This window comes from Schistocerca serialis, chromosome 10, assembly GCF_023864345.2.
Source record: "Schistocerca serialis cubense isolate TAMUIC-IGC-003099 chromosome 10, iqSchSeri2.2, whole genome shotgun sequence".
In the NCBI taxonomy this organism is placed as follows: Eukaryota; Metazoa; Arthropoda; class Insecta; order Orthoptera; family Acrididae; genus Schistocerca; species Schistocerca serialis.
Window position 1 is genome coordinate 202,441,398 of NC_064647.1, and position 1,153,433 is coordinate 203,594,830.

General features: G+C 43.9%; 4 protein-coding genes, 3 non-coding genes and 4 pseudogenes across 9 annotated transcripts; 7 read left to right on the forward strand and 4 right to left on the reverse strand.

The window, feature by feature from the left end:
- Window positions 1-20,712: 20,712 nt before the first annotated feature.
- LOC126425340 (5S ribosomal RNA) lies at window positions 20,713-20,830 on the reverse strand (annotated as a pseudogene).
- Window positions 20,831-45,182: 24,352 nt separating this feature from the next.
- Window positions 45,183-45,300, reverse strand: LOC126425375 (5S ribosomal RNA; annotated as a pseudogene).
- Window positions 45,301-116,478: 71,178 nt separating this feature from the next.
- Window positions 116,479-719,285, forward strand: LOC126425318 (interference hedgehog). Of its 3 annotated transcripts, none has more exons than XM_050088299.1 (15): window positions 116,479-116,768; window positions 576,068-576,159; window positions 596,796-597,064; window positions 627,927-628,161; window positions 632,079-632,276; window positions 639,778-639,996; window positions 659,955-660,110; window positions 668,351-668,503; window positions 669,533-669,634; window positions 672,571-672,817; window positions 676,187-676,343; window positions 683,196-683,409; window positions 691,244-691,462; window positions 701,735-701,898; window positions 715,572-719,285. In XM_050088299.1, exons 2-15 carry the CDS (start codon window positions 576,081-576,083, stop codon window positions 715,755-715,757), a joined length of 2,598 nt encoding a protein of 865 aa, XP_049944256.1. In that variant the 5' UTR covers window positions 116,479-116,768; window positions 576,068-576,080; the 3' UTR covers window positions 715,758-719,285. The 3 variants fall into 3 exon arrangements, with proteins under 3 accessions (XP_049944256.1, XP_049944257.1, XP_049944258.1); XM_050088300.1 differs by having other exon boundaries at window positions 683,199-683,409; XM_050088301.1 differs by lacking the exon at window positions 701,735-701,898 and having other exon boundaries at window positions 715,572-715,708.
- Window positions 201,919-201,993, reverse strand: Trnat-ugu (transfer RNA threonine (anticodon UGU)). Its single transcript has one exon. It is a non-coding gene; the product is annotated as a tRNA-Thr (tRNA).
- Window positions 231,674-231,747, forward strand: Trnat-ugu (transfer RNA threonine (anticodon UGU)). Its single transcript has one exon. It is a non-coding gene; the product is annotated as a tRNA-Thr (tRNA).
- Trnad-auc (transfer RNA aspartic acid (anticodon AUC)) lies at window positions 675,821-675,892 on the forward strand. Its single transcript has one exon. It is a non-coding gene; the product is annotated as a tRNA-Asp (tRNA).
- A 53,915-nt stretch (window positions 719,286-773,200) lies between the features above and the next one.
- On the forward strand, window positions 773,201-860,558 carry LOC126424688 (cytochrome P450 4C1-like). Its single transcript, XM_050087415.1, has 7 exons — window positions 773,201-773,411; window positions 789,289-789,523; window positions 793,668-793,869; window positions 808,082-808,309; window positions 828,710-828,940; window positions 846,610-846,810; window positions 858,920-860,558. Exons 1-7 carry the CDS (start codon window positions 773,201-773,203, stop codon window positions 859,352-859,354), a joined length of 1,743 nt encoding a protein of 580 aa, XP_049943372.1. The 3' UTR covers window positions 859,355-860,558.
- Window positions 860,559-961,422: 100,864 nt separating this feature from the next.
- LOC126425436 (5S ribosomal RNA) lies at window positions 961,423-961,540 on the forward strand (annotated as a pseudogene).
- Window positions 961,541-964,915: 3,375 nt separating this feature from the next.
- On the forward strand, window positions 964,916-1,029,419 carry LOC126424690 (chymase-like). The gene is made up of 4 exons (XM_050087416.1): window positions 964,916-965,222; window positions 988,330-988,537; window positions 1,016,550-1,016,691; window positions 1,029,078-1,029,419. The coding sequence occupies exons 1-4, from the start codon at window positions 964,916-964,918 to the stop codon at window positions 1,029,417-1,029,419; spliced, it is 999 nt and encodes a 332-aa protein (XP_049943373.1).
- Window positions 984,073-984,190, forward strand: LOC126425391 (5S ribosomal RNA; annotated as a pseudogene).
- A 21,204-nt stretch (window positions 1,029,420-1,050,623) lies between the features above and the next one.
- Window positions 1,050,624-1,140,884, reverse strand: LOC126424691 (collagenase-like). The gene is made up of 4 exons (XM_050087417.1): window positions 1,140,548-1,140,884; window positions 1,099,432-1,099,639; window positions 1,093,383-1,093,530; window positions 1,050,624-1,050,968 (listed from the first exon to the last, which is right to left on the reverse strand). The coding sequence occupies exons 1-4, from the start codon at window positions 1,140,882-1,140,884 to the stop codon at window positions 1,050,624-1,050,626; spliced, it is 1,038 nt and encodes a 345-aa protein (XP_049943374.1).
- Between the last annotated feature and the right edge of the window lie 12,549 nt (window positions 1,140,885-1,153,433).

A 1,153,433-nucleotide genomic window follows, 5' to 3' on the forward strand; every position in this document is an offset into this window, starting at 1 on the left:
GAAGGATAGCAATAAGTTAATTTGTGCAGGCAATATAGTAGGAAGAATACACCATTAAATTTGTAAATGATCTGAGAGTATATACAGGGAGTGAAATTACATTTAGCCAGCTGCTGACTGGCAGCAACAGTGGTCCTAACCCATCTGGGCATTGTGTGGAACAGAGCTCGATGAGAGACAAAGAGATGTCATTTCCAGCAAGGGTTCATCAAATATTGTGGCTCGGAAGCAGTGGCATGCCAGTCTCTCGGTAACCTGTGACCAGATGTTTTCAATGAGGGAGAGGTCTGGAGAACAGGCTGGCCAGGGCAACAGTAGAACTCCTCCTTTATCATTGCATGGGCATCGTTCGGTATTGTGTTATCTTGTCAAAAGGTAAGATTGTGGAGTCCTCAAAGATGTAGCATAGTCACTGGCCTTAATACATTACAGATATAATGGCTGCTGTCAAAGTTACTGGCTGTATGAATCAGAGATGATTATGGTGTGTACCCAATGGTGCCCCTACCATTGCATCAGGTGCTGTAAATGGATCATGGCCAATCTACTTCTTATCTGAGCCTTCACAGTTCATCGTGGTACTGCTATGTAACCGGGACCCTTGCAAGAAGACACTATGCACCTGTGTCCTGAATCGTTTAGTTCACCACTTCACTGCCACATCAAGGGAAGCTCCAACAAAGGTCATTGTCATCTGTGGTGCTCTCGACATCATCACACTGCCCCTGTGGATACTTCTAATTGTAAACGAGCCTACTTTCTGACTCAGGATATGCGAATGTGGCTCTGTGTGTGGAATTGAAAAATATTCTGTTCTTTATGTGTGTCGCCGAGATGTAGTGTGGCATTGAGTACGGCTATCCTCACCGACCAGTTTTATACTTGCACAACAGTTGTGGGATCACAGTAGATGCGAGCAGTAAAACAGCAAGTGCTAAATTGCATTCCTGATTGGGAACAATCCTGCCATTATTGGATATCGACATGTGCTGATAGGCGTTGCTGTTCCTAAATGAGGCACGACACAACCCACTCACAAACATTAAAATGTGACTTTTGAAGTAAAAATCCAGCGTGTAATCTTTCCTTTTATATAGAATATACATGGTGTGTCCAGCTTACTTTAGGACTGGCTACAAAAAAAAATGGTAAGGGATCATTTTTACAAAATCACTAATTTACTCAAAATGGCCTCTGCCTGAATGAATACACAGCTGAAATCATTTTAAAAGTGTTTTAAAAGAGTCCCTGTAGTCATTTCTTGGAATTGCCTTTAGTACTGCTGTACAGTTTTCTTGATTGCGTCGTAATGGTGTCCTTTTATTGCCAGGAGTTGGCCGAGGTCAAATCCGGCGAATATCGCAGATGATCCAGGACTGTGATCCATTTGCAGGCCAAATACTTGAGCAAGATATTTGCTTTGTGGGTTGGGCCGTTGTTACGGAGCAGCGACCAGAAATGGGCCCTTCGGTATTCGGGTCGACTTTGACAAATTCTCGCTTACAAACGCACAACTTTGTTCACGTGTTTTTAATTTTATGTATTAACTGCAATTTAATTTCATTTGTTTTATGAATCTGTTTTTTTCGTCCACATTATAGCGATCATTGTATCTATTTCTCATTTTCCTTGAATTTCGTTTTACTTACAAACCCGTCTTTTATATAAATTATCATCTGCGTTGTTTTGTCCTTATTGCAGTAGTAACTTAGGTTATGTTTTAAATGTTTGAGGACGATTACCGTGCAAAAAAATTTCGCGTGTGGTAACAAAAATATGTTTTTCACACCATTGCACAGATATAGATTATTTCGTCTTTGTTTCCTGACATCGGAATTTTCAAATAATTGAATATTATAATAGGTAAATTTAATTAAATACATATTCAAACAAATCTGATTGCAAAAAGAATGGTAAAAGAAAAAATGAAACAAATGAAAAAGTTCATACGGTAATCAAAATGATTTGACACAGGAATAGAAATAAAAAAATTCATTGAAACCAATTAATTGGATAAAAATAACGATTACGTAATTTCGATAAAGATTTAAAAATAAGAAAAGTAGTGAACATGGAGAGATTCGAACCCACAACCTCCTGCACGTGTGCCATCTTATTCATTATACCACGCAAGTAGATAACGTAATACAACTATTTTAATGCTAGTAAGTACCACACAAAATTTCGAATTATTTTCGTCAATTGCAAACGAGGGCCCACCAAGGTGAATGGCTGCAATATGTGATACCTGGGATCTGAACCTAAATCACAATATAGGTAGTTTCAAAAAAATCGATCGCACACTGGGAACCCCTCCAAGTCAATTCAACAGGCGCCGGCCGCAAATGCGAAAACGGTTAATCGTTCGCGCACGGTTTGTTTGCGGAGCTGCAGAGGATATGTGGAACTTTCTCGGCCACCGACTAGCCATGATTAATAGGACGAACGTACAGTATCTGAGCGCTAGTGAACTGATGCGGGATGACGGCGTGCGATACCCAATTACTAAACAAAATGCACCACTATGAATGATCGGACATGCAGCCACGTACGTTATTGAGAATCGAGATGCAATGTTCTCCAAATACTTGTTCTACACTGAATGGGAATATTTCCGGATGGCGCAGGATGACAACATGCTGCATATCATAATCAGGGAAGCCCCACAAGTGCGCTCCATTACCCCAATTAATAGATGATAGATTGTAAACGCAGAAGCTATAGAAGAACCTCTTACATTTCTATAGCTATCTCATGTAAGTGATGCAGAAGTATGAGTAGTAACGGAAGTCGGCAACAAAAGAGAAAGTAGTAAACAGAATCATTTGGAAGATGAACACTCAGCAAAGGAAGATTGCTTTTTACAAGAAAAATTTCTTTTTACTGCAGATATAGTTACTTTCCTCCATACTGTCAAGAACAAAGGATCCTTTTCTTGTCAAGTCGGAAGAAGTACATTTTAATCAACCATGAGTAATACGTGTCTAAATTCAGATCACCATTTATCATTACTAAAGGAAATTCATAACTTTAAGCTGTCGGAAGAACGACACAATCCTATTTATTCCTTCATATCAATATTATAATCTTATCATCTGGATATGCACGTACACAATAAAGGCACTGAAGCCTGGCCAATGAAGGCACATTTGATGAGAGAAACAGACTGACAAGGGGAGGCCGCCAATTGTGAAATTCAGATTTGATTCATACTGCGCATAATAAAAGTTCATGGCCAGAGGTGTAATGTGGCAAAGCACCAAGATGCACTTTTCAACCGTTGTCGAGAAAATCGACAGTTAAAAGAAACCATTGCGGTGAAATACTCTCTATGAGCAACGGTTTTCTACAACGTCGTGGTACAGTGGTAAGCGCTCGGGTTCGTAAGCCAAAGGTCGCCGGATCGAATCTCGCGCCATGCTACCTTTTTTTTTTTTAGTATTTGTTTTTTGTAATTTAAATGTACACACACACACACACACACACACACACACACACACACACACATATATATATATATATATATATATATATATATATATATATATATATAATTCCCGGCAATCAGTTGCAACAATTATGCATATTATAAGTTGTTGAAAGTCGCTTGTCGTGGAAAAACTGACGACTTCGAACATCATTATGTTTTCCGCAAACAAAGTTGTATTTCACAAATGTTATTAATTGTCTTCATAATGTTAACCACGTACAGTTAATGGAAGACGTAGAAACGATATTCCGAAACGAATACATATAGCGTAAGTCAAACGTTCGAATTAGAATAGAGACCCCACGAACACAAATTTGCTGTGGCAGGTATGAAATATAAACTCCGTTACTCGCTCGTTACACTTGAAGGACGGATGTTGAATGGGCCGAAACGAGCCGCCGCGTAACAGCGTAGTTGCCTGCTAACTTCGAAAGAAGGTAGATGCGATACGTAGCGCAACTTATAACATCGTCGAAAATCAGTGCGGACGTGAAAACTTTGGTACACCCTGTTAAACAAACGGAAAAATGGAGGCGGTACAATTGGAGAGCGATCCGCCTTCACCAACATGCATACGCAATTCATTAATAGTATATATATATTTGAATTACAAAAAACTAATAATAAAAAAAATTGCATGGTGCGAGATTCGGTCCTGCAACCTTCTCATTACGAACCCAAACGCTTACCGCTGCGCCACGCCGCTGTTGAAAATTATGAATCGTAGAGAGTATTTCACCGCAACGGTTTCTTTTAACTGTCGATTTTCTCGACAACGGCTGAGAAGTGCTACTTGGTGCTTTGCCACATTACATCTCTGGCCATGAGCTTTTATTATGCGCAGTATGAATCGAATCTGAATTTCACAATTGGCGGCCTCCCCTTGTGAGTAGACTTCTGGACCTTGAACCCACATCCACCATGGGGGCTATGGTTCGAATCGTCGTCAGGTGTGTCTTTTATTTTCTTAACGTCCGTTCCACACTTTTCGTGATTTATAACCAGGATATCATTTTGTGACATCACTATAGGCTGTCACGTGAAAATGGGATCCATTAAACTGCATGCATGTGTCTACTAACCGTGCACTGCACAACAATAACTGGTCTGGTCCAGTTCATGTAGGTCGGCTTCCCGATGAGCTACACAGATGGTGAATACAACGATTTGCTCTTCGTGTTGGGAACATCCGATAACCAAGCTGCTGCAGCAGCTTGTGCGTATACTGCAAGGTAGCCTCAAAGGAACATCCCGATAAGAATATTTATCGTCGTCTGAAGAAACGCCTTCGGGAAACCGGTAATCTGGGTGCGCAAGCAGCGGACAGAGGTCGTCCAAGGACTAGACGTACTCCACAGAGGACGCTATTCTTGAAACCGTGATATTGCAAAGTTGTTGTTGTTGTGGTCTTCAGTCCTGAGACTGGTTTGATGCAGCTCTCCATGCTGCTCTATCCTGTGCAAGCTTTTTCATCTCCCAGTACCTACTGCAACCTACATCCTTCTGAATCTGCTTAGTGTAGTCATCTCTTGGTCTCCCCCTACGATTTTTACCCTCCACGCTGCCTTCCAATACTAAATTGGTGATCCCTTGATGCCTCAGAACATGTCCTACCAACCGATCCCTTCTTCTGGTCAAGTTGTGCCACAAACTTCTCTTCTCCCCAATCCTATTCAATACTTCCTCATTAGTTATGTGATCTACCCATCTAATCTTCAGCATTCTTCTGTAGCACCACATTTCGAAAGCTTCTATTCTCTTCTTGTCCAAACTATTTATCGTCCATGTTTCACTTCCATACATGGCTACACTCCATACAAATACTTTCAGAAACGACTTCCTGACACTTAAATCTATACTCGATATTAACAAATTTCTCTTCTTCAGAAACGATTTCCTTGCCATTGCCAGTCTACATTTTATATCTTCTCTACTTCGACGATCATCAGTTATTTTGCTCCCCAAATAGCAAAACTCCTTTACTACTTTAAGTGCCTCATTTCCTAATCTAATTCCCTCAGCATCTCCCGACTTAATTAGACTACATTCCATTATCCTTGTTTTGCTTTTGTTGATGTTCATCTTATATCCTCCTTTCAAGACACTGTCCATTCCATTCAACTGCTCTTCCAAGTCCTTTGCTGTCTCTGACAGAATTACAATGTCATCGGCGAACCTCAAAGTTTTTATTTCTTCTCCATGAATTTTAATACCTACTCCGAATTTTTCTTTTGTTTCCTTTACTGCTTGCTCAATATACAGATTGAACAACGTCGGGGAGAGGCTACAACCCTGTCTTACTCCCTTCCCAACCACTGCAAAGTAGTTATTTCAAAGAGTGGTTGTTGAAGTGTTGCACGACGAAGAATTGCTTCCATATCATTTACATTAAACGTTAGCTCATCAACAAAAAAAAAAAAAAAAAAAAAAATGGTTCAAATGGCTCTGAGCACTATGGGACTCAACTGCTGTGGTCATAAGTCCCCTAGAACTTAGAACTACTTAAACCTAACTAACCTAAGGACATCACACACATCCATGCCCGAGGCAGGATTCGAACCTGCGACCGCAGCGGTCGTGCGGTTCCAGACTGTAGCGCCTTTAACCGCTCGGCCACTCCGGCCGGCAGCTCATCAATAGCAGCCAGAATCACATTCGACTAGTACAGTTTTGTGAATGGTTTTTGCACCAAGTGGATGATAACGAATATTTTATAAATAACGGGGTATGGATTGACGAATCTAGCTGCACTCGGGAAGGTATTTTCAACCTCCATTATTGGTCGAAACACAGCCCACGTATCAACCGTGAAAATAGGTTTCAGGCAAATCGTGGTATAAACCTGTGGGCTGGAATCGTGGAAAGATTGGTTTTGGGCCCTTATCGATTGCCGGACAAGCTAAATGCGTCCCTGTAACGGACGTTTCTTTGCAGAACTTTGCATGAACCATTTGTTGTTCGGCGATAGCTGTGGTTACAGCATGATTGTCCACCTTCACAATTTGGAATGAATGTGCGAAACTATTTAAATGAAGCGCTTCCAGGGAAATGGATCGGTCGTGAAGGTCCATTGTTCTGGCTACACGTTCCCCAGACATTAATCCATTAGATTTTTATTAGTGGGGACACTTAAAAGTCAAGTATATAGTAGTTCACCGATGGATATACACGACCTAATAGCTCGCGTGCATGCGTCTTCGGCAATGGTGGACGCAACTGTGTTACGCAGGTTCCAGTAAAGTATGACCCTGCGAGTCGCGAAGTATATGCAAATGTAACGTAGTAGCTTTGAACATCTTTTCTAAAGTGAACGCTGCTCGTACGTATACCTACCGGCTCTGTGTAGATAAGCGTGGACATTTACATTGACAAACAATTATCTTCAAAATATGTATAACGAAGTAACAAAAGTTTTCAGTTTGATTTCTACATTCCCTGTCACTATAGCTTCTTCGGAAAGAGGAATGAACACCCTTAAACGAATTAAACATTGCCTTCGCAATTCAAAGACAATTGGTAGGTTAAGTTCTCTCTGAAGAACTGCAATAGAAAAAAACCTGGTTGAACAACTTACAACTGATCAGAAATTTAAAGATAACGTGATTGATAACTTTGCTACCAAGAAGAATCTACCCATCTCCTGTATGAGTAGACTTAAGGTTAGGCTACCCACCATTAATCCATTAGTTTCGCCACTGACCAGCATAGTATTTTTTTTTTTTTTCCCCCCGTGGAAGAGGAAAATCTGCCACATGAATTCAGCGCTCAGCAGCCGTCGACAAAACTTATCATTACACCTAAAAGTGTCTGTACAGACAACGAGATATTCATCAATATTATTGAGGAAAGCTATGTGAAAACTGAACTATTTCATTATCAGTACCACGTGCAATCATTAAGTAGACAAAAAGCCAGTACTTTGCAACACGTGTGCGGTAGATGGTTTCAGATAAAGGATACACTATAAATATACTTAAATATTCAATAAATTACTTAAGACAGTAGACCATACAATAAATCGCGCTCCTAATAAGTGGCAGAATTAGCTTCCATAAGTGAACGTCGAACACAGTGAAATTAAATGATATAGCAACTTAAAATCGAGCAAAAATAGACATGAACCACTTGGCTTTCAAGACACACGTGGAACAAATGTTGAGAATTCCAGTAATGACACAGGTTCATTATTTGTATGCAATATACAACGACCTAAACTGGAGGAGGGAGTGGCAACTGTGAATCCATAATGCTTCGGACTGAATAACCAGAGCGCCATCTTGTAACACCTTGTGCCTAAATAACAGCTCGCCTTCGCAGTTCGTTACAAGTTTAGCAAGAGAAATTAATGAAAAATGAACAGTGAGATGCCAATGTTACACGAGTGAACTGATTGCAACACTTTGCTAATTATAACCACTTCGAGTAACTCTCGAGGAACGCTCTCAGCCGGCCGGAGTGGCCGAGCGGTTCTAGGCGCTACAGTCTGGAGCCGAGCAACCGCTACGGTCCCAGGTTCGAATCCTGCCTCGGGCATGGATGTGTGTGATGTCCTTAGTTAGGTTTAATTAGTTCTAAGTTCTAGGCGACTGATGACCTCAGAAGTTGAGTCGCACAGTGCTCAGAGCCATTTGAACGGTCTCACCAAATCCGCAGAAGTGCTGCAGCCGCCTCTGACCTGCTGTAAGTACCCTCTACCTCCCCGTGCGACAATTATGTGATTTACTACACATGTCAGACCGCCCGGTTTGCCGTGCGCTCTAACGCACTGCTTTCCGGGCACGAATCCGCCCGGCGGCCGAACCGCACAATAACCCTGGGTTCGGTGTGGGGCGGCGGTGGGGTGCGTGGACCACTGAGGGCTACGCCGGGAAATAAGCCTCTCCGTCTTTTCTAGGTCCCCAGTTCCATACCATACCACAAATGTCAGTTTCAAACCCACTACTATATTGCTCTTGGCAGAAGTGATGATTTCCAGTTTTATAATTACACATATTCCAAAATTACGAGTTAGCATATGCTTACTAACGCTTTAGTATCAGCGTATAATATACGTCAATAATTATCTGTTGGCGGTCAGAGAATTGATATCACGTATGTTCTCACCCTTTTCAGTCTATAAATACACCCATGTTTACAAAAAGAACACCTTGAACGACAAGAGATAGGACGGTCATAATCACAGGAAATGTACATTAGTGTGGTCCGCGAAACTGATTAGAATTTCAACCATGTCGGCCTGAGCGTTCAAGGTCGGCATCGATATCGCGGCGCAACACAACCTACCGGTAAAATGTGGCAGCGGCTCTCGTTGAAGCTATAAACCGAAGGTAATGGATCAGTGCGATTTGAACAGACGTGCAGGATGCCTCGCAAACGTATGCGCGAAGCGAACCGTCAAATCAGTCATTTTGAAAGGGGACGCATTATTCGCAAGCGAGAAGTGTGATACATTCATGCGGGAAATTGCTGCTTGTGTAGGACGAAGAGTTTCGGCAGTGCGATGGGTGTGTGCCAAATGGTTCACGGAAGGCCGTAGAACACGACGAGGTGGGTCAGGTCGCACGACGCTGACCTCCCCCCCCCCCCTCCCCCCTAGAAGATCGACACATCACATCCGAATGGCATTGCAGGACAGATCTGCGTCGTCCTCTGCTCTGGCGCAATAGTGAAACTGTGTAACAAATCGTACACTATTAGGGGTGACAGTCCATCGCCGTTTATTACAGTACGGGGTGGAAATTGTATTGTATGTTAACCATGGACCTAGAAACGACGGAGAGGCTCCGTTCCCGCCGCAGCCACAGTGGTCCACAACCCCACAACGACTACCACAGTCCACTTCACCCCTCCGCCGCCCCAAACCGAATCCAGGGTTATTGTGCGATTCGGCCCCCGGTGGACCCCCCAGGGAACGTCGCAGACTAGACGAGTGTAGCCCCTATGTTTGCGTGGTAGAGTAATGGTGGTGTACGTGTACGTGAAGAACTTGTTTGCGCAGCAATCGCCAACATAGTGTAACTGAGGCGGAATAAGGGGAACCAGCCCGCATTCGCCGAGGCAGATGGAAAACCGCCTAAAAACCATCCACAGACTGGTCAGTTCACCAGACCTCGACACAATTCCGCCGGGCGGATTCGTGCCGAGGACCAGGCGCTCCTTCCCGCCCGGAAAGCCGTGCGTTAGACCGCTCGGCCAACCGGACGGGCACGGTACGGGTTACTTGCGTGTCGTCCACTTATCCGCCTACCTTTGACGAATGTGCAGAAACATGCTAGACGGTAATGGTTTATGGAATGACGTCACCTGGGACAGGAATGGCATCAGATAGTGTTTTCGGACGAATCCAGGTTCCCTTTGTTTTAAAACGATGACCGCATTTTGGTTCGTCGCAGCAGGGCGAACAGCACCACAGTGACTGCATTTGAACAAGACGTACAGTGCCATCTTAAGGCCTTGCGGTGTGAGGTGCTACCGGGTACAACCACAAATCACAGCTGTTGCTTGTCCAGAGCACTGTGACCAGTAGGGGATACGTGAATGACGTCCTGTGACCTGTATGCATACCCTTTCTGTACAACACCCCAGACGCCATTTTTCAGCAAGACAATGCAAGACCCTTCTCGGTGTCACAGCCTTTTGCCATGGGCCGCCAGATCACCAGACTTGTCGCCAATCGAAAATGTGTGGAACGACAGGTGCAGCGTTGTGACCTAGTGCCAGTCACCACAAGGTGAATGCAGCATGGATGACAATTCCACAGGACACCATTCGTGCCTTAAACACGTAATGCTGTTACGCGCGGAACAAGTTACCAGGGCTACCCCGTTCGTACCAGACAACAGGTCACGTACTGAAACGAGCTGACTGAACTTCAGAACGTACTACTGTGCATATCCTGTAAATATGAACGTCCTATCTGTAGTTATTAAACGTGTTCCGTTTTTTTTTTTCTTTTTATTCTTCTCCCGCAAGTTATGATTAACCTTCCCTTTTGAAATGTTAGTTTGAAACCTTTCGTGAAAACTGTCGTTAGATGATGCTGGTAGAAACACTCGTTGTTAAATTTCGTGAAGCACTATTTCTTTTCTTACACGTAGCAGTAACACAAAAATCAAATCACCGCAATAGTCAGAGATGCTACAGCTTAGCTTTCGATTACTTAATTCGTGTCAGTGTCACTTTATTAGTCATACGTAAATATTTCTCTCTATATTTTGATGTCATATATCCTTTTAGTTTATTGCTCTATAAATTATTCTTGCGGCATAAAATTCCGTTGTTCACGTATCTGACTGCGGTTGTCATCGTGATGTGCAGATGGAACGAAAAATTCCGCACTTGGCCGTCGGTATGCGATTCCTCATGGCATTTGAGAGCATGTGTATCTAGCAAAACCTAGTCTCGCCAATAGGTTTAACAGAAAATCTTTATTTATACAATAAGACGTTACATTAACTACTTTCAGACGTAAACGGCGACTTTTTCCCATTCACGACACAAATAAAGCCAATAAAAAACAATAGTGAATGCAATACCATCGTCTATATCCGACGAGGTACAAAAAACACAATAAGTAGACTACACTAGATTGCACGTTATGCTATGCACAATATTTTGCAGTGAACACATAGTGTCTTGTGGGGCGATCATTCTGTTGTAGAAATAATTCAAAAGCCAAGATCGCTTAAATACTGTTTATTGGATGGCCGGTTTCAACACACTAAAGGTGCCATCATCGGATCTGAATGTAGCTTAACATTTATAAACCATTTGGATATAACGATACACGAGGCAGACCAGCTGATATAAAACCATTGTCATGACCATGAGACCAGTTGTTTTTTTATTTTTTATTTCTGTGACAATGTCCGCGCGGAGTGGCCGCGCGGTTAGAGACGCCATGTCACTATTTGTGCGGCCTTTCCCGCCGGAGGTTCCCGAGTCCTCCCTCGGGCATAGGTGTGAGTGTTATCCTTAGCGTTAAGTTAGTTTAAGTAGTGTGTAAGTCTAGGGACGAATGACGTAAGCACTGTGGTCCCTTAGGAATTCACACACATTTGAACATTTTTTCTGCGACAATGATTTTATATCAGCTGGTCTGTCACATGTATCGTTATATCCAAATGGTTTATAAATGTTAAGCTCCATTAAGATCTGATGATGGCACCTTAAGTGTGTTGAAACTGGTCATCCAGTAAACAGTATTTAAGCGACCTTGGCTTCTGAATTATTTCTACCACGCACAATAATTCCATTCTTTACTTTTGACGTCCAGGCTGATGTTCATAGAGCCGGTACATACACGTACACGTACGAGAAACGTTCACTATAGAGATGATGATCAAAGCTGTTACGTTACACTTGCAGACACTTCGCCGGCCGCTCGCTGTATCATACTTTACTGGACCCTGCGCAACATAGCTGCATCCACCATTGCCCAAGCGGCATGCACGCGAACTGTTAGGTCGTGTACATCCATGGGTGAAGTACTGTAAAACTTGGTCCGCCCGTCTAGCCGCGCTGTCCAACGCGCTTCTTCCAGAGCGGGAAGGCGTGCCGGTCCTCGGCACGAATCCGCCCGGCGGATTGGTGTCGAGGTCCCGTGTGCCGGCCAGCCTGTGGATGACTTTTAGGCGGTTTTCCATCTGCCTCGGCGAATGCTGCCTGGTTCCCCTTATTGCACCTCAGTTACACTATGTCGGCAATTGCTGCTCCACGTACGCGTACACTGTAACTCCTCTACCACGCAAACATTGAGGTTAACACTCGTCTGCTGCGTGACGTTCCCGGGTAGGGGGTGTCCACTGGGGCTCAAACCGCACAATAAACCTGGGTTCGCTGTGGGGCGGCGGTGGGTGGGTGGACTACTGTGGCGGCCTGTTGTGGGGTTGTGAACCACTGAGGGCTACAGCGGGACAAAGCCTCTCCGTCTTTTCTAGGCCCCCTGTTTAATACACACACACACACACACACACACACACTATAAATTTGTTCCTGTAAGTGTCCCTACAAATAAAAATCTAATGGATTAATGTCTGGGGAACGTGGAGCCAGAACATTGGACCTTCACGACCGATCCATTTACCTGGAAGTGCTTCGTTTAAATAGTTTCGCACATCCATTCCAAAGTGTGACTGTGCATCATAATGCTGAAACCATAGCTAACGCCGAACATCAAATGAAACGTTTTCAAATGGGTCAGGCAAAGTATTGCAAAGAAATGTCCGTTACAGGCACGCATTCAGTTTGTATGGCAATAGGTAAGGGCCCAAAAACACTCTTCCCACGATTCCAGCCCACAGGTTTATATCACGGCGTGCCTAAACCCCACGTTCACGGTTGATACGTAGGCTGTGTTACGCCCCATAATGACTGTTGTGGAGGTTGAAACTACCTTCCCGAGTGCAGCTAGATTCGTCAATCCATATCCTGTTATTTATATAATGTACATTATCATCCACCTGGTGTCGGCCCCAATAGCTGAGTGGTCAGCGTCACGGATTGCCGTCCTACAAGCCCGGGTTCGATTCCCTACTGGGTCGGTGATTTTCTCCGCTCAGGGACTGGGTGTGGTGTCGTCTTCATCATCATTTCATCCCCATCCGGTCGCCCAATGTGGCGTCGAATGTAATAAGATCTGCACCAAGGCGGCCGGACCTGCCCCGTAAGGGGCCTCCCGGCCAATGACGCCAAACTCTCATTTCCATTTTCCATCCACTTGGTGCAAAAGCCATTCACAAAACTGTACTCGTCGAATGTGGTCTTCTGGGTGCTGTTGTTGTGTTAACGTGTAATGTAAATGATATGGATGCAGTTCTTTACCGTGCAACTCTTCAACAATTAGTCTTTGAGATAAGTGCCTTGCAATATCACGGGCACTTCGCCGAGGTGAGGTGAGTGGTGAACGGTTTCAAGAATAGCGTCCCCTGTTTGTGGAGTACGCCTGGTCCTTGGCCGACCTCTGTCCATTACTCACGGACGCAGATTACCGGTTTCCCGAAGGCGTTTCTCCAGGCGACGATAAACATTGTTATCGGGATGGCGCCTTTGAGAATACCGTGAAGCATACGCCCGAGCTGCAGCAGCAGCTTGATTATCGGATGTTCCCAGCACGAAGAGCACATCGACGTATTCACCGCATGCGTTCTCCACCGGGAAGTCGCCCTACATGAATTCGACAGAACCAGTTATGGTTGTGCGCTGCGCTGTTAGTAGATACACTCCTGGAAATTGAAATAAGAACACCGTGAATTCATTGTCCCAGGAAGGGGAAACTTTATTGACACATTCCTGGGGTCAGATACATCACATGATCACACTGACAGAACCACAGGCACATAGACACAGGCAACAGAGCATGCACAATATCGGCACTAGTACAGTGTATATCCACCTTTCGCAGCAATGCAGGCTGCTATTCTCCCATGGAGACGATCGTAGAGATGCTGGATGTAGTCCTGTGGAACGGCTTGCCATGCCATTTCCACCTGGCGCCTCAGTTGGACCAGCGTTCGTGCTGGACGTGCAGACCGCGTGAGACGACGCTTCATCCAGTCCCAAACATGCTCAATGGGGGACAGATCCGGAGATCTTGCTGGCCAGGGTAGTTGACTTACACCTTCTAGAGCACGTTGGGTAGCACGGGATACATGCGGACGTGCATTGTCCTGTTGGAACAGCAAGTTCCCTTGCCGGTCTAGGAATGGTAGAACGATGGGTTCGATGACGGTTTGGATGTACCGTGCACTATTCAGTGTCCCCTCGACCATCACCAGTAGTGTACGGCCAGTGTAGGAGATCGCTCCCCACACCATGATGCGGGGTGTTGGCCCTGTGTGCCTCGGTCGTATGCAGTCCTGATTATGGCGCTCACCTGCACGGCGCCAAACACGCATACGACCATCATTGGCACCAAGGCAGAAGCGACTCTCATCGCTGAAGACGACACGTCTCCATTCGTCCCTCCATTCACGCCTGTCGCGACACCACTGGAGGCGGGCTGCACGATGTTGGGGCGTGAGCGGAAGACGGCCTAACGGTGTGCGGGACCGTAGCCCAGCTTCATGGAGACGGTTGCGAATGGTCCTCGCCGATACCCCAGGAGCATCTGTGTCCCTAATTTGCTGGGAAGTGGCGGTGCGGTCCCCTACGGCACTGCGTAGGATCCTACGGTCTTGGCGTGCATCCGTGCGTCGCTGCGGTCCGGTCCCAGGTCGACGGGCACGTGCACCTTCCGCCGACCACTGGCGACAACATCGATGTACTGTGGAGACCTCACGCCCCACGTGTTGAGCAATTCGAATTCGGCGGTACGTCCACCCGGCCTCCCGCATGCCCACTATACGCCCTCGCTCAAAGTCCGTCAACTGCACATACGGTTCACGTCCACGCTGTCGCGGCATGCTACCAGTGTTAAAGACTGCGATGGAGCTCCGTATGCCACGGCAAACTGGCTGACACTGACGGCGGCGGTGCACAAATGCTGCGCAGCTAGCGCCATTCGACGGCCAACACCGCGGTTCCTGGTGTGTCCGCTGTCCCGTGCGTGTGATCATTGCTTGTACAGCCCTCTCGCAGTGTCCGGAGCAAGTATGGTGGGTCTGACACACCGGTGTCAATGTGTTCTTTTTTCCATTTCCAGGAGTGTACATGCATGCAAATTAATGGATCCCATTCTCATGTGACAGGCTATTTTCATGTGACAAAATGAAGCCCTCTTGTAAACAGCGAGAAGGTCTGAAAAGTGAAAAAACGAGCCATACGAGGATTCGATCATAGCCCCAATGTCTATCCAGTCTTTTTATTTATTTGTTTTTATTTATTTATTTATTTATTTATTGAGTGGACCTCGCATTTCCCCTTATACCCCTTCCTTTCTCTCCGCAAAAGTGCCTTCACTGGCCAGGTATCAGTGCCTTTGTTGTGTACGTGCACAATATTGAAATAAAGAAATAAATAGGATTGTATGTTCTTCCGACAGCATGAAGTAATAATTTCCTTTAGTAATGGTTAATGGTGAATTGTATTTAGTCAAGTTTACTCTTGGCTGACTAAAATGTATTTCTCCATGAAATTTTTCTTGTAATTAAATAAAAGCAATCTTCTATTGCTGCGTGTTCATTTTCCCAATGATTCCGTTTACTTGTTTTTCCTTTGTTGCCGACTTCTATTACTGCTCATACACCTGCATCACTTACATGGGATAGCTACAGCAATGCAAGAGATTCTTCTATAGTTTCTGCGTTTACGCTCCGTCGATAATCTGTTAAGTCGCGTAATGGAGCTCAGTTGTGGGGCTCCCCTGATTATGATACGCAGCATATTGCCAAATGTTTTCCGATGATTGTCCTCCTGCGCCATCCGAAAATATTCCCATTCAGTGAAGTTGAAGTATCTGGAGAACATAGCATCTTGGTTCTCAATAACATAGCTGACTGCATGTCTGATCATTCATAGTGCTGCATTTTGTTTAGTAAATTGGTATCGCAGGCCGTCAGCACGCGTCACTTCACTAGCGTTCAGATAGCGTGCGTTCGTCTTATCAGTGATGGCCAGTTGGTTGCCTGGGAAAGTTCCACATTTCCTCCGCTGCTCCGCAAACAAATCTGTGTGCGAGCGATTAACCGTCTCCGTATTTGTGGCAGGCGCCCGTTGCACTCACTTGGAGACCTTCCCAGTGGTGCGGTCGGTTTTTTTGAAACTAACATTTCCAGGGGCAGATGTGGACTCTGACCACAATCTATTGGTTATGAACTGTAGATTAAAACTGAAGAAACTGAAAGAACCAGAGGTTGTACAGAGGTTCAGGGAGAGATTAAGGGAACAATTGACAGGAATGTGGGAAAGAAATACAGTAGAAGTCGAATGGGTAGCTCTGAGGGATGAACTAGTGGAGGCAGCAGAGAATCAAGTAGGTAAAAAGACGAGGGCTAGTAGAAATCCTTGGGTAACAGAAGAAATATTGAAAGGAGAAAATATAAAAACGCAGTAAATGAAGCAGGCAAAAAGGAATACAAACGTCTCAAAAATGAGATCGACAGGAAGTGCAAAATGGCTAAACAGGGATGGCTAGAGGACAAATGTAAGGATGTAGAGGCTTATCTCACTAGGGGTAAGATAGATACTGCCTACAGGAAAATTAAAGAGATCTTTGGAGAAAAGACAGCCACTTATATGAATATCAAGAGCTCAGATGGAAACCCAGTTCTAAGCAAAGAAGAGAAAGCAGAAAGGCGGAAGGAGTATATAGAGGGTCTATACAAGAGCGATGTACTTGAGGACAATATTATGCAAATGGAAGAGGATGTAGATGAAGATGAAATGGGAGATACGATACTGCGTGAAGAGTTTGATAGAGCACTGAAAGACCTGAGTCGAAACAAGGCCCCGGGAGTAGACAACATTCCATTGGAACTTGGGAGAGCCAGTCCTGACAAAACTCTACCATCTGGTGAGCAAGATGTATGAGACATGCGAAATACCCTCAGACTTCAAGAAGAATATAATAATTCCAATCCCAAAGAAAGCAGGTGTTGACAGATGTGAAAATTACCGAACTATCAGTTTAATAAGTCACGCGAATTCTTTACAAACGAATGGAAAAACTGGTAGAAGCTGATCTCGGCGAAGATCAGTTTGGATTCCGCAGAAATGTTGGAACTCGTGAGGTAATACTGACCCTACGACTTATCACAGAAAATAGATTAAGGAAAGGCAAACCTACATTTCTAGCATTTGTAGACTTAGAGAAAGCTTTTCAAATACTAAAGGTGGCAGGGGTAAAATACAGGGAGCGAAAGGCTATTTACAATTTGTACAGAAACAAGATGGCAGTTATAAGAGCCGAGGGGCATGAAAGGGAAGCAGCGGTTGGGAAGGGGGTGAGACAGGGCTGTAGCCTATCCCCGATGTTATTCAATCTGTATATTGAGCAAGTAGTAAAGGAAACCAAAGAAAAATTCTTAGTGGGTATTAAAGTCCATGGAGAAGAAATAAAAACTTTGAGGTTTGCCGATGACATTGTAATTCTGTCAGAGACAGCAAAGGACTTGGAAGAGGAGTTGAACGGAAAGGACAGTGTCTTGAAAGGAGGATATAAGATGAACGTCAACAAAAGCAAAACGAGGATAATGGAATGTAGTCGAATTACGTCGGGTGATGCTGAGGCAATTAGATTAGGAAATGAGACACTTAAGGTAGTAAAGGAGTTTTGCTATTTGGGGAGCAAAAGAACTGATGATGGTCGAAGTAGAGAAGATGTAAAATGTAGACTGGCAATGGCAAGGAAAGTGTTTCTGAAGAAGAGAAATTTGTTAACATCGAATATAGATTTAAGTGTCAGGAAGTCGTTTCTGAAAGTATTTGTATGGAGTGTAGCCATGTATGGAAGTGAAACATGGACAATAAATAGTTTGGACAAGAAGAGAATAGAAGCTTTCGAAATGTGGTGCTACAGAAGAATGCTGAAGATTAGATGGGTAGATCACATTACTAATGAGGAGGTATTGAATAGAATTGGGGAGAAGAGGAGTTTGTGGCACAACTTGACAAGAAGAAGGGACCGGTTGGTAGGACATGTTCTGAGGTATCAAGGGATCACAAATTTAGCATTGGAGGGCACCGTGGTGGGTAAAAATCGTAGAGGGAGACCAAGAGATGAATACAATAAGCAGATTCAGAAGGATGTAGGTTGCAGTAAGTACTGGGAGATGAAGAAGCTTGCACAGGATAGAGTAGCATGGAGAGCTGCATCAAACCAGTCTCAGGACTGAAGACAACAACAACCTATACTGTGATTTAGGTTAAGATCCCAGGTATCACATATTGCAGCCATTCCCCATGGTGGGCTCTCGTTTGCGAGTAATTGACGAAAAAAAAAATTCGAAATTTTGTGTGACACTCACTAGCGTTAAAATATCGTGTTACGTAATCTACTTTCATGGTATAATGGATAAGATGACACACGCGCAGGTGGTCGTGGGTTCGAATCTCGTCATGTACACAACTTTTTTTTTTTGTAAATCTTTATCGAAAGTACTTCAATCGTTATTTTTATTCAATTAATTGGTTTCAATAAAATTTTTATTTCTATTCCTTTGTCACATGACTTTAATCACCGTATGAACTTTTTCATTTGTTGCATTTTTTCTTCATATCACTCGTTTTACAATCGGAATAGTGCTCTGAGCACTATGGTACTTAACATCTGAGGTCATCAGTCCCCTAGAACTTAGAACTACTTAAACCTGACCAACCTAAGGACATTACACACATCCATGCCCGAGGCAGGATTCGAACCTGCGACAGTAGCAGTAGCGCGGTTCCGGACTGAAGCGCCTAGAACCGTTCGGTCAACGTGGCCGGCGGAATTTTTTTTTAGTATGAATTTAATTATATGTATCTATTATAATATTCAATTATTTGAAAATTCCGATCAGTCAGTTAGAAAACCAAGACGAAATAAAAACGGATTTTTATTACGAGATGCGCAATTTGTTTTGCACGGTAATTGTCCTCAAACATTTGAGACGTAACCTAAATACCTACTTCAGTATGGGAAAAATTACGCATATGAAAATTTAAATGAAAGACAGGTTTATAAGTAAAACGAAATTCAAGCAAAATGAGAAACAAATGTAATGATCGCAGTAATGTTGACGAAAAAGCAGGGTCATAAAACAAATGAAATTAAATTGAAATTAATACATAAAATTAATTAAATACGCATGAACAAAGGTTTCAAGTGGAGAAAGAATGATGGGGAGAAAATTGAGAGGAAACGAAGAAGTTGATATTATGATTAAAATTATGACAAAGGAATAGAAATAAAACATTGCATTCTAACCAATTAATTGAATAAAAATAGTGATCGAAGTAATTTCCATTAAGATTTAAAAATAAAAAAAAATCAGTGCAGTTGCCTAGGTTCGAACCCGCAGCCTTTCCTATCCATTATACCACACACACTATGTGACACAATTTTTTTAGCGCTATTGGGTGTCACACATAATTTCGATTTCTTTAATTTTCGTCGCAAACGGGGACCCACCAGGGTGAATGGCTGCAGTGTGTGATACCTGGGATGTTATCCTACATCACTGTATAGATAGTTTCAAAAAATCAATCGCACCGCTGGGAACTTCTTGTGAGTTGGATTGGAAGCAGTTTGTTGGTCGTGGGGATTTTGTCACTGACAGTCAGATACGACTGCTCAGTACTATTACATGCGACACAGCTTCCGAAAGACGAAAACCCAATTTCGGAAACCGTTTTTCGCTGTCGTGTTTACATGTTAAGGTCTGAAGCGGATTTGTTAGCCCAGTAAAACATGGCTCCTGGAAAACAGCTGATCCAGTTTCTAATTTAGTGAACTCAATCGTTATTTCTCTTCGCTTAAATATTACAGGTAGACAGTCTAATATTTCTGCTTCTCCTACACTGCATAATAATTCCATATTAGCCGAATATGCAGAAAACAAGACGTAACTTCACAATCCAAGCACGTTTCAAAACCGGTTGCGTTTACATGGGAGCGAAAATCGATTCCGGAATTGGAAAACCGGCAGGTAGAAGCGGATTTCCAGAACCGATTTTGGAGTGTTTACATGACCACCGAGAAGCGGTATTGGGAAATCGGTTTACGAAACCTGGCTTTGGAAGCGCCACGTAAAAGGGGTATCATTGAGCTACGATGGCTGCGGGGTGATACACGTTCTTATGCGCTACACGATGTGACTGTTGCCAGTTCTTCGTTTGCATTCATCTGTTTTCAAAAAGCATCCGATCTGATTTTGCTAGATAAAATTTTGACTTGATTCTGGACGAGGAACAGCATGCCGACCTCCAGTTGCGGTATTTTTTCTACACTCTGTTTACTACTCTACCTCTTACAATTAAAAGCAAACTGTGAACAAATCGAATTTATTCTCAAAAGTTATATGTATTTCTATATATCAATATTCTCTTTTTATCCTTGCTACGTATGGGGAAAAGCAACTGCTTAAAAAAACCAAACTTCGCCCTCAACAGGCCATGAAGACCCAACGGTACCGACCGGCCGCCGTATCATCCTCAGACCATAGGCGTCACCGGATGCGGATATGGAGGGGCATGTGGTCAGCACACCGCTCTCCCGGCCGTGTGTAAGTTTCCGAGACCGGAGCCGCTACTTCTCAATCAAGTAGCTCCTCAGTTTGTCTCACAAGGGCTGAGTGCACCCCGCTTGCCATCAGCGCTCGGCAGATCGGATGGTCACCCATCCAAGTGCTAGCCCAGCCCGACAGCGCTTAACTTCGGTGATCTGACGAGAACCGGTGTTATCACTGCGGCAAGGCCGTTGGCGAAAAGCAACTACACTTCTACTGAATCTAGCTACGGAGAGAATAAGAAAAAAATTAAATTCTTCTTTGACATTAATGAACAACACGAGATTTATTAGTCAGTTAACCGACGCATTTATTGTAACCGAATTCCGATGAGTAGCCCACAATACCACAAAACAAATTAATCTTTTGCCACCGCCAGTTTTGCCCTGTCCATTATTAAAATTAGCAGACTTCAGGTGTTGGCGACCATCTACCATACTTATCCCTAAGTTTGGATGTACACTCCTGGAAATGGAAAATAGAACACATTGACACCGGTGTGTCAGACCCACCATACTTGCTCCGGACATTGCGAGAGGGCTGTACAAGCAATGATCACACGCACGGCACGGCGGACACACCAGGAACCGCGGTGTTGGCCGTCGAATGGCGCTAGCTGCGCAGCATTTGTGCACCGCCGCCGTCAGTGTCAGCCAGTTTGCCGTGGCATACGGAGCTCCATCGCAGTCTTTAACACTGGTAGCATGCCGCGACAGCGTGGACGTGAACCGTATGTGCAGTTGACGGACTTTGAGCGAAGGCGTATAGTGGGCATGCGGGAGGCCGGGTGGACGTACCGCCGAATTGCTCAACACGTGGGGCGTGAGGTCTCCACAGTACATCGATGTTGTCGCCAGTGGTCGGCGGAAGGTGCACGTGCCCGTCGACCTGGGACCGGACCGCAGCGACGCACGGATGCACGCCAAGACCGTAGGATCCTACGCAGTGCCGTAGGGGACCGCACCGCCACTTCCCAGCAAATTAGGGACACTGTTGCTCCTGGGGTATCGGCGAGGACCATTCGCAACCGTCTCCATGAAGCTGTGCTACGGTCCCGCACACCGTTAGGCCGTCTTCCGCTCACGCCCCAATATCGTGCAGCCCGCCTCCAGTGGTGTCGCGACAGGCGTGAATGGAGGGACGAATGGAGACGTGTCGTCTTCAGCGATGAGAGTCGCTTCTGCCTTGGTGCCAATGATGGTCGTATGCGTGTTTGGCGCCGTGCAGGTGAGCGCCACAATCAGGACTGCATACGACCGAGGTACACAGGGCCAACACCCGGCATCATGGTGTGGGGGGCGATCTCCTACACTGGCTGTACACCACTGGTGATCGTCGAGGGGACACTGAATAGTGCACGGTACATCCAAACCGTCATCGAACCCATCGTTCTACCATTCCTAGAGCGGCAAGGGAACTTGCTGTTCCAACAGGACAATGCACGTCCGCATGTATCCCGTGCCACCCAACGTGCTCTAGAAGGTGTAAGTCAACTACCCTGGACAGCAAGATCTCCGGATCTGTCCCCCATTGAGCATGTTTGGGACTCACGCGGTCTGCACGTCCAGCACGAACGCTGGTCCAACTGAGGCGCCAGGTGGAAATGGCATGGCAAGCCGTTCCACAGGACTACATCCAGCATCTCTACGATCGTCTCCATGGGAGAATAGCAGCCTGCATTGCTGCGAAAGGTGGATATACACTGTACTAGTGCCGACATTGTGCATGCTCTGTTGCCTGTGTCTATGTGCCTGTGGTTCTGTCAGTGTGATCATGTGATGTATCTGACCCCAGGAATGTGTCAATAAAGTTTCCCCTTCCTGGGACAATGAATTCACGGTGTTCTTATTTCAATTTCCAGGAGTGTAGAAGACTGTCTAAAGTCGATCCAGCTCAAGTGACCCCAAGTGACTAAAAAAGCAATTCTCTGATCTTCAGCTGTTCCATACGTTCAAAGAAAGAGGTTTAATTCGACTAAACGATCGGTCCTGACCTTCTCATCAGTACTCTTCTGTGTATATTTAGTGTGTTTGCTTCTAAAACTTCTGTATCATATATTGATATTCATGACATGCTTTATGAGCCGTGGCTGGCTCGTGCTATGCGTTGGATTAAACCTTGGTTGCTATTCTGTGTTTAGTCTCCCACGGTCACGGCAATTATACTGTTATTCTCTCTTTCCGCGAGTGGCAGCAGCGGTGTGTGTCGACATTCGTACATTGGGCTATCTTTGGCCTGGCGATTATACAGGGTGTTTCAAAAATGACCGGTATATTTGAAACGGCAATAAAAACTAAACGAGCAGCGATAGAAATACACCGTTTGTTGCAATATGCTTGGGACAACAGTACATTTTCAGGCGGACAAACTTCCGAAATTACAGTAGTTACAATTTTCAACAACAGATGGCGCTGCAAGTGATGTGAAAGATATAGACGACAACGCAGTCTGTGGGTGCGCCATTCTGTACGTCGTCTTTCTGCTGTAAGCGTGTGCTGTTCACAACGTGCAAGTGTGCTGTAGACAACATGGTTTATTCCTTAGAACAGAGGATTTTTCTGGTGTTGGAATTCCACCGCCTAGAACATAGTGTTGTTGCAACAAGACGAAGTTTTCAACGGAGGTTTAATGTAACCAAAGGACCGAAAAGCAATACAATAAAGGATCTGTTTGAAAAATTTCAACGGACTGGGAACGTGACGGATGAACGTGCTGGAAAGGTAGGGCGACTGCATACGGCAACCACAGAGGGCAACGCGCAGCTAGTGCAGCAGGTGATCCAACAGCGGCCTCGGGTTTCCGTTCGCCGTGTTGCAGCTGCGGTCCAAATGACGCCAACGTCCACGTATCGTCTCATGCGCCAGAGTTTACACCTCTATCCATACAAAATTCAAACGCGGCAACCCCTCAGCGCCGCTACCATTGCTGCACGAGAGGCATTCGCTAACGATATAGTGCACAGGATTGATGATGGCGATATGCATGTGGGCAGCATTTGGTTTACTGACGAAGCTTATTTTTACCTGGACGGCTTCGTCAATAAACAGAACTGGCGCATATGGGGAACCGAAAAGCCCCATGTTGCAGTCCCATCGTCCCTGCATCCTCAAAAAGTACTGGTCTGGGCCGCCATTTCTTCCAAAGGAATCATTGGCCCATTTTTCAGATCCGAAACGATTACTGCATCACGCTATATGGACATTCTTCGTGAATTTGTGGCGGTACAAACTGCCTTAGACGACACTGCGAACACCTCGTGGTTTATGCAAGATGGTGCCCGGCCACATCGCACGGCCGACGTCTTTAATTTCCTGAATGAATATTTCGATGATCGTGTGATTGCTTTGGGCTATCCGAAACATACAGGAGGCGGCGTGGATTGGCCTCCCTATTCGCCAGACATGAACCCCTGTGACTTCTTTCTGTGGGGACACGTGAAAGACCAGGTGTACCGCCAGAATCCAGAAACAATTGAACAGCTGAAGCAGTACATCTCATCTGCATGTGAAGCCATTCCGCGAGACACGTTGTCAAAGGTTTCGGGTAATTTCATTCAGAGACTACGCCATATTATTGCTACGCATGGTGGATATGTGGGAAATATCGTACTATAGAGTTTCCCAGACCGCAGCGCCATCTGTTGTTGAAAATTGTAACTACTGTAATTTCGAAAGTTTGTCTGCCTGAAAATGTACTGTTGTCCCAAGCATATTGCAACAAACGGTGTATTTCTATCGCTGCTCGTTTAGTTTTTATTGTCGTTTCAAATATACCGGTCATTTTTGAAACACCCTGTAGTTTCGGGCTGGTCTGTGTGTGGGCAGGTGGTCGGTTGGCGTGGAGCAGCGAGTAAATCTCCATGGCGCTTAGTTTGGCCGGGCCCGCTGGCGGCCTCTATGCTGTGTCGGAGTGTGTGGGGGCTGTACCCATTGGTACAAGGTTCGTGGTTCACCGATCCTGGACATGAAGGTTGAATTTTGACCTAATCCACCAGCAAGTCACGACTGTTCACATTGTGTCGTTTGGAGTTCGTTGTCGGCTGTTGGGATATTCCCGCTAGCAACAATATGTGTTTTCAAGTTGGCAAATTTTAGCCACACTCCGGTGGAGTTTAATTGTAGTTGGTTATTTGAATTGAAGTGCACCAGCGGAATCTTCTACCTTATGGCCGTTAACCTTTCGGTTACCTGCGCTGGCCGTTGACGTAAATTCAGGCAGTGTATTTTCCTCATCGTGTTGTCGCTGTCCAGCATGGTGTGTAGTTTGACAGCTCAATGTATAGTTGGTTGTGGGCGCCAATACCTTCTACGTTGTTCCATTGAACTCCCTGTTGTGTGCTGGTCGGGTGAAGCGGAGGTTATCTTGTCGGTGGGTCTGTTGACTATCTGTCGGTTGGCTTGCCGTCGGATCGATAATGGTTGGGCCGACTGCCTGTCTCGCCTAAGCGAGCCTTAGTGTTTCAATTCCAGGCCGACCCTCGGAAACTTCTGAGCGCCCTTGGGTGTACTGCCTTTTCTTGTTTGTTCTTGTTGTTTGTACTCGTATGGCTTCTAGCAGATTTTTAGATTAAGGTTGTTTTGCCCTTAAGGCGACAGATGGTTTGGGCCTTCAGCCTAATTTAAGAAATGTTTTACGTATAGCCTTTGGCATTTTTAAAATTAATGTTATTGAGTCTTAAGTGTTGGGCCTTCAGCCGGTTTTGAATTAAAGTTGTTCTGCTCTTAAGGTGTTACATGGTTTGGGCCTTCAGCCTAATTAAGAAACTATTTTAAGATAAGGCCTTGTCTTTTAAATTTCTGATTTTGGTTGAGCTTTAAGTTATTGGCTTTCAGCCGTTTTTAAATTAAAGTGGTCTTGCACTTAAGGCATGAGATTGTACGGCGCATTCAGCCGCTGATTAAGTTCCAAAACTAAATCTGTGTTGTTTTTTTTTAATTTTTTCTTGGCTCTTGTAATGTTTGATCAAATAAAAGGTTGTATGTTCGAGTGTAACTGACAGCCGCTTATTTTGGCCCCTTTCCACAAAAACTACCTGTCCTGTCCTGTGGGTTTAGCAGGGCGTCTCACTCTACATATTATGTAAGTAATGACAAATGTAGTGTGGTGGCTTAAACCATTTTAATCCTTATCTGAGAAGACAGTCCATGACTGAAATCGGTTGATATTTGGGTTTAAAACAAAAGCAGCTGACGGCCAAACAAGCATTTTATACATCTCTTGATTATTTCCTATGGGGATATGTAAAGTTACTTGTGTGTAAGACCCCAGTGGACATGGAGATGAAATTAGTTGCCAGAATTGTAGCTGCCTGTGATGTGTTTCAAAACACTCCCGCGACATTTGTCAGGGTGAATCAGTATGCTGTTCGGCAATCTCATGTTTGCATTGAGGTTGATGACCGTCAGTTTCAGTACACGTTCATTGTGTCAATGATGGTATCTGCAGTTAACTGTAACTAACTAATGTACACTCCTGGAAATGGAAAAAAGAACACATTGACACCGGTGTGTCAGACCCACCATACTTGCTCCGGACACTGCGAGAGGGCTGTACAAGCAATGATCACACGCACGGCACAGCGGACACACCAGGAACCGCGGTGTTGGCCGTCGAATGGCGCTAGCTGCGCAGCATTTGTGCACCGCCGCCGTCAGTGTCAGCCAGTTTGCCGTGGCATACGGAGCTCCATCGCAGTCTTTAACACTGGTAGCATGCCGCGACAGCGTGGACGTGAACCGTATGTGCAGTTGACGGACTTTGAGCGAGGGCGTATAGTGGGCATGCGGGAGGCCGGGTGGACGTACCGCCGAATTGCTCAACACGTGGGGCGTGAGGTCTCCACAGTACATCGATGTTGTCGCCAGTGGTCGGCGGAAGGTGCACGTGCCCGTCGACCTGGGACCGGACCGCAGCGACGCACGGATGCACGCCAAGACCGTAGGATCCTACGCAGTGCCGTAGGGGACCGCACCGCCACTTCCCAGCAAATTAGGGACACTGTTGCTCCTGGGGTATCGGCGAGGACCATTCGCAACCGTCTCCATGAAGCTGGGCTACGGTCCCGCACACCGTTAGGCCGTCTTCCGCTCACGCCCCAACATCGTGCAGCCCGCCTCCAGTGGTGTCGCGACAGGCGTGAATGGAGGGACGAATGGAGACGTGTCGTCTTCAGCGATGAGAGTCGCTTCTGCCTTGGTGCCAATGATGGTCGTATGCGTGTTTGGCGCCGTGCAGGTGAGCGCCACAATTTGGACTGCATACGACCGAGGCACACAGGGCCAACACCCGGCATCATGGTGTGGGGAGCGATTTCCTACACTGGCCGTACACCACTGGTGATCGTCGAGGGGACACTGAATAGTGCACGGTACATCCAAACCGTCATCGAACCCATCGTTCTACCATTCCTAAAAATGGCTCTGAGCACTATGGGTCTCAACTGCTGAGGTCATTAGTCCCCTAGAACTTAGAACTAGTTAAACCTAACTAACCTAAGGACATCACAAACATCCATGCCCGAGGCAGGATTCGAACCTGCGACCGTAGCGGTCTTGCGGTTCCAGACTGCAGCGCCTTTAACCGCACGGCCACTTCGGCCGGCCTACCATTCCTAGACCGGCAAGGGAACTTGCTGTTCCAACAGGACAATGCACGTCCGTATGTATCCCGTGCCACCAAACGTGCTCTAGAAGGTGTAAGTCAACTACCCTGGCCAGCAAGATCTCCGGATCTGTCCCCCATTGAGCATGTTTGGGACTGGATGAAGCGTCGTCTCACGCGGTCTGCACGTCCAGCACGAACGCTGGTCCAACTGAGGCGCCAGGTGGAAATGGCATGGCAAGCCGTTCCACAGGACTACATCCAGCATCTCTACGATCGTCTCCATGGGAGAATAGCAGCCTGCATTGCTGCGAAAGGTGGATATACACTGTACTAGTGCCGACATTGTGCATGCTCTGTTGCCTGTGTCTATGTGCCTGTGGTTCTGTCAGTGTGATCATGTGATGTATCTGACCCCAGGAATGTGTCAATAAAGTTTCCCCTTCCTGGGACAGTGAATTCACGGTGTTCTTATTTCAATTTCCAGGAGTGTATGTCCAAGAAGAATTCGGCGAACGTTACGGTTGCCAACTGACTCGGCTGAATCAGACGAAGAAGACAGTGCACAGTGGTCAGACTTTGATTTACCGAGGGCCAATAACAAATTTGAAGGATCCTTGGGTCCGAACATATTTCCCAGAGCGTCGAGGATATCGTAGAATTATATGTTGGGAAAGATCTGTATGAATATATTAGCAACGAAACCAACAAGTGCTACAGTCAAAATTGCAATAGAAGGAAATTGGATTTAAAAAATGTCAAATTTGTCGACGTTACGGGACCCGAACTTAGAAAATTGTTTGGGCTTGCTATCCTTATGGGAATTATAAAAAAAGCAAGGATCTATGATTATTGGTCAACGAATCTGTTGATAGACACACAGATATTTCGCAAAACGATGTCCGGCAACCGATTCAGACAAACATTATCGTTTTTACATTTTTCCGACAGGACAATAAACCGGATAATGCCGACCGGCTTGTCAGAGTGCAATTCGTAACTGATTATTTTTCCAAAAAGTTTAAAGAAACGTTTAATATGATTCAGAACATCTCAGCTGATGAAGGAATGATACCGTGTCGTGGACGGTTAAATTTTAAAGTTTACAATCTGTCGAAAGTTACGAAATACGGCATACTCATTCTGATGCTGTGTGATTCGAGTACGGGATACATTTCCTCATTCAAGATATATTCCGGCGCTGGACAGCCTTTAGCAAAAACAGTGATGGAACTATTGACACCTTCTGATGGAAAGTGACATCACCTCTGCATGGATAATTATTATAGCAGTGTAGAACTTGCAGAGAAGTTACTTGAAAAGAAAATTCGAGTTTGTGGAACTATACGACAAAATAGAGGATTTCCGGAAAATTTAAGCACTCAAAAGTCAATGTGTTTGAAGCTTGTCATCAACGGAAAGGTGACAAGCGACCGGTGACAAGCCAAGTAATCCGAATTACCGCTGCCAGCGCCAAGCGAATAAATTTGTAGGTGACGTGCGGACGGCATAATGTTAACAGATGTAGCTTAGTGGCGTGTTTTAACCAGTTTCGATCGATTTCAGATTTTATTCGAAAAGTGTTCCATAAGTAGAATGAGCTACTTGTCGTCAATAACAAGTACTTTATTCATTTGAGTGTTCTTATAAAAGCTACAATCTGCTTTAAACATGTATGTACCTTGATCTTCTCCAATAATACGATTCAAAAATGCATGTGTTATATTCAACTAGTATGCAAATATGTGCTCAATTGCAGAACTTGGTTAGATCACTTCGTACAGCTTACAACGTCATTTCGTTTCAGAAAATCGTTGTAGTACGTTACACAAACTTCCAGGTGCCACCATCTTATCTCACCAAACGCCAGGCTTCAGTAAAAGATGCGTCTTTGCCAGTTAATAATGTATATCTGTGGATATCGACTCCATACATTAGCATCTTTGCACTGCATAGCTGTTACTGTTTGCATGTTTACATCTTTGACGCTCGTGTCATCCATTTTCCACGCCTGCTAAATGAAATTTAAACTCAAGTATTTGTATCATTATTTCAAGGGCTTTATAACGAGTATGGTATATGGAACAACAGATAAACTCACAATATCACATGCAACTGCTCTTACCCAGCATGTCGCCGCTTTATATTATTGAGTGGGTTACAACATCCCATGTAAGTAGCTTCGAAATTCCCATTTTAACGTTTGTCAGTTTCATATATTTGACGACTGATCGTATCGAAAATGGCCACGTATCGAAATTGCAATCGCAATAAATGATGTTTTAACAGCCTAAAGCGAAATGATTTCGTTTAAAAGTTTCACAAAGGTTGTGGACCTAGTCATTATCAAATAGAGTCGTGTTATGACTGTTATCCTCTTGTGACATTCAAATCCAGTTTACATGTCCTAATAATGTTGGTGCTGTGTGGTTATAAGTTACGGGAACACTCCACATCCGTAGTCCCTTGTGCATTAGTGGGTTGGGTTGTTTTGGCGAAGGAGACCAGACAGCGAGGTCATCGGTCTCATCGGATTAGGGAAGGATGGGGAAGGAAATCGGCCGTGCCCTTTGGAAGGAACCATCCCGGCATTTGCCTGGAGCGATTTAGGGAAATCACGGAAAATCTAAATCAGGATGGACGGACGCGGGATTGAACCATCGTCCTCCCGAATGCGAGTCCAGTGTGTAACCACTGCGCCACCTCGCTCGGTGCTGCGTTATTGAGTCGAGTCGTGCTGCCAGAGCTTGGTTTATGACGGTACGTACCGATACCGCGTATCGTCACTTCTGATGAACGAAAAAAAAAAAAAGGCGCGCAATGGCGTGTGCTGGGAGGTGGCTATGGCCAATTCAACCCGTGTAGTTGACACAAGCACTTGGCCCAACGACATTTAATACAGTAGTTTTGGGGAAAAAGATGTTGAGTCACTTGCAGATCACTTGGACAAAGCAGATGTGTTTAAGCATTTCATATGTTTTGACTCTTACGAGGACTTTTGTGGAAGTTGTGAAATAAAAACAAAGTATCCCACAGGTCTGAGTCCGTTGACAACTACTGTCAAGACAATTCTATTGTCATTAGATGAACGTGAAAGAGGGTTTTGCCAAATGAATATGATCATTAATGACGTTAAGATCTCTCTGTTAACAAAAACTTTCTTTATTACTTTTTCTGAAGTTGAATGGTCCAGCACTGACTTGTTGTGGCTCTTCAAGGTACGTGGAAGCCTGGCTATTTCGTGACGGCCCACCGCTGTGGTCACCAATAACAAGGACAGAGAGACGTATAACGAAACCTTTCAAAGTTTTGGAGAGTTTTATAAACTATAAGTTAAGATTCCGGAATAGCCTTTCGGATCTCCGTGAAGGGACTGCCAAGGGGGATGTGACCACGAGAAAAAGATGAAACAACCAATGGAAGAATAACGTTCTACGAGTCGGGGCGTGGTATGTCAGAAGATTGAACGTACGTCGTAAGACTGAACGTGGTAGGGAAGCTAGAAAATCTCAGAAAGGAATGCAGAAGCTTAGTCTAGACATAGTGGGGGCTAGTGAAGTGAAATGAAAAGAAGACAAGGATTTCCAGTCATATGAGTATAGATTAATGTCAATATCAGTAGAAAGTGGTACAACGGGAATAGGATTCGTTATGAATAGCATGGTAGGGCAAAGAGTACGTTACTGTGAACAGTTCAGTGACAGGGTTGTTCATATCAGAATCAACAGAAAACCAACACCTACGACGATAGTCCAGGTGTACATGCCGACGTTCCAAGCTGAGGATACTAAAAGAGCAATACAGTACGTAAAGGGAGATGTAAATATAATAGTAATCAGGGGACTGGAATGCAATTGTAGGGGAAGGAGTAGAAGAAAATGTTACAGGAGAATATGGGCTTGGGACAAGCAATGGGAAAGGAAAAGTCTAATTGAGTTCTGTGATAAATTTCACCTAGTAATAGCGAATACTCTGTTCAAGAATCACAAAAGGAAGGGGTATACTTGGAAAAGGTCAAGGAATATGGGAAGATTTCAGTTAGATTACACCATGTTCAGAGATTCCGAAGTCAGATACTGGACTGTAAGGCGTACCCAGGAGCAGATATAGACTCAGATCACAATATAGTAGTGATGAAGAGTAGGCTGAAGTTTAAGAGATTAGACAGGAAGAACCAATACGCAAAGAAGTAGGATACAGAAGTACTAAGAAATGACGAGATGCACTTGAAGTTCTCTAAGGCTATAGCTACAGAAATAAGGATTAGCTCAGTAGGCAGTACAGTTGAAGAGGGATGAACATCTATAAAAAGGGCAATCACAGAAGTTGAAAAGAAAAAAAACATCGGTGAAAAGAAGGTAACCACATAGAAACCATCGTAACAGAAGAAATACTTCAATTGATCGATGAAAGAAGGAAGTACAAAAATTTTCAGCGAAATTCAGGAATGCAGAAGTATAGGTCACTGAGGAATAAGTAAATAGAAAGTGCAGGGAAGCTAAAACGAAATGGATGCAGGAAAAATGTGAAGAAATCGAAAAAGAAATGATTGTTGGAAGGAGTGATTCAGCGTATAGAAAAGTTAAAACAACCTTCAATGAAATTAAAAGCAGGGCTGGTAACATTAAGAGTGCAATGGGACATCCACTGTTAAATTCAGAGCAGAGAGTGGATAGACGGAAAGAATTCACTGAAGGCTTCTATGAGGGGGAAGGTTTATCTGATGACGTGATAGAAGAAGAGACAGAAGTCGATTCAGAAGAGGTAGGGGACCGAGTACTAGAATAAGTATTTATAAGAGCTTTGGAACATTTAGAATCAAACAAGGCAGAAGGGATTGATAGCATTCCATTGGAATTTCTAAAATCATCCGGGAAAGAGTATTGACGTTGATGTGTAGAATATACGAGTCTGGCGACATACCACCTGACTTTCGGAAAAACAGCATCAGCACAATTCCGAAGACTGCAAGAGCTGATAAGTGCGAGAATTATCGCACATCAGCTTAACAGCTCAAGCATGAAAGTTGCTGACAAGAATAATATACATAAGGGTGGAAAAGAAAATTGTGGATGTGTTACATGACTATCAGTTTGGATGTAGAAAAGGTAAATGCACCAGAGAGGCAGTTCCGATGTTGCGGTTGATAATGGAAGTAAGAGTAAAGAAAAATCTACACATTCATAGGAGTTGTTGACACGGAAAAAGCGTTCGATAGTGTCGAATGGTGCAAGATATTCGAAATTCTCAGGAAAATAGTGGTAAGCTAGAGAGAGAAACTGGTAATAAACAATGAGAGCCTAGAGGGAATAGGAAGAGTGGAAGACCAGAACGAAGTACTCGAATTAAAAATGGTGTAAGAGGGGATGTAGTCTTTCGTCCCAACAGTTTAGTCTATACATCGAAGAAGCAATTATGGAAATAAATAAAAGAAAGGTTCAAGAGAGGAATTAAAATTCAAGGTGAAGGGGTATCAATGATAAGATTCTCTGATGACTTTGCTATGCTCAGTGAAAGTGAAGAAGCATTATAGGATCTGTTGAATGGAATGAAAAGTCTGTTGGGTACAGAACGGATTGAGAGTAAATCGCAGAAAGACGAAAGTAATTAGACGTAGCAGCAATGAAAACAGTGAGAAACTTAACATCAGAATTGGTGACTGCGAAGTAGATGAAGTTAATAATTCTGCTACTTAAGCAGCAAAATAATCCATGGCAGACAGAGAGAGGAGGACATCAAAAGCAGACTAGAATTGTCAAAATTGGCATTGCCGCTCAAGAGAATTCTATTAGTAGCGAACATAGGCCTTAATTTAGGGAAGAAATTTCTGAGAGTGTACTTCCGTAACACAGCATTGTATGGTAGTGAAACATGGACTGTGAGAAAACGAGAATAGAAGAGAATCGAAGGATTTGAGATGTGGTGCTCCAGACGAATGCTGAAAATTGGGCGGTCTGGAAAGGTACGGAACGAGAAGGTTCTCCGCTGAATCGGCAAGGAAAAGTGCCAGGATGATAGGACATCTGTTAAGACATCAGGGAATAACTTCCATGGCACTAGATAGAGCTGTAGAGTGCAAGAACTGTAGAGGAAGGCAGAGATCGGAGTACATTCACCAAATAATTGAGAACGTAGGTTGCAAGTGCTACTCTGAGATGAACAGGTTTTTACAAGAGAGGAATTCGTGGCGGGCCGCATCAAACCAGTCAGAAGACTGATGACTAAAAAGAAAAAGTTAAAAAATATAGGTTTTTTTCCCTTTTTCAGTATCTTACAGTTCGAATTTCAGTGTGTTCACTTTACTGTAATTTCCTTCTTGTAGAACATCGTAAATTGAGAAATAATAGAAGGCCGCGGTGGCCGAACGGTTCTAGGCGCTTCAGTCCGGAACCGCGCTGCTGCTACGGTCGCAGGTTTGAATCCTGCCTCGGGCATGGATGTGTTTGATGTCCTTAGGTTAGTTAGATTTAACTAGTTCTAAGTCTAGGGGGCTGATGACCTCAGATGGTAAGTCCCATAGAGCCATTTGAACCATTTTGTTGAGAAATAATACACTGACGGACAAAAATACAATACTAAGAAGGAGTTGTGCGACATAAACGAAAGTTGGTAGGCGTGTTTGTGCATCTGAAAGATGGTGTCTGATCAGATTTCGCACCTCTATGAGGTTGTAAATCAGGTTTGCTTTAATACGTGCTGTAACGGTCGTGGGCGTTAGTCGCCTTTCAGATTAGAGGTGGCGAGATGATGTTAGTTCAGAATGCTTGTTAGGCCAGGTTGTCATTGAAAATGGTTGAAAATTCGATTTTTATTGCATTTTTGAAAGGTGTATTTGTATGGAATGTTGGGACACGTGTTTTTTTAATCCGTGTGTTACAAAGGTTTCTACCGCCCTTTGTTCGAAGCAGTGTCGCGGGCGCCGTGTGACGCCCTCAGCCGCGGATGCCCGCTCCAGATTGAAAACTTGCCGTGAAGCACGTTCACAAAACGATTTCTATTGCAGGATGCATGCAAACATATTCGCCGAAAAAGCTGATGAACATCGTGTGCAGGCTGCCGAACGTAGCATATCTATCTAAGCCGGATCGGCTTTTTACGCCAAGAAGAAGAGGGTTCAAAAGTGGTTCAAATGGTTCTGAGCACTATGGGACTTTACTTCTGAGGTCATCAATCCCCTAAAACTTAAAACTACTTAAACCTAACTAACCTAAGGACATCACACACATCCATGCTCGAGGCAGGATTCGAACCTGCGACTGTAGCGGTCGTACGGTTCCAGACTGTAGCGCCTAGAACCACTCGGCCACCCCGGCCGGTGAAGAAGAGGGAATTGCTCTCCAGGAACAATTGGAGTTAGAGGAAGTCTTGATATACGGTCCTGGAATTGCAGACAAAACGTAAGTAACGAAAACAATTTTTTGGTTAAATTTTGGTCAAAACTGGTCTAAATAAGTTCAGATTTGTGTTCAGCGGCATCAAAAGTATTTAATAACTTGTTGTTTTTATACAGATTGAACTAATAATACATTTAAAAGTTTTTCCTGAACTTCAGACATGTTTTTCTCGAGAAATTGTTTTTCAAAACTGCTTACAGCATAAAATAAAAACGTTTCAACCCATTAACTTCTGCCTTTGACCCCCGAAAAGTAAACACTTTAGTTGGGAGCTTATACCTATAATATACACTACTTGCCATTAAAATTGCTACACCAAGAAGAAATGCAGATGATAAACGGGTATTCATTGGACAAATATATTATACTAGAACTGACATGTGATTACATTTTCACGCAAGTTGGGTGCACAGATCCTGAGAAATCATTACCCATAACAACCACCTCTGGCCGTAATAACAGCCTTGATACGTCTGGGCATTGAATCAAACAGAGCTTGGATGGCGTGTACAGGTACAACCACCGATGCAGCTTCAACACGATACCACAGTTCATCAAGAGTAGTGACTGGCGTATTGTGACGAGCCAGTTGCTCGGCCCCATTGACCAGACGTTTTCAATTGGTTAGAGATCTTTAGAATGTGCTGTCCAGGGCGCCAGTCAAACATTTTCTGTATCCAGAAAGGCCCGTACAGGACCTGCAACATGCGGTCGTGCATTATCCTGCTGAAATGTAGAGTTTCGCAGGGTTCGAATGAAGGGTCGTTACACATCTGAAATGTAACTCCACAGTTCAAAGTGCCGTCAATGCGAACAAGAGGTGACCGAGACGTGTAACCAGTGGCACCGCATACCACCACGCCGGGTGATACGCCAGTATGGCGATGACGAATACACGCTTCCAACGTGCGTTCACCCCGATGTCGCCGAACATGGATGCGACCATCACGATGCTGTAAACAGAACCTGGATTCGTCCGAAAAAATGACGTTTTGTCATTCGTGCACCCAGGTTCGTCGTCGAGTACACCATCGCAGGCGCTCCTGTCTGTGATGCAGCGTCAAGGGTAATCGCAGCCACGGTCTCCGAGCTGATAGTCCATGCTGCTGCAAATGTCGTCGAACTGTTCGTGCAGATGGTTGTTGTCTGGCAAACGTCCCCATCTGTTGACTCAGGGATCGAGACTTGGCTGCACGATCCGTTACAGCCATGCGGATAAGATGCCTGTCCTCTCAGCTGCTAGTGATGCGAGGCCGTTGGGATCCAGTATGGCGTTCCGTATTAGCCACCTGAACCCACCGATTCCATATTCTGCTAACAGTCATTGGATCCCGACCAACGCGAGCAGCAATGTCGCGATACGATAAACCGCAATCGCGATAGGCTACAATCCGACCTTCATCAAAGTCGGAAACGTGATGGTACGCATTTCTCCTCCTTACACGAGGCATCACAACAACGTTTCACTAGGCAACGCCGGTCAACTGCTGTTTGTGTATGAGAAATCGGTTGGAAACTTTCCTCATGTCAGCATGTTGAACCTTGTGTGAACGCTCTGAAAATCTAATCCTTTGCGTATCACAGCATCTTCTTCCTGTCGGTTAAATTTCGCGTCTGTAGCACGTCATCTTCGTGGTGTAGCAACTTTAATGGCCAGTAGTGTATGAAATTTGTTAATATTAACTATTTTTTTGAGACACTTAGAGTAGCAAAGGAGTTTTGCTATTTGGGGAGCAAAATAACTGATGATGGTTGAAGTAGAGAGGATATAAAATGTAGACTGGCAATGGCAAGGAAAGGGTTTCTGAAGAAGAGAAACTTGTTAACATCGAGTATAGATTTAAGTGTCAGGGAGTCATTTCTGAAAGTATTTGTATGGAGTGTAGCCATGTATGGATGTGAAACGTGGACGATAAATAGTTTGGACAAGAAGAGAATAGAAAGTTTCGAAATGTGGTGCCACAGAAGAATGCTGAAGATTGGATGGGTAGATCACATTACTAATGAGGAGGTATTGAATAGGATTGGGGAGAAGAGGAGTTTGTGGCACAACGTGACTAAAAGAAGGGATCGATTGGTAGGACATATTGTGAGGCATCAAGGGACCACCAGTTTAGTATTGGAGGGCAGCGTGGAGGGAAAAATCGTAGAGCGAGACCAAGAGATGAATACACTAAGCAGATTCAGAAGGATGTAGGTTGCAGTAGGTACTGGGAGATGAAGAAGGTTGCACAGGATAGAGTAGCGTGGAGAGCTGCATCAAACCAGTCTCAGGACTGAAGACCACAGCAACAACAACTATTTTTTGCAAAGTCATGAAAATGGGAATACCCCAAAAAATCGAAATCGAAGTTCGAGTGGCACAATATTGTTAAATTTTGGGTTATTTCATTATGGTTAGGTATAACGTCCGATGAACTTAATGTAGTATCGACTGATGTTATCCATTTTTGATTTCACGTAACTCCTGGGTGACTTCAAACTCGCAAGCCCTTCCTTGATCAAACCATAATTGAGGGTGGCACTTTTTTTTTATTGTAAATCTACAATAGAGTTCAAAGTATGATCAGTCATAATCCCCCAAACAGATCCTATGTATGTCTTTTCGTTGTCTAGAAAAAGAAATTCAGAACTTTGCCTATTTTTTGCTCACTTGAATGAGAACCTGGCCTTGATGCGACAAATCTCCATTATCAGCACCTCACTGAGTCTGAACGAGGTCGTGTAGTAGGGCTACGAGAAGCTGGTTGTTCCTTCTGCGATACTGCAGAAAGACTTGGCAGGAATGTGGCCACTGTACGTGCCTACGGGCTGCGGGGAGCCGTGCTCACGAGAGTGTACGGCCACAGGAAGATCGGGATCCAGGCGGCCTCGTGGCACTACCAAGAGGGAAGACCGGCATGTTCGGCGTGTCGCCCTGGCGCACCGTACTGCATCTGCAGAAGCAATTTGAGGAGCAGTTTACTCCACAGGGAGACAAAGAAGTGTTAAAAATCGGTTACTTTAAGGACTGCAGCTTTTATTCAATTGACCTCAAGCCACTGCCACTTGGGACTTCAGTAGTGTCATGATAGAGCTCGTTGGAGGGCAGGGTGGAGAGCTCTTGTGTTTCTGATGAAAGCTGGTTCTGTCTTGGTGGCAGTGATGCCCGTTGCTTGGGCCTTCAACACATCTACACTACTGGCCATTAAATTGCTACACCACGAAGATAACGTGCTACAGACGCGAAATTTAACCGACGGGAAGAAGATCTTGTGATATGCAAATTATTAGCTTTTCAGAGCGTTCACACAAGGTTCAACGTGCTGACATGAGAAAACTTTCCAACCGATTTCTCATACACAAACAGCAGTTGACAGGCGTTGCCTGGTGAAACGTTGTTGTGATGCTTCGTGTAAGGAGGAGAAATACGTACCACCACGTTTCCGGATTGTAGCCTATCGCGATTGCGGTTTATCGTATCGCGACATTGCTGCTCGCGTTGGTCTAGATCCAATGACTGTTAGCACAATATGGAATCGGGGGGTTCAGGAGGGTAATACAGAACGCCGTTCTGGATCACAACGGGCTCGTATCACTACCAGTCGAGATGACAGGCATCTTATCCGCATGGCTGTAACGGATCGTGCAGCCACGTCTCGATCCGAGTCAACAGATGGCGACGTTTGCAAGACAACAACCATCTGCACGAACAGTTCGACGACGTTTGCAGCAGCATGGACTATCAGCTCGGAGACCGTGGCTGCGATTACCCTTGACGCTGCATCACAGACAGGAGCGCCTGCGATGGTGTACTCGACGACGAACCTGGGTGCACGAATGACAAAACGTCATTTTTTCGGACGAATCCAGGTTCTGTTTACAGCATCGTGATGGTCGCATCCATGTTCGGCGACATCGGGGTGAACGCACGTTGGAAGCGTGTATTCGTCATCGCCATACTGGCGTATCACCCGGCGTGATGGTATGCGGTGCCACTGGTTACACGTCTCGGTCACCTCTTGTTCGCATTGACGGCACTTTGAACTGTGGAGTTACATTTCAGATGTGTAACGACCCTTCATTCGAACCCTGCGAAACTCTACATTTCAGCAGGATAATGCACGACCGCATGTTGCAGGTCCTGTACGGGCCTTTCTGGATACAGAAAATGTTTGACTGGCGCCCTGGACAGCACATTCTAAAGATCTCTAACCAATTGAAAACGTCTGGTCAATGGGGCCGAGCAACTGGCTCGTCACAATACGCCAGTCACTACTCTTGGTGAACTGTGGTATCGTGTTGAAGCTGCATGGGCAGCTGTACCTGTACACGCCATCCAAGCTCTGTTTGACTCAATGCCCAGGCGTATCAAGGCCGTTATTACGGCCAGAGGTGGTCGTTCTGGGTACTGATTTCTCATGATCTATGCACCCAACTTGCGTGAAAATGTAATCACATGTCAGTTCTAGTATAATATATTTGTCCAATGAATACCCGTTTATCATCTGCATTTCTTCTTGGTGCAGCATTTTTAATGGTCAGTAGTGTAAGTTCGTTGATAAAAAATGGAGTAAAAGATTATTAATGCGCACGGGAGTTTTGTTTTTTACTGCTGCAGATCTTGTATTCAAGATTTTAAAAGACTCAGAAAAGCATTAAAATAACATGTTAAGTAGTCTACATTTCACTTCCCCTCCCTGTCAGAAGGTCACAGTGCCGGAAAAATCAAGCTCTGCATGCTACCACTGTACAGTGTTTGAGAAAGGGTACTCTCTAGCAATGTTATCAACTGCCAAGACTTCCCATCCGCTTTCGGAGCGAGGAAGAAACGACTGTCTGTCTGCTTCGTCGAGTTCCCTCTTATCTTCTTGCCGTGGTGTTTACGCGACATGCACGATTCAAGTAGCAGGTATATTGCATAACCGTCTTGAGCACCTGCCGTCTAAAATAACTTCACAGATTCAAGTAGCAGACGTATTGCATAACCATCTCGAGCACCGGTTATCTAAATTTGCTCAACAGCGTTTCGCAATAGATAGCGTCGGTTTTCTTCCAAAGATTTCCGTTAGAGTTCAGTTTCGTGTGAATCCGTCACAAGTCTACCAGTGTAATTGATGACGACTCCAAGCGATGGAGCTACGCTATTGAAATGGTCGTACTACAAGTCGTGTAAAAATTACTCGGTAGTTGACACTTCACGCGTTGTAGTTGGTTTCCACCAATCAGAGCGCTTACAGAACTGTTCGTCGTTACCAAACGGCCACTATAATTGCTCAGTTCACTTCCTATTCCTTCTCTGGCTTTCTCTCTTGAAGTGTTTGCAACCCGAATCATGGGTTTGGCCCTTTTATTTCGTATTTCATCACACATGATAACCGCACCAAAAACAATACATATGCATAACGGTGCTAATGAAATACACACGTTTCATACACAGCACAAACGATACACTAATGGATACTTCCGCACAAGAAGCGATTGAGCGTTACATATCCAGTGATCATAATCACATTAGATAAACCTCGCACGACATTGTGTGAAATCGAATTTCTGTAGGCTGCAATTCATCGTTGCGACTGGGACACTATAGTTTTAAATATAACCTTTTAATCGAGTTCTGCAAAGTAACGCAATGGTTAGGGTCTAGAGGGCCATAGGTTCAAATTTCATCAAATATAGCGAACTCATTTTATTTCTAAATCTAATCAAAAGAGTTTAAGTATTATTTTTAATCAGTTGATTGATTTATAAGACAGGGTGAGCACAAAGTCTTGCCCTGATTATAACAATTTATTACACAATAACTGTTTGACATAATAATTTACATTTGATGCCGTTACATAGGTTGGTATTATTAGTTTTTTTCAAGATCACTTACGTTAGTAAGCCTCAACGTGTGCTCCCTTGGTAGCTCGGAGAATGTCGAAGCTGTATTCCAGTTCCCGCCAGGTGTTTCGTAACGTGTGTTCTGTCACAGAACCCACAGCAGCTTGTATCCTAGCCTTCAGTTCGTCGACGTCAGCAGCTGGTGTGACGAAGACTCTGTCCTAGATATAGCCCCAGAAAAAAAGGTCAAGGGGCGTAATGTCTGGAGAGCGGGGTGGCCAGGATGTTGGACCATTTCTTCCAATCCACCGATCCGTAAATGTTTCATCCAGGAAATCAAGCACTATCAAAGCCCAGGGGGGGTGGCGGAGGGAGGGTGTGCTCCATCTTGCTGAAAAATTATCCATGGTTGATATTCTTCTAACTGTGGAGCTTTGATAGTGCGTTATTTCCTGGATGAAACATTTCCTGATCGGTGGATTGGAAGGAACGGTCCAACACCCTGGCTGGCCACCCCGCTCTCCAGGCATTACGCCCCTTCACTTTTTTTCTGGGGCTATATCGAGGACAGAGTCTTCGTCACACCAGCTGCTGACGTCGACGAACTGAAGGTTAGGATACAAGCTGTTGTGGGTACTATGACAGTATACACGTTACGAAACACCTGGCGGGAACTGGAATACCGCCTCGACATTCTCCGAGCTACCAAGGGAGCACACGTTGAGGCTTACTAACGTAAGTGATCTTGAAAAAAAAACTAATAATACCAACCTATGTAACGGCATCAAATGTAAATTATTATGTCAAACGGTTATTCTGCAATAAATTGCTATAATCAGGTCAAGACTTTGTGCTCACCCTGTATTTCTATTTATTTCTGATACTTTGCCATTTCTAATACTTTGCAGCGTCATTTTCATCATCATACTGAAATTTTTTCTTTTTCATATGGAATCTGCTTGAGTTGCCTATAATCTGCAAGAAACTGCCAATGAGGACTGCTAATCGGTTGCTAAACCGGCAGCTCGTTTAGCGAGTGTGAGGATGGTTTCAGGTAACCAAGGATAGCAAGTAATTACAGATTGCTTTTAGCGCTGAAACTGATTTTTTTTTTTTCTGGCTTGAGTTGGCTCGCATAGGTTAGCCTTAATGGTCGTGAACAAAGCGGTAGTTCCGCCTCACATTATTGACCGCCGTTTTCTCGGATACATTGCACACAACGATGTTGTGGTTAGTTTAGAACACTGAGGACTACAAAACGCGTCGTCCGTCGCAGTTTAGTCATTGCTCACTAAAAATCAACGGTCGAGAGAACATCTCGCATTTCCGTCATACCTCGGAGGCGGCCACTTCCAACATTGCTCGGCGTTACACTTCAACAGTATTTGTGAAGTGACCCACCGTGTTTGTGTGTCGCCTGTATCCGGGTCGGCAGCCAATGTGGCAACACTGTAGCTGCAAGTGACGGGTGTCAGCTATCAAGTAATTTTAATCGGACTGTGGTGCCTTATGTACCTTGTCCTTAATAAATGTTCCGCACTATTCCACAACCCTTGCAAAAAACGCCTTACATCTGTTTCTCTTACTACCGACTTTGCACTTCATCGCGTTTAAAATCTTGGTATTATACCTATGTCTTCAGACGATGTGACTCACGCCAAATGTTAACCACTAAATTTAGGGTTTTAAAATGCGCCTTCTGTAAAACGCAATGTATTTTTTCTGTTTATCGGAACAAGTTTCGAGACGTATGTGTCATCCTCTGTGGCCTCGATTTATTTGTGAAGTTGCATAAATTCTAAAATTGGTTATGTACATGTCGGCATGCATTTGTGTCTTTTTATGATTTTTACAGCTAGTCATGTTTTCCATCTTGTTGTGCATCTTTGGAATATATTGTTGTTTTGCTGTAAACACAGAAACTTTTTGACATCTTTTACACATCAAGCACATTTGTTATTACGCCCTCTCGTAGACAGAACCAGCCTGTGAGGAAGTTTATGTCGCCCTGTTCAATTGAAACACAGGAAAAGAAAGGTCAACAGGAGCTTCCAAACAGTGCACTTAATCATATCAACACGTCGCCGATGGCTCGCCACAACTCTTGTAATCGGATACTATCAGCGCCTTTCACTTTATCATAGGCTTTATATAAGATGTTTTTATTCTAAAGCGGCTATTAGAGACCCAGTTAGGTGCTAATTAAGACATTATGGGAAGCATTCTTCGTGGCCCAAATTGTTTGCATTCTTTCTGTGTCAGGCTGTCTTCTTGGCTCTGCCCGCCCTACGTTCAGTTCTTATTCCTGATGTAGAGCCATACCGAGGTGATGCTACGCCCCAGGCAGAACTGCCGAAGTTACGTCCCCCCCACCCTCCCCCCCCCCGCCCACTTTCCAGGAAAAACTACATTTTTGCAATTTTTTGTACACGTATGTAGGAAATTTCGTAATTTGTGAGGTAGGTTTAATAAAGATGAAGCATTGCTGAAAAATATTTCTTAAATTAGCTGTACGGACGAGAAATGTTGCATATGACAAAACGAATGTATAAGTGTAGTAAATTAATTACAAATTGTACCAGTTTCCTAAAAGAATTCAAAGCAAAGTCTGTCTTATTGTTTGTGGCAGCTATGTTACACTGATTTTATCATGAGATATAAAAAATAACGGATATTTTTGTTCTCATTAAATTATTAACAGTGTAGGAATCATTAATAGGAAATGAAAGAAAAAGGGCTATAGGCCACTGTTCAGAACACACTCCTTTCCAAGAACTGTGTTCTCATTATAATTTGACTTTACATTCCCTTGCTTTGAACGCAGAAAACTCATTTCCAAGTCACTGAAGTCAAATTTAGCAGCTATGTCCTATTCTGTCGACAAGGTAGCTGAATTTGACAGTCTGCTTCACCTATACTTGACCTTCAGTACCTTTTTTTATCATCTTTAATTTGCTGAAACTGCGCTGAAATCGTCATAAATATCCTCAAAGCTATTTCGATGTCTGGCTAAGCATCTCGTAAGCCATACTTCGAAAAAAAAAATATGCAAATGATAATATGTGGCAGTGCTCTTCATCAGCTCTTTCTGCTGGAATTGAAAAGCAGTCATTTCGTTAACGAGCTTTGTTGTATCGATATTTCTGTTGTATTTGGCAGCAAAATCTGCTGCCTACACACAGCCCTCGTTTTATGCTTGTCTGACAGGTAACTAAAGCGATATGAAATTATATTATAGGTGATAATTGTTACCCATTTCACTTATTGTGCTACAAAACGCCACTGTTTCCTGCTCATGTACCCCGACATCAGTATGGAATATGATCACCGTACACACGTACAGAGGCCACTCAACGGGTTGGCAATACTCTGGATCAGGTGGTCGAACAACTGCTGGAGTATAGCCTCCCATTCCTGCACCAGTGCCTGTCGGAGTTCCTGAAGTGTCGTAGGGGTTTGAAGACGTGCAGCGATACGTCGACCGAGACCATCCAAGGCGTGCTCGATGGGGTTTAGGTCTGGAGAACAGGCAGGCCGCTCCATTCGCCTGATATCTTCTGTTTCTAGGTCCTTCTCCACGATGGCAGGTCGCTGGGGCCGTGCGCTATCATCCATCAGGTGGGACCCACTGCACCCATGAAAAGGCGGACATACTGGTGCAAGATGACGTCCCGATACACCTGACCTGTTACAGTTCCTCTGTCAAAGACATGCAGGGGTGTGCATGCACCAATCATAATCCCATCCCACACCATCAAACCACGACCTCCATACAGGTCGCTTTCAAGGACATTAAGGGGTTGGTATCTGGTTCCTGGTTCACGCCACATGAAAACCCGGCGAGAATCACTGATCAGACTGTACCTGGACTTGTCCGTGAACATAATCTGGGACCACTGTTCCAATGACGATGTACTGTGTTCTTGAGACCAGGCTTTACAGGCTCTCCTGTGACCGGGGGTCAGTGGAATGCACCTTGCAGGTCTCTGGACGAATAAACCGTCTGTTCAGTCGTCTGTAGACTGTGTGTCTGGAGACAACTGTTCCAGTGGCTGCGGTAAAGTCCCGAGCAAGGCTACCTGCGGTACTCCGTTGCCGTTTGCAGGCACTGATGGTGAGATATCGGTCTCCTTGTGGTGTTGTACACTGTGGACGTCCCGTACTGTAGCGCCTGGACACGGTTCCTGTCTGCTGGAATCGTTGTCGTAACCTTGAGATCACACTTTGTGGCACACGGAGGGTCCATGCTACGACCTGCTGTATTTGACCAGCCTCCAGTCGCCCTAGTATTCTATCCCTCATAACGTCATCAATATGTGTTCTTTGAACCGTTTTCAACACACAGTCACCATTAGCGCGTCTGAAAACGTCTGTACACTTACTCGCTGCACCGTACTCTGACATGCACCAACACACCTCTGCATATGTGGACCGCTGCCAGCGCCACCGTACGACGACCGCAGGTCAAATGCACCGCATGGTCGTACCGCGAGGTGATTAAAACCCCCAAACCGCCCACCAGAGCGTTGTTTCACCATCTATCAGCCCTCCGTCTTCGACCACTAGTGGCCTACCGGGACCATCCGACCGCCGTATCATCCTCAGGGGAGGATGCGGATAGGAGGGGCGTGTGTGATCAGCACACTGCTTTCCCGGTCGTTATGATGGTATTCTTGATCGAAGCCGCTACTGTTCGGTCGAGTAGCTCCTCAACTGGCATCACGAGGCTGAGTGCACCCCGAAAAATGGCAACAGCGCATGGCGGCCTGAATGGTCACCCATCCAAGCACCGACCACGCCCAACAGTGCTTAACTTCGGTGATCTCACGAGAACCGGTGTATCCACTGTGGTAAGGCTGTTGCACCATGTATCAGCATTATTCTTAATTTATGAGCATGAGTGTAGTTTCAGAGACTTTTTCAAGTCTATTTTTCAAGACTGAAGTGACGAATGAAGCTTTGTACCGATATATACATATACAGGGTGTTACAAAAAGGTACGGCCAAACTTTCAGGAAACATTCCTCACACACAAAGAAAGAAAATATGTTATGTGGACATGTGTCCGGAAACACTTACTTTCCATGTTAGAGCTCATTTTATTACTTCTCTTCAAATCACATTAATCATGGAATGGAAACACACAGCAACAGAACGTACCAGCGTGACTTCAAACACTTCGTTACAGGAAATGTTCAAAATGTCCTCCGTTAGCGAGGATACATGCATCCACCCTCCGTCGCATGGAATCCCTGATGCGTTTATGCAGCCCTGGAGAATGGCGTATTGTATCACAGCCGTCCACAATACGAGCACGAAGAGTCTCTACATTTGGTACCGGGGTTGTGTAGACAAGAGCTTTCAAATGCCCCCATAAATGAAAGTCAAGAGGTCAGGAGAGCGTGGAGGCCATGGAATTGGTCCGCCTCTACCAATCCACCGGTCACCGAATCTGTTGTTAAGAAGCGTACGAACACTTCGACTGAAATGTGCAGGAGCTCCATCGTGCATGAACCACATGTTGTGTCGTACTTGTAAAGGCACATGTTCTAGCAACACAGGTAATCCCGTATGAAATCATGATAACGTGCGCCATTGAGCGCAGGTGGAAGAACATGGGGCCCAATCAAGACATCACCAACAATGCCTGCCCAAACGTTCACAGAAAATCTGCGTTGATGACGTGATTGCACAATTGCGTGCAGATTCTCGTCAGCCCACAGATGTTGATTGTGAAAATTTACAATTTGATCACGTTGGAATGAATCCTCATCCGTAAAGAGAACGTTTGCACTGAAATGAGGATTGACACATTGTTGGATGAACCATTCGCAGAAGTGTACCCGTGGAGGCCAATCAGCTGCTGATAGTGCCTGCACACGCTTTACATGGTACGGAAACAACTGATTCTCCAGTAGCACTCTCCATACAGTGACGTAGTCAACGTTACCCTGTACAGCAGCAACTTCTCTGTCGCTGACATTAGGGTTATCGTCAGCTGCACGAAGAATTGCCTCGTCCATTGCAGGTGTCCTCGTCGTTCTAGGTCTTCCCCAGTCGCGAGTCATTGGCTGGAATGTTCCGTGCTCCCTAAGACGCCGATCAATTGCTTCGAACGTCTTCCTGTCGGGACACCTTCGTTCTGGAAATCTGTCTCGATACAAACGTACCGCGCGACGGCTATTGCCCCGTGTTAATCCATACATCAAATGGGCATCTGCCAACTCCGCATTTGTAAACATTGCACTGACTGCAAAACCACTTTCGTGATGAACACTAACCTGTTGATGCTACGTACTGATGTGCTTGATGCTAGTACTGTAGAGCAATGAGTCGCATGTCAACACAAGCACCGAAGTCAACATTACCTTCCTTCAATTGGGCCAACTGGCGGTGAATCGAGGAAGTACAGTACATACTGACGAAACTAAAATGAGCTCTAACATGGAAATTAAGCGTTTCCGGACACATGTCCACATAACATCTTTTCTTTATTTGTGTGTGAGGAATGTTTCCTGAAAGTTTGGCCGTACCTTTTTGTAACACCCTGTATGCATCATAGATGTTTCAGACTTGAAAAGGTCTCTGGAACCACAGAGTTTCATTGGATTAAAGCAACCATTCCTGGGTTTCTTTTGATGCTGAGGTACTATTCCAATACAGTTGGAGAGCCTCTGCAGTTCTGTTCTAGTTTATGGAGAGTACGTAGTGAACTGGGGCGTGAATGGGAATGTTTGGAGTTGTGCAAAGGCATTGTGGCAGGGTGGCGTAGTGGTTAGCACATGTGCCTAGCGAGCGGGAGACCTGGGTTCGAATCCCAGCCATGGTGAAATTTTTCGTTCATCATTTCCGTCTGCATATATACATTAAACATCTGTTTTGTCAGCCCCTTTCCATCCATACAAAACAGATCCCGCTAAAGTCATTGTCTTCTCCTAATCACTCTCTCTGTTTCCTGGTATATGTATAGTCCAGGGACACAATTCTGACTGGGGAGAAATGAGGTATGGGGTTCCCCAAAATCCAATCTTAGGTCCAGTACTGTTCCTCATGTATGCAACCTGTCTTCCGTCTCGGATACAGCAATGAGAATTAGTTCTTTTTGCAGATGACACTAGTATTGTAATCAATCCAAGCATACATACATAAACAGAAGAAATGGCAAACAAAGTTCTTAAAAATGTGATTCACTGGTTTTCTGCGAATGGTGTCGCCCTCATTTTTAAAAAGACCCAACGTATTCAGTTCTGCACATCTAAAGGTACTACACCAGTGATAAGTGTAACACAGGGCGAGGAAATAATAAATAGGAAGTAAAGTTCAAAAGTCTTAGGGGTCCGTAGAGACGAAAATTTACATAAAAAAAAACACGTTTTGGAATTCCTAAAAGCCACATTTGCGCTTAGGATCATTGCAAATCTTGGGGGGAGACAAATAATGAAGTTGACATATTTTGCATATTTTCATTCAATAATGTCATACGGAATAATACTGTGGGGTAACTCACCTTTAACAAAGAAAGTCCTCATTGCACAAAAACCTTATGTGATAATAATTACGGTGCTCGCCCACGATTGTCTTCTAGACATCCGTTTAAGGAGTTGAGCATTCTGACTGCTGCTTCACAGTATATTTGTTCCCTCATGAAGTTTACTGTAAATAATCCACTACAGTTGATGAGCAACAATGATGTGTAATTACAATACCAGAAGGAAAAGTGACATTCGTTACTCCACATTAAGATTACTAAATAACTAACTATCTAATTCTGGTCGAAACTATCAGCACACCTATTAGTGGACATTAATATGAACTCATCTGGGGACACTTTCTATAAGGTGTCTGAATGTCTGTGGAGCAATGGTAGTCCATTGTGCCTCAGGAGCCGGAACTAGAGACGGTAGTCATGTAGGACGCCGGGGTCTGGAGCGAAATCGACGTTCTAACTCATCCCAAAGCTGTTCTATTGGGTTCAAGTGCTGACCTTGGGGACGCCAGTCTATTTCAGAAATCGCATTGCCTCATAAATACTGCTTTATGATAAGGTGCATTGTCATACTGACACAGTCATCATCTCCGAACTGTTTCTCTACTGACAAACTGCCTGTTAGCTTCTCTTGGCTTCTTTCTCGAGTTCTTCGGCCGACGTTTGTTTGATGATTTTTCCGGCGTTTCACCAGCACGAGTGGGCTGACATTTCCAAAGCTTCAGCCTTTATTGCTGGTGATGGGCTGAAGTCGAGCTCGCGGCCACAGATTATATGTACCTGGCGGGTCAATGTCCAAGGGCTTTTCAGTGGTTGTTTCCGGTACGGTTCTCCTCTTGTTACCTGCAACAGTCGTTCGCTGCAGCACTAGAATCCAGGATCCTTTCACCTTGAGACTTTCTTCCGTGGTGAGGAACAGCTCGGTGACTTCCAAAGACACCAGAATGGTCTCCGTGCCAACATGAAATTTACCATGGCGGTAGAAAAGAAAAAGAGCAAACCCTTTCTAGATGTGCTGCACCCAAGGGGTGGTGTAAACCTGGGACACGGCGTGTATTGAAAACCGATACCGACGGACCTATACATGCACAAACAGTCAAATCACCACCCGAGTCAGAACAGTGGCATGATTAATAAGCTCGGAACGCGAGTGAGACGAATATTCCGCAGCACCTCAGACGAGAGATGCAATGTCTGGAAAGCGTTCTGAGCAGCAGTGGGTACTCCACCAGTTACACAGGGTGAGTCACTACCTATTGCCACCAAGAATAACTCCGAAAGTATGATACTAGCTGAAAAGCTTGTGGGGCAAATGTTGCATGGGATAACAGGGCCATAATATGACGTTGGCTTTTTGTTACTAGGTGGTGTCGCGTCAGAGATATGAAGGTCAGCTTTGTTTTGTTAAATGGGATGCTATAGTTTAGTAATTATTTTGTGATAGCGGCTATCGAGACGAATCCAATGACGTGTAACAGTAAGGTAGTTGAAAGTCAACGAAGATCACAAAGGTGGTATGGACGTCCATTTACAGAAGGTGTTCGAAGTGATGATCATTGGTATAAATGCAGTGCTGCAATCTTCTTATCATGGATTGAGTGGTATTTGAGTGGTAGTCCTTATTACTTCGGCACTTATCGAAGCACATGCTCTGACAATTCTCTCTCGCATATCTTCAGGTGTAGCTGGAACGTCTTTATAAACAATGTCTTTTACGAATCCTCACAAGAAAAAATACAGAGGCGTCAAGTCTGGTGAACGAGCCGGCCCCGACACATATCCTCCGTGGTCAATCCAACGATTTGGGAATTGTCTCTGCAACTCATTTCTAGCCATCAGCGAAAAATGTTCCGGACACCCATCGTGTTGATACCACATTCTGTTGCTTGTTACTAAAGATCTTTCTTCCAATATTTCTTGCAGGAATGTGGTGTACTTCCTACCATTAAGATTTCCTTCGATGAAATAGGAGCCTATAATTCTGTCTTCCAGAGTCCCACACCATACATTCACTTACCACGGTTTTTGGTGTGCAACTTGCCGCAGCCAACATGGATTTTCAGTTGCCCAATAACGCATATTATGCAAATTAACATTTCCTTGGTTCGTGAATGTAGCCTCGTCAGTAAATAAAATCAAATTAATAAACGTGTCATCCCTCTGAATCTGAAGTTGAGCCCATCGGAAGAACTCAATGCGACGCATACAATCTGTGCCAGTTAATTCTTGGTGGAGACTGATATGGTAAGGATGATATTTATGGCGACGCAGAACACGAACAACACTGGTCTGGCTCATGCCAGATTCTCTTGCGATTTGATGCGAACTAACACAAGGATCTCGAACCACAGTCGCAAGAGTACCAATTTCCGTTTTCTTGTTAGTAACTTTCCCTCGCCGGTTATGTTTCCGATGCGTTAAACATCCAGTTGTTCTCAGTTTATCACACACATATTTAAAAGTACGACGTGTAGGGTGAGTACGTTGAGGATATCTTTCAGCGTATAAGTCTCTAGCTGTCAATGAATTTCGTTGGCATTCTCCGTAAATGAGAAGCATATCGACTTTTTCTTCGAACCTATTAGTGTTGTATTGCGACACCGTCGAATGGTGTTTACATGTCAATGTTAAGTTAGATGGATACGTCGTATTCGGCAAATATTTACTATTTGCACGATATACCAGAGAGAAATGTCAGAGCATGCGCTTCGATAAGTGCCGAAATGAAAAGGAATACCATTGAATCCATGATAAGAAGATTGCAGCACTGCATTGATACCAATGGTCATCACTTCGAACACCTTCTGTAAATGGACGTTGATGCCACCTTTTTGACCTTCGTTAACCTTCAATGACCTTACTGTTACACACCATTGGATTCGCCTCGATAGCCGCTATCAGAAAATAAGTGCCACACTATAGTATTGTAACCTCCCCCTCACTTATCGACCTTAATGACAGTGAAAAATTAAACCGCGTGTACCTAATGGAAATTTGGGAAAAGCAATCGTCACCGAAGTTAATTTGTTGGTAAAGAGGGGGGAAAGGGTTACATCTAAACGAAAGGAAAAATGCAAATGAAACTGGTGGAAATTAATTTTGAAAAGGGGTAAAGTTAATAAAGAAAGTAAATGTGCGGCCGTTACGTTAACAATTAACTAGCGGTAATTAGATATTTGAGATTTGGTGAAAATTACGGTCGCCAGTCCTATGGGCAATTACTATAGTAACTGAAAAAGAAAGGTTATTACACAGATAATTAGCACTAGGAGCGTGGCAACTGAAGGTTGACACGTGTAGTGTGAAAACTGAAAGTTTGTCAGAAGTAATAAATTTCGCTACACTCTGACTTAATTTAGCAAAAGAATTAATAAAACCGGAAAATCGAAAGTTAATTTAGTGACTGAAGTTAATAGTGACCTTTCTTTCTGAAGCGCATCGAAATTCAGTAAAATACGGTTAGTCTTGGACTACCTCAACAATCATTTCAAAAGCTACTTGAATCTACGCAATTTAGAAATAAGAGATTTAACTTTGAACTTGAATTAAATGATTCTGAACAATTAACAATAGTAAAATTTAGTACGTACCAAGCTGAGCTGCAGTCACAGGTAAGCTAAAATACCGTAACAAAACTCGCACTCTTAATTTGTGCTTGTGTAATCTAAATATTGTAGCCAGCTATGAATACCTCAACCGAACTTTGAAATTAAAGCAGTGAAATCGAATGATGCTGGCGTTTGAATTTCAACGACACTCGGGTTCATTCCGGAAAAGGAAGGGACCCTGCTTGGTAGTGCAATTGGGACAATGAGCAACAAAGGTTCATGCTAAGTTGCTGTAATTTTGTGATGCAACAATTTTAAAAGTTTGAAAAACTGAGTTCTGCCATACAGTTCTAAAACTTTACGTGCTTCCAGTCTTCCTTGTTGGTTGATTGAAGGTTTGAAGCCGTCGTTCGAGGAGGTGGCGACAGTCACTCACTGTCGGCCGTCGCTGTTGCAGGAGCTGGATGTTGGCGCGCCTTCTTCTCGACACGGTCACCAGGCGAAACGGGCTCTTGATGTGCGCCAGCTAATGCTTCCTGTCCGCGACACCGTGTCAGAAACTATCATAGCAAGTCGAGCGCAATTACATGCTGCCCAACCCCGAAAGCGCGGCAACTCGCGGGAGCGTCACACAACACACCTTCTCCACTGCACCACCCCAGCCAAACTCCCTCTCTGCCCGCGTTCCACGCGACAGAGTTAACACTACCAAAGATCCTAAACACTTTGGTTCTCCACACGACCTATCGATGTATTCGTTCGATAGCATAGTTTTCCCTAGGCCAGACCCAGCGTATAAATACAAATAATATTCACAAAACAAACCAATTATAAATCGACATAAATGCATATATATACAAATAGTAAAACAATTGCAATATGCAAAGACACAGAAATGTTATATCTTCAGGTAACAAAATAAGGAAAAAAATTTGCAGTGCAATAGATGGAAATAGGAGGATATGCATTTCCTGCGTTACAGTATCCCATTAAAAAAAAATGTTGACCTTCATATCTCTGATGTGACCACATCTAGCAACAAGAAACCAATGTCATATCGTGGCCCCCGTTGTCCCGTGCAACATTTGTCCCACAAACTTTCCGGCTCTTACCATACTTTCTGAGTTATTTTTGGTGGCACTAGTTAGTGACTCGCCCTCTATAAGAAGTGTAACAAACATTCAGCGAAGTGACACACAGAAAAATAAATGTCGGGCACGGCTTTTCTGCGGCATATTCCCAGAGTGACGGACAGAATCGGTCGTATTTTGCGCAAACCGACAAAGAAGATCAAAGAGTGTCTCAGATCGGCAAAGGAGGAAAGGGACCCTCTTGCAATGTCGGGGTATAACGGATACTATGCACATTCTGAGAAGTTTATGATGGAATGCTTGGACGATCAAGCAACACCACGTTTACCGAACATAAGCGGCATTGCAGGTTGGGGCAGGTGGAGAAATCTACCGTGGCAGCGTACGCGCTGTGTGAGACCGACCACGTAGTAAAATTCGCCTATGCGGAAGTTCTGGCTGTGGAGAACTATCACATCCGCTTGTTCAGAGAAGCTATAGAAATACACAAACATGAGAATAGCTTCAACAAGAAAGAGGGAAGCCTCAAAGTGAACACATCCTGGATTCCCGTGCTGCAGCGAACGACCGTTGCAAGTAGCCGCGCCGTAAATGACCACGGAAAAGCTGTTGGGCGTTGGCGTGTCAGGTACATACAACCCGCGGCTGTGAGCTCGGCTCCAGTACACCACCAGCAATGGAGGGTGAAGCTTTCACAATGCCAGCCACTCGCGCTGGCGAAACGTCAGAAAGTTCGTCAGACAAACGTATGACGAAGAAGACAGAAGCCAACAGGCAGCTTGTCAACAAATGGCCACATTGTAAAATGTTTTCACATCCTTTCGCATTTAGCATTTTTTACAGTAATGGAGCCACGCCCCAACAACGAAAAACAAACTCAAACCGCAACACTTCCACCTCCATACTTCACTGTTGGCATTTCAGAAAACGGCAGGTAACTTTCAGTAGTAGTTCGCCAAACCGAAACTCTTTCATCGGATCGTCATAAGGTATAGCGTGACTCATGACTCCAAATCATTCGTTTCCAGTCACTCGATATCTGGTGGCGACGGTTTTTACACCGCCTGAAGCATCGTTTAACGTTATCTACAGAACTGTGTTGCTAATGACGATCTGGTCGACCATTTCGTACCATTCTTTTCGGCGCGTCGCAAAAGCCGTGAGGCGCGGACGCCACACTGCAACACACAGCTGTCGAGCTGGTTGCCAGCTCAACCCCTGTGGCTACACGACGTTCTAGCTCCGCCATTTGGAGCGCGACCTGCAGAGGGCGTGTAAATCAGCAAGAAAGGTCGCTCCTGCCATGAACCTTATGCTGCATCCGTCAGTGTCTCGTGCAGCCAATCAGGAGGAAGTGTACCTCTGCTGTGCAGGTATTTAGGACCGCACTCTCGCCGATCACGTCAACGCCGATGACACGGCACTTTATACAACCGGCCGCAAACCTGATCAAGGCAAGTGGACGCAACAGTCACCTGGTGTTGCTCCAATAAAATGGCCCTCAATGCCGCCAAAACCATGGCCGTGTATTTCACTAAACGGCGCCCTATACTCCACAACAACATCTCACTCGGGGGCGTCCGGGTCCCGTGGTCCCAAGCTACCAAGTACACTCCTGGAAATGGAAAAAAGAACACATTGACACCGGTGTGTCAAACCCACCATACTTGCTCCGGACACTGCGAGAGGGCTGTACAAGCAATGATCACAAGCACGGCACAGCGGACACACCAGGAACCGCGGTGTTGGCCGTCGAATGGCGCTAGCTGCGCAGCATTTGTGCACCGCCGCCGTCAGTGTCAGCCAGTTTGCCGTGGCATACGGACCTCCATCGCAGTCTTTAACACTGGTAGCATGCCGCGACAGCGTGGACGTGAACCGTGTGTGCAGTTGACGGACTTTGAGCGAGGGCGTATAGTGGGCATGCGGGAGGCCGGGTGGACGTACCGCCGAATTGCTCAACACGTGGAGCGTGAGGTCTCCACAGTACATCGATGTTGTCGCCAGTGGTCGGCGGAAGGTGCACGTGCCCGTCGACCTGGGACCGGACCGCAGCGACGCACGGATGCACGCCAAGACCGTAGGATCCTACGCAGTGCCGTAGGGGACCGCACCGTCACTTCCCAGCAAATTAGGGACACTGTTGCTCCTGGGGTATCGGCGAGGACCATTCGCAACCGTCTCCATGAAGCTGGGCTACGGTCCCGCACACCGTTAGGCCGTCTTCCGCTCACGCCCCAACATCGTGCAGCCCGCCTCCAGTGGTGTCGCGACAGGCGTGAATGGAGGGACGAATGGAGACGTGTCGTCTTCAGCGATGAGAGTCGCTTCTGCCTTGGTGCCAATGATGGTCGTATGCGTGTTTGGCGCCGTGCAGGTGAGCGCCACAATCAGGACTGCATACGACCGAGGCACACAGGGCCAACACCCGGCATCATGGTGTGGGGAGCGATCTCCTACACTGGCCGTACATCACTGGTGATCGTCGAGGGGACACTGAATAGTGCACGGTACATCCAAACCGTCATCGAACCCATCGTTCTACCATTCCTAGACCGGCAAGGGAACTTGCTGTTCCAACAGGACAATGCACGTCCGCATGTATCCCGTGCCACCCAACGTGCTCTAGAAGGTGTAAGTCAACTACCCTGGCCAGCAAGATCTCCGGATCTGTCCCCCATTGAGCATGTTTGGGACTGGATGAAGCGTCGTCTCACGCGGTCTGCACGTCCAGCACGAACGCTGGTCCAACTGAGGCGCCAGGTGGAAATGGCATGGCAAGCCGTTCCACAGGACTACATCCAGCATCTCTACGATCGTCTCCATGGGAGAATAGCAGCCTGCATTGCTGCGAAAGGTGGATATACACTGTACTAGTGCCGATATTGTGCATGCTCTGTCGCCTGTGTCTATGTGCCTGTGGTTCTGTCAGTGTGATCATGTGATGTATCTGACCCCAGGAATGTGTCAATAAAGTTTCCCCTTCCTGGGACAATGAATTCACTGTGTTCTTATTTCAATTTCCAGGAGTGTATGTCGGCGTCTGGTTAGATAAGAAACTTTTCTTCAACCTCCACTCAGAATACGTCACCCATAAAGGGTTAAAGTTGACAAAGGCCTTGTACTCGCTCTTCTCCAGCCGAGAGCTGAATTTAGACACCAAGCTCCGGCTGTATCACTCCGTTGTCCTACCCTCACTAACGTATAGTTCCTCTACGTGGGTCACGATTATTAAGTCCCGGTTGCTGACGCTCCAGCGACTACAGAATAAAGTTCTCAGGTAGAGTCTTCACGCCCCTCCGCTCACCAGGATTGTCACTCTGCATGAGGAAACAAATACGGCACCTCTCAAGACGACCATTCGCCGTAAGGCTCGCCAACTATACAGTAAAGTGGACGCCCTCCGTGACAAGGTCCATGGACTACAAACTATCAGGACCAGAGTTCCACAGCTCTAGCACCCCGTTCCGCTCACCATCCTGGAGGACTCGGATTCTGGCTGTGACTGACGATAGGCCCAATACGACCACGTTTTTCTGCCCGTTTTCGTACAGTCACTAGCAGTGGCCTGTTCTCGTCCAGCCACTTTATTCTTTGACCATAGAGTTGGCGCATTACTGCACCCCTCCTCTGTAATTCCATCGTCGGAGGGTGGCACGGAAAGTTTCGCCGCGACACCTTCAAAGTTTCTATGCTCGGCTGTTATTCAGCCGTTGCTTTGAGTCTTCTATCGCTTGTCCATCGAGACAGTTGGACTGGATCTGAACTGGTGACGCTGCGTATTAGTTAGCCTGCCACAAAAAAAAAAGACCACACAGCACCTTTGCCACTAGGGACCACAGCAATGTGCTCGCGGGTCTGTTGGTATTGTCAGACTCACTTGGAAAGGCACTAGAAACTTTGAACTCACACAGATCGTAACGGTCTGTTCCAATATGCTCCGCTCAAGGAAAGTGATGAGTTAAACATTTGGTAGTCAAACTAGTAGAGAACGAACTCTGGTTGTAAGAGCTTTCATTGTGTTTCTTCCTCAATCGAGACTTGTATTCCAAGTACTTGCGTTTAGTTGTGAACTTACTTTCCTGTTAGGAAGTAGTTACAAAATTTGTTACTTGTTTGTGACGGTCAAGGTTTTTTTTTACAACCAGCCCCTGCAATGCATGACAACCTCAACCTCCGTCCGCCGGTACAAGATGTCTGCCTGGTCCTTGTTTTGTTTTGCTGTGATTCTTCCTTCCCGTTTCTATTTCACGATCGTGTCACCTCGCCGCGACTTGGGCAGCTTTAGAAGGGCTGATTGAAATGTTCCCAATGGGTTTGTTGCTCAAATAACATCTAATGACAAGTCCACTTTTGAAGTCACTGAACTCTCCTGATGATCTCTTTCCGCTGTTAGTTCTTCTCTGGTGACAATACAATGCTCCCTTTGTCCGCCTCGATAGCTGAGTGGTCAGCGTGACGGATTGCCGTCCTACGGGCCTGGGTTCGACTCCCTGCTGGGTCGGGGATTTTCTCCGCTCAGGGACTGGGTATTGCCTTCCTCATCATTTCATCCCCATCCGGCGCGCAGGTCGCCCAATGAGGCGTCGGATGTAATAAGAGCTGCATCAAGGCGGCCGGACCTGCCCCGCAATGGGCCTCCCGGCCAATGACGCCAAACGCTCGTTTCCATTTCCAATGCTCCCTTTTATACTGGTGGAGTCGTGTCACATGATATCTAGTGGTCATTCCCTCATCCCCCATGATTGGATACTTCTGATCAGATTGTGTATGCTGTCCATCCACGACCTTGGAACGAGTATTTGACAGTTGTGGTATGGTAGACGAAAGGTAGATTTCAGTTTATTGGGAGAAGTTTAGGGAAGAGTGGTTCACCTGTAAAGGTGACCGCATATAGGACACTGATGGGACCTGTTCTTGAACACTGCTCGAGTGTCTGGGATCCGCACCAGGTCAGATTGAAGGAAGGCATAGAAGCAATTCAGAGGCAGGTTGCTAGATTTGTTACCAATAGGTTCGAACAACGTGTGTTATGGAGATGGTTCGGGAACTCAAGTGGGAGTTCCTGGAGCAACGGTGTCGTTCTTTTCCAGGACCACTCTTGAGAAAATTTGGAGAACCGGCATTGGAAGCTGACTGTCAAACGATTATCCTGCCACCAACATACATTGCGCCTAAGGACCACGAAGATACGAGAAATTAGGGCTCATGCAGAGGCACACAGACAGTCGTTTTTCCCTATATTTGCAAGTGGAACAGAAAGGAAATCACTAATAGTGGTAACGCACCCTACAGTAGCTTGTGGAGTATCTACATAAATGTAGATTATCTTGCGGAGGATGGTTCTTTTTTATGGGGCTCTCCCAGTCCTGATATTTGCCATTCGGAGGCATTCACTAGCAGACAGACACAGTTTTAATTGCAGCCCTGTAGCGTTGCACTACCTAAACTGACTCGTAGACTTTTTGAGTAGTGGGACCCAAGTACGTTGTCGTGAACGGCGGGTATTCTTCGGATATATGGGTATTCCTCGGACTAAGACTGTCTGCTGATGACGCTGTATGTAACAGTGACGTCATGGAGTGGCTAGATGGATATCGTGGATAGAATTTCTGTTCGATGTGATGAATGGCAAAAAATGGTTCAAATGGCTCGGAGCACTATGGGACTTAACATCTATGGTCATCAGTCCCCTAGAACTTAGAACTACTTAAACCTAACTAACCTAAGGACATCACACAACACCCAGTCATCACGAGGCAGAGAAAATCCCTGACCCCGCCGGGAATCGAACCCGGGAACCCGGGCGTGGGAAGCGAGAACGCTACCGCACGACCACGAGCTGCGGACGATGAATGGCACCTTCTGTAAAAGTGGTAAAATGTAAATTCATGTAGATGAGTAGGAAAAACAATGTTTGAATACATATTAACGATATCCTGCTACACTTAAATCTAGATCTACATCACACTCCGCACGTCACTTAATGGTGTGTGGCGGAGGGCACTTCTGGTACCACCTACTCATCCCCTTTACCCTGTTTAACTCGCGAATAGGGCGTGGGAAGAATGACTGTCCGTAAGCCTCTGCATTGGCTCTAATTTCTCAAATTTTCTCTTCGTTGTCATTTTGCGATACGTATGTGAGAGGAAGTAATATGTTGACCGACTCTTCCTGGAAAAAGCTGTTAATTCGATGGTAAATCTATCCCTGATGGACAACGCCTCTCTTGTAACGTCTGCCAATGGAGTTTGTTTAGCATCTCCGTAACTCTCCCTCGCCAACTAAATGATACCGTGGCGAAACGCACCGCTCTTCGTACGATCTTCTCCAGCTCTTCTATCTGTTGGTTGGTTGGTTGTTTTGGGGAAGGAGACCAGACAGCGTGGTCATCGGTCTCATCGGATTAGGGAAGGATGGGGAAGGAAGTCGGCCGTGCCCTTTCAGAGGAACCATCCCGGCATTTGCCTGGAGTGATTTAGGGAAATTACGGAAAACCTAAATCAGAATGGCCGGACGCGGGATTGAACCGTCGTCCTCCCGAATGCGAGTCCAGTGTCTAACCACTGTGCAACCTCGCTCGGTCTTCTATCAGTCCTATCTAGCAGGGATCCCAGGTAGATGAAAAATACTCAAGAATCAGTCAGACAAACGCCTTATAATCCACTGCCTTCGACGGTGAGTTCCATTGCCTCCAGATTCTTCATATGAATCTCAGTCTGGTGTGTGCTTTTTATCCTCAATCCACTCCCAGATATTTTACGATAGATATTCTTTCCAGCAGTTTCTCGTCACTAGTGTAGTTGTACAGTGTGTTGAATTGCTTTTCCTATGTACACTATGTGATCAAAAGTATCCGGACACCCCCAAAACATACGTTTTTCATATTAGGTGCATTGTGCCGCCAACTGCTGCCAGGTACTTCATATCAGCGACCTCAGTAGTCATTAGACATCGTGAGAGAGCAGAATGGGTCGCTCCGCGGAACTTATAGACTCCGAACGTGGCCGGGTGATTGGGTGTCACTTGTGTTATACGTCTGTACGAGAGATTTCCACACTCCTAAACATCCCTAGGTCCACTGTTTCCGATGTGATAGTGAAGTGGAAACGTGAAGGGACACGTACAGCACAAAAGCGTACAGGCTTACCTCGTCTGTTGACTGACAGAGACCGCCGACACTTGAAGAGGAATTCCAGACTGCATCAGGATCCACTGCAAGTACCATGACAGTTAGGCGGGAGGTGAGGAAACTTGGATTTTATGGTCGAGCGGCTCCTCATAAGCCACACATATCACGCAGGTAAATGCCAAACGACGCCTCATTTGGTGTACGGAGTGTAAACATTGGACGATTGAATAGTGGGAAAACGTTGTGTGAAGGGACGAATCACGGTACACAATGTCCGATGGCAGGATGTGGGTACGGCGAATGACCGGTGAACATAATCTGCCAGCATGTGTAGTGCCAACAGTAAAATTTGGAGGCGTTGTTGTTATGGTGTGGTCGTATTTTTCATGGAGAGGGCTTGCACCCCTTGTTGTTTTGCGTGGCACTATCACAGCACAGGTCTACATTGATGTTTCAAGCACCTTCTTGCTTCCCACAGTTAAAGAGCAATTCGGGAATGGCGATTGCATCTTCCAACTCGATCGAGCACATGTTCATAATGCACGGCCTGAGGCGAAGTGTTTACACGATAGTAACATCCCTGTAATGGACTGGCCTGCACAGAGTCCTGACCTGAATCCTATAGAACACCTTTGGGATGTTTTGGAACGCCGACTTTGTGCCAGGTCACACCGACCGACATCGATACCTCTCCTCAGTGCAGCACTCCGTGAAGAATGGGCTGCCATTCCCCAAGAAACCTTTCAGCACCTAACTGAACGTATGCCTGCGAGACTGGAAGCTATCATCAAGGGTAAGGGTGGGCCAACACCGTACTAAATTCCAGCATTATCGATGGAGGGCGCCACAAACATCTAAGTCATTTTCAACCAGGTGTCCTGATACTTTTGATCATATAGTGTATGTGCAGTACATTTATTTACATTCAGTTCCAGCTGCCAGAGCCTGTACCATTTATCTGTCCTCTGTAGGTCATCTTGCAAATCTGTACTGTCTGCTGGCGTTGCTACTTTGTTATAAACAACTGCATCATTTGCGAACAGCCTTAAAGAGAATCCGACGCTTTCTACTAGATTATTTATGTACATTGTAAACGATAACGGTCCTATCACACTCCGTTGCGATACTCCGAAAATTATCTTTACATCTGTCCATCCTGCTCCATTGAGAGCGACGTATTGAGTTCTGTAAGGGCGTAACGTTGCAAAGTGACATGAAATGAAGCGAGCGCGGAAAGTGGGTTTTCGAGAAGACGAAAGGCAGACCTCGGTTTATTGGGAGAATTCTAGGAAAATGTAGCTCGTGTATAAGGGAGACAGAGTCCAGAACACTCGTAATCGTAGAGTGAAACTTCCTGGCAGATTATAACTGTGTGACGGACCGAGACTGGAACTCGGTTCTTTTGCCTTTCGTGGGCAAGTGCTCTACCATCTGAACTACCCAAGGGGTGTGAGTCGTGCTTGGGTAGCTCAGATGGTAGAGCACTTGCCTGCGAAAGGCAAACCTCCCGAGTTCGAGTCTCGGTCCGGCACACAGTTTTAATCTGCCAGAAAGTTTCATATCAGCGCACACTCCACTGCAGAGTGAAAATCGTATTCTGGTAATCGTAGAGCGTTTGGAATCCCCACCAGAATCCAAACGGGAATCCGTACGGGCCACTAAAATTGCTACACCAAGAAGAAATGCAGATGATACACGGGTATTCGTTGGACAAATATATTATACTAAAACTGACATGTGATTACTTTTTCACGCAATTTGGTGCATAGGTCATGAGAAATCAGTACCCAGAACAACCACCTGTGGCCGTAACAACGGCCTTGATACGCCTGGGCATTGAGTCAAACAAAGCTTGGATGGCGTGTACAGGTACAGCTGCCTATGCAGCTTCAACACCATACCACTGTTCATCAAGAGTAGTGACTGGCGTATTGTGACGAGCCAGTTGCTCGACCACCATTCACCAGACGTTTTCAATTGGTGAGAGATCTGGAGAATGTGCTGGTCAGGGCAGCAGTCGAACATTTTCTGTATCCAGAAAAGCACGTACAGGACCTGCAACATGCGGTCGTGCATTATCCTGCTGCAATGTAGGGTTTCGCAGGGATCGAATGAAGGGTAGGGCCGAGGAACGTAACACATCTGAGACGTAACGTCCACTGTTCAAAGTACCGTCAATGCGAACAAGAGGTAACCGAGACGTGTAACCAATGGCACCCCATATCATCACGCCGGGTGATACACCAGTATGGCGATGACGAATACACGCTTCCAATGTGCGTTCACTGTGATGTCGCGATACATGGATGTGACCATCATGATGCTGTAAACAGAACCTGGATTCATCCGAAAAAAATTACGCTTTGTCATTCGTGCACCCAGGTTCGTCGTTGAGTACAGGCACTCCTGTCTGTGATGCAGCGTCAAGGGTAACCGCAGCCAGGGTCTCCAAGCTGATAGTCCATGCTGCCGCAAACGTCGTCGAACTGTTCGTGCAGATGGTTATTGCCTTGCAAATGTCCACATCTGTTGACTCAGGGATCGAGACGTGGCTACACGACCCGTTACAGCCACGCGGATATGATGCCTGTCATCTCGACTGCTAGTGATACGAGGCCGTTGGGATCCAGCACGGCGTTCCGTATTCTGCTAACAGTCATTGGATCTCGACCAACGCGAGCAGCAATGTCGCGATAGGATAAACCACAATCGCGATAGGCTACACTCCGACCTTTATCAAAGTCGGAAACGTGATGGTACGGATTTCTCTCCTTACACGAGGCATCACAACAACGTTTCACCAGGCAACGCCGGTCAACTGCTGTTTGTGTATGAGAAATCGGTTGGAAACTTTCCTCGTGTCAGCACGTTCTATGTGTTGCCAACCTTTTGTAAATGCTCTGAAAAGTTAATCATTTGCATATCACAGGATCTTCTTCCTGTCGGTTAAATTTCGGGTCTGTAGCACGTCATCTTCGTAGTGTAGCAATTTTAACGGCCAGTAGTGTACTTTTCGCGAAACACTGCTGAGGAAGTTTAGAAAATCCGCATTTATGATAGACAGCAGAATGATCCTACGGCTACCAACGCGCATCTCCTGCAAGAACCACCAGGATAAGAGAAATCAGAGCTTTTGTGGAAGCAAATAGGCAGTCCTTTTTCCGCCGTTCCATTTACGAGGAGATCAGGAAAGGAAAAACTTGCAGTGGTACGGGATTTCATCTGCAATGCACCGTATGGTGGCTTGCGGGGTATGTCTGTAGACACATGTCTTAGTTCAGCTTCCTTTAGGGTTACTTTTCTCTTCTATGAAGCGTGTGCCCTAGAAAAACATGGGCCATAATTTCTCGCGTGTAGTTGTCAGCCTCTTTGTGACTAGCTTTACGTTGTAGAGTCTCCTGTTTCCTTGAGATACTTAGAGCTGCCAACGCTTTCGTCTTACCATACCCCCTTCTTCGGATGGTGAGGGGTTGCTTTGAATCTACATATAAATGTAGATGTAGACCACAAAGGAATTATCCGAATGGGACGAAAATCGGTACATGAGACGTACATGCACAGACAAATAAATTATTACAGTTTCATCTAAATCTAAATCTGCATCCATACTCCGCAAGCCACCTGACGGTGTGTGGCGGAGGGTACTTTGAGTACCTCTATCGGTACTCCCTTCTATTCCAGTCGCGTATTCTTCGTGGAAAGAAAGATTGTCGGTATGCCCCTGTGTGGACTCTAATCTCTCTGATTTTATCCTCATGGTCTCTTCGCGAGATATACGTAGGAGGGAGCAATATACTGCTTGACTCCGCGGTGAAGGTATGTTCTCGAAACTTAAACAAAAGCCCGTACCGAGCTACTGACCGTCTATCTTGCTGAGTCTTCCACTGGAGTTTATCTATCATCTCCGTAACGCTTTCGCGATTACTAAATGATCCTGTAACGAAGCGCGCTGCTCTGCGTTGGATCTTCTCTATCCCTTCTATCAACCCTATCTGGTACGGATCCCACACTGGTGAGCAAATTGAAGCCTTGGGCGAGCAAGTGTACTGTAACCTACTTCCTTTGTTTTCGGATTGCATATCCTTAGGATTCTTCCAATGAATCTCAGTCTGGTATCTGCTTTACCAACGATCAACTTTATATGATCATTCGATTTTAAATCATTCCTAATGCCTATTCCCAGATAATTTATCGAATTAACTGCTTCATTTGGCTGACCTGCTATATTGTAACTAAACGATGAAGGATCTTTCTTTTTATGTATTTGCAGCACATCACACTTGTCTACATTGAGGTTCAATTGCCATTCCCTGCATCATGCGTCAATTCGTTGCAGGTCCTCCTGCATTTCAGTAGAATTTTCTATTGTTATAACCTCTCAATATACTACAGCATCATCCGCAAAAAGCCTCAGTGAACTTCCGATGTTATCCATAAGGTCATATATATATATATATATATATATATATATATATATATATATATATATATATATATATACAGGGTGAGTCACCTAACTTTACCGCTGGATATATTTCGTAAACCACATCAAATACTGATGAATCGATTCCACAGACCGAACGTGAGGAGAGGGGCTAGTGTAATTGGTTAATACAAACCATAAAAAAATGCACGGAAGTATGTTTTTTAACACAAACCTACGTTTTTTTAAATGGAACCCCGTTAGTTTTGTTAGCACATCTGAACATATAAACAAATACGTAATCAGTGCCGTTTGTTGCATTGTAAAATGTTAATTACATCCGGAGATATTGTTACCTAAAGTTGACGCTTGACTACCACTCCTCCGCTGTTCGATCGTGTGTATCGGAGAGCACCGAATTACGTAGGGATCCAAAGGGAAAACGGAAACCACGCGTGTAAGTGTACCTCACCCCTCGTGGTAATGTACATGTGCGTCAGTGAAAAAGACCAATAAAAAGGTGTTAGCATGTGGACGTAATGTGCTGTTCCAGTCTCTTCTGTACCTAAGGTCCATCACCGTTCCCTTTGGATCCCTACGTAATTCGGTGCTCTCCGATACACACGATCGAACAGCGGAGGAGTGGTAGTCAAGCGTCAACTTTAGGTTACAATATCTCCGGATGTGATTGACATTTTACGATGTAACAAACGGCACTGATTACGTGTTTGTTTATATGTTCAGATGTGCTAGCAAAACTAACGGGTTTTCATTTAAAATAAACGTATGTTTGTGTTATATATATATTGTGAACAGCAACGGACCCATGACACTCCTCTGTGGCACACCTGAAATCACTCTTAGTTCGGAAGACTTTCTCTCCATTGAGAATGACATGCTGCGTTCTGTTATCTAGTAACTCTTCAATCCAATCGCACAACTGGTCTGATAGTCCATATGCTCTTACTTTGTTCATTAAACGACTTTGGGTAACTGTATCGAACGCCTTGCGGAAGTCAAGAAACACGGCATCTACCTGGGAACCCGTGTCTATGGCCCTCTGAGTCTCGTGGACGAATAGCGCGAGCTGGGTTTCACACCATCGTCTTTTTCGAAACCCATGCTGATTCCTACAGAGTAGATTTCTAGTCTCCAGAAAAGTCATTATACTCAAACATAATACGTGTTCCAAAATTCTACAACTGATCGACGTTAGAGATATAGGTCTATAGTTCTGCACATCTGTTCGACGTCCCTTCTTGAAAACGGGGATGACCTGTGCCCTTTTCCAATCTTTCGGAACGCTACGCTCTTCTTAGGATCTACGGTACACCGCTGCAAGAAGGGGGGGGGGGGGGGGGGGCACGCTCCTTCGCCTACTCTGTGTAAAATTGAACTGGTATCCCATCAGGTCCAGCGGCCTTTCCTCTTTTGAGCGATTTTAATTGTTTTTCTATGCCTCTGTCATCTGTTTCGATATCTACCATTTTGTCATCTGTGCGACAGTCTAGAGAAGGAACTACAGTGCAGTCTTCCTCTGTGAAACAGCTTTGGAAAAAGGCATTTAGTATTTCGGCCTTTAGTCTGTCGTCCTCTGTTTCAGTACCATTTTGGCCACAGAGTGTCTGGACAGTTGCAGGGAAATTAGAGGATTTAATCAAGAGAAAGAGCTCCACAACTGAGCAAGTCAGTAGCGCGTTGGTCCACCTCTGGCCCTTATGGAAGCTGTTACTCGGCTCGGCACTGATTGATCGAGTTGTTCGATGCCCTCGTGAGCGTCATCGTTCCGAATTCTGTCCGAATGGCCCGTTAGATCGTCAGATTCCCGAGTTTGTTGGAGGGCTCTGCCCGTAACGCTCCAAACGATCCTAGTTGGGGTGAGATCCGCCGAAATTGCTGGCCAAGTTATGGTTTGGCAAGCACGAAAGCAGTAGAGGCTCTCGCATTATGCGGGCGGGCATTATCTTGCTGAAATGTAAGCTCAGTGAGCCGTGGCGGAACTGGCGCCAGTAGTATCTCTGACATGAGGACGATCGATTTTCTAGTGCAGGGGTTTCTCTTTGGGCTTGGGCCGGCTCGAGATATAAGGATGTGCCGACCGCGAGTAGGTGAGGACACAACGCTTTGAGAACGTTACGCGGTGGTGCGCGAGTCGGCGATTGGGTGGTGGACAGAGGCGAAGACGGCGTGCCTGAACAACACCACCTAGACTACAGGCCTGCGCGCACACTTGTGACGTCACGTACTGATGGCCGGGTCTGTATCGGGACGCTCCTGTTAAGCACTCTGCAGCTATACGAACTTTACGAGTTTTAGAGCTGAGACCGCATAGGGATTCCCGTGCTTTCCTCTTCTACATGTCCTTGTAATGAAAGTGTGGAAATTTATATCATTGCGTAAAGTAACTCAACAAAACTGCCCTATGTTATTTCAAGATGTAAAATTATTTTGACGATTTGACTTAATTACGTGATTCTAGGCTTGAATACAAACTGTAATTTTAAATTCTGTCTTTTACCTCAGGAGCTACGCTTTCTTGCAGTAAAAAAATCGGCAATATGAAACAACAAACAGATGTTTTCGGTTTTAAATAAAGCAGCTCCTACGAAATTTCAGAATTTGTTTCCCTGGTTATCTTCGTAAATTTTCCTCACCACTTCGAAATGTGCTGACCTCACAGGAAACTCAAATCATTCGACGAAATGGAGCACCTCCTGACATAATTTTTAATAAATCGAAAAACCCGAGAAATATTTTATTTCCTGTTTCTCCAGAACTTTAGAACCTTAAACATGAAAAGATTGTTTCTCCTAAATCCTTGATTGAAATTCGTGTCACAGAGTGCTGTTAATTTAATCATAATGCACTTACCTCGAAATTCTGCTTTCTATACTGCTTAATTTGTCGGACACAGAATTCATTAAAGCAATTTTCTAAGATAGTTTACTCAAATTGAAATTATTTCCGAATAGCTGTATATGTAAAACTGAACAAAATCAGTCTGTAGCTCTTCCATATAAAAGTACTGGAAACTCAATAATCTGGTAGGAATGATGAGGAATACTAAACATTTTCGAGCCACACTAATTAGTATAACTATTCTGTGCGACAATAGTTGCAAATATGAGAGACATTTCACAGCCAGCTCAGTATTAACCTCGCAGCAATGGTCCAGAATTAAAAAACAAATGATACTGGTACATGATACGTAACTGCTTTTAAAAACAATTGCCAAATGTGGTGCAATAGAAACAAATAACACGCTACAAATTTTTTTGTCATATACTTACCCTTGAATGATGCGTAGACACAAATTCCTGTCTGGGGATCGCTCCAATCCAGCGATTTCTCAACTTCACACATTTGGGAAATCTAAACATGTGCACTTTCATGCCTTTTTGGCATTTATAATTTCTCTAGCAAAAGGGAACGCAGCACTTGTATCCCATACTTCGAAGAACTATAGGCGAATACTGTATGAAGTCTATATCACTTTCACGTGTCACACACTTTCAACACAATATAGACGCCAACAGGACTGCCGACCGAAGATGAGATGGGCAACAGTTTGTGACGTCACGTGCCAATATGGCCGCTGTGCGAAGGCCTTGTATCTAGAAGGCTTTAGCCTGAGGCCGGGCGGCGGTTGTCATGTGGTTGTACTGGAGTCGGCGGGAGTTGGCTGTCACTGTGCATTCTCCGGCAACCCCCTGAGCTGTGGATGTACCCGCTTCCTTGGAGGGACACGCTGTTATAGTATTGCGAAGCGATTGTTTGACATCTTCGAAAAATCTCCCCAGCATCAAGACGCCAAGTTAAGTACGCTATTAATTGAAAGCGTTTAGTCAACTGTCATTGTGATCGCTCTTGGTACAGTAAGACGTTACAAGACGTGTGATGTTATGTTTGTTCGATTTCATTTGAGGCCTCTTACTAAGTGTGTGCTCTGCTTCCGCGTAATATTGCTGTATTTGCAGATGTGTGTCATTACGTTCTAGTGTGTGTCGGTTCTCGGGAGCCAGTTCATTTCCCACTCTAGGTGTTTGTTTATCAAGTACAGTTTTCAAACTTCCTGGCAGATTAAAACTGTGTGCCCGACCGAGACTCGAACTCGGGACTTTTGCCTTTCGCGGGCAAGTGCTCTACCAACTGAGCTACCGAAGCACGACTCACGCCCGGTACTCACAGCTGTACTTCTGCCAGTACCTCGTCTCCTACCTTCCAAACTTCGGTAGCTCAGTTGGTAGAGCACTTGCCCGCGAAAGGCAAAGGTCCCGAGTTCGAGTCTCGGTCGGGCACACAGTTTTAATCTGCCAGGAAGTTTCATATCAGCGCACACTCCGCTGCAGAGTGAAATTCTCATTCTGAAAACATCCCCCAGGCTGTGGCTAAGCCATGTCTCCGCAATATCCTTTCTTTCAGGAGTGCTAGTTCTGCAAGGTTCGCAGGAGAGCTTCTGTAAAGTTTGGAAGGTAGGAGACGAGGTACTGGCAGAAGTAAAGCTGTGAGTACCGGGCGTGAGTCGTGCTTCGGTAGCTCAGTTGGTAGAGCACTTGCCCGCGAAAGGCTAAGGTCCCGAGTTCGAGTCTCGGTCGGGCACACAATTTTAATCTGCCAGGAAGTTTCATATCAGTGCACACTCCGCTGCAGAGTGAAATTCTCATTCTGGAAGTACAGTTTTACTTAAAAGAAACACTTGCGAGTGAAATTAGTTGTTGTTTTCCCTTGATTGTATAGAGTTAATTTACTGGTTGTAATGGTACTTGAATTACGTAACCATTACGGTACCTCAACTCAACCTCTCGATACCAGCAATATTATACTGTTTTTCTGTAAAGTAGTTAACATATTTCTGAGACAACATTCAGATTTGATTTCATTAATGTAGAGGTACTTTGATACATCGATATCTTTATGTTGCAATCATATTATTCTTATGTGTATTCTTTCTTTTGTCACTATGATCTTTGACGTACTTGTAACTCTTGATTTTTGGGCGCGTAAGCGATTATTAGAGTTAGAGAGTCGGACCTTGAGAAAGTCACGTCTTGGACATCATGTTGGAAAGACGCATAACGTAGTCAGCTTATAAAATGTGAACTTTAACAGTGAGGAAGATGTTTTAAAGTATGTTTTGTATTGTGAACTGATGTTTTGTGTGTTACGTGATACTGCAGCAATACTAATAAAAAAGAAATATAACTTAAATTCGGAGTGCTGATTACTTTTTTACATCACCATTGTCCTGCAAAAGTGTAATCTTCAAGAATGGTTTGTGAAGCGCATCTACAAAACTTTTGAATATCGCAGAATAAAATCTAGGCCTCGTTGCATCCGAGCTTGGAATCATCACCACCTAGATGTTAGACGATTGAGCCATGATTTTACAACGAGACCAGCGTGGGAAACACGAAAAGATGAGTGCCTAGTTTATTCATTATTACATGAAATGACTTTATTAACTGTGCTCTAATGACACCTGCCACCCAATAACTTTGTTGTTGCCCGAAAATGCAGTATTTAGCAGCGTGAGCAACATCACAATCATTATTAAATTTTGACCTTTGTTGTGGTAGGGTTGTTAGATGGTCAATCTTAAATGTTAAAGTTAAGGAAAGTTTTTCTCCTGTTGTCGGGTGTGGTCTGTGTTTCAGTGATCTGAGGCAGTGGGCAACCGAAGCACTGGGTTTCCCTTTAGATCACAAGTTTGGCTTACGGGTGGTGGACTTCGCTCCTCTTCGGTAGCGTTTGCTTGGTTCACATTTTGGCGGCCTACTCGACTTCGGGTTGCAAACGGAGCCACGTCTTGGTTCGAAGTTAAGTATTACTTCTCTCAGTCGGTTCCACCGTCCGTGGTTAAACTTCGGCCTTACAAGCTTGGGCCTTGCTTCGGTTGGTACACATTTTCTGCTGTGTCTTAACTAGAGTTGCTTTGTTAAAGTTATTGTCATATTTTAGCTGAGTGGTGGTTTTTAATGTTTGGATAATGTTTTACTAATATGATTTTATGTGATGAAAATTTCGTAAATATTTTGCCTGAGTGGCGGTTCTCAATGTTTACCTAATGATTTATTAACTTGCTTATGATTTTATGTAATGTAAAGGAGTTTTGCTATTTGGGGAGCAAAATAACTGACGATGGTCGAAGTATAGAGGATATAAAATGTAGACTGGCAATGGCAAGGAAATCGTTTCTGAAGAAGAAAAATTTGTTAACATCGAGTATAGATTTAAGTGTCAGGAAGTCGTTTCTGAAAATATTTGTATACAGTGTAGCCATGTATGGAAATGAAACGTGGACGATAAATAGTTTAGACAAGAAGAGAATTGAAGCTTTCGAAATGTGGTGCTACAGAAGAATGCTGAAGATTAGATGGGTAGATCACATAACTAATGAGGAGGTATTGAATAGAATCGGGGAGAAGAGGAGCTGTGGCACAACTTGACTAAAAGAAGGGATCGGTTGGTAGGACATGTTCTGAGACATCGAGGGATCACCAATTTAGTGTTGGAGGGCAGCGTGGAGGGTAAAAATCGTAGAGGGAGACCAAGAGATAAATACACTAAGCAGATTCAGAAGGATGTAGGCTGCAGTAGGTACTGGGAGATGAAGAAGCTTGCACAGGATAGAGTATCATGGAGAGCTGCATCAAAGCAGTCTCAGGACTGAAGACCACAACAACAACAACAAGTATCTTAAATAATCTTGCCCGTATGGCGCCTGTCAAATTTTATGTGATTGTTCTGGGTAGCTAACAAACCCATTGGAACTGAAATGTTCACTTTATTGGGTCAGCCCTTCTATCCCCTTTAGATTTAATGTTAAGCAAACTGGTGTTAAGTAAAAACCGTATCACTCAGGACGGCTTGCCATCAAGGGCAACAAAACGTGGTGTAGAGTATCGTCGATGTACCGCTGTGCGGGCGGTACGGGCACCCCGGATGACAACCAGGGGAGATTTGCTATGAAAAGAAATGGCTGTCCAGACCACAGCTTGTTGCTGTCGAATCATTTGGCGGCCAGCTGTCAAGCTGGTACCCCACCACTGTCCAGGGCGTCTCCAGACACCTCTTCGGCCTGGAATCTCATTGACTGGAGTAGAGCTGTCTTCAGTGACGAGTCCCACTTCGAAATGAGCCCGGTTGAGCAGCGAAGACATGTCTGGAGGCGCCCCGGATAGCAACCTACCTGTCGCCCCCCATACGGCCTGACAATCGGAAGTGATGGTCTAGGGTACTATTTTTCTCCGTAGCAGCAACCCTTTGGTTGTGATCTGCGGCGCCCTTGCAGTACAGCGGTACGTCGGCGATATTCTGTACCCCATTTTGCTGCCCTTCATCGCAAGCCATCCTGGGCTTACATTTCAGCGAGTTAAGGCCCATCCGCACACGACGAGAGATTCTATTGCTTGTCTTGCTCCTTGCCAAAGCCTGTTTCCGCCAGCATGGGCGCCCGCCTGAGAACGTTTGTAGCTTTATGGGTAGGCCCGTCCTACCAGTTCAGAATTTTGACGATCTGACGCGCCGATTGGACAATTCGGCACTATACGCCTCAGGAGAACATCCAAAACTCTATCAGTCCATCTCAAGCCGAATGACTGTTTGCACAATGGCCAGAGGTGGACCAACGTGTTTTTTGAGTTGCTCAGTTTGTTATGTTCTTTCTCTTGAATAAATCATCCGTTTGTCTCAACATGTTCATCACATCTGCCGACTTTCGTCCCATTCGGATACCCCTGTGTGGTGCGTCGTTTTTTGTCTTACAAGGGGAGGCCGCCAATTGTGAAATTCAGATTCGATTCATACTGCGCATAATAAAAGCTCATGGCCAGAGGTGTAATGTGGCAAAGCACCAAGATGCACTTCTCAGCCGTTGTCGAGAAAATCGACAGTTAAAAGAAACCGTTGCGGTGAAATATTCTCTACGATTAATAAATTTCTACAGCGTCGTGGTGCAGCGGTAAGCGCTCGGGTTCGTAATCCAAAGGTCGCCGGATCGAATCTCGCGCCATGCAACCTTTTTTTTTTAGTATTTGTTTTTTGTAATTCAATATATATATATATATATATATATATATATATATATATATATATATATATATATAATTCCCTGCAATCAGTTGCAACAATTATGCATATATTAAGTTGTTGAAAGTCGTTTGTCCTGGAAAAACTGGCGACTTCGAACATCATTATGTTTTCCGCAAACAAAGTTGTATTTCACAAATATTATTAATTGTCTTCATAATGTTAACCACGTATAGTTAACGGAAGACGTAGAAACTATATTTCGAAACGAATACGTATAGCGTAAGTCAAACGTTCGAATTAGAATAGAGACCCCGCGAACACAAATTTGCTGTGGCAGGTATGAAATATAAACTCCCTTACTCGCTCGTTACACTTGAAGGAAAGATGTTGAATGGGCCGAAACGAGCCGCCGCATAACAGCGTAGTTGCCTGATAACTTCGAAAGAAGGTAGATGCGGTCCCTAGCGCAACTTATAACATCGTCGAAAATCAGTGCGGACGGGAGAGCTTTGGTACACCCTGTTAAAAAAAAACGGAAAAGTGGAGGCGGTACAATTGGAATGCGATCCGCCTTCACCAACAAGCATAAGCAATTCATTAATAGTATGTATATATATATATATATATATATATATATATATACTTATATATATTAATTACAAAATACTAATAATAAAAAAAAATTGCACGGATTACGAACCCGAGCGCTTACCGCTGCGCCACGACGGTGTAGAAAAAAATTAATCGTAGAGGCTATTTCACCGCAACGGTTTCTTTAAACTATCGATTTTCTCGACAACGGCTGAAAAGTGCATGTTGGTGCTTTGCCACATTACACCTCTGGCCATGAGCTTTTATTACGCGCAGTATGAATCGAATCTGAATTTCACAATTGGCGGCCTCCCCTTGTTAAAGTGTATTTTCTTATTATATTTCCAAATTACAGCGTACACTTCATGTACACTGCACTTTATCTCTGTAATTGCCGGGCGATGTGACCGAGCGATTCTAGGAGCATGTCTGGAACCGCGCGACCACTACGGTCGCAGGTTCGAATCCTGCCTCGGGCATGGATGTGTATTATGTCCTGAGGTTAGTTAGGCTTAAGCAGTTCTAAGTCTAGGGGACTGATGACCTCAGATGTTAAGTCCCATAGTGTTCAGAGCCATTTGAACCATTTTTTTTTCTCTGAGATTATAAAATGTACTCCAGAAAAGTAAGATTTCTCCAAATAGGAAAGACTGTTTCAAGGCACAACATGGTCATGTACCTAGGGACAAATACTCTACTCAAATTTAAAATTGTTTCAATCGAGAGAGTCTCGTCAATACTGTATTTAATACTCAGTGTTTCACTTAAGTGCTTTACTACATACCAATAACCAGTACATGAAATCAAATTAAGAAGTATTATAAAACAGGAGTTACAAGTGTAAAAAGTTTTGAAATAGAAACTATTGGCAATGACACAGTTTTCCGTTTTCGAGACAGGGAAAATTGTGACACTAAAGAAACTCAACTCGTTTCCAAATATCACGTGTTCCACAGTGAAAAGACCATCCGTTTCAAGGTCCAGAATGTTGCACGACGGACGATGCATGGTCTAACCGTCCACAAGTTATGTAATTATTTTAAATTATTTTAAAAATATACAACATTTTACTCATCATAAATATTTAACAATATCCACAAAATAGCTTTAATATACATAGTTCAAAAGAATTACGGGAACCTGTGTAACAATGTCCTGTATGTTATGTTTAACTTTTCTCGATGCATGGTTTGAGATCTTCTCTTTCAATGTAGACAATGTAAAATATTCTCTCAAACTAATTCGGTAATTCTAGCTATATGTGCAATGGTATCTCATGTACTTTGTAGTGTACACATGCACATATGTGTTGGGTTAGTATGTGTAGTGTACGTTAGCGCGGCTATTACGTTCATTTGTTTGACAAGCGATTCCGACCACGATAGGCGATTCTCCCAGGTTTCTGCCCAAGTTCTTTCATATTCAGCGCTTGATTTTGTTCATACATTCGATCGGGAGATTTTTGTAACAGAACGTATAAAGAATACCTCTAAGTTTTTTCTCTTTATTTATACACATCAAAAAAAGTTTTACATCAACGCGGTTCTCAGAACTCCTGAAGATAGACGCTGACTGTGGATCTTGTATCACAGACACAGTTCCTTTGACTGTTCAGAGATGTCACTAAACCCGTCCAAAGATGTAAACAACCGTGCGTGAACAGCGCCTATTAGACGGAGGGGGGTCCGACAGCCGATCAGTTCCAGTCATTCCACCAGGAAGGAGGTACACGGCTCGTGTTGTCTGTAGTTCAACCATGCCTAGACGGTCAATATCGCGGTTCGATCGAGTCCGCATTGTTACTTTGTGCCGGGAAGGGCTCTCAACAAGGGAAGTGTCCAGGTGTCTCGGAGTGAACCAAAGCGATGTTGTTCGGACATGGAGGAGATACAGAGAGACAGGAACTGTCGATGACATGCTTCTCTCAGGCCACTCAAGGGCTACTACTGCAGTGGATGACCGCTAGTTACGGATTATGGCTCGGAGGAACCCTGACAGCAACGCCACCATGTTGAATGATGCTTTTCGTTCAGCCACAGGACGTCGTGTTACGACTCAAACTGTGCGCAATAGGCTGCATGTTGCGCAACTTCACTCCCGACGTCCACGGCGAGGTCCATCTTTGCAACCACGACAACATGCAGCGCGGTACATACAAATGGGCCCAACAACATGCCGAATGGACCGTTCAGGATTGGCATCACATTCTCTTCACCGATGAGTTTCGCATATGTCTTCAAGCAAATAATCGTCGGAGACGTGTTTAGAGACAACCCGGTGTGGCTGAATGCCTTAGACACACTGTCCAGCGGGTGCAGCAAGGTGGAGGAGATTCCCTGCTGTGTGGCTGACGTACAGTGCCGGTGGTCATGGAAGGCGCCGTAACGGCTGTACGATACGTGAAAGCCATCCTATCGGCAGCATACTGGAGGGACAATTGTTTTTGTGGACGACAATTCGCACCCCCATCGTGCACATGTCGTGAATGACTTCCGTGTAACGACATCGCTCGACTAGAGTGGCCAGCATATTCTCCAGACATGAACCCTATCGAACATGCCTGGGAGAGATTGAAAAGGGCTGTTTATGGACGACGTGACCCACCAACCACTCTGAGGGATGCACGCCGAATCGCCGTTGAGGAGTGGGACAATCTGGACCAACAGTGGATTGATGAACCTGTGGATAGTATGCCACGACGAATACAGGCATGCATCAATGCAAGAGGTCGTGCTACTGGGTATTAGAGGTACGGGTGTATACAGCAATCTGGATCACCACCTCTGAAGGTCTCGCCATATGGTGGTACAACATGCAATGTGTGGTTTTCATGAGCAATAAAATGGGCGGAAATGATGTTTATGTTGACCTCTATTCCAATTTTCTGTACAGATTCCGGACCTCTCGTTTGCGAGGTGATGCAAAACTTCTTTTGATGTGTGTATTAAAAAAATACTGAGTATTGATTGAAAATACTATTAAATGTGAATAAATAATGTTTTAACAATTCGCTTGAGTCCTACAGATTACATAACTAGTTCTAAGATCATTTATAATCGAAACAAAGATGCACTTTTCAATCAGATAAATAGAACAGTATATTATTTTAAGACATGTTATGTTTGCAGCTGGCTATCATGTACTGTACCAATCACGACTGTTGTTGTTGTGCTCTTCAGTCCTGAGACTGGTTTGATGCAGCTTTCAATGCTACTCTATCCTGTGCAAGCTTCATCATCTCCCAGTACCTACTACAAGCTACATCTTTCTGAGTCTGTTTGGTGTATTCATCTCTTGGTCTCCCTCTATGATTTTTACCATCCACGCTGTCCTCCAATACTATATTGGTGATCCCTTGATGCCTCAGAACATGTCCTACCAACCGATCCCTTCTTCTAGTCAATTTGTGTTCCAAACTCCTCTTCTCCCCCATTCTATTCAATACCTCCTCATTAGTTATGTGATCTACCCATCTAATCTTCAACATTCTTCTGTAGCACCACATTTCGAAAGCTTCTGTTCTCTTCTTGTCTGAACTATTTATCATCCATGGCTACACTCCATACAAATACTTTCAGAAACGACTTCCTGACACTTAAATCTATACTCGATGTTAACAAATTTCTCTTCTTCAAAAATGCTTTCCTTGCCATTGCCAATCTACATTTTATATCCTCTCTTCTTCGACCATCAGCAATTATTTTGCTCCCCAAATAGCAAAACTCCTTTACTACTTTAAGTGTCTCATTTCCTAATCTAATTTCATCAGCATCACCCGACTTAATTCGACTACATTCCATTATCCTCGTTTTGCTTTTGTTGATGTTCATCTTATATCCTGCTTTCAAGACACTAACCATTCCGTTCAACTGCTCTTCGAAGTCCTTTGCTGTCTCTGACAGAATTACAATGTCATCGGCGAACCTCAAAGTTTTTATTTCTTCTCCATGGATTTTAATACCTGCTCCGAATTTTTCTTTTGATTCCTTTACTGCTTGCCCAATATACAGATTGAATAACATCGGGGATAGGCAACAACCCTGTCTCACTCCCTTCCCAACCACTGCTTCCCTTTCATACCCCTCCACTCTTATAACTGCCATCTGGTTTTTGTACAAATTGTAAATACCCTTTCGCTCCCTGTATGTTATCTCTGCCACCATCATAATTTGAAAGGGAGTATTCCAGTTAGCATTGTCAAAAGCTTTCTCTAAGTCTACAAATGTAAGAAACGTAGGTTTGCCTTTCTTTAACCCGTCTTCTAAGTCGTAGGGTCAGTATTGCTTCGCACAATCACGACTATACATGAGAATAGGTGCGACAAGCCCTGACGCACATTAAAAACTCCTAAAGAAAATGATAGACGAAATAAAATACTGTTTAGTAAAAATTTTTCAATGTAGTTACTGTGTCATAAATTTAAGTGATTAGATTAGCCCATAATTTAAATGCAAGCTGTTACCATGGTTTAACATTTAGATCTGCTTTAGTTTAAAATAATCATTTAATGAAGCCACAAAAAATTAGAATGTAGCTAATATCTTTATCAAGTAAAACGTCCCTTGGCAGAAAAAGCTCCTCTTCAATCGTTGCTGGAGGCTAACAGGCATGTCTCAGGACTGTGAAAGTAGACTTATGAACCCGCTAGTTGTTCAGTTATTATAAAATGTACTTGTTACAATCGCTGGGAAACTTTAATTTTTGAGTTTGGCCAGGATTTGGGTACAAATATTCCACTGTGCGACGTCTTGCTGCTCGTAATGGCTGCGGTGAGGTATTTTTCAGTAAGGGCAGCTGTTGGAACGGCGATGGTGTAGATTCTGGTGGTCGCTCCCCGTCGAAACTGCTTGCTGTGGTCCAGCTAACAGAACTGCCGGAGAGTGGCCGTCGCCATCTTAAGTAGCTCCTCAATACTCGGATGGCAGGTGATTTGTGCAAGCAAAGTTGTACTCCCGCTTGTGACACTAAGATGTGCGCGCACTGGTCTCGAGGCTGGCGCCTCTCGTGGTGAAACTAATGCCGGCTGATGCCCACTTCAAAACAGGCGTGTCTGGGCACAAAGTAACTTCTTGTGGATGGTACGGAGTGGCAGCCGTAATGTTGACGTCTGAGTGGACCGAGGGAGTGTCCCCTACGGAGCCGGAGCAGTAGCAACTTGCACAACACGTCTGTGTAGCGGGTAGCAGTAGTTGCAGGCGAAATCCTGGGATACAGCGAGATGCAGAGTTCAGCGAGCGGTTGAATAGTAGTTGGCATACCTCCTCGTTGATTGGGTTGGGCAAAATCCTGTAATTAGCTCAGGCATAGCATTAATAATTTTGTTTAACAGTACTCTAGGTAGTTGTCACTGTTAACTACGTAGTAGGTTAGAAAAGTAGCTGTTGTTTGTAAGTACACTACTGGCCATTAAAATTGCTACATCACGAAGATGATGTGCTACATACGCGAAATTTAACCGACACGAAGAAGATGCTGTGATATGCAAGTGATTAGCTTTTAGGAGCATTCACACAAGGTTGGCGCCGGTGGCGAGACCTACAACGTGCTGACATGAGGAAACTTTCCAACCGATTTCTCATACACAAACAGCAGTTGACCGGTGTTGCCTGATGAAACGTTGTTGTGATGCCTCGTGTAAGAAGGAGAAATGTGCACCATCACGTTTTTGACTTTGATATAGGTCGGATTGTAGCCTATCGCGATTGCGGTTTATCGTATCGCGACATTGCTGCTCGCGTTGGTCGAGATCCAATGACTGTTTAAGCAGAATATGGAATCGGTGGGTTCAGGAGGGTAATACGGAACGCCGTGCTGGATCCTAACGGCCTCGTATCACTATCAGTCGAGATGACAGGCATTTTATCCGCATGGCTGTAACGGATCGTGCAGCCACGTCTCGATCCCTGAGTCAACAGATGGGGACGTTTGCAAGACAACAACCATCTGCACGAACAGTTCGACGACGTTTGCAGCAGCATAGACTATCAGCGCGGAGACCAAGGCTGTGGTTACCCTTGACGCTGCATCACAGACAGGAGCGCCTGCGATGGTGTACTCGACGTCGAACCTGTGTGCACGAATGGCAAAACGTCATTTTTTTCGGATGAATCCAGGTTCTGTTTACAGCATCATGATGGTCTCATCCGTATTTGGCGACATAGCGGTGAACGCACATTGGAAGCGTGTATTCGTCATCGCCATACTGGTGTATCACCCGTGATGGTGTGGGGTGGCATTGATTACACGTCTCGGTCACCTTTTGTTCGCATTGACGGCACTTTGAACAGTGGACGTTACATTTCAGATGTGTTACGACCCGTGGCTCTATCCTTCATTCGATCCCTGCGAAACCCTACATTTCAGCAGGATAATGCACGACAGCATGTTGCCGGAACTGTACGGGCCTTTCTGGATACAAGAAATGTTCGACCGCTGTCCTGTCCAGCACATTCTGCAGATCTCTCACCAACTGAAAACGTCTGGTCAATGGTGGCCGAGCAACTGGCTCGTCACAATACGTCAGTCACTACTCTCTATGAACTGTGGTATCGTGTTGAAGCTGCATGGGCAGCTGTACCTATACACGCCATCCAAGCTCTGTTTGACTCAATGCCTAAGCGTATCAAGGCCGTTATTACGGTCAGAGTTGGTTGTTCTGGGTACTGATTTCTCAGGATCTATGCACCCAAATTGCGTGAAAATGTAATCACATGTCAGTTCTAGTATAATATATTTGTCCAATGAATACCCGTCTGCATTTCTTCCCGGTGTAGCAATTTTAATGGCCAGTAGTGTACATCGGCATACATACTCCGCAAACTACCTAATGGTGCGTGACGAAGAATACCCTGCATCACTACTCGCCATTTCCTTTCCTGTTCCACTCGCAAATAGAGCTAGGGGAAAACGACTGTCTGTATGCCTCTACATGAGTCCAAATTTCTCGTACCTTGTGTTCGTGGTCCTTAAATGTCGGTGGCAGTGGGATCGGTCTGTAGTCAGCCTCAAATGCCGGTTATCTAAATGTTCTCAAAAGTCTTTCTCGAAAAGAATGTCGTCTTCCCTCAATGAATTTCCATTTGAGCTCCTGCAGCGCCTCCATAACACTTGCGTGTTGTTCGAACCTAGCTGTAGTAACTATGGCAGTCGGCCTCGGTATTGGCTCAATGTCTTCCTTTAATCCGACCAGGTCCGGATCCCAAACACTTGAGCAGTTCTCGAGAACAGTCGCACTAGCGTCCTATATGCGGTCTCCTTTACAGATGAACCACACTTTTCTAAAATTCCCCCAATAATCCGAAATCGACCATTCACCTTCCCTACCACAATCCTCGCATGTTCGTTCCGTTTCATGATGTTTAAAATACGTGACTGTGTCAAGCAGGACGCTAATGCTCTGTCTGAACATTACGGGTTTGCTTTTCCTACTCATCCGCATTAACTTACATTTTTCTACATTTATAGCCAGCTGCCATTCATCACATCGACTACAAATTTTGTACAAGTCATCTTGTATCATCCTGCACTCACTCCACTTCGACACCTTCCCCTGCACCACGGCATCATCAGCAAACAGCCGCAGACTGTTGCCCATCCCGTCCGCCACATTATTTATGTGCATAGAAAATAAGAGAGGTCCTATCATACTTATCTCGGGCACTCTTGACGATTCCCTTGTCTCTGACGAACACTCCCGTCGGGGAGTTGCACCGTGGTACTACTCACTTCTTTAGAAAATCAAAAATTAAAATCTCACAATCTCACCACAGTTATTTAAAGGAAATAGGAAGCCCGGGATCACTGGGGAGGGACAAGCTTGTGATTGTTTTACAATTTTAATTTGACTCAAAACAGATTTTATAATAAACTTCAATTCAGATATTTGCCCTCTTACTGATGCAATATACGAGGGCAGTTCAATAAGTAATGCAACACATTTTTTTTCTCGGCCAATTTTGGTTGAAAAAACCGGAAATTTCTTGCGGAATATTTTCAAACATTCCCGCTTCGACTCGTATAGTTTCATTGACTTCTGACAGGTGGCAGCGCTGTACGGAGCTGTTAAAATGGCGTCTGTAACGGATGTGCGTTGCAAACAACGGGCAGTGATCGAGTTTCTTTTGGCGGAAAACCAGGGCATCTCAGATATTCATAGGCGCTTGCAGAATGTCTACGGTGATCTGGCAGTGGACAAAAGCACGGTGAGTCGTTGGGCAAAGCGTGTGTCATCATCGCCGCAAGGTCAAGCAAGACTGTCTGATCTCCCGCGTGCGGGCCGGCCGTGCACAGCTGTGACTCCTGCAATGGCGGAGCGTGCGAACACACTCGTTCGAGATGATCCACGGATCACCGTCAAACAACTCAGTGCTCAACTTGACATCTCTGTTGGTAGTGCTGTCACAATTGTTCACCAGTTGGGATATTCAAAGGTTTGTTCCCGCTGGGTCCCTCGTTGTCTAACCGAACACCATAAAGAGCAAAGGAGAACCATCTGTGCGGAATTGCTTGCTCGTCATGTGGCTGAGGGTGACAATTTCTTGTCAAAGATTGTTACAGGCGATGAAACATGGGTTCATCACTTCGAACCTGAAACAAAACGGCAATCAATGGAGTGGCGCCACACCCACTCTCCTACCAAGAAAAAGTTTAAAGCCATACCCTCAGCCGGTAAAGTCATGGTTACAGTCTTCTGGGACGCTGAAGGGGTTATTCTGTTCGATGTCCTTCCCCATGGTCAAACGATCAACTCTGAAGTGTATTGTGCTACTCTTCTGAAATTGAAGAAACGACTTCAGCGTGTTCGTAGGCACAAAAATCTGAACGAACTTCTCCTTCTTCATGACAACGCAAGACCTCACACAAGTCTTCGCACCCGAGAGGAGCTCACAAAACTTCAGTGGACTGTTCTTCCTCATGCACCCTACACCCCCGATCTCGCACCGTCGGATTTCCATATGTTTGGCCCAATGAAGGACGCAATCCGTGGGAGGCACTACGCGGATGATGAAGAAGTTATTGATGCAGCACGACGTTGGCTCTGACATCGACCAGTGGAATGGTACCGTGCAGGCATACAGGCCCTCATTTCAAGGTGGCGTAAGGCCGTAGCATTGAGTGGAGATTACGTTGAAAAATAGTGTTGTGTAACTAAAAGATTGGGGAATAACCTGGTGTATTTCAATGCTGAATAAAACAACCCCTGTTTCAGAAAAAAAATGTGTTGCATTACTTATTGAACTGCCCTCGTACAAATCTTCACTTTAATTGAATTACATTAACACGAATAAGAATCATATTTTGCGTCCGCAACCAAAATCATAGATAGTACGCACGGTGAATAATCAGTCATAAACAATCGTTCTTGTTTAACCTTATCTGAAAAGACTAGTAGCACTATAAACTTCCAACCCAAAGTTACACAGCCACATAATACAATTTCATTAAAAAACAAAGATCTTAAAGCTTAATAAAAATGAACTGCCCGCATAAAGGTCCACAGTGAAACATGCCTATGCTAAAAATGCAAAGTGGGCCAACAAAGGTTGCAAAACTGGCACACAGGAAAAATAACAAGTTGCACATTCATTAAAGATACACAAATGATTAACATAAGTGTTAAATAAGAATGGGTAGTAATAACTCAACCAGTGAAATGACTTAAAGAAACACTAATATTAACAAAGTGGCATATCACTTAACTAACGGACATAATGACTCAGAATGATTCCCAAACTGCACGTAACTTTAGAGAACACCATTAAGGCCCAGAGCAATATTTGGAAGCAATGGCGCTATGGCCGGCAGGCGATACGAGCGTTCACTCCCCACGGCTTGTGCACAGGCTCACCAGCGGGCGGTATATATTTATTTATAGTCCGACCAGCGTCACCATGAGCGGTTCTCACAAGAATCCATAACCGCACCGACACCAGGAAACGAGCAGACTTAACAAATGACCGGCAAACAAATAGATTGCAATGAAAACAAGATCAAATCGCAGCCACACTGGAATATATAACAAACGTGCCCCCAAATTCTTATGGAGCAATACTCTAACATTACCCGTCTCCCAGTAACTTAGCAGCAAACTTAGAGATCACTTCCAGTTGCCTTTCAACATTAAATAAACATACCAAAACCTGCTGTGACAAATGATTAAACCATTAACTCTACGTCCGCAGCTCGTGGTCGTGCGGTAGCGTTCTCGCTTCCCGCGCCCGGGTTCCCGGGTTCGATTCCCGGCGGGGTCAAGGATTTTCTCTGCCTCGCGATGACTGGGTGTTGTGTGATGTCCTTAGGTTAGTTAGGTTTAAGTAGTTCTAAGTTCTAGGGGACTGATGACCATAGATATTAAGTCCCATAGTGCTCAGAGCCATTAACACTACGGCTGCCGGGCGCGTACACAACGGCAACCAGTCCCCAAGCGGTCAATATGTCATAAAACAAACACTCCACAGATGATGAGAAATGAAATGAGGAACATCAGCCTCCTTAAAATAGTCACTGTGGAGCCAAGTTCAGAACCATCTCCGGCAGCTACCCATGGCACAATAAGTTTCAACAATCTTCTTAGTTAAACACAGAATAAAAGTCATACGTAACTTGGAGCTTGCAAATTACGAGCTGGGAAGCTGTTCAGCGTGAGACGACGAACCCACCACAATTTTGCACGTCAAGGTGCCCAATGATCGGCGCCGTACATCCGGCGCGACAAAAGACAAGGGCGGCAAGCACGGCGAGGCCCATGCCCCACGGTTAGGTACGCGGGCTTGTTTTCAACACAAGCTGGCTCGTTGAACGCCGACCGGAGACTCTCCCGTCACACGTTCACCCGGCAAACCGCCGGAGGGAGCAGTCAAAGATAGCAGGACAGCCGAATATCGATATCAGCGGTGCAAGTAGAACACCCTAGCGCCAGCCGTCACGGCTCAGAAGTCTTCCAGCCACTCACATGCCTCGGAAGCTATTCCATATGTTCGTACCTCCCTTAACAGTCTGTAGTTGGGCGACGTGTCAAATGCTTTTCGGAAGTCTAGAAATACACAATCCGCCTGTTGCCCTTAATCCGTATTTCGCAGTGAGAAAATAGCTAGCTGGCTTTCGCAATGCTTTCTAAGACACTGTTGATTCGTGGACCTAAGATTTTCAGTCTCTAGTAAATTATTTTAGTTTCGTCACCTACGCTTCCACCTACGCTCAATGGAGCACGTTATCATGATTTCATACGGGATACTCTACCTGTGCTGCTAGAACAAGTACGACACAGCATGTGGTTCATGCACGATGGAGCTCCTGCACATCTCAGTCGAAGTGTTCGTACGCTTCTCAACAACAGATTCGGTGACCGATGGATTGGTAGAGGCGGACCAATTCGCTAACGGAGGACATTTTGAACATTTCCTGTAACAAAGTGTTCGAACTCACGCTGGTACGTTCTGCTGCTGTGTGTTTCCATTCCATGATTAATGTGATTTGAAGAGAAGTAATGAAATGAGCTCGAACATGGAAAGTAAGCGTTTCCGGACACATGTCCACATAACATATTTTCTTTCTTTGTGTGTGAGGAATGTTTCCTGAAAGTTTGGCCGTACCTTTTTGTAACACCCTGTATATTCGAACTCAAAACATGTTCTATAATTCCGTAGCACACTGATGTTATCTACTGATGTGTTGGTAAATGTGCCAACACCTTGTAGATAAAGGAGGCCGAAAGGCACGCTATCTAACGCAGACGGGCGTGAATTCTGGAACAGGATAAGTAGTGAATTCTAATAAGAAAAGTATGCAGCTCCTCGAATACTTATCTTTTATTCTTTGATGTGAATACAGCATTCTTGATGAGACATTTCATACGATAGCTATCAAACTATGTAAGGCTAATGGCGCCTTGCTAGGTTGTAGCCATGGACTTAGCTGAAGGCTATTCTAACAGTCTCTCGGCAAATGAGAGAAAGGCTTCGTCAGTGTAGTCGCTAGCAAAGTCGTCGTACAACTGGGGCGAGTGCTCGTCCGTATCTCGAGACCTGCCTTGTGGTGGCGCTCGGTCTGCGATCACACAGCGGCGACACGCGGGTCCGACATGTACTAAATGGACCGCGGCCGATTTAAGCTACCACCTAGCAAGTGTGGTGTCTGGCGGTGACACCACATCTACTTTCGTTGGTCAGTTCTTTTACCTTTCTTATCTACAGGAGTCACCAGCCCTTTTTTTCAGTTGTTTCCAATTGTTAGATATTGGGCTTTAATCAATATATAACATAAAAGTGTACAATGCGCGGGGCGCTAAAACTCAGAAACGAGTCCCAGTTTGATCAAGGGAGTTGTATGCTGTAGTAGCCCTCTATCCCCCCAGCCATGAAGAAGGTTCCCGTTTTTACCTAAGGACGTGCTTTCGAAGTTGTAAGGGCTGTGAAGTTTCGCCCTCTAGAAGTTTCTACATCATTCCACAACATTATAGAGTATTCGCGGACAGTCCAGAAAACATTGCAGAATGTTTCGGAATGTTCGCCAATGATCCGGGATGTTCTGGAATCTTCAGGGATAGTCTGAAACATTCGGGAAGATCCCAGAATGTTCGGGAACACCCGGGACATTACAGATCATTGTGGAACGTTACACTCTCGAATGTTGTGGAGAATAGTGGACCATTCGAAGCCTTTTCGGTACGTTCTGGATTTCAACACTGGTGGGTTTATCCATTGGTAGCGGGGTATATAAAGCAAGACACGCCGAGAGTTGAACGCCACTTTCTTATCAGTGGCGGAGGGAGAAATCGAAAAAGTAGTGCAGTGAGTGAATAACACCAAACGGTGAAGTGTGAATAGCCACAGTGATACAGCGAATGAATATACGAGAGTTGTCCAAAAAGTAAGTTCCGATCGGTCGCGAAATGGAAACCACAGTGAAAACCAGAAACTTTTTATTTGCAACAGTCAGGTACACCTTCCACCTACTTCTCTACAAAGTCTCCGCTCCAACTTCAAGTGTTGTCGTAGTCTTGTATCAACTTACCAATATCCTCGTCATAGAAAGCAGTCACCTGTGCTTTCGGCCAGCTATCTACACTGGTCTGCAGCTCGTTCTCTGTGGAAAAACTTTGTCTTCATAGCCAGATGTTCATGTGAGCAGAAATGAGACTCAGGGTGAGCCAATTAGGGACTGTATTGTGGGTGACCAAAGACTTCTCATCGGAAACGCTGTAGGAGCGTCTTCATTGCCGCTGCAGTGTGCGGCCGAGAATTGGCATGAAGAAGGAACTGCTCGACAGTTGTGGGCTGCATGACACATGCGAAATCTCTAGCCAGGCCCTCATACTTGGCGGGAGACGCTGTTCCCTACGCATCTTTACGTGCTCACTGTTCACTCAAAACTGGAAAGAGCGACGCGACACGATCGACGGGCATACTAAAGACACTGCCCAACACATCTGTGCAAAACCTTACCAGATTTTCCCAGTGGTTTCCATTTCGCGACCGATCGGAACTTACTTTCTCGTAAATCGAGAATGAAATGTGAAAAGTACGTAAAATACGAGGGCAGTTCAATAAGTAATGCAACACATTTTTTTCCTGAAACAGGGGTTGTTTTATTCAGCATTGAAATACACCAGGTTATTCCCCAATCTTTTAGCTACACAACACTATTTTTCAACGTAATCTCTATTCAATGCTACGCCCTCACGCCACCTTGAAATGAGGGCCTGTATGCCTGCACGGTACCATTCCACTGGTCGATGTCGGAGCCAACGTCGTACTGCATCAATAACTTCTTCATCATCCGCGTAGTGCCTCCCACGGATTGCGTCCTTCATTGGGCCAAACATATGGAAATCCGACGGTGCGAGATCGGGGCTGTAGGGTGCATGAGGAAGAACAGTCCACTGAAGTTTTATGAGCTCCTCTCGGGTGCGAAGACTTGTGTGAGGTCTTGCGTTGTCATGAAGAAGGAGAAGTTCGTTCAGATTTTTGTGCCTACGAACACGCTGAAGTCGTTTCTTCAATTTCTGAAGAGTAGCACAATACACTTCAGAGTTGATCGTTTGAGCATGGGGAAGGACATCGAACAGAATAACCCCTTCAGCGTCTCAGAAGACTGTAACCATGACTTTACCGACTGAGGGTATGGCTTTAAACCTTTTCTTGGTAGGGGAGTGGGTGTGGCGCCACTCCATTGATTGCCGTTTTGTTTCAGGTTCGAAGTGATGAACCCATGTTTCATCGCCTGTAACAATCTTTGACAAGAAATTGTCACCCTCAGCCACATGACGAGCAAGCAATTCCGCACAGATGGTTCTCCTTTGCTCTTTATGGTGTTCGTTTAGACAACGAGGGACCCAGCGGGAACAAACCTTTGAATATCCCAACTGGTGAACAATTGTGACAGCACTACCAACAGAGATGTCAAGTTGAGCACTGAGTTGTTTGATGGTGATCCTTCGATCATCTCGAACGAGTGTGTTAGCACGCTCCGCCATTGCAGGAGTCACAGCTGTGCACGGCCGGCCCGCACGCGGGAGATCAGACAGTCTTGCTTGACCTTGCGGCGATGATGACACACGCTTTGCCCAACGACTCACCGTGCTTTTGTCCACTGCCAGATCACCGTAGACATTCTGCAAGCGCCTATGAATATCTGAGATGCCCTGGTTTTCCGCCAAAAGAAACTCGATCACTGCCTGTTGTTTGCAACGCACATCCGTTACAGACGCCATTTTAACAGCTCCGTACAGCGCTGCCACCTGTCGGAAGTCAATGAAACTATACGAGTCGAAGCGGGAATGTTTGAAAATATTCCACAAGAAATTTCCGGTTTTTTCAACCAAAATTGGCCGAGAAAAAAAATGTGTTGTATTACTTATTGAACTGCCCTCGTATATTTAGTATGTTTGGTAATAAAGTTGATTTGAGTTGTATTTTGGACAATGGACAAACGTAAAAGACGAGGATATCTTACCAGTTCTGAAGTAAACCGGCGAAAAAAAAACCACAGCGAAAAAGATGTACAGATCAACAGCGCGACGTACGTTTAAGTTCCGAACGAACGAAAATGAGCACCGCGAGAAGCAGAGCAACCGAAGAACAACGAAATGAACGGACTGAAGAATCGAGAATTGCGACACAGCAAAAGGCTGCAAACTCAAGCCAGCCATGCTGCGAGAAGCGCCGACAAGGAGAAGTAAACAGTACAACGCAACAAATGGAGCATTCCACCACGACCTCACGAAAGAATATAACAAAGACAAACACGTCGTAATCGAATAAATGGATAACATCTGCCAATTTTGCAACGCGAAAAATTTCAGTAGAGACACACTTCGCGCTGTTCGTCTGTACAGCTTTTTCGCTACGGTCTTTTTTTTTTTTTTGCCGTTTTTCTTTAGAACTGGTGAGATCTCCTCGTTTTGTACGTTTGGCCATTGTTCAAAATATAAATCAAGTCAACTTCTTGTTACCAAACACACTAAGTACTTTTCACACTTCATTTTCGATTTATATTCATTCGCTGTATCACTGTGGCTATTCACACTTCACCATTTGGTTTTATTCACTCACTGCACTATTTTTTCGGTTCCTCCTCCGCCACTGATAAGAAACTGGCGTTAGAACCCTCAACGGGTCTTGCTTTATACACCCCTACCAATGGGTAAACCCACCAGTGGTGAATTCCAGAACATACCAACGCACACGCTATGCCCCAACTCGTACGGGACTTGGTAGATTAATCTGCCACGAGTAATGAGTGTGATGGGCAAACACCTATTACGCGCACTACGAATGTAGTGGTGTGGACATTTTGGGAATGTGGAAGGGATAAGTCCCTGCAGGCGCACTATCCTCTGTGCCCTCGGTGGCTCAGATGGATGCCGGCACGGTAGCTCAGCGTGTTCGGTCAGAGGGTTAGCTACCCCTTGTAATAAAAAAACTGAGTTAATGGATCAACGACGAACTGAAACGGATGTCTTACGATGTCCGCCCGGGGCAGATGCAACGGACAAAAGCAAACAAAATGAGATTTATTAAAATAAAAAATAGATGGACAGAGCGTCTGCCATGTAAGCAGAAGATTCCAGGTTCGAGTGTCCGTTGGGGCACACATTTTCAACATGTCCCCAATGATGTATATCTACGCCCGTTTGGAGCTAGGCTATCGATTTAATTAAGATTTCACACCAGGATTCTGTTGAACGGATGGAAAAATTGGATTACCATCACTGGTCGCACCTCCGCTGGAATTTTTGCATTACGTGACCAGGGAAACTCAGCGAGCCATGGCAGCTCATTTCAGTATCGATAACTTTTAGCTGTCGTCTCACCAGGGGTTGCGTGTTACTCCCTTGTGTGGTTATGGCTGCCTCACCTAGTCTTAAAAAAACGGCCGCTGGAGTCGGGAGAGACGCCTCGAAAGAGCGTCGTGGTGCACGCAGTTCAAATTCAAATGGCTCTGAGCACTATGGGACCTAACATCTGAGGTCATCAGTCCCCTAGACTTAGAACTACTTAAACCTAACTAACCTAAGGACATCACACACAGCCATGCCCGAGGCAGGATTCGAACCTGCGACCGTAGCAGCAGCGCGGTTCCGGACTGAAGCGCCTAGAACCGCTCGGCCTGCAGGCAGTTGACGGGTATTTTTCGCACAGTGTCGGGCCGGGGTAGCAGCAACAATGCTTGGAGCAACGGACACTCGGTGCGGATCGGCACGGCGTCTGTTCCAGGTCGTCGTTCGCTCTTCTTCGCCAGGACTGGGCAGAAGGCAAAGATCTGGCCCGCTAATTCTGTACGCAACTGGTTGTTCAGCTCTGTACACAGATTTCCTGCTCCGAAAGCTGTTTGAGCAGATGTTCGTCTTTATGTTCATTGAGTCGTCATGCACGCGTTGTCTGTTTGGGCTCTATGATTTTAGGAATTGTGTATTGCCCTGTCTGATCTGTGTGATTTTGACGTAACTTGTCTTAATCTGCTGGCCAGAGTTCTCTCTCAAAAAATTTTTCGTGGTTAATGTTGCTATTCCAACGGCCCTGCCGCAGTAGTAACACCGGTTCCTATCAGATCACCGGAGTTAAGCGCAGTCGGGCTGGGCTAGCACTTGGATGGGTGACCATCCGGTCTACCGAGCGCTGTTGGCAAGCGGGCTGCACTCAGCCTTTGTGAGGCAAACCGAGGAGAATAACGTTTTAAAAACATTGTTCTTATTATAGGAAACAGCGATCTATAATTATTATAAATAAATAACGTTTTCACCAGTCTGCGACGGCTCACTTGAAGATGACTGGCAGGTGCCCAGTTGAAATATCGTGTGAAGTATTGAACGACGACCGACTGCAAGCCCTAAATTTGTTTGAACAAACTTGAAGCAGTCTTGATCGCATTAATTTTTTAATGTGCTGACCGGTTTCGATCTTATTATAAGATCATCTTCAGACCTACAATGAACAAGAATCCTTATAAAGGACGAAATCGTACATTGATAAAATAGTAAATAACGCTGATATACCATAGATATCTGCAGGATGCGGTGGCGCATGGCAACCGTCTTGCTTGTGGCTGGTGGTTTACTGCAACGTGAAGGAAGCCAGCTGCTAATTAAATAGTTGAAGCCCCGTCCACCGTCTCCGGCATAACGTCATGGATAGCCAATCACGTAAGTTGCACTGAGAGGCACCCACATGCCTTGCTCATACTGTGGCATCAAGCAGTCAGGCCTGCAAGATGAGTGGTCTGCCAAGCGAGTGGATTCATTCTTATTTATCGAGTAACATGAACTCTAGTACTCACACCTAAGTTACCAGTTATCCTCCTATATGATTAATACGCAACGGAAACACGCATCTGACTACCAGTAATTTACAGAACTCTGACTGTACACTACGCGCTGGCAATACCACATTTTCTTTTTGTCTTTTATTTAACGGCTTTTGTCAACACGTGGCCACCGCACTGGATATGAATGGCGCACACATTATAAATTCGGGACATTATGACAACATACAATTCGAAGGAAAAGTCCACCTATCTTTTTCTTTTCACTATCTTATTTATTCCGATAAATTCTCTAACCTAAACACACAAATTCTACAACCTACAACAATAACACATGCCGGCCGAAGTGGCCGTGCGGTTAAAAGCGCTGCAGTCTGGAACCGCAAGCCCGCTACGGTCGCAGGTTCGAATCCTGCCTCGGGCATGGATGTTTGTGATGTCCTTAGGTTAGTTAGGTTTAACTAGTTCTAAGTTCTAGGGGACTAATGACCTCAGCAGTTGAGTCCCATAGTGCTCAGAGCCATTTGAACCAATAACACATGAGAAATTCCGCCCAGTGGGCATGGCTTTACAATGGTGAATCTGTATATTATGGTCTCGTAATTATTTTAACGCTACAGTGCACTTTCTGGATAGGATGGTGGATCTTTTATTATACCTCACGCTTCGACTCTCACAATCATCATCACTAAACTTTCCTCCAGACCGAGCGGTACCGAAGGAACAAGCATAACCCACTAATCTTTTGAAACTACCTCGCTACTCTCCCATGAAAACCACACATACCCAAATTACATGACATACACCACACTACAACATGAAATACTACACAGGGAATAGTCACAACATTATCACTTTTAGCTTTCCCACTTCAATCAATATTTATCCCAGTTTCACACGACACTGCCCCCACTTTGTAATTCTACTTTCCTACTATGAACTCTGGAGATATATGCACGTCTTCCTGTGCAATGCAAGCCAAGTGGCGTTGCTGGATAGACGGCCGACTCACCTTGCTTCTCTCTCAGAGTCTGAATCAAGCGTCACACGGAATCATATCACGCAAAGTAATATTAGGAACGTATTCATCACACACGCGAGTCCTCAACTGATACCATGGACGAGTACTTCTCTTTATCTTTTGTCTCATACACGGTTTGAGACTCACACAGTACTCACCACGTGGAAGTACTCGTCTCTAATTTCAAGTCCTGCACACGCCATTCCTTAAATATTTCAACTTATGGTACACACGCTATTTCTTAAATATTTCAACTTATTGTACACATGCTAGTAGTTCAGCTTAACTTAAGCACACGGAAGTATTTCAACTTATTGCTACACGTGGTTTCATTGTGACCGTTGGTCACTTCCGAAGATTACTACAATTCCATTAATATTACCTGCCTGACATTTAATTCTCCCCACAAAAGTTCCTGAAATAGAGAAATTATTATTTCAAACTACTGTTAAATATTCCACATGCATACCATGTCTCCACTCTTTCGTCATTACGGAGCACAACTAAAACAGGTCTTAACAGCACAAGATCCAGCGGCAGAGTGCTGAAACATGGCCGTTCTCTAGGTCCTCTCCCATCTCTGTCGAGGTGGGGGAAGCACCTTGCTATCGTATTGGTCAGCCACATTTCAGGCGCTCAAAGCTCTGGTAAATTTCATCTCTTTGGTCCCACTAAAGGTGGCCAAAGGATCGACTCAAAGATGATCATATATTCACATTCACCATCTGCAGTTAGCAGACGACCATACATTCATTCATTTCACAGATCTCACCAAACTGGATGTAGGGATTTATTTTGTGGGAGTGCACATGTGATCAATTAAATAAATAAATTGTCATTCTTTCCCACACTGGTATCCGGCTTCGCTGTATTAATTGAAATTAAGTTAATTTTACAAAAAAAATGTGTTGTTCTGACAAAAATAATGAAGTATGTTGTACCTATTTTCAATGTTGGGCGGTACTGTACCCTTTCAGCATTTCTGCCGCTTAAGAAAGTAACGTGGTAGTTACTATTAAATCGTTATTACCAACTATAGAACTTATAAAACAAGTTAAAATCTTGTAGATTTTCAAATATAGTGTAGAATGGTAATTACTGCGACCTAAATAGTGTGGCCCTCTGTCATGTACTGTTATCGACAAAAGGAAAGACGATAACAAGGGCGCCACTCTAGTAACCATGGCTACCTACTCGTCTTACTAGGGCCAGAGAGGTTAGCTGTAGGAAAAGCGTCCTGGTCGATGTAAGGTTGCCAGGGAGACCCAACGAAGGTCGATCAGTACATGATATGCGTAAGAGGTATGCCCACGAGTTACTGTTACCATTAAAATTTTAATTAAAAGACATCTCGTCAAAATAAGTGTTACATCTAGAATGCGATATCAGTAGTGGAACGTTACAGAAATTTATAAGGTAAGAGCTATATTACCGTTACGGTCGTTGGTCTGCATAGAATGCAACGTGATGGCTATCATGAGCGTAAAATTAATGACATTATGCTAGCGGTTATTGGTATTTTTATTAACACTATATTTCAATATAACATTATGGTTACTGCAGACATTTCGTCCGCCCATGACGTGACCGTGCAGACAGTGGTTTTATCTGTTCTTTATTGGCGTAATGACGAGATGTCTTTTAATTGTAATTTTAATGGTAACAGTAACTCATGCGCATACCTCTTACGCATATCATGTACTGATCGACCTTCGTTGGGTCTCCCTGGCAACCTTACATCGACCAAGACGCTTTCCCCACAGATAGCCTCTCTGGCCCTAGTCAGACGAGTAGGTAGTCATCGTTACTAGAGTGGTGTCCTTGTTATCATCTTTGCTTTGGTCGACAATAGTACATGACAGAGGGCCACACTATTTAGGTCGCAGTAATTATCTTTTTACACTATATTTTTAAAGCTGCAAGATTTTAACTTGTTTTTTAAGTTCTATAGATGGTAATAATGATGTAATAGTGACTACCACGTTACTTTCTTAAGCGACAGAAATGCAACTCACGTGATTGGCTATCCATGACGTTGTGCCGGAGACGGTGGGCGGGCCGTCAAGTATTTAATTAGCAGCTGGCGTCCTTCACATTGCAGTATACCTCCAGCCACAAGCAAGAGGGATGCCATGCGGGACCACCTCTGGCATACGTCTATGGTATATCAGCGTTATTCACTGTTTTATCAGTATACGATTTCGTCCTTTATAATGATTCTTGCTCATTGTAGGTCTGAAGATGATCTTATAATAAGATCGAAACCGGTCACCGCATTAAAAAATTTATGCGATCAAGACTGCTTCCAGTTTATTTAAACTGAGGACCTTCTTCATTGAGAAGTAGCGGCTCCGGTCTCGTAAACTGACATACGGCCAGAGGAGCGGTGTGGTGACCACATGCTCCTCCACATCCGCATCCAGTGACGCCTGTGGGCTGAGGATGAAACGGCGACCGGTCGGTACCGTTGAGCCTTCCAAGGCCTGTTCGGACGGAGTTCAGTTTAATGTTGCTATGCTTATGTAGCTAACATTCCACCAGAATTTTTAAAATCATTGAGGGAAGTGGCAACAAAACGACTATTCACGCTGGTGTGCAGAATGAATGAGTCTGGCGACATACCATCTGACTTTCGGAAAAGCATCATCCACACAATTCCGAAGACGGCGAGACGTGACAACTGCGAGAAGTATCGCACAATCAGCTTAACAGCTCATTCATCCAAGTTGCTTACAAGAATAGTATAGAGAAGAATGAAAAAGAAGATTGAGGAAGCGCTAGATGACAATCAGTTTGACTTTAGGAAAGGTAAAGCACGAGAGAGGCAATTCTGACGTTACAGTTAATAATGGCAGCAAGACTACAGAAAAATCAAGACACGTTCATAGGATTTGTCGACCTGGAAAAAAGCGTTCGAAAACGTAAAATGGTGCAAGATGTTCGAAATTCTGAGAAAAATAGGGATAAGCTATAGGGAGAGACGGGTCATATACAATATGTACAACAGCCAAGAGGGAATAATAAGAGTGGACGACCAAGAACGCTCGTATTAAGAAGGGTGTAAGACAAGGCTGTAGCCTTTCGCTCCTACTGTTCAGTCTGTACATCGAGGAAGCAATGATGGAAATAAAAGAAAGGTTCTGGAGTGGAATTAAAATTAAAGGTGAAAGGATATTCAGTGATAACGATTCGCTTATGACATTGCTATCATGAGTGAAAGTGAAGAAGAATTACATGATCTCCTGAATGGAATGAACAGTCTAATGAGTACAGAATATGGATTCAGAGAGAATCGAAAGAAGACGAAAGTAATGAGAAGTAGCAGAAATAAGAAAAGCGAGAAACTTAACATCAGGATTGATGGTCATGAAGTACATGAAGTTAGTGAATTCTGCTACCTAGGCAGTAAAATAACCAATGACGGACGGAGCAAGGAGGACATCAAAAGCAGACTAGCACTGGAGAAGAGGGCATTCCTGGCCAATACAAGTCTACTAGTATCAAATATCGTCCTTAATTTGAGGAAGAAATTTCTGAGAGTGTACGTCTGGAGTACAGCATCGTATTGTAGTGAAACGTGGACTGTGGGAAAACCGGAACAGAAGAGAATCAAAGCATCCGAGGTTTGGTGCTACAGACGAATGTTGAAAATTAGGTGGACTCATAAGGTAAGGAATGTGGAGGTTCTGTGCAGAACTGGAGAGGAAAGGAACGTGTGGAAAACACTGACAAGGAGAAGGGACAGGATGATAGGACACACGTTAAGACATCGAGGAATGACTTCTACGGTAGTAGAGGAAGCTGTAGAGTGCAAAAACTGTAGAGAAAGACAGAGATTTGAATACATCCAACAAATAATTGAGGACGTAGGTTGCAAGTGCTACTCTGAGATGAAGAGTTTGGTACACGAGAGGAATTTGTGGCGGGCCGCATCAAACCAGTCAGAAGACTGATGACAAAAGGAAAAAAAATGGTTATGTAATCTGCTCAGTTGTCACTCATCGTTATATAGGGCGCCCATGCCTAACCTAGTACGTTTTTTTTTATTGTGTTGATTTATAAAATTCTTATGCAAGGAAACCAGCTGTTTCAAGGTTTAATATTTGTTTTCACTATGTTTTAGAAGCTGTTGTGCTCTGGTATCACTATTTTCCAGCCCTTTAAGCATGTTGTGAGCTAATGGTAAGACCCGAGCGAGTTGTTTATTATATCCCTTCCTGGAAGAAATTACGGCATCCCTTCTCTAGGTCCCTGTTAGCGAAGCTTATTTCCTACGACGAATGTACTTATTGAAAACGTTCTATATGTGCTATTATTATTAAACCGTGACTTAACTTGTAGTATAATTCCCTCACTTATCTTTCTTGTTGTTAACAGTGCTTATTAAGTGACTGGGAGAAAGTTTAGTTTCGGCGGCTTCTCGCTGCGTGGTCCTGGCCTACTTTCAGCCGTGTGGACGGCTCTCGAGCACTTCCTAGCGTGGTTTGCTGTTTGTTCGCAGTCGTGCGTCCTGGCTGTCTGTGCTCAAGTTGGGTACCTTACGTTATCTGACTTGCACTATAAATGAAGTTTTGGTGTCGGCCAAGAGGCCTTTGATGAACTGGCTTCGTACACAAAGTTTTCCCTTTAATATTTAATACATATTGTGACCTTGTTGTAAGTTTATTGTAAATCTTTTGATGTTAACCTTTTTCGAGTCTGCCTAATGTTTTAAGAGATTTATCTCGGACTATTTTAACTAGCTGATTTATTTAAAACTGTTTAATTTAAGATTTTTAAAAAGGTCAATATTGGTAAGATCTCATTTCTTGATGTGGTTTGAGGTTATTATTATTACTGTAATTCAACGGCTGTCTAATTGACCAATTTGAACGCCCTCATCTTCATAATGTCAAATCGACTTTAATTTTCTTGACTGTTCTCCAAAGGGAGCCTGTAATTGCCCAAAAAATATGTAAAATATATGTTCTAGTTGAAGGGTAAATGATGTTAGTTAAAGGGCCCTAGCCCTTCCATGTCGTTTCCCTGATACTGGTAATTCTCGATTTCACTCAGAACCGAAATCCTGGAACCTGATTTTTTATGATTGCATGGGGTGAAGACGTTTTCATGCGGGTTTCGTTGGCACCCAGTGATTCAAATATGCCCTTCCATTTAAAGAGATTGCAATTTACCATACAGCTTACATTCACGTTTAGTATCAACAACGGACAGGGCCAATCACTTTGTGTGACGGATATTAAACAGTACCGGCAACGCCAGGCACTGCATATAGTGTATTAATACATATGAAAAAACTCCACTACTTGTTCTCGGACGGAAGGCGGTGGTGTGGAGCAGTTACGATATGCTTCGCGAGCAATATGGTGCTCCTATCTTGTGGTACCGAACGACGTGGCGCAGTGGTTAGCACACTTGTAAGTAGGCTGTTTAGGTTTTTTTATTGGTAACGCCACGTAGCGCTCTGTATGAAAATCACTGGCTGTGCTGTGTGCAGTCTGTGGCTAGTTTGCATTGTTGTCTGCCATTGTAGTGTTAGGCAGCTGGATGTTAACAGCGCGTAGCGTGGCGCAGTTCGAGGTGAGCCGCCAGCAGTGGTGGATGTGGGGAGAGAGATGGCGGAATTTTGAGAGCGGACGATCTGGACGTGTGTTTATCAGAAAGAGTAAATTTGTAATATTGGATATTATGGACTGATATATATATATATATATATATATATATATATATATATATATATATATATATATATAATGACTTTTGAACACTATTAAGGTAAATACATTGCTTGTTCTCTATCAAAATCTCTCATTTGCTAACTATGCCTATCAGTAGTTAGTGCCTTCAGTAGTTTGAATCTTTTATTTAGCTGGCAGTAGTGGCGCTCGCTGTATTGCAGTAGTTCGAGTAACGAAGATTTTTGTGAGGTAAGTGATTTGTGAAAGGTATAGGTTAATGTTAGTCAGGGCCATTCTTTTGTAGGGATTATTGAAAGTCATATTGCGTTGCGCTAAAAATAATGTGTGTCACTTTAGTTAATGAATGTTTGAGTACGTTCAGTTCTGCTCAGCTGTTTGGCAATCAAATAATGTAAGAGGTTTATCAGCACAGTAATTCATTAATTTTTCTAAGGGGACGTTTCATATATCAACCCTTAGCCGAGGACATCTCACTGGAATCTTCTGATTTTTTCTTGTAGTTTGTGTAATTATTGCTAGCGCATAATTATAGAGAGAATTTCCTTTGTAGTTGTAGTTATTCACTGTTGTACAGTAAAACAGTTGTGGCATGCATGTAGATTTGCACCAAGTATTTCGCAGCTGCGCTTGCAATTAACTAGATATTATTTTCAGTGCTATGTTAATGTGTTATCTTATTTTGCTCTTAAAATTGTGCTTTTCTGTGTTGTCGTGTGAAATATTGTGACGATAATGGCGTGTGAAAAACGTAATACTAGGCTCCAAAGTAAACTGAGAAATGACAGTGAAGACGAAAGCAGTGTGTTATCGCCACCGTGTAATGAATTAACTAATGTTCAAAGTAGTAATTTGGTAATTGTGCGTAGGGAAATGGAGCGGGCGGCAAATAATGGCGTAGACAGTGAAACAATTAGTGAACAGGGAAGCATTATCGATCTATCGGTCGGCAATAGCTCGCCTCAGGAATCCGAAATGACAGGACACAATCTCGCAAATACTATAGATTCAGGTTTTGGGTCCTCACCGTTTTCTCAAATAAGTCAAGACACATTTTCTGCTTGTCAAAATGTGAATGCTGCCGGTGCAAATTCACTGCCGAAAAGCACTGAGGAACATGTTTCAGACACCATTGCATTGTTATTACAGTTAATACAACAAATGGGACAAACACAGCAAAAGCTTCAAAAGTTAGACAACAATGCAAACTAGCCACAGACTGCACACAGCTCATCCCGTGATTTTCATACAGAGCGCTGCGTGGCGTTACCAATAAAAAAACCTAAACAGCCTACTTACACACTGGACTCGCATTCGGGAGGACGACTGTTCAAATCCGCGGCCGCCCATCCTGATTTAAGTTTTCCGTGATTCCCCCAAATCGCTTCAGGCAAATGCCAGAATGGTTCCTTTGAGAGGGCAGGCCGTCTTCCTCCCTCATCCTTCCCTAGTCACATAGGACCTATGATCTCGCTGACTGGTCCCCTCCACCAGATCAACCAACCAAACTCCTTTGTGGTGGTCATACATAGTCGACGGAAATTTGGCGACGAATATTCCTGCTCTCACGTTCATATACAGCCCAAAATCGGGCCAGTGTCAAATCCGAATGCCAAATAAGTCTGGATATTGGATGAGTGGACCAGCCGCCCAAATGGAGACCCACATTGAGATCCATTTCAAATTCTGCCTGTTGCTGATAACGCTGTCTTACTCGAGTACGTGACGTCTCCGTGTTCGGCCGCGGTGGTCTCGCGGTTCTAGGCGCGCAGTCCGAAACCGCGCGACTGCTACGGTCGCAGGTTCGAATCCTGCCTCGGGCATGGATGTGTGTGATGTCCTTAGGTTAGTTAGGTTTAAGTAGTTCTAAGTTCTAGGGGACTGATGACCACAGCTGTTAAGTCCCATAGTGCTCAGAGCCATTTTTGTCTCTGTGTTCTTCAGGAATCACTCAAAATTTGACAAGAACTAAACAGTTTTATGCTATCAGGGGAAACGGTTGCTTCTTATAAATGGTTTCCCAACTTAGAATCAGAAAAGTTGCTCTAGGCGTAGTGAGAACAGTTTTGGTGATCTGTAATCTCCCTGCCTGAATTCACTTTAGTTACTCAACTTCTCATCATACTGATTAATTCCACCTGTGACACTGACATCTACACTGGAGAGCCAACGAAACTGGTACACCTGCCTAACATCGTGTAGGGCCCCCACGAGCACGCAGAAGTTCCGCAACACGACGTGGCACGGTCTCGACTAATGTCTGAAGTAGTACTGGAGGGAACTGACTCCATGAATCCTGCAGGATCGTCCATAAATCCGTAAGAGTACGAGTGGCTGGAGTTTTCTTCTAAACAGCACGTTTCAAGGCATCCCAGATACGCTCAATAGTGTTCATGTCTGGCCAGCGGAAGTGTTCAAACTCAGAAGAGCGTTCCTGGAGCCACTCTGTAGCAATTCTGGAAGTGTGGGGTGTCCCATTCTCTTGCTGGAATTGTCCAATGGACGTGAATGGATGCAGGTGATCAGACACGATCAATTATTTAAAATGACAGTCACAATCGCATTATTTATTTTGTCGCCAACCGGTCTCAACCCGCGATGGGGTCATCTTCAGGGCAATTTACACTGTAAAGTTATAATATTAGTAAGTAATGACCCCATCGCGGGTTGAAACCGGTTGGCGACAAAATACGAGGGTTGTTTTTTAAGTAAGGGCCGTTAGCGCGTATAGTCCCGTAGTTCGCGCGGACGCCGCAACAAGCCACCGCGCCACTTGCCGGCATCCTTCCCGTTCACACTGACGCAAGTTGCAGCTCTGTAGCTGACGTGTACGCATCGCTGTGCTACTTTATAATGGTTACGATTATTGAATCGCCCGCCGCGTGTGAGATACGGTCAGTGATACGTTTTTTGACCGCGAGAAGCCTATCAGCTGCAGAAATTCATCGTCAGTTAACAGAAGTTTATGGCTTGAATGCAGTGAGTGAAGGTAAAGTGCGTCAATGGGTTAGAGAGTTTAAAAATGGCCGTCAAAACGTCCGTGACGAAGAACGCTCGGGCCGGCCCTCTGTGATCACTGATGATTTGGTGGCTGCAGTCGAAACAAAGATTCGTGAGGACAGAAGATTCACAATTTCCACTCTTTCTTTGGAATTTCAGCAAGTTTCAAGATTGGTTTTGTACAAAATTGTGTCTGAAAACCTAAACTTTAAGAAACTGTGTTCTCGATGGGTACCCAGACTCCTCACAGAGGACCACAAAGGGAAGAGATTTGCCACTTCATTGGACTTTTTGATTCGTTACGAGGAAGAAGGGGGACGACATGTTGAGTCAAATTGTCACTGGAGATGAAACATGGGTATCCCATATCACTCCCGAAAGCAAGCGACAATCGATGGAATGGCGACACACAGCCTCATCCGTCAAGGTCAAAGCCAAACAGACGCTGTCAAAGCGCAAGATTATGGCAACTGTGTTCTGGGACCAGCGCGGTGTTTTGCTAGTGGACTTTATGCCACGAGGAACGACAATCAACTCAGATGCCTATTGTGCAACTCTAAAGAAGCTCCGCAGAGCAATTCAAAACAAAAGGCGCAGCATGCTGACAAAAGGAGTTTTGCTCCTGCACGATAACGCTAGGCCTCGCACCTCTCAAAAGACTCGGTATTTGATTGATTCTTTTGGCTGGGAAGTTTTGGACCATGCACCATATAGCCCCGACCTTGCTCCTTGCGATTTTCACCTTTTCCAGTACCTGAAACACCATCTTGGTGGGCAGCGCTTCAATGACGACGATGAAATGAAAGCGGCCATGAACTCTTGGCTGTCGGAGCAGGCGGCCGAATTCTTTGAAGAGGGAATTAGAAACTTAGTTGTACGGTATGACAAGTGCTTAAATAAACAAGGCAACTATGTAGAAAAATAGGTAAAAGTGTGTAGAATCAGAAAATAAAAGTTTTTTTACAAAAGTATTTGTATCTTTTTTAAAAAATAAAAACGGCCCTTACTTAAAAAACAACCCTCGTAAATAATGTGATTGTGATTGTCATTTTAAATAATTGATTATAAGTAAACCAATCGCTGTTATCTCCACTCAACTATATTGTCTAAAAAAAAAAATCACACACGATGCTTACCTACGTGCCAACTGTCTTATTACGCCAACAGCATATGCCCCGCACCATTGCAAAGCCTACACCAGCTTGAGCAGCCCTTGGTGACATGCAAAGTCCAAGGATTCATGACGTTGTCCGCGTACACATCCATCCGCCACATACAATTTGAAACGAGACTCGTCCGACCAGGCAACATGTTTCCAGACATCAACAGGCCAATTTCGGTGTTGACGGGCCCAGGCGAGGCGTACAGCTTTGTGCCGTGCCTTCGGCTCTGAAAGTCAATATCGATGTTGTTTCGCTGAATGGTTTGCACGCTGACACTTGTTGATAGCCTAGCATTGAAATCTGCAGCAGTTTGCGGAAGGGTTGCACTTCTGTCACTTTGAACGATTCTCTTCAGTCCTCGTTGGTCCTGTTCATAGAGGATTTTTTTCTGGTCGTTCCTGGAGAATGCCCTTTTTGTCAGTGCTTGTTTGCTTTTGATGCCCTTTCTCCATCGGCCATTGGTTATTTTGCTGGCTGGGTAGCAGAATTCCTTAACTTCATCTACTTCGTTACCATCAATCCTGATCTCGCTGTTCTCATTTCTGCTACTTTCCTTTCCTAGTATTACAAAACTTTAACTGTGATGCTTCTTCACAGATCGATAGCACTTCCGGCATAGGTTCCGCTGTGCATCATATTTCAATATTCTCTGGTTCACTAATAATTTCAGAGCAGTATTAATTGCTTAGCTCTAAAGGTAAAAACAGGAGACATACCCTCTCATAAATGCATCAATCATTCACTTTTAAACGTTATCTCGAAGTAGCTCGTTGGTAAAATTACTACGCTGCTCAGTACACATAATTAACACACTTTTTATTTACAGTACGTTGACATGACACACAATGATCAAACAAGCTCGAGACCATCTTGCGAACTGAGACTGTTTCGTAAGTTCATTTTAAACATCAACTTTATAACAATACACAGAGAAGATGCTGACACTGGTGACCTGATGTTCTCCCCGCACTGCCGAATTGCTGCTTCGGTGGAACACCTATGAATCGCTTGCCAGGATTTTCTCCGTGTAACATGAAAGAGACAGAAAAAACAGCATTTTAGTACGCACACCATACAAAATAGGTTACGTAATTAAATAATACACTTTTATGGCCTACATGATGTCGCTCAGGCGGAAAGTAAAGACGGTGATGCGCACTAAAATCCGCCGGCCGTAGTGGCCGAGCGGTTCTAGGCGCGACAGTCTGGAACCGCGCGACCGCTACGGTCGCAGGTTCGAATCCTGCCTTGGGCATGGATGTGTGTGATGTCCTTAGGTTAGTTAGGTTTAAGTAGTTCTAAGTTCTAGGGGACTGATGACCTCAGAAGTTAAGTCCCATAGTGCTCAGAGCCATTTGAGCCACTAAAATCCGGAAGACAACAACTTCACTGTCACATCACCAACAATCGACTTGGGCAACCTTATAAAGGTTGACATCCAACGACTAGTACACATTATAAGTTCCTGAGTTCTAGTGGCTGGTGCTTTCCGCTCTTACTCCATCTCTATTGACCATACCATACTCCCTACAGTCTTTTGTACTGGTCTCCTGACATCTAGTTGTCCATTCCGCATTAAATAGGGCTGTCCGGATACTTTTGATTAGATAGTGTGTACCTAAATATAGAGCTGATGAGCACCCTATGACGTTCACTTACATTGGACAATCCTGGTCGCTTATAGACTACCTTTACGTGAGGCCCCAAGAGCAGCTTTCGGAAACAAATATCATTTCTGGTCAGTCGTGTAAACAATCCAAATGCGGTTCCAGCTGCCTCATTTCCTGCTCCACAATCGATTTTTTGCTCTAGTTTAAACGCGCAGCTGGCCGGGGTGGCCGAGCGTTTCTAGGCGCTACAGTCTGGAACCGCACGACCGCTACGGATGCAGGTTCGAATCCTGCCTCGGGCATGGGTGTGTGTGATGTCCTTGGGTTAGTTAGGTTTAAGTAGTTCTAAGTTCTAGGGGACTGATGACCTCAGAACTATAGTGCTCAGAGCGATTTGAACCATTTTAAATGCGTAACCGATTTGGAAACGTGCTTGTATTGTCGGGTTACATCTTGCTTTGAAATATTCTTGGCGTATGTAGACGGAATAACAATTTGTGCAGTGAAAGAGAAGTAGAAACATCAGGCAGCGCACGTCTACCTCTAATATTTAACATGACGCTGTCGTTTACCGACTAATACATTCACCAGAAGATCAAAACAAACTGCAAAACGATCAAGAAAAAATATCTGAATGGTGTGAAAAGTGGCAGTTGACCCTGAATAACGAAAAGTGTGCGGTCAACCATATGAGTTCTAAAAGAAACTCGTTAAACTTGGGTTACACGATAAATCAGTCTAATCTAAAAGCCGAAATTCAACTAAATGTCTAGGTATTACAATAAAGAAAAACTTAAATTGGAAGGAACACGTAGAAAATGTTGTGGGGAAGGCTAACCAAAGAGTGCGTTTTATTGGCAGGACACTTAGAAAATGTAACAGACCTTCTAAGGAGACTGCCTACACTACGCTTGGTCCGTCCTCTTTTAGATTACTGCTGCGCGGCGTGGGATACTTACCAGATAGGACTGACGGAGTACATCGAAAAAGTTCAAAGAAAGGCAGCACGTTTTGTATTATCGCGAAATATGGGAGAGAGTGTCAGAGAAATGATACAGGATTTCGGCTGGAAATCGTTAAAAGAAAGGCGTTTCTCGTTGCGACGGAATCTTCTCACGAAATTCCAATCACCAACTTTCTCCTCTGAATGCGAAAATATTTTGTTGACACCGACCTGCATAGGGAAGAAAATGGTTCAAATGGCTCTGAGCACTATGGGACTTAACATCTGTGGTGATCAGTCCCCTAGAACTTAGAACTACTTAAACCTTGCTAACCTAAGGACATCACACACATCCATGCCCGAGGCAGGATTCGAACCTGCGACCGTAGCGGTCACGCGGTTCCAGACTGAAGCGCCTAGAACCGCACGGCCACCCCGGCCGGCACATAGGGAAGAACGAACCCCACGATAAAATAAGGGAAATCAGAGCTCATACGGAAAGATATAGGTGTTCATTCTTTCCGCGAGCTATACGTGACTGGAATAATACAGACTTGTGAAGGTGGTTCGATGAACCCTCTGCCAGACACTTAAATGTGATTTGCAGAGTATCCATGTAGAAGTAGATGTAGAATAGAAGAGGAACAGCCATTCGGCTGACTGAAGCAGAAACCCCGAGCAGCTGATTTCCCGACGTCATTTGCGCAAAACAACTGACGATCAGAAAACCGATTTGTGTCGATCTAGAAACACCGTTTCAGTCGTTGACGTGTAAAGACGACAGCGAAAAAAAAAGCGGTTTCTGGAAATTAGTTTTCGTCTTCCGGAAGTTGTGTCTCATGTAAGCGTAGCAATAGTGTTCCAGGAGTCACTTGTTGTCGCGACCAATGGATGAGCAGCCTTTAGGTCCCTTTAAACTATAAAACGTAATTTTCAAATTCGCTGTTTGCTATACACGTATTTGTTAAACAGTCACCATTATCAATTTTAACCTCACTTTTGAGGCAACTGTTACGCTGTGCGCCGGCCGCAGTGGCCGAGCGGTTCTAGGCGCTTCAGTCTAGCACCGCGCGACCGCTACGGTTGCAGGTTCGAATCCTGCCTCGGGCATGGATGTGTGTGTTGTCCTTAGGTTAGTTAGGTTTAAGTAGTTCTAAGTTCTAGGGGACTGATGACCTCAGCAGTTAAGTCCCATAGTGGTCAGAGCCATTTGAATAATTCTTTTGTTACGCTGTGCGTATTGTGTAACGAAACACTTTTGACACCAGTTGGCAGCGTACATCTGCATATACAGGGTCTTCGGAAATTCCCGTTACAAACTTCTAGGACTTGTAGGGTTCAGTGGGTAGATGATACTGTATTTTTAATTGGAAGCTATCCTCGGAAGTGTAATGTTTCCCCGCTACATCATTCGAAAACACCTTGGTGATGCACCCGTAGTTGATTAGGCGAGTCCCAGTATATCGCTTTGACAGGTTCTCTTCAACGACACACAATACGGCCTCTTCAATTTTTTTGTGTGCGGCGTCACCTTGGAGCACCATAGTCACGCCTGCTGATGGTACCCTTGTGTATTGTATATTGTGTATTGAACCGGCAACCTAGAAACGACGGAGAGGCTACGTGGTACACAACCGTACTACAGGCCACAGCGGTCCACCCACCTCACCGCCGCCCCACGCCGAACCCAGGGTTATTGTGCGGTTCGGCCCCCAGTGGACACCCCTCTCCTCCCCCCCCCCCCCCTCCCCCCTCACCACGGGAACGTCTCATACCAGACGAGTGTAACCCCTTGTTTGCGTGGTAGAATAATTATGGTGTACGCGTACGTGGAGACAGTGTTTGCGCAGCAATCGCCGACACAGTGTAACTGAGGCGGAATAAGGGGGAACCAGCCCGCTTTTGCCAAGGTGGATGGAAAACCGCCTAAAAACCATCCACAGGCTGGCCGACCCACCGGACCTCGACACGAATCTGCCGGGTGGATTCGTGCCGGGGACCGGCACGCCTTCCCGCTCGGGAAGCAGCGGGTTACACCGGGAGGCATCCGACGCTTTCTACTAGATCATTTATATACGCTGTAAACAATAACGATCCTATCACAATTCCTTGGCGTACTCTGGAAAGTACCTTTACATCTGTGATTTTGTTCCGATAAGAGCGACTTGCTGACTTCCACCTGCAAGGGAGTTTTGAATCCAGTCGCAAATCTCACCGATACTCGGTAAGTTTTTTTTACTAAAAGGCATTGCGAGAAGGTGTCAAATGCGTTCCTGAAGTCTGTGCTCCGCTATATACAGCGCTGTGGATCTCATGGAGGAACAGAGTGAACTGACAAGGGAACCTCCCCATCGCACCCCCCTCAGATTTACTTATAAGTTGGCACAGTGGATAGCCCTTGAAAAACTGAACACAGGTCAATCGAAAAAACAGGAAGAAGTTGTGTAGAAATATGAAAAAAAGAAGCAAAATATACAAACTGAGTAGTCCATGTGCAACATATATAACATTAAGGATAGTTTGAGCACAGGAGTGCTATAGTCCCGTGGTTAGCGTCAGCAGCTGCGGGACGGAAGGTCCTAAGTTCAACTCGTCACTCGAGTGAAAAATTTACGTTTTTATTTTCGCAAGGTTATGATCTGTCCGTTGGTTCATTGACGTCTCTGTTCACTGTAATAAGTTTAGTGTCTGAGTTTTGCGACCGCACCGCAAAACCGTGCGATTAGTAGACGAAAGGACGTGCCTCTCCAATGGGAACCGAAAACATTTGATCGCAAGGTCATAGTTCAACCGATTCCTCCACAGGAAAACACGTCTGATATATTCTATACGACACTGGTGACGGCATGTGCGTCACATGACAGGAATGTGTTGTCGACCCACCTAACTTGTACACTTGGCGAATGGGTAAAAAGATTCTTCTACCTTGCCCAGTTTAGGTTCTCTTGTGGATGTGATAATCACTCCCAAAAAAGTGATGAAAACATGATGTTTTTGTCACATAAACTGCAACAAATTAATGCAACAGTTTCACAGTCGCACAGTTTTCCCTGAGCTCTGTCAAAACATATGTTTTTAACGTTTTCAAATTTTTCCGTGTGTAGACTGTCAAATCCTGCATATGTCCAAGCAAATCTGAACATGTCCTGGAATTTTGGAGAGCGAAGCTGATTATATGTGAGTGCCTGGACTTTGATAATTGTCTTAAAACAAAAAAATTGAATTTTTCACTCCAGGGAAGACTTGAACCAAGGACCTCTCGTTCCGCAGCTGCTCACGCTAACCACGAGACCACGGCGCTCCTGAGCTCACATGATGTTGATGTTGCCTATCTTGCACATGGACTACTCAGTTTGTATAGTTTTTTGTTTTTTTCATAGATCCACACAACTTCTTCCTGTTTTCTCGATTGATCTGTGTTCAGCTTTTCAAGGCTTATCCACTGTGCCAACTTATAAGTAAATCTGAGGGGGGTGCGATGGGGAGGTTCCCTTGTGAGTTTCGCAAGATCTCTGTTTGAGGAATCATGTTAATTTATATATAGCAGATTTTCGTTCTCCAAAAATGCCATCATAAATTACCACAAAAGATGTGTAACGTATTACCATGTTTACGACGTTTCTCATCGAGCCATATACGTTATCTCGCATTTCTAGCTGCTTCTCTCACACAAATAATGTTAAAAATTCAGAAATTCAGGGTCGCCACCAGCTCAAGCCCTTCCTAATGGTTCAAATGGCTCTGAGCACTATGGGACTCAACTTCTGAGGTCATCAGTCCCCTAGAACTTAGAACTACTTAAACCTAACTAACCTAATGACATCACACACATCCATGCCCGAGTCAGGATTCGAACCTGCGACCGTAGCAGCAGCGCGATTCCGGACTGAAGCGCCTAGAACCGCTCAGCCACAGCGGCCGGCCCCTTCCTAATCATTTAGAAAAAAAACGGAGCTGAAAAAATTATTAGTTTAATTACTTTAATAATTTAATTACACGTATGCAAATTTCTTTAAGCAGCCAGATAAATAGCTCTTCATGTAGTGCATGAAGCAACTTGATTAATTCAGGAATGGAAATCAGAGTAAGGGGGTAAGATCAACACCACAGAATTTATCTGTCACGTAGATTATTTATTTTATCTAAGTATTTGGTTGCACACCCTGACTACACATAACTGGTGCCAGACTCGAAATATTTAAGTAAGAAATACGTGAGAATGTAACAGAGCACAATTTAACTACAGCAAGAAGAAACACAGAAAACGGGGGTGTGAGACAATTGTACTATCATTTCCTTTGCATTAATACCATAGAAATACCTCAGTGAGATTTGCATTACGATTCTACGCATGCACTATTCTGGACAGAGGTAACCAATACACGAGGCTGTGCGATAATTTTTTAACATACTAACTGCGTCTGCTGCTTGCAAACGGCCGAACTAGAGCACGTGGTGCATTCTGACTCAAACTGTTGTGCTGCTTTGTAGAAAGCGCACGAAAGAACAGATATTCTTGCAGAAATTGTGGCTCATTAAGCAAGCAAACTGTTAAAATAAAGCCTATTGCGGTGCCGTGGTGAACCAGAAGGGTCAATGATTACCAAACACGTGGCACAAAATCGACACACAAAGAGAAAAGCAATTTCCACAAAATATAAGATTAAAAACCATTAAAAAAAAATAACTCGCTTCACACGCTTCAGTTAAGCTCAAATTCTTAAGTATTTCACCAGTTAAACATAACGAAGTCCTAACTCAACCTGATTCCTATCACCTGAAACCCCCCCTTAAGAGCTACGATCCCTACTCACCAAGCATTCACCGAAGAGTGCCCCTTTCTCTTTCGAGATTACCCAGCTCCCCGTGCAGCCGAAGCTACCAGAGGGGCAGCCCTCCGTCACCAACCTCACACACAAAAACAGAATTCGACACAGCCTTCGACTAAGATGGGTAAACCTCTCTGTTCAGGTATTGGAAACGTAAGTTGGTCATCCTGTGCTCTCCTTTGAACGAGAAGCAACATCGTCTGCTCCCAGCACCAATTCAGCGATCACCAATTCAGCGATTCCCATAAAACAAAACCGAAACCCACATTAAAACACACATGTAATAATCGATAGGCCTTATTTGAGTGCTCAGTCTTTCTGGAAGAGTTCATGAATTGAGCTAAAATCAGGTAGTAAAATGAATAACTTGTACTGAATTGTGGCCGAGCGGTTCTAGGCCCTACAGTCTGGAACCGCGCAACCACTACGGTCGCTGGTTCGAATCCTGCCTCGGGCATGGTTGTGTGTGATGTCCTCAGGTTAGTTAGGTTTAAGTAGTTCTAAGTTCTAGGGGACTAATGGCTTCAGATGTTGAGTCCCATAGTGCTCAGAGCCATTTGAACCATTTTTTGCTAAGTCCCATAGTGCTCAGAGCCATTTGAACCATTTGTACAGAATTCGACAAGCGTCTTATGAAACGACTTCACAGAGACGTTTCAGATGTTCCATAATTCTACAACAGTTTTACGTCAGCGATATAAGCCTATGAGTGTGTGTGTGTGTATCTGTCCTATGACCTTGTTCGATTGAAAACTTGAATGGTCTGCGCTTGCAAGTGCAGTGCGGGATATAAACTTTAAAAATCTGCGATACCTGCTCCAGTTCCTAGATGTACACTGGTTAGCCAGTACTTTATGACCACCGACCTACTACCGATATAAAACCGTCCAGGCTGTAGCAGCGTCACCTGGCGAGGAACGACTCCTACTCAGACACACGCACGGTACATGTAGTATTGGCGAGCGTGCTGTCCTTGAGTAGAATGTGGAAGACGCGCCATCAATCTGAGTTTGACCGGAGGCAGTCATCAGCGCATCTTATTGATAGCCTTTCACCTTGAGCTTTTATTCCACTCCTGAACCTTTCTTTTATTTCCATCATTACTTTCTCGATGTGTAGACTGAACAGCTCATCCTTACACCCTTTTTAATACGATCACTTTATTCTTGACCTTCCAGATTTACTATTCCCTCTTGGCTCTTGTACATATTGTACCTTATCGGTCTCTTCCTGTAGCTTTCCCCTTTTTTCCTGACCATTTCGGTCATTTTGGATTATTTGACATTGTCGAAGTGCGTGCCTACGGAGTATCGCCTCAGTTGTGCGACTGAATTCGTGATTTCCTGTCAGAAAGGTCACAGTTCGTAGTAATAGACCGAAAGTCATCGAGTAAAACAGAAGTAATATCCGGCGTTCCCCAAAGGAGTGTTATAGGCCCTCTATTGTTCCTGAATTATATTAACGACATAGGAGACAATCTGAGTAGCAGTCTTAGATTGTTTGCAGACGATGCTGTCATCAGATGATCAAAACGACTCGCAAAATGATTTAAATAAGATATCTGTATGGTGCGAAAAGTGGCAATTGACCTTGAATAAAGAAAAGTGCGAAGTTATTCACATGAGTACTAACAGAAATCAGCTACGATTCGATTACGCGGTAAGTCACACACATCTGAAGGCTGTTTTTTTATGTCATCAGCCTACTGACTGGTTTGATGCGGCCCGCCACGAATTCCTTTCCTGTGCTAACCTTTTCATCTCAGAGTAGCACTTGCAACCTACGTCCTCAATTATTTGCTTGACGTATTCCAATCTCTGTCTTCCTCTACAGTTTTTGCCCTCTACAGCTCCCTCTAGTACCATGGAAGTCATTCCCTCATGTCTTAGCAGATGTCCTATCATCCTGTCCCTTCTCCTTATCAGTGTTTTCCACATATTCCTTTCCTCTCCGATTCTGCGTAGAACCTCCTCATTCCTTACCTTATCAGTCCACCTAATTTTCAACATTCGTCTATAGCACCACATCTCAAATGCTTCGATTCTCTTGTGTTCCGGTTTTCCCACAGTCCATGTTTCACTACCATACAATCCTGTACTCCAGACGTACATCCTCAGAAATTTCTTCCTCAAATTAAGGCCGGTATTTGATATTAGTAGACTTCTCTTGGCCAGAAATGCCTTTTTTGCCATAGCGAGTCTGCTTTTGATGTCCTCCTTGCTCCGTCCGTCATTGGTTATTTTACTGCCTAGGTAGCAGAATTCCTTAACTTCTTTTACTTCTTGACCATCAATCCTGATGCTAAGTTTCTCGCTGTTCTCATTTCTACTACTTCTCATTACCTTCGTCTTTCTCCGATTTACTCTCAAACCATACTCTGTACTCATTAGACTGTTCATTCCCTTCAGCAGATCATTTAATTCTTCTTCACTTTCACTCAGGAGAGCAATGTCATCAGCGAATCGTATCATTGATATCCTTTCACCTTCTATTTTAATTCCACTCCTGAACATTTCTTTTATTTCCATCGTTGCTTCCTCGATGTACAGATTGAAGAGTAGGGGCGAAAGGCTACAGCCTTGTCTTACACCCTTCTTAATACGAGCACTTCGTTCTTGATCGTCTACTCTTATTATTCCCTCTTGGTTGATGTACATATTGTATATGACCCGTCTCTCCCTATAGCTTACCCCTACTTTTTTCAGAATCTCGAAAAGCTTGCACCATTTTATATTGTCAAACGCTTTTTCCAGGTCGACAAATCCTATGAAAGTGTCTTGATTTTTCTTTAGCCTTGCTTCCATTATTAGCCGTAACGTCAAAATTGCCTCTCTCGTCCCTTTACTTTTCCTTAAGCCAAACTGATCGTCGCCTAGCGCATTCTCAATTTTCTTTTCTATTCTTCTGTATATTATTCTTGTAAGCAGCTTCGATGCATGAGCTGTTAAGCTTATTGTGCGATAACTCTTGCACTCGTCAGCTCTTGCCGTCTTCGGAATTGTGTGGATGATGCTCTTCCGAAAGTCAGATGGTATATCGCCAGACTCATATATTCTACACACCAACGTGAATAGTCGTTTTGTTGCCACTTCCCCCAATGATTTTAGAAATTCTGATGGAATGTTATCTATAAGTTCTGCCTTATTTGACCGTAAGTCCTCCAAATCTCTTTTAAATTCCGATTCTAATACTGGATCCCCTATCTCTTCTAAATCGACTCCTGTTTCTTCTTCTATCACATCAGACAAATCTTCACCCTCATAGAGTCTTTCAATGTATTCTTTCCACCTATCTGCTCTCTCCTCTGCATTTAACAGTGGAATTCCCGTTGCACTCTTAATGTTACCACCGTTGCTTTTAATGTCACCAAAGGTTGTTTTGACTTTCCTGTATGCTGAGTCTGTCCTTCCGACAATCATATCTTTTTCGATGTCTTCACATTTTTCCTGCAGCCATTTCGTCTTAGCTTCCCTGCACTTCCTATTTATTTCATTCCTCAGCGACTTGTATTTCTCTATTCCTGATTTTCCAGGAACATGTTTGTACTTCCTCCTTTCATCAATCAACTGAAGTATTTCTTCTTTTACCCATGGTTTCTTCGCAGCTACCTTCTTTGTACCTATGTTTTCCTTCCCAACTTTTGTGATGGCCCTTTTTAGAGATGTCCATTCCTCTTCAACTGTACTGCCTACTGCGCTATTCCTTATTGCTGTATCTATAGCGTTAGAGAACTTCAAACGTATCTCGTCATTCCTTAGTACTTCCATATCCCACTTCATTGCGTATTGATTCTTCCTGATTAATGTCTTGAACTTCAGCCTACTCTTCATCACTACTATATTGTGATCTGAGTCTATATCTGCTCCTGGGTACGCCTTACAATCCAGTATCTGATTTCGGAATCTCTGTCTGACCATGATGTAATCTAATTGAAATCTTCCCGTATCTCCCGGCCTTTTCCAAGTATACCTCCTCCTCTTGTGATTCTTGAACAGGGTATTCGCTATTACTAGCTGAAACTTGTTACAGAACTCAATTAGTCTTTCTCCTCTTTCATTCCTTGTCCCAAGCCCATATTCTCCTGTAACCTTTTCTTCTACTCCTTCCCCTACAACTGCATTCCAGTCGCCCATGACTATTAGATTTTCGTCCCCCTTTACATACTGCATTACCCTTTCAATATCCTCATACACTTTCTCTATCTGTTCATCTTGAGCTTGCGACGTCGGCATGTATACCTGAACTATCGTTGTGGGTGTTGGTCTGCTGTCGATTATGATTAGAACAACCCGGTCACTGAACTGTTCACAGTAACACACCCTCTGCCCTACCTTCCTATTCATAACGAATCCTACACCTGTTATACCATTTTCTGCTGCTGTTGATATTACCCGATACTCATCTGACCAGAAATCCTTGTCTTCCTTCCACTTCACTTCACTGACCCCTACTATATCTAGATTGAGCCTTTGCATTTCCCTTTTCAGATTTTCTAGTTTCCCTACCACGTTCAAGCTTCTGACATTCCACGCCCCGACTCGTAGAACGTTATCCTTTCGTTGATTATTCAATCTTTTTCTCATGGTAACCTCCCCCTTGGCAGCCCCCTCCCGGAGATCCGAATGGGGGACTATTCCGGAATCTTTTGCCAATGGAGAGATCATCATGATACTTCTTCAATTACAGGCTGTAAATTCAACTAAATACTTGGGGATTACAATTACAAATAACCTAAATTGGAACGATCACATAGATAATATTGTGGGTAGAGCAAACCAAAGACTAAGATTTATTGGCAGAATACTTAGAAGGTGCAACAGGTCTACCAAAGAAACTGCTTACACTACGCTTGTCCGCGCTATTCTGGAGTACTGCTGTGCGGTGTGGGATCCGCATCACGTGGGCCTGACGGATGACATCGAAAAAGTACAAAGAAGGGCAGCTCGTTTTGTATTACTGCGAAATAGGGGAGATAGTGTCACAGACATGATACGTGAATTGGAGTGGCAATCATTGAAACACAGCCGTTTTTCGTTGCGACGGGATATTCTCATGAAGTTTCAATCTCCAGTTTTCTCCTCCGATTGCGAAAACATTCTGTTGGCACCCACCTACATAGGGAGGACTGATCATCACGATAAAAGAAATCAGGGATCGCACGGAAAAAATTTAAGTGCTCGTTTTCCCCGCGTGCCGTTCGAGAGTGGAACGGTAGAGAGACAAAATGAAGGTGGTTCATTGAACCCTCTGCCAGGCACTTTATTGTGAATACCAGAGTAATCACGTAGATGTAGATGTCCCAGGTCGACAAATCCTACGATCGTGTTTTGATTTTTCTTCAGTCTTGCTTCCAGTATCAACCGCGTCATAACTGCCACTCTGGTGCCGTTACCTCATCTTCATCTAATAGACCCTCAGTTTTCCATTATTCTATATATTATTCTTGTCAGAAACTTATATGAATGAGAAGGTGACTGTGCGATAATACTCTCGCTTGTCGGCTCTTGCTGTCTTCGGAGTTGTGTATACTACGTTTTTCCGAATGTCTCATGGTATATATTCTGTCTCATACATGCTACACATCAACGTGAATAGTCGGTTTGTTGGCACTTCTTCTACATCTACATCCATACTCCGCAAGCCACCTGACGGTGTATGGCGGAGGGTACTTTGAGTAATTCTATCGGTTCGCCCTTCTATTCCAGTCTCGTATTGTTCGTGGAAAGAAAGATTGTCCGTATGCCTCTGTGGGGGCTCTAATCTCTCTGATTTTATCCTCACGGCCTCTTCGCGAGATATACGTAGGACGGGGCAATATACTGCTTGACTCCTCGCTGAAGGTATGTTCTCGAAACTTCAACAAAAGCCCGTACCGAGCTACTGAACGTCTCTCCTGCAGAGTCTTCCACTGGAGTTTATCTATCATCTCCGTAACGCTTTCGCGATTACTAAATGATCCTGTAACGAAGCGCGCTGCTCTCCGTTGGATCTCCTCTATCTCTTCTATCAACCCTATCTGGTACGGATCCCACTCTGCTGAGCAGCATTCTAGCAGTGGGCGAACAAGTGTACTGTAACCTACTTCTTTTGTTTTCGGATTGCATTTCCTTAGGATTCTTCCAATGAATCTGTCTGGCATCTGCTTTACCAACGATCAATTTTATATGATAATTCCATTTTAAATCACTCCTAATGCGTACTCCCACATAATTTATGGAATTAACTGCTTCCAGTTGCTGACCTGCTATATTGTAGCTAAATGACAAAGAATCTTTCTTTCTATGTATTCGCAGCACATTACACTTGTCTACATTGATATTCAATTGCCATTCCCTGCACCATGCGTCAATTCGCTGCAGATCCTCCTGCATTTCAGTACAATTTTTCATTGTTACAACCTCTCGGTATACCACAGCATCATCTGCAAAAAGCCTCAGTGAACTTCCGATGTTATCCCACAGGGTAATATATATGTGAATAGCAACGGTCCTACGACACTCCCCTGCGGCACACCTGAAATCACTCCTAGTTCGGAAGACTTCTCTCCCTTGAGAATGACATGCTGCGTTCTGTTATCTAGGAACTCTTCAATCCAATCACACAATTGGTCTGATAGTCCATATAATCTTACTTTGTTCATTAAACGAGTGTGGGGAACTGTATCGAACGCCTTGCGGAAGTCAAGAAACACGGCATCTACATGGGAACCCGTGTCTATGGCCCTCCGAGTCTCGTGGACGAAGAGCGCGAGCTGGGTTTGACACGATCGTCTTCTTCGAAACCCATACTAATTCCTACACAGTAGATTTCTAGTCTCCAGAGAAGTCATTATACTCGAACATAATACGTGTTCAAAAGTTCTACAACTGATCGACGTTAGAGATATAGGTTTATAGTTCTGCACATCTGTTCGACGTCCTTGCGCTCTTTTCTAATCCTTTCGAACGCTACGCTCTTCTAGAGACCTACGGTACACCGCTGCAGGAAGGGGGGCGAGTTCCTTCGCGTACTCTGTGTAAAATCGAACTAGTATCCCATAAGCTCCAGCGGCCTTTCCTCTTTTGACCGATTTTAATTGTTTTTCTATTCCTCTGTCATCTATTTCGGTATCTACCATTTTGTCATCTGTGCGACAATATAGAGAAGGAACTACAGTGCGGTCTTCCTCTGTGAAACAGCTTTCGAAAAAGACATTTAGTATTTCGACCTTTAGTCTGTCATCCCCTGCTTCAGTACCATTTTAGTCACAGAGTGTCTGGACATTTTGTTTTGATCCACCTAGTGCTTTGACATAAGACCAAAATTTCTTATGATTTTCTGCCAATGATTTTAGAAATTCTCTCCCTTCTGCCTTATTGGTCTTAAGTCGTCCAAAGCACTTTTAAATTCCGATTCTAATACTGAGTACTGTTAACAGTTTAGTGCATCGGAGAGGTTATCTTAGAGTCGTAACAGTTGCAGAGAGTGGATGGACGTAAATGGAGAAGCATGCCAGCGATGTTCCAGCTCCTCAGAGGCTGAACGACAAAGGCCTCACCGCCCGGCGCCAGCAGTTCGCGCGTCGGCCGGCAGATGGCGGGCCTGTAGCAGCCCGGCCATAAAAGCAACGTGCTCTCCCCCCACCATGCCGACCGTGGCTGCCCAATCAGGCGCGACGACCCCCCACCACCGCGCCATTCACACGCGGAGCCGCGGCCCGGTGCCCGCGAGTTGAGAGTGAACGCGCGTGATTCCGCAGTGCGTTCTGGCGTGCCGTCGCGACTTCTTGTTTCGTCTGACAGTTGCTGCGGCTGGAAGCGGATCGCTTCAGCTCGATCGCGTGTCGTATTCACCGCGTGTGCGTGGGTAGCAAAATTTTGACGGCTGTTTCTGAGTGTGTGCGGTTTGTCTCTGCTGTAGCGGCGGCAGGGGCTATGAGTCTGGCTGCGTGAAGGGAGAAGCAGAGAGGAAAAAGGAAGGACGAAGCCGGGGAGAGGCAAGAGGCTTCCAAGACGGCGCGACGCGCAAGGTAAGAGCATCTATCTGCGGAGCTCGTGCTGGTCTCTTTGCGGCGGCGGCAAGGAAGAAGAGGCGGCCGGCGCCCCCGGCTAGGAATTCTTTTTCTTCCCCCCCCCCCCCCCCCCGTCCGCCCCCTCTTCCCCCTCATCCTACAGCCGTGCCGGTAGACCTTGGAATAACTTCCAGCCGGCCGGACACAGGCCGGAGCGGTGCCGCCACAAAAACACTCGGGCAGGGCGCTCGCTTCCGTCTTCAAAACAGACCTGGAGCCGCCGCCTGGCGAGTGAAACAACAGGTGTCCGCTCCCCCCGCCATGGCTGTCACACGGCACTTGCCCTAGTCTGTCTTTAGCACTCATTCAACCACGCTACTTTCTTTGCGAAAATACTTCGGCTTTTAAAAATCCACCTGCTGCATAATGCAACGTACCTCCCTTTCTGATTCGTTGAAGTACCGGGTGATCAAAGAGTCAGTATAAAAACTGAATAAATCACGGCATATGTAGATAGGGAGGTACAAATTGTCACACATGCTTAGAATGACATGGGGTTTTATTAGAAGCAAAACAAAAACAAAAGTTCAAAAAATGTCCGACAGATGGCGCTTCATCCGATCAGAATAGCAATAATAAGAAGTAAGACAAAGCAAAGATGATGTTCTTTACAGGAAATGCTCAATATTTCCACCATCATTCCTCAACAACAGCTGTAGCCGAGGAATAATGTGAACAGCAGTGTAAAGCATGTCCAGAGTTATGGTGAGGCATTGGCGTCGGATGTTGTCTTTCAGCATCCCTAGAGATGTCGGTCGATCACGATGCACTTGCGACTTCAGGTAACCCCAAAGCCAATAATTGCACGGACTGAGGTCTGGGGACCTGGGAGGCCAAGCATGACGAAAGTGGCGGCTGAGCACACGATCATCACCAAACGACGCGCGTAAGAGATCTTTCACGCGCCATCTGTCGGACATTTTGTGAACTTTGTTTTTCTTTTGGTTCTAATAAAACCCCATGTCATTCCAAGCATGTGTGTCAATTTTTACCTCTCCATCTACATTATTCCGTGGTTTATTAAGTTTCCAAATTTATACCGACTTTTTGATCACCCTGTACATCAGCTCGATGCCTCTTTCTTCTTGCTTCCTAGCTTGCGAGCTAGTGGAGACAGCTAAAACTAGCAGACAGAACGTACTGTACGAGAAATACAAAGTGGCGACGATATTCTGTTAGCTAGCCGGCCAGAGTGGCCGAGCGGTTCTAGGTGCTACGGTCGCAGGTTCGAATCCTGCCTCGGGCATGGATGTGTGTGATGTCCTTAGGTTAGTTAGGTTTACGTAATTCTAAGTTCTAGGGGACTGATGACCACAGTAGTTAAGTCCCATAGTGCTCAGAGCCATTTGAATCATCTGTTAGCTAATTTCAGGAGGAGGTCACGGCAAAATTTTGATTTTCCGCTAGGGAAAACTGAAAACTAGTATCTCTACGCAAGGTACTTGCACGAGCATTGCAATTACTGCAGCTATAGGGCTCACAATAACATTTCGCTGACTGGAAAGCGATAATAGGAGTTAAGAGAAAATATGGAAGCACACCGGCAAATGCATGAGTGACATAAATACAGATGCTAGGCACGCCTGCAGGTTACGGGCTGCTTAAAATTAAACTTTAGTTACTTCAGACAGTCCACACGAAAACAAATGCTCGTAGGACTGTGGAACTCTGTGGAAACATTTATAAGGACATGCGGTGGAGAAATAGCGAATAAGCCATTGAAATAAACCACTCCGTCTACATCGGGATCATCCGACCGCCGTGTCATCCTCAGGGGAGGATGCGGATTGGAGGGGCGATTGTGGTCAGCATACCGCCCTCCCGGTCGTTATGATGGTATTCTTGACCGAAGCCGCTACTATTCGGTCGAGTAGCTTATCAGCTTGCATCACGAGGCTGAGTGCACCCCGAAAAATGGCAACAACGCGTGGCGGCCTGAATGGTCACCCATCCAAGTGCCGACCACGCCCAACAGCGCTTAACTTCGATGATCTCACGGGAACCGGTGTATCCACTGCGCCAAGGCCGTTGCCCATTGAAATAAACACATTTTTAAATTTTCTCATTAGAAGATAACATTTGTTAACTGCGCACCATATCTGCGTTCCAGGTTACAAGCTTTGCTGAGTGTTACGACCATCTGCATCGACGACAGCCTGTAACGGCACTGGAGATACCATTTCACAATTGCTCGCAGCACTTTTCGAACAGTGTACCACGGGATGTCCAGCTGTCGTGATACAGCGAGTGTTCTGCTTGAAAATTGCACATTGCATGAAGCAGTCTCAGCCATGGCAACGGTAGCGTCTCCAACAATTTATACTGCAGTCAGCCCTCGGCCTCCCCCAGCAGCAATTAACATATCGCATGCTTGAACATTACTGCAGCTGCTATCCAAGCCTGCAGCTGTATTCAAATACGGGGGCCACCTGTACAGTGTTCGTAATACAGAGGAGTCCAAAAAAATGTATCCACTGTTTAAAAGCCCATAACTGGCAATCTAATAGACGGAGTTGTCTCATCATTGGTAGTGTATTAGTTTGTAGTTCCGGCCATCGCCACACAAGCGTTGTATTGCGTTGTTTTGTTTTGTCAGATGACAGTCGCCAGATAGTCAGTGTTTTGTTCTTAGTTGCACCTAGTTACTCGAGTAAACATGGCTGGCGCAAGGCTTACATTCGATGAAAGGAAGTCAGTTTTGAAGTGGTATTTTAAGTACGAAAACATTAGTGAGGTTCAACGGCAATGGCGAAATGAGTATCAAACAGAGCCACCGACACGTTTAACGATTCGTCGCATTCGAGACAAATTTGAAGCCGAAGGCTGTGTAAAAGACGTACACAAACGACGATCTAAACGGCCTGTAACAACATTAAGTCCAGCTAACTCCCGTCGTGTGTTCCAACAATTCACTCGCTCATCACAGAAGTCTGTGAGACAGTGTGCCCGTGAAACTGGAGTGAGTCGCTCAAGTGTTCGGCGAATTTTGAAGACAACAAAGTGGAAGTCATACATCCAACAAGTGCTACACGCAATGAACGAGGACGACCCAGGTCGTAGAATGGAGTTCTGCGAGTGGTTTACTAACATGGTGCGCAACGATGAAGAGTTTGCCGAGATGATTGTGTGGTCTGATGAGGCACAGTTCAAACTCAATAGTACAGTAAATCGCCACAATTGCCTCTACTGGGCCGCCGAAATTCCGAACGTCCATGTAGACAAAGCCGTGAATTTGCCAGGAGTAAATGTGTGGTGTGGGTTGTCTTACCGAGGCTTGATTGGGCCATTCTTTGACGGCACAGTTACCGGTGAGGTGTACCTTCAGAAGCTTCAGACATCCATTTTACCTGCCATCCGAGACTTGTACGGAGACGAAAGAGTTTACTTTCAACAAGATGGTGCCCCAGTCCAGTACCAAAATCGACTTAGGGCGTATCTCGACGAAAATCTACCAGGAAGATGGATATGCTGTAGAGGTGCTGTGGAGTATCCACCACGTTCCCCGACCAAACTCCTCTGGACTTTTACGTGTGAGGAACACTAAAGGACGTCGTTTATCGACAAAAGCCACGCACATTGGATGAACTTCGAGAATCCATCGTACATTCATGTGCAAATATCCAACTGAACACGCTGCAGTCTGTAGTTCGTGCTGCAGTTCGGCGGCATCGTTTGTGTGTGGATGTTAATGGTGACCATTTCGAACACCTACAGTGATATCTTTAAGTTGGACTTTAAGCTACACTTTCAACAAAAATGAGACAACTCTGTCAATTAGTTTGCAAGTTATGGACTTTTAAACAGTGGATACATTTTTTGGACCCCTCTGTATGTTACAAATTGTAAGAACAGTGTTTTGTGTCGTCAGTGCATTATGCCGGAGCTGAGTACATTCGAACGGTGGTAGGTTGTACGTGTTCGTATGGTGGCTGCTTCCGCAGCCAAGGCAGCCAAAATGTTTGGTGTTTCAAGAGGCATAGTATCGAAGATTTATAGGCTACCGCGTACAGGGAAAGTGGAAAAAAAATCATCATCCGCTGAGTCACAACGCGGACGAAAGTGTGTATTGAGTGATAGTGACGAACGGTCATTGGAGAGGACTGCGACGAAAACCAACTGACGACAGCTACAGAACTGAAAGTACGCGGCGCCAAAACAACGCGAAGGGAGATCAAGAGGCAGAAAACTGCAGGGCCAGCTGGAGTTCCAAAACCGCGGAACGGTGATGTAAATGCCAGGAAAAGGAAACCGCTGTGCCGAATCCATAAAACCTGGACTTTGGACCAATGGAGGAAAGCCTTTTGATCGGACGAGCCTTGTCTCGCACTGTTTCCATCTAACCGAGTTTAGCCTCGACATCTACATCTACGTTTATACTTCGCAAGCCACCCAAAGGTGTGTGGCGGAGGGCACTTTACGTGCCACTGTCATTTCCTCCCATTCCTGTTCCAGTCGCGCACGGTTCGCGGGAAGAACGACTGCCGGAAAGCCTCCGTGCGCGCTCGAATCTTTCTAATTTTACATTCGTGATCTCCTCTGGAGGTATAAGTAGGGGGAAGCAATATATTCGATACCTCATCCAGAAACGCACCCTCTCGAAACCTGGACAGCACGCTACACCGCGATGCAGAGCGCCTCTCTTGCAGAGTCTGCCACTTGAGTTTGCTAAACATCTCCGTAACGCTATCACGCTTACCAAATAACCCTGTGACGAAACGCGCCGCTCTTCTTTGGATCTTCTCTGTCTCCTCCGTCAACCCGATCTGGTACGGATCCCACACTGATGAGCAATACTCAAGTATAGGTCGAACGAGTGTTTTGTAAGCCACCTCCTTTGTTGATGGACTACATTTTCTAAGGACTCTCCCAATGAATCTCAACCTGGCACCCGCCTTACCAAAATTCATGTCGGTATCCCTGGGAACGAAGCTGCAGATGCTGCAAAAGCTCCAGCCTCAGACAGCTTCTTGTTGTGTGCCTTCATCTGATTTTAGCAGGGTCGTTCGTCAGCGCATTTTATCGCTGCGGCATGCCGATTGGTCTACACTTACTGAAAAGAAGCTTCGGGCCTCGAAACCTCTCCCCACGGCTTGGACGACCTCTTCACGCTCTTCTCGGCGGGAGGAGGTCGTTTTGGCCCGGTTACGGATTGGACACTGCCGGTTCAGCCATCGCCACCTGCTGACGGCTGCACCGGCGCCGTTCTGCCCATGTGGGCAATTGCTGACGGTACGCCACATTTTAACGTCCTGTCCGAATTTTAATACACTGCGAGTTGATCTTGGCCTGCCATGTACTCTGGATGCCATTTTAGCGGATGACCCAGGAGCAGCTGCTCGCGTTCTTCGTTTTATCCACTTGACAAACCTGTCTAACGACATTTGATTATGCTGTTTTCTCTTAATCCCTTGCCTTTTAATATGCCTTTTATAGTGTTGTCCCTTTTAGTTGCTGTTTTATCTTGTGCCTCGCAATGCATTGATAACTTAGTCTGGGCGCTAATGACCATTGTAGTTGTGCGCCCTAAAACCACAAAAAAAAATAAAAAATTATATGGTCATTCGCCTTCAAATCGTTCCGCACGCATATACCCAGATATTTTACAGAAGTAACTGCTACCAGTGTTTGTTCCGATATCATATAATCATACAATAAAGGATCCTTCTTTCTATGTATTCGCAATACGTTACATTTGTCTATGTTAAGGGTCAGTTGCCACTCCCTGCACCAAGTGCCTATCCGCTGCAGATCTTCCTGCATTTCGCTGCAATTTTCTAATGCTGCAACTTTTCTGTATACTACAGCATCATCCGCGAGAAGCCGCATGGAACTTCCGACACTATCTACTAAGTCACTTATATATACACTCCTGGAAATTGAAATAAGAACACCGTGAATTCATTGTCCCAGGAAGGGGAAACTTTATTGACACATTCCAGGGGTCAGATACATCACATGATCACACTGACAGAACCACAGGCACATAGACACAGGCAACAGAGCATGCACAATGTCGGCACTAGTACAGTGTATATCCACCTTTCGCAGCAATGCAGGCTGCTATTCTACCATGGAGACGATCGTAGAGATGCTGGATGTAGTCGTGTGGAACGGCTTGCCATGCCATTTCCACCTGGCGCCTCAGTTGGACCAGCGTTCGTGCTGGACGTGCAGACCGCGTGAGACGACGCTTCATCCAGTCCCAAACATGCTCAATGGGGGACAGATCCGGAGATCTTGCTGGCCAGGGTAGTTGACTTACACCTTCTAGAGCACGTTGGGTGGCACGGGATACATGCGGACGTGCATTGTCCTGTTGGAACAGCAAGTTCCCTTGCCGGTCTAGGAATGGTAGAACGATGGGTTCGATGACGGTTTGGATGTACCGTGCACTATTCAGTGTCCCCTCGACGATCACCAGTGGTGTACGGCCAGTGTAGGAGATCGCTCCCCACACCATGATGCCGGGTGTTGGCCCTGTGTGCCTCGGTCGTATGCAGTCCTGATTGTGGCGCTCACCTGCACGGCGCCAAACACGCATACCACCATCATTGGCACCAAGGCAGAAGCGACTCTCATCGCTGAAGACGACACGTCTCCATTCGTCCCTCCATTCACGCCTGTCGCGACACCACTGGAGGCGGGCTGCACGATGCTGGGGCGTGAGCGGAAGACGGCCTAACGGTGTGCGGGACCGTAGCCCAGCTTCATGGAGACGGTTGCGAATGGTCCTCGCCGATACCCCAGGTGCAACAGTGTCCCTAATTTGCTGGGAAGTGGCGGTGCGGTCCCCTACGGCACTGCGTAGGATCCTACGGTCTTGGCGTGCATCCGTGCGTCGCTGCGGTCCGGTCCCAGGTCGACGGGCACGTGCACCTTCCGCCGACCACTGGTGACAGCATCGATGTACTGTGGAGACCTCACGCCCCACGTGTTGAGCAATTCGGCGGTACGTCCACCCGGCCTCCCGCATGCCCAGTATACGCCCTCGCTCAAAGTCCGTCAACTGCACATACGGTTCACGTCCACGCTGTCGCGGCATGCTACCAGTGTTAAAGACTGCGATGGAGCTCCGTATGCCACGGCAAACCGGCTGACACTGACGGCGGCGGTGCACAAATGCTGCGCAGCTAGCGCCATTCGACGGCCAACACCGCGGTTCCTGGTGTGTCCGCTGTGCCGTGCGTGTGATCATTGCTTGTACAGCCCTCTCGCAGTGTCCGGAGCAAGTATGGTGGGTCTGACACACCGGTGTCAATGTGTTCTTTTTTCAATTTCCAGGAGTGTATATTGTGACCATGGCTAGGTTCGGTGGGCTGGGCAGCGATGTCGTGGTTTCCCACGGGCCGCTCGGTTACTCCTCAAGACTGCATTTCTGCCGAGGATGATGTGACCATTCTGGCCGACCAGGCCCGTCCCACGATACAGTGTCAGTTCCCTAGTGGTGCCGCTATTTTCCAAAACGACAGGATCCGTGTTCACCCAGCTCGCGACGTCCAGGGCTCGTTTTGAGAGCACGAGAACAAATTGTCGCATCTGCGCTGGCCAATGCAGCCGCCAGATCACAACTGGGAAAGCACGACTAGCGTTGTAGTGGACTTGGGTTCCACGACATTCCGAAATTTCTCGAGTCCAAGGATTTTCATCCATACATACGGTAGTCCATTGATCGTGACCGGGCCAAATATCTCACGAAATAAGCATCAAACGACAAAACTACAAAGAACGAAACTCGTCTAGCGTGAAGGGGGAAACCAGATGGCGCTATGGTTGGCTCGCTAGATGGCGCTGCCATAGGTCAAACGGATATCAACTGCGTTTTTTTTTAAATAGCAACCCCCATTTTTTATTTCATACTCGTGTAGTACGTAAAGAAATATGAATGTTTTACTTGGACTACTCTTTTCACTTTGTGATAGATGCCGCTGTAATAGTCACAAACATATGGCTCACAATTATAGACGTACAATTGGTAATAGGTAGGTCTCTTAAATTGAAATACAGAACGTAGGTACGTTTGAACATTTTATTTCGGTTGTTCCAATTTGATGCATGTACCTTTGTGAACATATCATTTCTGAGAACGCATGCTGTTACAGCGTGACTACCTGTAAATACCACATTAATGCAATAAATGCTCAAAATGATATCCGTCGACCTCAATGCATTTGGCAATACGCGTAACGACATTTCTCTCAACAGCGAGTAGCTCGCCTTCCGTAATGTTCGCACATGCATCGACAATGATCTGACGCATGTTGTCAGGCGTTGTCGGTGGATCACGATAGCAAATATCCTTCAACTTTCCCCAAAGAAAGAAATCCTGGGACGTCAGATCCGCTGAACGTGCGGGCCATGGTACGGTGCTTCGACGACCAATCCACCTGTCATGAAATATGCTATTCAATACCGCTTCAACCGCACGCGAGCTATGTGCCGGACATCCATCATGTTGGAGGTACATCGCCATTCTGTCATGCAGTGAAACATCTTGTAGTAACATCGGTAGAACATTACGTAGGAAATCAGCATACATTGCACCATTTAGATTGTCATCGATAAAATGGGGGCCAATTATCCTTCCTCCCATATTGCCGCACTATACATACATTAACCCGCCAAGGTCGCTGATGTTCCACTTGTCGCAGCCATTGTGGATTTTCCGTTGCTCAATAGTGCACATGATGCCGGTTTACGCTACCGCTGTTGGTGAATGACGCTTCGTCGCTAAATAGAACGCGTGAAAATATTCTGTCATCGTCCCGTAATTTCTCTTGTGCCCAGTGGCAGAACTGTACACGACGTTCAAAGTCGTCGCCATGAAATTTCTCGTGCATAGCAATATGGTACGGGTGCAATCGATGTTGATGTAGCATTCTCAACAGCGACGTGTTTGAGATTCCTGATTCTCACGCAATTTGTCTGCTACTGATGTGAGGATTAGCCGCGACAGCAGCTAAAACACCTACTTGGGCGTCATCATTTATTGCAGGTTGTGGTTGACGTTTCTCATGTGGGTGAACACTTCCTGTTTCCTTAAATAACGTAACGATCCGGCGAACGCTCTTGGATGATGTCGTTCAGGATACCGAACAGCATACATAGCACACGCCCGTTGGGCATCGTTGGGCATTTTAATCACAATAGCCGTACATCAACACGATATCGACCTTTTTCGCAATTGGTAAACGGTCTATTTTAACACGGGTAATGTATCACGAAGCAAATAGCGTCCGCACTGGCGGAATATTACGTGATACCACGTACTTATAGGTTTGTGACTATTACTGCACCATCAGTCACAAAGTGAAAAAAGTGGTCCAGCTAAAACATTCATATTTCTTTACGTACTACACGAATATGTAAAAAAATGGGAGTTCCTATTTAAAAAAACGCAGTTGATATCCGTTTGACCTATGGCAGCGCTATCTTGCGGGTCAACCATAGCGCCATCTGGTTTCCCCCTTCAAGCTAGACGAGTTTGTTTCTTTGTAGTTTTTTCGTTTGATGCTTATTTCATGAGATATTTGGTCCGACAACTATCAATGGACCACCCTGATAATGTTTTCTTTCAATGACGTAGTGTAACAAGTTTAATTGCGGAATAAAATACAGTGACGTATTGAAACGTCATCATTGTGTTGCACAATGATTTCATTAGGTTTTATTTATATAAAGAGACTCATGAAAATTATGAGCTAATAAAATAAAAGTGAAGCAGAAAACACAGAAGTATTTAAGCTGTCATTCACTGATCTAATGCCCTGTGATGGTTTGCCGTTTCTTGACCGAATGTCCTTCTTTTAACAACTTACATTGTAGTGTCTACTTGCCGTCTTGAGTTAGCGGCCGTTTTAGTTCAGGGCCTCCGTCGTCTCCACGGCGTATTTTGTGGACCTTTCTCCAAGAAGAAGACTTTGTTTTTAGCTACCTTTCCTTTCGTCGATTGGGTTTAACGTGTAGTTGCTTTTAACTTCTTTTTCTGATTAGTGTTAAAAACAAAGACAAGCCCGCTGACCTAATAATCTGTGGACCCACCTTAAAAGAAGCTTTTGAAATTACTACGAAGAACAACTACGGCGAACATTTTGCAGTACTTACGTCTTAAAATTAAACTGGTACGACTTACAGAAAACGTAAGATATAACACATAAAAACGTAAATATCAACAAAAATAGAAGTCATCTAACTTATATTTCGTAATTTTATACGAAAAAACCTGTACGTTGTCATTTGCACGATGACTTGGAAATGGCAACCTGCCGAAACGAGACTCGTCGGTTATGTAAATAATGGGCTAATAAAATCATTGTGCAGCAGAAGATGGGAAAATATTGTGGTTCGTAACATCCCTGAAATGGACTCGCTTGCCCGTAGTCGCTTCCTGAAGCCAGTGAAACAGCTCTGCGATAAATTAGAACGTTGTAGCGAACTTAGTCGTAATCTGGAGTGTGTTGTGTTAGCGTGCGAGGGTCAACCCGAGTGTCAATTTTCGCGCGTGCGCCTAAGTAGTTCCGCAATTTCCGCTAGGGGCGGTGTGGTTTGTTCTCGGGAGGCGCAGAGCTTTTATTCCTTGTTTTGTTACTTTTCGTGTGTCGGTTATTCTGTGTGTTATTGCCTTCAGTCTTATATGGGTTCCTACGTACAATGTATCTAGTAACGCATGCAGACAACGAGCTCGCTAAGCCCAACTGATTTCGCGTTCCTAGTCTCGCGAGTCCGGTATTTAGTGTTCCTTACAGCAGACTCTATTGTCACAAGGCCTGACAGTCACACACAGTGGCCAAAAAGTAGACTTCGGTCCAACATCACATTCACTGGCTTCGGCTCTTGAGAAAAAACTGGGGTGCCCCTTCTGCACAGTGTGTTCCAGTGGTGCGACCTTATGTTTTTGGGACGGTAGCTTATTTGATGATTTGGCGCTACGTGTCTTAATCAACGCTGATTTCAGATTCAATTTCGCTACTTGGCTCCGAAAATGGCACATAATTGACGTCCGAATGATGAAACAAATAGGCTGTATCAGAAAGAATCATCTGATTTGGCACATCTATATTTTTGAAACTAATGAACGTGATGAACGGGAAACTCTAAAACTTTTTTTTTACTACCTTTTCATAGATGTTCAATACGACCCCTTGAGATGCACGGCATGTGTCAATCCAGTATTCAGATTGTTCCCACGCTGAAGCGAGCATGTCTTGAGTTACAGCTTCCACAGCTGCTGTTATGCGATGTCTCAGTTCATTCATTGTTGTTGGTAGCGGAGACACACAAACAGAGTCTTTTATAAACCTCACAAGAAATCATCACATACAGTCAGGTCCGGTGACCTTGAACGCCAGTAATGTAAAGCTGAATTATTTGGTCCAATGCTACCAGTCCATCGTTCAGTAATCCTTTGATTTAAAAATTCCCGCACTCCGAGATTTCAGTGTGTTGGAGTCCCATCCCGTTAGTAAATGAGGTCGTTCAAATCAGTCTCTTAAGTCTGGGAAAAGCAAGTTCTCAAGCATATCGAGATATGTACTTCCTGTAACAGCGTTCTCAGCTAAGAAAAATGGACCGTACAACTTTTCCCGTGAAACTGCAAAAAACACATTAAATTTTGGAGAATTCCTGTCATGTTGTACAACTTGATGTCGTTGATCCGTACCCCATATTCTCACATTATGACGGTTCACCTTTCCATTTAATTGGAATGGCGCTTCATCACTAAACATCAAGCGTGGAAGAAAACTGCCATCCTCCATCTTGCCAACAACGAAATTATAGAAAACCACACGTTCTTGTTTGTCAGCTTCACGAAGAGCTTGAAGTAGCTGAATTTTGTATGGTTTCATGTGTGAACGTCGACGGAATACATGCCAGACGAAAATCGGGGGCATGTTGAGCCGTCGAGCTGCACGGCAAATGGATTTCTGCGGACTCCTTGTGAAACTATGGCGGATGCGTTAGACGTCTGTGTCAGACACTCAGGGACGGCCTGACGATTTGCCTTTAAACAAACAACCTGTTTCTCGGACTTGTTCATGCCATCTTCTAATGCTCTGTGCTGTAGGAAGATCCACACCGTACCTAGTACGAAAGTCACCTGCAATGTGCAAAACGCAGAACACAAAAAAAAACTCTTCTGTTGTCCCGACACCATTTTTACTAGAACTGAAGTGGAACGGGCCGTTGTGGCCGTGCGGTTCTAGGCGCTTCACTCTGGAACCGCGTGACCGCTACGGTCGCAGGTTCGAATCCTGCCTCGGGCATGTATGTGTGTGATGTCCTTAGGTTAGTTAGGTTTAAGTAGTTCTAAGCTCTAGGGGACTGATGACCTCAGCAGTTAAGTCCCATGGTGCTCAGAGCCATTTCGAGCATCTCTGTAACGCTCTCGCGCCAACTAAACGACCCCGAGACGAAACGCGCCGCTCTTCTTTGGATATTCGCTATCTCTTCCATCAATCCTACCAGGAAGGTGTCCCAAATTGATGAACAATACTCAAGAATCGATCGAAGAAGTGCTTTGTAAGCCACTTCTTTTCTGCATGAATTATATATTTCCTTACAATTCTTGGACTGGATTTCAGCCTGGCATACACGTTTCCTATTGTTTCTTTTATGTGGTCATTACACTTGAGGTAGCGCTGCGACGATATTCCTAGTTATTTTACGGTGGCAACTATTTTCAGAAATTTGTCGTCAATAGTATAGTTCTGCAGTAGTTGATTTTTTCCTTCCGTATATGCCAGTGCGTTACATTTATTTACTCCCAGTGTCAACTGCCAGAGCCTGCACTAGTTATCGACCCACTGCAGGTCATCCTGCAAATCGATACCGTCTTCTGGCGTTGCTACATTCTTATAGATAACTGCGTAATCTGCGAACAGTCTTAAAGGGCTTGCGATGCTTTCAACTACATCAATTATATGAAGGGCTTATTTCAATAGTGGTACAAGTCCATTTTTGCTCATTCTGAGATACAGAGTTCTAAAGTTAGATGCAGTTGAGATACCAGAAATATTCCAGTATATATACTTGAATATTTCTGGAATCTCAACTGCAGATATTGCATCGCTCTTTTAACTTTAGGACTCTGTATCTCAGAATGAGCAAAAATGGACTTGTATCACTATTGAAATAAGCCCTTCATATACGAGTGAGGGAGCTAAATATATCCAGATTAAATAAAGTCGAGCGGAGGCTTTCGCCAAATTATAGTGGACGATACGGCGAATTTCCTGTCGTTCGCAAGTAGTTTTAATAGTTTGTAGTCGCCATACTACGACACCGACTTTGTTTTTTCTTCTGACTGAACTATATATACTTTTTACTGTGACATTTGAAGGAAGCTTCTAAGAGAACGTCAACGACATAACGTATATGGGACTTTATCAAATAGTATCAAGGTAACAGCGCAGCAAGACACTTTGAGGTCGACGGGAGAAGAAGTTCCACAAACTTCTTCCCTATTATACAAAGTGTAAGCAAACACGTAACTCTGGTACGTTTCGTGTGTTTATTAACACGGCTGTCACGCTATAAAGAGACTCTGAAGAAAAAAATACTGCGCGTTGGATTTCATCTGATATTAACGGCAGCACAAGCTCGTGTTATACGGCACTTCTTCCCTCGAGAATCGTCGATGTTTCCTAATAGACCATTTGTTTTAATTTTCGCCTGATTTGAAACAGTGTAGAGGTGTTAAGTTTTGCTATCGTGCAGACTCTTTTGCGTTTCCTAAACAACCGTTCGATTGCTTTCTAAATTTCCCTTCAGAGGGTCTGTCACTGCATGTGTGGAATGAGAGGGCATCCATCGTGTTTGTACCACACTGCAGGGACAAGGGTATTTACAAGAGTGCTCCGCAGAAGTGTTATGGCACCGCTATTATGTTCTATATACATAAATGATTTGGCGAACAGATTGTGCAGCAATCTGCGATTGTTTACTGGTGACGCTGCGGTGTATGGTAAAGCTCAAAATGATTCAAATGGCTCTGAGCCCATAGGACTTAAAATCGGAAATCAACAGTCCCCTAGAACTTAGAACTACGTAAACCTAACCTAAGGACATCACACACAGCCATGCCCGAGGCAGGATTCGAACCTGCGATCGTAGCAGTCGCGTGGTTCCAGACTGAAGCGCCCAGAACCGCTCGGTCACAGCGGCCGACTCTATGGTAAAGCGTCGAAGATGAGCCAGTGTAGAAGGATACAAGATGACTTGGACAACATTTCTAGTTGGTGTGGTGAATGGCAGTTAACCCTAAATGTGGAAAAATGTAAGTTAATGCGAATGAGTAGGGAGATCAAACCTATAATGCTCGAATATAGCATTATTAGTGCCCTGCTTGACACATTCAAGTCGTTTAAATATCTGGGCATAACGTTGCAAAGCTATATGAAATAAACGAGCCTTTGGAGATTGCGGTAGGAAAGGCGAATATTCGACTACGGTTTAGTGGGAGAATTTCAGGAAAGTGGGGGTTCATCTGTAAAGGGAAGGGCATATGGGACGCTCGTGCGACCTATTCTTGGGTATTGCTTGAGTGTTTGGGATCCGAAGCAATTCAGAGGTGGGCTGCTAGATTTGTTACCGGTAGGTTGGAACAACACACAAGTGTTACGGAGACGCATCTGGAACTCAAACGCAAATCCCTGGAGAGAAGATGACGTTCATTTCGAGGAACACTATTGAGAAAATTTACAGAACCGGCATTTAACATCGATTGCAAAACGATCCCACTGCCACCAACATACGTTTCGTGTAGGGACTACGAAGATAAGATACGAGAAATTAGGGTTCCTCTCGCTCTATCCGCTTGCGGAGTATGTATGTAGATGTACGTATATTGCTTCATGACCAGTGGGATGTCATCCAATAACTGCGGGCAGCAGCATATCTTAGGAACTCGAGATACTTTAGAGCATTTAGATTCACATCAATAAAATGGGAACAATGGAGCAGGTCTTGAAATACACGCACCAAACGTTGATGGGCCAAGAGCGTTGTTTTTATCCACTTTTTGAGGCAGCGTGGGTTTTCAACTGGCGATTAGTGCATATTGCGAAGGGCGAAGTCGTAAACAACACTTCTTCCTTAAACAAAACTTTACATAGGTGACTTAGCGCTTTCCGGAGATAGCATTCGGAGAAGCATAAGCAATTTTGGAAGTCTTTCTCACGAAACTGTAAACGCAGCGAAATGTGAAGAGGATTAAGTGCCATGGAATGCAGTATTCGCAGATCACACGCTTGATTGATCTTCTCCTACCTCCGACATGCCTCCTATTGACATTTGTTTCGTGTATTATTGCTGTTAAAATGTTAGTGTCATTTCCTTCATCAGTTACTATTCTTTTTCCTTGGTGTATTTTATTGTCCACTCTTGCGTTTTCTAGAACTTTTCTTTTATAATGTTTTGCAAAGACAGATCGCGAATGCGTGGCATGATCTGGATACTCTTCAGCACTCAACCGCATCGCAGCACTAATAGTTTGGCGACATTTGCCCTAAACGACACTCGCTTTCTCGATTGTAAAATGTAATCATATTAGAAAAAAAAGAAAAACAAAAAGCAGGTGTCGTAATTTGGTGATTATAAACGAGAAAAATTACTTGCGAACTTCAGGAAATTCGCCAAATCGTTCGCTATAACTTGTCGGAAACTACACCTCGATATATTTATTTATTCTGGGTATATTTGTGGTGGTCTGTCTTAGCTGCCTCACCCCGTATATTGTAAACAGCAGCGGTGCTGTTACACTTCGTTGGAGTACTCCTGAAATTATCTGTACATCTGTCCCTTTTTTTCAGTTAAGAGCGACCTGTTGATCTCTGTCTGCAAGGGAATTCTGAGTCCAGTCCACAAATCTGATCCGACACTAGATAATATCGCGTTCTTTTTCACTAAATGGCGGTGCAGAACTGTGTCAAATGTATTCCTTAGGCCAAGGAATACTCCTTCAACCAACGGGGATTTCACCGGCGAAGAGAACGAGCTGGGTTTCGTAGGATCTGTTCGCGGGAATGGTTTTAGTTTTCATTGAGGATATTTTCAGAAACGTCATAATTGCAGATCCAAAGCGTGAAATATGTCCAGCCTCGGCTAAATGGAAGCGAGAGAGTTTAGATAACGCTCCGCAAGTGTGAGGAGTTGCTCTGAAATAATACGAGAGATGACACTGTGACACAGAAGTGCTTTTCGCTGATTTAATTGGTAATGCGTGATTGAAACAGAAAATCGCGAGTGATTTATTTTAAACTCTATCGTGCGCGTCAACTGAGTTTTATTTTCGAATTACCGCATAAAACTGACACGTCGCTTCACGTCAGAACACAGGGGTCTGCTACCTGCATTGAATGCAATCGCAACGTTCTCGGCAACCCTGTCATTTGACTTATGTGAAGGATTTCACGTTTTTCCCCTCGTTGCCCCTTCACCAACTCAAATACAAATCAATTTACGCCTCCAGGGAGCGTGAATTAGTCAAATCATCTGATTTGATCGATTTAGCTTCCGCATTTGTAACCCATTCTGAAGTCCTGCAGAAGCTAGCGCGTACGAAGAAGGGCAGCGCAAATTGTAACAGATTTGTATGACCAACGGCATAGTGTCACAGAAATGTTGGAAATCTTGAACTAAAGTGTTTTTAAAATATATGCCAATTATGAGGGCTGGCCCAGAAGTAACCGATCTAACAAAGAAAACACAATTTTGGCAAAAAGTCTTTATTTCTCTAAGTAACCTCCTTTCAATTCTTGCCAACGATTTTCAATTGTTCAGATGTATCCGTGCGTGCTGTTTCACCTTTTCTCACGATTCCTACGAGAGAGATACGTTGCGGAATGCACAGGATGGGCGTAAAGTCTGTGTGCGGTTATCATAATATTATTTCTCAAGTCAATATCCCTTTTTTTCAACACATACTAATCGTACAGGGATTAATGAGGTATCGTCAGAAAGATTTTTTTAACCGTCTTCTGACATCGCATACCGATTCTGCACTAAAACTTAGTATTTGTGGAAAATTTTAGGCTAAAAGACACTTTTAACAATCATAGGCAAAATGACATCACGGATGTCCAGCTTGATACCTACATTTTACGAAGTTAACTTATTAATCACGAATAAGGGACTCCCTTTTCATATTGTCTTATTACAAATACCGTTTTATTTGTTTTGAAGTACTTATTAACTTGATAATTTGTGTTCAGCATAGCCATACATAACACTCGAGACCACTGAGGTAGTCTATTATCTCTGCCGCTCATACAAGTTGATTTTCTAAACGAAAACTACCCGAAAAGAGAGACATATTTAGCAATGTAGCCTTGAACTGTGATTTACCTATTGCACTTACAGCTTAACATGCTTACATAATGTACGAAGTGCAATTAAAATCTCAAAATAAAGTTAGAGGTTATTGTAGCTTTACAGTGATGTGGGAGATAACAAGCGAACACTATCTTCTAAGCTATACAATTCATATTTATTTACTTCTTTCTATTTTATGTGTGTATTCCTCGTTAAACTTTTGTTCAACAACAGGTAAAATATTGTGATCGGAAGGTAGAAATTACAAGCAATTGATGACAGTCGAATATTGACACCGGGAGAACTGTTGTAATACTACGGATAAACTTAACACCATCTGATCCAAGTAGGCCTTATCAGTTGACAAGAAGACAGCTGCCTATTAAAACTGCATTTGCAATCGCTATAAGTAAGTCTCTGGGACATGTGCTTCAAGGAGCAGGATTGTATTTACTTAATCCCGTCGTTTCTCATGGACAACACTGTATGTAGCCTTTTCAAAGGTAACTATATCAACTAATATTGTTGTATCCCTTAACGAAACGGAAAAACAAAAAGTACACGAGGATTACATTCTTACGTTAAATATCGTTTATACCGAGGAATTGTAATGCTCTGCAAAGGATTTTATTCAAAATTATATGCATGGAATTGTGTGTACAAGGATGTACCATACATTTATTACTATTGTTTCACGTCGTTCGGTTCATTTTTATAGAAGTTTTCTCTCCATTCCTACAAGTAGCGTTATCCCAATGATTGCACATATTCCAAATACTGTCGTTATTTACAATTACAAAACTGCGAAAGCTTCGCAAGAGTCCGCTGGTTATCAGTATTTATTTTCCAACAGCGATGGAACCTACAAATATGTGGTTTGCGACAAAGGAATGAATAAATCGCCAAGTTTTTGTTACGATGTCAATAAACTTCAACAAGTGCGTCGTTTGTTTCTCGAAGAATGTCTATTTGATATTCGATTTCACGCTATACGCTAGACAACATTCATTGTGTAACACTAGAAACAGTGTCTTTTATCCTTCTTCTTAATATATCCAGATCGGGAACTTGGGTAGCGTAAACCTTGTCCTACACGTAGCACCAAAAAAGAACTCTAAACGCGTTACGTCTGCTGATCTTGCAGTCCGAGCACTGGTACCATAACGCCCAATCCACCTGCCGGGAAATGTTTCATTAAGAAAATTCCTGAAATGCAAACTTCTATGCGGTGGTACACCGTCTTGTTGAAAATTACATCAGGCTGCAAGTGTCTCGGTTGCGGTTCCGCAAACTGTTCTTCCATAATGAGATTTTCACTCTGCAGCGGAGTGTGCGCTGATATGAAACTTCCTGGCAGATTAAAACTGTGTGCCGGACCGAGACTCGAACTCGGGACCTTTGCCTTTCGCAGGCAAGTGCTCTACCAACTATTTTTTTTAATCGTTGGGTTTGGTCGTTGCGGACGTCATATGACCTTTGTTAAAGTTCGTTTGTTAATACTTCCACAATTTTTTTTTTTTTTAATTACATAGGACGACCAGCTCTTTGACCGAACACGCTGAGCTACCGTCCGGCCCCAACTAATGTACCCAAGCACGACTAACACCCCGTCCTCACAGCTTTACTTCTGCCATAGCCAGACATATTAGCCATTAGCGAGTTTTCGACAAAAAAGGAAGGACCTGTCACTGTGTTCTGTATTAAACCGCACCACATATTCATTTCAGCGGAATCTCCTACCCGATCTAAGGCATCGTGTGGACTTTCCGAGCCCATATCCCCACATTGTGCTTGTTCACTTTACCTGATATGTGGAATGTAGCCTCGTCTGAAAAACAAATTCTTTGAAGAAACTCATTGCTGTGCCAATATCTCAGTTGCAAATTCTGCTCGACAAGTTCCTTAACCCGGTTGTATTGCGTGTCTTAACCCAACATTATATGCATGCAGGTGCAATCTGTTTCTTAGATTTTTCACACTGTCTTAGGAATCCTTAGTTCACGAGATTCGCGTCGAGTAGATTCGGAAGGACTTTGTAAGAACGCCTGTTGCACAGCTCCAATACATTCTTCACTGACCGAGGGCGGCCCTGTTCGCAGAGGATCTAACACACTGGCGGTCTGCTTAACCTTCATGTACCACGCAACAATATTCCTGCTATCAGGTGCTTCTCTTCCGTATTGTCTTCGAAAATTACGTTGCCCAGTAATTTGAGATACGCATATCCTCCTCCTCAATCAAGAAGCTCCTCAGTTAGCCTCACGAGGGCTGAGTGCACACCGCTTGCCAACAACAATCTCGTTTTCTTTAAGAAAAAAAAATCTTAATAAAAAGCAGAAGACCTGATCTTTTGTAGACAGACGTCGTATATGACTTAACAACGCGAACTTTTCTTCACTCTTCCTGGAGTCAAATCAGCGAATGTAGAACGTGGAAACTTGTATGGAATGCAGTAGCTACGTAATCACACGCACTACGTTTAAGTGCGACACATCTTCTGAAAGATGAAAACCGAATTTCGGAGAACGATTTTCGCTGTTGTGTATACATGCTAAGGGGGGATGTAACGGAAAATGTAAACATGTATTTAAAGAATATTTATTAATGCACAAATCTAAGATTTTGCATGTGTAAAGCAAAAGAGCTGTATTTTAACGGAAAAATATAATGAAATACTCAGGAGAAATATTTTTGTCCGAAATTTGAATATTTAATTTGTTATTGTCTTTTTTATAAAAAGCCATAACTCGAATTCTAATCATGCAATTAATCTGAAAATTTTATTGTAGTGTCCTGAGGATGTTACAAGACCACTGCAGTTATTAATTTATGGTACAAACTGTATCTTTAACAGAGTTTTTAATTTTGCACATCCAAAATTAACTTTTTTTCTACATGCAATCAAATAAAAATCAGAATGTAGCAGCAGAATCTCATATTTTTTAGTTCCAAGGAGACAGCAACACGTTGCGAACAGTTCCCTTAAAATTTCATAGCATCAGCGCTTATATTTTTTGAGAAAAGGCTTGTAATAGCGTAAAAAATGTAAAACAGAGAAAATGAGGTTCAATGATTTTCTTCTCATATGTATTAAGCCCACGTTAATTTTAAAATCCTCCATTCTGATACTCCTCATCCTCCAGGTTTCTCTCCTCTTCGAATCTGCCTGGCCTGTATTTGCAGGTAAGACACTGATCTGTTAGCTTTCTTGACCCTGCTCTCGTCGATGGTGTAACATGCTTTTGTTGTAAACACACCAGGATCTATATTAACTGCCGGCCGAGGTGGCCGAGCGGTTCTAGGCGCTTCAGTCTGGAACCGCGTGACCGCTACGGTCGCAGGTTCGAATCCTGCCTCGGGCATGGATGTGTGTGATGTCCTTAGGTTAGTTATGTTTAAGTAGTTCTAAGTTCTATGGGACTCATGACCTCAGATATTAAGTCCAATAGTGCTCAGAGACATTTAAACCATTTGAAGATCTATATTAACTCACTTCAGCACTTCAATTCTGCCATTATTTCCGTTAGTGTAACACAAAACTGCATCATAGACACCTATTTTGAGTACTTCAAGTTCACAGACTGCCCTTTTTGAGCATCTAATCTATTAAATTATTGAGTCTTTCATTTGCATTTTGTGCCTTTCCGTGAAGACACTTCCTCAATAAATCAGGGTTTGCAAGAAACCTGAATGTGGGCTTAATTTCCTTAATAACAGGTTCTGGTAAACAGTGTTTATGTGAATACATCTCATTTCTGTTGTTCAACTTACACCAATCGTCTTTCGGATACAGATTGTGTATTGGTCTTTGGTCGGTAGATAGTCTGTGGAAAAAATTGCACAAACTGCACGCTTCATTATGTTTGTTTTTCCTGATAGCTCTCCCATAAAATAACTGAAGAGAATGAATTTCTTTCAAAGAAGCCTGCCCCATGAACCATGGACCTTGCCGTTGGTGGGGAGGCTTGCATGCCTCAGCGATACAGATGGCCGTACCGTAGGTGCAACCACAACGGAGGGGTATCTGTTGAGAGGCCAGACAAACGTGTGGTTCCTGAAGAGGGGCAGCAGCCTTTTCAGTAGTTGCAGGGGCAACAGTCTGGATGATTGACTGATCTGGCCCTGTAACACTATCCAAAACGGCCTTGCTGTGCTGGTACTGCGAACGGCTGAAAGCAAGGGGAAACTACAGCGGTAATTTTTCCCGAGGGCATGCAGCTTTACTGTATGGTTAAATGATGATGGTGTCCTCTTGGGGGAGCCCGCATCTCGTGGTCGTGCGGTAGCGTTCTCGCTTCCCACGCCCGGGTTCCCGGGTTCGATTCCCGGCGGGGTCAGGGATTTTCTCTGCCTCGTGATGGCTGGGTGTTGTGTGCTGTCCTTAGGTTAGTTAGGTTTAAGTAGTTCTAAGTTCTAGGGGACTTATGACCACAGCAGTTGAGTCCCATAGTGCTCAGAGCCATTTTGTCCTCTTGGGTAAAATATTCCGGAGGTAAAATAGTCCCCCATTCGGATCTCCGGGCGGGGACTACTCAGGAGGATGTCGTTATCAGGAGAAAGAAAACTGGCGTTCTACGGATCGGAGCGTGGAATGTCAGATCCTTTAATCGCGCAGGTAGGTTAGAAAATTTAAAAAGGGAAATGGATAGGTTAAAGTTAGATATAGTGGGAATTGGTGAAGTTCGGTGGCAGGAGGAACAAGACTTTTGGTCATGTGAATACAGGGTTATAAATACAAAATCAAATAGGGGTAATGCAGGAGTAGGTTTAATAATGAATAGGAAAATAGGAATGCGGGTAAGCTACTGCAAACAGCATAGTGAACGCATTATTGTGACCAAGATAGATACGAAGCCCACCACAGTAGTACAAGTTTATATGCCAACTAGCTCTGCAGATGATGAAGAAATTGATGAAATGTATGATGAGATAAAAGAAATTATTCAGGTAGTGAAGGGAGACGAAAACTTAATAGTCATGGGTGACTGGAATTCGAGAGTAGGAAAAGGGAGAGAAGGAAACATAGTAGGTGAATATGGATTGGGGCTAAGAAATGAAAGAGGAAGCCGCCTGGTAGAGTTTTGCACAGAGCATAACTTAATCATAGCTAACACTTGGTTCAAGAATCATGAAAGAAGGTTGTACACATGGAAGAATCCTGGAAATACTAGGAGGTATTAGATAGGTTATATTATGGTAAGACAGAGATTTAGGAACCAGGTATTAAGTTGTAAGACATTTCCAGGGGCAGATGTGTACTCTGACCACAATCTATTGGTTATGACCTGTAGATTAAAACTGAAGAAACTGCAGAAAGTGGGAATTTAAGGAGATGAGACCTGGACAAACTGATTAAACCAGAGGTTGTACAGAGTTTCAGGAAGAGCATAAGGGAACAATTGTCACAAATGGGGGAAAGAAATACAGTAGAAGAAGAATGGGTAGCTCTGAGGGATGAAGTAATGAAGGCAGCAGAGGATCAAATAGGTAAAAAGACGAAGGCTAGTAGAAATCCTTGGATAACAGAAGAAATATTGAATTTAATTGGTGAAAGAAGAAAATATAAAAATGCAGCAAATCATGCAGGCAAAAAGGAATACAAACGTCTCAAAAATGAGATCGACAGGAAGTGCAAAATGGCTAAGCAGGGATGGCTAGAGGACAAATGTAAGGATGTAGAGGCTTATCTCACTAGGGGTGAGATAGATACTGCCTACAGGAAAATTAAAGATACCTTTGGAGATAAGAGAACCACTTGTATGAACATCAAGAGCTCAGATGGAAACCCAGTTCTAAGCAAAGAATGGAAAGCAGAAAGGTGGAAGGAGTATATAGAGGGTCTATACAAGAGCGACGTACTTGAGGACAATATTATGGAAATGGAAGAGGATGTAGATGAAGATGAAATGGGAGATACGATACTGCGTGAAGAGTTTGACAGAGCACTGAAAGACCTGAGCCGAAACAAGGCCCCGGGAGTAAACAACATTCCATTAGAACTACTGACGGCCTTGGGAGAGCCAGTCCTGACAAAACTCTACCATCTGGTGAGCAAGATGTATGAGACAGGCGAAATACCCTCAGACTTCAAAAAGAATGTAATAATTCCAATCCCAAAGAAAGCAGGTGTTGACAGATGTGAAAATTACCAGTTTAATAAGCCACAGCTGCAAAATACTAACGCGAATTCTTTACAGACGAATGGAAACCCTAGTAGAAACCGACCTTGAGGGAGATCAATTTGGATTCCGTAGAAATATTGGAACACGTGAGGCAATACTGACCTTACGACTTATCTTAGAAGAAAGATTAAGGAAAGGCAAACCTACGTTTCTAGCATTTGTAGACTTAAAGAAAGCTTTTGACAATGTTGACTGGAATACTCTCTTTCAAATTCTAAAGGTGGCAGGGGTACAATACCGGGAGCGAAAGGCTATTTACAATTTGTACAGAAACCAGATGGCAGTTATAAGAGTCGAGGGACATGAAAGGTAAGCAGTGGTTGGGAAGGGAGTGAGACAAGGTTGTAGCCTCTCCCCGATGTTATTCAATCTGCATATTGAGCAAGCAGTAAAGGAAACAAATGGAAAAATTCGGAGTAGGTTTAAAATCCATGGAGAAGAAATAAAAACTTTGAGGTTCGCCGATGACATTGTAATTCTGTCAGAGACAGCAAAGGACTTGGAAGAACAGTTGAACGGAATGGTCAGTGTCTTGAAAGGAGGATATAAGATGAACTTCAATAAAAGCAAAACGAGGATAATGGAATGTAGTCGAATTAAGTCGGGTGATGCTGAGGGAATTAGATTAGGAAATGAGACACTTAAAGTAGTAAAGGAGTTTTGTTATTTGGGGAGCAAAATAACTGATGATGGTCGAAGTAGAGAGGATATAAAATGTAGACTGGCAATGGCAAGGAAAGCGTTTCTGAAGAAGAGGATCGAGTATAGATTTAAGTGTCAGGAAATCGTTTCTGAAAGTATTTGTATGGAGTGTAGCCATGTATGGAAGTGAAACATGGACGATAAATAGTTTGGACAAGAAGAGAATAGAAGCTTTCGAAATGTGGTGCTACAGAAGAATGCTCCAGATTAGATGGGTAGATCACATAACTAATGAGGAGGTATTGAATAGAATTGGGGAGAAGATGAGTTTATGGCACAAGTTGACATGAAGAAGGGACCGGTTAGTAGGACATGTTCTGAGGCATCAAGGGGTCACAAATTTAGCATTGGAGGGCAGCGTGGAGGGTAAAAATCGTAGAGGTAGACCAAGAGATGAATACACTAAGCAGATTCAAAGGATGTAGGCTGCAGTAAGTACTGGGTGGGTGATGAAGAAGCTTGCACAGGATAGAGTAGCATGGAGAGCTGCATCAAACCAGTCTCAAACCAGTCTCAGGACTGAAGATCACAACAACAACAGCAACAACTGCCTTTTCCTCCTAGTGGTTTTTCATCCTCCAGTACTTCACCTTTCTTCTCTTTCAGTAAGCGACGAAGCCTACCACCAAGCCTCTTTTGGATGTGACCGACCCATTCCAGCTTTTGTATTGTTGTATTGTACGGATTATTATCTGTTACAGCTTTGAACAAAGAAGGGTCCCCATCACCAAGGTATTTAATATACCTAACACCATATAATCCTCAGATCTGAAGGACATCCTCACAACTGCAGCGGCCTCCATGCCCACACTTGAGCCACTATGATTTTTAGAGCATGCTACTGCGTGCTTTTCTTGCCACAGTTTCTCGCTGGCTTCATTGTTGAACATTTTCCTTGTTGCACACTTGGTGGCAGTATTTAGACATAACATTTACATCCAAGACCTCACATGAGTCAATACCAGTAAGTTTCAACTCCATACAGAGATGTATGACACCTTTTCATCCAGGTCCCATGTACAGACACACACACATACACACACGCACACACACACACACACACACGCACACACACACACACACACACACACACACACACACACACACAGGTCAGTAACATTTGTAGGACATTCACTGTCATGAGTATCTACCCCAGGTTCTATTTCTTTTTGGTTTATTTCGACCAATTCCTCCACTGCTTTCTTCATAGAAACATTGACAGTATCGCATACAACATCAGAGATTTCTTTATATATTTTTTGAAACCTTGCACAAGGTTGAGGCATGCTCAGAAAACCACACAATCAATTACCATTCAGAAGCATTGTCCAAGGGACCTCAGAGTATATGCTAACCTAAAATTGCTTTCATAGGTACCAGTGTCAGTTGTTTTGAAGGAGGAAATTGAAAATTCATAGCCATACTAATTACAAATTAATTTAAAATGACAAACTATTCCCACTCTTCTTTCTTCAACAACAATGATGCATTCCGTATGCTAAAACATGAACATGAAAACTTTATAGCCTGGCAGAGAAGCTCTACATCAATTTCTGAATCCAGTGGAATCCATATTAACATCATTCACGCACCTGTAAAATTCTGAGTCCCAAGTTTCGATGCTGAAGCTGAGACCTTATGTTCTTCATTCCAGCTGCTTCCTCTTTATTGTTGGTTAACTGATTTCCATAAAACCTCCGTTTCCTAAACACAGTTTTTCCACCACCCATTATGCATAAATTTGGACTTCCACGTAAAGGTTTGCGAATTCATCCTTGTACCTAATGACATGTATTAGTATTGTCAAAACGTAGATAAATAACATGCAGGATAGTTTCCTGCCAAAGATATAGACGTCAGCCAGAGATATAAATGTCAACCAAAGATATCGGAAGAAAATAACCTTCACGCTGACAAAAATTCCGCTGAAGCAAGCAGTTTCCCAAATATCGGAAAAGGTGGGAGTGGCTGCCAGTGCAGAGTTAATCATTTTAACAATTTAAAGGCATTTCTAAAGCTGCTATCACGATAAAATTCACACACAACATAGATTAAACTATGCAGATCTAGAAAATAATATTTTTGAAAAATCAATTTTTTAGACAAAAATCCATTTCATCCCCCCTTAGGTCTGAAGCGGAATTGCGAGCCCAGTTGAATATGGCATCTGAAATACAGCTGTTCGAGTTTCTGGATTAGTCAGCACAGTCGCTAATTCTCTCCACTTGAATATTAGAGGTACACAGTTTCATGATCAGTCTAATATTTCTTCTTTTCATTGGCTGCACAATAAGTCAACCCGTTCGTGTTAGTCGAATATTTTGGAAACAAGGCGTAACCTGAATCGGAACGAAAATCGATTGTGGAAGTGAAAAACCGGCAGTTACAAACAGATTTCCAGAATCGATTTTGGAGCGTTTACTTGACCAGCCACAACAGTATTGTGAAATCGATTTACGAAATCCGATTTTGGAAGTCCCATGTAAAAATAGTGACAGATTTGATAATAAAACATCAAAATTAATGAATCTTTTTTGCCAAACACAGAATAAAACAATTCCACAATTGCTGCTAGATCTGAGGCAAAAATGACAAGACTCTTCAACACGTTCGCCTTTGGAACAAAAATAATTACTTTTACAAATATATTACTGTATTAGAAAATTTAGCGAAGTGTAAGAATGTGCATATCATTAAACTCTATGTGAAATTGCTTCATGTCAAGTAATGCACATCTTTACAAAAAGAACAGACAACAGAAATATGTTTCTCAGGCATGAAATACGTGTTTATATTCTGTTGCTTTCAGCGGAGTACGCTGCAATTATACAAATATTCGAAAGCATTTCATTATGAATAAGTTGTAGCTTATGTTACTGAATCAGTGGGATCCGGCTGTTTTCACATTTATTTCGCAATCATTCACTTCTCTTGACAATTTACTAATCCATTGAACGTAAGATATGATAACTATTTGGTTAATTAAATTGACAAGTAATTGTCTTTCTCGCCGCTAGGAGTGATAGTGTCGTTCCAACGAACAGTCAAGGATTTTATGTAATAAATGGTGTCCGTTCTTTCGAACATGTTCGAAAATAGACACCACGCATTCGTATAACTGATTCGCCTCGACGGACCTTCAGTGTCGACGCACATTTACGTTTGACTTCAAGCGGGGATCTAAAACTAGCGAGCCTGGAGGATGAACGAGGACTGCAGGTAGGTGGCGGTAGGTGGGAATGGTGGTCGGCCAGGGAACGTGCCGAAATAGTTCGCGGATTTGCGATTAACAGCGTGCACGCGTGGCGGAGTGGTTAACCCGGGAGATCCTGGATTCGAGTACCAGTCCAGCACACATTTTCATGATCGCCGCTGATCCCGCACAAAGTGCTGATGCAGCTGGTATCATCAGTTGCTTCTCTTCCCTTTCCTTTTCTTTCTCGCCCTCCCCATTCAATTTACTTAATAGGTAAGGATTTTCACAGCACTGAGATTATTACACTACTGGCCATTAAAACTGCTACACCACGAAGACGACGTGCTACAGACGCGAAATTTAACCGACAGGAATAAGATGCTGTGATATCGCGACATTGCTGCTCGCTTTGGTCGAGATGCAATGACTGTTAGCAGAATATGGAATCGGTGGGTTCAGGAGGGTAATACGGAACGCCGTGCTGGATCCCAACGGCCTCGTATCACTAGCAGTCGCGATGACAGGCATCTTATCCGCATGGCTGTAACGGATCGTGCAGTCACCTCTCGATCCCTGAGTCAACAGATGGGGACGTTTGCAAGACAACAACCAACTGCACGAACAGTTCGACGACATTTGCAGCAGCATGGACTATCAGCTCGGAGACCATGGCTGCGGCTACCGTTGACGCTGCATCACAGTCAGGAGCGCCTGCGGTGGTGTACTCAACGACGAACCTGGTTGTACGAATGGAAAAACGTCATTTTTTCGGACAAATCCAGCTTCTGTTTACAGCATCATGATGGTCGCATCCGTGTTTGGCGACATCGCGGTGAACGCACATTGGAAGCGTGTATTCGTCATCGTCAAACTGGCGTATCACCCGGCGTGATGGTATGGGGTGCCATTGGTTACACGTGTCTGTCACCTCTTGTTCACATTGACTGCACTTTGAACAGTGGACGTTACATTTCATATGTGTTACGACCCGTGGCTCTACCCTTCATTCGATCCCTGCGAAACGCTGCATTTCAGCAGGATAACGCACGACCGCAAGTTGCAGGTACTGTACGGGCCTTTCTGGGTACAGAAAATGTTCGACTGTTGCCCTGGCCAGCACATTCTCCAGATCTCTCGCCAATTGAAAACGTCTGGTCAATGGTGGCCGAGCAACTGGCTTGTCACAATACGCCAGTCACTACTCTTGATGAACTGTGGTATCGTGTTGAAGCTGCATGGGCAGCTGTACCCGTACACGCCATCCAAGCTCTGTTTGACTCAATGCCCAGGCGTATCAAGTCCGTTATTATGGCCAGAGGTGATTATTGTGGGTACGGATTTTTCAGGATCTATGCACCCAAAGTGCGTGAAAATGCAATCACATGTCATTTCTTGTATAATATATTTGTCCAATGAATACCCGTTTATCATCTGCATTTCTTCTTGGTGTAGCAATTTTAATGGCCAGTAGTGTAGTCCAGAGGAGTGATGACATCAGATGTTATGTCCCATAGTGCTTAGAGGCATTTGAACCATTTTGAACGCCGAAGCGACGAATAAAAGTTCGTACGAAGGCCGGGATTTGAATGCTGGTTTCCTGGTCACTACGCCACGCTGGCACAGTGGCTTTGCACAACTGCACGGACTATCCTAGAATCACGGCTCCCTCCTCAGTCCAAATTATGATTCACACTTTTGCCGTCAGGAGTCGGTCTGAGAAAACGTCTTAGATGGAGATGATGCTGTTATTTACCGTCTTGTGAAGCCATCAGATCATCAAAAACCAACTGAAAAACTATTTGGACAAGCTATCTGTATGGTGCAGAATGTGGCAATTAACTCAAAATAATGAAGTGTGAAGTCATCTACATAAGTACTGAAGGGTATACGTTTAATTTCCGTCACACACACACACACACACAGACTTCTAGAGGGGAGTGAGTGCATCGTATTATGAATAGGAACCCCCGTCCGGAAACGTCATCCAGCGAGACTACAGAGCGGCAAAGTTATAGGCGCGGGGCTTCTGTAAATGTACGTATACAAGGGGTGATTCCGCGAAGATGTTACAGATTTTCTAGGATGATGGAGAACGATAAATGTATTAATTTGAAGTAAGGATACCTGTACCGGAAACGAACGAGTCAAAAGTCATAAACGAAAACCTTTCTGATACCTCTGACAGCTGAATAAATGTACCGGTTCTTGTGTTACGAAGAGTGTAGGGTTGGTAATTTTCAGAGGTGGCAGTATGGACAAAAACGAGAAAAAATATCCAATAAACGTGGGCTCTAAAATGCATACCCGAGGAGCTATGACCATTAGTCCGTCTTGACTAACGTGAAACGCATCTCCTCTATTGAGCTAGTGTTCATAGGTCCTCAAGTATGCATTTTAGAGCTCACGTTTATTGGACATTTTTTCTCGTTTTTGTCCACATTACCACCTCTGAAAGTTACCAACCCTACACTCTTCGCAACACAAGAACCGGTACATTTATTCACCTGTCAGAGGTATCAGAAAGGTTTTCGTTTATGACTTTTGACTCGTTAGTTTCCGGTACAGGGATCCTTACTTCAAATTAATACATTTATCGTTCTCCATCATCCTAGAAAATCTGTAACATCTTCGCGGAATCACCCCGTGTATACGTACATTTGCCGGCCGCGGTGGTCTCGCGGTTCTAGGCGCTCAGTCCGGAACCGCGCGACTGCTACGGTCGCAGGTTCGAAACTTTCCTTAGGTTAGTTAGGTTTAAGTAGTTCTAAGTTCTAGGGGACTGATGACCACAGAAGTTAAGTCCCATAGTGCTCAGAGCCATTTGAACCATTTATACGTACATTTACAGACGCCCGCGCCTGTAACTTTGACGCTCTGTAGTCTCGCTGGATGACGTTTCCGGACATGGGTTCCTATTCAAAATACGATGTACTCACTCCCCTCTAGAAGCCTGTAACGGGAATCTCCGACCACCCTGTATAAAGCTGTCAATGTAACTAAATACTTAGGGATTATAATCACGAATAACTTAAATTGGAACGATGACATAAAAAAGCAAACCGAAGACTGCCATTTATTGTCAGAACACTTAGAAGATGCAGCAGCTCTACTAAAGAAACTGCCTGCGCTACGCTTGTCCGTCCTCTTCTAGAGTATTGTGGGGCGGTGTGGGATTCTTACCATATAGAATTGACGGAGCCCGTCGAAAAAGTCCCAACAAGGACGGTCACTTTAATATTGTCGGGAAAGAGAGAAGGGAGTGCCACGGATATGAACGTGAGTTGGGGTGGCAATCATTAAAACAAAGGCGAAATTCGTCGCGACAGGAACTACTCCTGAAATTTCTGTCACCAACCTTCTCTCCGAATGCGAAAATGTTTCGGTGCCCACGTACTTAGGGACAAATGATCATCATAATACGACAAATCAGAGCTCAGACGGAAAGATTTAGGTGTTCGTCTTTTCCCGCCCTCTTCGAGAGTGGAAGGGTGGAGAAATAGCTTGAAGGCGGTTCGATGAACCCTCTGCCAGTCACTTAATTGTGAATCTCTTGAGTTATAACATAGATGCAGATGCCTACTAATTAGGGAACTCCAATGGCAGACGCTGAAAGAGAGGCAAATTTAAGCATGCACTGCTTTGCGCTAAAATTCTGAGAGCTTATTCCCGTAGAAGAGCCAACCTAAGACCTTTCGAAATCTGTCTGTATGACGCTTAATGTAAATAATCGCATCAGAAGTAACATTTTCATTGTTATGTTGGATCACGGAAGGAAGCGGGTTTATCTCGCAAAATTAGTGATCACTGTCAAGCTACCGCTGGGAGATGACCATTTCAGTAGACGTAATAGTAAAAAGAGGCGAAGTAACTGAAGTTAAGTCGTAATATGTCAGCAGTATGGTGTAGTAAGTTCGTTAAGTAGTATGGTTATATGAGTCTTTCCGTGAGATATTACACAGGGTACTTCAAGAAGAAAGTGCAGGTTTTAAAATTTTACTCTCTAGAAAGCGTACATGCTAAACGCATGAATGACGTATACGGCTACAGAGCATGGTAGATATGTACGAGTTGTGGCCTTACGGCATTCCACCTGAGGGATACGTGTAATATTGAAAACACAGAACTTGTATTCCATTTCATGCCGTACCTGTGTTAATTAGTTTGTTATGACAGCAGCACCAAAAAGTCTAGTGCAGTCAACGCAGATCAAAAAAAGATCGAAAAACTACCGTCCGAACAGTGTTGTCATTAGCCGATAGGCGTCACTGGATGTGGATATGGAGGGGCATGTGGTCAGCACACTGCTCTCCCACACGTGGTCAGTTCTTATGACAGAGAAAAGGTCCGATAAGGGCGAAAAGGCCATGTAGTCGCAAGTTTTTGTACAGTAGGAGGAGGGAGTGCTATTAACAACGTACCAGGAATTCTGACCGGTGGGGTGTGACCATGGGGGCGGTGCTGGGGGGGGGGGGGGGGAGGGGGGAGCGGTGGGATCATTAAAGGCCACTCTTTTATGTTTTGAATGACTCGAATACCAAGGGATCTAGCGAAAATGTTTCCCAGTCTAAAATTTAACTAAAAGTTCCTACAGAAACGATCCTATCCATTTTTTTTCTCCATCCTGCATTTGATTTTTTTGCGTTGTGGTAGGTGGACATTAGCTGTCTGCAAATTATTGTTACTACTTACTAGCGTTTTTAGGCAACAACGATGGTGATTTCATAATTTGAGGTTGTTTGCAAATGTGATGTATGTCTTCCCATTTTTGAGTGTTTAAGACGTCAGAATACGTTATTCTAAAATTCATGTTTGTCTTTCAGATGTACGCCGGATGACAGTCATTCAAGGTTACCTGACATATGTCTGTTTGCTGAATTTATTTGAAGTTGTGCGGGGTGTTTGTAATCTTACTTTTCAATGTCACCGCGAATCATCTCTCGTACGTAATAGGACGTTTCGCTTCTCATCTGATACGTTTGTAAAATTCGTCTGTTTATTCCAGTGACGGCGGAAAGTGTGGTACAGCACTCGCCACATTCTTTTGGAGGCAGATACAGCTTATTCACATGCATTCGGTATCTGCTTAATAGCAAAAGCCGCAATGCAGGAATCGTCTCCAAACACCAAGGTGTCCCGCAAAAGGACGTTAAAATACGAGGAGCGTCATGTTTTTCCTAACATTTTTGATAACAAGACGCAAGTTTTTCCGAATCACAGTAGATTGGTCGGGTCTTATGCTCGTAAACAGCTGTCCAATGATGATGTAACTTCATCATCGGTGCTGAAGTGATTACCTCCAAGATGGTCTCTGAGTTTTGAGAACGTATGAAAATCACGGGGGAATAGCTGGTGAGTACGGAGCACGGCGGGAACACTTCCCAGTTCAGTCTTCCGAGTTCCGGCTGTGTCACTGGACCTGCATAAGGGCGAGGTTGTCATGAAGGAAGAGATCCTTGAGAGACAAACGTCCAGAGCGTTTTCTTCTGATGGCAGCTCGCAGGTTTCTCAGGACATTACAGTTATTCTCTGCTTTCATTGAAGATGGTTGCCATAAATTTCCCTGCCGAATGTGTGACTTTTGCCTTTTCGGGGAAATTTCGCCACATGTCTTCCACACCATGCCCTGACTTTTGTCTAAGGATTCGACGATGCACCCAACTCTCATCGCCTGTGTACAAGCCATTTGAAAAGCAAATCTTCCTCTCTCTGAGGCATTTAGAGAAACATTCTGGCTTGTGGATATCACTCAGCAAACGTGGTACCCATCTTGCACAGACTTTGCTGTACTGAAGATGGTCTGTCAGGATCTTTGCGATGGATGAACGTCCAATTGCAAACCCAGCAAGTAGCCGTATTAGGATGTTTTCAGTGTCAATAAACTTTATCAACAGGCGTACACTTTAAGAAATTTTCTTTTATTCAGAAAGAAACAAGTTTCGGCAATTCATTTTGCTATCCTCCGGCTCCATACGCTTTTTTCAAATCAACGAACTTATCGTATAGCGCCATAAAACTGGATATCGTGAATTCGAATTTATGGCGCTATACGGTAAGTTCGTTGGTTTGAAAAAAGCGTATGGGCCCTGAAGATGACATAATGAATTGCCGAAACTGGTTGCTTTCAGAATAAAGTAAAGCCGCGCGGGCTTAGCCGAGCGGTCTAGGGCGCTGCAGTCATGGACTGTGCGGCTGGTCCCGGCGGATGTTCGAGTCCTCCCTCGGGCATGGGTGTGTGTGTTTTTCCTTAGGATAATTTAGGTTACGTAGTGTGTAAGCTTAGGAACTGAAGACCTTAGCAGTTAAGTCACATAAGATTTCACACACATTTGAACACAATAAAGTAAAATATCTTAAAGTGTACGGATATTGGTAACGTTTATTGACATTGAAAAGTACGTACCAGTCGATGTCCCGTGGCCATAATGGATCAAGAGAGGTATTACGATGTTGGCACTACGATCTTCCTCCGCAATATTGTGGATTTGCAATAACGCCATCATCATGGATTGCAATAATGGCCATTACATGCGCTGTTCGTCATGCACATATTCGCGCCCTTACACTAACTGTACACTCCAGCTTCGAAACATTTGATTACTCATACAGCCTTCCCCACAGACAGAAGTTAACTCACGATGGAGAGTTGCTTGGCTATCAAGAACGAATCACAGAGTGCAGCTCACAAGCGTATTGGCAACTCCATCTAGCTGACAGCGTACTGGCGAGATACACTGATAAGCCAAAACATTACGACCACTGCCCACCGACACGTTGGATGCCGGCTGGTGGCGTTAACGGCACGTGACAGGGTAACAAAAGAATGTAAGCGGAGCAGACACGGACGGGGGATCACCCTAGCGAAGACATGGGCTGTTCACAGAGGGAAGATTATTACACTACTGGCCATTAAAATTGCTACACCACGAAGATGACGTGCTACAGACGCGAGATTCAACGGACAGGAATATGATGCTGTGATATGCAAATGATTAGCTTTTCAGAGCATTCACACAAGGTTGGCGCCGGTGGCGACACCTACAACGTGCTGACATGAGGAAAGTTTCGTACCGATTTCTCATACATAAACAGCAGTTGACCGGCGTTGCCTGGTGAAACGTTGTTGTAATGCCTCGTGTAAGGAGGAGAAATGCGTACCATCACGTTTCCGACTTTGATAAAGGTCGGATTGTAGCCTATCGCGATTGCGGTTTATCGTATCGCGACATTGCTGCTCGCGTTGGTCGAGATCCAATGACTGTTAGCAGAATATGGAATTGGTGGGTTCAGGAGGGTAATACGGAACGCCGTGCTGGATCCCAACGGCCTCGTATCACTAGCAGTCGAGATGACAGGCATCTTATCCGCATGGCTGTAACGGGTCGTGTAGCCACGTCTCGACCCCTGAGTCAACAGATGGGAACTTTTGCAAGACAACAACCATCTGCACGACAGTTCGATGTCGTTTGCAGCAGCATGGACTATCAGCTCGGAGACCATGGCTGCGGTTACCCTTGACGCTGCATCACAGACAAGAGCGCCTGCGATGGTGTACTCAACGACGAACCTGGGTGCACGAATAGCAAAACGTCATTTTTTTGGATGAATCAAGGTGCTGTTTACAGCATCATGATGGTTGCATCCGTGTTTGGCGACATCGCGGTGAACGCACATTGGTAGCGTGTATTCGTCATCGCCATACTGGCGTATCACCCGGCGTGATGGTATGGGGTGCCACTGGTTACACGTCCCGGTCACCTCTTGTTCGCATTGACGGCAGTTTGAACAGTGGACGTTACATTTCGGATGTGTTACGACCCGTGGCTCTACCCTTCATTCGATCGCTGCGAAACCCTACATTTCGGCAGGATAATGCACGACCGCATGTTGCAGGTCCTGTACGGTCTTTCTGGATACAGAAAATGTTCGACTGCTGTCCTGGCCAGCACATTCTCCAGATCTCTCACCAATTGAAAACGTCTGGTCAATGGTGGCCGAGCAACTGGCTCGTCACAATACGCCAGTCACTACTCTTGATGAACTGTGGTATCGTGTTGAAGCTGCATGGGCAGTTGTACCTGTACACGCAATCCAAGGTCTGTTTGACTCAATGCCCAGGCGTATCAAGGACGTTATTACGGCCATAGGTGGTTGTTCTGGGTACTGATTTCTTAGGATCTATGCACCCAAAGTGCGTGAAAATGTGATCACATGTCAGTTCTAGTATAATATATTTGTTCAATGAATACCCGTTTATCATCTGCAATTCTTCTTGGTGTAGCAATTTTAATGTCCAGTACTGTATTACAAAGCCCGTAGACGAGTAGCACTAGTAGTATCTCGGACACGTCGAAGATGATTGAATGTTCATGTGCTGCTGTCGTGAGCGTCTACGGTACGGAAGCAGGCAGGACAGTGAAACTACCACTAGGCACTAAATGGTTGGACGTCCACGACTCTTCACAGAAGCTGGGATTCGGAGGCTTGTCTGCTCTGTCAAAGTAGGATATATGGTGATCTGTGTCATCTCTGCTGCAATTGTGTAAGCAGAAACCAAATTCCAAAGATATGGCGGAAGAGTCTAGTGATTGCTTTGCTGTAACCTGGCATAGAAGGAAATGATCCAAAGAATTTTAGACCAGTTGCACTACTTTGTCATCTTTACAAACTGCGGGAAAGACTGTTTTAGAATCGCGTTTCACCAGCAATTGACCTCTCACTTATACCTCAGCAATCTGGGTTTCGTCCAGGTAAAAGTTGTACTAGACAACTGCCAAATCTCACACAGTTTATAGAAGATGGTTTTGAAGCTCGGAAGGTGACAGGAGTGGCATTTGTCGACTAATCAGCGGCGTATGATACGGTCAGTCACCAGCTACTACTAATCAACGTCTACAATCTGACCAAAGATTTAGGTCTAACCAGACTCATCGCCTCCCTTCTGCAGAATTGCAGGTTCTTCGTCGACTTTCAAGGAAAGCTTAGTCGCTGGAGGCCACGGAAGAATGGCTTTCCCGCAAGGAAGTGTTTTGGCTCCAATTCTGTTTAATATGTACACGAACAACCAACCTATAGCCCCAAACACCAGGAGCTTCTTATATGCTGACGACCTCGCTCTAGCCACCCAGAGCACAGATTTTGAATCAATGGAGAACAACGTCACGAATGCCCTTGAAGATCTATCCAGATACTCCAACACAAACCAGCTTAAACCAAACCCTTCAAAGACCCCAGTGTGTGCTTTTCATTTGAGAAACAAGGAAGGCACTCGCAAGTTCAAAATAGTATGGTCTGGGGTTGAACTGGAACCCTACGTGACTCCAAAATATCTAGGAGTGACACTTGATAGATCTCTCACTTTCAAAAAGCATTGCATGAAATGCAAGTCGAAAGTCTGCACCAGGAACAATCTCCTACGGAAACTGGCCGGATCACAGTAGGGTAATCAACCTGAAACAATCCGAACATCTGCAGTGGCTCTATGCTATTCTGCGGCAGAGTATTCCTGTCCTGTTTGGTATAATTCAGCTCATGGCAAACAGCTGGATGTAGCTCTCAACGAAACCTGCAGAACTATAACAGATTGCTTGAACCTACTCCAGTAGAATGACTTTACCACCTCGCAGGAATAGCACCACCACCTGTTGGAAGAGAGATAGTTGCGAACAAGGAAAGAAAGGCAGTGGAACAGGAAATTACTCATCCTATGTATGGGATTGAACCCCACCCGCAACGACTGAAATTCCTTAGGACATCAAAGGAACTTAGAAGCACTGCTGAAAAAGTTAGGTTACAGCTATGAGTGTTACGACCTACCTTCCCTCTGGTTGGAAAAGAGTTGGTGAAGCGTTATCTCCAGGCCATGAGAGGGAATGGAAACTTGGAAGCCCCTGAATAGACTGAGATCCGGAGTTAGAAGATCAAAAGCTAACCTGGTAAAATGGGGATACACTGATCCAAATGATATTCGACGTGACTGTGGAGAAGAACAGACAGTCCGGCACATGCTTCGGTGTCGATTGTTTGCAGTCCCCTATAGAGAAGATGACCTTCAACAAGGAACAGAAAATGCACTGGAAGTGGCCAAGTTTTTATCAAAAGTAATTTAAACATAACTGTGTAAAATGTATGTAAATGTACCTGTATGTTTCTGACACCAGAATAATAATCTGCTGCAAGAGCACAATGCTGGTGCATGCACAAGTGTTTCGATGGACACCGTTCATTGTGTATTTTTGAACATGGAGCTCCGCAGCCGACCACCTTACGTGTTCATGTGTTGACGCAACGACGTCGTCAATTTAGATTGCAGTGGGCACGGGACCATCGGGATTCGACCGTCCACAGTTGGGAATGTTGCGGGTTGGCAGGAGAGCCAACACCGGGTTACGAGAGGAAGCCGAAAGGCACGCGTTTTAGCTCACGCAGGCTGGCGTGAAGTCTGGAACAGGTCAAGGAAATTAGAATTTAGAAAAACGGACGTAGCTGGTGGAATACTTAACTTCAATCCATTAATGGTGAACGTCGCTCTTGACGGTACATTATTCATAATATCAATAGTAACTGGTAATGGCGCCTTGCTAGGTCGTAGCAAATGACGTAGCTGAAGGCTATGCTAACTATCGTCTCGGCAAATGAGAGCGTATTTTGTCAGTGAACCATTGCTAGCAAAGTCGGTTGTACAACTGGGGCGAGTGCTAGGAAGTCTCTCTAGACCTGCCGTGTGGCGGCGCTCGGTCTGCAATCACAGATAGTGGCGACACGCGGGTCCGACGTATACTAACGGACCGCGGCCGATTAAAAGGCTACCACCTAGCAAGTGCGGTGTCTGGCGGTGACACCACAGGGAACGTGTCGACTCTTCGGCTGTATCACAGTTTTGCTTCACTAGGTCGCTGGTCGTCTCCATAAACGCCGTCATTGAGGTGAATGGCGGATCGAAACGTTCAGCGCGCCACGGACGCAGGCTGATACAGGGTGTTTCAAAAATGACCGGTATATTTGAAACGGCAATAAAAACTAAACGAGCAGCGATAGAATTACACCGTTTGTTGCAATACGCTTGGGACAACAGTACATTTTCAGGCGGACAAACTTTCGAAATTACAGTAGTTACAATTTTCAACAACAGATGGCGCTGCAAGTGATGTGAAAGATATAGAAGACAACGCAGTCTGTGGGTGCGCCATTCTGTACGTCGTCTTTCTGCTGTAAGCGTGTGCTGTTCACAACGTGCAAGTGTGCTGTAGACAACATGGTTTATTCCTTAGAACAGAGGATTTTTCTGGTGTTGGAATTCCACCACCTAGAACACAGTGTTGTTGCAACAAGACGAAGTTTTCAACGGAGGTTTAATGTAACCAAAGGACCGAAAAGCGATACAATAAAGGATCTGTTTGAAAAATTTCAACGGACTGGGAACGTGACGGATGAACGTGCTGGAAAGGTAGGGCGACCTTGTACGGCAACCACAGAGGGCAACGCGCAGCTAGTGCAGCAGGTGATCCAACAGCGGCCTCGGGTTTCCGTTCGCCGTGTTGCAGCTGCGGTCCAAATGACGCCAACGTCCACGTATCGTCTCATGCGCCAGCGTTTACACCTCTATCCATACAAAATTCAAACGCGGCAACCCCTCAACGCCGCTACCATTGCTGCACGGGAGACATTCGCTAACGATATAGTGCACAGGACTGATAACGGCGATATGCATGGGGGCAGCATTTGGTTTACTGACGAAGCTTATTTTTACCTGGACGGCTTCGTCAATAAACAGAACTGGCGCATATGGGGAACTGAAAAGCCCCATGTTGCAGTCCCATCGTCCCTGCATCCTCAAAAAGTACTTGTCTGGGCCGCCATTTCTTCCAAAGGAATCATTGGCCCATTTTTCAGATCCAAAACGATTACTGCATCACGCTATCTGTACATTCTTCGTGAATTTGTGGCGGTACAAACTGCCTTAGACGACACTGCGAACACCTCGTGGTTTATGCAAGATGGTGCCCGGCCACATCGCACGGCCGACGTCTGTAATTTCCTGAATGAATATTTCGATGATCGTGTGATTGCTTTGGGCTATCCGAAACATACAGGAGGCGGCGTGGATTGGCCTCCCTATTCGCCAGACATGAACCCCTGTGACTTCTTTCTGTGGGGACACGTGAAAGACCAGGTTTACCGCCAGAATCCAGAAACAATTGAACAGCTGAAGCAGTACATCTCATCTGCATGTGAAGCCATTCCGCCAGACACGTTGTCAAAGGTTTCGGGTAATTTCATTCAGAGACTACGCCATATTATTGCTACGCATGGTGGATATGTGGAAAATATCGTAGTATAGAGTTTCCCAGACCGCAGCGCCATCTGTTGTTGAAAATTGTAACTACTGTAATTTCGAAAGTGTCTGCCTGAAAATGTACTGTTGTCCCAAGCATATTGCAACAAACGGTGTATTTCTATCGCTGCTCGTTTAGTTTTTATTGCCGTTTCAAATATACCGGTCATTTCTGAAATACCCTGTAGGAGGAGTATTATGCTACGGGAGACATTCTCGCCGGCCGAAGTGACCGAGCGGTTCTAGGTGCTACAGTCTGGAACCGCGCGACCCCTACTCCTGCGCTTGCATGACACCTGTGGTAGTAATCGCACACGCGCTGACAGCTGTGAACCACCTGCATCCAATCATGCTTGATGATTCCCCCGACGGCGATGTCATCTTTCAGCAATATAATGGTTGTAACCTGCCCACAATCAAATGTACTGACAATGGCAACAAAAATGTGAAATTCGCAATCTGACTCAAATATAAATCGTTCAAAAAATTAAAGTCCATACAGTGACAAGAAAATTCAATTAAACCGAAATATCGGTCTTTGGCCCTGTGTAAAACAATCAGAATTAAAGTCTTACCTCAGAATAAATGGATGTCACATATCTGCTCTTGTTGTTGCGCACCGCTTGGAGGAACTGCATTGCAAATAATAATATTCTCTTTTTTTTTTTTTTGTGATTCTAGTGAAATTTTTTTTTTAAAAGAAGTGGAATGAAATGGGAAGTGCAACGAGATCTTCAGTTCAATAAAAAATTAAATTTTTTGAAAAAATGCTTTTGAAATAAAAATTATTATTATTAGGGAACTTGTTGGAGAATAATTACAATAAATAAATTTTTACATTATCTAATGATTATATTAATTAATGGTATACCTTATTCACCATCTTGACCAGTGTTGCCGACCGCCTACATCACACAACCGCACTGGGCTGCTACTACTGACCGACCGCTCTGCATGACGACTATTAGCGTACCGCACGCGACGACTACTGACAGAGTACTGCTCTGCATAGCGACAACTAGACAGAGCTACAGACTCGCAACGACTACTGCTGACAGACTCGCAACGACTACTGCTGACAGACTCGCAACGACTACTGCTGACAGACTCGCAACGACTACTGACAGAGTGAGAACCGCTCGCAACACTCGCGCGGTCAAGCGCAAACTCTCTGGTCACAGATGCTACAATGCCTCGCCATCGCTGCTATGTTACATACGTGTTTCATAACCCTCCACTGGGGGGGGCAAAAATTTGGCAGCGATGGTGAGTCATTTGGACTTGCCAAGCGCGGCAAAATTTTTCTTTAACTAACAAAATTCTACAACTTACAGAATATTTAAATGTTGTGCACACGCACTAAGTACAAAATATATCAGACAAAGACAAATTGTGAGTACAAAACATAGTAGCAAATCAGAAAAATGTATATACAAATTTTTTGACAGATAACAAAGTGCACAGGCACTGAAAAAATTCTTTAGCATATGCAGAACAAATAAACAGACTGGCAAAAAATATTATGTTGACAAGTGACATAAGTGTACTCGCATTGGAGTTCAGCGAATCGAAAAATGTATAACCTATGAACATAAATGATGTTACCAAAAATTTTTTTTTTTTTTTTTATGTGACAAGAATCAGGATAGGAAAGGGAAGGATTGCATCATGGTTGTAGCACTTTAGATTGCACACAGCTGTTCTGAAAGTCCATATCTTTCCACAGAAGTACAACACCAAGTGACACAACTTAAAGTTCTTTTCCCATCAGAATTTATCAGTGTAGCCAAGACACTGAACTGTCGTAGTAATGTTCCATGTTTTCATTTTGGCAGTACATTAGGTACACCAAACAGTGGGACCATAATAATGTCTTCATCGCTCATGGTGGTGGACAGCATGTCGTGTCAACACCACACTCTTACAAGGCACACCAACGTAGAATTAGTGCAAAACCAAATATAGTGCTCCATGATCACTGGGATAAACAGGACAAATGGACATTGCAGTAATTCAGGGTAGTCAGCTTATGAGGTGAAGGACATCAAGTCACATAATATTGACAATTACAGACTTAATTAGTAGTTTGTGGCATTCATAGCCCAGTTATTGAACATTTCTGTACCAAGTATGTAGTATTACAGAAAAATGTTCATTAATTGTTGTGCATAGAATCAGTAGCCTTCTTTTCCTGGTTACAAAGCATTATGAAATAATCGCATTCTTTTCAGTTACAGAGTATAATTAAGAATCATTAACCTTCTCCTAATTACAGTTAATTAATCATTTGTCATTCCAATAATCATTAGCCTTTTCCTAATTACAGTTAATTAATCATTTGTCGTTAATTAATCATTTGTCTAATTACAGTTAATTAATCATTTGTCTAATTCCAGTTAATTAATCATTTGTCGTTAATTAATCATTTGTCTAATTACAGTTAATTAATCATTTGTCTAATTACAGTTAATTAATTAATCATTTGTCATTTCAATATAGTAAGAATTATTAGCCTTAATTAATTACAAAGCATTATTAAACAGTACCATAGTTAATTAATTATGTGTCATTCCAATCTATTAAGAATCACTAGCTGGCATCATGGGTGATCGTATTACAATAAATAGTGGCGGTCCTTGGCCAGTTACAAAGTATATTTAGTACGACAGAATAATGTTCATCAGATGTCTTAGTTGAAAAGGAGAGTCAATTATTGGCCTAGCATTAACATAATACATTGAGTGATACAAATTATTGGCACTCATTGGCCATTAACCAAAACATGAAAACTCAACATGGAAAAAAAAAGGGCTAATTAATGGCATAATTAATAACAATTCTTCAAGTGACATTAATTATTGTCACTCAGTGCCCATCACATTCATTTCAAATTACAAAGTATGAACATAGAAAACAAGAACTAATTAATGGCATAATTAATAACAATTCATCGACTGACATTAATTATTGGCACTCAGTGGCCAGCAAGTATTGAATAGAATCATCATTCAGTATTATTCAGATTATTACGAAGTCATTATTAAAAATCAGTTAATTACAGTCAAATCATTAATAATCACAGGCATTATAAGTAGTATCATTACAATAAACAGTGTCAGTTATTAGCTAGTGACAAAGCATCATTTTGAATATAGTCTCATTAAGAGGTCATTACTCAAGTGACATGCTATTCAGAGTTGATCAGTATTATTCAGAATTATCATAAACTAGTGACATTATGTGGGACTGGTAATACATTTTTATTTTTTTTTGTTAGCAATGCATTGCGTTGGGATCGATAATTAATTGCTGAAACATAACACTATTTGCTTTTGACCTATTGCAGCATATGAGGATAGGTAACGTCATTCGTCATGAGTCAGCTGTAGCAAGATTATGTAACAAGGCAGTACATGTGATCACATTTATAAACGATAAACACAAATGGGTAAAATACAAAAAAAAATGCAAGTTCTAGAACAGGTATAATAAGTAACAGGTTTAGTAAGTGTCATGAAAAACTTCTCCTGGAAAAAATACAAAAACGGATTATTGACCTGAAAGAAGAAACGCACACTATGCTGAAAAGTAGTGAACTTCGAATTAACAGGCAGTGAAGTGTGTATAAAAATGTGTTCCATAGCTGTCCTTTCCAAAACTTTCAGTCATCCTACTATGCAATGTAACACCTGCTGTCAAAGCAAACTGCAACAAATACTTAAATAACTACGTAGCATAAATACATAACTTCAACATTATCCTCATCTGTCACCTGTAAAGAAAAACTTCATTATTCATAACATCATATCCTTCATCATTATTCATCAGTATTCATTATCATCTGCAAAAAATCACTTCATTACTCATTATACAACTATTCCTTATCTCTAGCATATTTCATCACTAAAACTGAGATGTGTAGTTCTGTCTGACAGCCTGCATCAATCACCTTGTATTCTGAAAGAAAAAATTAGTTAAGACTGCTATTCTACGATGAGTATAGTATATTCTTGTTAATGTTTGTTAATCCTGATCCATTTACTTTTCCTCATAAAGTTATTGCATCTCCTTTCGTTTATTCCGTAGGTGAAATTCCCATTTATGTTAAATTTATTTCTTAGAATCATCATTCCTTTCTGAAATTGATGAACAAAGATTAATGTCCTGCATTTAAATCATATACCCATTAAATAATGACTGGTTTATGGTGACACAATTAACCATACAGCATAACATGACAGAAAACGTAATATGTCAAAAACATTGACAGTGTTCAAAAACAAAAATATACACAGAATAATACTATGCAGCAGCAAAAAAAAAATGTGAAACAGTCACGATGTTGAGATGTCATAAGGCAAAAAAAATGTCAAAGTCGACTGGTGTGTGTTATATCTTAACTATCTCATAGTGCATACAAACAAAACTGGAGTACAATCATACACACAAAAAAAGTGGAAAATGTGCACGGTCTGATGTGTAACGACAAGAAAAGCGACCTGCTAACCTTACCTTGCCGGACACTTGCCAAGAAAAAATACGATAATCATCAATAAGTAGTCACATAAATATAATTGCAGAAATAGTCATAAATGTGTAAATTCATCTGGAAAAATATGCACGGTCTGATGTGTAACGACAAGAAGAGCGACCTGCTAACCTTACCTTGCCGGGCACTTGCCAAGAAAAAATACGGTAATCATCAGTAATTAGTCAGGTGAATTAATTGCATTAGTAAATGGCATCATAGTGTGTTGAATCATACAGTGGTTTCACTCAATAAACGGTTTAATGTTTGAGATATGGTGATTGCCTTTCGATTTTCTGGTTCTCAAAGTTTCGACGTGTACAACATTGGGGTGAGGGATGCTGCGAATCCGATATGGACCTGCGTATAGAAGTTCAAATTTACTGCACTTACCTTTTAATTTACTGGATAAATAGTGTGTACGTACTAGTATCTTCTGTCCAACGTGAAAGTCGCGGCGTGTACAAACCTGTTTTTGCTGTCTTCTCCGGCGCTCTGCGGCACTTTTGATGTTCTTCAGCGCAATGTCAATTATTTCGTGGTGTCGTAGGCGACGACTTTTGGGAAATTCTATTAATTCTTTAATTTTGTTCGGTGGTTCAACGTTTTTCAGTATAACAGTCGGAGATAGCATAGTGGATTCATTTGGAATGGAATTAATTACATCTTGGAATGAGAGTATGTGTGTATCCCAATCAATATGTCTTTTGTGGCAGTATATTCGGCACAGCTTACCAATTTCCTTCATTAATCTTTCACAAGGGTTCGAAGAAGCGTGGTACTTGGATATATAGATCGGAGAAATGTTTCTGGCTCGTAACATGCGTGTCCATACGCTACTACGAAATTGAGATCCATTGTCAGAAATTACTTTCATTACATGCCCTACATGAGACAGAAAATGTTTTACAAATGCTTTTGAAACAGTTTTAGCAATAGCTTTGCGTAACGGAGTGAAAGTAACAAATTTTGAAGTGAGCTCAACAGCGACAAAAATGTAGCAAAAACCTCTGTTAGTTCTCGGAATCGGACCAAAAATGTCTACTGCGGCCATGTGTCTTAATTTAACAGGTATAATGGGATATAATGGAGGAATATGTGAAGTGGTGTCTGATTTAGCTTTCTGGCAAATTTTACAAGACGCTAAAACTCGTCGTATACGTTTCTCCATGTTGGCAAAATAACAGTTCTGTCTCAGTATAAGAAAACATTTTCGTGCTCCGTAATGTGCGTAGCTTAAATGAGTGTACCAAATTAATTTGTTAACCAGTTCGTCAGGTATGCATAATAACCAGCTGTTGCTGTCAGGATGAGAGCGGCGAAACAGAATGTCATTGCGTACAGTGTAGTGGTTTCTAATCGTAACATTATTCCTATCTTGCCAAAGGTGTTTAATTTCTTTCCACACATTGTCTTTATTTTGCTCCTTTGCTATGTCCTGTAATGACGATGAAATAAAATTTTCAAATGCAACTTGCTGAATGTACATGACACTGAAATTTGTTTTGCAGAAGTTGGCTGCTACGTCTTGCTGATTGTTGCCGAGAGAACGCGATAGTGCGTCTGCTATAACATTTTGTGTACCGGGAATGTGAACTATTGTAAAATTAAATTCCTGTAAATATAGTTTCCATCTGCTTAATCTGTCGTGAGTAAATTTAGCTGAAAGCAAAAATTGTATAGCTCTATGGTCTGTGTAAACGGTAGTATGTCTGCCATAAAGAAAGTGCCTAAATCTCGTGAAAGCCCATACAACACATAATGTTTCAAGTTCTGTGACGGAATAATTTCGTTCAGCAGGTGACAGAATGCGACTTGCAAATGCGATGTTTTTAATTACTGTAGAGCCATCTTGTTCTATTTCCTGGAAAATATGTACGCCTAAAGCGGTGTTAGAACTGTCGGTGGCAATGGAAAAATTTCTGGTAAGATCTGGGTGCGATAATAGTGGTGCATTCAACAAAGCATGTTTCAGGTTCATGAATTCAGAGTGTGCTTGCTTATCCCAAGACCAAATAGTGTTTTTACCTGTTAATTGACATAATCTAGGCGTGTCTAAAGCGGAGTGATGAATAAATTTGCGAAAAAAGTTAATTAAGCCCAAAAAACTGCGTAATTGCTTCTTCGTCGTAGGAACACTAATGTCACGTAGAGCTTGAAGTTTTTCCGGATCAGGTGCAATGCCTTCTGCTGAAATTACGTGTCCAAGAAATTTTATAGAAGTTTTGCCAAAGTGCGATTTACTAAGATTAACTGTAAGTCCTTGTGCATGAAAAGTTTGCAACAGTTGTTCAAGAATCAGATTGTGTTCAGACCAGTTAGCTTCTGCGATAAGAATGTCGTCTACATACGTCGTAATTTTGTCCTTAATGCAAACGTGTGTCGGATGGCGTCAAAATTAATAACATTTTCGTGAAGAAGATTCTGCGTGTCAAAATTATTGCTTACGTTACTGGAATATAAAACCTGTACTGTGTCTGGTGAAATTCTGTCGTACGTGCTATTATTTACGGGAGGATGCTGTGGCATTTCGACTATTTGAACTGCTCTGTTATTTCTTACTGACGTATTACGCTATCGATGACACCTATTGTCTGTTTCATTCATGATTATTTGTTGTTGCTGATGTTGTTGCTGCTCATAAGATCGACTGTTATTAAATGTATGCTGAAAATTGTGCTCGTTATTTTTACGTCTGTCCTGATAGTAATTTCTATACGGCGCATTGCGATACGAGTTGAAATAGTGTGTTATCTGTACGTAGTTATTTCTTTGCTGCCATGCGTTACTATTTGTTGGAGCTGGGACTACACGTGCACGCGGCGAAACATTAAAGTTAGGTTGACCTTGTAGACTGCATTGTTGGTTAGGTATGCTAAGCGGCTGACTTTCATGCTATTGTGGTGAAAAACATGTATTGTTACAAAAATGTGGTTGCGACTGCCGAAAATTTTGTACATACTGATGATTACGATTTTATCTGTTATTAAAGTTACGGCGGTAGTTGTCATTACGGGAGTGCTTAATAAAATTGTCACATTCAGTAAAAAATTTGTCTTATCGGGTTTTCATTGTCATTTTTCTTAATTCTAGGTAGAGCAATAGTTAAAGAGCAGTTTTGATAGATATAAAGGATAGTAGAAGAGAAGGCAGCAGTGCAGAAAACTAAAGATGAAACAGCACTACTACAGCTCGGGGCCCTATGCTCGCTACGGCACATATTCATTAAAGCGTAATGAATCCCCTGAGGTCAATTACGCACTGCAAATAAATTTCAGCTTTTGCGTTGCACGCAATAGCGGTAAAAATCCAAAGGCAAATTGTTGTATCCGTGCTAATTCTAGTTTCTTCATTATAGGCAATGCTGTTGTAAATACAAAAATAAATTGTCGCATCTGGTTCAAAGCTAGCTTCTGCATTACAGGCAATAGCGGTGAATGTACAAAGATAAATTGTCGTATACAGTGCAAAGCGTGTACCTGTACGCTGTCATTATTAAATTCTTTACATTTTCTGGCGGATAAAAATTGCTCGTAATCTACGTTCTCGTCATTGAATTTGAAAACACGTTCGGGTTTGTGTGTGAATCTGTTCGTCTGTGTCATTCCGGATTTCCAGTTGCATAGCTTTTCAGATTTTAAGTCGCGTGGCTTTTCGGATTTTAAGTCGCGTAGTTGCTGTAAATTGCTCACATTATACACGCTGCGTGACTCTGATAAATGCTCGCAACGTGGCGGATTCTGTGACGTGTTGGTGACTGAAATAGTCTTTAATTCTGTTACTTTAATGCTTTCGACATTTTGGTTGTTCTGTCCTGCAAATTTCTCGTCAACTTCCGTATTCGGAGTGTGAGAAACTTCCACTGATTCTAAATTAACCTCGTCGCGAATCTGTACTTCGTTTCTAGGGCATTCTTCAGTGACTGCATTAATTTCGTGTATCTGTGTTGCGTTTGCTGAACATTGTTCAGTGACTGCATTAACTTCGTCTTTATGTAATTCTGTTGTACCTACACGTGTGCTACTTGATTCTTGTGCAACAGTGCCAACTTTTTCATTACTGTTATTAGCACAAGCCTTAGTATCCTCACGTAATTGTTCTTTATTGTCCTGACATTGAACGGTAACAGCTGTAATCTCTTCCCTAACTTGTTTGTTCTGTTCGTTAACGTTGTCGTGTTTTTCGTTCTGCTGTTTAAGACTTTCAGAAAATTCTTTGTTCCATTCTACAAATTCTTTGTGCTGTTCATCAAGTTTTTTAATCATTTGTAGCAATAATGCTATAATTTGAGCCTCAGTAGCATTACTTGCTCTATTCTCTGTACTGTTTGACGGTGTATTTGCCATTGTCGCGTTTTGTGTGACCATTTGGTCATTCTGTAATTTACAAAAAGGTTTCTCACTCGAGTCCGTCGTATTTTCGGTACACTGACCACTTTCATTAGACAAATTTGTCTGTTCGTCACGAGAATTTTTCAAACCGGGTGTGTTAGGCTGGGCAGCGCTCATTACAATGGAGCGTTCTGCGTCATCAATTGTCGTCAAATTAACAGAGGAGACAATTGAGTTCGTTTGTTCATCACTAAGATAAAAGTCATCATTAATGGTTGGAATGCACTGATTGTTAGTGAACGCAGGATTGTCATCATTACACTGCGTGTCATATGTCCTATCGGTAAAGTTGTTTGCGTCGGTAATTTCATTCATAATACGTCGCGACACACTATTCACAGTCTTTCGCGGCATTTTAACAATAGTCAAAATTATTCACAAAATAAATAAGCACAATGCAAAAGCAACACACAAATACAACAAAGCAACAAATTGCCGTTGACCTGTAGAAAGAAAGTCACAAGTTAATAAAAGCGTTGCGCCAAATCCTAATTATATTTAAGCAAATAAGAGCAGATATCTGACTGTTGCTCAAAAGACTCTCAATGAAATACGATCCTGGACTGGGTGTCGCCAAGTGTAACCTGCCCACAATCAAATGTACTGACAATGGCAACAAAAATGTGAAATTCGCAATCTGACTCAAATATAAATCGTTCAAAAAATTAAAGTCCATACAGTGACAAGAAAATTCAATTAAACCGAAATATCGGTCTTTGGCCCTGTGTAAAACAATCAGAATTAAAGTCTTACCTCAGAATAAATGGATGTCACATATCTGCTCTTGTTGTTGCGCACCGCTTGGAGGAACTGCATTGCAAATAATAATATTCTCTTTTTTTTTTTGTGATTCTAGTGAAATTTTTTTTTTAAAAGAAGTGGAATGAAATGGGAAGTGCAACGAGATCTTCAGTTCAATAAAAAATTAAATTTTTTGAAAAAATGCTTTTGAAATAAAAATTATTATTATTAGGGAACTTGTTGGAGAATAATTACAATAAATAAATTTTTACATTATCTAATGATTATATTAATTAATGGTATACCTTATTCACCATCTTGACCAGTGTTGCCGACCGCCTACATCACACAACCGCACTGGGCTGCTACTACTGACCGACCGCTCTGCATGACGACTATTAGCGTACCGCACGCGACGACTACTGACAGAGTACTGCTCTGCATAGCGACAACTAGACAGAGCTACAGACTCGCAACGACTACTGCTGACAGACTCGCAACGACTACTGACAGAGTGAGAACCGCTCGCAACACTCGCGCGGTCAAGCGCAAACTCTCTGGTCACAGATGCTACAATGCCTCGCCATCGCTGCTATGTTACATACGTGTTTCATGGTCCGTGTCTCGGAGACAGAGCCTTGCTACGTTGGTCCAAGGAGCAATATAGTGAACTCACGTTGATAGCTCGGCGACCAATTCTCCTGATGTAAATCCTATGGAAAGCATCGGGCACCATTACCAAATATGCAAATCAGCGGGCCGTTTTAGGCCACAACGTACGACCAGCTTAGAGACAGAAGTGAAGACACTTTCTGCAGGACCTGACCATCATTTTGCAGGACAATATTCAAACACGTACAGTGCAAGCTGTTGCGGATTTGTTCGACTGATGGGGCTGCTAAGTGCTATACCCTCTACAGCACTCCCCTGACTTAAGCCCCTGTGAGTTCAAAAAATGGTTCAAATGGCTCTGAGCACTATGGGACTTAACTACTGAGGTCATCAGTCCCCTAGAACTTAGAACTACTTAAACCTAACTAACCTAAGGACATCACACACATCCATGCCCGAGGACGGATTCGAACCTGCGACCGTAGCGGTCGCGCGGTTCCAGACTGTAGCGCCTAGAACAGCTCGGCCACTCCGGCCGGCTCTCGTGAGTTCAACTCGATTTTTAGACTGAAGGAAACACTTCGCGGCATTCTCTTGAGAACTGCTACAAATTCGTCAGGCAATAGACCGCGCCGCTCGAACTGTCAACACATCTGGCAGTGCTAAGGGTATCCTACGACTTCCACATCGCTGGCAACGGGTTATACACAATGCTGGTGACTACTTTGAGGGTCAGTAAAACTTTGAAACACGTATCTATTTTGTACGAGCTGTAAATAAATTGTTGCCACCATTGAAGTTCTAACCCTCGTATATCAAAGATTTGGTTCTTAAAAACAAAATTTAAAAAACGCCTTTTCGAGAGCGTGTGGTGAGTGCAGCTATTGAAATTCGTCGTAGTTTATAACAAGCATCTGATGAATCAAAGTATTTCTTATATGGTGGTATAGTCTAAAAATATTATGGTGGGGATATTACATCTCTGTCTACTGTTGTTAAGAATTCGATCGCACATAAATACTTTTGAGAAGCTTGAGTATAAAGACAATTGCTGCTAGTTTCATTCGCAGTAATTTGTGATCTTAGATTCCTATCTGACCACACACTCGTAAATCGCTACGTGTTCAGAAAAATATGGTGAATTATTTGTGACAAGAAAAGATATAAATGCCACTTTCAGTTGTTTCTCACACAGCAATTTAATCTTCCATTCTTTAAACACACGAATGTCACGAAATCGAAGACACTCATTACTGAGAAACCGCACTCTTACATGTAAATAACAACGAATATTCCAGAAAAATACTTAACTTTCACGAATAACGGGCGTAAACCGTAAATGCCTGAAATTTTGGAAGGTTTCCTCTATCAGGCGTCACAAAATCCATTTCCATAGCTAAAACCGTTTGCGGGAAAAAGTACGCGAAGTCACTAGTAATTTCAGTTAACACTCATGCGATACACATAAGCAGAGACGAACTTTTGAAATTTAATGAGTTTTTAAACTCTTCATTACGTAAAAATAAAAGGTATTTTGTGAGAATATTGACCGAAACTGTTTTTTTGATGTTATAAACATTCACAGTACCAATAATACAAATCATATTTCTAACAAAAGAAATCCGCTCCGATACGATCAGGTGACTCTTCACTGTAACATAATCACTAAATCCGAAACTAAAACCACTCAAAAATTCTAAAATGACAAATTCTAACTGTAAACAAATAACACCGAACTGAACGAGTGCCCATACCGATACCTAATCACCTCTCGGTACAGTTGCTGAAAATCGGCAACAGGGTCGATCGGCATCAGGTCTGAGAAGTTTACAGAAGAGCAGCTTCGGATAAAAAACCGCCAGCACCGTGAACGCAGCCTAAAGCCGTCGGCACACGGACCGTGCATCCGAGCGTTCTGGAGTCTTTCCGAACGTGCAGAGCAATATCTGGCGTGTCAGACATTCTGAGCGTGCGTCTGAGCGTTGACCAATGAGATGGCACAGCGCCACCTACGTCACAAGCACGCCGTCTCCCTTCAGTACAGAGTTGTGAGGCGCCATATTGTCATTATTTCAAGATTATATATATATACGCCGTTTCTGAGCACCAGCAAGTTCAGAATCACTGGAAAACCCATTGTTAACTGTGTGATTCGTTCCAATAAAATAACAAGAAACATCTTCATGGCAAAAGAATTATTGCAACTTGTGTATTATGAGAGTAGGCTATTTGAAGGCAGAGACACACGGAAGATCCACCCAAAATGCATTGTTCCTGATTCAATTTGCTATAATTAAATTTCAATTAATAACATATCTACAATAAGGTTTTCTGCAACGGGTAACATACTTTAATTACTTGCACTGTGCGTGTTGTTGGTTTAGTCTCGGTCTGAGAGTTAGCTGCCCTCTGTAATAAAAAAAAAAAAAAACCTGAGTTAACCGATCAACAACGAACTTAAACGGGTGTCTTACGACGTCCGCCCCGAGCAGATGCAACGAACGAAAGCGAACAAAATGAGATCTAAAAAAAAATTAGATGTAAAAAAAAAGAAAAAAAAAAAGCGTAATGAGTAGCGTTACTGTCTTGTATTGATTTGATAACTGGGACGGAGGTTCGCGTCTTGACACGCCTAAATTTTATTTCCTAACATTCGCGTTTTTATTAGGTTTGATAATTTATTATTAGTTTAATAAAGTATATACTATAACATTTGATGTTATGTAAATATAAGTTCACCTTTTTTTGAGGGGTGACTTTGTTCGATTGGCTTAATCTACAGGACAGCTTGCGCTACTTGTATAAAGATATTTTGCTCCTTTTTCTTTTACGCTTTGTAATTCTCATGTTGCAAAGAATCTGCTACTGGGTGGGAACAGTGAATAAGTAAGACTGACCTTGGGGTTTTACTAAAATGTGGGAATGATGAAATAATGTTTATCTTATGCGGAGAAGTATTACAAATTTGTACCGCACTGAAACTTCCTGGCAGATTAAAACTGTGTGCCCGACCGAGACTCGAACTCGGGACCTTTGCCTTTCGCGGGCAAGTGCTCTACCAACCGAGCTACCGAAGCACGACTCACGTCCGGTACTCACAGCTTTACTTCTGCCAGTAGCTCGTCTCCTACCTGCCAGGTACTGGCAGAAGTAAAGCTGTGAGTACCGGACGTGAGTCGTGCTTCGGTAGCTCGGTTGGTAGAGCACTTGCCCGCGAAAGGCAAAGGTCCCGAGTTCGAGTCTCGGTCGGGCACACAGTTTTAATCTGCCAGGAAGTTTCATATCAGCGCACACTCCGCTGCAGAGTGAAAATCTCATTCTTGTACCGCACTGTTTATAGTGGCACTTTTATAAGAATGTGTCCTTGTTGACTGGACATGGTACTTCCCTTTTCGTGGACGATGGAGGAAATGTGCGTTTTAATAGAGTTTTCGTGGGAATTTTACGCTCGCCCGTTTAGTAAACAGTGTGATTTACGAACCAGAAAATTCCCGCAACTGCCGCCGGAGTGCGTTGCGATAGCGTATACCACGTTGGGGCACACGTACCGTACGCACAAGTTGTATCGTTCGTGAGCGTTCAGCATCACGTTGAACTGGGCACGCAAACGTTAACGTTCGACTGCGCGGTCCGTGTGCCGACGGCTTGCTGCTGCTCTCATCTGTTACTTTCCCCTCTTTGGGGAAGTGTGAGGGGGAGTTTGTAGCCTTTCGGCTTTTACTCCCCTGTTTACGCGTGTGTGTGATTATATCTGTAGTTTTTTTTGTGGCTGTGAAATGTGATGACTGTTCTGTTTGTGTCTGGTACTTGCCTGAGGTTGGCGAGATGTTATATGGGAAGGAGCAGGATTAGGGATTTCCTCCTCGACTTAATCGTCGAAGATCGTCATGGGGCGCTTGTGCTTGTCGCGGGACATGTCATACCGACCTGGGGAGTGGATGAGGGCGTTTCCTGATCTGGAAGAACCCTCATAGAAGGCCCTTGCCAGATCTTGGAAACGCTCTCTCAGGAGAGGTATTTCAGCTGCGGCGTGCAGATCATCTATGGGGAATCCAAGAGGTAAATGCAATGCCGATCTGAGGGCGCGGTTCTGCAGCCTCTGTAGTTTGTCCAGGTGCCCAGACAGGGCACGCATATTCCATTACTGGCCGGATCAAGGCCTGGTACACATTTACTCCTACTGGACAGGGAAGGGAGCTGGTTGAGTTCAGGATTGGGTATAGGGCGGACATTCTGGCGCAGACCTTCCTGTCGACCTCGTCTATGTGGGGTTTCCACGTAAGACGAGAGTCCAAAGTACTTGGCGGTTCTACGCCAGGGAGTTGGGTTCCGTTTGAGGTGGAGGGGGGGGGGGGGGGGGACGTTGAGGAGGTTCGCGCCTTCCGATCCTGCGGGTAATCAGCATAGCCTGCGTCTTTTCAGAGTTGATGGTGATGCGCCAGCGGCGGGCCCAAGTTTCTGTGTCGTCTAAAACCCTTTGTGGCTTACGAATGACCAGGTCCTTGTTCGCATTGCTCGTGTAGAAGGCTGTGTCGTCCGCGTGCTGTGCAGTGCGCACCAGGGGGGCCGTTGGTGTGTCCGCAGTGTACAGACTGTACAAGACGGGCCCCAGGACCGATCCCTGTGGCACCCCAGCACGAATACGCCTTTTGGTGGAGGTGGCAGTTTCTACTTTGGCGGAGAAGCCGACGGCTTAAGGCGCAGTTCGTGTGGAGGGTCGGTCAGCGCGGAGAAGAGCCCGCACGAATGCCGGACGTTTGCCACACTTGACCCTTTGCCACACTTGACCCTTCGCCAGGTAGCGATCCCTCAGGTAAGGTACGCCCTTCCTCGTATTTCTTCCGTCCGCTTTCAAACCGCCGTCTCCACATCTTACTCGATACAACCAGTACGTAAGAGACCTTCTCCTTCGACATCTTGGCCAAATACAGAGCATCTTTTCCGAAATCGAAATATCTGCAACTTTTGGGAAACGAAAGCAATACCGACGATTATTTCAGTATGTAGTTAGTTCTGTCAAGTTTAAACATAGAGCCCTCTGTCTGTACGATAGCTTACTTTCACGGTTACTGATTGCGATAAAAACAGTTCATCGCCATGGGAGCAACAGGGAAGGAACGATGTAAAGAGAATGCGAATGTACACTAATCATTTCTTTTTGATCACTGCATTTGTGCCTACTTTAATTACTACAACTGCTGCCCAAAAGACGATAAGGAAAGAAGAAATGGATATGTGAATGTGTGAGAAGAAGAACAACATACTCCATATTAATTTACTCTCTAAAATGCGATATCTCTTGCGGCGAAACATTAGTTAATAAGCTGTTGCGGCACAATGTTCAAAACATGACTGAAAATACTTTCACCAAATAGAGATAAGAACATCTATGATTTACATGTCATCTAAAGTCGACTTACAATTTTAAAATGTTAGAAATAAGGAAATGAAGTAATACAGAATGCTATGCTTGTAACGTACGTTGTTGTTCTACATTGTTTAGCTCTGGTATTTACAGGGTCACAGAGAAAGCATCCTAGGTTTTGGAGGGAAAAGCCGTAATTGGTTCAAATGGCTCTGAGCACTATGGGACTTAACTACTGAGGTCATCAGTCCCCTAGAACTTAGAACTACTTAAACCTAACTAACCTAAGGACATCACACACATCCATGCCCGAGGCAGGATTCGAACCTGCGACCGTAGCGGTCACGCGGTTCCAAATTGACGCGCTTAGAACCGCACGGCCACACCGGCCGGCCAAAGCCGTAATTGTCATGATATGCACTACAATAGAAACAAGAAACACAGCTTAAGGAAAAATAATGTAATGTCTGTTCCAGCTCATCAAGCGACATTGAAGCAGATAGTTCCTGTGACTTAGTACGGGCAGAGGTTATATTCGACAACCGGAATAAATTAATAACTGGCTTCTTTTACCGACCCTCATTCTCAGATGAAACAGTTGGTGAACAGTTCAAAGAAAACTTGAGTCTCATGACAAATAGGTACCCTACTCATACAATTATAGTTGGCAGTGGCTTCAATCTACCTTCCGTAAGTTGACAAAAATACATTTTCAGACCCTATTATAGATAGAAAACAACTTCTGTAATTGTTCTAAATGCTTTTAAAAAAATTATTTTGAACAATTAGCTCACGATGCCATTCAAATTGTAAATGGTTACGAAAACACACTTGACCTCTTAGCCACAAATAATCCTGAGCAAATGGCTCTGAGCACTGTGGGACTTAACATCTATGGTCATCAGTCCCCTAGAACTTAGACCTACTTAAACCTAACCAACCTAAGGACAGCACACAACACCCAGCGATCACGAGGCAGAGAAAATCCCTGACCCCGCCGGGAATCGAACCCGGGAACCCGGGCGTGGGAAGCGAGAACGCTACCGCACGACCACGAGATGCGGACAAATCCTGAGCGTCACGACGGATACAGGGATTAGTGAACACACAGTCGTAGCGAGGCACAATTCCGTAACAAAGAAATTCACCAAAACTAAACACGAAATATATCTATTTATAAAAACAACTAAAAATTCGGGTGACGTCTTTCTAAGAGACAGTCTCCAATCCTTTCAAACTATGTAAGTGAAGACCATATGTGGCTTACGTTCAAAGAAATAGTATCAACAGCACTCGAGAGATTCATACCAAGTACATTAATATCAGACGGAACTGATCCCCCACGGTACACAAAACACGACAGACAGCTGCTGCACGAGCACCGGAAAAGACACGTATAATTTAGACGATCGCAAAATCCCCACGATTGGCGAAGTTCTAGTGAGGCCTAAATTTGGTGCGGATTTCAATGCGAGATGCATTTGATAGTTTCGACAACGAAAGTCTCTCTAGAAATGTGGCAGAAAATCCAAAGAGATTCTGGTCCTATGTTAAGTAAACCAGCGGAAAGACTCATTAAGTACCTTTACCGCGCGACAGCGATGAGGAGGAGGAGGAGGGGGAGACAAGGGACCCAAACACTTCAGAGCAGGTAAAATCGGGAGGATGCTAAGTTCACCCAACCTGGATATGATGTGACGTCATTATGACGTAACACGCTTTAGTCGATTAACACACCTATCGATTTTTACGAACGTTCGAGATTCTAAACTGTCGTCAGCTAGAGGTTTGTTTTGACACGTGCGATTCTGAAAACAGCTCAGTGTGGCAGCGTGTATGTATTTCGCCAAAATAAAAGTAAAAGAGCTGGATATTAATAGAAATATTCCTGACCGTGGCCTTGAAAACACCCCGGACAACACGTTTCGTAAAAAAGTGAAGTCTTCTTGTGTCCTGACCAGATTAGATTGTGTGGTTGTTGTATTGAACGCTTACGCCGAAAATAATATTTATTTATTATCAATATTTTACTATGGTTTCATACAATTGGTCTTGTCAGTACATATTAGATTGTAGCAGCATACTCTTGCTGACTTTTTTTTCTTAATTTGTATAGCTGAAAGAGAACTCGTGCAAGTTTGTTAGCTAAGTAATTTATACGTCCATCCCAAGATAGTCTTGTATCAACCATAATTCCAAGTAATTTTACACTCGGACCGCAGAGACAGGTACCTTAGTGTCCAGTAATGACTGATGTGTAGAATGATTGAATTTCGAACTTAAAAAGAAAAATATGAGGCATTGTTGAAGAAAAATCGTCGACCGGAAATGAAATACGAGGGGAAGTGGATTTCTCAATGTAATCTTAAGGAAAGGTTAGTGTCTTGACGCATCTAAAGATTTTGGCTGCTGAGTGCTTCTTCTCTCCGAGTACAAATAACCGACGCACTTCAGCTGGGTCAGAAGTACATCAATTTCTGCTTGAGATTCACAATAACCACGCAATTGCCTGTCGTCATCGATGCTGAACTCTTTCAGATTTTCTCTCGTTAGTCTCTCGAATGCTGAACACATAATTAGAGACGAGCAAACGAAAAACAACGCACAGGACATAAACACAGTACAATACACGATTTAAACGCAAGGAACGCAAAACACATTTCAACGAATGGTGCAGAGCACAGCACTACCCTGTCACAACCTCTCGAAAGTTCACAAAAGTCGAATAGTCGATATACGGTTTCTATCGTTTTCGGTGTTGCGTGTATACGTCATAATGACGTCACATCGTATCCAAGTCCGGTGAACTTAGCATCCTCCGTAAAATCGTGGCAAATGTCCGCACACCCACCGTTCGGATAGACGGTCCGTGTGCCGACGGCTTAAGGCGCAGTTGGTGTGGAGGGTCGGTCAGCGCGGAGGAGCGGCCGCACCAACACCGACTCAAAGGAAGGCCTCGGCGCTTGTTGGTGACGTCACGTCAGCTAGGCACGGCCAACGCCAGGTCTGTTGCAGGCAGAAACGCCTGGGCGTGCTTATCACCATAAATCTCTTATTTTTGGACAAAATGTTTGGTATTTTTTTGGATTCTGCAGTTTTATTTAGATGAAAGGTTTTCTTACTATCGTAAAGCTACAAAGGAGATCATAGTTCTGTATTACTGAATCCTGTCGAAACAAACGTAGATCAGTATGAGAAGATGCTTTTCCCCATTGCAAGCTTCGGAAATTTTACATTCAAGTAACTATATTTACTTAATCCATTTTGCTATCGAAACTTACCCCAACCCCCTTACAATGAACTCGTTTCTTTTATTTATTTATTCATTTTCGTTTGACATCGTCACTGGAAATGTGAACTAATTTACTTGTGTAAATGTCCAACTGTTGCCAGTCATTAGATTACAGTCGTTTTCAACGAAAGGAATTCTGAACAGGAAACAAAATAGCTTCATACATCGAAAATACTGCTGAGCTTAAACTTTTTTAAACATGCACATTAGAAAATATAAATATTCCCCTCTTGCAACTGAAAGGTGAAACTTTATAAGATATAAAAATTTTATTTGATAAAACAAGTATCTCTCTTTTGCCTCTTCTTCTGTCCCCCACCCCCTTCCCCACCGTGTACAATCGTAAGATATTTCATTAACATCCAGTGCTCCTCTCCCCATAGTCAAGCAAGATACCTAAAGAAAAGCACCAATATGTTCACAGTTTCTTGTAAAAGCAACCCAGTAGAAACGTAACTTCCTCAGATTTACAAATAAGGTAAAGAAGCACGAATTCTGTTGCTGCTGGACCATGCAGTTGTTTTTGTATGTCAATCCTTAAAACAGTTGGAAATTTAAGTTCAGGAGTACACTATTTGTTAAGAATTGTAATGAATTGCACAATTAACTGATTGCAGAAATCTCTCAGAACAATGTGTGTTGGTCAACTACCGCCAATAGTTTCACATTTTCCTGTGTCAGAGAGGGAGACACCACCATTATGAGTACGCCTGCAACAGACCTGGCGTTCGCCGTGCCTAGCTGACGTGACGTCACGAGCAAGCGCCGAGGCCTTCCTTTGAGTCGGTGTTGGCCGCACAGACCGGCTCTGTTTACGCACCACGCCGCAGTGACGTGGCGCGGCGGAAGGGATGAGCCGTCGAGCGCGCTCCTTATCCGGCGGCGCGGCCTTCCGCGTGCAAACCACGTGCGGCTCGACGCCTGCATAGCAAGCGGCTGTGACGCAACTGGGCGGCCGCCACGCCAGGGCAGACGTGCCGCAAGTAAACAAACGCCTCTCTGTTCCGGGCCGGCCACTACCTGCAGAGTGCGCCCGCTCCTCTGCGCGTGCGCATCGCCACTGTAGTATCGACACCCCCGGGATGACAAGGCCGGCCAGCAGTGTTAGTGACGTCACACTAAGCGGCCCATAGCCGACGCAGCAGTCCGCGGACACCTCCGTACAGACGCGCCTGGTGCTAACGATCTTCTGTCCGTCACACAGAAAGGAGCGAACTATAATTCGAACCAGAGACCAAATTATACGAGGGCTGTTCAGAAAGTAACCTCCGGTTGATTTAAAAAAATACACCAAGTTAAATAAAAATATTTTAATATATACATCTTACAACTACATCTTTGCACTATTTCTCTACATAGTCTCCATAGCGATTGAGGCACTTATCGTATCTCTTCACAAGCTTTGAAATTCCTTCTGCATAAAAATCACCCGCTTGTGCCTGGAGCCAGCCTGTGACCGCATCTTTGAGCTCTTCGTCGTCATCAAACCGCTGTGACCCGAGCCATTTCTTCAAATGCATGAAGAGGTGATAATCACTTGGCGCCAGGTCTGGGCTGTAAGGTGGATGGTTGATAACGTCCCACTTGAAGGACTCAAGAAGGGCCGTTGTTCTGCGAGCAGAGTGAGGACGGGCGTTATCGTGCAAAAAAACGATACCGGAAGTCAGCATGCCACGGCGTTTGTTCTGTATAGCCCGTCGTAACTTTTTTATTGTTTCACAGTACACGTCTTGATTAATGGTCGTACCACGTTCCATGAATTCAACCAACAACACCCCTTTGGCATCCCAAAACACCGTTGCCATCAGTTTTCTGGCAGAAAAATCTTGCGAGGCTTTTCTTGGTTTGGTAGGCGAATTTGAATGTGCCCACATCTTTGATTGTTCTTTTGTCTCAGAGTTCACGTACTTAATCCAGGTTTCGTCACCGGTCACGATTCTGTTTAACAATGGTTCTCCTTCGTCCTCATAACGTGGCAGAAAGTCTAATGCAGAGGCCATTCTTTGAGTTTTGTGGTGGTCGGTAAGAATTTTGGGCACCCATCGTGCACAGAACTTACGGTAACCCAATCTTGCTGTCACTATCTCGTGCAAGAGAGTCTTAGAAATCTGTGGAAAACCAGTAGACAACTCCGACATTTTCACGAACTTTTGCATCAACTGTCTGAACGAGTTCGTCAGTCACCAATGATGGTCTACCACTCCTCTCTTCATCATGAACGTTTTCTCGTCCACTTTTAAATAAACGTACCCATTCACGGACAACTCCTTCACTTATAACTCTTGGTCCGTACACGGCACAAAGCTCACGATGAATAGCTGCTGCAGAATATCCTTTGGCTGTAAAAAACCTTATGACAGCACGCACTTCACATTTGGCGGGGTTTTCTATTGCAGCACACATTTCAAACTGCCACAAAAACTAAACTAGCGCAGGTACGACGTTCACTCGCCCACGGCTTGATGCCGACTGACCTGTTGGGTGCGTGAACGCACAGATGGCGTCGCTACTCCCCCCACAACCCGCACTGTGACCAATCGGAGGTTACTTTCTGAACCGCCCTCGTATATATTCTTGTAAACAGCATAAAGGTTCATAACGAAATACCGATTACATATACGGGCAGGAATAGGTTCTAGAACTCCTCTGAAAAGTGTTTATCTTCAGTACCAGAATGAACATCAAATTGTCAGGTTTTCTAAATAGAAAAGCACTTTGTTAGTAACAGACAGCAATAATGACTTGCAGTTGGTGATTTCCATGTGGAAAAGGAAATAAGCTGTAGAGAGATTGAAAATGGTAAGTAAAGAGAGCCTCAGCCTTTTGCTCACATTCTTACATGTAATGCACTTGGTTGTTTTTCCATTTCCTTACCTTTCATAACGTTTTTAATATTGTTTCAAGAAGTGTATCTTCAATAGCAGAGTGAACTTCAAATTGTCAGGCTTTTCTTAAAGGAAAGAGCAGTCCCTTAGTATCACAGTGCAAGACAGAATCTCGTGTTCAGTGATGTCTATGTTAAAAGGAGAATATTTGATATCTATCTTTTGTTTCAATTCCTTATTACTGGGGATACAATTGTAAAAATTCTTGAAAAGAGCTGTCACCATGAACATATGAGTAAATTCACAATAGTCATGTGTTTTATGACATAAAGCGAACTCTTGTTACCTTATTGTAAACGAAAGTTGTGAGGGTTTTGCTATGTCTGACAGTGTTTAAGATAATTTACTTTCAGTGTAATAGCTTGAAAATGTTAAGTCCTGCTGTCAGTTGGCATTTGTCACCACCTGTATGCGAGTTTTAAAGCTAAATAGTGTTCTGACAATTATCAAATAGTGGCAAAGTTCCTCAATCGATTAAACTTATTCCTGCCCGTATATGTAATCGGTATTTCGTTATGAACCTTTATGCTGTTTACAAGAATATATATAATTTGGTCTTTGGTTCGAATTATAGTTCGCTCCTTTCTGTACGACGGACAGAAGATCGTTAGCATCAGGCGCGTCTCTACGGAGGTGTCCGTGGACTGCTGCGTCGGCCATGGACCGCTTACTGTGACGTCACTAACACTGCTGGGCGGCCTTGTGTCGGTAGTATCCCCTCCTCCTCGTCGTCACCAATGTAGAGTCTTGTATTGTAGGAAGCAAGGGAGAGGATGTTGTTATGGGTGGCTGGTATCCTCTTTGTACAACACAAATGAACACGTGCACTAATATGATTCTGAGGTGGGCGTACTGTAAGACCTTCAGTACACACACCATCAGATTATTTGACTTGTCGCTCTAACGAAGTAGGCGAGTGTCAGCAATATGTCTCGTGGTCTTATCGTGGCGTGTTTATCTTCTGCCATTAGGTCAGAGGATAGAAATGCCACTTGCACGCTTAGAGTAGCAGATTGACGGTGACCAACTTTAAACAGAACTTCATTAATTGTTACACACATTTATTAAAATAATAAAAATCATATATATTACGTAACTTGGTTCTGGATGCTATTTACAATTGGCAATCTGAAGTTCCTTTGGTATTAGTACGTTAATCTTATTCTCACATATATCTCTGATACTTGACAAAAGTGTCTATACATTTATCTTCATGGCTATGTACAGGAATATGGTAATATTAGACGCAGACTGAAACTTGACCATAGACTGGTACAGACTAATATAGAACTCGTACAGACTGGTACAGACTAATGCAGACTGGTACAGACTGGTGCAGACAAATGCAGACTGACTAATCGGAGGTCTGTACACTCATTATAATACCTCGTGCGTTCAGGTATCACTGCGCGAGTGTGATCCGCGAGAAGAAAAGGTTCTACATAAGCAGCAATCTCATTGGCTGCTTTACATATTAATACGCGGATCGGCGGAAGCAGAATTTGGACCGTCTCTATGGCAGCGCCATCTCGTAGTGCGGAGACGGACGAGCGCTGCGCCTGCGCTGTTGTGCTTAGCGGGGCGCGCTCTAGTGGGAAAATTGTGTATGCGCCGACTACGTGGAACTATGTACACAACAGATTCTTTATTTACTTATCCTGCCAACAACGACTTAACTGGAATGGAGCCCATGTGATACAATCTCATCAATAATAGTCCTCTTGTAGGCAATATCGGTAATCCTGCTACGGTCACTAACCTGGTCGCTATGTACTGTCGTAGCATGTGACGTGAAATGAGCCAACCAGTTGCAACAAATGGTGGTTTCCAATTAATCTTTACCATGGTTTCATTGGATTTAAGACCGTCTTCCTCAGAAGGACAAACTTCACATTATCAATTTGTCAGTAAGGCTATCTCCACATGAAATGTGTCGGCAATGGTCCGTACGTCCATATGTAGAACTTAAGGCCCCTAGAATCAAGGACTTGTCACATCAGTGAAACCAATCTCATAAAATACGAGACCATGTTAACAGGTACATGAGTCGTTGTGTAGCTTTTAGCATGGTCTGGTATTTTATGAAATTGCTTTTACTGATGTGACACGCCTTTGATCCTAGGGGCCTAGGGTATCCCAGGAGGAATGGCAAATATTCAGGCATATGACAGGATAAATCACTCGGAACAAACACGTCAAGTAAACGTGGGCGCTATAATGCAAAAGTTAAGAGCGGTGAGGAGTTCACCTTCGACACCGTGGAACAAATCTATTGCAAACTCTTTGCTTTCCGTATTTTGTGAGGTGGTAGTATCGAAAAAAAAAACAAAAAAAAAACCGGTCCAGTAAACGTGGGCTCTAAACTGCATACCGCAAGAGCTATAAACACTTTTTCATCAATGTTAATGCGAAACGCATCTCTTCTACTGAGCAAGTGCTAATAGCTCTTAAGGTGTGCATTTTACAGCCCATGTTTACTAGAATTTTTTGGTTCAAATGGTTCAAATGGCTCTGAGCACTATGGGACTTAACGTCTATGGTCATCAGTCCCCTAGAACTTAGAACTACTTAAACCTAACTAACCTAAGGACATCACACACCCAGTCATCACGAGGCAGAGAAAATCCCTGACCCCGCCGGGAATCGAACCCGGGAACCCGGGCGCGGGTGTTTTTTTTTTTTTTTTTTTTTTTTTTTTTTTTTTTTTTTTTTTTTTTTTTTTTTTGTTTCGAATGATCGTTCCTGTCATATTGCTGACCATTCGTCCTGAAACACCATAATATTTCTCAAGTCAATATCCCTTTTTTTAAAAAAATATTTACTGTCAAAAACAGTCTTGATCACAAATTATTTATTCCGGTGACCAGTTTCGGCCACAACTGTGGTCATCTTCAGACCAATGAGCAAGAACCTCCCTCTGGTGGTAAATCACTACATATACTAATCGTGCAGGAATGACTGAAATATCGTTAGAAATGTTTTTGAATCAGTTTCTGACAATGCGTAGCAATTTTCCGCTAAGATTTACTGTTTGTGGAAAGCTTTAACATAAAAGAGACTTCTAGCTATCAGTAGATAATAGGGCAGAGTGGGTGCCAAGTTTCATACCTATAATTTACGAAGCTGGCTTATTAATGTCGAATAAAAGACTCCTTTTTGTTTTATCTCATTACAAATACAATTTTATTTGTCTTAAAGTATTAACTGGATGATTTGTATGTAGCGTTGTCATAGTAACCGAGATCACTGCGGTAGCCGAGTCTCTCTCCCCATAACCGTTACAGAAAATGAAAAACGAAAAGTACGCCAGGATTACATTCTTACATCAAATATCGTTTACATAGAGATATTGTAATTACCTGTAAAGAATTTTGTTCGAAATCATGTGCATGGAAGTGTAGATACAAGGATGTATCATAAATTTGTGAATATTATTATCGCGTAACCTTTTTTCAAAAATTATTGTGATAATTGGAAATGAAAATGTTTCGTTAAAAATTCTCTTTTATGTTGGTTAAAAGCCATGGCTAATTGTTTCTCAGGGCGCTATCGCCAGAAATATCATACGTATTCCAACGTGAAGACATTACGATGGATTTAAAAAAATGTTCTTTTATGTTCCGCGATAAACCAGCTAAATAAACTGCTTGATTATTTCTTTTTCTGTGAGGCTTGATGCTCCATTATAGCTGGTTATGTGCAATGCCAGCGTATACATTAATAAAAATTATTACTCATAAAACTGTACCTCAGGCCTAAAAAATGAAATGGAAAATATTACAAGACGCCGTTCTGTATTTATTATGATTATTATCTTTAATACTTCTTGCAAGAAATGACTATTAAAAGCGTTTTTATCATTTTATCATTAATGGCGTCGCTACAGCAATTAACTTACACAAAATGGCCAGGACAGCATTTAATTATTACGTAAATGAATCATGGATCAGAGAAGGTACTTTTAACTACCAACAAAAAACTTATTCTACAGTAAATAATTGCATACATATTTGACAAAACTGATAATAACGTTACCGACAACTATATAAATTATTTATAGACCGTGATTTCTGTGCGACCGCCATATAGGACATTAGAACCAACAAGACCAGGAAGACAAAGAAGAAGACAAAGGAACAAAATGTCCTTTTCTTATATTCTACGATACAGAGATAGTAATTATTGCACATCTAAGGGCGCAGAGGGGGCTTCCATTGTTGATGAATAGTGATAAGTTAATTTACGTTACTTTTTTCCGGAAGCTATGCTATATTATTTCACGTCATTCAGTTCATTTTTAAAGATGTTTTCCCTTAATTCCCACACTAACCTTATGCCAACGACTACCCTTATTTCAGCTACTGTCAGTATTTAAAACTACAAAAGTGCGAAAGTTTCGCTCGGCGCTCATGTTTATCTTAAATGAGGTACTCCCTATGAACCTATTGTAAGAACAGCCTTGTGGGTAACGTAATCTCCTTGGGTGACCCCAGAGTTTAGCTTACTGCGTCATTTTACTGCAACTCAAGGTTTTATGTCAACTGTCTGTAGTCATGCCAATTGCTGCACTACGACCAATGCTGCCCAACTCTAAAATAAATAGTAAATAAACTTTGGAAGACGGAACAGTCAGGTGCCTAGCTCCATTGTGTAGGAAGACGACGACATTAATAAAAAGGGTCTAAACCATATTTCTGCTGTCCTAATTTTCCGTTTATGTGTTCAATTGCTTCAAATGGCTCTGAGCACTATGGGACTTAACATCTGAGGTCATCAGTTCCATAGAACTTAGAACTACTTAAACCTAACTAACCTAAGGACATCACACACATCATGCCCGAGGCAGGATTCGAACCTGCGACCGTAGCGGTAGCGCGGTTCCAGACTGTAGCGCCTAGAACCGTTCGCTGAATTGCTTCCTCACGCATAATACGCTGATATAGTATTTCTTGTTAAGGTGGGTAGGTCGTGGGTGATATTTGAGTCCAGCAAGATGGGGGCTTGATCAAAACACTAGATACGTTTCAAATCATTTGTACTCACCCAGACAATATCTTCTGCGTCCGTTGCGGCTCGTCACCATAAATCCGCAGTTCTCTTTGGGACATTTTAACTCTATTTTTCGTATACCTTGAACCATGTAAGCTTTCGGTACTACTACGACTACTTTTTTCAGAGTCGTCAGTCTTCTGGGCCCTGACTGGTTTCATGCGGCCCACCACAAATTCCTCTCCTGTGCCAACCTCTTAATTTCAGAGTACCACTTGTACCGAAGATGTTTGATTATTTGTTGTGCATCTTCCAATCTCTGCTTCCCCCACAGTCTTTACCCTTTACAGCTCCCCTACGTACCATGGAATTTATCTCTGATAATGATCGAAGCAGACGAAATGAATTAAAATTTGTGTTGCGGCCGGGACTCGAACCCGGGTCTTCTTGCTTGCTAGGCAGAAATGCTAACCGTTAACCCGGACCGCAGCACAAATTTTAATTCATTTCGTCTGCTTCAATCATCTAGATAATAAAAAGAGACTTAAATGTCTCAGGGAAACATATAATTATAAGAATTTATCTCTGATATCCTAACACATGTCGTATCATCCTGTCCATTCTTCTTGTCAGTGTTTTCCACACGCTTCTCTCCTCGACGATTCTGTCGAGAACCTCCTCATTGAAACTTCCTGGCAGATTAAAACTGTGTGCCGGACAGACTCGAACTCGGGACCTTTGCCTTTCGCGGGCAAGTGCTCTAACGACTGAGCTACCCAAGCACGACTCACGCCCCGTCCTCACAGCTTTAATTCCGCCAGTACCTCGTCTCCTACCTTCCAAACTTGCCCGCGAAAGTCAAAGGTCCCGAGTTCTAGTCTCGGTCCGGCACACAGTTTTAATCTGCTAAGAAGTTTCATATCAGCGCACACTCCGCTGTAGAGTGAAAATTTCATTCAACCTCCTCATTCCTTATCATTCCACCTAATCATCAACACCTTTCTGTAGCACAATCATCTCCAACGACTCAGTTCTCTATTTTTCCGGTTTTCCCACAGTCCACGATTCACTGCCATACAATGCTGTGCTAGCGAACGGACACTCTCAGAAACTTCTTTCCTCAAATTAAGGACGTGTTTGATACCAGTAGGCTTCTTTTGACCATGACGCCCTCTTTGTCTTTGATAATGTGCTTTTTTACTTCTCCTTGCTCCATACGTCATGGGTTTTTTGCTTCCAATGTAGGAGAATTACTTCACTTCCACCACTTCGTGATCGTCAGTTTCGGTTTCAATTTTATCTGTTATGTCAATTCTACACTCCTGGAAATTGAAATAAGAACACCGTGAATTCATTGTCCCAGGAAGGGGAAACTTTATTGACACATTCCTGGGGTCAGATACATCACATGATCACACTGACAGAACCATAGGCACATAGACACAGGCAACAGAGCATGCACAATGTCGGCACTAGTACAGTGTATATCCACCTTTCGCAGCAATGCAGGCTGCTATTCTCCCATGGAGACGATCGTAGAGATGCTGGATGTAGTCCTGTGGAACGTCTTGCCATGCCATTTCCACCTGGCGCCTCAGTTAGACCAACGTTCGTGCTGGACGTGCAGACCGCGTGAGACGACGCTTCATCCAGACCCAAACATGCTCAATGGGGGACAGATCCGGAGATCTTGCTGGCCAGGGTAGTTGACATAAACCTTCTAGAGCACGTTGGGTGGCACGGGATACATGCGGACGTGCATTGTCCTGTTGGAACAGCAAGTTCCCTTGCCGGTCTAGGAATGGTAGAACGATGGGTTCGATGACGGTTTGGATGTACCGTGCACTATTCAGTTTCCTCTCGACGATCACCAGTGGTGTACGGCCAGTGTAGGAGATCGCTCCCCACACCATGATGCCGGGTGTTGGCCCTGTGTGCCTCGGTCGTATGCAGTCCTGATTGTGGCGCTCACCTGCACGGCGCCAAACACGCATACGACCATCATTGGCACCAAGGCAGAAGCGGCTCTCATCGCTGAAGACGACACGTCTCCATTCGTCCCTCCATTCACGCCTGTCGCGACACCACTGGAGGCGGGCTGCACGATGTTGGGGCGTGAGCGGAAGACGGCCTAACGGTGTGCGGGACCGTAGCCCAGCTTCATGGAGACGGTTGCGAATGGTCCTCGCCGATACCCCAGGAGCAACAGTGTCCCTAATTTGCTGGGAAGTGGCGGTGCGGTCCCCTACGGCACTGCGTAGGATCCTACGGTCTTGGCGTGCATCCGTGCGTCGCTGCGGTCCGGTCCCAGGTCGACGGGCACGTGCACCTTCCGCCGACAACTGGCGACAACATCGATGTACTGTGGAGACCTCACGCCCCACGTGTTGAGCAATTCGGCGGTACGTCCACCCGGCCTCCCGCATGCCCACTATACGCCCTCGCTCAAAGTCCGTCAACTGCACATACGGTTCACGTCCACGCTGTCGCGGCATGCTACCAGTGTTAAAGACTGCGATGGAGCTCCGTATGCCACGGCAAACTGGCTGACACTGACGGCGGCGGTGCACAAATGCTGCGCAGCTAGCGCCATTCGACGGCCAACACCGCGGTTCCTGGTGTGTCCGCTGTGCCGTGCGTGTGATCATTGCTTGTACAGCCCTCTCGCAGTGTCCGGAGCAAGTATGGTGGGTCTGACACACCGGTGTCAATGTGTTCTTGTTTCCATTTCCAGGAGTGTACTAGTCCCCATTACTTTCGCCTTTCTTCGGGTTACATCTCAGGTCATTCACGATGAGCGTTCAGTAAGTAATACAAGACTTTTTTTTGAAAGCAGGTTGGTTTTATTCAGGATTCCAATACATCATGTTATTCCCCACTGTTTTGGTTACAAAACCCTATTTTAGACATAATTTCCGTCCAATGCGGCGGATTTACGCCTCCTTACTGGAAGAGCCTGTATACCGGCATGGTAGAGTTCTACTGGTCGACGTTGGAGCGAACGTTTTGCTACATAAATAACCGCCGCATCATCCACGTACTGCTTTCCTCGGACTGCATGCTCGGCTGGGCCAAACAGATGGAAGAGGGAGATGTGGGCTGCAGGGTGGATGGGGAAGGAGCGTGTCCGCACGTTCCAACATTTCAGGAAACACAACCGGCACACGAGACACTGGACAGGTTTGCGCGACCTTTTCGCGATGATGGCGGACGCCTCTCCCAACGACTCACCGTGCTTTTGGACAGTGCTAGATCTCCGAAGCGAATGTAAATACGTGCAATGCTCCGGTTTTCCGCCAAAAGAAACTCAATGGCAGCGCTCTGTTCGGAATGGCCCCCCGTTATAGACGCCATTTTGGAGACGACGTATAGCGCCGCCTCCTACAGGAATTTCATGAAACTACAGAGGCTGATGCGGGAATGTTCCACGATGTCCAGCAACAAATTGCGCAATCTTCCAACCGAGATTGGCATTACTTATTGAACGCACCTCGTATAACGGTTTCGTTATTACCGATTGAGGTACGGAACTACGTTCAAGCTCATAAATTAAGGATAGTGCTGATATATGGTGAAACAACGCTGTGGAGGGCGGTTTGCGGCTTTAAATCACCTCGTGGGATGACCATGCAGTGCATTTGACCTGCGGTCGTCGCACGGTGGCGCTGGCAGCAGTCCACATACACAGAGGTGTGTTGGTGCATGTCGGAGTACGGTGCAGCGAGTAAGTGTGCAAACGTTTTCAGACGTGCTAATGGTGACTGTGTGTTGAAAATGGCTCAAAGAACACAAACTGATATGACGTTATGAGGGGTAGAATACTAGGGCGACCGGAGGATGGTCAAACACAGCAGGTCGTAGCACGGGCCTTCCGTGTGCCACAAACTGTGATCTCAAGATTATAGCAACGATTCCAGCAGACAGGAAACGTGTCCAGGCGCTACAGTACGGGACGTCCACGGTGTACAACACCACAAGAAGACCGATATCTCACCATCAGTGCCCGCAGACGGCCACGGAGTACTGTAGGTAGCCTTGCTCGGGACCTTACCGCAGCCACTGGAACAGTTGTCTCCAGACACACAGACGACAGAACAGACATGATTTATTCACCCAGAGACCTAAAAGATGCATTCCACTGACCCCTGGTCACAAGAGAGCCCGTAAAGGCTGGTGTCAAGAACACAGTACATGGTCATTGGAACAGTGGTCCCAGGTTATATTCACCGACGAGACCAGGTATAATCTGAACTGTGATTCTCGCCGGGTTTTCATCTGGCGTGAACGAGGAACCAGATACCAACCCCTTAATATCTTTGAAAGGACCTGTATGGAGGTGGTGGTTTGTTGGTGTGGGGTGGGATTATGACTGGTGCACGTACACCCCTGCATGTCTTTGACAGAGGAACTAACAGGTCAGGTGTATCGGGGTGTCATTTTACACCAGTATGTCCCCCTTTTCAAGAGTGCAGTGGGTCCCACTTTCCTCCTGATGGATGATAACGCACGGCCCCACCGAGCTCCCATCGTGGAGGAGTACCTTGAAACAGAAGATACCAGGCGAATGGAGCGGCCTGCCTGTTCTCCAGACCTAAACCCCATCGAGTACGTTTGGGATAATCTAGGTCGACGTATCGTTGCACGTCTTCAAACCCCTACGACACTTCAGGAGCTCCGACAGGCACTGGTGCAATAATGGGAGGCTATACCCCAGCAGCTGCTCGACCACCTGATCCAGAGTATGCCAACCCGTTGTGCGGCCTGTGTACGTGTGCATGGTGATCATATCCCGTACTGATGTCGCAGGACACAGTGGCGTTTTGTTGCACATGTGTTTCGGGAAAGTTTTCTCAGCTCATCACCAATACCGTGGACTTACAGATCTGTGTTGTGAGTGTTCCCTATGTGCCTTGCTATTAGCGGCAGTTCTGTCCAGTGCCACGTTGTGTGGCACCACATTCTGCAATTATCCTTAATTTACGAGCATGGGTGTACAAAAAGGTGCCATATACAGGGTGTTTCAAAAATGACCGGTATATTTGAAACGGCAATAAAAACTAAACGAGCAGCGATAGAAATACACCGTTTGTTGCAATATGCTTGGGATAATAGTACATTTTCAGGCGGACAAACTTTCGAAATTACAGTAGTTACAATTTTCAACAACAGATGGCGCTGCAAGTGATGTGAAAGATATAGAAGACAACGCAGTCTGTGGGTGCGTCATTCTGTACGTTGTCTTTCTGCTGTAAGCGTGTGCTGTTCACAACGTGCAAGTGTGCTGTAGACAACATGGTTTATTCCTTAGAACAGAGGATTTTTCTGGTGTTGGAATTCCACCGCCTAGAGCACAGTGTTGTTGCAACAAGACGAAGTTTTCAACGTAGGTTCAATGTAACCAAAGGACCGAAAAGCGATACAATAAAGGATCTGTTTGAAAAATTTCAACGGACTGGGAACGGGACGGATGAACGTGCTGGAAAGGTAGGGCGACCGCGTACGGCAACCACAGAGGGCAACGCGCAGCTAGTGCAGCAGGTGATCCAACAGCGGCCTCAGGTTTCCGTTCGCCGTGTTGCAGCTGCGGTCCAAATGACGCCAACGTCCACGTATCGTCTCATGCGCCAGAGTTTACACCTCTACCCATACAAAATTCAAACGCGGCAACCCCTCAGCGCCGCTACCATTGCTGCACGAGAGACATTCGCTAACGATATAGTGCACAGGATTGATGACGGCGATATGCATGTGGGCAGCATTTGGTTTACTGACGAAGCTTATTTTTACCTGGACGGCTTCGTCAATAAACAGAACTGGCGCATATGGGGAACCGAAAAGCCCCATGTTGCAGTCCCATCGTCCCTGCATCCTCAAAAAGTACTGGTCTGGGCCGCCATTTCTTCCAAAGGAATCATTGGCCCATTTTTCAGATCCGAAACGATTACTGCATCACGCTAACTGGGCATTCTTCGTGAATTTGTGGCGGTACAAACTGCCTTAGACGACACTGCGAACACCTCGTGGTTTATGCAAGATGGTGCCCAGCCACATCGCACGGCCGACGTCTTTAATTTCCTGAATGAATATTTAGATGATCGTGTGATTGCTTTGGGCTATCCGAAACATACAGGAGGCGGCGTGGATTGGCCTCCCTAATCGCCAGACATGAACCCCTGTGACTTCTTTCTGTGGGGACACTTGAAAGACCAGGTGTACCGCCAGAATCCAGAAACAATTGAACAGCTGAAGCAGTACATCTCATCTGCATGTGAAGCCATTCCGCCAGACACGTTGTCAAAGGTTTCGGGTAATTTCATTCAGAGACTACGCCATATTATTGCTACGCATGGTGGATATGTGGAAAATATCATACTATAGAGTTTTCACAGACCGCAGCGCCATCTGTTGTTGAAAATTGTAACTACTGTAATTTCGAAAGTTTGTCCGGCTGAAAATGTACTGTTGTCCCAAGCATATTGCAACAAACGGCGTATTTATATCGCTGCTCGTTTAGTTTTTATTGCCGTTTCAAATATACCGGTCATTTTTGAAACACCCTGTAAGAGCCACCATAATGATACGCCGTATACTGCCTTCTAAACCTGATGCAGGAACAGAACGAGCTAAGTTGCACGTGGGAGCCCCTTGCATGACGCGTTTGTGTCCAATCGCGCAAAGAACGTGCACTGCCGGTGACGCCCGTACGGGTGGCAAACGGCGAGGGGTTGAAGCGGCGACAAAGCAGGAGCGTGCTGCCGCGTCGAAATAGCCGACGAGCATTTGCGCCAAGCTGTCGCCATCATTGCGGTGTTCCTGGAAGCCATTCTCTGCGTCGCCTCGTTCCGCACAACACTTCCCACGAAACACCGCTCCATGTTAACGGCGTTCTGCGTACACGCTCTTGGAGCGGGGCTTTGAACAGGAAAGGGGGGGGGGGGAGTGAAAGGGGGGGGAGTGAGGACAGGGAACGGGACGGAATCATTGCTCGGGAGCTGTAATACAGGGTGCATCAAAAGGAATCATACTATTTAAAAGAAATAATAACTATTATGTTATTTGATACGTTTGCGTGGCCCGCATCTCGTGGTCGTGCGGTAGCGTTCTCGCTTCCCACGCCCGGGTTCCCGGGTTCGATTCCCGGCGGGGTCAGGGATTTTCTCTGCCTCGTGATGGCTGGGTGTTGTGTGCTGTCCTTAGGTTAGTTAGGTTTAAGTAGTTCTAAGTTCTAGGGGACTTATGACCACAGCAGTTGAGTCCCATAGTGCTCAGAGCCATTTGAACCATTTTGAACATTTGCGTGAACAGTTGGAAAGAGCAAACTCTCGAGGTTTATATACTTCCCGCTAGATAACAGCAGTGTGCGCCCACTTCAGCTCTACGCTACTGGCCATTAAAATTGCTACACCACGAAGATGACGGGCTACAGACGCGAAATTTAATCGACAGGAAGATGATGCTGTGATATGCAAATGATTAGCTATTCAGAGCATTCACACAATGTTGGCGCCGGTGGCGACACGTACAACGTGCTGACATGACGAAAGTTTCCAACCGATTTCTCACACACAAACAGCAGTTGACCGGCGTTGCCTGGTGAAACGTTGTTGTGATGCCTCGTGTAAGGAGGAGAAATGCGTACCATCACGCTTCCGACGTTAATAAACGTCGGATTGTAGCCTATCGCGATTTCGGTTTATCGTATCGCGACATTGCTGCTCGCGTTGGTCGAGATCCATTGACTGTTAGCAGAATATGGAATCGGTGGTTTCAGGAGAGTAATACGGAACGGCGTGCTGGATTCCAACGGCCTCGTATCACTAGCAGTCGAGATGACAGGCATCTTATCCGCATGGCTGTATCGGATCGTGCAGCCACGTCTCGATCCCTGAGTAAACAGATGGAGGCGTTTGCAAGACAACAACCATCTGCACGAACAGTTCGATGACGTTTGCAGCAGCACGGACTATCAGCTCGGAGACCATGGCTGCGGTTACCCTTGACGCTGCGTCACAGACAGGAGCGCCTGCGATGGTGTACTCAACGACGTACCTGGGTGCACGAATGGCAAAACGTCATTTTTTCGGATGAATCGAGGTTCTGTTTACAGCATCATGATGGTCGCATCCGTGTTTGGCGACATCGCGGTGAACGCACATTGGAAGCGTGTATTCGTCGTCGCCATACTGGTGTTCAAATGGTTCAAATAGCTCTGAGCACTATGGGACTTAACAGCTATGGTCATCAGTCCCCTAGAACTTAGAAATACTTGAACCTAACTAACCTAAGGACATCACACAACACCCAGTCATCACGAGGCAGAGACATACTGGTGTATCACCCGACGTGATGGTATGGGGTGCCATTGGTTACACGTCTCGGTTGTCTCTTGTTCGCATTAACGGCACATTGAATAGTGGTCGCTACATTTTAGATGAGTTACGACCCGTGGCTCTACCCTTCATTCGATCCCTGCGAAACCCTACATTTCAGCAGGATAATGTAGGACCGCATGTTGCAGGTCCTGTACGGGCCTTTCTGGATACAGAAAATGTTCGACTGCTGCCCTGACCAGCACATTCTCCAGATCTCTTACCAACTGAAAATCTCTAGTCAATGGTGGCCGAGCAACTGGCTCGTCACAATACGCCAGTCACTACTCTTGTCGAACTGTGGTACCGTATTGAAGCTGCATGGGCAGCTGTACCTGTACACGCCATCCAAACTCTGTTTGACTCAATGCACAGGCGTATCAAGGCTGTTATTACGGTCAGAGGTGGTTGTTCTGGGTACTCATTTCTCAGGATCTATGCACCCAAAGTGCGTGAAAATGTAATCACATGTCAGTTGTAGAGTAATATATTTGTCCAATGAATTCCCGTTTATCGTCTGTATTTCTTCTTGGTGTAGCAATTTTAATGGCCAGTAGTGTAAAATCGACTTGGGCTTCCATCGCGACCAGGTGATTAATTTGTTTTCAAATCTTTAGGCTGCTTCTCTACGCCATTCTCATTGCAGTTGTTTTGGCACCTACTAATCTGCAAAAAATGCAAGAATTAAGCCTCCGAACCATCATCAATAATTATATGTAATATTTAAAACCAAATGTTTCTTGGCCGGAAGCCTTAGACAGGCATCCTGCAATAGGGGCTTGGTTGCCGTAACCGTTAGTAATACAGACTATGGAACATAAGCAAGAATAGTGGTCCAGTGATGGAACCTTGTGGGAGACACGCCACGTGACGGGTTGTCAGTAGAAAGAACGTAGCGAGTTCTTGGAAGTGGACGGGCGAGATTGGCTGCGGTTTTGGACGCTTCACTGAGCCGTATCTGTCCTCTCGCTGTGAGTGTGTGTGTGTGTGTGTGTGTGTGTGTGTGTGTGTGTGTGTGTGTTGGTGTGTGTGTGTGTGGGTGTGTGTGCCCGTACTCAGTTCCCACCCCCTCCCAACACACACACACACAATCACACACACATACAGAAAGGGAGGGAGGGAGAGAGAGAGGGAAAGCGAGCACGCGCTAGGTGGTCAGAGAGAGAGAGAGAGAGAGAGAGAGAGAGAGAGAGAGAGAGCACGCGCTAGGTGGTCAGAGAGAGAGAGAGAGAGAGAGAGAGAGAGAGAGAGAGAGCACGCGCTAGGTGGTGCTGGCTCGCCAGTTGGCAGTTCGCCCACTCGGACGGCGACTACGCACGCCCACTGTATGGCGATGCGACTCGGCCAGACACACATTCTCCTGCGCGTGCCAACACACACACGTGTTATACATATGCTGTCTTTTCCAAGCGTACGGAAACGTCACCTACGGCAACTAACTGCCCAGTATCTATGACACGCATCTGCATCTTTAAGCTCTCCTCACATCAGGGTGCGAAAGTTACGCAGACTGTTGTAAGGTTGCAGTAACACTGCTTAAATCATTTACTGATTATTACGACAGCTGTTTCGGAAGATTTCCAAGTACGTCTACGTTGTCCTGACGTATACGGCCCCCGCGAACACGCGGAAGTGCCGCAACATGACCTGGCATGGACTCGACCAATGTCTGAAGTAGTGCTGCAGGGGATTAAAACCATGAGTCCTGTAGGGCTGTCCATAAATTTGTAACAGTTCGAGGGGGAGGAGATCTTTTCTGAACAGCACCTTGCAAGGCATCCCAGATATCTCAATAATGTTTATGTCTGGTGAATCTTGTGGACAGCGAAAGTGTTTAAACACTTAAGAGTGTTCGTGGAGCCACTCTGTAGCAATTCCGGACGTGTAGGGTGTCGCCTTGTCCTCCTGGAATTGCCCAAGTCCGTCGGAATGCACATTGGACATGAATGGGTACAGGTACGTATGTGTCATCTGTCTGAGAAGTACCTAGACTTATCAGGGGTCCCATATCACTCCAACTGCACACGCCCCACACCATTACAGAGCCTCCACCTGCTTGAACTGTCCTCTGCTAACATGCAGCGACCACGGATTCATGAGGTTGTCTCCATACCGTACACGTCCATCCACTCGACACAATTTGAAATTAGGCTCGTCCGACCAGACAACATGTTTCCAGTCATTAAAAATCCAATGTCGGTGTTGACGGGCCCAGGTGAAGCGTAAACCTTTGTCTAGTGGAGTCATCAAGGGTACACGAGTGGGCCTTTGGCTCTGAAAGCCCATATCGATGATGTTTGGCGGAAAGGTTCGCACGCTGACACTTGTTGATGGCCCATGCCCGCCCCCGGTAACTGCGTGGTCAGTTCGACAGAACGTCAATCCTAAGCGCCCGGGTTCGATTTCCGGCTGGGTTGGAGATTTTCTCCGCTCAGGAACTGGGTGTTTGTGTTGTCCTAATCATCATCTTTTCATCCCCATCGACGCTCAAGTCGCCGGAGTGGCGTCAGATCGAAAGACTTGCACCTGGCGAACGGTCTACCCGACGGGAGGCCCTAGTCACACGACATTTACATTTAGCCCTGAAATCTGCAGCAATTGGCGGAAGGGTTACACTTCTGTCACGTTGAACGATTCTCTTCAGTCGCCGTTGGTCCGGCTCTTGCAGGATCTTTTTCCGACCGCAGCGATGTCGGAGATTTGATGTTTTACAGGATTCCTGACGTTCACGGTATACTCGCGAATTGGTCGTACGGGAAAATCCCCACTTCATCGCTACCTCGGAGATGCTGTGTCCCATCGCTCGTGCGCCGACTATAACACCACGTTCAGACTCTTGATAACCTGTCATTGTAGGAGCAGGAACCTCTCGTTCTCTCGACACGCTTTGTATACCCTCCACTCCCTGAGCTGGCACCTGGCGACTGTGAGTGGTTATTGCACGTTGACGACGTACACAGGCGGTGGTCACATTAATGTTGATGCAGTCACTAGTTTTAGCACGACCTTTTTTCAGTGTGTTTTATTAAGTCGCTTTCTTGTCTGTCAGTGCAGTACAAATTTTGCGGATGATTTTAAACTAACTTGCCAATAAGCTAAGGGACTGAAATTAATATTGGACAAGAATTCAATATTAACTTGTTTTATTGTTGGTTTGTTTGGAAAACGTGGCAGTAGATGTGACAAATTATGATACCACCTGACAGCTCCATTGCCCTGCAGGACTGATGTGTGAGTAGTATTGGAATGCTTTCCAGGTGCCATGGAGCGAACAGACACACTGAACAGGGGAGGGGGAGGGGTAAGTGAAGATGAGCAGAGAGAGAGAAACAGGGAGGGAGGGGGGGGGGGAAGAGGAGGAGATTTGTGAATTATATGTGACATAACCAAACACAGGCAAAGTCATCAGTAAAAAGGTAATATACTTGTTGTTGTTGTGGTCTTCAGCCCTGAGACTGGTTTCATGCAGCTCTCCATGCTACTCTATCCTGTGCAAGCTTCTTCATCTCCCAGTACCTACTGCAGCCCACATCCTTTTGAATCTGCTTGGTGTATTCATCTCTTGGTCCCCCTCTACGATTTTTACCCTCCACGCTGCCCTCCAATACTAAATTGGTATTCCCTTGATGCCTGAGATCATGCCGTAAAACCCGATCCCTTCTTCTAATGAAGTTGTGCCACAAACTCCTCTTCTCCCCAATCCTATTCAATACCTCCTCATTAGTTATGTCATCTACCCATCTATTCTTCAACATTCTTCTGTAGCACCACATTTTGAAAGCTTCTATTATCTTCTTATCCAAACTATTTATCATCCATGTTTCACCTTCATACGTTGCTACACCCCATACAAATAGTTTTAGAAACGACTTCTTGACACTTAAATCTATACTCGATGTTAACAAATTTCTCTTCTTCAGAAACGCTTTCCCTGCCATAGCCAGTCTACATTTTATATCCTCTTTACTTCGAACATCATCACTTATTTTGCTCCCCAAATAGCAAAACTCCTTTACTACTTGAGGTGTTTCATTTCCTAATCTAATTCCCTCAGCTTCACCCGATTTAATTCGACTACATTCCATTATCCTCGTTTTGCTTTTGTAGATGTTCGTCTTACATTCTCCTTTCGAGGCACTGTCATTCCATTCAACTGCTCTTCCAAGTCCTTTGCTGTCTCTGACAGAATTACAATGTCATCATCGAACCTCAAAGTTTTTATTTCTTCTCCATGGATTTTAATACCTACTGTGAATTTTTCTTTTGTTTCCTTTACTGCTTGTTCAATATACGGATTGAATATCATCGGGGAAAGGCTACAACCCTGTCTCACTCCCTTCCCAACCACTGCTTCCCTTTCGTGTCCCTCAACTCTTATAACTGCCATCTGGCTTCTGTACAAATTGTAAATACCCTTTCGCTCGCTGTGTTTTACCCCTGCCACCTTTACAATGTGAAAGAGAGTATTCCAGTCAACATTGTCAAAAGTTTTCTCTAAGTCTACAAATGCCAGAAACGTAGGTTTGCCTTTCCTTACTGTATCTTCTAAGATGAGTCATAGGGTCAGAATTGCCTCACGTGTTTATTGGAACACGTGAGGTGATATACACTCCTGGAAATTGAAATAAGAACACCGTGAATTCATTGTCCCAGGAAGGGGAAACTTTATTGACACATTCCTGGGGTCAGATACATCACATGATCACACTGACAGAACCACAGGCACATAGACACAGGCAACAGAGCATGCACAATGTCGGCACTAGTACAGTGTATATCCACCTTTCGCAGCAATGCAGGCTGCTATTCTCCCATGGAGACGATCGTAGAGATGCTGGATGTAGTCCTGTGGAACGGCTTGCCATGCCATTTCCACCTGGCGCCTCAGTTGGACCAGCGTTCGTGCTGGACGTGCAGACCGCGTGAGACGACGCTTCATCCAGTCCCAAACATGCTCAATGGGAGACAGATCCGGAGATCTTGCTGGCCAGGGTAGTTGACTTACACCTTCTAGAGCACGTTGGGTGGCACGGGATACATGCGGACGTGCGTTGTCCTGTTGGAACAGCAAGTTCCCTTGCCGGTCTAGGAATGGTAGAACGATGGGTTCGATGACGGTTTGGATGTACCGTGCACTATTCAGTGTCCCCTCGACGATCACCAGTGGTGTACGGCCAGTGTAGGAGATCGCTCCCCACACCATGATGCCGGGTGTTGGCCCTGTGTGCCTCGGTCGTATGCAGTCCTGATTGTGGCGCTCACCTGCACGGCGCCAAACACGCATACGACCATCATTGGCACCAAGGCAGAAGCGACTCACATCGCTGAAGACGACACGTCTCCATTCGTCCCTCCATTCACGCCTGTCGCGACACCACCGGAGGCGGGCTGCACGATGTTGGGGCGTGAGCGGAAGACGGCCTAACGGTGTGCGGGACCGTAGCCCAGCTTCATGGAGACGGTTGCGAATGGTCCTCGCCGATACCCCAGGATCAACAGTGTCCCTAATTTGCTGGGAAGTGGCGGTGCGGTCCCCTACGGCACTGCGTAGGATCCTACGGTCTTGGCATGCATCCGTGCGTCGCTGCGGTCCGGTCCCAGGTCGACGGGCACGTGCACCTTCCGCCGACCACTGGCGACAACATCGATGTACTGTGGAGACCTCACGCCCGACGTGTTGAGCAATTCGTCGGTACGTCCACCCGGCCTCCCGCATGCCCACTATACGCCCTCGCTCAAAGTCCGTCAACTGCACATACGGTTCACGTCCACGCTGTCGCGGCATGCTACCAGTGTTAAAGACTGCGATGGAGCTCCTGCGATGGAGCTCCGTATGCCACGGCAAACTGGCGGACACTGACGGCGGCGGTGCACAAATGCTGCGCAGCTAGCGCCATTCGACGGCCAACACCGCGGTTCCTGGTGTGTCCGCTGTGCCGTGCGTGTGATCATTGCTTGTACAGCCCTCTCGCAGTGTCCGGAGCAAGTATGGTGGGTCTGACACACCGGTGTCAATGTGTTCTTTTTTCCATTTCCAGGAGTGTATATAAATCATTATTTAAATGGAACATGTGCTCTCACCAATCTTTTTTTTTTAATCCGTTGGAAAGTTCCACACGCACGAGCCTAAAAAGTAGAAAATAATTAAATAAAACTAAATTTTAAGTCGAACCAAAAATTATTAATTTCTTGGTGCCCCATGCAGGTTCCGAGCCCCTCACAGACACTCCTGCAAATCTTGCTTGTCAATTTTTATTAGCTGTGACAATACTTGTATGATTTATAACCAAAAAAGTTCGTCGCAAGCACCACACACAATGATTGCGACCAATGTGAAGTATTGATGCATCAGTTAAATATTGCATGCGCCGTACGTTTTTCGTTATAAATCTTACGAGTGTTGTAATAGCTACACTACTGGCCATTAAAATTGCTACACGAAGAAGAAATGCACATGATAAACGGGTATTCATTGGAAAAATATATAATACTAAAACTGACATGTGATTACATTTTCACACAATTTGGGTGCATAGATCCTGAGAAATGAGTACCCAGAACAGTCACCTCTGACCGTAATAACGGCCTTGATACGCCTGGGCATTGAGTCAAACAGAGCTTGGATGGCGTGTACAGGTACAGCTGCCCATGCAGCTTCAACACGATACCATAGTTCATCAAGAGTAGTGACTGGCGTATTGTGACGAGCCAGTTGCTCGGCCACCATTGACCAGACGTTTTCAATTGGTGTGAGATCTGGAGAATGTGCTGGCCAGGGCAGCAGTCGAACATTTTCTGTATCCAGAAAGGCCCGTACAGGACCTGCAACATGCGGTCCTACATTATCCTGCTGAAATGTAGGGTTTCGCAGGGATCGAATGAAGGGTAGAGCCACGGGTCGTAAAACATCTGAAATGTAACGTCTACTGTTCAAAGTGCCGTCAATGCGAACAAGAGGTCACCGAGACGTGTAAGCAATGGCACCACATACCATCACGCCGGGTGATACGCCAGTATGGCGATGACGAATACACGCTTCCAATGTGCGTTCACCGCGATGTCGCCAAACACGGATGCGACCATCATGATGCTGCAGACAGAACCTGGATTCATCCGAGAAAATGACGTTTTGCCATTCGTGCACCCAGGTTCGTCGTCGAGTACACCATCGCAGGCGCTCCTGTCTGTGACGCAGCGTCAAGGGTAACCGTAGCCACGGTCTCCGAGCTGCTGCAAACGTCGTCGAACTGTTCGTGCAGATGGTTGTTGTGCTGCAAACGTCATCTGCTGACTCAGGGATCTAGACGTGGCTGCACGATCCGTTACAGTCATGCGGATAAGATGCCTGTCATCTCGACTGCTAGTGATACGACGCCGCTGGGATCCAGCACGGCGTTCCGTATTACTCTCCTGAACCCACTGATTCCATATTCTGCTAACAGTCATTGGATCTCGACCAACGCGAGCAGCAATGTCGCGATACGATAAACCGCAATCGCGATAGACTACAATCCGACTTTTATCAAAGTCGGAAACGTGATGGTACGCATTTCTCCTCCTTACACGAGGCATCACAATAACGTTTCACCAGCAACGCCGTTCAACTGCTGTTTGTGTGTGAGAAATCGGTTGGAAACTTTCCTCATGTCATCACGTTGTAGGTGTCGCCACCGGCGCCAACCTTGTGTGAATGCACTGAAAAGCTAATCATTTGCATAGCACAGCAGCATCTTCTTGCTGTCGGTTAAATTTCGTGTCTGTAGCATGTCATCTACGTGGTGTAGCAATTTTAATGGCCAGTAGTGTATTAAAAAATTTACAACCAGAAATTTTCAAGAACATCTGTATCGGATTGGGAATCTGTAATGGTGGTAGGAGAAATGAGTTTGATTTAAAATTGAGTTGCATTGAACATTTTTATTTATACTATTATTTATGACATTCTTGCCGCCTCGTTTTACCACGTGCTAGTTAGCTAGTGAAATATAGGACGTTGGTATTTAAAGTGGATACGGTTTGCTTTTCGAGTTCTGTCCGACTGTGGGTTGGCGAGAGACGGCACACACACGGACCCCCCTGTGTTTACACTGGTCGCCGGTTTGTTGGCAGTGCGCTCTATGAGTATCGCCTGTCGAGAGACGGCTAGCAGGTGCCACGGCTGTGTTCCCAATATCCGGGGCGGCCATCGTCACGGCGTTGCTGGCGCAGATCTCTGTCCACTTCCTTACTCTGAAAACCACTGTAATAGCGGTTGTTGCCGTTTCTTTGCGTTGCATTCGCGTGTGGAGAGCGGCAAATACTGGTCTATATCGAGCGAGTTTCTGAATCCCTTTTTAAAAGCAGCGGCTGGTCCCGGCGGAGGTTCGAGTCCTCCCTCGGGCATGGGTGTGTGTGTTTGTCCTTAGGATAATTTAGGTTAAGTAGTGTGTAAGCTTACGGACTGATGACCTTAGCAGTTAAGTCCCATAAGATTTCACACACATTTGAAGGTTTGAACATTCAAAAGCAATCGCGGCGCGTGTTTTTTAAATGCCCAGCTGTCACGTTACCGTCAAATAGAAAGCCTTGTCTAAAATTTCTCGTTATTTGATTCTGCCGTGGTGGAACTGAAGCCGATATATAGAGATTTTTCAGATTCTGAACTCTGCAAAAATGTGTGCTTGCAAATCGCAGAATCTAGAAATGGTTCAAATGGCTCTAAGCACTATGGGACTTCTTATCTGAGGTCATCAGTCCCCTAGACTCAGAACTACTTGAACCTAGCGAACCTAAGGACAGCACACACATTCACGCCCGAGGCAGGATTCGAACCTGCGACGGCAGCAGCAGCACGGTTCCGGACCGAAGCGCCTAGAACGGCTCGGTTACTGCGGCCGGCGCAGAATCTAGACCGAAGTTTCAGTAGTTGCATTTGGGAGCACTTTCCAAAAACTGTTTTTATTTGCATATCGCCTTTTAAAGTTAATGCGATCGATCCCACAATTTGATTCAACTGTGGAGTAACAAGCAGATTTAACAATCGTGCGCAGACTAGGCATCAAATCTGGGAATAACATAAAAAGTGGGGTACTGCGGATGGACGGGCAACGTGTTGCTGAAGCTGAAAAAGCTTCTGATAGCATGACAAAGGAGACCAGAATAACGAAGAAAAGAAAGAAAACTAAAGAAGACGAAAAGGACACTCAGATTCAACAAAATTATGAAGCTGGAAGGTTTTGACATGTTACTATTAGAGAAGAAAACCACGTGTAAATTTTTGTTTCAATTTCACGTAAACAACATTTTTGCATACTTAGCTATCATTATCTCATCCAGTATTAAAGCTAGCAAAACAAAATTTTTGATGAAGAAAATCACGTGCAAATTTTTGTTTCAATTTCACGTAAACAACGTGTTTCCATACTTAGTTATCATTATCTCATCCAGTATTAAAGCTAGCAAAACAACATTTTTTGATGAAGAATTATACAGTCCTTGCCTACGAAGCGAAGCAGATCATTCAACAATATATTAAATATTTTAAAATAGAGCAGGCCATATGTTCTTAAATTATTAGGAAAAAAAACTGACTTCTAAAAACCATTATTTTTAAATATACAAAACTAGCCGCTCGGTCTGTGGCCGCTTTGTCATGGTTCGCGCGGCTTCCCCCCGTCGGAGGCTCGAGTCCTCCCTCGGGCATGGGTGTATGTGTTGTCCTCAGCGTAAGTTAGGCTACGTTAGATTAAGTAGTGTGTGAGCTTAGGAGCCGATGACCTTAGCAGTTTGGGCCCATAAAAAAACACACACACAAAACAATTATTTGATAAATATTCCCCGTTTGGCGGCCGGTGTGCCCGAACGGTTCTAGGCGCTTCAGTCTGGAACCGTGAGACCGCTACGGTCGCAGGTTCGAATCCCGTCTCGGGCATGGATGTGTGTGATGTCCTTAGGTTGGTTAGGTTTAAGTAGTTCTAAGTCCTAGGGAACTGATGACCTCAGATGTTAAGTCCTACAGTGCTCAGAGCCATTTGAACCATTTTTTTATTCCTCGTTTAGTCATTTCAGAAGTTAATAAATAATAATAAAATTTGTATATATGACGGTAGTATCTGTTCCAGAAAGAACAGTTACCGTGGATGACCATGCAGCTTTGCTAGAAATGAAATGATAATTAAGTGGACACCCTAGCTGCAGACAGGCGTTGATGTACTTCATTGGGGACATGTTGAAAATGTGTGCTCCGACCGGGACTCGAACCCGGGACCTCCTGCTTACATGGCAGACGCTCTATCCATCTGAGCCACCGCGGGCACAGAGGATAGTGCGACTGCAGGGACTTATCCCTTGCACGCTCCCTGTGAGATCCACATCTGTTTTGACCTTTTATTCCGAATAATGTGAAGGCACAGTGTACCAAAAATAAAAATTACACGTAATTCAGTATGTCAGACAAAAATCAGTTTTCACTTTATTACCAACTCCACAGTATTTAATTTTGACTGTAGAGTTCACAATATACTGATTATTTGGTTCCAGTTTCATTTCATTATCTGTTATATTTCAAAATACCATGACGTGGAGTTACCTTTAAGACTGATTTGCAGTGCCAACTTTCCTGGCCTTTATTCCAAAACTTTGCACATGTTATTATGTCGGTTGATGGTTTTCGCTCGCATCGCATCACTGTTGAGAAGGAAATGTAAAAGCAGAACCTTAACTACCGACGAACGACATAATCTAAGGCTAACATTTACACTGTCGTTATTAGCAGCTGGAGGCATTTACATAAGTAATTGCTTCGCGTATCAGCAGCTGGTACTTATCAAATAGTTTCTGATGTCTGCAGTGATACATGTGAATTGCTTCAAGGAATTTCTTGAAGTAAGTATAAGCAAGATAATGTCAATAAAAAGAAATGTAAAATATATGTATGACTTACACGTACGTAGAATGTACAGATGCTACCTGGTAAAATTTACTATATAGTTTGTTGCAGGACAAATAGCGTTATAACACCAGGTAAATCATTTTAGCTATTTTCAAAAATCTTTAATGTAACAGTACACACTCTAAGACAAAAAAAGGAAAAAAACACTAGCAGAGTACCTTGAACGAGTTATGCCAGCTGGTCACGAATTTATATTGATATTAGTATTGATGGAAAATGCAAAATTGTAAAACCTCGGCAGCCGATGGATCAATGTGCGACGCTGCAGCTAGCAAGGGTAGTAACAGCGGCATGCTAGGGCATAAAGTCTTGGCGAATTTCATTCCGTGTAGGCAGACGGACAAGTAACTATGCCATGCAGAGAGACGCGTGAAGAATTTACGCAGTTGTCAGCAACTGGGAGAGGACGTGTAATTGGGTTCAAAGAAGACGGCTGCAGTAATCGGCGAAACACTCATTTGAACACGCGCGATGCCACTACTAAGCAGACACAATAGCGGCGTTCTTAGCAATCATATACAACCGCTCACTTGACGAAAGGTCTGTTCCTAAAGGCTGGAAAGTAGGACAGGTCACACCAATATTCAAGAAAGGAAATAGGAGTAACCCACTGAATTACAGACCCAAATCACTGACATCGATTTGCAGTAGGATTTTGGAGCATATACTGTACTCGAACATTATGAATCACCTTGAAGAAAATGACTTATTGATACATAACCAACACGGATTCAGAAAATATCGTTCTTGTGCAACACAGCTAGCTCTTTATTCCCATGAAGTAATTAGTGCTGTCGACAAGGGATTTCAGATCGATTCCATATTCCTAGATTTCCAGAAGGCTTTGATACCAACCCTATCAAGCTACTATTGAGGGGGTAGGACGTCAAACGGGCCGACTTGGAGCAGAAGGGGCATCACAGGGCATTTTAATTTCCAGTGTCTATACTTTTACAAATAAATTCATCAAACTTTGTCAGAATCACCAGGAAGGATTCAGCATTCACACCCATTGCAGTGGAAGTTCGAAAACATAACAAAGTAAATTTTTTTACGTGCGAAATTTCATCATTTTTTCACTTACTAAAGGCTACATTTGTTGCTATAGGTGCACTTTGCTTCATAAGTTAGAGAGATTCTTCGATGAATTTTGCACAGCATACATACCATACTCACAGGTGTATGAAACTCTAGAATTTATTTAATTTATGAAAAAACGAATGAACTGTTATACTTTAAACTTCATGTTTAGAAAAAACACAAATTTTATAGTTAATTAACTCAATTTTTACCACAGTTTTTAATAGATTTTGAAAATTCTAGAGTTTCATACACGTTTAAGTATGGTTTGTATGCTGTGCAAAATTCATCGAAGAATCTCTCTTACTTATGAAGAAAAGTGTACCTACAGCAACAAATGCTGCCATTAGTAAGTGAAAAAAACGAAGAAATTTCACATGTAAGAAAAAATTACTTTGTATGTTTTCGAACTTCCACCACTAAGAGTGTGAATTCTGAATTCTTCCTGGTCATGCTGACAAAGTTTTATGAATTTATTTGTAAAAGTATAGACAGTGGAAATTAAAATGTCAGTGGTGCCTCTCCTGCTCCAAGTCGGCCCATTTGACGTCCTACCCCCCTTAATCAAATTACGTGCATGTGGAGTATCGTCTCAGTTGTGTGACTGGATTCGTGATTTCCTATAAGGGAGGTCACAGTTAGTAGTGATAGGTGTTCCTGATTTACATAAATGATCTGAGCAGTCTCCTTAGATTGTTTGCAGGCGACGCTGTAATTTACCGTCTAGTAAAATTATCAGACGATCAATTCCAATTACAAACTGATCTAGAGAGAATTTCTGTGTGGTGCGAAAAGTGGCAATCGGCACTAAACAAAGAAAAGTGCGATGTCATCTACATGGTTACTAAAAGAAATCCGATAAATTTTGGGTATACGATAAATCGCACAAATCAAAGGGCTGTCAATTCGACTAAATACCTAGGAATTACAATTACTAGTAACTTAAATTGGAAAGACCACATAGATAATATTGTGGGGTAGGCTAAACAAAGACTGCGCTTTGTTGGCAGAACACTTAGAAGATGCGACAAACCCACTAAAGAGACAGGCTACACACGCTTGTCCGTTCTCTGTTGGAATATTGCTGCGCGGTGTGGGATCCTTACCAGGTAGGATTGACGGAGGACATCGAAAAAGTGCAAAGAAGGGCAGCTCGTTTCGTGTTATAGCGCAATAGGGGTGAGAGTGTCACTGATATGATAAGCGACTTGGGTGGCAGTCACTGAAACAAAGGCGGTTTTCTTTGCGAAACTTCAGTCACCAAATTTCTCTTCCGAATGCGTAAATATTTTGTTGACACCCACCTACGTAGGGAGAAATAATCAGCATAATAAAATAAGAGAAATCAGAGCTCGAATGGAAAGATTTATGTGTTCCTTTTTCCCACGCGCCATTCGAGAGTGGAATGGCAGAGAAGTAGTATGAAAATGGTTCGATGAACCCTCTGCCAGGCACTTAAGTGTGAATTGCAGAGTAACCAAGTAGATGTAGATGTACTCGACGATTTTGGGTGGAATCACGGCCGAACACATAGACAAAAGGAACGCGGTCGACTTACAGAGAGGATAACAAGCCATCCTGGACTTACAAGTCTCCGTGCTTGCCAAACCCTACTCTCTGCCAGCAAGGTCACGGGATCTTTCCCCAAATGAGAAAGTTTGAAGTATTATGTGCAGGGACCTCCAATCAACTCGGGATTTAGAGGATCTAACACGCCGATTGAATAGAGTTGGGTTGTTTTGGGGGAGAAGACCAGACAGCGGCCATCGGTCTCATCGGATTAGGGAAGGACGAGGAAGGAAGTCGGCCGTGCCCTTTCAAAGGAACCACCCCGGCATTTGCCTGGAGCGGTTTAGGGAAACGGAAAACCTAAATCAGGATGACCGGAGATTAAATAGAAACTGGCACGATATACCTCGGGGGGGGGGGGGGGGGGAGAGATCCAAGAACTCTATCAGTGAATGCTAAGACGGATAACTGGTCCAGAGGTGGATCAACGCGTTGGTGACATTTTAATTTCGCTCAATATTTGTATGAAATATTGAAAATCGAATTTTGATAGCACCTGGGAGGCAGGCAACCTGCAACTGTAAACAGATGGCGGATTAAACCATTTTGTAACGTAGACGATCTGTACGCACAGTAAGGGAAATTTGGTTGTTTGCTGCCCTCCGTAGTGTTGTGGCGTCAGTGGTCAGCACTCGAGGCCCACGAGAAAGACAGGCCGCGGCGCTTGCGTCACGAAGGTAGGCCTGGACTCGCTCGCTCGCTCAGCTCAGCAGACAAAATGCGTATTTAAACCTGTTAAATCGCAGCTGGGCGAGTAAGTACTAACGAGACTCATATCTTCCACTGGAATCTGCTATTATGCAGTCTAACAGTACTACAGCAAAATTTAATTCAAGATCAATACTCGATATAAATGGTATAACGGCGTCTGTATAGCATTTAGTCTCTTCTGATTAACAGTGCTCATTACGTGCTGGAAGTGGTGCCTTATGCAACTGATAATCGTTTTAGCATGATTTAGTTTTATTGTACGCCAGTACAGCCGTAACAAATTATAAGTAGACCCATGGACTTCCCATCATTATAGGACTAGTAACACTGAGATTTTCGTTCGTACGGAAACGCCTAGTTACGAGTTAACATGTGTTGAAACGAAGTTTGTCTGCTGATTTGAGTGAGCGAGCGCAGGACTAACTTCGTGACGTACGCGCCGCGGGCTGTCTTTCTCGTAGACCTCGCCAGCACTGAAACTACGGAGGATGCTAAGTTCACCGGACTTGGATACGATGTGACGTCATTATGACGTACACACGCTACATCGAAAACGATAGAAACCGTATATCGACTATTCGACTTTTGTGAACTTTCGAGAGGTTGTGACAGGGTAGCGCTGTGCTCTGCACCATTCGTTTGTGAACAGTAGACTCCAAAGCTGAACTGAGTATGTGATGACCAAACACATTGGTTCTCCGAGTTAGAGACCTTTACTGGTTCCGTCTTCTGCAAGCTGCATCCAGCAAAAGTAACGAGACTTCTGCATAGTTTAAGGTATCCGCTCATGTTGTGATGCAATTCGTATTTTGCATAATCTTGTCTTAGCAAATTATACTGCTGACATAAACCACATTGACATGGCCAGGTACATGCTAAAACTATTGTGGTTGTATACATGACATAATATACAGTACGTCTGGTTTATCATACCACCATGGAATACTTTGACACTGCATTCAATCATTTAATACATCAGTACTAGAGACTAACCTTTGGTTAAAATTACATTGAGAAATCCACTTCCCCTCGTATTTCATTTCCGGTCGACGATTTTTCTTCAACAATGCCTCATATTTTTCTTTTCAAGTTCGAAATTGAATCATTCTACGCACCAGTCATTACTGGACACTAAGGTACCTGTCTCTGCGGTCCGAGTGTAAAATTACTTGGAATTATGGTTGATAAAAGACTATCTTGGGATGGACATATAAATTACTTAGCTAACAAACTTGCACGAGTTCTCTTTCAGCTATATAAATTAAGAAAAAAAAGTCAGCAAGAGTATGCTGCTACAGTCTAATATGTACTGACAAGACCAATTGTATGAAACCATACTAAAATGTTGATAATAAATAAATATTATTTTCGGCGTAAGCATTCAATACAACAATCACACAATCTAATCTCGTCGGGACATAAGAAGACTTCACTTTTTTACGAAACGTGTTGTCCGTGGTGTTTTCAAGGCCACGGTCAGGAATATTTCTATTAATATCCAGCTCTTTTACTTTTATTTTGGCGAAATACATACACGCTGCCGCACTGAGCTGTTTTCAGAATCGCACGTGTCAAAACAAACCTCTAGCTGACGACAGTTTAGAATCTCGAACGTTCGTAAAAGTCGATAGGTGTGTTAATCGACTAAAGCGTATATACGTCAGAATGACGTCACATCATATCCAGGTTGGGTGAACTTAGCATCCTCCTGAAACTACGGGCATCAGCTAGGCCGGCTGTCGTGCCGCTGAGATGGGTGACGGTTTCGATGACGTGGGTGCACGCGGTGTGTTTACCTGGGAAGGAAAGGGCAGGGGGGAAGCTGCGAGTTGAGGGCGTCGGCACTCGCATCTTGCAGCGGCCGGACACGGCTAAAGAGAGAGAGAGAGGGGGGGGGGAGGTGGAGAGAGAGGGCGTGAGAGGAGAGAGGAGAGGTTCATTTATAGACGGCACGCATGCCGGCCCCAGCTGGCTTCAGCCTGCCGAGACGAGACAAGCGCTGCGGCGCTGGACTGCCTGCCGACTTCCTGCTGCACCGCCAGTACCGTGTGTGAATGTTGCATAGCTGCAGGGGTTGGAGTAAAACAACACCGCGAGAAATGCGGGCTCGAGCTGTCCAAGCCTGTAAATTGCGCTGTTTGAATTTGACCACGAACGGCGTCTGTGGAACGTCTTCAGCACGTTGCAAGTGTCATTCGTGGTCATAACAGTGTTCTGTGTACTTGTGAGTACACGTGTCGGAGCTAAATAAATTAGAACGTGGGTAAATTGTTGGCGCCCGTATTTTGGTTGCTCCCGTAAGCATAGGAGACGATGTGTTTGGTGTTCTGAGCGCCAGCGTATCGGAGACTTACATCGCAAACAAGAAAAGCAGAAAAACACCTTGTAACTCACAACACGGATGTGTGCTTACCGGTACCGACGGACAGTCATTGTAGAGCGCTATGACGAAAAATAGAAGACTACAATTGCAGAAGTCAGAAGATCTGAATGTCTCACTCGCTCACCCTGTCAAAACAACACGAAGGGAGATCCATAAGCAGCGAATTTCAGAACGAGCTGGTGTTCTAAAACCATTCATATCTCCTTCCTTTATTTTCTATTTTTGTGTCGTCAGACTGTTTTGATGCGGCTCGCCACGAATTCTTCTCCTGGGTCAACCTTTTCACCTCAGAGTAACAGCACTATCAGAGGTCATCAGTCCCCTAGAACTTGTTGTTGTTGTGTGGTCTTCAGTCCTGAGACTGGTTTGATGCAGCTCTCCATGCTACTCTATCCTGTGCAAGCTTCTTCATCTCCCAGTACCTACTGCAACCTACATCCTTCTGAATCTGCTTAGTGTATTGATCTCTTGGTCTCCCTCTACGATTTTTACCCTCCACGCTGCCCTCCAATGCTAAATTTGTGATCCCTTGATGCCTCAAAACATGTCTTACCAACCGATCCCTTCTTCTAGTCAAGTTGTGCCACAAACTTCTCTTCTCCCCAATCCTATTCAATACCTCCTCATTAGATACGTGATCTACCCATCTTATCTTCAGCATTCTTCTGTAGCACCACATTTCGAAAGCTTCTATTCTCTTCTTGTCCAAATAGGTTATCGTCCATGTTTCACTTCCATACATGGCTGCACTCCATACAAATACTTTCAGAAACGACTTCCTGACACTTAAATCTATACTCGATGTTAACAAATTTCTCTTCTTCAGAAACGATTTCCTTGCCATTGCCAGTCTACATTTTATATCCTCTCTACTTCGACCATCATCAGTTATTTTACTCCCTAAATAGCAAAACTCCTTTACTAATGTAATTGTCTCATTTCCTAATCTAATCCCCTCAGCATCACCCGATTTAATTTGACTACATTCCATTATCCTCGTTTTGCTTTTGTTGATGTTCATCTTATATCCTCCTTTCAAGACACTGTTCATTCCGTTCAACTGCTCTTCCAAGTCCTTTGCTGTCTCTGACAGAATTACAATGTCATCGGCGAACCTCAAAGTTTTTACTTCTTCTCCATGAATTTTAATACCTACTCCGAATTTTTCTTTTGTTTCCTTTACTGCTTGCTCAATATACAGATTGAATAACATCGGAGATAGGCTACAACCCTGTCTCACTCCTTTCCCAACCACTGCTTCCCTTTCATGCCCCTCGACTCTTATAACTGCCATCTGGTTTCTGTACAAATTGTAAATAGCCTTTCGCTCCCTGTATTTGACCCCTGCCACCTTCAGAATTTGAAAGAGAGTATTCCAGTTGACGTTGTTAAAAGCTTTCTCTAAGTCTACAAATGCTAGAAACGTAGATTTGCCTTTCCTTAATCTTTCTTCTAAGATAAGTCGTAAGGTTAGTATTGCCACACGTGTTCCAACATTTCTACGGAATCCAAACTGATCTTCCCCAAGGTCCGCTTCTACCAGTTTTTCCATTCGTCTGTAAAGAATTCGCGTTAGTATTTTGCAGCTGTGACTTATTAAACTGATAGTTCGGTAATTTTCACATCTGTCAACACCTGCTTTCTTTGGGATTGGAATTATTATATTCTTCTTGAAGTCTGAGGGTATTTCGCCTGACTCATACATCTTGCTCACCAGATGGTAGAGTTTTGTCATGACTGGCTCTCCCAAGGCCATCAGTAGTTCTAATGGAATGTTGTCTACTCCCGGGGCCTTGTTTCGACACAGGTCTTTCAGTGCTCTGTCAAACTCTTCACGCAGTATCTTATCTCCCATTTCATCTTCATCTACATCCTCTTCCATTTCCATAATATTGTCCTCAAGTACATCGCCCTTGTATAAACCTTCTATATAATCCTTCCACCTTTCTGCCTTCCCTTCTTTGCTTAGAACTGGGTTGCCATCTGAGCTCTTGATATTCATACAAGTGGTTCTCTTCTCTCCAAAGGTCTCTTTAATTTTCCTGTAGGCAGTATCTATCTTACCCCTAGTGAGACAAGCCTCTACATCCTTACATTTGTCCTCTAGCCATCCCTGCTTAGCCATTTTGCACTTCCTGTCGTTCTCATTTTTGAGACGTTTGTATTCCTTTTTGCCTGCTTCATTTACTGCATTTTTATATTTTCTCCTTTCATCAATTAAATTCAATATTTCTTCTGTTACCCAAGGATTTCTATTAGCCCTCGTCTTTTTACCTACTTGATCCTCTGCTGCCTTCACTACTTCATCCCTCAGAGCTACCCATTCTTCTTCTACTGTATTTCTTTCCCCCATTCCTGTCAATTGTTCCCTTATGCTCTCCCTGAAACTCTGTACAACCTCTGGTTCTTTCAGTTTATCCAGGTCCCATCTCCTTAAATTCCCGCCTTTTTGCAGTTTCTTCAGTTTCAATCTGCAGTTCATAACCAATAGATTGTGGTCAGAATCCACATCTGCCCCTGGAAATGTCTTACAATTTAAAACCTGGTTCCTAAATGTCTGTCTTACCATTATGTAATCTATCTGATACCTTTTAGTATCTCCAGGATTCTTCCAGGTATACAACCTTCTTTTATGATTCTTGAACTAAGTGTTAGCTATGATTAAGTTATGCTCTGTGCAAAATTCTACAAGGCGGCTTCCTCTTTCATTTCTTCCCCCCAATCCATATTCACCTACTATGTTTCCTTCTCTCCCTTTTCCTACTGACGAATTCCAGTCACCCATGACTATTAAATTTTCGTCTCCCTTCACTACCTGAATAATTTCTTTTATGTCGTCATACATTTCTTCAATTTCTTCATCATCTGCAGAGCTAGTTGGCATATAAACTTGTACTACTGTAATAGGCATGGGCTTTGTGTCTATCTTGGCCACAATAATGCGTTCACTATGCTGTTTGTAGTAGCTAACCCGCACTCCTATTTTTTTTATTCATTATTAAACCTACTCCTGCATTACCCCTATTTGATTTTGTATTTATAACCCTGTAGTCACCTGACCAAAAGTCTTGTTCCTCCTGCCACCGAACTTCACTAATTCCCACTATATCTAACTTTAACCTATCCATTTCCCTTTTTAAGTTTTCTAACCTACCTGCCCGATTAAGGGATCTGACATTCCACGCTCCGATCCGTAGAATGCCAGTTTTCTTTCTCCTGATAACGGCGTCCTCTTGAGTAGTCCCCGCCCGGAGATCCGAATGGGGGACTATTTTACCTCCGGAATATTTTACCCAAGAGGACGCCATCATCATTTAATCATACAGTAAAGCTGCATGTCCTCGGGAGAAATTACGTCTGTAGTTTCCCCTTGCTTTCAGACGTTCGCAGTACCAGCACAGCAAGGCCGTTTTGATTAAAGTTACAAAGCCAGATCAGTCAATCATCTAGACTGTTGCCCCTGCAACTACTGAAAAGGCTGCTGTCCCTCTTCAGGAACCACATGTTTGTCTGGCCTCTCAACAGATACCCCTCCGTTGTGGTTGCACCTACGGTACGGTCATCTGTATCGCTGAGGCACGCAAGCCTCCCCACCAACGGCAAGGTCCATGGTTCATGGGAGGGCCCTAGAACTTAGAACTACTTAAACCTAACTAAGGACATCACACACATCCATGCCCGAGGCAGGATTCGAACTCGCGACCGTAGCGTGTCGCGCGGTTCCAGACTGAAGCGCCTAGAACCGCTCGGCCACACCGGCCGGCCTCAGAGTAACACAAGCAACTTATATCCTCAATTATTTGCTGGATGTATTCCAATGTCTGTTTTCCATCTACAGCTCCCTCTAGCACAGTGGAAGTCATTCCCTGATGTCTTAACAGGTGTCCTATCATCCTGTCCCTTCTTTTCTTTTCGGTGGTTTCCACATATTCCTTTCCTCTCCGATTCTGCACAAAACCTCCTCATTCCTTACCTCATCAGTCCACCTAATTTTCAACATTCGTCACCTGCACCGCACCCCAAATGCTTCAATTCTCTTCTGTTCCGGTTTTCCCATAGTCCATGTTTTACTGCCGTACAATGTTGTACTCCAGACGTACATACTCCGAAATTTTTTCCTCAGATTAACGCCTATGTTTGATACTAGTATACTTCTCTTGCCATGAATGCCTTTTTTGCCCGTGCTAGTCTGCTTTTGGTGTCCTCCTTGCTCCGGTCATCATGGGGTATTTTGCTTCTTAGTTTCGTCTGCTTCGTGACCATCGATCTTGATGTTAATTTCTCGCTGTTACAATTTCTGCTGCTTCTCATTACTTCCGTCTTACCTCTATTTACTCTCAGTTCATATTCTGTACTCATTAGACTGTTCATTCCATTCAGCAGGTCCTGTAACTCTCCTTCACTTTCACTCAGGAGAGCAAGGTCATCAGCGTATCATATCATTCATATCCTTTCACCTTGAATTTTAATCCAATTCCTTTACCTTTCTTTTGACGGCCGCTGTGGCCGAGCGGCTCTAGGCGCTTCAGTCCGGAACCGCGCTGCTGCTACAGTCGCAGGTTCGAATCCTGCCTCGGGCATGGATGTGTGTGATGTCCTTAGATTAGTTAGGTTTAAGTAGTTCTAAATCTAGGGGATTGATGACCTCAGATGTTAAGTCCCATAGTGCTTAGAGCCATTTGAACCATTTGTACCTTTCTTTTGTCTCTATCATTGCTTTCTTCGATGTACAGATTCAACAGTTGGGGTGAAAGATTTACACCCTTTTTAATCTGGGCACTTCATTCTTCGTCTTCTACTCTTATTATTCCTTCTTGGCTCTTGTACGTACTGTATATTACCCATCTTTCCCTATAGCATAGCAGAATTTCCAACATCTTGCACATTGTCGGGCGCTTTTACCAGGTCGACAAATCCTATCAACGTGTCTTGATTTTTCCTTAGTCTTACTTCCACCATCAATCGCAACATCAGAATTACCTCTCTGGTGCCTTTATGTTTCCTAAACCCAAGCTGATTTTCATCTAACACACGCTCAGTTTTCTTTCCTATTCTTCTGTATATTACTCATCTCAGTAACTTGGATGCACGAGCTCTTAAGCTGATGGAGTGATAATTCTCCTCAGTGACGCAAATGCACGTGACAGGAAAACGACGTGCCGAATCCATAAAACCTGGATTGTGAATCAATGAAACAAAAAAAACATCTGGTTGGATGAGTGTTGTACCACACTGTTTTTTTTTAAAAAAAAAAAGGTCTCTGAGCACTATGGGACATAACGTCTGAGGTCATCAGTCCCCTAGAACTTAGAACTACTTTAACCTAACTAACCTAAGGACATCACACACATCCATGCCCGAGTCAGGATTCGAACCTGCGTCCGTAGCAGCAGCATGGATCCGGATTGTAGCGCCTAGAACTGTTCGTATGCGTCTGGTCGTTTACTTTTCGATGGTTAGCGGTCACGCGGCTCCAGACTGTAGCGCCTAGAACCGCTCGGCCACCCCGGCCGGCACTCTGTTTCCAACTTCTGGCGAAATTCACTTCCAAAGAGTGAAGCATGGCGAGGGTTCGGTGATAATTTGGACAGCCGTATCGTGGTATTCCATGTGCTGCATGCTTACTCTGCAAAGTCTCATTACTGCCAAGGAGTATGTGACCATTTTGGCTCATCAGGCCCATCGTATGGTACAATGTTTGTTTCCCATTGGTGGTGCTGTGTTCCAAGACGACACGACACCCTTTCACATAACGCACGTCGCCCAGGTCCAATTCTGTGAACACCGGGACTGTCGCATCTCCACTGACCACGACACTCGCCAGTTCTCAATACTGTTGAGCCTTTGCGGTCTACTTTGGAGAGAAGGGCGCGTGATCGATATCCATCTCAATCATCATTATCTAAATTTGCCACATTTTGTAGAAGGAACGGTATGCGGTTACCTTGAGATACGAGGGTCACTCCAAGAGAAATGCACACTACTTTTTTTAAAATCCATTTTTTATTCTACATGTCTCAAAGTTTTACAGTGTGTAGATACATCTTTTAGGAACAATATTTTCATTTCTCCACATAATTTCCATCCCTCTCAACTGCATTACGCTATCTTGGAACCAGCGCCTGTATACCCACACGGTAAAATTCTGGACCAACCTGTTGGAGCCACTGTTTGGCAGCGAGCACAAGGGAGACATCATCTTCAAACCTTGTTCCACGAAGAGAGTCTTTCAGTTTCCCAAAGAGATGATAGTCACATGGAGCCAGGTCAGGACTGTAATGCGGGTGTTTCAGTGTTGTCCATCCGAGTTTTGTGAACACTTCCATGGTTTTTTGAGAGGGCATGTGGCCGTGCATTGTCGTACAACAGCGAAACATCTTGCTTTTGCCGATGTTGTCGAACACGACTCAGCCGAGCTTGAAGTTTCTTCAGTGTCGTCACATATGCATCAGAATTTATAGTGGTTCCACTTGGCATGACGTCCACAAGTGAGAGTCCTTCGGAATCGAAAAACACCGTAACGAGAACAATAAATGATTCAAATGGCTCTGAGCACTAAGGGACTTAACATCTGATGTCATGAGTCCCCTAGAACTTAAAACTAATTAAACCTAATGACATCACACACATCCATGCCCGAGGCAGGATTCGAACCTGTGGCCGTAGCAGTCGCGCGGTTCCAAACTGAAGCGCCTAGAACCGCTCGGTCACCGCGGCCAGCTGTGTGTGAAATCTTATGGGACTTAACTGCTATGTTTATCAGTCCCTAAGCTTACACACTACTTAACCTAAATTATCCTAAGGACAAACACACATACCCATGCCCGAGGGAGGACTCGTACCTCCGCCGGGACCAGCCGCACAGTCCATGACTGCAGCGCCCAAGACCGCTCGGCTAATCCCGCGCAGCCGTACTTGCATAAAAGCGTCAGTAGTGGAAATAATAAATCGTAGGTAGCTAAACACAACGCGGAAGAAGATCAACTACAGTAAGTGTAAGCATAAGATACGCCACCCCTCTCACTTTAACAAAGTAAGTTTTGGAGGATATAATTTACGACTACAATCCGTGATAAAGGTTTTCCCTACTTGTGGCTTCCAATGAAGCTGCGATTTCAGGCCATAGAATCCCAGCTATATTGCGGTGCTGGTATTTTTTTACCCTCAGGATACCATAGAATTCTTCTTTCTCGCCGCCCGGGGCAGTCGCGCGGTCTGAGGCGTCTTGTATCGGTCCACGCGGCTTCCACCGTCGGAGGTTCGAGTCCTCCCTCGGGCATGGGTGTGTGTGTGTCGTCCTTAGCGTAAGTTAGTTTAAGTTAGATTAAGTAGTGTGTAAGCTTAGGAACGGATGACCTCTGCAGTTTCGTCCCATACGACCTTGCCACAAATTTTTTTTTTCTCAGATTAAGCATAGTTTCTCACAGTCCATACTTCGTATGTGAGAACGACGGTAGATTCGACCGAAGAAAAGAAACTAATTAGAATTTCATCGATTGTCGTCCGAAGTGAGTACATTCAGGCGATGAGATCGGCTGAATAGTGACCGCGCGCAAGTTGTCGCGCACTCATCTGAAAAGGTCGGGCTATGTCGGTCATCGGCGGACTCCACCGATGTCGGTACCACACTACAAGAATTCCTGAAGGAGGGAAACATAACCATCACAGGACAGTTGTGTTTTCGGGCCTGGCATGGCACAATACCCAGGCCACCTGTGCGGATGAGCAGATATGCAATTCTAGGACAGACGGTCACAACAAGGGGGCGTTCGTTTTAGACACTAAAAAGGCATTTGATCGGGTCTGACATGGCGGACTTATGTACGAACTCCACTAATATGACTGTCCTTATCGCTGCAGAACTGAATGTCGCAGTTGCGAATCCTGTCAGCACCAAAATAACACAAGCGGAGCCCCATAAGCAGGTAACTGTAGGTAGGGCTGGAATTCTGAATCCACTCATCAGTGGCGTATATGTCTGTAGCAGGAAAAAGTGGTGCCGAAGCCATGAAACCTGGACTATGGAGAAGTGGATGGAAGTCATGTGGTCGGATGGTTCTTGTTTCATACTATTTCCATCTGGCCGAGCTAACATCCCAAGAATGATGTATGGTGATGGTTTGGGCAGCCATATCATCATATTCCGTGGCCCCCAAGACTATTCTGCAACGTTGGATTATTGACAAGCTCTCTGTGAGCATTTTGGATGATCAGGTTCAGACAGTGGTACAATGTTTGTTCCCGAGTGGTGATGCCGTGTTGCAGAGTGACAGGGTCCGTGATCAAACCGTCCATGATTGGTTTTCTGAGCATGGGCTACCGTAGTCACCAGAGCTCAGTATTGTTGAGTCTTTGGGGTCTGATTTGGAGATAAGGGTGCTTGATCGCTGTCCACCACCATGATCGTTACCCTAACTTGCCACTACTTTGCAGCATGAATGGTACAAGATTCCAGGACCAGTATTTATCCATACCGAGACGAGTGGAAACTGTTTTGAATGCTGGAGAGTGTCCTACACCGGGCATGTACGACGTTTCTGGTGTTTCCAGACTTTTGTCCAGCTACTGTATTTAACTCATTTTGTAACGTCCCATTAGAATAATTATAAATGACTGTGCTTAAACAGCCGGCCGGGGTGGCCGAGCGGTTCTAGGCGCTACAGTCTGGAACCGCGAGACCGCTACGGTCTCAGGTTCGAATCCTGCCTCGGGCATGGATGTGTGTGATGTCCTTAGGTTAGTTAGGTTTAAGTAGTTCTAAGTTCTAGGGGACTGATGACCTCAGAAGTTAAGTCCCATAGGGCTTAGAGCCATTTGAACCAAGAATGTAAGTTTCCTTACTTTTTTAAAACAATATTTTTAGCGCAACGCAATCTTTCAAAAATCCCTACAAAAGAATGGCCCTGACTAACAATAACTTGTACCTTTCATGAATCACTTACCTCACAAAAATCTTCGCTACTCAAACTATTGCAATACAGCGAGCGCCAATACTGCCAGCTAAATAAAAGATTCTAACTACTGAAGTCACTAACTACTGATAGGCATAGTTAGCAAATGAAAGATTTTGATAGAGAACAAACAATGTATTTACCTTAATAGTGTTCAAAAGTCATAATATATATCAGATCATGACATCCAATCTTACAAATTTACTGTCTCTGATGGACACACGTCCAGATCATCCGCTCTCAAAACTCCGCCATTTCTCTCCCCACATCCACCACTGCTGGCGGCTCACCTCCAACTGCGCAACGCTACGCGCTGTTAACAGCCAAACTGCCCAACACTACAATAGGAAATATTCCAACAATGCAAACCGGCCACAGACTGCACACAGCACAGCCAGTGATTTTCATACAGAGTGCTACGTGGCGTTACCAATATGAAAACCTAATGAGTCTACTTACATAGCCCCCATGCTCCCCACAAAAAATTTTACAAATTTTTTGGGCACTGGTCAATACATATTTGAAATTTTTTTTTCATAATTACAATAACAAAGATATCAAATGCACACACTTATTGATACGCTGTTGGTCAAAAGCGAAGATTTCCTCAGAGTCCATAAAGAGAGTCCTGATCATTCATCACAGTTGTAATTACAGTTTTTTTTCTGAAAGTCTGAGCAGTAAAAGAAAATGCACACGGAAGTAGTGGATTTCCATGCAGTCTTGAAGAAATAGTGTTGTCCTTCCAACGGAAAGACAGTGCTGTCTCTTGACATGCAGACAGGTAATGGGCCACAACAGAGCATATCCACAATAGAGTCAGTCGAAGTTTTGAAGAATATTTGTAGGTAGGTCATCACAGATCAGACCCACTGTAGTCCTTGTAAAGTTGTCTCAGGGGACGTTACAATTTGTAAAGCAATCATTCGTCTGAAGCCGTTTTGTACATGGGAGTTGGATCCATTACTGAATCGGCGGTGTGCGGGTGTTACTGGTGTATTATTAATTTTCCAGCTTATCCGAGCCTGAAGACGCATTCTGCTGGAACGCGGATCCGGTACGAACAGTTCCGCTACAGACAGCAGCTACCAGGATACTGGGGTCCATGCCGACGGGTCACGACAAGGAGCGGACGCAGGGTTCGGTCAGCCTTGAACCCAACCTCGGCGCATCCTCTCCCTCGCAGGCCGTCTGGTCTCTCTCTCTCTCTCTCTCTCTCTGCCGCTTCCTCTTTCTGACATTCTATCCTCATGGCTGGCAACATTACACTAGTACATTATATCACAAACACATCTTCTTCAAGGCAATGTCCTGACTCACTGACTCATCACCGCCCAGCCCAAACTGTTACAGACAGAAACTTCACATTTGGAGAAGGTGTGGATCTTATACTGTAGGCGCCGTTTAAGATGTGATTTATCGAAATTCCAATCCTAAGGGAGTAAAATATGAGATGAAGGTTTTTTTTTTTTTTTTTTTTTTTTTAAACTGTCACTATTAAGGCAATTATGAAGCTAGGCCAACGAAAATTGGTATCTGCTTTCTCTGTCACAAATAAAGAAACATGTGTTTCAGTCTTTGGGGAAATTAACTCCTATCCTAGAGGGTGAAAACTTTTTAACAAAATATATCATTATTAAAGAACTACTACAGTATTTTTAAAGCCACCTCTATGATAACTGGTATTACGCTTTTCGGTTACAAATAAAAGAATACGTGTTTCGCGGTTTTTCTAAATTCGATCTCTATGTGGGTAAAATAAGCAGTGAAAGTTTTCATTGTAATAGTTCATTATGCAAGTACCGGGTGATCAAAAAGTCAGTATAAATTTGAAAACAAGAAAATGTCCGATAGATGGCGCTGGACAGCAAAACGCCAGTGACTGCGCATGACAATCGAGTATAAAAGGAGCTGTAATGAGAGAGAGAGAAGCTGTATTATCAGAATGGGGAATGTGCTAGTTCAGCGTTACGATGTTTATGCAGGATGGCGCTCCACCCCATATTGCTAGACGCGTCAAAGATCTCTTGCGCGCGTCGTTTGGTGATGATCGTGTGCTCAGCCACCACTTTCGTCATGCTTGGCCTCCCAGGTCCCCAGACCTCAGTCCATGTGATTATTGGCTTTGGGGTTACCTGAAGTCGCAAGAGTATCGTGATCGACCGACATCTCTAGGGATGCTTAAAGACATCCGACGCCACTGCCTCACCATAACTCCGGACATGCTTTACAGTGCTGTTCACATCCTCGACTACAGCTGTTGTTTGAGGAATGATGGTGGACGCATTGAGCATTTCCTGTAAAGAACATCATCTTTGCTTTGTCTTACTTTATTATGCTAATTATTGCTATTCTGATCAGATGAAGCGCCATCTGTCCGACATTTTTTGAACTTTTGTATTTTTGTTTTGGTTCTAATAAAACCCCATGTCATTCCAAGCACGTGTGTCAATTTGTACCTCTCTATCTACATTATTGCGTGATTTATTCAGTTTTCAAATTTATACTGACTTTTTGATCACCTGGCATGTTTGCAGCTAAATCTATGAAAATATTTTTTTTGCTTCTCTGTCAGAAATAAAACATACGCAGTCACTGTTTTTGGTAATTTGACCCCTAAGGAGGTGAAATAAAGGATTAAATGTTTTATGAAAGTATTCTATTGCGAAAGAATTTTTAAAGCTAAATCTTTGAAAATAGATGTTTGGCTTCTCGGTTAGAGATGAAAAATACGTGTTTCATTTACTGGAAATTCAACCCCATAGGAGGTGAAACAGGATCAGACTACTTCACTGAGTCATCGTCGGCCAAACCTGAAGTTTGGAGAGGGTCTGGGTCTTATACCGTAAGCATCTTTTAAGAAGGGATTCTCCGAAATTCCACTCCTAAGGCGGTGAAAAAGGGGATGAAAGGCTTTTTGAAAGTATGCCGCTATTAAGGGAATTTTGAAGCTAGAACTACGAAACCTGGTGCTGTGTCTAATTCACGATAAATCATACAAATTGTCAACAGGTGTCCGAACGATCGTGTTGTGCATTGGAGATGGCATTAGGTCAACGGGAAACCACACCAACGATGACGTCAGAGCACCTACCAACAGAGTGGTGTTTGCAGGATAGCTCCACATCCACAATAGCCGTGTGCACAGTCACAGACGGTGCAGTATGGCACAGAGAAGACCCCTACCAGATTCTCTGCGGTGGAGGGCCATAAGAAGAATGGAAGCAGGACAGTTGTAAACCGATGCGGCCCGATGGCTCAATGTGATTCGTTCTGTTGTTTCGCAGCTGTGGCGACAGTTTACAGTGGCCGAAACTGTATCCCAGGGACCAGAACAGGGCCGACCATTTGTGACATGAAAAAGAGAGAACCGTTATTTGGCTGTAATGGGACGACGGTAACGCCTTAGTACTGCACAGCAACTGGCATGTGAGCTCGCGGTATCTGCTGGACGTGTTGTATCGAGGCAAACGGTTCAGAGAAGGCTTCGACAGAGAGGCCTTTGAAACATCCTCTTAGAAAAATTAATAAATTACTGTGCTGATAAACCTCTTACGTTATTTGATTTTCAAACAGCTGAGCAAAACTGAACGTGCTCAAACATTTCTCCCTTTAATTATTCTGATCAGCACTAAACTGACACACAATATTTTTAGCGCAACGCAATCTGACTTTCAATAATCCCTACAAAAGAATGGCCCTGACTAACAATAACCTGTACCTTTCATGGATCACTTACCTCACAAAAATTTTCATTACTCGAACTACAGAAATACAGTGAGCGCCAGTACTGCCTGCTAAATAAAAGATTCCAACTACTGAGGGCACTAACTACTGATAGGCATAGTTAGCAAATGAAAGATTTAGTTTGAGAACAAACATTGTATTTACCTTAATAATGTTCAAAAGTCATCATATATATATATATATATATATATATATATATATATATATATATATATATATATATATATATGGTGTTACAAAAAGATACGGCCAAACTTTCAGGAAACATTCCTCACACACAAAGAAAGAAAATATATTATGTGGACATGTGTCCGGCAACGCTTACTTTTCATGTTAGAGCTCATTTTATTATTTCTCTTCCAATCATATTAATGATGGAATGGAACCACACAGCAACAGAACGTACCAGCGTGACTTCAAACACTTTGTTACAGGAAATGTTCAAAATGTCCTCCGTTACCGAGGATACATGCATCCACCCTCCGTCGCATGGAATCCCTGATGCGCTGATGCAGCCCTGGAGAATGGCGTATTGTATCACAGCCGTCCATAATACGAGCGCGAAGAGTGTCTACATTTGGTACCGGGGTTGCGTAGACAAGAGCTTTCAAATGCCCCCATAAATGAAAGTCAAGAGGGTTGAGGTCAGGAGAGCGTGGAGGCCATGGAATTGGTCCGCCTCTACCAGTCCATCGGTCACCGAATCTGCTGTTGAGAAGCGTACGAACACTTCGACTGAAATGTGCAGGAGCTCCATCGTGCATGAACCACATGTTGTTTCGTACTTGTAAAGGCACATGTTCTAGCAGCACAGGTAGATTATCCCGTATGAAATCATGGCGGTGAATCGAGGAAGTACAGTGCATACTGCAATGTCCTCCCCCGACGATGTTTTCAACCGATTTTCCGCCGCAGACACGGGATCCACAACGTGATACAGGGTGTTTCAAAAATGACCGGTATATTTGAAACGGCAATAAAAACTAAACGAGCAGCGATAGAAATACACCGTTTGTTGCAATATGCTTGGGACAACAGTACATTTTCAGGCGGACAAACTTTCGAAATTACAGTAGTTACAATTTTCAACAACAGATGGCGCTCCAAGTGATGTGAAAGATATAGAAGACAACGCAGTCTGTGCGTGCGCCATTCTGTACGTCGTCTTTCTGCTGTAAGCGTGTGCTGTTCACAACGTGCAAGTGTGCTTTAGACAACATGGTTTATTTCTTAGAACAGAGGATTTGTCTGGTGTTGGAATTCCACCGCCTAGAACACAGTGTTGTTGCAACAAGACGAAGTTTTCAACGGAGGTTTAATGTAACCAAAGGACCGAAAAGCGATACAATGAAGGATCTTTTTGAAAAATTTCAACGGACTGGGAACGTGACGGATGAACGTGCTGGAAAGGTAGGGCGACCGCGTACGGCAACCACAGAGGGCAACGCGCAGCTAGTGCAGCAGGTGATCCAACAGCGGCCTCGAGTTTCCGTTCGCCGTGTTGCAGCTGTGGTCCAAATGACGCCAACGTCCACGTATCGTCTCATGCGCCAGAGTTTACACCTCTGTCCATACAAAATTCAAACGTGGCAACCCCTCAGCGCCGCTACCATTGCTGCACGAGAGACATTCGCTAACGATATAGTGCACAGGATTGATGACGGCGATATGCATGTGGGCAGCATTTGGTTTACTGACGAAGCTTATTTTTACCTGCACGGCTTCGTCAATAAACAGAACTGGCGCATATGGGGAACCGAAAAGCCCCATGTTGCAGTCCCATCGTCCCTGCATCCTCAAAAAGTACTGGTCTGGGCCGCCATTTCTTCCAAAGGAATCATTGGCCCATTTTTCAGATCCGAAACGATTACTGCATCACGCTATCTGGACATTCTTCGTGAATTTGTGGCGGTACAAACTGCCTTAGACGACACTGCGAACACCTCGTGGTTTATGCAAGATGGTGCCCGGCCACATCGCACGGCCGACGTCTTTAATTTCCTGAATGAATATTTCGATGATCGTGTGATTGCTTTGGGTTATCCGAAACATACAGGAAGCGGCGTGGATTGGCCTCCCTATTCGCCAGACATGAACCCCTGTGACTTCTTTCTGTGGGGACACGTGAAAGACCAGGTGTACCGCCAGAATCCAGAAACAATTGAACAGCTGAAGCAGTACATCTCATCTGCATGTGAAGCCATTCCGCCAGACACGTTGTCAAAGGTTTCGGGTAATTTCATTCAGAGACTACGCCATATTATTGCTACGCATGGTGGATATGTGGAAAATATTGTACTATAGAGTTTCCCAGACCGCAGCGCCATCTGTTGTTGAAAATTGTAACTACTGTAATTTCGAAAGTTTGTCTGCCTGAAAATGTACTGTTGTCCCAAGCATATTGCAACAAACGGTGTATTTCTATCGCTGCTCGTTTAGTTTTTATTGCCGTTTCAGATATACCGGTCATTTTTGAAACACCCTGTATGATAACGTTGCAACCGAACTAAGACAACTACTTCACACATCACTTTCTAAGACAAGAGGAAACTGTTGACGTATTGCACACCTTGACCAATGAAGTTTCACAAAATACATGAGGGAATTCTTACGGGAAGACGGCCAATAGTAGAACATGGTCGATGTAGGTAGATCTCACCTGTTCGTCGAGGAGGAAGGTGCGACGATTCCCTCGAATTTGACAACAGCATTTAATTTAATTGTAGTGTAGAATAGGATTTAGAGTAGGAAGTAGTTATTTTTTTCAGGAGACTGCAGTGGGTGACAAAGCTTACAGACCAGCCCAGTGTCAGGGATATGCCCCTGAGAATAACTCGGCGGGCATCGGCGGATAAAGTGCCACGGGCTTGTATATTTACTGCCACAACCTGTAACTCTGCACGCAGTAGATTCAATTCTTAGAATACAATGTTATTACGTGTATCAGGATTTCTGTTGGAACTGTACTGTCTCTGCAATTTCATGTATATTAATAGGACCCACTAATTAGTTCAGGAAGTGAGTTTATTGTAGATATGAGCAAATAACGGAATACAGGAGAATTTCTGTGAAAGAGAAAGAGCTATTGGCAGAAGCACAGTTGTGAGTAAGGGTCCGTGATTCGTGCTAGGGTAGCTCAGCCGGTAAGAGCACTTTCCTGCATTACTTCGATTTTACAAGTAGTACTCCACAGTATTGGCCCCTTACCTAGCTTACATTTATTGTGAATCTCTCGCCGAGTACAAAGACGCAAGCGACAGGAAAAAAGCGCAGGTGACTCCAGTATATAGGGAAGGTAAAATAACGGAATCACAAAATTACAGACCAATATCGGCAACTTCTGTTTGCTGCACATTCTTGAACATATTCTCAGTTCGAATATAATAAACTTTCTTGAGGCTAAGAAACTTATGTCCACGAATCAGCATGGTTGCAGAAAGAATCGCTCGTGCGAAACTCAGCTTGCACTTTTCTCACATGATGTGAACTATGGATCAAGAGTAACAGACAGATTCCATATTTCTAGATTTCCGGAAATCATTTGACTCAGTAGCCCATTCTAGACTGTTAACGAAGGTACTAGCGTATGGAATAAGTTCGCAGATATGTGAGTGACTCGAAGACTTCTTAAATAATAGGACATAGTATGTTGTCCTCGACGGCGGGTGTTCATTAGAGACAGGGTATTGTCAGTAGTGCCCCAGGGAAGTGCGACAGAACTACTGTTGTTCTCTGTATACAAAAATGATTTGCCGGACAGGGTGAGCAGCAATCTACGTTTGATTTCTCACGATGCCCTGGTGTACGGCAAGGTGTCGAAGTTGAGTGACTGTAGGAAGATACAGAACGACTTAGACAAACTTTCCAGTTGCTATAATGAACGGCAGCTAGCTCTAATTGTGGGGAAATGTAAGTTAATAAGGATAAGTACGAGGGTTGTTTTTTAAGTAAGGGCCGTTCGCGCGTGCAGTCCCGTAGTTCGTGCGGACGCCGCAACAAGCCACCGCGCCACTTGCCGGCATCCTTCACGTTCACACTAATGCAAGTTGCAGCTCTGTAGCTGACGTGTACGCATCGCTGTGCTACTTTATAACGTTTACGATTATTGCATCGCCCGCCGCGTGAAAGATACGGTCAGTGATACGTTTTTTGACCGCGAGAAGCCTATCAGCTGCAGAAATTCATCGTCAGTTAACAGAAGTTTATGGCTTGAATGCAATGAGTGAAGGTAAAGTGCGTCAATGGGTTAGAGAGTTTAAAAATGGCCGTCAAAACGTCCATGACGAAGAACGCTCAGGCCGGCCCTCTGTGATCACTGATGATTTGGTGGCTGCAGTCGAAACAAAGATTCGTGAGGACAGAAGATTCACAATTTCCACTCTTTCTTTGGAATTTCCACAAGTTTGTACAAAATTGTGTCTGAAAACCTAAACTTTAAGAAACTGTGTTCTCGGTGGGTACCCAGACTCCTCACAGAGGACCACAAAGGGAAGAGATTTGCCACTTCATTGGACTTTTTGATTCGTTACGAGGAAGAAGGGGATGACATGTTGAGTCAAATTGTCACTGGAGATAAAAATGGGTATCCCATATCACTCCCGAAAGCAAGCGACAATCGATGGAATGGCGACACACAACCTTACCCGTCAAGGTCAAAGCCAAACAGACGCTGTCAAAGCGCAAGATTATGGCAACTGTGTTCTGGGACCGGCGCAGTGTTTTGCTAGTGGACTTTATGCCACGAGGAACGACAATCAACTCAGATGCCTACTGTGCAACTCTAAAGAAGCTCCGCAGAGCAATTCAAAACAAAAGGAGCGGCATGCTGACAAAAGGAGTTTTGCTCCTGCACGATAACGCTAGGCCTCATACCTCTCGAAAGACTCGGGATTTGATTGATTCTTTTGGCTGGGAAGTTTTGGACCATGCACCATACAGCCCCGAACTTGCTCCTAGCGATTTTCACCTTTTCCGGTACCTGAAACACCATCTTGGCGGGCAGCGCTTCAATGACGACGATGAAGTGAAAGCGGCCGTGAACTCTTGGCTGTCGGAGCAGGCGGCCGAATTCTTTGAAGAGGGAATTAAAAACTTAGTTGTACGGTATGACAAGTGCTTAAATAAACAAGGCAACTACACTCCTGGAAATGGAAAAAAGAACACATTGACACCGGTGTGTCAGACCCACCATACTTGCTCCGGACACTGCGAGAGGGCTGTACAAGCAATGATCACACGCACGGCACAGCGGACACACCAGGAACCGCGGTGTTGGCCGTCGAATGGCGCTAGCTGCGCAGCATTTGTGCACCGCCGCCGTCAGTGTCAGCCAGTTTGCCGTGGCATACGGAGCTCCATCGCAGTCTTTAACACTGGTAGCATGCCGCGACAGCGTGGACGTGAACCGTATGTGCACTTGACGGACTTTGAGCGACGGCGTATAGTGGGCATGCGGGAGGCCGGGTGGACGTACCGCCGAATTGCTCAACACGTGGGGCGTGAGGTCTCCACAGTACATCGATGTTGTCGCCAGTGGTCGGCGGAAGGTGCACGTGCCCGTCGACCTGGGACCGGACCGCAGCGACGCACGGATGCACGCCAAGACCGTAGTATCCTACGCAGTGCCGTAGGGGACCGCACCGCCACTTCCCAGCAAATTAGGGACACTGTTGCTCCTGGGGTATCGGCGAGGACCATTCGCAACCGTCTCCATGAAGCTGGGCTACGGTCCCGCACACCGTTAGGCCGTCTTCCGCTCACGCCCCAACATCGTGCAGCCCGCCTCCGGTGGTGTCGCGACAGGCGTGAATGGAGGGACGAATGGAGACGTGTCGTCTTCAGCGATGAGAGTCGCTTCTGCCTTGGTGCCAATGATGGTGGTATGCGTGTTTGGCGCCGTGCTGGTGAGCGCCACAATCAGGACTGCATACGACCGAGGCACACAGGGCCAACACCCGGCATCATGGTGTGGGGAGCGATCTCCTACACTGGCCGTACACCACTGGTGATCGTCGAGGGGACACTGAATAGTGCACGGTACATCCAAACCGTCATCGACCCCATCGTTCTACCATTCCTAGACCGGCAAGGGAACTTGCTGTTCCAACAGGACAATGCACGTCCGCATGTATCCCGTGCCACCCAATGTGCTCTAGAAGGTGTAAGTCAACTACCCTGGCCAGCAAGATCTCCGGATCTGTCCCCCATTGAGCATGTTTGGGACTGGATGAAGCGTCGTCTCACGCGGTCTGCACGTCCAGCACGAACGCTGGTCCAACTGAGGCGCCAGGTGGAAATGGCATGGCAAGCCGTTCCACAGGACTACATCCAGCATCTCTACGATCGTCTCCATGGGAGAATAGCAGCCTGCATTGCTGCGAAAGGTGGATATACACTGTACTAGTGCCGACATTGTGCATGCTCTGTTGCCTGTGTCTATGTGCCTGTGGTTCTGTCAGTGTGATCATGTGATGTATCTGACCCCAGGAATGTGTCAATAAAGTTTCCCCTTCCTGGGACAATGAATTCACGGTGTTCTTATTTCAATTTCCAGGAGTGTATGTAGAAAAATAGGTAAAAGTGTGTAGAATCAGAAAATAAAAGTTCTTTTACAAAAGTATTTGTATCTTTTTTAAAAAATAAAAACGGCCCTTACTTAAAAAACAACCCTCGTAGAAAGAACAAATCTGTAAAGTTCGGATACATTGTTAATAGATACAGTCAAGCAGTTTAAATATCTGGGTGTAGCGTTGCAAAGAGATCTGAGGTGAAACGAGCATGTGAAAACTGTGATAGGGAAGGCAAATGGTCGACCTGGGGGGATTTTAGGATGGAGTGGATCACCTGGAAAGAGGCCGCATGTAGGACGCTGGTGCAACCTATTCTAGAATACTACTCGAGTGTTTGGGATCCGTAACTAGTCGGATTGAAAGAAGACTCGGAAGCAATTCAGAGGCGGCTTGCTAGATTTGTTACTGGTGGATTCTAAGAATACGCAAGTGTTACAGAGATGCTTCGAAAACTCAGATGGGAATCCCTGGAGGGTTGGCGACGTCCTTTTCGAGAAACGCTATTGAAAAAATGTACAGAACCGGCATTTGAAGCTGACTTCCGAACGATTCTACTGCCGCCAACATATACTGCGCGTAACGACCCCGAAGATAATATACGAGAAATCAGGGCTGATAGGGAGGCATATAGACAGTAGTTATACCCACGCTCTATTTCCGATTGGAGCACGAAAGGAAATGACAAGTAGTGGTACAGGGTACCCCCCGCCACGCATCGTACGCTGGTTTGCGTATTGTCTATACAGGTTGGTCCATTGATAGTGACAAGGGCCAAATATCTCACGAAATAAGCATCAATCGAAAAAACTACAAAGTAAGAAACTCGTCTAGCTTGAAGGGGGAAACCAGATGGCGCTATGGTTGGCCCGCTAGATGGCGCTGCAATAGGTCAAACGGATATCAACTGCGTTTTTTTAAAAATAGGAACCCCCATTTTTATTACATAGTCGTGTAGTGCGTAAAGAAATATGCATGTTTTAGTTGGACCACTTTTTTCGCTTTGTTATAGATGGCGCTGTAATAGTCACGAACGTACATGTACGTGGTATCACTTAACATTCCGCCAGTGCGGACGGTATTTGCATCGTGATACATTACCCGTGTTAAAATGGACCGTTTACCAATTGCGGAAAAGCTCGGTATCGTGTTGATGTATGGCTATTGTGATCAAAATGCCCAACGGGCATGTGCTATGTATGCTGCTTGGTATCCTGGACGACATCATCCAAGTGTCCGGATCGTTCGCAGGATAATTACGTTATTTAGCGAAACAGGAAGTGTACATCCAGATGTGAAACGTCAACCACGACCTGCAAGAAATGATGATGCCCAAGTATGTGTTTTAGCTGCTGTCGCGGCTAATCCGCAGATCAGTAGCAGACAAATTGGGCGAGAATCGGGAATCTCAGAAACGTCGGTGTTGAGAATGCTACATCAAGATCGATTGCACCCATACCATATTTCTATGCACCAGGAATTGCATGGCGACGACTTTGAACGTCGTGTACAGTTCTGCCACTGGGCGCAAGAGAAATAACGGGACGATGACAGATTTTTTTGCACGCGTTCCATTTAGCGACGAAGTGTCATTCACCAACAGCGGTAACGTAAACCGGCATAATATGCACTATTGCGCGACGGAAAGTCCACAATGGCTACGACAAGTGGAACATCAGCGATCTCGGCGGGTTAATGTATGGAGCGGAATTACGGGAGGAAAGATAATTGGTCCCCATTTTATCGATGGCAGTCTAAATGGTGCAGTGTATGCTGATTTCCTACGTAATGTTCTACCGATGTTACTACAAGATGTTTCACTGCATGACAGAATGGCAATGTACTTCCAACATGATGGATGTCCGGCACATAGCTCGCGTGCGGTTGAAGCGGTATTGAATAGCATATTTCATGACAGGTGGATTGGTCATGGCCCGCAAGTTCACCGGATCCGATTTCCCCGGATTTCTTTCTGTGGGCAAAGCTGAAGGATATTTGCTATCGTGATCCACCGACAACGCCCGACAACATGCGTCACCGCATTGTCAATGCATGTGCGAACATTACGGAAGGCGAACTACTCGCTATTGAGAAGAATGTCGTTACACGTATTGCCAAATGTATTGGGGTTGACGGACATCATTTTGAGCATTTATTGCATTAATGTGGTATTTACACGTAATCACGCTGTAACAACATGCGTTCTCAGAAATGATAAGTTCACAAAGATACATATATAACATTGGAACAACCGAAATGTAATGTTCAAAGGTACCTAAGTTCTGTACTTTAATTTAAAATACCTACCTGTTACCAACTGTTCGTCTAAAATTGTGAGCGATATGTTTGTGACTACTGCAGCACCATCTATCACAAAGCGAAAACAGTGGTCCAACTAAAACATTCATATTTCTTTACGTACTAAAGGAATATGTAATAAAAAAATGGGGTTTCCTATTTTTTTTAAAAAAAACGCAGTTGATATCCGTTTGACCTATGGCAGCGCCATCTAGCGGGCCAATGACATCGCCATCTGGTTTGTCCCTTCAAGCTAGACGAGTGTCGTTCTTTATAGTTTTTTCGTTTGATGCTTATTTCGTGAGATATTTGGCCCTTGTCACTGTTGTGGTGTCACCGCCAGACACCACATTTGCTAGGTGGTAGCTTTAAATCGGCCGCGGTCCATTAGTACATGTCGGACCCACGTGTCGCCACTGTCAGTGATCGCAGACCGAGCGCCACCACACGGCAGGTCTCGAGAGACTTACTAGCACTCGCCCCAGTTGTACGGACGACTTAGCTAGCGATGCAACACTGACGAAGCCTCGTTTATTTGCAGAGAAGATAGTTAGAATAGCCTTCAGCTAAGTCAATGGCTACGACCTAGCAAGGTGCCATAGCAATTGATAGTTATCGTATGAAGCATGTCTCATCAAGAACGATGTATACAAATGATGGATTAAAGTTAAGTACTCCAGAAGCTACGTACTTTTCTTTATAGCATTCATTACGTATCCTGTTTCAGACCTCATGCCATCCTGCGTGAGCTTATAGCGTGCATTTCGGCTTCCTCTCATTGTGTCTAGGCTGTCTTGTCTAGACACAACAACTATCAATGGACCACCCTGCAGACACTCGTTTTATCCACGCTCTATTTCCTACTCGAACAGGAAAGGAAATGACAAGGGTACCCTCCGCTACGCACCGTAAGGCGGCTTGCGCATTATCTATATTTAGTTAGGGAAAGGTTCCGGATTCGAATCCTGACACTTTTAATCTAGCAGAAAGTTTCAGGTCAGATTTTCTCGTGAGCGGCCTGCGAAAGTAGATCGTGCAGTCGCTGACCCCCCAGCTATCGCACTGGGAAAATCGTTTCAGCCGTGCGGCCGCCGACCTCCTCAGGATCGGGTTGGTGGCGCCAGCGTCGGCCCCGCCGTGGCCCGCTACCCGCTACCCAACCGGTAACTGCCGGCACCCTGCACCGAGCACCCAGCCTCGCCGCCTTCTAAAGTACTCACTGGGCCGCGGGCGACTTCCCCCTCAGCTCTAGCGGCCGAGTTCAACGGCCCTGCACCAGCCAGTGAGGTCATTAGAGAGGGGACGCGTCGTTCTGCAGAATGGCTCAACGGTCTCCATAGCGTCATATTTCGGGCTGCGGATCGCCGCTTGCCATCTAGGAGAGCCTCAGCGAGCCCAAGCGGATGCATCAGTTGAAGCCCCTTCCACACGAGTGACTTTCGTGTCTCACATGGAGACCACACGGCAGTTGGATTTTTGTAATTTATACTAATTATATATGACGGTAGTATCTGTTCCCGAAAGAACAGTTACCGTGGATGACCATGCAGCTTTTGCTAGAAATGTAATGATAATTAAATGGACACCCTAGCTGCAAACAGGCGTTGATGTACGTGAAGTATGATGGGCAAACATCTATTAGGTGCACTACGAATGTAGTGGTGTGAACATGTTGGGAATGTGGGTCTCACGGGGAGCGTGCAAGGGATAAGTCCCTGCAGGCTCACAATCCACTGTACCCTTGGTGGCTCAGATGGATAGAGCACCTGCCATGTAAGCAGGAGATCCCGGGTTCGAGTCCCGGTCGGGGCACACACTTTCAACATGTCCCCAATGAAGTACATCAACGCCTGTTTGCAGCTAGGGTGTCCATTTAATTATCATTTCATTTCTAGCAAAAGCTGCATGGTCATCCACGGTAACTGTTCTTTCGGGAACAGATACTACCGTCATATATAGTTAAAATATGGCTTCCCGGCCATTGACCTTCTTGTGCGAATGCACACGCTATGCCCGAACTCGTACAGGACTTGGTAGATTAATCAGCCACGAGTAATGAGTATGATGGGCAAACATCTATTAGGCGCACTACGTATGTAGTGGTGTGGACATGTTGGGAATGTGAATCTCACCGGGAGCGTGCAAGGGATAAGTCCCTGCAGACGCGCTATCCTCTGTGTCCGCGGTGGCTCAGATGGATAGAGCGTCTGCCATGTAAGCAGGAGATCCCGGGTTCGACTCCCAGTCGGGGCACACATTTTCAACATGTCCCCAATGAAGTACATCAACGCCTGTTTGCAGCTAGGGTGTCCATTTAATTATCATTTCATTTATACTAATGTATAAAGACAAGTTGGTAATTAATATTGTTACGAAAAATCTCGAAAAATTATTCGCCAAATGATTTCAGATTTTTACGCGATAGTCTAATAAACGTCCGGACAGATATAGGTTACATCTTTTTAAAATATAGATGTGGTGTATAAAAATGTGGCAACGGCCTTGCTGCAGTGGATACACTGGTTCCCGCCAGATCACCGAAGTTCAGCGCCGTCGGTCATGACCGGCACTTGGATGGGTGACCATCCGGGTCGCCATGCGCTGTTGCCATTTTTCGGGGTGCACTCAGCCTCGTGATGCCAATTGAGGAGCTACTCGACCGAATAGTAGCGGCTCCGGTCAAAGAAAACCATCGTAACGACCGGGAGAGCGGCGTGCTGACCACACGCCCCTCCTATTCGCATCCTCCACTGAGGATGACACGGCGGTCGGATGGCCCCGATAGACCACTTGTGGCCTGTCGACGGAGTGCTTTTGTATAAAAATGTATGTACTATCTAAAGGGGAAAAGTCATTCGCAAAAATCTCGACAAGTTCTTCATAAATTTACTTCAAATTTTTATACGAGACTCGAATAAACAATCGGCCGGACATATGTATTATTAGTATGCATCAAACATCTACATCTACATTCATACTCCGCAAACCACCTGACGGTGTGTGACAGAGGGTACCTTGAGTACCTCTATCGGATCTCCCTTCTATTCCAGTCTCGTATTGTTCGTGGAAAGAAAGATTCTCGGTATGCCTCTTTGTGGGCTCTAATCTCTCTGATTTTATGGTCTCTTCGCAAAATATACGTAGGAGGGAGCAATATAGGCTTACTGCTTGACTCCTCGGTGAAGGTATCTTCTCGAAACTTCAACAAAAGCTCTTATCGAGCTACTGAGCGTCGCTCTTGCAGAGTCTTCCACTGTAGTTCATCTATCATCTCCGTAACGCTTTCGCGATTACAAAATGATCCTGCAACGAATCGCGCTGCTCTCCGTTGGATCTTCTCTATCTCTTCTATCAACTCTATCTGGTACGGATCCCACACTGCTGAGCAGTATTCAAGCAGTGGCCGAACAAGTGTACTGTAACCTGCTTCCTATGTTTTCGGACTGCATTTCCTTAGGATTCTTCCAATGAATCTCAGTCTGGCATCTGATTTACCGACGATTAGTTTTATATGATCATTCTATTTTAAATCACTCCCAATGCCTACTCCCAGATAATTTATGGAATTACGCTCTTCTAGAGACCTACGGTACACCGCTGCAAGAAGGGGGGACGTTCCTTCGCGAACTCTTTGTAAAATCGAACTGGTATCCCATCAGGTCCAGCGGCCTTTCCTCTTTTGAGCGATTTTAATCGTTTTTCTATCCCTCTGTCATCTATTTCGATATCTACCATTTTGTCATCTGTGCGACAATATAGAGAAGGAACTACAGTGCAGTCTTCCTCTGTGAAACAGCTTTGGAAAAAGACTTTTAGTATTTCGGCATTTATATGCATGGCGTATAAACATATATAAATAAAATATATGTAAAAGGGGAACATAGTCAACAATTATCTTGAAAAGTACTTGACCAATTTACTTAAATTTTTACACGATACTCTAATAAACACTTGAACGTACATACATAAGTTTCTCATATCCTCACTATTGATGACCCTAACAGATTTACCCATTCAGAATTGCCATCAAGGTCGCGTTGGAAAAAGTTGTTACCAAAAGTCTCGAAAAGTTCTTGACCGATTTAATTCAAATTTTTTAGGTGATACTCTAACAAACATTCAGATAGATATGTTGTTGTTGTTGTTGTTGTTGTGGTCTTCAGTCCAGAGACTGGTTTGATGCAGTTCTCCCCTTCTTCATCTCCCAGTACCTACTGCAACCTACATCCTTCTGAAACTGTTTATTGTATTCATGTCTTGGTCTCCCTCTACGATTTTTACCCTCCACGCTGCGCTCCAGTACTAAATTGGTGATCCCTTGATCCCTCAGAATATGCCCTACCAACCGATCCCTTCTTTAGTCAAGTTGTGCCACAATTTCTTCTCCCCAGTTCCATTCAGTACCCCCTCATTACTTACGTGATCTACCCATCTAATCTTCAGCATTCTTCTGTAGCACCAAATTTCAAAAGCTTCTATTCTCTTCTTGTCTAAACTATTCATCGTCAACGTTTCACTTCCGTACATAGCTACACTCCATACTTTCAGAAACTACTCCCTGACACTTAAATCTATACTCGATGTTAACAAATTTCTCTTCTTCAGAAATGCTTTCCTCTCCATTGCCAGTCTACATTTTATATCCTCTCTACTTCGATCATCATGAGTTATTTTGCTCCCCAAATAGCAAAACTCCTTTACTACTTCAAGTGTCTCATTTCCTAAACTAATTCCTTCAGCATCACCCGCCTTAATTCGACTACATGCCATTATCCTTGTTTTACTTTTGTTGATGTTCACCTTATATCCTCCTTTCAAGACACTGACTATTCCGTTCAGCTGCTCTTCCAGATCCTTTGCTGTCTCTGACAGAATTAGAATGTCATCGGCGAACCTCAAAGTTTTTATTTCTTCTCCATGGATTTAAATACCTATTCTGAATTTTTCTTTTGTTTCCTTTGATGCTTGCTCAACATATAGGTTGAATAACATCGGGGAGAGGCTACAACCCTGTCTCACTCCCTTCGTAACCACTGCTTCCTTTTCATGCCCCTCGACTCTTATAACTGCCATCTGGTTTCTGTACAAATTGTAAATAGCCTTTCGCTCCCTGTATTTTACCCCTGCCACCTTCAGACTTTGAAAGAGGGTATTCTAGTGAACGTTGTCAAAAGCTTTCTCTAAGTCTACAAATGCTAGAAACGTAGGTTTGCCTTTCCTTAATCTATTTTCTAAGATAAGTCGTAGGGTCAGTATTGCCTCACGTGTTCCAACATTTCTGCGGAATCCAAACTGATCTTCCCCGAGGTCGGCTTCTACCAGTTTTTCCATTCGTCTGTAATGAATTCGTGTTAGTATGTTGCAGCTGTGACTTATTAAACTAATAGTTCGGTAATTTTCACATTTGTCAACACCTGCTTTCTTTGGGATTGGAATTATTATATTCTTCTTGAAGTCTGAGGGTATTTCGCCTGTCTCATACATCTTGCTCACTAGATGGTAGAGTTTTGTCAGGACTGCCTTTCCCAAGGCTGTCAGTAGTTCTAATGGAATGTTGTCTACTCCTGGGGCCTTGTTACGACTTTCAGTGCTCCGTCAAATTCTTCACGCAGTATCATATCTTCCATTTCGTCTTCATCTACAACCTCTTCCATTTCCATAATATTGTCCCCAAGTACATCGCCTTTGTTTGGACCCTCTATACAGGGTGTTACAAAAAGGTACGGCCAAAATTTCAGGAAGCACTCCTCACACACAAAGAAAGAAAATATGTTACGTGGACATGTGCCCGAAACGCTTACTTTCCATGTTAAAGCTCATTTTATTACTTCTCTTCAAATCACATTAATTATGGAATGGAAACACACAGCAACAGAACGTATCAGCGTGACTTCAAACACTTTGTTACAGGAAATGTTCAAAATGTCCTCCGTTAGCGAGGATACATGCATCCACCCTCCGTCGCATGGAATCCCTGATGAGCTGATGCAGCACTGGAGAAGGGCGTATTGTATCACAGCCGTCCGCAATACGAGCACGAAGAGTCTCTACATTTGTTGCCGGGGTTGCGTAGACAAGAGCTTTCAAATGCCCCCTTAAATGAAAGTCAATATGGTTGATGTCAGGAGAGCGTGGAGGCCATGGATTTGGTCCGCCTCTACCAAACCATCGGTCACTGAATCTGTTGTTGAGAAGCGTACGAACACTTCGACTGAAATGTGCAGAAGCTCCATCGTGCATGAACCACATGTTGTGTCGTACTTGTACGAGGTGCATTTAAGTTCTAAGGCCTCCGACTTTTTTTTTTTTTAACTACTCACCCGAAATCGATGAAACTGGCGTTAGTTCTCGACGTAATCGCCCTGCAGACGTACACATTTTTCACAACGCTGACGCCATGATTCCACGGCAGCGGCGAAGGCTTCTTTAGGAGTCTGTTTTGACCACTGGAAAATCGCTGAGGCAATAGCAGCACGGCTGGTGAATGTGCGGCCACGGAGAGTGTCTTTCATTGTTGGAAAAAGTCACTAGGAGCCAGGTCAGGTGAGTAGGGAGCATGAGGAATCACTTCAAAGTTGTTATCACAAAGAAACTGTTGCGTAACGTTAGCTCGATGTGCGGGTGCGTTGTCTTGGTGAAACAGCACACGCGCAGCCCTTCCCGGACGTTTTTGTTGGAGTGCAGGAAGGAATTTGTTCTTCAAAACATTTTCGTAGGATGCACCTGTTACCGTAGTGCCCTTTGGAACGCAATGGGTAAGGATTAAGCCCTGGCTGTCCCAGAACATGGACACCATCATTTTTTCAGCACTGGCGGTTACCCGAAATTTTTTTGGTGGCGGTGAATCTGTGTGCTTCCATTGAGCTGACGGGCGCTTTGTTTCTGGATTGAAAAATGGCATCCACGTCTCATTCATTGTCACAACCGACGAAAAGGGAGTCCCATTCCTGCTGTCGTTGCGCTTCAACATTGCTTGGCAACATGCCACACGGGCAGCCGTGTGGTCGTCCGTCAGCATTTGTGGCACCCACCTGGATGACACTTTTCGCATTTTCAGGTCGTCATGCAGGATTGTGTGCTCAGAACCCACAGAAATGCCAACTCTGGAGGTGATCTGCTCAACAGTCATTCGGCGATCCCCCAAAACAATTCTCTCCAGTTTCTCGATCGTGTCGTCAGACCGGCTTGTGCGAGCCCGAGGTTGTTTCGGTTTGTTGTCACACGATGTTCTGCGTTCATTAAACTGTCGCACCCACGAACGCACTTTCGACACATCCATGACTCCATCACCACATGTCTCCTTCAACTGTCGATGAATTTCAATTGGTTTCACACCACGCAAATCCAGAAAACGAATGATTGCACGCTGTTCAAGTAAGGAAAACATCGCCATTTTAAGTATTTAAAACAGTTCTCATTCTCGCCGCTGGCGGTAAAATTCATCTGCCGTACGGTGCTACCATCTCTGGGACGTATTGATAATGAACGCAGCATCATTTTAAAACAATGCGCATGTTTCTATCTCTTTCCAGTCCGAAGAAAAAAAATCGGAGGCCTTAGAACTTGAATGCACCTCGTAGTGGCACATGTTATAGCAGCACAGGTAGAGTATCCTGTATGAAATCATGATAACGTGATCCATTGAGCGTATGTGGAAGAAACTAAAATGAGCTCTAACATGGAAATTAACTGTTTCCAGACACATGTCCACATAACATCTTTTCTTTATTTGTGTGTGAGGAATGTTTCCTGAAAGTTTGGCTGTACCTTTTTGTAACACCCTGTATACTCGTTGGGCCATACGGAGCACGATAGTCAGGTTGGTATCCCGCCACTGTAGAGGACCTCTACAAACAGGGCGCCACTGGTCATCAGTTTGAAGTAGGCCTTGTCACCGGAGACTGCTCTGCTCCAATCAATGAGATTCCAGGCCGAAGATGTGTCTGGAGACGCCCCGAACAGTGGTAGGACACTAACCCGACTGAGGCCCACTACATGGCCCGCCAATGGGGAGTGACGGTGTGAGGTGCCATTTCATGTCTTAGCAGGAAGGACCACTTTGGTTGTCATTCGCGACACCCTTACAGGTCAGCGGTACGTCGACGATATTTACACCCCCTTTTGTTCCCATTCCTGGGAAACTATATTGTTTTGACATTTCAGCAAGATAACACCTGTCCACGCATGGCGAGATTTCCTACTGCTTGTCTTCGTGCTTGTCAAAACCTGTCCTGGCCTCCGAAATCGCGGGATCTGTCCCCGATTGAAAATTTTTGTTGCATTATGGTCGTGGCCCTCGAACGCAACAGTTGGACAGAATTTGGCACGCTGTCCTTCAGGAGGGTACCCCACAACTCTGTCGATCTGTGACAAGAAAAATAACTGCTTGCATAAGGGCTGGAGGTGGCCCAATGATTTATGGACGTGCTCTATGTGAAGCTCTTTACTTGAATAACTTATCCAATTTTTTCGATACTTTAATCGTTAGTTTGTCTGTACATGTGCATCACATCTACCGGCTTCTGTTCTGTTTGAATTTTTTTTTTCCTACGTAGTATGCGAAACGAAAAATAAAGTGCAGTTGGGGTGTGTCCCTCGCAGCTGTTGAAACACGGAGAGGTCGCGTCAGGGCAGACGCTGGGCAGTCACTGTGGATTACCCAGGCGTCGGACTGCATGTAGCGGTTCGTAGCGCGGGCCGGTATTTCCGGAGAGCGGAGCTGGGTAGGCAGCAGACAGAAGTGAGTATAAATGCGCCGGATACGCATTCCTGAGCTCTCGCACGGCATTGGAGCCGGTGAGGGGCAGGAATCTGACGCCACGGCGAAAGACACACGCCGGGAATAGACTCCGGCGGCCGAGCGCCGCGGCGAACTGCCGCGGCAGTCCGTGACGTCAGCTGCGGCCGGCAGGTGGTTGGACAGCGGGGGAGGAGCGGCGCCGCTGTGAGACGAAAGTATTCAGCGCTCTGTGCAGTCGGGAGTACGCGCAAACCGCGCGACAAGCCCCCTGTCTTAGCACAAGTTTTGAATTTCACGTTTTGTTCGGTTGCTTTCTTGACTGTTCGGCACCCGCACTATTTGGTGAACACTTTGCGTACATCCCCAAAAACATACGTTTTTCATATTAGGTTCAAATAGTTCAAACGGCTCTGAGCACTATGGGACTAAACTTCTGAGGTCATCAGTCCCCTAGAACTTAGAACTACTTAAACCTAACTAACCTAATTACATCACACACATCCGTGCCCGAGGCAGCATTCGAACCTGCGACCGTAGCGGTCGCGCGGTTCGAGACTGAAGCGCCTAGAACCGTTCGGCCACATCGGCCGGATCATATTAGGTGCGTTGTGCTGCCACCTACTGCCAGGTACTCCATAAGCAACCTCAGTAGTCATTAGACATCGTGAGAGAGCACAATGGAGCGCTCCGCGGAACTCACGGACTTCGAACGTGGTCAGATGTTTGGGTGTCACTTGTGTCACACTTCTGTAGCGAGACTCCCACACTCCTAAACATCCCTATGTCCACTGTTTCCGGTGTGATCGTGAAGTGGAAGCGTGAAGGGACACTAACAGCACAAAAGCGTACGGGCCGACCTCGTCTGTTGACTGACAGGGACCGCTGACAGCTGAAGACGGTCGTAGTGTGTAATAGGCAGACATCTATCCAGACCATCACACAGGAATTCCAAATGCATCAGTATCCACTGCAAGTGCAGTGACAGTTAGGCGGGAGGTGAGAAAACGTGGATTTCGTGGTCGAGTGGTACATGCCAAACGACGCCTCGCTTGATCTTATTTTTTTTTTTTTTTTTTTTTTTTTTGGGTCATCAGTCTACTGACTGGTTTGATGCGGCCCGCCACGAATTCCTTTCCTGTGCAAATCTCTTCATCTCAGAGTAGCACTTGCAACCTACGTCCTCAATTATTTGCTTGACATATCCCAATCTCTGTCTTCCTCTACTGTTTTTGCCCTCTACAGCTCCCTCTAGTACCATGGAAGACATTCCCTCATGTCTTAGCAGATGTCCTATCATCCTGTCCCTTCTCCTTATCAGTGTTTTCCACATGTTCCTTTCCTCTCCGATTCTGCGTAGAACCTCCTCATTCCTTACCTTATCAGTCCACCTAATTTTCAACATTCGTCTATAGCACCACATCTCAAATGCTTCGATTCTCTTCTCTTCCGGTTTTCCCACAGTCCATGTTTCACTACCATACAATGCTGTACTCCAGACGTACATCCTCAGAAATTTGTTCCTCAAATTAAAGCCGGTATTTGATATTAGTAGACTTCTCTTGGCCAGAAATGCCTTTTTTGCCATAGCGAGTCTGCTTTTGATGTCCTCCTTGCTCCGTCCGTCATTGGTTATTTTACTGCCTAGGTAGCAGAATTCCTTAACTTCTTTGACTTCGTGACCATCAATCCTGATGTTAAGTTTCTCGCTGTTCTCATTTCTACTACTTCTCATTACCTTCGTCTTTCTCCGATTTACTCTCAAACCATACTGTGTACTCATTAGACTGTTCAACAGATCATTTAATTCTTCTTCACTTTCACTCAGGATAGCAATGTCATCAGCGAATCGTATTATTGATATCCTTTCACCTTGTATTTTAATTCCACTCTTGAACCTTTCTTTTATTTCCATCATTGCTTCCTCGATGTTCAGATTGAAGAGTAGGGGCGAAAGGCTACAGCCTTGTCTTACACCCTTCTTAATACGAGCACTTCGTTCTTGATCGTCCACTCTTATTATTCCCTCTTGGTTGTTGTACATATTGTATATGACCCGTCTCTCCCTATAGCTTACCCCTACTTTTTTCAGAATCTCGAACAGCTTGCACCATTTTATATTGTCGAGCGCTTTTTCCAGGTCGACAAATCCTATGAAAGTGTCTTGATTTTTCTTTAGCCTTGCTTGCATTATTAGCCGTAACGTCAGAAATTCCTCTCTCGACCCTTTACTTTTCCTAAAGCCAAACTGATCGTCACCTAGCGCATTCTCAATTTTCTTTTCCATTCTTCTGTATATTATTCTTGTAAGCAGCTTCGATGCATGAGCTGTTAAGCTGATTGTGCGATAACTCTCGCAATTGTCAGTTCTTGCCGTCTTCGGAATTGTGTGGATGATGCTTTTCCGAAAGTCAGATGGTATATCGCCAGACTCATATATTCTACACACCAACGTGAATAGTCGTTTTGTTGCTACTTCCCCCAATGATTTTAGAAATTCTGATGGAATGTTATCTATAAGTTCTGCCTTATTTGACCGTAAGTCCTCCAAATCTCTTTTAAATTCCGATTCTAATACTGGATCCCCTATCTCTTCTAAATCGACTCCTGTTTCTTCTTCTATCACATCAGACAAATCTTCACCCTCATAGAGGCTTTCAATGTATTCTTTCCACCTATCTGCTCTCTCCTCTGCATTTAACAGTGGAATTCCCGTTGCACTCTTAATGTTACCACCGTTGCTATTAATGCCACCAAAGGTTGTTTTGACTTTCCTGTATGCTGAGTCTGTCCTTCCGACAATCATGTCTTTTTCGATGTCTTCACATTTTTCCTACCGCAATTTCGTCTTTGCTTCCCTGCACTTCCTATTTATCTCATTCCTCAGCGACTTGTATTTCTGTATTCCTGATTTTCCCAGAAAATGTTTGTACTTCCTCCTTTCATCAATCAACTGAAGTATTTCTTCTTTTACCCATGGTTTCTTCGCAGCTACCTTCTTTGTACCTATGTTTTCCTTCCCGACTTCTGTGATGGCCCTTTTTAGAGATGTCCATTCCTCTTCAACTGTACTGCCTACTGCGCTATTCCTTATTGCTGTATCTATAGCGTTAGAGAACTTCAAACGTATCTCGTCATTTCTTAGTACTTCCGTATCCCACTTCTTTGCGTATTGATTCTTCCTGACTAATGTCTTGAACTTCAGCCTACTCTTCATCACTACTATATTGTAATCTGAGTCTATATCTGCTCCTGGGTACGCCTTACAATCCAGTAACTGGTTTCAGAATCTCTGTGTGACCATGATGTATCTAATTGAAGTCTTCCCGTATCTCCCGGCCTTTTCCAAGTATACCTCCTCCTCTTGTGATTCTTGAACAGGGTATTCGCTATTACTAGCTGAAACTTGTTACAGAACTCAATTAGTCTTTGTCCTCTTTCATTCCTTGTCCCAAGCCCATATTCTCCTGTAACCTTTTCTTCTTCTCCTTCCCCTACAACTGCATTCCAGTCGCCCATGACTATTAGATTTTCGTCCCCCTTTACATACTGCATTACCCTTTCAATATCCTCATACACTTTCTCTATCTGTTCATCTTGAGCTTGCGACGTCGGCATGTATACCTGAACTATCGTTGTCGGTGTTGGTCTGCTGTCGATTCTGATTAGAACAACCCGGTCACTGAACTGTTCACAGTATCACACCCTCTGCCCTACCTTCCTATTCATAACTAATCCTACATCTGTTATACCATTTTCTGCTGCTGTTGATATTACCCGATACTCATCTGACCAGAAATCCTTGTCTTCCTTCCACTTCACTTCACTGACCCCTACTATATCTAGATTGAGCCTTTGCATTTCCCTTTTCAGATTTTCTAGTTTCCCTACAACGTTCAAGCTTCTGACATTCCACGCCCCGACTCGTAGAACGTTATCCTTTCGTAGATTATTCAATCTTTTTCTCATGGTAACCTCCCCCTTGGCAGTCCCCTGCCGGAGATGCGAATGGGGGACTATTCCGGAATCTTTTGCCAATGGAGAGATCACCATGACACTTCTTCAATTACAGGCCACATGTCCTGTGGATACACGTTACGTGTCTTTAATGCAGTGGTTTCCATTGCCTTCTGCATCCTCATGTCGTTGATCATTGCTGATTCTTCCGCCTTTAGGGGCAATTTCCCACCCCTAGGAAAAGAGAGTGCCCTGAACCTCTATCCGCTCCTCCGCCCTCTTTGACAAGGTCGTTGGCAGAATGAGGCTGACTTCTTTATGCCGGAAGTCTTCGGCCGCCAATGCTGGTCTAAGGAGCGTAAATCTGGAAATTTGTGGTAAGTTCCTATGGGACTTCTAAGGTCATCTAATTAGTGCATTATACAAATAAGTTAAAAAATAGATATTCAGATAAAAAGATATATAGGGTCCAATTTTTAATAATATTTTTTTCCACTTTTAAGGAATCCTAAAGAAAAGATCGTTGAATGTACTGCATAAATTACAAAAGCATATTTCAATAACTAATGAAACTGTAACTTTTAAACTTTAAAATTGCTCTCCTGAAAAATCTATAAAGTGGACTTAACCCCTTCTTTCCGGTGGTCTTCAACTGTAATCCCTCGGTATTCATTGAATTAGCAGGCTGTAGATTTATGTGATTTATCGGGTAACGTAAATATTAAATTCCTTTTAGTACTAATGTGTCGTTATTTAGGATCAGTTCGTGCACTAGATCGTGTACCGGCAACACATCCGTAGTTATGGACGGATTTAGATGCAGTACCGCTTAATATAGCTGAAGGGGTCTTCCGACGACTTGTTGAGTCCACACCACGTCGAGTTGGTGCGCTGCGCTGGGAAGAAGGAGGCCCAACACGATGTCAGGAGGCACTTTTGTCACAGTATATACCGAGGTTTCCACACATAGTATTCAGCGTGGACCCGGATTCCACTCACAGACACTTCTTTTCATGTCATCGGCCTTCTGAATCGTTTGAAGCAGCTTGCGACGCGTTCCTCTTCTCTGCCAACTTTTTCATTTCAGAGTAGCACACTGCATCCTCAATAATCTGTTGTCATACTTCAATCTAGAGAACAAATGTAAGGATGTAGAGGCTTATCTCACTTGGGGTAAGATAGATACTGCCTACAGGAAAATTATAGAGACCTTTGGAGAAAACAGAACCACTTGTATGAATATGAAGAGCTCAGATGGAAACCCAGTTCTTAGCAAAGAAGGGAAAGCAGAAAGGTGCAAGGAGTATATAGAGGGTCTATACAAGGGCGATGTACTTGAGGGCAATGTTATAGAAATGGAAGAGAATGTACGTGAAGATGAAATGGGAGATACGATACTGCGTGAAGAGTTTGACAGAGCACTGAAAGACCTAAGTCGAAACAAGACCCCGGGAGTAGACAACATTCCATTCGAACTACTGACAGCCTTGGGAGAGCCAGTCCTGACAAAACTCTACCATCTGGTGAGCAAGATGTATGAGACGGGCGAAATACCCTCAGAATTCAAAAAGAATATAATAATTCCAATCCCACAGAAAGCAGGCGTTGACAGATGTGAAAATTACCGAACTATCAGTTTAATAAGTCACGGCTGCAAAATACTAACGCGAATTCTTTACAGACCAATGGAAAAACTGGTAGAAGCTGACCTCGGGGAAGATCAGTTTGGATTCCGTAGAAATATGGGAACACGTGAGGCAATACTGACCCTACGACTTATTTTAGAAGCTAGATTAAGAAAAGGCAAACCTACATTTCTAGCATTTGTAGACTTAGAGAAAGCTTTTGACAACGTTGACTAGAATACTCTCTTTCAAATTCTGAAGGTGGCAGGGGTAAAATACAGGGAGCGAAAGGCTATTTACAATTTGTACAGAAACCAGATGGCAGTTATAACAATCAAGGGGCATGAAAGGGAAGCAGTGATTGGAAAGGGAGTGAGACAGGGTTGTAGCCTCTCCCCCATATTATTCAATCTGTATATTGAGCAAACAGTAAAGGAAACAAAAGAAAAATTCGGAGTAGGAATTAAAATCCATGGAGAAGATATAAAAACTTTGAGGTTCGCCGATGACATTGTTATTCTGTCAGAGACAGCAAAGGCCTTAGAAGAGCAGTTGAACGGAATGGAGGGTGTGTTGAAAGGAGGATATAAGATTAACATCAACAAAAGCAAAACGAGGATAGTGGAATGTAGTCGAATTAAGTCGGGTGATGCTGAGGGAATTATATTGGGAAATGAGACACTTAAAGTAGTAAAGCAGTTTTGCTATTTGGGGAGCAAAATAACTGATGATGGTCGAAGTAGAGAGGATATAAAATGTCGACTGGCAATGGCAAGGAAAGCGTTTCTGAAGAAGAGAAATTTGTTAACATCGAGTGTAGATTTTAGTGTCAGGAAGTAGTTTCTGAAAGTATTTGTATGGAGTGTAGCGATGTATGGAAGTGAAACATGGACGATAAATAGTTTGGACAAGAAGAAAATAGAAGTTTACGAAATGTGGTGCTACAAAAGAATGCTGAAGATTAGATGGGTAGATCACATAACTAATGAGGAGGTACTGAATAGAATTGGGGAGAAGAGAAATTTGGGGCACAACTTGACTAGAAGAAGGGATCGGTTGGTAAGGCATATTCTGAGGGATCAAGGGATCACCAATTTAGTACTGGAGGGCAGTGTGGAGGGTAAAAATCGTAGAGGGAGACGAAGAGATGAATACACTAAGCAGATTCAGAAGGATTTAGGCTACAGTAGGTACTGGGAGATGAAGCAGCTTGCACAGGATAGAGTAGCATGAAGAGCTGCATCAAACCAGTCTCAGGACTGAAGACCACAACAACAACAACAACAACAACAACATATAGCACTTTGCCGGCCGATGTGGCCGAGCGGTTCTAGGCGCTTCATTCTGGAACCGCGCGACCGCTTCGGTCGTAGGTTCGAATCCTGCCTCGGGCACATGTATGTGTGTGATGTTCTTAGGTTAGTTAGGTTTAAGTAGTTCTAAGTTCTAGGGGACTGATGACCTCAGAAGTCCCATAGTGCTCAGAGCCATTTGAACCATATAGCACTTTAATACTCATCCCTACTTCCCGGACATTTATGTTTCGGAAGTGAGTGAGTGTCAGTTGTGTGGTACTGTCTTGACGTGGGGGTGTCGTTACAAGCTCCCCACACCACGAATCCAAGAATTACAGACCGCGGGGTTCACTGTTTGTTGTCATCTTCCACGAGCTCGTCTCTGGACAAGTTGCTGTCGCTCTGACTGCCACAGAAAGAATTAAAAAAAAATGGTTCAATTGGCTCTGGGCACTATAGGACTTAACTGCTGTGGTCATCAGTCCCCTAGAACTTAGAACTACTTAAACCTAACTGACGTAAGGACATCACACACATCCATGCCCGAGGCAGGATTCGAACCTGCACCAGTAGCAGTCGCGCGGTTCCAGACTGTAGCGCCTAGAACCGCTCGGCCACTCCGGTCGGCTCAGAGAGAATCGAGACTCGTCACTGAGCACCACAGAACGCCACTCAACGTCCCTGTTGACCTGCTGTGTACCATACAAGCCTGTGTTGTCTGTGGCATGATGACCTTGATAAACGGTGCATGGCAAATACGTAGATAACTCACCTTCCAGTAATCTGTTTCCGATGGCTCATAGTGACCCCCTGATTGGATTTCAGCTGACGTCAGTCATCCGTTCGTCAGAGCTGCTTGACAATACTGCGACCTCACACATTCAAAATGTTAGCTGAATCACAACGTAGAATGCTTTTGCCGATAATGTGAAACGCATCTGGCGCACAACTTTCTCAATCTGCTGTACACTTAGTGCGGGAAAACAGAGTAACTCTGATACCCTATTATTTATGGCAGTCGCCGTTGCGATGTACTCTAGGTGGTTACGAATTTTTGGCCGATATGGGTCATCATCAAATGTATGTATGTAGGTACACTCCTGGAAATGGAAAAAAGAACACATTGACACCGGTGTGTCAGACCCACCATACTTGCTCCGGACACTGCGAGAGGGCTGTACAAGCAATGATCACACGCACGGCACAGCGGACACACCAGGAACCGCGGTGTTGGCCGTCGAATGGCGCTAGCTGCGCAGCATTTGTGCACCGCCGCCGTCAGTGTCAGCCAGTTTGCCGTGGCATACGGAGCTCCATCGCAGTCTTTAACACTGGTAGCATGCCGCGACAGCGTGGACGTGAACCGTATGTGCAGTTGACGGACTTTGAGCGAGGGCGTATAGTGGGCATGCGGGAGGCCGGGTGGACGTACCGCCGAATTGCTCAACACGTGGGGCGTGAGGTCTCCACAGTACATCGATGTTGTCGCCAGTGGTCGGCGGAAGGTGCACGTGCCCGTCGACCTGGGACCGGACCGTAGCGACGCACGGATGCACGCCAAGACCGTAGGATCCTACGCAGTGCCGTAGGGGACCGCACCACCACTTCCCAGCAAATTAGGGACACTGTTGCTCCTGGGGTATCGGCGAGGACCATTCGCAACCGTCTCCATGAAGCTGGGCTACGGTCCCGCACACCGTTAGGCCGTCTTCCGCTCACGCCCCAACATCGTGCAGCCCGCCTCCAGTGGTGTCGCGACAGGCGTGAATGGAGGGACGAATGGAGACGTGTCGTCTTCAGCGATGAGAGTCGCTTCTGCCTTGGTGCCAATGATGGTCGTATGCGTGTTTGGCGCCGTGCAGGTGAGCGCCACAATCAGGACTGCATACGACCGAGGCACACAGGGCCAACACCCGGCATCATGGTGTGGGGAGCGATCTCCTACACTGGCCGTACACCACTGGTGATCGTCGAGGGGACACTGAATAGTGCACAGTACATCCAAACCGTCATCGAACCCATCGTTCTACCATTCCTAGACCGGCAAGGGAACTTGCTGTTCCAACAGGACAATGCACGTCCGCATGTATCCCGTGCCACCCAACGTGCTCTAGAAGGTGTAAGTCATCTACCCTGGCCAGCAAGATCTCCGGATCTGTCCCCCATTGAGCATGTTTGGGACTGGATGAAGCGTCGTCTCACGCGGTCTGCACGTCCAGCACGAACGCTGGTCCAACTGAGGTGCCAGGTGGAAATGGCATGGCAAGCCGTTCCACAGGACTACATCCAGCATCTCTACGATCGTCTCCATGGGAGAATAGCAGCCTGCATTGCTGCGAAAGGTGGATATACACTGTACTAGTGCCGACATTGTGCATGCTCTGTTGCCTGTGTCTATGTGCCTGTGGTTCTGTCAGTGTGATCATGTGATGTATCTGACCCCAGGAATGTGTCAATATAGTTTCCCCTTCCTGGGACAATGAATTCACGGTGTTCTTATTTCAATTTCCAGGAGTGTACGTCGTGTGACTTGGGTCTCCCTTCGCGTAGACCGTTCGCCGGATGCAAGTCTTCCGATTTGACGCCACTTCGGCAACTTGCGCGTCGATGGGGATGAAATGATGATGTTTAGGACAACACAATACGCAGTCCCTGAGTGGAGAAACATCTCCGACCAGCCGGGAATCGAACCCGCGCCCTCAGGATTGACATTCTGTCGCGCTGACCACTCAGCTACAGGGGGCGGGCATCTTCAGATTATTTAAACTTGGATACAGTGTAACACCGCCTCGTTATAACGTCTAGTGTTGAATCACCTATACATGACTACCAAGCAGATTGTTACACTGTAACCATATGATATGTTACGCTGTAAAAAACAAAGTTGACATTTTGATGTAGAAAACAGCCAAAATTGCGAAATTCATTTAACTGACTACCGGTGTTGGGTATCAGAACCCATAATCAAATAGAAAAATGGCGTATTCCGAGATAGCAGGCAAACCATGTGAACATTGTACGAGGGCAGTTCAATAAGTAATGCAACACATTTTTTTTCTCGGCCAATTTTGGTTGAAAAAACCGGAATTTTCTTGTGGAATATTTTCAAACATTCCCGCTTCGACTCGTACAGTTTCATTGACTTCCGACAGGTGGCAGCGCTGTACGGAGCTGTTAAAATGGCGTCTGTAACGGATGTGCATTGCAAACAACGGACAGTGATCGAGTTTCTTTTGGCGGAAAACCAGGGCATCTCAGATATTCATAGGCGCTTGCAGAATGTCTACGGTGATCTGGCAGTGGACAAAAGCACGGTGAGTCGTTGGGCAAAGCGTGTGTCATCATCGCCGCAAGGTCAAGCAAGACTGTCTGATCTCCCGCGTGCGGGCCGGCCGTGCACAGCTGTGACTCCTGCAATGGCGGAGCGTGCGAACACACTCGTTCGAGATGATCGACGGATCACCATCAAACAACTCAGTGCTCAGCTTGACATCTCTGTTGGTAGTGCTGTCACAATTGTTAACCAGTTGGGATATGCAAAGGTTTGTTCCCGCTGGGTCCCTCGTTGTCTAACCGAACACCATAAAGAGCAAAGGAGAACCATCTGTGCGGAATTGCTTGCTCGTCATGTGGCTGAGGGTGACAATTTCTTGTCAAAGATTGTTACAGGCGATGAAACATGGGTTCATCACTTCGAACCTGAAACAAAACGGCAATCAATGGAGTGGCGCCACACCCACTCCCCTACCAAGAAAAAGTTTAAAGCCATACAGTCTTCTGGGACGCTGAAGGGGTTATTCTGTTCGATGTCCTTCCCCATGGTCAAACGATCAACTCTGAAGTGTATTGTGCTACTCTTCAGAAATTGAAGAAACGACTTCAGCGTGTTCGTAGGCACAAAAATCTGAACGAACTTCTCCTTCTTCATGACAACGCAAGACCTCACACAAGTCTTCGCACCCGAGAGGAGCTCACAAAACTTCAGTGTCCTCATGCACCCTACAGCCCCGATCTCGCACCGTCGGATTTCCATATGTTTGGTCCAATGAAGGACGCAATCCGTGGGAGGCACTACGCGGATGATGAAGAAGTTATTGATGCAGCACGACGTTGGCTCCGACATCGACCAGTGGAATGGTACCGTGCAGGCATACAGGCCCTCATTTCAAGGTGGCGTAAGGCCGTAGCATTGAATGGAGATTACGTTGAAAAATAGTGTTGTGTAGGTAAAAGATTGGGGAATAACCTGGTGTATTTCAATGCTGAATAAAACAACCCCTGTTTCAGAAAAAAATGTGTTGCATTACTTATTGAACTGCCCCCGTACATACTTTTGTCTAAGTGAAGTTTTTCAGTGACCACTGGCGTGACTAACATACAACCCAGCATGCTGGAAATCCAACTTGACATGTTACATTGTAAAGAAACCGAGTTGGCCTGTTATATTGTAAAGAAACCAAGTTGGATTGTTACACTGTAAGGAACCAAGCTTGCATTTTACACTGTAACAAACCAAGTTATGTGTTACCATGCAACAAGCCAAGTTGCTCGTATTACACTGTAAACAAGATGACGTTTAACACCGTAAACCAAGTTGATGTTTTACGCTGTAATGAAATTGACGCGTTAATTTGTAACCAAACTGACGTTTTACGCTTAACCAAGGTGACATTTTAGGTTATAAGCAAGTCGACATTTTACGTTGTAAGCAAGTCGGCATTTTACGCTATAAACCAAGTCGACGTTTCATACTGTAAGTTGATGTTTCATGGTGGAAACAAAGTTGACACACTACACTGGAAACCAAGTTGACATGTTACACTGTAGCCAAGGTGAAAAGATGTGAAGATTGTCCACACCAGGCGAAGCTGGATATCACCTGAATTACCTCGCAAATGAGACATAACTGCCCATTACAGCTTACGAGCAGTTTGCGTGTCTCTCTGTAGTCATAATGCCTGCTATTAAATAAATACACTCGTTGTAACGACTGTTGTGGAAGGTGGCCTCCAACACAAACATACTAATAATTTGTATATTGCACTGTTACTTACCTGTGGTGTAAAGTACATTTTTGTTACGTGTCCTCTTGAGTGCTTCAGTAATCATAAATGTTACTGAATCGCGAACTCGTACTGATATTTTCGTTTATTTTATGTTTCAGGTAAGAAAGAGCCGTCCAGTTCTCTACATTTGCTGTAGCGGTCGATGCCCAGTTATGGAAACGGTATCAGGCTAAAGGTAAGAGAGCTATGGTTGCAACTGTGTTTTTTTCGCAAACTTTGCCAACGTAAATTCATACAGACTTGATGCATACCTATAGGGAGTCCGCTCCCTTCTTTCGAACACTTAACATGTTGACAGTTGAATACAAACATGTCTGAGCGTTAAAGTTAGTTAGTTAGTTAGTTACGTGTTCCATTGATCAATAGTACGGAAAAACCATTATGATGTGGAACGTGTCAAATGCACGAGAAATGCGCACAGGAAACATTTTTTTTTCTTTTTCTTTTTTTTACATTATAGTGTTATACCTAAATATTTCTATTATCCAACCCATTCCCTTAAATGGCATATATTATATCTCCGGATTTATTTACTCATAATCAAGAATTCATCTGTGGTATAGAAGGAGTTGTCAAGGAGGCATGATTTTAATTTGTTTTTGAAACTATTACTGCTGTCTGTCAGACATTTTATTTCATCTGGTAATTTATCAAAAAGTTTTATAGCAGCATATTTTACCCCTTTCTGTGCCAAAGATAGGTTAAGTAAAGGATAGTGCAGGTGTTTCTTTTTTCTGGTGTTGTAATCATGAATGTCGCTGTTGATTTTAAACTGGTCCATTATGTTGAGAAAAAATTTCATTACTGAGTAAATGTACTGTAAAGCAGTTGTAAGAATTCCTAACCTTTTAAACAGATGCCTACAAGATGTGCGACTATGAACCCCACACATTATTCTAACTACTTTCTTTTGAGCAGTGAATACCTTTTGCCTAAGTGTTGAGTTGCCCCAGAATATTATTCCATATGACATCAGAGAGTGGAAGTATGCAAAGTATGTTAGCTTACTAATTTCTACATCATCAAAATTGGCAATTATTCTGATTGCAAAAGTTGCTGAACCTAGTCGCTTTAGGAGATCCAAAACATGAATTTTCCAATTAAGATTCTCATCTATATGTACACCCCAAAACTTAGTATACTTTACCCTGGCTACTGACTTCTTTTGATGTGTTATGTTTATTGAAGGAATTATACTTTTTGCAGGAGAAAATTGGATGTAATGTGTTTTTCAAAGTTCAGAGCAAGCCCATTCGCAGAAAACCAATTAATAACTTTTCCAATGACCTTATTTGTATCATTTTCTATCGAACTTTCTTTTACTGGATTAATAATTATGCTTGTATCATCAGCAAACAGTGTCAGTTCAGCATCTTGTTTCACATAAGATGGGAGGTCATTCACAAAATTCAAGAACAGGAGGGAACCCATGATCGAACCTTGTGGAACACCTAATGTAATTTCACCCCAGTTACATGAAGTGGCAAATTCCTTTGAATCACTTGAAGCATATAAGAGACTTTTTGCTTCCTGTTCTGTAGATATGACTTAAACCACTCATATGCTGTTCCCTTTATACCATAGAATTGTAATTTCTCTAATATAATGTCATGGTTCACACAGTCAAATGCTTTCGATAAGTCACAGAATACTGGTGACATTTTACTATTTAAAGACTCTGTTATGTGGACAGTGAAATTGTATATTGATGTTTCAGTAGAACAGATTTTCTGATATCTGAACTCTGATTTACTAAGTATCCCATTACTCTTGATTACATTTAGCAGTAATTGTATAACTGTACGTGAGTGTGGCATTTGTGATCAATTTAATTAATATAGCTATCAGGTGTACTAACGGCAGGAACTTACATAGACTACAATAGTTGTATCTGCATAAAAGATTCTGACTGGACCGTGGTCAGATGTGGCGAGTCATCCTTTAGCGAACACAATTACTTAATAATTAACAGCTCCCTATTTAAATACGCAAACATCAATATTGTACCTCTTACGCTAATGAGAATCTCTCAGGGTTGCTTACCATAATTTATTTGTCCGGGACATTGGAATATGGGATGTGATGAGAATACGTGTTTTCCACTGGTTTGATGCGGTTCGAAACCATACATTCGCAGTTACCGCGAAAGTTGCTCGTTTTGAGTTACACTTTCACTGACACTTGTTCGCTTCTATTATTGCATATTTCCCCGATGTCACTTTCCGCTATTAATAACAATACACATTAGGAGTATGTAAGGTTTTATACACTCCTGGAAATTGAAATAAGAACACCGTGAATTCATTGTCCCAGGAAGGGGAAACTTTATTGACACATTCCTGGGGTCAGATACATCACATGATCACACTGACAGAACCACAGGCACATAGACACAGGCAACAGAGCATGCACAATGTCGGCACTAGTACAGTGTATATCCACCTTTCGCAGCAATGCAGGCTGCTATTCTCCCATGGAGACGATCGTAGAGATGCTGGATGTAGTCCTGTGGAACGGCTTGCCATGCCATTTCCACCTGGCTCCTCAGTTGGACCAGCGTTCGTGCTGGACGTGCAGACCGCGTGAGACGACGCTTCATCCAGTCCCAAACATGCTCAATGGGGGACAGATCCGGAGATCTTGCTGGCCAGGGTAGTTGACTTACACCTTCTAGAGCACGTTGGGTGGCACGGGATACATGCGGACGTGCATTGTCCTGTTGGAACAGCAAGTTCCCTTGCCGGTCTATGAATGGTAGAACGATGGGTTCGATGACGGTTTGGATGTACCGTGCACTATTCAGTGTCCCCTCGACGATCACCAGTGGTGTACGGCCAGTGTAGGAGATCGCTCCCCACACCATGATGCCGGGTGTTGGCCCTGTGTGCCTCGGTCGTATGCAGTCCTGATTGTGGCGCTCACCTGCACGGCGCCAAACACGCATACGACCATCATTGGCACCAAGGCAGAAGCGACTCTCATCGCTGAAGACGACACGTCTCCATTCGTCCCTCCATTCCCCCCTGTCGCGACACCACTGGAGGCGGGCTGCACGATGTTGGGGCGTGAGCGGAAGACGGCCTAACGGTGTGCGGGACCGTAGCCCAGCTTCATGGAGACGGTTGCGAATGGTCCTCGCCGATACCCCAGGAGCAACAGTGTCCCTAATTTGCTGGGAAGTGGCGGTGCGGTCCCCTACGGCACTGCGTAGGATCCTACGATCTTGGCGTGCATCCGTGCGTCGCTGCGGTCCGGTCCCAGGTCGACGGGCACGTGCACCTTCCGCCGACCACTGGCGACAACATCGATGTACTGTGGAGACCTCACGCCCCACGTGTTGAGCAATTCGGCGGTACGTCCACCCGGCCTCCCGCATGCCCACTATACGCCCTCGCTCAAAGTCCGTCAGCTGCACATACGGTTCACGTCCACGCTGTCGCGGCATGCTACCAGTGTTAAAGACTGCGATGGAGCTCCGTATGCCACGGCAAACTGGCTGACACTGACGGCGGCGGTGCACAAGTGCTGCGCAGCTAGCGCCATTCGACGGCCAACACCGCGGTTCCTGGTGAGTCCGCTGTGCCGTGCGTGTGATCATTGCTTGTACAGCCCTCTCGCAGTGTCCGGAGCAAGTATGGTGGGTCTGACACACCGGTGTCAATGTGTTCTTTTTTCCATTTCCAGGAGTGTATATCAACTAATGAGATGGTACTTAAATAACGAGCTGTGAAATCAGATTTAATACATATCAGCTCCTATGATTGTTTTACGTATTAGTCGGTACAGGGTGTCCCTCATAAAACCTGTATGCCTCAGGTAGCAATGAATTAACTAATAAATAATAGTAACGTTAAAAAACATATAGTTACCTGTTTATAAGAGATGCTGGAAATGGTTATCACCAACATGCTGTATTTCTGCAGGCGTTATGTTGTTAATTTCTCTAGTAATGTTCCGTTCAAGGTCGTTTATTGTGCGACGGTTGTCAGAATACATGTTGCTTTTTGGTGTGCTGCATAAATAAATATCACACGATGTTAACTCTAGAGACGTTGGGGGGCCAGAGGCCTCTACTGGGAAGAATGTCTTCAAGGAACACGTTGGTGATTAAGCCATACTTTGGTTGGATGTTGAGCGTTTCCTCCAGTTTGTCGGGATATTGCATACAGCTTCTCTGTTTCTGTTGACTGCGCGTTGAAAGACTAAGATCTCCAGATATCTGGCACTGTTTTAAGTGTCATTGAAAAATATTCGGCCAATAATACGCACGCCGTACAATGCACACCAAACACTTAGAGGGTGGCAATTACTGAACTGTATGAAAAAAAAAACGTAAATTTGTTACAAACTACGGCGTTCCCAGAACTCCAGGAGACAGACGTTGACTGTAGATATTGGATCACAGACACAGTCCCTTTGACTGATCAGAGATGTCACTACACCCTCCCAAAGATGTAAACAACCATGCATGAGCAGCGTCTATTAGACGGGGGCGCCCGACAGCCGATCACTTCCAGTCATCCCACCAGAAAGAAGGTACACGGCTCATGTTGCCTGTAGTTCAACCACGCTTAGATGGTCAATACCGCGGTTCGATCGCGTCCGCATTGTTACTTTGTGCCAGGAAGGGCTCTCAACAAGGGAAGTGTCCAGGCGTCTCGGAGTGAACCAAAGCGATGTTGTTAGGACATGGAGGAGATACAGAGAGACAGGAACTGTCGATGACATGCCTCGCTCAGGCCGCCAAAGGGCTACTGCTGCAGTGGATGACCGCTACCTACGGATTATGGCTCGGAGGAACCCTGACAGGAAAGTTGAATGATGCTTTCCGTGCAGCCACAGGACCTCGTGGTACGACTCAAACTGTGCGCAATAGGCTGTACGATGCGCAACTTCACTTGGGACGTCCATGGCGAGGTCCAATTTTCAATTAGCTCTGAGCACTACGGGACTTAACTGCTGTGGTCATCAGTTTCCTAGAACTTAGAACTACTTAAACATAACTAACCTAAGGACATCACACACATCCATGCTCGAGGCAGGATTCGAACCTGCGATCGTAGCGGTCACGCGGTTCCAAACTGAAGCGCCTAGAACCGCATGGCCACACCGGCCGGCCTAGGCGCTTCGGTCTGGAACCACGCGACCGCTACGTTCGCAGGTTCGAAACCTGCCTCGGACACTGATGTGTGTGATGTCCTTAGGTTAGTTAGGTTTAAGTAGTTCTAAGTTCTAGGGCACTGATGACCACAGCAGTTAAGTCCCATAGTGCTGAGAGCCATCTGAACCATTTTGAACCACCCCGGCCGGCTGGCGAGGTCCATCTTTGCAACCACGACACCATGCAGCGCGGTACAGATGGGCCCAATAACATGCCGAATGGACTGCTCAGGATTTGCATCACGTTCTCTTCACCGTCGTGTGTTAGGCATCCCAGTCAGGCTGAACGCTTTAGACAAACTGTCCAGCGAGTGCAGCAGGGTGGAGGTTCCCTGCTGTTTTGGGGTGGCATTATGTGGGGCCATTATCAAATTTCCGATTCCCTGGTGCCACAGGATTTGTCCTATCGACTGATCCTTTCATTTACTCAGACCCTGCCATAAGTTTCTTTGCTCCCCAAGAGTTCCCAGCTCTCGCCGTATGAGGATACGTCGAGCGTTGTCGAACACTGGGAAGAGACGGCGTCTAGTCCAGTGGCGGCACCTGGTGAGCGGCGCACAGCAGCAGTAGCGTGATCCGCCACTGTATCCTCTGGTCAGACGTGGAACAGTTGGGTGGCGTCGGGAGGGGGTAGGACAGGACTGGGAACAGAAGGGAACAGGGGGGAGCGAAGGCGGGAGAGCGGGCGAGGAGAGGCCCGGAGAACCTGCTCCCGTCCTTGGAGAGGCAACGGGGCGCCGCCGCTCCTGCCTTCTTCCTCGGAATGCCGTCGCAGACGCAGCCGACATGCTCCGACACTCGTCTACAGCTCCACTGGGTAGCGGTAGGCCAGCTGCATCTACCCTTCAGCAACCGTGTGGTGGCCCTTTTCCTAATAATAATAATAATAATAAGGCCCGGGAAAAGAATAGGCCTCCTGTATGTTCTGTCAGTCCTAAAAGGCGACGAAAAGAACAAACCACTAATAGGGCTAACCCCCCTTTTAGTGTCATTAGTTGGTTCAGGAGAGAACTAATGAAGCCTCGGACAAGCGCTGTCATGGTCGGGGACGATGCTTGAACCCTATGCCCGTCCACAATGGTAACGACACCGCTAGTCACACGGAAAGTGATTTAAATCCAAATAGAGGTGTTTTGCAGGATATGCTTCCTGCAACCACCCTAGAAGGAAAACAAAGACAGAGGATGCGATGGTCAGATGAAGTTAACCGACACCTCATGTTCTGTTATTACCAAGCAACAAACCTAGGAACCAACACAACTGGATACAGATCACAAGTATACACAACATTTATTACCAGATACCCGGAATTAAAATTTTTAACAGAACAACGACTAGCTGATCAGATCCGTGTAATAATAAAAAATAACAGGATACCCCAGTCAGAATTAGAAAACATCAAACAACAAGTACAACAAATACTGGAAGAAAATAATATGCAATCAGAAGAAGAAGAAAATACAGTAATGGACTTAAACATCCCAGAGCAAACAAACAAAGAACAACACGCATCAATTAAACAATCAGAGGAAAACGAAATCTTAAGACAGCCACCAGAACGAGCACAAATAGAACACGAAGTGACACACATGTTAGATATAGAAGAAAAATTTCAGCTGACATATATAGAATACAAAGACACCAATACAGACATTAGACCATTCTTGCATAGACCACCAAATAACCCACAAGTCGAAACAACAATAACAACTATCAACACAATCATACACAACAAAATAAATGAAAACACAACAATGGAAGAGTTACAACTACTGGTTTATATAGGAGCACTCACTATACTAAATATACACACTAGGCAGAGATCAGAACCAACCAACACACAGAAGAAACCCACAAAACCAGCATGGCAACACAGGCTACAGATCAGAAGAGAAAAACTGAGAAAAGACATTGGACAGCTAACACAATTTATAAGAAATGAAACATCAGACAAAAAACGAAAAAGGTTAGGTAAAATCTCACAACAAGAAGCGATAGAGCAATTAGATGAAAAGAAGCAGAAATTACAAGCATTGGCCAAACGACTTAGAAGATACAAAAAAAAATGAAAATAGAAGGAAACAAAACCAAACATTCAACACGAACCAAAAGAAATTTTACCAGACAATAGATAACACACACATTAAAATAGACAGTCCACCAAACATAACAGACATGGAACACTTCTGGAGCAACATATGGTCAAACCCGGTACATCATAACAGGCATTCACGGTGGATACAAGCAGAAACAGAAACATACAAGATGATACCACAAATGCCTGAAGTGATAATTTTGCAACGTGAAGTCACCCAAGCAATTAATTCTACTCACAATTGGAAAGCCCCTGGAAAAGATAAAATAGCAAACTTCTGGCTAAAGAAGTTCTCCTCAACACATTCACATCTAACTAAATTATTTAACAGTTACATTGCAGACCCATACACATTTCCTGATACACTTACACATGGAATAACTTATCTGAAACCTAAAGATCAAGCAGACACAGTAAGCCCAGCTAAATATCGCCCCATAACATGCCTACCAACAATATACAAAATATTAACTTCAGTCATTAAACAGAAATTAATGACACATACAACACAGAACAAAATTATAAATGAAGAACAAAAAGTCTGTTGCAAAGGAGTACGAGGATATAAAGAGCAACTGATAATAGATGCAGAGGTGACATATCAAGCTAAAACTAAACAAACGTCGCTACACTATGCATACATTGATTACCAAAAAGCTTTTGATAGTGTACCCCACTCATGCTTCCTACAAATATTGGAAATATACAAAGTAGATCCTAAATTGATACAGTTCCTAAACATAGTAATGAAAAATTGGAAAACCACACTTAATTTCCAAACAAACTCAAATAATATCACATCACAGCCAATACAGATTAAGCGTGGAATATACCAAGGAGACTCATTAAGTCCTTTCTGGTTCTGCCTTGCTCTGAACCCACTATCCAACATGCTAAATAATACAAATTATGGATACAATATTACTGGAACATACCAACACAAAATCACACATTTGCTATACATGGATGATCTAAAACTACTGGCAGCAACAAATCAGCAAGCCAGTCAATTACTAAAGATAACAGAAGTATTCAGCAATGATATAAATATGGCTTTTGGAACAGACAAATGTAAGAAAAATAGCATAGTCAAGGGAAAACACACTAAACAAGAAGATTACATATTGGATAACCACAGCGACTGCATAGAAGCGATGGAAAAAACAGATGCCTATAAATATCTAGGATACAGACAAAAAATAGGAATAGATAATACAAATATTAAAGAAGAACTAAAAGAAAAATATAGACAAAGACTAACACAAATACTGAAAACAGAATTGACAGCAAGAAACAAGACAAAAGCTATAAATACATGTGCTCTACCAATATTGACGTACTCATATCGAGTAGTGAAATGGAGTAACACAGACCTAGAAGCACTCAATACACTTACACGATCACAATGCCACAAATATAGAATGCATCACATACATTCAGCAACAGAAAGATTCACATTAAGCAGAAAGGAGGGAGGAAGGAGATTTATCGACACAAAAAACCTAGCCGGCCGAAGTGGCCGTGCGGTTAAAGGCGCTACAGTCTGGAACCGCAAGACCGCTACGGTCGCAGGTTCGAATCCTGCCTCGGGCATGGATGTTTGTGATGTCCTTAGGTTAGTTAGGTTTAACTAGTTCTAAGTTCTAGGGGACTAATGACCTCAGCAGTTGAGTCCCATAGTGCTCAGAGCCATTTGAACCATTTGAACAAAAAATCTACATTATGGACAGGTAGACAATTTAAGAAAATTCTTTATAGAACGAGCAGAAACTAGCAAAATACACAAAGCAATCACTCATATACGAGTAAATACATCGGCTACACCACTGCAATTTCATAACCGCTTCTACAACCCTTTAGATCCCATGACATCAACAGATACGAAGAAAGTGAATTGGAAAAGGAAAACACTACATGGCAAGCACCCTTATCAACTAACACAGCCACATATCGATCAAGACGCATCCAACAGATGGCTAAGAAAAGGCAATATATACAATGAGACGGAAGGATTCATGATTGCAATACAGGATCAAACAATAAACACCAGATATTACAGCAAGCATATTATTAAAGATCCCAATACCACAACAGATAAATGCTGACTTTTCAAACAACAAATAGAAACAGTAGATCACATCACAAGCGGAGGTACAATACTAGCAAATACAGAATACCCCAGAAGACATGACAATGTAGCAAAAATAATACATCAAGAACTTGCCATACAACATAAACTAATAAAACAACACGTTCCCACATACAAGTGTGCAGCACAAAATGTACTGGAGAATTATGAATACAAATTACACTGGAACAGAACCATTATAACAGATAAAACAACACCACATAACAAACCTGACATCATACTCACCAATAAAAAGAAGAAATTAACACAACTAATCGAAATATCCATACCCAATACAACAAATATACAGAAGAAAACAGGAGAAAAATTTGAAAAATACATGCAACTGGCTGAGGAAGTCAAGGACATGTGGCATCAGGATAAAGTTGACATTGTACCAATTATACTATCAACTACAGGAGTCATACCACACAATATCCACCAGTACATCAACGCAATACAGCTACATCCAAACTTATATATACAACTGCAGAAATCTCTAATTATTGATGCATGTTTAATAACCCGAAAGTTCCTAAATGCAGTGTAACATATACCGTACAGTTAAAAGGAAGTCACGCTTGATCAAGGTCCGCGTCACTTTCCATTTTTAACCAGGCATAACGTCTGAGAAAGGAAAGAAATAACAATAATAATAATAATAATCTGAATGAGGATTGTAACCAGGGCTGAAGGATGTAGCCCCTGCACGCCCACATCGACCTGGTGATCATGGAAAAAGTTCTACTGTCAGTTCCGTATTTGTTAGTTACTAATCGAGGATGTGGGGCCGTGATGTTATAAGTGCGTCTCGGTAAGATTACCCACTAACATGGTCGCATCGAGGAGATAGTGGACGAAAAGCGAGCAAAAGTTAGCGGTTTCAAGGTAGAGGAAAAAAAGTGCGAAGGCAAGCTCCGAGGGGGAAAAAACCTCTACGCTAGCGGTTTTCTTGCTGTCTCCGACAGATCATATGAGGGTAGGATGGTTGTTAGTTTTGGGTATCGTGCAAAACTCGGGACCGTTCTCATAGGTCGTCGTAAAGAGGGTCAGTCCTTTCGAGGAGGGGTACTGCTGGGCATATAACCCTCCTACCTCTCCTGCTAATTACGCTTTTCTGTATGACCGTGTAGCTAAAGTCCCTAATATGGCTACAGTCTGGAGCCGCGCGACCGCTACGGTCGAAGGTTCGAATCCTGCCTCGGGCATGGATATATGTGATGTCCTTAGGTTTGTCAGATTTAAGTAGTTCTAAGTTATAGGGGACTGATGACCTCAGAAGTTAAGTCCCATAGTGCTCAGAGCCATTTTTTTCCCCTAATATGTAGGGAAAAGGCATCTACTCCGAAGAATGCCGGCCGTGGTGGCCGAGCGGTTCTAGGTGCTACAGTCCGGAACCGCGCGACTGCTACGGTCGCAGGTTCGAATCCTGTCTCGGGCCTGGATGTGTGTGATGTCCTAAGGTTAGTTGGGTTTAAGTAGTTCTAAGTTCTAGAGGACTGATGACGGCAGATGCTAAGTCCCATTGTGCTCACAAGGGAACCTCCCCATCGCACCCCCGTCGGATTTAATTATAAGTTGGCACAGTGGATAGGCCTTGAAAAACTGAACGCAGATCAATCGAGAAAGCAGGAAGAAGTTATGTGGAACTATGAAAAAAATAAGCAAAATATACAATCTGAGTAGTCCATGTGAATGATAGGCAACATCAAGGATAATCTGAGCTCAAGAGCGCCGTGGTCCCGAGGTTAGCGTGAGCAGCTGCGGTACGAGAGGCCCTTGGTTCAAGCCTTCCTTCGAGTGAAAATTTTACTTTCTTTATTTTCGCAAAGTTATGATCTGTCCGTTCGTTCATTGACGTCTCTGTTCACTGTAACAAGTTTAATGTCTGTGTTTTGCGACCGCACCGTAAAACCGTGCGATTAGTAGACGAAAGGACGTACCTCTCCGATGGGATCCGAAAACATTTGATTGCAAGGTCATAGGTCAACCGATTCCTCCACAGGAAAACACTTCTGATATATTCCATAAGACACTGGTGACGGCATGTCCGTCACATGACACAAATATATGTTGTCGACCCACCTAACTTGTACACTTGGCGAATGGGCAAAAAGATTCTTCTACCTTGCCCGATTTAGGTTTTCTTGTGAATGTGATAATCACTCCCAAAAAAGTGATGAAAACGTAAGAGTTTGTCACATAAACTGCAACAAATGAATGCAACAATTTCACAGTCGCACAGTTTTCCCTGTGATCTGTCAAAACATATGTTTTTAACGTTTTCAAGTTTTTCCGTTTGTAGACCGTCAGATCCTCCATATGTCCAAGCAAATCCGAACATGTCCTGGAATTTTGGAGAGCGGAGTTGACTATGTGTGAGTGCCTGAACTTTGATAATTGACACACGATCACGTAAACAATACTGCTCTGTGTACCTGTGCAGCTTCGCAAAATAATTGTCTGATAATAAAAAATTAAACTTTTCACTCGAGGAAGAGTTGAACCAAGTACCTCTCGTTCCGCAGCTGCTCACGCTAACCACGGGACCACGGCACTGCTGAGCTCACTGGTTCCTTGATGTTGCGTATCTTGCGCATGGACTACTGAGTTTGTATATTTTGCGTATTTTTTCATAGCTCCACACAACTTCTTCCTGTTTTCTCGAGTGATCCGTGTTCAGTTTTTCAAGGCCTATCCACTGTGCCAACTTATAACTAAATCTGAGGGGGGTGCGATGGGGAGGTTCCCTTGTCAGAGTCATTTGAACCATCTTCCGTCAGTATACGTAAGTGCGAATAACAGAGTAACCATGTAGCTGTATAGGTAGGTGTAACTATACAATTTCACCTTGGGCGGGTTCTCATAGCACATACCCTCGTGCTACCAACAAGTGAATAGTTAACAGCTTCAGTGAATGCTGTTTATCTGAGACTTGGCGGTGAGTTTTTGGGCTTTAGAACCACTGCGCGCCGTACCGTTGACCGCTACGTCGGAATTTGCCTGACTGAGGCAGGAATCCTTATTTGCGAAGGCAAAAGTCCACCCGTGACGTCATCCGAGGTGTGGAGCAATTCCCACCGGTGCGTAACTAGACGGGCATCCGCCGGTTTCCGGTTGTGTAGCGCGGCTGACCTCTGCTCGGGAGAAAGGCTGTCCAACTCACCTGTCGAGTGACTCAGTCTTCCTAACTTGTTAAAACCGTAGGTCGAACATGATCTTTGAGTCAGTCCGTTTGGGCGCTTAATGGCACTCTCTCAACGAATTCAGCGCTGTAGACAAATGCAACCAGGTCCTTGACTTTAGGAAGGCATTCTAAAAAGTGACGTATTTTCTCTTACAAGGGGAGCCACCATATTGTAAGTCAAGGATTTTGATGCGCTTCAAATACGAGGGCTATCCACAAAGTACATTACGTTTTGGAATTAAAAATAAATAAAGTATTGGACATTTTTTTTATTATATACAGATGAAAGTCACACTTAAATACTACTTTTCTACACAGTTGCCATTTAAATTAAGGCACTTATCGTAGCGATGGACGAGCTTGGAAATTCCTTCGTCGTAAAATTCGGCCGCCTGCGCCTTCAACCACGTGGTTACCTCTTCTTGAAGCTGTGCGTCGTCATCAAAACGCTGCATAGCCAACCACTTCTTCATTGCTGGGAATAAGTGGAAGTCGCTCGGTGCCATGTCGGGACTGTACGGCGGATGAGGAAACAACTCCCACTTAAAAGATTCGAGAACTTCACGAGTGGCATTTGCCGTGTGGGCCCGGGCGTTGTCGTGAATCAGCAAGATCTTTGAACCCAACTTTCCCCCGCGCTTGTTTTGTATTGCTCTTCTGAGGTTGTGCAGAGTTTGGCAATACCTTTGAGAGTTTATTGTAGTGCCTCTTTCCAGGAAATCCACAAAAATCACACCTTTTCTGTCCCAAAAGACAGTCGCCATCACCTTCCTTGCCGACGTTGTCTGCATGCATTTCTTGGGTTTTTGGGGGGAATTTGTGTGCCGCCACTGCATTGACTGCAATTTTGTTTCGCAGTTCACATGCTTAACCCATGTTTCGTCACCAGTAACGATGCGATCGAGTAATGAGTCGCCATCTTTCTCGTAAGCGTCCAAAAACGTTAACGCTGCAGCCATTCGCTGATTTTTGTGAATCTCTGTCAAGATTTTTGGTATCCATCTTGCACAAAACTTGTGGTAACCAAGCTTTTCGGTAATGATTTCGTGGAACAAACTTTGTGAAATTTGTGGAAAACTCATAGAGAGTTTCGTTATTGTGAAATTACGGTTTTCACGGACCGCGGCATCGACTTTTTCGACAAGTTCGGCAGTCACTATGCTGGGTCTTCCACTTCGCTCTTCGTCGTGAACGTTAGTTCGGCCATTTTTAAATTTTATGCCCCATTGACGCACTCCACCTTCAGTGATTATGTTGTCCCCATACACTTCACAAAGCTGCTGATAGATTTCTATCGGTGTACAGTTTTTTGGAGTCAGAAACCTTATTACAGCACGCACTTCACACTTCGCGGCATTTTCTATTAACGCTGAAATTTCAAACTGTCACAGTAACTCAACGGAGTACACCACGAACCTCTCACTAACACGGCAGGATGCCGACTGAGCGGCGGAATACCATGACACCAAGATGGCCGCCCGCATCTCGTGGTCGTGCGGTAGCGTTCTCGCTTCCCACGCCCGGGTTCCCGGGTTCGATTCCCGGCGGGGTCAGGGATTTTCTCTACCTCGTGATGGCTGGGTGTTGTGTGCTGTCCTTAGGTTAGTTAGGTTTAAGTAGTTCTAAGTTCTAGGGGACTTATGACCACAGCAGTTGCGTCCCATAGTGCTCAGAGCCATTTGAACCATTGAACCAAGATGGCCGCGCTAGCCCCGCCCTTAAGGCCGGTATTACACTATCAAATTTCTTTGTCCAATATCTTTGTCAAAGATATTTGATAGTGTAATAGGGATCTTTGACAAATGTCGTCCAATATTTGATCAAATCTAGGCCGAGGCCGTATATTTGATCAAAGAAATCGCTTGTCTTCTGTTCACTGCAATGCGATATGTTACCACGCGGAGCGCATTATCGCTGCAGCGTTCTGTCGTCTTTAGTGTTTGTATAACCATTGCCGGTAAATACATTTGGTGTGTGCTGACAACTTCAGAATTAATAGAGATGTCTGAAGCTTATGAGGCGCTTTACACACATGAGGCACCCTGAATAAAAAATAGATTAAGAAGATTGGAGACCTAACCTGACCTAACCTGACCTAACCTAACCTAACCTAACCCTCTCCTGTAGCAAGGAATCGGAGTGTTACAGTGAGCCTGTCTTCTGCAGATACAGCAGTTCTTAAGTGAAAATTGTGCTCTGTGATATGAGGATACACTTCATTGAGCACATACAGAAATGTATGCTCATCCATTCTTAAGTAATTGATGTACGACTTGACGTCTTCCACTGTAAGCTCACGTAACAAGTTTTGTTGAATGCTTTTATCGTGTCGTCGTAAAACCCACGGCTTCACCCAGATTAGATTAGTTTATCGTTCCATAGATCCATGCTGAGGAGATCCTCGTGGATGTGGAACATGTCGATTTTTTTTAAGCTGAAATAAAAATACTAATAGTATGAATAAATACATCATTTGTTTCTATTAAAAATTTCGCCAATGGAGTAGAAGGAGTTGGCCAGTAGTAAGTCTTTCAGGCTCCTTTTAAACTGATCTTTATTTCTAACTAAATTTTTTATGTTTCCTGGCAAATTATTGAAGACGAGTGTTCCTGAGTAGTGGACCCCTTTTTGAACTAAAGTAAGTGTTTTTAAGTCCTTGTGCAGATTATTTTTGTTCCTGGTATTGTATGTATGAACTGAGTTGTTTGTTGGAAAAAGAGATATATTATTTACGACAAATTTTATTAAGAAGTAAATATACTGAGAGGCAGTAGTTAACATGCGAGCCGGAAGTATAGTGAGACTGTCATTTTGGCCTACGAGAGTCATAGTTTTTTTTTTGTTTCTTTCTCATGCCTAGATAACTGTACAAACATATCGTTGCATGTATTGTAATAATCATTACATATAATGATCCACATGCAACAATATCTCTACGGAAGTATCTAGGCATGAAATACAAAACAAAAAAAGCTAACCTGCAAATCTCGTACGTCCAAACGATAGTCTCACTGTACTTCTGGCCCGCCAACAGTTTCATTTGCTTTCTTATTTTCCCCCAGTGCCAATGCAAGAATCTGAAGTACCCAGTTCTTTGAAAAGGTTTCTGCAGGAGGTCCGTGAATTTACTCCACAAATAATACGTATTACACGCTTTTGGACCTTGAAAACTTTTGTTTGACTTCAAGATTTATCCCAAAATATTATCCCATATGAGATTATGGAATGAAAGTATGCAAGCTTTTTCATTTTTTTGTTGCCTATGTCTGCTAACACTCGAATTGCAAATACAGATTTGTTAAGGCGTTTCTACAGTTCTGTGGTGTGCTCCTCCCAACTGAATTTATTATCAAGTTGTAATCCCAGGACTTTTAAGACTGTCAACCTCGCATGTATGGTTCCATTTTCTCTCCCCCCCCCCCCCCCCCCCCCACACTTCTTTTCCGCATGTGCACACAATGCAATTGGAGTACGTAGAACTGCTGCGGTTAATAACAAGTTGTTGTCAGCCATCTTGAACTTTGACGAAAAATTTGATGACAGTGTAATACCCCTTGTAGCGCTACGTCAAAGATCTTTGTCAAATATATTGGACGGAATATTGGATCACATCTTTGATCACATCTTTGACAAAGAAATTTGATAGTGTAATACCGGCCTAACGGACACAAACGAAAGCGTAATGTACTTTGTGGATAGCCCTCGTATGTTGTAGAAGCACTTGCCCTGAGTACCTGGATATCCGGTTTTTTTAGCGACAGGCCTTGATTTTTGAGAAAATCGATTTTGAAGTTCATTGCGTTCTTTGTCTACCCGTAACGTTACATATATTCCGAGCGAGTCAGCGTAGCGCTGGTGGTACCGTGTTCGAATCCTGCTCCCATATGTTTTTTTATGCATGCAAGAACCGTCCGAAAAATTTGCTCCTAACGTTCAACAGTAGACCAATTAACTGGGAAATACAGAAATGTGGTCGTGTCCTGCACGAAATCCGGGAAGTTCACGAAACTGATGTACGACGAATTTTTGCGTTCTGTAATTCTTCCGTATGTGGGACAGAAAAATACTTTATACGATCATGTATTCACTGATGAAAGGAAAGCGAGCACCTGTACCCTAAAAGTGGTTCCACCAAAGTGCACTCCTTATTGCCAGCCCTACGATGTTTATTTTTACCGACAGGTGAAAATCTTCACGACAATTATTCAGAATGCTCCCGACTTGATGAAACACAATAGAGAGATCGCTTCTAGGGAAGATTCGATAAAAGTACATTCGCTAACCCTACATCAATTCAGCGCACCTAATTTTGAAAACATGATTAGATACGAATGGTTCGCATCGGAATTAGCGGATGAAAGAGAAATCTTTTTTGAATGCAAAACAATTGTGTTTCCCAGTATCTACATCTACATCTACATTTATACTCCGCAAGCCACCCAACGGTGTGTGGCGGAGGGCACTTTACGTGCCACTGTCATTACCTCCCTTTCCTGTTCCAGTCGCGTATGGTTCGGGGGAAGAACGATTGTCTGAAAGCCTCCGTGCGCGCTCTAATCTTTCTAATTTTACATTCGTGATCTCCTCGGGAGGTATAAGTAGGGGGAAGCAATATATTCGATACCTCATCCAGAAACGCACCCTCTTGAAACCTGGACAGCAAGCTACACCGCGATGCAGAGCGCCTCTCTTGCAGAGTCTGCCACTTGAGTTTATTAAACATCTCCGTAACGCTATCACGGTTACCAAATAACCCTGTGACGAAACGCGCCGCTCTTCTTTGGATCTTCTCTATCTCCTCCGTCAGACCGATCTGGTACGGATCCCACACTGATGAGCAATACTCAAGTATAGGTCGAACGAGTGTTTTGTAAGCCACCTCCTTTGTTGATGGACTACATTTTCTAAGCACTCTCCCAATGAATCTCAACCTTGTACCCGCCTTAGCAACAATTAATTTTATATGATCATTCCAGTATCGCTCATGAAGAAACCGTGCGCCTGCAAGACGGTTGCTTTCATAAAATGCGCGTGGTGCTGATCACAATAGCCATAAATCAACACGATATCGACCTTTTCCGCAATTGGTAAACGGTCCATTTTAACGCGGGTAATGTATAACGAAACAAATACCGTCCGCACTGGCGGAATGTTACGTGATACCACGTACTTATACGTTTGTGACTATTACAGCGCCATCTATCACAAAGCGAAAAATGTGGTCCAACTAAACCATTCATATTTCTTTACGTACTACACGAATATGTAATAAAATGGGGGTTCCTATTTAAAAAAACGCAATTGATATCCGTTTGACCTGTGGCAGCGCCATCTAGCGTGCCAACCATAGCGCCATCTGGTTTCCCCCTTCACACTAGACGCGTTCTTTGTAGTTTTTCGTTTGATGCTTATTTCGTGGGATATTTGGCCCGGTCACTATCAATGGACCACCCAGTAATTGGAAATTCCCTTTACAAACTTCTAGGACTTGTAGAGGGAGTGAGTATATAATATTCTGAATCGGAACCCAAGTCTAACCTGCAAATCTCGTACGTCCAAACGATAGTCTCACTGTACTTCTGGCCCGCCAACAGTTTCATTTGCTTTCTTATTTTCCCCCAGTGCCAATGCAAGAATCTGAAGTACCCAGTTCTTTGAAAAGGTTTCTGCAGGAGGTCCGTGAATTTACTCCACAAATAATACGTATTACACGCTTTTGGACCTTGAAAACTTTTGTTTGACTTCAAGATTTATCCCAAAATATTATCCCATATGAGATTATGGAATGAAAGTATGCAAGCTTTTTCATTTTTTTGTTGCCTATGTCTGCTAACACTCGAATTGCAAATACAGATTTGTTAAGGCGTTTCTACAGTTCTGTGGTGTGCTCCTCCCAACTGAATTTATTATCAAGTTGTAATCCCAGGACTTTTAAGACTGTCAACCTCGCATGTATGGTTCCATTTTCTCTCCCCCCCCCCCCCCCCACACTTCTTTTCCGCATGTGCACACAATGCAATTGGAGTACGTAGAACTGCTGCGGTTAATAACAAGTTGTTGTCAGCCATCTTGAACTTTGACGAAAAATTTGATGACAGTGTAATACCCCTTGTAGCGCTACGTCAAAGATCTTTGTCAAATATATTGGACGGAATATTGGATCACATCTTTGATCACATCTTTGACAAAGAAATTTGATAGTGTAATACCGGCCTAACGGACACAAACGAAAGCGTAATGTACTTTGTGGATAGCCCTCGTATGTTGTAGAAGCACTTGCCCTGAGTACCTGGATATCCGGTTTTTTTAGCGACAGGCCTTGTGAGTATATAATATTCTGAATCGGAACCCAAGTCTAGAAACGTACCGTTTCCGTTGTATGACGTTTTCAGTTCAGATCTGTGACGCTTTCACGTCTGCTGAGATGGTCCAACTCGTGGTCGCTGCGGTCTCCGGATTTAGCTCGTGTGTACTACTTCTTGTGGGTCGAATGCAAAGTTTAATTTACGAGGCTCTTGTAGAGGCAGAGGAAGATCTGCTGGCACGAGTTCTGGTCGTTGGACTATGGAAGAGACACTGGGTGGAATGGAGAGTGTGTACCAGAACGTGTTTCGTAAGTAGAATGCCTGTAACAACGTACGTGGTCTCCACATCGAACCGCTGTTGTAATGCGTCACTGCTGTTCTGAATGTAAAGTGTACTGGGTTGTTTTTTCTTTTGTAAGTATGTAAATACGTAACGATTAAGCGTAAATTCAGACAAGTGTGCTTAAGTGATAAATGGATGTTTTGTTAAGTTTCCTTTCGGATTGTTACCTATAATTGTACTGTGTTACCCCTAATACATTTCCTCAAGCAGATGACTTAAACATCTGAATTGAAACGGTCGTAGTTCGTATTCAAAATATTATATACTCACTCCCCTTTGCAAGTGCTAGAAGTTTGTAACCGGAATTTCCGAACAGACAGTATAAATCGTCTAGTGCGATAACCTCGGAAGCTCGTCGAGACTGCAGTGAAAAGATCGTATGGCATTTTTGCCCGGATCCCCCCCCTCTGGGGTTGTTCAGTCGCCCAGTGCAAGTCTTAATAGTTCACGCCACTTCCACGACTTGGGCGCATTTCTGATTAATCTGGCCATTAAAATTGCTACTCCAAGAAGAAATGCAGATGATAAACGGGTATTCATTGGACAAATATATTATACTAGAACTGACATGTGATTACATTTTCACGCAATTTGGGTGCATATATCCTGAGAAATCAGTACCCAGAACAACCACCTCTGGCCGTAATAACGGCCTTGATACCCCTGGGCATTGAGTCAAACAGAGCTTGGATGGCGTGTACAGGTACAGCTGCCCATGCAGCTTCAACACGATACCACGGTTCATCACGAGTAGTGACTGGAGTGTTGTGACGAGCCAGTTGCTCGGCCACCATTGACCAGACGTTTTTTATTGGTGAGAGATCTGGAGAATGTGCTGGCCAGGGCAGCAGTTGAACATTTTCTGTATCCAGAAAGGCCTGTACAGGACCTGCAACATGCGGCCGTGCATTATCCTGCTAAATATAGGGTTTCGCAGGTATCGCATGAAGGATAGAGCCACGTGTCGTAACACATCAGAAATGTAACGTCCACTGTTCAAAGCGCCGTCAATGCAAACAAGAGGTGATCGAGACGTGTAACCAATGGCACCCCATACCATCACGCCGGGTGATATGCCAGTATGGCGATGACGAATGCACCCTTCCAATGTGCGTTCACCGCGATGTCGCCAAACACGGATGCGACCATCATGATGTTGTAAACAGAACCTGGATTCATCCGAAAAAATGACGTTTCGTCATTCGTGCACGCAGGTTCGTCGTTGAGTACACCATCGCAGGCGATGCTGTCTGTGATGCAGCGTGAAGGGTAACCGCAGCCATGGTCTCCGAGCTGATAGTCCATGATAGTGCCACAGACATGATACGTGGAGTGGCAAACATTAAAACAAAGGCGTTTTTCGTATCCACGGGATCTTCTCATGAAATTACAATCACCAGTTTTCTCCTCCGATTGCGAAAGCATCCTGTTTCCACCCACCTACATATGGAGAAATGATCATCACGATAAAATAAGAGAAATCAGGGCTCGCACAGAAAAATTTAAGCTCTCGTTTTTCCGGTGTGCCGTTCGAGAGTGGAACGGTAGGGAGACAGCTTGAAGGTGGTTCATTGATCCCTCTGCCAGGCACTTTATTGTGAATAGCAGAGTAATCTCGTAGATGTAGATGTAGATGGCGTTTTAATACCGTCGTAACGCTGTAGATCTTGCAACCAGTTTGTCCGTGCACTTTATTTTTTAGATGATATGCTCTGACGACCGCGCCGTGCACAATTACGCGTGACACGCGATTTTTAAAGGATGTGGACGGTGGATCCTCATCTGTTACAGGTGGTCACTACGTCTCCGTAAGCACTACATCCACTACAGTTGCGTGGCTGTGATGTTGTAGAACTCTCTTCGTCATGGCGGGTTTTTATGTTTTGATACGCACTTGCCCGTAACTAGCGCTGCTAAAAGAACTATAATTTTTAAAATACAGCCCAGTGGAATGATGTCTTTCCCCCTTTCTTTCCATAATTCGCCAAGCTTTACATTTCTTTGACATGTTGTGCAACCGTAACCTAACTGAATGTTTTTGTGCTCACTTTTTCACTCTCAATTACCACTTTTGGCTCCAAAAGCCACGACAGTGGATGAAACAAGAGCTTCGTTTTGGCCTTGGGACTACGGTTCATTTCAGTGTCATTTTGTAATTCAGCGTCATCTGCAAATGATCTAAGAAGGCGCTACAGATTGTCTCCTTAACCGTTTATACAAAGAATTGCAGAAGGACTGTGACATTTCCTGGGAACTACACGTATCATTTCGGTTTCACTAGATTACTTGCCACGAACGCTGTGGCCTTCGTGACAGGGAACCACTTATCCAGTAGCACAACTGCCAAGCGAACATTCCCAGGTAAAAATAAACGATGTTGAAGAAACTTGGCGTGTATGCAGAGTGGTCAAAATAATGCAGTACGTAGTTTTTCGTTAAGCAATATATATATATATATATATATATATATATATATATATATATATATATATATATATATATATATGTGTGTGTGTGTGTGTGTGTGTGTATGTATGTGTGTGTGTGTGTGTGTGTGTGTGTGTGTGTGTGTGTGTGTGCGTGTGTGTGTTGAAATGTTTTAATAACGAAATTTTGCAAAGTACCCCACTATCTTTAATTAAGTTTGCAGACTGATAACTTTTTTTACAATCAGAATTAAAGAAGCTTCTACGCCACATTCGTCAATATATAATCAAAGTGGTTTCTGAAATGCCGTTTTTGGAAAATAAGTTGTACACAACATGCTGTCGGAATATTTTTAACACACGCAATTAAAATATCTGTTATTTATTGTCCTAAATATTTGTTTTACTTATTTTTTATGATTTATATTGTAATTTTACGTTTGAAATAAATGTTTCTTTAGTTTACCGTTTCCCATGTGTGTATTTTATAAATGAAAACGATAATGCTTGAAACATAACCGTTTTTTAGACCATGCACATAAAGTGAACGGAAGTTCTTCACATAATATAGGTGATGGACAACACAATATAAAACAAAATTCAGCAGGATTTCAAATTATCGCGAGTGATCCTGTAAATATCCTGATTTTTACCATTCTAAAACCTCGGCGAAGAGAACTGATTATGTTCTGGAGAATGCAGCTTAGTTATGTTGTTTCTCAAGCGGAGATAGACGTCACAGACATACTGCAGAACTAGATCTGAAAATCTTCTTACAAAGCCAGCGGCTGTTCCTGGCCCTTCGTGACTTTGGGGATCACTAGATGAAAAACTTCCTTGGCCTCAGGTACGACCCTCAGAACGGTTGCTCTCACTGACCACGGCCAGAATATAACAGCAACACAAATTTTTCTCCCGCGTAGTGAAAGAAAATTTCTCTGAAATGTCTTTTGAGATACTCAGACGTTAGTTTTACAATTTCCCACGTGACGATCAATATAATCGCCCTTCAGTCAGTACTACATAATCAGTTCGCTGAGGTTTCCAGGGCACTGAAATATGCCTCATACAAATCAGATTATTTAGAGGATCTCCCGACACAATTTGAGAATCTTTTTTTTTTTTTCATTTATTGAATTTCAATTCCCCCCGAAGGGGGCGGGCTGGCAGCAGCTTAGTATGCCGCTCTGCAGCCGACAGATTTTGTGACAAAGATCAAGAGAACAATTAATAAAAAACAGGCGATAAAATCGGAGACTTAGAGAGTAACAAGGCGAAAAGAAATCGTGGAACTTAAAACAACAACACAGGGATGATGACACTAATAGAAATACATTCGAAGCAGACAGGGAAAACAATAGACAATTAAAAAAACACGGCGACAGTCTGGATTCTGTTCGCAAAGGACATAAAATTCACACCTAGCGACAGCATGGTTTCTGTTCGCAACACGAGAAAGACAAACAACACTGAATAGTCACTGGAACACTGCACTAAAAAGTTGGCAAATGTGACACCACAGTCGAGAGCAGGTGGGGGGAAACTGGGCAGAAGATGGGAAAACAAGAAAGAGGGGAAAGGAGAGTAAAGGCGAAGGGGGGAGCCGGGAAAGGAGCTGAAGGAGGATGAGGACCCATAAGAGTGGGGGGGGCAGACGCGACAGGGAGTGGGGTAGGCAGAGGAGGGGAATACAAAAGGACTGAGGGGGAGAAGGGAGGTAGGGAGAGGTGTAGTGGGGAGAAAACAGGACAGAAGGGGGGGGGGGGGAAGAGGGAGCCCAGGGAAAGGACAGAGGAAAGGAGGGGGATTGAGGATCAGAGTTGATAGGAAGGATAAATGGAGGGAGAGAGGGCATCATCCGGGAGGGGGAGTTGACGGAAGCCACCTTGGGAAAGGAGATGGAGGGTGTAGAGATGGAGGGTAGGGGGGACACAACGGTGAAGACGTGGCAGGGGGCAGGGATGGGAGAGGAGAGGAGCAACCAGGGGGTGAGGGGGTTCAAGACGGCGGGAGGTGTAGAGGATGCGGATATGTTCGAGGAATAGGAGCAGATGGGGGAAAGGAATGAGATCATAGAGGATCCGCGTGGGGGACGGGAGGCGGATACGGAAGGCGAGGCGGAGTGCATGACGCTCAAGGATCTGGAGGGACTGATAGAATTTGGGGGGGGCAGATATCCAGGCAGGACTGGCATAACAGAGGATGGGACGGATGAAGGATTTGTAGGTGTGGAGGATGGTAGAGGGGTGCAATCCCCATGTCCGGCCAGAGACGAGTTTGAGGAGTCGGAGGCGGTTGTGGGCTTTGGATTGGATGGAGCGGAGATGAGGTATCCAGGTGAGGTGACGGTCAATGGTGAGGCCAAGGTAGGTGAGGGTGGGGGTGAGGCGGACAGGACGCGCGCAGACAGTAAGGGAGAAATCCAGGAGCCGGAAGGAGCGAGTGGTACGACCTACGATGATTGCCTGGGTCTTGGAAGGATTGAGTTTCAGGAGCCATTGGTTACACCATGCAGCAAAAAGGTCAAGGTGATTCTGGAGAAGGCGTTGGGACCGTTGGAGGGTAGGAGCGAGGGCGAGGAATGCGGTGTCATCAGCATATTGCAAGAGGTGTACTGGAGGGGGGGGGGGGGGTTGGGGCATATCTGCCGTGTACAGGAGGTAGAGGAGAGGGGAGAGGAGAGAGCCCTGGGGCACACCTGCAGAGGGGTAGAAGGTGTGGGAATTGGCATGATGGACGGTAACATAGGAGGGGCGGTGGGAGAGGAAGGAGGCCACCAGACGGATGTAGTTGATAGGAAGGGCGTAGGTTTGGAGTTTAAACAGGAGACCGGGATGCCAGACACGGTCGTAGGCCTTTTCGAGGTCAAGTGAGACAAAAATGGCGGAGCGACGGGAGTTAAGCTGGAGGGAGAGGAGATGAGTGAGGCGGAGGAGTTGGTCATCAGCAGAGAAGGAAGGTCGAAAGCCACATTGGGTGTTTGGGAGGAGGTGGTTTTGGTGGAGGTGGAGATGGATGCGCCGGGAAAGGATGGATTCCAAGAGTTTGCTGAACACCGATGTGAGACAGATAGGACGATAGGAAGAGGCATCAGATGGAGGCTTATTGGGTTTGGAGAACATCAGGATACGGGAGGTTTTCCACAGGTCAGGATAGAAGCCAGTGGCAAGGATGACATTGTAGAGGGTGGCAAGGAGGGAAAGGAAGGAGGGAGGGCAGTGTTTGAGGTGGCGGTAGGTAACGCAGTCGTGGCTGGGAGCAGTGTTGCGTTTAGTGCGGAGTGTTAGGCTGATGTCCTGTGTAGTGATGGGAGTGTTAAGTGCAGAAGGTGGGGTGTGGCCCAAGTACTGGAAGCTAGGAGCAAGGGGAGGAACAGAGGTATTCGTACGGTCCAAGACATCAGGGAAGAGGGAATAATCAAAGTGGGGATCATCTGGGATGGAAAAAACATCAGAGAGGTGGGAGGCAAAGTGGTTGGCCTTACTGAGGCTGTCAGGAAAGGGACGGTCATTAAGGAGGAGAGGGTACCGGGGGGTGGGGCGGTTCCCAGTAAGGCGGTGGAAAGCAGACCAATACTTGGAAGAGTTGATGGGGAGCGTGGTGTTGAGTCGTGTACATGTCTGGCGCCAGGCTCGGCGTTTCTTCGCAGTAAGCAGGTTGCGGATGTGTCGCTGTAATTGCCGGTGGCGGGTAAGTGTATCCCGGTCACGAGTGCGGAGAAAAGAGCGGTAGAGGCGGCGGGACTCTCGAAGGAGAAGGACGGCCTGTGGAGGCAGGGCGGGGCGGTGAGGGTGGATGGCTTTGGTGGGGATATGGGTGGCGACGGCGTCAGACAAGGTCTGGTGCAGGAAGGCAGCAGTGCGAGAGATGTCATCAGGAGACTGGAGGGTAAGGTCGTGGCCGTCAACCTGGGTGTGAATGGAATCCCGGTAGGCATCCCAGTTGGCGCGGGAGTAATCATGGACAAGTTTAGGAGGCACGTCAGGGCGAGGAGCGTGGCGGGGAGGGCGACCGTTAGAGATAGTGAGGAGGACAGGAGCATGGTCACTGCCACTGAGGTCAAGTTTGAGAATCGTGCTGAACTTCGTTTTATATTGTGTTCTTCATAGTGTGTATTGTGAGAAGAAATTGCGTTCATATTCCTGGTGTAAGAAAATTATGTTTTAAGCACTCTTATTTTCAATTAACAAAATACACCTTTGTGAAACGGAAAACTAAAAAAAAAATAATTGCTAAAATAAAATACTTTTTAATATAAAAGCTGTGGCGTCGCCGCCAGACACCACACTTGCTAGGTGGTAGCCTTTAAATCGGCCGCGGTCCGTTAGTATACGTCGGACCCGCGTGTCGCCACTATCAGTGATTGCAGACCGAGCGCCGCCACACTGCGGGTCTAGTCTAGAGAGACTCCCTAGCACTCGCCCCAGTTGTACAGAAGACTTTGCTACTGATGGTTGACTGTCTACATACGCTCTCATTTGCCGAGACGACAGTTTAGCATAGCCTTCAGCTACGTCATTTGCTACGACCTAGCAAGGCGCCATATTCAGTTACTATAATTACGATCTTCAAGAATGTATTCTGAACAAATAATATTGTGAATCATGTACCGTCAAGAGCGACGTTCATCATTAATGGATTAAAGTTAAGTATCAAATTAATTACGTCCGCTTTCTGAATTCTCATTCCTTGTCATGTTCCAGACCTCACGTCAGTATAGTTCTTCCCTCCTCACGCCAGCCTGCGTGAGCTTAAACGCGTGCATTTCTTCCTCCTCTCGTAACACGGTGTTGGCTCTTCTGCTAACACAAAAAAAGCTTTTAAAATGAACAAAAATTATGAAATATTTTCTCCTAGCCCCATAAGGATACCTAGTCCTTAAAATTGGTGCTTGTCAATTTTTGATAGCTTTGAAAATACCTCTAGGATTTAAAACGAAAAACGTGAGACGCATGAAGTAGATAATAGCACGAAAGTGAACCATTCATGTATCAATTGTGTATCGCATGCCACATGTTTTCTCATAGTTATTAAAAATTCCCAATCGCAGATTTTCTTCACTATCTGTATGGGGTTTGGAATTTGTAACTTCCGGGACTAACAGAAATTATTTTTTTAGGCCTTTTTAAAAACGTGTTATAAAGTTTCTTATTTGAATAATAACTTTCTGCTCTTTAATCTTGTGTGTGTCAAATTTTTCAGTCGATTTCAAACATTTTGATGAGATCACACTAGAGGTATGTGGTACATTTCAGAATTATTTCAGTTTGTCTTCAACTGAGTCAATCGATAAGTCGCTTTCTCCTACGATTGTTTCACAAAAATACATCGAAGGTAAAAATAAGAGTGAATCCAGCTCACACGGGGACTCACCAGCAATCGTTCTTACCACGAAACATTCGCAAATGGAACGGGAAAAGGGAGAAATAGCAGTGGTACACAAAGTACCCTCCGCCAAACGCCACACACGGAAGAAGGTTAATATTGCATTGTCATCAAGTTAGTTCATCGGGAAGTTAGTTTAAAATCAGCTACAAAATTTGTACCGAGCAAATAGACAAGAAAGCGATCTAACTTAATGATGTTACGACGTGAATTAAAAACGTAGAATAACAATACAACACCTAAAACAAAAATAAGTAAAACAGATAATCAGAATCATAATTAATGTTTAGACATTTTAATGAGTTATGTCGAAAACGGTCTGACAGGACGTCGTGTCCAGCTTATTTCCCAAAAATGGCGTTTCAGAAACCAGCTTTACTACATATGGATGGATGAAGAGGGAAAGTTTCTGTAATTATGGTTGTAGCAAACGTTTTTGCTTTGCAAAATTAACCGACGGCGATGGCGCAATTAGCGAAATTTCAGATTATTAAAAATGTTAATTATACAGTTTTCAAGAACGTTGATAACATTTCAACTTTTATATGAAAAATATTTTTTATACATTTTTCATGATTTCGAAGATATTTCCTCTAAACGTAATATCCCAAATTACCTTTCTGTGTGTGTTATACCTCTTAAAAGTGAAATTGCGCAAAAAAGAAAAAGAGTGGCCAGGTTCGTGTATGACTCGAGCATTGTGGGTTCCGCACGGACTTAATTATGTACACATAGGCAGTTCGCCCACTCCGCAAATGAGAATCTCGACAACTTTTACCTGTTACCGACATTAATACTGGCAAGATGTTTGTCCTAGAGAATGCAAGACTTTCTAGAATGTTTTAATTGTGAGTCTGTAGTCGGACAGCAAATGACAAAAGGAATATTTTTTCATGTAATATAAATTCAAGTTAACATTTTCTCCCTTTACTTGTACTGTGAAATCTTGCTTCTTACCAAATTTAATGATTCTAGACCTACCCGTAAGGCAGAAAAAGGGGTCGTAACGGACGGAAAACAGACAGCTGGATAACAAATGGCATAAAAGATTTTTCGTGTGATATAATTACGAATGAACAGTTTCGGATTTTTCCCTTTAATTGTCTGTGGGACATTTGTTCTTGCCAAATGTCACGATTTAGGTCAACCGTAAGAACCCTATAGGATTTGATGAGTGAGTTTGCGAGTACAAATATATGTGACATAGATGGCTGTATCTTTTGTCTGCACTGACATAGAAACTTCAGTGTTTTACACTGCCAAGGGATCGTAAACCTTAATGTGTGACTTTAATTTCAACTTGATACGTCTCCCTGCTCCTGAGAAGGAGGGCTTTTAACCGTTGGGCAGACAGACGAACATCTAAGTGGTTCTATTAGGGTTCAGTTTTTACCGATTTATGTACGAAATTCTGAAGATGGCAGGGGTAAAATACAGGGAGCAAAAGGCTATTTACAATTTGTACAGAAACCAGATGGCAGTTGTAAGAGTCGAGGGGTATGAAAGGGAAGCAGCGGTTGGGAAGGGAGTGAGACAGGGTTGTAGCCTATCCCCGATGTTATTCAATCTGTATATTGAGCAAGCAGTAAAGGAAACAAAAGAAAAATTCGGAGTAGGAATTAAAATCCATGGAGAAGAAATAAAAACTTTGAGGTTCGCCGATGACATTGTAATTCTGTCCGAGACAGCAAAGGACCTGGAAGAGCAACTGAACCGAATGGACAGTGTCTTGAAAGGAGGATATAAGATGAACATCAACAAAAGCAAAACGAGGATAATGGAATGAAGTGGAATTAAATCGGGTGATGCTGCGGAAATTAGATTAGAAAATGAGACGCTTAAAGTAGTAAATGAGTTTTGCTATTTGGGGAGCAAAATAACTGATGATGGTCGAAGTAGAGAGGATATAAAATGTAGACTGGCAATGGCAAGGAAAGCGTTTCTGATGAGGAGAAATTTGTTAACATCGAGTATAGATTTAAGTGTCAGGAAGTCGTTTCTGAAAGTATTTGTATGGAATGTAGCCATGTATGGAAGTGAAACGTGGACTATAAATAGTTTAGACAAGAAAACAATACAAGCTTTCGAAAAGTGGTGCTACAGAAGAATGCTGAAGATTGGATGGGTAGATCATATAACTAATGAGGAGGTATTGAAAAAAATAGGGGAGAAGAGAAATTTGTGGCACAACTTGACGAGAAGAAGGGATCGAATGGTAGGACATATTCTGAGGCATCAAGGGACCACCAATTTAGTATTGGAGGGCAGCTTGGAGGGAAGAATCGTCGATGGAGGCCAAGAGATGAGTACACTAAACAGATTGAGAAGGATGTAGGTTGCAGTAGGTACTGGGAGATGAAGAAGCTTGCACAGGGTAGAGTAGCATGGAGAGCTGTATCAAACCAGTCTCTGGACTGAAGACCACAATAACAACAACAACATGTACGAAATGCTAAAAAATACATATCGCATTATTTTGGCCCCTTTGCATACCCAGCACGATTCATCAAGATCGTTTATTTACACCAGTGTGACGGGCACGGCTGTGAGAACCCGTGTCAAAAGTATTCTGGAAATCCTGAAATGTGGAAACTACCTCGTCGACAGCGTTAGCCTACTTCGTGGGAACAAAGGATTGTATTGGAGTATAGTTACAAACATTTCCACTCACTTCTCAGCTACTGGACCCCTTTACGTCCTTCGCCTCTTACAACTGCGACAAACAACAATAAATGGTGGAATCGTGTTGGAGAGAGCGTGGGCCTACCTGTCCCTTTGTTCCTGCCGCGCGCAGACCATGTCAGGCGGTGGGCCCCTCTCTCTTTCTTTCTTTCTTTCTCTCTCGCGTCGTGTAAACGTTCCCTCACACGTTCAATAATATTGTCAAACCGTCAATATATTGACCACGTGAGGGTTCTTATTGACATACTGTCAAGACTAAAAATATTGACGAGCAGTATTGATGGCCCTCAAAATATTCACAATATTGCCAATATACAGAGGGGTCCAACCCATGTATCCACTGTTTAAAAATCCATAAATTGCAAACTAATTGACAGAGTTGTGTCATTTTTGGTGAAAGTGTAGCTTCAAGTCCAACTTAAAGATATCACTGTAGGTGTTCGAAATGGTCACCATTAACATCCACACACAAGCGATGCCGCCGAACTGCAGCACGAACTACTGACTGCAACGTGTTCAGTTGGATATTTGCACATGAATGTCCGATGGATTCTCGAAGTTCATCCAATGTGCGTGGCTTTTGTCAATAAATGACGTCCTTTAGTGTTCCCCACAGGTAAAAGTCCAGAGGAGTTAGGTCTGGGGAACGTGGTGGATACTCCACCGCACCTCTACGGCCTATCCATCTTCCTGGTAGATTTTCGTCGAGATTCGCCTTAACACGATTTTGGTAGTGGACTGGGGCACCGTCTTGTTGAAAGTAAACTCTTTCGTCTCCATACAAGTCTTGGACGGCAGGTAAAATGGATGTCCGAAGCTTCTGAAGGTACACCTCACCGGTAACTGCGCCGTCAAAGAAGAATGGCCCAATCAAGCCCCAGTAAGACAACCCACACCACACATTTACTCCTGGCAAATTCACGGCTTTGTCTACATGGACGTTCGGAATTTCGGCGGCCCAGTAGAGGCAATTGTGGCGATTTACTGTACCATTGAGTTTGAACTGTGCCTCATCAGACCACACAATTATCTCTGCAAACTCTTCATCGTTGCGCACGATGTTAGTAAACCACTCGCAGAACTCCATTCTACGATCTGGGTCGTCCTCGTTCATTGCGTGTAGCAATCGTGGGATGTAGCACTTCCACTTTGCCGTCTTCGAAATTCGCCGAACACTTGAGCGACTCACTCCAGTTTCAAATGGCTCTGAGCACTATGGAACTTAACTGCTGTGGTCATCAGTCCCCTACAACTTAGAACTACTTAAACCTGACTAACGTAAGGACATCACACACATCCATGCCCGAGGCAGGATTCGAACCTGCGACCGTAGCAGCCGCGCGGTTCCGGACTGCGCGCCTAGAACCGACTCCAGTTTCACGGGCACACTGTCTCACAGACTTCTGTGGTGAGCGAGTGAATTGTTGGAACACACGACGGGAGTTAGTTGGACTTTTTACTCTTACAAGTCGTCCAGATCGTTGTTTGTGTACATCTTTAACACAGCCTTCGGCTTCAAATTTGTCTCTAATGCGACGAATCGTTAAACGTGTCGGTGGATCTGTTTGATACTCATCTCGCCATTGCCGTTGAACCTCATTAATGTTTTCGTAAAAATACCGCTTCAAAACTGACTTCCTTTCATCGAATGTAAGCCTTGCGCCAGCCATGTTTACCCGAGTAACTAGGTACAACTAAGAACAAAACACTGAATATCTGGCGACTGTCATCTGACAAAACAAAATAACGCAATACAACGCTTGTGTGGCGATTGCCGGAACTACAAACTATTACACTATCAAAGATGAGACAACGTCAATTAGTTTGCCAGTTATGTACTTTTAAACAATGGATACATTTTTTTGCACCCCTCTGTATACTGCACGTGTGAGGTCAAGTATTGACGGTTTGACAGTATCCTCCATTCATGTGTCGGCAGAGCTTCATGAACCAGCCACACGGCGTTAGCACAGTCTAGACTGTGGCATTAGTGTGTACTGTTTGTTTTCCCTTCGTACCTCAGATTCAATTTTTCAACGTAGTCTTTCAACACAAAACAATTTTAATAGGTCTATGCAAGGACAAAAATTATATCTAGGAACGTATAATAAACCAATATATCCTCAACATAGGATTCTCTGTGACACTGCTTATTTTATGAACTAAAAAAAAGAAACAGTATCGGTACGTGATTTAGATAAGTTTCCAAAAACACCTCCACATCCAAAAATATACGTCATAAACCTGCAGTGAGTCTGCGAAATGCATGTCAGTTTCACCAGATTATCACAAGTCGTAAAAGATGTTTTGCGTTACTTGCCTGAACATATCCTTGCCAGACAATTACAATTCCTTCAAAGGTTTACATAGAATTTTATTGACTGTATTTGCTGATATTACAGCATTCGGATGACCCGCCTGCCGGCAGAAATTTCAGTTACTCCTAATCTCTCGTTGACCGCGATTGCCTCTCTCATGTACGTATTTTACTTCTTTATTTTATCTCGTATTGACATTAGTAACTTGTCGAATGCTGCAGGACGCATCGGAAAATAGTTTATGAAAACATTTGGGTCCATGGTTCTGATTTCAGCCAGTAAAGTGTGGCCAGTCGGTCATTTTTTTTTAACCACTCTTGGAAGCATTTCCTCTTTTTCATCGTTTTCTGTTGCTTGCAAACCATAGCTAATATAATTGCAGCACAGCCTTTCTTTTGGGTGTTCGACATCTTAACCTTGTAAAGCTGCAATACTGACTGATAATTTTTTGACAATATTGTTGATGGTGTGAGGTCGCTTCAATATACTGAAGGTTTGACAAACTGCTGTTGTCAGTAAATATTGATCCTTAAAGGGGACCTCACTTGTCCAAAAATATTGTTGAACTGTCAATATATTGACAGTCTGAGGGCGCGTATTGACGTATTGTCAATACTAGAAATATTGACCACAAAATATTATAGGTATTGTCAATACGTACTGAACGTTTGAGGTCAAATATTGACGATCTGACAATATCCTCCGTTCAGGTGTTCAGAGAGCTTCAGGCAAGCGGCGTTAGTGTGCAGTGTTTATTTTTTTCAATTTGCCGTTGTGTATATCGTACCTCAGATTCAGTTTTTTAAGGAGTCTTTTTAACAGAAAAGAATCCTAATAAGGCTATGCAAGGATAAGCATAGTATGAGCCACTTTGAGAGGGTTAAAGGAGGATTCTCTATCACACTGCTTACTTTATTAATTTGAAAATATAGTACAGACTGTTACTGCATAGTAGTTCTGAGAAACGATACCATTTCGAAAAATACGTCGTATATCTACAGTGAATACTAAGAGGTCTGTGAAATGGATGTCAGTTTCACCAAATTATCACAAAGCGTAAAAAAAGTTTTATCTTAATTGCCTGAACAAATCCTAGACAGCAAATACAACTGCTTCACGGGTTTCCATAGAATTTTCCTGACTGCTGACTTGCTGATATTACAGAACTAAACTTCGAGCATTAGAATGACCGGTCTGTCGACAGACATCTCTGAGGTTACTCCAAATCTCTTGTCGAACACGACTGCCTCTCTCATTAACGTTTTTGCTTCTCTATTTTATGGCATATCTACACTAATAATTTATCGTACGCTGCAAAACTCACCGGAAAATAATTTACGAAATGTTTAGGGTCCGTGATTATGATTTCGGTCAGTAAATTCATGGGACCAATCGCTCCTTTTTTCAGCCAGTCTCGGATCCATTTCCTCTTTTTCGGTTTCTTTTCTGTTGCTTGCAAGGTCGACATCTTGTCCTCATAAAATCGCGTTGACAACTGACAATTTTTGTCAGTATTATTGATGGTATCAGGTCGCTTCAATATATACAGGGTGGTCGATTAATAGTGACCGGGGCAAATTTCTCACGAAATAAGTGCCCAACAGGTGTGTGCTGTGTATGCTGCTCGGTATCCTGGACGACATCATCCAAGTGTCCGGACCGTTCGCCGTATAGTTACGTTATTTAAGGAAACTGGAAGTGTTCAGTCACATGTGAACGTCAACCACGACCTGCAACAAATGATGATGCCCAAGTAGGTATTTTAGCTGCTGTCGCGGCTAATCCGCACATCAGTAGCAGACAAATTGGAATCGGGAATCTCAAAAACGTCGGTGTTGAGAATTCTACATCAACATCGATTGCGCCCGTACCATATTTCTATGCACCAGGAATTGCATGGCGACGACTTTGAACGTCGTGTACAGTTCTGCCATTCGGCACAAGAGAAATTACGGGACGATGACAGATTTTTTGCACGCGCTCTATTTAACGACGAGGCGTCATTCACCAACAGCGGTAACGTAAACCGGCATAATATGCACTATTGGGCAACGGAAAATCCACGATGGCTGCGACAAGTGGAACACCAGCGACCTTGGTGGGTTAATGTATGGTGCGGCATTATGGGAGGAAGGATAATTGGCCCCCATTTTATCGATGGCAACCTAAATGGTGCAATGTATGCTGATTTCTTACGTAATGTTCTACCGATGTTATAACAAGATGGTTCACTGCATGACAGAATGACGATGTACTTCCAACATGATGGATGTCCGGCACATAGCTCGCGTGCGGTTGAAGCGGTATTGAATAGCATATTTCGTGACAGGTGGATTGGTCGTCGAAGCACCATACCGTGGCCCGCACGTTCACCGGATCTGACGTCCCCGGATGACTCACATTGAAACAACCGAAATTAAATGATCAAACGTACCTACGTTCTGTATTTTAATTTAAAAAACGTACGTGTTACCAACTGTTCGTCTAAAATTGTGAGCCATATGTTTGTGAGTATTACAGCGCCATCTATCACAAAGCGAAAAAAGTGGTCCAACTAAAACATTCATATTTCTTTACGTACTACACGAGTATGTTATAAAAAATGGGGATTCCTGAATGAGATCCTCACTCTGCAGCGGATTGTGCGCTGATGTGAAACTTCTTGTCAGATTAAAACTGTGTGCCGGACCGAGACTCAAACTCGGGACCTTTGCCTTTCGCGGGCAAGTGCTCTACTTGCCATGTCTCCACAATATCATTTCTTTCAGGAGTGCTAGTTGTGCAAGGTTCGCAGGAGAGCTTCTGTAAAGTTTGGAAGGTAGGAGACGAGGTACTGGCAGAAGTGAAGCTGGGAGGACGGGGCGCGAGTCGTGTTTGGGGAGCTCAGATGGTAGAGATCTTGCCCGCGAAAGGCAAAGGTCCCGAGTTCGAGTCTCGGTCCGGCACACAGGTTTAATCTGCCAGGAAGTTTCAATGGGGGTTCCTATTAAAAAAAAAAAAAACGCAGTTGATATCTGTTTGACCTATGGCAGCGCCATCTAGCGGGCTAACCATAGCGCCATCTGGTTTCCCCCTTCGAGCTAGACAAGTTTCGTTCTTTGTAGTTTTTTCGTTTGACGCTTATTTCGTGAAATACTTGGACCGGTCATGAACTACCCTGTATATTGAAGGTTTGACAGACTAGAAATGTCAATAAATATTGAACGCGTGCAGGCCCCTTTAGGATTCGCCGAGAATGCGGCGACCCGCCTATATCATTAGCAGCGCATTAACTGTCTGGACATACGGGGACCGCACGGGACACAAAAGACACGTAGGTAGGCGCTCAGCTTTGTTCTCTCGCCGGCCTCTTGTCCAGCCAGACGCACCGCTGCGCCCTGCTGGAGTCTCGCCCCTCTCTATTCCTGGAGAGCTGCGACGCCGGCCACATGTTTCGGCCCCCGTGGCATTTTAACGGCCGACCGCCTTTCACCGGTCGGTTCCCCGGTTCGATCTGGGACGGGGCACTTGTCGCTATTTTTACCACCCCGGCTTGTCGTCAGACGGCGCCGGAATGGATATCCGATTCGGAAAACATCGTAAAACCTCGAATAGATCCGACGACCCACATTTCGCTGTCTGTTCAGCGATGTTTATGTTCGTGCGGTTCGGCGAGAGGCGCGTAAATTTAAATGTAGACAACAAGACATAACAATCTTTTTTTCTTTTATGCTCACTTTATTATTTTTACTTCGTAGTGGCTGACAGGTCCCTCTCAACGGCAGATTTCTAATAGTGTATATAAAAATGGATATTTGTATGTTTGTCCGTTCGTCTTTTGTGCCTTTCACCCGATTACGATGGAAGTTTGGTGAGTTGTTATTTTGTAAGGCCACAAACGTTTCTGTGCGCTTAAGACCCACCTACCACCCTTAGCGGCGGGGGAGGGGCTGGGGTGGGGGGGTGAAAAGAAGATGATGTCTGCAGCAATCCCAATCAAATTATAAGTTTTGCATCACCTAGGTTCCCAGAATTCCTGCAGATAGACGTTGACTCTCGCTCAGGCCGCCCAAGGGCTACTACTGCAGTGGATGACCGCTTCCTACGGATTATGGCTCGGAGGAACCATGACAGCAACGTCACCATGTTGAGTAATGCTTTTCGTGCAGCCATAGGATGCCGTGTTACGACTCAAAAGTGCGCAATAGGCTACATGATGCGCAACTTCACTCTCTACGTCCAATGCAAAGTCCATCTTCGAAAATGTTTTTTGCTCGCGTATCATGTCAATTCTGGAAACCCAGAATCTATTCTGTAGGAATCAACATGGATTCCGAAAACAGCGATCATGTGAGACCCAACTCGCTTTATTTGTTCATGAGACCCAGAAAATATTATATACATTCTCCCAGGTACATGCCATTTTCCTTGACTTGCGGAAGGCGTTTGATACACTTCCGCACTGTCGCCTGATAAACAAAGTAAGAGCCTAAGGAATATCAGATCAGCTGTGTGGCTGGATTGAAGAATTTTTAGCAAACAGAACACAGCATGTTGTTCTCAATGGAGAGACGTGTACAGACGTTAAAGTAACCTCTGGCGTGCCACAGGGGAGTGTTATGGGACCATTGCTTTTCCAATATATACAAATGACCTAGTAGATAGTGTCGGAAGTTCCATGCGGCTTTTCGCGGATGATGCTGTGGTATACAGAGAAGTTACAGCATTAGAAAATTGCAGCAAAATACAGGAAGATCTGCAGCGGATAGGCACTTGGTGCAGGGAGTGGCAACTCACCCTTAACATAGACAAATGTAATGTATTGCGAACACGGCGCTGTTATCAATGGGCGCCCAGCAGTCCACATTCGCTGCGTGCGCCAGGACTGATGCTATATAAGGAGCACACTGTCCTGTCTAGCGCATTCACTCTTGTGTGAGTGAATAGCCACTGAGGCACTGCTTCTTAGAATGGTTCGTAGACGTTGTTATCGTCGTCGCCGACGATTGCTCGTATACAAATCACTTGTAAATGTGGACGGCACTCTTGGTGCTGCTGCATCTACAGGTAAAGGGAAGAATGTTGTTAGGGGAGTAGGTAAAACTGCTCAATTTGTTCTTTTAAATGGGCCTACCTTGTTTTGTGGCGCGAGATTTAATTTTTCTCTAATGATAGCGGAACAAACACTGGTAGCAGTTACTTCTGTAAAATATCTGGGAGTTTGCGTACGGAACGATTTGAAGTGGAATGATCATATCAAATTAATTGTTGGTAAGGCGGGTGCCAGGTTGAGATTCACTAGGAGAGTCCTTAGAAAATGTAGCCCAACAAAGGAGGTGGCTCACAAAAAACTCGTTCAACCTATACTTGAGTATTGCTCATCAGTGTGGGATCCGTAACAGGTCGGGTTGACAGAGGAGACAGAGAAGATCCAAAGAAGAGCGGCGCGTTTCGTCACAGAGTTATTTGGTAAGCGTGCTAGCGTTACGGAGATGTTCAGCAAACTCAAGTAGCAGACTCTGCAAGAGAGGCGCTCTGCATCGCGGTGTAGCTTGCTGTCCAGGTTTCGAGAGGGCGTGTTGCTGGATGAGGTATCGAATATATTGCTTCCACTTACTTGTACCTCCCGAGGAGATCACGAATGTAAAATTAGAGAGATTCGAACGCGCACAGAGGCTTTCCGGGAGTCGTTCTTCCCGCGAACCATACGCGACTGGAACAGGAAAGGGAGATAATGACAGTGTCACGTACAGTGCCCTCCGCCACACACCGTTGGGTGGATCGCGGAGTATAAATGTAGATGTAGATGAACCACGACACCATGCAGCGCTGTACAGATGAGCCCAACAACATGCCGAATGGACCGCTCAGGATTGGCGTCACGTTCTCTTCACCGATTGTCGCATACGCCTTCAACCAGACAATCGTCGGAGATGTGTTTGGAGGCAACACAGGCAGGCTGAACGCCTTAGATGCACTGTCCAACGAGTGCAGCAAGGTGGAGGTTCCCTGATGTTTTGGGGTGGCATCATGTGGGGCCGACGTACGCCGCTGGTGGTCATGGAAGGCGCCGTAACGGCTGTACGATACGTGAATACCATCCTCCGACCGATAGTGCAACCATATAGGCAGCATATTGGCGAGGCATTCGTCTTCATGAACGACAATTCGCCACCCGATCGTGCACATCTTGTGAATGACTTCCTTCAGGAATTGGACAGCATGTTTCCCAGACATGAACCGTATCGAACATGCCTGGGATTGATTGAAAAGGGCTTTTTATGGAGGACGTGACCCACCAACCACTCTGAGTCATCTAGCCGAATCGCCGTTGAGGAGTGGGACAATCTGGACCAACAATGCCTTGATGAACTTGTGGATAGTATGCCACGACGAATACAGGCATGCATCAATGCAAAAGGACGTGATATTGGGTATTAGAGGTACTGGTGCGTACAGCAATCTGGACCACCACCTCTAAAGGTCTCTCTGTATGGTGGTACAACATGAAAAGTGTGGTTTTCATGAGCAATAAAAAGGCGGAAGTGATGTTTATGTTGATGTCTATTCAAATTTTCTGTAGAGGTTCAGGAACTCTCCGAACCGAGGAGATGCAAAACTTTTTTATGTGTGGATATGATTCTTTATTTTGTATAATTATTTGTATACAAGTATTGTGGGGGGTATATACCTCAGTCACCCTTCGGGATGGTGGTGGCAGTGAGAAGACGTGAGACGTAAAAATATTCGACAACCAATTTTTGTTTCTTTTTGTTTTCAGTCGTCAGGCTTCTGACTGGTTTGATGCGACCCGCCACGAATTCCTCTCCCATGCCAACTACTTCTTCTTAGATTAGCATTTGCAACATACATCCACAGTTATTTGCTTGATATATTCCGTTATCTGCCTTCGTCTACAGCTTTTACCCTCTACAGCTCCCTCTAGTACCATGGAAGTCATTCCCTGATATCTTAACAGAGATTCCATCATCCTGTCCCTTCTCCTTGTCAGTAATTTCCTCTCCGATTCTGTGCAGAACCTCCCCATTACTCACCTCACCAGTGTCCGCCCTGATAGCTGAGTGGTCAGCGTGACGGACCTTCGTTCTAAGGGGTCCGGGTTCGATTTCCGGCTGAGGCGGGGATTTTCTCCGCCCAGAGACTCGGTATTGTCTTCATCATCATTTTATCCCAATCCAGCGCGCTGGTCGCCCAATGTGACGTCGAATGTAATAAGACCTGCACCAAGGTGGCCGGACCTGCCCCGTATAGGTCCTCGCAGCCAATGATGCCAAACGCTCATTTCCATTTACGTCACCAGTCACCATACTTTTCAACATTGTTCTGTAGCACCACATCTCAAATGCTGTTCCGCTTTTCCCATTGTCCATGTTTCACTACGATACAATGCTTTTCCCCAAACGGTCGTGCATTATCCTGCTGAAATGTAGGGTTTCGCAGGGATCGAATGAAGGGTAGAGCTACGGGTCGTAACACATCTGAAATGTAACGTCCACTGTTCAAAGAGCCGTCAATGCGAACAAGAGGTGACCGAGACGTGTAACCAATGGCACCCCATACCATCAACCCTGGTGATACGCCAGTATGGCGATGACGAATATACGCTTCCAATGTGCATTCACCGCGATGTCGCCAAACACGGATGCGACCATCATGATGCTGTAAACAGAACCTGAATTCATTCGAAAAAGTGACGTTTTGCCATTCGTGCACCCAGGATCGTCGTTGAGTACACCATCGCAGGCGCTCCTGTGTGTGATGCAGCGTCAAGGGTAACTGCAGCCACGGTCTCCGAGCTGATAGTCCATGCTGCTGCACACGTCGTCGAATTGTTCGTGCAGATGGTTGTTGTCTTGCAAACGTCTCCATCCGTTGACTCAGGGATCGAGACGTGGCTGCACGATCCGTTACAGCCATGCGGATAAGATGCCCGTCATCTCGACTGCTAGTGATACGAGGCCGTTGGGATCCAGCACGGCGTTCCGTATTACCCTCCTGAACACACCGATTCCATATTCTGCTAACAGTCATTGGATCTCGACCAACGAGAGCAGCAATGTCGGGATACGATAAACAGGAATCGCGAAAGGCTACAACCCGACCTTTATCAGTGTCGGAAACGCGATGGCACGCATTTCTCCCCCTTACACGAGGCATCACAACAACGTTTCACCAGGCAACGCCGGTCAACTGCTGTCTGTGTATGAGAAATCGCTTGGAAACTTTCTTCATGTTAGCACGTTGTAGGTGTCGACACCGGCGCCAACCTTGTGTGAATGCTCTGAAAAGCTAATAATTTGCATATCACAGCATCTTCTTCCTGTCGGTTAAATTTCGCGTATGTAGCACGTCATCTTCGTCGTGTAGAAGTTTTAATGGCCAGTAGTGTAGGTACACAACAGTGGTCCTGTAAGGGCTGCGGCTGAGTTTCGGAAAAAAAAAAAAATCATCGATTATGTGGGATTTTCATCATGACGGACCCACAAATTCTATTAGCGGTTAGAGCAGGACGCGCTCACGAAAACTCAACCGCCGAGGAAAGGTCGTCTTTCTTTCGCGATACTGGATCTAGACAGCTGCGGTTCGCACTTCGGTGTGGGTAACGTGAGACAGTCGGCCGTGTCCGGACATGGATACGCTGCGGCAGCGAGTGTGGATACACTGCCGTCCACCGCCGACCTCACCGCATTCCGTCATAACTGGAGTCAGCGCCGCAAACTCTAGTCACGTGGCGGATTACCTGCGGAATCCGGCCTGCCAGCGAGCTGGGCCGAGGCACGCGGTTTATTTGCGGCCGATATAACTACGGAAGGAAGGAAATAAAAGAAAAGAGACGTTGCAAGAAGGTGAGGGGGAGGGGGGGGGGGGGGAAACCGGTCACTTGCAGCGGTGCGTTGCAGGACTCCTAGCCGGCCCCGCGTAATAACGGGCGGAGCTTCCGCTAGCGACCGCTCCGCACGGCGGCGGCGCCACCGCCGCACCTCGGCCGTGACGTCACCGCTGGCCGGCCCTGTGGAATGCAGATCTGAGCTGCCCATCTACCTGCCGCCATAAAACTCCCACACCGCTCTCGCTCTCTGCCTCTTTCTTTCTGTTTTCTTCTCGTCCTTTCTGTCTTATTTATTTATTTTTTGCCCGCGTCTCCACGCTCCGGAGCCTGCTTTGTACCGCTCGCGCCCGCATAGCAACTGGACTGGACCCGGCCGCGCCGTCCTTGCCCCGTTTGATGGGTCGTGACTTAGTGGGGCTGTGGTGGGGGCGGGAGAGACGGGAAACGCGGGGGAGGGAGTGGCCGCGGCAGGCGCCTGGACGGGCGTCCAGCGGCGCCTGCTAGCGGCCCGCATGCATAAATAACTCCCACTCCAGCCGGCCTGTATCCCTCAGGACGGGCGGGCAATCCTCTCAGCGAGCTGGGCTACGTCAGCAACTGGAGAAATGCCGCCTGGCAGCCCAGTCGTTAGCGCCGAGTCCGAACAACGCTACGCACTTACTGGCGGCAGAGTCATATGCGCAAGGCGTCAAGGAACAGAACATGTGCAACAAAGATGTAGAAGTAGCTTGTGGGAACTGCTGAAACTATAGTGTTCCAGAGACATTTTCAAGCGTTCTCGACCGAGCGAGGTGGCACACTGGACTCGCATCCGGGAGGACGACGGTTCAATCCCGTCTCCAGCCATCCTGATTTAGGTTTTCCGTGATTTCCCTAAATCGTTTGAGGCAATTCCCGGGATGGTTCCTTTGAAAGGGCACGGTCGATTTCCTTCCCAATCCTTCCCTAACCCGAGCTTGCGCTCCGTCTCTAATGACCTCGTTGTCGACGGGACGTTAAACACTAACCACCACCACCAAGCGTTCTCGCTTCCCGCGCACGGGGTCCAGGGTTCGATTCTCAGCGGGGTCAGGCATTTTTCCTGCCTCGAGATGATTGGTCGTTATTGTGTCGTCTGCATCATCATCATTCATCCCCGCCGGCTGTGTGGCAGAGCGGTTCTAGGCGCTTCAGCCTGGAACCGTGCGACCGCTACGGCCTCAGGTTCGAATCCTGCCTCGGGCATGGATGTGTGTGATGTCCTTAGGCTAGTCAGGTTTAATTAGTTCTAAGTTCTAGGGGACTGATGACCTCAGCTGTTAAGTCCCAGAGTGCTCAGAACCATTTGAACCATTCATTCGTCCCCATTACGGTCGGAGGAAGGCAAAGGCAAACCACCTCCGCTAGGACCCTGCCTAGTATGGCGGCGCGGGTCTCCCGCATCGTCCCCTACGCTCGTCGGGACCTCATCATCATCATCATCATCATCCATGATCTACACTCATGACAGAACATTATGACCCTCTACTTAATAGCTTGTTTGTTCTTTTTGAGAAGGAAATACGTCACTGATTCTCAGTATCAGGGACGCGACAGTTTGTTTGCACGTTTGTGGAGGTATTGGCATTAGATGTCTACGCACAGGTCATGTTTTGGAAATTTGTGGTAAGTTCTTATGGGACCAAACTGCTGAGGTCCTCAGTCTATAAGCTTACGCACTACTTAATCCAACTTAAACTAACTTACGCTAAGGACAACACACACACCAATGCCCAAGGCAGGATTCGAACGTCCGACGGAGGTAGGCGCGCGCACAGGTCATGTTATTTGCGTAAATAAGTGCCGCTGATTTACGTTGCAGTGATGGCGCCCAATAGCGACGATCCACATGGGTTAAAAAAAAAAAAGTTCAAATGGCTCTGAGCACTATGGGACGTAACATCTGAGGTCATCAATCCCCTGGAACTTAGAACTACTTAAACCTAGATAACCTAAGGACATCACACACATCCATGTCCGAGGCAGGATTCGAACCTGTGACCGTAGCAGTCGCGCGGTTCCGCACTGAAGCACCTAGAACCGCACATGGGTTCAATTCGCTTTGGTCGCCGAGACATAAACATCATTTCACTGTAATGCTCCTCATACCACTGCGGTAGGGTTCTGGCTCCGAGACACAGACAATTGTAATGCTGGAAGATGATATCGCCATCAGGGAAGACATAAAGCATGAAGGGATGCAGTTCGTTCGCAGTTGTCAGGATATCTTCGGCTACTACCACAGATTCAGTGCAAGCGCAGGAGAATGTCTCCCACAGCCTAATACTGCTTCCAGCAACCTGCGTCCGTGACGCGCTGCACGTTTTGAGCCGCCGTTCACCTCGATGACAGCGTTTGTGCAGACGGCCATCGACCTGGTGTAGGAAAAATGTGATTCACCCGAAGAGCCGACATGTTTCCATTGATTGACGGTCGAATCCCCATAGTCCCGTGCAGTCATAATTGACGATGTCGTTGGTTCAACATGTGAATACGTAGAGGTGCTCTGCTGCTAACCTCCATGTTCAAGAATATACACTGAACAGTGGGCTCCGGCCGGCCGCTTTGGCCGAGCGGTTCTAGACGCTTCAGTCCGGAACCGCGCTGCTGCTGCGGTCGCAGGTTCTAGTCCTGCCTCGGGCATGGATGTGTGTGATGTCCTCAGGTTAGTTAGGTTTAAGTAGTTTTAAGTTCTAGGGGACTGATGACTATAGCTGTTAAGTCCCATAGTGCTCAGAGCCATTTGAACCATTTGAACCGCATGAGACCCAGGCATAGCAGAGCACAAACTGGACTGAAGTGCGAATGGAAATTTGGGCTGAGGGGGAAGGCGTGCTAGGGTAGTCCATGCTGTTATGCTGAACCATTATGCCAGGGCGGCGTACTGGTTGGCATATCTGTCTAATGAGCAGGAGACCTGAGTTCGAACCTCAGCCTTGGTACAAACTTTTATTTGTCGCTTCACTGTACATACGAGGTTTGGAACTTTTATAATAGCAACAATTTATTTACAACTCGTACAAAATACGAGGGTGAGTCAAATGAACACCTTAAATATTTTTTTAAAATATTATTTATTGTGCAGAAGTGGTACAAAGCTGTATAACTTTTCAACATAATCTCCCCCACGCTCAATGCAAGTCCTCCAGCGCTTACAAAGTTCAGCATTTATTGACGTTTCGAGATCATACCTTCACCGAGGAGTCAAGCAGTATATTGCTCCCTCCTACGTATATCTCGCGAAGAGACCATGAGGATAAAATCAGAGAGATTAGAGCCCACACAGAGGCGTACCGACAATCCTTCTTTCCACGAACAATACGAGACTGGAATAGAAGGGAGGACCGATAGAGGTACTCAAGGTGCCCTCCGCCACACACCGTCAGGAGGCTTGCGGAGTATGGATGTAGATGTAGATAAAGATAGTGAATAAATTCCTTTAGAAAAAAAATTGTTTTGGTAGTTTGTGCAACCACTCATGCACCGCGTGGCGTACCTCTTCATCAGAACGGAACTTCTTACCTCCCATTGCGTCTTTGAGTGGTCCGAACATATGGAAATCACTTAGGACAAGATCTGGTGAATATGGTAGACGAGAAAGACACTCAAAATGCAGGTCTGTGACTGTTGAAACTGTTGTACGGGCAGTGTGGGGCCTTGCATTGTCATGTTGCAAAAGGACACCAGCGGACAGTAATTCACGTCACTTTGATTTGATTGCAGTCCACAAATGATTTCTATGGCTTCAACTGCTGCGATGTTCCGTGGAGTCACAACTCGTTGTGCCTGACCTGGACGAGAAGCATCTTCCAATGAAGTCACACCATTTCCGAACTTCCTACTCCATTCGTAGACTTGCTGTTGTTACAAACACGCATCATCGTACTGAACCTTCATTCGTCGATGAATTTCAGTAGGTTTCACACCTTCACTACGCAAAAGCCGAATAACAGAACGCTGTTCTTCCCTGGCGCAAGTCTCAAGTGGGGCTGCCATCTTTATACTGATCCTTCGACGGTATGTGTGCATCTGCACTATGCTGCCACCTACAGGCCATTCTGCACGCAGTTTGTAGCACGCTTACCAACGTACAGGATAACGGTGCGAAATTTCGATTTGTTATTACAAATTTAAGGTTTCCATTTGACTCCCCCTCGTAGATACGTGTTTTAAAATTTTACTGACTTCAGAGTAGACAACAGCATTGTGTATTACCCGTTGCCAGCGATGTGGAAGTCGTAGGCTACTCTTAGCAGTGCCAGTTGTGTTGGCAGTTCGAGCGGCGCGGTCTATTGCCCGACCGGGTTGGGGATTTTCTCGGCCTGTGGTCTCGTCTCCAAACGCAAATTTTTCTTAGGCGTGCTCCGGCCCAACCACACACTTTACCGTCATGTCTCATCGGAGCTAAATAACTTACTGTCTCTACTTTCCGGACGTACTCCAAATCATTTCTTACATCTAATCAGACATTATCACTGACTCTATGCAAAAAAATATCTCCGTCATTGCCAGAGTGTCTACTATGCAAAAGCTGCAAAAATTGCTTTTAGTCGTTTGTAACCATTTTATTTGTCATGGTTTATTTAACAAAATTTACAGAGCATTGAAACGGACAATATGTAATGCAGAAATGAAGAAAAATTACATTAGCGAAAAGGAATTGTCAATAATTCAAAAGTAATGTTCTTTCATGGTGTGACATATTGAATTGTATTGTCACTAGCGGCAGATTTGAAAGTGATACGATCTTCAGACTCTTTTTATATCGAAACGGACTTTACCCACTACTTCCCCTCTGCAACCTCTAGAAGCCTGTAAAAGGAATTGTGAAATACTCTGAATATCGATAAAAATCGAAAGTGCTGACATTTCTAATGAACTCTTTGACAAGTTTTGATTAATTGTAGTGAGAAATCAACGCCTAACGCAGAGATGTATGACGAGAATTGCAAAGGGTGACAGGACAATAAACAATTGCATCAGGTTCGAACAGTCGGAATTTAACGAATGTTACTTGGATGATGACGACGTATAACATGCCAGAGCTGTATAACTGAAAGTCTACACGTAACATAGCCCGCTATCATTTTACCAAGCTTTGAGTGTCCTCCACAGTTTCAGGATTGCGATACCACAGCAGTGATCCCACGTTTTCAAGTTTTAAATGTGTTGTCCTCATAATTTCATCATCACCATCATCATTTGATTTAACGAAGGCTTTTGACTGTGTTGACCACAAAATATTACTGCAGAAATTGGACCATTATGGAGTAAGGCGAGTAGCTTACAATTGGTTCGCCTATTACTTTAAGAACAGAAAGCAGAAGGTAATTCTCCGCAATATTGAGAGTGGTAGTTATGTTCAGTCCCAATGGGGCACTGTTAAGTGGGGCGCTCCCCAAGGGTCGGTGCTGGGGCCACTGCTGTTTCTTATTTATATAAATGATATGCCATCTAGTATTACAGGTGATTCAAAAATATTTCTGTTTGCTGATGACACCACCTTGGTAGTGAAGGATCTTGTGTGCAATATTGAAACATTATCAAATAATGTAGTTCATGAAATAAGTTCGTGGCTTGTGGAAAATAATTTGATGCTAAATCACAGTAAGACTCAGTTTTTACAGTTTCTAACCCACAATTCAACAAGAACTGACATTTTAATCAGACAGAATGGGCATGTTATAAGCGAGACGGAACAGTTCAAGTTCCTAGGCGTACGGATAGATAGTAAGCTGTTGTGGAAAGCCCATGTTCAGGATCTTGTTCAGAAACTAAATGCCGCTTTATTTACCATTAGAACAGTATCTGAAATAAGTGACATTTCAACACGAAAAGTAGTATACTTCGCATATTTTCATACGCTTATGTCATACGGTATTATTTTTTGGGGTAATTCTTCTGATTCAAAAAGGGTATTTTTGGCTCAAAAACGGGCTGTTCGAGCTATGTATGGTGTAAGTTCGAAAACCTCTTATCGACCCCTATTCAATAGTCTGGGAATTTTGACATTGCCCTCACAGTATGTATTTTCTTTAATGTCGTTTGTTGTTAGCAATATTAACTTATTCCCAAGAGTTAGCAGCTTTCACTCAGTTAATACTAGGCAGAAATCAAATCTGCATGTGGAATGCACTTCCTTGACTCTTGTGCAGAAAGGAGTGCAGTATTCTGCTGCATCCATTTTCAATAAGCTACCACCAGAACTCAAAAATCTTAGCAGTAGCCCAAACTCTGTTAAGTCTAAACAGAAGAGTTTCCTCATGGCTCACTCGTTCTATTCTGTCGAGGAGCTCCTGGAAGAGCTAAAAAATTAAGCAAATTCCAGTGTGACGTTGTTGATTTTCTTTATTTAAAATTACGACTTGTCGCCTGAATATACACTCCTGCAAATTGAAATAAGAACACCGTGAATTCATTGTCCCAGGAAGGGGAAACTTTATTGACACATTCCTGGGGTCAGATACATCACATGATCACACTGACAGAACCACAGGCACGTAGACACAGGCAACAGAGCATGCACAACGTCGGCACTAGTACAGTGTATATCCACCTTTCGCAGCAATGCAGGCTGCTATTCTCCCATGGAGACGATCGTAGAGATGCTGGATGTAGTCCCGTGGAACGACTTGCCATGCCATTTCCACCTGGCGCCTCAGTTGGACCAGCGTTCGTGCTGGACGTGCAGACCGCGTGAGACGACGCTTCATCCAGTCCCAAACATGCTCAATGGGGGACAGATCCGGAGATCTTGCTGGCCAGGGTAGTTGACTTACACCTTCTAGAGCACGTTGGGTGGCACGGGGTACATGCGGACGTGCATTGTCCTGTTGGAACAGCAAGTTCCCTTGCCGGTCTAGGAATGGTAGAACGATGGGTTCGATGACGGTTTGGATGTACCGTGCACTATTCAGTGTCCCCTCGATGACCACCAGTGGTGTACGGCCAGTGTAGGAGATCGCTCCCCACACCATGATGCCGGGTGTTGGCCCTGTGTGCCTCGGTCATATGCAGTCCTGATTGTGGCGCTCACCTGCACGGCGCCAAACACGCATACGACCATCATTGGCACCAAGGCAGAAGCGACTCTCATCGCTGAAGACGACACGTCTCCATTCGTCCCTCGATTCACGCCTGTCGCGACACCACTGGAGGCGGGCTGCACGATATTGGGACGTGAGCGGAAGACGGCCTAACGGTGTGCGGGACCGTAGCCCAGCTTCATGGAGACGGTTGCGAATGGTCCTCGCCGATACCCCAGGAGCAACAGTGTCCCTAATTTGCTGGGAAGTGGCGGTGCGGTCCCCTATGGCACTGCGTAGGATCCTACGGTCTTGGCGTGCATCCGTGCGTCGCTGCGGTCCGGTCCCAGGTCGACGGGCACGTGCACCTTCCACCGATCACTGGCGACAACATCGATGTACTGTGGAGACCTCACGCCCCACGTGTTGAGCAATTCGGCGGTACGTCCACCCGGCCTCCCGCATGCCCACTATACGCCCTCGCTCAAAGTCCGTCAACTGCACATACGGTTCACGTCCACGCTGTCGCGGCATGCTACCAGTGTTAAAGACTGCGATGGAGCTCCGTATGCCACGGCAAACTGGCTGACACTGACGGCGGCGGTGCACAAATGCTGCGCAGCTAGCGCCATTCGACGGCCAACACCGCGGTTCCTGGTGTGTCCGCTGTGCCGTGCGTGTGATCATTGCTTGTACAGCCCTCTCGCAGTGTCCGGAGCAAGTATGGTGGGTCTGACACACCGGTGTCAATGTGTTCTTTTTTCCATTTCCAGGAGTGTATTTTTTATGTTTCATTTTATCTGTTTCTTCTATCCTCTTATAATTTCATGTATTGACTCGTTCCATGACCATGGAGACTTCTCCTTAATTTGGTCCCACGGAACAATAAATAAATAAATAAATTAGTGACAGTGTCTCATTTGAACTGTGTAAAAATTGGGACTTTGTACGCGCGGTGATGACGGCGTAGTTGAGCGCCCCACAGACTAGACATCATCATCATCATCATCATCGTGTGTGGAGAGTCCGCTGCCGGACCGAATGCGAAGCGCGCGTGCCGGAGCAGCTTGACGTGGGCCGCGGGAAGCGAGACCCGGGCTTTCAGCGAGGCTGCCCGGCGTCGTCCGAGCCAGCAGCCGAGCAACCGCCGCCACTACAGGAACGCGACGAGTGTGGGGGAGGGACAGGGGGGGGGGGGAGAACGTTCGTCCTCGCGGTGCTCCTCACGCCGACCTGCCTGCGCTCATCCTCCGGACTGGTCGGAGGCGATCGGAAGCGATTGTATCCGGCGCGGAATGCCGAGCCGGTTCCATCGCGCCTCTTATCTGGTGGCAAGGACAGGCAGGTGCCCAACGAGAACAGGGCGAAGATCCGAGCACCTACCTGCCTCTCCAGGCAGCCAGCGAGCGAGCGATGATACTGCACGCTGGTAAACTCACTCGTGCCGTCATTTTGACGTGTGCCGTGGTGTGGGGCGGCGAATCACTTGTAAAAAATCTAATTAATTGCTGTATAAATGCTTGCATGTTGAATCAGTTTCTGGCTTTTAGAATGTTGTTAATGCTGTCTTTCGCCGTTCTCAACACTGGCTCTCTATTTACTTTTTAGCACCCAGAAAGTGATTTAACAAAACGTGGAGCCAGTAATTAGAGATCCTAGTGCCCACTTTATCTGAGAATGTTATTATAGCTGCAGCTTATAGCTCTGAGGAATTAGGAGATTGTCCGGGATTTCTAATCAAAAACGGCTTTCCAAAATAGAGTATATTCTGAAATTCACTGATAAAAAACACAAGTATCCCTACAACCTAACTAACAGAGCAGTTCAGAGTCTACTGCGCTGATGCAACTATAAATGTCCGCATTAAATGTTAAAAAGAATGCTCGCCATAATGTGATGAAAATATTTCATCAAACGCCACGCTAAATATTTGGTAGAATGTCTGTTCCTCGACGGCACGTGAAAATACGACAATACGCAAACTGAAGCTAGATAATGAAAATCATCCCAGAATTACCACTTCACTTGAAATGTTTTCATGGTTCCGCGTATCTCTAGTAACTTAATACGGCACCCGAGGCTGTTTGTAGCAGTGATACCGATGCGACGCGACTCCCGACACAGATGGCGTGTTATTCAGCGTCTGGAGAGAACTGGGGCCTTCCTTCCTCGCGCAGCGTTCTTATATATATAACCGCGGTGCGGACGGCTAAGGGAACGCCTGATCAAATCGGCTCTCCCGACTAGCCGCTGGGCTAGTAACGCACCACTTCAAGTTACATAATAATTTATAGCTTCTTTTGCTGATGGCCGATGAAGCTCTTAATTTAAACGTGCATTCAGCACGCAGGTAAGTATTGATAATAAAATTTTGATGTGGCTAAGTTAAATATTTTGGGCGAGAGAATTAAATTACACTGCACGCAGTAGATGAGCTCTGAACTGGCCCTTTTGAGATCCGCTATCGCTATAATTTTATAGGTATTCAAAAGAAACTTTTCACATCTTCATAGTCATAGCGGACCTCCAACCTATTTAATTCTAAACATCCTAGCCTTATTTATTAGCCTACTTAATCTATCTTGCTTCCTTCAGTTTTGAGATGAAAACCAGAAAATCATGAATTTCCACTAAAATCTTAATTTGTGAAATCCAAAGTACTGTTTTTATTAAATCATTATGAAAGATGAATCTAAATATAAATTTTGAAGTCTCTAGCTCTTTTCTGTTGCGCCAATGATTTTTTTTGAAAAACGTCCAAATTTCGAAAATGACTCAAGTTATCGAACTGATATTCAACACACATTAATTTAGTATTATTCCTGACATGCTAGAAAAGTTTTAGGTCATTTGCTTGATTTTTAAGGTATTGCGCAACATTTATGACATCAGAGCTAGTTACAGCAGACTGGCTGGCACACAATGGAAAGTGATGTGAATTTACTACAGCGTGAGTAGGCTGCTTCCCTACAGTGGCCAACGATAAACACAGGCCTAAGCGATCGTGTGTGTGTGACGTCAGCGATGTAGTGCCGACATAAACCAAGCTTTCTCAAAGATTTCGTCGAACTGAATTTTATTCATAGTGGATGCTGTCGACCTCCGTGACTGTTCCTTTATGTTGTTGTTGTTGGTGGTGGTGCTGTTGTGGTCTTCAAAATGATTCAAATGGCTCTGAGCACTATGGACTTAACATCTGAGGTCATCAGTCCCCTACAACTTAGAACTACTTAAACCTAACTAACCTAAGGACATCACACAGATCCATGCCCGAGGCAGGATTCGAACGTGCGACCATAGCAGTCGCGCGGTTCCAGACTGAAGCTCCTAGAACCGCTCGTTCACAGCAGCCGGCTTTTGCGGTCTTCAGTCCTGAGACAGATTTGATGCAGCTCTCCATGCTACTCTATCCTGTGCAAGCTTCTACATCTCCCAGTACTTACTGCAACCTACATCCTTCTGAATCTGCTTAGTGTATTCATCTCTTGGTCTCCCTCTACGATTCTTACCCTCCACGCTGCCCTCCAATACTAAATTGGTGATCCCTTGATGCCTCAGAACGTGTCCTACCAACCGATCTCTTCTTCTAGTCAAGCTGTGTCACAAACTCCTCTTCTCCCCAATTCTATTCAATACCTCCTCATTAGTTATGTGATCTACCCATCTAATCTTCAGCATTCTTCTGTAGCACCACATTTCGAAAGCGTCTATTCTTTTCTTGTACAAACTAGTTATCGTCCATGTTTCACTTCCATACATGGCTACACTCCATACAAATACTTTCATTAACGACTTCCTGGCACTTAAATCTATACTTGATGTTAACAAATATCTCTTCTTCAGAAACGCTTTCCTTGCCATTGCGAGTTTACATTTTATGTCCTCTACACTTCGACCATCATCAGTTATTTTGCTCCCAAAATAGCAAAACTCAACTACTACTGTGCGTGTCTCATTCACTTATCTAATTCCCTCAGCATCACCCGACTTAGTTGGACTACATGCCATTATCCTCCTTTTGTTGATGTTCATCTCATACCCTCCTTTCAAGACACTGTCCATTCCATTCAACTGCTCTTCCAGGTTTTTTGCTGTCTGCGAACGAATTATAATGTCATTGGCAAACCTCACAGTTTTTATTTCTTCTCCATGGATTTTACTACCTACTCGGAATTTTTCTTTTCTTTCCTTTACTGTTTGCTCAGTATACAGATTGAATAACATCGGGGATAGGCTACGAACCTGTTTCCTCTCCCGACCACTGCTTCCCTTTCATGCCCCTCGACTCTTATAACTGCCATCTGGTTTCTGTACAAATTGTTCCTTTGTAGGGTGTAGAAAAATAACCGCTACCAGTCACAATAAAAGGTTATTTATTTGTCACACGACCGGTTTCGGGCTTGCGCCCATCCTCAGGTGTTTATACATTCATGTACATGTTTATACTGTTGGAGATCACTGTATGAATTCAAAAAAAAATATTTGCTGGTGACTACACAGGTACAAGTGGGACAATTGTAAGTGGTAAGGCAGCATTTGACGAAAATATACCTGTACTTACACAAAGATGAAGCACCATTATTACAGTTATGCTGTGGTGATAGTTTTGCCACTTAGTTACACACTTATTGTCATTTTCACGTCCATATTTCAGTTTTACCAAGTACAGCTTCATATTTCACTATTATGATGTGCACTTGTAAAATACACTATGTTTACTTACAAACATGTGGGCTGTGGTGAAAGAACTTAGATGTAAAGATGTTGCTCATACAGAAACTTGTAGGTTATCGTCAAAGAACTTAGCCACAGGAAGTGCAAGGGTGTTGCACATATAGAATTTTAAAAAGCTACTGTATTATAGACTGTGGCGTGTCTTGATACACATTATGAAATTTTTTGATTCACATTTTTGTCGGAGAACTTAGATCTAGGAAATACAATGATGTTATATATATGAAATTACTCAAAGCTATTTCAAATTAAAAAATGACAGCTAGAACTGTTTTGAGCCACACTGTTCTCAGAGAACTTAGATCTAGGAGGTACAAAATGTTACACACATGAAATTTTGAAAGCTGTTACACATTGTACAATGACAGTTACACCTTGTGTTTACAATATGACTATTATAAATTACGGTAATGACACTTGGACTGTTGTATGACTGCTATATCGAATTTCCGTAGAATATTACTTTGACCGCGCGGGATTATCCGAGCGGTCTAGGGCGCTGCAGTCATGGACTGTGCGACTGGTCCCGGCGGAGGTTCGAGTCCTCCATCAGGCATGTGTGTGTGTGTGTGTGTATGTGTGTGTGTGTGTGTGTGTGTGTGTGTGTTTGCCCTTAGGATAATTTAGGTTAAGTAGTGTGTAAGCTTAGCGACTGATGACCTTAGCAGTTAAATCCCATAAGATATATTACTTTGTTATTATATCAGAGGATATTTAGTTTCTGTTTTTGAATATTTCATGAAATATGTGAAGATAGGACTTGTCTGCAAGCTCCACTTGTTCGTTGAGAACAAGGTCTGGTGAGTTAGAGCTGTGGATATAAATTTCTAGCTCTTCAAGCAGATTCATTTTCTTTCCTTTGTTCACTGTGTGTAGTATTTGTAGGTTTTCTGTAATGGCTGTGGCTGAGTGACCATGGTCTTTTAGGTGCATTGCAAATGTGGATTTATCAAAATTATTTAGCCGGAAGGCATCCATATGCTCACGGTATCTTATAGTGAAACTCCTTCCTGTTTGGCCTATGTAGAACTGTGGGCAATTGTCCCACTTGTATCTGTGTAGTCACCAGCAAATATTTTTTTTTTGAATTCATACAGTGATCTCCAACAGTATAAACATGTAATTGAATGTATAAACACCTGACGATGGGCGCAAGCCCGAAACCGGTCGTGTGACAAATAAATAACCTTTCATTGTGACTGGTAGCGGATATTTTTCGTCGAACTTCTTCGACCCAACCAGCTTCACACCAGCTGATGCAGGAATCCTACGGTGATGAGTGTTTAAGTCGTACTCGGTGTCACGAATGGTTTACACGGTTCAAAAACCGCCGGACGGAAGTCGAAGATGACCCTCGTTGATGGCTGGTGTGGCCGAGCGGTTCTAGGCGCTTCAGTCTGGAACTGCGCGAGTGCTACGGTCGCAGGTTCGAACCCTGCCTCGGGCATAGATGTGTGAGATGTCCTTAGGTTAGTTAGGTTTAAGTAGATCTAAGTTCTAGGGGACTGATGACCACAGATGTTAAGTCCCATAGAGCTCAGAGCCATTTGATCCATTTTTCGACCCTCGTTCAGGACACCCTTTGACCTTCGTCGACATCGATTATGTCAGGAACATCGACGAAATTGTGAGTGCCAATCGAACATCGCTCGAAGGATTGCAGAAGAATGTAATGTTTCAGCTGTATCATGTCACGAAATCTTGACACAGCACCAAATGCATCGTGTAGCCACCAAGTTTGTCCTGCGTCTCACGAGTCATGTGTGACTATTGCGCAAAAAACCCAATCACTGTGCTGCCTCATTTCCGCACTCACCAGACCTAGCAAATAGGGACATTTTTTATTTCCAAAGTTGAAAAACCCGTTGAAAGGACGAAAATTTGCAACTATAGACGAGATGAAAAAAATTCGCAGACGGCGCTCCACACGATCCAGCAAGAGGCGTACCAAGACTGCTTCCGGAAATGCAAACGGCGTTGGGAGCGGTGTATCACTCGTGGAGGAGAGGATGTAGAAGATAAGCGTAGAAAAATTTTGTGGATGAAGTGCCGGAATTTTTTGAACAGACATCGTGTACCACAGTTTTGCGGTAGTAAAGAAAGATATTATTAACCCATTGACTTTTTAATATTTTTCCCCATAGTCGACCCTATATTTATTATTTAAATTCACGAATTTTTTCTCACACACTCTACTCAAAATTATATCATTTTTGAGACGAATTCGTTATAAACCCATCCTTACTATTTATTTAAGTGTTGAGGTGGGAATATAATACTACACTACTGGAAATGGAAAAAAGAACACATTGACACCGGTGTGTCAGACCCACCATACTTGCTCCGGACACTGCGAGAGGGCTGTACAAGCAATGATCACACGCACGGCACAGCGGACACACCAGAAACCGCGGTGTTGGCCGTCGAATGGCGCTAGCTGCGCAGCATTTGTGCACCGCCGCCGTCGGTGTCAGCCAGTTTGCCGTGGCATACGGAGCTCCATCGCAGTCTTTAACACTGGTAGCATGCCGCGACAGCGTGGACGTGAACCGTATGTGCAGTTGACGGACTTTGAGCGAGGGCGTATAGTGGGCATGCGGGAGGCCGGGTGGACGTACCGCCGAATTGCTCAACACGTGGGGCGTGAGGTCTCCACAGTACATCGATGTTGTCGCCAGTGGTCGGCGGAAGGTGCACGTGCCCGTCGACCTGGGACCGGACCGCAGCGACGCACGGATGCACGCCAAGACCGTAGGATCCTACGCAGTGCCGTAGGGGACCGCACCGCCACTTCCCAGCAAATTAGGGACACTGTTGCTCCTGGGGTATCGGCGAGGACCATTCGCAACCGTCTCCATGAGGCTGGGCTACGGTCCCGCACACCGTTAGGCCGTCTTCCGCTCACGCCCCAACATCGTGCAGCCCGCCTCCAGTGGTGTCGCGACAGGCGTGAATGGAGGGACGAATGGAGACGTGTCGTCTTCAGCGATGAGAGTCGCTTCTGCCTTGGTGCCAATGATGGTCGTATGCGTGTTTGGCGCCGTGCAGGTGAGCGCCACAGTCAGGACTGCATACGACCAAGGCACACAGGGCCAACACCCGGCAACATGGTGTGGGGAGCGATCTCCTACACTGGCCGTACACCACTGGTGATCGTCGAGGGGACACTGAATAGTGCACGGTACATCCAAACCGTCATCGAACCCATCGTTCTACCATTCCTAGACCGGCAAGGGAACTTGCTGTTCCAACAGGACAATGCACGTCCGTATGTATCCCGTGCCACCCAACGTGCTCTAGAAGTTGTAAATCAACTACCCTGGCCAGCAAGATCTCCGGATCTGTCCCCCATTGAGCATGTTTGGGACTGGATGAAGCGTCGTCTCACGCGGTCTGCACGTCCAGCACGAACGCTGGTCCAACTGAGGCGCCAGGTGGAAATGGCATGGCAAGCCGTTCCACAGGACTACATTCAGCATCTCTACGATCGTCTCCATGGGAGAATAGCAGCCTGCATTGCTGCGAAAGGTGGATATACACTGTACTAGTGCCGACATTGTGCATGCTCTGTTGCCTGTGTCTATGTGCCTGTGGTTCTGTCAGTGTGATCATGTGATGTATCTGACCCCAGGAATGTGTCAATAAAGTTTCCCCTTCCTGGGACAATGAATTCACGGTGTTCTTATTTCAATTTCCAGGAGTGTATTTTAGAAGTTTTTGTCGGCGTGGTATACTCGCAAAAATACGGGCATGTGGAACACCAACAGACATTTGTCACACTCATACCGTGTACCACTTTACTTCTTCCGGGCTTTGCACACTGCAAAGTTTCTGGATGGTGTTTTCCTGCTGGGAATTGGGGGGCGGGGGGGGGGGCGGGGGGGGTGCGGAGGCGGGATAACCTTAACAAAGCTGGAAAACGATTGAAAACGAAACTTCCTGGCAGATTAAAACTGTGTGCCAGACCGAGACTCGAACTCGGGACCTCTGCCTTTCGCGGGCAAGTGCTCTACCATCTGAGTTACCCAAGCACGACTCACGCCCCGTCCTCACAGCTTTACTTCTGCTAGTACCTCGCCTCCTACCTTCCAAACTTTACAAACGCTCTCCTGCGAACCTTGCAGAACTAGCTCTCCTGAAAGAAAGAATATTGCGGAGACATGGCTTAGCCACAGCCTGGGGGATGTTTCCAGAATGAGATTTTCACTCTGCAGCAGAGTGTGCGCTGATATGAAACTTCCTGGCACACTTCCTGTCTGGCACACAGTTTTAATCTGCCAAGAAGTTTCATATCACGCCACACTCCGCTGCAGAATGAAATCTCATTCTGGAAAACGATTGCTTATAATTCGCGAAATATCGAAAGAAATCTAGTGTGTTGTACACCACTAAATAGATCGATTTCTCAGCTTTCCATTGATAAATTAGAGGGGCAGCAAGAATGTAAGTGCCGGCCCGTGCGGCCGAGCGGTTCTAGGCGCTTCAGTCCGGAACCGCGCGACTGCTACGGTCGCAGGTTCCAATCCTGCCTCAGGCATGGACGTGTGTGATGTCCTTAGGTTAGTTAGGTTTAAGTAGTTCTATGTCTAGGGGACTGATGACCTCAGATGATAAGTCCCATAGTGCTCAGAGCCATTTGAACCAGGAATGTAAGTTTCCCTACTTTTTTAAAACAAAGACAACGTAGTGACATGAAAAACTGTATTGGCAACAGGTACAGCAATGTTTGACCCATTTTTCGACAAGGTCACCAAAAGAATTGAGACACTTATGTCATCGTGGTATCAACTTTTGTATTCTTGTGTCGTAAAAGCCTACCGCCTGTAAATGGAACCAGCTCAACCAGATGATTATTGGTGGGGCACCCACCTGGCACACATTTTCTTGAACAGCAGGTGCTTTGTGACTGTTTCACGCAACAAGGATCGCGATATCTGCGGAAAATGGCTGGTGACTGCCGTAACAGTGAAGCGTCGTGCCACCTGTTACCAGAGAAGAAGAAACACTAAGAAGAAGCGACAGCTGCTCGGCCAGCCTCACAGCCGCAAGTGTAATAACGGACCTGAAACCTGCGACCGGTTGTGAACCGGCTGTATAGGCCAGAGGGTTAAGGACAGTTTGAAATAAGAGTACAGCTTCAATTTTTATCTCATTTTTCTTCACCGGCGCACAGTACTGTTTAGAAAGGGCGTTCAAAAAGATATGCACAGTCGTCTCTAACTTTTTTATTTTTTGCAGGAGGAGAATGATATTCTTTGTAAATATACTTGGAACATTCAGCTATACATTGAGCCTACTCGATGTAGCCTCCATCAGCTGTGACGCATCTGGCCCATCGCTCTTTCCGTGATGTAAATGCACTGTGGTAAAATTCTGCGGACTGAGTTTTACACCATCGCTTGACACAGAAAATAAGGTCTTTGTCACTTTTTTTTGGTCATCAGTCTAATGACTGGTTTGATGCGGCCCGCCACGAATTCCTTTCCTGTGCTAACCTCTTCATCTCAGAGTAGCACTTGCAACCTACGTCCTCAATTATTTGCTTGGCGTACTCCATTCTCTGTCTTCCTCTACTGTTTTTGCCCTCTACAGCTCCCTCTAGTACCATGGAAGTCATTCCCTCATGTCTTAGCAGATGTCCTATCATCCTGTCCCTTCTCCTCATCAGTGTTTTCCACATATTTCTTTCCTCTCCGATTCTGCGTAGAACCTCCTCATTCCTTACTTTATCAGTCCACCTAATTTTCAACATTCGTCTATAGCACCACATCTCAAATGCTTCAATTCTCTTCTCTTCCGGTTTTCCCACAGTCCATGTTTCACTACCATACAATGCTGTACTCCAGACGTACATCCTCAGAAATTTCTTCCTCAAATTAAGGCCGGTATTTAATATTAGTAGACTTCTCTTGGCCAGAAATGCCTTTTTTGCCATAGCGAGTCCGTCATTGGTTATTTTACTGCCTAGGTAGCAGAATTCCTTAACTTCATTGACTTCGTGACCATCAATCCTGATGTTAAGTTTCTCGCTGTTCTCATTTCTACTACTTCTCATTACCTTCGTTTTTCTACGATTTACTCTCAAACCATACTGTGTACTCATTAGACTGCTCATTCCGTTCAGCAGATCATTTAATTCTTCTTCACTTTCACTCAGGATAGCAATGTCATCAGCGAATCGTATCATTGATATCCTTTCACCTTGTATTTTAATTCCACTCCTGAACCTTTCTTTTATTTCCATCATTGCTTCCTCGATGTACAGATTACCCCTACTTTTTTCAGAATCTCGAACAGCTTGCACCATTTTATATTGTCGAACGCTTTTTCCAGGTCGACAAATCCTATGAAAGTGTCTTGATTTTTCTTTAGCCTTGCTTCCATTATTAGCCGTAACGTCAGAATTGCCTCTCTCGTCCCTTTACTTTTCCTAAAGCCAAACTGATCGTCACCTAGCGCATTCTCAATTTTCTTTTCCATTCTTATGTATATTATTCTTGTAAGCAGCTCCGATGCATGAGCTGCCAAGCTGATTGTGCGATAATTCTCGCACTTGTCAGCTTTTGCCGTCTTCGGAATTGTGTGGATGATGCTTTTCCGAAAGTCAGATGGTATGTCGCCAGACTCATATATTCTACACACCAACGTGAATAGTCGTTTTGTTGCCACTTCCCCCAATGATTTTAGAAATTCTGATGGAATGTTATCTATCCCTTCTGCCTTATTTGACCGTAAGTCCTCCAAAGCTCTTTTAAATTCCGATTCTAATACTGGATCCCCTATCTCTTCTAAATCGGCTCCTGTTTCTTCTTCTATCACATCAGACAAATCTTCACCCTCATAGAGGCTTTCAATGTATTCTTTCCACCTATCTGCTCTCTCCTCTGCATTTAACAGTGGAATTCCCGTTGCACTCTTAATGTTACCACCGTTGCTTTTAATGTCACCAAAGGTTGTTTTGACTTTCCTGTACGCTGAGTCTGTCCTTCCGACAATCATATCTTTTTCGATGTCTTCACATTTTTCCTGCAGCCATTTCTTCTTAGCTTCCCTGCACTTCCTATTTATTTCGTTCCACAGCGACTTGTACTTCTGTATTCCTGATGTTCTCGGAACATGTTTGTACTTCCTCCTTTCATCAATCAACTGAGGTATTTCTTCTGTTACCCATGGTTTCTTCGCAGCTACCTTCTTTGTACCTATGTTTTCCTTCCCAACTTCTGTGATGGCCCTTTTTAGAGATGTCCATTCCTCTTCAACTGTACTGCCTGCTGCACTATTACTTATTGCTGTATCTATAGCGTTAGAGAACTTCAAACGTATCTCGTCATTCCTTAGTACTTCCGTATCCCACTTCTTTGCGTATTGAGTCTTCCTGACTAATGTCTTGAACTTCAGCCTACTCTTCATCACTACTATATTGTGATCTGAGTCTATATCTGCTCCTGGGTACGCCTTACAATCCAGTATCTGATTTCGGAATCTCTGTGTGACCATGATGTAATCTAATTGAAATCTTCCCGTATCTCCCGGCCTTTTCCAAGTATACCTCCTCTTCTTGTGATTCTTGAACAGGGTATTCGCTATTACTAGCTGAAACTTGTTACAGAACTCAATTAGTCTTTCTCCTCTTTCATTCCTTGTCCCAAGCCCATATTCTCCTATAACCTTTTCTTCTACTCCTTCCCCTACAACTGCATTCCAGTCGCCCATGACTATTAGATTTTCGTCCCCCTTTACATACTGCATTACCCTTTCAATATCCTCATACACTTTCTCTATCTGTTCATCTTGAGCTTGCGACGTCGGCATGTATACCTGAACTATCGTTGTCGGTGTTGGTCTGCTGTCGATTCTGATTAGAACAACCCGGTCACTGAACTGTTCACAGTAACACACCTTCTGCCCTACCTTCCTATTCATAACGAATCCTACACCTGTTATACCATTTTCTGCTGCTGTTGATATTACCCGATACTCATCTGACCAGAAATCCTTGTCTTCCTTCCACTTCACTTCACTGACCCCTACTATATCTAGATTGAGCCTTTGCATTTCCCTTTTCAGATTTTCTAGTTTCCCTACCACGTTCAAGCTTCCGACATTCCACTCCCCGACTCGTAGAACGTTATCCTTTCGTTGATTATTCAATCTTTTTCTCATGGTAACCTCCCCCTTGGCAGTCCCCTCCCGGAGAACCGAATGGGGGACTATTCCGGAATCTTTTGCCTATGGAGAGATCATCATGACACTTTTTCAATTACAGGCCACATGTCCTGTGGATACACGTTACGTGTCTTTAATGCAGTGGTTTCCATTGCCTTCTGCATCCTCATGTCGTTGATCATTGCTGATTCTTCCGCCTTTAGGGGCAATTTCCCACCCCTACGACAAGAGAGTGCGCTGAACCTCTATCCGCTCCTCCGCCCTCTTTGACAAGGCCGTTGGCAGAATGAGGCTGACTTCTTATGCCGGAAGTCTTCGGCCGCCAATGCTGATTATTTATCAAAATTTAGGCAGTGGCGGGGATCGAACCCGGGACCGAAGACGTTTTGATTATGAATCAAAGACCACGGGTACCCAGTATCAAATGTTTTACAGCGCAGGTGGGTCTTCGGACGACCAAAGAGGTAAAAATCAGACAGAGCCGAGTCCGGTCTGTATGGAGGATGAGGAACAATTTTCCAACCCATTTTCCTGATTTTCTCCTGCGTTATAAGGGCTGTATGGGGTTTGGCGTTGTCATGGTGTAATCTGACGGCCTGACGCTGAAGCTGTGGTCTGTGGGTCTTCATGACACGTCGCAGCTTGTCCAACGACAAACAGTAACGGTCCCTGTTAATTGTGGAGCCAGGATCCAAAAAGTCAATGAAGATGACCCCACACTGATCCCAGAAGAAGGAGGCCATCCCCTTTCGGCCTGCTGTTCGTGAAAGTCTTTGTTTCTTCTTCCGAGGGGAACCCGGATGTCGTCACTCCATGGATTGGGTTTTGCTCTCAGGTTCGGACAGAAACAACCATGTTTCATCCTGGGTAATCACGCCGTCAAAACACTGTTCCCACTCTTCAGTAATGGTCTTCATGAGACCCTTCACGCATTCTTTCTCATCGTTTTCATTTCTCTTGTCAGTAATCTAGGCACCCAACGTGCACAGATTTTTCTGTAAGTTAGTGACTGTACCAGTGATACCACACTACCCAATGACAAACGAGTCATTTCAGCAAGCTTTCGTGTCGTCACAAATCTGCCATTTTGGATGATTTGATCAGTGGTCTCCTTATTCACATCACTCACTGCCGTCGATAGTCTATCTCATCGTGGATTGTCCAGTAGAGGGAAATCACCTTCTTTAAACCTCTGCAACCACCGCTGGATACTGCTGCGATCCACTGTGTCCTCCCCATAAACAGGGAGCTACTTCCTGTGAATCGTTGTGGCAGATTCATAGCCGGTCTTGAAGAGGATGCCCATCATTGACCGTTATCGTAACCTAACATCTACTATACGGTCCATTATGGCTCACATGTAAATAAAAGAAAATACTTTTATATACCAACTTATAGCTAAATGTTCCAAGTATGTTCACAACAAGTTTCATTGTCCTCCTGCAGAAAATAAAAAAAAAATTAAAGACGACAGTGCAAAACTCTCTGACGCCCTTTGTACACTATCAGTTTCTGGTTCAGGCACCTATCGAGATCGTACGAAACTCATGGCGTCTGGTGCAGATCATTTGGCTGAAGAAGCAACTGTGCTTCCATCAGTGCTGTGCAGCATTTTTGCCTCGCATTTCGCGTAGGTTCGAAGATTCGGGAATTTTTTTGCATCCTTCGTAAAGGCTGATTCCGAGCTTATCGTGGTCAACATTCCAACTACTCATTTTCACGTTGTCATCTTTATAGACATTGCTTTCGACATCCAGTAGGCCTGGTCGCAGATGAATCGCGTTTATAAAAATTAAAGTTTTGTACCGTGAACAGTTTCCCACTGGTCTACACAACAAACTCACGGCAACAAACTGCGAAACACAAACTGTACGTACATGCAAACTTTCAAACAAAAGCGAAACGACATTGTTTTCGTATAGATCTTATAATTAAATTTTCCTCGAGACTTTTAATTCTCATCTTTATCTGCGATAATGACGGAAGCCGAATAAATGAATTAAAATTTGTGCCATAGCCGAGACTTGAACCCATGTCTCTTTGCTTACGAGGCAGGAATGCTGACAATTACATCACCGCAGTACAAAGGAAAACATTGCTGCATGGACTCCCCAAGTCGATTTCCCTCCCCAACACAAACTTAAATCGTCAGTATAGCCAGGGTTCTCCGGTACTGGAATTGCACCACAGCGTTGGATGTAATGGGGAGATGCTGCACCTCAGTATAAGACCTATACGATCACCTGAGGCACATCATTTCCTCATTACCTCTATCATTGTGGTACTATTCCAGTGTCCAAGAACTCTGGCAATAATGACCATTTAGGGAGAAAATAAGTTGAAGATATGAACTGAAGTTTGTGTTGGGGAGGGCATTGAACTTGGGTACTCAATGCATCAATGTTAGCCATAGTGCTGCAGTCGTGTGACGGTCAGCATTCCTGCCTTGTAAGCAAGAAAACACGGGTTCAAGCCCTGGCACAAATTTTAATTCATTTATCCAGCTTCCATCATTAACCTAGACATTATTTTCGCTCAGACTGTGGTGCTGTCGCTGAGAGAAATAGGAAAGAAAGGTGAGAGACGGAGGGAAGCATTTAGAGATAAGAAGAAAAATGGTTGAAATGACTTAAGCGCTATGGGACATGTGAGGTCATATGTCCCTTAGACTTAGAACTATTTAAACCTAACTAACCTAAGGACATCACACACATCCTTGCCCAAGGCAGGATTCGAACCTGCGATCGTAGCAGCAGCGCGGTTCCGGACTGCAGCGCCTAGAGTACATAGTACATGTGTGGACGAGCGTTGTCATGGAGAATGTGTACGCCCTTGCTCAACATTCCTTTTCTCCGATTCTGAATTGCCCGTTTGGGTTTTTTCAGAGTCTCATAGTACCTGTCAGCGTTAATTGAGGTCCTAGTGGGCTTAAAGTCAAGCAACAATACCCCTTTCCGATCCCAAAAAACCGTTGTCATGACTTTACCGGCAGACTGTGTTTGTTGGAATTTCCGCGGCTTTGGCGTGATTGTTGCTTGGTCTCAGGTGTAAAGTGGTATGCCCAGGTTTCGTCACCCGTGACAACTGAGTCCAGAAAGTTGTCCTGTTCGGCTGCAAGGCGGTGAAGAAATGCGCGGGAAGCATCAACTCGTTGCAGCATTTGGTCCTCAGTCAGCATGCGTGGCACCCACCTTGCGCACACCTTCCGGTAGTTCAATGTTTCTGTTAAAATTCTGTGAGCGGTGCTTCGGGAAACCTCCGGAACCAACGTGCAGAGATCATCCAGGGCGATCCGCCGATCTTCACGCATGCTTTGCTTATCCTTCAACACTGTCTCCTCAGAAACTGACGGTCTCCCGCTCCTTTGTTCGTCGTGAATTTCGGTCCGACCAGCTGCAAACTCTCTACACCACTTACGAACAGGTTTGACATACATGCACTTCCGTCAATTGGCGATTGATTTCAATCGCCACAGTGCCCTTTGCGTTCAAAAACCGAATAACTGCGTGCAATTCGCACTTGGCGGTAACATCCAACGGGAGCTCCATTCTCAACGACTGCCAAGCCAAGACTGAGCGCCTCAGCGCGGCGTGCGCATGTTTACACACAGCGCGTGAAGCACTCTTCAGAACAGTGTGACCAACTGCCACACCAACAGAGTTCTGCACTTATAAACAAAATACGAGACCTTACTTTTGGGATTACCCTCGCACTTACGCGAAAGTAAGACAATGTGAGAAATTCGGAAAAGTGTGCAATGAAAATTAGCGGTCGCTATCATTTTGCGTTTTGTGCATATTACATAATATTTTGCTGCGGATGAAATGTAAGTAAATTATTGAATTTTTCTTTAGAATTCGGTAATCTACGTGCCACCAATCTAGAGAAAACCGATTCAACGAGTGAGGTGGCGCAGCGGTTAGCACACTGGACTCGCATTCGGAAGGACGACGGTTCAATCCCGTGTCCGGCCATCCTGATTTAGGTTTTCCGTGATCTCCCTACATCGCTCCAGGCAAATTCCGGGATGGTTCCTCTGAAAGTGCACGGCTGACTTGCTTCCCTATCCTTCCCTAATCCTATGAGACCGATAAACTCGCTGTTTGGTCTCTTCCCCAAAGAACCAACCAACCAAAAATGATCTGATGTAGCACACTCATTTGCGATCGCGCCGCGCCAGCGATAAATCCAGAGTGAAATATCCACAACACTCCACATGTTTCATAAACCTTTTCGGATATCAAAATGAGATTTTGGCAAATGATAGTACGCAATGAGGAGAGTATTTTACCATATCGTTGTTTTATAAACTTCATTATCTACTGTGTTATTGCAATAACTACAGACTGTTATGGTGAAATATCGAAATTTTTAATGGCCATCGTTAGGCGGCGAAACGAGAAATTCTGTTGGTTTTGGAACAACATGTGTGATGACAAAAAATGTTCAAATGTGTGTGAAAACTTATGGGACTTAACTGCTAAAGTCATCAGTCCGTAAGCTTTCTTGTTAACATCGAGTACAGATTTAAGTGTCAGGAAGTCGTTTCTGAAAGTATTTGTATGGAGTGTAGCCATGTATGCAAGTGAAACATGGACGATAAATAGTTTGGACAAAAAGAGAATGTGGTGCTACAGAAGAATGCTGAAGATTAGATGGGTAGATCACATAACTAATGAGGTATTGAATAGAATTGGGCAGAAGATGAGTTTGTGGCACAACTTGACTAGAAGAAGGGATCGGTTGGTATATCGCTGCGTTTTCGGCGGAATTCTTTTTAGATACTAACGAAAGCAGCATTCCGTCTTCAGGCCGCAAGTGGCCATCCGACCGCCGTATCATCCTCATATGCGGATGCAGATAGGAGGGGCGTGTGGTCAGCACACCGCTCTCCCAGTCGTTATGATGGTCTTCTTTGACCGGATCCGCTGCTGTTCGGTCGAGTAGCTCCTCAATTGGCACCACGAGTCTGAGTGCACCCCGAAAATTGGCAACAGCGCATGGCGGCCTGGATGGTCACCCATCCAAGTGCCGGCCACGCCCGACAGAGCTTAACTTCGGTGATCTGACGGGAACAGGTCTATCCCCTGCGGCAAGGCCCTGGCCAACGAAAGCAGAGGTGATTGTAAATCCTTTTGAATGGTCAGAAAAATGGTTCAAATGGCCCTAAGCACTATGGGACTTAACATCTGAGGTCATCAGTCCCCTAGAGTTAGAACTACTTAAACCTAACTATCCTAAGGACACCACACACATCAATGCTCGAGGCAGGATTCGAACCTGCGACCGTAGCAGCAGCGCGGTTCCAGACTGAAGCGCCTAGAACCGCTCGGCCACAGCGGCCGGCGAATGGTCACCATGCAAGCGTGGGCGTGGAGGCGTCCCATTAGCACATTGCTCCCATAAATTTCACTGTGGACAATGCCTCTATAAATGTTTCACGAAGCAGATTTGCTAATTCTGACTTGCGAGGCTCTACGCTTTGTCAAACGCTTCCCTGGTGGAGAATATTCGCTCATGTTGTCCTCTTACTTTGTTTCAGGTAAGGAAGACGGAGGCAGTGCTGTTCTCACTTGAGACCCCGACGCCTTCCATAGTAGCAAGGTAACCGCCTCTTTACGACAGATCTCTATGCGCCGTCAATCACTTGTATAATCCTTTCCTTAAGGGCGTAGACCAGGGCAGAAATGTTTTCTGAGCCGACTTTTTTTACTGGCTTAACACGTTCCTTAAAGAGTCTAATTCCAAGTTACATTCATATGCAGCGTGCCAGAAATGTTAAAAAATGTGGAAACCGCGATTAACTGCGTGGGCGTTTGGCGCATCCGAGTGTTCGAAGGCAAACGATGTAAGACTGTAACAGTTACAGATGGAATAGAGTTGCTGTTAGTTTCGGATGGTACCGTAGAGGACTTTAGTATTCTCAACAAGATTTCTCTTCGTAACATGATTTGTTTATGGTAAACAGTTTGAAAGCATATATTGTCTCGCGTCTGCTTGGTTTGTATTTCGCTTGTTGTTGTTAGTTTTCTTTTTTTAGCGTGTGTTTTAAAATGACGGACAAAGGCATTTATACGGATAGAGAAGGTTCAAAAAGTAATCCCAAACGCGCAAAAAATATTTGGCTTGGTAAGCGGAAGCCAGTTAAAGGATACGATTTCGTCAAAATGGGTGTGTTTCGGCGACGGCAGAAAAAAAAAAGCCAACCTATTAAAGGTCGGTTCAATTTTAATGATAAAAAACACAAGTTGACACCTTCAACGCTTGTTTTTTTTTACAAAACATCAATTTTTCAAGTTGGCCGGAGTTATAACTTATTCAGTATACATGCAATTGCCCCCCCCGGTTGGCCGTGCGGTCTAATGCACTGCTTTCCGGGCGGGAAGGAGCGTCTTGTCCCCGGGACGAATCCGCCCGGCGGATTAGTGTCGAGGTCCGGTGTGCCGGGCAGCCTGTGAACGGTTTTTAAGGGTCTCCGGAACGCCCTATACTTGCAATGTTAAAAGAACGCTTATAAATTACATCTTTCCTCACAAAGTATTTGAGGAAGGAAGTTGAACTTTTTACAGATTATTTATTGGAATATGGGCTACAACTTAACACATGGATTTTACAAAATTTTTGTTCAGTTATTAAAGATGATTTTTTTTCAATTGTAACGAAAATTCACAACATTTTTTTGCAATTTTTTATTTATATATTCAAAAATATACAGTTTTTTGGAAAAAGGCTGTGTTAAATTATGCAGAAGGTACTGTGTAACATTTACTGAAAGTTTGAAACAAATATGTTTGGAAGATCCTTAGAAAACATGTAATTAGTATGAGAAAATAAAAGTTTTGGGAATCGAGCGACAAAGATTGGATTAACTTTTTAGTGCATTCCAGGTCCATAGGATGGATTATCTTCATCCTCTGCAAACTCCTCCTCCAGCTTCCTCTTGTTCCTCCTCCTGTTTACTCTTGCTTGTATTTCTAGACTCTTTACAGCCCTGTCTGCATCCCGAAGGCGTTCCTTGTCTAAAGCAAGCATCGCTCGTTGTTGTGTTCGTAGATTTTGCTACCATTTTCTTCAGTTGCAGTTACTGCAACACTGTTCCAAAAGGTGGTCATGTATGAACACTTATCACATTTCAGTTGTATTTCACTAGCAAGTCCTACGTGCTTTATTATGGAGAGTTCCAGACCAACTTCACTACAATGAATACATCTTACACAGTTTGAAAAAATTCCTTTGAGAACCGACATATCAAATACTTCATTCACATCCGATTCGTCCATAAAACATTCATAGTTTTCACTCATTGAACCAAGCTTCTTCTGTGAAGTATTTTCTTTCCCACTTTGACTACTATGGGCAGGTGTACTTGAGAGGTTAGGTTCACTCACTTGGTTATCGTCTTTATTGTTTACAGTAATAGCACATACCTTTGGCTTTCCAACATTTCTCCTTTTCTTAAAAGCCTTCAGAGGATTTCTAATAACTTTACTTTTACTCATTATTATACTTCAACAAAACAGAGACTCAAGAAACAGAATTAATTACGAATATTTTCGAGATAACGACAGAGTAAATAAACATGAAACAATCGACAATCACACCAGCGATATATATTGAACCATCACAGGTTAGCCACAACACATACTTTATCTCACATCACTAAAATGTACCTGATGAACACGGACGTTAATAATAACACCATTTGACAGCAGTTTAACAGCGCCACAGTGGGTCACGCCCATGTAGAACACATTTCAAAAAAAATTTAAAAATAGTTGTAGTCTTCGAAATTGAATAAATTATATATCTATCAAAAGGTAATAGTCTGCAGATTCAAAAAACGCAAAAGAGTAAAAATTGAACTTTTCATGATTTTGAGCCTTTCCGGAGCCCCTTAAGGCGGTTTTCCATCTGCCTCGGCGAACGCGGGCTGGTTCCCCTTATTCCGCCTCAGTCACACTATGTCGGCGATTGCTGCGCAAACACTTTCCCCACGTACGCGTACACCATAATTACTCTACGACCCAAACATTCGGGTTACACTCGTCTGGTGTGGGACGTTCCCTGGGGGGTCCACAGGGGGGTCGAACCGCACAATTACCGTGGGTTCGCTGTGGGGCGGCGGTGGGGTGGGTGGACTGCTGTAGCCTGTTGTGGGGTTGTGAACCACTGAGGGCTACAGTGGGGACGAAGCCTCTCCCTCGTTTCTAGGTCCCCAGTTCCATACCATACCATACATGCAATTACATTATACCTTTTTGTAACTTGTGCATCGTTGTTTTTTCTACTGTAGAACGTAGAATTTTGGCCGTATAGTTGTATTTTAATTTCGATTTTTGGTGCACGTTCTTATAACGACATTTTTTCGAAAAAATTGACTTTTACTTCAGAGTGCCGCCATTTTGTAAAAAACATTTCTTTTAAATATCCTCACGTACCACGTTAGACAGTTTCATAAGTTTCAAATTAGGTTTTGAAATTTTATTTTAAGACTGAAAATTGTGGCGTTTAGAGCTTCCACCGACCTCGTTGGCACCACGCAAATGTCCTTCGCCGGTGTCGCGTAGTGTCCTCTGGGTGCAAATGTTTTAGGTAAAAAATGCATAATTCAGTGTTAAGGATGTGCATTAAGAGCCTAAAGAAAGTTTTGTATTTTGTTTGCTATTTTACTGATAAAAATCACGAATATCGGTTCCAAAACCGAATGTCAGCCTGGTCTATCCCCTTGTAAGTAGGCTGTTTAGGTTTTTATAGTGGTAACGCCACGTAGCGCTCTGTATGAAAATCACTGACTGTGCTGTGTGCAGTTTGTGGCTGGTTCGCATTGTTGGAATATTTGCGGTTGTAGTGTTGGGCAGTTGGATGTGAACAGCGCGTAGCGTTGCGCAGTTGGAGGTGATGGTGGTGGTGGTGGTTAGTGTTTAACGTCCCGTCGACAACGAGGTCATGAGAGACGGAGCACAAACTCGGGTTAGGGAAGGATTGGGAAGGATATCGGCCGTGCCCTTTCAAAGGAACCATCCCGGCATTTGCCTGAAACGATTTAGGGAAATCACGGAAAACCTAAATCAGGATGGCCGGAGACGGGATTGAACCGTCGTCCTCCCGAATGCGAGTCCAGTGTGCTAACCACTGCGCCACCTCGCTTGGTGTTAGTTGGAGGTGAGCCGCCAGCAGTGGTGGATGTGGGGAGAGAGATGGCGGAGTTTTGAAAGCGGACACGTCCGAAAGCGCTTAACTTCGGTGATATGACGGGAACCGGCGTATCCCCATATCTTGAAAAGTATAATGTAAAAGTATAAGGCAATCTTGGAATTTTTCATTCTTTGTTCAGTGTCTACGTTCGTCACTATAAAGAAGAGCGCGTAAAAAACCGAAAATAGTTATTTCAAAAGACCGTTATCTTGAGCAGTTTTAGCATTCTGTTTAAATGTAGAAGGAAACAAAACGGCACAACCGAAAAACGGTTGTTTCAGTGATAACATCCGCGCGGGATTAGCCGAACGGTCTCAGGCGCTGCAGTCATGGACTGTACGGTTGGTCCCGGCGGAGGTTCGAGTCCTCCCTCGGGCATGGGGGTTTGTGTTTGTCCTTAGGATAATTTAGGTTAAGTAGTGTGTAACCTCAGGGACTGATGACCTTAGCAGTTAAGTCCCATAAGATTTCACACATATTTGAACATTTTCAGTGATAACCGCCTTCTTGGGGGTAGGGGTTTCCGAGTTTGTTTGTCTGACGGAACACTTTGAGAATCACGGTACTTTGATGGAACACCTTGTCTATTTTGGAGATGAATAAAATTTTAAAATAATGAGAAGAACTTGTTCTAATCCGTGATTACTTCAGTTTTAAATGATAAGCAGTGAAATAGCGTAATACAATTTTAAGAAAATAATTAGAATCGTCAGAATATCGGAAAAAGTCGTCCTATTACGAATAGTTTTTTGCGGAGCGCTTATTCGTATCCCGTGGAACACCATCGCTCTGCGGAAAGCAGTTTGGGAAACTCTGATCTAGGTTAAAGTGAGTGTTTGGGAATCACGAGATCCCGGGATCGATTCCCGGGCGAACCACGGACGTTTTTCAGGCTGCATTTAACGCAGCCTTCAGGTCTCCGAAGATTCGATGGTTCGTATTCCACGTTCAACTGTAGGTCCCTTTCTCCCGGTTAGATTGCTGCGGCAGGTTTGGGACGCAAAAGTCGCCTAAGCGGCGTCCTATTGAAAAAAACTTGCACCAGGCCTTCGGAGCCATACGGTGTTATTGTTACAGTGCCTGCGTACTTTGGTATAGTATGAACTTGGTGTTTACCTCGCTGGTGGCGCCCTTGCCTCAACAATGGAATTTGCAGTGGCGTGACAGTGGCACGGGAACAGAGGGGTCATCGCCCTCTCTGTTGGGGAGCTTCCTGCGTTCCACGCCAGAGATAATGTTCCATTTGCCGCGGTATGTTTACCCTGGCAGCATGCTACCCTCGCTTATCTGCCCCTCTCTGCCCTCGCGTGTAAATTACACCGCGTCTGCTACGCGATAAGGTTCGCGACAAAAGAGCCACCGAAGCGGGAGTTTTCATGTCAAAGCCGACCGGATTCCGAGATCGAGTTAGATGCATTGTGAGTCCCACAAGGTCCCTCTTCTTCTTCTTACAATTGCTAGCAAGCTTGTTTTATTTTATTTTATTTTATTTTTTTTGGTTTTTGAGTCTCCAGTCTTCCGACTGGGTTGACGCGACCCACCAACAGCTTTATTTATTTATTTATTTATTTAGCCTGACCAGATTAGGGCTTTAAGGCCTTCTATTACATCTGACCAGGAGCCATACATACAGATATATTACCAAAACATTCATGAAAATGATAACAATCTTAGAGATGATAATCAGCTAATACTAATAGAACGGATCTGGAATCTGAAAATGATTCTCCAGATGAGAAACACCCGAAACACAGTGGTCACTTTTTTAGATTTTAAAAAAGCCTACGACTCAATAGACATAGTAGCGCTCTGCAACACGCTGGAAGAATTCAGTATTGACAGAAAGACTCGAGCAATCATTCGGCAAACATTAACTGACAGTCTCCAAGGTTAAATTTATGGGGGATATCTCTGAACCATTTGAAATCCAAACTGGAGTGCGACAGGGTGACAGACTTTCACCATTACTCTTTAATATCATTCTTGAAAAAAATTATCAGGACATGGGGAAAAAAAATCAAAGGAATCCAAATTGGGATTATAAAAGATAATAGGTTCAGTGTGAAGTGTTTAGCTTTTGCAGATGACCTTGCAATCCTCACAAATAACAGAAACGAAGCCACTAACGCCATACAGAAGTTACACGAAATTGCACAAAGAACTGGCCTGCAAATTTCGTATGAGAAAACACAGTACATAGAAAGAGTGCCACAAGACAAATTGCCCATTGTGACAACCCATTGGAAAATCGTACAAGTACCACATTTTAAGTGCCTGGGAGATATCATCCAGCCATCAGGGATCGACCTGAAGGCCAATGAGGGAAGAATAAAAAAACTACAGAAAGCACTCACGTGGAACTGTTATAACAAAAAGTCCACATACATAAACGCAAAATTGAGGCACTAGAACACTGTCGTACTTCCGGAGGCACTGTATGCATCTGAAACAACACAAATAGGTGGGCAAACTAAAATCAAAGAAGTAGAGAAAAAAGAAAGGAAAAATCTCAGGAAAATTTTTGGTCCGGTACAAGAGCAAGGAATCTGGAAGAAGAGACCAACATCAGAATTATATAAATACACAGACATGATTACGGATACAATAAGGAAAAGAAGAATGCAGTTCTACGGACATATCCACAGGATGAATGAAAACAGAATTTCAAAGCGAATTCTGAAAGTCATCAACTCAGGCAGGGGAAAAACAAAATGGATAAAAGAAGTTGAAGAGGACCTCAGACAAGCACACATAACAGTAAACGATGCAGAAAATAGAACTGAATTCAGGAACATCATCAAGAAACATAAATTTGACACCACAACACAGAAGAGACCAGGATGCAAATGGACAGTGGAGCGAAAGAAACAACACAGTGAACACATGAAGAAAATTTGGGCTCAGAAAAAACATAAGCAATCATCATAAAGGAATTCAAGTTCAAACGCTCTCTCTAAATGGGAATAATCGAAAATAATAATAATAGTTCACAATAATGAAAGTAAGGATAAATGGCAATAATAACAGTAATAATAAAACAAAGTGCATTAAAAATAATAGAGACTAGTTTAGAACAACTTAAATCATGTTTAGTACTGTCAGAAAAAGAAAGGATGAAGAACAAGAAAACTGGAATGACAGTAATAGTGGCTGTTAAGGAGAAGACTTGATTTAAGTAAATAACTCTGTAAGCGAGGAGAAGGGAAAAGTTGTAGGGGGAGAGGGAATTGAAGAGTGTGGGCTGCAGCCCAGTATGTGGGAGAGATAGCTATTGCGAGAGAAGGTGAGCCCTTAGCTGCTTTTTGAAGCCTGGAAGTGATTTAATTTCTCTGATATTTTAAGGAAGATTGTTCCAAAGTCGGGTTCCGGATACAGAAAAGGACTTAGAAAACATGACAGTGTTGTGTGGTGGTACTGATAGGATCTTTCTTTGTTGAGATCGAGTATTTTTGCTGTGCTGTTCAGATAGTAATGTAATGGCTGAGGATAAGTAAGAGGGAGTCTGATAATTGAGAAGGCGATGGAGTAAACATAGTGTGGTAGTCCCTATGTTTATCATCACGTAGCCACGATACTAGTTCATAGGCTGGAGTGATATATCGGACGCAAGCATTCATCGCCAGTTCAAGCATGCGAGTTTTCGTACGAAAGTCCTTGAAGAATAGCATGGCCATAGTCAACAATAGGGAGTGTTAGAAATTCTACGAGCTTCTTCTTAAGCTGGAATAGAAACTTTTTTATATTTCTGTAGACAATGAAGGTATGCAGAAACTTCCTTGCAGACTACTGTAGTGTGTTAAGTCCAGTCTATGTGGTGGTACACGATTATCCCCAAGTTCTTTGCAGAAGGAGAAAAGGTTATTTCGCTGCCATTTAAAATTAAACATGGAAGAGATTATTCTCGTGTACTAACCTCTTCATCTCAGAGTAGCACTTGCAACTTTTGTCCTCAATTATTTGCTGGTCTGTCCCAGTCTCTGTCTTCCTCTACAGTTTCTGCCCTCTACAACTGCCTCTAGTACCAATGAAGTCATTCCCTCATGTCTCAACAGATTTCCTATCATCCTGTCCCTTCTCCTCGTCAGTGTTTCCCAAATACTCATTTCCTCTCCGATTCTGCGCAGAACCTCCTTATTCCTAACCTTGTCAATCCCTCTAATTTTGAGCATTCGTCTGTAGCACCACATCTCAAGTGCTTCGATTGTCTTCTGTTTGGTATCAGGATGTAGTCCAACTGATATCTTTCCCTGGTCAAATTTGATATCCAAGTGTAACGCCTCCTTTTGTGGTGTTCAAATAATGTTTTACCCACTGCTAATGAATTCTGTTTACAGAAACTAATTTGTCGTTCATCTCTCTCATTTCTCATTACTAATCCAAATTTTCCTACTGTATCTTCATCTCTTCCTTCACCCACCACTGCATTCCAGTCCCCCTTGATGATAATGTAGGCATTTCTGTTTTCTTTCTCGATGAGTTCTTGCATTTTCTCATAATATTCTTCCACTTCCTCATCTTTATGCTGGCTGGTTGGCATTTATACCTGCATTGACACCAAATCATTTGAACTACCGACCGAATATAAAAATTTAAAATACTGTCATAATCAATTAATTAAGACTTACACTGATCAGCTAGAACATTATGACTACCGATCTACTATCGATAAAACCTTCCAGGCCCTAACAGTGTCACCTAGGGAGGAATGACTCCTAGTCAGATGCACGAACTGTGCATGTACGAGGGTCACTCCAAAAGAAATGCACACTATTTTTGTAGAAATACGGTTTTCATTCTGCATGTGTGAAAGTTTTAGAGTGTGTAGATACATCCTTCCCGCTTGTCTTCAAACTTAGTTCAACCTGTTCCCGTGAGTGGCGCCGACACAGCATGTCTTCATGACGGCTGCCACACTTGACGTTCGTCAGAAGCAACGTGCTGTCATAGAATTCCTGTGCTGTGAAAACGAGACAGTGGGAAACATCCACAAGAGGTTGAAAAAGGTGTATGGAGATGCTGCTGTCGATCGCAGTACAGATAGTGCGCAAGCAGGTTACATGATGAAAGCGGGCACGGCAATATTGAGGATTGTCCTCGCAGCGGCAGGCCTCGTACTGCACACACTCCAGACACTGTGCAGAGAGTTGACGAATTGGTGACTGCTGACAGACGCATCACAGTGAACCAATTGTCACGCTACGTTGGGATAGGGGAAGGAAGTGTTTGCAGAATAATGAAAGTGTTGGCGTTAAAAAAAGGTTTGTGCCAGGTGAGTTCCCAGGATGTTAACAGTGGCTCACAAAGAAACAAGAAAAACGGTATGCAGCGAACTTTTGGAACAGTACGAGAACGGTGGAGATGAATTTTTTGGAAGATTTGCGACAGATGATTAAACATGGCTCCATCATTTTTCACCAGAGACGAAGAGGCAATCAGTGGAGTGCCATCATGCAAATTTACCCAAGAAAAGAAAATTCAAAAGCACACCTTCTGCTGGAAAAGTTATGGTTACGGTGTTTTTCGATTCCGGAGGACTTTTGCTTGTGGACATTATGTCAAGTGGAACCACCATAAATTCTGATGCATATGTGACGACACTAAAGAAACTTCAAGCTCGACTGAGTTGTGTTCGACCACATTGGCAAAAGTAGGATGTTTTGCTGTTGCACCACAATGCACGGCCACATGTCAGACAAAAAACCATGGAAGCGATCAAGAAAACTTTATTGGGCAACAATGAAACACCCGCCTTACAGTCATGACCTGGCTCCACGAGACTATCATATCTTTGGGAAACTGAAAGACTCTCTTCGTGGAACAAGGTTTGAAGATGATGACTCCCTTGTGCACGCTGCCAAACAGTGGTTCCAACAGGTTGGTCCAGAATTTTACCGTGCGGGTATGCAGGCGCTGGTTCCAAGATGGCGTAATGCAGTTGAGAGGGATGGAAATTATGTGGAGAAATGAAAATATTGTTCCTAAAGGATGTATCTACACACTGTAAAACTTTCAAACATGGAGAATAAAAGATGGATTTAAAAAAAATAGTGTGCATCTCTTTTGGAGTGACCCTCGTAGTATCAGTGAGCGTGCTATCCCTGTGTAGACTGGGGAAGGCGCTCGATATATCTGAGTCCGACCGAGGGCAGACTGTGATGGTCCGGAGGCTTGGCGTGAGCATTTGGGAAACAGCACGACTTGTTGGGTGTTCCAGGAGAGCCGAAACCGAGGTGAAACCACGTCCGGAGTCGTGGCGTTGGGCGGCCATCCTTCACTACACATGCCGCTCGTCATAGGCCGGGTAGACTGGTAAAACGGGACAGGCGGCGAACTGTGGCGGAACTAACATCAGACTTTAATGCTGGGCAGAGTACAGGTGTGTCTGAACATACAGTGCACCGAACACTCCTAAAGATGGGCCTCCACGACCGACGACCCGTACAAGTCGTTTAATGAACAAAGTAAGAGCATATGGACTATCAGACCAATTGTGTGATTGGATTGGAGAGTTCCTAGATAACAGAACGCAGCATGTCATTCTCAATGGAGAGAAGTCTTCCGAAGTAAGAGTGATTTCAGGTGTGCCGCACTGGAGTGTCGTAGGACCATTGCTATTCACAATATATATAAATTACCCTGTGGATAACATCGGAAGTTCACTGAGGCTTTTTGCGGATGATGCTGTGGTATATCGAGAGGTTGCAGCAATGGAAAATTGTACTGAAATGCGGGAGGACCTGCAACGAATTGACGCATAGTGCAGGGAATGGCAATTGAATCTCAATGTAGACAAAGGTAATGGGCTGCGAATACATAGAAAGAAAGATCCCTTATGATTTAGCTACAATATAGCAGGTCAGCAACTGGAAGCAGTTAATTTCATAAACTATCTGGGAGTAGGCATTAGGAGTTATCTAAAATGGAATGACCATATAAAATTAATCGTCGGTAAAGCAGATGCCAGACTGAGATTTATTGGAAGAATCCTAAGGAAATGCAATCCGAAAACAAAGGAAGTAGATTACAGTACACTTGTTCGCCCACTGCTTGAATATTGGTCACCAGTGTGGGATCCGTACCACATAGGATTGATGGAAGAGATAGAGAAGATCCAAAGGAGAGCAGCGCGCTTCGTTACAGGATCATATGGTAACCGCTAAAGCGTTACTGAGGTGGTAGATAAACTCCAGTGGAAGACTCTGCAGGAGAGACGCTCAGTAGCTCGGTACGGGATTTAGTTGAAGTGTCGAGAACATACCTTCACCTAGGAGTCAAAAATTTTTCAAATGTGTGTGAAATCTTATTGGACTTATCTGCTAAGGTCATCAGTCCCTAAGCTTACACACTACTTAACCTAAATTATCCTAAGCACAAACACACACACCCATGCCCGAGGGAGGACTCGAACCTCCGCCGGGACCAGCCGCACAGTCCATGACCGCAGCGCCTCAGACCGCTCGGCTAATCCAAGGAGTCAAGCAGTATATTGCTCCCTCCTACATATATCTCGCGAAGAGACCATGAGGATAAAATCAGAGAGATTAGAGCCCACACTGAGGCATACCGACAATCCTTCTTTCCACGAACAATGCGAGACTGGAATAGAAGGGAGAAGCAATAGAGGTACTCAAAGTACCCTCCGGCACACGCCTTTCGGGTGGCTTGTGGAGTATGGATGTAGATGTGCCAATCTTAACAGCACGACATCAGCAACTTCGACTGAAATGGGCAGGTGACCAACGGCATTGGACGTTGGCGCAGTGGCAGAGCGTTGCGTTGTCTGATGAATCCCGATACCTTCTTCATCATGCCGATGGGAGGGCGTGAATCCGTTGTCTTCCAAGGAAACGGCTCCTTGACACCTGTACTGCGGGAGGGAGAAAAGCTGGCGGTGGCTGCATTATGCTCTGGTGAATATTCACGTTGGTATCGAGAGGTCCAGTGGAGCTCGTGCAAGACAGCCGGCCGCGGTGGTCTAGCGGTTCTGGCGCTGCAGTCCGGAACCGCGGGACTGCTACGGTCGCAGGTTCGAATCCTGCCTCGGGCATGGGTGTGTGTGATGTCCTTAGGTTAGTTAGGTTTAAGTAGTTCTAAGTTCTAGAGGACTTATGACCTAAGATGTTGAGTCCCATAGTGCTCAGAGCCATTTGAACCATTTCGTGCAAGACATCGTGACGGCCAAGGAGTAACGTACACGCTGGTTGCAGACCACGTAAACCCATTCGTGACGATCATGTTTCTGACGGCAGTGACATTTTCCAACAAGATAATGCGCCACGTCGTAAGGCCAGGAGTGTGATGGAGTGGTTCCACGAACACAGTGGTGAGTTCCGTTTAATGTGCAGATCCCCCGACTGGCCAGATCTGAACCCTATCAAACACGTCAGGGATGTGATTGGATGTGGCGTCAGAGCTCATCGCCATCCCCCCCCCCCCCCCCCCCCTCTTTTCCGGAATCTACTGGAGTTAGGTGACTGGACTGTGCGGCTGGTCCCGGCGGAGGTTTGAGTCCTCCCTCGGGCATGGGTGTGTGTGTTTGTCCGTAGGGTAATTTAGGCTAAGTAGTGTGTGAACTTAGGGACTGATGACCTTAGCAGTTAAGTCCCATAAGGTTCCACACACTTTTTTTTTTTTTAGGTAGGGGACTTGTGTGTGCAGCTGTGGTGACAACTCCCTCCAGCGAACTACCAAGGCCTCACTGCTTCGATGCCACGACGCGTCACCGATGTTATGCATGCCGAAGGTGGACACACCGGCTGTTAACTGGGTGGTAGTAATGTTGTGGCGGATTAGTGTATAATCTTACATTAAAAGCAAAACAGTAAAACAAGTGTTACAGTTGGTAACTGTGTCTGTCTTGGAACAGCGCGACTGACGGCGCGGAAATACCCGGATTTTAATCATCCAATGAAACTTCCTGGCAGATTAAAACTGTGTGCAGGACCGAGACTCGAACTCGGGACCTTTGCCTTTCGCGGGCAAGTACTCTACCAACTGAGCTACCTAAGCACGACTCACGCCCCCGTCCTCACAGCTTTAATTCCGCCAGTACCTCGTCTTCTGCCTTCCAAAATTCACAGAAGCTCTCCTGTGAACCTTGCAGAACTAGCACTCCTGGAAGAAAGGATATTACGGAGACATGGCTTGGCCACAGCCTGGGGGATGTTTCCAGAATGAGATTTTCACTCTGCAGCGGAGTGTGCGCTGATATGAAACTTCCTGGCAGATTAAAACTGTGTGCCGGACCGAGACTCGAACTCGGGACCTTTGCCTTTCGCGGGCAAGTGCTCTACCAACTGAGCTACCCAAGCACGACTCACGCCCCGTCCTCACAGCTTTAATTCCGCCAGTACCTCGTCTTCTGCCTTCCAAAATTCACAGAAGCTCTCCTGCGAAACTTGCAGAACTAGCACTCCTGGAAGAAAGGATATTACGGAGACATGGCTTGGCCACAGCCTGGGGGATGTTTCCAGAATGAGATTTTCACTCTGCAGCGGAGTGTGCGCTGATATGAAACTTCCTGGCAGATTAAAACTGTGTGCAGGACCGAGACTCGAACTCGGGACCTTTGCCTTTCGCAGGCAAGTACTCTACCAACTGAGCTACCTAAGCACGACTCACACCCCGTCCTCACAGCTTTAATTCCGCCAGAATCCTCGTCTTCTGCCTTCCAAATTTCACAGAAGCTCTCCTGCGAAACTTGCAGAACTAGCACTCCTGGAAGAAAGGATATTACGGAGACATGGCTTGGCCACAGCCTAGGGGATGTTTCCAGAATGAGATTTTCACTCTGCAGCGGAGTGTGCGCTGATATGAAACTTCCTGGCAGATTAAAACTGTGTGCCGGACCGAGACTCGAACTCGGGACCTTTGCCTTTCGCGGGCAAGTACTCTACCAACTGAGCTACCTAAGCACGACTCACGCCCGCTACTCACAGCTTTAATTCCGCCTGTACCTCGTCTTCTGCCTTCCAAAATTCACAGAAGCTCTCCTGCGAAACTTGCAGAACTAGCACTCCTGGAAGAAAGGATATTACGGAGACATGGCTTAGCCACAGCCTGGGGGATCTGTCCAGAATGAGATTTTCACTCTGCAGCAGAGTGTGCGCTGATATGAAACTTCCTGGCAGATTAATCATCCAATATCTGAGAATGGTTACACTTACTGACTTCCAATAAAACTACACATATTTCTCGATCTTCACGAAACTTTTTCTCGTTGTTATCCGCCCCAGAAAATGATGAAAGTGAAAAGAAAGAGTACCGCTTACTACATTTTCACTGTTCATGCTGTAAAATTTCATCCTCAGGCATGAAGTTTTAATTTATTATATTTTTACTAACAAATCTATTTGCAATACAGTCTGCAAACAATATCCTCATGTACCACTAAACGTAGCTACAGAATTGTATCATTGTACGCCAAGAGACACGACATCATAAACATTGAGATTCGTGAAAAAACAACTTTTGCTTAAAATGTAGCGCAAATTACAATAACTAATGTTCATCCAGTGTTTGATAAGGAGAGCAATTACCGATTTCCAACAAAGTTTTGCTTAATTTCAAACCTTTTGGGAACTTTTTCTCGGTTACATGGTTATCGGCAAATATTTAACAATGTAACTCATTATTTCCTAAGTAAACGTTTCAAGCTCTTTTACACAACGCAGATTCTTTAAAAAATCGGGGATTAACTGGTATTGCCTAAACCTTGAAGTGAAGAAAAAGGAAGTGCAAAAGAAGAAGATAAATGGTAAAGTTAAACATTCTATAAGTAAAGAACACAATAATTTTCTGTATCTGACGTTTGCGTGTATGTATTTTTGTTGTGTATGATTAAAGTTAAATGATTAGTCGCCTCTAGTCAGAAAAGTGATGGCTAATGGGAAAAAAGTTTTCAGTAATGGGGGCGCCTGGTAACGTGCGCAGATTACGCATTCCTTGCTAAAAACGACTGAACGGCCAAGATCGCATGAAATATTTCTTTATTTAAGATAAAGGGTTTCAACAGACTAAGCTGTCATCCTCAGTGTCTTAAAATCTTTTGTTGTAAAACATTTTCATTTTACGCTGACCTCACACGCAAGTGGATAAAAACAGCACATAACAAAAGCAAAATTTTGTACATGGCTGCACGTTTACAGACCGTGAATAGTTACAATGAAAAGAAAACAGCCCTCGGTCACTAATTTTTAACGAATTAACCGGGTTTCAACACAGCTAGGAGTGTCTTCCTCAGAATTTAAACTAAAGAATGGTCTATAACATGGTCACAGAATTATGACTAAAAACGTATTGATACAAATTATAAGTACGCAATTATCGTGAAAGACTGGCAGTATAGACCATTCTTTAGTTTAAATTCTGAGGAAGACACTCCTAGCAGTGTTGAAACCCGGTTAGTTCGTTAAAAATTAGCGACCGAGGGCTGTTATCTTTTAATTGTCACATAATAAAAGGTTTGTCATCGATAAAATACTTAAAACATAAAGCACCTTGTGGAAGAGGCTATGGCCATATACGTATTCCTCACAATTGCTTGTTGCATCATACAAACACGGTACACAATAAATGGCGTAAAGGTACTACTGGTCGTTTGAAGTGGATTCGCACTGTTTAGAATATGCTCAGCAAATGTAAACAGCTGTGCTGTTGTGTATGGTGTTTGTATGATGCAACTGTGTGCAATATACACGTGGATATAGCTTCTTACACAAGATGCTTAATGTTTTAAATATTTTAGCGATGGCGAACCTTTCATAATATGCTATTTTAATCCACTTGACATCTTGTGCGTGAGGCCAGCGTAGATGTTTTACAACAAAAGATTTTAATACATTGAAGATGACAGCTTAGTCTGTTGAAACCGGTTATCTTAAATAAAGAAATATTTCATGCGATCTTGGCTGTGAATGGTTTTTAACAATCACTACTCGCAAAAAGAGAAAACTCTGTTACGCCTTCCTGCGGGAATTAGTTGCTGACTGGTCTGGGCATTTGCACGGATACACCGAATGCGATATGTGAGCCTACCAGAAGTGCTGAGCTTACGGTAGAGCAGACCTGTAGCACGCAGTTGAGCGAACAAAACGCAAACGCTGCTGACTTGGTGCGAAGCACGTGCGTAGCCCACGCACTGCCGCACGTGTGCCCTTGCAGAGCCCACACCTCAGGTCCGAAAACTCGCTCACAGCCGCGACGCATTTTCGCGAACGCTACCACTGATACGCACCAATCAGTGCAGATATATAAGAAAAAAAAAAAGGGAGACGCACCACGAAAGAATCAACTGAATGGGACGGAAATCGACAGATATGATGTAAATATACAGACAAACGAATGATTATACACTGAAGCGCCAAAGAAACTCATAAAACATGCGTATTCAAATACAGAGAAATGTAAAGAGGCACAATAAGGCACTGCGATCGGCGACGCCTTTATAAGACTACAAGTGTCTGGCGCGGTTGTTAGATCGGTTACTGCTGCTACAATGGCAGGTTATCAAAATGTAAGTGTGTCTGAACATCTACACTCTACATTTATACTCCGCAAGCCACCCAACGGTGTGTGGCGGACGGCACTTTACGTGCCACTGTCATTACCTCCCTTTCCTGTTCCAGTCGCGTACGGTTCGCGGGAAGAACGACTGCCAGAAAGCCTCCGTGCGCGCTCGAATCTCTCTAATTTTACATTCGTGATCTCCTCGGGAGGTATAAGTAGGGGGAAGCAATGTATTCGATACCTGATCCAGAAACGCACCCTCTCGGAACCTGGACTGCAAGCTACTCCGCGACGCAGAGCGCCTCTCTTGCAGAGTCTGCAACTTGATTTTGGTAAACATGTCTGTAACGCTATCACGCTTACCAAATAACCCTGTGACGAAACGCGCCGCTCTTCTTTGGATCTACTCTATCTCCTCTGTCAACCCGACCTGGTACGGATCCCACACTGGTGAGCAGTACTCAAGTATAGGTCGAACGAGTGTTTTGTAAGCCACCTCCTTTGCTGAGGGACTACATTTTCTAAGGACTCTCCCAATGAATCTCAACCTGGCACCCGCCTTACCAACAATTAATTTTATATGATCATTCCACTTCAAATCGTTCCACACGCATACTCCCAGATATTTTACAGGAGTAACTGCTACCAGTGTTTGTTCCGCTATCATATAGTCATACAATAAAGGATCCTTCTTTCTATGTATTCGCAATACATTACATTTGCCTATGTTAAGGGTCAGTTGCCACTCCCTGCACCATGTGCCTATCCGCTGCAGACCCTCCTGCATTTCGCTGCAATTTTCTAATGCTGCAACTTCTCTGTATACTACAGCATCATCCGCGAAAAGCCGCATGGAACTCCCGACACTATCTACTAGGTGTTAGGCCCGTTTCACACTGGGACACTGGTGACAGTCACCAGCGACGGTCACCGGAAACTGTGATGAACACTCCTGGATCACCGGTGTCTGACAACGCAGGTATTGCCAACTGATTAGTGATATGGACTCGAGCGGGGAGGAACTTTTGTTAGTACTTCTAAGCAGGAGGAGGAGGAGGAGGAGGAGGGGAAGGATAAGGGTAAAACGTTCCTTACACTTACATCCACTGCTATGAGATCGGCTGGAGAAAATATTGTTTATACTCTTTATGTTGATCTGAGACAAGATGAGAAGTTTTTTCAGTATTTTCGAATGTCGAACACTTCATGTGATGAACTGCTAAGAGAAGTAAAAGAAGAAATCACAGGAATGGACAATCATATTTTAACTGTATTTTTCGGACCATAAGGCGCAGCACCTTAATAAGACGATAAGACACACAATTTTGTTACGAAAAATATTGAAAGATAAGTATCTTTATAGATTTCTTCCTCATTCGCCCTGTACGGGTGAGTTCATGGTTTCCACGCTCATCCATTTTGTCCCTTCTTATCGCATTAAGCCTGCATAAAGGTACACTTGATACTGGTAAATGCAAAAGAAAAGGGGTGAGGGATGCAAATGCGCTTGAAGGTTACTACACTCCTAGCCTTTACAGGCGTAGCACCTAAATTTCGCTACTCTTTTATGGCCCGAAAAATAAGGTATTAAATTTAAAAAAAAAGAACATACAACTTACCAATTTTGTTTTTTCACCCATGCTCTTGTCATTGAAATCAGGCACAAACTTCGTTATAATTTCTTGCCAAGCGTTCGTTTTCGCCACTTTATTGCTGTAGTCATCGTTTTTCACATCTCAAGTAGCGGGACGACTTTCTACTTCACTCATAAAATCTCCCGTGTTACGTCAAATCTAAACTCATGGCTACAGTGTGTACAGTACAAGGTACAATGAATGTTTCACGTCACTGTCTCGGAAATGACTGCCTGTCAGTTGGCAGATCTGCAGCGCTGTGTCTGTGACCTGTGTCCCGGTGCAAACACTCCAATTCAAACTAGCGCATGTCCGGCGATGACTGCCGTGAACACAGTGATCTTGTCCGTCACATGTGGTGAGGGGAGTCACTGCTGCGTCACAGTGGCTCTGTGAGGCAGTGTAGTGTCCCGGTGTGAAAGCTCCAGTTCAACCGGATGTATCTCTGTCTGCGACCGTCGCTGGTGACAGTCACCAGTGTGAAACGGGCCTTATAGTCGGCGCACGAACGATGGGGCACAGCATCGCCGAGGTAGCGATGGAGTGGGGATTTTCCCGTGCGATAATTTCACGAGTGTACCGTACATTGGGCTGTTGATGACTGGAGACATGTTGCCTGGTCGGACAAGTCTCGTTTCAAATTTTATCGAGCGGATGGACATGTATGGAGACAACCTACTGAATCCATGCACCCTGCATGTCAGCAGGGGACTGTTCAAACTGGTGGAGACTCTGTAATGGTATGGGTTTTGTGCTGTTGGAGTGAAATGGGTACCCGGATACGTCTAAATGGTTGAAATGGCTCTGAGCACTATGGAACTTAACATCTGAGGTCATCAGTCCCCTAGACTTAGAACTACTTAAACCTAACTAACCTAAGGACATCACACACATCCCTGCCCGAGACAGGATTCGAACCTGCGACCGTAGCAGTCGCGCGGTTCCGGACTGAAGCGCCTAGAGCCTCTTGGCCACCGCGGCCGGCCGATACGTCTAGATACGACTCTGACAGGTGACACGTACGTAAGCATCCTGTCTGGTCACCTGCATCCATTCATGTCCACTGTGCGTTCCGACGGACTTGGGCAATTCCAGCAGGGCAATGCGACACCCCACACGTCCAGAATCGCTACAGAATGGCTCCAGGAGCGCCCTTCTGAGTTTAAACACTTCCGCTGGCCACCAAACTCCCCAGACATGAACACTATTCAGCACATCTGGGATGGCTTGCGACATGTTGTTCAGGAAAGATCTTCACCCCGTCGTACTCTTACGGATTTATGGACAACCCTGTAGGATTCATGGTGTCAGTTCCCTCCAACACTACTTCAGTCATTAGTAGAGTCCATGCCACGTCGTGTTGCGGCATTTCTGCGTGCTCGCGGCGGCCCTATACGATATTAGGCAGATGTACCAGTGTCCTTGGCTCTTCAGAGTATTTTCGCTTTCGCTATATGCGAAGTTTTCCACACGTCGCCTCTTGACACACCAATCACTTCGACTACCTTGGTTACGGAGAACGCATTATGGTACCCGGACATTGAAGTTCGTCCTGATACTTACAGACTCAGAAAGTGTGCTGTAGAAATTGCAACATCCCGCGTTTGATAAACAGGTCAACAGCTATTTTCTTCCAATTTAGACGCGCAGACGTTGGGCATTGCCATTCAGTTATTCTAGATTAAAGGACATCATGGCATTCTTCATAATGAAAGTGTTGACATGAACATTATTGTTGAAAAGAGATCTCCATGGACAGCCCTGCACGATTCATAGTGTCATTTCCGTCCATCACTACTTCAGAAATTCCATGCCACGTCGTGTTTCGGCACTTCTGCGTGCTCCCGGGGACGCTACACGATACTAGGTAGATGTACAAGCTCCTTTAGCTCTTCAGTGTAATTTCAGTAAAATTGGTTGATTTATTCAACAAAAAGACCTTCACAAATTGGGCTCGTCAATAATGCGTCGGCCCACCTCTGGTCCGTATGCAACCACTTGTTCAGAGTTCCATTGACTGACAGAGTTGTTGGATTTCCTCCTGAGAGATATCGTGACAAATTCTCTCCAATTGCGCAAACTCTTAGATAGTCAAAATCCCGAGATAATTCAGGGACCCTGCACATAATGCTGCAAACGTTCTCAATTGGGGAGAGATCCAGCGACCTTGCTGACCAAGGTAGGTTTTGGCAAGGACGGAGACAAGCAGTAAAAACTCTCGTCGTCACGGGCGGGCGTTATCTTGCTGAAATGTGAGCCCAGAATTGCTCGTCATGAAGTGTAACAAAACGGGTCATAGAAATGACACACCAGGCCATTGCTCCTAGCTGTCCAGCGACTTCAGGTTGGTATTCCACCGCCGAACTGAGCGTCTCCAGAGACGTCGTCGCTGGCCATCGTGACTCAATTCGAAATGGGACTCGTCAGTTAGATCTACTCCAGTCAACAATATTCCAGGCCTAAGACCTGTCTGAAGACGTCCCGGACGGCGGTGGGGTACCAACCTGCCGCCCACCATACGCCTCGACCGCGAGAAGTGATGGTTTGGAGTGCCATATCTCTTCATAGTAGGACCTCCATGGTTGTCACCCGTGGCAGCTTTAGAGCACAGAGGTACGTCGACGATATCCTACTCCCAATTTTGTTGCCCCACATGGGAAGCCATCCCGTGTTTACATTTCAGCAGGATAATGCCTTCCCACACCGTTTGTTTTCGTGCTGGTCAAATCTTACCTTGATAGGCGAGGGCGCCAGATGCCTCCCCAATTGAAAACATCTCTAGCATTATGTGCAGGGCAGCAGTTTCCGTGCTGTAGCAGTCATTAAGTTTGCCGGCTGCTGTGGCCGAACGGTTCTAGGCGCTTCAGTCCAGAACCGCGCTGCTGCTCCGGTCGCAGGTTCGAATCCTGCCTCGGGCATGGATGTGTGTGATGTCCCTAGATTAGTTAGGTTTAAGCAGTTCTAAGTCTAGGGGGACTGATGAATGGTTCAAATGGCTCTGAGCCCTATGGGATTTAACATCTGAGGTCATCAGTCGCCTAGAACTTAGAACTACTTAAACCTAACTAACCTAAGGACATCACACACATCCACGCCCGAGGCAGGATTCGAACCTGCAAACGTAGCGGTCGCACGGTTCGAAACTGTAGTGCCTAGAACCGCTCGGCTACCTCGGTCGGCGGTACTGATGACCTCAGATGTTAAGTCCCATAGTGCTTGGAGCCATTTGAATTTGAAGACATTAAGTTTCCTTAAATGTGCAGGGCTGGACAACCAGCTCGGTGTTTTGACATTCTAACACTTGGCACAATTGGAGAGAATTCGGCACGATATCCCTGAGGAGCACATCCAGCAGTTCTATCAACCAGTGTCAATCCGAATAACTGCTTGCTTGAGGCCATAGGCGGACCAACGCGTTATTGACTTGCTCTTGAATAAATCATCCAATTTTTCTGAAAATCTAATAATTTGTTAGTCTGTACATGTACATCACACCTACTGATTTCTGTCGCATTCAGATAGTTGCCTGGGGGGTGCGTCGGTTGCGATTTTTTTTTCCCCTGTCTTGGAGTGTATTTGGCTTTAGGAGGGGTCCACCGGAGAGGCAATTCCGACGTTGCGATTGACAACGGAAGCAACATTTGAGGCTAGCGCGCACGATTGTTTCGTGTCACCGTGAATATTTCATCACTGTTGTTCAGTCTGTGAATATGTGGGTGCGTTACAACGTGACTTCCGACTAGCGAACAAGCTCTGACAAAACTGTCAAGTGTGCCGTTAGGTTTTGATAGCCGCGCGCGCTCGGGTGACAAGATTGTCATTCTCCGTGCTTTCTCCGTTCCCCATCTGCTTTCCGACTGTGGACACAGTGATACGCAAACATGACATGAATATCTTCGCACAGCGCGACTATACACGATGACGATATCGGTAAAGCTAGCTATTCGTACTGAAGAAGTAGGGGGAAAAAAGGCAAGCACCTTTCGACAATAATTAGGATTCTCATACTGGAAGCACCCCCTCAGGCTGTGGCTAAGCCATGTCTCCGCAGTATCCTTTCTTTCCGGAGTGCTTGTTCTGCAAGGCTCGCAGGAGAGCTTCTGTAAAGTTTGCAACGTAGGAGATGAGGTAGTAGCTGAATTGAAGATGTGCGGACGGGTCGTGAGTCGTCCTTGGGTAGCTCAGTTGGTAGAGCACTTGCCAGCGAAAGGCAAGGTCCTGAGTTCGAGTCTCGGTCCGGCACACAGTTTTAATCTGTCAGGAAGTTTCAATAATTAGAATTATTGGCACATAAATATGAAAATTAACGGACCGGACGAAATCAGTGAATATTTTCAAGTGTTTGGGGCAGCTTATTTTCAGGTCGAACAGACAGTCTCAGGTTCGTCTTTGTGTGTGTTTACACCAGCAAAATGTGAAATAATTTATCAAAAAATTCATTCTAAAATAATGAAAAAAATTTCACGATGTTGTCCGCGTTTATGAAGCATTATGTGAAACTATCCACTTATTAGCCTGTCACTCCAAAGGGGTTGTACCCAGTATCATTTTTTATGATATTTTCTTTTGCATCTCAGGAGTTCGCAAACAATCACCGTCTCCTCAAGACCATATCTACAGACAAACGCCTGGAGTTCAAAGCTCCACTTTGATGACGTGATGTGACAGTGACTGAAACTTCTCTGTCACGTTGACAAGTCACCTGTGCACGCCACCGTTTAATAAAACTCAAGAACAGATTTAGAAAATGACAAATAGTGCAAGTTCTCAGAAAAATATATGTAAGCTGCAGGGAAAAAGGGACAATATACAATATGTATCAGAATTAAGAAGGAACAATAAGAATGGAAGATCAAGACCGAAGGGTTCGGATTAGAAGGTGTATAAGAAGCAATGACGAAAATGGAAAAAAGGTTCAAGGCTGGGATTAAAATTCAGAGTGGATTTAGATTTGCTGATGACGTTGCTGTCTTCAGTGAAATTGAAGAAGAAATGCAAGAGTTGTTGTCCAGACTGAACAGTCTAATGAGCACAAAATGATGATTGAAAGTAAACCGAAGAAAGGTGAAAGTACCGACGAGCAGCAGAAATGAGACTAGCGATAATTTAACATCATAATTGGTGAGAATGCAGTGAAGGAAGTCTGCTAAATTCGAAGAAAAATACCACATGGCGCACGAAACAAGCAGCACATAAATAAAGACTAGTGCAGAAAAGTAATATCACACATCGACTTTAATTTGAGGAAGAAATTTTAAGAATGTACGTTTGCAGCACAGCATTGTATGGTAATAAGTCATGGGCAGTAGAAATACTGAATACAATAGAATCGAAGTGGTGCTGCAGAAGTATGTTGAAAATTTGGTGGGCTGATAAGGTAAGGAATGAGGAGGTCCTCAGCACAATTGGCGAGGGTAGGAATATGTGGAAATCTGGAGCCGAGCGACCGCTACGGTCGCAGGTTCGAATCCTGCCTCGGGTATGGATGTGTGTGATGTCCTTAGGTTAGTTAGGTTTAAGTAGTTTTAAGTTCTAGGCGACTGATGACCTCAGAAGTTAAGTCGCATAGTGCTCAGAGCCATTTGAAGCATTTTGAATATGTGGAAAACACTGAGAAGAAGACCGGACAGGATGATATATCTGTTTGGACATCAGGCAATGATGCTGAAGGGAGCTGTAGAGGGTAAATACGTGCTGCACACTTAAACAAATCACAGTCTCAGTTGAAAATTTCAAGTATGTAAACTGAAGCGTAAGTCCACAACTTGTACGTCAAACTATATGAGTCAGAAAGTAATCTCTAGGAGTCCTTTCAAAAATTGATGAAATGTAAAGGAAGAGCGAAAAGTTGGAAGAGAAAGTTATGGTTCCAAATGGCATATGGGCTAAAATAAAAAATGCGGACTTATGCAGAACAGCAGACAAGTTCACTAATGCAATACGTAGAGACGCTTGAAGTTCTATGGTCACGTCTACACAACGGCCAACACTAGATTAAGAAAAAACTACTTAATAGAATAAACTCAAAGAAGGTAAAAATGACTTGTTTAGAAGAAATTACGCGGATTTGCTACAAATGAATCGCACAAAGACGGAATCAGAGAACGCAATCTTTGTAATCCTAGTTGCAAATCACACATTCGCTAAGAAAGGTATCAAAAAACCACTGGAAAACAGGGGACGGAGGAACGCAAGAAGCAACACGGCGAATTCATGAAGAGATGTTGAGACGAGAAGATAAAAGAGCCTGTCTGACCAAGTTAACAAGTTCAAACACGCTCTTCAGCTGGGCAGAACGAAGTAGAAATCAACCTGTGGCAACTGGCGTACCAACACGCGAAATGAAATGTGTCTCAGTAACCAACTGTATCTCTGTAACCCCTACAAACTGGACACGTGTTGTATGATATATTTTACTCTATTCTGGCTGCTCTTACAATACTTACCAAACATCCTGAAACACTCTTTATTTCGAATTACCTGTTGTTGCCAGCTGGCCGTCTATGTTTTCGTCCTTTCTCCTCTTTTTTAAGCGACGCCACGCCGTTCGGATCACGGATTTACTTAAAAATTCATACGCTCTTTGCAGTCTCTTACGACAACAGAACGTGCAAGTAGTAACGCGTACAACGCAGGCAATTTCGGGAAAATTGCGAGAGCCGTTTTACGTGTGGAAGACGTACCGTTGCCTTGCGGCTCTTAACACGAGACGGCAGCGTCCGAGCTGCGTAATCGGTGGATCGCTGGATCGAGTCCTTGCTCCTCCCATTTTTTAATGTCTATTTTTCTCTATCGTGGTCATAATATTTCATATATATGAAGTTTGAAAAGTAATATGATGAAATAACATGTATATTTGCACGAACTGTTATTGAATTTACAACCGTATTTGAATGTTTACTAATTTTAATTACTTCAACAAATATTATATTTATAACCATCGAAAAGTAAACGACCAGACACATACGAGCGGTTCTAGGCGCTTCGGTCCGGAACCACGCTGCTGCTACGGACGCAGGTTCGAATCCTGCCTCGGGCATGGATGTGGTGTGATCTCCTTAGGTTAGTTAGGTTTCATTAGTTCTAAGTTCTACGGGACTGATGACCTCAGATGTTAAGTCCCATAGTGCTTAGAGCCATTTGAACCAAACGTATAACGTTTTCCTGAAAATGGTTGCCTGTCGTGATTTGCGAAATCACTTGTACCTGCAAGGGGGGGGGGGGGGGGTAAGGTACCCGAAAATGCTTTGGAGCATGGACTGCAGACATAGAGACTGGTCCCATTGGGCAGTTAATTCGCTTAGCGGTGAGACCTTATTAATGCAGCAATTGGAAATTTGTGTTAAGGCCTTATGGGACCAAACTGCTGAGGTCATCGGTCCCTAACCTTACACACAACTTAATCTAACTTAAACTGACTTAAGCTAAGGACGACACACACACACACACCCATGCCCGAGGCAGGATTCGAACCTGCGACCGTAGCGGTCGTGCGGTTCCAGACTGTAGCGCCTTTAACCGCTCGGCCACTCCGGCCGGCACAACCATATCGGCAGCCTATTGGCGAGGCATTCGTCTTCATGGACGACAATTCGCGCCCCCATCGTGCACTTCTTGTGAATGACTTCCTTTAGGAAGTGGCCAGCACCTTCTCCAGCCATGAACCCTATGGAACATGCCTGGGGTAGATTGAAAGGGCTGTTTATTGACGACGTGAACCACCAACCACTCCGAAGGCTCTACGCCGAATCGTTGTTGAGGAGTGGGAGAATCTGGAGCAACTGTGCCGTGATGAACTTGTGGATAGTATGCCACGACGAACACAGGCATGCGTCAGTGCAAGAGAACGTGCTACTGGGTATTAGAAGTACTGGTCTGTTCAGCAATCTGGACCACCACCTCTAAAGGTCTCTCTGTATGGTGGTACAAAATGCAATGTGTGGTTTTCATGAGAAATAAAAAGGGTGGAAATGATGTTCATCTTGATCTCGATTCCAGTTTTATGTAGAGGTTCCGGAACTCTAGGAACCGAGGTGATGCAAAACTTTTGTTTGTTGTGTGTATATTTTCCTGAAAAAGTTGATGCTGTATTTGTGGTTGTCACAGACGTTTACTGCTGCTTAGCACCCCTCCTCGGTGTGACAAGAGCTAGCTAGTGGGTTAAGCCGTCGGCACACGGACCGCGCATCCGAACGTTGAGCGTGCCGAGTTTCTGACGTCATAGCGTGGAATAGCACATTCGGGAGTCTTTCCGAATGTGCAGAGCAATATCTGGCATGTCAGATATTCTGAGCGTGCGTCTGAGCGTTGACCAATGAGATGGCGCAACGCCGCCTACGTCATAGGCACGCCATCTCCCTTCAGCACAAAGTTGTGAGGCGCCATATCGGCATTCATTTCAAGCCTATACGCATATAAGCCGTTTCTGAGCACCAGAAAATTGAGAACCACTGCAAAACCCTTTTGTTAACTATATGATCCGTTGCAATAAAATAATGGGAAACACCATATTCGTGGCAAAAGAAGTAACTTGCGTATTATGAGAGTATGGTATTTGAAGGCAGCAATACACTGAGGATGCACCCAAAACGCATTGGTCTTGGTACAGTTTGTTATAATTAAATTTCAGTTAGTGACACAGCTACGATTATAGTTTTCAGTAAGTGCTAAGATCCTAGAAATGGCTATCAACATTATGATGTTGGTTTAGCGTGGTGAGTAACATTACTGGGTAGAGAAATTTTTATGTTTGGGCGGTGGTTCGTGACTCGTCAGTACATAAATTTCTTTTCCTAACATTTGCGGTTTTGTTAGGTTCTGTTACTTTATTATTAGTTTAATATAAGTATATACTAAAATTTTTCATGTTATGTAAATATAACCTTTCTTTGGGTGTTCGATTGGCTTGATCTACAGGACATCTTGCGCTACTTGTGTAGCTACTTTTCTTTTTCTTTTTGTAAGTTTTTTCCTTTGTGTAGCTACTTTTCTTTTACGCTTCGTAATTCACGTGTTGCAAAAATTCTGCTACTGGATAGGAACAGTGATGAAGTAAGACTGACCTTGAGGTTTTACTAAAATGAGGGAATGATGAAATAATGCTTATCTTATGCGGGGAGGTATTTCAAATTTGTACCTCACTGTTTGTAATGGAACTTTTATAAGACTGTGTCCTTATTGATTGGCCATGGTACTTTCCTTTTCGTGGACGATGGAGGAAATGTGCGTTTTAATAGAGCTAACGTGGGAATTTTACGCACGCCCGCTTAGTAAAACAGTGTGATTTACGAACTAGAAACTTCCCGCAACTGCCGCCGGAGTGCGTTGCGATCGCGTGTACCACTTTAGGGCCCACGTACCACGTACAGTATGCACAAGTAGCACCGTTTCTGAGCGTTCAGCAGCACGTTGAACTTAAAGCACGCTCAACGTTGACGTTCAATAGCACGGTCCGTGTCCCGACGGCTTGGTGGGAAGGGGGGGTGGGGGGGGGGGGGGGGGAGGGTGCAGCGAACGTGCAATCCGCAACGGCCGGAGATGCGGTCAGCGGTGAGCGCTTGACAGGTAGAAGCTATGGAGGGGTCCCTCCTGAGAGCTGCCGACCACGTAAACATCGTTCGCCCCAGGTCCCCACTATTAGGAGAGACCCCAGCAAACGCCATTGTCAGCATCTCTGGGGCTTCCCGGGCGGAAAATCGATTTCCGACAGCTGTCGTGTCCGGGAGTCCCTCCTCCTCAGCTTTGTTCTCCAGCTTCAGCTGGGTCCACCGAAAGGGCAACAACAACAACAACACACAGGCAGGACGTATCTGGTAGGCTGGCCTCCGTGCTACAGCCATCTTGCGTTCTCAGCAGCATATCTCCACTGCGTACAACGTTTTTTTGAGCCATCAGTCCTCTGACTGGTTTTACGCAGCCCGCCACGAATTCACCTCCTGTGCTAACATTTTCATCTAAGAGTAGTACCTGCAGCCTACGTCCTCAATTATTTGTTGGATGTATTCCAATCTCTGTCTTCTTCTACTGATTTTGCTCTCTACAGCTCACTCTAGTGCCATGGAAGTTATCCCCTGATTTCGTTAACAGATGTCCTATCACCCTGTCCCTTATCCTTGTCAGCGTTTTCCACATATTCCTTTCCTCATTTCTCACATTATCAGTGCACTTAATTTTCACCACACCTCTGTAGCACCACTTATCTAAGGCGTCTGTGCAGGTTTTCCCACAAGTCAGTTATACTACCATGCCAACGGCCTTGCCGCATTTGTTAAACAGGTTCCCGTTAGATCTCCGAAGTTAAGCGCTGTCGGGCTGGGCTAGCACTCGGATGGGTGACCACCCGGTCTGCCCAGCGCTGTTGGCAAGCGGGGTGCACTCAGCCCTTGTGAGGCAAACCGAGGAGCTACTTGATTGAGAAATAGCGGCTCCGGTCTCGTAACCTGACATACGGCCGGGAGAGCGGTGTGCTGACCACATGCCCCTGCATATGTGCATCCAGTGACGCCTGTGGGCTGAGGATGACATGGCGGCCGGCCGGTACCGTTGGGCCTTCATGGCCTGTTCGGGAGGAGTTTAGTTTAGTTTAGTTTTAGTTTACTACCATAAAATACTGTGCGCCAAACGTACATTTTCAGAAATTTCTTCCTCAAATTAAGGCCTGTGTTTAATACTAGTAGGCTTGTCTTGAGCAAGAATGCCTTTTTTGAGCCGGCCGGAGTGGCCGAGCGGTTAAAGGCGCTACAGTCTGGAACCGCATAACCGCTACGGTCGCAGGTTCGAATCCTGCCTCGGGCATGGATGTGAGTGATGTCCTTAGGTTAGTTAGGTTTAAGTAGTTCTAAGTTCTAGGGGACTTATGACCACAGCAGTTGAGTCCCATAGTGCTCAGAGCCATTTGAACCATTTTTTTTTTTTTTGCCAGAGCTAGTCGGCTTTTGATGTCCTCCTTACTCCGCCCTTCATGAGTTATCTTACTGTCTAGGTAGCAGAACTCCTTAACTTCTACAGGAATTACAATTACGAACAATTTAAATAGGAAAGAACACATAGGAAATGTTGTGAAGAAGGCGTTTTTTGGCACAATACTTAGAAGATACAACAGATGTACTAGGAAGACTACCTACACTACGCTTTTCCGTCCTCTTTTCGAATATTGCTCCGCGAGTGGAATCCTTACCAGATAGGATACACGGAGTACATCGAGAAAGTTCAGAGGTGAGCAGCACGTTTTGTATTGTCGAGAAATGAGAGACATGATACAGGATTTAGGGTCGACATCATTGAAACAAAGGCGTTTCTCGTTGCGAGGGATTCTTCTCACGAAATTTGAATCACCAACTTTCTTCTCCGGATGAGAAAATGTTTTGTTGACGCCGATCTTCATAGCGAGAAACGATCATCGTAATAAAGTAAGGGAAATAAGAGCTCACACGGAAAGATGTAGGTGTTGGTGTTTTCTGCGGGCTGTTCGAGATTGGAATAATAGAGAATTATTGTGAAGGTGGTTCGATTAACCCTCTGCCAGGCACTTTAAACTGTGATTTGCAGAGTATCGACGTACATGTAGACGTAGGTGTACTTTGCAACTATCAACCCTGATGTTAAGTTTCTCTCTATTCTCGTTTCTGCTACCTGTCATTACCTCCACTAATTACTTTCGTCTTTCTTCGATTTACTCTCAAAAATGGTTCAAATGACTCTGAGCACTATGGGACTTAACATCTGAGGTCATCAGTCCCCTACAACTTAGAACTACTTAAACCTAACTAACCTAAGGACATCACACACATCCATGCCCAAGGCAGGATTCGAACGTGCGACCGTAGCGGTCGCGCGATTCCAGACTGTAGCGCCTAGAACCGCTCGGCCACACATGCCGTCGATTTACTCTCAATCCATATTCTGTACTCATTAGACTGTTCATTCCATTCAAAATATTCTGCAATTCTTCGTCACTCTTAATGAGAATAGCAAAGTCATCAGCGAATCTTTAGCCTTTTTTGTGTGATATATTATGAATTTTCGAATATTCGCGAGTGCAGCGATAAACTCGTACTACTATCGCCAATTGCAGGCTTAAACTTAATTCCGATCTTTTAAAATTTTGGAGAACAGTGTGCCTATCTTCGTTCAAAACTATCGTTCTCTAATTTCGTTGAAAACTGCGTGAGGAGTAGATTATTTTGAGAACTTTCTGACGCTTACAAAACTATATTTTCTTAAGTTAAGGGCACACGTTATTTGGATATGTAATTTATTTCGTAACAGATCAGCGTTTGTAGTTCACAGTTCTTCAAAGAATACATCACCACTAAATTTCATTGTGTATCAATGCAAATAAATGTGCGTTTTTGAGAATTTTCGGAAGCTATCATTGTCCTTTGCATAATCTACATGCAATTTGTCGCAGATAGGAGTTTGTGATTTAGTTAGCCGGCCGCGGTGGCAGAGCGGTTGTAGGTGATTCAGTCCGGAGGCGCCCGACTGTTACGGTCGCAGGTTCGAATCCTGCCTCGAGTATGGATGTGTGTGATGTTCTTAGGTTAGATAGGTTTAAGTAGTTCTAAGTTCTAGGGGACTGACGACCTGAGATGTTAAGTCCCATAGTGCTCAGAGCCATTTGAACCATTTGATTTAGCTACTGTACCAGTTTTTGTAAGTAACGTATTATGTTAAATGTCGTTTTCCCTTAGAAGTAGCCCTATATATGAAGGGCTTATTTCAACAGTGGTACAAGTCCATTTTTGTTCATTCTGAGATACAGGGCCCTAAAATTAAATGATGGCTGAACAATCTGCAGTTGAGATACCAGAAATATACAAGTATATATACCTGAGTATATCTTTTGATATATCGACGTCCGTTAAAGACAATTTTTATATATCGATACATCACGTTCGCGATATTTTTGAACAGTCCTACTTTTAACTATACCCAGATGCTGCAGGCGGAATCGAGTAGGCGCCGATATGCCGTTTCTGGTCATCTGAGCTGCTAGAGGAGGAGTCCGGAATTCCATAGAGCAAGTTTTTTTTTCAGGGATTAGACTTTTGCCTCATATTGCAGAAGGTTCAAAGCATCTTTCAAGCCAAGAAAAAAATACTTTTTTAAAATTCTGCAGCGGCGTTACCCTTTAACAAATCAATTCTGTAGAATACAAATAGTATTGTGCTGTCTATTTACAACTGGCATCTCCAGGCATGCGGCCCGCTGGTCAAGGCAGACTGGACCGCTGTGCCGGATGTCGGAATGACGCAACGCCAGAGCGGCTGGCCTCGCGCCCGATAGACCGCCGGTTCGACTCTAGGCGCCGGTGTTCCGGCTCGTGATGTACGACGCTGTCTGCATTCACTGCCCTCGGCCCTTCTCTCGCAAGACACGCTTTTCCTTATACCTTTTCACTCCCTGAATTTTTTTCTTGTGTAAGATGGAGGGTGCGGGGTCGGGAGTCCACTGATCGACTCCTCACGGGCCGCTTTGAAAGTTGGACGTTAATACAGGGTGTGCCAAAAGAATCATCCGATACGGCACATCGATATTTTTGAAACTAATAAACATATACAATGAACTCTGGTTCTTGATGAACGGGAAACTCAAAAAAAATTTTTCGTACCTTTTCATAGGTGTTCAATACGCCCCGCTTGTGATGCACGACATATGTCAATGCAGTATTCAGACTGTTCCGCACTGCAGTGAGCATGTCTGAAGTTATAGCTTCAACAGCTGCTGTTGTGCAGTGTCTATGTTCTTTCATTCGTACTGGTAGCGAAAGCACGTAAATAGAGTCTTTGTAATGTCTCTTTCTGCTATTAGTTGTATGACAATTCTATTAAGTTCGTGAAGTTAAATTTCGTAAAGCTATCTTTCATAAAATCTCGAAAGAAGCAGTTACAAATAAGCAATATTATATTTGCAGGTTGCCAAATTAAACTTTAAATTCTGACTGAAAACGAGCGCCAGGCTCCCTACGAATAACATCAGATGCGTTAGCGTAATAAAATTTATGCAAAGAGGCACCTGACCTATTATAAATCGTATAACTGAAAATAGTCACTTTATGATAAATCTTGTGATTTGATGCTAATTAATTTTGATAATATTTTTAAATAAGTTCGTCTGCTCCGGCTTCATCGTATTTCCTGTGGAAATAAAAAGTTTAAATGCGCCGCGTAATGGCGGCCAACTTTCTCAGATAAAGATGATCGCAGCTAGCTCCGCAGCAGCTGCAAAAAATGCTACACAAACTCTTGCGTAATAGCAAATGTGGCGTGGGTTCCTTAAATGATTACTCTGCACTTCAGATTAGCTTATCACATTTTCGTAACTCTTTTACATATCAATTATGATCTCGTAATTAAACGAGAGCCAGACATAAGCTATCTCAATACAATCGTACCTTCTGCACTCAAACAATAGCTAAGACACAAGAAAACATCAGAAGACGACTAAGTTCATTGTTTTCGAGTCCTTGTGTAATGTAACAAACATTATAGTGTTCAGTTCTTTAGTTTACACATATGATCTTATATCACGGAGAATAAAGTCTTTTTTCTATTATCAGAATCGATAAATTGTGTTTAAAGTTATTTCGTCACTTTGTCCATATCACAAGTAGGCATTAAAGCTCACACAACATTACGCATGTATAGTTCTTTTGTCATTATTTATATTGTTCACGTCAAATAAATCGAAAGGAACATTATTTTACAAACCCTCACAAGAAATAATCACATACAGTCAGTAATGTAAGACTGGATCATTTGGTCCAGGGCGACCAATCCATTGTTCAGTAATCCTTTTATTTAAAAATTCCCGCACTTCCGGATGCCAGTGTGGTGGTGCCCCATCCTCTTGGTAAATGGAGGCGTTCGAATCAGTCTCCAACTGTGGGAAAAGAAAGTTCTTAAAGCATGTCGAGATATGTGCTTCCTGTAACAGTGTTCTCGGCAAAGAAAAATGGACCGTACAACTTTTCCCGAGAAACTGTTCAACACATTAAATTTCCGAGAGGTCCTCTCATGTTGTATAACTTCATGTGGTTGTTCCGTACCCCTTATTCTCGTATTACGACGGTTCACCTTTCCATTTAAATGGAATGTTCCCTTGTCACTAAAGACTGACAAGGCGAGGCCGCCAATTGTGAAATTCAGATTCGATTCATACTGCGCATAATAAAAGCTCACGGCCAGATGTGTAACGTGGCAAAGCACCAAGATGCACTTCTCAGCCGTTGTCGAGAAGATCGACAGTTAAAAGAAACCGTTGCTGTGAAATACTCTCTACGATTAATAATTCTATACAGCGTCGTGGCGCAGCGGTAAGCGCTCGGGTTCGTAATCCGAATGTCGCCGGATCGAATCTCGCCCTATGCAACCCTTTTTTTTAGTATTTGTTTTTCATAATTCATATATATATATATATATAATTCCCGGCAATCAGTTGCAACAATTATGCATATAATAAGTTGTTGAAAGTCGTTTGTCGTGGAAAAACTGGCGACTTCGAACATCATTATGTTTTCCGCAAACAAAGTTGGATTTCACGAATGTTATTAATTGTCTTCATAATATTAACCACGTACAGTTAACGGAAGACGTAGAAACGATATTCCGAAACGAATACGTATAGCGTAAGTCAAACGTTCGAATTAGAATAGAGACCCCGCGAACACAAATTTGCTGTGGCAGGTATGAAATATAAACTCCCTTACTCGCTCGTTACACTTGAAGGACAGATGTTGAATGGGCCGAAACGAGCCGCCGCATAACAGCGTAGTTGCCTGCTAACTTCGAAAGAAGGTAGATGCGGTCCCTAGCGCAACTTATAACATTGTCGAAAATCAGTGCGGACGGGAGAGCTTTGGTACACCCTGTTAAAAAAAAAAAACGAAAAAATGGAGGCGGTACAATTGGAGACCGATCCGCCTTCACCAACAAGCATAAGCAATTCATTAATACTTTATATATATATATATATATATATATATATATATATATATATATATTTGAATTACAAAAAACTAATAATAAAAAATTTGCATGGCGCGAGATTCGATCCGGCGACCTTCAGATTACGAACCCGAGAGCTTACCGCTGCACCACGACGCTGTAGAAAATTACTAATCGTCGAGAGTATTTCACCGTAACGGTTTCTTTTAACTGTCGATTTTCTCGACAACGGCTGAGAAGTGCATGTTGGTGCTTTGCCACATTACACCTCTGGCCATGAGCTTTTATTATGCGCAGTATGAATCGAATCTGAATTTCACAATTGGCGGCCTCCCCTTGTAAGTATGAAAGAAATCCTCCTCCATCTTGCCAAGAGCGAAATTACAGAACTCCACACGTTGTTGTTTGTCAGCTTAATGAAGTGCTTGCCGTTGCTGAATTTTGTATGGTTTCATGTGTAAAATGGCTCTGAGCACTATGGGACTCAACTGCTGAGGTCATTAGTCCCCTAGAACTTAGAACTAGTTAAACCTAACTAACCTAAGGACATCACACACATCCATGCCCGAGGCAGGATTCGAACCTGCGACCGTAGCGGTCACGCGGTTCCAGACTGCAGCGCCTTTAACCGCACGGCCACTTCGGCCGGCCTTTTCATGTGTAAACTTCGACGCACACACGCCAGACGGACATCGGGAGCATGCTGAGCTGTCGGGCTGCACGGGGAACGGATTCCTGCGCACTCCTTGTGGAATTACGGCGGTTGCGTTCGACGTCTGTGTCAGACACTCGGGGACGGTCCGACGATTTGCCTTCACACAAACAACCTGTTTCTCGGAATTGCCCAAGGCATCGTCTGATGCTCTGTGCTGTACGAGGACGCACACCATACCTAGTGCGAAAGCCACGCTGAACAGTTATTACTGACCCGAACTGCACGAAACGTACAACACAAATCGCTTTCCGTTGTCTCGCCACCATTTTCGCTGAAACTGAAGTGGGCGCACACTGCTGCTACCTAGCAGGAACCATTTTAAACAGTACTTTGTTCATAATAGTTACGATTTTTTGTTAAATCGGATGATTCTTTTTGATGCACCCCGTATTTCCTGGGAAAGTTGGCCGCTGATTCTGATGTGGTGTGCATACTCAAACTCTTGAGTCTGAGCAACACCGACTCAAAGGAAGGCCTCGGCGCTTTTTGGTGACGTCACGTCAGCTAGGCACGGCCAACGCCTGGTGTGCTGCAGGCAGAAACGCCTGGGCGTGCTTACCACTATAAATCTCTTATTTTTGGACAAAATGTTTAGTATTGTTTTGGATTCTGCAGTTTTATTGCATGAAAGATTTTCTTACTATCGTAAAGCTACAAATGAAGATCATAGTTCTGTATTACTGAATCCTGTCGAAACAAACGTAGATGAATATGAGAAGATGCTTTGCCCCATTGCAAGCTTCGGAAATTTTACATTCAAGTAACTATATTTACTTGATCCACTTTGTTATCGAAACTTACCCCACCCCCTTACAATGAACTCGTTTCTTTTCTGTATTTATTTATTTTCGTTTGACATCGTCACTGGAAATGTGAACTATTTTACATGTGTAAATGTCCAACTGATGCCAGTCATTAGATTACAGTCGTTTTCATCGAAATTAATTCTAAGCAGGAAACAAAATAGCTTCATACATAGAAAATACTGCTGAGCTTAAACTTTTTTAAACATGCACATTAGAAAAGATAAATATTCCCCTCTTGCAACTGAAAGGTGAAACTTTATAAGATAAAAAAATGTTATTTGATAAAACAAGTATCTCTCTTTTGCCTCTTCTTCTGTCCCCCACCCCCTCCCCCAACGTGTACAATCGCAAGATATTTCATTAACATCCAGTGTTCCTCTCCCCATAGTCAAGCAAGATACCTAAAGAAGAGCACCAATATGTTCACAGTTTCTTGTAAAAGCAACCCAGTACAAACGTAACTTCCCCAGATTTACAAATAACGTAAAGAAGCACGAATTCTGTTGCTGCAGGACCATGAAATCGTTTTTGTATGTCAATCCTTAAAACAGGTGGAAATTTAAGTTCAGGAATACACTATTTGTTAAGAAGTGTAATGAATTGCACAATTAATTGACTGCAGAAATCTCTCAGAACAATGTGTGTTGGTCAACTACCGCCAATAGTTTCACATTTTCCTGTGTCAGAGAAGGAGACACCACCATTATGAGTACGCCTGCAACAGACCTGGCGTTCGCCGTGCCTAGCTGACGTGACGTCACCAACAAGCGCCGAGGCCTTCCTTTGAGTCGGTGTTGGTCTGAGACATTATTGTCGCGAGAAGTAGCGGGCGAACGGTTGTTGAGAGTAGTCGCACGCAGCCTGCAAGTGGAGGGAAGCCGCGCAATGTGAGAGGCAGCGGACTGGCCTGACCGTGCCAGTAGCGCCGGAGCAGTCTTTGGTATTAACTGAGAATTTTGGTAATTTGCCTTCTTGCTGCACGTAGCTGTTGCTTGCTTTCACACTGGAAGAATTTTGCCAGATTTGTTATGCATATAGTGAGAGAAATATTCATATCGTTGTTGTAGCCAGATGCGTGATTATTTATTACAGGCCGCGCGTAACGAGGCGACGCAGAGAATGGCATCCAGGAACACCGCAATGAAGCCGACAACGTGGCGCAAATGCTCGCCGGCTATTTCGTCGCGCCAGGACGCACCTGCTTAGTCGCGGCTTCAACCTCCCCACTTCATCGCTATATCGGAGATGCTTTGTCCTATAACTCGTGCGCCGACTATAGCACCACGTTGAAAGTCACTTAAATCTTGACAGCCTGCCATTGTAGCAATAGTATCCGATCTAACAACTGCACCGGACATTTGTTGTCTTATACAGGGTGGTCCATTGATCATGACCGGGCCAAATATCTCACGAAATAAGCGTCAAACGAAAAAACTATAAACAACGAAACTTGTCTAGCTTGAAGGAGGAAACCAGATGGCGCTATGGTTGGCCCGCTAGATGGCGCTGCCGTAGGTCAAACGGATATCACCTGCGTTTTTAAAAATAGGAACCCCCATTTTTTATTACATATTAGTGTAGTACGTAAAGAAATATGAATGTTTTAGTTGGACCACTTTTTTCGCTTTGTGATAGATGGCGCTGTAATAGTCACAAACATACGGCTCACAATTTTAGACGAACAGTTGGTAACAGGTAGGTTTTTTAAATTAAAATACAGAACGTAGGTACGTTTGAACATTTTTTTTTTCGGTTGTTCCAAGGTGGTACATGTACCTTTGTGAACTTATCATTTTTGAGAACGCATGCTGTTACAGCGTGATTACCTGTAAATACCACATTAATGCAATAAATGCTCAAAATGATGTCCGTCAACCTCAATGCATTTGGCAATACGTGTAACGACATTTCTCTCAACAGCGAGTAGTTCGCCTTCCGCAATGTTCGCATATGCATCGACCATGCGCTGACGCATGTTGTCAGGCGTTGTCGGTAGATCACGACAGCAAATATCCTTCAACTTTCCCCACAGAATGAAATCCGGGGACGTCAGATACGGTGAACTTGTGCTTCGACGACCAATCCACCTGTCATGAAATATGCTATTCAATACCGCTTCAACCGCACGCGAGCTATGTGCCGGACATCCATCATGTTGGAAGTACATCGCCATTCTGTCATGCAGTGAAACATCTTGTTGTAACATCGGTAGAACATTACGTAGGAAATCAGCATACATTGCACCATTTAGATTGCCATCGATAAAATGGGGGCCAATTATCCTTCCTTCCACAATGTCGCACCATACATTAACCTGCCAACGCCGCTGATGTTCCACTTGTCGCAGCCATCGTACATTTTCCGTTGCCCGATAGTGCATATGATGCCGGTTTACGTTACCGCTGTTGGTGAATGACGCTTCGTCGCTAAATAGAACACGTGCAAATATTCTGTCATCGTCCCGTAATTTGTCTTGTGCCAGTGGCAGAACGTTCAAAGTCGTCGCCATGCAATTCCTGGTGCATAGAAATATGGTACGGGTGCAAGCGATGTTGATGTAGCATTTTCAACACCAAGGTTTTTGAGATTCCCGATTCCTGCTACTGATGAGCGGATTAGCCGCGACAGCAGCTAAAACACCTACTTGGGCATCATCATTTGTTGCAGGTTGTGGTTGACGTTTCACATGTGGCTGAACACTTCCTGTTTCCTTAAATAACGTAACTATCCGGCGAACGGTCCAGACTCTTAGATGATGTCGTCCAGGATACCGAGCAGCATACATAGCACACGCCCGTTTGGCATTTTAATTACAATAGCCATACATCAACACGATATCGACCTTTTCCGCAATTTGTAAACGGTCCATTTTAACACGGGTAATGTATCACGAAGCAAATACCGTCGGTCCTGGCGGAATGTTACGTGATACCACTTACTTATACGCTTGTGACTATTACAGCGCCATCTATCCCAAAACGAAAAAAGTGGTCCAACTAAAACATTCATATTTCTTTACGTACTACACGAATATGTAATAAAAAATGGGGGTTCCTATTTAAAAAAAACGCAGTTGATGTCCGTTTGACCTATTGCAGCGCCATCTAGAGGGCCAACCATAGCTCCATCTGGTTTCCCCCTTCAAGCTGGACGAGTTTCGTTCTTTGTAGTTTTTTCGTTTGACGCTTATTTCGTGAGATATTTGGCCCGGTCACGATAAATATACCACCCTGTATAGGCGTGCCGTTCGCAGGGCCGTATTCTGCCTCTTTACATATCTCTGTAATGGAATAGACACGTGTATACCAATTTCTTTGGCGCTGCAGTCTATGTTACAAGGTACAGAGACTCAAAATATCAAATAAAATAGGTAAATAAAAGAAAACTTAGTTTATTCTCCGTTCGCACTTTTTCTTGAAAAGTAATGAGGGGTGAATGGTACATTAAATTCAGGAGCGTTCTCCTGCTGACTCTAATTTTTAAATCTATTTCAGCATTACAAACAGTCAGTGCAAAAGTGTGAAAACTGAGATTGGAGAACTATTTTTCGTGTTACGTTGTCGTTTTCCGAGAGCTACCACCAGATAAAGACATATTGTGTAGGCGCAGCGGTAGATCAGCTATTTTCTGTTTTTATTGTAAACTATGACTGAAGTGTAAAATTTTTCTCATTTCATAGAAATGCCAGGCTTGTAGCGTACTTTTTTAAAAATTGTTTCGAATGAAAAACTCGTATTTTAGTGATACATGCGAGTTTGAATACAGTTTATGATTACTGACAGTATCAAAAATGCTCTTTCATCAATTCAAATGAACAATTTAGTTAGTAGGTAAAATATAGCATTTGCCATGAACAAAGACAACCTGACGATAGTTACAGTTTCAATAATGAATTAATCCACTGGTCAATATTTATTGTCCAATCTGCTCAGAAATACTCGTTCTATGATGTGTTGATCTGTAAGCTGATTCTTTTCATCAGCATCATTCAAAGATGCTACAATCTTACGGAAGCCACAGGACTTCCTAGGAAACTCGTTTTTTAATAGAAGCTTTGTTTAAAAACCAAAAAATTTAGCACCACTGCTACGACAAAGTGTTGTGTCGGTTTTATTCTCAGTTATCAGCGAAAAATAAAAATACCTATTATAATCGAGACATAGCGATACTAAAAAATACCGGTTATTCAGAACTAAAACACCGGTACCGGTTTTAACCGGTCGGTTTTCTCATCCTAGTGCTGACCCAGTACTCCTCCACAGCACTACCAAATGACGCCATTGGCACAGAGATCAAGCGCACTGTCCGATTCCACGCGTATGCTTTGACCCCATGACGTGCTGTGTGACGTCGTGAGTTTACGTTGCGAAGGATGTAGGAGGCCTCCTAATCTGTGATTGTCTTAATTCTTGGCGTAATGCCGGTCGGGGTGGCCGAGCGGTTCTAGGCGTTACAGTCGGGAACTGCGCGACCTTTACGCTAGCAGGTTCGAATCCTGCCTCGGGCATGGATGTGTGTAATATCCTTAGGTTAGTTAGGTTTAAGTAGTTCTAGGGGACTGATGACCTCAGCAGTTAAGTCCCATAGTGCTCAGAGCCATTTGAACTGGCGTAATCTATGATGTTTGTAATCCATTCTGTTTATTCCAAATATGTTGTGATGTACTTTGTGTGGAACCTGAAAGCACAGCTTAAATTGTTGATAGGGAAGTTAGTATCGATTATATTCTTATTTTTTTCTCACAAACATTTTGCTATTTCTTTCTCTATTTGGCACTATTTCCGAGGGTAGAGTCAGGCAGGAACTTGAGAGCAGAAGTTAAGACTGTTGAAAGTGAAACGATTAGTGCTAATTTTGTTTCTTACAATGACTTTCTTGTTTTTGTAATGTGTCAAGTTTGTTGACGGTGAAGTTAGCCGGGTGATTTGGGTTTTTACAAATATTTGGCTGCTTTTTCCGAATGTGACGTGGAGACGCTGCGTATGTGAAATCGATTGTTCCTGTAGGACTTGCATTGTTACCCGTGGCTCACGCTTGTGGTGGGTTGGTTTGTGGTAATGATTCAGTCAAATGGGATGGAGTATTTGGTATTTATTGGTTATTTATTTGTTTTCGGTTTTGGCCCTATTTTCGTTTAAAGTGCGATTCCAATTTTTGTTCTATATTTTATTTTGGATTATTCTGGTAGAATTTGTGTGTTATTTTACGAATAAGTCGTTGTTTTGTGGAGGTGTGTCTCGTATCCCAGTTGTCTTTTAAGCAATATAGGTAAACGAATCTCCCAGTTCCAATTGCGTGTTTTTTATATTTCTTTTTCGTTCGGTTTATTATAGAGGAATTCGTGTGTGTTATTTTTGGAATGTAGTCCAGTTATCTCGGGTGATGCTGAGGGAATTAGATTAGGAAATGAGACACTTAAAGTAGTAAAGGAGTTTTGCTATTTGGGGAGCAAAATAACAGATGATGGTCGAAGTAGAGAGGATATAAAATGTAGACTGGCAATGGCAAGGAAAGCGTTTCTGAAGAAGAGAAATTTGTTAACATCGAGTATAGATTTAAGTGTGAGGAAGTCGTTTCTGAAAGTATTTGTATGGAGTGTTGCCATGTATGGAAGTGAAACATGGACGATAAATAGCTTAGACAATAAGAGAATAGAACCTTTCGAAATGTGGCCCTACAGAAGAATGCTGAAGATTAGGTGGGTAGATCACATAACTAATGAGGAGGTATTGAATGGAATTGGGAAGAAGAGGAGCTTGTGGCGCAACTTGATTAGAAGAAAGGATCGGTTGGTAGGACATGTTCTGAGGCATCAAGGGATCATCAACGTAGTATTGGAGGGCAGCGTGGAGGGTAAAAATCGTAGAGGGAGACCAAGAGATGAATACACTAAGCAGATTCAGAAGGATGTAGGTTGCAGTAGGTACTGGGAGATGAAGAAGCTTGCTCAGGATAGAGTAGCATGGAAAGCTGCATCAAACCAGTCTCAGGACTGGAGACCACAGCAACAAGAACATTTTTGCATTATGTAGTTCTGCTTTTAGGGATGTGTCTCGTATTGCTGTCCTTGATTCAGCTATATAGGTCAACTGAATTATTATATTCCAATTTTATGCTTCTCTACATTTTGGTTCGGTTTATTCTGTTGGAATTCGTATGCGTCATTTTTCGATTTCTTTGGCTGCTTCGGTACGTTCTTAATTTATTAGCCTTTTTTTGGTTTACCACCATTCGAAGCTCCTTTATTCCCGTAGCTGTCTCGTTCATTTAATTTTATTAACTGATTGAAACATTTCGCTTGTTTTTTATGTTTGTTTTCGAGTGCAATGGTCTCTCTTGTGCCCGTGTCTTGGAGAATGTAGTCGGTCTGTTCGTAAATGTAATCTGTGGTTGATTAAGTACCTCGTGTACTATCCTCTCTAATAGAAATACGTCGTTACGGGTTAAAGCATACGTGGGGAATCAAACCTTTGTCTATTCCTGGCGGTCGGTTGGTCACGAGTGGCCCACCTGCTTTTGCGTTAGAGGAGCTGTACCACACTTACGGACCACCCTTTAATTTATTTTGCATTTTGATCAAGCTTGTCATTAGTCCTAGCCGTCTGCTACAGTTGGAAGCACATTAGTTGCATCCTGGTGAACAAGGTGTTGGCTATGTAGCAGGTGCCCCCAGGACCCAGACGAAATTGTTAATGCCACGCAGATGACAGAACAGGGGACTGGGGCAGGAGGTCTGGTGGCAGGAAATCTGTACCACCACCTCCCCGTTCATTAATCCCCGCTTGTCAGCTCGTTTGGCTCCCTTTGTCCGTCGTTTTTTGTTTTAGAGCCCCTGCGTCCGGTGTTAAGTGGCCGCCGAGATCCGCGCGCGCTCTGACCGCCGGGAAGCCCCTTCCAGGCTGACACGGAACACCATGCGGGCGCCCACCGGCAGGGCTGCCAACACAATGAACCGCGCAGCGCGCCTGCGCAAAGCGACACGGGCCGCGCGCGTCCGCTGCCGCCCGCCTCGCGCTGCGAGACGAAAGACGAGCGCGGTGTCGCGTTTCCATGGCGACGCGTGCTCCGCGAGGGTGACATGCACGCGGGCTGGTTTTCAGACGCCCATCATTCTCCAATGACGAGCGAAACTAGAAATACGCGGCTGCGACGTCCTCTGCGAGTAGAGCCGTGGATGCCGACCATGGCCATCGAGCCGTCACGTAGTACCGTATTGCCGAGTGACGTCGTTCGTTACCGATGTACTACAGCGCCCATCAAGTGAGAGAAGTGACTTCTGGGAAATATCAGAATAAGACCACCGCCGAAGAGCAAGAAAAGAAACTTGCTTTGCTGCCATTCGGTGGCTCTGTGTCGGGCAAGATAAGCCGTCTGTTCAAAAGACACAGGATCAAATCAATCTTCAGACCTCCAATGAAACTCCGTCAATTACTGAGACCAGTTAAAGACGCAGTAGGTCTCAGAACTCATCGAGTCTACGAAATACCTTGTGAGTGTGGCCAGAAGTACATTGGACAAACAGTGCGCACTGTGGAACAACGCAGGAAAGAACATGAGATGTATTATCGCCTACGCTATCCAGAAAAATCTGCGTTAGCTGAGCATGCGTTAGAAAACAGTCACCACATAAAATTTGACGATACCTCTGTCGTGGCTCGCACTAAAGGCTTCTGGGACAGCACTGCATGGGATCCACAGATCGTGCGGTTGAATGGGCACATGGAACGCCGACTCAAAACATGCCCATATATGCCAATGTCACGGGCACCAGTGACGTCACATCCGGCAGCTAGCGTATATAAGGTCGCACCAACAGCCCACTGGCAGTCATGACAATGGCCAAGGAGTGCTTGGCCGAAAGCTCGTGTAGTTTTAAGCAATTGACGTGGTTGGAAACCCGAGAACATTTTATTCAATGTTATCGCTGCGAGACTCTGCACTCATACTTTAAAGTTATTGTTCGCCATTATTTGTAAAAGATAAACCCTGTGTCATTTCCGCTTCCTTTTAAAATCGGTATTCTGAGTAATATTCAGCTCAGTTGCCGCCGCCGCTGCAGCAACAGACGCCATTACGTGGCATTTTTAATTCACGAATTTAGCGGAAGCAAAGAGATCGCCCGCTCCAAACATAACAAATATTTTTTCCACAGCCACCTGACGCAGCGGAAGAAAACATAGTTTTTAAGATTTTTATTATCAGTTACTCGCCGATATCCACAGCCATGACTCGGACTTCCATTATTTGTTAAACGGCGATAAGAACAATTCTCTCGTGTGTGTGGGCAGTTGCAAATCATAGCAAAGAACTCATGCTTGTTAAAAATATTGGCCGAGGCAAATACAAAAATATTATTTCAGTTTTCAATTTAAATGCAATGTATTTCTAGAGAGGCTCATATTAAAGTAACCTTAACGCGAACAAAAAGTTTGCTCATCTTAATCTTTATTAATCAGCCAGTTATTAAAAGCGTGCAATCAAAAGTATAAATAAAATCTCAAAAATAATTTGAATTCAATTCAAAATCAAATCCAAATCATAATCATTAAAAAGTCTCGCGCGCCCACACAATTTGTTTTACCGCGATGGCTATGAAAACAACAACTCCAGTATTGAACTAGAGAGAGAGTTGAAGACATACTACAGAAATGATCCTGTGAAGTATGAAAACAACTGACAGTAATTGTATCCGGCGGGCGGCTTGAATTCGCTCCCACAGATTGGCTAATTTCTCTTTTTAATTATCTCGGGAACGGCGCAACGTACCGATTCTTTTTCCTGAACAATTATTTCTCAGCGCGACCTACCCTGCAACATTCTTACAAGCTTTTCAGGCTGCTTCTGACCACCCTGTATACCCGCACCGGAATCAAACTATGTTTCCTGCTCTGCGGCAACACCCTCGATCGGAAACTGTACGATCGCCCGATATATTTTGTGGACTGTGTCAGCGAGAAAGGTTTCGAAAAAGTTTGAAATTGTATGTAAAGTTTTTTGGAAACTGCTAACTCCTATTATTCTCAAATTCTGAAGGAATATAGACTGGGTGGCGTGATACACAGTTACTAGCTTTAATGGCTTGCTTATTGCGTTATACCTTTAACGTAAGATTATACCTCTTGACGAGTAGATTTCGACGGCACTTTAATTTTTTATTTTCGGTCAAAAATTGTATCAAATATAGAAGCCAAATTTTTTATTGCACCTAGAAGCAATTTGATGGGAGACATGCAAGTGAGATTCGCGATCGGTTCAGCCTTATAGTAATATTGTTTGGTGGAAAGAGTGTTTCATAGCTTTTTCGTGGACGAACTGCGTTTCCTTAGCCTTATTCAAACTAACCTCTGCTTCAGAAAAAAACAAATTTAAATAAAAGTTAAATATTTACAGGGCTATTTGTGTTTACTTCATCAAGTTACCCCAGAGTAAGTACAAACGGATTTTTGCATGTGGTACAGATGCTGAGATATCAAAGATTCTGAAAGTGTGAGCTATTTAGTATCAGTTTTCAGAACCAGTGCTCGCCAGTCTCCCTCGCTGCCCCCTTTCCCCCCACCCCTACTCCCCTTTTCCTCCCTTTCCCCTTTTCCTCCCTTTCCCCGCCTTTCCTCCCCTTACCCCCATTCCCCCCCCCTTCCGCCCCCCCCCCACACACACACACACAAAACACCTCTCGCTCCAGCTGATGCACTCTTCGCTTTCGCACTTCACTTTCTGACTGAATTTAAAAAAAAAAACTTAACTCCACTCGAACAGGCCATGAAGGCCCAAAGGTACCGACTGGCCGTCGTATCATTGTCAGCCCACAGGCGTCACTGGATGCACATGTGGAGGGTCGCATGGTCAGCATACCGCTCTCCCAACTGTATGTCAGTTTACGAGACCGGAGCCGCTACTTCACAGTCAAGAAACTCCTCAGTTTGCCTCATAAGGGCTGAGTGCACCCTGCTTAGCAACAGCGCTCGGCAGACCGGATGGTCACCCATCCAACTGCTAGCCCAGACTGACAGCGCTTAACTTTGGTGATCTAATGGTTCCAATGGCTCTGAGCACTATGGGACTTAAAATCTGAGGTCATCAGTCCCCTAGAACTTAGAACTACTTAAAACTAACTAACCTAACGACATCACACACATCCATGCCCGAGACAGGATTCGAACCTGCGACCGTAGCCGTCGCGCGGTTCCAGACTGAGGCACCTAGAACCGCTCGGCCACATGGGCTGGCTCGGTGATCTGATGGGAGCCGGTGTTACCACGGCTTAGTGCTGACTTACTAAAATTCAGTGAAATGTCTAGTAGCCCGCATCTCGTGGTCGTGCGGTAGCGTTCTCGCTTCCCACGCCCGGGTTCCCGGGTCCGATTCCCGGCGATGTCAGGGATTTCCTCTGTCTCGTGATGGCTGGGTGTTGTGTGCTGTCCTTAGGTTAGTTAGGTTTAAGTAGTTCTAAGTTCTAGGGGACTTATGACCACAGCAGTTGAGTCCCATAGTGCTCAGAGCCATTTGAACCATTTTTGAAATGTCTAGTAGCATTTCCTCTTGGAAATATAAGTATTCAACATTAACATCAATCAAGTGTATCGTTGTAATTTGGTAACTGCGTCCACTAGATTTAAAAAAAAAAAAGTTTATCTCGGCTCCGGAAGGTCGTAGAAAATATTTTTTTTTAATTCTTGAAGAAATATTACAAATTTCGTTATTTTATTGTTATTTTCACAAAATAGAAATTGAGATAGTTAAAAAAGACTCCAAACAGAAGTGCAAGTTTTCGTACTCAATTTCTTGATCGTTAAAATTAGTAAGATCCTAAAAGTATTTAATATCGTGGCAGCAGAACTATTTGTGAAGAATATAAGCTTGTTACTGGAGGGCCATATGGTGAGGAGATTAGCAAATTATTGAGAGCGCCTTTTTTTAAAAAAAATCGATACATCTCGAAAAATAATTAATAGTTTTAAATTTTCCACACAAGTAGTGTTTGGCTTATCGCGGGCTTTACGTACATGACATATCAAGTAATGGAAGGTGAATGTTACCGAGTTATTGAGAATCTGAATTTTAGCTGTTTATTGGTATATCTCGAAACGTAATAAAGCAATCAAGACTTGTAAAGAAGTGATCAACGGATCTTTTTAATCCTTGCTTCTTTCTCCTTTAACATAGTTCGATCGGAGCTACAGTTTCTTTACTCATTTAAGAAAAACCGTTTTTTTCCAATCTTGCGGAAGTTTTTTGGCCCTGTTCGTCATCTTGAATCGAGTTTCGTGAAAAAAGAAACTATGTTTAAGATTTAATGTCCTATACGCTCATATTTTTTTTGTTTTCACTTAATACGTTTTGCCGTCACAGAATGTTTGGACCAACACTGGCTCGTACGACGTGGTGAGAATGCACGCTATCGCATCGTCGCCAGGACAGGCGAGGGTACATAGATAGCTAGAGTGTAGGCTGAACTGCTATCTGAGGCACATTCACCGTAAATCAGGCGATAGGCGCTGCCTACGACACGATAATAGGGGGGACCCGGCCGACACGAGCGGCTCCGTGCTGCCCTGCCGCACTTCCTAGCCGAACCGTCCTAGCAGAACGTCCCTTACATCGCGACCAACATGTGACAGTTACTGCTGTTACCGTATGAAGGACACCGTCATGCCTGTGGAAAAGCGTAAAACTCAGGGTTCAGTTAGTTACACTACTGGCCATTAAAATTGCTACACCACCAAGATGACGTGCTACAGACGCGAATTTTAACCGACAGGAAGAAGATGCTGTGATATGCAAATGATTAGCTTTTCAGAGCATTCACACAAGGTTGACGCCGGTAGCGACACCTACAACGAGCTGACATGAGGAAAGTTTCCAACCGATTTCTCATACACAAACAGCAGTTGACCGACGTTGGCTAAAAATGGCTCTGAGCACTATGGGACTCAACTGCTGAGGTCATTAGTCCCCTAGAACTTAGAACTAGTTAAACCTAACTAACCTAAGGACATCACAAACATCCATGCCCGAGGCAGGATTCGAACCTGCGACCGTAGCGGTCTTGCGGTTCCAGACTGCAGCGCCTTTAACCGCACGGCCACTTCGGCCGGCTTGACCGACGTTGCCTGGTGAAACGTTGTTGTGATGCCTCGTGTAAGGAGGAGAAATGCGTACCATCACGTTTCCGACTTTGATAAAGGTCGGATTGTAGCCTATCGCCATTGCGGTTTATCGTATCGCGACATTGCTGCTCGCGTTGGTCGAGATCCAATGACTGTTAGCACAATATGGAATCGGTGGGTTCAGGAGGGTAATAGGGAACGCCGTGCTGGATCCCAACGGCCTTGTATCACTAGCAGTCGAGATTACAGGCATCTTATCCGCATGGCTGTAACGGACCGTGCAGCTACGTCTCGATGCCTGAGTCAACAGATGGGGACGTTTCCAAGACAACCATCTGCACGAACAGTTCGACGACGTTCGCAGCAGAATGGACTATCAGCTCGGAGACCATGGCTGCGGTTATCCTTGACGCTGCATCACAGACAGGAGCGCCTGCGATGGTGTACTCGACGACGAACTTGCGTGCACGAATGGCAAAACGTCAGTTTTTCCGATGAATCCAGGTTCTGTTTACAGTATCATTATGGTCGCATCAGTGTTTGGCGACTTCGCGGGCAACGCACATTGGAAGCGTGTATTCGTCATCGCCATACTGGCGTATCACCCGGCGTGATGGTATGGGGTACCATTGGTTACACGTCTCGGTCACCTCTTGTTCGCATTGACGGCACTTTGAACAGTGGATGTTACATTTCAGATGTGTTACGACCCGTGGCTACCCTTCATTCGATTGCCTGCGAAACCCTACATTTCAGCAGGATAATGCACGACCGCATGTTGCAGGTCCTGCACGGGCCTTTGTGAATACTGAAAATGTTCGACTGCTGCCCTGGCCGGCACATTCTCCAGATCTCCCACCAATTGGTTCGTCACAACACGCCAGTCACTACTCTTGATGAACTGTGATATCGTGTTGAAGCTGCATGGTCAGCTGTACCTGTACTCGCGGTCCAAGCTCTGTTTGACTCAATGCCTAGGCGTACGAAGGCCGTTATTACGGCCAGAGGTGGTTGTTCTGGGTACTGATTTCTCAGAATCTACGCACCCAAATTGCGTGAAAATTTAATCACATGTCAGTTCTAGTATATTTGTCCAATGAATACCCGTTTATCAACTGCATTTCTTCTTGCTGGTAGAAATTTTAATGGCCAGTAGTGTAGTTAGTTTCATGTCCCAGAGAACAGTTTGAACGATTCTTTTATCGAAATGGTGTGGAAAGAGTCACTTTGCGAGATATGTATGCAGGATTAGTGTTAACTTTAAGGCAGACTTTATATTGTATTCCTACTCATGCAGCTACATTTAAAAACAAGTTTTTTTTTACAGGTTACCAGTTTTCAAACAGAAATTCGTGTTCGAAACGGCAGGTGTTATCCAAGCGAAATGATTTTAGGTTGGCTTCAAAAGTTGCTTTGCTGTCTGTCACACAGTTTGTTATTGAGTAAAGGACGAAAAAAATTTTTTTCCTGCATATTGAACTACTCTCTGAGCCTCTGACAGCTTTAATAACGGGTAATAAAGGTCACTTCATCTACGGTAACGACATAACCTGAAGTAATGAATTAAAATTTGTGCCACGGCCAGGACTTGAACCCAGGTCTAAATAGCAAACATACGTTCATATTCCAGGCCACTGAAGATGCCTTGCAGAAAATAAAGGCGAAACGCGTATGGCATGAAATGGTGGTTTCATTCAGTTGCCGTCAGACGGTCCATAAAGTAAAAATTATCAATATACCGTAAAATGTATTTGATCTACCCATCTAATCTTCAGCATTCTTCTGTAGCACCACATTTCAAAAGCCTCCATTCTCTTTTTGCCTGAACTGTTTATTGGCCAAGTTTGACTTTCATACATGGCTTCACTCCTGACAAATATCTTCAGAAAAGACTTCCTAACACTTAAATCTGTATTCGATGATAGCAAATTTATCTTCTTCAAAAACACTTTACTTGCCATTTCTAGCCTGCATTTTATATCCTCTCTACTTATCTTCTGCCCAAATAGTAACACTTGTCTGCCATTTTTAATGTCATTTCCTATAACAATTCCATCTGAGCTACCCAAGCACGACTCACGACCCATCTTCACAGCTTCAATTCTGCCAGTAACTCGTCTCCTACCTTCCAAACTTCACAGAAGCTCTTGGTAGAGCACTTGCCCGCGAAAGGCAAAGGTCCCGAGTTCGAGTCTCGGTCCGACACACAGTTTTAATCTGCCAGCGCACACTCTCCTGCAGAGTGAAAATCTAATTTTGGAAACATCCCCCAGGCTGTCGTTAAGGCATGTCTCCTAATATCCGTTCTTCCAGGAGTGCTAGTTCTGCAAGGTTCACAGAAGAGCCTCCGTGGAGTTTGGAAGTTAGGAACGAGGTACCGGCAGAATTGAAGCTGTGAAGACGGGTCTGCCGGCACGGTAGCTCAGCGTGTTCGGTCAGAGGGTTAGCTGCCCTCTGTAATAAAAAAAACTGAGTTAACCCTTTCAGACCCTCTGGCTACAATTGTGTACATTAGCTGCAACAAAAGTGTTTCTTCCCTAAGCGAAACTGAGCTACGCACTTGTAAATGTTCAACCTTTTCATCACGCGCAAATGCTGCCAACCATGGGGCATCACTATAAAAATATCAGCAAGTCAATGTAGCAGTGCGCAGCAACTCGTGACAACCAGAATACATGGTTCGCTATATTCCAGTGTATAATGGAATATTGTTCCTGTTATTTTACATGGAAATTATTGAATGATCATTTTACTATTTATTACAATAGAGAATACTTCATAATTAGTTATTTTAGTCCTTAAAGTGAAGCCAAGTGAACAAAGTACGTTTTGGAAACGGGTACATATTTTTGTATAAATCTTGCTCCTAAAATCATTAAAAAATCACCTAAGACCATTACCAGATAAAGAAAAATTTTTCTTCCTCGAGAAAAATTTCGGGTCTGAAAGGGTTAATGTATCAACGATGAACTTCAACAAGTGTCATAGGACGTCCGCCCTGAACAAATACAACGATCAATTACGATCAAAATGAAATCAACAAAAAAAAAAAAAAATATGGTAGAGCACTTGCTCGCGAAAGGCAAAGGTCCCGAGTTTGAGTCTCGGTCCGGCACACAGTTTTAACCTGCCAGGAAGTTTCACATCAGGACACACTCCGTTTCAGAGTGAAAATCTCATTCTGTAATCCCATCAGTGCCTCCTGATTTATTTCGACAACGTTCCGTTATCCTTATTTTCTTTTCACTGATGTTCGTCTTATAACCTCTTTTCAACACACTACCCATTCCATTCAACTACTCTTCCAAGTCCTTCCTCGTCGCTGGCAGAATTACAGTCACATCGGCAAACCACAAAATTTTTATTTCTTCTCCCTCTTTCTCCAAATCTTTCCTTTGTTTCCCTTACTGCTTACTGAATGTACAGAGTGAAGCTACAACTTCTAAACTACTCCACACCTTTCATGACTGTCGACTGACAGCTGTTGCCTGATTTCCTTGCAACTGTTGAATAACCTTCTACTCCCTTTTGTTGTCAGAGCTACCTTCAAAATACTAGGATGGTGCTTAAGTTCGTAGTTTTTTCCCATAAGTTCGATAAACACCGCAGAGACACACAACAGAGACTTTAGTCATTGGTAGCATATTGTCCTTCTCTGTTTACAACAGTCTGCCAACGTTGGGGTTTTAAGGCGAAGATCTCGTCGGGCCGTATTCTGAGTGCATTTTCATCCGGGAGGGCAGTTCCTTAAAAGTTGTTCGACAGAGAGCAGGGGAAAATCTGAGGGCACAAGATCAGGTGAATAGAGTGGGTGCGAAATGACTTCCCAACCCAACTCCTGTATAGCGTTTTTTGTCAGTCTAGGAGAATCCAGGCGGGCGTTGTTGTGGAGTAGTATCGCTTCACTCTTACTTCCTGGTCGCTATTCTCGGATTGTGTCTGCAACACTTCTCAGTTGTTGACGATAAATGTCAGCTGTGACGGTTACACCTCGGGGAAGCTATTCGTAGTACACCTCACCGTCGCTGCTCCACCAGATGCGTAACATTTCTTTTGCGGGCGCGCGTAGGTCTTTGTACGGGGTGTTACTGCTTTGTTTGGGCTCAGTTATTCTTTTCCTTACAGTCAGCTCCACAAGAAAGTGTACGCTCTAATGTTAAATGTAACACATCTCTGGCAGTGGTCTCGAATCTGTAATGAATGCCCTTTTGCACAGTGTGTAGACAAACAGTGTGAGTGTTGAATGTTTTGTTTTGTCGGTTGCAGTTTTAGCTATTTGCACATATTTACGGCCTCTTTAAACGCTGAAAAAATGTACAGTAATTATCAAAAATGCCTTCTGAGGTTCGTTAAGAGGCTGTTTGGTTCGAACGGGCCAAACTAGGTGCTTCAAGAGGATAGTGATCCGAAAGATCGCAGCCATCTCTGTACAGCGTGGAAACAAGGTGGAGTGTACAAGATGGATTGGCGTGCAAAGCCTCCGGATCCAAATACGATCGAAAATGTTAAGATGAAGCTTAAAAGAAAGCCAATGTACCGGGTAATCAAAAAGTCAGTATAAATTTGAAAACTTAATAAACCACGGAATAATAGAGATGTAAAAATTGACACACATGCTTGGAATGACATGGAGTTTTATTAGAACCAAAAAAAAAAAAAAAAACACCCCATATTGCTAGATGCGTGAAAGATCTCTTGCGCGCGTCGTTTGGTGATGATTGTGTGCTCAGCCGCCACTTTCGTTGTGCTTGGCCTCCCAGGTCCCCAGACCTCAGTACGTGCGATTATTGGTTTTGGGGTTACCTGAAGTCGCTAGTGTGTCGTGATCGACCGACAACTCTAGGGATGCTGAAAGACAACATCCGACGCCAGTGCCTCACCATAACTCCGGACATGCCTTACAGTGCTGTTCACAACATTATTCCTCGACTACAGCTATTGTTGAGGAACGACGGTGGACATATTGAGCACTTCCTGTAAAGAACATCATTTTTGCTTTGTCTTACTTTGTAATGCTAATTATTGCTGCCGGCCGGTGTGGGCGTGCGGTTCTAGGTGCTTCAGTCTGGAACCGCATGACCGCTACGGTCGCAGGTTCGAATCCTGCCTCGGGCATGGATGTGTGTGATGTCCTTAGGTTAGTTAGGTTTAAGTAGTTCTAAGTTCTAGGGGACTGATGACCTCTGAAGTTGAGTCCCATAGTGCTCAGAGCCATTTGAACCAATTATTGCTATTCTGATCAGATGAAGCGCCATCTATCGGACATTCTTTGAACGTTTGTATTTGTTTGGTTCTAATAAAACTCCATGTCATTCCAAGCATGTGTGTCAATTTGTACGTCTCTATCTACATTATTCCGTGATTTATTCAGTTTTCACATTTATACTCACTTTTTGATCACCCAGTATGCTTTGAAGCAGCTGTCGTATAAAATGCGTCTCATGCAGCGGTTTCCATTGCCTTCTGCATCCTCATGCCGTTCATTATTGCTGATTCTTCCGCCTTTAGGCGCAGTTTCCCACCCCAAAGACAAGAGGGTGTCTTAGATCTCTGTCCGCTCTTCCGCCCTCTTTGACAAGGCCGTTGGCAGATTAAGGTTGGCCGGCCGTTGTGGCCGAGCGGCTCTAGGCGCTTCAGTCCGGAACCACGTGGCTGCTACGGTCGCAGGTTCGAATCTTGCCTCTGGCATGGATGTGTATGATGTCCTTAGGTAAGTTAGGTTTAAGTAGTTCTAGGCTTAGAGCCATTTGAACCATTTTTTAGATTGAGGTTTTCGTATACCGGAAGTTTTAGGCCGCCAGTGCTGATTATTAATCAAAATTTAAACGGTGGCTGGTTTCGAACCCGGGACCGTGGACATTTTGATTATGAATCAAAGATGCTACCACTAGACCACTTCAAACAAATAATAATAATAATCGAAAAATAAAGCAATTATTCAAAATGACAATCACAACCGCATTATTTATTTTGCCACCAACCGGTTTCAACCCGCGATGGGGTCATCTTCGGGGCAATTCACACCATTGCCCTGAAATTGCCAACCGTGCAGAGGCAGGGTGACGACTCCAGCGAGCGACCGAATGGTGTAAATAGCCCTGAAGATGACCCCATCGCAGGTTGAAACCGGTTGGCGGCAAAATAAATAATGAGATTGTGACTGTCATTTTGAATAATTGATTGTAAGTAAATTAATCGCTGTTATCTCCACACAACTATGCTGTCTAAAAATTTATAAAAAATAAACCAATAGCAGCCAGGATAAAAACATGACCAACAAAAACGCTACGAACTTTTGCATCTACCTATTACGTTCAGATATCTACAGTTCGTCTAACATGGTACGGACCGGACACAGTTTGAGAAAAATTGTGCGGCTGTGCTGTCCGACTGTGTAGAAGACGTCGCTGGAACTGGAGAGGTTGCATACCTGTCGTTCCGGCGTTCCATCGGGCAGAACCCCCCGTCCTTGGCTGCGGAGATATGGACTGCTTGCCTGGCGTGTGCAAAAACACAGGGACCGAAGCGAAGGCTGCAGGATGGAGGAGACCCGGCTACAGCTGGCGCAAGCAGCGCCGAGCCCAGAAGCCTCGGCTGGCGAGGCTGGGCTGAGCTGCGCCCGCCGTCTACATCTGCACTCCACTGGGCCATCTCGTGGTCTGTGGCGGAGGGCCGCATAGGACCGCTGTCGTTCCTTGTTGTTGTTGTCTTCATTCCTGAGACTGGTCTGATGCAGTTCTCCAAGCTACTCTATCCTGTGCAAGCTCCTTCATCTCCCAGTTCTTACTGCAACCTACATCCTTCTGTATCTGTTTTGTGTATTCGCCTCTTGGTCTCCCTCTACGATTTTTATCCTCCAGTACTAAATTGGTGATCCCTTGATGCCTCAGGACATGTCCTACCAACCGATCCCTTCTTCTAGTCGTGCCACAAACTCCTCTTCTCCCCAATCCTATTCAATACCTCCTCATTAGTTATATGATTACCAATCTAATCTTCAGCATTCTGCGGTGGCACCAGATTTCGAAAGCTTCTGTTCTCTTTTTGTCCAAACTATTTATCGTCCATGTTTCACTTCCATACATGGCTACACTCCATACAAATACTTTCAGAAACGACTTCCTGACACTTAAATCTAACAAATTTCTCTTCTTCAGAAACGCTTTCCTTGCCATTGCCAGTCTACATTTTACATCCTCTCTACTTCGACCATCATCAATTAATTTGCTCCCCAAATAGAAAAACTCCTTTACTATTTAAGTGTCTCATTTCCTAATCTAATTCCATCAGCATCACCCGACTTAATTCGACTACATTCCATTATCCTCGTTTCTACATTTGTCGGACAGGATGGGCTACAATCTGCCGTTGTTTGCTGATGATGCCGTTGTGTACGCTAAGGCGTCGAAATTTTGTGACTGTAGGAAGATACAAGATGACTTAGACAAATTCTCCGGTTGGTGCGATGAACGGCAGCTAGCCCCAGATGTGGAAAACGTTATCTAACGCTGATGAGTAGGAAGATCAAACCTCTAATGATCGGATACGGTATTACTAGTGTCCTGCTTGACACAGTCAAGTCGTTGAAGTATCTGGGCGTAACTTCGCAAAGCGATATGAAAGGAACGAAGATGTGAGAACTATGGTAGGGAAGGCGAATGGTCGACTTCAGTTTATTGGGAGAATTTGAGGAAAGAGTGGTTCACTTGTGAAGGAGACCACACATAGGAAGCTGAAGCGACCTATTCTTGAGTGCTGCTCCAGTGTTTGGGATCCGTACCACGTCGGATTGAAGGAAGACGTCGAAGCAGTCCAGAGGCAGGCTGCTAGATTTGTTACCGATAGGTTCGAAAAACATGTAAGCGTTACAGATATGCTTCGGGAACTCCCTGGAGGGAAGGCGACGCTCTTTTCGAGAGAGGCTACTAAGAAAATTTAGAGAATCGACATTTAAAGCTGACTGCCATACGATACTAGTGCCGCCAACTTACACTACTGGCCATTAAAATTGCTGCACCAAAAAGAAATGCAGATGATAAACAGGTATTCATTGGACAAATATATTATACTAGAACTGAGATGTAATTACATTTTCACGCAATTTGGGTTCATAGATCGTGAGAAATCAGTACCCAGAACAACCACCTCTGGCCGTAATAACGGCCTAGATACGCCTGGGCATTGAGTCAAACAGAGCTTGGATGGCGTGTACAGGTACAACTGCCCATGCAGCTTCAACACGATACCACAGTTCATCAAGAGTAGCGACTGGCGTATTGTGACGAGCCATTTGCTCGGCCACCATTGACCGGACGTTTTCAATTCGTGAGAGACCTGGAGAATGTACTTCCCAGGGCAGCAGTCGGACATTTTCTGTATCCAGAAAGGCCCGTACAGCACCTGCAACATGAGGTCGTCCATTTTCCTGCTGAAATGTAGGGTTTCGCAGGGATCGAATGAAGGGTAGAGCTACGGGTTGTAACACGTCTGAAATGTAACGTCCACTGTTCAAAGTGTCATCAATGCGAACAAGGGGTGACCGAGACGTGTAACCAGTGGCACCCCATACCATCACGCCCGGTGATATGCCAGTATGGCGAAGACGCATACACGGTTCCATTGTTCGTTCAGCGCAGTGTTGCCAAACACGGATGCGACCATCATGTTGCTGTAAACAGAACCTGGATTCATCCGAAAAAATGACGTTTTGCCATTCGTGCACCCAAGTTCGTCGTTGAGTACACCATCGCAGGCGTTCCTGTCTGTGATGCAGCGACAAGGGTAACCGCATCCACGGTCTCCGAGCTGATAGTCCATGCTGCTGCAAACGTCGTCGAACTGTTCGTGCAGATGGTTGTTGTCTTGCAAACGTCCCCATCTGTTGACTCAGGGAGCGGGACGTGGCTGCACGATCCGTTACAGCGATGCGGATAAGATGCCTGTAATCTCGACTGCTAGTGATACGAGGCCGTTGGGATCCAACCAGCGTTCCGTATTACCCTCCTGAACCCACCTATTCCATATTCTACTAACAGTCATTGGTTCTGGACCAACGCGAGCAGCAATGTCGCGATACGATAAACCGCAATCGCGATAGACTACAATCCGACCTTTATCAAAGTCGGAAACGTGATGGTACGCATTTCTCCTCCTTACACGAGGCATCACAACAACGTTTCACCAGCCAACGCCGGTCAACTGCTGTTTGTGTATGAGAAATCGGCTGGAAACTTTCCTCATATCAGGACGTTGTAGGTGTGCCACCGGCGCCAAGCTTTTGTGAAAGCTCTGAAAAGCTAATCATTTGCATATCACAGCATGTTCTTCCTGTCGGTTAAATTTCGCGTCTGTAGCACGTCATCTTCGTGGTGTAGCAATTGTAATGGCCAATAGTGTACATTCTGCGTAAGAACCACGAAGATAAGGTACGAGAAATTAGGGCGCATACGGAGGCATACGGACGGTCTTTTCTCCCTGGCCCTATTTACGAGTGGAACAGGAAAGGAGGTGACCGGTACAGGTAGGTGCCCTCCGCCGCACACCGTGCAGTGACTTGCACAGTATCTGTGTAGATGTAGATGTACTTCTGGTACTACTATCCGATCACCGCTTTCCCTGTCCCACTTTCGAACGGCGTCTTGGAACAATAAATGCCGGTCAAGCTTTGTATTACGTCTCGCATTTTCTCGCTGCGGTCATGTGGTCATTTTTTGTTTGTGGGAGGAAGTAACACATTGCCCGACTCCTCGCAGAATGTATTCGCCCAGAATTTCTGCAGTAAACCTCTCCGTGATGCACAGCGGCTCTCTTGTAGTGTCTGCCACGGTTGTGCGTCTGTGTAAGCCACTCGCGTCGACTAAACAATCCCGCGATGAAAAGCGCCGCTCTCCGTTCGATGAAGTCTAAAGCTTCTATCAGTCCTAGCCGGTAAGGGTTCCACATTGGCGAACAGTACTCAATAATCGGTCGAAAAAGAACGTTGAAAGGTACTTGTTTAGTGGATGAGCTACATTTACTTCACATTCTTCCTATGAATCCCATAATGGCATCAGCTTTTCTTACTATTTCTTTTATAACACTTACGATCGCTCTGCATATTCTACGGTAGATCCTGTTTCTGGATGTATTTCATCATTAGTGTAGTTGTACAGTAGTGGATTTCTTTTCATATGCATTCGGAATATGTTACATTTATGTGCGTTCAGGATCAACTGCCATAGCCTGCACCATTCGGCAATCCCGTGCAGGTCGTTCTGCAAATACACTCCTGGAAATTAAAATAAGAACACCGAGAATTCATTGTCCCAGGAAGGGGAAACTTTATTGACACATTCCTGGCGTCAGATACATCACATGATCACACTGACAGAACCACAGGCACCTAGACACAGGCAACAGAGCATGCACAATGTCGGCACTAGTACAGTGTATATCCACCTTTCACAGCAATGCAGGCTGCTATTCTCCCATGGAGACGATCGTAGAGTTGCTGGATGTAGTCCTGTGGAACGGCTTGCCATGCCATTTCCACCTGGCGCCTCAGTTGGACCAGCGTTCGTGCTGGACGTGCAGACCGCGTGAGACGACGCTTCATCCAGTCCCAAACATGCTCAATGGGGGACAGATCCGGAGATCTTGCTGGCCAGGGTAGTTGACTTACACCTTCTAGAGCACGTTGGGTGGCACGGGATACATGCGGACGTGCATTGTCCTGTTGGAACAGCAAGTTCCCTTGCCGGTCTAGGAATGGTAGAACGATGGGTTCGATGACGGTTTGGATGTACCGTGCACTATTCAGTGTCCCCTCGACGATCACCAGTGGTGTACGGCCAGTGTAGGAGATCGCTCCCCACACCATGATGCCGGGTGTTGGCCCTGTGTGCCTCGGTCGTATGCAATCCTAATTGTGGCGCTCACCTGCACGGCGCCAAACACGCATACGACTATCATTGGCACCAAGGCAGAAGCGACTCTCATCGCTGAAGACGACACGTCTCCATTCGTCCCTCCATTCACGCCTGTCGCGACACCACTGGAGGCGGGCTGCACGATGTTGGGGCGTGAGCGGAAGACGGCCTAACGGTGTGCGGGACCGTAGCCCAGCTTCATGGAGACGGTTGTGAATGGTCCTCGCCGATACCCCAGGAGCAACAGTGTCCCTAATTTGCTGGGAAGTGGCGGTGCGGTCCCCTACGGCACTGCGTAGGATCCTACGGTCTTGGCGTGCATCCGTGCGTCGCTGCGGTCCGGTCCCAGGTCGACGGGCACGTGCACCTTCCGCCGACCACTGGCGACAACATCGATGTACTGTGGAGACCTCACGCCGCACGTGTTGAGCAATTCGGCGGTACGTCCACCCGGCCTCCCGCATGCCCACTATACGCCCTCGCTCAAAGTCCGTCAACTGCACATACGGTTCACGTCCACGCTGTCGCGGCATGCTACCAGTGTTAAAGACTGCGATGGAGCTCCGTATGCCACGGCAAACTGGCTGACACTGACGGCGGCGGTGCACAAATGCTGCGCAGCTAGCGCCATTCGACGGCCAACACCGCGGTTCCTGGTGTGTCCGCTGTGCCGTGCGTGTGATCATTGCTTGTACAGCCCTCTCGCAGTGTCCGGAGCAAGTATGGTGGGTCTGACACACCGGTGTCAATGTGTTCTTTTTTCCATTTCCAGGAGTGTAGATACTGTCTGCTGGGGTTGCTACTTCCTTGTAGACAACCGTATCATCTGTCAACAGTCTTATGGAGCTTCCGACGCTTTCCGCTATATCATTTATGTACACTGTAAACAGTAAGGGTCCTATCACTTCCATTGTATACTCTGGAAATTATCTTTACATCTGTCGGTTTTGTTCCGTTAAGAGCGATATGTTGAGTTCTATCTGCAAGGAAGTCATGAATCGAGTCGCAAAACCGCGGAACAGTATGAAATGCCTTCGTATAGTAAAGGAACACAGCATCAACCTGAGCGCCTATGCACTCAGCGCTGTGGATCTCATTCAGAGGCAGAGTGAGCTGAGATTTGCAAGATCTCTGTTCGTAGATTTCAGATTGATTCTTGTAGAGGACATTTTCGTTCTCCAAAAACGTGTTTTTTTGCCATCGATCTTCTGACTGGTTTGATGCGATCCGCCAAGAATTCCTCTCCTGTACTAACCTTTTCATATTAGAGTAGCACTTGCAACCTACGTCCTCAATTATTTGCCGGATGTATTTCAACCTCTGTCTTCCTCTGCAGTTTTCATCCTTTAGAGCTCCCTCTAGTACCATACAAGTTATTCCCTGATGTCGTATCATGCTGTTCCTTCTTCTTGTCAGTGTTTACCATATATTCCTTTCCTCGTTAATTTTGGGGACAACCTGCTCATTCTGTGCCTTGTCAGCATTGTTATATAGCACCCCATCTCAAATACTTCGATTACCATTTGTTTTTTCCACCGTCCATGTTTCACTACCATACAATACTGTGCTCCAGACGTACCATGTCAGAAATGTCTTCCCCAAATTAAGGCCTATGTTTGATACTAATAGACTTCTCCTGGCCAAGAATGCTCTTTTTCAGAATTCTAGTCTCCTTCTTGTGTCCTTTTTGCTATATCCGTCATGGGTTATGTTGTTGCCTAGGTAGCAGAATTCCTTAACTTCGTTTACTTGTGTGTTAAGTTTCACGCTGTTCTCATTTCTGCTACTTCTCATTACTTACGTCTTTCTTCGATTTACTCTCAATGCATATTCTTTACTCGTTTGACTGTTCATTCAATTCGGCAGATCATGTAATTCTTCTTCACTTTCACTCAGGACAGCAATATCAATAGCGAATCGTACCATTGATATCCTTTCACCTTAAATTTTAGTCGCACTCCTGAACCTTTCATTTATTTCCATCATTGCTTCTTCGATGTACAGACTGGACAGTAGGGGCGAAAGTCGACATCCCTGGCTTACACCCTTTTTAATCCGAGCACTTCGTTCTTACTCCTCCATTCTTATTATTCCCTCTTGGTTCTTGTACATATTGTACGAGCCCGTCTCTCCATATAGCTTACCCCTATAGTTGTCGGAATTTTGAACATTTTGCACCATTTTACATCGTCGAACACTTTTTCTGGTGCTTCACATCCTATGAATATGTCTTGATTTTTCTTTAGTCTTGCTTCCATTATCAACTGCAACGTCAGAATTGCCTCCCTGGTGCTTTTCCTTTCCTAAAGCTAAAGTGACCGCCATCTAACAGATCCTCAACTTTGTATTTCATTATTCTATCTGTCAGCAACTTAGATGCATTAGCTGTTAAGCTGATTGTGCGATAGTTCTCGCTCTTGTCTAGGTCTTTCAATTTCGGAATTGTTGGATAATGTTTTTCCGAAAGTGTGATGTTCTATCGCCGGTCTCAAACATTCTATATACCAACGTGAATTGTCGTTTTGTTGACACTTCCCTTAATGATATCAGAAATTCCAGCAGGATGCTGTCTGTTCCTTCTGCCTTATTTGATCTTAAGTCGTCCAACGCTCTTTTAAATTTATAAATTATAGTGTACAGCAATCAGTCGTCCTTTTTAGATTTTATTATGCAAATCCAGATTTCGGCTACTAGCTAGCCATTCTCAATGCGCTATTTTTTATTCTCAATGTATGTAAGTCTCTGTTGTTCAGGCGTCAGTCACAGTATTTATAAGTCATACACAGTCGCTGAGTGCATCCACTTTTCGAATGGACGGTAACTTGATGAGGCTCTTTTAAATTCTAATTTTAATACTGGTTCCCCAATCTGTCCCAATTTTTGCTTCTATCACGGCAAGTCCTCTGGTTCATTGAGACCCTCAGTGTACTCTTTCAATCCACCCCGACGGAGCGAGATAGCGCAGCGGTTCGCACACTACACTCGTTTTCGGGTGGACGACTGTTCAAACACCCGTCCGGCCACACAGATTTAGGTTTTCCGTAATTTCCTTAAATCGCTGCAGGCAAATGCCTGGATGTTTCCCTTGAAAGGGCAAGGCCGATTTCCTTCCCCATCCTTGACACAATCGGAGCTTGTGCTCCGTCGCTAATGACGTCAATGTAGACGTGACGTTAAGCCCAATCTTCCTTCCTTCTCACACCTAACTGCTGTGCGTTTAAAAGCGGAATTCACATTGCACTGTTAATGTTCCTACCTTTGCTGTTAATTTCACCGGAGGCTGTTTTTCATACGCTCAGTCTGTCCTTCCGACAATCATTCTTTTTCGAGTTCTTCACATTTTCGTCGTAGCCATTGGGCCTTAGCTACCCTGCAGTTTTTATTTATTCGCTATAATACGAGACATGAGATCGACAGGAAATGCAAAATGACTAAGCAGAGATGGCTAGAGGACAAATGTAAGAATGTGGAGGCTTATTTCACAAGGAGTAAGATATATACTGCCTACAGGAAAATTAAAGAGACTTTTGGAGAAAAGAGAACCATTTGTATGAATATCAAGAGCTCAGATGGAAACCCAGTTCTAAGCAAAGAAGGGAAAGCAGAAAGGTGGAAGGAGTATATAGAGGGTCCATACAAGGGCGATATACTTGAGGACAATATTATGGAAATGGAAGAGGATGTAGATGAAGATGAAATGGGAGATATGATACTGCGTGAAGAGTGATCTCCAGGAATATAAACATGTACATGAATGTATAAACACCTGAGGATGGGCGCAAGCCCGAAACCGGTTGTGTGCCAAATAACCTTTTATTGTGACTGATAGCGGAAATTTTTCTGCACCCATTATATGATGCCATTCCTGTCCCGAGTGACGTCGTTCCGTACATCATTGGCGTCTAGTATGTTTCTGCACATTCGTCAAAGGTAGGCGGAGAAGTGAATGATGCGCACGTAACCCGTGCTATAATAAACGGCGACGGACTGTCCCCCCTGATAGTGTACGATGTGTTACACTGTTGCGCCAGAGGCGAGAAGGACGTAGATCTGTCCTGCATTACCACTCAGATGAGGTGCCGATCTTCTCGGGAGGTGGTCTGGATGGTGCGACCTGACCCATCTCGTCGTGTTCTGCGGCCTTCCGTGAACCATTCTGCACGCAACCTTCGCACTGCCGATACATTTCGTCCCACACGAGCAGCAGTTTCCCGGATTGATGCATCACATTCTCTCATGCCGGTAATGCGCCCTCTTTCACACTGATTTGACTGTACCATTCGCGCATATGCGTGCGAGGCACCCTGCACGCCTGCTCCAGTCACACTGGTCCATTACCTCCTTTTTATAGCCACAACAAGAGCCACAGACCCATTTTACCGTTAGGTGGTGTTGCGCCGCGATATCGATGTTGATCTTGAACGCGCGTGCAGACATGTTTCAAATGCTAATTATTTCTGCAGAACATACTAATGTACATGTCCTGTGAATATGAATGTAATAAAATCATAAACAGCCGACCAGTTGCAATGGATAAAAAAAATTCTTTACCTAGGTTACGACAAATATAAATTTGTCTTCTTCAGAAGGTAACAATTTACATTAGTAAGGACTAATGTACCATCGCCCTTCTTTACAATTGTCGGCATAGATCCATGTGTCAAAAATAAAATATAGCCCTAGAATTAGGGTTTGTCACGTTAATATAAAATAGCTCATGGATCTTGCAGAGCTCAATTTTTGACACATGGATCTATGTCGACAATAGTAAGAACGGTGATGGTACATTAGTCCGTACTAATGTAAATTGTTACCTTCTGAAGATGACTATATTTGTCGAAACCTCGGTAAAAAATTTCTTTATCCGTTGCAACTGGTCGGCTGTTTATAATTTTATTACGTGAAACCGTTGCTGTTGTGCAGCTATCTATAAAATATTGAATATGAGCGTCGTATCTCTATAAGGTGTTCTGTTTTTCTAAACATGAGTGTATATTACAAAAAAATGTCGCAAAATATTACAGAATGCCGACATTAGAGCATGGGGAGACTGTAGCAGTTTTCCCGAGGCATGATGAATTTGAGACTATAACTGGTGTCAATTTGAATATGGAAAAAAGAAGAGAAGAGTAATCCACTTGAGTGGATCCCAGGAGATTTTAGAAATATCGATTTTATGTAAATGACGAGTATTTAAATAAAGTCGTTCAGCTTTCACCAAATGGACAGTTATTTCTTAATGACTCTGTTTAAATTAACTATTCCAAAATGTCCTACGTGTTTCACTTTCAAATGTTATTTCAAAGTCGTGGTTAATTTCCAAATAAAAAGATTGAAAATTCTACATTAATCTGCTATCCCGGGGCTTGGGTGTCGTAGTGATGGCGTTGCGGTCGAAATATCCACTAGTATGTTTATCATAGAGCGATGATACACCGGTCATGACAATTCCACAGGCACACAAAACTTTATAGTTCTGTTTAGCCCTACTCCAAGCAGTCGCATTGCTAGGATGACTCAATGGTTGATTTCATTTGCGTTCCCTGTAAACTCACTACAACAATTCTGGGCATTTTGGACAAGCAATAATTATTGTGAGGTCTAAGTCTCGAGGAAATCGTTCTTGCAACGTAATGTCTGCATTGCACGTTTTAAATTTTGCGTATTGTGAAATAACAGAGGAAAAGAGAAGAAAACTTATAATCCTGTAGCTCAATGCGCAGTGCACATCAAAATTCTGGTCACCGTCTTTCAGTTTCTTAGCATAGGCCCTGACTCCTACCGAACTGCTCTCAGTCTCGTATCTATCATTCGGACGCTTTGATGACACACTGCTTCGGCGCCGCGTTGGGTACGATGTTTTCGTACCTTTTCTGCGCGAGTGCACTTTCGTACTATTCATTCTTACTTGAAAGACAAAGTGTGTACCGTACGATCACAAATACACTACCAAGAATCAATACTGCACACAAAAATCGTGATTCGAAGCGAAAGATTTGTCTTTTTCGTACACGAACTGACGCTTGCTGACGCCAAGCTAACGTATTATTCATCTTTTGATAAGCAGCTCCTTGTATTGCCGTGTTTTCAGTTCAAAAAATTTTTTTTTCATTCACAACCTATCAAACCACCCATTGACACATAAGCATGCAAACTTCATATTCATGCTCCAAAGATTGAACACAACACCCATGAACAAACAGAACTACACACAAGAACTAAACACAATAAAACAAATATCAGTAGAAAATGGTTATACTATCCATATGGTAGACAAGTTAAATCAAAAAATATGCAAACAGTACAAAAACGAACACACACACACACACACACACACACACAAATCCTCACCCATATCAGAACAACACAAAACACAATGACAACACACAAGACACAACAGAGCAACAACACACACTCAAAACGAAACGGCACGTACTCACCTACGATTATAAGATTGTTCACAGAATAGGCAACATATTAAAGAAACTGGGACTCCAAATAGGATACAGGAAGGAGAACACAACACAGAAAAAGATCAGAACACAAGAAACACCCCCAGATAAATTTAACACATCAGGAGTATATGAACTCACATGAAACACTTGCCAGGCAACATATTAAAGAAACTGGGACTCCAAATAGGATACAGGAAGGAGAACACAACACAGAAAAAGATCAGAACACAAGAAACACCCCCAGATAAATTTAACACATCAGGAGTATATGAACTCACATGAAACACTTGCCAGTCAGTATACACAGGACAAATACGCAGAAACTTCAAAACAAGATATTCGGAACATCTCAGAAGTTTAAAAAGCGACAGCTCCCACACCATATTTGCCGACCATGTTATAGACAACAATCACCACCCAACCACAATAGAAACAGACTTAAGAATACTAAAACCCAGCCACAGCCTATACAGCAAACTGACCATTGAGGAAAACTTCCATATACAGAAGGCAATAGCAGAAGGAAAACAGGTCTTAAACGAATACACTACACTCTGCAAGAGCACACTATTTAACACATTAAAGGAATTTTACAAATAAAAACAGCACAAACAGATAAACTCTGCACACACACACACACACACACACACACACACACACACACACACAAACACACACACACACGAAAAACAGATACACTAAAATCTGCAAAGACGCACCATTTACACACAAAGCCGGCCGAAGTGGCCGTGCGGTTAAAGGCGCTGCAGTCTGGAACCGCAAGACCGCTACGGTCGCAGGTTCGAATCCTGCCTCGGGCATGGATGTTTGTGATGTCCTTAGGTTAGTTAGGTTTAACTAGTTCTAAGTTCTAGGGGACTAATGACCTCAGCAGTTGAGTCCCATAGTGCTCAGAGCCATTTGAACCATTTTTTACACACAAAAGGAATACCATATTAAAGACAACACACACAGTTAGGGAAGCACACAGGAAACACACACACATACACACACACACACACACACACACACACACACACACACACAAAGATAAAATGCAAACAAAATTCAAATTTGGCGCCGAACTCTCTGGTGAACAAATGAACACTGACTGAGCTGGGTCACATAACAAACCACAATGACACTGTGTTCTGGTGTAGTGAAAAAGTATTTTACTACGTTATTTGTGAAAAATACTTGTTATAGTTAAGTATGCATCACAACATCTCAGCCAGATGTGGAGAATGGAAGCGCTTGCCACACGAAAACGTAAGTAAATACGAAAATAGGCGCGAAAACATCGCGAAAAACTAAATTACATTCTAGAAGATAGGCTAGCTACCAGCAAACAACTTTTTCATCAACATTGTTTGGTTGCAGATGACAAGCTAATTGTAGCATTTAACACAAAAGTGATCCAGAAAGTTCATGCACCCTAAATGTAAAGGTATTTGCAAAAAGAAACGATCTGTTGTTTGAAGTAAAAACGCACATAATTTTATGATCATGCGACAAAATGTTCAAATTGCAGAATAAATAAAAAAAGGAAAACCCACTGATGATGGCACAGTGGTGCCGAAACATGTTTGGGTACTGAGAAAAACGGTGTTTTGCATAGCTGTCGGACTTCACATCCAAAAATTTTTAACGTATTATTGTTGTGAAATGCTTCTGCCTACACCAAGGCACTATAAGGACTATCGAGTTGCTGCGGGTAGCCCGTTCCGAATCTTCCGAGGCACTAGAGGAGGAGGTCGGAATTCCATAAAATTTTTTTCTTCAGAGGTTAGACGTTTTGGATTATATTTTAAAAGGTTCAAAATATCTTTTTGAGCCAATAAAAAATGATTTTTTGAAAGCTGTACAGTGGTGTTGCCCCTTAACTGGCCCCTGAGTACTAGGCAATCCGGCGCTCTTCCGTGTATGGCTGTGTTCCGTGTTATACGGAGGACAGAACACAGGCAGTTCTACGAAATTGCTACTGCTGGAAGGGAAGCACCCGAACAGACAGGGCTCTTAACGTATCGTATCGCGAGTGCGCGCCGCTGGGAAAATATGTGCGCGAGAGTGGAGGATGTAAAATTCCAGGAATGGCCCGAGGCCGATCTGGACCCCCAGACTACAAGAGCCGGGCTCGAGATCAGACCCCGGACTGCATTTTCCGAGTTAGCGCCCCACGCATACTTTCACAGGAGGGAGTGGCCGGTGGCAGGGGCAGAGTTTTGGATTATACTGCGGCCTTGCCGTGCAGGCTGCAGCCTCGGTGCAGAAGGTACGGCCAGCCGCTGCCAGTGCGAGCCTCGTTTTTTCGCGCACTTGCGCCCGCCGCCTCGCCAACCACCTGTCGCCGCATTGCGCCGTCGGCTCGGCATGTGGTCGTCATTAATAACGGAGTGCGTGTGTGCGCGTGTGTGCCTGTGCACCTCAGCCCCGCCAGGGCCGGCATTCCTTTTGTTCTGGCTCCTACTGCGCACCGACCCCGCCGCACCTACCTATCCATCTATCCGCAGAGACCTCTTACTGCGTTCGAAGGACAGCAACACCGTCCCAAGAGCATGAAAAATGCACGAGTGTTCAAAAAATGGCTCTGAGCACTATGGGACTCAACTGCTGTGGTCATAAGTCCCCTAGAACTTAGAACTACTTAAACCTAACTAACCTAAGGACAGCACACAACACCCAGCCATCACGAGGCAGAGAAAATCCCTGACCCCGCCGGGAATCGAACCCGGGAACCCGGGCGTGGGAAGCGAGAACGCTACCGCACGACCACGAGATGCGGGCTATGCACGAGTGTGTGATGGTAAACAAATATCAACTGGTGATGTCTTAGTAGGGTTACCACATTTCCAACAAATTGCACTAGTTGCTGATGACAGATATTGTGACTTCGTTTAAAAAAAATTTTTTACTTCGTACTACGAGGGTCACTCCAAAAGAAATGCACACTCCTTTTTTTTTAATCCATCTTTTATTCTACATGTTTGAAACTTGTACAGTCTGTAGATACATCCTTTAGGAACAATATTTTCATTTCCCCACATAATTTCCATCCCTCTCAACTGCCCTACGCCATCTTGGAACCAGCGCCTGTATACACGAACGGTAAAATTCTGGACCAACCTGTTGGAGCCACTGTTTGGCAGCGTGCACAAGGGAGTCATCATCTTCAAACTTTTCAGTTTCCCAAAGAGATGAAAGTCACATGGAGCCAGGTCAGGACTGTAAGGCGGGTGTTTCAGTGTTGTCCATCCGAGTTTTGTGATCGCTTCCATGGTTTTTTGACTGACATGTGGCCGTGCATTGTCGTGCGACAGCAAAACATCCTGCTTTCGCCGATGTGGTGAAACACGACTCAGTCGAGCTTGAAGTTTCTTCAGCGTCGTCACATATGCATCAGAATTTATGGTGGTTCCACTTGGCATGATGTCCACAAGCAAGAGTCCTTCGGAATCGAAAAACACCGTAGCCATAACTTTTCCAGCAGAAGGTGTGGTATTGAATTTTTTTTTCTTGGGTGAATTTGCATGATTCCACTCCATTGGTTGCCTCTTCGTCTCTGGTGAAAAATTATGGAGCAATGTTTCATCATCTGACACAATTATTCCAAGAAATTCATCTCCACCATTCTCGTAGTGTTTCAAAAGTTGGCTGCATACCGTTTTTCTCGTTTGTGAGCCCCTTCAACATCCTGGGAACCCAGCTGGCACAAACCAGTTTTAACGCCAACACTTTTAGTATTCTGCAAACACTTCCTTCTCCTATCCCAACGTAGCGTGACAATTCGTTCACTGTTTTGCATCTGCCAGCAGTCACCAATTCGTTAACTCTCTGCACATTGTCTGGAGTGTGTGCAGTACGAGGCATGCCGTTTCGAGGACAATCCTCAATATTGCCGTGCCGCTTTCATCACGTAACCTGCTTGCCCACCGACTAACTGTACTGCGATCGACAGCAGAATCTCCATACTCCTTTTTCAACCTCTTGTGGCTGTTTCCCACTGCCTCGTTTTCACAGCACAGGAATTCTATGATAGCACGTTGCTTCTGACGAACGTCAAGTGTAGCAGCCATCTTGAAGACATGCTGTGACGGCGCCACTCACGGAAACAGGTTGAACTAAGTTTGAAAACAAGCGGGAAGGATGTATCTACACACTGTAAAACTTTCACACATGCAGAATGAAAACTGTATTTTTACAAAAATATTGTGCATTTATTTTGGAGTGACCCTCGTACATTGGACGAAGGCGAGTGCATACGGAACTGGAGTTATCGTGTAGCATGTTGCAACTGCAAGTGGTGTACTTACTCTGTGTTATTGTTAGCAAAAACTTTATACGACTTGAATGGCCTAGGCAGCTCCCAATGCCAATAACGAAATACAGTCACTGCAAAATACATTCAAGCCCACAGTAATTTGGAAATTTGTGGTAAGGACTATGGGACCAAACTGCCGAGGTCATCGGTCCCTAGGCTTACGCACTACTTAAGCTAACTTAAAATAACTTACGCTAAGGACAACATACACACCCATACCCGAGGGAGGACTCGAACTTCCGACGGGGGCAGCAGCGCGAACCGTGACAGGACGCCGTAGACCGCTCGGCTACCCCGCACGGCCCTCAACCCCTTAGACACTGAATCCTCTGCACCTGTTCAAAACTGATAACTTTGGTCCCTTAGCATATAATAAATAAGTTAAATTGTCTTACCTCTAAAGCCGCAGAGGTGGAACGTGAAATATTATGGTCTCTCATGAAAAGAATAAAATATGTTAGCTAACCTTCAGCGGTGTGCAATACGGGCCGTAATACTATGAAATGTACAGGAAATTCGTTTGTCTGATAAATGAAAGCATTTTAAAAAAATCTAACTTCTTTGGAAAACATATGACCTGGACAGTGAGGCGGTACCGACTGTGGTGAATTACTGACACTGAGTTTTTACTGAAATTATATTCCAAGTTAAGTTTGGCTTTTCAAAGCATCTGACAGTTGAAATTACACTACTCAAAAAAATTTCACTAACTGATTCACGAACAATGAGATTTATACAGCAAGTATTATCTAAACTCACTAAAAAACCATACCTGTTTTAACTAATCTTAGAACTATTGCAAAAGTTAAATATCTAACTAGACTTTTCATCAAATCAGTTTACGTACATTCTGGAGTCACTCAACAATTACAAATTATCAGCCAACTCAACTACACTAAAGCGCTGGCAAAACGAGAGTCATAAATATTCAACATCTTCATCCTGCTTGCGAGAAGACTTCTGTTTACATGCTCTTGTAATTCCTACACTAATCTATAGCTTGGTGGCTTCACAGAGCACACCACAAAAGCTGCCTTCTCCATCCTCTTTCGCTCGCAGACAGCTGCCCACAACTGTGCGCCAAGCACTCTCTTACTCCAACACTACAAAATCAGACCAGAAGCAGTATATTAGGCTCTGCGGTCGTGCACAGTCAGCGATCCTCTTTATAAAAAACTTTCAGAGACATACATTGTTTGTAATATCATAGTTTCATTTTAGTTTACCTTAATATTATTATCATATTCGGGTGCAACATACAAGTATACACCAGCAGACACTTTTCAATACCAACCGTTGACGTCTTAGTAGGGTAACCATATTTCCAAACAACTGCACTGCTGGCTGATGATAAAAAATATCAATTGGTACGTCTTAGTATTGTTACCAAATTTCCAAATGGAAAAAAAACTGGGGTATCACAAACCACAATGACTTACTCTTTTTTAACAGACTCATATTTCCTGTTTCCTCGAACCTTCTTAAGTAACTCTTTCTTGAATCTGATGTTATTACAGTGTCGAAAACACTGAACAGTGTGTCTAAGACGTTCAGGCTGACCGGGCTGCTTCCAAACACGTCTCCGACGATTGTCTGGTTGAAGGCATATGCGACACTCATCGGTGAAGAGAACGTGATGCCAATCCTGAGCGATCCATTCGGCATGTTGTTGGGGCCATCTGTACCGCGCTGCATGGTATCGTAGCTGCAAAGGTGGACCTCGTCATGGACGTCAGGAGTGAAGTTGCGCATCGTGCAGCCTATTGCGCACAGTTTGAGTCGTAACACGACGTCCTGTGACTACACAAAAAGCATTATTCAACATGGTGGCGTTGCTGTCAGGTTTCCTCTGCAGTAGCAGCCCTTGGGCGGCCTGAGCGAGGCATGTCATCGATAGCTCCTGTCTCTCTGTATCTCCTCCACGTCCGTACAACATCGCTTTGGTTCACTCCGAGACGCCTGGACACTTCCCTTGTTGAGAGCCCTTCCTGGCACAATGTAACAATGTGGACGCGATGGAACCGCGATATTGACCATCTAGGCATAGTTGAACTACAGACAACACGAGTCGTGTACCTCCTTTCTGGTGGAATGACTGGAACTGATCGGCTGTCGGACCCTCTCCATCTAATAGGCGCTGCTGATGCATGGTTGTTTACATCTTTGGGGATGTTTAGTGACAGCTCTGAACAGTCAATGGGACTGTGTCTATGATACAATATCCACAGTCAAAGTCTGTCTTCAGGGGGTTCTGGGGACCAGGGTGATGCAAAACGTTTTTTGATGTGTGGCTGGCTCTGAGCACTATGGGACTTAACATCTGTGGTCATCAGTCCCCTAGAACTTAGAACTACTTAAACCTAACTAACCTAAGGACATCACACACATCCATGCCCGAGGCAGGATTCGAACTTGCGACCGTAGCAGTCGCGCGGCTCCGGACTGAGCGCCTAGAACCGCGAGACCACCGCGGCCGGCGTTTGATGTGTGTAATAGGGAATTATTGTGAAGGTGGTTCGATGATCCCTGTGCCAGGCACTTAAGTATGATTTGCAGAGTACCCATGTAGACATATATGTAGAAAATACATGTACAAAATTTGAGTATCATGTAGCAGCTTCAGATCCAAAATGATCTCTCGGTTTTATTAAGTGTCGAGGTAAGGTTCTTGATAAGAATATTAATGCAATAATAATATGTAGACCACGGAATCCTATAGTAACAAATAACGTTGATCTCTTAAGTGTGTCCTGCTCTGTGTGGTACCACAGAAAACTAAAAACTAATCCGTACACTATGTGGCGTATATCTTTTGATTCTAGAAATCTCTGACCGTTGTAGGAACAGTAATGGTGATGTTTTCTGTTTTATTTGTTCCAGGTAAGGCAGCTGTGCGTGCTGAATAAGAGAGTGTGACCCACATGTTTCGCCAACAGTGTTCATAGACCGGTAAGCTTTTTTCTGTCGTAATTAATCCTCGATAATTGGCATAGATTAAAAAATTAAAATTTCAGTGATAGTTCATTGGTTTGCTTCATTTGTGGTAGTAGAAGCACCCCACCCCCACCCGACCCACTTCCTCCGATTATTTAAAGAAGCGAAGGGCCATGTATCAAACATTGGAAGGGTACAGTCTGAGTAATTACGGCTCCGATTTAAGAAAAAGCTGAAGTCAGTGTTTATGTTTTCAAATCTGAACTATGTGCCGTATGAAGATATAAGTTAGCAGGTACTATATCGGCTTGAAAATAAGCAGCCACCACATGTAAGCCGCGTCTTTAAATTGCGGAAAAAAAATGATTTTACTCAAAAATAATCTGCAGACTGATCGAGAGGAGAAAAATTACCAAAAATTTATTGTTTTTGTACTTGTCTGTAAGATCTAGACATGCCGCGTAAACGTTTGTTCTAACATTTGATACAACACATTGGCATCATATTCTGTCTTATTTACACTCTTCGTTATCAGTACCGGTGTTCACTTCATCGCTCTCACTTCTATCATTTTCTTCATTCTCTTCCCACACTACATCATCATCACTGCCATTCAGCGCATTCGATATGCAGCACTTCTTCAAGCCCTTGATGATGGACTGCGATGATACTGAGAACCATGAAGCAAGAATTCACTCGCGCAGAAGTGTAACTGGTGGCTTCTTAATCTTACCAGACGGTGTAAGGATAAGGTCTCCTCCCAGGAGCCGATCAGCATACATTTTTCGGAGGTTGTCCTTCAACGGATGTTTCTGGCCGCATCTAGTATCTGTAGTTTTGAATTCATTCCTCCCGGTATTACAAGATCTGTCTTTTGTGCAGCAAGTTTATCTTTTACTTCAGCAGTTAGATGTCCCTTAAAACCATCCAAAACTTCCAAAACTAGCATGGCTGTCTTAGCAGGTAGTGACCCAGGCCTCGATTCCAAACAGTAGACACCCAGTCAACCATCAGTGGCGTTGTCATCCATCCCTTTTGTCGGCAGCGTACCACTAAGCACGTAGGAAAGTTTTCTTTGGACATGGTTTGTCTCTTCAGAATGACGTAACGCCTCCATCTGCTCTAACAGCTAATATCAGAGTTATTCTATTTTTTTCATTCCCTGTTCCTCTTAAAGAGATACTTTCTGCACCTTTCACATCTACTGTCGTTTTGCTCGGCATGTCAAAAAATACACGCGTTTTGTCAGCATTGCCACTCTGGTGAAAAGGTTATGAGAGAGACTTTCGCGACTGTATGACGTAATGTTGGCAGGTGACCAGCTTCTCCTCGAAATCTGCTGGCATTCTCTGTGCTAGTTTCGTACTTCGTCGGAGAGCAAGGCCGTTTCTCCGCATAAACCGCAAAATACCAACCAATCTTCGCATGAAATTTTCGTTGTGGCACGTTGCAGACTGTTGCGATTTCCAATGCCTCCAGTTGGATAATTCCTCGTGAGATAGGCATCCCACCTTTCCTCTTATCTTACACGTATGAAAGAACCTTAGCGGCAAGATCAGGATATTGGCCACATTTAGGTCCCCTCCATGATTTTCCCGTTGAAACTGCTTTCTGCCATTTTTCCTCTGCAGTAACTCAACGTCGCACGTTGGATTCGTCTAGTCCAGCGGTCTCCAAACTTTTTAGTCCGCAGGCCACATTGACTCCTCCACGAAGTCGTAAGGGCCACGATCTTCCTAGTGGGATTAAAGCACCCTAGCACTCCACGATCACCGTAATGTAAGACTAAAGGAAAGATGAAATCGCAAAAATCTAAGGTTGTGGGAATAGCTAGCACTGAAACGAACTATGATTTTTATTTAATTACATAATTTTGATTTGTGGACGTACCTGACCGAAATTCTGGCGTATTTTATTCTGGCGAATTTCACCGACAAAAAAGTATGTCACTGCACATTCTTCACGAAAGCGTCCTGCAAAGTTAACGAAATCTCAAAATCATTGTTAGCAACACTATTACTGCAAGACGTAACAGAGGTAGAGTATGTCAACGCATTGTTATTTCAAGCGGCGCAACAATAAGTTTAGTTATGTAGTCTTGTAGCGAGTAGCAGAGTCAATGCCGTGGTGTATTGGTCACGATAGGCCTCGAAACTCAATTGTTGGCAGTATAGGTACCAGCTCAAATATTTGGCGGGCCGGATACCGGGGATGTCCGGCTAGCTAACGCGGACAGGTTTGGAGACCCCTGGGGACTCTAGTCCGTACTTTCTTTCGGCCTCTCTGTTGGATGTGGTTTTGGCATAACGCACAACTGTAAGTTTGAAGCGTGCGTTACAACTGCGCCGCATTCTGGTAGAGCTATACAACGTTAACACTAATAGAACAGCGGTAAAAGTTTTGTTTTCATTGCGTTTGCATTGTTGCGTAATAAAACACACATCGCAACTACGCCGAATTCTTTGGCTTGATGTTGCTTTCGCTCTAAATGGTCGTTCATATCGTCGTCATAAATCAGACTTTCTTGCCTGTATCCAACAGAAACTGAATAATAGGCTAACGAAACAATACTGGTAGTGTTGAATCCTGCCTTGACGTCAAATATGTGGGGTCTAGGAAGCGTGCCTTCTCGGGTCGCTAGACACCATTCAAACAAATCGTATTAATGCATTTTATTACGAAATGAACGACGACAATATTTAACTTTGACAGTGACAAGAGTCGCAAGCAAAGGGCGACATGTAAAGGACACTACTGGCCATTAAAATTGCTACACCACGAAGATGACGTGCTACAGACGCGAAATTTGACTGACAGGAAGAAGATGCTGTGATATGCAAATGATTAGCTTTTCAGAGCATTCACACAAGGTTGGCACCGGTGGCGACACTTACAACGTGCTGACATGAGGAAAGTTTCCAACCGATTTCTCATACACAAACAGCAGTCGACCAGCGTTGCCTGGTGAAACGTTGTTGTGATGCCTCGTGTGAGGAGGAGAAAAGCGTACCGTCACGTTTCCCACTTTGATAAATGTCGGATTGTAGCCTATCGCGATTGCGGTTTGTCGTATCGCGACATTGCTGCTCGCGTTGGTCGAGATCCAATGACTGTTAGCAGACTATGGAATCGGTGGGTTCAGAAGGGTAATACGGAATGCCGTGCTCGATCCCAATGGCCTCGTATCTCTAGCAGTCGAGATGACAGGGATCTTCTCCGCATGGCTGTAACGGATCGTGCAGCCACGTCTCCATCCATGAGTCAACAGATGGGGACGTTTGCAAAACAACCATCTGCTCGAACATTTCGACGACGTTTACAGCAGCATGGACTATCAGCTCGGAGACTACGGCTGAGGTTACCCTTGAATCTGCATCACATACAGAAGCGCCTGCGATGGTGTACTCAACGACGAACCTGGGTGCACGAATGGGAAAACGTCATTTTTTCGGATGAATCCAGGTTATGTTTACAGCATCATGACGGTCGCATCTGTGTTTGGCGACATCGCGGTGAACGCACATTGGAAGCGTGTATTCGTCGTCGCCATACTAGCGTATCACCCGGCGTGATGCTATAGGGTGCCGTTGGTTACACGTCTCGGTCACCTCTTGTTCGCTTTGACGGCGCTTTGAACAGTGGACGTTACACTTCAGATGTGTTACGACCCGTGGCTCTTCATTCGATCCCTTCGAAACCCTATATTTCAGTAGGATAATGCACGACCGCATGTTGCAGATCCTGTACGGGCCTTTCTCGATACAGAAAATGTTCGACTGGTGCCCTCGCCAGCACATTCTCCAGATCTCTCAGCAACTGAAAACGTTTGTTCAATGGTGGCCGAGCAACTGGCTCGTTACAATACGCCAGTCACTACTCTTGATGAACTGTGGTATCGTGTTGAAGCTGCATGGGCAGCTGTACCTGTACACGCCATCCAAGCTCTGTTTGACTCAATGCCCAGGCGTGTCAAGGCCGTTATTACGGCCAGAGATGGTTGCTCCCTCCTACGTATATCTCGCGAAGAGACCATGAGGATAAAATCAGAGAGATTAGAGCCCACACAGAGGCATACCGACAATCCTTCTTTCCACGAACAGTACGAGGCTGGAATAGAAGGGAGAACCGATAGAGGTACTCAAGCTATCCTCCGGCACACACCGTCCGGTGGCTTGCAGAGTATGGATATAGATGTCGATGTAGATGTGGAGTTTCCCTTTTTTTCCCAACTCATCTGTCAAACTAAATTCCCCAACATCACTTAAAACACACCCGTTCTGTTCACGAGACCTTCGCCATCAACCCTTTCGATTCGTGAAAAAATTTGGGTAAGAGTTATCCCATCCACGAGTAGGAAGCGTATCACAGCACGTGGCTCGCACGTGGCAGGATACCTTGCCGACACCTTGCACGCAACTGGACACGGGAATGTGAGTTTATGAACTACCGTGTTTTCTGCGGTGCTTGCTCTGGTCAGAGGCTCCCCCTCTATCACTGAGTGTTGCCAAAACCACAGCCCGTTGTGGCCGCTATACATTTACCTTCTGGACATACGTCGTAGGCGAAATACCTACCTGTGCCGAGTATTTCCGACAAGGACTGAGAGAGCCCACAACCGGCATGTGTGCGGTTTGGCACACTGTAGCCGGCACTGATTTAAAAACTCGCCGCCTCCGCCCAGAAATCCGTCATGGAAGACACACCGTATTTTATCGCATAAGCCCTCACTTCCCTCGCATATTCCCCTACCCTACGAATTTTCGTCATTAAAAATTATTTTATTAATATCGCGCCTAATTCCCTCTCGTGGTTCACTCTTACTGGAGCGGCCTTCAAATGACTTAACAATAGATAACAGTGGACACAGCCGTACTTCCGTAAAGATATTTCTATTATCACAACATACTGTAAATTTGAAAAGTGAAGCTGCAAACGCATTTCTAGGTCAGTTTGCTACAGTGTCGAAATATTCAAACTACAATACAAAATTTAAATCAAATGTGTCATCTTAACGCCGACACAAATGGAGTGAAAGGTTGCAGGAAGGCATTTCCCCTTTGATCCTGATCCAATACACAATTGGCGGAGACAAAAAGATAAACTCATGCGTGCAAAGGCAAGCTCCAAATCTCTATGTGGGCCTAAAATAGGAAAATAACCCGAAAATGACAATGGTGTAATCGCCTATGTCACTGAACTTCGGAATGATCGTTATGCTGCCTCTTACGAAATGGTTCAGAACAGAGCTCGCGAGATACCTCCCACGCTCAACAATAACAGAAAGGATTTTAAAATGAGCATGCGCTCTGTGATCCGTTTTATGAGACAGCAAAATCTCAGTCCACGGACGAGAACATCTTGCCAGCAGGAAGATCTGCAGCGGATAGGCACTTGGTGCAGGGAGTGGCAACTGACCCTTAACATAGACAAATGTAATATATTGCGAATACATACAAAGGAGGATCCTTTATTGTATGATTATATGATAGCGGATCAAACACTGGTAGCAGTTACTTCTGTAAAATATCTGGGAGTATGCGTAAGGAACGATTTGAAGTGGAATGATCATATAAAATTAATTGTTGGTAAGGCGGATGCCAGGTTGAGATTCTTTGGGAGAGTCCTTAGAAAGTGTAGTCCATCAACAAAGGAGGTGGCTTACAAAACACTCGTTCGACCTATACTTGAGTATTGCTCACCAGTGTGGGATCCGTACCAGGTCGGGTTGACAGAGGAGGTAGAGAAGATCCAAAGAAGAGCGGCGCGTTTCGTCTCAGGGTTATTTGGTAAGCGTGATAGCGTTACGGATATGTTCAGCAAACTCGAGTGGCAGACTCTGCAAGAGAGGCGCTCTGCATCGCGGTGTAGCTTCTTGTCCAGGTTTCGAGAGGGTGCGTTTCTGGATGAGGTATCGAATATATTGCTTCCCCCTGCTTTTACCTCCCGAGGAGATCGCGAATGTAAAATTAGAGAGATTCGAGCGCGCACAGAGGCTTTCCGGCAGTCGCAAAGGATGGGCCCCTCCACGCCCACACCAACGTGGTGACCAAACCAAAAGTTCTACTGTCACCTCTGTAAACATGTTAGTTTTTGAATCAGGCGTCACAGGATGCGGGCTGTGATGTTATCCATGCGTCTGGTTAAGAGTGCTCACTAACATGGTCCATCAGGAGATAGAAGTGGTCGAAAACGATTGAAGGGTAGCGGTTGTAAGGGCAGAGGAAAAAGAGTGCAAAGGCAAGCGCCAAGGGAAAAAAACCTCTGACCGGCAGTCGTTCTTCCCGCGAACCATACGCGACTGGAACAGGAAAGGGAGGTAATGACAGTGGCACGTAAAGTGCCCTCCGCCACACACTGTTGGGTGGCTTGCGAAGTATAAATGTAGATGCAGATGTTTACCTCTCGACTACACAGATAAGGTAATCGAGTTCCATTGTTACGTAATACAAGTGTGACAGCAATATGGCTATTTGCCCCAGGTTAGTAACGCTGACCAGACGGCAGTGTTTTTCATGCCGCATAACTCCGCCGTGGCTCCAACTGGCTCATAAAGTGTCCTTGTGTTGACGACTTGAGCGAAGAAACCTAGATGCACAGTGATGTGCATTACGGCAGACGGCAATAAACTTCCACCGTACGCCATCTTTCAAAGGAAGACATTACCAAAGGACATTACCCCACATGGAATTCACTTACGAGTTCAGGAAAAGGGTTGGATGACAGCGGATTTAATGGTGGATTGGTTAGAGAAATTCTCGGAAGACGATCCCTGGCATTATTACAAAAGAAGTCGAATCTTGTCCTAGACAGTTCCCGGGGCCGCCTTGTGGAAGCTATAAAGGAGAAAATAAAACGGATGAAGTCTCATCCCGTCGTCATGCCTGGATGTTTAACGTCCATTCTTCAACCTTTAGACGTCAGCGTCAACAAGCCTTTCAAAGAACATCTTCAAAAAATGTGTGTGAAATCTTATGGGACTTAACTGCTAAGGTCATCGGTCCCTGAGCTTACGCACTACTTAACCTAAATTATTCTAAAGACAAACACACACACACGCATGCCCGAGGGAGGACTCGAACCTCCGCCGGTACCAGCCGCAGAGTCCATGACTGTAGCGCCCTATACCGCTCGGCTAATCCCGCGCGGCAAAGAACATCTTCGGCGCCTGTATACAGAATGGATGGCGGCGGGATCTCATCGGCTGACTCGAGGAGGCAAAATAAAAAAGCCACCGATGACGACGATATGCAAGTGGATAATCCGTGAATGGGAGAAAATTAGTGTGGATATTGTTAAGAAGAGTATTTTTTAAAAAAACTGGAATTTCTAGTGCCGTTGACGGTTTCGGGGACGACGTGTAGTGGAATAGTGAAAAGGAAGAAAATTATGTGTTGTCTGAGCCTGAAAATAGTGATGATAGTGGCGAAAGAGAGGTCGCAGGATAGTGAGAGAAAAGAAACAATGAAATAATGAATTGCTGTTCTTCATTGTTGGCGTAATGAAACCGTGGTACGAGAATTCAGTTCTTCTGTGTTAATTGAAAATGAATACCAGTAGGTACCACTTTTTTCACAAATTACCGAAAAATAACTTTTACCCACCTAATACATTCTTTCCCTTCCTTTCTGAACTCCTACAAGCACCACTTCATTACTCGCATAATTCCCTGCCTAGCGTTTTCAAGAAAATTTTCCGAGAAAAAAGGGGGTAATTACTCGATAAAATACGGTATTTGCGGAGACGACTGTCGATAGTAATAGCCGTCACACAGTCCGAAACTCTCACCAGCTTGTGGCCTAATCTTTAGAATCGCCGCCTCCAGATCACGGGTCCGAGGTTCGATTCACGGCTGGTTCAGAGATTTTCTTCACTTGACTGGCCTTTTGTATTGTTAATGATTTCATCTCGTCTTCATTGACGCCCAAGTCGCCAAAGTGACGCCAAATAGAAACAAAACTCCAGATGTGCTTTGTTAGCCAACAGTGACACAATAATTTCAGTGCAAAACTGAAGGGAACAGCTTCCAGTCCAGTAACATGGAGCCAACCCCAACGTCGGAGTCCGCTGGAAGAAGAGGAATAGGAGGAGGAGTTTAGTGTTTTACGTCCCCTCGACAACGAGGTCATTAGAGACGGATTAGGGAAGGATGGGGAAGGAAGTCAGCCGTGCCCTATCAGAGGAACCATCTTGGCATTTGCCTGAAGCGATTTAGGAAAAGCACAGAAACCCTAAATCTGGATGCCCGGACGCGGGTTTAAACCGTCATCCTTCCGAATTACCGAGCGAGGTGGTGCAGTGGTTACCACACTGGACTCGCATTCGGAGGACGACGGTTCAAACCCGCGTCCAGCCATCCTGATTTAGGTTTTCCATGGTTTCCCTAAATCGCTCAAGGCAAATGCTTTGATGGTTCCTATGAAAGAGCACAGCCGACATCCTTCCCCAAATTTCCCTAATCCGATGGGACCGATGACCTCTCTGTTTGGTCCCCTCCCCCTCCCCCAAAACCACCCACCCACCCCTCTTCCCGAATGCGACTCCAGTGTGTTAACCATTGCACCACTTCTGTCGGAGCACAAGCTCGGATTAGGGAAGTATGGGGAAGAGAACCGGCCATGCCTTATCAAAGGAACCATCCCGGCATTGGCTTGAAGCGATTTAAGAAATACTGGAAACCCTAAATGTGGATGGCCAGACGCGGGTTTGAGCTGACGTCCTCCTGGCTGGATTGAAGAGTTTTTAGCAAACAGAACACAGCATGTTGTTCTCAATGGCGAGACGTCTACAGACGTTAAAGTAACCTCTGGCGTGCCACAGGCGAGTGTTATGGGATCATTGCTTTTCACAATATATATAAATGACCTAGTAGATAGTGTCGGAAGTACCATGCGGCTTTTCGCGGATGATGCTGTAGTATACAGAGAAGTTGCAGCATTAGAAAACTCCAGCGGATAGGCACTTGGTGCAGGGAGTGGCAACCGACCCTTAACACAGACAAATGTAATGTATTGCGAATACATAGAAAGAAGGATCCTTTATTGTATGATTATATGATAGCGGAACAAACAATGGTAGTAGTTACTTCTGTAAAATATCTGGGAGTATGCGCACGGAACGATTTGGAGTGGAAAGATCATATAAAATTAATTGTTGGTAAGGCGGGTGCCAGGTTGAGATTCATTGGGAGAGTCCTTAGAAAATGTAGTCCCTCAGCAAAGGAGGTGGCTTACAAAACACTCGTTCGGCCTATACTTGAGTATTGCTCATCAGTGTGGGATCCGTACCAGATCGGGTTGACAGATAGAGAAGATCCAAAGAAGAGCGGCGCGTTTCGTCACAGGGTTATTTGGTAAGCGTGATAGCGTTACGGAGATGTTCAGCAAACTCGAGTGGCAGACTCTGCAAGAGAGGCGCTCTGCATCGCGGTGTAGCTTGCTGTCCAGGTTTCGATAGGGTATCGAATATTTTGCTTCCCCCTACTTATACCTCCCGAGGAGATCACGAATGTAAAATTAGAGAGATTCGAGCGCGCGCGGAGGCTTTCCGGCAGTCGTTCTTCCCGCGAACCATACGCGACTGCAACAGGAAAGGGAGGTAATGACAGTGGCACGTAAAGTGCCCTCCGCCACACACTGTTGGGTGGCTTGCGGAGTATAAATGTAGAAGTAGATGGTATCTACAAGCAAGACAACGCAGCGTGCACGAGCGTGGTTCGAAGGGCACCAGGATGAGTTCACCGTACTCGACTGGCCGCTCGACTCCCCGGATTTAAACCCAGTCGACATTCTATGGGACAAACTCGATCGAGTTGTTTCCGGCATGAAACGTAGTGCAGCTGTCCACAGCACTGGAGTCTAAATGACTCGACATCCCAACAGGTACCTTCCAAGACCTGATTGACTCTCTTCCGGCACGTCTCGCAGGTGCGTCACATTAATGTAACAGCTGCCCGTGGACGCCCTCAGTACAGGCGGTTTTGTAGCCCACGCCTCTGCTCAAGCGCACGAGAAAAGAAGCGTCGTACAGTCCACCTTGACGAGCTGTCAAGACAGCTGAAAGAGCACCTGCAGTCACGTTTTTCCCCGGGCCTCTTCCGTACTCCCCCCCCTCCTTCTCCACTACACTGGTATTGGGCGATTCGGCGCAGTTTGCGGAGAACGTAGCGCCGCCGAAGGCCGAGTGCGGATGTCTGCGCCCGCTGCCGTGTCTCGTTCCAGCCGTCCCGCCGGAATCCCGTGCGCATAAAAGCGAGATGTATTGTTCCGCGACTCCGAGACGGGCTGTGGCGATCGTAACTGGCGGTTATTGTCGCCTGGCCAATCTGGCGCTGGCTGCAACACAGCCTCGACGTTCCTTTGTTCGGCCGCCACGAAGGCCCTGGCGAGGACCGGCTCGCTTTATCACAATGGTCTCTCCTCTCTCTGCCTCTTCCCTGCCCTCTACTCCTCCCTGTCTCTCCCCTCCCCTCTTCCCTCCTTCCTCCTCTTCATCGGCCGGCCAGCATTTCGAGTTATTAATCTTCCGGGCGAAAAGATAATTAACGTTTTTCTTATTGGCTAGTGCCTGCGCCCGGTCGGCTGCTCGGCGCCTTCTCGATGTTAGTTCCGAGGCGCTGCCTGCCTGTAATAATGAGAAAACGAGCCGACGCCAGAGCCACCTCGCGGCGCGCCGGCCATAATTGCCCGCCCGCCGCTCTGGCCTAATAGTGCAGGCGAAAAGTTTCCCAGCTCTCTTCTCCTGTGGCTGTTTTTACGCGGCAAGGCAATCTCGAAGAGTCACGCCTGTTGTTGCCGACGATACCAAGGGCTCTCAATTTTTAAGGTATAGGAATGCCGCAGATTTGGCCGTATAATGTCTTGGCGCTTTCTGTGTGCTACATTCAGGCGCGAGCACGAGCGTAATAATTTTATATGCTTTGATTTGAAGGTTCGGTTGCCTAGTAAGAAAAGGTAAACGCTGTGGCTGTAATACAGGATAATGTAGCAACAGCAACCAGCCACATTTACGCTAAAAATAATTATTTTAATCAAACTATACCCGTTTTGTATTTACTGCAAATCCATCTTCAAAGGGCTGTTACAGATTTCCTTGCATTCCTTCTGGAGCCTAGTTTTGTACTCATTATTGGCTGCATGCACTAAGATAAACAATTTTCTTTCTTTCAAATTTGGGTAGACTTACGAAAGATTCTTTTTTCTCCTTTGACCTTCATAGAAACATACTTGAAATGCTCAATAAAACGTGAAATGTAGCAAAAACTTACGAGGTGCACATTTCTGTGTGATGAATTTGGTTCAAAATGGCTCTGAGCACTATGGGACTCAACTGCTGAGGTCATTAGTCCCCTAGAACTTAGAACTAGTTAAACCTAACTAACCTAAGGACATCACAAACATCCATGCCCGAGGCAGGATTCGAACCTGCGACCGTAGCGGTCTTGCGGTTCCAGACTGCAGCGCCTTTAACCGCACGGCCACTTCGGCCGGCTATGATGAATTTGTTGTTTGTGTTATACATTTTAAAGATCCCACATTTTGACACTGAGTGCTGTTAATTTCACTGGAAACTGGTTGCACATACACCATCCTACATTTTATGGCAGGACACACCCTCAGTATTCACAAAATGTGTGCCAGCTTCACAGGTGTGACAAGAAAATTAGCCTCATAGCTGTCAGAATAGTAAAGATGTTACAACATAGACACTGTATGCAATATATGGTCAAGTAGGTTAGGTCTTTGCCACTGCACTGAAAAGGAAAATAAAATTATATAGATTGAATCTGAATGAGGCATCCTATTGAATGCCGACCGCTGTGACCGAGCGGTTGTAGACGCTTCAATCTGGAACCACGCGACCGCTACGGTCTCAGGTTCGAATCCTGCCTCGGGCATGGATGTGTGTGATGTCATCAGGTTAGTTAGGTTTAAGTAGTTCTAAGTTCTAGGGGACTGATGACCTCAGAAGTTGTCCCATAGTGCTCAGAGCCATTTGAACCATTTTTGAACCATCCTGTTGAATGGTTAAGACTATGTGAGAGGTAAACTTTGATTACACCAAAAAATCCTACATTTACTGTACTCACATGTAAACTATGAAAAGTTTATAGATGTGCATTGTATAAATGGGTCAGATGAAACACTATTTTATGTTTTGCTGATTGACTAGTTTTAATGTAAGAAATAAGCTATAATGTTTTTATATATATCTGTCTATGAATATCAAATAAACATGAGTTTCAGAACCACAGTATGGGTAGTTTACATTGCATTCACAGAAGACAGGTTAATATATCAATCAAACACCATTTAGGGTGTGCTATGGCCATCATGGGCTGTGGCTATAACATGTTGGCTTAAGAGATGAGAAAGCTTTTGGCAGTTATTGAGGAGGTCTGTGTTGGATGACTGTTCACTCATTCAGAATTAGTCCTGGGAAGATCTTCCATAACAAGTGAAATTACATAGTTTCTAAGGCGCTGCTGCGGAGCTCATAGAACGGCTAGTCTTCAATTGGCGCACAGCCAGGCAATGCGGTGCTTATGTCCTCTTCGTGTTGACGCTATTGCTGTGCACTTATCGTCTTAGAGAGGGGTTGGTCGGCGTACTATTGGCTGACATCTTTCACTGCCCTCTCTGCTCTAATGTTCTTGACCGATGTGCCAGCACTTGACGTTCCATCGGAACACTTGGGACATCAATGTGTTCCTTAAGCCTTGTTTCAAAACTTCTACGTGTTTGGCCTATGTAAAATATGGGACAGTTATTAAAGTTCGTTTTACTAATTTCTGCTCTCTTTTTGTGGCAATAAATGTGTGGAAATGTGTGCAGAACTCTATACCAAAGTTTAATATTGGTTGGAAAGCTAACTTCGACATTCTTGTTTTTAAATAGGTGTGACTACATACTTGGTCAATTTTGTAGTAAATGTGATGCACAGAAAATCAGCAAACCACAGGAAGTTGAGCAAGGAAGGCAGAAAAAGAAATAATCTCCACTAAGGAAAAAATAACAGCAACACTGATCTCCTAGACTGTAGGTGGAAACGATTAAAGAAAACATCATTTCCCTCATTTACATGCAGATAAAGCCATAGACTGAAGACCTGTGTTCAAAATCGTGAATAGAGACTGCATGCATCGATTTATCAAAAGTAATTATTATCCGTGTAAGTTACGATAAAGTGATGTAGCAAGTGTTAAATTTGGCAACTTATTAATTTTTGTATTAAAATGTGTTACAGATGCTATCCTTATCATTATTAAATCCTAGGCAATTGTGGTACATTGAAAGTGGCTGTGAGAGCAAATTCTACCAGTGGGAGACAGGGAGACTGAGTGGGAATGCAATATAAACCTGGAGTACTTGCACAATGAACTGAGCTTAATCCTAGATGTTTGTCTCCTTGTGGTAGAATCCTAGTTAGTAAAGCACTATGATGATGTTCGAACTGATCATCTGGTAAGAGCAGTTTTAATTCATTTAGTTCTAAATCGTTTTCAGTTCTGACTTCTGGACATGTACACATCATCATTTGGCTGTTGTATGCCTAATATTATACATGTAAACAACTATGTGATGCAAGTATTGTAATATACAGTATGTAGTGGATTCTGGCCCTACCAGTACATCCCTCATCCATATTTCTATAACGAATGGAACTCCCATGCATAAAACAGTTTCAAGCATCTGATTAATTCACAAATGTCGAACTTGTGAGCAAGAAAAAGATAAGAAAATATTTGAAATTATGTTTAAAGTTTCTTTGGAGTTGCTAAATAGTTTCATTATCAAACACTGACTAAGTACACTCTGGCTAATTTGTACTCCATTTTACGCAAAAGCTAGTTTCTCTCGAATCTCAATATTTATGAAGTCATATCATCTGAACTATGTGTTGTGCAAGGTATGATATTTTGTAGAAATAATATCTATATTCTTACTTTAGTATCATGATGTTGATATAATGACAATATGGTTGTATTTATGCACTATATTTTCATAATTATATTTTCTGTTTTCTGGGTATTAAACTGGATTGAGAATGGGAATGTTATTTCTGGAGTGTAGTAATTGAGTGTGACTAATATTCTGGAAGGCACCACTTCATGTGATGATGAAAAGATTGTAGTTGAGAAATCTTTTATTATCTACATTTCCCAACTTGACATAATTTCGGAGCAAACACACACAAGTCTTCAGAACTAAAAAGAAAAGACTGACGTCTGCAATCTTTGTAAATAATTATATTCACCATGTTTCTCATGAAACATAGTAATCTACAATGTGGAGCACCTAGAATTATCGTTTTTCTTCAGTAGACATTATGTTGTTACATATGCACATTTTTATTATGTTCGGCTACGAACAAAAAGCTGAGAAAAAGAGATTAGTGGTGTGAGAGGAGTGTTGCTGCAGATTACACCGCTCGTTGACGTCAAAATAAAGGAGCAAACTAGGGAAGAGCTTCTCACATCGGAACGGACGTTGTTAAAGCGTGGAAAGTAATCACGGCTGCCAGCTGCCAGATGCCGTGATGACAGGCGCTGTGATTGTTGGTAAGCACGCGAGCGACGGGAATCACATCGAGAAGGCGGTGGTTGCGCCCACGGCGCGAGAAGAGAAGGCGGTGCACGCTTCCAAGGCAAACTGGGATGTGGCGGCGGCGCCCGCGGCAAAATGGACGACGAAGTTTCGGTCTGGAACAGAATAGCACAGGCAGGCAGAGTGGTAATGGCAAATTGCTCGTGCCTTTCGTGCAAATAGAGGTCGTCCAGAAGCGAAATATTAAAGTTCGTTGTCTTCATAAGCTTTTACCTTCGTTGTCTGCTGAAACATTATGAGAAATATGAGACCTTTATTACCTACAGCCTGGTCAATTTCTGTCGAAAACAAGAAATTTGTTTCATCTTACTCTTGTGTCTGCTTTCTTCATTTCCGCTTATGTTGCACAACATACTTCACTAGTAATCTCCTGTATGTTATATTATCCCTTCCTTTCTGTGGTTATTAATTATTATTATTATTATTATTATTATTACTAAGCGAAACACAAGAAAGGGATTATATATATATATATATATATATATATATATATATATATATATATATATATATATATATATATATATATATATAATGATTTGTAGATGGCCAAAGATAAATATTAAATTATGTTTCAAATGAGCGCCAGGCTCCCTACAAATTATTTCAAATGGCTTTCGGCGAAATGTGATGCAGAATAAGTTCACCAACATAGACTAAATCGTATCTTTGAAAGTATGCATTTTTTGACAAAATAACATTAGTGGAGCTTTGCACTGTAGTCAATTGAATAATTTGAAATGATTCTTTCTGCTCCGGCTGTGGTGATATGTTACACAAAAAAATAAATTTAAATACGCCGGTAATGGCGGCCAATTGTTGCCAGTCAAAGATAACCCGCTGCTCGCTTCGCAGAGACTGATAAAATGCTAAATAACTTCTTGTAGTTATTAATTCGGGGATAATTATTTGCATGGGTTCTTTAAGTAACACAATGCACTCACTTTTTGTAAATATATTTCTACTAAGCACAGAATACACACTTGAATTATTCCCTGCGTACGAGAACAAATAGAACAAAAGCTACCGCTTTACAATAGCAATCGTACCATACATACAGCAGAAGAAATGATCCGGCTCCAAGTGATTTCAAATATCTTTTTTCTCTTATATATAATGACGAAGATAATAATGTTAGTTTCGAGAACATTATGCACTACGATCTCATCTAATATAAATGTCTTTTTATTACATTGCAATCGATATAGTCTTTCTTTGAAGCTAATTACACTACTGGCCATTAAAATTGCTACACCACGAAGATGACGTGCTACAGACGCGAGATTTAACCGACAGGAAGAAGATGCTGTGATATGCAAATGATTAGCTTTTCAGAGCATTCACACAAGGTTCGCGCCGGTGGCGACACCTACAACGTGCTGACATGTGGGAAGTTTCCAACCGATTTCTCATACACAGCAGTTGACCGGCGTTGCCTGGTGAAACGTTGTTGTGATGCCTCGTGTAAGGAGGAGAAATGCGTACCATCACGTTTCTGACTTTGATAAAGGTCGGATTGTAGCCTATCGCGATTGCGGTTAATCGTATCGCGACATTGCTGCTCGCGTTGGTCGAGATCCAATGAATGTTAGCAGAACATGGAATCGGTGGGTTCAGGAGGATAATAAGGAACGCCGTGCTGGACCCCAACGGCCTCGTATCACTAGAATTCGAGATGACAGGCATCTTATCCGCATGGCTGTAACGGATCGTGCAGCCACGTCTCGATCCCTGAGTCAACAGATGGGGACGTTTGCAAGCCAACAACTATCTGCACGAACAGTTCGACGACGTTTGCAGCAGCATGGACTATCAGCTCGGAGACCGTGGCTGCGGTTACCCTTGACGCTGCATCACAGACAGGAGCGCCTGCGATGGTGTACTCAACGACGAACCTGGGCGCACGAATGGCAAAACGTCATTTTTTCGGATGAATCCGGGTTCTGTTTACAGCACCATGATGGTCGCATCCGTGTTTGGCGACATCGCGGTGAACGCACATTGGAAGCGTGTATTCGTCATCGCCATACTGGCCTATGACCCGGCCTGATGATATGGGGTGCATTGGTTACGCGTCTCGGTCACCTCTTGTTCGCATTGACGACACTTTGAACAGTGGACGTTACATTTCAGATGTGTTACGACCCGCGGCGCTACCCTTCATTCGATCCCTTCGAAACCCTACATTTCAGTAGGATAATGCACGACCGCGTGCTGCAGGTCCTGTACGGGTCTTTCTGGATACAGAAAATGTTCGACTGCTGCCCTGGCCAGCAAATTCTCCAGATCTCTCACCAACTGAAAACGTCTAGTCGATGGTGGCCGAGCAACTGGCTCGTCACAATACGCCAGTCACTACTCTTGACGAACTGTGGTATCGTGTTGAAGCTGCATGGGCAGCTGTACCTTTACACGCCATTCAAGCTCTGTTTCACTCAATGCCAAGGCGTATCAAGGCCGTTATTACGGCCAGAGGTGGTTGTTCTGGGTACTGATTTCTCAGGATCAATGCACCTAAATTGCGTGAAAATGTAATCACATGTCAGTTCTAGTATAATATATTTGTCCAATGAATACCCGTTTATCATCTGCATTTCTTCTTGATGTATCAATTTTAATGGCCAGTAGTATATAAGGGACGTTCAAAAAGAAACGAGCCGCAGGCATAATTACAGAAACCAGCTCCTGTGTGTTAGAAGTATTGACCCTGGCTGTTGAGACACTTGTCCCACTGTGACACAAGGCGGTGAATGGCTGTCTCATAAAATTCCCGGGGTTGCGATGTTAACCAATTCCACACGTACAGCTGGACGTCGTCGTCCGAGGTGAACCGTTTGCTCCTCAGAGCCTTTTTAAGGGGACCAAATATGGCGTAATCGCAGGGAGAGAAGTCCGGACTGTATGGAGGGTAGCCGAGAACCTCCCATTTGAATTTATTCAGGAGTGCCGCGACTGTGTTGGCCGTACGAGGCTTTGACTTGTCGTGGAGCGGAATGACCCCACGGGTGAGGTTGCCTGGACGTTTTGATTTGATCGCTTGGCGAAGGATGGTCAAGGTTTGTGAGTAACGCTGGGCATTCAGTGTTGTCCCGTGCTGCAGGAAGTGAATCGGAAGAGGGCCATCTTGGTCAAAGAAGAACGGCACCATAGGGGCCAACGATTCACCTCGCATGACTACGTCCAGTTTTGGGTGCGGAAGTGGTTGAAACGTCCCATTAGAAAAAAATTATAAATGACAGTGCTGGAAAACCTCTTACGTTATTTGATTTTCAAACAGCTGAGCAAAACTGAACGTACTCAGACATTACTCTTTTTACTTATTCTGATCATCACTAAACTGACACACAATATTTTTGGCGCAACGCAATCTGACTTTCAATAATCCCTACAAAAGAATGGCCCTGACTAACAATAACCTATACCTTTCATGAATACTTACCTCACAAAAATCTTCGTTCTCGAACTACTGCAATACAGCGAGCGCCAATACTGCCAGCTAAATAAAAGATTGTAACTACTGAAGGCACTAACTACTGATAGGCATAGTTAGCAAATGAAAAATTTTGATAGTGAACAAACAGTGTATTCACCTTAATAATGTTCAAAAGTCATCATATATATATTGGCATGTCTCTCTCCACATCCACCCCTGCTGGCGGCTCACCTCTAATTGCCCAACGCTACGCTACAACAATTCAGTCAGTGATTTTCATACAGAGCGCTACGTGACGTTACCAACATAAAAACCTAAACAACCTACTTACATATTCCCCATGCTCATGTTTCATAATTACAACAACAGAGATATCAAATGCACACTCTTATGGCTGGCTCTGAGCACTATGGGACTTAACAGCTATGGTCATCAGTCCCCTAGAACTTAGAACTACTTAAACCTAACTAACCTAAGGACAGCACACAACACCCAGCCATCACGAGGCAGAGAAAATCCCTGACCCCGCCGGGAATCGAACCCGGGAACCCGGGCGTGGGAAGCGAGAACGCTACCGCACGACCACGAGATGCGGGCGACACTCTTATTGATACAATGTTGGTCATAAGTAAAAACTGTTGTCACAGTCCATACAGACAGTCCTGATCATTCATCACACTAGTACGAAGTCTGAGTCAGTAAAAGAAAATGCACACGGAAGTAGTGGATTTCCATGCAGTGTTGTCCTTCCAGCGGAAAGACGGTGCTGACTCTTGATATGCAGTCAGGTAATGGGCCACAACAGAGCAAACCCAGAGCAGAGTCAGTGATTTTGATACAGAGCACTACGCGTCGTTACCAACATAAAAACCTAAACAGTCTACTTACATGGTTAACATCGCAGCCCCGGGAATTTTATGAGGCAGCCGTTCACCGCCTTGTGTAACAGTGGGACAAGTGTCTCAACAGCCAGGATCAATACTTCTAATACACAGGTGGTGGTTTCTGTAATTATGCCTCCGGCTCGTTTCTTTTTGAACTCCTCTTATAATTTTCAAGGGAACGATGGTAACACATATTGCTAATTCGAAGAACAAGGACCGCTTAATATCAGTGTGAATGGAGAAACTGGTGAAAGTTGCCATAGCTTACAAGCAAGCTGAGGAAGATGCCGAGGTTATGAACATCCATTATTTTTGGTCCCCACATATTCAGCTGCCGTAGTTGTTAGGGAAGTCATGGACCTTCTCCTCATTCTAAACGGCCTAATCAACACGGCACTATATTGTTGATGAAATCAGGTAGAGAGAAAACCCCACATCAGCTCTCCTCTCCTCAGGGAACTGGCCGCCCCACTTGAGACATGTCCTGTTTTTGCACGCAGTTAGTGGCTGTGACACTACTTCCGCTCTTTACAATCTGGACAGAGTGAAATCCATGACTACAATGAACAAAAGCGGTGAACTACAACAGCACATACAAACATTGAAAAATCCACTGCTGAGGCCACAGATCCTTCATCGAGTTGTATGGCGGTAAAGCGTCTGTGAACCGCATCAGATACAGGAGATACATCAAATCAGCATTCAGAACAACCGCCAACATCACTTCTTTGCCACCAACTGAGGCTGCTGCTTGCCAGCATATTCTCCGAGTGTACCACGAGGTACAACAGTAAATGAGCAAAATTAATGACCCCGAGGAGTGAGTTTGGACAAGGTCCAAATATCATCTTCTTCCGACCACAACGCTTCAGTCGCCAGCACCCATACCGCATACAAATGCAAAAATGTCGTGGCTACTCTTGTAGCCGCCGAAAAACAACCTCCTCAGCTCGGTACATTAAACGTGTTCGCAATTGCGAATGTGGACAACCAACAGCTGTATAATGAAATGACGACAGTGAATATTTGGGCCGGACTGGGTCTCGAACCCGGGCTTGCCGTTACACGAGCGGTCACCTTACCGTTTGGCTATCCGAGCCCGACCCACGACCAGACCCAGAGTTCCATATGTCGTCATCCATGGGTCTACAGCCCGTGCTCGTACGTCCACTGTGAATATTCCCGTACAGGCGAGACATTTTACTTTGGCAGCCGTTTGCCCGGTGTCGGCAGATAAATACGACACTGCAATGTCTCTGTTATTCCGAATTAGGATGCAATGTCATGCCACCAGGTCATAAATTTAAACTTGCTACGACTACCCATTCCTCAGAAACAGGGTTCTTAACAGTGGGAGAGACGTACAGACGTATAGCAAAGAAAGGACGGTCAAAATTCGTTTTATTTTACGGCCAAAATCGGTGTTATTTTTAGCCAAATTCGGTGTTATTTTTAGCCAAATTCGATCTTATTTTTTATAAATTTTGGTGCTATATTTTTGCCAAATCCATGTTTTCGCGACTTTCGCCATTTTTTGCCACGTTCGCTGTTTTGTGTCAGTAAAGGGGATTTCACACTTTTAGCTGCTTTTTTTTCAATTTCTGTTCATTTTTTGCCAGTTTCGGTGGTACCTCTTTTGCCAGCCTCGGGGTTACTTTCTTTTGCCAAATATGCAGTTACCTTTATTAGGAATTTTTTTTCTGGTAAGTTCGGTGCAAATTTTTTTTCAAATTCCATGTTTCTTTGCCAATTTCACTGTTATTCTTTGTCAGAATTCGCTGTTGTTTCTTTTTCCAATTTCGCCAGTTTTCCGTTTTCGATGTTATTTATTTCAAATTTCGGTGGTTTTTTTTTTCAATTTCACACTTTTTTTTCAATGTACGTGTTTCTTTAATTTCGGGACTTTTCCCAGTGTCGGTGGTTTTTTTCCGATTTTGGTAGTTTTTCCAATTTCGGTGGCAAATTTTTCCGTGTTGTTTTCTATCCAGTTTCGGAGGGTTTTTTTACAGTCTCGGAGTTTTTTTCAGTTTAAGTGTTAGGTTTTTCCAGTTTCGGTATAGGTGTTTTTTTTGTCGGTTTCCGTGCTATTTTCGACGTCACATTATCGTTTGTTACGCGGGAAACTAAATGTCGTTTTAATATTATACAGTCCGGAACGTGCGGTTGCTACAGTCGCAGGTTCGAATCCTGCCTCGGGCATGGATGTGTGTGATGTTCTTAGGTTAGTTAGGTTCATGTAGTTCTAAGTCTAGGGGACTGATGACCTCAGAAGTTAAGTTCCATAGTGCTTAGAGCCATTTGAATATTATACACTACTGTCGGCTTTGAGGAAAATAGGAAATCCGAGTGCAGTTGCAGTATTCAGTAACTACCAATTAAGAATTTCGGGAAACTCAAACTGCCGTCGTCAGATTCAAAACATTTTTTTTATACGGTAAAATGCAAATTTCGCAATATGTTTTGTAAAAAATGGCCGAATTAGTGGTATTTCATTAAAAACCGCCTATTTCACGTTATTTTTTGCGTTATCGGACCCGCAAAATACCTCGGAATTGACTGGAGTGTCTGTGAATTCTCGCCCCCTAGGTGGTACTTTTCAGCATTAGAAGATGGAGACTTTACGACAGGTTTGTTTAGGTCAGACTGCTGTCACTGCAGAGGTGTACGCGGTACTGAGTCCCAACCCCTGTACGTATAACTGACGTTGACACTTGATAATAACTTGGCGTGACGTTTGCGATCTCAGTGTGTGTGTCTTTGTCTGACGGAGAGAAACAGAAATAAACTCCTCTACGCCACGAAATAATTCCTGCAATTAGTTTTAATGCTTTTCGCGTCGGTTTTTTAATGCACGCCGTTATCTCCGTTCGGCGGACGGGCGACGAGGTATTTACGAGCGTTCCTGGGCAGCTTACGACCGCGAGACGAAGCTTCGGCCGAATTCTGCGCGGCCGATAGCGTCGCTTACTGCGACGTCTATAGCCCCAGCGTAATTGTCGGAGGCGCGGGGGAACGCCGAGCTCTTCTGTATTTTACGACCCACGCCACACGGCTGCAGGTGCGGGCGCTGTAAGCCGCTTTGCAGAAGAGAAAAACCCTGTCCTTCTCCTCGGCAGAGAACGTCGCTTCTGTCTTCATTCCTCATCTCGCCGGTCGTGTGTGTGCCGATTCCACGTGTCGGCAGGAGAGCTTCTGACAGCATCCCATTCACAGCGCTAGCTTCCGGTTTATCTCCTTGCAGGCCACGCCGAAATCTCTTACGAATACGCTACGATAATAATTCGCACTGATAAAGACCGATACCGAAAAAAAAGGTGCGGTTTGGTTTATACTATTCTAGAATTGAGAACAACTGTGTAAGGTGAAATGACAAGTTTAATGCCGCAATTTTTTTCACAAAATTACACGCTTTTACACAGTTTTCAACCCGACAACATAAAAACAGTGCAATCGATAACGCAACTTGCCAACAGCAAAAGGTGAAATAATTTTATACACAACGATGTTAAATATTGACTCTCTGAAAGAACATTAATCCTAAGCACAATACAGGGTGATTCAAAATGAATACCACAACTTTACGAATTTAAAACTCTGCAACGAGAAAAGGCAGAGCTAAGCACTATCTGTCGGCGAATTAAGGGAGCTATAAAGTTTCATTTAGTTGTACATTTGTTCGCTTGAGGCGCTGTTGACTAGGCGTCAGCGTCAGTTGATGCTAAGATGGCGACCGCTCAACAGAAAGCTTTTTGTGTTATTGAGTACGGCAGAAGTGAATCGGCGACAGTTGTTCAGCGTGCATTTCGAACGAAGTATGGTGTTAAACCTCCTGATAGGTGGTGTATTAAGCGTTGGTATAAACAGTTTACAGAGAATGGGTGTTTGTGCAAAGGGAAAAGTTCTGGACGGCCGAGAACGAGTGATGAAAATGTAGCACGCATCGAGCAAGCATTTGTTCGCAGCCCAGGAAGATCGACTCGCAGAGCTAGCAGAGAGCTGCAAATTCCACAATCAACCGTATGGAGAGCCCTACGAAAAAGGTTAGTTATGAAACCTTATCGTCAACTACCCGAGGCGATGGATCGGCCGCCAGGCAGCCCGTGACAGAGCACATCATCACTGACCTCCAAGAAGCCCTGATCTTACCCCCTGCGATTTTTTCTTATGGGGGTATGTTAAGGATATGGTGTTTCGGCCACCTCTCCCAGCCACCATTGATGATTTGAAACGAGAAATAACAGCAGCTATCCAAACTGTTACGCCTGATATGCTACGGAGAGTGTGGAACGAGTTGGAGTATCGGGTTGATATTGCTCGAGTGTCTGGAGGGGGCCATATTGAACATCTCTGAACTTGTTTTTGAGTGAAAAAAAAACCTTTTTAAATATTCTTTGTTATGATGTATAACAGAAGGTTATATTATGTTTCTTTCATTAAATACACATTTTTAAAGTTGTGGTATTCTTTTTGAATCACCCAGTATTATGAAAGTTTAATTGAAAGTTTCTTTACATTAATCCTAAGCACAATAATATGAAAGTTGAATTGGAAGTTTCTTTACAAAATTGCTCCTACACATACGTTATGATGTTGGTCAGTACTACGACAATCGACCGATTTCGGTTCAAAGTTCGGTACTATTTAGGATGACAATCAAGTCTACAGTGGATGGTTAGTTAAGTGACAAATCTGAGCGCAAGATTACCCAAGGCCGCTCGAGTTTACCGTGGACGCAAGCTGGTGGACCAACAAAGTTTATGCATATGCACGCGGCATTTACCTTAAGCTGCAACGTGCTGCTGTCTGCAAGGCCGCTCTCCCCCACTGAAATTCCTACAGAACTAATCTGGCCTTTGCTGAACTTTCCCCATGTTTCTCGTTATGCGAGAAAACATGTACTCAACCCTAGTCTTATTATGTGGCGATATACATGCGCATGGTGGGAGCAGTGTGCATATTATAGTGCCCTCTCAGTTCTCGCAAGAACAGTTTCTCCACAGTTGGAGCTAATTTCTAGCTGAAGTGCAGCCGCTGTGAAAGCAGCTCTAACATTCTGCGTGGTGTCTGTTGTTCTAAGTCGTGTCTCCCTACCACTTTCGCGCAACGACGCTCTGAGTGTGTTTTTTAGGGAATTGACTAGTTTGAACCTGGGACCTATTGCTGGTAAGGAGACGCCAGAGCACACATGACGTGTAGAGTTCAGAAGAGTTCAGTGAGACTAGCGATGATATCACCAAATACTTAATGATTTCAGCGTCAGCTCCACTGCACTCCCTGTAAAAGAATCTTAATACTAACTAAATTTAGTGGAAGGGCTTCAAGGCTTTCCTATCTTTAGTTAGCTGGTAAAATAACGTCGGAAAAGCAGTTAAGTTTACCATTGGAAATTTTATTCTACTCACAAAACATTGTTTATAAATTGCACTATTGATAGAAGGAAATATTTTAATACAGGATGATAAAAACCAACTGCGTTCAACAAAAATGTGAACGAATATTCCCTAAGTGGGTTTCCAAGTTCTACAATGGATCGAAGGATGACCTATGCCATATCACATCTATAATCTAGGTTTATATTAAGTTACACAAAAGAGAAAACTATCAAAATGGTCTACAGTGACCCTCAATTATCATTAATTACTTACCTAACTTGTCGTAAATTACAGTGGCTGATGTGGCGTCTCAATAATTATATAACAGATAAATCATCGAGTTTCAGATTTTAACTTCTCGTAGCAAATGTGAATACCATGAACTTTAATTGACGATCGACACTAGTATTACGCAAAACGGGGATGTAACAGATGAGACTTCTGCAGTTCTGAGTGAAGCCCTATGCGCTCAAAAATGCGGCATCGCGTGCGTTCATTACCTTGTCGGTGTTTAGGCAGCGTCAGGAGGCGGCGGGCGGCGCAGCTCCATGCACCTCTCAGTGTCGGAAGCAACTCTCTCCTAACTTCTCCTTACTACAATTTACCAAAGTTGGTTTAAAAAAAAAACTGTCTGGCTGTGTTTTCATCTGACCAATCAGGGTCTCAATGTTAACCTTAAGCTCCGCCTACAAAAATTCTGTCTATCCAATGAGAAACGTTATACTTTTCGTGGTGGGGAAATGTTTTTAAAGTTTGCAACGTAACAGAGACGCGAAAAAGTCTCACGCTAAAACTTGCAGCTGGTGTGGCCCTTTTAGTGTTATCGTAAGATCTATACTGTTCTTCTGGAGGGCTCTAGCTTTTAACATGGGCTGGGGGTGGTCCTGTCGGTTAGCTGGCGACGTGGGTGTCCGTCCCTTATCGTAGGGCCTTCTAGCTTATCACGGTTCTGCTCTCGGCTTCTGTTCTCGTTTCTCCCCTCGGAATTGCGTCTGTCTCACGGTGGGAAGGTATGACATGCCTTTAGGCATTCTTGTGTTAATCTGTGGTATTCCATTCGCTCACTCGTTACTCGTATTGCTTTGGTTAATTTAATGTCACGATTTATTCGGAGCTATGTGACATACTACTGGATTTGCTTATCATGTCAGGGTTTTCATGGAAGGTGTTGGATTTGCCTGACACCTTACACAGTGTCCACACAGATTTCTTCTCTGCGTCGTATGGAGCGTTAAGTGCTCCGTTCTGCACTTGACACCAGTTCAGAGAAGAGTCCTACTCATGGCAGAATTGCCTCCGTCCACTTGGGTTCCTTTTTCACGTCACAGCTTTTTTCGACCAATAGGAGCATTCCTCTTATTTTGTAGAAACTCTCTCTACCAATCGCAATGTCCCTTCTATCAAACAGCGTTGAAACTTCAGTGTTTTTCTCATTTCTAGTGCGTTTACACCAATTGGACTTTTTGTGTCCATTCTAGATGCCTAAAGTACATTGACCTTTCCGTGTGTCACACTCGCTGGCCAAAATGCGTCACTGCCTTTTGTTCATATCCCTTTCGAATTCCGAAACGCTTCTTTCTAAAGTTTTTTTTCTTTCCCTTGTGCAGAGGTGCCGCTACATGCATCCTCCAGCCTGAATCACCTGCCCCAGGGTCGCTGTCCTTCCTCCTGCCACCCCTTTAAGTGGTTTCCGTCATAACTCCCGCAGTGTGGCTTCGCTATGCTGTTCTGGGGCTGGCTTTTCAAAACTAAAAGTGACTCGTGTTCTCTGTTCCACCTTCCACTCAAAGACATGCAATGTATAGGAATGGTGTGTTAATTTCCGTCGATTGGCTGTCATCCATTTTTGCATTACATACTGATAGACAAATGTTCTCATTACTGTCGAACTACATTAGGTGTCGTCTTCACCTTCTCCTTGCGATGTGTAAAGGTCTCATGCACTGTGCGAATCTGCCCATTTATTCTGCCACCTTACAGGATGAAAACTATTGAACTACGCTGAAGAGCCACAGAAACTGGTACTCCTTGCTAATATCGCGTAGGGCCCCCAAGATCACGTAGAAGTGCCGCACCACAATGTGACATGGACTCGACTAATGTCTGACGTAGAGCTGGTGGGAACTGACACCATGAATCCTGCAGAACTGTCCATAAATCAGTAAGAGTACGATGGCGTGGAGATCTCTTGTGAACAGCACGTTGCAAGGCATCCCAGATATGCTCAATAATCGTCATAGGATGGGGAGTTTTCTGGCCAACAGAAGTGTTTAAACTCAGAAGAATGCTCCTAGAGCAATTCTGTAGCAATTGAGGACATATGGGGTGTCGCATTGTCCTGCTGGAATTTCGAAAGTCCGTCGGACTGCACAATGGACGTGAACGGAGGCAGGTGATCAGACAGGATGCTTACGTACATTTCACCTATCAAAGTCGTATCTAGACGTATCTGTGGTCGAACATAACTCCAACTGCACACGCCCTACACCATTACAGAGCGTCCACCTGCTTGATCAGCCCTTGGTGACATGCAGGGTCCATAGATTCATGAGGTTGGCTCCATACCCGTACACTTCCATCCGCTCAGTGCAATTTGAAACGAGACCCGTCTGACCAGGCAGCAGGTTTCCAGTCATCAACAGTCCAAGATTGATATTGACGGGCCCAGGCGAGACGTAAAGCTTTGTGTCGTGCAGTCATCAAGGGTACACGAGAGGACCTTCGGCTCCGAAAGCCCATATCGATCACGTTTCGTTGAATGGATCGCACACTGACACTTGTTGATGGCCCAGCATTGAAATCTGCAGGAACGTGTGGAAGGATTGCACTTCTGTCACGCTGAACGATTCTCTTCAGTTGTCGTTGTTCTCATTCATGCAGAATCTTTTTCCGCCCCAACGATTTCGGAGGTTTCATGTTTTACCGGATTTATGATTTTCACTGTACACTCTTTAAATGATCGTACGGGAAAATACGTTCAAACTCACTTAAATCTGGATAACCTGCCATTGCTCGAGTATCATGTCATTTTTGGAAACCCAGAATCTACTATCTAGGGATCAACATGGATTCCGGAAACAGCGATCGTGTGAGACCCAACTCGCTTTATTTGTTCATGAGACCCTGAAAATATTAGATACAGGCTCCCAGGTAGATGCTATTTTTCTTGACTTCCGGAAGGCGTTCGATACAGTTCCGCACTGTCGCCTGATAAACAAAGTAAGAGCCCACGGAATATCAGACCAGGTGTGTGGCTGGATTGAAGAGTTTTTAGCAAACAGAACACAGCATGTTGTTATCAATGGAGAGACGTCTACAGACGTTAAAGTAACCTCTGGCGTGCCACAGGGGAGTGTTATGGGACCATTGCTTTTCACTATATATATATAAATGACCGAGTAAATAGTGTCGGAAGTCCCATGCGGCTTTTCGCGGATGATGCTGTAGTATACAGAGAAGTTGCAACATTAGAAAATTGTAGCGAAATGCAGGAAGATCTGCAGCGGATAAGCACTTGGTGCAGGGAGTGGCAACTGACCCTTAACATAGAAAAATGTAATGTATTGTGAATACATAGAAAGAAGGGTCCTTTATTGTATGATTATATGATAGCGGAACAAACACTGGTAGCAGTTACTTCTGTAAAATATCTGGGAGTATGCGTAAGGAACGATTTGAAGTGGAATGATCATATAAAATTAATTGTTGGTAAGGCGGGTACCAGGTTGAGATTCTTTGGGAGAGTCCTTAGAAAATGTAGTCCATCAACCAAGGAGGTGGCTTACAAAACACTCGTTCGACCTATACTTGAGTATTGCTCATCAGTGTGGGATCCGTACCAGATCGGGTTGACAGGTAGAGAAGATCCAAAGAAGAGGGGCGCGTTTCGTCACAGGGTTATTTGGTAACCGTGATAGCGTTACGGAGATGTTTAACAAACTCAAGTGGCAGACTCTGCAAGAGAGGCGCTCTGCATCGCGGTGTAGCTTGCTCGCCAGGTTTCGAGAGGGTGCGTTTCTGGATGAGGTATCGAATATATTGCTTCCCCCTACTTATACCTCCCGAGGAGATCGTTGTTGTTGTTGTGGTCTTCAGTCCTGAGACTGGTTTGATGCAGCTCTCCATGATACTCTATCCTGTGCAAGCTTTTTCATCTCCCAGTACCTACTGCAACCTACATCCTTCTGAATCTGCTTAGTGTATTCATCTCTTGGTCTCGCTCTACGCTTTTTACCCTCCACGCTCCCCTCCAATACTAAATTGGTGATCCCGTGATGCCTCAGAACATGTCCTACCAACCGATCCCTTCTTCTGGTCAAGTTGTGCCACAAACTTCTCTTCTCCCCAATCCTATTCAATACTTCCTCATTAGTTATGTGATCTACCCATCTAATCTTCAGCATTCTTCTGTAGCACCACATTTCGAAAGCTTCTATTCTCTTCTTGTCCAAACTATTTATCGTCCATGTTTCACTTCCATACATGGCTACACTCCATACGAATACTTTCAGAAATGACTTCCTGACACTTAAATCAATACTGGATGTTAAAAAATTTCTCTTCTTCAGAAACGCTTTCCTTGCCATTGCCAGCCTACATTTTATATCCTCTCTACTTCGACCATCATCAGTTATTTTGCTCCCCAAATAGCAAAACTCCTTTACTACTTTAAGTGCCTCATTTCCTAATCTAATTCCCTCAGCATCACCCGACTTAATTAGACTACATTCCATTATCCTTGTTTTGCTTTTGTTGATGTTCATCTTATATCCTCCTTTCAAGACACTGTCCATTCCATTCAACTGCTCTTCCAAGTCCTTTGCTGTCTCTGACAGAATTACAATGTCATCGGCGAACCTCAAAGTTTTTATTTCTACTCCATGAATTTTAATACCTTCTCCGAATTTTTCTTTTGTTTCCTTTACTGCTTGCTCAATATACAGATTGAACAACATCGGGGAGAGGCTACAACCCTGTCTTACTCCCTTCCCAACCACTGCTTCCCTTTCATGTCCCTCGACTCTTATAACTGCCATCTGGTTTCTGTACAAATTGTAAATAGCCTTTCGCTCCCTGTATTTTACCCCTGCCACCTTTAGAATTTGAAAGAGAGTATTCCAGTCAACATTGTCAAAAGCTTTCTCTAGGTCTACAAATGCTAGAAACGTAGGTTTGCCTTTCCTTAATCTTTCTTCTAAGATAAGTCGTAAGGTCAGTATTGCCTCACGTGTTCCAGTGTTTCTACGGAATCCAAACTGATCTTCCCCGAGGTTGGCTTCTACTAGTTTTTCCATTCGTCTGTAAAGAATTCGTGTTAGTATTTTGCAGCTGTGACTTATTAAGCTGATAGTTCGGTAATTTTCACATCTGTCAACACCTGCTTTCTTTGGGATTGGAATTATTATATTCTTCTTGAAGTCTGTGGGTATTTCGCCTGTTTCATACATCTTGCTCACCAGATGGTAGAGTTTTGTCAGGACTGGCTCTCCCACGGCCGTCAGTAGTTCCAATGGAATATTGTCTACTCCGGGGGCCTTGTTTCGACTCAGGTCTTTCAGTGCTCTGTCAAACTCTTCACGCAGTATCGTATCTCCCATTTCATCTTCATCTACATCCTCTTCCATTTCCATAATATTGTCCTCAAGTACATCGCCCTTGTATAGACCCTCTATATACTCCTTCCACCTTTCTGCTTTCCCTTCTTTGCTTAGAACTGGATTTCCATCTGAGCTCTTGATATTCATACAAGTCATTCTCTTATCTCCAAAGGTCTCTTTAATTTTCCTGTAGGCGGTATCTATCTTACCCCTAGTGAGATAGGCCTCTACATCCTTACATTTGTCCTTTAGCCATCCCTGCTTAGCCATTTTGCACTTCCTGTCGATCTCATTTTTGAGACGTTTGTATTCCTTTTTGCCTGTTTCACTTACTGCATTTTTATATTTTCTCCTTTCATCAATTAAATTCAATATTTCTTCTGTTACCCAAGGATTTCTACTAGCCCTCGTCTTTTTACCTACTTGATCCACTGCTGCCTTCACTACTTCATCCCTCAAAGCTACCCATTCTTCTTCTACTGTATTTATTTCCCCCATTCCTGTCAATTGCTCCCTTATGCTCTCCCTGAATCTCTGTACAACCTCTGGTTCTTTTAGTTTATCCAGGTCCCATCTCCTTAAATTCCCATCTTTTTGCAGTTTCTTCAGTTTTAATCTACAGGTCATAACCAATAGATTGTGGTCAGAGTCCACATCTGCCCCTGGAAATGTCTTACAATTTAAAACCTGGTTCCTAAATCTCTGTCTTACCATTATATAATCTATCTGATACCTTTTAGTATCTCCAGGGTTCTTCCATGTATACAACCTTCTTTCATGATTCTTAAACCAAGTGTTAGTTATGATTATGTTGTGCTCTGTGCAAAATTCTACCAGGCGGCTTCCTCTTTCATTTCTTAGCCCCAATCCATATTCACCTACTACGTTTCCTTCTCTCCCTTTTCCTACACTCGAATTCCAGTCACCCATGACTATTAAATTTTCGTCTCCCTTCACAATCTGAATAATTTCTTTTATTTCATCATACATTTCTTCAATTTCTTCGTCATCTGCAGAGCTAGTTGGCATATAAACTTGTACTACTGTAGTAGGTGTGGCTTCGTATCTATCTTGGCCACAATAATGCGTTCACTATGCTGTTTGTAGTAGCTTACCCGCATTCCTATTTTCCTATTCATTATTAAACCTTCTCCTGCATTACCCCTATTTGATTTTGTGTTTATAACCCTGTAGTCACCTGACCAGAAGTCTTGTTCCTCCTGCCACCGAACTTCACTAATTCCCACTATATCTAACTTCAACCTATCCATTTCCCTTTTTAAATTTTCTAACCTACCTGCCCGATTAAGGGATCTGACATTCCACGCTCCGATCCGTAGAACGCCAGTTTTCTTTCTCCTGATAACGACATCCTCTTGAGTAGTCCCCGCCCGGAGATCCGAATGGGGGACTATTTTACCTCCGGAATATTTTACCCAAGAGGACGCCCTCATCATGTAATCATACAGTAAAGCTGCATGCCCTCGGGAAAAATTACGGCTGTAGTTTCCCCTTGCTTTCAGCCGTTCGCAGTACCAGCACAGCAAGGCCGTTTTGGTTAATGTTACAAGGCCAGATCAGTCAATCATCCAGACTGTTGCCCTTGCAACTATTGAAAAGGCTGCTGCCCCTCTTCAGGAACCACACGTTTGTCTGGCCTCTCAACAGATACCCCTCCGTTGTGGTTGCACCTACGGTACGGCTATCTGTATCGCTGAGGCACGCAAGCCTCCCCACCAACGGCAAGGTCCATGGTTCATGGGAGAGGGGGGGGGGGGGGGGGGCCGAGGAAAGGGAGGTAATGACAGTGGCACGTAAAGTGCCCTCCGCCACACACCGTTGGGTGGCTTGCGGAGTATAAATGTAGATGTAGATGTAGCAGCAGTAACCGATCTAACAACTGCGCCAGACACTTGTTCTCTTACAAAGGCGTTGCCGACCGCAGCGCCGTATTCCGCCTGTTTACGTATCTCTGTAATTGAATATGCGTGCCTATACCAGTTGCTTTGGCGGTTCAGGTATTTGCATAAGGTAGAAATAAAAAAAAATTTTAAAGGAGAGCTTCTGTAGGAGCTGGAATCATTAAGATACAAATAAATTATCTAAGTGCTATACAACCCTGTCTTGGCAAGGCTCAGTGGGCTCGGCTGACCGTTCGGTCTGGCCGAGCGGTTCTAGGCGCTTCAGTCCGGAACCGCGCGACTGCTACGGTCGCAGGTTCGAAACGTGCCTCGAGCATGGATGTGTGTGATGTCCTTAGGTTAGTTAGGTTTAAGTAGTTCTAAGTTCTAGGCGACTGATGACCTCAGAAGTTAAGTCCCGCAGAACTCAGGGCCATTTGAACCATTTGACCAAACTGCTTATGTCATCGGTCCCTAGGCTTACACACTACTTAATCTAACTTAAACTAACTTACGCTAAGGACAACAGACACACCCATGCATGAGGAAGGACTCTAACCTCCGACGGGGGAAGCCGCGCGAACCGTGACAAGACGCCATTAGACCGCGCGGCTATCCTGCGTGGCAGTAATAAGATATGTAATACATAAGTAGGACCTACTTCCAAGAGCGTAACAGCAACAGCGTACGTGGGCTACGGCTTCTGACCAATGATCGCGTTTGTGTTTGTTTACACCAGGTTTATTCTCATGATGAATGAACCGTGAATTTAAACTTCCAAAATTTTTTCTTAAAGAATTTACTTTATTTACTAGCGATTCATCAAGAACATTAACACACTATGTGAGCGTGGAAGTAGTTGCCAAGGAATAACTGATGGAAACAAATTCATAAAAGCCTTTTCAAAAACAGATTTAAAATTTATAAGCAGGAAAGCACCCTCGAAATATCAAGTTACAATTATTCAGAGGCAGAATAAAAAAAAAAAAATTGTTACAGTAGGAGCCTTCGGGCTGAGAAGCTTCCGCTCCCTTTCAACACGGCCGTAGTTTTCTTATTTTTTTCTTTTTTTTTGTTTGTATTTTTTTTGTTTTTTTGTTTTTAGGGCGCAAAACTGCTACGGTCATTAGCGCCTACACGGCCGTTGTCACGACCGCTCACGACGACCTCTGAAAAACCACACTGGTGCAAATCTGCAACACACCAGATTACTTTAAACCAAAAATTTTAACAACTCACACAACCACATTAACTAAGCATCCCGTAAGAGGGCTGGAAATGGTACAAACACTCACACTAAGAAATTATTTTCCACGAAAAGTGCAATTTGTTTTTAAAAGGGCTCTTACGGTGGAAGTGTGGCAACTTTATGAAAATGACTATTTAAATAAAACCCACGAAATTCAGACTTACATAAAGTGTACAACATGCTCTACATTACGCATATACCGTCTCGTAAGATGATAGGCAAGATAAAAACGTATTTCATGAATTCGGCCTTTATCTTAATTCTATAAAAGCATTAACACCGAATCCGACAAACATGACAGAGGCAGCTATTACCGTATGGCAGACAGACAGACACTAACTGCCTAACAAATGCGGACGGGAGACAGACGAGCAAGCTGGGGACGAGAGACTGACCAAGAAAACAAGTAGAATTTAACAAGTAAATGAAACAACATATGATTAATCACTTAACTTCTAATAACTGCGACTTCTGGCGAACACCTGGCGCAGCACCCCCAAAACGCTCTCCCGAACCGTCCGCTGCGAGCCGCTTCAACGGACGCAGGAAGGCGCGCCGATCTCCCGTCTCACAGCGTCGCAGCTCGCGCCGGCCAGACCGATGTCGTGGGTTGACTCCTGTTGCTCTCGTGTCGGCCGCGAAGCCACTACCCCTCGCTATACGGCGCGGCCCACTGGACTCACGTGGCGACCTCACATGCGCCGACGCTCAAGACGGACAAGTCATCTTGTGTCCCAGTGGGCGACGGACCAACCGATCGATCCAATCGTCAATGCCCATTGCCTGAGCAAACTCGTGCAGACTGGCGGCCTAACACATACTAGCTCTCCGGACGATAGACAGACACTAACTGCCTCACCAATGCGGACGAGAGACAGACCCAGACTAACTTGGCTGACCAACTAACCAGACTCGGCGACTCAGACTGACAGACTCCTTGGCTGCCGAGTCCTTTTTTTTTTTTTTTTTTTTTTTCTTGAATTTCGATTCCCCCCGAAGGGGGCGGGCTGGCAGCAGCTTATTACCCTATTCTGCAGCCTACAGACTTTGTTAAAACATAAGAAGAAACAATAAAAGCCGGCGATAAAACGGTGACTTAAATGGAAAACGGCGAAAAATTGAGGAAAGTTAAAATATAAAGCAAAGGGTTGGCAAAGCTAATAAAATACACAGGAAGCAGGCAGGTAACATAGTAGACAGACAATTAAAAAACATGGCGACAGTCTGGTTTCTGTTTGCAAGACAGATAAAAATCACACCCAGCGACAGTATGATGTCCATTCGCAACACTGAACACTCACTGTAAACACTGCAGTAAAATGTCAGCACAAAGATGACACACCATAGCCAAGGGCAGATGGGGGGGGGGGGGGGTTGGGCACCTGGACAGATGGGGGGGAAAACGAAAGGGGGGGAACCAAAGGAGGGAGAGGACTCATAAGGGGGGGTAGGGGCAGAGCAGATGCGAGAGGGAATGGGAAAAGGCAGAGGAGGGAAATGCAAAAGGACTCTGGGGGGAGAAGGGGGGCAGAGAGAGGGTAGGTGGGGAAAAAAGAGGATTGAAGGGGGGGAGAGGGAGCGCGGGAAAAGGACGGAGGAAAGGAGGGGGGTGAGGATCAGATTTGATAGGAGGGATAAATGGAGGGAGAGAGGGCATCATCCGGGAGGGGGAGTTGATGGAAGCCACCTGGGGAAAGGAGATGAAAGGTGTAGTGGTGGAGGGAAGGGGGGATACAACAGTGAAGGAGTGGCAGGGGGCGGGGATGGGAGAGGAGAGGAGCAACCAGGGGGTGAGGGGGATCAAGGCGGCGGGAGGTGTAGAGTATGCGGATATGTTTGAGGAATAGGAGCAGATGGGGGAAAGGAATGAGGTGTCATAGAGTATCCGCATGGGGGACGGGAGGCATATACGGAAGGCGAGGTGGAGTGCATGACATTCGAGGATCTGGAGGGACTTAAAGAATTTGGGGGGGGGGGCGATATTCAGGCAGCACTGGGATGGATTAAGGATTTGTAGGTGTGGAGGACGGTAGAGAGGTGCAATTCCCATGTCTGGCCAGAGAGGAGTTTGAGGAGTTAGAGGTGGTTGTGGGCTCTGGATTGGATGGAGTGGAGAGGGATCCAAGTGAGGCGACGATGAATGGTGAGGCCAAGATAGGTAATGGTGGGGGAGAGACGGACAGGACAGGCGCAGACGGTAAGGGAGAAATCCAGGAGCCGGAAGGAGCGAGTGGTACGACCTACGATGATTGCCTGGGTCTTGGAAGGATTGATTTTCAGGGGCCACTGGTTTCACCATGCAAAGGTCAAGGTGATTCTGGAGAAGGCGTTGGAACCGTTGAAGGGCAGGAGCGAGGGCGATTGGCTGGCGAGCTCATAGCGCCCCTTAAAAGCACGTGAACAGGCAACCTTTCCCCTTTCACACCAGAGGGTGACACCAAAGCTGCGACTGCCACAGCGGCGCCACCGCCAGAAACGGAGGGCGACTGCTTCACACTACGCTGCAGCGCGCTTTTCAAAACAGCAATTTTTTCTACGGCTCAATGAACAGATTATAGAACTGAAGTGGGCGCACACTGCTGCTACCTAGCGGGAGCATGTACAACTCGAGAGTTCGCTCAATCCAGCCATACGTTGTTCAAGCACGTATCTCAAATAACACAGTAGTTGGGATTTTTTTAAATCGGATGATTCTTTTCGACACACCCTGTGTACCGTGCCCGGGATACTTTTTTGAGGGAGTACTCGGGTCGGCGCCTCCTCCAGCCGCCGCTCTGGTTTTTGTGTAGCCCGCCAGCCGCCCGGATGCCCCCTGGCGTCCTTGATGAGGAGAGCCCCTAGGCTAACGATAAGGCTGCGGCGGCGCCGCAATCAGCGCTTTTGTGGCGCTGGCGATTTGTCAGCGCCAACAAGCCGCCTAACGACTCCAGCCTCTCCTCGCACCGGATTACCCTCCCCCTCCCCACGACACAGCGCCGGTCCTCCCCCTCCCTCCAGATATACGATTCAGTCTCCAGATATGCTCAACAGGTACAGCAACTTGCTCTTACGCCGCTCTGGTCTGGCGGCCACTAATGCGTATCGTCGTCGGGTTTCCACACGCGACTGAAGCCGTCGGCACACGGACCGTGCATCCGAACGTTGAGCGTGCCGAGTTTCTGACGCCATAGCGTGGAACAGCACGCTAGGGAGTCTTTCCGAACGTGCAGAGCAATATCTGGCATGTCAGATATTCTGAGCGTGCGTCTGAGCGTTGACCAATGAGATGGCACAACGCCACCTACGTCACACGCACGCCGTCTCCCTTCAGTACAAAGTTCTGAGGCGCCATATTGGCATTCATTTCAAGTCTATATGTATATATGCCGGTTCTGAGCACCAGCAAATTGAGAATCACTGGAAAACCCGTTGTTAGTTGTGTGATTGGTTCCAATTAATTAATGAGAAACATCATATTCGTGGTAAAAGAATTATTGTAACTTGTGTATTATGAGAGGAGGCTATTTGAAGGCAGCAACACACGAAAGATCCAACCAAAATGCATTGTTCTTCCTACAATTTGTTATAATTAAATTTCAATTAACAACATAATTATCTACGATTAACAACTTTACAAAGGGGCAAAACAATATTTTTAGATGCATCTGCATGTTGTTGGTTTAGCGTAATGAGTAGCGTCTCTGTCCATAAACGAGTAGTGATTAAGGCGGCGGTTCGCGTCGTAACATTCCCAAGTTTTTTTTCCTATTCGCATTTTTATTTAATTCTTATACTTTATTATTAGTTTAATATAAGTATATCCTATAATATTTGATGTTATGTAAATATAAGTTCACCTTTTTTTGAGGGGTGACTTTGTTCGATTGGCTTAATTACAGGACAGCTTGCAGTACTTGTATAAAGATATTTCGCTCCTTTTTCTTTTACGCTTCGTAATTCACATGTTGCAAAGTTTCTGCTACTGGGTAGGAACAGTGATCAAGTAATACTGATCTTCCGGTTGTACTAAAATGTGGAAATGATGAAATAATGTTTATCTTATGCGGAGAAGTATTCCAAATTTGTAATGCACTATTTATAATGAACTTTTATAAGCCTGTGTCCTTATTGATTGCATGGTTCAAATGGCTCTGAGCACTATGGGACTTAACATCTGAGGTCATCAGTCCCCTAGAACTTAGAACTACTTAAACCTAACTAACCTAAGGACATCACACACATCCATGCCCAAGGCAGGATTCGAACCTGCGACCGTAGCGGTCGCGCGGTTCCAGACTGAAGTGCCTAGAACCGCTCGACCACACCGGCCGGCTATTGATTGGACACGGTACTTTCCTTTGCGTGGACGATGGAGGAAATGTGCGTTTTAATAGAGCTAACGTGGGAGTTTTACGCGCGCCTGTTGAGTAAAGCCGGCCGGTGTGGCCGTGCGGTTCTAAGCGCTTCAGTCTGGAACCGCGTGACCGCTACGGTCGCAGGTTCGAATCCTGCCTCGGGCATGGATGTGTGTGATGTCCTTAGGTTAGTTAGGTTTAAGTAGTTCTAAGTTCTAGGGGACTGATGACCACAGATGTTAAGTCTCATAGTGCTCAGAGCCATTTTTATTGAGTAAACAGTGTGATTTACGAACTAGAAACATCCCTCAACTGCCGCTGGAGTGCGTTGCGGTCGCGTATACCACGTTGGGGCCCACGTACCGTATGCACAAGTCGCATCGTTCCTGAACGTTCAGCAGCACGTTGAACTTGGCACGCTCAACGTTAACGTTCGACAGCACGGTCCGTGTGCCGACGGCTTTACGCCGCTCTGGTCTGGCGGCCAATAATGCGTATCGTCGCCGGGTTACCGCATGCGACTAAAAAGACGCCACAGAGCGAGTGGCGCCTTCAGCTGCCGTTCACACGACACCACAAATTCCGGTAACACTCAGCTGACCACGAACGACGCAAACGTGACGTAATTTTACGTCATCCATGGCCTACGATTATGGTCACCAGATGCAATTGTTTAAAAAGGAGGACAAACAGCTTCAAAAAGGAGGGCAAAGGAAGAAAAAAGAGGACACACCAAACGGGTCAACTGCAGATGGGAACACCACCCGTCAGCTCTGGACAAGTCACGTGACTCCGGGAATTCCGGGTAAAACAAGTAGTTAAAAAAATGGTTCAAACGGCACTGAGCACTATGGGACTTTCATCTGAGGTCATCAATCCCCTAGAACTTAGAACTACTTAAAGCTAACTAACCTAAGGACAACACACACATCCATGCTCGAGGCAGGATAAAACTAGTAGTTAATTGTGTAAGAAGCTGTTTAGGTTTTTATGTTGGTGACACCACGTAGCGCTCTGTATGAAAATCACTGGCTGTGTTGTGTGCAGTCTGTGGCTGGTTTGCATTGTTGTTGGCTATTGCATTGTTGGGCAGTTAACAGCGCGTAGCGTTGCGCAGTTGGAGGTGAGCCGCCAGCAGTGGTGGATGTGGGGAGTGAGATGGTGGAGTTTTGAGAGCGGATGATCTGGACAGAGACAGTAAATTTGTAAGACTGGATATCATGAACTGATATATATATATATATATATATATATATATATATATATATATATAAAATGACTTTTGAACACTATTAAGGTAAATACATTGTTTGTTCTCTATCAAAATCTTTCATTTGCTAACTATGCCTATCAGTAGTTAGAGCCTTCAGTAGTTAGAATCTTTTATTTAGCTGGCAGTATTGGCGCTCGCTGTATTGCAGTAGTTCGAGTAACGAAGATTTTTGTGAGGTAAGTGATTTGTGAAAGGTATAGGTTATTGTTAGTCAGGGCCATTCTTTTGTAGAGATTATTGGAAGTCAGATTGCATTGCGCTAAAAATATTGTGCGTCAGTTTAAGCACAGTCATGTATAATTTTTCTAAGGGGACGTTTCAGTTGTTACGTATGGTCAGGTGGTCGTTAACTGAGAAATATAAAAAAAATTAAAAACATTGATTGTGGTGACAGTGTGGCGTCAATTGTTCTGTTATGTCAACAACACGGAATTGTTTACAAAGCGGAAAACGTAAGACCATTCACCTCCCTTCATTCGACGCACCACTACCGACATCTACAATTCAAGCAGCAGCTAACTACAAGTAAGCTGCGCTTTAACCTTCCGAATACAAATGAACTGAATGACTATGAAACAATGAAATAAAACCATGACAGTTAATCTGTCGAGTTATTTCTTACCTTTATTGGCCACTGAGACGTACGTTCCAGCTCCACATATCTTACATTCCGCTTCAAATCCCTTTCTCCCTTTCTTGAAAGCCGGATATTTGCAGGAAAGGACATCAGACACTTTCGTTTATGCATAGCCAAATATTTTACGTAACTCACTCGGTTAAAAATTACACTCACTAATCACACGTGCACTACAGGAAGCGAAGCCAATACAAAGCGAAGATACGAAAAGAAAATTTTAAATAATCGATATTTGCATTCGCTTATAGGTCGATCAACGATGACATCGAGGATCTTGGTGCCACATACTAACACCGCCTTCGTGCGTGTTTATTACCAAGGCTGTGCCAATAGTTAAAGTATTTAAGAAAAGAGCAATAGAACGGGACGAAATGTAAATTTAACTGTACTATGCTCAACTTTGGCAAAAAGCTGGACACTGTAAAAATCCGCCCGAACCCCGGACAGAGAGCTAGAAAGGACATATCCGGATTAATCCGGACGTCTGGTCACCCTACTTACGATACATACAGGCCTAAGCGCGCGGCAGTGTGACGTCAGGCCAACCATAAATACATGTCGAAGCCCACAGAGATACGTATGCATGGAGGTAGAATAAGGGGAGATGGCGCTACAGACTTAACGCTGTACGTTCTTTTGAAGCCAGTGGGTAGGGCCTGCCGCCATCTTGGATCCCCCAAAACATTAGTAGATGGGCGTTTACAATTGCTTCTTGTTCGTTATTTCTGTCTTGTGCACGTGATATTTGTTTTATATAGTAAATGTTACACTGTTTTAGTGAACAACACAGCATAAGGCACGCGACTTCAGACGTTTTTCTGGTCTTAAATGAGTATTCGATACAGTAATACGACACGAAAATATGATGCTTCTGGCCTCAGTACTGTAATACCTTTTTGTTTATACACTTCGAATAACCGAGAACAGACGTATGTGCTATGAAAAGCGTGCTTTTGTAATCCATTTCTATTCACTTTCATTGTGTTTGTGTCGATAATTGATAAAGCCAGAACTCCAAAACCAATGATTGATAGTTTAGAGGCACCGATTTGTATTCGTTGCATTTTCAAGTCAAATTCAAATTTTAAATGTTCACGTTTGCAATAAACTTACCTTATATCCTTTAGTGTCCCACAGATGTATGCAGGGATGATATAAACAAGCCAGCTGTCATGTCAACAAAGTGAAGGATACGTTAAATTACGAAGGAAAAGAACGGAATTTAAGATTGTCAGGCCCATCGTAATTTCCACATCTTCTTTTTTTTTAAATTGTACCCACCAAATCGCTTACAGTGTGGCAAATAACAGCAATTTACAGGGTAGCACAAAAACACAGTCATTAATGTAATGATCTAAGCGTGGTCTTAGATAGGGAACTTTGTTTTAACAAATATGTAACCCTCTAAGTATTTATAATTTAACCACTGTAACAGGTGTTCCACACATTTTACTGAAAATTTTATTAACTACATGTAGTTACATCATTTTTATATTAAATTATTGCATTTTAAAACATTAGTCCCCATTTCCAGGATATTTCTTGCCAGGACTTTTCAGTTACTTGGGCTGATAGGAAATCTAAAGTCAAATCACAGAAATAAAACCATACAGTGCACCAAAATTTCAAGTATATACAAGAAAATAGCGCTTAAATAAGTCCACTTACGAATGAAATGTGATTTGTTTAAACTTTAGACTACGATCAGGACAATTAGTACACCCGTAAGCGACGCAAGCCGGCATTTTTTATCAAAACACTTCACCACTACATGGAATCAAACCACCAGAAGCGAATATTTTGGGGTAGCTAACATGGCGGACCTTCACTTGGGTCGACTTCAAGTTTGTGACGTCATGACAACTTCTCTTTTTTTTTTTTACCTCCATCTACGTATATCTTAGTGTCAAAACCCTTTTATCAAATCATTGGCAGTGTAATAGGGAAGTTTTACAACGATCTTTGATAAAAGTTAGAGGCCATTGTTCAGATGTCACTTCGCTTGGTTTTGTGCATTTAAGCCATAAAATACCGAAGTGTATTTGGTGTGTGGCTACGATCACTCTAATACAAAATTCTTCATTCCACGAAGCACGCTGACTACAAAACCCGTAATAAGCGGTTGCAGTCTTAGAAACTAATAGCTGCAACAATCAGCTGAATTCGAAGTTGCTGCACTGTGGATGATGTTAAGCTTACGTATACTGAACAGCCAAAGAAACTGATACATCTGCCTAATACCGTGTAGAGCCCCCGCTACACGACGTGCCATGGACTCGACTAATGTTAAAAAAAAAAAAAAAGTTCGAATATATGTGAATTCCTAATGGACCGAACTGCTGAGGTCATCTGTCCCTAGACTTACACACTATTGAAAACTATCTTATGCTAACAATAACACACACACACACACACACACACACCCTTGTCCGAGGGCGGACTCGAACCTCCGGCGGGAGGGGCCGCGCAATCCGTGACATGGCGCCTCGAACCACGCGGCGACTAATGCCTGAAGCAGTGCTGGAGGGAAATGACACCATGAATTCTGCAGGGCTGTCCATAAATGCTTAAGAGTGCGAGGGGGTGGAGATCTCTTCTGAACAGAACGTTGCAAAGCATTCCAGGTATGCTCAATTATGTTAATGTCATGTGAGGTTGGTGGCCAACAGAAGTGTTTAAACTCAGAAGAGTGTTTCTGGAGTCACTCAGTAGCAATTCTGGACGTGTGGGGTGTCGAATTGTCCTGCTGGAATTGCCCAAGTTCGTCGGAATGCACAATGAACATGAATGGATGCAAGTGATCAGACAGGATGATTACGTACGTTTCACCAGTTAGCGGTGTATCTAGACGTATCAGGGGTCCCGTATCACTCCAAATGCACACGCCCCACACCATTACAGAGCCTCCACCTACTTGAATAGTCCTGGTCATATGCAGGGTCCATGAATTCGTAAGGTTGTCTCCATAATCGTACACGTCCATCTGCTCGATACAATTTGAAACTACACTCGTCCGACCAGACAACATGTTTCCGGTCATCAAGAGTCCTATGTGGGTGTTGACGGGTCTAGGCGAGGTGTAAAGCTCTGTGTCGTTCAGTCGTGAAGGGTACACAAGTGAGCCTCCGGCTCCGAAAGCCCATATCGATGACGTTTCGTAGAATGGTTCGCACGCTGACGCTTGTTGATGGCCCAGCATTGAAATCTGCAGCAATTTGCGGAAGGTTCAAATGACTCTGAGCACTATGGGACTGAACATCTGAGGTCATCAGTCCCCTAGAACTTACAACTACTTAAAGCTAACTTAAGGACATCACACACTTCCATGCCCGAAGCAGGATTCGACCGTAGCAGTCGCGCGGTTCCGGACTGAAGCGCCTAGAACCGCTCGGCCACCGCGGCCGGCAATTTGCGGAAGGGTTGCACTTCTGTCACCTTGGAGGATTCTCTTCAGTCGTCATGGGTCCCGTCCTTGCAGGATATTTTTCCAGCCGCAGCGATGTCGGACATTTGATGTTTTAGCGGATTCTTGACATTAACAGTACATTCGTGAAATGGTCGTACGGGAAAATCCCCAGTTCATCGCTACCGCGGAGACTATAACACCACTTTCAGACTGACTTAAATCTTGATAACCGGCCATCGTAGCAGCAGTAACCGATCTAACAACTGCGGCAAAACTATTCTGTCTTATATAGGCGTTGCCGACCGCATCGCCGTATTCTGTCTGTTTAAGTATCTCTGTATTTGAATACGTATGCCTAGACCAGTTCTTTGGCGCTTCAGTGTATATTGGTTTCTGGAGTGATAAGTAAAATGGTATATTGTGGGATTCGTTTAATGTATGGAAAGTTGGAATATCTCTTGCCTGTCGCTAAAAGCATTAAATTTGTCATGAGACCATCATTACCAGAAATAGCATTCATGATTTAAAAATGAAACACTGCATCAGTTACGTATTTTGTGACGATTTACACACTTCTTTCCGACAATTAATTCTCATGATCAAGTACAAATATATACACAGGTATTTTTTGTGGTGTTTCGGAAATCTGTCCGACTGCAGTTGACCATAATGACGTAACGAAAGAGCAAGATAGAGTGAACAACACAGATACAAATATGACATTGAATACCTATGTTAATATTTCTTTATCATAATGGGAATGAACTCCCGAAATGCGTCATATTAAGCATGAAAGAATGAGTATCTAGTGCAGTGTTTCATTATTTAAATCGTGACTGATACAGTTGCAGGTTTTCAAAAGTGTCGATTATGATGAATGAAATCAAGAAATGGCATTTCGTAAATGAATGTCGTGTATGAAAGTATGAGAGACCACTTTCACGAGGGCAGACTGAAATGTCTGTTCGCCTATTCTCAAATAATGTTCATTGTTCTTTATGTCCTCGCGCTGTAGCTGATATAGCTAATTCTGGCGAACACTTCGTGCTCCTACTCTCGCTATCGGCGGTTTCACCCGCTATTGTTTCTGTTTCTTTTCAAGCAGTGCACTCACCACGAACATATGCGTTGTTAACTGTACGGTTTCCATTCCCCAAAAAGCACTGACGAAAAATTTTACAATTGTGTAATAGCTCCAGTGAAGTAGTTGGGTCAAAGAAGTTGGACGAAATCTTTGACAAAGCAAGAGTTTGTGTCGGCCAAGTGCGTTAAAATAAGGGGAGACGGCGCTACCATTGCTGAGTAGAAGGGAGTATCTAACCTCCTTGGTGTTGGCAGACAGTTAACACTACAATGCTGACGTCACTCTGACGTCCGCTTAGTCCTGTGTTTTATCATTGGCCACGACGTCATACACTGTGTCGAACATGGCAGGGGCTGTCTGTCCACTTTCGTGATCATTCGGAACTTGAGAGACGCCGTATTGGATTTCGTATTTTTTACGTTGCTCAAAAGAATCTGGGAATCACGACTTTGGGCCAGTGCCATTCTCCACTGAGTAATAATTGAGGGTAGCCTATGTCACCTGATTATACCTCTGTCTTTCACAAATTTAGTACACGGCGAAACATCGTTACACCCTGAGTCATTTACATAAGAATAACTGAAATGTCCGACAGCGGTTGAAAACAAGGTGGAAACAACCGTTCATCCCGTCTCCCTGGGCGCTTTTCATTGGATTTTGATAGCTTCAGTAATGTGTATGCCCTCCCTAAGCGTTTATCACTGCCTGAAACCTACGTGGCATGCCCCGTATAATATGTCCACGGATTTTACTCTGTGCTATTCGTTACCATTCTTCAATGAGAGCCCATGAGAGTTGTTGGAAAGTCTGTGGTGGAACAGAAGCAATGACATTCACCTCAGAGTCAACAGAAAGTTTCTATTTTTCTTTACCGCTGGATACATTAACTTCGAAATTACGTTGTTTTTAAAAACGTTAAGTGGAGTTGTGGATGAGGGACATAATATATTTTTAAGAGTAATTCCAAAACTTACTGAAAATATTATACTGTCCACAATATTTTTCCTAATAAGCCGATCAATCACGAAAGTGTGATGTCTTGCTGATCTACAAGCAAAAAAAAAAATCTAATTGACGCTAGCGAGCATTCAGTCCAGTAACGTATATATTCAGCAACAAAAGTTTATTTTTAGAAAACTGGAAAATTAGTACTCTGGAATTAGTATTCATTTAGAAAGGTTGGGTCAAGGACTTGCATGCGCTTAATTTTCAACCCCCCCCCCCTTCTCCCCCCTGCGACCCTCTTCTAAATCCCCCCTCTGAGCCAACCCTGTCCTTGCCTTTTCGGACGTAGTCAACTTTTTAGACAATGTCACTCATCTATGACCTCTTATTTTCACGTATCACACTTACTCACACGTCTTTTGAAACGTCCGCTTAGAAAAATTATAAATGACTGTGCTTAAACTGACACACAATATTTTTAGCGCAACGCAATCTTACTTTCAATAATCCCTACAAAAGAATGGCCCTGACTAACAATAACCTATACCTTTCATGAATCACTTACCCCACAAAAATTTTCGTTACTCGAACTACTGCAATACAGCGAGCGCCCATATTGCCAGCTAAATAAAGGATTCTAAATACTGAAGGTACTAACTACTGATAGGCATAGTTAGCAAATGAAAGATTTTGATAGAGAACAATGTATTTACCTTAATAGTGTTCAAAAGTCATTATATATATATATATATATATATATATATATATATATATATATATATATATATATATATCAGTTCCTGACATCCAGTCCTACAAATGTACTGTCTCTGATGGACACACGTCCAGATCATCCGCTCTCAAAACTCCGCCATCTCTCTCTCCACATCCACCACTGCTGGCAGCTCACCTCCAACTGTGCAACGCTACGCGCTGTTCACATCCAACTGCCCAACACTACAATAGCAAATATTCGAACAATGCAAACGAGGCACAGACTGCACACAGCACAGCCAGTGATTTTCATACAGAGCGCTACGTGGCGTTACCAATAAACAAACTTACAGTCTTTTTGACGCGAATACTTTTTTTTTTTTTGAGACCAGACGCAGGCACGGGCCATCACTCAGTGAAACAGAAGTGAAACGTTTTACTGTGTAATACATTCTGAGTTATAATTCCAAAATAATATATGGAACCAAAAATTGTTGTCACTCGTAGAGTATACAGCAAAATCTATTCACTTTTTATCGTTCCATGAGCAGAGGAGAGCGTGCGGAGCGAGACACGTACCTGTAGCAACCAGCACAGATGAGAAATGCATTGTCGATGTGATCGTCGTCGGTTCTGCTCGAAGGTCGCACGACAGTGAGTCACTTACATATAAAGGCATTACTTGCCGAAAAAAAGGTGTAGAAATCTCCAGTACCTATTCAGCGTGGCCAGAGTACACAAAAGAAAAACGTCCTGTGGCCCAATATCGACACCTGCCTTCCAACATGCCATGACCATGATTTATGGCTTAGAATAAGCAGTTTTAAAAGCACTTCCATTTTGCCAAATAAAGTTGTTGGAACGGGAATAGTGTGACGTACGACGGAAAAGGATTAACTAATGGGTCAAATGGCTCTGAGCACTATGGGGACTCAACATCTTAGGTCATAAGTCCCCTAGAACTTAGAACTACTTAAACCTAACTAACCTAAGGACATCACACACACCCATGCCCGAGGCAGGATTCGAACCTGCGACCGTAGCAGTCCCGCGGTTCCGGACTGCAGCGCCAGAACCACACGGCCACCGCGGCCGGCAACTGGATTAACTGTTCGTACAGAACTTTGTAGTTGCTTCAGCTCCAAAATGAGGTCTGACAGGTATTGTCTCAAATATTAATAGCTATTGATTTTTGCTTTCAGATCTAGAAAGTAAAGGGAATGGCGGAAAACTTAAAAGAAGTTGCAGATAGAGTGGGGAAAATCAATGTAGAGGACGGTCATAAGAAGAAGGACGATGTAAATGGCATTAACGGTGGATCCAGTGGAGAGGGGTTGCTGGAGAGAAGACAATATACATATTTCCACATGAAAACGCCTCTTAATCACTACGTCTGGGTAGAAAAGAATGTGTCACGTGACTGGCTGTGAATGTTATACCTATCTTTTCTCTATATATTACGAAGTGTTCTCTTCAGCAATACCTCTACAACAGTGGTTCCCAAACTACCATTACCCCTTAGCGTAATCAGATACGAACTAGTCCCCCCCCCCCCCCCCCATGCACCTCCATCATGAACATTAGCGCCTAACTTAAGAACGAAAAAGCATTTTCTCTTAACATTTTTATTTTTAAAATAATGAAAGGTAAATGACATTTAGTATTCGTGCTTTATTAAACCATGAAATAATGAGTCAATGAGACGACATTCCCTACCTCTAGCAACTTCTTTTCTTTACAGAATGATGTATTGTCAGTGCATCGCAAGTGCTACCTACAACATCTTCTGAGAAAAGAAAGCTAACTATCCGCACTGAAGGGTAGACACTTGTTACAAAAAGTGCTTCCTCCGCAGCGCTCCTCTCGCTAATGACACCCGCTTTGTCCCGACGCTGCATCCTAACAAGGCAACCTCCCCATCGCACCCCCCTCAGATTTAGTTGCACAGTGGATAGGCCTTGAAAAACTGAACACAGATCAATCAAGAAAACAGGAACAAGTTGTGTGGAAATATAAAAAAAATAAGCAAAATATACAAACTGAGTAGTCTATGTGCAAGATAGGCAACATCAATGATAACGTGAGCTCACGGGCGCCGTGGTCCCGTGGTTAGCGTGTTCAGCTGCAGTACGAGAGGTCCTTGGTTCAAGTCTTCCCTGGAGTGAAAAGTTTAATTTTTTATTTTCAGACAATTATCAAAGTTCAGGCACTTGCACCTAATCAACTTCGCTCTCCAAAATTCCAGGACATGTTCAGATTTGCTTCGACATATGCAGGATTTGACGGTCTATGCACGGAAAAATTTGAAAATGTTTTAACAGAGCACAGGAAAACTGTGCGACTGTGAAACTGTTGCATTCATTTGTTGCAGTTTATCTCACAAACTCTTATGTTATCATCACTTTTTTGGGAGTGATTATCACATCCACAAGAAAACCCAAATCGGGCAAGGTAGAAGAATCTTTTTACCCATTCGCTAAGTGTACAAGTTAGGTGGGTGGACAACATATTCCTGTCATGTGACGCACATGCCGTCACCAGTGTCGTATAGAATATATCAGACGTGTTTTCCTGTGGAGGAATCGGTTGACCTATGACCTTGCGATCAAATGTTTTCGGTTCCCATTGGAGAGGCACGTCCTTTCGTCTACTAATCGCACGGTTTTGCGGTGCGGTCGCAAAACACTAAACTTATTACAGTGAACAGAGACGTCAATGAACGAACGGACAGATCATAACTTTGCGAAAATAAAGGCTACGTACCTTTTTTGCTAGTCTCAATTCCTTGTCATTTTCCAGACCTCACGCCAGCCTGCGTGAGCTTAAACGCGTGCCTTCATTCCAGGGAAGACTTGAACCAAGGACCTCTGGTTCCGCAGCTGCTCACCCTAACCACGGTAACACGCCGTTCCTGCGCTGAGACTGCCTTTAATGTTGCCTATGTTGCGCATGGACTACTCAGTTTGTATATTTTGCTTGTTTTTTTCACAGTTCCACACAACTTCTTCCTGTTTTCTCGATTGATCTGTGTTCAGTTTTTCAAGGCCTATCCCTGTGCCAACTTATAACTAAATCTGAGGGGGGTGCGATGGGGAGGTTCCCTTGTAAGTAAAATTAACCAGGTTAAAATGTGTACACTGCACATGCTGTTTCTAAATCACTTGACTGCTGGAGTCCTTACTCCTGAAGTGGCAGAAATTTGAAGACTTCAGGCTGCCAATGCTTCGTGCCTAATCATTGCCACCCGTAATAACAACAGTAACAGTAACAATAATAACAAAAATACTGTGTGAGCCCCACAGAAATTTAATAGCCGTTACATACACTATTTGATAAAAAGTATCCGGACACACACAAAAACATACGTTTTTCATATAAGGTGCATTGTGCTGCCGCCTACTGCGAGGTACTCCATATCAGCGACCTCAGTAGTCATTAGACATCGTGAGAGAGCAGAATGGGGTTCTCCGCGGAACTCTCGGATATTGAGCTTGGTCAGGTGATAAGATGTCACTTGTGTCATACGTCTGTACGCGAAATTTCCAAACTCCTAAATATCCATAGGTCCACTGTTTCCGATGTGATAGTGAAGTGGAAAGGTGAAGCAGTCATGTACAGCACAAAAGCATACAGGCCGACCTCGTCTGTTGACTGACAGAGGCCGCCGACAGTTGAAGAGGGTCGTAATTTGTAATAGACAGACATCTATCCAGACCATCACACAGGAATTCCAAACTGCATCAGGATCCACTGCAAGTACTATGACAGTTAGGTAGGAGGTGAGAAAAATTGCATTTTATGGTCGAGCGGCTGCTCATAAGCCACAAATCATGGCGGTAAATACTAAACGACGCCTCGCTTAGTGTAAGGAGCGTAAACAATGGACGATTGAAGAGTGGAGAAACGTTGTGTGATGAATCACGGTACACAATGTGGCGATCCGATGGCAGGGCGTGGGTATGGCGAATGCCTGGTGAACGTCATCTGCCAGCGTGTGTAGTGCCAACAGTAAAATTCGGAGGTGGTGGTGTTATGGTGCGGTCGTGTTTTTTATCGAGGGGACTTGCACCCCTTGTTGTTTTGCGTGGCACTATAACAGCACAGGCCTACATTGATGTTTTGAACACCTTCTTGCTTCCCACTGTTGAAGAGCTATTCGGGGACGGCCACCCCGGCCGGCAAAGTCTGCCTAAGAAAGGCGGTTTTGGACAATATATGCATAGTGAATTACTGCTGCTTGGTGTATGTGGTTTTCTGCGACCTGAACAACACGATCTTGTCGATTGGGTTTGTGTAACAGCATTTAGTGGTATGTTCTGTATTTTTCTCACTGTGTTATTATTAACTTGGTGGAATAGTCGCATTTGGTGTCGTTAAGGCACTTCTAAGACTGTGGTTTGACTACTCATGTGCGCTTGGCTTTTATTGTTTTGTTTTAAGAAGCGAGAATTGTGTATTAAGATTTGTGTGTGGTGGCTTCCGGCACTTGTTAAGAGCGCCTGAGCTAACGGCGCCGTGTTTACCATGTGCTGTCGGGATGTTATATTGTTATTTGATTTTTGAATTTTATCTTGTGTTGATAGTATCTGTCGTGTGTTACAGAACATAACCAAGTCGCGTAAGTGATGGGCAGTTGTGGGAGGCATGTCGGGGAACTCTCAGCGGTTTAATTCGGCGACCGTTTCTAGTGGGAAGGCTATGAAGTGTTGAGAGCTCTCTCGTCTGTGATTGCGTTGGGAGTTGCCCTTGCCCTTTGTTTGTATCAAATTAGTATTTTGTTATTATATTTATTGGTTGTGTGTTGCGCTTCTTTCATTTTATGGTGCCAAGCGCCATTATCTTAAAGTTTTTTTATATATAAATGATTTTAAATTGTAATGCCAAGTTAACTTATTACTGGATTTTGTCTCGTGGGTAAACTCTAAAAACACTATTGTAAAAGGTTCTTTGATTTTATGGTGGCAAGCCGCCGTTATTGTTTTTAAAGCTCCTTTTTTTAACCATTTGTTAAGTTATGTAAGTTATATGTATTTGTTGTTCAAATATTCAAATGTGTGTGAAATCTTATGGGACTTAGCTGCTAAGGTCTTCAGTCCCTAAGCTTACACACTTCTTAACCTAAATTATCCTTAGGACAAACACACGCACCCATGCCCGAGGGAGGACTCGAAACCCCGCCGGGACGAGCCGCACAGTCCATGACTGCAGCGCCTCAGATCGCTCGGCTAATCCCGCGCGGCAATTTGTTGTTATTTAAAAGAGTTTAGGATTGGCAATTTAATAAATTGTGTACAGAGTCTGCTGTTTGCATATTATTGGGTGGAACTCCTTGGATAGTTGTCCTATAAGAAAACACGTTCCACCGTGAGAGTACGGCCGTATCGCTTAAGTTTTGGCTGCAGCTTCGAGACGTGCCCACGCCAGGCGATGGTTGTGAAGATGTGGGCAGATTACAGCTCTGACCAGGGACGCCTCCGTCGCCTTCCCCCGCTCCTTCCGCCCCCCCCCCCCCCCCCACGTGTTCCACCACTCCCACCCCCCCTCTCCCCCTCCCACCTACATAGTGTTGCCGACCAGCCTGGGGCAGTGCGTGAGAAGTAAGTGCCTCAAATTGCCGGGTATGGCGCAAACAGCGGTGTCGGCCCCTCCCACACTGCCTCCTCATACCTATACCTAGGCCTCTCCTGGACGTGTCTGCCGTCAGAGGTACTCCTCGGAGACGCTCAGAGCTTACACCGCGTCCTGAGCTGAGGTTTCGACCACAGACCACGTAACACGTGACCTGTGGCGTTCAAACGAAACGGGTGGTGCAGCTGGTCCACCGCAAGCGACGTCTATAGCACAGTTGCTCTATCTGCCGGTGACGAAATGAGGGTGGGGGAATATGGCACTCCTAAGGGGAACGTTTCTTTCTTCTTCTTGCATCGACTCTAGCCAAGTGCCGACCACGTAAAACAATAACTTAGAGGAACTGTTCATCGGAATAATGTTCTTCTTCTCTGTTCTAGGCGCTACAGTCTGGAACCGCGTGACCGCTACGCTCGCAGGTTCGAATCCTGCCCCGGGCATGGATGTGTGTGATGTCATTAGGTTAGTTAGGTTTAAGTAGTTCTAAGTTCTTGGGGACTGATCACCTCAGAAGTTAAGCCCCATAGAGCTCAGAGCCATTTGAACCTTTTGAACTCATTCTCTGTCTCTGGTAATCTTGAAAACAGTTTACATCAATATTTGTAATTACCACTGTTGTGGGCTGATTGAGAGAAAAAAAAACAGAAATTTATTGCTCTTCCTATAAGTCATGGAAAATAAAATTCTTTTATATCTGACTGCAATTATAAAAATATTCTCTAACATCTCCTAACATTTAATATAATGGAAATTCCGTGTGGCTAGGGTCTCCGTCGGGTAGACCGTTCGCCTGGTGCAAGTCTTTCGAGCTGACGCCACTTCGGTGACTTGCATGTCGATGGGGATTAAATGATGATGATAAGGACAACGCAACACCCAGTCCCTGAGCGGAGAAAATCTTCGACCCAGCCGGGAACCGAACCCGGGGCATTAGGTATGACATTCCGTCGCGTTGACCACACTGCTACCAGGGGCGGACCTTGAAACGTCCCCATAGAAAAATTAGTGAATTACTGAGCTGATAAACCTCTTACGTTATTTGATTTTTAAACAGTTGAGCAGAACTGAACGTACTCAGACATTTCTCTCTTTACTTATTCTGATCAACACTAAACTAACGCGCAATATTTTTAGCGCAACGCAATCTGACTTTCAATAATCCCTACAAAAGAATGGCCCTGAGTAACAATAACCTATACCTTTCATGAATCACTTACCTCACAAAAATCTTCGTTACTCGAACTACTGCAATACAGCGAGCGCCACTACTGCCAGCTAAATAAAGGATTTAAACTACTGAAGGCACTAACTACTGATAGGCATAGTTAGAAAATGAGAGATTTTGATAGATGACAAACAATGTATTTTCCTTAATAGTGTTCAAAAGTCGTAATATATATATCAGTTCATGACATCCAGTCTTACAAATTTTCCTTTTTTCTGGCGGACACACGTCCAGATCGTCCGCTCTCAAAACTCCGCCATCTCTCTCCCCACATCCACCACTGCTGGCGGATCACCTGCAACTGCCCAACGCTATGCGCTGTTAACATCGAACTGCCCAACGCTACAATGGCGAATATTCCAACAATGCGAACCAGCCACAGACATCACACAGCACAGCCAGTGATTTTCATATAGAGCGCTACGTGGCGTTGCCAACATAAAAACCTAAAAAGCCTACTTACAACGTTTAATATAATAATACTCCTGCACGCAGCAGACAACATACCTCGTCTTGTCGCTGCAACTGCGTGAATATCCTGCAGCCAACATGCTAAACTAAGACATCAGAGTAGCCGTGTTTGGCGATGTCGTGGAGTCAGCGGTACCCTGGCCAGAGGCGCACGTCATCTCAATCCTGTTGCACGTAGACGGTTCCCAGTGCTCCCTCATGATACAGCAGGTGCAACATGTGCCCCGATTTCGTCCATAGATGATTTACGATCGGCCACTGCTCCGGGCCAATACGTCAGTTTTGAAGTGCGTCTGTAGGTGCTGGAATGTTTCACCGACCACTGCTGAAAGCAGCAAGACACCACCATACATTCTGCCCAACATGTGCAGCAATCCATCGATGCGCCAATCCAGCTTCCCGCAGGCCTACAATGCGACCCCGTTGAAATGGCTGAAGCTGTTCGTATTCGTCGTTAGGTCGTGGTTATACCCAAGAATGTACACTACTGGCCATTAAAATTGCTACACCACGAAGATAACGTGCTACAGATGCGAAATTTAACCGACAGGAAGAAGATGCTGTGATATGCAAATGATTAGCTTTTCAGAGCATTCACAGACCGTTGGCGCCGGTGGCGACACCTACTACGTGGAAAGTTTCCAACCGATTTCTCAGCAGTTGACCGGTGTTGCCTGGTGAAACGTTGTTGTGATGCCTCGTGTAAGGAGGAGAAATGCGTACCATCACGTTTCCGACTTTAACAAAGTTTGGATTGTAACCTATCGCGATTGCGGTTTATCGTATCGCGACATTGCTGCTCGCGTTCGTCGAGATCCAATGACTGTTAGCAGAATATGGAATAGGTGGGTTCAGGAGGGTAATACGGAACGCCGTGCTGGAGCCCAACGCCCTCGCATCACTAGCAGTCGAGATGACACGCATCATATCAGCATAGCTGTAACGGATCGTCCAGCCACGTCTCGACCCCTGAAAGACAACAACCATCTGCACGAACAGTTCGACGACGTTTGCAGCAGCATGGACTATCAGCTCGGAGACTATGGCTGCGGTTACCCTTGACGCTGCATCACAGACAGGAGCCCCTACGATGGTGTATTCAACGACGAACCTGGGTGCACGAATGGCAAAACGTCATTTTTTCGGATGAATCCAGGTTCCGTTTACAGCATCATGATGGTCGCATCCGTTTTCGGCGACATCGCTGTGAACGCACATTGGAAGCGTGTATTCGTCATCGCCATACTGGCGTATCACCCGGCGTGATGGTATGGGGTGCCATTGGTTACACGTCTCGGTCACCTCTTGTTTGCACTGACGGCACTTTGAACGTGGACGTTACATTTCAGATGTGTTACGACCCGTGGCTCTACCCTTCATTCGATCCCGGCGAAACCGTACATTTCAGCAGGATAATTCACGACCGCATGTTGCAGATCCTGTACGGGTCTTTCTGGATTCAGAAATATTCGACTGCTGGCCTGGCCAGCACTTTCTCCAGATCTCTCACCAACTGAAAACGTCTGGTCAATGGTGGCCGAGCAACTGGCTCGTCACAATACGCCAGTCACTACTCTTGATGAACTGTGGTATCGCGTTGAAGCTGCATGGGCAACTGTATCTGTACACTCCAACCAAGCTCTGTTTGATTCAATGCCCAGGCGTATCGAGGCCGTTATTACAGTCAGAGGTCGTTGTTCTGGGTACTGATTTCTCAGTATCTATGCACCCAAATTGGGTGAAAATGTAATCACATGTGAGTTCTAGTATATTATATCTGTCCAATGAATACTCGTTTATCATATGCATTTCTTATTGGTGTAGCAATCTTAATGGCCAGTAGTGTATGTTGCAGATACTGTTCTCCTCTCAGCCTGCATAGTCGAAACAGAGGGTGCGCTGAAGTTCTCCTCAGCCCCATCTCATGGACAATTACCGCGACAAATGAATCAGTAACACCACAACCTCACATCAGGCGCATATTATACTCTGGCACCCCAGAAAACAGCTCTTGAGGGATTTTCATTTCCTTCCGGCAGTGTATATGACGCGACCTCACAACCTAGAAGATTACATCTTCAGATACATTTTATTTTGTAGGTGCCCACCTACGCAGGGAGAAATGATCATCATAATAAGAGCAATCGGAGCTCGCACGGAAAGATTTAAGTGCTCGTTTTTCCTGCGCCATTGGAGAGTGGAACGGTAGAGAAATATCTTGAAGGTGGTTCGGTGAATCCTCTGCTGTGTTAGGTCTGTTTGTCGGTGTTGGAATAACGGTGCTGGAAGGCAGTCCAACAGCTAAGACAAAGAGTATGAATCGGCATCAAACTTACGTAATGAGACATAATTACAACTTGCAGTACTGGAATTAAAGCACGGATTCTTGTTGTAACTAAACTGGTGTCATGAACAGTCTTCCTCGCAGCGTAAGAAATACACCACCCATCGTACCAATACTGAAGTCACACAAACCGTATTTTGCAGCAAGCATGGTGCTTAACAAGAAGTCAGTTGTTCGCTTATTACACACACACACACACACACACATATATATATATATATATATATATATATATATATATCACTGTTAAGTTACGCTGACATCATTAATTTACCTCCAATTTTTATGGTCGTCGATTATACAGTGCAGCCAATAAATCTTGATGATTAGCACATATATATTTTTCAGTGTCTTGCAGGATGGAAGAAATTACTGCTTCTTATGACTGCAGGCAAAAATCATGCTTGAACAAATATTGGCGTAATAAATAAAAATATTGTTGCGGCTATGATAACTCTTTATATATACACTCCTGGAAATGGAAAAAAGAACACATTGACACCGGTGTGTCAGACCCACCATACTTGCTCCGGACACTGCGAGAGGGCTGTACAAGCAATGATCACACGCACGGCACAGCGGACACACCAGGAACCGCGGTGTTGGCCGTCGAATGGCGCTAGCTGCGCAGCATTTGTGCACCGCCGCCGTCAGTGTCAGCCAGTTTGCCGTGGCATACGGAGCTCCATCGCAGTCTTTAACACTGGTAGCATGCCGCGACAGCGTGGACGTGAACCGTATGTGCAGTTGACGGACTTTGAGCGAGGGCGTATAGTGGGCATGCGGGAGGCCGGGTGGACGTACCGCCGAATTGCTCAACACGTGGGGCGTGAGGTCTCCACAGTACATCGATGTTGTCGCCAGTGGTCGGCGGAAGGTGCACGTGCCCGTCGACCTGGGACCGGACCGCAGCGATGCACGGATGCACGCCAAGACCGTAGGATCCTACGCAGTGCCGTAGGAGACCGCACCGCCACTTCCCAGCAAATTAGGGACACTGTTGCTCCTGGGGTATCGGCGAGGACCATTCGCAACCGTCTCCATGAAGCTGGGCTACGGTCCCGCACACCGTTAGGCCGTCTTCTGCTCACGCCCCAACATCGTGCAGCCCGCCTCCAGTGGTGTCGCGACAGGCGTGAATGGAGGGACGAATGGAGACGTGTCGTGTTCAGCGATGAGAGTCGCTTCTGCCTTGGTGCCAATGATGGTCGTATGCGTGTTTGGCGCCGTGCAGGTGAGCGCCACAATCAGTACTGCATACGACCGAGGCACACAGGGCCAACACCCGGCATCATGGTGTGGGGAGCGATCTCCTACACTGGCCGTACACCACTGGTGATCGTCGAGGGGACACTGAATAGTGCACAGTACATCCAAACCGTCATCGAACCCATCGTTCTACCATTCCTAGACCGGCAAGGGAACTTGCTGTTCCAACAGGACAATGTACGTCCGCATGTATCCCGTGCCACCCAACGTGCTCTAGAAGGTGTAAGTCAACTACCCTGGCCAGCAAGATCTCCGGATCTGACCCCCATTGAGCATGTTTGGGACTGGATGAAGCGTCGTCTCACGCGGTCTGCACGTCCAGCACGAACGCTGGTCCAACTGAGGCGCCAGGTGGAAATGGTATGGCAAGCCGTTCCACAGGACTACATCCAGCATCTCTACGATCGTCTCCATGGGAGAATAGCAGCCTGCATTGCTGCGAAAGGATGATATACACTGTACTAGTGCCGACATTGTGCATGCTCTGTTGCCTGTGTCTATGTGCCTGTGGTTCTGTCAGTGTGATCATGTGATGTATCTGACCCCAGGAATGTGTCAATAAAGTTTCCCCTTCCTGGGACAATGAATTCACGGTGTTCTTATTTCAATTTCCAGGAGTGTATATATATATATATATATATATATATATATATATATATATATATATATATATGTTCTTGCACTTTTATCACACATACCACTTGCCACACACATTGTTGACGCACGAGTAAAAATTATACGTCCTTTTTGTGTGAGATCTAAAACGTAAGTACTCTCAAACGAGATAGAAACAAAAGTTGTTAAAAAATTGAATATTCTGTGGACATTGCTCTTTAGTTACAGATATAATTTTAAAATCCTATATTTGCCGCCTTCTGCGGCAATGTACAGATATAAAGTTTATGATATTGGGAGCTAGTTGTTTAGGTATTACCCACAGCCAGGCACTTAATTATGAACTGCAGAGTAATCATGTAGATGCAGATGAAAGACAACGACTACGAAAATCAGCCGACTTACACGTTTACGGTCCTTTTTTGTATAGCTTTGTTCAGTACTATAACCTGTGAAAATGTGTGATCTTGTTTTAAAGCCCTGTAATATCTGGTGGATTTGTACAGCTGTTTTTTGTGTGTTCTAGCAATAATGACAATGATAATAATAACAACAATAATAAAAATTTTTTGTTCGTCTTGTTCTAGGTAAGATTTTGCCGACTGCTGTATACGACAGTAATTCACACTGGTTGCCCACGTTATGCGCAAGTAGGTAAGTAGCCATGCATCACGTGAGTTGCTCCTTCATGTTTACCGATTAGCCCAATTAAACATGTTCACTCTTATAGATGAGCAGACAACTTCTGAAACACCTGATGGCGTGTAAACCTCTTCATAAACTGAACTGCATGACAAATATTGATGTCTATCCTGTTAGATGACCAACACACCACTCCTTCTGTTGTGATTTTCAGTCTGAAAGCTGGTCTGATGCAGTTCTCCAACATACTCTACCCTGTGCAGCCCCCCTCACCTCCAACGTCATCTATCTGAACCTGCTTACAGAAGTAACCTTATCCCTCTACAATTTTAAAGGGCTCCGGAAAGGCTCAAAATCATGAAAAGTTCAATTTTTACTCTTTTGCGTTTTCTGAATCTGCAGACTATTACCTTTTAATAGATATACAATTTATTCAATTCCGAAGACTACAACTATTTTTAAATTTTTTTTGAAATGTGTTCTACATGGGCGTGACCCACTGTGGCGCTGTTAAACTGCTGTCAAATGGTGTTATTATTAACGTCCGTGTTCATCAGGTACATTTTAGTGATGTGAGATAAAGTATGTGTTGTGGCTAACCTGTGATGGTTCAATATATATCGCTGGTGTGATTGTCGATTGTTTCATGTTTATTTACTCTGTCGTTATCTCGAAAATATTCGTAATTAATTCTGTTTCTTGAGTCTCTGTTTTGTTGAAGTATAATAATGAGTAAAAGTAAAGTTATTAGAAATCCTCTGAAGGCTTTTAAGAAAAGGAGAAATGTTGGAAAGCCAAAGGTATGTGTTATTACTGTAAACAATAAAGACGATAACCAAGTGAGTGAACCTAACCTCTCAAGTACACCTGCCCATAGCAGTCAAAGTGGGAAAGAAAATACTTCACAGACGAAGCTTGGCTCATTGAGTGAAAACTATGAATGTTTTATGGGCGAATCGGATGTGAATGAAATATTTGATATGTCGGTTCTCAAAGGAATTTTTTCAAACTGTGTAAGATGTATTCATTGTAGTGAAGTTGGTCTGGAACTCTCCATAATAAAGCACGTAGGACTTGCTAGTGAAATACAACTGAAATGTGATAAGTGTCCATACATGACCACCTTTTGGAACAGTGTTGCAGTAACTGCAACTGAAGAAAATGGTAGCAAAATCTACGAACACAACAACGAGCGATGCTTGCTTTAGACAAGGAACGCCTTCGGGCTGCAGACAGGGCTGTAAAGAGTCTAGAAATACAAGCAAGAGTAAACAGGAGGAGGAACAAGAGGAAGCTGGAGGAGGAGTTTGCAGAGGATGAAGATAATCCATCCTATGGACCTGGAATGCACTAAAAAGTTAATCCAATCTTTGTCGCTCGATTCCCAAAACTTTTATTTTCTCATACTAATTACATGTTTTCTAAGGATCTTCCAAACATATTTGTTTCAAACTTTCAGTAAATGTTACACAGTACCTTCTGCATAATTTAACACAGCCTTTTTCCAAAATACTATATATTTTTGAATATATAAATAAAAATTGCAAAAAAAAGTTGTGAATTTTCATTACAATTGAAAAAAAAATCGTCTTTAATAACTGAACTAAAATTTTGTAAAATCCCTGTGTTAAGTTGTAGCCGATATTCCAATAAATAATCTGTAAAAAGTTCAACTTCCTACCTCAAATACTTTGTGAGGAAAGATGTAATTTATAAGCGTTATTTTAACATTGCAAGTATAGGGCGTTCCGGAGCCCCTTAACTCCACCACATTTCCGTCCATCACTGATCCGCTCTACCTACCTAACATTCAGCATTGTTCTATAGCACCCACATTTCAGACGCTCATACTCGCTTTTCGCTGGAACTGCTTATCGTCGGTGTTTCGCTTCCATACGCGGCTACACTCTAGGCAAATACAGGGCGACAATTATTGAACTATATGAAATAAAATAGTCATAACTTCTGAATGGTTTGCGTTAGGAACAATTGGCGCGTTATTGCTTGATGATAGGTGATTACCAAAAGGTACCTGAAGTGTTTCATACCCATTATCGAAAGTGACCCTGATTTTGACAAGATATGATACATGAAAGACGGAGCACGACGTCATCGAAGCAGGAGAGTTTGACGTCCTGGAGGAGCACTTCTGTCTCTGTGGTACCCAGTGGCCACTAGCATGGGCCTCGATTAGCCGCCATATTCTCAGGATTTGAACATATGCGACTCCTTTTTGTGGGGCTATATCAAAGGCAAGGTGTACAGCAATAACGCCAAAACCATTGCTGAACTGAAAACAGCCATTCAGGAGGTCATCGACAACATCGATCTTCCGGCACTTCAGCGGGTCATGCTGAATCTCGCTATTCGTCTGCGGAACATCATCGCCAATGATGTGCCGCTGGAAAGTGAGCTATGCTCGAGGCCGGTAGGAATATATAAAAAATATCTAAAAAAGCAGCTGTGTTATCCTATCATTACAATAATATGAGTAATTACTGTTAAACAGAAAGAGAGAAGCACGAGTATGATAGCATCACTTTTTTTAGAACGAACATATTCATCACACATTTTAAAGGAATGTAACATAGAAGACGGCACTAGCTAGTGCTCTACAGTTTATACATTGCGATGTAATGTATATTACTATATGATAGAAGTGACAAATACATGGTTTTAGTATATGATGTCAATTATTTTGTATTCGCCTAATGTTGTTGTTGTGGTCTTCAGTCCAGAGACTGGTTTGATGCAGCTCTCCATGCTACTCTATCCTGTGGAAGCTGCTACATCTCTCAGTACGTACTGCAACCTACATCCTTCTGAATCTGCTTAGTGTATTCATCTCTTGGTCTCCCTCTACGATTTTTACCCTCCACGCTGCCCTCCAATACTAAATTGGTGATCCCTTGATGCCTCAGAACATGTCCTACCAACTGGTCCCTTCTTCTTGTCAAGTTGTGCCACAGATTTCTCTTCTCGCCAATTCTGTACAGTACCTCCTCATTAGTTATGTGATCTACCCATCTAATCTTCAGCATTCTTCTGTAGTACCACATTTCGAAAGCTTCTATTCTCTTGTTGTCCGAACTATTTATCGTTCATGTTTCACTTCCATACATGGCTACACTCCAAACAAATACTTTCAGAAACGACTTCCTGACACTTAAATCTATACTCGATGTTAACAAATTTCTCTTCTTCAGAGACAGTTTCCTTGCCATGGCCAGTCTGCATCTTATATTCTCTCTACTTCGACCATCACCTGTTATTTTGCTTCCCAAATACCAAAACTCATCTACTACTTCAAGTGTCTCATTTCCTAATCTAATTCCCTCTTACTACTTTGACTACATTCCATTATCCTCGTATTGCTTTTGTTGATGTTCAGCTTATATCCTCCTTTCAAGACACTGTCCATTCCGTTCAACTATTCTTCCAGGTCCTTTGCTGTCTCTGACAAAATTACAATGTCATCAGCAAACCTCAACGTTTTTATTTTTTCTCCTTGGATTTTAATTCCTACTCCAAATTTTTCTTTTATTGCCTTTAATTCTTGCACAAAATACAGATTGAATAACATTGGGGATAGGCTACAACCCTATCTCACTCCCTTCCCAACCACTGTTTACCTTTCATGCCCCACTTATAACTCCATCGGGTTTCTGTACAAATTGTAAGTAGCCTTTCGTTCTCTGTATTTTACGCCTGCCATCTTTAGAATTCGCCTAATATGATACTGTAAGCGCTGTTAAGAAGGTGAGGATGACCAGTCGGCCGAAACTGGTTGTTTAAATAGAGATTTTATCAGCAGCTCAAGGCGGTAATCACGTCATTTTTTCTAATTTTTTACAGTAGTGCTTTGTAGTCCTCAAAAGAAAGCCCTAACGTAACAGTTAATCGAATGTTGGCATAGAGGTAACCTATACGATTAATCGGTTTATTTGAATAATCGAAAGGGTAGTTAATCGACTCTAACTCATAATCACCCATCCCTAAAGAGGGTAGCATTTCTCTCACTCGTCCAGATTTCTAAACACGGTGTGGCAACACTTATGAAACAGGGTGCACCGTTTTTTTACTCGGGGCTTAGGATGGATTGCTAAAAACGGATTTACAATGCCGCCGGCGCGCACCTAGCCGCGGCAGCCGCTGTCAATCGAGGGGAGCGTGCGTGTGTGGAATTAGGGGCGCGTCATTTCTTGTTGCTGTTGGGGAGCTCAGGCCGGGCTTATAAGCCTGTTGCGCGTCCCTCCCTGCCCCCTGCCGCTGTATAGCTGAGCACCCCGCGTGCCGCCGGCCCGGGCTGCACAAAAAACAAGGCTCCGCGGCCGACTGGACACAAATTGTCGCCCCCCCCCCCCCCCACCTTTCCCTCGGCGGGTCCCGTGTTTACGGCTGGGTGCCCTCTGTAGCTACCTGCCGCCTCTGCCGTACTCTGCGTTCCATTACGGCTGTTGCCTCCGATAGTCGTCTTCGCCGACGACAAGAGAACAGAGACCAGTCGCATGCGACGCTCCGGATGGCCACTTCCACATCGCCCGGAAAAAAAGACACCAGTGATAACTCCAAATATCTATCCCTATCACCTTTAATACACTACTGGCCATTAAAATTGCTACACCAAGAAGAAATGCAGATGATAAACGTGTATTCATTGGACAAATATATTATACTAGAACTGACATGTGATTACATTTTCACGCAATTTGGGTGCATAGATACTGAGAAATCAGTACCCAGAACGACCACCTCTGGCCGTAATAACGACGTCGACACGCCTGGGCATTGAGTGAAGCTCTGGATGGCGTGTACAGGTACAGCTGCCCATGCAGTTTCAACACGATACCACAGTTCATCAAGAGCAGTGCCTGGCGTATTGTGACGAACCAGTTGCTCGGCCACCTTTGACCAGACGTTTTCAATTGGTGAGAGATCTGGAGAACGTGCTGGCCAGGGCAGCACTCGAGCATTTTCTGTATCCAGAGAGGCCCGTACAGGAACTGCAAAATGCGGTCGTCCATTATCCTGCTGAAATGTAGGGTTTCGCAGGGAACCAATGAAGGGTAGAGCCACGGGTCGTAACACATCTGAAATGTAACGTCCACTGTTCAAAGTGCCATCAATGCGAACAAGAGGTGACCGAGACGTGTAATCAATGGCACTCCATACCATCACGCCGGGTGATACGCCAGTATGGCGATGACGCATACACGCTTCCAAAGTGCGTTCACCGCGATGTTGCCAAACACGGATGCGACCATCATGATGCTGTAAACAGAACCTGGATTCATCCGAAAAAGTGACGTTTGGCCATTCGTGCACGCAGATTCGTCGTTGAGTACACCATCACAGACGCTCCTGTCTGTGATGCAGCGTCAAGGGTAATCGCAGCCATGGTCTCCGAGCTGATAGTCCATGCTGCTGCAAACGTCGTCGAACTGTTCGTGTAGATGGTTGTTGTGTTGCAAACGTACCCATCTGTTGACTCAGGGATCGAGACATGGCTGCACGATCCGTTACTGCCATGTGGATAAGATGCCTGTCATCTCGACTGCTAGTGATACGAGGCCGTTGGGATCCAGCACGGCGTTCCGTATTACCCTCCTGAACCCACCGATTCCAACACTCAAGTAAGCTTAAGGGGTAATCCGTTGAATTACAGGCTCATAACGCTAATTTCAGTCCCAAATAAAGCAGGTGTTGACAGATGTGAAAATTACCGAACTATCAGTTTAATAAGTCACGGCTACAAAATACTAACGCGAGTTCTTTACAGACGAATGGAAAAACTGGTAGAAGCCGACTTCGGGGAAGATCAGTTTGGATTCCGTAGAAATATTGGAACACGTGAGGCAATAATGGCCCAACGACTTATCTTAGAAAATAGATTAAGGAAAGGCAAACCTACGTTTCTAGTATTTGTAGACTCAGAGAAAGCTTTTGACAATGTTGACTGGAATACTCTCTTTCAAATTATGCAGGTGGCAGGGGTAAGATACAGGGAGCGAAAGGCTATTTACAATTTGTACAGAAACCAGATGGCAGTTATAAGAGTCGAGGGACATAAAAGGGGAAGCAGTGGTTGGGAAGGGAGTGAGTCAGGGTTGCAGCCTATCCCCAATGTTATTTAGTCTCTACTTTGAGCAAGCAGTAGAAGAAACTAAAAGAAAATGGAGTAACAATTGAAGTTCAGGAAAAAGAAATAAAAACCTTGAGGTTTGCCGGTGACACCGTAATTCTGTCAAAGACAGCAAAGGACGTGGCAGAGCGGTTGAACGGAATGGTCAGTGTCTTGAAAGGAGGATATAAGACGAAGAAAATACGGATAAGGGAATATAGTCGAATTAAATCAGGTGATGCTAAAGGAATCAGATTAGGTAACGAGACAATTAACATTATAGATGAGGTTTGCTATTTAGGCAAGAAAATAATTAATGATGGCCGAAGTAGGGAGGTTGTAAGATTCAGACTGGCAATGGCAAGAAAAGGGTTTCTTAAGAAGAGAAATTTGTGTACATCAGGTACAGATTTAAGTGCAATGAAGTCTTTTTCTGAAAGTATTTGTATGGAGTTTACTCATGTATGGACGTGAAACATGGACGACAGACAGTTTAGACAAGAACAGATAGAAGCTTTTGAGGTGTGGTGCTAGAGAAGAATGCTGAAGATAAGATGGGTAGATCACGTAACTGATGAGGTGGCACTGAATAGAATAGGGGAGCCTTAGAAATTTGTTACACAGCTTGATCAAAGGAACGGCTCGCTTGGGAGGAGACATTCTGAGACATCAAAGGATGACCAACTTAGTGCTGGAGGCAAGTGTGTGTGGGGGAGGGGGGGGGGGAGGGGGGGGGGGAGAAATCATTCGGAGATGAAGAGGCTTGCACAGGATAGAGTATCGTAGAGAGCTGCTTAAGACATGTCTTCGGACTGAAGATCACAACAGCAACACCGCTAACGTCGATTTTCAGCAGGATTTTAGAGCATATACTGTGTTCTAACGTTATAAATTACCTCGAAAATATCGGTCTATCGACAGACAGTCAGCACGGATGCAGAAACTTCTTTATTCCCACGAAGTAATAGTGCCATTGACAGGGTATCTCAAATTGATTGCATATTTCTGGATTTCCCAGAGGCTTTTGATATCGTTCCTCACAAGACACTTCTTATCAAATCGCTTCAGTTGTGAGATTCTATTCGCGATCTCCTGTGAGAAAGGTCACAGATCGTAGTAATCGACGGAAAATCGTTGAGTAAAACAGAACTAATATTCAGCGTTCCTGAAGAAAGTGTTATAGGCTCTCTGCTGTTCCTAATTTACACAAACATTAGGAGACAATAGGAGTACCTTTCTTATATTGTTTGCGGATGTTGATGTCATTTACTGATGTGTTAGCAAATGTGCCAACACCTTGTAGATAGAGGAGGCCGAAATGCACGCTATCTAACGCAGACGGGCGTGAATTCTGGAACAGGATAAGTAGTGAATGGTAGCAAGAATAATACGTAGCTGCTATTATACTTAACTTTTAATTAGTCCTTGTTGTATACAGCGTTCTTTATGAGACATTTCATACCATAACTATCAAACTATGTAAGGCTAATGGCGCCTTGCTAGGTCGTAGCCATGGACTTAGCTGAAGGCTATTCTAACTATCTGCTCGGCTAATGAGCGAGGCTTCGTCAGTGTAGTCGCTAGCAATGTCGTCCGTACAACTGGGGCGAGTGCTAGTCCGTGTCTCCAGACCTGCCTTGTGGTGGCGCTCGGTCTGCGATCACACAGTGGCGACACGCGGGTCCGACATGTACTGAATGGACCGCGGCCGATTTAAGCTACCACATAGCAAGTGTGGTGTCTGGCGGTGACACCACATTTACCATCTAGTAAAGTCATCAAAAGATCAAAACAAATAGTGATTGCAACATGAGTTAGACACGAAAAGTGGCAACTGATTCTAAATAAGGAAAGACGTGTCATACACATTAGTACAACAAGAAATCCGTTAAATTTCGGTTACAGAATAAATATCACAAATTTAAAGGCTGTCAGTTCGACTAAATACCTAGGAACTACAATTACGAAGAACTTAAATTGGAACAATTACACACGTAATGTTGTGTTGAAGGCAAACCATAGATTACTTTTTATTGGTAGAAAGCTTAGAAGATGCAACAGGCCTACTAAAAAGACTGCCTACACTACGCTTGTTCGTCCTCTGCCAGAGTTCTGCTGTGATGCTTGCCAGGTAGGACTGACGGACTACATCGAACACGGTCGAAGAAGAACAGCTCGGTTTGTACCATCGCGAAACAGGGGAGAGAGTGTCATGGATATGATACGCGAATTGAGGTGGCAGTCATTAAAACAAAGGAGTTTTTAGTTGCGGCATGATCTTCTCACGAAATTTCAGTCACCATGTTTCTCCTCCGAAAGCGGAGATAATTTGTTGGCGCCCACCTACATGAGCAGAAAATATCATCATAATTTTAAAAAAAATCAGAGCTCGCACGGAGAGATTTAAATGTTTGTTTCGAATGAAAAACAGCCCACAGTTGCACTAATTATTTTCATACTAAATCTTATGTTGGTGCTGGTGTTGCTGCCATGATGAAAATAATATAAATGTTTGTTTTTTTCCGCATGCTCTTCGAGAGTGGAACTGTAGAGAAATAGGTTGAAGGTGGTTAGATGAACCCTCTGCCAGGCAGGAACTGTTGATAGCGGAGTAATGATATGGATGTAGATGTCTTGCATATCCATCTTTTGTGGTTTCTTCGGGAAATTTTAACTTTTAGGTCCCATAAGTCAGGGCGTTATTTGCAGGTGCCTAACCTGATTCCGACTCATCGCAGGAAAAACGCAAACATAGCCGTAATTCACACAGCTGCGAGGAAATTATATTTAGCACATATAATGTCATGGAGGAGAGGGGGGTGGGGAGGGGGCACACACAACCTGCATAACAGGTGTAAAACAAAGCACCGGGCGATAGATACGGGTATAGAGATGCTTAATGAATCGCGTTTGGCTGTTAAGAGAGCAATGCATGGAGGCTTGGTTACTACCGTAACAGAACGTTGTCTCAGGATATCTCACAAAAAAAGAAATTCTGGTCATCTACATCTACACGAAATACTCCGCAAATCACACTTAAGTGCCTCGCAGAGGGTTCATCGAACCACCTTCACAATAATTCTCCATTACAGTTTTCCAATGTCGAACAGCGTTCGGAAAAAACGAACAACTATATCTTTCCGTTCGAGCTCCGACTTCCGTTATTTTATTTTGATGATTGTTTCTCTCTGTGTAGGCCGCCGTCAACAAAATATTTTCGCAATCGGAAGAGATAGCCGGTGACTGAAATTTCGTGAGAAGATTCAGCAACAACGAAAAACGCCTTTGTTTTATTAATGTCCACCCCAAATCCTCTAGAATGTCCGTAACACTCTCTCCCCTATTGCTTGATAATACAAGACGTGCTGCTCTTCTCTGAACTTTCTCGATGTACTCCGTTAATCCTGAGTAGTAAAGATGCCAGACCGGGCAGCAGTATTCCAAAACAGGAGGGACAAGCGTAGTGTAGCTCTTTAGTAAATCTTTTGTATTTTCTACGTGCTTTGTCAATAAAACGCAGTCTCTGATTTGCCTTTTCCGTAACATTTTCTTTGTGCACTTTTCAATTTAAGTTGTTCGCAGTTGTAATCCCTACGTATTTAGTTCAATATAGGGCCTTCAGATTTGACTGATTTATCGGTTAACCGAAGTTTAACGGATTCCTTTTAACACTCAAGTGGATGATCTAACTGTTTTCATTATTTAGTGTCAATTGACAATTATCGCACCATACATTTTTCTAAATAATTTTGCAATTTGTTTTCATTTTCTGATAACTTTACTACAATATAAACGACAGCATCATCTGCAACCTGAGACGGCTGCTCAGATTGTCTCCTAAATAATTTATATAGATAAGGAAGAGCAGAGGACCTACAACAGTCGAGCGGTCTAAGGCGCTACAGACATGGGCTGTGCGGTTGGTCCCGGCGGAGGTTCGAGTCCTCCCTCGGTCATGGGTGTGTGTGTTTGTCCTTAGGATAATTTGGGTTAAGTAGTGTGTAAGTTAGGGACTGATGACCTTAGCAGTTAAGTCCCATAAGATTTCACACACATTTGAACTTTTTTTTAATTTTTTTTTTTACCTGCAACACTAACTTGGGGAACGCCAGAAATCACTTCTGTTTTACTCGTTTACTTTCCGTAAGTTACAACGAACTGTGACCGCTCTGACAGGAAATCACGAATCCAGTCACTTAACTGAGGCGATATTCCATAGGCGCGCAATTTCACAAAAGCCTTCTCGAAATCTAGAAATACGGAATCAATTTGAAATCCCTTGTCACTAGCACTCAGAAGTTCGTGTGTGCGAAGAGCTAGTTGTGTTTCACAAGAATGATGTTTTCTAAATCAGAGTTGACTGTGAGTCAATAGACCGTTCTCTTCGAGGTAATACACATGCAAAGGCTGTTAGTGGTAGCAATGAAAGTGTTCAGAGACGCTTGGAAGAGCCAAGAAGTGGAGCCGAGGTAGCAACGCAAAAGCAGAAAAGCCGTCTCCTTGTAAAGGGAAGCTCCATTCTCAAGCTGTATTCCCCCGACAAAACGAAAAGGGGACTACACAGCGCGCCACTTGTGGCCGTGTAGCGAACTACGGCTTATCATAACAGGCAGTGCGGCACCATTAAAAGTTATGAAACAATTGCCTGTTCTACCCTCTCATCGTGGGGATGGGGGGATAATACAGGTGTCACTGAATAGCACTTTGAAACACACGACTTTCTACCCATTTTGATTTTTCCTATTACAGCTCCATGTGACCGTACAATCCCAATCTGCAATAAAAAATAGGGGTTCCCACTGAAGGTTTCAAAGTTGTTGCCCAGATGCCCATGCATAAATCGCAGTGTTAACATAGTGTAACATTTGCGCCACACTTGATATGAATGAATCATAAAAATACACTCTTCAAGGAATATTTTAAGCCGATAATTGGGCTAAAAAAATTCTACCCCATTCTAAGGTCTTAAAGTATGGATGTAGCGTCCTTATAACTTGCTCGGTAAACCACTTGAGAGGTCGGCGGAAAACGCACTGCCTATAGCACCATGTCTAGGCACTGCGGTGACAAACTAGCCTTCTGGTTGACGACAGATTTAACCTAAAATAATGACGATCAGTACATCAGTCTTGTCAGTGGCACCGCAGTTGCCTAGTATGGCGCCACTTGCGTTTTGACGCTGCGTTGTAAACATTCGCTTCGAGAACTGTATTCAGTATTGCTCTCGCCTTTTCCGGTCACGCATGTTGTCGTGACAGGAACAGCACGCGGTAAAAACTGGAGGCCGAAGGGGCAATTTGGTGGTGTGACGGAGATTATGGCGAGAGTTGAGGGCGGAGGGTGCGATGAAAAAAAGGTGAAGTGTGGATGACGTAAGAGCTGTCGGCAGAGTGAAGAACAAGAGACAGTCAGCGTCTGTGTTTACCCGTGTTTTCCGAACTTGGCAGTTTGGTTCGCGGAGCGGGACCAATCATGCGGGAATGCCGCGCTTGTGTGTGTGTGTGTGTGTGTGTGTGTGTGTGTGTGTGTGTGCTACCTGCGAGAGCCGGGTCCCCCCATCCCCCCTGCCGACCCCCACCTCCCCCACTAGCTTCTACCATTCCTCCCACACCCCGAGGCAACAGCTGCCGCTACCTGGGGTACAGTCGCTTACGCAACTATTGGATCCTCCTGTCGCACCGACTAGTCCCTTATTGCTTTCAAGATGCCGCAGCGGATGCATTACATCTTTATGGCGGCATCTGAGTGCTGTTGGGAAGCATTTTTGTCTCATTTGGGATGAGAAACCTTAATGACACAGCTGGCTGCATGACGTCAAACAATACCTGTCGTTTTTCTTTCGAAGCCCCATCACCTCTTCGGGAGTTTGAGGTTACTCTTTATTTAAACTCGCAGGGAGAACTTGTTAGGACCGTCACATCCCTAACTCTCTTCTCCGTCGGTTGTTTCGTTTATTATTTGTGTGGTGTCACCGCCAGACACCACACTTGCTAGGTGGTAGTTTTAAATCGGCCGCGGTCCATTAGTACATGTCGGAACCGCGTGTCGCCACTGTGTGATCGCAGACCGAGCGCCACCACAAGGCAGGTCTCGAGATACGGACGAGCACTCGCCCCAGTTGTACGGACGACGTAGCTAGCGACTACACTGACGAAGGCTCGCTCCTTTGCCGAGCAGATAGTTAGAATAGCCTTCAGCTAAGTCCATGGCTACGACCTAGCAAGGCGCCATTAGCCTTACATAGCTTGTATCTAAAGAGTCTCACTTGTATCGTCAAGAGCGATGTATACAACAAGGATGGATTAAAGTTAAGTATTCCAGAAGCTACGTACTTTTCTTTATAGCATTCATTACGTATCCTGTTACAGACCTATCTCTTGCCTGCGTGAACTAACAGCGTGCCTTTCGGCTACTTCCGTGGCGTGGTTGTCTTGCTACGCCACAACAATTTGCATTGTATCATTTCAGTTACCCTTGGGGACTCTTTACCGATGTGGGTGTCCTGGGTGGTGGTACCTAAGCCGCAGATGTGTCTGATTTCATATCTTTGCAGGTCCTGCTTTCAGTTTACTTTTGTTGATCTGTGTTACGGCGTAAAGGCATGCGCCGGCACGCCAGTCGGCAACGATAGAGGAGAGATGGCTGTGACAAGATTAGTCAATAGCACGTTCATCGGCCCCACAGTAAAGAGGGCGTAAGCGCCGCGACCGACCGGTGACGACACAGTTCAACAGCAGCTTAAAAACCTGCCACTTCCTTAGCAGCGTCAACAGTAGCTACTTCGTTTGTACTCTCTGTGTATCACAGGCTTGGAATTGCTTATACCGAAGAATAATCATTATTTCGTATCTCCTCCTTTGCTTACGACACTTCTGTGTAAATGCAAAAGTTAAGTATTGGAATTTACTTTTTGTAATGAAATTCATTAATATGATTTGATTAAATGTTTGCCTCGCGAACCGAGTTAAAAAATGGTTTTAATGGCTCTGAGCACTATGGGACTCAACATCTGAGGTCATCAGTCCCATAGAACTTAGAACTACTTAAACCTAAATAACCTAAGGACATCACACACATCCATCCCCGAGGCAGGATTCGATCCTGCGACCGTAGCGGTCGCGCGGTTCCAGACTGAAGCGCCTAGAACGCGAACCGAGTACACAGTATTCCTAGACACCACAATCTGAGTTTTACCATTTTTGTAAAACGTTTTCATATTTACATCCTGGTGCCACTGTTTGGATTCTCGTATATCTTAAAGCACTCAGTATCCATCGGAGGATATTGATTTTGTAGTACAAGTTGTTGTTGTTGTGGTCTTCAGTCCTGAGACTGGTTTGATGCAGCTCTCCATGATACCCTATTGTGTGCAAGCTTCTTCATCTCCCAGTACCTACAGCAGCCTGCATCCTTCTGAATCTGCTTAGTGTGTTCATCTCTTTGTCTCCCTCTACGATTTTTACCCTCCACGCTGCCCTCCAATGCTAAATTTGTGATCCCTTGATGCCTCAGAACATGTCTAACTAACTGGTCCCTTCTTTTTGTCAGGTTGTGCCACAAACTTCTCTTCTCTCCAATCCTATTCAATACCTCCTCATTAGTTATGTGATCTACCCATCTAATCTTCAGCACTCTTCTGTAGCACCATTTTTCGAAAGCTTCTATTCTCTTCTTGTCCAAACTATTTATCGTCCATGTTTCACTTCCATACATGGCTACACTCCATACAAATACTTTCAGAAACGACTTCCTGATACTTACATTTATACTCGATGTTAACAAATTTCTCTTCTTCAGAAACGCTTTCCTTGCCATGGCCACTCTACATTTTATATATATCAGTTATTTTGCTTCCCAAATAGCAAAACTCATTTACTACTTTAAGTGTCTCATTTCCTAATGTAATTCCCTCAGCATCACCTGACGTAATTCGACTACATTCCATTATCCTCGTTTTGCTTTTGTTGATGTTCATCTTATATCCTCCTTTCAGCACACTGTCCATTCCGTTCAACTGCTCTTCCAAGTCCTTTGCTGTCGCTGATAGAATTACAATGTCATCGACGAACCTCAAAGTTTTTATTTCTACTCCATGGATTTTAATACCTACTCCGAATTTTTCTTTTGTTTCCTTTAGTGCTTGCTCAATATACAGATTGAATAACATCGGGGAGAGGCTACAACCCTGTCTCACTCCCTTCCCAACCGCTGCTTCCCTTTCATGCCCCTCGACTCTTATAACTGCCATCTGGTTTCTGTACAAATTGTAAATAGCCTTTCGCTCCCTGTATTTTACCTCTGCCGCCTTTAGAATTGGAAAAAGAGTATTCCAGTCAACATTGCCAAAAGCTTTCTCTGAGTCTACAAATACTACAAACGTAGGTTTGCCTTTCCTTAATCTTTCTTCTAAGGTAAGTCGTAAGGTCAGTATTGCCTCACGTGTTCCCATATTTCTACGGAATCCAAACTGATCTTCCCCGACGTCGGCTTCTACCAGTTTTCTCATTCGTCTGTAAAGAATTCGTGTTAGCATTTTGCAGCTGTGACTTATTAAACTGATAGTTCGGCAATTTTCACATCTGTCAACACCTGCTTTCTTTGGGATTGGAATTATTATATCCTTCTTGAAGTCTGAGGGTATTTCGCCTGTCTCATACATCTTGCTCACCAGACTGGCTCCCCCAAGGCCGTCAGTATTTCTAATGGAATGTTATCTACTCCCGGGGCCTTGTTTCGACTCAGGTATTTCAGTGTTTTGTCAAACTGTTCACGCAGTATCGTATCTCCCATTTCATCTTCATCTACATCCTCTTCCATTTCCATAATATTGTCCTCAAGTACGTCACCCTTGTATAGACCCTCTATATACTCCTTCCACCTTTCTGCTTTCCCTTCTTTGCTTAGAACTGGGTTTCCATCTGAGCTCTTGGTATTCATACAAGTGGCTCTCTTTTCTCCAAAGATCTCTTTAATTTTCCTGTAGGCAGTATCTTACTCCTAGTGAGATAAGCCTCTACATCCTTACATTTGTCCTCTAGCCATCCCTGCTTAGCCATTTTGCACTTTCTGCCGATCTCATTTTTGAGACGTTTGTATTCCATTTTGCCTGCTTCATTTACTGCATTTTTATATTTTCTCCTTTCATCAATTAAATTCAATATTTCTTCTGTTACCCAAGGATTTCTACTAGCCCTCGTCTTTTTACCTACTTGATCCTCTGCTGCCTTCACTACTTCATCCCTCAGAGCTACCCATTCTTCTTCTACTGTACTTCTTTCCCCCATTCCTGAAAATTGTTCCCTTATGCTCTCCCTGAAACTCTGTACAACCTCTGGTTCTTTCAGTTTATCCAGGTCCCATCTCCTTAAATTCCCGCCTTTTTGCAGTTTCTTCAGTTTGAATCTGCAGTTCATAACCAATAGATTGTGGTCAGAATCCACATCTGCCCCTGGAAATGTCTTACAATTTAAAACCTGGTTCCTAAATCTCTGTCTTACCATTATATAATCTATCTGATACCTTTTAGTATCTCCAGGATTCCTCCAGGTATACAACCTTCTTTCATGATTCTTGAACCAAGTGTTAGGTATGATTAAGTTATGCTCTGTGCAAAATTCTACAAGGCGGCTTCCTCTTTCATTTCTTCCCCCCAATGCATATTCACCTACTATGTTTCCTTCTCTCCCTTTTCCTACTGACGAATTCCAGTCACCCATGACTATTAAATTTTCGTCTCCCTTCACTACCTGAATAACTTGTTTTATCTCGTCATACATTTCATCAATTTCTTCATCATCTGCAGAGCTAGTTGGCATATAAACTTGTACTACTGTAGTAGGCATGGGCTTTGTGTCTATCTTGGCCACAATAATGCGTTCACTATGCAGTTTGTAGTAGCTAACCCGCACTCTTATTTTTTTTATTCATTATTAAACCTACTCCTGCATTACCCCTATTTGATTTTGTATTTATAACCCTGTAATCACCTGACCAAAAGTCTTGTTCCTCCTGCCACCGAACTTCACTAATTCCCACTATATCTAACTTTAACCTATCCATTTCCCTTTTTAAATTTTCTGCCCTGCCTGCCCGATTAAGGGATCTGACATTCCACGCTCCGATTCGTAGAACGCCAGATTTCTTTCTCCTGATAACGACGTCCTCCTGAGTAGTCCCCGCCCGGAGATCCGAATGGGGGACTATTTTACCTCCGGAATATTTTACCCAAGAGGACGCCATCATCATTTAATCATACAGTAAAGCTGCATGTCCTCGGGAGAAATTACGGCTGTAGTTTCCCCTTGCTTTCAGCCGTTCGCAGTACCAGCACAGCAAGGCCGTTTTGGTTAATGTTACAAGGCCAGATCAGTCAATCATCCAGACTGTTGCCCCTGCAACTACTGAAAAGGCTGCTGCCCCTCTTCAGGAACCACATGTTTGTCTGGCCTCTCAACAGATACCCCTCCGTTATGGTTGCACCTACGGTACGGCTATCTGTATCGCTGAGGCACGCAAGCCTCCCCACCAACGGCAAGGTCCATGGTTCATGGGGGGGGGGGGGGGGTAAGCTAGAATGCCGTATTCTACTCATTATATTATGTCTCTAATCAATGGTGAAAAGTAACATATTTTCATATCTTCTGACACCAATTTTGTGTAGAATTTTAGAGCCTTTGAAAAGACGGAATGTCGAAATGCGTAAGGTATTTTTGGAAATAATAAAAGTGTGGTCAACACAAGAAAAGTTATTAAAGTCAAGAAAGGCAGGTGCGGTCGCGGTTGTCACGTTGAAGGTTTTCGCTACGTACTCTGTATTTCGTAGGACATTGGTCAGACTGTACGCACTATTGAACAGCGTAGTTCAGAACACGAGAGGTTTCTCCGCCTACGGTATCCTGAGAAATCAGCGGTAGCTCTGGAAAACGGACACCGTATTGACTTCACCATCTGTTGATAGACGGACCAATGGTATCCGGGATAGCGCCATAAAAGAAATGATTGAGGTAGAAATTTGTGACCACACGCTCAATAAAGACGACGGCTTGCAGCCAAGTGTAGGCTGGGACCCGGCTATAGGAAGTCCGAAGCGGGCGCGGCGGTTGCGCAACGAAGACATTTCCGTATACGGCGCTGGAGTGAGCACCATTGACGTCACGGAAGGCAGCGTGGCTGTATAAGGAAGGCAGCACTTGACAATGGCCGTGCAGTACTCGTCCGAAAGCTCGTGGATGTTTAAATCACTTTACGTGTCTGGAAGTACGAGAGAAATTTGTCAGCAGGGCAGCTCTAGGCGGAATGGGATACTTAATGTTTAGTAATTATTGTAAAGACATACAAGAAAAGTCTTCTTATAGTTATAAAAAAATCAGCTTGCAGTATAATCTAACAAACCTCACTTGAAAATCATTTAAAACTGTACCGAGCGAGGTGGCTCAGTGTTTAACACACAGGACTCGCATCCGGAAGGTCGAAAACCCGAAGCCACGTCCGGCCATCCCGATTTCGATTTCCTGTGATTTCCCTAAATCGCTTGAAGCAAATGCCGCGATGGTTCCTTTGAAAGGGCACGGCCGACTTCCTTCCCCATCCTTTCCTAATCCGATGGGACCGCCGACCTCGCTGTTTGTTCCCCTCCCCCAAATCAACCAACCAAAACTGTAGATTACATTTTTCAAAGAAATGCCCGCGTATTTCCCGTTCTGCCGCAGCCACGAGGCGGAACGGGAGGAGGCAATTTATAGTGAAATCGTTGCATAATCGTTGAAATCGTTAGGAATAGAGGTTCAAAACTAAGACATAAAATTTTTTAATGAACATTTTATACTAATCGATATGGAATATTCAGAAAATTCGTGAAGAATAAGAAAATATTTTAATGTCAGAAAGCACAATCATTTTTAATCTTCTTCTTCTTTTGCTTGTGCCTTTTTTTCTGCAATGACGCAGGGTCGGCATGGTTAACCGGATTTGGGAAGGTTTATTTAAGGGGTGGCCAGATGCCCTTCCTGCAACCACCCCGTACCCCCCCGGGATGGAATTAGTGTACCCCAACTGTCTGTGTCTAGTGTAATCCATGGGATAGTGCGAATGTGTTCAGATGTCTGCGAGCCGTGTAACTGAGGCGGGACATGGGGACCAGCCCGGTATTGACCTAGTGGGATGTGGAAAACCGCCTAAAAACACATCCAGGTCGGCTGTCACCCCGGCCTCCGTCGTTAAGCCGCCGGGCGGTTTCGATACAGGGCCGGCGCGCCTACCCGAGTCCAGGAAGCAGCGCATTAGCGCTCTCGGCAAACCTGGCGGGTAAAGCACAATTATTTTTAATGCTTAGTACCAAATTACCGTTACTGTTATTGTTGAATCCCGTAGGTCGTGCATCAAATGTATTTCTGACTTGCGAAAAGACAACATATGATGTCTATACGATGCCTGGTAATAATTCACTGTAACCCAGTCCTGCCCCGCTACACAAATTTCTTTGTCAAATCTGCGTGGTAATCCATTTCTTTCTTCTACGTGATAGGCTAGTGACATAGTGAGGAGATGTTACATCTTCGGAATAAAAGGGCTGCTGTCCAGTGCCCGACAATCAGCTCCGAATCTTGACAATCTGTCGCGCTAATTGGACAGAATTTGGCAAGGTATGCCTCAGGACGACATCCAGCAACTCTTATCAATCAATGCCAAGCTGAATAACAGCTTGCGTAAAGGCCAGAGATGGATCATCGCGTTATTGACTTACTCGGCTCGTGAAGCTCTTTCTCTTAAGTAAACTACCCAATTAATCTGAAACTGTAATCATTTGTTTGATTACACGTGTACGTCGCATCTTCCGACTTCCGCCGTATTCGGATAATCCCTTCGTAGTCCGTCTTTTTTCTTTCTCTTACAGCGCATATCGCCTCGAAACCGTGCATTCGTACAAAGTCCTGAAGTCTATCTGCGAGTATTCTCTCGAAAGTTTTGCTGTAACTGCTTAGTAGGAAACTCGTTCAGTAGTCGTTTGTCTTCACTTAAAACTTCGGGGCTGACAGGCCGTGGTCGAAGTATAAAACTCTCTCCTGACGTTTCGTCTCCGACTGCGGGAGACATCCTCTGAGGTAAAGCGTCTCCCGCAGTCGGAGACGAAACGTCAAGAGAGAGTTTTATACTTCGACCACGGCCTGTCAGCCCCGAAGTTTTAAGTGAAGACAATACCGGCTGTGAAAATTTACATTGTATGATCAGTAGTCGGTTGGTTTTGTCAAATCTTTCCTCGGTATTGAGATCGGTATAACTAGCGCCTTTCTCCATTTGTCGTGAAAACAGCAGTTCAGCGTACAACTACTGTAGATTCTAGCTAGTGAGATGATTGGTTTTCTTGTCATTTCCTTGAGTTAATCGTTTGTAAAGGCAGCTGGTTCAGGTGCTTTGTTCTTTTTCCAATTTTTGAACTTGGTCCATACTTCTCTGGGCGTGGTCAGGTGGGGTAAATGTCCCGTCTCATGCGTGTCTACCGAGGAAGGGAGAGCACTGGTCCCCACGCCGGACTTGTACTCGGGATTTAGGTTTCCCATGATTTCCATGAATCGGTTAAGGTAAGCGCCGGGATGGTTCCTTAGAAAGGGCACGGCCGACTTCCTTCCTTAATCCCAGCTGTCGCCGTCGACGGGACGTTAATCACTAATTTTCCTCGCTTCCCTTTTTTCTCTTGAGCCGTGGCGGCTCGGGTTTGATCTATCGAACGTGCCACGTATAATATTATCGCTGTATCGAGGAAAGAGGGAAGTAACGCCCCCTAGTGGGGGAAGTCGGCGAGGCACCTGTGACAGTCGAGTAGTTGGATTTTGGAGGGCGAGCAGAAACAGTGGGATAGGCAGTAGTGCGCGGAGCGTGAAGCCGTGTCTGCCGACGCCGTGTGTGGTGGCAAGAGCAAAGTTTGCCACGTTACCTCATTGTGTTTGGGCGTTCGCGGCCGACTTGGTGGGTAGAGGCGCCGATGCTGTCGGGAACATGCTGCTTCCTTGTTTGATTGATTGCCGTTTGCTCCTAGTGACTACATTCTCGTCTCTATGGCTCTGTGACTCATGTGATGCCATTGCGAGCACAGTTGGTTTGGATATAAGCAGCATTTTGTTCTCAGTGTCCATCGTTCTGGCGATTACTGAGTGCGCTTTCCGTTGTGGTGTATTTATTGAGCAGTGTGGTTTGGACGCTTGACCTTACTATTAGGAGTCCATTGCGTAAGGCCGCGTTTATCCTGTGAGGGCTTGTGTTCTGCATCTAAAAACTTAGTTGTTGTCAGTCACTGAATTGCTCAAATGCATTCATACTTCTCTGCTTAAGTGTTATTGTTTTTCGCCCCTCTGAATGGGAAAATGATAAAGGGCCTTACTATTACTGACCCTCTTGTGTGCCACTGACTTGGTTGTGTTTTTCAGCCACGTAATTTGTGCGTTTATTGTAACGAACCGATGTCTGTTTCTGGTTCAAATGGCTCTGAGCACTATGGGACTTAACATCTGAGGCCATCAGTCCCCTAGAACTTAGAACTACTTAAACCTAACTAACCTAAGGACATCACACACATCCATGCCCGAGGCAGGATTCGAACCTGCGACCGTAGCGGTCGCGCGGTTCCACACTGAAGCACCTAGAACCATTCGGCCACCACGGCCGGCTGTCTGTTTCTGATTAATGTTTCCCTGTGGTTAGACACTGGACTCGCATTCGGGAGGACGACGGTTCAATCCCGCTTCCGGCCATCCTGATTTAGGTTTTCCGTGATTTCCCTAAATCGCTCCAGGCAAATGCCGGGAAGGTTCCTTTCCAAGGGCACGGCCGACTTCCCTCCCCGTCCTTCCATAATCCGATGGGACCGATGACCTCGCTGTCTGGTCTCCTTCCCCAAAACAACCAACCAACCAATGTTTCCCTGTGACATTGAGTGTTAATCTTGCAACGAACACTGTTTTAGATATTTTAATCAGTGTGTTGCGGGACATATCTTATTTGTGCCTCGCAAGTGCAGAGCGGGGGCGGTAACTTGGCCATGATGATGTGTTGGTAGATCCGTTTCACGAGACCAGGCCAGTCACCGGAGATTTAGAAGTTCCCCCCCCCCATGAACCATGGACCTTGCCGTTGGTGGGGAGGCTTGCGTGCCTCAGCGATACAGATAGCCGTACCGTAGGTGCAACCACAACGGAGGGGTATCTGTTGAGAGGCCAGACAAACGTGTGGTTCCTGAAGAGGAGCAGCAGCCTTTTCAGTAGTTGCAAGGGCAACAGTCTGGATGATTGACTGATCTGGCCTTGTAACAATAACCAAAACGGCCTTGCTGTGCTGGTACTGCGAACGGCTGAAAGCAAGGGGAAACTACAGCCGTAATTTTTCCCGAGGGCATGCAGCTTTACTGTATGATTACATGATGATGGCGTCCTCTTGGGTAAAATATTCCGGAGGTAAAATAGTCCCCCATTCGGATCTCCGGGCGGGGACTACTCAAGAGGATGTCGTTATCAGGAGAAAGAAAACTGGCGTTCTACGGATCGGAGCGTGGAATGTCAGATCCCTTAATCGGGCAGGTAGGTTAGAAAATTTAAAAAGGGAAATGGATAGGTTGAAGTTAGATATAGTGGGAATTAGTGAAGTTCGGTGGCAGGAGGAACAAGACTTCTGGTCAGGTGACTACAGGGTTATAAACACAAAATCAAATAGGGGTAATGCAGGAGTGGGTTTAATAATGAATAGGAAAATAGGAATGCGGGTAAGCTACTACAAACAGCATAGTGAACGCATTATTGTGGCCAAGATAGATACGAAGCCCACACCTACTACAGTAGTACAAGTTTATATGCCAACTAGCTCTGCAGATGACGAAGAAATTGAAGAAATGTATGATGAAATAAAAGAAATTATTCAGATTGTGAAGGGAGACGAAAATTTAATAGTCATGGGTGACTGGAATTCGAGTGTAGGAAAAGGGAGAGAAGGAAACATAGTAGGTGAATATGGATTGGGGGACAGAAATGAAAGAGGAAGCCGCCTGGTAGAATTTTGCACAGAGCACAACATAATCATAACTAACACTTGGTTTAAGAATCATGAAAGAAGGTTGTATACATGGAAGAACCCTGGAGATACTAAAAGGTATCAGATAGATTATATAATGGTAAGACAGAGATTTAGGAACCAGGTTTTAAATTGTAAGACATTTCCAGGGGCAGATGTGGACTCTGACCACAATCTATTGGTTATGACCTGTAGATTAAAACTGAAGAAACTGCAAAAAGGCGGGAATTTAAGGAGATGGGACCTGGATAAACTAAAAGAACCAGAGGTTGTACAGAGATTCAGGGAGAGCATAATGGAGCAATTGACAGGAATGGGGGAAATAAATACAGTAGAAGAAGAATGGGTAGCTTTGAGGGATGAAGTAGTGAAGGCAGCAGAGGATCAAGTAGGTAAAAAGACGAGGGCTAGTAGAAATCCTTGGGTAACAGAAGAAATATTGAATTTAATTGATGAAAGGAGAAAATATAAAAATGCAGTAAGTGAAACAGGCAAAAAGGAATACAAACGTCTCAAAAATGAGATCGACAGGAAGTGCAAAATGGCTAAGCAGGGATGGCTAGAGGACAAATGTAAGGATGTAGAGGCCTATCTCACTAGGGGTAAGATAGATAACGCCTACAGGAAAATTAAAGAGACCTTTGGAGATAAGAGAACGACTTGTATGAATATCAAGAGTTCAGATGGAAACCCAGTTCTAAGCAAAGAAGGGAAAGCAGAAAGGTGGAAGGAGTATATAGAGGGTCTATACAAGGGCGATGTACTTGAGGACAATATTATGGAAATGGAAGAGGATGTAGATGAAGATGAAATGGGAGATATGATACTGCGTGAAGAGTTTGACAGAGCACTGAAAGACCTGAGTCGAAACAAGGCCCCCGGAGTAGACAATATTCCATTGGAACTACTGACGGCCGTGGGAGAGCCAGTCCTGACAAAACTCTACCATCTGGTGAGCAAGATGTATGAAACAGGCGAAATACCCTCAGACTTCAAGAAGAATATAATAATTCCAATCCCAAAGAAAGCAGGTGTTGACAGATGTGAAAATTACCGAACTATCAGCTTAATAAGTCACAGCTGCAAAAATACTAACACGAATTCTTTACAGACGAATGGAAAAACTAGTAGAAGCCAACCTCGGGGAAGATCAGTTTGGATTCCGTAGAAACACTGGAACACGTGAAGCAATACTGACCTTACGACTTATCTTAGAAGAAAGATTAAGGAAAGGCAAACCTACGTTTCTAGCATTTGTAGACTTAGAGAAAGCTTTTGACAATGTTGACTGGAATACTCTCTTTCAAATTCTAAAGGTGGCAGGGGTAAAATACAGGGAGCGAAAGGCTATTTACAATTTGTACAGAAACCAGATGGCAGTTATAAGAGTCGAGGGACATGAAAGGGAAGCAGTGGTTGGGAAGGGAGTAAGACAGGGTTGTAGCCTCTCCCCGATGTTGTTCAATCTGTACATTGAGCAAGCAGTAAAGGAAACAAAAGAAAAATTCGGGGTAGGTATTAAAATTCATGGAGAAGAAATAAAAACTTTGAGGTTCGCCGATGACATTGTAATTCTGTCAGAGACAGCAAAGGACTTGGAAGAGCAGTTGAATGGAATGGACAGTGTCTTGAAAGGAGGATATAAGATGAACATCAACAAAAGCAAAACAAGGGTAATGGAATGTAGTCTAATTAAGTCGGGTGATGCTGAGGGAATTAGATTAGGAAATGAGGCACCTAAGGAAGTAATGGAGTTTTGCTATTTGGGGAGCAAAATAACTGATGATGGTCGAAGTAGAGAGGATATAAAATGTAGGCTGGCAATGGCAAGGAAAGCGTTTCTGAAGAAGAGAAATTTGTTAACATCCAGTATTGATTTAAGTGTCAGGAAGTCATTTCTGAAAGTATTCGTATGGAGTGTAGCCATGTATGGAAGTGAAACATGGACGATAAATAGTTTGGACAAGAAGAGAATAGAAGCTTTTGAAATGTGGTGCTACAGAAGAATGCTGAAGATTAGACGGGTAGATCACATAACTAATGAGGAAGTATTGAATAGGATTGGGGAGAAGAGAAGTTTGTGGCACAACTTGACCAGAAGAAGGGATCGGTTGGTGGGACATGTTCTGAGGCATCAAGGGATCACCAATTTAGTATTGGAGGGCAGCGTGGAGGGTAAAAATCGTAAAGGGAGACCAAGAGATGAATACACTAAGCAGATTCAGAAGGATGTAGGTTGCAGTAGGTACTGGGAGATGAAAAAGCTTGCACAGGATAGAGTAGCATGGAGAGCTGCATCAAACCAGTCTCAGGACTGAAGACCACAACAAACAACAATGTTGTGTTAAGTTAATACTCCTTATCTTAAGCGTAGTGTGCTCATGCACAGGAAGTTTATGTGGTTGTGCGCAGATTGCGCGGTATGTTTAGGTGACTCTGAATTCACTGTGTTAAGTGGTGTCATAGTGCTCGGAGCCATTTTTTTTTTTTTTTTTTTGTTCCGTGGTGTCCTCTGAGGTGCTGGAAGTAGTGGACAGACAGCTGATTTGGACACGTTGTACGAGGGCAGTTCAATAAGTAATGCAACACATTTTTTTTCTGAAACAGGCGTTGTTTTACTCAGCATTGAAATACACCAGGTGATTCCCCAATCTTTTAGCTACACAACACTATTTTTCAACGTAATCTCCATTCAATGCTACGGCCTTACGCCACCTTGAAATGAGGGCCTGTATGCCTGCACGGTACCATTCCACTGGTCGATGTCGGAGCCAACGTCGTACTGCATCAATAACTTCTTCATCATCCGCGTAGTGCCTCCCACGGATTGCGTCCTTCATTGGGCTAAACATATGGAAATCCGACGGTGCGAGATCGGGGCTGTAGGGTGCATGAGGAAGAAAAGTCCATTGAAGTTTTGTGAGCTCCTCTCGGGTGCGAAGACTTGTGTGAGGTCTTGCGTTGTCATGAAGAAGGAGAAGTTCGTTCAGATTTTTGTGCCTACGAACACGCTGAAGTCATTTCTTCAATTTCTGAAGAGTAGCACAATACACTTCAGAGTTGATCGTTTGACCATGGGGAAGGACATCGAACAGAATAACCCCTTCAGCGTCCCAGAAGACTTTAACCATGACTTTACCGGCTGAGGGTATGGCTTTAAACTTTTTCTTGGTAGGGGAGTGGGTGTGGCGCCATTCCATTGATTGCCGTTTTGTTTCAGGTTCGAAGTGATGAACCCATGTTTCATCGCCTGTAACAATCTTTGACAAGAAATTGTCACCCTCAGCCACATGACGAGCAAGCAATTCCGCACAGATGGTTCTCCTTTGCTCTTTATGGTGTTCGGTTAGACAACGAGGGACCCAGCGGGAACAAACCTTTGAATATCCCAACTGGTGAACAATTGTGACAGCACTACCAACAGAGATGTCGATCACTGAGTTGTTTGATGGTGATCCGTCGATCATCTCGAACGAGTGTGTTCGCACGCTCCGCCATTGCAGGAGTCACAGCTGTGCACGGCCGGCCCGCACGCGAGAGATCAGACAGTCTTGCTTGACCTTGCGGCGATGATGACACACGCTTTGCCCAACGACTCACCGTGCTTTTCTCCACTGCCAGATCACCGTAGACATTCTGCAAGTGCCTATGAATATCTGAGATGCCCTGGTTTTCCGCCAAGAGAAACTCGATCACTGCCCGTTGTTTGCAACGCACATCCGTTACAGACGCCATTTTAACAGCTCCGTACAGCGCTGCCACCTGTCGGAAGTCAATGAAACTATACGAGACGAAGCGGGAATGTTTGAAAATATTCCACAAGAAATTTCCGGTTTTTTCAACCAAAATTTGCCGAGAAAAAAAAGTGTTGCATTACTTATTGAACTGCCCTCGTATATGCAAATAATTTATGTCGTTATTACGTTGGTGAGTTGCTTGCCCTTTGTGTCACAGGTGGTGCTAATGTCATTAATTTCGCCACCGGTCTTCGCAGAGGCTGCGGGAGGAACCGCCCCACTGTGGCAAGCAGTTACGTAGTCGCGCCCGCCCACCGTAGCGGGCTTTGTTTACTAGCCCGACGCCGTCCTGTACTTGGTGGCGGGAGCGTGTTGGCTGGTTTCTTACGGCTTGCATTCTGGAAAACCGTGCCTTTGGTGTACACGTGGAAGACTTACGTTTTGCTTCCAGTACCTCGGAGTGGCTCTATGTGGGTTATGAGAACGACTTTTTTTGTTGATGGCTCAGGCCGAAAGTGGTTCATTTGCTAAACAGAAGGTGTATATGCATTTCTTTCCCATAATTGTGTAAACATGTTTAGGTGGTTGCGTTTTTTTTTTAAGTCAATTGAATTGTTGTTCAGAGGTTACTACTTATGGCCATTAACTCATGCAGACATTTAATAGCAAGGAAGTCTGGTTTCAAGTTGTGTCGATTATGTGGGGAAATTGCCTTGAACAGACATTCGATTAATTAGTAAACAACGGAATGCTATTTGTGAGTTGAAGTTTATTGTGTTCCTAAACATATTAACGATTATTTTTAGTAGTTCACTTATGCAGTTAGGCGATTTACAAGGCCTGTTGTTATTTCCTTTTAAAAGTATTATCAGTGTTATTAATAAAGAAGTGTGTTGTAAAAAAAATAAACAGTGAATGAAGTGCGTCAAATCCCTTTGGTCCACACCTTCCGTCATTCACCCTTGGGTGGTATCAACAAATCGTGAAAGCCCATTTCATCTGTGGCCAGTTAATGTCCTCTTTCATCGGAAACCAGACATTATTCTCGTTCTCTTATACTGAGACCTTCTTGTAATAGTTTTGTCTTGCCAAGGGTTTTGCTTTTGTTAACGGCTTAACGAATTCAGAAAACATGGTTCCTGTGAAACAAAACTAGCTCTTTACTCACACGAAGTGTTGAGTGCCAGTGACAAGGCATTTCAAATTGAATTCCGTATTTCTATGTTTCCAGAAAGCTTTTTGGCAATGTACTACGCAAGCAGCTTATAGTGACATTGCGTGCTTATGGAATATTGTCTCAGTTATATGACTGGTTTCGTGATTTCCTGTCAGAGAGATCACAGTTAATAGTAACTGACGGTATGTCATCGAGTGAAACAGAAGTGATTTCTATCGCTCCCCAAGGTATTGTTGCAAGCCATCTGCTGTTACTTACCTGTATAAAAGATTTAGGAGACAATTTGACCAGCAGTCTTAGCTTGTTTGCAGATGATACTGTCGTTTATTGTCTAGTAAAGTCATCAGAAAATCAAAAGAAATTGCAATACGATTTTGAAAAGATATCTGTAATGGTGCAAAAATTGGCAATTGACCATAAATAATGAAAATTGTGAGGTCATTAACATGGGTAGTAAAAGGAATCTGTTAAACTTCGGTTACACGTTAAATCAGTGTATTCTAAAGGCCGTATATTGAACTTAATACCGCCAGCCGCTGTGGCCGAGCGGTTCTAGGCGCTTCACATGGATGTGTGTGATGTCCTTATGTTAGTTAGGTTTAATTAGTTCTAAGTTCTAGGGGAGTGATGACCCCAGCTGTTAAGTCCCATAGTGCTCAGAGCCATTTGAACACCCGGCTGAAATTGGCTTACAAATTCGTGGCGCCCTCCAGCGGTAATGCTGGAATTCAGTACGGTGTTGGCCCACCCTTAGCCTTGATGACAGCTTCCACTCTCGCTGGCATATCTTTAATCAGGTGCAATAAGGTTTCTTGGAGAATGGCAGCCCATTCATCACGGAGTGCTGCACTGAGGAGAGGAATCTATGTCGGTCAGTAAGGCCTGGAACGAAGTCACCGTTCCAAAACATCTCAAAGGTGTTGTTTAGGATTCAGGTCAGGACTCTGCGCAGGCCAATCCAACACAAACCGCGCATTATGAACAGGTGCTCGATCGTGTTGAAAGATGCAATCGCCATCCCCGAATTGCTCTTCAAGAGTGGGAAGAAAGACGGTGCTTAAAACATCAATGTAGGCCTGTGATTTGATAGTGTCACGCTAAACAACAAGGGGTGCAAGCCCACTCCTTGAAAATAAGATCGCACCATACCACCACCGCCTCCAGATTTTACTGTTGGCACTACACACGCTGACAGATGACGTTCACCGGACATTCGCCACACCCACACCCTGCCATCTGATCGCCACATTGTGTACCGTGATTCGTTACTCTATACAACGTTTTTCCACGCTTCAGTCGTCCAATGTTTACGCTCCTTACATTAAGCGCGCCGTCGTTTGGCATTTACTTGCGCGATGTGTGACTTATGAGCAGCCACTCGACCATGAAATCCAAGTTTTCTCACCTCCCGCCGAACTGTCATAGTACTTGCAGGGGTTCCTGTAGCAGTTTGGAATTCCTGTATGATGTATTCGATAGATGTCTGCCTATTACACATTACGACCCTCTTCAACTGTCGGCGGTCTTCGTCAGTCAACAGACGAGATCGATTTCACTATCACAACGGATGTTTTGGAGTGTGTAAACCTCGCGTACAGACGTATGACACAAGTGACACCCAGTCAACTGACCACGTTCGAGGTCCGTGAGTTCCACGGAGCGCCCCATTCTGCTCTCTCACGATGTCTAATGACTACTGAGGTCGCTGATATCGAGTACCTGGCAGTAGGAGGCAGCACAAAGCACCTAATATGAAAACCGTTTTTCGGGGTGTCCGGATACTTTTGATCGCATAGTGTAGGAAAGTCTATGCTTGATCGGGTCTCGAACCGGGATTTCTCGGTTATCTCGAGCGGTCGCTTTGTAATTAGACAGTCTGAGCTGGCTCTCTGGGCTGACCCGAACATTCATGTCACACACGCCAATGTCTTTCTCCTCATAGATAATTAATTTATTTACTCCGATAACTCGTGATTCCCGTGGAGGATTTACACTACTGGCCATTAAAATTGCTACACCACGAAGATGACGTGCTACAGAGGCGAGATTTAACCGACAGAAAGAAGATGCTGTAATATGCAAATGATTAGCTTTTAAGAGCATTCACACAAGGTTCGCACCGGTGGCGACACCTGCAATGTGCTGACATGAGGAAAGTTTCAAACCGATTCCTCATACACGAACACCAGTTGACCGGCGTTGCCTGGTGAAACGTTGTTGTGATGCCTCGTGTAAGGAGGAGAAATGCGTACCATCACGTTTCCGACTTTGTTAAAGGTAGGGTTGTAGCCTACCGCGATTTCGATTTATCGTATCGCGACATTGCTGCTCGCGTTGGTCGAGATTCAATTACTGTTAGCAGAATATGGAATCGATGGGTTCAGGAGGGTAATACGGAACGCCGTGCTGGATCCCAACGGCCTCGTATCACTAGCAGTCGAGATGACAGGCATCTTATCCGCATGGCTGTACCGGATGGTGCAGCCACGTCTCGAACCCTGAGTCAACATATGGGGACGTTTGAAAGACAAAAACCATCTGCACGAACAGTTCGACGACGTTTGCAGCAGCACGGACTATCAGCTCGGAGACCATGGCTGCGGTTACCCTCGACGCTGCATCACAGACAGCAGCACCTACGATAGTGTACTCAACGACGTACCTGGGGGCACGAATGGCAAAACGTAATTTTTTCGGATGAATCCAGCTTCTGTTTACATCATCATGATGGTCGCATCGGTGTTTGGCGACATCGCGGTGAACACACATTGGAAGCGTGTATCCGTCATCGCCATACTGGCGTATCACCCGGCGTGATAGTATGGCGTGCCATTGGTTATACGTCTCGGTCACCTCTTGTTCGCATTGACGGCACTTTGAACAGTAGACGTTACATTTCTGATGTGTTACGACCCGTGGCTCCACCGTTCATTCGATCCCTGCGAAACCCTACATTTCAGCAGGATAATGCACGACCGCATGTTTTAGGTCCTATATGGGCCTTTCTGGATACAGAAAATGTTTGACTGCTGCCCTGGCCAGCACATTCTCCAGATCTCTCACCAATTGAAAACGTCTGGACAATGGAGGGAGAGCAACTGGCTCGTCACAATACGCCAGACACTACTTTTGATGAACTGTAGTATCGTGTTGAAGCTGCATGGGCAGCTGTAGCTGTACACGCCATCCAAGCTCTGTTTGACTCAACGCCCAGGCGTATCAAGGCCGTTATTACGGCCAGAGGTGGTTGTGGGGACTGATTTCTCAGGATCTGTGCACCCAAATTGCTTGAAAATGTAATCACATGTCAGTTCTAGTATAATATATTTGTCCAATGATTACCCGTTTATCATCTGCATTTCCTCTTGGTGCAGCAATTTTAATGGCCAGTAGTGTAATTAATTCATTTACCCAGACAACTCATGATTCCCGTGCAGGATTTAGAATAGAGACTCGCAGATTTTGTTGTAATTTTTTTCGTAACAGGCACCGCAAGAAACGCGTGACTTTGGTGAAGCCAGTGCCGGTGCGGCGGTGAACAGGAGCTGCGCTGCCGGCGGCTCGGGCAGGAGTTGCGTGGCGGCGCTGCGCCCTACGCAGGCACGCAGTTCTGCGTGGGCGTCGAGCAGAAAGAGAAAGCTGCCTGCTTACCGTGCCGAGCCGAGCGCTCGCTCGCTCGTTAAGCACCGCAAAGCAAACCACAGCGGAGCTGCGAGCGGTGAGCGGTTGAGTGGGGGGGGGGGGGGGGGGTTGCGCGGGTAGAGGGGGAGTTGACCACCCCCCCCCTCACAGACACATACAAGACGTCCGCCCACGCCAGTCAGGCCGTGGCCAAGTCGGCGGCGCTGTCGAGTACCCGTGGCAGTAGCGGCCAACCTGCCCCCAGCACTCAGCCGCCGTTTCTGCACCTTGTCAGCCCACTTTGCTACAAGACGTAACACCGCTAGGACGTTTGGAGTTAACTTTTCAGAGAACTCCAATTTAAGCGGAGTACGTACGTATGTATGAGACAGGCGAAATACCCTCAGACTTCAAAAAGAATATAATAATTCTAATCCCAAAGAAAGGAGGGGTTGACCGATGGGAAAATTACCGAACTATCAGTTTAATAAGTCACAGCTGCAAAATACTAACGCGAATTCTTTACAGACGATTGGAAAAACTGGTAGAAGCCGACCACGGGGAAGATCAGTTTGGATTCCGCAGAAATATTGGAACACGTGAGGCAATACTGACCCTACGACTTATCTTAGAAAATAGATTAAGGAAAGGCAAACCTACATCTCTGGCATTTGTAGACTTAGAGCAAGCTTTTGACAATGTTGACTGGAATACTCTCTTTCAAATTCTAAAGGTGGCGGGGGTAAAATTCAGGGAGCGAAAGGCTATTTACAATTTGTACAGAAACCAGATGGCAGTTATAATAGTCAAGGGCATGTAAGGGAAGCAGCGGTTGGGAAGGGAGTGAGACAGCATTGTAGCTTCTCCCCCGATGTTATTCAATCTGTATATTGAGCAAGCAGTAAAGGAAACAAAAGAAAAATTCGGAGTAGGTATTAAAGTCCATGGAGAAGAAATAAAAACTTTGACGTTCGCCGATGACATTGTAATTCTGTCAGAGACAGCAAAGGACTTGGAAGAGCAGTTGAACGGGATGGACAGTGTCTTGAAAGGAGGATATAAGATGAACATCAACAAAAGCAAAACGAGGATAATGGAATGTAGTCGAATTAAGTCGGGTGATGCTGAGGAAAATAGATTAGGAAATGAGACAAAGTAGTAAAGGAGTTTTGCTATTTGGGGAGCAAAATAACTGATGATGGTCGAAGTAGAGAGGATATAAAATGTAGACTGGCAATGGCAAGGAAAGCATTTTTGAAGAAGAGAAATTTGTTAACGTCGGGTATAGATTTAAGTGTGAGGAAGTCGTTTCTGAAAGTATTTGTATTGAGTGTAGCCATGTATGGAAGTGAAACATGGACGATAAATAGTTTGGACAAGAAGAGAATAGAAGCTTTCGAAATGTGGTGCTACAGAAGAATGCTGAAGATTAGATGGGTAGATCACATAACTAATGAGGAGGTATTGAATCGAATTCGGGAGGAGTTTGTGGCACAACTTGACAAGAAGAAGGGACCGGTTGGTAGGACATGTTCTGAGGCATCAAGGGATCACAAATTTAGCATTGGAGGGCAGCGTGGAGGGTAAAAATCGTAGAGGGAGACAAAGAGATTAATACACCAAGCAGATTCAGAAGGATGTAGGTTGCAGTAAGTACTGGGAGATGAAGAAGCTTGCACAGGGTAGAGTAGCATGGAGAGCTGCATCAAACCAGTCTCAGGACTGAAGACAACAACAACAACAACAACAACAGTGTACGTCCTATACCTACAGTGCTAAATTTGCATTATCGATGACCCGTTATCTCAGAACCTTGGAGAGATAGAGATCGGAAATTTTTAGGAAGTATAGTTTCGCTGCTTTTCTGATTATTGGTTCAAATGGCTCTGAGCGTTTGTAAAGCAAGTGGCCGCGCGGTATGAGGCGTCAAGTCACGGACTGCGTGGCCCCTCCCGCCGGAGGTTCGAGTCCTGCCTCGGGCATGGGTGTGTGTGTTAGTTTAAGTAGTGTGTGAGTCTAGGGACCGATGATCTAAGCAGTTTGGTCCCTTAAGAATTCACATGCATTTGAACAATTTGAATTATGGTCAATACGGAAGCGTCCGATCCCACCCCTGCTTTGACCCATGACGTCACAAGTATGGCGGAAACGACCATAAACCACGATTCCAATATGGCGCACATAAAGTCGGTACGTACACGTTATAAGGACGAAAATACATCGAAAAACAGACACACACACTTTCCACAAAAAGCCTAATGACACTAACGGCGGATAATGGGGTGTTTTTGGGTGGGGGCAAACTAAATATAAACACATTTAGACACCCACCCTCATACAAAACCACACAAAACGACGAAAAAACCGACTTCACAAATCTCCCCAAATACCACTAAACACAATATCATCTGGAATCGGACACTTCCCTTGACCTATATAGCTCAACAGCAGCTCCCGATCCCATAAATTAGGATCCAACACTTCCCTTGGCCTATATAGCTCAAAAACATCTCCCGATACCAATATTAACATACACAGCCACACACTGGTATCGAACACTTCACTTGACCTGCGCACTGTTAATTTTATCCGTCATATCCATTCCTGAACAAAAACAACAATCGATTAATTTTACTAAAATTACCACACGATGTACAGCGAACAACACTAAATTAACCTTAACACAAAATCGTTAACTCACTGAAACGAATTCCACTGCAAACACAGCCGACACTCGAACAATTCTGGATAATGAGCAAAAGCAAACTGAGCCCACTACACCACACAAACGAAAATCCTGAACATACCACCAGAAACCACAACAAACCACAACACGACGTCATCTACAAACACGCCACACTCACAAATCAAACTCCGCGCCGTCATGACGTCACGGGTCAAAGCCGACGCGTGGGATCGGACGCAGGGTGATTTTTTTCGACTGTGTACAAGCCCTAGGGGCTCATTAATGAGAGGATACAGAACAAAAAATGTCTAATGAACTTATGTCCGGAAGTGCATGGTTTCCATGCTACACATCATTTATTCAGTCATACTTTGCTAATACGCGCTGTACCATGCGGCCACAGTTACGGCATGCAAGGTTTCCCCCTACAGGGTGGTACTGTTTCTCATACATGCACTGCCGCCCTCTCCTTGCATAGTAATTGGTAATGTTGTGTCTTGCTGACTCACCTTGTAGTGGATGTGAAAAAGCGTTGTGTGTTGTGTGGGCAGAAGAGCCAACACCGTGTTACTAGAGGAAGCCGAAAGGCACGCGTTTTAGCTCACGCTGGCTGGCGTGACGTCTGGAACAGGACAAGGAAATTAGACTTTAGAAAAACGGACGTAGCTGGTGGAATACTTAACTTTAATCCATTAATGATGAGCGTCAATAGTAACTGAACATGGCGCCTTGCTAGGTCGTAGCAAATGACGTAGCTGAAGGCTATGCTAACTATCGTCTCGGCAAATGAGGGCGTATTTTGTCAGTGAACCATCGCTAGCAAAGTCGGTTGTACAACTGGGCGAGTGCTAGGAAGTCTCTCTAGACCTGCCGTGTGGCGGCGCTCGGTCTGCAATCACTGATAGTGGCGACACGCGGGTCCGACGCATACTAACGGACCGCGGCCGATTTAAAGGCTACCACTTAGCATGATATCGTATTCTAATCGAGAGCCTGCCGACATGGTGTTTACTAACGGAAAGGCAAATGGCAACGGGCGGCGGGCAGCGAGGTTGTATCAGGGTACCTATCCCCGCCGACAACGACCGTGTGGAACATTCTCCATGATAACTGTTACTGCCCTTATCACTTACAACATGTGCAGGGATTTCTAGTGATAGGATTTCCTCATCGGGAGCAGTTTTGTCACTGGTTTCTTCACCAGGTAACCACGATTCCGAGATTTGTGTCATCCATCCTATTTGCAGACGAGGCCACCTTTACGCGGAATAGCATCTTCAGTTTTCACAACAGTCATCTGTGGGATAGTATGGAGAACTCCCATAGTGTGTTGACAGCGAATCATCAGCATCAGTGCAGGCGGAATTCGTGGGCCGGGATAATTGGCGACCGTATTTTGGGAGCAGTCTTCCTTCCACGTCGTCTACCAGGCCGGAACTATCGGCGTTTCTTGTGGGTGACTTTGCTTCCCCTGCTGGAGAAGTGTCAGTGATGATTCGAAGTGTTATTGGCTGCTAGATGATGGTGCTCCAACCCACTTCGCCGTTAACGTCCGGATGCATCTCAGTTGTGTCTTCCCTGGTCGATGTATCGGACGAGGGTGTCCAGTTGCATCGACTGCTGGCTCACAGGATCTTTCTAGTTATGGTGCCATATCAAAAGAATCGTGTATGCAGAGCCGATTCCAGATGTGGAAACACTGGAGCAACGTATTGAGTCTGCCTTTGGCACTGTTCGCATGCAGCCTGGCCGATGTGAACGTGTGAGACAGAATATGGTACAGCGGTTACACACATGCGTTGAGGCACATGCAAACCATTTTCAACACATACTGTAGCTGTGGCTGCGCGGTGCGGCGTGTATTAGACCGTAGTCTCTGTAACAATGTATGATTGATTGAATAGCCGCGCAGTATTAGCCGAGCGGTCTGCGGCGCTGCAGTCATGGACTGTGCGGCTGGTCCCGGCGGAGGTTCGAGTCCTCCCTCAGGCATGGGTGTGTGTGTGTTTGTCCTTAGGATAATTTAGGTTAAGTAGTGTGTAAGCTTAGGGACTGATGACCTTAGCAGTTAAGCCCCATAAGTTTAAAAAAAAAATGATTGAATAAATGGTCTATAGCATGGAAACCATACATTTCCGGAGATCAGTACATTATACCTTTTTTGTTACGTATCCCCTCGTCGACCAATCCCTATAGTTGTAGACAGTGGAAGAAATAACCCTGCATAGTTAATCCATTCGAGAATTTCGATTACTTCTCCTTGTTATTGATATCGATGATGGTAGGCCGTATCTTTTGACTGCATGAACGTATAGGCTTGAATTTTTTACGCCATCAATAGACCGCAGATTTCAGTGTATGACATAAATTTCGACTTGATACAATACTCCATCTTGCGAAAAAGTGGTCTTGACAGACAAGATAGATAACATGACAAATAACAACTTCTTCGTGTTAAAGAATTACAAATTAAGAGTTTTAGGATTTTTTCATTTATTTGTTCTGTGAAACCTTGCTTCTTGCCAAATTTCACGATTCTAGATCGATTGGAAATACTGTATGTGTTTTAATGAGTGAGTGTGCGAGTTCCAAAATTTGTAACATTAATGGCCTTATCTTTTGGCTGTATTGACTTAGAATCTTAAAGTTTTTACATATGCAAGAAACCGTAGAGCTTTATATGTGATGTAAATTTCAACTTAATACACTAACACATTATTGAGAGAGAGAATTTTTAACAGTCGCACGGACAGACGGATAACAAATGACAGAGAAAACATTTTTTGTGTGATACAATTCCAAATTAAGAATTTTCGGATTTTTTTCCTTCACTTGTACTGTGAAACCTAGCATCTTGTCAAATTTCATGACTCATAGGTGAACGGAAAGTATCCTATGTTTGCTGAGTGAGTTTTCAACTATCAAAATGTGTGACATAAACAGCCGTATCTTTTGATTGCACTGTCTTAGAAGCTTAAGTTATTTGTACTCAGTTGGAACCGTAGACGCCGGCCGAAGTGGCCGTACGACTCTAGGCGCTGCAGTCTGGAACAGCGAGACCACTACGGTCGCAAGTTCGAATCCTGCCTCGGGCATGGATGTGTGTGATGTCCTTAGGTTAGTTAGGTTTAACTAGTTCTAAGTTCTAGGGGACTGATGACCACAGATGTTAAGTCCCATAGTGCTCAGAGCCATTTGAACCATTTGGAACCGTAGTCCTTAGTGCGAGACAGGTTGATAGTCTGCCCTTTCCTGGGAAAAACGGTTCTTAACAGTCAGAAGATGGATAACAGAGCGATGCTATAAGGCTTCCGTTTTTACTTGTTGAGGTATGGAACTCTAAAAACACCAAATACGGACTTAAGCTTCATAGAATGTAGCGTCACCTAAGTTCTGATTGTGACGTAAGACCTACACCGCATCTCAATGGCGACGTTCCTCTCCAAAAGGCAAAAAAATCGGACATGCCAGATTATTCATTGCCTGCGCCACGTAGTGAAACGTGGAATTCCACGCTGTGACATCACCAGCTGCCCTTCCAGGTACGTATTCACGTCCCTGAGAGAATGGCTTCACTATGGTGTAGATATAAAACCCTGTGAGACTTCTTTACAGACGTAAGCATCTCTTCTCCTTCCATTAGCCGAATTAAGAGGTGCGGCTAGAAAAAAACCGGACTGATGCTGGAAAAAACATTTATTTACAATTATTTACAATTTCATGTTATCTCCTTCGATGTACTCTCCCCCTCGGTCTCTACACAGCTCCATGCGAATTTTCCACTGTTCATAGCAATGCTGCAGATCATTTTCGGTAAGTCCATACATTACTTCCGTCGCTTTTTCTTTTACTGCTTCAGCAGTCTCAAATCTAGTTCCTTTCAAAGCTGACTTGACTTTAGGGAAAAGAAAAAAGTCACAGGGGGCCAAATCAGGTGAGTAGGGTGGATTATCTAAGATGGGAATGTTGTGTTTTGCCAAAAACGTCTTCACTGACAACGCACTGTGAGCCGGGGCATTGTCTTGGTGAAGGATCCATGACTTTTTTCTCCACAAATCGTTCCGTTTTATCCGAACTCGCTCACGTAGGGTAGCCAGGACGCTAATGTAGTAATGCTGATTCACTGTTTGTCCCTCTGGTACCCAATCAATGTGCACAATCCCTTTGATGTCAAAAAAAAAACAATCATCATTGCCTTGAATTTCGATTTTGACATTCGTGCTTTTTTTTTTGTCGTGGGGAACCAGGAGTTTTCCAATGCATCGATTGGCGTTTAGTTTCGGGATCGTAAGTAAAAAACCACGATTCATCGCAAGTAATAACATTTTGAAAGAAGGTGGGATCACTTTCAATGTTTTCCAGGATGTCAGAACAAATCATTCTTCGGCGTTCCTTCTGTTCAATTGTGAGACACTTTGGAACCATTTTTGAACACACTTTGTTCATGTTGAAACTTTCATGAAGAATCTGCCTAACACTTTCCTTGTCAACTCCTGTTAACTCAGACACTGCTCTGATTGTTAAACGGCGATCTTGTCGAACAAGTTTACCGATTTTTTCAATGTTTGCATCAGTTTTTGCTGACAATGGTCTGCCAGTGCGAGTGTCATCACTGGTGTCTTCGCGGCCATCTTTAAATCGTTTAAACCACTCAAACACTTGTGTTCGCGATAAACAATCATCGCCGTACACTTGTTGTAACATTACAAACGTTTCACTTGCAGATTTTCCTAGTTTGAAACAAAATTTGATGATAACACGCTGTTCTTTCTGTACACTCAACATTTTCCGACGCACAGACAATACGTCAACAACTTAAAACAGACGCCACGGGCAGACTGAGTGCAGGAGGCAGATGAAACTCGAGCAGTAGGCGGAGCGAGAGTCACGTGACAGGCCACGCGACTTTCAGCCTTATTGCATTCGTTTTATTGTTTCACCAGTACTAGTCCGGTTTTTTTCTAGCCACACCTCGTATTTTCGTTAAATACGGCGCAAGCCTGTGGTTTGTTTGAGAGTAACTGCACCGAATTTCTGCGGTTTACGGCAAATTTTTAGGGACGGAAAGATGCGCATGTGCTAGGCACAGCCGCCGTAATGGAGTATTTCCGGTAGGCGGTATACGGCGGAGTGCAGAGTTAAGTACAGACGGCGGTCATACCGCGCGGCAATGTGCACGCGGCTCCCCGGGGAGAGCCCGTTAGCCACTGCTGTGTGCCGCGTCACGCATTCCTGCTGATTCAGTCGGCGCTCGCCTCCCACCCACACCCACACCCACACACACGCGCAAGCACGAGCGAGCCAGCGAGAGCTGGCATCCGCCGGTCGTGGGTTCGGTACCTGGCGCTTGGGCTGGAGTTGCAGTAAGGAATCCAACAAGGCGAGATCAAGGGCTGGCCGAGTTGAGGTCGGTGCACGGATATCAATTTTAGAAAGCAGTACGACGCAGTTCTGAAACAATTACAGGGAGAGAGCGGCAAATTGACACACTAGTGGCCATTAAAATTGCTACACCACGAAGATGACGTGCTACATACGCGAAATTTAACCGACAGCAAGAAAATGCTGTGATATGAAAGTCATTAGCTTCTCAGAGCATCCATACAAGGTTGGCGCCGGTGACGGCACCTACAACGTACTGACACGAGGAAAGTTTCGAACCGATTTCTCATACACAAACAGCAGTTGACCGGCGTTGCCTGGTGAAACATTGTTGTGATGTCTCGTGTAAGGAGGAGAAATGAGTACCATCACGTTTTCGACTTTTATAAAGGTCGGATTGTATCCTATCGCGATTGCGGTTTATCGTATCGCGACATTGCTGCTCGTGTTGGTCGAGATCCAATGAGTGTTAGCAGAATAAGGAATCGGTGGGTTCACGAGGCTAATACGGAACGCCGTGCTGGATCCCAACAGCCTCGTATCGCTAGCAGTCGAGATGACAGGCATCTTATCCGAATGGCTGTAACGGATCGTGCAGCCACGTCTCGATCCCTGAGTCAACAGATGTGGACGTTTGCAGGACAACAACCATCTGTACGAACAGTTCGACGACGTTTGCAGCAGCATGGACTATCAGCTCGGCGACCATGGCTGCGGTTACCCTTGACGCTGCATTACAGACAGGAGCGCCTGCGATGGTGTACTCAACGACGAACCTGGCTGAATCGAGGTTCTGTTTACAGTATCATGATTGTCGCATCCGTGTTTGGCGAAATTGCTATGAACGCACATTGGAAGCGTGTATTCGTCATCGCCATACTGGCGTATCACCCGACGTGATGGTATGGGGTGCCATTGGTTACACGTCTCGGTCACCTCTTGTTCGCATTGACGGCACTTTGAACAGTGGACGTTACATTTCAGATGTGTTACGACCCGTGGCTCTACCCTTCATTCGATCCCTGCGAAACCCTACATTTCAGCAGGATATGCACAACCACATGTTGCAGGTCCTGTATGGGCCTTCCTGGATACAGAAAATGTTCGACTGCTGCCCTGGCCAGCACATTCTCCAGATCTCTCACCAACTGAAAACGTCTGGTCAATGGTGGCCGACCAACTGGCTCGTCACAATACGCCAGTCACTACTCTGAATGAACTGTGGTATCGTGTTGAAGCTGGATGGGCAGCTGTACCTGTACACGCCATCCAAGCTCTGTTTGACTCAATGCCCAGACGTATCGTGGCCGTTATTACGGGCAGAGGTGGTTGTTCTGGGTACTGATTTCACAGGATCTAAGCACCCAAATTGCGTGAAAATGTAATCACATGTCAGTTCTAGTATAGTATGTTTGTCCAGTGAATACCTGTTTATCATCTTCTTGGTGTAGCAATTTTAATGGCCAGTAGTGTACATTATGCCCTATTACCACTCGCAGAACGCAGGCTAAGTGTAGTCGTGCGACCCGACTTGGCCGCACCAGCCATGGTCGGCTAGTAAGTCACCGTTGACAGGGGGCTTCCCGCTCTTTCCATCGGCGCACGGGTCAGCACCTTCAACGTGGCTTGACGAAAGTAATGCACCGCGTTTTTTTTCTTCACATTTCTTTATTGAACATAATGAGAATTACACACACGAAAGAATGGTGTTTTATCCGCACACCCTATTTTTCCACGTAATCTCCATCCCATGGTCTTCCTCCAGAGCGAAACAACGGCGTAAATGTCCTATCGGTACCAAACCCTGTCCTGGTGGCGGCGCCACTGCTTCACTGTGTGAATGACCTCCTCATCGTCATCAAAATGTCTTCCACAAAGGGCATCCTTTAACGGCGAATGCAAACATCAGCTCGCTGCAACAGGTCAGGTGTGGCAGCCATTGATGGTCTCCCCGACCTCTGCAAATCGTGGAGCTCTGCCGAACCGCCGTCTGATGACCACACCCTCCGTGTCCAGCGACTAACTGTACTTCTGTCGGCAGCAGATGCTGCATAGACTTTGCACAAGCGTTTGTGAATATTCCTCAGACTTTCTTTCTCTGCCGTGAGAAATTCAATGACGGCACGTTGCTCGTAACGTACATCACCTACAGACGCCACTTTGAAACTGTGATGCAGCTAAGCTATCTGTCGGAACTGACGGAAATTTGGCGCGCTCGCTCAGGAATCTTCAAATATTACATGCGTAACGTTTCTCATTCGTAGCAATGATTTCGGCTGAGAAGAAAAAAAAAAAAAATCGGTGCATTACTCTCTGGGCAACCCTCGTGAATGCCTTTTCGCGGCGCTGCGCTGGTCGGTGTGCAATCGATGCTTTATCACTTCACAAAATGGTGACTAACATATAGCGGCAGGCAAGTTCGGTGTTATTTTTAGTCACATTCCGTGTTATTTTTAGCTAAATTCGATGTCATGTTTTTGCCAACTTCGGTACTAATTTTTGCCAAATCTGTATTTCTTGTCGCTTTCGCTGTTTTTTTGACAACCTAGATGGTTTTTCCCTTTTTGCTATTTTTTCAGTTTCTGTTCTATTTCGTCGCCAGTTTCGATGTTAACTGTTTTTGGTAGCCACGGTATTACCTTTCTCTAAAGACTCGCTGTTAATCTTTTTTTGCTAAGTTCGTTGTTACTTTCTTTGCCAAATTCGGCGTTACCGTTTTTACCAAATTCGACGTATTTCCTGGTAAGTTCGATATAGGTCAAATTTACTATCTTTACCAGTTTCGCGGATAGTTTTGGCTAAATTCGCTGTTATTCCTTTTTCCTGTTTCGCTGTTTCTTTTATTTTCCGCTGTTATCATTTCCATTTTCGGTGTTTTTCGAATTTCAATGTTTTCCAGTTTCGAAGATTTTTCAATTGCGGTGTTTCATTTCAATTTTGGTATTTTTCCCACTTTTAGGTTATTTCCTTCCAAGTCGTTTCTGAAAGTATTTGTATGGAGTGTAGCCATGTATGGAAGTGAAACGTGGACGATAAATAGTTTGGACAAGAAGAGAATAGAAGCTTTCGAAATGTGGTGCTACAGAAAAATGCTGAACATTAGATGGGTAGATCACATAATTAATGAGGAGGTATTGTGTAGAATTGGGGAGAATAGGAGTTTGTGGCACAACTTAACTAGAAGAAAGGATCGGTTGGTAGGACATGTTCACCAATTTAGTACTGGAGGGCAGCGTGGAGGGTAAAAATCGTAGAGGGAGACCAAGAGATGAATACACTAAGCAGATTCAGAAGGATATAGGTTGCAGTTGTAACGCCGGAAATGCATATCCTCCTATTTCCATCTATTATACTATAAATTTTTTCCTTATTTTGTCACCTGAAGATATGACATTTCTGTCTCTTTATATACTGTAATTGTTTTACTGTTTGTATATATATATATTTATGGTTCAAATGGCTCTGAGCACTATGGGACTCAACTGCTGTGGTCGTAAGTCCCCTAGAACTTAGAACTGCTTAAACCTAACTAACCTAAGGACATCACACACATCCATGCCCGAGGCAGGATTCGAACCTGCGACCGTAGTGGTCGTGCGGTTCCAGACTGTAGCGCCTTTAACCGCTCGGCCACTCCGGCCGGCATATATATTTATGCATTTATGTCGATATATAATTGGTTTGTTTTGTAATTATTATTTGTATTTTTATGCCGGGTCTTGCCTAGGGAAAACTATGCTATCGAACGATTACATCGATAGGTCGTGTGGAGAACGAAAGTGTTTAGGATCTTTGGTAGTGTTAACTCTGCCGCCTGGAGCGCGGGCAGAGCAGAGTCTGGCTGGAGTAGGGCGGTGGAGCAGGTGTGTTGCGTGACGCTCCCGCGAGTTGCCGCGCTTTCGGGGTTTGGCGGCATGTAATTGCGTTCGAATTGCTTTGATAGTTTCTGACACGGTGTCGCGGACGGGAAGCATTAGCTGGTGCACATCAAGACCCCGTTTCGGCTGGAGACCGTGTCGAGAATAAGGCGCGCCAACATCCAGCTTCTGCAACAGCGACGGTCGACAATGAGTGACTGTCGCCACCTCCTCGATCGACGACTTCAAACCTTCAATCAACCAACAAGGAAGAATGGTAGCACGTAAAGTTTTAGAACTGTATGGCAGACCTCAGCTTTTCAAACTGTTAAATTTTTCTCACTAAATTACGGCAACGTAGCATGAACCTTTGTTGCTCATTGTCCCAATTGCATTACCAAGCAGGGTCCCTTCCTTTTCCGGAATGAACCCGAGTGTCGTTGAAATTCAAACGCCAGCATTAAAGTAATATCATTCGATTTCACTGCTTTAATTTCAAAGTTCAGTTAAGGTATTCATAGCTGGCTACAATATTTAGATTACACAAGCACAAATTAGGAGTGCGAGTTTTGTTACGGTATTTTAGCTTACCTGTGACTGCAGCTCAGCTTGGTACGTACTAAATTTTACTATTGTTAATAGTTCAGAATCATTTAATTCAAGTTCAAAGTTAAATCTCTTATTTCTAAATTGCGTAGATTCAAGTAGCTTTTGAAATGATTGTTGAGGTAGCCCAAGACTAACCGTATTTTACTGACTTTCGATGTGCTTCAGAAACAAAGCTCACTATTAATTTCAGTCACTAAATTAACTTTCAATTTTCCGGTTTTATTAATTCTTTTGCTAAATTAAATCAGAGTGTAGCGAAATTTATTACTTCAGACAAACATTCAATTTTCACACTACACATGTCAACCTTCAGTTGCCACGCTTCTAGTTGCTAATTATATGTGTAACTATACAGTTAGTATAGTAATTGTACATAAGACTGGCGACCGTAATTTCCCCCAAATCTCAAATATCCAATTATCGCTAGTTAATTGTTAACGTAACGGCCGCACATTTACTTTCTTTATTAACTTTACCCCTTTCCAAAATTAATTTCCACCAGTTTCATTTGCATTTTTCCTTTCATTTATATGTAACCCTTTTCTCCCTCTTTACCGGCAAATTAACTTCGGTGACGATTGCTTTTCCCAAATTTCCATTAGGTACACGCGGTTTAATTTTTCACTGTCATTAAGGTCGATAAGTGAGGAGGAGGTTACACAGTAGGTATTGGGAGATGAAGATGCACAGGATCGAGTAGCATGGAGAGCTGCATCAAACCAGTCTCAGGACTGAAGACCACAACAACAACATATCTCAGTGGCAGGTTTTTTCCAATTTCGGCATTATTTTCTTTCCGCTTTCGGTGTAATTTTCAAATACGGTGCTATTTTTGACGTCACATTGTCTTAAGTTGCACGAGAAATGAACTGACATTTTAATATTATACATGAATGTCAGCCTTGAGGGAACAGGAAATTAAAGTGCAGTTTCCAGATTCAAAAACTATGTTAAGAATATCGATAAAGTGCCGTCCTCAGATTAATAAAACTTTTATACCGAAAAAAGACAAATTTCGCGATATTTCGAAAAAAACACCGATTTCCAGATATTTCGTAAACATCGTCATAGTCATGTATTTCGCTAGAGGCGGGCCGGAGTGGCCGGGCGGTTCTACGCGCTACATTCTGGAACCGCGCGACCGCTACAGTCGCAGGTTCTAATCCTGCCTTGGGGATGGATGTGTGTCGTGTCCTTAGGTTAGTAGGTTTAGGTAGTTCTAAGTTCTAGGGGACTGATGACCTCAGATGTTAAGTCCCATAGTGCTCAGAGCCATTTTAACCATTTCGCTAGAAACCGGCAGTTTCGTTTTATTGTTTTTTCGAAATTTTCTGCCTCTTCTAACACGCTGACTGTCGAAATTTAGTGAAATAATATCGCACACCCAGCAGAGTATTGTGTAAAGGAGGGAGCTGTAAGCCAAGTATGGAACCAAACCTCTCCCATGAGACCTTGGATCGCTTAGCTCTGGAAACACGCACGGTGACGCGTGATAACCAAAACGTGAAGGCTCTGTAGTACTTGCTTTGAGGCTCACAGTGACCAGCATGGTTCCCCCCCCCCCCCCTCCCTTATCACTTTTCGGTAACTGCTGAGTGCCAAAATTGATGGATGGTGGTGATAAGGCCAACCTCACAGCCCTCGTGAGATCGGAGGACGACGACAAACATTTGCGAACAGCTAACGATAAACACGTGCGAAGTCTGACGCCAATCAGGACTCGGAAGCAGACTGGGTGCTCACACATGTGCAGTGGGAACTGCAAACAGAGGGCACGCGGACACACACACACATGGGCGGGCCGTTCTGGCGTCTGATACGCTCATGCTACATACCGGTACCTCCGAACAAGCCAGATAGGACCTTGCGTACCTTGAAAGCATGAGAGACTGAAAATGCCACTGATCTGTGTCTACATACGCAAACCGATCCGATACCAATTACTGGCATTAATAAGAGCACTCCGTCTTCAGGCCACAAGTGGCCCATCGGGACCATCCGACCGCCGTATCATCCTCAGATGAGGATGCAGATAGGAGGGGCGTGTGGTCAGCACACCGCTCTGTCGGTCGTTATGGTGGTTTTCTTTGACCGGAGCCGCTACTATTCGGTCGAGTAGCACCTCAATTGGCACCACGAGGCTGAGTGCACCCCGAAAAATGGCAACAGCGCATGGCGGCCCGGATGGTCACCCATCCAAGTACCGGCCACGCCCGACAGCTCTTTACTTCGGTGATCTCACGGGAATCGGTGTAACCACTGCGGCAAGGCCGTTGCCACTGGTGTGTTGTTAATGACGGCTTCAACTTTACCTAGAACACTTTCAGTGAGGTGTCGGAATGACTGCAGAGAAATGGGTGGACATTCTTCCTCAAGAACCGAAATGGTTCAAATGGCTCTGAGCACTATGGGAGCTCATCAGTCCCTATAACTTAGAAGGACATCACAGACATGCATGCCCGAGGCAGGATTCGAACCTGCGACCGTAGCAGAAGCGCTGTTCCAGACTGAAGCGCCTAGAACCGCGTGTATATATGTATATGTGTGTGTGTGTGTGTGTGTGAAACGGAGAGGTCCGTGCTCCACGTGTTCGAATTATAATGCGACGCTTGTACAACAAGGCCGTTGTGTGGAACGTGAAAGAGTTCCGTGTGCGCTTGCGTAAAATGGTCGCACACGCTCGCTTATTCTGCCTGGATTCGCGCACTATGTTGACAGGTCCAATTTGCAGGAACACGGAGCGTACGGACGGCTTTTCTTTAAAAAAATATTGGCGGGAAAAGGACCCAATACCCGGGCTTCAAAAACAGGACGTAATTTTTCAATGTTTAGATAAGTATTTCCTTAAAATACACCGTATTTTACGGACTGTAAGGTGCACCAGATTATTTAAGAATTTTTTAAATCACAAAAATGTTCGAATGTGTGTGAAATCTTATGGGACTTAACTCCTAAGGTCATCAGTCCCTAAGCTTACACACTACTTAACCTAAATTATCCTAAGGACAAACACACACACCCATGCCCGAGGGAGGACTCGAACCTCCACCGGGACCAGCCGCACAGTCCATGACTGCAGCGCCTGAGACCGCTCGGCTAATCCCGCGCGGCTTTAAATAACGTTTTTACCATTTTTATTATTAGACTGCCAAAGCACACTAAAACAATTTCTTAGTTTGTAGAACCCAACTGGCCTTTAATATCCCTGAAAATCGTCATCATCTACTTTCGGTCATTTTGCGGTCAGTCCTCTATTTGTGTATTTAGTTTTCCTCGATTTTTTTTTCAGTTTTTCTTTACTAGCCCGCCAGTGCCGATTTTTTTTTTTTTCTGTTGGCCGAAATGGCACTTGGCTGCTCTCTTTCCATATTCGTATGCATATGCTATTACTTTCAGTATATAGGTCACATCACACGAATAGCTTTATTTTTTTCCATTACGAAAGTAGTTACTAACAAAAATATTGGACTGTTACCGATAACACAAATCACTTTCAATTCAAGTTCAGTGGCGCCGCAGACTACAATGACGCATCATCTGGGTTTGTAGTGGCGGGGCGGGTGGGAGACTGTGTTAGCAAGCTGGTGAATTCCGGATTGGGAAGGAGCGCCTGGTCCCCAACACGAATCCACCTGGCGGACTTGTTTCGAGGCCCGGTGAGCCGGGCAGTCTGTAGAAGGTTTTTAGGCGGTTTTCCATCTGCCTCGGCGAATGCGGGCTGGTTCCCCTTATTCCGCCTCAGCTACACTATGTCGGCGATTGCTGCGCAAGCAAGTTCTCCACGTAAGCTTACACCACCATTACTCTACCACGCAAACATAGGGGTTGCACTCGTCTGGTGTGAGACGTTCCCTGGGGGGTCCACCGGGGGCCGAACCCCACAATAACCCTGAAAGAGTGTTGATTGGCGACTCCATGTTGTCTTGTGCACTACGACCAGATAACAGGTATACTTGAAAAAAGAGACAGCATCGGTCGTATATTTTTTACTATTGCAAAATCGATTTTCTGTCACTGAGTGACCATCTTCAGTGCTACATTGTATAACTTAAATTGGGATGCACTGTTGTCACTAAGCTTACGGCAATCACAGTCTGTGATATAGCACTGAAGATGGTCACTCAGTGACAAAAAATCGATTTTGCAATAGTAAAAAATATACGACCAATGCTGTCTCTTTTTTCAAGTATACCTGAAAGAGTGGTTCGGCGTGGAGCGGGGGGGGGGGGGGGGGGGGGGTTGTGGACCACTGCGGTTGCGGCGGGGACGGAGCCTCTCCGTCGTTTCTAGGTCCCCGGTTAAAACACAATACAATACAAGCTGGTGAACCCCCGCAACTCATGTTCGTCGCATTGGTACATGGCTGCTGCCATCTGAATCCAGTGTTGCTACGTAGAGAGATAGGTGGCCCGCGGCAGCGACTGGCGGGAATTTTAAATGAAACACTGGACATTTTTGTATTAATTTCGAGCATAGGACGCATCTGAATTCTGGAGGCAATTTTTCGATGAGAAATGTGCGTCCTATGATCCGTAAAATACAGATGAGAGAAGTTGGTACACTGGTAAAACTTAACTCAGAAATACTGTTTTATTCGTCAAAAGTACCACCTTTGCATAAACTAAAATTAGAGTTTCTATCAGCCTTCCTGACAGATATGACTCATAAACTCGTCTACAAAAATTCCTCAGCGCCGAGAAAGGGACACCAAGTATACAGTTAATTAGTATTCGTGACTTTCTTTATATTTAATCTGTTGATTAAGGTTAATAAAGATATACCTTGCGTTCTTTACAAGTGCTAATCAAATCTTATAATACAAGACAGTTCAATGCTTAGGCTCGTTATTGTAGTGGCTTCCATCCAGCTACTCGTTAGCCAATCTGGCGTGGCAGTAGAATAAGGCAAAAGTAAAGACGAAGTTATAAATTTCGCGTTTAAGAAATCGTTCACGCAGCAGAATCGTACTAACACATCGTCGGTTGTCCATCTCACAGACTGCCGTCTGGAGGTCGTAGTAATAGGCATTCGGGACGTAGAGAAACAACTGGAAGAGTTGAAAAGAAATAAATCTCCAGACCGCGCGTCCCAGGGAGAAGAAATAAAAACATTGAAATATAATAATACCGTACTAACAGCCGTTATATTGATATTGTTGTATCAGACAAGCAGTTTCAGCGTTCCCATCATGTGATCTTCAGGCCTGTCGCAAAAGAAAAACATATCACACAACGCTTGAATACTTGGTCGAAGTTATATAAAACATATTTCTGGTACTCATAAACAACTTTCGCACTTGTCAATAATAACAGAAAACTTTTTCCTTTGATTACGATGAAGAACGTTGTATGAAGTACAAAAAACTACAATTATAATGCAGATTTATTATGTTTGGGCCTGTAAACTGTGCCTGCATCAAAAGTAAATACTTTGCTTACATAAAAGCGCAGAAGTTATGCCATCAACTAATTTTTATTAGTTATAAAATGCAATTGGCCGGCCGTGGTGGCCGAGCGGTACTAGGAGCTACAGTCTGGAACCGCGCGACCGTTACGGTCGCAGGTTCGAATCCTGCCTCGGGCGTGGATGTGTGTGATGACCTTAGGTTAGTTAGGTTTAAGTAGTTCTAAGTTCTAGGGGACTGATGGAATGCCGGACATTTGCCACGCCGGACATTTGCCACACTTGCCCCTTCGCCAGGTAGCGATCCCTCAGGTAAGGGACGCCCATCCTCGTACTTCTTCTGCCCGCTTTCAAACCGCCGTCTCCGCATCTTACTCGATACAACCAGTACGTAAGGGACCTTCTTCTTCGACATCTTGGCGAAATACAGAGCTTCTTTTCCGAAATCGAAATATTTATATCTTTTGGGAAACGAAAGCAATTCCGATCATTATGTCAGCATGTAATTAGTTCTGCCAAGTATAAATACAGAGTCCTCTCTCTGTACGGTAGCTTCCTTTCACGCGTACTGACTGCGATAGAAACAGTCCATCGCCACGGGAGCAACAAGAAAGGAACGCTGTAAACAGAATGCGAATGTACGCTAATCATTTCTTTTGGATAGCTGCATTTGTGCCTACTTTAATTACTACAACTGCATGCCCAAAAGACAATGAGGAAAGAAGAAATGGGCATGTGAATATTTGAAAAGAAGAACGACATACTCCACATTAATTTACTCTCTAAAATCCGACATCCCTTGCGGCGAAACATTAGTTAATAAAGTGTAGCGGGACAATATTCAAAACATGACTGAAAGTACGTTCATAAACAGAAATAAGAACATCTATGATTGACATGTTATCTAAACTCGACGTACAATTTTAAAATGTTAGAAACAAGGAAATGAAATAATACAGAACGCTATGCTTGTAACGTACGTTGTTCTACATTGTTTAGCTCTGGTATTTACAGGGTCACAGAGAAAGCATCCTATAATTTGGGTTAAGTAGTGTGTTAGCTTAGGGACTGATGACCTTAGCAGTTAAGTCCCATAAGATTTCACACACATTTGAAGAAAGCATCCTAGGTTTTGGATGGAAAAGTCGTAATAGTAATGATCTCCACTACAACAGAAACAAGAAGCACAACTTAAGGAAAAATAATGTAATGTGTATTCCAGCTCACAGGCGACATTGAAGCAGGTAGTTCCTGCACACAGGTTGTATTCGACCACCGGAATAAATTAATAACTGGCTCCTTTTACCAACATCCGGTCTCGGATGAAACAGTTCCTGAACATTTCAAAGAAAACTCGAGTCTCATCGCAAATAGGTACCCCACTCATACAATTATAGTTGGCAGTGACTTCAATCTACCTGCCGTATGTTGACAAAAATACATTTTCAGACCCTACTGTAGATAAAAAACAACTTCCATAATTGTTCTAAATGCTTTTTATAAAATTATTTTGAACAATTAGTTCACGAGGCCATTCAAATTGTAAGTAGTTACGAGAACACACTTGATCCCTTAGCCACAAATAATCCTGAGCATCACGACGGATAGAGGGATTAGTGAACACACAGTCGTAGCGAGGCTCAATTCCGTAACAAAGAAATTCACCAAAACTAAACGCGAAATACATATTTTTATAAAAGCAACTAAAAATTCGGTTGATGTCTTTCTAAGAGACAGTCTCCAATCCTTCCGAACTATGTAAGTGAAGACCATATGCGGCTTAAGTTCAAAGAAATAGTATCAACAGCACTCGAGAGATTCATACCAAATACATTAATATCAGACGGAATTGATCCCCCACGGTACACAAAACACGACAGAAAGCTGCTGCAGGAGCACCGAAAAAGGCACGTATAATTTAGACGAGCGCAAAATCTTCAGGATTGGTGAAGTTCTACTGTGGCTCAGAATTTGGTGCCGATTTCAATGCGAGATGCATTTAATACTTTCCACAACGAAACTCTCTCTAGAAATGTGGCGAAAAATCCATAGAGATTCTGGTCCTGTGTTAAGAAAACCAGCGGAAAGGCTCAGTAAGTACCTGTACTGCGGGTCGGGCGGCGAGTGAAGAGGATGAGCAGGAGGAGGGGGAGGGGAGGGGAGGGGGAGACAAGGGACCCAACCCTTCGGAGCAGGTAAAACCGTGGCAAATGTCCGCACACCGACTGATGACCTGAGAAGTTAAGTCCCATAGTTCGTAGAGCCATACATGCCATAAAATGCAATTTACATTCTGTAAGGATATAGAATACACAATGGACTAACACAAACGATGTACAGATCTGATTAGGTGCAAAGCAACAAAAATTCTTTCTCATACATTCATATTTGTCTCCCTCCCTACCAGTGCTACCACTCCACCAATGTTGTTGTGGTGTTCAGTCCTGAGACTGGTTTGATGTACCTCTCCATGCTACTCTATACTGTGCAAGCTTCTTCATCTCCCAGTACCTACTGCAACCTATATCCTTCTGAATGTGCTTAGTGTATTCATCTCTTGGTCTCCCTCTACGATTTTTACCCTCCACGCTGCCCTCCAATACTAAATTGGTGATCCCTTGATGCCTCAGAACATGTCCTATCAACCGATCCCTTCTTCTGGTCAAGTTGTGCCACAAACCTCTTCTCCCCAATCCTATTCAATACTTCCTCATTAGTTATGTGATCTACCCATCTAATCTTCAGCATTCTTCTGTAGCACCACATTTCGAAAGCTTCTATTCTCTTCTTGTCCAAACTAGTTATCGTCCATGTTTCACTTCCATACATGGCTACACTCCGTACAAATACTTTCAAAAATGACTTCTTGACACTTAAATCTATACTCGATGTTAACAAATTTCTCTTCTTCAGAAACGCTTTCCTTGCCATTGCCAGTCTACATTTTACATCCTCTCTACTTCGACCATCATCAGTTATTTTGCTCCCCAAATAGCAAAACTCCTTTACTACTTTAAGTGTCTCATTTCCTAATCTAATTCCCTCAGCATCACCCGACTTAATTCGACTACATTCCATTATCCTTGTTTTGCTTTTGTTGATGTTCATCTTATATCCTACTTTCAAGACACTGTCCATTCCATTCAACAGCTCTTCCAAGTCCTTTGCTGTCTCTGACAGAATTACAATGTCATCGGCGAACCTCAAAGTTTTTATTTCTTCTCCATGGATTTTAATACCTACTCCGAATTTTTCTTTTGTTTCCTTTACTGCTTGCTCAATATACAGATTGAACAACATCGGGGAGAGGCTACAACCCTGTCTTACTCCCTTCCCAACCACCGCTTCCCTTTCATGTCCCTCGACTGTTATAACTGCCATCTGGTTTCTGTACAAATTGTAAATAACCTTTCGCTCCCTGTATTTTACCCCTGCTACCTTCAGAATTTGAAAGAGAGTATTCCAGTCAACATTGTCAAAAGCTTTCTCTAAGTCTACAAATGCCAGAAACGCAGGTTTGCCTTTCCTTAATCTTTCTTCTAAGATATGTCGTAAGGTCAGTATTGCCTCACGTGTTTCAGTATTTCTACGGACTCCAAACTGATCTTCCAATAATGCAGCAATTTACTATTTCGTTTATGTATTGTATCAAAACTACCGATCGGTAGTTTTGGTAGAGCGCAACTCTGTAACCGTGAGTGACGGAACACTTTCCATCGAAAGTGCAGGAGAGTCTTCAGTACTGCTGCAGTGCTCGGCCGGGAATTGCCATGAAGAAGGCAATGTTTGACAGTTGCGTTTGTGGGCTGCATGAAATCAGGCGAAATCGCTCAACAAAACGTCGCCCTTGGCGGGAGATACATTTTTCCAGGCATTTTTATGTACTCACTCCGCCTTTAGAATTGAAAAGAACGACTTAACGCATTAGACGCACATAGTGGAGACTGTGTCCAACATCTACAGGGTGTTTCAAAAATGACCGGTATATTTGAAACGGCAATAAAAACTAAACGAGCAGCGATAGAAATACACCGTTTGTTGCAATATGCTTGGGACAACAGTACATTTTCAGGCAGACAAACTTTCGAAATTACAGTAGTTACAATTTTCAACAACAGATGGCGCTGCAGGTGATGTGAAGGATATAGAAGACAACGCAGTCTGTGGGTGCGCCATTCTGTACGTCGTCTTTCTGCTGTAAGCGTGTGCTGTTCACAACGTGCAAGTGTGCTGTAGACAACATGGTTTATTCCTTAGAACAGAGGATTTTTCTGGTGTTGGAATTCCACCGCCTAGAACACAGTGTTGTTGCAACAAGACGAAGTTTTCAACGGAGGTTTAATGCAACCAAAGGACCGAAAAGCGATACAATAAAGGATCTGTTAGAAAAATTTCAACGGACTGGGAACGTGACGAATGAACGTGCTGGAAAGGTAGGGCGACCGCGTACGGCAACCACAGAGGGCAACGCGCAGCTAGTGCAGCAGGTGATCCAACAGCGGCCTCGGGTTTCCGTTCGCCGTGTTGCAGCTGCGGTCCAAATGACGCCAACGTCCACGTATCGTCTCATGCGCCAGAGTTTACACCTCTATCCATACAAAATCCAAACGCGGCAACCCCTCAGCGCCGCTACCATTGCTGCACAAGAGACACTTGCTAACGATATAGTGCACAGGATTGATGATGGCGATATGCATGTGGGCAGCATTTGGTTTACTGACGAAGCTTATTTTTACCTGGACAGCTTCGTCAATAAACAGAACTGGCGCATATGGGGAACCGAAAAGCCCCATGTTGCAGTCCCATCGTCCCTGCATCCTCAAAAAGTACTGGTCTGGGCCGCCATTTCTTCCAAAGGAATCATTGGCCCATTTTTCAGATCCGAAACGATTACTGCATCACGCTATCTGGACATTCTTCGTGAATTTGTGGCGGTACAAACTGCCTTAGACGACACTGCGAACACCTCGTGGTTTATGCAAGATGGTGCCCGGCCACATCGCACGGCCGACGTCTTTAATTTCCTGAATGAATATTTCGATGATCGTGTGATTGCTTTGGGCTATCCGAAACATACAGGAGGCGGCGTGGATTGGCCTCCCTATTCGCCAGACATGAACCCCTGTGACTTCTTTCTGTGGGGACACTTGAAAGACCAGGTGTACCGCCAGAATCCAGAAACAATTGAACAGCTGAAGCAGTACATCTCATCTGCATGTGAAGCCATTCCGCCAGACACGTTGTCAAAGGTTTCGGGTAATTTCATTCAGAGACTACGCCATATTATTGCTACGCATGGTGATGTGGAAAATATCGTACTATAGAGTTTCCCAGACCGCAGCGCCATCTGTTGTTGAAAATTGTAACTACTGTAATTTCGAAAGTTTGTCTGCCTGAAAATGTACTGTTGTCCCAAGCATATTGCAACAAACGGTGTATTTCTATCGCTGCTCGTTTAGTTTTTATTGCCGTTTCAAATATACCGGTCATTTTTGAAACACCCTGTAAGAAGAGCTTCGCTGGATCTTCACTGGGTTTTAATTTCGCGACCGATTGGAAGCCGAAGAAAAAAAAAAAGCTTCCCTGTCTTGCAAGCAAGCTGATGATCCGGTAATATTCACGCTTGGCGCTCAGTGTGGCGGGAGTGACGGGGTTCAGGTGTTACGTCGCGTCCCTGGAACTCTGGAGGCTGCGCTGTTTGGACAGCGATAAGGCTGAGTGGGCGCTTTCAACGGTCGCGTGTCTGCGCAAACAGCGCGCAGGAAGCCGCGGCTTAAGCTCCGTGTACCAGCGGGCGCTTCAGTTCGCGGTGTCCCGTGGCGCGCAGCCGCACCTGAGGATGTCGTCGAGATAGCGCCGTACCGGCCGAAATCTCGCGCCTGCTCTGCCAAACCTACCTCAATCTCTCGTTTCCCAGCTTTCTCCTACCATATTTTACATATATTTTCCTACCAAATCACACAGAATTTTAATACGATATCGCCGTGTTATTCTGAATTACGATGGAACTTCGCATCGTAATTCGGAATGACGTAGGCACCGCAATAGCGTATTTATCTACCGACACCGGACAAGCAACTCTCAATTAAAAAGCCTTCCCTGTACGGGAATATACCGGGCGATCAAAAAGTCAGTATAAATTAGAAAACTGAATAAATCACGGAATAATGTAGATGGAGAGGTACAAATTGACACAGATGCTTGGAATGACATGGGGTTTTATTAGAACCAAAAAAATACAAACGTTCAAAAAATGACCGACAGATGGCGCTTCATCTGATCAGAATAGCAATAATTAGCATAACAAAGTAAGACAAAGCAAAGATGATGTTCTTCACAGGAAATGCTCATTATGTCCACCATCATCCCTCAACAATAGCTGTAGTCGAGGAATAATGTTGTGAACAGCACTGTAAAGCGTGTCCGGAGTTATGGTGAGGTATTGGCGTCGGATGTTGTCTTTCAGCATCCGTAGAGATGTCGGTCGATCACGATACACTTGCGACTTCAGGTAGCCGCAAAGCCAATAATCGCACGGACTGAGGTCTGGGGACCTGGGAGGCCAAGCATGACGGAAGTGGCGGCTGAGCACACGATCATCACCAAACGACGCGCGCAAGAGATCTTTCACGCGTCTAGCAATATGGGGTGGAGCGCCATCCTGCATAAACATCGTTCGTTCCAGCAGGCGTTTATCAGCCAGGCTGGGGATGATGCGATTCTGTAACATATCGGCGTACCTCTCACCCGTCACGGTAGCAGTTACAAAACCAGAATCACGCATTTCCTCGAAGAAGAAGGGCCCGATAACGGTAGATGTGGTAAATCCAACCCATACCGTGACTTTCTCGTCGTGCAATGGAGTTTCCAAGACAGTTCTAGGATTTTCGGTAGCCCAAATTCTGCAGTTGTGGGCGTTGACAGACCCTCGGAGCGTGAAATGGGCTTCGTCGGTCCACAACCCGTTACTCAACCAATCGTCATCTTCCGCCATCTTTTGAAACGCCCACACTGTAAATGCCCTCCGCTTCACTAAATCGTCAGGTAACAGTTCATGATGCCGATGGATTTTGTACGGATAGCATCGGAGGGTACGCCTAAGTGTCAACCAAACAGTAGTGCATGGAATGCCGGTGGGACGTGCGGCTGCACGAGCGCTGACTTCCCCGTGCATAGACGAACCCTCTAGTCTCCATTTCGTCCTGAACTGCCTCAGCAGCATTACACCTTGTGCTCGGTGTGCCACTACGGGGTCTATCGTCTAAACAACACGTGGCTTCGAACTTAGAGATCATTCTCGCCACAGCTGCATTTGTCAACGGACCTTTACCCGTTCGAATCCTCTTCCTATGGCGATAAGATAGTAACGCTGAAATAGCACATTCCCCATTCTGATAACACAGCTTCACTAACAGCGCCTTTTCAGGTAACGTCAACATTCTGCGACTGCTGGCGCATTTGATTCTCTCTCTCATTACAGCTCCTTTTATACACGACTGTCATGCGCAGTCACTGACGTTTTGCTGTCCAGCGCCATCTGTCTGACATTTTGTGATCTTTGTTTTTTTTTGTTCTAATAAAACCCCATGTCATTCCAAGCATGTGTGTCAATTTGTACCTCTCTATCTACATTATTCCGTAATTTATTCAGTTTTCAATTTTATTCTGACTTTTTGATCACCCGGTACATAACTGGTGTATGAGTCCAGGTTGTAGACACGTGGTTGGTGAGGTATGTAAGTTTGAGTCTGGCAGTGATCGTGCACTGATAGCCGAGTGTGACGGCACGGTAACTCAGCGTGTTCGGTCAGAGATCTGGCTGGTCTCTGTAATAAAAAGACTGAGTGAGGGGATCAAACATGAGCTTCAACGGATGTTATGTGACGTCCGCTAGGACCAAAAAGAACGAACAACAACGAACCAAATGCAAAAAAAAAAAAAAAAAGTAAAGCGACCTCTTGCGATAATTGGGGAATCTGGGTTCGAACCCCGGTCTGGCACAAATTTTGACTGGGGTCATTTATTTTTACAGCTGATGGTGTCCCATATACGCAATTGCCAATACAAGTAATGTACAAAATTTTGATTCTCACCTCGAAAAAGTAAGATTACGCAATTAATTTGATTTTTCGTTTGCGCGTTCACGTCAGGAGCCCTCCAGAATGCAAAATCCACAAGCAAGTTTACCCTGTTGCTTCCCCCTAGCCCCACGAGGAGTCCTGGTGTTTTGCGGCGATCATTGATCTCGTTGCAGGGGTTGACAGAGGTTTACCGTCCGCACTGGCGGAATGGGTTGGGTTGTTTTAGTGGGAGGAGACCAGACAGCGAGGTCATCGGTCTCATCGGATTAGGGAAGGAAGAGAAAGGTAGTCGGCCGCGCCCTTTCAAAGGAACCATCCCGGCATTTGCCTGGAGCGATTTAGGGACGTCACGGAAAACCTAAATCAGGATGGCCGGACGCGGGATTGAACCGTCGTCCTCCCGAATGCGAGTCCAGTGTACTGGCGGAATGTTACGTAATGCCACGTACCTATACGTTTGTGACTATTACAGCGCCATCTATCACAAAGCGAAAAAAGTGGTCCAACTGAAACGTTCATATTTCTTTACGTACTACACGAATATGTAATAAAAAATGGGGTTCCTATTTAAAAAAAAGGAGTTGATATCCGTTTGACCTATGGCAGCGCCATCTAGCGGGCCAACCAAAGCGCCATCTGGTTTCCCCCTTCATGCAAGACAGATTTCGATGTTTGTAGTTTTTTCGTTTGACGCTTATTTCGTGAGATATTTGGCCCTGTCACAATCAGTGGACCACCCTGTATAGATAAGGAACAGCAGAGGGCCTATAACGCTAGCTTGTGGAACTTCAAGAATCACTTCTGTTTTACTCAATGACTTTCCGTCGATTACTTGGAACTGTGAAGTCTCTGACAGGAAATTACGAATCCAGCCACGTAACCGAGACGATATTCCATAAGCACGCAATTTCAGTACAAACCGCTTGTGTGGTACAGTGTCAAAAGCCTTCTGGATATCTAGAAATACGGAATCAGTTTGAAATTTCTTGTCAATAGCACTCAACAAAATGGGCCAAATGGCTCTGAGCACTATGGGACTTAACATCTGAGGTCATCAGTCTCCTAAAACTTAGAACTACTTAAACCTAACTAACTTAAGGACATCACACATATCCATGCCCGAGGCAGGATTCGAACCTGCGACCGTAGCGGTCGCGCAGTTCCAGACTGAAGCGCCTAGAACCACTCGGCCACACAGGCCGGCAGTACTCAACAATTCGTATGAGTAAAGAGCTAGTTTTATTTCACAAGAACAATGTTTTCTAAATCCGTGTTTACAGTGTGTCAATAGACCGTTCTCTTCGAGATACAGGGTGATCAAAAATTCAGTATAAATTTGAAAACTGAATAAATCACGAAATAATTTAAATAGAGAGGTGCAAATTGACACACATGCTTGGAATGATTGGGGTTTTATTAGAACCAAAAAAATACATTTCAAGAAATGTGCGACAGATGGCGCTTCATCTGATCAGAATAGCAATAATTAGCATAACAAAGACAAAGCAAAGATGATGTTCTTCACAGGAAATATTTTATCCACCATCATTCCTCAACAATAGCTGTAGTCGAGGAATAATGTTGTGAACAGCATTGTCAAGCATGTCCGGAGTTATGGTGAGGCATTGGCGTCGGATGTTGTCTTTCAGCATCCCTAGAGATGTCGGTCGATCACGATACACTTGCGACTTCAGGTAACCCCAAAGCCAATAACCGCACGGACTGGGGTCTGCGGACCTGGGAGGCCAAGCTTGACGAAAGTGGCGGCTGAGCACACGATCATCACCAAACGACGCGCGCAAGAGGTCTTTCACGCATCTAGCAATATGGGATAGAGCGCCTGGTTCTAATAAAACCGTATTTCATTATAAGCATGTGTGTCAATTTTTACCTCTCTATCTACATTTTTCCGTGGTTTATTAAGTTTTCAAATTTATGCTGACTTTTGGATCACCCGGTATATGTTCCAGAATCCTGCTGTATATCGACGTTAATGGTGTGGGCCTCTAATTTAGTGGATTATTCCTACTCCCAAGTGGCTGAGCGGTTCTAGGCGCTGCAGTCTGGAACCGCGAGACCGCTACGGTCGCAGGTTCGAATCCTGCCTCGGGCATGGATGTGTGTGATGTCCTTAGGTTAGTTAGGTTTAACTAGTTCTAAGTTCTAGGGGACTGATGACCTCAGAAGTTGAGTCCCATAGTGCAGAGAGCCATTTGAACCATTTTGAACTCCTACTCCTTCTTGCATGCTGGTGTGAGTCGTGCAACTTTCCAGTCTTTGGGTGGGGATCCTTCGTCAGTTGGGCATGCCTTGTAGTTTGGGGCGTCTGGTATTTTCGGCCGCACCTACACGCTTCCGTCCACTCCGGGACAGCTCGCTCATCAGGGCCGCGTTTCTGGCGCCGCTCGGTGTGACGTCAGGCGGTGGAACGGCGGCGCCACCTTGTTTGCATACACGCCGGCTGGTGGGCGCGGACGGCAGCTAGCTAGGCCACAGCCAGGCGCCGCCGCCGAGGAGTCCTTGGCTTGTCCAGCCGGAGCTGACCATAACTCGGCTCCCTGGCTCGCAGCCCAGGCGAGTATTTCTCCTGCGCGTTATCCCGGCCACATCGAGGCCGTGCCGACTCGTTATGCGGTATGCGGCGAGCCACAAACTGCGCGTTACTTAACCCAACTCGAGGCGCCTCATTCATTCCCCGTGGTTTTTATGGTGACAGGTAACTACGTAGTCAGTATAATTATGATTCTGACGTAAGTCCCCTAACAGCAGTACGCAGGTAGCGGGGGAAGTAGGATGCCAGAGAAAATGCGAAGGGTAGTCGAGATGGATAGGAATTGTGGTCTTGAGACAATGAGCAGCATCAAATGTTATTAAAACTGGAACAAAAATGGACAGGCTGGCCGGAGTGGCCGTGCTGTTCTAGGCGCTACAGTCTGGAGCCGAGCGACCGCTACGGTCGCAGGTTCACATCCTGCCTCGGGCATCGATGTGTGTGATGTCCTTAGGTTAGTTAGGTTTAATTAGTTCTAAGTTCTAGGCGACTGATGACCTCAGAAATTAAGTCGCATAGTGCTCAGAGCCATTTGAGCCAAAAATGGACAAAATATGAGGGGATCTAAAGATGATAAATCAGATTGGATGAATGAAGACTTCCTAAGCTAACGTAAGAGAAGGGCATTACAGAAGCTTTCGATTCCATCAGTCTACTTTGACCCATGACTTCTTCAATACGTCGGAAACGGCTACTTCCAGTGCATACAAAATGAGAATGACGTCACTAAATACGCACGCCAAAAAACGCTAACAAAAAAAAAATGACCCAATAACGTCTCACACCAAAAATAAAATGAAATTAACGGCATTGTTGTTGTTTTGGCCTTCAGTCCTGAGACTGGTTTGATGCAGCTCTCCATGCTACTCTATCCCGTGCAAGCTCCTTCATCTCCCAGTATCTACTGCAACCTACATCCTTCTGAATCCGTTTAGTGTTTTCATCTCTTGGTCTCCCTCTACGATTTTTACCCTCCACGCTGCCCTCCAATACTAAATTGGTGATCCCTCGATCCTTCAGAATATGCTCTACCAACCGATCCCTTCTTCTAGTCGTGCCACAAACTTCTCTTCACCCCAATCTTATTGAATACCTCCTCATTAGTTATATGATCTACTCATCTAATCTTCAGCATTCTTCTGTAGCACCAGATTTCGAAAGCTTCTATTCTCTTCTTGTCCAAACTAGTTATCGTCCATGTTTCACTTCCATACATGGCTACGCTGCACACAAATACTTTCAGAAACGACTTCCTGACACTTAAATCTATACTCAATGTTAACAAACTTCTCTTCTTCAGAAACGCTTTCATTGCCATTGCCAGTCTACATTTTATATCCTCTCTACTTCGACCATCATCAGTTATTTTGCTCCCCAAATAGCAAAACTCCTTTACTACTTTAAGTGCCTCATTTCCTAATATAATTCCCTCAGCATCACCGGACTTAATTCGACTACATTCCATTATCCTCGTTTTGCTTTTGTTGATGTTCATCTTATATCCTCCTTTCAAGACACTGTCCATTCCGTTCAACTGCTCTTCCAAGTCCTTTGCTGTCTCTGACAGAATTGCAATGTTATCGGCGAACCTCAAAGTTTTTATTTCTTCTCCATGGATTTTAGTACCTACTCCGAGTTTTTCTTTTGTTTCCTTCACTGCTTTCTCAATATACAGATTGAATAACATCGGGGAGAGGCTACAACCCTGTCTCACTCCCTTCCCAACCACTGCTTCCGTTTCATGTCCCTAGACTCTTATAACTGCCATCTGATTTCTGTACAAATTGCAAAGAGCCTTTCGCTCCCTATATTTTATTAACTGCATAATCTCGGAAAATGGGCAGTTTAGGGTGGGGGCAAGCTAAATACATAATAATAATCACCGCACCATCCCAAAACAAATAACATCCAAAAAAGTTTAAATTATAGCATTCCGCTACACCAACAGGGTGAAATTACATTAGGTGTTCCACAGGGTTCAATCATGGGTCCCCTTCTGTTCTTGATATATGTGAAGTACCTCCCTTCCCATCTGAAACAGGAAGCTGAACTGACGCTGTTTGCTGATGATACAAGCATCATTATTAATCCAGTAAAAGAAACTCCAATTGAAAATGATTCCAATAAGTTCTTTGGAAAAGTCACTAATTGCTTTTTTGCAAGTGGGCTTACTCTAAACTTTGAAAATACACAGTACATGCAATTTTCTGCTGCAAAAAGTACAGTTTCTTCAATAAATATAACACATCAACAGAAGTCAGTACACAGGGTAGAGCATACAAAGTTTTTGGGCGTACACATAGATGAAAATCTTAATTGGAAAATTCATGTTTTGGATCTTCTAAAGCGACTAGGTTCAGCAACTTTTGCAATCAGAATAATTGCCAATTTTGAGGAGACAGTAATTAGTAAGCTAACATACTTTGCATACTTTCACTCCCTGATTTCATACGGAATAATATTTTGGGGCAACTCAACATTTAGACAAAAAGTATTCACTGCTCAAAAGAAAGTGGGGTTCATAGTCGCACATCTTGTAGGCATCTTTTTAAAAGATTGGGAATTCTCACAACAGCCTCACAGTACATTTACTCACTAATGAAATTTGTTCTCAACAACATGGACCAGCTTAAAAACACTGACATTCATGATTATAATACCAGAAAAAAGAAAGACTTACACTATTCTTAACGCAACCTATCTTTGGCACAGAAAGGGGTAAAATATGCTGCTATAAAAATTATCGACAAATTACCGGATGGAATAAAATGTCTGACAGACAGCAGTAATAGCTTCAAAAATAAATTGAAATCATACCTCCTTGACAATATACCATAGATGAATTCTTGAATAGGAATAACTAAATCTGTAAATATAGTATATGCATTTTATGCCATTTAAGGTAATGGGGTAAATAATAGAAATATAAATCCTTAACTCTGTATTGTAATACATATATATATTCAAAAATCTTGTTTCACATTTGCATTGCTTGTGCACTTGACAACGTTCCACATCATAACGGCTATCGTACCGTGCGATTGATCAATGGAACACGCAACTAACTAACTAACTAACTTACTAACTAACCATAGGAATCGGACATTTCCCTTGACCTACTAGCTCAACTGCAGCTACCAGTACCAAAAAACCAACATTACAATCCAGAAACGGGGAATCGGACATTTCACGTGGCCTATATAGCTCAACTGGAGCTGTCAGTACCCAACAACTAACACCCACAACTCCGGAAAGTGTAACCAATATCCCAACAACTCAAAAATCCAAATACCCCATATTCACTACATGAATTAAAGACAACCGACCTACCATAAATATACAACACACTAAACATCACAATTAATGTAGAATAAAATCAAAACAAAAGATATTTACCGACAAAAGCCTCCTGCAATACCACCTTGGTTGGCCACCACGCACACACACTCACACACACACCGGCAACGCCATATATACACGTCCCTTGTGCCAGCCATCAGCCGTCTGAACTCTCGTCAAGGTCATGTTGTTGCCACAGACGTGACACCTAACATATTCAGCAATAAGACCGAAAATCTCCAGAAACTGTATGACAGACGACATATCATCACCCATCTCAGAACTTAATGATACACTCGTGAACGTCACTGTTATATACCCAACAAAAGGCAAAAAAAAATTTAGACTTCTTTCCGCACAACAAACATCAAACTAATCGGACCTAACAAAAACGACAAACACATAAACAAAACAAAACCCTTCGTAACTCACTGAAAACTCTTCGACAACCCACGTTATCGCAACAACTACCTACAATCTTACTCAATGACGTTTAAAGGTGTCCTTGGCGCGTTGCTCGCTAAATCACATATAATTTAACCATTTTCCGTCATCCTCCCACAGTTTAGACTAGTTCTTTAAGTACATATTGACCTATGTCGGTCAATTGTATTAAGTGTGTTGACCACAGCTATGTTCGCCAAGTCACACTTTAGCTTAGAGTATAATTGACCTATGTCGGTCAATAGTATTTAAGTGTATTGACTGGAGCTATGTTCGCCAAGTCACACTCTAGCTTAGAGCATAATTGACCTATGTAGGTCAATAGTTTTTAAGTGTGTTGACTGGAGCGATGTTCGCCAAGTCACACTTTAGCTTTAAGCATATTTCCGCTGTCATTCCCTAAGTTGAATGGCAATGGTCTCCAGGCCCGAATTACGTCGGCAGTGGTCCACACACAGTTTTTGCAGCATGTGTGTGGATCACCTCCATGAAGGCAAGTTGAGTACCCCATTGCCGCCACATTATCCCCTACTATAGTGTTTTCTGCAACTCATAACCATAACTTCGCCAAGAAGCTCAATCAGGCACGTGCATTAGTTTTTGACTTGATTCTAGACCATTTCAGGTCAAATATACTAATCTTGAATAATGACCATCTAATGTATATGGCCCATGAAACTTCCTGGCAGATTAAAACTGCGTGCCCGACCGAGACTCGAACTCGGGACCTTGCCCGCGAAAGGCAAAGGTCCCGAGTTCGAGTCTCGGTCGGGCACACAGTTTTAATCTGCCAGGAAGTTTCATATCAGCGCACACTCCACTGCAGAGTGAAAATCTCATTCTGGAAACATCCCCCAGGCTGTGGCTAAGCCATGTCTCCGCAATATCCTTTCTTTCAGGAGTGCTAGTTCTGCAGGTTCGCAGGAGAGCTTCTGTAAAGTTTGGAAGGTAGGAGACGAGATACTGGCAGAAGTAAAGCTGTGAGGCTGGGCGTGAGTCGTGCTTCGGTAGCTCAGTTGGTAGAGCACTTGCCCGCGAAAGGCAAAGGTCCCGAGTTCGAGTCTCGGTCGGGCACACAGTTTTAATCTGCCAGGAAGTTTCATATCAGCGCACACTCCGCTGCAGAGTGAAAATCTCATTCTATATGGCCCATATTGCCGGATGTTACAGATTAGATATAGACTTGTTCATAAGTTCAATCATGACCATTTGTGTGCTTAGTCAATAGGATGTTCATGCGTTGTAACCATAGCTAAGCAAGTGCTTAACAATTACGTCTTAAAAAAATTTCTAGACTTTGTCGTAATAATGACGGTGTTGGCTTTATATTATCCTTCCCACTCCCATGTTCTTTTTAGGTGATTAAACTTCATGCTTAAGCACAAAAATTTTCCTACATTGGCCACACCTTGTAAGCACGTGATGTCTTCCTCATATCAAGACCAATGAATACTTCATAAATGTTAAGACAGTCGATCTAAGTACGTTCTGCACGCCATTTTCCTCAGCTATACCTTTTATTTCACTTTACTAGTAAATTCAAGCTCAGGAGTTAAGTTCACGTCTTGTCCCAACAAGTAACTATCATACAGTTTATGCGCAGGCGCAAGGTATTGTGTCCACCTAGGCGGGCCTCACGACGCTACGGTCAGTTCCAGTACAGCACTCGTGGCTGCCGCATCGCGGTCGCCAAGTGTGGCCGAGGCAGTGCCAGATAAGTTTTATAGTTTTACGATAATTTATGGATTTGTGGGGCAACGGCCTTGCCGCAGTGGATACACCACTTACCGGGAGATCACCGAAGTTAAGCGCTGTCGGGCGTGGCCGGCACTTGGATGGGTGACCATCCAAGCCGCCATGCACTGTTGCCATTTTTCGGGGTGCACTCAGCCTCGTGATGCCAATTGAGGAGGTACTCGACCGAATAGTAGCGGCTTCGGTCAAGAATACCATCATAACGACCGGGAGAGAGGTGTGCTGACCACACGCCCCTCCTATCCGCGTCCTCACATGAGGATGACACGGCGGTCGGATGGTCTCGATGGGCCACTTGTGGCATAAAGACGGAGCGCGATGGATTTGTAGTTTTAGCTTGACGATCTCCACTATGGTCAAACGATAGATACTGTTATTCTGCAGAAGGTTGGGTTATCCCGACTGAAACCTAGGTAAATTTCTAAGCAAACGGGGCAACTAAGGCTGTTCATTATTAAAACTGAAATTAATACCTACAATCAAAACCAATTAACACGATGACAACCAAAACTCAGATGAACCCAGTACCACACATCAAACTCAGCACGTCCGCATCCACCACCAGAGGGCAACATCAAATACAACAACACGACATCTACAAACACAACCAACTCAAAAACGCCGGCCGGGGCGGCCGAGCGGTTCTAGGCGCTACAGTCTGGAACCGCGCGGCCGCTACGGTCGCAGGTTCGAATCCTGCCTCGGGCATGGATGTGTGTGATGTCCTTAGGTTAGTTAGGTTTAAGTAGTTCAAAGTTCCAGGGGACTGATGACTACAGCTGTTAAGTCCCATAGTGCTCAGAGCAATTTTGAACTCAAAAACTACGCGTCGTAGTGTCGTTACATATCAACGCGTCATTGCGTCACGCGTCAAAGCAGACGAGTGGAATCAATTTCGTTGTACGTCTACAGTATTTCTTGGGATGTAGATTCTGGTGAGAACGGATCTGTAGAGCATCCCGAGGCCTGGGTTACTTTGGGAGCTGCCGGAGCGGTATCGAAAGCTTCAGTTAACGCCAAGATGTGTGCTCGGGCGCAGCTCCCAGTGAGCTGGGCGAAGTTGCGTGCCCTCTCCCACGTACGCAGTGACACGCGGCGGCCCACCTTGCCCCCCCACACACGCACGCGCGCGCACGCACGCAACACTTCCACCGTTGCGTAAGAAGTGCGCGTGCGAAAATAAACGTACACTTGCAGGCGAGAACAGGCGCCGCTAAAGATAGGGCGGGTGCATGCATTCTGCCGTGGGTAGCCAACAAGGGCAGCCACTGTTATGTGATGTACGGGCGAGCAAACACGCCTGCGAAAACGCCGCGCTATGACGGCTTCTGGCCGCATGTTAAACTACTGGCCATTAAAATTGCTACACCAAGAAGAAATGCAGATGATAAACGGGTATTCGTTGGACAAATATATTACGCTAGAACTGACATGTGATTACATTTTCACGCAATTTGGGTGCATAGATCCTGAGAAATCAGTACCCAGAACAACCACCTCTGGCCATAATAACGGCCTTGATACGCCTGGGCATTGAGTCAAACACAGCTTGGATGGCGTGCACAGGTACAGCTGCCCATGCAGCTTGGCGACACGATACCACAGTTCATCAAGAGTAGTGACTGGCGTATTGTGACGAGCCAGTTGCTCGGTCACCATTGATCAGACGTTTTCAATTGGTGAGCGATCTGGAGAATGTGCTGGCAAGGGCAGCTGTCGAACATTTTCTGTATCCAGAAAGGTCCATATAGGACCTAAAACATGCGGTTGTGCATTCTCCTACTAAAATGTAGGGTTTCGCGGGGATCGAATGAAGGGTATAGCCACGGGCCGTAACACATCTGAAATGTAACGTCCACTGTTGAAAGTGCCGTCAATGCGAACAAGAGGTGACCGAAACGTGTAACCAATGGCACCCCATACCATCACGCCGGGTGATACGCCAGTATGGCGATGACGAATACACGCTTCCAATGTGCGTTCACCGCGATGTCGCCAAACACGGATGCGACCATCATGATGCTGTAAACAGAACCTGGATTCGTCCGAAAAAATGCGTTTTGCCATTAGTGCACCCAGGTTCATCGTTGAGTACACCATCGCAGGCGCTCCTGTCTGTGATGCAGCGTCAAGGGTAACCGCAGCGACGGTCTCCGAGCTGGTAGTCCATGCTGCTGCAAACGTCGTCGAACTGTTCGTGTAGATGGTTGTTGTCTTGCAAACGTCCCCATCTGTTGACTCAGGGATCGAGACGTGGCTGCACGATCCGTTACAGCCATCCGGATAAGATGCCTGTCATCTCGACTGCAAGTGGTACGAGGCCGTCGGGATCCAACACGGCGTTCCGTATTACCCTCCTGAACCCACCGATTCCATATTCTGCTAACAGTCATTGGATCTCGACCAACGCGAGCAGCATGTCGCGATACGATAAACCGCAATCGCGATAGGCTACAATCCGACCTTTATCAAAGTCAGAAAGGTGATGGTACGCATTTCTCCTCCTTATACGAGACATCACAATAACGTTTCACCAGTCAACGCCGGTCAACTACTGTTTGTGTATGAGAAATCGGTTGGAAACTTTTCTCATGTCAGCACGTTGTAGGTGTCTCCACCGGCGCCAACGTTGTGTGAATGCTCTGAAAAGCTAATCATTTGCATATCACAGCATCGTCGTCCTGTCAGTTAAATTTCGCGTCTGTAGCACGTCACCTTCGTGGTGTAGCAATTTTAATGGCCAGAAGTGTAAAAGTGTCTCGGACGACGTCTTTACTTTGCCGAGCCAAAACTTTATGGATCGCTAGTGATTTGAACATTCGAATGAAAACTGTGGATACTGTTGGTTGGTGGAAAACAATCGACTCTTTCGGTTGTAGTTTTACGTACCAGTTGAGTTTTTACGTCATTCTGTTCATCGAAAACAGTGTAATCGAGCAACCGGACGAAACAGTAGGCGCTACCCGGCGCATTCACTTCTTAGAGCAAACATTCGATGGTTTTGCCATTGTTACATTGTTACTGTTGACTACACTCTGTTATCATCCGTCGTCACTATAACTGCCGTTTCGATGTTTGCTCTCCACTGGCTGCCAGTAAGTAGCTCAAGTTCAGTTTTGTGTCCATGTTTATGAATAGCCATTTTTCTTAACAGCGAACTCTATGTCTGGATCGGAATGCCGAAATGCGCGGTGGCATGAGAAATGAACAAGTCATATGAGTGGATAAATGGTGATCCTCATTGTAACTTCAGTACTATGTAAGTGCAAGAATAATTCATATTATGTAACTATACAGGGTGTCAGGAGAAGAGGTTAGAGGGGTGATGTATTAGTGATGCTGAACAAAAGCCTCGTATGAAAATACTTCCTATTTTTAACACTTTCCGAGGCAACCAATGGAAGTAGTGGCGAAGCAGGACAAATGCAGCTGATAGTAAATGGAACACTGTGATCTAATGTTTTGTTTAGTGGTGTACGTCTCCCTACAAACGATGTTGAAAAAGGCCACAGTCTGCTTTCTGTAGTTTCGGCTCCGGGAGGAGAATAGGCTGCCATTCCTCCACAGATATTAAGACGCCTGATTAAAAGTATCCCTAATGGACCATTCACAGATATTAAGACACCTAACTGAAAGTATCCCGAGCAGAGCTCAACCCGTTACAAAGGCGTTAATATCCACTAATATTTGTCCGTATACTTTTGACCGTTTGTATGTCGCTTTTAACGGCGGTCTAGATATTCGAAATGTGGTGAGGACGATTACTATTGTCCATTGATGATGAGATGGCAATCAGCCACGGGGATGAAACTCATATAGGGACTTCTGGCAACACGGCCTTGGTTCGCTGCCACGCCACTTGGAGCGCTGCAAGTGTATCAATCCATTATATCGCTTTCTTATTGGCTGATTTTTAGTCATCCAGCCTGTTTTCGTTGTAACACAAGTTGGATTCATCAGATTGTGCTTCACACAGGCAATGCTGATTACCCGCAGGCTCGGAAGGCGCGAACCTTCTCAACGTCCCCCCCTCCACCTTCACCTAAATGGAACCCAACTCCCCTGGCGCAGAACCGCCAAGTACCTTGGTGTAACCTTGGACTCTCGTCTTACGTGGAAACCCCACATAGTCGAGGTCCACAGGAAGGTACGCGCCAGAATGTCCATCCTATACCCTATCCTGAACACAACCAGCTCCCTTCCTTGCCCAGTAGCAGTAAATGTATACCAGGCCCTGATCCGGCCGGTAATGGAGTATGCGTGCCCTGTCTGGGTATACGCGGCAAAGCAGCACCTGGACAAACTCCAGAGGCTGCAGAACCGCGCCCTCAGAAGGGCACTGCATCTACCTCTTGGATTCCCCACAGACGACCTGCACGCCGCAGCCGAAATCCCATTCCTGAGAGAGCGTTTCCAGGATCTGGCGAGGGCCTTCTATGAAGGTTCTTCCAGATCCGGAAATGCACTCATCCACTCCCTAGGTCGGTATGACATGTCCCGCGATAAGCATAAGCGCCCTATGACGATCTTCGACGATTAAGTCGAAGAGAAAATCCCAAAACCCAATCCCTAATCCAGTTCCTTCCCATGTAACACCAATCTTTTCGCCTACCTCAGGCAAGTACTAGACTCACTCACAACAAACATCACAAGTCACAGACACCAAAAAACTATAGAAAAATCACACACACACGTTCACAGGGGAGTAAAAGCCGAAAGGCTACAAACTCCCCCCTCACACTTCCCCAAAGAGGGGAAAGTAATAGATGTGAACAGCAGCAGCAGATTGTGCTTCCGATCACGACTTCTCGTGTGTACTGCACCGTCCCGAAGTGGAGCCGTGGCCTTATGGATGGTATCTGACCACCAAATGCCAGTGACACTGTCAAAGCCCATATAACACTGCCGACCCCGTAGAGCAACGGGACTGTGTTAGGAGGAAGAAGAAGAAGAAGAAGACTAGAATAGCCAATATCTCAATAAGTAATTATTTCCAGACATATTTTTGATTGTTATTCTTTCTGTCTTCGACCAGTGGTATCTCCCAGTATAACACCTAACGCTATCTAAAGATGATCTCAAGACCGAAACCTGCAAAGCTTTTTCACGCACGTGTCACCACGAGCTGTTTCATGCAGCATGGCCAGTTCTACGATCAGCTGGCAGGTGTCACCATGGGTGGTGCACTTAGTCCAGTGATGCTCAACTTCTTCACGAAACATTTCGAAGCAGGCGCTGGGCTTGGCACCTTGTAAACCAAGGTGTGGTCCAAATTCGTCGATGACACCTTCGTTTTATGGAACCATGGTGAGGAAACAGCTCAGTGACTTCCTAAGCCTCCTGAACAGCCTCCGTGCCAACTTAAAATTTACCGTGGTGGTAGAAAAGTACCGACAGCAACCCTTTCTAGATATGCTCGTCACTAGGGATGGTGAAAACCTGGGATACAGCGGATATCGAAAACCAACGTACACGGACTGATACCTGCGCAATCTGTCTAATCATCACACGACCCAGAAACGAGGCATAATTAATAGGCGTGATTAGTACGCTCGTGACGTGATGAAGATGGAAATGTGAGACGCAGCACTTCAGACGCGAGATGCGACAACTAGAATGTGGTTCAGAGGAGCAGTGGGTACTCCATCAGTCACAGAACAAAGCTCTCTACGGAGTGACACATCGGAAAAAGAAATGCCGGGTACGGCCTGTCTGTCATACATTCCCAGAGTGACGGACAGAATCGGCCATACATTGTGCAACCACGTCGTAAAGACAATTCATAAACAGACAAAGAACAACAAAGAATCTCTCAGATCGGCAAACGAGAGAAGGGGCCCACTTGCAATGCCGGGAACATACCACACACCATGTACATGCGGAAAAGTCTGTGCTGGAATGACTGGACGAGCGATCAACACCAGGATCACCGAACATAAGCGGCAATGGAAGTTGGAGCAGGTGGAGAAATCGGCCATGGCAGAGTACGCCATGTGCGAGGCCAAGCACACAGTAAAATTCGCCGACACCGCTGTAGAGTAGAGTAGAGTAGAGCTATCACACCCGCTTGTTCAGGGAAGCCGTAGAAAAACACGAATATGAGAACAGCTTCGACAACAAAGAAGAAAGCTTCAACGTGAACGACTCCTGGATTCTCGTGCTGCAGCTAACGAACGTCGCATGTAGCAATGACCACGGAAAAGCCCTTGGACTATGCACGCCTGGTACATATACACTGAACAGCCAAAGAAATTGGTACACCTGTGTAATATCGTGTAGGGCCCCGTGAACACGCAGAAGTGCCGCAGCACGATGTGGCATGAACTCGACTGATGGCTGAAGTAGAGCTAGAGGGAAATGACACCATGAATCCTGCTGGGCTGTCCATAAATCCGTAAGAGTACGAGGGGGTGGAGCTCTCTTCTGAACAACACGTTGCAAAGTATCCCACATATCCACAGTTATCTTCGTGAATGGGGAGTTTGGTGGCAAGCGAAACAGTTTAATCTCAGACGACTTTTCCTGGAGCCACTCTGTACCAATTGTGAATGTAAGGGGCGTCGCATTGTCCTACTAGAATTGGCCAATTCCGTCTGAATGCACAATCGACGTTAATGGATTAATGGATGCAGGTGATCAGCCGGGATGCTTACGCACGTGTAACCTGTCAGAGTCGGATCTAGACGTACCAGGGGTCCCATATCACTCCAACTGCACACGCGCCACACCGTTACAGAGCCTCCACCAGCTTCAACAGTCCCCTGCTGACATGCAGGGTCCATGGATTCGTGAAGTTGTTTGCATACCCGTACACGTCCATCCGCTCAATACACTCTGAAACGAGCCTTGTCGAACGAGGAAACATGTTTCCAGTCATAACAGTCCAATGTCGGTGTTTACGGTCCCAGGCGAGGAGTAAAGCTTCGTGTCGTACAGTCATGATGGGTACTCGAGTGGGCCTTCTGCTCCGAAAGGCCATATCGGTGATGTTTCGTTGAAGGGTTCGCACGCTGACACTTGCTGATGGCCCTACGTTGAAATCTGCAGCAATTTGCGGAAGGATTGCACTTCTGTCACGTTGAACGATTCTCTTCGTTCGTCGTTGGTCCCGTTCTTGCAGGATCTTTTTCCGGCAGCAGCGATGTCGGAGAGTTAATGTTTTAGATGATTCCTGATATTCACAGTACACTCGTGAAATGGTCGTACAGGAAAACCGCCACTTCATTGCACCTCGGAGATGCTGTGTCCAACCGCTCGTGCGCCGACTATAACACCACGTCAAACTCACTTAAATCTTGATAACCTGCCATTGCAGCAGCAGTAATCCGTCTAACAAGTGCGCCAGACACTTGCCTCATACAGGCGGGCGTTGACGACCGCAGTGCCGTATTCTGCCTGTTTACATATCTCTGTATTTTAATACGCACGCCTATACCAGATTGTTTGGCGTTAGAGTGTAATTGTGCGGTCGCGAGTTCGGCTCCAGTTCTCCACCGGCAATGGAGGGTTAAACTTTGGCAATGCCAGCCGCTCGTATTGGCGAAACGCCAGAAAAATCCTCATACCCGAGGCAGAAGCCAACAGGCAATTCACCAACAAGCGGCTAGGAAAGCCTTAACAGTTCTGCGGTAGTGAATTAATTCGTCACGTCAAGGAAAATGTCCCTGTTCTGTTCTCAGTACGCTGTAGAAGTCGTCATGGATTCTTCCGCCCATTTCGGATAAGATATATGGAGTCTAATTGAGACGTTATATTCATTATGGACCATCGTGCTGACCCTCCCCGGTTATCTTGGAGCCGCTGCGACCCGGTAAACGGTCTAAAGTACAGGGTGATCAGAGAGTAGTTTCAAGACTGGAACCTCGGCAACTCCAAACAAATTGTCTGTAGCGCAATGCGGGTCACACGCAAAACGTACGCGATTTATTTATGGTAATTAACTAACCATCGCCATAAAAATAAGCGTTGGTTTGTGTAGAAAAATGCGAGGTAGTTTGAGTGTTGTTGTCGTTAGGATTATCGGTAGTGTTGGTAGCAGTAGTAGGAAAAGAAACAAATGAATGTGTGAGAGAGAAAATGGGAGCCGACGACTTCTCTATTTCTTCTTTTTTTTTTTTGCATGTGATTAGAGTCGCATATCGTTCAGTGTTAGTCCATTTTATTTAATTGCAAAATATAAATTGTGTGGTGTCACCGCCAGACACCATACTTGCTAAGTGGTAGCTTTAAATCGGCCGCGGTCCATTAGTACATGTCGGACCCGCGTGTCGCCACTGTCAGGGATCGCAGACCGAGCGCCACCACAAGGCAGGTCTCGAGAGACTGACTAGCACTCGCCCCAGTTGTACGGACGACGTAGCTAGCGACTACACTGACGAAGCCTCGCTCCTTTGCCGAGCAGATAGTTAGAATAGCCTTCAGCTAAGTCCATGGCTACGACCTAGCAAGGCGTCATTAGTAACACTGCATGTATCTAAAGAGTCTCACTTGTATCGCCACAATCTCCAGATGTACCAAAAGGATGGATTAAAGTTAAGTATTCCAGAAGCTACGTACTTTTCTTTATAGCATTCATTACGTATCCTGTTTCAGACCTCACGCCATCCTGCTTTAGCTTGTCGCGTGCCTTTCGGCTTCCTCTCATTGTGTCTAGGCTGTCTTGTCTAGACACAACAAATTGCATTTCATAAGTAATTAAAATTTAGTTTTTTGCGTAACTTCTGAGATTTATGTAACGAAACTAGCTACTTTTGATGCAAGTACAGTAGAGCGTCGATTATCCGAACGTCGGTCAACGGAACGACCGCTTAGCCGAACTGTGTACTCGGTCGCACCTGTTACTGTCCCACCCTACCGTCCATCATCCCCCTCACTCCCAAACCAAGTTTCCCACAGTAATTGCTTAAGGTACTGTTAGAAAGAGAAGAGGATGGAGAAGAAAGTCTCTTAAGAAATCATAAGAATATTGACTTGAAAGGCGCATCCTACATGATCAGCGCAACATCGAATAGTGTAAAGGAAAAGAATTTGAAGAAAGCCTAGAATAAAATTTTGGACACAGAAGAAAATTCACAAGGTATGATTGAAAATGACGAAGAGAATGATATGTCCGAAATTCTCGGTATGCTAAAAGAAATGGATTGCCACGAATGTGGTGAAGAAGACGTTCATGAATGGATGAATATCGATGATTGCAAATACAGGACACCAAATCGTGCAGGACAGCGAGATTGTAAATGTCGTCACTGATAAAGATGACGCCGCCAGCATCTCATCAATCAGTGCTCCAGAAAGTGAAGATGAAAGTATACCAACAGCTTCTGAGGCGTTCACTTGAAATGGTTCAAATGGCTCTGAGCACTATGGGACTTAACATCTATGGTCATCAGTCCCCTAGAACTTAGAACTACTTAAACCTAACTAACCTAAGGACATCACACAACACCCAGTCATCACGAGGCAGAGAAAATCCCTGACCCCGCCGGGAATCGAACCCGGGAACCCGGGCGTGGGAAGCGAGAACGCTACCGCACGACCACGAGCTGCGGACAGGCGTTCACTTGTTTAGATACTGTCTTGCGATGGTTTGAAGCCCAAGATGAAAGTGACCAGTTTCAGATATCTGTAATGAAAAAAGTATGTGACTTAGCTGCTCGTAAGCGTATAGGCTTGCATAGACAGACCAAAATAAAGGATTTTTTAAATGTTAATTTTGTATACTGTGTGTATTGTTCATGCAAAGTGCGTATGTAATATGTATATATTTTTGTTTAATAAACTGTGGCACATACTATATATTCCTACTGAAGTTGCCTTTGTATGTTACTTTGTAATACTAAAAGAGATGCCTGTTTTTATGAATAAATTTACTGTACAGTACTTCTTTTTGGCAAATAAACATGTACTGTTCGATTATCCAAACAAACCAGTTTTCCGAACACCCATGTCCCCCAATTACTTCGGATAATCGACGCTCTACTGTACAAAAATATCTATATGATTATTGCTGTTATTTTTTACTGAATAGAATGTTCTTAATCATCGTCAAAGGCATGAGTTTCAGGTCCTTATTGGTAAGTTTGATAAGTTCGAAAGTTGTTTATCAATAACAGCAAGCTCGACGGGATATTGAAGCAATGTTTGACGTGCTTTCCTTTTGCGTTCTTTTTTTTGTTTAGGAAATTGCATTTTATAGCGCTGAATGGTAAATCAGAATTGTTTTTACGGTTCCGTAACTTAATCGGTAAAAACGGAACCTTTGTAGGATCATTTTGTTGACCATCTGTCTGTGTGTGTGTGTACGATTATTAAAAATCCCTTTTTCTCGGGAACGGGTTGACATCTCTAGTTAAAATTTATGTCATTTACTACGGCCTACGTTCTCCTGGGAGTGTAAAAAATTGAAGCTTTTAAGTAAACACAGTGGGAAGATAAGGCCATTTATCTCACATATTTTGATATTCGCAAACTCACTCATCAAATCCTGTAGCGTACATCCCACAGACACATAATCATTAAATTTGAAAAGAAGCAAGGCTTCACAATACGACCAAAGTAAAATATCGTAAAATTTTTAATTTATAATTATACCACACGAAGAAAATTTTTTCTCGTTTGTTCCCTGTTTCTCAAAGAATGGAAGACGTATCAAGTTAATGTTTCGTTACAAACTAAGGTCTATGGTCCCTTGGTGGTATAAAGGTTTTAAGCTTCTAAGGCAATGCAACGAAAAGATACATACTGATTCCGGAAAATTCACTGATCAAAAACTATAGGTTCCTGCCCGTCGGTCTAGAATCATGAAATTCGGCAAGAAGCTAGGTTTTCCAGCACAAACAAAGGAAAAATCCCAAAATTGTTTATTTGTAATTATATCTAACGATAAAAATATTTCTTTTGTCGTTTGTTATCCGATTTCAAACTTGAAATTAAAACATTCCCGAAAGTCTTGGATCCATAGGACGAATATCTTGCTAGAATCAGTGTCGATAATAGGCAAAAATCGTCGATTCCCAAAATGGCTGGACTGTCTACATACGTAATTAAGTCGTTCAGAACTCTCAGTGCGCAATTTCTACTTACATCTGCCCAATTTTTTTCTTTTTTTTTCCAACTGCAACATCCTTCTGTTTCTTACAAGAAGTACACGTAAAAGAGAACAACTTAAGTAAGTCTATTTCTTCAGTTTCTCTTTCTTCATCTAAATATAAATAAAAATGTGAATCTTCCTTTGCGTAGAATCGTAAACTTCGAAAATTATTCACCGATTGGTTTCAAATTTTGGCACAATGTTGCATTGGAATGCGCGTGTTTTTATATACTCTCTGCAGTGGCGCATATATACGAAGGTTGGAACTTAAACAGCTGGAACTATTTATTCACAACCGATTCAAAAGAGTTACTTGTTTGCACCTCTTGCTGTCCTTCAAAGTAGTCACCAGCGTTGTGTAGGACCAGTTGCCAGCGATATGGAAGGCTTAGTATACTGTTAACAGAGCCTGTTCTGTTGATAGATCCCTGGAACAGTTCTGAAGCGAATGCTACGAAGCCAAAACTGAAACGCCAATCCAACGAATTGCCTTATTATGGGTCGCCGCGAAAGTCGAAAGTGCGTCAAAGCCACAGTATATGTATGACGTTTCCGGACAGGGGTTCCTATGTAAAACTTGATCTACCAAATCCCGTCTAGAAGTGTGTGGTAAGAGTCGTCGGGCACATTTACTCTGGTTTTGCGGCAGGTACTTCCAATTTCGTTTTTGCACTGCGTAGCTGGCTTCATTCCTAACAGTTACTGCTCGTCACGTCTCATTCGACGCCCAGTGTCAACATAAAACCTCGGTTTGTTTCCCATTACAAACGAGATTATCTTTAAATCGAAATTTTACGCGCTCGTTCGGTCATTCATAGAATTTTTCGACCTGGGAAGAGCGTCCGACAATGTAAAATGGTGCAAGATGTTCGAAATTCTGAGAAAAATAGGGGTAAGCTATAGGGAGAGAAGGGAAATATACAATATGTACAAGAGCCAAAAGGAAATAATAAGAGTGGACGACCAAGAACGAACTGATCTTATTAAAAAGGATATAAGACAGGGATGTAGTCTTTCGCTCCTACTGTTCAAGCTGTACATCGAAGAAGTAATGATGGAAATAAAAGAAAAGTTCAGGAGTGGAATTAAAATTCGAGGTGAAAGGGTATCAATGATATGATTCGCTGATGACATTGCTAGCCTGAGTGAAAGTGAAGAAGGATTACACGATATGCTCAATGAATTGAACAATCTAATAAGAACAGAATATGGAATGAGAGTAAATCGAAGAAAGACGAAAGTAATCAGAAGTAGCAGAAATAAGAACAGCGAGAAACTTAGAATCAGGGTTGATGGTCACGAAGATGATGAAGTTAAGGAATTCTGCTACCTAGGCAACAAAATAACCGATGACTGACGAAGGAAGTGGGACATCAAAACTCCTGGCCAAGAGAAGTCTACAAGTATCAAACATAGGCCTTAATTTGAGGAAGAACTTTATGAGAATGTACGTCTGGAGTACAGCACTGTATGGTAGTCAAACATTGACTGTAGGAAAACCGAAATGGAAGAGAATCAAAGCATTTGAGATGTGGCGCTACAGACGAATGTTGAAAATTAGGTGGTCTGATAAGGTAAGGAATGAGGAGGTTCTGCGCAGAATCACAGAGGAAAGGAATATGTGGAGAAAACTGATAAGGAGAAGGGACAGGATGATAGGACACCTGTTGTCAGGGAATGACTTCCATGGTAGTAGAGGGAGCTGTGTAGGGCAAAAGCTGTAGAGGAAGACAGAGACTGGAATACATCCAACAAATAATTGAGGACGTAGGTTGCAAGTGCTACTCTGAGATGAAGAGTTGGCGCAGGAGAGAAATTCGGGCGGGCCGCATCAAACCAGTCAGAAGACTAATGACTAAACAAAAAGAAGTTCGGTCGAGCGGTCCCAAATTAGTCTATTCCGATATTTATCTTGTCGATATGTGTTAACAAGCAGAGTAAAACACGTAGAATAAACAGTTATCCAGCACACACTCAGTAGCGCTGGATGCTTGGCAGTAGCAGTCAGCAAAACATGTTCTAAATTATAGACCGAAATCTTTTGCCAACCAAAATAAACATCTGTTTGCTGAATTTAGTGTTCCCCTCTCTCTCCATACATACAGGTGGCCAGAATCAGTTGCTAGAGTGAAGCAGGTTTCGTCGGACAACATCACTCTGGACCACTTTTGTTGACCCCAATCAACATGCTCCCTACGTCAATAAACTCTTTGTCGACGATGACGTGGTTGATGTGGGATGCACTTAACAGCCTTCCGGGCATAGGAACCAGCCTAATTTAATCACCGCGAAATGGTTCTGGCAGAGACACATGTATCGGTAGCGGTTGCAAGGTCTGCTGTGATCTGCCTAGGAGGAAGATGTCCGTTCTTTTTCGTCACTGGGGTTACGCATCGAGCCTTTTGCAGAGTGGTGGACCACCGGCATGCTTGCCCATAGCATTTCCAGCTCCAGCGGCCTTTTTTCATCGCGAGATGCCACTCTTGGACATACCCATTACTGTTGTTGCAGTAATAACACTTTTATCGGCTTCGAGGCATCCAACTCCTCGTCCACGGTCGTTAAAACTCAAGTGATGTACGTATTGCTGTACCACGAGGAGTGTCGCACTCTTCGTTTCCATAGCTATCTTCGTCAAACAATATACTACATGAACTGTCGAATGCTTACAGAGCGTTCGTACATGGGCTTCGCTGCAGTCAGATATCATTGTTGGGGTGTTCCGAAGCAAATGTCGGCTGTTCCATTGCAACTGGTAGTTGTTGCTTGCAAGGGAACCTCCCCATCGCACCCCCCTCAGATTGAGTTATAAGTTGGAACAGTGGATAGACCTTGAAAAACTGAACACAGATCAATCGAGAAAACAGGAAGAAGTTGTGTGGAAGTATGAAAAAAAAATCAAAATATAAAAACTGAGTAGTCCATGTGCAGGATAGGCAACATCAAGTAATATGTGAGCTCAGGAGCGCCGTGGTCACGTGGTTAGCGTGAGCACTTGCGGAACGAGAGGTGAAAAGTTTAATTATTTATTTTCACACAATTATCACAGTTCAGGCACTCACACATAATCAATTTCGCTCTCCAAAATTCCAGGACATGTTCAGATTTGTTTGGACATATGCAGGATTTGACAGTCTACACACGGAAAAATTTGAAAACGTTAAAAACATATGTTTTGACAGAGCACAGGGAAAACTGTGCGACTGTGAAACTGTTGCATTCATTTGTTGCAGTTTATGTGACAAACACTTATGTTTTCATCACTTTTTTGGGAGTGATTATCACATCCACAAGAAGACCCAAATCGGGCAAGGTAGAAGAATCTTTTTACCCATTCGCCAAGTGTACAAGTTAGGTGGGTCGACAACATATTCTTGTCATGTGGAGCACATGCCGTCACCAGTGTCGTATAGAATATATCAGAAGTGTTTTCCTGTGGAGGAATCGGTTGACCTATGACCTTGCGATCAAATGTTTTCGGTTCCCATTGGAGAGGCACGTCCTTTCGTCTACTAATAGCACGGTTTTGCGGTGCGGTCGCAAAACACAGACACTAAACTTATTACAGTGAGCAGAGACGTCAATGAACGAACGGACAGATCATAACTTTGCGAAAATAAAGAAATTAAAATTTTCAGTTGAGGGAAGACTTGAACCAAGGATCTCTCGTTCAGCAGCTGCTCACGCTAACCACGGGACCACGACGCTACTTAGCTGGCGCTCTCCTTATTGTTGCCTATCCTTCGCATGAACTACTCAGTTTGTATATTTTCCTTATTTTTTCATAGTTCCACACAATTTCTTCCTGTTTTCTCGATTGGCCTGTGTTCAGTTTTTCAAGGCCTATCCACTGTGCCAATTTATAACTAAATCTGAGGGGGGTGCGATGGGGAGGTTCCCTTGTTAGTAACTGTCAAGCAGTGTATGAACGTGGGTCGTTTCAAAAGTTGTGCACACTGCGCATGCGCGACCGGTATAGTGGCGTGGTCAAATTGAAATGCTTATCAGTTGTGGGCGAGGCTTTAGGGTGTGACAATCGTACATGTGCTTGCTGGTTCACGCGCTGTGTCGTGGATAATTCAGTGTTAAAATGGAAGCTAAAACTGACTCATGTCGGATTACACATAGTGACCAGCGATCCCGCATCAAAATCGAATTCCTACGTGGACAGAAGCCAAAGGAAATTTACAGTGGTTTGAGAGAGGTGTGTGGGAATAGTGTAGGGGATCGTAGCGCAATGTCACAATTGTCTGCTCGTTTCCGTGAAGGTCGGGTAGCACTGAGGACAACCCAAGTAGAGGAACGCCATCAACTGCAACAGATTTCTGTGCGTTTCAGGCCGGAATGTCCGTCTCTTTAGTTTACGGAATCATAACTGAACAGTTAAAGATGAGAAACATTGCTGCCAGATGGGTCCCGCATGATCTGAGTGAAGTGAAGAGCACAAAGCGACTCGCAAAAGAGTTCCTTCAACGCTATCGAACAAAAGAACAGTAGCTTCTAAAAGCATTGTTGCACTTGATGAATTTGGATACGGAATTTTGAGCCAGAACAGAAGTCTCAGTCGTCACAATGAAAAAATTTCGACCATCCATGGTCAAAAAAATTCCGCCGTCAACAATCAAAGTGGAACTGGTGATGATTTTTGCGTATGACATGAATGGAGGCATACCTACAAACTGTGAGTGCCCCAGGGAACGTCCGTATCAGGCGCGTTCCACAAGCTGTTTATGCAAAATGTTTTTCGCCACAAAATTCATCAAAGAGGGTGGCCTGACATATTTGCAGTTGGTGTTCCCATTTTTCATGCTGACGCAAGACCGCATATTGCCCTACCAGGTGGAGTAATGCTCAAGAAACATGAATAGGAAATACAGTGAGGTGATAAAAGACATGGGATACTCCTAACTTCTTTTCGGACTTCGCTTTGCCCGACGTACTCTAGTAGTGACATGAACCCAAAAAGTCGTTCGAAGTCCCCTGCAGAAATATTGAGCCGTGATGCTCCATAGCCGTCCATAATTTCGTTGTCGGTGCAGGATTTTGTGCACGAACTGACCGCTCGATTATGTACCATGAATGTTTGATAAGATTCATGTCGGGTGATCTGGGTCTCCAAATCATTCGCTCGAATTGTCCAGAATGTTCTCCAAACCAAACACGGTTGTGACCTGCCGACACGGCACATTGTTATCCACTTGAAATTCCATCGTTATTTGGGAACATCAAGTCCGTAAATGGCTGCAAATGGCCACCAAGTAAGCACTCCGTCTTCAGGCCACGAGTGCCCTACCGGGACCATCCGACCGCCGTGTCATCCTCAGTGGAGGATGCGGATAGGAGGGCGTGGGGTCAGCACACCGCTCTGCCGGTCGCTATGATGGTATTCTTGACCGAAGCCGCTACTATTCGGTCGAGCAGCTCCTCGATTGGCATCGCGAGGCTGAGTGCACCAAGTAGCCGAACGTAATCATTTCCAGTCAATGATCGGTCCAGTTGGCCCATACCATTATGGAGCCACCACAGTGCCTTGTTGACAGTTTGGGTCCATTGCTTCGTGGGATCTGCGCCACACTACCATCAGCTCTTATCAACTGGAATCGGGACTCATCTGAACACGCCACGGTTTTCCAATCGTCCAAGGTGTAACTGATATGGTCACGAGCGCAGGAGAGGTTGTTAGCAAAGATACTCGGGTCGGTCTTCTCGTGACGTAGTCCATTAACGCCAGATTTCACCGCATTGTCCTTGTGAATACGTTCATTGTACGTCCTGCGTTGATTTCTACGGTTACTTTGCAAAGAGTTGCTTGTCTATAAGCACTGACAGCCCTACGCAAACGCCGCTGCTCTCGGTCGTTAAATGAGGGACATCGGCCGCTGCATTGTCCGTGGTGAGAGCTAATGGCTGAAAGTTGGTTTTTCGGCACGCTGTTGGCTCTCAGAATATTGAATTCGCTAAAGATTTTCGAAATGGAATGCCCTGCGTGTCTAACTCCAACTACCATTCCGCAGTGTGGTAATTCCCGTGGTGCGGCCGCAATCAGGTCGGAAACCTTTTCACGTGAATCACCGGGGTGGAAATGACAGCTCAGCCAATATATACCTTGTGTTCGCCCGACTGTCGCCATCTGTATATCTGCGTATCGCTGTCCCATGACTTTTGCCACCTCCGTGTACTTCCTTCCACGCCATGCAGTCCTGATATGAGACGACCAGACTCTGATTTGTTCCCCAAACTGAAAGAACTACTCCGTGGAAAACGTTTGGATATAAATGATGATGATTCATATGTGACCAGACAGTTCGACAATGAAGGTGGTTCAAATGGCTCTGCGCACTATGGGACTTAATGTTGTGGACTGGCCAGACAGCCAATCCACTATGACCGGTAGCCGAAAGGCGCGCGTTAAGCTCACGCAGGCTGGCGTGAGGTCTGGAACAGGACAATGTCTTGAGACTAGCAAAAAGGTACGTAGCTGCTGGAATACTTAACTTTAATCCATAATTGGTGAACATCGCTCTTGACGGTACATGCGTCACAAAATAAATAGCAAATGATAAAGGCGCCTTGCTAGGTCGTAGCAAATGACGTAGCTGAAGGCTATGCTAACTATCGTCTCGGCAAATGAGAGCGTAATTTGTCAGTGAACCATCACTAGCAAAGTCGGCTATACTACTGGGGCGAGTGCTAGGAAGTCTCTCTAGACCTGCCGTGTGGCGGCGCTCAGTCTGCAATCACTGATAGTGGCGACACGCGGGTCCGACGTATACTAACGGACCGCGGCCGATTCAAAGGCTACCACCTAGCAAGTGTGGTGTCTGGCGGTGACACCACACTTGACATCTGAGGTCATCAGTCCCCTAGAAGTTAGAAATACTTAATCGTAAGTAACCTACGGACATCACACACATCCATGTCCGAGGCAGGATTTGAACCTGCGACCATAGCAGTCGCACGGTTCCAGACTGAAGTGCCTAGAACCGCTCGGCCACACCGGCCGGCGAAGGTGCCCTACCCGGAATACAGAAGTGGCCAGAACGTTGGGAAGTTGTCATCTACATCTACGTCTACGTGATTACTCTGCTATTCACAATTAAGTGCCTGGCAGAAGGTTCAATGAACCATCTTCACGCTGTCTCTCTACCGTTCCATTCTCGAACGGCGCGCAGGAAAAACGAGCACTTAAATTTTTCTGTGCGTGCACTGATTTCTCATCATTTATCATGATGATCATTTCTCCCTATGTAGGTGGGTGCCAACAGAATGTTTTCGCAATCGGAGGAGAAAACTGGTGATTGAAATTTCAAGAGAAGGTCCCGTCGCAGTGCCTTTCTTTTAATGATTACCACTCCAATTCACGTATCATGTCTGTGGCACTATCTCCCCCATTTCGCGATGATACAAAACGAGCTGCCCTTCTTTGTACTTTTTCGATGCCATCCGTCAGTCCCATCTGATGCGGATCCCACATCGCACAGCAATACTCCAGAATAAGGCGGACAAGCGTGGTGTAAGCAGTCTATTTAGTAGACCTGTTGCACATTCTAAGTGTTCTGACAATGAATCGCAGTCCTTGGTTGCTCTACCCACAATATTATCTATGTGGTCGTTCTAGTTTAGGTTATTTGCAATTGTAATCCCTAAGTACTTCGTTGAATTTACAGCCTTCAGTTTGTGTGACTTATCGCGTAATCGAAATTTAGCGGATTTCTTTTAGTATTCATGTGAATAACTTCACACTTTTCTTTACTCAGGGTCAATTGCCACTTTTCGCACTACACAGATATCTTATCTAAATCATTTTGTAATTTGTTTTGGTCACCTGATGACTTTACAAGTGAGTAAATGACAGCATCATCTGCAAATGATCTAAGACGACTTCAGAATGAGATTTTCACTCTGCAGTGGAGTGTGCGCTGATATGAAACTTCCTGGCAGATTATAATTGTGTGCCGAACCGAGACTCGAAATCGGGACCTTTGCCTTTCGCAGGCAAGTGCTCTACCATCTGAGCTACCCAACCACGACTCACGCCCCGTCCTCACAGCTTTACTTCTGCCAGTATCTCGTCTTCTACCTTCCAAACTTTACAGAAGCTCTCCTGCGAACCTTGCAGAACTAGTACTCCTGAAAGAAAGGATATTGCAGAGACGTGGCTTAGCCACAGCCTGGGGGATGTTTCCAGAATGAGATTTTCACTCAGCACGGGGTGTGCGCTGATATGAAACTTCCTGGCACATTATAACTGTGTGCCGGACCGAGACTCGAACTCGAGACCTTTGCCTTTCGCGGGCAAGCGCTCTACAAACTGAGCTACCCAAGCACGATTCACGCCCCGTCCTCACAGCTTTACTTCTGCCAGTACCTGGTCTCCTACTTTCCAAACTTTACAGATGCTCTCCTAATCTAAGAGGGCTACTCAGATTGTCACCTATCTCGTTAACATAGATCAGGAACAATAGAGGGGCTATAACACTTCCTTGGGGAACGCCAGATATTTCTTCTGTTTTACTCGATGCCTTTGCGTCTATTAGTACGAACTGTGACCTTTCTGACAGGAAATCACGAATGCAGTCGCAGAACTGAGGCGATATTTCATAGGTACACAATTTGGTTCGAAGACGCTTGTGAGAAACGGTGTCGAAAGTCTTCTGAAAATATAAAATATAGATTTTACCGAAGGCCTATAAAGGCATTTTGTAACGTCCGTCTTACAATGTGCAGAACATTTGAAATGACCCTCATAAAAATAGATGTAGGTGTAGGTACGAGAAGTACAGACCAATATCCTTAACATCGGTTTGTTGCAGGATTCTCGAACATATTCTCAGTTCGAATATAATGAATTTCCTTGAGACAGATAAGTTGCTGTCCGTGCATCAGCACGGCTTTAGAAAGCATCGTTCCTGCGAAACGCAACTCGCCCTTTTTTCACATGATAGCTTGCGAACCATGGATGAAGAGTATCAGACGGATGCCATATTCCTTGACTTCCGGAAAGCGTTTGACTCGGTGTCCCACTGCAGACTCCTAACTAAGGTACGAGCATTGGTTCCCCAATATGTGAGTGGCTCGAAGACCTTTTAAGTAATAGAGCCCAGTACGTTGTCCTCGATGGTGAGTGTTTATCGGAGGTGAGGATATCATCTGGAGTGCCCCAGGGAAGTGTGGTGGGTCCGTTGTTGTTTTATATCTACGTAAATGATCTTTTGGATAGGGTGGATAGCAATGTGCGGCTGTTTGCTGATGATGCTGTGGTGTGCGGGAAGGTGTCGTCATTGAGTGACTGTAGCAGGATACAAGATGCCTTGGACAGGATTTGTGATTGGTGTAAAGAAAGGCAGCTAACTCTTAATGCAGATAAATGTAAATTAATGCAGATGAATAGGAAAAAGAATCCTGTAACGTTTGAATACTACATTAGTAGTGTAGCGCTTGACACAGTCACGTCGATTAAATATTTGGGCGTAACATTGCAGAGCGATATGAAGTAGGACAAGCATTTAATGGCAGTTGTGGGGATAGTCGTCTTCGGTTCGTTGGTAGAATTTTGGGAAGATGTGGTTCATCTGTGAACGAGACCGCTTATAAAACACTAATACGACCTATTCTTGAGTACTGCTCGAGTGTTTGGGAATGAGGGAGGTCATAGAAGCAATTCAGAGGCGGGCTGCTAGATTTGTTACTGGTAGGTCTGATCACCACGCGAGTATTACGGAAATGCTTCAGGAACTCGGGTGGGAGTCTCTAGAGGAAAGGAGGCGTTCTTTTAGTGAATCGCTACTGAGGAAATTTAGAGAACCAGCATTTGAGGCTGACTGCAGTACAATTTTACTGCCGCCAACTTACATTTCGCGGAAAGACCACAAAGATAAGATAGATGAGGGCTCGTACAGAGGCATATAGGCAGTCATTTTTCCCTCGTTCTGGTTGGGAGTGGAACAGGGAGAGAAGATGCTAGTTGTGGTACGAGATACCCTCCGCCACGCACCGTATGGAGGATTGCGGAGTATGTATGTAGATGGAGATGTACCGCCCGCCACACGCTACGAGACTGCTTGCGCAGTTGTGGACGTAGACGCTGATGCTCGAAACTCGCCCGCGACAATTATATTACTGCGCTCGCCGTGTGGCTGTGAAACGGGTCTCGAGGAGTGTAGGTTTTGCCGGCCACATGCCAGATGAGCAGAACAAGGGCGACAGCAGAATGCGGCCGAACCGGACCCGCGGCGCGCCTGGAGTGTAGGTGCGGCGATGTTATCTGCGGAACAAACGGCAGCTGGCCGCGCGAGGCAGGTCGCAGGCGCCGCCAGGGGCGCTGGCATCGCCTAATAAGGCAGCCGACTGAGTCTCGGTGGGCACCGGGCAGTGGGCGGACAGCGTCCAGTCCAGCTAGGAGGCCAGTGGCAGCGCCCGCCCTGCCATCTCGCGGCCGGCCGCGCCAACCTGCCACTTCGTAATTAGCGCGTTATTTCAAACTGCGGCCAACCGTAGTCGAAAGTACAAGTTTTTAAACGAATCGTACTGGCTGTGAAATACTGTTTGAGCCATGTATCGACCCGTGCTACAACTTGTGTTTAGATTGCATTGGTTTTCCTTTTGTTCCCTCATATGTTGTCTTTTCTCTCTGCTATCGATATCGGCGCTTTTGCGTCCGGGAAACTGCTATGGAGGAAGTGAGATCTTTGACCGGTGGTAACTTCGTGTGGTGGCGCGGAAGTAGGGGTTGCGCTCAGAGAGTCTGGTGGACACGGGAGAGCAGTGTGGCTCGCCAGCGCAAAGCAGGCGTGGTCGGTTGTGTGTAATGAGCGGGTGAAGTTGACGGAAGAGCTCCCCGCGGGTTGGTTGTATAAAGAATCGCCCCACGAGTAGTTGATGTTCATTTCACCCTGGGTGGGACGTTAATAAGCTTCTTTAAGTCCTCCGTTCCAACACTGGAGTTTAAAAAGGAGACACCTAACATGAAGGAACGGTCACTACCCGTCAACGTTGCAGAGAAGACGTGAACTCCGGTGACAGAGCGTGTTGTCGCGTGACCGTGGCGTGTTGGGTACGCTGGCGACGCGTGCGCGGTCGGATGTGTGGATCCTTGCCATCGGAGGTCGTGTACTGCCTGTTCGAGCATAATTGCAAGTTAAGTTAGTGGAAGGTTTAATCATTAAGTAATAAGTTTGTGTAACCAGTGTCTCCTCTGCCTTGTGGCCTCCGGCAATCGGGTTTCTTGTCCCCGGCACCGGTGTAATTGAAGACAGTGATCTTTCCTCCTCCTCTCGTTACTGCCCGATGGGAGGTGTAGTTTTGGCAGTTTAATTGTTTCGCTATTGTGCCGTCTGTTATGAGTAAATTCATGCTTCTTGTTGGTTGATCATGTGGTCGCCCATTCAGGACTGTGTGGTGTAATGTTTCCTTGCACGAGGTTAGCTCTAATTCTGTCAACAAGTTAAGCCATCTTATTACAAGTTTTCGCTGGCTAAAAGTCGGTGCCTGAGAGTGGCAATTGTGTTTACGGGCGTATTTAAATTGATCAGTATTCTGCCTGGCCTGAGCATCCCTGAGTGGGTGGTTTGTGGCCACCTTACATGGGTCCGTCATATCTGTTATGTTCTAATGATATTCCAGGACACTTTTGTTTAAAAACTTTTTTTAAACTCCTCCATTCCTTTATTGCCATTAATCGTGTGTTTGCTGAGACCATTGATTTTTTTTAATGGCGGTGTTTGTAGCTTCACTACCTCACCGTACCTTATTAACAAAGTTCTGTATTTACTTTAGTGGCCTGTTTACTAATGTTCTTTAAATCTTTTAAATTGTTGCGTTGCTATAAATTACTTGATTGCCGTTAGCGGCGTGTTTTGAAAGGTTGTTTATTGCCATACTGCTAGCTTCTGTTTTTTTTTAAAAAAAAGAAATTTTTTAAAATTGTTGTATTGCTATAAATTACTTGATTGCCGTTAGCGGCGTGTTTAAAAGGCTGTTTATTGCCGTACTGCTAGTTTCTATAAGATATGAATAAAACATTTGTGTGTGAAAATCTCAACTCGACAATAAACTACTAGAAATTTGCCCCGTTTCCCAACTTGTGATGTGGCTTGTAGTAACCGTAACCACTGTGTGTGTGTTACTGTTATTGAATTATTTTTGAAGACATTGCTCGGGAAAGCCAACGATCACAATGTAATACTATATTTGAAATTAAGCGTAAAACAATCTAGATCGCAAGGCACGGTTATTAACAGGTGACTGGTTTCGATCATCAAATGATCATCTTCAGACCTTCAACTGTAATATAATACAGGATATAAATTAGAGGGTTGTAAAAATACAATTTAAAATTAGCTGTAAATTTACAAAATATAGACGTTCCCGCATTGACGGACATTGGCTGTACATTGGGTGGAACAGCTGAATGACGATAGTCAACTGATGGAGAGAGCAGTGTAGCTACGTCTTAAATCCAGAGTGAGATTGTCACTCTACGACTGAGTGTGCGCTCATATGACACTTCCTGGCGGATTAAAACTGTGTGCCGGACCGATTGGGTTGGGGTTTTTTGGGGGACGAGACCAGACAGCGAGGTCATCGGTCTCATCGGATTAGGGAAGGAAGGGGAAGGAAGTCGGCCGTGCCCTATACAAAGGAACCATCCCGGCATTTGCCTGGAGCGATTTAGGGAAATCACGCAAAACCTAAATCAGGATGGCCGGACGCGGGATTGAGTGCCGGACCGAGACTCGAACTCAGATCCTTTGTCTTTTGTGAGCAAGAGCTCTGCCATCAGCCACGACTATCGACCCGTCCTCATAGCTTTATTCCCCCCAGGATCTAATCTCCTGCCTTCCAAACTTCACAGAAGCTCTCCTGCGAAACTTGCATGACTATCATTCCAGGGAGAGTGGATATCACGGAGACGCGGCTTAACCACAGCCCGAGGGGTAGGAGGGGGGGGGGAGAAGTTTCTTAAATACTGAAGGTTCCTCCTACAGCTGACAGCATGTTGTTTGGGTTAACCAGTCTGGTATAAGTCAAAATAATTATGTAAAAAAGATGTACTTGTTAGTAAATAAAGTGTCAGAATTACGTGGAATAGTTTTATAATAAAGAATGGGCATGCTGGAAAAAATAATTACGATTTTGTTGGTTTCTATGGAGCTTTCGAAAGATGTATCAGCAGGGCGACTTCCAAGGAGATGGCTGTGAGTACCGATAGGTAATGTCCAGCAGACGACGTTCCATAGATATACGAAGTAGTTGATTACTATGTGAATGGTAGACGCAGATCGTGGACGGTTACAATTGAATCAACCACAAACATTGATAATCGAAGCTTAGTAGAGCACACTCTGTACATGCAGTCCCAGGATGTAAATAAGCAGTATCCACTACCTTACGTATGTATCCATAGCAAATAGCTGTATATCGTAATATGCTAGCAAATAATAACGAAAATGGTATGAGAGGCTACAAATATTAAACGAAAATACATGCCCATTTTTCTGAAATATATGATGTGATAACTAGTGAAAAAATAAGTAACGTTGACAAGTATATCACAGCCATGAAGACGTCGTGCTGTCAGCCTCCAGTATTTAAAAAAAAATAGCTGTACTGCTTTCTCCAGCAGTTGGCTATAAAAATTCAGCTGTTCCTGTCGATGCACAGACACTATCCATCAATACATGTATATCTATGTTCCATAATTGTAGAGACAATTTTAAGTTCTTTATATGTACCCCTCTAATTTATATTCTGTATTATACTCAGTGTTCGATTTGTGCTTTTACGAGTGGGGGGGGGGGGGGGGGGATGTCTTAGGGGGTTAGTATAATTATACATGTTACTAGCTTGGACCGTGGCGTTACCCATGGCTAAACAGTTATTTATAAATAGATGTTAATGCCGAAACTCACTATTCACGCGTATGCACTATCAGAAAAGCCATCCCTTGTTATATCTTTAAAAGTACATTATAGGTAAAGCTTATTTACAAAATCATCTACATACAGGTATACGGGGGGAATTCAAAAAGTAAAGGCACATTTGTGAAAAGCTGTACTTATTCTGATGATAGAAAACTGAAACATGCGTTATTTTTCTATGTAACCTCCCTGGACTTCAATGCAGTTTTCCCGACGTTTTACGAGTTTTTTTATTTCATCAGAAAATACGTTTATCGATTGCACCGCACCGCAGCAATAACGTCTTCATCACTTTCAAATCTTCTTCCCTGTAGTGCTTCCGTTAAGGGTCGAATCATGGGAAAATCGCTTGGAGCCAGGTCTGGACTGTATGGTGGATGTTCCAGTACCTCGAATCTCAACTCCTTTATTGCGTCGTCTGTCCGTTTGGCAGAATGTGGGCGAGCGTTATCTTGCTGTAGGATGACACCTCTTCACAGTTTTCCACGACGTTTGGATCTGATCGCAGGTTTCAGTTCCGTACGCAACACGTCACATCCACCATACAATACAGACCTGGCTCTAAAGCCTCGTTTACGCTGGGGCGACGTCTTGTCGTTTTGTTCTAAATGTTTTGAAATGCTTACCTACTACATAATACTTTTTCAAAATTAATAAGCAAACATATTAATAGTATTAATAGTAAGACTGTATTAAAAACTTTCAGTGTTCGGCTCCACAAATTTAAATTATATGTAAAGTTTTACTCCAGTGCGTGGAAATAAACATCCCAGGTTGGGATGCATAAACTAAAACCACAGGAGGGGATGGTCTGATGCAGAGGGGGGAATCCCCGCCATCCCCCCTTGCAAATCGCACACTGATTATACTACAGCTGAAGGATGAAGGTGATCATGTGAGGAGCAAAACCAATCATCTTTTAATAAACGTACGTCGCGATCTACTCTGCCTTATAATTAATTTAAAAAATACTTTTATTGACAGTCACGGCTGGTTTCGCTTCAACTGAAGACGCATCCTCAGGTGATCTGTATAATAATTGTAAAGAAAAAGCTGTAAAAATATTTCTTTTTAATTTTTGTACAGGCCACCACAAGATGCGTCTTCAGTTGACCCGAAAAAGGTCGAGACTTTCAATACAAGTATTTTACAGTTTTTTAATTAGTAGATGTAGTCTAAACTGTGACTTCCCGATAAAAATGATTGCCATTAATGGTTCTTCTCAGTAACGGGCGTCTTTAGTTGTGATCTGTCAGTTTTAAATTACGTTTTACGAAAACGCAACCTGTATATCTCAGTACTACGCTAACATTAGAACTTTATAGCAGCAACGCCGCAGACAGCTGTATCTTGAACCATTTTTATTAAGGCCCTGCCGGACTCGTTGTATAGAATCATCAGGTGCGTATCTAAACAACAAGCAATAAGCAGTGATAGTGATTGAAACCTTATAATCAAAGTAATACCACAGCCATAAGCATCTATTTATGAGAACAGATAATAACACGAGTGTAATTACACTGAAGCGCCAAAGAAACTACGTATTCAAATACAAAATGGTTCAAATGGCTCTGAGCACTATGGGACTCAACTTCTGAGGTCATCAGTCCCCTAGAACTTAGAACTGCTTAAACCTAACTAACCTAGGGACAACAATGGTTCAAATGGCTCTGAGCACTATGGGACTCAACTTCTGAGGTCATCAGTCCCCTAGAACTTAGAACTGCTTAAAGCTAACTAACCTAGGGACAACATACACATCCATGCCCGAGGCAGGATTCGAACCTGTGACCGTAGCGGTCTCGCGGATCCAGACTGTAGCGCCGAGAACCGCACGGCCACTCCAGCCGGCCTATTCAGAGCTATGTAAACAGGCAGAATATGGTGCAGCGGTCGGAACCAGCTATATAAGACAACAAGTGTCTGGCGGAGTTGTTAGATCGGTTACTGCTGCTATAATGGCAGATTATCAAGATTTAAGTGAGTTTGAGCGATGGGACACAGCATCTCCGAGGTAGGGATGATTTTCCCGTATGACCACTAGTGTACCGTGAATATTAGGAATCCTGAGCCCAGAAAAATATCCTGGAAGAAAGGGACCAAAGCCGACGGGAGAGAATCGTTCAACGTGACAGATTGCTGTATGGTGTGGCAGGTGACGCTAAATAACGATAAGTGTGAGGTGATCCACATGAGTTCCAATAGAAATCCGTTGGAATTCGATTACTCGATAAATAGTACAATTCTCAAGGCTGTCAATTCAACTAAGTACCTGGGTGTTAAAATTACGAACAACTTCAGTTGGAAAGACCACATAGATAACATTGTGGGGAAGGCGAGGCAAAGGTTGCGTTTCATTGGCAGGACACTTAGAAGATGCAACAAGTCCACTAAAGAGACAGCTTACACTACACTCGTTCGTCCCCTGTTAGAATATTGCTGCGCGGTGTGGGATCCTTACCAGGTGGGATTGACGGAGGACATCGAAAGAGTGCAAAAAAGGCAGCTCGTTTTGTATTATCACGTAATAGGGGAGAGAGTGTGGCAGATATGATACGCGAGTTGGGATGGAAGTCATTAAAGCAAAGACGTTTTTCGTCGCGGCGAGATCTATTTACGAAATTTCAGTCACCAACTTTCTCTTCCGAATGCGAAAGTATTTTGTTGAGCCCAACCTACATAGGTAGGAATGACCATCAAAATAAAATAAGAGAAATCAGAGCTCGAACAGAAAGGTTCAGGTGTTCGTTTTTACCGCGCGCTGTTCGTGAGTGGAATGGTAGAGAGATAGTATGATTGTGGTTCGATGAACCCTCTGCCAATCACTTAAATGTGAATTGCAGAGTAGTCATGTAGATGTAGATGTAGATGTTTCGCGGTAGAGGACAGTTCGCAGTGCGAAGAGTAACAGGAAGATGTTTTTGACAAGGTTTGCGATCGCTGGCACCCCTCGGACGTGTCAAACCTTCTTTAAGGACATTGTGGAGCTGCATCCCCAATGAACGTGGTGGCTCCGCTTTGGAGCGCAGCGCAACCGCATTTTTTTCTCCTCTTGTACAGGTTGGAGCCATTGTGCACTGTTCAGTACCATTCGACGAAATCTGCACGTGATCCCAAGCATGAAAAGGTACTTATCCTTTTTCAAACCTCCTGTTTTTCGCCCTCCTGTAGCGTGATCACTCGGAAGTACAACATACGCGTGAATAGGGTGACCAGATGAAGTTGTTTAGAAAGGAGGACAAACAGCTTCAAAAAGGAGGACAAAATAAGAAAAAAGAGGACACATCAAACGGGTCAACTGCAGATGTGGATACCACCCGTCAGTTTTGGACAAGTCACGTGACTCTGGGAATTCCCGGTAAAACTAGTAGTTTAAAAAATGGTTCAAATGGCTCTGAGCACTATGGGACTTAACATCTGAGGTCATCAGTCTCCTAGAACTTAGAACTACTTAAACCTAACCAACCTAAGGACAACACACACATACATCCATGCCAGAGGCAGGATAAAACTAGTAGCTAATTGTTACGTATGGTCAGGTGGTATTTAACTGAGAAATATAAAAATAAATAAAAAACATTGATTGTGGTGACAGTGTGGCGTCAATTGTTTTGTTATGTCAACAACAGATAATCTGTCGAGTTATTTATTACCTTTATTGGCCACTGAGACGTACGTTCCAGCTCCATATATCTTACATTCCGCTTCAAATTCATTTCTCCCTTTCTTGAAAGGCGGATATTTGCAGGAAAGGACATCATAAAATGTACACTTTCGTTTATGCATAGCCAAATATTTTACGTAACTCACTCGGTTAAAAATTACACTCACAAATCACACGTGCACTACAGGAAGCCAAGCCAATACAAAGCGAAGATACGAAACGAAAATTTTAAATAATCGATATTTGCATTCGCTTATAGGTCGATCAACGATGACATCGACGATCCTGGTGCCACATACTAACACTGCCTTCGTGCGTGTTGATAACTAAGGCTGTGCCAATAGTTAAAGTATTTAAGAAAAGAGCAATAGAACGGGACGAATTGTAAATTTAACTGTATTACGCACAACTTTGCGAAAAAGTCGGACACCGTAAAAATCCGCCCGGACCCCGGACAAAGAGCTAAAAAGGAGGACATGTCCGGATTAATCCTGACGTCTGGTCACCCTATGCGTGAATAAATCGGCAAAACGACCCTATAATAAGACCACCAGAGTACGGCAACACCTTCATTGCGCGCCCCCCCCCCCTTCCCCCCCGCGCCCTCCTCCTCACCATAAAACCTCTAACTACCAAAACAATGATATTCGACAATATTCCTAGGTGCATTGCGCGTTCCCACCTCTCCCCACATAAGTGTACGTCCAGCAACTGGATCACGATTGTTTTGATGACCCAGCAAAAGTCCTTCGACACCTTCATAAGTTGGAAGATTAAAGGGAAAATTGAAATGTGATGATGGGAACATGAGGTTTGATGTCGGGCCGCAACTTTTGGAATGAATCTCATTCATGGCCGCCATCTTGAAATCCGCCATTTTGGATTCAAGTCCTTTTTTTTTTAATAGGAAGGGGGGTGTATGACGCATTACATAACACTCTCTTGAGATCTGGAATTTAGTGGTGTAATTTGTTTTTGTTTATCTTGTACAGTTTAGAGGTTATTAATGTTCAAAGTTGGGAAAGTACCTTCATACCGACTGCTACAACACATGTTCTACGTGTTGTCCATCCCGTGCAAAGCACAACTGTAGTCGCCGCAACCATTCTGACTGCACACGCAGGAGAGTGTCTCCTGCAATTCGGCCACAGGCGTGTCGCATGCGTTCCTCCAGGTGTCTCAAATCACGGATGCTCTCACCATACCCTATCTGCTTAAGATGTCCCCAAAGAAAAAAATCAAGGGCGTTAAGTCAGGGGATCTGGGCGGCCACTCCACGGGACCACGGCGACCAATCCACTTCCCTGGCAGTTGTTCCTCCAACCATTCACTGACACAAATGCCGTAGTGTGGAAGGGTTCCATTGTGCTGAAAATAAGATAGGAAAATGCCGTCAGCGTTCAGTGTGGAACACAAGGTCCGGCAGCAGCATCAGATACTGTGGTGCAGTTAAGATGTTGTAAATGAAAAATGGCCCAATGATGCGGCTGTCCCATATGCCATACCGCACCATCACCTTCGCTGGACTATGTTCTCGAACTGGAGCAACTCAGTACGGATTTGCGTCACTCCAGTATCGACAATTGTGTCGATTAACCTCCCCGTTCAAAGTGAAATACGCCTCGTCGCTGAACAGTATGCCCTTAGCAAACGAAGGATCCAGTGCGTGTTGTTCAGTAGCCCACAAGCAGAACTCCAACAGGTGATCAGCATCATCGATGTTGCATCTGCAACTTGTAAGGATGCCTCTTATTGGTGGCCAATCTGCAGCTTGTAAGGATGCCTCTTATTGGTGGCAAATCCGGAGAACGGAGGTTTGACTTATTCCACATGCTAGGGCCACACGACGGGTACTTCGTTTAGGACTTTTCAGAAACGACGCAACAACCGCAGTTGCAGTTTCCTCATTGGTGGCAGTCCTTGGGCGCCCACTACGTGCCCTGTCGTGAACAGAGCCCGTGCCCCGGAATTTGGTGATCACGTGAGGCACCCTGCTGTGCGATACCAGTTCTCTGTTCAAAATGGTTCAAATGGCTCTGAGCGCTATGGGGCTCAACATCTGTGGTCATCAGTCCCCTAGAACTTAGAACTACTTAAACCTAACTAACCTAACGACATCATACACATCCATGCCCGAGGCAGGTTTCGAACCTGCGACCGTAGCAGTCGCGCGGTTCCAGACTGAAGCGCCTAGAACCGCTCGGCCACGCCGCCAGTTCTCTGTCTGGGTGCCGTCTGTTGTAGTCAGCTGCTATTGCTCGGTAGCTGCGTTCCCCTGATAAAAGGATGAATTCGATCTTCTGTTCACGTGCCAGACTGGAACAAAGAGAGACCTGACTCGGTATCAAGGTAACTTCGAACATTAATAACTTCTAAACTGTACAAGATAGACAAAACCAAATTACACCACTAAATTCCAGAGCACAAACGAGTGTTATTTGATGTGTCACACACCCCCTTCCCATAAAAAAAAAGGAATCCAAAATGGCGGATTTCAAGATGGCGGCCATGAAAGACATTCACTCCAGAAGTTGCGGCCCCACGGTGAAACCTATGTTGCCATCATCACATTTCAATTGTTCCTTTAATCTTCCAACTTATGAAGGTGTCCAAGGACTTTTGACTCGCCCTTTTTATTGTAGGGAAGCATAATACTGCATGGGTGTAATTAGCTCCAAATCTTTGAACATGGTACACTCATGGGAGATCTAATCGTAACACTGTAATCCCCTCCCTAACGTGCAGGGTGCATTAGGCCCTCAATTCATTATTTTTAGGTGATAATGGACGCCCATGTCGAACAGAGCAGGTGGCAGAGCTCTTGGAAGGAGAATGGACTTCAAAATGGTTCAAATGGCTCTGAGCACTATGGGACTTACGTCATCAGTCCTCTACCACTTAGAACTACTTAAACCTAACTAACCTAAGAACATCACATACACCCATGCACGAGGCAGGATTCGAACCTCTGACCGTGGCGGTCGCGAGGTTCAAGACTGTAGCGCTTAGAACCGCTCGGCCACCCCGACCGGCAGAGAATGGACTGGCCTGCTCCTTCCCCCCGACTTAAATCCCATGCAGCACGTGTGTGATGGTTAGGGAGACGTGTCGTAGCAGGTTCACGTACTCCAATGACCATGCAGAACTTCACAATTGCGCTCGTGGAAAAATGGAACATCCTATCACCAGAACTCCTTCCCGACCTTGTGGTTAGCATGAGAGCATGCATAGCCGTCTGTGGTGGTAACACACCTTATTAAGAACCATGTCTCACTTTTTGTCCAGGGGACTATCATGAATCGCAGTGACTTCAGTAAAATTATCGTCATCTCTGTTCGCGTCTTGGCGTATTTTCAGCTACTTTCTATACTATACTATACTGTACTTATATCGAGTTTCTATAAAACAAAGTGTGTTTTGTACTTCATATCACTGTGTTGTCTGTTATTCACTATGTATCGGAGTTCCACAACCTCAGCGTTCTGTATTCGTCCATCTCTATTAATATGCACCTTATAGAGCAACAAGAATTATGAAATGCAGCTTCCAGTTATTTCTATATATAATTTAATCTACATCTGCATCTACATGGATACTCTGCAAATCACATTTAGGTGCCTGGCAGAGGGTTCATCGAACCACCTTCACAATTCTCTAACATTCCAATCTCGTATAGCGCGCAGAAAGAATGAACAACTATATCTTTCCGTACGATATCTGATTTCCCTTATTTTATCGTGGTGATCGTTCCGCCCTATGTAGGTAGGTGTCAACAAAATATTTTCGGAGGAGAAAGTTGGTGATTGGAATTTCGTGAGAAGATTCCGTCGCAACGAAAAACGCCTTTCTTTTAATGATTTCCAGCCTAAATCCTGTATCATTTCTGTGACACTCTCTCCCATATTTCGCGATAATACAAAACGTGCTGCCTTTCTTTGAACTTTTTCGATGTACTCCGTCAGTCCTACCTGGTAAGGATCCCAAACCGCGCAGCAGTATTCTAAAAGAAAACGGACAAGCGTAGTGTAGGCAGTCTCCTTAGTAGGTCTGTTACATTTTCTAAGTGTCCTGCCAATAAAACGAAGCCTTTGGTTAGCCTTCCCCACAACGTTTTCTATGTGTTATTTCCAATTCAAGTTGTTCGTAATTGTAATAACTATGTATTTAGTTCAATTTACGGCTTTTAGATTAGACCGATTTATTGTGTAACCGAAGTTTAACGGCTTCCTTTTAGCACTCATGCCGATGACCTCACACTTTTCGTTATTTAGTATCAACTACCACTTTCCGCACCATTCAGATATTTTTTCTAAATCGTTTTATTAGTCGATAAACGACAGCGTCATCTGCAAACAACCGTAGACGGCTGTTCAGATTGTCTCCATTCGTTTATATAGATAAGGAACAGCAAAGGGCCTATAACACTACCTAGGAGAACGCCTGAAATCACTTCTGTTTTACTCGATGACTTTCCGTCAATTACTACGAAGTGTCACCTCTCTGACAGGAAATCTCAAATCCAGTCACATAACTGAGACGACATTCCATAAGCACGCAATTTCACTACGAGCCGCTTGTGTGGTGCAGTGTCAAAAGCCTTCCGGAAGTCCAGGAATACGGAATCGATCTGAAATCCCTTGTCAATAGCACTCAGCACTTCATGTGTTTCACAGGAACGATGTTTTCTAAACCCATGTTGACAGTGTGTCAATAGACCGTTTCCTTCGAGGTAATTCATAATTTTCTAACATAATATATGTTCCCAAACCCTGCTGCATATCGACGTTAATGATATGGGCTTGTAATTAAGTGTATTATTACTGCTTTCTTTCTTGAATATTGGTGTAACCTGTGCAACTTTCAAGTCTTTGGGTACGAATCTTTCGTCGAGCGATGTTACCTGACTGTGACACATCATCGAAAAGGTGCTGTCGTCCTTTTGCACACCAGTGTGATAAATCCATTAGATACATCATAGAAAAGGTGCTGTCGTCCTTTTGCACGCCAGTGTGATAAATTCATTAGATGAACAATCGCATACGTCATTTAGGCGACAAAGTTCCCTCTAACAACGTGCAACCAGTGTATCAGTACGGAAGACAGTCTGAAGCATAAGTTACCCTCGACATTCACTGCGAGTCATTAATCCGCGGCTGTTGCTCACGAACGCGAGTGTCACGTGCAGTTTGTCATCTAAGACAATGTCAGAGGTGGGGGTAAACACCATTCCATAAAAGGGCAGCGGATGCTCCCAACAGCTTTGGTTCCGCGGCGCTGAACAATGGAAAATGGCGCACGCGCGCGTTGCTTGTTTCCCGTCCGCAGACTATACCATCTCTGGCGTGACGTATAGGCTGCCGCGGCTAGCATCTCTGGCGGGACAAAAACATCTACGGCACGGCAAGATGGCGGTGTTGTCCGAAGCATTTCACGGCCATTGTGTGGGCGCCCGGCGTATGTGGTTCCGATCGCAGGTAGCATTCTCTGCTCCTTTTTGTGATTCTCCGCTTATTGTAGCCGCTGTCGGCGCGGAATGCATCGAATCATTCGAGGTCATCCCCCCACCCCCACTTTCTCAGCCCGGTGTCGGCGGCGTCTTTTGTTGCCAGCTCTCCGACACGGCACTAAAACCTCTGTCCGCCCCCTCCTATCGATTGAGATATAATTCAGTAGTTGTGGCTTAACGAGCGTAGGGGCCGGACCACACGTTGCCTCGAAAGTTTCTCCCTCACGGCTCTTCGTTACAATTAGAATGCGTCTTGGTAAAGCGTTTACAACACACGCAATATTTTACGGCAATGTGTGGCCACAATAGTGTTGCCGTCAACGTTGCTGCGCTGTATCTACATCTACTTCTACATCCATACTCCGCAAGCCACCTGACGGTGTATGGCGGAGGGTACTTTGATTACCTCTATCGGTTCTCCCTTCTATTCCAGTCTCGTATTGTTCGTGGAAGGAAAGACTGTTGGTATGCCTCTGTGTGGGCTCTAATCTCTCTGATTATATCCTCATGGTCTCTTCGCGAGATATACGTAAAAGAGAGAAATACACTGCTTAACTCCTCGGTGAAGGTATGTTCTCGAAACTTCAACAAAAGCCCGTACCGAGCTACTGGGCGTCTCTCTTGGAGAGTCTTCCACTGGAGTTTATCTTTCATCTCCGTAAAGCTTTCGCGATTACTAAACTATCCTGTAAAGAAGCGCGCTGCTCTCCGTTGGATCTTCTCTCTCTCTTCCATCAACCCTATCTGGTACGGATCCCACACCAGTGAGCAGTATTCAAGCAGTGGGCGAACAAGTGTACTGTAACCTACTTCCTTTGTTTTCGGACTGCATTTCCTTAGGATCCTTCCAATCAATCTCAGTCTGGCATCTGCTTTACCGACGATTAATTTTATATGATCACTCCATTTTAAATCACTCCTAATGGCTACGTCCAGATTATTTATGGAATTAACTGCTTCCAGTTGCTGACCTGCTAAGTTGTAGCTAAATGATAAAGGATCTTTCTTTCTGTGTGTTCGGAGCACATTACACTTGTCTACATTGAGATTCAGTTGCCATTCCCTGCTCCATGCGTCAATTCGTTGCAGATCCTTCTGAATTTCAGTACAATTTTCCATTGTTACAACCTCTCGATATACTACAGCATCATCTGCAAAAAGCCTCAGTGAACTTCCGATGCTATCCACAAGGTCATTTATGTATAGTGTGAATAGCATCGGTCCTACGACACTCCCCTGAAATCACTCTTACTTCGGAAGACTTCTCTCCATTGAGAATGACATGCTGCGTTCTGTTATCTAGAAACTCTTCAATCCAATCACACAATTGATCTGATAGTCCATATGCTCTTACTTTGTTCATTAAACGACTGTGGGGAACTGTATCACACGCCTTGCGGAAGTCGAGAAACACGTCTTCTACCTGGGAACACGTGTCTATGGCCCTCTGAGTCTCGTGGACGAATAGCGCGTGCTGGGTTTCACACGATCGTCTTTTTCGAAACCCATGCTGATTCCTACAGAGCAGATTTCTAGTCTCCAGAAAAGTCATTATACTCGAACATAATACGTGTTCCAAAATTCTACAACTGATCGACGTTAGAGATATAGGCCTATAGTTCTGCACATCTGTTCGACGTCCCTTCTTGTAGTTACAAAACACGGCATTATTGGGGGATGGCTGGGCTGTCGCAGTTAATTGCCAAGGTATTTCCCGTGTTTTCCACTAAGACTGTAGAATACTTCGTATTTCAGAGCATAATCTACTCTGTCCTTGTCTGTAGGTACATCATGTGATCAAAAGTATCCGGACACCTGGCTGAATATGATGTTCGTGGCGCCCTCCATGGGTAATGCTGGAATTCAGTTTGGTGTTGGCTCTCCCTTGATGACAGCCTCCACTCTCGCAGGTATACGTTCAATCAGCTTCTGGAAGGTTTCTTAGGGAATGGAAGCCCATTCTTCACGGAGTGCTGCACTGAGGAGAGGTATCGAGATCAGTCGTTGAGGCCTGGAACGAAGTCGGAGTTCCAAAACATCTCAAAGGTGTTGTATAGGATTAAGGTCAGGGCTCTGTGCAGGCCAGTCCATCACAGGGATGTTATTGTCGTGTAACCACTCCGCCACAGACCGTGAATTATGAACAGGCGCTCTATCGTGTAGAAAGATGCTATTGCCATCCCCGAATTGCTCTTCAACAGTGGGAAGCAAGAAGGAGCTTAAAACAGCAGTGTAGGCCTGTGCTGTGATAGTGCCACGCAAAACACGATCACACAATAACACCACCTTTTCCGAATTTTACTGTTGGCACTACACACGCTGGCAGATGACGTTCACCGGGCATTCTCTACACCCACACCCTGCCATCGGATCGCCAGATTGTGTATCGTGATTCGTCAATCCACAAAACGTTTTTTCACTGTTCAGTCGTCCAATGTTTACGCTCCTTACACCAAGGGAGGCGTCGTTTGGCATTTAATTGCTTGCTGAGCCGGGATAACTCAGAGTATTTCATTTCAGATTGTACCCCAGCGACCTGCCAAACATGAATCGGTTACCGTGTATGAGGCCTTCCCCTTGAAAGTCCTATTCTCTTCTACTATTCCACTCATATCTGCAGTGGTGCGAGAGTTAGACTGGGGAAATGCACTTGAATATTCATATGAAAACTGCTGAAGAGTTTTGGCTGCAGAGAAATCCGTCGAGTTGCTTGCGTTACATTGTAAGCCACCAGAATCACAGACGTCTTCACGATCTGTGACTCCATGACGACAGACTGTTGTTCCACATGGAGACGGTGGTGTTTATCCTCTACAGCTCAAACTGAGAAGCGAACGTTGAAAGACGAACGTGTCCACAAAATGCAGTTTCTCACAATCTTATTTCAGGCATATACATGAGTGAAAATAGTATATTGCAATGCAAATGCCTTTACTTTTGTGTCAAAACGCAGTTCATATCTGTAAATCAAATCGAGAATAAAATATACTTGAAAAGGATTTAAATATCGATATCATTTCAGTTACGTGAATCAAATGGCTCTGAGCACTATGGGACTTACCATCTATGGTCATCAGTCCCCTAGAACTTAGAACTACTTAAACCTAACTAACCTAAGGACAACACACAACACCCAGTCATCACGAGGCAGAGAAAATCCCTGACCCCGCCGGGAATCGAACCCGGGAACCCGGGCGTGGGAAGCGAGAATGCTACCGCACGACCACGAGCTGCGGACTACGTGAATCATTCGGGCATGTTTGGGTTTATACACACCTGGAAATTGAAATAAGAACACCGTGAATTCATTGTCCCAGGAAGGGGAAACTTTATTGACACATTCCTGGGGTCAGATACATCACATGATCACACTGACAGAACCACAGGCACATAGACACAGGCAACAGAGCATGCACAATGTCGGCACTAGTACAGTGTATATCCACCTTTCGCAGCAATGCAGGCTGCTATTCTCCCATGGAGACGATCGTAGAGATGCTGGATGTAGTCCTGTGGAACGGCTTGCCATGCCATTTCCACCTGGCGCCTCAGTTGGACCAGCGTTCGTGCTGGACGTGCAGACCGCGTGAGACGACGCTTCATCCAGTCCCAAACATGCTCAATGGGGGACAGATCCGGAGATCTTGCTGCCCAGGGTAGTTGACGTACACCTTCTAGAGCACGTTGGGTGGCACGGGATACATGCGGACGTGCATTGTCCTGTTGGAACAGCAAGTTCCTTTGCCGGTCTAGGAATGATAGAACGATGGGTTCGATGACGGTTTGGATGTACCGTGCACTATTCAGTGTCCCCTCGACGATCACCAGTGGTGTACGGCCAGTGTAGGAGATCGCTCCCCACACCATGATGCCGGGTGTTGGCCCTGTGTGCCTCGGTCGTATGCAGTCCTGATTGTGGCGCTCACCTGCACGGCGCCAAACACGCATACGACCATCATTGGCATCAAGGCAGAAGCGACTCTCATCGCTGAAGACGACACGTCTCCATTCGTCCCTCCATTCACGCCTGTCGCGACACCACTGGAGGCGGGCTGCACGATGTTGGGGCGTGAGCGGAAGACGGCCTAACGGTGTGCGGGACCGTAGCCCAGCTTCATGGAGACGGTTGCGAATGGTCCTCGCCGATACCCCAGGAGCAACAGTGTCCCTAATTTGCTGGGAAGTGGCGGTGCGGTCCCCTACGGCACTGCGTAGGATCCTACGGTCTTGGCGTGCATCCGTGCGTCGCTGCGGTCCGGTCCCAGGTCGACGGGCACGTGCACCTTCCGCCGACCACTGGCGACAACATCGATGTACTGTGGAGACCTCACGCCCCACGTGTTGAGCAATTCGGCGGTACGTCCACCCGGCCTCCCGCATGCCCACTATACGCCCTCTCTCAAAGTCCGTCAACTGCACATACGGTTCACGTCCACGCTGTCGCGGCATGCTACCAGTGTTAAAGACTGCGATGGAGCTCCGTATGCCACGGCAAACTGGCTGACACTGACGGCGGCGGTGCACAAATGCTGCGCAGCTAGCGCCATTCGACGGCCAACACCGCGGTTCCTGGTGTGTCCGCTGTGCCGTGCGTGTGATCATTGCTTGTACAGCCCTCTCGCAGTGTCCGGAGCAAGTATGGTGGGTCTGACACATCGGTGTCAATGTGTTCTTTTTTCCATTTCCAGGAGTGTATGATTTTCAAAAGCAAATGTTTTCTTTTATTGTATAATGCTTTCTATACTACATCACATTACGTACTTGTAACAATTTAGCTTGTAGTATCATGGACAAAATCGTAAGTTAGCAATTGTAACATTGATATTCCTTTTCACTGTTATATCACATTTATTTAAAATATTATAATCACCGTAACAGAACGCAGTAACACATTGAAGAGCCAAGGAAACTGGTACACCTGCGTAATATAGTGTAGGGCTCACGTGAGGACACAGGACTACCGCAGCACGACGTTGCATGGCCTCGACTAATGTTTGAAGTAGTGCTGGAGGGAAGTGACACCATGAATCCTGCAGGGCTGTCCATAAATCCGTAAGAGTACGAGGGGGTGGAGATCTAAACAGCACTTTGCAAGGCATCCCGGACACGCTTAATGATGTTCGTAACTGGGGATTTTGGTGGCCAGCGGAAGTGCTTAAACTCAGAAGAGTGTTCCTGGAGGCACTCTGTAGCAATTCTGGACGTGTGGGGTGTCGCATTGTCCTGCTGGAATTGCCCAAGTCAGTCGGAATTCACAGTGGACATGAATGGATGCAGGTGATCCGACAGGATGCTTACGTACGTGTCACCTGTCAGAGTCGTATCTAGATGTGCCATATCACTCCATCTGCACACACCCCACACTATTACAGAGCCTCTACCAGCTTCTACAGTCCCCCGCTAACATGCAGGGTCCTTGGATTGATGAGCTAGTCTCCATACCCGTACACGTCCATCCGCTCCATACAGTTTGAAACGAGACTCGTCTGACCAGGCAACATGTCATCAACAGTCCAATGTCAGTGTTGACGGGCCCAAACGAGGCGTAAACCTTCGTGCCGTGCAGTCATCAAGGGTATACGAGTGGGCCTTGTTGTGGCGTAACAAGACAGCTACGCCACACTGAAGTAGCCGAAAGGCACGCGTAATCTCACGTAGGCTAGATAGAGGTCTGAAACAGGATACGTAATGAATGGTAGCAAGAAAAATACGTAGCTGCTATTATACTTAACTTTTAATTCCTCATTGGTATACAGCATTCCTTGATGATACAAGTGAGACTTTATCTTAAAATGGTTAATGGCGCCTTGCTAGGTAGTAGCCATTGACTTAGCTGAAGGCTATTCTAACTGTCTCTCGGCAAATGAGAGAAAGGCTTCGTCAGTGTAGTCGCTAGCAAAGTCGTCGTACAACTGGGGCGAGTTCTATTCCGTATCTCGAGACCTGCCTTGTGGTGGCGCTCGGTCTGCGATCACACAGTGGCGACACACGGGTCCGACATGTACTAATGGACCGCGGCCGATTTAAGCTACCACCTAGCAAGTGTGGTGTCTGGCGGTGACACCACATTCCTCCCCCGCAAATCGGCGAACGGTCGTGTTATAAGGCTTCCGCCCGCCGTGGGGAGGACCCCATGTTGACGTATGCGATGAGGTGGGGAGCCTAACAACAGGCGAGGCTGTGCCACCCGCACCCGGCCATTCGGTCCGAGGGGAGCTAGGAAACGCCTGAAAACCTAGTCCAGGGTGCACGTCAACATGCGGTGTATGCGCCCGTAAAGAGACAGGATGGGCCGAAGGGTCGACCTCCATTGCGTCGGGGTACCCGACGCGCGATGACGTCATGTGGTCCGGAGTGGGCAAGAGTTTCATGGCGGAGGACAGCTGGTCACGGGAAGCGATCGGCGGCGCGTGACCCAGGGAGGCGCTTGGCGGCTGCAGCGAAGCGTCGAATGCGGGCGGCGCCGGAGGGAGAACAGGCGGCGGCGGCGGCTGCGGCGGCGCGTCGCCATGGGGCAAAATGGAAGGCATCGTCGGTAACACCTGGGGATGAGGCGAGCCAGTAGATGGGTCCCCAGGGCGCTGACCGGACGGCACCGTCGCTGAAAGCAAACGGGGAGCGGCAGAACCCGTGCGACGACAGAGGCGCAGCTGATTGAGATGCCGACGCACCTCACCAGAGGCCCCCAAAACCAAATACATCGCGCGGCCGAGGCAGCGAAGAATGCGCCCTGCGAGCCAACGCCGTGAACCGCGATAGTTGCGATAAAATACAACGTCGCCTGGAGCAAAAGCAGGAGTCTGCCGCTGCACAGGAACCTGATGCGGCGGGTGCCGCAAAGACATCAAGGTTCGATGAGGACGACCGTGGAGCAACTCAGCCGGCGAGCGACCATCTCGGGGCTGAGAGCGATACGAAGACAAAAAGAGCAACAACGCGTCCTCCCGAGAATGCGACTCTTTCAACTTCAACATCTGTGACTTGAAAGTCCGGACCAATCGTTCAGCGGCACCGTTTGACTGAGGCGAAAATGGCGCGGATGTCAGATGTTGAATACCATTGGCCTGGCAGACTGACTGAAATTCTGCGGACATGAATTGTGGGCCATTGTCGGAAACAATAGTCTGCGGAAGACCTTCAATGCAAAAGATAGCAGACAACGCTTGGATGGTGGCAGTTGACGTCGTGGAAGACATCCGGACAACAAAAGGAAAATTACTGAAGGCATCTACCAGAACCAACCATCTAGCATTCCAGAATGGACCAGCAAAATCTACGTGCAAGCGTTGCCAAGGGGAAGTGGCTTTGGGCCATGCAAAGACGTTCCGCGGCGGTGCGGATTGTTGTTCAGCACACGCCATGCAAGAAGAACACATATTCGTAATCGCAGCATCGATTCCGAACCAAGTACAGTGCTGACGAGCAAGTTGTTTCGTTCGCACTATACCCCAATGTCCGTGGTGAAGAAGCCGTAAAACAGAGGACTGTAACGAACTTGCGACCACGACTCTGGACTGATCATTATCAGAACGCAACAACAAAACACCACGTCGAACAAAAAGTCTCTCCTTGTGAGCAAAAAATCGGCGAACCAACGGATCCTCGATCCGAGACTTTGACAAAGGCCATTGCGTAGCAACAAAACGCAAAAAGGGTAGCAAGGACAGGGTCAGCAGCTGTGGCTGTAGCTACACGACGAAAAGCAATCGGAAACGATTCGACCACTTCATCGGTTTCCGAATCAATGAACATGCAAGCAAGTTCGGAAGAATGGAATGCTCTATCCTCAGCAACAGGCAAACGGGACAACGCATCGGCGTTTCCGTGCTTAGCAGTGGACCGATACAAGATATCGTAGCGGTACTGCGAGAGGAAAATAAACCAGGCCTTCTGCTTCGAAAACCGATATCGATGATTTTTCGTTGAATGGTTCGCACGCTGACACTTGTTGATGGCCCAGCGTTGAAATCTGCATCAATTTGCGAAAGGGTTACACTTTTGTCACGCTGAACGATTCTCTTCAGTCGTCTTTGTTCCCGTTCTTGCAGGATCTTTTTCCGGCCACAGCGATGTGGGAGATTTGATGTTTTACCGGATTCCTGATATTCACGGTACACTTGTGAAATGGTCCCGACGTCTTCGCTACCTCGGAGGTGCTATGTTCCATCGCTCGTGCACCGACTGTAACACCACGTACAAACTCAGTTAAATTTTGATAACCTGCCATTGTAGCAGCAGTAAGCGATCGAAGAACTGCGGCAGACACTTGTTGTCTTATACAGGCGTTTCCTAACGCAGCGCCGTATTCTGCTTGCTTACATATCTCTGTACGTATTTGAATACGCATGCCTATACCAATTTCTTTGGCGATTTAGTGTATAACAACGGCATTACCTATTATCAGAACGTTTATTTGAGGTAACTGTCACACTTTAACGTATAAACAATCACAAGCAATTTCCTTTGTCTCTATGCTGGAGAACATCGATGTATCGTCAATGATGGCTGTATACCAACTTAATTTTGCCAGTCTCCCACGGAAATAGCTGACAGTAGACCATCAACATCTTTCTTCTTATCATCTGCGATTGAACCCCTGAAAAGTACTCCAGCTCGTGGTTAAGAATGGTGTTTCGTTACGATCCGTTCGCGTTTATAAAAAGACACGCTCTTGCACATCTTGCTGGGAAATCTAGAATGCAGTTGCTTACATATCAATATGAGTGTTTCCCCTAGCTTCGTACTTGTATATGAAAATTTCCTTTCATTTCACTTACGTGATCTAAATTTCGTAGGCCTTTATACAGGGCTTTCACATTTATCACTCTCCAGTCTTCACCCACTGACAGGTGGACTTCGTATTCCTCTTTTGCTACCGTTGTTGACCCTTTTCGTTGAAGTCTTCCTGTTCTACCGAAAATGCAGCTAGCAGCTAAGTAACTGTTTCGTCGTAATAATAATTATTACTATTGGTACTGTGCAATATTATTAAGAGGGAGCAGAGAAGCACGAACTGATGCTAACAGCTGCTCTCCATGGGAACCTCTGGCCGTGATTAGAATGGAAATCATGTTACTGGAATCAGCGTCTCCTATAGACTGTAATGGACTGCCCGAAATGTATTTGTGGACAGGCTCGTGTTTGTTCTGAACTATGTATTTTCACAGTCTTCTGTCAAGGCACATATTCGATTTCACTTAAACTGCATGATGTATTTAGATTCTGCTTATTATATATGTACTATTCCGTTACGTGTATTGTTTTCTTTTAAATAGTGGACAAGCTCACCTTTCGTGTCACCTAATTTTAAATGCGAACATTTTTAGGTTAGGCTTTACCGTGACTGTTATTGACATTAAATGAAACAACAAGTTTACTGTTACCAGTCATCGTTTCTTTTATTTCCAAGACGCGTTTCAAAGGTTTAAACTCCATCCTCGGGTGGATTTACATTAGTTAGTATGACATTTGTATGTGTGTTGTGTTACGATTTTGGAGGAACTTGTGGCACTGCCTAGTGGAGAAACAAGACACTATTTCAGAATATGGTTTAGGATTACTTTTGATAAAAAATTAAATTAATATCTAATGGTGAACATAAAATAAGTAAACTAGAGTACCTCCAGTGGTCACAGGTTTCTTTCGCTGTCGTAACACATCACATGTATACTGTCACATTTGTAAACAAATATGGCGTCTGGAATCTGCTGGGTGCAAGGTTCGTATAGCAGAAGAGAAGACATAATCGCAAAGTGCAAAGAATATACATCGTAACAACATCATAACAGAATAATTGTTTTTGGAGGTGTTTGTTTTGAGGTGTCGAATATATATGTGTGTACTTCAGGTCGTATATAAATCCAATTTTGACAAGTTAAAACAGCTAAACATTCGTACTCGTTTATACAACCAGGTGAAATGTTAAAGTGGCTTAAACTTCATACTTGTTAATAACATTTCACCTGATCGTATAAACGAGTACGAATGTTTAGCTGTTTTGACTTGTCAAAATTGGATTTATATACGATCTGAAGTACACACATATATATTCGACACCTCAAAACAAACACCTCCAAATGCTTTAAACAATTATTCTGTTATGATGTTGTTACGATGTATATTCTTTGTACTTTGCGATTATGTCTTCTCTTCTGCTATACGAACCTTGCACCCAGCAGATTCCAGACGCCATATTTGTTTACAAATGTGATGTGTTACGACAGCGAAAGGAACCAGTGACCACTGGAGGTACTCTAGTTTACTTATTTTATGTTCACCAATTGATATTAGTTTAATTTTTTGTCAAAAGTAATCCTAAACCATGTTCTGAAATAGTGTCTTGTTTCTCCACTAGGCAGTGCCACAAGTTCCTCCAAAATCGTAACACAACACACACACAAATGTCATACTAACTAATGTAAATCCACGCGAGGATGGAGGTTTAAACCTTTGAAACGCGTCGTGGAAATAAATAAAACGGTGACTGGTAACAGTAAACTTGTTGTTTCATTTAATATTATTCTAATATGAGGCGACAAGGATCCGTGGAATATTTTACATGAGCATACCGTCGCGAGTGAGTTGGTCCCCCACGTTCAACGTGAAGGCAGCAGCGACGTGCCGAAACTGGCCCCTGTGGAGGGGAGTGTGCTGGACGTGTAGCGCGCCCAGTACGGTATTTACGACCTGGAATGCCCGCCGCGCCGGTCTTTTATTCCGGCCGGCAGCACTCTGCTCAGCCGTGCCCGACGCTCGTATAACGCCTGGAACGCATTCCGATACAACCCGCACAACACAGCGGTCGTGCGGGGTAGGCGCGGTGCCGGCGTTACCAAAGCCGAACGAATTACACGGTAAGGACCGTACGGACTGCCTGTCTATGATTTTCTTTATACCTGCAGGACTTTAAGGTCAGTGCACGGACATCAGCTTCATAAAGCAGTGTGACGCAACTAAATAAAAAGACAAAAAACGTCGCGTCGGAAGAATAAAAGGGTTCTAGACTACTGTCGTATTTGGCGATGGTCGAATGCTTAATGTAATGGAATTGTAATCGTGAAGTTGGTAGTTCGAGTATCGCTAGAAGTTCTGATTTCACCATGTCTTACCTGTGATAGAAATATTGTTGAAAAATTGACATAATAAAAGAACAATCACAAAACGCGGTTCATTACTTTCATCAACCCTCGTTGAAGGAGCTGACCCGCGCGCAGATGGAAAGACCGGGTAGCCCCCTGTCAATGGTGACTTATCAGCCGACCATGGCTGGTGGGTCCCATTTGGGTCGCAGAATAATAGGAAGATGATACGTAGCCTGCGTTCTCTGAGTAGTAATAGAGCTTAATGTACACTGCTGGCCATTAAAATTGCTACACCAAGAAGAAATGCAGATGATGAACTGGAACTGACATGTGATTACATTTTCACGCAATTTGGGTGCACAGATCCTGAGAAATCAGTACCCAGAACAACTACCTCTGGCCGTAATAACAGCCTTGATACGCCTGGGCATTGAGTCAAACAGAGCTTGGATGGCGTGTACAGGTACAGCTGCCCATGCAGCTTCAACACGATACCACAGTTCATCAAGAGTAGTGACTGGCGTATTATGACGAGCCAGTTGCTCAGCCACCATTGACCAGACGTTTTCAATTGGTGAAAGATCTGGAGAATGTGCTGGCCAGGACAGCAGTTGAACATTTTCTGTATCCATAAAGGCCCGTACATGACCTGCAACATGCGGTCGTGCGTTATCCTGCTGTAATGTAGGGTTTCGCGGGGGTCGAATGAAGGGTAGATCAACGGGTCGTAACACATCTGAAATGTAACGTCTACAGTTCAAAATGCCGTCAATGCGAACAAGAGGTGACAGAGGCGTGTAGCCAATGGCACTCTATACCATCACGCTGGGTGATACGCCATTATGGCGATGACGAATACACGCTTCCAATGTGCGTTCGCCGCGATGTCGCCAAACACGGATGCGACCGTCATGATGCTGTAAACAGAACCTGGATTCATCCGAAAAAATGACGTTTCCCCATTCGTGCACCCAGGTTCGTCGTTGAGTACACCATCGTAGGGGCTCCTGTCTGTGATGCAGCGTCAAGGGTAACCGCAGCCATAGTCTCCGAGCTGATAGTCCATGCTGCTGCAAACGTCGTCGAACTGTTCGTGCAGGTGGCTATTGTCTTGCAAACGTCCCCATCTGTTGACTCAGGGGTCGAGACGTGGTTGAACGATCCGTTACAGCCATGCGGATATGATGCCTGTCATCTCGACTGCTAGTGATGCGAGAGCGTTGGGCTCCAGCACGGCGTTCCGTATTACCCTCCTGAACCCATCGATTCTATATTCTGCTAACAGTCATTGGATCTCGACGAACGCGAGCAGCAATGTCGCAATACGATAAACCGCAATCGCGATGGGCTACAATCCGACCTCCATCGAAGTCGGAAACGTGATGGTACGCATTTCTCCTCCTTAGACGAGGCATCACGACAACGTTTCACCAGGCATCGCCGGTCAACTGGTGTTTGTGTATCAGAAATCGGTTGGAGACTTTGGTCATGTCAGCACGTTGTAGGTGTCGCCACCGGTGCCAACCTTGTGTGAACGCTCTGAAAAGATAATCATTTGCATATCACAGCATCTTCTTCCTGTCGGTTTAATTTCGCGTCTGTAGCATGTTATCTTCGCGGTGTAGCAAATTTAATGGCCACTAGTGTATTATAACCACCCTTTATCTGGTGCTACATACTTCCGAAAACCTACTTAGGAACTTGTCGAATCCATGCGACGAAGAGTCGCTACTGTATTGCTTATCAAAGTTGGACCGGCTCGCCATTAAGTAGGTGCTCCCAGTGTTTTAGCTGAGGAGTATAACTTGTCAGGCGAGAAGCGTAACTCAGCTTTATTAAACGCGCCGAAAGCGAGACCGCTTCTTTACACTGACTACACGAGTCTACCCGTGCTTTGTCCCGCGCTTGTCACTCCAGGGCGCACGTTCTGAGCGGCTGCCATTGAGTGTCGCTGCGGGACTTCTCCGCGCTGCGTCATGGAACTGGAGAACTGCTTCCGGCACCCTCCAGTGCTCGCTTCCGGCACGAGCGCAGCTTCCGCTTCTCGCAGGGCCGGGGACGCTGTGAGGCAATCCTGTGTCCGGGAGAGAATATGTTGTGGGCTGCAGCACCTGCTGTTTCATTATGATGCACAGATATCTTTGGATGTTTTCTGTCTGGTGCGCGTCCCAGACTGACGTGGTTATTTGCCCACTTAGGGGATTCTTGTGGACGGTTATTATCAGCCGTATGGGTATTCAGATGTGCAGAGAAGAATTCATATAATTCGTTAGCTGAGACCTGAAAAGCAGTTTCCGATTTTGCCTTTCCGATCCCCAAGCAACTGAGTTTCTTCCACAGATTCATGGGCGTCAGATCGCTGTGTACAAGGGAGTGAGCGTGCCATAACTTCCTATATTCTTTGAAACGCTCGGGTTTCGGATCTTCCTTTTAAGGTTGGTTAGTACGCCAAGTACATGTTGCAAGTACATGTAGCAAGAGCAAGCCACTAATTCTTATTTTCACCTGGTCGGTAGGTCAGCTGTTGAAGTGTGGACGTGTGGACGCAAAACGGTTAGTTTGTACTGACAGGCATACTCCACTCAGTGGTGCAGTTACGACCGTGCAGAAAACATCAGGTCGTAAATTTTGTGAATGTTTGTGGGACGGCTGTTCGATGCAGAGGAAAAAGAACCAACACACTGACGGGTGTACATATTAAGGTACCACACACAAAAATATCTGCACGTATACCCGTTACACCTTGTATATTAACAGAATTTGACAATTACAAACATCCGAGAAAAACAACACTGTACAATATTTTAAATATTCTCTTAGTTTCTTGAATAGGTCGGTTTTCAGATGTATGACGTGATTTCATGTTTCATTATATAGGGCGATTTTGTTTAATGGGAATAAACTGCACGTAACGAATCCTGAGAAAATAAGTAGCAAAGAAGGCCTTATGGATATGTGGCCAGAAATGCGTTCAAGTATCGGTCAAACGACGGTTTTGGAAGCTACATCCTCCGTGAGTGATTTACACTTCCTGAGTATAATTTCAGTGAATCTCAGTCTGGCATCTCCGTTTCCTACGATTAGTTTTATGGGGTCGTTCCACTTTAAATCGCTCCGAACGCTACTCAGGATACGGAGTTTGAACTTAAATAGTGGCAACTACTTATTCACAACCGATACAAAAGAGTTACATGTTTTCACCTGTTACTGTTCTTCAAAGTACTCACCAGCGTTGTGTAGAACCCGTTGCCAGCATTGTGGAAGAACCGGCCGGTGTGGCCGAGCGGTTCAAGGCGCTTCGGTCTAGAACCGCCCGACCGCTACAGTCGCAGGTTCGAATCCTGCCTCGGGCATGAATGTGTGTCATGTCCTTAGGTTAGTTGCGTTTACGCAGCTCTAAGTTCTAGGGGACTGATGATCTTAGATGTTAAGTCCCATAGTGCTCAGAGCCATTTTTATTGAGCAATGTGGAAGGCGTAGTATACCGTTAGCAGAGCCTGTTCTGTTGATGGTGCGAATGGAGCGGTCTGCTGCCTGTCGTATCTCTGGAATAGTTCTGAATCGAATGCCACGATGTGGTTCCTTCATCTTCGGAATCAAATCAAAGTCACAAGGACTGAAGTACGGGGAGTATGGTGGATGGTACAGTACTTCCCAGTCCCGTGGACCGAACGCAGCAGCCACAACTTGCGCTGTATGCGCCCGCGCATTGTCGTGCAAAATGATGAGTGTGTTGCGCAAAATGTGTCGCCGCTTCTTTCGCAAAGTTGGTCGCAGGTGATGCTCCAAAAACGAACAGTGATGATGAGATCCCGTACTCCGAGGAGCGTACTAGTCAAAGTCCTAGTTGAGGTGGTTTGCCACTGCCTTCCTCCAAATGTAATGGGCATGAATGATGTTGTTGTTGTTGTTGTGGTCTTCAGTCCTGAGACTGGTTTGATGCAGCTCTCCATGCTCCTCTATCCTGTGCAAGCTTCTTCATCTCCCAGTACCTACTGCAACCTACATCCTTCTGAATCTGCTTAGTGTATTCATCTCTTGGTCTCCCCCTATGATTTTTACCCTCCACGCTGCCCTCCAATACTAAATTGGTGATCCCTTGATGCCTCAGAACATCTCCTACCAACCGATCCCTTCTTCTGGTCAAGTTGTGCCACAAACTTCTCTTCTCCCCAATCCTATTCAATACTTCCTCATTAGTTATGTGATCTACCCACCTAATCTTCAGCATTCTTCTGTAGCACCACATTTCGAAAGCTTCTATTCTCTTCTTGTCCAAACTTTTTATCGTCCATGTTTCACTTCCATACATGGCTACACTCCATACGAATACTTTCAGAAATGACTTCCTGACACTTAAATCAATACTGGATGTTAACAAATTTCTCATCTTCAGAAACGCTTTCCTTGTCATTACCAGCCTACATTTTATATCCTCTCTACTTCGACCATCATCAGTTATTTTGCTCCCCAAATAGCAAAACTCCTTTACTACTTTAAGTGTCTCATTTCCTAATCTAATACCCTCAGCATCACCCGACTTAACTCGACTACATTCCATTATCCTCGTTTTGCTTTTGTTCATGTTCATCTTATATCCTCCCTTCAAGACACCATACATTCCATTCAACTGCTCTTCCAAGTCCTTTGCTGTCTCTGACGGAATTACGATGTCATCGGCGAACCTCAAAGTTTTTATTTCTTCTCCATGGATTTTAATACCTACTCCAAATTTTTCTTTTGTTTCCTTTACTGCTTGCTCAATATAGAGATTGAATAACATCGGGGAGAGGCTACAACCCTGTATTACTCCCTTCCCAACCACTGCTTCCCTTTCATGTCCCTCGACTCTTATAACTGCCATCTGGTTTCTGTACAAGTTGTAAATAGCCTTTCGGTCCCTGTATTTTACCCCTGCCACCTTTAGAATTTGAAAGAGAGTATTCCAGTCAACATTGTCAAAAGCTTTCTCTAAGTCTACAAATGCTAGAAACGTAGGTTTGCCTTTCCTTAATCTTTCTTCTAAGATAAGTCGTAAGGTCAGTATTGCCTCACGTGTTCCAGTATTTCTACGGAATCCAAACTGATCTTCCCCGAGAACGGCTTCTACTAGTTTTTCCATTCGTCTGTAAAGAATTCGTGTTAGTACTTTGCAGCTGTGGCTTATTAAACTGATTGTTCGGTAATTTTCACATCTGTCAACACCTGCTTTCTTTGGGATTGGAATTATTATATTCTTCTTGAAGTCTGAGGGCATTTCGCCTGTTTCATACATCTTGCTCACCAGATGGTAGAGTTTTGTCAGGACTGGCTCTCCCAAGGCCGTCAGTAGTTCCAATGGAATGTTGTCTACTCCGGGGGCCTTGTTTCGACTCAGGTCCTTCAGTGCTCTGTCAAACTCTTCACGCAGTATCGTATCTCCCATTTCATCTTCATCTACATCCTCTTCCATTTCCATAATATTGTCCTCAAGTGCATCGCCCTTGTATAGACCCTCTATATACTCCTTCCACCTGTCTGCTTTCCCTTCTTTGCTTAGAACTGGGTTTCCATCTGAGCTCTTGATGTTCATACATGTGGTTCTCTTATCCCTAAAGGTCTCTTTAATTTTCCTGTAGGCAGTATCTATCTTACCCCTAGTGAGATAAGCCTCTACATCCTTACATTTGTCCTCTAGCCATCCCTGCTTAGCCATTTTGCACTTCCTGTCGAATGATGAATGATGACGACGACGAAACAACACCCAGTCATTTCGAGGTATGAAAAATCCCTGACCCCGCCGGGAATCGAACCCGCAACCCCATGCGTAGGAAGCGAGAACGCTACCGCAACACCACGAGCTGCGGACGAACGAACCCTAATACTGTGCATTGATCTAACTCAGTTGTTCCTCTTTCGAAAACATAGTGACACCGTTACGTTAGACAGCTCGCTCACAAGTGACTGTGTTTCCCTCGATTGTGCGCACGCCGGTGAGGTGGGACGGGTGAGTACATTTGCTCGGAGGTAAGGTAGGTATGTCAACAATGTGTGCTATCAGCGACAATAGTAGATTCGATAGCATAGTGTCTCCACAGCAGTGTTGCCACTATTTAAGTTCCAACCTACGTATTTAATGGATGTGAAGAGTCTGCAATCGTGTAGTCATACAATAAATAACTGGCCTTTCTGTCTATTTATGCAGTATGTGCTACCCATGGCCGGCTGTAGCTAGTTCGTTTATTTTAAGAGTCAACTCGTAATCCCTGCGACACGAGTCGATCCTCAGCAATCTTCTGCATTTCGCCAGTTTTCCAGCGGTGAGCCTTCTCTGTATAGATGTACACAATGTGCGAGAAACCTCATGGAACTTACGACTTTATCGATTACCTCATTTATATATTAGCATTTTTAGGACTAAAGTGTATCGTATTCTGAGAGGTGACACTATTGACAAAAGACAAAAATATCTTGCGGTGTGGGATCCGCTTCAGGTAGGACTGACGGAGCACATTGAAAAAGTTCGAAGAAAGGCAGCTCTTTTTGTATGATCGCGAAGTGGATTAGAGGGTGCCACGGATATGATACGTGAATTGGGGTGGCAGTCATTAAAACAAAGGCGTTTTTCGTTGCAGTAGGATCTTCTCACGAACTCTCAATCTCCAACATCTCCTGACAATGCGAAAATATTTTGTTGGCCCCTACCTGCATAGGGAGAAATGATCATCATGATAAAATAACAGAAATGAGAGCTTGGACGGAAAGATTTAAGAAAGAGAGTAATGGACAACTAAATTTTTTGGATGTATTGGTTATTAAACTGGCAGATGGGACTTTAGGGCACAAGGTATATAGGAAAGACACACACACCGATCGTTACCTACATAAGAATTCGAATCATCGTCCTAGGCAGAAGAGAGATAAAAACTTTAGTGGACAGAGCTAATAACGTCTGTGAGCCAATTTACTTGAAAGATGAATTAAGCCATTTGCGAACAGCTTTCAAGAGAAATGGGTACACTGACAAGGAAATAAATCGAGCACTCCACCCTAGAAGAAAAGTGTCAGAAAATACACGACAACAACAACCGTCGGCTGGAAAAGTTTTTCACGGACCGTATTGGTTAAGTTTTGGCCAAGTTTCAAGTGGAGACAATCTTTCGACCTACCAAGAAAATTAGTGAAAGTTTAAGATCGATGAAAGACGCGCGACACGCCTTAGCTACACCAGTAGTGTATAAAATTCCGTGTAACTGTGGCATGGTTTATATTGGAGCAACTAAAAGGAGTGTTAATACCCGCCTAACGGAACACAAAAGGAACTGTAGATTGGGACAGATTGACAAATCAGCTGTAGCGGAACACGTTTTCAAAAACGGTGATCGCGAAATAAAATTTGGTGAGACAAACGTGATAGCTAGGACCTCATATTATTATACTAGCATGTATAGAGAAGCTATAGAGATCTACAAGCACGGAAATAATTTTAATAGAAAAGAATAAGGATTGAAACTAGACAAGATATGGCGGTCGACTTTGTACCAACGAAGCGACAATCGATTACCTGTAATCGAGAGAGATGGTACTAGCCAGAGATAGTTTTAAAGTCGAAAGCACGTGATGAGTGGTGGCGCCATCTAAGCGTTCTATACAAGCGGGACCTCCAGCGCCTAACAGTCAGTCGCCGACTCACCTCAGAAGATGTTGCCCGCAGTAGGCAACGAAACGTCAGGAGGGAGAAGAAGTTTTATATATGGACCACGGCAATTCAGCCCGGAAGTTTTAATTAATGAAGACGCCGGCCGTGAAAGCTTACATGTTATGATTAGATTTAAGAACCGTTTTCCCCCAGCGCTGTTCGGCAGAAAAATGTAGAAAAATAGCTTGAAGGTGGTTCGATGGACTCTCTGCCAGACACTTAACTGTGAAGCACAGAGTAATCATGTAGATGCAGATGTAGATACTTGCGCTGTAATGTGCCTACCTTAAGCGCTACGATCTTCATTACTGTGAAACACATCTCTTCCACTGCAAGCTCTTTGCTGTTACGGACGACCTACAGAATGCAGTAAACAGGTCGGAGCGCATTCCTATGTTATTGTGCATGGATATGGTATGCAGTAAACATCCGTATTAGTGTTTTTGATTTAACCGTATTCACTGTTCTGGGTAAGTGTAGCACATACATCAGTTCTAATGGAACCAGTTTGTGTTTTCATAAGCCAGTTGCCTTTTAATTGCAGTTTTATCCTTGCGCTTACTAGCGTAATGAAAGTCTCTTATTCCACACGAAAATATCAGACACGATCTTCTGTTACGGTCTGACAAATGAAAGCAATTTTCGACCGCATATGCTGTATGCTCAAAAATACCCAGAACGCAGGATGTTATCTGCACAGTTATTCAACCTTTTGTTTTTTCCAGTGTGGCTAGCAGACTCCACTACTTCTCATTACATTCGTCTCTATTCGATTTACTCTCAATCCATATTCTGTACTCATTAGATTGTTCATTCCGTTCAGCAGATCATGTAATTGGCTCTGAGCACTATGGGCCATCAGTCTCCTAGAACTCCGAACTACTTAAACCTAACTAACCTAAGGACATCACACACATCCATGCCCGAGGCAGGATTCGAACCTGCGACCGTAGCGGTCGCGCGGTCCCACACTGAAGCGCCTAGAATCGCTCGGCCACCCCGGCCGGCGATCATGTAATTCTTCTTCACTTCCACTCGGGATAGCAAAGTCATCAGCGAATCTTATCATTGATATCCTTTCACCTTGAATTTTAATTCCACTCCTGAATCTTCCTTTTATTTGCATCAATGCTTCTTGAATGTGCAGATTGAACAGGAGAGACGAAAGGCTACATCCCTGTCTTACACGCTTTTTAATCCGAGATCTTCATTCTTGGTCATCCATTCTTATTATTCCCTCTTGGCTCTTGTGCGTATTGTATATTATCCGTCTCTCCTTATAGGTTACTCCTATTTTTCTCAAAATTTCGATCACCTTGCACCATTTTACATTGTCGAACGCTTTTTCCAGGTCGTCAAATCCTATGAACGTGCCTTGATTTTGCGTCAGTGTTGCTTGCATTATCAACCGCACGTCAGAATTGCCTCTCTGGTAGCAGAAATGTGTACAGGAAGAAACTTAACATCAGAATTTATGGTCTTGAAGCAGAGGAAGTTAAGGAATTCTGCTATCCGGCCAACAAAATAACCAATGACGGAAGGAGCAAGGACGACATCAAAAGCAGACTAGCACTGGCAAAAAGGGCATTCCTGGCCGAGAGAAATCGACTAGTATCAAACATAGGCCGTATTCTGAGCAAGAACTTTCTGAGAATGTACGTTTGGAGGAGAACGTTGTATGGTAGTGATCATGGACGGCAGGAAAACCGGAACAGAAGAGAATCGAAGCAACTGCGATGTGGTGCTACAGACGAATGTTGGAAATTGGATGGACTGTTAAGGTAATGAATGAGGAGGTTCTGGGCAGAATCGGAGGGGAAAGAAATACGCGGAAAACACCGACAAGGATAAAGGACAGGATGATATGACATCTGTTAACACATCGGGGAATGACTTACATGGCTCTAGAGGGAGCTGCAGAGGGCAAAAACTGTAGAAGAATACAGAGATTGGAATACACCCAACAAATATTTGAGGACGTAGGTTGGAAGTGCTACGAACGAACACTAATACTGTTCATTGATGTTTTGTTGATATTTTGTTGGCGCCTACCTGCGTAGGGAGAAATGATCATCATGATAAAATAACAGAAATGAGAGCTCGAACGGAAAGATTTAAGAAAGAGAGTAATGGACAACTAATTTTTTTGGATGTATTGGTTATTAAACGGGCAGATGGGACTTTAGGGCACAAGGTATATAGGAAAGACAGACACACCGATCGTTACCTACATAAAAATTCGAATCATCATCCTAGGCAGAAGAGAGGACGGGACGCATCAAACCAGTCAGAAGATTGATGACTAAAAAAAAAACAGACTCTGGCTCTGTATTGCAACAATGGCTGATCGTGACAGAATTCGGACCATTCGTACTCCAGTCGTGGAGGAAAGACAAAAGACTGGAGAAAGATCTTGGAACTTGTGTACGTACAATTTCAGCATCTATAAGGTTTAGTCATCCTCTATGGGCTGTCCCGCATGAACACAGCGGCCAGCGATGTAGCAACACAACTACCAACTTTCGTTTCTGTCGCACAACTCCTTTTTAGTGTTGCGACTTTTTTTCCATGAGTGTAATTAGGGCCGGCCGAAGTGGACGAGCGGTTCTAAGCGCTTCAGTCTGCAACCGCTTGACCGCTACGGTCGCAGGTTCGAATCCTGCCTCGGGCATGGATGTGTGTGATGTCCTTAGGTTAATTAAGTTTGAGTAGTTCTAAGTTCTCGGGGACTGATGACCTCAGAGGTTAAGTCCCGTAGTGCTCAGAGCCACTTGAACCATTTTAGTGTAATTAGGGACATAGGATGCAAGTGTTACTTTGAGATGAAAAAGTGGGCAAGGAGAGCTGAATTTTTTTATTGTGTTGGTCCATAGTGCGACCTCCTAAATATGTAACATTTTTTAACTGTATTTTGTGAACAGTAATGGTGCTATGACACGCCCTTGGAGTACGCCCGAAGTTGTTCATAAGTAACGAATTGCTGTGTTCTGTTTGCTAGGAACTGTTCAGAAAACTGGTATGATAGTACGCTTTCATTTCGTTCAGTAGATGGCAGTGCGGAAGTAGGCCGAACGCTTTTCTGGAGTCAAGGAACACACGTCGTCTATCTGGACACGTGCGTCTACTGCCTTACAAGAATCGTGTGCGAACAGAGAAAGCCGGGTTTGAGGCAGTCGTTGTTTGCGGAACATATGTCGACTGGTAACTATTAGTGACAAAACTCGTTACACAGTCAGTGGTTAGCGACAAAACATTTGTTAATCCTATACACGGGACCAGGAATGTTGTTACTCATTCGAAAGTTGTCCAGCCATTCTGAGTCTAAAAAATGTTGAAATAGAATGCATGATGTCCAGCCAGTGGTCGCTTCGCACCTTCTTATACAACGTTCGTGACGTAGTAGGTGGGTGTACGAAGACAGTTTCACCCACACATTTCGTGTTCATAACGCGCTTAAACACATCCTTTTTTTCTTTTTTTTTGTTAGTTCGCCTGCTTAGCTGGGCGCCGGCACGGTAGCTCAGCGTGCTCGGTCAGAGGGTTAGCTGCCCTCTGCACAAAAAAAAAACAAAACAAAAACTGAGTCAACGGCTCAACACTCAACTTGAACGGGTGTCATGGGACATCCGCACCGAAAAAATGCAACGAACAAAATCGAACAAAATGAGAACAATAAAGAAAAGGTGGTAACGTGCTCGCCTCCCATGCGAACGCGCCCGGGTTCGATTCCCGGCCGGGTTGGAGATTTTCTCCGCTCGGGGACTTGGTGTTTTGTGGTCTTCATCATCATTTCATCCTCATTACCGGCGCGCAAGTCGCCCAACGTGGCGTCGACTGAAATAAGACTTGCAACTGCCGGCCGAACTTCCCCTAATGGGGCCTCCCGGCCAACGATGCCGTACTCTCATTTCATTTTATTTTTTTTTTAATAATATCTCCTCCTTAATAATTCAGTGACATTAAAAATGAAATCGTACTCTCCCTTCATTAAAAATGTTACGAAGGTAATGATAACCTCAATCTGTCGACGTGAAGAGGTCGGAACAGTTTATTGCAGACACCTTTCGTGCGAAAGAACTGACGCTGGAAGAACAAATATTTCATCTTTCTACCAAAATGGATTCTGAGTTAAAACGCGAACCGACAGCGAAAATCTGATCCAAAAATTCGATTGTCGTTTTTCGCAAACTGTGTCTCATGTGTACGTGGCGACAGGTAAGGCAAACATACCAGTTTCGTGAAGCTAGTTTACAATCGCACGCTCGGAAGAAATGTGTGTTCTGGTCACGAAATTTGCTGGGAAAAAAGAAGTGAAACAACCAATCAATCTTGGAACCTGTACTACGCGAGTATCAACTGCCTCCCGTATTCTTGACGATCGGCAGTAGAATTTCCGTTGCAAAACCAGTGATCAGATACCATGTCTGCATTTTTAGTATGAGTACAGGAGTGCGGGGTTAAGTACTTGTATTACCACAGACAGACACCTTGAAACGAGCCTGGTTTATTTACGGCAACTTACTCGCCTGTGCTTATCATTCGCATCGCACCGTCAATTCTGAAGTATTTACAATTATTCGCTAATAACATGTTTTTATCTGCCATAGTCCATATGTTCTAAATAGTGATCTTCACTGTTGTCCCACCTGGAGTGCTTTTTAACCATTTCAGTGCCAGTGGTTTCTGCTTGAAACCACCATTTCATTAATATTGTTTTGAAGTACTAGTGTCTTTAGCATGAAAGCAATGATGTTGTTGGACACACGCATCTAGTGGGGCACTGAGATACTTCTACCAATGTAGTGTGTTGTAGCAGTTACTTACGACGTTCAAAGCAACAATCGACGCGGAGATTGTGTTAAGTGATTGCGGGAGACTGTGGCAAGCAGGTTTATAATAGTGTCCATATTTAGAAGATTAATGACAGAAGTAAGTACGAGGGGCATTCAACAAGTAACGCGGTAATTTTTTTCTGAAAGGAGGTTGGTTTTATTCAGGATTCTATACACCACGCTATTCCCCACTTTTTTTTTTTTTTTTTTTTTTTGCTGCAAAACCCTGTTTTACAACATAATGTCCGTTCAATGCGACGGCCCTACGGCACCTTACTGGGAGGACTTATGTGCCCAGATGGTACCACTTTATTGATCGACATTTTGCTGCATCAGTAACCCCCCCCCATCCCCCCCCCCCCCCTTAATGCTCCTCGGAGTGCATCCTTCCTTGGGCTAAACAGACGGAAGTCGGAAGGGGCGAAGTCCAGATTATAGAATGGATGAAGATGAACAATACAGTGATAATACAGCGATCGTGTAAGACCCAACTCGCTTTATTTGTTCATGAGACCCAGAAAATATTAGATACAGGCTCCCAGGTAGATGCCATTTTCCTTGACTTCCGGAAGGCGTTCGATTCAGTTCCGCACTGTCGCCTGATAAACAAAGTAAGAGCCTACGGAATATCAGACCATCTGTGTGGCTGGATTGAAGAGTTTTTAGCAAACAGAACACACAGCATGTTGTTCTCAATGGAGAGACGCCTACAGACGTTAAATTAACCTCTGGCGTGCCGCAGGGGAGTGTTTTGGGACCTCTGCTTTTCACAATATATATAAATGACCTAGTAGATAGTGTCGGAATTTCCATGCGGCTTTTCGCGGATGATTCTGTAGTATACAGAGAAGTTGCAGCATTAGAAAATTGTAGCGAAATGCAGGAAGATCTGCAGCGGGTAGGCACTTGGTGCAGGGAGTGGCAACTGACCCTTAACATAGACAAATGTAATGTATTGCGAATACTGGTAGCAGTTATTCTGTAAAATATCTGGGAGTATGCGTGAGGAACGATTTGAGGTGGAATGATCATATAAAATTAATTGTTGGTAAGACGGGTGCCAGGTTGAGATTCATTGGGAGAGTCCTTAGAAAATGTAGTCCATCAACAAAGGAGGTGGCTTACAAAACGCTCGTTCGATCTATACTTGAGTATTGCTCATCAGTGTGGGATCCGTACCAGGTCGGTCTGACGGAGGAGATAGAGAAGATCCAAAGAAGAGCGGCGCGTTTCGTCACAGGGTTATTTGGTAAGCGTGATAGCGTTACGGAGATGTTTAGCAAACTCAAGTGGCAGACTCTGCAAGAGAGGCGCTCTGCATCGCGGTGTAGCTTGCTGTCCAGGTTTCGAGAGGGTGCGTTTCTGGATGAGGTATCGAATACATTGCTTCCTTCTACTTATACCTCCAGAGGAGATCACGAATGTAAAAATTAGAGAGATTCGAGGGCACACGGAGGCTTTCCGGCAGTCGTTCTTCCCGCGAACCATACGCGACTGGAACAGGAAAGGGAGGTAATGACAGTGGCACGTAAAGTGCCCTCCGCCACACACCGTTGGGTGGCTTGCGGAGTATAAATGTAGATGTAGATGTAGAAGTTTTTGTGCTCAGATTTGCACCAGGCGTTGCGTTGTAATGGAGAAGCAGAAATACGTTTGCATTTCTGTGGCGATGATTCCGCTGAAGTCATTTCTTAAATTTCCTGAGGGTATTAAAATACCCATCAAAGACAGTAAACAGAATAACCCCTTCAGACTCTCAGAAGGTCGTCGCCATGACTTTACCGTCTGATCTACATCTACATGGTTACTTTGCAATTCACACCTAAGTGCCTGGCAGAGGGTTCATCGAACCATTTTCATACTACTTCTCTACCATTCCATTCTCGAATGGCGCGTGGGAAGAAGGAACACCTAAATCTTTCCGTTAGAGCTCTGATTTCTCCTATTTTATTATGATGATCATTTCTCCCTATGTAGGTGGGTGTCAAAAAAATATTTACGCATTCGTCAAAGAAAGTTGGTGATTGAAATTTCATAAATAGATGTCGCCGCAAAGAAAACCGCCTTTGTTTCAGTGACTGCCACCCCAACTCGTGTATCATATCGGTGACACTCTCACCCCTATTGCGTGATATCACGAAACGGGCTGCCATTCTTTGCACTTTTTCGATGTCCTCCGTCAATCCTACCTGGTACCGCGCAGCAATATTCCAGCAGAGGACGGACAAGTGTAAAGGTGCGTTTACACTGCGATTTTTATCGGCACATGTATGAGATACATGTATATGCGACTTTGCGACATGTATCGCGACTTGTATGAGTTGACAAGTATCAACCTCATACACGTACGAGCGTGCGTTTACACTGGTTGATATGTATCACTGCGATAGCTTTCGACGACGATTTGGAGCCGGCCGAAGTGGCCGTGCGGTTAAAGGCGCTGCAGTCTCGAACCGCAAGACCGCTACGGTCGCAGGTTCGAATCCTGCCTCGGGCATGGATGTTTGTGATGTCCTTAGGTTAGTTAGGTTTAACTAGTTCTAAGTTCTAGGGGACTAATGACCTCAGCAGTTGTCCCATAGTGCTCAGAGACATTTGAACATTTTTTTTTTTTTTTTTTTTGACGATTTGGAAGATTTCACATTTTTATGTGCTGATACACTTGCTCTTTTGGAAGATGATAGGAAGAAAAGGCGGGAGGAAGCGTAGATGGTGGCACAGAGAGTTTCTCGCGAATTAACGCTAGAGGATGGCGCATATTTTAGAAATTATGTTAGGATGAGTATGGAGGATTTCCGCGGTTTGTTATCACTTGTGGCTCTTCTTGTGTCCAAAACCAACACAAACTTTCGGGAAGCGATTCCACCAGAGGATCAGTTGGCAGTAACACTCCGTTTTTTAGCCACTGGGGATTCCTCGTAAAACGAAGATTTCATGACAAAACATTTGCATTGTCGCGCGATTGCAAATGCCAACGTCTCACACACGATTGTCGGCATCCGTTGTCAACATTATCACGCGAGGCCTCCGGAATAATAGCAAAACATTGATATACGTGCCAGATGCATGAAAAAATTATATAATGTATTACATACTCTGATATATGTATAAAACTTTTACCTTCACTTCTTGGGATAAAACTTGCACAATGGCCTCGCAAACACGAAGAATAATGTTGCATATGGCACTTTTTGATATTCTATGCAGATACATTAACGTCGAAACGACAGTCGGCACCTTCAGAACTCAAACAGCCGCCAAAGAGCCTGGTACTACGCATGCGCTAATCGTCGAAATAAGCGGCAGTCGACAAGACGACAGGAAATGATAGTACTGCGCATGCGCGAGTTCTTCAAATGTCGCTCATACATGTCGCGTATATGGCCAAAAAGCGATATACAAAATGTATACGCGACATGTATGAGCTCGAGGTTCCGCATACAAGTTCCGTGAATTTTTGTATGAGGTGATGTATCGCGACATGTCAAATTGACATGTCGCTCATACATGTCGCGATACATGTATCCCAGTGTATACGTACCCTAATGTAGGCTGTCTCTTTAGTGGGTTTGTCGCATCTTCTAAGTGTTCTGCCAACAAAGCGCAGTCTTTGTTTCGCCTCCCCCACAATATTATCTATGTGGTCTTTCCAGTTTAAGTTTCTCGTAATTGTAATTCCTAGGTATTTAGTCGAATTGACAGCCCTTAGATTTGTGCAATTCATCGGATACCCAAAATTTATCGGATTTCTTTTAGTACGCATATGGACGACCTCGCACTTTTCTTTGTTTAGTGCTATGTGCCACTTTTTGCACCATACAGAAATTCTCCCTAGATCATTTTGCAATCGGAATTGATCGTCTGATGATTTTACTAGACGGTAAATTATAGCGTCATCTGCAGACAATCTAAGGGGGCTGCTCAGATTATCACCTAGCTCATTTGTGTGAATCAGGAACAGCAGAGGGCCTAAGACACTACCTTGCGGGACGCCAGATATCACTTCTGTTCTACTCTATGATTTACCGTCTATCGCTACGAACTGTGACCTCTCTGAGAGGAAATCACGAATCCAGTCACACAACTGAGACGATGCTCCATATGCACGCAATTTGATCAATAGTCGCTTGTAAGGAACGGTATCAAAAGCCTTCTGGAAATCTAAGAATATGGAATCGATCTGAGATCCCTTGTCGACAGCACTCATTACTTCATGGGAATAAAGAGCTAGCTGCGTTGCACAAGTACGATATTTTCTGAATCCGTGTTGGTTATTTATCAATAAGTCATTTTCTTCAAGGTGATTCATAATGTTCGAGTGCAGTATATGCTCCAAAATCTTACTGGAAATTGAGGTCAGTGATATGGATCTGTAATTCCATGGATTACTCCTATTTCCTTTCTTGAATATTGGCGTGACCTGTGCTACTTTCCAGTCTTTAGGAACAGATCTTTCGTCAAGTGAGCGGTTGCATATGATTGCAAAGATAGGCGCTATTGTGTCCGCATACTCCGAAAGGAGTATACCATGTGGACAGGAAGACTTGCCTTTGTTAAGTGATTTGAGTTGTTTCGCAACACCTAAGATATCTACTTTTATGTCTCTCATGCGAACAACTGTTCTGGTTTTGAGTTCTGGAATATTTACTTCGTCTTATTTCGTGAAGGAATTACGGAAAACTGTATTTAATAATTCCGCTTTAGTGGCACCATCATCGGTAACATTTACGTCGGTATCGCGCAGAAACGCTAGTGGCTGCTTTTTGGTTCTGGTGTACTTTACATACGACCGGAATCTCTTTGGGTTTTCTGCCGCATTTTGAGACAATATTTCATTGTGGAAACTATGATGCGGCTGAAATTTTTCTTCGGAGGAGAGGTGATGTGGCGCCACTGCATGGATTGCTACTTTGTTTTCGGTTCGAAGTGATGAACCCATGAAATATTATAAATGCTATTTCTGTTTATATATTTTTGCCGAACAGATTGGATTTATGAAGAACAAATTTATTTGCTTAAATAATAGGGCTACATGTTTCATCGTTTGTGACGATGTTCGAGAAAAAATTGTCACGGATCAGCCTCGTAACACGCAAGCAATTCCGCACAGACGACCCCTTTGTTGCTCTTTGTTGGCTTCTGTTAGGCGACGAGGCACACACCTTTGATAATGCCAGCTGGTGGACCAGTGTATCAGCACTACGAACCCAGTTGTTCAGCGACGTGTTTGATTGTGATTGTGGATCGCCTCGAATGAGAGTGTCCGCACGTTCCAGCATTCTAGGAGTCACAGCTGTGTGCGGTCGGCTGGCACGCGTGAGATCGGACAGGTTTTCACGACCTTGTTGCCATTATGACAGACGCCTCGCGCAGCGACTCTCCGTGCTTTTGTTCACTGCCGGGTGTCTGTAGTCATTGTGCAAGCGCCAGTGAGAATATCTGCGATGCTCTGGTTTTCCGCCCAAAGAAACTCAATGACACCTCTCTGGTTGGAACGCACCTTAGTTACAGACGTTATTTTGAAGGCTATGTACAGTGCCGCTACTTATCGGATCTTCCTGAAATTATAGGTAGGAGCTGAAGCGGGAATATTCCATGATGTCCAACAACAATTTCCGCATTTTTTTCACCCGAAATTGGCGGAGAAAAACACGTGTCGCATTCCTTATTGAATGCCCTTCGTACATCTGAAGTTAGTTAACGTAAATTTGAGTTTGTTCTACTACTTTTAGAGTAGTTCGAAATGAAACCACTTTTATGCAATTTTGTTGCAAAATTTATTAAATTATGGGCACATATTTGCTTGTTTTGCCGGGTGATGCTGAGGGAATTAGATTAGGAAATGAGGCACTTAAAGTAGTAAAGGAGTTTTGCTATTTGGGGAGCAAAATAACTGATGATGGTCGAAGTAGAGAGGATATAAAATGTAGGCTGGCAATGGCAAGGAAAGCGTTTCTGAAGAAGAGAAATTTGTTAACATCCAGTATTGATTTAAGTGTCAGGAAGTCATTTCTGAAAGTATTCGTATGGAGTGTAGCCATGTATGGAAGTGAAACATGGACGATAAATAGTTTGGACAAGAAGAGAATAGAAGCTTTCGAAATGTGGTGCTACAGAAGAATGCTGAAGATTAGATGGGTAGATCACGTAACTAATGAGGAAGTATTGAATAGGATTGGGGAGAAGAGAAGTTTGTGGCACAACTTGACCAGAAGAAGGGATCGGTTGGTAGGACATGTTCTGAGGCATCAAGGGATCACCAATTTAGTATTGGAGGGCAGCGTGGAGGGTAAAAATCGTAGAGGGAGACTAAGAGATGAATACACTAAGCAGATTCAGAGGGATGTAGGTTGCAGTAGGTACTGGGAGATGAAGAAGCTTGCACAGGACAGAGTAGCATGGAGAGCTGCATAAAAACCAGTATCAGGACTGAAGACCACAACAACAACAACATTTGCTTGTTATTGAGGACTGTGATTTGTTTTCGGCATTATGAGTTAGTGGGAGTTTCGAGGTATGGGACTGTGTCTATGCCAGTTTGCTTTATAAAATATCACTATAAATGATGGGTGGTTGAAAACGTGCTAGTACTTCTGAAGTGAAACCATCTCCTTAAACTATTGATTGTTTACTGTTTCCCAGTTTTTTCTTGTTTTCGTTGCTTGCTGTGATAATAAAGGTTAGTTTTGTGAAAAATTTTAAAAATATATTCGAAAGAGAAACAACGACCTTAAAAGTATTGAATGTTTACTTTAAGCCGATTTCTTCTCGTATTCGTTGCCAACATTGATAATAAAGATACTTTCGCAAAAAATTTTGAAGTTATATGTTTTTCATGTTGCTGGGCTCAAAGTTTTTAAGATGTAGCAGACCTGGTACCGCACTGCTGACGGCTTACTTTGTTGTGTTGGCAGGAATGCGGCCAGCATGGCGGTGTCGCAGGTGCTGTGGCGGCTGTCCGCCGCGCCTCTGCTGTTAGCGGCACTGACCGTCGTCCGCGCTGCAGGTGAGAGAGTAGCGACCGTCAGTTCAACTGTTCAATTGGCGTTCAAGATATGGTTACGAAAACTGTGGAAGGATGAAATTTTTGAAGAGAAGCAGACCAAAGCAGGCCAACTCCAGAGACCGTTAAGATAATTATCTTTTATTGTTCCATCTCAAATGTAAGTTTTTAATTAGATTACATGTTTCGATCATTCTGGATCATCTTCAGATTGAAGTAGTTGCGCAGCAACCCGTCTGGTGTACTCATGACCATATATCGGAATGCTATAATGGGTTTGAAGACACACGCATGTGTTGTTGCCGAACGTTGTTACTGACTTGGCCATTACACAGAAAAAAATTTTTCACTATTGCAGAAACTTGTAGGTACAAACGTACTCGTGAGTGCGTCATTTGAGTGGGCGTCTTTCCTGAACAGTTTCTTCTCTTCTAAAGATTAGTAAAGTCACCAGGACTGTACTGGTAGTAAGAGTAATGGCTGAAGTTGAGGGATTTACACTTCTTGTCTTCTTTCTACATCTACATGGTTACTCTGCAATTCACATTTAAGTGCCTGGCAGAGGGTTCATCGAACTGTTTTCATACTACTTCTCTACCATTCCACTTTCGAATGGCGCGTGGAAAAAACGAACACCTAAATCTTTCCGTTCGAGCTCTGATTTCTCTTATTTTATTATGATGATCATTTCTCCCTACGTAGATGGGTGTCAACAAAATATTTACGCATTCGGAAGAGAAAGTTGGTGATTGAAATTTCGTAAATAGATCTCGCCGCAAAGAAGACCGCCTTTGTTTCAGTGACTGCCACCCCAACTCGCGTATCATATCAGTGACACTGTCACCCCTACTGCGCGATGACACGAAACGAGCTGCCCATCTTTGCACTTTTTCGATGTCCTCCGTCAATCCTACCTGGTAAGGATCCCATACGGCGCAGCAATATTCCAACAGAGGACGGACAAGTGTATGTAGGCTTTCTCTTTAGTGGGTTTGTCGCATCTTCTAAGTGTTCTGCCAACAAAGCGCAGTCTTGGTTTCGCCTTCCCCACAATATTAGCTATGTGGTCTTTCCAATTTAAGTTGCTCGTAATTGTAATTCCTAGGTATTGAGTCGAATTGACAGCCCATAGATTTGTGCGATTTATCAGATACCCAAAATTTATCGGATTTCTTTTAGTACCCATGTGGGTGACCTCGCACTTTTCTTTATTTAGTGCTATGTGCCACTTTTCGCACCATACAGAAATTCTCTCTAGATCATTTTGTAATTGGAATTGATCGTCTGACGATTTTACTAGATGGTACATTACAGTGTCATCTGCAAACAATGTAAGGGGGCTGCTCAGATTATCACCTAGATCATTTATATAAATCGAGAACATCAGAGGGCCTTTTGTGTCATAAGTCTTTTCTATAGTTTGATGTGCCCATCAGGAGTTTCTTTACTGTGCCAAACTCTTCATCTCACCCAACCCTCAGTTATTAGTCCGATATATTCCTGTCTTTATCTTCAGCTAGATCCGGGTATGGAGCATGGGAAGACACTGACTAAATACCTTTGTGCTTGCTGTAATTAGCCTAATATTGTCTTCACCAGAAGAGGGAAAATCAAAGTGGCAGACCAAGAACGAAGTGCTCGGATTAAAAAGGGTGTAAGGCAGTCTTTCACTCCCTACAGTTCACTCTATAGAATGTCCCAGAAATGTTACGCCAAGCTTCGACGGGTAGCAGTGGGTGTCTGGAGGAACAAATCGAGGATAGGAACCCTTGCCCGGAAACGTCATCCAACGACGCTACAGAGCGTAGAAGTTATCGGCGCCGGCGCCTGCCACTAGGCAACCCCACCGCCAGCAAACGTGACTATTTACACTGACAGACCCTATGCAGAAGGTCTTACGATGTTGTTTGTTATTCTGCGACTGCGATTGACTGTCACGATCGCCGGTCAAGAAGATGCAGGCCTGTGTAGACAGGCCTTGTCCGATATGAATGCGATGCTGTTTTCCCTCGGTTGATGACGACTTCGGACATGGGTTTCCATCCACAGTTTATTTTCCTCCTGTAACCATCTAAAATCTTCGATGGTTTTCGGTATACAGGAGAATATCACCACTTAGTGCCATACTAGTGCAGCATCCATGCTGTCACAGATATTGTTCATCTGGTAGACGTTTGGGACAATCTTCAGCCTATAGAAGTGGCTATTCATGATATTTGCGTAGGAAAGTGGGAAGCAGTAAAGTATCGTAAAATATGTTAAGTATCAAAATATCTGGCATCCAACGAATACAGACTATTTAAGAGAAATCGAAAAGAGGATGCTGTCAACAGGGAATGGTAAGATATGAGCCAATCAACATCTCTCGACCGTGTGTTTTAGTTTCTAGAACATACATTTTTAAGATGCTTTAGCATGCTCGAAGGCAACCAAAACCATCAAGGATTCAGTTGCAGCTGTCAAAGGACTGTCAGTGAGATTGGGCAACACATTGTGGGAAAACAGAGAAAGCAAATTTTACTTATGGCCTGAACATTATACTTGTAAAATTGTACAAGAAAAAGAGCAATTCGAAAACTGAAACAGAAACAGATCGCCGACCGGAGTGGCCGAGCGATTCTAACCGCTACAGTCTGGAACCGCGCGACCGCTACGGTCGCAGGTTCGAATCCTGGCTCGGGCATGGATGTGTGTGATGTCCTTAGGTTGGTTAGGTTTAAGTAGTTGTAAGTTCTAGGGGACTGATGACCACAGCAGTTAAGTCCCATAGTGCTCAGAGCCATTTGAACCAGAAACAGATCCACCATCGCAGTGCGGTTATAAGCTGAACGATCGCCTTCTAGATGCTAAACAAGATCTGCGAGGGCTATTCAGAAAGTAGGGAACGTTTTGGCATTAAAAAAAAAAACTAATTACAAGAAATACATTTTATTATATACATCTGAAAGAGCGACTGACATACTACTTTTCCACATATTCACCAAGCACATTGTGGCACTTATCATAGCGGTGGACAAGCTCTGAAAGACCTTCGTCGTAAAACTCGGCCGCCTGAGACTTCAACCAGTGAGTCACGCTCGCCTGGATTTCCGCGTCGTCATCAAAGCGCTGCGTTGCAAGCCAGTTCATCATCTTGGGAAACAAGTGGAAGTCGCTTGGTGCGAGATCGGGGCTGCAGGGCGGATGAGGGAAAATTTCCCATTTGAAAGAATAAAGGAGTTCTTTAGTACGGTTTGCCGTGTGAGGTCGGGCATTGTCGTCCAAAAATAAAACTTTGGGCGTCAGCTTTCCCCGGCGTTTGTTTTGAACTGCTCTTCTAAGGCTGTGCAAAGTTTGACAGTACCGGGCACAATTTATGGCTGCTCTACGTTCGAGAAAATCAATAACGAGCACACCTTGCCTATCCCAAAACACTGCAGCCATCAACTTCCTTGCTGACAAGGTTTGCAAACATTTTCTTGTTTTTTTTGGGGGGGGGGTGGAGGGGGGGGGGCTTTGTGCGCCCCCACTCCATGGACCGTAATTTTGTGTCGCAACTGACGTGTTGCCCCCAAGTGTCGTCACCAGTTACGATTTGATCCAGTAATGAATTACTATGTTTGTGATAGGCGTCCAGAAATGTCAACGTTGCCCCCATTCGCTGTTCTTTATGGTGCTTTGTAAGCATTTTGGGCACCCATCGTGCACAAAATTTGTGGTAGCCTAGCTTTTGACTGACAATTTCAAACAAAAAAGTCCGTGAAACTTGTGGAAAAGAAAGCGAAAGCTGCGTTATTGTGAAGCGACGGTTTTCACGAATCGTTTCATCAACTTTAGCGACAAGATCGTCAGTCACAATGCTCGGGCGTCTACTCTTCGTTTTTTCGTCCAGCGGCGTCAGACGTGACCGTTCCCTACTTTCTGAATAACCCTCGTATTACTACCTATCCAAAGCTACAAAAGCTGCGCTGAATTATTTCAGCTGTATGGCCAAAACTTCAGATTCTGAAACACTGTTATGAGGAGCAGGGTATGTCAACAACACAACAGGTAGAAGCGTAAAGTTCTTCTAAAAATAATTTTTGCACATTACGTACATAAGAAGTTGTGATATGGTATCAGATGTCTTTGTGGTCGTATGTTGTATTTTACACCATTCTATAAACTCCTCATCTAACATCAATGTTAAAAACATCGAACATTACTGTCGGCCATCCAGGTTTAATCGTAGATGATAAACTCGAATTCTATATCGATGCCTTCCATACATAGCACATCTCTGGTCTCGACTACTACTCCCCTATCATGTCCTTCGATTCTTATAACGTACTGGGGGAACTGTTGTAAAGTTCGCGACAATCCAGAAAGTTTTTGACACCGCTTCTCAGAGGTAGCATCCAATGAAATTGTGTGTTTGGCATATCGTCTCTATTGTTTGACTAAATTTGTGATTTCCTGTCATAATGTTCACTCTTGGAATTAATTGTCAGGAAGTCATAGCGTGAAACAGAAATGACGTCTGGCATTCTCCAACGAACTCTTACAAGCCCTCAACTGGTCTTAATCTGTAGTTTGGAGACAGTCTGAGTAGCCTTGATAAACTGTTAGCAGTCGATGACGTCATTTAAAGTCTAGTAAAATCATCCGAAGTCCAAAAGGAATTGCACAATGTCAGGTCGTCCACATGAATACTGAAAAAAATCTTCCCTTAAATTTCCGTTACGCAATAAATAATACAAATTTAATAGTTGTAGGTTCAGCTAGATATCTAGGGGTTGTAATTACAAACAACTTAAATTGCAACCATCATGTAGAAAATGTTGTGGGGAAGGCAAACCAAAGATTGCGCTTAGAAGGTGCGACAGATCTTTTTAAACAGACTTCCTGTAGTGGGGGGGGGGAGGGGGGTCTCCCACTATCCTTTAAATAATCAGTCTTCCTACGTGGATAGGTTTCAGGTTGTCTGCCCCTATCCCTGCGATGGTAGATACTGGTTTAGCCGACAAAAGCAGCGTTGACGAAAATTCAACTAAGTACGTGTCACACAAAGACCACATAACTCAAGTCCATGGGCAATAACTGAAAGTTAGGTAAACTATCGAGTTTTCGGGATTCTTGCATGACTCGTTTAAAAATGTCTAAAATTTCCTTTAAGTTGGTTTATTGTATTTAGAACACGGAAAATGACTATCAGGTTCGTATTTAATACCCCGACATCAGTATGCAATATTACTGACCGCTTTTGTTACAAGTTTACACCCGAAAACAGCCAGAAGATATTTAGTCCGACCCGATAATTTGAACGTCCTAAACAATCACTGACCCACGACTACCTGCGAGTTAACTCATTCAATCGGTTTTCTCTAAAGAAATGATCGCCATAGTGTCTCATCATCTGCACGAAACACGCCACGCGGACTTTATGTTCGACATGAAATTTTCACACTCAAATATCCCCTAGAGTAAACCACTCACAAAGCTTTAACTTTCACAAAATGCTCAAAACTGTAGTCGCTTTCCGTCAACGACACGAGAACTGATCAAACTCGTGAATTTATTCATTTTGGAACAAATTTGATGAGCGCTGTTTAATGTAGATGTTTACAAGAAAACTGTTATCGAGCGACTATCTCGACTCATAGATCTGAGGCACAAAGCCGTACTTAAACGCGCGGAAATGGCTATCAAGTCCTATTCAAATGGTTCATATGGCTCTGAGCACTATGGGACTTAACATCTGATGTCATGAACTACTTAAACCTAACTAACCTAAGGACAACACACACATCCATGCCCGAGGCAGGATTCGAATCTGCGACCGTAGCAGTCGCGCGGTTCCGGACTGAAGCGCCTAGAACCGCTCGGTCACAGCGGCCGGCCAAGTCATATTGGCTAGTGTGTCAAGCAGCGAATCAGACCATTTCGAGCTCTTCTAGATTTGCGGTATTTGTAATGCCAGGTTACCACAAGTAATTTAGACTAGAAATCTCGTAATTCCGAAACTAAATAAAATTTAATGAAAACAAAATACGATTCCTTTCGACAAAATAAATTACTAATAAATTTAATACTCAACGCCCCTTCTGACTGGCTTTTACAAAATCAAGCTCACGCAGGCATATGTCACAAATTAGTCTATTGCACAACTTTCTAACGCATCCATTTACATAGTTTTAAATAAAATGTCACATTATCACTTTACGTATATCCTCCATTCACTCTCTCAGCTTCTCCAGAACACTCGCACAACCACAACAGGATGAAGTAATAATTTTCCAAAGTTTTTTAATTATGTCACAAATAAGTGGTAATGAAACTAAAGTAAATTCCAAAAAATTAGATTATATGAACCTATCCTCTTGGGTGTACTTTCAATTCATACTATAGACGAATAAATTACAGTTCCTAACTCAGTATCACAATGTTAGCACGGTTATTATGTGTTTCAGTTAAAAATTGATATCTCCGAAAGTACTGAAGTTATTGATTTGAAATTTTAACAGTGAGGTTGTCAGAATTAAATTTTCACTTTCCAGCGGAGTGTGCGCTGATATGAAACTTCCTAGCAGATAAAAACTGTGTGTGGGACCAGGACACGAACTCGGGACCTTTGCCTTTCGCGGGCAAATGCTCTACCATCTGAGCTACCTAGGCACGACTCATGACCCCTCCTTCAGGTTTAATTCCGACAGCAACTCGTCTCGTACCGTTTAAACTTCACAGAAGCTCTCCTGCAGACCTTGCAGAACTACCACTCCTGGGAGAAAGGATATTGTGGAGACATGGCTTAGCCACAGCCTGGGGGATGTTTCCAGAATTAAATTTTCACTCTGCATCGGAGTGTGCGCTGATGTGAAACTTCCTAGCAGATTAAAACTGGGTGCCGGACCGAGACTCGAACTCGGGACTTTAGCCTTTCTCGGGCAAGTGTTGTACGGTTGTGCTGATTTTTATCCACTTGACAACTTGGTGTGAGGTTGAACGTAAAATGAACACATTGCACAGGAAAAAGATTTTTAAGACCTGAAGTCAACAGCAAAGTCCGTTCGAAACTGGTTGTCTTAGACAAAAAAAATATTTGTATAAAATGCGTGTTTAAACCACCATCAGCGAAAGGCAAAGGCCCCGAGTTCGAGTCTCGGTCCAGTACAGTTTTAATCTGTCAGGAAGTTTCATATCAGCGCACACTCCGCTGCAGAGTGAAAATCTCATTCTGAAAAAATCCCCTAGGCTGTGGCTAAGCTGTCTCTGCAGTATCCTTTCTTTCAGGAGTGCTAGTTCTGCAAGGTTCGCAGAAGAGCTTCTGTGAAGTTTGGAAGGTAGACGAGGTACTGGCAGAATTGAAGCTGTGAGGACGGGTCGTGAGTCGTGCTTGGGTAGCTCAGTTGGTAGAGCACTTGCCCGCTAAAGGCAAAGGTCCCGAGTTTGAGTCTCGGTCCGGCACACAGTTTTAATCTGTCAATAAGTTTCATATCAGCGGACACTCCGCTGCAGAGTGAAAATTTCGTTCCGGATTACATTTATCATTACTTAAATAATATGTAGATCATGTCACAAATATCAGTAACCAATAATAACAAGCGTACACATACCAGTCCTGATCTACTCTCTGCTCTGTGTACGCTTGTTACTAGTATGCTTGCTTCTGACAGTTCTGTGTCGTATATTGATATTCATGACGTGCTCTACACATTATTTAAGTAACGACAAATGTGATGCTGTGGGTTAGACCATTTTAATCCTTATCCGTGAAGATGACCCATGACTTAAACCGGTCGATATTTGGGTTTAAAATAAAAGCAGCTGATGGTTAAACACGCATTTTATATATTACTTGACGGTTGTTGATAGACACCTTCCAAATATTTAAAAAAATGTTTTATACTATATATGCTGTTGAATGTTTTTTAGCACTTCGGATGCGATTTCATCATTTGAACTTTGGGAACTTAGTGTTCATGAGCTAAAAAATAAATTGAAAATTTTAAAAAAATTTTCTTTCAAAAATGTTTCAAGAACATAAGTGACCGGTTTCGTTCTTATCACATGACGATCATCAGACCTGTAATTTAATTTAGAAAGCAGTAGAAACCTTACTAGATTGACAATAAAATATGACAAAATGCTTATAAGGATAAAATACAAAGAGGCTTGTTATACCCATGGCATCCTTCTAAGATGGTAGGTAGAGGACTCTTCTCAGCTGCTGTGATGTCAACTGGTGCCAGCAAGTGACGGGCATACGCTTAAGAACGAAGACGCTCCGCTTACCTCTTCTCCCTCTACCTCACGTCAACCAGTCAGTTGAGAAAATCATAGGACCCAGTTCTATCCATGGCAGAAATGTACCTTAGAACAGTACATAAATATTTATATCACAATCTTAAATTTCCAACTAGAAATATTACGAAATGTAACTCCATTTTTAATAAATCAGTTTTATGACATAAAAAAATGTATGTAATATCATAGCACTCGGCAGCTGATCATTCCATTATTACATATATCTCCTGTGCCAAATAATGTTAATATAAGACAGACAGACTGAATCTAGCAAAGGTGTATACTTGCAGTCAAGTCACAACTCACATATCGATATGATGCCACAATGCCAAAGACCTCCACAACATCGTAGACTTTCAAACCATTGTGGTAGTACCACCTAAGCCCATAGAGGGCACACTGAGTATACGTCGTCTGTACAGTTATTTTTAAAGCTTTTAATTGATATTTCATACAATATTTAAGTAGTTCCATGGCTGTAAAGAGATATTTTATACATAACTATTTTTATGTTATTGTTGTACTTTTTTTTACGTTTTGACGATTATGTGAATCCGTTTTACACCGATTGGTTGACGTGAGGTAGAGAGAGAAGTAATAGAACCCAGTACGTTGTCCTCGATGGTGAGTGTTCATCGGAGGTGAGGGTATCATCTGGAGTGCCCCAGGGAAGTGTGGTAGGTCCGCTGTTGTTTTCTATCTACATAAATGATCTTTTGGATAGGGTGGATAGCAATGTGCGGCTGTTTGCTGATGATGCTGTGGTGTACGGGAAGGTGTCGTCGTTGAGTGACTGTAGGAGGACACAAGATGACTTGGACAGGATTTGTGATTGGTGTAAAGAATGGCAGCTAACTCTAAATCTAGATAAATGTAAATTAATGCAGATGAATAGGAAAAAGAATCCTGTAACGTTTGAATACTACATTAGTAGTGTAGCGCTTGACACAGTCACGTCGATTAAATATTTGGGCGTAACATTGCAGAGCGACATGAAGTGGGACAAGAATTTAATGGCAGTTGTGGGGATAGTCGTCTTCGGTTCGTTGGTAGAATTTTGGGAAGATGTGGTTCATCTGTGAACGAGACCGCTTATAAAACACTAATACGACCTATTCTTGAGTACTGCTCGAGTGTTTGGGATCCCTATCAGTTCGGATTGAGGGAGGTCATAGAAGCAATTCAGAGGCGGGCTGCTAGATTTGTTACTGGTAGGTTTGATCATCACGCGAGTGTTGCGGAAATGCTTCAGGAACTCGGGTGGGAGTCTCTGAAGAAAAGGAGGCGTTCTTTTAGTGAATCGCTACTGAGAAAATTTAGAGAACCAGCATTTGAGGCTGACTGCAGTACAATTTTACTGCCACCAACTTACATTTCGCGGAAAGACCACAAAGATAAGATAAGACAGATTAGGGCTCGTACAGAGGCATATAGGCAGTCATTTTTCCCTCGTTCTGTTTGGGAGTGGAACGGGGAGAGAAGATGCTAGTTGTGGTACGAGGTACCCTCCGCCACGCATCGTATGGTGGATTGCGGAGTATGTATGTAGATGTAGATATAGAGAGAAGGGGAAGGAGGAGCATCTTCGTACTTAAACGTATGCCCGTGACTTTCTGGCACCAGCTGACATCACAGCAAAAAATGGTTCAAATGGCTCTGAGCACTATGCGACTTAACTTCTGAGGTCATCAGTCGCCTAGAACTTAGAACTAATTAAACCTAACTAACCTAAGGACATCACACATATCCATGCCCGAGGCAGGATGCGAACCTGCGACCGTAGTGGTCGCTCGGCTCCAGGCTGTAGCGCCTAGAACCGCACGGCCACTCCGGCCGGCGACATCACAGCAACTGAGAAGAGTGTTCCACCTACCATCTTCGAAGGTTGCCATGGGTATAACAAGTCTTATTGTATTTTATCCTTATAAGCATTTTCTCATATTTTGTTGTCAATCTAGTAAGGTTTCTATTACTTTCTAAATTAAATTACAGGTCTGATGATGGTCATGTGATATGACCGAAACCGGTCACCTACGTTCTTGAAACAAACGTGGTGTGATCAAGACTGAATTTTTGAAAGAAAAATTTTTAAATTGAAAATTGATATTTTCGGTCAGTTTCATGAGCGTCCCCAGTTAAAAAGCTTTAAGTATTCACGTACACAATTCGGGTTCCCAGGTGGATGTCGTGTTTCTTGACTTCCGCAAGGCGTTTGATACAGTTCCCCACAGTCGTTTAATGAACAAAGTAAGAGCATGTGGACTATCAGACCAATTGTGTGATTGGATTGAAGAGTTCCTAGCTAACAGAACGCAGCATATCATTCTCAATGGAGAGAAGTCTTCCAAAGTAAGAGTGATTTCGGGTGTCCTGCAGGGGAGTTTCGTACGATCGTTGCTATTCACAATATATATAAATGACCTTGTGGAGAACATCAGAAGATTACTGAGCCTTTTGGGGATGATGCTTTAGTATATCGAGAGGTTGTAACAATGGAAAATTGTACTGAAATGCAGGAGGATCTGCAACGAATTGACGCATGGTGCAGGGAATGGCAATTGAATCTCAATGTAGACAAGTGTAATGTGCTGCGAATACATAGAAAGAAAGTGCCTTTATCATTTAGCTACAATATAGCAGGTCAGTAACTGGAAGCAGTTAATTCCATAAATTATCTGGGAATAGGCATTAGGAGTGATTTAAAATGGAATGATCATATAAAATTAATCGTCGCTGAAGCAGATGCCAGACTGAGATTCTTTGGAAGAATCCTGAAGAAATGCAGTCCGAAAACAAGGGAAGTAGGTTGCAGTACGCTTGTTCGCTCACTGCTTAAATACTGCTCATCAGTGTGGGATCCGTACCAGATGGGGTTGATAGAAGAGATAGAGAAGATCCAACGGAGAGCAGCGCGCTTCGTTACAGGATCATTTAGTAATCGCGAGAGCGTTACGGAGATGATAGATAAACTCCAGTGGAAGACTCTGCAAGAGAGACGCTCAGTAGCTCGGTACGGGCTTTTGTTGAAGTTTCGAGAACATACCTTCACCGAGTTGTCAAGCAGTATATTGCTGCCTCCTACGTATTTTTCGCGAAGAGGCCATGAGGATAAAATCAGAGAGATTAGAGCCCACACAGAGGCACACCGACACTCTTTCTTTCCACGAACAATATGGATCAGAAGGGAGAACCGATAGAGGTACTCAAGGTACCCTCCGCCACACACCGTCAGGTGGCTTGCGGAGTATGGATGTAGATGTAGATGTAGATGTAGGGGCATCACTTTTCAGCACGGCCTCGTAGAGTGACCGAACGAGGCCATCGAGATGCGACTTTCCGCCTTCAGCAGAAAAGGAAGAGGTTTCTCCGTCTGTGAAAGGGGCGCGGCCACGCTTGTGAATGGAGCGGCCGCCGGGCTCGCATTTCTGGCCGCGAAAGCTGAATGGACGGAAGGGCCTGGTGGCTGCGAGTGCGGTGCCGGGACGCTGATGGACGGGTGGCGGCTGCGACTGTCCCTGGAGGCCGGTTTGGGGTTCCGAGAAACGCGCGACGCTCGGGGACCGCCGTGGCTCCATTGAGCGGCTTTCTCCGCCGGCCTGGTCGTCATCGCAGCCTCCAAATGCGGAGTCGGCGCCGCAACCTGTCTGGAAGGAGGCTGTACAGACCGTGCGCTCTGCGCGTATGACGAAACCGGCTTTTCCACGTGTTATTTTGCTTTCAACCCCACCCCCCACCACCCCCTCCCCTAGCACCATGAAACTGTGACCTATCGAAAGATACTTGATTGTCGCAATCACGATACTCTACGGCCGGCAGGAGTTCAGTAAGCAATCCAGCACATTTTTTTTTTTTCTGAAAGCAGACCAGTATCAGCTGCAAAGCGATTTAGAAAAGATTGCTGTATGGTGTGGCAGGTGGCAGTTGACGCTAAGTACCGAAAAGTGTGAGGTGATCGACATTAGTTCCAAAAGAAATCCGTTGGAATTCGATTACTCGATAAATAGTACAATTCTCGAGGCTGTCAATTCAACTAAGTACCTAGGTGTTAAAATTACGAACAACTTCAGTTGGAAAGACCACATAGATAATATTGTGGGGAAGGCAAGCCAAAGGTTGCGTTTCATTGGCAGGACACTTAGAAGATGTCGTCCTCTGTTAGAATATTGCTGCGCGGTGTGGGATCCTTACCAGGTGGGATTGACGGAGGACATCGAGAGGGTACAAAAAAGGGCAGCTCGTTTTGTATTATCACGTAATAGAGGGGAGAGTGTGGCAGATAGGCGAGTTGCGGTGGAAGTCATTAAAGCAAAGACGTTTTTCGTCGCGGCGAGATCTATTTACGAAATTTCAGTCACCAACTTTCTCTTCCGAATGCGAAAATATTTTGTTGAGCCCAACCTACATAGGTAGGAATGCTCATCAAAATAAAATAAGAGAAATCAGAGCTCGAACAGAAAGGTTTAAGTGTTCGTTTTTACCGCACGCTGTTCGGGAGTGGAATGGTAGAGAGATAGTATGATTGTGGTTCGATGAACCCTCTGCCAAGCACTTAAATGTGAATTGCACAGTAATCATGTAGATGCAGGTGTTGGTTTTATTTATTCCAACACACCATATTATGTTCCAGACTTTTCGCTACAAAACAATTTTTCGAGTCTCCGTTCAATGCAACGGCTCTACGCTACCTTATACTGAGGCGTCAAAGAAACTGCTATAGGCATGCGTATTCAAATACAGAGATATGTAAACAGGTAGAATACGGCCTTGCGGTCGGGAACGCCTATATAGGACAACAAGTGTATGAAGGTAGCAACTGTTCTCGAAAGAAAAGATACCATTGATGACCGTGCAGCTTCTCTAGAATAAATGTTAATTAATTGAAACCCTCAGCTGCCGACAGGTGTTGTTGACATACATCGACAGGGACAGCTGAAAATGTGTGCCCCGACCGGGACTCGAACCCGGGATCTCCTGCTTAGACGGCAGGCGCTCTATCCATCTGAGCGCCCGAGGACACAGATGAATAGCGCGACTGCAGGAACTTATCCCTTGCACGCTTCTGAAGAGACCTGCCTCGGTCATGCATGTGTGTGATGTCCTTAGGTTAATTAGGTTTAAGTAGTTCTAAGTTCTAGGAGACTGATGACCCCAGATGTTAACTCCCATAGTGCTCAGAGCCATTTGAACCATTTGAATTTGAGACATGTGTCCGCAAATCAACCGTTGCCGCGGTATCGTATTAATTCGATTTGGGAACCAGCTGTAAATGCCCCTGCATACCAGTGTGTTTACGTTGGTATCTTAAGGACACCACACCCCGCCTATCTAACCCGTGGTAATTTAGGCAAGTATTTGACCCATTTCTGAAAAAAACTATTTGATGCAGGACCATAATATTTTTACTGTATGTTACATGATGCTAATAGAGTCACCGAGTTTTTATGTTATGCAGAGTCTCTGAAAATTTCATTCATTTTTCTATGATAGTTTCTGATATAATAGGGCATATGTACTGAAAATTTTAGTTTGTGAGAAATTGACTTTAAAGAAAAAACTTTTGAAAGCTGTTACTTACAGTTAATTAAAACTGTCCTGCTGCATATGATGGCCCTTCTTTGGCCTTTAGCAGGTCTCCAGCTTCTTTTTCACCTTCCTGGATGTTTGTTTTGCTTTCTTCTCTATATTAGATGCATACCTGTCTACATCGGCTATCTTCATTTTATCGCAGTGTTGCAGCCCTGTGATCATATTTTCACCAGGATTAATTCCCAGTTTTTTCAGTACCCAACACTTTCCAATATTACCAGAATTAAATGTAATAACAGTAACATGAACTCCTAGTTTCATTGTATGCATGCCTGCAAATACAATTTTAGGAATGCGGTTCCAAATTATGCTGTCGAAACATTCATTTGGGTTCTGTGTCTGCCCATGCAGACATTTCCTTAGAAGGTCAGGATGAGCCAAGAGTCTGAAAATATGTTTAACTGCTGTAATAACAGCAGCAGGAAGAGAATGGTGGTTATAATAAGATTCTCCAGTTGCATGAGCCCTATTGTATTTGCACCACGGATTTTCTCCTGATGCACACAATCCATGACATGGCTTATCATCAGTAGAGGACTTATGGAAGAATATGGCCCAAACATCTCTCTTCATTGCCTCCAGATTTTCTTTATTTCTCGTAATTGCCTGTCCATAGTATGCCTGCAAGTTTTCTATTTCAGTTTTAGTTAACCGACCCTGTCCGGTCAACAATTTTCCATCTTCTAATTTCTTTCCTCTCATATCAACAGTTCGTTTTCTCAGCCTTGTTCCCAAACGTTTTTGAATGTGGCCCTCACATTCTATTTTGCTAACAATTGCATCTCCATATAGCTTAGAGTTGATAGTGGGTGGGTTGACAGTGGGTGACAGAAAAGTGGACGAGGCACATGAACACACGTGGTAGGAAAATGCTCTTTAAATGCACGAAAAAAAAATTTCAGCAAAATCTTTTTCAGGGTACTTAAATAAAACCTTAATCTATCGAAATATGATGAAAACCGAAAATCGGTTTTTTTCAACCTGAACCACTGTGTGGTCCCCTTAAGGTTTGGAATCGACTACGTTTGTTTACGCATACACAACTATTTCCCTTTCCCCTCCGTGCACTGTGCATCACGATCAGTAACGAACGTGAAGGCAATGCAAAATTCAAATGGCTCTGAGCACTATGGGACTCAACTGCTGAGGTCATTAGTCCCCTAGAACTTAGAACTAGTTAAACCTAACTAACCTAAGGACATCACACACATCCATGCCCGAGGCAGGATTCGAACCTGCGACCGTAGCGGTCTCGAGGTTCCATACTGCAGCGCCAGAACCGCGCGGCCACCGCGGCCGGCGAAGGCAACGCATCCGCCGACTTCCAGGATCCCCAGACGTCAACGTTGTTGGAGGTATCTGGAATGCCTTGCACCGTGCTCTCCAGAAGAAATCGCCATCCCCTCGCACTCTTAAGGGTTTATGGACAGTTTCCTACAGCACTACCTGAGACATTAGTCTAGTCCATGCCACCTCGTGTTACGGCACTTCTGCGTATATTAGGGAGGTGTTTCTTTGGCTCTTCAGTGTATATACACTACTGGCCATTAAAATTGCTACACCATATTATACTACAAACATATTATACTAGAACTGACATGTGATTACATTTTCACGCAATTTGGGTGCATAGATCCTGAGAAATTACTACCCAGAACAACCACCTCCGGCCGTAATAGCAGCACGGCCTTGATACACCTGGGCGTTCAGTCAAACAAAGCTTGGGTGGCGTGTACAGGTACAGCTGTCCATGCTGCTTCAACACGATACCGCAGTTCATCAAGAGTAGTGACTGGCGTATTGTGACGAGCCAGTTGCTCGGCCACCGTTGACCAGACGTTTTCAGTTGGGGAGAGATCTGGAGAATGTGCTGGTCAGGGCAGCAGTCGAACATTTTCTGTATCCAGGAAGACCCGTACAGAAACTGTAACAAGCGGTCGTGCATTATCCTGCTGAAATGTAAGGTTTCGCAGGGATCGAATGAAGGGTAGAGCCACGGGTCGTAACACATCTGAAATGTAACGTCCACTGTTCAAAGTGCCGTCAGTGCGAACAAGAGATGACCGAGACGTGTAACCAATGGCACCCCATATCATCACGCCGGGTGATACGCCAGTATGGCGATGACGCATATACGCATATAATGTGCGTTCACCGCGATGTCGCCAAACACGGATTCATCTGAAAAAATGACTTTTTGCCAATCGTGTACTCAGGTTCGTCGTTGAGTACACCATCGCAGGCGCTCCTGTCTGTGATGCAGCGTCAAGGGTAACCGCAGCCACGGTCTCCGAGCTGATAGACCGTGCGGCTGCTGTAAACGTCGTCGAACTGTTCGTGCAGATGGTTGTTGTCTTGCAAACGTCCCCATCTGTTGACTCAGGGATCGAGACTTGGCTGCACGATCCGTTACAGCCATGCGGATAAGATGCCTGTCATCTCGACTGCTAGTGATACGAGGCCGCTGGGATCCAGCACGGAGTTCCGTATTACCCTCCTGAACCCACCGATTCAATATTCTGCTAACAGTCATTGGATCTCGACCAACGCGAGCAGCAGTGTCGCGATACGATAAACCGCAATCGCGATAGGTAGAGGTCTGCGCGGATGCGGATATCCGCGGATATCCGCGGTATATGTTACTTGGCGGATAAAATCGCGACCGGCGCGGATATCCGCGGCTCATCTGCGGATAATGAGCACAGCATCTGCCCAGTACGTATGTTGCAATGTTAGTTCAAAACTTCAAGTCTGTTGACATTCTTGGAATCTTGCAGGGCCCGGGTAGAGCGGATATCTGTCTACATCTACATCTACATTTATACTCCGCAAGCCACCCAACGGTGTGTGGCGGAGGGCACTTTACGTGCCACTGTCATTACCTCCCTTTCCTGTTCCAGTCGCTTATGGTTCGCGGGAAGAACGACTGTCTGAAAGCCTCCGTGCGCGCTCTAATCTCTCTAATTTTACATTCGTGATCTCCTCGGGAGGTATAAGTAGGGGGAAGCAATATATTCGATACCTCATCCAGAAACGCACCTTCTCGAAACCTGGCGAGCAAGCTACACCGCGATGCAGAGCGCCTCTCTTGCAGAGTCTGCCACTTGAGTTTATTAAACATCTCCGTAACGCTATCACGGTTACCAAATAACCCTGTGACGAAACGCGCCGCTCTTCTTTGGATCTTCTCTGTCTCCTCCGTCAGACCGATCTGGTACGGATCCCACACTGATGAGCAATACTCAAGTATAGGTCGAACGAGTGTTTTGTAAGCCACCTCCTTTGTTGATGGACTACATTTTCTAAGCACTCTCCCAATGAATCTCAACCTGGTACCCGACTTACCAACAATTAATTTTATATGATCATTCCACTTCAAATCGTTCCGCACGCATACTCCGAGATATTTTACAGGAGTAACTGCTACCAGTGTTTGTTCCGCTATCACATAATCATACAATAAAGGATCCTTCTTTCTATGTATTCGCAATACATTACATTTGTCTATGTTAAGGGTCAGTTGCCACTCCCTGCACCAAGTGCCTATCCGCTGCAGATCTTCCTGCATTTCGCTACAATTTTCTAATGCTGCAACTTCTCTGTATACTACAGCATCATCCGCGAAAAGCCGCATGGAACTTCCGACACTATCTACTAGGTCCCTGGCTACGACCGACGTAGCTGTACCCAAGAGACCTGCGCCTAATCCGTTTCCGCGACCGTGTCTTTTGTGTGGCCTGTGAAGTGCTCTCTGGGTGGCAAACCTGCCCACTGTCTACCAGACAGGTGCCCGTTGCGATTTCCCGCTGCCTTCAGTTAGCGCTTTGTAGTGACCGAGTGACAACGTGCATCGTAGCAAATATCAGTGAGAGTTCTTTCGTCAAATGAACACCATATCGATGGATACAATTTCGTGTAAGGTGAAAAAAGGTGATTTTTCATTAGTGAAGGAAAACAAATTGAAATCGCCAAATTGGAAAAAAATTCGCATAAGTCACAGCTGCAAAATACTAACGCGAATTCTTTACAGACGAATGGAAAAACTGGTAGAAGCGGACCTCGGGGAAGATCAGTTTGGATTCCGTAGAAATGTTGGAACACGTGAGGCAATACTAACCTTACGACTTATCTTAGAAGAAAGATTAAGAAAAGGCAAACCTACGTTTCTAGCATTTGTAGACTTAGAGAAAGCTTTTGACAACGTTAACTGCAATACTCACTTTCAAATTCTGAAGGTGGCAGGGATAAAATACAGGGAGCGAAAGGCTATTTACAATTTGTACAGAAAAAAGATGGCAGTTATAAGAGTCGAGCGGCATGAAAGTGAAGCAGTGCTTGGGAAAGGAGTGAGACAGGGTTGTAGCCTCTCCCCGATGTTATTCAATCTGTATATTGAGCAAGCAGTAAAGGAAACAAAAGAAAAATTCGGAGTAGGTATTAAAATTCATGGAGAAGAAGTAAAAACTTTGAGGTTCGCCGATGACATTGTAATTCTGTCAGAGACAGCAAAATACTTGGAAGAGCAGTTGAACGGAATGGACAGTGTCTTGAAAGGAGGATATAAGATGAACATCAACAAAAGCAAAACGAGGATAATGGAATGTAGTCAAATTAAATCGGGTGATGCTGAGGGGATTAGATTAGGAAATGAGACACTTAAAGTAGTAAAGGAGTTTTGCTATTTAGGGAGTAAAATAACTGATGATGGTCGAAGTAGAGAGGATATAAAATGTAGACTGGCAATGGCAAGGAAATCGTTTCTGAAGAAGAGAAATTTGTTAACATCGAGTATAGATTTAAGTGTCAGGAAGTCGTTTCTGAAAGTATTTGTGTGGAGTGTAGCCATGTATGGAAGTGAAGCATGGACGATAACCAGATTGGACAAGAAGAGAATAGAAGCTTTCGAAATGTGGTGCTGCAGAATAATGCTGAAGATAAGGTGGGTAGATCACGTAACTAATGAGGAGGTATTGAATAGGATTGGGGAGACGAGAAGTTTGTGGCACAACTTGACTAGAAGAAGGGATCGGTTGGTAGGACATGTTTTGAGGTATCAAGGGATCACAAATTTAGCATTGGAGGGCAGCGTGGAGATCAATACACCAAGAGATCAATACACTAAGCAGATTCAGAAGGATGTAGGTTGCAGTGGGTACTGGGAGATGAAGAAGCTTGCACAGGATAGAGTAGCATGGAGAGCTGCATCACACCAGTCTCAGGACTGAAGACCACAACAACAACAACGTATTTGATGGTAACGAAAAGATAAAAGATATAGTGGCTTGTTTTGCATGTAAAAAAGTATATTCATACAGTGAACACAAAAGTGGAACTTCAAATTTGCTAAAACATTCGTGTGAGGCTCGACAAAGTAGCATAATTACTTATTTAAATACCAAGAGAGACGTGAAAGTTCCTGAAGTTCCGCCAAATTTGAAGACAGCCGCGACTGAAAAACTTATCAATCTTGTCAGCAAAGACATTTTACCATTGGAAGTTGCGTGTGGATCTGGGTTTCTCGAGACGGCACAGTTTCTTATTGATGTGGAGGCCAAGTAAGGTGCAGTGAGTGCTAAGGAACTGCTATCTCATCCAACCACTCCTAATTTTTATAACCACTGATTTTGTTGTCACTCTTCGGAAGACGAATTATTTCTTCCAGACAACGTCAATTACTGCTGGCAGTTTAACTTTTTCACAGGTGCGCCAGCGTGTTGCAGTGAAGGCCTAATACTGTAAATATTTCACATGGAAGTGACGAGGACTGAACGCGTAAGCTATAATATAATCATGAGCTGACATGAATGGCTTCAAAATTTGACACATCCAAGCAGTGAGTACAAAAAAACTGTCGGTAAATGATGCAATGTGCTAGTAACAGTTTAAAACCATCGTCATTTTCAGCTGCCTTGGCACAAGAGCAGGGAAATATAAGTGTTTCTATACATGTATTTTCGTCATTTAATACTATTACATTGAATTTTATTTTTTTAAATAGCGTTTCCAATCTCACGACATCCGAGCTGCTACTGTGTGTGCTCCGGAGCGCCAATGTTTTCCTGTTTGGAATGGTCTGCTTTGGAGTAGGTATAGAGCATTTCCTGTGATTTAAGAAGTCAAAAGTAGTTGTCGCAGAAATGGCACCCTAACAATAACTGTCATTACATACCATAATTCTAAGTACTATTGTCTATTACTATTAATTACTCATTCAAAACTTAAATATATGCAGATGCGGATAAGAAACTTGCGGATGCGGATTAACTGCTGCGGATGCGGATTAGGACCTTGCGGATGCGATGCGGATGCGGATTGCACTTTTCTTATCCGTGCAGACCTCTAGCGATAGGCTACAATCCGACCTTTATCAAAGTCGTAAACGTGATGTTACGCATTTCTGCTCCGTACACGAGGCATCACAACAACGTTTCACCAGGCAACGCCGGTCAACTGCTGTCTGTGTATGAGAAATCGGTTGGAAACTTTCCTCATGTCAGCACGTTGTAGGTGTCGCCACCGGCGCCAACCTTGTGTGAATGCTCTGAAAAGCTAATCATTTGCGTATCGCAGCATCTTCTTCCTGTCGGTTGAATTTCGCGTCTGTAAGGCGTTATCTTCGTGGTGTAGCAATTTTAACGGCCAGTATTGAAATGTTCCTTTACAAATGTTAACACTCCAATAGCATCGTCAAAAAACAGCCCTCTTACGCACCCTGTAGATAGCTGCCTCCTGAAACAGCCTGTACGGAGACGTTTGCAGTGATGTGCGGCCCGCCGTGTCTTTGCGTGCAGACATGACGCAGCTCTTCCTGCGGAGCCCAGAGGACGCCGTGGCGCCGCTGGGGGACCGCGTCTCGTTCGACTGCCGGCTGCGCTCGGGGGCGGACCGCATCCGCTGGAAGCACGCCGGCCGCTTCGTGTCGCACGTGCCGCAGCAGGCGCAGTCGACGTCGTCGTCGTCGGCGCACCCGGCCCCCTCCGGCACCAGCGGCGGCAAGGGCCGCGTGCGGTCCAGCTACCAGGTGCACGTCACCAGCTACGACCAGGCCGGCGACTACCAGGTCAGTACCACGGCAGCGGGCAATCGCAGTTACCACGGCCGTCACATGAAAATCTTAAGTATTTCAATATACCCTGATATTGTCAGGGAAGAGACGGTGGTCCTCACAAAAACTGGTCCTGACCAAAAATTTTTAAGGTAAAATGTGGAAACTTGCACAAGTCACACCAATATTACACAGAGTACGCGGAGGAACTTGCCCCTCTTCTCGCAGCGCTGTACCGTACATCTTTAGAAGAGTGTACCGTTCCAAAAGATTGGAAAAGGGCACAGGTTGTAAGTAGGCTGTTTGGGTTTTTATGTTAGTAACGCCACGTAGCGCTTTGTATGAAAATCACTGACTGTGCTGTGTGCAGTCTGTGGCTAGTTTGCATTGTTGTCTGCCATTGTAGTGTTGGGCAGCTGGATGTGAACAGCGCGTAGCGTTGCGCAGTTGGAGGTGAGCCGCCAGCAGTGGTGGATGTGGGGAAGAGAGATGGCAGAGTTTTGAGAGCGGTCGATCTGGACGTGTGTCCATCAGAAAGAGTAAATGTGTAATATTGGATATCAAGAACTGATTTATATATTATGACTTTTGAACATTATTAAGGTAAATAAATCGTTTGTTCTCTATCAAAAACTTTCATTCGCTAACTATGCCAATCAGTAGTTAGTGCCTTCAGTAGTTAGAATCTTTTATTCAGCTGGCAATATTGGCGCACGCTGTATTGCAGTAGTTTGAGTAACGAAGATTTTTGTGAGGTAAGTGATTCATGAAAGGTATAGGTTATTGTTAGTCAGGGCCATTCTTTTGTAGGGATTATTGAAAGTCAGATTGCGTTCCGCTAAAAATGTTGTTCTGCTAAAAATGTTGTGTGTCAGTTTATTGATGATCAGAATAAGTAAAGAGAGAAATGTTTGAGCGCGTTCAGTTTTGCTCAGCTGTTTGTATATCAAATAACGTAGAGGTTTTCCAAAACTGTCATTTATAAAGTTTTTTCTAAGGGTACGTTACAAGGTCATCCCCGTTTTCGAGGGGGGACGTCGAACAGATGTGCAGAACTACAGACCTATATCTCTAACTTTGATCAGTTGTAGAGTTTTGGAACACGTATTGTGTTCGAGTGTAATGACTTTTCTGGAGACTAGAAATCTACTCTGTAGGAATCAGCATGGGTTTCGAAAAAGACGATCGTGAGAAACACAGCTCGCGCTATTCGTCCACGAGACTCACAGGGCCATAGACACGGGTTCCCAGGTAGATGCCGTGTTTCTTGACTTCCGCAAGGCGTTTGATACAGTTCCCCACAGTCGTTTAATGAACACAGTAAGAGCATATGGACTATCAGACCAATTGTTTGATTGGATTGAAAAGTTCCTAGATAACAGAAAGCAGCATGTCATTCTCAATGGAGAGAAGTCTTCCGAAGTAAGAGTGATTTCAGGTGTGCCGCAGGGGACTGTCGCAGGACCGTTCCTATTCACAACATACACTCCTGGAAATTGAAATAAGAACACCGTGAATTCATTGTCCCAGGAAGGGGAAACTTTATTGACACATTCCTGGGGTCACATACATCACATGATCACACTGACAGAACCACAGGCACATAGACACAGGCAACAGAGCATGCACAATGTCGGCACTAGTACAGTGTATATCCACCTTTCGCAGCAATGCAGGCTGCTATTCTCCCATGGAGACGATCGTAGAGATGCTGGATGTAGTCCTGTGGAACGGCTTGCCATGCCATTTCCACCTGGCGCCTCAGTTGGACCAGCGTTCGTGCTGGACGTGCAGACCGCGTGAGACGACGCTTCATCCAGTCCCAAACATGCTCAATGGGGGACAGATCCGGAGATCTTGCTGGCCAGGGTAGTTGACTTACACCTTCTAGAGCACGTTGGGTGGCACGGGATACATGCGGACGTGCATTGTCCTGTTGGAAAAGCAAGTTCCCTTGCCGGTCTAGGAATGGTAGAACGATGGGTTCGATGACGGTTTGGATGTACCGTGCACTATTCAGTGTCCCCTCGACGATCACCAGTGGTGTACGGCCAGTGTAGGAGATCGCTCCCCACACCATGATGCCGGGTGTTGGCCCTGTGTGCCTCGGTCGTATGCAGTCCTGATTGTGGCGCTCACCTGCACGGCGCCAAATACGCATACGACCATCATTGGCACCAAGGCAGAAGCGACTCTCATCGCTGAAGACGACACGTCTCCATTCGCCCTCCATTCACGCCTGTCGCGACACCACTGGAGGCGGGCTGCACGATGTTGGGGCGTGAGCGGAAGACGGCCTAACGGTGTGCGGGACCGTAGCCCAGCTTCATGGAGACGGTTGCGAATGGTCCTCGCCGATACCCCAGGAGCAACAGTGTCCCTAATTTGCTGGGAAGTGGCGGTGCGGTCCCCTACGGCACTGCGTAGGATCCTACGGTCTTGCGTGCATCCGTGCGTCGCTGCGGTCCGGTCCCAGGTCGACGGGCACGTGCACCTTCCGCCGACCACTGGCGACAACATCGACGTACTGTGGAGACCTCACGCCCTCGTGTTGAGCAATTCGGCGGTATGTCCACCCGGCCTCCCGCATGCCCACTATACGCCCTCGCTCAAAGTCCGTCAACTGCACATACGGTTCACGTCCACGCTGTCGCGGCATGCTACCAGTGTTAAAGACTGCGATGGAGCTCCGTATGCCACGGCAAACTGGCTGACACTGACGGCGGCGGTGCACAAATGCTGCGCAGCTAGCGCCATTCGACGGCCAACACCGCGGTTCCTGGTGTGTCCGCTGTGCCGTGCGTGTGATCATTGCTTGTACAGCCCTCTCGCAGTGTCCGGAGCAAGTATGGTGGGTCTGACACACCGGTGTCAATGTGTTCTTTTTTCCATTTCCAGGAGCGTATGTAAATGACTTTGTGGATGACATCGGAAGTTCACTGAGGCTTTTTGCGGATGATGCTGTGGTATACCGAGAGGTTGTAACAATGGAAAATTGTACTGAAATGCTGGAGGATCTGCAACGAGCTGACGCATGGTGCAGGGAATGGCAATTGAATCTAAATGTAGACAAGTGTAATGTGCTGAATAGAAAGAAAGCTCCTTGATCATTTAGCTACAATATAGCAGGTCAGCAACTGGAAGCAGTTAATTCCATAAATTATCTGGGAGTAGGCAATAGGAGTGATCTACAATGGAATGACCATATAAAGTTGATAGTCGGTAAAGGGGATGGCAGACTGAGACTCATTGGAAGAATCCTAAGGAAATGCAGTCCGAAAACAAAGGAAGTAGTTTACAGTACACTTGTTCGCCCACTGCTTGAATACTGCTCACCGGTGTGGGATCCGTACCAGATAGGGTGGATAAAAGAGATAGAGAAGATCCAACGGAGAGCAGCGCGCTTCGTTACAGGATCATTTAGTAATCGCGAGAGCGTTACGGAGATGATAGATAGACTCCAGTGGAAGACTGCAAGAGAGGCGCTCAGTAGCTCGGTACCGGCTTTTGTTGAAGTTTCACGAACATACCTTCACCGAGGAGCTAAGCAGTGTATTTCTCCCTTCTACGTATATCTCGCGAAGAGACCATGAGGATAAAATCAGAGAGATTAGAGCCCACACAGAGGCATACCGACAATCTTTCTTTCCACGAACAATGCGAGACTGGAATAGAAGGGAGAACCGATAGAAGTATTCAAGGTACCATCCGCGGAGTATATATGTAGATGTAGATATTCAAGAAAGGTAGTAGGACTAATCCATTAAATTACAGGCCGACATCATTAATGTCGATATGCAGCAGGATTTTGGGACATATATTGTGTTCGAACATTGCGAATTATCTCGAAGACAGCGGTCTATTGGCACACAGTCAAGGCGGATTCAGAAAACGTCGTTCTCGTGAAACACAACTAGTTCTTTACTCACACGAAGTGTCGAGGGCTACTAAGAAGGTATTTTCAATTGATTCCGTATTTCTAGATTTCCAGAAAGTTTTTCACACTGTACCACGCAAGCAGCTTGTACTGAAATCGCGTGCTCATGGAATATCGTCTGAGTTATGTGAATGGATTCGTGATTTCCTGTCAGAGAGGTAACAGTTCGTGGTAACTGACGAAAAGTCGTTGAGTAAAACAGAAGTGATATCTGGCATTCCCCTACTAGTGTTATAGGCCCTTTGCTGTCCCTTATCTATGTAAATGATTTAGGAGACAGTGTGAGAAACCGTCTTGGCCCGGGTTCCCGGGTTCGATTCCCGGCGGGGTCAGGGATTTTCTCTGCCTCGTGATGACTGGGTGTTGTGGGCTGTCCTTAGGTTAGTTAGGTTTAAGTAGTTCTAAGTTCTAGGGGACTGATGACCATAGATGTTAAGTCCCATAGTGCTCAGAGCCATTTGAACCAAACCGTCTTCGGTTGTTCACAGATGATGTTGTCGTTTATCGTCTAGTGAACTAATCAGAAGACCAAAACAGATTGCAAAACGATGTAGAAAAGATATCTGTATGTTGCGAAAATTGACCGTTAACCCGAATAATGAATAGTGTGACGTCCCCCACACGAGTGCTAAAAGGAATCCGTTAAACTTCGGTTACACCATAAATCAAAGGCCGTAAATTCAACTAAATACCTAGGAATTACAATTACGAATAGCTCAAATTGGAAAGAACACACGGAAAATGTTGTGGGGAAGACTACAGGCAGAACGCTTAGAAGATGCAAAGGTCTACTACAGAAAGTGCCTGCACTAACCTTGTCCATCCTCTTTTAGGATAATGTTGCACGGAGTGCGATCCTTACCACATAGGTTTAACGGAGTACATCGAGAATGTTCAATAAAGAGCAACACATTCTACATTATCGCGAAACAGGGGAGAGAGTGTCAATGACATTATAAAGGTCTTCGGGTGGTCTTCGGGTGGAAATCATTAAAACAAAGCTGTTTTCCGTCGCGGTGGACTTTTCTCACACAATTTCGATCACCGATTTTGTCCTCCGAATGCGAAAATACTTTGTTGATGCCGGCCTACATAGGGAGAATCGATCATCATAATAAAATAAGGGAAATCAGAGTTCGTACGGAAATACAGGGTGAGTCACCTAACGTTACCGCTGGATATATTTCGTAAACCACATCAAATACTGACGAATCGATTCCACAGACCGAACGTGAGGAGAGGGGCTAGTGTAATTGGTTAATACAAACCATAAAAAAATGCACGGAAGTATGTTTTTTAACACAAACATACGTTTTTTTAAATGGAACCCCGTTAGTTTTGTTAGCACATCTGAACATATAAACAAATACGTAATCAGTGCCGTTTGTTGCATTGTAAAATGTTAATTACATCCGGAGATATTGTAATCTAAAGTTGACGGTTGAGTACCACTCCTCCGCTGTTCGATCGTGTGTATCGGAGAGCACCGAATTATGTAGGGATCCAAAGGGAACGGTGATGGACCTTAGGTACAGAAGAGACTGGAACAGCACATTACGTCCACATGCTAACACCTTTTTATTGGTCTTTTTCACTGACGCACATGTACATTACCATGAGGGTTTCCGTTTTCAATTACGAAGTGGAATAGAGTGTGTCCCACTGGAAACGCGTCGACGTATGTGGTATCAGCATGATGGTGCACCTGCACATTCCACAATTAACACTAGGCTGACACTTGACAGGATGTTCGACGGGCGTTTCATAGGACGTGGAGGACGCATAAATTGGCCAGCCCGTTCTCCTGATCTTACACCTCTGGACTTCTTTCTGTGGGGTACGTTGAAGGAGAATGTGTACCGTGATGTGCCTACAACCCCAGAGGATATTAAACAACGTATTGTGGCAGCCTGCGGCGACATTACACCAAATGTAGTGCGGCGTGTACGACATTCATTACACCAGAGATTGCAGTTGTGTGCAGCAAATGATGGCCACCACATTGAACATCTATTGGCCTGACATGTCGGGACACACTCTATTCCACTCCGTAATTGAAAACGGAAACCATGTGTGTACGTGTACCTCACCCCTCATGGTAATGTACATGTGCGTCAGTGAAGAAGACCAATAAAAAGGTGTTAGCATGTGGACGTAATGTGCTGTTCCAGTCTCTTCTGTACCTAAGGTCCATCACCGTTCCCTTTGGATCCCTACGTAATTCGGTGTTCTCCGATACACACGATCGAACAGCGGAGGAGTGGTACTCAAGCGTCAACTTTAGGTTACAATATCTCCGGATGTAATTAACGTTTTACAATGCAACAAACGACACTGATTACGTATTTATTTATATGTTCAGATGCTAACAAAACTAACGGGGTTCCATTTAAAAAAACGTAGGTTTGTGTTAAAAAACATACCTCCATGCATTTTTTTATGGTTTGTATTAACCAATTACACTAGTCCCTCTCCTCACGTTCGGTCTGTGGAATCGATTCGTCAGTATTTGTTGTGGTTTACGAAATTTATCCAGCGGTAATGTTAGGTGACTCACCCTGTATATACGTGTTCCTTTCTTCTGTGCACTGCTGTAGTTTGGAGAAATAGAGAATTATTGTGAAAGTGCTTCGATGAGCCCTCTGCCAGGCACGTAAATGTAATTTGCGGAGTATCCATGTAGATGTAGGTGTATACACAGATGTTTTCAAGACAAAAAGGAATTAATGACATTAGCTGTTTGAGGTCATTCATCTATGTCAAAGGGGCAAATCGAAAATGACAGGGATTCGAACCATGGTCTCCTGCTTGCTAGCGAGATGCACTGACCGCTAAGCCATCCCGACACATGTGTCGTTGCAACTGCACGGACTATCCTAGGATGCCCCCGTCAGAGACAAATTCTCAACTTATCCACTTGTACTGTGTGGATATGCTCGCTACCCGCGGCATTTCTCCGATTTCCGTAAGCGTTCGACCGCGCCGTGCATCCGCACAGAAGTGACTATTGCTCATCCTCTCCTTAATTATGTTTGTGGTGTCTCCTCTTTCGGACGTGTCCGAAAGAACAGACACCATACTTTTACTGCCTAGACCGCAATTTCCCTATTACAACGGAAAGAGAATACCGAGAAACACCACTTGTACAAAAAAAAAAAAAAAAAAAAAAAAAAAAAAAATCTTTTCAGGAGATACATAAAACGCTGCAGTTCTTAATTTTCCGGTTCTCTTCTCATATTTCCTTAAAATCAACATAGACAGTATAATGCCAATGCACAGTAGAAAATCGAGATATGTTTTCGTGGCGCCGGCCGCTGGTGGCCGAGCGGTTCTAGGCGCTTCAGTCCGGAACCGCGCGACCGCTATGGTCGCAGGTTCGAATCCTGCCTCGGGGATGGTTGTGAGTGATGTCCTTAGGTTAGTTAGGTTTAAGTCGTTCTAGGGGACTGATGACCTCAGATGTTAACTCCCATAGTGCTCCGAGCCATTTGAACCATTTTTTTCTTGGCGTTAAGTTAAAATTTGTGGAGTAAACGTGTAGTATTTCTCATTATTTTGTAGTAAATAAGCATAGATGATTACATACATCATGCTTTATTCCTAATATTAGCAAAAATCAACGAAATTGCGTCTATTTTCCATTCTTTTTGGACTTACACACCACACATGGTTCATCTTTCGCCTATTGTATGTGTCAATGTAGAAGATTTGGATGATATCTTCATTTGGTAGGAATGGTAGAAATCGCCTTAGGTCATGCGTTTTATTGTCATTTACTGATACGTATCGATTATTCTCTTTGTTTAAAACAGTCCTGACAACATAAAGTTTTGAGGAAGCCCATATCCTTTAGGCATTTGGGGGGGGGGGGGAGGGGGGGTTCTCTTCGATTTAGATGATACAATGGATGCTTAACAACAAAGAAAATGACATAACATATGGGGTTACTGTGTATCATCACCGGTCTATATATTTAAAGTACATCATAAATAATTTAATTTTGTCAAAAAATTTACATGTAGAGTTTCTCAATAATCCCATTCAGTTGGAGTACAATAACTAGTTTCGGTTTTCCGTGTGTTCTTTCCAATTTGAGCTATTCGTAATTGTAATTCCTAGGCATTTAGTTGTATTTACGGCCTTTGATTTATGGTGTAACGGATTCCTTTTAGCACTCGTGTGGGGGACGTCACACTGTTCACTATTCGGGTTAACGGTCAATTTTCGCACCGTACAGATATCGTTTCTACATCGTTTTGCAATCTGTTTTGGTCTTCTGATTAGTTCACTAGACGATAAACGACAACATCATCTGTGAACAACCGAAGACAGTTTGGTTCAAATGGCTCTGAGCACTATGGGACTTAACATCTATGGTCATCAGTCCCCTAGAACTTATGTAAGTAGGCTGTTTAGGTTTTTGTAGATCTGTAAACAAATGAAGCAAAAGAAGCCGAAGAAAATTTTGTACACTGAAGCAGGATACAAAAACGCTGTATAAAGGCTGCCCAAAAAAATGGTTCAAATGGTTCAAATGGCTCTGAGCACTATGGGACTTAACTTCTGAGGTCATCAGTCCCCTAGAACTTAGAACTACTTAAACCTAACTAACCTAAGGACATCACACACATCCATGCCCGAGGCAGGATTCGAACCTGCGACCGACCGTAGCTGTCGCGCGGTTCCAGACTGTAGTGCTAGAACCGCTCGGCCACTCCGGCCGGCTGCTCTAAAATTAATGAAATGCCAGTTCTAATAGCAAAAGAGAATGTTTGAGAAATCTATTTAACAGTGTAATAAGAAATATGTTAATGCTTATAACATACCGTTCAAAATGTAAAAACGTGGTGAATATGTTCTGGAAAGCGTCATTAGCTGTAGTCAGGAGCCGCGCGGTTAGAGGCGCCATGTCACGAATTGCGCGGCCCGCCTGAGGTTCGAGTCATCCCTCGGGCATGGGTGTGTGTTGTTCTTAGCATAGGTCAGTTCATGTTAAAGTAGTGCGGAAGTCCAGGGACCGATGACATTAGCAGTTTGGTCCCTTAGGAATTCACACACATTGAACATCGTAGTCATGCAATAACATGCATTCGTAAATATCAAGACAATGACAGAATGTCACTTGTGTCTCTATGTTGTTCATTTTAGGAACACAACCTACGACCAGCTTAGAGACAGAAGTGATGACACGTTCTGCAGGACGTGACCATCATTTTGCAGAACAATGCTCAAGCACGTACAGTGCAAGCTGTTACTGATTTATTTGACTGATGAGGCTGCTAAGTGATATACCACCTACTGCACTCCCCTCACTTAAGCCCTCGTGAGTTCAACTCGATTTCTAAACTGAAGGAAACACTTCACGACATTCGCTTCAGAACTGTTATAAATTCGTCCGGCAATAGACCGCCCCGCTCGAACTGTCAACACATCTGGCACTGCTAAGAGTATCCTACGACTTCCACATCGCTGGCAACGGGTTATACACAATGCTGGTGACTAATTTGAAGGTCAGTAAAACTTTGAAAAACACATCTATTTGTACGAGCTGTAGATAAATACACTCCTGGAAATTGAAATAAGAACACCGTGAATTCATTGTCCCAGGAAGGGGAAACTTTATTGACACATTCCTGGGGTCAGATACATCACATGATCACACTGACAGAACCACAGGCACATAGACACAGGCAACAGAGCATGCACAATGTCGGCACTAGTACAGTGTATATCCACCTTTCACAGCAATGCAGGATGCTATTCTCCCATGGAGACGATCGTAGAGATGCTGGATGTAGTCCAGTGGAACGGCTTGCCATGCCATTTCCACCTGGCGCCTCAGTTGGACCAGCGTTCGTGCTGGACGTGCAGACCGCGTGAGACGACGCTTCATCCAGTCCCAAACATGCTCAATGGGGGACAGATCCGGAGATCTTGCAGGCCAGGGTAGTTGACTTACACCTTCTAGAGCACGTTGGGTGGCACGGGATACATGCGGACGTGCATTGTCCTGTTGGAACAGCAAGTTCCCTTGCCGGTCTAGGAATGGTAGAACGATGGGTTCGATGACGGTTTGGATGTACCGTGCACTATTCAGTGTCCGCTCGACGATCACCAGTGGTGTACGGCCAGTGTAGGAGATTGCTCCCCACACCATCATGCCAGGTGTTGGCCCTGTGTGCCTCGGTCGTATGCAGTCCTGATTGTGGCGCTCACCTGCACGGCGCCAAACACGCATACGACCATCATTGGCACCAAGGCAGAAGCGACTCTCATCGCTGAAGACGACACGTCTCCATTCGTCCCTCCATTCACGACTGTCGCGACACCACTGGAGGCGGGCTGCACGATGTTGGGGCGTGAGCGGAAGACGGCCTAACGGTGTGCGGGACCGTAGCCCATCTTCATGGAGACGGTTGCGAATGGTCCTCGGCGATACCCCAGGAGCAACAGTGTCCCTAATTTGCTGGGAAGTGGCGGTGCGGTCCCCTACAGCACTGCGTAGGATCCTACGGTCTTGGCGTGCATCCGTGCGTCGCTGCGGTCCGGTCCCAGGTCGACGGGCACGTGCACCTTCCGCCGACCACTGGCGACAACATCGATGTACTGTGGAGACCTCACGCCCCACGTGTTGAGCAATTCGGCGGTACATCCACCTGGCCTCCCGCATGCCCACTATATGCCCTCGCTCAAAGTCCGTCAACTGCACATACGGTTCACGTCCACGCTGTCGCGGCATGCTACCAGTGTTAAAGACTGCGATGGAGCTCCGTATGCCACGGCAAACTGGCTGACACTGACGGCGGCGGTGCACAAATGCTGCGCAGCTAGCGCCATTCGACGGCCAACACCGCGGTTCCTGGTGTGTCCGCTGTGCCGTGCGTGTGATCATTGCTTGTACAGCCCTCTCACAGTGTCCGGAGCAAGTATGGTGGGTCTGACACACCGGTGTCAATGTGTTCTTTTTTCCATTTCCAGGAGTGTATTTGTACGAGCTGTAGATAAATAGTTGCCACTACTAAAGTTCCAACCCTCGTATATTCCATCGCAGATCGGTCGAACAAAAAACCGTACCCAATACTGGGAAGAAAGCACAGGCCACACTCGTCTACAAGAAGGATAGCAGGTGTGATTCACAAAACTACCGTCCACTATCCGTGACATTCATTTGCTGCAGAATCTTAGAACACATTCTAAACTCAAACACAATGAGCTGTTTTGGACAGAATGACATCCACCATGCCAACCAGCAATGGATTCTGAAACCACAGATCATGTGAAACACAACTCGCAATTTTACCACATGACATACTGAAAGCTATGGCTGAAAGCAGTCGGGTAGATGCAGCATTCCTCGATTTCCGAAAACCACTTGATCAGTACCACATCAACGCTTATTATCACAAGTACGATAGTATGGGATATTAAACCAAATTTGTGACTCATGGTTCAAATGGCTCTGAGCACTATTGGACTTAACATCTCATGGAATGGCCGAGCGGTTCTAGGCGGTACTATCCGGAACCGCTAGACCGCTACAGTCGCAGGTTCGAATCCTGCCTCGGGAATGGATCTGTGTGATGTTCTTAGGTTAGTTAGGTTTAATTAGTTCTAAGTTCTAGGGGACTGATGACCTCAGAAGTTAAGTCCCATAGTGCTCAGAGCCAATTGAACACCTAGAACTTAGAACTACTTAAACCTAACTGACCTAAGGACATCACACACATCCATGCCCGAGGTAGGATTCGAACCTGCGACCGTAGCGGTCGCGCGGTTCCAGACTGAAGCACCTAGAACCGCTTGGCCACACCGGCCGGCTTTTGCGACTGAACTGAGGACATTTTAGTAAGGAGGACGCAACAGTTGTGGGTAGAGAGTCATCGACAGATGCCGAAATAACTTCGGATGTGCCCCAGAAAAGTGTGTTGGGTCTCCTGCTTTTCAACTTGTATGTTACTGACCTTGCAGATAATGCTAATAGTAACCTCAGATTTTCCGCAGATGATGCAGTTATCTCTGATGAAGTACTGTCTGAAAGAAGCTGTGCCAATAATATCCAGTCAGGTTTTGATAAGATTTCAAAGTAGTGCAAAGATTAACAGCTTGCTCTAAATGTTCAGAAATCTAAAATTATGCACTCCACAAAATGAAAAAAAGTAGTATCCTGTAACTATAGTGTCAGTGAGTCACAGATGGAATCAGTGAACCAATACAAATACCTGGGTGTAACTATTTGTAAGGATATGAAATGGAACGATCATATGAGGGTGAGTCAAATGAAAGCCTTAAATTTGTAATAACAAATCGAAATGTCGCGCCATTATCCTGTAAGTTGGTAAGCGTGCTACAAACAGCGTGCACAATCGCCTGTGGGTGGCAGCATTGCGCAGATGCACACATACCGTCGCAGTATCAGTATAAAGATGGCCGCCCCACTTGCGACTTGCACCAGGGAAGAACAGCGTTCTGTTATTCGGTTTTTGCGTATTGAAGGTGTGAAATCTATTGAAATTCATCGACGAATGAAGGTTCAGTTCGGTGATGCATGTTTGTCACAGCAGCAAGTCTACGAATGGAGTAGGAAGTTCGCAAATAATGTGACTTCAATGGAAGATGTTCCCCGTCCAGGTCAGGCACAACGAGTTGTGACTCCACAGAACATTGCAGCAGTTGAAGCCATAGTGAAGGAAAACCGCCGAGTGACACTGAATGACATTGCAGCATGTTTACAGATTAGTCATGGGTCAACACACCACATTGTGCATGATGTGCTCCAGTTTCACAAAGTGTCTGTAAGATGGGTGCCACGGCAGCTGACTCCTGAAGTGAGAGAACGACGTGTTGAAGCTTGTGAAGAAGATCTTCGGTGCTTTGAAGGTGATGGCTTCGTTGCAAGAATCATTACTGGGGACGAAACATGGGTTCACTTCCACCAACCGGAAACGAAGAGAGCGAGCAAGGAATGGCGCCATTCCTCATCACCAAAACCAAAAACTTTCGAACAGAACCATCAGCAGGGAAGGTTATGCTGACTCTCTTTTGGGACGAAAAAGGCGTCATTTTGGAGCATTACATGTCTAGAGGGACCACTGTCACCAGTCCATCATACAGAGACCTCCAAAAAAATCATCTGCGGCCTGCAATCAAATCAAAGCGACGTGGATTGCTGTCAGCAGGTGTCATTTTGCAACCTGACAATGCAAGGCCCCACACTGCCCGTACAACAGTTGCAACAATCACAGACCTGCATTTTGAGTGTCTTCTTCATCCACCATACTCACTAGACCTTGCCCCAAATGATTTCCATATGTTTAGACCACTCAAAGACGCAATGGGAGGGAAGATGTTCCGTTCTGACGAAGAGGTACGCAACGCGGTGCACGAGTGATTGCGCAGACTGCACAAAGAAATTTTTTTCTAAAGGAATTTATGCACTTTGTAAGCGCTGGAGGACTTGCACTAAGCGTGGGGGAGATTATGTTGAAAGTGATACAGCTTAGTACCACTTGTGCACAGTAAATAATATTTAATACAATATTTAAGGTTTTCATTTGACTCACCTCGTAGTTGCAGTCGTAGGTAAAGAACGCGGCAGACTGCGGTATATTAGTAGAGTACCGAGGATCTGCTGAATGGAATGAACAGTCAGTGAATACAGAATGGGGACTGAGAGTAAAACGAAGAAAGATGAAAGTAATGAGAAATAGTAGAAATGAGAACAGTGACAAACTAAACATCAGGATTGGTGATCACGAAGCAGATGAAGTTAAGGAATCAGCTACCTCGGCTGACGGACGGAGCAAGGAGGACAGCAAAAGCAGACTAGCACTGGCAAAGAGGGCGTTCCTGTTCAAGAGAAATCTACTAGAACCAAACATAGGCCTTAATTTGAGCAAGAGGTTTTTGGGAATGCACTTTTGGAGTACAGCAGTGTATGGTAGTGAAACGTGGGCGCCAGGGAAAGCGGAAAGGAAGGGACTCGAAGCATTTGAGATGTGGTGCTACAGAAGAATGTTGAAAATTAGGTGGACTTAAAGAGTAAGGAATGAAGACGTTCTTCGCAGAATCGGCGGGGAACGTAATATATGGAAAACACTGACAAGAAGAAGCGAGAGGATGGTAGGACTTCAGTTAAGATATCAGGGAATAACTTTCATGGTGCTAGGGGGATCTGTAGAGGGTAAAAATTATAGAGGAAGATAGAGATTGGAATACATCCAGCAAATATTTGAGGACGTAGGCTGCAAGTGCTGCACCGAGATGAAGAGGTTGGCACTGGAGGGGAATTCGTGGCGGGCCACATAAAACCAGCCAGGACAATAATGACTTTAAAACCTAAGGAAATACAATCACTCTACAAAGAGAGTGCATTCAAAACACATCTGTGACCCATTCTAGAATACTGCTCAAGTGTGTGGGACTCACACCAAATAGGAATAACAGGGGATACTGAACGTATACAGAGCAGGGCAGCACAAAGGTCACACGTTTGCTCGACTTTGGGAGAGTGCCAGGAAGATCCTGAAAGAACTGAACTGATAGACACCTGAAGATATACGCCAACTATCCCAAGGAAAACTACTTAGCCGACGGTTGTGGCCGAGCGGCTCTAGGCGCTTCAGTCCGGAACCACACGGCTGCTACGGTCGCAGGTTCGAATCCTGCTTCGGGCATGGATGTGTGTGATGTCCTTAGATTAGTTAGGTTTACGTAGGTCTACGTCTAGGGGTCAGATGGTGGCCGGGGTGGCCGAGCGGTTCTAGGCGCTACAGTCTGGAACCGCGCGACCGCTACGGTCGCAGGTTCGAATCCTGCCTCGCGCATGGATGTGTGTCATGTCCTTAGGTTAGTTAGGTTTAAGTAATTCTAGGCGACTGATGACCTCAGCAGTTAAGTTCCATAGTGCTCGGAACCATTTGAACCATTTGAACAAAGCTACTTAGAAAGTTTCGAGAACGAATGTTAAGTGATTAATCTAGGAATATATTACAACCGCCTGAGCATCGCTGCCATAGGCATTGCTCTTTCTCTGAGGGAACGTTGGGGAGGGCGTATCCCCAAACTTTTCTGTCCGGAAATTAACGTCTTTACGATGTTGGAGAACTTAAATGCTTGCCAACGATTTATTTCACGTACGTATATCGAATTTATTTAATTTTTCTATCTTGGTAATTGCAATATGAACGGTGCCAATGCAGTCTGTAATGAAATGATAATTAAATCAAGACCCTACGCGTTGATATACATCAACGGGGACAGTTGAAAAGGTGTGCCTCGACCGGGACTCGAACCCGGGATCTCCTGCTTACATGGCAGACGATCTATCCATCTGAGCCACCGAGAACACATATGATAGTGCGACTGTAGGGATTCATCCCTTGCACGCTCCCCGTGAGACCCACATTCCCAACTTAATGTCCACACACTACATTGGTAGTGCCCCTGCCCATTACACTCATACCCGCGGCAGACAACCTTACCGAGTCCCATAAGAGTTCAAGCAATGCGTGTGCATCCGCACAGAAGAAGAAGGTCAATGGCCGGTTAGCCTGAACTATATATGAAGATGGTATCTGTTCTTTCGGACATGCAGTCTGTGGTGGGAAAAGCGATACTGTTAACTGTTTCGAACGTTTCGAAGCAGCAGCCAACCGTTCCCGACAACTGAATCACTGGCAACCAGTCAGTGAGTACTTTCTTCTTCTCTGAGTAAGCCGAGATATGGGACACGGTATACTTTGTTATTCACTTATTGCTCCCTTCTTGTCGGTTATATGGTCGGTACCATCCTGCCTTTCATTGCAAGATAGTTTAGAGGATGAGGCAGTACTTAAGTTGTAAGAGTTTTAGGTGTCGGAACGCACATCTTAAACCATACAATCGGCCCCTCCCCGCACCTTCTCCTCCGTTCCCACCCCCCCCCCCCCTCCCATATAAACCACAAGTATCGATATCTGAAAACATGTGATGAAGCTCACAATGAGAAATCATTTTTTACAAAATAGTGGTGTGAGATGTAGCTTTTAAAACACTATTTCTTATAATCACAACAATAAAACCACAAGATTCAATATAAACAACGGGTGCTACCATCTGTCCCTGTAGCTGAGTCACTTTGCCCCCTACTTCTGCTGGATACATATCGGCGCTAGTCGGTAATCTTCGTGCCTATGACGTCATGCTTTTAACTGCTGCCAGCAGCAACGTTGAAACATTTGCACTGTAGCTGCGCTGTGAACTTGTCTTGAGTGTGCTGCACGCACACACACACACACAAACACATACACACACAGCATAACGTCCAGCGCTTCTGCCCATCGCGTCATGTTGCACTGCATCTTGCACGTTAAAATTCTTAGTTGTACGGTACGTTTATCCTGTCATCTAAGTTAATCCGCATGTACACCTCTTAATGAAAAGGACACAAGATCTGTGAAAATAGTTCTATTTTTTTTTTCAATTTTCTCTAGTACCACTTTTCTCTCTCACTCTCGTTTTAATAAGATGTCTCTTTTCCATGCTTAAAAGTACACACATCAAAAAAAATTTTGCATCACCTCCGTTCCTAACACTCCTGAAGATAGACGTTGACTGTTGATATTGTAACACAGATACAGTCCCTTTGACTGTTCAGAGATGTCACTGAACCCGCCCAAAGACGTAAACAACCATGCATGAGCAGCGCCTAAGACGTAGGGGGTCCGACAGCCGATCAGTTCGTCATTCCACCAGGAAGGAAGTACGCGGCTCGTGTTTTCTGTAGTTCAACCAGTCTAGACGATCACCGCGGTTCGACCGCGTCCGCATTGTTACTTTGTGCTAGGAAGGGCTCTCAACAAGGGAAGTGTCCGGGCGTCTCGGAGTGAACCAAAGCGATATTGTTGGGCCATGGAGGAGATACAGAGACACAAGAACTGTCGATGGCAAGCCTCGCTCAGACCGCCGAGGAATACTACTGCAGTGGATGGCCGCTACCTTCGGATTATGGCTCGGAGGAACCCTGACAGCAACGCCACCATGTTTAATAATGCTTTTCGTGCAGCCACAGGCCGTGTTACGACTCAAACTGTGCGCAATAGGCTGCATGATGTGCAGCTTCACTCCCGACGTCCATGGTGAGGTCCACCTTTGCAATCACACCATGCAGCGCGGTACAGATGGGCCCAACAACACGCCGAATGGGACCGTCAGGATTGGCATCACTTTCTCTTCACCGATGAGTGTCGCATATGCCTTCAACCAGACAATCGTCGGAGACGTGGTTGGAGGCAACCGGGTCAGGCTGAACGTCTTAGACACACTGTCCAGCGAGTCCAGCAAGGTGGAGGTTCCCTGCTGTTTTGGGGTGACATTATGTGGGGCCGACGTACGCCGCTGGTGGTCATGGAAGGCGCCGTAACGGCTGTACGATACGTGAATGCCATCCTCTGATAGTGCAACCACATCGGCAGCATATTGGCGAGGCATTCGTCTTCATGGACGACAATTCCCACCACCATCGTGCACATCTTGTGAATGACTTCCTTCAGTGTAACGACATCGCTCGACTTGAGTGGCTAGCATGTTCTCCCCGAACCATATCGAACGCATGGGGTAGATTAAAAAGCGCTGTTTATGGACGACGTGTCCCACCATCCACTCTGAGGGATCTACGTAGAATCGCCGTTGAGGAGTAGGACAGTCTGGATCAACAGTGGCTTGATGGACTTGTTGATAGTATGCCATGACAAATACAGACATGCATCAATGCAAGAGGACGTGCTACTGGGTATTAGAGGTATCGGTGTGTACAGGAATCTTGACCACCACCTCTGAAGGTCTCGCCATATGGTGGTACAACATGCAATGTGTGGTTTTCATGAGCAGTAAAAAGGGCGGAAGTGATGTTCATGTTGATCTCTATTCCAATTTTCTGTACAGGTTCGGGAACTCTCGGAACTGAGGTGATGCAAAACTTTTTTTGATGTGTGTAATTGGCATTTCTTCTAACTTTGGGTGATAAATTTCTCGAAGCCGAGGTCCAGTTCACGGGACAGGACCATAGTAATTAAAGGGCGTAATTAATAGAGACGTTTATTGTAAGTTGATGCTAATGTAAATGAAATAAACATTCCGTACAGGGTTGCTCTGCGCCAGAAGCATCTTAATGTTTTATAAAAAGTTTAGTATCTGTTGTAAACACCTAGGGAACATACCCGGCAACCGTGAGTTATGGTGTTACTCAGGTGTGGAAAAATCTAGAAAAATTTACTTTTATTTTTTCCATATCATTTTTAAGCCACTTAACGCGACAACAGTTGTCACCCGTTGCTTGCGCAGCGGCAAATTATAGTTGCGTTGCGATTTAATACGCGTGTGCTATTTTAAGTCTCCGATGCAGACTTGTTCCAGTGAGTGCAAGAAAGAATCCCTGTGAGGTTCTGGAACGCCATTAAGCCCTGAGTTAAGCTAACAAGAGCAGCAAAATTACAAAGTAATTTATTTGTTCTCCTGCATATAAAAAGCTAAAACTTGCCGAAAATTCACGCGCGACTGATAAAGTCAGAGATTTCGACGTTGTCGGTGAATCATGAAAGAGAAGATTTAAACCTGAACACTTCAAGAATGATCAGCCACGAGACATCACAATGTGTTCTGCCCAGCGGAAGATCTGAAACCAGCTGTTGGTGTCCTAGGAAAGGAAACTGAACAATGGTCCGCATTACTGTGAAGCTCTCGGAGCAGTAGAAGAGCTCAACTTCAGACGAATTACACTGGAAAGGGGAACATAAAGCAGACGTCTCGAGCCCAGCAAATTTTATGATTGGCTAAAACAGCCAGTGAATATTGCTACATCCGATTGTGCGGAAGTGTTGGATTCATCGACTTGGCCTGGAAATCCTGGAATGACATATGGTGGAGCAAGTATTAAAACCTTATTTTGTCTTTTCGGTCTTTCAGGTTGACGGATACTTAGAGGATTGCGGGTTTATTTGAAGGAGGAAAAAATGCCTGCATACCTCCTCCTCCCCCCATTCTTCTTCCTCTTCTTCTACCTGAAACGCTGCTGATTACGCAGCTCATTCACAGCGCTTCTTCCAAGCTTGTCTTTGCACCAACAGTCTATCATTTAGCGCCCCCTACCATTGCAGTCCTCTTCCTTGACATCGCCCTCCACCTAATCTCTCCAACCGGGAGAACACGAACAAGATGATCTCCGTCCAGATGCTGTTCATTCTAGGGCTCTTCTGGGAAGTCTTTCTGGTCCCATTCTTTTAATGTGGCAAAACCATTTAAGTCTATTTCCCTTCGTAGTTTCTTTTAGGGGACTGATCTGCGGGTTGTTTCATACGGTTTCATCCCTTATACTATTCCTCCCCGTCTTATCCAGGATGCCTCGTAGAATTCTCATATCTGTTGCTTGTATTTGCTTGTTTTCTGCTCGGTTCTTTCTTAGTCAAGTCCTACATTCTGATCCATAGGTCAAAATTGGCAGATAATATGACTTGTACATCCTGATCGTTGCTTTGGCAGGTACTTTCCAGTTTCTACTATTTTCTGCTCTCTCCGAAATTTCATCCTCGATGTTTCCTTTCTGGTTAATTCACTTCCTAGATACTTGAAAGAATCTACTTCTTTAATAATTTTTCCATTGCAAGTTACATTCTTAATATTTTAATTTTTTCCTGTTGATTTTCATTACACTACTGGCCATTAAAATTGCTACACCAAGAAGAAATGCAGATGATAAACTGGTATTCATTGGACAGATATATTATACTAGAACTGACATGTGATTACATTTTCACGCAATTTGGGTGCGTAGATCCTGAAAAATCAGTACCCAGAACAACCACCTCTGGCCGTAATAACGGCCTTGATACGCCTGGACATTGAGTCAAACAGAGCTTGGATGGCGTGTACAGGTACAGATGCCCTTGCAGCTTCAACATGATACCGCAGTTCATCAAGAGGAGTGACTGGCGTATTGTGACGAGCCAGTTGCTCGGCCACCATTGACCAGACGTTTTCAGTTGATGAGAGATCCGAAGAATGTGCTAGCCAGGGCAGCAGTCGAACATTTTCTGTATCCAGGAAGACCCATACACGACCTGCAACATGCGGTCGTGCATTATCCTGCTGAAATGTAGGGTTTCGCAGAGATCGAATGAAGGGTAGAGCCACGGGTCGTAACACATCTGAAATGTAACGTCCACTGTTCAAAGAGCCGTCAATGCGAACAAGAGGTGACAGAGACGTGTAACCAATGGCACCCCATACCATCACGCCAGGTGATACTCCAGTATGGCGACGACGAATACACGCTGCCAATGTGCGTTCACCGCGATGTCGCCAAAGACGAATGCGACCATCATGATGCTGTAAACAGAACCTGGATTCATCCGAAAAAATGCGTTTTGCCATTCGTGCACCCAGGTTCGTCGTTGAGTACACCATCGCAGGCGCTCCTGTCTGTGATGCAGCGCCAAGGGTAACCGCAGCCACAGTCTCCGAGCTGGTAGTCCATGCTGCTGCAAACGTCGTCGAACTGTTCGTACAGATGGTTATTGTCTGTGCAAACGTCCCCATCTGTTGACTCAGGGATCCGTTACAGCCATGCGGATGCCTGTCATCTCGACTGCTAGTGATACGAGGCCGTTGGGATCCAGCACGGCGTTCCGTATTACCCTCCTGAACCCACTGATTCCATATTCTGCTAACAGTCATTGGATCTCGACCAACTCGAGCAACAATGTCGCGATACGATAAACGGCAATCGCGATAGGCTACAGTCCGACCTTTATCAAAGTCGGAAACGTGATGGTACGCATTTCTCCTCCTCACACGAGGCGTCACAACAATGTTTCACCAGGCAACGCCGGTCAACTGCTGTTTGTGTATGAGAAATCGGTTGGAAACTTTCCTCGTGTCAGCGCGTTGTATGTGTCGCCACCGGCGCCAACCTTGTGTGAATGGTCTGAAAAGCTAATCATTTGCATATCACAGCTTCTTCTTCGTGTCCGTTAAATTTCGCGTGTGCAGCACGTCATCTTCGTGGTGTAGCAATTTTAATGGCCAGTAGTGTAGTTTACGTTTTCTTAAGGGGCTCCAGAAAGGCTCAAAATCATGAAAAGTTCAATTTTTACTTTTTTTGCGTTTTCTGAATCTGCAGACTATTACCTTTTAATAGATATATAATTTATTCAATTCCGAAGACTACAACTATTTTTAATTTTTTTTTGAAATGTGTTCTACATGGGCGTGACCCGCTGTGGCGCTGTTAAACTGCTGTCAAATGGTGTTATTATTAACGTCCGTGTTCATCAGGTACATTTTAGTGATGTGAGATAAAGTATGTGTTGTGGCTAACCTGTGATGGTTCAATATATATCGCTGGTGTGATTGTCGATTGTTTCATGTTTATTTACTCTGTCGTTATCTCGAAAATATTCGTAATTAATTCTGTTTCTTGAGTCTCTGTTTTGCTGAAGTATAATAATGAGTAAAAGTAAAGTTATTAGAAATCTTCTGAAGGCTTTTAAGAAAAGGAGAAATGTTGGAAATCCAAAAGTATGTGTTATTACTGTAAACAATAAAGACGATAACCAAGTGAGTGAACCTAACCTCTGAAGTACACCTGCCCATAGCAGTCAAAGTGGGAAAGAAAATACTTCACAGAAGAAGCTTGGTTCAATGAGTGAAGACTATGAATGTTTTATGGGCGAATCGGATGTGAATGAAATATTTGATATGTCGGTTCTCAAAGGAATTTTTTCAAACTGTGTAAGATGTATTCATTGTAGTGAAGTTGGTCTGGAACTCTCCATAATAAAGCACGTAGGACTTGCTAGTGAAATACAACTGAAATGTGATAAGTGTCCATACATGACCACCTTTTGGAACAGTGTTGCAGTAACTGCAACTGAAGAAAATGGTAGCAAAATCTACGAACACAACAACGAGCGATGCTTGCTTTAGACAAGGAACGCCTTCGGGCTGCAGACAGGGCTGTAAAGAGTCTAGAAATACAAGCAAGAGTAAACAGGAGGAGGAACAAGAGGAAGCTGGAGGAGGAGTTTGCAGAGGAAGAAGATAATCCATCCTATGGACCTGGAATGCACTAAAAAGTTAATCCAATCTTTGTCGCTCGATTCCCAAAACTTTTATTTTCTCATACTAATTACATGTTTTCTAAGGATCTTCCAAACATATTTGTTTCAAACTTTCAATAAATGTTACACAGCACCTTCTGCATAATTTAACACAGCCTTTTTCCAAAAAACTGTATATTTTTGAATATATAAATAAAAAATTGCAAAAAAATGTTGTGAATTTTCATTACAATTGAAAAAAAAATCATCTTTAATAACTGAACTAAAATTTTGTAAAATCACTGTGTTACGTTGTAGCCCATATTCCAATAAATAATCTGTAAAAAGTTCAACTTCCTACCTCAAATACTTTGTGAGGAAAGATGTAATTTATAAGCGTTATTTTAACATTGCAAGTATAGGGCGTTCCGGAGCCCCTTAAGTTCATTTCCATGGATGCTTCTTCAATTACTCTCTGCCAGGTATTTATGTGTTCATCCAATTTCTGCCGATTTTCTTCCCAAATCGTCACATCATCTGCATATGCTGTGTTGCGGACTTCCGTTACGATATCCATTACTGTTTTTAAAAGCATTGGCGAGATCACACTTCCTTGCCGAACCCCTCTTTATGTTAGAAATCATTCTGATTTTTCGCCGCCTATTATAACACAATTCAGGCATATTTGAATATATTTCTGATACTCAGTTGCATTTCCTTTGGGAATTTAAGTCTGTTCTGACCTTGCCATATCTCTTCCCTTGCCATATCTGTTCCCTTCCAACAGCGGCATAAACCTTTTTTATATCCATGAAGGCAACATCGATGTCTTTCCCAAATTTCCGAATCTTTTCTAAAACCTGTTGATCTTCTATGTCGAAATCCTTGTTGTTTCTTATGTTAACTGTGCTTCTGTCTTATTCCTGATTTTCTTCATGCAGTCGCACAACAGTGCTACTCCTCTGTAATTCTCACAGAACGCTCTATTATCGTTCTCAACATAGGTACAATAATTGCCTTTGTCTAATCACCAGGAATCTTTCCATATGTCCATAGTAGCCTCATTAGTCTATACAGCCACTGAATTCTGGTAGGTCCTGCGGCTTTGATCATTTCCACTGTGATGTCTTCTACTCCAAGAGCCGCTGTGCCATTTTTCATTTCTATTACAGCTGTCTCTACATGCTACATCTGCAGGTCTTCTCTTTCTAATTCTTTTCTGATGGTGATATTTCCTTCGTCTCCCTCAATCTCGTCATGTGTTTTTGTTTCGTCCTGTCCGTCATAATTTTTTTGCAAGTATTCTTCCATACCTTCAAAACCTCTTCCTTCCTCTTCTGTCTCTCTTTCCAAGCATTCATCCCGATTTCCGGGGTCTGCTGGTTAAACGAACGTGGCATGTTAATTTTAATGGGTGGCCGGATGCCACGCAAAAGAGAAAATTATTAGGTAATAGGCAATAAAATCTGCAATTTACAAAAGAGTTCTTATTCTCCGGGTTACAAATAATCCCACCTAGCACTAATTGTGAGCTTTTTTTTAAAAGGGGGCAGGATGTCAAACCTGCCAACTGTGAGCAGGAGAGGCACGACCTGAAATTTTACATTCCACTGTCCTGAATATAGGTTTGATGGCTTCCATTACAAAAATACTCGTTTGAATTCCACAGAGCGAAATGTAGTGACGTCCGATAGAAGAATGCTGTGGAAAGAGGCATGACACTGCACTTTGTCACACTTACGACCAAATAATACACTCCTGGAAATTGAAATAAGAACACCGTGAATTCATTGTCCCAGGAAGGGGAAACTTTATTGACACATTCCTGGGGTCAGATACATCACATGATCACACTGACAGAACCACAGGCACATAGACACAGGCAACAGAGCATGCACAATGTCGGCACTAGTACAGTGTATATCCACCTTTCGCAGCAATGCAGGCTGCTATTCTCCCATGGAGACGATCGTAGAGATGCTGGATGTAGTCCTGTGGAACGGCTTGCCATGCCATTTCCACCTGGCGCCTCAGTTGGACCAGCGTTCGTGCTGGACGTGCAGACCGCGTGAGACGACGCTTCATCCAGTCCCAAACATGCTCAATGGGGGACAGATCCGGAGATCTTGCTGGCCAGGGTAGTTGACTTACACCTTCTAGAGCACGTTGGGTGGCACGGGATACATGCGGACGTGCATTGTCCTGTTGGAACAGCAAGTTCCCTTGCCGGTCTAGGAATGGTAGAACGATGGGTTCGATGACGGTTTGGATGTACCATGCACTATTCAGTGTCCCCTCGACGATCACCAGTGGTGTACGGCCAGTGTAGGAGATCGCTCCCCACACCATGATGCCGGGTGTTGGCCCTGTGTGCCTCGGTCGTATGCAGTCCTGATTGTGGCGCTCACCTGCACGGCGCCAAACACGCATACGACCATCATTGGCACCAAGGCAGAAGCGACTCTCATCGCTGAAGACGACACGTCTCCATTCGTCCCTCCATTCACGCCTGTCGCTACACCACTGGAGGCGGGCTGCACGATGTTGGGGCGTGAGCGGAAGACGGCCTAACGGTGTGCGGGACCGTAGCCCAGCTTCATGGAGACGGTTGCGAATGGTCCTCGCCGATACCCCAGGAGCAACTGTGTCCCTAATTTGCTGGGAAGTGGCGGTGCGGTCCCCTACGGCACTGCGTAGGATCCTACGGTCTTGGCGTGCATCCGTGCGTCGCTGCGGTCCGGTCCCAGGTCGACGGGCAGGTGCACCTTCCGCCGACCACTGGCGGCAACATCGATGTACTGTGGAGACCTCACGCCCCACGTGTTGAGCAATTCGGCGGTACGTCCACCCGGCCTCCCGCATGCCCACTATACGCCCTCGCTCAAAGTCCGTCAACTGCACATACGGTTCACGTCCACGCTGTCGCGGCATGCTACCAGTGTTAAAGACTGCGATGGAGCTCCGTATGCCACGGCAAACTGGCTGACACTGACGGCGGCGGTGCACAAATGCTGCGCAGCTAGCGCCATTCGACGGCCAACACCGCGGTTCCTGGTGTGTCCGCTGTGCCGTGCGTGTGATCATTGCTTGTACAGCCCTCTCGCAGTGTCCGGAGCAAGTATGGTGGGTCTGACACACCGGTGTCAATGTGTTCTTTTTTCCATTTCCAGGAGTGTATGTCTTACATTTCCTCGAATATATATGTTTTATATATCAAACTCTTCAGAAAGATGTGCTACTATCAGGTAAAATCTAAGGTTCGGAAATATCCCAGATCTGGGGCTGCTCTCGGCCAAACCCAAATTTCCATATTTCGTCAACCATGTGTCAACAACCTGCACTGACATGTTCATAATGTATATCCCCGTACAGGGGAGACAAATGTAATTGAAAGTCGCTTGCCAGGTGTCGGCGGATAAATGCGATATTGCAGTGCCTTTGTTATTCCATATTACGATGTAATATTTCTTCGGACATGCATACATGTCCGAAGGAACAGCCACTGCGGCAACTACAGCCATTCATATCAGCGCACACTCCGCTGCAGAGTGAAAATCTCATTCTGGATTATGAAATGTATTCGCAGTTGGGAATGTGGACAGTCATCAGCTGTATAAGGAATGACGACAGTGAAAATTACATGGGAGCGAAAATCGATTGTGGAAGTAGAAAATCAACAGCTATAAACTGTTTATTTATTCTAAGTTTCTGCTACCAGTCGCTTACAAACCCACGTAAAAAAAAAAAAAAATTACAATTTACAATCACCCATTTCGCGAAACTAAATATTATTCAGTCTCATTCAACATACGTCGCTAATCTCACGAATGCGCGATGAATTCGGGGTAGCAGAAGAGAAATCATGCTGCATGCAATCTTCGTATTGTCTGCAACCATCCATGTTTGACGCGGGCTAGCACGGGCTCTACCAAAGCGCCTCTCTTATTTGTTTCAAGAACTGCAACAAGGAAGAGCCCATGCAGCCGCACCATCTCTCGTTTACAACAGAAACTACCGGTCGCTCCAAATAAAAGAAAATACAGACTGTGAAATATACATTACATTATGATTTAATTAATACGAATGTATTTATATCGAATATTTGTGACTTAATGACTCATGTACATTAATTAATAGATCATGCAATGCGTGCACTGCATTCATAGAGAATTCTCCCCTAACTTACTGAAATAATACAGCGCCACACAATGTTTGTTAGACTGCATATGTTGGCAGCGCCACGATTTGCACCCGCATGTCAGTAATTGTGAGTAAGAGTCGGAGGCAGCGGTCATGTTTTCGTGGCTGAATAATTGTGAGTGAAACGAGTGTCGTGACTGTGTCAACATTTTAATTTTCTGGTAGGTGCGAAAAACATTTTTATCTTTCAGTTCAGGTTTTTTTTCTAGTTACGTCTACTGATATGTGAATTTCTTTATTTGTTATAGATCGAATATTGTGGTCGCGAAATAGAGCAGTGTCCAAGCAATAATTTGTCAAATTATTAAATCATGCCAGAAGAGAAGGAAATGATTAAAAAAAAGCTTTCTGGTTCAGAAAATCGGAAAAGAAAAGCTGAAAAAGAAAAAGTTCTTGAAGAAACTAAAAAGCATATGAATATTTATAAGTACCTTAAAGGAAATTCTAAGGCAAATACTTCAGATATTGAATCAAAAGTCCATGTATCAGCAAATATTTCTTCAGACTGTGAACAATTATACATAAAAAATATACAATCACCTATTGAAGGTGATCAAATTGACCAGCGCAGTACATCTTTGCATGAATCCTCTGATATTTCTCCAAGTCAAAATCAACACATGACATCTGTGGTCAATGAAAGTATCAACGTTCTTGCAATAAAAGAATACAATGTTTCTGATGTAGGTACGTGGCCAAAAGTACTTAATGCTAGAGATATAGATCGCATTATAATATGTGGACCCTCACAAGTATGTCTAAATAACTTTCCAAAAGATGAAAATGGGCGTCATTTCTCTTCAACTCATTACACAAGAAAACTATCAAACGAAGAAACTATCAGACGACGGTGGCTAGTTTATTCTGTATCAAACGACAGTGTCTTTTGCTTTTGTTGTCGACTGTTTGATTTAAAGTCAACTACTAATTTGACTACCACTGTGGGTTTCAGAAATTGGAAACATTTAAGTGAAGCTCTGAAACTGCATGAAAATAGTCCTAACCACAAAAAAGCATTTACTCAATGGACCGAAGCTTAAATCAGGTTTAAAGCTGGATTAACTATTGACAAGGAAGAACAAAAGCTAATTTCTAAAGAAAGTTTACGATGGAGCAATGTGCTTCAAAGATTGATGCACATTACTTTGTATTTGGCTGAAAATAATATGGCATTCAGAGGATTATCAAATAAATTATTTACCCCAAATAATGGAAAATTCTTAGGTCTTGTACAGTTATTGGCAAAGTTTGATCCAATCATGGAAGAGCACGTCAGACTGGCATTGAATGGTGATTTGGCTGACCATTATTGCGGCAAAAATATACAAAATGAATTAATAGAACTCATGGCATCACACGTTATGTCTACAATCGTATCCCGCATAAAGGGTTCAAAGTATTATGCAATCATAGCTGACTGTACTCCAGATATAAGCCACAAAGAACAACTTTCGATAACTTTAAGATGCGCCAACATAACAGAGGATGGCGTAAGTGTAAAAGAACATTTCATCTAATTTCTGCAAATAGATGATACAACCGGTGAAGGTCTCACAGAAAGCATTTTAAAAACATTGAGTGATCTTGACCTTAACATTAATGACTGCAGAGGACAGGGCTACGATAACGGCGCGAACATAAAGGGGAAAAATATAGGCGTCCAGAACAGAATTAAGAAGTTAAATCCACTAGCTTTTTTTTGTGCCATGTGGATGCCATAGTTATAATTTGGTATTGTGTGATGCGGCAAAACCATCAGTAAAATCCGTGACACTGTTCGGAATGTTACAAAAAATGTTTAATCTATTTGCTGGATCGGTAAATAGATGGAAAATTTTGACCGACCATTTGAAGATATACACCCTGAAAAATGTAAGTGACACACGCTGGGAAGCTCGAATTGATAGCGTCAAAGCGGTTCGTTATCAATTATGCGAAATGCATGACGCTTTGGTTTCCTTGGCCGATGCTACTGAACAAAGCGATGCTGCGGTGTCACACGAAGCGACAACACTAGGAGGACAATTAAAAGACTTCAGCTTCATTGTTTCTCTCGTGACATGGTATGATGTTCTGTTTCAAATTAACGTTGTGAGTAAAGCAAGTCAGTTACCCACAATCAACTTTGTCGAGTTTATGGGAATCCTTGACAAATGTTGCTCTTATTTGGAAACATATAGACAAATAGGTTTCGAACAAGCTGTTGTAACAGCAACTGAACTGGCTTCGGATCTTGATACGCAGCCATTATTTAAACCACAAATGCGATTAAGACGTATTAAACGCAGGCCGGGTGAAGAGGCTGTTGATGATCAAATAACTGACCCAAAAAAGAAGTTTAAAGTAGAGTTTTTCAATGCACTGTTGGACACCGTGCACATATCCATGAAAGAAAGATTTGAACAGATGCAAGAATTTTCTGCGACGTGGAGTTTCTTGTTTGACATTAAAAAAAATCAAAATAAAGAAGAACAAACACAATGCTGTTCTAAATTACAAGAAAAGTTAACTGTCAGCATGAAGTCAGATATTGATGGAAATTTGCTGTGCGACGAAATTTTAGGCCTGCAACACTATCTCGAAGACAGCCAGGCAACGCCTATTGAAGCCTTAAACTTCATAAAAAAGCATAATCTTCAAGAGTTATATCCCAACATCTGGATAACGTTACGTATTTTGCTAACAATACCAGTGACTCGCAAGCGGCGAACACAGTTTTTCCAAACTGAAGTTGATAAAAACGTACTTGCGGTCTACAATGTCTCAAACAAGACTAACCAGTCACTGTCCATTGAAAATGAAGTTGCAGAAAACCTGGACTTTGCTAATCTGATCAGAGACTTTGCCGACAGAAAAGCGAGAAAAGTAAAATTTTAGTCGTTTATAATTGTTTTTCATTAGGCGTAATATGTTAAACTCAATAAAAATATGGTACCCAATTCAAAATTAGTGTTTTTTCGTTACACATATTACCTCCTATATATAAAAATCAATTGTTGTGTGTTAGTCTCACCAAAACAAAGAAATGGCTTGACCAATTTGAATAATTTTTGTTTTGTTTTGTTCGCTTTAGTACAGGGGTGCTTCAGAAAAGAAAAGAAATATTTGGGATATACGAGCCTGTTTCAACCACATTTTACACATCTTTTCTTTGTTTGGAACACGCAAAAACAATTTTCTGGAGTTGTTGTAGATGTACAGTGCAGTACTACGCAATATTTTTAGACAATTTCCCAATATATCACTGCTATACTGACTTACGGCAGCGACAGCAGCATGCTGGACTGACGTCACAGGCTACACAAGACTCACATGGAGCGTCTTAGCGGGCTTTCAGATTATTTGGATTTCATTTCCATTTAAAAAAATAAAATACTCAAATTTACGATGGAAAAAACCATGTTATGATCATAAGATGACGCCATTAACCACTTAAGACGATTTCTAGAAAACAGTCAAATACCGTGTTGCAAAGCACTGCCAGGTTCGCTATTTATACAATAAAGGGCGCCAACTGGACGACTCGCCCGGGGCACCTGGTTGGTTAAGGCCGGCCCTGCATGCATACATACATACATACACATACACACGTATAGAGAAATGTTACTTAAAAATAAAAGTCTTAAACTAGATTAATCTAGAACTCTTTGTCCATTGTTTTTTACTGTAGCTGCTGGTGTGGCATTTGGGGGGGAAGGAGGGGAGCAGTGTATGGCTAGAAATTGAAATCAGTAAGTGATCAACTGTCATATAAAAGCCTTTCACACTGTTTTCGTAACACATAACTGATGCAAATCTATCTGCATCCCATACAGGCTCTGATATACATAGTCACCCCAAGGAAGAAAACCAGCAGAAGACATCACTGATTTCGATTTCTAGCCATACACTGCCCCCCTCCTCCCCCCCTCCCTCCAAATGCCACACCAGCAGCTACAATAATAAACAATGGACAAAGAGTTCTAGATTAATCTAGTGTATGACTGTGTTCATTTTTAAGTAACAGTTCTCTATATGTATGTATGTATGTATGTATCTATAAACGCCTGAAGATGAACAGAACATGTTCGAAACGCGTTGCATTATGTTAGATTAAGCATAAAATAAAAGTGACTGGTAGCAGAAACTTGAAATAAATAATTATCCCACTCAGTCACGGTGCACAAACATAGCCATTATGGCTGAAAATTGCTAGAAACTGAATCCAGAATTGATTTTGGGGTGTTTACACGACCATCCAGAAAATAGTATTGCAATATTAATTAACGAAATCTGATTTTGGGAGCCCCATGTAAACATAGTAATTCTCGTTTACATTTTCTTTTGTATAATCACTACAAAAGTTGGAAATTGCGATAACTGATTTTATGGGACTAAATAATTTTTTAGAAATATTTTTTATTGTACAGTATAATTAGAAAAAGTAATTTTTTTGCTATGAGTTAGTATTTTTGTGAAGGGGTCCAATGTATAATTATTATTTGCATAATTTCTACTCCAAGAGTAAATTTGTTATTATTTTAGTTGAATTTAGGGTACAAAAATGATTAGGCTGTATTGAACTTACTGATACCGTGCTGAGAGACAAATCCACTGAAAGAGACATAAACATATTACAAGACCTCCACGGAGACAGACATGTCCACATGTGACCTCATGCACGTTGCAGTGCGTGGCGTGGTTCGGTGCGGCGGCCCTGGTGTCGACGCCTGCACAATTGCTGGTGGCTCGGCTGGACCCCTTCCCTGGTGGCGACGGGCCCAGCCAGCAGGTGGAGGTGCACGTGGCCGTGGGTGGAAGTCTGGTACTGCCCTGCCAGCCACCCCCGAGTGTGCCACCACCCGCGCTGCTCTTCTACCGGGACGAACACCGCCTCCAGCCCAGGAGCGCTGCTGCTCAAGCCGGTAAGTGCCAGTGGCATAACTAGGCTGAGACAGCGGGAACAGAACACCAGAAATAATGGACCCCCCCCCCCCCTTCCCTGAGCCGCCCAGAAGACAAAAAAGGAAAATAATTTTTTAAAATGAAAAGAAAAAGTGTAAAATTATACGAGGGTCATTCCAAAAAAAATGCACACTATTTTTGTAAAAACATAGTTTTCATTCTGCATGTGTGAAAGTTTCACAGTGTGTAGATACATCCTTCCCACTTGTTTTCAAGCTTAGTTCAACCTGTTCCCGTGAGTGGTGCCGTCGCAGCATGTCTTCAAGATGGCTGCTACACTTGACGTTCGTCAGAAGCAACGTGCTGTCATAGAATTCCTGTGCTGTGAAAACGAGACAGTGGGAAACATCCGCAAGAGGTTGAAAAAGGCGTACGGAGATGCTGCTGTCGATCGCAGTACAGTTAGCTGGTTACGTGGTGAAAGCAGGCATGGCAATATTGAGGATTGTCCTCGCAGCAGCAGGCCTCGTACTGCACACATCCCAGACAATGTGCAGAGAGTTAACAAATTGGTGACTGCTGACAGACGCATCACAGTGAATGAATTGTCATGCTACGTTGGGATAGGGGAAGGAAGTTTTTGCAGAATACTGAAAGTGTTGGCATTAAAAAAGATTTGTGCCAGGTGGATTCCCAGGATGATGACAGTGGCTCACAAAGAAACAATATAAACAGTGTGCAGCGAACTTTTGGAGCAGTACGAGAATGGTGGAGATGAATTTCTTGGAGGAATTGTGATAGGTTCTGAAACATGGCTCCACCATTTTTCACCAGAGACGAATAGGCAATCAATGGAGTGGCATCATGCAAAGTCACCCAAGGAAAAAAAAATTCAAAACCACATCTTTCTGCTGGAAAAGTTGTGGCTACGGTGTTTTTCGATTCTGAAGGACTCTTGAGGACTCTTGCTTGTGGACGTCATGCCAAGTGGAACCACCATAAATTCTGATGCTTATGTGACGACACTGAAGAAACTTCAAGCTCGACTGAGTCGTGTTCAACCACATTGGCAAAAGCAGGATGTTTTGCTGTTGCACGACAATGCACGGCCGCATGTCAGTCAAAAAACCATGGAAGTGATCACAAAATTCAGATGAACAACACTGAAACACCCGCCTTACAGTCCTGACCTGGCTCCATGTGACTATCATATTTTGAAGGTGATGACTCCCTTGTGCACGCTGCCAAACAGTGGCTCCAACAGGTCGGTCCAGAATTTTAGTGTGCGGGTATACAGGCGCTGGTTCCAAGACGCATAAGGCAGTTGAGAGGGGTGGAAATTATGTGGAGAAATGAAAATATTGTTCCTAAAGGATGTATCTACGCACTGTAAAACTTTCAAACAATTAGAATAAAAGATGGATTTTTAAAAAAAATAGTGTGCGTTTCTTTTGGAGTGACACTTGTAACTTACAAAATGCTGACTACATTCATGAATACCCATATTGTAACGCAATTGTGATATAAAGTCACTTAGGAGGCTGGTGACCCTGTTGAATATGAACAGTACTACTGAATGAAGGTTGGACTGCCTGCAAATCATAAAGGACTGCTTCAAAAATAGTATGACTTTATTGCTCATAATGATGTGATTCGGACTTTGCCATCCTCAGATATCTGTTAAATTATAGTAAAGATACATGAAAGTTACAGAACAGGATCAGAATAGTGAAATACAAGAGCAACTCTCAGTTGTACAAATCAGGTACTTAGGCAAAAATATTTTTAGGAGCCGCATGCTGTACATAGATATAAAGGTTATAAGATGTGTGTGTAACAATCTTAAGCAAATTAGTGAAAAAATTTTAACATGAAGCATAGAGATGAACGTTCATGCAAGATCGCAGTTACGAAATGGGGGCCCCATACTTCGCCATAATTCGCAGCATAGTCCAAAAAATTAAAAAACACAGAAACACAACTGTCAAGTATACATGATATAATTATAACAGTAAAATGGCTGCTGTCAGGTGGCAGAATAGAAACAGATGTTATATTATTTTATTTATGCAGAATAAAAGTTCAACAATTACAAAATTTAACATGTAAAATAAAACTAATAAGCCTTATTGGCTGCCATCATGTGGCAAAGTAGTAGCAACATTGGCATCACACATCATTGGAATTGACAATGGATACAATAAAAGCTAAACAACAAGTTGTATAAAATTATGTCTCAAATAAGAAAAAAATTGTCTGAGGTATATTGGCTGATGTCAGATTGTAATAAAAACTAACGGATGAAAGGAGCACAAGACCTATGGTGAGTGTCTTTAAAAAAAATAGTAAACTTGTAGAAGTGGGATAAGCAACATAATTGTACCATGATATAAAGACACAAATCTTTCCAAGGAACATAAAGGTACAGTTTGTTACTGCTAGTATAAAAAGTTAAGACTTACACGGATAGGAATAAAAGACTGTTTCAATGCAAATTGAATTTCATATTAGATAAAAACTATTCACAGAACAGTAACAACAGTGTGCATAATGTCCATAGTGTGAAGGAGTGGCGGGCCCTTTGAATCTGAGCTGCATGGATTCCAGCCACTTCAGCCTGTGCTGACTGCTTTATTTGGGTATTTCATTTACCAGTTACAGCTCACAGTGGACTTAAGTGGAACACTGCATATGTCTGTGATCATTCCAGAGATATGTAAGTTTGTAACTTTTGGAAAAAAAAAGAAAACATAAATAATAATAGTACTTGGCTTTTGACTTTCTTGCCACAATAACCCAAAAGAAATTTCCACAGGCCAGTGATGAATAGACTCAATTAGAACAATAATAAAAAATAATTCTACTTAACTTTGATGCAGGATAAACTGGTTCAGCGTTGTTATCACATATTAATAACATGATACATTTTTATCATTGGATAACTTTTATTTTTTCCAGGTACTATACATAGTGACAAATATTTTCTGTCATTAACGCCAACTTGGAGTAAGCTGTGTGATTTCCAGTCTAAAACTCAGTGCGAATGTTTGGAAATACAACTGCATGTAAATATTGAAAACAGCTAAGTTAGTTAATTACATCTTCCATCAATCATCTGAACAATTCTTGTTCTTTTACTGGCTAACAGTTCTTAAGTAGAAATTCATCAGTGGAATAGGAGGAATTGTCCAGGAGAAATAATTTTAAATTAGATTTAAAATTTGCTTACTACCTGTAAGATATTTTACATTATTAGGCAAATGATCAAAACTTTTTGTTGCTGCATACTGAACTCTTTTCTGATTCACTGACAGTATTAACAATGGATAATAAACCATTTTTCTCTCTAGGAAAAAGGAGTTTCTCAAGTATAAAATCACTATGTAATGACAATTTTACACGTAAATTCACTCAGAAATAGTATTAACATTCTAAAAAGGATTTTATGACATGTTTTTACTATTCCTATACAAACGAATTCTTAGGTAACTTCATTATTTTTTTCTGGAATTTTATCCAAATTCTTTTGAAACAAAGAGTGCCATATATTTATATGTAACTATTAATGAAAGATAAAATGGTACACACACTGATATTACCAAAAAATAAATAATTATATGCCATACAGGAAACATTAGTTACAGCTCAACACAATAAAATGAAACGTCCTTTGTTAGTATGAAAAAGTATGCATGGTGTCGGGTTATTTAGCAATGGTGAATTGTGTTCTCCACATTATCTAACATTGGCAATTGCATTATACCACTTCTGTTGGGTTGTAAATAACATTATTGTCCATTTTTTGACAGAACCAGTTCCTCAAGTACGTCCCCAGTTTCTACTCAACCTTTATAATGTGACTTTCAGTTATTTACTGCAACATTGCTATAGTACTTCTTGATGGAAATGAAAGTATCATTGTTCTGGTTTATTACAGGACCAGGAAGACTGCTCCTTACTTCCCTGAGTGAGTCTGACTCCGGTAACTACACGTGTGAGGCTGTGAATGACATCACAGGGCAGCTGGTGAGGTCACCCCGTATCTTCTCTGTGACTGTCACGAGGGACCCACCACGCTCCGCACCCCGTTTCCTGGATGACCCCGTCCCACTGCGGAGGTACCCTGTTAGGGCAGGTGAGTGTTCTCTCAGCTGGATCGAAACTTCAGCTGTCACTCACTTCATAGACTTTTATTTCTTTTTTATTCATACCTTATGATAAGCACCTACTGTTCCAGTTTATAATGTGTGCTTTTCAAAGATTAGACTGCTAGGGGAGTTTATACACATAGTATTTCTCTTACATGTAATCACTTGACCAAGAAGGTTAAGAAAATGTAATTGTTTACAAAAATTGTTGGCTAGATCAGTGGTTTCCAACAGAGAGATAATTACCGCATGAGGGGTAAAATGTAATTTTCTGAGGGGTAGAAACAGAAGGATTCAATTGTATTTCACCAAAGAAACTGAATTATTTTTAAAAAATCATTACTATTACACTATTTCATAAGACTGTTAAAATGATTATATAAGTTACCAAAAGATGATTTTTTTTCAATTACTAGCAGAACCATGTGACAAAGTGTGGTGGAGGTTACAGCCTGTGAAATGAATGCATGAATATCCTTTTCCTCAAACAGACTACCCACTACACATATACATACTTTGTGCCACACATTTATGGAATGTACATGCCATACAGCACATATGAAAATGCCTTCTTCGAGTTGTAGGTAGTTCCCAAAATAGGCCAGGAACTGCATCATTACTTAGTGAGTTTTCTTTCATGGGTGACAACATTCATGTAAAATTTTTTGAAAGAAATTTCTTTCATTTCACTGTTAATTGTTCATTTATTTTTAACAATTGTGATTTCAGTTTTGTAGCCATTTTCAAGTGCATATTGAAATATTAAAATATTTGGGACATGTTGACGATGGCACATCACAGACACGTCAGACGTAATTTAATATTTCAACACGCACTTGAGAATCACTACAAATGATTGTGTAAATTAAATACTTCATTATTCATTTTGCAATGGATAAATGGACTAATTGACAACATAACACAACAGTAACTATATAATGGCTGCTACTTTGCTGTAGGGCCTGCATTTAATTATTGTTATTATTATTTCTTTCTTTTCTCAGACGTTATGTCTGGTCAAAAATGGAAAGTGATGCGGACCTTGATCAAGCATGACTTCCTTTTAACTGTACGGTATATGTTACATTGCATTTAGGAACTTTCGGGTAATTGAACATGTATCAATAATTACAGATTTCTGTAGTTGTATATATAAGTTCGGATGTAGCTGTATTGTATTGATGTACTGGTGGATATTGTGTGGTATGATCCTGTAGTTGATAGTATAATTGGTACGATGTCAACTTTATCCTGATGCCACATGTCTTTGACTTCCTCAGCCAGTTGGATGTATTTTTCAATTTTTTCTCCTGTTTTCTTTTGTATATTTGTTGTATTGGGTATGGATATTTCGATTAGTTGTGTTAATTTCTTCTTTTTATTGGTGAGTATGATGTCAGGTTTGTTATGTGGTGTTGTTTTATCTGTTATAATGGTTCTGTTTCAGTATAATTTGTATTCATCATTCTCCAGTACATTTTGTGGTGCATACTCGTATGTGGGAGCGTGTTGTTTTATAAGTTTATGTTGTAAGGCAAGCTGTTGATGTATTATTTTGCTACATTGTCATGTCTTCTGGGGTATTCTGTATTTGCTAGTATTGTACATCCGCTTGTGATGTGATCTACTGTTTCTATTTGTTGTTTGCAAAGTCTGCATTTATCTGTTGTGGTATTGGGATCTTTAATAATATGCTTGCTGTAATATCTGGTGTTTATTGTTTGATCCTGTATTGCACTCATGAATCCTTCTGTCTCACTGTATATATTGCCTTTTCTTAGCCATGTGTTGGATGCGTCTTGATCAATGTGTGGCTGTGTTAGATGATATGGGTGCTTGCCATGTAGTGTTTTCTTTTTCCAATTTACTTTCTTCGTATCTGTTGATGTTATGTGATCTAAAGGGTTGCAGAAGTGGTTATGAAATTGCAGTGGTGTAGCCGATGTATTTATATGAGTGATTGCTTTGTGTATTTTGCTAGTTTCTGCTCGTTCTAGAAAGAATTTTCTTAAATTGTCTACCTGTCCATAATGTAGGTTTTTTATATCGATAAATCTCCTTCCTCCTTCCTTTCTGCTTAATGTGAATCTTTCTGTTGCTGAATGTATGTGATGTATTCTATATTTGTGGCATTGTGATCGTGTAAGTGTATTGAGTGCTTCTAGGTCTGTGTTACTCCATTTCACTACTCCAAATGAGTAGGTCAATATTGGTATAACGTAAGTATTTATAGCTTTTGTCTTGTTTCTTGCTGTCAATTCGGTTTTCAGTATTTTTGTTAGTCTTTGTCTATATTTTTCTTTTAGTTCTTCTATAATATTTGTATTATCTATTCCTATTTTTTGTCTGTATCCTAGATATTTATAGGCATCTGTTTTTTCCATCGCTTCTATGCAGTCGCTATGGTTATCCAATTTGTTTAGTGTGTTTTCCCTTGACTATGCTATTTTTCTTACATTTGTCTGTTCCAAAAGCCATATTTATATCATTGCTGAATACTTCTGTTATCTTTAGTAATTGGTTGAGTTGTTGATTTGTTGCTGCCAGTAGTTTTAGATCATCCATGTATAGCAAATGTGTGATTTTGTGTGGGTATGTTCCAGTAATATTGTATCCATAATTTGTATTATTTAGCATGTTGGATAGTGGGTTCAGAGCAAGGCACAACCAGAAAGGACTTAACGAGTCTCCTTGGTATATTCCACGCTTAATCTGTATTGGCTGTGATGTGATATTATTTGAATTTGTTTGGATATTAGGTGTGGTTTTCCAATTTTTCATTACTATGTTTAGGAACTGTATCAATTTAGGATCTACTTTGTATATTTCCAATATTTGTAGTAACCATGTGTGGGGTACACTATCAAAAGCTTTTTGGTAATCAATGTATGCGTAGTGTAGCGACCTTCGTTTAGTTTTAGCTTGATATGTCACCTCTGCATCTATTATCAGTTGCTCTTTACATCCTCGTGCTCCTTTGCAACAGCCTTTTTGTTCTTCATTTATAATTTTGTTCTGTGTTGTATTTGTCATTAATTTCTGTTTAATGACTGAAGTTAATATTTTGTATATTGTTGGTAGGCATGTTATGGGGTGATATTTATCTGGGTTTGCTGTGTCTGCGTGATATTTAGGTTTCAGATAAGTTATTACATGTGTAAGTGTATCAGGGAATGTGTATGGGTCTGCAATGTAACTGTTAAATAATTTAGTTAGATGTGAATGTGTTGAGGTGAACTTCTTTAGCCAGAAATTTGCTATTTTATCTTTTCCAGGGGCTTTCCAATTGTGAGTAGAATTAATTGCTTGGGTGACTTCATGTTGCAAAATTATCACTTCAGGCATTTGTGGTATCATCTTGTATGTGTCTGTTTCTGCTTGTATCCATCGTGCATGCCTGTTATGTTGTACCGGGTTTGATGATATGTTGCTCCAGAAGTGTTCCATGTCTGTTATGTTTGGTGGGTTGTCTATTTTGATGTGTGTGTTATCTATTGTCTGGTAAAATTTCATTTGGTTTGTGTTGAATGTTTGGTTTTGTTTCCTTCTATTTTTCACTTTTTTTGTATCTTCTAAGTCGTTTGGCCAATGCTTGTAATTTCTGCTTCTTTTAATCTAATTGCTCTATCGCTTCTTGTTGTGAGATTTTACCTAACTTTTTCGTTTTTTTTCTGACATTTCATTTCTTATAAATTGTGTTAGCTGTCCGATGTCTTTTCTCAGTTTTTCTATTCTGATCTGTAGCCTGTGTTGTCATGCTGGTTTTGTGGGTTCCTTCTGTGTGTTGGTTGGTTCTGATCTCTGCCTAGTGTGTCTATTTAGTGTAGTGAGTGCTCCTATATAAACCAGTAGTTGTAACTCTTCCATAGTTGTGTTTTCATTTATTTTGTTGTGTATGATTGTGTTGATAGTTTTTATTGTTGTTTCGACTTGTGGGTTATTTGGTGGTCTATGCAAGAATGTTCTAATGTCTGTATTTGTGTCTTTGTATTCTATATATGTAAGCTGAAATTTTTCTTCTATATCTAACATGTGTGTCACTTCGTGTTCTATTTGTGCTTGTTCTGGTGGCTGTCTTAAGATTTCATTTTCCACTGATTGTTTAATTGATGCGTGTTGTTTGCTCTGGGATGTTTGAGTCCATTACTGTATTTTCTTCTTCTTCTGATTGCACATTATTTTGTTCCAGTATTTGTTGTACTTCTTGTTTGATGTTTTCTAATTCTGACTGGGGTATCCTGTTATTTTTTATTATTACACGGATCTGATCAGCTAGTCGTTGTTCTGTTAAAAATTTTAATTCTGGGTATCTGGTAATAAATGTTGTGTATACTTGTGATCTGTATCCAGTTGTGTTGGTTCCTAGGTTTGTTGCTTGGTAATAACAGAACATGAGGTGTCGATTAACTTCATCTGACCATCTCATCCTCTGTCTTTGTTTTCCTTCTAGGGTGGATGCAGGAAGCATATCCTGCAAAAAACCTCTATTTGGACTTAAATCATTTTCCAGTTGGCTAGCAGTGTGGTTACCATTGTGAGCAGGCATAGGGTTCAAGCGTCGTCCCCGACCATGACGGCGCTTGTCCGAGGCTTCTTTAGTTCTGTCCTGAACCAACTAATCACACTAAAAGGGGGGTTAGCCCTATTAGTGGTTTGTTCTTTTTGCTGCCTTTTACGACTGGTAGAACATACCGGAGGCCTATTTTTTTCCCGGGCCTCCACGGGGTTTATTATTATTATTATTAGTGGCAGTGGTCATACAAAAAGCATTAGCAGACTGAGGTCTTCAGTTTCTGCCAGTTCAGAAGTAAAGGATGGAGCAATTATCTGACTTAAGAAATGTAACTTATCTATAAAAAGATGGTTAAAAATTAGCAATACTGATAGTCTCATTAGTTTGTAGTTAAATAAAACATGTACACCTCATTTATCGTTTGTCATTTTAAAAAGAAATGTGGTCCAAGAATATTATTCTTATTTCTAAATTTTAGTTAGGCGCTAATAATGACTTTAGTGCAGGGAGTGGGACGTCAGGGGTAATACATGATTACATTATTTAATCTGGACACTGAGCAAGAGTAGAAAAAAAGAAGGAGCAATTTGGAAAGGCAATTAAAATTCAGGGAGTAGAAATAAAAACTTTGAGGTTTACCAATAACATTGTAATTCTGTTGGAGACAGCAAAGCACTTTGGACAACACCTGAATGGAATGAATGGTGTCCAGGAAACAGACAAGATGAACATAAACAAAAGTAAAACAAGGGCAGTGGAATGTAGCTGGATTAAATCAGATGATGCTGAGGGAATTAGATTATGAAATGAGACACTAAATTTACTTGATAAGTTTTGCCATTTTGGCAGAAAACGCATTGATAGTGGCCAAAGCAGAGAGGATATAAAATGCAAGTTGCAAATGACAAGAAAAGTGTTTCTGGGAAAAAAAAGAAAACAGAACTTTTTTTGACACCTAATATAAATTTAAATTTGGGGAGTCTTTTCTGAAGGTATTTTTCTGGAGTCTTGTACAGAAGTGAAACGTGAATGACAAGCAGTTCAGAGAATAGAAGATTTGAAAATGTGGTGATATAGAAAAATGTTGAACTTTAGGTGAGTAAATTGGATAATTAGTGAGGAAGTACTGAACTGAATTGGGCAAATAAATTTGAAATACAGCTTGAAGGAAAGAGGATTGGATGACAGGACACCCTGGGGCATCAAGTGATTGTAAATTTGGTAATGGAGGGAAGTGTGGGGGATAAAAGTTGTAGAGGGTGAGCAAGAAATGAATGCAGTGAGCAGGTCCAAGTAGATGGAGGTTGCAGTATTTATGCAGAGATGAAGAGGCTTACACAGGATGGACTATTACGGAGAGTTGAAGACCACAATAACTACAACAGTCATGCCTGACTTAGTTTACGGGTCATGTTAAATATGAGGGTAATTCAAAAAGTGAAGAACGTTTTTTTCTACAGAAATGTTTATTTGTTGTAATTAAACAAAACTGTATTTCGCATATAATTTGATACCCATATACTTTTCTACATAGTCATTGTTCAAATTTAGGCACATGTCGCACTGTTTTACCAGCTTTTCTATGCCACCTTCATACTCAGTTGTTGCCAAGTTGTTGAGCCACTGATTAATGACTTCCATAGCATTGTCCACTCAAAAGATCTTTCAGTTTGGGGAATAAGTGATAATAACTTGGGGCTAAGTCCAGACTGTATGATGGATGTTGAAACATTCCCCCATTGAAACCACTGAAGCAAGTCCTGTGTCACTTCTGCTGCATGCGGACTGCATTATTGTGAAGGAGGATGACTTCACTGGTTAGCATCCTGCACCGCTTGTTTTTGATGTGTGGTGAAGTCACTGAAGCACCTGGCAGTAGGCTGCTGTATTTATGGTCTCATCTCTAGGCTTATAGTTGATGAGAAGGGCACCCTTACGATCCTAAAACACTGTAGCTATAATCTTTGTGGCACTCATATTTTTTTTTTTTTTTTTTTTTTTTTTTTTTTTTTTTTTTTTTTTAAATGATGCCATTCCATTGATTGGTTGTGGTGCGAAATGTGATATCCAAGTCTCATTACCAGTAGCTCTGTGATTCAAAAATTCATCACCACCCCATCCATAGTGACTGAGAAATATCAATGCAGCTGCCATTTTTTTGGTTTTGTGTTCATCGGACAAAATTTGAGGAACCCACCTGGCACACACTTTTTCGTAGCCTGGTCCTGCAATAACAGTCTCGTACAACACAGTTTGTGAAATGGTGGGAAAGAATGAGTGAGATCCACTGATATTTAAGTGGCTATCTTCTAGTATTTTTGTTTCAGCCCTTGCTTTGAGTCTGTCGGTCACCACTGAGGGCTGGTCCAAGAGATCTTAGTCGTGAATATACTTCTGTCCATCATTAAACATGACAGAGCACTTTTGAACTGACACTTTGTTCATCACACTACTGTAAACTTGTTACCTGTCTATAAATATTGATGGTTCAGACTATTTGTGCATTTAAAAAGTGGATAACACTGTGCACCTTACACTTGTTGGGGTCATCAAATTTGTCACATATTTTAAAGTCACACAGTTAAGCAGTAAACAACCATATTGGATCATAGCTGCCGCCAAATTGAAGCGGTTGAGTACCGAGGTCAGTGGTTGGTTGGCAGTGGGAGGGATGGCGAGGGGGGGGGGGGGGGGGGGGGGGGGAGGGAATGGGGGGTTGCCGTTACGTCTCGGAACAAACATTCTTTACATTCCAAGTGACCCTTGTAGCTATTTCTTTAAATTTTGAATCTCTTTTTGCTCATTCAAATCCTGTCTTTTTCTCCCATGACATTCTTGTTCATCCTGCTTCACATCTTCCATAATTTTACTTCCAGTTTTGTACAGCAGCTTATCACCTACACACACTAAATTTGTTCCAGTTTATGTGACATTATGTCTTACTTGTTTCCCATATGTTGCATTTGACATTTCAGGTGATAATGTGACGTTGCCGTGTTGGGCACTTGGACATCCGACTCCAGTGACGAACTGGTTCCGGGAAGGTAACCACAAATTGCACCCCACACGCTCTGCCATGGTTCCTGGTGGACTGATGCTGACAGGGACCACACTGGAAGATACAGGGCGCTACAAGTGCATCTTGGAAAATTCACTAGGTTCTGTCTCGCTGGAAGCACTAGTTGAAGTTTTGGGTACGTGGCTTCATACTTTGTAGCTGAGATCTACTCTGAACTGAGAGCAGAAACAGTATTTTGTGTTATCCTGTTCATTTTATTATTTTAATTTTAACTTTTGTAACCAAAAAGCACAAAACAATTTATAATTAATTATTCAGGTTGTATACACCCTGGGACAATCAGAAAATCTGGGAAAAATGGGAATTTTTTCATCCATGAGAAATCTAGAAAAAAAATTAGGATTTTTTTTTAGAATTCTGAGAATTTTTCATTGTTTTAGTTATCAGACAAATTTGTGTAATTTTATCGGGTAAGAATGGATATTCTAGGGTAGAGCCCACTAATGCAGAAAAATACTGCAGCAGCAAAATATAAACGAGAGAATAATACCAAAATAAAATTTTAGTTGCAATGAAAAGGCACCATTTACAACTACAAAACACAGTGCTTACCCAAATGTTTGCTGACAGAAAAATATATCAAAGGCTTTAGGATGAAAAATATGCAATACTTCATAACAACAAACTGCTTTTGATGAGTGTAATGTCACAATTGTGTACATTTCTAACAGGTCACAGAAAAATTTGCAAATGGTGGTTTGAGAATTGTTTCTTTCAAAATAAATTTAGATGAATTATCTTAAGTTTGGGAATGTGCAATGAATTTCTTAAATCGTGGAGTGTTTCTACTCTCACTCAAAATTTAACTCTTTGAGGATCAGCCACTTAGAAAAATGTTGGGCACAGAAGACCAGCCATTTAAGGCATTATTTAAAATTTTACTGGCACATTTGTGTTCGATATATCTTAAATAACTCATGTGAAAAAAGACCATACTTCAAGGTTAGATTTTCATATTTATTTTAGTTCTTTCATAAATTACAAATTATGCATTAATGATGACAAAAAGATCATCATCTTTAAAAAAATTGGTGGTAGTGGTGGTGGGGGGGGGGGGGGGGGTTTCATGAGCAATTTCACATATAATTGGCTTTTTAATGGAATATTCAAAATACTTGATAAAACATATATCCAACCAGGTAAACCCTAAAATATTCAGTGTGCAGCAGTGAAATTTATAATCATGCTTGTCAGAAATATTCAGCTGCTGCAATTTAAGCCACCCTCTTAGGATCCTACCTAACCACACCCTCGGAAAAAATTGACAAAAAATTTTTGACGACAAATACTACATATTACAAGTGGTTACCTGTGCGTCTTCCACTGTGTGTTTGCTAATTGAATGAAATAAGAAATACAATTATGAAACAGTTTTCTCTCTGTGACTGATTGGTGGTAGTATTGTTGGTCTTGTAGCCAAATTAAATATTCCTTGTTGTGCAAAATATTTTTATGAGTAAACCAGTTGTCGAAATATTGTGTGCAGAAGTGAATTTTCAACTCAGAGGTGGGCTTTGAGTATTGATCCTCTTCAATTTTCTTCTTCAGCTCCTGGACTTTTACATTTTTAAGGTAGGACTACACAGTTCACAAACAAACTTGAAAAAAGTCAGCTTATGAGATTAGTGAGTGCAGTGAAGTACAAAACATGTAGAAGACTTTTAGATGAGTTATTGGAAGCTGAGTGCATAGCATATTGGTCTTATAATTGTGAATATTAGTCTTGTAATTGTGAGGCATGTTGTTTCATTCTTGCTAGGATCAACAGTTTTTACTGTGTATCTTTTTGGGGTGCAAATACTCTTTAACAAATATTGAATCACACTTTTTTTTAATAAAAATTAATCCTTTCTAGATTCAGTTGCTAATCACATAAAAGCGCAAATATTCATAAAACTAAATTAAAATTTGTTTCAAAATGGGAAACAAAGAATATAAAATAAAATTTTGTTTTATTTATAGACTGTACAGTGTTATTTATGTATGTAATTTTTTCATCCATACAAATATAATACCGTAAAATCATCATGTTTGTCTGAACACGCTACTCTGCAAACCTCCTAGATGAGTTTTCATGGGTTTTTCACAGGTAATGTGAGCATAGCTTGGCCAACGGCCTTGTTGCAGTGGTAACACCGAAGTTAAGCACTGTCGGGCTTGGCTAACACTTTGATGGGTGACCATCCGGTCTTCTGAGCACTGTTGGCAAGTGGGGTGCACTCAGCCCTTGTGAGGCAAATTGAGGAGCTACTTGATTGAGAAGTAGTGGCTTCGGTCTCGGAAACTGACATACGGCCGGGACAGCAGTGTGATGACCACATGCCCCTACATATCCACATCCAGTGACACCTGTGGGTGGAGGATGAGTTGGCGGTCGGTCAATACCGCTGGACCTTCTGAGGCCTGTTTGGATGGAGTTTAGTTTAGTTGAGCATAGCTTGGGCAACATAAAGGCTTTATTTCATCGGAATCAGCTCACAGAAAAAAGATGGTGATTTTTAAGTTTTATCTCGAATCATCATGTCTGTTTGAACACACTATTTGCCGTAGATGAATTTTCATGTGGTTTCTTACAGGTAACTTGAGAATAGCTTGCTGCAACATGTATGATTTATTTCATCAAAATTGGATGCTGGAAAAAATATATCGTTATTTAAAGTTTTATGTAAAACTGTCGTGTGTGTCTGTTTCAACACACTGATCTCCGAAACTACTAGATGTGTTTTCATCAGGTTTTCACAGGTAACTTGTGCTCAGCTTAGGGTATTGTAAAGTCCTTATTTGATCAAATCAAATAATGGGAAAAAAAGATATCGTAATTCAAAGTTTTATTTAGAATCATCTGATCAGCTTAATTGGAAGGGGGGGGGGGCTGGGGGGGGGGGGCGTGGGGGTATTCAACTAGTAATGGAACACACATTTTTTCTCAGCCAGTTTTAGTTGAAAAGATGTAGAATTTGTTTTCGGACATTGTGGAATATTCCCGCTTCAGCCTCATCAAATCAAATCACGGGAAAAAAAGATATCGTAATTCAAAGTTTTATTTAGAATCATCTGCTCAGCTTAATTGGAAGGGGGGGGCTTGGGGGGGGGGGGGAGTGGGGGTATTCAACAAGTAATGGAACACATATTTTTTCTCAGCCAGTTTTAGTTGAAAAGATGTAGAATTTGTTTTGGGACATTGTGGAATATTTTCGCTTCAGCCCCTATAGTTTCGTGAAGTTCCGATTGGTGGTGACACTATACATAACCGTCAAAAGGGCATCTCTAGTGGAGGTGTGTCCCAAGCAAAGAGCTGTCATTGAGTTTCTTTTTGCAGAAAGCCAGAGTATCACCGATATTCATAGGCACTTGTAGAATTTGTAGCATGTCTATAGAGACCTGGCAGGGAACAAATGCACAGGGAGTCATTGGGCAAGACATTTGTCATCATCACAACGAGATCGTGCTATCTTATCTGATATCCTGCGTGCCAACCAGCTGCACACAGCTGTTACTTCTGCTTTGTTGGAACATGTGGGCACTCTCATTTCAGATGACTGACTAATCACAATCAAATTCCTCGCTGCACAACTGGACGTCTCTGTTGGTAGTGCTGACACACTCTTATACCATTTGGGGTGCTCAAAGGTGTGTGCCTGCTGGGTTTCTCAATGCCTAACAGAAGACCATAAAGAACAACAAAGAACCACCTGTGTGCAACTGTTCACATGTTACGAGGATGATCGTGGCAATTTTTTGTTGAACAGGCATTGAAACATGGATATGTCACTTCAAACCGTAAACAAAACAGCAAGCTATGGATTGGCACCCCACCATCTGTCCTCTGAAGAAAAAGTTCAAAGCCACGCCCCAGCCAGTAAAGACACGGTGATGGTCTTCTGGGACTCTGAAAGAGTTATTCTGTTAAATGTCCTTGCTCATGGTGCAACAATGAACTCACAAGAAAATGAAGTTCATCACCACAAAAATGGAAATGACCTTCTCCTCTTCCATGAGAATGCAAGGCCTCACCCAAATGTACGGACCTGAGAGGAGCACGCAAAACTTTATTGGACTATTCTTTCTCACCCACACTACAACCTGGATTTTTCCCCTTCTGACTTCTATCTCTGTGGCCCAATGAAAGATGCACTTCAATGGATGATAAGGAGGTTGTTGATGCAGCAAGACATTGGCTCTGACATTTACCAGTAGAATGGTGCCACGCAGACATACAAGCCCTCCTCAGTAAGGTGGTATAAGGAGATTAAAAACCAATCTGCTTTCAGAAAAAAAGAAAAAAAAGTGTTACATTACTGAATGCCCCTCGTAGTTTGGATGTTTAATCCCTCCTCAGTAAGGTGGTATAAGGAGATTAAAAACCAATCTGCTTTCAGAAAAAAAGAAAAAAAAGTGTTACATTACTGAATGCCCCTCGTAGTTTGTATGTTTAATCATCATGGCACATAGTACACCAAAGAACCAATAGACAGTACTGTTAGTTTTGTAGTACACAAAAGAACCAATTAAAGGTTTTTCAACTCTGAAGTTTACTTCAGTGACAGAATTAAGCACTGCAATCTTATCCTTACAAATACAAACTAAGAGCGAATTTACTTTGCTAGTATTTATGGATCTACGTTTTTTGCCTTGTATATTAAAAACTTAATGAGGTTGCTTTGCTTCTTTCAGTATATTGTTTGCTAGGAAAATTGTATTTATTAAGTGTGCTTTGTGATTTGGGTCTGTACTCATTACATTTTGATCTGTTTTGTTTATGAATAAAAATGCCTAGAAAATGATAGTATTTCTGAATACACCAGAACAGGTAAAAGAATACATTGAAGATCATGATGCAAGATGTTTTCCAGCTTGAGAACATCAGGCTTTAACTTTCTCTTTGGAAACTCCTTGAAAATGTGAGGTGTGACATAACTCTGATTGAGAGCTTCATGCATTGTTTCATTTCTCAGAACCCTTCATTCACAGAGGCTTAAAGTTATTTCTCCCCAAAGTAACTTCTTAGTAGTGGACATTTTAATGTGAAGTGGCACAGGTGAATGAGGTTTCATACCCCAGATCCTGCAACTTGTACAATTACTGGTTAGCTTATGTCATGCCAGTCCATAAACGAAGCACAAGGCTAGACACTGTATGTATGGTTCATGTTTGTTCATTTCTCCAAGCATAGTGCTTCAGACATTGTATACAAAGAAGCTTTGTAAGTCAAAAAAAAATTCCATTTGTATGAAGTCCCAGGCATAACTGCAAATGAATAACCAGGCAATGCCTGGTATTCTCAACTGGTTTAGTAATAAGGCATATCTCATTTCTGTATCAAATTTTAATTTATTGTCATCTGATCTGTAGTTAAAAATAAAAATGTAATGTTATTAAAAATTATTATTATGTGTTGGATATTCATCTTTCTCATATGAAAGTAAATACAGAATTCAAATGAAAATTTAAGAAAATTATGTTGCTACTGGTAAGGAATAAATTAGCAGCTTCTCCATTGTAAGATTAATATGTTATGTTGAAATGTTAAAAATATTTTACACTTAGAAGCATTCCTAATTCTTCAAAGATTCAAAGGTGTTTCTTTTTACTTTTTATTTTGTTTGAGAAATGCATCACACTGCTGTAAGAAGTTCATGTCCAGTTGCTGTCCTTCCATTTCTTTGAGTATGAAGAAAATTGAAGAGGACTAGTCTGAAAAGGTCTCCTTGTCACATCAAAACCAGAAAATAAGCCATTGATTACGAAAGAGCCTTATTGCAATAAGTCCAATTATTACATTGTAAAAAATAGAGCTACAAGACATGGTTTCGGGCAATTATCAGACTTTCAGGGCTCGAGCGTTGTCGTGCTGCAAAATCACTTTATCGTGCCTCTCGCAGTATTGCGGCCGTTTGTTTTTTCTTGGAGCTGTGAATATTCGGTTTGGCCGTTGACATGGAAGCATGGCCAGGATATACCCATGATTTGTTGCATTTAATGTTATTGTAATGAACCCATTTTTCATTCCCGGTCACAATGCAATGCAGAAATCTCCTCCGTTTTTTGCCTTTGAAGCAACTGTTCACAAACACACAAACGCCGTTCAACATCTCTTGGTTTCAGCTCACGTGGGACCCAAGTTCCTCCTTTCTAAATCATGCCCATAGCCTTGAGATGTTTTTAAATGGGTTGCTGTGCCACTCCAACTAATTGTGCCAATTCTTCTTGAGTTTGATGCAAGTCTTCACTCAGCAATGTCTCCAATTCTGCATCTTCAAAAACATTCTCTCTTCCTCCGCCATGCCAGTCTAAGATGTTGAAATCACCGTTCTTGAAGCATTGAAACCACTCACAAGTTCCTTCACTAATAGCGTCCTTACCATACACACTTTAGAGCATTCAATGAAAGTTAGCTGCTGTTTTCTTCATATTGAAACAAAACATTAACACCTGCAAATGACGAGAATTAGGCTTGTAAACTGACATTTTCAATCAAGAACAACTTTATGATGCAGACACAAATCGATTAATGTTTGAATGCGGTTATGTTGACCGAGATCCAAGCTAACTGCCTGATGTCTTCGATCTGTTTCTTTTGACCACTACTTACCATTGTCGCCACTTATCGGCAAACGGCAGAGTGCATCTCATACATATTGTGATGGCTTATAGTTTTTGGTTTTTATATCAATTTGTTTGAGTAGGAAATTAAGGAAAAAATATATTTAACAAATTTATTTTACAATTTATGAAATTTAAATACCAGTTTATAAGAAGATAACCGATGCAGTTGTTCGTTTGTCCCATACACCTTCAAGTTCTTTTACAGAATATAACTTTCTTTTGTTGAATGTCTTTGTAGTAACACTGTTCACGTTTACGTCGCACTTCACTTAGCGTAGACCGGGACTGTGTCCTAGGCATGCCCGATGTTAACTGACTGGGCACGGCCCGTGCTGCCGGAGTTGTTGTTGTTATGCCGGCAGAGGTCGCGTCCGAATTCTCACGTGCCCTCTGGTGGACGGGACTCTACTTGCGGCAACTACCGTCCGTGACGCGCCGTGCCAATTTGCGCCTCCCGCAATCTTTCTGGTGGCTACAGCTCTCCTCCTCCTTCAGGGGCTGAAGCCACTGTGATCCACTGCGTCGGAAGGTTGAGCGTCGGGCAGGAGCGATGACCCCCACATCCATTGGATGGCCGGAGTCGAGGGGATCTGCCAACCCTCGAGCCGGAATCTTCGAATACAGCTGGAAGTGACCCACACGAAGAGGCCCCCATCGGCCCACAACCGGAGCCTGGGACAGAACGGGCGACAAGCTGTCGAACTCCGGATCCTGTTCCACCTCGGGAGGGGCAAGACCCAGTGGCAGGGACGAAGGGGAAGGGACGACCGCAGGTGAACCAGCCTCCGGAGAAACCGGGCCTGCTAGGGGGGCCGGCTCTCGTTGGGGCATCTCGAATGATGGCAATGCCGGTGCTGGAGCTACTGGAGGCTGCCCAGGCTGAGAACCATTGCAGTGCGGCAGAGTCACAGCGGGGAGAGGAGGTAACGTCCCCTGTGAAACCAACACAGGTGCCGGCAATGGGGAAGCCGGTGTCCGAGAGGTCTGAGGGTGGGTGCCCAAACGTGGACGTAGCTGATTTTGGTGACAACGTACCACCCGGTCCCCCGCCTGCAAGGTATAGAGCCGGCGGCCATTTCGGCGCAGGACCACTGCCGGTATCCAATGTGGATTGCGACCAAACCCACGGGCCCAGACCGACATACCCAGTGGAAAACCAGGTACTCCGTTTTGTGAAGACTGGCGAGGACCAGGCCGGAGGAGGTGCAGCAGAGTCCTAGGATGACACCCATGGAGGAGCTCTATGGGGCTGCGTTCTCCAATGGGTGTGGTCCGGTATGCCGTCACGAAAAACGTCAATGCTTCCTCCACAGGAAATTCGTGCACATACTTTTTCATCTGCATCTTAAACGTGCACACCATGCACTCGGCTTCCCCATTCGATTGTGGATGGAAGGGGGGAGAGCAAACGTGCCGAATACCGAAGCGCCTACAAAAATCCTGGAAGGTCTGCGAAATAAACTGCGGTCCATTGTCCGAGACCAGGGTGATTGGCAGACCTTCCACAGAAAAGATTTTTGCTAGTGCCTGGATGGCAACTTCTGAAGTGGTTGAGGAGCAGCGAACCACATATGGGAAGCGGGAATAAGCATCAATGAGAATGAGCCAAAAGCCATTGAGAAACGGGCCCGCAAAATTGATGTGAACACATTCCCATGCTTGGGTTGCCGGCGGCCATGAAGAGAACGCTGCCCTGGGAGATGCTTGTTGGCTTGCACACTGGGAACAGGCGGCCACCAAGTGCTCAATTTCTCTGTCAATACCGGGCCAGTACACATGTCTGCAAGCCAAGGTTTTAGTACGGGAAACACCCCAGTGCCCCGCATGTAATAACGTGAGGACCTCCCTTCGTAAACTTGCAGGAACAACCACGCGAGGAGCTGTATCATCGGTAGCCAGAAGGAGAACACCTTCCAAGACCGAGAGGCAGTCTCGTAGAAGAAAATAACTACGAAGAGGGTCCGAGGCCCGGCCCGGAGGGCGGGAAGACCACCCCTGCTGAATGAGGCGAACTACTTGCCGGAGAAGCGGGTCAGCTGCCGTTTCCCTGGCGACTCGAGAACTAGTGATCGGGAAGCCATCAACCGCTTGGCGGGACGCCACATCCAAATGAAAACACATAATCTCTTCTCGATCGAACGTAGGATCCGGGCCCACCGGAAGACGGGAAAGAGCGTCGGCATTGGCATGCTGTCCTGTAGGGCGAAAATGAATGTCATAATGGTACTTAGTAGAGGAACAAGGCCCAGCACTGTAGTCTGTGGGCCGCCCTACCCGGAATCTGAGAGGCGGGGCCAAATAACGATATTAACGGCTTATGGTCAGTGATTAACTGAAACTTCGTGCCATACAAGAAAGGGTGAAACTTGGTAACAGCGTAGACAATGGCCAAAGCCTCGTTTTCCACCTGGGAGTAATGGGCCTGCGCGGGACTAAGCGTTTTAGACGCAAATGCCAGTGGTTGCTCGGAACCATCTGCATTGCGATGGGCCAGGACCGCCCCCACCCCATACTGCGAAGCATCTGTAGCCAGGACCAATGGATGATGGGGATCAAAAGTAGTCAAACAAGGGGCTGACGTGAGGAGGCCCTTCAACGAGGTGAACGCTCGCTCGCATGCAGGCGACCAATCAAAAGGAACACCCTTGTGCAGAAGGCAGTACAGGGGGCGGGCTATGGTGGAAGCCCTGGGAATGAACCGGTGGTAATAGGCTATCTTGCCTAAAAAAGCTTGTAACTCTTTCAGCGAAGCGGGCCGAGGAAGGTTGACAATACCTTGGACCAAACTTCCTAGTGGCTGGATGCCGTGCCGAGAGATGGTGTAACTCACATACTCAATGGACGGTTGGAAGAAGGTTGACTTATGCAGGTTGCAACGCAAGCCCACAGACCTGAATTTGAGAAAGAGGGTGCGAAGGTTGTGCAAGTGTTCCTTCGTGCTGCGGCCTGTGACAATTATGTCATCCAGGTAATTAATACAATGAGGGATTGTCGATGTGACGTGCTCAAGATAACGCTGGAATATTGCCGGGGCACTGGATATTCCAAAGGCCAACCGCTGGTATTGGTAAAGACCAAACAGGGTGTTGACGACCGCCAGCCGTTTGGAGTCCTCATCAAGTGGTATCTGATGATAAGCCTCCGACAGATTGATTTTTGAAAAATATTGGCCTCCCGCCACGGCAGAGAACAATTCATCAGCACGAGGCAAAGGATAGGTGTCCACCACCAATTGGGAATTAATGGTGGCCTTGAAATCGCCACAAAGACGTAATTTTCCCGAGGGCTTCCTTACAATAACGAGGGGCGAAGCCCACTCACTGGAAGAAATGGGAAGAACGACCCCTAGGGCTCTCAGCCGGTCTAGCTCTTCCTTTACCTGAGGGCGGAGAGCCAAGGGGATCTGCCTCGCGCGTAGAAAATGTGGGCGAGCCGACGCCTTCAACGTTAAGTGAGCTTCAAAACCTGAAACACGCCCCAGGCCCTCCTCAAAAATATCTGGAAAGTCTAAGATCAAAGATTCCAATGATTGATAGGGAACGTCTTCGGAGACCAACTGTATGGTGTCAGCGATAGAAAAACCGAAAGCTTGAAAGGCATCTAGGCCAAAAAGGTTAGCGGAGCTCGCATCACTGACAACAATAAAAGTAATAGGCCGAGTGACTGATTTGTAAGTCATGTCGGTAGTGAATTGACCCAGTAGGGGAATGAACTGTTTACCATAACCGTGTAGACGCCGGTAAACTGGCACCAACGGGGGCGATCCAAGGTCGGAATAAGTTTGTGCATTCAACAACGAAACTGTCGCGCCCGTATCTACTTGCAATTGTAACTGGCGTGACCGAACTGACAGCTCAATAAAGAGTTTGCGTGCCGATGCGTCGGGAGCCTGGCCCGATGAAACTTCCTGAATGTCAACGTCCATGTCCTCTGTACCTGCTGAGCGGCAAACTTTAGCAATGTGACCTTTTTTATTACATTTGCAACAAACGGCCCAACACTGGGGGCACTCTGACCGATCATAATGTATATAGCACGACGCACAGGACGGCAACAGGGGCCGGCGGCCGGAATTCTGTTTACGAGCCGTGCGGGAGTGGCCGTAATGGCAGGATTGTACCGCTCGCATGTCGTCCACCCCGGACACAGTGGACGCGGCCGCGCCGCCCTGAACCTCCGCGACGTCGCACCACACTTCCAGCTGTTGACCTGCTGCGTGAGAGACTTCATACGATTGAGCAATGGACAGGACTTCCTCGAGGGAAGGGTCTTCTAACGGCAGGGCCCGTTGCCGGACCTCCCTATCAGGGGCCGAATGAACAATGACGTCGCGGACCATAATGTGGGCATACGACTCTCGCGACTGCTCCGTGACAAAATGACACTTGCGACTAAGACCATGCAGGGTAGCAGCCCACGCCCGGTAAGACTGATGGGGCTGCTTCTTGCATTGATAGAACTCGACCCTAGCGGTGATAATATGAAGACAGCAATGAACACAGTGCGTCAAAAGACAAGGACGAGGGTTCCTGCAATGGCGCTAGCTGCCGCAAAACTTGATACAGCGAGGGAGATATCCAAGACAAGAAGAGAGCACGACATACCTCTGCATCGGCAACATGAAATGCCTGGAAATGCTGCCGAAGGCGATGTTCATATGCGTCCCAATCCTCCGCCCTCTCGTCATACGGGGGAAAGGGAGGAGGGAACTGCGCCAGAGCAGACGGCGTGGAGAGCAACGCCGGAAGCACTTGTTTCATGGTGGCCATGAGCTCTGTCTGCTGCACAACCAAAACTCGCACCAAATCCTCCATGCCGTGGAGAAGCTGCGAAACCGGTGCAACGACGCAACACGCGAAAGAACGACCCTACTCGTCGCCAATTGTGTAGTAACACTGTTCACGTTTACGTTGCACTTCACTTAGTGTAGACCGGGACTGTGTCCTAGGCATGCCCGATGATCACTGACTGGGCACGGCCTGTGCTGCTGGAGTTGTTGTTGTTATGCCGGCAGAGGTCGCGTCCGAATTCTCGCGTGCCCTCTGGTGGACAGGACTCTACTTGCGGCAACTACCGTCCGTGACGCGCCGTGCCAATGTGCGCCTCCCGCGATCTTTCTGGTGGCTACAGCAGCCTTAACTGGCAGTTGAATTTTAAAAATTACATCAGATTCATTGTACATAAGAAGATCACTTTGTTTTGGCCAAATTCACCATTTCCTCTTTTTCCCATGCAACTCACTTCTGCCCCAGTTTTACAAACTTTAATGACTCTTCCTTCCCAGACTTCACTCTCATTGTCCTCATATTTGATAATGACAAAATCTTTAATTTCAGATGCTTCCCTTTGACTCATATTTTTTCAAGTATATCCCTTAAACATAAGTCCATTTTATCTGGAAGGCACCTTTTTTCATTTGATGTTTATTGTTCATTATTTCCTGTAGTATAAATTGCAATTTGTATTAAAAAGACTATTTTAGTACAGGTGTTAAATACTGTACCAGCCATGCAAAATAATTTAACACGGACACCCCGTAGGTGGAAATTTGGAACCATAGTTACATCTTATTTTTAAGTTTCTTATAAAATATCATACAGGATGGTGCACAAAATGATTCAATATTTGTTTCTGTAAAAAATATTTGTTTCAGTAAAAATACATAAATGTAAAATACAACATGTTAACAGTGTACCTGAAGGTTATGTTCTGCTTATCATGTGTTCAATATGACGACCATTATGTGTACCAACTTCTTCGTCAGAAACTGCTGTGTTTTGAGTTACTCATTGACACACATCCTCTGCTATCTCATTCCATGCCTTAGCTAACAGCTCTCACAGTTACATCACTATGCAAAGATGTTTAGAAGAAATCTTTTCCATCACTAATTCTCAAAGAAAAAAAAATCACAGAGATTCAAGTATTTCTGAAAATACATTTGTCTTGAAAGTTTCATGCAGGAAGTCTGAGACAACATCAGCTGTGTGTGGTTAGACATAATCCTGCATGAACCAATGGTTTTCTGATTGAAACTGTTTTGCAGAGTAACAAAATTATTATGTATCATGTTTAGATAACATTCACTGTTCACTGTGTGTTCAGAAAAGAATGGCCCTGTCACCTGGGTAGCGGCCCATACAGTAATTCTTGTAGTGTGATGCACTATCTCATGAAAAACATTTGGATTCTCGGAAATCCAAAAGTGCACATTTAGTTTATTTACAGTGCATCAAGGTGAAAATATGCCTCAACTGAAAACCAAAATTAGTTCGACAATGCGCCTCGATTCACAACCCATTCAGTGAATGTTTTCTTCAATGTTTGTTGTCTGTCGTTAATTTAGGCAGCACTGCTTCTTTGTATGGATACAAATACAAATCAGTTTTTAAAATCTGTTGTACAGATTGTCTATAAATCCCAAGCTGTGCTGTTGTTTTCCCTGTTGATTTGTCTGGGCTTCTCAGTAACGCTGCTCTGACAGCTATGACGTTCTTTGGAGAACGGAACAATGGCAGACCATTCACACTTCCCTTGAGGTACTGAACCATCACTATTAAATGTTTCATAACATCTACATATTGTTTTAAATGAGAGTGATCACTGAGTTTTAAAATGTGCATGAAACCAATTCTATGAAACACCACACTTTTCGTTTCTCAAAAAAATAACACAGTGTGTTCAACAGTCAGTCTTCCTTTGTCAGCCATATTGGGCCAATACATAAACATTGAACTTGGAAATAAAATAATCTCCTTGAGCTACTCTCATGTCTGTCAACATAACACAAAGTAAGAACTGATAACCAAAAAAATTAGCGCCAAAACAAATGTAGGATTATTTTTTGCACTGCCCTGTGTAATGCAAAATTTATTAAAAAGTCTGGGATAAATCATTGCTAAATATTGAGAAATAAGAATAGTATACAGCATTATGTAAATTCCCTTACCCATCTATGATCACAAAGTTTTGCAACAAAAGCAAAATTACGTTGCCTTTTCAAGAAAGTTCGACAGCAACTGATGCTTTCCAAGTATGCCAGTGTAGTAATTTGGCAGTTTTGTAGAGTGCAGCACGTATTGCGTTTCCAAATGTAGCAGAAAAGAAATTCACACAATTTGTTCAGGTGTACACAACAATGTCATTTGAGGCTTAATGATAGGACCATAGTTACAAGCCCAGACTATAATTACGACAAACTGGCTTAACATCTGCTGCTTTGCTAGTGTAGACTGTATGGCTTGTAGAGATTTTTGTTTTGTTTTTATGTAATCAAACTTTTATGTTGTTCACCAATTGCAACACCTTCTAAGCTTTTTGCACTAATTAAGGCCATGTAACCATGGTTTTATCTGAATGTATCTCTGATCAAAAATCAATTCTGGTAGCTGGAGTCCAAAGTTTTTGTTAATTGTGCCTTTTGCATTCTCGTGGAGATCTTTCCATAGCAACTTTCATCCCTTAACAAATATTTCTTTATATCTAACCGAGAAGTAAAATACCAGATGCCATAAATTTAGCTTTAAATTTTTTTAAATGTAATTTAGATTTAATTTTTTTAATGTAACAAAATATTTTCTTAAAAATTTACAGCCCCTATTGCACTCTCCATTGGCAAAACATTCCAGAATAGTCCCCAATTTGGATCTCCAGGAGGAAACAGCAAAGGGGGAGTTACCATGAAAAAAAAAAAAACTGAATAATCAATGGAAGGATAACGTTCTATGAAAAGGGGCGTGGAATGTCAGAAGCTTCAATGTGAGAGGGAAACTAGAAAATCTGAAAAGGGAAATGCAAATGCTCAATCTAGATATAGAAGGAGTCAGTGAAGTGAAGTGAAAAGAAGACAAGGATTTCTGGTCAGATGAGTATAGGGTAATATCAACAACAGCAGAAAGTGGTATAACAGGAATAGGATTTGTTATGAATAGGAAGATAGGGCAGAGAGTGTGTTACTGTGAACATGGTTGTTCTTATCAGAATCGACATCAAACCAACACCAACAATGACAGTTCAGTTATGCATGCCGACATCGCAAGCTGAAGATAAAGAGATAGAGAAAATGTATGAGGATATGGAAAGGGTAATACAGTATGTAAAGGGGCATGAAAATCTAATAGTCATGGAATGCAGTTATAGGGAAAGGAGCAGAAGTAAAGATTACAGAAGAATATGGGCATGGGACAAGGAATGAGAGAGGAGGAACACTAATGGAGTTCTGTAACAAGTTTCAGTTAGTAATAGTGGATACCCTCTTCAAGAATCCCATGAGGATGGGGTATACTTGGAAAAGGACGGGTGATAAGGGAAGATTTCAATAGATTACATCATGGTCAGACAGAGATTCCGAAATCAGATACTGGATTGTAAGACGTACACAGGAGCAGATATAGATTCAGATCACAATATAGTACATCTACATCTACATTGATACTCCGCAAGCCACCCAACAGTGTGTGGCGGAGGGCACTTTACGTGCCACTGTCATTACCTCCCTTTCCTGTTCCAGTCGCGTATGGTTCGCGGGAAGAACGACTGTCTGAAAGCCTCCGTGCGCGCTCTAATCTCTCTAATTTTACAGTCGTGATCTCCTCGGGAGGTATAAGTAGGGGGAAGCAATATATTCGATACCTCATCCAGAAACGCACCCTCTCAAAACCTGGCGAGCAAGCTACACCGCGATGCAGAGCGCCTCTCTTGCAGAGTCTGCCACTTGAGTTTATTAAACATCTCCGTAACGCTATCACGGTTACCAAATAACCCGGTGACGAAACGCGCCGCTCTTCTTTGGATCTTCTCTATCTCCTCCGTCAACCCGACCTGGTACGGATCCCACACTGATGAGCAATACTCAAGTATAGGTCGAACGAGTGTCTTGTAAGCCACCTCCCTCGTTGATGGACCACATTTTCTAAGCACTCTCCCAATGAATCTCAACCTGGTACCCGCCTTACCAACAATTAATTTTATATGATCATTCCACTTCAAATCGTTCCGTACGCATACTCCCAGATATTTTACAGAAGTAACTGCTACCAGTGTTTGTTCCGCTATCATATAATCATACAATAAAGGATCCTTCTTTCTATGTATTCGCAATACATTACATTTGTCTATGTTAAGGGTCAGTTGCCACTCCCTGCACCAAGTGCATATCCGCTGCAGATCTTCCTGTATTTCGCTACAATTTTCTAATGCAGCAACTTCTCTGTATACTACAGCATCATCCGCGAAAAGCCGCATGGAACTTCCGACACTATCTACTAAGTCATTTATATATATTGTGAAAAGCAATGGTCCCATAACACTCCCCTGTGGCACGCCAGAGGTTACTTTAACGTCTGTAGACGTCTCTCCATTGATAACAACATGCTGTGTTCTGTTTGCTAAAAACTCTTCAATCCAGCCACACAGCTGGTCTGATATTCCGTAGGCTCTTACTTTGTTTATCAGGCGACAGTGCGGAACTGTATCGAATGCCTTTTGAAGTCAAGAAAAATAGCATCTACCTGGGAGCCTGTATCTAATATTTTCTGGGTGATGAAGAGTAGACTGAAGTTTAAGACATTAGTCAGGAAGAATCAACATACAAAGAAGTGGGATAAGGAAGTACTAAGGAATGACAAGATAATGCTTGAAGTTCTCTAAGGCCATAGATGCAGCAATAAGGAATACCGTATTTACTCAAATCTAAGCCGCACTTGAATCTAAGCCGTACCTGAAAAATGAGGCTCGAAATCAAGGAAAAAGAAAAATTCCCGAATCTAAGCCGCACCTGAAATTTGAGACTCGAAATTCAAGGGGAGAGAAAAGTTTTACACCGCACCTCCAAATTGAAACAAAGCTGGTCCATTGTAATATGAGACACAATTTAGGTCAAATGAATGACGATACAGCTACAGTAGTTTGGTTCGAGTCGTAAGCTTAGCAGTTAAGCTTTACCAGGTAGCCATTGCTATGCGTCAGGCGCTCCATCCGTATTTATACGGCTACCCTTCCTTTTTCGCGTGCTTCGTCTGGTTTGAATTGATTGCTTATTTTTCTTTGATCTGATAAGTGCTGTCCTCTTTGTTATAGGTGTTTACATCACTCTAAGCTGAAAATGCATTATTGTACTGTGTTATGCTTTTTTTGTTGCATTCTGATAACGAGTGTTTACGGCCTGTCGCCGCTCGCGGCATCGCTTGCTTTTGCGCGCGCTACCGCTGCTTACAATAAAAAAAAAAGAGAGGAATTGTCTCATTAGCGAAACAATGGCAAGAGACTGCTATTTGTTGTTACTTACGCTGCTGCTTTCTTTGATAAAGATAAACGAGAACCAAATAAGAAGATGTGAACGAGAGTTTAGCGAAAATTTTTCTCCGTTTGAAAATCTTTGCAGACGCCTCTTTAGTACATAACATTCTGCAAAGAAATTAGTCATCTTAGATTTAAAAATCTAGTCAGTTGCCGTGCTTCATTTCTGACTGTATCACTATTCAGCGTAAGAATAATACGAATATAAACATGACATGATATGTATATTCTTTCGCGTTTGCTGTTGTCTCACTCTAGTTTCGTAGTTTATTAGGCAGACAGGATTTAAATGAGATAGCAGCAAACACGAAAGAATACATGGCAAAATGTTTACATTCGAACTATTCTTATGGTGAAGAGAATACTGCATGTGGTTCACAATTCATAAAAGTTCCTATTAGCAACCATCACTTGTCACAGGTAGGAAAAAATTCAGAACGTAGAGTTGGCTATATTGACAAACATCCCAAACAGTATAGCCAGTCTCAAGGCATAGAAAAAAGCTCGTCTTCCACCTTTTTTAAAATTTATTTACTGACGCAGAGGTTCTGGCGCCAGTATTTATCTTTGTGCCTGCAAAGCATGCCTGTGTAGTGCTACATATATTCGACGGCAGAAGTTAAATGTGGCGGCACCTACCAACATTTTTCAGAACTTCCTCTTACTTTGCTCTCGATTCTAAGCCGCAGGCGGTTTTTTGGATTACAAAAACCGGAAAAAAAGGGCGCCTTAGATTCGAGTAAATACGGTAGCGCAGTTGGCTGTACAGTTGAAGAGGAATGGACATCTCTTAAAAGGATCATCACAGATGTTGGGGAAGGAAAATTTAGGTACAAAGAAGGTAACTGCGAAGAAACCATGAGTAACAGAAGAAATACTTCAGTTGATTGATGAAAGGAGGAAGTACAAAAATGTTCAGGGAAACTCAGTAATACAGAAATACAAGTCGCTGAGGAATGAAATAAACAGGAAGTGCAAAGAACCTAAGATGCAATGGCTGCAGGAAAAATGTGAAGTCATTGAAAAAGAAATGATTGTCTTTAGGGCAGACTCAACATACCAGAAAGTCAGAATAACATTCAGTGACATTAAAAGCAATGGTGGTAACATTAAGAGTGCAATGGGAATTCCACTGTTAAATGCAGAAGAGAGAGAGAGCAGATAGTTGGAAAAAATACATTGAAAGCCTCTGTGAAGGAGAAGATTTGTCTGGTGTGATAGAAGAAGAAACTGGAGCCGATTTAGAAGAGATAGGGGATCCAGTATTAAAATCAGAATTTAAAAGAGCTTTGGAGGACTTAAGGTCAAATAGGGCAGAAGAGATAGATGAAATTCCATCAGAATTTCTAAAATCATTGGGGGAAGTGGCAACAAAACGACTATTCACATTGATGTGTAAAATGTATGAGTCTGATGACATACTACCTGACTTTCGGGAAAGTATCATCCACACAATTCTGAAGATGGCAAGAGCTGACAAGTGCGAGAATTATCGCACAGTCAGCTTAACAGCTCATACATCCAAGTTGCTTACAAGAGTAATATACAGAAGAATGGAAAAGAAAATTGATGATGCGCTAGGTGACGATCAGTTTGGCTTTAGGAAAAGTAAAGGCACGAGAGAGCAATTCTGACATTGCGGTTAATAGTGGAAGCAAGACTAAAGAAAAATCAAGACACGTTCATAGGATTTGTCAACCTGGAAAAAGCATTTGACAATGTAAAATGGTGCAGGATGTTCGAAATTCTGAAAAAAGTAGGGGTAAGCAATAAGGAGAGACAGGTCATATACAATATGTACAACAGCCAAGAGGGAATAATAGGGGTGGACAACCAAGAGTGAAGTACTCGTATTAAAAAGGGTGTAAGACAAGGATGCAGCCTTTTGCTCACACTGTTCAATCTGTACATCGAGGAAGCAATGATGGAAATAAAGGGGATGTTCAGGAGTGGAATAAAAATTGAAAGGGTATCAATGATACGATTCACTGAGGACATTGCTATCCTGAGTCAAAGTGAAGAAGGATTACATGATATGCTGAATGGATTGAACAATCTAATAAGAACAGAATATGGATTGAGAGTAAATCGAAGAAAGATGAAAGTAATCAGTAGTAGTAGAAATGAGAACAGCGAGAAAGTTAGAATCGGGATTGATAGTCACGAAGTAGATGAAGTTAAGGAATTCTGCTACCTAGGCGGTATAATGACCAATGTCGGACAGAGCAAGGAGGACATCAAAAGCAGACTAGCTACAGCAAAAAAGGCCTTCGTGGCCAAGAGAAGTCTAATAATATCAAATATCAGCCTTATTTTGAGGAAGGAATTTCCGAGAATGTACATCTGGCGTACAACATTATATGGTAATGAAACATGGACTGTTGGAAAATCAGAACAGAAGATAATCAAAGCATTTGAGATGTGATGCTACAGGCAAATGTTGAAATTTAGGCGGACTGATAAGGTTAGGAATGAGGAGGTTCTATGCAGAATCGGAGAAGAAAAGAATATGTGGAAAATGCTGACAAGGAGAAAGGACAGGATGGTACAACATCTGTTAAGACATGAGGGAATGACTTCCATGGTACTAGAGGGAGCTGTAGAGGGCAACAACAGTAGAGGAAGACAGCAAATAATTGAGGCCGTAGGTTGCAAGTGCCACTCTGAGATGAAGAAGTTAGCACAGAAGAGGAATTCATGGTGGGCCACATCAAACCAGTCAGACGACTGATGACAAGAGATTGAATTAAAAAAAAAAAAAAAAAAAAAAAAAAAAAAAAAAAAAAAAAGGTTAAATTTCTGAAAATGCTGAAACATGTACTTTTTTATTTCTGATCGAGAAATCAAATACCAATTTTTTTGTAGGTATAGCTTCAGAACCGCCTTAATAGTGACATTTTCCAAAAATGCCCTGCATCCACTATTTCACCCCCTTAGGGTCAGAATTTTGAAAAAATTCCTTCTTAAATGACACCTATAGTTTAAAGTCCACACCTTTCCCAAATTTCAAGTTTGTATCATTAGCTGCTTGGACTGGGCAATGATGAGTCAGTCAGTCACGCAGGACATTGTCTTTTATGTATAGAGATTATAGTACTTCAGTGTAAGACTTACAGATTTCCTATATATTTATCAGATCCACAAATTCTGAAAGCTAGTTTCCAATTACAGAGCCACCAGTCCTGGTGAGAGGCCCGAAGGTGGATCGAGTGCAGCAAGGAGACAATGTTGTTCTCGAGTGTGAGTTTCGAGGGTCTCCACAACCCAACATCACGTGGGTCTTCAACGGAAACTCTGTGACCAATGACAGCCACATCACAGTTATCAGTAAGTAATGCTGCATGTTCATAGACAGCATAATGAGTGCAACTTTTGCATGTAATCTGTTTGATATTAAAACTGTTTAATAAAAATGACAGTATTACTATAACTTTGTTTTGAAATGCTTTAGAGATTGTAGTGTTTAACAACATTCTAGAGTTTTGTAATTCTTTAGCTTTCACTCTTCTTCAGTTTAGAATTATACAGATTTTAACTACAACTGCAATTTACTCCAAAATAATGAGTTTGTTGCAAAGTCTTCAAGGGCAGGAAGGGCACATATCTCTTTCTACCGATGCTCTCAATGATTGTTGGTCATTATTATTCCATTAATTGCCTGGATTTTTTAAAATTATTTGTGTACTCTATGTAGAACTGGTGATGTTTCAATTAATTTCAGCATTTGATTTATTTGAAAATCTTCCATTTATTGACATTTTTTTTGAATGCTTTAGGTTTGAAACTGTTTTACTGCATACTAGTGCATCATTCCACTCTCCTTGTTCTATTACAAGTTTTCATACTGCAGTGACAGAACTGAATTACAAAAATATCTGTTTCAAAAACCCTTAAATATAAAAGTAAATAAAATATATAATATACATAGATTGTTAGTGGAATACAAATTTTTATGAGTTGAAAAATACTAATAATTTTTATAGTAGTTTTGGTTTATAAAAATTAATTTTGTAAAACAAAATAATTATTTTTAAACACTTTAAATAAGATTTTATTTAGAAAAGTAATTAAAAATTACTAATAGCTGGTTTTGGATGAGGCAGGATCACAAGAATATTCACTATTTGTGCAATATTTACTCCAGAAGTAAACCTGTAATGATGTGTGTGATTTCTGTATATGAAAATGTTCTTTTTCTTCTTATGCCTTTGTCCCACATCAGTACAGGGTCAACATGGTTTTTAATGCATTTGCTATGATTAATTTAAGGAGTCACTGGGTGCCATTCCTGTCGCACCCCTTAATCCTCCCTCCCTCCCAAGACAGAACATGTGTACCCCGGCTGCCTACAAGCCGTGTTGTTCATGCAGAAGCAAGCAAAAGGTTTGTGAGTCATGTAACTGATGTGGGATACCAGAACCTACCCAGTATTCACCTGGTGGGATGTGAGAAACTGCCTAAAAACTACATCCAGGGTGGATGGCCCACATACCCTCATTGTTAATCGGCTGGGTGGATTCATTTCCGGAACTGGCGTACCTCCCGGTCCCAGGAGTGGTGCTTTAATATGCATGTTTATTCGAGCAAATTGTAGAAAATGATAAACTCAAGTTGTAAATATTATTCGGTGACATAAAATGAAGAGACGATACCCACTGAAACAAATTCCTGTACCTTAAATATGTTACAAGCTCCAGTATTAAAATTTCACTCATAGGAATAGAAGACCTAGAGGTCATTTATTCTACAGAGTGTCTTGACTTTTATATGTACAAATGAAAGGAGTGAGGAGAGGACAATGAAAGAAGCAAATAATCACAATAAACGTAGCTCCAGAAATCAACAGTTCCTCCCATATGAGGCATTATGAATGAATAAATGAACACCTTGCAACAGAGACCCCAATGATTCAAACTGAAGATATCCACTTAAGAGCAACACATCACAAGTGTTCCACATGACCACCATTCATGTGAATGCAACCCAGCATGTCTTCTCATTTGTGTCCATACACGTTCAGAAATACCAGGCATGTTTTGAATGCATTGACAACCATCCACAATGTATTCCTGGAATTGACTGACATGATCAACAGGACTGGAACACAACAAAATTTTTAAATATCACCACCCAAAAAATATCCAACAGGTTGAAGTTGGGGCTGTGGGATTAGCCAGTATTGGTGAGCTTTGACCCATCTGCTAGTTGCCGGAGATTTGTGCCGCATATTCCCAAACAACCAACTGAAAGTATACCGATGCATCATTGTGTATGTACTACATGAACACCGTTTCATCATAAGGAATGTCATCCAAATAATTGATCAGCTTGTATTGCAGACCTTTAAGTCTACCAGGTAGGAAATGTGACTCTATCAATGGATCACAAATGACACCTGCCCAAACATTAATGGAAAATCTCTGCTGAAGTATCTTCTCAGTGGTAGCACATGGGTTCTCATAAGCCCAAATGCATGTGTTGTGGATGTTCATAGTAATGTCTTGGATAAAGCATGCTTTGTCTGTAAATAATGTGCACTGTGGATTATTCCTGCATTGTCTAAGTATCCAATGGTAGAAGACAACCCAGGCTGGAAAATCAGATGTGGCTGAGGGTGGCACACTTCTCACATAATGGGTACAACTGCCCCTCATGTAATATCTGACATATCGTGGAGGCAAAAAACATGTTCTGCTGCAGCACGTGACCCCAGCATTGTGTTCACTTGTAATATACACAGTCCCCCAGCTGAGGTGTAGGCACTGTCCTTACTCTATCTGCATGTGGCATGTCAGGTCTAAATGAACTGGTCTTGTGCAGGTGCTGGTGGTACCTAGTGAATACCCTCCAGTCTGGACATCTTCTGCGAGTATATGTTTCATGATACAATCGTGCTTTCTCCCACGAATTGCTGGTAGCACGCCCATACGAGAAGTGGATACCACCCATTTCTTCACTTGAAAATGTGTATGGAGCTGTGCCAACTACTTCAAATGCTACACATGCACACCATGTTTGCTGTTCTGTGAACAAACTGGTACCTGGACCGTAAGGTCGCATTCAAGTTGCATCCTCGATGCTCACAATTCACCAGCATGGCCGAAACTTGAGATGTGTTTGGGTGCTTCGAGCTCACACTTTGCTTGACAACAATGAAAACAAAGTACACAACTAACTGACAGTGATGCTCCAGCAGTGGAGCTGCAGCATAACATAGCCTTAGACACTGCACTTGCGTGTACATTGTAATGGGGAAAGTCTTGGCTTCCAAACTCACGTTTATTAGGATTATTTGCATATTTCACTGTTATCTACTTTCCACTTTCCTTTTAACCTAAAACAGTCAAACACCCAATAAAGTTGAGATGTTGACAGCTAATGAACCTGTAAACAAAAATATGAAACTGATATAATTAAATTTTCCTTGAGACATTTTGGTCTCATCTTTATCTCCGCTGGGGTGCTACTCCAATACCAGAGAACCTCAACAATAGTGACAACCTAAGAAGGGAAAAATAATCTGAAGGCATAAATTGAAGTTTGTGTTAGGGAGGGCACTGCAATAGGGTAGTCCGTGCAGCTGTGTTAGCTGTACTGCTGCAGGGATGTGAAGTCTAGCACACCTGCCTAGTAAACAAGGAGACATGGATTCAAAGGTACCGGTCGTGGTACAAATTTTAATTTATTCCTTCAGCTTCTATCATTATCGATGAATATTAATTATGTAACTCTACCTTCATGGGTACATTCTTCTGTAAAGCACCCTGCCAATCCCGTCCCCCTTTCCCCCTGATGCTGCCTCTCTCCCCCCCTTCCCCCTCTCTCATGCACACACACACACACACACACACACACACACACACACACACACACACACACACACACATTCTCCTTCATCCCTCCTCCAGAACAACTTCTCCTGTTATTTCTTGCATTTCAAATGTTCCTTCCCAAGGAGTTAAGAACATTACAGTGTTTGGAGAATGTGAACATCTGTGTGTGTGTTTCTGAGAGAGAGAGAGAGAGAGAGAGAGAGAGAGAGAGAGAGAGAGAGATAGAGATAATGTGTGTGTGTGTGTGTGTGTGTATGTGTGTGTGAGAGAGAGAGAGAGAGAGAGAGAGAGAGAGAGAGAGATTTTGTGCTTTGCAAGATGAACTAAACAGTAGGGGTAAGTGCAGTTTCGCAGAAAACGAAATGGAACAGTTACATTTTTGACTTTAGTTGCACTGGTTGTAGCATTGGACAGCACTCAATGGAAGTACACTAGCAAACTTGCCTGCAGGTCAACGTGAGAGAACTGAGCTTTTTGGTTAATTTGCCTATGGGCTGTTGTTATCTCACTCTGTTATCAATATGGATATCTAAGAATTTCACACATGGAGCTTCATCCAGTGTTTGTCCATTGATCTCTCAACTTTTGGCACCTTAAAGTAATTTTTATACACTACTGGCCGTTAAAATTTCTACACCACGAAGATGACGTGCTACAGACATGAAATTTAACCAGCAGGAAGAAGATGCTGTGATATGCAAATGATTAGCTTTTCAGAGCATTCACACAAGGTTGGCGCCAGTGGCGACACCTACAACGTGCTGACATGAGGAAAGTTTCCAACCGATTTCTCATACACAAACAGCAGCTGACCGGCATTGCCTGGTGAAACGTTGTTATGATGCCTCGTGTAGGGAGGAGAAATGCGTACCATCACATTTCAGACTTTGATAAAGGTCAGATTGTAGCCTATCGTGATTACGGTTTATCGTATCACGACACTGTTTCTCGTGTTGGTTGAGTTCAGATGACTGTTAGCAGAATATGGAATCGGTGGGTTCAGGAGGTTAATACGGAATGCCGTGCTGGATCCCAACGGCCTCGTATCACTAGCAGTCGAGATGACAGGCATGTTATCCGCATGGCTGTAATGGATCGTGCAGCCATGTCTCGATCCCTGAGTCAACAGATGGGGACGTTTGAAAGACAACAACCATCTGCACAAACAGTTCGATGATGTTTGCAGCAGCATGGACAATCCGCTCGGAGACCGTGGCTGCGGTTACCCTTGACGCTGCATCACAGACAGGAGCGCCTGCGATGGTGTACTCAACGACAAACCTGGGTGCACAAATGGCAAAATGTCATTTTTTCGGATGAATCCATGTTCTCTTTACAGCATCATAATGGTCGCATCCGTGTTTGGCGACATCATGGTGAACGCACTTCGGAAGTGTGTATTCGTCGTCACCATACTGGCGTATCACCCGGCATGATGGTGTGGGGTGCCATTGGTTACACGTCTCGGTCCCCTCTTGTTTGCATTGACGGCACTTTGGACAATTTCAGATGTGTTACGACCTGTGGCTCTAGCCTTCATTCGATCCCTGCGAAACACTACATTTCAGCAGGAAAATGCACAACCACATGTTGCAGGTCCTGTATGGGCCTTTCTGGATACAAAAAATGTTCGACTGCTGCCTTGGTCAACACATTCTCCAGATCTCTCACCAATTGAAAACATCTCATCAATGGTGGCCGAGCAACTGGCTCGTCACTACTCTTGATGAACTGTGGTATCGTGTTGAAGCTGCATGGGCAGCTGTACTTGTACGTGCCATCCAAGCTCTGTTTGACTCAATGCCCAGGCATATCAAGGCCGTTATTACGGCCAGAGGTAGTTGTTCTGGCTACTAATTTCTCAGGATCTATGCACCCAAATTGCGTGAAAATGTAATCACATGTCAGTACTAGTATAATATATTTGTCCAATGAATACCCGTTTATCATCTGCATTTCTTCTTGGTGTAGCAATTTTAATGGCCAGTAGTGTATGTTTGGAATTGTATAGTATTAGCACTTCCAGGATTAGGGGTTAAGCTCTTTACTGTGAATCAGTGTATTAAGTGTATTCTATTAGTCTTGTGACTAGTTACAATAACTATGGCAACAAACCAAGTGAACTACTTTGTAATGATCCACTTGAAACCAAGGGCTCCTCGATATCAAAAACTCACAAAACCTCTAAAGTTTATTGTTAGAGTCTGCTTTTGCCTTGTGTACAACATTTGTGTCATAAATGATAGTTTTCAGCATAATGTACAGAAACTATTTAATCAGTCACACCACTGTGGTGATGTAGATACATTTTGCCTCATTCCTTTTCATTGAGGGTCCTCCCTCACATGTGTTAGACTGACAGCACTGTGTCTTATGAAAATTTGTAGACGACTCAGGCAATCAATTCCTATCTGAGACACACATCTTCAGATGGTATTTTTTAAGGCCTAGAGGAAGGGCAAATCTAAACTGCATGAAAAGAGTGAAGTATCTTGTGAGATCATATGAACAATTAATGGTGATTTAACACCAGATTTGCACATATGAAAAGTGTGTGCAAAGATGGCTTCAAAGAAAATCACGACTGAGAATAAGAACAAATGGAAGGCTGCAAGTCTTTATCTACTGGACTGCCTTCACAGGGAGCCTGAATTCTTCAGTCTCATTATCACAGGTGGCAAATCATGGGTCTTGAATATGGTCCTATGAGAAAATGCCAGAGTGAGGAGTGGTACACTGCAGTTTTACCCCATCCTAGGAAAGAAAGGATGAATAAACCAAGAATCAAACTGATAGTCATTCAGTATTTTTTTACAGTCAGAGGACTGTCCACAAAGAATTTATGCCTCCACTACAAACAGCCAAACAAAATTTTTGTCCGGAAGATCTTGAAAGACTCAGGGAAAGGGTGAAATATAAGCAACCAAGCAATATACACATTTGTATGCTGCACTGTGACACTGCTACCTGTCACATGGTCATTTCCACCAGTGAGTTTTGCATTAAATAGCAGTCCTGGGTTTGCCAGATCTCATGTTCAGTGACTTTGTTGTAGTACCTCAGTTCATATACCAGTTTCAAAGGATGTCACTTTGATAATGTTGTAGACGAACAAGGTGCTTTCAAGAGTATTGAACCTTCCTCTTTCCTGTGTATACCAGTGAAGCATGGGAGGCTTTCTTCTGTAGAGATTCATGCACAGTTGTGAATCTTTTCCAGCCAGCAGAAAGCGTTAGTTGCTGGCAGTCGACCTGTGAATGTGGATGTGTAATGAGTGGTCTTGGATTCCTGCAAGTTGTAAACTGTCAGAACAAAGTAGGCAGTGATATGGATTCTCAGTCTGGCAAAAGTTTGGTGGTAGGTAAGTGGAAACCTTTCACAATATTAAAGCACCTCATGGATAAAGGAGTTGTACAACTACTTCAAACATGGCCGCTCATCAGTGGATGAACCATTCTCAGGCAGATCCTCAACAAGCCGAAATGACAAAGTCGTTGAGTAAGTGCGGACTTGGGTTATGGAAGACCATCATATATTAGTATGATGACTTGCAAGTAAGATATGGTAAGCATTAGATTTGTGCATAAGGATAGTGTCTGCAAAATTTGTGCCAAAACTTCCGCCAATGTAGCAGGAGCAGCACCAACTGGAAATCGCACAGGACGCGCTGGACAGTGCAAACAGTAACCCAAACTTTCTGAATATTGTGGTCATAGTTGTTGAGATGTGAGTTTATGGGTATTGCCAGGAAACCAAGATACAGTTGTCATAGTGGAAACATTCAACATCTCTGAGGCCTAAACCAATATATCAGGTCCACACCAATGTCAGAAACATATTGACCATTTTCTTCAATTCCTGTCAGATGGTGCATCATGTGTAAACATCACAAACCAAAACATCTTACAGGAATACTCCCAGGAGCTCCTTCATAGCCTTGATAATATTGCATGACATTAATAACTGGATCTGGCTGGTGAATTCTTAACAACTCCATCCCGATAATGCACCAACCGAATGTGCACATCTGATACAGAATATCCGCACCAAACACAACATTCCTGCAGTTAGTCAGGCTCCCTACTCCCCACACATGGCTGCACGCAATTTTTGGTTATTTTCCAATCTGAAAATGCTCCTGAAAGGAACACGATTTGAGTCAAAAGATGACATTTTGCGGAATGCGACAACCTGCGTGATGACCATTCCAAAAGAAACATTCGAGAAGTATTTCCAATAATGGCGGGAGCACTGGGAGTAGCGTGAACTTACCAAGGAGACTACTTTGGAGGAATTAGGGTTCTGTACTTCCAAATGTATTTGTACCAACCAAAGGTTCAATATTTGTTGAACACACCTCACAATATTCAGAAGGGTGTAACCAACACATGGAAAGTCATTTCATGAGAAACTCTCCAGAACTGGAAACAGTATGTCAATCATTGTGTTATCTTGAAAAGGGAATGTTTATTAGAACACAACCTTGATATGTAAGAAGGGTAAAATTCATTGCTACCAAAAAAATCCTTTTTGTTAATTTTCTTACACACTTTGTATGCAGCTCAAGATGCAAATGAAGTGAACTAAATGAATGGGTGGTCAGAAACCACAGAATGGACATCATAGCCTTAGAAAGCACACTTTACACCTCATAGTAACTGCATGCATATTCACATTTCTTCCAGTATGGCAGCAGTTGACAAAAGTTAAGTCATTTTCTTTTCAACTTTCCAGGAGGAAATCTTGCCATACAGAATGCTGACCTAAAGCACGCTGGCATATTCCAGTGCTTTGGTCGAAATGAACTTGGGTCAGTCTTTGGATCTGCAATGGTGGAAGTCGCTCCTAATGCTGTTAGCATAAATCCAGATGACATCGAAGCAGATGGTAGGAATCTAGACTCTTATTGAGTTATCATTATTATTTTACTGTTGAGCCAATGTTTTAACTGAGATGTTGCTGGTATATTTTTCCATTCTGTAGACAGCCTTAATTAGTTATGTAGTTTACTGCTTCTTTCTGCATGAATAGTTAGTTTAGCCTAGTACATTCTGTGCCATACATGTCACATTCATGCTAAATATTATAATACGGAATAGTCAACTGAATAAAAGTGGTTTAAATATCTTTGGCTTTATGTTAGGTATTTACAAATTTGTAATTTACTAACTATTTCTTTTCAAGAATTCCTGTATAGTATAGAAGAAATTATCTCAGAGGGAAAAAAGAAAGATTAACTAATATCAATACTGCTGCTTATCAGATATTTCATTTCCATGATCAGACTGATTAAGATTTTTATAACAGTATATTTCTCAAACTATGCTGAAGCTATGTTTGCTAGAGAGAAGTGTAGATTGCTTTCCCCTCAATCTTGTTTTTGTAAACAGTTATATCACTCTTCAACCAATATTGATTGTTGACAACAAATTACACTGGTGGATAAATGTGCCAGAAGGCTAAGGTAAATATTCCAGCTGCATAAGCTGATGCCTACAAGATGTTCTTGTGTGGACCACACATATAGTTCTGTTGCTTTATTTTTGCATAGTGACTTGCTAATTCATATCTACATTTTGAGTGAAGTAATGTGATCTTCGAAGCTTTCTTGGTGAAACTGATACACATCAGATTTGAAGCTTAAAGGCACTATTCAGTTTGTCATTAATGCACTGAGAAACACCTGACAGACAATGACAACTACCAAGTAATGAAAAATTGAACTGACGCTGTAATAGTATATGGAACAGACAAATTTGTCTACTTTCAAGAATAAAGTATTTTATTTTATTTATTTATTTTTTTTTGACTTGTTGAGTTATTGTGGTTCTTATTCTTATCTTGGACTTGAACTTGAAATTTAAAGCAACAGAACAGTACAGTGTTGCACTCTAGTAATGAATTTGGTATCTCCAGGCACTGATATCGGTGATGGCAGTGCTGGTGGCAGTTCTGGTAAGAAGTCAGAGGGGCCCCACAAAGGCACCAAGGACCGCAGAAAGATCAACCATGGCCATGGTGAGTTTATGGGACAGTAGCACCTTAAATTAAAGCAAGCCTTGCATACATCTTTATTGGTGTTAACCAACAAACAGTTGCAGCTATCTCTTTAGAGGCATTTGATGAAATAACTAGCCATCTGCTATGGCTGCCTCAGTCAGACTTATCGAAACTGATATATCCGTAAGTTACACCTTTGACTCAGTTAAAAGGTGATAATGAAAAAGTTTCAGTTTTTTTGTCTATTCCACATCCTTGAGGATCATTTCATTCAGGGTCTCTGGAAGGAGCATTTGCATATCTGTTTTGTTTTGGTAAATTATGTGTTTTTCTTTCTCTGACATGCTCTACATATTTGATGATCGCCTAACTATTAATTGAAAAGTCTATCTCTCTATCATTTCAGCCACCCTTATTATGAACATTCCTGTACTATTCAGTAAAATATTTGTCACTGAGGGGACGACGACCTCAAATGTTAAGTCCCATAGTGCTTAGAGCCATTATATGCAAAGTTCAGTCACTACCTTGATAATATTGTAACAAAAGTATTGGTACTGGCAGTAACACAAAGTATTGATTGCTTTTTGAATGTATTTTTAAATTTTTCTTAAACACAAAAGGAATGCTAGGTGAAAAATGGCACTTGTAGTATATTTACATGAAGAAACATAGGCAGAAAAATCAAATACAAACATAAGCAAGAAAAATATTGCAAACCTGGTGTAGATTTCATGCTATTCCATAAATTTCATGCTACTCCCATGCGTTATTATTACGAGAATAACTATTTTCATAATGAAAATACATGTCTACGTGAAACAATCTGTATCAGATATGTTGCCTGAAAATAAAACTTTTTCCTTTACGTACATTTAATTCACATACATGTGAGTACTTGGACCATTTGAATAGGTAGTGGGTACATACTCAATATTACTGGTGTATGTCACAGAAATCTGATATGTTTATTGTAGTCTGTACATGATTTGTCATTTTAACTGCTGCACTTGTGTTTACTGTAAACTATATAGATACGGTATATATTCTCAAAAAATTTCCCCCTCTATGCCATTCAGTACTTGATAAATATTTATATTCTGATATTTCTTAAGATACTGTGAAATTATTGAATACTTGGTATCAATAGTGAAACCGTAGGTACAGGTCAAGTCTGTGGCACAAGCCCATGGCCAATCTGTTGATCTACCTGCAGGCTGAGTGGAGCCTTTCTATTTGCTGTGCAACTAGGAGGGGGGTTGGGGGGGGGGGGTGAGAGGACCCTCATCTGGGCTGCTGTTCACCCTGGAAAAGATCACTGGTACTGATTTTGACAGCAGGCTGAATGGATGTGGGACCATTGTGGAGGGACTGGAAAGAGGGAAAAATACCCACTCATTCCTGGGATAAACTCCAGGCCTACAGGTCCAGAGTCCAGTGTGCTACCAACCAGTACTGTATGGGAGTAATAGCAGGACATCCTGAAGCCTAAAAGCAAATCATACAGCAGTTCATTCTTAACATACTTCAATAGACTGCTTAAAATATAATACAAGTGCTTACTAACCTTTTTGCTGATATGGACATGTATACACATCCTGCTCCACCATTCCCAAGTGATGTGGATGTGTATATGCATGTCACTTGGGTTTTCCTACAGCGCTACTGATATCTGTATGCATCTTGAGCTGCCAACCTCTCACTGCAGTGGACAAGTTACTTCCATATAATGCTGAATAAAAAAGTTTCTGTGTGCTTATCATGCAACATATGTGCCTCTTTGCATTCTATCAATTGCAAAAAACCTCCTTTCAGTATCTTGAGTTGTTTATGAAATATGACGATTGTCGTGACCACATAACTCCTGATTCACAGTGACAGAAATGGGTGCATTGCACACGACCAACCGTCGGATATAAAAATCAGTAACTCGAGAATGAAATGAGATATCATTCTGCTTTCAATTGTAATAAAATCTCAATATCTTATCTACATTTTATATACTGTAATGTATGAGCTCCATACACAAAGCTAACCCAATGTGTCTTTACCTCTGCAACTCTTTAAAAATTTTTGCATTGTTTTACTTCATCTGATGCAGAACAGAGACTATGGCTTACAATGGAGAAAAATTCAGTCCTTTATTGAGCAAAGATATCAGGCCATAAGATGTGCAATTTTTTTTTTTTTTTACAAGTAGTTTTCATAAAATCTGATGATAAGTATTTCTTAGTGGCCAGAATGCTGTTTCCCTGAGCACAGGCACCAACATTTGACAAGCATTACAGCCAGAACAAAGCCACACTCAGCATGGATTGCAGAGAGCACATCGGTAGCAAAGGGTTGAGCACATAACATTGCAAGGTGGTAAAATGAAAATTTGTCAGTGTCACTAAGTAAGGCTTTTTTTCTTTCTTTTTTATTGTTATCAACAGTGCACACAATGCACTTATTTGTCAGCGTAGTATTTTTCAGGTCAGCACACTTTGTCGTAAGTTTTGAGAGTCCATCCTAGAAATGCATTTCTGGAAGGTTGCTCAGGAAACATATATGCCTGTCTCAGTCTCTATACTGAGTTCAAAACATTTCCCAGCTTCAAATTTCTGTAGGTGTGCAAACAGATGGAAGTAAGAATGTTAAGAAAATAACTACCACATATGATGATATCAGTATTGTAATGCTCTTTATAAATAATTCTGTTGAGATTAATTAATTTTTTACTGGGGCAGTCTAGAAAGAATTATACACAAACAGGAATGAGATGGTGCCAAATCTGATAAATGGACATTCTATCAGTCTGACTTCAAATCTCTCTTTTTTTCCCCTCTCTCAAAGTGTCTGTGTAGGCAGGTGTATTGTCCTGATGAGAGCTGATACATTTCCTGGTTGCAATCCTGGCAGACAGTTTAATCATTAAATATGTGGAAGAGCATTAATACATATTTTTATTTCAGTACGTATGATTCCTCCCTCGAGACCACATGTCACACGCCTCTCAGACACATCGGTGATGGTGCGCTGGAAGGTGACCCCGAATCACGGTCTGCCCATCCAGTTCTTCAAAGTCCAGTACAGCCACAAGGGCCACGGGGGTTCGGGAGGTGGTGGCAAGCATCAGAACTGGATGACCAACAATGGGGACATACCACCCTACATACACACATATGAGGTGGACAACCTGGAGCCCAACCAGACATACCGGTGAGTGCTAATGTCATATTACTGCAGAGGGCTCTACAAACCAAACACTAGAAGCCAATAATAAAAGGTAAAGCTGTTGTCAGTGTGTAGGTTGGTATGAACACAGCAGTCTTTTACTGTAGTCCATTTAAAATTACTTGATAGTTGATGTCTGTCACTTGCCATTTTGGTGTTGACACATTGGCCGGCGGCTACTGCTCAGCAAGTCACTTCACAAATAATGTTAATGTATAACGTGGAGCAATGTTGGAAGTGGCTGCTGCAGGTATGTCAGAAATGTGAGATTCTCTGTTGACAGTGTTCGTAAGTGACCAATGACTGAACTGTGACAGGGGATGTGTTTTGTAACCCTGAATTTAAACTCGTTTCCTAAGCTAACCACAGCCTCATGAGGTGTAATGTATCTGAGAAAGCAGTGGCCAACAATGTGTGGCAGAACTAAAATCACTATTGCTTTGTTCACGACTATTAAAGCTAACCTCTATGAGCAAACTCAAAACAGAGAAAGTTCAGTTGCAATGAACAAATTTTTAATTTATCAGTATCATTGGTTACCTAAAACCATCCTATGACTGGCTACATGAGCTGCCACATTACCAACCAATGAACAGTCCTCATTGGCACTTGGTTGCAGATTATAGATAACACAGGCAGATTCCAGATGCAAAAATAAAAAAAGGTAGAAAAATAAGACCAAATAAAAAAATCAATACAATGATTAAAATGATCTGGGAAAGAATTGTAAACAAAAAATTACATGTAAACCAATTAATTGAATAAAAATGGTAGTCAAACTCCTTTTATTGGATTCAGAAATGAGTTTTCATGACATATGATAAGCTTCGAACCTACAACCTTTGACATGGTAGGTTAAGACACTAACCATTACCCTAAAGTACAACACTGATTGGAGTTGTTTTTGACTTACCCAATCATAATGATGAACTGCAGCCTTCAAAACCTCAGTTTCACGCAATGCCATGTGAAGCTTATCTAATTTAAGCCGATCTCTGTTATTGTGATTGCTACATATGGATGCTGAATCACATCTTGTGTGGAAGCATCCAGTAGTGTTTAGTTAATGCTGTATATGTAATGTGTGTATTTCATTAGCATTGTTATGTGTATGGGTTGTTCGTGATGTGGTTACCGTGTATGATGAAATATGAAATAAAAATTCCATATTCATGATTCAAAGACAAGGAACTGGAAGTGAACTGACCAATTTGGCAATGAATGAAGTTGAGAGCTCTGATGGAGAAAAACAAGCTCCAATGCATGAAGTGTCTACTATCAAGTATGCGTTTCAGTGACTTCTGAAAAGACTTAACCCAGTCAAGCATAGAGGGGCCAATAGTTTAACCTGGACTGTGATGCATGGGAAGCGTGGCATACAGGTTGCATCCCAGGAAATTTTCACTGTTTTAGTTTTCAGTTAAATTTACATAATTTTGATTGCTAAGAACTGATACTCTTACAAAGAATTTTTATTGGGGCGCTAATACAGAATAATACTGCAGCAATAAAGCATAAACAAGAGAATAATGCCAAAATAAAATTTTAGTTGCAAAGAAAATGTGCCATTTACAGCAACAAAACACAGTGTGCACACAAGTGTAAGCTGACCTCAAACTGTGTCAAAAGCTGTAGGAAAAAAGACTGCAATACTTCATAACAACAAATTGCTTTTGATGAGCATGTTGTCACAACTGCTTACATTTCTAACAGGTCATGGAAAAATGTTGCAAATGGTGGTTTGAGAAGTGTTCTTCAGACTAAATTTCCTTTTATGCGGATGAATTATGTAACATTTGAAAATATCTGAGAATTTTTTAAGTTATGGAGCATTTGACTCTTATTCAAAGCTTAACACTTGGAGGACCAGACATTTAGAAAAACTTTGAGCCCACAAGACCAGCTGTTTAAACAATTACTTAAAATTTTAATGGCACATTTATGTTTGATACCTTAAGGGGTAACACATACTAAAAGAGACCAAGCTAGCAAAAAAGTATTATTATCCGTAAAAAAGAAGAAGAAGAAGGCTGTCATTGGGTGGTGAGCTCCTGTAATGTGAACTATATTTGACTGACAAAAGTGTACTGAAACCTTGGTTTTAGTGCTTCAGAAGCTACTTTGCTGTATTTGGTGAAATTCGCATTTATACTTTTGTAATGTGAAAATAATCAATATACAATGTTGCCGCACATCGAAGATCTTTCCAAGACGTGTCGTGTTTTGCTGGGTTTCTTCTCTTACACCAGTATATAAGACCTTGGCCATTCAAGGGGTTAGTAAGTTTCACAACTCTAAGGGAAAATATATTCTCACTTAACATGGAAAAATGTACTATCGCCCAGGAAAAAGCGTATTTTTTACGAAACTTCCTGGCAGATTAAAACTGTGTGCCGGACTGAGACTCGAACTCAGGACCTTTGCCTTTCGTGGGCAAGTGCTCTATCATCTGAGCTACCCAAGCACGACTCATGACGCGTCCTCACAGCTTTACTTCTGCCAGTACCTCATCTCTTACCTTCCAAGCTTTACAGAAGCTCTCCTGCGAACCTTGCAGAACTAGCACTCCTGAAAGAAAGGATAATGTGGAGACATGGCTTAGCCACAGCCTTGGGGATGTTTCCAGAATGAGATTTTCACTCTGCAGCGGAGTGTGCGCTGATATGAAACTTCCTGGCAGATTAAAACTGTGTGCCGGACCGAGACTGGAACTCGGGACCTTTGCCTTTCGTGGGCAAGTGCTCTACCATCTGAGCTACCCAAGCACGACTCACGACCTGTCCTCACAGCTTTACTTCTACCAGTACCTTGTCTCCTACCTTCCAAACTTTACAGAGGCTCTCCTGGAACCTTGCAGAACTAGCACTCCTGAAAGAAAGGACATATCAGTGCACACTTCGCTGCAGAGTGAAAATCTCATTCTGGAAACATCCCCAAGGCTGTGGCTAAGCCATGTCTCCGCAATATCCTTTCTGTGATAGTCACAGTGCCAGTGTGGTACAGCGGTTAGCACATCTGCCTATCAAGCAGGAGACCTGGGTTTGAATCCTGGCACTGGTACAAATTTTAATTCATTGTTTCAACCTACATCATTATTGTAAATTACAGAGTTTTATGTCTCCTTTATATTTTTATAAACTATTTGTCAAAGTTTCAAAATATTTTACTCATATGTGGTTGACTTACTGCAGATAGGGTGTAAGTTCATAACACAGGGAGTAGATTAATCATTGGGCGTTCCAATCTGTTCTCGGTAATGCATATAATAAATAGTTTGTTGAGCTGAATCACCATGTCTGTGCTCATGAAAACTTACACAGCTGTAAATAACTGTAACCTCCATTTTTGTTTCAGGTTTCGCATTGCTGCTGCCTACTCCAATGATGACAATAAACTGAGCCCCAACCTGCGACACTTCCACCTGAAGTCGGACGTCGGCATACACCTTTCGGCACCGACACTCTACAGGACGTCTGCCCTGTCCCCTACGTCCATCAAACTCTACTGGAAGGTCAGTATATATTCTTATAGGGACATATGAAACATAGGTACTGGAACTATCTGAAGTCAACAAGTGCAAGCTGTTTACAGTCAAGAAAGAAGTTATCATTTCAAAACATCTAAGTCTTATGTTGCAATATAAAATATTAAGAGTTCTCTGTGATTCTTTAGTTTGGAGTATTGGTAGTAGAAGTATAAGCTTATCAAATAGTTAGTCACAGTCGAAAGTCCAGGATGGAATAATGACAATATTAGGGAAAGGATAAATTGCTGATCACCATATAGAGGAGACATTCAGTATGGCCTCAGCAGCCAGGGACAGTGGCCATGTAATAGAATGGATCACCTACAGCCATCCTTACGATATCATTTATTATATGGCTACCAGTTTTGGTGGTTCAGTAGACCATTTGAGGCCTCAACTGACACTGAGGGGGTTAATTCCAGTTGTATACACGATTCATCTATGAGCTTGTTTTCACAGACTGCATGTAACAACGATGTGTGAGTTGCCACAGGTAATCTGCGAAAACCAGTTCGTAGATGTTGGCCATTGATGAATGGTGTATAAGACTGGAGATAACCCCCTCAGTGTCAGTTAAGGCCTGAAGATGGTGTACTGAAGCACCGAAACTGGTAGCCATATAATAAATAACATCATACGAATGGCTGTAGGTGTTCCATTTTACTACGCAACAAATGGCCGAAGTCCCTCTAATCTCCAATCAGAAGGATGGACATACAAAAGCAGTCGTCATGTGTGTGAGTTGTGCTCGTGTGAAGGTATGTACATTTTCTACTTGAGAGGAAGCCCTTTTGGCTGAAAGCTCAAATGTGTATCACTCTTTTTGTTGTGACTGTTTACAACTCATTGTCTCATCTGTATGGTGAGTAGTAAACTGTTGTTTTCATGATATTTTTGTTAAACAGTTAGTTATCTTTGTCCTGATATAAGTAACTGCTCCAGGAACCACTATAGCAATAGTGATTCACTGTGGCAGGGACTTTGCAATGATCTGGATATGGGAGACATCAGAAGCAGCAGCACAAATTTTTATTAGTTTTCTTGCACAAAAATGAGGCAGTTGCATCACCATTATGTTATTGCATTTCATAATTACTGAACTGTTAGGTTTTGGAGAACAGATGTTAAATGAAACGTGCTGAAAAAGTCTGGGAAAGATGGCTAAGAGGGTTTGTCTTTAGCAAAAACAGATCTATAATCTTTCAGTTAACAGATTATCTAAAAGTAAATCACAAACCAAACAATGAATAATTCATGGTATGGATGCTGTCCCTGATATCTGGCATGTAGTTTCAAGGAGACCCAGATATTTCCCATTGTGTCTCTGATACCATGATTCGTAATGTCCAGACCTTAAGATTAATGGCAAATCATTACACTGTGACAGCTCCATGCAGTTGGCACGCACACGCGCGCGCATGCGCACACACACACACACACACACACACACACACACACACACACACTACTACTACTGCTGATTCCCTAGACAGGACTTGCATTTCAGTAGTAATGGCTGAGCTTTCCAATTACTGCATGACTAGAGTGATGGGTCCATTTTGAAAACTCCACGTTCTGGTGTAACATTTCCGTATAGTTGTTTCTACCTGATGAGCATATAGTTCATAGAGGCATAGCTGGATGATAGCAGTTAGCAAAGGAAAATCTGAGGGTGAGCCAGCTACCAAGTGGCCTTATCTCACACCACTACAGGAATTCACTTGGCCGGCTTGTGATATTGGTGACTTCCCCCACCAGATATGGGTGACATACTGAATGGAGGGATGGAGATGCCTCTCTCTATATGATTTCAAACAGTGCTCTAAGCCTTCCATTGGCTTCTTGTCATGTAGTGTCACCCCACCAAAGGAACTTTCTCTTTTCCCCTTTTGTATCCCACTTTTTGTCTTGCCCTAAATACTGATACCACTGTACTCAATCTATGTTTGTGATGCCTGTCTAGACTTGATAGAGATGTAATAATACTTCTAAAGTGATATTTTTTTATGTGACAAAATTTTCCCCACTGTAGGTCTATTAAGGTTTTGACACCAGTGATGCAAGGGCATGGTGTTCAAATGACCATGTGATGAATATTGAAAACTTGTCAACTCTCCCAATTTAGGTTGGATATTCCCAATTTTCCAGTTCCTCCCACCCAATTATTCCTTTATTTCTCCTGATTTTTAGCTAATATCATCAAATCTAAGACATTTGTTTTCAGAATCTACCATTTCAGCTTTCTTGGCCAGTGGCCTGAAGTCCTTCACTCATTAATCGTTTTTAATCGATATACGTGTAGAAGTCTATAGAAATCAGGAACTTGCATCTGACCAATATATCTGTTGTTATTTTTCCTCTTTCCCAAGCATTTTGTAGAATTTATACTTGTGTTGTGCTCTCTTTGGCATTATGTTTGTGTCTTGTTATTGTGATGAAATGAAGTCACTCTTGATTCAGTGTTTTCATAATCAAATCTTTAGAATGGATGTTTATGAGTGTTATTTTGTTACCTGAATCCCTGAAAGGCTTTGTTTTTGTGTAAGCAATTATTTCACTTGTATCTTATTTGTCATATTCTTAATATTTTGATCTGGTGCTTTGTTTCTCATTACGTAACTCTGTTTTCTCAAAACAAATATTTAGAACAATTTCCTTGCATAATTGACTCAACAAAAGATCCATTGTTTGCATTTTGTAGCCTTTTCCAATGTGACATTTGCATATTGTATGCATAGTTTTGGTTGTTCATGAATTAATTTTAGAACTAAAATATATCAGAACCTTGTTCATCTTCATCATTTACACAATTTATTGCTTCCACAAAAACTTCCAATATAGAGTAGTAAAGCACTGCAACTTTCCATATAACACAGCAGAATGCAACATTAAAGAACGCAGGCTTTCTAACACTGAATTACCACACATCAAAAAGTTAAGACTAAGTGACCAACAGAGCTCAACTCGCAATGCGAATATTTTTGTGTATATTTTGATCTTTACATCTAAAAGTAAAAGTTATATGTAATCAAACAATGGAAACTCCAGGTAGGAATATCAACAATGTAGGAAAAGACAGATTGCTGCTTACCTTGAAGAAGACACATTAGGTTGCAAACAGGCACAATTAAAAACACGTACTTAAAGCTTTTGGGCACAGCCTTCATCAGAAAAAGAGAAGTACACCCCATTGACACACACAAGCAACCACACCTCATGCACACATGGCCTCCAACTCCAGCATCTCTACCATATGCTTGAGTTCGCAGTCACGTGTGCATGAGGTGTGTTTGCTTGTGTATATGAATGTTGCATGTTTCTCATTTGCTGATGAAAGCTGTGCCCAAAAGTTTTGTGTAAGTGTTTTTAATTGTGCCTGTCTGCAACTTAACGTGTGTTCTTTATGGTAAGTAGCAATCTGTCTTTCCTACATTGCTTATATGTAATTAATATTTTATAAAATGTACGTTAAGATGATTTTCAAATTATAATGCTAAACTGTGTAAATAATTTTGGTAGAAAAATATGTTTCACACAACTTTTAGTTTGATTCCTTTTTTGAAACAATTTGTTATTATATATTTTTATATTTGTACATATGTACAATAACACTCTACAACTTATTTCATTATAACAAAAAATCAAAATTTTTATGACCTCAGGAGGATGCCTGTGTATCGAGTATTACATTTACTCAAGTGCCACGAGAAGTACACTAAAGGGGGAGGGGGGGGGGGGGGGGGGGGGAAGTGCCCTTGACCAGTTCCATTACAAAATTAAACTTGTCTCACAATTACTTGCATTTTATTAGATGGTCGGCTTGGCTTGCCAGCATATGTAAACAGCACTATTACCCTCCCCTCTGTTTTCTACACTCTACTTTTTCCTGTTTATTATCCAATCTTCCAACAGTCAACTACTTTTTTCAGCTTTGTCCTTTACCTCCACTGTTTGTTTCCTTGTTAGCTTGCCACCAACTTCCTCTTGGTACCTCTGTTGTTGTGGTGTACTGACTGGTTTGATACAGATCTCCATACTACTCTTACCTTTGTGAGCCTCTTCATTCCCCAATAACTACTGCAACCTACATCTTTCTGAATCTGCTTACTGTATTCATCTCTTGGTCTTCCTCAATGATTTTTAGCCTCCCCTCCCTCCCTCCACACACACACACACACATACACACACACACACACACACACACACACACAAACAAACTTCCCTCCAATACCCAGTTGGTGATCCTTTGATGTTTCAGAATATGTCCCATCAACCAGTCCCTTCATTTGGTCAAGTTGTGCGACAGTTTCTTGTCTCCCCACTTCCGTTCAGCACTTCTTCATTAGTTATGTTATCAACCCATCTAATCTTCAACATTCCTTTGTACCACCAAATTTCAAAAGCTTCTAGTCTCTTTTTATCTACACTCTTTATCGTCCATGTTTCACTGCCATACACGGCTACACTTCAGCCATATACCTCCAGAAAAGACTTCCTAGCTCTTAAATCTATATTTGATGTTCATAAATTCCTATTCTTGAGAAACACTTTTCTCGCTGTTTCCAGCCTATATTCTCTCTGCTTTGGACATTATCAGATATTTTGCAGCCCAAATAGCAAAACTCGTCTACTACTTTGTCTCATTTCCTTGATCTATTTCCCTCAGCATCACCTGATTTAATTTGACTACATTCCATTATCCTTGTTTTTCTTTTGTTCAAAAATGGCTGAAATGGCTCTGAGCGCTATGGGACTTCACATCTGAGGTTATCAGTCCCCTAGAACTTAGAACTACTTAAACCTAACCAACCTAAATACATCTCAGACATCCATGACCGAGGCAGGATTCGAACCTGCGAGTGTAGCGGTCACACGGTTCCAGACTGAAGCGCCTAGAACCGCTTGGCCACCATGGCTGGCTTGCTTTTGTTGATGTTCAGCTTATATCCACCTGTACATTCCATTCAGCTGCTCTTCAAAGCCTGTTGCTGCCTCTGTGAGAATTACAATGTCATTGGCAAACCTCAAATTTTTTATTTTTTATCCATGAACTTTAATTTTTACTCCAAATTTTTCTTTGCTTTCCTTTACTGCTTGTTCAGTGTACGTATTGAATAACATTGGTGGTAGGCCACAACCCTTTCTCACTTCTGTTTCAACCACTGCCTCTGTTTCATGCCCTTTGACTCTTAGAACTGCTGTCTGGTTTCTGTACAGATTGTAAATAGCCTTTTGCTCCCCGTATTTTAGCCTTCAAAGAGAGTATTCCATTCAACATTCTCAAAAGCTTTCTGTAAGTCTACAAATGCTATAAATGTACGTTTTCCTTTCCTTAACCTAACTCTATTTCCAATTTTAATTTGAATCACAAAATGTGACACTGACTGAGCAGTTTCTGCTATTCAACGTGGAACCTCATACACAGTACATCGATTACTTGTGCTAGAACTTATCAGAAAGGAAGAAACATGAAACTGCAGCTAGGGTGACCAACGTTCCCATGTTTCCCAGCATCTCCCGTATTTAGAGACATTTTTTCATAATCTTCCAGCTCCCGTATTTTCAGGCTCAGTGGCCGTTTATCTCCCGTTTTTAGCTTTATTTTTCTTATCATGTACCGGTATGTAAAAATATTTTTCAATCATTTAAATTTTGCACGCACTGTCCGATTGATGTGGAATGGGCTGAAATCTTGCGAGATGTGAATAGTAGATGGTTATCTCTCACACCTGCAGTAGAAAGGCTTTTAAACAATTGGGAGCCTACAAAAAGCTATTTTAAAAGCATAGAGGAATCAGACTGTCCTAAAGTTTTGAAAAAGTATTTTTGCAATGAAAATACAGAAGTAGAAACAATTGTTCAAGCTTATATTAGTTTTTTGTGAATATTGGAAATGTTTTCATTCAAAAAGCAAAGTATTTGGAGAATTCCGACCTTAGTATTATGGAATCTCATGAAGCCGTAAACTTACTAATTAGTAAAATTAGACAGAGAAAGGAAGATAGGTTTTTTGGTAGTGGTACTCATAAATTATTAGCCTCTGTTCTTGATTTAAATTTGAAATCTAGTAGTGAGAACAACTTCATTGAATTCTATGATTGTTTATATTCTTACTTAGGTAGTAAATTTGATAATAGTTTAAAGAGTTTAATCCCACTATGTCTAAAAAGGGAATCGACATTCAATGACATGCATGAAGTTGTAGAATATCTTAAGCTGGATTGTATTAATGAAGATGAATTGTATGAGAAGTTTTGTAGGTCTAATGTTGCAATTAAATGTGCTGTCTCTTTAGATGGTAATGTTAGCCAGAAATGGATACAGGTTTTTACAACTTTGAAATCAAATAAAGTTAATTTTGAAAACTTGGGTAAGCTGGTTTGTTTTGTTATGAGTATACCAGGAAGTAATGCTCACACTGAGAGAGTATTTTCTCTTATGAATAATAAGTGGACTGATGTAAGGAACAGAAGTAACACAAACTTAATCGAATCTGAACTACAAGTTGCCATGAATTTTCTCTATTCGTGTAGTGAATTCTTTGAATTTGCAAAAAATGATGTAAAACTACTGACTGAGACAAAATCTGTTGCAAAATCTGTATAAGTAATTGTGATGTGTAAATAAATAGTTTACTTTTACAAATACTGCTTTGACTTTTGGCGAAATTTTGCTGTGCTATTAATCTCCTTTATTTTTGGTCAAGGATACAAGAATCGCCCTTATTTTCGTGCAGCAGCAGCAGACATTGCAAGTGTAAAATATTTGGATACTTACACTCTATTGCAGTTTACCTGCAGAGACAGATGAAGTATATTGGAAGTGCCCCTTTTTCAGCAGTCAGAGCCGGCAGAGCTGGAAGGCTTCTACATTTACTACCGGCCGGCGAGCACGGCTGGCGACTACTTGCACGTCACGGTGGAGGACCCGCAGGCAGACACGTTCGATGTGGAGCACCTGCAGCCCGACACCACCTACGAGGTGAAGCTGCAGGGTTTCGTGAAAGAAGCTGCCTCGGCATTCAGTGCCATCCTCACCCAGAAGACTCTGCGTAAGTGTCCCCTTTTACAGGTGTTCACTCATGTTGGCTGGGCTATTGTCAGCTGCAGTATTCTTATTCTTGGACGCAATGACTTACAGGGTGGCGCACGAAACGTGTTACCATTTTGTTTTTGAATATAAACTTTATTGTCAATACAATCTGAAAGGAACATACACTACAATGAAGAGCCATCCGTGGACATTTGTTCTAACTCAGCACATGCTCAATATGTCCACCATTTTGTTTCCTAACTTCCTTCAAACGAACACTGAAGTTAGTGATTACCCTATGGCACATGTCTTCCGTCATTTCACTGCAAGCTTGAAGAATAAGTCTTCTGAGCGCCATTAAATCACGTGGACATTTCGGGAAAAATTTTTTCTTTAGGTACCACCAAAGAAAAAAGTCACATTCATTGAGGTCTGGACTATTGAGGGGCCAACTTTGTCCGTCATTGGAGCGACCTGGAAACATGAGTGAAATGATCCACATGTCGAAATGCTCGTGTAAAAACTCCAACACAGTGTTTGCAGTATGTGGCCCTGCTCCATCTTGCATGAACCACTGCATTTTGAAGGGCAAGGCAGTAGCAAGAAGCTGTGCAATGAAGCAATTGCAAAGCATGCTCAAATAACACTCGCTGTTCACAGTTTCTTCAAAGAAAACGGGTCCGATAAGTCCGTGACCGGAAATTGCTGCCCATGCTGTAATCCTCAGAGCATAATGTTGTCGTTTGTGAAGCACTTGTGGGTTTTCAGTGGCCCAAAAGCATATATTTTGTTTGTTAACCACACCGTCTAAATGAAAATGCACCTCATCTGAAAACGAAATGTTTCTTCCCTATCCTCCGCCCACTGAGCAAACAGTAGTCTCTGCTGCTTGTGTTCTTCAGTGAGCTTCTGTGCACTGGTCATCTTGTATGGGTACATATGGAGGTAACTTTCAAGAATGCATTGAACAGAGCGTCTGGATATTCCCAGTTGCACTGCTGCCTTTCTCCACAAATTTCAGGGACTTCTCTGTACAGCAACTCGTACCGCTTCAATATTCTCTGGTGAACAAGCAGGCTTAGGCCGAGGTCACTTCACTTCCAATACTGTTTCTTCCTGTACAAATTACACCTGGAAAGATGACATCCATTTTGATCTGGTGATGGCATATGCCATTTGGGGGACAGTAGATGTACTGATAATGGTTTCAGCATTGTGTGCCAGCAGATAGTGTAGTGGCATAGCTACCGGAGTGCCATCTGTGCCTACCCTTTAATAGGAAATGCTTATGGCCAGAAGGTGCAGTGTGGTGCAAATATCTGAAGCAAGCAGGCAACCATATCATGGAGATGCACTCGTGTCTCCTACAGCCAACTGAATGACTTGGAAAGAGGTCTTCTGAGTCGTGGGCTGGTCCTTTCAGAGAATAACCTCCAAAGCTGGAACCATATCATGAAGATGCACTCATGCCTCCTACGGCCAACTGAATGACTTGGAAAGAGGTCAGATTGTGGTCTTCTGAGTTGTGGGCTGGTCCTTTCAGAGAATAATCTCTAAAACTGGATGTGCTGCATCATTTGTGCAACAGTGCTGGTATAGGTGGTCACATGAATGTTCTGACACAAGTAGATGAATTTATGGACTTCCACGCCTGCCATGATCGTCATATTGTAGGGGCAGGAGTGGCAGATCATACAGCTACCGCAGCACAGATAAGAGAACTTGTGAGCCCACATGTGTCATCCCAAACTGTTGCAAACTGTTTACTGACAGTGGGACTTTGGGCACATACACCTCTAGCTCGTCTTCCACGTGCACCACAGCATCAACGTGCATGGCTTGACCAGTGCCATCAGAGGATCACTTGGAAGATGGAATGGCATGCTGTTGTCTTCAGCGATAGAAGCAGTTTCTGCTTGCACGCAGGTGCCAGTCGTTTGCGGGTATGGCATAGACCTGGAGAACGCTGTCTCACAGACTGCATTCATCCAGGACACCCTGTCCCCACCCCAGACCTTATGGTCTGGGGTGCGGTAAGCTACAACTCTCATTCACCGTTGGTGTTTCTGTATGGGAAGCTAGATAGTACTCGATATGTCCAGAATGTTGTCAGACCTGTTCTTGCAACAGGAAGGTGCTGTGTTGTTCCAACAGGGTAATGCTCACCCAGAAACTGCCTGTGAAGCCCAATGTGCTCTGCAAGACATGCAGTAATTTCTGTAGCCAGCACTATCTCCGTACTTGTCTCCAATTGATCATGTGTGGGATATCATGGACGAGAAGTGATTTATGCAACTCATCAAACAAAAACTCTTGCGGAATTACATAAACAGTTCAAGCAGGCATGACATGACATTTCCTAGGACAGTATTCACCCTCTGTACGATTGACTGGATGCCATAGTCAGCACCCATACTGCCACCTATATAGTAATTTTTGCTGTATCTATCTGCAACTCAGCATCTCTGTTATATGGTGAGTACATTCCATCCTGGATTTTCCTATGTTGTAATATGAGTGTTTCAGCAGGGGGTTGATAGATTGTACCTCTGAACCATTTGTGATATTAATCTGTGTATGTAATCATTTCTCGTACTCCATATGCACCATTGCAACAATAAATCATGAGTGAACTGGAAATCTCTAAAAGGGTGTGCAGTGTGGTGGGGTTTAATTTTTGCCATCAAGTCTGGTTGTACTGCTCTCTTGCAATAGGTCCACCTACCTCAGTACAGCATCAGTTTACCATCCCATTTCTCTGCAAATGTAGGTACTATTAGTATGTCGAAAAAGCAGCATTGATAAAATGATGCCTATACTTACGTTGCAAAGTCTGTGTAACTCTAGTAGCCAGCTATCCTGTAAATATCTTATAATAATTTTCAGGAGGAAGGTAGTTGGTTCATTCCTTTTGTAAAATGTCAAAATTCTAATACAAATCTTTTTATTTCCTTTAGCTCATAGGAAAAAAACCTGCCTTCAAGTCCAAGACCACTGTTCTCAGTTAACAGTTCATGCAATCCAGATCACACGCAAAGCAACCAGAAATATACATAAGTCCGACCCGAATAATTATGCGATTTCACAATCACTGTTCCACTACTAATAGTGAGTTTCACTCTCAATCCTTTTCAGTGCATTTCTTTAACAGAAACTGCTCGCCAAATATTCCGTATGTGAATACAAAACGTGCTATGTGGAATTTACACACAGGCCAAAAGTTCACACGCGGCTAACTTTCCAACAAAACAATCACAAAACTTCCAGCTTTCAACAAACTGTTCAAAAATGCAACTACTTTCATGGCAACACAATCTAGACACGAGAAACCAGTTATTTCTTCATTTTACACAAAATAAAAACTGAAATGTTCAACATGACCTGCACATCCAATAGCTGACTAGTGACTCCCTCAGATGCTATTTCTTCCTCAGCATATCCATCTAGCAGTGTGCGGGAACTTCTTAACTCTGATTGGTCAATCATTTAGGCTGGCCAGTCAGAAGAATTGTTCGAGATATTTCTCACACCAAAACACAGATGCATTTATGTCATTCCAACATGCAGATACTAATATAACATTTAATAAAACCAAATGAAAAGAAAATTAATCTTGGAATTAATTTAGAATATGATTTTACTTTCAACTGTTATTCTGGCTGCCTCCTTACAAAAGCAAGCACACTTAGACATATGTCATTAGCAAAGTGGGCACAAACATCTTTCCCACACTATGATTACACAATGTATTGCATAAATTTAAGCCAAGGATCGACACATTAAGAACTTGATATGTTTATCTTTGTGCCGTATCTTCATGTTTATCTTTGTTTCATCATTTTTGGAATCAGTAATGTACCTGAAAATGAATTTATAACCTGAAACCTAGGTTGTGCTGTAACCATGATAAAATTTGTGAAACAAGGCAAAAAACAGTGATTGTTTAGTTAATTTACAATGTTTCACCAAGAACCCACAGTTTATTCAATTAAAATTTCCCATTGGATAAGCATGGAGGTCACATTTTGAGATAATTTTACAAAATACCACGTTTGTGTAACGATTACTGAAAGATAATGCCTTCTGCGCTAACCATAGCCCTACACTACATAAAACTCAATATCAAATCTCACACTATCAGCCACAAAAAGAAAGAGAAATGGAGAATTAGGAACCTTGTAACATTTAGTATAGTATAACAGTTATTAAGTTTGTTGCATGTTTACTCAGAGTGTAACCATGTGGAGTCATCACTAAGGTGTGTGTTTCACCCTGTCAGTGGTTGTTTGATATTTGGATGTTAACATGTCTGATACGTTCCTCTCACCACATCATATATAGATTATGTTCACTACACTGTCATTTCGTGAAGGTGGCCATAAAATCGGATGGTAGTAAGTCTTATAGGGGAAGGGGAAAAACAGGTTGTATTCCAAATGCATTATGGGGATAATATGCTGGGTTTTGCCCATAGGTTGTGGAGCGAGTGTTTACCATAAGATTTTGTACAGTAAAACTTGCTCCAAATGGGAACACATGGGACTGAAACAATTTTCCAAATTGGACAAGTTTCTGGATTACACAAAACTCATTAGCCTACTTAAAATTGGGCAGGTATCATGCACAAAAGTATAAATTTGTAATTATGCACATATTTATGTACCTTCATCCATTCACAATAGATGTTCATTTACTGTATATTGTACAACAGAACACTAGACTGTACAGAAATTGATAAATAACACAGCATATCTGTATTGTTGTACATACATATTATTCTTGTGTTTATTTTCCTTACATTTCACTTTTTGTTGCCTATGTTTTCATGTTCAGATATACTTATTCTGCACAATTTTTTGCATTATACAGTGGTTCCAACAGCTTGGGAGGATTTGTGTGTGCTGCAGGCATGCTAATTTTTTTAGGGATATCATTTTGCTCCTGTTCTTCTCCCATTGTTTCTTTCCCATTCATCTTGTGTTGTGGATTTCTATTAAATATGTTGCTGAAGTAGAGTGAGTTGACAGGAAGCTATCGCTTCAAATGTTGCCTTCTGCACTACATGGAATTTTTCGCATTTTAATTAATTCACTGTCAGGTTATACAGTGTTGTCTTCCGTTGTGTTGCTACACTTTTCTGCATGTTCTCAGCTTCCCCACACTCTTCATGTCACATGATGTGGTGATTAGCTATGAAACTGTCAAACCATTCTGTGGATGTCAAACTCCTTACTTCCAAGCTCTTTAGCAACTTCCAGAACCTCATTCTGCAACGTGGTTCCTGACGTAAGTATTTTTTGCTCGCACACTTACAAACCCTTCCCACATCATCTTGTTAATGTCTTCATTACCCATCTTCTTCCCTTTCATTTGCCCGTTCCCTTTCATCCACCTTATCCCTGTTTCTTAAGGTACCATAAAATTGTGATTTACTGCTTTTCAGTGCACCATCATTTCGTGCACAGGAAGTCTCTTTCTCATACGCCTTGACTACCTTAATCTTTTTGTTAAATGTTACTGACACGTTTTTGTTCAACATCATGTTGCTGGTATCACTTAAACTGCTCCTAGTCAACTGAAATTGACAGGAGATAATGCATACAGTGCATTTATTTGGATTTCTTGACCTTGCTGGGTAAAAGCATTGTTTAACTGGACAACATCCACCTCTCTCGCTGCTCTTATTGCAGCAGAGAGTTCTAAAGTGCACAACAATGTCCCGGTGTGCTCCAGCATGCATCAGTAATAATGAAAAATGAGAAAAGCTGACAAAGGAGCGAACCATTTCCTTTGGTGTATCGACACTGTGCCCAACTTGTTCGTTGTTGTGCAGTTTGATGCCCACACCCACAATGCCACCCTATGCTGATAGCTCTTTTTCCTGGTTTTGCACTGCTCAACAGCATTGTAATGCCTGAACAGTTTTTGTGTTAAAAGTAGTGTTCTTTTAGGATTGTGAATAACTAATGAATACTGAAATACAGTAGTGCTGTATAAGCTATTTTCCACATAATACAATGATTTATTAGTCAAGTCTTAAAATTTTCATTCCATTTACACGTTAGGCATTTTCTGCTTTATGCAAAATATTAGAGTATGAAAGTGTATTGAATGCATCGGGACTGAAATACTTATACGGTTTGGGCAGATTTCTAAATTATACACGTTCCGCTTTGATCAAGTTTTACTGTATTTATTATGTTTGAGGTTGAATGTAATATTCACATTTTTAAAAATTTAATTGCATTACCTTATGATGGGTTATGATATATTGTTTGGTTGTATGGATACTACATCCCTTTCATAAATCAGCTCATACAAGAGAATATGACTCATAACAGAGGAGGTTTTTATTACAAAAATTTGACTTGCAACACTTGTGAAGTACCAAACACATATGCACTCTAGGTATGCTATAACTTGCATTGATGAGCTTCCCAATTCTCTCCATCTTCTTCCTTTTGTGATCGATGCATGTTGTTTGGTCAGTAGTTCTATGTGGAATAGGACCGCTGTTGGTGACAGTGGTATTATCTCTTAGTAATTATTGTACATTCATGGTATTTTGTCAAATTTTCCCAAAACATGATGTCAGTGCTAGTATACTGGAAGGTGCTAAAAATTTTAGTAATTATTTTATTGATTTCCATTGTTGCAGTTTGTGTTCATAAATACTAAATATAAATAGACCTTATTTGTAGAAGATTTTTATGTACAGGCACATCTGAAGATGAAATTTTCAGTATAAAATTGATTATGTAAATTAAAAAATAAATAAATAATAAGAAACATTGAAATTTCAGTCAGTGTATTTTAAGTTTACCTTTCATTCTATCAGTAACGCCCCCTCCTCCCCCCCCCCCCCCCCCACAGACACACACACATAAACTCACTCACTCACTCACTCTCTCTCTCTCTCTCTCTCTCTCTCTCTCTCTCTGCTTCTCTCTCCACTGTCTTGTTATTTAGAATTTAAAAAAAACTTAACGGTCTGTCCTTGGCAGCCAGAGACAGTGGTCCTGTGTGTGAGAGTTGTATTTGTGTGAATGTGTGTTTGTTTTCCAATTCAGAAGAAAGCTGTTTGGCTGAAAGGAATAATTTCAGGACTAAATGTAACAAACCAGTGAACATCTTCCCCTTACAATGGATTTTACTTTAAAACATGTAGTGTCTGTTCCACTAATGTATAGCCAAAGGTAATAAGGAAAATTACCATGTTACAAATACAATTTACCATTTAAAAAACAGCTAAAGTAGCTATCAAAACATGGAATTACATTTTCTATTTTCATTCATTAGTATCTTGTGGCATCATATTCTGAAGTAACTCTTCATTTGGAAGGAAGTGTTTGTTGCACAGAAATGTGCAATTTGTGATGTCCATTCTAAAAACTCTCAGACAGCTCTTTCAACAGTTGGACATACTAACAACCTCATGGTACATTTATTTCCTTGTGAAATTTGTTGGCAACTGTCAATTTCAATTCAAAAACATCAGTAACATTCACAAATATAATACTGGAAGGGGAAATGATTTACATTACCCATTCCTCAGTCTTAGTGTGGCAGAGAAAGGATTGACATATGAGGAATTTGAGGTTAGTGTCATTGACAAAGATTTTTAAAAAAGATTTGAGTGCTTTCTAGTATGCTGGAATAATGAATGGCTGTTTCAATGCTGCCCTCACAACTATTGTACAGAAAAACATTCTCCCTGTAACTACATTCTGAGTGACAAATGATTGCTAGAGAGAAAATGCACTGAGCTAGCATGTCTTCAATTGCACAATTAATTTTTAAACAACAGACTGCTACTCACAACTGAGTCACATAACTCCCCTGCTCTGTTTCAGCTCTGCCCGTGACAGAGCCACCAGTTTCCGGAGCAGACAGCACCGTGGACGGGGCCAACAGTGCACAGGTGCTGGTAAAGACGGTGGAGGCGAGCGGGGCGGGCACCCTCTATCTCGCCGTCGGCTGCAGCGTGGGCGTGATCGTCGTCGTGTTGGTGGCAGCTACCGTCGTCTGGCTGCTCTACCGTCGTAAGGTCTCTGCGAGGGCTGGAGAGCGAGGTTAGTATACTGATATTCTGAGGCATAATCGTTGCTACGTGTAGGACTGACAAATGAGACATTTTAAAAACTGAAATACACACTATAAATGTTCCACAATAACAATTATTTTGTATTTTGTTGTGAACCAGCGTTCAGCTTTCTTGACCATCATCAGACAACTTCCCATATTTCAGCTTATAAGATGCACTTTTTTTCCTTCAAAAATAGGCCCCAAAACTGAATGTGTCTTACACGCAGATAGCAAGTTAAGGTACATCTACATATATGTGGACACTCTGCTAATCACACTTAAGTGCCTGGCAAAGGGCTCATTGAATCATCTTCACAATAATTCTCTATTATTCCAGTCTCAAACAGCGTGTAGAAAAATCAAACACCTATACCTTTCTGTGCAATCTCTGATTTCCCATATTTTGTTATGATGAATGTTTCTTCTTTTGTAGGTCAACAAAATATTTTCACATTCAGAGGAGAAAGTTGGTGAATGAAATTTCTTGGGGAGATTCTACCTTTGTTTTAATTATGTCCACCCCAAAACCTGTATCATGTCAGTGACACTCTCTCCTCTATTTTGTGACAATACAAAACGTGCTGCTCTTCTTGGAACTTTCTCTATGTACTTCATTAATCCTATTTGGTAAGGATACCACACTGCACAGCAGTACTCTAAAGGGGACAGACAAGTATAGTGTAGCCAATCTCTTTAGTAGATTTGTTACATTTTCTAAATGTTCTGCCAATAAAATGAAGTCTTTGGATTGCCTTCTCCACAACAATTTCTTTGTGTTCTTTCCAGTTTAAGTTATTCATAATTGTAAGTCCTAGGCATTTAGTTAAATTTATGGCCTTTGGATTTCACTGATTTAACAAGTAGCTGAAGTTTACTGGATTCCTTTTAGCACTCATGTGAATGGTCTCACACTTTTTATTATTTAGGGTCAATCACCAATTTTCACACCATACAGATATCATTCCTGAATTGTTTTGCAATTTGTTATGATCTTCTGATGACTTTACTAGATGATAAATGACAGCATCATCTGCAAACAACCTAAGATGGCTGCTCAGATTGTCTTAAAAATTGTTTATACAGATAAGGAAGAGTTGAGGCCCTGTAACACTGCCTTGGTGAACACCATAAATCACTTCTGTTTTACCCGATGACTTTCCTTCAATTACTACAAACTGTGACCTCTCTGACACGAAATCACGAATCCAGTCCCATAACTGAGATAATATTCCATAATCATGCAATTTCACTACAAGCCACTAGTGTGGTACACTGTCTAAAGCCTTCCAAAAACCTAGAAATATGGAATCAATTTGAAATCTCCTATCAGTAGCACTGAACACTTCATGTGAATAAAGAGGTAGTTGTGTTTCACAAGAATGATGTTTTCTAACTCCATGTTGAATGTGTGTCAACAGACCATTCTCTCTGATGTAATGCATAAGGTTCAAACACAATGTATGTTCCAAAATCCTGCAGCATATTGATATTAATAATAGGGGCCTATAATTTAGTGGATTTCACATACTACCTTTCTCGAATAAGATAGGTACCTACAAGCTCCATTTCTTAAAAGTTTCTATGTTTTGACTTGAAGAAATTCATTCTTCATTTCCTTGTGAATTTTGAGCATGTAAGTTGCACAGAGTTCAGTGGATGCACATGTGCTGTCGTTAATGGTTTTTATATAGTTTGTTCAAGCTCCAGTGACTGTGTTTAGTGTGGAGACCTGTTTGTGTTGTACCTATATTGTGGTTTTATTTGCAAACTGTGGCTGAAATACGACATTGTTGTATGGTTGCGTTTAAGCTGGAAATGATTGCATTTGCTTAATAGCATGGAAATAGGACTGCAGAAAGGCACTTCGTGCCACCTACAACTGAAAAAATGATAAGAACTTGGCAGAATCAGGAAGATGTTTTAAAAAAAGCACCTTGCACCAAACAAAATGTAAGAAATTGAGCTATTAAATGGTCAAAACTTGTTAGGACTCAATACTTGGATTTTAGAGAACAGAATTTCAGTTTGTATGAAAATGATCATTCATAAAGCAAAAGCAATATCCACTAACAAAGTGATTGCCAACTTTACTGGATCCAGATCATGATGTTCATGATTTGGATCAACGCATGGTGTTCAAGATTTATGAAGAAGTATCAATCTTGCATGCAGACCAAGACAAAAACATCACAGAAGATGCAAGCTAAGAACCAAAACCAAATTATTGGGTCTCATCGATTTGTCATTAATGCAAGGAAAAGAGAAAAGTTTGAATTTTCACAGAATGGAAACACGAACAAGACTCTGCTAACCGTTGATGAGATTTGTAATGGAACTACGGGTTCCAAGGGCACAAAAAATATTATTGTTAAAACTTCAATATTATGAAAAGGATACATTGCTACTCACCATATAGCAGAGATGCTGAGTCACAGATTGGCACAACACAAACTAATAGGCTTTTGGTCAAAAAGACTGCATTGCAATCAGTTAAAACACACACACACACACACACACACACACACACACACACACGCACACACACACACATGACCCCAGTCTCTTGCTGCCGAGGCCAGATTGGCCTATGATGTATAATTCCAGTGAAGGCCTTTCTGGCCAAAAGCTTATTTGTGTGACAGTCTTTTTGTCATGCCTATCTGTTACTCAGCAACTCTGCTATATGGTGAGTAGCACTGTGTCCTTTTCATAATACTGTCATCATTCCAGCCTGGATTTTTCATTGTTTGATTGTTAAAACTTCATATCATGAAAAGACTAATTACACAGTCATTTTATCCTGCTGTGCTGATGGGCAAATTTGCTGTCCCTTTTGATTTTTAAAGGAAAGATGCTTCCTAAGGAACAATTACTGAAAGAAGTACTGGTGTTTGTTTGTATACACAATAAAGGCTGGATGGATGGAGGAGGAATGAGGTTGTGAATAGATAAAAATTAGTCGAGGTGACCTGGAGGCCTACTGAAGAAGCCTACCCTTTTAGTATGGGATCAGTTTTGTTCTCACAGAACAAAAGACAATAGACTGAATGCATTGAAGACTCAGTTAGTTGTAATTCTAGGAGGACTAACTAATTTACTTCACCCATTAGACGAATGTATCAACAAATCACTTAAGGGACATATGAAGGAGGAGTGGAACAGATTGATGCAATCTACAGATTTTGAAATTACATCATCAGGAAGGAGGAAGAAACCTACCATTTCTCAAGTTTGTGAGTCGAGCGAGTCAAATCTTCATGGGACTTTATAAAAGCTGAAACAATGATGAAATCATTTAAAAAATATGGAATCAGCAATCCACTGAGTGTTACAATGGATAATTTATTGTATGAGGCTTCAGATTCTGACATGGGGGCATCAAGTATTTCTTCCTTCAGCACTAAGGATGAATTGTGCAGATTTGAGGACAAAAATTAAAAGGTTAGCACTTTTTCCTACTTATATTGCCTAGACATTATGTGTATGTGTACATATGTGTTATTATTGTTTTGCAGTAGATGTATTAAGTGAGAAACTTTTTCCCAAAAATAGTCTAAAAAAGCGGTGTGCGTCTTTTACACTGGTGCATCTTAGGCAGCAGTAAATGTGGTAAGACTTACAGATAGTTGACATAACATCAGTGGAAGCTTCTAGCTGTAAACAGACTGTTATTCCAAAAATGTATGACATTTGGAGTTTATGCAGGTGTGGCGTAGAGCACCATAAAAATCGATATTTGTTCTGTGCGTAAGTGTGCTATCTTCGAGGAGATGGCTTTGGAGAGCATGTTTGATGCTAATGGCAGTTAGCCTCCGAACTTGTATCTGTGTAGACGCTAAGTGTGAATAAATCTGTATATGAGAGAATTCTAGTTGTTTACCTACAACTATACCATATTCCCTCACTGGTGACCCCGACATGATTCTGCCCCTATTTCTCCCACTCCTGCTTCGAGCGGCCATCCATCGTCCCACACCATGCGTTTGGGTATTGATTTTCCACAGCGTGTTTCTCTGCTGAGCACTGCTCCTTCTCCGCGTTCATCTAATTCGAGTGGCCAATCTTTTCGGGGCTACACTCCTCACAGCCCTCGCAGTCGAACTGCCAACCACTCGGATTCTACCATTGTGTTACCGTCTTCGTGTGACAGCTCTTTGTCACGCCGTTCAACCCACGCTGGCTCCTCGTTGCCTTCGGTCACGCTCCCTTGTCTGTCAGCTGATTGCCCGAGGTTGTCTCCTGCACAGTCTAGTGCACCTGCCACCCCCCTCTTAGCAGATGCTTCCCCCTGCCATGGCTTTCCCACACCTCCCTGCCTCCCTACCACTGCTCGTACAGGTGCCATCCAAGAATTCACAACACATGTGCACCCTGATGACATACATAAATTATCTGTTGTCGTAGATGGCGATACAGTGTGTGTGGTACTCGCGTGTGACAATATTGAGGGAGGAAGTGCAGAATCTCGTGTGGTGCGCCGCTTTAAATTGAGCAGAAGTGCTGCGTGTGAGCAGAAATGCTGCGTGTGGCAATTTGCGTGCCTTTGTTAGGCCTTCTGGCAAGGTGATTCTCCGCCTGCCGGCTGACGAAGTGCTACACCTTCACTCCAGGACGGGACGTCGTCTTCAGCTGCCGGCGTCGCTTGCTGACTTCACCGTCGACGTACCGGGCTTCACCCCCCGGTCTCCTACCAGTCGACCGCTTCCACCTGACGCGGAAGAACTGTGCGTTATCTTCCTAACTTCTCACCCCCCCCCCCCCCCCCCCATTCACAGGGACGTACTCCATACTGCGTGGGGGAGGCTGCTATGTGGTGTAGAGCGCCATAAAAATCAATATTTGTTCTGTGCGTAAGTGTGCTATCTTCGAGGAGAGGGCTTTGGAGAGCATGTTGGACGCTAACGGCAGCTAGCCTCTGGACTTGTATCTGTGTAGACGCTAAGTGTGAATAAATCTGTATATGAGAGAATTCTAGTTGTTTACCTACAACTATACCATATTCCCTCACAGGCATATGAAAAACACAGAACTGGAATGCTTCAATTTGACATGGGAACAAAAAAAGGAATATTATTTAATGATATACTGAACTTTTGTGTAGGTGCATAATCATTAGACGTTACATATCATTGGACGCGACAGTCTTTGTTCAGTTATGTTGATGTGTGGACTGTCTGTTCATTCTTAAATTATCTCACAATGACTTAGAAAGCCAGTGCACAACAAAATATACATAAGTATTATTGTGGAACATTAATACTATGTGTTTCAATTTTTAATATGTCTGTGTTCTTCCAGGTGCCAACAGAGTAGCCCGTAAATGTTACCAAAATATTTTCATCACAGATATTTAGGACACTATCTTCACCCTCTTACTTCCATATACTTTACCAGAGACAACACATTTATTGTATTGATTAAAAAGAAATGGAGGCAGAACAATGAACTGTTCTGCTGAGTAGCGGATTCTATTGCTCTGTTGCGGAGGGTCCATGCTAATGAAATTTTGACAGATTAAACCTGTGTGGTACACTGGGAGTGGAATGAAGACTTTGGCCTTTCTTTGCTCAGAAAATCTCAGCAGATGTGAAACTATACTGGAACCTTCTTTATCTGGCTTAGATGGGACAATAGGTCACCTGGAACATAAAAAGTCGAGATAACCCAAAAATTAATAAAAAATTATTAAATAGGTAAAATGCCCTAAACACATAAATTGTACATTATTTTCGCCAATCAGACATTAAAAAAGCACAGCTACTTTTGTTCACTAAAATAATTATTGAATTTACATGTACAGTCACATAAATGTGACCACTGCCTACATTTGATGTCAAAATGCAGTAATCACTGACAGATAGCCGATGGCAGCACTAGTTGTGGAAGGTACATAAAGCATGCCGGGGAGGATGGCGGAGGGGGGGGGGGGGGGGTATAAAACAATGCAGTCATTGTCGTAATGTGGAAGAAAGTGGAGTGATTTATCTGATGTTGAAAAGAGCAGGATCATTGGCTTTCAGGTCAATATGGAAGCATGGACAATGCCCTTTTGTCATGCTTGGTATACTTTAATTGTGGTGACATGCAGACAGTTCTGAACTGGTAGTCACCAGATGGGGGAAGAATGTTCTGACATGTAAGAACCTGGAGCAAATGTGTGTATCATTTGAATGCAGTCCCAGATGTTCAGCACAGTGAGATGCACAAACATTACAACTGCTGCAATGTGCATTGAGCTGCTTACCGGTTGATTTATCGTATAGCAGAGATGCTGAGTCGCAGATAGGCACAAGAAAAAGACTATCACAGATAAAACTTTAAGCCAGTAAGGCCTTCATGAAAAATAGACAACGGACACACACACTCACAAAAATGCAACTCACACACACAACTACAGTCCCAGGCAACTGAAACCACACTGCGAGCAGCAGCACCAGTGCATGATGGGAGTGGCAACTGGTGGGGCTAAAGAGGAGGCTGGGGCAGTGCGGGGGAGGGATAGTATGGTAGGGGTGGTGGACAATGAAGTGCTGCAGGTTAGATGGAGAGCAGGGAGAGGTGGGGAGGGAGGGGGGGGGGGGGGGAATAGCGAAAAGGAGATAAGTAAAAAGACTGGGTGTGATGGTGGAATGATGGCTGTATAGTACTGGAATGGGAACAGGAAAGGGGCTGGATGGATGAGGACAGTGACCAGGCAGCCGTGACTAGGCACTTCAGTCCAGAACCACGCGGCTGCTACGATCACAGGTTTGAATCCTGCCTTGGGCATAGATGTGTGTGATGTCCTTAGGTTAGTTAGGTTTACATAGTTCTAAATCTAGGGGACTGATGACCTCAGATGTTAAGTCCCATAGTGCTTAGAGCCATTTGACAGTGACTAACGAAGGATGAGGCTAAGAGGGTTACGGAAACATAGGATGTATTTATTGTAGGGAAATTTTCCACCTGCGCAATTCAGGTAAGCTGGTGTTGCTGGGAAGCATCCATATGGCACAGTCTGTGAATCAGTCATTGAAGTAAAAGATGCCATGTTTGGCAGCATACCCAGCAACAGGGTGGTCCACTTGTTTCTTGGCCACAGTTTGTCGGTGGCCATTCATGCAGACAGACATCTTGCTGGTTGTCATGCCCACATAGAATGCAGCACAGTGGTTGCAGTTTAGCTTGTAGATCACATGACTGGTTTCACAAGTAGCTCTGCCGTTGATGGGGTAGGTGATGTTTGTGACTGGACTGGAGTAGATGGTGGTGGGAGGATGTACGGGACAGGTCTTGCATCTAGCTCTATTACAGGGGTATGAGCCAAGAGGTAAGGGGTTGGGAGCAGGGGTTGTGTAAGGATGGATGAGTGTATTGTGCAGGTTCAGTGAACGCAGAATACCACTGTGGGAGGGGTGGTAAGAATAGCAGGCAGGACATTTCTCATTTCAGGGCATGACGAGAGGTTGTCCGCTACCCCCCCCCCCCCCCCCCTCCCCCCCATCTCTCCCCTGCCCTCCGTCTAACTTGCAGCACTTCACTGTCCACCAGCCCTATCATACTATGTCTCTCCATCCATGCTCCAGCCTCCTCTTTACCCCCACCCAGTCGCTACTCCCATCGTGCATTGGTGCTGCTGCTCTCAGTGTGGTTTCGGACTGCGATTGTCGATTGTGTGTGAGTTGTGTTTGCGTGAGTGTGTCGTGTGTGTGTGTGTGGGGGGGGGGGGGGGTGGTCTGTTTTTGACAAAGGCCTTACTGGCTGAAAGCTGTATGTGTGACAGTCTTTTTGTTGTGCCTGTCTGTGACTCAGCATCTCCACTATATGGCGAGTAGCAACTTTCCTTTTCATTATATTGGTGCATTCCTTCCTGGATTTTCCATTGTTTGCTTGTTACTGGTTGATTTGAAGTTTCGTCTGCATAAACTGCAGTTGTTCAATAGTTGAAAGGTGTTGACAGTCCAGACAGACCTTCCAGCTGTACTGACATTCTTGCAGTGACTAACACAGAACCACTGCTTCTCCACAACTGCTGATGTCTGATGAAGCAAAATTTTTAATGACTGGATGTGCTAGTAAGCAAAATTGCCAGCACTGATCCCAGTAGAATTCATGATATTCATGTGAAAAGCCCCAGGTGAGTCCAAAAGCTGTTGCATGGTATGCAGTTCTTTCCCTACTTAATTTATTAGGAATACTTTAAAAGTATGAAGGGCAATTTGTCTTTTTTTTTATATTGTTTAATACATCAACCAGGTCGCAAGAATGAACACTGTAAGAAGACAATTTTATCAGTGTGTTTGAGGGCTGAAGATCATGCCTTTCCACTGTACACAGCAATTAAATAATGCCCTCTCTGGAATTGCATACTGTAACATAGCACAGCGAGTAGCGAACTTCACTACAGATACAGATGAAATGTTTGTGAAACATGATATGTAACCAGATGAAATATTTGCCAATGGTATTGCTGCAGTGGCAACACAGGTTCCCATTGGATCACTAAAGTTAAGCACTGTTGGGCTTGGTTGGGTCACCATCTGAGTCTTCCAGGCACTGTTGGCAAGTGAAGTGCACTCAGCCCTTGTGAGGCCAATTGAGGAGCAACTTGACAGAAGTAGTGGCCCTGATTACAAAAACTGACAATGGTTGGAAGAGTGGTGTGCTGACTACATGCCTCTCCATATCTGCATCCAGTGATGCCTATGGACTGAAGATGGTGGCAGTCACGTGGTGCCATTGGTCCTTCCGACACCTGTTTGGTCACAGAGAGGGAGGGAGAGGGAGAGAGAGTGAGAGAGAGAGAGAGAGAGAGAGAGAGAGAGAGAGAATTGGAATACTTGTCAGAGACATGCACAAATCAGTCTGTTTACACACTTCTGTATAGAAAAACTATAGGCAATTAAGGTAGAGAATGGAAATAATCTTCACCCTCTTCTTTTTGTATGGTAGTCTGAAGTTTATTGTGGGGAAAAAAGATGAGGGCTAACCAACTTTCATGGGCAGGGTATGATAGTGCATCAGCGTAATTCTACACTCTGAGAAAATGTATTTTAATAAACCTTTGGAGTTTGATGTTACATGGTATAAGCCAAGTATCTGTCTCCAGATTGAAATGATGAACTCTGCGACAGCAGTAATATTCAGGGTGTCGACTTGAGGTTTGATGCTGCCCATCAGCTCTGAGCCATGATAGAGTGGTGTCATGATGGGTGAGATCATGTGTGTGCAGAGTGTTGGGGTGTTTTGCTTGGGAGCATTAACAGTGTCAGTTAATACAGTGTTTGTGATTTTCATTGGGTCTGTAATGTGTGTTAGAAATTTTGGTGGTGTGGGCACATTATTAGAGCTACAGGTTTAGCTACTTGAACAGACTATAACAAGTTTACACTAATAATCAGTCAGAGCTTAAACTTTATCTTTGGTTGTCCTGGTAATGGAGATAAACACTGATTACAATTTATGTGAACTTGGAATTTCTTATGAATACATCCTCCATTGGAATATAACATTCTTGTCTGACATGCTGCTTGAGAGATCGAGGCTCAGTTTGTGTGTTAAACTGTTATAACTCTGTTTTGTTCATTTCTGAACTTGCATTTAGTTAATTTCCATGATTTTTGGTTATCTGTATTGGTATCACTTTTTGACTTTGTGTACAGTATCTGGCTTTTCAGTTGAGCTATATATGACAAGTGATGTTTTTTGATACCAGTTATAATTGGTTCACACTAATTTTCTTTTTTCTTTTACCAACTGCTTTATCAACTTATCTGGTTATTTTTGATTTGCATATTTTTGTGGTTATTTTAGTTTTTGCAGTTTTTCCCCATTCAAAAGCCTCATTTTTCTGTGGTTTTCCTGTTAGGCTCAATATTTATTGTTAAGAATTTGTACAATTTTGTAACTGTTGTTTATATTTTTGCACCACGGGAATAGGTGCATCATGGCTATCATTTTGAAATTTTGTTTGTGTTGCATTTTGAACCTTGTTATGATGTCATTGGTAAAAGTCGATGGGTGTTTCGAAGGCTCTGGTTTATCCAGGTGCAGTATATCTATTGTTCTCCTGTGAAACACATGTGCACAGTATTTCCGTGTGTTTCCCTTACTGCCAGTGCTGTACAGTGTAGTGCATCAGTTTCTTTGGGAATGTCTTGTGTTGGGAAAAGGAGGTTGCAAATCTAATCATGTTCATTGCAGACACTTCTCAATCAACAGAAAAAAAAAAGTTTCGCTCACACTCCACATGCCTTACCTGTACCATTCGCAACACACAGGGAGTGATAGCCGGGACAAATTCCCAGAGATCACGGCGGTTGCCAAGGGCGGGCGTGGGGGTGGCCAGCAGAACGGCCGACCCCCGCAGCGGCTGCCGCAGACACAGCAACCGCTGGCCAACGGGAAGCTCACCATCACCACGAACCCCCTGGCAGAGGCCGAGGTAACTGCACGATTCCTGGCATCCGGCACGGAACCTCGGGAAGATAGACGCAGTGTAATGGAATGTGAAGTTGGAATACTGGAGGTCTTGGGCCTGGAAAAGAAAATTGACTGCATGCCACACTGTTATCACTTACATTTTTCAAGTTGAAACTTCCATCCTAGTTAGTGCTCGCTACTATCCATCTTGTTGCATGTCTTTGTAGCTGTGTAACTCTGAGGAGTTACTGTGGTGATAGTTATGTTACAGGAACTTTGACAAAGATTCCTTATGACTGTAGGTCTTGAGCTGTACTTAGAGATTTTAGTGCATGACCTGTCTTCTTTAGTCATAACCTGTGAACCATTCTCATTGTACACTCTTGTCTGAGAGAAGCCTGATATTTCACATTTCTCCTAAATTTTGTGGAACTCTTGTCACTGGTATTCAAGAATTAATGAGTATATGCATGCATGAGAAGAATTTTGGATACTGTGTACTGTACACTCTGTTGTTTATCAGAGGCAACAGTTTTGCTCGGTTGGAGAATAATAATGTTTACTCTATTATCTAAGTGAATGGAGGTATCAGCAGACTGAATTTGAAATTTTATAATTTATTATTATGTTCTAAATTATATGTGATATAAATATTATTTGTGTACTGGAGACAGTGGTTGACCTTTACAAGGAGAAAGTAATGGAAAGGGAAAAAATGTAAAATTTGCCATGTTAACAACATGGCTGCCTGTATCAAGTACTTTAGGTAGTTGTTTTCCAACATTGCACCAATAAGCCTGACCAGCAACCTCTATGGTGAAACGAAAAGATGGCATCGAGTACATCATTTTGGTTAGATTAAACAATCATGCCCTCAACAAGTTGTGATTCAAAGTGAAGGAGCTTTTCAGATACTCAGCCCAAATGGAAAGTGGAACACTACCTAGAATCTTTCCTGAAGTTATTCAAATACCTTTCATGCTTACTATTATCCATCTTTGTTGCAACAAGTTTGGTACATATGGAAAGAAACAGCTTTGAAGCAGGCAAATAGTCATCATTTGTTTATTGTGGAAAAAGATAACTAATATGTTTCTCATTAAGTCACCCAATTGTGATGATTTAGTTATAGAAAACACAAGAAACCACTGAAGGTCATCTAGTTACAGTCTGAAAGTTTATTATCAAGGCCAGTTTCAATTAGAAGTTTGTGATGGTGCATTAGCAGTGATGTGGAGAATGAATGAAGTCTAGCCAGTTGAGTCCCAAGATTGCACCTGGTGAGATTAAAGTTCCTTCCTATGTCGACAGTGGTCAGTAGTGTACTCCAGATGAGGGACCGCGGTGTGGTTGGTGTAAGGCCTGGAGTGAACAACTGGTGTAGACTGTGCTTCTTGTCAGTGGTAGCAATGCCACACATCAGTGAAGGGAGGGGCCTGCTGTGGCAACATTCTGACTTTCTGGTACAGACAAGTCAGTGTTGTCTCCGTCCTGACTTGTATCGTTATGCCCACCTAGAACTGTTGCAGCTGTTCCTCAGTGATGCAGCATGGGCAGGCCAATGAGTCGGCAACCTGTTGGGACATTTTATCTAGCCATCAGACTGCATGTCCACTTACAATGTCCTTTTCCGCTAGGAAACTGCAACTGACCATCTACCACTGGGAGACTGGTGGCAGTGACACCGTATCCCTTCTCCCACTCCAAGGAGAAGATGGGCAACCAATGTGATTGTAAGTATCTGGCAAAGTTGACTGTCGTGCTGAGACCTGGGACCCCGAAAGGTGGCAGACCAGTGGTGCGAAGCAGTCCCTATTGGCAGTGGAGTGGCCAGCGGATGCTGGCCCACAAATACTGTACTGTGTTGGAGTGGAGGAAAACTGCACAAACCCCAGAAGGGAATTCCTGAAACAAAAGGGCGTGTGTTACGGCTGCTGTGGAGCCAGAAGGTCTGGAACTGAGGACAGAGGATGGTAAAGGATGGCCAAAGCAACAGGCGAGGAATGGTGTGAACGAAAGGAAGAAGCTTGCAGCAAAGCATGAGTGGTACCTGGAGGGCAGAGAGGGGCACTGAGACCCAGCAGCAAACAGGATGGGAAGAAGCGTGACGGGTGCGGGAGCCTGAGAGTGAGCACCTGGGCTGGGCCAGCGAGGAGGGAAGCCAGGAACAGAAGGTGAAAACAAAGTGCTAGGGTCGAGTCAGTGGATGGGGAATGAAAAGACGGTGAGGGCTGAGCCCGAAGGGCAGTGATGAATCTAGCATGTTGTTGTAGGGCACCCAAACATGTGAAGGGCTCTGAGTGCCCTGCCATCCACACAGAGAGAGGTGTCCACAGCCGCAGTGGTGCGGCAAGTACTATGACAGAGGCACTTTCGGGTCCACCGTGCTTTAACACTTCTACTTAATTATTATCTACTCGTCGGTAAGGTAATCCTCAAAACTTTGAAGACAGATGAACTGACTTATCAAAAGTGCATGTCATCTGATGTTATCTAGAATCATAAGTAGAAGGTTAAAACAAAATTTTTCTCCACATAACTGAAATTTTCATAGATTTCCTGGTTCTTCATGAAGTGTGTGGTTTACAGTGAAAGTGATCAGTTCCAGTTTTTAAACATTTATTCTTCCATTCGTAACAGCTGATCAAATCCATCATGGCACATTGCAAAGAGGCCAAGTTGTACAGTATGTCTTCATAAAACAACTGACTGGTTCACAAATCAAGAAACATACTTTTTTACAACTTTAAATCTTAGTGAAATAATATTCAAGTAACTAACACAGGTTACACTTCGAGGTATCAGCTCAAACTGCCCATCCCAGCAGCCTCGCTTCCCTATTTATATATTCTAAATAATGGATGGTCACTTGGGCCATTATTACTTAGTAATGACAACATATTTTTAATTGTATTTACAATTAAAAGTTCCAAAGCCAAGATGTTCTGATTACACAGAATAATACGTCTAAAATTACAGAATTGAATAATATGTGAAATTTATAATGTAAAAATGTTTTCAAATGCGAAAATTCCATCTAAATATGAGTACAATAATCAACTTCACAAAATTAATTATTACATGCTAATTACACAATGACTCACATTCCTAACAATAATTGAAGCTAAGAGGGTGAAACAAAACAGGTTTTGATTGACAGATTTTGTAACAGATGCCTAGGATTTTATAATTAAGCGTATATCTGGTTACAACAATATGAGTTTAATTAATAAAGTCATTAAGATGGAATGTTCTTTACAGCTTTCGTCCTAAATTTATGTTTTACAATATGTGCCTTCATTTGCAAGTGACAGAATAACTTCTTGAATGAGTAAACTACATTCGTAAAAGTCCAATTATTTGAATAATTACAGTTGGTATTAACACCATATATTTTATGCCTACCATTTTCACTAATTCAAGTCTTTCCCATTACTACAATGAATGCCACAGTCTGTTAAAATACATCATCATTTGTTTTATTTTGTAATAGTGTCTGCTAATTAGTCTCCAATTTAGTGTCATTTTTATGAAATTCATGAATCACCACAATACCAATCATTTTAAAGTGAGGTATTGTACTACATGATGTCAGGGAATCGAAGTTTTCATTAAGTCTTTGTATATTAGGTACATTACAGTGGGAAGGCAGCATCTGGGAGGGACGACTGTGGCAGATGATCTGTCTGATGATCACAAAGGGGACCTTGGTGTGTCATTTGTTTTTGTAACCATTGCCAACTTTCTTGGTTTTGACTGTATGAGTGTCAGTGTAAGTGTGTGTGTGAGCATTTTTCATCTGTTTTCTTAGGAGAGGACTGGGATTTGTGGTCATCTATCAGGATGTTTGTCTCTTATACAGGACACGGCAGAACTAAGCGAGCAGTTTTGAGAGATAACTGCTCTGGTGTTTGGGGGGGGGGGGGGGGGGAGCATTTGCACACAGTCTCCTTCTGTTCCATCCATGACTCCATTACAGTATGGCTGACATGGTTTGGACCGGAGCTAATTGGGGCTTTGCCATGTGTGTGAGCGTTTTGAAAACAGTCGGGCTGTGATCGTGAAGCAAAGAGCTTTTTGATGATGGTTCAACATTCCGCATAACAGTGCCATTCTTAATGCAAACAAAATTCAGCCCTGGGTTTGACAGTTGGAAAAAACTGATAGCACACTAAGAAGAGAGACATGTGGGCTATGCAAATCGCACACAACACCAGATAGTTTGTAGCTGGTGAGAGCAACACTTGAGCAATTGCCATTACTTTCTGCTTGAAGGCATGCTGTTGCATTGGGGATTTCAGATAACAATTTGTGGAGGATTTTGCATTTTGATTTGAATTTACATCCCTTCACAATAAAGATGCTTCAAGAATTGAGCCCAGCAGATTACACCAACTGCTGAAATCTGTGTGAACAAATGCTTGCACAGATCCCTCTAGAGGCAACTTTCTTCAGCAGTGATGAGGCACATTTTCATCTCAGTGGGACCGTGAATAAACAAATTTTTCAGTACTTAGCTGAAAATAACCCTCAAATTATTCATAAAAGACCACTAAAGTCCCCTAAATTGACATTGTTGTACACTGTATCACAATTTGGCATGATAGGCTTGTATGTCTTTGATGAGGAAGGTGTGACCATAACTGTGCATTCCACGCATTATCTTTCAGTGTTCCAAAATTTTCTGCAGCCGAGAATGGAAGAGATCATTGAAGAAGAGGGAATAGGGGACTTGTTCTTCCAACAGGATGAGGTTACAGCTCACAAAGCCCAAAATTCATTCAATGTTGTGAAGGAAATGTTTCCATGATGTCTGGCCTCTTTGAGGGGGGATGTGGGGTTGCCTGCATGGTCACCAGATTTGAGCATTTGTGACTTCTTTCTGTGGGGATACCTAAAGCAAAAGGTGTTTAAACATCACCTTACACTCTGCCAGAGCTAAGGGAGCAAATTATTGAAGAAGTGAACACCATATCTCGTGATATATTTAAATGACTGTTGAGAATTTCAGAGATCTTCTCCAAAAGTGTATTGCTGTTAATGGTAATCATCTTGAGGGCATTATTTTCAACAATGAATGAATATAAAATTGTATGAACTATTGGTTTTGAATTTAAAATATTCTTTCTGTATCTACCACAATTTCTTTTTTATAACTTCTCAAAAGCTTAATTGGTTCTGTCACACTCGGTATAACCAGTCAGTGTAATGAGTGACCATGTGGTGATACAGTAGTAGATTCTTCTCTGACTTTGTTTTGTATGTGTGCTAATTTTAAAAGAAAATTATTGCACAATGGGACATCATAATGTCTCAGAATACGATCCAGAATCCTGCTATAAGCAGACATCAGCGATATATATCTACAATTGTTTACCCTTTCTGTAACCAGGAATTTTTTAGTTGTGTAGAATTATTGCTTGTGGTATATATTCTCAATAAATATAAGCTAGGAAAGGGCCTGATTCTGCGGTGTCTTCTTCACTTTTAATATTCTCAATTCTTTCTCAGTACAAGGGGTGTTACTGTTGATATCTCTCATTTGTAAATCTGTTTGGCAGCGAAATGTACATATGCCAATATAGCATATGCCAATATACCCACATATTAATACTTGTTAAAATGAAGCATTTTGTCTGTTCTCTTCAGTTTCAACAGCGGTCTAACCCACAAGAGATTGAACTGAAGGTATGTATCCTTTCTTTGCCTTTAGACATGATCAGAACTTCATAGGATTTTCTGAGAAGTCTTCCTCATGGCCTGACTGCAGAAACTGTAGGATTACATGAGCCATAGCCCTTTTGATGGATTTACCATTTGGTGTTGCATTTTCTCTATCAGTTTGACTGTAATCTCTTTCACAATGAGCAACTTCTTCTGAATTTTACTATTAAATGAAGATGACTTTTGCTATATTTTATTACTTTACATTGTATTTATTATTCTAGACTACAATTCATATGTTTCTTTCAACTTTAATGACAACTATACTGTATTTTTCGGGTCTGAGTGAAATGTTCTTACTTTGTCTTAAGCAAAGCTTGGGACCCAGCACTTGCAGAGCACAGAGTGCCATGTGGGGCAGGAGGGGCATAAATCTAGTGCTACTACCTCACCATCTGAGCAACCAGAGCTGACATACATATGTATGTCAAGCAGCAATAACTCTTTTCCAGAAGTGTTGTTATATTGTGTAATGTGTGGAGTATCAAACATTACTGTTCGATTGTTTAGACAAAAATTATTATTTGACTTTTGCAAACATAAGCTGTTTTTACTTTGCAGGTGATTTATTTGTAATGTAAACCCAATATGTATCATCAGTAATCAATATTCAGTTTGATAGTGTTAGAACAAGATAACTTGAATACTTACTTGATTGGTAAAAGATTATGTCCAGGGTTGATCATTGTAAATAATAGCCTGACAAAATTTGATGTAACTTCCAATTTATTCTTTACAGATTTGTCAGAAATATTCACAAACCTTTTACAGTCATTGTGTCTGTCTGATCTTCAAGATTACTTTGAATAAGACATGATGTATAGGCCTACTACTAAACAAATCTAATACTACTTTGTCGTTTCTCTATAAGAAAATTGCTGCACTTTAAGGCTCTGTATATGCCATGCACATAACACATAATGTGTGTATGTCCCTCTAATGCTTTACAGAAAATAAATTATAGTAAAATTGAAATGACAAGTGATCTCAAAGCTAACATTAAGTAGTCCAATTCAAATCCAGTCAAAATATGAAATGTACCACAATTTTCAAATTATTAAGTCATCATGATGCAGCATGTTTCTTTGTACTACATGGCATAATCAGTAATCAAATGAGCATAACAAATCGTTTTTCCCATTAAAAGTGATGTCATAGACAAAAGCATTAAGTGAATGAAGCACAACATAGAAATTAATTGATAAATAATCACTAGAAAAATCATCAGCCACCAGTGTAGCATAAATCTTAGTATAAACCATAAAATGTCAAAAGATTAAAAGTTAATTTTAAATAAAGAAAACATAAAATTTTTCAATTCACCCATGCAGAGAAATTCATGCACATCAATGTCGTTCCTCTTATCACACTTTAATCAATGTGGTGGTTTTTTAACTTTTTTATTTAATTCAGTCTGTGGAACCTTTTCCACCATAGTTCCATACACATTATCTTAGTTGTACATTTTATAGTTAGTTTTTCACTTAAATCTACTGTGAAATTATAACAGTGAACTGAGCAAAACATATATGACTACTTCCACATATTGCTATTATTCTTTCACATATTGTAACTGACAAGTCAAAATTACAAATTTACTCATCAGGACCACCCATTTCACACAAAATTACATCATGTACCATATTATCACAATGTTCTTTTGAATCATTTTAAACTGATTACAAAATTTGTTCTGATACTTTTCCCACCAATCAAGATACAGTTGTTTAAATAATTTAAACAATTTTTCCCACACAGATTGTTTGTATACAATAGATTTTGAATAGCTATCTATACTTAATGTTGAAACCTTGTCTACTTTTGACAATCCAGATACAATACGTTCACTTTCCTCTGATGAATATTCATCTTTAAAGACAATAAAACATTTTGTCTCATAATCAGTGTGCTGTACTTCATTCAAGACATCATCTTCCACATAATCATCATATGAAATAATTACATCATCATCAGTCTTAGCTACATCATGTATACAGGGTGGTACATTGATCGTGACTGTGCCAAATATCTCACGAAATAAGCATCAAACGAAAAATGACAAAGAATGAAAGTTGTCTATCTTGAAGGGGGAAACCAGATGGCGCTATGGTTGACCTGCTAGATGGCACTGCTATAGATCAAACAGATATCAACTGCATTTTTCTGAATAGAAACCCCCATTTTTTATTACATATTCATGTAGTACGTAAAGAAATATGAGTGTTTTAGTTGGACCAAATTTTTTACTTTGTGATAGCTGGTGCTGTAATAGTTGCAAACATATGGCTCACAATTTTAGACGAATATTTGGTAACAGGTAGTTTTTTTGAATTAAAATACAGAATGTGGTATGTTTAAACATTTTATTTTGGTTGTTCCAATGTGATACATCTACGCTACCAAATTAATGCAATAAATGCTCAAAATGATGTCGGTCAACCTCAATGCATTTGGTAATACGTGTAACGACATTCCTCTCAACAGCGAGTAGTTCGTCTTCCGTAATGTTCGCACATGCATTGACAATGCGCTGACGCATGTTGTCAGACGTCAGTGGATCACGATAGCAAATATCCTTCAACTTTCCCCACAGAATGAAATCCGGGGACGTCAGATACGGTTAACATGTGGGCCATGGTATGGTGTTTTGACGCGGGCCATGGTATGCTGTTTCGATGACCAATCCATCTGCCATGAAATATGCTATTCAATACTGCTTCAACCGCACGCGAGCTATGTGCCGGACATCGATCATGTTGGAAGTACATCGCCATTCTGCCGTGCAGTGAAACATCTTGTAGTAACATCGGTAGAACATTATGTAGGAAATCAGCGTGCATTGCATCATTTAGATTGCCATCGATAAAATGGGGGTCAATTATCCTTCCCATAATGCAGCACCATACATTAACCCGCCAAGGTCACTAATGTTCCACTTGTTGCAGTCATTGTGGATTTTCCATTGCCCAATAGTGCATATTATGCCGGTTTATGTTACCGCTGTTGGTGAATGACGCTTTGTCACTAAATAGAATGAGTGCAAAAAATCTGTCATCATCCCGTAATTTCTCTTGTGCCCAGTGGCAGAACTGTACACGACATTCAAAGTAGTCCCCATGCAATTCCTGGTGCATAGAAATATGGTACGGGTGCAATCGATGTTGATGTAGCATTCTCAACACTGACGTTTTTGAGATTCCTGATTCTCACGCAATTTGTCTGCTACTGATGTGCAGATTAGTCGCAACAGCAGCTAAAACACCTACTTGGGCATCATCATTTGTTGCAGGTCGTAGCTGGCATTTCACATGTGGCTGAACACTTCCTGTTTCCTTAAATAACGTAACTATCCGGCGAACGGTCCGGACAATTGGATGATGTCGTCCAGGATACCGAGCAGCATATGTAGCACATGCCTGTTGGGCACTTTGATTACAATATCCATACATCAACACGATATCGATCTTTTCCGCAATTGGTAAACGGTCCATTTTAACATGGGTAATGTATCATGAAGCAAATACTGTCCGCACTGGCGGAATGTTACGTGATACCATGTACTTATACGTTTGTGACTGTTACAGTGCCATCTATCACAAAGCGAAAAAAGTGGTCCAACTAAAACATTCATATTTCTTTATGTACTACACGAATATGTAATAAAAAATGGGGGTTCCTATTTGAAAAAGCACAGTTGATATCCGTTTGGCCTATGGCAGTGCCATCTAGCGGGCCAACCATAGTACCATCTGGTTTCCCCCTACAAGCTAGACATGTTTCGTTCTTTGTAGTTTTTTCGCTTGATGCTTATTTTGTGAGATATTTGGCCTGGCCACAATAAATGGACCACCCTGTATAAACATTTTCAATATTGGTAGAGTCCATGAAGGACACAGTGGCCAGTGCGCAGTGACCAATTTTTGTCCAAAGTGCTGGGTGAGCTCATTTGTTTGCTTGTTTACGCACTTTCAGCCAATCAGCCAATTGGTGATGTGCTACACTGACACATTTGAGCTGCACGCCCTTCTGTCTTCCTCAAATGATATTACAGAAACTATTCATTAAAAAAATTTACTTATAGTTTTGTATGTCAGGTTCACGATGATGTGCCTATCATTCCGTTAATGTTTTAGTTATTGCGATATTTCCATTTAAGTGGGGCAGTGCACAGAGTTTGAAAAAGTTTATAATGAAAAATAGGGGTCATTATGATTTTGTGTTTGCTGCATATTACATCATATGTTGCTGCATATGAAATTTAGCTAACATATTGAATTTTTCGTTAGACCTGGGTGGAAGTTTGTTACCAATATAGAAAACAGTGATTGTAGCTTACTCACTTGTGATTGCACACATCAGCTACAAGGCCAGAATGAAATATCCTTAACATTCCTTGTATCTGATAAGTGGTTTGAGAAATTGAAATGAGATTTTGGCAAATGACAGCACACAAAGAGGAGAGTATTTTGCCATAAGACTATTATGCAAAATTCATTATCTGCTGTGGTATTTCAAAAACTACAGACTTTTTTGATGAAAGAATGTAAATCTTAAGGGTCATCAATATCTAGTGAAACAACATAAGTGAAGACATTACACGTCCTGTTGATGTGCTTTTTTATAAGCTATTGACCTTACTTGTCATCATTTCCTTGCTTAATAAACTTCTTAAACCATTGTTTGAGAATTCTGTCGCTATCACATCTGCACAACATGTTAGTGAAGTGACATTGTATAAATCCCAATCTGCAAAAGAAGCAAATTTTAACACAGCAACAAGAAAGTTGTAGGTTTTACTCAAAATTCTCCACTCATGACACTCCTCTGGTTAACAAGTTATGTGAAAAAATGAATTGCTGCTGCATTTTCAGTGGAATGCCTTTTAGATACTAACCAAAGCAGAGATGACAGTTCACTTTTTTGGGTGACCATCATGCAAGTGTCAATGTGGAGGGGCTCCGCTTAAAATTTACGAAAAACATGAGCGTGATCTTCAGTTCAGAGTGACACCACCCCTCCAGCACTCAGCATTTCCCCTCGCGAACCCCACCACTATCACTCACCCCACACTTGCCTGGCTGACTGTGCATCTGCCGGCACATCATTCTGCATGCGCTCCAACAATACTTTTCTCAACTTCTAATCTAACTTCCACATAAAAATTTGATTGTTTCTGTCCTTATTTGACAGAGACCATTAAGTTGCAAATTTCGGACTTAACCTATACAATCTGAATGTTACTATTGTGAATTTTGCTCTTTAGTTAACTGTTTACTGGAGGTAAGACGACTTTCTTTTATACCATACTGTGGATGGTATTACTACTGCTAACATACATCTTGTGTAAGGACCATGGAGAGAAGATAAATCAGGACTCATATGAAAGCATATAGAAATTTTTCTTTCTTCGCTCCATTTACAAGTGAAAGAAGAAAGGGAATGTCTAGCAGTGGTACAAGATACCCACCACTATGGACTGTGTGGTGGTTTGTGTAGTACGTATGTGGACGTAAATGATACTGAAGTCAGTGGATGCCCATAACTGCAAATTCACATTTATCTCATAAACGGCTCATTTGCAGTCTTGTTTGCAAATTAACGGGAAAGTTTTTGTTTCTGTTATCACATACTTCTACCCGTTTTCGCTGTTAGTTATGATTCACCCTGTTTTTATTCCAACTTTGCTCTCTAGTGCAGATGTAGCATTATTCATGACTTTTGTACATAAAAGGCACTGTTAACTGTATTGACTTTTTTCTGCACAATGTAATGTTGCTGCCTTCAACATATTTTTCATTTTATGTAACTTTCAAACACACACACACTATTTATCTAAATTTGTGCAACTGCTAATCTAGTGAATTAAATTCTTTGCAGAGTGGCTGAATGTAAATTCATAACAAATACTTAGCTCATTGAGGAGGTGCTTTTTGGTCCTGGCATCTTAACGAAAGGCTAAAGATGCCATTGAAATTTCTGCTTCATATAAGTTCAAACATTTACTACAAAAGCTAACTGTATGGAGATACTATGTATGATACAAACAAAATAATGAGTTATGCAGTTGCAGCCACAATCATATTTATAATCTTCAACAGTCAGTAGTTCTTACTCTGTAAAATCTGTTATTAGAATTAGATTCATCATTCTCAAAATTTGATACAGACTTCTTGTGACAATTAATTTGATATTTTTGTCTAGATTTGTTAAAATTACACTCTTTTACAAATTTGACCTGTCTGGTACAAATGTGCAATCATTTTCATATGATTCATATGTTGTTTTCCTTTTACAAAATTTCTTACTTATGTGAGATTTTTAAATGTCTTCATATATTCATTAATTATTCATTAAATATAATTATGCATACTTTGTTTTGTGTCATTTGTCTTATTTTTGTATCAGACATCATGGATTTACATTGATTACAACACTGAAGTGCTCACCACTTGGATATTATTATTGTTATTATTATTATTATTATTATGTCTCATTAACTACAAAATTGTAATTTCAAAATGAAACAAATTACCCAAATTATTAACCAGAAGTGTTAACCGTCTATTCAAAATGTATACACTGCCAGAAAAAAAGAGATAGTGTAGTGTTATAGGCACCAGGGCACCATCTGTGTCTACCCTTTAGTACAGAATACTCACAGCGAGAAGGCTCTTGTGTTGCAAGCATGTGAAGCAAGCAGGCAACCATGACACGGAGACATACTCATGCTTCCCACAGCCAACTGAGTGAGTTTGGAAGGGGTCAAATTGTGACCTTCCAAGTGGCAGGAAGGTCCTTTGGAGAACTGCCACACGAACTGAATGTGCTGCGTCAGTTGTGCAACAATGCTGGAATTAATGGTTGCACCCATAGATGAGGTTATGGATGTCCACTCAGCACAGATTCTGCCAGGATTGTCATATTGTAAGGGCAGCAGTGGCAGAGTGTCAGCTACCACAACACAGCTAAGAGAGCTTATGAGCCTAGACATGTGAACATGAAGTGTTGCGAACTAGTTATTAGCAGTGCGACTATTGGCACGCACACCTCTGGGCCAGTTTTCCACCACAGCATCAATGTACACGGCTCAACTTGTGCCTTCAGATGATCACTTAGAAGATGGAATTGTATGCTGTGGTCTTCAGAAACGAAAGCAGATACTGCTTGCATGCAAGTGATGGTCATTTGTGCATACGACATAGACCTGGTAAGTGCTGTCTCATAGAGTACACTCGTCTGAGACACACTGGCCCCACCACAGCCCTTACGGTCTGGTGTGCGATAACCTACAACTCTCGTTCACTTCTGGTGTTTCTGGAGGGGATACTAACCAGCATTCAGTACGTGCAAAATGTTTTTAGACCCATTCTTTTGCTGTTCTTGCAATGGGATACTGATGTGTTGTTCCAACAGGGTAATTCTCATTTGCATATTGTCCATAGAACTCATCATGCTCTGCAAGATCTGTGGCAGCTTCCCCGGCCAACACATTCTCCAGTCTTGTCTCCAGTTGAGTACATTGCGCATATGATGGGACGAGAAGTGACTTGTATGACTCTCCAGCCAACAACTCTTACTGAACTACATGAACAGGACAGTATTTGCCATCTGTGTGATGGAATGAATGCAAGAGTCAGTGTCTACATAGCTACCCACGAAGGCTACACTAGAGACTAATATGAATGCTTCGGCTTGGGTTTGGTACCTGATACCTAAGAACCATTTTTGCTAATGTCCTTAAATGTAATCATTTCATGTACTCCATATACACTGTTGGACCAAGAAATATTGAGTGAATTGGAAACCTGTAGATAGGTGTACAGATTTTTTTCTGGCAGTGTATTATTGAAAAAAAAAAAAACCTGAAATTACCAGTTACAGAATCAAAAAATATGGGTGTATTGGGTTCTTCATTAAACATATGAATCATTAGTACATTATAGGATGTTTAAAATGGTTACATTTCAACAGGATGAGAGCCTGATGGAGGCAGCGCGCAGCCAGAACAACAACTGCGAGGGTGTGGACCCGGCCACGGGGGCGTCGGTCCCTGCTGGCTCCACGGAGCTCGCCTGCTGGCGGCAGCAGCAACAGCAGCAGCCACAAGCGCCGATCCCGTACTCGTCCTCGAATCTTCCCCCAGAAAACTACGTGTGAGCACCCGAAGCTGTCGTCACATTTGCAGCATACAAACACACTTTTAGATGCAAATAGTGAGACTGCTGCAGTACCATCATTTCAGAAAGTACTGTGAGAAAAAAAAGTACCTCTAATACCTTAGTGATGCAGTGTGGTGCAGATCACTTGAATGTGTCGTGTTTGTGGCTTTCCCTTGGTGCACTGTGGATGTACACTTATCACCAGACATGTGGTGTATCCGTAAGAAATGAAAACTGTGAATACAGTGAATTGCTCCTTTAGTAGCTTCTATTTTGGTAAAATAGTTAACAGCCATAACTCCGTCCTGAAACTAATCTCTTCCTACTGCAGTAACATGGCCAGTGCCGTGGGCTGGAAGGTGCTTGTGATTTGTGAAGGACACCTTTTTCTGGTGCTACACCTATCAGACGTCAACTTTCAGCTTATTTACTCGAGAAGAGAGACTGAACCCATGCCCACAGATCCAGTTTGTGGGCAGTGTACAAATGTCTTGTGTTCTTTACTAAACTGGAATGTGTACAATTTATTTCACTGTAGCTCTTTTATCATGAAATGTTCTTAGCTTGTGACTGGTATCCCCTTGGAGCAGTAGATAGGTACACAGTCATATGAGATAGAGATTTTGGGGGTGGACTCCCTTTCCAAATTTCACTATTTAAAGATATCACACTTTCTTACTTCAGACAGTTATTAAATTGAGACTTCCTCATCCTCCCCTTTATTATCCAGTGGGGGTTGGGGTGGGGAGGCAGTGGAGGGAGAGTATACAGAGGAATCAAGCAGTTAAATTCTATCTCCAGTGAGGTTTTTGCATCAATGAATCATGAATCACTGAACCCAAATAACCAAAAAGAAGTAAAGAGGAAGAGAAAATAAAAATGTTTGTTGAATGCACAATTCAGAAATTAGAAGTATTTGTGAGAGGGGTCAATCTAAAAGTAGAGAAATGTTTATTCAAGACAATGAAAGAGAAATTAATTTACATCATATTTTGGTATCTTACCTATTTTTCTATGTACCACTATTCGAATTTAAACATTCATTGTAGTGCTGCACAAGCTTTATGCACACTCAGTTGCTGTTAAGTTGCTGAATGTCTCATTAGCATCCTCTTTCAATTTACTGTTATTTCCATAGTGCTTTTCGCAAAAAAAGAATCCTTCAATTTCAGGGAAACATGGTAATCACTTGGGGCCAAGTCTGGCCTATAAGGAGAATGTCCAAAAACTTCGCACTCTGCCTACATAACTGTAGGTTAGTCAGATGGTCCTTCGTTAAAAGTATTTGTTCATCCAGCATTAAACAAGTTACACCATTTTTGAACTGAAGTTTTATTCATAACATTTCCAAGAAGTCCAGTTATCTGTGCATACATTTTTATGAGGGCAGATTTTTTTTTGCATATAGAAACCATATTACACTATAGGCCTCACACTTGGTGGGACAGTTACTTTTGTCACACATTTTAGAATCGGAGAACTAAACAGTAAACGATTGTTCCCACTTTTTCTTAGCGTCATACTGTAGCCAATGATTATGAAGGTCTCTGACATTATGGAGGGGTGGGGTGTGGTGGGGGGAGGGAGAGTTTCACAGAGTGACTCTTGTATTTGGGAAATTCCATCCCTGTGTCATTTTCACTTGAAGTGTAACACGGTCTTGAAGGAATCAAGATTTGGAGATTTTGTTCAGTCACTTAACTTAATGGACAAATCCCCTCTACAACCACTAGGAACCCATAACAGATACTGCAAAACACTCTGTATAAGAATAACTGAGGGAAAAGTACGTCATGTCAGAAAATAAAAGGAATATGATACATCTAGTGGGACAGTTATGTAAACAGAATGGTTATTTCTCTTTATTATTGTTGCAGTGACAATTGTCATGCCCATTTCACTCTCTGGTCTTTCATTTGTCTTTGCCTAATTAGTTAGTGACATTCAGTTATTCAGTCCTGCTATTTTTCTGAAGGTCTGGAAAAAGTTTAAGAGGGGCACCATGCCACAGCATAAACATATGTTAAGAACCAGTAGTTAATTTTATAGCACACAGTTTCTAGTGTGTTATGTCCTCAAGGAGGCAGCTCAGAAGTCTTTGTGCCCTTGTACATACGTTAAAAAACTATAGGTTTGTTATGAGAAAGCACAAAGTGCCTGTATAGTGCAGTTGCTTGTATGTTTGCAGAGTAGCAGTCTCCAAATAAAACAGTACTTCTTAGTAGCAAAAGTCTACAAGGGTTCAGTTTTCCTTGTGTAAACACATCTGATGGAATTAGAAATGTAAGAGTGACTTTTCATAAAAGTGTCATTATTTTTAAAAATAAATTTTTGTACAGACTTAACTCTGCACAGTAAATCACACAATAGTTGTATGTATCAACTAAAATTAAAATCAGATTAATATTGAAATATAGATGAGTGCATTAAAATGTCAAATGAAAATAACAAAAAAATATAAACCAAACGCAATGATGCTCTTGGTTGCATAAATGAGCAGTCACACTGTATGTACACTTTCTTAGGGAAGCAACACAGAAGTAGTGAAAGGTCTTCAAGCTCAAGTTTCAAATCTTTATTCACTTCTAAGGTAACTAAATGTGCTGTGAGATATCTATTTTAACTGTATATATCTAGAACAGTATTAGTCCTTGTAATGATAACACACCTGTCAGTTGACATGGTCCTCCATTGCTTACTAGTGAGACTGCATACCTGAAACTTACAAAAGAATATGGTTGTGAGGGTGTGGAATATTTTATATTATTGATAGTAAAATAAATCAAACTGAAATAACTAAGACTGTATTTTTAAACATTTTTATATCAAAAGAATGAATGTACTTTTGTATATATTGTAAACCTACATGAAAGTATTTCTTACTATTAAACTATCACTTATTCCTATTTAATGGATGACCATCCAGGAAACACTTTACAATGTTTGAATGTGGACCAAAAATTCCACACATCACATGGCTTTCCTTTTCCTTCAAATAAAAGAGTAAAAAGTAACTATTTCTTTATGTATCTCATAATAAATGCTACCAAGATTAATGTAATATTTTTTCATCAAATTTGAAACAGAAGTTATACAGATTTTTATACATTAAATTTCCTTTCTCATAGATCCAAGGCAATGACGTATTTAATATGTGAAATGTGGACAACTAACTTTTTACACATCAGCTTTTTAGTGAGCAGGCATTAAAGGTTCATGTAAAGTCGATTTTTTTCAGTCATGGCTTTATCTTATGTGTACACTGTGATTCTCTGAAGTCTATGTGTAATACAGAAACAAATTTATTCATTCCTGATGTGTGTGTTCTTGCCAGTATAAATTCAGTACATTGCACAATCTTGCCAATGCAACAAGACTTAATTAAGTTGCAGTGTCAGTTTTTGTATTGATGTAATTTATGTATTATATTATTTGTATAACATCTAAGTGATTGTTAATATTTTTGCTCTATTTATAAAATATATTAGCTAGTTTTATAAAAAATAAAATATATTGTTTTTCTTTTTTCCCAGCCATTTCTTTTATTTTTCCAAAATAAATGGATGTGCTAGGTTAGATTAGATTAGATTTACTTTCATTCCAATTTATCTGTAGCGAGGAGGTCCTCCAGGATGTAGAACATGTCAGAAAAACAATAATATATGACAAATTTTACAACTGAAACAAATAAGCTAATGAATCTTCCACAGGTCCCAAGTGGAATGATAGTCATTTTTTTAATAAACACTATATGAAAGAGTCATTTTACGAACAGTAATGCACGGAATTTAAAATAAAAAAAGTTTTTATTTATTTATAAGATAATAAACATGTAATAGAACTACTACAACACTTATTTACATTGAACACATTACTGCACTGAAATGGTGCAGAAGTTAGATTGTACTTACACACACACACACACACACACACACACACACACACACACACACACACACACACACCCTTATTTACAATTAACACATTACTGAACGATTCTACTGAGAAATTCATCAATGGAGTAGAAGGAGTTGGCCACCAATAAATCCTTTAGTCTTCTCTTAAACTGGATTTCATTGGTTGTTAAGCTTTTTATGGCTGCTGGCAAGTTATTGAAAATGTGTTTTCCTGAATAATGTACACCTTTTGCACAAGAGTAAGTGACTTTAATCCTTGTGAAGATTATTCTTATTTCTATTATTGATTCCATGAATTGAACTGTTGGTTTGAAAAAGTGATATATTTTTAATGACAAATTTCATTAAGGAATAAATATATTGGGAAGCAGTAGTTAGTATCCCTATTTCCCTAAACAGGCTTCTGCAGGATGTTCTTGAGTTCACACCACATATAACTCTTACTGCGCGTTTTTTTGTCCGGAAAACTTTAGCTTGACTTGATGAATTACCCCAAAAAATAATCCCATATGACATTATGGAATGAAAGTAAGCACAGTATATCATCTTTTTCATTTTATATCCCCTATGTCTGACACAATTCGCATTGCAAATAGAGATTTGTTAGGACACTTCAGCAGGCATATACTCGTGGGACACCCCTTACAAGTTCTGAAGTGCATGTAGTGTGTTTTTTCAAAGTTTAGTGACTAAGAATTGGCTAGGAACCAGTGATTAATGTCCACAAATATTTTATTAGCCGATCTTTCTAAGACTACACTTGATTTGCTATTTATTGCAATGTTTGCATCATCGACAAACAAAATGAACTTGGCATCTGGTAATGTTACTGATGAAAGGTCATTGATATACACAAGAAAAAGTAAGGGCCCTAAAATGGAACTTTGTGGGACCCCACATGTAATTAGTTCTCAGCTGGATGATGCCTGATAGCTTAATACATGTCTCTTTCCAAATAACACGCTCTGTTTCCTGCCAGAGATATAAGATTTGAACCATTTTGCAGCATTTCCTGTTACACCGTAATATTCTGATTTGCTTAAAAGGATATTGTGATTTACACAGTCAAATGCCTTTGACAGATCACAAAATATATCAGTTGCCTGCAATTTTTTGTCTAATGAATTAAGCACATTTTCACTGTAAGTATAGATAGCCTTTTCAATATCAGAACCCTTTAGAAATCCGAACTGCGACTTGGATAGTATGTTATTTGAGATAAGATGATTATAAAGCCAATTGTACATTACTTTTTCTAAAATTTTTGAGAATGCTCGCAAAAGTGAAATTGTATGGAAATTTGATGCTACTTCTTTATCTCCCTTCTTAAACAGTGGCTTAACTTCAGCATATTTCAACCATTCAGGAAATATTCCACTGATAAATGACTGGTTACACTGATAGCTTAATATGTTACTTAACTGAGAATCACATTTTTTAATTAACTTTGTTGATATTTCATCATACCCACTAGATGTTTTTGATTTTAAAGATTTTATGATGGGCATTATTTCTGCTGGGACAGTGAGTGTCAAATTAATATTATAGAAGTTACTTGAAATGTCTGGTCTGAGGTTTTCCATAGCATCTACAGAACCTGACAACCCCATCTTTTCAGTAACAGTTATAAAATGTTTGTTAAAAAATAAGGATACTTTCAATGGAAACTACTACGCACCTAGCATCTTTGTGATCTTTAATTTCAGTTTTGTTTGACATTCCAGCAGAAGTACTGTTAGCCTTGGGAGAGCCAGCCATGACAGAACAATCCCATCTGGTGTGCAAGATGCATGAGACAGGTGAAATACCCTCAAACTTCAAGAAGAATGTAATAATTCTAGTTCTAAAGAAAGCAGGTGCTGACAGGTGTGAATATTAATTACAGAAGAATGGAAAAAGCTGGTAGATGCTGACTTCAGGGAATATCAGTTTGAGAAATATAGGAACACTTGAAGCTATGCTGACCCTAAGCTTTATCTTAGAAGATAGGTTAAGGAAAAGCAAACCTACATTTATAGCATAAGCGTATCCCTACAACCATGACTTACAGAAGACTATCAACAATGTTGACTGGAATACTCTCTTTTAAATTCTGCAAACACTTACGGAAACCAAAAAAATATTTGGTATAGGAATTAAAGTTCAGGGAGGAGAAATAAAAACTTTGAGGTTTGCCGATGACATTGTAATTCTGTCAGAGACAGGAAGGGACTTGGAAAAGCAGTTGAATGAAATGGACAGTATCTTGAAAGGAGGATATTAGATGAACATCAACAAAAGCAAAACTAAGATAATGGAATGTAGTTGAATCAAATCAGGTGACAGTGAGGGAATTAGATTACGAATTGAGACAAAGTATTAGACTAGTTTTGCTATTTGGACAGCAAAGTAACTGATGATGGCCAAGGTAGAGAGAATATAAAATGTAAGCTGTAAATGGCAAGAAAAGGGTTTCTGAAGAAGAATTTGTGACACAGAATATAGGTTTAAGTGTTAGGAAGTATTTTCTAGAGGTATTTGTGTTGTGCATAGCCTTGTGTGGAAATGAAACATGGACAGTAAGCACTTTAGATAAGAGGAGAATAGAAGCATTTGAAATGTGGTGCTGACGACAAACGCTGAAGATTGGTTGGGTAGATCATGTAACTAATGTGGAGGTTCTGAATAGAAATGGGGGGAAAAGAAATTTGTGGTACAACTTGACTAAAAGTAATGCTCGGTTGATAGGACACTTTCTGAGATGTCTAGGCATCACAAATTTAGTCTTGGAGAGAAGTGTGGGGGTAAAAAATCGTAGAGAGAGACCAAGAGATGAATATAGTAAGCAAATTCAGAGGTATGTAGGTTGCAGTAGTTGCTCAGAGATGAAGAGGCTTACACAGATTAGAATAGAATAATGGAGAGCTGTGCCAATACAGTCTTCAGACTGAAGACTATAAGAAGCAGTTTCCTTTCTATAAAAATGCACAACTACAGGGTTGGGGGAATGGGGTAGGGGGGAGGGGGAGGAGGAATTGTGGCTCTGTGAAACTCCTTTCAGGTAATATATGTCAAAGGTCAAAACCAAGAACTAATACAGATAATAAATATACAAAACACCAGTCATATCCCTACAACCATGAGAGATTCATGGGTATTCTGTTATGTATTTCACCATAATATTTCTAATTCTCCTTTGCAACAAACGATGGAGGTATGAAATTGTACAAAGGTATATATAAGTTAACAGTGCCGAATGCAAGCAGTGATGCATGAAAAGAACTAAATGCAAACAAAAAAGTTTTCAGTTTACGTACTCATATTCTGAAATATAAGTCTACCATAGGAAACATCCTTTTTTAAATTAATTTGTTTGGATCCTGTAATGTATACCCCAAGAGTGATGATGAAACTCTTTTGATTGAGCTACTCTGTCTGCATGTGTTATGAATTATGAAGAACTTTAGGATACACATAATAGATGTTCCTATACTCAGCAAACTACAGTTTAATGGCATTGAACCCTTCCTTAAACTACCCTACCCCATACAATGTGTCATATTCACAGACTCTTCAACACGAAGAACAAGAAACTCAGAGTCGTGGAACATCCAGTGTGGAACTCTTCCAGGTGTTCAAGTTCATCTAGTCATGACATAAATGAATGATCTACAAAATATGTGAACAGGTATTTTAGAAACTGCATTGTTTACTGATGACACAATTATGCTGGTGAAAAGCCTAGGTCGATTGTTGCTGAAGTCATCTGGAGAAGAATCATTAAAACTCTGCAGTAACTCTATGAAACACCCATTCATAATCTTGTTAACTGTCATGATAAAACAAGGACACAATGGTTACTGATGTCTGAATATGTGGCTTGGGATTGACAAAAATCACAGATTTTTATAGCTGCTCCCATTTCTGGCACAGTGTTATCAAACTGGCTGTCTGCTCTGTGGGGATGATGAACTAATCAACAGAGACATAGGGCATAGTCTTAAAAATGCGTGGAGTCTGGTGGTGGATAGATTAAAATAAAAGTTACAGACACAACAACAAAAGAATCCATTAACTATTCGGTTTTTTTACCACCTTTCTGCAAACTGCACTGATATTTGCAATGCACAAGAGCCTCAAAATTTGTGATCTCAAGAAAACTTTAAACAGCTTAACCTGTATTCTTACATAAACATGTATCATCCAGTTCCAAGCAAGTAACAATAAGCTTGAAAGTTCCACTCATAGTTACCAAGTAAGTATCTAAACTCGTTGGTGCCCAGTGGAAAGTATACCGTGGTAAGATAATTAATAAACTTAGGTATGGCTTACAAACTTCCAGCATGCTGGAGTAGCTTGGGCCAGCAACTTCTGTTAATCAGTAGCACAGAAAACCAGTCCAGGTTGCAAATTTTTACTTTTTTTTTATTCAATGACTAGGTTTGGGCTGAGACCCATTTTCCAATCATCATAAAAAAAAGTCGAAAGTGGCATTTCTGAAGGCATCAAAAATGTCAGTGAACATTTACTGTGCATACAGATAACTCTGATATCTGTGCACTTTAAATGTTCGTTGCACGTTATTGGTATCTTCAGAAATGCTTCTTAGGTGTGGCTTGTCTATCTTTTGAAAGTATCTTTCACTGTACTGACTAAAAAAGGAAATAAAGTTGGCTGTTTAATATTTATTCTGGACAAATAGAGTAAAGTATAAAGTGAATAATGGGAAAGCTGAGTATCTGATCTTCTTGCATCAATAATGACTTTCCCACTTCATTTTGATCTAGAAATATAATGAGTGATATAGAAACAGCTGTTTGCAATAAACATATAGGTGATCCAGTCCTACTAAGTAATCTTGTGAATGATTACTTAATGCATGTTGCGGAGAGTGACATTTGTTCAACAAATGTTGTATCACCAACTCATCAACTGCAGAACAGACTGCAATAGTGTGAGATTCGTGAGGTAGATATAATGGATGTTCTTCATCTGATGAAATAGTGCACTGAAGTGCATAATATTTTTAACCTATTTGTACACATGAAAGCTTATAGTGATTTCAGGTGCCTGTAGATGATGTGCCCCATGGTGAACCAGCAGGAAAGGATAATTAATACGCCAGTTTCAAAGAAATGTGTTTCTAATAAATTACGTGCAAAGAGTAGAACATTATATTTCAGCTGAACAGTGATAATAAAATACTCAAATTCCGGGGTTTTCACACTGATCAAATGTCCACCACACAACAAAACTATGTGCCAGTCTATCTTATGGGATTTGTCTGTTATAAAAGCTGAGAAGCCAAGTATCTAAAGTGCTCTTAGTGTACACAAATTGCTCCCCCTTCCCTCCATCCCCCCTGCCCCTCACCACCCACACCTGTCTTACAGATAACTCCTGTGAAATATTTCCACTTAAAAAGGCCTTTAGATGCGGTTCATGACTTGCTCCACGTGATTCAAGAGGATATTACAGTCTACAGTTTAAATGCAGTCTACATAAGTATGACATTAGCTAGGCCAGTTAATGACTACAACTCAAAATGAACACATGCAGCAACCCACTTTAGATAAAAGTATGCTAGAAGAAAAAGAAATAATACAGTACAAGAGAAATGCTGTGTTATGCTGAATGCAATGCTGAGCTTGATTGTCAGTACCTGTACTGGTATGTGCGAATTTCATGAGTTCAAACCGAATCAGGGATTACATTCCATTGCTTCTAAATGCCAGTTTAAACATGCTTTCTCAGCATTGCATTCCAAAAAACAAAAGTGTAGTTATCTGTGGGTGTAGTTTGAAAGATAGTTCACAAACATGCTTCTTGAGAGTTGTTGATAGTTATGAGAGTTTCAGTGAATTTTAGCTGGCCTTCTCAAACAAATTTTGGCCTGTCAAAAACAGTAGGCAGTCAAGTGAAAACTATTGAGACCACCACCACCATATGGCCTCAGTAATGGTACCATTTGTGAGTTTTTGCAGAGGCAGGGAAACTGAATTTAGCTTCAGGAGCGGTCCACTCTGAAACTGAAGGATTCACAGGGAAACTGAATTTAGTTTCAGGTGTGGTCCACTCTGAAACTGAATGTACAGGGTGGGATCACCTATAATAATACAAACAGTGCATATAGATGACAGATCTGACATTATGAAGGATTTATTAAAGAAATATCAGCAATATACTAAAGAAGCCGTCCAACCTTGATATTATGTATCAAGATAAGTCTGTCAAAGACGTGGAACTCTTAGAGATTTTTATACAGTGATTACCAAAGCATATTCATGAGAGATAAGCTCTCACAAGATACAAATGTATTGACAGTGTATTGTATGTAGATCAAACTGAAGCTCTTGACACTGAAAAATGGTAGTGTGAGAGCAACCATTCGAACGTGAGAAATGTAGACAATGAAGCATCACGAAATGAGTAGTGTAATGAACAGAACATCAGTGCACTGAATTGATCGAATGATTGTAATGAATCATGAAGATATAATGACTGCAGACAACCATATGGTAGACAACAGGAATGTCATTGCATACTCCACAGGAACTTATGATGGATCGTGACAACAGAGAAGAAATGATCATGTGGTTCCACTTTGGGATTCGCAGGGAAACTGAATTTAGCTTCAGGAGCGGTCCACTCTGAAACTGAAGGATTCACAGGGAAACTGAATTTAGTTTCAGGTGTGGTCCACTCTGAAACTGAATGTACAGGGTGGGATCACCTATAATAATACAAACAGTGCATATAGATGACAGATCTGACATTATGAAGGATTTATTAAAGAAATATCAGCAATATACTAAAGAAGCCGTCCAACCAACTGTTACAAGAAGGAAGGGATGTTGACACCTTATTGTATTCTGGCTTGGAGGAGAGTGCAGTAACTGCAAAATTATTCTGAGAACTTAATGATCACATAAATATGTAAACTGACTTAGAATTATAATTACAGTTGGGGACCTAAGCAAACCAATTGGAGAGCAAGTTCTGCTACAATATCATATTTTGGGAGAAGATTTTTAGTAGCCAGTTTTTGTTGTTCCATTTTTGAAATGTGGAATTATCTTTGGTACAGATCGGATGACAGAAAGACGTTGCCAATTAGATTTTGTTGGAGAATATGCTTATGCTTAGAATTAGGAAGAGTATATGAAGATTGTGAAGGCACTGCAGATGTGAATCTTCCTTTTGTTAGCATGAAATGAGAAGCAGGAGCTGTGACTCTGCACTTTTGAGGGAACACAGTGATCTGAATATGAAGATGTCTCAAATGATGCTGCTGCAAATATTCGAGCAAAACTAAATAAATTAACAGAACTTGCCAAGTACCAGAGAGAAGGTTTTAGAGAGCTATTGCAGTATTACCAAGGTGTATTTCCATCCCAGCCCAGAATAACAAGAGGGCGTATTTGCGAATTAAAAATAAAGTCTCATGAGCCATTCTAATGGGATCTTACTCTTTTCAATCAGTCAGCCATTGACAGAGAGATTCAGAGAATGCTGGATATGGACTCATCTAGTGAACAGATAATGAGTACTGTCGTCCCATACATGCAGGAACAAAATAAGGTAGAAGTATCAGAATTGTATTTGTTGCCAGAATAATCAACAGGATAATTATTCAGAAAAGGGATCAATCTGAAAATTTACAGGATATATTACAGTAATTTATTGGTGTCAAGTATTTTGTAGAAGTTAAATTCATATGTTTAAGACCTTCCTACATAACTGCAGTGCATTTTATGTTTGTCTCCATGTAAATGAACTGGTTTGGGTAGCTCCAGTGCATCCACTATAAAAAAGTGTCGTACCACATGTACTTTCCTCACATATGGAGCTCACACCGAACCTTAACTGTAACAATACCAATGCATTTTCCATAATGTGCACTACTGGGGCTACTTTACACCCATGGCAAAAAATTAAAAAACAATGAAAATTTCGTTAACTGTTGCTAACTTTTATTTACAAATAATTTAGCATAACTCTTATAGTAGAAGAAACTGTATGTATTTAGTTAATTGGATGAGGTATATTTTAATTGTATTTTCTATAAATTAAACATCGAACAATGTGTAGTTTCAGTGCCTGTTATTGCGATGATATATAAGGGCCCAATTTTTGGTCCCGAGATAGTCAGTCCACGGCCGAGTTTCAGACTAGAAACCTGTGTTGGTTAGAACAACAATGCATCAACTTAACTGTGAAATAAGTGTAACAAAATTAGGCTGTGAGGTAAGACAATGACAGTGTCTGTTCCGTATGCACCTTATTATTCTACATGAACTGTGGTTAGGCTTTTACTGCTCGTAGATGTTCAACAGTAAACTATTGTAGCAGTATGTGGATGTTTGCCTGCAACCTATTAATGAGGCTTATCGAAAGTTAAACAATAGTGCACTGGCCATGTAACTGTGTAGTATTGGGTGGGGGTTGTGAACAATGAAAATAAAGAACTGTGAAACACAACTGTGCACATGTCGGCTACATCATTTACAGTAGTCATTACTGCACTTCCATCACCTATTTTTTTCAGCCAGTATCACAATGCAGTACGTTGACACTGAGGACCATCAATGAAGAAATAAAGCAGGCGAACGACACGAGCAATCACTGATTTTCTTTTGGCAGAAATCCAGAGCATCATAGATATTCACAGGAGCTTGCAGAACGTGTACGGAGACTAGGTAGCGAACAAAAAAATACGAAGAGTCACTGGGCGAGGTGTCTGTCATCACCGCAACAATGTCGTGCAAACCTGTGCGATCTCCCAATAGCTGGCCTGCTCCACACAGATGTGAAACCTGCACTGTTGAAATGTGTGGACACTCTCATTTGAGGTGATCAACAGATCACAACCAAACACGTCACTGCTCAACTGGACGGACATCTGAGTTGGTAGCACTGATACACTTGTTCACCATTTGGGGTGTTCCTCGTCACCATAAAAAGCATCAAAGGACCATCTGAGTGGAACTGCTCGCACATTACTAGGCTGATGCTGACAATTTTTTCCAAACATCATCAAAGGTGACGAAATGTTGGTTCATCACTTCGAACTGGAAACAAAATTGTAATAATCCAAGGTGTGACACCTCCTCTGAAGGAAACGTTCAAAGCCACACCCCCACAAAAATGCAAACGAACTCCTTTTCCATGACAATTCAAGGCATCACACAGGAGGCATTCATTTTCCTTATACGTTTTTTAAACAGTGTTTCGCCTATATACACTTTGCTGCAGCCACACGTACTGATGGGACAACCGACTGTTTTTTCGTTGGTTTTTTAGTCGAATGAAACAACTGAATGAGCCTAGTCTGTAGGCGGCCAATGTCAATTCACTCACTCACTCACTCGCTCTCCAGGTTTGAGAGGTTTCACGTGATGTGAGACAACCGACTGGTATCTGTCGGTTACGTCATTTATATGTGAATGTTTTCAGTCTTCGGGTTTGAGTGAATTTCATTTACTATACTTTTTCATCCTTTCCCCGTGCATGGGTCGTTCGGCGCGGGCGCAAGGAGCCGCTGCCGTACCCTCTACCTGCTGCTGCTTGGGCCAGGGATGCAGCCGGTGCAAGGAGGTGGCGTAGTGGCTGGGCCAAGCGCAGCGTTAGCGGAGAATGGCGACTGCGCCACCTCCTTAAGCCGGCTGTAACCCTGGTGCTAACAGCAGCAGAACGCTGACGCTGAACGCTTGCGGAACAGTGGTTTTTTCCCAACAGGGGAGGTGGTCCGCGGTCCCCCAGGGGTGATGCTATTAGAATAAAAAATATATCAATATATTTCGTATGATAACAAATCTTGTTTCGTTTTGGCCGCTCAATATTTTTTCAATAATGTTTTTTCTAAGTACCAAAAATGAAAAGCGTAAAGAGACTTAATTTTTTTTTAGGTACTTAGTACTGTGATATGACAAGGTACTAATCATGCTCGATGAGAGGGTCTTCGAGAAAATTTTGTTGGGAACCTCTGACCCAGAGGATAATTCTTAAAACTGGTTTTAGTTACTGGAGAGTGCTGCAAACAGTCCAAAAAATTGGGAGTGTTCCTTTCTTCTTCATATACTCCTAAGAGAACTCCTACACTTGCATACATACTCACAATAAAGCTTTATTAGCTAAGTGTTAATTTAGAAATTAAACTTTATTGCAACTAGAACAATTTAATGCACACCAATCTGTTTATCAGTTTTAAAAGGTGAAAAGAAAAACTGGTGTTTCAGTACATGATTAAATAAATGTGTATATTCCTCGTCTTCGCGTATACCTCGGTGTATGTGAACTCCAGTGAAAATACTACAGAATAATTGGATAACTAAGTCAGCTAATTTACTGAAAAGCACTCTCAGTAGACAGATAAACTAAAAAGATTGGATTCACTTGAAAAGAAATAAATGCTCAGTGAGTACGCAGAACAGCAGTGGTCTGTGTCGACGGTTTTCCATTCAGTTGCTCCCAGAGACTGGTTTCACGCGAAGGAAATGAATAAATAAAAGATCCAAACGATACCTAAAACCACAATCCACTGCTTCCATTATTTCCATTCGGTTGCTGTTATATAGTCTGGTTTCACTCAAAAGAATGCCTGAATAAAACTTCCTGGCACATTAAAACTGTATGCCGGACCGAGACTCGAACTTGGGACCTTTGCCTTTCACGGGCAAGTACTCTACCAACTTTTTTTTTTTTTTTTTTCGTTATGGTTGGTCGTTGCGGACGTCGCAAGACGTCCTGTTCAAGTTCGGTGGTTGATCCTTCCACTCAGTTTTTTATTACACAGGCCAACCGGCTCTCTGACCGAACGAACACGCTGAGCTACCGTGCCGGTTACCATCTGAGTCAAGTACGACTCACGACCCGTCCTCACAGCTTTACTTCTGCCAGTATCTCGTCTCCTACCTTCCAAAATTTTACAGAAGCTCTCTGAGTGCCTGAATACTTCAACCGATACGGACACTACAACCGAATGAATCGGTTGTTTTCTACCAATTAACTGAGTCGCTTGAAGCTTCCTGGGAGATTAAAATTGTGCACCTCCCGAGACTCGAACTCGTGACCGTCTGGGCTACGCGTCCAGACAGCTGTAAGGTTGTCAGTATCAGCACAGAGGCCGCTGCACAGTGAAAATTTCATTCTGGACTGGGTCGATTGTTTACATTTGATTGTTCCCATCGTAGACGCTCACAGTGTGGAGACAATCAAGAGCATCCGTTTTCCGTCCGGAAAAGTCTTTTATTTTGCTTTGTCTGATGAAAGAAGACTGAATACGTGCAATTTTTCCTTAGAATTCTGCTTATACAGAAACAAACTTTAGCGGAACAGAGAGAGAAGCCGATTCCTCGTCATTGCTATTAGCATAATTAATATTTCGCTTAAAAGCCTTGTCTGCCGACAAACTGTCGTAGCCATTGGCCTTCATTGCTTCTTTAAAAAATCCATCGCTGACAAGGAAGACACGTGAAGACAAAGTGTATTGAGCACTGCTTGCTTCTGGGCTGGATAGTCGTGCGAAGTGCTACAGCTACATCTATATTCTGCAATTCACTGTGAGGTGCATGGCAGGGGGTACGTCACATTACATCAGTTTTTAGGGTTTTTAGCAGTTCCATTCACGTACGGAGCACTGGAAGAATGATAATTTGAATGCCTGCGTGCGTGAGGTAATTATTCAAATCTTGTCCTCATGATCCCGTATGTGAGCGATACGTAGCGGCTTGTAGTATATTCCTTGAGTAATCATTTAAAGCCAGTTCTTGAAACTTTGTTCATAGAGTCTCTTGGGATAGTTTACGTTATATTCAAGAGTCTATCGGTTCAGTTCCTTCAGTATTTCTGTGACTCTCCCCCACAGGTTAAACAAACCTGCGACAACTCGCTCTTCCCTTCTCTGTATACATTCAATATTCCCTGTTAGTCCTATTTGGTATGGGTCCCCCACACTTGAGCAATATTCCATAGTGGGACGCACATGTTATTTGTACGCAAACTCCTTTGTAGAGTGATTGCACTTCCCGATTATTCTACTAAATTAAGCGAAGTATAGATACACCTGCTTTGCCCACGACTGAGTCTATGTGATCACTCCATTTCATGTCCCTAAAAGGTACAATTTGTACAAATTAGCTGATTCCAGCAGTGACTCATTGATTTAAGCAGCTTCTTTCAGATAGTACTTCATTATAGATAACTGAATCATCTGAAAAAGCCGATGTAACTATTAATATTGTCTGCAAGGTCGTTAATAGACGTGGTGTTCAAAAAGTCTCTCCGCAGTGGCCTATGATTGTTAGCCGCGCGTGCCGTATGTCGCAGTGGAATATACCGAAATGTAACGGAAAATACAAGGTATTAGTTTACTGAATACTCATTTTTACTTACAAATTTTCACATTAAATGTTGAAAGCTTCCTCCCTGTTGTTGGATATACAGTTCAATCCGTCTAATCATGTTTCCAAACACAAGCTGCAACATTTCTTCTGCAACAGAAGCAGTGAAAGTGGATATTGCAGTTTTCAATTCATCGATGGATTTTGGACGGTTTTTATAGACAGTTGCTTTCGCTGCACCCCAGAAGAAAATGTCAGGTGGTGTTAGGTCAGGCGATAGTGAAATTATGCGATCATCAAAAACATCAGCAAGCAGTGACACTGAAATGCGAGCTGTATGCGCGGTTGCACCATCTTGTTGAAAATAACCGTTCAGTATTTCACTTAACATAAGTTCTATGAATGTGTACAGAATATCACTGCAGTATCGTTGTGCGTTAAATGTTTCGTTGAAAAATATGGGACCCACAATCCGACGTCTATAAATTGCAATCCAAGCTCCTGTTTTCACAGAATGAAGTGGTTCCTCATGAATACACAATGGATTTGCAGTACTCCACATACGAGAATTCTGCGAGTTCATGTACCCGGATAAATGAAACTACGCCTCATCAGTGAAAAACGTTTCGTCAAGAATATCCCTTCCATTTTGTTGAAACTTTTGAACCATTGACAATAACACAGTCTCTTCCCATGATCAGTATTTTTCGGTTCTTGCACGACTGTCACTTTGTATGGGAAAAGTTCTAATTTTTTTCTTACAGCTGTGTGGGCCGTTCCGACACTAACATCGATTTTCTGGGCGAGTTTTCTCACTGACTTGCTCGGACTCATGGACATTTTATCGGAAATATCGAGCTTTGAAAACTTGTTCGACTAAAAACACACGTTCTTCAATGGTTAGCATTTCAACTAGACTTGGCCACTGTTTCTATGTTTCGATACAGTGTATCGATACGTGGAACTGTTTCAGTGTTTCGGAACGGCTGTGGTTCACTGTTTCGAAACAGTGGTGTTTCATTCCGCCCCTGTCTCGGATAACCGGACCAGATTCGATCTCGAGCCAGACACAGAAACTGTATCGTTGTTTCAAAATAAGGCTGTTTCAGTCCACCTGCGCTTGGAACGGACTAATTGTATCGAAACTGATGTTTCATTCCGCTCTGTGTCGGACGAGATTCGGGCTCGGCACAGACACTGAAACACAACATAACACTTAATGAAACACTTTCAAGAGTGGCGAAATATTTTTGACAAGCAATAGAATGAAGCTTAAGATATCCGAAAATAAAGCTTCGTTTCTAGATGACTGTCCTATTACGAAATGGCGTAACATCTGCTTTATAAACACTAACCAAACAATGAAACAACGCAAACTATTCACATTCAAAATAATAAATATGTGAAAATCATTCGGTTAAATTACCCTTTTTTTATAACATACGCTTCTCTTTTCATGTACAGTAATCGTATTAAGAAACGCAAGTAAGCCTACAACATTCTGAATAAAAAAAGGCGTAGAGTGACAGTTATTAGATATATACATAAATTTGATCTAGGTATAATTGCAAGCAATCTGTTTGACATATCACTGATAGTGCAGTGGTGAACGGGAAGGGCTGGGAAACATGGTGACTTTAGTAACGGTTCGAAACACATTGAAAGGCAAAATTTTTTCTGTTATATTTTGTTATTTATGATGTGTTGGCAAATGTGCCAACACCTTGTAGATAGAGGAGGCCGAAATGCACGCTATCTAACGCAGACGGGCGTGAATTCTGGAACAGGATAAGTAGTGAATTCTAATAAGAAAAGTATGCAGCTCCTCGAATACTTAACTTTATTCCATCCTTGTGGTACATCGCTCTTGATAATACAAATAAGACTATCTTCAGATACGGTTAATGGCGCCTTGCTAGGTCGTAGCCATGGACTTAGCTGAAGGCTATTCTAACTGTCTCTCGGCAAATGAGAGAAAGGCTTCGTCAGTGTAGTCGCTAGCAAAGTCGTCGTACAACTGGGGCGAGTGCTAGTCCGTATCTCGAGACCTGCCTTGTGGTGGCGCTCGGTCTGTGATCACACAGTGGCGACACGCGGGTCCGACATGTACTAAATGAAATGGACCGCGGCCGATTTAAGCTACCACCTAGCAAGTGTGGTGTCTGGCGGTGACACCACATTCCTCCCCCGCAAATCGGCGAACGGTCGTGTTATAAGGCTTCCGCCCGCCGTGGGGAGGACCCCATGTTGACGTATGCGATGAGGTGGGGAGCCTAATAACAGGCGAGGCTGTGTCACCCGCACCCGGCCATTCGGTCCAAGGGGAGCTAGGAAACGCCTGAAAACCTAGTCCAGGGTGCACGTCAACATGCGGTGTATGCGCCCGTAATGAGACAGGAGGGGCCGAAGGGTCGACCTCCATTGCGTCGGGGTATCCGACGCGCGAAGACGCCATGTGGTCCGGAGCGGGCAAGAGTTCCATGGAGGAGGACAGCTGGTCAGGGGAAGCGATCGGCGGCGCGTGACCCAGGGAGGCGCTTGGCGGCTGCAGCGAAGCGTCGAAAGCGGGCGGCGCCGGCGGGAGAACAGGCGGCGGCTGCGGCGGCGCGTCGCCATGGGGCAAAATGGAAGGCATCGTCGGTAACACCTGGGGATGAGGCGAGCCAGTAGATGGGTCCCCAGGGCGCTGACCGGACGGCACCGTCGCTGAAAGCAGACGGGGAGCGGCAGAACCCGTGCGACGACAGAGGCGCAGCTGATTGAGATGCCGACGCACCTCACCAGAGGCCCCCAAAACCAAATACATCGCGTGGCCGAGGCAGCGAAGAATGCGCCCTGCGAGCCAACGCCGTGAACCGCGAAAGTTGCGATAGAATACAACGTCGCCTGGAGCAAAAGCAGGAGTCTGCCGCTGCACAGGAACCTGATGCGGCGGGTGGTTCAAATGGCTCTGAGCACTATGGGACTCAACTGCTGAGGTCATTAGTCCCCTAGAACTTAGAACTAGTTAAACCTAACTAACCTAAGGACATCACAAACGTCCATGCCCGAGGCAGGATTCGAACCTGCGACCGTAGCGGTCTTGCGGTTCCAGACTGCAGCGCCTTTAACCGCACGGCCACTTCGGCTGGCGATGCGGCGGGTGCAGCAAAGACATCAAGGTTCGATGAGGACGACTGTGGAGCAACTCAGCCGGCGAGCGATCATCTCGGGGCTGAGAGCGATACGATGACAAAAAGAGCAACAACGCGTCCTCCCGAGAATGCGACTCTTTCAACTTTAACATCTGTGACTTGAAAGTCCGGACCAATCGTTCAGTGGCACCGTTTGACTGAGGCGAAAACGGCGCGGATGTCAGATGTTGAATACCATTGGCCTGGCAGAATGACTGAAATTCTGCGGAAATGAATTGTGGGCCATTGTCGGAAACAATAGTCTGCGGAAGACCTTCAATGCAAAAGATAGCAGACAACGCTTGGATGGTGGCAGAGGACGTCGTGGAAGACATCCGGACAACAAAAGGAAAATTAATGAAGGCATCTACCAGAACCAACCATCGAGCATTCCAGAATGGACCAGCAAAATCGATGTGCAAGCGTTGCCAAGGGGAAGTGGCTTTTGGCCATGCAAAGACTTTCCGCGGCGGTGCGGATTGTTGTTCGGCACACGCCATGCAAGAAGAACACATATTCGTAATCGCAGCATCGATTCCGAACCAAGTACAGTGCTGACGAGCAAATTGTTTCGTTCGCACTATACCCCAATGTCCTTGGTGAAGAAGCCGTAAGACAGAGGCCTGTAACGAACGTGGGACCACGACTCTGGACTGATCATTATCAGAACGCAACAACAAAACACCATGTCGTACAAAAAGTCTCTCCTTATGAGCAAAAAATCTGCGAACCAACGGATCCTCGATCCGAGACTTTGACAAAGGCCATTGCGTAGCAACAAAACGCAAAACGGTAGCAAGGACCTGGTCAGCAGCTGTGGCTGTAGCTACACGACTAAATCAATCGGAAACGATTCGACCACTTCATCGGTTTCCGAATCAATGAACATGCAAGCAAGTTCGGAAGAATCGAATGCTTTATCCTCAGCAACAGGCAAACGGGACAACGCATCGGCGTTTCCGTGCTTAGCAGTGGACCGATACAAGATATCGTAGCGGTACTGCGAGAGGAAAATAGACCAGCGAATGAATTTCTGCGCTGTACGCGGAGGTACAGGCTTGTTCGGATGAAAAAGCGACGTCAAAGGTTTGTGGTCTGTGATGATGGTAAAGTGACGACCATACAAGAAATCATGAAACTTAGTAACACCAAAGACGAGAGCCAAAGCTTCTTTCTCTATCTGTGAATAATTTCTTTGCGCAGACGAGAGCAATTCGGACGCAAAGGCAATAGGGCGATCATGCGACCCATCTTTGTGCGCAAGCACAGCACCGATCCAGAAATCCGATGCATCTACCGTCAACAAAAGGGGTTTCTGGGGATCGAATGGCGTAAGGCAAGCATTAGAAAGCAACGCCGATTTCAACTGGCGAAAGGCGCGTTCGCATTCCGTCGTCCAGACGAACGGAACACCCTTACGGCGTAAGCGATGAAGCGGAGCTGAAATGGAAGAGGCATTGCGCAGAAAGCGATGATAATAGTTAATTTTACCCAACACACTCTGTAGCTGCTTCACATTCTGCGGCGAAGGCAAGGCCTGTATGGCACGGAGGTGCTCTGGACTTGGATGTATGCCTTGGGCATTGATGACATGCCCCAGGTATGGTAAGTCACGAGCAAAAAACACACATTTGTCCTTCCGCAAGCGAAGACCATTTTGTCGCAATACCTGAAACAATGTTCGTAGGTGTGCTAAATGCTCGTCTGCTGTCTTTCCGGAGATCACAATATCGTCCAGATAGTTCGCAGCAGTAGGGACCGAAGCACAAACAGTTTGTAAATATTGCTGAAACAATGCAGGGGCGGATGCACACCTGAATGGCAGTCTTTTGAATCGGTACAAACCAAGATGCGTGTTAACCACCAAGACGCGCTGGGATTCGGCGTCCACTGGGATTTGCAAGTACGCATCAGCTAGGTCCAACTTCGAAAAGTATTTACCCGGGCACAGTTTATCAAAAAGATCTTCCGGGTGGGGTAAGGGAAAAGATGCAATCACGAGTTGTGGATTCACTGTTGCCTTGAAGTCCACACAAAGTCTCAGTTTTCCAGAAGGTTTTGGCAAAATTACTAAGGGTGAGGCCCAGAGAGACGCTTGCACACGTTCAATTACACCCTGTGATTCCAAATCGTTTAATGTTCTTGCGACCTCATCACGCAATGCGTGGGGAACATTGCGCACTCGGAAAAATTTCGGTTGCGCGTTTACTTTCAGTTCCAAATGTGCTTCATAGTTCTTAGCGCAACCAAGGCCCGTTGCAAAAATGTCTGCAAATTCTTCACACAGACGAGAAACACTGTCTGAAGGCACAGTCTGATTCACTAATAGGACCTGATTTACGATAGACATGTTAAACAACTGAAATAAATCTAAACCAAACAAGTTCACTGCAGTAGGAGAACGAAGAACGTAAAATGACACAAGTTTTGTTTGTCCCTTGTATGTTGCAAGAAGAGTGCACTGTCCTAACACAGGGATAAGCTGTCCGAATAACTTTTTAACTGAACATTTGCGGCACACAACGGAGGTTTGCCCAGTTGTTTGTACATGTCGTGATTGAGCAATGAAACTGCAGCTCCGGTATCGAGCTGGAATGGTATGACCTTGCCATTAAAGTCCAAATCTACAAAAAGTTTATTGTCCTGCTGATGACAAGAGCGACTGTCTCGTGCAATTTGAACTGATACAGGTACAGCATCACTCGCTAATTGACGTGATTTCCGGCGACGTCGACGCACACTTTTTGTGGGACGAACACAGTCACTGTTAGAGAAAGTGGCACTGGACGGGGTGGAAGTAACTACATGAATGTCCATGGGCGAAGGTCCACGAGCCTGAGTGTCCTTGGTTCGATTCCGGCGCGAAGCAAGGGGCCTGGAATGATTAAGAGTGTCTGATCTGAGCTTTTTCTGGCAAACACTTTGAACATGTCCTGTCTTATGACAGAAAAAGCAAATAGCTTGGCGTGACGGGCAATTTTCACGTGAATGTCTAGTAGCACACTGCGGGCATGATTTCACTACATTTGTGTGCTGGCGCGGCACACCTGGTTTAGAGCGTGGCGGCAGCTGCGCCGACGTGTGCGAGGGCGAGGGCAGTTTACCGGGCCGCGCAGCGCGCCCTGCGGGCCGGTTAATGTTGCACACGGCTGGCGAAGTTGCAAATGAGGCCTGTGCAAAGTCAAGCGTGTCTTGTCTATCCAATATGTCTATCACTTGTTGAAGGGAGGGATTAACTAGTTTCAAAATTTGCTCCCGTATACGAACATCAGAAACGTTCTGTGCAATTGCATCACGTACCATAGTATCTGAATAAGGAAGGCCACAGTCACATTCAAACACACAATCCCTTGTAAGGCCTTGCAATGTTGCAACCCACTCCCTATTAGTTTGACCGGCCGTACGTTTTGTACGAAAGAAAGTATACCTTTTTGCAACTACATTAACTGTTTCTTTGAAATAGGCGTCCAATGCCGACAAAATTTCTTCGTAGGACAGAGTTGCTACGTCGCGTCGGGGAAACAATTTCACTATCACACGGTAAGTGGACACACCGACACAGGATAATAAGTGAGGCTGCCGCTCATTACCTTGAATTCTGTAGGCGGCGAGATGAAATCCAAACTGGCGTGACCACTCGGTCCATGTCTGTTGCGTTAGGTCAAAACTGCGAAATAGCGGTGCAACTGCATGTTGTGGCTGCGGTAGTGGTGAAGCGGCGGCTGCCGCATCGGTTTGAATGGCACGTTGACCCTGGACGAGCTGTCCAAGGGCATCCAATAACGCCTGCGTCTGCTGAGTCTGCAAGCGATAAAATTCGGACAGTACATCTGGCGAAGCCATGACACAAGTAAATGTAAGCAATTAGAAAGAACACGTTTCCCTCGTCGCCAATGATGTGTTGGCAAATGTGCCAACACCTTGTAGATAGAGGAGGCCGAAATGCACGCTATCTAACGCAGACGGGCGTGAATTCTGGAACAGGATAAGTAGTGAATTCTAATAAGAAAAGTATGCAGCTCCTCGAATACTTAACTTTATTCCATCCTTGTGGTACATCGCTCTTGATAATACAAATAAGACTATCTTCAGATACGGTTAATGGCGCCTTGCTAGGTCGTAGCCATGGACTTAGCTGAAGGCTATTCTAACTGTCTCTCGGCAAATGAGAGAAAGGCTTCGTCAGTGTAGTCGCTAGCTAAGTCGTCGTACAACTGGGGCGAGTGCTAGTCCGTATCTCGAGACCTGCCTTGTGGTGGCGCTCGGTCTGTGATCACACAGTGGCGACACGCGGGTCCGACATGTACTAAATGGACCGCGGCCGATTTAAGCTACCACCTAGCAAGTGTGGTGTCTGGCGGTGACACCACAATTTATTCGAATTATTTGGTGTTATCTGTGAGTCTATAGTCACTGTGCCTATTATCCACAATGATTCCCTTTGTGTGCATGGAAATTAGCAGGATGTGTATATTACCCATACTAACGGAATGTGGGGATCCCAGTAGCATATTCGTTGTTTCTGCAGTTTGCTCCCACATCCAGTTCCGTTCGTGGTGGTTCTTCTGTCTTCAGCTATGGCTGTTCTCAGCCAATTGAAAAGTATGTAAGTCACACAACACGAAAGCAGCGCATTTGCTGCAGGAAATACGAAACTGCCAAGACTCCCAAGTGATAGTTTCGTACTTTCTGCGAAATGATTAGCGCTCTCGCACCTCATTTGTGTTTATATGGACATACTTATACAGTAGACATTCAAGATGATAAAATGTGTAGGTTTATTAGATTACAAAACACAAACTGTTTCACTGTTTCGAAACAGCGTATCGAAACATTACATTGTACTGTTTCATTTGTTTCAAAACAGTTAAGTGTTTCAGTTTGCCCATCTCTAATTTCAACAGTGACACAAACGAAACAAACCAACAAAGGAACTAAACTTAAGCGTTATGTAAACACGTCAGACATACAGCAACGATACTACTGACGCTGGCTGAGATAAATGAAACAGTGGAATGTTGGGGGAGTCCACTTGAAGGGAAGTAACCCAGGCAGGCGGACAATCATACGGCACTACGGAGAGACTTTTTGAACATCCAGTACAACACGAACAGAAAGTGTGCCAACACACTTACCTGGTGTACATCCGAAGTTACTTCTAAATCTGATCATGAATCTCCATCCAAGATAACATGCTGATTCCTCCCTGCCAAAAAGTCCTCAATCCAGTCATAAATCGTACTTTTGACAATAAACGTAGGTGTGGTACTGAGTTAAGCGCTTTTCGGAAATCAGGGACTACAGCATCTACCTGACTGAGTTGATCCAAAGCTTTCAGTGTGTCATGCGAAAAAAGTGTGAGTTGGGTTTCACATGATCAGTGTTTTAGGAATCCATGCCGGTGGGCATTGATGAGGTCATTCTGCTTAAGATACCTCATTGAGTTTGAGCTCAGAATTTGTTCCACGAGTCTACAACAAATCTGTGTCAAGGATACTGGACGGCAGTTATGTGTTCACTGCTTCTACCCTTCTTGTAGATGAGTGTGACCTCTGGTTTTCTCCAAGAACTGGGAACGGTTTTTTGTTCGAGGGATCTACGATACATGATACTTAAAAGAGGGTCTGACTCAGCCACAAATTCAGTATAGAGATTCCATCGGGCCCTGGAGCTTTCTTCAATTTAACGATTTTAGCTGTTCTCAACACCACTGACACTATCACTTATTTCATTAATATTTTCCAAATACCTATTTGTGTTAGTAAGCTATCTGTCCTAGAGTGTTATCATATTTTCTATACACTAACACGTTTAGGAACAGGAGACTGATTGCTCTCTCAGCTTCTAAGGTGAGTCGATTCTGGGGTGAATTCCATTTAAGATATTGTGGAACACATGAAGCTCTTCTTGGCTGTGTGGCTCTATGTGTCATCCACATAGTGGAGGCAATAGGAAGGCTTTAAAGGAGCTCCACTTTATGCCTGTCGCTCAAAATGTTGTATGGATATGTCACTGTATGACTGTGTATGACTGAATGTTCCTATAGGAGTAACTTTTGTTTGCAAGTTAGTATCTTTACAAGTGGTTTTCTTTTTGATTATTCAACACCTTCGATGTCATATTAGATTGCTTTTTGTTTCCTCTATGGCTGCATTCTTGTGACATTTTTCTTATTAATGTGTATGTGTTATCTACCTATATGTTGCTGTCTTAATTTTATATACAGGGTGAATCACCTAAAATTTGCGCTGCAAATTTAGCGGAAATGGAAACTGCTATTGATGTGCGGTTTTCACAGAAATGATTGATAGTAACGTGCTCGTATTGTCAGCTAATAAACAGACTGTAATAATATTTAGAAAGTGTATTTTTTGTGCGAACATACACTTTTTTAAATGGACCAAAGCCAATTGACACTAACAAGCCAAAAGTAGGTGAAATTAGAATGTCAGTGGTGTTTGTTGCAGGATTCTAGTGCAAGTCGTTTACGAGATATCATGTTTTAAAAATTGTCCACACCTACACTTGGTTGTACCATGTGTAGTTGCTAGGTACGATGATGTTATGTTTGTTTACATTGTGCTTTTATGTGTTCCTCGAGTGCATTGCGACTTGGTGGTCAGTTAGTGTGTAGCAGTCCAAGCAGTAAGTCGTGAGTGGGTGATGCAGTTTACCAATGCAGAAAAACCATATGGACACTCAGGGTGTACACGTGGACAAGGAAAAAAAAATTCCCGGATTTCCCGGTTAAAATACGCTTTTTCCTGGGCGAAAATACACTTTTTCTGTGTTAAGTGACAGTATACTCTTCCTCGGCACTGTAAAAGTCATCAATCCTTTGAATGTTTATGGTCTTATATCCCGACCTAGAATTTCCCGGCAATTTAAGAAAACGAAATTCAGGGGGGAAAACACGTTTTGAAGGACCTTTGATGTGCAGCAACATGTACGCTGCGTATTTTCGTATTACGAAGGTATAAATCTGAATTCCGACAAACACCGCATGTCACTTTCCGAAGCACTGAAATCGAGATTGCGATGCGCTTTTGTAAGCCAGACAAATTCCATGTCACGTGATCTCAACAGCTGATGACAGCATGAGACACGTGATGCAGTCAGTGATCACTCTTAAATAGCGCGAACACACAAGTAAGGAAAGTTAATGGTTTACATTAATATACATGGCATTCACATAAGAAGATTAATAAGATGGCAAAGAATCTAAACTTCCACATATAATGTTGATATTTTTTGCGCATGTTACACTTTAAGATACATTACACAAATGGACCAGTAAATTTTTAATAATGATATAAATATCTGATCTTCTGGGCTCGAAATTCTTCTAAATGGTCGTCCTCAAAGAGTTGATTTTTAATGAGAGTCAAACCCTTTGTGATTTAAGAAATTCATCTACGTTCTCGCACATAGTTCATCTTGCGGAAACGGAAATTTACTTTTCGAACCACCAGTCGCAACATTTTCCCGCGACCTGTTAGAAATAGGTTCGTTTCAGCAGTTGCCAGAGAGCTCCAGATAACGGGCGTCACCGCGCTTGCGCAGCTACGATGACGCAGGAAACCAGACGTTCCTACGTGTAAAACATTAAAAGATCTTACATTAAGACATAAAAGAAACAAGACATCAGATGATACTTTAAGAGCATCAGAATTTCGCGAACCATACTAAAATGCATAATTCGGCTTAAAGTGCACATTCCTAAGTCCAGATTCGGATGCAAATTTTCTTGGAGTACCGGTTCTGTATTATCTCATGTTTGGTTCTTTATTATGGCATAATGAAATACGTGCACTTGAAATGCAGCAAACATTTGAAACTAGCCAACAATGTGAAATTAAACACTTTGTTTCAAATAAATTGACTGCCTCAGCGGAAAACATTTAATAAAAGTCAAATCTCTTTAGCAAACCGACAAAAGTAACTTCATTGTTCTGCAAGGCGATTAATGCTTGACTGTCAGAAAGGTGGACATAAAATCTGAAACTAATAACATATTTTAGCCTTCCGTAACTATGCGAACGTATTTTAATTCATTTGCTAGCTCCCGGCCAGAAAAATCCGTTTTGTTTTCATTTAATGTGAGAGCAAGAAACAAGGAGGAAACAAAAAACCACTGAACGTATACACAGGTCACATGGAGACGACCCTCCTCCCCACCACAACTCAGACTGCTCTGTGCATCAGCCACGGACCTACGATATTTCCGAACCGGGACAATACTAGATAGTGGCAGCCAGCCACATTTCTGTAACCAGAAGCGTCTGCGCATACCCAACAGTCCGCCCGCAACTGCTCAAACGAATCTAATTTAAACAGTTGACACGTCACGCTCATCGGAGGCAATTTGTTCTTATGAAGCATTGCGTAGTCTTACTAAAGACTTTGACACACTTTGCTGTTGGCAGACGCTCGTCTGAGCACTGTATTTTGTTGTTGTATATGGCGCATTTCCTTTGCAACTTAAATTTCATTTCCGTTTTCTTTTTTTCTCTCGTTCATGTTTTGTTGCTGCAGAATTATTCTGCAGTAGCGGGATACAGTAATATCCTTTGTTAGAGTATTGGTTCTTGCCAGCCAAAATCACAAAAATTTAACTGAAAACTGTTGTTGTTGTTGTGGTCTTCAGTCCTGAGACTGGTTTGATGCACCTCTCCATGCTACTCTATCCTGTGCAAGCTTCTTCATCTCCCAGTACCTACTGCAGCCCACATCCTTCTGAATCTGCTTAGTGTATTCATCTCTTGGTCTCCCTCTACGATTTCTACCCTCCACGTGGCCCTCCAATACTACATTGGTGATCCCTTGATGCCTCAAAACATGTCCTACCAACCGATCCCTTCTTCTAGACAAGTTGTGCCACAAACTCCTCTTCTCCACGATTGTATTCAATACCTCCTCATTAGTTATGTGATCTACCCATCTAATCTTCAGCATTCTTCTGTAGCACCACATTTCGAAAGCTTCTATTCTCTTCTTGTCTAAGCTATTTATCGTCCACGTTTCACTTCCATAAATGGCTACTCTCCAAACAAATACTTTCAGAAACGACTTCCTGACATTGAAATCTATACTCGATGTTAACAAATTTTTCTTCTTCAGAAATGCTTTACTTGCCATTGCCAGTCTACATTTTATATCCTCTCTAATACAACCATCATCAGTTATTTTGATCCCCAAATAGCAAAACTCCTTTACCACTTTAAGTGTCTCATTTCCTAATCTAATTCCCTCAGCATCACCCGACTTAATTCGACTACATTCCATTATCCTCGTTTTGCTTTTGTTGATGTTCATCTTATACCCTCCTTTCATGATACTGTCCATTCCGTTCAACTGCTCTTCCAAGTCCTTTGCTGTCTCTGACAGAATTACAATGTCATCGGCGATCCTCAAAGTTTTTATTTCTTCTCCATGGATTTTAATACCTACTCCGAATTTTTCTTTTGTTTCCTTCACTGCTTGCTCAATATACAGATTGAATAACATCGGGGAGAGGCTACAACCCTGTCTCACTCGCTTGCCAACAGCTGCTTCCCTTTCATGTTCCTCGACTCTTATAACTGCTATCTGGTTTGTGTACAAATTATAAATAGCCTTTCGCTCCCTGTAATTTACCCCTGCCATCTTTAGAATTTGAAAGAGAGTATTCCAGTCCACATTGTCAAAAGGTTTCTCCAAGTCTACAAATGCTAGAAACGTAAGTTTGCCTTTCCTTAATCTAGCTTCTAAGATAAGTCATAGGGTCAGTATTGCCCCACGTGTTCCAATATTTCTACGGAATCCAAACTGATCTTCCCCAAGGTTGGCTTCTACTAGTTTTTCCATTCGTCTGTAAAGAATTCGCGTTAGTATTTTGCAGCTGTGGATTATTAAACTGACTGTTCGGTAATTTTCACATCTGTCAACACTGGCTTTCTTTGGGATTGGAATTATTATATTCTTCTTGAAGTCTGAGGGTATTTCGCCTGTCTCATACATCTTGCTCACCAGATGGTAGAGTTTAGTCAGGACTGGCTCTCCCAAGGCTGTCAGTAGTTCTAATGGAATGTTGTCCACTTCCGGGGCCTTCTTTCGACTCAGGTCTTTCAGTGCTCTGTCAAACTCTTCACGCAGTATTGTATCTCCCATTTCGGCTTCATCTACATTCTCTTCCATTTCCAGAATATTGTCCTCAAGTACGTCACCCTTGTATAGACCCTTTATATACTCCTTCCACCTTTCTGCTTTCCCTTCTTTGCTTAGAACTGGGTTTCCATCTGAGCTCTTGATATTCATACAAGTGGTTCTCTTTTCTCCAAAGGTCTCTTTAATTTTCCTGTAGGCAGTATCTATCTTACCCTTAGTAAGATAAGCCTCTACATCCTTACATTTGTGCTCTAGCCATCCCTGCTTAGCCATTTTGCACTTTCTGTCGATCTCGTTTTTGAGACGTTTGTATTCCTTTTTGCCTGCTTCGTATACTGCATTTTTATTCTTTCTCCTTTCATCAATTAAATTCAGTATTTCTTCTGTTACCCAAGGATTTCTACTAGCCCTCGTCTTTTTACCTACTAGGTCCTCTGCTGCCTTCACTACTTCATTTCTCAAAGCTACCCATTCTTCTTCTACTGTATTTCTTTCCCCCATTCCTGTCAATTGTTCCCTTATGCTCTCCCTGAATCTCTGCACAACCTCTGGTTTTTTCAGTTTATCCAGGTCCCATCTCCTTAAATTCCCACCTTTTTGCAGTTTCTTCAGTTTTAATCTTCAGTTCGCAACCAATAGATTGTGATCAGAGTCCACATCTGCCCCTGGAAATGTCTTACAATTTAAAACCTGGTTCCTAAATCTCTGTCTTACCATTATGTAATCTATCTGATACCTTCTAGTATCTCCAGACTTCTTCCATGTATACAACCTTCTTTTATGATTCTTGAACCAAGTGTTAGCTATGATTAAGTTGTGCTCTGGGCAAAATTCTATCAGGCGGCTTCCTGCCCCAATCCATATTCACCTACTACGTTTCCTTCTCTCCCTTTTCCTACTACCGAACTCCAGTCACATACGACTATTAAATTTTCGTCTCCCTTTACTATCTGAATAATTTCTTTTATTTCATCATACATTTCTTCAATTTCTTCGTCATCTGCAGAGCTAGTTGGCATATGAACTTATACTACTGTAGTAGGCGTGGGCTTCGTGTCTTTCTTGGCCACAATAATGCGTTCACTATGCTGTTTGTAGTAGCTTACCAGCACTCCTATTTTTTTATTCATTATTAAACCGACTCCTGCATTACCCCTGTTTGATTTTGTATATGGATTGGGGCAAAGAAATGAAAGAGGAAGCAGTCTGGTAGAATTTTGCACAGAGCATAACTTAATCATAGCTAACACTTGGTTCAAGAATCATAAAAGAAGGTTGTACACATGGAAGAATCCTGGAAATACTAGATGGTATCAGATAGATTATATAATGGTAAGACAGAGATTTAGGAACCAGGTATTAAATTGTAAGACATTTCCAGGGGCAGATGTGGACTCTGACCACAATCTATTGGTTATGAGCTGTAGATCAAAACTGAAGAAACTGCAAAAAGGGGGGAATTTAAGGAGATGGGATCTGGATAAACTGATTAAACCAGAGGTTCTACAGAGTTTCAGGGAGAGCATAAGGGAACAATTGTCACAAATGGGGGAAAGAAATACAGTAAAAGAAGAATGGGTAGCTCTGAGGGATGAAGTAGTGAAGGCAGCAGAGGATAAAGTAGGTAAAAAGACTAGGGCTACTAGAAATCCTTGGGTAACAGAAGAAATATTGAATTTAATTGATGAAAGGAGAAAATATAAAAGTGCCGTAAATGAGGCAGGCAAAAAGGAATACAAACGTCTCAAAAATGAGATCGACAGGAAGTGCAAAATGGATAAGCAGGGATGGCTAGAGGACAAATGTAAGGATGTAGAGGCTTATCTCACTAGGGGTAAGATAGATACTGCTTACAGGAAAATTAAAGAGACCTTTGGAGAAAAGAGAACCACTAGTATGAATATCAAGAGCTCAGATGGAAACCCAGTTCTAAGCAAAGAAGGGATAGCAGAAAGGGTGACGTACTTGAGGACAATATTCTGGAAATGGAAGAGAATGTAGATGAAGCCGAAATGGGAGATACAATACTGCGTGAAGAGTTTGACAGAGCACTGAAAGACCTGAGTCGAAAGAAGGCCCCGGAAGTGGACAACATTCCATTAGAACTACTGACAGCCTTGGGAGAGCCAGTCCTGACTAAACTCTACCATCTGGTGAGCAAGATGTATGAGACAGGCGAAATACCCTCAGACTTCAAGAAGAATATAATAATTCCAATCCCAAAGAAAGCCAGTGTTGACAGATGTGAAAATTACCGAACAGTCAGTTTAATAAGCCACAGCTGCAAAATACTAACGCGAATTCTTTACAGACGAATGGAAAAACTAGTAGAAGCCAACCTTGGGAAAGATCAGTTTGGATTCCGTAGAAATGTTGGAACACGTGAGGCAATACTGACCGTACGGCTTATCTTAGAAGAAAGATTAAGGAAAGGCAAACCTACGTTTCTAGCATTTTTAGACTTAGAGAAAGCTTTTGACAATGTGGACTGGAATACTCTCTTTCAAATTCTAAAGATGGCAGGGGTAAATTACAGGGAGCGAAAGGCTATTTACAATTTGTACAGAAACCAGATGGCAGTTATAAGAGTCGAGGGACATGAAAGGGAAGGAGCTGCTGGCAAGGGAGTGAGACAGGGTTGTAGCCTCTCCACGATGTTATTCAATCTGTATATTGAGCAAGCAGTAAAGGATACAAAAGAAAAATTCGGAGTAGGTATTAAAATCCATGGAGAAGAAATAAAAGCTTTGTGGTTCGCTCATGACATTGTAAATCTGTCAGAGACAGCAAAGGACTTGGAAGAGCAGTTGAATGGAATGGACAGTGTCTTGAAAGGAGGGTATAAGATGAACATCAAGAAAAGCAAAACGAGGATAATGGAATGTAGTCGAATTAAGTCGGGTGATGCTGAGGGAATTAGATCAGGAAATGAGACACTTAAACTAGTAAAAGAGTTTTGCTATTTGGGGATCAAAATAACTGATGATGCTCGAAGTAGAGAGGATATAAAATGTAGACTGGCAATGGCAACGAAAGCGTTTCTGAAGAAGAGAAATTTATTAACATCGAGTATAGATTTAATTGTCAGGAAGTTGTTTCTGAAAGTATTTGTATTGAGTGTAGCCTTGTATGGAAGTGAAACATGGACGATAAACAGTTTGGACAAGAAGAGAATAGAAGCTTTTGAAATGTGGTGCTACGGAAGAATGCTGAAGATTAGATGGGTAGATCAAATTACTAATGAGGAGGTATTGAATAGAATTGGGGAGAAGAGGAGTTTGTGGCACAACTTGACAAGAAGGAGGGACCGGTTGGTAGGACATGTTTTGAGGCATCACAGGATCACCAATTTAGTATTGGAGGGCAGCGTGGTGAGTAAAAATCATAGAGGGAGACCAAGAGATGAATACACTAAGCAGATTCAGAAGGACGTAGGTTGCAGTAAGTACTGGGAGATGAAGAAGCTTGCACAGGATAGAGTAGCATGGAGAGCTTCATCAGACCAGTCTCAGGACTGAAGACCACAACAACAACAACAACAACAACCCTGTATTCACATTACCAGAAATCTTGTTCTTCCTGCGACCGAACTTCACTAATTCCCACTATATCTAACTTTAACCTATCCATTTCCCTTTTTAAGTTTTCTAACCTACCTGCCCGATTAAGAGATCTGACAAACACGCTCCGATCCGTAGAACGCCAGTTTTCTTTCTCCTGATAACGACGTCCTCTTGATTAGTCCCCGCCCGGAGATCCAAAATGGGGACTATTTTACCTCCGGAATATTTTACCCAAGAGGACGCCATCATCATTTAATCATACAGTAAAGATGCATGCCCTCGGGAAAAATTACGGCTGTAGTTTCCCCTTGCTTTCAGCCGCTCGCAGTACCAGCACAGCAAGGCTGTTTTGGTTAGTGTTACAAGGCCAGATCAGTAAATCATCCAGACTGTTGCCCCTGCAACTACTGAAAAGGCTGCTGCCCCTCTTCAGGAACCACGCGTTTGTCTGGCCTCTCAACAGATACCCCTCCGTTGTGGTTGCACCTACGGTACGGCTATCTGTATCGCAGAGGCACGCAAGCCTCCCCACCAACGGCAAGGTCCATGGTTCTTGGGGGGAAGCATATCAGCATAAGCAAATAAATGTTCATATGTAATCTTAATAGGTAAACATGAAGGCGCAAGCAAATAAATCACAAAGTATAAGTTACATACATAATCATATCAGCACAACTAATCAGGTGACAATTATAATTGAAATAAATAGGCACAGCAGGCGCATAATAAAAAAAATATGACATCAGTGAAAAAGCATAGCAGCCAAGCGATGCATAATACACATAAGTAACAACCATGTTCATTAATAAAGCATTGTCAAAATCAGTTAACACAAAGTATAAATAACGTAATCGCGAGCAGCAAATTACGTCTAAAGTACGTACCTAAGTGGAAATATGTTACCTGAAAAATAAACTCAATTAATAGTTACCTTTTCAGTTTATTACTATCTCCTTCGAAATTACATTCTTCCTGAAAATTTCTCGACAGCAAGTCCTCTTAACGTTGGGCACGCACAGAATTTACCTGAAGTTCTTAAATATTTTATACAACTGTATCCTGGAAAAAATTGAACGTTAATAACATTAGTTACCAAGTCACTATAGCTTTATACTGAATTTAACCGGAGGAATTAGACTGTGTATTTGTCTACGGCTGTCAGTGAGTTCGCACTGAGCGCTCGATCAGCTGTAGGTAAGCGTGACGTAGGAAGTAATTGTTTGCGGATAACGGCTACCTTGTGCGGCGCGCAGACTTGACTGTCGCTTTGTGTATGTGCTGCCGCCAAAACACAGCGCGGTATCCTTGTACTCTCTGCATGTTTACATCTAGCTGTTAGTTTCTCAAAAGTATGTCATTCCACAAAAAAATTTTACGTTAGATATATGATGTATTCCTTTAGAGCGTCGAGATTTAAGAGTTTCTACTTCGACAGTGTTATCATGAATAATTTTACGAATTCTATATGGACCGTTATAAAGCAGAAAAAATTTGCGACACAAGCCTTTTCCTTTGTGAGACAAACGATGAGACTTAATTAACACCTTTTGACCAACTGACAAGATTTTTGAACGACCAGGACGCTTAGCTGATTTCTCTCTTCTAGCCCGCAGATGCAATATTTCGTAGAGCCAGGTTGACAACTTCAGAATGCCGCAGTTTCCGTGTAGGCGGAAAAGGAACGATTTCAGATATGCGATTTGCCGGTGCTTTGTTTTTTAATATTAGTAAAGGCGGTAAAGAAGTTGAATCATTAGGGAGTTCATTCAGAATGTTTTGAAAAATATGAAGATAGTGATCCCACGTTCTGATTCTGATGACAATAAAGACGACACAATTTATTGATTTCCTTCATCCATCTCTCTGAAGCGTTAGATTGAGGGTGAAAATGTGAAATGAAAATTGGTTTAATCTTACGACGCCGTAGAGTACGAAGCCAAATTTTAGAGCCAAACTGTGGTCCATTATCTGATATAACTTTATCAATATGACCCACTTCTTTAAGGAAATGTTTGATGAAAGCATTAGATACTGATCGAGCTGTTGCTTTGCGTTAAGGTGTAAAACACACATATTTTGATGTCAATTCCACTACTACCAAAATGTATGCAAAGCCATTAGTAGAATGAACCACTGGACCGAACAAATCGACTGCAGCCATCTCCTTTAATTTCGCTGGAATGATAGGAAACATCAGTGCTCTGTGAGAAATAGTTGGCGGCTTAGCCTTTTGACATAATTTGCATTTGGCAAGAACAAATCGAATGCGTTTTTCCATATTACTGAAGTAGCAATTTTCTCGTAATTTATGAAAGCATTTTCTGGGACCAAAGTGTGCATAGCTGAAATGTGTATACCAAATCAATTCATTAACCAACTCATCAGGAATGCAAATTAACCAAACAGAGCTGTCAACCGATTTTCGTTTAAAAAGAATATCATTGCGAACTAAATAATACTGTCTAATCGCTACGCTTTCCTTTCTCCTCCACTTCTCCTTAATGTCCTTCCAGATTGGATCCTTGTTTTGCTCCTCAGCGATGTCCTGGAGCGAAGACGAAATAAAATTATAAAACGCAACACCTTGAATATACATCAAACAATAATTGTTTTCTTTGCAATCCTCTTCAGCACTTTGTTTCAAACCCATAGATGCACGTGATAAAGCATCAACAATAATATTTGAAGAACCCTAGATGTAAACAATACTGAAATCAAATTCCTGTAGATACAGCGCCCATCGTGACAATCTTCCATGTGTTAATATTGTTGACATAAGAAATTCCAGAGCTCGATGATCGGTGTAAACCTTCATATGTCTGCCATACAAAAAGATGCGAAATTTTGTGAAAGCCCAAACAACAGCCAAAGCTTCAAGTTCCGTAATCGAATAATTCTTTTCTGATTTAGAGAGAACACAACTTCCAAATGCAATAGTTTTCTGTACTACAATGCCGTTTTCTTCTATCTCTTGAAATAAGTGTGCACCTAGGCCTTTGTATGATGAGCCCATCGCCAAACAAAAATCTTTAGATAAATCCGGATGTGAAAGAAGTGGAGCAGCAACTAAAGCATCACGAAGTTATTCAAATTCTAATTGAGCTTCCTCATCCCAAAACCATTTAGAATTCTTTCCAGAAAGTTCACATAAACGAGGTGTGGCCAAATTGTCCAATCTAACAAAGCGTCTAAGAAAATTACAGACACCAAGGAAACTATGAACATCACGTTTTGTAGTAGAAACAGCATAATTGCGAACAGCGTCTAGTTTCTCTGGATCAGGAAGAATACCTTCTGTAGAAATAATATGACCAAGAAATTTCACCTGAGAACGACCAAATTCAGATTTTTCCAAGTTCACTGTAATGCCAACTCTTGCAAAAATACGTAATAATGAATCCAAAATTCTGTAATGCCCACTCCAAGTACGTTTAGCAATAAGAATATCGTCAACAAATGAAGTAATATTGTTACGAAGATAAAAATGTAAAATTTCGTTTAAACCACGAATGAATGATGCTGAAGATACAGTAAGTCCAAACGGTAATTTCCGAAATTGATAACAGTTACCAAAGGCTAAAATGGCAGTATATTTTCTACAATCAGGGTGGAGTTCTATTTGCCAAAAACTTGCACGCATATCAATTGTGGATAAACTTTAATTTCATGGAAAAATTGAAGTAGTTCATCTAGATTTTGCGGACGGTCAGTTTCAGGAATGATGATATTATTTATCTGTCTGGAATCCAGAACCAAACGAATTGACACATCCTTTTTAAGAACGACTTGTGATGGCCTGGTATTAGGACTGACTGCTGGCTCAATAATGCCTTGATCTAACATGCATTGAAGTTCACTCTTAACCTTGTCTCTATAAGCCTAAGGAATAGCGTACGTTTTCCCCCGAAATGGTGTGCGTTCTTTTACTTTAAATAAATATTGTAGGCCTTTTATAGTTCCTGTGTGATGACTAAATACTGTAGCATGTGAGGTCAAAATTTGGTGCAATTCTTCTCTTGCAACGTCATCTGTCACTTCAGCTTTGTTAACCTTTTCATTAATTAATTCTTCACTATTAATTATATCATCCATCGTGTCTCTGTATCTATTGTCATTGTCATGAATGAAGACATTGTCATCATAATACTCGGCGAAAATATCAGAAGTAAGAAACCTTAAACATTTTGTGTCTGATTCAGATTTCGTTACGCACTCAAAAAGTTTCAAACATCTCGGCATTCCGGCAACAGTCAAGTCCACACTTCCTTCCTCAAAGTTTAAAATTGCCTTATATGTGTTAAGAAACTCCATACCTAATATAATCAGTGTACTGAGTAATGGAACAATAATAAAATTAGCAGAAAATTCATATCCTTGACAAATGAAATTTAAGTTGGTCTGTTGCTTGACTTCCACACTTTTTCCAGAAATAGCTCCTCGAACTGTAGTTTTAGAAACAGGTAACACAGGACAAGCCATAGTTCTTACATATATACGAAAAACTGATTCACTAATAACATTCAATGGGCTCCCAGAATCTAAAACCGCAGTGAACTTATTCTTACTCACACATACTTCAAAACAGGATGTAAAAATGCGTCTACATTATTTTCCTTTTCGTCTAGCAAAATATCTCTCATGTCCTCCAAGCGTACGTAGTGTAAAGTCGTAGTGTCATTACTTTCTGAACCGTCTATATTGCTGCCAGAAGCTGAAGCTACAAGTCATTGTCGATTGTTTGCGTCACGTCTTTGATTATTCGCGTCATTTCGTGGATCAATTTCTACGATTTGCACTTGTCTCTCTGAATTTCTGTCACGTGGAGGATGCCAATTAGGTCCCTCCTGTCTGTTACATGTAAATTCTTGGTTGTGTCTGTTAGTAAAATTTCTATTTTCCTGGCTATCTGCATGACTACTTCTTGTGTAATTTCGACTGTCACTTCTGAAATTATTGTTAGGCCTACTACCCTGATTATTTCTGTAGTAAGAATTTCTATTATTGTATGAATAATTTCTGTCTTGATGATACCGATTACTGTTTCCGTATGATTGATCATTTCGGTAAGAATTTCTGTTATTATACTTGGCTGTGTAATTTCTGTTAGAACGTCTGTTATTGTCATAAGGCTGGTATCTATTGTCCTGTCTGTTTCGTCTGTCATTTTCAAAATTACCGCTATAACGTCCGTTCCGATCATTATCCCTTTTCTCTGAAAATCTATTGTGATTACCGTTACTGAAAAAATTACAAGAAGTTCAGTCGTCGTTGTCATACTCAAGTTTTTGTAGCAAAGTCTTAAAAGTTTCAATGTCGTCTTTACATCTTCCGGCTAAAGCAATGTGTCTTATCGATTGTGGCAGCTTAGTTAAACTTAATTCAGTCGGACTATAAGGGCTGGAAAGGAATTGATTCTTTCGAATCATATCTTCAAAGTATTCTGCCGGGGTGCGGAACTCAGACTGTTTAAAATTACGCTGCATAATAAGACTATTGTAACATCCACGTGATAAATTTTTGGCTACAGTGCGACGAGAGGAAATTATGCCTGTAACAGTTATAAACATTTTCTATTCGACATATGAAAAAATGTAATTGGACATATCGATGTGTATCATACAAAGACAATGATAATTGTAAATTCCTTTTATGATCTGCGATTGTCTTCTTTTGTTTTTACCTTTTATTGGATGGCTTTTGTAGGTTCAGCACGCAAGACGCATATCAAACTGAGGTCTGTTAAGAAATTGTAATTATTTGTTAATTATTATTTGAAAATAGAGTTCATTATTATTATAAACATGAGTGAATAATTATTTGTAACTGTAATTCCTCTCTCAGTAAGTATTATCTGTGTTAATTATTTCATTCCGCTGCAACGAGCGCAGCCATTGATGATAGCGATTTGTATCGCGTTTTTGTATGTTTTTTCCTTAGAAACAAATCAAATGTTTGCTTGATGAAGTCTGAATAGTGCACAATACGAAAGTAGAGTTTCTGTAAAGTTTAATAAGCATTTAAAATACTTATTTGCTCTAACAATAGAAAGTCTCTATCAATTGTCTGCCGCCATCATAACAATTGTCTAAGCGGCAAATTCAAATTAGGCAACTCTACAGACATAAATGCCGAACGTAATACAAATGTGTAAAAATAAATGTGCACCTGTGGTCCCGAACTCATTTTAATGAAAATAATTCGAATCAGATTGGTTCTTTAAAAACAGTGCTCGTAGCACAATTCTTATAACAAACTTTTCTAGCTGATGTATGGAGCCGAAATTAATTACGCACACGTTGCGAAGAATATTGTTTCAGGTAACATACGTCAGTGTTGTGCGCGGCTGATATTCGGTGGTTTTAATGATCATTTTGCTGAAGATAACTGCTTCCATCTTAATCAATAGTTGTATAGAATCCATTGTATGAACTGTGATTTAGTGACACTTACACAACTTACAGACAACACTTTAACACGACGTTAACTTGGAGTTCTTTAGCAACTTGATCAAATCTTTAGCCGGGAGAAAAATTATTTAGTAATTACTCAATGTAATAAAATAAGATTATCATTTCCATTTACAAATTAGTTAAATACCAAACCACTGAATAACACAGCGAACGCCACACTATGTTTGACTCTGTCTTGCGTGTTTTCGGACCAATATGCCGATAGAAATGTATGATAAAAATCATTTAAATTATTACAATCTCTAATAAGTGCGCGCATGCGCGTCGCCTGTTCGTTTTCTAAATATCCACACATAAATTCCAGTTTGTGACTTAGTGGCCAATTTGGCGGAAGTGCGTACATAAATTGATCTAACCATGAACATGGATGTATGTCATTATTAGAATTGCGAAAGATCTTAAATTTCCGAACAGTTAAAAAGAGTTTATAGTCACAGTTTTCGCCTCGTGGCGACAAAGACCTACCGCGTCTGTCCCAGTCCGAATGTCGATAATTGTCAAGTTCGCGCGCCTGGCGCTCTCTTGTTGCATCTCGTAAATGAAATAAATTATTTTCTTCAAAACCCGCTGCTATTGGTGATTCTAAATTTCTTCTACTGTCTTTTCCTACGATTTCGCTTTCAATTTGTTTAACTTGCTTTCGTAACGCCTCAAATTGCCTTTTAACGCGTTCATTAAATTTTCCTTGATTTTCAATATGTTTATTTATGTTCTGGTACTCTTCTGGTTCTGCAAATGGCAATGGAGCTGTATCATCTGAATCTCTGTCCCCGTTTAAACTAAGACTTGTCAATTTATCTGAAATCTCCTCAACTCTTTCCGATGAGTCACCTATTTGTTCTTTCTGTTTATTTATGTCTTCCATAAGTGTCGCGACTCGGGTTTCGATATTGATACATTTAGTAGTTAACTGTTCATATTGTTGTGTTAGGTTATTTATTCTGTCATTTGGTAAGGATTCCTCGATTCTTTCAAATATTTCTTCCTTATTGCGTGCACGTTGAAGATTTAACTCTGAAAATTTTTGTACTATCACGCGATGTCTTTCTTCCTGTTCTCTATCCTGTTCCTTTTGTCTAATTTCTATTGAAATTAATCTATTATTGTGAGCATTCAAAATCGGTTGTACTTCTTCTCTAATTTCTTTCTTTAATTCATCTTTCTCGTTTTTAAAACATATCCCTATTCGTGAGTCTAACCGTGTTTCCATTGTTTCCATATCAGTTTCTAACCGTGTTGCCAATGTTCCCATCTCTGTTTTTAATTCAGATTGTACCTGTGGTCCCAAATTTAATATTGCACTCATCAACTGCTCCATATTAAGTGGTTCGAAATTCTTTTCGACCCTAACATTTCCCGTAAAAATATCTTCCTTCGTCATAGCTGTAAAGCTATCTGTGTTCGATACTATTCCAGAATCTTCTGTCGTTAATCCCGTATTCTCAAAATTTTTTGATTGTGAAAAATTTTGAACTGGTTTCGGACTATTGTCCCGGCTTATTAAATTGTTTTCTACTTCATTATTCATCATACTGTTCTCCTGTGTTGGCGAGTTCGCCATGTTAACAATTTCGTCATTCTGACTATCCATCATTTTTGCCTCTTTCATCGATCGCGTAATCATTTACAAAACATACAAAACTCGTCACTATACGAAAATTACACACAATATAACACTTTATCAGCAACAATACCATCCACACGAAATGCTTCCCGACAACCACGATTCACGAACAATTAAAACCTTCACAATTGCACAAAATTGTCAATCCCGTATACGACTCATCAAAAATTAAATTCTACAAAAATACCATCAGAAGAATGACAAGACAACTACAAATGTTCAATTACAAAATCTATACGTGCAATATAGACTACAATTACTAAACTACAAATTGCTACAACAATACTACTGTCTGCTATTTTTACTATCAAAAGAATTCCAAGGGACAATCCGAAGCAGCGGTCGCCAAGTGCATGGGGGCTTAATTAAAAAGAAATAATAAATGCAATAATTTTAGTAGCTTCGTGTCCGGTTATGAAGTCTCGTAACCGGTTGGCCCTGAGTAGTATTAGCACGCAATCTGACTGCATAAAATAAAAATAAAAGAATGACAAGAAATTTCCATTAACACAATTGATTAATTAAGTCCCCTGCAACTATAAAAGCTACGAAACAACAAAGCACAAGTGTAACTGTTCTGTGTGTGGTTGTGTGACTCAACACACATGTATCTGGCTCGGTTCTTCCTCAATACGACAAGATATTTTAAACACCATTTACAATGACTAATTGAAAAGCCAGAAATACTATAATTGCACATAGAAACCAGAATTACAAGTCTAATACATGAAGACGAGCCAGATGCTTTGTTGACTGAACCTGTGACCAAGAAGCATTGTCATTAAAGAAATCTGTAATACTTTTTTTTTTACCTCAATATATATTGACGAAAAATACACTGTGATCATTGCAACATCTTCCATCTATACATTACACCAACCGAACAGCATCTACTCTCTCGCCCAACAGAACAACAACTGCCCTCGACATCCTCTGAACTACTATTGCACCAGTGGAGGCGGCGGAATAATAATCTTTGGCGCAATCTCTGGCGCTGTGACTCAGTGTAGCCACCTTTCAACATGGCCTGCACCTCAACAGGTATGGAAAGGGGAGGTGTCGAAGCTTATAGGTGACAGCATAGGTGGGGGTGGTGGGATCACTCATGGGAAATTTCCTGTAGTAGTTGGTGTTAGAGCTGTACCTTTTTTTAGATTGAAGTCAGCTGCCGGCCGGAGTGGCCGAGCGGTTCTAGGCGCTTCAGTCTAGAACCGCACGACCGCTTCGGTCGCAGGTTCGAATCCTGCCTCGGACATGGATGTGTGTGATGTCCTTAGGTTAGTTAGGTTTAAGTAGTTCTAAGTTCTAGGGGACTGATGACCTCAGAAGTGCTCAGAGCCATTTGAACCATTTTTTTGAAGTCAGCTGATAGGTACTCCTGCTTAAAGGAAGTCTCTCTAACAAAGAAACCACTTTCGACAAAGCTTACGTATCCGAGTAATGAGGGAATTAGTATATTTCATCAAAATATACAAGGTATTAGAAATAAAGTTAGTGAACTGATTATAGATGTTGGCTCTGAAATTATTGGTATATCTGAACACTTCTTAAATAAGGAGATAATTCAGAGGCTTCCTTTACCAGGATACAGGTAGGCTGGAAGCTTTTCTAGGAGCTCTTTGCGGTGTGGGGGAGTAGCCATGTATGTGAAAAACGGTATCCCATTTGAGTCAATTGATGTTTCAAAGTACTGCAATGAAAAGGTGTTTGAATGTTAGTGGAGCTAAACTTCTAACTGTTGTTATTTATAGATCCCCAGACTCTGATTTCACAACATTTTTGCTAAAGCTAGAGTAGGTTCTTGGTTCACTTTATAGGAAATACAAAAAGTTAGTTATATGTGGTGATTTCAATATTAATTGTATAAGTGACTGTGCAAGGAAAAGGATGCTGTTAGACCTCCTTAATTCATATAATCTTATGCAAACCGTATTCTTTCCAACGAGAGTGCAAGGGAACAGTAGAACAACCATAGACAACATTTTTGTTCATTCCTCATTACTAGAAAGGCATTCTGTTAGCTAAAAGGTGAATGGCCTTTCAGATCATGATGCACAAATTTTAACTCTAAAAGATTTTTGTGCTGCAACACATGTTGTATATAGTTATAAACTTTTTAGGTAAGCTGATCCACTTGCTGTAGAGACCTTTGTAAACCTTGTCAAGGAATAAGAGTGGTAAGATGTTTATAATGCTGATACAGTATACGATAAATATAATGTTTCCCTCAAGACTTTTCTCGTGCTCTTTGAAAGTTGCTTTTCGTTAGAACGTTCAAATTAGGGTACTAGCACAAACAGGCAGCCTGGGTGGCTGACTAGAGGGATAAGAATATCCTGTAGAACAAGGTGGAAATTATATCAAAATGTTAGAAATAGTCAAAATCTAAATGCAGCAGCCCATTACAAACAGTATTGTAAGGTGATTAAAAAAATTATTAGGAAGGCAAAATGTATGTGGTATGCAGATAGAATAGCTAAGTCTCAGGATAAAATTAAAACCATATGGTCAGTCGTAAGGAAAGTGGCAGGTTTGCAGAGACAGGTGGAGGATATAGAATCAGTGCGTAGTGGGAATGTCCGTGTTACTGGTAAGTCGCATATATGTACAGTATTTAATAATAACTTTCTGAATATAGCAGGTGAATTAAATAGAAACCTAGTTCCAACAGGGAATCATATAGCGCTCGAAGAAAAAAGTGTTCTGAGACTGTTACCTGAAATGCTCCTCCATGATACTGACAAGAGGGAGATTGAGTTAATAATTAAATCACTAAAGACCAAGAACTCTCATGGATACGACGGGGTATCTAGCAGAATACTGAAGTATTGTTCTATGTATGTTAGCCCAGTTCTCAGCTATATCTGTAACTTTTCCTTTCGGAGTGGTCGGTTTCCTGACCGATTAAAGTACTCAGTAGTGAAGCCACTTTATAAAAAGGGAGACAGGGATAATGTTGACAATTATAGACCTATTTCTATGCCATCGGTGTTTGCTAAATTTATCGAGAGAGTTGTATATACAAGGTTACTGGAGCATTTAAATTCACATAATTTGCTGTCAGATGTATAGTTTGGTTTTAGAAATGGTTTAACAACTGAAAATGCTATATTCTCTTTTATCTGTGAGGTTTTGGACGGATTAAATAAAAGGTTGCGAACGCTAGGTGTTTTCTTTGATTTAACGAAGGCTTTTGACTGTGTTGACCACAAAATATTACTGCGGAAGTTGGACCATTATGGAGTAAGGGGAGTAGTTTACAATTGGTTCGCCTCTTACTTTAAGAACAGAAAGCAGAAGGTAATTCTCCGCAATATTGAGAGTGGTAGTGATGTTCAGTCCCAATGGGGCACTGTTAAGTGGAGCGTTCCCCAAGGGTCGGTGCAGGAGCCACTGCTGTTTCTTATTTATATAAATGATATGCCTTCTATTTCTGTTTGCTGATGACACCAGCTTGGTAGTGAAGGATCTTGTGTGTAGTATTGAAAAAGTATCAAATAATGTAGTTCATGAAATAAGTTCGTGGCTTGTGGAAAATAATTTGATGCTAAATCACAGTAAGACTCAGTTTTTACAGTTTCTAACTCACAATTCAACAAGAACCCATATTTTGATCAGACAGAATGGACATATTATAAGCGAGACGGAACAGTTTAAGTTCCTAGGCGTTCGGATAGCTAGTAAGCTGTTGTGGAAAGCCCATGTTCAGGATCTTGTGCAGAAACTAAATGCTACTTTACGTACCATTAGAATAGTATCTGAAATAAGTGACAGATCAACACGAAAAATAGTCTACTCCGCATATTTTCATACGCTTATGTCATATGGTATTATTTTTTGGGGTAATTCTTCTAATTCAAAAAGGATATTTTTGGCTCAAAAATGGGCTGTTCGAGCTATGTGTGGTTTAAGTTCGAGAACCTCTTGTCGACCCCTATTCAATAGTCTGGGAATTCTGACATTGCCCTCACAGTATATATTTTCTTTAATGTCGTTTGTTGTTAGCAGTATTAGCTTATTCCCAAGAGTTCGCAGCTTTCACTCAGTTAATACTAGGCAGAAATCAAATCTGCATGTGGAATGCACTTCCTTGACTCTTGTGCAGAAAGGAGTGCAGTATTCTGCTGCATCCATTTTCAATATGCTACCACAAGAACTCAAAAACCTAAGCAGAAGCCCAAACACTTTTAAGTCTAAACTGAAGAGTTTCCTCATGGCTCACTCCTTCTATTCTGTCGAGGAGCTCCTGGAAGAGCTGAAAAATTAAGCAAATTCCATTGTTACATTGTTGATTTTCTTTATTTAAACTTACGAATTGTCGCCTGAATATGTTACTTATATTTGATTTTATCTTTTTCTACTATTCGTGTTATAATTTCATGTATTGACTCGTTCCATGACCATGGAGACTTCTCCTTAATTTGGTCCCACGGAACAACAAATAAATAAATAAACATAATGACCTTTCTAGACTCTGAGAAGCTCATCTGCAAAACCAGCACGGTTTTAGGAAACAGCAGTCATGCGAGACACAGCTCGCCCTCTTTGTGCATGATGTACAACAGGCTCTATATACCGGCTCCCAGGTTGGTGCAATATTTCTCGACTTTCGAAAGGCGTTCGACTCAGTTCCGCACTGTCGCTTGCTCCAAAAAGTGCGCGCTTACGGTCTATCCGATGACATATGCGGTTGGACAGAAAGTTTCTAACAGACAGACAGCAGTATGTCGTCCTGAATGGCGTGAGATCAACAGAAACAAGCGTAACTTCAGGTGCGCCCCAGGGCAGCGTAATAGGTCCGCTGCTTTTTACGATTTACATAAACTATCTGGCTGATGGTATTGACAGCGGCATTAGACTGTTTGCCGATGATGCTGTAGTCTACAGGAAAGTAGTATCACACGAAAGTTGTGAACAAATCAATAAGGATTTGAAGAAAATAAACGCATTGTGTAATGGCTGGGGCCGGCTGGTGTGGCCGTGCAGTTCTAGGGGCTTCAGTCTAGAACCGCGAGACCGCTACGGTCGCAGGTTCGAATTCTGCCTCGGGCATGGATGTGTGTGGTGTCCTTAGTTAGGTTTAAGTAGTTCTAAGTCCTAGGCGACTGATGACGTCAGATGTTCCGTCCCATAGTGCTCAGAGCCATTTGAACCATTTTTTGTAATGACTGGCAGTTATCTCTCAATATTAGTACTGCGTATAACAAGACGAAAATCACCATTAATGTACGAGTACAAAATAAATGCCCAGTCTCTGGAAGCGGTGCCATCCGTCAAGTATCTGGGTGTGACTATTCGAAATGATCTCAAATGGAATGATCGGATTACACAAGTAACGGGCAAGACGAACTCTAGATAGCGGTTTATTGGTAGAATCTTGAAGCGATGCAGTCCATCAACAAAGGAAATTGCTTACAATACGTTAGTTCGTCCAGTCTTAGAGTATTGTTCGTCTGTATGGGACCCTTACCAGTTGGGTCTCATTCAAGAGATTGAGAAGGTCCAAAGAACAGCGGCAAGATTCGTGACTGATACATTTAGCCATCGCGAGAGCGTTATAAATCTCATAGAAAGTTTGAAGTGGGACACACTTGCAGATAGACGGCGCGCTAAACGGAAGAGGCTGCTCACTAAATTCCTAAATAGGACCTTCGCCGAGGATGTAGAGCATATATTACTACTACCAACTTTCAAATCGCGCAATGATCACCAAATAAGAGCTCGTACTGAGGCGTTCAGACAGTCGTTTTTCCCTCGCACGATCCGCGAGTGGAACAGAGGGGGGAGAAATATGACTTTGGCGCGAATTTTGCCTTCCGCCACACACCGCTTGGTGTGTAGATGTATATGTAGAACGGGAAATGTACAACAGTTTGTTTGAAAAAAATGCAAAAACTACATAATATACAATTAAGTGATTTTCAAGTACGTTAAGCTAGCTTGCACTACAACATGTTTTTTTTATTCCTTTAAAAAGTGTTTTATGGTGCTCCGTTAGTTTACAACAGTTGTTAAACATTAAGTATCCCGTTCCGCCACCGTGTCCCCCTACACACAATGGCAATACCAAGTACTTTTTCCTGTATAAGAACTTTGGAGTCGAGTGCTAGGCTGCAGAAAGGAAGTATTCGCAGAACTACGTGTGAGAACGGACGCAGAATCGGAGGTTCTGGCGCAACTGAGACGAGGTCAGCAAGTGTATTGTCCATGAGAATTTCCCTGCAGAAGACAAGAGCTACAATAATTGTACTGGTCCCCCAATTACGAGGCTGCAGAACGCCTGGAACAAAAAAAAAAAACTGCCGACTATTAACAGGCAATGGACCATTGCCACTACCAGAAGCGCCGTCATGTTGGGGAAGACAGAAACATTTTTGCCGCTTCACTTCTACTTCGCGTGTACAGCAGCAAGAACAGCTAGCAAGGTCGCCAGCCTCTCCCCAGTTGAGAACGTTTGGAATATTATGGGCAGGGTCCTGCTATCATCTCGGGATTTTGACGATCTAACACGCCAATCGGACAGAATTTAACAGGGTATACTTCAAGAGGAATGCAACAACTCTATCAGTCAATGACAAACCGAATAGCAGCTTGCGTAAGGGCCGGAGATCGGTCAGCGCTTTACTAACTTGCTCAATTTTCGAAGCTCTTTCTCGTGAACAAATAATCCATTTTTTTCGGAAATTGTAATCATTTGTTTGCCTGCACACGTACTGTGCATCTGCTGATTTCCATTCCATCGGAAAATCCCTTCGTGGTGCGTCTTTATTTTCTCATAGAACGTACTTCCAAACATTTAAATTTATTTCCAATGTTGAGGTTTTGCTCATATGGAGAAAATGTGTTATGGAGAAAATATATTCTCGCTTCTGCCAGAGCGTATTTTTTATCCTCTGTATTTTGGTCATTATCAGTTATTTCGCTGCCTAAAATGCAATGCTCATCTACCAGTTAAAGTGTCTAAATTCCAACTCCACTTCCCTCGGCGTCACCTGACTTAATTCGACTACATTCAGTTGCTTTTGTTTTACTTTTGGTGTTGTTTATAACACCTGTCTAAGAGACTATCCATTCTGTGCAACTGCTTTTCCAAAACCTTTGATATCCATGAGGCAATACAACATGAATGGCAAAATATAGAATTTTATGGAATGTAGTCTAATGAAGTCGGGTGATGCTGAGGGAATTGGATTAGGAAATGAGACACTTAAAGTAGTAAAGGAGTTTTGCTATTTGGGGAGCAAAATAACTGATGGTGGTCGAAGGAGAGAGGATATAAAATGTAGACTGCCAATGGCAAGAAAAGCGTTTCTGAAGAAGATAAATTTGTTAACATCGAGTATTGATTTAAGTGTCAGGAAGTCGTTTCTGAAAGTATTTGTATGGAGCGTAGCCATGTATGGAAGTGAAACATGGACGTTAACTAGTTGGACAAGAAGAGAATAGAAGCTTTCGAAATGTGGTGCTACGGAAGAATGCTGAAGATTAGATGGGTAGATTACATAACTAATGAGGAGGTATTGAATAGAATCGTGGAGAAGAGGAGTTTGTGGCACAACTTGTCTAGAAGAAGGGATCGGTTGGTAGGACATGTTCTGAGGCATCAAGGGGTCACCAATTTAGTACTAGAGGGCAGCGTGGAGGGTAAAAATCGTAGAGGGAGACCAAGAGATGAATACACTAAGCAGATTCAGAAGGATGTAGGCTGCAGTAGGTACTGGGAGACGAAGAAGCATGCACAGGATAGAGTAGCATGGACAGCTGCATCAGACCAGTCTCAGGACAGAAGACCACAACAACAACACATATTTTTCCTGATCTTAACTTCCCGCTCCCAATTTCTCCTTCGTTTGCTTGAGTGCTTGCTCGATGTACACATTTATTAACACTCTCTTCCCCACTAATGCTTCCCCTTGTGCGGTCTGCCTACCGAAAGGTTAATGTTAAAATATTTTTATATTGTATTTGGAGGTCCCTACCCCATTCTGTGGCATCTAGTAGTTAGGCTTACTAGATGAGTGCCTTGTCGAGCGAGTGCTTGTGTTATTCGTACATCAGAAATATTTTCATGATTATCATACCCTCTGCAACTATGCTTGAAATATGAGCCCTAGAGCAGTTAAGCTATAATTTATTCTCGTCCTTACTTTTTAATGTAACAGAATGGACAACGCATCTGACCAATAGCTAGTGTACATTTCTTATGGACTCACTCTACCCTGGCAAGGCCACATTTCCTTACTGTGGTATATATTTTATCCAAAGCTTAGACATCCCAGCAAGAAAATGGAGGTTATGGTAAAATACCTCAAAAAAATGGCTACCCACAACTCAATAATCCAGGCCACTATTTGTCTCATATACCTCCTCTTTCATGGCAATAAATTCTTTCACGCTAATGTTTAAAAAGTCCTGGAATTACACTTAAACACAGTAGTTAAACAAGTGATTCTCCACCCAATGGGCATGATAAGACATAAGCATTTTACTATTCTATGGTCTCGTAATGTTTCTGTCTATTGCTACTGTGCACTTTCTGGATTGGTAAGGAATCTTTTCTTTTACATTCTCCCCACATTCATTAGCAACATAACGAACTTACTGACTTTCGTGCTGTAGAGGGAAAAATCGTGCTTGACCCACGAAATTCCCTACTGTCTCATGCAAATCACACAGATTAAATACACATAATAAATCACACTGACAGTATAAAACACATCTCTAAAAACCAAATGTTTGGTTTTCTACTTGTTCTACTTTCCCACATCAAACAATAGTCATCCCAGATTCACACGTCACTGACCGACGTAATAATTTTCCTACCACAAACTCTGGAGGATTTATGCACATCTCCCTGTGCAATGCAACCCACATGGAGTTGCTGGGTAGATGGCTGACTGACCTTAATTCACTCTCGGAGTATCTGAATATCAAGCTGGCGTCACACGAATGTATCTCATAATGTAAGTTCAACTGAATGCTAGGACAAACACTTCTAATTCTTTTTATTGTCTATTAGTCAGGTTGAGACTCACACTGTACTCACCACGTGGAAGTGCTTGTCTCTAATTCAACTTCTACACACGGAAATCTTAACTATTTTCAACTTAGATTTACACACGCAAGTATTTCGTCTTAATAGTACCACACGCTCGTATTTAGTCTTATGATTAACACACGTGGTTTCTTTGTCAATTCCTATGTTCACCATGAACTTTTACCTGCCTATCTTTTTCAGAACAATTTACATCAGCCTCCCACCAAAAGTTTCTGAACAGAGAAATTATTAGTTCATCTACTCCTAAATATTCCACGTGCGTACCATTTTCTTTTAACTTTGTTTTTCTAGAGCACACACAGAGCACGTCTGTTCACCTCAGGAACCAGCTACAGAGTGCTGAGACATGGCCGTTCATCCGGTCATCCCGCAGAAGTGGGGGAGGACCTTGCCACCGTATTCGTCAGCCACATTATAGGCCGTCTGGTACTCTGGTATACTTCCTCTCTTTGGTTCGGCCAAAGGTGAACAGATAACCGTCTCAAAGATGATTACAGAATCTACCTTCACTATCTGTGGTCAGCAGACGACCAGCCATTCATTCAATTCACAAACATTACCAAATTGGTTTCAGGTATCTATTTTAAGGAAGCGCACATCTGAATAATTAAACATACACTACTGTTCGACGACGTTTGCAGCAGCATGGACTATCAGCTCGGAGACCACGGCTGCGGTTATCCTTGACGCTGCATCACAGACAGGAGCGCCTGCGATGGTGTACTCGACGACGAACCTGGGTGCACAATGGCAAAACGTCATTTTTTCGGATGAATCCAGTTCTCTTTACAGCATCATGATGGCCGCATCCGTGTTTGGCGACATGGTGGTGAACGCACATTGGAAGCGTGTATTCGTCATCGCCATACTGCCGTATCACCCGGCGTGATGGTATGGGGTGCCATTGGTTACACGTCTCGGTCACCTCTTGTTCACATTGACTGCACTTTGAACAGTGGACGTTACATTTCAGATGTGTTACGACCCGTGGCTCTACCCTTCATTCGATCCCTGCGAAACCCAACGTTTCAGCAGAATAATGCACGACCACATGTTGCAGGTGCTGCACGGGCCTTTCTGGATACAGAAAATGTTCGATTGCTGCCCTGGCAAGCACATTCTCCAGATCTCTCACCAACTGAAAACGTCTGGTCAATGGTGGCCGAGCAACTGGCTCGTCACAATACGCCAGTCACTACTCTTGATGAACTATGGTATCGTGTTGAAGCTGCATAGGCAGTTGTACCTGTACACGCCATCCGAGCTCTGTTTGACTCAATGCCCAGGCGTATCAAGGCCGTTATTACGGCCCGTGGTGGTTGTTCTGGGTAGTGATTTCACAGGATCTATGCACCCAAATTACATGAAAATGTAATCACATGTCAGTTCTAGTATAATATACAGGGCTATTACAAATGATTGAAGCGATTTCATAAATTCACTGTAGCTCCATTCATTGACATACGGTCACGACACACTACAGATACGTAGAAAAACTCATAAAGTTTTATTCGGCTGAAGCCGCACTTCAGGTTTCTGCTGTCAGAGCGCTCGAGAGCGCAGTGAGACAAAATGGCGACAGGAGCCGAGAAAGAGTATGTCGTGCTTGAAATGCACTCACATCAGTCAGTCATAACAGTGCAACGACACTTCAGGACGAAGTTCAATGAAGATCCACCAACAGCTAACTCCATTCGGCGATGGTATGCGCAGTTTAAAGCTTATGGATGCCTCTGTAAGGGGAAATCAACGGGTCGGCCTGCAGTGAGCGTGCGGGCAAGTTCCACGCGTAGCCCGCGGAAAATTGGCTCATGCCAGAACTGGAGACCGACAGCGCCGACTTCATCTTTCAACAGGATGGTGCTCCACCGCACTTCCATCATGATGTTCGGCATTTCTTAAACAGGAGATTGGAAAACCAATGGATCGGTCGTGGTGGAGATCATGATCAGCAATTCATGTCATGGCCTCCACGCTCTCCCGACTTAACCCCATGTGATTTCTTTCTGTGGGGTTATGTGAAAGATTCAGTGTTTAAACCTCCTCTACCAAGAAACGTGCCAGAACTGCGAGCTTGCATCAACGATGTTTTCGAACTCATTGATGTGGACATGCTGCGCCGAGTGTGGGAGGAACTTGATTATCGGCTTGATGTCCGCCAAATCACTAAAGGGGCACATATCGAACATTTGTGAATGCCTAAAAAAACTTTTTGAGTTTTTATATGTGTGTGCAAAGCATTGTGAAAATATCTCAAATAGTAAAGTTATTGTAGAGCTGTGAAATCGCTTCAATCATTTGTAATAACCCTGTACTTGTGCAATGAATACCCGTTTATCATCTGCATTTCTTCTTGGTGTAGCAATATCAATGGCCAGTGGTGTAGTCCTAAGATCTAGGGGACTGATGACCTCAGACGTTGAGTCCCATAATTCTCAGAGCCGTTTGAACCATTTGTCTAGCCAGATCGCCTACCTTGAATCCTGTCGAACTAAGCCATGCTGCGGCTCGTGTTGGTGTTGTTTGTAGGTTTCCGCCCTCTGTTGGAGGCCAGACGGTACCGTTTAGTTGGCATGGTTGTGGTTGTTTGTCTTCTTCTCGTGTTGACTCGCGCCACGTGGTTTCGCAAGCATTGCCTGTCCGCTAGTGGCAGCAGCTGCTGTTATCGATATGTAGTAACTGTGGCCCTATCTTTGGGGTGACGTCGTTGTTCTTCCGGGTCGTGCGCAGTTCGGTTGGAGACTCACAAGGGAACCTCCCCATCGCACCCCCCTCAGATTTAGTTATAAGTTGCCACAGTGGATAGGCCTTGAAAAACTGAACACAGATCAATCGAGAAAACAGGAAGAAGTTGTGTGGAACTATGAAAAAAAAAGCAAAATATACAAACTGATTAGTCCATGTGTAAGATATGCTCCATCAAGGAGAGACAGAACTCAGGAGCGCCGTGGTCCCGTGGTTAGCGTGAGCAGCTATGGAACGGGAGGTCCTTGGTTCAAGGCTTCCTTCGAGCGAAAATTTTAATTTTTTATTTTCAGACAATTATCAAAGTTCAGGCACTCACACATAAATCAACTTCGCTCTCCAAAATTCCAGGGCACGTTCAGATTTGCATGGATAAAGATGATGTCACTGTGAAAGAAAAAATACTACTGCTTCCCTAGGCGAGTAATCATATCGTATTGTCGAGTTGTTTAGAAAATATGAGTTCAGTGTAGCGTTTACCACATGAATAATGCCTCTAAGCTGCTTGTCGTACTTAACCAGAGGTTCACAAATGTGCGATGTACGAAGTCCAGTGCAGTTGGTGTTCGATATTTTATATAGGACAAAAAGGGAGGACTTTTAAGACCTGTTTTCGCGAGCATTTACTCAACAAAAATGGTGAAAATTCTTATAAATCAACTTTTGCAGAAAATCTTGAAACTGAAAACCACACATTTCCCCCTATCCTCCTTACTCGATATGCAAATTTTGCATATGTTAGACAAAGGGTGCAAAGTGAGTCGTTTAGAAGAGATTTGAAATTTATGAATATTCTCGTCTTAACTCTAAGGATCTATCGAATGACTGACTCGCACTGAAAAATAGATTTTTTTTAAATTCTGTAGCTCGTGTGTTAAATGATTTACAATAACTTACTTCTTGTCGAGTTCTTCTTGTATCTGATTACAGATTCGGAGCTGGCTTGCTAACAGATTTTTAAAGTAATTCATTCTGTTGTTTACATCGAATACGTAAAAGTCTCTTTTGACGTAACAGAGATCTCTTTCTTTTTAACCGTGTTTTTTTGGCATAGCCACGAGCTGCTACAATGTTTAATGTGCAACTTTCACTCACTGTCTTGCTGAAACAGTTACCAAGGTTTCCTAGCTCGCACACTCTACTTAGTATCTAGAAAAATTACGGGAACGGTCTGCACGCAAGGTGAACTTGTAATTAAGCGCCGGGGCTTTATGCAGACACACATTCAGCGGCCGGCCCCGACTCCATTATACTGAACAGTTCCACGTATCACCGCCTCGCTATCGTCCTATGGCGCCAACATCAACTGATAATAAAATTTTAACAGTTTGCCTGCCTTTGTTTGGCTTCCTTTACATAGTAATGATATTTTTTTATATGTGACTGTTTGCTTAACGCTTGATCCACCGCTTACCTGTCCGTTGAAGTGCTTATATTAATCATTTTTACATGGCTTTATAAGTCCAATTTGACAGTTTATCGTTCTCTACTCATCGCGTATATCATGTATTTTTTTGCGATTTGACTCTGTAACAAATGGTTCAAATGGCTCTGAGCACTATGCGACTTAACTTCTGAGGTCATCAGTCGCCTAGAACTTAGAACTAATTAAACCTAACTAACCTAAGGACATCACACACATCCATGCCCGAGGCGGGATTCGAACCTGCGACCGTAGCAGTCGCTCGGCTCCAGACTGTAGCGCATAGAACCGCACAGCCACTCCGCCCGGCTGACTCTGTAACAAAGGTATACACAAGTCCAAATATTTTACATTTGTTTTAACAAGCAATACTTCTCCTGTTTAGTCTTTGCATATTTGTTTTCAACATACTTGTCCTACAAATGCATTTTTTGGCTTACCAATGATTTGAACCTATTTCACTTCTGAAGATGGCAATTTAAACTATTGAAACCGGTAAAGTGAGCTAAATAAAGCTCTTTTTGTGCACTTGACGATTCACTTTTTATCTTTATTCAGACTAATTGTTTCAAAAATGTCACACTATTGTCGTGACCTGCTGGTAAAAAACTTTATTTATGCAATCAGTTTTAGTCGTCAGACACAGGAAGCTTCTAAGCCCAGTTACGTTATATATATATATATATATATATATATATATATATATATATATATAGTGTGCTCCATTGATAGTGACCGGGCCAAATATCTCACGAAATAAGCATCAAACAAAAAACTGCAAGGAACGAAACTTGTCTAGCTTGAACGGGGAAACCAGATGGCGCTTTGGTTGGTCCGCTAGATGGCGCTGCCATAGGTCAAACGGATATCAACTGCGTTTTTTTTTTTAATAGGAACACCCAATTTTATCACATATTCGTGTAATACGTAAAGAAATATGAATGTTTTAGTTGGACCACTTTTTTCGCTTTGTGATAGATGGCGCTGTAATAGTCACAACCGTATAAGTACGTGGTATCACGTAACATTCCGCCAGTGTGGACGGTATTTGCTTCGTGATACATTACCCGTGTTACAATGGACCGTTCACCAATTGCTGAAAAGGTCGATATCGTGTTTTTCTATGGCTATTGTGATCAATATGCCCAACGGGCGTGTGCTATGTATGCTGCTAGGTATCCTGGGCGACATCATCCAAGCGTCCGGACCGTTCGCCGCATAGTTACGTTATTTACGGAAACAGGAAGTGTTCAGCCACATGTGAAACGTCAGCCACGACCTGCAACAAGTGATGATGCCCAAGTAGGTGTTTTAGCTGCTGTCGCGGCTAATCCGCACATCAGTAGCAGACAAATTGCGCGAGACTCGGGTATCTCAAAAACGTCGGTGATGAGAATGCTGCATCAACATCGATTGCACCCGTACTATATTTCTATCCAGCAGGAATTGCATGGCGACGACTTAGAACGTCGTGTACACTTCTGCCACTGGGCACAAGAGAAATTACGGGTCGATGACAGACTTTTTGCACGCGTTCTATTTAGCGACGAAGCGTCATTCGACCAACAGCGGTAACGTAAACCGGCATAATATGCAGTATTGGGCAACGGAAAATCCACGATGGCTGCGACAAGTGGAACATCAGCCACCTTGGCGGGTTAATGTATGGTGCGGCATTATGGGAGGAAGGATAATTGGCCCCCCATTTTATCGATGACAATCTAAATGGTACAGTGTATGCTGATTTCCTACGTAATGTTCTACCTATGTTACTACAAGATGTTTCACGGCATGACAGAATGGCGATGTACTTCCAACATGATGGATGTCCGGCACATAGCTCGCGTACGGTTGAAGCGGTAATGAATAGCATATTTCATGACAGGTGGATTGCTCGTCGAAGCACCATACCGTGGCCTGCACGTTCACCGGATCTGACGTCCCCGGATTTCTTTCTGTAGGGAAAGTTGTAGGATATTTGCTATCGTGATCCACCGGCAACGCCTGACAACATGCGTCAGCACATTGTCAATGCATGTGCGAACATTACTGAAGGTGAACTACTCGCTGTTGAGAGGAATGTCGTTACACGTATTGCCAAATGCATTGAGATTGACCATTTTGAGCATTTATTGCATTAATGTGGTATTTACAGGTAATCACGCTGTAACAGCATGCGATCTGAGAAATGATAAAGTTCACAAAGGTACAAATATCACATTGGAACAAGCGAAATAAAACGTTCAAAGGTACCTACGTTCTGTGTTTTAATTTAAAAATCCTACCTGTTACCAACTATTCGTCTAAAATTGTGAGCCATATGTTTGTGACGATTACAGCGCCGTCCATCACAAAGCTAAAAAAGTGATGCAACTTAAACATTCATATTTCTTTACGTACTACACGAATATGTAATAAAATATCTGGGTTTCTATTTAAAAAAACGCGGTTGATATCCCTTTGACCTATGGCAGCGCCGTCTAGCAGGCCAACCATAGCGCCATCTGGTTTCCCCCTTCAAGCTAGACGGGTTTCGTTCTTTGTAGTTTTTTCGTGTGACGCTTATTTCGTGAGATATTTGGCTCGGTCACGATTAATGGACCGCCCTGTATATATTTTCAGCTGTTGAATAGCTATCTTCAGTGCTTTTAAATCAAATCATATAGACCCGTCTAGCTTTTGTCTACACCTTTTTTACGCAATTTACGTATATACATTGCCGGATTACAATAAAATCGCATAAAAAAAGTGTCGACGAAAGCTAGACTTTGCGACTCACTGCTGTCTTTTTTTTTTTTAATGCTATGGCACAACTTTTCCGGTGGGATATTACCATCTGATACGACATGTAGCTTATAAGCTATTGTGATATTCTGCCTGATAATACGTGGCTGATTACAACGTCTCACAGTCCTATCTGATAACTCGTGGCTCTTTCCATCTGCTGGGAATTTCTAAACCCAGAGCACTCTTTTACTGAGAGCCGATGCACGCTCAAGGTCATGCCTAAGAACCGGTGCGGGTGGTTCTGGGTGTGTCCAAGGCTGACGGGTGGTGCGTATAATAACAGCGCGTTGCATTCAGCACCGTACAGTCTGCAGCGGCAGACGTCGCAGAAGTCTCACAGCGGTGCGGGCCCCTACGTCATCGGCGCTCCACCTCTGCCTCAGGTGCCGTCCGTGTCCAGAGTTCGCGAGCAGCCCTCTCTGCCGTGTGAGTAGTCTTTCACGGGCCGCTCTACCTTCAAGTGCTGCCAGCTCAAGTTTCTCATCATCTCCGTGACGCCTCCCCTCGAATTGGTCAAACCAACACGTGGTCATTCCTGCTGGCCTTTTTTGTGTATTCAAGAACTGACGTATTGTAATATGGAAGTATGCGGCGTTATAAATATTTACATGTAACAAAGACCCACTCCCAGAAGGTCATTCACATTTCATCACATTCACCATCCTCTGATTTTAGTCTGTATTGTATTATTACTTTTTATTTCCCCCTATTTTGTATATATGAACTGCTTGTGACATTAGCTGATCAAAAGTATCCGGACATCTGGCTGAAAATGACCCACCATTTCGTTGCGCCCTCCATCCGTAATGCTGGAATTCAATATGGTGTTGGCCCACCCCTAGCCTTGTTGATAGCTTCCGCTCTCGCAGGCATATGTTCACTCAGGTGCTGGAAGGTTTCTTGGGGTATGGCAGCCCATTCTTCACAGGGTGCTGCACTGAGGAGAGGTATCGATGTCGGTCGGTGAGGCCTGGCACGAAGTCGGCGTTCCAAAACATCACAAAGGTGTTCTATAGGATTCAAGTCAGGACTCTGTGCAGGCCAGTCCATTACAGGGATGTTACTGTCGTGTAACCATTCCGCCACAGGCCGTGCATTATGAACAGGTGATCGATCGTGTTGAAAGATGCATTCGCCATCCGCTAATTGCTCTTCAACAGTGGGAAGCAAGAATGTGCTTAAAACATCAATGTAGGCCTGTGCTGTGATAGTGCCATGCAAAACAACAAGGGGTGCAAGGCCCCTCCATGAAAAACACGACCACAACGTAACACCACCGCCTCCGAATTTTACTGTTGGCACTACACACGCTGGCAGATGACGTTCACCAGGCATTCGACATACCCACACCCTGCCATCGCATCGCCACATTGTATACCGTGATTCGTCACTCCATACAACGTTTTTCCACTGTTCAGTCGTCCAATGTTTACGCTCCTTAAACTAAGCGAGGCATAATTTGGCTTTACTGGCGTAAAGTGTGGCTTATGAGCAACCGCTCGACCATGAAATCCAGGTATTTTCACCTCCCGCCTAACTGTCATAGAACTTTCAGTGGATCCTGATACAGGATGGAATTCCTGTGTGATGGTCTGGATGGATGTCTGCCTATTACACATTACTACCCTCTTCAACTGTCCGAGGACTCTGTCAGTGCCGGCCGGGATGGCCGAGCGGTTCTAGGCGCTGCAGTCTGGAACCGCGCGACCGCTACGGTCGCAGGTTCGAATCCTGCCTCGGGCATGGATGTGTGTGATGTCCTTAGGTTAATTAGGTTTAAGTAGTTCTAAGTTCTAGGGGCTAATGACCTCAGAAGTTAAGTCCCATAGTGCTCAGAGCCATTTTTGAACTCTGTCAGTCAATAGACGAGATCGGCCCGTATGCCTTTGTGCTGTACGTGTCCCTTCACGTTTACCACTTAACTGTCACATCGGAAACAGTGGAAATCTCATTTACAGACGTATGAAACAAGTGACACCCTGTCACCTGACCACCTTCGATATCCGTGAGTTCCTCGAAGCGCCCCATTCTGCTCTTTCACGATGCCTAAAGGCTGCTGAGGTAGTTTGCATGGCGTACCTGGTAGTAGGTGACAGCACAGTGCATCTAATACGAAAAACGTATGTTTTGGGATGTCCGGATACTTTTGATCACATAATGTAAATTTGTAATCGTTGCACCTGGGCTCTTACTTGAAATTTATGCATTTACGTTAGTTTATGGACTCTAAAATGTCATATCTCATAGTGGGACTAATTGGTACGTCTGATGTATCTGTAGTTCGGATGTTTGTTACCGCTTGTGAGTTTTGCCTTTCGTTGTCTCGCTCTCGTAAGGTACGGACGCCATTCTGCTGTGCTCATTGTAAGGATTATTATGCAAATGATAATTAGGTTTTCTCGATAGAGTACGAAGTTCAAGTTGCTGTGCCTTTCATTTCTAACAAAAATCATGTCACTTTTATATGATTTTTAATTTTCATGATGTGTTTTTAGAGGCTCGCTAGGTCAGAGGCGTCAGCGGCACATTGTTAGTGGACGTTAATGACCGAACACTTTTTACTCCTTCTTGCGCTATACGTCCCTCAGATACTTGGACTGGTCATTTTATTTGTGCCTTGCAGGATTTTCACCCAAGCTATGCAAAAAATGATTCGGTCATTCGTCGACTAACAATGACGTCGTTGTACGGTTTACCTCTGTCGGAAAAGGCCCCACGAACATTTGAAAGTTTTTGATGGTGGTTATTTCCCTTATATTTTGCATTCTCAGCTTCACGAAGAAGGTGGTACTGAGCATTGGTTGCATTACAGCGCTGAGCCGTACATATTGCAGACGACAATACGCGGAACCACCATATGCTGATACCTACCCTGTTCTTTTTTTAAAATTTATATTAAATCACTGAAATTACTGTTTTTGACTCTCTTTAAGGGGTGGGACGTCAAAAATTTAAAAAAAAGATTTTTGAGACACATGCCTATTTTGTAGCACACGTCTTCCTGAATAGTTTGACGTACAAAATACATATATTTGAGAGATTATAAGGCACGTTATTTGGTCTTAATTGTACCAAGATGCAGCGCCACACCCCTTTGCACAGCATTCTTCTGTCATATTTGCGTGTATTTCGCTCTGTAGAATTCGAATGTTTATATTTGCGCCAGAGACTGTCATACGCGAAACAAAAGACTATTGATATACTTTGTCTGCTGCTATTGACGTCCATTGTTTTGATCGCTGATTTTGTTTGTTCTCTGTTTTGAAAGGCTTGCAGTGTGGTGTTGTGAATTTCGAAACGATTTTCATTTGGCTGCGTTGTTTTGTGTCCGTTTGTGGCATATTATCGCAAAAGATGCCTAGAATTCACAGGGGACTTGAAAAATATGAAGCAAGCAGTTTGGGCCTTATACTTCCACAAAATGTCCACAGACAACAACCTTAAGCACAACTTGTGCCCAAAAGAAAGCGAATCATGGTGTGGCTACCAAAGGTCAATTGCTGGTTGTGAAGAATATCATCACAGGAATTCTCTACAAAATGCTGCAATGGAAGCTTTCAAACCTATATTCAGGGACCTTGCAAATGAAAACTTATTGAAGAAATATCCTCCTGTACCCACAATCAAACCTATGTGTATGAGAAAGATTGCCAAAAGCCATTTTTGTGGGAATAAATACACATGGTATTGGTGTTTATGATGAAGTTTCATGTTTTAATGATGTTGTGCAAAGCGTAAAATATGTTTTAGAGAAAGTGGGAATTAAGCCCGGTGTGAACTGCATCAAAGCTTTTTATACGGTAGTCTGACAGCTTGTAGTGAAAGCAGATAACCCATTTTTGGAGGTAATAAAATCAAGAAGAGAGCATCATAGGAATGTGAAAAGGAAGAAAATTGATTTAGAAAATGGAAAAGAACCTGCTCATGGTGCTGGACAGTACTACAAGAATGCTATATACAAGCAGAAACTTCAACGGCCATTTTCTGCTAAACACAAATTTCTGTACTTAGGTTCATGTAGCATCCAAAATAAATATCCTATTGCCTTCAAATTTGGTATGCTTATTAACCACAAACTCCTTAATGCAAAACTCTAGAATTTTCCAAATCTATTAAAAACTGTGGTAAAAATTGAGATAATTAACAATAAAATTTGAGTTTTTTCTAAACATGAAGTTTAAAATTTCATGAATTAAATAAATTCCACAGAGTCATACACCTGTAAGTATGGTGTGTAAGCTGTGCAAAATTCATCGAAGACTCTCTCTTACTTATGAAGAAAAGTGTACCTATAGCAACAAATGCAGCCAATAGTAAGTGAAAAAATCGTGAATTTTCAAATGTAAAAACGATTATTTTGCTATATTTTTGAACTTTAATTCCTATGAGTGTGCATCCTGAGTCCTTCCTGGCCATACTGACAACGTTTTACGAATTTATATGTAAAAGTATAGACAGTGGAAATTAAAATGCCCCGTGGTGTCTCTCGTGCTCCAAGTCGGTCCGTTTGAAGTCCTACCCCCCTTAAGGGTAGTAACGTGTCAGAATACCACAGCACTTTGTGCCAATTTCCACTTGGCGCTCGGTTTTACCTTCATATGGATACAGCTATAATGTTTGAATACAGTATAAAATCAGGTTCTCAGGTACAGACCTACTTTGTGTACACTTCATGCAAACAGAGGAGGGCACCCGTATGCAATTGAGGGGAAGTGAAAGGGAGGGAAAGATATATTGCAGTGTAGCCGACGGGCAAAGGTGCTAGAGACGGCACGAGCACACGTAAGAAAATTTAAGCGGGTTTATTTTACAAACGTAGCGTGCGAAATGTACAATTTGATCATAAACAGTAGCTTCACTGTTAGGGGGACGTTCACAGATCTTCAGACATTACAAATAAGACGCTTCATACGGTTCATCGTTTGACACAATGCTCTGAATCTGACTCATCTGCTCACGTAAGAAAATTTGACTAAATAGAAATTGAAATTAATCACTGGAAAGAAAAGTGTTAAAATTAACTGGAGCAGACAGCCATTGTTGGCGGGTGAATCTTTGTTAGCGGCCAAATTGACTACTAGAAAAATGCTATAAAGTTTAGAAAACATTACACCTTTCAATATCACCATCAGTTTTGCGGTGCCGGTGTCTGTTATTTATGGGTGAAACGGAATCATAGCTTGGAGACTGTGGCCAGATCATTTAAGGTTCCGCGCTTGTATTCAAGTTTGCAAAACGCTTCGTGACGATTGACAATCTCAGGGACGCTGTAGCAAGTTGCAAATGAATAAATGGCAGAATACTAGTCGTAAGTATTCGGCCACTGCGTCTCCTCTTGACGATCCGTTAAGCTCGTATTGGTCGTTCGCTGTGACAGTAAAGCAGTAAAACGTTTCTTGTGTCATATATCTATTAGGAGAACTGGTAAAATGAGAAAGCACGAGACTTGACTAATTTACATAAATTTAACTGCAAATAGTTCTAAAGATAGTACGTGACGCTTACATCACGTTTGTCTACACAAAAGAATAAGTACTTACTTATACGGAAGGAACGCAGCTATCAATATGAAGGCTAACAAACAGGAGAGAGTAGGAACGCTCTTCACCTACTTCTTATAACAAGAAACGAACGTATCACAATCGTTGCAGTCAGACACATGTTGACTGCAGCTATTTCTTTGAAATATTGTGTATGAAATAATAATTGCATTTCACAAAATTAAATCACGTAAACCTATTTAGATTTGAAACTATTTACAGTAAATAAATAGATAAGTGCACGTTTTTGTGCTTTCCGCCGTTTTTACGACGTTAAATTTACATGCTTTACATGCTTCAGATCTACATCTACATGATTACCCTGCAATTCACAATTTAGTGCCTGGCAGAGCAGCGAGCGGGAAAAAAGAACACTTAAATCTTTTCGTGGGAGGTCTGATTTTTCTTATTTCATGATGATGAGCATTTCTCCCTATGTCAGCAAAATATTTTCACACTCTGAGGAGAAAGTTGATAATTGAAATTACACGAGAAGAACCTGCCGCAACGAAAAACGCCTATCTTTAAAGGACTGCCAACCCAATTCGCGTAACGTATTCGTGGTACACCCTCCCCTATTTCGCAGTGATACACGGAGCCCCATTTCATTCAACTTTTTCTGTGTCCTTCATCGATCCTATCTTATACGGATCCTACAAAGCACAGCAGTGCTCCAGAAGAGGGCGGATAAGTCTGGTGTAGGCCTTCTCTTTATTAAACATATTGCGTCTTGTAAATGTCCTGCCAATAGATCGCATTCTTTAGTTTGACTCCTCCACCACATTATCAACGTCATCGTTCCAATTTAAGTTGTTTGTAATTGCAGCCCCTAAGTCTTTGGTTGCTTTCACAGCTTTAGACGTGTGTGATTTATCGTGTTACCGAAATTTAACGGATTCGTTTTAGTACTCACGTGGATAACTTCACACTTTTCATTATTTAGAGTCAATTGCCACTTTTCTCGTAATAAATATATCTCGTCTAAATCATTTTTCAGGTGGTTTTAGACATCTTGTGGGGCGGCGAATAAGTTGTAAAAATAAATGAATTGCTGTATAAATGCTTGAATGTTGAATCAGTTTCAGGCTTTTAGAATGTTGTTAATGCTGTCTTTCGCCGTTCTCAACACTCGCTCTCTAATTACACTTTAGCAACCAGAAAGTGATTTAACCAAACGTGAAGCCTGTAATTAGAATTCCTAGTGCCCACTTCATATGAGAATACAATTATAGCTGCAGCTTATAGCTCTGAGGAATTAGGAGATTGTCCGGGATTTGTAATCAAAAACGATATTCCAAAATAGTTGAGTATATTCTGAAAGTCACTGATGAAAAACACAAGTATCCATACAACCTAACTAACAGAGCAGTTCAGAGTCTAATGCGCTGATGCAACTATAAATGTCCGAATTAAATGTTAAAAATAATGCTCGCCATAATTTGATGAGAATATTTCATCAAACGCCACGCTAAATAATTGGTAGAATGTCTGTCCCGCGACGGCACGTGAAAATACGACAATACGCAAACTGAAGCTAGATAATGAAAATCATCCCAGAATTAACACTTCACTTGAAATGTTTTCATGGTTCCGCGTATCTCTAGTAACTTAATACGGCACCCGAGGCTGTTTGTAGCAGTGACACTGATGCGACGCGACTCCCGACACAGATGGCGTGTCATTCAGCGTCTGGAGAGAACTGGGGCCTTCCTTCCTCACGCAGCGTTCTTATATATAAAGCCGTGGTGCGGACGGCTAAGGGAACGCCTGATCAAATCGGCTCTCCCGACTAGCCGTTGGGCTAGTAACGCACCACTTCAAGTTACATAATAATTTATAGCTTCTTTTGCTGATGGCCGATGAAACTCTTAATTTAAACGTGCATTCAGCACGCAGGTAAGTATTGATGATAAAATTTTGACGTGGCTAAGTTAAATATTTTGGGCGAGAGAATTAATTAAATTACATTGCACGCAGTAGATGAGCTCTGAACTGGCTCTTTTGAGATCCACTATCGCTATAATTTTATAGGTATTCAAAAGAAACTTTTCACATCTTCATAGTCATAGCGGACCTCCAACCTATTTAAATCTAAACATCCTAGCCTTATTTATTAGCCTACTTAATCTATATTGCTTCCTTCAGTTTTGAGATGAAAACCAGAAAATCATGAATTTCCACTAAAATCTTAATTTGTGAAATCCAAAGTACTGTTTTTATTAAATCATTATGAAAGATGAATCTAAATATAAATTTTGAAGTCTCTAGCTCTTTTCTGTTGCGCCAATGATTTTTTCAGAAAAACGTCCAAATTTCGAAAATGGCTGAAGTTATCGAACAGATATTTAACGTACATTACTTTAGTATTATTCCTGACATGCTAGAAAAGTTTTAGGTCATTTCCTTGATTTTTAAGGTATTGCGCAACATTTATGACGTCAGAGCTAGTTACAGCAGACTGGCTGGCACACAATGGAAACTGATGTGAATTTACTACAGCGTGAGTAGGCTGCTTCCCTACAATCTGACGACTTTAAAAATTCTCGAAATGACAGTATTATCTGAGGACTCTAAATTATGCAGATCAGGAACAGTAGAGGATCCATAACACTTCCTTGGGGAAGGCCAGATATTGCTTGTGTTTCACCCGATGACTCACGATCAGTTACTAGGAACTGCGACCTTTCTTGCACAGAACCACCAATGCAGTATGGAAAACGTTATGTTGAAGCGTCTACTTAAGCACCTTAGTGAAAATAACATACTGTCAAAGTCACAGTTTGGGTTTCTTAAGGGTTCTGATATTGAGAAGGCTATTTACGCTTACAGTGAAAATGTCCATAATTCATTAGACAACAAATTAGAGGCAACTGGCATATTCTGTGACCTGTCAAAGGCTTTTGACTGTGTGAGTCACAGCATTCTTTTAAGTAAATTAAAATATTATGGCATCACTGGTAGTGCTTCAAAGTGGTTTCAGTCGTATCTTACTAACACAAAGAAAGGGTGTCATTACGTAACACTTCAGCAGTAGGCAATCAGACATTATCTGACTGGGACGAAATTACATGTGGTGTTCCCCAAGGTTCCATACTAGGTCCACTACTTTCTCTTATATATATTAATGACCTGTCATCTGTTACATTACCAGATACCAAGTTTGTCTTATTTGCAGATGATACAAACATTGCATAAATATGAAATGAAATATAAATTGGGAAATGGCAGCTAATCAAATTTTTACTGACATTAATAAGTGGTTCATAGCCAATTCACTGCCATTAAACTTTGAAAAGACCCACTATATGCAGTTCAGAACTTCCAAGAGATTTCCTTCTAGTGTGTGTACAAAATATGATGACATGGAAACAGGAGAAGTTGAGAGTGTAAAATTCTTGGGATTACAACTTGATAATAAATTCAGTTGGGAGCGACATACTAACGAACTGCTAATGCACCTAAACAGGCTGTGTTTGCAATGCGAATGATGTCAGACATAGGAGATATAAATATAAAAAAACTGGCATATTTTGCTTATTTTCACTCCATTATATCATATGGTATCATATTTTGTGTAACTCCACCAACCGAGAAAAAATGTTTAGGGTACAGATGCGTATAATAAGATTAATGTGTAGTGTAAATCCAAGAACATCATGTCGAAACGTATTCAAAGAATTGGGCATACTAACCACAGCTTCTCAGTATATTTATTCCTTGATGAAGTTTGTTGTAAATAATACATCTCTTTTTCCAACTAACTGGTTAGTACACAGTACCAATGCTAGGAATAAGAACAATATACAAAAAGATTTAAAATCACTTATTCAGCGACGCATATTTTCAATAAGTTTCCAACAGCCATAAACAGTTTAGTTTCAGACAAGAAACAATTTAAACATAATTTAGAAGAATTTTTGGTGGCCAACTCCTTCTATTCCATCCGTCAATTTCTCAACAAGTGCAGTAGACCATTTTAATGAAAATTTATTATACTTTAATTTTTGAAAAAAAAAAACAGCCAAGTAACTACCTACTGTATGAATGATGGATGTATGGAATGCCGATGTAAGTCTTACATCTGTAAATAGTGAAGGTTTAATTTTAAATCTTGTACATAATTTGACTTCTTAACTGACGATCATTGAAGTGAATAATTTACTATAATTTTTGACAATACTTGGTTGTAACAGCCAAGTAACTAGCTACTGTGTGAATGATGGATTTAATGTAAGCAGATGTAAGTATTAAACCTTTAAATATTAGAAGTTTAATTTTAATTCACGTACATAATTTTACTGTTTATTGACTGAGGATCATTAAAATTAATGAAACTCAAGATTTTCTAATTACACTTTTGTAATGTGTTTATCTGACATATTCCACACCCAAGAGGATCCCCTCTTTTGTGGGTGTATGGAATGAATAATTAATCTAATCTAATCAGATGCACAATTGATACTCCATAGGCAAACAATTGTTTGGAAGTCGCTTGTGAGGAACGGTGTCAATGTCCTTCTGAAAAAAAGCAGGAATCCACTTGAAATCCCTGGTCAATAGCACTCATTAGTTCTTGAAAATAAGGAACAATGTTTGATAAGAATAGTATTTTACGATATTTTCTGAATCTGTGATGGCTATTTGTCAATAAATTGTTTTCCTCGAGGTAATTCATAATCTTGGAATACAGTATATGTTCCAAAAGTCCTACCGTGAATGGTTAGTAATATGAGTCTGTAATTCAGCGGATTACTTTTGTTTGCTTTCTAAGGTATTGGAGTGACTTGCGCAACTTCCAGTCTTTACGTACGCATCTTTCGATGAGGGAGTAATTGCGTGTTACTGCTAAGTATGGGGCTATTGTATTAGTATACTCTGGAAGGAACTCGACTGGTATACAGTCAGTATCTGAGGCCTTGCCTTTATTAAGTGATTTAAGGTACTTCGCTAAACCGAGGACATCTGCTTTTAAGTTACTTACATTGGCAGTTGCTGCATCTTCTACTGTCACTATTTCCACACACAAAATACATTTAGAGAGTGTTCATCGTTGTCACTTCAGTATACAGCTGACGGTTGACCATATTCGCAACTACGAATACATATCTCGGAAACCACCATATGTCGCACTACCTAGCTCCTTACGCCAAAGTCTCCCGAATACATCACCTAAGGTTCTCCAGCATTATTCACCAGATTCCTGCATAGGAAGAAAGAGACTACAAGGAATCGAGATCCCTGTTGCCTGTTGTTGCCCTCGCATACCGTTTAGGCTTGTAATACCTTCCGACATGTCTGAAGCATAGGACATTATTCATAATCCACAGCTGAACGAAACAATTCGAAATTTATTCACTGACTCTAAATTATTTGACATCCGCTGTATTGGGTATAGATGTACTACTTATTAGTGTCATACGAAAATTTGTACCGGACCGGGATTCGAACCCCCGATTTCCCTCTTATGCAGGTACGTGACGATAGTAACAGTGTCCACGATTCCTTGTAGTCTCATTACCCCTGCTCATAAATTCAGTTAAAAATAATGGCGAGCTCTAAGTGATGAATATGGCGAACTGTGGCGTAAGGATGTAGACATTGTGACATATGGAGGTTGGGGTAGGTCCATAGGCATGCAAGGAGTGCCGAAGTGGTTGACGGAGGCAGCTCGCAATAAGTGGACAATCCGGGCTCGATTCTTGGTCTGGTACAAATTTTTATGTGTCGCTAATACACCGATGAATCAAGACAGTACGACCACCTGTTTAACAGCGTGTTGTTCCACTTTTCAAACACAGTACAACAGAGATTCTGCTTGGCATGGATTCTACAGGTCCTCGAAGGACTCCAGAAGTCTGTGGCACTAGATGTACACTCTCAGATGAAGCAATTCCCGCAAATTACGGGATGGTGTTGTGTGGGCACAGAGCTGGCGCCCAATATGTGTTCCAGAGTGTACAGATTAGGCACAACCCAGCAGGTTAGCTGAGAGCGCTAATGCGCTGCTTCCTGGACTCAGGTAGGCGCGCCGGCCCCGGATCGAATCCGCCCGGCGGCTTAAAGGGAGGCTGATGTGCCGGCCAGCCTGGATGTGGTTTTTAGGCGGTTTTCCACATCCCACTAGGTGAATACCGGGCTGGTCACCGCGTCCCGCCTCAGTTACACGGCTCGCAGACATCTGAACACATTCGCACTATTCCATGGATTACACTAGACAGTTGGGGTACACTAATTCCATCCTGGGGGGTACGAGGTGGCGGCAGGAAGGGCATCTGGCCACCCCTTAAATTAACCATGCCGACCCTGCGTCATTGTGGGAGAAAGGCACAAGCGAAAGAAAGAAAACAAAGTGTACAGATCAGGCACATTTGCTGTACAGGACTTCAATGTGAGTTCACTATAATGCCCCTCAAACCAAAGTAGAACGATTCTGACCTTCCAACATGGGGCCGGCCGCGGTGGCGGTGCGGTTCTAGGCGCTCCAATCCAGAGCTGTGCTGCTGCTACGGTCGCAGGTTCGAATCCTGCCTCAGGCATGGGTGTGTGTGATGTCCTTAGGTTAGTTAGGTTTAAGTAGTTCTAAGTTCTAGCGGACTGATGACGACAGCAGTTGAGTCCCATAGTGCTCAGAGCCATTTTTGCAACATGGGGAGTTATCCGGCTTGAAGATGTCGTCATCGTAAGGAGAGACTTCAAGCGTGAAGCGATGCAGACGGTCCTCAATAACGCTCACACTGTTCACTGCCTTCGATTACCAACAAAGATCCCATGGAAGTCCAACTGAATCTACACCAAGCATAAATATGCCCTCAGCTGCCTGCATGTGTGGCGCAGTGCAACCGTTCGCTTGGATGACGGCGTGTAAGTACCCTGCGATCGACCTGGTGTAGGAAGAAATGAGATTCCTTCGACAGGCGACACGTGTCTACTGATTCACAGTGAAAACTCATTGATGCTGTGCGCACTGCAGTCATAACTGACAATGTCGTTGGGTCAACACAAGAATGTGCAGAGGTTGTGTGATGTGGAGGTCCATGTTCAACATGGCCTTTGAACGGTGTGCTCCGAAGTACTCGTGCCTGCACCAGAATTGTACTGTGTCGTCACATCTGCCAAAGATCGCTGCATATCGTGGATTACACAGACGGGGATCCTCAGACCTCTATGTTTTGTGATGATACATGGTCGACCAATACCATTACGGCCTACTCGTTGTCTCACCATCCTTCAACCATTCTCCAAACGTGCTCATGACAGTAGTACGCCAACAGGCGACCAGATTCGCCACAACAATGTGCCCTTTGTGAAAACCGCTTGCGTCAGTGGATTTACGCACGTAGATCGACTGTCCATTCGTCCCTCTTACATTCTTTCCTTACAGCATCACGTGCTCGCAACACCAACAGGGGCATTCAGCCTCGCAGTCGTCAGTGGTCATAATATTTTCGCTCGTGGCTGTAGGTAATACATGTATACCTCATAAACTTTGTGATCAAAAGTATCCGGACACCTGGCTGAATCTGACTTACAAGTTCGTGACGACTTCCATCCCTAATTCTGGAATTCAGTATGGTTTAGCCGACGCTTAGCCTTGATGACAGCTTCCGCTCTCGCAGGCATACGTGTGCTGGAAGGTTTCTCGGGGAATGGCAGCCCATTCTACACGGAGTGCTGCGCTGAGGAGATGTACTGATGTCGGGCTGTGAGGTCTGGCACGAAGTCGGCGTTCCAAAAATTCCCAAATGTGTTCCATAGAATTCAGCTCAGGACTCTGTGCAGGCCAGTCCATTACAGGGATGTTATTGTCGTGCACTGCGCCACAGGCCGTGTATTATGAACAGGTGCTCGATCGTGTTGAACGATGCAATCGCCAACCCCGAATTTCTCTTCTAGAGTGGAAAGCAAGAAAGCGCTTAAAACATCAATGTAGGCCTGTGCTGTGGTAGTACCACGTAAAACAACAAGGGGTGCTAGTCCTCCACATGAAAAACACGACCATACCATAACACAACGGCCTCCGAATTTCACACTGGCAGATGACGTTCACCGGGCATTCGCCATACTCACACCCTGCCATCGTACCGCCACATAGTGTTTCGTGATTAGTTACTCCATACAACCTTTTTCCACTGTTCAATCATCCAATGTTTGCGCTCCTTACACCAAGCGACGTGTCGTTTGGTATTTACCGGCGTGATGTGTTGCTTATCAACAGCTGGTCGACCATGTAATCCAAGGTTTCTCACCTCCCGCCTAACTGTCATAGTACCTGCAGTGGATTGTGATGCCGTTTGGAAATCCTGTGTGATGGTCTGGATAGATGCCTGCCTATTACACCCTCTTCAATTGTCGGCGGTCTCTGTCAGTCAACAGACGAGGTCGGCCTGTACGCTTTTGTGCTGTACGTGTCCCTTCACGTTTCCACTTTGCTATCATATCGGAAACAATGGACCTAGAGATGTTTAGGAGTGTGGAAATCTCGCGTACAGACTTATGACACAAGCGACACCGAATCACCTGACCACGTTCGAAGGCCATTCTCCTCTCTCACGATCTCTAATGTCTACTGAGGTCGCTGATATGGAGTAGCTGGCAGTAGGTGACAGCACAATGCACCTAATACGAAAAATGTGTGTTTTTGGGGGTGTTAGGATACTTTTAATCACAAAAATGGTTCAAATGGCTCTGAACACTATGGGACTTAACTTCTAAGGTCATCAGTCCCCTAGAACTTAAAACTACTTAAACTTAAGTAACACAAGGACATCCCACACATCCATGCCCGAGGCAGGATTCCAACCTGCGACCGTAGCGGTTGCACGGTTCCAGACTGTAGCGCCTAGAACCGCTCGGCCACCCCAGCCGGCGTTTTAATCACATCGGATGTCAAAGAATTGGCAGTCAGTGAATAAATTTCGTCAGTAATGTCAGTTTTTTCAGACATGCCAGTTAAATATTTCAAGCCTACATGGGTATACAGTGATGACAATAGCGCTCTCTGTTCCTCGTAGTCACAATATCCCTGTGTGGAAGTCCAATTAATAATGGTGGCGCGCGTTAGGAAATTAATATAGGCGATTACGGCATAACTATGTAGGAAATGTGACATGCAAAGGTTGGGGTCGGTCCATAAGCGTCCACGGATATTCAAAGTCGTTAACGCGATCACTCGCAATAAGCCAGGATATCTGGGTTCGAGCACCGAGCCGAGCGAGGTGGCGCAATGGTTAGCATACTGGACTCGCCTTCGGACGACGGTTGAAAACCGCGTCCGGCCATCCTGATTTACTCCTCCCGAACAGGCCACGAAGGCACAAAGGTACCGACCGGCCGTCGTGTCATCCTCAGCCCACAAGCATCACTGGAGGCGGATATGGAGGAGCATGTGGTCACCACACCGCTCCCCTGGCCGTGTGTCAGTTTACGGGACCGGAGCCGCTACTTCTCAGTCAAGAAGCTCCACAGTTTACCTCACAAGGGCTGAATGCACCCCGCTTGCCAACAGTGCTCGGCAGACCGGATGGTCACCCATCCAAGTGCTAGCCCAGCCCGACAGCGCTTAACTTCTGGCGGGGACCGGTGTTACCACTGCGGCAAGGCCGTTGGCCATCCTGATTTAGGTTTTCTGTAATTTCCCTAAATCGCTTCACGCAAATGTCGGGGTGGTTTCTGTGAAAGGGCACGGCCGATTTTCTTCCCCATCCTTTTCTAATCCGAGATGGTGCTACGTCTCTAATGACCTCGATGTCGACGGGACATTAAACACCAATATCCTCCTCCTCCTCAAGCACCGGTCTGACACAAATTTTCATATTTCAATAACAGGTAATACATCTATCCCTAATGCATCTGATGTCAAGCAATTCAGAGTCAGCAAATAAATTTGGAATCAACAGATTTCAAGAGCTGAATCGAACTGTTAGGATATAAATCTCAGCAGTCTGGTAGTCTGTAAATGTCAGTCGCCCTAGTCAGCAGATGTTGGGGAAATACATATGAACACCAAGAACGCAAAACTATAGCTGCCTGTTGACGTCAGTGAATTGTATTCAACCAATGTCACAGACCGACTTGGTAAAATAATAATAATAATAATAATAATACTGGAAACTTCCTAGTTTCACGATTCTCGGTGAAAGTTCAAAGTAACCGTAAAATTTGTGTCAATTTTACCGTAAATAATTTTACCCAGGTATGCAAAGAAAACTTTGGAGGTATGAATTGAACAATGCCTTCAGTTACAACATTTTCGTGTTTTATTGACTACACGATGCATTTCGGACCCTGTGGGTCCATCGTCAGGTGTATTTGTCTTAATACATGTTTTGTGAGGTGAAATGCATATTCCTGTCACGAAAAGGTTTAATGCTAGGTTATGAATTTCGTAAGTCGTACACGGAAAATGTGTACAAATATTTGCCCATATTTTCCGCATTTTTCTCACCATGTCTAATGACTACTGAGGTCGCTGATTTGGAGTACCTGGCAGTAGGTGACAGCACAATGCACCTAATACGAAAAACGTGTGTTTTTGGGGGTGTTAGGATACTTTTAATCACAAAAATGGTTCAAATGGCTCTGAACACTATGGGACTTAACTTCTAGACCACGAGGATTAAGTGATCTCGACGGCTTTATTCAGGAACTATTTTGCACGCAATAGCTGTAGAACGCCATCTGATGCTTGCCATCCTTACTGAACTTGCCTGTGCACAGTAATGAAAACCATGCCAAAGAGTGATCAGCTGTGCTTCTGACTGTAGGTTGGTTACCAGTGGCCACCATGGTGTGGTGGTCGTGGTTGTTGACGCAGCTGGCGGTGTGGAGCTGCGCCGGCGTCGCGGCGGTACTGTGGTGGCTATGGGTCACCAGACCCCGCGTGGACGTTCCAGGGCCGCCCACGCTGCCCATCATTGGGAACATTCTGGAATTCCGCGAGGTTCCGGTGACTCTACACAAGTTTCGAGAACTCCACCACCGGTATGGAGACTTGACTAGGTGAGCTTCTAGTGCCTCTGTGTTGACAGTGGTCAAAGGTATTTAATATTTATGCCATTATCTATAATATTGGCACTAGAGCATATGTCAACCACTGTTTGTTAACTCTTCCTCATTTTAACAATCCTACTTTTGTCATGTTCTTCTTTTTATTGCTTCTTATTACTGCAATGCCTTTATACGTTATAAGCTCACTACAGACTTCAACTATTGAATGCCCCCTTTATTTTCACTGTTTCAATTAATTATTGAAGACTGGTGTACGCCGACATTAGCGACATCTGGTGAACTTACAACAACAAAAGCTGTACGGCAGCTTGTTTTAAACAGTAGTGCATATGATGTTATTTATATGTATTTGACGATGCTGGTGCTGATTCTGCATTTAACATTTGACGATGCCAATATGGCTGCAGTAGATTAGGACTTTGTTTTTATGAAACAGGTATGCCTCTTCATACTTAAAGCGCACAAATGTATATATTGTCAGTACTACTTTTCATTATGGTCTATGTATTGTTTTTAAGCTGTAGACAATCTGCGAGTGTATTTATGTTTTTCCCAGTTTTGCTCCAGATCAGATGATGGTCATTAAAGACCGAAGCCGGTAATCTGTTAACAAAAAGTGTGTGACCATGAAAGGAAACTTAGTGAGCATCCATTTGACAGAATACAGATAGAAGTCGTCCACGGTGGTAACAGATTCACAGCCTTCCTCAGTGTGAGCCACATCATCAGATTTCTATTTGTCCACCAGTTTTTCTTTTAGAAGCGCGATTCCACACTTACGAACCACCCTGTATGGAGATTTGAGTATGTTAGCTTATTGCGACGCTCGGGGCACTGGCTGGCTATTAACGTAACACTCGGAAAGAAAAAATGCTGTCTAATCTTCAGAAATCAGTGGTATAGTTATGGAGAATCGGATACTCTTCGATAAGTTGAAGCCTTACGGAATTAGGTGAACAATGGTTCTTTTCATAACTATAAACTAAAACTGAATTTTTTCCTCCACTGTCAGAAACCCGGCTTGCAGACAAACTCCAAAAGTAATGACTTTGGACACCATATGGTCTCAGTTCCTAGGCGGTAACGTTAAAAGCATTCTATGACTCGAATCCTTATGTATAGATGACATACTTCAGCGAGACAATTCCTAGATAATTGCGATGAGAATGTGGAAAAACCGACCGAGGTGGCGCAGTGGTTAGACACTGGACTCGTATTCGGGAGGACGACGGTTCAATCCCTCGTCCGGCCATCCTGATTTAGGTTTTCCGTGATTTCCCTAAATCACTCCAGGCAAATGCCGGGATGGTTCCTCTGAAAGGGCACGGCCGACTTCCTTCCCCATCCTTCCCTAATCCGATGAGACCGATGACCACGCTGTCTGGTCTCCTTCCCCAAACAACCAACCAACCAACGTGGAAAACTATTTGAAAAAAGATGGTACCACTCCACTGTTGATCAACACATTGGTCTTCATGATTCGTTCATCGAATCTGCCTGCCTCGTGGTTTGCCAGGTATTATTCGTCCCTATCCTCCGTCACTACCATTAAATTGTTGTGGATAGAGATATAAAGAACTATTAGACAAGACCACCCTATAGAGCTCTCCCCCCTTCCCCCCCCCCCCCCATACACACACAAAAGAAAAAAAAATCTGCAGCCCCACAGTCACACCCACTTTCTCTCTCTCTCTCCCTTTTCACACACAACATACACACACAAAAAACAAAGTGCAAAGTACTTGTAATAATAATAATAATAATAATAATGAAAAATCCTCAAACCTGCTCTCTCTCTCTCTCTCTCTTACACACACACACACACACACACACACACACACACAAGATGCACAAACTCCTCTGAAAGATTCAGAACAACTGCTGGGAGCACTTTCAACTGTTCCCCCATCAGCCATCTTGCTTTACACCTTCAACTGTCCCACTGGCCGCCATGTTTGTTTTTATAGCTGGTAAACAGTGAAACAGTGACTGTGACAGCTCAATATATAGTATCCATCTTTTGATATGCAGCTCCTTGTATTGACCGTGTTTGCAGTTAAAAATTTTTGGATGTGAGGTCCACCAGTTATGCAAAACACCGTTTCTGTAAGTAACCAAACATGTTTCGGCACCATTGTGTCATAATCAGTGGGTTCTCGTTTTTTCATTAAGGTGTTCCTGTATTTGTTGTAGAGCTTGCTGGGGAATGCCTGGCTGGGTGTTTTGCATAACTAGCGGACCTCACATTCAAAAATTTTTAACTGCAAACACGGCCAATACAAGGAGCTGCATATGAAAAGATGGATATTTCGTCGCCCAGCCAGGCATTCCCCAGCAAGCTCTACAACAAATACAGGAACACCTTAATGAAAAAACGAAAACCCACTGATGATGGCACAGTGGTGCCGAAACATGTTTGGGTACGGATAAAAACGGTGTTTTGCATAACTGGCGGACCTCACATCCAAGAAATCAATATATAGTGTTTGACAGTGATGAAGATGAGGAAAAAGAAAACGTAAGTGAAATATCATGTAAACACACACACACATGTATATATATATATATATATATATATATATATATATATATATATATATATATATATAATTTCAGGCATAGAAATAACAATTTTCAAATCGTAATTTTGGCTTAAGTAATTTATCTACTTTAAGGTGTAAGTGGTTGCAGATGACAAACTGTGGAACAAAACAGTCACAGTAGAAACACAATACAACAGGAAAACCACACCATGTGGTAAAAAGGTATGAATTCAAATTTTATGTGTTTTTTCAAATATCTGTAATTAATATACGAAGGCAGTAACTTGTTTTCGAAAGAACAGTTACTGTTGATGACCGTGCAGCTTTTCCCTGGAATTAATGATGACTAACTGACAACCTCAGCTGGCGACAGGTGTTGTTGATATACCTCGATGTGGACAGTCCCGGTCGGGGCACACATTTTCAGCTGTCCACATCGAGGTATATCAACAACACCTGTCGCCAGCTGAGGTTGTCACTTAGTCATCGTTTATTCCAGGGAAAAGCTGCACGGTCATCAACAGTAACTGTTCTTTCGAGGACAAGTTACTGTCTTCGTATGTATAGTTAAAGGCTACCCAGCCACTGACCTTCGTCTGTGCGAATGCGCACAGGTTGCCCAAACTCTTACGGGAATCGCCAAAGCGTGCGCGAGTAATGAGTGGTTGGGCAAATGTCTATAAGGTACAATACATATGTAGAATTGTGGACAGTTGGGAATGTGAGTCTCACGGGAAGCTTGCAAGGGATAAGTCCCTGCAGTCGCGCTATTCGTCTGTGTCGTCGGTGGCTCAGATGGGTCATATTGATCCTCTACAGACGGAATAGGGGGGAACCCCTCCCAACAGACGAGAACACGACTCGGACGCTCGCCTACGGCAGTTGTAGGATCTTTCTTTGTAATGAAACAAAAATAAATCTATAATACAAAAAAAAGTTATAAAAATTAAAGAAATAAATACATAAAACAACATCGACAAACCCACTACATCCTCTTCCTGGTCCTTCGATCCAAAAAAAAAAAAAAAAAATGGAAACATGTGGGTAGAGCGTCTGCCATGTAAGCAGGAGATCCCGGGTTCGAGTCCCGGTCGGGGCACACATTTTCAGCTGTCCACATCGAGGTATATCAACAACACCTGTCGGCAGCTGAGGTCGTCAGTTAGTCATCATTTATCTGTAATTAAGATTTAAAAACTAATAGTTATATGTATACAGACAGTAAAGAACATTCTTTATCTTTAGCAGCCATAGAATAAAAGCCTACTGAAGACGCTGCAACTGCAGTGAAACATGTATGGGTTAAAGGCGGACCCTATCCAAAAACCTATGTAGAGATATAAAGCGTGACGAGAGAGATCTGCAGGAAGAGACGCAGGCAATCTTCAATTTCTGCAAGAACTTTTAGATTCTCTTAGTGTCTCGCACGTATCGCGTAGAATCGGATAAATGTCTTCAGTGTCGCATCGTGGTGTACCTGGCTTGTTCTTGAACTTTGGCTTACACATGATTTTAGTTATTAATCGCGTAGGGTGGTTTTTCAGCCACACCAAGAAATGATGATGTGGGTACCGTTGTTACGCTGGTGGCAGGTTCTACCTGGGTCCCATTCTGGTGGTGCTCGTGGCGCACCCGGACGATGTGCAGCACACCCTGCTCACGTGCAAGATGGTGGACCGCGACCCCTTCACCACGCACGCCATGCGAGTCTTCGCCGGTGATGGGATACTCGCCACCAGCGGAGACCGGTGGAAGACACACCGGAAACACGTCAGCCACACGTTCCACTCTGAGGTGAGTTAACCAGCCTACGTTAAGTTGCGTCCTCTATCGGCAGCCACTGGATGGTGCACTGAAGTAGTGAAGCAACGTAAATCCCTTAATGAAAGCAAGTCTTCCGGTCCAGACTATCTAACAATTAGGTTCCCTTCTGAGTATGCTGGTGCAATAGCTCTGTACTTAACAAACATACACGGGGTGTTCAAAAAGTCTCTCCGCAGTGCCGTATGATTGTTAGCCACGCGTGCCGTAGGCCGCAGTGAATATACCGAAATGAAACTCAGTGAAATACAAGTTACTAATTTATTGAATATTCATTTTTACTTACAAATATTCACATTAAACGTTGAAAGTGTCCCCCCTGTTGTTGAATACACATTTCAATTCGTCTAATCATGTTTCCAAACACAAGCTGTAACATTTGTTCTGTAACGGAAGCAGTGAAAATAGATGTAGATGTAGAAAGTGGATATGGCAGTTTTCAATTCATAGATGGATTTTGGACGTTTTTTTTAGACAATTAATTATACCCTTGTTAATTAATAATCTTCGTCTACCTAAACGTTCACAAATAATATTAGACAAACAAAATAATCCAGAAGAACATAAACCATGACCAACCATTAAAGAAAGAGAACCTATACAACCTCATCAATTTGTGGTCATCAAACCACCAATAACCATTCTTATATGAGCAACAGAAGAATATGCAATTAAAGACTTTAAATCAACCTGACGAAAACAAATAAATCTAACAATAACTCCACCAGATAAACCTAAAGATAATCAAAAATAATTAAACTTTAAACCCAAATAAAAAATAACCTTTATAACACCAAAAATACCATAACCACCCAACTTCAATAAAACACCACCAAGAATTATTCTACCTGAAATAGGGGCCTCTACATGGCCACGGCCGAGCCTCACCGCGGAACTGAGTTTCCGTGTCGCTCACAGTTGCTCCTTATTTCTGGCCGGCGTAGCTTCGTCTACGTTCGCCTTAAGTGTTTTAATTTTGACAGACATAATCTTATGATTATGCGTCTTTATTGTTTTAATTTTTAATCTGTGACATGGCCAGTGTTTGGCTCTCAAAATAATTTTTTGTAAGTATCACGATTTCTTTATTATTCAATCATTAGACTGATGATGCATTTCAGTGAGTAATATATGTCCGTATGTGGTTTAAGTTATAGGTTCTGAAGAAGATTCCATTACTGGAATCGAAACCTAGGTAAACGAGTAAAAATTACCTTGCAACTGAAGGCTGAAAAAAATTGTTTATTTTCTATACATATACGGTTGCTGACGCGCTGCGTTATGTTACAGATCTGTAAAAAAAAATCTCTACATAAGCCTTAGGAAATCATAAATGAACCAAAAATATTGACATCTTAACTAAAGAAGCCAAAATTATAAATAAATAAAACATAAAACAATAAGAACCAAAATCAACCAATAAAGGGAAATATAAAGTGTTAGAAAATCAGGTGATGTTAGGTCAGGCGATCGTGGAGGCCAAAGTCCGTGTGAAATTATGCGATCACCGAAAACATCAGCAAGCAGTGACACTGAAACGCGAACTGCATGCGCGGTTGCACCATCTTGTTCAGTATTTCACTTAACCCAAGTTCTCCTATGAATGGGTGCAGAATATCACTGCAGTATCGTTGTGCGTTTATTGCTTCGTTGAAAAATATGGGACTCACAATCCGACGTCTAGAAATTACAATCCAAACCCCTATTTTCACAGAATGAAGTGGTTCCTCATGAATACTCAATGGATTTGCAGTACTCCACATACGAGAATTTTGCGAGTTCATGTACCCGAATAAATGAAACCACGCCCCATCGGTGAAAAACGTTTCATTAAGAATATCCCTTCCATTTTGTTGAACGAAATTTTTGAACCATTGACAATAACACAATCTCTTGCCATGATCAGTGTTTTTCAGTTCTTGCACGACTGTCACTTTGTATGCGAAAAGTTATATTTTTTCCTTACAGCTGTGTGGGCCGTTCCGACACTAACATCGATTTCCTGGGCGAGTTTTCTTAATGACTTGTTCGGACTCGTGGACATTTTATCGGAAATATCAAGTATTTTATCCTCAGACAAAACGCTAGGACGACAACTTCTCGGTGCATCTGTCACTGAACCCGTACTTCGAAATTTGTTAATCAAATCTCGCACAGTATCGCGATGAGGGAGTGTTGTCCCCGGGAAAACTGAATTAAATGTTTGACGAACTGAAACAGTGTATTTACCGCCAGCTTTGAACACTTGTTCGACTAAAAACACACGTTTTTCAACGGTTAGCATTGTAACAGTGACAAAAATGAAACAAACGCTCAAAGGAACTAAACTTTAACTTTCCCGTCAACACGTAACGACACACACCAACGATACTACTGACGCTGGCTGAGATTAACGAAACAGTGGAGTGTTGGGAGAGTCCACTTGAAGGGAAGTAACCCAGGCAGGCGGACAATCATACGGCACGCGCGGCTAACAATCATACGGCACTACGGAGAGACCTTTTGAGAACCCCGTATAACCGCTCCCACGACGGAAGATCCGTATCCAAAGACCGGAAAGTTCCACAAGTCTCACCAATATTTGAGAAAGGTAGTAGGACTAATCCACTAAATTACAGGCCCGTATCATTAACGTCGACGTATAGCTGGATTTTGGAGCATATATTGTGTTCCAACATTATGAATGACCTCGAAGAGAACGGTCTATTGACACATAGTGAACACGAATTTAGAAAAAATCGTTCTTGTGAAACACAACTAGCTCTTTACTCACACAAAGTGTTGAGTGCTATTGACAACGGATTTCAAATTGATTATGTATTTCTGTTAGGTCTACAACTTTACTTCCGCTGTTTTGCAATAGACGGATGTAGCAGCAAGTGGGGTTCAGGTGGTTGGTCATAGGTGTAATACAACATGCTAAGGCATCTATAACCATTAGCCCATAAAAATATTAGTCGATTGGTGATTGCATCATAAGGCTATTCTCAATTAAGTACGTTGACTTACGTACCCATTTCTCGCCATTTTCTGCTTTAACATGAAGAAATCTGCGGCTGTGGCTCTTAAAAATGCTGGGTAAGACCAATGGTGAGGGAACTATTAGTGGAAGACTGTGCAGAGAATGTTTTCAACGCCTTAAGAACGGTGATTTTGATGTCGAAGACCGGCATGGCGGTGGAAGACAGAACTTTTTCATTGCTGCTGAAACAGACGAAGACAGTCACAGGGCACCATTATCGAAAGCAATTGATGCTTTCAAGCCCAGCACTGAAAAACAAACGGTCACAATACAGCGATAGACACGTAATTTATCAGCAGGTCAGTGCTAGACCCCACGTCGCAAAACCAGTCAAAATATACACTCCTGGAAATTGAAATAAGAACACCGTGAATTCATTGTCCCAGGAAGGGGAAACTTTATTGACACATTCCTGGGGTCAGATACATCACATGATCACACTGACAGAACCACAGGCACATAGACACAGGCAACAGAGCATGCACAATGTCGGCACTAGTACAGTGTATATCCACCTTTCGCAGCAATGCAGGCTGCTATTCTCCCATGGAGACGATCGTAGAGATGCTGGATGTAGTCCTGTGGAACGGCTTGCCATGCCATTTCCACCTGGCGCCTCAGTTGGACCAGCGTTCGTGCTGGACGTGCAGACCGCGTGAGACGACGCTTCATCCAGTCCCAAACATGCTCAATGGGGGACAGATCCGGAGATCTTGCTGGCCAGGGTAGTTGACTTACACCTTCTAGAGCACGTTGGGTGGCACGGGATACATGCGGACGTGCATTGTCCTGTTGGAACAGCAAGTTCCCTTGCCGGTCTAGGAATGGTAGAACGATGGGTTCGATGACGGTTTGGATGTAGCCTGCACTATTCAGTGTCCCCTCGACGATCACCAGTGGTGTACGGCCAGTGTAGGAGATCGCTCCCCACACCATGATGCCGGGTGTTGGCCCTGTGTGCCTCGGTCGTATGCAGTCCTGATTGTGGCGTTCACCTGCACGGCGCCAAACACGCATACGACCATCATTGGCACCAAGGCAGAAGCGACTCTCATCGCTGAAGACGACACGTCTCCATTCGTCCCTCCATTCACGCCTGTCGCGACACCACTGGAGGCGGGCTGCACGATGTTGGGGCGTGAGCGGAAGACGGCCTGACGGTGTGCGGGACTGTAGCCCAGCTTCATGGAGACGGTTGCGAATGGTCCTCGCCGATACCCCAGGAGCAACAGTGTCCCTAATTTGCTGGGAAGTGGCGGTGCGGTCCCCTACGGCACTGTGTAGGATCCTACGGTCTTGGCGTGCATCCCTGCGGTCCGGTCCCAGGTCGACGGGCACGTGCACCTTCCGCCGACCACTGGCGACAACATCGATGTACTGTGGAGCCCTCACGCTCCACGTGTTGAGCAATTCGGCGGTACGTCCACCCGGCCTCCCGCATGCCCACTATACGCCCTCGCTCAAAGTCCGTCAACTGCACATACGGTTCACGTCCACGCTGTCGCGGCATGCTACCAGTGTTAAAGACTGCGATGGAGCTCCGTATGCCACGGCAAACTGGCTGACACTGACGGCGGCGGTGCACAAATGCTGCGCAGCTAGCGCCATTCGACGGCCAACACCGCGGTTCCTGGTGTGTCCGCTGTGCCGTGCGTGTGATCATTGCTTGTACAGCCCTCTCGCAGTGTCCGGAGCAAGTATGGTGGGTCTGACACACCGGTGTCAATGTGTTCTTTTTTCCATTTCCAGGAGTGTACATGGAAACGTTGAAATGAGAAGTCCTATCCCTCCGGCCGTATTCTCCATACGTTTCTCTGTCTGACTGCCACCTTTTTCGATCAGTGGCATTCAGTACGGCTGACCAGCACTTCCGATCATACGAACAAGTGCAAAATTGAATCGATTTATGTATCCCCACAAAAGACACCAACTTCTTCCGCCACGGGATTCGTATGCTATCCGAAAGATGAGAGAATGTAGTGGCCAGCGATGGCTAATACTAAGAATCATATTTTTTTTGTAAGTTTTTCACAATAAAGGGCCAAACTTCAAGGAAAAACGGTGGAAGGGAATTAAAATGTAGACCTAGTACACTACTGGTCATTAAAATTGCTACACCAAGAAGAAATGCAGATGATAAACGGGTATTCATTGGACAAATATATTGTATTAGAACTGACATGTGATTACATTTTCACGCAATTTCGGTGCATAGAGTCTGAGAAATCAGTACCCAGAACAACCTCTTCTAGCCGTAATAACGGCCTTCATACGCCTGGGCATTGAGTCAAACAGAGCTCGGATGTCGTGTACAGGTACAGCTGATCATGCAGCTTCAACACGATATCACAGTTCATCAGGAGTAGTGACTGGCGTATTGTGACGAGCCAGTTTCTCGGCCACCATTGACCAGACGTTTTCAATTGGCGAGAGATCTGGAGAACGTGCTGGCCCGTACAGGACCCGCAACATGCGGTCGTGGATTATCCTGCTGAAATGTAGGGTTTCGCAGGGATCGAATGAAGGGTAGAGCCACGGGTCGTAACACATCTGAAATGTAACGTCGACTGTTCGAAGTCAATGTGAACAAGAGGTGACCGAGACGTGTAACCAAAGGCACCCCATAGCATCACGCCGGGTGATACGCCAGTATGGCGATGACGAATACACGCTTCCAATGTGAGTTCACCGCGATGTCGGCAAACACGGATGCGACCATTATGATGCTGTAAAAGGAACCTGGATTCATCCGAAAAAATGACGTTGTGCCATTCGTGCACCTAGGTTCGTCGTTGAGTACACCATCGCAGGCGTTCCTGTCTGCAGCTTCAAGAGTAACTACAGCCACGGTCTCCGAGCTGATAGTCCATGCTGCTGCAAATGTCGTCGAACTGTTCGTGCAGACGGTTGTCGTCTTGCAAACGTCCCCATCTGTTGACTCAGGGATCGAGACGTGACTGGACGATCCGTTACGGCCATGCGGATAAGATGCCTTTCATCTCGACTGCTAGTGATACGAGGCCGTTGGGATCCAGCACAGCGTTCCGTATTACTCTCCTGAACCCACTGATTCCATATTCTTCTAACAGTCATTGGATCTCGACCAACGAGAGCAACAATGTCGCGATACGATAAACCGCAATCGTGATAGGATACAATCCGACCTTTATCAAAGTCGAAAACGTGATGGTACGCATTTCTCTTCCTTACACGAGGTATCACAACAACGTTTCAGCAGGCAACGCCGGTCAACTGCTGCTTGTGTATGAGAAATCGGTCGGAAACTTTCCTCATGTCAGCATTTGTAGGTGTCGCCACCGGCGCCAACCTTGCGTGAATGCTCTGTAAAGCTAATCATTTGCATGTGACTGCATCTTCTTCCTGTCGGTTAAATTCGCGTCTGTAGCACCTCATCTTCGTGGTGTAGCAATTATAATGGCCAGTAGTGTTGTTTTACAGAAGGCTTTTCATACTGTACCAGAGTATCGACTTGTAGCGAAATGCGCGCTTATTGAATATTGTCTGAGTTATATGACTGGATTTGTGATTCCTTGTCATATAGGTCAGTTTTTAGTAACCGACGGAAAGTTATCGAGTAAAACAGATGTGACTTCTGGCGTTCCCCATGTTAGTCTTATAGGCCCTCCGCTGTTCCTATGATTTAGGAGACAATGTGAGCAGCCGTCTTAGGTTGTTTGCAGATGTTGGTTGGTTGGTTGTTTGGGGGAAAGATACCAAACATCGAGGTCATCGGTCTCATCGGATAAGGGAAGGATGGGTAAGGAAGTCGGTCGTGTCCTTTCAAAGGAACCATCCCGGCATTTGCCTGGAGCGATTTAGGGAAATCACGGAAAACTTAAATCAGGATGGCCGGACGCGGGATTGAACCGTCGTCCTCCCAAATGCGAGTCCAGTGTGCCGACCACTGCGCCACCTCGCTTGGTGTTTGCAGATGATGCTGTCGTTTATCGTATAGTAAAGTGAACAGAAGATCAAAACAAGTTGCGAAACGGTTTAGAAAAGATAATTGTATGGTGCCAAAATTGGCAATTAACCCTAAATAATGAAAAGTCTCTGGACTCGCATTCGGAAGGACGACAGTTCAATCCCGCGTCCGGCCATCCTGATTTAGGTTTTCCGTGATTTCCCTAAATCGCTCCAGGCAAATGCCGGGATGGTTCCTTTGAAAGGGCACGGCCGACTTCCTTCCCCATCCTTCCCTAACCCTGTGAGACCGATAACCTCGCTGTTTGCTCTCTTCCCCCAAACAACCAACCAACCACCCAACCAATGAAAAGTCTGAGGTTATCCACACGAGTGCTAAAAGGAATCCGTTAAAATCTGGTTGCTCGATAAATCAGTCAAATCTACAGGCCGTATATTAAACTAAATACAAAGGAATTACAATTATGATCAACTTAAATCGGAAAGAACACATAGAAAACGTAGTGGGGAAGGCAAACCAAATACTACGTCTTATTGGCAAAACACTTGAAGATGCAACAGATCTACTAAGTATACTGCCTACGCAGCGCTTGTCCGTCCTCTATTGGAGTACTGCTGCGCGGTCTGACACTCTGACCATAATAGGATTAACAGAGTATGTCGAGAAAGTTCAAAGAAGGGCAGCACGTTTTGCGTTATTGAGAAATAGGGGAGAGAGTGTCACGGACATGATATAGGATTTCGGGTGGACGTCATTAAAACAAAGGCGTTTCTCGCTGCGTCGAGATCTTCTCAAGAAATTTCAATCACCAACTTTCTCCTGCGAAAGCGAAAACACTTCGTTGATGCCGACCTGCATAGGGTGAAACGATCATCTTAATAAAATAAGGGAAATTAGACCTTGAACGGAAATGTGTAAGTGTTCGTTTTTTTCACTCGCCGTTAGAGATTGCAATAGTAGAGAATTATTGTGATGGTGATTCGATGAACCCTCTGCCATGCACTTAAGTGAGACTTGCGGAGTATGTACATGAATACCGATCAACCCCACAATACACACTGAGGTGCCTTACACAGCTTTGGAGGTTGTAAAGACTTACGGGAATGTTATTGTGTCTAAGACTGACATTTTGAGGCTGTGTACAAAATAACACGTTGATTCTTGCAGAGAAGATAACAGTAATCAGCCATTTTTTAAAATGCCATTTATTTACATAAATAACGCCGTTACCTGTTTCGAAACGACAGTTTCATCATCAGACAGCTTGATCACTATACGATAGATTTTTGTTGTAGCTTACGTTAGTTTTATCTTTTTGTTCCCCCATATCATGAAAATTACTTGCGGTGGTGGCGCCATAAAACAAGATGCGAGGAAATGTTTATTTAACTGTAATTGTGCCTCATAACGATTTCAAGCGATGTAAACAGATTATTAAATTGAAAATTTTTTAGTTACTAACGTCGGACACTCTGCACCATTGCGTTGCATTGCTGATGCAGAAGGGAAAACTATATGAAGCACTTCCTTTATATATATCTAAACAGATAATATAAATAATATTTACATTATGTCATTGCAGTAACACTTGATAAAATTCTGGCTGCTTTATTTGTTAACCTTAATCAGTTGCTATTTAATATAAATTGTAAGTAAAGAAACGTTTGTGGTTTGTAAATTGGTACCAGCACATCAATGTATATATCGAAATATCTCTCACAGATTCTTTGGCTTTGTTACGGTTGTGATATCGCCATATTTTTATTCATCTTTCCATGTAGCGAAACTTTTTCGTGTGAATGAGTGGTCGAAACCGGTAACTGAGCTGTTTATGTAAATAAATAGCGCCATATAAAGTGAACGGTAGCTGTTACTGTTATATCCTAACCAGTAATGCCACCCGAGCCCGCTGCCAAAAGGTTGGCAGCATCAAAGTCCGGACGCCGTCCGCATAAGCAGCGCCAGCGATACAGGAAATCGCCGCAAGGTTGCGCGCGCCACCGCTGGCTTCTGGCTTCTTAAGCGCTGGAGTCGCGAGCGCTAGGACAGTTCTGTATTCGCCGCTCAGTTGTATACTCGCCACCGATTTGTGTACTTGCTAGTCAGTTGTGTGTTCATCGCAGCAGAGTTGTTGTTTGTCGTCAGCCGACGCTGACCTAGCTGCTCCGACTCGAACTAGACAGATCTCTGTAGACACGGAGTTCACTAGAGTGTTTCTGTATCTTCTATAATAAAGCTAAGTACCGACTTTTATTTAATCAGAGTGTTTGGGTTTTCATCTTTCTGTACACTGTTCCAGCGGACCGGTCGGCCCGCTATTAAAAGTGTGGCGGTGACTTCGTAAGCCGTTTCTACAGCGAATTGCTTGTCGCTACGAACACCGCCACAAAAGTTACCTTCTCTGCAAGAGACAGTCTGTGTTACGGTGATGATCAAAACACTGAATCTGTAAAAGGGAATGGAGCACCTTGTAGCTACGACTGCAGATTACAGAACTCTTATTGACATACTGCACGGGTTGTAGGATGTCTACGAACGAAATGTAAAGATCATTCATCTGAGGATTGTTACCTTTCCACGATACTGTCACAGTCTTTCTTACCAACTCCTACGTACAGACCCTAAAATTGGTTTCAAACAAAAACTAGTGAAGTTCTTTAACTCTAGAAATATGATCGTCCCCAATATGACGAAAAATATATATATGAAAAATATACAATCCTGACAAGTGTGAGCAGAGCTCGTACAAAGTTAATTATGTTTACAGATATTTCATCGGTCCCAGGAATAAAGAGTATGGAAGACTTTCACCTGTTATCGATATACAGGGTGGTCGGAAATTCACGTTACAGACTTCTAGGACTTGTAGAGAGGAGTGAGTGCATCCTATTTTGAATAGGAACCCATGCCCGGAAACGTCATCCAACGAGACTACAGAGCATCAAAGTTATAGGCGCGGGCGTCTGTAAATGTACGTATACACAGGGTGATTCCATGATGATGTTACAGACTTTCTAGGATGATGGAGAACGGTAAATGTATTAATTTGAAGTAAGGATCCCTGTACCGGAAACGAACGAGTAGAAAGTGTTAACGAAAACCGTTCTGATAACTCTGACAGTTGAGTAAATTTACCGGTTCTTGTGTTGCGAAGAGTGTAGGGCTGGTAACTTTCAGTGGTGATAATGTGGACAAAAACATGAAAAAATAAATGTGGGCTCTAAAGAGCGTACCTTAACAGCATGAAAACCTGCTCAGTAGAGATGTGTTTCACATTAGTGAAGATGAACGAATGGTCATAGCTCCTCAGGTATGCAATTTGGAGCCCTGGTTTATTGGACATTTTTTCTCGTTTTTGTCCACAAGATATGCATCTACCCATTCTTTGGAGAAAGTGGTTCTTCCAGGACATACTGTTGGATAACAAATGACAAAGGAAATATGGTTTTCGTGTGGTATAATCTGAAATTAACAATTTTTGGGTCAGTTTGCTTTGCGTGTCCTGTGAAAAAAATGGTTCAAATGGCTCTGAGCACTATGGGACTTAACTGCTGGGGTCATCAGTCCCCTACAACTTAGAACTACTTAAACCTAACTAACCTAAGGACATCACACACATCCGTGCCCGAGGCAGGATTCGAACCTGCGACCGTAGCGGTCGCGCAGCTCCAGACTGTAGCGCCTAGAACCGCTCGGCCATTCCAGCCGGCTGTAATGTGAAACATTGCCTCTAGCCAAATATCGTGAGTCTAGGTTAAGGGGAAGTACTCTATTAGTTTTGATGAATGAGTTTGCAGGAATAAAATATGTCACGCAAATAGCCGTATATTTTGATTGCACTGCCTTAGGTGTGAGACATAAATTTGAAGTTGATACGTCAAGGTTCATAACTGTCAGACAGACAGACTGACAGACAGACAGTTCGATAAGAAAGGATAAAATAATAGTGCAGTTATACAGTTACAAATTGACAATTTTCAGATTGTAAACCGGTAAACTGGTTTTTAGTGTATCTTTCGTAATATTTGAAAGACGTGTGGTTGCAATTATTAATGCAGTTTTTCAGGTTTGTGATTACATTTGAAAATGCCGACTCAGTAAGTCAAAAGTAATTATGTAACCTTTTAAAAGTTTCATTGTTGTAGTGACTGTGGCTTTACGACCGTTTGTGGTGTCAAATAAAAGTTCTAAATTTGATGAGTTAGTTTAGGGGATCAAAATGTGACAGAAAAGGCAATGTATTTCAACTACATTGACTTCTAAGTTCAATTTCTTTTAATTTGTGAAGGGACCATACACCTTAGCGTGTGGCCTAAATTTGAACTCGATAAGTCGAAGTCGTTCTTGACAAAAAGATGTCCTAACCGAACGATAGACAGCAGTCGTATGAAAAACGCCAAAAAAAAAACCAATGGGTTTCGTGTGATATAATTAGATTTTAATGATTATCGAATTTCTTCTTTTACTTTTAATGTAATTCCTTGCTTCTAGCCAAATTTCATGATAATGTGTTGTAAGTAGGCTGTTTAGGTTTTTATGTTGGTAACGCCACGTAGCGCTCTTTATGAAAATCACTGACAGTGCTGTGTGCAATCTGTGGCTGGTTGGCATTGTTGGAATATTCGCTATTGTAGTGTTCGGCAGTTGGATGTGAACAGCGCATAGCGTTGCGCAGTTGGAGGTGACCCGCCAGCAGTGGTGGATGTGGGGAGAGAGATGGCGGAGCTTTGAGAGCGGACGATCTGGACGTGTGTCCATCAGAAAGAGTAAAGAGTAAATTTGTAAGACTGGATGTCATGAACTGATATATATATATATATATATATATATATATATATATATATATATACACAGAGTGTTTCAAAAATGACAGGTATATTTGAAACGGCAATAAAAACTAAACGAGCAGCGATAGAAATACACCGTTTGTTGCAATATGCTTGGGACAACAGTACATTTTCAGGCGGACAAACTTTCGAAATTACAGTAGTTACAATTTTCAACAACAGATGGCTCTGCAAGTGATGTGAAAGATATAGAAGACAACGCAGTCTGTGGGTGCGCCATTCTGTATGTCGTCTTTCTGCTGTAAGCGTGTGCTGTTCACAACGTGCAAGTGTGCTGTGGACAACATGGTTTATTCCTTAGAACAGAGGATTTTTCTGGTGTTGGAATTCCACCGCCTACAGCACAGTGTTGTTGCAACAAGACGAAGTTTTCAACGGAGGTTTAATGTAACCAAAGGACCGAAAAGCGATACAATAAAGGATCTGTTTGAAAAATTTCAACGGACTGGGAACGTTACGGATGAACGTGCTGGAAAGGTAGGGCGACCGCGTACGGCAACCACAGAGGGCAACGCGCAGCTAGTGCAGCAGGTGATCCAACAGCGGCCTCGGGTTTCCGTTCGCCGTGTTGCAGCTGCGGTCCAAATGACGCCAACGTCCACGTATCGTCTCATGCGCCAGAGTTTACACCTCTAGCCATACAAAATTCAAATGCGGCAACCCCTCAGCGCCGCTACCATTGCTGCACGAGACACATTCGCTAACGATATAGTGCACAGGATTGATGATGGCGATATGCATGTGGGCAGCATTTGGTTTACTGACGAAGCTTATTTTTACCTGGACAGCTTCGTCAATAAACAGAACTGGCGCATATGGGGAACCGAAAAGCCCCATGTTGCAGTCCCATCGTCCCTGCATCCTCAAAAAGTACTGGTCTGGGCCGCCATTTCTTCCAAAGGAATCATTGGCCCATTTTTCAGATCCGAAACGATTACTGCATCACGCTATCTGGACATTCTTCGTGAATTTGTGGCAGTACAAACTGCCTTAGACGACACTGCGAACACCTCGTGGTTTATGCAAGATGGTGCCCGGCCACATCGCACGGCCGACGTCTTTAATTTCCTGAATGAATATTTCGATGATCGTGTGATTGCTTTGGGCTATCCGAAACATACAGGAGGCGGCGTGGATTGGCCTCCCTATTCGCCAGACATGAACGCCTGTGACTTCTTTCTGTTGGGACACTTGAAAGACCAGCTGTACCCCCAGAATCCAGAAACAATTGAACAGCTGAAGCAGTACATCTCATCTGCATGTGAAGCCATTACGCCAGACACGTTGTCAAAGGTTTCGGGTAATTTCATTCAGAGACTACGCCATATTATTGCTACGCATGGTGGATATGTGGAAAATATCGTACTATAGAGTTTCCCAGACCGCAGCGCCATCTGTTGTTGACAATTGTAACTACTGTAATTTCGAAAGTTTGTTTGCCTGAAAATGTACTGTTGTCCCAAGCATACTGCAACAAACGGTGTATTTCTATCGCTGCTCGTTTAGTTTTTATTACCGTTTCAAATATACCGGTCATTTTTGAAACACCCTGTATGTGACTTTTGAACACTATTAAGGTAAATACATTGTTTGTTCTCCATCAAAATCTTTCATTTGCTATCTATGCCTATCAGTAGTTAGTGACTTCAGTAATTAGAATCTTTTATTTAGCTGGCAGTATTGGCGCTCGCTGTATTGCAGTGGTTTGAGGAACGATGATTTTTGTGAGGTAAGTGATTCATGAAAGGTGTAGGTTATTGTTAGTCAGGGCCATTCTTGTGTAGGGATTATTGAAAGTCAGATTGCGTTGCGCTAAAAATATTGCGTGTCAGTTTGGAGACGATCAAAATAAATAAAGGGAGAAGTGTTGAGTACATTCAGTTTTGCTCAGCTGTTTGAAAATCAAATAACGTAAGAGGTTTTCCAGCACTGTCATTTATAAATTTTTTCTAAGGGGATGTTTCAGTGTCAACGTGAAATACCAAATAGGTTTCGATGAGTGAATTGGAGAGTATCAAGATATGTGAAATATATGGTCGCCTCTTTTGATTGCATCGCCGTAGGAGCTTCAACTTTCTACACCGCCAAGGTATCGCAGGCCGTAGAATGTGACATAAAGCTTAACTCCAATTTAACATACTGACAGACTCACACATAAGCGGACGACGAGGTGATACTATAGGTGGTTCCGTTTTCCCGATTGTAGGACCCGAGATAGAACCCTGTGGTACACAGTGGCTGATTACAATGTTGCTGTGTGACAGACAAAGCAGCGAGATACACTGTCTTCTATCATGAAGATGGCATTGATTCCAACTCCAGGCAGTTGCAGCTGGAGAGGAGGCACAGTGAGTGTGTGCTGTGTTCCAGCTGCTGGAGGGCTACCTCCAGGCGTTCCACGAGGGCGGCCTCCTCCTGAGCGAACGCCTGGCCAGGACCAGAGGCGCCGTCACCCTGCTCTACCCTCCAGTGCTCCTGGCAGCTGTCCGGAACGTCTTAAGTACCGTCATCGGCATCGACCCAGACCTGCTGATACCAGATACCTTGGCAGAGGAGGAGCTGTCTGCCGCAATGAGCGATGCCATGGCCACCATCCAGGTAAGGTCGAGTAAAGCAGCAGCTTTACCAAATGATATTCCAACAATGGCATTATCTGTTGCCGCATATACTTTTGTACCCCAAGGGCCACCTCACGATTTGTATCGCAGGAAACATAGTACACTCATGCTCATAAATTAAGGATAATTGCAGAATGTGGTGCCGGTACACAAAAGTGGCGCTAATAGCATAGGTACATAGGGAACATGCATGACACAGATCCATGGTATTGGTGATAAGATGAGAAAACCGTCCTGAAACACGTGTCTTACAAAACGCCACTGTTTCCTGGGCATGTACCCGGATATCAATATGGGATATGATCACCATGCACACATACACAGCCTTCACAATGGGTTGGAATACTCTGGATCAGGTGGTCGAGCAGCTGCTGAGGTATAGCCTCCCATTTTTGCACCATTGCCTGTCTGAGCTCTTCAAGTGTCCTAGCGGTTTGAAGACGTGCAGCGATACGTCGACTGAGAGCATCCCAGACGTGCTCGATGGGATATAGGTCTGGAGAACAGGCAGGCCAATCCCTTCGCCTGATATATTTTGTTTCAAGGTACTCCTCCACGATGGCAGCTCGGCGGGGCTGTGCATTTTGATCCATCAGGAGTAACGTAGGACCCACTGTACAACTGAAAAGGCAGACATACTGGTGCAAAATGACGTCTCGATACACGTGACCAGTTACAGTTCCTCTGTCAAAGATATGCTGGGGTGTAGGTGCATCAATCATAATCCCGCCCCTCACTATCAAACCATGACATCCATACAAGTCCATTTCAAGGACATTAAGGGATTGGTATCTGGTTCCTGGTTCACGCCAGCTGAAAACCTGGCGAAAATCATTGTTCAGACTATACCTGGACTCGTCCATGAATATAACCTGGAACCACTGTTCCAATGACCATGTACTGTGTTCTTGACACCAAGCTTTACGGTCTCTCCTGTGACCAGGGATCAGTGGAATGTACCGTGCAGGCCTCCGGGCGAATAAACCATGTCTGTTCAGTGGTCTGTAGAGTGTGTGTCTGGAGACAATTGTTGCAGTGGCTGCGGTAAGGTCCAGGCTACCTTCAGTACTCAGTGGCCGTCTGCGGGCACTGATAGTGAGATATCAGTCTTCTTGTGGTTGTACATTGTGGACGTACCGTACTGTAGCGCCTGGACACGTTTCCTGCTGTCTGCTGGAATCGTTGCCATAATCTTGAGATCACACTTTGTGGCACACGGAGGGCCCGTACTACGAACTGCTGTGTTTGACCAGCCTCCAGTCGCCCAAGTATTGAACCTCTCATAACGTCATCAATGTGTGTTCTTTGAGCCATTTTCAACATACAGTCACCATTAGCACACCTGAAAACGTCTGCACACTTACTCGCTGCCCCGTACTCTGACATGCACCAACACACCTCTGCGTATGTGGACTGCTGCCAACGCCACCCGTCGACGACCGCAGATGAAATGGTTCGCATGGTCATACCCCGAGGTGATTTAAACCCGCTAACCACCCACTAGATCGTTGTTTAACCATGTATCAGCATCATCCTTAATTTATGAGCATGAGTGTACATTGTCCTGGATGGCGAATGACCACTGGAGACAAAGGCTCGTCAGGAGTGCCCCATGGAAGTGACATATGACAGCTCTTGTTCTTTATAACCCACCTGACGCGTAGCGTAAGCAACAATACTCGACATTTTGCTGATGACACTGTAGTGTCCGGGGGAGTGTTATCTTTGAGTGTAGGAGGATGCTAGATCACTTGGATAGAAGCTCTGTTTGATATCATGAATTCTACACTCACGTCCAGAAAAAAAACAGAGAAAACCTTGAACGACTAGAGATATGACGTTCATATTCACAGGACGTGTACATTAGTATATCCTGCGGAAATAATTAGCATTTGTGAGCTATGAGTGGCCTGTGTTCGTGTCGTTACTGCTTGACATCTTATCTTGGCGGTACTCCCGTCTCGTTTTTTATTGGATTTACTGGCGTCACTAAGTAGCCTGCCTGCCTGCCATAAGTGGCAGCAGCAGCGCTTATCGATAAGAGCACTGTCGTACTATCTTTGGAGCGACTGCTAGTATTTCCGGGTCGTCGTGTGTGGGGAGTTCAGTCGGGACGGAGTAGCGGTGAGCTCCAGACAGCCAAGACTCGCCCGACTGTTGCCGACACACATGACTTTAGCGGGGACGACCTTGGTTGGTCGTTCGGTTGGTCGTCTCATCGGACGAAGTGAATTGGTTGCCGACCGCTTCTGGGTTCTCTGTGAGTGTCGACTTGTGATTTGTCCTTGTCGTTCCACAGTGACTGTTTTAATATTGTTCGAGTTGTCTGTGGAAGTGTTTTCAGGCAACTGTGTGTAGCTTGTGTGGTTTTGTCAGAGCAGTTATTTTAATGCTGTCTGCGTGCTGGATTGAGTTGGTCAGTTGGGAGAGAGCAGCGAGGAAGTCTCTGCGGTGCGAGGTCAGGCCGGGGCTGCTGGCGGGGTGCACGCGTGGTCGGATTGTGAGGAGCTAACTGCGAGAGCTACAAATTGCGTTGCCCACCGAACCTGGACACTGAAGTTGAATGATGAGTTAACCTTATGAGACCTCAATTGCTGTGACATCTCTTTGTTCATTGTCGGTTGTTGCTTCCTGGGCCGTTCCGGGTAGCAGTAATGTAAGGTGTGTTGGACTCAGTGAAATTTTACAGCCGTCTTCCTGTGTGGTCTTTAACTATTAAATAGGTTGTTAGTTATCAGATCCTTTCTGCCTTGTGGCCGTTATCACTCCAGTTACCTGGCCTGGTCGTTAGCGCAGTTTTCTGGCAGAGTGTTTTTCCTCGCCATGTTGATGCTGTCCGGCATGGCGTGTAGTTCGACAGCCTTTTAGTTGTTGGTTCATATTTTTTCCTTAAGAGTGATTATTGTGCCTTGGCTGTTTTTAGACGCCAATTTTGAAGACACAGTGCAGCTGCTATTTTCGTCCTCGGCTGATATTTTCTGTTGTCGTACTGTTGGTAGGGTGCAAGGGAAATGATTAGGTTGTTGAACGGTCATTCATCTGTCCCTGGGTTCAGTTGCCATCCGATTATTTAACCTTACTCTTGGCTGCCTGTCTCACCTCCCCGTACGTTAGAGCTACATCCTCAGGCCGACCCTTGGAACACTTCTGAGCACACTTTTCTGTCGGTTTTAGAGTGTGATTTTCATTTTAGTCTGGTGTACTGTTCGAAATTGATGTGTTGGCAAATGTGCCAACACCTTGTAGATAGAGGAGGCCGATATGCACGCTATCTAACGCAGACGGGCGTGAATTCTGGAACAGGATAAGTAGTGAATTCTAATAAGAAAAGTATGCAGCTCCTCGAATGCTTAACTTTTAATTATCCTTGTTGGCTTACAACGTTCTTGATTAGACATTTCAAACGATAACAATCAAACTATTTAAAGGCTAATGGCGCCTTGCTAGGTCGTAGCCATGGACTTAGCTGAAGGCTATTCTAACTATCTGCTCGGCTAATGAGCGATGCTTCGTCCGTGTAGTTGCTAGCAAAGTCGTCCGTACAACTGGGGCGAGTGCTATATCGTATCTCGAGACCTGCCTTGTGGTGGCGCTCGGTCTGCAATCACACAGTGGCGACACGCGGGTCCGACATGTACTAAATGGACCGCGGCCGATTTAAGCTACCACCTAGCAAGTGTGGTGTCTGGCGGTGACACCACAGAAATCTTCAGTCGTCTATTAATTTTGTTTGTTTAAATTTTAAGATAAGGCCTTCAGCCGACTTAAATTAAAGTTGAAGATTGATTTGTTTAATAACTAAAACTTTGAAAGTCTGTTCTATCTGAAATTCTTGTTATCCAGGCCCTAAGCCCTGAGTTGTTCAGTGTCTTGTGTGTGGCTTTCAGCCGAGTATTTACGTAAAATGTTTTTTTTAAATAAGATCTTCAGCGTCTTTAAAGCAATTTTTATAACTTATGCTCAGGCCTTCAGCCGTTCTTGTTTTTGGTGTGGTTTTGGGCCTTCAGCCAGGAGGTATCGCAAGTCTTCATAACTAGGCCTTCAGCCGTATTGTTTTAATTTGATCCTTTTAAAGCAATGTGTAATTAAGTGGTTCTTATGAAAATAACAGTAACTGATTACGGCCCCCTCCACAACCATAACGTGATCCACTCTACCCTGCGAAACCAGATTTCAATGTCGGCCCGTGGGCTCGTGGTCAACACTAATATCTCAGTGCAATACCACCTACTTCTAAAATGTGACTGTGGCTCTTGTTGTCGCTATATACCGAAAGAAATAGGGAAGTTTGAGTTGAGCAGTCGTGCAGGAGGCCTCGCAGACGGATGCACGAACCCTACCGCCAAATCAGTGAGTCTGAAAGGAGGTGCATTATTAGCACGAAACAATGTGATGCAGCCTTCCGGGAAATAGCTGCTCGTGTGGGACGAAGTTTTTCGGCAGTGCACCGGGTGTGTGCAGAACGGTTCACAGAAGACCGTAGAGACTTCGACATTCGTCAGGTCGCAACACCCATGCCACTACCCCCCAGAAGATCGATACCTCATCCGAATGGCACTGTAGGACAGATCTACGTCCTTCTGGGCTCTGGCGCAACAATGGAACAGTGTAACATGTCGTAGAATATCGGGGATGACAGTCCGTTGCCGTTTATTACACCATATGTTGCCTGCAAGTCGTTTACTTCTCCGCCTTCCTTTGACGAATGTTCAAAAACGTGATAGAGGGCTGTGGTGTATGGAACGACGTCACTGGGGCAATAATGGCATCAGATAGCGTTTTCGGATGAATCCAGGTTCTGTTTGTCTGAAAATGGTGGTCTATTTCGGTTCGCGGCAGACTTCGGGATCGGCATCAAAGCGACTGCCTTGGCACAAGATGTACAGCACCAACTCAAGGGCTTATGGCTTAACTTGCTGTTGGGTACAACAACAAATCACAGTGTAAGCAGGCTGTGTAGGTTTTTATGTTGGTAACGCCACGTAGCGCTCTGTATGAAAACCACTGACTGTGCTGTGTGCAGTCTATGGCTGGTTGGACTCATTGTTAAAATATTCGTTTGTGTAGTGTTGGGCAGTTGGACGTGAACAGCACTTAGTTTTGGGCAGTTGGAGATGAGCCGCCAGCAGTGGTGGATGTGGAGAGAGAGAGATGCCAGAGTTATGAAAGGTTACTATAAGAGGACGATTTGGACGTGTGTTCCCCAGAAAAAGGAAATTTGTAAAGATGGAGGATATATATATATATATATATATATATATATATATATATATATATATATATATATATACTGGGTGATCAAAAAGTCAGTATAAATTTGAAAACTTAATAAACCACGGAATAATGTAGACAGAGAGGTAAAAATTGACAGACGTGCTTGGAATGACATAGGGTTTTATTAGTACAAAACGGGACTTTTTTCTTCGAGGAAATGCGTGATTCTGGTTATGTAACTGCTACCGTGACGGGTCAGAGGTACACCGATATGTTACAGAATCGCATCATCCCCAGCCTGGCTGATAAACACCTGCTGGAACGTACGATGTTTATGCAGGATGGCGCTCCACCGCATTTTGCTAGACGCGTGAAAGATCTGTTGCGCGCGTCGTTTGGTGATGATCGTGTGCTCAGCCACCACTTTCGTCATGCTTGGCCTCCCAGATCCCCAGAGCTCAGTCCGTGCGATTTTTGGCTTTGGGGTTACCTGAAGTCGCAAGTGTATCGTGATCGACCGACATCTCTAGGGATGCTGAAAGACAACATCCGACGCCAATGTCGCACCATAACTACGGACATGCTTTACAGTGCTGTTCACAACATTATTCCTCGACTATAGCTATTGTTGAGGGATGATGGTGGACATATTGAGCATTTCCTGTAAAGAACATCATCTTTGCTTTGTCTTACTTTGTTATGCTAACTATTGCTATTCTGATCAGATGAAGCGCCATCTGTCGGAAATTTTTTCGAACTTTTGTATTTTTTTGGTTCTAATAAAACCGCATGTCATTCCAAGCATGTGTGTCAATTTGTACCTCTCTATCTACATTATTCCGTGATTTATTCAGTTTTCAAATTTTTACTGACTTTTTGATCACCCAGTATATGATGACTTTTGAACATTATTAAGGTAAATACATTGTTTTCAATTTGTTAACTATGCCTATCAGTAGCTAGTGCCTTCAGTAGTTAGAATCTTTTATTTAGCTGGCAGTATTGGCGCTCGCTGTATTGCAGTAGTTAGAGTAACGAAGATTTTTGTGAGGTAAGTGATTCAAGAAAGGTATAGGTTATTGTTAGTCAGGGCCATTCTTTTGTAGGGATTATTGAGAGTCAGATTGCGTTGTGCTAAAAATATTGTGTGTCAGTTTAGTGATGATCAGAATAAGTAAAGAGAGAAATGTCTGAGTACGTTCAGTTTTGCTCAGCTATTTGAAAATCAAATAACGTAAGAGGTTTTCCAGCAGAGTCATTCATAGTTTTTCTAAGAGGACGTTTCAACAGTTCGTACATGTCCAGGGCACTATGACCAGTTTGACCTGCTCGGATGACCTCCTGCGATCCGTAGCCATACCGTTTTTGCACAACACTCCAGGTGCCATTTTTCAGCAAGAAAAAGTAGGACCATATGTTGCTGCACGAACACGTGCCTTTCTGTTGTCATAGGATGTCAGCCTTTTGCACTGGCCCACCAGATAACAAGACTCGCCGCGAATGGATAATGTGTGGGATGTGGTGAAACAACAGGTTAAGCGCTGTGACCCAATGCCAACGGCACAGATGAACTTTGGAACCAGGTGAATGCAGCATGGATGTCTGTACCACAGGTCGTCATTTTAGCCTTATACGTATTGATGCCATCATACATGGAACAAGTTGTTGGGATCCATGGCAGACCTGTGCCTACCAGGCAACAGGTCACTTGGTGAACTGAGAACACTGAAATGTTAACCATTTCTGCATAACATACTAATATACATGTCCTGTGAATATGAACGTACAATCTCTAGCCGTTCAAGGTATTCTGTTTTTTCTGAACATGAGTGTACCTTGCTCTACATGACGGAAAACATTGATTACTGCAGAGGATTAGGAAAAACAGTCTTGTCCAAATGCAGTATTAGTGTTTTGCTACTTGACACAATAATGTCGATTAAATATCTAGGCTTGACGTTGCAAAGCTGTTTCAGATCGAACGAGCACTTTTCTACAATAATAGAGAAGGCGAATGGTGGATTTTAGCCAACTATAGCTCATCTGTAAAGGAGGCCAGGTACAGAACACTTGTAGAACCCATTCTTCAGTACTTCTCGAGTGTTTGGGATCCCCACGTGGTAGTATTAAAGGAAGACATCGAAGCAATTCAAATAAGCTGCAACGGAAAACCCTTTCCACATAAATACTCAGGAACCATTTTAAACAGCTTCAACTGTAATTTCTCTTCTGTTGTCATCATTGCGATTTCTGTAAAGGAATCTCGCTTTTCAATCAGTGTGTTCATAGTTTAATGTCGACATTGTATATCTTGTTATTAGTAGTAACCATTACTATCTCCATCATTCGCTTTCATATCATTTTGATTCTTACTGCGTGTGTTTTTTCTTATCCTTTAACGGAATGTGTTTCTGTAATATGTATTCAGTGTTTCCGTTAGGCAGATTTTCGTATTTGACTGTGGTATGTGGTAACCTACGGGGTCTGTGTCTTCCGGGCACCGAGCAGTAGAAAAAAGGCTATTCGCTTGTCGTTGGTGCAAGGCACGAAAGCTGTAGGTAATTTTAAACTTAACAGATGTCCAACTACAAGAACTACTTTTACAATCAGTGGATCTTCGTGTTTCAGCAATCAAGTGTCAGTTCATTTCTTGTAAATAGCTGAAACTGTGCGGTATCACAACCTTTTCCACTATTGTTTACGAAGTGACAGCAGGATTTTGTAATACGCACACTTTTAGGTTTCACAGAATTTTGGGTTTGCTTTACGAAATGCTGACGTAGTTTTTTTGAGTAACGTCGGGAGTGAAACAGGTGCTATAAAAGTAAATACCTATTTTGAAGTTCACATAGATTCTCGATCAAAATGTTGCAAGCCAGAGCTCTCAGAGCCGGTTTCTTATATATTGTCGCAAATACAATGCTTTGTCCCGGACGGCACTGTTCATTAGAGACAACAGTATCTTCAGGAGTCCCCAAGCAAATTAGACATCACACTTCTAGTTCTCTATGTATATAAACGATCTGTCGGGACAGGGTGAGGAAATATCTACAACTGCTTGCTGATGACGTTGTAGTTGTTGCTTGGCTGTAGGAGAATGCAAGATGACTTGGATACAATTTCTATTTTGTGTGATAAATCGCAGCTTGCGATAAATGTGGGAAAATGAAAATTGATGTTAATGTGTACAAAAAATAGTCCTGTAAAAAAATATTGTTGATGTGCTCGTTGACAGATTCATGCCTGTTAAATAGGTAGGCGTAACTTTGCAAAGCTACATGGAATGGAACGAGCACCCAATATTGGTTATAGGGAAGGCGAATGCTCGACTTTGGTTTGTAGGAGGATTCTGGAAAAGTGTAATTCATCAACAGAGGAGAAAATTAGTACATGACACTGTTGTTGTTGTTGTTGTGGTCTTCAGTCCTGAGACTGGTTTGATGCAGCTCTCCGTGCTACTCTATCCTGTGCAAGCTTCTTCATTTCCCAGTACTTACTGCAACCTACATCCTTCTGAATCTGCTTAGTGTGTTCATCTCTTGGTCTCCCTCTACGATTTTTATCCTCCACGCTCCACTCCATTGCTATGATGCCTCAGAACATGCCCTACCAACCGGTCCCTCCTTCTTGTCAAGTTGTGCCACAAACTCCTCTTGGCCCCAATTCTATTCAATACCTCCTCATTAGTTATGTGATCTACCCATATAATCTTCAGCATTCTTCTGTAGCACCACATTTCGAAAGCTTCTGTTCTCTTCTTGGCCAAACTGCTTATCGTCGATGTTTCACTTTCATACATGGCTACACTCCATACAAATACTTTCAGAAGCGACTTCCTGACAGCATCTATACTCGAGGTTAACAAATTCCTCTTCTTCAGAAACGCTTTCCTTGCCATTGCCATGACACTAGTGAGACACATTCTTGAGAACTGCTCGAGTTTGCCGGACTGATCGAACTAAACGAACATATTGAAACAGTTCAGAGGCGTGCTGCTAGATTTGATACCGGTAGGTTCGATCAAACCGCTAGCATTACTGAAATGCTCCGAGAACTCAGCTGGGAATCCCCGAAAGGAAGGCGACGGTCTTTTAACGGAACAGCGTTGAGATAGTTTATAGAACCGTCACTTGGCACACACTACAGACAAATCCTAGTGCCAGCAAGGTACATATAGCGAAAGAGTCTTGAACAGGAAATAAGAGAAATAAGGGGTCGTACTGAAGCATATCTACAGTCGTTTTACGCTTGCTCCATTGGTGAATGGAACAGGAAAGGAAATCAGCTGCAACGCTACAAGGTTCCCTCCACCATTCACTGTATGTTGGTTTTTGGGGTGTGTATGGTGAGGAGAATGCAGACTCACAAATGCACTTCTCTTTCCATCCTGTTTACTTAAGACGGTAGGGAGCTGTTTGTGGAGTTGTAAGATGTAGGGTTCACAAAATTGTATGTGCTGTGGGCGTTCAATAAGTAATGCAACTATTTTTTTTCCTGGAAGCAGGTCGGTTTTATTCGGGATTGCAATACACCATATTATTCCCTTTCTTTTGGCTACAAAACCCTTTTTTTCCAAGACAGTAAGACAATGTCCGTTCAGTGCGGCAGCCTTACGGCATCTTATTGGGAGGACCTCTATGTCCGCATAATACCACTGTACTGGTCGACGTCGGAAGTCTGCCCCCGGTAGCTGAGTGGTCAGCATGACTGAATGTCAATCCCAACGGCCCGGGTTCGATTCCCGGCTGGGTCGGAGACTTTCTCCGCTCAGGGACTGGGTGTTGTGTTGTCCTAATCATCAGCATTTCATCCCCATCGACGCGCAAGTCGCCGAAGTGGCGTCAGATCGAAAGACTTGCACCTTGCGAACGGTCTACTCGACAGGAGACCCCAGTCACAAGACATTTACAATTTTTTTAAAAATAACCTCATCATCAGCCTCGTAGTGCGCAAACAGTTCCACAAAGATGGTCCTCCGTTGCTCTTTGTGGTCTTTTGTTAGGTGGTAAGAAATCCAGCAGGCAAAGACCTTTGACTTCCCCAACTGGTGGGCAGGTGTGTCAGCACTACCAACAGAGACGTCCAGTTGTGCAGCGAGGTGTCTGATTGTGATCCATCGATCATCTCGAAAGAGAGTGTCCGCACGTTCCAAAACTGCAGGAGTCGCAGCTGTGTGCGACAGGCCGGCCCACGGGAGATAGGACAGGTTTGCGCGACCTTGTTGCGATGGTGACAGGCGCCTCAACCAGCGACTCGCCGGGCTTTTGTTCACTGCCAGGTCTCCGTACACATTCTGCAAGCACCTACGAACACCTGAGATGCTCTGCTTTTCCGCCAGAAGACTCTCAAAGATCTCAGCTTGAAACGCACCTTCGCGATAGACTCCACGTTGAAGGCTGTGTATAGCCCCACCACCTATCTGAACTTTATGAGACTATAGGGGCTCACGAAATAAATTTTCAGTCTTAAAATATAGGGGTACAAGGTAGTAATTTTAAAAAATAAACAAAAATTCCTGCATGTTGGTGGACCTAAAATAAATCTCCTTCCTTGCAGCAAGTATTATTACCATACGGCCCGCGCGGCATTAGCCGAGCGGTCTCGGGCGCTGCAGTCATGGACTGTGCGGCTGGTCCCGGCGGAGGTTCGAGTCCTCCCTCGGGCATGGGTGTGTGTGTGTGTTTGTTCTTAGGATAATTTAGGTTAAGTAGTGTGTAAGCTTAGGGACTGATGACTTTAGCAGTTAAGTCGCATTAGATTTCACACACATTTGAGCACTTTGCCATATGGTGTTCTTCATTAAGATAACTGGTCAAGAACTTCTGCTGACGAAACAAATAGCTATACTTACTAACGGCACAGACAGCTTAAGGCCCAGTGATAAATGCGTGCTTTAGCGAAGCCCTTACAAGTAATTAAATTTTACATACAAATTTAATTAAGGAACAATATTCTACGTCTCTAAAAGACCAGCTTTCGTCAAAACTGATCAGTCTTAAGTGAACAAAATTTCACTGCTCAAAACGCTATAACAATACCTAAAATGGATACAGGATAGCAAGATCAATGGCTGGCAGCCCTGTAAACAAGTTTCACAGTTGACGAAAGTGTTTTAGGATTTACATGAAATTTGGTAAAGAATACAAGGTGAACATCAGCAATTATTTTAAGGGACCTTAAGATTACGTCCGCAACTGGGAAAGTTAACAGGCTTATAAACACAGTGAGATTTATGGCGAAATGGCGAATCAAAAGCACCAGATACAAGGCGTGAAGTCCCGGAGACATTCACAGCAAACTGCCCAAAAAATACAGGGTGCTGCAAACGGTCAAACCTGACATATACTTGAATGAGATTTTCACTCTGCAGCGGAGTGTCCCCTGATATGAAACATCCTGGCAGATTAAAACTGTGTGCCGGACCGAGACCCGAACTCGGGACCTGTGGTTAGTCCATGTCTCCGCAATATCCTTTCTTCGAGGAGTGCTAGTTCTGCAGGGTCGCAGGAGAACTTCTGTGAAGTTTGGAAGGTAGACACGGAGTACTGGCGAAGTAATGCTGTGAAGAAGGGGTGTTAGCCACGCTTGCGTAACTAAGTTGGTAGAGCATTTCCCCGCGAAAGGCAAAGGTTCCGTGTTCGGGTCTCGATCGTACAAGCAGTTAGAATCTGCCAGGACGTTTCAGACCCATACTATAAAGGCGTTTCTAGACAACGTTGCTTAGCTTCAGTTAAGCAGAGTTTAGAACGAATCAGCTCTTGTAATTGATGAGGGGAAACGAATCTTAGGGGGTTACAGGCAAGCAAACGTAGCCGATCAAATGTACAGAAAGAATTAGCTAAGCCTGGCTGGCATGAATGACAAACAAACAAATCACAATAAAATATTTACACAAGTGGCTATTTCGGCAGTTGACTGTGTGAAGTGTCGATTTACTAGAATCAGCTGACCAGGTGTCTTACCGAAATAGATACCTTCTCCGCAGATGTATGAGGCATTTACATTACCAAAAACGATCTGATGAAAACTTCCTGGCAGATTAAAACTGTGTGCTGGACCGAGACTCGAACTCGGGACCTTTGCCTTTCGCGGGCAAGACTCTTTCGAGGCTCGGTCCGGCACACAGTTTTAATCTGCCAGGAAGTTTCATATCAGCGCACACTCCGCTGCAGAGTGAAAATCTCATTCTGGAAACATCCCCCAGACTGTGGCTAAGCCATGTCTCCGCAATATCCTTTCTTTCAGGAGTGCTAGTTCTAAAAGGTTCGCAGGAGAGCTTCTGTAAAGTTTGGAAGGTAGGAGACGAGATACTGGCAGAAGTAAAGCTGTGAGTACCGGGCGTGAGTCGTGCTTCGGTAGCTCAGATGGTAGAGCGCTTGCCCGCGAAAGGCAAAGGTCCCGAGTTCGAGTCTCGGTCGGGCACACAGTTTTAATCTGCCAGGAAGTTTCAGATTATATAATGGTAAGACAGAGATCTAGGAACCAGGTTTTAAATTGTAAGACATTTCCAGGGGCAGACGTGGACTCTGACCACAATCTATTGGTTATGAACTGTAGAGTAAAACTGAAGAAGCTGCAAAAAGGTGGGAATTTAAGGAGATGGGACCTGGATAAACTGACTAGACCAGAGGTTGTACAGAGATTCGAGACCTTTGGAGAAAAGAAGACCACTTGCATGAATATCAAGAGCTCAGATGGAAACCCAGTTCTAAGCAAAGAAGGGAAAGCAGAAGGGTGGAAGGAGTATATAGAGGGTCTATACAAGGGCGATGTACTTAAGGACAATACTATGGAAATGGAAGAGGATGTAGATGAAGATGAAATGGGAGATATGATACTGCGTGAAGAGTCTGACAGAGCACTGTAAGACCTAAGTCGAAACAAGGCCCTGGGAGTAGACAGCATTCCATTAGAACTACTGACAGCCTTGTGACATTGACATCCTTTCATCCTGAAATTTAATCCCACTCTTGAAGCTACTATTCAGTAGAGGCAAAAAAGGTACATCCCTGTCTTAAACTCTTTTGAAACCGAAAACTTCCTTCTTGGTCTTCTAGTCTTATTGTTTCCTCTTGGTTCTTGTACATATTGTACATTACCCATCTCTCCCTGTAGCTTACCCTTTTTCACTCAGAATTTCGAACGTCTTGCACCATTTAACATTGCAGAACGCTTTTTTCAGATCGACAAATCCAGTGAATGTGTCTCGAGTTTTCTTCAGTCTTACTTTCATTATCAACGGCTACGTCAGAACTGCTTATCTGGTTCCTCTACCTTTCCTAAAGCGAAACTGATCGTCATCTAATGGATCCTTAATTTCGTTATCCATTCTTTTGTCAGCAACTTGAATGCATGATATGTAAAGCTAATTGCGGGATAATTCTCTGACTTGTCGGTTCACGCTATCTTCACAAGTGTGTGGACGATGTTTTTCAGAAAGTTTGATGGTATATCACCAGACTCAGACATTCTACACACCATCTTGAATAATTAATCGGTTTATTGCCATTTCCCCGAATGATTCCAATGATTTTAGAAATTTGGATGTAATGTTATCAAACCATTCTGCCTTATGCAGTCATATGTCTCCCAAAGCTCTGGTAAATTCTGATTGTGATACTGGATCCCCTATATCTTCTATATCGACCAACGGTTCTTCTCGTCTTATGTCGTCAGACACGTCTTCCCCCTCACAGAGGCGTTCCGTGTACTTTGTCCATCTATCCGCTCTCTCGTCTGCATTTAACATGGAACCCCGATTGCACTCTTAATGTTACCACCCTTGCATTTAATTTCCCCGAAGATCATTATTCCTTTTTCATCCTTCTGACGATGATTTAGTTTTAGATTCTTTTTCCATTTTTCTTGCAAAAATTTTGTTTTAGCTTTCCTGCACTCCCTATTTATTTCGTTCCTAAGTTACTTGTATTTCTGAATTCCTGAATATCCCTGAACATTTCTGTATATTCTTCTTTTGTCGATCAGCTGAAGTAATCCTAGCTATGCACCATTACCTATTTAAGAATATATTGTTAATAAATGGTAACAACAATTAATGAAACTAAGTTATCCATGGTTTCTTCGCGCTTTCTTTCCTTTTCAATACAGTCTCTTTGGCTGTCCTTTTAAGATGTGTGCATTCCTCTTCAACTCATCTGCCAACTGAGCTATTCATTATCACGGTATCCGTAGCTTCAAAGAACTTTAAGTGTGTCTCTTCATTCGTTAGTACTTCTGTATCCCACTTCTTAGTACACTGATTCTTTATGACGAGTCTCTGAAACTTCAGCCTACTCTGCTTTAGTACTATGGTCACTATTTTGACCATCAAGGTTTTTAATACTTATTTTTTAACAATGCTTGAAGAAACAGACACTGGTGATGAATCTGTGATTCTACTAAATTTATGAATTTTTTCAATCATTGTTAGAAAATAATTATTACAAGCCTCGACGGGCAAAATGACGATCGTGATTCTAACGTCCTTTAAATTCTGTGGCAAGAATCAAGCTAATTTGTGAGCGATGGGGTCATAGACAGTATGACATTTAGAAGTTTGTGTCCGCCCTGCAGTGCACCCAGATGGCTGAAGTGGCTAAGGCCACCACTTGCAAGAAGCAGGAGATCCATGTTTGGGTCCTGGTCTGGCACAAATTCCCATTCATCACCAGTAGGTAGTACCTAATGCAGCAAGTATCAGGAATATTCCGGAGTCGCTAAGAAAATTTTATGAGTTTTTTTTACAGATGCAATATCGTCACCAATCTCCGTTTCTTCAGACATAGATAAGAAAGAAGAATTACAAATTGTTTCAAATGTTTCCACATCTTCTGGAATGTCTGAGATGTCTGTAAAATTATATGCACCAGGTCAACAAGAGTGCTGTACACTTCACTTTTCAGATGACATCAGAGGGAAAACTCTGGAGGATTGACGTGGGGTGATTTTCTGGGCTAAGGTACAGACCGTTTTAAACCTATCCATCCTGGATCACATCAGCACATTAGATGTCATCTTACATCAACAGCAAGATTGCTGGCCCCCCAAATGCACCTACTACATACAATTCTTTAATACCACTAATCAATCAGTGCCCTGTAGCAATTCAACTGCACTCAATAGACTCTCAGATCTGACTGCTGGAGTGGGAAATGAGCAGTACAAACAGTTACTACAGGATCTGCCACCTATTTGTAGTATCTCGTCCATAACCAAATGTGGATAGCCATCAAAAGCTGATAGGGAGCAGGACACACAGAAAATCACTACAAGCTTCTAGTGCAATAAGCGGAATATGTTGTCTTCTGTAAGACCTCACCAAATTCGCCTTGCCATTGTCGAACACTACCTGCGAGTAGCACGTGACTGCATGTTGTAATATGAAACGGTTAGTCCATCTAGAAAATACTCGCTCACTCAGTCTTTTCTCATTCACTCAAAATTTCAGATATGCAGCACTTTTTAAACCTCAGCTTATAATCCTACCGCCACTATTGTGAATTAGTATGATTTTACCTAAATAACAGAAAACCCTGTTCTATGTTTCCACGTATAACCCTCTTACTACATTTAGTTTAATTTCCAAATAAAGTACACTACGGGAGAACAGTTCTGTTAATAGGAAAAGCTAATCAATAGAGTTACCCTTTTTACAGGATTTGACCGAATGTTGTATCTGATGGATAAGTAAATCAGACTATTCAATTCTTTACCTAAGATCATACCCACCGGTTAGAAAGAAACGCAGTATGAATACTATTATATTGATGGTAGGACAACTCAGTTCCAAGTTCATTTAGTGGTTTAAAATATGTGCTAACGGTCGCCAGCCTATCCAGGCAATGAAACAGTGAAGTATTGGAGAAGCAGAAGTATGAATTTTACCTACTTTCTCCCTACTGTTTAAATTGTTTCTTCAAATGAATATTATTCCACGTAAACGATGTTGGTGCAGACACTGGAATTATTTGACTACTACACCTTTATACATTACGTTTTTAAAAGAGAGAAAACCAAGTAGATAACTTCAAGGAAGCTAGAAAAATTTTAGCTAGGAGGGACCTTTAGAAAAACACTTTCCATAACCAAAAAACTTAAATACTAAAATACTTAGATACTAATGCACACACTTTTTGTACTGAACGTTTCACTTCAAGAAAACCTCTTTCTTAGTGGAATTTACTTTCAAAAGCTATTACTCTTTGAACTAAGTCTGTATAGTCATTTAACAGATTCTAAAACTTGGCTTCACTCTGATTGAATTTTATGTAACCAAACCTTTACTATTAGACTTTGCGATAGTTAAGAAAACTTATAAAACAAAAATAGTTTTTTTTTTATTTCTCTGTAATGTACTGAAGCATGGACGTGTTATTACTCTAACTAAAATTCTCATTACATTTTTCAGTGAAACAACTAAGACAACTTTTTACGCAAAAACAATGTAAATGGTGTCTCTTTATATTAACTTAGCACTTCATAAGTCTGTAAAACAGGATTCTCGGATTAATCAACCACCAGGAAGAAGTCCTATGGAGGTGTATGATCAGGATGAATTAACAGAGTGAACCAGTTTTTTTGAAGTTCAAGAATGGTTATTTACTAATAAAACACAATTTAAATTAATAGTTTACACTGTACAACAGTAAAATACAAAAAAAATTATTATCTGGTGGCTGTAGGCTTAGGTGTGGCAAGCAATTATGACGGCTACACTACCCACAGTATGTCCTGCAAGTATCTTGCTGTATGGGCTCAATTTCTCTTCTTGGTGTCGTTCAATTTTACATACAGTAGCGCAACAACTCGCAGCTATGCCGCAAGCCGTCTGCAGTTCACACCTTTTATATAGTTAATATAATTTAAAAAGGATGTGTAATGAATGTACATGACGTTGGTAGCACTGCTGAAAAACATTTGCTGGCGAAAAAAAGGTCGATTCTTTTTTTTGTGTTAACAGATGGTGTTTTGTTTACTGTCAGCCTAACCTCACTTCCCCCTTTTCCTGTACCTGTGCTCAGTACAATGTCTAATCGTGGCTGTAAAAACTCTGCTCACAGTTTTTGTTATATTTGTGGTGAATTTGTGATTAAAAAACACCAAAGAAACATTACAGACTTTGTGGAAAAGATTTATCTATCATAATTTGGATCTAAACTTGGTGATGAAGATAAATCTTCGGCACCACATAAGGTTTGTTATGTGTGTGTTGAAGATCTGAGAAAATGGTGCAAAAAGGAGAAGAAAACCTTTAGATTTGCTGTTTCTATGATATGGAGGCCCCAAGAAATCATTCCAGTGATTGCTACTTTTGGTGTTTATATTTATATATTCATCCAAAACTAGTTTAAAGGCTGTTTTATTACACAATGGTAACATGTATGCATCTATACGTGTTGGACGTTCTGTACATATGAACGAAAGCTATGAAAGCCTAGAAATAGTGCTAAATAAAATAGGCTATTCTGCTCTTGGTTGGATGATATGTGGCGATCTAAAAGTAACATACATGCTCCTTGGTCAGCAAGGTGGCTTTACCAAATTTCAATGTTTCTTGTGTGAATGGGACAGTAGGGCTAGGGACCAACACTGGTGCAGAAAGAACTGGCCTGTGAGGGAGTCTTTAAAACCTGGCGAGGAGAACATTCCATGCAAAAATCTTGTGGGTTCGAAAAACGTACTCCTACCACCTCTACGTATAAAGTTAGGCCCAATGAAACAGTTTGTTAAGACTTTGCCTAAAGATGCCATGTTTTAAGTATGTCGGTCAAAAGTTTCCACACCTTTCAGAAGCTAAACTAAAAGAAAGCGTCTTTGTCGGACCTGGCACTAGAAAATTGATGTTTGGTGTTAACTTTGAATCCATAATGACCTTAAATGAGAAAGAAGCGTGGGTATCATTCAAGCAAGTCGTTAGAAAGTTCGTAGGACATGAAAAAGACCCGGAATATGTTTCTATTATAGCTACAATGTTAAAGTAGTTTAAAACTTTAGGATGTTTAATGAGCCTGAAAGTTCACTTTTTGAGCAGTCATCTTGATTACTTCCCGGACAATATGGGAAATGTTAGTGAGGAAAAAGGAGAGCGTTTTCACCAGGTCATTAAAGTGATGGAAAAACGCTACCAAGGCCGCTGGAACACCAACGTGATGGGGGACTACCGTCGGTCACTTCAACGAGAAGTTCAGCAAGGGACTCATCGTAGTGAAAGCTACAGAAGAAGCTTCAATGAAAAAAGAGAAAGAAAATACAAACCAATTCCAGCTGACAAGTGAAATCTCTATGAACACATATCATGGTTTTAAGTAGCTTACTGTAAATACAAACCATCCCTATGTTGTAACAAAGTGTTTCATTAATTTCTCCGCTTACCGTCTCTCACAAAAATCTATAAACATCAGCTATCAAAGTAAAAAAAACGTTTTTCACAAAAAATTTTTCGTTGGCCTGTGTTATTTACTGTAATAAACAATTTACATAGTATTTTACATACATTACTCACATACAATGCAAAGAACTTTAACCTCCAGTATATCGCACCTCACTTTATATATATAGAAAATTTAGTACCAATATGCGAAAATTTTAAAGCAAAAAATTATAGGAATTTAGATCAACCATAAACAAACAGTATTATAAGCTCCACCCAACAGGGCCCATACTCTGATGCTACGTTTGTAGGAGCTGCTGGGAGATGCTCCATCTTCGAGAGCAACCAACATCGCTCCACCTTTCGGTCAGGCTGCATCCAGAACAGAATGCAGACACTTCAGCAGGCTAATGTTTGTCTTACTGGCTGTAAGGTGCTGCTCCCTGTCAACCCTCTGAGAGGCTACTTTTCCAAGGGGTATGAAAAAACACTGGCCATCCTTTGGAATTCAGTCGGCTTTGAGAACAGTGTGGTCGAGGTAGACTGTGATGTTTATCCAATTTTGTGGGTTCTGTTTTATTATGTAGTGTATAATGGCATGTGCAGTTGCTGCAGTGCTGCCCATTAAAATAGACAGGATACCCTCTCCACAAATGATGGATGGTCATGCTGCATGGACCCAGCGGTTCATTCTGCATAGCCCCCATATGCAACAGTCAGCAAACAACAACTTGTGCAGTTAGTATAAGGGTGTGCTGAAAAGTAGTGCCTACAAATTTTTTGTTCTGTTCTACATATCAGTTGAGGTATTACATGTGATGTATACAACTCGGTCGATTTTCCCGCACAGATTGTAGTCTCCGGCCGTACAGGGCTGCAAATTGTAGGTTGTAGCATTGCAATGTGTGACGAAAGTATGCCGGTGTGTGAGAAACAGCACGCTGTGACCGAAAGCACGAATTCGACGCGGTCGACCTCTCCTTCAGCAGGACAATGCCAGATCATACAAGAGCGCTGTGATGTCTACAACAATCTGACACCTTGAGTTCACGGTCATCAATCATCTTTCCTACTGTACCGACTTGGCCCTATACGTTTTTTATCTGTTTCCACAACTTGAAGATCACCTTGGGGGACTTCAGCTTGTTAATCACGAAGCGGTGCAAGCAGAGGTGAGGTTGTGGTCCCGTCAAAAATATCAAACATTCTACAGTGTCAGTATCAACAAACTGCTCTCTCTTTGGGAGAAATGTGTTCATCGGCAGGGTGACTACGTTGAGAAATAAATATTTTGACATGTTCAATAAAGTTTTAGGATGTTAATAATTTTGTCTTATTATTTATTTGTCACATGAAAATTCTGAGGCATTACGTTTCAGCAAACCCATCATATCGGACACAGATTTGCGTCATCGCAGAAACTTATTCCCTTTTGTAGTGTAAAACTTTTTATAAGAGGAAACGTTAAAGAGCACCAGCATTTAACTGGACTAACGGAAGGTGAGAGCGTTATATACAGGATGGGCAGCAGTTACTGCTCCCCGGAAACTGAAGAAACAGCACCTTTTTTCAGAACAACGACCGCCGATGGGCGTGTCCAGGAACTGATAGTTACAGTTTATCTGCTTGACCAGTGTTTAACTTTCACAATGAATCACAGTTAGGCCTTGTACTCATGATTTTCCATAGGGAGTTTTGATACTATTCGTGTTTTTTGCGAGTTGTCAATGATTACAGAAGTCCCCTTCAAGCAGAGACTAGCTCTGACGAGCACCGTGTGATATTTGGTGTTTACAGATGATGATATTGCGGCCGTGGCTGCAGAACAAGTTCCTACTGAAGATGACTTCCAAGGGTCGTGGCCTGTTCAAGTACACGCAGCTGCTGCAGGACTGGGCCATGAAGTGCATCGCCATGACGTCGACGACCACAGACAAGGAACCTGCCACAAAACACCTGAACCTGACCGAATCTCTCGTAAGAACGGGTGGGCAGACCACGATGCCGCTCAACGAGGCTCGGGATGCGGTGAGTTAGAAGCAGTTGCAGTCTGGCTGGCCTCCTTATTATATCCCTTCTTGCTGCTTATTCTCTGCTACCTTGTCTTTCTTCACTTTCCCAACATATTTAGCTCCTTCCTATTACTCCTGTTCCTCCTACCGCACCTCATTCTCCTCCCACTGTCCTTGTTTTAGAACTTCTTCCCTTCTTCTCCTCCAGTTCCACGTCCAACTACATTTAGTTTTCCTCATCTGCAACTCCCATCCTCCTCCCTCACTTTGACATGGTCCTTGCTATAATCCTACTTCTCTGTCACTTTTCCTCCAACACTTCATCTAAATCTTTCTCTTCTTGCTCATTCTCCACTACCTTATTCCCCTACACTTCATCCACATCTTCTCTACCTCCTACTCCTATTCCCACTTCTTCATCCACAGTTCTCCTCCCCTCTCACACTTTATTCTTTCTCTTCTCCTTTTCTGCTTCTCCTTCCTTCTCCTGCCTCCACCATTTCACCTAACTCTTCCTCCTCCAGTTCATCCTTCAGTGCTTCATTCCCCTTCACTTTATCCTCATCTCCCTCAGCTCTTCAGTTGGCTTGACTTCCATATCCTGTTCCTTATCCAGAGTTTATCCAGAGTTTACTAAATTTCAACTTCTACCTCATTCTTCCAACACTACTTCATCTAACCTTTCATCCTTTTGCTTGTCCTCCACTCCCTCAATAACCTTTATTACATATTTATTTATTTTTTCAGTTGCCACTGTACTACTACCTCCACTGCCTTTTGTTCATATGCACCTTGCTTCCACTCACTCACTTTATAGAATTCATTCTTCTATTTCTACTTCTTCTTCATTGTTCCTGTACCATCTCATCTATCTTCCTCTCCCCCTTTTCATTCCCCAGTACCTTCTTCTCCTTAGCTTCATTCTAATCTTCTTCAGTCCTTCACCTCTCAGCCTCATCGCTCATCTTATCATAAACGTTATTCTGTTCCTACTTCTTCTTAATTCTCCCTTTACCAATTCATTTAAATCTTCTCTTTCATGCTCATCCTCCACTATGTTTTCGCTTTTCCCTTCTTCCTCATCTTTATTCTCCATCTTACTGCATTTATTCTGCCATCCTGTGTTCTTCTCCAAGATCTTACTCACTTTTACTGCTTTTTCTTATCTTTTGTCCATTCTCTTTTTTATTCACGCCTTCATTTTTCTCTTTTTCAAGTTTTTCCTCTCAGTCTTATTTGTTTGATTTTGATCCATTGCTTTCACTCTTCTTGCAGTTCTTCCCCTTTTTCTCCCTCCTACCTCTTTCCTTCTCATTTTTCTCTTCCACCTCCTTTCAGACATTTCCATATTTACACTTCTCTGCTATCCCCTACGATTCCACCTTCTTCTACCACCTCTTTGCTTATATTTTTTCCATTTTTGTCTTATCTTTTGATCAGTCTTCTCGTTATAGTCCAAATTCTTATTCTTCTCCTGCATTCTTATTCCCACTCCTCTGCTTTTCTACTCACTTTCCTTCATTATATTTTGCTATGTCCATCTTTCTCATTACAGCTCTTCATCTTGCCCTTCTTCTCCATTTATCATAGAGAAATATATGCTCTTACAAACTAAATGGGCAGATTGAAAAATTTTCAGCTTGGCAGTGAAAGACCTTGTGTTTAAGTAAAAAAAAAATATATATATATATATTAAACTTTTTTAAGCAGCTCATGTAATTAATTCACAGAGTAGAGTCCTGTATTAACGTGTTATTTATCACATCTGTCAATAACAAAATGTATTCATTGTTATCTGCACCATCACTGTAACCTGAGAATCATTCGCCTTGATCTGGTAAAAAGAGAGTTTATTAATGAAATATTTCAAAACAGGATAATCCAAAGATGAAGACAACGATTTTTTCTTCAGTCGAAATAATAGTTCATTATTCTGGAACTTAAATATTCAATAACTTGCCAGCACTGTTAAAAAGTTTTTTACTGGAAATATAGCGTAAAACGAATGTCAAGTATAAGTTGGTTCTGATACCTTCCACTCTACTAAAAACACTAAAAACATTATTTAGCACATTTGACTTATATATATATATATATATATATATACACACACTCCTGGAAATTGAAATAAGAACACCGTGAATTCATTGTCCCAGGAAGGGGAAACTTTATTGACACATTTCTGGGGTCAGATACATCACATGATCACATTGACAGAACCACAGGCACATAGACACAGACAACAGAGCATGCACAATGTCGGCACTAGTACAGTGTATATCCACCTTTCGCAGCAATGCAGGCTGCTATTCTCCCATGGAGACGATCGTAGAGATGCTGCATGTAGTCCTGTGGAACGGCTTGCCATGCCATTTCCACCTGGCGCCTCAGTTGGACCAGCGTTCGTGCTGGACGTGCAGACCGCGTGAGACGACGCTTCATCCAGTCCCTAACATGCTCAATGGGGGACAGATCCGGAGATCTTGCTGGCCAGGGTAGTTGACTTACACCTTCTAGAGCACGTTGGGTGGCACGGGATACATGCGGACGTGCATTGTCCTGTTGGAACAGCAAGTTCCCTTGCCGGTCTAGGAATGGTAGAACGATGGGTTCGATGACGGTTTGGATGTACCGTGCACTATTCAGTGTCCCCTCGACGATCACCAGTGGTGTACGGCCAGTATAGGAGATCGCTCCCCACACCATGATGCCGGGTGTTGGCCCTGTGTGCCTCGGTCGTATGCAGTCCTGATTGTGGCGCTCACCTGCACGGTGCCAAACACGCATACGACCATCATTGGCACCAAGGCAGAAGCGACTCTCATCGCTGAAGACGACACGTCTCCATTCGTCCCTCCATTCACGCCTGTCGCGACACCACTGGAAGCGGGCTGCACGATGTTGGGGCGTGAGCGGAAGACGGCCTAACGGTGTGCGGGACCGTAGCCCAGCTTCATGGAGACGGTTGCGAATGGTCCTCGCCGATACCCCAGGAGCAACAGTGTCCCTAATTTGCTGGGAAGTGGCGGTGCGGTCCCCTACGGCACTGCGTAGGATCCTACGGTCTTGGCGTGCATCCGTGCGTCGCTGCGGTCCGGTCCCAGGTCGACGGGCACGTGCACCTTCCGCCGACCACTGGCGACAACATCGATGTACTGTGGAGACCTCACGCCCCACGTGTTGAGCAATTCGGCGGTACGTCCACCCGGCCTCCCGCATGCCCACTATACGCCCTCGCTCAAAGTCCGTCAACTGCACATACGGTTCACGTCCACGCTGTCGCGGCATGCTACCAGTGTTAAAGACTGCGATGGAGCTCCGTATGCCACGGCAAACTGGCTGACACTGACGGCGGCGGTGCACAAATGCTGCGCAGCTAGCGCCATTCGACGGCCAACACCGCGGTTCCTGGTGTGTCCGCTGTGCCGTGCGTGTGATCATTGCTTGTACAGCCCTCTCGCAGTGTCTGGAGCAAGTATGGTGGGTCTGACACACCGGTGTCAATGTGTTCTTTTTTCCATTTCCAGGAGTGTATATACATATATATATATATATATATATATATATATATATATATATATATATATCCATTAACGTAATAAAACATGACGATTTCGTAATGCTTAAATTCCACACATTTCAAGCACACTATAATGATGAGTACGATTTAGTACTGCAATCCTTTCTTTGAACGTCATTTGGCTAAAACCCCTTGAGAACTATCATACATGGAGCCTGTTTGTAATATACAATGTATACGTAAAAATCGAAACTAACGCACAGGCAATTCCATTTACACGAGAAAATATTACTGTATGCGTGGATTATATAATTTTATAAAAAAGGTTTCCTTTTGCAAGCACTATGTCATGTCTGATATCATTTCGTAAATTATGTGTAAATGAATAAACAACTAAGTAACAACTTCCTGAACATGACGTTACTCACATTGTAGTACAGTACAATGTAAATGTGAATCACTAAACACACAGAATTCAAGAATATCCACAAAATGCAACCACAAAAGTTCTCAAACTGAAGACGAATGTTTAAGAAAGAAGAAGCTATCAAAATTTCTTCCACAACTACAAGATAGTTCATAAATGATACTGCTGCAATATCAACCGCAAATTATTGTATTCAACATAGATTGCTTTCTGTGAGGGTGTTCATAAGCTTAGAACTTCTCCGGGAGTTTAACCGTGATAACAGAGGGACATGAAAGGGAAGCAGTGGTTGAGAAGGGAGTGAGACAGGGTTGTAGCCTCTCCCCGATGTTATTCAATCTGTATATTGAGCAAGCAGTAAAAGAAACAAAAGAAAAATTCGGAGTAGCTATTAAAATCCATGGAGAAGAAATAAAAACTTTAAGGTTCGCCGATGACATTGTAATTCTGTCAGAGACAGCAAAAGAGTTGGAAGAGCAGTTGAACGGAATGGACAGTGTCTTGAAAGGAGGATATAAGATGAACATCAACAAAAGCAAACGAGGATAATGGAATGTAGTCGAATTAAGTCGGGTGAGGCTGAGGGAGTTAGATTAGGAAATGAGACACTTAAAGTAGTAAAGGAGTTTTGCTATTTGGGGAGCAAAATAACTGATGATGGTCGAAGTAGAGAGGATATAAAATGTTGACTGGCAATGGCAAGGAAAGCGTTTCTGAAGAAGAGAAATTTGTTAACATCCAGTATAGATTTAAATGTGAGGAAGTCGTTTCTGAAAGTATTTGTATGGAGTGTAGCCACGTATGGAAGTGAAACATGGACGATAAATAGTTTGGACAAGATGAGAATTGAAGCTTTCGAAATGTGGTGCTACAGAAGAATGCTGAAGATTAGATGGGTAGATTACATAACTAATGAGGAGGTACTGAATAGAATTGGGGAGAAGAGGAGTTTGTGGCACAACTTGACTAGAAGAAGGGATCGGTTGGTAGGACACATTCTGAGGCATAAAGGGTCACCAATTTAGTATTCGAGGACAGAGTGGAGGGTAAAAATCGCAGAAGGAGACCAAGAGATGAATGAACTAAGCAGATTCAGAAGGATGTAGGTTGCAGTACGTACTGGGAGATGAAGAAGCTTGCACAGGATAGAGTAGCATGGAGAGCTGCATCAAACCAGTCTCAGAACTGAAGACCACAACAACAACAACAACAACGACGAATATTGAATCCTGTCTATTCTTTGCCTATCTCTTCTGTTGATGCGTGAGGTTGGGTTCAAGAACGCACTAAGGTTGTGCAGAAACTCAGCTTAACATTGTAACTGGTTGTTGCCGGCCTGCAGGCTGCCTTCCAGTAGTCCTACGTGCGCGCCTCATTAGAAGAACCCTCCGAGATAGTTTGCTCTTCTTGAGACCAGACACATCGGGGCCAGTTCTTAAGTTTGTTCAGCTTCTTCTAATATCCCGCTGTATTAGTGGTTTGCTTTTTTTGGCAACACATGCTGTAGAATGACATCATTACTGTTCCAAAAGACTGTCAGTACGACTTTACCAGCAGACAGTGTTGCCTGCAGTCTATTCTTTTCTGGTGATTGCCGGTGGTGTCACTGCCTTTATATTTCCACTCTGGTAACCTGTAACCATCCATGGAAGAAACTTCTCCCCATTGGCCTCAAACTGCTCCAACGGTTTTCTCTTTGAATCACGTGATCTGTTGCGAGGATTCGGTGGAATTCGTCTTGATGACACCGAATATCCATGATTCGCCGGCACTGAGCACACACTTCTAATCCTCACTGAAAGCAAAAAAGAAAAAAATGTTCAAATGTGTGTGAAATCCCATGGGACATAACTGCTAAGGTCATCAGTCCCTAAGCTTACACACTACTTAACCTAAATTATCCTAAGGACAAACACACACACCCATGCCCGAGGGAGGACTCGAACATCCGCCGGGAACAGTTGGACAGCCCATGACTGCAGCGCCCTAGACCGCTCGGCTAACCCCGCGCGGCCACTGAAAGGAGCAGAGCCGATTGTCGAACTGTGTTCAGCCCGTCTGTAAGAATACTGGCGTTCGTATGACGCACGGCGTCGACAGCAGTGGCTGTGACACGACGTTCCAAACGTGGCCAGTCACTGAGGTCAGTTTCTTGCATTTCTTGACGCTTTAACTCTCTCATCACCCATTAGTGCTCTTATGGACTGCATCGTTACCATAAACTGCACAATTACAGTAACTGTTCAAAACTTCACGCACATGTACAAGAAAGATCTAATCTGAAGTACAAAGAAATGGGTTGCGTAGTGTCTCTGGTATGCCTGGCTGTCGCGTCACATTACTGTTTTCAGTTCTGAGCGTACAGTGAGTACCTAAAGGTGCCTATAGCAATAGAGTCTCCCTTCAAGCGCGTCATACATGCTGATGGCTTTCGCCTGATTTCATGCAGCCTGCACAACGCAACTGTCATGTGTGACTGCAACGTGTGGCTATGGTCCAGGATGATGCAGGCCATCAGTGGAGGAAGCCAGAGTCGTCCGATGAGCTTGTCCAAAAGTGGATCAGCCGACTGTAGAAAATCCTCTGCGAAGCCAATTCAGAACAGGCGTTGTCGTTCTTCATAACAAGGCTCGGCTGCTGACAGCAACTGCATCGAAGGCTCTCGTGCAGTGTTTTCGATGGGAAATGTGTGATCTCCCATCACAGAGCTCAGACTTGGCTTCTCCTGTTTTTCATCTCTTTGTTCACACGCACTGCTGGCTACAAGGGCAGAATTTGTTCACAGAGAACGAGCTGCAGGCCATCATAGAGAACTGGTAGACAATACAAGTGGCTGCCTACTATGAGGAGAGTATTGGAAACTTGCTACGAAGCTACGAAAAATGTCTAATTTTGAGTGGAAACTATCTACAGAACCACGTAGAAGATGAAGCTAAATATTGTAAAGAACATATTTTAGTCTTTCATTTTCGTTTCTATTTCACGGCGGATGAGACCTTAAAAATAGCTCTCGTATATACGTGGTGAACCGGAACTCACCAAACCAAATTCCAGAGGTAGTATTATAGACGAAAACAATAAAAAATGAGCAGCAAACAAATAGATCAACAATGCATACCTTCAGAGCTATGAGCACATGTTAATCTTCGCTACTATGAGGCACAGATCTTCTACTCACAGCTCTCTGCTAGCCATTTTTTGAGAGGTGCACTATGGACCAAAACAAGAATAAAATGTCCAGTAAACATGGGCTCCAAAGTGCATTCCTATGAGATATCACCACTAGTTCATCGTCGCTACTGTGAAAGATACACTACTGGCCATTAAAATTGCTACACCAAGAAGATGTGCTACAGAAGCGAAATTTAACCGACAGGAAAAAGATGCTGTGATATGCAAATGACTTGCTTTTCAGAACATTCGCACAAGGTTGGCGCCGGTGGCGACACCTACGACGTGCTGACATGAGCATATACACAAACAGTAGTTGACCGGCGTTGCCTGGTGAAACGTTGTTGTGATGCCTCGTGTAAGGAGGAGAAATGCGCACCATCACGTGTCCGACTTGGATAAAGGTCGGATTGTAGCCTATCGCGATTGCGGTTTATCGTATCGCGACATTGCTGCTCGCATTGGTCGAGATCCAATGACTGTTAGCAGAATATGCAGTCGGTGGGTTCAGGAGGGTAATACGGAACGCCGTGCTGGATCCCATCGGCATCGTATCACTAGCAGTCGAGATGACAGGCATCTTATCCGCATGGCTGTAACGGATCGTGCAGCCACGCCTCGATCCCTCAGTCAACTGATGGGGACGTTTGCAAGACAACAACCATCTGCACGAACAGTTCGATGACGTTTGCAGCAGCACGGACTATCAGCTCGGAGACCATGGCTGCGGTTACCCTTGACGCTGCATCACAGGCAGGAGCACCTGCGATGGTGTACTCAACGACGAACCTGGGTGCACGAATGGAAAAACGTCACTTTTTCGGATGAATTCAGGTTCTGTTTACAGCATCATGATGGTCACATCCGTGTTTGGCGACATCGCGGTGAACGCACATTGGAAGCGTGTATTCATCATCGCCATACTGGCGTATCACCCGGCGTGATGGTATGGGATGCCATGGGTTACATGTCTCGGTCACCTCTTTCTCGCATTGACGGCACTTTGAACAGTGGACGTTACATTTCAGAAGTGTTACAACCCCTGGCTCTACCCTTCATTCGATCCCTGCAAAACCCTACATTTCAGCAGGAGAATGCACAACCGCATGTTGCAGGTCCTGTACGGGCCTTTGTGGATACAGAAAATGTTCGACTGCTGCCCTGGTCACCACATTATTCAGATCTCTCACCAATTGAAAACGTCTGGTCAGTGGTGGCCGAGCAACTGGCTCGTCACAATATGCCAGTCACTACTCTTGATGAACTGTGGTATCGTGTTGAAGCTGCATGGGCCACTGTACCTGTACACGCCATCCAAGCTCTGTTTGACTCAATGCCCAGGCCTATGAAGGCCGTTGTTACGGGCAGAGGTGGTTGTTCTGGGTACTGATTTCTCACGATCTATGCACCCAAATTGCGTGAAAATGTAATCAGATGTCAGTTCTAGTATATTTGTCCAATGAAAAACCGTTTATCATCTGCATTTCTTCTTGGTGTAGCAATTTTAATGGCCAGTCGTGTATCTTCTATCAAATAAATGGTTCAAATGGCTCTAAGCACTATGTGACTTAACATCAGAGGTCATCAGTCCCCTAGGCTTAGAACTACTTAAACCTAACTAACCTAAGAACATCACACACATCCATGCCCGAGGCAGGATGCGAACCTGCTACCGTAGCAGCATCGCGGTTCCGGACTGAGGTGCCTAGAACCGATCTTCTATTGAACAACTGCTTGTAGCTCTCAAGGTACGCGTTTTAGAGCCCATGTTTACTACACTTTTTTCATGTTTTGGTCAATACTACATCCTCCTAAAATATGAACAGCAAGGAGCTCGCAGTAGAATAGATCTCCACAGCATCGATGATGAACAAATGCTCAAAGTTTTTAGGTATGGATTTTAGAGCCCATGTTTACTAGAATTTTCCTTGTTTTGGTCGATACCACCACCTCTGAATGTTCGTTGATGGATTCCTGGTTTACCCTGTATATAGGATGATTCAGCTGACCTTACCTAAGGGTTTTATGCAACCTGCAACGCCTTCAAAAATCACGCTCTAGGTTATCGTATTCTCGCGATCGCTACACGCAAACTGTTTGTTCTACAGAAAAAATTGAACAAGATATTTTTGTTAGAATTTTAATGTACTTAAATTTGTACTGGGATACGTTTTCTCTGGGGGTCTTTGTTTTAGAGTTATTCAAGAAAAGGCGGTTTGAAGGTAACTTTTGAACGCTTTTAATAACTCTAACAAAAACATATCCCAGTACAAAATTTAACTAGATTATATTTGTTACAAAAAGGTCCTGTCCATCTTTCTTGTGGGACTAATACGAGGGTATTTCATAAAGTAAAGATACACCATACGCCAGAGGAACAGAAGAGTTTTGGCGAGCAAGTTGGCAACACCGGTGTAAACCTTGAACCGTTAGCTTTATCCTCGCGGTCGTTCGGCAGTTGAACGTTACTTCTGGTTGGAGTAGGTCGTGTTTAAAATGGCTGCGCCGATTCAGAATCCCGTCAAATGCAAAGTGCGCTCTGTCATACGTTTTCTTCATGCAAAAGGTCAGCGACCAGCGGTTATTCACAAAGAAATTGTTTCTGTTTATGGGAATATTATGAATCGACAAAATGTAACGAAATGATGTCGTCATTTCTCTGAAGGTAGGACCGATGTTGATGACGAAGAAAGAACAGATCAGCCATCTGTGATCTTTGATGCCCTTCTTCGGAGAACGGAGGAAGCAATTCGTGAGAATAGACGTCTCACATTGAATGAATTGCATCAGATCATACTGAACGTGTCAATGACAACTCTTTATGACGTTGTGACTGTCAAGTTAGGGTACAGGAAATTGTGTGCGCGCTGGGTTCCAAAACTGTTAACGGAAGAACACAAAAAGATAAGGATCAGCTTTGCACTCGACTTCCTCACACACTATGCTGAAGCAGGTGATGAGTTCCTTGATCACATTGTGACAGGTGACGAGACGTGGGTTTATCACCATACACCTGAATCCAAGCAACAATCAATGCAATGGCGCCATTCCAATTCACAAAAAGCCAAGAAATGCAAAACGTCGATTTCAGCAAAGAAAATCATGGCTTCTGTGTTTTGGGACAGATAAGGCATTCTTCTGTTGGAATTTATGCCTCCTGAAACGACAATTAATGCTGCTGCATATTGCCAGACTTTGAAACGTCTTCGAAGGGAAATTCAAAACAAACGCAGGGGAATGCTGACAAGTGGAGTCCGCTTGCTTCATGACAATGCTCGGCCTCACGCAGCGCTCGTAACCAAAGCACTGTTCAAACAATTCAAATGGGACGTATTGGACCATCCGCCATACAGCCCGGACCTTGCGCCCACCGACTTCCATGACTTCCGTTGCCTGAAGTCACATCTTGGTGGAAAATCATTCCACGACGATGAAGAGATCAAAGATGAAGTTGAAATGTGGTTCCAACAACAGGCGGCAGCCTTCTACGACTGTGCGATACAAAAGCTTGTGCACCAACTTAACAAATGTTTGCATACCGGTGGTGATTATGTCGAAAAATAACGAATAATCCACTTAATAAGATGTAACTGACGTTTTCTAAATAAATGTTGTATTTAAGGACTGCGAGCCATTGTATCGTTGCTTTTCGGAATGCCCTTGTAGTTTTCACGTAGAGAGTGTGAGAATATGACAGTCCTGCACGTGATATTTGAAGGCATTGCAGGTTGCATAAAACCAGCAGGCAGCTAAAGCACCCTGTATATTCATGGCTGAAAAGAAAATTTGAGACATTATCGGTTGAACGAACGTTGTACTATACTGATCAGTCAGAATATTATGGCCACCAACCTAATAGCCAGTACCTCCATTTTTGGTGCGGATAAAAGCAGCGACGCGTCGTGTCATGGAAGCAACGAGGCCTTGGTAGGTTGCTGGAGGGAGTTGGCACCACACCTGCACACACACGTCACCTGATTCCCGTAAATTCCGGGGATGGGGGCGATGGGCTCTGCCACCATGTTCAATCACATCCCAGAAGTGTTCGATCGGGTTCAGATCTGGTAAGCTGCGGACCAGCATATCAATTGCAACACGCCGCTGAATTTCTCGGACCATTCCATCGCATTCCTTGCAACGTGGCGCATTATCCTGTTGAAAAATGCCATTGACATTGGGAAACGTGATCATCATCTACATCTACATGTACATGGTTACTCTGCAATTCACACTTAAGTGCCTGGCAGAGGGTTCATCGAACAATTTTCATACTACTTCTCTACTATTCCATTCTCGAATGGTGCGTGGGAAAAAGGAACACCTAAATCTTTCAGTTCGAGCTCTGATTTCTCTTATTTTATTATGATGATCATTTCTTCCTACGTAGGTGGGTTTCAACAAAATATTTTCGTATTCGGAAGAGAAAGTTGGTGATTGAAATTTCGTAAATAGATCTCGCTGCAAAGAAAGCCGCCTTTGTTTCAGTGACTGCCACCCCAACTCGCGTATCACATCAGTGACACTCTCACCCCTACTGCACGATAACATGAAACGAGCTGCCCTTATTTGCACTTTTTCGATGTTCTCCGTCAATTCTACCTGGTAAGGATCCCATACCGCGCAGCAATACCCCAGCAGAGGACGGACAAGTGTAATGTAGACTGTCTCTTTAGTGGGGTTGTCGCATCTTCTAAGTGTTCTGCCAGCAAAGCGCAATTTTTGTTCCACCTTCCCCAGAATGTTATCTATGTGGTCTTTCCAATTTAAGTTGCTCTAATTGTAATTCCTAGTCATTTAGTCGAATTGACAGCCCTTAGATTTGTGCGATTTATCGATTACCCAAAATTTATTGGATTTCTTTTAGTACCCATGTGGATGACCTCGCACTTTTCTTTGTTTAGTGCCAATTGCCACTTTTCGCACCGTACAGAAAAATCGAAGGGGGCTGCTCAGATTATCACCTAGATCATTTAAATAAATCGGGAACAGCGGAACGCCCGATATCACTTCTGTTCCACTCGATGATTTACCGTATATCACTACGAGCTGCATCCAACTCCAGCATCATCACGCACCTAAATACTTGGGAGTCACTCTCGACAGAACTCTGACATTCAAAACTCACAGGAAGAACACCAAAATGAAAATCTCCGCTCGAAACAACCTAATTCGCAAACTAGCGGGGACACAGTGGGGATCACATCCACAAACTATTCGCTGTTCTGCAATGGCACTGTGCTTTTCTACTGCTGAATATGCTTCTCCAGTCTAGTACAGGTCATCTCTTGCCAGACAAGTAGACATTGCTCTCAACGAAACCTGCAGGTTGATCACAGGTTGCTTAAGACCTACCCCAACTGATAAGCTCTACTGCCTGGCTGGAATAGCGCCAACATGGATACGCAGAACAGTGGCTGCCAACAAGAAGATACTGAAAGTGGGACAGTGCCCATCCACTGCACGGACATAATCCACCACAGCAACGGCTGAGATCGCGAAAGAGCTTCCTGAGAACATCCGAGAAGCTCACCACTTCACCAGAGAAGGCGAGGCTGGAGTTATGGAAGAAGTCGACGCCTCACCTGCAGACGCCAGAAGATGAAGAACTGCCACCTGGACACAACGAGAGCTGGCTGGTGTGGAAATCTTTAAACAGATTACGATCAGGAGTTGGACGATCCAGAGACAACCTGAAGAGATGGGGCTTTATAACAGAAGATACGTCCTGTGATTGTGGACGAGAACAAACCACAAGCCACATGCTCCAGTGCCTCTTGTGCCCTACATCCTGCACGAGGACTGATCTCCTGCAAGCCACTCCAAGCGCCTTGAAGGTTGCAAAGTACTGGGCACATGTAATATACAGGGTGTTTCAAAAATGACCGGTATATTTGAAACGGCAATAAAAACTAAACGAGCAGCGATAGAAATACACCGTTTGTTGCAATATGCTTGGGACAACAGTACATTTTCAGGCAGACAAACTTTCGAAATTACAGTAGTTACAATTTTCAACAACAGATGGCGCTGCGGTCTGGGAAACTCTATAGTACGATATTTTCCACATATCCACCATGCGTAGCAATAATATGGCGTAGTCTCTGAATGAAATTACCCGAAACCTTTGACAAAGTGTCTGGCGGAATGGCTTCACATGCAGATGAGATGTACTGCTTCAGCTGTTCAATTGTTTCTGGATTCTGGCGGTACACCTGGTCTTTCAAGTGTCCCCACAGAAAGAAGTCACAGGGGTTCATGTCTGGCGAATAGGGAGGCCAATCCACGCCGCCTCCTGTATGTTTCGGATAGCCCAAAGCAATCACACGATCATCGAAATATTCATTCAGGAAATTAAAGACGTCGGCCGTGCGATGTGGCCGGGCACCATCTTGCATAAACCACGAGGTGTTCGCAGTGTCGTCTAAGGCAGTTTGTACCGCCACAAATCCACGAAGAATGTCCAGATAGCGTGATGCAGTAATCGTTTCGGATCTGAAAAATGGGCCAATGATTCCTTTGGAAGAAATGGCGGCCCAGACCAGTACTTTTTGAGGATGCAGGGACGATGGGACTGCAACATGGGGCTTTTCGGTTCCCCATATGCGCCAGTTCTGTTTATTGACGAAGCCGTCCAGGTAAAAATAAGCTTTGTCAGTAAACCAAATGCTGCCCACATGCATATCGCCGTCATCAATCCTGTGCACTATATCGTTAGCGAATGTCTCTCGTGCAGCAATGGTAGCGGCGCTGAGGGGTTGCCGCGTTTGAATTTTGTATGGATAGAGGTGTAAACTCTGGCGCAGGAGACGATACGTGGACGTTGGCGTCATTTGGACCGCAGCTGCAACACGGCGAACGGAAACCCGAGGCCGCTGTTGGATCACCTGCTGCACTAGCTGCGCGTTGCCCTCTGTGGTTGCCGTACGCGGTCGCCCTACCTTTCCAGCACGTTCATCCGTCACGTTCCCAGTCCGTTGAAATTTTTCAAACAGATCCTTTATTGTATCGCTTTTCGGTCCTTTGGTTACATTAAACCTCCGTTGAAAACTTCGTCTCGTTGCAACAACACTGTGTTCTAGGCGGTGGAATTCCAACACCAGAAAAATCCTCTGTTCTAAGGAATAAACCATGTTGTCTACAGCACACTTGCACGCTGTGAACAGCACACGCTTACAGCAGAGAGACGACGTACAGACTGGCGCACCCACAGACTGCGTTGTCTTCTATATCTTTCACATCACTTGCAGCGCCATCTGTTGTTGAAAATTGTAACTACTGTAATTTCGAAAGTTTGCCCACCTGAAAATGTACTGTTGTCCCAAGCATATTGCAACAAACGGTGTATTTCTATCGCTGCTCGTTTAGTTTTCATTGCCGTTTCAAATATACTGGTCATTTTTGAAACACCCTGTAAACACAATTTGTGTGTATATATTTATTGATGTGTATGGCAACTGTAAATTTGTATGTTTCTGATTCGAGAATAAATAAACTACGAAGTGGGTCTTCTCTGAGAGGAAATCACGAATCCAGTCACACAACTGAGACGATACTCCATATGCACGCAATTTGATTAATAGTCGCTTGTGAGGAACGATATCAAAAGCCTTCTGGAAATCTAGGAATATGGAATCGATTTCTGATCCATTGTCGACAGCACTCATTACTTCATGGGAATAGAGAGCTAGCTGTGTTGCGCAAGAACGATATTTTCTGAATCCGTGTTGGTTATGTATCAATAAGTCATTTTCTTCAAGGTGACTCATAATGTTCGAGTACAGTATATGCTCCAAAATCACACTGCAAATTGAGGTCAGTGATATGGGTTTGTAATTCAATGGGTTACTCCTATTTCCTTTCTTGAATAATGACCTAGCGAGGTGGCGCAGTGGTTAGCACACTGGACTCGCATTCGGGAGGACGACGGTTCAATCCCGTCTCCGGCCATACTGATTTAGGTTTTCCGTGATTTCCCTAAATCGCTTCAGGCAAATGCCAGAATGGTTCCTTTGAAAGGGCACGGCCGATTTCCTTCCCCATCCTTCCCTAACCCGAGCTTGCGCTCCGTCTCTAATGACCTCGTTGTCGACGGGACGTTAAACACTAATCTCCTCCCTCCTCCTCCTCCTCCTTGAATAATGGTGTGACATATGCTACTTTTCAGTCTTTAGGAACAGACCTTTCGTCAAGTGAGCGGTTGTATGGGATTGCTAAGAAGGAGTGTACGTGATGTGCAACTAGAATACGATAATTCTTGGCGGTCATGGTGTTTCCACGAGCTCCACTAGATCCATACCTGCCCACGCGAATGTTCCCCAGACTGTACAGGGTCCTCCGTTAGCTTGCCTCGTCCTGCAGTACAGGTCTCAAGGTGCTGTTTCCCTGGAAGACGACGGATTCTCGTCCTCCCATCGGCAACATGAAAGGCACTGCCGCTTCATCGTCGTCCATTGACCATTTCAGTCGGAGTTGTCGATGACATGAAGGGTTGTCGAATGTACAAGGCCATAGTTAGACGTTTTCGGTGCACTGTGTATTCAGACACAGTTGCAAACTGCCCATCATTAACGTCTGATGTCAGATCCGCCACAGTTGGCCGCCTGTCCTCTTTTACCAGTCTGCCCAGCCCACGACGTCTGACATCTGTAATGAGGGTTGCCCGCTCAAACCCACAAAGTCTGGAAGTGGTTCCTTCTTGGTTTCGCCATGTGTTGAAGACACTCACCACAGCATTCCTTGAACACCCTGCAGGTCTAGTTTCGGAAACGCTCGTGCAGAGCCTCTGGGCCATCACAATCTGCTCTCCGTGAAACTCAGGTAGGTCGTGGGCCCTCCCCATTCTTCACACGGACAGCACGCTCACTGATACTACATGCATCATGCGTGTGGCTGAAGAGCAGTCATCACTTGCTAGGCGACGCTGCAATCGCCGGGATGGGTCTATATCGATAGTACACTACTGGCCATTAACATTGCTACACCAAGAAGAAATGCAGATGATAAACGGGTATTCATTGGACACATATGTTATACTTGAACTGACATGTGATTATATTTTCACGAAATTTGGGTGCAAAGATCCTGAGAAATCAGTACCCAGAATAACCACCTCTGGCCGGAATAACGGCCTTGATACGCCTGGGCATTGAATCAAACAGAGATCGGATGACGTGTACAGGTACAGCTGTCCATGCACCTTCAACACGATACCACACTTCATCAAGAGTAGTGACTGGCGTATTGTGACGAGCCAGTTGCTCGACCACCATTGACCAGTCGTTTTCAATTGGTGAGAGATCTCGAGAATGTGCCGGCCAGGGCAGCAGTCGAACATTTTCTGTGTCCAGAAAGGACCATACAGGACCTGCAACATGCGGTCGTGCATTATCCTGCTGAAATGTGGGCTTTCGCAGGGATCGAATGAAGGGTAGAGTCATGGGTCGTAACACATCTGAAATGTAACGTCCACTGTTCAAAGTGCCGTCAGTGCGAACAAGAGGCGATCGAGACGTGTAACCAATGGCACCCCATACCATCACGCCGGGTGATACGCCAGAATGGCGATGACGAATACACGCTTCCAATGTGCGTTTGCCGCGATGTCGCCAAATACTGATGCGACCATCATGATGCTGTAAACAGAACCTGGATTCATCTGAAAAAAAATGACGTTTTGCCATTCGTGCACCCAGGTTCGTCGTTGAGTACACCATCGCAGGCGCTCCTGTCTGTGATGCAGCGTCAAGGGTAACCGCAGCCATGGTCTCCGAGCTGCTGCAAACGTCGTCAAACTGTTCGTGCAGATGGCTGTTGTCTTGCAATCGTCCCCATCTGTTGAGTCAGGGATCGAGACGTGGCTGCACGATCCGTTACAGCCATCCGGATAAGATGCCTGTCATCTCGACTGCTAGTGATACTAGGCCGTTGGGATCTAGCACGGCGTTCCGTCTTACCCTCCCGAACCCACCGATTCCATATTCTGCCTACAGTCATTGGATCTCGACCAACGCGAGCAGCAATGTCGCGATACGATAAACCGCAGTGGGGGTAGGCTACAATGCGACCGTTATCAAAGTCGGATACGTTTGGTACGCATTCCTCCTCCTTACACGAGGCATCACAAGAATGTTTCACCAGGCAACGGCTGTCAACTGCTGTTTGTGTATGAGAAATCGGTTGGAAACTTTCCTCATGTCAGCACGTTGTAGGTGTCGCCACGGGCGCCAACTTTGTGTGAATGCTCTCAAAAGCTAATCCTTTGCATATCACAGCATCTCCTTCCCGTTGGTTAAATCTCGCGTCTGTAGCACGTCGTCTTCGTGGTGTAGCAATATTAATGGCCAGTAGTGTAGTTCGGTGATTATAATGTTCTGTCTGATCAATGTTCACCTCCATATCGCAAGTAAATCTTGAACAACCGATTTATTTTAGAATAATGATCTTCTTTTCTTGAGCGTGGGCAGCTTTCAGCTGCTTGTATGCGCAGGTTTCCCTGCAGTAATGGCCATTCCTTGCTGTGGGCCTCCAGAAGAAGGAGTGCATGAACGCTCACGTAATTACCTTGCAGATCATGAACGTGATTGTGGCCGGCAGCGAGGCCACGTCCGTGTCCATCAGCTTCGTGCTGGCGGTGCTGTCGCTACAGCCAAAGTGGCAGGATGCGGTCCACCAGGAGCTGAGGGCCGTCTTTGGTGAGGGCGACGACTATCTGCGCCCCGCCACCCTCGCAGACCTCGCCGATCTCAGGGTGCTGGAGAGCGTCATCAAGGTGAGTTGATGTACTCTGCCTGCCGGGTGCAGTCGTAAGGCGTGCTATGAGACTCTCCCCTCTGTGCTCCGTATCTCCACCAACGTAGTAGCACCGTATACAGACTGAAGCTGAACAACGTCCTGTCACGCGGCGCCACATATAACACTGCAACTGCGTATTTACGTAGCTTATGTAATCAAATACCAAATTTGGTTTATTACTTATTATGCCCCAACAGAACAAATACACTCCTGGAAATTGAAATAAGAACACCGTGAATTCATTGTCCTAGGAAGGGGAAACTTTATTGACACATTCCTGGGGTCAGATACATCACATGATCACACTGACAGAACCACAGGCACATAGACACAGGCAACAGAGCATGCACAATGTCGGTACTAGTACAGTGTATATCCACCTTTCGCAGCAATGCAGGCTGCTATTCTCCCATGGAGACGATCGTAGAGATGCTGGATGTAGTCCTGTGGAACGGCTTGCCATGCCATTTCCACCTGGCGCCTCAGTTGGACCAGCGTTCGTGCTGGACGTGCAGACCGCGTGAGACGACGCTTCATCCAGTCCCAAACATGCTCAATGGGGGACAGATCCGGAGATCTTGCTGGCCAGGGTAGTTGACTTACACCTTCTAGAGCACGTTGGGTGGCACGGGATACATGCGGACGTGCATTGTCCTGTTGGAACAGCAAGTTCCCTTGCCGGTCTAGGAATGATAGAACGATGGGTTCGATGACGGTTTGGATGTACCGTGCACTATTCAGTGTCCCCTCGACGATCACCAGTGGTGTACGGCCAGTGTAGGAGATCGCTCCCCACACCATGATGCCGGGTGTTGTCCCTGTGTGCCTCGGTCGTATGCAGTCCTGATTGTGGCGCTCACCTGCACGGCGCCAAACACTCATACGACCATCATTGGCACCAAGGCAGAAGCGACTCTCATCGCTGAAGACGACACGTCTCCATTCGTCCCTCCATTCACGCCTGTCGCGACACCACTGGAGGCGGGCTGCACGATGTTGGGGCGGTGTGCGGTACCGTAGCCCAGCTTCATGGAAATGGTTGCGAATGGTCCTCGCCGATACCCCAGGAGCAACAGTGTCCCTAATTTGCTGGGAACTGGCGGTGCGGTCCCCTACGGCACTGTGTAGGATCCTACGGTCTTGGCGTGCATCCGTGCGTCGCTGCGGTCCGGTCCCAGGTCGACGGGCACGTGCATCTTCCGCCGACCACTGGCGACAACATCGATGTACTGTGGAGACCTCACGCCCCACGTGGTGAGCAATTCGGCGGTACGTCCACCCGGCCTCCCGCATGCCCACTATACGCCCTCGCTCAAAGTCCGTCAACTGCACATACGGTTCACGTCCACGCTGTCGCGGCATGCTACCAGTGTTAAAGACTGCGATGGAGCTCCGTATGCCACGGCGAACTGGCTGACACTGACGGCGGCGGTGCACAAATGCTGCGCAGCTAGCGCCATTCGACGGCCAACACCGCGGTTCCTGGTGTGTCCGTTGTGCCGTGCGTGTGATCATTGCTTGTACAGCCCTCTCGCAGTGTCCGGAGCAAGTATGGTGGGTCTGACACACCGGTGTCAATGTGTTCTTTTTTCCATTTCCAGGAGTGTAGTCCTGTCACGGTCGCCAGTTGTAGTGGTTAATAAAAGAAGTGGGAGAAGAGAGACCGTGAAAAAGGGAAAGAATGAAAAGCAAATCGGACTTTGTATTACAAAAAAGCTATCGGACTTCGTTATTCGGAAAAGCTATTTTTGGGGTGGTCCTTGTGGCGTTTTTGAGCAAAAGTTAAACCAATTTTCACTACAAAAGTTATTGAAAAGAAACAGAGAATAACAGAATGTAACTGACAGGGGGAAGTGGCGTAGATAAGAGTTCATCCTTTACCAGGTAAACTTGTCTTCTTTCATGCGGCGTCCACGTCTTCAAAAATCTCCTTCATTTCAGCGTGAAAAAATCTGCTCCGAAATCTTGCAATAGTCCAGGGATCACTAATTTATACCAATTAAAATCATCTTGATACTGTATGCAATTTAATTCACTTTGCTACTTCCATCCACCGAATTTCTTAATAACTTCCACAATGTCTACACATTACAATCAGATCAATATTAGCCATTAAGTTTTTACGTCAGCATCCGATCACGCCTGCCTTAAGCTACGGCTATCAAGAGACAATTGAAACGGAATAAAAAAAACAAAGAAAGTTAACAATTTTAATAGTTTCTCTGCCGTCGAGCGCTCATACCGCTGCGACGAGATATTTTTTATCTGAGGGAACGAGTGTAGCGCGGCGAAATTCAAAGTCCCGCTACAAGACTCTCCCCTCTGTGCTCCGTATCTCCACCAACGTAGTAGCACCGTATACAGACTGAAGCCGCTGGTGAAAATTTGTTCCAAGGCCAGGAATTGAACTCAGTTCTCCTACTTGCTGGACAGGTGCGCCAGCCACTAAGCCACCTCGCCGCAGCAGTTCGTACAACTGCAAGGATCGCTTTGGCACGCCTCCTTCCTCGATCCAAATTCTCACTGCCTAGTAAGCAGGAGGACCGGGTTCTATTCCCGGCCTTGGTGCAAATTTTCACCTACCACTTCAGTTTATATGCATAATACACAGCCGCGTGGAGTAGCCGCGCTGTCTGGGGCGCTTTGCCACGGTTAGCGCGGCTCCCCCCTTCGGAGGTTCGAGTCCTCCCTCGGGCATGGGTGCGTGTTTGTGTTTTCCTTAGCGTAAGTTACACTACTGGCCTTTAAAATTGCTACACCACGAAGATGACGTGCTACAGACGCGAAATTTAACCGACAGGAAGAAGATTCTGTGATATCCAAATGATTAGTTTTTCAGAGCATTCACACGAGATTGGCGCCGGTGGCGACACCTACAACATGCTGACATGACGAAAGTTTCCAACCGATTTCTCATACACAAACAGCAGTTGACCGGCGTTGCCTGGTGAAACGTTGCTGTGATGCCTCGTCTAAGAAGCAGAAATGCGTACCATCACGTTTCCGACTTTGATAAAGATCGAATTGTAGCCTATCGCGATTCCGGTTTATCATATCGCGACATTGCTGCTCGCGATGGTCGAGATCCAATGACTGTTAGCAGAATATGGAATCAGTGGGTTCAGGAGGGTAATACGGAACGCCGCGCTGGATCCCAACGGCCTCGTATCACTAGCAGTAGAGATGACAGGTATCTTATCCGCATGGCTGTAACGGATCGTGCAGCCACGTCTCCATCCCTGAGTCAACAGATGGGGCCTTTTCAAGACAACAACCATCTGCAGGAACAGTTTGACGACGTTTGCAGCAGCATGGACTATCAGCTCGGAGACCATGGCTGCGGTTACCCTTCATGCTGCATCACGGAGAGGAGCGCCTGCGATGATATACTCAACGACGCACCTGGGTGCAAGAATGACAAAACGTCATTTTTTCGGATGAATCCAGGTTCTGTTTACAGCATCATGATGGTCGCATCCGTGTGTGGCGACATCGCGGTGAACGCACATTGGAAGTGTGTATTCGTCATCGCCATACTGGCGTATCACCCGGCGTGATGGTATGGGGTGCCATTGGTTACACGTCTCGGTCACCTCTTGTTCGCACTGGCGGCACTTTGAACAGTGGACGTTACGTTTCAGATATGTTACGACCTGTGGCAGGATAATGCACGACCGCATGTTGCAGGTCCTGTAGGGCCTTTCTGCATACAGAAAATGTTCGATTGCTGCCCTGGCCAGCACATTCTCCAGATGTCTCACCAATTGAAAACGTCTGGTCAATGGTGGTCGAGCAACTGGCTCGTCACTATACGCCAGTCACTACTCTTGATGAACTGTGGTATCGTGTTGAAGCTGCATGGGGAGCTGTACCTGTGCACGCCATCCAAGCTGTGTTTGACTCAATGCCCAGGTGTATCAAGGCCGTTATTACGGCTAGAGGTGGTTGATCTGGGTACTGATTTCTCAGGATCTTTGCACCCAAACTGCATGAAAATGCAATCACATGTCAGTTCTAGTATAATATATTTGTCCAGTGAATACCCGTTTATCATCTGCATTTCTTCATGGTGTAGCAATTTTAATGGCCAGTAGTGTAGTTTAAGTTAGATTAAGCAGTGTAAGCCTAGGGACCGATGACCTCAGCAGTTTGGTGCCTTAGGAACCTACCACAAATTTCCAATTTGCATAATACACAGAAGTATACACTGCACTACTAGCTCCATTGTTATGCTATTGGCACGAAATTTCAATACACATCATCTTTCAGATGTAGAAACATGCCTAACGACTGTCATTTACGTCGCACAACTCCTCCTTGCGATTTCTTTTCTGTCGGTGTACACTGTATACCGAAAGATATGGTCAGCATATTAACCCCAGGGGGCATCCACTTGGTGCCGGCAGCTACTGGCTGATATTTCACCTTGCTGGTGGTAGTGTAGTATAGACGTCGCTCCCCTTGTAATTTCGGCAAATATGGACACAGTGTGTGTGTATCGGCAGGCCTTAATAAAATCGTAGATAAAGATAAGACTTAAATATTTCGGGGAAAATTTAATTATAAGATCTATACGATCACATGTAGTACAGGACTTCCCCATTACGTGCAATACTAAGGTGCTAATCCAGTGCCGGAGAGCCCTGGTAATAGTGACAATGCAGGGGGAAATAAGCTGGAGATATGAATTGAAGTTTGTGTTAGGGCGGGAGGGGGGGGGGGGGGGGCACATTCGACTCTCGTAGTTTGTGCAGTAATGTTGACCATAGTGCTGCGATGGTGCAATGGTCAGGATTTGTCGCTAATAAGCAAGCTTCTAACAATATCGTACTCAATAAACGTGTTTGCATATATGAAGATAGTAACTGCTCTCGAAAGAACAGATACCAATAATGACCGTGCATCTTCACTTAAATAAATGATAATTAATTGGAACCCTTAGCTACTGACAGGTGTAGTTGATATAACTCGATGGGGACAGCTGAAAATGTGTGCCCCGACCGGGACTCGAACCCGGTAATGAGTGGACGGGCAAATATCTATTAGGTACCTTACGTATGTAGATTGTGGACAGTTGGGAATGTGGGTCTCATGGGAAGCGTGCAAGGGATAAGTCCCTGCAGTCGCTCTATTCATCTGTGTCCTCTGTGGCTCAGATGGATAGAGCGTCTGCCATGTAAGCACGAGATTCCGGGTTCGAGTTCCGGTCGGGGCACACACTTTCAGCTATCCCCATCGAGGTATATCAACTACACCTGTTGGCAGCTGAGGGTTTCAATTAATTATCATTTAAAAGTATTTGCGTTTCGATCGAGTACGGTTTACATAAGCTCTGGGAGAATAACTCACGTAAGTCTCTTCAAAAACTTTTCAGTGTCGTCATCATTTGTTAGTCTATGCTAAATAGTAAAATATTTCTAAATGTTTACGTGGTTGTATTAACAGTCACTCCGACTGTGCGTTTATTGATTCTAGCAACGTCTTTTTAGCTGTCACCATCAAGAACATATAAGGAGCGGCGTCTCTCCCCTACAGATCGGGATACATTCCGCAATAAAATCCTGTACATATGCCACACCACTTTTTCGTTATGGATACTTGCTGCACATATCAAACAACAGTATTAATTTACTCGTGTTGTGCTCGAAGCAGTGATCTGTGTGATTATTTAGGAGAAGAAGAACGTCTTAGCTGAGATCGCTACAAAATACTTTATTGTATATAACAGGTTTCGGAAAAACTAAGTTACCATCTGTAGACTGTAATAAAATTACAGGAAGTGCTACAAACTATTGTGCAAATAATGCAACATTAACCCAGAGAAGAACCAAATGACAACATACCTTCACAAAGGTTATTACAAACATCTTGTGCCAGCTATACACAAAACCTTTACACTAAATTTCCAGTACATAAAATATGGTACGAGGGATACGTTGGACCGTCAAAATTAAAATCACTATGTACATGACATTTCCCCAGTATATCGTTCCTGTAACATAACACGTCATGCCTACCAGGGCGCCACATGAGTAACTGTCAATAGACGAAGCGTGAGGCGAACTGGCCACAAGCACAGCAGGTGTCGCTACAGTACCTAGGTTCAATCAGTAAAAGTCAAATACACTCCTGGAAATGGAAAAAAGAACACATTGACACCGGTGTGTCAGACCCACCATACTTGCTCCGGACACTGCGAGAGGGCTGTACAAGCAATGATCACACTCACGGCACAGCGGACACACCAGGAACCGCGGTGTTGGCCGTCGAATGGCGCTAGCTGCGCAGCATTTGTGCACCGCCGCCGTCAGTGTCAGCCAGTTTGCCGTGGCATACGGAGCTCCATCGCAGTCTTTAACACTGGTAGCATGCCGCGACAGCGTGGACGTGAACCGTATGTGCAGTTGACGGACTTTGAGCGAGGGCGTATAGTGGACATGCGGGAGGCCGGGTGGACGTACCGCCGAATTGCTCAACACGTGGGGCGTGAGGTCTCCACAGTACATCGATGTTGTCGCCAGTGGTCGGCGGAAGGTGCACGTGCCCGTCGACCTGGGACCGGACCGCAGCGACGCACGGATGCACGCCAAGACCGTAGGATCCTACGCAGTGCCGTAGGGGACCGCACCGCCACTTCCCAGCAAATTAGGGACACTGTTGCTCCTGGGGTATCGGCGAGGACCATTCGCAACCGTCTCCATGAAGCTGGGCTACGGTCCCGCACACCGTTAGGCCGTCTTCCGCTCACGCCCCAACATCGTGCAGCCCGCCTCCAGTGGTGTCGCGACAGGCGTGAATGGAGGGACGAATGGAGACGTGTCGTCTTCAGCGATGAGAGTCGCTTCTGCCTTGGTGCCAATGACGGTCGTATGCGTGTTTGGCGCCGTGCAGATGAGCGCCACAATCAGGACTGCATACGACCGAGGCACACAGGGCCAACACCCGGCATCATGGTGTGGGGAGCGATCTCCTACACTGGCCGTACACCACTGGTGATCGTCGAGGGGACACTGAATAGTGCACAGTACATCCAAACCGTCATCGAACCCATCGTTCTACCATTCCTAGACCGGCAAGGGAACTTGCTGTTCCAACAGGACAATGCACGTCCGCGTGTATCCCGTGCCACCCAACGTGCTCTAGAAGGTGTAAGTCAACTACCCTGGCCAGCAAGATCTCCGGATCTGTCCCCCATTGAGCATGTTTGGGACTGGATGAAGCGTCGTCTCACGCGGTCTGCACGTCCAGCACGAACGCTGGTCCAACTGAGGCGCCAGGTGGAAATGGCATGGCAAGCCGTTCCACAGGACTACATCCAGCATCTCTACGATCGTCTCCATGGGAGAATAGCAGCCTGCATTGCTGCGAAAGGTGGATATACACTGTAGTAGTGCCGACATTGTGCATGCTCTGTTGCCTGTGTCTATGTGCCTGTGGTTCTGTCAGTGTGATCATGTGATGTATCTGACCCCAGGAATGTGTCAATAAAGTTTCCCCTCCCTGGGACAATGAATTCACGGTGTTCTTATTTCAATTTCCAGGAGTGTATATAGCTGAATGCCTATGAAGGTAGTAATGAAGCTAACCACCTGTCTTCATACATCAACCTACCAAAAAGTTTATCCACTGTGGATGGAAACTTGAATAACCTATAGGATTGCCACGGACCCGGCAAAAGACAAAATGATTAATAAAAGAACTCTTAGAGATTTCACATAATGAATCGTTTTATTACACCACCATAACTCGAGGTTTACGTGCAGTAGTATACAATTGAAAGCACTGAAAAGCTAACCACGCTAGATGCCTAGCACCTGTATGCATCAGCATAACTAGTCTGTTCTGTAATACAATTTTGTCATATGATGACATGGCTGGACACTGTGGCTGTTATTTGAAGACAAATGTTGACGGTGGTGAGACAGCAATCAGCATCAAATTTATTTTAAGTTCCCTTATCCAAAAGGTACCGTTGCCGGTTTCGAATCATTACAATTCATCGTCAGACGGCTTTCATGCTTTCATTAGAACATGTGATGCATGTTTTACTGATTAGTTGTCCTAAAATATAAATAATACATAATTGTAAGCACGTCACACAGATGGTTGCGTTTCAGATTTGCATTGGGATGTGACTCACGTGAAATGCGGTTTGGAGTGCTTGGTTTCAGAGTTTTCATCCAGCAGACGGCGATCGTAGGTTTCGCCACATTCTCATCAGTGCACACATAAAATTGTATAATTGAGTGCTTCAGATTTGTCGCAGAATACATTTCCACCATATTCCTACCGTTGCACACGTAAATTTGTATCACTGATCACTTCATATTAATCACAGAACAGACTTCTAACATATACCGCATGTTTCGATGGATACAAAGTGTTTACAAACATATGAGTGTCGAAGATACTATGATATTTCGTAACATTATATAGATGATCCATATTTGGAAAAAGATTATATATTTACTTATGAAACTGAAATAGCAACGGCCTTGCCGCAGTGGCTACACCGGTTCCCGTGAGATCACCGAAGTTAAGCGCTGTCGGGCGTGGTCGGCACTTGGATGGGTGACCATCCGGGCCGCTATGCACTGTTGCCATTTTTCGGGGTGCACTCAGCCTCGTGATGCCAATTGAGGAGCTACTCGACCGAATAGTAGCAGCTCCGGTCAAGAATACCATCATAACGACTGGGAGAGCGGTGTGCTGACCCCATGCCCCTCCTATCCGCATCCTCCACCCAGGATGACACGCCGGTCGGATGGTCCTGGTAGATCACTCGTGGCCTGACGGTGGAGTGCTTATGTAACTGAAATGTCTTTTACACCAGCATAGAGAGTCCCTGAGTTTGTGAAAAATAGAGCAAATACTGCTACACTAATTATAAAGATGTTGTAGATTATTTTTATTTACATTTAGCATCATGATAATTGTAGTAACATAGAAATTTGCCACTTGATCTGCAGATAGGGGGTAGGAATACTATTTGCTTTGCAGGGTGGAAAATAATACTTGGAAATTTTTCAGGAAAGTGATGTTACCCAACTCAGTTTGTACATTAAGGATATAGTCTGGGGTGCTGTTTTTGTGTGAGAGTATTTCTATTTCTTCCAATATATTCATAGTGGCTCCCTTTTATGCTAGGTGTAAAATTTTTAAATTGTTCTCAATGTTTTTCATAGAATGGTTTTCATCAGCAATATGGACTGCAAATGCAGATTTGTTCAAGTTGCCAAGCCTTAAAGCATTGATGTGTTCTTTGTATCTAATTTCAAAACTTCTGCCTGTTTGTCCAATGTAGAATTTTGGGCATGAATCACATTTGAGTCTGTACACTCCTGGAAATTGAAATAAGAACACCGTGAATTCATTGTCCCAGGAAGGGGAAACTTTATTGACACATTCCTGGAGTCAGATACATCACATGATCACACTGACAGAACCACAGGCACATAGACACAGGCAACAGAGCATGCACAATGTCGGCACTAGTACAGTGTATATCCACCTTTCGCAGCAATGCAGGCTGCTATTCTCCCATGGAGACGATCGTAGAGATGCTGGATGTAGTCCTGTGGAACGGCTTGCCATGCCATTTCCACCTGGCGCCTCAGTTGGACCAGCGTTCGTGCTAGACGTGCAGACCGCGTGAGACGACGCTTCATCCAGTCCCAAACATGCTCAATGGGGGACAGATCCGGATATCTTGCTGGCCAGGGTAGTTGACGTACACCTTCTAGAGCACGTTGGGTGGCACGGGATACATGCGGACGTGCATTGTCCTGTTGGAACAGCAAGTTCCCTTGCCGGTCTAGGAATGGTGGAACGATGGGTTCGATGACGGTTTGGATGTACCGTGCACTATTCAGTGTCCCCTCGACGATCACCAGTGGTGTACGGCCAGTGTAGGAGATCGCTCCCCACACCATGATGCCGGGTGTTGTCCCTGTGTGCCTCGGTCGTATGCAGTCCTGATTGTGGCGCTCACCTGCACGGCGCCAAACACGCATACGACCATCATTGGCACCAAGGCAGAAGCGACTCTCATCGCTGAAGACGACACGTCTCCATTCGTCCCTCCATTCACGCCTGTCGCGACACCACTGGAGGCGGGCTGCACGATGTTGGGTCGTGAGCGGAAGACGGCCTAACGGTGTGCGGGACCGTAGCCCAGCTTCATGGAGACGGTTGCGAATGGTCCTCGCCGATACCCCAGGAGCAACAGTGTCTCTAATTTGCTGGGAAGTGGCGGTGCGGTCCCCTACGGCACTGCGTAGGATCCTACGGTCTTGGCGTGCATCCGTGCGTGGCTGCGGTCCGGTCCCAGGTCGACGGGCACGTGCACCTTCCGCCGACCACTGGCGACAACATCGATGTACTGTGGAGACCTCACGCCCCACGTGTTGAGCAATTCGGCAGTACGTCCACCCGGCCTCCCGCATGCCCACTATACGCCCTCGCTCAAAGTCCGTCAACTGCATATACGGTTCACGTCCACACTGTCGCGGCATGCTACCAATGTTAAAGACTGCGATGGAGCTCCGTATGCCACGGCAAACTGGCTGACACTGACGGCGGCTGTGCACAAATGCTGCGCAGCTAGCGCCATTCGACGGCCAACACCGCGGTTCCTGGTGTGTCCGCTGTGCCGTGCGTGTGATCATTGCTTGTACAGCCCTCTCGCAGTGTCCGGAGCAAGTATGGTGGGTCTGACACACCGGTGTCAATGTGTTCTTTTTTCCATTTCCAGGAGTGTATATTCCTGACTTACTGTAGGGGCTCTTGGAGGTGTTTACATCATGGACTACTTTTTGTTGTAATTTATTATTTGTGGAAAAGATGATTGTGATATTTTTCTTTTTAAATAAGTTTGCTATTTGGTATGATAGTGGGCCTATGCATGGGAGAGCAGCATTTTTGGTTTGGCTTCTGTGTCACACTGTTTTGGTTTGGAGTGCATGTTGTGTGGATTGCTGTTAAGTGGATCTGTGGTTTTTGTTTGCATTTTGTTGTGGAGTTTTTCTAATATTATGGGTTTATATCCATCATCATGAGCAACTGCTTTAATTATATTGTTTTCATTTTGTTGGTCTGTGTCAGTCATAGGTACTTTTTTAATTCGATGTACCATGGCTCTGAAATATGCCATTTTTTGTTGGTGGGGATGGTAAGCATCAGTGACCGATCTAACAACTGCGCCAGACACTTGTTGTCGTACACAGGCGTTGCCGACCGCAGCGCCGAATTCTGCCTGTTTACATTTCTCTGTATGTGAATACACATGCCTATAACGGTTTCTTTGACTCTTCTGTGTACAAGGTGTATTGGGTATAACTGCTGATATTTTTTTCGGTGACTCAGGACGGTGTACTCAATAACATTACGTCAGTATTTACTTCATTTACAGACTAATAATTACACATAGGTATTAGGTGACGTATGTTTTTAGCCTGGTTAGTACCTCCAGGTATGTGTGGCAAAAGCAAGACATTAATGCTTATTTTCTCATGGGATCGGAGATGTTGAAGTGTGGACATCTGGATGCAATGTGGTAAATGTATACAGGCATAGTCCACTTACTGTTGCAGTTATAGCTATACAGAAAACATCAAGTCGTAAAGTTGGTGACGTCTTTGGGAAGACTGATCGACATGGAAAAAAAACAAGCAACACTTTGGTGTGTGTACATATTAAGGTATCACATATAAAAATATCTGCATATATACCCATTATAAAAAAAATTGTTCAAATGGCTCTGAGCACTATGGGACTTAACTTCTGAGGGCATCAGTCCCCTAGAACTTAGAACTACTTAAACCTAACTAACCGAAGGACATCACACACATCCATGCCCGAGGCAGGATTCGAACCTGCGATCACAGCGGTCGCGCGGTTCCAGACTGTAGCGCCTAGAACCACTCGGCCACACTGGCTGGACTACCCATTACACATTGTATTTAACATACCTACTGTTTCAGATTTCAGTTACTTCCAGATCTAAGAAGTTTATTTGCTCCTCAACTTTTGGTGGGCATACACAGTATGAGTCCACATTTTAATTCTTTTCTTGGTGTGATCCATAGGAGACACTAAGACTGTTCCCGGCGGTCCCGCTGATCCCTCGGGTGGCCTCGGAGGACCTCTGGCTGTCCAAGGGTCAGGTCCTGGTCCCTAAGGGCACCCTGCTCTTCGTGTCGTCCTTCCTCACACACCGCCTGCCGGAATTCTTTCCGGACCCACTGAGGTTCGACCCTTCGCGCTTCCTCGAGGGCTGCGGAGGAAAGGAGCACGCGTGCAGCTACCTACCATTTGGGATGGGCCCGCGCAACTGCGTGGGCTACCAGTATGCCCGCCTGGAGCTGAAGGCCATGCTGGCAGGTGTCCTGAGGCGCTTCCGCTTCCTGCCACACACCACCTGGGAGGACCTGGAAGGCGGCACGATCTCTGTCACCCAGCACCCCGTCAAGCCGATCAGAGTTTCCTGCGTGCCTCTGGAGGGACCTGTCACATGTGAATAGTACCCTTCATACTGATCAAACCAAGCTCTTCCTGACCAGTATCCTGAGGCACTACTCCCCCCTGCTGCACAGGCACTTTGAGGATATGAACGACGATGCACTTCCTGTTACCCTACACAATGTCAGTGTGATAAGCTACTGCTTCCATACCTCTGCATGCAATAGCATGTAAGAGCACCCTCAACATAATTTTGATCAAGGCACACATATATTAAGGATGTTACCTGTCAGTCGGCATTGATTTATATCAGTACGGCAAGTTTGAACCTAAGTTTCTGGGATGCATTGACTACTTCGCAATACAAATCAATGCTCTGGCAGATAATGCTTTTAATTTCTTTGTGTCTTGAGTCATAGTGTCTGTAGGCTCAACATCTTGGCTGTTCTTTCAGAAATGTCTGAGAAAACAGACACCACATATACAATTAAGGCAATGACGGCCAATGATCCTTTCAGCATAGATACAGACCAAGTGCAAATTCTTATCGCAATTGGCTAGGTGTCATGAGTAATGAGGTTAATGAGCAGGGGAGTGTGGTAAGTTGAGAATTTGGGGCTGATGGGAAACGTGCTATGTTAGTCTGTGTAGCTGTTCTGACCACTCTGTCTGGATGGTACAGTGGACAGCCTGTCTGCCTAGTTAGCAGGTGACCCATGTTTCAGTCCCAGTCCAGCACGAATTTTGAACTTATCCCATTGACATAATTCAATGTCCACTGACAGCTAATGTCTATAATTCCTTGGTGCCTTGATTCAAAGTGGCTGCAGGATCAAAAGGTCTCTGTTCTTTTGGACAAGTCCGAAAGAACAGACACCACGCTCTGGTCGACATTACAAGGTGGTTTCCACTCCTGCAACATATGGTTTGGGAGAACCTGGTGGTCAAGAAGCCGAAAATGATCTTCCGAGCGTACCTGCATGAGTTCAGCACATAGGACCACCTTCCACACTGCTAGAGCTGGAAGTTAAGCTGACAAATATCCTGAGAAGTTTCCAAACCTACCTCATTGCTGCCAGGATAAGCTGGAGTTCAATGTCCTATCTTCAGCTTACACACCATCTGCCTAATAAGAGGCAGTGTGTCCATGTTACAGCCTTCAGCAGTCCACGTCTGGTATTAGCCACCACAGTTGGAACCTTCATAGGCTGTTGTCACATATCGCTCTGAACTACAACACCGTGTGGTAATCAGCACTCAGTGAAACATGTACACTCCTGGAAATTGAAATAAGAACACCGTGAATTCATTGTCCCAGGAAGGGGAAACTTTATTGACACATTCCTGGGGTCAGATACATCACATGATCACACTGACAGAACCACAGGCACATAGACACAGGCAACAGAGCATGCACAATGTCGGCACTAGTACAGTGTATATCCACCTGTCGCAGCAATGCAGGCTGCTATTCTCCCATGGAGACGATCGTAGAGATGCTGGATGTAGTCCTGTGGAACGGCTTGCCATGCCATTTCCACCTGGCGCCTCAGTTGGACCAGCGTTCGTGCTGGACGTGCAGACCGCGTGAGACGACGCTTCATCCACTCCCAAACATGCTCAATGGGGGACAGACCCGGAGATCTTGCTGGCCAGGGTAGTTGACTTACACCTTCTAGAGCACGTTGGGTGGCACGGGATACATGCGGACGTGCATTGTCCTGTTGGAACAGCAAGTTCCCTTGCCGGTCTAGGAATGGTAGAACGATGGGTTCGATGACGGTTTGGATGTACCGTGCACTATTCAGTGTCCCCTCGACGATCACCAGTGGTGTACGGCCAGTGTAGGAGATCGCTCCCCACACCATGATGCCGGGTGTTGGCCCTGTGTGCCTCGGTCGTATGCAGTCCTGATTGTGGCGCTCACCTGCACGGCGCCAAACACGCATACGACCATCATTGGCACCAAGGCAGAAGCGACTCTCATCGCTGAAGACGTCAAGTCTCCATTCGTCCCTCCATTCACGCCTGTCGCGACACCACTGGAGGCGGGCTGCACGATGTTGGGGCGTGAGCGGAAGACGGCCTAACGGTGTGCGGGACCGTAGCCCAGCTTCATGGAGACGGTTGCGAATGGTCCTCGCCGATACCCCAGGAGCAACAGTGTCCCTAATTTGCTGGGAAGTGGCGGTGCGGTCCCCTACGGCACTGCGTAGGATCCTACGGTCTTGGCGTGCATCCGTGCGTGGCTGCGGTCCGGTCCCAGGTCGACGGGCACGTGCACCTTCCGCCGACCACTGGCGACAACTTCGATGTACCGTGGAGACCTCACGCCCCACGTGTTGAGCAATTCGGCGGTACGTCCACCCGGCCTCCCGCATGCCCACTATACGCCCTCGCTCAAAGTCCGTCAACTGCACATACGGTTCACGTCCACGCTGTCGCGGCATGCTACCAGTGTTAAAGACTGCGATGGAGCTCCGTATGCCACGGCAAACTGGCTGACACTGACGGCGGCGGTGCACAAATGCTGCGCAGCTAACGCCATTCGACGGCCAACACCGCGGTTCCTGGTGTGTCCGCTGTGCCGTGCGTGTGATCATTGCTTGTACAGCCCTCTCGCAGTGTCCGGAGCAAGTATGGTGGGTCTGACACACCGGTGTCAATGTGTTCTTTTTTCCATTTCCAGGAGTGTATATGTGAAGTTTTCAGCCACATACAGACTGGACAGTTTGGTCAATCGAAGATTCAACGCTTTGCAGCCGGCCATGCCCCACTGTTGAGCGCTCAGTCTGCACCAGACATGTCGTATCTACTGCTGGTTCTCAGCTCAGCGTCCAGTCGCAGTCTGGAAAGAGACTCCTTAAAAAGAAAGTGGCCAGGCATGGTATCCATCTAACATTCACGTCAGCACTGTATTTCATTCGAATCTATCACCAGAATAAACAGTATATGAATCATACACTGATTAGATGGCATTAGAAACAATTGCCTGACCTATTGTAACCAGCTCACAAATGGATGTCTGGATCGAGCTGGTACTTTAAATCCCAACTGGCTCTGTTCCTCCATTGAGATTCATTAATTTACATTTGTATAAACCTGAGAAAGAAGAGGATCGAAGAAACTGAGGTGTGTGTTAACGGATTGGTGCTGGAAACCTTTTCAGTATCCTTGGATGAGATGAAAAATATGTGCAAACCTCTAACTCTGATAAGGGACAAGATGATAGAACATGTATTCGGACATCACAGAATAACTTCCGTAGTACTAGAGCTGTAAAGGATAACAATTGTAGGTGAACACTAAGATTGAAATATATGCAACAAATAACTGAAGCAGCGCTACTCTAAGATTAAGGTATTCTCACAGTAAAGGAAATCAGGGTTGGCCGCATCATAGTATTCAAAATTTTTAATAACTTCAGGAAATACATAAAAAAGTTGTGCTGAGCTACACATAAATGCTGACGCAGAATCAACTCTGCATCCACAATACTTCCACTTTCCCATCAATAATCACTATAGGACTGTATGTGATTGCCTTCAATAATAGGAATGAGAATAATAAAATTTTTGAATTTGTGTTTACAGGAACAACGGCCACAAATATTTGACTCTCCCATATTAAAAGAACATTTGCGTACAGCATTTGTAATGACATAAAATACACTGAATGCAAAATTTTTGACAGAAATTTTTCTTTCTACTGTATGGTACCTTATCAACTCTCCTATTTAATATCCATCTTTTGATTTACAGCTCCTTATATTGGACGTGTCTGCAGTTAAAATTTTTGGGATTTGAGGTCCGCCAGTTACGCAAAACACCGTTTTTCTCAGTACCCAAACATGTTTCGGCACCACTGTGCCATCATCAGTGGGTTTTCGTTTTTATTTATTCTGCAATGTGAACATTTTTGTTACATGATTATAAAATGATTATAATTATTTATAATCATGCAACAAAAATGTTCACATTGCAGAATAAATAAAAACTAAAACTAAAAATGCACATAATTTTATAATCATACAACAAAAATGTTCACATTGCAGAATAAATAAAAATTAAAACCAACTGATGATGGCACAGTGGTGCCGAAACATGTTTGGGTACTGCATAGCTGGCGGACCTCAAATCCCAAAAATCTACTATTTAACTTTATTTTGGTTTTATTTTTAAGGGGTTGGGATTCAGACCAGCCACTCACAAACTGGTGCTGTTAGTATAAGATGCCTAACTTTCCTTGAAGGTTGTACGATAGAGAACGTAACCCAAACTCCTGCACAGCTTTTTCTGTCAGTCTTGCAGAATGCTGGCGGGCGTTATCGTCTACATCTGCATTTACGTGATTACTCTGCTATTCACCATAAAGTGCCTGGCAGAGGGTTCAATGAACCAACTTCAATCTGTCTCTTTACCGTTACACTCTCGAATGGAGCGCGGGAAAAACGAGCACTTAAATTTTTCTGTGCGAGCCCTGATTTCTCTTATTTTTATTGTGATGATCACTTCTCCCTTTGTAGATGGGTGCCAACGGAATGTTTTCGCAGTCGGAAGAGAAAACTGGTGACTGAAATTTCATGAGAATATTCCGTCGCAACGAAAAATCCCTTTGTTTTAATGATTGTCACTCCAATTCACGTATCATGTCTGTGACACTATCTCCCCTATTTCGCCATAATACAAAACGAGCAGCCCTTCTTTGTACTTTTTCGATGTCATCCGTCAGTCCTACCTGATGCGGATCCCATACCGCACAGCAGTACTCCAGAACAGGGCAGACAAGCGTGGTGTAAGCAGTCTCTTTAGCAGACCTGTTGCACCTTCTAAGTATTCTGCCAATGAATCGCAGTCTTTTGTTGGCTCTACCCACAACATTATCTATGTGATCGTTCCAGTTTAGGTTATATGTAATTGTAATCCCTAAATATTTAGTGAATTTACAGCCTTCGGATTTGTGTGACTTATCGCATAATCGAAATTTAGCTGATTTCTTTTAGTACTCATGTGAACAACTTCACACTTTTCTTTACTCAGGGTCAATTGCCACTTTTCGCACCATACAGATATCGTATCTAAATCATTTTGAAAGTCGTTTTGGTCATATGATGACTTTACAAGACGTTAAATGACAGCATCATCTGCAAACAATGTAAGAGGGCTGCTCAAATTGTCACCTATGTCGTTAATATGGATCAGGAACAATAGAGGGCGTATAACACTTCCTTGGGGAACGTCGGATGTTACTTCTGTTTTACTCGATGACTTTCGATCTATTACCACGAACTGTAACCTTTCTGACAGGAAATCACGAATCCAGTAACACAACTGAGGTGATATTTCGTAGGAACGCAGTTTGGTTAGAAGACGCTTGTGAGGAACGGTGTCGAAAGCCTTCTGGAACGTCACCAGTAACGTTACAGGTTAGTAATGGTCGGTGTTGTTCACGAGCCAGTTGATGACGAGCAACGTATGTACTTCTACGCTTGTCACCCCTCAGCTTGTAAGTATTTAATTCTACAGCAGATGTGGCTTCAGATCCTACATCTGCCTGTCTCAGGTATTTTAGTGTAACAGTATAATGAGAATGGATAATGCATTTTTGCTGATCACGAGTATTCGAACCGGCAGCCATAAGCTTTAGGTTCAGAATAAGGTGGTGGTTGCAATCTAACTGCACATTTTTGTGTATGTAAATGTGTGTTGCGAGGTAGATACCCTGCCCCTCCCCCACCTTCACACAAGGCCGTTTTTCGTTTTATGGAAATATTCCACTTTTGATTGCAACCAAATATTTTACAATTCCAGATACACATTACTTGCAGTTTGGATGGATTGGGAGAGAATACGGTAGAATTCGGAATCTGAATAAACAATATCCTACAAATCACAATACGCTAAAAAACTTGAGGTAGCAGGTCATAGGGCATGGCATCTAGTTCTTTTCTCCCTATATATTCCTATGCACTGAACTAGCAGTTTAGCAAACGAATGGATGCATACCACTTAGGCCAAAAAATATCTTGTAGGTGGTGGGAACAGAATGCATCGTGTGTTTGAACCTGTGCAAAGATCAAAAAACAGTATTTACAATGTGCTACCCTGTACTCCGTCCTAATCACCCTCACTTAGCATCAATTACAGGCCGGCCGGAGGGGCCGAGCGGTTCTAGGCGCTTCAGTCTGGAACCGCGCGACCGCTACGGTCGCAGGTTCCAATCCTGCCTCGGGCATGGATGTGTGTGATGTCCTTAGGTTAGTTAGGTTTAAGTAGGTCTAAGTTGTAGGGGACTGATGACCTCAGATGTTAAGTCCCATAGTGCTCAGAGCCATCAATTACAGAATGACTTACACAGCGGGCTCCTGTGTGATACTTTACAGTGTTTTGCAGTTTGACTACAGAGTAATAAGGTCCTACACATGGATAATGGATTATGTGCACGGAAAAGAAAGCTAGAAAAAGAGGACAGCAAAATCAAGAATCGAAGAGCCCAGTATATAGCTTAGACAACTGCCATAGAGGAAGAATATAAACTACAATTAGAGAACGAAGAAGCTATTGCAAGTGCGCAAGCAAGGTTTACATATCGCTTTAAACACACTGTGTAGAGTAATGTGTCTACAATTGGGCACTATAAGATACTAGCATATACTATAAATATCAATAGTGAGTAACCATAAGTTTGAGTACTGTTCATAAATGTTGCAAATCAAACCAGTTACTGCGTGAAGGTTATAACAATACCTCCACTAACAATTCATTAGTTCAAAAATAATCACGTCGCGCACTCAAAGTATGATCTTTTTATTGCGCAACTAAAAGGTCTTTAGTGTTGCAGGTATTGCCACATCAATTTGATTACAGTCACTGAAGAAAATTAACAATAATATCACTTATCTTGTATTTGCAATCCAACGACGATCTCTCTCTTGCTCTGGCTTTGGCTCGTAATTAAAAATGTTGTCTAGGTAGCATGACTATCGCTGTTGGTGCGAAAGGCACTATGGTGTTAGTTAAGCCGACTTGAAGAACTTACGAAGACAATCTTTCAGGTTTAATTTGATGATTTATGTTTTTCGTATCAATGTGCTTCATACTTTTTTAAACGATGGTCGCTTGAAAATAATTCTTGACACTCACTTTTCACAAAAATTCTCATTTATTAAACTTTTTATACTTTCGATTGTTCAAAACATTACTTCATCATAAAATTTCGCAGCCGTTACTGCTCTTAATAAAACTCACAACAGTTTTGATTGTCCACGATGCAGACTCATCTTTTCGTTTCCAACACAAAGTCAAGACTGTTCATATTCAACACAAGAACTTGACAACTCTGTACGCTTCCGCGCCAAAAGTCACAAACCAGCATCAAAGATAACAATAAGTACAAAGATATTCACACTAGATATTATATCGATTTCAACATCTCAAAATATCGACGTACATACATATAAAAATGAAACCAAATTTGAATAGAGTGAAAAATATGGGATACTACGTAGAAAAATATTCATTAATCTACGGTATCGAAAAGTAGGGTTGGCGAGTGGTAATGGTTTCACAAATAAAGAACCATTACAAGGTGCACATGAAAGATCTGTTTATAAAGCTCCATTCACATAAGGGTCTGCTTAGGGAGGAAAGTTACAATGCATCTAAATGTGCTGTACTAGATGTTGTATACCTAGCAACATAGCCGGCCGGTGTGCTCGAGCAGTTCTAGGCGCTTCAGTCTGGAACCGCATGACCGCTACGGTCACAGGTTAGAATCCTGCCTCGGGCATGGATGTGTGTGATGTCCTTAGGTTAGTTAGGTTTAAGTAGTTCTAAGTTCTAGGGGACTGAGCCATTTGAACCATTTTGTGAACCTAGCAACATAACAACCGTCTGTACCGTTTAAAACCGACGAACTAACTAATTTTTAATGGTAATTCATTTGCGAAGACTGTTAATTTAGAGTTCTACATGGTTATACAACGTTGGATGCAGAAGCGGTGTAAAGCAACCTACTGCCATAATCAGATGTGGACCTCTGTGTGTGCGGTAAAGTGCGAAACATTTAATATTTAACTCATGTACGCAGCAGATCTGGATAGTGGAGTTTTCTCCGAGGCTCCGTCCTCTGTCCTGCAGGCCTGACAATGCACGCTGTACATGGTACAAATACTGATGACTGACTATGCCCAGGCCTGCGTCCACACGATACTGCATACTGCGTGTGCTGGGGGAATGCATGCACAGTCTCTCAGCAGTGTGAATGCTGTGGTGTGAATCAAGGTTCCGCAGTATATGTAGTAACATGCAGAAGCTGAGCTAAGCTTAGTCAGCCATCGGCATTCGTGCTGAACACACTGTGCATGCTCGTGCCTGCCTGTGAAGAGCATGGGAGTTAGGAAAGTAGTAGACTTTCCAGATGAGTAGTGTACATAAATTTAGTATTCTTGTGTACAGAGAGGCCCACATTTGAATATGGCAGTAGGCTGCTGTAGACTGCTTCCGCTTCCAACATGTTATAGCTATGTAGGACTTGACATTCACAGTTTTTGCTACCGAATTACCATTATAAACCGTTATTGCATCAGTAGTAAACTATGCAGGCGATTGTTATCTTGCTATGTACACGACATATAGTCTGAAACGCGAGGCGTTTGCGACCGAACCGCCGAATCTTTCCATCAGTAAATGGGGTATGTTCTCAAGTGACTCCGTTGTTTTAACCCCTCCACTGACAGAATGACCCGCTTCCTACTTCCGTATGTATAAAGCCAATACGGACTTGTAGCTGTCACGCCTTTGCGCTTACTGCTACGTATTTTAACCGTAAATAGCTCAGCCCTAATGGTAAGAGTTAGTAGTGAATTCTGGCGTTATTAATCTTTGAAGACAGCACAGCTGCCACAAGCTCAGCTCACTTTTACTCCACTCCTACCCTCGCCATTACACCACATTAACTAGGTGCTACATAGACTTGCTAAATTCACTTGCGTATACATTTCTGACCGTTACTCGCCAGTATTTACCTATTGGATTAGTACACTCCTAACCGGACTATTTCTCAAAGAGCTGTGATGATTGAACGGGTTCGATCCACGGCCTACAGTGCCCTACAGTTCACACGGTAACACTGCCTACCTGACCCACTTAACTTGGTAGTGAGCTTATGTATCCAATCACCACTGCTAGCAGCAGTAGATAATCCTATCAGCACGACGAGAGCAGCAGACTTACCGTCGAATCCTCCTGAAAATACTTATAACTACGGTCGCCAGCTCTGAAGGAGCAAAAGAATAAATCAATTTTTTGGCTCGTTTCAAAGTGAAACGGCTTGAGTTGAATTTTAAACTTAATTCTGAATATTACTATTTCTGATCATTCTAGGGGATTCTACAAAGCAAATACTCTCTCAATTTCTGTGAGTTGGCTTGGTAATTACCACCAAGACAATTTAAGCCACTTAGGTTAACAAACTTCTACCCTTCAACTTATTTAATGATTTTGGGATATTACTCTTGGACAATTGCTATAGAATTAGTTAAGTGACTTTACTTGAAAGGTTATTCAGAAAAATTTAAGTAACTATAAATAGGCGACTCATTCTGGTGTGACCATTGCTCTTTTCTACATTCTTAAACGCTAAAGTATTCTACAACCAAAAGAATTGTAAATGAAAGAGGCGATGGTGGCCTCAGTCTGATTTCACTACACTATGTTTCAGGTTACTACACTTTACAAGGAACAACATGCGTCGTAATTTTGCTCATTACTATATTCTGTCCTCTGCACTTGCACAAAAGATAACTGGTATTCTCCTTTTACATGTATACAAAGTTCGACTTAACAATTTCAAGCAGTCTTGCCTTGGGTAGACGTGTCGGTGCTGGTGGGGATATGCCTGTGGCTAACGCAGCTCTTCCTCTTCACGCCTCGTGCCCTTAATGGCGGCTGGAACTACGAGCTGTAGCACTCGTATAAGCTACTGCGCGTCCGCCATAAAATCTGGGCGCAGGAACTCTTACAATCAGCCCCAGTGGCATAGAGACGGCTTCGACAACCATTCGTCGCGTTCTACTCCACAAACGGCGACGATATTCTCCTTTTCGCTGTTGCACAGTCACTTTTGCGTGAGCACAGTTATGCACGTCCGCTCACGTCAACACTCCCCAGGCCATTCCATTGTTCAGTCCCTGTGTCTCCAGCTACCTCTAGCTGCGCTCGTATCACCAAGAGTGGGGGCGTTCCCCTACCACCTTTTCACCGAAATCATTTAGTATTTAAGAATATTTATATTTATTACCCTGGAGTTCATACCAGTCATAATAATTTACTACTAGCGCTTTATAACATTAAATCATACAGTAATAGCTTATAAATACCAAGAAAAAGAATACATTTGACTCCGATATCTTATTGCATTGTCTGAGACAGCGCTAATTCCCAGTTTCGCCAATAGATGGCATCAGGGTGCACTCCCTGGCAGTCTCACACCAGCGCGCCCGTTTCCGACGCGCGGGCTCCAAATTACTGTCAGCCCACCATCATTTCAGTTCCGTTACACGTTCAATAAGTAGTTCTTTGAAGATAGGTTGGTCTTATTTAGAATTACAATACACCATGTTATTCCCCACTCTATCACCATCATCATCATCATCATCATCATCATCATCATCTCAGCCTTTTCCCACGTCATGTGGGGTCCTCGTCGCTTTGCTGGATCCTTCTCTTCCATAAATGCCTATCCAGAACTTCTTCTCTAAGCCATCCTTTCTACCCTAGGTCCTCAGGTATTTTGTCTTTCCATCTCAGTTTCGGTCTTCCTCTTCTCCTTGATCCTTCGATTTCTAGGTCTTCAATTCTTCTCCCCACTTTACTACTCTCCTCTTCTCTGCACATGCCCATACCATCTTAGCCTACTTTCTTGGATCTTCCTCGCTATGGGCCCAACTTTCACTGTTTGCCTGATGTACTCATTCCTTAGTCTATCCTTCTGTGTCACCCCACTCATCCACTTTAACATTCTCATTTCTGCCACTTCCATAATTTTATCCTGGGCGTTTGTAACTAGCCAAGTTTCTGCACTATACAGCATTGCAGGCCTCACCACAGACTTGTGTCCGCCCCCGGTAGCTGAGTGGTCAGGGAGACAGAATGTAAGTTCTAAGGGCCCGGGTTCGATTGCTGGCTGGGTCATTGATTTTCTCCGCTCAGGGACTGGGTGTTGTATTGTCCTAATCATCATCATTTCATCCCCATCGACGCGCAAGTCGCTGAAGGGGCGTCAAATCGAAAGACTTGCACCCGGCAAAGGGTCTACCTGACCGGCGGCCCTAGTCACACGACATTTACTTTTACCACAGACTTGTAAAGCTTTCCTTTCATTCTGCAGCTAACCTTCTTATCACACAGTACTCCGCTCAGTTTACTCCAGTTCATCCATCCACTATTTATCCTGTGCTTTATTTCGGTCTCCAGTTCTCCATCACTTTGCATGTAAGAGCCTAGATATTTAAATTTCTTGACCAGTGTCAGTTGTTCTCCTTGCACGTTAATACAAGGGTCACTCCAAAAGAAATGCACACTATTTTTAAAAATCCATCTTTTATTCTACATGTTTGAAAGTTTTACAGTATGTAGGTACATCCTTTACGTATAATACACTCCTGGAAATGGAAAAAAGAACACATTAACACCGGTGTGTCAGACCCACCATACTTGCTCCGGACACTGCGAGAGGGCTGTACAAGCAATGATCACACGCACGGCACAGCGGACACACCAGGAACCGCGGTGTTGGCCGTCGAATGGCGCTAGCTGCGCAGCATTTGTGCACCGCCGCCGTCAGTGTCAGCCAGTTTGCCGTGGCATACGGAGCTCCATCGCAGTCTTTAGCACTGGTAGCATGCCGCGACAGCGCGGACGTGAACCGTATGTGCAGTTGACGGACTTTGAGCGAGGGCGTATAGTGGGCATGTGGGAGGCCGGGTGGACGTACCGCCGAATTGCTCAACACGTGGGGCGTGAGGTCTCCACAGTACATCGATGTTGTTGCCAGTGGTCGGCGGAAGGTGCGCGTGCCCGTCGACCTGGGACCGGACCGCAGCGACGCACGGATGCACGCCAAGACCGTAGGATCCTACGCAGTGCCGTAGGGGACCGCACCGCCACTTCCCAGCAAATTAGGGACACTGTTGCTCCTGGGGTATCGGCGAGGACCGTTCGCAACCGTCTCCATGAAGCTGGGCTACGGTCCCGCACACCGTTAGGCCGTCTTCCGCTCACGCCCCAACATCGTGCAGCCCGCCTCCAGTGGTGTCGCGACAGGCGTGAATGGAGGGACGAATGGAGACGTGTCGTCTTCAGCGATGAGAGTCGCTTCTGCCTTGGTGCCAATGATGGTCGTATGCGTGTTTGGCGCCGTGCAGGTGAGCGCCACAATCAGGACTGCATACGACCGAGGCACACAGGGCCAACACCCGGCATCATGGTGTGGGGAGCGATCTCCTACACTGGCCGTACACCACTGGTGATCGTCGAGGGGACACTGAATAGTGCACGGTACATCCAAACCGTCATCGAACCCATCGTTCTACCATTCCTAGACCGGCAAGGGAACTTGCTGTTCCAACAGGACATTGCACGTCCGCATGTATCCCGTGCCACCCAACGTGCTCTAGAAGGTGCAAGTCAACTACCCTGGCCAGCAAGATCTCCGGATCTGTCCCCCATTGAGCATGTTTGGGACTGGATGAAGCGTCGTCTCACGCGGTCTGCACGTCCAGCACGAACGCTGGTCCAACTGAGGCGCCAGGTGGAAATGGCATGGCAAGCCGTTCCACAGGACTACATCCAGCATCTCTACGATCGTCTCCATGGGAGAATAGCAGCCTGCATTGCTGCGAAAGGTGGATATACACTGTACTAGTGCCGACATTGTGCATGCTCTGTTGCCTGTGTCTATGTGCCTGTTGTTCTGTCAGTGTGATCATGTGATGTATCTGACCCCAGGAATGTGTCAATAAAGTTTCCCCTTCCTGGGACAATGAATTCACGGTGTTCTTATTTCAGTTTCCAGGAGTGTATTTTCATTTCTCCACATAATTCATCTTCAAACCTTGTTCCACGAAGAGAGTCTTTCAGTTTCCCAAAGAGATGATAGTCACATGGAGACAGGTCAGGACTGTAGGGCGGGTGTTTCAGTGTTGCCCATCCGAGTTTTGTGATCGCTTTCATGGTTTTTTGACTGACATGTGGCCGTAGATTGTCGTGCAACGGCAAAACATCGTGCTTTTTCCGATGTGGTCGAACACGACTCAATCGAGCTTCAAGTTTTTTCAGTGTCGTTACATATGCATCTGAATTTGGCATGATGTCCACAAGCAAGAGTCCTTCAGAATCGAAAAACACCATAACCCATAACTTTTCCAGCAGAAGGCGTGGTTTTGAATTTTTTTTTCTTGCGTGAATTTGCATGATTGCCTCTTTGTCTCTGGTGAAAAATGATGGAGCCATGTTTCATCACCTGTCACAATTCTTCCAAGACATTCATCTCCACCGTTCTCGTACTGTTCCAAAAGTTCGCTGCATACCGTTTTTATTGTTTCTTTGTGAGCCACTGTCAACATCCTGAGACCCCAACTGGCACAAACCTTTTTAACGCCAACACTTTCAGTATTCTGCAAACACTTCCTTCCCCTATCGCAACGTAGCGTACCAATTCGTTCACTGTGATGCGTCTGTCAGCAGTCACCAATTCGTTAACTCTCTGCTCATTGTCTGGAGTAGGTCCAGTACAAGGCCTGCTGCTCCGAGGACAATCCTCAATATTGCCATGCCTGCTTTCATCACGTAACCTGCTTGCCCACTAACTGTACTGCGATCGACAGCAGCATCTCGATACACCTTTTTCAACCTCTTGTGGATGTTTCCCATTGTCTCGTTTTCACAATACAGGAATTCTATGACAGCACGTTGCTTCTGACGAACGTCAAGTGTAGCAGCCATCTTGAAGACATGCTGTGACGGTGCCATTCACGGGAACAGGTTGAACTAAGTTTGAAAACAAGCGGGAAGGATGTATCTACACACTGTAAAACTTTCACACATGCAGAACGAAAACTGTATTTTTACAAAAATACTGTGCATTTCTTTTGGAGTGACCCTCGTATATAGGTCTTTGGCATCCTTTGCAATACATACTCTGTTTTCACCCTGCTAATTCTCATTCCTCTTTGCTCTACAGTTTTTCTCCACTGTTCAAGCTTGTCTTGAAGTGAATCCTGGATGGGTTCACAGATTACAACATCATCGGTAAACATCATGCTCCAAGGTGGCTCTTGTTTCACATCTTTGAGTAGTACATCCATGACAAGGTCGAAGAGAATTACATTCCCCACCCTGTCGGCAAAAAAATCCTGTTTTTCTACATGGTCTCTGTCCAATGTAATGGCCTTATGCGACCTTACTGGGACGGCTTGTATACCCGCATGGTACCACTCTACTCGTCGACGTTAGAGTCAATATGGAACTGCATCAATAACCTCCCCATCATCCACATACTGCTTCCCGTGGAGTGCTGCCCAGACACATGGAGGCTAGAAGGGTGAGATCTGGGCTGTGGGTTGGATGAGGAAGAAAAGTTCAAGGAAGTTATGTGAGCTTCTATCTGGAGCGCAAACTTGTATGAAGCCTTGCACTGTCATGGAGAAGGGGAAGCTCGTTTGCACTTTTGTGTCGACGAACACGCTGAAGTCGTTTCTTCAATTTCCTTAGGGTACCACAATCACCATTACGAGGTGCATTCAAGTTCTAAGGCCTCCGATTTTTTTTCTCCAGACTGGAAAGAGATAGAAACATGCGCATTGTTTTAAAATGAGGCCGCGTTCATTGTCAATACGTCCCAGAGATGGCAGCACCGTACGGCAGATGGAATTTTACCGGCAGCGGCGAGAATGAGAACTGTTTTAAATACTTAAAATGGCGACGTTTTCCTTACTTGAACAGCGTGCAATCATTCGTTTTCCGAATTTGCGTGGTGTGAAACCAATTGAAATTCATCGACAGTTGAAGGAGACATGTGGTGGTGGAGTTATGGATGTGTCGAAAGTGCGTTCGTGGGTGCGACAGTTTAATGAAGGCAGAACATCATGTGACAACAAACCGAAACAACCTCGGGCTCGCACAACCCGGTCTGACGACATGATCGAGAAAGTGGTGAGAATTGTTTTGTGGGATCACCGAATGACTGTTGAACAGATTGCCTCCAGAGTTGGCATTTCTGTGGGTTCTGTGCACACAATCCTGCATAACGACCTGAAAATGCGAAAAGTGTCAGCCAGGTGGGTGCCACGAATGCTGACGGACGACCACACGGCTGTCCGTGTGGCATGTTGCCGAGCAATGTTGACGCGCAACGACAGCACGAATGGGACTTTCTTTTCGTCGGTTGTGACAATGGATGAGACGTGGATGCCATTTTTCAATCCAGAAACAAAGCGCCAGTCAGCTCAATGGAAGCACACAGATTCACTGCCACCAAAAAAATTTGGCGTAACCGCCAGTGCTGAAAAAAAGACAAAAAAGACAACGCACCCGCACATCGAGCTAACGTTACGCAACAGTTTCTTCGTGATAACAACTTTGAAGTGATTCCTCCTGCTCCCTACTCACCTGACCTGGCTCCTAGTGACTTTTGGCTTTTTCCAACAATGAAAGACACTCTCTGTGGCTGCACATTCACCAGCCGTGCTGCTATTGCCTCAGCGATTTTCCAGTGGTCAAAACAGACTCCTAAAGAAGCCTTCGCCGCTGCCATGGAATCATGGCGTCAGCGTTGTGAAAAATGTGTACGTCTGCAGGGCGATTACGTCGAGAAGTAACGCCAGTTTCATCGATTTCGGGTGAGTAGTTAAATAGAAAAAAAAAATCCGAGGCCTTAGAACTTGAATGCACCTCGTAGAGTCGATCGTTGCACCATGAAAGAGGACACCAAACAGGATAACCTCTTCATAGTCCCACAGCTCCGTCGCCATGACTTTACTGATTGAGAGTGCGGCTCTGAACTTTTTCTTCAGAGGAGAGGTGGACTGTGAACTACAGTACAACCTGGCGTTTTTTATACACACAAATTTCATTTCCAAATACGAAATAAAACAATAAGTGAAAGGAAAACACCTAAGACCAACGCTGACTTGAACTCTGGACCTCTGGATTCGTAATTTTACCAACTTAGCTAACGAGCAGCGTCACACTACTAGGAGAGTGGTCGACATGACTTTACTGGCTGAAGGTACGGCTTTGACAATTTTCCTTCAGAGGAGACGTGGTGTTGCAGCACTCCATGAATTACCATTTTATTTCCGGTTCGAAGTACTCAACACCTGTGAGGAAGTTCGACAAAAAATTGTCACAATAAGGCTCGTAACGCACAAACAATTCTGCACAAATGGTACTTCGTTGGTCTTGCCAGCCGCGAGGAATTCAGCGGATGCACACCTTTGAATACCCCAAATGGTGGACCACTGTGTCTGCAGTAACAACAGAGACATCCAGCTGTGCAGCGAGGTGTCTGATTGCCATCCACTGATCATCTCTAATGAGAGTGTCCGCACGTTCCAACATTGCTGGAGTCACAGCGTTGAGCAGCCTGCCAGCACGGGGGAGATCGGACAGTTTAGCGCGATCTTGTTCCGATGATGACAGACGCCTCGCCCAACCACTCATCGCACTTTTGTTCACTATCAAGTCTCCGTGGACACCTACGAATATCTGCGACTGTCTGGTTTTCTGCCAAAAGAAACTCGATGGTAGCTCTCTGCTTGGAATGCACTTCTGTCACAGACGCTATTTTGAAGGCTACGTACAATGCCACCACGTACCGGAACTTCATGAAACTATTGGGACTGTAGTGAGAATATTCCTCAATGTCCCACAGCAAATTCTTCGTTCTTTCAACCGAAACTGGGCGAGGAAAAAATGCATTGCCTTCCTTATTGAACCCCTCTCATAACTTCCATTTTTAAGCAGATCAGCATGTGAATGCAACTTTGTACACACATTATTCGTGCAGTAAATGGTCTCTATTGCGACATTTTCGGCCAGTACTCCTACGTATTGTTACTCACTATTGCTATTTACAGTAAATGCTAATATCTCATATCCCCAAGTCATAGTCAGATTACTCTATACCCTTTGTTTGAAACAATATGTAAACCTTGGTTGCACATTTGCAATAGCTTCTCGTTTCTGCAATTGCAGTTTATATACTTCCTCCGTGGCAGCTGTCTTCACCATATTCTTCTGTTTTCCGTTTCTTGACTTTGATGTCCTCCAATTCCAACTTTCTTTTTCACGTACGTAACACATTAACCGTGCTTGGCGGCTGATTACCCCAGGTAGACAAACTGCACAACTCTGTGAAACACCACACATCGGCCGTTCCATAACTTATTTGTTAACGGATACAACACGGAAGCGACTAGCACAGAGTAGGGTGGAGCACGTTGTCAGTACTGTTTGTTGGTCTTCTGTTCCCAACTGTAACATTCTGTTTTGGTGTAAAATGGTAGGCATACATTCATTTGCTAAACTATGTTTTGTATTCGGACAAAAAAACTCGATGACTTACACTATGTCATGTTACCACACTTTGTTTCAGCTGTTCTATTCTCTCCCAATAAATACGAGCTGCGAGTAAAGTGTACTTGGAATTGCAAAATTTTTGAATTCAATCTACAGTGGAATTATACCATGAAACGAAAAGAAGCCCTGAGGGGGGAGGGCTCTTAAATTCGCTGCACACACTCGCACACTCTCTCTCTCTCACACACACGCACAATCGCACACGCACACAATGTAAATACATTACGAGTAGAACCACATTTAGAAGACATGGCCAGAAGAACATGTTTTTGACAAGAGGTGTCTGGATGAAGGCAACAGGCAAATTCCATATTTTTAGATTTCTGCAAAATCTTTGGCACGGTGCCCATTGCAGGCGATTGACGAGCACGACGATTGTGCCTATGGGACGTCTGCGACCTTTCAAGGGCGCGCCAGTGGCGATTCGACAAGAAGTGCCTGTAAAGGCAAGGAAGGATATTAAGACGAAAAAGCGAAATGATGAGCAACGGTCGAGGGAAGTCATGATACCTCAGACTCGTTGTATATTGAGGTCAAGAGAGTTTATTTGTATGCGCAGTGTAGGACATAACGTTGATAATATTGGTGGTAGACCTACGAGATACGAGGTGCGGCTAGAAAAAAACCGGACTGATGCTGGAAAAAACATTTATTTACAATTATTTACAATTTCATGTTGTCTCCTTCAATGTACTCTCCTCCTCGGTCTCTACACCGCTCCATACGAATTTTCCACTGTTCATAGCAATGCTGCAGATCATTTTCGGTAAGTCCATACATTACTTCCGTCGCTTTTTCTTTTACTGCTTCAACAGTCTCAAATCTAGTTCCTTTCAAAGCTGACTTGACTTTAGGGAAAAGAAAAAAGTCACAGGGGGCCAAATCAGGTGAGTAGGGTGGATGATCTAAGATGGGAATGTTGTGTTTTGCCAAAAACGTCTTCACTGACAACACACTGTGAGCTGGGGCATTGTCTTGGTGAAGGATCCATGACTTTTTTCTCCACAAATCGTTCCGTTGTCTCCGTACTCGCTCACGTAGGGTAGCCAGGACGCTAATGTAGTAATGCTGATTCACTGTTTGTCCCTCTGGTACCCAATCAATGTGCACAATCCCTTTGATGTAAAAAAAAAAAAAAAACAATCATCATTGCCTTGAATTTCGATTTTGACATTCGTGCTTTTTTTTGTCGTGGAGAACCAGGAGTTTTCCAATGCATCGATTGGCGTTTAGTTTCGGGATCGTAAGTAAAAAACCACGATTCATCGCAAGTAATAACATTTTGTAAGAAGGTGGGATCACTTTCAATGTTTTCCAGGATGTCAGAACAAATCATTCTTCGGCGTTCCTTCTGTTCAATTGTGAGACACTTTGGAACCATTTTTGAACACACTTTGTTCATGTTGAAACTTTCATGAAGAATCTGCCTAACACTTTCCTTGTCAACTCCTGTTAACTCAGACACTGCTCTGATTGTTAAACGGCGATCTTGTCGAACAAGTTTACCGATTTTTTCAATGTTTGCATCAGTTTTTGCTGACAATGGTCTGCCAGTGCGAGTGTCATCACTGGTGTCTTCGCGGCCATCTTTAAATCGTTTAAACCACTCAAACACTTGTGTTCGCGATAAACAATCATCGCCGTACACTTGTTGTAACATTACAAACGTTTCACTTGCAGATTTTCCTAGTTTGAAACAAAATTTGATGTTAACACGCTGTTTTTTCTGTACACTCAAGATTTTCCGACGCACAGACAAAACGTCAACTACTTAAAACAGACGCCACGGGCAGACTGAGTGCAGAAGGCAGACGAAACTCGAGCAGTAGGCGGAGCGAGAGTCACGTGACAGGCCACGCGACTTTCAGCCTTATTGCATTCGTTTTATTGTTTTACCAGTACTAGTCCGGTTTTTTTCTAGCCACACCTCGTATTTATTTGTGGTAGTCTTATCAATAGAACAACAAGATGAAAGCTGTTTAGAGACAGCAGGATTCTTGGGAGGCTGGAGGAGATATGAATCTCTGACCTCAGGTTGCCAGGCAGAGGAGAAGAACGCTCTGTACCTGTTCGCTGGGGGCGGAGTAAAGAGACTCCAAGTGAATCACCTGGAAGGTGGAGTATTGTTTTCCACACAGCGACATGTGGTATTTTCTAGCCATAAATGATATTTAAGTTTAGTATTTAATGTATGGGAGTTACGGAATGAACTCAGGAGGCAGGAAGAAGTATTTTCAGGGGTGCAAGAACTGGTCATTATTAGTGGGAAGCACAGAGAGGTGTCAAAGGAGCACATGAACTTGCTCGGAGCACGTGTGCAGATATTCGGATTTAGGTTTAACATGTTCGATATGACTGCCGTCATTGGCGATAATGTAGCGCAGACGAATAGCGAAATTCTGCATGACCTGCTGAACAGTTTGAACATCGATGTTGTCGATGACCTTCTGAATGGCTGTTTTCACCTCAGAAATGGGTAGGGGTTATTGTTGTATACCTTGTGTTTAATATGACCCCACAAGGAGAAGTCGCATCTGTTCTGATCTGGTGAATATGGTGGCTGCATCAAACCAGGCTCAGGACTGAAGACCACAACAGCAACAGGTCAATAATTTTCACACTGTATGTAGGCCACACTAACAGATGCGCAAGTTGGTTGCGAAGTGAGGACAGCTGATCGCAGTGGTAAACTTCCTCGAACAGCAAAGAACGATGTAGTAAGCGAGTCGTTGCCACCACACTGGAGGAAGTCCCTTTGTTATGGGCGGCATGAATGGACACGAGGTTTTAAAGAAACAAATAAGCAGTAACAGAATGTGAATGAATTTGTATTTGAGTGCAGGACATCACTGGATTTGGAGACTTGGTCAAGATTGAGTAGCCACACCAGGACGCTGGAGCACCAGTGGACTGCGCTACAACTGGGTAGCACCAGCATCAGCCTACGGTTCGAGACCAGGGTGCATGTGCAACCACACTGGGTTATTCCTTCACAGAACTTGGTGCCACAGCATCACCGGCCCTGCTGTCTGTGCCAACTGCCACTTATCTGGAGGTCCAGTCACCGTCCGCCACTGGCCTGGGTGATGTGGTTCAAGACCCATAAACGGCCGCTTCCGCTGACATGGAGCGAAGAGCAGAGGGGCCACAGCTTGGCAAGTCGTTCCGCCAGGAAGCGCCGCTGTGTAACTGGGTGTGGCCTGGCATTCGCCGACGATCCACAGACTTAACACAGTGTCACCAGGCGCCATACTAGCAGCAGATGGCAGCTGCACATTCCAGGGCTCATGAGGAGAGGCATGCCTGCCTCATGTGGAATTGAAGATATAATAAAGCTATATTGTCAAATTGTCCACAGCGTTTCCACCCCCACCACCTATGGCATCAGCACACACACACACACACACTGAACTCTACAGATTTTGTATGTCCATCCTTGGTCTTTGGGACGACGCCTGTTCACTATTGTGGGAAAATGAAACGCCTACAGCTGACCTTACGATTTTATATATTTTGTTACAACCAGTTTTGGCGCTTCAGTACGCCATCTTCTGGCTGTAGTTCATGTGGAAGTGATTAACACGATTTCTATATATATCGCATCAGTGGCTAGCATAACTGAAATCTTTGGTGACAGCACTCTAACCATCAACTGCTAACTGACATCCAAATTGTGAAGAAATGTTAAGACTTAATTACAACTCCAATTCAGTAAATTTGTATCAACAAATCAAAGAAAATGTAAGAATTGTTTGCCACTGCAATTGTTTCAACACTTTGGTAGAATATTCACGAGAACAATTGTATGAAAAAATAAATAAACTTGCAAAAGCTTCTTAGACTATAAAACTAAATTACCAAGTACTTTTTTCATAAACAAATTTTATAAAACATTCATAATTTTTTTCAGTTCATCTAATAAGCAAAACTCACTATATCCTTCAATTAATTCCATAAAATCAAATTTAAAATCATCAAATGATTTTGGCATTAAATCGTGTTTGTCAACAATTATTTCAATATCAACTGTATCCTTTTTAATGAAACAATAAGCATATTCAATACCAGACCTGTTTCAATTTTCAATAACACTCGCCATTTAAAATAAAAATTTTTATGAACATCTTAAAAAATTACATTAATTTTACTTATCCAACTCTTGTGTGAATTATCAAAACCTAATCATTTAACATATACTTTATTACCTTTCTTATTTAAATCCTATTCAGCCAGATAAACATCTGGAAAGTTCGTTTTAGTAGTTGCTGTTCATAAAAATTTCCTTTTATTTGTTTGCCATTTACTTTTTAAATTTATACATAATTGGATTAGAATGAAAAACATCTTTAATTTCAAAAATTTCTGTTGAGCTCTAGGTGGTATATACTTTATCAAAAATTCCTTACAATTTATTTATTCTTACTTTATTAACAATTTTATATTTAGCTTCTGTATCTAACAAATTTGTTATGTGAACAGTTTTCAAAAATGATTTTTTCAGTTTCTTTATTTACAACTTTTACTGTCATTTTCAGAGTTGAATGTTTTGTGTTATTTTATTCATCAATTAATTTAAAAACTAAGTCCGTTCTTTTATAATTTCCTTGAAGAGCAGATTTCTGCCACATATTTTGTTTCAATGTTCTATTAAATCATTCAGTAACAGTTGTTTTTAATTCACTAAAAGTTGAATAATGATCAGTGTTATCTATTTTAATTAGTTCTTGAAATTCTTTATTATAAAATTCTTTAACATTATGTGTTTGCAGCTTTTTTGCTTTTCATAACTCGAACATTTTTTCAAATGAATGAGCTTTATTTTTACCTGTTTTATCTTTAACTGGAAAAGCGCAAACAAATTATGAAAAAAACATCTATAACAGTTAAAAATATTTATATCCATTACTTATTTTCGAAATTACTTTCACGTTACTTGAATCCATTTTGACTATATCAGATTGCCATAAATCATCTATTTCATAAGAAATTTCATTTCTTGTTTTAAATCCATTTCTCATTAGTTTATGTAATTCATTAATTATTTGTCCACGAATATTTAGACCTTCACCTGCAAATTTTTTTAACGAATTTAGTTTTTTTAATTTTACAAATTGAACAAATTACTTCGATTTTTCTTTTTCATTTTTAGCTGTTAATCTATGATAATTAGTGTTTACTAGCTTTTTGCACTTCAAATAGTAAATGTGAATATCACTTTTGATTTACATAGAATAAAAAACAATTAATTCTTTCACCAAATACAATTATCATTACATCTTAGTTCCCCACAACTCAAGGATTTATTTTGTAAAGTATGTCCATAACACTCACCCAAATTACAAAATCATTCAATGTTACATCTCTGTTTATGCTTTTACCAACAACAACACCTTTTAAGCATAAACTCATATTCACTGCAACTGTACATTTTTTGTTCACCTCCAGTCATAAAAGTAAATTTAATAATTCGTTTATCATACACATTATAATTAAGTTTTTTAACTCATTTAAGTATGAAGTTAAATCTACTTCTGAAATAACATCTTTAATTTCCTTTTTTGTGAAGTAATTACTTAATTCCTGTTTACTTATATAATTATTGACTTGTGTCAGAATACTTGCATATTGCTGTTTTGTAAAAATATTTGATAACTGATTCACAAAATCTGTTGCATCTATTGGATCATTTACATTCACAATTCTTCCAATGAAGCATATAGTTACTTTAATAATGGCATTTAATTCCTTTTCAAATTTTTCAAGTAAATTATTTAATTTTGGACCTCTTGATGTTTAAAAATCTTTTATTTTTAATTCTAACGATTCTAATGATGGCTTTATTTTTTAATAACTTTTGGATATATTGATGATTGAAAATATTTGATTTGTGATTCAAAAATCTTCCAATTTTGAAATTAATTCATTATTTATCTTTGGAATGAATAACTGAAAATATTTTATTTTTTCTAAATCGGTACTGAGTTTATTTAAAAAATGCCCATTTAGTACATTTAAAATATCATTAAACTTATAATTCATGCTTACTATTTTTAATACAAATAAACACAAATTATTTTTTCTCAAATAGTTAACTATTTGTTTAGGTATATTTCCTCAATATGATTAAAAAACAAAATTTATATTTTTATTTTTATGATAACAAATCCAATGAGTTCCAACATGACCAGAAGTATCTAAATTTACTATTAGACATTCTAATTTTTTGGTTCATAAAATAATTTATCAATCATAAAAACAGCACGAAAATATTAAATTTTTAATTGTGTAACAAATTATTTCATATCAAAATTAGATAATATATTATTACTTTTATCATTATTTCTTTGAAATTTGTTTTACTCCTTTTCCTTTCCTTTCCATTACTAAAATATATCTTTTTTGTTCTTCTGATCATTATTACCTTTTTTATTATTTATATCTACATTTCGAATTGCTGGAGAACCAGCAGCAAGTGAACCAAGAGCTGTTCAGTAGATTAATGCAGCTAATAACATGGCTAAGAATCCACCTTCATGTTTTGTTTCTTTTTTGTTTGTTAATTATTGAATGATTTTTTTCACAACAGGAATAGCTAATATGACAATGAAATTTCCACCAGCTCCATGTCCAACAACGTACGATGAATGGTGTGTACCAAAACACTTCTACATGCATGAGCATTATGCACTTTCGGCATAAATGCCACAGTTTACAATCTATCCTATTTTACAGAACAGACAAGCCTTCGAACCCCACGTTCTGTGAACAGTCGTGGACGTCCAACTTAGTTTCACTGTACTACCTCTTATTGTAGACGTTCAACACAGTAGCGTGTGAACCCCACCAGCTTCCCCGTCTTCGAGATACTCGTTCACAGGCTCTGAGTAATAATAATGTGCCGTTACTCAAAGTCGCTTATCTCAATGGATTTCCCCATTTGAAGCCCATATCTTCGCTAGGGTGCTCTCCCGTCCGTGTGTACTAAGCTTACGTACTTTTGTTACTGCTTCACGTGCTCGCATCGCTGCCAGGCGGCATCCAACGTCGCAGTGGCAGTGCTCATAATATGTTGGCTTGTAATTGTATCCGCCGACAGCCGAGAAGCTTGCAATAGTTAAAAGACCGAATTGTCGATGAAATTTTCAGAAATCTTCCACTAGTTACGAAAGAGTAGTTCAAAAATTGACAAGTGCACTAAATTCCTGGAGTACTGTGTATCTGCGAATGGTCGCCATTTGTGCGATGTAGTATCCACCAGGGTAGCCGAGAGTGCTAACGCGCTGCTTCCTGGACTCGGGTAGGTGCCCTGGCTCTGGATCGAATCCACCTGGCGGATTAATAACGAGGGCCAGTGTGCTGGCTAGGCTGTATGTGGTTTTTAGGCGGTTTTCCACATACTGCTAGGTGAATACTGGGCTAGTCACCACGTTCCACTTCAGTTAGAATTTTTGAACAAATCTTTCATAACTATTGGAGGAATTCAGCAATATTATAATCACTGAGAAAACAAGAGAATTCCTTGCCGAGAAAGCAAATGAAACTCTCAAGGAAGTTTATGATTGGTCAATAAGTAAGAAAGTGACATTAAACATAAAGAAAACTAATGCCATGAATTTCGGTTTGCAGAGGAAAAATGACAATGTTAAATTAAATGTAGGTGGCACCTCTATAGACTGTGTAACAATCGCAAAATTTCTATGAATGAATATTGATTCTCAGTTGAAGTGGTGTGAACACACAAAGGTATTTGCAAACAGAATGTTATCAGCATGTTATGCCCTTAGAATCCTATCACCACTGTGTCACACACATGCAGTGTCTTTTAGTTACTTATTATTCATATGTACACTCAAATCTTAGCTGTCGCATTTTTTGGGGAACGAATGCACAAAATATGAACACAATTTTCAAACTCCAGAAAAGAGCCATAAGAATAATAACCAAAAATACTAGTCGAGCTCATGGTAAGGATCTGTTCAAAACACTGGGGATTTTAACTGCTCCATGTGAATATATTTTCTAGTCAATTGAACACATCAAAAATAATGTTGGTAATTACTGCACAATCTGTCCATGACCATGCGACAAGAGATTGACTAACTCACTTTTACCAAGAAAAATTAACATAAAACTCAAAACGGCATTTTCTACTACGGAATAAAACTGTACAATAAATTACCAAAAGAGATTAAAGAAATTGCAAAAATACACTTATTTAAAAAGGCAGCTAAAAAGTACCTGTTATGCAATACATTTTATACATTGAAGGATTACTTAGCTAAAACAGAGTACGGGTTTGATAAAAAAATGTTATACAAATAAATAATAATAATGATTATAAAATATCCACCATTCCGCATAACACCTTCACCTTACGTTTTTTTCCTATTTTTCCTTTTTAGAAATACTTACGCCCAAGCTATGCATATGGCACCATAGTAACACCTCTTCCTATTTCTGAGCTCAACATTATTATGGAGGGATGCTGAGATCAATTTTGCAGGATAGCAAATGGGAAGTTCCAGTGCAGAAAATGGCCCAGAGATCACCAGTGTGTGTGTGTGTGTGTGTGTGTGTGTGTGTGTGTGTGTGTGTGTAGAGAGAGTGAAGTGCTATGAAACAATGTGTGTATAGTGTGTGCAGTGACTGATAGTGAGATATGAGTGACCAATGTGGCATTACATTATTTAATAAGTTATTTGTAAAAAAAGTATTGTGTACTAGGAGTAAAGTTAATGATTGTCTCTAACTAGAAGTCTGTAAACATATGAGTATACGAATTAGATTATTTTAAATTGATTTAAATTTGTAAATACTTTGACATGTCCTATATCCCTGTAAAAAGAGATCTACAGATGAATAAAGCTACTACTATTACTACTACTACTACACGGCTCGCAGATATCTGACCACGTTTGCACTACAGGAAGGGCATCCGGCCACCCCTTACAATTACCATGCCACATCCGATTGACCAGGAGACCCCAGCAGTCGGGATTAATGCTTGGAAAGAGAGAGTACTTCTCAAGTAAACTTGAATAAATTTTGCACCTTGCTAAGCTTCAACTTTGTTTCGTAATTAGTTTGTATGTTACTCATATTTCAAAACGTCAACAATTCGTGAAACACTTCTGGAGATACTTTTTTAATATTTCCTGATAAACCAAAATGTGAAATACTTGCCACATATCGATCGGCCAATCAAAGATAAGTAAGAGCACTGATAGACTCTGAGAGACAATGACATAATTATGCTTTTCAGTTGTTGCCTTTAGTAGTAATTTTCTGTTCTGTTCTCGTTCGCCATAAAGTGTAGACGTATATGTGAAACCTGGTGCTATCTTTATGGAAGTTTATTTGAATAATCACCAGTTTAAGTCAAAACAAAATGTCCGCATTTATAATTATTTACAGAAGCCTAATAATATATACTCCTGGAGCAATATTGTTATTACTTATACGAGATGGATACAGATAGGAGCGACGATTTCGCGACGGCGCAATACAAAAATGGAGGTAGGTGGACATGCCCTTTTCTTCCTTTGTGACCGCCATTCTCTTTTTTTTTTTTTTAATTTGGTCATTTGCGCGACACTAATGCCTGCAATCTTCATCATTTCTGTTTTTCTATCGAAGTACGATTCATTTTGCTGTAATTTTTATCTGATTCTTATTTTCATCGTAACCAATATTCCTTGCAACCAGGCCACAAGGAAAGGTGAATTTAAGAAAATACCTGCGTCTAACTCTCCCGTATATTCGTCACATGTGAGTGACTTTTACTATAATTACATTTTCTTACCATCATCCCCAAACGCATTAGTTATTAGACAACCCACTCACTCGCGAATGTATGTGACTTTTCTCGTTGTTGCAGCCAGTGTGGAGTTAAATATTACTCATATTTTATTAATATTCTGTTGCACAGTTTCCATTTGTGTACGAGGGGCGTTTGAACGTCCGTGCAAAAATAAAAACTACTTACGTGTTTGGGGTACACCTTTTTCATTTTAGTCTCCTTTTAGACTTATACACTTCATCCAACGTTGTTCTAATTTGTTGCTCCCTTCCGAATAATAGGAATTCTCCAAGTCTGCACAATAGCTACTAGTTGCTGCAATCACCTCCTCGTTTGAATAAAATATTTGTCCCGCCAGGTGTTTCTTCAAATTGAGGAACAAATAGTAGTCCGATCGAGGCAACTCTGGAAAATAGGATGGATGTGAAACGAGTTGAAATCCTATTTTCATTAATTTTGGGACCACAACTGCTGAGGTGTGTGCTGGTGCACTGTCGTGATGGAAATGGACTTTTTTGAGATCCAGTCGCCGGCGTTTTTCTTGCAGCTCGGTTTTCAAACGGTCCAATAACGATGCACCTGTAATAGTTTTACGCTTTTCCAGATAGTCAGTGAGGATTATCCCTTGCGAATCCCAAAAGACAGTCGCCATAACTTTTTCGGCCAAGGGAATGGTCTTCGTCTTTTTTGGTGCAGATTCTTCCTTGGTAACCCATTGTTTAGATTGTTCAAATGGCTCTGAGCACTATGGGACTCAACTTCTCAGGTCCTTAGTCCCCTAGAACTTAGAACTACTTAAACCTAACTAACCTAAGGACATCACACACATCCATGGGCGATGCAGGATTCGAACCTGCGACCATAGCAGTCGCACGGTTCCGGACTGCGCGCCTAGAACCGCGAGACCACCGCGGCCGTTTAGATTGTTGTTTGGTCTCAGTAATGTATCCATGTTTCATCCACAATGACGAAACGACGCTTGAAGTCTTGCGGATTCTTCCTGAACAGCTGCAAAACCATCCTTGCAACACTTCACGCGATTCCGTTTTTGGTCAAGTGTGAGGACTCGCGGAACCCATCTTACGGATTGCTTTCTCATGTCCAAATGTTTATGCAAAATATTACGTACCCGTTCATTCGAGATGCCCACAGCACTAGCAATCTCACGCACCTTAATTCTTCTATTATCCATCACCATATCATGGACTTTATCAATGATTTCTGGAGTAGTAACCTGCACAGAACGTTCAGCGTCACTTGTGGCCATATGGCCACTCTGAAAATTTTGAGACCACTTATAAACGGTTCTAATAGAAGGTGCAGTGTCACTGTAATGTATATCAAGCTTCTCTTTAGTCTCTTGAGGCGTTTTGCCTCTCATAAAGTAACGTTTAACAACCAGACCAAATACCTTTTCGTCTATTTTTTGACAATCACTCGACTTCCTTGATTCTCACGAATGCCAAACACAAGGAAATAGACCAATATGGCTGAAACTTGGTGTGCGTTCTTTCCAGATGCTACTAACTAAACATGACCTCGATACGCGCCGGTGGTACCATCTCTCTGACTTTGGACGGATTTTTCAAACGGCCCTCGTATCTTGCTATTGTGGCAACGCTGCTTCACGGCGAGAATTATTGTGCGAATTTATGATTAAACCCATTTTCCAAATTACTACACCGGCTGGAAACAACGTAAGAGGGCTGCTCAGATTGTCTCCTGATGGTGGGACGTACAGCAAGTCATGCAGATAAGTGGACGTTTATTGCAAAGCTGAGCAGAGACACGGCGAGTGTACAAAGCGAAATCGGCTGCGAGGCTGCCGGGACCACAGCAGCAGAGCGGACGCGATAGGGCTCGTGTATGCGGGAGAGGATCCAGTCCCGGTAGAAGCCCACGAAGATGTGGTAGTTGAACTGTGCGGGCGCCCCGCACCATTTGGCACACTCGTTCTTGTAGACCACGCCCACGATGAGGCCCGTCTGGAAGTCGGGCGTGCCGCAGAAGACGGGGCCCCCCGAGTCGCCCTTGCAGGCGGACTTCGTCTGCACGTCGAAGGTGCACAGCCCGTTGTCCTGCCGAAAAAGGGTACTGCTTGTCGCTTTACAGCCACACTCCGTGTACAGGTGGTCCAATAAACGGCTCACTGATTTTAAAATTAAATACACTGCGAGACAAAAAACTGAGGGACCTAGAACACGTGATAAGGTGTCAAAAAGTGAAAAAGCCAGAAGACATGGTCAAACATCAATGGAAGTTTGTGCACATACACACCACAGCCAAGTATACGCAGTAAGTGATCAGAGCTGAAATTGCCCGTCACAAGTACACTATTGGCCATTAAAATTGCTACACCAAGAAGAAATGCAGATGATAAACGGGTATTCATTGGACAAATATATTATACTACAACTGACATGTGATTACATTTACAGGTAATTTAGGTGCATAGATCCTGAGAAATCAGTACCCAGAACAACCACCTCTGGCCGTAATAGCGGCCTTGATACGCCCGGGTATTGAGTCAAACAGAGCTTGGATGACGTGTACACGTATAACTGCCAATGCAGCTTCAACACGATACCACAGTTCATCAAGAGTAGTGACTGGCGTATTGTGACGAGCCAGTTGCTCGGCCACCATTGACCAGACGTTTTCAATTGGTGAGAGATCTGGAGAATGTGCCGACCAGGGCAGCATTCGAACATTTTCTGTATCCAGAAAGGCCCGTACAGGGCCTGCAACATGCGGTCGTCCATTGTCCTGCTGAAATGTAGGGTTTCACAGGGATAAAATGGTTCAAATGGCTCTGAGCACTGTGGGACTCAACATCTGTGGTCATAAGTCCCCTAGAACTTAGAACTACTTAAACCTAACTAACCTAAGGACATCACACACATCCATGTCCGAGGCAGGATTCGAACCTGCGACCGTAGCAGTCGCGCGGTTCCTGACTGAGCGCCTAGAACCGCTAGACCACCGCGGCCGGCTCACAGGGATCGAATGAAGGGTAGAGCCACGGGTTGTAACACGTCTGAAATGTAACGTCCACTGTTCAAAGTGCCGTCAATGAGAACAAGAGGTGACCGAGACGTGTAACCAATGGCACCCCATACCATCAAGTCGGATGGTACGGCAGTATGGCGCTGACGAATATACGCTTCCAAATTGCGTTCACCGCGATGTCGCCAAACACGGATGCGACCATCGTGATGCTGTAAACAGAACCTGGATTCATCCGAAAAAATGACGTTTTGACATTCGTGCACCCAGGTTCGTCGTCGAGTACACCATCGCAGGCGCTCCTGTCTGTGATGCAGCGACGTACGGTAACCGCAGCCACGGTCTCCGAGCTGATAGTCCATGCTGCTGCAAACGTCGTCGAACTGTTCGTGCAGATGGTTGTTGCCTTGCAAACGTCCCCAACTCTTGACTCAGGGATCGAGACGTGGCTGAACCACCCGTTACAGCCATGCAGATAAGATGCCTGTCATTTCGAGTGCTAGTGATACGAGGCCGTTGGGATCCAACACGGCGTTCCGTATTACCCTCCTGAACCCATAGATGCCATATTCTGCTCTGGATCTCGACCAACGCGAGCAGCAATGTCGCGATACGATAAACCGCAATGGCGATAGGCTACAATCCGACCTTTATCAAAGTCGGAAACGCGATGGTACGCATGTCTCCTCCTTACACGAGGCTTCACAACAACGTTTCACCAGGCAACGCCGGTCAACTGCTCTTTGTGTATGAGAAATCGATTGGAAACTTTCCTCCTGTCAGCACGTTGTAGGCGTCGCCACCGGCGCCAACTTAGTGAGAATGCTCTGAGAAGCTAATCATTAGCATATCACAACATCTTCTTCCTGTCGGTTAAATTTCGCGTCTGTAGCACGTCATCTTCGTGGTGTAGCATTTTTAATGGCCAGTAGTGTAGAAACGACACCACAGTGCACCAGATTTATTTTCGTTTACTGTCGTTAGCAGGCCTGGCCACCATCATCGTCATTTATTGCGCAAACACAGACCACTTAGGCCCATGGCGGACACTAAAATATACACATACAAGTCATACACAGAACATAATAAAATGATTAACACATCAAGTCCACGAATCTTGGCAAAATATTGTAACATCAAAGAAATTTTATTACCTATTCCAATATGCTACTTCAGGTGGGTGTAAAAATGAATGCGCGCAAAGGAAAATAATAAACGCTAAAATGAAGACTTGTCGTTGTCTGACCACCCCCTGAAGCAGATCTTAGGATCTCTTAATGGACCTTAACATATAAATTACAACTTAAACATAAATGAATGATGAAGGCAACTAATACTACTAAATGATAAACGTTGTTGCTGCTGATATATTTATTGTAGATAAAAAACATTATATTACAAAGTTTATATTTCCTAAGTAAAATTACTAATCAATTGTCCAACTGTGCCCCTTATTATGACTGCGGGATCTAATTCAATAACGCGAAGTGACTGGCGTCATCTGCGTATCAAACACTAGAAGACACTACTTTCAGTGGTGTGGAACCTCAGTGGAAATAAACTAACGTGATCACAGCTGTTAAGCTTTTATAGCCCTAATAAGCCGAAGCAATTTGCGATATCACCATATGTACTGCGTCCGGTGCGTCGAAGTGATGGTTCTCGTATTCGTCTGCGACGATGGAAGAACTCCAGCCACAAATAAACTGTTTCAAACACTAGGACGGCAGAAGGCGGTCCTCTGACTAATATACTCTAATACTGTCTTCTCCTCTCTGTGTTATACAGATGAGAAACGCTAACTCCCAGCCACAAGGACGGAGTTCATATAACAACTCAAGTATAGGCAGAGGAAGTGCTCTCAATTACTGAACGCTGTGTACTCAACGACGACTTCGAAACCAGAGGTGAAGTCCAGAATCGTATAGGTTCGCAACAGTACAGTTCCTAACTGTTCTAACTATAAACTCTCCTGAGAGCAAAGACAGCCAGTCCGTCCGTACCAACAAAGCTGATATCGAGCGACCGTCACACACGGGCGTTCGCAACGGAAGACCACGTCTCTCCAACGCTGGTCTCTCCAACGCTGGTTTCCCTGCAAGGCTCAGCTCCCCACACTCGTAATTCCGAAAATGAATCATATTTCCGAAACCACGGAATATTCTCCCTCTCTACAGATTCTTCCGACTGCCGACCAACCATATTTTAGTCTTTTGTCGTACAGCACGGAAAGTTTGCGAGGAAAAACCTATACTCGTACAATGGTACGTTTCTGACTAAAACTCCTTGGAAATAACCCAGCCTGCGTCGTTTCCGAGGTGCCGCTTATTCCTTCCTCTCACCTGCGTCCAAATTCGGAAGTATTATCCGGTTATCCTTCCGGCCATACTACAATAGCGGCCGGCCGTCACCCTATTGTGCTCCAGAGCTCAGGTGCCACGACGTCTGTCTAGCTACTTGCTGTGTTTAAGTAGGACCAAGATCTGTGCGGGCCTTCCACCCAGAGCTTGAGTTCTGCCTGCCGTTTCATCTCCACTGCCGCTCCAACCTCTACTAGTACACGCAATCATTCATTACGGCATTTTTATAATAAAGACACTCCGTCACCTTTCATGCAGTAAGCGTTAACAATTATTTAGAAGGCGTACATGACAATGTCAGTCTCCTTTAAATATTCATATACACGATGTACAACCTATAAAATGATATCTAATTGTGGCTGTAGTTCACGGCAAAGTATGAGGATGAGTGCTTGTAAGGTGCGAAATTATAGCCACCTTACAATATGTAGGCCCATTTATTTCTGTCTCGAGTTTCTTCAGACCGGGCTGTTGGATCTGCTTCTTCCAGCGTCACTAAAGTCCTGTCACACCACCTCGTTTGCAGACGAGCCCTCTTGGACGTGTACCAGCTGGGTGGTGGTGTAAAAATACTCTGTTAGGGAGAGAGCCCTCTGCTCATAGAACATGTCCTGCCTGGTAGGGCACATAAATAGCATGAAAAGCGTCAGGTACTGAATGATCACTGTGGAGGACACGCAGATGCTGCATACTCTTGAGACAGCATTGTCAGCATCATACAAACTTTCAATGGTGCACCATTGAGGACGTTCACAGCTCGTGACGTAGTGGCTAGCATTGCTGTCTCTGGAACACAGGCTCTCAGGTTCGATTCCCGGCTGGGTCGGGAATTTTCTCCGCCTGAGGACTGGGTGTCTGTGTTGTCCTCATCATTTCGTCATCATTCGGTAAAGGTGAAGTGACTGGACTGTGGAAAACTGGGAATTGGTATGGGCACTGATGACCGAGCAGTTGAGTACGAAACAAACCAAGTATCATCACTGTCAGTGTCCATTTGGCTAGCTGGCCAAATCGTGCGATGTCCGTATTTTTGGAACATTTGGATGGGACAGTGGACCAATGTTGGACTAAATGGGAATGCCAAGGCAGGCATGCCCGACGCCAAGGTTTCAGTCGAACACCTCAGACCATCACGAGGGAGGACTGCCACATTGCGCAACAAGAACATGATAACCCTTTCATACCTGCTCCAGCTGTCTGAGAACGAGCAACAGACTCCCTGTAACATTCTCTGGCAACTGACACCATTGCTCAGAAGCTAACACCAGCTCGATTACGGAATTACCGTCCCATGCGTAGATTGTTGTTAACACCACAAACGGCTGCATAAGGAGTGGTGCCGTGCCTGTAAAACTCGGACTACCCATAAATCACAGTTCTTCACTTTCACAGATGCTCATAAATGGCCAGTATGACAGCGATCTGAGGTGAGATCTCCTTCTTCCAATATTCTGGAGCGGAACGGCGATGTTACTCTGGGTGTCACGCGCGTACTTTGGGCAGCCATCGGGTATGACTTCAGATCACAGCATTTAGTGGCTGAGCGATCTCTGAGTACACAATGGTACACCACGTACATCCTGCATCCTCGAGTAGCAGTGTCTCGGTCCCGTTTTTCAACTGGAAAATCCTCGTCCACACATAGCTTGTGTACCTACGAAATGACTGCTTGATGTTGAGGTACTTCCGTAGCCAGCAAGATCACAAGATCTGTCGCTGATAGAACATGTGTTGAAGGGCTCGGATATCAATGTCATACCAATGGCTTTAACAGGCACAGTCCAGTTACAGCAGTTGTGGACCAGTTTGCTTCTTATGCCACCCTTCTCAACTGAATCAGTGCATGCATCCAGACCACAGGTGATGCCACGTCATAAAAAGAAGTGGGTTCATACTACCAAGTTCTTTGTCAATTTGACTCGATTTTGATAATCATGTAAAAAAACATCATACGCCCTCTCAGTCTGTGAAATTTAACTTCGTTACCTCCTACGAAGGCCCCAGGAGTAGACAACATTCCATTAGAACTACTGACAGCCTTGGGAGAGCCAGTCCTGACAAAACTCTACCATCTGGTGAGCAAGATGTATGAGATAGGTGAAATACCCTCAGACTTCAAGAAGTATGTAATAATTCAAATCCCAAAGAAAGCAGTTGTTGGCAGATGTGAAAATTACCGAACTATCAGTTTAATAAGTCACTACTGCAAAATACTAACGCGAATTCTTTACAGACAAAAGGAAAAACTAGCAGAAGCCGACCTGGGGGAAGATCAGTTTGGATTCCGCAGAAATATTGGAACACGAGAGGCAATACCCTACCCTACGACTTATCTTAGAAAATAGATTAAGGAAAGGCAAACCTACATATCTAGCATTTGTAGATTCAGAGAAAGCTTTTGACAATGTTGACTGGAATACTCTCTTTCAAATTCTAAAGGTGGCAGGGGTAAAATACAGGGAGCGAAAGGGTATTTACAATTTGTACAGAAACCAGATGGCAGTTATAAGAGTCGAGGGACATGAAAGGGAAGCAGTGGTTGGGAAGGGAATGAGACAGGGTTGTAGCCTCTCCCGATGTTATTTAATCTGTATATTGAGCAAGCAGTGAAGGAAACATAAGAAAAATTCGGAGTAGGAATTAAAATCCATGGAGAAGAAATAAAAACTTTGAGGTTCGCCGATGGCATTGTAATTCTGTCAGAGACAGCAAAGGACTTGGAAGAGCAGTTGGTTCAAATGGCTCTGAGCACTATGGGACTTAACTTCTAAGGTCATCAGTGCCCTAGAACTTAGAACTACTTAAACCTAACTAAGCTAAGGACATCATACACACCCATGCCCGAGGCAGGATTCGAACCTGCGACCGTAGCGGTCGTGCGGTTCCAGACTGTAGCGCCTAGAACCGCTCGGCCACCCCGGCCGGCGGAAGAGCAGTTGAACGGAATGGATAGTGTCTTGAAGGGAGGATATAAGATGAATATCAACAAAAGCAAAACGAGGATAACGGAATGTAGTCGAATTACGTCGGGTGATGCTGAGGGAATTAGATTAGGAAATGAGACACTTAAAGTAGTAGAGGAGTTTTGCTATTTGGGGAGCAAAATAACTGATGATGGTCGAAGTAGAGAGGATATAAAATGTAGACTGGCAATGGCAAGGAAAGCGTTTCTGAAGAAGAGAAATTTGTTAACCTCGAGTATAGATTTAAGTGTCAGGAAGTCGTTTCTGAAAGTATTTGTATGGAGTGTAGCCATGTATGGAAGTGAAACATGGACGATAAATAGTTTAGACAAGAAGAGAATAGAAGCTTTCGAAATGTGGTGCTACAGAAGAATGCTGAAGATTAGATGGGTAGATCACATAACTAATGAGGAGGTATTGAATAGGGTTGGGGAGAAGAGAAGTTTGTGGCACAATTTGACTAGAAGAAGGGATCGGTTGGTAGGACATGTTGTGAGGCATCAAGGGATCACCTATTTAGTATTGAAGGGCAACGTGGAGGGTAAAAATCGTAGAGGGAGACCAAGGGATGAATACACCAAGCAGATTCAGAAGGATGTAGGTTGCAATAGGTACTGGGAAATGAAAAAGCTTGCACAGGATAGAGTAGCATGGAGAGCTGCATCAAACAAGTCTCAGGACTGAAGACAACAACAACAACAACCTCCTACATGTCTCGACGTTACACTTTTTTGGTCAAGCAGTGTAACATGAACATGGCCAGGCACTTAAATGTGATTTGCAGATTATCCATGTAGATGTAGATGTATGACAAATACAGTATGGTAGCTGATGATGTGAGGCAGTCAGACTCATTAGATGAACAGTTAGCTCGTTCAGATGAATTTTCTCAGATAAATTCAAAGACCTGTGTGCAGAATTCCCAGATGTGTTGATCAATGAATTAGGAGCTACTGGACTGCTAGAATGTCATACTGACTTAACAGATACGCTGCCAGTTAAGAAGTCACCCTGTAGATTACCGCCACCCAGATTGGAAATATTAGACGAAGATGTAGGAAAATTATAATGTAGAGTAATCTGGTCTCCTAAATCTCCTTGTGCTGTTACAAAGTTCTTGGCTCCCAAATGTACTGGTGGACACCTCGTGGTGGTGGATTACTGTGAATTAACTAAAGAGGGAGTCCTGAGATCAGTGCGACTGCCTGATAGTAATTTGTGCCTAAGATGGTTTCAGGGAGTGCAGGTCTTTCCCACCTTAGTTATCAATAAGGCCTGTAATCAAACATCACTGGAGGAAGGTTTGAAGCTGGTTACAGCATTCATAGTATATTGGAAGATATTTGAGTTAATAAGTGACCCCTTTGGATTAGCTTCAAGCAGTGCCTTCTCTCGCAGCTCATTGATGCGGTGTTTTCCAACATAAAGTTTATGTATCCGTACCATTATCTTGACGATTCGGTAGTGTACAGGTGCTCGCTTCAGGAGCCCGTAAGGCACCTGCGCGACAATTTGAGCGATTAAAAAACACAAAGTAGCTCGCTGCAGGAGCACATAGGGCGCCTGAGGGACAATTTTGAGGGATTAAGAAGCGCTGTTCTGATACACTACTGGTCATTAAAATTGCTGCACCAAGAAGAAATGCGGATGATAAACGAGTATTCATTGGACAAATATATTATACTAGAAATGACATGTGATTACATTTTCACGCAATTTGGGTGTATAGATGCTGAGACATCAGTACCCAGAACAACCACCTCTGGCCGTAATAACGGCCTTGATACGCCTGAGCATTGAGTCAAACAGAGCTTGGATGGCGTGTACAGCTACAGCTGCCCATGCAGCTTCAACACGATACCACACTTCATCAAGAGCAGTGATTGGCGTATTGTGACGAGCCAGTTGCTCGGCCACCATTTACCAGACGTTTTCAATTGGTGAGAGATCTGGAGAATGTGCTGGCCAGGGCGACAGTCGCACATTTTCTGTATCCAGAAAGGTCCGTACAGGACCTGCAACATGCGGTCGTGCATTGTCCTACTGAAATGTTGGGTTTCGCAGGGATCGAATGAAGGGTAGAGCCACGGGTCGTAACACATCTGAAATGTAACGTCCACTGTTCAAAGTGCCGTCATTGCGAACAAGAGGTGACCGAGACGTGTAACCAGTGGCACCCCATACCATCACGCCAAGTCATACACGCTTCCAATGTGCGTTCACCGCGATGTCACCAAACACGGATGCGACCATCATGATGCTGTAAACAAAACCTGGATTCATCGGAAAAAATGACGTTTTGACATTCGTGCACTCAGCTTCGTCGTCGAATACACCATCGCAGGCGCTCCTGTCTGTGATGCAGCGTCAAGGGTAACCGCAGCCATGGTCTCTGAGCTGATAGTCCATGCTGCTGCAAAGGTCGTCGAACTGTTCGTGCAGATGGTTGTTGTGTTGCAAACGTCCCCATCTGTTGACTCAGGGATCGAGACGTGGCTGCACGATGCGGTTAGGTTAGTGTTGTTTAACGTCCCGTCGACAACGAGGTCATTAGAGACGGAGCGCAAGCTCGGATTAGGGAAGGATGGGGAAGGAAATCGGCCGTACCCTTTCAAAGGAACCATCCCGGCATTCTCCTGAAACGATTTAGGGAAATCACGGAAAACCTAAATCAGGATGGCTGGAGACGGGATTGAACCGTCGTCCCCCGAATGCGAGTCCAGTGTGCTAACCACTGCGCCACCTCGCTCGGTGCACGATGCGTTACAGCCATGCGGATAAGATGCCTCTCATCTCGACTGCTAGTGATACGAGGCCGTTGGGATCCAGCACGGCGTTCCGTATTACCCTCCTGAACCCACTGATTCCATATTCTGCTAACAGTCCTTGGATCTCGACCAACGCGAGCAGTAATGTCGCGATTCGATAAACCGCAATCGCGATAGGCTACAATCCGATCTTTCTTCAAAGTCAGAAACGTGATGGTACGCATTTCTCCTCCTTACACGAGGCATCACAATAACGTTTCACCAGGCAACGCCGGTCAACTGCTGTTTGTGTATCAGAAATCGGTTGGAAACTTTCGTCATGTCAGCACGTTGTAGGTGTCGCCACCGGCGCCAACCTTGTGTGAATGCTGTGAAGAGCTATTCATTTGCGTATCACAGCAACTTCTTCCTGCCGGTTAAATTTCGCGTCTGTAGCATGTCATCCTCGTGGTGCAGCAATTTTAATGGGCAGTAGTGTATTTAATCCACGAAAGGTTGTGTGTGCCTAATACTCTATAAAGTTTCTAGGGAACATAGTTTCTAATGAGGGCTTCATATCGACCCAAAGAGACAGGAAGACGTTAGTCAATTCTCAGTCCTGCAAAACGTTAAAGAAATCGTTAAATTTAGGGGTACGGTCAATGTTTTTAGCGAGTTCATTGGCAGTTTTGCCGAGAAGACTGATCCACTTAATGAGCTGCGGAAAGAAGGGTGTAAACTTTTTTTGGGCCTTCATAGAAAGACTAATTTTTTGGCACTGAAGGAAGCGTTGAAGTCAGTCCTGGCATTAGCCTTTATTCTTCAGACAGATGTTTTGGCCCCAGAGGTAGGAGTTGCTTTGCTGCAGGAGCAGGAAGTGGGTAAGAAAACAACTAACTGTAACTCATAGGTATTAAATGAACTACAAGGTACTCAATTTATGAATTGGAAGCCTCTGCTCTTTGGGATGGAAATGTTTCGATGCTATTTGGAGCATCGAAAGTTCATTTCAGAGACTGACAGCCAAGCGCCAATTTCCGTCTTAGACGCGAATGCAGGACTGGTCGTATTGCCAGATGGATAACAGGAAATTTAACCTGTAAGTTCGAGTTCCATATTATAAAGGGTTCAGAAAAAGTGGTCGCAGAAGGGTTGAATTTAATGTTTGATTCCAGTGAGAATTACTGAAGAGACTATCAGCTGGTGAAAAATAGTGCTTCAGGTCTGATTGTGACTTTAGTTCTTACTCACATACCTCACCTAATTCGTGACATTAGAAAATTCCAAGATAAAGATGAATGCTTTCGTGAAATTAAAAAGAGGATTCACGAAAGTGAAACGATAAAGGCCCGTATGTCGAGAGAGTGAATATTATTTTGTAAGTTCCAGAGTCATCATCATCAAGTCCCAAAGAGGCAATGAATTGCAGATAATGCTTCCTAAGGAATTATTACCATTACTCTTCCGGTACTTACATGAATCACCGGGGGAGGGAGCATTTAGGTGTCAGAAAATACGTGAACATTTTATATGATCCAGGATGAACAAGGAAATTCGTAAAGGACTCTCTACTTGTAATGTGTATGCATTCAATAAACTAGCACACAATAGTAAGATGGGACATGTGACCTCCAATCCAGTCGATAGGGCCTTTCAAAGGATGTACGTTAATACTGTGCGGCTGTTGCCTTAGTCAAAAGCAGGAAACTGAAATATTTTGGAGTGTGTGGACACGTTTAATCATTTCGTGGAATCGATTCTGAGTGGGATCAGATTTTTATTTCTGTTTGTTGACCCAGCTTCTCAATAATGTGGAGATTCGCCAGAAACGAAACATGTTTCCGATTCCGTGTTAAACTGTAGGTCGCCTTCTCCCAGTTGGATAACTGGTTATGGAGACAAAAGTTGCCGCAGTGACTTCCAATTGAAAGATTGCCACCAGCACATTAAGCAACACGAAATTATTATTACCAGGACATATTCAGATACAGGATGAAGGAAAAATGCCGTGCTTGGCGTTCGGTGTGCAATTCATCATCCCAATTCAGGTTCAAAAAATGGTTCAACTGGCTCTGAGCACTATGGGACTCAACTGCTGTGGTCATAAGTCCCCTAGAACTTATAACTACTTAAACCTAACTAACCTAAGGACAGCACACAACACCCAGCCATCACGAGGCAGAGAAAATCCCTGACCCCGCCGGGAATCGAACCCGGGAACCCGGGTGTGGGAAGCGAGAACGCTACCGCAAGACCACGAGATGCGGGCTGTTGAAATTCCATGGGCTTTGCAGGTCACCCGATATCGATCGTTAGGTGTTATAATTGACAGTTGTCCGCTAAAGATGGCTACGATAAACTGGAAGTCTGTCAGGGGTAAGATTCAGGGAGCGATCACTGAACACGAGCGTCGCTCCCTCCCTCCTTCTTCATAAGGTCCGGGCCTGCGACAAGTATGTGTTAAGTAAGGCTTATTTTATTGCACAAATCTTTCCACTTCCTGAGATGATGTACCGCAAGTTGCAAAGTTTAACTGGCAGGTTTATCTGGCAACTCTACATTTCGCGTGCGTTATGGGGTCATGGCCGGCCCCGTCTGCAGGGAAGTTTGGGCCTACCTGACATTCGGGTTAAGCCTTCTGCCTTATTCATCCGTCGCACCGTTTTAACATGTCAACGCGCCCCCCAGTCGCTTACAGCTCGTCTTCATGCCTGTATCCGACCGGCGAGTTTAACACAGGTAGGATTAGTAATAAACTACGGCACGTTAAGGAATTTTTTCTTGAAGTCAGTTATTTAGGAGTAAATATCCTTTCCCAAGTGATTCTCTCCCTAAAAATGCTGTTACGCCGCTGGCCAATTCCTCATAGTACTCCCAATTCCTCATAGTACTCCCAATTGGAAGATTGTTTGGTCCAACGTTAGCCTCCCGAGTTTCTCGATGGAAGTGGCGTCCCCGTGGTACCAAGTTGTTCATAATATTGTACCTACCAACGTACGACTTTGTCGTATTGGTCTTAATGTGACGGACCGTTGCAATCGTTGCCATGAAACTGATACATTATATCATCGGTTGATCTCCTGCGGTCGTGGCCATTGGAGTTGGCTTCGCCGACAACTGGCTTTTCTCCTCAGGACGTCGGAGGCGGCTATCTCGGGAGAGATTCTCGTGCGTCCCGATTCAACCTTCCTTCCCCGATCGAAGAACAATGCCATCATGTGGCTCGTTGGACATTATGTCCGTGATGGTGAGTGGATATGACGCAGATCCGAGTGCCTTTTCCCAATATATGGCCACAGCCCATTGGACGTGGCTCAGCATGCCCCGTTATCGTGAGCTTTTTTCTAATATGCTGTATCTTGTTTTTCATCGACAAGGAGTTGGATGATTTGACACCTCCCCCTTTTCTTGTGGACACTCTTGTTTGGATTTAAATGTTCCACGATGTAGAAGTGACGGAGGAAAGAAGGTGTGGGCACGTTAAAATTAACGCCATATTCCTTCACATACGTTTTTCTGATTTAACCCTTTTCTTTTTGTCGAAATGACTTCTTTTGTTTTATTTTCAAAAAATGGTTCAGATGGCTCTGAGCACTATGGGACTTGACATCTGTGGTCATCAGTCCCCTAGAACTTAGAACTACTTAAACGTAACTAACCTAAGGACATCACACACATCCATGCTCGAGGCAGGATTCGAACCTGCGACCGTAGCGGTCACGCGGTTCCAGACTGAAGCGCCTAGAACCGCACGGCCACAACGGCCGGCTGTTTTATTTTAATTGATTGCCTTAACCCTGTGGCACATAGTGCCCACTACAGTGGACAGCTGTTAACGGTCACTTCTTTGGCATTTTCAATCAGTCCTGAGGCTGCAAATGCACACAGTTCACTGCAGTGGGCACTCCCTACTGGTGTTGTGTCCTGCGTGCATTTGCAGCCTCATGGCTGAAACCGCCAGAAAATTGACCATTATAAGTTGTCCACTGCAGTGAAATTCATGCACTGCAGGGTTAAATAAGTGCTTTGGAGGAAAAAAAAACATGGTTAGCGATGAGGCTTTTCAATTTTGTCCCCCGTGGTCGAAACCCTATTATGATTTTATTGTTTTCCCTTCTCAACAAAGACAAAAAAATGGTTCAGTCGGATACATAGTAGGAGATCCAGGGTTCGTGTTCCATTTAAAAAGAAAAAAAGTAGCGTAATCGACTGTGAACCGAATGCGGTTATTTTTGTGTTAGTGTGAAGAGGCAGTACCGTGGGGAACGGATATGCAGACTCGCCGAAGTTCGAGTCGCTTTCGCGCCAAACATTCCTTTCTCCCAGTTAAAGCATCAAATTGTATCCAGTTTACACTCCCACAATGCTGTGTCTTGTGGAATTCTTTCTGTTATTGTTGCCTTTATTTAAACTTTAAGACATAACACGAATTTCTGGCAGACGTAAAGACTACTTTGTTTCGTAAATGACACAAGTAAAGAAAATAGAAAATAATATTGCATACAGTAACATCGTCTGTATCCAATGAGGTACAAAAAAACACAATAGGTAGGCTACGCTCTATTGCACATTATGCTACGCACGTTTCATGTCCAGGTTTATCTTCACAGAGACAGTACGTACGCGTACGAGCAACGTCCACTTCAGAGAAGATGTTCAAAGCGACAACCTCGCATTTGCCAACACTTCGCCATTCGCTGGAACACGTTTTGCTGCACTGTACACAAAACGCCCGCATCCGTTATCGTCATGTAAGCGAGCTATTAGGTAGCTTACATCCATGGGTGGACTACTACAAACTTGTTCGTTTAAGTGTACGCACAAATAAAAATCTAGTGGGTTAAGGTCCGGGGAACATGGAGGCCGGAACGTAGGACCTACTCGACCAATCCATTTCCCTGTAAATTCTTCATTTAAATAGTTATTCATTCCAAAGCGTGGCGGTGCGACATCATGCGGAAACCATAGCTGTAGTCCTTGAACACCATATGGAACGTTTTCTATTGCATCGGCAAAATATTGCAAAGAAACTTACGATAGAAGGGAGCATTCAGCATTCAACTAGTCCAGCAATAGGTAAGGACCCAGAAGCGCTCCTCCCACAATTCCAGCCCACAGGTTTATGCCTGAGCCTGCATGAAAGCCACGTTCACGTATCGATCCAGGCGTTTCCCGAATGCACTGACAACTGTCCACAGTCGACTCCCAGAGTTCATTGGCACTTCCAGCAGAGATGCAATACGGCAAAAGTCACAAATTTCCTGATTCGAAGGAATCCAACTGGTTCAAGTTAGGGGACCTGGGGGCCATACTTTTGGAGAGACACGCCTGGTACACTTGTCGAAACACTATTTACCAGACTTAAGTATCCTGAATTACGATAGAATCAAACGATGACAATTTATCATTTTTTTAATTTTAATAATTAACAGCCTCAATTGCAATGTTTGCCTAGATTTTACCTAGGTTTCAGTCGGGATAACCCAACCTTCTGCAGAATAACAATAACTACAGTTTGACCATAGTGGACATCGTCAAGCTAAAACTACAAATCCATAATTTATCGTCAGAGTGTAAAACTTATCTGGCACTGCCTCGGCCCCACTTCGCGACTACGATGCGGCAGCCACGAGTGCTGTTCTAGAACTGACCGTAACGTCATGAGGCCCGCCTAGGTGGACATAATACCTTGCGCCTGCACATAAACTATATGATAGTTACTTGTTGGGACAAGACGTGAACCTAACTCCTGACGTTGAATTTACTAGTAAAGTGAAATAGAAGGTATAGCTGAGGAAAAGGGCTTATACAGGGTGTTACAAAAAGATACGGCCAAACTTTCAGGAAACATTCCTCACACACAAATAAAGAAAAGATGTTATGAGGACATGTGTCCGAAAACGCTTAATTTCCATGTTAGAGCTCATTTTAGTTTCGTATGTACTGTACTTCCTCGATTCACCGCCATGATTTCATACAGGATACTCTACCTGTGCTGCTAGAACATGTGCCTTTACAAGTACGAAACAACATGTGGTTCATGCACGATGGAGCTCCTGCACATTTCAGTCGAAGTGTTCGTACGCTTCTCAACAGCAGATTCGGTGACCGATGGATTGGTAGAGGCGGACCAATTCCATGGCCTCCACGCTCTCCTGACCTCAACCCTCTTGACTTTCATTTATGGGGGCATTTGAAAGCTCTTGTCTACGCAACCCCGGTACCAAATGTAGAGACTCTTCGTGCTCGTATTGTGAACGGCTGTGATACAATACGCCATTCTCCAGGGCTGCATCAGCGCATCAGGGATTCCATGCGACGGAGGGTGGATGCATTTATCCTCGCTAACGGAGGACATTTTGAACATTTCCTGTAACAAAATGTTTGAAGTCACGCTGGTACGTTCTGTTGCTGTGTGTTTCCATTCCATGATTAATGTGATTTGAAGAGAAGTACTAAAATGAGCTCTAACATGGAAAGTAAGCATTTCCGGACACATGTCCACATAACATATTTTCTTTCTTTGTGTGTGAGGAATGTTTCCTGAAAGTTTGGCCGTAGCTTTTTGTAACACACTGTATGTTAACCTGTGTAGAATGTAATTAGATCGAGTGCCTTAACATTTATGAAGTATTCATTGGTCATGATATGAGGAAGATATGTGCTTACAAGGTATGGCCTATCTAGGAAAATTTTTGTGCTTAAGCACGAAGTTTAATCGCCTAAAAGGAACTTAGGAGTGGGAAGGATCGTATATAGCCAACATCGTCATTATTACGACAAGGTATAGAAGTTTTTAAGACGTAATTGTTAAGCACCTGCTTAGCTATGGTTACAACGCATGAACATCTTATTGACTTAGCACACAAGTAGTCATCATTGAACTTAGGAACAAGTCTATATTTAATCTGGAACATCCGGCAATACGGGCCATATAAAATAGATGGTAATTATTCAAGATTAGTTTATTTGAGCTGAAATGGTCTAGAATCAAGTCAAAAACTGATACATGTGCCTGATTGAGCTTCTCGGCGAATTTAAGGTTATGAGTTGTAGAAAACACTAAAGTAGGGGAAATGTGGCGGCAATGGGGTACTCAATTTGCCTCCATGGAGGTGATCCACACACATACTGTAAAAACTGTGTGTGGACCACTGCCATCATAATTCGGGCCTGGAGACCACTGCCATTCAACTTAGAGAATGACAGCGGGAATATGCTAAAGTGTGACTTGGCGAACATCGCTTCAGTCAACACACTTAAAAACTATTGACCGACATAGGTCAATTATGCTAAAAGCTCAAGTTCCAGTACAGCACTCGTGGGTGCCGCATGCAGTCACGAAGTGGGGCCGAGGCAGTGCCAGATAAGTTTTACAGTCTGACTATAATTTATGGATTTGTAATTTTAGCTTGACAGTGTCCACTATGGAAAGACGGTAGCCACTATTATTCTGAAGTAGGTTTTGTGGGGCGGCGGGTTGGAATTTATTCTGTTGCTTAAATGTAGAATGTTATGTAGAAAAGAAAAGATACTTTTCCCTGCTGTTTAACCATATGTGGGGCGGCAGGTAGAATTAATTGTTATATAAATGTTCCTATTATTTATGCTGTCTTTTGCCGTTCTCAACACTGGCTCTCTAACTACAATATTGGCATCCAGAAAGTGATTAGCAAAATGTGAAGCCTGTAATTAGAATTCCTAGTGGCCACTTCATCTGAGAAGTACACTTATAGCTACAGCTTATAGCTCTGAGGAATTAGGAGATTGTCTGGGATACATAATCAAAAACGATCGTGAAAAAACGTTCGATATATTCTGAAAGTTACAGATGAAAAAAAAAAATACACACAATCCAACTACCAGAGCAGTTCAGAGTCTAATGCGCTGATACAATTATAACTGTTCAAATTAAATGTATAAGTGAATGCTCGCCATAATTTGATGATAATGTTCATCAAACGCCACGCTAAATAATGGTAGAATGTCTGTCCTGCGGCGGCACGCGAAAATACGACATACGCAAACTGAAGATAGATTATTAAAGTCATCCCAGAATTAACACTTCACTCGAAAACGATTTCATGGTTACGCGTATCCCGATTAACTTAATACGGCATCCGAGGCTGTTTATAGCAATGATACTGACGCGACGCGATGCGACTCCCGGCACAGATGGTGTGCTAATCTGCGTCTGGAGGGAACTGGGGCCTTACTTCCTCGCACAGCGTTCTTATATATAAAGCCGCGGTGCGGACGGCTAAGGGAACGCCTGATCAAATCGGCTCTCCCAACTAGCCGCTGGGCTAGTAATGCACCACTTTAAGTCATTGAATAAATCATAGCTTCTTTTGCTGATGGCCGATGAAGCTCTCAATTTAAATGTGCATTCAGCACACAGGTAAGTAATCACAACAAAAGTCTGACGTGGCTAAGTAAAATATTTTGGGCGAGAGAATTAATTTAATTACACTACACGCAGTAGACGAGCTCTGAACCTACCCTTTGGAGATACGCTATCGTTATAGTTTTATAGTTATTCAATTGAAATTTTTCACATCTTTATGATTATAGTGGATCTCCATTCTACTTTATAAACATCCCAGCCTTATTTATTAGCCTACTTAATCTATCTTGCTTCCTTAATTTTTAAGACAAAACCAGAAAATATTGAATTTCAACTAAAATCTTAATTTGTGAGATCCAGAAGACTGTTTCTATTAAATTATTATGAAAAAGGAATCTAAATATAAATTTTTAGGTCTCTAGCTCTTTTCTGTTGCGCCAATGATTTTTACAGAAAAACGTCCAAATTTCGAAAATGGTTAAAGTTATCGAACTGACATTCAACACATATTGATTTAGTATTACTCCTGACATGCTAGAACCGTTTCAGGTTATTTACTTGATTTTTAAAGTATTGCGCAACATTTATGACGTCAGAGCTAGTTACAGCGGACTAGGCTGGTACACAACGGAAAGACTGATGAGAATTTTATAAGGCGTGAGTAGGTTGCTTCCCTACATCACCCTCTACTTAAAATTTTTTTTGAATGTTAATGAATGAAAAAAAATTTAATTACAAAAAGGGAAGCAAGAGTACAGCTTAACTCCCTATGAAAATTTAAAATTGAAATGTAAACATACAGAAATATTAAAAGGAAAACTGATTACCTACTTTAATTTTTTAAATTACTGGCACGTTCACTGCCTCTTAAGCACTATTATCTCTCAAAATTTAAGCAAAATCAATGAAACACTTTGGCATACATATTGCCTTAGACAAACAAACACATAAAAATATGTAAAATTATGAAAATCTTAAATCCATTAAATACATTTTATATACACAAATTCAAAGAAAATAACACAGTTATTCATGATACATAAACAGATGATTATATCTTAGCAGTCTTTTCTAAACCTGAAAGAGAATTTCAGAACTCATGACAATTTCATTTTTGCACACGTGGTTGTAGCCGCTTTGGCTGGCGTTCTACATTTCCATTCACAAGGGTAGAGGAGGGGAAGTTGCTATGGTGTGCGTCCTTCTCGTTCACTCTAAATTACATGGAGAAAGGGGAGGGGTCACTGTGAGTTGTGTCCAAGTCACTCCTCGCTTTCACGCAGCTACCAGGCTGCTATTATCTGGTTTGTCCTGTAGAACAAACAAAGAGAGTGCCTCAGACTCTGTTCACTTAATATTTAAGGGTGCGTCACAATGAAATGGGGATATATAAATTTTATCTTTCAATATGTTACTGGAACAAAGTTAACAGAACTTTTTCAATTTTACTCTCGCGGCTACTTAACCGTCATAAAATCGGTAAACAAATGGCTCAAAACGCCGTTAGTCACGTACTAGAGAAAATTTATGCTCAAGGCATACAATCATAAATTCTATTCAATTTCAATTTATTATTTCTGGGCCGGAACACTGAACCAATGCTCGGTACATTCCTGATAAATCTGTATTTTATTTACTTAGCTGACTCATCTTCAATTACCTTATTCTTGGAGATAGTATGAGTATATTTGATTAGTAGTTGTCTTCTCAGCTTCTTTGTACATGTGAGTAACTTGTAGTTGACTACTAAATCCACTTATTGGTCCTCTGCTGCTGTGTCAGTTCCACATCTGCAATTGTGTACTTACTTCATCGAAGTGTATTTATGCTGAGCTATAAATAATGTTTCACGTCTGCCATTATGTTACTCAATTATGTTGCTAGTGTATGTACTTATTTAACACTCACTCTATTAACATTTAAAGCACAGGATAACACATTTATTTCATATCTATAGTGTACTGCAGCTGATCAGTTTGCTCACGTGGCAATCCATTTCCACTCGATCGGACGCTGAAACCACAGGTAGTCTCTCTCGACCTACCACTAAAGTGCATCAAGTAATTATGGACGAGCGTAATGCTAAATTCCTTATACCTATAGGACACCATGAGCTGCTCTGTCTCATCTAACATAAGGGTACCTATGGTCGCATTCACGCCTCCAACTCATAACCTCAATATCTGTAGGTGTGTCACCGCACACCCAACACCAAAATAATGGCCAGCTCCAACCTTATAAATACTTCAGGGACGTGTCCTTCACGTCTCAACCAGAAACACTGTTCAATTCTATTACACTGCCGTTCCTTGCTACACAAAGTGAGTTCATTCTTACAACTTATCTGCATATTTTCATAACACTAAGCACTCTCTCTTAATATTTATTAGTTAGCTCTAATGCATACAATAGGTTTCACAGCCACTTCAGATCCTGCTTGTACACGAATTTGTATATCTTTTTTAAATATACTGTTGGTGGACCATTTCCAATAAACCAACAACTTTGTACTTACTATTCCCAGGGTTCTATACATATTTGTTATTCAAATACATTTGTATCTTAATTACGTCATACTTCTCTATTGTTTATGTCACTGTTAGGTTTGTCACATTAGGTATTTTCTTCACTAATCGGTGGATAGAATGGTTACAGAACTCATGGCTTGATAGCCATGGCGGAAAATTTTTGTATTGCAAAGTAGGAGTCGAAACTATCGTAGATGGGAAAGATGAAGATTGAGTGAGACCGGAAAAGGAAAGAAGATCTCACACAGCTGGGACTGCACAGCTGCCACACTGTGTAGAGGTTGCAGAACAACCTCCTCCCTATAGAATTTATTAGTTTCAGAAAATTTAATGTGTTTGAGAGTAAGGGCCGAAATTTTGGTGGATAGGAAAGATGAAGAATGAGTGAGACCTGAAAAGGAAAGAAGATCTCACACAGCTGGCACTGCACAGCTGCCACACTGTGTAGAGGTTACAGAACAACCTCTTCCCTACAGAATTCAATCACTACCTATGAACTTCTTTAGGTCGATCACGTTCCTGAGACCTAATAGCTTTTTACTTTTAGGGTACTCTAACCTATATGCATTAGCATGTGGTTTTTCTATGATCCTGAAAGGTCCTTGGTATTTACTAAGATTAACACCTTCGTCCCAATATCTCCTATTTTTCAGAACTCGTATAGGCAGTTCCCAAGTTTCATCATTAGTTACTACATGTTTATCACTAAAAGGTACTGTAATTACTCCGGTTATCGGCAAGACCATTTTTAACTGGCTTCTTTCAAAGTCAACAACACCCTGATATTTCGACAAGAAATCTATGCCAATTAAAACCTCAATACTGAGATTATTTACAATTAAGCATGGATGATCAATTAGATTACCATTAATGTTAAAGGGCAGCAAAGCTTCTTGCTTTAACGTTTTTGACACCTTACCAGTAGCACCAATTATTCTCAGTCCTGATACCCTCATTACTGTAAGCTTGTCTTTACCAGGTAACACATCAAAGAAGGACTGAGATATCGCACTCACCTCACTTCCACTGTCTAAGAGACAACGTACATCGATACCCAACATATTCACTACTATTATAGGGTGGCTTATTCTAGGTTGTACAGGTGGTTCCTCAAATTCATCCAATAGTTCCTTTTGGATTTGTCTCCAACTAAAGTGATCGACATCTGTCTTCATTACATTTAAGTCAAAGTGTGTAGGGTTTTCCTGAATTACATTTTCAGCTGCCTCTTCCAGTCGGTCTATTAATTTCAAATCGAAACACCGCACGACTTCATTACACTTAGTTTGCTGAACATGACCCAAATTACTGTAGTCTGAGCGATTCTGCGCCTCCAGACCGGGCATAACACTAGTTACAGCTAAACCACTTTCACTACTATCGTCGGGTTCCTTCTCAAGTGACAACTGGTCATAGATACTGGGTTCATCGACCCCAACAGGCTACCCTCTACATTCTCACTTACCTCCTGTCCTAAATCTATTAGTACAGTATCAACATCCTGCACAGGCACTTTAGATAAGAGCACATCATCCTCATTGTAAATATAAGCATGAATTTCTTCTGCTTCTTCACCTGACAATTCAGTATTTTGTAGCTCTTCCCTACTGTTACACTGCTGCGCCTTCTCTTTCTCTTCCTACTTAGAAAGCGTCTCTAACACGGTATCTATCTATCAAATACTGTGAGTGATCTAATATTTCTGCTGTATCCTTAGATGCTACCGACCCCTCATCCACATGTTCAGTCTGAGTATTCTGATCTGTCTTACCAATTACTGTAACTACTGGCTTAGGAAAATTAACCGCCTGGTGAGCGCCAGTGTCCTCATAGACGGGAACTAGTTTTCCTGCCTCGACCTACTACTGCTTCCTTTATTTCCATTATAATTAACTGGCACAGCATTGCTTTCCGCACTGTTGTTTACCTGCACAATTTTGTTCTGAACAAAATTACTATCATTTGGATGCCATTGTTGGTTCTGATAATTATTTCTCCAATTCCTTCCTCTCTTAGGATGGCGAACACCTACTGTTCTGATGTTTACATTGCCATTCTGCTCGTTCTTAAAATTAGTGTTATTAGCATTTCTGTTATTACGTGCTTGCTCCTCATTGGCAGCAACACGTTCTACGCGTTCCAAATACTCAATGAAACGATCAAGATTGTCTCTAGGGGCAGATATAATTCTAGTTTGCCAATACCACGGCAGTTTGGCTTCAAGACCTAGTATTATCATTTCAGGTTTTAGCTTTTCCGCCAAATGTGACAAACGTGAGATCCATGACCTGGCAAACTCTTTAATAGATTCCTTGCCTGCATTGAAGCGTTTTCCACTCCAAAATTCTCTCAACACTTCATTGTGCTTATTACTAGACCAATACTCATTAATGAAAGCTGTTTTAAATTCCGCTAATGTTTTACACTTTAACATAACATCAGCTGACCAACGCATGGCGTCACCTGCTAAATGACTTCAAATAAATGAGATTTTCTCTCGTTCAGATCAAGTTGGTGGAATCACATCTTCAAAATCGTTCCAGAAATCTAGAGGGGGGATATTTTTATCTGGATCGAACCGCAAGAACTGCCGATACCCGATAAAAGCGGCGTTTGCAGCTACAACTTGTTGCATACTACCATTACCAGAAGTTACTGAAGCTACTTTATTCTCAATGTTAGCAATGTTGGTACTAATATTTTCTACTCTCATTTCAACATTATCTACTCTTTGCACAATATGAGTAGTGTCTGTTTTGATTGCATTTACTTCTGCTTGACATACGTTTACTTTTATATTAACATCTTTAAATCTATCAGAGCACAGTTCAGATTCCGCCTCGATCTTTTCTGTTAACTTGTGCTCCAGCTTCGCATCTTCCATTTGGAAGTCTTTGCGAACCTCAGCAACTTCGGATTTTACTGTTTTATACATTTCAGAAAATTGTTGAGCAACCTTTTTCTTAATATCCTCATGGTTGTAATCAATTTTATAATTCAAACTGTCCAGATCCTCTTTCAACTTATTGCAACTAGCCTTGAAGGAAGTTTCTAATTCAGTTTTTTGGATTCTAATTTATTGTCCATTGCCTCAAACCGTTTATTAAAATTGGTTTGGCTGGCCACAATCCTGTTATTTACCTCAATTATATCAGATTTTAATTCAGCATTACTGCTTTTGACCTGTTCACTTATTTCAGACTTTAATTCAGCTGTCATTCTAGCATTACTGGCTGACATTTTTGCATTACTGGCAGCTATTGCTTGTAATATAACATTTAAATCAATAGCCCCAGTGTCTTTGGGTTGCTCACTAGCTGGCTTTTTATCACACTCAGGTGACGAAAAACTAGCTCCAACACCAGAATCATCAAAACTAAATGAAACTTCTGATTGATCAGTCATATCTAACTTCTCCTGTTTAAACTCTACCACCTCTGATGACTGTTTCGTTTTTAATTCATCAGATAAACTATCACCCAATAAATTAACAATTTCTGCTTTCTGCTTTACTACAGGGATCTCTATTATTGAATCATTGCCCCTTTTCACACTACTGTCAGGAGACAATACTTCATATTTCACTTTATTATTACTATTTTCATGCGTATTTACACTTGAACCTTTGTCTGGATTTACAGTTCCCTCAACAGACATAGGTTCTGATTTAAGTTTAACCTCAGTTTCTTCTGGCGGTTCCATCGCCGACAGTCTTTTAGTGCACGTTAGTAAAATTTTTAACAGCTTTTCACTTAACTTAGTTCCTTCTGCACGACGTATGGCGTTGCCGGCGCGACGTACCAGGATTACTGATGCGACGCGGCGCGCTGAACTGCAGACGGCAATTCCACGGCTGCTGTGTGTTTGCGAGGCCCGCAACTGCAGGCACGGCTCCGGTTGCTCCGGCGGACGACTGCGGTGAGGCGAAACTGGCTTCTCGCGATGCCGGCAGCGCCGCTACACTCAGTGCCAGCTCCGTCAATCCAGATGCGTTGTTAATCCAATTGCGTCGTCCACATGCACACGTAACACTATCACTGTTCTGTCACTCAGTTGCGTGTCGCATTTCACTCCCGAATTCGAATATTTAAAAATTACTTTCACTATTACTCAGTTTCTTTCCCGGCCGATGCAGCATATGTGGGGCGGCTGGTTGGAATTTATTCTGTTGTTTAAACGTAGAATGTTATGTAGAAAAGAAAAGATGCTTTTCCCTGCCGTTTAACCATATGTGGGGCGGCAGGTGGAATTAATTGTTATATAAATGTTCCTATTATTTATGCTGTCTTTTGCTGTTCTCAATACTGGCTCTCTAACTACAATATTGGCATCCAGAAAGTGATTAGCAAAATGTGAAGCCTGTAATTAGAATTCCTAGTGGCCACTTCATCTGAGAAGTACACTTATAGCTACAGCTTATAGCTCTGAGGAATTAGGAGATTGTCTGGGATACATAATCAAAAACGATCGTGAAAAAACGTTCGATATATTCTGAAAGTTACAGATGAAAAAAAAAAATACACACAATCCAACTACCAGAGCAGTTCAGAGTCTAATGCGCTGATACAACTATAACTGTTCAAATTAAATGTATAAGTGAATGCTCGCCATAATTTGATGATAATGTTCATCAAACGCCACGCTAAATAATGGTAGAATGTCTGTCCCGCGGCGGCACACGAAAATACGACATACGCAAACTGAAGATAGATTATTAAAGTCATCCCAGAATTAACACTTCACTCGAAAGCGATTTCATGGTTACGCGTATCCCGATTAACTTAATACGGCATCCGAGGCTGTTTATAGCAATGATACTGACGCGACGCGATGCGACTCCCGGCACAGATGGTGTGCTAATCTGCGTCTGGAGGGAACTGGGGCCTTACTTCCTCGCACAGCGTTCTTATATATAAAGCCGCGGTGCGGACGGCTAAGGGAACGCCTGATCAAATCGGCTCTCCCAACTAGCCGCTGGGCTAGTAATGCACCACTTTAAGTCATTGAATAAATCATAGCTTCTTTTGCTGATGGCCGATGAAGCTCTCAATTTAAATGTGCATTCAGCACACAGGTAAGTAATCACAACAAAAGTCTGACGTGGCTAAGTAAAATATTTTGGGCGAGAGAATTAATTTAATTACACTACACGCAGTAGACGAGCTCTGAACCTACCCTTTGGAGATACGCTATCGTTATAGTTTTATAGTTATTCAATTGAAATTTTTCACATCTTTATGATTATAGCGGATCTCCATTCTACTTTATAAACATCCTAGCCTTATTTATTAGCCTACTTAATCTATCTTGCTTCCTTAATTTTTAAGACAAAAACCAGAAAATATTGAATTTCAACTAAAATCTTAATTTGTGAGATCCAGAAGACTGTTTCTATTAAATTATTATGAAAAAGGAATCTAAATATAAATTTTTAGGTCTCTAGCTCTTTTCTGTGGCGCCAATGATTTTTACAGAAAAACGTCCAAATTTCGAAAATGGTTAAAGTTATCGAACTGATATTAAACACATATTGATTTAGTATTACTCCTGACAATCTAGAACCGTTTCACGTTATTTACTTGATTTTTAAAGTATTGCGCAACATTTATGACGTCAGAGCTAGTTACAGCGGACTAGGCTGGTACACAACGGAAAGACTGATGAGAATTTTATAAGGCGTGAGTGGGCTGCTTCCCTACAGTTTGGTTATCCCGACTGAAACCTAGGTAAATTCTAGGCAAACAGTGCAACTGAGGCTGTTAATTATTGAAATTAATAATAAAAAAATCGTTCAAATGGCTGTAAGCACTATGGGACTTAACATATGAGGTCTTCAGTCCCCGAGACTTAGAAGTACTTAAACCCAACTAACCTAAGGACATCACACACATCCATGCCCAAGGCAGGATTCGAACCTGCGACCGTAGCAGCAGCGCGGTTCCGGACTGAAGCGCCTAGAACCGCTCGGCCACAGCGGCTGGCAATAACAGTCAAATAGGCTGAAAGCAAATGAGCCAAAAAGTGAGCATGAAGCACATGATGAGTAGAAGCGTTGTTCTGTGGCGCATGCTTGAAGCCTCACCGCTGTGTGGTCTGTGTGGTACTCACTTTGATTTCCGGGAGGCCACACTTCTGCCCAGGCTCCATCAGGAAGCTGCCGCCCCTCTGAATACCCGTGTATGGCGGCGCGTCTCTGGCTCGCCTTCCGAACCCCACTATGGTGCAAATCTTTTTGAAGTCTGCCGGGTACCTGCAAGAAGTATAAGATTTTAGTAAGAGACCACTACTGCAGGGGTCGTATTTAGGTTGTACAGATCAACTGGGCTGACCGCGTGGTGCTGGCCACAGATGGAATTTCCTGTTAACTAACTCACAAAAACAGAGTTTTGTACACAGCTGTAACACAGTATTTCATAAAAGGTTATTATTTAATGGATTAAAATTTCACCACACAGCTTCTGACATAATAAACTGGTAACATATTGAAACATGAAATGAACTGAAATACTCGGCCATGGGTGTGTGTGATGTCCTTAGGTTAGTTAGGTTTAAGTAGTTCTAAGTCCTAGGGGACTTATGACCTAAGATGTTGAGTCTCATAGTGCTCAGAGCCATTTTTGAACTGAAATACACACATCAACAAATTAAACAATACAGGCCATCAAAACTGCTACACCACGAAGATGTGCTACAGACGCGAAATTTAACCGAAAGGAACAGGATGCTGTGATATGCAGAGAATTCATACTAGATTGGCGCCAGTGCCAACCAGCAGTTGACCGGCGTTGCCTGGTGAAACGTTGTTGTGATGCCTCGTGTAAGGAGGAGAAATGCGTACCATCACGTTTCCGACTTCGATAAACCTCGGATTGTAGCCTATAGCGATTGCGGTTAATCGTATCGCGACATTGCTGCTCCCGTTGGTCGAGATCCAATGACTGTTAGCACAATATGGAATCGGTGGGTTCAGGAGAGTAATACAGAACGCCGTGCTGGATCCCAATGGCCTCGTATCACTAGCAGTCGCGATAACAGGCATCTTATTCGCATGGCTGTAACGAATCGTGCAGCCACATCTCGATGCCTTAGACAACAGATGGGGACGTTTGCAAGACAACAACCATCTGCACGAACAGTTCGATGACGTTTGCAGCAGCGTGGACTATCACCTCTGAGACCGTGGCTGTGGTTACCCTTGACGCTGCATCACAGACAGGTGCCCTTGCGATGATGTGCTCGACGACGAACCTGGGTGCACGAATGGCAAAACGTCATTTTTTCGGATGAATCCAGGTTCTGATTACAGCATCATGATGGTCGCATCCGTGTTTGGCGACATCGCGGTAAACACACATTGGAAGCGTGTATTCGTCATCGCCATACTGGCGTATCACCCGGCGTGATGGTATGGGATGCCATTGGTTACACGTCACGGTCACCTCTTGTTCGCACTGACGGCACTTTGAACAGTGGACGTTACATTCCAGATGTGTTACGACCCGTGGCTCTACCCTTAATTCGATCCTTGCGAAACCCTACATTTCAGCGGGATTATGCACGACCGCATGTTGTAGGTCCTGTATGGGCCTTTCTGGATACAGAAAATGTTCGGCTGCTGCCCTGGCCAGCACATTCTCCACATTTCTCACCAACTGAAAACGTCTGGTCAATGGTGGCCGAGCAAGTGGCTCGTCACAATACGCCAGTACCTGTACACGCCATCCAGGCTCTGGTTGACTCAATTCCCAGGCGTATCAAGGCCGTTATTACGGCCAGAGGTGGTTGTTCTGGGTACTGATTTCTCAGGATCTATGCACCCAAATTGCGTGAAAATGTAATCACGTGCCAGTTCTAGTATAATGTGTTTGTCCAATGAATATCCGTTTATCACCTGCATTTCTTCTTGGTGTAGAAATTTTAATGGCCAGTATTGTAAGTTCCGTGTAGTATAAGATCACAGTAACACTGTTTTCACAGTTTTTAACACACAATTCGACAAAACCTGACGTTCTAATTACACAGAATAGGCATATGATTAGTGAGACTGAACAATTCAGATTTATATATGTGTAAATAGATAGTAAACTGTCACGCAAAATACATGTCCAGGATCTTGTTCACTGACTTAATGTTGCTACATTTACCATTAGAACATTATCTGCAGTAACTGATAGTTCGACTGGGTAACCCGTCTACTTTGAATATTTTCATTCGCTTGTGACATACGGCATTATATTTTGGGGTAACTCTACCTATTCTGAAACGTTATTTTTGGCTCAGAAGCGGGCATTTTGGGCAAAACGTGCCGTAAGTTCGTTGAATGTGTGCTAGTACTTTTTTGACGTGTAGGTCAACCGATTTCTTTTTGTAAACGAGTATAGTTGTTGTGAGAAACCAGTTATACTGGAAGAACATTGCTTTCACTGTGGTCCATTTAAATAAATACAACATTGTCTTGGCATCACCTTTATTTGTTGTAATGTATATGTAATGGTAGGCATGCCAGAACTCGTAGTGCGAATGTCTGGACGTCGCAACACTACGTATCACAAATCAAGTTTTGTGGAACGATCTTCGAAGAAGCAAGAAGGGGCAATCAAATAAAAATGTTTGCTGTTGCCTACGGAAACATTATTGCACCCAGGTGCGCAACTCTTCGAAACAAAGCAACGGCCACGAATATCTTTCTTCAGGGCTCCTAAAATATGGAAATTGCATGGAGGGAGATCGGGATTGCATGGAGAATCTGAAAGAGCTTCCCTGCAAAACTTCTGCAGCATACGCGAAACAACCTTGGCAGCACATGGGCGGGTCCATGCGATTTCCAATTTTTTGGAGTCCTGAGGAAAGACGTTTGTGCCTGTCGCTTTGCTTCGTAGGAAGACGTACATGCTTGGGTACATTCATGGTTCTGCAGGCAACCGCAAACACTTTTCAATGAAGGCAATGAACATCTTGTCTCACAGTGAGACAAATACCGGGTGATGAAAAAGTCAGTATAAATTTGAAAACTGAATAAATCACGGAATAAAGTAGATAGAGAGGTAAAAATTGACACACATGCTTGGAATGACATGGGGTTGTATTAGAACAAAAAAAAAATTACAAAAGTTCAAAAAATTACAGGAAATGCTCAATATGACCACCATAATTCCTCAGCAATAGCTGTAGTCGAGGAATGATGTTATGAACAGCACTGTAAAGCATGTCTGGAGTTACGGAGAGGCATTGGCGTCGGATGTTGTCTTTCAGCATCCCTAGAGATGTCGGTCGATCACGATACACTTGCGACTTCAGGTAACCCCAAAGCCAATAATCGCACGGACTGAGAGGTCTGGGGATCTGGGAGGCCAAGCATGACGAAAGTGGCGGCTGAGCACAAGATCATCACCAAACGACGCGCGCAAGAGATCTTTAACGCGTCTAACAATATGGGGTGTAGCGCCATCCTGCATTAACATCATACGTTCCAGCAGGTGTTCATCAGCTAGGCTGGGGATGATGCGATTCTCTAACATATCGGCGTACCTATCACCCGTCACGGTAGCTGTCCAGCGCCATCTGTCGGACATTTTGTGAACGTTGTTTTTTTTTTGTTCTAATGAAACCCCATGTCATTCAGAGCATGTGTGTCAATTTTTACCTCTCTTTCTACATTTTTCGGTGGTTTATTAAGTTTTCAAATTTATACTGACTTTTTGATCACCCGGTATATTAACAGTTATGGCGGTTAGTTTGGAAAAGATAAATAGACTACATCAATCTCGCTTTTTTTGGCTGCCCCTTATAGTTTTCGTTTGTCCCCTTCACCACAAGTGTATTACTGTTCACTCAAAATGCTTTTCCCATAACTTGTTTAGCGAAGTATTTTTGTTTTTGACTCCGTTTGGTCGACTGAATTTTTGAATACGCTCTGTGTGTGTGAAATGTGAGACATACGCCACGAGCAGGAAGAGTCTTATAAATCATACACTATCTGATCAAAAGAAACCACACCCCTTATTTAAAGCAGAAATGGCCACCAGATGTCACTTGAGGCGGACCCGCCAGTACAGAAGAACAGGGGAAGTATTGTGTTGCCACCAGGGAAGCAGTGGGTAGGAGGACAAAGACAGTTCTGCGACAATTTTGATATTAAATTGATATAAAATTAATTGACTGATCAAGGCAATAGATGAATTATTCCCCCCTCCCCCATCCCCTGGGATATCTCCCTTCGACACCCTCCACAGCCTTCACCCTTCTACCCTCCCGTATTTGGAAAAATTTAAAATTTTCTCAGGAAATTCAAATTTTCGTGGTAAATTCAAATTTTCGCGGTAAATTCAAACGCCAATTACATTTCAGAGGATATAATAATAATAAAATCGATTATAAAACCTGTATTAGATGAAGAACATAGCAGAGGTGATGGTATTGACATTCAGCACGAAAGAGTGAACAATCGCTGCCCATATTGTATACAGGGTGGTCCACTGATCGTGCCTGGGCCCAATATCTCACGAAATAAGCGTCAAACGAAAAAACTACAAAGAACGAAACTTGTCTAGCTTGAAGGGGGAAACCAGATGGCGCTATGGTTGGCCCGCTAGATGGCGCTCCCATAGGTCAAACGGATATCAACTGCGTTTTTTTAAATAGGAACCACAATTTTTATTACATATTCGTGTAGTACGTAAAGAAATATGAATGTTTTAGTTGGACCACTTTTTTGCTTTGTGATAGATGGCGCTGTAATAGTAAAAGGAATATTTACAAGTGTATGTTATACACATTTTTGTCAGCACAGATGTTGTGGATACGTGTATACACAGTACATATTTTTATCAGCAAATATACTTACAGATGTACACATGTATGTCAACACACACAGTGTGCAATTAAAAAAATATCTCCACTGTGATAAACAAGTCATAATATTTCAGGTACATACGGCGTTTACACTCACTGTCACTCTCTCTCAGTCCCACCACCTGCATCAAGTGAATAGTGTGAGTATTGGTGAGTGTCAGACCCATCCTCACAAATGACCTGCTTATCGTCATGAGGTTCCAGACCAACTTTTGATTGCAGCACAGTGTACACCTTGTGCCCCAGCGATTGAGTACTAGTTTGTCTCACCAAATGCTGCAGTTGTGGTGGAGCACCACAAACAATCTTTGCCCCGATAGCTGAATGGTTAGTGTGACGGACTGCTATCCTAAGGGGCCCGGGTTCGATTCCCGGCTGGGTCGGGGATTTTCTCTGCTCAGGGGCTGGGTGTTGTGTTATCTTCATCACCATTTCATCCCAATCGGACGCGCAGGTCGCCCAATGTGGCGTCGAATGTAATAAGACCTGCACCAAGGCGGCCGGACCTGCTTCGTAAGGGGCCTCCCGGCCAATGATGCCAAACGCTCATTTCCATTTACCACAAACAATGCGTGTAGTCTTCAGTCATGAGAGCCTTCACCTGCATCTGGGTGACACCTCCCAATGTGCGATATGCATACACCTCGATGAGAAACAGACAAACCCCACAACTGGCAACCCATTTGCTTCATCTGTAATAAGGCTGACAATCTTCTTGCTCTGTGGAACAATACCACAAGGTTCATATATAAATGTGACCTTGTCTCAAATGCACTGTCATGGCACTTCATTACCTTGCATGGATTGCAGTCATTCATCCAACAGATGAAGCTATCTGTATCAATATAAAGTAACGTTGGATCAGCAAAACGGGTTTCTGCAAACTCATGCTGAAACCGGTACATGTCCCCACTTGACAGACTTCGTGAACTCTGCTTCAACCTTTGCCATATCCACACCAACAAAGTTCTTACTGAAGATTGTGAATCACGAAATTTGTTCTGGTACGATATTTAATTATGTCATAACGCAAATCTCATTTTTTTCTGATATGATTTTTGTGGTGTTTTCTCAAATTCTTCATTGCCTGGCTGATAACTGCATTATTCATAATTTTAAAAAATCTGCTTCAAAATCATTATTTGCAGACGCCCACTTTCTAGTATTTAGATCAATACACTCCTTCAACCAGCATGACTTTTTGCAGGAGATAGCGTGAGTGGTTCTAACCAGCTCTATCCCTAAGCTGAGGGACTGCTGGAAATTACAATAATGAAGAACATATCTCTACTTGTCCGCTAGTGTTGTCATCTGTTTGGGGATGGAGCCTCCTTGCAGAACTAGTTGCCCTGGAAATAGTGGCAAATAGTTGGACATATCATGGAAACTAGTAGGGTTTTGCTTGTATGGCATACCCCAGCTCTGAATTAGCCATCACACTACGAATATTTTCACCTAATCCAAGGCATTCATCTTTGGACAGCCATTGAAACCCGCCAACCATCAGCAACAGTTGTATGCCTGTATAAGTTATTATCATCCAGACACACATTGAAGATGGAATCATCTTATGCATTGAACTTCTCATTCATCTGGGGCCTAGTTGCCTTTCTGTTGTACTTGAAGTACTTTATATCCGTTATTGATAGAATGGGATTGTCAGGATCAGTAAATAATGCCCTTGAATAACTGAAACTAGCCTTTACAAATAGCTTCAGGTACATGAATATGTCACTCACTTCACCAAAAGAAATAACTTCCCTAATAAAATCTTTAAAAACAAAGAATTCTAGTAGTTATGATGAAATATCAACAAAGTCAATTAAGGCATGTTCTTGTGAGTTTAGTACGATTCTAAGTTACTTGTGTAACCAGTCAATTATAACTGACACATTTTCTGACTGGCTAAAATAAGCAGATTTTAAGCCTCTATTCAAGAAAGGGGATAAAGAGATACCATCAAACTACAGACCGATTTCACTTCTGCCAGCATTCTCATAAATTTTAGAAAAAGTAATATATAGGCAGCTTCTCAACCATCTGACCACAAATAACATATTATCAAGACCACAGTTTGGATTTCTGAAGGGTTTTGATATCGAGAAAGCTGTTTACACTTACAGTGAAAAAGTACTTATTTCATTAAATAACAAGTTACAAGCAGCAGGTATTTTCTGTGATTTGTCAAAGGCATTCGATTGTGTGAACCACAACATCCTTTTAAATAAATTAGAAATGTATGGTGTAATGGGCAGTGCTGCAAAATGGTTCAAGTCATACCTCACTAACAGGAAACAAAGGGTGTCAGTGCAAGGGATTAGTGAATTAAGTCATCTGTCATCATCAGAATGGGAAGAAATTACATGTGGTGTCCCACAAGGATCCATCTTAAGGCCATTGCTTTTTCTAGTGTACATTAATGATCTCTCATCAGTTACACTGCCAGATGCTGAGTTCGTTTTGTTTGCAGATGACACAAGTACTGCAATAAATAGTATGTCCAATGTAGTTCTAGAAAGATCTACTAATGATATTTTCATGGATATTAATAAATGGTTTAAAGCCAACTCGCTGACATTATACTTGGAAAAGACTCACTATATGCAATTCAGAACCTGTAAGTGGTTTCCACACAGCATATGCATAAAGTATGAAGAAGAGCAGATAGAAGAGGTTGACAGTCTTAAATTCCTGGGATTACAACTTGATAATAAATTCAGTTGGGAGGAGCACACCACAGAACTGCAGAAATGTCTTAACAAATGCAATGTGCAATTCGAGTGTTAGCAGACATAGGCGACATAAAAATGAAAAAGCTTGCATACTCTGCCTACTTTCATTCCATAATGTCATATGGTATAATATTTTGGGGTAACTCTTCAAGTCAAACAAAAGTTTTCAGTGTCCAAAAGCGTGTAATACGTATTATTTGTGGAGTAAATTCATGGACGTCCTGTAGAAACCTCTTCAAAGAACTGGGTATACTAACTACTGCCTCTCAGTATATTTACTCCTTAATGAAATTTGTCCTAAATAATATATCACTTTTACAAGAAACAGCTCAGTACATACATGCAATACCAGGAGCAAAAATGATCTGGACAAGGACTTAAAAGCACTTACATTAGTTCAAAAAGGGGTTCACTACTTAGGAACACTCATCTTCAATAATTTTCCAGCAAACATAAAAAATTTAGTTACAAATAAAGATCAGTTTAAAAGGAGCCTGAAAGACTTACTAGTGGCCAACTCCTTCTGCCCCATTGACGAATTTTTTAATAGAAACAATTGATGTATTGTATATATTCATACTATTAGTATTGCTATTTCAGCTTTAAAAAAGAAAAAAAAATTGACATGTTCCACATCCACGAGAATCTCCTCAGCACGGATCTATGGAACGAAAAAATAATCTAATCTGATCTAATCTGTGGCTACAGATACACTACCAAAGACCCTCACAGATCCTTCATCCAAAGGACAGTTACATGTCAACAATATCAATATTTCTCAATAATTCAATGTTGACTTTCATTTTCTTGAGAATAGCATTTGAGACTAACTGGCTGCCATGTAATAAAAGGCAGGATCCAGAGTATATGTGGTCATACAATGTTGTTGTGGTCTTCAGTCCAGAGACTGGTTTGATGCAGCTCTCCATGCTACTCTATCCTGTGCAAGCTTTTTCATCTCCCAGTACCTACTGCAACCTACATCCTTCTGAATCTGCTTAGTGTATTCATCTCTTGGTCTCCCTCTACGATTTTTACCCTCCACGCTTCCCGGCAGTACCAAATTGGTGATCCTTTGGTGCCTCAGAATGTGTCCTACCAACCGATCCCTTCTTCTAGTCAAGTTGTGCCACAAACTCCTCTTCTCCCCAATCCTATTCAATACTTCCTCATTCGTTACGTGATCTACCCAACTAATCTTCAGCATTCCTCTGTAGCACCACATTTCGAAAGCTTCTAGTCTGTTCCTTGTCTAAAACTTTTATCGTCCATGTTTCACTTCTATATGTGGCTACACTCCATATAAGTATTTTCAGAAAAGACTTCCTGGTACTTAAATCTATACTCTACCTCAACAAATTCCTCTTCTTCAGAAGCGCAATCCTTGCCATGGCCAGTTTACATTTTATATCCTCTCTACTTCGACTATCATCAGTTATTTTGCTCCCCATATAGCAAAAATAGTCGCCCATTCGGATCTCCGGGTGGGGACTACTCAAGAGGACGTCCTTATCAGGAGAAAGAAAACTGGCGTTCTACGGATCGGAGCGTGGAATGTCAAATTCCTTAATCGGGCAGGTAGGTTAGAAAATTTAAAAAGGGAAATGGATAGGTTAGAGCTAGATATAGTGAGAATCAGTGAAGTACGGTGGCAAGAGGAACTAGACTTCTGGTCAGCTGGATACAGGGTTATAAATACAAAATCAAATAGGGATAATGCAGGAGTAGGTTTAATAATGAATAAAAAAAATAGGAGTGCAGGTAAGCTACTACAAACAGCATAGTGAACGCATTATTGTGGCCAAAAAATATACACGAAGCCCACGCCAACCACAGTAGTACAAGTTTATACGGCAACTAGCTCTGCAGATGACGAAGAGGTTGATGAAATGTATGAGGAGGTAAAAGAAATTATTCATATAGTGAAGGGAGACGAAAATTTAATAGTAATGGGTGACTGGAATTCGATAGTAGGAAAATGCAGAGAAGGAAACGTAGTATGTGAATACAGAATGGCGGTAAGGAACGAAAGAGGAAGCTGCGTGGTAGAATTCTGCACAGAGCATAACTTAATAATAGCTAACACTTGGTTCAAGAATCATGAAAGAAGGTCATATTCATGGAAAAGGCCAGGAGATACTGGGAGGTTTCAGCTAGATTATATAATGGTAAGACAGAGATTTAAGGAACAGGTTTTAAATTGCAAGACATTTCCAGGGTCAGATGTGGGCTCTGACCACAATCTATTGGTTATGAACTGTAGATTAGAACTGAAGAAACTGCGAAAAGGTGGGAAATTAAAAAGATGGGACTTGGAAAAACTTACAGAACCAGAGGTTGTAGAGAGTTTCAGGGAGAGCGTTAGGGAATGATTGAAAAGTATGGGGGAAAGAAATACAGTAGAAGAAGAGCTTTGAGAGATGAAATAGTGAAGGCAGCAAAGGATCAAGTCGGTAAAAAGACGAGGGCTAGTAGAAATCCTTGGGTTACAGAAGACATATTGAATTTAATTGATGAAAGGAGAAAATATAAAAATGCAGTAGATGAAGCTGGCAAAAAGGAATACAATCCTCTCAAAAATGAGATCGACAGGAAGTGCAAAATGGCTAAGCAGGGATGGCTAGAGGACAAATGTAAGGATGTAGAGGCTTGTCTCACTAGGGGTAAGATAGATACTGCCTACAGGAAAATTAAAGAGACCTTTGGAGAAAAGAGAACCACTTGCATGAATATCAAGAGCTCAGATGGAAACCCAGTTCTAAACAAAGAAGGGAAAGCAGAAAGGTGGAAGGAGTTTACAGAGGGTCTATACAGGGGCGATGTTCTTGAGGACAATATTATGGAAATGGAAGAGGATGTAGATGAAGATGAACTGGGAGATATGATACTGCGGGAAGAGGTTGACAGAGCACTGAAAGACCTAAGTCGAAACAAGGCCCTGGGAGTAGACAACATTCCATTAGACCTACTGATAGCCTCAGGAGAGCCAGCCCTGCGAAAACTCGACCATCTGGTTAGAAAGATGTATGAGACAGGCGAAATTCCCTCAGACTTCACGAAGAATATAATAATTCCAAAACCAAAAGAAAGCAGGTGTTAACAGATGTGAAAATCACCGAATGACCAGTTTAATAAAGTCACGGTTACAAAATACTAACACGAATTCTTTGTCGACGAATGGAAAAACTGGTAGAAACCGACATGGGGGAAGATCAGTTTGGATTCCGTAGAAACGTTGGAACACGTGAGGCAATACTGACCTTACGACTTATCTTAGAAGAAAGATTAAGGAAAGGCAAACCCACGTTTCTAGCATTTGTAGACTTGGATAAAGTTTTTGACAATGTTGACTGGAACGCTCTCTTTCAAATTTTGATGGTGGCAGGGGTAAAATACAGAGAGCGAAAGGCTATTTACAACTTGTACAGAAACCAGATGGCAGTTATAAGAGTCGAGGGGCATGAAAGGGAAGCAGTGGTTGGAAAGGGAGTGAGACAGGTTTCTAGCCTATCCCCGATGTTAATCAATCTGTATATTGAGCAAGCAGTAAAGAAAACAAAAAAAAACAAAAAATTTGGAGTAGGATTTAAAATCCATGGAGAAGAAAAAAAATTATAAGGTTCGCCGATGACATTGTAATTCTGTCAGAGACAGCAAAGGAACTGGAACAGCAGTTGAGCGGAATGGACAGTGTCTTGAAAGGAGGATATAAGATGAACATCAACAAAAGCAAAACGAGGATAATGGAATGTAGTCGAATTAAATCAGGTGATGCAGAAGGAATTAAATTAGGAAGTGAGGCACTTAAGGTAGTAAATAAGTTTTGCTATTTGGGGAGCAAAATAACTGATGATGGTCGAAGTAGAGAGGATATAAAATGTAGACTGGCAATGGCAAGGTAAGCGTTTCAGAAGAAGAGAAAATTGGTAACATCGAGTATAGATTTAAGTGTCAGGAAGTCGTTCCTGAAAGTATTTGTATGGAGTGTAGCCACGTATGGAAGTGAAACGTGGACGATAAATAGTTTAGGCAAGAAGAGAATAGAAGCTTTCGAAATGTGGTGCTGCAGAAGAATGCTGAAGATTAGATGGATAGGTCACATAAATAATGAGGAGGTATTGGATAGAATTGGGGAGAAGAGAAATTTGTGCACAACTTGACTAGAAGCAGGAATCGGTTGGTAGGACATGTTCTGAGACATCAAGGGATAGTATAGGAGGGCAGCGTGGAGGGTAAAAATCGTAGAGGGAGATCAAGAAATAAATAAAAAATCGTGGAGGGAGAACAAGAGATGAATACACTGAGCAGATTCAGAAGGATGTAAGATGCAGTAGGTACCGGGAGACGAAAAAGCTTGCACAGGATAGAGTAGCAAGAATAGCTGCATCAAATCAGTCTCTGGACTGAAGACCACAACAACAACATAGCAAAACTCATTTACTACTTTAAGATTCTCGTTTCCTAATATACACTCCTGGAAATTGAAATAAGAACACCGTGAATTCATTGTCCCAGGAAGGGGAAACTTTATTGACACATTCCTGGGGTCAGATACATCACATGATCACACTGACAGATCCACAGGCACATAGACACAGGCAACAGAGCATGCACAATGTCGGCACTAGTACAGTGTATATCCACCTTTCGCAGCAATGCAGGCTGCTATTCTCCCATGGAGACGATCGTAGAGATGCTGGATGTAGTCCTGTGGAACGGCTTGCCATGCCATTTCCGCCTCAGTTGGACCAGCGTTCGTGCTGGACGTGCAGACCGCGTGAGAAGACGCTTCATCCAGTCCCAAACATGCTCAATGGGGGACAGATCCGGAGATCTTGCTGGCCAGGGTAGTTGACTTACACCTTCTAGAGCACGTTTGGTGGCACGGGATACATGCGGACGTGCATTGTCCTGTTGGAACAGCAAGTTCCCTTGCCGGTCTAGGAATGGTAGAACGATGGGTTCGATGACGGTTTGGATGTACCGTGCACTATTCAGTGTCCCCTCGACGATCACCAGTGTAGGAGATCGCTCCCCACACCATGATGCCGGGTGTTGCCTGTGTGCCTCGGTCGTATGCAATCCTGATTGTGGCGCTCACCTGCACGGCGCCAAACACGCATACGACCTTCATTGGCACCAAGGCAGAAGCGACTCTCATCGCTGAAGACGACACGTCTCCATTCGTCCCTCCATTCACGCCTGTCGCGACACCACTGGAGGCGGGCTGCACGATGTTGGGGCGTGAGCGGAAGACGGCCTAACGGTGTGCGGGACCGTAGCCCAGCTTCATGGAGACGGTTGCGAATGGTCCTCGCCGATACCCCAGGAGCAACAGTGTCCCTAATTTGCTGGGAAGTGGCGGTGCGGTCCCCTACGGCACTGCGTAGGATCCTACGGTCTTGGCGTGCATCCGTGCGTCGCTGCGGTCCGGTCCCAGGTCGACGGGCACGTGCACCTTCCGCCGACCACTGGCGGCAACATCGATGTTCTGTGGAGACATCACGCCCCACGTGTTGAGCAATTCGGCGGTACGTCCACCCGGCCTCCCGCATGCCCACTATACGCCCTCGCTCAAAGTCCGTCAACTGCACATATGGTTCACGTCCACGCTGTCGCGGCATGCTACCAGTGTTAAAGACTGCGATGGAGCTCCGTATGCCACGGAAAACTGGCTGACACTGACGGCGGCGGTGCACAAATGCTGCGCAGCTAGCGTCATTCGACGGCCAACACCGCGGTTCCTGGTGTGTCCGCTGTGCCGTGCGTGTGATCATTGCTTGTACAGCCCTCTCGCAGTGTCCGGAGCAAGTATGGTGGGTCTGACACACCGGTGTCAATGTGTTCTTTTTTCCATTTCCAGGAGTGTAATTCCCTCAGCATCACCTGGCTTCATGAGACAACATTCCATTATCCTCGTTCTGCTTTTGTTGATGTTCATCTTAAATCCTTCTTTCAAGACACTGTCCATTCCGTTCATTTCCTCTTCCAGGTCCTTTGCTGTCTCTGACAGAATTACAATGTCATCAGCGAACCTCAATGTTTTCATTTCTTCTAAATGGATTTTAATTCCTACTCTGAATTTTTCTTTTGTATCCATCATTGCATGCTCAATATAGACTGCATTACATCTAGGACAGACTGCAACTCTGCCTCAGTCCCTTCTCAACCACTGCTTCCCTTTCATGTTCCTTGACTGTTATAACTGCCATCTGGTTTCTGTACAAATTGTAAATAGCCTTTAGCTCCCTGTATTTTTCCGCTGTCACCTTCAGAATTTGAAAGAGAGTATTCCAGTCAACATTGACAAAAGCTTTATCCAAATCTACAAATGCTAGAAACGTAGGTTTGCCTTTGCTTAGTCTATCTTCTAAGATATGTCGTTGGGTTAGTATTGCTTCGCATGTTGCGACATTTCTACGGAATCCAAACTGATCTTCCCTAAGTTCCGCGTCTACCAGTTTTTCCATTTGTCTGTAAGGAATTCTTGTTAGTATTTTGCAGCCGTGACTTATCAAACTGATAATTCGGTAGTTTTCGCACCTTTCAGCACCTGATTTCTTTGGGATTGGAATTATTACATTCATCTTGAAGTCTGAGGATATTTCGCCTGTCTCATACATCTTGCTCACCAGATGGTAGATTTTTGTCAGGGCTGGCTCTCCCAAGGCCATCAGTAGTTCTAATGGAATGTTGTCTACTCCCGGGGCCTTGTTTCGACTCAGGTCCTTCAGTGCTCTGTCAAACTCTTCACGCAGTATCATATCTCCCATCTCATCTTCATCTACGTCCTCTTCCATTTCGATAATATTGCCCTCGCGTACATCGCCCTTGAATGGACCCTCTATATACTCCTTCCATCTTTTTGATTTCCCGTCTTTGCTCAGCACTGGTTTTCCATTTGAGTTTTTGATATTCATACAGGTGATTCTTTTCTCTGAAGGTCTCTTTAATTTTGCTGTAGGCAGTATCTATCTTAGCCCTAGCGATATATGCCTCTAGCCCTTGCGTTTTAATCTACTTTATCCCCTGAACCTTCACTATTTCATCTCTCAAAGCTACCCATTCTTCTTCTACTGTATTTCTTTCCCCCATTCCTGTCAATTGTTCCCTTATGCTCTCCCTGAATCTCTGCACAACCTCTGGTTCTTTCAGTTTATCCAGGTCCCATCTCCTTAAATTCCCACCTTTTTGCAGTTTCTTCAGTTTTAATCTTCAGTTCGCAACCAATAGATTGTGATCAGAGTCCACATCTGCCCCTGGAAATGTCTTACAATTTGAAACCTGGTTCCTAAATCTCTGTCTTACAATTATGTAATCTATCTGATACCTTCTAGTATCTCCAGGCTTCTTCCATGTATACAACCTTCTTTTATGATTCTTGAACCAAGTGTTAGCTATGATTAAGTTGTGCTCTGGGCAAAATTCTATCAGGCGGCTTCCTGCCCCAATCCATATTCACCTACTACGTTTCCTTCTCTCCCTTTTCCTACTACCGAATTCCAGTCACCCACGACTATTAAATTTTCGTCTCCCTTTACTATCTGAATTATTTCTTTTATTTCATCATACATTTCTTCAATTTCTTCGTCATCTGCAGAGCTAGTTGGCATATGAACTTATACTACTGTAGTAGGCGTGGGCTTCGTGTCTTTCTTGGCCACAATAATGCGTTCACTATGCTGTTTGTAGTAGCTTACCCGCACTCCTATTTTTTTATTCATTATTAAACCTACTCCTACCTTACCCCTATTTGATTTTGTATTTATAACCCTGTATTCACCTGACCAAAAGTCTTGTTCCTCCTGCCACCGAACTTTATTGATTCTCACTGTATTTAACTTTAACCTATCCATTTCCCTTTTTAAATTATCTAACCTCTCTACCCGATTAAGGGTACATACGCCCCAGAATTTCTCAAGAACGTTAGCAAGCAAACATATGTCCATGTCCATATTAAGTTTTGCATACTTCCCTAAATTTAGGATTTTGAAGTCCTGTCAAACATTTACTACATGCTTATACTCTGCATATGGTACTGCATCACCTCTAAGGTTTCTGGTGTATGCAGTTATGTAGGTTACCCTATTTTCGTACAGTTTTTCCATACAGTCCAGATACTAGTATGGCAAAGTACACTTCCTCGTCACAAGATGAAACTTTGCATCATCATAATATGCACTAAAGTCATTTGCATATCATCCTGAGAAAGAGTTTGAAAAAGTTTCTGTAGTGGTACCTGAATAAAACACAGTGCGGCTAGGAAGCAGAAAGTAATTCTTGGCATCATTCATTTTGAGAAAGAAATATATTTCTCGACGTTGTCAGGCAGGACACTGGTCTGATCTTTCTTCACACCGAAATCAACCAAGTGGTCAACGAGAAAGTGAGCATCACACTCGCTCAAATTGTGAAAAAAAAGGGGTATGTGCCATGGTAGTCTATACTTCAAGTTGCATGCACCGTGAGCAGCACTATGGAACTTCTCATTTAGGTGACAAAGCTACCTACGAGGAGAAGCCACTTTTATATCTAAAAACAACCTTCATATATGACCGTCACCCACACTATTGTACAAATCAGTACTCTCCCTTGATTTGGTCATGGAAATATTGCTTCTCTAAAGCTTATCAACCACCCCCCCCCCCCCCCCCCCACACACCATATACACTAATGGCCATTAAAATTGCTACACCAAGAAGAAATGCAGATAATAAACGGGTATTCATTCGACAAATATATTATACTAGAACTGACATGTGATTACATTTTCACGCAATTTGGGTGCATAGATCCTGAGAAATCAGCACCCAGAACAACCACCTCTGTCCGTAATAACGGCCTTGATTCCCCTGGGCATTGAGTCAAACAGAGCTTGGATGGCGTGTACAGGTACAGCTGCCCATGCAGCTTCAACACGATACCACAATTCATCAAGAGTAGTGACTGGCTTATTGTGACGAGCCAGTTGCTCGGCCACCATTGACCAGACATTTTCAATTGGTGAGACATCTGGAGAATGTGCTGGCCAGGGCAGCAGTCGAACATTTTCTATATCCAGAAAGGCCATACAGGACCTGCAACATGCTGTCGTGCATTATCCTGCAAAAATGTAGGGTTTCGCAGGGATCGAATGAAAGGTAGAACCACGGGTCGTAATACATCTGAAATGTAATGTCCACTGTTCAAAGTGCCGTCAATGCGAACAAGAGGTGACCGAGACGTGTAACCAATGGCACCCCATACCATCACACCAGGTGATACGCCAGTATGGCGATGACGAATAAACGCTTCCAATGTGGGTTCACCGCGATGTCGCCAAACACGAATGCTGTAAACAGAACCTGGATTCATCCGAAAAAATGACGTTTTACCATTCGTGCACCCAGGGTCGTCGTTTAGTACAACATCGCAGGCGCTCCTGTCTGTGATGCAGCGTCAAGGGAAACCGCAGCCATGGTCTCTGAGCTGATAGTGCCTGCTGCCGCAAACGTCGTTGAACTGTTCGTGCAGATGGTTGTTGTCTTGCAAATGTCCCCATCTGTTGACTCAGGGATCGAGACGTGGCTGCACGATCCGTTACAGCCATGCAGATAAGATTCCTGTCATCTCGACTGCTAGTGATACGAGGCCGTTGGGATCCAGTACGGCGTTCCGTATTACCCTCCTGAACCCACCGATTCCATATTCTGCTGACAGTCATTGGATCTCGACCAACGCGAGCAGCAATGTCGCGATACGATAAACCGCAATCGCGACAGGCTACAGTCCAACCTTTATCAAAGTCGTAAACGTGATGGTACGCGTTTCTCCTCCTTAAACGAGGCATCACAACAACGTTTCACCAGGCAACGCCGGTCAACTGCTGTTCGTGTATGGGAAATCGGTTGGAAACTTTCGTCGTGTCAGCACGTTGTAGGTGTCACCACCCGTGCCAACCTTGTGTGAATGCTCTGAAGAGCTAATCATTTGCATATCACAGCATCTTCCTGTCGGTTAAATTTCGCGTCCGTAGCACGTCATCTTCGTGGTGTAGCAATTTTAATGACCAATAATGTATGTTTTCTGAGGTCAGGAAGCAGCCAAATCACAGTATCATTCCTGACAAATTATGTGTGGCGGTTAAGACTTCAACTGAATGGATACACAAGCTGTATGATGCTGCCTAAGGTACATGTTTTCCTGAGATGGTGCTTTGTGAGGCTGTAGGGTCGCCTGCACTGCGTGTCACAGGAGCGAGGAGGCGTTAAGAGTCACCATACACTACAAAGGTGTTTTGTCCTCGGCAATGCACGCAAACGGATCCCAGTTGACATGAACGCGTCATCTGGGAAGAACAGCTCACACACGTTGTATTACATTTAGGTGCTCCGTTGTGGAGGGAGGAACTATGGCAGTCCAAACAAATTTGTGACCCACAAATATTCAGTTTATTGTGCTGCAGTACTTAACTAGAGTTGTACGGCAACTCGCTAGATGTACTTGTGGACAAATAAAATTAAGCAGTGGCCTGTCAAGGTGTGCATTACTGAATATTGAATACAATGTCAACAAGACTAAGTCCATCCAGAGTGCCACACTGTCAATCACGGTAGTAATCATATGTTCTTGAGCGAAGGCCAGATGTGACTAATTCTCGCAGGCTCATCACCACTAAGAACTGTAGCTACGAACAGCAGCTCTGGAACTCCACACTAGAACTGTCGTACAGCATCGCTGAACATGAACTCGTTCATTGCTGCCTGTGGTCGCCGGTTATCACAACAGAGAGGTCCATCTCATTGGTGACAGTGAAGAAGTTGCTGATGTCGCTTGTGGTTGGTCGCGAATTTCAAAGTGCAGCCCATGGGGCCAGTGGGAAAATACACTCCTGGAAATTGAAATAAGAACACCGTGAATTCATTGTCCCAGGAAGCGGAAACTTTATTGACACATTCCTGGGGTCAGATACATCACATGATCACACTGACAGAACCACAGGCACATAGACACAGGCAACAGAGCATGCACAATGTCGGCACTAGTACAGTGTATATCCACCTTTCGCAGCAATGCAGGCTGCTATTCTCCCATGGAGACGATCGTAGAGATGCTGGATGTAGTCCTGTGGAACGGCTTGCCATGCCATTTCCACCTGGCGCCTCAGTTGGACCAGCGTTCGTGCTGGACGTGCAGACCGCGTGAGACGACGCTTCATCCAGTCCCAAACATGCTCAATGGGGGACAGATTCGGAGATCTTGCTGGCCAGGGTAGTTGACTTACACCTTCTAGAGCACGTTGGGTGGCACGGGATACATGCGGACGTGCATTGTCCTGTTGGAACAGCAAGTTCCCTTGCCGGTCTAGGAATGGTAGAACGATAGGTTCGATGACGGTTTGGATGTACCGTGCACTATTCAGTGTCCCCTCGACGATCACCAGTGTAGGAGATCGCTCCCCACACCATGATGCCGGGTGTTGGCCCTGTGTGCCTCGGTCGTATGCAGTCCTGATTGTGGCGCTCACCTGCACGGCGCCAAACACGCATACGACCATCATTGGCACCAAGGCAGAAGCGACTCTCATCGCTGAAGACGACACGTCTCCATTCGTCCCTCCATTCACGCCTGTCGCGACACCACTGGAGGCGGGCTGCACGATGTTGGGGCGTGAGCGGAAGACGGCCTAACGGTGTGCGGGACCGTAGCCCAGCTTCATGGAGACGGTTGCGAATGGTCCTCGCCGATACCCCAGGAGTAACAGTGTCCCTAATTTGCTGGGAAGTGGCGGTGCGGTCCCCTACGGCACTGCGTAGGATCCTACAGTCTTGGCGTGCATCCGTGCGTCGCTGCGGTCCGGTCCCAGGTCGACGGGCACGTGCACCTTCCGCCGACCACTGGCGACAGCATTGATGTACTGTGGAGACCTCACGCCCCACGTGTTGAGCAATTCGGCGGTACGTCCACTCGGCCTCCCGCATGCCCACTATACGCCCTCGCTCAAAGTCCGTCATCTGCACATACGGTTCACGTCCACGCTGTCGCGGCATGCTACCAGTGTTAAAGACTGCGATGGAGCTCCGTATGCCACGGCAAACTGGCTGACACTGACGGCGGCGGTGCACAAATGCTGCGCAGCTAGCGCCATTCGACGGCCAACACCGCGGTTCCTGGTGTGTCCGCTGTGCCGTGCGTGTGATCATTGCTTGTACGGCCCTCTCGCAGTGTCCGGAGCAAGTATGGTGGGTCTGACACACCGGTGTCAATGTGTTCTTTTTTCCATTTCCAGGAGTGTACCTGAGCACACCAGATCTGGTTGCACCCATTGGCGAGGACACAACAGAAGGGACATCGTCACTCAAGATGGGCATTCTCAAACTTTGAGAATTTGTTTTCCTCTTGGTAGAAAAATCCACAAGATGCTTTGCTAAAGACTTGCTTGTGGTGCAAGTAGGCTGTTTAGGTTTTTATGTTGGTAACGCCAGTAGCTCTCTGTATGAAAATCACTGACTGTGCTGTGTGCAGTCTGTGGCTGTTTGGACTCATTGTTGGAATATTCGCCATTGGAGTGTTAGGCAGTTGGATGCAATCTGGGTGTAGTGTTGTGCGGTTCGAGGTGAGCCGTCAGCAGTGGTGGATGTGGGGAGAGAGATGCCAGATTTTTGAGCAGACTATCTGGAGGTGTGTCCATCATAAAAAGGAAATTTGTTTAATTGGTGATGGTGGTGGTGTGTTGGGGCTTTTGGGCGCTCAACATCGAGGTCATCAGCGCCCTGACACACATTTAAAAGAAACAAATGTGGACAGACCTAAGAAAACTAAAGCACACACTCAAACAAAGCAGGAAAAGAAGGAAAATGCTACCTAAGAAAGTAAAACCTAAGGAAAGGGGAAACATAGCAACAAGAATGCCACTGAAATTATCACTGGCGGGCTACTTACATAGAGTATGGGGGAGCTTGTCACACAGTGAGCAAATTAAAATCCTCTCCCTAAAATCTTTGTAAAAACATTTGACATGGCACAGAACTTTAAAACTTTAACCACATTCGTCCGAGTGTTGCCTAAAAGAGATGGCAGGTCCGCTGGCAAGTCAGCCGCGACCCGCAGGTCAGAAAATAAAACGCAATCCAATAAAACGTGGCGCACAGTGACCTGGACGCCGCAAGCACCACACATTGGAGGGTCCTCTCGCCGGAGCAGGAAGCCGTGCGTCATAGGGCTGTGGCCTATTCGAAGCCGAGTGAGGAGAACCTCGTCCCGTCGACGGGGCTGAAAGGAAGTACACCACACACGCGTTGTGGGCTTGACTATACGGAGCTTATTGTCAGTCACTTCCAGCCACTCATCCTCCCACCGACGCATGACCCGTGAGCTCAACAGCGAGGTGAGTGCGTGCAAGGGGATAGCACACTGAGATACGTGTGGATCGAGACACGCCTCCTGGGCTGCGAGATCTGCCCTTTCATTCCCAGCAATGCCGACATGCCCTGGAACCCAGCAGAAAGTTACAACCTTCCCCAGTCGCTGTAGCCGGAGGAGGGCATCCTGGATGGTCTGGACAATTTTGTCTGCCGGATACAAACGTTGCAATGAGAGAAGGGCACTGAGTGAATCGGAACAGACAAGAAATTTAGGAGAGGAAGAATGTCTGATGCGCTCCAGTGCCCGCAAGATCGCAAACAATTCTGCATCAAAGACAGTAAAAGTCTGAGGCAGTCGGACCTTAAGGACACGATATGGAAAAACAACTGAGCAACCAACAGAATCCCCTTGTTTCGACCCATCCGTAAAAACAGCTACATAGTCGTGGTGCTCAGATAAAATGGCAGAAAATGCTGCATTAAAAACGGTGGCAGGAGTGCAATCTCTCTTGTACTGCAATAAATCTAAAATCACTCTGGGCCTCTTTAGTAACCAGGGTGGCAGGCGGTTAAAACCTTGGATTTGGGGTTGTACAGACTCCACACCGAGGGACTCTAGTACACGTTGCACACGGATCCCAAACGGCAACGTAGCCCGGGGACGGCGGGAAAAATGGCGGTCCAGAGGTGGATGGGCAACAAGATGGTGAGCAGGCGATCTGGGAGCTGCAAGAAACTTACAAGCCTGGCGCACCAGCAGGCGCTGTCGGCGGATGGTAAGTGGGGGTTCGCCAGACTCAGCACAGAGGCTGGGTACGGGACTGGTCCCTGTTGTTTAATTGGATGTCACAAAATTATATATATATATATATATATATATATATATATATATATATATATATATATATATACGCATTTGAACGCTATGATGGCTGATAGCAATCTCTACAAGGACTACAGTGGGTCTACACCTTTGATGACCCACCAATACCATTATTTCTACAAGGACTGCAGTGGGTCTGCACCTCTGGTGTCCCACCAATACCATACTCTCTACCACGACTACAGTGGGTCTACTCTGTGATGACCTACCTACCAATATTCTTCAAAACGTCAAATGACTCTGCTGTGGGTTTGCTCTGTTGTGGCCCATTACCTGTCTGCATGTCAAGAAATGGTTCAAATGGCTCTGAGCACTATGGGACTCAACTGCTGAGGTCATTAGTCCCCTAGAACTTAGAACTAGTTAAGCCTAACTAACCTAAGGACATCACACACATCCATGCCCGAGGCAGGATTCGGACCTGCGACCGTAGCGGTCTCGCGGTTCCAGACTGCAGCGCCAGAACCGCGCGGCCACTTCGGCCGGCTGCATGTCAAGAGTCAGCACTGTCTTTCCGTTGGAAGGACAACACTACTTCTTCAAGACTGCATGGAAATCCATTACTTCCGTGTGCATTTTCTTTTACTGCTCGGGCTTTGAGAAAAATAAGAACACTGCAATTTTACTGTGATGAATGATCAGAACTGTCTTTATGGACTGTGAGAAAATTTTAGATCTTGACCAACATTGAATAAGTGTGTGCATTTGGTTTCTTTGTTATTGTAATTATGAAAAATGTTTTCAAACCTGTATTGGCCACTGCCCAAAACAATTTGTAAAATTTTTTGTGGGGAGCATGGGGGCTATGTAAGTAGGCTGTTTAGGTTTTTATGTTGGTAACGCCACGTAGCGCTCTGTATGAAAATCACTGACTGTACTGTGTGCAGTCTGTAGCCGTTTGGCATTGTTGGAATATTCGCTATTGTAGTGTTGGGCAGTTGGATGTGAACAGCGCGTAGCGTTGCGCAGTTGGAGGTGAGCCGCCAACAGTGGTGGATGTGGTAAATGAGATGGCGGAGTTTTGAGAGCGGAAGATCTGGACGTGTGTCCGCCAGAAAGAGTAAATATGTAATACTGGATGTCATGAACTGATATATATATATATATATGATGACTTTTGAACATTATTAAGGTAAATACATTGTTTGGTCTCTATCAAAATCTTTCATTTGCTAACTATGCCTATCAGTAGTTAGTGCCTTCAGTAGTTAGAATCTTTTATTTAGCTGGCAGTATTGGCGCTCTCTGTATTGCAGTAGTTCGAGCAACAAAGATTTTTGTGAGGTAAGTGATTCATGAAAGGTATAGGTTACTATTAGTCAGGGCCATTGTTTTGTAGGGATTATTGAAAGTCAGATTGCGCTGCACTAAAAAATATTGTGTGTCAGTTTATTGGTGATCAGAATAAGTAAAGAGAGAACTGTCTGAGTATGTTCAGTGTTACTTAGCTCTCTTATATATTATATTCACTGCTATGTTAATGTGTTTTCTTATTTTTGATCTTCAAATTGTGATCATGGTGTGTGAAAAACGTAACACTAGGCTGCAAAGTAAATTGAGAAATGACAGTGAAGACGAGAGTAGTGTGTTAGCCGCACTGTGTAATGAATTAACAAATATTCAGAATAGTAATTTGGTAATTCTGCGTAGGGAAATGGACCAGGTGGCAAATAATGGTGTAGACAGTGAAACAATTAGTGAACAGAGAAGCATTGTCGATCGTTCGGTCGGCAACAGCTCGCCTCAGGAATCCGAAATGACAGGACAAAATTTTGCAAATGCTGTCGATTCAGGTTTTACGTCCTCACCTTTTTCTCAATTACGCCAAGGCACATTCTCTGCTTTTCAAAATACGAATACACAAAGGAACATGCTCCAGACACTAATAAATTATAATTGTAATTATTGTAACAAATGGAACAAAATCAAAAACAAACAATCACAGCAACAAATGGAACAAAATCAGAAACAAATTAAAGAAATACTTCAACAAACACGTGAAGGTTTAACTGCTGAGTTACTTAAAATCGAATCGAAATGTCAAAACGTCTGTAATGACGTAAAAACACAAATTTGTGAGCATGTTCAATCTATGTTGTCGCGCATGAAAACGCATTACAGAATCACGAAGCAGCCATAAAAGAACTGCAAACTATTGTTCATGAAAATCACGACACCTTGCAAGCTAAAATTGACTCAGTTGCACCTACCGATTCGGTTGCGCAACTTGCAAAAACTCAGGAAAACTTAAAGGACACAGTAGATGCTCTGAAATTTGGTTCAGAAGGACACACGGAGGAAATCGGTTCATTATCAGAGAAAGTAGTCGAACTTTCGGATCAGCTAAATAATTTATCTGTGAAGGTAGATTATAATCCGAATGACACAAGACCGGTAGTCTTTACTGACACAGAAGAATTCGAACAAATTAGGAAATGCAAACAAAATCAGAATCAAATTAATACGCAACACAAAAGAGAAATCCGGGAAATTCAAGAACAGTTGACACAAGTAATATAAGAAGGACACTCGCGCTCCAATACGGGAAGAGGGACATAGAAATACGGAAAACAACTGAGAGAAAATCTGGAATACATTTCACATAAATTTTCTCAGCATGTTACAGTCTTAGGTGGAGATTTCAATTTACCAGATATAGGCTGGAAAACTCAGATGTTTAGGACGGGTGGTACGGACAGAGCATCGAGTGACATTATACTGAGTGCACTATCCGAAAATTACCTCGAGCAATTAAACAGAGAACCGACTCGTGGAGATAACATTTGGAGCTACTGATAACAAACAGACCCGAACTTTTCGACTCTGTAAACGCAGAACACGGAATCAGTGATCATAAGGCCGTTGCAGCATCCCTGAATGTGGAAGTTAATAGGAATATAAAAAAAGGGAGGAAGGTTTATCTGTTTAGCAAGAGTAATAGAAGGCAGATTTCAGACTACCTAACAGATCAAAACGAAAATTACTGTTCCGACACTGGCAATGTTGAGTGTTTATGGAAAAAGTTCAAGGCAATCGTAAAATGCGTTTTAGACAGGTACCTGGCGAGTAAAACTTTGAGGGACGGGAAAAACCCACCGTGGTTCAACAACAAAGTTAGGAAACTGCTGCGAAAGCAAAGAGAGCTTCACTGCAAAGTTAAACGCAGCCAAAACCTCTCAGACAAACGATGTCAAAGTTAGCGTAAGGAGGGCTATGCGTGAAGCGTTCAGTGAATTCGAAAGTAAAATTCTATGTACCGACTTGACAGAAAATCCTAGGAAGTTCTGGTCTTACGTTAAATCAGTAAGTGGCTCGAAACAGCATATCCAAACACTTTGGGATGATGATGGCATTGAAACAGAGGATGACACGCGTAAAGCTGAAATACTAAACACCTTTTTCCAAAGCTGTTTCACAGAGGAAGACCGCACTGCAGTTCCTTCTCTAAATCCTCGCACAAACGAAAAAATGGAGGTAATGACAGTGGCGCGTAAAGTGTCCTCCGCCACACACCGTTGGGTGGCTTGCGGAGTATAAATGTAGATGTAGATGTAGAAAAGCTACAAAATAATAACACAGGGCATTTCGGAAATTATGAAAGAAATTGGCAAGGTGCACCGAATTTTGAGATGGAACCGCCGTCCCGACGTAACAATGGTTGTTTAAATCTTCGGGCGTGTTTAGTGATATCTCTGAACAGTCAAAGACACTGCGTCTGTGATACAATATCCACAGTCGACGTCTATCTTCAGGAGTTCTGGTAATTGGGGTGATGCAAAACTTTTGTGATGTGTGTATGTGTGGATACCTTTGATCAGATAGTGTGCGACAGTCATTTTAATCAGATACTGCAGACTGACAACTGAACTAACGTACACACCCTGAAGGGCAGTAAGTTGGTAAACAGGCTAGCCACTGCAGCTTACTGTGGCGCTGCACTCACGTCTTGTCCTCGGTGATGGGGATGACAGCGACGTAGTCCCGCACGATGGTGAAGGCCCTCCAGAGCTCCAGCAGCAGGATGTCGTGGTCCAGGTGGTCCGGCTGTGGCGGCCAGTAGCGGTACGCCTCCCTGGCTATGCGGATCTGGATGTTCACTTTGGTGAAGACTCGGTCCGTCGTGAAGTCCACGTCACCAGCGAAAATAACACCTGCGGAGGACGAGTGTGGCGAGTTTATGGTACCTCTCTGGTTACGACCGGTCATCTTTACAACTGAGAACACTCTGCCACAGTCCCATGGCTTGGTTATAAATTGGAGGAGGAGACTACCGTTTAACGTCCCGTCGACAACGAGATCATTAGAGACGGAGAACAAGCTCGGTTTAGGGAAGGTTTGGGAAGCAAATTGGCCGTACCCGTTCATAGGAAGCGATTTAGGGGAATTACAGAAAACCTAAATTAGGATGGCCGGAAGCAGGTTTGAACCGTCGTCCTTCTGAATGGGAATCCAGTGCGCTATCAACTGCACCACCTCGCTCTGTTTATAAATTGTCATCATCCCACAACGTCTATGTTTTTTAAAATAATAATATATATATGAAGATGGTAATTGTTCTGTCGGACATGTCCGAAAGAACAGATATCATCTTCATATATATATATATATATATATATATATATATATATATATTAGTTAAGGCTGACCAGCCATTTGACCATCTTCTTCTGTGCAGATGCACAAACAGTGCCCCTCGCCGAAACGGTAGCTCAGTGTGTTCGGTCAGAAAGCTGGTTGGCCTCTGTAACAAAAAAACTGATTGGAAGGATCAACAAACGAACTTCAACGGATGTCATGTGACGTCCGCAACGACCAAACACAACGATCAACAACGGACAAAAGAAAAAAAAGAAAAGAAAATGGATAGAGTGTCTGCCATGTAAGCAGGAGATCCCGGGTTCGAGTCCCGGTCGGCGCACACATTTTCAACTGTCCCCGTTGACTTACATCAACGCCTGTATGCAGCTAATGGTATTCATTTCATTGTAATAATAATAATAATAATAATAATAATAATACCTGTAACTGTAGGTTACAGAAAGATTTTTGCAATGTAGAAAGTAGTAGACATAAAATACGGATGTGAATTGTTACCTGTAAACGTATACAGAACGCCGACTGCAGTCATGTGTTGAAGGACATGAAAAGAAAGCAGTAGTAGAGAAGGAAGTGAGACAGAATTGTTGCTGACCCCAATGTTACTCCGCCTGTACAATGAGCAAACTGTGAAGATAACTAAGGAGAAATTTTGGAAAGAGAATTAAAGTACATGGAGAAGAAATTTAATAATAAAGAAGCTTGAAGATGACATTCTCATTGTCAGGAGCGGCCAAACGATTTGAAACAGCAGTTGAACAAATGGAAAGTCTCTTGTAAAGACATTATAAGACGAACATGAACGAAAGTAAAAAGGCAAAGGACTGTACAAGAAATGCATTCGCTATTGCGAATATGATCACGCTAAAGCTGCACAATATATTTGTGACAATGAAAATTTGTGCGAAACCGGGACTCACACCCGAATTTCCCATTTCACGCGATCAGTTGCTGTAACTGTCTCGACCATCCGAGCACGTCTCCAAACCGACTCAAACTTCAATATCTCACCTTGTGTTTACGTCCTGTATTTGCACAATTGCTGTGATTTCTGCACTGGGAGAGAGCTATGATTATTGTCGGGGCCTTGTCTTGGCATGAAATACTACACTACTGGTCATTAAAATTGCTACACCAAGGCGAAACGCAGATGGTAAACGGGTATTCATTGGAAAAATATATTATACTAGAACTGACATGTGATTACATTTTCACGCAATTTGGTTGCATAGATCCTGAGAAATCAGTACCCAGAACAACCACCTCTGGGCGTAATAACGGCCTTGATACGCCTGGGCATTGAGTCAGACAGAGCTTGGATGGCGTGTACAGGTGCAGCTGCCCATGCAGCTTCAACACGATAGCCTACCTCAGTTCATCAAGAGTTGTGTCTGGCGTATTGTGACGAGCCAGTTACTCGGCCACCATTAACCACACCTCTTCAATTGGTGAGAGATCTGGAGAATGGGCTGGCCAGGGCAGCAGTCGAACATTTTCTGTATCCAGAAAGGCCCGTAAAGGACCTGCAACATGCGGTCGTGCATTATCCTGCTGAGATATAGGGTTTCGCAGGGATCGAATGAAGGGTAGAGCCACGGGTCGTAACGCATCTGAAATGTAACGTCCACTGTTCAAAGTGCCGTCAATGCGAACAAGAGGTGACCGACACGTGTAACCAATGGCACCCCATACCATCACGCCGGGTGGTACGCCAGTATGGCGATGACGAATACACGCTTTCAATGTGCTATTACCGCGATGTCGCCAAACACGGATGCGACCATCGTGATGCTGTAAACAGAACCTGGATTCATCCGAAAAAATGACGTTTTGCCATTCGTGTACCCAGGCTCGTCGTTGAGTACACCATCGCAGGCGCTCCTGTCTGTGATGCAGCGTCAAGGGTAACCGCAGCCATGGTGCCCGAGGTGATAGTCCATGCTGCTGCAAACGTCGTCGAACTGTTCGTGCAGATGGTTGTTGTCTTGCAAACGTCCCCATCTGTTGACTCAGGGATCGAGGCGTGGCTGCACGATCCGTTACAGCCATGCAGATAAGATGCCTGTCATCTCGACTGCTAGTGATACGAGGCCGTTGGGATCTAGCGCGGCGTTCCGTATTACCCTCCTGAACCCACTGATTCCATATTCTGCTAACAGTCATTGGATCTCGACCATCGCGAGCAGCAATGTCGCGATATGATAAACCGGAATCGCGATAGGCTACAATTCGATCTTTATCAAAGTCGGAAACGTGATGGTACGCATTTCTGCTTCTTAGACGAGGCATCACAGCAACGTTTCACCAGGCAACGCCGGTCAACTGCTGTTTGTGTATGAGAAATCGGTTGGAAACTTTCGTCATGTCAGCATGTTGTAGGTGTCGCCACCGGCGCCAATCTCGTGTGAATGCTCTGAAAAACTAATCATTTGGATATCACAGAATCTTCTTCCTGTCGGTTAAATTTCGCGTCTGTAGCACGTCATCTTCGTGGTGCAGCAATTTTAATGGCCAGTAGTGCATGTTGGCGGCAGTAGAATCGTTAGACAGACAGCTTCAAATGGCGGTTCTCTAAATTTTCACAGAAGTGTTCTCGAAAAGAACGTCGCCTTTCCTCTAGGGATTCCCAGTTGAATTCCCGAAGCATCTGCATTATTGTAACAAATCTATCAGCCCGCCTCTTAACTGCTTCGATGTCTTCCTTCCGTCCGACCTGTTCTGATCCCAAACACTCGATTAGTACTCAAGAACAGGTCGCACCAGCGTCCTACATGCGGTCTCCTTTACAGGAGAACCACTCTTTCCTAAAATTCTCTCAATGAACCGAAGCCGATCATTCGCCTTCCTTACTATAGTTCGCAGTTGCTCGTTCCAGTTCATCTCACTTTGCAAAGCTATGCCCAGATTTTTAAACGACTTGATTGTATCAAGAGGGACAATGGTAATATTGTATACGACTTCCTAAGACACTTGACCAGCCTCCAAGCCAAAATAAAATTTACCATGGAAATAGAAAACGAAAAAAACCGATATTTCTGGATGTGCTGGTCACAGGCGATGGCGAAAACTTGGGACACAGCGTGTACCGAAAGCCGACACAGACTGACCGATACCTGCACAAAATATCAAACCACCACGCGAGCCAGAAAAGAGGTATGATTAATACGCTCGTAACGCGAGCAGGACAAATGTGTGAGCCGCAGCACCTCATGCGCGAAATGCAACACCTGGGAAGTTTTCTGAGGAGCAATGGGCACTCCACAAATTATATTGGAAGTGTAACAGAGCCAAACACTCGGCGAAGTAAGGAATCAGAAAAAGAAAGTCGGGTACGGCCTTTCTGCCATACATTCCCAGAGTGACGGACAGAATCGGCCGTATATTGCGCAAACACGGCGTAAAGACGATTTTCAAACCGACAAGGAAGATCAAAGAGTGTCTTAGATCGGCAAAGGGGAAAAGGGACCCACTTGCAATGTCGGAATATATCGTATACCGTGCACATGCGGAAAAGTTTATGTCGGAATGACTGGACGATCAATCAACACCAGGATCAAAGAGCATAAGCGACATTGCAGGTTGGGGCAGGTGGAGAAATCGGCCGTGGCAGAGCACGCGCTGAGTGAGACCGACCACGTAATAAAATTCGCCGACACGGAAGTTCTGGCTGTAGAGAAGCACTATCACACGCGATTGTTCAGAGAAGCTGTAGAAATATAAAAACACGAAAACACGCGAACAGATTTAAGAAGAAAGAGGAAAGCCTAAAGGTAAACGGATCCTGGATTCCCGTACAGTCGCAGGTAGCAAGAGGAGAACCGCTCCGGAAATAACCGCGGAGAAGCCCTGGGACGTTGGCGCGCCAGGTACATATAGTCAGCTACCGCGAACTCTGCTCCAGTTCACCACCGGCAATGGAGGGTGAAGCTTTGACAATGCCAGCCACTCCTGCTGGCGAAACGTCAGTAAAATCATCGGATGAATGTCGGCCGAATAACTCGAGCCAGAAGCCAATAGGCAGTTTGTCAACAAGTGGCCACGAAAGCTTTAACAATTTTGCATCCACATTAACTTACATTTTCGACATGTAGCTCTAGCTGCCATTCATCATATCAGCTACAAATTTTGTCTAAGTTGTCTTGTAGCTTCCTACAGTCACTCAACTTCGACATCTTATACTACACCACAACATTGTCAGCAAATATCCGCAGATTGTTCCCCGCCTTGTTCGCCAAATGATTTATGTATATTGGGAACAGCGGTCGTGTCGCACTTCCCTGGGGCACTCCAGATGATAGCCTTGCCTCTGATGAACATTCGCCGTCGAGGACAACATACTGGGTACTATTACTTAAGAAGACCACGGCCGACCACATATCTTTAGACATATTCCATACGCTCGTATCTTTGTTAACAAGCTACAATGAGACAGGCAACGGCCTTGCCGCAGTGGACACACCGGTTCCCGTGAGATCACCGAAGGTAAGCGCTGTTGGGCGTGGCCGGCACTTGGATGGGTGACCATCCAACCGCCATGCGCTGCTGCCATTTTTCGGGATGCACTCAGCCTCGTGATGCCAATTGAGGAGCTACTCGACGAATAGTAGCGGCTTAGGTCAAGAATACCATCATAACGACTGGGAGAGTGGTGTGCTGACCCCACGCCCCTCCTATCTGCATCCTTCTTTGAGGATGACACGACGGTCGGATGGTCCCGGTAGGCCGCTCGTGGCCTGACGATTGAGTGCTTTACAATGAGACACCCTGTGAAACGCCTTCCGGAAATTTAGATATACGAGTATGCCCCTGGCCTGTTGCCTGTCATCCATAGTTCGCGGTATATCACGTGAGAGAAGCTGAGTTTTGCACCAGCGGAGGTTTCTAAAACTATGCTAATTCGTGGACATAAGCTTGTCATTCTCAAGAAAGTTCATTATATTCAAACTGAGAATATGTTGAAGGATTCTACAGCAAATCGAATTTATGTATATTAGACTATAATTTTGAGGGTCCTTTCTTCCACCCCTCTTATGTACTGGTGTCACCCGCACTTTTTTGCAGTCGCTTAGGACTTCGTGCTGCGCGAGACATTTACGACAAATGCAGGCTAGGTAAGAGGCTAATGCCATAGAGTACTCTAAAAATCGAATTGTGGTTCGATCCAGACATGGTTGGTTTGTTTTGTTTTGATTTAGGGCGCAAAAAACAGCTGGAGTCATACGCGCCCAAGTCAAAACTAGGGAACACGAACACAGAGTGGAGTTAAACGACTATGCGTCATTCCCAATGGACAGAATTGGAGACAGCTAAAAACAGGTACGTGGAAAAAGGGCTAAGAAACACCATACAGTAATGGAGGTCCAAAACTAAAAATGAAATGGCCTTCGCCATTATGTAAAACGCGTCATACGCTAGAATGGCTGATAAATCAGGCATGGTGATTTATTTGTTTTCAAATCTTTCGGTTGCTTCCCTAAGCCATGGATGCTTATTACTATGTTGTCCATGTGAGAGTCTGTCCAAAGGTCAAATGACGGTATATTTGTACGATTCTCCTTGAAAGTGAAATTTAAAACTTCGACTTCTGTTTTGCTATCTTCAACTGCCAAACCAGACTGGTCAAAAAGGGTCTGAATGGAGGCCTTGGACCCGCTTAGCGATTTTACCTAGGACCAAATTTTTCTAGGACTCTCTGCCAGATCCTTTGATGAGGTTTGACGGCGGCAGCTGTTGTATGCTTCGCGCATAGATCCTTACGCAGACACACTCATTAGCACTAACCTTTGATTGCCGTCATTTGAGCGTTCTCTCTTGAATCGAGAGTGCAGCAGCCTCCGCTTCTTTAACATCTTCCGCAGTTTGTTGTTAAACCGTGGTGGGCCTTTTTCATCCTTCATCCACTTATCAGGCACATAACTCTCCAGACCACGATTTAGAATCTGCTTAAACTGGGACCACAACCTTTCTACGTCCATATTACTGGAACTAAGTTATGTACGTTCACTGTTCAAGTGCTCTATCTAGCAGAAAATCTCTCCTAGCCTTCTTTACTTACACTCCTGGATATTGAAATAAGAACACCGTGAATTCATTGTCCCAGGAAGGGGAAACTTTATTGACACATTCCTGGGGTCAGATACATCACATGATCATACTGACAGAACCACAGGCACATAGACACAGGCAACAGAGCATGCACAATGTCGGCCCTAGTACAGTGTATATCCACCTTTCACAGCAATGCAGGCTGCTATTCTCCCATGGAGACGATCGTAGAGATGCTGGATGTAGTCCTGTGGAACGGCTTGCCATGCCATCTCCACCTGGCGCCTCAGTTGGACCAGCGTTCGTGCTGGACGTGCAGACCGCGTGAAACGACGCTTCATCCAGTCCCAAACATGCTCAATGGGGGACAGATCCGGAGATCTTGCTGGCCAGGGTAGTTGACTTACACCTTCTAGAGCACGTTGTGTGGCACGGGATACATGTGGACGTGCATTGTCCTGTAGGAACAGCAAGTTCCCTTGCCGGTCTAGGAATGGTAGAACGATGGGTTCGATGACGGTTTGGATGTACCGTGCACTATTCAGTGTCCCCTCGACGATCACCAGTGGTGTACGGCCAGTGTAGGAGATCGCTCCCCACACCATGATGCCGGGTGTTGGCCCTGTGTGCCTCGGTCGTATGCAGTCCTGATTGTGGCGCTCACCTGCACGGCGCAAAAACACGCATACGACCATCATTGGCACCAAGGCAGAAGCGACTCTCATCGCTGAAGACGACACGTCTCCATGCGTCCCTCCATTCACGCCTGTTGCGACACCACTGGAGGCGGGCTGCACGATGTTGGGGCGTGAGCGGAAGATGGCCTAACGGTGTGCGGGACCGTAGCCCAGCTTCATGGAGACGGTTGCGAATGGTCCTCGCCGATACCCGAGGAGCAACAGTGTCCCTAATTTGCTGGGAAGTGGCGGTGCGGTCCCCTACGGCACTGCGTAGGATCCTACGGTCTTGGCGTGCATCCGTGCGTCGCCGCGGTCCGGTCCCAGGTCGACGGGCACGTGCAACTTCCGCCGACCACTGGCGACAACATCGATGTACTGTGGAGACCTCACGCCCCACGTGTTGAGCAATTCGGCGGTACGTCCACCTGGCCTCCCGCATGCCCACTATACGCCCTCGCTCAAAGTCCGTCAACTGCACATACGGTTCACGTCCACGCTGTCGCGGCATGCTACCAGTGTTAACGACTGCGATGGAGCTCCGTATGCCACGGCCAACTGGCTGACACTGACGGCGGCGGTGCACAAATGCTGCGCAGCTAGCGCCATTCGACGGCCAACACCGCGGTTCCTGGTGTGTCCGCTGTGCCGTGCGTGTGATCATTGCTTGTACAGCCCTCTCGCAGTGTCCGGAGCAAGTATGGTGGGTCTGACACACCGGTGTCAATGTGTTCTTTTTTCCATTTCCAGGAGTGTATTTAATAACTTTTGTAACCATAGTTGCTATAATGACATACTGATCGCTAATCCCTGGTTCTATACTAACACTTTAGGTATGGTCCGGCCTATTTGTAGCTAACAGGTCTGAGACATTTCCATAGACCTCCGGCTATGCTGCAGGTCAGTCTGTCACCACAACGTTTTCCTCCACTGACATTTGTTGGCATTTCAAACTCACAGTCCAAATATAACACTGGAATACAAAACAATTTCATAAGAAATCCTGTCATATTCAGAGAAACATACATTACAACAAATAAATACGAAAATCAGCAACAAAATTTATAACAGAAAGACAGCCAGATCAGTAATCGCCAGTCTCACTCACCACGTCGAAAACAAAAGTAATCAATTTGGGTCTTACGCTGTAACAAGTAATTTCAGCGATTCTCACTGCCTACCAAATACTACGAGGGCAGTTCAATAAGTAATGCAACACATTTTTTTTCTGAAACAGGGGTTGTTTTATTCAGCATTGAAATAAACCAGGTTATTCCCCAATCTTTTAGCTACACAACACTATGTTTCAACGTAATCTCCATTCAATGCTACGGCCTTACGCCACCTTGAAATGAGGGCCTGTATGCCTGCACAGTACCATTCCACTGGTCCATGTCGGAGCCAACGTCGTACTGCATCAATAACTTCTTCATCATCCGCGTAGTGCCTCCCACGGATTGCGTCCTTCATTGGGCCAAACATATGGAAATCCGACGGTGCGAGATCGGGGCTGTAGGGTGCATGAGGAAGAACAGTCCACTGAAGTTTTGTGAGCTCCTCTCGGGTGCGAAGACTTGTGTGAGGTCTTGCGTTGTCATGAAGAAGGAGAAGTTTGTTCAGATTTTTGTGCCTACGAACACGCTGAAGTCGTTTCTTCAATTTCTGAAGAGTAGCACAAAACACTTCAGAGTTGATCGTTTGACCATGGGGAAGGACATCGAACAGAATAACCCCTTCAGCGTCCCAGAAGACTGTAACCATGACTTTACCGGCTGAGGGTATGGCTTTAAACTTTTTCTTGGTAGGGGAGTGGGTGTGGCGCCACTCCATTGATTGCCGTTTTGTTTCAGGTTCGAAGTGATGAACCCATGTTGCATCGCCTGTAACAATCTTTGACAAGAAATTGTCACCCTCAGCCACATGACGAGCAAGCAATTCCGCACAGATGGTTCTCCTTTGCTCTTTATGGTGTTCGGTTAGACAACGAGGGACCCAGCGGGAACAAACCTTTGAATATCCCAACTGGTGAACAATTGTGACAGCACTACCAACAGAGATGTCAAGTTGAGCACTGAGTTGTTTAATGGTGATCCGTCGATCATCTCCAACGAGTGTGTTCGCACGCTCCGCCATTGCAAGAGTCACAGCTGTGCACGGCCGGCCCGCACGCGGGAGATCAGACAGTCTTGCTTGACCTTGCGGCGATGATGACACACGCTTTGCCCAACGACTCACCGTGCTTTTGTCCACTGCCAGATCACCGTAGAGATTCTGCAAGAGCCTATGAATATCTGAGATGCCCTTGTTTTCCGCCAAAAGAAATCGATCACTGCCCGTTGTTTGCAACGCACATCCCTTACAGACGCCATTTTAACAGCTCCGTACTGCGCTGCCATCTGCCGGAAGTCAATGAAACTATACGAGACGAAGCGGGAATGTTTGAAAATATTCCACAAGAAATTTCCGGTTTTTTCAACCAAAATTGGCCGAGAAAAAAAAAATGTGTTGCATTACTTATTGAACTGCTCTCGTATACATCAAATCAAAATGGTTCAAATGGCTCTGAGCACTATGGGACTTAACATCTATGGTCATCAGTCCCCTAGAACTTAGCACTACTTAAACCTAACTAACCTAAGGACATCACATAACACCCAGTCATCACGAGGCAGAGAAAATCCCTAACCCCTCCGGGAATCGAACCCGGGAACCCGGGCGCGGGAAGCGAGAACGCTACCGCACGACCACGAGCTGCGGACTACTATACATCCCAGTCAACGAAGACTAAAGAAAGTCTACTAGGGGGAAAACGGTGTGGTCGCAAATATTTGTACGGTGCTAGAAGTGGGAGTGTCATGAACAACACACTATACATAATGACCATTGGCGTGCGAGTGCTGGGGTGCCGGAGGAGCGCGTTTGAAGGTAACTTGTTTATGTTTTTTTTGGAATTATTCGGAAATCGCGGGTCCTAGCGAAATTTTATCCCTGTACAAAATTAAACTACATTACACAGGGTGACCCAAAGTTATTAACATTTGAAAACGCGCTAATTCACAGATAATGTAGACAGAGGGGTAAAAATTGACACCCATTCCTGAAATGGCATGCAACTCTAAACAGGAACATGACAGTAACGCTGCATGAGAATCTTGCATAAAATGAGCTACAATGAACTATTAACCATCGATTTTGTGACGCGGAGATTATTTGCAGTGTTGGCACTTCACAAAATGGGGGAAGATGACGCTATGTTGTCTAATGTGTTGCGGACCGACGAAGCATATTTCACTCTCCGAGAGCCTGTCGACAGCCACAACGGCAGAATCTGGGCTACTGAAAATCCTGCAACAGTTGTCTAGATCCCATTGCATGAGGAAGACACAGTGTGTGAATTTACCATATGAATCGTCATGGGACCCTTTTTCTTCGAGGAAATGTGGGATACTTCTTTTCGAAATGTGAGTGTGACATGTACGAGATACGCCGATATCTTACAGAATCGCATCATCCCTTGCATGGCTAGTAAACACCTATTGGAAGGTATGACTTTTATACTGCATGGCGCTTCACCCATGTTGCTACACATGTGCAAGATCTCCTGCACACATCGTTTGGTGAGGATCGCCAGCTAAGCCATCCCTTCTATCATGCTTGACCTACCATGTCCCCAAATCTCAGTCTGTGTGATTATTAGTTGTGGGGTTACCTGAAGTTGCGAGTCTACTGCGAAAGTCCGACCTCGTTAGGTATGCTAAAAGACAACATCTGACGTCAATTTCGCACCATATCTACTGATATGCTGTACAGTGTTGCTCACAAAACTGTCCTTTGACTACAGATATTCTTCATTAATCCGACCGATATGTTCAACCCTTGTTCTGAAGAAGAATGTCGTCGCTAAAAATCAATGTTTATGTTAATTATTGCTTTGTATTATATGTCGAATCGAGAACACCTGCCAACATGAGTAACGCAGAAGTAAATATCCTCGGAGTAGTGGAGCAAATTAAATCACTTAATAAAAGCAAGTCTTCTGGTCCAGACTGTATATCAATTAGGTTCCTTCCGGAATATGCTGATGCATATGCATATGCATATGCATCTTATACAACCGTTCGCTCGACGAAAGATCCGTACCCAAAGACTGGAAAGTTGCACAGGTCGCACCAATATTCAAGAAAGGTAGTAGGAATAATCCACTAATTACAGGCCCATATCGTTAACGTCGATATGCAGCAGGATTTTGGAACATACATTGTGTTCCAACATTATGAACTACCTCGGAGAAAACGGTCTATTGACACACAATCAACATGGGTTTAGAAAACATCATTCCTGTGAAACACAACTAGCTCTTTATTCACATGAAGTGTTGAGTGCTATTTACAAGGAATTTCAGATCGATTCCGTATTTCTGGATTTCCAGAAGGCTATTGACAATGTACCACACCAGTGGCTCGTAGTGAAATTGCGTGCTTATGGAATATCGTCTCAGTTATGTGACTGGATTTGTGATTTCCTGTCAGAGAGGTTACAGTTCGTAGTAACTGACGGAAAGTCATCGAGTAAAACAGAAGTGATTTCTGGCGTTCCTCAAGGTGGTGTTATAGGCCCTTTGATGTTACTTATCTATACAAACTATTTGGGACACAATCTGAGCAGCCGTTTTCGGTTGTTCGCCGATGCCTCTGTCGTTTGTCGACTAATAAAGTCATCAGAAGATAAAAACAAACTGCAAAACGATTTAGAAAAGATATCTGAATGGTGCGAAAAGCGGCAGATGACCCTAAATAACGAAAAGTGTGAGGTCATTCACATGAGTGCTAAGTGGAACTAGCTAAACTTCGGTTACACAATAAATCAATCCAATCTAGAATCCGTAAATTCAACTAAATACCTAGGTATTACAATAACGAACAGCTTAAATTGGAAGGAACACATTGAAAATGTTGTGGGGAAGGCTAACCAAAGACTACGTTTTATTGGCAGGACGCTTGGAAAATGTAACAGACCTACTAAGGAGACTGCCTACACTACGCTTGTCCGTCCTCTTTTAGAATACCTCTGCGCGGTGTGGGATCCTTACCAGATAGGACTGACGGAGTACATCGAAAAAGTTCAAAGAAAGGCAGCACGTTTTGTAGTATCGCGAAATATGGGAGAGAGTGTCACAGAAATGATACAGGATTTGGGCTGGACATCATTAAAAGAAAGGCATATTTCGTCGCGACAGAATCTTCTCACGAAATTCCAATCACCAACGTTCTCCTCCGAAAGCGGAAATATTTTGTTGACACCGACCTACATAGAGGGGAACGATCACCAAGATAAAATAAGGGAAATCAGAGCCCGTACGGAAACATATAGGTGTTCATTCTTTCCGCGCCCTATACGAGATTGGAATAATAAGAATTGTGAAGGTGGTTCGATGAACCCTCTGCCAGACACCTAAATGTGATTTGCTGAGTATCCAGGTAGATGTAGATGTAGACGTTGGTCATTTTGTGCACTGATTTCAATAAAACCCCATGTAATTCCAGTGACGTGTGTCAGAGTTTACTTGTCTATCTACATTATTCCGTGAAGTATCGAATTTTTAAATATTAACGGACTTTTGGCTCACCCTTTATTTCCTACACGAAACGTCCTATTAATTTTTTCTGTAGAACTAACGTTTTCATGGATTTAGGGATGGAAAAATTGCAGATTATTAAAATATTGTTCAAATAGTATAAAATTAATGTTTATCTTTAAATGCAGTAGCCGTTTTGAGGGATAAATTGTGCTCTGGAGATATAACAGGTTATAAGTGTGGGGGAATGTAGTTCGGCGGATTGTATTCATGCACTTCCCTCCTGCACAGGTCTGCAAATTGAAGGTCGAGCAAGTGATCCCCACTCTATCTCCCCCACTACGTCAAGAGAAGCGACTACAGGATGTTGTAAAAGTTATTCACAAAGTTATATGGACCCTCCACAGCGCCCTTACTACTACTACTACTACTACTACTACTACTACATATGGTGAGTAAGACGCGGAATGAGCTGTAACTTACCTTCCCAGTCCATGGTCAAGATGCAGTGTCGCGCTGTCAGAACCCACATAGGAGCCACAATGCTGCCTGAACACGTCTGTAAGTTATCTTTTGAAAGCGAGTACCAGAAGACAGCAAAGGGGTACAAGCTGACGAAAGTGACGAATCCGCCAAATATTCTGTCGTCAGGACAGCCGCTGTCCCGTCCCTTGCGGCGCCACAGCTCCAGGGCTTCTCTGCCCTTCCTCACCTCCTCTGGAGTGTTGAGGCTACAGCGTGCCACCGCGACGACAGCGCACCAAGCGGCCAGGCGACGCACTAGCACCATGTCAGCGGATGGGGTTCAGATCCGTTTGCGAGAAAATTTCTGCCAGATTCCTTCCACCATTCAGACAAACGCGTGATTTGCGCATCGCGTCCCGCAGTGAGTCAAGCGGCCGTTAAAACAGCGCTGTAAAACAAAACAATTCGCGAAATTTAAATACCTAACTCTCACTCGGAAGAAGATCACGGACAGAACAACTGCCACGTGGTAATAAAACACTATAAAAAAAACAAGCAACGAACCAGAATTTTGTATTCATCACACGCTATGCATCTTCAGCTGTTTGTCGATCATTAGATTACATCGCTGCTTACTGCCGTCAGCATATTATTCTCTGATTTTCCGCATAGAGTAGCAACCACAATTTCGAAAAAGTCAATTGACGTTTCTCTCGGCGAGAAACAACGAACATAATGCAATAGAGCTGTGAAAGTAACGAAATAAAGTGTATCGGTGTGTATTCGTTACTAAAAGCAACAGTACTCATTACACACGTATCGTTACTATTTACTTTGTTGTCGACCATATCGTAAAACTGGTAATTTCCAAGAATGAATGCCTATCGAAGTCGCTGGTCCAAACGATACGTATCGAACGTGCGATCGTAAATCGATCATGTGACTCTGATGGCGGGTGTTATGAGTATGTTTACGCTGGTCACTATAGGAACCACAAAAGAAGGGCATTACAATAATACTTGTAATTGCAAAGGAGACGACTTACCTTACTCGTCGTCGGTGTAGTCATGTGAAAGGTCATTACGGTGGCCTGAATGGATAATTTGGAAGAGTCGAACCATGTACTCTTCCTGACACTCGTTATTTTTCCGCAATGAAATTGTAAATTTCAGCATCGAAACTGCTCTTACGAAGTTTTACACACATCGCACCACAGCAGTGTACACAGTCCCTTCTTTTCTACTCCTGTAGTACTCCATATTTGCGACAAAAATTCGAACAATTTTCTATGGTGGATAAACGTGGAACTAGATTCTTCCATGTGAGAGTATCCGCCGAAGAAACGTGAAGAACACCAGACATCCCACTCACTAACAACATAAATCGTGTTTTTCCCAAGCAACTCACAAATAATTCGCAGAGGTATGTAATTAAGAGCAAGTAAGGGAGCGACGGAAAACAGATAAAAATCACGATCACAAATAATTGATCACAATGCCCGCCACCTGGGTCGCAGGATCGACTTCCGATCGCACGTTCGATACGTATCGTTTGGACCCAGCGACTTCGATAGGCAAACGTTCTTGGAAATTACCGTAAAACACGTATGGAATTCAATTTTAGCTCCCTTGTAAACGTAACCGGTTTTGAAACGAGCTTGGGCTAACAGGTTTTGTCTTGTTTTTAAAAATTTTCGGCTAGCATTGCCGATGTGGCTCTTTGTACAGTGAAGGATAAGTAGAAATATTAGACCGAAGCCGTTTACTCCTCGTCTAATTGTGCTGAGTAAATCAGATATTGTAACAGCTGTTTTCCAGGCGCCATATTTTACTGGGCTAGCAAATCTGCATCAGACCTTAACATGTAAACACTGTTTCCGAAATTCGGTTTTCGTCTTACGGAAGATGTGTCGCATTTACACGTAGTGACGATAAACGATACTACACTCATTCATCGGATGTCGTTTTTAACAATGTCCGCTTGGAGCGCTGCTGTCACAGTGTATAACAACAATAAACAGGTGTGTAGCGGTTGTTATGTGTTAAGGTGCACTAACACCTGACACTTTTCTCTGGAAATATTTCTCAAGTGTAGGACAAAAAACAGCTTTGACTGTTTACGAACTGAGAGATATCACTAGAAAATTGTATCACGGATATGTATCTGTCAGTTTCCGAAATGCTATAATTCGTAATAAATGTTAGGCGTTTAGATGCGTTTACATATGATATTTACTGCTTGATAAATACAGATGTTGCTTTCGGCCAGGCACTAAGTATAAAGTATGGCCACAATATGACATTTCATAATTAATAATTCCAGCTAAGCTGCAATTGTTTAATTAGTAATGCTTCTTATGTAATTCTTCATGCTTTCCCGGCGATCTGTTGACATCTTGGATATTCGGGAATCCAGCCGGATGTTCGCGTCGTTCTCGCACGATATTTCAACAGCGTGCCTCACTGTCTTTTTCAGGTGCACCTGAAGGTAGCACCTGAAGAAGACAGCGAGGCACGCTGTTGAAATATCGTGCGAGAACGACGCGAACATCCGGCTGGATTCCCGAATATCCAAGAAGTAATGCTTCTTCTTTACCACAAGATTTTATCGGGTGTAGCGCCTTTCACAAATAAACATCTACACTCCTGGAAATTGAAATAAGAACACCGTGAATTCATTGTCCCAGGAAGGGGAAATTTTATTGACACATTCCTGGGGTCAGATACATCACATGATCACACTGACAGAACCACAGGCACATAGACACAGGCAACAGAGCATGCACAATGTCGGCACTAGTACAGTGTATATCCACCTTTCGCAGCAATGCAGGCTGCTATTCTCCCATGGAGACGATCGTAGAGATGCTGGATGTAGTCCTGTGGAACGGCTTGCCATGCCATTTCCACCTGGCGCCTCAGTTGGACCAGCGTTCGTGCTGGACGTGCAGACCGCGTGAGACGACGCTTCATCCAGTCCCAAACATGCTCAATGGGGGACAGATCCGGAGATCTTGCTGGCCAGGGTAGTTGACTTACACCTTCTAGAGCACGTTGGGTGGCACGGGATACATGCGGACGTGCATTGTCCTGTTGGAACAGCAAGTTCCCTTGCCGGTCTAGGAATGGTAGAACGATGGGTTCGATGACGGTTTGGATGTACCGTGCACTATTCAGTGTCCCCTCGACGATCACCAGTGGTGTACGGCCAGTGTAGGAGATCGTTCCCCACACCATGATGCCGGGTGTTGGCCCTGTGTGCCTCGGTCGTATGCAGTCCTGATTGTGGCGCTCACCTGCACGGCGCCAAACACGCACACGACCATCATTGGCACCAAGGCAGAAGCGACTCTCATCGCTGAAGACGACACGTCTCCATTCGTCCCTCCATTCACGCCTGTCGCGACACCACTGGAGGCGGGCTGCACGATGTTGGGGCGTGAGCGGAAGACGGCCTAACGGTGTGCGGGACCGTAACCCAGCTTCATGGAGACGGTTGCGAATGGTCCTCGCCGATACCCCAGGAGCAACAGTGTCCCTAATTTGCTGGGAAGTGGCGGTGCGGTCCCCTACGGCACTGCGTAGGATCCTACGGTCTTGGCGTGCATCCGTGCGTCGCTGCGGTCCGGTCCCAGGTCGACGGGCACGTGCACCTTCCGCCGACCACTGGCGACAACATCGATGTACTGTGGAGACCTCACGCCCCACGTGTTGAGCAATTCGGCGGTACGTCCACCCGGCCTCCCGCATGCCCACTATACGCCCTCGCTCAAAGTCCGTCAACTGCACATACGGTTCACGTCCACGCTGTCGCGGCATGCTACCAGTGTTAAAGACTGCGATGGAGCTCCGTATGCCACGGCAAACTGGCTGACACTGACGGCGGCGGTGCACAAATGCTGCGCAGCTAGCGCCATTCGACGGCCATCACCGCGGTTCCTGGTGTGTCCGCTGTGCCGTGCGTGTGATCATTGCTTGTACAGCCCTCTCGCAGTGTCCAGAGCAAGTATGGTGGGTCTGACACACCGGTGTCAATGTGTTCTTTTTTCCATTTCCAGGAGTGTAGTTGCAATAGATGCCCAAATTGCATCAGAGGAAAAACTGTGGACTGTCTATTTGTTGTTACATCGTTATAAGCACATAAGGCTTTACTTGTATAGAATATTTTCGTGAAGTGCTTTTGACAGTTGTATTGACAAGATGGGTACCTCTGTTTACTTGAGAATGGCGCTATAGCAGAAACAAGTTCATAGTAAAGAAGAAGCATTACTATTTAAAATATTTGTAGTTACTTGGAATTATTCGTCACAAAAGAAAATACTGATGTGCCCTGTGTCGTACATCTGCTTGCCATGTTGAAAGTATCGAAGCGCAAGATCGCGGCGTGCATAATTAATCCAAAGACGTCAGACAAGAAGAAAAAGCATTTTGTGTGGGTCCGAGTGGGCTTTGAGACGAGCAGACTTGGGTTCCTACAGTCAGTTAATGTCCGAATTCCTCATTGAGGATACAGCACAGTTTTCGGATTTCTTAAGCATAAAACCAGCTGATTCCTAAAAGCTTGTTTGTAAAATTGGTGCACTTCAAAACAGAAACCAAATTCAGAAAAGTTATTAGCGTAGGAGAACGACTTGTTGTAACTTTGCGATTTTTAGCGTAAGGTAAGTAGGTACTAATACTAAATCATGAAACAGTATATTTTCGTGAAACGTCTGCATTGCTAAATGATTACATTTAGGTAATTTGTATTAAATGGGTGGAAAAGTACTTTCAGTTTGTCAGTGTATAAGATGCCAAGGTTTTCGGTGCTAGTAGGTTTATATAATGTTCAGAATTGCTTGACGATTCAAATCACCGCTTCCCGAAGCCACCGAGTTACGACTGCTGTAGTTATGAAAAGCGGGTTTTGATTGTAGCTCATCCTCCTCATTTATCTCGGGTAAGAGATGCAGAAATTTAATTTTCATTTTTTTACGTGAATATTCTGAAGAGAGACGTGTCATTTCGGCTGCAAAGTATTTACCGTATTGATCCTCTTCTTCGCTTATAGCTTTTTGCATGATTAAATTATTTGTTGCAACAGTTTTCCTCTTCGGTTTGGTATTAATTTTATTTTTTTCCGATATATCTTGATTGTTTGATATTGTCTTGCTTACATTTGCTGCCTCCTCCACTGTAGAAACCTTATCAGAATATAATAAAAACAATAAATTGATTAAGTTAGGTATAATTTGTAAAAAATATATTTTTAAAATTTTTTTTCACCGTCTCCAGCATCATGAGACTGGCGAAGTGTTGCCAACAAGTGCTCCGGAAGGCTTTTGACACCGTTACCTCGCAAGTGACTGCTAACCAAATTGCGTGCCTACGGAGTATCGTCTCAGTTGTGTCACTGGATTCGTGATTCTCTGTCAGAAAGGTCACAGGTCGTAGTAACTGGTGAAAAGTCATCGAGTAAAACAGCAGTAATATCTGGAGTCCCTCAAGAGAGTGTTATAGGACCAGATCTACATAACCGATTTAGGAGACATCCGAGCAGTCCTCTTAGGTCTGTAGTGATTGAATCATAAAAGCTTGCCATAAAAAAGAAAATATCGTCCGAGTATGAATATTAGCTGTAAGCCTTGTAACTTAAGTAGAGACGTACATTCAAAGCCGCTTTCATCAGTCCATTAAGAGTTCATAAGCAGTGAGAAACAGCTGATTTCATATGCACCGACTGCGAATTGGAGGTAAAAAGCGATACATTCACGTATCATCTACACTCATACTCATAAATTAAGGATAATTGCACAATGTGGTGCCACGCAACGTGGCACTACACAAAACTGGCACAAAACTGGCACACAAAACTGGCACAAAACTGGCACATCGGGAATACACACAGCACGGTGATAAGTTGAGAAAACAGTCCCGAAACACATGTGCTACAAAACGCCAGTGTTTCCTGCGCATGTACCCCGACATGAATATGGGATATGATCACCATGCACACGTACACAGGCCACACAACGGGTTGGCATACTCTGGATCACGTGGTCGAGCAGCTGCTGGGGTACAGCCTCCCATTCTTGCTTGCACCAGTGCCTGTCGGAGCTCCTGAAGTGTCGTAGGGGTTTAAAGGCGTGCAGCGATACGTCGACCGAGAGCATCCCAGACGTGTTCGATGGGGCTTAGGTCTGGAGAACAGGCAGGCCACTCCATTCGCCTGATATCTTCTGTTTCAAGGTACTCCTCCACGATGGCAGCTCGGTGGGGCCGTGCGTTATCATCCATCAGGTGAAGGTTGGACCCTTTGTGCCCATGAAAATGCGGACATACTGGTCCAAAATGACGTCGCGATACACCTGGCCTGTTACAGTTCCTCTGTCAAAGACATGCAGGGGGGTACGTGCACCAATCATAACCCCATCCCACACCATCAAACCACGACCTCCATACAGGTCCCTTTCAAGGACATTAAGGGGTTGGTATATGGTTCCTGGTTCACACCAGATGAAAACCCGATGAGAATCACTGTTCAAACTATTCCTGGACTCGTCTGTGAACATAACCTGGGACTACTGTTCCAATGACCATATACTGTGTCCTTGACACCAGGCTTTACAGGCTCTCCTGTGATCAGGGGTCAGCGGAATGCACCTTGCAGGTCTCCACACGAATAAACCATGTCTGTTCAGTGGTCTGTACACTGCGCGTCTCGAGACAACTGTTCCAGTGGCTGTCGTAAGGTCCCGATCAAGGCTACCTGCAGTACTCCGTGGCCGTCTGCGGGCACTGATGGTGAGATATCGGTCTTCTTGTGGTGTTGTGCACTGTGGACGTCCCGTACTGTAGCGCCTGGACACGTTTCCTCTCTGCTGGAACCGTTGCCATCATCTTGAGATCACACATTTTGGCACACGGAGGGCCCGCGCTACGACCTGCTGCGTTTGAGCAGCCTCCAGTCGCCCTAGTATTCTACCCCTCATAACGTCATCAATATGTGGTCTTTGAGCCATTTTCAACACACAGTCACCATTAGCACGTCTGAAAACATCTGCACACTTACTCGCTGCACCACACTCTGACATCCACCTACACGCCTCTGAGTATGTGGACTGCTGCAAGCGCCACCGTGCGACGGCCGCAGGTCAAATGCACCGCAGGGTCATACCTCGACGTGATTTAAACCTGCAAACCGCCCACCAGAGCGTTGTTTCACCATGTATCAGCATTATCCTCAATTTATGAGTATGAGTGTATTTAATGTCTAGTTCTAGTTTCACAGTTCTTCTACTTCTTTCCGTAGATTCTCGCGACAGTAGCACGTGAACATTCGACTATCTTCGCCGTTTTCGAGATACTCGCTCACAGACTTTTCGTAATAATAATCTGCCATTTGTCAAAGTCGCTTATCTCAGTGCATTTCCCCATTTGCAGCCCATATCTTGACTTGGGTGATACCCCGTCCGTGTCTGCTGCGCTTACATACTTTTGTTACCGTGTCACATGCCCGCAACGCTACCAGGCGGCATCCAACGTCTTGGTGGGAAATAGTCATAATGTTTTTTCTTATCAGTGTTCATTACTGATGCCAACGGCCTTGCCACAGTGGTAACACTGGTTCCCGTCAGATCACCGAAGTTAAGCGCTGTCGGGCTGGGCTAGCATTTGGATGGCTGACCATCCGGTCTGCCGAGCTCTGTTGGCAAGCAGGGTGCACTCAGCCCTTGTGAGGCAAACTGAGGATTGAGAAGTAGCGGCTCCAGGCTCGGAAACTGACATACGGCTGGGAGAGCGGTGTGCTGAACACATGCCCCTCCATATCCGCATCCAGTGACGCCTATGGGCTGAGGATGACACGGCTGCCGGTCGGTAAAGTTGGGCCTTCATGGCCTGTTTGGGAGGAGTTTAGTTTAGTTTTTAGTTCATTAATGAGTCTACTCGACTATTAACACTGCCGAGGTAGCCATTTGCTCTCGTAATTGGTTGTAAAGCTCATCTGTCTTCTACACTTTCAGAAGTTATGAAGTAGTGCATGCGCTCTTCTGAATGTTCCTTGCTAATACTTGAAGAAGCAATGAAGAGCAGACCAACGCAGAGTCTCATTTACCCTGTCATCACCATATCTATCTCCTTAGCCTAATCTCCGAGTCATTCTGTACCGTCTCCAACCACAGAGACCTGAAAAATCTCAGCTGGTTACCGAAAACACCGCTGAATCTCTGATTTAAGCTTGAGGTTCTAAAGAATATAGCGACCCACTTCGGGTTACGTTATATTGTTTGCAGATGATGCTCTCATTTACAGTCTTGTAAAGTTATCAGATGATCAAAACCAATTTAAAATTATTTAGACAAGATATCTATATAGTGTGCAAAATGGCTATTGATTCTAAATAATGAAAAGTGTGAAGTCGTTCGCGTCAGTAGTCCTACTAAAATGAATCCGCTAAATTTCGGTTGCACGATAAATCGCACAAATCTAAAGGCTAAATGGTTATGGATTACAATTACGAATAACTTAAACTGGAACGATCACATAGATAATGTTGTGGATAAGGCGAACCAAAAACTTCGATTTATTGGCAGGACACTCAGAAAATGGAACAGATCTACTAAAGAGACTGGCTACACTACGCTTGTCCGTCCCCCTCTGGAGTATTGCTGATCGGTGTGGGATCCGCATCAGATAGGTTTGATGGAGGACATCAAAGAATTTCGAAGAAGGCAGCTCGTTTTGTATTATCGCTCAACAATGGGGAGATTGCCACGGATATGACACACGAATTACAGTGCCAGTCATTAAAACAAAGGCGTTTTACGGTGTAGCAGGAACTTTTCATGAAATTTCAATCACCAGTTTCTTGCTCAGAGTTTGAAAATATTTTGTTGGTGCCCACGTGCACAGGGAGAAATGACCATCAAAATAAACAAGTGAAATCAGAATTCGCGAGAAAAGATTTAAGTCTTAGTTTTTTACGCGCGCTTTTCGTGAGTGGAACGGTAGGGTAGCAGCTTAAAGGTGTTTCGATAAACCCTCTGACAGACACTTGATTCTGAATTGCAGAGTAATCATGTATATGTAGATTTTGAGTTAGAAAAGAAAACGTGCGCCAACCAAAGACAGGGATTTATTGACAGAACACTTAAAAGTGCAACAGTTCTACCGCCTCCTTACGCTTTTCCGCCCTCTTCTCGAGTACTGCTGAGCAGTGTAGGATCCATATAAGATAGAATTAACTGAAGACACCAAAAAAGTTCAAAAGAAGGACAACTCGTTTTGTACAATAGCGAAATAGGGGTGAAAGTGTCACGGCAGTGATACGCGAAATGGGGTGGCTGTGATTTAAACAGAGGCGTTTTTCATTGCGATAGGACGTTCTCATGAAATTTAAATCCTCAGCTTCCTCCTCTGAATGCGAAGATATTTTGCTGGCGCCCACATAAACAGGGAGAAATGATCTTCAGAATGAAATTGGATAAATCAGAGCTGACTTTAACGATTTGCTTCTCCCTCTCGCTGTTTGTGAGTGGAACGGTAGACAAATAACTTGAAGGTAATTCAATGAGTGCTCTGCCAGGCACATCAGTGTGATCGCAGAGTAGTCATGTAAATGTAGATGTAGATCTACTCTATATTTGAGGAGGATGCTAAGTTCACCGGACTTGGATACGATGTGACGTCATTATGACGTATACACGCTACATCGAAAACGATAGAAACCGTATATCGACTATTCGACTTTTGTGAACTTTCGAGAGGTTGTGACAGGGTAGCGCTGTGCTCTGTGCCATTCGTTTAAATGTGCTTTGCGCTCCTTGCGTTTAAATCGTGTATTGTACTGTGTTTGTGTCCTGTGCGTTGTTTTTCGTTTGCTCGTCTCTAATTATGTGTTCAGCATTCGAGAGACTAATGAGAGAAAATCTGAAAGAGTTCAGCATCGATGACGACGGGCAATTGCGTGGTTATTGTGAATCTCAAGCAGAATTGATGTACTTCTGACCCAGCTGAAGTGCGTCGGTTATTCGTACTCAGTGCGAAGAAGCACTCAGCAGCCAAAATCTTTAGATGCGTCAAGACACTAACCTTTGGTTAAGATTACATTGAGAAATCCACTTCCCCTAATATTTCATCTCCGGTCGACGATTTTTCTTCAACAATGCCTCATATTTTTCTTTTTAAGTTCGAAATTCAATCATTCTACACACCAGTCATTACTGGACACTAAGGTACCCGTCTCTGCGGTCCGAGTGTAAAATTACTTCGAATTATGGTTGATAAGAGACTAATCTTGGGATGCACATATAAATTACTTAGCTAACAAACTTGCACGAGTTCTCTTTCAGCTATATAAATTAAGAAAAAAAAGTCAGCAAGCGTATGCTTCTACAATGTAATATGTACTGACAAGACCAATTGTATGAAACCATACTAAAATATTGATGATAAATAAATATTATTTTCGGTGTAAGCGTTCAACACAACAATCACACAATCAAATCTGGTCGGGACATAGGAAGACTTCACTTTTTTACGAAACGTATTGTCTGTGGTGTTTTCAAGGCCACGGTCAGGAATATTTCTATTAATATCCAGCTCTTTTATTTTGGCGAAATAGATATACGCTGCCACACTGAGCTGTTATCAGAATCGCACGTGTCAAAACAAACCACTAGCTGACGACAGTTTAGAATCTCGAACGTTCGTAAAAGTCGATAGGTGTGTTAATCGACTAAAGCGTATATACGTCATAATGACGTCACATCATATCCAGGTTGGGTGAACTTAGCATCCTCCTATATTTGACTCCATAGATATCCCCACGATATGAGCGCGCCAGAGATAATACGTAGTTTACAGCTGAGACCACAGAACAGCTGAATATCTGCAGAAGGAGCTAAATATTGTTCAGTGATGTTTTCATAATCACCGCCGCTTTGACGTGCTGAATGGACGAAGAAAATTTCGAGCGACGCTCCTCGCAGTTGAAAACCGCCGTACACTGAAGTGGCTACTCCTGTTTTCTCATTATTTGACGGAAGGAAAAATTGATTTTCGTGGTTGAATTGTGTATCGACGGGTCATGTTGCTAGTGTGGCGACTGACCATATGGAGCGCTGTTGTCGCGCTCGTGAGCTGTGGCTACAACACGCCGGAGGAGATTCAGGAGGGGAAGGCGGCCTTGGAAGGAATGCGACGCGAACGGAAACGCGAGGAGTTCGCCGCGAACCGGATATTCGGAGGATTCCAGACACACGTGGGGCTGTATCCTTTCGCCGTGTACCTCATCACCAAAGACAAGCAGGGGTATGAAGACTGCTCCGGAAGTCTGGTGGCGCCTGGTTGGGTCCTGACGGCGCGCCACTGCAAGGGCTCAGGCGACTGGGACGGTGAGCTCGCCTGCATCTGCATGACTACTACACAATTCACACTTACATTCTTGGCAGAGGATTCATAAAACAAATTTAAAACACTCCCTCTCTCTGTCTCTCTCTCTCTAACGTTCCACTTGCGAATGTAAAGTGGCAAAATTGAACGGCAAATCTTTTTCTGGGAGCTCCAATTTCTCTCATTATTATTATTAGTACTCATATTTTTCTCTAATGGACTAGTTAATCATCATGTGCCAAATTCAGTTCCTTAATAATAATAATAATAGTAACAGTAATAATATTTTCATCTTGAATGCACCAATTAATGACCATGTGCCAAGTTTATTTCTTTATTTTTTCCCCTTTTCTTCCATTACTCTTTAGCCTTTTCACTACTTTTTTTCTTCTTGTGTTCTCAACATTCCAGTCCAGTTTTTTTTCTACTGTCTTCTCTTGGAATCCATGTGCATACAATACTTTTTCCCTAAACACATCTCTGTCAACTGTTTCTTCAGCTTTTAAACAATTTTTCCCCTTAATACCTTTTCCCTTCATGGAACCAAACATTTGTTGACATCTTTTTCCAGAGATATCTGAAGCTCGTTTTGATTGATCTACTGTCTTTCATCCAGTATAAATACCCAAAAAGTACCTGTCTCCTTTTCCTTATTACTAATTCTGCTGCACTTTCTGTTTCGATAAATTTCATCATTACTACACAATTTCTAACCTTACACTGTTTCTCGTGGGCGTAACAGCTTCCTCATAATTCGCTCTTCTTGTATGTCTCATTTACCTAAATTATAATTCCATGATAGACATACTCTTGTATACACAGACATTCTAGTTTATCTACTGTGTTGTAAAGCCTTATTTCTGTTTTTTTCTTTTTTTTTAGATAGGCATTTCCTTTTGTAAAAGTGTTATGTTATAGCGTTTGCTCTTCCCATTTTATATATCCTTTCCTCTATACAGATTTCTCCAAATCGTTTTCTTAGATTATTTCACCAAGATATTTAAATTTTTTAACCCATACAATTTGTACAATATCTACTGTCAAACGTTTTTCTGTGGATTTTTAATGTCCGTAAGATATTTATTTCTCTCTACAATAATTCTAAAGCCAGTCCTACTGGCTATTTCTTCCAAGAGATTAAGTTGTGTTACAGCAGATCTCACATTTTCAGAAAATACAGCGAAGACATCTGCAAAAGTGAGACAGTTTATTCCAGTATTTTTGTTACTTTTCCCAATCTTATTCGTCAAATCTTATATTCATACATTTTCCATTCCAAATTTACACCTTTTTTTTTATTAGAACACTTTCAAGAAAATTGGGAATAGCCAATCATCTCCATTCATTTCGAAGGGCTGAGATATTTCTTTCATAAATTTCACATTACCTGCTGTGTCTGTAGGTATTTCACGAATTACACTTACTAATTTAGACTTTACAAAGTATTCTCCAATTACTTTATGTGGGCTCATGGTTTTTACATCAACGAAATCAAAGACCTTTTTGAAATAAGCAAACATTACTACAATATCTGGTGTAAAATTCTCTTTAATTAATTACAGTAGTCCTAAGATGGAGAAATCAATAATAATTGAATGCTACAATATCTTTTGTATTCAGTAATCAGTGGCAAAGGATTGATTTTAGATTAATCCTAGATTACTAAAGCTTCATAAAAACTTACAATTGAAGTCGTAATCAATTCGTGGTTCCCAACAATCTGTTATTGTCATTATAGGGCGTAAAACAGGACACTTTCTACCCTTTTATGTGATGAACCATACGAGATCTTATAGTTGCAATTAACTAGTGCATAAACTGCAAATTATGACTTCTTCTAAGTAAAATATGGAGTAGTAAAATTTACTATGGTTTAGTAATAATGTCGTCCCTTCAGTGTTCTATGGTTAAACATTTCTGCCCTTCCTAAATCACCTTTATATTCAAGTAATTGACTGTCCAGTGTTGTTTCTATTCCACTTAGTAAAATATAGGAAAATATTTTATGTGTAGCAGCTCAAAAAGAGATTACTCTGTAGCTGTTAATATCTTGGTTATTGCCTCCCCTGTGCAGTGAATGTATGAAGGCTTCGTTCCAGGCCCCTGGAGTTTTTTTTCTGTTTTCTAGGTTTCCTCAAAAATTAACTTTAGCTCTTTTATAAAATTTTTGGTAGAGATCATTTCAAATGTCCTTCTGTTGTAGAGTCTTCTCTACTAACTTTATTGTTTCTTAAGGCTGTAAATACTTCTTCAATGTCTTTGATATTCAGAGTTAAATCTTCTTCTCGATTTTCATGAACTTTTGACAATTCCAGTTTATGGATTGGTTCTAGACAATTAAGAAGTTGATCAAAATATTTTGCAAATATTTCGCGATTTTCAGTGCTGCGTAAGCCAAGTCTGCTCTTAAATGTCTGATAAAATCAGAGCTATTATTTTTTAAAGATTTCCTTCATTTCCGTCACGTTCTTCTTTTCAAGTTCGCTTTTAGTTATTCTAATTGCCCTTTCTCTTACCTTTCTTTGTTCTTTATTATTATCATTATTATTACTATTACTCTGATGTTCATTTTTCCATATGTTGGTGTTCGTTAGCAAAATATTTTCGCATTCAGATAAAAAAGTTGGTGAATTAAATTTTGTTAGAAGATCTCACTGCAACGAAAAACAGAATCGTTTTAGTTATTGCCAATCTAACTCGATTATCGCATCCATGACACTCTCTTCCCTATTTCATGATATACGGAACTAGCTACCCTCCTTTGAACTTTTTCGATGTCTTCCTTCAACCCTGTCCAGTAAGGATTCCATGCTGCGCTAAAATACTCCAGAAGAGAATGCACCACCACAGCGTAGGCACTCTCTTCTGTGTTGCATCTTCTAAGTGCTCTGCGAATAAAACTCCATCTCTGGTTCACCTTCTCCATAACAATTTCTATGTGATGGTTCCAGCGTAAGTTATTCGTAATTGTATCCCTAGGTGTTAAGTTGAATATGCAGCCTTTAGATCTGTGTGATTTATCATGAAAGCGAAATTTAGCGAATTGTTTTTTGTGCTCATGTGGATAACTTCACGCTTTTCATTATTCAGTATCAACTGCCACTTTTCGCACCATACAGATATCGTGTCTATAATATTTTGTAATTACTTTAGATTATCTGATAACTTCACGAGACGGAAAATTACAACATCATCTGCAAACAATCTAAGAAGGCAGCTCAGATTGCCTCCCAAATAGTTTTGTATGAATTAGGAAAAGCAGAGGATCAATAATACTTCCGTGAGAAACTGCAGATATCCCGTCTGTCTCATTATATGACTTCTTGCCAGTTGCTACAAAGTGTCAATTTCTGACAGGAAATCACGAATACAGTTGCACGATTGTGACAGTACTCCATAGACACGTAATTTGATTAGAAGCATTTATAGGGAACACTGTCAAAATCCTACAGGCAATCTAGAAATATATAACAAGCTTGAAATTTTATATTGGTAGCACTCATCACTCAGTGTGAATAAAGAGTCAGTTGCGTTCCACAAGGTCGATGTATTCCGAATACTTTCTGAACTCTTAGAAGTCGGAATGCTTCGACCGGTAATTATTTGTTTTTAGCTGCAACCAACGTCAATTAGCTGATCGAACGGTATGAGGTATGCAGCCATTGTTGTCTGCTGCATTTCTGTGTTGTACTTCGCTTTCCTTAGTTTGTCGTTATGAGAAGCGTATAACTTGTTGCAGTTGGAATCTTCAGTAAAAATTTCGGCTAAAGTGCAGTTACAGAGTCTTACTTCTGTTGCGTGTTGCTGCTGGCGATTCATTAACATTGGTCATAGCCATCAGGGAAGACCACTGGACGGATGGAACAGAGACTTAAGGAAGACAGCTAGTTTGAATTGGCAACGAGTGGCTCAAAATCAATAGAAATGGAAGATCCTGCTGGCATCCTGTGTTGCACCCAGACTCGAAGAGGCCACAACACCAAGTGATGGAATTGGCTTATGATATGTGGGTCAAGGTGGGGTGAAGTGGCTACAATGAGGAAAATTGAATTTTCACCAACTCATAATATTTAATAGAAGCTTGCCGCTTATGCATTTTGAACGTACATAAGGTATCAAAGCAATTATTTTTAGCGGAAAAGGAAATGCTATGATAACTATAAACATTTTTTTTTGGAGGCTTACATGGTGGCCAGTTTTCGCTACCTACAGGCATTATGTGGCCACTGCCTATCCACTTTTATATATAGGCAGTGGCGACTTGTGAGCATGCATTCTGGGTGTTCACAAATTTTTAGATACAGTTTAATATGAGAGTTTGGAATTAATAGTATCTCCTGTATAGAAAGTACACTCCTGGAAATGGAAAAAAGAACACATTGACACCGGTGTGTCAGACCCACCATACTTGCTCCGGACACTGCGAGAGGGCTGTACAAGCAACGATCACACGCACGGCACAGCGGACACACCAGGAACCGCGGTGTTGGCCGTCGAATGGCGCTAGCTGCGCAGCATTTGTGCACCGCCGCCGTCAGTGTCAGCCAGTTTGCCGTGGCATACGGAGCTCCATCGCAGTCTTTAACACTGGTAGCATGCCGCGACAGCGTGGACGTGAACTGTATGTGCAGTTGACGGACTTTGAGCGAGGGTGTATAGTGGGCATGCGGGAGGCCGGGTGGACGTACCGCCGAATTGCTCAACACGTGGGACGTGAGGTCTCCACAGTACATCGATGTTGTCGCCAGTGGTCGGCGGAAGGTGCACGTGCCCGTCGACCTGGGACCGGACCGCAGCGACGCACGGATGCACGCCAAGACCGTAGGATCCTACGCAGTGCCGTAGGGGACCGCACCGCCACTTCCCAGCAAATTAGGGACACTGTTGCTCCTGGGGTATCGGCGAGGACCATTCGCAACCGTCTCCATGAAGCAGGGCTATGGTCCCGCACACCGTTAGGCCGTCTTCCACTCACGCCCCAACATCGTGCAGCCCGCCTCCAGTGGTGTCGCGACAGGCGTGAATGGAGGGACGAATGGACACGTGTCGTCCTCAGCGATGAGAGTCGCTTCTGCCTTGGTGCCAATGATGGTCGTATGCGTGTTTGGCGCCGTGCAGGTGAGCGCCACAATCAGGACTGCATACGACCGAGGCACACAGGGCCAACACCCGGCATCATGGTGTGGGGAGCGATCTCCTACACTGGCCGTACACCACTGGTGATCGTCGAGGGGACACTGAATAGTGCACGGTACATCCAAACCGTCATCGAACCCATCGTTCTACCATTCCTAGACCGGCAAGGGAACTTGATGTTCCAACAGGACAATGCACGTCCGCATGTATCCTGTGCCACCCAACGTGCTCTAGAAGGTGTAAGTCAACTACCCTGGCCAGCAAGATCTCCGGATCTGTCCCCCATTGAGCATGTTTGGGACTGGGTGAAGCGTCGTCTCACGCGGTCTGCACGTCCAGCACGAACGCTGGTCCAACTGAGGCGCCAGGTGGAAATGGCATGGCAAGCCGTTCCACAGGACTACATCCAGCATCTCTACGATCGTCTCCATGGGAGAATAGCAGCCTGCATTGCTGCGAAAGGTGGATATACACTGTACTAGTGCCGACATTGTGCATGCTCTGTTGCCTGTGTCTATGTGCTTGTGGTTCTGTCAGTGTGATCATGTGATGTATCTGACCCCAGGAATGTGTCAATAAAGTTTCCCCTTCCTGGGACAATGAATTTGTTGTGTCGGTATCTGGGCCGACACCGTGAAGTTGAGATGGCTGAAAAGGCAAGCTAGACTAACGCTGTAGCCGATAGGGCACGCAAGGCTAACGCAGACGGGCGTGAAGTCTGGAACATGAGAACTTATAAATGAATAAGAAGAAAAGTATGTAGCTGCTTATTACTTATCTTTTTATTAGTCCTTGGAATACATCTCTCTTGAATACTCGTAAGCTATAAGCACTGATACAAATGGCGCCTTGCTAGTTCGTAGCCATTAACTTAGCTGATGGCTATTCTGTCTCTCGGCTAATAAGAGAGAAAGGCTTCGTACATCTGGTCGGTAGCTAGGTTCTCGTACAACTGGGGCGAGTGCTCTCTCGTATCACGAGACCTGCCTTGGTGGTGGCGCTAGGTCTGCGATTACACAGTGGCGACACGCGGGTCCGACATGTACTAAATGGACCGCGGCCGATTTAAGCTACCACCTAGCAAGTGTGGTGTCTGGCGGTGACACCACAGAATTCACGGTGTTCTTATTTCAATTTCCAGGAGTGTAGTTACGCTTATCAACACTCTTGCACAAATCCAGCCACTGCCAAAAAGAAAAACAGTAATAATAATAATACGCACGGATGATGGAACAAATACCAGAGGACTGGAAACACGCTCTAATTCAACCCGCTACACAAAAAGGGTGACAAGACAGACATCAACAATTACATTGGAATTTCCCTGCTCCCAGTCGCTTACAGAATCCTTTCCAAAGCACTTTTAAACAGGATAGAATCCCAAGCAGATCCAGTAATTGGTGAATACCAGGCCGGATTCAGAAAACGACGATTATGTGAGGGAACAGATCTGGTGCTTAAAGACGATGTCACAAATGAGTAACTGAAGAAACACAGTAATTACATTCATAAACTTCAGGAAAGCATACGATTCAGTGGACCGTGAAACCCTGTTTAAAATCATGGAAGAATTTGGGATCGACCGAAAGACACGAAAGATCACAGAACAGACACTTACAGGAACAACACCCAAAGTGAAATTCATGGGCAAAATATCAGAATCCTTCGAAATGAAAACTGGAGTCCGACAGGGAGACGGATAATCCCCAACGCTTTTCAATACTGTTCTAGAAAAGATCATCAGGGAATGGGAATCTCATATAAAGGGCATCCAAATTGGTATAAAAAAAGAGATCCAAATTAAAATCAAGTGACGATAGTGCAATCATCACCAATAACAGTACACAAGCGATTCACGCAATGGAAAACTACGTGAAATTTCACAAAAAACCAGACTACAAATATCTTACGAAAAAACCAAATATATGGAAAGACAGCCAGAAATAAATCCCCTTTAATCACAAACTTGCACAAGTATGCCATTTTAAATAACTCGGAGAAACTATACAGTCCTCAGGATTAAACCGAATCGCCAATGAACAAAGAATCACCACGCTCCAAAAGGCCTACAGGCTAACATGGACGCATTACAACAAGAAGTGCATTACGACAGACGCAAAATTAAGGCACTATAGAACAGTGATTCTTCCAGAAGCAATCTGCGCAGCTGAAACAATGGTGGTTGATGGAATTCTGAAAATATCCCCAGGCTGTGGCTAAGCCATGTCTCCGCAATATCCTTTTTCAGGAGTGCTAGATCTGCAAGGTTTGCAGGAGAGCTTCTGTAATGTTTGGAACGTAGGAGACGAGGTACTGGCAGAAGTAAAGCTGTGAAGACGGGACGTGAGTCGTCCTTGGGTAGCTCAGATGGTAGAGCACTTTCCCACGAAAGGCGAAGGTCCCGAGTTCGAGTCTCGGTCCGGCACACAGTTTTAATCTGCCAGGAAGTTTAATGGTGACTGATGTTCATTAAAAAATTAGGGAAATAGAAAAGCAAGAAAGAAAAATTCTCAGGAAAATTTACGGGACAATGAACAAAAACGGCATTTGGATCAAGAGACTACAAAACGAGCTCTATATAATGACCAACACAGTAACAGACGAAATCAGAAAACGCCAAGTCAAATTTTATACATATATCTACAGGATGGAAGACTCCAGATCAGCAAGGAAAATTTTCATTATTATAACAAATTGTAAATGCAGCACAGAATGACTGAAAGAAGTCGAAAGGGATCTGCAGCAGATCAACATAAAAAATCTCGCAGACCGCATTCAGTGCCGGAATATAATCACAAGTGTGAAGTTTGAGGAAAGAACATCGCGCCATCCTGGTAAAAAATGGACAGTAGAATGGAAGAAGAAGCATTCGGGAGAGGATGAAGAGTTTTTGGGAAGCAAAGAAGAAAAACACTTAGCCCTAAATCCCTGGCTGGTCCTAAATGATCAATTGCAAGTAGGCACATCACCACTCTTAAGCTTTACACAATAAAGTAGACCTGCTACAAAGTGTCCCAATAGTAAACAAATTCACACCCAAATGTAATGTAATATCCCTTATGTGTTTACATTCCTAACAGTAACTCAACTGTAACAATGTAATATTTGGTATATATTAATGCACAATTTCCTAATAACAAAATGTAACCGCCAAAGAAAAAATGCTGTTGTACAACCAACAATTAAAGTCCAGTGCAACTGTTCACAACAAATACCAAAAAATTGTAAATTTGTAATAATGTGTATTCTAAATTGTTGTGTACATAGTTCCGCGTAGTCAGAGCGTACACAACTTTCCCACTAGAGCGCGCCCCGCTAAGCACAACAGCGCAGGCGCAGCGCTAGTCCATCTCCGCTCTACGAGATGGCGCTGCCATAGAGGCGGACCAAATTCTTCTTCCGCTGATCCGCGTATTAATATGTAAAGCAGCCAATGAGATTGCTGCTAAAGTAGAACCTTTCCTCCTCGCGGATCACACAGACCTCTGATCGGTCAGTCTGCATTATTCTGCATTAGTTTGTAGTCAAGTTTCAGTCTGCGCCTAATAAGATTATCATATTCCTGTACATAGCCATGAAGAGAAATGTATAGACACTTTGTCAAGTATCAGAGATATATGTGAGAATAACATTAACGTATCAAGACTGAAGGAACTTCAGATTGTCAATTGTAAATAGCATCCAGAATCAAGTTAAGTAAGGTTTATGATTGTTATTATTTTAATAAATGTGTGTGAAAATTAATCAAGTTCTGTTTAAAGTTGGTCACCGTCAATCTGCTACTCTAAGCGTGCAAGTGGCATTTCTATCGTCTGACCTAACGGCAGAAGATAAACATGCCACGATAAGACCACGAGACATATTGCTGACACTCGCCTACTTCGCTAGAGCGACAAGTCAAATAATCTGATGGTGTGTGTACCGAAGGTCTTACAGTACGCACACCACATAAATAATTCTAATTGTTGTCATACATGGTACTGACAAACCATAAAATGTGATTCTTTATGTTAAAGAACAGTTTTACAGAACAAAAAGTCAAAAGACCCGTTTGACAATTCCAAAGACAATACCACAGCTAAAGATCGTATGTAAGTGCGTTGTATCTTGGTCCAGAATGTTTGGTTCGTAAGAACACGAGCTCCTTGTAAACAATAGCCAGTAGTTATCTGAAGATTGCCTAATAAGCCGAAAACTAGTTCATACAAATAAAAATCAGTAGAACAAAAAACCGCCTAAGTGTTATTCAACCCTCAAAGAAGAAAAAAGTCCGGAGATGAAATTATGAATTCAAGTTCAATCGCTCTCCTAAAGGGGAACAATCGTTATAATAATAATAATACGTATAACTTGTCTGAAAAAAGAAAGAATTGTTTATGGATGCTGGCCGAAGTGGCCGTGCGGTTCTAGGGGCTGCAGTCTGGAACCGCGAGACCGCTACGGTCGCAGGTTCGAGTCCTGCCTCGGGCATGGATGTGTGTGATGTCCTTAGGTTAGTTAGGTTTAACTAGTTCTAAGTTCTAGGGGACTAATGACGAAACAACGTGTAAGCTTTCGTTACTCTTCATATCGCATTTTTGTGCAAGTGGAAGTTTTCGTGCTTTTTATTTTTTTGGACAAATGTACAGATTCCTAACACATTTCTTAGGTAATGAATTAACTTGCAGGCTGAAAATCAGACGTTCTTATGTTGCAAACACACACACACACACACACACACACACACACACACACACACACACACACACACACAACAACTTACGCTTATTATATACTTATTTGTTCGCTAGAGGTCACGCTTATTTGATTTGAGCACTTTCTCAGCCAATAGATCTGGTCTGAGAGGCCCTAATTCCTTCGTAGCTACCTCTTCCTAGGAATTTTCATTTCTGTTAACACTTAAAATAGATTCAACAGAGTTCATGTTGACACTAAACAACCAATTCCAAACCCAAACTGCACTTTACGAAAATGATTAAATTCATGTACTTCTGTCTACGAAAATGATCACTTGACTAGAACCGAATTGAAGCGCTGAGAACTATAGGGGCCAAAAGCACGCCATCGCGTAACTGAACATCAAAGAAACCAGTGAGAGTGCTTTTCATGAATGTTAATTTATATAACATGGGCCTACAGCACAGAAAAACCTGACCCACCGTAAGATCAACAGATATCAGAAGCATAAATAAATGCCACAGTCTCACAACTGACGATGACGCACTTTATGGTTTCCGGCGCCTCAAATTGATTACTTTATCATAAAATCCAAAACTTAGTTTAGTATATTTCATTCATAATCACACATAAAAGGTTTTTCTGTCAGTATAACTATAACATGTATTGATGCCAGATCTAATTTTATTATATAGTTATTGCATTGGCGTAACTGCGCAGTGTTTCGTCACCGGGTTATTTGGTAACCGTGATAGCGTTACGGAGATGTTTAATAAACTCAAGTGGCAGACTCTGCAAGAGAGGCGCTCTGCATCGCGGTGTAGCTTGCTCGCCAGGTTTCGAGAGGGTGCGTTTCTGGATGAGGTATCGAATATATTGCTTCTCCCTACTTATACCTCCCGAGGAGATCACGAATGTAAAATTAGAGAGATTAGAGCGCGCACGGAGGCTTTCAGACAGTCGTTCTTCCCGCGAACCATACGCGACTGGAACAGGAAAGGGAGGTAATGACAGTGGCACGTAAAGTGCCCTCCGCCACACACCGTTGGGTGGCTTGCGGAGTATCAATGTAGATGTAGATGTGCTACCGCCTAGCAGGATTTATGTGAAGTGAACAGGGATAAAATTTGTGATGGCACCGCCAGACACCACACTTGCTAGGTGGTAGCCTTTAAATCGGCCGCGGTCCGTTAGTATACGTCGGACCAGCGTGTCGCCACTATCAGTGATTGCAGACCGAGCGCCGCCACACAGCAGGTCTAGAGAGACTTCATAGCACTCGCCCCAGTTGTACAACCGACTTTGGTAGCGATGGTTCACTGATAAAATACGCTCTCATTTGCCGAGACAGTAGTTAGCATAGCCTTCAGCTCCGTCATTTGCTACTACCTAGCAAGGCGCCAGTACCTGTTACTATTGATACTGTGAATCATGTAACGTCAAGAGCGACGTTCACCATTAATGGATTAAAGTTAAGTATTCCACCAGCTACGACCGTTTTTCTAAATTCTAATTTCCTTGTCCTGTTCCAGATCTCACGCCAGCCTGCGTGAGCTAAAACGCGTGCCTATCGGCTTCCTCTTGTAACCTGGTGTTGGCTCTCCTGCCAACCCACAACAAAATTAAATGGTTCTGAGCACTATGCGACTTAACTTCTGAGGTCATCAGTCGCCTAGAACTTAGAACTAATTAAACCTAACTAACCTAAGGACATCACACACATCCATGCCCGAGGCAGGATTCGAACCTGTGACCATAGCGGTCACGTGGTTCCAGACTGAAGCGCCTTTAACCGCACGGCCACACCGGCCGGCAACAAAATTTATCCTTTACACCTCCTGCAAACTTGATCCCCCTCACCCACTTGTCTCTCCTATCCTTTCACACCCCCGTCCACTGCCGCACCTGTATTCCCACATCCCACCCGCGCTCCATATCTCCACTCTCCATACCCTTGCCCAAGGTGGCTCCCGCCAACTCCCCCTCCCTGATGATGCCCTCATCCCCTCCATCTACCCGTCCTACCAACTTTGATCCCTTCCTCCACCTGTGTTGTTCCTCCAGGGCACCCTCTCTCCCTTCTCTCCTTCCTCCCTCCCTTCCTCCCTCCCTCCCCTCCTCCTGGGCTTCCACAACCCCCTACCCTCTCCCCTCCCCCTCCCTTCACCTCTCCCACAGGCATCAACACCCTCCCCTTCTCGTTCCGAACCGCACCTCTTTCCTTTGACAGGTCCCCGGCTTTGTGCGTGAATGGTGCATCTTTGTGCGCCGGCGATCGTCGCCGGTGCTCGTGTGTGTCTTCGTGTCAGTGCTTCAGTGTCTCTACATTTGTGCTCCTCCGTTCACGTCTGTAAACTCGTTCTTCCCCGTTGTGTTTAGTGGTGATCGTTTTTTATTCAAACAGTGCGCGCGTGAACAGCTTCGTTTATTTTACTATGCCTGTCTCCCGTTTTTGTCCACCATGTTTGTTTGTTTTTCAGCCTTTCTGTTTCCTGTATGTGTTCACTGTGGGCGAAGAGCAGCATACATAGACTGCTGGCGGCCTACCTTTATTGTAAAGGTATAAAAATAACAATACAGAAAAATAGGATAAAATTCTCTTGCAGTGTGCTGCCACGTGGTGACATTGACCCAAACTTGTAGTTGAGTTGTAAGGGCTAGCTGTGCACATCATGAACTGTGCACATTATTTATTAAATCTATACGCATTTGGCTTGTAAAGCAATCACGTCATACCAGTTGTGCATACGTAAAAGCTCCTTAAAATGTGCACAACTGAATGTGTGCTCATGATGCTGTTGCCAAGTTTCACGGAATCTAGAGGAGTAGCAACATGGCATATAGTGGTCGATTTAGTGCTTTGTAGTTCAGATTACTGCATCTACTTTACATTTAACAGCATTCAAATAAAAATAACCTATATCTCCGAAAGGTGTTCTTGTACTCTTACACAACAGCCGCCACTGCATGTAGGTTATTAGTTTGAAAACGATGAGGTCTTTTGTTTCACTCTAGCAACTGGAATATTAACCTTCTTAGGTTATTCCCAGTAAATTCACAAAATCGTTGTTCCATCTCAGAAATATAATTAAGGGTTTCTTGCTCTTGTTCTTTATTTCACACTCCTTAACCTTCTCATGATTTTTTCACCAACTACCACACCTTTATTTTTTCCTTTAATCATCATTTTCTGTTTGTTACGTGGAACATTATGTTGCTTTCCTGCTGTGAAAAAAGGTCAGCATATTATTGTTATCCCCCTCAATTGCATTACTCACTTCTGAACATATTTTAAAGCATCTTGACGCCATAGCATCCAAAACAATAACTAGCTGCTGCAGGTGACCATTTTGAATAGGATTTTTATACTATGCAAAATGAAATAAAGATAGTTTTGAAGTACAGTTACACTACTGGCCATTGAAATTGCTACACCACGAAGATGACGTGCTAAAGACGCGAAATTTAAGCGACAGGAAGAAGATGCTGTGATATGCAAATGATTAGCTTTTCAGAGCATTCACAGAAGGTTGGCGCCGGTGGCGACACCTAAAATGTGCTGACATGACGAAAGTTTCCAACCGATTTCTCATACACAAACAGCAGTTGACCGGCGTTGCCTGGTGAAACGTTGTTGTGATGTCTCGTGTAAGGAGGAGAAATGCGTACCATCACGTTTCCGACTTTGATAAAGGTCGGGTTGTAGCCTATCGCGATTGCGTTTTATCGTATCGCGACAAAGATGCTCGCGTTGGTCGAGATCCAATGACTGCAGAATATGAAATCGGTGGGTTCAGGAGGGTAATACGGAACGCCATGCTAGATCACAATGGCCTCGTATCACTAGCAGTCGAGATGACAGGCATCTTATCCGCATGGCTGTAACGGATTTTTCAGCCACGTCTCGATCCCTGAGTCAACAGATGGGGACGTTTGCAAGACAACAACCATCTACACGAACAGTTCGAGGACGTTTGCAGCAGCATGGACTATCAGCTCAGAGACCACGGCTGCGGTTACCCTTGACGCTGCATCACAGACAGGAGCGCCTGCGATGGTGTACTCAGCGACGAACCTGGGTGCACGAATGGCAAAACGTGATTTTTTCGGATGAATCTAGGTTCTGTTTACAGCATCACGATGGTCGCATCCGTGTTTGGTGACATCGCGGTGAACGCACGTTGGAAGCGTGTATTTGTCATCGCCATACTGGCGTATGACCCGGCGTGGTGGTATGGGGTGCCATTGATCTACGTCACCTCTTGTTCGCATTGACGGCACTTTAAACAGTGGACATTACATTTCAGATGTGTTACGACTCGTGGCTCTACCCTTCATTCGATCCCTGCAAAACCCTACATTTCAGCAGGATAATGCACGACCGCATGTTGCTGGTCCTTTACGGGTCTTTCTGGATACAGAAAATGTTCGACTTCTCCCCTGGCCAGCACATTCTCCAGATCTCTCACCAACTGAAAACGTCTGGTCAATGGTGGCTGAACAACTGGCTTGTCACGGTACGCCAGTCGCTACTCTTGAAGAACTGTGGTATTGTGTTGAAGCTGCATTGGCAGCTGTACCTGTACACGCCATCCAAGCTCTGTTTGGCTCAATGCCGAGGCGTATCAAGGCCGCTATTACGGCCAGAGGTGGTTGTTCTGGGTAGTGATTTCTCAGGATCTATGCATCCAAAATGCGTGAAAACTTGTCCAATCAATACCCATTTACCATCTGCATTTCTTCTTGGTGCAGCAATTTTAATGGCCAGTAGTGTAATTCACACATTCAAATTCGTTACAAAGGGATAGAATAATGGTGATAGCTTAGTGGTGGTGGTGGTGGTTGGTGTTTAACGTCCCGTCGACAGCGAGGTCATTAGAGATGGAGCACAAGCTTGGGTTAGGGAAGGATTGGGAAGGAAATCGGCCGTGCCCTTTCAAAGGAACCATCCTGGCATTTGCCTGAAACGATTTAGGAAAATGATGGAAAACTTAAATCAGGATGGCTGGAGATGGGATTGAACCGTCGTCGTCCCGAATGCGAGTCCAGTGTGCTAACCACTGCGTCACCTTGCTCGGTGATAGCTTAGTATGTGAGGCATTCAATAAGTAACGCAAAACATTTTTTTCTCACCCGGTTTCTGGTGAACACATGCGGAATTTCTTATAGGACATTATGGAATATTCCTGCTTCAGCGCCTGTGGAATTTCGTGAAATTCCGGCGGTGTTGTATGTAGCCTTCTAAGTGGCGTCTGTAAGAGAGGTACTTTCGAAGGAGAGAGCTGACACTCAGTTTCTTTCTTCGGAAATCCAGAGCCTCGCTGATATTTACAGGCGCTTGCAGAATGTCTACAGAGACATAGCAGTGAACAAAAGAATGGTGAGTCATCGAAGGAGGCGTCTATCATCATCGCAAGAATGTCGCACAAATCTGATTTCCCACGTGGCGGCTGGCTGCAGGCAGCTGTGACTTCTGCAATGCTGGAACGTGAGGACACTCTCACTCGACCACCTCACTGCGCAACTGGACGTCTCTGTTGGTAGTGCTGACACACTCTTCCACCGGTTGATATACTAATGGTTTGTCTCCACTGGGTTCCTCACAGTTGATATCCGTTTGACCTATGGCAGCGCCATCTAGCGGACGAACCATAGCGCCATCTGGTTTCCCCCTTCAAGCTAGACAAGTTTCGGCCTTCTTTGTAGGTTTTTTCGTTCGATGCTTATTTCGCGAGACATTTGGCCCGGTCACGATCAGTGGACCACCATATATATACAAATGACTTGACAGAGATGGTGGGCAGCAATCTGCTGTTGTTTGTTGATGATGCCGTGGTGTAGGGTAAGGTGTGAAGTTGAGTGACTGCAGGAGGATACAAGACGACTTAGACAAAATTTCCAGTTGGTGTGAGGAATGACAGCTAGTCCTAAAAGTGTGAAAATGTAAGTTAATGTGGATGACTAGGAATATCAAACCTGTAATGTTCTGATACAGTATTGTTAGTGTCCTACATGACACAATCAAGTCGTTTAAATATCTGGGCGTAACGTTGCAGAGCGATATGAAATGAAACGAGCATGCGAGTACTGTGGCAGGGAAGGTGAGTGGTCGACTGCGGTTTATTGGGAGAATTTTAGGAAAGAGTGGTTCACCTGTAAAGGATACGACTGCACATAGGGCGTTGGTGCGACGTATTCTCGGGTACTGCACGAGTATTTGGGATCCGTACCAGGTCCGACAGAAGGAGGACATCCAAGCAGTTAAAAGGCGGACTGCTAGATTTGTTGCCGGTAGGTTCTAAAAACATGTAAGCGTTACGGAGTTGCTTCGGGAACTCTAATGGGAATCCCTGGAGGGAAAGCGACGTTATTTTCGAGAAACACTGTTGAGAAAACTTAGAGCACCGGCATTCGAAGCTGACTGCAGAACGATTCTACTGCCGTCAGCATACATTGCATGTAAGGAGCACGATGATAAGATACGAGAAATTAGGACACATACGGAAGCATATAGGAAGTCGTTTTCCCCACGCTTTATGTGTGAATGGAACAGGAAAGGAAATGACTAGTAGCCGTACGGGGTACCATCCATGATGCACCGTATTTTCGCTTGCGGAGTATCTATGTAGCTGTAGATGTGGATATTGGCGGGAGTAAAGTTGTGAAGAGCGCTCGATAGTCGCGCTTGTGTAGCTCAGCCGGTAGAGCACTTGCCCATGAAAGGCAAAAATGCCGAGATTGGGTCTGCATGTGGTACATAGTTTTAATCTGCCAGGAATTTCATATCAGCACACACTGCGCTACAGAGCGAAAATTTAGTTGGCGCACAGGATTAGCCGAGCGGTCTAAGGCAAAGGTTGGAGTCCTCCCTCGGGCATGGGTGTGTGTGTTTGTCCTTAGGATAATTTAGGTTAAGTAGTGTGTAAGCTTAGGGACTGATAACCTTAGCAGTTAAGTCCCGTAAGATTTCACAAGCAATTTGAAAATTTAGTTCTCTCAAGTTTTAAATAGGAGGAATTTGTATGAGATGACCAGGCGTGATACGTATTTTGTACGCCAAATGTAACACAGTCGCTTTTCAGCTGCTCACTGATGCGCTACGGTGGGTAAAACCTATCGCTGTGGTATCCGAAGCGATAATGAAGTAATGATTGCTTTCTCAGACCAAACAGAGTATCTAAAGTGGCAAAAATTTAAATTAATTTATTAAATGAAACAACATGCTTACTGTTACCAATCACTGTTTATTTATCTCCACGACGCGTTTCAAAGGCTTAAACCTCCATCGTCAGGTGGCTTTACATTTGTTAGTATGACATTTGTTTATATGTTGTGTTACGATTTTTTGGAGGAACTTGTGGCACTGTCTAGGGCAGAAAACAAAACACTATTTCAGAACATGGTTTTGGGTTTCTTTTGACAAAAAATTAAACGAATATCTAACGGTAAACGTAAGATAAGTAAAACAGAGTACCTCCGGTGATCACAGGTTCCTTTCGCTGTCGTAACACCTCACATGTATACTGTCCTATTGAAACTTCTTTATTTAAATGAGTGTATCTGTACTTAAATTGCAGAATGACTTACAAGTTGAAACTTCTACGTTATCTGATTCTGAAACAGCTGAGTAAAACTTAACGTACTGAGCCTACTTTCTCTCTACTTTTTCTTTCATGTCAACACTGACCCACAATATTCTAGCGCAACGCAATCTGACTGCTCAAAAAACATTACAACCCGACTTCAAATAATTGATTCAAAAGAATGGCCCTGACTAAAAAGAAATCTTAACAATAACCTATGCATTTCATTAACCTTTTACCTCACAAAAATCTTCATTACGCGAACTACTGCAATACAGCGAGCGTCAATACTGCCAACTAAATAAACGATTCTAACTACTAAAGCCACTAACTTCTAATAGGCACGTGGTTAGCAAAGGAAAGATTTTGTTGCAAACCAAATAATGTATTTTTTACCTTATTAATGTGACATCCACTTCAAACACGAATATAAACCGTCGTTGACATCTAGTACAAAGGTATACAATCATGAAAAATATTGTGCAAGTCGAACACGTGCAGATGGTTAGCCTACCCTCCATCAATGCTAACGTCTCACATCGAGCACCCATCACTGCTGGCTGTTCACCTCAAACTGCACAACAATACTTCCATCACTGCTGGCGACGAACTTCCAACTACGAGTCCAACCAGCCACAGAGTCTCTTACAAAGAAAGTGCAGTCAGAGATCCAATGCAAAGCGCTACACATCGCTGCCAGCACGGAAGCAGCCCACTTGCAATATTTTGTAAACAAATGTGTCGTCTGGAAACTACTGGGTGCAAGGATCGTATAGCAGAAGAGAAAACATTATCGCAAAGTACAAAGAATATGCATCGTAACAACATTATTACAGAACAATATTTTTAAGGATTTCTTTTTTATTTTTTTAAAAAAAGTGCAAGGAATATACATCGTAACAACATTATTACAGAATAATTTTTTTAAGGATTTTATTTAAAATTATTCTGTGATAATGTTATCAGGATGTGTATTCTTCGTACTTTGCGGTAATGTTTCCTCTTCTGCTATACGATCTTTGCACCCAATAGTTTCCAGACGCCATACTTCTTTACAAAATATGACAGTATACATGTGATGTGTTACGACAGCGAAAGGAAGCTGTGACCACTGGAGGTACTCTATTTTACTTATTTTATGTTTACCGTTAGATAGTTTTGTCAAAAGAAACCCAAAACCATGTTCTGAAATAGTGTTCTGTTTTCTCCACTAGACAGTGCCACAAGTTCCTCCAAAAGATCGTAACACAACACACACATAAATGTCATACTAAAAAATGTAAATCCACCTGACGATGGAGGCGTAAACCTTTGAAACGCGTCGTGGAGATAAATAAACAATGACTGGTAACAGTAAACTTGTTTCGTTTAATGTCAGTAACAGTCACGGTAAAGCCTAATCTAAAATGTTCGCATTTAAAGCGAAATTAATTTTCTTCTGCCATATGTTATACGTGCCAACGGCCTTGCCGCAATGGTAACACCGGTTCCCGTCAGATCACTGAAGTTAAGCGCTGTCGGGCTGGGCTAGCACTTGGATGGATGGCCATCGGGTATGCCGAGCGCTGTTGGCAAGCGGGGTGCACTCAGGCCTTGTGAGGCAAACTGAGGAGCTACTTGACGGAGAAGTAGCGGCTCCGGTCTCGGAAACTGACTGTCGTGTCCTGACATAGGTGGGAGAGGGAAAAAGGGGATGCTGGTACTTCCGAGCGGTACAGAGCAGAAGGCAGAAGGACAATTCACAGTGAAGGAATGTGATTGTTTTCTTCTATCTGAGCCAACACTGGTACAGGCATTTACTAGAAACGCAGGTGGTGGGACTCGGTAGGGAATTCGTTGTGGAGACTCTTGGACAAACAGGGCTTTGAAATAGTTCTTTATTCCACACAGGACTAACTAATGCACTGGAGGCTAGTTCTGTGGTTAGAAAAAGTACGAATAACACCGTTACAACAGAAACCAGTGCAGAAGTCCCAGGAGTTGATGCTAACCACAGTAGCAAACGCTAGCAGCATATTAAGGATACAAGTTAGTTGCAAAACAAAACATACTAAGTGTGACACTTGTTCACTGAGTCACTCCAAGTGAGAGAGCAGACTTACGCGGAGCTGGACCGAGGCTGGAGTCGACGGACGCGGGTTCGGCTCCCAGATCGTCTGACTGAGAACTCCGCCAAAATGCGGAATCTAGGGATTTTAAAGAGTCACGTGGAGGCACTGTTTTTCCCACATAAAGCCACCCAGCCAATCCCGTAGGTCTCTTGCCGGTGCCTGCCAATCATGGTTTAGTTAGGTCCCCTCTACTGCTCCTAAGGCGGGGATGTTAATGCAGTTGCACTAAGGCCGTATTTGGTATCGACATTGTTCAGCTGAAAGCTAAACGTAACTGCTCTGCCAAATAAGGCTTGCAACATTATTGTTATACGTCAGTTAGTCCCGCCCCTCGGGTTTCCCAGAGTAGGTCAACAGTTTTTGGCATTTTCGCTCTCTTTCTAACCCTTGTGAGCCTACTGACGTTGCTGTTCTCAGGGCTGGTATCAAGCTGGCTTTATACGCTAGTACGTGCCTGATGGTTACAAAGTTCTACGGTGGCAACCTACCACAGCGTTTAGACGACATATGAAGTAACACGCTTCGACCATAAATATAATAGACTGGCCCTGACGTCATTTTCGTGGCTCCAACATCTCTGGGCTGATGTCACGAGAATGTTGGCAAAACATGGTTGTTTCGTGTTGTGCTTATGGCTGTACTCAGCGTTTTGTCGGGGGAAATGGCATTACATTTCACATGTAAATGTTTCTATGATAGTGCAGATGCGTTTATTGAAATCTGCTGAAATGACTTTTATATGTTTTTTACACTTGAAATAGAGTATCACGTAAATTAAAGTGTTGAAAGCGATGTCTGTAAAGTCAGACTCACATTACATTTTGGAAAGTATCTGTGATAATTCGGTTACAGAAGTAAGTATAATTGTTTCTCGTTCCTACTCAAAGGTTCCCTAAGGATGAAGACCGAAGGCAGCTTTGAATACAGGCCCTGAAACGGAAAAACTTTAAGCCATCTGCGCATACGCGCTTTTGCTCAAAACATTTCGCGGAGAAGTGTTTTGATAGGTTAGTTATTATTTACAGTGTATATTTATAATTTATATTTACAGTGTCTGTCATTTTTAAACCTAGGCTCCAAAATTATTTTCTGAAACTTCAAAGTCACACCTTTCATCTAAAATATTATTTTTTTAAAACTGATAGTTTAAACTTTTGTAAAAATAGTGGGAACTGAACCTTTGAAGTGCACCTAAAGTTGATACTCTAAAATGGACCTCCTCCTAAAGTCGACAATTTTGGTGCCTATAGTTGACATAATTCCCATACCCCATTTTCTGTTATAAGTGACTAGAGCTCAAAACGCGGCGAATCCAATGTTTAAAGTTTTGACACGAGTCCACTATTACTGTTTAAAAGAATTTTAACGACATTTTACTTTAATTGATAGTTTATAGTAATTTCGTCCCGCTGCCCACCAGAGTGCCGTTCGATGTATTTGTTAGATTTTATAAATGGTACTGTGAACAAATCCAGGTCAAATGTAGTTCTGGTATAATTTTTCGAAAGTAAAAAAGTAATTATTGTGGGAAGCGTTTGGCAGTCAATTTAGAAATGTGGGGAAAATACATTACAAACATAGGATGGCAGACCGCTAATTTGAAATCCCGCCACGTTTTGCCAACAGTCACGTGGTTTATGTTGGAGCCACACCGGCCCTATAGCTTCTGCACAGCAAGGCCAGTCTACTAGTATCTGTGGTCGAAGGTTACACGTCAATTCCTTGAAGAGTAACTAACGACCTGGGACCGCGTCTGAGGGCGTCTGCATTTTCGCAAGGCTCTCCCCTTACGGCTTACTTCATGTAACAATATCTCTCTTAGTTTCGTCTGCCCTCAGCATTGTCTCTTCTTCCTCACCTTGGAACTCCTGTCCTCCTTTCTCACAGCTTCAAGATAACTCTGAAGTAGCAAGCAATAATCTATATATTACATGACATAAGGCCGGGAGAGCGATGTGCTGACCACATGTCCCTCCAAATCCGCATCCAGTGACGCCTGTGGTCTGAGGATGACACGGCGGCCGGTCGGTACCTTTGGACCTTCATGGCCTCTTCGGGAGAGGAGGGGAGGGTTATATGTTATACGCCGGAGCCCTTGCTAGAGGGTTTAGTATGTAGTTTAGTACAGTTGTACAGGGTTATTACAAATGATTAAAGTGATTTCACAGCTCTACAATAACTTTATTATTTTAGATATTTTCACAATGCTTTGCACACATATACAAAAACTCAAAAAGTTTTTTTAGGCATTCACAAATGTTCGATATGTGCCCCTTTAATGATTCGGCAGACATCAAGCCGATAATCAAGTTCCTCCCACACTCGGCGCAGCATGTCCCCATCAATGAGTTCGAGAGCATCGTTGATGCGAGCTCGCAGTTCTGGCACGTTTCTTGGTAGAGGAGGTTTAAACACTGAATCTTTCACATAACCACACAGAAAGAAATCGCATCGGGTTAAGTCGGGAGAGCGTGGAGGCCATGACATGAATTGCTGATCATGATCTCCACCACGACCGATCCATCGGTTTTCCAATCTCCTGTTTATGAAATGCCGAACATCATGATGGAAGTGCGGTGGAGCACCATTCTGTTGAAAGATGAAGTCGGCGCTGTCGGTCTCCAGTTGTGGCACGAGCCAATTTTCCAGCATGTCCAGATACACGTGTCCTGTAACGTTTTTTTCGCAGAAGAAAAAGGGGCCGTAAACTTTAAACCGTGAGATTGCACAAAACACGTTAACTTTTGGTGAATTGCGAATTTGCTGCACGAATGCGTGAGGATTCTCTACCGCCCAGATTCGCACATTGTGTCTGTTCACTTCACCATTAAGAAAAAATGTTGCTTCATCACTGAAAACAAGTTTCGCACTGAACGCATCCTCTTCCGTGAGCTGTTGCAACCGCGCCGAAAATTCAAAGCGTTTGACTTTGTCATCGGATGTCAGGGCTTGTAGCAATTGTAAACGGTAAGGCTTCTGTTTTAGCCTTTTCCGTAAGATTTTCCAAACCGTCGGCTGTGGTACGTTTAGCTCCCTGCTTGCTTTATTCGTCGACTTCCGCGGGCTACGCGTGAAACTTGCCCGCACGCGTTCAACCGTTTCTTCGCTCACTGCATGCCGACCCGTTGATTTCCCCTTACAGAGGCATCCAGAAGCTTTAAACTGCGCATACCATCGCCGAATGGAGTTAGCAGTTGGTGGATCCTTGTTGAACTTCGTCCTGAAGTGTCGTTGCACTGTTATGACTGACTGATGTGAGTGCATTTCAAGCACGACATACGCTTTCTCGGCTCCTGTCGCCATTTTGTCTCACTGCGCTCTCGAGCGCTCTGGCGGCAGGAACCTGAAGTTCGGCTTCAGCCGGACAATACTTTATGAGTTTTTCTACGTATCTGTAGTCGTGACCATATGTCAATGAATGGAGCTACAGTGAATTTATGAAATAGCTTCAATCATTTGTAGTAGCCCTGTAGATGGTCGCTTGTAGTATATCGCGACAATTCCGTGATGATTGTAAACCCTGTAGCCCAGATTCCAGGAGGGGGCATTGCCCGGGCCCCTGTGGGGGAGGTAGACCCTTGACTCATACTACCTGCCCGCAGCTATCGTTTTCGCTGGTGACGTGGACTTCTCGACCGACAGAGTCTTCACCAAGATCAACGTCCAGATGCGCGTCGCGGCGACGGTCAGCTACTACAGGCCGCCCACTCCAGACAGACTGGACCACGACATCATGCTGCTGCACATGTACCGCGCCTTCGAAATGATCTCCGGCTTCGTTGGCATCATACCCGTCACGGAAATGAGACAGTGAGTATGTCAGACTGGTATGACACTTCATTCTCGAGTCCTTCTCGTTACGTCTAGCTCATTACCGCCGTTTTTTACTTTTAACCCACCTATCTGCATTCGTCCAGCACTATCGAAGGTCGTAGAATACAACGGGCGTTAGGTGTATACATGTAGATATTTCTACTGATGACTGCGGCAGTGTGCTGAACAACATTACGAGGTTAATCCTAAAATTAAGGTCTCCTATTTTTTATAAGTACATAGACCTGTTTATTTCTACAATGGTTTACATCAGTTTACAGCTTGAACATTTAGCTATTTTTCGACATAATCACCATTTCTGTCGATGCATTTTTGTAGACGCTGTGCCCATGTCATACCAACTCGCCGCGAGGCTGCGAAGAAGAATGTCGCCACTGGCGTGATTGTTGCTTGGTCTCAGGTGGCCGGCCGTTGTGGCCAAGCGGTTCTAGGCGCTTCAGTCCGGAACCGCGCGACTGCTACGGTCGCAGGTTCGAATACCGCCTCGGGCATGGATGTATGTGATGTCCTTAGGTTAGTTTGGTTTAATTAGTACTAAGTTCTAGGGGACTGATGGCCTCAGATGTTAAGTCCCATAGTGCTCAGAGCCATTTGAACCATTTGGTCTCAAGTGCAAAGTGGTATGCTCAGGTTTCGTCACCCATGACAACTGAGCCCAGAAAGTTGTTCTGTTCAGCTGCAAGGCGGTGAAGAAATACGCGGTAAGCATCAAGTCGTTGCCGCATGTGGTCCTCAGTTAGCATGCATGCCACCCATTCCTTCCAGTAGTTCAATGTTCCCGTTAAATTTCTGTGAGCGGTGCTTCGAGAAACCTCAGGAAGCAACGTATAGAGACCATCCAGGGTGATCTGCCGATCTTCACGCATGCTTTGCTCAACCTTCAACACTGTCTCCTCAGAAACTTACGCTCTCCCGCTCCTTTGTTCGTCGTGAATTACGGTCCGACCAGCTGCAAACTCTCTACACCACTTACAAACATTTTTGACAACCATGCACTACTCTCCATACACTTCCGTCAATTTGCGATGGATTTCAGTCGGCGCAGTGCCATTTACGTTCAAAAACCGAATAACTGCGCACAATTCGCACTTGGCGCTAACATCCAACGGGAGCTCCATTCTCAACTGCTGCTAAGCCCGCCAAACAGTGTGACCAACTGTCGTACTTATAAAAAATAGGAGACCTAATTTTGGGATTTCCCTCATACATTAGTATTTACTTCATTTGCAGGCTAATGATTATAACTACTATAAGTAGCATGTTTCAAGTACCTCCAAGTACATAAGGACCACGTAAACCATTAATATTTATTTTCCACTGAGCATCACGTCAGATGTTGAAGTGTAGGCACATGAATGCAAAATGGTTAGTCTACACTGACAGGTGTACTTCACTTTGTGCTGTTATTACTACCATGCACAAAACATTAGGTAGTAACAGGTAGGCGCTTCAGTCCGGAACCGCGCTGCTGATACGGTCGCAGGTTCGAATCCTGCCTTGGGCATGGAAGTGTGTGATGTCCTTAGGCTAGTTAGGTTCAAATAGTTCTAAGTCTAGGGGACTGATGACCTCATATGTTAAATCCCATAGTGCTCAGAGCCATTTGAACCAAGTTGTTGTTGTTGTGGTCTTCAGTCCTGAGACTGGTTTGATGCAGCTCTCCATGCTACTCTATCCCGTGCAAGCTTCTTCATCTGCCAGAACCTACTGCAACCTACATCCTTCTGTATCTGTTTGGTGTATTCATCTCTTGGTCTCCCTCTACGATTTTTATCCTCCACGCTGCCCTCCAATACTAAATTGGTAATCCATTGATGCCTCAGAACATGTCCTACCAACCGATCCCTTCTTCTTGTCAAGTTGTGCCACAGACTTCTCTTCTCCCCAATCCTATCCAATACCTCCTCATTAGTTATATGATCTACCCATCTAATCTTCAGCATTCTTCTGTAGCTCCATATTTCGAAAGCTTCTATTCTCTTCTTGTGCAAACTAGTTATCGTCCATGTTTCACTTCCATACATGGCTACACTCCATACAAATACTTTCAGAAACGACTTCCTGACGCCGGCCGAAGTGGCCGTGCGGCTAAAGGCGCTGCAGTCTGGAACCGCAAGACCGCTACGGTCGCAGGTTCGAATCCTGCCTCAGGCATGGGTGTACGTGATGTCCTTAGGTTAGTTAGGTTTAAGTAGTACTAAGTTCTAGGGGACTGATGACCACAGCAGTTGAGTCCCATAGTGCTCAGAGCCATTTGAACCATTTGAAGTTGAGTCCCATAGTGCTCAGAGCCATTTGAACCATTTGACTTCCTGATACTTAAATCCATACTCGATGTTAACAAATCTCTCTTCTTCAGAAACGATTTCCTTCCCATTGGCGTAACAGGTAGTAATTTATGTGATTTGTTTGTGAGGAGACTTTCGGACACAGGCAAGAACACAACAAACGGACTGAAGTGAGTAAATACTAAGGTACCAATGATCACAATATCCGTACCTATACCGCTAACCCCCTGTGTAGTCCATGACTAGCTAGGCAACTACTTGACAACGAACGTGCTAGTCCAGTGGTTCCCAGTCTTTCTGAGGACACTACCTCTTGAGTGCAATCCGGTATTAGCTAGTACCCAACCCCCGCCCCCAGGCACCTCCTCCCACCTTCATCAATTTTAGCTCCTAACTTTCAAACGAAAATATTTCTTTCAAAACTTATTTTTAATATAACGAGATAAATCATATCTAGTTTTAGTACATGTTTTATTAAACCATTAAATACTGAGTCAATAAAAGAATTAGTACTGTTTATTTCAAACACCTTTCTTATAGAATGACAGAGCAATTCATAGTGCACCGCAAGTGTTACCTACAACTCCGCCTCAGGAAAGGAAGCTAACCATCTACATTTAGGGTAGACACTTGGTACAGAACATGTTTCCTCTGCACCACACCTCAGCACTGTCCGCCACCGGTAGCTGAGTGGTCAGCGCGACAGAATGTCAATCCTAAGGACCCTGGTTCGTTTCTCGGCTGGGGCGTGAGATTTTCTCCGCTCAGGACTGGGTGTGGTGTTGTCCTAATCATCATCATTTCATCTCCATCGACATGCAAGTCAGCGAAGTGACGTCATAACGAAAGACTTGCACCTGGCGAACGGTGTCCCCTATGGGAGGCCATAGTCACACGACATTTACATTTACCTCAGCACTTGCTTTACCCACAGCTTGCACCCACATTTAAAATAAAGCAAGTTGAAATGTTTTCAATATACTTAGACCTACTATTTGTAAATTATTTGATTGCCGGTTTCCTTACTTCTGAACTGGCAGAAGTTGAAGAATTGAGGCTGCCAATGCTTTGTGTTTGACCACTGCCATTAATATTATTATTAATAATAAAGTAAAAAAATAATTAATATTATTTATTTATTATTATTTATCATATGGCTGTACATATACAATTCCCAGTAATATTTACACAATGAAGTACAAAAGGAATATGCAACAGCTCTGGTCTGAACTGACCTTACAGAGTGTTGTGAAGACATTCCATCCATTCTAATGTTGCTGTGGGGGCTTTGATGATTTCATTCCAGTCTCCACTGAAACATCTCTTGGGACGTTTCTCTACAATGTGGTCAATGGTTTTCCCTTATCTTCACAGTCACACAATGAGGTGTCTGAGAGTCTCCATTCATACATGAAGCACTTAGTTCTTCCATGTCTACAACGGCCTCTGTTCATTTGACACCAGGTTCTTCTAGGCAGTTGCAAGCGTGATGCATTTGAGGGTTCTTTGAGGCCCTGACGACGTATGATTTTGTTATTTTTCCATGTCTCCTTCCAAACATCTTCAGTCATCTTTAGTTGGTTCACACGAGCTGTCCAGAATGGAACTGAGATGTGGGCTAGGTGAAGTGAGTGCAAGTTCCTTGATAGGCATCCTCGGGAAAAACTCGTAAGTTAGTAATCTCTTTCCCATTCACAGCTCACTGCTTGTTCTCTCAAATGCTGTGAAGCAGATAGCTGAGGTAGAGGAGTTGATCTCAAGGTGTCAGTTATGACTTTTATGTTGTCATTCTGACGGAGATACAACTTACTGGCATGAACACACTTGTGCCCTACTGGTGTGCAGTATTTAACCACAGAATATGAGTATACAAGAGTCTACGCCCTACACCAGTATAGTAGCTACTAAGTACACTATTTAAGTTTGGAAACACCAAGTGATTATGGCCAATGGAACGGATGATGATGGTGAAGTCCCGTAGTCCCATACTCCTTGACAGAGCGTAGGGGACAATGCGGGAGTACCGCACCGCCGTAATAAACTGCATTTTATTCTTGATATATTTTTGTTTTCAAGTCCATTCAGTATTTCGGCGATCCAACTGTTCACCATCTTCAGGAGAACGCTGCTTCTGCTGATGAGTCCAGTTGAGAACTGATGCCACTGGTGGCACAGTGGTTAGCACACTGCATACTCTCGGTATACAATACGTCAATTTTTCCAGTGTTTAAATTGGAATTAGGACGTCTCATACGAGGGACGTTTGAAAAGTCCGTGCAAAAATAAAAACTACTTACGTGTTTGGGGTAAACCTTTTTTATTTTTCGACATAGTCTCCTTTTAGACTTATACACTTCGTCCAACACTGTTCTAATTTCTTGATCCCTTCCGAATAATAGGAATTGTCCAAGTCTGGAAAATAGCCATTAGTTGCTGCAATCACCTCCACATATGAATAAAATCTTCGTCCCGCCAGCCATTTCTTCAAATTGGGGAACAAATAGTAGTCCGAGGGAGTGAAGTATGGGGAAAAGGGGTGTGTGAAACGAGTTGAAATCCTATTTCCATTAATTTTGCGACCACAACTGCTGAGGTGTGTGCTGGTGCATTGTCGTGATGGAAAAGGTCTTTTTTGCAGTCCAGTCGCCATCGTTTTTCTTGCAGCTCGGTTTTCAAACGGTCCAATAACGATGAATAATAAGCACCTGTAATAGTTTTACCCTTTTCCAGATAGTCATGAACCATGGACCTTGCCGTTGGTGGGGAGGCTTGCGTGCCTCAGCGATACAGATAGCCGTACCGTAGGTGCAACCACAACGGAGGGGTATCTGTTGAGAGGCCAGACAAACGTGTGGTTCCTGAAGAGGGGCAGCAGCCTTTTCAGTAGTTGCAAGGGCAACAGTCAGGATGATTGACTGATCTGGCCTTGTAACATTAACCAAAACGGCCTTGCTGTGCTGGTACTGCGAACGGCTGAAAGCAAGGGGAAACTACAGCCGTAATTTTTCCCGAGGGCATGCAGCTTTACTGTATGATTACATGATGATGGCGTCCTCTTGGGTAAAATATTCCGGAGGTAAAATAGTCCCCCATTCGGATCTCCGGGCGGGGACTACTCAAGAGGATGTCGTTATCAGGAGAAAGAAAACTGGCGTTCTACGGATCGGAGCGTGGAATGTCAGATCCCTTAATCGGGCAGGTAGGTTAGAAAATTTAAAAAGGGAAATGGATAGTTTAAAGTTAGATATAGTGGGAATTAGTGAAGTTCGGTGGCAGGAGGAACAAGACTTCTGGTCAGGTGACTACAGGGTTATAAACACAAAATCAAATAGGGGTAATGCAGGAGTAGGTTTAATAATGAATAGGAAAATAGGAATGCGGGTAAGCTACTACAAACAGCATAGTGAACGCATTATTGTGGCCAAGATAGATACGAAGCCCACACCTACTACAGTAGTACAAGTTTATATGCCAACTAGCTCTGCAGATGACGAAGAAATTGAAGAAATGTATGATGAAATAAAAGAAATTATTCAGATAGTGAAGGGAGACGAAAATTTATTAGTCATGGGTGACTGGAATTCGAGTGTAGGAAAAGGGAGAGAAGGAAACATAGTAGGTGAATATGGATTGGGGGACAGAAATGAAAGAGGAAGCCGCCTGGTAGAATTTTGCACAGAGCACAACATAATCATAACTAACACTTGGTTTAAGAATCATGAAAGAAGGTTGTATACATGGAAGAACCCTGGAGATACTAAAAGGTATCAGATAGATTATATAATGGTAAGACAGAGATTTAGGAACCAGGTTTTAAATTGTAAGACATTTCCAGGGTCAGATGTGGACTCTGACCACAATCTATTGGTTATGACCTGTAGATTAAAACTGAAGAAACTGCAAAAAGGTGGGAATTTAAGGAGATGGGACCTGGATAAACTAAAAGAACCAGAGGTTGTACAGAGATTCAGGGAGAGCATAAGGGAGCAATTGACAGGAATGGAGGAAATAAATATAGTAGAAGAAGAATGGGTAGCTTTGAGGGATGAAGTAGTGAAGGCAGCAGTGGATCAAGTAGGTAAAAAGACGAGGGCTAATAGAAATCCTTGGGTAACGGAAGAAATATTGAATTTAATTGATGAAAGGAGAAAATATAAAAATGCAGTAAGTGAAACAGGCAAAAAGGAATACAAACGTCTCAAAAATGAGATCGACAGGAAGTGCAAAATGGCTAAGCAGGGATGGCTAGAGGACAAATGTAAGGATGTAGAGGCCTATCTCACTAGGGGTAAGATAGATACCGCCTACAGGAAAATTAAAGAGACCTTTGGAGATAAGAGAACGACTTGTATGAATATCAAGAGCTCAGATGGAAATCCAGTTCTAAGCAAAGAAGGGAAAGCAGAAAGGTGGAAGGAGTATATAGAGGGTCTATACAAGGGCGATGTACTTGAGGACAATTTTATGGAAATGGAAGAGGATGTAGATGAAGATGAAATGGGAGATATGATACTGCGTGAAGAGTTTGACAGAGCACTGAAAGACCTGAGTCGAAACAAGGCCCCCGGAGTAGACAATATTCCATTGGAACTACTGACGGCTGTGGGAGAGCCAGTCCTGACAAAACTCTACCATCTGGTGAGCAAGATGTATGAAACAGGCGAAATACCCACAGACTTCAAGAAGAATATAATAATTCCAATCCCAAAGAAAGCAGGTGTTGACAGATGTGAAAATTACCGAACTATCAGCTTAATAAGTCACAGCTGCAAAATACTAACACGAATTCTTTACAGACGAATGGAAAAACTAGTAGAAGCCAACCTCGGGGAAGATCAGTTTGGATTCCGTAGAAACACTGGAACACGTGAGGCAATACTGACCTTACGACTTATCTTAGAAGAAAGATTAAGGAAAGGCAAACCTACGTTTCTAGCATTTGTGGACTTAGAGAAAGCTTTTGACAATGTTGACTGGAATATTCTCTTTCAAATTCTAAAGGTGGCAGGGGTAAAATACAGGGAGCGAAAGGCTATTTACAATTTGTACAGAAACCAGATGGCAGTTATAAGAGTCGAGGGACATGAAAGGGAAGCAGTGGTTGGGAAGGGAGTAAGACAGGGTTGTAGCCTCTCCCCGATGTTGTTCAATCTGTATATTGAGCAAGCAGTAAAGGAAACAAAAGAAAAATTCGGAGTAGGTATTAAAATTCATGGAGTAGAAATAAAAACTTTGAGGTTCGCTGATGACATTGTAATTCTGTCAGAGACAGCAAAGGACTTGGAAGAGCAGTTGAATGGAATGGACAGTGTCTTGAAAGGAGGATATAAGATGAACATCAACAAAAGCAAAACAAGGATAATGGAATGTAGTCTAATTAAGTCGGGTGATGCTGAGGGAATTAGATTAGGAAATGAGGCACTTAAAGTAGTAAAGGAGTTTTGCTATTTGGGGAGCAAAATAACTGATGATGGTCGAAGTAGAGAGGATATAAAATGTAGGCTGGCAATGGCAAGGAAAGCGTTTCTGAAGAAGAGAAATTTGTTAACATCCAGTATTGATTTAAGTGTCAGGAAGTCATTTCTGAAAGTATTCGTATGGAGTGTAGCCATGTATGGAAGTGAAACATGGACGATAAATAGTTTGGACAAGAAGAGAATAGAAGCTTTCGAAATGTAGTGCTACAGAAGAATGCTGAAGATTAGATGGGTAGATCACATAACTAATGAGGAAGTATTGAATAGGATTGGGGAGAAGAGAAGTTTGTGGCACAACTTGACCAGAAGAAGGGATCGGTTGGTAGGACATGTTCTGAGGCATCAAGGGATCACCAATTTAGTATTGGAGGGCAGCGTGGAGGGTAAAAATCGTAGAGGGAGACCAAGAGATGAATACACTAAGCAGATTCAGAAGGATGTAGGTTGCAGTAGGTACTGGGAGATGAAAAAGCTTGCACAGGATAGAGTAGCATGGAGAGCTGTATCAAACCAGTCTCAGGACTGAAGACCACAACAACAACAACAACAATAAGCACCTGTAATAGTTTTACCCTTTTCCAGATAGTCGATGAGGATTGTCCCTTGCGAAACCCAAAAGACAGTCGCCATAACCTTTCCGGCCGAAGGAATGGTCTTCGCCTTTTTTGATGCTGATTCTCCCTTGATAACCCATTTTTTAGACTGTTGTTTGGTCTGGGGAGTATAGTAATGTTTCCATGTTTCATTCACAGTGATGAAACGACGCTTAAAGTCCTGCGAATTCTTCCTGAACAGCTGCAAACCATCCTTGCAACATTTCACACGATTCCGTTTTTGGTCAAGTGTGAGCAATCGCGGAACCCATCTTGCGGGTAGCTTACTTTATGCAAAATATTATGTACCCGTTCATTCGAGATGCCCACAGCACTAGCAATCTCACGCACCTTAATTCTTCTGTCATCCATCACCATTTTATGGATTTTATCAATGATTTCTGGAGTCGTAACCTCCACAGGGCGTCCAGAACGTTCAGCATCACTTGTGGCCATATGGCCACTTCGAAAATTTTGAAACCACTTATAAACTGTTCTGATAGAAGGTGCAGAGTCACCGTAATGTTTATCAAGCTTCTGTTTAGTCTCCTGAGGCGTTTTGCATTTCATAAAATAATGTTTAATCACCACACGAAATTCTTTTTCGTCCATTTTTTGACAATCACTCGACTCCCTTGATTCACACGAATGCCAAACACAAAGAAATAGACCAATATGGGTGAACTTTGTTGTGCGTTCTTTCCAAAGATGCTACTAACTAATGATGACCTCGATAAGCGCCGGTGGAGCCGTCTCTCGGACTTTGCACGAACTTTTCAAACGCCCCTCGTATGTGTGTCCCACTCATGATTCCCCGTTTTTGGATCTTCCTGTCCAACTCATTCCATACTAGCTCGACTGGGTTATAGTTATGGGACTGGGGAGGCCATTCCATGTTCTTCAAAATTCTCTGAAACTCTAGAGATGTCACATAGTTCTGACACAAGCTGGACGCATGCATTTTTCGGGCCGTTGTGTTTGTTCATTTTTCCATCTACCTTCACCAAATCTCCGACTTTATTCCCTCCAAAAGATCTCCATACCATCATAGTTGGAATTTATGGATTAATCTGCGTACGAATTGACGGCGTTTACTTCCAAATGTTTCCAACTTGGATTCATCGGTGAATAAGGGTCTTATCCAATCCCCTGCTGTCGAATAGTGGCGTGTCATAGCCCATAGCCCATAGCTTTTTTCTTCGTGTTAACCGGGCACAACAATGGTTTCCTTGGTGCTAAATTAGCTGGAGGTTGTTTTCTGTTGTCTCATTGTTGACTCTCTTTTTGGAAACTGAATAATAGAGCTAGTTCTGTCTATTTCTGAAACTAGCTGCAGTTTTGAGAAGGAGTTTACGTGACAGATTTAAGTGTATGTGCCATACCTGTCTCAATTTTACTGTCACAGATGAATGGTGCAAAGAATAAGGTATGTGCGTAGTGGGAATACTGTGTGAAGAAGATGATGTTCGTACATTCGTTTGACTAGCTGTCACCTCTGCCACATTTTGTCCTACATTGATGATAGTATTTCAAATAAATGAAATTGTTGGTAACTTATGTAATCAGCATATTACGGTATTACGGAATAGTGATAGTAGTAATGATATTTTAAAAATAATTCATTTTTGTGACCGAAACACGGTTGAATCCTTTTGTTTTTTATCGCTCAGAAAATTACATTTTACTCCATGGGGGGTAATTAATGATGTAGAGTGATTTAGCAGCTCCTCATAAGCCACAGATATCTTCAGTCAGTGCTCAGCAGTGGCTGATGTGGTGTAAACAGCAACGCCACTAGACGCTGGATAGCTGGAAACGAATGATTTGGACCGATGGATCACAGCTTACCTTGCGGCACAGCGATAGAAGTGTTTGGGTTTGGTGAATACCTAGAGAAGTGGGGTAGTTTCTCCCAACCAGGGACCGATGTATGCTAGGAGGCAGCTTCACGGATAAGATTCGATCGGAAGACATTAGGAGGAGAACAAACTGACGGACGTCCTTGAGAGAACTGTAAGGCTGAAGTGGCAGTGGGTCAGACACTTGTCAGGTAACGGGCGAGTTGTGGCGCCCTGGAAGTATTGTATGTCCGGAGTTGGGGCGACCGCACACGACGCTCGTCAAAGCCGCGGTGGCAAACGTTAGCTTAGCAACCTCTAGATGCCGCACAACGACCGGTCCAGCTGCGTGGCTGGGAATTCCATTGTGACGCTGTGTTGATGAGGGAGACACGCCGGGAGTGCCAAAGACGGCGGACTTTGTGAAACCTTAATGGCACACATTTCACAGTTACTATAGAAATTAATAGTAGCTAAATGAATCATGATACCTCAAAAAGAAACATGTACACTACCATTATTTGCACTACGATTCTGATGGTGTAATCAGATTTTCAATATCTCTATTAGTTTTAAGTTTAGTATCTGACGATAAATTATACAAATAACACGCAGCAACGACTTTCCAAAATTTAACACTTCATCAGATTTTGTCGATCGCTGTGTCTTTAGAAAGCTGTCAGTGTAAACCTAAATTGGTATGAATTACAGGCATGTAACTTAGAACAGTACGTGAGTTATTGGAGGACAAAGTGGCCGATTACTATCGATCGCGTCAGGCCATAAGTACTCCACAGTTACACGAAGAAACGGTAGTAGCATGCTCATAAATATAAGTATGCATCTATGTCTTTGTTTATATCCGATATATACTATTCATGAAGAAATCGGTTAAATATTTACTCTATTTTAGAAAGCACGGAGACATTCGGCTACTGGCCTACCTTTTGCTGCCATTCCTTCGATATATGTTTATTTAATTTGTTTATGTATTTAATAACGTGTGTTAGAGTGCGTTTATGGTCCAGCCGTTGGAATATTTATTTAATTTCAAGTATTTAAATGTAGATCCAGTATTTCGAATGTGTTTCATAATGTTTGTGAGTGGACGTTGGCTTGAAGACAGGGCGGGAGCGCTCTAGCCAATCACAGCGATCGGTTTCGAGAGAGGACAGGGTAGTGCTGCCAGTGCGGCAGTGCTGGACAGTACGGCACTGGACACAGGAAGTGCGGGGGCGGTATGGCGAGAGGGACGCATGGTCGCGAGAGAGACTGGGAGTGTAGAGCGGTTTGCGCTTGGTCGCGGCACATAGAAATATTTCGTAGTGCTGATTTGTGCACTTGTGAGATTTCCGTGGCTCGTACAGTGAAGAGGTAGCGTGCGCTTAGAAATGAATATCTCGCGAGCTTTGTTGTTGCTCATAACTAATTACGTGCTGTAGGAATCTATTGTTTCCCGGTTATTCAACTTACATTTTATTTAATTACTGGACCATCGACACCAATAAGTGTTTTGCAGAAATATAACGCTTTCTCAAAAGTACTTCTACTGTCGTACTAATCATTTAAAGTCGTTAAGATAGTACCTGCATATACACTCCTGGAAATGGAAAAAAGAACACATTGACACCGGTGTGTCAGACCCACCATACTTGCTCCGGACACTGCGAGAGGGCTGTACAAGCAATGATCACACGCACGGCACAGCGGACACACCAGGAACCGCGGTGTTGGCCGTCGAATGGCGCTAGCTGCGCAGCATTTGTGCACCGCCGCCGTCAGTGTCAGCCAGTTTGCCGTGGCATACGGAGCTCCATCGCAGTCTTTAACACTGGTAGCATGCCGCGACAGCGTGGACGTGAACCGTATGTGCAGTTGACGGACTTTGAGCGAGGGCGTATAGTGGGCATGCGGGAGGCCGGGTGGACGTACCGCCGAATTGCTCAACACGTGGGGCGTGAGGTCTCCACAGTACATCGATGTTGTCGCCAGTGGTCGGCGGAAGGTGCACGTGCCCGTCGACCTGGGACCGGACCGCAGCGACGCACGGATGCACGGCAAGACCGTAGGATCCTACGCAGTGCCGTAGGGGACCGCACCGCCACTTCCCAGCAAATTAGGGACACTGTTGCTCCTGGGGTATCGGCGAGGACCATTCGCAACCGTCTCCATGAAGCTGGGCTACGGTCCCGCACACCGTTAGGCCGTCTTCCGCTCACGCCCCAACATCGTGCAGCCCGCCTCCAGTGGTGTCGCGACAGGCGTGAATGGAGGGACGAATGGAGACGTGTCGTCTTCAGCGATGAGAGTCGCTTCTGCCTTGGTGCCAATGATGGTCGTATGCGTGTTTGGTGCCGTGCAGGTGAGCGCCACAATCAGGACTGCATACGACCGAGGCACACAGGGCCAACACCCGGCATCATGGTGTGGGGAGCGATCTCCTACACTGGCCGTACACCACTGGTGATCGTCGAGGGGACACTGAATAGTGCACGGTACATCCAAACCGTCATCGAACCCATCGTTCTACCATTCCTAGACCGGCAAGGGAACTTGCTGTTCCAACAGGACAATGCACGTCCGCATGTATCCCGTGCCACCCAACGTGCTCTAGAAGGTGTAAGTCAACTACCCTGGCCAGCAAGATCTCCGGATCTGTCCGCCATTGAGCATGTTTGGGACTGGATGAAGCGTCGTCTCACGCGGTCTGCACGTCCAGCACGAACGCTGGTCCAACTGAGGCGCCAGGTGGAAATGGCATGGCAAGCCGTTCCATAGGACTACATCCAGCATCTCTACGATCGTCTCCATGGGAGAATAGCAGCCTGCGTTGCTGCGAAAGGTGGATATACACTGTACTAGTGCCGACATTGTGCATGCTCTGTTGCCTGTGTCTATGTGCCTGTGGTTCTGTCAGTGTGATCATGTGATGTATCTGACCCCAGGAATGTGTCAATAAAGTTTCCCCTTCCTGGGACAATGAATTCACGGTGTTCTTATTTCAATTTCCAGGAGTGTATAACGCTTTCTCAAAAGTACTTCTACTGTCGTACTAATCATTTAAAGTCGTTAAGATAGTACCTGCACATATTATTTAATTGCAATCTTTCATTTATACATTTATATGTTACTTTCATAATTCGCAATTGCCAAGGGATAGAAACCTTCGACCATTCGATTCATGTGAGTACTCTTATCGTGTACTATAGACTCAGCAGTATTTGGCCTGTAATGCGGAATCTACGTACCCCAGTCCCTAGACAACGAAACCAGCAAAAACTTACAATATTGCAACGTTGAGTCGGAGGGAACGTAGTTGAGGGCACCTCATTTAACTCATTTTCATTGTTTGAAAGCCCACACACATAGCTCGGCAAGCAGCAGGTTGACCCCTAAAATAGTTCACTGGAGACCATAAGACGACAAGAGAGGCACTGGAAGACACCAAAAGTGAAGTGTTGATGACGTGAAGCTGGTGGCTGGAACACGATGATAGCAGGTGGCTCAAAATCCAAGGCAATGGAAGAATTTGGAAGAGGCCTATATCCAGCAGTGGACTGAGATAGGCTGCAGAAGAAGAAGAAGAAGAAGAAGAAGAAGAAGGTGTAGAGAGCATTGTGTACTGCATGCAGCACAAGAACAGTTTGTAGACGATCTCCGCGACAGTGTACCCTGTGATAAAGCAGCATCTGTGAGGCAATTGCTTGTGGACAACGACATTCGTGAACACAGTGGGAACACCTCTGAGGTGAGCTACAACGTCAACTGTTCTCCAGACCCCATTATCCAAAATCACTATTTATTCTGGTTTCGGCTCTTGGGGAAGAATTCAGACACCTCACTTGTCGTGTCCCCAGCAGAATTCAAGACGTAGAATTGGCGTTACCGATACCGTTGTCCGCTAATAAGTGTTTAGAAACTTTTGATCAGTTATTGTACAGAAGTGGAGAAATATGTTTTCATTTTGTGCTGACTAATAACAAACAAACTTAAGATAAAGTTTTTGTCGGTTATTCAACCATTTCATATCACGTCAGACATATAAAACTGTGAACCGGCAACACTGGACAAAGTGACAAAAACGGGAATTTTTATCTTTGAAAAGAATTTTATTTGCTCGTCCACATCAACATTATGCCCTTCAAATTAGTCCCCATTAGATCTCATGCACTTATGCCAGTGCCTTTCCCAATTCCTGAGACACTTATGGAAGTCAGTCTTTGGGATAGCTTCCACGGTGTTTAATCTCAGCAGTGGGTTTTTAATCTCATCTGTGTTTGTAAAATGACGGCCGTTCAAAATTTTCTTTATTTGTGGAAATGGTTCAAATGGCTCTGAGGACTTTGGGACTTAACATCTGAGGTCATGAGTCCCCTATACTTAGAAATACTTAAAGCTAACTAACCTAAGGATATCACACACATCCATGCCCGAGGCAGGATTCGAACCTGCGACCGTAGCAGCATCGCGGATCCGGTCTGAAGCGCCTAGAACCGCTCGGCCACAGCGGCCGGCATTTGTAGAAACAAGAAAATGTCTCATGGGGGCACATCTGGAGAATATGGAGGCTCGGGCATTGCAGTATTTATTGTCTTTAGCCAAAAATTCACGGGCAATCTACGATGTGTGAGCAGGTGCATTACCAACTTGCAAAATCCATGAATTGTTTCGTAGCAAATCAGGGCAATTTTTTCGGATTACTTGACGCAGACGACGTTGAACTTAAGAGTAGTACTCCTTAATAATCTTTCGACCCTGTGGGAAGAAGTCAGAGTGAGGATAATCTTCACATTTGCCCTCCCTTGTCAATCTTTGTTTGGTGCTGGGAGTATCTTTTAGTAGTTATTTACTTACTTTACGCGATCACGCCCAGAGGGACACGCGCTGTTACAAGGCTCTACTTCCACTGGATTCTGTTTATGTGCCTTGTGTAACCAATCACCCTCCGCGCCGATCTGCAAGTCTTCATGGGTTCCGTCTGTGCACGTTTTCTTTGGTCTTCCTGGTGGTCTTCTGCCGCAGGGAGGAAAATCCATAGATTTCAAAGGCCACTGATGTTTATCCATCCGAGCGACATGTTCTGCCCATACTAACTGCATGTTTCTCACCAGGCCTACGATGTTCAGTCTATTGTAGAGCCGGCCGGAGTGGCCGAGCGGTTCTAGGCGCTACAGTCTGGAACCACCAGTCCGCTATGATCGCAGGTTCGAATCCTGCCTCGGGCATGGATGTGTGTGATGTCCTTAGGTTAGTTAGGTTTAATTAGTTCTAAGTTCTAGGCGACTGATGACCTCAGAAGTTAAGTCGCATAGTGCTCAGAGCCATTTGAACCATTCTTCTATTGTAGATTTCATTCAGTTCACAATTATGCCGGGTCCTCCATCCTCCAGTGATCGCGTCTTGTACCGCATTATAAATATTACCTAAGACTTTTCGCTCGAAAACGATGAGATTATTTGAATCTTTTTTTCGGAGACTCCAAGTTTCGCAAAAATAAATTAATAAATAAATAAAATGAAAAGGTGACAGTCCTATAGGTTGGATCAGTGTTTTGAAAAGCCGGAGTTTGAAATCATTTGAGAGACTGTGGTGCAGTTTAAAAAGCTGACTCAGCCAGAGGTATAATCAGTTTGCGGCTTGGATCCTGGCTTTGATTTCTGCTTCACACAATGCGTTCTCTGTACAGGTTACACCTAGGTATTTGAAATTATGAACCATTTTGTCTGATCGGATTCCGACCACCAGAGGCTGGAGACGGTCTCTAGAGTAGGCACGAGTCCTGCTCGTCACGAGATACTCGGTCTTCGAATGATTCACAAGGAGACAGATTCTGCTCGCTGCCACCTCCACACTGTTTTGGTAGTATAGGCTACTATTTATTTTGCATAAAATTTATCATATAATTTCTTCAGGATTGGGTTCGAAATGGTTCAGATGGCTTTGAGCACTATGGGACTTAACTTCTGAAGTCATCAGTCCCCTAGAACTTAGAACTACTTAAACCTAACTAACCTAAGGACATCACACACATCCATGCCCGAGGCAGGATTCGAACCTGCGACCGTAGTGGTCGCTCGGCTCCAGAGTGTAGTGCCCAGAACTGCTTGGCCACCCAGGCTGGACCGAGCGAGGTGGCGCAGTGGTTAGACACTGGACTCGCATTCGGGAGGACGACGGTTCAATCCCGCGTCCGGCCATCCTGATTTAGGTTTTCCGTGATTTCCCTAAATCGCTCCAGGCAAATGCCGGGATGGTTCCTTTGAAAGGGCACGGCCGACTTCCTTCCCCATCCTTCCTACTCCAATGAGACCGATGACCTCGCTGTGTGGTCTCCTTCCCCAAGAAACCCCCCCCCCACCCCCCCCCCACTACCCCCCACCCCCCCCCCCCCACCCCACCCCGGCCGGCTCAGGATTGGGCAAATAAAAGTGGCCTGCAGAATAGATTTCCAGGGCACAAAGAAACACAGCAGAGGAAAGGAAATACAATGCCAACCTGACTACAGCAGATGTTGAAAGTTACCACCATTTATCTCATGGCAGTTCTGAGCCCTGGTCAGCAAACTGCTGAGGGCGGATCGAAGCTGAACTGCTGGAATTGCTGCAGTCTCATACGAAATGTTCTGCTGCAGTTCTTGAAGGCTATGTCATTGTTGCGATACACCTTAGACTTGAGGTCTCCTCAGACAAAGGAATCGCACAGTGGCAGGTCAGGTGACCTGGGCGTCCGGCTAGGGCCTCGACCACACCGACCTCTGCTAACAACTCTGTGAGGCGTGACGACTGTGTAAATGTGCTCCAAGGTTCGGCCAGCTGTATGGGCAGTTGCTGCATGCTGTTGCAAGTAAATGTAGGTCTTTTCCTCCTCTGTTAACGCTGCCACTCGGCCGTGTCACATTTATTTGCCCCACCCCGTATTAAGTTTTGCAATATATCGGAATAAAGTGCAATATAGTTTTAGACTTATTAAATACTGCTCTTTGTGGGTGTTTTGTGAGAAAGAAAACAATATTTACGAGCGGTGTAAGCCTTTCGAAGACGTCCGTGAGACATTGAAGATGACGAGCGCCCTAGATGCCACAGCACATCATCACCCCATCAAATCGAGGAAAAAACTAAAATACACTCCTGGAAATTGAAATAAGAACACCGTGAATTCATTGTCCCAGGAAGGGGAAACTTTATTGACACATTCCTGGGGTCAGATACATCACATGATCACACTGACAGAACCACAGGCACATAGACACAGGCAACAGAGCATGCACAATGTCGGCACTAGTACAGTGTATATCCACCTTTCGCAGCAATGCAGGCTGCTATTCTCCCATGGAGACGATCGTAGAGATGCTGGATGTAGTCCTGTGGAACGGCTTGCCATGCCATTTCCACCTGGCGCCTCAGTTGGACCAGCGTTCGTGCTGGACGTGCAGACCGCGTGAGACGACGCTTCATCCAGTCCCAAACATGCTCAATGGGGGACAGATCCGGAGATCTTGCTGGCCAGGGTAGTTGACTTACACCTTCTAGAGCACGTTGGGTGGCACGGGATACATGCGGACGTGCATTGTCCTGTTGGAACAGCAAGTTCCCTTGCCGGTCTAGGAATGGTAGAACGATGGGTTCGATGACGGTTTGGATGTACCGTGCACTATTCAGTGTCCCCTCGACGATCACCAGTGGTGTACGGCCAGTGTAGGAGATCGCTCCCCACACCATGATGCCGGGTGTTGGCCCTGTGTGCCTCGGTCGTATGCAGTCCTGATTGTGGCGCTCACCTGCACGGCGCCAAACACGCATACGACCATCATTGGCACCAAGGCAGAAGCGACTCTCATCGCTGAAGACGACACGTCTCCATTCGTCCCTCCATTCACGCCCGTCGCGACACCACTGGAGGCGGGCTGCACGATGTTGGGGCGTGAGCGGAAGACGGCCTAACGGTGTGCGGGACCGTAGCCCAGCTTCATGGAGACGGTTGCGAATGGTCCTCGCCGATACCCCAGGAGCAACAGTGTCCCTAATTTGCTGGGAAGTGGCGGTGCGGTCCCCTACGGCACTGCGTAGGATCCTACGGTCTTGCCGTGCATCCGTGCGTCGCTGCGGTCCGGTCCCAGGTCGACGGGCACGTGCACCTTCCGCCGACCACTGGCGACAACATCGATGTACTGTGGAGACCTCACGCCCCACGTGTTGAGCAATTCGGCGGTACGTCCACCCGGCCTCCCGCATGCCCACTATACGCCCTCGCTCAAAGTCCGTCAACTGCACATACGGTTCACGTCCACGCTGTCGCGGCATGCTACCAGTGTTAAAGACTGCGATGGAGCTCCGTATGCCACGGCAAACTGGCTGACACTGACGGCGGCGGTGCACAAATGCTGCGCAGCTAGCGCCATTCGACGGCCAACACCGCGGTTCCTGGTGTGTCCGCTGTGCCGTGCGTGTGATCATTGCTTGTACAGCCCTCTCGCAGTGTCCGGAGCAAGTATGGTGGGTCTGACACACCGGTGTCAATGTGTTCTTTTTTCCATTTCCAGGAGTGTAGTTTTAGACTTATTAAATACTGCTCTTTGTGGGTGTTTTGTGAGAAAGAAAACAATATTTACGAGCGGTGTAAGCCTTTCGAAGACGTCCGTGAGACATTGAAGATGACGAGCGCCCTAGATGCCACAGCACATCATCACCCCATCAAATCGAGGAAAAAACTAAAATACTTACTTGCATGTCTCAAGGAACACTCACTATTGACGATCCACAGCCATATGAAATACCTTCAAATCAGTTCACTGACTGCGGGATCGACATCAGCCGTGCCAGGTATAAATCGCAGTCAGCGAATTACTTTCTAAATACACTCTACCACCAAAAAAACAGGTCGCGCATCGGCATCGAAGGAACTATTCGAATGGGATGGAAATCTCTAGATGAGATGTACATGTACAGGCAAACGAATGTAGAATGAAGGCTTTCACGACCGGGTGACATGGCAACCACCAAGTGAAGTTTTCGGATACCGAAGTTTTATCTACAACGTTAAATTACTATCCACGGCTATATAGAGAAGCTATCGAAATTTATAAACATCACGATAATTTTAATAGGAAAGAGGAGGCTATGAAACTTAGCGATATATGGACAGTAGCTCTTCAAAATTGCTAACAATTTTTATCTTTGACAAGGTGGTAATCGATAGTCAACCTTATCTTTGCTGTGGATTATCACTGCTCATCACGTGTCACCTGAACCACGCCCCCCTTTCTCACAATATATAAGTCGCTCTCAGACACCCGACCAGTCAGTCGGCAAGACTCAGCGGAGCAGCGCCCCTGAGGAAGTCCAGCGCAGTCCTGGACGTAACGTAAGGAGCAGAAAAGTTCTTGGACCACGACCTCACATCCCGGAAAGTATATCAACAGCCAGGCAAACGAATGATTAGAATTTCTGATAAAGTGGATCAATTATTCACGAGAAACACCTTCACAAATTCAGCAAGTCAGTAACGTGTTGGGTAACCTCTTGTCCTTATGGAAGCAGTTATCCGGCTTGTCGCTGACTCATAGTGTAGCTGGATGGCCTCCGTAGGGATGTCGTGCCCAATCCTGTCCTACTGGCGCGATACATCGCCAAAAAGCCCTAGCTGGTTGGACGGCGCTGCCCATAGCGCTCGAGACGTTCTCAGTTGGGGAGAGATCCGGCGACCTAGCTGGCCAAGGTAGGGTTTGGCAAGCAAGGAGACAAGCAGCAGAAACTCTCGTCGTGTGTGTGGGTGAACATTACCTAGCCGAGATATAAGTCCAGGATGGTGTGACGTATTACTATGTTTACGACGTTTCTCATCGAGCCATATACGTTATCTCGCATTTCTAGCTGCTTCTCTCACACAAATAATGATAAAAATTCAGAAATTCAGGGTCGCCACCAGCACAAGCCCTTCCTAACCATTTAGAAAAAACGGATCTGGAAAATTATTAGTTTAATTATTTTAATCATTTAATTAGAAGTACGCAAATTTCTTTAAGCAGCCTGATAAATAGCACTCCATGTCGTGCATGAAGCAACTTGATTAATTCAGGATTGGAAATCGGAGTAAGGAGGTAAGATCGACACCAAAGAATATATCTTTCACGTAGATTATTTATTGTAATTAAATTTGGTTGCACATCCTAACTACACATAACTGGTGCCTGACTAGAAATATTTAAGTAAGAATTAGTGAGAATGAAACAGAGCACAATTTAACTACAGCAAGAAGAAACACAGAAGACGGGGGTGGGAGACAATTATACTATCATCTCCTTTGCATTAATACTATAAAAATATCTAAGTGAGATTTGCACTACGATTCTACGCATGCGCTATTCTGGACAGAGGTTTAACCAATACACGAGGCTGTGCGATAATTATTTAACATACTAACTGCGTCTGGTGCTTTAAACGGCCTAACTAGAGGACGTGGTGCATTACGGATCAAACTGTTGTGCTGCTTTGTAGAAAGCGCACGAAAGAACAGATATTCTTGTAGAAATTGTAGCTCATTAAGCAAGCAAACTGTTTAAATACATCTACATCTACATCTATACTCCGCGAGCCACCTTACGGTGTGTGGCGGAGGGTACTTATTGTACCACTATCTGATCCCCCCTTCCCTGTTCCATTCACGAATTGTGCGTGGAAAGAACGACTGCTTGTAAGTCTCCGTATTTGCTCTAATTTCTCGGATCTTTTCGTTGTGATCATTACGCAAGATATATGTGGGCGGTAGTAATATGTTGCCCATCTCTTCCCGGAATGTGATCTCTCGTAATTTCGATAATAAACCTCTCCGTATTGCGTAACGCCTTTCTTGAAGTGTCTGCCACTGGAGCTTGTTCAGCATCTCCGTAACGCTCTCGCGCTGACTAAATGTCCCCATGGCGAATCGCGCTGCTTTTCGCTGGATCATGTCTATCTCTTCTATTAATCCAACCTGGTAAGGGTCCCATACTGATGAGCAATACTCAAGAATCGGACGAACAAGCGTTTTGTAAGCTACTTCTTTCGTCGATGAGTCACATTTTCTTAGAATTCTTCCTATGAATCTCAACCTGGCGCCTGCTTTTCCCACTATTTGTTTTATGTGATCATTCCACTTCAGATCGCTCCGGATAGTAACTCCTAAGTATTTTACGGTCGTTACCGCTTCCAATGATTTACCACCTATGGCATAATCGTACTGGAATGGATTTCTGCCCCTATGTATGCGCATTATATTACATTTATCTACGTTTAGGGAAAGCTGCCAGCTGTCGCACCATGCATTAATCCTCTGCAGGTCCTCCTGGAGTACGTACGAGTCTTCTGATGTTGCTACTTTCTTGTAGACAACCGTGTCATCTGCAAATAGCCTCACGGAGCTACCGATGTTGTCAACTAAGTCATTTATGTATATTGTAAACAATAAAGGTCCTATCACGCTTCCCTGCGGTACTCCCGAAATTACCTCTACATCTGCAGATTTTGAACCGTTAAGAATGACATGTTGTGTTCTTTCTTCTAGGAAATCCTGAATCCAATCACAAACCTGGTCCGATATTCCGTAAGCTCGTATTTTTTTCACTAAACGTAAGTGCGGAACCGTATCAAATGCCTTCCTGAAGTCCAGGAATACGGCATCAATCTGCTCGCCAGTGTCTACGGCACTGTGAATTTCTTGGGCAAATAGGGCGAGCTGAGTTTCACATGATCTCTGTTTGCGGAATCCATGTTGGTTATGATGAAGGAGATTTGTATTATCTAAGAACGTCATAATACGAGAACACAAAACATGTTCCATTATTCTACAACAAATAAAGCCTATTACGGTGCCGTGGTGGACCAGAAGGGTAATTGATACCAAATACGTGGCACAAAATCGACAAAAGCAACTTCCACAAAACATGAGATTAAAATCATTAAAAAAAATAACTCGCTTCACACGCTTCAGTTAAGCTGAAGTTCTTAAGTTAAACATAACGAAGTCCTAACTCAACCCGCTTCCTTTCACCTGAAACCCCCCTTAAGAGCTACGATCCGTACTCACCAAGCGTTCACCGAAGAGTGCCCGTTTCTCTTTCGAGATTACCTAGCTCCCCGTGCAGCGGAAGCTACCAGAGGGGTAGCACTCTGTCACCAACCTCACACACAAAAACAGCCTTCGACTAAGATGGGTAAACCTCTCTGTTCAGGTGTGGGAAACCCAAGTCGGTCATCCTGTGCTCTCCTTTGAACGAGAAGCAACATCGACTGCTCCCAGGAGATGATGACCAATTCAGCGATCCCCACAAAACAAAACAGAAACCCACATTAAAACACACATGTAATAATCAATAGGCCTTATTTGAGTGCTCAGTCTTTCTGGAAGAGTTCATGAATTGAGCTAAAATCAGGTAGTAAAATGAATACGTTGTACCGAATTCGACAAGCGTCTTATGAAACGACTTCACAGAGACGTTTCATCGGCTTGCCATGAAGACAGCAGAACAGGGAGTAGAACATGATAGACGTACTGCTGGGCTGTAAGGGTGGCTTGGATGACGACCAAAGGTGTCCTTCTGTGAAAGGAAATGGCACTTCGGACCATCACTCTTGGTTGTCAGGTGACAGGTTGGTATCCCGCCGCTGTCCAGGGGGTCTCCAGACATGTCTTTGGCCTGAAATTTCTTTGACTGGAGTAGAATTATCTTCAGTGACGAGTCCCGCTTTGAGCTGAGGCCTGACGACCAGCGAAGACATGTCTGGAGACGCTCCAGACAGCAGTGCGATGCCAACCTGAATATCGACCACCATACGGCCCGACAACTAGGAGTGATCATCTGGTGTGCCATTTGGTTCAAATGGCTCTTAGCACTATGGGACTCAACTGCTGAGGTCATTAGTCCCCTAGAACTTAGAACTAGTTAAACCTAAGGACATCACACACATCCATGCCCGAGGCAGGATTCGAACCTGCGACCGTAGCGGTCTTGCGGTTCCAGACTGCAGCGCCTTTAACCGCACGGCCACTTCGGCCGGCGGTGTGCCATTTCCTCTCATAGCAGGACCTCTTTGGTTGTCATCTGGGCACTCTTAGAACACAGCGGTACGTCGACGACATTCGTCGCCCCGATTTGTTGCCCTTCACAGGAAGCCATCCTGGGCTTACTCTTTTGCAAGATAACACCCGACCGCAGACGGCGAGAGTTTCTCTACTGGTTGTCCTCTGGTTTGCTGCAACCATAACATGGCCAGCGAACTTGAGAGCATTTCGAGCATTGTGTACAGGACCCTCCAGTCAGCCCAGGCTTTTCACGATGTTAAGGTGCCAGCTGGACACAATTTGGCACGATATTCCTCATGACATCCAACAACTCTATCAGTCAGTCCAAGCCGAATAGCTGCTTGCATAAGGGACAAAACATTACTGACTTGCTCAATTTGTGAATCTGTTCCATCCACTTTGTCTGAAACTGTAATCATTTGTTTGTCTGTAGATGTACATCTCATCTAGCTATTTCCGTTCCATTCGGATGATTTCTTCATGTGGCGCCCTTTTTTTTTTGTCTTAGGGTGTATCTCGTGCAGCTGTTGGTTGTCAACAGTATCTGTTCTTTCAAACTTAAAAAGTAATTATTGCAAGCCTATGCAGGCACATGACGATTACAACATTGGTCTCGATTCGTCGTTTCTCATTCTCCCTGTTGCTGTAATGGAAGTAATGTTGCGTGCATCAGGTGATACATTTAGTGGACTGTGATCTACGGATGTTGAAAGTGTGATGTATAGATGACTGCGGCGGTTCAGGGAGCGTGCACGGGTAGCCGAAGTGGTTAAGCTGACCGCTTGCCATAAGCGGGAAATCCGAGTTCGAGTCTCAGTACGGCGCAAATTTTCGTATGTCACTATTCCGTCATAGATTCGAGGGTAATCCCAAAAGTAAGGTCTCCTATTTTTTATAAGTACACAGACCTGTTTATTTCTACAATGGCTTACATCAGTTTACAGCTTGAACATTTAGCTATTTTTGGACATAATCACTACTTCTGTCGATGCATTTTTGTAGACGCTGTGGCAGTTTTTGTATGCCCATGTCATACCAGCTCGCCGCCATGCTGTTCAGAAAGTTATGAACCTCTTCTTTCACCTCGTCGTCGGATATGAATCGCTTTCCGTCCAAATGTTCTTTTAACCTAGGGAACAGGTGATAGTCACTGGGCGCCAAGTCAGGACTATAGGGTGGGTGGGTGATTATGTTCCACTGAAACTGTTGCAGGAGAGCAACGGTTTGCCGAGCGATGTGTGGGCGAGCGTTGTCATGGAGAATGTGTACGCCCTTGTTCAACATTCCTCTTCTCCGGTTCTGAATCGCCCGTTTGAGTTCTTTCAGAGTCTCACAGTACCTGTCAGCGTTAATTGTGGTCCCAGCGGTTCATCTCCAACGAGGAGGTGAAAGAAGAGGCTCATAACTTTCTAAACAGCATGGCGGCGAGCTGGTATGACAGGGGCATAAAAAACTGCCACAGCGTCAACAAAAATGCATCGACAGAAATGGTAATTATGTCGAAAAATAACTAAATGTTCAAGCTGTCAACTGATGTAAACCATTGTAGAAATAAACAAGTCTATGTACATATAAAAAAATAGGAGACCTTACTTTTGGGATTACCCTTGTATATGACAAATACAGCTGATGTCAAAGAATTCGAAAGCAACGAATTAATATTGAAGTAAAATTAAAATAAATGGTTGTGAACAATTACCCCATCACAACCAAAGAAGTCGTTGGTGATATCTCTATATCAACTGGCTCATCCCATGAATTGTTCTCGGATGTTTCGGGTACGAAATGTCTGACAGGAAAATTTGTTCCAAAATTACTGAAGTTCGCACGAAACCGAGGTGAATACAAGTTGCTCTGCAGTCGCTATATTAAGCCAACAACGATGCAGAACTTATTAATCTTGTCATAACAAGTGATGGAGCATGTGTTTACGATTATAACGTCGAAACTAAGACAATAACTTTATCTTGAAACTCTTCCATTTGGTCCATGTTGCATAGAAAAACAACAACATGGGAATTGTGAATCCGCCTTGATGCAAAAAGCTTTTGGTTATTTATTTACTTACTTATTTCCCAAACTAGTTTCAACGACACATATCGCCATCGTCAGTGGGTTCTTTAAATGTAAAACATGCAGAAAATAGCATAGTTGCAGAATGAGATTTTCACTCTGCAGCGGACTGTGTGCTGATATGAAACTTCCTGGCAGTTTAAAACCGTGTGCCCGACCGAAACACGAACTCGGGGCTTTTGCCTTTCGCGGGCAAGTGCTCTAACCAACTGACCTACCCAAGTACGACTCACGACCCGTCCCCACAACTTGAATTCCGCCAGTGCATCGTCTCCTACCTTTAAAACTTCACAGAAGCTCTTCTGCGACCCGCATAGTTATTCACTGTAACACATTATTACATTTGCACTGTTTGTTTTTTAAATATTGTTTCTGTGGATACTTTCACACTACCTTATTTATTGTACGTTACAACATGGTTATAAGAGTTGTTGTCGCTATTTGCAGCATAGTTTCAGTGCTTTTTCTGTTGCTGCTTTTCTAGGTATCTTGCAGATGACATGATGCATACTTCTTTCTGCATGTTTTAGATTTAAGGGGGGTCGCACGTCAAACAGGCTGACTTGGAGCAGGAGAGGCACCACAGGACATTTTAATTTCCACTGTCAATACTTTTAGAAATAAATTCATAAAACCTTGTCACCATGACCAGGAAGGATTCAGGATTGACACTCACAGTAGTTCAAAAACATAACAAAATAATTTATTTACATGTGAAATTTCATCATTTTTTCACTTATTATTGGCTGCATTTGTTGCTACAGGTACACTTTTCTTCATAAGTTTGAGACAGTCTTCGGTGAATTTGGCCCAGCGTACAAATCATAGTTACAGGAGTATGAAACTCTAGAATTTTCCAAAATCTATTAAAAACTTTGTTAAAAATTGAGATAATTAACTATAAACTTTGAGTTTTTTCTAAACATGAATTGTAAAATGTAACAGCTCATTCATTTTTTCATAAATTAAATAAAGTCTAGAGTTTCATGCACCTGTAAGTACGGTTTGAATGCTGTGCAAAATTCATCGAAGAATGTCTCTTACTTATGAAGAAAAGTGTACCTATAGCAACAAATGTAGCCAATAGTAAGTGAAAAAATGATGAACTTCCACTGCTATGAGTGTGAATCCTGAATACATCCTGGTCATGCTGACAAAGTTTTAGGAATTTATTTGTAAAAGTATAGACATTGGAAATTAAAATGTCCTGTGGTGCCTCTCCTGCTCTAAGTCAGCCCGTTTGACGTCCTACCCCCCTTAAATCTAAAACATGCAGAAAGTACTATACATCATGTCATCTGCGAGATGACATGATGTATAGCTAGAAAAGCAGCAACAGAAAAAGCACTGAAAATATGCTGCAAATAGCGACAACAACTCTTATAACCATGTTGTAAAGTACAATAAATAAGGTAGCATGAAAGTATCCACAGAAACAATATTTAAAAAACAAACAGTGCAAATGTAATAATGTGTTACAGTGAATAACTACGCTGGTTCGCAGGAGAGCTTCTGTGAAGTTTTAAAGGTGGGAGACGATGTACTGGCTGAATTCAAGTTTTGGAGACGGGTCGTGAGTCGTGCTTGCCCGCGAAAGGCAAAAGTCCCGAGTTCGTGTCTCGGTCGTGCACACGGCTTTAATCGCCCAGGAAGTTTCATATCAGCACACACTCCGCTGCAGAGTGAAAATCTCTTTCTGGAACTGTGCTATTTTCTGCATGTGTTACATTTAAAGAACCCACTGATGATGGCGATATTTGTCGCTGAAACTAGTTTGGGGAATAAATAAGTAAATAAATAACAAAAAGTGTTTTGCATCGAGGCGGATTCACAATTCCTATATTGCTGTCGAAACTAAGGTTAAACGTCCAGAACAAACGTTCTGAATCGTCAAGTCCAAAGACATTAGTTTTAGCGACGAGGTGGAAAAATCAGTAAGAAGAACTGCTTTCGAGCTCAGCGCCGTTTACGTGAAGAAATCAGAAAAAAAAATGCCCGCATTTGGGGCGAATCAATATTTATGGCTTCTTCATCACGATAAATACACAAACTCAGACTTCGCTGTCTTTTCGCGAATTGCCGGCCGGAGTGGCCGAGCGGTTCTAGGCGCTTCAGTCTGGAACCGCGCGACCGTTACGGTCGCAGGTTCGAATCCTGCCTCGGGCATGGATGTGTGTCGTGTCCTTAGGTTAGTTAGGTTTAAGTAGTTCTAAGTTCTAGGGGACTGATGACCTCAGCAGTTAAGTCCCATAGTGCTCAGAGCCATCTGAACCATTTTTTTTTTCGCGAATTTTTGGCCAGAACAATATAGTAGTGATGCCCCAGCCTCTGTACTAGCCAGACATGGACCCATTTCACATTTTCCTTTTTACACAAATAAAGAAAACCCTGAACGCCCGTCGATATACAAACACAGATAAGATTAAAAACGTCTTGCCGACAGAGCTGAAGGAAGAGCCAAGGATCGACATCGAGAAGTTTTTGGGGGGTTATAAAAAGCGCTGGCATAAGTGCATACTATCTAATGGGGACTATTTTCAAGGAGGTAACGTTGATGTAGACGACCTATTACACACTTATTCGACTAAGTTGCTAGTGATGCTCTGCGTAAGTTTCAGTTAGACGTAAAGCCATTGTTTTAAGGGAACCATTGCTACCTCCAGGTACCCCGAACACTTCAACGAGAGGTGCACTGTCGTTGGTTTCGGTTTGCGAGGCAAAGACCTGAAGCCAGAGACTGGGATCCAGAAGGGAGCCAGCTTCATGATGGAACCCGGACCCAACTGCAGGTTTCCTGGCATCGACGTGAGTATCACTTCATCTTCATACACCGGGGGAGTTGTCGAATTGCTATAAGCCTTAGAATAACCTTCCTTTGTTCCCTGATTACATTTCTCCGCTCAAATTAATCACATACTTCATTTAATAACAAGCACAACAAAATTGCTTTACGCAAAGAGCAAGCAAGAAATTAGAAACACTGAATTAATCAGGGAAGAATCGTAGCTATAAACGCCCAGGACAGTAGTGTAAGGTGCTTAAACAGACTTATCCAGAGGAAATGAACTTTAAATTCAAAAATTATTACGTAAAACATTTACGGAACTAATTATAAATGGAAGCTCATGAAATTAAATCATTCCAACAATGCACTCAAGGAATGATTCTCGTTGTAGGAGCTACCAGTTTTGGGCCCTCACTGAATGCCAAAACTGGCTGCCTGAGATCAGCTGTACAGAACAGTTTACAAAAATATGGAAAGGAATTTCTGAAACACGCATAAAATACAACATTTAACACACAAGAAATATTTTAGTAACCGTTTACCTTTATACACTGAAGAATCAGAGAAACTGGAACCCCTGCCTGGTATCGTGTAGAGTTCCCGCTAGCACACGGAAGTGCGCGACGTGGCGTAGACTCGACTAATATCTCAAGTAGTGCTGGAGGGAACACACCATCGATCCAGCAGGGCTGTCCAGAAATCCGTAAGAGTACGAGAGGCTGGAGATCTCTTCTGAACATCACGTTGCAAGGCATCACAGATATGCTCAATAATGTTCATATCTGGTGGCCAGCGGAAGTGTTCAAACTCAGAAGAGTGTTCCTGGAGCCACTCTGTAGCAGCTCTGTACTTGTGAGGTGTCGCATTGTCCTGCTGGAATTGCTCAAATCCGTCGGAATTCGCAGTGGACATGAATGGACGCAGGTGATCAGACAGGATGCTTACGTACGTGTCACTTGTCAGAGTCGTATCTAGACATATGAGGGGTCACATATCACTCCCGCTGCACACGTCCCACGTCATTGCAGAGCCTCCACCGGCTTGAACAGTCCCCTGCTGTCATGCAGGGTCCATGGATTCATGAGGTTGTCTCCATACCAGTACACGTCCATCCGCTCCATACAATTTCAAATGAGACTCGTTCGACCACGCAACATATTTCCAGTCATCAACAGTCCAATGTCGGTGTTGACTGGCCCAGGGGAGGCGTAAAGCTTTGTGTCGCGCAGTCATCAAGGGTACTCGAGTGGGACTTCGCCTCCGAAAGTTCATAACGATGATGTCTCGTTGAATGGTTCGTACTCTAATAATTGTTGATGGCCCAGCATTGAAATCTGCAGCAATTTGCGGAAGGGTTGGACTTCTGTCACGTTGAACGATTCTCTTTAGTCGTTGTTGGTCCCGTTCTTGCAGGATGTTTTTCCGGTCGCAGCGATGGTGGAGATTTGATGTCTTACAGGATTCTTAATATTCACAGTACACTCCTGAAATGTTCGTACGGGAAAATCCCCACTTCATTGCTACCTCGGAGATACTGTGTCCCATCGCTCGTGCGCCGACTGTAACACCACGTTCAGACTCACTTAAATCTATATCAGCCGTAACCGATCTTACAACTGCTGAGACACTTGTTGCCTTATACAGGCGTTGCCTACCGCAGCGCTGTATTCGGCCTATATACATATCACTGCATTTGAATACGCATACCTATACCAGTTTCTTTGGCGCTTCAGTGCATTAAACACCCTTTAAAAGATAATCCACCAGAGCTTGGGGCTGTATACGACTTTTATCCACCAAATGGATATACACTACTGGCCATTAAAATTACTACACCACGAAGATTGCTACAGACGCGAATTTTAACCGACAGGAAGAAGATGCTGTGATATGCAAATGATTAGCTTTTCAGATCATTCACACAAGGTTGGCGACGGTGTCGACACCTACAACGTGTTGACATGAGGAAAGTTTCCAACCGATTTCTCATACACAAACAGCAGTTCACCGGCGTTGCCTGGTGAAACGTTGTTGTGATGACTCGTGTAAGGAGGAGAAATGCGTCCCATCACGTTTCCCACTTTGATAAAGGTCAGATTGTAGCCTATCGCGATTGCGGTTTATCGTATCGCGACATTGCTGCTCGCATTGGTCGAGATCCAATGACTGTTAGCAGAATATGGAATCGGTGGGTTCAGGGGGGCAATACGGAACGCCGTGCTGGATCCCAACGGCCTCGTCTCACTAGCAGTCTAGATGACAGGCATCTTATCCACATGGCTGTAACGGATCGTGCAGCCACGTCTCGATCCCTGAGTCAAGCTCAGAGACCATGGTTGCCGTTACCCTTGGCGCTGCATCACAGACAGGAGCACCTGCGATGGTGTACTCAACGACGAACCTGGGTGCACGAATGGCAAAATGTCATTTTGTCGGATGAATCCAGGTTCTATTTACAGCATCATGATGGTCGCATCCGTGTTTGGCGACATCGCGGTGAACGCACATTGGAAGCGTGTATTCGTCATCGCCATACTGGCGTATCACCCGGCGTGATGGTATGGGGTGCCATTGGTTACACGTCTCGGTAACTTCTTGTTCGCATTGACGGCACTTTTAACAGTGAACGTTACATTTCAGATGTGTTACGACCCGTGGCTGTACCCTTCATTTGATCCCTGCGAAACCCTACATTTCAGCAGGATAATGCACGACCGCATGTTGCAGGTCCTGTACGGGCCTTTCTGGATACAGAAAATGTTCGACTGCTGCCCTGGCTAGCACATTCTCCAGATCTCTCACCAACTGAAAACGTCTGGTCAATGGTGGCCGAGCAACTGGCACGTCACAATACACCAGTCACTACTTTTGATGAAGTGTGGTATCGTTTTAAAGCTGCACGGGCAGCTGTACCTTCTAACAACCGTACCACAACAAAGGTCAAAAATTAATTATGAATGTAGTGTTGCTCACGCTGCTAAATATTGCATTTTCGGGCAACAACAAAGTTATATTATGTGGCAAGTGTCATTAGAGCACAATTAATAAAGTCATTTCTTGAAATAATGGATAAACTAGGCACTCATCTTTTCGTGTTTCCCACCCTGGTCTCGTTGTGAACTCATGGCTCAATCGTCGAAAATCTAGGTGGTGATGATTCCAAGCTCGGATGCAAAGAGGCCTAGGTGTTATTCTGCGATATTTAAAAGTTTTACAGATGTGTTTCATAAACCATTCTTGAAGATTAAACTTTTGCAAGTTAGGACAATGGTGATGTAAAAAAGTAATCAGCTCTCCGAATTTAAGTTACACTTCTTTTTTATTACTTTTGTTGCAATATTACGTAACTTGTTCCAAAACATCACTTCACAATATAAAACATACATGAAAATATCTTCCTCACTGTTAAAGTTCACATTTCATAAACTGACTACAATTTGCGTCTTTTCAACATGACGACCAAGACTTGACTCCCTAATAACCGCTAACGCGCCCAAAAATCAGAGTTACAAGTACGTCAATGATCATAGTGACAAAAGAAAGAATACACATAAGAAAAATATCATTGCAATATATACATATCGATGTATCTAAGTACCTCTACATTAATGAAATCAAAATCTGAATGTTGTCACAGAAATATGTTAACTATTTTACAGAAACACAGTAGAATATTGCTGGTATCGAGAGGTTGAGGTGAGGTGCCGTAATGGTTACGTAAGTCAAGTACCATTACAACCTGTACACGCCGTCCAAGCTCTGTTTGACTCAATGCCCAGGCGTATCAAGGCCGTTATTACGGCCAGAGGTGGTTGTTCAGGGTACTGATTTCTCAGGATCTATGCACCCAAATTGCGTGAAAATGTAATCACATGTCAGTTCTAGTATAATGTACTTGTCCAATGAATACCCGTTTATCATCTGCATTTCTTATTGATGTAGCAATTTTAATGGCCAGTAGTGTATAATTAACATCACTATAACACGACAAAAATATAGATTGTCCAAAGGTGTAGAGATTAGCTTGAAATTGTAACCTCCCCCTGACTTATCGACCTAAATGACAGTGAAAAATTAAACCGCGTGTACCTAATGGAAATTTGGGAAAGCAATCGTCACCGAAGTTAATCTGTCGGTAAAGAGGGAGGAAAGGGTTACATCTAAATGAAAGGAAAAATGCAAATGAAACTGGTGGAAATTAATTTTGAAAAGGGGTAAAGTTAATGAAGAAAGTAAATGTGCGGCCGTTACGTTAACAATTAACTAGCGGTAATTAGATATTTGAGATTTGGGGGAATTACGGTCGCCAGTCCTAAGGACAATTACTATAGTAACTGAAAAAGAAAGGTTATTACACATATAATTCGCACTAGAAGCGTGGCAACTGAAGGTTGACACGTGTAGTGTGAAAACTGAAAGTTTGTCAGAAGTAATAAATTTCGCTACACTCTGACTTAATATAGCAAAAGAATTAATAAAACCGGAAAATCGAAAGTTAATTTAGTGACTGAAATTAATAAGAAGCTTTCTTTCTTAAGCACATCGAAATTCAGTAAAATACGGTTAGTCTTTGACTACCTCAACAATCATTTCAAAAGCAACTTGACTCTACGCAATTTAGAAATATGAGATTTAACTTTGAACTTGAATTAAATGATTCTGAACAATTAACAATAGTGAAATTTTGTACGTACCAAGCTGAGCTGCAGTCACAGGTAAGCTAAAATATGCTAACAAAACTCGCACTCTTAATTTGTGCTTGTGTAATCTAAATATTGTAGCCAGCTATGAATACCTTAACTGAACTTTGAAATTAAAGCAGTGAAATCGAATGATGCTGGCGTTTGAATTTCAACGACACTCGGGTTCATTCCGGAAAAAGAAGGGACCCTGCTTGGTAATGCAATTGGGACAATGAGCAACAAACGTTCATGCTAACTTGCTGTAATTTTGTGATGCAACAATTTTAAAAGTTTGAAAAGCTGAGGTCTGCCATACAGTACTAAAACTTTACGTGCTTCCAGTCTTCCTTGTTGGTTGATTGAAGGTTTGAAGCCGTCGATCGAGGAGGTGGCGACAGTCACTCATTGTCGGCCGTCGCTGTTGCAGAAGCTGGATGTTGGCGCGCCTTCTTCTCGACACGGTCACCAGACGAAACGGGCTCTTGATGTGCGCCAGCTAATGCTTCCCGTCCGCGACACCATGTCAGAAACTATCATCGCAAGTCGAGCGCAATTACATGCTGCCAAACCCCGAAAGCGCGGCAACTCGCGAGAGCGTCACACAACACACCTGCTCCACTGCACCACCCCAGCCAAACTCCCTCTCGCACTGCCCGCGCTCCACGCGGCAGAGTTAACACTACCAAAGATCCTACACACTTTGATTCTTCACACGACCTATCGATGTAATCGTTCGATAGCAGTTTTCCCTAGGCAAGACCCAGCGTAAAAATACAAATAATATTTACGAAACAAACCAATTATACATGACATAAATGCATAAATATATATACTATATACAAATAGTAAAACAATTACAATATATAAAGGCACAGAAATGTCATATATTCAGGTAACAAAATAAGGAAAAAACTTAGAGTACAATAGATGGAAATAGGAGGATATGCATTTCCGGCGTTACAAAATTAAAAAAATGTTTTGTCTGTAAAGCAAATGAAACTTTAAACCGAAGTGGCAAGTACAGCAATTAAAATTGGGAAGCTTGAGGGTCTTCCAGCACCAGTACATCTCGCAGTGCTTGTCGCACTAATATCATCAACAGTGCTGGGTGAGAGGCACATCTGGTTCCCAGTTCCTGATTATCACGCTAAGCGCTTCCAGGTGTGAAGGGCCTAGCTGTCCAGTGGGCCGAACTACACGACTTCTGGAACATCCCGGCGGATCATCGCGTGTCATCGTCACCTGGGGCGGGTCCGCCACCGGTAGCTGAGTGGTCAGCGCGACAGACTGTCAATCCAAAGGGCCCGGGTTCGATTCCCGGCTGGGTCGGAGATTTTCTCCGCTCAGGGACTGGGTGTTGTGTTGTCCTAATCATCATCATTTCATCCCCATCGACGCGCAAGTCGCCGAAGTGGCGTCAAATCGAAAGACTTGCACCAGGCGAACGGTCTACCCGACGGGAGGTCCTCGTCACACGCCATTTCATTTCATTTACCTGGGGCGGGATCGAGGAGGCTCTAATAGTGTGGGGGCACGTGGTCACACTACGGTTTCGCCTGCAGACTGCTAGTCAGCAGCCCGCAAGACACCAGCTGCATTGCTGGTGTAGTTACCTAGGCAACCTGCCACCTGATCTGGCAACTGCATTCAGTGGAATACCGTTGTCTCACTGACGTGAGGCACGAGCTGGGCGTGATGAGAAATCACAGAACTGCAAACTAGAATGAACAAATGTCAAGTTGCTACTCATACTTATTGGTACCTAAAGACGCTCTAGAGGCGCCACTACGCCATCCTGACAACTGACGTTAGGCATGAGCTGGGCGTGATGAGAAATCACAGAACAGCAAACTAGAATGAATAAATGTCAAGCTGCTAACCATATCTTATTGGTGCCGAAAGATGCTCCACAGGCTCCACTACGCCATCCTGACAATGCAGAGGTGTGTCTGCTTGGTATCTCTACAAATTTGATGTGTTATGGACTGTTGGAAGTGGGAGGAGAGGGAGGGTAGTGTGCAGTGCAAGGAAAGGAGTAGACGTGGAACTGGTCTAAAGAGTTGCATTTTACAGCTGAATGCGAGGTGGTCTATGCATAGGGTGTTACACAGTGAAACTAAGTAGTTTTTAAGTTGTTAGTGAATTTGTTCGGTATTTCGGATGAAAGGGCAGCTGGGGAAGACTGGACAGTTTTCGAACAGATTAGAAAACAGCTATTTGATGAAAACGTTGTTGTGATTCTTCAACAAGAATTGGACCATCTGAAGACAGATACGGAAGGCTGTACATCCCACACCTGCAGCACCGGTGGAAACTGAGGATGAATCTCCGGAGGAGGCGACCCTTGGCTATTATTCCGTTTTGTGGGGCATTATCCGGAAAAATCGGACGCATTTTACGTAAACACCAAGTGAAAACCATCTTCCGTCCTCCAAGCAAAACCAAGAGTCTTCTTGGTAGTGTCAAGACAACCTTGGTCTACGTAAATCAGGGGTTTCTCAGATACGTTGCCAATGAGGTAGTGTATACATAGGCAGACCATTCGTACCGTTGAGGACCGATGCCGAGAACATCAACGGCACACTAGACTGCAACAGCCCAGTATGTCGGCAATCGCTTAGCATTGCCTGTCGGAACTCCACAGTACGGATTATGACCAAACCAAAGTCCTGGGACTGTGTCATCAAAGAAGCCATAGAGATCAGAGTAAGGGAGCCACAACTAAATCGTGACAGCGGTTACATCGTTAGCAAGGCGTGGGAACCCGCGATCACCCGGATTAAGAAGAAAAATGATATTTCCCAGAGTGTACCGACTTCGGGGGAGGAGGGAAGAATAACGAGAGCGGTGCCGGCGGACCCTCCTGAGCGAGAAGACCTAGGAAGCAGCGGCCAGACGGCGGGAGAACGGACGCTCTACCTGGACCGCGACGACTCGTAGGAAGCGCCTGAGGGAGGAGCGGGAGTGGATTGTCCTGTATATACCGGGTGATCAAAAAGTCAGTATAAATTTGATATCTTAATAAATCACGGAATAATGTAGATAGAGAGGTAAAAAAAATTGACACACATGCTTGGAATGAGAACAAAAAAAAAAACAATGTTCACAAAATGTCCGACAGATGGCGCTGGACAGCAAAACGTCAGTGACTGTGGATGACAATCGTGGTATAAAAGGAGTTGTGATGAGAGAGAGAATCAGATGCGCCAGCAGTCGCAGCTTGTTGACGTTACCTGAAAAGGCGCTTTTAGTGAAACTGTATTATCAGAATGGGGAATGTGCTAGTTCAGCGTTACGATCCTATCCCCATAGGAAGGGGATTCAAAAGGGTAAAGGTCCGTTGACAAATGCAGCTGTGGCAAGAATGATTTCGAAGTTTTAAGCCACGGGTTGTTTAGTCCGTAGTGGCCGACCGAGGACAAGGCGTAATGCTGCTGAGGCAGTTCGGGAAGAAATGGAGACTGTAGCGAGTTCATCTATGCACGGGGAAGTCAGCGCTCGTGCAGTCGCACGTCGCACCGGCATTCCATAAACTACTGTTTGGTTGGCACTGAGTCCTACCCTCCGATGCTATCCGTACAAAATCCATCGGCATCATGAACTGTTACCTGGCGATTTAGTGAAGTGGAGGGCATTTGCGGTGTGGGCGTTTCAAAAGATGGCGGAAGATGACGATTGGTTGAGTAACGTGTTGTGGACAGACGAAGCTCATTTCACGCTCCGAGGGTCTGTCAACGCCCACAACTGCAGAATTTGGGCTACCGAAAATCCTAGAACTGTCGTGGAAACTCCATTGCACGACGAGAAAGTCACGGTATGGGTTGGATTTACCACATCTACCGTTATCGAGCCTCTTTTCTTCGAGGAAATGCGTGATTCTGGTTTTGTAACTGCTACCGTGACGGGTGAGAGGTACGCCGATATGTTACAGAATCGCATCGTCCCCAGCCTGGCTGATAAACACCTGCTGCAACGTACGATGTTTATGCAGGATGGCGCTCCACCCCATATTGCTAGACGCGTGAAAGATCTCTTGCGCGCGTCGTTTGGTGATGATCGTGTGCTCAGCCGCCACTTCCGTCATGCTTGGCCTCCCAGGTCCCCAGACCTCAGTCCGTGCGATTATTGGCTTTGGGGTATCGTGATCGACCTGCATCTCTAGGGATGTGAAAGACAACATCCGACGTCAATCCCTCACCGTAACTCCAGACATGCTTTACAGTGCTGTTCACAACATTATTCCTCGACTAAAGCTATTTTTGAGGGATGATGGTGGACATATTGAGTATTTCCTGTAAAGAACATCATCTTTGCTTTGTCTTACCGTGTTATGCAAATTATTGCTATTCTGATCAGATGAAGCGCCATCTGTCGGACATTTTTTGAACTCTTGTATTTTTTGATTCTAATAAAACCCCATGTCATTCCAAGCATGTGTGTCAATTTGTACCTCTCTATCTACATTATTCCGTGATTTATTCAGCTTTCAAATTTATACTGACTTCTTGATCGCCCGGTACATGGCGCCGGCCCACCGCCGGTCAGTACATCAGCGCATCTGATGATGGCAACGTGGTCGACTGCCGAAATATTGTCCTATGCACACTCATACCAGGCTGTTCAACCATTTATTTCGTCAAAACGTTGCTGTTGAAGAGGTTTTTTTTTCATCAGTCTTCTGATTGGTTTGTTTTGGCCCGCCGCGAATTACCCTCCTGTGCCAGCCTCTTCATCACAGAATAGCACTTGCAACCTACGTCCTTAATTATTTGCTGTATATTTTCCAATCTCTGTCTTCCTCTACAGTTTTTGCTCTCTACAACTCCCTCTGGTACCATATAAGACATTCACGTACGTCTTAACATATGTCCTATCATCCTGTCCCTTCTCCTTATCAGTGTTTTCCACGTATTCCTTTCCGCTCCGATTCTGCGCAGAACTCCCTCATTCCTTACCTCATCAGTCCACCTAATTTTCAATATCTGTCTGTAGCACCACATCTCAAATGCTTCGATTCTCTTCTGTTCCGATTTTCCCACGGCCCATGTTTCAATACCATACAATACTGTACTCCAGACGTACATTCTCAGAAATATCTTCCTCAATTTAAGGCCAATGTTTAGTACCGTATCAGTAGAGTTCTCTTGTCCAGAAATGCCTTTTTTGCCATAGCGAGTCTGCTTTTGATATCCTCCTTGCTCCGTCCGTCATTGGTTATTTTGCTCCCTAGTAGCAGTATTCCTTAACTTTATCTACTTCGTGGCCATCAGTCCTGATGTTATATTTCTCGATGTTCTCATTTCTATTACTTCTCATTACCTTCGACTTTCTTCGATTAACTCCCAATCCATACTCTGTATTCATTAGACTGTTCATTCAGTTCAGCAGATCATGTAATTCTTCTTCACTTTCTTTCAGGATAGCAATGTCATCAGCGAATCGTATCACTGGTATCCTTTCACCTTGAATTTTAATTCCACTACTGAACCGTTCTTTTATTTCCATCATTGCTTCCTCGATGTACAGATTGAACAGTAGGGGCGAAAGACTACATCCTAGTCTTACACCCTTTTTAATACGAGCACTTCGTTCTTGGTCGTCCACTCTTATTATTCCCTCTTCGCTGTTGTACATATTAAATATGACACGTCTCTCCCTGTAGCTTATCCTACTTTTCTCAGAATTTCGAACGTCTTGCACCATTTTACATTGTCGAACACTTTTTCCAGTTCGACAAGTCCTATGAATGTGTCTTGATTATTCTTCTAACTTGCTTCCATTATTAACCGTAACGGCAGAATTGCCTCTCCCATCTAGCGCCTCCTCCATTTTCTTTTCCATTCTTCTGTATATTATTCTTGTAAACAACTTGGATGCATAAGCTGTTAAGCTGATTGTGCGGTAATTCTTCCACTTGTCAGCTCTTGCCGTCTTCGGAATTGTGTGGATGATGCTTTTCCGAACGTCAGATGGTATGTCGCCAGACTCATACATTCTACACACCAACGAGGATAGTCGTTTCGTTGCCACTTCCCCCAATGATTTTAGACATTCTCATGGAATGTTATCTATCCCTTCTGCCTTATTTGATCTTAAGTCCTCCAACGCGCTTTCAAATTCTTCTAAATCGACTCCCGTTTTTCCTTCTATCACATAGACAAATCTTCCCCCTCATAGAGGCTTTCAATGTATTCTTTCCACCTATCCGCTCTCTCCTCTGCATTTAACAGTGGAATTCGCGTTGCACTCGTAATTTTATCACCCTTGCTTTTGATGTCACCGAAGGTTGTTTTGACTTTCCTGTATGCTGAGTCTGTCCTTTCGACAATCATATCTTTTTCGATGTCTTCACATTTTTCCTGCAGCCATTTCGTCTTAGCTTCCCTGCACTCCTTATTTATTTCATTCCTCAGCGACTTGTACTTCTCTATTCCTGAGTTTCCCGGAACATTTTCGCACTTCCTCCTTTCTTCGATCAATTGAGGTATTTATTCTATTACCAATGGTTTCTTCGCATTTACCTTCTTTGTACCTATGTTTTCCTTTCCAACTTTGCACTTTTTAGAGATGTCCATTCTTCTTCAACTGAACTGTCTCCAGAGCTATTCCTTATTGCTGTACCTATAGCCTTGGAGAACTTCAACCGTATCTCGTCATTCCTTAGTACTTCAGTATCTCACTTTTTTGCGTACTGATTTTTCCTGACTAATGTCTTAAACTTCGGCCTACTCTTCATCACTACTATATTGTGTTCTGAATCTACATCTGCTCCTGGGTATGTCTTACAATCCAGTATCTGATTTCGGAATCTCTGTCTGACCATGATGTAATCTAACTGAAATCTTCCAGTATCACCCGGCCTTCTGCAAGTATACCTCCTCCACTTGTGATTTTTAACAGAATATTCGCTATTACTAGCAGAAATTTATTGCAGAACTCAATTAGTCTTTCTCCTCTCTCTCATTCCTAGTACCAACCCCATATTTTCCTGTAACCCTTTCTTCTACTCCTTCCCGTAAATAACTATTAGATTTTCACTTTCCTTTACGTACTGAATTACCAGTCAAATATCAGCAGATACTTTCCACAGGTCTTCATCTTACGCTTGCGACATCGGCATGTGTACCTGAATTATCGTTGTCGTAAAATCTCCAAATTTCAACTCTCAGGAGAGCTTCTGCGAAGTTTGGAAGGTAGGAGACGAGGTACTGGCAGAAGTAAAGCTGTGAGGGCGGGGCGTGAGTCGTGTTTGGGTAGCTCAGTTGGTAGAGCACTTGCCCGCGAAGGGCAAAGGCCCCGAGTTCGAGAGGCGCTACAGTCTGGAACCGCGCGACCGCTACGGTCGCAGGTTCGAATCCTGCCTCGGGCATGAGATGTGTGTGATGTCCTTAGGTTAGTTAGGTTTAAGTAGTTCTAAGTTCTAGCGGACTGATGACCTCAGCAGTTAAGTCCCATAGTGCTCAGAGCCATTTGAACCATTTGAACCCGACTCAAGTCTCGGTCCGGTACACAGTTTTAATCTGCAAGGAAGCTTCAACTATGTATTATTTTTTATAGCCTCAGTAAGTAAGGGTTGAGTATGAACCAGTTGGTCCGAAACTAGTCGCCAAACATATGTACTGCAAATGTGACAGATTTGTTAGTAAACACTCCATGAAAAAATATAAATTTGTACTTGTAGATGTGCAGTACAGCACAAGTACCGTCACACTACTTGTTGACAGATTAACGGCCTGTGCACTTTCGACGTCGCCACGAAGTCCGTGTGCCGCGGCGACTCTGGAGGACCCGTCTTCTGCAAGGGCGAACAGATCCAGATGGGCCTCGTGGTGGGCGCCAAGTACAAGAACTGCTGTTTCGAGTGGTGCGGCGCGCCCGTCTGGAAGAACGTGCACATGTTCGTGGGCTACTACCGGGACTGGATCGAGGACGCCATCACACCAGGGGCGCGGGCGCGCGCGAGCCCCAATGGCAGCCGCGGGGCGGGCACCCCGCTACTGGTCTCCCTCACTGGACTGGCGGCCTGTCTCTCCAGCTGCTCAGTAAACGGCCCTCTGTTTCATTAATGTGCTGTTCCTTTACTACTCCCGAGGGTCGGCCTATGTACGGACTCCACTGTCGAGAAACTAGAAATAACCAAATTTTTGAGGGCAGTGTACAGTGGACTGTACCTCAGGGTTCCATCTTTGGTCTACTCTGTCTTCTTATACAGGGTGGTCCATTGAGAGTGACCGGGCCAAATATCTCACGAAATAAGCGTCAAAACGAAAAAACTACAAAGAAAGAAACTTGTCTAGCTTGAAGGGGGAAACCAGATGGCGCTATCGTTGGCCCGCTAGATGGCGCTGCCATGCGTCAAACGGATATCAACTGCGTTTTTTTTTAAAATAGGAGCCCCCATTTTTATTACATATTCGCGTAGTACGTAAATAAATACGAATGTTTTAGTTGGACCACTTTTTTCGCTTTGTGATAGATGGTGTTGTAATAGTCACAAACGTGTAAGTGCGTGGTATCTCGTAACATTCCGCCAGTGCGGACGGTATTTGCTTCGCGATACATACCCGTGTTATAATGGACTGTTTACCAGTGCGGAAAAAGTTGATATCGTGTTGATGTACGGGTATTGTGATCAAAATTCCCAACGGGCGTGTGCTATGTATGCTGCTCGGTATCCTGGACGACATCATCCAAGTGTCCGGTCCGTTCGCCGGATATTTACGATATTTAAGGAAACAGGAAGTGTTCAGCCTCATGTGAAATGTCATCCACGACCTGCAACAAATGATGATGCCCAAGTAGGTGTTTTATCTGCTGTCGCGGCTAATCCGCACATCAGTAGCAGAAAAATTGTGCGAGAATCGGGAATCTCAAAAACGTTGGCTTTGAGAATGCTACATCAACATCGATTGCACCCGTACCGTATTTCTATGCACCACGAATTGCATGGCGACGACTTTGAACGTCGTGTACAGTTCTGCCACTGGGCACATGAGAAATTACGAGACGATGACAGATTTTTTGCACGCGTTCTGTTTAGCGACGAAGCGTCATTCACCAACAGCGGTAACGTAAACCAGCATAACATGCACTATTGGGCAACGGAAAATCCACGATGGCTGCGAGAAGCGGAACATCAGCGACCTTGGCGGGTTAACGTATGGTGCGGCATTATGGGAGGAATGATAATTGTCCCCCATTTTATCGATGGCAATCTAAAAGGTGCAATGTATGCTGATTTCCTACGTAATGTTCTAGCGTATTTCATGGCAGGTGGATTGGTCGTCGAAACACCATACCGTGGTCCGCACGTTCGCCGGATCTGACGTCCCCGGATTTCTTTCTGTGGGTAAAGTTGAAGGATATTTGCTATCGTGATCCACCGACAACGCCTGAAAACATGCGTCTGCACATTGTGCATGCATGTGCAAACATTACGGAAGGCGAACTACTCGCTGTTGAAAGGAATCTCGTTACCCGTATTTCCAAATGCATTGAGGTTGACGGACATCATTTTGAGCATTTATTGCATTAGTGTGGTATTTACAGGTAATCACGCTGTAACAGCATGCGTTCTCAGAAATGATAAGTTCACAAAGGTAGATGTATCACATTGGAACAACCGAAATAAAATGTTGATATGTACCTACGTTCTGTATTTTAATTAAAAAAGACCTACCTGTTACCAACTGTTCGTCTAAAATTGTGAGCCATATGTTTGTGACTATTACAGCGCCATCTATCACAAAGCGAAGAAAGTGGTCCAACTAAAATATTCGTATTTCCTAACGTATTACACGAATATGTAATAAACATGGGCGTTCCTATTTAAAAAAAAAAAACCAGTTGATGTCCGTTTGACCTGTGGCCGCGCCATCTAGCGAGACAACCATATCGCCATCGCCAGCCGCGGTGGCCGAGTGGTTCTAGGCGCTTCAGTCCGGAACCGCGCGACTGCTACGGTCGCAGGTTCGAATCCTGCCTCGGGTATGGATGTGCGATGTCCTTAGGTTAGTTAGGTTTAAGTAATTCTAATTTCTAGGGGACTGATGACCTCAGAAGTCCCATAGTGCTCAGAGCCATTTGAACCATGGCGCCATCTGATTTCCCCCTTCAAGCTAGGCAAGTTTCGTTCTTTGTAGTTTTTTTCGTTTGATGCTTAATTTCGTGAGATATTTCGCCCGGTCACTATCAATGGACCACCCTGTATATATATATATATATATATATATATATATATATATATATATATATATATATGTGTGTGTGTGTGTGTGTGTGTGTGTGGTGGAGAAAAATTGGCCTATATATATATATATATATATATATATATATATATATAGGGTGGAGAAGAATTGGGTCACGAAATTTTAATCCTGGATAGCTGATATCAGTAGGAACCAAAATTACCAATGATGCGTAGGTCGATGATGCACAGATTTTAAACTAGAGAAACTTGGCGCCACACTCTCCGATTGGTCGCGCTGTTGCCCTGTTCCCGGATGCTCTGGACATCGCATGACCGCGAATGCTTTGCATCAGAGATCGCCATGCATCCAAGGCGGCCCGCACGCTCGGTAGTAGCGCGCCAGCCTTCCACTCTGGGGGCCTGGGGGCGAATCCGCCGGAGTTCTGACACGTGCATTGTAGTTTCATGATAAGATGTACCAGGAACAAACCCGTCAACAGCTATTAGTTAGGGTGCAGAAAGTCTTTTACAAATTGTACCGGCCCTGAAAAGGATCTTTTCTGTAGCTAGGACATTGTTTACTCATCAGGTGCTGAAACTGGCGGCCCTCTGACGCGACACAAGCTTTGTAACGTCGAACGGTGTTTTGCCGACCTCTTTCAAAGGTTCCTGGCATTGCACTGATGTAAATCGTGGCATGTTCAATCTGGTCCATTAATTCCTCTTCGTTTCTAGGTGGCTCGCGTCCTGGTGGGTGAACTAGAACCTTGAAGAATTCCCACAGGAAAAAGTCCGGTGGAGTGAGGTCTGGTGATTGAGGGGGTCATGTCCCCCGAGCACCTCTGCCAATTACCCGGCTGTCGAAGAGGCTGCAACCACATGCGCCGCCGTATGTCCAGCAGGTCTGGTAGAGTTTCTTGTAAGAAGTGAATGTAATTTATCCCAGTAAGCCGAGAAGGTAGACGCACTGGCCCAATCAGGATCACCCACAATGTCTGCCCAAATGTTGAGCGAAAATCGTTCCAGGTGTCCGTGAAATTACGTGCCGTGAGGATTTCCCCTTGCCCAGTAATGGACGTTTAGAGTGCTGTAAAGGCTATCTCAGTGAAAGGTGCACTCCTTGGTAAACAACACAATGATGGGGAAATCCGAATTTCGCGCGACACGTCGCAGAAACCACCGGCAAAACCCTAGCCTGTGTTCATAGTCCGCCACAGGATTTAGGTCCTGGACAGGGTGGAAATTAAATGGATGTTGGCCTTCATCCCTCAAAACTCCCACACTAACCGATGAGTGATGCCCATGTCATGTGTGTGGCGTCTTGCTGGGTAATGTTCCTCATACAACCGTCGAGCTTAATGCGCATTACTATTGGCTAGTCCAAAAACAAAAACCATATCTCGTTGTTCTTCAAACGAGCACTGTGCCGCCATGCTTACTGCATGACTAAAGCGCAGGTGACCTGTGTGTGTACTGAAGCAAAGCTTACGTGTGAATGCCTCTGAGCTGAGGTGGGAGAAACAGCAAGACCTATTCGACGCGGGGCGAGTATACAGGGTGTTACAAAAAGGTACGGCCAAACTTTCAGGAAATATTCCTCACACGCAAATAAATAAAATATGTTATGTGGACATGTGTCCGGAAACGCTTAATTTCCATGTTAGAGCTCATTTTAGTTTCGTCAATATGTACTATACTTCCTCGATGCACCGCCAGTTGGCCCAATTGAAGGAAGGTAATGTTGACTTCGGTGCTTGTGTTGACATGCGACTCATTGCTCTACAGTACTAGCATCAAGCACATGAGTACGTAGCATCAACAGGTTAGTGTTCATCACGAACGTGGTTTTGCAATCAGTGCAATGTTTACGAATGCGCAGTACGCAGATGCCCATTTGATGTATGGATCAGCACAGGGCAATAGCCGTGGCGCGGTACGTTTGTATCGAGACAGATTTCCAGAACGAAGGTGTCCCGACAGGAAGATGTTCGAAGCAATTGATCGGCGTCTTAGGGAGCACGGAACATTCCAGCCTATGACTCGCGACTGGGGAAGACCTAGAACGACGAGGACACCTGCAATGGACGAGGCAATTCTTCGTGCGGTTGACGATAACCCTAATGTCAGCGCCAGAGAAGTTGCTGCTGTACAAGGTAACGTTGACCACGTCACTGTGTGGAGAGTGCTACGGAGAACCAGTTGTCTCCGTACCATGTACAGCGTGTGCTGACACTACCAGCAGCTGGTTGGCCTCCACGGGTACACTTCTGCGAATGGTTCATCCAACAACGTGTCAATCCTCATTTCAGTGCAAATGTTCTCTTTACGGATGAAGCTTCATTCCAACGTGATCAAATTGTAAATTTTCACAATCAACATGTGTGGGCTACAAGAATCCGCACGCAATTGTGCAATCACGTCATCAACACAGATTTTCTGTGAACGTTAGGGCAGGCATTGTTGGTGATGTCTTGATTGGGCCCCATGTTCTTCCACCTACGCTCAATGGAGCACGTTGTCATGATTTCATACGGGATACTCTACCTTTGCTGCTAGAACATGTGCCTTTACATGTACGACACAACATGTGATTCACGCACGATGGAGCTCCTGCACATTTCACTCGAAGTGTTCGTACGCTTCTCAACAACAGATTCGGTGACCGATGGATTGGTAGAGGCGGACTAATTCCATGGCCTCCACGCTCTCCTGACCTCAACCCTCTTGACTTTCATTTATGGGGGCATTTGAAAGCTCTTGTCTACGCAACCCCGGTACCAAATGTAGAGACTCTTCGTGCTCGTATTGTGGACGGCTGTGATACAATACGCCATTCTCCAGGGCTGCATCAGCGCATCAGGGACTCCATGCGACGGAGGGTGGATGCATGTATCCTCGCTAACGGAGGACATTTTGAACATTTCCTGTAACAAAGTGTTTGAAGTCACGCTGGTACATTCTGTTGCCGTGTGTTTCCATTCCGTGATTAATGTGATTTGAAGAGAAGTAATAAAATGAGCTCTAACATGGAAAGTAAGCGTTTCCGGACACATGTCGACATAACATATTTTCTTTCTTTGTGTGTGAGGAATGTTTCCTGAAAGTTTGGCCGTACCTTTTTGTAACACCCTGTATAGGCAGCGCTATGGTTGTCGGGTCACACATACAAACGTTCCTCGCCCCGTGACTGTCCCAGCGCGATACCCACACTTGTCGAATTAGCCTTGCTGTTTAAAGAAAAATTCACGCCCTCCTTCGCAGTGTGATTCCTCACATACTAGCAGTATAAACCCGTCACAAAATTTTGTGTTGTCCAAATTTCCGACAGTAAATTGGCGTTACAGATTGGCAACCTGATGACACTGTAATCATATGTACGGTAACTACCCGTGTCAGTATGTCGGCGCACTGCTGTACAGTTCATGCAGTGCATAGCGATTTGGATGACGATTATGATGATGATGATGATGATGATGATGATGATGTTTGGTTTGTGGGGTGCTAAACTGCGCAGTCATCAGCACCTGTACAAAGTCCCAATGTTGACACAGTCCAATTTTTTTTACGCAGTCCAATTAACCACTGTCACGAATGATGATGATGGTGATGAAATAATGAGGAGAACACAAACACCCAGTCACCAGGCAGAGAAAATCCCCAACCCGGCCGGGAATCGAACCCACGGCCCCGTGATCCAGAGGCAGCAACGCTAGCCACTAGACTACGAGCTGCGGACAGTGATTTCGATTAGTGTGCAGCAGGTCGAGGATTCGATTCTGACTCAAGGCGTAGTTATTTTTATTTGCTAAATGTAATCTGCGTCCTAATCGTCATAACGCGATCACAGTGGGTCTACTACAAACCATTTGCACTTACGCACTACAACAACTGAAACTGGGGTACCATCGTTTCCATTGATAAGCTTTTAAGGAAGCATTTTGCACGTCGTGGTGGACGCGAATTGTTTCACACCCCTGCATCTACTTGATTCCAAACCTGTTCTCTGTGTACCCTCCCCAAATGTTGTTCTTACCACGTTCATTAGAGCCTTATGTTACCAGTAGGGCTAGCAACGTTCTTTGCAAATAATTTCAAACTTGGTTACCATTTGCTTGTTTTATCACCATGGAACCGCTCGCTAATCATGCCTTTCAATATTGGGTCTGATAAGCGGATGTTGTTTAGTAAGTAATTGGTTCAAATGGCTCTGAGCACTACGGGACTTAACTTCTGTGGTCGTCAGTCCCCTAGAACTTAGAACTACTTCAACGTAACTAACCTAAGGACATCACGCAACACCCAGTCATCACGAGGCAGGATTCGAACCTGCTACCGAAGCAGCCGCGTGGCTCCGGACTGAAGAGCCTAGAACCGCTCGGCCAGCGCGGCCGGCTAACAGAATCTGTAAGAGAGGTGATGCGCGTCACCCGCTACATCCCATTGCGACTAATGACGTGTTCACACTATATGCGCTCGCTTATCACCAGACGGGGACTGATTTCTAGTGGAGTACCGCGCCCATGACTGAATCGATATGCATTCGTACACATATCATATTTCTCCTGGTGTTATTCCATAACAGTGTTGCACAGGTACAGCATACACAAACGATGAATATGAGGATATGCTTCTGGTCCCTTGTGCACCTGATAACTGGTATGTTGTTGCCACTCATGAATATGCTGCTATATATCCTCCTCGTCAACGTCACACAGATACAAATGTGTTCCGTCGTCTGGAGCTTCGCCGTCGGGACACAGGTCGTCCACGGACTCGAGGCCGGCCGCTGTGGTCGAGCGATTCTAGGCGCTTCAGTCTGGAACCGCGCTGCTGCTACGGTCACAGGTTCGAATCCTGCCTCGGGCACGGATGTGTGTGATGTCCTTAGGTTAGTTAGGTTTAAGTAGTTCTAAGTCTAGGGAACTGATGACCTCAGATGTTAAGTCCCATAGTTCTTACAGCCATTTGAACCATTTTGAACAATGGACTCGCCTTGCTGCACCTATTGAAGAAGCTGCTATGGATGTCACACACCAAGAACTAAAGCGCATTAAACGTAGCGTTGCAAGGCAGATGCGTATTTCTCAATGCAGGGCCACGTGCTGCACGAGCATCAGCTTATTCCTTTAACGCAACAACTGCATCCTGCACGCCGCTGTCTGCGAATCCAATTCTGTGAATGATTTCAACAACAACGGGAAGCCCACAACGATTTCATTGACAAGTAGAAACATATCCGCGCCGACCCAGAATCGAAGCCTTCACCTCCTGCAAGCTAACCCAGAACGCTATCCGGTGCACCAACCCCACAGCACCGCTAGTACACTGAAGCGTCAAAGACACTGCCATAGGCATGCGGACTCAAATACAGAGATATGTAAACAGGCAGAATATGGCGCTGCGGTCGGCAACGCCTACATAAGACAAAAAGTGTCTGGGGCAGTTGTTAGATAGGTTACTGCAGCGACAGTGGCAGGTTATCAAGATTTAAATATTTGAACCTGGTGTTATAGGCGGCGCCTAGCGATGGGACACGGCATCTCCGAGGTATTGATGAAGTGGGGATTTCCCCGTACGACCATTTTAACGAGAATACCGTGATTATCAGGAATCCGGTGAAACATCAAATCTCCGGCATCGCTGCGGCCGGAAAAAGATCCTGCAAGAACGGGACCAACGACGACTGAAGAGAATCGTTCACCGTAACAGAAGTGGAAACCTTCTGCAAATTGTTGCAGATTTCAATGCTGGGCCATCAACAAGTGTCTGAGTGCGAACAGTTCAACGAAACATAATTGATATGGGCTTTCGGAGCCGAAGGATCACTTGTGTACTCTTGATGATTACGCGACACAAAGCTTTACGCCTCGCCTGGACCCGTCAACACCGACATTGGACTGTTGATGACTGGAAATACGTTGCGTCATCGCCTGAGTCTCGTTTCAAATTGTATCGAGCGGATGTACGTGTGTGGGTATGGAGATAACCTCATGAATCCATGAACCCTACAAGTCAACAGAGGACTGTTCAGGTTGATGGGGCTCTGTTATGGTGTGGGGCGTGGGCAGTTGGAGTGATGTGGGGCCCCTGATACGTCTAGATACAACTCTGACAGGTGACACGTATGTACCTGTAAGCATCCTGTCTGATCATCTGCATCATCTATTCATGTCCATTGTGAATTCCGACGGAGTTGGGCAATTCTAGCAGGACAATGAGACACCCCTCAGGTCCTGAACTGGTACAGAATGGCTCCAGGAACGCTCTTCTGAGTTTAAACACTTCCGTTGGCCACCAAACTCCGCAGACATGAACATTATTGAGCATACGAGGTGTGGCTAGAAAAAAACCGGACTAGTACTGGTGAAACAATAAAACGAATGCAATAAGGCTGAAAGTCGCGTGGCCTGTCACGTGACTCTCGCTTCGCCTACTGCTCGAGTTTCATCTGCCTCCTGCACTCAGTCTGCCCGTGACGTCTGTTTTAAGTAGTTGACGTTTTGTCTGTGCGTCGGAAAATGTTGAGTGTACAGAAAGAACAGCGTGTTATCATCAAATTTTGTTTCAAACTAGGAAAATCTGCAAGTGAAACGTTTGTAATGTTACAACAAGTGTACGGCGATGATTGTTTATCGCGAACACAAGTGTTTGAGTGGTTTAAACGATTTAAAGATGGCCGCGAAGACACCAGTGATGACACTCGCACTGGCAGACCATTGTCAGCAAACTCTGATGCAAACATTGAAAAAATCGGTAAACTTGTTCGACAAGATCGCCGTTTAACAATCAGAGCAGTGTCTGAGTTAACAGGAGTTGACAAGGAAAGTGTTAGGCAGATTCTTCATGAAAGTTTCAACATGAACAAAGTGTGTTCAAAAATGGTTCCAAAGTGTCTCGCAATTGATCAGAAGGAACGCCGAAGAATGATTTGTTCTGACATCCTGGAAAACATTGAAAGTGATCCCACCTTCTTACAAAATGTTATTACTTGCGATGAATCGTGGTTTTTTACTTACGATCCCGAAACTAAACGCCAATCGATGCATTGGAAAACTCCTGGTTCTCCACGACAAAAAAAGCACGAATGTCAAAATCGAAATTCAAGGCAATGATGATTGTTTTTTTTGACATCAAAGGGATTGTGCACATTGATTGGGTACCAGAGGGACAAACAGTGAATCAGCATTACTACATTAGCGTCCTGGCTACCCTACGTGAGCGAGTACGGAGAAAACGGAACGATTTGTGGAGAAAAAAGTCATGGATCCTTCACCAAGACAATGCCCCAGCTCACAGTGCGTTGTCAGTGAAGACGTTTTTGGCAAAACACAACATTCCCATCTTAGATCATCCATCCTACTCACCTGATTTGGCCCCCTGTGACTTTTTTCTTTTCCCTAAAGTCAAGTCAGCTTTGAAAGGAACTAGATTTGAGACTGTTGAAGTAGTAAAAGAAAAAGCGACGGAAGTAATGTATGGACTTACCGAAAATGATCTGCAGCATTGCTATGAACAGTGGAAAATTCGTATGGAGCGGTGTAGAGACCGAGGAGGAGAGTACATTGAAGGAGATAACATGAAATTGTAAATAATTGTAAATAAATGTTTTTTCCAGCATCAGTCCGGTTTTTTTCTAGCCGCACCTCGTATGTGGGATGCCTTGCAACGTGCTGTTCAGAAGAGATCTCCACCCTCTCGTCCTCACACGGATTTATGGACAGCCCTGCAGGATTCATGGTGTCAGTTCCCTCCAGCACTACTTCAGACATTAGTCGAGTCCATGCCACGTCGTGTTGCAGTATTTCTGGGTGCTCGTGGGGGTGCTACACGGTATTAGGCAGGTGTACCAGTGTCTTTGGCTCTTCAGTGCAACAATACACTATTCACGTGTACCGTAGCCATTATGAAGTGACACTCATACTATGCTGTGCCAAACCAATAAGCACATGTGTGTAGGGTCAGTGCGGCGTGGCGTAAGGTCGGTTTGTTCCCGTATACCGCACTTCTCTCTTCGGCTGACCATGTGCTAAGAGTCCCTAGGCAGAGCTCACCTCATCCGGTCTCTCCTTATGAGTATTCGTTCAGGGACGTTCTGAAAAATTCACGGATTGTTTACAAATGATTGGAGATTTGGAAATTAGTGGTAAGGTCTTATGGGATCAAACTGCTGAGGTCATCTGTCCCTAAACCTACACACTACTTAATCTAAATTAAACTAACTTACACTATGGACTTAGAACTACTGATGGCCTTGGGAGAGCCAGTCCTGACAAAACTCTACCATCTGGTGAGCAAGATGTATGAGACAGGTGAAATACCCTCAGACTTCAAGAAGTATATAATAATTCCAATCCCAAAGAAAGCAAGTGCTGACAGATGTGAAAATTACCGAACTATCAGTTTAATATGTCACAGCTGCAAAATACTAACACGAATTCTTTACAGACGAATGGAAAAACTGGTAGAAGCCGACCTCGGCGAAGATCAATTTGGGTTCCGCAGAAATATTGGAACACGTGAGGCAATACTGACCCTACAACTTATCTTAGAAAATAGATTAAGGAAAGGCAAACCTACGTTTCTAGCATTTGTAGGCTTAGAGAAAGCTTTTGACAATGTTGACTGGAATACTCTCTTTCAAATTCTAAAGGTGGCAGGGGTGAAATACAGGGAGCGAAAGGCTATTTACAATTTGTACAGAAACCAGATGGCAGTTATAAGAGTCGAGGGACATGAAAGGGAAGCAGTGGTTGGGAAGGGAGTAAGACAGGGTTGTAGCCTCTCCCCGATGTTGTTCAATCTGTATATTGAGCAAGCAGTAAAGGAAACAAAAGAAAAATTCGGAGTACGTATTAAAATTCATGGAGAAGAAATAAAAACTTTGAGGTTCGCCGATGACATTGTAATTCTGTCAGAGACAGCAAAGGACTTGGAAGAGCAGTTGAATGGAATGGACAGTGTCTTGAAAGGAGGATATAAGATGAACATTAACAAAAGCAAAACAAGGATAATGGAATGTAGTATAATTAAGTCGGGTGATGCTGAGGGTATTAGATTAGGAAATGAGACACTTAACGTAGTAAAGGAGTTTTGCTATTTGGGGAGCAAAATAACTTATGATGGCCGATGTTCAGAAGATATAAAATGTAGACAGGCAATGGCAAGGAAAGCGTTTCTGAAGAAGAGAAATTTGTTAACATCGAGTATAGATTTAAGTGTCAGGAAATCGTTTCTGAAAGTATTTGTATGGAGTGTAGCCACGTATGGAAGTGAAACGTAGACGATAAATAGTTTGGACAAGAAGAGAATAGAAGCTTTCGAAATGTGGTGCTACAGAAGAATGCTGAAGATTAGATGGGTAGATCACATAACTAATGAAGAGGTATTGAATAGAATTGGGGAGAAGAGGAGTTTGTGGCACAACTTGACAAGAAGAAGAGACTAGTTGGTAGGATATGTTCTGAGGCATCAAGGGATCACCAATTTAGCATTAGAGGGCCGCGTGGAGGGTAAAAATCGTAGAGGGAGAGCAAGAGATGAATACACTAAGCAGATTCAGCAGGATGTAGGTTCCAGTAAGTACTGTGAGATGAAGAAGCTTGCACAGGATAGGGTAGCATGGAGAGCTACATCAAACCAGTCCAGGACTGAAGACCACAACAACAACAACACTATGGACAACACACACACCCACACATGTTCGAGGGAGGACTCGAATGTCCGACGTGGGGAGCCGCACAGACCGTGACAAGGTGCCTCCGACCGCACGCCTACCCCTCGCGGCTACAAATGAGTCATCAGTTTTGACGTCTTATTGCTTCAGGAGGAGTGAGCAGTATTGAAGGATATAGCAGGAATGCTTATTTGAAGCAAAGACCTTCATTGGACATATGCCCTATTCCGAGTAGTACCCTAGACAGAACACATTGAATGTGCATTTGTTTTTGGGCTAATGGTGCGCATGCATGTGTCTTACCCACCGAACTTCTTTGATCTTTTATTCTAGCTCAACCTAACGCATTGCTTTCAACCTTACACGAGCCCTTCGAATGCGCAGTTGTCCAAGCTGTCTTTTGAGCGAATTAGTTCGTCGAAGTGAGAGTGTTTTGGAGCGAAGCATTTGTTACTTGTGGTTGTACACTATGCTGGTTAAAATGTCACACATCTAGATTAATGAAGAATATGGAGATACGGCTTCTGCTGCTGTTGAAGAAAACCATCGGTGCTTTTCGATATGTCGAATTCCTGGCCGTACAGTAGCCTCACCAGAATTTTCAACACATCGTGTGACAGAGGTCTTCTTGCAAGTTCCCATTTTGCTTCTGAGCGTGTGGTTCAACAACGCGCGCACGGACAGCGACACATTTAATGCAATGGACAGCGTTGTCCTACTACTAGCACACAACGGCTTCCTGCGCGTATCTGTGTCCAGCGAATATGTGTATGGCGAACACTCCATGCAGAAAACTTGTCTCCTATTCACGTACAGTGAGTCCATAATCTTCGTATTGGGGACAGTACTGTGGTGTCACCGCCAGACACCACACTTGCTAGGTGGTAGCCTTTAAATCGGCCGCGGTCCGTTAGTATACGTCGGAGCCGCATGTCGCTACTATCAGTGATTGTTGACCGAGCGCCGCCACACGGCAGGTTTAGAGAGACTTATTAGCACTCGCCCCAGTTGTACAGCCGACTTTGCTAGCGATGGTTCACTGACAAATTACGCTCTCATTTGCCGAGACGATAGTTAGCAAAGCCTTCAGCTACGTCATTTGCTACGACCTAGCAAAGCGCCATTACCAGTTACTATTGATGCTGTAAAACATGTACCGTCAAGAGCGATGTTCACCATTTACGGATTAAAGTTAAGTATTCCAACAGCTTCGTCCTTTTTTGCTAATGTCTAACTTCCTTGTCCTGTTACAGACCTCACGCCAGCCTGCGTGAGCTAAAACGCGAGCCTTTCGGCTTCCTCTCATAGTGGGTTGCCTCTTGCCAATCCACAACAAGTACCACAAGACTAGAATTATGTCACTGGTTAAATGAAAATCGTCATTTCCTTCCATTAATACAATTCACTGATGAAGCCACGTTTACACGGAACTGAATCAATAACGCAAGTAATCGGTGGTCGCAGGAAAATCTTCACACTCCAATGGAAATGAGTTACCAGTTTCGTTTGTCGATCAATGTTTGGAGCAGCATGATCGGTAACATGTTGATAGGGCCAGTCATTTTAGGAGAGCGAGTGATGGGACAGAGTTACTTTCATTTTTCGGAAAATTCGTTCGTTGAATATCCTGACGATGTTGCAGTGCATATCCAGCATGACGGAACCTCTTCATAGGTCATCAGCCCCACGTGCCCTAATCTCTGGATTGGTAGTCGTAGTCCAGGTAATTGGCCACCAAGATCAGCAGACTTTACTCCATTTGATGTTTGTTTATAGCGGTGGTTGTAGTCTGAGAAGTAGAAACGAAAGGTGAATACGCGAACGTGCAGAGTCACTCAGACAAGCAAGACAATGTGCTCTTCCAAAAGTGAGCAAATTCGCTGAAGCTCTCTATAGGATACCCTAACATATGTTGTGAATTGTACGATAGCTGCAATGTGACGTGGCTTGACTCTGAGCACTATGGGACTTAACATCTGTGGTCATCAGTCCCCTAGAACTTAGAACTACTTAAACCTAACTAACCTAAGGACATCACACACATCCATACCCGAGGCAGGATTCGAACCTGCGACCGTAGCAGTCCCGCGGTTCCGGACTGAGCGCCTAGAACCGCTAGACCACCACGGCCGGCGCAATGTGACGTGTACCAGAATGCTTAGAGGGGAATGTTTTCAAAATATCATTTCCCAACTGATACTTTGTAAAACGCATACTGTAATGTTTACTAACTGCCGTACCGAGCAGGGTGGCGCAGTGATTAGCACACTGGGCTCGCATTCGGGAGGACGACGGTTCAATTCCGCGTCCGGCCATCCTGATCTAGGTTTTCCGTGATTTCCCTGAAACACTCCAAGCAAATGCCGGGATAGTTCCTTTGAAAGGGCACGGCCGTCTTCCTTCCCCGTCCTTCCCTAATCCGATGAGACCGATGACCTCGCTGTCTGGTCTCCTCCCCCACAACAAATCAAACTAACTGCCGTACATGTGAACATGTGTAAATCTGACAATGTACTGGTAATACGGAAATCAATAATTATGTACATTAAATGTGTTCAGTCTCAGAAACCATTCGGAATAGGGAATATGTCCATATGAAGTGTTTTGCTTCAAATAGTCGTTCCTGCCATACCCCAAATCATGATGACGTGATACATTTGGCCCTATCCCTGTATATAAGCAACTCAAAGTTCAAAGGTCAGTTTTCCTTCATACTGGCTACAAAATTCGTTGTAACAATCTGCAAAAACAGCTTTCGGGCTCACAAGAGACATCTATAACAAAAAATTCATTATGTAGACACCGAACTGAGACACTTCAACACTGTCACCGAGCCATAGCATCTCTACGGAGCTAAAACACTCTAAATAAAAAGAGAGACATTGAAGAAATCTAAAACAGACAATATCAATTAATATGGAGAATTTTAGGTCGAAATTTTATTGAAGAAGGAACGTAAAGACTAAGAGCAAGTAAAGAAATAGAAAAATACATTAACATGTTTTCGGGGATGAAAAACAATAGGTTAAAATTCTAAAAGAAGGAAACAAATCCGATTAACTAGATAGGGTTCGGAATGCTACGAAACTCATGGGTCGGTGCTGTAAGAGACGACCTGGAGTAAGTAGGAATAACACAACTCGATATACTAGACAGCAAAATTCTTAGGCACAGAATTCATCAGCGGACACATTCGAATACGTTCGTGTTTATTAAATAGAATCTTCCGACTGAAAGGTGGGGTATCAGCTTCCTAATTCCGCCTTCTTCAGCACCTTCAGAAAACTTCCCAATAATTTTGCCACGCAGAAACATATTTGCGATCCTTTTATCATGCAACCCACATCTTACTCTCACAAGTTCATCTAACTGTAACTGTTAAACCCACTAGTCGATCGCTGCAGGTCGCCCATACCCATCCACTAGCACTTGCCCATTTCCATTCACTCACTCAGCCCAGCTCACTGTCATTACCTCTCTCTGTCTCTGTCACTGTCCCCTGTCTCACAGCCTCAGTCTCCTCCCTTCTGTCCAAGTACTACTGTCTGCTCTCGCTGTAACCGTCTTCCTCTTACTGCTACTGTCTCATTCATTCCTTCCCAGTGCTGCTGTCTCTTCGTATTGTTATTTCTCTCTTCCTCGTTTTCGTTGTCATATACTCTGTCTCTCGCTATCACTGTCTCTCACCCAGTTCAATTTCCGCTTGCACTTTCTCTTTATTCCTGCCTCCCCTCTCCTTGCATTGTCTACTTCACTCTTTTCCCAGCACTGTTCTGCACTGTCAAATATGTCCCACTGCCACTGTGTCCCTCTCTTTCTCTCACACTATCACTTCCTCTTTCGCTCTTTCTATACTATAACCACTTTCTACTATCTTCCAGTATTTATTACTTTTCCGCCTCTTCCCCACAGCCGCTGTCTCCCTCTCTCTCATCATAGAAAGCTCCAATATGAACAAACGAGGTGCGACAATAAAGTAATGAGACTGACATGAAAAAATGTTGCTTACTGTTTTATTCAAGTTTAGCATTGTCTCCTTCAAAGTAGCTCCCTTCTGGTTGCAGCGATTCTGCCATTGATGGTAACATTTCTGGAACTCATCTTCTCTAATATCCTCCAAGACCCTCGTCACAGCTTTTTGGACATCTTGCGTTGTTTGAAAATGGTGTCCCTTGACCGCCGTTTTGGCTCTTGGAAACAGAAAAAAGTCGCGTTGAGCGATATCTATTGAATAAGGTGGCGTAACAGATCGGCTGCCACATTTTTCCGTGTTTCTCGCTGTTGTGGTGTGAGAATTTTGGGGACCATTTTTGCCCAAATCTTTTTCATTCCAGGATCTTCAGTTATTATTAGACGAACCGTTTCTCAATTGATGTTCACTTGTTCTGAAACCATTTTCACGGATAATCTTGGATCAGATCGTACGAGTTCACGCACCCTGGCCAACTTGACATCCGTCCGTGAGGTTGATGGTCGTCCACTGCGGTCTTCATCTTCAACATTCGTTCTGCCTTCACTAAAGATGTTATGCCAACGAAAAACTTGAGCTTTTGGCATAACCTCTCCAAAATCCTTCCGAAGCTTACCGTAAGGAGCCGTCGCGTTTTCACCCAATATAACGCATAAAGAAATGGTATACCGTTGCGCAATATTATGTGGTTCCATTTCCGTGGCGAGAGATACAAACACGTGCTAACTTATTACAGCACAACTCACAACTGAGCAGTCGCATCGATGTGCCGCTTGGACTAGAAGCAGTTTATAGAACAAGGTCAAAGATATTGTGCCTATGGAAGCCCGCACGGTTGCCACATTTTGCAAAGAAAATCAGTCTCATTACTTTATTGTCACACCTCGTATGTCAAGAAGTTTGGGAAAATAGAAGATAGAATGAAGCGGCTCATAAGCAACTTTTTGCTGTTTTGTCCAAAACTGTTATTTTGACCACATGGTTTTGTACAATATATAGGTTGACTCTTACACAGAAGATTACAGAAACCAGCCACTTTTTACAGTGGTCACATGATCATTCTCACATCCGTAGATGAGGTTCTTGACGTCTGCGCAGCACAGACGGCCGCCATGTTCGTCGTATTGTAAGGGCAGTAGTGGCAGATTGTACAGCTTTCGTAGCACAGATAAGAGGGCTTGTGAGCCCAGACGAGTCATCACGAACTGCTGCGAACAGGTTATGAGCGATGGGACTACGGGCATGCACAACTCTAGCCCGTCTCTCATTCACGCCACAGCATCGACGTGCACGGCTCGACTGGTGCTGTCAGAGGATCATCAAGGAAGATGGAATGGCGTGCAGTGGTCTTCAGCGATGAAAGCAGATTCATCGTGCACGCAGGTGATGGTTTTTTGCTCGTACGACGTAGACTTGGTGAGCGGTGTGTCACAGAGTGCATTCATCCAAGACACAATGGCGATGAGCTACAACATTGATTCAGCTTCTGTGTGTCCGGTGTGGGGACATGTTGTGTACATACAGGGTTATTACAAATGATTGAAGCGATTTCACAGCTCTACAATAACTTTATTATTTGAGATATTTTCACAATACTTTGCACACACATACAAAAACTCAAAAAGTTTTTTTAGGCATTCACAAATGTTCGATATGTGCCCCTTTAGTGATTCGGCAGACATCAAGCCGATAATCAAGTTTCTCCCACACTCGGCGCAGCATGTCCCCATCAATGAGTTCGAAAGGATCGTTGATGCGAGCTCGCAGTTCTGGCACGTTTCTTGGTAGAGGAGGTTTAAACACTGAATCTTTCACATAACCCCACAGAAAGAAATCGCACGGGGTTAAGTCGGGAGAGCGTGGAGGCCACGACACGAATTGCTGATCATGATCTCCACCACGACCGATCCATCGGTTTTCCAATCTCCTGTTTAAGAAATGCCGAACATCATGATGGAAGTGCAGTGGAGCACGATCCTGTTGAAAGATGAAGTCGGCGCTGTCGATCTCCAGTTGTGACATGAGCCAATTTTCCAGCGTGTCCAGATACACGTGTCCTGTAACGTTTTTTTCGCAGAAGAAAAAGGGGCCGTAAACTTTGAACCGTGAGATTGCACAAAACACGTTAACTTTTGGTGAATTGTGAATTTGCTGCACGAATGCGTGAGGATTCTCTACCGCCCAGATTCGCACATTGTGTCTGTTCACTTCACCATTAAGAAACAATGTTGCTTCATCACTGAAAACAAGTTTTGTCTCACTGCGCTCTCGAGCGCTCTGGCGGCAGAAACCTGAAGTGCGGCTTCAGCCGAACAAAACTTTATGAGTTTTTCTACGTATCTGTAGTGTGTCGTGACCATATGTCAATGAATGGAACTACAGTGAATATATGAAATCTCTTCAATCATTTGTAATAGCCCTGTAGTTCCGCGTACACAACTTTCCCACTAGAGCGCGCCCCGCTAAGCACAACAGCACAGGCGCAGCGCTCGTCTGTCTCCGCACTACGAGATGGCGCTGCCTTAGAGACGGACCAAATTCTGCTTCCGCCGATCGGCGTATTAATATGTAAAGCAGCCAAGGAGATTGCTGCTTACGTAGAAGCTTTTCTCCTTGCGGATCACAGTCGTGCAGTGATACCTGAATGCGTGAGGTATTATAACCAGTGTACAGACCTCCGATTAGTCAGTCTGCATTTGTCTGCATCAGCCTGTACGAGTTCTACATTTGTCTGTACGTCTATAGTCAAGTTTGAGTCTGCGCCTAATAAGATTACCATGTTCCTGTACATAGCCATGAAGATAAATGTATAGACACTTTGCCAAGTATCAGAGATATGTGAGAATAAGATTAACGTACCAGTACCAAAGGAATTTCAGATTGTCAATTGTAAATAGCATCCAGAACTAAGTTTAGTAAGGTTTATGATTGTTATTATTTTAATAAATGTGTGTGAAAATTAATCAAGTTCTGTTTAAAGTTGGTCTCTGTCAATCTGCTACTCTAAGCGTGCAAGTGGCATTTCTATCGTCTGACCTAACGGCAGAAGATAAACACGCCACGATAAGACCACGAGACATATTGCTGACACTAGCCTACTTCGTTAGAGCGACAGGACAAATAATCCGATGGTGTGTGTACCGAAGGTCTTACAGTACGCACACTACAGGACGCTAACCAGCCCTTGGCACATGCAGAACGTTTTGCCGTACTTGCAACAGGAAGCTGATGTGTTGTTCCAAGAGGATAATGCTTGCCTATGCACTGCCCATGAAACTCAACGTGCTCCGCAAGTCATGCAGCAATTTCTCTGGCCACAACGATTTCTCAGTTTGTAGTGCACGTATGGCACATGATGGGACGAGAAGCGATTCGTGTGACTCGTCAACCAACACCGCCTACAGAACTACGTGAACAGGTCAAGCAGGCGTGGGATGACGTATGCCAGGCCTATATTCGCCGTCTGTACGATTGACTGGAAGCCGTTGTAAGTACCTGGATTGCCGGTCGTGAAGGCTGCACCACGTACTAATGTGGATGTTCCAGCGTTGGTCGAAATCTGGACAGCTTGTGCTATTGATCTGTAAATGTAATCATTTCATGTAATCCATATGCGTTGTGACAACAATAAATCTTGAGAGTTTTTTGATTTTTCTATTTTCGACAGAAATACTTTCAAAGAATAATACTTTTTCCGCATTTAGACAGACTTTGACACCAATCCTAAGATCTGTGACAACCAGTCCGGAGTCAGGATAGGTTGACACAAAAATTACTCCGAAAAAACTTTTCATGAAATATGTTGCCACACATTCAAATTTTTGGGACCTTATTGTCAAGGATACATATTACGAGAAACGCTAATGATAGAAAGTGAAATTCTGGATGATGCCTCCTCAAAAATTAAAAATCATGCACTACTGGCCATTAAAATTGCTACACCACGAAGAAATGCAGATGATAAACGCGTATTCATTGGACAAATATATTATACTAGAACTGACATGTGATTACATTTTCATGCAATTTGGGTGAATAGATCCTGAGAAATCAGTACCCAGAACAACCACCTCTGGCCGCAATAACAGCCTTGATACGCCTGGGCATAGAGTCAAACAGAGCTTGGATGGCGTGTACAGGTACAGCTGCCCATGCAGCTTCAACATGATACCACAGTTGATCAAGAGCAGTGACTGGCGTATTGTGACGAGCCAGCTGCTCGGCCACCATTGACCAGACGTTTTCAGTTGGTGAGAGATCGGGAGAATGTGCTGGCCAAGGCAGCAGTCGAACATTTTCTGTATCCAGAAAGGCCCGTACAGGACCTGCAACATGCGGTCGTGCGTTATCCTGCCGAAATGTAGGGTTTCGCAAGGATCGAATGAAGGGTAGAGCCACGGGTCGTAACACATCTGAAATGTAACGTCCACTGTTCAAAGTGCCGTCAATGCCAACAGTAGGTGACCGGGACGTGTAACCATTGGCACCCCATACCATCACGCCGGGTGATACGCCAGTATGGCGATGACGAATACACGCTTCTAATGTGCGTTCACCGCGATGTCGCCAAACACGGATGCGACCATCATGATGCTGTAAACAGAACCTGGATTCATCCGAAAAAATGAGGCTTTGCCATTCGTGCATCCAGGTTCGTCGTTGAGTACACCATCGCAGGCGTTCCTGTCTGTGATGCAGTGTCAAGGGTAACCACAGCCATGGTCTCCGAGCTGATAGTCCATGCTGCTGCAAACGTCGTCGATCTGTTCGTGCAGATGGTTGTTGTCTTGCAAACGTCTCCATCTGTTGACTCAGGGATCGAGAAGTGGCTGCACGATCCCTTACACCCATCCGGATAAGACGACTGTCATCTCGACTGCTAGTGATACGAGGCCGTTGGGATCTAGCACGGCGTTCCGTATTACTCTCCTGAACCCACCGATTCCATATTCGGCTAACAGTCATTGGATCTCGACCAACGCGAGCAGCAATGTCGCGATACGATAAACCGCAGTCGCGATAGGCTACAATCCGACCTTTATCAAAGTCGGAAACGTGATGGTACGCATTTCTCCTCCTTACACGAGGCATCACAACAACGTTTCACCAGACAACGCCGGTCAACTTCTGTTTGTGTGTGAGAAATCGGTTGGAAACTTTCCTGATATCAGCACGTTGTAGGTGTCGCCACCGGCACCAACCTTGTGTGAATGCTCTGAAAAGCTAATCATTTGCATGTCACAGCATCTTCTTCCTGTCGTTTAAATTTCGCGTCTGTGGCACGTCATCTTCGTGGTGTAGCAATTATAATGGCCAGTAGTGTATAAACTGAGCACAAATTGTCCTGGGTCTCCTTCCCTCCCCCCCCCCCCCCCAAAAAAAAAAGAAAAAAAACTGGAGAATCTTAGGGTGAGGTGGTGAAATATACAATGGCAGACTCATGTAGCCCAGTGAGAATTTAATGAGGAGCTCAGCAGGGAGAGCACGAATCCAGAAGACAGTGCGAGGATCGACATGGCCGCCGGCTGGGACGCGGCAGCCCGACGACCAGGTTCCGTCGCCACTGGGGGGTTGATGACCGCCATAATCCAATCACGGTAGTAGCCCAGGAACAGGTGTATGTTGTACACCGCCGGAGCCCCGCAGTAGTCGATGGTGCAGTTCCTGTACTTGACAGCTACCACCAAGCCGACCTGGACTCGCACGTTGTTGCAGAAGATGGGGCCTCCAGAGTCGCCGAAACACACCGACTTTTGTTTGACGTCAAATGTGCATAGACCGTTCTGTGGGTTAGAAAGAAGACACGCTTGTAAGGTTCATACGTGCCACTGTCTGTTGCAGGTCACAGACTATTCACAGAAGTCACATGTACTCTGTCTTAAAAAAAAAAAAAGAAACAACACTTTATTGACGTGAGTTCGGCCTTAAGCCATTAACACGTACAACAATGCTGAGCACAACTGGATTTTGTTAAGTGAGGTCAACGTCAAAATCTATTGAACTGGGTGTCCCAGTGTACAGGTAAGTACGAAACCACAGAAATGTGTGGTAGCAAACGTGTTTTCCAGCCATAAAACCATTGAGCCACTGAATGAATATCAATACATTAGCTACATGAACACGGTCTGAAAATAACACTGAGTATATACTCAACATTGTTGTATTTGATAATGGCTTAGGACCGAAATGATGGCAGTAATGTAAAATGAAGTGCCAGAAATATCACTCTAGTATTATTGCATGACTGTGGCCCAAAAATAGGAAAAGAAATGCTCGACTGAGAATAACTTTGTACATACTGGGTGCTCGGTAATTCCCATTACAAACATCTAAGACTTGTAGAAGGGAGTGAGTGCATATTATGAATAGGAACTCATATCTGGAAACATACTGTTTCTGAGGAACTGAATTAGGCGTGGCACAGTACAGTTGTTAGGTAACAATTCGAAAGGAAGTATAATGAACGTTACATGTTACATGACTGCAAAACAAAAGAGACACAGCATACTGTACGTACACGTCAGTACTGATGCATTACAACAGCAACTCGATGGGTCACCACCAACGTTATTACAGACATCGTACCCTCGAAGGATGCACTGGTACACACTCTCCATCCCACCTGGGGGTCTCTTCAGTTTCTACGGCAGCAGCTGGAACTGATGCCACCAGCTGTTCCTCTGTCTCTACAGGAGTCTCATAAATAAGTCCGCAGCTCGTGGTCTTGCGGTAGCGTTCTCGCTTCCTGCGCACGAGGTCCCGGGTTCGATTCCCGGCGGGGGTCGGGGATTTTCTCTACCTCGTGATGACTGGGTGTTGTGTGTTCCTCATCATCATTGACTTGCAAGTCGCCGAAGTGGCGTCACCTAAAAATGACTTGCAATACGGCGGCCGAACATCCCCGCAAGGGGCCTCCCGGCCAACAATGCCATACGATCATTTCATTTCATAAATAAAATTTCACATATGACGTTCAGTGACATGAGGTGACCGTCTGATATATTTTATTTTATTTATTTGTTTATTTAACCTGGCAAGATTAGGGCCATCAGGCCCTCTCTTACATCTAACCAGACATTCTACTTATTTTACATTCATATGTTTTAGTAGCATGTTAAACTACATCTAGTACAGAAAGTGAAATAAACAATTACAAAGGCACACCTGGAAAAATACATAAATATAGAGTTTATATTCGTAGATCATAAGTACTGTTACAATTAGACATTATTGAAGAGACAGATTTTAGATAGGAGTGCTAGCAGCAGGGAGTATGAGGGAGACTGATGGTGAAGGGAGGAGAAGAATAGAGAGACATGATGAAACTTAATTAAGGAAATATAAAAGAAAAGAAGATTGCGTGGCTGATAGAGATAGATGAAGAGGAAGGCATCTCAGGAGCAAAATAGGAGACGCTAGCTTTGTTATTTGACAGATGAGAGGATTGGCCTTGTACATTAATTTTGTGGAGAACGTTATGAGGATGATAGTAGGAAATGCTTCAACTTCTTCTTAAAAGCAGCAGGAGATTGAATTTTGCGCAAGGTAAGGGGCAGTTTGTTCCAGAGACGGACAGCGGCAAATGAGAAGGAGTTTGCAAAAGTTTTTGTTTTGTGAGTGGGCACAGTTAGGATACCAAATAAGAGTGACCTCGTGTTTCGATTATGATGGCATGACAGGTTTTTAATCTCTGAAGCAAGGTACTGGGGTGCTTGCGCGACGAGGAGTCGGTGAAGTACACATAGAGTGTGGTAGTCACGCAATTTGTCCGGCCTTAGCCACCCTAGCTGGGAGTATGAGGCACTAACATGATCATATCGGCGAATGTTGCAGGTGTAACGCACACACGCATTCATGGTTAGTTCTAGCCGTCTTTTGTTTTCACTGCTCATGCCTTGTTGAATTACATCACAATAGTGGAGGATCGGTAGAACGAGTGCTTGCACTAGCTGGCGTTTCAAGTCCTGTGGAAATATGTTCCGAAACTTTCTGAGAGCATAGAGACAAGCAGACGTCTTTCGGCACACTGCGACTGTGTTCTCCGCCCAGTTGAGATGCTCATCCCAAGTTACACCCAAGTTCTTAACTGTTTTCTGATATGGTATTGGAGATCCGTCGAGCAGAATAGGAGGTAGCCGTTCGCGGAAATCTGAACTTATTAATTTTTGATGGGCTGTTAAGATTACTTGCGTCTTTTTTGCATTTAGTTTAAGCCCCAGGTTTTTCGCCCATGGCACTACTGAAGACAGATCATCATTCATCTGAGCGACTGCAGTGTTTACATCTTCACGTCTGACGCTTAGGTAGAGCTGGACGTCGTCGGCATAGAAATGATATTTACAGGAGGACAGAACCGACGAAATATCGTTGACATATAAAGAAAGCAAAAGTGGTCCTAACAAGGGAACCTCCCCATCGCACCCCCCTCAGATTTAGTTATAAGTTGGCACAGTGGATAGGCCTTGAAAAACTAAACACAGATCACTCGAGAAAACAGGAAGAAGTTGTATAGAACTACGAAAAAATAAGCAAAATATACAAACTGAGTAGTCCATGTGCAAGATAGGCAACATCAAGGAGAGTGTGAGCTCAGGAGCGCCGTGGTCTCGTGGTTAACGTTAGCAGCTGCGGAACGAGAGTTCCTTGGTTCAAGTCTTCCGTCGGCTGAAAAGTTTACTTTCTCTATTTTTTCAAAGTTATGATCTGTCCGCTCGTTCATTGACGTCTCTGTTCACTGTAATAAGTTTAGTGTCTGTGTTTTGCGACCGCACCGCAAAACTGTGCGATTAGTAGAGGAAAGGACGTGCCTCTCCAATGGGAACCGAAAACATTTGATCGCAAGGTCATACATAGGTCAACCGATTCCTCTACAGGAAAACACGTCTGATATATTCTATACAACACTGGTGACGGCATGCGCGTCACATGACAGGAATATGTTGTCAACCCACCTAACTTGTACACTTGGCGAATGGGTAAAAAGATTCTTCTACCTTGTCCGATTTAGGTTTTCTTGTGGATGTGACAATCACTCCCAAAAAACATAAGCGTTTGTCACATAAACTGAAAAAAAGTTAAAACTTTTCACCTGAGGGTAAGCTTGAACCAAGGACCTCGCGTTCCGCAGCTGCTCTCTCTAACCACAGGACCACAGCACTCCTGAGCTTGCTCTTTCCTTATTGTTGCCTATCTTGCGCATGGACTACTCAGTTTGTATATTTTGCTTATTTTTTCATAGTTCCACACAACTTCTTCCTGTTTTCTCGATTGATCTGTGTTCAGTTTTACAAGGCCTATCCACTGTGCCAACTTATAACTAAATCTGAGGGGGGTGCGATGGGGAGGTTCCCTTGTAAGACTGATCCTTGTGGCACTCCCGAGGAAACATGTTTCCTGGAAGATTTTTCATTTACGCAGACAACATATTGCTGTCTGTCTTGTAAGTAGCTTTCAGACCATCTCATTGCACTATCTGAGAAATTAAGCTGTTGCATTTTTCTGAGCAATATGTCAAAGTTAACAGTGTCAAAAGCTTTGCTGAAGTCCAGTAGCGTCAATATAGTATACATCATCCTGGCTGTCCTATTACATACTACGAGAAGCAAACTCCGAGACCTTTGCCTTTCCATCAGCAGACGTAGATGAGTTCCACATATGATTTGAAACCATCATGGCACCGAAACTGTATATGGGTTCCTACTCAAAACGTTATGTAATCACTCCCACCTACACTCCTGGAAATGGAAAAAAGAACACATTGACACCGGTGTGTCAGACCCACCATACCTGCTCCGGACACTGCGAGAGGGCTGTACAAGCAATGATCACACGCACGGCACAGCGGACACACCAGGAACCGCGGTGTTGGCCGTCGAATGGCGCTAGCTGCGCAGCATTTGTGCACCGCCGCCGTCAGTGTCAGCCAGTTTGCCGTGGCATACGGAGCTCCATCGCAGTCTTTAACACTGGTAGCATGCCGCGACAGCGTGGACGTGAACCGTATGTGCAGTTGACGGACTTTGAGCGAGGGTGTATAGTGGGCATGCGGGAGGCCGGGTGGACGTACCGCCGAATTGCTCAACACGTGGGGCGTGAGGTCTCCACAGTACATCGATGTTGTCGCCAGTGGTCGGCGGAAGGTGCACGTGCCCGTCGACCTGGGACCGGACCGCAGCGACGCACGGATGCACGCCAAGACCGTAGGATCCTACGCAGTGCCGTAGGGGACCGCACCGCCACTTCCCAGCAAATTAGGGACACTGTTGCTCCTGGGGTATCGGCGAGGACCATTCGCAACCGTCTCCATGAAGCTGGGCTACGGTCCCGCACACCGTTAGGCCGTCTTCCGCTCACGCCCCAACATCGTGCAGCCCGCCTCCAGTGGTGTCGCGACAGGCGTGAATGCAGGGACGAATGGAGACGTGTCGTCTTCAGCGATGAGAGTCGCTTCTGCCTTGGTGCCAATGATGGTCGTATGCGTGTTTGGCGCCGTGCAGGTGAGCGCCACAATCAGGACTGCATACGACCGAGGCACACAGGGCCAACACCCGGCATCATGGTGTGGGGAGCGATCTCCTACACTGGCCGTACACCACTGGTGATCGTCGAGGGGACACTGAATAGTGCACAGTACATCCAAACCGTGCCACCCAACGTGCTCTAGAAGGTGTAAGTCAACTACCCTGGCCAGCAAGATCTCCGGATCTGTCCCCCATTGAGCATGTTTGGGACTGGATGAAGCGTCGTCTCACGCGGTCTGCACGTCCAGCACGAACGCTGGTCCAACTGAGGCGCCAGGTGGAAATGGCATGGCAAGCCGTTCCACAGGACTACATCCAGCATCTCTACGATCGTCTCCATGGGAGAATAGCAGCCTGCATTGCTGTACTAGTGCCGACATTGTGCATGCTCTGTTGCCTGTGTCTATGTGCCTGTGGTTCTGTCAGTGTGATCATGTGATGTATCTGACCCCAGGAATGTGTCAATAAAGTTTCCCCTTCCTGGGACAATGAATTCACGGTGTTCTTATTTCAATTTCCAGGAGTGTACATGTTCTAGAAGGCTTGCAACGAGAAATTCTGAACGCCTTGTATACATATTGTAGTGGCAACTTCTGTGACCGAATGTAACAGCAGCACCAAATGTAGTGGCAAGAGGTAGAAGGCACCGTATTAAACCTCGACAAGGTTTCCAAGTGCTTTATTGTTTCCAGCTACAGTGCCGCGTTCCCATCGGTCTGCGTCACCTAGTCCTACTATGCTGAGGACGCCATTCTGCTTTCTGCGAAACGGCTTGGCGCGGAATGGCTGCCTCAGCAACCTGTGCGTGCACTGCTGTGTGTAGGCCGTTCGTTAGAATGCGCTGATAGTCGACTCAGCAGTCTTTGCCACTGCTGCCTCGGGCGCTCGCTAGGAGCCGCAGGTGGCCCGCTGCATGCTTCTTCGCGACAACAAGCGCCCGTGATCCGACGTCCGAATCTGCAGTCCCCGCCCTGGATGTGTCCGGTGTGTGTTGGGAGTCAACAAGTCTGCCCGTGGTAGCGAGCCGTGGTGTGGCCTGTCGCTGGCTGGCTACGGACCCCGCTTAGGCCTCAGAGGGTCGAACCAGTGGCCCGCCATGGACTGGAATGTGGAACCCCATCTGCTGCTGCGTGTAGCCGGTGGTGTGACACGCCCCGCCATCCAGGAGAGCTGTCACACTCTCTCGTTAGAAAACCTGCACCTATTTATACAGGGTGAGTCACCTAACATTACCGCTGGATATATTTCGTAAACCACATCAAATACTGACGAATCGATTCCACAGACCGAACGTGAGGAGAGGGGCTAGTGTAATTGGTTAATACAAACCATACAAAAATGCACCGAAGTATGTTTTTTAACACAAACCTACGTTTTATTAAATGGAACCCCGTTAGTTTTGTTAGCACATCTGAACATATAAACAAATACGTAATCAGTGCCGTTTGTTGCATTGTAAAATGTTAATTACATCCGGAGATATTGTAACCTAAAGTTGACGCTTGAGTACCACTCCTCCGCTGTTCGAACGTGTGTATCGGAGAGCACCGAATTACGTAGGGATCCTAAGAGAACGGTGATGGACCTTAGGTACAGAAGAGACTGGAACAGCACATTACGTCCACATGCTAACACCTTTTTATTGGTCTTTTTCACTGACGCACATGTACATCACCGTGAGGGGTGAGGTACGCGTACACACGTGGTTTCCGGTTTCAATTACGGAGTGGAATAGAGTGTGTCCCGACATGTCAGGCCAATAGATGTTCAATGTGGTGGCCATCATTTGCTGCACACAATTGCAATCTCTGGCGTAATGAATGTCGTACACGCAGCAGTACATCTGGTGTAATGTCGCCGCAGGCTGCCACAATACGTTGTTTCATATCCTCTGGGGTTGTAGGCACATCACGGTACACATTCTCCTTTAACGTACCCCACAGAAAGAAGTCCACAGGTGTAAGATCAGGAGAACGGGCTGGCCAATTTATGCGTCCTCCACGTCCTATGAAACGCCCGTCGAACATCCTGTCAAGGGTCAACCTAGTGTAAATTGCGCAATGTGCAGGTGCACCATCATGCTGGTACCACATACGTCGACGCATTTCCAGTGGGACATTTTCGAGCAACGTTGGCAGATCATTCTGTAGAAACGCGATGTATGTTGCAGCTGTTTGGGCCCCTGCAATGAAGTGTTTGTTACAACACGCAACTGAACGTCGGAGGTTTCAAGCTTGAACTTTAGGTTACAATATCTCCGGATGTAATTAACATTTTACAATGCAACAAATGGCACCGATTACGTATTTGTTTATATGTTCAGATGTGCTAACAAAACTAACGTGGTTCCATTTAAAAAAACGTAGGTTTGTGTTAAAAAATATACTTCCATGCATTTTTGTATGGTTTGTATTAAACAATTACACTAGCCCCTCTCCTCACGTTCGGTCTATGGAATCGGTTTGTCAGTATTTGATGTGGTTTACGAAATATATCCAGCGGTAACGTTAGGTGACTCACCCTGTATACGGCTGTGCACCTCTGTTTTGCTAACGCACCGCTCCAAGTCATGTACTCACAACACCTGGGTTGCACCAGTGGGCCCCTTCTGCCTGTAACTTGCGACATGCAAACCGCTGCATTTACTCTTTTCAACAGTTCGACGGCCTTGTGGCCTCCATTCTACTTCACAGCTCCCTGTCAGCGTAACTTACTGTCAACAGGCCTGCGCCTGGCTGTAACTTATGCGCTCAGAAATGTTGCACTGAATCTGACTTTCCTATCTTAAACTGTGGTGCCGCTACAATACCATCGGCGAGTATGTAAGCTGAAATTCTTGAGACAGGTAGGACAGCTACCAGAGTCCATTGGTGCTCTTCAGGTTCAGTTATGTTGTGAGGCCAGGCAGTGTATGCAAGGGGCGTGAAGAGTGTCAGATGTTGAGTGATCACTGTGGAAGACAGAGATGCCACGTGCTCTTGTGACACAGCATTATCAGCAGCTGACAGAGTTTGAAAGGGGTATCATTGATGACCTCTAGCGCGGTAGCTGCTCGAATGGCGCAATATCCAGGTCTGTGGGGACATCTGATGTTAGAGTGGACCGTGGGAGCGTGAGAGCAGGCACACCCATCGTCAGGTTTTGGGCTGACCGCATCTGACCACCACTGCATTGTCTGCCAGGCGCATCCGTACCTGCAATACAACAAGTCATGACTCACTGCAATCTTCTGTGTAATCCTACACCACTGGTCAGAGGATAGTAGCAGCTGGACTAGGAAATTACCGTCCCACCTGTAGGCTGCTTTTAACACTACAACACGGATGCTGCATTTGCATTTGGAGTGTTGCTTGCCCAGGAATCCTGGACCACTAATGAATGGCGTCGCAATGTACGAGGTGTGGCTAGAAAAAAACCGGACTAGTACTGGTGAAACAATAAAACGAATGCAATAAGGCTGAAAGTCGCGTGGCCTGTCACGTGACTCTCGCTCCGCCTACTGCTCGAGTTTCATCTGCCTCCTGCACTCAGTCTGCCTGTGGCGTCTGTTTTAAGTAGTTGACGTTTTGTCTGTGCGTCGGAAAATGTTGAGTGTACAGAAAGAACAGCGTGTTAACATCAAATTTTGTTTCAAACTAGGAAAATCTGCAAGAGAAACGTTTGTAATGTTACAACAAGTGTACGGCGATGATTGTTTATCGCCAGCACAAGTGTTTGAGTGGTTTAAACGATTTAAAGACGGCCGCGAAGACACCAGTGATGACACTCGCACTGGCAGACCATTGTCAGCAAAAACTGATGCAAACATTGAAAAAATCGGTAAACTTGTTCGACAAGATCGCCGTTTAACAATCAGAGCAGTGTCTGAGTTAACAGGAGTTGACAAGGAAAGTGTTAGGCAGATTCTTCATGAAAGTTTCAACATGAACAAAGTGTTTTCAAAAATGGTTCCAAAGTGTCTCACAATTGAACAGAAGGAACGCCGAAGAATGATTTGTTCTGACATCCTGGAAAACACTGAAAGTGATTCCACTTTCTTACAAAATCTTATTACTTGCGATGAATCGTGGTTTTTTACTTACGATCCCGAAACTAAACGCCAATCGATGCATTGGAAAACTCCTGGTTCTCCACGACAAAAAAAAGCACGAATGTCAAAATCGAAATTCAAGGCAATGATGATTGTTTTGTTTGACATCAAAGGGATTGTGCACATTGATTGGGTACCAGAGGGACAAACAGTGAATCAGCATTACTACATTAGCGTCCTGGCTACCCTACGTGAGCGAGTATGGAGAAAACGGAACGATTTGTGGAGAAAAAAGTCATGGATCCTTCACCAAGACAATTCCCCAGCTCACAGTGCGTTGTCAGTGAAGACGTTTTTGGCAAAACACAACATTCCCATCTTAGATCATCCACCTTACTCACCTGATGTGGCCCCCTGTGACTTTTTTCTTTTCCCTAAAGTCAAGTCAGCTTTGAAAGGAACTAGATTTGAGACTGTTGAAGCAGTAAAAGAAAAAGCGACGGAAGTAATGTATGGACTTACCGAAAATGATCTGCAGCATTGCTATGAACAGTGGAAAATTCGTATGGAGCGGTGTAGAGACCGAGGAGGAGAGTACATTGAAGGAGATAACATGAAATTGTAAATAATTGTAAATAAATGTTTTTTCCAGCATCAGTCCGGTTTTTTTCTAGCCGCACCTCGTATTGAGCAATGAACTGTTGATCAGGGCTACCCCAGATGACAACTGTCTACTATTATGGCGGCGACCACGGGGGAGGACCCATTTTCTTATTGTTTTGGAGAGTGAGAGGGGTGTTACTCACGTTGTCATGATGTGGGGAGCCTTTGGGTGCAACATCAGGTCACAGCTGGCCAAGATTGATGAAACCCTGATGGCACAACGTTACGTGATGGTCAACCTCCGTCCTCGTTTGTTACACGTCATGTGAAAGCATCGTCAACACAACAGTGCTCGTCCACGTAGAGAACGTACCTGTTTTTGAACTGTCTATGAGATACTGATGTACTACTGTGGCCACAAAGACGCCTGGATCTCTCTCAATAGAACACGTATGAGATCAAAATGGTCGTCAACTCTGCCCCACACCTGTATCTAGGACATGAAGAATTAATTATAACAGTTGTGGGCCAGTTTGCCTCAGCAGAGAATACAAGGACTTCCCGACACCCTCCACATGCTAATCAGAGCATGCGTCCAGGCATGATGGAGTCCAACGACGAAGAGTGGACTTATACCATCGAGTCTTTTGTAAATCTGACTTGAGACTGTAATCACAGAAATAAAATCACATTCCCTGTCAAACCGTAAAGTTTCATTTCATTTGCTTCTCCCATGCTGTATGCCTCACCTTTTTTGCCTGCAGTGTAAGCTTACCAAACCAAAGCCACTGGGAGCACAATGTCTTTTTCAGATAACAAAAATTTATCTCAAAGGAACTATGCTAGATAGGTTACACCTAAGTAGTTTGCTGCAAATGGAAGCTCATGAAGTCTTAAGGATAGACTTCCACGTGTCTTTTGAGACCATCTGATTTCTTTTCCCTTTCTCTCTCTCTCTCTCTCTCTCTCTCTCTCTCTCTTAACATCTTACTTAGGCGATGGTCAACAGCATGTTCAGATATTAAAAAATGCATAACGATGTGTTGTCTGTACTAATGTTTTATTTTGCCACCGGTTTCGGTTCTGAACCAACATCAACGGCAGTTGTACAGCATACAAAAGTGGAAAATGTGACAATGCCAAAAAAAAGAAGGAAAAATCGTTAAATGCATCAAAATACTCACGAAAATTAACACAGATACATCACATGTGATGCATGCTTTAACATCAGTTACTACAGAAAACCATAATTGCGAAGAAAATTCATAAATCGTGACTAGATTAAAATGTGATGGCACATTGACACATGTAATGTATAGGAATATAAGTCAAAGAACTTCAAAGTCAAAGATGACAATATTGACCGAATCCAGAGAAGCTGTCATCTAACGACTTTTCCTGTTTTCCTTATTTCGTTCGGCACTGCCACAGCGTCCACTTTTGTATGTTGTACAACTGCCGTTGATGATGGTTCAGAACCGAAACCGGTGGCAAAATAAAAAAAATAAAAATATTACACACAGCACCAAGGGCGTACCCAGGATCTGAACTGGGGGGGGGGGGGGGGAGGAGGGGGGGGGGGCAGGTCATACTAGTCTAAGGAGACAAGGACTCGAGACAACATACAGCACTTCTTATTAAATAAAACAGTAAACCAAAGAAAAACTGCTTTTTATAAACTTTTTAAATACAAGAATGCACTTGTACAATCCGAGAAAACATGCAACATTTCTTATTAAATAAAACAGTAAACTAGTAAAAAACTGCGAATATCTTCTAGGGGGGGGGGGGGCAGCTGCCCCCCCCCCTGCCCCTGGCTGGGTGCGCCCATGCACAGCACAGTGTTATGCATTTTTTAAAGTCTCTCTCTGTAGTTGCAGGTAGTGTAATTTATAAGTGTTGGTGTAAAAATGCCATCTATGCACGACAGAGCGCAATGTCTTTTGTGGTTTCATGGAAAACGGCCGCCTATTACAGTTCAAGGATGTGTCTATGGGCAAGAAGAAGCAGTAAATCTGGAGTGAGTGAGTACTGTATTTAAGAGTAGTACAGGGAAATGGGCGCCTCGTGTTTCCAGAGAAACAAGCGTACCACCGAGCACTGTGATGAAAATCTTTACACAAAAGGCTGCATTTCCACGCATAAAAAGTTCAACTTCTGCAAGCTTTACAGCCAGATGATGGCTCCTAATGTGCTGAGTTTGCTAGGAACACTCTGGAACAAATCGATGCAGACAATGACTACCTTAGCAAAGTTTGTTTTTCGATGAAGCGACATTCCATATCTGAGAGAGAGTAAACACAATGTCCGGGTCAGTGGACCAGACAACCCACCGAAGAAGGGACAGACCAAAAGTAAATGTGTCTTGTGGCTTAATACACAACGTAATTATTCAACTGTTCTTTATCACTGAGCCGGCAACAGTTAACCTGGACATGTTGGAACCTTAAGTTTCATCCTCAACCTTGAGCAGTGTTTCAACAAGATGGAGCATCGCCGCTTTCTGGGAGGGGTGGGGGGGTATTTGAGCCAATTCTTGGATGAAACTTTTCTGGACAGATGGGTCGGTACCGACGTTCTAGCATCATCGCCACCCGTCTTGATTTTTTGTGGCATTATTCACATCTACAAAATATTCCGCAGGCCACCATACGGTGCGTGGTGGAGGGTACCCTGTACCACTACTAGCCACATCCCCTCTTGTTCCACTCGCAAATAGAGCGAAGGAATGGTTCAAATGGTTCTGAGCACTATGCGACTTAACTTCTAAGGTCATCAGTCGCCTAGAACTTACTCTAATTAAACCTAACTAACCTAAGAACATCACACACATCCATACCCGAGGCAGGACTCGAACCTGCGACCGTAGCGGTCGCTCGGCTCCAGACTGTAGCGCCTAGAACAACACGGCGGAACGGGGGACAAACGACTGTCTGTACGCTTCCGTATGAGCCCTAATTTCTCATATGTTATATTCGTGGTCCTTACACGCAATGTATGGTGGCGACAGTTGTTCGGCAGTCAGCTTCAAATGCCGAGTCTCTAAATTTTCTCAATAGTGTTCCTGGAAAAGAATATTGCCCCTCAAGGGATTCCCATTTGAATTCCTGAAGTATATCTGGAACACTTACGGGTTTTTCGTACCTACCAGTAACAAATATTGTAGCACACCTCTGAAATGCTTCGATGTCATCCTTCAATCCGACCTGGTACGGGTCCAAAACACTTGAACAGTACTCAAGAATAGGTCGCACCAGCGTCCTATACGCGATTTCCTTTGCAGAGAACCACTCTTTCCTAAAACTCTCCCAATAAACCGACCATTTGCCTTCACTACCACAGCTTTCACATGCTAGTTCTGTCTCATATCGCTTTCCAGTTTTACGCCCAGATATTTAAATTACATGACTGTGTCAAGCAGGATACCAGTAATGTCGTATCCGAACATTAAGGTACAGATTTGTTCTGCCTATTCATCCGCATTAACTTACATTTTTCCACATTTAGGACTACCTGCCATTCATCACACCAGCTGTAAATTTTGTGTAAGTCGTCTTTTATCTTCCTACAATCACTCAACTTCGACATGTTACTGTACACCACGGCTCCATCAGCAAACAACCGCACACTGCTGCCCACCTTGTCAGCCAAATCACACACATATACACACATCAAGAAAAGATTTGCATCACTCCAGTTCCCAGAACTCCTGAAGCAGGCATTGACTGTGGATGTTATATCACAGACACAGTCCCTTTGACTGTTCAGAGATGCCACTAAATACACCCAAAGATGTAAATAACCAAGCATGAGCAGCGACTATTAGACAGAGGGAGCCCGTCAGCCGATCAGTTCCAGTCATTCCACAGGAGTTCAACCTTGCCCGGATGGTCAACCCCGCGATTCCATCGCGTCCACATTGTTACTTTGTGCCAGGAAGGGCTCTCAACAATGGGAGTGTCCAGGCGTCTCGGGGTGAACCAAAGCGATGTTGTCTGGACATGGAGGACATATAGAGAGACAGGATGCCATTATGTGGGGCCGACGTACGCCGCTGGTGGTAATGGAAGGCGCTGTAACGGTTGTACAATACGTGAATGCCATCCTCCGACCGATAGTGCAACCATATTGGCAGCTTATTGGCAAGGCATTCGACTTCATGGACGACAATTCGAGCCCCCATCGTGCACATCTTGTGCATGACTTCATTCAGGATAACGACATCGCTCGTCTAGAGTGGCCAGCATGTTGTCCAGACATGAACCCTATCGATCATGCCGGGGTAGATTGAAAAGGGCTGTTTATGGACGACGTGACACACCAACCACTCTGAGGGCTCTACGCCGAATCGCCGTTGAGGAGTGGGACAATCTGGACCAACAGTGCCTTGATGAACTTGCGGATAGTATGCCACGACGAATACGGGCATGCATCAATGCAAGAGGACGTGCTAGTGGGTATCAGAGGTACCGGTGTGTACAGATATCTGGACCACCAACTCTGAAGATCTCGCTATATGGTGGTACAACATGCAATGTGTGGTTTTCATGAGCAATAAAAAGGGTGGAAATGATGTTTATGTTGATCTCTATTCCAATTTTCTGTAAAGGTTCCAGAACTCTCGGAACCGAGGTGATGCAAAACCTCTTCTGATGTGTGTACGTAGAGAACAACAGTGGTTCTGTCACACTTCCATGGGGAACTCTTGACGATACCCCTGTCTCTGATGAACACTCGCCGTCGAGGACAACATACTGGGTTCTATAATTTGAAAAGCCTTCGAGCCACTCACGTATCTGTGAACTTATTCCATATACTCAAGGTACCCTCCGCCACACACCGTCAGGTGGCTTACGGAGTATGGATGTAGATGTAGATGCAGATATGCTCGTACCTTCCTTAACAGCCTGCAATGGGGCACCATGTCAAATGCTTTCTGTAAATCTAGAAATATGGAATCTGCCTGTTCTCCATCATCCAGAGTTCTCAGTATATCATGTGAGAAAAGGGCAAGCTGAGTTTCGCACGAGCGGTGCTTCCTACAACCATGCCAGTTCGTGGACATAAGCTTCTTAGCCTCAGGAAAGTTTATTGTGTACGAACTGAGAATATGTTCAAGGAATTTGCAGCAAAAAAGTGTTCAAATGTGTGTGAAATCTTATGGGACTTAAATGCTAAGGTCATCAGTCCCTAAGCTTACACACTACTTAACCTAAATTATCCTAAGGACAAACACACACACACCCATGCCCGAGGGAGGACTCGAACCTCCGCGGGGACCAGCCGCAAAGTCCAGGACTGCAGTGCCCTCGACCGCTCGGCTAATCCCGCACGGAATTTGCAGCAAACAGAAGTTTGGGATATTGTTCTGTAATTTTGCAGCTCCGTTCCTTTACCTTTCTTATGTACTAGAGTCACCTGCGCTTTTTTCCAGTCGCTTGGCACTTTGTGCTGTATGTTAAATACACTCCTGGAAATGGAAAAAAGAACACATTGACACCGGTGTGTCAGACCCACCATACTTGCTCCGGACACTGCGAGAGGGCTGTACAAGCAATGATCACACGCACGGCACAGCGGACACACCAGGAACCGCGGTGTTGGCCGTCGAATGGCGCTAGCTGCGCAGCATTTGTGCACCGCCGCCGTCAGTGTCAGCCAGTTTGCCGTTGCATACGGAGCTCCATCGCAGTCTTTAACACTGGTAGCATGCCGCGACAGCGTGGACGTGAACCGTATGTGCAGTTGACGGACTTTGAGCGAGGGCGTATAGTGTGTAAGTAGGCTGTTTATGTTTTCTTTATGTAAGTAGGCTGTTTATGTTTTCTTTATGTAAGTAGGCTGTTTATGTTTTCTTTATGTAAGTAGGCTGTTTATGTTTTCTCTATGTAAGTAGGCTGTTTAGGTTTTTTTATTGGTAACGCCACCTCTGTATGAAAATCACTGGCTGTGCTGTGTGCAGTCTGTGGCTGCTTTGCACTGTTGTAATACTCGCCATTGTAGTGTTAGGCAGCTGGCTGTGAACAGCGCGTAGCGTTGCCCAGTTGGAGGTGAGCCGCCAGCAGTGGTGGATGTGGGGAGAGAGATGGCGGAGTTTTGTAATTTGTCATGAACTGCTATATTTATATATGATGATATCAAGGTAAATACATTGTTTGTTCTCTATTAATATCTTTCATTTGCTAACTATCCCTATCAGTAGTTAGTGCCTTCCATAGTTTGAATCTTTTATTTAGCTGGCAGTAGTGGCGCTCGCTGTATTGCAGTAGCTTGAGCAGCGAAGATTTTTGTGAGGTAAGTGATTTGTGAAAGGTTTAGTTTAATGTTAGTCAGGGCCATTCTTTTGCAGGGAATTTTGAAAGTCAGATTGCGTTGCGCTAACAAAAATTGTGTGTCAGGTTAAGCACAGTCATGTATAATTGTTCAAAGGGGACGTTTCATATGCCGACCCTTAGCCGAGGATACCTCACTGGAATCTTCTGATTTTTTCTTGTAGTTTGTGTAATTAGTGTAGATGTTGTTTATTGCTAGCGCGTAATTGTAGAGAGAATCTCCTTTGTAGTTGTAGTTTTTCATTGTTTTACAGTAAAACAGTTGTGGCATGCATGTAGATTTGCACCAAGTATTTCGCAGCTGCGCTGGCAATTAAGTAGACATTATTTCCATTGCTATGTTATTTTATTTTGCTCTTCAAATTGTGCTTTTCTGTGTTATCGTGTGAAATATTGTGACAATTATGGCGTGTGAAAAACGTAATACTAGGCTCCAAAGTAAACTGAGAAATGACAGTGAAGACGAAAGCAGTGTGTTAGCGCCGCAGAGTAATGAATTAACTGATGTTCAAAGTAGTAATTTGATAATTGTGCATAGGGAAATGGAGCGGGCGGCAAACAATGGCGTGGACAGTGAAACAATTAGTGAAGAGGGAAGCATTATCGATCGATCGGTCGGCAATAGCTCGCCTCAGGAAGCCGAAATGACAGGACACAATTTTGCAAATACTGTAGATTCAGGTTTTGCGTCCTCACCGTTTTCTCAAATGAGTCAAGACACATTTTCCGCTTGTCAAAATGTGAATGTTGCCGGTGCAAATTCACTGCCGAAAAGCACTGAGGAACATGTTTCAGACACCAGTGCATTGTTATTACAGTTAATGCAACAAATGGGACAAAAGCTACAAAAGTTAGACACAACGCTTGAACAAAATCAGAAACAAATGGGACAAAATCTTCAAAAGTTAGACAGAATGGAACAAAATCAGAGACAAACACAGCAAAAGCTTCAAAAGTTAGACACAATGGAACAAAATCTTCAAAAGTTAGACACTACACTTGAACAAACACGTGAAGATTTAACCACTGAGTTACATAACATTGAATCGAAATGTCAGAAAGTGTGTAATGACGTAAAAACACAAATTTGTGAGCATTTTCAACCTATTTTTTCGCGGCATGAAAATGCATTACAGAATCACGAAGCAGCCATAAAAGAACTGCAAACCATTGTTCATGAAAATCATGAGACCTTGTGGGCTAAAATTGACTCAGTTGCATCTACCGATTCGGTTACGCAACTTGCAAAAACTCAGGAAAACTTAAAGGACACAGTAGATACTCTGAAACTTGGTTCAGAAAAACACACTGAGGATATAAGTACACTATCGGAGAAAGTAGCCGAACTTTCGGATCAGTTCACTAATTTATCTACGAAGGTAGATGATAATCTGAATGACACAAAACCGGTAGTCTTTAATGACACAGAAGAGTGCGAACAAATTAGGAAACTGAAACAAAATCTGAATCAAATTAATACACAACACCAAAGAGAAATCCGGGAAGTACAAGATCAGCTGACACAGGTAATACAAGAATTACGTATTTCAGAGGACACTCGCGCTCCAATACGGGAAGAGGGACATAAAAATACGGAACAAACATAAAATAATAACACAGGACACTTCGGAAATTATGAAAGAAATTGGCAAGGCGCATTGGATTTTGAGATGGAACCGCCGAAACGAAGTAACAATGACCGACATGCGACTCGCCGACATGACGATTTTGACTATAAGCTGTTCATTACTACACGTAAATTCAAAACATTTAAGAATTCTGGCAACGACATTCATCCACAAGCATGGCTCCATCAATTCTCTCATTGTTTTCCTCCCAACTGGTCATTAGAGCACAGATTAGAATTTATGTGTGGCTACTTGGAGAATGAACCAGCTGTAAGAATGCGATCGGTAATTCATGATTGCCACAGTGAAGGAGAATTTTACCATGCCTTCCTCTCAGCATATTGGTCTCAAGCCACACAAGACCGAATAAAACATGGTATCATAATGATGAAACATTTCGAACAATCTGAATTCTCCAGTCTTGTGAAAAATTTTGAAGACATGTTGCACAAGAATCAGTACCTGTCAAACCCATACAGCCCCTCAGAACTCATCCGCATTTGCTTAATCAAATTACCTGAACATTTACGACATATTATTTTGGCAGGACGTTGCAAAGACGACATTGAAGCATTTCAGGGACTCTTACAAGAATTAGAAATTGACACTGACAGTCGCCGGATGCGAAAACAGGAAAACAATCACTACAGGTCACATACGTCACAATTCCGTGACGACAGAAACAATAACTGGACACGACAAGGCTATTCTTACAACGCAAATCGTGACCAAAACAGACACTACCCGTATGACAACCGTTGGCAGAGTAGTAATAACTACAGGGAAAGATCACCTCTCCGTGGTAATGACTATCACAGAGATAACCACAGAAACAGACAATATGGGAACCAAAACAATTATTATCAAGGGAGACAGAATAACTTTAGACGCAACGGATCAGCGCGCAGTTACGATTCAAGGAGAAATTCTCCACCATGTGACCGACAAGAAAGAAACTATGGAATCTACCGACATGACGACAGACGATATGATCGTAACGACAGACCTGAATTGCATCAGAACTGGCGGGATTCAAACAGAGCAGGGCCCTCTCGTCACGGTGAATTTGTAGAAGTTAGGTCTCCAAACCCCAATAACGACGCGCGCCAACAAAGAGACAATAGGCAATGACTCACACCGCTGGCAGCCACAAAACATACTTATGAAACTGACGACGCAGCTGCCGTAGCTAGTAATTACGTAAAAATGGAAGACATTAGGGACATCTTACTCCAGGAACACGACATAAAACATAACAACATTGCATATCCTGTGATTCACATTACAGTAAATGACATAAAATTTACGGCAGTACTTGACTCTGGCAGTCCCATTTCAGTAATCAGTGAAACAGCCTTTAGCAAATGCAACAAATCGAACGATTGCCCCACACTTCCGTTACGTAAGATTAAATTACAAGGTGCAATCTTTGGAAAAAGTGTAGATGTACGCCAACAAACCAACTTAGAATGCTTTTGTCAAAGCCACAGCTTCTCTATGAACTTTCTCATTGTTCCATTATTGTCGACGGAAATTATATTGGGAGTAGACTTTTTGAATGAATACAAAGCAATCTTAAACTTTCACGATGCTGAAATAAGTTTAGAGAAAGAAGGTAAGTCAATAGCTTTGAAATTTGAAGATTGGCTCTCAAACCATGACGAGGAAATTAATCGGCTTTACCTTCTGTTAGACAACAGTTCGGACTTTTCTACGGAACTAGACACTAACAATCACTCTGCAAGTACTGACAGGGATGATATCGACGGCGCATTTGACACTAATAAGTTAATTCAGAATAAAATTCAAACAATTGAGAATTGTAATGACACTGATAGGCAGGACCTTTTTGAGATTTTACAAGCACATTCCACAGTTTTTACTCACAAAACAGGAACAATCAAGGGATTTCAATACCAATTTCGTGTTCGTGAGCATACTAAATTTTGTGTTAGACCATACGTAATTCCGGCGCATTATAGGGACCGTGTTAGAACAGAAATACAATCTATGCTTAATGAGGGCATTATTGAGCCTGCAGTAAGCTCATACAACAATCCATTACATGTTGTTGAGAAGAAAAATGGATCGATCAGGCTTGTCTTAGATTCGAGACAAATCAATACGATCATTATTCCTGAAACAGACAGGCCGCAAACGTTAGAAGAACTTCTTCAAAATTTTAATGGTGTAAAAGTGTTGTCTTCCATTGATCTCAGATCCAGCTTTTATCAGATCGAACTTCATCCAGAATGTAGAAAATACACAGCTTTCCTTTGTTTCGGCGTTTGTTATCAGTTTCGGAAACTTCCTTTTGGTTTGAACATTTCTTCGGCAGCATTCATTCGTGGGTTAAATTCCATGTTACCTGAGTTCTAAAAACGTCACATCACCTTATATGTGGACGATATTCTGATAGCAGAAGCTTCATGGGAACAACATAATCGCATCCTCAACAGTTTGTTACGTATTTTTGCAGAATCAGGAATTACAGTTAACTTGGAAAAGTCTGAATTCGGTAGGACAAAGGTGAAGTTTTTGGGACATATTATTTCTTCTGAAGGGATTCAACCGGATCCTGAAAAGTTAGAAGCAATCAGAGCCATTCCAGTTCCATCCACAAAAAGACAAGTCCGCAGTTTTCTAGGTCTCGTAAATTTTTACCGTCGTTTTCTGAATATGCAAATTCTTGTTACACCAAAACTTTGTTCTCTCACTGGAAAAAATACTATTTGGAACTGGGACGAACAAGCACAGTTGGAATTCAATTCTTTGAAAGAATCGCTACTTAACGCGCCAATACTAGCTCATCCAGATCTATCACAAGATTTCTGCCTTAGCACGGATTCTTCTAAAGTCGGTCTTGGTGCCCATTTATTTCAAGAAGCAATAGAAAATGACACTACCGTTCAGAAAACCATTGCTTTTGCTAGCCGAGTGCTAACAAAATCTGAAAAAAATTATTCCGTTACTGAATTAGAAGCTTTGGCTATCGTTTGGGCATTTAACAAATTCCGTTTCTTTCTTTCTGGTAAGCACGTAAAAGTATACAGTGATCATCGTGCATTACAATTTCTTATGTCTTCAAAATTAAATCATGACAGGTTAAAACGTTGGGCATTGTTTCTGCAAGAATTCCACTTTACAATAGTCTACATTCCCGGCAAGGAGAACATTGTTGCGGACGCGCTGTCACGCGCACCGGCTGGGCTTGAGAAAAGTACCACAGAAGGCAACCTCGAGAAAAATTTCAGTATTCTTTACATTCAGAAAGTCGCCTTTGAAAACTTCATCACCACATCTTTAAAGGACATTGATCATGAACAAGATAAAGATCCGATTTGGAAAGACATCAAGAGCAAATGGCATGAAAAGACACACACACAGATTCGGCATTATTATCTGGTTAGAAACAATATACTGTTCAAACGCTGCACTGTTGATGACAAGCTATGGGTACTTTGCATTCCTGACGATTTTGTTAATAAGCTCATTTGGTACATTCATTTCAGCTACGCACATTTTGGTCCACGAAAATGTTATCATATTCTTCGAACGACTTGTTATTTTAACAATATGGAAAAAAGAATTCGAAGAGTCTTGTCTATTTGTAAACTTTGTCAAAAGGCGAAACCATCTACTGTCTCACATCGTGCTCCGTTGTTTCCTATTATTCCTTCTAAATTAAAAGAATTTGCTGCTGTTGATCTCTTGGGACCGCTTGTCAGAACATCTAATGGATTTTCGTACGTTCTAGTCGCTGTTGAACTTACTTCAAAATTTGTTTCTTTCACACCATTACGTAAAGCCACTGGACGGTCTGTATCCAACGCCTTTGTTAAAAATTTCTTACGTGAAGTCGGCCACGTTGCTAAAGTCATTTCAGATAACGGACCGCAATTTAGATCTGCTGTTTGGTCACGCATGCTTCGCAACCATAAAATCAAACCTGTTTTTATTTCATTGTACTCACCACATTGTAACCACTCCGAACGGATTATGAAAGAAATCAATAAGCTCTGCAGGCTTTACTGTCACAGAAAGCATCAGCATTGGGACAGATATTTACACTTATTTCAAAACGTGCTGAATGAAATGCCTCATGATTCCACTGCTTTACCACCTACTCTTGTACTGAAGAATGAAGAACCACCGAACAGAATCAGAGAGCTTGTACCTTTCCCAAATACACGTAAACTTCGACACAAAGACATAATTGATTTGGCTCTTAAAAATATAAAATCTGCAGCAGACAAAAGGAGAAAACTACACGGTAAAGCAAATGCAAAGAAGTTGTATATTGGTCAGAAAGTTCTCATTAAAGCTCATTCATTGTCACATAAGAAGAAACACTTGAGTCACAAATTCTTTCTAGTTTACAATGGACCTTACAGAATCCGACGTATACCACATGATAATTGCGTTGAAGTTGAAACTCTGCGTACTAGGAAGAGTAAAGGTTTACACCACATTTCACATGTAAAACCATTTATTGAAAGATAATCTGCTTTTTAACTTTGTCTTTGCCATAAAACTTTTCACTTCACATTTCTAGTATGCTTTGTCAGACTTAAGAAACTGTTAACATACAACAATGTTTGAAGTTAAATATCCAGTCTAGAACCTAGGGAACATCTTTAAACAGAAATTACGAATGCATTGTTATAGTGAACAGACGACACAGTGTTGTATTTGTACATTCTTGCTTGTTAGTTGCACGATTACGTAACGACTATCAGGCTTACATACTTAGGACACACACTGGTACTGCTAATGAGATTTTAATGCAACATTTTGGGTTACTTGAAAATACATTCTGGGTTTAAAGTACTTTCTGTGAGATACCAGACGACAGAGTGATTAGTTTATGTGACAGATACACGATTTTATCACGACGCTACTAATGAGTGACAATTTACAATGTTGCTTTTGCGCTATATCTGTTTTATATCTGCACAGTTTTTCTGAATTATTCTGGAAAGTAAAACAGGTTTTAGTAGTAACTTTTGTGGTATAGCTACAATGAGACTGCCTTTTCCGTAGCACAACAATACGTTACAGCACAGTACTTTCCTCATCACGGCAATAAGCGTAATAACTAAGACATTTATACGCAAAGCATTTCACTTTTGTGTATTATGAGGTAAGTACATTGACTTCTGCAGAACTTAGCTTTCGGAGGACGATAATTACGACACTTCCACAGAGATTATGTTGCAACAAGACGCACATTTAGCGCTACAGGACACGTATTTGAGTGATTAATTTTGTACTTAAAACATTTATTTTTAAAGATATTTGAAGTACAATGATACAAAGGTTTTCAGTGATACATTTCATTTCATTGCTGTAATCTGTAACACCTGAGGGTATAATTACATTAATCCTCAGGGGGGTACACGCCTACTTTGTGTACCATGTGTGTGGCAACCACAAGGAACCCTAGCTAATATGGTATTTGCTTATACAACTTTACACATCGGTACCATATTTTTCTAACACTCAAATTACACAGCTATCTGATCATTTAACAGAGAAAGAAACTTTTTTTACTACATCTGTGACACATGTTTACGCAATTACACAGTTGGGTAACTTCACACTTATGAAACTGTATTTTGTCTGTACTTTGTAAACTGTTCATATTTTTTCGGAACCACTGTGATACTATGAGAGCTTTGAATGATGTATTTGGTATGGATTCATGATTTTTAAAGTACGTTTGAGGCAGATGACACTTTTGACATGAGCAGAGAATTTTTTTTTAATTATTGGAGGAAGCTACGACGATTTTGAGATTTGACTGAGGTGTTATGATGTTATTTTTACGACGACGATGTGTATTATGCTGCTGAGGTATGTTTATGATTAATAGGCTGATGCTATATGAGTTATTTGATTATGATACTTATCTGTTATGATGCAATATTGAAGAAGTGTCGACGAATGAGGTAAGGAATAATGAGTAGTGTTTAGGGACTCTGATTTATGAAAAGGATGTTGGAAACCGAGAATCGTACTTTAAGAGTTGTGAAATATGTGTATATGCGTGAATGTATCACAATGCCGACGAAAACTTTTTGAACACTGGTATATTCATAGGATTTTGTTTCTACACATTTGCAACGCAAATTCTCGACCTATGAAATTTTTATATGAGACTGTCACTGTAGCGAAAACTGCTGTCGTCGTAAATATTTCCGTAAGAAAGTTAAGTGACCACCTGCACGTAATGCGTCGTGGGCACGCAGCTGTGTCAGACGCCGGGAGAACAAGTCATTAGTGAGTGCCTCATCAGAAGCACAGGTAGAAAAAAAAAGAAAGGGAAGGCCATTGTCTGCGCTACTGACATTTCCTTGTTGAAAGCATACTGTGGAGCTCGTAATTTATGATATTTACTGAAATGCCTACTAAAATGACAAGAAATATTTTTACATCTGCACACCTGATTGTGACAAGCGTCTTTCTATGAGAGTTGAGAGAATTTCTACTAACTTATGAAATGTCACATGACTACTGAATGATATTTTTATACTTTGCTTTTCATAGTTGCTTATTTCATTTGATATATGGTTTCCAGCTGTGTTGCAGCATTGCTTTTATAAAATGAAATGCATTTGCTAATGTGAACACTTTCTGTCAACAGATCTATTAAATAATTATTTTATGATCCACATTCTTTAAAAAAGGAGCACTTGGAAAGGAAAGAACAATAAGAAGGAACTAGTAACAGTAACACACAATTTTCTTTTCAAGTACATGGTAATATTTTTTTTACAGTAAGTTGTTGTGGTGCACCACTTTAATTACGTAGACATTAAGATGTGAATATACATTTCCCTTATCTGCATTGTTGTTTTTACTGTAATATTTTTCTGCTCAAGCTTTGTCATGTATAGATATAAGTTTTATATTTTTTATATTTGCTGCTGCTGTTTGCCTGGCATAGTGCTACTGAATTTTAAATTGTGTTACTCTGTTAAGCTAGTTTTACTACTGACTTATTTTTATTGTTGCTGCACATTGGCTCATATTAGTTGTAATTTTGCATTTTATCTGTTAATTTAGATTTGCTGCTGCTTGCTTTGCAAATTGGCATTTTTTTGTCATTGCTGTTTGTGATAATTTGTTATGTGCTGCTGCATTGCCTCGTCCCTTAGTTTAGTATCTGAGCTCAGTAGGTTTAAGTTAGCTTAAGAGGGGGTAGACTATAGAAGAGAATGAGTTGCGATGAATTGGAAGAAATGCATTGAGAATCTATACGAAAAAACGTACAGAAAGCAGGTATAGGTAGGATTTTCTTGGAAATAAATAATGAGGTAAGAAATATGTGAAATAAATACAGAAAGCATGCTTGGATAGGATTTTTTTGGTGGAAACAAAGGATGAAATAAGAGGAAAGATATATGAAGTTTTGGGTTGGACTGCAGTACCACATGTTACACTGAAAACGAACCCTGTCCTTTCCTATTGGTGTTATCCCACTATGTGTTTGTGTACCCTTGTGTATTTGTTTTCTTCCTGTCTCTGTGTACTGTTTCATAGAACTTTTTTCTCTTCTAATACTAAGTTACATTCACTATGATGAGGAATACTGTTATCCTCAAATACAATTGGCATTAATAATGTGTTATTTACTTTGTAAAGATGTTTAGACATTATTTATTCTGTTTTGTTTTAATGCTCATGTGTGAAGTTGTTGTTTCCAAAGCTATTCTGATCTTTTATGTATCTACTTATCTCATAATTCCTGTAACACTGATGTATATGTTATTTCGATTCTTTTGTAAAGCCCATATTACTACAAATGTTATCTGTATTATTATGTTTTTAATGATGTATTTTGTATCTTTGTTATTGTATTTTTATGTTACCAAATTGTAATTGTTACCAGTTCTTCAAATTAAGTAACATTTCACTGCACACGTTTCTGTTGGTCATAGTATATGGACAATATGTGAGAAGTAGGGACTGATAGTGTTTGCACGTGTGTTAATAATTCAGCAAGGGACTGGATAACAGCATTGCTGGTTCTAAGGACAATTCCAAAAACTTTGTGAGTGCACAAGTGGTGGTTATGGACTTGCTATATTGTCCGCAAGACTCTTCAATGGTGATTGTGCACCTGCACAGTCACAACAGATGGCTGTTGGCTATCTCTACAAGGACTACAGTGGGTCTACATCTTTGATGATCCATCAATACCATTATTTCTACAAGGACTGCAGTGGGTCTGCACCTCTGGTGGCCCACCAATATCGTAATCTCTACCAGGACTATGGTGGGTCTGCTCTGTGATGACCTACCTACCAATATTCTTCAAAACTTCGAATGACTCTGCTGTGGGTTTGCTCCATTGTGGCCCATTACCTGTCAGCATGTCAAGAGTCAGCACTGTCTTTCCATTGGAAGGACAACACTACTTCTTCAAGACTGCATGGAAATCCACTACTTCTGTGTGCATTGTCTTTTACTGCTCAGACTTTGAGAAAAGAAACGGCAGTTTCACTGTGATGAACAATGTGGACTGTCTTTATGGACTGTGAGAAATTTTTAGCTTTTGACCAACAATGTATCAATAAGTGTGTGCATTTTATATCTTTGTTACTGTAATTGTGAAAAATTTTTGTCAAATCTGTATTGGCCAGTGCCCAACACCATTTGTAAAAAATTTTTGTGGGGAGCATGGGGGCTATGTAAGTAGGCTGTTTATGTTTTCTTTATGTAAGTAGGCTGTTTATGTTTTCTTTATGTAAGTAGGCTGTTTATGTTTTCTTTATGTAAGTAGGCTGTTTATGTTTTCTCTATGTAAGTAGTCTGTTTAGGTTTTTTTATTGGTAACGCCACCTCTGTATGAAAATCACTGGCTGTGCTGTGTGCAGTCTGTGGCTGCTTTGCACTGTTGTAATACTCGCCATTGTAGTGTTAGGCAGCTGGCTGTGAACAGCGCGTAGCGTTGCCCAGTTGGAGGTGAGCCGCCAGCAGTGGTGGATGTGGGGAGAGAGATGGCGGAGTTTTGTAATTTGTCATGAACTGCTATATTTATATATGATGATATCAAGGTAAATACATTGTTTGTTCTCTATTAATATCTTTCATTTGCTAACTATCCCTATCAGTAGTTAGTGCCTTCCATAGTTTGAATCTTTTATTTAGCTGGCAGTAGTGGCGCTCGCTGTATTGCAGTAGCTTGAGCAGCGAAGATTTTTGTGAGGTAAGTGACTTGTGAAAGGTTTAGTTTAATGTTAGTCAGGGCCATTCTTTTGCAGGGAATTTTGAAAGTCAGATTGCGTTGCGCTAACAAAAATTGTGTGTCAGGTTAAGCACAGTCATGTATAATTGTTCAAAGGGGACGTTTCAAGTGGGCATGCGGGAGGCCGGGTGGACGTACCGCCGAATTGCTCAACACGTGGGGCGTGAGGTCTCCACAGTACATCGATGTTGTCGCCAGTGGTCGGCGGAAGGTGCACGTGCCCGTCGACCTGGGACCGGACCGCAGCGACGCACGGATGCACGCCAAGACCGTAGGATCCTACGCAGTGCCGTAGGGGACCGCATCGCCACTTCCCAGCAAATTAGGGACACTGTTGCTCCTGGGGTATCGGCGAGGACCATTTGCAACCGTCTCCATGAAGCTGGGCTACAGTGCCGCACACCGTTAGGCCGTCTTCCGCTCACGCCCCAACATCGTGCAGCCCGCCTCCAGTGGTGTCGCGACAGGCGTGAATGGAGGGACGAATGGAGACGTGTCGTCTTCAGCGATGAGAGTCGCTTCTGCCTTGGTGCCAATGATGGTCGTATGCGTGTTTGGCGCCGTGCAGGTGAGCGCCACAATCAGGACTGCATACGACCGAGGCACACAGGGCCAACACCCAGCATCATGGTGTGGGGAACGATCTCCTACACTGGCCGTACACCACTGGTGATCGTCGAGGGGACACTGAATAGTGCACGGTACATCCAAACCGTCATCGAACCCATCGTTCTACCATTCCTAGACCGGAAAGGGAACTTGCTGTTCCAACAGGACAATGCACGTCCGCATGTATCCCGTGCCACCCAACGTGCTCTAGAAGGTGTACGTCAACTACCCTGGCCAGCAAGGTATCCGGATCTGTCCCCCATTGAGCATGTTTGGGACTGGATGAAGTGTCGTCTCACGCGGTCTGCACGTCCAGCATGAACGCTGGTCCAACTGAGGCGCCAGGTGGAAATGGCATGGCAAGCCGTTCCACGGGACTATATCCAGCATCTCTACAATCGTCTCCATGGGAGAATAGCAGCCTGCATTGCTGCGAAAGGTGGATATACACTGTACTAGTGCCGACATTGTGCATGCTCTGTTGCCTGCATCTATGTGCCTGTCAGTGTGATCATGTGATGTATCTGACCCCAGGAATGTGTCAATAAAGTTTCCCCTTCCTGGGACAATGAATTCACGGTGTTCTTATTTCAATTTCCAGGAGTGTATATATTCAGTTGATCAGTTTCTGACGTGCAAACTCCTATGGCACGAATAACAGATGTTGTAAAGGCGATAAAGGGAGAGGTATTTGCAAAGACATTGAAAGAAACCAAGTATTGAAGGGCGTGTGTGAGAGACTGCCTTGACGATCAACAGCAGCAGTAAATTAAGAATGAACTCGCAAATTACGATTGTGATTCCATGAGCACAAGGGAGAGCAGACACTAGAACTGATGAAGATTTTAGGCACTCTTGGAAGCATGCTCAGATAGCCGATGTGGTTACCGTGACCACTCGCGACAAATGGGAAATCCTGGTTCAAGCCCCAGTCAAGCACAAATTGCCATTTGTTCTGAAATATTCTACGGCTGACGAAGAAGCACAATCGCAGTTCGGGAGTTCATTCTTTGAGTACAGTATCATTCGCAAGGAATCACTGCAGTAAGAATGAGCTGATGTGGAGACCTAGCATAGTGGCAGTAAGGAGCTATCGTGTTTGGCCGTGCCCAAAAGAACTATGCGAATGAAGTTGCCGGACTTGTTGGTGTATATTCACAGACCTACGATAACAGAGACGAAAGTTTCGTTATTTTGGCCTAAGTAGTTTGTTACACTCCATACGTTTAAAGTACTAGCACCACATGGTAAATTATTTCGGTGTGTAAAAAAACACATGTGCAGAGAGTAATAAATATTATACAGACCAAACTTCGCGAAACTATCACATCTGTAAGAACGAACGTAGTGGGCGGAATAGTTGGCTGAAGTTCGTGGCGCATATGCAAACCAGCAAACACAAACTTCGTGCAGAAGGAGAAGAGACGAAACTACTGCACAGAGTTTCAAAAGAGTTCTTATCTAAACATGCTAGAAAAAATTGGAATTTACGCCTATCGGTAAAAAATTCCAGGAGAGCTGCTGCAAGAAGAAATTTATTTTGCTCACAGTAGTTATTATGAAATTTTCAAAGGCACGTTTTAGGCTGTACAATCGCACCGTGTTGGGATAGGATTGGTACTGTACAACGATTCTGCTGTGGCAGCGTCGAGTCTGACACAACAGAACAGAAGAAATCTCAGTTTGGCGCCCTCTACTATGATGTAATGGAAAACTAAAGAGGACACATTCTAAAAAGTTTTGTAACTGTTTTCTTTTAATGAGATGTTTTTCTCCATCTAGTAAATCCTCTGCAATCTTTTATTTTTAATGCTCTGGAACATTTTGAGTGTAAATTGTTTCAAGGATGCATTTTAAATCGATTAGTATGTGTAGACGTCGGGCATTAAGGATACGTATGATTCTTACACCAATCAAACTACTTTGAAATTTTAATATACGCGATATAACTAAATTCCCTTTAGAGGCGTTGAGGAGTTGCTGCGGGGACAAAGACGGTTAAGTTCAGCGCACGAACTCATGTCCGGAAACGTACCGTTTTGCAGCTACAGGCAAAATATGACAACACACGTTCAAATCTTCCGCATTTTCGTCGACACTGACCAGATTATTGCACACGTCATTCACCTATCACCTAATGTCCCACGCCCACTAAAGGTTGTTCTACATGCCTTTCAGTTGAGTTTGTGCTCTGGCCAGAGAGGTTTGTACCTGCTTTTATGCTTGTGGTCTCTTTTCACACTGTATTACTGTACCCACTTACAGAGCTTTGTACCTCCAGCTGTGTTTGTGGGCTTTATTCGTGGTAATCATTCACTACAATACAGAATGCAAATGTCTTCCCGAACAGGCCACGAAAGCCCAATGGTACCGACCGGCCGTCGTGTCATCCTCAGTCCACAGGCGTCACTGGATGCGGATATGGAAGGGCATGTGGTCAGCACACCGCTCTGCTGGCCGTATGTCAGTTTTCGTGACAGGAGCCGCTACTTCTCAGTCAAGCAGCTCCTCAGTTTGCCTCACAAGGGCTGAGTGCACCCCGCTTGCCAACAGCGTTCGGCAGACCGGGTGGTCACCCATCCAAGTCCTAGCCCAGCCCGACAGCACTTAACTTCGGTGATCTGAGGGGAAACGGCGTTACCACTGCGGAAAGGCCGTGGGCATACAGAAGGCAAGCTGTACGTAAATTTCATTTTTAGTACGATCCTGTTGACCATAGGGAACTACATGTTTGCGGAGTACGCCGACAGGATGTTATTGTACGGCGAAGCTCGATGCAATGGGAGGGGTGCTCCGTGAGTTGAATGCGGAGCGTTTTCCACTGCGGCAGAGACTTCCGTAGTGCAGCCCCAGCGGGCCTCCGATATGGGTACTTTCATCACCAGCAGGGCGGACTGTGCCGCCCCACGGCAGCGCCGCACATTCGAGTTTGAAGAGGCTGTACTCCACATAGTGACGAGGACGGGATGACGTGTACCAGAAACACAGCAGGTACACTGTGTATCACCAGGTTCTCTGGCGTGTTCTGCATGAGCAGGAGCTACATCAGTACTACCCAATGCAGCTACAGGATTGTGCGTCTGCAGTCTACTTCTACAGGTGGTTCTTGCACCACTGTGTGGACATCCTACGGCGGATCCCTTCCACGGATGAAGCCAAGTTCATCAGGCGAGGTGTTCTCAATTCCCACAACAATCATGTATCGGCTGATGAAAATCCGCAAGGTGTGTGGTCCCGAGGGTTTCAGGAATGATACGCTCTGACTACTTCGGAAGCGTTCCACAACATCTCATGCATGCCACGTATTTTTGATTCACTGGTGGTCTACTGTATGGACTCCGGAAGATGTGCCATTGTATGTGTATTAAGACATGTGGTTATAGCACAATGACTCATCACCTCATTTTTCACATGTGGTCTGGGATCATCTGGACCAACAATCTGGCCAACAGCGCATAGATTGTGGTGGCCTGATTGCTTGGCCTACCTGATCTCCCAACTTGAACCTGCTAGGTCTACTATCTGTTGGATCACATGAAATCCCTGACCAAGGAGACACGCCCCCCCCCCCCCCCCCTTCCCCTGATATCCGAGAAAGACCTGCTGGCACGGGTTACGACTGTGGTAGATGTTGGGGGGCCAGGGATTGGTGACTGTGAGAACCTGAACATGGTAGAGAGGTACCTTATCTGTGCTGACGTCGATGGTCGTCACATAGAGTCCTACCCGTAAGCGGACCAAGACGATAAGCTGCAGAAGCCATACAGCAACGTGCGTTATGGTTTTTGCACGCAGCAGTAAAACTCTACGTTTGTGGACATGAGTATCTATTCTAAGCTTAACACTTTGGTCCCATTACAAGTTCTTCAAAGTCTGTATAGGAAATTTAGTTACACCCTGCGTAGTGACATAATGCAAGTCTGACTTTAGTATACACCAGTGCCACGCTCTGTTTCCATTAAGACTGGTCAATCTGTGACTATATGAATTGTTTGTTATACAACGCTTGTATCTGAATATGGGCGACAACACACGAAACTCGTAATTCTGATGTAACAAGACCGTGATCGACAGACTGAAACTAAGTGAATTCTCATGTATCTTATGTTGTATATACAGAAGTATAAAAATAAATACAAAAAAATTAAAAGTTAAAAAATATGTGTATAAATAAAACAAATATAAACAGATCTTCATGCATGCCATCGTGCCTTGACAATGAACTATGCATCTCCATGACGTCATTGACATCTTGTGGACATCACTGGAGATATACTTTGATTGGCTTCCTTCATTCCCAATTTTGTGCAATTCTTCATTAGCCTTGAGCCGACGTTGATCTGTGTGGAACTATACGGTATTATTTCGCACAACGAGTAGTCTGATGTGATAAAGGCCAGGTTTGGTTGAGGCCACTTCACTGGAGCAGGAGGTGTTGCTGAACCACGCCCAATCCTGTGGCCTCGAAAATGAATCATCGAAAAACTCTCACACTTGAATAGCAAAGTTTGCTGGAGCTCCATCCACCTGTAACCACACTATGATCCACGATTCTCTAGCCATCTAGCTGAGGTATTCACCACAGTTTCGACATGTCCAAATAAGAATTTCCAGTCACATATCTTTCAATAAAATATGGTGCGAACGGGTTTTGTGTTGAAATGCCTGCCCATATCATAACATGAGCAGGTTGCTTTCCAACTCATGCACATAACGGAGATTTTTTTTAGGCTAGGAAACCAAATTCCTTTCGCATGAATTGCAATACATCGCACTCTCATCAGAAAATAACCATCTTATGCGATATACGTTATTTGTGAAGTGTGGCAACAATGCATGCCACGTTACAACTCGCTGCTGTACGTTGTTACCAGAGAACCCATTCAGAAACGTTAGTCTGAATCACTTCATGCAATACTGACAACAATGCTTTTTGAGAGCTACAAAGCAAGAGTAACAATGAAACAACTGTTTATTTCGTCAATTGAACGAACTTAAGAGGGGCATGGGGTCTTTTCAGATACACTGTGTGTGCACATCTTTCACGTAATATTTTGTGCCACTGTGATGATGTACATATGCCACGCTGATATTCTGAATAGCCTTCAAGCTGTTAATATGTTTTGCACTGAAACGTAACTGGAGGTCGTCAGGTTATATGTGGTATTTACGGTGGGCAGATTCAATGACACACTATGACTTGTGTCGAGAAGAGCCCGGTCTGTACATCTGTGTCTACATGTCTCCACATCTCGCCCTGGAAATGAATCATTGTTAGCGCGGTGTCGTGTATGCGTGAAACACTTGTACTGCTTGTAGAGAAACGATGGGGTGAGACTGGCAAATAAAATGAGATCAACACACGATAAACAATTTCATTACTTCGATCTTCCTTCCTACTCTACATCGACTACACCTTCCCGATATGGCCTCGTGGTGAAAATGCACTGCAGCAGTTCGTTAATCACATGGCAGTGTACAACATTAAATTCGCTTTCGAGATGGACACAGATGGCAAGCTACCATTCTCGGATGTTTTAACTGAACAGGAAGCCAGCTCGGTCATTCAGTGTACAGGAAACTAACACACACTGATGGGTACTTGAACGCTAGTAATTTTCACCATTCTGTACACATGGAAGAGGTTCTGAACACGTCTGTACACAGGGTAAATGTTATTTCTGACGATGACAATTCATAGTCAGAATTGCAGAAATCCAGGTGCGTGTTCAGAGAGAACGGTTACAACAAGGGAGACATTACAAACACTTTCAGATGTTGCCAACGAAGTACATCTTTGAATCGGGGGAAGATTCATGATAGCTGCTTTCCTGCCACACTGTGAGGCGATGAGCAGCAAGATACCACGCTTGGTGCACAGGCGTGGATTCAGGTCAGTGTTCTGGACTGAATCCTAGACATATAATACACTATGTGATCTAAAGTATTCGGACACCTGACTGAAAATGACTTACAAGTTCGTGGCGCTCTCCGTCGGTAATGCTGGAATTCAATATGGTGTTGGCACACCCAAAACCTCGATGACAGCTTCCACTCTCGCAGGCACACGTTCAGTCAGGTGCTGGAAGGTTTGTTGGGGAATGGCAGCCCATTCTTCACGGAGTGCTGCTCTGAGGAGAGGTATCGATGTTGGTCGGTGAGGCCTGGCACGAAGTCAGCGCTCCAAAACATCCCAAAGGCGTTCTGTAGGATTCAGGTCAGGACTCTGTGCAGGCCAGTCCTTTACAGGATGTTATCGTCGTGTAACCACTGCGCCACAGGTCGGGCATTATGAACAGGTGCCCAACCGTGTTGAAGGATGCAATTGCCAACCCCGAATTGCTTTTCAACAGTGGGAAGCAAGAAGGTGCTTAAAACATTAATACAGGGTGTTACAAAAAGGTATGGCCAATCCTTCAAGAAACATTCAAAAATGGCTCTGAGCACTATGGGACTTAACATCTATGGTCATCAGTCCCCTAGAACTTAGAACTACTTAAACCTAATTAACCTAAGGACATCACACAACACTCAGTCATCACGAGGCAGAGAAAATCCCTGACCCCGCCGAGAATCTAACCCGGGAATTTCAGGAAACATTCATCACACACAAATAAAGAAAAGATGTTATGTGGACATGTGTCCGGAAACGCTTAATTTCCATGTTAGAGCTCATTTTAGTTTCGTCAGTATGTACTGTACTTCCTCGATTCACCGCCAGTTGGCTCAATTGAAGGAAGGTAATGTTGACTTCGGTGCTTGTGTTGACATGCGACTCATTGCTCTACAGTACTAGCATCAAGCACATCAGTACGTAGCATCAACAGGTTAGTGTTAATAACGAACGTGATTTTGCAGTCAGTGCAATGTTTACAAATGCGGAGTCGGCAGATGCCCATTTGATGTATGGATTAGCACGGAGCAATAGCCGTGGCGCGGTACGTTTGTATCGAGACAGATTTCCAGAACGAAGGTGTCCCGACAGGAAGACGTTCGAAGCAATTGATCGGCATCTTAGGGAGCACGGAACATTCCAGCCTATGACTCGCGACTGGGGAAGACCTAGAACGACGAGGACACCTGCAATGGACGAGGCAATTCTTCGTGCAGTTAACGATAACCCTAATGTCAGCGTCAGAGAAGTTGCTGCTGTACAAGGTAACGTTGACCACGTCACTGTATGGAGAGTGCTACGGGAGAACCCGTTGTTTCTGTACCATGTACAGCGTGTGCAGGCACTATCAGCAGCTGATTGGCCTCCACGGGAACACTTCTGCGAATGGTTCATCCAAAAATGTATCAATCCTCATTTCAGTGCAAACGTTCTCTTCACGGATGAGGCTTCATTCCAACGTGATCAAATTGTAAATTTTCACAATCAACATGTGTGGGCTGACGAGAATCCGCACGCAATTGTGCAATCCCGTCATCAACACAGATTTTCTGTGAACGTTTGGGCAGGCATTGTTGGTGATGTCTTGATTGGGCCCCATGTTCTTCCACCTACGCTCAATGCAGCACGTTATCATGATTTCATACGGGATACTCTACCTGTGCTGCTAGGACATGTGCCTTTACAAGTACGACACAACATGTGGTTCACGCACGATGGAGCTCATGAACATTTCAGTCGAAGTGTTCGTACGCTTCTCAACAACAGATTCGGTGACCTATGGATTGGTAGAGGCGGACCAATTCCATGGCCTCCACGCTCTCCTGACCTCAACCCTCTTGACTTTCATTTGTGGGGGCATTTGAAAGCTCTTGTCTACGCAACCCCGGTACCAGGGATTCCATGCGACGGAGGGTGGATGCATGTATCCTCGCTAACGGAGGACATTTTGAACATTTCATGTAACAAAGTATTTGGAGTCACGCCGGTACGTTCGGTTGCTGTGTGTTTCCATTCCATGATTAATGTGATTTGAAGAGAAGTAATAAAATGAGCTCTAACATGGAAAGTAAGCGTTTCCGGACACATGTCCACGTAACATATTTTCTTTCTTTGTGTGTGAGGAACATTTCCTGAAAGTTTGGCCGTACCTTTTTGTAACACCCTGTATAGGTATGTGCTCTCATAGTGCCACGCAAAACAACAAGGATACAATCACTCTCCATGAAAAACACGACCACACCATAGCACCACCGCCTCCGAATTTCACTGTTGGCACTACACACGCTGGCAGATGACGTTCAACGGACTTTCGCCATACCCACACCCTGCCATCGGATCGCCACATTGTGTACCGTAATTCGTCACTCCACACAACGTTTTTCCACTGTTCAGCCGTCCAATGTTTACGCTCCGACTGATGACCATAGATGTTAAGTCCCATAGTGCTCAGAGCCATTTGAACCATTTACGCTCCTTACACCAAGCGAGGCGTCGTTTGGCATTTACCGGCTTGATGTGAAGCTTATGAGCAGCCGCTCGACCATGAATTCAAATTTTATCACCTCCTGCCTAATTGTCATAGTACTTGCAGTGGATTCTGATGCAGTTTGGAATTCCTGTGTGATAGCCTGGATAGATGTCTGCTTATTACACTTACGACACCCTTCAACTATCGATGGTGTCTGTCAGTCAACAAACGAGGTCACCCTGTGCGCTTTTGTGCTGTGCGTATCCCTTCACGTTTCCACTTCACTATCACATCGGAAACAGTGGACCTATGGATGGTTGAAGTGGCTCTGAGCACTATGGGACTTAACATCTGAGGTCATCAGTCCCCTAGAACAGAACTACTTAAACCTAACTAACCTAAGGACATCACACACATCCATGCCCGAGGCATGACTGAAGCGCCTAGAACCGCACGGCCACACCGGCCGGCTGGACCTATGGATGTTTAGGAGTGTGGAAATCTCGCACACAGACTTACGACGCATGTGACACCCAATCAACAGACCACGTCGGTGAGTTCCGCGGAGCGCTCCATTCTGTTCTCTGATGATGTCTAGTGACTACAGAGGTCGCTGATATGGAGTACCTGGCAGTAGGTGGCCGCGCAATACGCCTAATATGAAAAACGTATTTATTTCGAGGTGTCCGGATACTTTTGATCACATAGCGTATGTTACGCCCAGTTAAAGTCGAGATGGCTCCTCAAGAGCTCTGTGCGTATGGCGTCCCCTGCGAATGCTGCTGCATCTATGTGGTCCAGTCGCGCTAATACGACCAACACCTATTTTCGACGCCAGTGTGCAATAACCACTCAGACAGGGTAGTTGGCGACACTAGCAGTGTTGACCATATAAGGCGCGTCGGGGGAAGCGGAAAACAGAGCAGTCGTTGTCGTAATGTGGAGATTAAGTGATAGTTGTTCACGTGCCACCGAGAAAATATACTGTGCATGGCAAAATAATACTATCCAAAATCGTCGCCGAGGCGACTTGGTGTACCAAAGGCCATAGATGACAAGGGTAAACGATGGCTATGTACGTGTGTACTGTCGAATAGACGTGCACCTTTTGAGCAGCTTACCACACAGATGAATCAACGTCCATCAACACTGTCCCCTCAATGACTGTTATGCGAATGTTGCTGTGTATCGGCCTCCGCTGCGGGCGCTTAGTTCTCAGACCCATGCTGAATGCTTTTCACTGGCGAGGAAGGCTGGAATTTGCACGCCACTACCGGAGCTACACCTCCACTGAGTGGCGTTTTTGGATTAATTATTTTTTGTGCTCCATCGGCCAGAAAGCTGTTGGCGTATGCGGCGAGAGTGGCCTGAAAGCGAACACCCTGGAAGAGTCATTGGTCCAGGCGAGACGAAGAAGCGTTATGGTCTGGGGAATGTTTCCGTGGCACTCGCTGGGTGATTTCGTCATTCTGGAAGGCACAATCATTCAACACAAATACGAGGTGCGACAATACAGTAATGAGACTGGTGTGAAAAAAAAAAGTTGCTTACCGTTTTAGTCAAGTTTAGTGTTGTCTCCTTCACCGTAGTTCCTTTCTGATTGCACACACTTTTTCCAGCGCCTCTGCCATTGATGGTAACATTTCTGGAACTCATCTTCTGTAATATCCTCCAAGACCCTCGTCACAGCTTTTTGGACGTCTTGTGTTGATTGCAAATGGTGTCCCTTGACCGCCGTTTTGACTCTTGGAAATAGAAAAAAGTCGCACGGAGCGATATCTGGTGAATAAGGTGGCTGTGGTAGTACTAAAATTTTGTTTCGAAGTTAAAAATTTGTGTACAGGATGGAGCACTATCGTGATGCAGAATCCAATTATCAGCAATGTTGGCACGGACACGAAGAACTCTTTTACGGAGTCTTTCTAAAATTTCTTTGTAGTAATATTGGTTAACTGTTTGTCCAGGAGGCACCCACTCTTTATGAACAATTCCCTTAGAATTAAAGAAGCACACAAGCATGCATTTCACTTTTGACTCTGACACGCGAGCGTTTTTTGGTCTGTGTGATCCCTTTGAGCACCATTGCGAACATTGGCGTTTTGTCTCTGGGTCGTACTGAAAAAAAAAAACAACTTTCATCACCAGTGATAACACGGCTCAACAATCCTGGATTGATTTCCGTTTGCTCTAACAGATCGGCCGCCACATTTTTCCGTGTTTCTCGCTGTTGTAGTGTGAGATTTTTGGGGACCATTTTTGCACAAATTTTTCTCATACCAAAGTCTTCAGTTATTATTAGACGAACCGTTTCTCGACCGATGTTCTGTTGTCCTGCAATCATTTTCACGGATAATCTTCGATCAGATCGTACTAGTTCAAGCATCCTGGCCAAGTTGACATCCGTCCGTGAGGTTGATGGTCGTCCACTGCGGTCTTCATCTTCAACATTCGTTCTGCCTTCACTAAAAATTTTATGCCAATGGAAAACTTGAGCTCTAGACATAACCTCCTCTGCAAAAGTCTTCTGAAGCTTACCCTAAATTGTCGCGTTTTCACCCAATTTAACGCAAAAAGAAATGACATACCAATGTGCAATATTATGTGGTTCCATTTCCGAGGCGAGAGATACAAACACGTGTTAACTTATTACAGCACAACAAACGGCTGAGCAGTTGCATCGATGTGCCGCTTGGACTAGAAGCAGCTTATAGAACAAGGTCAAAGATATTGTGCCTACGCAAGCCTGCAGGGTTGGCACATCTTGCAAAGAAAATCAGTCTCATTACTTTATTGTCACATCTCGTATGTATTTCTCCCAGGGGATCATGTACACCCCTATATGGTGTTTGCTTTCCTCGGCACGATGGCGTCTGCCAACAAGGCAATGATTGCAAGGTTCACACAGATCGCGCAGTGTGTGTCTGATTCGAAGGACCCTGGCCCCAGACTCCGCGAATTTAAACTCGATCGAGAATCTGTATGACCACCTTGATCGAGCTCTTCGCGCCATGGATCCTCAACAGAGAAACCTAGTGCAGCTGACGACGAAGTCAGAGTCAACATTGTTGCGCATCCCTGTCGGTGCCTTCCAGCATCCCACTGACTCTATTCCTGTATGTCCGCATTTCAGATACATTTCATGCTTTTGACAGATGGTGGCAATAATGTGACTGGAACGTGTATTAACGAAGGGAACTTGAGGAGTCGGCCATAGCTGAATATTGCCTGGAAATCGGAAGTAAAAGATAAATAAATAAAAAAAAGAACAGGCTCTTGGCTCGTGCTTCATATTGGGATTCCAGCATAAAGGAAGCGACCCAGATTCGAGTAAACCGCTGCAGTTCCAACAGAGATCAGGGGTACTGTTTCAGCAGGGCGTTGGACTGGTTCAGGATATGGAGCGAAAGAAAGACCGGAGCTGTTAGGAGTTTCTCAACGCGCCTTTCTGCGCATGCTTTACTTCGGCCCTCTCTGGAAGGTTGTAGACGTCGCAGACGCGCCTATATAAGAGGAACACTGTGCCAGCCCCGGAAGTGAGAGGTGTTTACTCGATGATGATGATGATGACGATGATTGGTTTGTGGGGCGCTCAAGGGCGCGGTTGTCAGCGCCCGTACAAATTACGAATCTTTACACAGTCCAGTCTCGCCGCTTTCACGAGTGATGGTGAAATGATGAGGACAACACAAACACCCAGCCTCCGGGAGGAGAAAATCCGCCACCCGGCTGGGAATCAAACCCGGGATCCCGTGATCCAGAGGCAGCAATGCTACCCAATAGACCACGAGCTGCAGACGTTTTTACTCGGGACAACAATGTCGGAAATAGCAGTCGGAAGTACGAGCGTTGTTCCTGAAGTAGCGCGGCTTGTAAACCGAGAGCATTTTATCAGGTATGTTATAGCGAAAGACTCCGAGGACATAAACTCTGCCGGTCGCTGTGGCCGAGTGGTTCTGCGCGCTTCAGTCTGGAACCGCGCGATCGCTACAGTCGCAGGTACGAATCCTGCCTCGGGCATGGATGTGTGTGATGTTCTTAGGTTAGTAAAGTAGTTCTAAGTTCTAGGGGACTGATGACCTCAGATGTTAAGCCCCAAAGTGCTCAGAGCCATTTGAAGCACTTTGAACATATAATTTTCTACAGTGCGTAACTGATTCGCTCTATATTTCTACATAAGTTTTATTAATGAGAATTCTGTTTTCTTTGTTCTTGCGAAAGGCTGGTTGCTACTCGTCTTGCAACTCCTCCTTACATATCGGGTATTTTTTGAAACTAACGTTGGTTGGTTGATTTGGGGAAGGGGATCAAACAATGAGGAAGGTTGGGGAAGGATATTTGCCGTGCCCTTTCAAAGGAACCATGATGGTATTTGCCTGAAGCGATTTAGGGAAACTATGGAAAACGTAAATCAGGATGGTCGGACGCGGGTTTGAACCGTCACCCTCCCGAAAGTGAGTCTAGTGTGCTAACAATTGCGCCACCTCACTCGGTTTTTGAAACTAAAATTTATTCGAACTGGCCATGAACAATTCCCATTCATCATAAAATCACGAATTTTCGTTTCATAGCAGAAAAATTAAATTAAAGAATAATAATATCCAGTGGAATAGAAATTATATGCAAAGCAGTAAGGGGCTTTTATTCAAAGAGTTTCTAACCAACGTTCCTCTTGTTTCATAACTATTACGTAAAGCCAACGCACGTTTTGTTAACGTCTTTCGCGTCTGTTAGTCTCTAGTGTCTGTGGGTCTTTAGCGTGTGGGAATCTTTGTGTTCCGAGATTCTAGTGTCTGAGCTTTTAGCGTTGTAGTTCTGAATATTCGCGACGCTTAAGTTCGTGCGCCACTGCGTGAAATACACTCCTGGAAATGGAAAAAAGAACACATTGACACCGGTGTGTCAGACCCACCATACTTGCTCCGGACACTGCGAGAGGGCTGTACAAGCAATGATCACACGCACGGCACAGCGGACACACCAGGAACCGCAGTGTTGGCCGTCGAATGGCGCTAGCTGCGCAGCATTTGTGCACCGCCGCCGTCAGTGTCAGCCAGTTTGCCGTGGCATACGGAGCTCCATCGCAGTCTTTAACACTGGCAGCATGCCGCGACAGCGTGGACGTGAACCGTATGTGCAGTTGACGGACTTTGAGCGAGGGCGTATAGGGGGCACGCGGGAGGACGGGTGGACGTACCGCCGAATTGCTCAACACGTGGGGCGTGAGGTCTCCACAGTACATCGATGTTGTCGCCAGTGGTCGGCGGAAGGTGCACGTGCCCGTCGACCTGGGACCGGACCGCAGCGACGCACGGATGCACGCCAAGACCGTAGGATCCTACGCAGTACCGTAGGGGACCGCACCGCCACTTCCCAGCAAATTAGGGACACTGTTGCTCCTGGGGTATCGGCGAGGACCATTCGCAACCGTCTCCATGAAGCTGGGCTACGGTCCCGCACACCGTTAAGCCGTCTTCCGCTCACGCCCCAACATCGTGCAGCCCGCCTCCAGTGGTGTCGCGACAGGCGTGAATGGAGGGACGAATGGAGACGTGTCGTCTTCAGCGATGAGAGTCGCTTCTGCCTTGGTGCCAATGATGGTCGTATGCGTGTTTGGCGCCGTGCAGGTGAGCGCCACAATCAGGACTGCATACGACCGAGGCACACAGGGCCAACACCCGGCATCATGGTATGGGGAGCGATCTCCTACACTGGCTGTACACCACTGGTGATCGTCGAGGGGACACTGAATAGTGCACGGTACATCCAAACCGTCATCGAACCCATCGTTCTACCATTCCTAGACCGGCAAGGGAACTTGCTGTTCCAACAGGACAATGCACGTCCGCATGTATCCCGTGCCACCCAACGTGCTCTAGAAGGTGTAAGTCAACTACCCTGGCCAGCAAGATCTCCGGATCTGTCCCCCATTGAGCATGTTTGGGACTGGATGAAGCGTCGTCTCACGCGGTCTGCACGTCCAGCACGAACGCTGGTCCAACTGAGGCGCCAGTTGGAAATGGCATGGCAAGCCGTTCCACAGGACTACATCCAGCATCTCTACGATCGTCTCCATGGGAGAATAGCAGCCTGCATTGCTGCGAAAGGTGGATATACACTGTACTAGTGCCGACATTGTGCATGCTCTGTTGCCTGTGTCTATGTGCCTGTGGTTCTGTCAGTGTGATCATGTGATGTATCTGACCCCAGGAATGTGTCAATAAAGTTTCCCCATCCTGGGACAATGAATTCACGGTGCTCTTATTTCAATTTCCAGGAGTGTAGTTAACTTCATTGGAAGCCGGGCGAATTAAAAGTAAATTTCTTTGCCTTTCGATTATAGACCCTGTTTGGATATTTACTATCGGACTCAAGCATGATTGTCGATCGTAGTGAATCATATCAAATAAACCGTGTTAAACGAACCCTGTGACTTTTGAAGGAAATAATTCGGTGTCCACGTGCTAAGCAAAATCAAAGATATGAGTTCATTTCGAAACACAAATCGGCCGCCTAGTAACTGTTAATGAGCATCTTTGGCGGCATCCACTAAACAACGAAGCTAGATGACACTAAAAATTTGAATTTAGACCTGTTGATCAACAAATATTGACGTACCTCGACGAGGTGAAGAATACTGGCTGGGCATAGAAAAAGGACATTAGACCTGATCGTGGAAGTGTCTGTAGGCAGCAATAGGAGGCGTCACAGTCTCAAGATGATTCATCGTTGATTTCGCGGAAAGCCAGCCGCGATCTGTGTAACCTACTGTGGCTACATCAACTTCATCAACCAGAGACTGGCATTTCTCCTGCCATCTGTAGGGTACCAAGTTGGATGTCAGGTACATCGACTTACTTACTTCGTCGGTGATGCCGCTGTAGCCACACTCGCCACCAGGCTCCATGACGAAGCTGGCTGCCCTCAGGAGTCCTGTATCCGGTTTCAAATTACGCCCACGTCGTCCAAAGCCAACCAAGGTGCAAGTCTCCTCGAACTCTGGATCCAACCTGCAATAAAGCGGATGTTCACCGCCACTGACTGTACTGTGTGACAAACCTACAGGTGTTGTTGTAGTCTCCTCTCCGAAAACTTATTTGATGCACATTTTCATCTCAGCATAACTACTGCTACTTACATTCATTCGAACCAGTTTATTGTAGTCGAGACTCTCTCTCTCTCTCTCTCTACAAATTCTCCCCACACTTCTGTCTATTGTCAAATTAGCTATTCCTTGATGCCTCAGAATGTGACCTATTAACCGATCCCTTCTTTTACACTACTGGCCATTAAAATTGCTATACCAAGGAGAAATGCAGATGATAAACGGGTATTCATTGGACAAATATATTATACTAGAACTAACATGTGGTTACATTTTCACGCAATTTGGGTGCATAGATCCTGAGGAATCAGTACCCAGAACAACCACCTCTGGCCGTAATAACGGCCTTGATGCGCCTGGGTATTGAGTCAAACAGAGCTTGGATGGCGTGTACAGGTACAGCTGCCCATGCAGCTTCAACACGATACCACAGTTCATCAAGAGTCGTGACTGGCATATTGTGACAAGCCAGTTGCTCGGCCACCATTTACCAGACGTTTCCAATTGGTGAGAGATGTGGGAAATGTGCTGGCCAGGGCAACAGACGAACATGTTCTGTATCCAGAAAGGCTCGTACAGGACCTGTAACATGTGGTCGTGCATTATCCTGCTGAAATGTAGGGTTTCGCAGGGATCGAATGAAGGGTACAGCCACGGGTCGTAACACATCTGAAATGTAACGTCCAATGTTCAAAGTGCCGTCAATGCGAACAAGAGGTGACCGAGACGTGTAAGCAATGGCACCCCATACCATCACGCCGGGTGATAAGCCAGTATGGCGATGACGAATACACGCTTCCAATGTGCATTCACCGCGATGTCGCCAAACACGGATGCGACCATCATGATGCTGTAAACAGAACCTGGATTCAGCCGAAAAAATGACGTTTTGCCATTCGTGCACCCAGGTTCGTCGTTGAGTACACCATCGCAGGCGCTCCTGTCTGTGATGCAGCACCAAGGGTAACTTCAGCCATGATCTCAGAGCTGATAGTCCATTCTACTGCAAACGTCGTCGAACTGTTCGTGCAGATGGTTGTTGTCTTACAAACGTCCCCATTTGTTGACTCAGGGATCGAGACGTGGCTGCACGATCTTGTTACAGCCATGCGGATAAGACGACTGTCATCTCGACTGCTAGTGATACGAGGCCGTTGGAATCCAGCACGGTGTTCCGTATTCCCTCCATATTCTGCAGTCATTGGATCTCGACCAACGCGAGCAGCAGTGTCTCGATATGATAAACCGCAGTCGCGATAGGCTACAATCGGACATTTATCAAAGTCGGAAACGTGATGGTACGCATTTCTCCTACTTACACGAGGCATCACAACAACGTTTCACCAGGCAACGCCGGTCAACTGCTGTTTGTGTTTGAGAAATCGGTTGGAAACTTTCCTCATGTCAGCACGTTGTAGGTATCGCCATCGGCGCCAACCTTGTGTAAATACTCTGAAAAGCTAATCATTTGCATATCACAGCAACTTCTTCCTGTCGGTTAAATTTTGCGTCTGTAGCACGTCATCTACGTTGTGTAGCAATTTTAATGGCCAGTAGTGTAGTTCAGTTTCACCATAAATTTCTCTTTTCCCCAATTCAGTTCAGTATTTCCTAATGACCCACTTCATCGAACCATCTAATCTTCAGCAATACATCATCTCTTCAGGTCTTTAAACATTTTTCGCCCGAGTTTCATACCCACATAATGCTACACTCTAAAGTCCTGATTTAGAAGTGACCTCATGACATTAAAATTTGTATTCGATATTAACAGATCTCTTTCTCTCTTTCAGAAATGCATTTCCTGCTATATTGCCAATCTGCATTTCATATCTTTCCTACTTCAGCCATTGTCATTTATAGCAAATCTCGTTTATTAGTTTCCGTTTCTCATTTCTTAATCTCCCTCTACACTGCCTGACTCAGTTCGACTATATTATTTTACTTTTTAATGTTCATCTTATAATCTGTTTTCATGACATTATCCACACTGTTCAACTGCTCTCCCAAACCCTTTGCCGCCTATGACAGAAATACAGTTCCATATGCAAACCTTGAAGTTAAATTTCTGCTCCTTAAGTTTGAGTCCCATTCCAAATCCAAATATGTCCTTATTTTCCTTCACTGCTTGCTCGATGTACAGACTGGACGACATCGGGAGGGCAGTGGATGGGTGGAGGGAGGGGGAAGGTAGAAACCCGCCTCACACCTTTCTCGAAGATATTCTGAGCTTTTAAGGGCATTGAGAGTGACCAAATTTGCGGACCAGCTCACTGAAAAAGTACAACACCGTTGGAGTGAAGAGACAGGACTCCAGATCCTGAAGCACAATAATCGTCTCTACCTTTATGAACAATAGAAGAAAATTTGTTCATCCAAGGTAGAATTGCGCAGGTCAAAATAGTCATCAGTGACCAAGCAGGACGCTGCAACAGAACATTTTCAGCATTCTAAACGAACTATCGAACACCACGCATTAAGTAAACCATTACCACAAAGAAATAAACTTAAGACAACACTGTTGAACAAATTCAAACTTCGCAGCTGACAGTGTGTTACAGCAGCAAAAAATAACAACCAGAATTCGCCAATGAGTTTGAGAAAACGGAAGTAAACTCTGTGACAAAGACGCAATATAAATTATAAAAAGCAAATCATATCAGACAGTATTTCCAAACAAAAATAACTAAACTTTATTCACGCCCTCTGGTCGCTTTAAAGATAAAAGGAACAGAAAACTCATTTGAAAGACAAATAGTAATGAGTAACATTAAGCGGAGTTGAAATGTAGCTATGTTAAACGTCAAATGGGGCATATGTCAGTTGTTTTAACTGATTATAAACCCTTACTGTTATGTTCTAAGCAAAAAGTTCAAAACACACTACTGGTGGTGGTTTTCGGACCGGTCATTCAGGTTAAGGTGAACATTAACCAGGATGCTTGCTTTAACATTCTCGGTGACCAAGTGATGCCACTCTTCTATATCTTCATGTTCTGTGGGCAACAGCCATATTCACAGGATTGCGTGCATACTTTCTAATTTAGAAGGACACTCAGGCAAGTCATCTGGCACACTACATCACCCAATCACTCAAAATACCTGGGCTGTATAGGTCAGCGTATGAAACACTGCAGTTAACATTCTCACAGGCCTCTACAGCAGGGTTGGCCAAGGCGTGCCAAAATCACCCAGTCTTAATGGCACAAAATACCTGGGCTGTATAGCTCAACGTACGAAACACTGTAGGTAACATTCTCACAGAGGTCCATGGCGGGGTCGGCCAAGCCTGCCAAAATCATGCAGTCTTAATGGCACAAAATACCTGGGCTGTATAGCTCAACGTATGAAACACTGCAGTTAACATTCTCACAGACGTCCATGGCAGGGTTGTCCAAGGCGTGCCAAAATCACCCAGTCTTAATAGCACAAAATACCTGGGCTGTATAGCTCAACGTACGAAACACTGTAGGTAACATTCTCACAGACGTCCATGGCGGGGTCGGCCAAGCCTGCCAAAATCATGCAGTCTTAATGGCACAAAATACCTGGGCTGTATAGCTCAACGTATGAAACACTGCAGTTAACATTCTCACAGACCTCTACGGCAGGGTTGTCCAAGGCGTGCCAAAATCACCCAGTCTTAATGGCACAAAATACCTGGGCTGTATAGCTCAACGTACGAAACACTGCAGGTAACATTCTCACAGACGTCCATGGCAGGGTTGTCCAAGGCGTGCCAAAATCACCCAGTCTTAATGGCACAAAATACCTGGGCTGTATAGCTCAACGTACGAAACACTGTAGGTAACATTCTCACAGACGTCCATGGCGGGGTCGGCCAAGCCTGCCAAAATCACCCAGTCTTAATGTCACAAAATACCTGCGCTGTATAGTTCTGGAAATGAAACACTTCAGTTAACACTCTCGTAGTCAGACCTCTATGGCAGTGTTTGGCCACGGCATGCCACAATCATCCAGTCTTACTGGCACAAAATGCCTGGGCTGTATAGTTCAGCGGAAGAAACACTGCAGTTAACATTCTCGCAGTCAGACCTCTTTGGCAGGGTCGACCACGGCGTGCTTGCCGAGGCTCGCACTGTTTTGCCTTTGCTCGGTCCTTCCTCGGAAGACCCCAGTTCAGTGCGACATTTCATTTATTATTGCCATGTGGCCTTTTTCGTTTCGCACAACGTTTTTCAGTTCGATAGTATCGTGGCGTCAGTACTGTTTATCTGTCACTGATTGCTCGCAGTATGTTCGCCTGCTTAGTTGAGTGGGAACATGTTTGCCTACCATGCAGCGGGCTGAAGTTCGATTTGCTGCCTGGTTGGAAATTTTCTCCGCTATCGTCAATCGTTTCATCACCACCAACGAGCAAGTCGCCCAGTGTGGCGTCGAATGCAATAAGACTTGCATCGGACGCCCGAACTTTGCCGGATGAGGCCTCCTGGTCATCAGTACCAACGATCATTACATTTTGTTTTTTTTTCTTTTTTGGTCATGGTATGAAGGATGTTCAAAGATCGAGTGGCTGTTTCTAGCGATCTATCGTCACAGTCCTTTAAAAAGAATGGGAATGACTGGAGAGAAGGATATGTGATATACAGTTGCAAATTTGCTAAGGAACAACATTACAGCACCATGCAGAAAGTGTTTATACATTTAGTTCGCAATAAAGAGCGATAGACGATGAAAGAGCAAGAATGTGAATCCTAATAAATGATGCACTCAGCATCTCATTAATTCCTATCCACATTTCAGTGGTTGTCAATCTGACAGGTGAATCAATCTCGGAACATTGAAGCTGCTTTTGTGTATGTCTGAAATCAGAGAGGAGAAGCCCAACAATGAATAGTCACGCTTCACGTCGGCTTTATACTTCGTACAATAAGTAATACTATCATACGCCAATTTTTGAAAACAAATAAAACATTATAGATTGTGTCAAATTTCTATAAACGTTTTTGAAGCTAATTCCCTGCCTCTTCATATCTCATAAGTATTAGTTACATTTTACATGTAAGGCTGGTTATTTCGTTGATGAACAACTGGATTTTCAACTTTCTTCCTAATTGTTTGTATTGTAGAATGAAAATTTCACTCTACAGCGGAGTGTGCGATGATATGAAACTTCCTAGCTGATTAAATCTGTGGAGACGAGGTACCACAGTTTTAATCTGCCAGGAAGTTTCATATCAGCGCACACTCCCCTGTATAGTGAAAATTTCATTCTAGAAACATCCCCCAGGCTGTGGCTAACCAAGTCTCCGCAATATCCTTCTTTTAGGAGTGCTAGTTCTCAAAGGTTCGCAGGAGAGCTTCTGTAAAGTTTGGAAGGTAGGAGACGAGGTACTGGCAGAAGTAAAGCTGTGAGGACGGGGCGTGAGTCGTGCTTGGGTGGCTCAGTTGGACAGCCGGCACGGTAGCTCAGCGTGTTCGGTCAGAGAGCCGGTTGGCTTCTGTAATAAAAAACTGAGTGGAAGGATCAACCACCGAACTTGAACAGAATGTCTTGCGACCTCCGCAACGACCAAACACAACGATCAATTACGGAAAAAAAGTTGGTAGAGCAGTTGCCCGCGAAACGCAAAGGTCCCGAGTTCGAGTCTCGGTCCAGCACACAGTTTCAATCTGCCAGGATGCTCGTATTGTATTTGAAAAATCCCATCATCACATTTCAATTTTCCCTTTAATCTTCCAACATATGCAGGTGTCCAAGGACTTTTGACTCGCCCTGTATTACAAACTCAAGCTGTATCTGTCTAGTAATACGCAAATATTAAATATTTGCACTGGTTACTTACGTTTTGTCCTCCGTGATGGGAATAACTGAGACGTAGCCCACGATGGCAGTGAAGCCCCTCCACACACGCACCATCATGATGTCGTGGTCCTTTGTGTCAGGGGTGGGCGGCACGTAGCTTTTCGCCGCCCTGACAATACGTATCTGGATGTTGTACTTTGTGAACAGCCTGTCTGTCGTGTAGTCCACGTCACCAGCGAATGTCACGCCTGTGGAGGCAGAGAGCGGCTGGCTGCTTCAAAAAATAAAATGTGAGGTCAAAGTAGATAGTTACTTCGCTCACAGATAGCGTTAATCTGCATACTGGGTGTTTTACTATTATAGGTACCGACGAAAAGGGGCTAGTAGAGGGCAATGAAACACCAAATAATCCTGATAAACGTAGGTCTGGAAACAAATTCTTTCCCCGATATGACGTATTATCAGTGAGTGGCCGGCCGCTGTGACCGAGCGGTTCTAGGCGCTTCAGTCCGGAACCGCGCTACTGCTACGGTCGCAGGTTCGAATCCTACCTCGGGCATGAATGTGTGTGATGTCATTAGGTTTAAGTAGTTCTAAGCTCTAGGGGACTGATGACCTCAGATGTTAAGTCCCATAGTGCTTAGAGCCATTTGAACCACTTTATGACTGATGTACATGAACACATTATAACAGAATCCCCTAGGATCCAAGCTGCAGATATTCGTTCGAGGACAAACATTACAGAAAGTGTGCCACATGTCCATTATAAATCTGAAGGCAGGCTTCAGCGTGTCCCCGTATCGATGCCCATAACACGCTCAAAAATCCCATGCGTGTTCCGAACGCATTTGCAACCATTCTCAGTGATTTCCCAGAGCTCACTAACAATCGGGCTGGACTACGTCAATGTTTTTAAATATCCCAGCAGAAAGAAAGCCAACGGTTTCAATTAGGAGGGACCTAGAAGACTATGGCATAGGCGAACCACGACCGATGTACTTGTTGAAGATTCATGCTATTTATTCCCAAATAGCCTCCTGAAAGTGTGCCGATGCACCATCATGCATCTACCACATGCAAATTCTCTTACCGTAAGGAACATTATTCAAATAGCCGCTAGTTTGTGTTGTGGGAAATAAGGGCACACACAACCAGTAAGTCAGCCTTGCAGGAAAGGTGGCCATTGAATACATAATCTATGTTTATTGATATTATTCGGTTGTTTCATTGCCCGCTGCTCACCGCCTTTCCTTTCTACTTACAATAAACAAACATTCCGTTTATTTATCAAAATAATTGTATGTATTAATTAATTGTGTCTCCTGAAGCACTAGACGGATATCAACTGAACTTGGCACACGTAGCACTTACTATCAGAAACGAAGCACTGTGGTGGTAAAAACCATCTACAAACCGTATGAGTTTGGGTGGGGGTAAATAGGGGGTGATATAGAAGCATAGCATAGGAGTGGCTGCAACAATTTCAATCAAATTTGATACATACATGAGTCACTATCCATATTGCTTCTATAATGAGACAGCTTTTCGTGAATGTTCATATATACAATATGAGTCTACAGCACAGATAAACCTGACTCAACATATGATGAACAGATGTCAGAATAACGAATAAATGCTACAGTCTTCTCACAGTCGGCTATGATGTGCTTCAGGTTGTTATAGTTCTCAGCTCCTCATGTGGATATAAATACTGTGATGGGGGCAATACACCTCTGTCATACCTATGGGTGGCAACGGCCTTGCCGCAGTTGATACACCGGCTCCCGTCAGATCACAGAAGTTAAGCGCTGTCGGGCGTGGCCGGCACTTGGATGGGTGACCATCCGGGCCGCCATGCACTGTTGCCATTTTTCGGGGTGCACTCAGCCTCGTGATGCCAATTGAGGAGCTACTCAACCGAATACTAGCGGCTTCGGTCAATGACTACCATCATAACAACCGGGAGAGCGGTGTGCTGACCACGTGCCCCTCCTATCCGCAGCCTCACCTGAGGATGACACGGCGGTCGGATAGTCCCGATGGGCCACTTGTGTGATACTAATAAACTGGAGGAGTAGGAGTTCTAAGGGTCCATACTAAGTAGTGCTTATTATAGGTAACAATGGATAGATAGTATTAGGGACAGAAAGGTGGTTGAAACTGGATATAAAGAGCAATGAAATCCTAATTATTGACTAAAATATATGTCGTAAGAATATATTACACGACTAAGCTGATAGTGTACTTGTTGAGTAAAGCATTCGATAATATCTGGGCAGACTATGACTGATTCCAAATGTGTATAAATCTGGGTGAAGTTAAGCATCAAAGGTAGGACAAAAATGGTAATCAGATGGTATTACAGACCGCATCTGTCAGGAGCTGTAGTGGTAGAGGGCTTCGGAGAGAACTTGCAGATTTTTGTCAGTTAATTCCCTGACCATGGTTGTGTAATACGGGGTTGACTTGCCACGTACAGAATAGGAGAGTAATGAGATCAAAATTGGCGCCAGAGACAGGAATTTGTGTGTCATTTTCCTGAATGTCTTGTCCGAAAATTAATTCGAGCTGATAGTTAGAGAACTAGGTCGTGAAGGTAATGTTTTAGACCCCCTAGCGACAAACAATTCTGAACTTTACGAATCATTTAATGTCGTGGAGCTTGTCAGTGGTCAAAAGGTGGCCATAGCATTTATGATAGGGATGTGTCTGCTAACAATAAACTTAATTTATTCAAGCGTTTATAAGCGTCCCTGTAAGCTCATTGCATAAATTTTGCTCACCTCTTATAAGATCACACTGATCCCTCTGGAATGCTGTAGGTGCTGTACAACAGGTTCTAGAGGCACTCAGTGAAGTGGTGTGTATTTACTTGTCGGTTGTGCGGAATCAGAACATGAAATAAGTCGACGTTGCGACATACGAGATTGGCAGAAAGGAGCAATTGTGTCTGGACTTGCCCATGAAGGTGAACGATTTGTTGATGTATGAATGCCGACTGTCCAATGTCTCTATAAGGAATGGTGTACTATACACAGCCATGCAGCACAGCGTAAGCACAACGGTCCTAAAAGATCCTAACTGACAGGGACCGAAGACAAGTGTGCCTGCTTGTCAGGTGTCAGGAATTGCCTTTGTCAATGAATGTAGTCCCCTCTCATCAAGATTCCGAGCGAACATTTCGAAGGGAACTGCATGTGTCATGGAGTCGGGTACCCCGCTAAAGACCGTTGCTCACAGAGGCATGTTCGCGAACTAACGGGTGCAAGGGAACGGTTCACCAAGAAGAACGGAAAGCGCGAGGAACGAACTCTAAGGAACGGTCTTTCATAGTTCACTTCGGTCGCGACTTTCTACACTCCCGGAAATGGAAAAAAGAACACATTGACACCGGTGTGTCAGACCCACCATACTTGCTCCGGACACTGCGAGAGGGCTGTACAAGCAATGATCACACGCACGGCACAGCGGACACACCAGGAACCGCGGTGTTGGCCGTCGAATGGCGCTAGCTGCGCAGCATTTGTGCACCGCCGCCGTCAGTGTCAGCCAGTTTGCCGTGGCATACGGAGCTCCATCGCAGTCTTTAACACTGGTAGCATGCCGCGACAGCGTGGACGTGAACCGTATGTGCAGTTGACGGACTTTGAGCGAGGGCGTATAGTGGGCATGCGGGAGGCCGGGTGGACGTACCGGCGAATTGCTCAACACGTGGGGCGTGAGGTCTCCACAGTACATCGATGTTGTCACCAGTGGTCGGCGGAAGGTGCACGTGCCCGTCGACCTGGGACCGGACCGCAGCGACGCACGGATGCACGCCAAGACTGTAGGATCCTACGCAGTGCCGTAGGGGACCACACCGCCACTTCCCAGCAAATTACGGACACTGTTGCTCCTGGGGTATCGGCGAGGACCATTCGCAACCGTCTCCATGAAGCTGGGCTACGGTCCCGCACACCGTTAGGCCGTCTTCCGCTCACGCCCCAACATCGTGCAGCCCGCCTCCAGTGGTGTCGCGACAGGCGTGAATGGAGGGACGAATGGAGACGTGTCGTCTTCAGCGATGAGAGTCGCTTCTGCCTTGGTGCCAATGATGGTCGTATGCGTGTTTGGCGCCGTGCAGGTGAGCGCCACAATCAGGACTGCATACGACCGAAGCACACAGGGCCAACACCCGGCATCTTGGTGTGGGGAGCGATCTCCTACACTGGCCGTACACCACTGGTGATCGTCGAGGGGACACTGAATAGTGCACGGTACATCCAAACCGTCATCGAACCCATCGTTCTACCATTCCTAGACCGGCAAGGGAACTTGCTGTTCCAACAGGACAATGCACGTCCGCATGTATCCCGTGCCACCCAACGTGCTCTAGAAGGTGTACGTCAACTACCCTGGCCAGCAAGATCTCCGGATCTGTCCCCCATTGAGCATGTTTGGGACTGGATGAAGCGTCGTCTCACGCGGTCTGCGCGTCCAGCACGAACGCTGGTCCAACTGAGGCGCCAGGTGGAAATGGCATGGCAAGCCGTTCCACAGGACTACATCCAGCATCTCTACGATCGTCTCCATGGGAGAATAGCAGCCTGCATTGCTGCGAAAGGTGGATATACACTGTACTAGTGCCGACATTGTGCATGCTCTGTTGCCTGTGTCTATGTGCCTGTGGTTCTGTCAGTGTGATCATGTGATGTATCTGACCCCAGGAATGTGTCAATAAAGTTTCCCCTTCCTGGGACAATGAATTCACGGTGTTCTTATTTCAATTTCCAGGAGTGTATTTATAGTTCCCGGGAACGGGAAACGGTCGGTCTCGTTCCCGCAACGGCACGTCAGCCGGTCTCGTTCCAGCCTCGGTCCCGTTCCCGCCTGTCTCGGTCTCGGTCTCGCTCGGCCGGACTCGTTCTTTTCGCGTGTCCACTCGTCGCAGTTCCACTGCCGACTGCTCATAGTTACTTGAGTATCGAGTTGTTGTTCGTTTCGTTCGCTGCGCACGTCCATTCTAGATCTGTTTCAAATCTTTTGTGAACTCTGGACGTGTGACTCTTTTCGTATTCTATGCTGTGTCCACGGCCGGCAATCAAAATGTATTTTATAATTAGGGAAATTACATAAAAGTGATGTTGTATGTAATACAGACATCTTTTCAGGTAACAAAAGGGCATACTAGCTTACTTCATTATTTCGATAAATAGTATAAGACATACTTATAAAATGGGAGGCTTTTTTGTTATTACACGTGCAAAGGAAGTCGGCACGACATACGCGAGTGGCCAGTTTCCGTCACTTCTGATCTAAGGTAAAACAGAGTGTTCATTGTTATCGAAGGCAGACCGACTTACAACCGAAAGAAGCCCGCGGTCCATAATCGAGTGTCTGGTCTCGTGTTTTGTAAAGAGAGTAACTTCTACAGTATTATTTCAGTGATGGATTGCACCGAGTGTAACACAGTGCTTTGATTACCGTCAATCAAAGCCAAGATCATAGTCAAGAGGCAACAGAAATGGTCGAAAGAGTGCTGGCAAATCGTAATTATTAAATTGGGCACGGGACGTCATTGCAGTCTGTTAAAGAATGTACGAGCATATCTAATAGGTTCACAGATATATGAATGGCCCGAAGACTTCTTAAGGCGTAGAACGCAATATTTTGTCCTCGACAGCGAATATTCGTCAGAGACAAGGGTATCGTCAGGAGTGCGCCACGGAAGTGTGATGGGACCGCTATTGTTCTCTATACACATAAGTACGCTACTGGCCATTAAAATTGCTACACCAAGAAGAAATGCAGGTGATATTCATTGGACAAATATACTATACTAGAACTGACATGTGATTACATTTCACGCAGTTTGGGTGCATAGATCCTGAGAAATCAGTACCCATAACAACCACCTCTGGTTGTAATTACGGCCTTGATACGCCTGGGCATTACGTAGAACAGAGCTTGGATGGCAGTGTACAGGTACAGCTGCCCATGCAGCTTCAACACGATACCACAGTTCATCAAGAGTAGTGACTGGCGTATTGTGAGAAACCAGTTGCTCGGCCACCATTGACCAGACGTTTTCAGTTGGTGAGAGTGATGTGTTGGCAAATGTGCCAACACCTTATAGATAGAGGAGGCCGAAATGCACGCTATCTAACGCAGACGGGCGTGAATTCTGGAACAGGATATGTAGTGAATGGTAGCAAGAAAAGTACGTTGCTTTGGGAATACTTAACTTTTATATAGTCCTTTGGTTTACAACGTTCTTGATGAGACATTTCATACGATAACTATCAAACTATGTAAGGCTAATGGCGCCTTGCTAGGTCGTAGCCATGGACTTAGCTGAAGGCTATTCTAACTGTCTCTCGGCAAATGAGAGAAGGCTTCGTAAGTGTAGTCGCTAGCAATGTCGTCCGTACAACTGGGGCGAGTGCTAATCAGTATCTCGAGACCTGCCTTGTGGTGGCGCTCGGTCTGCGATCACACAGTGGCGACACGCGGGTCCGACACGTACTAAATGGACCGCGGCCGATTTAAGCTACCACCTAGCAAGTGTGGTGTCTGGCGGTGACACCACAGAGAGATCTGGAGAATGTGCCGGCCAGTTCAGCAGTCGAACGTTTTCTGTATCCAGAAAGGACCGTACAGGACCTGCAACATGCGGTCGTGCATTATCCTGCTGAAATAAAGGGTTTCGAAGGGATCGAATGAAGGGTACAGCCACGGGTCGTAACACACCTGAAATGTAATGACCACTGTTCAAAGTGCCCTTAATGCGACCATGAGGTTACCGAGACGTGTAACCAATGGCACACCATACCATCACGCTAGGTGATACGCCAGTATGGCGATGACGAATACACGCTTCTAATGTGCGATGTCGCCAAACACAGATACGACCATCATGATGCTGTAAACAGAACCTGGATTCAGCCGAAAAAATGACGTTTTGCCATTCGTGCACCCAGGTTCGTCGTCGAGTATACCATCCCAGGCGCTCCTGTCTGTGATGCAGCGTCAAGGGTAACCGCAGCCATGGTCTCCGAGCTGATAGTCCGTGCTGCTGCAAACGTCGTCGAACTGTTCGTGCAGATGGTTGTTGTCTTGCAAACGTCCCCATATGTTAACTCAGGGATCGAAACGTGGCTGTACGATCCGTTACAGCCATGCGGATAAGATGATTGTCATCTCGACTGCTAGTGATACGAGGCCGTTGGGATCCAGCACGGCGTTCCGTATTACCCTCCTGAACCCACCGGTTCCATATTCTGCTAACAGTCATTGGATCTCGACCACCGCGAGCTGCAATGTCACAATACGATAAACCGCAATCGCGATAGGCTACAATCCGACCTTTATCAAAGTCGAGAACGTGATGGTATGCATTTCTCCTCCTTACACGAGGCATCACAACAACGTTTCACCAGGCAACGCCGGTCAACAGCTGTTTGTGTATGAGAAATCGGTTGGAAACTTTCCTCATGTCAGCACGTTGTAGGTGTCGCCACAGGCGCCGACCTTGATTGAATGCTCTGAAAAGTTAAACATTTGCATATCACAGCATCTTACTGTCTGTTAAATTTTGCGTCTGAAGCACGTCATCTTCGTGGTGTAGCAATTTTAATGGCCAGTAGTGTAATATGGCGGCCAGAGTGGGCAGCGATCTGCGGTTATTGCTGATTACGGTATGGGGAATGGAAAGATGTAGAAGTTGAGTGATTGTACGAGGATACAAGACAACTTAGACAAAATTTCTAGTTTGTGCGATGTTGGCGACTATATATAAATGTAGAAAAATGTAAATTAATGCAGATGAGTAGTAAAAACAAACCCGTAATGTTAGGATACGGTATTAGAAGTGTCCTGTTTTGACACAGTCACCTCGGTGAAATATCTGGATGTAACGTTCCAAAGTGATATGAAATGGATCGAGCAAGTGATGATTGTGATAGAGAGGACAAATGGTTATTGGGAGACCTCTAGAAAACTGTGGTTCATCTGTAAAGGACACCGCATATAGGGCGCTAGTGCGACCGAATTCTTGAGTATTGCTGGAGTGCTTGGGATTCGTACCAGGTCATATTAAACGAAGACATCGAAGCAGTTCAGAGATAGGATAATGGCTCTGAGCACTATGGGACTCAACTTCTGAGGTCATCAGTCCCCTAGACTTAGAACTACTTAAACCTAACTAACCTAAGGACATCACACACATCCATGCCCGAGGCAGGATTCGAACCTGCGACCGTAGCGGTCGCGCGGTTCCAGACTGAAGCGCCTAGAACCGCTCGGCCACACCGGCCGGCGTTCAGAGGCAGGCTGCTAGATTTTTTTACTGGTAGGCTCGAGCAACACGCAAATGTTTCAGAGATTCTTCGGAAACTCAAACGGGAATCCCTGGAGGCAAGGCGGCATAATTTTCGAGGAACACTACTGAAAAAAATTTAGAGACATTTGAAGTTGACTGCAGAACGATCATACTGCCTCCAACATACATTGCGTGTAAGGATCACGAAGATATGATACGAGAGATTAGGGCTCATACAGAGGCATATAGACACTGGTTTTTCCCCCGCTCTTTTTGCGACTGGAACAGGAAATGAAATTATTACTATTGGTACGGGGATCCTCCGCCACGCATCGGAAGGTGGATTGCGGAGTATCTCGGTAGATGTAGACATGTGATGATCGGGCATCACTGGATATTATAAAGTGTGGTAAGGCGCTGCTGGATTAGTGCGCTGTCTGACATCAGTGATCATAGAAATGTTTTGATACTGTGCTGAGGTAGGACTTGCATACAGTAATTAAAGCTCACACCCCTAAAATTTGCTTGAAGTGTTCACTACGTAATTCAAATTCGTCACTGCCCTACAATTTTCACTTTACAGTACAGTACATTACATCACATTTTAGATTACATTTATCGTTTTCCATTGATCCCTTGGGGAGGAGTCTTTGGGATGTGGTAAGAGTCAAAGTTTTTTTTTTCTCAGATACGTGGATATTGTACAATTGTAAAATTCTAATGCAGACAGAGTTATGAGCTATAATCCTTGTGAAGATATTCATCGATGGAGTAGAAGGAGTTGGCCAACAGGAAGCTCTTTAATTCACTCTGAAACCGATATTTATCACTTACAAGACCTTTGATATGCTCTGTTAAGTTATTGAATATATGTACCCATGAATTTGACTCCTTTTTGTACTAATGTTAAGCTTTTATAGTCCTTATACAGATTGTTTTCGGTTCTGGTATTATAATCATGTTTTGCACTATTTTGTGTAAAAAAGAGACATGTTGGAAATGACAAAGGACATCAATGAGTATACGTACTGAGAAGTAGTAGTTGGAATACCAAGTTCCTTAAAGAAGTCTCTGCATGATGATCTAGGACTGACACCAGATATAATTCTAATGACTCATTTCTGAATTTTGAAAATTTTCTCTTTGTGAGAGGAGTTTCCCCAAAACATGATTCCATAACTCATTAGTGAATGGAAGTAGGCCAATAGACTAAGTTCTTCGTTTTTAAATCACCCATTTCTGCTGTAATGCGTACTGCAAATGTAGCTGAACTAAGGCGTTTCATTAAGTCTAGAGTGTGAGTCTTCCAATTTATGTTGTGGTCAATTTGTAGTCCTAAAAATTTGACACTGTCTACAGCTTTAATTTCAATGTTTGAATACATTATACGTAATGGGTCAGGTATTTTTTGTAAAGCACTAAACTGTATGTACTGGGTCTTGCCAAAATTCAGTGACAATCCATTTGTTGTGAACCCCCCATTGATACTTACAAATATTTCTTTAGCTGATTGCTCAGTGAGATCACGGGTACTGTTTTTTATACCAGTACTCCAATATCTCAGCGAGTCCACGACCTAGTGCTATGAATTGCTGTGAAAGGAAAAGCATCTGTAGAGGAAGGCAGGTAGGGGACCTCTATAGATACTCCTGGCGACGTTTGACGGATCTGTACACCTCCCAATAATACTCGCATGTACAGTTGGTTTGTTACAACTAGACACCGGGTCAGTACTTACCAACATAATGAGCGTGTTGTTGTAGAAAAATACTTTTACGACAGTGACAGGATACAAATTACTTAGTGTCTAAGTTTTTTTGTGGGGTTTTATGGCGCTCAACTACTAAGGTCATTGGCGCCCAGCCACAAATGTAAGTGCACATATAATCTGGTAAAACTCAAGGGGGGGGGGGGAGGGGAAGAACACCAGAAAGTTCGTACAAAGACACAGATAAAATAATTAAAAGAGTTAGATGTCTTTGGAAAAGTCCATCAAAGTAATAAAACAAAGAACACGAACAGCTGCTCGAGCATCATCAGCTAAAATTTCCTTTAAGGTAGATGGCAGAGACAGGACAACACGAGATTGGTTAAAACGGGGGACACGACAATAAAACATGGCGCACTGTCAATGCATGACCACAAGGGCACTGCGGGGCGGGGTCACCGGACAGCAGGTAGTGGTGGCTAAACCGGCAATGCCCAATCCGCAACCTGGCCAAAAAGACCTCCTCTCGCCGAGAGGGTCGGGAGGAGGTTGTCCAAGCTGTTGGGAATGGTTTTATGGCCCGGAGCTTATTTTCTTGAACTGACGCCCAAGTATCCCACCCTAATGACACAAGCCTCTTACCTACAACCCCACTAATGTCAGATGATGGGAGACAAAGGGAGGCTGGCCGAGGCAGGAGGACTGCAGCCTTGGCCGCAGCATCAGCAGCCTCATTCCCAGGCACCCCTACATGGGCTGGAACCCACATAAAGCTAACAGGAGAGCCATCATCAGCAAAAGAATGGAGGGATTGCTGGATCCGTTGCACCAAGGGATGGACCGGATATGGAGTTCCGAGGCTCTGAAGAGCACTGAGTTAATCAGAGCAGAGTACATACTGAGAATGGCGGTGGCGGCGGACATACTGAACGGCCTGATAGAGAGTAAAAAGCTCGGCCGTAAAGCTGGAACACTCGTCGAGGAGCTGGTATTTAAGGGTGATGTCCCCGACGACAAAGGCGCAGCCAACACCATTGTCAGTTTTGGAGCCATCAGTGTAAATAAAGGTTTTACTGGCGAGTCGCGCACAAAGTTCGACAAACCGTGAGTGATACATTACATCCAGAGTACCCTCCTTCGGGAGCGAGCTGAGGTCAAGATGAATGTGAACCAGAGCCTGGAGCCAAGGTGGTGTCGGGCTCTCACCCTCTTTGAAGGTGGTAGGGAGGGCAAAATCCAATTGTCGAAGCAGGCGACGAAAGCGGACTCCAGGGGGCAGCAGAGCAGACACATACAACCTATACTGATGGTCGAGAGAATTGTCGATGAAGGACTGATAAAAGGGGTGGTCGGGCATTGACAACAGCTGGCAGGCATACCGACAAAGCAGTACGTCGCGACGGTAGGCCAATGGTAATTCGGCAGCTTCAGCATAAAGACTCTCGACGGGACTAGTATAAAATGCTCCGTTCGCAAGATGTAACCCCCAATGATGGATGGAGTTGAGACGGCATGAGAGGGATGACCGAGCAAACGAGTAGACGAGGCTCCCATAATCCAGCTTTGATTGGACTATGGATCGATACAAGCAAAGCAGGACAGTGCGAACCGCTCCCCAAGATGAACCACTAAGAACATGGAGGACATTAAGGGAACGTGCACAACGGGCAGCCAAATAAGAGACATGCAGAGACCAACAAAGTTTCCTGTCCAGTGTGAGCCCTAAAAACTTCGTTGTGGGAGAGCAACGGGACCGAGATGTAAGGATGGTGGAAGGAATGCTTTATATCGCCAAAAGTTGATGCAAACCATCTTCTCTTCAGAGAACCGGAAGCCATTAGCCACACTCCATGAGTATAGGCTGTCAAGACAACGCTGAAGGCAGCGCTCCAGGAGGCATGTTCTCTGGGCACTGCAGTAGATCGGGAAGTCATCGACGAAAAGAGAGCCTGCGACGTTAGGTGGAATGCAATCCATAATTGGATTGATCGCTATGGCAAAAAGGGCTACGCTCAAAACAGAGCCCTGAGCCACTCTGTTCTCCTGGAGGAAGACGTCAGACAATACGGAACCCACACGTACCCTAAACATTCGATCTGTTAAAAATGAATCAATAAAAAGGGGCAGGCGACCACGTAGGCCCCACCTGTGCATAGTGCGGAGGATACTTCCTCTCCAACAGGTATCGTAAGCCTTCTCCAAATCAAAGAACACAGCTACCGTTTGGTGCTTTCGCAAAAAGTTGTTCATGATGAACGTCGACAAGGTCACAAAGTGGTCAACAGCGGAGCGGCGTCTACGAAAGCCGCATTGAACGTTGGTAAGTAGCTGTCGAGATTCAAGAATCCAAACCAACCGAGTGTTAACCATGCGCTCCATCACCTTCCAGATTAAGATTGTAAGATAAATGGGGCAGTAACTAGAAGGAAGGTGTCTATCGTTTCTGGGTTTGGGTATGGGAACAATGACGGCCTCACGCCAATACATGGGGACCTGACCTTCGGTCCAGACGCGATTATAGGTACAAAGAAGAAAGCATTTGCCTGCCGGAGAAAAGTGTGTCAGCATCTGAACGTGAATGGCATCTGGCCCTGGAGCAGGGGACTGGGACAGTGCAAGTGCACGTTCGAGTTCCTGCATGGTAAAGGGGGCATTATAATCTTCCAGATTCAGCGAGTGGAAGAAAGGTCGCCGAGCCTCTTCTGCCTCTTTTCTGGGAAGGAAGGCAGGGTGGTAATGGGCGGAGCTTGAAACCTCTGCGAAAAAGTGGCTGAAGGCGTTGGAGACATTCACAGGGTCCACAAGTACCTCATTACCTGAAGTCCGGCCAGATATCGAGGAGTGGGCCATAACGCCCGACAGCCGGCGCAGGTCACCCAAGACGACAGAAGAGGGAGTAAAACTGTTAAAGGAGCTTGTGAAAGAGGCCCAACCAGCTTTTTTGCTGTCTTTGATGACTCTACGACATTGCGCTCAGAGTCGTTTGTAATCAATACAATTCGCCAGTGTAGGATGGCGGCGAAAGGGGCGTAAAGCACGTCGTCGAGCATGGATAGCGTCTCTGCAAGCCTCATTCCACCAGGGGACGGAAACGCGACGTGAAGAAGAAGTAGTACGAGGAATGGAACGTTCAGCAGTATTGATGATAACAGCCATGAGGTACTCGACCTGACTGTCCCAGCTGAGAAAATCTTGGTCCGGAAAGGTCGCCAGGGAGGAATAAAGTCCCCAGTCAGCTTTTGGTATGTTCCAGCTTGAGGGACATGGGGATGGGGTGTGGTGCAGGAGACGGACGACACAGGGGAAATGGTCGCTCGAATAGGTGTCATAAAGGACATACCACTCGAACCGATGGGCAAGAGTAGTAGAACAGATCGAGAAGTCCAAGTGGGAGTAGGTATGAGTAGAGTCTGAGAGGAAAGTCGGGGTGCCGGTATTGAGGCAGACAAGATTGAGATGGTTGAAAACATCCACCAAGAGGCCTCTCTGACAGGATGCAGGAGAACCCCAAAGGGGATGATGGGCATTGAAGTCGCCAAACAATAAAAACTGCGGAGGAAGCTGAGCAATCAGGTGCATCATGTCAACCCGACTAACTGCGGATGACGATGGAGTGTAGACAGTACAAACAGAAAAAGTAAAGGCAGAAAGAGTAATACGGATAGCTATTGCTTGGAGTGGGGTGGTCGATGGGATGGGATTGTAATAGACATCGCCCGAACGAGAGACATGACCCCACCATGAGCTGGAATACCGTCTACAGGGGTTAGGTCAGATCGCTCAGAGGTATAGTGGGTAAAAGCAATACGGTCAGTTGAGGGTAACTTCGTTTCCTGGAGACCAATGATGAGCGGACAGTGCAGGCAGAGGAGCAGTTGTAATTCCTCCCAATTGGATCGAATACCTCTTATGTTCCAATGGAACAGAGCCATCGCGAATCAGAGAAAGGGGGAACGTAACGGGTGAAGAGCTGGTCAACTGGACGGCCGCGGAGGACCAGGTTTCGAGGGAACATCGCTACAACAGTCGGGAGGCGGATCCTGTTCCATCGAGTCGTCGCCAGCTGCGGCCACATTCTTGGCTTGCGCAGGAGTGGCAGCACCGTCTGCCATCGACAGGCCAGCTGAGCGCCTGGGAGCAGAGCGTCCCGGCGAAACTGAGGACGGCCAGGAGCAGCGACTGTCAGATGGAGCATCAGAGGCCTTCTTGGAAAGCCGATGAGCCACAGGGATGGTGGGTTGTGGGGGCTGGACCCGAAGAAAGTCCTCACGCTCGGGGTCCTTTTTTGAACACCAGACCTCAGAAGCCGGGGTCCGTAACGTTTCCCCAATGGATGCCTGAGAAGAGGATCGCTTCTCAGGCAGTGGAGGAGGAGGAGGAGGAGGAAGGGTGGCCCCTGGGCAGGTGCTGCGAGGGAGGGGGATGTGGAAGGGAGGGATTTGGGAGGTAGAGGCATAGACCCCGGATCAGGTGAGGGGTGGAGTGGGGACAGGATAGGGGTGAGGATACTGTGGAAGGAGTGGACACAACCAAAGCAAACGACATTGTCAACATCACGAGATGGAGGCATTATATTTCTTCCTGGCCTCAGAATAAGATGGTCCAAGGTTTTCAATTCTTGTATCTTAGTCTCCTTCTGATATGTGGGGCAGTCGAAAGATCTAGGCAAGTGGAGGCCAGGACAATTGATGCACTGAGGTGGTGGGGTGTATGTATGTCCCTCATGAAGAGGACGTCCACAATCGCCACAAAGGGGCTCAGCTTCACACCGTGACGACTTGTGCCCGAAGCACAAACATCGAAAGCATCGCATAGGAGGTGGGACGTAAGGTCGCACGTTGCACCTGTAACACATCCCCTGCGTCCTATTGAGCGCCAGATGAGGGAAATGGACACTGGGATGTCCCGTAGTCGGTCGCATGCCAGGAGCGCCGCCGACTGTGTAGCGGAGGTGGTCTTTATGAGAATGGACCCCGAACGCATTTTACTAAGAGCCTCGATTTCTCCAAAGATATCCTTGATATGCTGTACAAAGAACATGGGCTTGGAGGTGGCGAACGTCCCCCCATCGGTCCAAGAACAGACTAAATAGCGGGGGAAGTATTTCGCCCCAAGCCGGCGGTCCTGTCCTTCTTTTCAGGGAGTGGCCAACGTTGGTTGGTTGGTTGGTTTGGGGAAGGAGACCAGACAGCGTGGTCATCGGTCTCATCGGAATAGGGAAGGATGGGGAAGGAAGTCGGCCGTGCCCTTTCAGAGGAACCATCCCGGCATTTGCCTGGAGTGATTTAGGGAAATCACGGAAAACCTAAATCAGGATGGCCGGACGTGGGATTGAACCGTCGTCCTTCCGAATGCGAGTGGCCAAGGGGGGAAAGGCAGAAGTACCAGAACCAGAGACAGAGACAGAGATAGAACCTTTCCTCTTAGAAGACGCTGCCGCAGAGCGACCTGATGCATGTTGACGTTTCACCTGCGAAACGTCCACCCCGATACCACCCACTCCGACCAGGAGCTCTCCCCACGGGCGCCACCTAGCCTCAGCAAGGGCCACCTGGCAGGATGACCATTGCCGGGAGTCCTGATGCCCCAGGTAGACAGGCATCTACTCCTTGACTGACGTGGGGAGGGTGCAGCTCAGGTATCGGCAGTACGATCCCTGTGTTGTCACGGGGCAACAACCTAGAGGGTACATGACGACCCCACCACAACGGGCTGGCTACTGAGCTTGATTTCGGGTGCCATGGAAAGTCCATCATGATCGTAGGTGCAGAAGGGGACGCACTATGGGCGTAACTTGTGCAACCCATCAGGTGTTTAGGCCCAAATTGATGAACAGTGGGTGCAGTTACGACGCCATTACGACGATGAGTGCCAAGGTCTTAGTGCACTGAGGACCGGTGATACACTACGTAAGGTGTCCTTTCCCAAAACGCTTGTACTTCTGTAGAATTTTGAAAAATGGAGGTCAAACCCCAATGGGGACCATCACATTGAAGGCCGAAATGGTTGAAACTCCTTTTAGTCGCCTCATACGACAGGCAGGAATACCTCGGGCCTATTCTTACCCCGGACCCGCAGGGGGGTTAGTGTCTAAGCGTTCAGCATAAAATATTCAGGATGAAGATGTGGGACATAAAGGGAACAAATTCAGAGGCATCGTCAGCGTGCTTTAGACAAGTATTTCCGAACAAGGTCTTAAGGCATGGAGAAGACCCACCGTGGTTTAATAGTCGTGTTTGAAAACTGCTACATAAACAAAGAGAGCTTATAAGTAGGCTGTTTAGGTTTTTTATTTTGGTGACGCCACGTAGTGCTCTGTATGAAAATCGCTGACTGCAGTGTGTGCAGTCTGTGGTTGGTTGGACTCATTGTTGGAATATTCGCTTGTGTAGTGTTGGGCTGTTGGATGTGAACAGCGCGTAACGTTGAGTAGTTGGAGGTGAGCCGCCAGCAGTGGTGGATGTGGCGAGAGAGATGCCAGAGTTTTGAGAGGTTACTATGAGAGCACGATCTGGACGTGTGTCTGTCAGAAAAAGGAAATTTGTAAGACTGGATGTCATGAACTGATATATATATATATATATATATATATATATATATATATATATATATATATATATATATATATATAATGACTTTTGAACACTATTAATTTAAATACATTGTTTGTTCTTTATCAAAATCTTTCATTTGCTACCTATGCCTATCAGTAGTTAGTGCCTTCAGTAGTTAGAATCTTTTATTTAGCTGGCAGCATTGGCGCTCGCTGTATTGTAGTAGTTCGAATAACGAAGATTTTTGTGGGGTAAGTGATTCGTGAAAGGTTTAGGTTACGGTTAGTCAGGGCCATTCTTTTGTAGGGATTATTGAAGTCAGACTCCGTTGCGCTAAAAATATTGTATGTCAGTTAAGTGATAATCAGAATAAGTAAAGAGAGAACTGTCTGAGTATGTTCAGTTTGCTCAGCTGTTTGAAAATCAAATAACGTAAGAGTTTTTGCAGCACTGTCATTCTTAACATACAAAGGGGAAGTTCAAGCTTTCGTCACAGATTCGAGAAAAGCCAAAACCTAGCTGAGAAAAGCCTTACATCGATCTAAATCATCTATTCAGTCTCTCGCGATCATACTGGCACCGAAACGGAAGATGACAAAGAGAAGGCCAAAATACTGAATTCGGTCTTTCGAAATTGTTTCGCTGCGGAAGGTTGTAATAAGATCATCCCTTCAATCATCTAAATGACAATTGTTAAGGTAAGTGACTGTGGAATACAAAAGCAACTGTAAGCGGTTAGTATTGGCAAGGTATCAGGACGAGATGAGATGCTTGAAAGAATCTACAAATATTATGCGACACAATTTGCTCAGCTTCAATCAGCTGTTTATCGGAGGTCTCAGGAGCAACGAATGGTATCTAGCGATAGGAAGAAAGCGCAAGTCATTCCCGTTTCCAAGAAGGGCCACAGGGCAGATGCACACAATTGTAGATCTATAACGGCTGACGTCGATCTGATGGAGAATTACGGAACATGTTTTATGCTCCCGTATTGTGAACCTTTGGAGAATGAAAATGTGCTGTATAAATTTCGACAAGGATTCCGCAGAGACCTTACGAAACTCAACTCATATCGTTCCTCCATGAGATCCCTAGCGCTGTAAACGCCGCCGCTTGCGTTGATGCCGCGTTCCTTGACTTCATTAAGGCACCTCACACCGTCTGCACTGCCGTTTAATTTAAAAAATACGAGGCTGCCGAACATTAGACCTGATTTGTGGCTGCCTTGTAGACAGAACTCAACACACCGCTCTTAACGGAACAACATCGACAGATGTAAAGGTAATTTTCGGAGTATCCCAAAGAAGTGTGATAGGACCTTTACTGTTAACAATACATACATATCTGAACGTAAATAAATGTAACATATTCAACATACATAGAAAGAGAAACCTGCTACTGTACAACTAAACTCTCTCTTTGCAAGCATTTATCCCGAATTGTGGGGTCTGCTGGTTAAGCGGATGTGGCATGTTTATTTTAAGGGATGCCCGGATGCCATTGCTGTCGCCACCCCGTACCACCATGGAAGGAATTAGTGTACCCCAACTGTCTGCGAAATCGATGGAATAGTGCGAATGTGTTCAGATGTCTGAGAGCCGTGTAACTGAGGCTGAACGTAGGGACCAGTCCAATATTCACCTAGCTGCATGTGGAAAACCGCCTAAAACCACATCCAAGTTAGCTGGCACACCGGCCCTCGCCCCAGGCGGATTCGATCTGGGGCCGGGACACCTACCCGAGTCCAGCGCTCTCGGCTACCCTGGCGGGTACTGCACAACTACACTATTGACAACAAATTGGTGGAAACAGTATCTACCGTAAAATATGTAGGTATAACTATCCAAAGCGATCTTAAGAGGGATGACCACATAAAACAAATGGTAGGAAAAGCAGATGCCATACAGAATGGTTCAAATGGATCTGAGTACTATGGGACTTAGCATCTGAGGTCATCAGTCCGCTAGAACTTAGAACTACACACCTGAACTACACACACATCCATGCCCGATGCAGGATTCGAACCTGCGACCGTAACGGTCACGCGGTTCCAGACTGTAGCCGGGCCGGCTAGATGCCAGACAGATTCATAGGAAGAATCTTAAGGAAACTTAACCCATTCACGGAGGAAGTGGCTTACAAGGCGTTTGTTCGACCGATTCTTGGGTATTGTTCATAAATCTGGGATCCTTACGAGGTAGATGTGACAGAAGAGATAGAGAAGAGCCAAAGAAGAGCGGCGCGTTTCGTCACAGGATCGTTTAGCCGCTGCGAGGGCGTTGCAGAGATGCTCAACAATCTGCAGTGGCAGACGTTACAAGAGAGGTCTTCTGCATCACGAAGTGGTTTACTACTGAAATTTCTAGTGAACACTTTGCAGCCGGCCGAAGTGGCCATGCGGTTAAAGGCGCTGCAGTCTGGAACCGCAAGACCGCTACGGTCGCAGGTTCGAATCCTGCCTTGGGCATGGATGTTTGTGATGTCCTTAGGTTAGTTAGGTTTAAGTAGTTCTAAGTTCTAGGGGACTAATGACCTCAGCAGTTGAGTCCCATAGTGCTCAGAGCCATTTGAACCATTTGAACACTTTGCAGGAAGAGTCAGGCAATGTTTTACTGTACCCCACAAACAACTCGCGAAATGACCACTGCGAGAAATATAGAGAAATTAGAGTTCATAGAGAAGCTGACCGACAGTAATTCTTCCCATTCGCGAGTGGAACAGGAAAGTGGGGGATCAGTTAGCGGTGCCAGAAGTACCCTCCGCCACAAACCATTAGGTTGTGGCGTATGATAGATATGAAGATTTGCTGTGGTTGTTTGGAAAAACCTCCAGCATCTCCTGTGTTCCAGGCTGGAATGGATTTATGGAAGAAGTGACTGATTTCAAATGCTCAAAAATTCTTTTTCTCCCATTTATTCAGGTTCCACCAACAGATTATAATATCGCACTGGCGTCTCTTCTTGTCACCAGTGCAAAAGCGAAGCTGTCGGTAAAAATACGTGCTTTGTGCCGTGTTGTCAACCTCTTTACATGAAAACCGGAGACATTGTCGGGGATTGACAACATTCTGATTTGAGTACCGTGGTGGTGAGGTTAGGTGATTTTCAATCTGCTTATTTCGTTTATGATAGCGACTGGCGCCACGATGTCAGGAAGTAACCTCAAGGAATTGGTTGCTAGAATATAAGGCGAGAATTATGCCTACAAAGTTCTCCATTGGCATTCGTATTCGAGGCTTTTGAGAGTTCATATGTTGACAAATCTTGATTAATTTGATTTTTTAACGAGGTTCAGCTAAATGAGATGAATAACCAGAAACTGAGAACATGTTAAATAAAAGTGAGAGGTCTTTATTCCTTTTTGCCAGAGAGAATGAAACTGTCCGGATTGTAATCATCAAATTCAAAACTTGGAAAGAGAAGGCCTTACATCTGTAAGACGTGTATATTATCTATTGTCAAATCACAATTTATGAAAGATGTTTATATTTTATTAATAGGACTAAGTAGGAATAATTAATATTTGTAGTTTTGGAAATAATTGTGGTAACAGGGAATGTCTGCACCAAAGTATTGTTGGCGGGAGAGACCGCACATTGACATAATTTTAAAAAGGGCTGGAGAGACCGCGTATGGATACATTTTAAGAAAAGAGCGGGATAGGCCGCGCATTGATACATTTTGTAATGGTAGCAGGGAATGTCTGCAGCAGAAAGCATTGTTGGCGGGAGAGACCGCACTTTAGAGTTCGTAGGAAGTCAGTAGCAAGCGAGATGTGAAGCGAGTCGGTAGCAGGTCTGAAGTGAGAGGTTGAGAGGAGCGGTGTGCCTGCCAGCCACCAGCTATGATTTACAAGAGATTATAAACGGATGTACAGAGACATCGTCTAACTATTATCATTAGAGGAACTAATACTATTGCTTTTTTTTTTTAGAAACTCAAGACTACTGAAAGTATGTTTGCGCAATGCTAGTTATAAGATTATTGTAAAAAGTATGTCCCATTTGAACGTTTGTAAAATCATTTCATTACCAACAGTAAATATCTGAAGAATCGTTTTCAGAATATAATTAATTTTTGCCAGCAATAATGCATTACTGGTTATAATCCATCCCAAAAACCATCAACGTAAAACTTTGCAAAAATTTTATTGTTGTCAAGAAAATGTTTAACTATGAATTACGTAACTTCAGTCAAATTAATTAAAGAATAACGTCAGCTTTCCTATTAAAGAATAACGTCAGCTTTGATAATAAATGCAGCCACTTATTATGACAGTCCACCTGCAGCTAATAGAGTACAGTAAAACAGAGTAAGTTTATTCATGTCGCAGTTCGATGTAGCAGTCAGATGGCGATCCAGTAACAGTAAAAAAGGTAAGGAACAGTTTTGGGTTAATGCAGGTAACGACTGAGGGCCACGACGACGACACATTCTATGTTTCGTCGAAATAATCAGCAAATCGCTTTTAATAAACAGCTTTTAAATTTGTAGGCGAAGATTGCAGTTATTATTATTGAGAAAGAGAATTAATTTCGAAGGGAAGATTTCATTTGTTATTATTGAGCAAGAGATAGAAATCCTATGGGAAGGTTTCATAGGTTATTATAGAAGGGAAGGTTGCGTAACAAAAGAGATATAGAGGAGACGGGAAGGTTTCACATCTAAGCCCTGAGTGCTTTATTATCGGATGACGGTACTTATTGAAGAAGTTCACTCAAGCAGAGAGGATCGGGGATTGGAAGCTTCACATGGACACAATAAGCGAAATGCTCTCCTCCTTTCACTCAGTGGACCATTTTTAAAATTTTTTTTTTACACTAAAAGTACTAATCAATATTTACAAGACATAAGTAACCTACAACTCCGCATGGTCCCAAAGGAATTTACTATTTTTACTAAAGGAAACTACGATTCACAGATATGATAATATTTGATCAGGTGTGTCGACAGCATCTAACAGGTTCTAATGAGACGAATGAAGAGCCGGTGGGGGGAGGGGGGTAGGGGGGGGATTAATACATGGTCGCGGTATATACAACGGCGTGCCTCCTAGGTTAACTGGAGGAATGATGTACATGCTAAACCTCTGCAAGGAGCTGGAACGACTTTCGGTTATTTCTTCTATACCATCAGAATAACATGTCAATATGAAGCCAACACAGTCATACGAAACACTGTTGACAAGGAGATACTTAATGACTGGTTCGGTATCCATCCTCCATTTACAACTACTGATAAAAGTCTGTTCATCAGCAGTGGAATCGTGGGAGGTGCTGAAATAAACCGCGACCTAAAGCAAGAAAAACGTGTTGAAGGAATTACAAAAGTAACTCGTCTGGGACTATAACTTACAAAAGAAAGTGTTGTGTCGGTAGCTGGGCCGACACCGTGAAGTTGAGATGGCTGAAAAGGCAAGCTAGACTAACGCAGACGGGCGTGAAGTACTGGAACAGGATACGTAATTAATGTTAGGAAGAAAAGTACGGAGCAGGTTTAATACTTAACTTTACTCAATCATTGTGGTACATCGATCTTGACGATACACAGGAGACTTTAAGTACAATCACTGTATGGCTAATGGCGCCTTGCTAGTTCGTAGCCATTAACTTAGCTGATGGCTATTCTGTCTCTCGGCTAATGAGAGAGAAAGGCTTCGTACATCTGGTCGGTAGCTAGGTTCTCGTACAACTGGGGCGAGTGCTCTCTCGTATCACGAGACCTGCCTTGGTGGTGGCGCTAGGTCTGCGATTACACAGTGGCGACACGCGGGTCCGACATGTACTAAATGGACCGCGGCCGATTTAAGCTACCACCTAGCAAGTGTGGTGTCTGGCGGTGACACCACAGAAAGGACAGGGTGCCAAATTTGGCGACAATCGCTAACTTGGTTAAAATGCATAACAATCGTGTTAATGTGGACCCACTCACCATATTTCAAAGGTTGTGTGTCACTAAGCAGTCGGACAATAGACTGATAGGACGTTTTAAATTGTAACTGGCCCCTGACGCGCTGAGACATTGTTCAACGACGAGGGATGCGTAAAAGGACAAAAAATTATCGATGCCACTTTCACTCCACTTTCCCAAAACATCTCGTTTGGAGCCAGAACATTAGTAGTAATGGATGGAGGAAACCTTCCCCACAAGGCTATCTGGCACCGAAACGATTCGATCAGAGGAAGACTACACTATAGTTTCTTCTCTAGATTGTTGCACAGATGACAAAATGGTAGCTATCGAAATAGATGACAGAGGGACAGAAAATCAATTGAAATAGCTCAAAAGAGGAAATGGCGCTGGACCTGATGGGATACCAGTTCGATTTTACACAGAGTACGCGAAGGAACTTGCCCCCTTCTTGCAGCGATGTACCGTAGGTCTCTAGAAGAGCGTAACGTTTCAAAAGATTGGAAAAGGGCACAGGTCATCCCCGTTTTTAAGAGGGGACGTCGAACAGATGTGCAGAGCTATAGACCTCTATCTCTAACATCGATCAGTTGTAGAATTTTGGAACACGTATTACGTTCGAGTATAATGACTGTTATGGAGACAAGAAATCTACTCTGTAGGAATCAGCATGGGTTTCGAAAAAGAAGATCGTGTGAAACCCAGATCGCGCTATTCGTCCACGAGACTCAGAGGGCCATAGACACAGGTTCCCAGGTGGATGCCGTGTTTCTTGACTTCCGCAAGGCGTTTGATACAGTTCCCCACAGTCGCTTAATGAACAACAATTGTAACAATGGAAAATTGTACTGAAATGCAGGAGGATCTGCAACGAATTGACGCATGGTGCAGGGAATGGCAATTGAATCTCAATGTAGACAAGTGTAATGTGCTGCGAATACACAGAAAGATAGATCCTTTATCATTTAGCTACAAAATAGCAGGTCAGCAACTGGAAGCAGTTAATACCATAAATTATCTGGGAGTACGCGTTAGGAGTGATTTAAAATGGAATGATCATATAATGTTGATCGTCGGTAAAGCAGATGCCAGACTGAAATTCATTGGAAGAATCCTAAGGAAATGCAATCCGAAAACAAAGGAAGTAGGTTACAGTTCACTTGTCCGCCCACTGCTTGAATACTGCTCACCAGTGTGGGATCCGTACCAGATAGGGTTGATAGAAGAGACAGAGAAGATCCAACGGAGAGCAGCGCGCTTCGTTACAGGATCATTTAGTAATCGCGAAAGCATTATGGAGATGACAGACAAACTCCAGTGGAAGACTCTGCAGGAGAGACGCTCAGTAGCTCGGTACGGGCTTTTGTTGAAGTTCTGAGAACACGCCTTCACCGAGGAGTCAAGAAGTATGTTGTTCCGTCCTACGTATATCTGGGGAAGAGACCCTGAGGATAAAATCAGAGAGATTAGAGCCCACACAGAGGCATACCGAATATCTTTCTTTCCACGAACAATACGAGACTGGGATACAAGTGAGAACCGATAGAGGTACTCAAAGTGCCCTCCGCAACACACCGTCAGATGGCTTACGGAGTATGGATGTAGATGTAGATGAAGATGTAGATGGTGAGAGTGAGGGGGCAGGGGGGGGGGGCAGCTGGAGGTATCGCTAACTACGAATAGACAGGACAAACAAACAAGTAGGGGACGACAGACGCTACGATCGATCAGGACACAACACGAGGCATGCAAGCAAGAACTGAGGTGATAAAGACGGCGAAACAACAATCACGCTGGAAGCCTCCAAACAGTGACAGTAGGTATCTCTGCACACGGAATTGGAACACAGTACGACCGATATCCACACGCAAACTATGGCGAGTAGCAGGACTGCCGAGGTAGCTTTTTTTGCTTTATTGTTATTTGAACACCTTATTCAAAGGTGGGCCGGCAGCAGCAATACTACGCCGCTCTTCGGCCACAGATAGTACAAACAGAAACAAGGAAGACACAGAAAAACAAAACATAATGGTGGACAAAAAACAATAGACACATGGGTGAAAAACACGGAGCCGTTCACAGGTGTAGTAAAATAAAAACGTTCAACACTTGTTCACGAACACTGATGACTGAAATGACACACGTGAACAATGGAGCGTGGGCGGTGAAACACTGAAGCACTAACATGACGGCACACACAAAGAACCGATGATGATGACCTCACATGCGCGAATGTTTCACTTGATGTGTACAAGTCCAGAGACCTGCCAAAAGGGGAAAAGGTGGGGGAGGAGGGAGAGGGGAGGGTGTAGATGCCAGTGGCAGAGGAGATGGGAGGGGGAGGAAAGAAGGTAGGGGGGTAGGGCAAGCCTGGGGGAGACGGGGGGAGGAAGGGAGGAGGGACAGAGGGTGCCCTAAGGGAAAAACACAGGGTGTGGAAGGGGAGGATCAAAGTTGGTAGGAGGGGTAGATGGAGGGGGAGTTGGTGGAAGCCACCTTGGGCGAGGGTATGGAGAGTGGAGAGATGGAGAGCAGGTGGGACGTGGGAATACAGGCGCGGCAGCAGGCGGTGGTGGGAGACGATGGGAGAGACAAGTGGGTGAGGGGGATCAAGTTCGTGGGAGGTGTAGAGGATCCGTATCCATTCGAGGAAAAGGAGGAGATGCGGGAACAGAATAAGGTAATAGAGGATCCGTGTGGGGGAGGGGAGACGGATGTGATAGGCGAGGCGGAGCGCATGGCGTTCTAGGATGTGAAGGGATTGTGAAGGTAGGAGGGGCGAGGATCCATGCAGGGTGGGCGTAGCAGAGGATAGGGCGGATGAGGGATTTATAGGTGTGGAGGATGGTGGAGGGGTCCAGACCCCATGTACGGCCAGAAAGGAGCTTGAGGAGACGGAATTGGGAGCGTGCCCTGGTTTGGATTGTGTGAAGATGGTGGGGTCCAGGAGAGGCGACGGTCGAGGGTGACGACAAGGTACTTGAGGGTGGGAGTGAGGGCGATAGGATGGCCATAAATGGTGATATAGAAATCGAGGAGACGGAGGGAAGGGATGGTTTTGCCAACAATGATCGGCTGGTCGAGGTAGCGCCGCGCGGCCACCTAAATACCTGACCGCGGGAAACGCGATTGGCGGTGAACTTCACGTAGAACGGAGAGTGGCGCACTCGCACGGCGAGGCTCGTGGCGCTGGGGCGCGCTGGACCAGAGACCCCTCGTGGGTACCCAGGTCCGCACCCTCCGGCGCCCATTCAAATTCCGTGCCTTCCGACACCAGAGCTATCTACACCGCCTACACATTAAAGAACTTTCGCAACGACTTCTCAGTGATGTTTGGTCATTACCCTCAGAATGGGGCCCACAGGAATACTTCAATTGCAAAACGAATAATTTTTTTTTCTACTTATCATCAAAATGCCTCAGGAAAAAATGTTATCCAACGACTCCAATATGAGATGCCTCAACGGCTAGATGAGCCCTGCATTTGGATTCTAGGGCACTGAAACTAAAATGACAACAGCACATGCAACCGCAACATTATCAGTACCGCCCTCGATAAAAGCGCATTCTACTAAACGAGATTGGAGAGGATGTGACTTACTCGTTGTTCTGCTCTGCTTCTTGGGCTCGACCGTCCGAAATGTTTTCTGTCAGAAAAACAGCAGAGTATTCCACCACTTCTTTCGGTCGTGACCTCTCCTCTTTCCTGGCAGGGAAAAACAAAACTGTGGAGTGTTTTTCAGAAGACCAGCTATCTGACTGAGCCACCGTGTTTCTCTTCCCAGATGTGAGACACGAAATTGTAGTCGGAGAGAAGTGCCTGATGGCTCTGTTTGGATGGTAAACATCCAACGACTCCCTAAAAGGTCTTCGGTTCGCCTGTATGTCAGATCAGTAGCCACTGCGAAGGGGACCTGGCGCTTTTGCTCCAACCAAAGAGGCCCTCTTGTTTCATTCGTATCGCACATGCCGTCAAGCGAAAAAATGTTTGGGTATGGCGAAGGATGCCACAGAGTGAGGTTGGTCATCGAGCAACTTTGGCCTACTGCCAATAATAACATTATGTAAACCAGCCCCAACAAAACTTCTCAAATCGCTCTCGTGTAAGTGCTACAAGGGATGCACTGAAGCTTGCAGCTGCCAGAGAGGTGGGCTTAAGCTCCCAGCTTTCTGCACTCCCTGCTCTGCGAAGACTTGCCACAACGTCGCTAGGAGTCTGATTTACTAGGATGAAGACGACTCGACGATCTATCCGTCTACAGACGAGCAGTCCTAGCAACCTACTTCTGTCCTGGAACGCGTCTCAGACCACCAGTAACCGGGAAGAAACCAAAACATCGAGAGTTTTCAATTATTGAAATGTATGAGTTTTTAATAACTCACGAGGTGTGTGAGAAATGTAATGAGACTGATTTTTTATGTACCATAGTTCAGCTACACACCGCGGAGTCGTTCCCAGTCTTGGTAGCAGCGCTGAAGCTTCAGCATGGTAGCCCTGTCCACCCCTGGTAGCTGAGTGGTTCCCCACACGGGTACGAGCCGCGTGGTACCAGGTGGTGAACGGGAAGGTTGTAACACGACAAAGGCTGCACGCTATTGGGATGGCGGATTCCCCTCTTTGCCCACGTTGCCACCTCGTGGATACTGACGAACACCGTTTAACATGTGGATCGGCGTTAGAGGTATGGCTGCTAGTGCAGAAGATCCTCGCCTGCTACCTACGTATCGCGCCTCGCACAATTGAGCCACGGCTCCCCCTTTGTCCAGAGGATACGTATTTCCCGCCTGCGAAGACTCACGCTCTCACATGGTTTAAAGGCATGTCCATATTCTACCTCTTTCGAGATGATGAGAAGATGGTGCTTGATTACTGACAATTTCTCCAGGATAGTCGTAGCCCCCTCGAGCGTACACCCCGACCCGACAGCTATTTGCGAACTATTTGCGCAGTTTCTTCGATAACCCCCCTCACAGTTGGGGAGTACCGGGCGAGGATGACCGCCTTCATGGGGCTCCACACGCTGCGAATTTTTTTTATCAACTTGAAACATGGAATCCATACGCCGATGGGCCATGCACATGGTTCAAATGGCTCTGAGCACTATGGTACTTAACATCTGAAGTCAACAGTCCTCTAGAACTTAGAACTACTTAAACCTAACTAACCTAAGGACATCACACACATCCATGCCCGAGTCAGGATTCGAACCTGTGACCGTAGCGGTCGCGCGGTTCCAGACTGAAGCGCATAGAACCACTTGACCACTACGGCCGACCATGCACATGGAATGGCCTGCAGGATTTACTTACATTTTTCCTTCTTTATTATCTATCATCGTACTGTTGTTGTTGTTGTTGTTGTTGTTGTGGTCTTCAGTCCTGAGACTGGTTTGATGCAGCTCTCCATGCTACTCTATCCTGTGCAAGCTTCTTCATCTCCCAGTACGTACTGCAGCCTACATCCTTCTGAATCTGCTTAGTGTATTCGTGTCTTCGTCTACCTCTACGATTTTTACCCTCCATGCTGCCCTCCTATACTAAATTGGTGATCACTTGATGCCTCAGAACATGTCCTACCAACCGGTCCCCTCTTCTTGTCAAGTTGTGCCACAAACTCCTTTTCTCTCCAATTCTATTCAATACCTCCTCATTAGTTACGTGATCTACCCACCTAGTCTTCAGCGTTCTTCTGTAACACCACATTTCGAAAGCTTCTATTCACTTCTTGTCCAAACTATTTATCGTCCATGTTTCACTTCCATACATGGCTACACTCCATACAAATACTTTCAGAAACGACTTCCTGACACTTAACTCTATACTCGATGTTAACAAATTTCTCTTCTTCAGAAACGCTTTCCTCATCATTGCCAGTCTACATTTCATATCCTCTCTACTTCGACCATCATCAGTTATTTTGCTCCCCAAATAGCAAAACTCCTTTACTACTTTAAGTGTCTCATTTCCTAATCTAATTTCCTCAGCGCCACCCGACTTAATTCGACTACATTCCATTATCCTCGTTTTGCTTTTGTTCATGTTCATCTTATATCCTCCTTTCAAGACACTGTCCACTCCGTTCAGCTGCTCTTCCAGGCCCTTTGCTGTCTGTGACACAATTACATTGTCATCGGCGAACCTCAAAGTTTTTATTTCTTTTCCATGGATTTTATTTCCTACTCCGAATGTTTCTTTTGTTTCCTTTACTGCTTGCTCAATATACAGATTGAATAACATTGGGGATAGGCTACAACCCTGTCTCACTCCCTTCCCAACCACTGCTTCCCTTTCGTGCCCCTCGACTCTTATAACTGCCATCTGTACAAATTGTAAATAGTCATTCGTTCCCTGTATTTGTCCTCTGCCACCTTCAGAATTTGAAAGAGAGTATTCCAGTCAACACTGTCAAAAGCTTCGTCTAAGTCTACAAATGCTAGAAACGTAGGTTCTCCTTTCCTTAATCTATTTTCCAAGATAAGTCGTAGGGTCAGTTTTGCCTCACGTGTTTCAACATTTCTACGGAATCCAAACTGATGTTCCCCGAGGTCGGCTTCTACCAGTTTTTCCATTCGTCTGTAAAATACATCGTACTATCAGTTTCAAATTCTGTTTCATGGTTTCGAAGGTACTCTTGTTCTGTTTTTGCTACGGATGTACATTCTAATTTTGTTTGTCGTAACTGAACGACGCCTTTTTCCTTATTAAAAAAAGTTGGTAGAGAAAAGAAAACAAAAAAAGTGGTCAGCGCAGCGGAATGTCATACCTAAAGGCCCGGGTTCGATTCCCGGCTGGGTCGCAGAATTTCTCCGCTCAGGGACTGGGTGTTGTGTTGTCCTTATCATCGTCATTTCATCCCCATCGAGCCGCAAGTCACCGAAGTGGCGACGACTCGAAAGACCTGCACCAGGCGAACGGTCTACCCGACAGGAGGTCCTAGCCACACGGCTAACATATATATGGTAGCGCTTTCAGCATGTCGGTCACATTCTTTTGAATGTTCTACAGAGTCGCAAAATGACCTACCCAATTTCTGGTCTTGAAAAAAGTCACAAGGACTCTGATCAAGTGAACAGGAGGGCTGTAGAACAACAGGAATGTCTTTCGAAGTCAAAAATTCCGTGGAAGAAATGGCCATGTGACATGGGGCGTTGTCATGATGAAGCATCCATGTATCTGCAATGTTCGGTCTCACTCGATTTACCCTTTTCCTGGTCCTCTCAAGGACACCTTTGTGAAGTTGAACAAGTCATCCATCACCCTTATTGTTAAAAGTCGGTGTAATATCACAGGAGCACGCACTCATTTGACGTTCTTGTCGGTTTCTGAAGTTAAGTGACCCCCTGAGCGAGGTTCACCTTCAACGTGTCCTCACCCTTGCAAAAATGATTTGTGCCAGCGAAAAACTTGTGCTCTTCATAAGGAATGTTCCCTACAGGCGTGTTTCAACTTTTTAAAGGTCACATCACCGATTCCCTAAGGTTAACACAAAACTTGGTTACATAATGTTGCTCTAAATTACGGTATTCAATTTTCGTAAAACGCAGCAAAAACACAACTTCACTGATGGCATTCCCAAAAATCAAGTGACGGATGCATGGTGGTGAAACTATGAATGAGCATCTGAAAGGGATAAACACACCGGTCTACACAAACGGAAGCCCATTTAAATAATTTTTTATTTTCCTTTACTTACTTTTTACTTTAAACACGATGCTATGCAATTTTTCTCTGTTAAATGCCCACAGTTTTGTTAATTAGTGCTTAGGCTCATTGCTTCAAAAATTCCGTTTTCTGACTTTTTCTTTTTGTACAATTTCAAGAGAATTACTAGACACAAATTCAAATGGCTCTGAGCACTATGGGACTTAACATCTGTAGTCATCAGTTCCCTAGACCTTTGAACTACTTAAACCTAACTAACCTAAGGACATCACACACATCCATGCCCGAGGCAGGATTCGAACCTGCGACCGTAGCAGTCTCGCGGTTCCAGGCTGTAGCGCCTAGAACCGCTCGGCCACACCGGCCGGCACTAGGCACAGAAACTTAATCTTTTTCTTAAATGAAATCAAATAAAAATTTCTGAAACTTCTATTCTCATAACTTTTGTCGCAGGTTGGGCAGTTATGTCGATATACAGCCAAATACAAGAGTAAAACTTAAAATGTTGATTTTTGATATTCCTAATATATGATGTTCCATATTGCTTAAATTCAAAGAAATAGTATCGGCAGCAACTGAGAGATTTATACGAAATAAATCAACAAACGACGGAGCTGATCCTCCTTGGTACACAAAACGGGTTAGAACACTGTTGCAGAAACAACGATACAAACATGCCAAATTTAAACAGAAGCAAAATCCCCAAGATTGGCGATCCTTTACAGAAGCTCGAAATTTAGCGCGGACTTCAATGCGAGATGCCTATAACAGTTTCCGCAACGAAACTTTGTCTCGACACCTGGCAGAAAATCCAAAGAGATTCTGGTTGTATGTGAAGCATGTTAGCGGCAAGAAACAATCAATGCCTTCTCTGCACGATACCAATGGATCGAAGACAGTGCAGCCAAAGCAGCGTTACTAGACACAGCCTTCCGAAATGCCTTCACAAAAGAAGACGGAGTAAATATTCCAGAACCCGAATCGAGAACAGTTGCCAATATGAGTAACGTAGGAGTAAATATCCTCGGAGTAATGAAGCAACTCAAATCACTTAATAAAAGCAAGTCTTCTGGTCCAGACTATATACCAGTTAGGTTCCTTTCGGAGTATGCTGATGCATTAGCCCCATACTTAACAATCATATACAACCGTTCGCTCGGCGAAAGATCCGTACCCAAAGACTGGAAAGTTGCGCAGGTCACACCAATATTCAAGAAAGGTAGTAGGAGGAATCCGCTTAATTACAGGCCCATATCGTTAACGTTGATATGCAACAGGATTCTGGAACATATATTGTGTTCGAACATAATGAATTACCCCGAAGAAAACGGTCTATTGACACACAGTCAATATGGGTTTAGAAAACATCGCTCCTGTGAAACACAACTAGCTCTATATTCACATGAAGTGCTGAGTGCTCTTGACAAGGGATTTCAGATCGGTTCCGTATTTCCGGAAGGCTTTTGACACTGTACCACACAAGCGGCCCCTAGCGAAACTGTGTGCTTATGGAATATCGTCTCAATTATGTGACTGGATCTGTGATTTCCTGTCAGAGAGGTCACAGTTCGTAGTAATTGACGGAAAGTCATCGAGTAAAACAGAAGTGATTTCTGGCGTTCCCAAAGGCCCTTTGCTATTCCTTATCTATATAAACGATTCGGGAGACAATCTGAGCAGCCGTATTCGGTTGTTTGTAGATTACACTGTCGTTTATCGACTAATAAAGTCATCAGAAGACCCCAACAGACTGCCTAACGATTTAGAAAATATATCTGAAAGGTGCAAAAAGTGGCAGTTGACCTTAAATAACGAAAAGTGTGAGGTCATCCACATGAGTGCTAAAAGGAACTCGTTAAACTTCGGTTACATGATAAATCAATCTAATCTAAAAGCCGTAAATTCAACTAAATACCTAGGTATTTAGGAACACATAGAAAATGTTGTAGGGGAGGCTAACCAAAGAATGCTTTTTATTGGCAGGACACTTAGAAAATGTAACAGACCTACTAAGGAGACTGCCTACACTACGCTTCTCCGTCCTCTTTTAGAACACTTCTGCGCGGTGTGGGATCCTTACCAGATAGAACTGACGGAGTACATCGAAAAAGTTCAAAGAAAGGCAGCACGTTGCGTATTATCGCTAAATGTGGGAGAGAGTGTCACAGAAATTATACAGGATTTGAGTTGGACATTATTAAAAGAAAGTCGTTTTTCGTTGCGACGGAATCTTCTCACGAAATTCCAATAACCAACTTTCTCTCCTGAATGCGAAAATAGTTTGTTGACACCGACCTACATAGGGCGGAACGATCACCACGATTAAAGAAGGGAAATCAGAGCTCGTACGGAAAGATATAGGTGTTCATTCTTTCCACGCGCTATACGAGATTGGAATAATAGAGAATTGTGAAGGTTGTACGATGAACCCTCTACCAGGCACTTAAAAGTAATTTGCAGAATATCCATGTAGATGTAGATCCCAGAAACCATCTCACGTTTAGAGCGGCAGTTGCATTTAAATTGTTTCATATTTTGTGCAATTTATAAATGGAAAGAACTATTATTGTTCTGGCGTAACCACTAACGCCGGAACGAGTATGCGGAACGCAATAGCAGAGAAGGCGGTGGGGAAGCGCCGGCCAGTGGTGCACGGAATCGGACCACGCCTCGCCAGGAACGACATCTGGAAGAAGTAAATACAAACGGCGCTCCTGCTAGCCTTGGCCGGTCGGATCGACACCGGATCGCGGGCGTTATTTATCAGTGACGTGCGTCATCTTGCCTGAACAGTCCACATATCAAGGACTCTAAATTGTATCGCTTTTCACCCCTCGTTTGCGACTACTATTCCGTGCAGGGTAGCCGCGCGATCTGAGGCGCCTTGTCACGGTTCGCGCGGCTCTCCCCGACGTAGGTTCGAGTCCTCCCTCGGGTATGCATGTACGAGGTGCGGCTAGAAAAAAACCGGACTGATGCTGGAAAAAACATTTATTTGCAATTATTTACAATTTCATGTTATCCCCTTCAATGTACTCTCCTCCTCGGTCACTACACCGCTCCATACGAATTTTCCACTGTTCATAGCAATGCTGCAGATCATTTTCGGTAAGTCCATACATTACTTCCGTCGCTTTTTCTTTTACTGCTTCAACAGTCTCAAATCTAGTTGCTTTCAAAGCTGACTTGACTTTAGGGAAAAGAAAAAAGTCACAGGGGGCCAAATCAGGTGAGTAGGGTGGATGATCTAAAATGGGAATGTTGTGTTTTGCCAAAAACGTCTTCACTGACAACGCACTGCGAGCTGGGGCATTGTCTTGGTGAAGGATCCATGACTTTTTTCTCCACAAATCGTTCCGTTTTCTCCGTACTCGCTCACGTAGGGTAGCCAGGACGCTAATGTAGTAATGCTGATTCACTGTTTGTCCCTCTGGTACCCAATCAATGTGCACAATCCCTTTGATGTCAAAAAAAAAAACAATCATCATTGCCTTGAATTTCGATTTTGACATTCGTGCTTTTTTTTGTCGTGGAGAACCAGGAGTTTTCCAATGCATCGATTGGCGTTTAGTTTAGGGATAGTAAGTAAAAAACCACGATTCATCGCAAGTAATAACATTTTGTAAGAAGGTGGGATCACTTTCAACGTTTTCCAGGATGTCAGAACAAATCATTCTTCGGCGTTCCTTCTGTCCAATTGTGAGACACTTTGGAACCATTTTTGAACACAATTTGTTCATGTTGAAACTTTCATGAAGAATCTGCCTAACACTTTCCTTGTCAACTCCTGTTAACTCAGACACTGCTCTGATTGTTAAACGGCGATCTTGTCGAACAAGTTTACCGATTTTTTCAATGTTTGCATCAGTTTTTGCTGACAATGGTCTGCCAGTGCGAGTGTCATCACTGGTGTCTTCGCGGCCATCTTTAAATCGTTTAAACCACTCAAACACTTGTGTTCGCGATAAACAATCATAGCCGTACACTTATTGTAACATTACAAACGTTTCACTTGCAGATTTTCCTAGTTTGAAACAAAATTTGATGTTAACACGCTGTTCTTTCTGTACACTCAACATTTTCCGACGCACAGACAAAACGTCAACTACTTAAAACAGACGCCACGGGCAGACTGAGTGCAGGAGGCAGATGAAACTCGAGCAGTAGGCGGAGCGACAGTCACGTGACAGGCCACGCGACTTTCAGCCTTATTGTATTCGTTTTATTGTTTCACCAGTACTAGTCCGGTTTTTTTCTAGCCACACCTCGTATGTTGTGCTTACATGGGGAAGGCCTCAGACACGGCCAACCGATTCAGCTCAAATTTGGCAGGTCGCTTGTGTACAACCTAAAACGAAGGACTGTAAGATATTTTGGGTCAACACCCCCGCAATTTTGAGAAAATCACCTCTAAAGGTTATGACGAGCAATCGACTCAAAATTGGAGGGATCGATAGATAATTGTAAACAGAGCATTTTTCATCATCAGGTATGGGGTCCGCAAACGCAAAAATTTTGCAGATATCGAGGAAAGAAACTTTTACAACTGCCGCTTCTGTACCCACACGGTAAACGCCTTTCGCCGACAGCGCCGATGGCACAATGGTCAAGGTAATTGGCTGGGAATCGGAAAACCCGGGTTCGAATCTCGAAGAAAAGTGGCGGATGTTATTCTTTTCGTTTGTATTTTTCCCTATCTCAATTGATAGGGATAGGAGGGTTGATAAGGTAAGTAAATCAATAAGGAATGATAATAATACTCACCTTATTAGCCCTCCTATCCCTATTAACTGAGATATGGAAACGTACAAACGAAAAGGACAACATCCGCTAGGTTTCTTCGAAATTTGAACCCGGGTTCTCCAAGTCCCAGCCAATTACCTTGGCCGTTGCGCTATCGGTGCTGTCGGCGAAAAGCGTTTACCATGTGGGTACAGAAGCGGCAGTTGTAAAAGTTTCTTACCTCGTTTTCTGGAAAAGTATGCATTTTCGGACCCTATACCTGATGATGAAAAATGCTCTATTTACAATTATCTATCGATCCCGCCAATTTTGAGTCGATTGCTCGTCATAAACTTTAGGGGCGGTTTTTTCAAAATTTCGAGGGTGTTCACCCAAAATATCTTAGATTATCGTTTTAGGTTGTACTCAAGCGACCTGCCAAATTTGAGCTGAATCGGTTGGCCGTGTCTGAGGCATTCCCCTTGTTAGTCCTAAGTTAGTTTAAACTAGATTTATTAGTGTGTAAGTCTAGGGACCGATGACCTCAGCAGTTTTGGTCCCATAGGAACTTACCACAAAATTCCAATTTTTCGACTACTACTTGTAAATCTCCAAAGTTGAGTATTGTCAATCTGCTTTCTAGAAATAAAACTACTAATGCTATTTGTTTGAATTGCTGTGTAGCATTCCGAGAATGCTGCACTCCGTAGGCACCCTATTAGCGACGAGTGGGCAAGACCCCACAATTACCATCGGAAAGCGCATAGTTTACGAGTTATGAGAAACTAGCTAAAACAAGTCCAAAAAATTCGCAGTTTTTTACATATTACTCAGGAAGCATAGGCTTTTCGGAGCTGCAAAGCTGGGTTCGCATTACCGTAACTGGTCCTAACAGCGCATCAGAAAATCATAACTACTTCACGTTTTGCGATTTTGCCATCTAATTTGGTCTGTTCAACAGTCAGATTGAAAAACAACTTTCAGAGCAGTGGCTGTCGTGAATATACATATCAGCCTGGCGCTAATTACGGTGCACTTACAATGTCAGCGGTTCTTCTACTGAGTGCCGTTGTTGGCAATTCGTTACCGTTGGTTGTAACCATTTAGGTTTTAGTAGAGGGTAACCAGTGAGAATAGCTGAATCTAACGATTCTTGCGGCGGAAGATGCAAATTAATTATTTTTGTTTCCGAGATGGAGAGCGCGAAGTTAACTAATATTGATTTGATTATTATTAATTTTAATGTTGATTATGCCAAATTTCAAAGAACGCAAAATCCCGAAGATTGGCAGAGTTTTATAGAATCGCGAAATATGGGGCATACTTCAATGCGAGATGCTTTTAATAATTTTCACTGTCTCTACATAAATTCAAGCCGTTTTATTACTATTTGTAGCATTAAAACTGTTGTTCTTTCTAAAGGAGCTGACGTAAAAAACACTGTACAAAAGAGAGGGACTAAACACACTGTTCTGGGCTGGTTGAATAAATAAATAAATAAAACCAACAGCACAGCGTAAATCGTTGTGGGTGAAACTGCCAGCAATCACATTTAACGTCTTGATTATCTGAAGCGTATTCTAATGTCTAGATTAGATTAGAATATGCTAAATTCGTTGCGATTTGGAGAATCCAACGAATGTGAACACTAGAGAATAATTGTGGTAATCTATTGATCTGTAGTTTAGTTCAAATGGCTCTAAGCACTGTGGAACTTAACCTAACTAACCTAAGGACATCACACACATCCATGCTCGAGGCAGGATTCGAACCTGCGACCGTAGCGATCTGTAGTTTAGCCTGAGATCTGCATTCACCACTGCAATCGTCTGCTCATTTATGAGTCAGCCATAGTGCCAGTAGAGTCAGTGTCGTCGTAACTGCCGTCTGCTTCACGTCTGCTGTGCAGCGAGCTACCTTAATTTAAGTATTAACTGTATTTTTCTTACTTGTCACTTCTTCTTCCGTGTGTATTTGCTTTTAGGAAGCTTTAATTGTCGAGTGCTATTAATGGTTCCATAGATTTCGTGTTTGTTTTGAACACAGTCAGAGAGTCCCTTTTGTCAACCATAGTGCCAGTAGCGCTAGTGTTCGTTTTCAATACAGTCCAGAGACAGGTAGTGCTATTTTCATTGTTTTCTACAAGAAGTGCCTAGCAACCACAGTTTAGTGAATAAACAGCCGCCTTTAGTGAATTAGCAGCCTAGTTAAAGGTTGATTAACTCTCTTCAGTAAATTGATTTCTTAGGATGGATAGGATGTGTGACTGCTGTGTACGGACGCAGGAGGAACTGGCCACTGTTCGCGAACAGCTGAGCGTGTTGATGGCCGCGGTCAGCCGTCTTCAGGCTGCTGCATCGGAGTGTAGCGGCAGTGGGGAGTCTGGAGCGTCGCAAGGTACACCCCAGGTGTTACATGCTTCACCCACTGTCCCTGCTGTCGAGACATCTTCGTGGTTGGGCCACCCTCTCCCCAAGGGGAGTGGCGGGTTCAGCGGCGTTCGCGGCGCACGAGGCGGAGGGTCAATGTGGAGGCTGGCCGTGTGGCATCGCCCGCTCTGCCTGTGAGTGGACATGTGGCTGCTTCTTCAGCAAGGTCCGAGCAGGCACACGGGGGGAGGGGTTTATTAGTGATTGGGAGCTCCAACGTTAGGCGGGTGTGGAGCCCCTTAGGGAAATAGCGGGAAGGTCGGGGAAGAAGGCCAGTGTTCACTCTGTCTGCTTGCCGGGGGGTCTCAACTGAGATGTGGAGGAGGCCCTGCCGGCGGCGATAGAGAGCACTGGGTGCACCCGACTGCAAATTGTTGCTCATGTCGGCACCAATGACTCCTGCCGTCTGGGTTCAGAGGTCATCCTCAGTTCGTACAGGCGGTTGGCGGAATTGGTGAAGGCGGAAAGCCTCGCTCGCGGGATGGAATCTGAGGTAACTATTTGTAGTATCGTTCCCAGAACAGATCGCGGTCCTCTGGTTTGCAGCCGAGTGGAAGGCTTAAACCAGAGGCTCAGACGATTCTGCGGAGATCTGGGGTGCAAATTTCTCGACCTCCGCTATCGGGTGGAGAAATGTAGGGTCCCCCTGAATAGGTCAGGCGTGCACTACACACCGGAAGCGGCTACGAGGGTAGCGGAGTACGTGTGGAATGCACATGGGGGTTTTTTAGGTTAGATACTTCCCTCCCTTGGCCCGACAAGACGCCTCCTGAGACGCGGAAAGGTAGAGTAGGCAAAATGCAACAGGGAATAACAATATTAATGTGCTAATAGTAAACTGCAGGAGCATCTACAGAAAGGTCCCAGAACTGCTCTCATTAATAAACGGTCACAACGCCCATATAGTACTAGGGACAGAAAGTTGGCTGAAACCAGACGTAAACAGTAATGAAATCCTAAACTCAGATTGGAATGTATACCACAGAGACAGGCTGGACAGTGAAGGGGGAGGCGTGTTTATAGCGATAAGAAGTGCAATAGTATCGAAGGAAATTGACGGAGATCCGAAATGTGAAATGATTTGGGTGAAGGTCACGGTTAAAGCAGGCTCAGACATGGTAATCGGATGTCTCTATAGGCCCCCTGGCTCAGCAGCTGTTGTGGCTGAGCACCTGAAGGATAATTTCGAAAATATTTCGAGTAGATTTCCCCACCATGTTATAGTTCTGGGTGGAGATTTTAATTTGCCGGATATAGACTGGGAGACTCAGACGTTCATAACGGGTGGCAGGGACAAAGAATCCAGTGAAATTTTTTAAAGTGCTTTATCTGAAAACTACCTTGAGCAGTTAAACAGAGAACCGACTCGTGGCGATAACATATTAGACCTTCTGGTGACAAACAGACCCGAACTATTTGAAAAAGTTAACGCAGAACAGGGAATCAGCGATCATAAAGCGGTTACGGCATCGATGATTTCAGCCGTAAATAGGAATATTAAAAAGGGTAGGAAGATTTTCCTGTTTAGAAAAAGGTGACAAAAAGCAGATTTCAGAGTACCTGTTGGCTCAACACAAAAGTTTTGTCTCAAGTACAGATAGTGTTGAGGATCAGTGGACAAAGATCAAAACCGTCGTACATAATGCGTTAGATGAGTATGTGCCAAGCAAGATCGTAAGAGATGGAAAAGAGCCACCGTGGTACAACAACCGAGTTAGAAAACTGCTGCGGAAGCAAAGGGAACTTCACAGCAAACATAAACATAGCCAAAGCCTTGCAGACAAACAAAAATTACGCGAAGCGAAATGTAGTGTGAGGAGGGCAATGCGAGAGGCGTTCAATGAATTCGAAAGTAAAGTTCTATGTACTGACTTGGCAGAAAATCCTAAGAAATTTTGGTCTTATGTCAAAGCGGTAGGTGGGTCAAAACAAAATGTCCAGACACTCTGTGACCAAAATGTTACTGAAACAGAGGATGACAGACTAAAGGCCGAAATACTAAATGTCTTTTTCCAAAGTTGTTTCACAGAGGAAGATTGCACTGTAGTTCCTTCTCTAGATTGTCGCACAGATGACAAAATGGTAGATATCGAAATAGACGACAGAGGGATAGAGAAACAATTAAAATCGCTCAAAAGAGGAAAGGCCTCTGGACCTGATGGGATACCAGTTCAATTTTACACAGAGTACGCGAAGGAACTTGCCCCCCTTCTTGCAGCGGTGTACCGTAGGTCTCTAGAAGAGCGTAGCGTTCCAAAGGATTGGAAAAGGGCACAGGTCATCCCCGTTTTCAAGAAGGGACGTCGAGCAGATGTGCAGAACTATAGACCTATATCTCTAACGTCGATCAGTTGTAGAATTTTGGAACACGTATTGTGTTCGAGTATAATGACTTTTCTGGAGACAAGAAATCTACTCTGTAGGAATCAGCATGGGTTTCGAAAAAGACGGTCATGTGAAACCCAGCTCGCGCTATTCGTCCACGAGACTCAGAGGGCCATAGACACGGGTTCACAGGTAGATGCCGTGTTTCTTGACTTCCGCAAGGCGTTCGATAGAGTTCCCCACAGTCGTTTAATGAACAAAGTAAGAGCATATGGACTATCAGACCAATTGTGTGATTGGATTGAGGAGTTCCTAGATAACAGGACGCAGCATGTCATTCTCAATGGAGAGAAGTCTTCCGAAGTAAGAGTGATTTCAGGTGTGCCGCAGGGGAGTGTCATAGGACCGTTGCTATTCACAGTATACATAAATGACCTTGTGGATGACATCGGAAGTTCACTGAGGCTTTTTGCGGATGATGCTGTGGTGTATCGAGAGGTTGTAACAATGGAAAATTGTACTGAAATGCAGGAGGATCTGCAGCGAATTGACGCATGGTGCAGGGAATGGCAATTGAATCTCAATGTAGACAAGTGTAATGTGCTGCGAATACACAGAAAGATAGATCCTTTATCATTTAGCTACAAAATAGCAGGTCAGCAACTGGAAGCAGTTAATACCGTAAATTATCTGGGAGTACGCATTAGGAGTGATTTAAAATGGAATGATCATATAATGTTGATCGTCGGTAAAGCAGATGCCAGACTGAGATTCAATGGAAGAATCCTAAGGAAATGCAATCCGAAAACAAAGGAAGTAGGTTACAGTACGCATGTTCGCCCACTGCTTGAATACTGCTCAGCAGTGTGGGATCCGTACCAGATAGGGTTGATAGAAGATATAGAGAAGATCCAACGGAGAGCAGCGCGCTTCGTTACAGGATCATATAGTAATCGCGAAAGCGTTACGGAGATGATAGATAAACTCCAGTGGAAGACTCTGCAGGAGAGACGCTCAGTAGCTCGGTACGGGCTTTTGTCAAAGTTTCGAGAACATACCTTCACCGAAGAGTCAAGCAGTATATTGCTCCCTCCGACGTATATCTCGCGAAGAGACCATGAGGATAAAATCAGAGAGATTAGAGCCCACACAGAGGCATACCGACAATCCTTCTTTCCACGAACAATACGAGACTGGAATAGAAGGGAGAACCGATAGAGGTACTCAAGGTACCCTCCGCCACACACCGTCAGGTGGCTTGCGGAGTATGGATGTAGTTGTAGATAGATGTTACTTCCGACCTTGCCACAATTTTCGAGTAAGTGGTTAACTCGGGACCTAATAGCACTAGATATCAGCTAACTTTATTTACGAAGCATAGGAAATAACGAACGAGAATTTGATTGACTATCAACACACGAGTCACAATTTGTCGTATTCACTTCCCTTAATTCAGAGCGCGTCACGCGGACCATTACTGACGGAAGAGCTGCGGCCAGCGTGAGTGTATTATCACCACAAAGCAATAAAGATGTCATGGCTGCTCACCTTCCCACACCGCATGTCCTGCACAGTGCCGCGCCGATAGAACCCATTCCGTAGCGACGATGCTGCCCGAACAATGCCAAAACTTGTCAAGTTCCCTGATCTGCATGTAAATGGCGAAGGGATAAACGCCGACGTGAGTCTCGAAGCCTCCAAATACTCTGCCCTCCGGATGTCCTTCGCTGTTCGCCGTGCGACGCCACCGCTCCCACGCCTCCATGCCCTTCCGTATTTCCTCCGGCGTGTTGAGACCGCAGTGGACCAAAGCGATGGCAGCGCCCCACGCGGCCAACCAGCAAACTTGCACCGTGTTCCAGCGATGTGCCGCTCGATGCTTCATTGGGAATTCTGCGCTGATTCCTCTTGCGTAGAGGTACTATCAAATATTGTGCTAATACAAGGTCGTCACACAATACTCTAGAGCAGCATTTTAACTCGAGCTCCTTGTAGAAGCGGAGATGAAGTTAGAATCGAAACCTAACAGCATGTCATAGTGTTTCATGCATCGGTTAATCTTTTGAGGAGACGTGGGATTTTGTTTACCGTGGAAGACAAGACTGTCATCATGTACCGTCATTTGTTAATCGAACGTCAGATGGTTCACTGCTGCCTACTGTGATGTCTAATCTTTGGCGTCTACACAAGGCAATATCTCTGCTGCGCACTGCGAGAATATCTTTGGTGCGAAAATGGAAATTTATTCTGTAACTATGATACATCTGCATCTACATACATACTCCGCAATCCACCATACGGTGCGTGGCGGAGGGTACCTCGTACCACAACTAGCATCTTCTGTCCCTGTTCCACTCCCAAACAACGAGGGAAAAATGACTGCCTATATGCCTCTGTACGTACCCTAATCTCTCTTATTTTATCTTTGTGGTCTGTCCGCGAAATGTAAGTTGGTGGCAGTAAAATTGTACTGCAGTCAGCCTCAAATGCTGGTTCTCTAAATATCCTCAGTAGCGATTCACGAAAATAACGCCTCCTTTCCTCTAGAGACTCCCACCCGAGTTCCTGAAGCATTTCTGTAACACTTGCGTGATGATCAAACCTACCAGTAACAAATCTAGCAGCCCGCCTCTGAATTGCTTCTATGTCCTCCCTCAATCCGACCTGATTGGGATCCCAAACGCTCGAGCAGTACTCAAGAATAGGTCGTATTAGTGTTTTATAAGCGGTCTCCTTTACAGATGAACCACATTTTCCCAAAATTCTACCAATGAATCGGAGACGACTATCCGCCTTCCCCACAACTGCCATTACATGCTTGTCCCACTTCGTATCGCTCTGCAATGTTACGTCGAAATATTTAATCGACGTGACTGTGTGAAGCACTACACTACTAATGGAGTATTCAAACATTACGGGATTCTTTTTCCTATTCATCTGCATTAATTTACATTTATCTATATTTAGAGTTAGCTGCTATTCTTTACACCAATCACAAATCCTGTCCAAGTCATCTTGTATCCTTCTACAGTCACTCAACGACGACACCTTCCCGTACACCACAGCATCATCAGCAAACAGCCGCTCATTGCTATCCACCCTACCCAAAAGATCAGTTATGTAGATAGAAAACAACAGCGGACCTACCACACTTCCCTGGGGCACTCCAGATGATACCCTCACCTCCGATGAACACTCACCATCGAGGACAACGTACTGGGTTCTATTACTTAAGAAGTCTTCGAGCGACTCACATACTTGGGAAACAATCCCATATGCTCGTACCTTAGTTAGGAGTCTGCAGTGGGGCACCGAGTCAAACGCTTTCCCGAAGTCAAGGAATATGGCATCCGTCTGATACCCTTCATCCATGGTTCGCAAGATATCATATGAAAAAAGGGCGAGTTGCATTTCGCAGGAGCGATGCTTCCTAAAGCCGTGCCGATGCATGGACAGCAATTTCCCTGTCTCAAGGAAATTCATTATATTCGAACTGAGAATATGTTCGAGAATCCTGCAACAAACCAATGTTAAGGATATTGGTCTGTAATTTTGAGGATCCGTCCTTCTACCCTTCTTATATACTGGCGTCACCTGCGCTTTTTTCCAGTCGCTCGGGACTTTACGTTGGGCAAGAGATTCGCGATAATGCAAGCTAAGTAAGGAGCCAATGCCGTAGAGTACTCTCTGTAAAACCGAATTGGAATCCCATCAGGGCCTGGCGATTTATTTATTTTCAACCCATTCAGCTGCTTCACAACCCCAGGGATGTCTATCATTATGTCGTAATCTGTACGAGATTCAAACGGCGGTATGTTTGTACGATCCTCCTGCGCGAAAGATTTCTCAAATGCTTAATTTAAAATCTCAGCTTTCGTTTTGCTGTCTTCTGTTGCCAGGCCAGACTGATCAGTGAGTGACTGGATGGAAGCCATCGACCCGCTTACCGATTTTACGTAAGATCAGAATTTCCTTGGGTTTTCAGCAAGATCTTTTGCTAAGGTATGACTGTGGTAGTGGTTGAATGCTTCCTTCATCGCTCTTTTTATAGCAGCACGAATCTCTACTAACTTTTGCCTGTCCTCAATCTCCCGATATTTATTCTTTCAATAACGATCAATGTGGTCTATAAATCGTTAAACATGCAGTACTTGGCCAACATAAAATAATTAATGTAACATTCGAAGCAATAGCTTGCTTCATAGCTACAACTTGAAACATCCCCTTTGAAAAATTATTGAATTACTGTGCTGATAAACCTCTACGTTATTTGATTTTCAAGCAGCTGAGCAAAACTGAACGTACTCAGACATTACTCTCTTTACTTATTCTGATCAACAATAAACTGACACACAATATTTCTATTGCAACGCAATCTGACTTTCAAAAATCCCTACAAAAGAATGGCCCAGACTAACAATAACCTATACCTTTCACGAATCACTTACCTCACAAAAATCTTCGTTACTCAAACTACTGCAATACAGCGAGCGACAACAATTTCAACAACTGAAGACACTAACTAGGCATAGTCACCACATGAAAGATTTTTATTGAGAACAAACAATGTATTTACCTGAATAATGTTTAAAAGTCATCATATATATATATGAAAAGTCATCATATATATATATATATATATATATATATATATATATATATATATATAGGGTGTCCCAGCCATCTTGTCCACTCAAAATATCTCTGGAACAATAACAGCTATTGGAAAACGACTTTCACCGGTATCAATGTAGGGCTGGGGCCCATGAATGTACATATTTGGAAACATTCTAAAACGAAAGCATATGTGTTTTTTAACACAAACTTATGTTTTTTTAAATGGACCTCCTATATTTTTTCTTCAGCAATCCATAGCATGACAAAGCACATACACAATGGCGTTGATTGCATCGCAATATTCCCATTACATCCCGAGATATTGAGACGCGAAGTTGACGCTTGAAACACCCGACATGCGCTGCTAGCGCACGTCCTGAGGCTCAGGCGTGAACCCCAAGTAAGTGTCCCTCTTGACAAGTATGGAGGTGTGATTACACATGTGAATCACATCGCGATTACGGGCAGCATGGGGTTAGATAAGATAGAGGGTGTGTTAGATAACGATCACTTTTGGTACCGTGCTTCATAATGGAAGCAAAACGGAAGAAAAATCAAGATACGTTCTTTGTCGATAGTGTAAAATGGTGCAAAATTTATGAAGTTCTCAGACAATAGATGTAAGCTATACGGAAAGGTGACTGTTGTGCAATAGGTACAAGAAACAAGGGTGAACATTAAAAATGCATGAGCTTAGAGGAAGTGCTCGATTTAAAGACGCTGGAAGACAGAGATGAAGTCTTTCGCCACTATTGCTTAATCGTACTTCGAAGAGCAATGACGGGATCAAAACAAAGTTGTGGGAATGGGATTAAAATTAAGAGTGAAAGGATGCGACTGATAACACTTACTGATGACATTGCTATCGTAGTCAGATTGAAGAAGAATTACAGGACCTGTTGAATGGAATGAACAGTGTAATGAGTTCTCAGCGTGGACCGAGGGTAGACCGAAAAAAGAGGAAAGTAATGAGGAATAGCAGAATTATCGATAAATTTAAGATCAAATTTTGGTACCAATAAGCAAATGAAGTGAAGGAATCCTGAAACTTTGGAAGCAAAGTTACACACGTCAGACTAATCAAGGGGGACATAAGAAGCTGACTAGGAAAGCCAAAGAAGGCGTTCTTGGCTTAAAGCGGTCTGCTGGTATCAAACATCGACTGTACTTTCTGGAAGAAATTTCTGAAATTTTAATTACAGCATTGTATGACAGTGAATCATGGATTGTGGGAAAGCCGGAACAGAGGAGAATCGAAGCGTATGAAGTATGGTGCTGTAGAAGAAAGTTGAAATTTATGTGGACTGATAAGGTAAGGAATGAGGAACGCCGGCAAGAAGAAGAGGCAGGACAATGGGACATGCATTAAGAGATCAGGGAATAATTTCCATGGTTCTAGAGGGACCCGTAGGGTGAATAACCATAGGAGACGACAAAGACTGCAATGTACCCAACTAATGATAGAAGTGCTTCTCTGAGATGAAGCACCAGACACAGGATGGCGAGTTGTGGTGGGACATGTCAGGCCAGTATAAAAGATACTACGTAAATACGCGTGCATGGTGGCCCGAAAAGAAATACCAAAAATTAATTCCTATTTCACAGATGATTTTGACTAGTCAAAATTATGTATTTGCAATCTCATCCCACACCAACATTTCTAGAGTAGCAAATCCATAAAAAATTTAATATAAAGTAATTAGTGCCTCCATTTTAAAAAATATATTTCTCTTCTAAGTTTGGGGTGGAGCACACTTTTCCTCTACGCAGAGATGTTTCATTCTTTACTATTAAATCATTAGCAAAAAAAAAAAAAAAAAAAAAAGAGAGAGAGAGAGAGAGAGAGAGAGAGAGAATGGCTCTGAGCACTATGGGACTTAAGTTCTGAGGTCATCAGTCCCCTAGAACTTAGAACTACTTAAACCTAACTAACCTAAGGACATCACACGCATCCATGCTCGATGCAGGATTCGAACCTGCGACCGTAGCGGTCGCGCGGTTCCAGACTGTAGCGCCTAGAACCGCTCGGCCCCCCCGGCCGGCAATCATTAGCACAAAAATGCACCAAATAAAGGTATAACTGTGATTAATGAGGTAACAATGGTCAATAACAAAATTTAATAAATCGAACAGCATTATCTGCAGTAATTTAAAAACTGACAACTAGCATTTAAAATTTCCCAGTGTTGAATTGCTGGATAGGAATTTCAGTTCAAATAATGAGACTATAATTATGTCATCGACAGGACTAAAAATTGTGATTTTTCAGTTTCTTCCGGAATATTTCTTGCTCGAACAGTCCACGGGTGTACTGCCGGTCCATAGTGTCCAACGGGCACAATATTTCGGCGATCAGACATGTCGCTGTCGTCAGGTGCGCTAACGAACTGAGCTCCTGAGGGTGGGCGGTGGTATTAAATCCCCTCCCCTCGCTAGGCGTTCTCTCCGCGGTCCGCGCCAGCGCGTCAGCTGTCGGTGAGACGCTGGCGTCGGCGTCTGTGGTGGCGTCGGTTTAATTGTCTCGTAACCCTAGTCGCCCGTTCGTTTCCTTTGCTGAGCGTCTTTTTACACTACTGGCCATTAAAACTGCTACACCAAGAAGAAATGCAGATGATAAACGGGTATTCATTGGACAAATATATTATACTAGAACTGACATGTGATTACATTTTCACTCAGTTTTGGTGCATCGATCCTGAGGAATCAGTACCCAGAACAACCACCTCTGGCCGTAATAACGGCCTTGATGCGCCTGGGCATCGAGTCAAACAGAGCTTGGATGACGTGTACAGGTACAGCTGCCCATGCAGCTTCAACACAATACCACAGTTCATCAAGAGTCGTGACTGGCATATTGTAACAAGCCAGTTGCTCGGCCACCATTTACCAGACGTTTCCAATTGGTGAGAGATGTGGGAAATGTGCTGGCCAGGGCAGCAGTCGAACGTTTTCTGTATCCAGAAAGGCCCGTACATGACCTGCAACATGCGGTCGTGCATTATACTGCTATAATGTAGGGTTTCGCAGGGATCGAATGAAGGGTAGAGCCACGGGTCGTAACACATCTGAAATGTAACGTCCACTGTTCAAAGTACCGTCAATGCGAACAAGATGTCCCCGAGACGTGTAACCAATGGCACCCCGTACTATCACGCCGGGTGATACGCCAGTATGGCGATGACGAATACACGCTTCCAATGTGCGTTCACCGCGATGTCGCCAAACTGATGCGACCATCATGATGCTGTAAACAGAACCTGGATTCATCCGAAAAATGACGTTTTGCCATTCGTGCACCCAGGTTCGTCGTTGAGTACACCATCGCAGGCGCTCCTGTCTGTGATGTAGCGTTAAGTGTAACCGCAGCCATGGTCTCCGAGCTGATAGTCCATGCTGCTGCAAACGTCTCCGAACTGTTCGTGCAGATGGTTGGTGTCTTGCAAACGTCCCCATCTGTTGACTCAGGGATCGAGACGTAGCTGGACGATCCGTTACAGCCATGCGATAAGATGCCTGTCATCTCGACTGCTAGTGATACGAGGTCGTTGGGTTCCAGTACGGCGTTCCCTATTACCCTCCTGAACCCACCGATTCCATATTCTGCTAACAGTCATTGGATCTCGATCAACGCGAGCAGCAATGTCGCGATACGACAAACCGCAATCGCGGCAGGCTACAATCCGACCTTTACCAAAGTCGGAAACGTGATGGTACGCATTTCTCCTCCTTACACGAGGCATCACAACAAAGTTTCACCAGGCAACGCCGGTCAACTGCTGTTTGTGTATGAGAAATCGGTTGGAAACTTTCCTCATGTCAGCACGTTGTAGGTGTCGCTACCGGCGCCAACCTTGTGTGAATGCTCTGAAAAGGTAATCATTTGCGTATCACAGCATCTTCTTCCTGTCGGTTAAATTTCGCGTCTGTAGCACGTCATCGTCGTGGTGTAGCAATTTTAATGGCCAGTAGTGTAATTAGCCGCAATTGCGGCTGCAACCTCAGCAGGGCATGGGAACCAGCATTGAGTCTAATGAAAAAGACGCTCAGCAAAGGAAACGAACGGGCGACTAGGGTTACGAGACAATTAAACCGACGCCACCACAGACGCTGACGCCAGCGTCTCACCGACAGCTGACGCGCGGGCGCGGACCGTGGAGAGAACGCTTCGCAAGGGGAGGGGATTTAATACGACCGCCCACCCTCAGTAGCTCAGTTCGTCAGCGCACCTGGCGATGGCGACATGTCTGATCGCCGAAATATTGTCCCCGTTGGACACTATGGACAGTACACCTGTGGGCTGTTCGAACGACAAAAAATTTCATTGTAAAAATACAGCAACCAGCCACTTTTTAATGCGTTTTATTTATGCCAATATGCATTTCGGGTTTGCACCCATCTTCAGCTGGCAAATTACATGGATCTTCAGTTACTACAGTAGTACAATCTTGTACTACAGTAGTACAATGCTGCAGCAGGCCTGTGCAAAAGCAACGATTCCAATCATTTACTTCAATTTCGCGAGTTTAAAGTTACGCACTATCAGTTGTTCATTTTACTTGTAAGTAAAAAAATGCATATTGGCATAAATAAAACGCATTAAAAAGTGGCTGGTTGCTGTATTTTTACAATGAAATATCATTATCCACGGCCACGGAGCTCAACAGTCCAAATATAATGGACAAATTGTTATTGACAAAAAATTATTTTTGTCTTCTTAGAAACTCCAGCAAAACACTCATAGCTTCAATTCGGAACACCTAGTGCATTTCAGCCACGCTTTTCTTCCTTTAAATCTGCTGAATGAATTACAGCAGTAAAAATTAGCTGGATCTTCTACATCATCAGTAAAAATACTTAAGCCTCCTTCTTTGCGGTTAAATGGTGTCGAAATATAACTTCACGGCTGTTCAGTTGGATTTTCTCAGCTCGTCCATCTTCATTCTGGGTTATTTTTCTTCACTATTTGCTTATTTGGTGCTGAACTGAGTTCCTTGCTAAAAATATTTTAGAAAGACTCAAGCAGTGTATTACGAGGTGTAAGCGTATTGTCATGTCGCTGGCTTAGATGTGAAGTATCTCTGTGGGCAGCCGCGTCTGTAGTGAGTCGAGCATGGGACATGGAACTGTTATGTTGTGTAGTGTGTAGCTGTGCATGTGAGAGGCATTGTTAGTATGGAAGTTGAAGTGTTGCTACAAGTGCTATTACAGTAAAGTGAAAAAATAAGCTAATAATTCAGAGGAAAGTGCGTCAAGAAGTAATTTAAAAATGAGCAGTGCTGTTGATAACGTATTTGTGTATCCTCTCGTTGCGTGTCGTACCATACACTGTGAATCAGCCGCGCCTTGTTCGGTCTCCAAGAATGAATTAATGTGAATCAGTAATAATATTTACCATAAAAGAGTGAAGTCAAGTGCCAGCGTCTTACAGCGAGCGTGAGGACATGCGTTCGATCATCGCGTTTCCGCATTATCAACAATCAGCCGCGCCGCGACGGTTACGTGCACGCTCATACAAGTGAAAGCTGAGAAAATAATTTTACGAACACCGCTATATCATTACTAATGTCAAGGAGGACTGGTACCAGATATCTGTATGTGTGACTAGCGTAAGAACTTTCGTTCGATCATTCGGCTTCCGCATCGTCAACAATCACCCGCGTCGTGTCGGTTACGCCTACGCTCGTCTGAGTGATATTCTTTACAGATTGTTGTGTGCGTACTGTAAGACCTTCGGTACGAACACCATCAGATTATTCGACTTGTCGCTCTAACGAAGTAGGCGAGTGTCAGCAATATGTCTCGTGGTCTTATCGTGGCGTGTTTATCTTCTGCCATTAGGTCAGACGATAGAAATGCCACTTGCACGCTTAGAGTAGCAGATTGACGGTGACCAACATTAAACAGAACTTGATTAATTTTCACACACATTTATTAAAATAATAACAATCATAAACCTTACTTAATTTGATTCTGGATGCTATTTACAATTGACAATCTGAAGTTCCTTCGGTCTTGGTACGTTAATATTATTCTCACATATCTCTGATACTTGACAAAGTGTCTGTACATTGATCTTCATGGCTATGTACAGGAATATGATACTCTTATTAGGCGCAGACTGAAACTTGACTACAGACTAATGCAGACTGACTAATCGGAGGTCTGTACACTCGTTATAATACCTCGCACATTCAGGTATCACTGCGCGAGTGTGATCCGCGAGGAGAAAAGGTTCTACGTTAGCAGCAATCTCATTGGCTGCGTTACATATTAATACGGGGATCGGCGGAAGCAGAATTTAGTCCGTCTCTAAGACAGCGCCATCTCGTAGTGCGGAAACGGACAAGCGCTCGCCTGCGCTGTTGTGCTTAGCGGGGCGCGCTCTAGTGGGAAAGTTGTGTACGCGCCAACTATGTGGAACTATGTACACAACACAGATAATCATCAAGATTGTTAATTGGGATAAACACTTTTGAATTAGAATGTAAACAGTGCAACGTGACCATCCTCCACACCTATAAATCCCTCATCCGCCCTATCCTTTGTTACGCCCATCCGGCCTGGATCTCCGCTCCACCTACCTTCTATAAATCCCTCCAAATCCTTGAACGCCATGCTCTCCGCATCGCCTATCGCATCCGTCTCCCCTCCCCCACGCTGATCCTGTATGATCTCATCCCCTTCCCCCACCTCCTCCTTTTTCTTGAAAGGATACGGATCCTGTACACCTCCCGCAAACTCGATCCTCCTCATCCACTTGTCTCACCCATCCTCTCCCACCCCCGCCCACTGTCATGCCTGTATTCCCACGTCCCACCCAGTCTCCATCTCTCCACCCTCCTTACCCTCTCCCAAGGTGGCTTCCGCCAGCTCCCCCTCCCTGATGATGTCCTTCTCACCTCCATCTAACCCTCCTATCAACTTTGATTCTCCCCCCCCCCCCCCACTTCCTGTGTCCTTTCCTTTAGGCACCCTCCCTCCCTTCTCTCTCCTTTCCCCCCCATCCCCCTTCCTCCACCCTCTTCCCCTGGGCTTCCCCTCCCCCTTCCTCCCTTCCCCCTATCTCCTCTGCCCATGGCATCTCTGCTCTCCCCTCTCCCTCTTCCTCTACCCCTCCTCCTCTCTTGGCAGCTCCCTGGACTCGCACACGCTCCGTGGACTTTCGTGCGCTGGAGGTCATCGCCATCAGTGTCTCGTGTGTGTCGTCGTGTTTAGTGTTCACTGTCACACTCCATTGTTCACCTGTGCCATCGCCATCTTCAGTGTTTGTGCGTCGTATCAACAGTTTGCAGTGTGGATTATCGTCGAGTGTGAACGGCTCCGTGTTTGTCTTTATGTGTCTACTGTTTTATTGCCCACCGTTCTGTAACTTATGTGTCTTCTCACTGTTTTTTCTCATTGTGTATTCTATGGCTGAAGAGCAGAGTAGAGTGCTGCTGACAGCCTGCCTGTTGTACAGGTTTTAAAATAACAATAAAGAAAAAAAAAAAAGAAAAAAAGAGTGCAACCAGCGACTTTTTTTATCGCCTCAGAATATAGTTGTTCATAACAGACGTAGAACAGTGTTGTGTTCTGACGATGATTGGCTTCCCTGACTCGCTTGCATCCTTCGATATATAATTTCAGGCAAGCCAGCAGCAGTGTGGAGCAGAACAGTACGACCGCCGCGGGATCATCAGGTACGTGGTGTGGACATGACGCGTGGTCGAGGAACGGCAACCAGTTTAAGGGCCCCCCCACTCATCTGTACACCCGGGCATGTTACAGAGGGGCAGTCAAAAAGTAATGCAACACTGTATTTTCTTGGCCAGTTTAGGTTGAAAAATGCAGAGTTTTTTGTGGGGCATGGTGGAATATGCCCGATTCAGTACCTGTAGTCCCATGAAATTCCGATAGGTGGCGGCGCCATACGTTGGCTTCAAGATGACATCTGTGACGGAGGTGAGCTCCAGGCAGATAGTTGTCGTTGAATGTCTACGGATACCTGGCAGTAAACGAAAGCACGGTGAGTCGTTGGGCGAGAAGTCTGTCATCATCGCAACAAGGTCGCGCAAATCCGTCCGATCTCACGCGTGTCGGCCGGCCGCACACAGCTGTGACTCCTGCAATGTTCTAACGTGTCACAAACGAACATCTCCTACTCCATGACAACGCAAGGCCTCACACAAGTCTGCGCACCCAAGATGAGCTCACTGAACTTCACTGGACTGTACTTCCTCGTCCACCCTACAGCCTGGATCTCGCACCTTCTGGCTTCCATATCCTTGGCCCAAGAAGGATGCATTCCATGGGAAGCTGTGGGTAATGGAGAGGTTATTGATGCAGCAGGCAACGGCATTGCCCCAGTGGATACACGGGTTACCGTCAGATCACCGAAGTTAAGCGCTGTCGGGCGTGGCCTGCACTTGGATGGGCGACCATCCGGGCCGCCATGCGCTTTGCCATTTTTCGGGGTGCACTCAGCCTCGTGATGCCAATTGAGGAGCTACTCGACCGAATAGTAGCGGCTCTGGCCACAGAAAACCATCATAACGACCGGGAGAGCGGTGTGCTGACCACACGCCACTCCTATCCGCATCCTCAGCTGAGGATGACACGGCGGTCGGATGGTCCCGATGGGCCACTTGTGGCGTGAAGACGGAGTGATTTTATTGATGCAGCAACACGTTGTTTCCGACGTCGACCAGTAGAGCGGTACCCACCCAGTAAGGAGGCGTAAGGCCGTCGCATTGAACAGAGATTATATTAAAAAATTGATTTTTGTAGCCAAAAGAGTGAGGAATAATATGGTTGCAGGAATCCTGAAATAAAACCAATCTGCTTTCAAATGGTTCAAATGGCTCTAAGCACTATGGGACATCTGAGGTCATCAGTCCCGTAGACTTAGAGCTACTTAAACCTAACTGACATAAGGACATTACACACATCCATGCCCGAGTCAGGATTCGAACCTGCTACCGTAGCGGTCACGCGGTTGCGGACTGAAGAGCCTACAACTGCTCGGTCACAGCTGCCGGCCAATCTGTTTTCAGTAAAAAATGTATTGCATTACTTTTTGAACGACCCTCGTCGTTGCTTCTTACTGTTTTAATTTGTAAATGTCGTTTTATAAGCAAGATCCATGTGGCGTTTGATGGGGCAGGGCAAAACGACATATTCCAGGGTCATTTTATCCTCTGTAACACTAACTTAATCTTAGACCGAAACTTCGAAACCTAGCTGATCAACAATGGAAATACTTTCACAGATAGGAAGATTTAAATTTTTTAAGACGTTCATGTAATACTAACTCTTACTGAGAAATAATTAACGCTGCACTTCTTCAAATGTTTCTGAATGGGGATACTGATTTAATTATCTTCGAAAAAGAGTTCATAGTTTCACAACTAACCATGCAGCAGCAGCAAAGTTATATGGGTGGTGGGCGAAGTGTAGCCGCCACAAACATTCAAGTAAATCAAAGACTACCATCCTCTCACCCGACACATTTAAGAAGGAGGTAGTGTTATGATATGATGAAACTGTAGTCGTTGGTATTACTGTGGGATCTTTGACTGCTCTGGGAGTTAGTAGAACTACACACATCAAAAAAAGTTTTGCATCACCTCGGTTCCGAGAGTTCCGGAACCAGTACAGAAAATGGGATCATCATAAACATCATTGCCGCCCTTTTTATTGCTCATGAAAGCCAGACATTGCATGTTGTACCACCGTACAGCCAGACCTTCAGAGGTGGTGGTCCAGATTGCTGTACACACTGGCACCTCTAACACCCAGTCGGACGTTCACTTGCATTGAGCCGGCCGGTGTGGCCGTG

Bases quoted from the DNA above. Each gene is read 5' to 3' on its own strand.
- LOC126425318 (XM_050088299.1), top strand. From the start codon at position 576,081: ATGGCGGTGTCGCAGGTGCTGTGGCGGCTGTCCGCCGCGCCTCTGCTG. The intron at 672,818-676,186 runs GTGAGTGCTAAT...TTTTTGTTTCAG, and splicing joins GAGCCCAACCAGACATACCG to GTTTCGCATTGCTGCTGCCT. The intron at 676,344-683,195 runs GTCAGTATATAT...CCCCTTTTTCAG, and splicing joins CCATCAAACTCTACTGGAAG to CAGTCAGAGCCGGCAGAGCT.
- LOC126424688 (XM_050087415.1), top strand. From the start codon at position 773,201: ATGCCTAAGAACCGGTGCGGGTGGTTCTGGGTGTGTCCAAGGCTGACG. The intron at 789,524-793,667 runs GTGAGCTTCTAG...CGCTGGTGGCAG, and splicing joins CGGTATGGAGACTTGACTAG to GTTCTACCTGGGTCCCATTC. The intron at 808,310-828,709 runs GTAAGGTCGAGT...TGGTGTTTACAG, and splicing joins ATGCCATGGCCACCATCCAG to ATGATGATATTGCGGCCGTG.
- LOC126424690 (XM_050087416.1), top strand. From the start codon at position 964,916: ATGTTGCTAGTGTGGCGACTGACCATATGGAGCGCTGTTGTCGCGCTC. The intron at 965,223-988,329 runs GTGAGCTCGCCT...ACCTGCCCGCAG, and splicing joins GGGCTCAGGCGACTGGGACG to CTATCGTTTTCGCTGGTGAC. The intron at 988,538-1,016,549 runs GTGAGTATGTCA...TGCTACCTCCAG, and splicing joins CCCGTCACGGAAATGAGACA to GTACCCCGAACACTTCAACG.
- LOC126424691 (XM_050087417.1), bottom strand. From the start codon at position 1,140,884: ATGAAGCATCGAGCGGCACATCGCTGGAACACGGTGCAAGTTTGCTGG. The intron at 1,099,640-1,140,547 runs GTGAGCAGCCAT...CTGCCTCCACAG, and splicing joins AGGACATGCGGTGTGGGAAG to GCGTGACATTCGCTGGTGAC. The intron at 1,050,969-1,093,382 runs GTAAGTAAGTCG...TCTAACCCACAG, and splicing joins ACAGCGGCATCACCGACGAA to AACGGTCTATGCACATTTGA.